At 42.4% G+C, this 1,153,433-nt stretch overlaps 3 protein-coding genes across 5 annotated transcripts; all 3 read left to right on the forward strand.

The window, feature by feature from the left end:
- The first annotated feature begins 47,189 nt into the window (after positions 1–47,189).
- On the forward strand, positions 47,190–137,403 carry LOC136881234 (protein croquemort). 3 transcript variants are annotated; one of them, XM_067153974.2, is made up of 10 exons: positions 47,190–47,273; positions 86,724–86,853; positions 90,994–91,154; positions 107,086–107,227; positions 124,427–124,639; positions 125,486–125,700; positions 126,479–126,755; positions 128,070–128,143; positions 135,195–135,401; positions 135,918–137,403. In XM_067153974.2, exons 2-10 carry the CDS (start codon positions 86,731–86,733, stop codon positions 136,036–136,038), a joined length of 1,533 nt encoding a protein of 510 aa, XP_067010075.2. In that variant the 5' UTR covers positions 47,190–47,273; positions 86,724–86,730; the 3' UTR covers positions 136,039–137,403. The 3 variants fall into 3 exon arrangements, with proteins under 3 accessions (XP_067010075.2, XP_067010074.2, XP_067010077.2); XM_067153973.2 differs by having other exon boundaries at positions 47,243–47,298; XM_067153976.2 differs by having other exon boundaries at positions 47,267–47,273; positions 86,705–86,853.
- Positions 137,404–202,167: 64,764 nt separating this feature from the next.
- Positions 202,168–247,075, forward strand: LOC136881231 (protein FAM151B). The gene is made up of 4 exons (XM_067153970.2): positions 202,168–202,265; positions 219,809–219,928; positions 237,012–237,232; positions 243,905–247,075. The coding sequence occupies exons 1-4, from the start codon at positions 202,223–202,225 to the stop codon at positions 244,436–244,438; spliced, it is 918 nt and encodes a 305-aa protein (XP_067010071.2). The 5' UTR covers positions 202,168–202,222; the 3' UTR covers positions 244,439–247,075.
- An 83,447-nt stretch (positions 247,076–330,522) lies between these two features.
- LOC136881212 (uncharacterized) lies at positions 330,523–896,802 on the forward strand. Its single transcript, XM_067153938.2, has 6 exons — positions 330,523–330,933; positions 516,784–516,922; positions 567,568–567,794; positions 884,663–884,853; positions 888,717–888,848; positions 895,272–896,802. The coding sequence occupies exons 1-6, from the start codon at positions 330,523–330,525 to the stop codon at positions 895,381–895,383; spliced, it is 1,212 nt and encodes a 403-aa protein (XP_067010039.2). The 3' UTR covers positions 895,384–896,802.
- Positions 896,803–1,153,433: the final 256,631 nt, after the last annotated feature.

The raw sequence follows: 1,153,433 nt of genomic DNA on the forward strand, positions 1-1,153,433 counted from the left end.
TTTGCAGGCGTGAGATACTAAACTAATGGTGCGGTAGTTACCACACTTGTCAGTACCGGATTTCCAAATGGAATAACCTCTCCATGCTGGTTTCTCCTAACACAGTAAGTAATTCAGAGGTAATGCCATCAATTCCTGGTGCCTTGTTCCTATGTGGTTCTCTCAAAGCTCTGTCAAATTCCGATCTCAAAATTGTGTCTCCCACTTCATCAGCATCAACAGCCCCTTCTTGTTCCTGAACCATATAATCGACGTCTTTACTTTGATACAACTGTTGGATATGTTCCTGCCATCTTTCTGCTTTGTCTTCTTTCCCCAGACGTGGTTTCCATCTAGATTCCCTTTCTCCAAACGTTTCCTTGATTTTCTTGTATGCAGCATCTACCTTTCCTAGGACCATACATCCTTCAACATCCTTGCACTTCTCCTTCATCCATTCTTCCTTAGCTATCTTGCACTTTCTATCCACTTCATTCTTTAATTGCCTTTATTCTTTTCTGCCCTCTTCTTTTCTTGCATTATTGTATTTTTGTCGTTCATCAATCAGGTCTAGTATCCACTGAGTTATCAGCTGATTCTTGATTAATCTTTTCTTCCTAACATTTCTTCAGCAGCCCTAGATACCTCATTCTTCACAACTGTCCATCTATTCTTCCTCTATTGTGTTTCCTTCAGCCTTTTCATTTAGCCTTTGTTCAACATGCTCCTTGAAACAATCCCTCACACTCTTTCCTTTCAACTTGATTAGATCCCATATTCTTTCATTCCTTCCTTTCTTCAATTTCTTCAACTTCAAGTGGAAATTCATGACCAACAGTTATGGTCAGAGTCCACGTCTGCTCCTGGGAAGGTTTTCCAATCCAACACCTGGTTTCTGAATCTCTGCCTAATCAGAATGACGTCTATTTGATACCTTCCAGTGTCTCCAGGTCTCGTCCACGTATACAGCCGTTTTTGTGGTGTTTTAACCAAGTATTGGCAAGGACTAAATTATGTTCAGTGCAGAATTCAACCAGCCGACTTCCTCTTTCATTCCTTTGTCCCAGTCCGAATTCTCCTACTGTATTACTTTCTCTTCTTAGGCCTAACACTGCATTCCAGTCTCCCATCACAATTAGATTCTCGTCACCTTTTACATATTGTATTATATCTTCTATCTCTTCATATATTCTTTCGACTTCCTCATCATCCGCTGAGCTAGTAGGCATATAGACCTGCACTATTGTGGTGGGCATTGGTTTGGTGTCTATCTTGACGACAATAATTCTTTCACTATGCTGGTTGTAGTAGCTTACCCGCTGCCCTATTTTCTTATCCAATATTAAACCAACTCCTGCATTTCCCCTGTTTGATTTTGTGTTGATAATTCTGTAGTCGCCTGACCAAAAGTCCTCTTTTCTTGCCAACGTATTTCACTTATACGAACTACATTTAACTTTAGTCTATCCATCTCCCGCTTCAGATTCAGTAACTTACCACAACGATTCAAACTTCTAACGTTCCTCGCAGAATGTCGGTATCCATCATCGTGATGATCATCCCCCTCTCGTGCAGTCCCCACCCGGAGATCCGAATGGGGGACTTTTTACCTCCGGAATACTTTACTCGGGAGGAAGCCATCATCAGTACATCACTCATACAGAGAGAGCTGCATGTCGTCGGGTGTTAGTTACGGCTATAGTTTCCTGTTGCTTTCAGCCGTGTAGCAGTATCAAGACACCTGATGCATGTTGAGTATTATTACGAGGCCATGCTATTTAATCATTCAGACTGTCGCCCTTGCAACTCCCCCCCCCCATCCCCGTTTTAATGAACCATTCGTTAGTCTGGTCTCTCGACAGATATGGTTGCACCTGGGACACGCAAGCCTCCCCACCGCGGGAAGGTCACATGGTTTGCAGGGGAGGACATTCAGTCGGAGGGAAATATTGTGCATGCTCTCCTGTTATGCATCGAGGGTGTCCGTCACAACATGTAGGCCTCTGTCGTTTGTAGAGTGAGAGGAATTATTTATAATGAAGGGTCGCGTCACACCTGCTGTAGAGAGAAATGCATTTATTTCTGTTTCCCCAATCAATCAATCAATCAATCAATCAATCAATCAATCAATCAATCAATCAATCAATCAATCAATCAATCAATCAATCAATCAATCAATCAATCAATCAATCAATCAATCAATCAATCAATCAATCAATCAATCAATCAATCAATCAATCAATCAATCAATCAATCAATCTCTGCATTTAGGGCAGTCGCCCAGATGACACATTCCCTAGCTGTGGTTTTCCTAGCCTTTTCGTAAACGATTTCAAAGAAATTGAAAATTTATTGAACGTCTCCCTTGGTAAGTTATTCCAATCCCTAATTCCCCTTCCTATAAACTAATATTTGTCCCAACTTGTCCTCTTGGATTCCAACTTTACCTTCATATTGTGATCTTTCCTACTTTTAAAGACGCCATTCAAACTTATTCGTTTACGCATGTCATTCCACGCCATATCTTCCCTGACAGCTCAGAACATACCACTTAGTCGAGCAGCTCGTCTCGTTACTCCCAAGTCCTCCCAGCCGAAACTTTGCAATATTTTTGTAACGCTACTCTTTCGTCGGAAATCACCCAGAACAAATCGAGCTGCTTTTCTTTCGATTATTTCCAGTTCCTGAATCAAGTAATCCTGGTGAGGGTCCCATACAATGGAACCATACTCTAGTTAGGGTCTTACCAGAGACTTATATGCCCTCTCCTTTACATCGTTACTACAACCCCTAAATACTGCCAAAACCATGTCCAGAGGTCTGTACCCGTTATTTACAATCATATTTATGTGATTACCGCAATGAAGATCTTTCCTTATATTAACACCTAGATACTTACAATGATCCCCAAAAGGAACTTTCACCCCATCAACACAGTAATTAAAACTGAGAGGACTTTTCCTACTTGTAAAACTCACAACCTGACTTTTAACCCCGTTTATCAACATACCATTGCCTGCTGTCCATCTCACAACATTTTCGAGGTCACGTTGCAGTTGCTCACAATCTTGTAACTTATTTATCACTCTATAGAGAATAACATCATCCGCAAAAAGCCTTACCTCCGATCCCACTCCTTTACTCATATCATTTATATATATAAGAAAACATAAAGGTCCGATAATACTGCCTTGAGGAATTCCCCTCTTAATTATTACAGGGTCAGATACAGCTTCGCCTACTCTAATTCTCTGAGTTCTATTTTCTAGAAACTTAGTCATCCATTCAGTCACTCTTTTGTCTAGTCCGATTGCACTCATTTTTTCCAGTTGTCTCCCATGATCTACCCTATCGAATGCCTTAGATAGGTCAATGGCAATTTGACCTCCTGAATCCAAGATATCTGCTATAACTTGCTGAAATCCTACAAGCTGAGCTTCAGTGGAATAACCTTTCCTAAACCCAAACTGCCTTCTGTCAAACCAGTTATTAATTTCGCAAACATGTCTAATATAATCACAAAGAATGCTTTCCCAAAGCTTACATGCAATGCATGTCAAACTGACTGGCCGGTAATTTTCACCTTTATGTCTTATCACCCTATCCTTTATACACAGGCGGTACTATAGCAACTCTCCATTCATTTGGTATAGTCGGATATGGTACTATATCCCAACCCATTATCTTTAGTATATCCCCCGAAACCTTATCAATTCCAGCTGCTTTTCCAGTTACTAACTTTTGTATCTTACTGTAAATGACATTGTTGTCATAGGTAAATTTTTAATACTTCTCTAGCATTACTCACCTCCCCTATCTGGACATTATCCTTGTAACCAACAATCTTTACATGCTCCTGACTGAATACTTCTGCCTTTTGAAGATCCTCACGTACACACTCCCCTTCTTCATTAATGATTCTTGGAATATCCTTCCTGTAACCTGTTCCTGCCTTGAAGTACCTATACATACTCTTCCATATTTTTTTTTTAACTAAAATTTGTATGACCGCCAATTATGCTTGCCATCATGTTATCCTTATCTGAGTTCTTTGCTCGATTCAATTTCCTAGTAAGTTCCTTCAATTTCTCCTTACTTCCACAGCCATTTCTAACTCTATTTCTTTCCAATCTGCACCTCATTCTCAGTCTCTTTACTTCTCTGTTATAATATATTGGTTTCTTACCATTCCTTACCACCTTTAAAGGTACAAACCTACTTTCAAATTCCTCAACAAATGCTTTAAACCAATCCCAGAGTCTGTTTACATTTTTATTTACCTTTTCCACCGATCATAGTTACTTTTTAAAAACTGCCTCATGCCTGTTCTATCAGCAATATGGTAGTGCCTAATAGTCCTAATTTTAATACCATCCTTTCTTTCACATTTATTTTTAACTTCGACAAAAACTCTTCGTGATCACTAATGCCATCTATAACTTCGGCTTCTCTATAGAGCTCATCTGGTTTTACCAGTACCACATCCAGAATATTCTTCCCTGTAGTTGGTTCCATCACTTTCTGAATCAGGTGCCCTTCCCATATTAACTTATTTGCCATTTGTTGGTCTTGCTTCCTGTCGTTCGCATTACCTTCCCAATTGACATTTGGTAAATTGAGATCACCCGCTACGATCACGTTCCTTTCCTTATCGTTTGCCACATAGCTGATTATATTATCAAATATTTCTGAATTAGCGCCTGTGCTACCCTTTCCTGTTCTGTACACTCCAAAGACATCAAGTTGCCTATTATCTTTAGAAATGAGCCTTACATCTATAATTTCATGTTTGTCATCTTTTACTTTTTCGTAGCTTACATATTTTTCTTTCACCAGAATTAATACTCCCCCTCCTACCATTCTTATCCTATCTCTACGATATACACTCCAGTTCCGTGAAAAAATTTCCGCATCCATTATATCATTTTTCTGCCATGATTCAACTCCTTTTACAATATTGGTAAGTATATATCCATTAAATTACTTAATTCTATTCCTTTCTTCACAATACTTCTACAGTTGAGCACTAACAGTTTTATGTCATCGCCACTTGATTTCCAGTTCCCTCTTCCCTTAACACCGCTCCCTAGGCCATCCTGTTTCGCTGAATGTACCTCCCCCTAACCCTTCTAAACAAATTTCCTAACTTATATGTACCACTGCGGTTTAAGTGAAGGCCATTTGAGCGCACATCTCTATCTCCTACCCACCTATTAGGGTCTAGAAATCTCACTCCCAATTTCCCCGATACCCACTCCATAGTCTCATTTAAATCCCCAATCACCTTCCAGTCAGTATCCCTCCCACACAGTATTCCACTGATAACAATCTCCGCTTCCTTAAACTCCACCCGTGATGCATTTACCAGGTCCTGCACATCCCCAACTATGTTGGTACGTATACCTGCTTGTCTTTCGTTGTTAGTACCAACGTGAAACACTACCACCTTCTCCTTTCCCTCTACCTTCTCTTCTACTTTCCTCAACATCTGCCTTAACCTAATTCCTGGATAACACTCTACCCTGGTACGTTTTCCTCCACACACTTTCCCCACGTGTCTAACAGTGGAATTCCCCATGACCAGAGCCTCAACCCTACGCATCTCATTTAATCCCCTCCCCTCCTGGTCAGTCCATTTTTCCTGATAGCTCAAAAGCTACTTCCCCCTCCCTTTTCTCCATCCCATGACCCTGTTCCACCTGTCTTTACCTATCCACTACTCCATATTTCCCTTTCTTACCTTTTCCCTTTCTCCTACTTCCACACTTCTCAGCAACAATTCTCTGTTCCTGGTCTTCCCTCAGTTGTTTTACCTGCAGTGACTCGTACCGACTTCTCAGAGACACTTATCCTGAATTCTGATCCTGAATGGAGCCCTTAGCCTGCAATCTCCTTCCCCTTAAAACATTAGACCACCTGTCTTCTACATTTCCCCCTTTTCCTTCCCATCTCTCTTTTACACCTACTGTATCCTGTGCATTGTCTGAGGGAATCCTAATCATCTCCCTCAAACTCTCCAACTCCCCCCTCATATTCCTTAATGCCTGGCCATTTCTACACTTGCACTCCTTAGTCATTCTTTACTGAATAATGAAAAGAAATGGAAAAATTGTATAACTTCTTTGCAAAATAAAAATGAAAGGAAAGAAATATTGTCTAGGATAGTTCACAAAGATCACACGACAATTAATGTAGGCTACTACTACACTACAATGCTACTTAGTTGTACGATTTTTTATTCCTACAACACCCTAACAGGATGAAAACTACTGTTAATTACCGGAAACAGAGAATAATACACAAGAATTACACAATTCTAAACTGCAGTTAAGTCTACACTAATTACTACAATATAGTAGGAAGGGGACTTAGGGATTGGAATAACTTACCAAGGGAGATGTTCAATTAATTTCCAATTTCTTTGAAATCATTTAGGATAAGGCTAGGAAAACAACAGATAGACCATCTGCCACCTGGGCGACTGCCCTAAATGCAGATCAGTATTGATTGATTGATTAAGAATTCTAGTAAGAGAGTTACTACAGATACCACGGATACAATACTACACAAATATTTCACAGTAATAGAATAAACACACTATTTTCTAATAAGTTACTATAATAATTATAAACTACTTTCTGACATATCCTAATTACAATAGGTTATTACTAAGCGCAAACAGAAATGAAAATTCCAATTCGGCCTAATGTTAGATATTCGCAAGGACTACCGGTGCCCAAGGATTACCAACGACGTTAAACACGTCCTACTAAGCTGTAATAGAAATGAAACCTGCCGTTTGCACACCAGGAAGATCGTGTGATTGTGTTAAGGGGAGGTACAACTAGGCACTAATCAGAGAGAAACAAATGGAAGGGATCCGACACTTCGAAAATTTATGTTATATTCCAAAGAAAGGCAAGGGCCACGAAGGGCGTGAAAATGAAGGACACCCTAGGCCTCGTGTGCTCTAATACCGTAGAGGTCGGAAAAGAACAAGAGTTGACCAAGAGAGGTGGGATAGGATAGATGAAAGTGAGGAGCCTGCCACAAATAGTTGGAAGCAATTGCAGGACTCAGCTGGAGCCCCGTGGTCGTCAACAGACGCTCCTAAGTTGAGAGCCCTTGGGGCTCCTTTTAGTCGCCTCTGACTAGAGTAAGGGAACACCATGGATGTTATTCTACCGCCCCCACCCTCAGGGGGATGACCTATTATTCAGTAAAGTACTATCTGTTCCGGGGTTTCTGTGCTGAAAGAAGGTGCTGGGATGAATGGGTCTAACTACAAATGCCAAGAAAAGCAAAATTTAAAACTTAAACTGAAGGTTATATTTCCTTTTTCTTTAAAATCAACTTTAGCAAATTTTATAACAATGAAAAGTTAGGTACAATGACAAGGCTTTAACCAAAACAAGAAAATCCAAAATTTAGAGACAATTTAACAATCTTTGCTTCAAGCCCGAAGTTTTACAATCCTTGAGCTACTAGCTCAACTTTACCAAGGCACAAATTTGTTCGAAGGGCAGAAATCCCCTAATTCCTGGAGCACATGCTCCCAACTCACAATATCAAGTCTTCAAAAGGCACTCAGTAATCTAATTATGAAAAGGGCTAACAGGCTCTCAGTTAATCAAGCCTTTTCAAGGCAACATCAGATTTTACAATTACTTGCCATCAAGGCACGACTTACAAAATTAAACGGGGGTATCTCGCACCCAACCTACTGGGCCTTAGCAGAAAAAGGACAGGCTAAGTAAATGGCCCGACACACAAAAGGAATGGAGGCGTGAACTTGCACTCCTAAATGAAACTTCTTAAAACCTAAAAGGCACTAGGCCGATGAAACAGGGGCTATTCCCAAACTATGGAGGTGACCCGTATAAGAAAGAAATATGAACATTACGGAAGAAAAGAAATTCAGTTACCAAAACGTAGTCACCTCAAATCAAAATGAAGGGGAGCTCGAGAGGGTAAAGCACTCTCTATCCCCGATTTAAGGTTACAAATTTACTTAAGTTTTACATTTTACATATTTATAGAAATAGGTTACATGGTAAAGGTTTCGGGCCTTCCCCGCGGGTTAAACTGCTGAGCTAGCAAGAAATAAAGATGTTAAGTGGCCATTACCTTACTGAAGACCTGCTGCCTGATGAACGAGGCAACTCCCGCCTCCTGCTACACTTCCATACACTAGGTTAGATGTTGATCAAGTGGCCGAGAGTCAAGTAAATCAACAGTTTTATACCCTCGGGGAAGGTTCGAGACCTTTCATGAATAATTCAAACACACCCACAGGTTTTTATTGGGTAGCTTAAAGTTACACATCAAAATCGAAGAAGAAAGACACAATTGGTCAAAAATTAATTTCAGAAATTCTGGATTGGCTAGGTTTAAAACTGGCGGAAAGAAAGATTAATATTGCCAACCCACAAATGAAAGAACGAAATTTAGTAAGGGCAAAAACTTATGCGTACAAAATTTCTTCAAAAAAGTTCGTTCACTTCGCACCAGGGTGCATGATCATAGTTTTTTAGTGGAGGCATCTATAAGAGAATGTCCACACTTCTTGATCAATGGAAAACAAAACAAGTTGAAATCCACACAGTACTGACAACTTCGTAATCACAAAATTTACGGTAGAGACATCTTCTGAGAAAACTTATGAGTTGATCCAGTTTTTAAAGTTCAGAGTTTCTCCTGTAGAGGAGGATTTATTGGCGCAAGATTTTAAAATGCTGCGTAGGGGTGTACCGCCTGGTACATTATCAATCATTTTGAAACCGACGAAAAACTCCTTATAGGACAAATATATAGCTAGGAGTATAAATTATTTCTATTGTTGGGCTGCTAACCCAGTGCCCTTAATAAATTCGTTATCCAAATTAAATTTCTTGCAAAAGTTGTTAATTATTTGAGAAATGGTGCCTCTTGTCCCATCATCAATCGTACCTCTATGGAGTCCAGATGATATTTCTCGGCGTAGTATGGAATTGTAGGTTCGTATATATCACCTTTCTCCTTGTGTGCATCATGTGGTTGAGTAGATGATGCCTCGATTCTAATTGTGGGGTCTTTTAGGAACCGCTTTCTCAAGCCCGGTGGTATAGCTATCATGTCAATCCGGCGGCTTGGTCCATCCTGAGACAATCCATGTCCCTCCTCGTAGGATGTGTATTCCTTTCCTCGTAGGGCTTCAGCAATCATAGGTCTTACCCGATTATGTCGTGAATTCCGTAGTGTGTCATTAAATGGACAGGGACCCAACACCGACAACGGTTATTGTCCCAGGTAATGCACGAACATTTGCTTTCAGTTTTCTACAGTCGCTGCTGGTTAGAATTACCCGATGATTGGCTGGTGTGTATTCCATTCTGTGGTAAGGCACACCAGGCACGAGTTGTTGTCGTAGGAGCGAGACTTTGACTGATTCGTATTCAGGAATAGGCCAAGCTTTTCGAAACACTTCTCTGGTATTCGAAACAGACTTTCAACGTATTTAGGTCGTGTTACGTACATGTAGTACGTGTTGAAAGGATGTTAAGTACAGAACAAAAATGGCCAGACCTGTAGCTCAGATCCGTTCAAACAGAACAAAGATGGCCTAGGCCACCATAGCTCAATTGGTAGAACAACCGACGCGAAATCGGGAGGTTGTGGGTTCGGATCCCACTGGTGTCCTGCTGGCCATTTTTGTTCTGTACTTAACATCTCTTCAACACGTACTACATGTACGTAACACGACCTAATACGTTGAAAGTCTGTTTCGATTACAATGCGGTCGTGAAAATTCAATATTCACTTCTCTGGTATGGTTAATGTATATATTGTTGGCTCGATGGAGAAATTGGCATGCATGTATGTGCTGTAGATAAGATTCCCAAATGCTCTTGAAAAAACTGAGTCCTTTATACCTTTGATCGGAGTATGACATGCTGTCTGGTGTATTTATTGGAACTTGAAGGACTTCTTTCAAGGAGCTTTTGATAAGTTTGTCAGTATCAGTTAGGGAACTCGCAGGTATCCGATGTAAATATGTAGTGTGGAATTCGTAGATCAAAGATGGGCAAATAAATGTTGATAGTTACATTTCTGGTGTGGATGTAGTAGTGGAGTTGATCGTGATAATTTACGCCGAGATATTCACCCCAGGGGCTCTGAACTTTGGAGCGTGGGCTGGCGACCACGGGGCCCTTAGCTGAGCCCTGGCATTGCTTCCACTTACTTGTGCCAGGCTCCTCACTTTCATCTATCCTATCCGACCTCTCTTGGTCAACTCTTGTTCTTTTCCGACCCCGACGCTATTAGGTTTGCGAGGGCTAGGGAGTCTTTCATTTTCACGCCCTTCGTGGCCCTTGTCTTTCTTTGACCGATATCTTCATTTTTCGAAGTGTCGGATCCCTTCCATTTTTCCCACTGATTAGTGTTATATAGAGGATGGTTGCCTCTTTAAACAATAATCACCACCACCACTTACGCCGAGATAGCGGATTGTCTCTGCACGAGTTATATGCAGATACGACTTGATTTTAGTATGGAAAAGGATTTAGATTTGTTCATGTTGATTGTTTGGCCAATTTCTTCGAATCTTTTGATGGCAATTTCAGCGATCATTCGAGCTGAAGTGTCATCAGCAAAGGCGAGCATAGTTATATTAGGAAGGCCTGGTCTTGCTGGAACTCTGGTCGGTTGCAGTATTGTAAAGCGCAGGAGAACCCTGCATTATACCTTTATTGAAAACAATTGGATTAGCTCAGCCAGTAGGGCGAGTGAGGCTGCGACATTCTCTAAGGCCTTAGTGTTATCGGTCTTTTGGTATCTGGCTGATGTCAGAATAGATTCCTGAATGGAACTGTTAATATGAGTGCCATTAAAGCTCACGTAGCTACGAAGTGCTCTATTTCTCTTCTCACTAATGGATAGATGGTTATTGTCTCCAGTTATCTTAAGAATCTCGGGCACCAGTGTTTTTGTTGCAATCAATGTACAAGTGCCCCTGTCAGTATATGGTCTAGGCCAGTGGATATGTCAACGGCTTGATTGCACACGTTACTTGTTGTTTAGTATTCATTGAATCTTCTAATTCTACAGATTCTACTTCAGATGTGTGTGAAGTATACGTTGTTCTTTCGAAATTATTCGAGACTGAAGCACGATGTGTCATTGATTGCCGCACGTACTGCTCTGGTTGTAATGTAGGAATTGAGTTCATACTTCTCACAGTGCTTTATTCTATCCCTCTTGGTCGTCCTTTCTGGATTGCATCACTTTACGTTGATTCTTAACTGTTTTCTCCGTCGTATCTCATAAAAGTTAAGTGGCGCGTGTTTTGGACCGGGAAGCATTGGATAAGAATTCCTTGACACGATTACAGAAGTCATCGTCACTACCGATATTCTGCAATTCAAACTTATATTCTTTGTATGTCTGTGTGTTAAGTTCTGTGATTCGTTACGTCCGGCGTGTTAATATTTTTGTTGATATTACCTGGAAGCAAGACATCATTATCATTTGCAAGCACTCCTCGCTGATTTCCATCTGGGCTGCTTAGCTAACAGCGCAGTTCTTTCACTCCTATACTGCGCACAGCTGGCTCTGTCTGATGGTTACGCGCTGAAACATAGACATCCAGCCAATCCCAAGCTGCCATTCATATCGACTTATATCGGCAGAGTGCTATCTCTAAGCCTAGTTGCCGATTTTAAATTTACATTCACCACGTGTATGGTATTAGGTACGGTTCGCGGTCATTTGAATTTTTCTTCAGTAATTTTTATTTTCTACATTAGTCTTTATCTTTCTAGTATATTACAGTAGAGTGTAATTTACAGTTTAGCATAGCATAAGTTAGTACAATAGCTCAGTGTATAAGAATATAGCTGTAGTTTTATTTACGCCCGTGTATTGGTTAGTATTTAGCACGTCTCAGTGTAAGACAAGTGGCAAGGAAGCAGTGGAGTGTTCCCTCCTTCCATTAGCGGTCAGTGATCCTTCTTCTTTATTCTTAATATATTCTCTTTTTACTGTCGGATGTTGCTAGAAAGTGTTGTTTTCTGAATTTGTTTTCAATCCGGATTCATTAGCTTTTCTGAATAGTGTATTACATTTTACGAGGGCTGTTTACCGCGGTCGTATTGCATCAGCGGTTCTCGCTGCGGTAAGGCCCTGCTCATTTGTTTTGCGAAACGTCCATTTAGAAGTAAAGCCGTGCGGAGTTATAGAGTTTACCACAATGTGGACAGGCTGTGTGGCGTTAACAACTACATCGGTGAGTTGTGTTGTTAGGTGATTCGTCCAAGGGTCCCATTTCAGGATGTTATAGCACCCTTATTCACAAGGACGGAATTATTAATGGCACGGTATTCAATGTAGCCGTATACACAGTACATTACCTTATGCTGCTATGATCACTAATTACCAGCTGGGCAATTTGCACATATCACGATTAGACACACAGACATAGGCTAAGCCAGTATTAAAGCGTTGGCCATTTGATCGGTGATACGGACATGGGACTTCGCTGGACTCAGTGTTTTCATTCATCGTTATATCTGAATGGTGTGGTTGAGGATAATAAATATGACCACCACTACCACCTAACATTGGACTCCCGGGCACGTTTACAATTATTACTAATGGAACGTTGCTAAAACTGTTGCGGTCAGTTGGATCTTTTGGATCCAAGAAGGGAAATGGCGGCTTCCTAAATGTTCTTCTCAACATTATTGTAAGTAGATGTTTTTTTTTTTTTTTGTACTTGAATATGTTTGACAACACTTGTTCGTCTGATTGTAGGTACTGCTCTGTAACTGAGTTTCTAGTCAGGAAACAGAAACCCAGCATCCAGATCAACTCGCTGTGGTGATTTGTAAACCTGTTCCTAATGAGTAGACTCTAAATATGAGGTTTGGTCGAGATAGTAAACAAACAAACAAACAGACCCGAAAGATAAAAACTATATCAAAATATGGCGAAATAAATGCCATTCCAGACAGCGGTCTATTCATAAGATAAGTACTGTCACTGCCCTGTTGGACGGAAGACATTCACAAGTAGATATGAGGAAAATTGAGAAATTCTCCCACTTTCGACCCCGCATAACTATTTTCCAGGTTCACTGAAAAAATGACATATATACTGTCCCCTTTTTACCGGGCACGCTCAGCCGGAGAGCGAGAGTCTCAAAGGTGGACAGGGAAGGAAACAAGGACTGACGACAGTAATACAAAAAAACCAAACAACAGGTTTTGACATTTATTATCAACTGGCACTAAGTGAAAGTAAAAAAATAACATCTTGTTATAAATCTTGATGGAAAAACTACATCTTCTCAGCCGGTCTCTCTCTAGATACAGCTCTTAAATTTTTGATCCCATTTCGACGTTAAATAATTCTGTAAATATACAAATTAATGTTAGCCCACACCTAGCTTGACAAAATACAAAACTAAAATTTTACGTTGGGATAAATTTCCTTTTGGTCATGCTTGAATTATTTACAAGATGAGAACGAGCAGATCTCAATAGGCTATTTGCTTCGCAAATGATTTTAAATCTTTGAATTGTCATATCTCTCCCTGACGACATTTATTACTTCAAAATAAGATTTAAATTATTAAATAATTGAATAAATTACGCCGTCTAAGTCCACTAGAAACAAATACTTAACCGCGTTATTCTACTCATGGGTAAATTTATGTCACATTATCTGGTTCATAAAACATGAAATTATTCAAATTAAGTTAACAAATCTTATTCAGAAAATCATCATTTCAGAATACCTTTATCGGACTCATTTCTATTGAAGTGTATTCAGACAATAATTATTCCCACAAAATTTCCTCTAATATTCAACTGGACAACACGTAAAGTTGACCTTAAACCTCTGACGCCTTGATGAAATTTAACATTTTAAGCTTTACAACACAATGAGCCTTTGTCCAAACGATTGAAATAACCCCTCCTTATTCATTGGCGTTTGAAACGGTGATCTTGTCTCAACTTAATTTTTAAATTAAACTCATTAAAGGTTAAACTCCAAATAAAATAAATCATCTCGAACAACGGTGTTAACAACCTGGGCCCAACCTGACAAAAACACAACGCCAGGTCAAAACCACATTTCAAAAGAAGAAAATATATCGCCAGTCTCAGAAATTAATACAACATACACATACCACATTCACATAAAGACACACGCGAATTATCTACACTATTTACAACGAACTCTAGTTCTTGATTTTTAACCCTGGACATGCGAATTCTCGTGATGACGATATCGGCTAAAGAAAGATTTTATTTTCAACTCTCGGATATGTGACGAAACTTCAGTGATCACTTGGTCAAAGATGATGTAGATTCCACAACGTTGGTTACAACAGCATTAGCAGTAAATATCTGGAAAATTGGTCGGTTACAGACACGCACATAATACAGGTCAAATATAGCATTCACGTTTATGGCTCATGAGTCACGATCTTATTATTATTACTCCATTCTACATTCTCAAATCAACACGTGCTCGCAACTGACTACACGCAGATATTCCTCAATAAAAATCCAATAAATGGATTTCAACCATTCAACAACTACATTAATTGATCCATCAGGATTCTGCCATATTCCAGGCTCATCTCCATTACAATTGTGCACACATAAACATCGACACAGAATCGAGCAATATTTACACTCATGACCCTTTTATCCATTCATTTAACCCGAAATGAAATTCTAATTATTATTATTATTATTATTATTATTATTATTATTATTATTATTATTATTATTATTATTATTATTATTATTATATGCGCGAGATATTACGTGAACCAAAGCTTGACAATAAGCCAGATGACTCTAACACGTGATAAATCCAATAAGAAGGAATTTTACGTAGAAATTCGGCATGCAAAGAAAATGCCGGAAATCTGTACCACATTGTTTCCTTATAGAAAATATTCCAAATTCAAATTATTAGTTATCGTCGAGGACAATGATTTTTAATTAATGCTAAACTATTAAATGGGACCTTTAGATTAATCACAGAAGACACACACGTATCCTAGCTACACTAATAGGTTTTACTAGTCATTCACACTCAACCTGACAACACTACCATCTCCCAGTGAAAGAAGAACGAAAATATCAATAACTACTGCAAATGTAGAAGAAATATCAACGCTAATGAATAAGCAAGCATTACTTCTACAAAGATGAACAGAGAAATATTTAAAAAAAGGTACTTAAATGCAAGATGGAACTGGATATCTGCCGGTGATCTGGAATTTCTGGATCACATGGTGTTGGATGGCTGCTTCTGTCGTTATTTCCCCATGTTAGATTTCGCCTTCATTTAGAACACCACGGCAGCAGCGAAGTTCAATGCAGGAATTCTGTAGGGTTCCTCTTCAATTTGTGGAAACATCTTGAGGTACTGCAGTAGTCACGTGGTAATCCTCTTCCTTCTCCTTATGCGGTATAAGCTGAAACTAACACAAGTCTGTAGGAAATATTCACACACAAATACGCCGAGTTTATATGATGAACGACACTTAACTTAGCCTGTGAAGGTTCGTCAGGATCGTAGATTATTGTACGTAAAAGGATGGCATTTCAAGTCCAACTACAGAATGCTCGTGTTCAAAATTTTCTGTAGAATAATAGCGCCGATTCAGTCATCCAGCAAGAAAGCAGGTGAACAAGAGCGCAAGATAGCAAGATAGCAAGAGAGTGTTTCTTCGCAAAACTAAGGTATTTATTAACTTCCTGAGGTAGGTGTGGCTCCACGCCGTCTTCCTCCTGATAGGTTATTATAATGTTGGAAAGTGCTCTCATTTGAAGGCACTTGTCATGTGTATTCACCTCGCAGCGGCCTTGAGAGCCCTCACTGGGTCACGTGGCACAGCTGATCGCTCGATTGGAAAATCAATACTTCGCTCCTGGCTGGCTAAAACCGGTTCCCAACATGTGAACACGTCTCTGTAACCCGGGCTGGAAATGAATATCTCGCCCGTACGAAATAAATAATAGCCTGTTAGTTGACTGCACTACAAAATGTTCATTGTAGGCCAAATTTGACGGGGACAATACATATACATTTATTTGATGAACATAACAGGCTTGCGCCCAAATACATGTTCCCATACAAACCCAAATAATAATAAGAAATAAATATAATACAAGTAAAAAACCTAAATCTAACCCTACCCCTTCATCTCTCTCATATACATCTATCTAAACTCATAGACACACTTATTTCACCAGAGCTTTGCTTTCCGTATCCGTGACTTCAAATTTCGTCATCCTCAGCGAATGTGCCAACCTGATCACCTACTGACGTAGTATTTCCTACTATTGTTTATGTACTGACCTACTCCCAGCTACATTCCAGTTCACTTGAGCGTCAACAATTACATCATGACTCCCATTCTCTAACTTGCTTACCACTATTAGTTCAATTTTACTTCCATGTTATGCCATAACAATAATAACATGCCTTATCACTATCAATTAAACCTTCCACATTAACACTTTCTTACCACTTCCCCACCTTAATTACACTTCACACGCCTTCCGCCTTTTCACTGTATCCCCAGATATAACAAGCCTGCACTCACATTTCACACGTAACTACACTAATCAACTCTACACATATACATCTGTATCTCTAAAAGACTTACTTATCACTCTTACACACTCCTCAAATTTGTTTTCACTTTGCACCCTAAACTCTTTAGTCTTTCTTTCTATGCACATTCCTCTTGTAATTTTATTTCACAAATTCTCTTTACCGCACATAAAAACCTGTTTAAATCCCCTCCGTTCCCCCATTCTCTGATAATCAACCTTACGATTTTCTGCTCATCCCCTTTTTCTGGTAATTTACGGTTTTTGGCACTCAGCACTTTATTTCTATCCTTACAGTTACCTATTAAGTGCAGATCATTGCCTACAATCCCACATAATTCACATAATGCCTTATCTCTACCCTTTACCTATCCCTTATTCTTGTATAGCCCCACCAACCACCATAGTAGCCCTCCTCTGTTTAACCTATCTACGTTCCTTATATTTAGCTCTGTCACTTTCATTACTTAAAAACACTAAGCGATCCTCTTTGCCTACACTCTTCTATCAGTTTCTGCCTTTGTATATCTCTAATCCTCCTCGAAAGCACCCCCTGCCCTCTAGCTTCTTTCTTTTTCCAAACCTCTTCCCACATGTACCGCAATCCCACCCCTCCAGGTATCTTTTAATTTTTTTCTAACCAGCACACCTTATACATGCTCTTCTTTTGTTGATTGTACGCGGCCTGAAGCACCCTCCCCTTATTCCTTTTTCAAATTAATCCAATATTTAACTATTCTTATCACACACTCCACCTCTATATCTTCCCCACACATTAACTCCACCTCAGCGTTCGCTGTGCACTGAGGGAGCCACATCACAGCCTTACCAAATTTACTAATAATTTGTCTTAAGTATACTCTCTTTTCCTCCAACCCCCATACTTCCGCCCCAAATACAACTGATCTTAAGACTAACCTCAAAGTTTTGTAGCTAATTCCCGGAATTTTGGCCACTAAATTTTTGACTGAGGCTAAGGCTGCCACCCCCTTACTCCTCGCTCTTTTGATTTGATCTTCCCATGTCCCTTTTCTGTTAAAAATCACTCCTAGATATTCCAACTTGTTTACTTGTTCCAACCTCTCTCCCTGCACAATCCAAATCATTTCTTGTTTTCTTCCTTTATGTTTCTGCATTACTAAGACTTAAGATTTGTTCCTGTTAATTTTCAAGTACCATTTCTTTACATTTCCGACAGTGTATTTAAACTTCTCTGCATCCGCCTTGCGGTTAATGTCAGCAAAATCATATCGTCTGCAAAAATCAGTCCCGGTATCTCCAAGCTATTAATCAGCTGTACCGCCCAGTTATTCCCCCCGTGTTCATCCAAAATATCATTAATAAATAAAATAAACAATAACGAGAATCAGTACTACTTGAGCAACCGGACAGTAGACGTGTGGTACGGCGAGTGCCGTTAAACATCGTGCGGCGATAGGCGGCTGGCAGAGCACGCAGAAGAAGGCGGACAAGAGAGAACTGGGGAAGATTGGCGAAGCTATTCTGGCAACGATGGTGATAACTATGCTATTAATCATAGGGGGAGTGGAAATGAATCCAGGCCCTGATATGAGCTCGGAAGACTGGGATAGAATCAGAGGACTGATAGGAGATGCCGTAAAACATATACTGGAGATGCACTGGTAAAGGAATTGAGCAAGGAACAAGCCAAGGGCTTTGTAGATATGGTTCAAGGAGCAATGGGGAGCCACGGAAAAAAGAATAGAGGAGAATGAGAGAGCAACGGGAGTGCTAAAAGAGCAGGTGAAAAATCTAGAGAAGGAAGTGGCGTCCCTGAAGAATGAGCTCGGAATTGTTAATCAAGAAAAGACGAAGAAATGTATATATATCTATGGACTACAGGAAGAGCGAAATGAAGATAAAGTGAAGCTTATATATAAAGTGGTGGACCTCGTCCAAAATAGACTGAAAACTAACCTCAGTGAAGTAGATATGGACGATGTAGAAAGAGTAGCAAAACTTTAATGGCGGATATAGTGATAAAAACGCTAGGAATTTACAAGGTGAAAAGATCTCGATAAACAGAGACTTAGGAAGAGAAGGAGTTGAGAATAGGAAAATCCTACGAAAGCATTTAGGCCGAACTAGACATCAAGGCCTTAAAGCATTTATTAAGGACCAAAGGCTGGTGGTAACGAACGGTATCTGGTGGCGTGTTTGGTCCGTAGTAAAAATAAAAGGTATGGAGGAAGAGATGAAATGGGAAGAGGAGTGATCGAAGCGGCCAAAAGACAGACAGGAGGAAGGAAGAAACGGGGCAACGATGGCTGAAGCGACGAGACAAGAAAACAGTGCAGTGCAAGGTAATGTGAGTGGAAGATCAAGTGTGCAGGTTCAAGAAGTGTTACTGGATAGTGCTCCGAAAGGAAAAGAGGATTCATTGATTACCGACCTGGAGGGTGATAAGAAAGAGAGAGACCTTATGACTAAGGAGAGGAGCAGGAGCTTGAAGATCTGTGGGGGAAAAGGAATAAAGGTTTAGAAGATAAAGAGAAACGGATGACAAAGTGTCCAAGAATGACGGAAGGGAGGTAGAAGCTGAGAATGAGAGGGTGACGAGGAGTAAAAATAAAGAGGGTGGTTCGGAGGGTAGGAAAAAAAGCTGGAAGATAGGCTTTTTTAATATTGAAAGTGTATTGAGTAAACTAGGCAATATAAAAGTGAAAAATGTAATAGAAAGGTTTGATATTGTAGCGCTTTTGGAAACATGGCTAGAAATAGGCAGGGAGATAACTTGGGGAGGATTTATGGCGAGGCACAAGTCAAGGAAGAGATTGAGCAAAATGGGCCATGTGCCAGGAGGAGTAGTCGTGCTAGTTAAAGAAGAATTGAACGAACGTATAGTGTATATTGAGAGTGGCATCGAAGGTGTGATATGGATAAGATTTAACATGGGGAGAGAGGCAGGGAGAGGGAAACATGTACGTTTGGCTTTTGCCCACTGTCACCCCAAGGAATCTCCATATGCAAATGATGACTTCTTCGAGGAATTGTTATTAGAAATTAGCATCATTAGAGGGAGGTATGAGGAGGACGGAATATTGCTACTTGGAGACTGGAATGCCGGAATAGGCGAGCGAAGCCCGAGGTATAGTAAGGAAGAAGAGTTGATAGTAGGATCAGGAAGAAGTAGTAATGATAAGGTAATAAATAACTACGGTAGAAAACTTTTAGAATTGTGTGAAGTCGGGAATTTCTGCATTTTGAACGGGTATTGGGAGGGGGACAGAGAAGGAAAAATGACATATATTACTGAACAGGGGAGGAGCGTTATAGATTTAGTAATGAGTTCAGAGGACTTGCTAGATAACATCAAAAGCATAATGGTGGAAGATTGGAACGAATCGAACCACGCCCCGGTATGGGTGAGTTTGGTAAGGAGAGAGGAAACTAAAGAGGAAGAATAGTACGATAGAGGGAGAGAGTGGTTACGTTAAATATATATGGACAGAGAATTCAAAAGGAGAGCTGGATGCATTTATGGATAAGGAGATACAGTTAATTAGAATTGGCTGGGAAAGGGCGCTGATGGAAAATAACACAAACCGAGCTGTTAGAATACCCTCGGGCAGTTGAGCACAACAGAAGGGAATGTGAGGCTTGTAGAAGAGCAGCGCTAGGAGCATTAAAAGAGTACAGAACAAAAGGAAGGAACAAAGATCGTGAAGCATTTTGTAGGCTGAGAAAAGAGTATGAAAGGAAAATTGCGGAGAAGAAGTGGTTGAAGGACCAATCAGAGCTAATAAATAAGGAATGCGGCATGGATCGGACTGAAAACAATTGGGAGAGAATAAATATGATCAATAAAGGAGGGAAGGGTCCGAAGAAAATGAATATTGACTATGCAAAATGGGTGGCATATTTTAGCGAGCTATTAGGACGAAGGGACGATTGGGAGTATAAGGGAAGAAAGCAGGCCACGTGGTCTAACCCGCGAACTAGATAGGGATATCACGATAAAAGAAGTTAAGGAAGTGATTGGGAATCTGAAGGTAAAATCAGCGGAGGGGGGGGGGGGGTGAGGAATGGTATTAGTAATGTATGCTGGAAACAAGTAAGTAAATACGGTGAGATGGTAGAAGGAATTGTAAACCTATTCAACAGGATTTTCAATGGAGCAGAGGTACCGAAGGAATGGGAGTATGGGATAATATGCCCAATATACAAAAAGAAAGGAAATAGAAATTTACCCAATAAATACCGAGGTATAACCCTGATAGACTCATTGAGCAAAGTGTACACAGGTGTCTTAGCCAATAGACTAAGAGATTGGGCCGAAAAAACCGGAATAATCTCTAAATTCCAGGGAGGTTTCAGAAGGGGGAGGCAAACGATAGATAATATCATGATAGTGAAAATGCTAGCGGAGAAATACGCTGTACGGGAAAAAGGAAGCTTATTTCTAGCAGCAGTAGATTTTGAGAAAGCGTTCGACACGGTAAGCAGAAAGGCATTAATGGAAAAACTAGGGAGGTTGGGAGTCTCTAGGAAAATGATACGTGCGATAGAGGCGCTGTATCAAAGAGTATATAGTACTGTCGAACTAGAGAACAATTTAATAAGCAAACCAATAGAATGCAAGCAGGGCCTCAAACAAGGGTGTAAATTATCGCCTATATTATTTATACTATTTATAAATCATGCCTTTGCTGGCAGGACGTAGTGTTTACAGTGCACTATGTCTTCTGGTATGGGCTAGAGCAATTTTGTTACTTTCATTGATCTGTCTCAGTCTTATCCTTGGCTTTGACACTATGAAAGTGACTGAGGTATGAGCGACGCTAGTAATGCCATTCCTTCTGCAGCCAGTCCCCGCTATGAATGGTATGAAAATGTTGCTCATAGGGTCGGTTGGTGCATGCATTTCAGTGGGCTTGGCAGACTGATATGTAATAGCAACTTCTGGCTCAGTGAAGAAAGCAACGGGAAACTACGTCACTCCTCATTTACCTAGTACGCCTCTTCAGTGATGCCTAGGCCATCTATGACAGCTGATGGCAGAGCTGTTGAGGATACAACCAGTCTTAGGGCTGAAGAATGAACATACACATTTATAAATGATATATTGGATGAGCATGGAGGGGCTAGTTGGGCTGTACCGGCAGTGAAGATCCCAGGACTGATTTTCGCTGATGATGTTCTGTTAACGGCGCTGACTAGGGGTGGACTGAAGAAAAGTCTGGATAAACTAGCAGATTACGCGAATAAGTGGTCGCTGAAAATTTACTATAATAAAACAAAGGTGATGATTGTAAGTAGAAGAAGGAGGGTAAAAACCAAGAGAATGGTGGATACAAGGGGAAAGAATAGAGGAAGTAGATAGATTAGAATATTTAGGAATGACAATGAACAGAAAAGGAGGTTGGGATGACCACATAAAAAAATGCAAGCTAAGGGGGGTTGCAGCACTTGCAGCAATAAAAATTCTAGTCGCCAAATATCCCGGAGCAAGGCATAAAGTACTTAGGATACTACTAAAATAGCTGGTCCTAAGCAGAGCTTTATATGGGGTTGAACTGTGGGGATTAGAAAAGAAAAGGAACAGCCTGAATCAAATAATATACAAGTTCAGCAAAGCTGTTATGAGGCTACCGCAATGCACAGCTAATGTGGGAGCGCTAATCTTATGCGGGTAGTTCATTGAGTTGGACTGTGTCAAAAGGGTGCTAAATTACTGGACTAGACTAAGACGAGGAAGTGGTGGCATTCTACTGCAGGAATTACACTGACTGACAGAGCAAATGCAACACCAAGAAGGAGTGGTCAGAACTTTATGCCAATTGCAGGGTAGACTGACGTCACTGAGGTATGCTCATGGTGTGAAATGCGCCGCTGTGCTGCGCACCCAGCGAACGATAAATGGGACACGGCGTTGGCGAATGGCCCACTTCGTACCGTGATTTCTCAGCCGACAGTCATTGTAGAACGTGTTGTCGTGTGCCACAGGACACGTGTATAGCTAAGAATGCCAGGCCGCCGTCAACGGAGGCATTTCCATCAGACAGACGACTTTACGAGGGGTATGGTGATCGGGCTGAGAAGGGCAGGTTGGTCGCTTCGTCAAATCGCAGTCGATACCCATAGGGATGTGTCCACGGTGCAGCGCCTGTGGCGAAGATGGTTGGCGCAGGGACATGTGGCACGTGCGAGGGGTCCAGGCGCAGCGCAAGTGACGTCAGCACGCGAGGATCGGCGCATCCGCCGCCAAGCGGTGGCAGCCCCGCACGCCACGTCAACCGCCATTCTTCAGCATGTGCAAGACACCCTGGCTGTTCCAATATCGACCAGAACAATTTCCCGTCGATTGGTTGAAGGAGGCTGCACTCCTGGCGTCCGCTCAGAAGACTACCATTGACTCCACAGCATAGATGTGCACGCCTGGCATGGTGCCGGGCTAGAGCGACTTGGATGAGGGAATGGCGGAACGTCGTGTTCTCCGATGAGTCACGCTTCTGTTCTGTCAGTGATAGTCACCGCAGACGAGTGTGGCGTCGGCGTGGAGAAAGGTCAAATCCGGCAATAACTGTGGAGCGCCCTACCGCTAGACAACGCGGCATCATGGTTTGGGGCGCTATTGCGTATGATTCCACGTCACCTCTAGTGCGTATTCAAGGCACGTTAAATGCCCACCGCTACGTGCAGCATGTGCTGCGGCCGGTGGCACTCCCGTACCTTCAGGGGCTGCCCAATGCTCTGTTTCAACAGGATAATGCCCGCCCACACACTGCTCGCATCTCCCAACAGGCTCTACGAGGTGTACAGATGCTTCCGTGGCCAGCGTACTCTCCGGATCTCTCACCAATCGAACACGTGTGGGATCTCATTGGACGCCGTTTGCAAACTCTGCCCCAGCCTCGTACGGACGACCAACTGTGGCAAATGGTTGACAGAGAATGGAGAACCATCCCTCAGGACACCATCCGCACTCTTATTGACTCTGTACCTCGACGTGTTTCTGCGTGCATCGCCGCTCGCGGTGGTCCTACATCCTACTGAGTCGATGCCGTGCGCATTGTGTAACCTGCATATCGGTTTGAAATAAACATCAATTATTCGTCCGTGCCGTCTCTGTTTTTTCCCCAACTTTCATCCCTTTCGAACCACTCCTCCTTGGTGTTGCATTGTCACTGTCAGTCAGTGTATATAGATATGAACTATATGGTGAGGGTTGACTAGCAAAAATCAAAAGTTATATTGAGGAACTGGGTATGGGATATATTTGGCGAGAGGGATGGAAGGAGAGCAATAGTGGAATGCAGCAGGCCCTAACAATGAGAATTAAGGACATAAAGACCCAGAAATGTTTGTAAGAATGTAGGGAAAGGCCTTCGCTCAGCCTATTCTACAAGGTATACCAGTTCTCAAAATTAAGTATACGATTTGGGGATGGAAGATTAAAGGGTGGGTTACTATGGTGGCTTATGGGGCTGCATAGAAACAAAAGGTGGAACAGGATCAGGAAAAGCTCTCAGTGTATACTATGTGAGTCCGAACAAGATGAATTACATTTTCTTTGTGACTGTATAGGAACAGAGAAATTAAGGGCAAAACCCTTAAATGTTAAGCAGCAAAAAATGTGCAGACAAAGAGATGAACAAAAAATTACTGTATGGATTGCAAATTAGTGGAGAAATGACAGTGGCCTGAGTAAGTTTTTATGCGCAGTGAGAAAACAATGTCTCAGAGAAATACGAGGTAGTATATGATGTAATGGCATGGAATGTAAATAGTGAAGTAGCCAGCATAATTACGTCAGCAAGAGATTGGCACCCAGTATTTTAGAGGCTAGGACAACGTCAGCATGTAGTGATATTTCCATTAAACATGCTGACAGGGTAGGAGGTAGAAGTAGGTTTACAGGGTTGCGACATCTTGCTCCTTATTATCATTGCCTTAACTTTACGTTAACTATTTTATCTATCATGCCATTTTAATTTGTTAATTGCCATTGTTAGCTCATATGCTGTTTGCCGAAATGCCATGGCCACTGGACCTCCGAGAAGGAGTTGTTCAAAGCCCTTATCGATATAGAATTTAATTTATTGTACATACTTTTTTATTTATTTCATTTTAATTTATAACCTGATGTGAATAAGAACATGTATTGGGCGGATGCCTGTTTGTTCAACAACAATAAATACATACAATAACGAGACTAATTTGCATGCTTGTTTTAAAACCACCATAGACTCTATGAGCCTACTCAACCTGTTTTCCTCCAATTTTACACAGCACCTGACCTCAACTGCACGTACCATCTCCTCCGAAACTCCCAACCTACCCAATTTTTCTATTAAAGCACCTATATTTACCTTATAAAACGCCATTTCAGAGTCAATTGCCGCTACATACACATTGCCTCTTATACTCATGTATTTCTCAAAATTCGTCTTCACTTTCATTATATTGTCTACCGTTCTTTTTCTTTTTCTAAATTCCCCTTGGTAATCTGACAAAATTGCGTTCCTTTCCGCGCATTCACTTAATCTCTTAGCTAAAACCCTGTATAAATCTACCAGAGATATACCCCTATGATTGTTCATACTGTTCTTCTTGTACATTGGACATACATTTCCTGTTTCCCACTCTATACGGCACTTGCCCCTATCAAAAATCTTATTAAATAATTTCACTATGACCTGTATCATTGTCCCATTGTGCTTATTTCTTGTTGATACCATTGCTTCCTCCCCCTGATGTTTCCTATCACTCCCAAGGTTCCTTCTTTTGTAATTTCTTTGTCCAGTTCGTATTTTGAAACTCCCCTATCTCTCCAGATCTCTTCTTCCCCCTTCTCTCTCAACCATTCCTCCCCCCTCCCCGAGTAGTTCACCCACTGTTCATCCTCAATCCTTGTTTTCTCACGTCTTCTTCCACCCTTAACTTTTTATCTCATTGATTTTCCTTTTGTATTCTTTATTTAAATTACAGAAAACTTATCTTTCTGAGCTCCCACCTTTTTTCCTATACTCTCCTAACGCGCCTATAGCCCTCTTTCGCATTACCTCACACTCAACGCGACCTCCCATCCACCTTAGAAATTGTAACTCTTCTTTTACTATCTTATCCCTTTCCCGTTCCGCTTTCTTTGTCTATTTATATTTAATATACCCTCTCCCTAATTCATCATTCTTCGTAACCTCTTTCTTTTTGTGCATCCCTTCCCTCTTTTTTAACAATAGCCACACTGGAAAGTGCTGTGATTCAATACAATCCCCTACTTCCATCCTTACAATCTTCCGAGCGTCAATCACGCGAACTCCCTGCTCTGAAACATATGTCAGTTTCCCAGTATCATCGCCCTCCTTTCATCCATTCAGAATATATAAATTCCCCGCTGCACACATTTCTAGGAGTTTCTCACCGTAACTGTTTGTGACTTTATCTTCACTTATTCTACCTTTCATCATTAACCCTCCTTCTTCTCTACTATAAACTGGACTCTGTTCCCCTATTCTCGCATTCCAGTCTCCAAATAACAACATATCATCTTTTGCAAACTTCTCTTTCATCATACTAATATCCACCAATAACTCTTATTTGTGTATAAAGAACTCCTAGGGTGGCAATATGCGAATGCTAAACTTATCTTCTTAACCCTCCCCATATTAAATCTAATCCAGATAACCTCTCGCATCTCTGTCTCAATATCCTCTACTAGTCCACTAATATCTTTCTTTATTACAAGAACAATTTCTCCTGGGGTGCGTCCCTTATTCTTCTCCTTTCTTTTGTATTTATATTTAACCACAAACGCTTCGCATGTTATCTCTTTCCCTATTTCAAGCCAAGTCTCCAAGAGTGCCACAATATCGTAACTGTTCACTACTTCTTTAACCTTTTCATTGCCTAATTTGCCTAATAGCCTTTCAATATTCACAAATCCTATTTCCCAATTTAGTTATAGCTTCCCCTGCCCTCTCCCAAATTACCTGCCCTATTCTTACTTCTTGTTACTATAGCCCTCTCACTCTCTGTTTCCATTTCTCCTTTTTAACAGTTTTTGCCATTATCTTCCCTCAGTATCCTCCATATCTTTATACATTTTACCCCACACGTCTTTTAGACTCTTACTTCTTACTTTGTTCATAACTGCTTTACCTTTCAGTTCGTCACGCATCTCACCTTCTTTATTGTTCTCTTGACCACTGCACCCTGCACTTAATGATTCTTGCGACTCTCCCTCACTCAGCACTTCTCGACTCTCTTCTTCTGAACCCGCACTGCGCTGCCCGCTTCTCCTCACTTCCTTCCACTCTCTCCCTGTTTGGTTCTGCGACCTCCCTTCCCTCACTTCTACCTCCGTACTGTCGTGATCATCCATCGCTTTCAATTTTGACACTGAAAACTATATTTACATATAAAATACAAAGTTTATACCACCTACTCAATACTATACGGTAATTGCAATGTTTATAAGCACATTACAATATAAACATTGCAATTACTGTATAGTATTGAGTAGGTGGTATAAACTTTGTATTTTATATGTAATCTTAATTCAATACGGAATTAATAATGAAGTTTATAACTTTGAATGACTGACAACTCTCTAAACCATTTTCCATTTGACACCACTTACGTGCGCATTTAGTCCTTCTTGTCTCGCTTTCCAAAGATGCCTATTCAGAGTTTTCATAATTTCACTTCCTTCTTTACCCATTATTTCTGTCCTTGTAAGTTATTGACGTTTCTTAACACTATTTCTGCTATTAGGGTAGACAATAACTTTACTTTAATTGGTCTGCGACCTTTAGCTTTGCCCACTCTAACTCTACTTCACTAAAATTTATATTCATCTTATTCTGTATGATCTATAGGGACCGTGCGAATGGCGAGTGGTGCGCTCTTGCGACTACCTCAGAAAACGTTTGCTGGGGTAAGCTGCAAGCCAGCGCTCGAGTTAGTTCATGACGGTGTAAACTGAAAGAATGGAGAGTCGAACGAGTAAAAGTACAGTACGCGCACCTTTTCTTGAGCCCTGGTTCCCATTCGTTACTATGGAGATTCGGGCTCAAGAAAAGGTGCGCGTACTATAAACGAAACTTTCACTCATCTCCCAGCAAGGAATTGACATTAACATTTATTGTAGGGGACTTCTCCTTCAAATTAAAATGAACTAGCCTCGTTGTGTTCACCCTGTTTTATTATGAGACATAAGGTGGGTTTTACAGCATGGTAAGCCTCCCAACGTTAGCCAAAAAAGAGAAAGCAATGTCTTCTCAACCCCTGATAGCGTTTGGGACCGAATAAAATGTATCTTTGGTACTGTTAGTTCTCTGCATTGAAAACTTTGAAGTACGTCAGTGAGCAAAATAAAAAGATAAAAGTGTATACACGTGCCCCTCAATGTGACACTACCGGTACCCGTAACGACATATTCCGAATAAATGGCAGATAATACTGAAAATAAAACCTTTCCAATAAGGGAATGGCAGTACTCAGGAATTGCTCATGCCTTGAAATTTTCACAGTGATACTTCCTTTAGGAGAATATACAAACAGTTCACGTAAGTTGATGTTCAAAACATACATGGATATTTGCACTTGGGTGTAGTAGACGTAACTATCTCTAATATTAATTTCACCTTGTTGTGTCACATACGAATACGGTACACTGCTCCGTTTCTCTTGAATAATAGGCTTTCCTTTACACGAAAAGGACACTTAATTTCCAGGAGAGAAAAGCCATTGGGATGAAATACTATCCCGCCTGGACTCGAACACAGCAATGGGTGCTCTACTTTGATGCACACTCCCACCTGTATTAGTCCTTGAGTTTGCAGTACTCAGCCACCGCTAGTTGTTCAGTGTTCCTACCGTACCTCATCGCAGGTGTGTTAAGGGATGTGGAAATTAGAAATGACCTTGCAAGCTGATCATAATCACCACTTCTCAGTGTCTTAATCTGATCAGCTTGCTGGCTGGCAGATAAGCGTAATTTTCTTTGTTTGAACCATGCAACACAGCGATATTGAAACCTTGTGTCAAATGCAATTTTGTACATCTGTTCTGTTGTAACTGTAACATTTGCGATATAAAATAGTTGCACATCTTGAGGCAAGAAATTGAGGTAATTCACGGGTTTGATTGATAATTTAACAGCGGGCATTTTTGTAACAAAATAGCACCTATGGACTGCATGGGTATTCCGATTTTGTACTTCGTTCAGACACTTGATCAAATCCTCAATTTTGCTTCGTTCTACAGCATCATCTATAACTTTTTGTAGAATGGAACTTGCCACCACGTAATTTTCACTCTCACATTCGGCTTTAAGCGTATCAGTGAGGGCACACTCAATATGTTTTTACTCGTTGGTACAAACACGTTTTATTGAAAGTGGTTGATTCTGTTTGTTCAGCAACGTGGACGTATGGTTTCAATAGTTCTGCTATCTTCTCTCCTTTCGAATATAGATCCTTACGAGCACACTTAGGTTTATTTTTTCCATTGCTGCACTATGGTTGTTTTGGAGGAGTCCCTCTCGGAGTTAATAAAGGAACACAAAGCAGCAATGTCCTTACAGCGTTTCGACTGACCTGCTTTGCATCCACAATCACCGTCAACAATGTTCCTGTTATTATCAATGTGAAAATAAATAAAAATACTTATAATGAGGAATTATTTATCGCATCACCTTTAGGAATTAAGTACTTTTGTTATAATCTTTGAACCATCTCATCATAATTCACAGCTTATCCCGCCTGCGCAGTGGAAGTACACTCAAGAAGAAGTTGTCGCCTTGAATTGCGGGTCGGTTGTCCTTCCTCACTCATTATTTATAAAGTGAAAATCTGTCGGGATTTGAACCACAGTCGCCGGAACTTGAAGCAAGCCGCTCGCTACCTCCTTTATAATAAAGTAGAATAACTGAGAAAAATTGGCTTGCTTTTACTATGTTAGCTTAGCCGCTAGCCTCTGACTTTAGTGACCGTGGTTTGAACCCCAGTGTCACTGAAGTGCAATTTTCAGTTGAAAGAATTGTGTTTCAGGAAAGGCATCCGACTCTAAATTCATGATTACAACTCTTACAGGACTCAGTGTATGTAATGGCCCCGCGCAATGATTCAATAATTTATGACTAAAGTTATTGTGAATAAATAATTAATTAACAATTTCCCGAAATAGGAGGAAAATATAGTAAATACCTTAATTTCAACGTTGTATGGTGAGTGATTAATACTCGTTTCCCTTAGACATTTACAGTATATTTCTTGCCCTAACCTTTCCTTCACGTCAAAGACATGGTTACTGCTATTTAAATCTGCACCTTTCTTTAGCGTGGATTCCCGGAAATAATCTGAGTGTTGCACTGTCTGAAACCCTACATAAATTATAGCGGTCGCTGCTACAGTCGAACCATTACTGTCCGGCTTTACCTATTTATTTTACAATCACAAGTCAAAGCTTACTGCCCTGGTTGTAATGAACTGCACTGTCAATGGTCTCGTGAGTGCCCCATCAAACGACTGCAGCTGCTTCCGTTAGGGGCGCTAGCTACTAAAAATCTCGTGCGCGCACGGTCCCTATAGCACCTTTTCCTTCTCATCTTCTTGCACGCCATATACAAATATAGATTTCTTCATCCTCTCCTGGCTGCGCACTTCTGCTCCTCTTCTAGATATTTTACTTTCTCTTTTAACAGCTCTATTTCTTTCTCATTACTACACGTTCTCTTCATCTGTCTTAGCTTCTATCCTCCCTATCTCGTTTGTCTGCTCTTTCACCTGGTCCCAAGGACAGGTTTCCTGTATGACTTCCCGTTAGTCCTGCTCAAGTTGCCACCCGCCAGCTAACACTGCTGCTACCAGAATCGCCTCACCCATCTTTACCATCTCTTCTTTTTTACCAAATCCTCTGCTTCCACTGCCGCGGCCCGGTACTGTTCCATATTTCCCGGCGCGCACTACACCACGCTAGACTGTGACTGAAGAAAATGAACTGGCGTATGGCTTTTAGTGCCGGGAGTGTCCGAGGACAAGTTCGGCTCGCCAGATGCAGGTCTTTAGAGTTGAACGACCTGCGCGTCGTGATGAGCATGAAATGATGTTGAAGACGAATACACACCCAGCCCTCGTGCCAGAGAAATGAACCAATGATGGTTAAAATTCCCGACACTGCCGGGGATCGAACCCGGGACCCCTGTCACCAAAGGCCAGCACGCTAACCATTTAGCCATGCAGCCGGACTCCAGGTTCACTGAGTCTGCACCACTCCACCCCTCTTCGCTGTATGGAGATCACTTTGCTTTTGCTTCTACAGCAAGAGTCGTAGAAATGAACAGTGTGGCGACTCCCTCTGAATCACATGTTCTCCGCCACCTGCAGCGCTGTTGTCGATACGCGCGCTTTTTGTCGGCTTAATGTGGAAGTGTGTAAACAGTTTGTGGTCTTTTTCGGTAGTTTTATACGTGCAAAATATCTGGTGTTAACTTTCCGTGAACTGAAAAAGATTAAGCATTTGAGAAGTAGGACGTATACTTTGGCATGTGAATATGCCTACAAGTTGCTGTGTACCGAGTTGCGATAAATATTCGAATGAAAAACGGCATTTTTTCACCCCCAAAAGATCCCACTCTGTTCTCAAAGTGGTCGAAGGCTATTCAACGTCAAGATATGCCTTTAAGTGACAGTACCCTTAACATCATTTTTCGGTCAGATTAGAGCCATGGCAAAAGCTGTTGTCAAAGAGAATGCCAAACTCATGAGGGCAGCTCAGGAAGAAAATTTGCAGCAAGCTTACCTTTGATCAGCCACCATTATCAAGTTGGGAAGATGAACAAATAGCTCCTTTCACCAGTTCAAAAATGAATGTTATTCATCACTGCTGTATGCATTGGACAGCATGTATTGGTTCTCTGCAAAACAATACAGAGGAGGCAGTCACCCCTAACAAGGATAACGTAAGTCATCTCATTTAGCCATCGAATGAATTATTACTTCTCATGTACAGGAAGTTGTTCCGAGAAGAAGCATTATGGGGAGAAATATTTGAAGAATGCCTGGATAGTTTACCTCCAATTACTGTTTCTCATGGACTTGGGTGCTCAAGACTTGGTACCAAAATTAATTTTCCATTACATACGATACCGATTTTATTTCCGAATAAAAGGAGTAAGGAGAGAAATGCAAGCTTATACGACCGCAAGGACATGTCCAAGGTGTCCAGTTAACTGACTGATGGGGTAAGATTAATTAAGCTGAGCATGTTAACATATAAATATAATACTGTGCCCAGTGTTTCTCTAACAGGTTGCTGGAGTTCTAATACTCTTTAAGCTTATATTACAGAACAGACGATTTCGACTTGAAATCCGTACTGTTGGGGTGCTCGCCACACCAGTGCCAACCTTGCACACGAGATAAAAACAATTATATACGAATTCAGTTTGACAGATAAAGTGCTAGTTGTCGTCACAGACAATGCACCAAACGTCAAAAGTGCTGTGACAACAGAAACATGTACGATGTATCCCCATACATTGAATTTAGTTGTGCAAGATGCGCTTAAGGGCCTCAACGAAATGCAACATAAATTCAAAGCAGTGGTGACATTGTTCAAGAGGTATATTCAGGCAACCCAGAAACTGTTAAAATTCCAAAAATGTTCAGGACATCGAAATCCTAAAAGAAATGCTTCAGGATATGCTGACTAGGTGGAATTCATGTTCGAACGGCTGTCGCTGCGTGAAGACGCCATAAAAAGCACAGTGCCTTTGAGTAATATTTCGCTTCCTCCAATTTCAACAGAGGAATGGCGAATCTGCGGTGAATTGCCAACAATTTTGAAACCGTTCGAAGATGTTTCTTCGAAATTGAGTGGCGAAAACTACATCACCGCAAGTCAGGTTCGAGGACTATCTGCAGTATGTAAGAAACTTGTGAAAGAGGACTTTCACCCCACAATGGAATTAGAACACGGTTTCCGAATTTGGAATGGAGCAAAACTTCGGCGCTCTCCGAGTTTCAAACTCATTCTATTTTCGAGTTCCATTGTTGCTGACTCAGTGAACACTCAACAAGTGTGTCAATCGTACTGTGAGTGAAATTTCCGCCTCCAATAGCATTTCAGTTTGGGAAGAGTTCGACCCTCCCCGAAATCGTCAAGGAAAGGTTCAATGTTGTTGCCACGTGGGTTCCTTGCGAACGAATTTTTTCTAAAACGGCACTCGTAATTATTTACAGATGTACCCGACTCTGTCCTCAGAAAGTAGAACAATTGGTATTTTGAACGGTAATTTAAGCCTGTGAAGTTCGAAGTCGCAAGATGAACCATGCATCAAAACCATGACGCTCAATTTTACTTAATATTAGCAGGTACTTTGTATTTTTATTCATCCGCTAATTTATTAGATAGATAATATACAGTACTCATTGTTGTGACAATTACAGGTTCTCCCAATTACTGTTTGAATATTCACAAGTTGTACAATAAAATCTTCCGTTTGTCAGGAATGAAACGCACGTGATAACGCCTCTTTACCCATTGATGTTTTTACTAATTCGTTTCACACAATTCATTATAATAAAATAACATAACATTAGTTCATTTTACTCAATCGATCCTCTTGTACCAGTTTGTGTCGAGGTTCGGCAGACAGATCATCATGTTTGCTCGTCTTCCATCCTTGATCGGGGCATTGCCAAACTCACTCCTCTAGATTTCAGAAAATACGCTATGTTGTCTTCTCATTTCATCCCTTGGTTGCCTCTCGTTAACTTTATAGCAAATTGGAATGCGTGTTTTACTGCACCGACTTTCAACAGTGTAGTGATGCGTTGCGCGCATGTGCGGGTGAATGAATGGGACTTCGCAAGACAAGCTTGAAGCCGTGACCAGGCTGTGACCAATTAAAAGGTGAATAACGTTGGATGCTATTTTTAACTGTTACTTATCACAGTTACTCTATTGTAGCAGTTAAACAAAAGTAACAGTTTGTCACACCTCTAAAAACGACACATTTCCTCACTTTTAACGAACAGTTCTAACAGTCAGCAGGCCGCAGAGGGCTCGACCAAGGTCTGTCTAGGGAGGTCAAGTCACGAATGCTTCTTATGGAGCCGCCATATTGGGTCTTTAAGCAAGCGTAACCAAAGGCAATTATTGTAATCGAATTTAGAGGATTTCCGTACCGTACATTGAGATAAAAACAAAATACCAACTACTTTTCATAAATAAGTTAATTGGGCAACTACTATTCATGTAAATATAACTGCATAACGCTTAAATGATATGAATACATTCACAGCTATTTGAATAGGAAGGTTTTTTTCTTTAATTTTTTTTTTTTTTTTGAGAAACAAGAATCAACAGAAAAGCTCATGTCATACTCTTTTACTTCCTTACAACTTGGTCTCACTGTGTTTCTTATTAATATCATATGTCAAATGAGTAATCTTATTGACAGAAACATAGAAATCTGTACAGTACCTGTGTCATATTATGATTACCGGTACATGAAATACTGAACTTGAATTACTGTACTTAAAGTACTAAAAGACAGTTGTAATAAATTACCTTCAGCATTTTCTTTATTAAGAAAGTAATTACCGATACTGCGTTTTTAAAAGGTTACCCCAGTATGTTGACAAACACTGAATGCCTCTTGAGTTGAGTGCATTAAATTATGTATGGTAACTGTTGTTATTCATTCATGAGGCATTTCTTTGGGTTCTAAGGAAAAAATACCCTGCACATGTGCAACAAGAGTGATGTTCTTAGCTACTCTACTAGTTTATTGATAACCCATGCAGCTATATGAATGAATGAATGAATACTGATCTGCATTTAGGGCAGTCGTCCAGGTGGCAGATTCCCTATCTGTTGCTTTCCATGCCTTTTCCTAAATGATTTCAAAGAAATTGGAAATTTATTGAACGTCTCCCTTGGTAAGTTATACCAATCCCTAACTCCCCTTCCTATAAATGAATATTTGCCCCAGTTTGTCCTCTTGAATTCCAACTTTATCTTCATATTGTGATCTTTCCTACTTTTCTAAACGCCACTCAAACTTATTCGTCTACTAATGTCATTCCACGCCATCTCTCCGCTGACAGCTCGGAACATACCACTTAGTCGAGCAGCTCTTCTTCTTTCTCTCAATTCTTCCCAACCCAAACTTTGCAACATTTTTGTAACGCTACTCTTTTGTCGGAAATCACCCAGAACAAATCGAGCTGCTTTTCTTTGGATTTTTTCCAGTTCCTGAATCAGGTAATCCTGGTGAGGGTCCCATACACTGGAACCATACTCTAGTTGGGGTCTTACCAGATAGTATAAAGTGGTGGTGGTGATTATTGTTTTAAGACGAAGTACAACTGTGCAACCATCCTCTATAAACACTAATCAGAAGAAAGCAAATGGAAGGGGTCCAACACTTCGAAAAATGAAGGTATCGGCAAAAGAAAGATGAAGGCCACAAAGTGCGTGGAAATGAAAATCTTCCTAGGCCTCGAATGCGCTAATGCCGTCGCGGTCGGAAAAGAACAAGTGTTGACCAGGGGAGGTCGGATGGGCTAGAATAAGTGAGAGCCCGACACAAGTACGTGAAAGCAATATCAAGACTCGGCTAAGGGGCTCGTAGTCACAACCCAAAATAGATTTCCCCCTGTGGGTGGGGGCAATAGAATAACACCCACGGTATCCCTTGCCTATCATAAGAGGCGACTGAAAGGGGCGTCAGGAGTTCCTAACTAGGGAGCAGGGGTTGGCGACCACGGGGCTCTTAGCCGAGTCCTAACATTCATGCATATAATAATAATAATAATAATAATAATAATAATAATAATAATAATAATAATAATAATAATAATAATAATAATAATAAAATAATAATGGTTAAGAAAATTAAAGCCATTATTAGACACGAATCCATAAGCAATAGAAATTCAATCACTATTGAGTTAACCTAGGTTAGGCTATTTTAGGGATTACATTAGGATATTATGTTAGACTACGGTACGTTAAATTACAGTAGTTGGTTAGTGAGTGTTGTCTTTAAGTATTTGTCCAGCCATATAACGTACTCTAGAGAGCATTTAAGATGAACGAAATTTAGCTGTAAATACACTGACTGACAGAGCAAATGCAACACCAAGGAGGAGTGGTTCGAAAGGGATGAAAGTTGGGAAAAAAACAGAGACGGCACGAACGAATAATTGATGTTTATTTCAAACCGATATGCAGGTTACACAATGCGCACGGCATCGACTCAGTAGGATGTAGGACCACCGCGAGCGGCGATGCACGCAGAAACACGTCGAGGTACAGAGTCAATAAGAGTGCGGATGGTGTCCTGAGGGATGGTTCTCCATTCTCTGTCAACCATTTGCCACAGTTGGTCGTCCGTACGAGGCTGGGGCAGAGTTTGCAAACGGCGTCCAATGAGATCCCACACGTGTTCGATTGGTGAGAGATCCGGAGAGTACGCTGGCCACGGAAGCATCTGTACACCTCGTAGAGCCTGTTGGGAGATGCGAGCAGTGTGTGGGCGGGCATTATCCTGCTGAAACAGAGCATTGGGCAGCCCCTGAAGGTACGGGAGTGCCACCGGCCGCAGCACATGCTGCACGTAGCGGTGGGCATTTAACGTGCCTTGAATACGCACTAGAGGTGACGTGGAATCATACGCAATAGCGCCCCAAACCATGATGCCGCGTTGTCTAGCGGTAGGGCGCTCCACAGTTACTGCCGGATTTGACCTTTCTCCACGCCGACGCCACACGCGTCTGCGGTGACTATCACTGACAGAACAGAAGCGTGACTCATCGGAGAACACGACGTTCCGCCATTCCCTCATCCAAGTCGCTCTAGCCCGGCACCATGCCAGGCGTGCACGTCTATGTTGTGGAGTCAATGGTAGTCTTCTGAGCGGACGCCGGGAGTGCAGGCCTCCTTCAACCAATCGACGGGAAATTGTTCTGGTCGATATTGGAACAGCCAGGGTGTCTTGCACATGCTGAAGAATGGCGGTTGACGTGGCGTGCGGGGCTGCCACCGCTTGGTGGCGGATGCGCCGATCATCGCGTGCTGACGTCACTCGGGCTGCGCCTGGACCCCTCGCACGTGCCACATGTCCCTGCGCCAACCATCTTCGCCACAGGCGCTGCACCGTGGACACATCCCTATGGGTATCGGCTGCGATTTGACGAAGCGACCAACCTGCTCTTCTCAGCCCGATCACCATACCCCTCGTTAAGTCGTCTGTCTGCTGGAAATGCCTCCGTTGACGGCGGCCTGTGTTCTTAGCTATACACGTGTCCTGTGGCATACGACAAGATTGTATTCAATGTGCTAGTTGTTTTAAGATCTTCGAAAATTGGCTGATGATGACACTTAAAATGTGTTGAAACCGGTCCCATTAAACAGGTTGTAACTACTTCTTACCATCTTATTACGGAGTATTGAAAGGTGGATCCTAACCTATTATATTGTACATCTTATTTCTCTATTCAATACGGAACAATAATGAAGTTTTTAACTTTAAATGATAACGCTTACCAAGCAAAATCTAAAGCCTATAACTATTTAGGCCTTAAAATCAAGATTGTATTCAATGTGCTAGTTGTTTTAAGATCTTCGAAAATTGGCTGATGATGACACTTAAAATGTGTTGAAACCGGTCCCATTAAACAGGTTGTAACTACTTCTTACCATCTTATTACGGAGTATTGAAAGGTGGATCCTAACCTATTATATTGTACATCTTATTTCTCTATTCAATACGGAACAATAATGAAGTTTTTAACTTTAAATGATAACGCTTACCAAGCAAAATCTAAAGCCTATAACTATTTAGGCCTTAAAATCAAGATTGTATTCAATGTGCTAGTTGTTTTAAGATCTTCGAAAATTGGCTGATGATGACACTTAAAATGTGTTGAAACCGGTCCCATTAAACAGGTTGTAACTACTTCTTACCATCTTATTACGGAGTATTGAAAGGTGGATCCTAACCTATTATATTGTACATCTTATTTCTCTATTCAATACGGAACAATAATGAAGTTTTTAACTTTAAATGATAACGCTTACCAAGCAAAATCTAAAGCCTATAACTATTTAGGCCTTAAAATCAAGATTGTATTCAATGTGCTAGTTGTTTTAAGATCTTCGAAAATTGGCTGATGATGACACTTAAAATGTGTTGAAACCGGTCCCATTAAACAGGTTGTAACTACTTCTTACCATCTTATTACGGAGTATTGAAAGGTGGATCCTAACCTATTATATTGTACATCTTATTTCTCTATTCAATACGGAACAATAATGAAGTTTTTAACTTTAAATGATAACGCTTACCAAGCAAAATCTAAAGCCTATAACTATTTAGGCCTTAAAATCAAGATTGTATTCAATGTGCTAGTTGTTTTAAGATCTTCGAAAATTGGCTGATGATGACACTTAAAATGTGTTGAAACCGGTCCCATTAAACAGGTTGTAACTACTTCTTACCATCTTATTACGGAGTATTGAAAGGTGGATCCTAACCTATTATATTGTACATCTTATTTCTCTATTCAATACGGAACAATAATGAAGTTTTTAACTTTAAATGATAACGCTTACCAAGCAAAATCTAAAGCCTATAACTATTTAGGCCTTAAAATCAAGATTGTATTCAATGTGCTAGTTGTTTTAAGATCTTCGAAAATTGGCTGATGATGACACTTAAAATGTGTTGAAACCGGTCCCATTAAACAGGTTGTAACTACTTCTTACCATCTTATTACGGAGTATTGAAAGGTGGATCCTAACCTATTATATTGTACATCTTATTTCTCTATTCAATACGGAACAATAATGAAGTTTTTAACTTTAAATGATAACGCTTACCAAGCAAAATCTAAAGCCTATAACTATTTAGGCCTTAAAATCAAGATTGTATTCAATGTGCTAGTTGTTTTAAGATCTTCGAAAATTGGCTGATGATGACACTTAAAATGTGTTGAAACCGGTCCCATTAAACAGGTTGTAACTACTTCTTACCATCTTATTACGGAGTATTGAAAGGTGGATCCTAACCTATTATATTGTACATCTTATTTCTCTATTCAATACGGAACAATAATGAAGTTTTTAACTTTAAATGATAACGCTTACCAAGCAAAATCTAAAGCCTATAACTATTTAGGCCTTAAAATCAAGATTGTATTCAATGTGCTAGTTGTTTTAAGATCTTCGAAAATTGGCTGATGATGACACTTAAAATGTGTTGAAACCGGTCCCATTAAACAGGTTGTAACTACTTCTTACCATCTTATTACGGAGTATTGAAAGGTGGATCCTAACCTATTATATTGTACATCTTATTTCTCTATTCAATACGGAACAATAATGAAGTTTTTAACTTTAAATGATAACGCTTACCAAGCAAAATCTAAAGCCTATAACTATTTAGGCCTTAAAATCAAGATTGTATTCAATGTGCTAGTTGTTTTAAGATCTTCGAAAATTGGCTGATGATGACACTTAAAATGTGTTGAAACCGGTCCCATTAAACAGGTTGTAACTACTTCTTACCATCTTATTACGGAGTATTGAAAGGTGGATCCTAACCTATTATATTGTACATCTTATTTCTCTATTCAATACGGAACAATAATGAAGTTTTTAACTTTAAATGATAACGCTTTCCAAGCAAAATCTAAAGCCTATAACTATTTAGGCCTTAAAATCAAGATTGTATTCAATGTGCTAGTTGTTTTAAGATCTTCGAAAATTGGCTGATGATGACACTTAAAATGTGTTGAAACCGGTCCCATTAAACAGGTTGTAACTACTTCTTACCATCTTATTACGGAGTATTGAAAGGTGGATCCTAACCTATTATATTGTACATCTTATTTCTCTATTCAATACGGAACAATAATGAAGTTTTTAACTTTAAATGATAACGCTTACCAAGCAAAATCTAAAGCCTATAACTATTTAGGCCTTAAAATCAAGATTGTATTCAATGTGCTAGTTGTTTTAAGATCTTCGAAAATTGGCTGATGATGACACTTAAAATGTGTTGAAACCGGTCCCATTAAACAGGTTGTAACTACTTCTTACCATCTTATTACGGAGTATTGAAAGGTGGATCCTAACCTATTATATTGTACATCTTATTTCTCTATTCAATACGGAACAATAATGAAGTTTTTAACTTTAAATGATAACGCTTACCAAGCAAAATCTAAAGCCTATAACTATTTAGGCCTTAAAATCAAGATTGTATTCAATGTGCTAGTTGTTTTAAGATCTTCGAAAATTGGCTGATGATGACACTTAAAATGTGTTGAAACCGGTCCCATTAAACAGGTTGTAACTACTTCTTACCATCTTATTACGGAGTATTGAAAGGTGGATCCTAACCTATTATATTGTACATCTTATTTCTCTATTCAATACGGAACAATAATGAAGTTTTTAACTTTAAATGATAACGCTTACCAAGCAAAATCTAAAGCCTATAACTATTTAGGCCTTAAAATCAAGATTGTATTCAATGTGCTAGTTGTTTTAAGATCTTCGAAAATTGGCTGATGATGACACTTAAAATGTGTTGAAACCGGTCCCATTAAACAGGTTGTAACTACTTCTTACCATCTTATTACGGAGTATTGAAAGGTGGATCCTAACCTATTATATTGTACATCTTATTTCTCTATTCAATACGGAACAATAATGAAGTTTTTAACTTTAAATGATAACGCTTACCAAGCAAAATCTAAAGCCTATAACTATTTAGGCCTTAAAATCAAGATTGTATTCAATGTGCTAGTTGTTTTAAGATCTTCGAAAATTGGCTGATGATGACACTTAAAATGTGTTGAAACCGGTCCCATTAAACAGGTTGTAACTACTTCTTACCATCTTATTACGGAGTATTGAAAGGTGGATCCTAACCTATTATATTGTACATCTTATTTCTCTATTCAATACGGAACAATAATGAAGTTTTTAACTTTAAATGATAACGCTTACCAAGCAAAATCTAAAGCCTATAACTATTTAGGCCTTAAAATCAAGATTGTATTCAATGTGCTAGTTGTTTTAAGATCTTCGAAAATTGGCTGATGATGACACTTAAAATGTGTTGAAACCGGTCCCATTAAACAGGTTGTAACTACTTCTTACCATCTTATTACGGAGTATTGAAAGGTGGATCCTAACCTATTATATTGTACATCTTATTTCTCTATTCAATACGGAACAATAATGAAGTTTTTAACTTTAAATGATAACGCTTACCAAGCAAAATCTAAAGCCTATAACTATTTAGGCCTTAAAATCAAGATTGTATTCAATGTGCTAGTTGTTTTAAGATCTTCGAAAATTGGCTGATGATGACACTTAAAATGTGTTGAAACCGGTCCCATTAAACAGGTTGTAACTACTTCTTACCATCTTATTACGGAGTATTGAAAGGTGGATCCTAACCTATTATATTGTACATCTTATTTCTCTATTCAATACGGAACAATAATGAAGTTTTTAACTTTAAATGATAACGCTTACCAAGCAAAATCTAAAGCCTATAACTATTTAGGCCTTAAAATCAAGATTGTATTCAATGTGCTAGTTGTTTTAAGATCTTCGAAAATTGGCTGATGATGACACTTAAAATGTGTTGAAACCGGTCCCATTAAACAGGTTGTAACTACTTCTTACCATCTTATTACGGAGTATTGAAAGGTGGATCCTAACCTATTATATTGTACATCTTATTTCTCTATTCAATACGGAACAATAATGAAGTTTTTAACTTTAAATGATAACGCTTACCAAGCAAAATCTAAAGCCTATAACTATTTAGGCCTTAAAATCAAGATTGTATTCAATGTGCTAGTTGTTTTAAGATCTTCGAAAATTGGCTGATGATGACACTTAAAATGTGTTGAAACCGGTCCCATTAAACAGGTTGTAACTACTTCTTACCATCTTATTACGGAGTATTGAAAGGTGGATCCTAACCTATTATATTGTACATCTTATTTCTCTATTCAATACGGAACAATAATGAAGTTTTTAACTTTAAATAATACGACAACACGTTCTACAATGACTGTCGGCTGAGAAATCACGGTACGAAGTGGGCCATTCGCCAACGCCGTGTCCCATTTATCGTTCGCTACGTGCGCAGCACAGCGGCGCATTTCACATCATGAGCATACCTCAGTGACGTCAGTCTACCCTGCAATTGGCATAAAGTTCTGACCACTCCTTCTTGGTGTTGCATTTGCTCTGTCAGTCAGTGTATGAACTACAGTACCGCACAAGACTGCTATTAACAATTGTTGTAATGATGGCAAGCAGGACACAGATTGTTGGTTTGAAGTGATAGGCCTATTGTTTGTTGTGATTGTAATTGGTAAATGAACAGGAACAAGCATTTCAAATATCTGTGAAACATTTCTACATTGCATGTAGGGTTAGAAAGATACTGTCTGCAGTTTAAATGGAATGGCGTATGGCTTTTAGCGCCTGGAGCTCCCGAGGACAAGTTCAGCTCGTCAGGTGCAGGTCTTTTGATTTGACTCCCGTAGGCGACCTGCGCGTCCCGTCGTGGTGAGGATGAAATGATGATGGACACGACACATAAACCCAGCGAAATTAAGCAATTATGGTTAAAATTCCTGACCCTGCCGGGAATCGAACCCGGGATCTGTGACCAAAGGCCAGCACGCTAACCATTTAGCCAGGGAGCCGGACACATGAAAAGGAGATTTTCATAAACATCAATACTGCATTACACTTTTCTTGCTTGGTTTGAAAGACAATTCTCTTTCTTTGGGAGGTTTCCTATTATCAAAGTCTTGGGTGGATTAGGGACGTTGAAAATTGTTCGGTTGGAAAATTCCACTTGAGCAGTTTCCCTCCTTAGTTCAAACTGCGATTCTTCAAAATGATGCTAGAAGACCTATAAATAAAAAACATCGTTGACAGGAGTTAGGGATTGGAATAACTTACCAAGGGAGATGTTCAATAAATTTCCAGTTTCTTCGCGATCATTTAAGAAAAGGCTAGGAAAACGACAGATAGGGAATCTGCCACCTGGGCAGTATTGATTGATTGACTTTATAAACATATTATTATTCAGGAATAATACGAATGTATAACTTCACTAACGTCGCACAAGACGGAATTATCTGTAGATTGCCATTTGTACCCACTGAGCTCTCCTTTGCTTATCTCTCGGGAAGCGAAATTCCGTCAGTTGTCTTATTTTGCCACAGTATCCCCCTTTCCTTCAAAATACAAGTAATAACTCGCATCATTGCATCGGGCACGCCGACATAACAACGATTTTTAAGACCGAATATGGCCGCCACCGCAAAGGATTGTGGTAGCGTGACCAGACCTTGGGCTCGACTATCTATCGGAGAAGAACAAAGAATACCACAACGAACAATGATCAATGTAATGTTATTGTTGATCAGTTTTCTGAGCTTTCGATATTGTAGGCCTTCAAAATGAGTTTTCTTCCGACTCTGAAATACCACTCTTATCATAGTCGGTACGGTAAATCTGAATAAAACATAAATGATCGGAAATTGTATTCTCTGTAACTGTTGTTATGTAGAAATTTTCGTTAGGATCAATAACATAGGTATTTAAAAGTTATATTTTAGACGCCTTCCCCTAAACTACTATTTTATCCAGGGTGAGTAAAATTATTTATAGCCTAGACTGTAATTTTTATGGGTACGATGCGCAAAGGTATCACCGAGATATCACTATAAAATTTGTCACAAATGGAACATAGCAATTGTTTTTACACATATCAAGTGAAAAATTCCTGGCACATTAAGAAATATTTCATTTTTGGAGTATATTATGTATGCGTACTTTACCACTTTACAAGTACATTTGGTGTTACGCTCACAGTGACACACGTATGTCTTTTGTCTCACACGTTGAACAATTTCGTGTGTAATGTCTTTGTTCGCTGAAGTTCTTTGATCACGACGAGTTGTGGACTTGTGCCCTAACTGATTCATTAAGTTATTTATTGGTCCAGGGATCATGCTACTTCGGCAATAGCTTAAGGTCTTGTAATTTAACAATAACCTGTTCATTTGCCTCATCGAAAAATGAATACTGTTCACCTCCATTTTGCTTTTTGAACTAGCCGCTCTACTCATAATGGACAAAGATAATGAGAATCCACAGACATAGCACTCGCATTCCTCGGTGCTAGCCCTGGACCTCAAGGAAAGAACAAAAGACGGCATCAGCAGCGGAATACGACATAAACCAGTCCTGTCTACAAGCCTTAAGTATGTTTTCATATTTCTCAAATAACGACGGTATTTCTTAATGTGCAGGAATTTTTCACTTGATATGTGTAAAAGCAATTGTTATGTTCCATTTGTGACAAATTTTATAGTGATATCTCGGTGATACCTTTGCGCATCATACCCGTTTTTATTCCCCGACTCTATATACCGATTTTCATTAAATTCTGTTTACCCATTTGCTCGTTGCTCGGCGTCGATATGGACTTACCAACAAAAATACAAATTCATGGATATCTGTCATAGCCGGTACGGAAAAGTACGTAAGACATAAATGATCGGAAATTTAATTGTATATAACTTTAGTTATGTAGTATTTATCGATAGGACTAGTAATAACAAATATTTGAGAATTAAATTTTAGGCCTTCCCCAAAACTACCATTTCACTCAGCGTGAATAAAATTATTTATAGCCTAGATTGTAGTGGTTCATCCCCCGACTTAACATACCGATTTTCATTAAATTCTCTTCAACCGTTTTCTCCTGATGCGTGTACAGACAGACAGACAGACAGACAGACAGACAGACAGACAGACAGACAGACAGACAGACAGACAGACAGACAGACAGACAGACAGGCAGACAGACAGACAGACAGACAGACAGACAGACAGACAGACATTACGGAAAATTAAAAAGTGCATTTCCTTGTTACTGCGGACATGATCGATACAGAAATACCATTCTCTTTAAATTCTGAGCAATGTACAGACAAAACTCTTGTTCTATAGATTTGCCCACGGTCGGGTGTGAACTTAAAACACAGCAAACGACTCCTCCAGTAGAATGACACAAGGCGCTGCCCGAGATAACAAAAGCACGTTTCTTGATATTTAAGCAATTTCGATCCCGAGCCACAGAGAGAGTCGCACTCCCCTCCACTTTTAAAAGTAATCAAATAGCAAAGTGACTGTTAGGTGGGCGCCGCGCCGTCTCGAACATGACAAGACCAGGGATTTTCAACTGCAGAAGGCTGGAGGCAGGAAAAGTGTATTTCCACATTTTAAATGAGAATTTTGGACACACACAAAAATACATCTTTCACAAATTAAGACCTTGTTTTGAAAATAACTTTAGAGAAGACTTATTTTGCTTATATTACCGAGCTCGATAGCTGCAGTCGCTTAAGTGCGACCAGTATCCAGTATTCGGGAGATAGTGGGTTCGAACCCCACTGTCCGCAGCCCTGAAGATGGTTTTCCGTTGTTTCCCATTTTCACACCAGGAAAATGCTGGGGCTGTACGTTAATTAACGCCACGGCCCCTTCCTTCCCACTCCTAGCCCTTCCCTGTCCCATCGTCGCCGTAAGACCTATCTCTGTCGGTGCGACGTAAAGCAACTTGCAAATTGCTTATATCATGTACAGTCTGTTTACCGAAAACTGTACCAGCATTTCAGCAAAAAGAAACCAATGACCATTTAACTTGACCTGAATTCTTAGAATTGGTACGAAGATAGTATGAAATAATTAAAAACCGAAAACGTGGAGTTCTTGGGCTGATGTGAGGATGACACCTAGGTCCTATACTCCAGTATCACTTCTCTGTGATTTACTTTCCTGCACATGTAACAAGTACATAGTTTCTGGTAAAATGTAGGCAAAAGCAGTTGTGAACACCACGTGACTTTATGTCTGGCGTAACACCCCGCCCCCGAGTAACCGTAGTGGTTTTGGCGTGTTCTGATCGTCACAACCACGAGGCGCTGCCCTCCTCTTGCGCATCAACCCTCTTCACCGCACTGATGTTCAGTCTGTTTATCCTTCAGCGTTGCTTTTTCCCTCAGACTCAGCGAGGATCCCACCTCTACCGCCTCACGGGCACTGTCCTGGAGCGTCAGACTTTGGATCGGGTATACAACTGCGGAGTAGGACCAGTAGCTCGTCCAGGCTGAACAGAGGCCTTGTGGTGGGATGGGAAGATCGGAAGGGATAGACAAGGAAGACGGAAGGAAGCGGCCGTGGCCTTAAGTTTGACACCATCCCGGCATTTGCTTCGAGAAGTAGGAAACCAAAGAAAACCATTCCGAGGATGGCTGAGGTGGGAATCGAACCCCCTTCTACTCGGTTGACCTCCCGAGGCTGAGTGGACCTCGTTCCAACCCTCGTACCACTTTTCAAATTTCGTGGCAGAGCCGGGAATCGAGCCCGGGCCTCCGTGGGTGGCAGCTAATCACACTAACCACTTCATCACGGAGCAGAATCCAATACCAAGTCCTGTGACGTGCTGGTAAGCAACAATGCGGCAGGTGTATAATCCAAGCTGTTTTCACTTTTTCAGAATTACATGAGCAGCTATCCTCAACACTTTCAAATTTTTTATATATATTTATGTAAATTACATTGATTTTTACTTCAAATTTTCTTAGAACGGAGACATAGATACGAGGGGAACTTTTCCCTCAGTGAACATACTCGACCACTTGCCACTTGTGCGCCCCGTGATTATTTATTTATTAACGATGACCAATCTATCTTGAAATGTCGTTGTCCTTCTTCGTATGCTAATTTTTTGTCTGGTGAATGAATTTTGAAATATCACTTGTTGTACAGGCATTGCACAGCAAAGAGATAACGCGATGCAATAAAAATCGACGCGTTGATTCATAATCAATTGCAGGCGCCGTTATGCGTGGCCTTCGGGTGATCCTGTGGTGTGCGAGATTTCTGTTTCCAATATTTCTACGATCGGTATCATGCAGTCTCCGTGAAGCGTTAATATAAGAATGTTCACCGTCCAGGGTTGGTTTTTCCCTCGGACTCAGCGAGGGATCCCACCTCTAACGCCTCAAGGGCAGTGTCCTGGAGCGCGAGACTTTGGATCGCGGAATACAACTGGAGAGGAGGGCCAGTACCTCGCCCTGCTATGGTGAACAGCGGCCTTGTGGGGATGGAAGGGACGAGCAAGAAAGGGGGAAGCAAGTGGCCGTGGCCTTTCTGGCATTTGCCTCGAGGAAAATCACCTCGAGGAGGGCTGTGGTGGGATTCAAAGCCACCTCTGCTCAGTTGACCTCCCGAGGCTGAGTGGACGCCTTTTAGCCCTCGTACCACGTTTCAAATTTCGTGGCAGAGGCGGGAATCGAACCTAGGCCTCCGGGGGTGGCAGCTAATCACACTAACCGCTATACCACAGAGGTACTTTCGTTATCACTTTTTATATTTGTTACGTGAAATGTAGTGTCGGAATAATATGGCGAGACTCTCACTTCAGAATAGCACGTGTTTTTATCAACAGCACATTTCATGCTTGTAGCTTCCCGCCCAGTGCGCAGAGTGACGGGCGAGTGCTGCTATCGCGAGCACAGCACTTCAGTCTGCAGTGTGCGCTTGACCGGTGTGCAGCGATCAGTGCCGAGACTACAGGTAGGATTCATCTCTTGAAACCCAGGTGGGTGCTAAACTGATTTTCATTCATTGATTCAGAATTCTTGCTTTCTCTCTGGCTGGTATTATCTACCTAGGACTTAATTGTGGTCTAATGGAAGCCCCTGTAAGCTACTGCTGTGGTATGCAAGGTGCCCAATTCACCACTGACACTGGGTCCAGTCCTAACCATTCAGAAGTAACGGGCTGCATTAACTAGGATTCCCGAGCGGTTTTTACCTGCGCTGTTCACTGTATAGTTCGTACGTCAAACAGTTTTGGAGGACAATGTTTTTCTGTTCGGTGGGAAACTCGTTCACATTTAACATTCAGGGCAACTGTGATGTGAAATTTCAAAATCGTACGTCACACGCTTTTGAAGGAATTAATATTTTTGTTCTCGGAGCTAAGCCAATGTAAACTCCTTTACGGACGGACTGTTTGAAGACATTTCGCATTTCAGATTCAGAACAGCAATCATATGAAAAGGGCTGAGGATGGACCAAATATCAATGGCATAAATTGAAAGTATAAATGTCAGCGTGGTGATGGTTGTACGGTTTACAAGTATCGATATTCGCACCACTGTGCCCATCTGACTGAAGAGCTTAACCGATATTTCAGAATGTCGTATCTGTGACACAAAACTATCTGTTATCGGTAATTCAGTCACACGAACATATGATTATCGTCACGGTCACTTTGGTCACGGGCGACCAGTATGGAAATATTTCTAGTTGATATGATGACAAAGTCGGCTACCTAGTATTTTTCGGAACATTCGGGGCATTAGAAGTGGGAAAAATAATATTCACATTTTTAATTTGAAGTTTTGATAATGCACTGGGAAACGGACCTTAACATGATGCGCAGTAAATTAACAAGCGGAATGTGATTACTCGTGACGTGCCTTCGGGATACCAATTATTTACAGATCATAATGTAGATTTAAAAAGACTGTTTGTCTGTCGAACCCTTGTCCCTTTTCTCTACGGGGTCGGGTATGAACTGAGATGAATCTGTCGTGTCGGATTTTTATGACCGGATGCCCTTCCTCACGTCAGAGGAGTTAATAAAATGAATGACGTGAGATACGGTAGTAGGAAGGGAGAAGGTGTAACCCAGTGCCGACACATAGCCTACTCCTGTCGAATAGCACCAAGGCTTATCGTCTCCATACGCCGGACGAAGAGGCACCACCTCCCCTACCGCGCTGATGTGCTCGCAACTCGTGAACGATTTGTTTTCACTCTCAGTAATGCTACCAACGGGATAATGTACTGTGTCATGACGTTAATGGTACTAACTTTGCTTATTTTAAACGGTACCACACTATTTTGTACACATAGCCTTAAATCTACAAACATTACAAATTTAGCACCGTGATTATTTTGAAAATCGGGAAGTATTCATCGAAAAATGATGAATTCAAACCTGCCTCATTTGCCAGCTGAGGACTATACTGTTAGAGTTTCTCTCTACTGTGCTCATAAATACACTATGATAACATGTAACACCTTTAATATCGTCATGTGTCATCTGTCCATAGACTGGTTTGATGCAGCTCTCCATGCCATCCTATCCTGTGCTAACCTTTTCATTTCTACGTAACTATTGCATCCTACATCTGCTCTTATCTGCTTGTCATATTCATACCTTGGTCTACCCCTACCGTTCTTACGACCTACACTTTCATGAGAAACCAACTGAACAAGTCCAGGGTGTCTTAAGATGTGTCCTATCATTCTGTCTCTTCTTCTTGTCAAATTTAGCCAAATCGATCTCCTCTCAACAATTCGATTCATTATATCTTCACTCGTGATTCGATCTATCCATCTCACCTTCAGCATTCTTCTGTAACACCACATTTCAAAAGCTTCTATTTTCTTTCTTTCTGAGCTAGTTATCGTCCATGTTTCACTTCCATACAATGCCACACTCCAGATTAAAGTCTTCCGAAATATATTTCTAATTCCTATATCAATGTTTGAAGTGAGCAAATTTATTTTCTTAAGAAAGCTCTTCCTTGGCTCTGCTAGTCTGCATTTTATGTCCTCCTTACTTCTGCCATCGTTAGTTATTTTACTACCCAAATAACAATGTTCATCTACTTCCTTTAAGACTTCATTTTTGCCGGGCTGAGTGGCTCAGACGGTTGAGGCCCTGGCCTTCTGACCCTAACTTGGCAGGTTCGATCCTGGCTCAGTCCGGTGGTATTTGAAGGTGCTCAAATACGTCAGTCTCGTGTCGGTAGATTTATCGGCACGTAAAAGAACTCCTGTAGGACTAAATTCCGGTACCTCGGCGTCTTCGAAAATAGTAAAAGAAGTTAGTGGGACGTAAATCAAATAATAATAATAATAATAATAATAAGACTTCATTTCCTAATCTAATATTTCCTGCATCCCCTGCCTTACCCAAGACTTCGTGCAAACCATTCAGCAGCTTCTCGAGATCTTTTGCAGTCTCAGATAAAATATCATCGGCATATCTCAAGGTTTTGATTACCTCTCCTTGGACTGTGATTCCCTTTCCAAATTCTTCTTTAATTTACTTTACTGCCTGTTCTATTGAAAAAAGACGGGGGACAGGCTGCAGCCTTGCCTCATTCCTTTCTGGATTGCTGCTTCTTTTTCAAAGCCCTCGATTCTTATCACTACAGACTGATTTTTATACAGATTATAGATAATTCTTCCTTCTCGGTACCTGATCTCAATCCCTTTCAGGATCTCAAATAGCTTGGTCTAGTCAACATTAGCGAATGCCTTTTCTACATCTACGAACGCCATGTACGTGGACTTGTCCTTAATTCGATCCTCTTAAGATCAAACGTAAAGTCAGGATTGCTTCAGGTGTTCCTACATTTCTTTTGAAGCCAAACTGATCTTCTCCCAACTCAGCTTCAATATGTCTTTCCATTCTTCTGTAAATATAATACGTGTTAAAATTTTGCAGACATGAGATACTAAATTAATGGTGCGGTAGTTTTCACACCTGTCAGCACCAGCTTTCTTGGGAATAGGTATAACAACATTCTGCCGAAAATCGGATGGCACTTCTCCTGTCCCATACATCTTACACACAAAATGGAATAACCTTGCCGTGCTGGTTTCTCCTAAGGTAGTCGGTAATTCAGAGGGAATGTCATCAATTCCAGGTGTATTGTTCCTATTTATGTCTCTCACAGCTCTGTCAAACTCTGACCTCAAAATTGGGTCTCCCATATCATCAGTATCAACAGCCTCTTCTTGTTCCAGAACCAAATTATCTACTTCTTTACCTTGATACAACTGTTGGATATGCTCCTGCCATCTTTCTGCTTTGTCTTCTTCTAGAAGTGGTTTTCCATCTGAGCTCTTAATATTCATACACCTATATTTCCTTTCTCCAAAGGTTTCCTTGATTTCCCTGTATGCAGCATCTGCCTTTCCTAGGACCATACAACCTTCGACATCCTTGCACTTCAGCCATTCTTCCTCAGTTACCTTGCACTTTCTAACCACTTCATTCTTTAATTGCCTGTATTCTTTTCTTCCTTCTTCATTTCTAGCATTCTTGTATTTTCGTCCTTCATCAATCACGTCTAGTGTATCCTGAGTTATCCACTGATTTTTAGTTGATCTTTTCTTCTTTCCTAACATTTATTCAGCAGCCCTACTGACTTCATTTTTCATGACTCTCCACTCTTCCTCTATTGTGTTTCCTTCAGCCTGTTCATTTAGTCCTTGTGCAACATGTTCCTTGAAACAATCCCTCACACTATTTTCTTTCAACTTGTCTGGAACCCATCTCCTTACTTTGTTTCTTCAATTTCTTCAGCTTCAGATGGTATTTCATGACCAACAAGTTGTGGTCAGAGTCCACGTCTGCTCCTGGGAAAGTTCTGCAATCCAACACCTGGTTTCTGAATCTCTGCCTAATCATAATGAAGTGTATTCGATGCCTTTCAGTGTCTCCAGGTCTCGTCCACGTATACAGCCGTCGTTTTTGGTGTTTGAACCAAGTATTGGCAAGGACTAAATTATGATCAGTGCAGAATTCAACCAGCCGACTTCCTCTTTCGTTCCTTTGTCCCAATCCAAATTCTCCTACTGTACTACCTTCTCTTCCTTGGCCTACCACTGCATTCCAGTCTCCCATCACAATTAGATTCTCGTCACCTTTTACATATTGTATTAAATCTTCTATCTCTTCATATGTTCTTTCGATTTCAACATCATTCGCTGAGCTAGTAGGCATAGAGATCTGTACTATTGTGGTGGGCATTGGTTTGGTGTCTATCTTGACGACAATAATTATTTCACTATGCTGGTCGTAGTAGCTTACCCGCTGCCCTGTTTTCTTATTCATTATTAAACCAACTCCTGCATTTCCCTTTGTGTGTGTGTGTGTGTGTGTGTGTGTGTGTGTGTGTGTGTGTGTGTGTGTTGGTAATTCTATAGCTGCTTGACCAAAAATCCTGCTTTTCCTGGCAACGTACTTCACTTATACCAACTACATCTAACTTCAGCCTATCCATCTCCCTTTTCAGGTTCTCTAACCTACCACAATGATTCAAACTTCTAACATTCCACGCTCCGACTCGCAGAATGTCAGTATCCATCTTCCTGATGATCGCCCCCTCTCGTGTAGTCCTCACCCGGAGATCCGAATGGGGGACTAGTTTATCTCCGGAATATTTTACCCGGGAGGAAGGCATCATCAGTACATCATTCATGCAGAGAGAGCTGCATGTCCTCGGGAGTTACTTACGGCTGTAGTTTCCCGTTGCTTTCAGCCGTGTAGCAGTATCAACACAGCTAAGCCATGTTGAGTATTATTACAAGGGCATATCAGTCAATTATCTAGACTGCCGCCCTTGCAGCTTCCGAAAGACTGCTACCCCCCTTTCGTCGTAGTGACTGGTAAATGAAAAACTGATACAGACTTTGAGCTACAGCGTATAACGTAGCCCTCTGAGCGTGATCAAAGTACACAACTTAAGTCACAGATACTTCCGTGACAGTGTATCTGATATGTCGGTGACAAAGTAGCAGGGTGTAATTTATTGACCATCTCGATGCACAACGGGATCCATCCTGGGATGTGCCTGAAATGGTATCACGCCACTCTGCCTCTTTTGTCGAACATCGATTGGCTGGAATAATTCTACCCTTTTTCCTCTTCTTGGAGAAGTTTACACCGTTTCTTCAGGGGCTACTTGGCTCTTAAGGTATGCGGATTCATTACAGTCCGGATTTTTTTACTGAACAATGTATCTCATCGTTCGACGGGGTCTTCGGTCAGTCAGACGAGGATTTCCGGTTTTAAGGACGGTTTTCAGTTATTAATATTTCCCATTTTCAGTGAAATAGACCTAACCCCTTGAATTTTTGTACTATCACATCACCGAGAAGACAGAATTAACTTATCTGTATGTTCCAGGAATTGCTGCGGATAAACCAACATTGGCCCAGTATAATTATGGAGATGTGTTAGTTTCTGTTCTGACTGGGATAAGTAAATCTACAATGTCATAATTTTGGAGGAATGGATAATTTGGTTTTCGGGTCTTAATTCTCTCAACTCCCTGAAGGACGATCTTTTCCAAATCCTGTCCTTTTAATAAATAGAACGTAGCAGAGTCTTGGAGGAATATGTACGGTATTTGGTGGTGGACACTGTGTTGACTGTTCAAAGCGCGCTTGCCTCTCTTTGACTTCCCTCGCTAAAATTGCGACTAATCGGCTTCCTTTTTGTCCTAGATTGTTTCATAAATCTAAACCTTCCTAGATAGATGTTCTGTACAACTAAATCAAAATCCATCTCGAGAACAGTGATAGTATATGCATCATGTTGTTTCTGGGGGTGGTGATTGTTTTAAGAGGAAGTACGACTAGGCAACTATCCTTTTAACACTAATCAGAGAGAAAAAGTTGAAAGTATCGGCCAAAGAAAGACAACGGCCACTAAGGGCGTGAAATGAGGCACCGTAGACCTCGATACCTAATACCGTCAGGGTTGACTAAGAGAGGTGTGATAGGATAGATGAAAGTGTTGGAGCCTGCTACAAGTAGAAGCAGAGCCCCATGGCTGCCAACTCACACTCGTCAGTTAAGAGCCCCTGAGTCCCAGTTTAGTCGGCCCCTTACGACGGGCAGGGGTTACCGTGTCCACCCACAGGGGGATCGTACCGGTCACCCCGAAACTGTTTGGAGCATTCCACTGCCACAACTCTACCGCTGACGATCGACATGTGTGTGTATCTCGCCAGCAAGGAAACTGAATGACCAGCGAGAATTTGCCAACACGTCCTAACGTGTAGAGAATGCCTCCTGCTGAGGATCCAACCACCATTCGGACTCTCTCGGGAGACTGAATGTATTCTTTATTTGAAATGTAATCACTATTTCTGTTCTCTACGCTAGAAGGAACGGAGTCTCTTATTTTCATTTTTCAAGTCTCGTCTCATTGAAACCCTTCCTGCTGTTAACCAGCTACACCGTGACAGTAGGGGCGGTAGAATACACCGAATAACTGTCATAAGAGGCGTCTAAAGGGGGACCTTAGGGACTTTAAAATTTGGAGCGTGGATTGGCAACATTGAGTCTGGTATTGGTTCCACTTACTTCTCCCTTTCATCTCCTCTATCCGACCTCCCTTATTCCTTTCCGACCCGTGCCATGAGGTGTGCAAGGCGTCCAGGGTCTTTTATTTGATGGCCAATCCTGGCCCTTGTCTCATTGTTCGAAGTATTGGCCCTCTTATATTTTACTTGTGATTAGTGCTGGAAGATGTAATCAAGCACCACCATTAGTGTTAATAGAGGACGGCCAGCAGCCACTTGTTCCAGCTCGCAGTGTCTCTATGGTTCGAGTCCCGTCGGTGGAATCGACTTCACCTTCAGAATATTGGTCGGCAGGGTAGGACAGGTCGTAATATACTTCTTTTTAATTACTAGATTCCGAACAAGAAGCCGGGATTGAGATGGAAACCTCTCCTAGAACGAGGACAAATGACGGTGGCCGTCTGATGGGAAGGTTAACCCTTGCTGTGGGATTTGACTCCCTCGCTAGCTCGTCATCTCTCATCTAGAGCCGCAGATCGGCCGAACACTCTCTGGCTACATCCCAAGTGACCTCATTAATCAATCGACATTTACCATATCTTTATGGCGACAAATTCCACCCGTTATCTTAACAAATTAAACTTGCACTATTCATGGCCTGACATTGTCTCCACGTACTTCTTCGTCAGCCATTTCTTCTTCCCTTCCCTTCTGCTCCGATTCTTCTTGCACTTATCTTTGAAAATTAAACGAAACGAGACTTCTACGTCCTCATCCGATATCCCCGTTTATACGGCCCAGTGTTCTGCGCACAATCGCATGATTGGCATGCTCCACGCTAATTCTGCATAAACCGCAGCCCTTAAGCATATGCATGGTGATGAGCTGTGACTTGCGTTCGAGCCCCGCTGTCGGCAGCCGTGAAGATGCTTTGCTTCGTTTCCCATTTTCACACCAGGCAAATACAGGGGTGTACCTTCAGGCCACTTGCCATAATACCTGGCATACATGTTTATATGATAATAGATAATCATGCATTTCGATTTTTGTTGCGAAGTACATAAGAATGCCGAGGCAAGATAAAATAGGTGAACAAGGCCCTCCAGTGTATGAAGTGGCAGTGCCTATGTCACCGTCACAGCGTGCTCGTATGGAGTGAGGGAGACGTTAAGCTTTGAGCAGACCCCTTCGTGCTACTGGACAGGAGTAGGCTATGTGCCGGCACCGCCCTTTCTACTGTCATACATCACATCATTAACTCCTGTGCTGAAGGTGACAGTCATCTCGCCCCGAAGAGGAAGCAGATCCGAGTTTTACCGTACGATGAGACTTCATGAGTTTAGACTTCTGTTGCTTAGTTCAAATCAAGGCCGAACTAATACCGCAAGGTCATCGGCCCATATAGACAAGAGGAACACATGGTAAAACGATCGCCTTAAGAGGGGGTCATCAGAGTCGGAAGAAAGCTAAATGTGAAGGTCTACAATATCATAAAACTGATGAACCATAACATTACATTGTTGTGGCGTGATTCGTCTGCTCATCTCCGATACATGGGATTACTGCTGCGTTCCGAGTAAAACAGCCTGTCTGAACACTGCGTACTGCAGCTAGTAGTAATGCCCATGATCATCACTTTCGAGCCATTCCCAGTGGCCAATGACCCAGATGCATCCAATACACTAATTATCTCTATTTTTGATCAGCATCATGTTCTTTGGTTGACGTAAACAAACATGTCCGCTTCCTGTGTTTCTTCTGATAGAGCCTTCTTAGTGCTATTGGATGGTGACTGTGGGTCTGAAACGAAACTGTCATATGAAACATGTCCAACTCAAACTTCTTTATTCTTTATTTCCGTAGATATTTTAAGCATTATTTATGAACGCTAATTATCCTTATTACCTGGTTTGAAAGCTTTAAGAGAAGCTACTTTCGGTACTGCGGAGAATCAGAGCTATGGTTTCGTAACACACAACGAGCTAGGGCACACATACTTTCTCAGGAAGGTGTACATAAAATGCAACAATTATGTCATTGATCGAAGTTTGGGAACTTCAAGGTATTTAAACATTTAAATGGACAGAACTGATTTTCATTTTATAAAATAATTAGTTCATGGGTATATATTTGGTTAAAACGTTAAAAAAAAGGGTATTTGGTTTAAACTGAAATTATTTTCCGAAAGGTTACTGCGTATCTTGACGGATGGAAGTTTTCATATTGAGTTCCCTTAATTATGAGTAGTAGGGACCAACATGAGTACTATCGTACAGACAGACATCGCTAAATGTGCTCTTTGTTTTTTGTTAAACAATCCCGCGTCATAGGTCAGCTAACTCGGCCCCTCATGGCTTTCGGTTTTGTGTGGCCACACTGCTTGTATTACCCGGTGACCACAAGGGAACATGGGTTCGCGACCTGACTTGTGTCAGGCTCCTCGCTTTCATCCATACTATCCTTGCTCTTTTGCGATCCCGACTGTTTCACTTGGTCGCTCTTCGTGGTACAGCCCACCGGCGCGCCACTCAGCTCACTTCCAGTAGCACTTGGGGGATTTCAACAAATTGAAGAAGTTCCGATTTTTACGGGAAACCTTGCGCTCATGTTAACCGCACGCTCGACACTGCAGCATCTAAATTCTAGCCAGAAAGAGAACTTATTTACCACCTTCTGAAAACTTATATTCCTTCACTGATTTTAACTTTCGTCAACATTCCTAAATGCGATATGCTCTTCACACTTGGTGATATTTTTCTGAGGATTTCCAAGTAGATTCTGAATTTCCTTCACTAACTATTTGAAATTTTCGACACTTTATATTATATTACGCTTTGTCCCATGAGACATTAACATTTTTTAATTTCATTCTCAAGCAAATAACGAAGATGTGCTATGCAGACATGCGGAAATGTCGAATGGGAATTTTTGGTGGGCATTTCAGACAGGGGTACTCGTTAACATTAATGTAGGAATTATTATTTCACAAAATGTCCACATTGAAAATATTAAAGCCTGTTAACTCACTGCAGTGAGAATCGTCCAAAGTAAATGTGGCAAGAAATGCCGAAGTTAGGAAGAAGTTGCCAAAATGTCACTAGTAACTAACTTAATCCTCGAAATGGCCATAAATGGTCAGATAAGGAAGTTGAGATAAAACTGTAGGCCTATATATTCGATCGACTGCCAATGGTCTGTCTAGAGTATTTTTCGTCTCCATGGCTAAATGGTTAGCGTGTTGGCCGGTGTCCGGGTTCGATTCCCGGCAGTGTCGTAAATTTTAACCATAATTGGTTAATTTCGCTGGCATGGGGGCTGGGTGTATGTGCAGTCTTCATCATTTCATCCTCATCATGACGCGCAGATCACCTACGGGCGTCAAATCAGAAGACTTGGAAGTGGCGAGTCCAACATGTCCTCGGACACTCCCGGCATTTATCTGGAATATCACGGCCTTTGTACAGCCAGACGTTGAGTGTCCGCCATTTACGGAAAGTAATCTATCAAATAGTGCTGCAGGCAATTTATTCCAATCTCTTACGGTCCTGTTTACGAACGAAAACTTGCTGACATCAGTATACTGGTTTCTGGCCCGAGTTTTATGCTTGTGATAAATTCTCGAAAAGTACGACGGAGGTTCCAACCTATTCCTAAAACTACTCTAGGCATCCCCTTCCGTATAATAAAGACCCCACAGGCGTGTTCTTCCCAATTAGTGGTATTCTTCCTGTTCCCGTTTCGGGCGCTCTTCATTGACATTTTTCCTTGGAAACCTCCCGTGTACGAATCACAGCACTGACCAAACATTTATAAGCTTTATTTTTGGCACCAGAATTGACTTTCTTGAAATTCCGCGCGATAAAATGTAACTATGTTGGGATTTCTTAACTACATCTTGACTTGTGACCAGTTTGTCTTTTCTGATGATAAGTGCCTAAAACTCATTTACCGCTGATATAGGGAAAGGAGCTGATAAGATGCCTTGCGAGGTGTGCTGAAGACTGGTAGCGTGTGCAATTGCACGGAGAGCTTCAGTTCAGTCTGTGTCTGCATCGGCGCTCGGCGTATAGCAGAACACGTTCGCTTGATGGTAATTACACAGACACCCTAAACGCCTGCACATGATAGGTGAGGTCGTACGATAATAATAATAATAATAATAATAATAATAATAATAATAATAATAATAATAATATTGGCTGTACGTCGCACTAACTACTTCTTACGGTTTTCGGAGTCGCCGAAGTGCCGCAATTTTGTTCCTCAGGAGTTTTACGATAAATCTACCGACACGAGGCTGTCATATTTAAAGACCGGACTGAACTCAGCCCAGCATATTATTTCGTGCAGCGAGGACGAGCAAGTGACAACACCTAGATCACTCTACTAGTCTAGGAGTGTCAAACCCACGCAATATAAAACTCAAGCAAATGGATGTTACATTTGCTTAGCAGTCCGACAATTACTCGACCGTAAATGAATCCAGTTCACATAATAAAAGGACAAAAAGTGTAAGTTATTTAACTTATTTTCACCAGTGGTGTCCATCCTGTCTGGAGCGGTAAACAAGACAGCTAATGTTTGAATTGCATCAATTATGTATTTCATCTGAAATTAGCTTCTCTATTCTGCTTTTCTTCCTACTAGAATACGTTAGTCACTGGCGCTGAAATCCGGTTTCAATTCCTGGTCGGTTCATAAGCAGATTTTACTGGTCAAATGAGAAGCTTTGTAGTCGAGTGACCAGAAAACTGGTCATGAGTTCGATTTCCGAAAGATCTTAGCCGCGAATGGCAAATTCCTCTTGCTGCCGGAATTGATATTAGTAGCCTATCGGTCGTCTGTACACATAACAACATATACATATGATAGCCCGAGAAGCCAATAGAGCTTACACTCCACTAGTCATCTCAACACTCGAGAGGCAGTGGGTTCAGATCCCACTTCATTACCTCGAACCGCACAAGTCTTCTTTCCGAAGTCTTAACACAATCTGAGCTAAAAGAAAAACTACGAATAGGAAAATCGGTGGGTTAAAAAGCATCATACTTACTATCGCCGTCCGTTCATTGTAAGGGCCGCTACTCACTTTCGCCTTACACCAACTCGTGTTTCAAATACGGACACAAATTGGCGGACTTCACCTTACTAAAGGCGGAAGTTTACAACGCGAAGTGTCGCTCATGTTGACGTTCTTCCAGGGATTTCCGTAATACACCATCTACCTGGTGTCCAGTGTCGGTAAGATATAGGAAATACATATGTATGTTAACCCTTCGTGGGATCGGATGATACGGCACGTTTTACGGCTGGATGCCCTTCCTGACGTGACCATCAGTTAGGAGCTAATGAAGATGGTGGAAAGAACAGGCTATGGCTGTCCGGCATTTCCCTGGAAGTGAACATTGGACAGCCGAAAGCAGAGCAAGAGTGGCTGGTTGGTCGGATAGTACGGTTGTCTCCGTGGAACGTCCGCGCCTGCTTCTGGGAACGCCTCTCCAGTGTGCAAGGTGGAGAAGGCCAAAATGGTGAATATCCCTTGGATAGAGCACGTCAGCCCCGCCTTTAGCTGGTTCACCTCCCTTTACGACCCCAGTGTCGAGGCCCATGTCTTCATTTCTCGAAGTGCCGGATCCCTCCAATTCTTTTCCTCTGATTGGTATTAAGACAATGCTCGCTGAGTTCTGCTCTTAAAACGGTAATCATCACCACCACCTTAACATTTCAGTGACATGGCAAATACAAGCGAGTAGCCTGCTGCGTTACGTTCACTGATAAATAACACGGAATATCGTTTAGTTCATTTCAAAGTACGGTATACTTTGTTTATCCGACATGTTGATCTTTCTTAACATTCCAATTGAGCCGCATCTTGTTCGTGTTGACAGCGCTTTCTTTCGCTCTTCATGTCCGTCTGATTCCGCCGCAAAGCCAATGCTCCGCAATGTTGACCTGCCATCTGTAGCGTGCGAGTTCCTACTTGTCACTACACTTACTTATTCATTAATGAAAAGATTCTTTCCACGAATGCACTGGGCACAGATCGCCAACTTGTTCACTCTGTGTCGACAAGTCATTTCCGCTTTCGCAGCAGAATGAACTCTCAAATATTTTACTATCGGTCTGTTTATTAACGACCAAGGACGTAGACAAAGGCTTGAGGTAGCTGCCCTTGACGAGTTGATTGCTGAGACGAGCCTCGTTGACCCTGTGACCTCATCATAGGGTCGCCGCAGTCCTGTGTTCAACTTACTATTTCAACGTTATAGATGAAGAGATAAAGACATGAGAGAGCGAGTCTCGAACACCTCAATAGGTGAAGTCCCGTGGTGCACGCATCCACTCTTGAACCACCTCAATACCGCTGGAGTTGGAATTGACCTGCGTAGGAAAGATGAACTTCAAGAGTGGGAAACTAAATCAATCAATCAATCAATCAATCAATCAATCAATCAATCAATCAATCAATCAATCAATCGTTACTGATGGCAGTCGTCCAAATGAGACTGGTTAGAGGAAGGAACTCAGGACTCGGGTTCACGTGGTATGTTTGCTTCTCGGAAGGGAAGGCGTATCTCCCCTCCCCATAGCCGAGTCTATCCACGGTATCCCCTCCCTGTCCTAACAGGTGACTAAAACGGCCCCAGCGGTGACTAGGGGCGGCTTAATGGAGTCCTGCTCCTCACTTTCATCCGACCTCTCTTGATCAACTCTGGTTCTTCTCCGGCCGAGGGCTAGGGAGTCTTTCATTGTCACTCCCTTCTTACCCTTGTCTTTCTTTGGCCGATACCTCCATTTTTCGGACATCTTCAAATTATTCCCGTCCTGCTCCTCACTTTCATCCGACCTCCCTTGATCAACTCTGATTCTTCTCCGGCCGAGCGCTAGGGAGTCTTTCATTGTCACTCCCTTCTTACCCTTGTCTTTCTTTGGCCGATACCTCCATTTTTCGGACATCTTCAAATTATTCCCCTCTGATTAGTGTTAAGAGGATGGTTGCCCAATCACCACCTCCCAGTTTAATTTGAACTGTCTACAGCACTAGCATTTCGGTACGATGTGATCTAGTACTGTAATTGGCAAGGATCTTACTACGTTCGCTAAACTCCACAATGCACTGTGCTATGATATTCGTTGAAAATATCTATTTGCTAAGAACGAATGAGGTCTGATAGTGTCGAACAACTTCGAGCTTGCATCCGGCTTCGAACCCACCCTGAAGATGTTTTTCCATAGTTTCCCCATTTTCACACTAAGCAAATGCTGGGGCTGTACCTTAATTAAGGCCACGATCCTAGCCCTTTCCTAACCCATCGTCGCCATAAGACCTATCTGTGTCGGTGCGACGTAAAGGAAATTGTAAACAAAAAAGAAAACAACTATGTGAACTTTGACCTTGCTGTCGCTGTGATGGTGCGACGGTAATGGTGACTTGCTCTAAATCTGGATGATGATGCTACCGGCATATGGTCTATGTGCGTGTCCATTTTGATGATTCATTTTACTACACTAGATGGCAGAGGAACGTATTTGTATAGGCCGATCTATGGCGGAAGTTTGTCGTGTATCGTGCGACTGAAGCACTTCCCTCCATAGCTGTTTCTGAGCACATGGTATTACCCATTAGCAGACCACTCCTAACCACAACCATAACCATTACAACTCCACGGTTCCACCACTCGAGCAAGACTTGCTCGCACCCTATCAAGTATCAACCGTCTTCACTGGAAGAATAGGAAAATGTATCTGTTGAAAACCGTAGGGAGTAAGGTGTACTTTCTTGTTCAACTTCTTGTACAACTTGTGATGTGAAGCAGAGGAACATATTTCTGTTGAAAACCGTAGGGAGTAAGGTGTACTTTCTTGTTCAACTTCTTGTACAACTTGTGATGTGAAGCAGAGGAACATATTTCTGTTGAAAACCGTAGGGAGTAAGGTGTACTTTCTTGTTCAACTTCTTGTACAACTTGTGATGTGAAGCAGAGGAACATATTTCTGTTGAAAACCGTAGGGAGTAAGGTGTACTTTCTTGTTCAACTTCTTGTACAACTTGTGATATGAAGCAGAGGAACATATTTCTGTTGAAAACCGTAGGGAGTAAGGTGTACTTTCTTGTTCTACTTCTTCTATAACTTTGTGATGTGAAATAGTTGGACGAAATCTGTGCATTTGCATGTCTCCAATAGGGAAACAATATTTCCCGGCTTCACAGTGTGAATGACAAACGGAGATAAATGTCTGTAGCACTGCAGATAATTGGTTTTCTGTCGTTTCTGTATTTTCACGGGAGGCCAATGCTGGGGTTGCACCTTAATGCCACGGCCGTTTCACAGTCATAGCCCTCTCCTGCTCTTCCTGTGTTAAACCACTAGCAACGCCAGAGTGCCCAAATTTCGCTGTTGAAAAGCCCAAGTAAATTTACTAACATAATGTGGTGTAACCCGAGTAATCCTTGTGTTGTTCAAAGTGTGAACCACGAGTTCCGGACTCAGTCACGAAATATTAGATTAGGAAATGAAATAGATGAACGTTGTCCATTCGATGAAAGTGACGAGGACATAGGTAACGTCTTTCTCAAGGAATAATCCGTCGAAACATTAATATACCTTTCAGAAATATGTTTTATAATACGTTCATGTAGAGCATGTCAGAGGATTGAAGCTCTTGACATATGGCGTGCTGAGCCATTACTGTTGAGAAGCTATCTGACAGTGAAGTGGCGATCTCGGTCTAGAAAACAAAGTGAGCATGCGTCACCTCGTAATCTGCAGGTCTGTGGGTGAGGGTGGTGTGCTCTGCCTGTCGTAAGAGGCGGCTAAAAGGAGCTCCAGGGGCTCTTATCTTGGGAGCATGGCTTGTCGATCACAACGGACCGTAGCTGAGTCGTGGCATTGCACCAGACTTCTTACTTTCATGTAACGTATTTCACGATATTATCGCTGCACTTTTTATACAAATATTTTCGAAAAATCTAAGTTGCGACCATTACGCGAAGAATATTTTAACACCAGTATATATTTATAACTATTTACATTTTAAGTTTAAGGTACATGTAATAATCGCGTATATATGTCTCAATAAAATTGAAATAGTTGAATTACAATTTCATGATTTATTCGCAACAGTTGAGCGAACGTTTCCCCAGTCTGAAAATACACTGACTGACAGAGCAAATGCAATACCAAGAAGGAGTGGTCAGAACTTTATGCCAATTGCAGGGTAGACTGACGTCACTGAGGTATGCTCATGATGTGAAATGCGCCGCTGTGCTGCGCACGTAGCGAACGATAAATGGGACACGGCGTTGGCGAATGGCCCACTTCGTACCGTGATTTCTCAGCCGACAGTCATTGTAGAACGTGTTGTCGTGTGCCACAGGACACGTGTATAGCTAAGAATGCCAGGCCGCCGTCAACGGAGGCATTTCCAGCAGACAGACGACTTTACGAGGGGTATGGTGATCGGGCTGAGAAGGGCAGGTTGGTCGCTTCGTCAAATCGCAGCCGATACCCATAGGGATGTGTCCACGGTGCAGCGCCTGTGGCGAAGATGGTTGGCGGAGGGACATGTGGCACGTACGAGGGGTCCAGGTGCAGCCCGAGTGACGTCAGCACGCGAGGATCGGCGCATCCGCCGCCAAGCGGTGGCAGCCCCGCACGCCACGTCAACCGCCATTCTTCAGCATGTGCAAGACACCCTGGCTGTTCCAATATCGACCAGAACAATTTCCCGTCGATTGGTTGAAGGAGGCCTGCACTCCCGGCGTCCGCTCAGAAGACTACCATTGACTCCACAGCATAGACGTGCACGCCTGGCATGGTGCCGGGCTAGAGCGACTTGGATGAGGGAATGGCGGAACGTCGTGTTCTCCGATGAGTCACGCTTCTGTTCTGTCAGTGATAGTCACCGCAGACGAGTGTGGCGTCGGCGTGGAGAATGGTCAAATCCGGCAGTAACTGTGGAGCGCCCTACCGCTAGACAACGCGGCATCATGGTTTGGGGCGCTATTGCGTATGATTCCACGTCACCTCTAGTGCGTATTCAAGGCACGTTAAATGCCCACCGCTACGTGCAGCATGTGCTGCGGCCGGTGGCACTCCCGTACCTTCAGGGGCTGCCCAATGCTCTGTTTCAGCAGGATAATGCCCGCCCACACACTGCTCGCATCTCCCAACAGGCTCTACGAGGTGTACAGATGCTTCCGTGGCCAGCGTACTCTCCGGATCTCTCACCAATCGAACACGTGTGGGGTCTCATTGGACGCCGTTTGCAAACTCTGCCCCAACCTCGTACGGACGACCAACTGTGGCAAATGGTTGACAGAGAATGGAGAACCATCCCTCAGGACACCATCCGCACTCTTATTGACTCTGTACCTCGACGTGTTTCTGCGTGCATCGTCGCTCGCGGTGGTCCTACATCCTACTGAGTCGATGCCGTGCGCATTGTGTAACCTGCATATCGGTTTGAAATAAACATCAATTATTCGTCCGTGCCGTCTCTGTTTTTTCCCCAACTTTCATCCCTTTCGAACCACTCCTTCTTGGTGTTGCATTTGCTCTGTCAGTTAGTGTAAAAATGAACTTACTAAATTAATTTTTATTAATCGGATCATTAAAGTTAAAATATTACACTATGAAAATGTATTGCATTATTGTGAAATATGGACTTCTCTGTGTCATGCGCCGTCCTTGACGCTGCTCATACCGGTATCAGATTCTTTGTTACTCTGCCACACTGCGTCGTCATCTTCAGATCCGTCTAGTGCGTTCGAAATGCAAGTGTTTTTGAAGTTTAGGTGGTATAAGGTCACAACTCTTGATTGCCCACGAGCATAAGAAGTCGAAGGATTGACGCCTAATATTTCCAGCGGACGTCAATTGCTGATATGCACTCGTAAAATCAACGTAAGTGGTCCAGTGACTGAGACCTGTTGTGCTCTGTCCGACATCCAACCCTTCAGCAACTTAGGCACTGCCATTTGAGAAAGTAAGTGTGAACTTTCCTGGCGCAATATTTACAATCTTGTCCGTGTTGTTCGTCGCAGCGCGGTGCCGCCATTGGGACGTACACAAACACTTCTTCGTCAATTTTCAGACACCTCCTTGTTTCCGGATATTAAACGCGCGTCTAGCTTGTATTTTAATTTCCGCCAGTCACGTATGCCAAGTTCCCACTCACTGAAACTTTTCTTTCCACAGCTGTTACCGTCCTGTCCAGCCTTTAGCTTGAAGGTTTTATAACTATGCTTCACATGTTGCTAACTGTCCGTAACTGTTCAGTACTATTAAAAAACAAAATAAAACTTAGGACTGTCACGCACACAGTCACTTACAAACACACACATTCGACACTTCCGCGACACTACCTACATACCCCCCAGTAGTCTACCTACTTGTAAATTTCCAGGTTGTGTGTTACAGCAGACCATCATTCTCATAAGAGCAAATAATTCCTTTCTTTTTCGTGAATGACGAGTGCCTCGCGACCACACTGTCGTACGTATACCGGTATCATCTACGTACTCATTGATTTATACGTTGTACAACATTTCACAAACGTGACGCCATAAGCCTTATACGTATTAAAATTGCGCATTCATAGTTAAAATGTGGACGTGCGACCACCCGTGTTCCGACCCCGACGGTATTAGAGAATTACCTGTGGCCCTCATCTTTCTTTGGCTGATAACCTTCAAATGAAGGCGGATGTGTCGGACCTCTTGCATTCCTTCCTTCTGATTAGTGCTAAGAGGATGGCGATCACCGAGAGTTATGGACTACTCTTGACGTCCGTTCACAGCACGGCAAGATTCAACACCAAAACAAACGTAGGCTATTCTGTACGTGTTAGAAAATGGTTTTGTAGACGTGTGATTCTGGTCTTGTCAAACTCTCATTTTGAATCTGAAGTGTTTTAAAAATAGAACTCGCGATATTAGGCATGTTCCAGTGATGAGAGAATTCCTTTATCAATGTTATCGGCAGTAACATTATCATGGTTTATCGCATGAGAAGTACCACAACTAGTTTCCGTGTCATAGACGCCAGATGAGGTGTTTGGAAAGCGGTCAACTTCACGCAACATGCTGTCTCATCACAATGAGCAGAAGACGATGATTGTCCACTCGTACTTCCTCTTAAAACAGTAATCACCACCAGTAGTGTGAGTAGAGGATAGTTGTCCTGTTGTATGTCTCTTAAAACAGTAATCACCACCAGTAGTGTGAGTAGAGGATAGTTGTCCTGTTGTATGTCTCTTAAAACAGTAATCACCACCAGTAGTGCGAGTAGAGGATAGTTGTCCAGTTGTATGTGTCTTAAAACAGTAATCACCACCAGTAGTTGAGTAGAGGATAGTTGTCCAGTTGTATGTCTCTTAAAACAGTAATCACCACCAGTAGTGTGAGTAGAGGATAGTTGTCCAGTTGTATGTCTCTTAAAACAGTAATCACCACCAGTAGTATGAGTAGAGGATAGTTGTCCTGTTGTATGTCTCTTAAAACAGTAATCACCACCAGTAGTGCGAGTAGAGGATAGTTGTCCTGTTGTATGTCTCTTAAAACAGTAATCACCACCAGTAGTATGAGTAGAGGATAGTTGTCCAGTTGTATGTCTCTTAAAACAGTAATCACCACCAGTAGTGTGAGTAGAGGATAGTTGTCCTGTTGTATGTCTCTTAAAACAGTAATCACCACCAGTAGTGCGAGTAGAGGATAGTTGTCCTGTTGTATGTCTCTTAAAACAGTAATCACCACCAGTAGTGTGAGTAGAGGATAGTTGTCCTGTTGTATGTCTCTTAAAACAGTAATCACCACCAGTAGTGTGAGTAGAGGATAGTTGTCCTGTTGTATGTCTCTTAAAACAGTAATCACCACCAGTAGTATGAGTAGAGGATAGTTGTCCTGTTGTATGTCTCTTAAAACAGTAATCACCACCAGTAGTGTGAGTAGAGGATAGTTGTCCTGTTGTATGTCTCTTAAAACAGTAATCACCACCAGTAGTGCGAGTAGAGGATAGTTGTCCAGTTGTACTCTTAAAACAGTAATCACCACCAGTAGTGTGAGTAGAGGATAGTTGTCCAGTTGTACTCTTAAAACAGTAATCACCACCAGTAGTATGAGTAGAGGATAGTTGTCCAGTTGTATGTCTCTTAAAACAGTAATCACCACCAGTAGTGTGAGTAGAGGATAGTTGTCCAGTTGTACTCTTAAAACAGTAATCACCACCAGTAGTGTGAGTAGAGGATAGTTGTCCAGTTGTATGTCTCTTAAAACAGTAATCACCACCAGTAGTGTGAGTAGAGGATAGTTGTCCTGTTGTATGTCTCTTAAAACAGTAATCACCACCAGTAGTGTGAGTAGAGGATAGTTGTCCTGTTGTATGTCTCTTAAAACAGTAATCACCACCAGTAGTGTGAGTAGAGGATAGTTGTCCTGTTGTATGTCTCTTAAAACAGTAATCACCACCAGTAGTGTGAGTAGAGGATAGTTGTCCAGTTGTTCTCTTAAAACAGTAATCACCACCAGTAGTGCGAGTAGAAGATAGTTGTCCTGTTGTATGTCTCTTAAAACAGTAATCACCACCAGTAGTGCGAGTAGAGGATAGTTGTCCAGTTGTATGTCTCTTAAAACAGTAATCACCACCAGTAGTGTGAGTAGAGGATAGTTGTCCAGTTGTTCTCTTAAAACAGTAATCACCACCAGTAGTGCGAGTAGAGGATAGTTGTCCAGTTGTATGTCTCTTAAAACAGTAATCACCACCAGTAGTGTGAGTAGAGGATAGTTGTCCTGTTGTTCTCTTAAAACAGTAATCACCACCAGTAGTGTGAGTAGAGGATAGTTGTCCAGTTGTTCTCTTAAAACAGTAATCACCACCAGTAGTGCGAGTAGAGGATAGTTGTCCAGTTGTACTCTTAAAACAGTAATCACCACCAGTAGTGCGAGTAGAGGATAGTTGTCCAGTTGTTCTCTTAAAACAGTAATCACCACCAGTAGTGTGAGTAGAGGATAGTTGTCCAGTTGTACTCTTAAAACAGTAATCACCACCAGTAGTGCGAGTAGAGGATAGTTGTCCAGTTGTACTCTTAAAACAGTAATCACCACCAGTAGTGCGAGTAGAGGATAGTTGTCCAGTTGTACTCTTAAAACAGTAATCACCACCAGTAGTATGAGTAGAGGATAGTTGTCCAGTTGTACTCTTAAAACAGTAATCACCACCAGTAGTATGAGTAGAGGATAGTTGTCCTGTTGTATGTCTCTTAAAACAGTAATCACCACCAGTAGTGTGAGTAGAGGATAGTTGTCCTGTTGTATGTCTCTTAAAACAGTAATCACCACCAGTAGTGTGAGTAGAGGATAGTTGTCCTGTTGTATGTCTCTTAAAACAGTAATCACCACCAGTAGTGTGAGTAGAGGATAGTTGTCCTGTTGTATGTCTCTTAAAACAGTAATCACCACCAGTAGTGCGAGTAGAGGATAGTTGTCCAGTTGTACTCTTAAAACAGTAATCACCACCAGTAGTGTGAGTAGAGGATAGTTGTCCAGTTGTACTCTTAAAACAGTAATCACCACCAGTAGTATGAGTAGAGGATAGTTGTCCTGTTGTATGTCTCTTAAAACAGTAATCACCACCAGTAGTGTGAGTAGAGGATAGTTGTCCAGTTGTATGTCTCTTAAAACAGTAATCACCACCAGTAGTGTGAGTAGAGGATAGTTGTCCAGTTGTATGTCTCTTAAAACAGTAATCACCACCAGTAGTGTGAGTAGAGGATAGTTGTCCAGTTGTACTCTTAAAACAGTAATCACCACCAGTAGTGTGAGTAGAGGATAGTTGTCCAGTTGTATGTCTCTTAAAACAGTAATCACCACCAGTAGTATGAGTAGAGGATAGTTGTCCTGTTGTATGTCTCTTAAAACAGTAATCACCACCAGTAGTGTGAGTAGAGGATAGTTGTCCAGTTGTATGTCTCTTAAAACAGTAATCACCACCAGTAGTGTGAGTAGAGGATAGTTGTCCAGTTGTATGTCTCTTAAAACAGTAATCACCACCAGTAGTGTGAGTAGAGGATAGTTGTCCAGTTGTATGTCTCTTAAAACAGTAATCACCACCAGTAGTGTGAGTAGAGGATAGTTGTCCAGTTGTACTCTTAAAACAGTAATCACCACCAGTAGTATGAGTAGAGGATAGTTGTCCTGTTGTATGTCTCTTAAAACAGTAATCACCACCAGTAGTGTGAGTAGAGGATAGTTGTCCAGTTGTATGTCTCTTAAAACAGTAATCACCACCAGTAGTGTGAGTAGAGGATAGTTGTCCTGTTGTATGTCTCTTAAAACAGTAATCACCACCAGTAGTGTGAGTAGAGGATAGTTGTCCTGTTGTATGTCTCTTAAAACAGTAATCACCACCAGTAGTGTGAGTAGAGGATAGTTGTCCTGTTGTATGTCTCTTAAAACAGTAATCACCACCAGTAGTGTGAGTAGAGGATAGTTGTCCTGTTGTATGTCTCTTAAAACAGTAATCACCACCAGTAGTGTGAGTAGAGGATAGTTGTCCTGTTGTATGTCTCTTAAAACAGTAATCACCACCAGTAGTGTGAGTAGAGGATAGTTGTCCAGTTGTATGTCTCTTAAAACAGTAATCACCACCAGTAGTTGAGTAGAGGATAGTTGTCCTGTTGTATGTCTCTTAAAACAGTAATCACCACCAGTAGTGTGAGTAGAGGATAGTTGTCCTGTTGTATGTCTCTTAAAACAGTAATCACCACCAGTAGTGCGAGTAGAGGATAGTTGTCCTGTTGTATGTCTCTTAAAACAGTAATCACCACCAGTAGTGTGAGTAGAGGATAGTTGTCCAGTTGTATGTCTCTTAAAACAGTAATCACCACCAGTAGTGTGAGTAGAGGATAGTTGTCCTGTTGTATGTCTCTTAAAACAGTAATCACCACCAGTAGTGTGAGTAGAGGATAGTTGTCCTGTTGTATGTCTCTTAAAACAGTAATCACCACCAGTAGTGTGAGTAGAGGATAGTTGTCCGGTTGTACTCTTAAAACAGTAATCACCACCAGTAGTGTGAGTAGAGGATAGTTGTCCTGTTGTATGTCTCTTAAAACAGTAATCACCACCAGTAGTGTGAGTAGAGGATAGTTGTCCTGTTGTATGTCTCTTAAAACAGTAATCACCACCAGTAGTGTGAGTAGAGGATAGTTGTCCGGTTGTACTCTTAAAACAGTAATCACCACCAGTAGTGTGAGTAGAGGATAGTTGTCCTGTTGTATGTCTCTTAAAACAGTAATCACCACCAGTAGTGTGAGTAGAGGATAGTTGTCCAGTTGTATGTCTCTTAAAACAGTAATCACCACCAGTAGTGTGAGTAGAGGATAGTTGTCCTGTTGTATGTCTCTTAAAACAGTAATCACCACCAGTACTGTGAGTAGAGGATAGTTGTCCTGTTGTATGTCTCTTAAAACAGTAATCACCACCAGTAGTATGAGTAGAGGATAGTTGTCCAGTTGTATGTCTCTTAAAACAGTAATCACCACCAGTAGTGTGAGTAGAGGATAGTTGTCCAGTTGTACTCTTAAAACAGTAATCACCACCAGTAGTGTGAGTAGAGGATAGTTGTCCTGTTGTATGTCTCTTAAAACAGTAATCACCACCAGTAGTGCGAGTAGAGGATAGTTGTCCAGTTGTACTCTTAAAACAGTAATCACCACCAGTAGTGTGAGTAGAGGATAGTTGTCCTGTTGTACTCTTAAAACAGTAATCACCACCAGTAGTGTGAGTAGAGGATAGTTGTCCTGTTGTATGTCTCTTAAAACAGTAATCACCACCAGTAGTGCGAGTAGAGGATAGTTGTCCTGTTGTTCTCTTAAAACAGTAATCACCACCAGTAGTGTGAGTAGAGGATAGTTGTCCTGTTGTTCTCTTAAAACAGTAATCACCACCAGTAGTGCGAGTAGAGGATAGTTGTCCTGTTGTATGTGTCTTAAAACAGTAATCACCACCAGTAGTGCGAGTAGAGGATAGTTGTCCTGTTGTATGTCTCTTAAAACAGTAATCACCACCGCCCTCGGTCTTTCCCAGTTGTAGGTACATCATCTTTAATAATAATCATCATTTGTGTTGATAGATGACCACAAGATACTGTTCTTATTCCCTCGCTGAAGCGGGACTACGCTGAAGGCGAGGCGGTACTGGGAACTGTCCCGGCCAGCCCCACTTCGTCTCCCAAATGTTGTGGTGTAGAGCCTACTCTGCAACCACTACAGGATCAACACCTTACGTAAGATGGCTGGCGTACTCAAGAACATTCGCTGCAGAGCACATGAAAATGTTGTAGATGTTCTGCCACAAACAATAATGACCTCTTAAGTCTGGTTCTTGAATCTGGGAGTGGTAACAGTGAGATAAGTGATAAACCATCTTATCTTGTGTACTTGAGGTCTAACCAGTCGACATAATATTCCGATCATTTCATGAGATGAGCTGGCTTAATCAGTAGGCAACCAAACACAATACAAAATAAGTTAGTTTCGTCCAATACAAGGTCTGTTCATTTTCTTTTACCTAACTGAATACGGACGGCGACTGATGGCCTGCGCGCCATGGCAGTGATGGTGAATAAAACGAGGCTCACCAGGTGGGCTGGATCAAATTTAAAATATTGTTTGTATTGATTGAAGGACAATTATTTAGTAACGCTTTGCTGTTTACACGAACGTTACTGTGAAATGATGTTCCAACACACAACAGGATGCACGTTCGAGGTTGTCTTCCACCAGGCTTCCAACACTTATGTGTTTAAGCGTGAAAACACGGCGCCATACCTTCATAATCGGAGGTTGGCAACCCTGCCACCCGAACAACACATTGAGTGATACCGGAAGTCATGTGGATATCTAGTCCGGTACTGTTTGTCAACTAGGATAAAGTCCCCTCTTGTACCAGCTATTTGAGGTTGCTACTACTGTGATTAAAGCCCCCTGTTGTACCAATTATTTGAGGTTGCTACTACTGTGGATTAAGCTCTCTTGTACCAGTTATTTGAGGTTGCTACTACTGTGGATGAAGCTCTCTTGTACCAGTTATTTGAGGTTGCTACTACTGTGGATGAAGCTCTCTTGTACCAGTTATTTGAGGTTGTTACTACTGTGGATGAAGCTCTCTTGTACCAGTTATTTGAGGTTGCTACTACTGTGGATGAAGCTCTCTTGTACCAGTTATTCGAGGTTGTTGCTACTGTGGATGAAGCTCTCTCGTACCAGTTATTTGAGGTTGCTACTACTGTGGATGAAGCTCTCTTGTACCAGTTATTTGAGGTTGTTACTACTGAGGATAAAGCTCTCTTGTACCAGTTATTTGAGGTTGCTTCTACTGTGGATAATGCTCTCTTGTACCAGTTATTTGACGTTGCTTCTACTGTGGATGAAGCTCTCTTGTACCACTTATTTGAGGTTGCTACTACTGTGGATGAAGCTCTCTTGTACCACTTATTTGAGGTTGCTACTACTGTGGATGAAGCTCTCTTGTACCAGTTATTTGAGGTTGTTACTACTGAGGATAAAGCTCTCTTGTACCAGTTATTTGAGGTTGCTTCTACTGTGGATAATGCTCTCTTGTACCAGTTATTTGACGTTGCTTCTACTGTGGATGAAGCTCTCTTGTACCACTTATTTGAGGTTGCTACTACTGTGGATGAAGCTCTCTTGTACCACTTATTTGAGGTTGCTACTACTGTGGATGAAGCTCTCTTGTACCACTTATTTGAGGTTGTTACTACTGTGGATGAAGCTCTCTTGTACCAGTTATTTGAGGTTGTTACTACTGAGGATAAAGCTCTCTTGTACCAGTTATTTGAGGTTGCTTCTACTGTGGATAATGCTCTCTTGTACCAGTTATTTGACGTTGCTTCTACTGTGGATGAAGCTCTCTTGTACCACTTATTTGAGGTTGTTACTACTGTGGATGAAGCTCTCTTGTACCAGTTATTTGAGGTTGCTACTACTGAGCATTACGACGAGGGGTGGATGTAGGTGAATGCGATGATGTGGGTTTACACTCCACTAACTACGTTTTAGGTTTTCGGAGACACCGAGGCACGGGAATTTTGTCCTGTAGGAATTGTTTTACCTGCCAATGTATCTGTCGACACGAGGCTGATGTATTTGAGCACCGTCAAATGCCACCGGACTGAGCCAAGTTGGGGCCACAAGTGCAGCGCCTCTCAGCTCGGCGGATATTCCCGGTCCTGTAGGGACTGGGAATGCCGAGAAGGACATGTCCTCCGACCTGTGGTCCCAGTCGCGAATATGCCGACCCTCTGGTGAACTGATGACATATTCGCTGTTGTCGGCTCATACTGCCCACTGTATTCACTTCGCCGAGTTCAAAGAGTCCTAGTCTCATCTGGTTCTGTCGATAGGAGCACCCATGCATGGAAATGGCACGCCAGGAGAGTTCATCACCTCCACTGAAATCTTTGAAAGAGCTCATTTTAGGGTGGGATCTGAGACACTTGCAAACTGTCGACAGGATCCGGCGTAAAAACAGCCACATTTCACCTGCAAATGAGAGCTAGAAGACAGATCTGACGTGTTCAGACGTTGGGACCTCGATTAGGGATTTCATTGGTAAACCTTGGCTCGGGGACTGGGAATCTGTGCTGTCCCCATCTTATGCCCGCATGTCAAAGTCTGTCTCACGAAATTTCTAATACAGTGTTATTTTCCAAGTTTGATGTTGTCTTTCTAATAAGGACATGTAGGTACTTTTTAAACTCATCGTTGTCATCCAGTTTCTTAGGATTTGGGCTTCTCATAAACTTAACTATTGGAATTTGGACAACTTTTTTCCTAATTATGTGGGATCAGTACCGATGTGACTGAAGCCCAGACCCCTCCTATGGTGTGATCACGAGCTGAGCTGGACAATACACAAACTTGCTAAATCCGGCGCCTTGCTAGAACGAGGATAGCCTCCCACATCGTCTTGAATTGTTTAATCGAATCTGGACAGACGGTAACTTTCCGTCCAGTGGCGAGTGTCTCCTCAAGCCCGACAAAGATCCCTAATATGAAGGAAGTTACAGACTTACGTGAATTCACTGTCTGTGTAAACTATTTGAGAGGGTGGTGTTTGTAGAAAAGAGGACTTTGGTCCGAGTACGCTCCACCACTGACCACTTGGTACGCCTGGAGAGTTCTGCATTTCTCCAAAAACTGCATTTGGTGGCTGTTTTCCTTGACCTAGCAAAGTCCTATGACACCGCATGGTGATGTGGTATCCTTCCAGTCCTGCATCCCAGGCAACTTGCCGGTTGTTATTACCATGTTTTTGTCCCATATTCGCAATATCATGTTCAGGAAAAAGGAGTCCCAGAGGGATCGTTTCTCAGAGTCGTTGTACTCCCGATTGCGATCAACGGCATTCTCACACCTGCTGATACAGTCGCTATATGTAGAGGATTTTGCTCCGCATTATAGCTCACAAAGTATGGCATTCGCAGAGCGACAACTGCAGCAAGGACGATACTATGCCTGCATTCAACCGGCTATCCCTCACTAACCATGGTATCAAGACGTCAGATGGGCCCGAGGCCAAGTAACTACCATTATTCGGATGAGGTTCAACCATGCTTCATTTCCCGCTCACCTCAACAGGATTGGAGTTCTCCGATCAGCACGATGTCCCTGTAGCGCAAGAAACACGGGAGATGTGAACCACATTATCTTCGAGTGCAGTAGAACTGTATCGTTTCGCAGAGAATTGTTCGCTACCCTTGTGCACCTTCGGGTTCCCTTACCCACACATATTCAGCTGTTACTGGCAACTGGAGACTTACGTGTGTACAGTGCAATTGCAACGTACTTCATAAAAACTGGTGTTAATATCTAAAGTGTAAGTGTCTTTATTTTAAGTGTGTTTTGCTTCCTTTTTGCTCTGTTCTAGGTCATTTCTGTTATTTTGTATGTCTTTTAACTTCTTGTCCCTTTTTATTTCTCCTTTTTGTAACAATTTTTATCATTGTACATTATTGATGGCCAAATGTCCTATGGACGAAGGTCAAGATAAAGAAAGAAAAACAACTGCAGCAAGCTATTAAGAGTGGAGCAGTGCATGACTTTCGGTTTTCAACTGCAAAGACCTCTGTTGTTCACTTCTACCGAAAGCGCACTTTTCATTCCTATCCTGAGCTTTACTTAGGGGTTGTCGCTTTTCCTGTAGTTGACACTTAACGATTTCTTGGCCTACTTTAAATAGTAAATTATTGTGGGAGCCACAAGTGCGTCAGTTAAGTCAAATGCGGTAAGAAACTGAATATTTTGAAGTTTCTAAGCGGCTCTACTTGGGGGCAGACCGCACGGTGCTCATACGATTTTGATGATGATGCTTGTTGTTTAAAGGGGCCTAACATCGAAGGTCATCGGCCCTAATCGATTTTAAAGAGCACATCTTTTATCCAGGTTAAACTATGGCAGTGCAGTCGCTCTTATGAGTCTGACCAAAGTATCCCGCATTGCTAGCCCGATGTGTCGCTTTTTACACCTGAGGCGACGACAAACTTTATTGGCCTAAGCTGTAAGGATGCCACTTTACTCAAGCTATCGCTGTGTATTAGACAATGCAAGCCGTCGGCTGTATGCTGCAGCCGGTTGGTAGTTCCTTGTCTAGTAGGGTACCTATGGCGATCTGGATCTGCACACCGGGATCTACTAGCTGATGTACCCGTGCTTCGCTACGGGATTCTAAGAAAGACTGTGTTTGCGGTTTTTCTAACTACAGTTAACTTAGGCCTTTACAAAAACGCCAGTAGGAATGTAGCAATTGAAGGCAATGTTATCACATAAAATACTCGATTAAGTGAGAAACCACACATGTTCTCACTTTTAACGAACAGTACTACGATGCCAACGTTCCAGTGCTGGAATAACCAGGCCGCATACGCCGTGAACACTCCTCTGCCATTGTTCCGTTAAATATGCACACTACTCATTCCAATCAGTGCCTCAGAGTAGGGATTGAATAGCTCGAATGCTATGATGAACCAGTGTGCTACGTGCCAGTAGTATCAGAACATTTATGAACCAGAGGAATGGCATGCTCTAACCCCGCAGCTATTTCCCGCCAATATTCAGGCAGGTTGTTAAACTCGGTACGACCGGGCGAGTTGGCCGTGCGGTTAGGGGCGCGCAGCTGTGAGTTTGCATTCGGGAGGTAGTGGGTTCGAAAACCACTGTAGACAGCCCTGAAGATGGATTTCCGTGGTCTCTCGTTTTCACACCAGGCAAATGCTGGGGCTGTACCGTAATTAATGCCAGAGCCGCCTCCTTCCCACTCCTAGCCCTTTCCTATCCTATCGCCGCCATAATACCTATCTGTGTCGGTGCGACGTAAAGCAAATTTTAAAAAATACGGGGTATAGAGCAGTAATCCCATCTGTCGGACATGATTGGCAACAGAAGACACAAAGCACATCACAACACTATGTTAGGCCCCTTAAAAAGAACAAGCATCATCATCAAGCAAGCAGCACAACAAACAATGGTCCATGTAGTGTTATTGTTGTTCAATGTTATTGTAGGCCTTCACATTTAGTTTTCTTTGAACTCTCTGATATTAGGGCGTAGATTGTAGTTCGTTATTCCCCGACTTTACATAACGGTTTTCATGTGACTGCGCTGATATGGACTTAGCAACAAGAATTGAAATTCATGAAATCAAGGCCGGTACGGTAAAAATGTATAAGTCATAAATGATCGGAAATTTAATATTATATAACTTTAATAATGTAGTATTTGTTAATAGGACCACTAATAACAAATATTTGATAATTAAATTTTAGGCCTTCCCCTAAACTGCCATTCTTCTCACCGTGAATAAAATTATTTATAGCCTAGATTGTAGCGACTTATTTCCCGACTTTACATGCCGATTTTCATTAAATTATCTTCAACCGTTTTCTCGTGATGCGTGATAAACAGACAGACAGAAATTACGGAAAATTAATAAGTGCATTTCTTTGCTACTGTGGACATGAACACCTACTTTTTAAATTTTGAGCAATGTACAGACAAAACTGTTGTTATATATATATGAATTTACACGGATGGTTGGAAGGCAAGCTAGGGTGTGCGTGCACTCTCCTGTCGTATTGACACATGTTTCCTGCTGGCAACAACCACATGGGTGTAGCTGCGAAGGAGGCAGTCATAGTGCCCCCGTTGCCTTACAAAGTTCCAGCCAGTGACATTATGTCCCATTGAGAGATGGTAGGAAGGCCACCCCTCTTCCAAATAAGCTGAGAACGATAAAAGGAACTACGAAGGTATGGAAGACTTCCCTTCAGGCTTCTCGGAGAGGAGGAGTGGTGTTATGTCGTCATAGCAACGCACTCTTGCTTTCTGAAGGGTGTCTACTACCATGGTGCACATGTACATGGGCGATCTGCGCCTCATCCTACAGGGCGGTAGCGTGTCGTAAGAAGGGCCCCTCAGCTGGTCCTGGCATTGCTTCCACTTGTCATGCTCCTCACTTTCTTCTATCCTATTCTACCTCCCTTGGTCAACACTTGCTCTTTTCCGACTACATGTTGCCCTTGTCTTCCTTTGTTCGATAGTTTCGTTCTCTCTGGTTACTGTGTTGTAGAGGATGATTCCCCAGTTGTTCAACAATCACCACCTCGTCATCAGCTTTATTAGGGATCGTGTATATAAGCGAGTCTTCTACCTGTCTTTTATTTTATTTCATTTTATTGGTCTTTGTCTTGTTGGTTTAACTTCTAATTTAAATATCACTTCAAATGGAATGCGTTATCATATTTCTATCTATTTTATATCATTTTATAAGGCAGTGAAATGAAATGCCATATGGCTTTTAGTGCCGGGAGTGTCCGAGGTGCAGGTCTTTTGATTTGACTCCCGTATGCGACCTCCGCGTCATGATGACGATGAAATGAAGAAGACACATAGACCCAGCCCCGTGCCAGCAAAATTGAGCAATGATGGTTAAAATTCCCGACCCTGCCGAGAATCGAACCCGGGACCCCTGTGACCAAAGGCCTGCAGACCTACTGATTATTGTAGTTGTATACTCGTTCTTCATCATCTGTTAAGTTCTAGTCAGTGGATACATTTTAAAATGTTTATTATCATTAAATTTCGTTTCTCGTCGCCCCACTAGGGGCCGATGACCTAAATGTTAGGCTCCTTTAAACAACAACAATCAATCAATCAATCAATCAATCAATCAATCAATCAATCAATCAATCAATCAATCAATCAGCTGTTTGTGCGTGCCGAACAGGTCTGACTCCAATGTAAATCATCGTGGAAGTTTAAAAGTGCGCATTCAGCAGAAATGCTACTTCTCATCGTGTTGCAGTTTGAGACAGGCACTTGGTCCAAATAATTGCACGTGTAGGATTTACGATTATGAAGTTGTGCAACAAGTTCTGGAGTAGCGGACCGGTTGCCAAGAGTCAGTGATAGTTTCTTCCTTCCAATAACCATTTGGAGGGCACGATGAATCAACTTTCGATATTTTTCATTGTATTCGATTTCCTTCATCATTCGAGAGTCTCTTCCTGAGTCCACTTTATTCTAGTTGTCGGTTTCTTCCCCTCCTGCCTTTTGAGGTACTTCTCTAAAAACTTTCCTATTGTGTCTGTTTTAATTCGAGAGTTCTTCACATGTTTCTCAATTTCTGCAGACCATGTGGCTTTGGATTTGTAACTGTTCAGTAAATTGAAGATCTGTTTAGTTAGTTCTACAAATGTGTCCAAACAACTGCAGTCTTCTCTTCCTTATTACATCGGTTACTTTTTCAGTTTTCAAATATCGCCCTCTGTTGGGCTTTATCCTGTATTTGTTTTAACTCCTAGTATTTTTCTCAAAATTCTTATTTCAACTTTCTCCAGTTCTAGTTTGTCTGTGCTGCATATAGCGTCACCTCTATTTGGCAGTCTCTTAATTTCCTTTTTTGTTATCAACAATTTTGTCACATGAAACATCATTTCCATTTTGTGTACTTTGGTTTCTACGGCTGTCCTTTTTGTGTTGTTCGTTATCCATTCTCCTAGGTATTTAAAACAATTTCTTGTACATATTGTTATGAACTATACGTAGCGGGGAGGTTGCCTTGAACTTTGCTTTCTCAAATGGAATTTGTAATCCTACTTTTGATGCTTTCTCTGATTTATTCTTGAGCATTTTACAGTGAGTCAGTAATTAATGTCAGTTAGTGTATTTCTGTCAATTCACTCCTAGGCTTTCTTAAAATCCACACAATTAAGTACATATTTCAAGTTTGATTTTTCTCCTTTCTACTATATTTTTTAAGTTAATATTTGCTCTGCACATTACTGTCCCTTTCTGAATCGTGCCTGATACTCTCCTAGTTGTGGATCTGATCTTGGACAAAATCTTGTAGGTCACAAGCAGGAGGGAGTTTCCCCTATAGTTGTTCCCTTTCTTATGTAATGGATGCAGGTGTCATTCTGATGGTAAACGGTTTGTTTTCCAAATTTAATTGATTTATTTTATTTATTCATGATGATGTGTCTGTGACAGAGTTGCGTATTATCACGGTACTAACAATTAGAAATTCAGGAAAATATAACTATTTTTTTGCTAGTTGCTTTACGTCGCACCGACACAGATAGGTCTTATGGCGAAGATGGGACAGGAAAGGCCTAGGAGTTGGAAGGAAGCGGCCGTGGCCTTAATTAACGTACAGCCTTGTGTGAACGTGGGAAACCACGAAAAACGATGTTCAGGGCTTCCAACAGTGGGATTCGAACCCACTATCTCCCGGATGCGAGCTCACAGCCCCGTGCCCCTGACCGCACGGCCAACTCGCCCGGTGGAAAATATAATAATAAAAATGAAATTCGTATACACGGATCAGGATTACATTGTTTACAATTACTGGTTACTGATTCAATAAGCGAGATGTCACTATAGCCTACTGATTAATAAGGCGCGTGCTTACGAAATTCACAGACGGTGAAAATTCATTTGCAGAGAGATTATTCATTTAGTTTGCGGAAAGTTAATTTTTGTTGATATATATTTGCTGAAGTTATTTGTGAAGTCTCCTAGGGACATGGAGAAATATATGTCGTAGTTCTTGAGAAACGGATTTTTGCTAATGAAGAATTGTTTGCAAATTAAGATATCGGATAACGGATCGGCTACGCAAGTTTGAAATGGATCCCGGTGAGCAATACACTACTCTCTCTGCTTTAGTTGAAGTTCATCAGAGAATGATTCGATCATCGAAGTAAAACAGGTAATTTAGACTATCCTTTGTGGAGTGACAGCCTTCATCTAGAGCACAACACGTTACATCGCGATCGTCGCCTTAGTTAAGGTACAGCCCCAGCATGTGCCCGCATCTTCTGGGTTTGTATAGGATGCAGGCCTAGCCTCGTGCTCATCTCTGTAAAGTTTGTCGGCCAACATACTGCAATATAGCAGTTGGACAGGACACAGGGCAGCGTTTGAAAAGCAAAAGCCTCACAGCTCCTCGATAATCCATTGGTCCGGTTCTTGTGTTTCTCTTCTTGGAATTCATGTCTTTTGTGACGCCCCGGAAAATTGCTTGCTTGATTTAAAATTGCGTGTGCTTCATGAAATGTTCTGCTCGTGAATTGATACTGGTGCAATTGAATTTTACCAATTAACATCAAAGTATTGTTACGAGTATTACAAAGCTTATTAAGAGGTCGAGAACACGCCTGCTCAGCAGTGATGAGGGAGACAAAGGAGTGGAAGCAGAATATCTCGATATATTTTAGAAACTAACTCAAACTTTCTTTGTATGAAATGGTTTCTTTGAATGGTTGCCTATATGTCCACAAACATAAATATAGTTACACGTGCTGCACAGATTTGACTACTGTACATTATTTATTGATGTGGTAGACATCATTGAGCTTCGAGGTTCTGCCAATTAAAGTACAGTCTCATCCTAAGGAGTAACAAATGTCCACGTTCTGTAACAGCTAACCTACAGATTCTACCTCCGTTTAATAATCGTTTGCGTAACATTGTATTAGGACTGGCGCAGTTATGAGTAAACAGAGCCTTACAATGTGATGATATTCTTTGAGATTCTTTTAATACCCACAGAAAGTATCTTGCGCTGTTTTGCAGATGCGGGATCCACTTGGAGCTGCGGGTCGTGGGTGGGGGACGCAGACGAAGAATACACCCTCGGTATCCCCTGCCTGTCGCAAGAGGCGACGAAAAGGGGCGACCAAACCAAAGGATGATAAAATTAGAACCAAGATACTACTTGTAATTAGTACCACCACGCGGGGAACACCATGGGTCGCTTATACTTGCGCGTAGAACCACTATAGGTTTGCGATTAGTAGCGACATTGTGTGAATCAGGAGGTGGGTCCTACAGTACCCCTATATGAGCAACACCATGGTTCTGCCTTGCCTATGTCTAGTACCCACTCTGTGAGGAACACCACGGGATAGTGCGGGTCCCTGTGGTTAGTCCACTTATGTGAAGAGCGCCATAGGTTTGCGCCGCAGTGTGCGAAACACCATAGGTCTGTGTTACCTGTGAGTAGTACCATAATGTGTGGAATACCGCGAGTCTACGCTACTTTTCATTAATGCTGCAACATGACAAATAGCATGGTTCTATTTTCCTAGCGATATTATGAGGGGCCGATGACCTGGATTTTGGACCCGTTTCGACTACAAGCATCATCGAGTCAGTACTGTGCTTTAGAAGCTGTCCCTTGGTCATTAATACTACAGTTTAGTTTCTGGGAATGTGGGGCATTGCGGGTAGGATCCACTGATTGGTTCTTCGTCCTTACCTTTTCGAATTCTGGTCATACAATTTCGTCTGATTCCGTACCATTAGGGGCCAATGACCTAGATGTTAGGCCCCTTTAGACAAGAAGGGTTACATCGCGCATTCCTATCTACGAAATATCACTGTAAAATTTGTCACAAATGGAACATAATATTTGCCTTTACTTAAATGAAGTGAAAAATCTGCGGTAAATTAAGAAATACCGTCGTTATTAGAGAAATACATAAGGCTTGTTGACAGGACTCGTTTATGTCGTATTCCGCTGCTGGTGCCGTCTTTTGTTTATTTCATGAGGTCCAGGGCGAGGAATGGGAGTGCTATGTCTGTAGATTCTCATTATCTTTGTCCATATTACTAGGGCGGCCAGTTCAAACAGCATTCAATGAGGCAAATGACCATGTTATAGTGATGTGGCTGGAACTCTACGGGAAAACAACTTGGTGCTGCACATTACAGAGATGTACCACAAAAACGATTTTTGTTTGAACGAAAATAGCATGATCCCTGGACCAATAAATCACTAGTCCACAGAAATCTTATGTACATTGGCCATAGCTTTTTGTCGCCTATTAAATCTTGGATATCGCGATACAATTCAGGAAATGATGTCATTGACAACTGAAGCAAAGTACTTCAGTGAACACAGACATCACACACGACATTGTGTAAGACAAACAAGACATACGTGTGTTACTGAGAGCGTAGCACCAAAACGACTTGTAAAGTAGGTATACATAACATTCTCCAAAAATAAAATATTTCTTAATTTACCGCATATTTTAGACTTCAACTGTGTAAAAGCAATTATTATGTTCCATTTGTGACAAATTTTACAGTTACATTTCGTAGATAGGAATGCGCGACAAGAAGCACTTCTCTCGACGCTGTTATCATGTGTCTGTACCGACGTCACTTCTGATTTGTTTACTCGAGTCAGAAGCATACAATAGAACTCTTTTTTAGAAACAATGAAACAGAACTAATTTATTCTTATGTGTACCAAAATGGTATGAAATAGTCTTTGCCCAGGAACAAACAACTGCGACACTGCAAGAATCAGGGCAACACAAACACTTGGTAGTCTGCACCTCTCCGCATTCACATAGTGGACATACGTCCAAATATCTCCATTTCACTAGACTTTCCAACACCTGTTGTTAACCTGTTCAGTGATCTCCATGCAAGTTGTGTCCGGTTGGTAAGCATTCAACTGGTTTTGTCCATGTTTGAGGATGACTTGTTCTGGCTGCCCACAATTTTTCTCTGGCTTTCTTCGGAGATGTATTTAGTGGATATGTTGACTAGGAAGCTCCTCCTAGATTTCAATCTAGGCTTTGGTGGAGTGTGTCTATGTAGTAGATGTAGCTCATTTTCTTGAACTTTTTTCCTTTTGGTATTTGCGGCTACTTCCTGGCGTATGTCAGGAGGAGCAATTCCTGCCATACAATACAGTTTGTCAACTGGAGTTGGCTTCATACATCCAGTAATTAGTCCCGCAGTTTTATTAAAGTCCTGCACGACTCGTTGGCTGAACGGTCAGCGTACTGGCCTTCGGTTCAGAGGGTCCCGGGTTCGATTCCCGGCCGGTTAATTGGTTAATTCCAATGGCACGGGGGCTGGGTGTATGTGTTGTCTTCATCATCATTTCATCCTCATCACGACGCGCAGGTCAAATAGAAAGACCTGCACCTGGCGAGCCGAACCCGTCCTGGGATAAAGCCATACGACATTTCATTAAAATCCTCGTCTACTTGCTTTGCATGCGCGCATTTATACCACACTGGGCAGGCATATTCACCAGCGGAGAAGTGAAGTGCCATGGCATGTTGTTACGGGCTGACACCTTGTGTTTGTCGTTTAGGCAATGCCGTCGGTACGTGAGTGACCTGTCTAAGGTAATTCCAAGGTATCTGGGTCTAAAAGAGTGCTCCAGTTTTGGTGCCTTCCCAAGTTACTTTCAGTTTTCTTCCTACCTGTCTGTTTCCAAGGTGTAAAGCACTTACCTGAGTCTTTTGTGGGTTTGGCTTCAGGCGGTTCTTGTTGTGGTAGAGCTCCTGTAAGCATCTGTTCTGCTTGTCTGTACCGTCAAAGCAAGGTCGACGGCATATATGAAACTTTTGGTGGCATGAGGTCTAAATGTTGAAGAGTATTGGTGACAATACACTCCCTTGGGGTAAACCATTCCTTTGAGTCCTCCAACGGCTCTGACTTCCTAGGAATTCAACGTAGAATCTTCAGTTGTGCAATAAGGTGGCAAGTATTCTAGTGAAACCAAATTCCAGGGTCAGGCGGTGTTGGACTGTATCATAGCCGGCCCCGTGGTGTAGGGGTAGCGTGCTTGCATCTTACCCGGAGGCCCCGGGTTAGATTCCCGGCCAGGTCAGGGATTTTTACCTGGACCTGAGGGCCGGGTCGAGGTCCACTCATCCTACGTGATTAGAATTGAGGAGCTATATGACGGTGAGATAGCGGCCCCGGTCTAGACAGCCAAGAATAACAGCTGAGGGGATTCGTCGTGCTGACCCCACGACACCTCGTAATCTGTAGGCCTTCGGGCTGAGCAGCGGTCGCTTGGTAGGCCAAAGCCCTTCAAGGGCTGTAGTGCCATGGGAGAGGGGACTGTATCATAAGCTCACGAGAGATCAATAAATGCCACTCCAGTGATCTAGCTCTTCTCAAACCCATCCTCTGTGTTAAGTGAGTTATTTGTGCTGTACAATTTCTCTGGGGTCTGAAGCCTGCCTGTTCAGGTATAAGTAAATTGTAATTCTTTGGTGATAATGCGGTTCAATAGCAGCCTTTCAAATATGTTATAAAGATGGCATAATAATGAGATGGGCCGATAACTCTTGGGGTTAGAAGGTTCTTTCCCAGGTTTCAAGATAGCAATTATCTTAGTTTCCCTCCATATTTTCATAATCTTGTTCTGCTTTAAGTAGTTTCTGAAGAGTTGCTCAAGCCATTTCAGTGTTGTTGGTCCAAATTTCTGTATTTGCTCTATTCTCATATCGTCTAATCCAGCTGCCTTATTGTATGACCTTTCGCAACTCGCTTTGAGAGCTCCAAATGTTCTTGCCTTTGAATCTCGTGTCCTTTACCTCGTTTGTCTGTTTGACCATTTTTCGAAAACTGTAGTAATCTTCATGCCACATGGCTGCTTTTGCTCCTGCATAGTCCTTCTATCGTGTCTATCCACCGAGTTTTCTTACCTTACACCACAGACTGAGTAAGTTTTATAGCAGCATCTGATGTTTGCGCGCTGAAGCGATTTTCTTCGAAGAGTTTAATATACTCTTCTAACAAATAGATGTTTTCTTTACCGAGTCCTGGAATGTACTTGTCCACGTGGAATAGATTTACGACATGGCCACTGAACGGCTGCTATAAATTATCAAGGCAGTCTCAGAAAATATATCCCAATTTGCTTTCTTGAAATTGCATATTCTTCTATTTGTGGTCTTACGGTTACAGTAATCTGACATACGTAGGTCTATGTTGGGTACTTGGAATCGGGGAACCAATACTCTTGTGGCACTGTGAAGCTGTTTCTTCACTAGTGAAAACCAGCGTTTTCAGCGTCCACTGTTGAAAGATGGTTGTAATTTACTGTCGTGAATTAAGCGTAAGTTGTTGTAGATTTCAGCCCACTGCATTACAGCTTCACCATTTCCCCAAACATTACTATGACTATTGAAACCTCCTAAGATGAACTTAGTTTTCTGATTGTGGATATTAGTTGGTTCCTTAAAGATGAATTTTGCATTAGGTGGTTTGTATACGGAGGTGACTACACAGTTTTTCTGTTCAACACACCGATCCTCCTCAGTACATGCTGTAGAAAGCTCGGATAAGCCATGTTTAACAAATACTGCACTACCATATTGCCGATGGCGTCTTTCAGTTACAATGTTCGTGCCTTGTACCTTAGGTCTTCTATGATATGTATCCCTATGGGTCTCCTGGATACACAATATATTACTGGATTTCTTGCCAGAGATTATGGAGGAGTTCCTCTTTTAGTTCAGATATTCCTTCTATATTTACTGAAAGAATGTTCAAAGTTGGTCTTGAAAAAGACCTTTTGTACGACAATTCATAATCTCTACAATTGCTCCTGGATTTGAAAGCATCTGCTGTGAGCACATGACGTTGCCCAGGGTACGCGCGATTGCTATCCATCGTATTGTAATTGTGTCTTCGACGAGGTTGATGGCGTCATTGCTTATGTGCTGAAGAACGGAAATGCCCGAGACCCATCCAAGAATTTGCATTTCCGTGCATTGGAAAGGAGTCTTGTATAGTTGTGTTGGCAGGGCTGCATTTTCCTTCCTTTGTGCCTTCAGACCAAGTTGTTCTAATCTTCTTCCGTCTTTTCTCTTGGTCAACTTGCCATTTGTGATTTTTTTATCTGAAGATGAACCTGGTTTGGACATATTCCTGCCTTTTTCAAATTGGTTTTGATTTCGCCTGTCCATTTCATTGGTCTTCCTCCTGTTTCCACAGAATTCGACTAGTCGTTTTGTAAGTCTGTGTGGATGCATTCTTTTCGTATGTCCAGAGAATGTTCAACTGCGTTTTCTGACGTCACTGTGAAAATTTCCTGTCTGCATCTGAGACGGTTTTGTCCGGCGGCGCGTTTTGGACCTAGACGTCGTCTTACGATTTTGCGTTCCTTTTTCTCAATGTTCTCAATGTCTGTTTTCCTGTTCAAAATTAGCGTTTCTGACCCATAAAGATATTTTCGTTTTCTTTTCTGCTATTTGCTTTACGTCGCACCGACACAGATAGCTCTTACGGCGACGATGGGACAGGAAAGGCCTAGGAATGAGAAAGAAGCGGCCATAGCCTTACTTAAGGTACAGCCCCAGCATTTGCCTGGTGTGAAAATGGGAAACCACGGAAAACCATCTTCAGGGCTGCCGACAGTGGGGTTGGAACTCACTACCTCCCGGATGCGAGCTGCGCTCCTAGCCGCACGGCCAACTCGCCCGGTATTGTTATGTCTTAGTGTTGTCTATTCTTGTTTTTGTTTGTAATACCACCGTAGATGATGTTGTGTGTTGCAGGAGTAGCATGGAGGGCAGATGGCGATACACAGGGGCAGTTATCGCCGTAGTGACGGGAGTGGTGCTGACGGCGACGGGCTGTACCCTCAGCTTCATGTGGTCCAACGTCTTTGACGCTATTGTGCGTAAGGTGAGAACTCTTTCGTATACTAGACAACGAAATCAACGCCCAAATACAAATTTCATTATGAATGAGAAGAATGGCTGCCTGTAAGACCTGTGCAAAGGTAAGACCGGGTTTTCAGCTCAATAAAAACGATAAAAGTGTCACAACGTCCGTCCCTGCTAACGTCAGAGGTCCCCAACCGAGTCAGATTTTAACCTTTATCGTTTAATTGCTCCGCTTGTTGCCCCATGCTCACCGCACGCCTTCTCTCAGGCCAGGAGAGCGGGCGTAGCCTTCCCTTTAGTCCAGGAGAATGGAAAACCACGGAAAACTTTCCTCAGGACAGACGACAATGGGGTGGAGGGCCTTCCTTTTTCTCAAATGCGGAAACTTAGAGCCGTGGTAGAGTTCTGCGGAGTGCTCGCACCGCGGACCAGCCCCTCTGTGTCCTCAATACACAGGTGTAGAGCCGTGGCTCTGTTCTTTCGGAGTGCACAGCGTTCCAACCACTGACCAGCCCCTCTGTGTCCTGAATACACAGGTGTAGAGCTGTGACTCTGTTGTTCGGTCAGAGTGCAGAGCGCTCTCTCTCCTGAATACACAGGTGTAGAGCTGTGACTCTGTTGTTCGGTCAGAGTGCAGAGCGCTCTCTCTCCTGAATAGACAGGTGTAGAGCTGTGACTCTGTTGTTCGGTCAGAGTGCAGAACGCTCTCTCTCCTGAATAGACAGGTGTAGAGCTGTGACTCTGTTGTTCGGTCAGAGTGCAGAGCGCTCTCTCTCCTGAATACACAGGCGTAGAGCCGTGACTCTGTTGTTCGGTCAGAGTGCAGAGCGCTCTCTCTCCTGAATACACAGGTGTAGAGCCGTGACTCTGTTGTTCGGTCAGAGTGCAGAACGCTCTCTCTCCTGAATACACAGGTGTAGAGCTGTGACTCTGTTGTTCGGTCAGAGTGCAGAGCGCTCTCTCTCCTGAATACACAGGTGTAGAGCTGTGACTCTGTTGTTCGGTCAGAGTGCAGAGCGCTCTCTCTCCTGAATAGACAGGTGTAGAGCTGTGGCTCTGTTGTTCGGTCAGAGTGCAGAGCGCTCTCTCTCCTGAATAGACAGGTGTAGAGCTGTGGCTCTGTTGTTCGGTCAGAGTGCAGAGCGCTCTCTCTCCTGAATAGACAGGTGTAGAGCTGTGACTCTGTTGTTCGGTCAGAGTGCAGAGCGCTCTCTCTCCTGAATAGACAGGTGTAGAGCTGTGACTCTGTTGTTCGGTCAGAGTGCAGAACGCTCTGACCACTGACCAGCCGTGGTCACTTGTGGACCGAAGCTTACTCAGCAACCGGCAACCAATTAAAAGTAATTTTGCTGTTGATGCTTTCACGCCGCGTACTTATAGACATGATATAGGCTTTTGGGCGTATTTCATGTCAAGATGATGAAGTGAAATAATTTGGTTCGCAGATAACTGTGCTCTGCGTCATCACAAGAAAATCTCGACTGTCCACGAGAGAGGCTTCTTAACCCTTAACTGGTACGGCTGGGTCCTGAGGATCCCGCGCAACTTTTGAATTTACGTTACTCTTCCGTCTGTAACGGTAGTTCATTGTTGTTCCATGTAAATTCATTTTAGTTGATGAGAAGCAGTTGTGAGCTGTGGACGTGGTCAATTTCTTCTGCACAGCCAGGTAAGTTAGTAACACTGGGTCCTCGTGACCCTGGGTACCATTAATGCAATATTTTTAAGGTATTCTCAAGTTCATGTTTGACTCTTTTCTTCGCACATTCTCGCTTATAGAATGATTTCTTGAAGGGTCTTTCTAGTGAAATGACTTTTCTTCAGATGAATACACGTTTCTACATCAGGTATATTTCAAGGGAAATTAAGATAGGACTTAGAAGAGTTCTGCAAGTGGAGGTGCCAGAGGAACGCTATCCTCAAGCACCCGAAACACCTAAATCCAAACGAAAAAGTTGTTCCACCTGCCCATACAGCAAGGCTATTGTTTGCAGGAATGTGAAGAAAAGGTGTGTACTGTTTGTGCAAGTAGTGAGTGACGTAGAACTTTCCTGTTAAGTGTTTTATACCATAAGACAGTATTGTGAATCAATGTAGACATTGTTTTGTCACTTTGTGTCATTGTATTGAAAAATATTGAATCGTAATACTGGATTATTGATCAAAATTGGCAAGGCAACATTAGTCCTTTGAAAATGTATGCAAACAAAAAAGTCAGTCATTAATTGGTTTAACAAGTTTAAGAATACTTGAAAGTTGTTTATTTCTGATGTAAACAGTGTGTTGAGCTAAATAAGTTTGTATGTTAATAAAATGTAAGATTTTGTATTTAAATTCAACATTATAACCTGGGTCCCTGGGACCCTGTCGTACCATTTATGATACAAAAGTGAACCCGTACCAGGTAAGGGTTAAACAATGAGCTTTTGAATTTAGATGTCACAATAGAAGTGGAAATGGTACGTTCATACGTCACCAGATGGCTCACCGGACGCTGTACAGCTCTAGCGTTCGCAGCGGAAGCTGACGGAACCATCAAAATCTCTCTAAGAGGGTCACATAACATGTGTACGTAATATATGACATTGACACACGCCTGGAATGAAATATCTGGCGATGAAGAACGTACGAAAACACCGAGACGAAATAGCAATAGTGAAAGGACAGGGAAGGGAACTACCTACGTAATTCATTAATGGCTGGCAACCATCCAGTGCCCCTGTTGAAATTGTTAGGAATTCTATGTATTCCCACAGCTTTCGGTATAATCCTGGACCTGTAGTGTCTACTGTGGGTAAGAGCTGGAGCATCTTAGAACATGACATCATGACCAGACGATAGAGCGTGATCAGGCTGGCTGAGACTAATATTACGTTCATGTTCCTTGATACGGGTACCAATGGACCGGCATGTTTGGCGGATGCAGACCATACCGCAAGTACAGGGAATTTCGTAAGCCCCAGGATGTAAAAGTGGGGGGAAATTGTCCTTGGTTTTACCCAGACTGTGAGCAAACACGGGTTTTATATTGTTTGCGGAGGAGGTGTTGTGAATGTATGGCAAGTAGGCAGATCCTTGTACTTGTTCCTTCTGTGAGCTTTGCTTGGTCGTTTCTCTGGGATGCAGTGATCTCGCTGTAACCATTGAGCTTGTCCATCTCCACCTGGATATTTGATGGCTCACTCTTGGCGAGTGTCATGAGAATGCCTTGTTTGTGTGCTGGATGGTGATGAGAATCTTCATGAAGGTAGCGATGTGTGAGGGTAGGCTTACGATAGACGGTATGTCCCAAGGAGCCGTCCGGTTTCTTTCTTACTCGAACATCCAAGAAAGGAAGGCATCCGTCCGACTCCATCTCCGTAGTGAATTTAATTGAAGGATGTTGCGGATTTAGGTGGTTTGGAAATAGATGAAGTTTCTCAGGACCTTCTGCCCAGACCACAAATGCATCATCAACATACCTCCACCATATCATAGGTTTGACGGGGGCCGAAGCAATAGCCTCCTCCTCAAAATGCTCCATAAAAATATCAGCGAGACAAATCAGCAATAGCTGAGCACGCTGCATCGTCGGGTCATGTCATGTTCGAAGATGCTCGAGCTGTTACCCACAGTAGACTGTACAGGTCCAGGATTATACGGGAAGCTGTGGAAATACGCAGAAATGGTTGCCAGCCATTAAGAATTTACGTATGTAGTTCCCTTCCCTGTCCCTTCACTATTGTTATTTCGTCTCGGTGTTTTCCAAATTCGTATGTTCTTCATCGCCAGATGTTTCATTCCAGGCTTGTGTCAATGTCATATGTTACGTACACATGTTATGTGTCCCTCTTAGACTGATTCTGATGGTTCCGTCAGCTTCCGCTTCGAACGCTAGAGCTGTACAGCGTCCGGTGAGCCATCTGGTGACGTATGAACGTACCATTTCCACTTCTATTATGACGTCTAAATTCAAAAGCTCGTTGTTTAAGAAGCCTTTCTCCTGGACAGTCGAGATTTTCTTCTGACGACGCAGAGCACAGTTCTCTGTGAAACGTAAAGAATTTCACCTTAATTTCTTGACGCGGCACAAGCCCAGACGCCTATATCATGTCTAAAAGTATTAAATTATTTTCTTAGTGTATTCCAAAGTACATAAGAGCACTGTTGTCTGTTGTAGGAGCTGACGATATCTCCCTCGTCCAAGAGCTACCAGATCTGGAAGTACACCCCAGTACCCATGACGCTCGAGTTCTACTTCTTTAACTGGACGAACCCGGAAGACATCAGGAAACCTGGAACTAAGCCGAACCTCGTTCAGATGGGGCCCTACGTCTTCACGTAAGTGTACGGCAATCAGGAAGGAAGGGGGGGGGGAAAGGTGCCTTTTAAACATACCATTTCACAGAAGGTCTATACTTCGACAAGAAATTCCCAAAACTTCATTCGTGAAATATAATTGTGAATGGAGTAATTAATTTCGATCCATGGGTCGTGGCTTGTTCGGTATGCAGAAGATACAGTTTGTTTTTGGAGTGTTCAAGAACTACAGTCGCTGCTGCGTCAGGTTGCCTAAGCTTCGCAACTTAACACATTCTTTCTTCGATAACTCTTCACAGAAATTGGGCACCCGCTTTCTGCTCGTAACTGGGGTCTGGATAGAACATGAACATCTGTTAACTCAAGCCTACCTGAGTGGGGTGAAGAAAGTCACCCGCTCATGGGTTATGGCAGTTCAAATGTTTCTCAGTTATTTAGCGTTCGTCTCCCAGAGGAAGTGGTCTAAACCTTCCAAGCATGAAGGTATAGACTGGGCACGACGAAATGCAACCAGCGCGTTGCCTCTTACGACAGACCGTCTGCACCCAGGGGCTTTCTTGCTTTCCTGACTGTACTAACATTTCTGTGTTTCTGATTTACTGTTTTGAGAAGGAGGTGAAAGTGAACAAAAACTCTGTTTTGACTTCCTGAAACACGTAAATTATCGACAACTTTTTGTGACGGTACGGAAGGATGGCTTATTTGCACTTTGTGACGAACTCTACAAGGATCTTGTAGTCCAGGCACTGCTTCTGAACCTCTGGGTAAGAGTCCTGCACCCAATGTGCAAACAATATTTTTTTCCTCTTTCCGTTTAGGTCATCTGCGGACCACGGTGCTTGTGTCGTAGTCTGCCCCTTTTGGCGTACTGGGTTGTGTTCTTAGCGACCTCTTGAGCCTTCCTGTTGGCCCAGTATTCCTTCATGTTTCCTGCGCTCCTTTGTGACTAGCTGATATAAGGGATGTTAGGAAAGGTTTAGTTTTGACCATTAAACGGTATGCATTCCTGTGAGTTGTGATGGCTTGATTAATATTAAGCTCTGTAAGATCTCTTGGTCCAGGGGAATCCAGTAGCTTTGCCTTTGTCATAAACCTTGAAGATCTTATGGGATAATCTATGAGGATCCGTTCTGTGTAGGTGCCCACAGAAAGTCAGACGTTTTTCTTTGATGGCATCTATGAGGTTTCCTTGATGCTGGTAGAGCTCGTTGTTGGGTTTGTACCATCGCCTTCCATCTGGTAGGATCCTTGGCCCTATTATTCTCAGGAATTTCCGTTCTTGCACTTCCAGTGGGGTCTTTTTAGTTAGGAATAGGCATCCTGCTGCGTAGAGCACTAATGGTCTGAGAGTGTCTCAGAAATGCTTTGAGGCATACAGTTTTCTGCAGGCATGGTAGGCCTTGTCTAATTTGTTCAAGGTCCTCCGATATCCACTCTCCGAGGTACTTCACACTTTTAGCTCTCTTGATGTGCTTTGTATGACTGACTGCCATTGTTCTAGGGGAAACTCGGTCTTTCCGATGTTGATCAAGAGACTCGCTTTAGCTGCTATAGAGTGCAGTGCTTGAAGTCCCATACTGGCTTCATGCATGTCGTTTGCTAATAAAGTAAGGTCGTCAGCAAAGACCAGGCATGGAATCCTCAAGTTGTCTGCTTTAAACACGATCCTTAATCCGGTGTTCTCAGGTGATGACCTGATCCATTCTCTTATGATCTTTTGCAGGACACAGTTAAATAATATGCATGAGATACCATCTCCTTGCCTCATCCCTGTCTTGATTGTGAAGCTCTCTGATAATAGATCTCTAAACTTAACTTTGGAAGTGGTTTTGTGTAGTGTGGCTTGGACCAACCTATTAATTTTTTCGTTTAGTGCCAGTTCTCTTAAAGTGTTAAAGAGTGTGAATCTATCCACGGAGTTAAATGCCTTCTGAAAGTCAACAAAGATAGCTACCCACTGTCGGCATCTTTTCTTGCTATACTGAAGGATGGTCTTCAGATTTTGTATCTATTCAGCACAATACCTTGCAGTTCTGAACCCTGCTTGATATTCTCCTAATTCGTTAGCCAGTTGTCTTGTTATGTGCTGTTCCAGAATCTTGGAAAAGACTTTATGCGCTACTGAAAGGAGTGATAATCCTCTATAGTTGCTGGGATCTGTTTTGCTTCCCTTCTTGTGGATTGGGTGGATAACGGCTGATGTCCAATCATCTGGGAGCCTTTCCTTAGCCCATATGTCCAGGAGTACTTTGTGTATGTGCCTGAATGTTTGCTCACCAACTTGTTTCAACATTTCTGCCACTATTCCGTCTTCTCCAGGGCTTTGTTGTACTTGAAGTTGAATGGTCTCTTTTACTTCTTCATGGGTGAGAGGAGGGATGTCTTTGATGTCGGGGTTAGGTGCTGTGTAGCTTCTTCAGCATTCAAAAGTCCTTGGAAATAAACAGCTGGGGTCTTAATGCGGTCATCACCATTGAGGCACAGTGATCGGTCTGTCCTCTGGAGGTGTAAAGTTTGGGTTGTGAACTGGGTCGTCTGTTAGGTCTTCGCCCCTCTTAAAATATTTTATTATGAAAAAGTACAATTCTTCTTCTTCTCCTTAAGCTCACCAGACAAAAGTTAGTGCTCACGCACAGCCTGTATAGATGGCGCAGCGCACCGCCTCTACGTGAGAAGAAAGGGTGCGTGTCCACAAGCAGTGGTGTACGAAACACGTCAGAATTGTGGTCGGATAAAGATCCTGACTGAGACGCGTATCGCTCCTGCTGCAGTCAGCGAATGAAGGTGCATCCAAACCTGTTAGCGAGACACTCACATCGTCAAGTGCACCGAAGGGCAAATGAAAAATTTCACTCTGGATGTGTGGTGTTGCCTTTCACTCAACATCTGCGCTGCTGATACCCCGATTTTTCAACATAAGGGTAATTTCATCGGGCTGGCCGCACGTGCGACTGCCGCCCTATTGCATCTCGATTGCCTTCAAAATCACTTGACTGTGGGAGTTGCTAGCATCCCCGCAATTTGGTGGAAATGCGCGATCAAATCCTGAGGGAATGGCGTAACATGGAGCGAATCCAGGCCGTTATCAAGTCGCGGCTTCAGGGGTGACTAGTGTTTTGTCCGGTGAGCTTCCTCCTTGGCCCTCGTGCTGTGATGTGAGGTGCTTGAAGCTCGGTGGGTGTTTGAGACGACAGACGATGGTTCAACACATCGATGATGAAGCTGTGTATATGAACGGGCTTGGGAGATGAATGCATCCGGTCTTCGAGAGTAAGAGAAGTAGAAGACCAAAGCGACCATAACGATGAGAAAGGATGCCGCAGAAGTAATGTACTTGCTAAAGAGTGCTTAGTTAATTGACGGGGACTTGTTGACTGAACACCGAAAGGCACAAGTCTCGAAAGAACATGTCATTATCGCTTCAGTTTCCTTTGTATTTAAATATCCTTTATGTAGTGTTTGAGGCATGTGGTTGTAAATCGTAGCACGGACATTATGTAGGACTGTGTTCCCATTCATGTGAATCCAACACAGAATTGGTCACGTACTTAATCGAAAAAGGGAAGTAAATTCCAACATTGAAACTGAGGTCGCAATCATGGCGTACTGTAGTTCTTTGTCCTCTTATCCCAATACAGAAGCGTATTTCTATTTCTCCCACGAACATGTGACTTGGCAGAATAAACGCTGATTCCGTACTTTATCTTCACATGTCACGGGTCCGAACCTACAATGAGGCAAATGAATAAATTCTCAAATTTCTGATGCTGTTGGTCTGTATGAGAGGCCGCAGTGAAATGCCCTTGTAGTTGTGTGAACATCTGATGTAACGGCGCGCTCAACGTACAGGCTCGAGTCTACAAGCAGAACTTGTCTGTTTCTGTTTTACAGTGCAAGAATAGGGCTGGCAGTGCCAGGCAATGGTCCCACACCCCACTGCAGCTCTTTGATGTTCGTATTACATCAGTCACTCATTTAAATAATGTTCTCTTTACCGGGCGAGTTGGTCGTGCGGTTAGAGGCGCGCAGCTATGAGCTCGCATCCGGGAGATAGTGGCTTTGAATTCCACTGTCGGCAGCCCTGAAGATGGTTTTCCGTGGTTTGCCATGTTCACACCAGGCAAATGCTGGGGCTGTACCTTAATTAAGGCCACGGCCGCTTCCTTCCCATTCCTAGGTGTTTCCTATCCCATCGTCGCCATAAGACCTATCTGTGTCGGTACGACGTAAAGCAAAATAGCAAAACAAATGTTCTACATATATTGAAGGTCATATTTACACCATAAGCAACCTTTAAAGTTAATGTTTCTCTGCTAGAAAGCATTTAAATTGTGATATTCTCGGGTAAGAAAATTATGAAAATATTATCTAGTTTTCTTCTTTTGTTTGAATGGTTGAACTTTAGAAATGTTTTACTTGCATGCATTTTAGCTACTTGGAAATTCAGCTAAAGTTACAAAAATGTTAAAGGAGAGTTTTGTAGTTTAGAGGTAAGACATGGCGCTTTACAGGACTCTATCAAAAGCAGACTTCTGAGAAGAAATGACAAGAAAAGTAGTTACGATATGATCGAAACAGTTTAATCTTAAGTGCAAGTAATTGTAAGTTGTTCTCTCCGGGAGGTCGGACCCATAAGGCAGAGTCGATGTTTTCGCGCAAGTAAAATGTCACTGTTCATTCTCCATGTTATACGAGTGAAGGCCTAGCAATGTCAAGGATAATGTATGTGTACAACAACCAATGGGGATGTGTGAGTCTTGCCTTTCTGCATCTGCCATCCATAACTTGTAGATACGATTTTAAAAAGATAAAGGTGGCATGAATATGAACTGCAGGTGACGCCCCATGCTCACTTAGCTGCTATTGTCTTTCTCGATTTCGTTGCCCTTCTGACCCGAATGTGGCAGGTTCCATTCTCGCTCAGTCCTGTGCTATTTGAAGGTTCAATCAATCAATCAATCACTACTGATCTGCATTTAGGGCAGTCGCCCAGGTGGCAGATTCCCTATATGTTGTTTTCCTAGCCTTTTCTTAAATGATCGCAAAAAAATTGGAAAATTATCGAACATCTCCCTCGGTAAGTTATTCCAATCCCTAACTCCCCTTCCTATAAACGAATATTTGCCCCAATTTGCCTTTTAGAATTCCAACTTTATCTTCATATTATTATTTTTCCTATTTTTAAAGACACCACTCAAACTTATTCGTCTAATACTGAAGTCCTCCCACGCCATCTCTCCACTGATAGCTCGGAACATAGCACTTAGTCGAGCAGCTCGTCTCCTTTCTCCCAAGTCTTACCAGCCCAAACTTTGGAACATTCTTGAAATGCTAGTCTGTTGCCCGAAATCAGCCAGAACAAATCGAGCCGCTTTCCTTTGGATTTTTTCCAGTTCTTTGAATCAAGTAATCCTGGTGAGGGTCCCATACACTGGAACCATACTCTAGTTGGGGTCTTACCAGAGACTTATATGCACTCTCCTTTACATCCTTACTACAACCGGTAAATACTCTCATAACCATTTGCAGAGATCTGTACCCTTTATTTACAATCATATTTATGTGATTACCCCAATGAAGGTCTTTTGTTATATTAACACCTAGATACTTACAGTGGTCCCCATAAGGAACATTCACCCCATCAACGCAATAATTAAAACTGAGAGGACTTTTCCTATTTGTGAAACTCACAACCTGACTTTTAACCCCATTTATCATCATACCATTGCCTACTGTCCATCTCACAACATTATCGAGGTCACGTTGCAGTTGCTCACAATCTTGTAACTTATTTATCACTCTATAGAGAATAACATCATCCGCAAAAAGCCTTATCTCCGATTCCACTCCTTTACAGATATCATTTATATATATAAGAAAACATAAAGGTCCTATATTACTGCCTTGAGGAATTCCCCTCTTAATTATTACAGGATCAGATCAAGCTTCACGTTCTCTAATTCTCTGAGTTCTATTTTCTAGAAACAGAGCCACCCATTCAGTCACTCTTTGTTCTAGTTCAATAGCACTCATTTTTGCCCCATCCTATGACAGGTCAGTCGCGATACAGTCTCAAAGACGTCAGTCTTGTGTCGGTAGATTTACTGGTACGTAAATGAACTCTTCTCGAACTAAATTCCGGCGAGTCGGCGTCTGCGAAAAGCGTAAAGACGTAAGCTAATAACATTATTTTATTACTGATTTCGTTTAAAAACAACAGTTTTCGACAGCAGCGAGCCCTGTGTCGGGTCCGCATATCAACCAAAAGCTGTATTATTTGTTTAACTTTCTCGCTGCCGGGCCCACTCGTCTAGGGAAAGACGCACAAACTTCCGTGTGTAGCCAGGTGAAGAAGTTTACCAAATGATATGAGTTTATATAGGTTTTTTTGTTTTCACAAGACGTACAACTTTTTTCTTAACTCTCTTCTTGACCGTTTTATTCTCTTGAATTCTATGACAAGTTGCAAAGGACGGGACCGCACATGCTAATTGGAAGATTAGAGCTACTTAAGACATTTAATGGAGGTTAATGAGCGTGAGAAGGGCTTTACCTCCACCTGTCACACGTACTCGGTGGAGGGCTTGACACGTACGGACAGTCTTCGGTACGAATACTTGAGGGGTGTACACAAAGAAACATAAAGCATCAGAAAAGAAAGAAAATAAGTTGCTAATGTGGCTCGAGTATGACCACACGATCCCACCCTCAACCCTGGTCACTGAAATTGGTAGTCAGATGAAACTATAGTTTTAGGTAAAGCAAAGGAAGACCTACTTTATATGAGGACTGTAAGTTTGTACTTCATTAAAATTATTTTGGTTTATTGTGGGCGTACAAAAGTTTAATATTTTTGAAAAAATAATGAGTATTTGTAAAATAGAGAAAAAGATACCCGCTTCAGGGAAACCTTAGAATCGTGGATATGCTACAAGACTGGAGTACGAGTAAGGTAATAATGTTGCGGATAGGAGGACCTGAGGCGCACCACACAGCAGTGTGACACACTCTTAGCTAAATGCTGAGCACGAACAACCAAATTGGCGGATTGCGATCGTCTGTCGAGCAGGTGTAGGTCTCGGCACAGACCCCACAGCACCACCTGGTGACAAGCCTTGCCTTGCGCGCACCCGCACGGTCGCTTCCTTCCCACACCTAGGCCATCCTTGTCAACTTGTGTGTGCACATGATAACTGCAAGCTTCACTGCCTGCTTGCTCGTTTTACTCCAGTCCTACCGACTCGCTCTTGGGCGTCTGCAGCTGATTTTTAATGAATTTTATCCGGTAAACACCAAATGTATCACAACTTGGAGTGTCGCATGGACTCTGTCCACCGACACTGCACCGCTGATCCACAGAGGGAGCTTCTATAGGGTCCCACACAGCACAGACACCGTTAACAACCTGAGTCTCACAGTCTCCACAATGCTCCTCCATTCGCCTCACATGGCCACAGGTTCATCAAGAGTTCATTTCTAACTCATTTACGTACACTCCTGCTATTCTTCCCACTATTACTTCTGAGTTCACTCAGCTTTTACTCAAGAGTTCTTCTCTTTTTGATCGCATGTGGCAGCAGATATTTTTCAAGATGAAAGATATTTGATTGCCTGCTTTCGGCACAATGTAACTCACGGGCGTGCTGTACTTCCACCTTCCTGATCATGTAAACTTTTACTTTACTTTAGTTTACTTTATGCACGTATCTTGAACGAAGTCTGTCTCGCGGCTCTCCGCTAATCACACGAAGAAGTGAAAGGGGCGTAAGCCTTCTATGGTCCCGGACAGGAAAGATGAAAGTGAGGAGCCTAACAGACTAAGGCATGATCCCCTGCCCTCAAGTCCTGGCATGCCTTCCATGTATCCTATGAGACCTCCTTTGGTCAACTCCCGACGGTATTAGGATGCAAGGCCTAGGGGGTGGCCCCTGTCTTTCTTTGCCGATACCTTCACATTTCGAAGTGCGCCACCACCACCACCACCACCACCACCACCGATGTTAATCTCCGGGTACCAGAGACAAGTGCCTTCTACTTGGGATCAGCGTCTGTTAGCTCGCTTTCCTCGATCCCTACACGTTTCGCTTCGCTTGACGCGTTCCACTGCAAACTTGGCGTTTATTACAACAAATTAATACTTTCGTTTTGTCTCTAGGAACGTATGCTGTGCCCCATTTACGGTCGATGAATCCAGAGACGTGCAGGAAACAGAGACAACGCAGCTCAGCCACTGAACAGATGTCACGGTGCCGAGTCTCGTGTGCCAACATGGCATACTACTCAACATTCTAACATCTGTAGAAGCTGTAAAATGCCATGATTAATGCATAATACAGGGGTGTCTTGTTTTCTAACGTAGGGCGATGAATACCCAACAGTTCATGAGACTCCATGTGTACTTGCTTACAAATAACAAGCCTCTTACAGTCTGTACGGATGTTGGAGTCTTTACTGAGATACGGGATGCACCTCCCTGCGTTGTTTCACATCCAAGTTGCCTTGGTTCGATCACCATGGCGATTGACAATGGATCGCAACGATGTCTGCTCTTTTTACAGACCCAGTAGAATTTCTTCATCCACTTCTCGTATTGCGAAAGCTGTTCTCACTTGGTGGCGGCGAGCGTTCGTTACGACACAAGACAAGCACAGATCTGGACTACGGCAGTGGAACAATTCTTCTCTTCCATCTCTCGCTTGCGACGTTCGAGATCTCGGATGGAAGCGAACTGTCTCCCATTTGCCTTTCATGAAGCCTCAGCCGCAAAACTTTTGTGGACTGTGGATCAGAATTTAACCACCGGATGCAGCTGGAGGTATAATTTTCTCTCGAGCACAAGTAATGCTGGGTGAACTGCTACAAAAGTGCTGTCGGGTAATGTAACTGGGAGGCGGACGCAGATGAACAATACACCCACGCTATCCCCTGTCTTCCATAAGAGGCGGCTAAAAGGGGCGACCATGGGATGATGGAATTAGAACCATGTGACTACTTGCGATTAAAATCATTATGTGGGCAACACCAGGGGGCTGTGATTAGTAGCACTACATGAGGAATACCACAAGTGTGGGTGTTGATTAGTACCACCACGTGAGGAATACCACAGGTGTGGGTGTTGATTAGTACCACCACATGAGGAATACCACAGGTGTGGGTGTTGATTAGTACCACCACATGAGGAATACCACAGGTGTGGGTGTTGATTAGTACCACTACATGAGGAATACCACAGGTGTGGGTGTTGATTAGTACCACCACATGAGGAATACCACAGGTGTGGGTGTTGATTAGTACCACTACATGAGGAATACCACAGGTGTGGGTGTTGATTAGTACCACCACGTGAGGAATACCACAGGTGTGGGTGTTGATTAGTACCACCACATGAGGAATACCACAGGTGTGGGTGTTGATTAGTACCACCACATGAGGAATACCACAGGTGTGGGTGTTGATTAGTACCACTACATGAGGAATACCACAGGTGTGGGTGTTGATTAGTACCACCACGTGAGGAATACCACAGGTGTGGATGTTGATTAGTACCACCACATGAGGAATACCACAGGTGTGGGTGTTGATTAGTACCACCACATGAGGAATACCACAGGTGTGGGTGTTGATTAGTACCACCACATGAGGAATACCACAGGTGTGGGTGTTGATTAGTACCACCACATGAGGAATACCACAGGTGTGGGTGTTGATTAGTACCACCACGTGAGGAATACCACAGGTGTGGGTGTTGATTAGTACCACCACATGAGGAATACCACAGGTGTGGGTGTTGATTAGTACCACCACATGAGGAATACCACAGGTGTGGGTGTTGATTAGTACCTCCACATGAGGATTACCACAAGTGTGGGTGTTGATTAGTACCACCACATGAGGAATACCACAGGTGTGGGTGTTGATTAGTACCACCACATGAGGAATACCACAGGTGTGGGTGTTGATTAGTACCTCCACATGAGGAATACCACAGGTGTGGGTGTTGATTAGTACCACCACATGAGGAATACCACAGGTGTGGGTGTTGATTAGTACCACCACATGAGGAATACCACAGGTGTGGGTGTTGATTAGTACCACCACAAGAGGAATACCACAGGTGTGGGTGTTGATTAGTACCACTACTTGAGGAATACCACAGGTGTGGGTGTTGATTAGTACCTCCACATGAGGAATACCACAGGTGTGGGTGTTGATTAGTACCTCCACATGAGGAATACCACAGGTGTGGGTGTTGATTAGTACCTCCACATGAGGAATACCACAGGTGTGGGTGTTGATTAGTACCTCCACATGAGGAATACCACAGGTGTGGGTGTTGATTAGTACCACCAAATGAGGAATACCACAGGTGTGGGTGTTGATTAGTACCACCACATGAGGAATACCACAGGTGTGGGTGTTGATTAGTACCTCCACATGAGGAATACCACAGGTGTGGGTGTTGATTAGTACCACCACATGAGGAATACCACAGGTGTGGGTGTCGATTAGTACCACCACATGAGGAATACCACAGGTGTGGGTGTTGATTAGTACCACCACGTGAGGAATACCACAGGTGTGGGTGTTGATTAGTACCACCACGTGAGGAATACCACAGGTGTGGGTGTTGATTAGTACCACCACATGAGGAATACCACAGGTGTGGGTGTTGATTAGTACCACCACATGAGGAATACCACAGGTGTGGGTGTTGATTAGTACCACCACAAGAGGAATACCACAGGTGTGGGTGTTGATTAGTACCACCACAAGAGGAATACCACAGGTGTGGATGTTGATTAGTACCACCACGTGAGGAATACCACAGGTGTGGGTGTTGATTAGTACCACCACGTGAGGAATACCACAGGTGTGGGTGTTGATTAGTACCACCACATGAGGAATACCACAGGTGTGGGTGTTGATTAGTACCACCACATGAGGAATACCACAGGTGTGGGTGTTGATTAGTACCACCACATGAGGAATACCACAGGTGTGGGTGTTGATTAGTACCACCACGTGAGGAATACCACAGGCGTGGGTGTTGATTAGTACTACCACGTGAGGAATACCACAGGTGTGGGTGTTGATTAGTACCACCACGTGAGGAATACCACAGGTGTGGGTGTTGATTAGTACCACCACGTGAGGAATACCACAGGTGTGGGTGTTGATTAGTACCACCATATGAGGAATACCACAGGTGTGGGTGTTGATTAGTACCACCATATGAGGAATACCACAGGTGTGGGTGTTGATTAGTACCACCACGTGAGGAATACCACAGGTGTGGGTGTTGATTAGTACCACCACGTGAGGAATACCACAGGTGTGGGTGTTGATTAGTACCACCACGTGAGGAATACCACAGGTGTGGGTGTTGATTAGTACCACCACGTGAGGAATACCACAGGTGTGGGTGTTGATTAGTACCACTACGTGAGGAATACCACAGGTGTGGGTGTTGATTAGTACCACTACGTGAGGAATACCACAGGTGTGGGTGTTGATTAGTACCACCACATGAGGAATACCACAGGTGTGGGTGTTGATTAGTACCACCACATGAGGAATACCACAGGTGTGGGTGTTGATTAGTACCACCACGTGAGGAATACCACAGGTGTGGGTGTTGATTAGTACCACCACATGAGGAATACCACAGGTGTGGGTGTTGATTAGTACCACCACATGAGGAATACCACAGGTGTGGGTGTTGATTAGTACCACCACATGAGGAATACCACAGGTGTGGGTGTTGATTAGTACCACCACATGAGGAATACCACAGGTGTGGGTGTTGATTAGTACCACCACATGAGGAATACCACAGGTGTGGGTGTTGATTAGTACCACCACATGAGGAATACCACAGGTGTGGGTGTTGATTAGTACCACCACATGAGGAATACCACAGGTGTGGGTGTTGATTAGTACCACCACATGAGGAATACCACAGGTGTGGGTGTTGATTAGTACCACCACATGAGGAATACCACAGGTGTGGGTGTTGATTAGTACCACCACGTGAGGAATACCACAGGTGTGGGTGTTGATTAGTACCACCAGGTGAGGAATACCACAGGTGTGGGTGTTGATTAGTACCACCACGTGAGGAATACCACAGGTGTGGGTGTTGATTAGTACCACCACATGAGGAATACCACAGGTGTGGGTGTTGATTAGTACCACCACGTGAGGAATACCACAGGTGTGGGTGTTGATTAGTACCACCACGTGAGGAATACCACAGGTGTGGGTGTTGATTAGTACCACCACATGAGGAATACCACAGGTGTGGGTGTTGACTAGTACCACTACTTGAGGAATACCACAGGTGTGGGTGTTGATTAGTACCACCACATGAGGAATACCACAGGTGTGGGTGTTGATTAGTACCACCACGTGAGGAATACCACAGGTGTGGGTGTTGATTAGTACCACCACATGAGGAATACCACAGGTGTGGGTGTTGATTAGTACCACCACATGAGGAATACCACAGGTGTGGGTGTTGATTAGTACCACCACGTGAGGAATACCACAGGTGTGGGTGTTGATTAGTACCACCACATGAGGAATACCACAGGTGTGGGTGTTGATTAGTACCACCACATGAGGAATACCACAAGTGTGGGTGTTGATTAGTACCACCACATGAGGAATACCACAGGTGTGGGTGTTGATTAGTACCACCACATGAGGAATACCACAGGTGTGGGTGTTGATTAGTACCACCACATGAGGTATACCACAGGTGTGGATGTTGATTAGTACCACCGCATGAGGAATACCACAGGTGTGGGTGTTGATTAGTACCACCACATGAGGAATACCACAGGTGTGGGTGTTGATTAGTACCACCACATGAGGAATACCACAGGTGTGGATGTTGATTAGTACCACGATGTGAGGAACACAATGGTTCTACTTTACAGCGATTAGTACCATTTTGAGGCGCCGGTAACCTAGATGTTGGATCCCTTTAGAAGACAAGCATTATCGATTTGGGATTTTGCTATGGATGCAGTCCCTTTTTCAGTTTATAGCATTCTTTGTGGGGCATTGCAGATCGTTCAGCTGATTGTTTTAAGTTCATAATCATTGTTCATTGCCGTCTAGTCAGTGGATGAATTTTGGAATCTTAATTGCCATTACGTTTCGTCTCTTCTCGTACCATTAGGAGGTGATGACCTCGATATCGCGGCCCTTTAAAGAACAAGGATCATAATCACCACCTTTTCATTGTGTAGTTGACTTATCGCCGTAAAACTGAGTCTTCCTTCCAGTAAGGTGAGACAGCTTTGATAATTCCTTCTGTCGTTAGTATTACAGAATATAGACACTGAACATCGGAGCGAACTCCATCATGGTCTGTTGTTACGTAAGGCCACTTCAAAATGAAATTAAGTCTACCATTAGCACGCCAATCTCAATGGGCAAGGTAATATCATTACCGGATCCACGTCGTATGTAAAGACAAGACTCGTTGCTTATATAAGAGTGTACATGACTTGCCTTGACCAGGAGATCCTGTCGGCGTTATGTCCTTGTCAAGGCAGTCCATGATATAAACTTAACTCAATAATACTAGTATTCGGGAGATACTGGTTTCGAACCCCACTGTTGCCAGCCCTGCTTTTCCATTTTTCACACCAGGCAAATGGTGGGGCTGTTCCTCAATTCACGGCCGCGTCCTTCCCACTCCTAGTCCTTTCCTGTCCCATCGTCGCCATGAGGCCTGTCTGTGTCGGCGCGATGTCAAACAAATTTTAAGAATACTGGGCTAAGTGAGTTAGGTGACTTCAATCCCGGGTCAGTCCGGTAGTACGCCAGCCTGCACGGCAAAATACCGGCACCTCGTAAATGAAAATGGTGGTACGTAAAACTACGACTGCCTATTTGCTTTAAGTGGCACTAACTACTTTTACGGTTTTCGGAGACGCCGGGATGCCGGAATTTAGTCCCACATGTGCCCGTAAATCAGGCTGAGCCAGAATCGAACCGTCTGCGCTGCCCAGTCCGGCAAGAGTACAATAATGAAAGAAATACGGGCTCAAAGGAAGGCAAAGTACTTTGCTTAGTCTAATTAATTTCGTATGGCTATTTCTAGCCGAGTGCAGCCCTTGTAAGGCAGACCCTCCAATAAGGGTGGACGGCATCTGCCATGTGTAGGTAACTGCGTGTTATTGCGGTGGAGGATAGTGTTATGTGCTGTGTGAGTTGCAGGGATGTTGGGGACAGTACAAATACCCAGTCCCCGAGTCAAGATCAACCTATCCTTTTTCATTTTGAGAACACGAGAATTTAAATCGCCTTTTCCTAAAGTATGTGAGGTTCTCTTCACATTCAGATTCCCTCCCTGCAGACTTTTCTCCGTATTTTACGTATTACTGATCTGATCAAGACTGTCTTCCGAGATACTGATTTTATTTTTTGTTCAGGAGATTATACAGGCTTTGACGACTTAATTGTACTTGAATTATAATAGTAAATACATACCGTGTTCCACACGGCTCGACCGACAGAGGAAATAACAAGTATCGTGGATAAAACTTGAAGGTGAGAGTGTTCGCGCACACACTCGAGGAGAGGTGATCATTCTCCGCCAACAAACGTTCGGCAATGAAAAGAACGGATAAGTTTACGATGTGATAACATGTAGATACTTTGTTTTTAAAAGAAACTGTTTTATGGTTTTGGTAATTCGAAATAGAACTCTATTAATTTCTAATATTAATGTTATATTTACTATAAATAAGTTTTCAAAATTAGATTTTAATTTCCCCACGTGAAAATCCGAGACATATAAGAGTTAATAAAGCACCAACTTTGTCTGCCGCGGGTGCTCGTTAACCCTGTGCAGAGTGGTGGTGGTACGACTAGGCAACCATCCTCTATATAACACTAATGAGAGGGAAAAATGGAAGGGTTCCCACACTTTGGAAAATGAAGATATCGGCCAAAGGAAGACAAGAGGCACGAAGGGCGTGAAAATGAGACTCCCTAGCCCTCCCAAGCCTAATAGCGTCGGGGTCGGTAAAGAACAACAGTTGACCAAGTGAGGTCAGATAGGATAAAAAAGGGAGGAATCTGGCACAAGTAAGTGGAAGGAATGCCAGGACTCAGCTAAGGGCCCCAGCGTCCGCAGGCCATGGTCCAAACTTTAGAGTTCCTGGGGCCCTTTTAGTCGTCTCTTACGACAGGCAGGGGATACCATGGGTATTATACCTCCCTCACCCACAGGAGGATTACTGTGTACAGAATATCGTAATGATGTGTGCGGGATATTTAGGACAATCCTCAGGAGCAGTTTTGGACTGCACGGTTTGGAAAAGTGAAGCAAATAAAAATTAGTAGTGCTTCGCTTCAGTGTGTCCTGCACCGTATTACGTCGGAAGTCAACTGGTGTCATCACTGATTTTATTTTATTTTTCCTTTCTTCATTTCATGCATTCATTTGATTGAAATATACACGCCATGCGGAGAAAATTATCTGATGCCTTCCAATTTCTGAAAGTGTTTGAGTGAGGAAATCTTACTTATACAAAAACCTGTGCTGATAAACCAGGGGTGTGGACATATCCATGATTCAAAAATGAAAAACCGTACTTGATTTTATTCGTTTGTCTTCTAGAGCTTTTCTAATAACATTTTAAAACGTGCTCATGAGGATCACAGACAAAGTTGATGCTATAAAACATTCACATATTTCAGTAACGTATTAATTAAAAACCAATTTACTGTAGAGATCCTTTAAAGTTGCCAAATGCTCCTGTTAGAAACAAGGTATTCGGCAAATAGGTTCATGTCATTGCCAAATATCTTACTGAAAAAAGTATCTGAAGGACAATTTTATTAGTGGCGGAGAACCTCTTGGCGAGGAAGGGCATCTGGCCGTAAAACTGGGCCAAATTCTCGCATTGAGGTTGGAATCTTGTGTTCACAGCGAGGTGCACGAGAAGGTGAACCTGACGTGGAACCCAAACAACACCATCAGCTACAAGCAGATCCGGCGCTGGTACTTCGACGCCGAGCGCTCTAACGGCAGCCTGGACGACGAGGTGACGACCCTGAACGTCGTAGCTCTGGTAAGTGGTGCACTCGAACAATCAATAATGATGATTACATTTCAAATGAAAAATATTCGTTGAAGGTTCTTATTGAACCTTGTCGGCTGCTCAGCAGTTGGGAGCTGCCAGAAGAGACTTCGTTCCAGTAATTACGGATTAAGAGATCGTGAACGTTACATCAAACATTAACGTAATAACTGGTCTCCAGTTCTCCGAACGACGATAAGAAGTGGCAACAGCTCTTACACCTTATATCTTCATTAGTCGCACAGTTACACCGTGATGAGCAACAAATACGAGTATCTACTAGAATTGTCCACCCCCACATTCATACATTACTGCTTAAAATGATGTATATTTACAATCTTACACGGTTCAGAAAATACATAACGTGCAATATACTGGGCACCTGCATTCTCTCGGTCAACACCCATTCCTTCATTCATTCCCACATGTAGCAGTTCCTTTAAATAGTGATTTCTCCTATTCGGAACCGGTATTTCGCAAAACGAAAGTTCTTGGTATCTTCTGACAGCGAGTTGCATAGCTTTGCTGAGCGCCAATGAAATCCTTCTGGGAGCCAAAGGGAAGAAAGGGTTACCGCTGTTGTCTACGCTTCGCAAGTGGAAGGGATAAATCTCAATCGCTAACATTGTATGTGATGAGCTGCCTGCTATGCCCCCCTCCATCTTCATTCAATGAGTTACATTGCATTACTCAAGAACTGTTATCAATGAACGGAGTCCATCAAGCAACAGTCATATTCATAAGGCGTTGTATTTTCGTTTTGTACGACCTGAGAGTCGCACTCTCTCAGCGAGGAGCTTGGTAACTGTGTGCATATTCCACTAACTACTGAGTAACAGAACTCGAGCCTGGGGAGTCTTTCATTTTCACGCCCTTCCTGGTCATTGTATTTCTTTGGCCGATACCTTCATTTTTCGAAATGTCGGATCCCTTGCATATTTCCCTCTTATTGGTGTTATATAGAAGATGGTTGGCTAGTTGTACTTTCTCTTAAAACAATAATCACCACCATCATAGAACTCGGAACAAAATGTTAAGTGATTTGGTCATGAGTTAAGTATATTCTCATTTTTTCTTTCTATGGCAGACGATATGTCGTTTTATTCTCCATTTCCTGTCACAACTCTCTGGCTCCATTCCGTATTCCACCTCAAATGTTTCAACACAAGGCATTGCTCTTCAGCAGCTTGTCCCCTGTCAAGCGACAAGTCATTGCTAGCCAGTAGCTTGTCTCCTGTCAAGCGACAAGTCATTACTCTTCAGCATCTTGTCTTCTGTCAAGCGACAAGTCATTACTCTTCAGCATCTTGTCTTCTGTCAAGCGACAAGTCATTGCTCTTCAGCAGCTTGTCTCCTGTCAAGCGACAAGTCATTACTCTTCAGCATCTTGTCTTCTGTCAAGCGACAAGTCATTACTCTTCAGCATCTTGTCTTCTGTCAAGCGACAAGTCATTACTCTTCAGCATCTTGTCTTCTGTCAAGCGACAAGTCATTGCTCTTCAGCAGCTTGTCTCCTGTCAAGCGACAAGTCATTGCTAGCCAGCAGCTTGTCTCCTGTCAAGCGACAAGTCATTGCTCTTCAGCATCTTGTCTTCTGTCAAGCGACAAGTCATTACTCTTCAGCATCTTGTCTTCTGTCAAGCGACAAGTCATTACTCTTCAGCATCTTGTCTTCTGTCAAGCGACAAGTCATTGCTCTTCAGCAGCTTGTCTCCTGTCAAGCGACAAGTCATTGCTAGCCAGCAGCTTGTCTCCTGTCAAGCGACAAGTCATTGCTAGCCAGCAGCTTGTCTCCTGTCAAGCGACAAGTCATTGCTAGCCAGCAGCTTGTCTCCTGTCAAGCAACAAGTCATTGCTCTTCAGCAGCTTGTCTCCTGTCAAGCGACAAGTCATTGCTCTTCAGCAGCTTGTCTCCTGTCAAGCGACAAGTCATTGCTCTTCAGCAGCTTGTCTCCTGTCAAGCGACAAGTCATTGCTAGCCAGCAGCTTGTCTCCTGTCATCAACTACGCACTCATTTCAGACTGAACCAGCGACTACGATATGGGACCATCTCCGACTCTTTTTCTTGTCCTTGAAGACAGAGTATGGGCTCCACTCGTATTGCCAGAAAGGGCACTGCTCACATTTGTCTACTACACCCTTCCTGTTTCCTACTTTTCAATAGTTTTACATGGCAGAAGCATATTTAAACGGTGCCATTACTGCACCACTTCGATTGATCGAGAATCTTCATCTTAAAATGTTATATGCTAAAGGCTTCCCTAATCTCATACAATTGTTTAAAATCGAATGACAAATTATCAAATCAATTAATTTTGATGCAGTACATTATCTACGACCGTTCACTGAACCCTGCTGCTCTATTTGCTTCTTCTTCCCTTCTTTGTCTGTTCTTTCCGTGGGATTTTTTTAAATTCGTCTCATTACTCAATTTCCACGACGGCCTTCAACACGATGTCATAGCTTACCACATCGTATAAAGGAGTTGTTGCACAAGAAGCTTTCTTAGTGGTAAGGACGTAATCACAATTACTGACCTTCGTTAGAGTGATGTGACAATCTCCTCTCCTTCAGCCACTCGTACTTACAAAGGAGACTTGTGGACGAAACTCACATTCTTCACAATGGCACAAGTAAACCAATATAAAGAGTTAAAAATAACACTTTTGAACGGTGCATACAGTATCATCGCCATCATCGGACCTGCAGCGAGATGGAGCTTGATCGTCCCGCACTGCCTTCAACTTTAAATTCCGTCCTTCTTTTCTAAGATTTTGGCCAACGAACTGGATGTAACTTTCACCAGATGTTTATTTATGCTTAATTGGTCTTTTCATCCATAGCATTCTCCAACAACACCACTACGGTCAAGGACCCCACACGCGTTATAAAAGACGGAGAACTGTAGTGCTCAACCAATTGCGTAGCAGCTGAAAAATGCTCGAATCCTAATGTTTAAAAACGTTTCATGCTGGACCGATATTATTTCGAGCTCCGAATCCAGAGCTGATTGCAGCACTGTTCATTTCCATCCCTCATCACATTTGTCTTTAGAAGTTGACAGTCATCAACACTGACGAGCCCATTTCCTCGCTTTCTTTTCCTTCAACTTCGTGACCACCGAGCTGTGAGCTCTGCTTCATAAAATACCTTCCAAGTCTTGGCCAAGTTTTAGCCGTCTTTTTCGCTTTGTCAGTGCAGAATTCTACCAGCCAGCTTAATCTGCTGGTCATTGCCCTATTTTCTTGGACGACCTCTTACATTTACTTTTGTTGCGTTTCTCTCCCTCACATTGCTCACTCAGTCATGTGTGCAGTCGTCGCCCGAGGACCAGAATATTGTACGCTGAACTAAGCTGTCATGAGTAAAGAGTTACGCTTCTTACAGCGGCGCAGTAATATCACCTCAACTAAGCCATCGCCCGGAAATCGTCCATCGGTTTCGGAAATGCAGTTGTCCTTCGTTAGTGTGGTCTCTGGATCGATACCTGCGCCTACGACTGGACTACCTGCTGTGGTGGGGAGCGGGGCAAGACCACCTTCACGTGTATGGCACTAACGATTTAAGAGTCAGTTTTAAGAGTAAAATCCCTTTTGGTCACTTATTGTAGGTTCTTCCTTCACATACCAATATGAGTATTACGATTTATTTAAACCGAAGCTTATTAAGGGGTCCTCCTACGCACCGTAGCCACAAGTGTTCTCTGAAATGTCCAGCGAACACACGCGTCAGACGATCAAGTCAAACATATCACGAAACATGTTGAAAGACTCGTGGCACTGTTACGCAATAAATCTGAAGAGAATTTATACAAGTGGAATTTTTTGGAAACTACAATTAGATAGAGAAGCAGTAAAAAGGTGCACTTACCGGTTGCGAATAGAACACACTACCGGGAGAGACCTACTCTAAAACTGAAGAGAAGTGTAATGGTAGTTCGCACGAAACAGGCTAGCAGCGTCTCCGTAGTTAGTGGGGCTAAACTTTTTGTTTGTTCCACAAGAGTGATGTCTTCATTTACAACTGTGCCCTGGGCAGCTCGTTAACCTTGTCCGTTAATGAAATGTGCATATCAAACGTATTTATGATGTTATATGTCCTTCAAGCAATCCTGCTGGGCTAATTAAAATATGTTTACCGTTCAATTATTGCCCTCAGAAGTGAAAGTTTCGTTGACGCAGCTGGTTATTGGTTGTGAACAATGGAAATCTTGTTACGACTTCCGTTGTGAGTGTGCATTTTTTAAGTAGCGGTCATCGATACCCTGGGGTTTTAGAATGTAATGGAGACGTACCGTTATACAAATGGTATGTGGTGTGAGTGGACGTGGTTAGTCGTGGAGTATTCACATTATTGGTTTTAATGTTATTTAGAGTGCGTAACGCATGTTTTATGGCAGCTAGAGACGTGTTACCTCCACACTTTTCTCAGGAACCACTTGTTTATTGGCTAAACGCTTTAACGAAAGCTTGCAGAAGGTACATTTTAATGATAGTTTGACATTAACTCCATCTGAAGTTTTGAAGAAAAAGTATTTTCTTTTGCAGAGGCCATCGTAAGACGGTGAAATACTATTTGTCCTTGCTCCTAAAGTTGTGATTGGTCCTGTGGAGATACGTGCAGGTGTCGGCATCCGTACGGAGTTGGAATGGCATTACCGAAGATGTTCTGTTACATCACCGGGATCACTTATGTAAGATACTTGGGAAATTAGTTATCTCTAAACGTTTAGCCCATAAAAGGATAAAAGTTATTCACGCTGTTCCCCTTCCTAGTCACTTTGAGTGGCTTGATGGGAAAAATACCCGTATAAAATTGGCCGTCGAAAGGCATGAAATTTCATGATGAGTCTGCAACCAAATGCGCGCTAGTGGTAAGAAGGTTGCCTACTCCTAGGCTGGAGGCTGTGGGTCAGCAAGAAGGCCTACAAAACTGACCGTAGCAATCATGAAAAGTTTCACACCGTACCAACCTCACCTCGCTGAAAACCTTCGATGTCTTAGTGCGACGTTAACATTCTAAAAAAAAATAATCAGCATCTCTGAAACTGTTTCCAAGAGACTGAAAAATTGAGCAAACTGAAAAAAAAAAAAAAAAAAAGTCTTTTCATGAAAGACTTCTTATAGCAAGTACCAGTCATGCTGCGAGTTGCGAGTTGGTAGAACCTAACTCTTATATTCGATTTCTGTATCAAAAAGGTCAAATGTAGTGAAATATACGTACTTCAGTGAATCGTGTTCTTGGTTTGTTAAAATTCAAATTTTTAATTTGTGCGTAATGATATTGTGTGTAGGATCGGGTGTGAAGTGAGATCAACCTTTCTACGAACGGATGCCCTTCCTGACGTCTGCATCGTCAGAGGAGTTGATGATATGAAATGAATGACGAAATATATTATGCAAAGGAGAGGGTGAAACCCGGTGCCAGCACGTAGCCTACTCGTGACGGATAGCGCCAGGGGTTCTGCTCCAGGCTTAACGTCCCCATCCGATGGAGCGACAGCGTTCCATCTAACTCTATTGCCGTTTAAACTCAATAACAACACACGACAGTTCAGCCACGATGCACAATTCAAAACCATTTCTCTCACCCTCAAATTGTGAGAATAATTTCAGTCACTTCGATGTCGCAAGTATCACAGTTCCATAATCTAAGAGGAAAGGGGAATGTTGCCAGGTGAAGAGGCTCACGATTGTCTTGTCTTAGCCATGCCAGGGCCACTAGCGGCCACTCCACTCCACACAGTCCTTTGGGGCGCTGGATCACCTAAAGGGTTCTTTCACTTCTTGCGTCAAGTAGCGCAGGCGTGCCTGGAACTTCTCCTACCGAGCTCGATAGCTGCAGTCGCTTAAATGGAGATCGTGGGTTCGAACACCACAGTCGGCAGCCCTGAAGATAGTTTTCCGTGGTTTACCATTTTCACACCAAGGTTTACCTTACTTAACACATTGAATGCCAAGGCCTGGGTCGTAAAATTTCCCCCGGGGCCAAATGTATTTTTTGAGTAATTTGTGAATGGTATACCCAATTCCGTTATAGGTACGGTCAAACCAAGCACACCAAAAAGTAACCCGTGGGCCACACTTTAAGGCTACCATTTGATTTTACCGTAATGTCGTTCGTACGTGAATGGCGAAGCCTGAAACAGCTCATCTGCACGTCATTCATGTAAGGATGACGCTGCAGTAACGGAAGGTTAAGTGTCATTCAATGTGTTAAAGCCACAGGCGCTTCCTTCCCACACCTAGCCCTTTCCTGTCCCATCGTCGCCATAAAACCTGGTGCGACGTAAAATACTTGTAAATGGAACTTCTCGTTCTCAAGACGATCAATATCTTGCACAAAACCCTCTCCATCATCGTTAAGAAACATTGATGGTATCAGAGGATTTAAATCCTCAGGAACCTCGGACATATGTCAGAGGGCGTCCATTAATAACGGCTCTACGTCCCAAAGCGAAGTTAGTAATTCTTCATAAGTGAGTACAGACTTTCCGAGCATTCGTCTCAACAATTCTTTAATGGAACGGACCAGACGTTCCCACCATCCTCCCCACCAACTAGCAGTAGGGGGATTGAACTTGCACTCTAATTCTTGAAACCTAGATTGTTGTTGAAGTTCTTTGAGATCTAGACTTTTCAATGCATTGGAAGCCCCAACAAAATTAGTACCATTGTCAGAATAGATAATGGATGGACGGCCCGTTCTAGCGATAAATCTTCTCAATGAAAGCTTCGGTACTTAATGACGAAACTAGTACGAAGTGGATTGCCCAGAAGACGGCACAGATATAGAGATCAATCCATAGCTCAGAATTAATGGTCCGGCCATGTCAATGCCAACCGCTTCTCTTTAGTTTGTGCAGACAACTTGCTATCAGTCCTTCAGTTTGCACTCTCCAATACCTTTTCCTCAAATAAGCCATCGAAAACTGCAAACCGGCATGACGATGAAGTCTGTTGCTCCACAATCATTGCTTCAGATATTTTTTGTTTCTTAGGTAGCAACAATGGGTATCTGAAGTTCAGTTCATCCTCTCTGGTCTTCAGACCTTCCTCGTCCCTGACAAAATTTATCCCATTGACGTTATCGCCTTCAGTTGGGAATGAATCTAATTGAATACCTTTGATGACAATCAGCTCTGCTGCCTTTATTTCTGAAAAGTATAGAGGGCCTGCATGGGAGTTAATCTTTCTTGTATTACTACAGAATCTAAGAAACCGTGCCACAACCCTAACTCGTTGAGAAGCTCAAATTCGTTGTTATTTCTAGACATAGCATTGTCATAGTGTAGTCCAGGCTGTTCTTCTTCTTCCTTTCTGCTAGAATTGTGATTTAATCCTCATTGTCTTTCAGCTGATTAAATGGCGACTCTTCTTTTGGTCGTTTTAACCAATCCGGACCTTTCCACCACGACGAGTCCTTCAGCTGGGTCGGATAACATTCTCTTGATATGGGATCAGCCGGATTGCGTATTCTTGGAACATATTTCCAGTCCTCTCGACATGTTAAACTCCTTATCTCTTTTACTCTGTTGCCAAAAAATGCAGCCCATGGTTCGTCTCTTCTTATACAAGCTAATGTGGTGGAAGAATCGCTTCACATTTTGTAGATGTAGAGCAGAGTGATGGTCACTTTCAGTTCGTAAGAAGATCATAAGCTAGCGTCTACCACCGATTCCTTTCCTTCACACCGCCCGTGATTAGTCGAGGAACTTCACCAGTTAGTTTCCTGGTAACGTTTACGACACTCTCGGGTAATGGCGTGCCCCACTTCTGTTTGACCTTCTGGTTTCCTTTTGTACTTACCATGCCTTCTGCAACAGCAGCTTGAATGGGAGAAGTGCTGGAGTGAGAAACCCCATGATATAAAAAATCTTGTGTATTAAGGAAAGTAATATTCTCTTCGTCAATACTTCTGGGAGAACTAAAAATTCTGTATTAAATTCAACACTCAGTCTGTCCGATCTTCTGTTCCATTGTAGTCCGAGAGCCTTTGTGATGTATCCCTCCTCAATTTCACTGCCCTCCTTCTGTTGAACATTCCCAGTTCCACTTTTGCATCATTCGCTCTCGGTTCTACCGATGTCACACACTTGTCGACTCCAGTGCTGTTAACTTGTCTTCCTTACCTACATTGGTAATATGGTGTTCTATTACAGCGCCTAGTATAAATGGACTGCAGGTAGCTCCAAAAACCACGCGTGAGTGTCTGTAAACTTTGATTTTCTTCATATCGCAATTCTTCCACCATAGGAGAAATCACGATCTTCTCTCGCAACCTTAATAATTTGGAAGGCTTTTCGGATGTCTGAAGTAACTCCAATCACGTTCTCCCGAAATCTGAGGAGTACCTCTGGAATTAACTGAACTTGATTGGGCCCTTTCTATAGACAGTCATTCAGTGAAACACCTTCTGTCTTGCAGGATGCGTCGAAGACTGGATGAACAGGAGTTGTCAAGCTTGTTAATTTAATTACTGGCCGATGAAGAAGATAATTTTTGCTATTTGCTTTACGTCGCACCGACATAGATAGGTCTTATCGAGGAAGATAATGACAGCATCTTTCTAATTCTTCATTCGGTACCTCTTCTATGAATCCTTCTTTCTTTCAATCGGTGAAACCCTGATCGTAACTGGTGAATAGGTTTGCCTTCATCAGCTTGTCAGTTGTAGACTCAAGTCCCTTCTCTGCAATATGCTTATTGCAACCGATCTCGGGGTGACCTTTTCTCCTGGGAGGTTTAATATAAAGCGACCATTGCCATCTCTTTGGAGATTCTCTTTGACGTCTTCAGTTGTTTTGTCTTCTTCCTGATCACAGATACCAATAGTCTTCAGATTCCAAAGCTCAGATATGGTTCGCATATCGTCACAAGCCATTGAGATGGTGAGGTTACTCAGACGAACATCAACAGATTGGTCTTGCCTCTCACCAGCCAAAGTCCGTCCGAGTTTACTTTCCATGGCTAAAAGACCATTCTTCAATTGGACTGTCTTTCCTGTGAGAATCTTGGCGTATACATTCATTCCTATAAGGAGCTCAATCTCGGGGAAATCATCACCCAGGTCACTGATCCATATCCTCTTCATTTTCAACTTTTGCAGCAAGTCCGAAGATCTTGACATTCGTGGAATCGATCCACAAATTTTAGGATAATTACGTAACTCTACTTCACAATTGAATTGTCCATTATTTCTTTCTATGTTGATTTTATATCTTTTGGGTTTAATGCTAGAAGTTTGAACTCCGCCAAACAAAACATGCGTTACTATTTCTTCTGCACAAGGTTCTAACCTGCCGGGCTGAGTGGCTCAGACGGTTAAGGCGCTGGCCTTCTAACCCCAACTTGGCAGGTTCGATCCTGGCTCAGTCCGGTGGTATTTGAAGGTGCTCAAATACGACAGCCCCGTGTCGGTAGATTTACTGGCACGTAAAAGAACTCCTGCGGGACTAAATTCCGGCACCTCGGCGTCTCCGAAGACCTTAAAAAGTAGTTAGTGGGACGTAAAGCAAATAACATTATTATTATTATTAGGTTCTAACCTCAACTCTTTAACTGTACACAGTCTAAGAATGCTCGTACTCAGTCGGATGTAACTTGAATTGGCTGCGTTTCCTTCTCAATCCTAAATTCACTCTTCTCAGCTCCTGATAGATCAGGACACACAACAGTAAAGTAAGCAGTGAACGGAAGACTTGCAGTTCTTAGCTAAGTGGTTAGGTTTTGTAGCAACGACCTTTTTCTTTTTCATTTCTGATCTTCGGTCTTCTATACTCATTTTCCTAGTGAAATAACATTTATCACTTTCATGAGATTTACTAAAGAAAATGCATGACACAGAAGGACTGTTGTTGTAAAGTGGAGCAACAGTAGGAAGAAGTCTATCTACATGTTCTTTATTATGTTTCTTCTCCGTCCTGGTAGAACCTAACTTCTTCTCATTCTTACTTTTCACAGCCAAATTACTAAATCCTGCTGAGATAATAGAATCTGCTGCTCGTTTTGGACTTCAGTACGTAGAACTTCCATGAGACACTCAAGTCGAGACCCAATTTATCCATTTGTACTTCCTTCTTGTTTCGAGAACCGACTTCTTTTCCAGGCTCGCAATGTCTTTTCAGGGAGGCTAGTTTGAACTAATGGAAAGAGCCGTGTACTTGGGTCTGCAGATGCTAGATTCAAACTACTGAGGGATCGAAGGAGAGACTCTAGCTTGATTAACAAGGAGAGAAGATCCGCTCTTCCAAACCGTTCTTGTAGATTTTGAATGATCTTCGGGTAATTTTCTGACGTCTGTGGATAACTAAGGGTTCAGTTCCTATTTCCATAACCTGCAATAAATACTGAAATTTGTCACTACCATGCAGACTATCATCTTCGTGAGTCTTCGAAAATTGTGACCGAAAACTTAACCACTCCCGTAAATCACCGTTAAATTTCTTAATTTCAATCTTAGGAAGTTCTCCTCTTATCCTGACTATGACACGAGGTCTACGGTGCGTCAAAACATTATTCACCTGTACCCGTATAACCTCAAATTCGTCGTTATATTTGTCGAAAGTTTTTTTCTGATACAATCACAGTCATATCATCACTGCTATCTGCTGTCTAATTCATGAGGCTCCGACACTAATGCCTCTAAACGACTGAAAACCGGGAGACGTTCCTGTTGCGACAATGTCGTTTATTTATTTATTTATTTATTTATTTATTTATTTATTTATTTTACTAGCAAATGAACCCGTGCTTCGCTACGGTATTCTGCATTGTATACGAATATTGAAGTAAATAGTGTACATGCAGTAAATAAGATTGTTTTAAAATAGCATGTCTCTTAGCGTTATCCGAGAAACAGCAGTTGTTTCCAATGTAAAGTGCTTGTTACGGATTTGTGATGATAACGGCAGGCTCACTTGCCTACTGCCATTCACAATCGATTTGGGGAGTTTCCGTTACAATGGCAGCCCCCTTTCCTACTTCCAGACATATTACAAATTGAGGAGTTTTTATTATAATGGCAGGAAACTTCCTTACAACCAGACAAAATTGAGTTGTGCAGTTATCATTATAATGACAGGCCAGCTTACTGCCAGGCAAACCAAGTTGGTGAGTTTCCATCAAAATAGCAGGCCAGTATGCCTAATGCCAGTCACATTTTAGAGGGGTACATCTGTTTATAACTGCGGGAGCGCTTGCCTACAGCCAAACACAATTGGGTAAGGGGAGTTTTGAACAAAACTGCATGCTCCCTTGCCTTCTGCAAGTCAAATCGAGAAGTGAATTATTCATTACAATGGTAGGCCTGCCTTATTAATGCCAGTTACACAGGAATTGGAGAAGGACCCCATTCCTACTGCCAGTCAAAGTCGGTGTGGGGAGTACTGATTACAATAGCAGACACATCCTTTCTCGATCGCTACAAAATCGACATCATTGAATATATATATCGACATACGAAAGTATGTGCTTGTTCACAATATTGCAGACCTTCATTTACAGATTAACTGCTGCTAAACGGTACGTCATATCGACAAAGGACTGTACCATAAGACGCCGGATTTAGCGGCCTAAATTGCTGGTCTTATGATATCTCATCTATTCATGGGTCAGATTGAGTTAGAAACGTGGAATAGGGTAAAATTTGTGTAAGATTATCTCACATTGCGTTGCTTTCCGGATAATTGACAGCTACATACATAGCATTTGGCTCATATATGCGTACTGGGTGGACCAATTTTCGTGTAGAGTTTGATGATTCTATCTTTCCTATAAGTGATGGAAGGTATGAATTATGTATGTGAAAAATCCAAATTTACTTAACATCGAGAAATAGAGAAAAATCAAACCTAAGAGGGATAGAAATACGACAAAATGTCGTAAGAACAAGGTTGTAGATCACTCCAAATTAAACGGAGATTGTCCCATCCGTTATATGATAATACTTCGCGAAGGTCTGCACCATCATTAAAATTGCCTCCATATTTCGATATTCTTCGGGATAAAAAGGGAAAAATATAAAGATCTTGGAAGTTTTCCATCCGTTACAGGCTAAAACGTATAATTTTGCCAAATTTCAATATCCTTCTTCGACTGGCAGATTATGCCGCAATCTGGGTTTTTGGTGAGGAGTGTAAAAATTAGGACTTTCAAGAAACCAAACTAAAAAATATTCAGATGGACATTATTACCCCTTAAACGTGTAGCTGTACGAAAATTTCGCCAAAATAGACAATGTACAGGCACACAGTCGATACGATTTTATTTACATAGATAGATAAGGAACCTGCTCCACGTACAACACCTTTTGGGCTATATCCGCTGGACTTAACCTGAAAAAACGGACCGTTTATCATATCTCCCTTATTAATGCTCCTGTCGAAAAAATGCAGATGAAAAAAGTTTTAGAGATGGAATTCCATCACGTTTGGTCGATTTCCAGTCAGGTTGGTCTTGTACTGTATATATTGTGTGAGAGTAAAATCACTATTTCGGTTCCCTACAAACCGCCAGTCCATTCCGGGAACATGAAATGTTATTGACGATTAACACCTACCGTTGGACAGGTGGATGTTAATGTAAAGTTTGACTCAAATATCTTCAGTAGTTTTCAAGTTGTAAAACATACGCTTTACACGCACCCGCTCTTGAGTTAAGTCCGGTGGGACTTGTGCCGGAAAACGGTCCGTTAATGATATCTCCCTTATTAATCTTCGTATTGAAATGATGCACATGAAAAAAGGGCTTAGAAATTAATTTCCGTTAAGGCAGGTAAATTTACATTAAGTTTGGTTGTGTATATTTTGTGAGAATGCAAAATCACGGTTTCGGTGTCAGTTCAGGGATTTAGAAATAATATTTGCCCTAAAACCTACCAAAGGACAGGTGGATTCTAAATATCAAGTTTGGTGGAAATATATCCAGTAGTTTCAAAGTTATAGACAAACAGACAAACAAACAGACACACGAAAAGTGAATATATGCAGATGGTCATTATTACACCTGAAACGGATAACTGTACGGAAATTTCACCAAAATTGTCAATGTACACACTCTAGAAGTGCAGACCTTTATTTCGATAGTTACTGCTTTGTAACTGTATGACGTATCTACAAACGGACTTCACCATCAGACGCCCCTTTCAGTGCTCTACATGGTTGGTCCTATGACATCTTCTCGTATCTCCTATGTTTCTGGGTTAGACTGAGTTAGTCATTGAATGGGGTGAAAGTTTGTACAGTTTTCACATACTACTTTATATTTTTGATACTCATGTGACAGCTAGAATCATAAAATTTGGCTATAATATGACCAATGGCCATGTCAATGTGCGTGCCGAATGTCATGATTCTACCTTTCCTATAAGTGTGCCAAATGATAACATATACGTGTAAAAGTACAAAACGAACTTGAAATCGAGAAATACAGCTGTATTTAACGTATTAGGGATAGAAATACGACGAAAAGTCATAGGACTAAAGTTGTAGATCTCTCCAAAATGAAACGCCATTTGCTTTCTGACTTGTGATACGACTTACTGATTAGCCACCAATTACCCCGAAACGAAGGTCTGCACCGTCGTTAAAACGGCATCCATATTTCGGAATTTTCCTGGGCCAAAAGTTATACATTTGCATAGCTTAGAATATTTCCTCAAAGAAAAGTGTCCAGCATTCGGGATTAGCACTCGCATACATACGTGGTAATTAAGGAAGAAAATAATACAGTTTAGTAAGTTGAAATTCATAGAAAATGGATTATTACTGAGGACATCCGGATGACGACAAATATGTAAATACCAAGTGAATGCACTGGAAAATCAAATGCTCCTCAATAAATTATGCCAGGGATTCTTAGGTAATCAGATAAGATTAATATTTGTGTTATTACTTAAGCTATTCGAGGACGGTTATAACCTCCAATGATATTCCGCCAATATCCCGCAGAATGGCCGATTGAAGACTCTCTTGCTTTCTACCCAAGGAACAACCACGAATTTAAAGGAATGATGGGGAAAATGGCAATATGTTATTTCCCTGCTGGCAAGCAGTCAGAGACGTTGCCATGGTAACCCATATATTCGTTGTCGGTCTGTCGGTCACTCAATGCAGATAGTAAATTTCTCCGTCATTTGAAGAGTAAGGTAAATTATGAACATAACAAAAGTTGTTTATAATGAAGAGACCATTCACATACGGTCCACACAGTTCACAGAAAATCAATAGTATAAGAGAAAATGGAGGAAAACCGTTGTGGTTTTCCTATAAAACCCCCGCCTTTTCAAAGATTTTAAAACGATATACATATAGAAATCTTCTCCGCGATGAGTATACTCAAAATATGAAGTTTGGGTGATCTATTCAGCCGTTTCGACGTGATGGTGGAACAGACAAACAAACAGACACGAAAAGTAAAAACCACCGATTCGGTCTTGAGTTGACTTAAAACGGATAGATATTTGAAAATTTGGCAAAACAAAAGGAATTACAAACAGCGGACCCCCTACAACTTTATTTACAAGATGACGGATAAGCATGAGCACGTTGAAAAGTGCAGACCGCCACTTCGAGATTCATAACTCCTAAACGGTGCATGATGTTTGCGCCATCAGACGTCTCATTCATCGCTCTATATGTCTGTTTGTAAACCATTCCTGCGTATCTCCCGTATTTAGGGGTAAATTGAGTTGAAACATTTGAATAGGCTGAAATTTGGGTACATTTTTAACGTTTTACATTACTTTTTGCCTACTTGTGTATAAGCTAGAATCATGAAATTCGGTCCCCATATGGCCCTTGATCGTGCCAATGTGCACACCCAACTTGATAATCCTATCATTCAATAAAGTGTGTCAAACAATTAAAAATTACGTGTAAAAATCAGCAATTTTACGAACAATTCGAAAATACGGCCAAATCTAACGTATAAGGGAGACAGATACGACAAAATGTCATAGGACCAAAGTTGTAGATCACTCCGAATTGAAGCGATGTTGTGCCATCCGTTTTGTGATACGAATTACCGTTTAGCCAACAAATATCTCAAGAGGAATGTCTGCACAGTCATTAAAATTGCCTCCATATTTCGATAATTTTGTGGGTAAAAAGTGAAAAATTAGAACATCTTGGAATTTTTCTGTCGGTTAGGGACCAAAAGCTACAATTTCATCAAATTTCAATTTTCTACCTCGTCTGTCAGGTTGTGCCGCCATCTTGATTTGGGGGGACGGGGGATAAAAATTAGGAAATTCCAGAAAATGTTTAAGCCCACAAAACCTATAGGTTGTCGTTTTGGATAAATGATACGACTGCGTTCTTATGCTGAGCCCAAAATTTGAGGCCCTCAGCGTGCCCCCTTCAGGGAATTTTGAAAATTTTCGATTTTTCTAGGGATCCTGGGGTCATTAGCTTCTCCCGTACCAAGTTTCAAATTTCTGAGATTTCTGGAAGTGCCTCATTAATTCAAGTCTTTTTTTCATTTTTTGATATTTATATATTCATCGCACCGGACCGACTTGCTTTTATGTATATAGATTTAATTTATTTGTTTGCCTTTTTATTTTTTATTACGCCTTCTTCTGTCCACACTATTCAGCAATTTCTCGAGATCTTCTGCAGACTGAGGTAAAATAATGTGGTTGGCAAATCTCAGAGTTTCGATTTCCTCTCCATGGATTGATTTCTCATTGATTTCCTGTTCTATATAAACATCCAAAAGGAGAAGGGACCTTTTTTCACAGCCCTAGATTCCTATCACTGCAGACAGATTATAGACAATCCTTCTTTCTCGGTGTGCGATCCCTTATCGAATACCTTTTCTAGATCTACGATCACCGGGGGAGTTGGCAGTGCGGTTAGGAGCGCGCAACTGTGAGCTCGCATCTGGCAGATAGTGGATTCGAACCCCACTGTCGGCAGCCCTGAAGATGGTTTTCCGTGATTTCCCATTTTCACACCAGGCAAATGCTGGGGCTGTACCTTAATTAAGGCCACGGCCGCTTCCTTCCCATTCCTAGGCCTTGCCCGTCCCATCGTCGCCATAAAACCTATCTGTGTCGGTGCGACATAAAACAAATAGCAAAAAAAAAAAAAAATGTACGATGACGATGTACGTGGACTTGTCGACCCTCTGAGATCAGACGTAAAGTGAGGATTGTTCCATGTGCTGCTACGTATCTTTATTCTGAGGCCAAACTGCACTTCTCCCAACTTGTGTTTCCATTCTTCTGTAAATAATACGTGTTAACATTTTACAAGCGCAAGCACTAAACTAATTCTGCGACTCGTCATATAACAACATTCTCTCTAAAGTCGGATAGCGCACTAAATGGTTTCTCCTCAGGATATCATCAAATTCAGGTGCTGTGTTACTCGTCAAGATCTGTGTTAGTCGAGCCAATAGCTAAGTGTGAGGCTCTATGGAGGATTTTAATATCTCCATTTCATAAATTCTGTTTCCAGTATCCTACGGACAGAAGTTGTAGCAAAAGCGACATTTTTCTTCGAACCAAGTCTAAAGGACGACTTGTTTTAGTGACTAAATGTCAGTATTATAACTACTTTCTCATAACCTTGCAAACGTTAAAGTAGTTCAATGTTGTTGTGAGACTGCGGTTGGCAACAGTTCGCAACTTCCTCATTGAGAGCGAGCTATGTATGTACTCTCACAATTCGAGGAGTTACAAGAATCTTGCAAACCGGGCCACTTGGCCGTGCAGCTGACAGCTTGCATCCGGGAGATAGTGGCTTCGAATCCCACTGTCGGCAGCCCTGAGTATTATTTTCTGTGGTTTCCCATTTTTGCACGAGTCAAAAATCTGGGCTGTAATTTAATTAAGACCACGGTCGCTTCCTTTCCACTCCTAGTCGTTTCCTATGCCATTGTTGCCAAAGCTACCTGTGTCGGTGCGGCGTAAATCAAATTCTAAAAAATAATCTTGAAAAACAAGACAGAAGGTATGGAAATGAATCGTGAAACGGCAACACTCTGGTGCAAAGGAAATGGACGAAGTGTTATAGTTTTTGAACAAACCAAACTAAGCGAACAGTAGTAAGAAATCAAAACCGAGGGAGCATTGAGCAGAGCGGACGTGGCGCCTTTAAGGGGAAGTAAACACGCACCTGGTGTAACATTGCCAACCTGCATTCGTTGATAGAGATTGCACCTAACCGGTGGTTGTGTTTTCAGACGGCCGCCTTCGTGTCCCGGGACTGGAGTTTCTACCTGCTCAAGTCCATGAGCATTGCTATGAGCTCGTATGGTGAGACGTTGGCCATCACTCGCACGGCTGGGGAGCTGCTCTTCGAGGGCTACTCCAGTCCACTCATAACAATGGCTAACGTGCTGCCGGGGATCTCCGGCATGGACATTCCCTACGACAAGTTCGGATGGTTCTACATGGTAAGTATCAACCAACAAAGTGGTCCACATACCCTTAAATGTTTTCAAGTTCGAGTGTGTCGTCACTTCAGTTTTTCTGGCACGTCACGGTACTGCTGACATCAGAGTGTGTCATGGTATCACCTTCACGGTACTGCTGACATCAGAGTGTGTCATGGTATCACCTTCACGATACTGCTGACATCAGAGTGTGTCATGGTATCACCTTCACGGTACTGCTGACATCAGTGTGTCATGGTATCACCTTCACGGTACTGCTGACATCAGAGTGTGTCATGGTATCACCTTCACGATACTGCTGACATCAGAGTGTGTCATGGTATCACCTTCACGATACTGCTGACATCAGAGTGTGTCATGGTATCACCTTCACGATACTGCTGACATCAGAGTGTGTCATGGTATCACCTTCACGATACTGCTGACATCAGAGTGTGTCATGGTATCACCTTCACGGTACTGCTGACATCAGTGTGTCATGGTATCACCTTCACGGTACTGCTGACATCAGAGTGTGTCATGAGGGGCGCCTTAGAAATAACGACTTGTTACTGTGGCTTATGCAAATGTATTTAGTTCTTGATATCATATATTAGTGAGTAATAATAATAATAATAATATGGCCTGAACTTCTCTTAGCTAATGTGGCTCTTCAAATACGTCTCCGAGTGCTGAACTTTAGTTCTAAAAGAGACTCTTTATCGCCGCAGTAAATGTTATGTCACAAAAATTCTCGCTTAAGAGCTTTAACTAATTTTTTCAGTTCCTCTTTTAAGTTTTACTGACCAACAGGTGTGAAGTTCTTAGAGACCTGCTGATAACTGAACACATACGAAATGTTGACAGCGTAACGGTTCGGTGGACTACGACGGGCAGTTCACGATGCACACAGGAACGGACGACATCTCCCTGCTGGGCAAGTTGAGTCGCTGGAACGGCGGCAACACCACCAAGTTCTTCCCTGGGCCGTGCGGCCACGTCAACGGGTCTGCGGGAGAGCTGTGGCCTCCTCGCCGCACCAAGGAGGACACCGTGGCCATGTTCTCCCCGGACCTCTGCAGGTGAGCACTTGTTAGAGCCATGTTCTCCCCGGACCTCTGCAGGTGAGCACTTGTTAGAGCCATGTTCTCCCCGCACCTCTGCAGGTGAGCACTTGTTAGAGCCATGTTCTCCCCGGACCTCTGCAGGTGAGCACTTGTTAGAGCCATGTTCTCCCCGGACCTCTGCAGGTGAGCACTTGTTAGAGCCATGTTCTCCCCGGACCTCTGCAGGTGAGCACTTGTTAGAGCCATGTTCTCCCCGGACCTCTGCAGGTGAGCACTTGTTAGAGCCATGTTCTCCCCGGACCTCTGCAGGTGAGCACTTGTTAGAGCCATGTTCTCCCCGTTCCTCTGCAGGTGAGCACTTGTTAGAGCCATGTTCTCCCCGGACCTCTGCAGGTGAGCACTTGTTAGAGCCATGTTCTCCCCGTTCCTCTGCAGGTGAGCACTTGTTAGAGCCATGTTCTCCCCGGACCTCTGCAGGTGAGCACACGTGCAGTCGGCTAGCAGAGTAGATAGACTCCACGACGCTATCAAGGGACAAGGCTACCTCATCACCGCACCTGAAGCTGCACTGGTAAGCTGCTCATTACGCCGTGCAGTACGCGGTGACTGAACGAACTCTGTTCAAGTCTTTGTGGGCCACATAGTTTACAATTAAATGTTCGATGACATCGCGCCCCGATCACTAAATTCCAACAAGAAATTTCTAGAATCGTCATGAACACGCGATGCGAGTCTGTCAGCTTCCATGTGCAGTACGTCACGCTCCTGAATGTAGCGCTTCGTGTTGTTGCAGGTCGATAGAGTTCCAGTACCTGGACGAGCAGACAGTCCACGGCATTAGCGGCTACCGGTACAGCGGAGGAGCGGACTTGTTGGACAACAAGACGGACTGTTTCTGTGGCGGGCAGTGTGTACCCTCAGGGGCGCTGAACGTGTCCACGTGCCGGTACGGCGCTCCTGCCTTCGTCTCTTATCCGCACTTCTACCTGGCAGACCCCTTCTACCTTCGGCAGGTGGATGGACTGCAGCCAGAGCCCGACAAGCACCGCTTCTACATCACACTTGAGCCGGTGAGTTTTTGTACGAGTAATTCCTCCATGGTCAGGTAGGGCTATCACCGTAACTCGTAGACACGACGTATATTTTAAGAATGTGTCGGCTCATATACAGCACCGCTGGCCTGTACCGAGCGACAAAACTATTTCTGGAACTGTAGTGACGCTCCTCAGCTGAAAATACGTTTGCAAATCTCACTTGTTCTCCTTCACTTCCCCAACAAGCCCATCTGTCCACGCGACCATAAAGGTCCAGAACAAAGTGGTAAATGACATATGAGAAGTTCCTGCCTGCAGGACGCGATGTGAGGACCAGCTGATAGACTGAGATCAACTGTTAGATGTCAAGGAAGTGGTTTGCGGCCAATGACGCTAGTAGGATGAGATGGAGAAACATTTTTAGACGATTAATTACATTTGATTTCAGGATATTGATAAATTACTTTCAAAGAGTCACGTAATAGCTGGAGATGAACTGGTTACTGGACCAGTCAGCTGAAATATGAGGCTTGTTCATGTTCTTTCAGTAATGAATAGCCATTAATATGTAGATGTTTAATGAACTTATCCGTTAAAAATAAGAGATGATGGTTGCGCTGCACGTACCCGCGAGAGCGACCACTAACGAGAGTAATCCTCTCTGATTGGCTAAAGCTGCCGGGTGCGACACAGGTAGCAGTTCTTCTTTAAACTGTCGATAATATGAAAATGCGCTGTTCCAGGCCTGACTGGGGCTACGTTACCAAGAAGTTAAAAGGCTCCAACTCGATCTCTTGAACGGTTAACGAGTTACAGCACTTAAAGACCATTCGCCACTTGGTGGTGCTGATGACCCACCAATCAGAGGGGGAAAATGGAACGGAACAGACACTTTGGGTATCGGGCAAACAAAGATGAGGGCCACTCCCTAGGTCTGCTAAAAGTTTAGCTGTGATAACGCAGGTGCAGAACAACTTCTTCACTCCTCCAGTGCAGTTGAGCGACATATTTCCATCTGGTGCTTCTTCCCTAAGAATTCGGATCTCCTCTGCCTAACTGTGCTCTACTGGCTCTCTTTAGAATTATTCTTAAAGTCTCATGAATGTAATGATACATTTCCGATTTGTGCTTTTTCACAGCATTATATTCAGAATATTTATGCCAAGAAATAGCCAATATATTTAAATTTGTGATATGAAACCCCAGGGTTTTACAACAAAATGGAAATAATTGACAAGAAACCTGTTACGAGCATGTATTGACCAGAATTATTTTCTTTCCTGAACAAAGAAATGTTGTTTGCCATTTGGAGAGGAACTTCTCACATTAATAGTTTGTTCATTGTTTCAGGAGACTGGCATTCCTCTGGACGTCGCTGCTCGCTTCCAAATCAACATTCTGCTCCAACCACACGACTATGTCTCGTAAGTAGAGTGCAGTGGAAATAACACTTAGAGACCCCCGCCAGGTCACCAGAATGCTAATGTGAGCACTGGTAACGGGCCAAAGGCTGTGGGCGGTTTCAATCCGTGTCACGGGATAACCTCCGATTGAATGGCAAGCGCGTAATTTGAACCTGCTACGAGGAAAAAGAAAGGCGCATTTTTACGAGAAATTTATAACTTACCGCTATTATTCCGCGAAACTACGCCTCTCCGGTAAAAAAATATTTGAATTATACCAGGCTGGTAGTTACACAAGCCAAGCCACATCCTTGGCTCCTGGTCCCCTGCGCTCAAACAGTCACTAGTATATGGTACGGCCGCCTTCATTGGATAAAATCTCCGTGGTCCAGGGACTTGTTTAGCAGTACAGCACATGAACTCCTCTGTCAGCTCGTTAATCATCACGCTGTATATTGCATTCCTGAATTGAACGTATTGTATTCTGGCGCCAAAATATTTCCATAATAATAATAATAATAATCTGGTTAGTGTGATTAGCTGTCAACCGCGGACGACTGGATTCCATTCCTGACTCTGCCACGAAATTTGAAAAGTGGCACGAGGGCTGGAACGGGGTCCACTGAACCTCGGGAGGCCAGCTGAGTAGAGGGAGGTTCTATTCCCACCTCACCCATCCTGGAAGTGGTTTCCCACTTCTACAGACAAATGCTGGGATGGTACCACGGATGTTACGGCCTCTTCCTTGTCTATCCTTTCCAGTTTTCCCATTCCCCCACAGGGTCCCTGTTCAACACAGCAGGTGAGGCTGCCTGGGCGAGGTACTGGTCCTTCTCCCCAATCTTATCTCTCAACCCGAAGTCTCACACTCCAGGACACTGCCCTTGAGGCGGTAAAGGTGGGATCCCTCGCTGAGTCCGAGGTAAAAACCAACGAAAGAAAAAGAAAGAAAGAAAGAAAGAAAGAAAGAAAGAAAGAAAGAAAGAAAATCCGCCTCTGCAGCGTAGTGGTTAATGTGATTAGCTGTCACCCTCGGAGGCCCGGGTTCGATTCCCACCTCTGTCACAAAATTTGAAAAGTGGTACGAGGGCTGGAACGAGGTCCACTCAGCCTCGGTAGGTAAACTGAGTAGAGATGGGTTCGATTCCCACCTCAGACATCCTCGAAGTGGTATTTCTCCAGGCAAATGCTGGGATGGTAACACGGCCGCTTCCTAGCCTCCTCCTTATCTATGTCTTCCAATCTTTCCATTTGCTCACAACGCCCCTGTTCAGCACATCAGGAGAGACCGCCTGGGCAAGGTACTGGTCCTACTATCCAGTTGTATCCCCCGAGCCAAAGTCTCACGCTCTAAGACACTCCCCTTGAGGCGGTAGAGGTGGGATCGCTCGCAGAGTCCGAGGGAAAACCAACCCTGGGGGAAAAATTGATTAAGAAAGAAATAATAATGTTACGTGCGAGCCCCGTGGTAGCCCCTTTCGTTGCTTCCAGGAGGGAGCCGGGGCCGGCCTAGCCGTCTATTGTTACCGATGAGTTTCTTGCAGATTCAGCGGGAATGTTCTGCTCCGTGAAATTTCTGGATCAAATGACGCGAGCTATAACAAGGGAGGCACTCGGAGTGAGAGTTAGACTCCGTCAGTGAGTTGGGGTTCGGTGGCTGGGCTGAGGGCGACAGAGCTGTTGCCTGTCACCAGTGCCCCACCGAGGTTTGAAGCAGTAGTTGTTGTTGTGTCGGAGAGACCAGCGAGGATAAATGTTCGCTGTTGTGAGTATCGTCCTGCTCTTGAGTTGGGACTGGAGTCGAACCGACGAACAGTCGTCGTGTGTAGTATAGCCTGGGGCACAGTGTTCAAATCCAGCTCTCTACACTGTAGGATGTGACTCGACTTTGGGAGAGTGAAAGTAAAGGCGGCCTGAGCAGTCCAATCCTTGTGTGGCGGCGTCCTTGAGGCCAAGCAGGTCGGATTTTCGTAGTCTCTTGCTGCGGTTGTGTGTTGACGGCAGTAGGCCTTGAGGATTTGTGAAGTGAAGTGTTGTCGGGAGTGTGCTATTTCGTCATGTCTCGAGAACTTTTAACAGAATTTATACAAATATACCAAAATGAACCTTGCTCGTGGCAAGCGAGTTCAAAAAATTACTATATTTCCTCAAGGAAATCCTTTCCTTGTGTGGGCGAGGGTTCGGTTTAGGAAATCCCGGAGGCTTTTTCCTAGACGATTTCCTGTACGTGATGGCTACTTTTAAGGATTAGTGTCCCAGGTAAAGGAACGGGCTGGACCCTTGGTGCGCCATATGGTAGAGAGATTGAAGAATAGACTGGTAATTAGTGTGACATTCATGACTGGTTAGAATTTTGTTTAAATTTGTGTGTGTGCATTTATTAGGTCATCCTGAAATGAATTGACTATTGAAACAGATGGAGTGTAATTCGTAATAATAATAATAATAATAATAATAATAATAATAATAATAATAATAATAATAATGAACAGAGGGTATTGTTACACTTTTCTCAGAAACAGTTAAATCTGTAGTTTGTTGTTGTGAGCATGCACCGGGTTTGTATCTGCATGAGAGATGAATTGTATGTCGATGTTACTTAATTAACATTTTTTAAATGCGACATTGCATACATTCTAAATTACTATGTTCTTTGTTAAGGGGTATTGTACCAGGCGAGTTGGCCGTGCGCGTAGAGGCGCGCGGCTGTGAGCTTGCATCCGGGAGATAGTAGGTTCGAATCCCACTATCGGCAGCCCTGAAGATGGTTTTCCGTGGTTTCCCATTTTCACACCAGGCAAATGCTGGGGCTGTACCTTAATTAAGGCCACGGCCGCTTTCTTCCAACTCCTAGGCCTTTCCTATCCCATCGTCGCCATAAGACCTATCTGTGTCGGTGCGTCGTAAAGCCCCTAGCAAAGAAAAAGGGTCATTGTATACAATATCAGTAATATAGATCAATTTCTGTATATGCAGTAAACTCTTTATAGTGTGCCTACATTCATGAGATCAGTCCAATACGTCCAGTACAGTCGGAAGTAGGGCCGCCAACAGGAGGCCGTCAGTAGCGGCGGACACCACGGGAGGGCCGCCAACAGGAGGCCGTCAGTAGCGGCGGACACCACGGGAGGGCCGCCAACAGGAGGCCGTCAGTAGCGGCGGACACCACGGGAGGGCCGCCAACAGGAGGCCGTCAGTAGCGCCGGACACCACGGGAGGGCCGCCAACAGGAGGCCGTCAGTAGCGCCGGACACCACGGGAGGGCCGCCAACAGGAGGCCGTCAGTAGCGGCGGACACCACGGGAGGGCCGCCAACAGGAGGCCGTCAGTAGCGGCGGACACCACGGGAGGGCCGCCAACAGGAGGCCGTCAGTAGCGGCGGACACCACGGGAGGGCCGCCAACAGGAGGCCGTCAGTAGCGGCGGACACCACGGGAGGGCCGCCAACAGGAGGCCGTCAGTAGCGGCGGACACCACGGGAGGGCCGCCAACAGGAGGCCGTCAGTAGCGCCGGACACCACGGGAGGGCCGCCAACAGGAGGCCGTCAGTAGCGGCGGACACCACGGGAGGGCCGCCAACAGGAGGCCGTCAGTAGCGGCGGACACCACGGGAGGGCCGCCAACAGGAGGCCGTCAGTAGCGCCGGACACCACGGGAGGGCCGCCTCCTCTTCACAGAAAATACAAAATGAGAATATGGATGTAATAAACAACAATTTTAGAAGTCTCACTTTTGGACTTCAATTTCCCTGGCACTTTTCCGAAAATCTGTGTCCCAAACACGTGGTCTTGGCCCAGTTAAGCATTCCGACCGGTGGCTGGTTGGATCCTCAAAAAGCACCACCACCTCAGCGGCTCATAGTGGCGCTCACTATGGCTTGTACACGCACGCACATTAATGGTGTCCCGACTGCCCCACTCCAGTACCGAAAAGGAGGGGAAGGGTGTGAACACACCCTGGCCTACAAACATTGTAAGATGGCTCCTATCGAGGCCGTATTATTGGCATGTGTGAGGCTCACATGGTCCCCAAGCAACAGCTCATGCAGTCGAAAGACAGTTTGGAGATGGTGAAGAAAGATTGGTAGATCATGGAAGAACTACTCCGAAACAGGATGCTGATATCGTTCAAAGTATGGACAATTCTCCGCTTGCAACTATCGATAATGCGATTTGCCGCAATGGAATTGCCAGTAAGCCGGACTACCGTGAGTCGCCGACTCCACATGGCAGGTATTTACAATCGCCGAGCTGCGAAAAAGGGGCGACGTCTTCTTATCCAAAGAGAACTTCGCGTAGGCTGAAAGTGTTACTCCACGACAGGAATGGGAAATTACAATTTGGTTGGATGAAAAGGAATTTTGCTCTGAACCAGGTAAACAGCTGAAGTACTGGCGTCCAGTTGGAAGCCCTTTTTCCAGATAACTAATCAGTCGGGTTGCGTCACTGGTCCAGGAGAATGCTTGTGAATATGTAGATATTTTAGAAGGTGCCGTTCTTCTCAGTGTTCGACACAGAAGTTTCCGTTATCAGGTTTGTGCAAGATAACTGCTCTGTTCACACTGCACATGTAACCGAAGCTTTCTTCAAACAGCATTCTGACTGACTGGCCTCCCAAATCGGCTGACTTAAATATAATAGAACATGTTTGGTCAGGAGCGGACAAGAGCGGCACTGCCATCGAGTTTGGGTGAATCTAAGGAATGAACCAGATTTTTTCCAACATACAATAGATTCCATTCCCAAGCGGCTAGAGCAAGTGATAAGCATGGACTGATTATTGATTCTGGGAGGGAGGAGGAACCCGTCACTTGACACCACTCTTTAGTTATGAGTTTTCTTCTCTTTAAATTATCTATCTATAGACAGTGCATTATATTTATTCTTTTACCGTACGTTTATTTTATTTATATATTTTCGAGGAAGATGCGATACGTTCATATTTTTTATAAGATATTTCTGTAAAAATGTGTTCATTTTATAATAATTATGTTGAGATGTTGCAATAATAGCATTTTTGTTGTAAAGACACGACTTTGTATTTTATGGAAGTTGAATTCGAATGATATTAAATTATTTTTAGATGTATTTTCTTATCGCTCAAGAAGTAAAATGTATCTTCAGTTATTTTTATAAAGAAGTGCTTTCACAGTGATACTTCAATATCTTATTTTAGCATATTAATTTTCTGTTTATAGAATTTATCGTAATTCTATATCCGAGGTGGTAAATTATGATAACGTAACTTCAGTAAAATTCAGAACAAAGTTACGAACCAGTAAAAGGTATTTTCAAATTACGACCCGATATAACGCAGCTACAAAATATTCCTATCTATTATAAAATACTTTTCGGTTAAAAACCTCGTTTACCTTTTGATACTGTAATTATCAGAGTAAATGCTGTACTTCAATACATCCGCCACTGTGCCCATTTCAATCACAACAAAGTCTTGTAGCGGGCTGTCTGCATGCAGCAATGCGTGGGTCATTGTGCCTTCGGGACTACCCCCTTCACTCCCTTCCCACTTGTTTTGTACTGGAGTGGCCTTCACTCTCTCCCCTCCTTTTCAGTACTAGAGTGGGGCAGTCGGGACACCATTAATGTGCACGTCTGTACCATGTACTGCTGCATGAGCGATTCACGCCGCCGAAAAGAAAGGGCCGATGTTGAAAGTGGACAAAACCGTGGCGAGGTGAAAGTGAACTTCTCTCCAACGATCACAGGAGACGTTGATTCCTACAAGACCTTTTGGACCATGAATGAACAAGCTTTCAACAAACTCTTACAATTAGTTGAGTCTAAACTGACTCGTGCGATAAGGAGGTAAGTACCTGAAAATTAAGAGTGATTAAAACTTGTTTCCTTGTAAGATAACTTCGTTCTCTGCGGTCTGCAGCCTTATTCCAACATTCTATTACGTAATTTAGTGTTCGCGAAAGTCTACGTTTTGAAATGGAACAATTTGCGTACAGTCATTAGAATCTGACAGCAAAGTCCTCGTCTTGGCAGACAAAATACCAAATTGTGAGGCATAACTCTGTTCCACTCTTCTTCCACTGTTTGATCCACAAACGGGGTATGCTGGCGGTGCCACCGGAAGGTGGACACGCAATTCTGGTGTGCTGCCAGCTGCCGGATCGCTGTGACAGGAGACCTCAGGCACAGTGAAGCGAACTGTGCTCGTATGATGAGTGTTGGTGGAAGTGCTTCTTTGGAAAATAGATTTCAAAGTTAGCATTTGAGTTGACTCCTCAGTTCACAAGAGTGCACCAGCTGAGGATAGGCTTACAGAATTATTTTGTAACAAGTGCGCCGAATGTTTTGAAAATCAAATGAATTTTTTTGTGAACATCTACTTAAATGTAATTAATATTCAGTGCATAGAAACATTTCCTTAAAGGTCTACCCGTGTTGAGATCCGGCGGTTGGTTTCCTGCATTTCCACGCCATTAATTAATATCAGATCCTCTTTTAAAGACGGGTCGTCCTCTCAACGAGATGGTACTGGGTTATTTTCTTCGTTGTTCGTGTTGTCTCCATTCCTTCATTTATTCTGGGTAGTACAACAGATGATCACATTTCCAGCTGTTAATACAGTTCACATGTCGTACTCATCGACGACTTTTTTCTGGCTGATAAGTTAATATTTTACTTTTCTCTCCACAATAATATGAAAATGATGTATTGTATTCACTTTGACGGGGTATTGTCCGTTATGTGAAGGACACACGTAAGTACGTCACCAGGAGTCAATATCCGCGTCGCAAGGTTCCGGCCGCGTCCTTGGTTCGTTCCTCGCCTTCACCTGCACTAGTTCATAGCTGGCGGTGCGGTGCCTCTTAGCCGGAGCCCCGACCAGGACAGGATTTTTACTGAGATCCGAGGGCTGGTTCGCGTTGCAGCGGCCCCGGTCTAACGACAGAGAAGATTCGTCGCTCACCGTCGGGGCGACCGGCGGTCGCTAGGTTTTGATGAACAACTGTATGAAAGGTTTGCCGTTCCCCAAGTTTGGTGGAGGTGGGTTGCTTCAAGTGTGGAAGTAATATGGAGTGAAATGTCTTGTGTTCCAGGATGTTGAGCGGCCTGCCCCGTGTCTTCTTCCCGGTGCTGTGGTTCCAGGAGCGAGCCTCCATGACAGCAGACATGGCCGTGTCCCTGGGCTACCTGCTGCTGCTGCCCAGCATAGGCCTCGTGGTATCTCTCCTCATGGTGGCCTTTGGGGTGCTCGCTATTCTTGTGGCAAGCGTCGCCATCGTCAAGAGGCGCCGCACTCCCAGGTCTGCATCACTCTAATTGGCGTATTTAAGTATGATTCAATGAATATCTTACGTGGATAATTTATTTTCGTTTGAAGGTCCTAAAATGTTTTATAGTTTTTTACCATAAAATTCGTTTAAACTTAGATTAAAAATAGAGGAGAGAATTTACTCCAGAGCGTTTAAAATGAATTGAGTATTTCGTGTCTTGAATAATGAACTAATCTCAAATGGGAAAACCTGCCTGCTACATGAGCGAGGACGACGTGTTGGTCATGACGAGGTCGTCTTTATGGGGCAGAACAGCTTCTCTCAGTGGTGTCACAGCTGATGTAATTCCCTGTTCGCTCGCGGTCGGTAGCAGAACGCTACCGATATCTGTTTAGTAAGCGTGTTCGAATGTCAAATTCCGTTTTAAACTGAAACATTCAATTTGTCCCAGAGTTGGAGCTGTTACCAATGTGCTGCCCGCTTCAGGTCATAAACACGATGTGTACCGGCAAACACTTGTCTAAATGAGGAATTTTCTCTTTCCAGAAAGGACGACTGGACTTCAGGGGTCCAGCTCGAGTCTATGAAGATGCAGACAATGATCTCTCGACCAGATCCCGAGCCTGAACCTGAAGAGGAGCGTCTCATTAACGGCACTGCGAAGTAGTGACCAGACACTCTGATCAGGGTGATTAGTAATGATCTGGATAGTTCTAAAGTGAGAAACGTCGGTTCGGGTAAAGTTTCGTCTTGTCCGTAGTTAAATACGTGCCAAACCCTAGTCATGGAATTGATTTGTTCTTTAGTACACTGTATATGTTTTGAAAATTTTCATTCCGAAGTATTTGTAAAATGTATGAAAGTGTATCGACGACCTACAGCAAAGGTTTCGTTAAGCACTATTCGTTGTCTTGCTTAAAAAGTAGAAATAGTTTTATTCCAGAAGCGAACTACTGCTACGAAAGCACCTTGCCAACGGGAATTCGATTGCTTAGAATACAGCAGTCTGGTGACTTCTGGGAATAGTACACAACGTATGTCCCTAACAAATCTGTTGTAGGTCGTTCGAGCCAAACGTGTAAGACAATATTGTGAAAGTGATATTTTTTATCATTGTTGATGAAAGAACTGTGTGATTGTTTCGCAGCATAATGTTCCTGTGGAAGATAGTTCCTGTTTCAGAATACGTAGCTCGTTACGTTCTATTTCTTTAGTTTGAGGAGATATTGTACCAGTTCATTTTCTTGATGCCAAAGTGTTCAAGCATTCTGGTTTATGGTCGCAGACAAGCACTAAACACTGTTACCACGCCACTATTACAGATGTCTTGTGTCTGGAAAGCCTAATGGAATATTAGCGGAGGTAGAAAAGAACTATGCAAAATACTGAGCAATGTATGATAATCTTCGTGAAATAGAAAAGTTCTTACAAAATATTACGGCATACTTGTTCCTGTAGCGCTAGCCTGTGCCTGTCTCTGGTCATTGAGTAGCACATCTGCTGTTTATTTCCTTTCTGATGGGAATTTCAAATGTTTTCCACATGTGTAAATTGTGAATGCGGTGAGTTGTTTTCAATACAAGTGAGTAGAGAGTTCTGTGCAGCTCTTCCTCAGTGAGAAACATTTTCCCATGAGACAAGTAGTTCTGTTTAATAGTGTCGTCTCGACGGTTTCTCATTCAAGAGCACATCTCTGATATTCTACATGCAACTAACTCAAATGTTTGGCAAACTTTAGAACGTGCAGATGTGAGGTTTCTCAAATGACAGACTGTGTTATTTAGAAGAAGTGAGTTGTGATACATGTAACTGGCAATTGTAATTATTTTGTAGGCAAAAGGGACATCACATACTGCGGTGGTTTTTCTTCCCAGTCCTTGCTGTTGTGAATGAAAGGCACTGTCTACTCTTCCTCACATTCCTATGTTGTAATTTGTGTACTCTAAGATAAGCTGTGCTACGTTTTTCTACCCGTGATATATTTGCTACTGTTAAGGAAGTTCTTGTAATAAATTGTTTCTTTCAAGGCGTTCATTTGTCTACCTGCCACGAGACTTGCCAATGGGGATAAACAACTCAATTAGCCCAACATAACTCTTGCCTTTTTGTTGGAAATCATCCAGAAGAAATCGTACTGCTTTCATTTGGATGTTTTCCACTTTATGTATCAAGCAATGCTGGTGAGGGTCTTCCGGCATAACAGTCGACTACTTTAAAAACTAGTCGACTGAATTCAGTCGTATTCCCGTCATGCACCTCCCACGTTTTGCTCTCCAGTCAGCACTAAACAAGTCGACTGAATTCAGTCGCACTCCCGTCACACCGAATGGAATATCGGTTTATAGTCACTTCGGATATGTAATATATAATATCTTAACTTTATAGGTACCTACTTAATATGGCGATTTTCTCTTGTCGTTTATGTGCTCTTTATTTCGTTGCATATTTGTTTATATTAATTACGTTATTCATTTATAACTATAATAATAATCATCTAGAAAATACAGTAGTACGATAGTGTGTTTGGCTATTCTCATATATATCTTGACTGTGTACTACAGCAATAAGCTTTTCATATTATTATTGTTAGCATTGTTCGGGAATAGAGCCTCATTGTCGTCTTTCTACGTTTCACTGTCCATTTAAGACCAAGAAAGGCCATTCATATGATGTTGGTTCGTATTAAGGGCATCTCTCTATTTGTTAGCCCCGTGTACGGACAAGTGCGTAAATCGGAGTCTGGTATCCGCTGTCCGTGAATGGAATACGGAACTGGGATATCCAGGTGGTGCAGCTTCTTATTCCTAATGTGGAGCGGAGTGGACTTCATGGCTGCGAACGTGGGTCTCTTTGAATAAATTTGTAAGTCACTCAATATAACATTAATTTTTTTCTAATGGGTGTCTATACAAGTGATTTCTAATTATTCGTAATTTGCGTTAAATCGAGTCGAATTCGTAAAAGTACGACTCTCCACTTTTGATACGGAGAGTTTCGACTGGAAACATTCGAATGTTTTTCATGGAATGACTACTTGCGTGATATGAATACTTTCATTCGACTGTTCAGTCTCCTCAACAGGAAGTAATGAATACTTTTGTTCGACTGAAAACATTCAACTATTCAGTCGATAGTTCGAAGGGACTATCGCCCGAGTAGTCGATAGTAGTTTTCAGTCGATAGTGCCCATCTCTAGTCTTGCCCCCTCCTTTACATCCCTAGCTACCCTCATAACCAAGTGAAGAGACTTGATTACCCCAATGAAGATCACAGCTAGGAAGTCACCCCATCAACACAGTAATTAAAGCTGAGAGGACTTAAACCTGACTTATCACAATCCTGCAACTCATTTGCGCATGCGCCAAACCTGTCACGGTGATAGAAGACCGATGTGCACATACGAAATGTTGGAAGTTTGAAGTGTAGAACCCGGTAAATGAAAATGCGACAGATCAGCAATGGATATATGATCGAAGATTAGATCGGCCAGCAGATGGCACGTCAATCAAATATAGGTGCTGCCATCTGTGGAGGTAGTGAAGAAACACGTGTACAAGCAGATCAATTCGAAACTCGATTACAACCGTTGCCCACGAGATATACAAGGCCGGGAAGTGTGCGCTAGTTCTGAGCATAAAAACCGTCCCCAACCAGGTTCGTAGTACCGCCGCCAGATGTCTCGACATCGTGCTATAGTTTTCATGTGCTGTAGTGTATTAACATATGGAGAAAAGTGTTTTTAATACGTTTACTTACAGATTCCACTTGCTGTTAGTGTTCAAATGAACTCGAAGTAAATTTCATATACTGTATAAAATATGGTATATCGTACTGTAAGTCCAATTCGTCCAAAAAAAAAAAAAAAAAAGAAAGAGAGAACAATCGGAGTTTTCAATCATTTCCAGCCGATCCAGTTTTAAAGGATAAGTGGATAATTGCTACATCCGGACGATTGGGGGGGGGGCGAATTAGGTTCGCTTTGGTCGCCTGGGACGTCATCCAGAGTCTGTAATTTACATTTTAAATATTGAGACTTCAGCTTATGGGTTACAGATTCATTAGAACACTTCACTGCCTCCGACTACCGCATCAAAAGACACGAATTAGGCCTATGTTGCCTTTTCGAATCGAAAAAGCTAGAATAACACCCCTCATTAAAGATCCCCCTGTGGGTGGGGGCGGTAGAATAGCACCCGCGGTATCCCCAGCCTATCGTAAGAGGCGACTAAAAGATGCCCCAGGGGCTCTGGACTTTGAAGCGTGGGTTAGTGACCACGGGACCCTTAGCTGAGTCCTGGCATTGCTTCCACTTGTGCTAGGCTCCTCACTTTCAACTATCCTATCAGGCTCCTCTTGGTCAACTCTTGTTTTTTCCGACCCCCACGGTATTAGGTTCCCCAGTCCTAGGGATTCTTTCATTTTCACGTGGTCGTTGTCTTCCTTTGGCCGATATCTTCATCTTTGAAGTGTCCGATCCGTTCATTTTTTCCCCTCAGATTAGTGTTATATAGAGGACGGTTGCCTAGTTGTACTTCCCCTTAAAACAATAATCACCACCACCACCACCACCTCATTAAAGAATACCTCCATTACGAAACCATGAATTTGACATGCGTGGAGGAAACGTTAGGATCCCTTATCGTAGATGAAATGGCTATCAAGCCCCGAGTACACTATAATCGTAATCCTGATCAGCAACAGTTCTGGAAATAGGCCTACTGGATGATACCCTCGAAGGTAAGCTAACTAATCAATTCGCGATTATTGTATTTTCTTTCAGATGTGCTATTTTTAATAGGCCTAAAATATCTGGAAGTTTTTTTGCTATTGGTTTTACGTCGCACCGACACAGATAGGTCTTATGGCGACGATGGGATAGGAAAGGGCTAGGAAGGCAAGGAAGCGGCCGTGGCCTTCTTTAAGGTACAGCCCCAGCATTTGCCTGGTGTGAAAGTGGAAAACCAAGGAAAACCATATTCAGGGCTGCCGACAGTAGGATTCGAACCGACTATCTCTCGGATACAAGCTCACAGCTGCGTGCTCCAAACCGCACGGCCAACTCACCCGGTGGTTTTATATTATCTAAGATGCTATTGATATTAAGAATGACACCATGTCCTGTCACTCTGGAGTTGTCTTCCTTGGCCATGATATGTGGTTATCTTGTTCGAGTTGCGGAAGAAAATTCGAACTGTGAATCATGCTTGGGACAGATACCCTCGGCCACTACTGACAGTCCATTGATGTGCCTCATTAGGATCAAAGATCGTTGAGCATTACGCTACCCCTCAAAAGAATTTGTTTACTTCCAGCGAAATATGTTAAATTTTACGCGTCACTTATTACGTTATCTGGGAAATACGGATTTAGTTTAAAAACTTCGTTTTTGTTGTTCCAAAGTTCATTGAGGCATTCAAATGTGACGAGTGTGATCAGAGAGTACTGACTGTAACTCTCATTACAAAACTTTTAAAACCAGTACTCGACAATGAAGCTCATACAATTACAGATGCTCACGACTTGGAAAAGAACTTCAGGACGAAGCCTTTAAGTTGGAAGATATTAAAAATGTGAGTGACAAGAGTAGTGATCATGGTAAGTCATTTTTAATGTGTTTCTTTTATTAATTATCGCACTTGACTTCGCCTAAAATAATTCCGAATACCACTTAAATGTGTTTTACTTTACATCGAATCACTCGAAATCACATTTACGTGGTCCTAACTTCATTATTTGTAGATTTTTTACGTCTTTAGAAACAAACATGTACTATTAATTGAATGTATTTCGCGCGAGCAGCATAGCAAGATGTCGAGACTTCTAGCGGACGTTCATAAAACTACTTGCGTCCCGCCTTTCTATCGGTCCACTTCCCGGCCTTGTATATCTCGTAGGCAACGTTACAACTAAACTTAGAACGGACAAAACATGAACACTCATCCATGTGCCCTAGCGCATCTAAATTTTAAGATAAGAACTTGCATGTGAGTCACTCCCCACGTGTTTCTAATTTATCAAATTATTATTATTATTATTATTATTATTAGCTTGTGTGAAAGATTGGAATAATCTTAAATTGGACCAGCCCAGACAAAGATCAGATCATTGAAGCCTCAACTGCTTTGTTATAGATCAGAAAACAAAATACTGTATACATTAATAAGTAATGAGAAAGTGTGAATGTGTACTCGTAAATAATTTACATTGGTGAACGTACAGTCTAAAACAATGCCGGTCACTTATGCTAAAATGTGGATTGGAGAATTAGCTCGTACATTTTCAGGATCCAGTGCACTAATAAATGAATATTTAATGGAACTCCGCAGGTCAAAATTAGGCCCTTATATCTTTATCTGTTGTGGCTGCATGATGCTCCCGAAGCAACGCGCCCCGTTTAACGAAAGGGCTTGGATTTAATTTAATGTACATCAAAGATGCGATTCTGTTCCGAGGAAGGCACGTGATACGCTTGAGTTAGTTCTATAAGATGTGCTGCTTGTTCTCCAATCTGAACCGCTCGCATCACCTGGGCGCGAGTCAGACTGCTGTCGCTAAATTTTCATAGATTCTATGACAAAGATGGTCCTTTGAATAGGTTTGTTCGCTTCGCGGTCTGTCATGAAGGCCTACGTGACAAAACAAAGCTAATTGTTCAAGAAATTCTCTTAGACTGAAGCCTTTCTACAGTGAAACACTTCCGCTCGCACAGCTTATATTGAACAGTTTTTAATCATTTCTACTCCCAATTCCGACGCAATTATAAGTTTTGTCCAATTTTTCGGCGACCGATTTTATAAAGAATAATTATAATGCTTATATAATAGTTTCAAAGTGATTGTGATCCTGGAGAGCATCATTCTCTGTTCTGTGACTCAAACAATGCCAAATAATTAATTCAGGAAATCTACGAACTAGTATTTTTGTGACCCCGCACTTAACTCCAAAAAAATGACAAATGTTGACTTCAGCCGTAGACAGACACTCGCTAAAACCGCATTGGTTGTAGTGATAAGTTTCTGGTCGGTTGATTCAACAATATCCATGAAAATTCTAGTGCCTTGTGAATAAATTACGGTTGTAATAGCTGTAGTGGCTCAGAGGATTGAGGCACTGGCGTTCTCCTAGGTTCGATCCTAGCTCAGTCCCCTGGGTTAGCTTCGTGTCCTTAGATTTACTGGTATGTAAACGAACTCTGCCAAACTAAGTTCCGCAACTTCGCCGTCTCCGAAAATCGTAAAAGTAGTTACTGGGACGAAAAGCGCTGTTTGTCACTGGAGTGAAGGTATCCGAGCATGCATTTATAAATTATTATACAAACAAAGTATTGAAGATTAACCTGTGGGGGTGAATGCATCAAGTTATTGTGGACTGGACACTTGACAGCAAATTTTACTCCCGATTTACCCTAAACGGACCTGTAACTTCTGTTGTACCTTTGAATGCCATATTTGTAAATTTAATTTTGCAAAGCTTGTCAGTGAATGCTTAAAATAAAGGCAGGGTCGGGAATTTTGACGATCATTCGTAAATTCGGCTGGCACGACGGCTGGGTGCATGACGCGCAGGTCACTGGCACTAAAAGCCACACGCCATTATGGTGAGTAGTATAACTGGACAGTTCTGGCGCCGCCACCGCCACCGGACTCCCAGAGGCCACCTCCACCACCACCACCACCACCACAGCCAGAGGCCTCCCAGAGGCCTCCTCCACCACCCGCGGGAAATTTGAATTTGTAAACAAAGCCACGTGCTTTTTGACAGCTGTCATCGACAACAACGCATCGCTAACCTCAGTACTGCCATCTTGACGGGCCTAAACCTCAGTAGTCCCAACTTAACCTAACTACCTCGAGATAAACAAAGCCACGTGTTTTTTGACAGACAACAACGCATCGTTAACCTCAGTACTGCCATCTTGACGGGCCTAAACCTCAGTAGTACCAACTTAACCTAACTAGCGCGTGGTAAACAAAGCCACGTGCTTTTTGACAACCACGTGCTTTTTTGACAGCTGTAATCCGCCATCTTTAAACTACAGAGCACTGTGCTGCCCTCTTTATCGTAGTAGATGTAAAATTCGTCACCTGTCATCGGCAGTGCTGCCATCTTGGCGGGCCTAAACCTTAGTGCTACCAACTTAACCTCACTAGCGTGAGATAAACAAATCCACGTGCAGATGACATCCGCCATCTTTAATCTATAGAGCACAGTGCTGCCCTCTTTAGCTACTTACCTTCGACGTGCAGCTGTCATCCGCCATCTTTAATCTATAGAGCACAGTGCTGCCCTCTTTAGCTACTTACCTTTGAAATGTGGTGGCGGATAATTTGAAAAATGCTTTTTGACAGCAGCCATCTTTAATCTAGAGAGCACCGTGCTGCCCTCTTTAGCTAGATAACTTTGAAATGTGGTGGCAGGCAATTCCACATGACAGCAGCCATCTTTGAGCACCGTGCTGCCCTCTATGTGGTGGCGGCAAATTCTACATGCTCTTGTTTGGAAACAAACTCGCGCGCTTTTTTGACAGCCGTCATCCGCCATCTTTAATCAACAGAGCAGAGTGCTGCCATCTTTAGCTAGATACCTTTGAAATGTGGTGGCGGCAAATTGAAAAATTTCACGTGCTCTTGTTTGGAAACAAACTCACGCGCGTTTTTGACAGCTGTCATCCGCCATCTTTAATCAACAGAGCACAGTGCTGCCATCTTTAGCTAGATACCTTTGAAATGTGGTGGCGGCAAATTCCACGTGCTCTTGTTTGGAAACAAAGCCATGTGTTTTTTTGACAGCTACCATCCGTCATCTTTAATCAACAGAGCATAGTGCTGTACTCTTTAGTTTGAAATGTGGTGGCGGCAAATTCCACGTGCTATTGTTTGGAAACAAAGCCATGTGCTTTTTTTTGACAGGTGTCATCTGCCATCTTTAATCAACAGAGCACCGTGCTGCTATCATGCGGGTAATTTCGTCAGCTGTCATACGCCATCTTTAATCTACAGAGAACAGTGCTGCACTCTATGTGGTGGTGGTAAATTCCACGTACTCTTGTTTGGAAACAAATTCTATGTGCTCTTCAGCTGTCATCCACCATCTTTAATCAAGAGAGCACCGTGCTGCCCTCTTTGTGGTGGCGGATAATTTGAAAAATTCTTTTCGACAAGCAGCCATCTTTAATCCAGAGAGATCAGTGCTGCCCTCTTTAGCTACTTACCTTTGAGGCGGTTAATTTGAAAATATCTATTTGAAAAGCTGCCATCTTTAATGAAAAGAGCATCGTGGTGCTATCTTGCGGGTAATTTTTACGTCACAGCTGTCATCCACCATCTTGCATTGCTAACCTTTCAGCTGCCATACGCCATCTTTAATCTAAAGAGAACAGTGCTGCACTCTATGTGGTGGTGGTAAATTCCACGTACTCTTGTTTGGAAACAAATTCTATGTGCTCTTTAGCTGTCATCCACCATCTTTAATCAAGAGAGCACCGTGCTGCCCTCTTTGTGGTGGCGGATAATTTGAAAAATTCTTTTCGACAAGCAGCCATCTTTAATCCAGAGAGAACAGTGCTGCCCTCTTTAGCTACTTACCTTTGAGGCGGTTAATTTGAAAAATTTTATTTGAAAAGCTGCCATCTTTAATGAAAAAGCATCGTGGTGCTATCTTGCGGGTAATTTTTTACGTCACAGCTGTCATCCACCATCTTGCATTGCTAACCTTAGTGCTGCCCTCTTTAGCTACTTACCTTTGAAAAAAATCTATTTGACAAGCTGTCACCCGCCATCTTGCATCGCAAACCTCAGTGCTGCACTCTTTAGTTGAAATGTGGTGGCGGATAATTTGAAAAATCTTTATGACAAGCAGCCATCTTTAATCCAGAGAGAACAGTGCTACCATCTTTAGCTACCGCCATCTTACATCGCTTACCTCGATGCTGCACTCTTTAGTTGAAATGTGGTGGCGGTAAATTCGAACAAGTTTAAACATGCATCGGGAAAGCTAGAGTAAGCACGTGCTGTTGTGATGACGTCATTGTGCATGTTTAGACCTGATCGTTTTTCTTAAGAGTAAGTCGGTGTAAAGCAATGCAATAAGTACAACATTTTTTGAATGCGATCAAATATTTATTTACAAATGTACTACAACAGTGTTCGTTTTTGCTGCTGACAAGGTTGGTGTGCTTCTTAACAACGTATGCTTCTGAAATGCCTCCTGCAACATTCAAATTAAACAAAAACATTTAGAAATATATTATACTAAGTATGTTATGCTTTACAGAGAAGATCATATACTTCTTACCTTGCTGTTATTCCTTTTCGGAATCATCATCATCATCATCATCATCATCATGAGGTACTAGAGAAAGTTCATTCATACACTGTGTACAGTGTTCAATCCTCGGATTTGGTCCATCCCAATCATCATCACCATTTTCTCCTTGATGCTTGTAATGTCGTTCACAAGTTCTGCATAAAGCTACTTCGATCGACATCTTACTGTGTAGAGGAAGGATGTCTCAAAAATTATGTACGTAAGAGGCAGCGTACGTATATAAAAATCCTGGTGGTAAGTATTGAATAAGATGTTTCGGCATCGACGATCTATGTTTATAGAACATCTTAATAGCCTCACTCACTCGTGAAACATAAATAAGATGTTGCGTATGAGCATGCAAACAGCATGCACATTTACAGTTTTGTTCCATAGCGTACGATGTCGAAGCACACACTAATGAAAATGACAAAGATCTATTCTTATATATAGTCTCGTAACAATATTCGTTAGCGGATGGTAAGTAACATCACTCATATGAATAATAAGACAATAGGCTGCTGTGTTAGCAGGAATGTTTTCAGATGTTTCAAATTCTAAACGAATATCAACTGGAGATTCTTTTATAGATTCTTCATGATAAGAGCAGTCTATAACTACAATCGGAGCTTTATTTTTAAATTCTTGAGGTGTAAATAGCGGACGATCTTCTTTCTGATAATACGATGATTGAAATGTACAAAACATGTCATAGAGCATCCCAAACTTATTTTTCTCAAAGTTAATGTCGATGTTTTCGTAGGGATACGTAATTCCGTTGGGATATAGTCTAACGTGTCTTAATTTACAGTTTTTAAACAGTGAGCTATCTTTTTCATGATTGAATTTACGATTAGTTTGAAATCCAAAAATAATGTACAAGGGCTTCTCAGTAAAACGTGATGTTTTAAGAGCCCAGCTATGCTTGTTTGTAGGTGGTAACACAGGACATTCATACAGCTCCCAACTTCTAAAACGTATAGGTAATGGTGTATCATTTTCTACAATCTTGAGCAATCGAAGTTTTTCACGATCACATAAGGTTACATGTGGAATCCGCCACAGTATACGATGCAGTGTTATTTTCGATTCTACTGGTGCTTCTACAGCTTTAAGAGAATTGTAATCACTTCGATCACGGATTAGAAAAAGCTCTTGTTTTGCGTTGATTATAATACGTGTAAAGTCTTCTGCGAATCCAAAAATATGTTTCAGTGATAACATCCCCGTAAAAGTTCCATCCTCATTAATCATCCAGTTGTTAGTAGCTTTTGGACACCATCCAGCCATCCGCAAAAGATTACTTTCTTCATCACAGAAAGAAGGGTAGAGTTTCATTGCACTTGTAATACCAACATTCTTCGTTCGATCTATTTCAACATTATTTACTTCACATCGCGCTTCAGAAAAGAGAAAAGCTAGAGCATGGTTGTTTAGTTGTGAAGTGCTTGGTCCACTTCTATCAGACTTTTCTAGTCGTCCTTCAATATAGAGGTAGCTTTCGTGTGGTAAAGTGTAAACATCTTGCTGATTAATAATAAAATGAATTTCATCATTGTTATTTAATCCAAACGTAAAAGGTTGATAGGAATGAAGCTCACTTCGTACTACACCTTCACGACTTTCTACTGTATTCGTAATGTCTAGCATTTCTTCCATTCTGTTGTAGTAGTGTATATCCTAAATCTTGGAGTATCTGCTTATGGGTATCTGTTAACTCGATGTGTCTCTGCACACATGTAGTATGTCTTCGGAATGTACACCGTGTTTTATAGATGGTTTTCATACTGGTTTAAGATGTAGTTTGTAAGCTACGTACGCGTGCTGATCTAAATGAATAAGCTGATTATGTTTATTTACAAGTCTAAGAGTAATGTTGCTAATGTGTTTTACAGACACAGGATGATAAAGAACTACTGCTGGTTTCTCACAGATAGTATATCCACGTTCCTCTGTAACAATAAAGTCGTGCAGGACGTGCGAAGGTTGTAGATTACTATTCAAGTCTGTAATAATATTACAAGTAATGTTCACATTTTAATCATCGAAGAGTTTTATAGGCTGATCAGACTCGTAACGTACGTTCGGTAGGAGCTCCCTCGATGAAAATCCAAGCAGTGGTCCAATCGAATCAGGTTGTGATTTGAAGTCAATCTTAAATGATGATTCAATAACACATTTATGTGTAATGTTGCTTATAGTGATTGAGAACTTGTAATTATGATTACTAAATTATCTTCCCCAAACTGATCAATTAACGTACTTTCAATATAGTCGTGAATATCGTCTACTGTATAACTACCTGAGGGTAGTGTTAGCACATACTCATCGTAATAGAACTTGCTTAAACCATCACGCACATTATAGATTTTATTGTAGCTTTCAAACGATACTAGTCCAAGACTATGCGGCTGATAACCAAGTTCGATTGGTGGATTAAAATAGACGGTTGTTTCAGGTCCTTCTCCACGTACAGCAAACGTTCTTTCACTGTTCGTCATCACGTAGACACTAATGCACTTTCTCTACTGTCTGGGTTTGATATAAGAACATAAGACATAATCGTCCACACATGCGTGTATTAAAGTTTTGCACACGGTTTTTATTGTAAACAATGTCTGCACTGCTTCCGAAATAACGTATGAGCTCAAAAGGAGGAGGTAAATCTCCATAGCTATCAAAATACCATACTTTAGATTTACGTTTTACATAAGCAACGTAATGAGTTCCAGGTCCACGACTGTCGTCCAAGTTAATTACGACACTTTCACGTTCACGTGGGCGCGCTGGTAGTTGATCGCGCATATACACTCCTCGAAAATAATGAATTCCTACTTGTTTAGCAAACGTAAAAACTTCATCATGCGTTAGAGCTCGATGTGGCAGTGCATTCAGTAGACATTTTTTGGATAAATGTAGATTCCAAGCCCTTTCTTGTATGGCGCTAGCTTCATGTTCACACCTTTGCCTCGTAACGCAATTGCCTCCGTCGTCTTGTTATGACGTTCACTCTCAACTGTTGTTTCGCTTTTTCTACAGCTTTGACAGTCCTCGCTACAGCACTAGCACCACCTAGCAATGACCCTAAAGCTGCTAGGCCAGCAAACAGCGCAGGAGGAAATCCTCCTCGTTTTGGTACAGGAATAATTCGTGCACGTTTACTAAATATTGCTCTGCACTTTGTAGAAATTCTTGCTCTTGCTGCGCGTAACCCCTTAGTAATAGCTACACGAGGATTGTATTCCCCTCGAATAGCTTTTTGCGCAGCCTTTATAACATCTTTCCATCCAACAGTTTTTACTTTCTTCTTCTTCTTCATGTCGTTTGGATATCGTTGTTTTACCATGCTGGACACGACTTTACTAGTCAAGAGCAAAATCATAAACTAACCGTTGCCTCTCGTTTCGTTTAATATATATTACTATTACGTACTTTATGATTCAGTTATCATGAAGATTATAAAGCAGCAAGACACGCGCTACCCGTTACCGACATTGTGCCATATCTCTTACCTAGTTCTAGTACAACTACAAGAAAACGTCATGGAACGTTGTTTCCTTTTACTGTTCGATGTATTATATCAGGTCCGTCGGGATGCGGGAAAACAAATCTTTTACTCACACTTATTACTTCTGTAAATGGTGTACGCTTCGAGAATATTTACGTTTTCGCAAAGTCTCTCTATCAGCCGCTATATACTATTCTACAAACTGTAATGCACGATCTAGTTAAAGATGGAATAAGATATTTTAAATTTAATTCACATGAGCAAGTACCATCACCAGACGATGTGCTTCCTAATTCTCTTATGATCTTTGATGATGTCGCAACAGAACAGCAAAACGTAATTCGTGCATTCTTTAGTATGTGTCGGCATAAATATGTTGATTGCATCTATTTGTGCCAAACCTATTCTCGTGTGCCTAAGCAGTTGATACGCGACAACGCAAATGTTATTGTGCTTTTTCGGCAAGATGAGCGCAACATGCGACATGTGTATAACGATCATGTTAACACTGATATGACATTCGATGACTTTAAACGTATGTGTGCTAAATGTTGGTCATTACACCGTTACAGCTTTTTAGTTATTGATAAAGAAAGTGATGTACAGCATGGACGATATCGCATGGGTTTCGATCATTTTATATGCATTAACACAGAATTACAGGAACTACTTGATTAAAAACCATCATCATGTTAACATCTAGCAAGGAGATCACAAAACATATCATCCAAGCTCGAAACAATATTCGACGGAAATTTAAAGAGCTTAAACGTATTCAAGCAGACACGGATTTATTTTTAAAAACACAACTAAGTACACCACTCGAAGCAATTTTTAATTCTACTTCATTACCGCAGTCTACTTCAAGTTTTGCTTCTATGCAAACATCATATCATAAAGAGAAGCATGAAGAAGATACGGAAGAGAAGAAGCAGGATGTAGATCAAGAAGAGGAAGAGGAAGATAAAGAAGAAGGAGAAGAAGAAATTAATGATACACCACCATCTAAGCGTGTTGAGTTTTTAACTACAGATGTTATTGCTGAAACACCTACTACATCGACGCAAAATCTACCATCTTTGTCTGAGGTTATGATTACACCAGAGTATCGCAATCAGTTTAGAACTTTTATTCAAGATACTTATGGATGTCTCTTTGCACCTTATATAGAAAACTTTTTACAGGACAAACTGACACTACCTACGGTATTCGCTACGAAGATGACTGTTTCCGGATAGGAAATTCAAATGTTAAGATTAATAACAACAAACTCATTGTAAAAGGTGTTACCTATAAACCTACGAAAGGACTCTTAGAACTTCTTTTCTCACGAATACCTGACAAGGATATAATTTTACAAGATGATCTTAAAAAATATAAAGCAATACTTTTTGCTACTGATGCAACACGACGTAATTACAAGAGAACAGAAGCTGTAAATGCGAATAAGATTTACAGGTATCGTGAGTTTATTTCTAAGCTGTTTCCGACTGCACGTAGTCTAGATGTTATCTACAAGCCTTTGTTGCCGTATGTGGATGTAGGATACTGGAATGACCCAAACTTACTCGTTGAACGATTACAACTTTTAAGAGCATCGCATGAGGCTGGTCACACTGGTCACGGATCAGAAATTCTAGAAATAGAAAGAGAACTACGTTATGCCGGTATTATTTTGTAATGGCTCGTCAAGAGGAGATCTCACCTGTAAAGGTAAACATCGCACATGAGTTACATAAACCAGCACGTCGCACCTACTGTCGCAGACGCGTTATTACACGAGGAAAAGATGATCTCTGGCAAGCAGACTTAGTAGAAATGATTCCATATGCTTCTAGTAATAAGGGGTATAAGTATCTACTTACTGTTATCGATGTGTACTCGAAGTTTGCTTTTGCACAACCCGTGCGTTCTAAAACAGCAGCTCAAGTTAAAGAAGCATTTAAACATATTGTTGAAGAATCGAAACGCTGCCCAAGGCTTCTTCAAACTGATCAAGGTAAAGAGTTTTACAACAAGGATTTTTCTTCTTACCTCAAGTTACTTGGCATTCAACACTACTCCACGTTCAGCAATCTCAAGGCAAGTGTTGTAGAACGCTTTAATCGTACACTCAAAACAATGATGTGGCGAGAATTTACAGCGCATGGTTCATATCGTTGGATTGATCTGCTACCTAGACTTTTATCTACCTACAACGATACACCTCATCGCACTATCGGAACAAAGCCACGTCTTGTTACAAAGAATACACCTCGTATAAATGCTATTCACCTTGTAATTAAAACAGCTGATCCACGTCGCCGTCGCTTTAAAGAAGGTGATTTTGTTCGCATCAGCAAACACAAGTCTATCTTTGCAAAAGGATACACACCTAACTGGAGCACTGAATTTTTTCAAATCAGAAGTGTTAAGCTTACTAATCCAGTTACGTATTTACTTCGCGATCTCAGAGGACAGCCTATTGAAGGAGGATTCTACATCGAAGAACTGCAGAAAACAAAATATCCTGATCACTATTTAGTTGAACGTGTTATTCGACGTTGTGGCAATAAACTGTATGTTAAATGGCTTGGTTTTAATAACAGCTTTAATTCATGGATTAATAAAGAGGGTGTACTTTAAATATTACGTGTATTTTCTTTTAATCCTCTACGTTTCCTTTCTTCTAAGTCACTAGGACATGCTGTAGGATTAAACAACACCTGTAATATGTTTTGACAATTCATATTTATTTTAGAATATATATATATACATTTTTATCCTTTGTTTATTTTGCGGTCTTTGTCACTCAGTTTTCGTTTTATTACACCAACAACGACAAGTGCTGCTATATTCTTCTGAGCAGCTAAAGCACTAGGTAATAACACACACACACACACACACACACACACAGCATAACTGTACGAAGCAGATTTTAACAGCTACACGACATACTCTATGCAGGCAGCATGTAACTACGTGTCAGGCGAACGTGTTCTAGGGGCGCAGGGGAGATGAAGCACGAAGAAAAGAAGATCAATCACTCTATTGATGAGTCCACGCCCAACACGCTTCCTCATCTTTCTCCCAGCACGTTTCTTCACCTTTTCCTTGTTTACTCTCTCCACAGCCATGATAAGTGTTTATAAGCGAAGACAACTCGTTAGTTTTAGGTCCGTGATACAGTTTAATTAGTTGACATGTACGGCACTGTCTCACAGAAGGTCGTCTACCTAAACTCACGTGTTCATGATGTAAACTACACGTTTGAAGCTCTGACAAAACAGGATCTTGAGTCCACTCACGAGGCACCTTATCCCAAATCTTCTTTACAGCATTCGCAGCTACATTAACCAAAAATGCCTTTGGTAATGCATTTAACTCTTCTTCAGTAAAAGTGTTTAGTTTCTTTTTGCATGCATAAAACTTTACGATCGCCTTTTCAACTGCGTTACACTTAGTATCTGTTAGAAATGACATGATGACTTTACTCTACAAATGTTTCTTTTACACTAAGGTTATTTCGACACTGCAGTTTACATATGTTGTTCACTTCCCGGCATGCACTGCGACACAACCAATCAAAGAGCATGCATACATGTTGTAAAGACTGTTTACTTGTTTCTCTGCTATGCTCTTTCGGAAGAGTTTTAAATGATGGGCACCCTAATTCATGCATGTCGATAATTTCACATGATGATGGTAGAAAATCACGCAACCATTCTTTCTTTTCACAACCCTTTAGCAGAACAAGATCTGCTCTTGACAAATGTGCATTCATCATTAAAGGTAGAAAACGATAAGGTATTCCTTTTTCTTCCCACTTCAAACCTAAATTGTTTTCAATCCACTGAGTCTGCTTTTTATCTTCATCTGTTTGCAAACAGTAAGGGAACGGTGGACTAAATACTAAACTAACAAGTTTTGGAGCCCACAACACACTGCAATCTAACACAGCCACCTCTTTAAACACAAATTTGTTTCCGTTTACTTTAAAGCCTTGCACTTCAACTATTAAAGTTTTCGTCATGTTTGCACTCCACAGTCTATCACTGTTTCTCGAAGACTAACGCTTTTAGTCAACGAACGGGTTTAAACATGCATGATGACGTCATCACTGCAGCACGTGCTTACTCTAGCTTTCCCGATGCGTGATTAAACTTGTTCGAATTTACCGCCACCACATTTCAACTAAAGTGTGCAGCATCGAGGTAAGCGATGTAAGATGGCGGTAGCTAAAGATGGTAGCACTGTTCTCTCTGGATTAAAGATGGCTGCTTGTCATAAAGATTTTTTCAAATTATCCGCCACCACATTTCAACTAAAGAGTGCAGCACTGAGGTTTGCGATGCAAGATGGCGGGTGACAGCTTGTCAAATAGATTTTTTTTCCAAGGTAAGTAGATAGAGAGGGCAGCACTAAGGTTAGCAATGCAAGATGGTGGATGACAACTGTGACGTAAAAAATTACCCGCAAGATAGCACCACGATGCTCTTTTCATTAAAGATGGCAGCTTTTCAAATAGATATTTTCAAATTAACCGCCTCAAAGGTAAGTAGCTAAAGAGGGCAGCACTGTTCTCTCTGGATTAAAGATGGCTGCTTGTCGAAAAGAATTTTTCAAATTATCCGCCACCACAAAGTGGGCAGCACGGTGCTCTCTTGATTAAAGATGGTGGATGACAGCTGAAGAGCACATAGAATTTGTTTCCAAACAAGAGTACGTGGAATTTACCACCACCACATAGAGTGCAGCACTGTTCTCTGTAGATTAAAGATGGCGTATGACAGCTAACGAAATTACCCGCATGATAGCAGCACGGTGCTCTGTTGATTAAAGATGGCAGATGACACCTGTCAAAAAAAAGCACATGGCTTTGTTTCCAAACAAGAGCACGTGGAATTTGCCGCCACCACATTTCAAACTAAAGAGGGCAGCACTATGCTCTGTTGATTAAAGATGGCGGATGGTAGCTGTCAAAAAAGCACGTGAGTTCGTTTCCAAACAAGAGCTCGTGAAATTTTTAAATTTGCCGCCACCACATTTCAAAGGTATCTAGCTAAAGATGGCAGCACGGTGCTCTCTTGATTAAAGATGGCGGATGATAGCTAACAGAACTTTTCAAATTGCCCGTTACTACGTGCTTAAGGTAGTAGCCATAAAGAGGGCAGCACGGTGTTCTGTGGATTAAAGATGGCGGATGACAGCTGACGAAATTGCCCGCATGATAGCAGCACGGTGCTCTGTTGATTAAAGATGGCGGATGACAGCTGTCAAAAAAGCACATAGCTTTGTTTCCAAACAAGAGCACGTGGAATTTGCCGCCACCACATTTCAAAGGTATCTAGCTAAAGATGGCAGCACTGTGCTCTGTTGATTAAAGATGGCGGATGACGGCTGTCAAAAAAGCGCGTGAGTTTGTTTCCAAACAAGAGCATGTAGAATTTGCCGCCACCACATAGAGGGCAGCACGGTGCTCAAAGATGGCTGCTGTCATGTGGAATTGCCTGCCACCACATTTCAATGGTATCTAGCTAAAGAGGGCAGCACGGTGCTCTCTAGATTAAAGATGGCTGCTGTCAAAAAGCATTTTTCAAATTATCCGCCACCACATTTCAAAGGTAAGTAGCTAAAGAGGGCAGCACTGTGCTCTATAGATTAAAGATGGCGGATGACAGCTGCACGTCGAAGGTAAGTAGCTAAAGAGGGCAGCACTGTGCTCTATAGATTAAAGATGGCGGATGTCAGCTGCACGTGGATTTGTTTATCTCACGCTAGTGAGGTTAAGTTGGTAGCACTAAGGTTTAGGCCCGCCAAGATGGCAGCACTGCCGATGACAGGTGACGAATTTTACATCTACTTCGATAAAGAGGGCAGCACAGTGTAGTTTAAAGATGGCGGATGACAGTTGTCAAAAAAGCACGTGGTTGTCAAAAAAACACGTGGCTTTGTTTATCTGGAGCTAGTTAGGTTAAGTTGGCACTACTGTGGTTTAGGCCCGTCAAGATGGCAGTACTGAGGTTAGCGATGCGTTGTTGTCGATGATAGCTGTCAAAAAGCACGTGGCTTTGTTTACAAATTCAAATTTCCTGCCGGTGGTTGAGGAGACCTCTGGGAGGCCTCTGGCTGTGGTGGTGGTGGAGGAGGCCTCTGGGAGCCTGCGGTGGCGGTGGCGGCGCCAGAACTGTCCAATTATACTACTATGGTGTTGTATTTGGGGGTCATCACTATACGTGGGTTAGGCCTAGTTTTACGGCTGCATGGCCAACTCTTCGTGAGCGATGTATTCACACTATGCAGTATTTGTAAGTGGTATGGGTCTCAAACTTCGCCCTATTGAAGGTGTAACTCATGAAAATCCACCTCAATTCTCTCCTTACAATATTCTAATGTGAAATAAGTTATTTGTCCTTGCGTTTCGCCGTCCAAGTGGAATAGCATTTTCTGAACAAAAGCTACGTTACTGCATCTCAAGTGTTTATTTGAAATACGTCCACTACTTTTCCTCAGGTTACTTCATGCTTATTTCTGTCTTGGTTTAGGGTAAATCGGGAGTAAAATTCGCTGTCACTATTAAATATTATTAGAGCGTAAAAAGTGTATCTATGTTCATGTCGACGGCACACAACTTCAGCACTCGTGCCGCCTCGGAACTCACGAGCAGGGCCAGTTCAGTGATGGAATAATTGAATAACTTCCATCCGTTTATTTAAATAATCAAACAATCGAATGAGCTTCGAATATCATTCCGTTATATCGCGTAGAATAATCGGATATACATTTTTCGGCTTAAGTGTGTCAAATGGATAATCGACTGAAATAAGCGACTCCATTTGTCGATCATTCATTAGAACGAGTGGGGCAATTGAATAGTGAATGCCTTCGAAATAATCCAATGAGAAGTAATCCTAACGTTACCATCACAGGGAAATGACAATTACCTACCTCCATTCCCTTACAGGAAGTGAGCGGCTACGACGGACGGTCTCCACGCGCCACCAGTGCTATGTAGTATCGACTCACCAAATCCATCAATCAAATAAACTCGTCACAATTTTATCTAAATTAAGACGAAGTCGCTATCTTTGAAATTCTGTCGCTAAATGACTTGGAAAATAGTCCAGAGCGCTGTTGACGATATTTTGTGATGGAGCGTCTGTCCCCAGTCAAGAAAATGTGCAAATGGCAAATGCATATCAGTGAGGGTTGAAAACAGTGAAGGAAAAGATGGTGGTGATTACTGTTTTAACTACGCAGCCGTTCTCTATTAACACCAATCAGAGGGAAAAGAAATTAAAACTGAAGGTATCGAGAAAATAGACAAAGGCCCACGAAGGGCATGAAAATGAAAGACTCCATAGGCCTTGCAAATCTAATAGCGTCGGGTCGGAAAAGAACAAGAAGTGATTAAGGAGAGTCGGTTAGGGTAGCTGGCTGCAAGGAGCGAGTGAAGCAATGCTAAGGGCCTCGCGGTCGCTCTACCACTCTATGCATTTAGTCAGATTGCTTATCACTTGTTTATCTAGCCCTTTTAGTCACCCCTTATGACAGTCAGGGGATACTGTGAACGTTATTCTGCCACCCCAAATCACGGGGGAAAGTAATGGTTGCTGAATGAAAGTCAGACGTGTATTATTATTATTATTATTATTATTATTATTATTATTAAAATATTTTGCTGTGGTCTTAAAGCTAATATAACGTATTTTGACATAAATGTATAATATGGCGTGTGGCCTGATACGCACGTCACGGAGTCGTGAATTCTGATACTCATTAAAATGTTTACTTGGATACTAGTTTGTAGTCGTGAGTTTTGGTACTAATTTTAGCCGGTGAGTTGAGAGAGGTACTCTTCAGTGGCATTCCTCTTGAACGTGTCGTCTTTTGTTACTTGTTAAGTCCATTTTCTCATGTTTCACCTTCAAATATTACATAATCCCGACGGTTGGCTAGCCCCGGACCAGCAATTAAATTATTGCCTGAATAGTTGGAATAATTAAAATGGTCTTTTGCATTGCAATTATTGGAAGTGTATATAGATCCCAACTAGAGTATGGTTCCAGTGTTTGGGACCCTCACCAGGATTACCTGATTCAAGAACTGGAAAGAAATACATAGAAAAGCAGCTCGATTTCCGACAAAAGAGTAGCGTTACAAAAGTGTTGCAAAGTTTGGGCTGGGAAAAACTGGGAGAAAGGAGAGGAGCTGCTCGACTAAGTGGTATGTTCCTAGGTGTCAGTGGAGAGATGGCGTGAGAGGACATCAGTAGACGAATAAGTTTGAGTGGTGTCGTTAGAAGTAGGAAATTTTACAATATGTAGATAAAGGTGGAATACAAGAGGACAAATTAGGGCAAATATTCGTTTATAGGAAGCGGAGTTATTGATTGGAATAACTTACCAAGGGAGATGTTCAACAAATTTCCAATGTCATTGAAATCATTTAAGGACAGGGTAGGAAAACAACAGATAGGGAATCTGCCACCTGCGCGACTGGCCTAAATGCAGATCAGTATTGACTGATTGAACTACAATATATCAGACCTTAACGCTACTCTGGGTCGTTCAATCGAGTAGCCGGGCATGTTGGAAACCAGGGTTTGTTGGCAGTCTGTTGAACGGCATGACTGCTACATCCCCGGTGGAAGTGGAGGCGGACTGACGCGTCAGCGAGTTACGAGACTTGCCTGGGTAACGGTCGGTCTTGAGTTTGGTGCGCTACATCATGGACCACTGTGTCCTAATGTATATTTTGTACAGTGTAATTAGTTTAGTGAATAAATTATTATGTGATGTACATATATTGACCTTCCCTTTGCACTTCATGATAATGAAGTAGCCTACGTTTAGTGAGGGTAACAGCATCTGGTCGGAGGATGCAGGGTGAGTCTGGGCCCACATGTGGTCCGACAGCTCTGCACTCCGACCGGCCAACCAAGCAGAGGAGATGTCGACACGGCTCTACCGTGGCTCTACGGTTCTGTTTTCGTGAGGCGGAGAGGGGCTGGTCCCCATTTTCGACTGTCCTGAGAATGGTTTTCCGTGGTTTTCCATTCTTCTGCACTAAGGCGAATGCTGGGACAGTTCCTAGTACAGGCCAGGGAGGAGTGAGAACATGTTAGTAGTATCATAAAGATGTTGAGGAAACCTGAAATATTTGTTCCGAATGAGTAAATTTATAATACCAATATAGTTGGTGCGTTATTGGACAGCTAACTCATTCCTGGTTGCCAGCGTTTTGCCCCAGTGTGCTCACACCCACCAAGACGCATGGCTACTTGGAGCACTCTCGGCACTGCCGGTGTGCTGTTTTCCAACTGATGAGCCCAACTTAGCACACTGGGGCGAAACGCTGGCAACCAGGAATGAGTTAGCTGGAAAGTTTATAATGTCCAATAACGCACCAACTATATTGGTATTATATTAGTAGTAATCCTACGTCTTGGAACGCGCTATCATGACCCGTTGATAGGGGGTGCTTAGCTATTAATGATTTGTCTGGCTGGTTGAGACGATTATTACGTTGGTGTTCCTTGACACGAGTACCAATGAGAACGGCCAATGTATACCGTGTCTAAAGTACACGCAAAGGTGTTTTTGTATGGCTTTGTAAAGCAGACCCTTACCGATGACGGGCATGATCTGTTATAAGAAGTGTGCCTTTAAAATATAAGGAAACAAGATTTTGCAAGGATAAACTACTTTACAGGTAAATAAAAGAATACACGGATAAACTTCAGTAGTACAATTGGACAGTTCTGCGGCCTCCTCCCGCGGGAAATTTGAATTCTGGCGGGAAATTTGAATTTTGGCGGGAAATTTGAATTTTGGCGCGAGATTTGAATTTGTAAACAAAGCCACGTGCTTTTTGACAGCTGTCATCGACAACAACGCATCGCTAACCTCACTGCTGCCATCTTGAGGGGCCTAAACCTCAGTAGTGCCAACTTAACCTAACTAGCGTGAGGTAAACAAAGCCACGTGTTTTTTGAGAGCCACGTGCTTTTTGACAGACAACAACGCATCGCTAACCTCAGTACTGCCATCTTGACGGGCCTAAAACTCAGTAGTGCCAACTTAACGTAACTAGCGCGAGGTAAACAAAGCCACGTGTTTTTTGACAGACAACAACGCATTTCTAACTTCAGTACTGCCATCTTGACGGGCCTAAACCTCAGTAGTGCCAACTTAACCTAACTAGCGCGTGGTAAACAAAGCCACGTGCTTTTTTGACAGCTGTCATCCGCCATCTTTAAACCACAGAGCACTGTGCTGCCCTCTTTATCGCAGTAGCTGCAAATTCGTCACCTGTCATCCGCAGTGCTGCCATCTGGACGGGTCTAAACATTAGTGCTACCAACTTAACCTAACTAGCGCGAGGTAATCAAAGCCACGTGTTTTTGACAGCTGTCATCCGCCATCATTAATCTATAGAGCACAGTGCTGCCCTCTTTAGCTACTTACCTTTGAAATGTGGTGGCGGATAATTTGAAGAATGCTTTTTGACAGCAGCCATCTTTAATCTACAGAGCACCGTGCTGCCCTCTTTAGCTAGACACCTGTGGTGGCAGGCAATTCCACATGACAGCAGCCATCTTTAATCAAGAGAGCACGTGCTGCCCTCTATGTGGTGGCGGCAAATTCTATATGCTCTTGTTTGGAAACAAACTCACGCCCTTTTTTGACAGCCGTCATCCGCCATCTTTAATCAACAGAGCACAGTGCAGCCATCTTTAGCTAGATACCTTTGAAATGTGGTGGCGGCAAATTCCACGTGCTCTTGTTTGGAAACAAACCCATGTGCTTTTTTGACAGCTGTCATCCGCCATCTTTAATCAACAGAGCACCGTGCTGCTATCATGCGGGCAATTTCGTCAGCTGTCATCCGCCATCTTTAATCCACAGAACACCGTGCTGCACTCTTTATGGCTACTACCTTAAGCACGTAGTAGCGGGTAATTTGAAAAGTTCTGTTAGCTATCATCCGCCATCTTTAATCAAGAGAGCACGGTGCTGCCATCTTTAGCTAGATACCTTTGAAATGTGGTGGCGGCAAATTGAAAAATTTCACGTGCTCTTGTTTGGAAACAAACTCACATGCTTTTTTGACAGCTACCATCCGCCATCTTTAATCAACAGAGCATAGTGCTGCCCTCTTTAGTTTGAAATATGGTATCGGCAAATTCCACGTGCTCTTGTTTGGAAACAAAGCCATGTGCTTTTTTTTGACAGGTGTCATCTGCCATCTTTAATCAACAGAGCACCGTGCTGCTATCATGCGGGTAATTTCGACAGCTGCCATACGCCATCTTTAATCTACAGAGAACAGTGCTGCACTCTATGTGGTGGAGGTACATTCCACGTACTCTTGTTTGGAAACAAATTCTATGTGCTCTTCAGCTGTCATCCACCATCTTTAATCAAGAGAGCACCGTGCTGCACTCTTTCTGGTGGCGGATAATTTGAAAAATTCTTTTCGACAAGCAGCCATCTTTAATCCAGAGAGAACAGTGCTGCCCTCTTTAGCTAGATACCTGTGGTGGCAGGCAATTCCACATGACAGCAACCATCTTTAATCAAGAGAGCACGTGCTGCCCTCTATGTGGTGGCGGCAAATTCTATATGCTCTTGTTTGGAAACAAACTCACGCGCTTTTTTGACAGCCGTCATCCGCCATCTTTAATCAACAGAGCACAGTGCTGCCATCTTTAGCTAGATACCTTTGAAATGTGGTGGCGGCAAATTCCACGTGCTCTTGTTTGGAAACAAAGCCATGTGCTTTTTTGACAGCTGTCATCCGCCATCTTTAATCAACAGAGCACCGTGCTGCTATCATGCGGGCAATTTCGTCAGCTGTCATCCGCCATCTTTAATCCACAGAACACCGTGCTGCACTCTTTATGGCTACTACCTTAAGCACGTAGTAGGGGGTAATTTGAAAAGTTCTGTTAGCTATCATCCGCCATCTTTAACCAAGAGAGCACCGTGCTGCCATCTTCAGCTAGATACCTTTGAAATGTGGTGGCGGCAAATTGAAAAATTTCACGTGCTCTTGTTTCGAAACAAACTCACGTGCTTTTTGACAGCTACCATCCGCCATCTTTAATCAACAGAGCATAGTGCTGCCCTCTTTAGTTTGAAATATTGTATCGGCTAATTCCACGTGCTCTTGTTTGGAAACAAAGCCATGTGCATTTTTTTGACAGGTGTCATCTGCCATCTTTAATCAACAGAGCACCGTGCTGCTATCATGCGGGTAATTTCGTCAGCTGTCATACGCCATCTTTAATCTACAGAGAACAGTGCTGCACTCTATGTGGTGGAGGTACATTCCACGTACTCTTGTTTGGAAACAAATTCTATGTGCTCTTCAGCTGTCATCCACCATCTTTAATCAAGAGAGCACCGTGCTGCACTCTTTGTGGTGGCGGATAATTTGAAAAATTCTTTTCGCAAAGCAGCCATCTTTAATCCAGAGAGAACAGTGCTGCCCTCTTTAGCTACTTACATTTGAAAAAAAAATCTATTTGACAAGCTGTCACCCGCCATCTTACATCGCTTACCTCGCTGCTGCACTCTTTAGTTGAAATGTGGTGGCGGTAAATTCGAACAAGTTTAATCACGCATCGGGAAAGCTAGAGTAAGCACGTGCTGTTGTGATGACGTCATTGTGCATGTTTAAACCCGTTCGTTGACTAAAAGCTTTAGTCTTCGAGAAACAGTGATAGACTGTGGAGTGCAAACATGACGAAAACTTTAATAGTTGATGTGCAAGGCTTTAAAGTAAACGGAAACAAATTTGTGTTTAAAGAGGTAGCTGTGTTAGATTGCAGTGTGTTGTGGGCTCCAAAACTTGTTAGTTTAGTATTTAGTCCACCGTTCCCTTACTGTTTGCAAACAGATGAAGATAAAAAGCAGACTCAGTGGATTGAAAACAATTTAGGTTTGAAGTGGGAAGAAAAAGGAATACCTTATCGTTTTCTACCTTTAATGATGAATGCACATTTGTCAAGAGCAGATCTTGTTCTTCTAAAGGGTTGTGAAAAGAAAGAATGGTTGCGTGATTTTCTACCATCATCATGTGAAATTATCGACATGCATGAATTAGGGTGCCCATCATTTAAAACTATTCCGAAAGAGCATAGTAGAGAAACAAGTAAACAGTCTTTACAACATGTATGCATGCTCTTTGATTGGTTGTGTCGCAGTGCATGCCGGGAAGTGAACAACATATGTAAACTGCAGTGTCGAAATAACCTTAGTGTAAAAGAAACATTTGTAGAGTAAAGACATCATGTCATTTCTAACAGATACTAAGTGTAACGCAGTTGAAAAGGCGATCGTAAAGTCTTATGCATGCAAAAAGAAACTAAACACTTTTACTGCAGAAGAGTTAAATGCATTACCAAAGGCATTTTTGGTTAATGTAGCTGCGAATGCTGTAAAGAAGATTTGGGATAAGGTGTCTCGTGAGTGGACTCATGATCCTGTTTTGTCAGAGCTTCAAACGTGTAGTTTACATCATGAACACGTGGGTTTAGGTAGACGACCTTCTGTGAGACAGTGCCGTACATGTCAACTAATTAAACTGTATCACGGACCTAAATCTAACGAGTTGTCTTCGCTTATAAACACTTATCATGGCTGTGGAGAGAGTAAACAAGGAAAAGGTGAAGAAACGTGCTGGGAGAAAGATGAGGAAGCGTGTTGGGCGTGGACTCATCACTAGAGTGATGGATCTTCTTTTCTTCGTGCTTCATCTCCCCTCCGCCCCTAGAACACGTTCGCCTGACACGTAGTTACATGCTGCCTGCATAGAGTATGTCGTGTAGCTGTTAAAATCTGCTTCGTACAGTTATACTGTGTGTGTGTGTGTGTGTGTGTGTTATTACCTAGTGCTTTAGCTGCTCAGAAGAATATAGCAGCACTTGTCGTTGTTGGTGTAATAAAACGAAAACTGAGTGACAAAGACCGCAAAATAAACAAAGGATAAAAATGTATATATATATATTCTAAAATAAATATGAATTGTCAAAACATATTACAGGTGTTGTTTAATCCTACAGCATGTCCTAGTGACTTAGAAGAAAGGAAACGTAGAGGATTAAAAGAAAACACACGTAAGATTTAAAGTACATCCTCTTTATTAATCCATGAATTAAAGCTGTTATTAAAACCAAGCCATTTAACATACAGTTTATTGCCACAACGTCGAATAACACGTTCAACTAAATAGTGATCAGGATATTTTGTTTTCTGCAGTTCTTCGATGTAGAATCCTCCTTCAATAGGCTGTCCTCTGAGATCGCGAAGTAAATACGTAACTGGATTAGTAAGCTTAACACTTCTGATTTGAAAAAATTCAGTGCTCCAGTTAGGTGTGTATCCTTTTGCAAAGATAGACTTTTGTTTGCTGATGCGAACAAAATCACCTTCTTTAAAGCGATGGCGACGTGGATCAGCTGTTTTAATTACAAGATGAATAGCATTTATACGAGGTGTATTCTTTGCAAAAGAGGTGGCTTTGTTCCGATAGTGCGATGAGGTGTATCGTTGTAGGTAGATAAAAGTCTAGGTAGCAGATCAATCCAACGATATGAACCTTGCGCTGTAAATTCTCGCCACATCATTGTTTTCAGTGTACGATTAAAGCGTTCTACAACACTTGCCTTGAGATTGCTGAACGTAGAGTAGTGTTGAATGCCAAGTAACTTGAGGTAAGAAGAAAAATCCTTGTTGTAAAACTCTTTACCTTGATCAGTTTGAAGAAGCCTTGGGCAGCGTTTCGATTCTTCAACAATATGTTTAAATGCTTCTTTAACTTGAGCTGCTGTTTTATAACGCACGGTTTGTGCAAAAGCAAACTTCGAGTACACATCGATAACAGTAAGTAGATACTTATACCCTTTATTACTAGAAGCATATGGAATCATTTCTACTAAGTCTGCTTGCCAGAGATCATCTTTTCCTCGTGTAATAACGCGTCTGCGACAGTAGGTGCGACGTGCTGGTTTATGTAACTCATGTGCGATGTTTACCTTTACAGGTGAGATCTTCTCTTGACGAGCCATTACAAAATAATACCGGCATAACGTAGTTCTCTTTCTATTTCTAGAATTTCTGATCCGTGACCAGTGTGACCAGCCTCTTGCGATGCTCTTAAAAGTTGTAATCGTTCAACGAGTAAGTTTGGGTCATTCCAGTATCTTACATCCACATACGGCAACAAAGGCTTGTAGATAACGTCTAGACTACGTGCAGTCGGAAACAGCTTAGAAATAAACTCACGATACTTGTAACTCTTATTCGCATTTACAGCTTCTGTTCTCCTGTAATTACGTCGTGTTGCATCAGTAGCAAAAAGTATTGCTTTATATTTTTTAAGATCATCTTGTAAAATTATATCCTTGTCAGGTATTCGTGAGAAAAGAAGTTCTAAGAGTCCTTTCGTAGGTTTATAGGTAACACCTTTTACAATGAGTTTGTTGCTATTAATCTTAACATTTGAATTTCCTATCCGGAAACAGTCATCTTCGTAGCGAATACCGTAGGTAGTGTCAGTTTGTCCTGAAAAAAGTTTTGCTACATAAGGTGCAAAGAGAGATCCATAGATATCTTGAATAAAAGTTCTAAACTGATTGCGATACTCTGGTGTAATCATAACCTCGGACAAAGATGGTAGATTTTGCGTCGATGTAGTAGGTGTTTCAGCAATAACATCTGTAGTTAAAAACTCAACACGCTTAGATGCTGATGTATCATTAATTTCTTCTTCTCCTTCTTCTTTATCTTCCTCTTCCTCTTCTTGATCTACATCCTGCTTCTTCTCTTCCGTATCTTCTTCATGCTTCTCTTTATGATATGATGTTTGCATAGAAGCAAAACTTGAAGCAGACTGCGGTAATGAAGTAGAATTAAAAATTTCTTTGAGTGGTGTACTTAGTTGTGTTTTTAAAAATAAATCCGTGTCTGCTTGAATACGTTTAAGCTCCTTAAATTTCCGTCGAATATTGTTTCGAGCTTGGATGATATGTTTTGTGATCTCGTTGCTAGATGTTAACATGATGATGGTTTTTAATCAAGTAGTTACTGTAATTCTGTGTTAATGCATATAAAATGATCGAAACCCATGCGATATCGTCCATTCTGTACATCACTTTCTTTATCAATAACTAAAAAGCTGTAACGGTGTAATGACCAACATTTAGCACACATACGTTTAAAGTCATCGAATGTCATATCAGTGTTAACATGATCGTTATACACATGTCGCATGTTGCGCTCATCTTGCCGAAAAAGCACAATAACATTTGCGTTGTCGCGTATCAACTGCTTAGGCACACGAGAATAGGTTTGGCACAAATAGATGCAATCAACATATTTATTCCGACCCATACTAAAGAATGCACGAATAACTTTTTGCTGTTCTGTTGCGACATCATCAAAGATCATTAGAGAATTAGGAAGCACATCGTCTGGTGATGGTACTTGCTCATGTGAATTAAATTTAAAATATCTTATTCCATCTTTAACTAGATCGTGCGTTACAGTTTGTAGAATAGTATATAGCGGCTGATAGAGAGACTTTGCGAAAACGTAAATATTCTCGAAGCGTACACCATTTACAGAAGTAATAAGTGTGAGTAAAAGATTTGTTTTACCGCATCCCGACGGACCTGATATAATACATCGAACAGTAAAAGGAAACAACGTTCCATGACGTTTTCTTGTAGTTGTACTAGAACTAGGTAAGAGATGTGGTACAATGTCGGTAACAGGTAGCGTGTCTTGCTGCTTTATAATCTTCATGATAACTGAATCATAAAGTACGTAATAGTAATATATATATTAAACGAAACAAGAGGCAACGGTTAGTTTATGATTTGCTCTTGACTAGTAAAGTCGTGTCCAGCATGGTGAAACAACGATATCCAAACGACATGAAGAAGAAGAAGAAAGTAAAAACTGTTGGATGGAAAGATGTTATAAAGGCTGCGCAAAAAGCTATTCGAGGGGAATACAATCCTCGTGTAGCTATTACTAAGGGGTTACGCGCAGCAAGAGCGAGAATTTCTACAAAGTGCAGAGCAATATTTAGTAAACGTGCACGAATTATTCCTGTACCTGCGCTGTTTGCTGAAACTTAGCAGCTTTAGGGTCATTGCTAGGTGGTGCTAGTGCTGTAGCGAGAACTGTCAAAGCTGTAGAAAAAGCGAAACAACAGTTGAAAGAGAGTGAACGTCATAACAAGACGATGGAGGCAATTGCGTTACGAGGCAAAGGTGTGAACATGAAGCTAGCGCCATACAAGAAAGGGCTTGGTATCTACATTTCTCCAAAACACGTCTACTGAATGCACTGCCATATCGAGCTCTAACGCATGATGAAGTTTTTACGTTTGCTAAACAACTAGGAATTCATTATTTTCGAGGAGTGTATATGCGCGATCAATTACCAGCGCGCCCACGTGAACGTGAAAGTGTCGTAATTAACTTGGACGACAGTCGTGGACCTGGAACTCATTACGTTGCTTATGTAAAACGTAAATCTAAAGTATGGTATTTTGATAGCTATGGAGATTTACCTCCTCCTTTTGAGCTCATACGTTATTTCGGAAGCAGTGCAAACATTGTTTACAATAAAAACCGTGTGCAAAACTTTAATACACGCATGTGTGGACGATTATGTCTTATGTTCTTATATCAAACCCAGACAGTAGAGAAAGTGCATTAGTGTCTACGTGATGACGAACAGTGAAAGAACGTTTGCTGTACGTGGAGAAGGACCTGAAACAACCGTCTATTTTAATCCACCAATCGAACTTGGTTATCAGCCGCATAGTCTTGGACTAGTATCGTTTGAAAGCTACAATAAAATCTATAATGTGCGTGATGGTTTAAACAAGTTCTATTACGATGAGTATGTGCTAACACTACCCTCAGGTAGTTATACAGTAGACGATATTCACGACTATATTGAAAGTACGTTAATTGATCAGTTTGGGGAAGATAATTTAGTAATCATAATTACAAGTTCTCAATCACTATAAGCAACATTACACATAAATGTGTTATTGAATCATCATTTAAGATTGACTTCAAATCACAACCTGATTCGATTGGACCACTGCTTGGATTTTCATCGAGGGAGCTCCTACCGAACATACGTTACGAGTCTGATCAACCTATAAAACTCTTCGATGATTATAATGTGAACATTACTTGTAATATTATTACAGACTTGAATAGTAATCTACAACCTTCGCACGTCCTGCACGACTTTATTGTTACAGAGGAACGTGGATATACTATTTGTTAGAAACCAGCAGTAGTTCTTTATCATCCTGTGTCTGTAAAACACATTAGCAACATTACTCTTAGACTTGTAAATAAACATAATCAGCTTATTCATTTAGATCAGCACGCGTACGTAGCTTACAAACTACATCTTAAAACAGTATGAAAACCATCTATAAAACACGGTGTACATTCCGAAGACATACTGAGCCGTATCCTACCGGCCCATAATAATAATTGGAATATTATTTGACCAAACATGTGAAATTTATTCAGAAAAGTTACAGTCTAATATGTGAAAGCATCGTACCCTAAGGTAGTTGATACCGGATGTTGAGCAAGACAGTGGTTTGCTGGATATTGCTTCATATTTCCGTATGACCGTGAGAAAAGATAGCGTACCCAAGCGCTGGCAAGGATCGACACGTGTATTAGATGCTGACCAAGCAAGATATTTCAGCCAATGGGAACTTAGGGATTTGGCAAACCTGGAGGCTACACCGCGCCAAATATTAATTCCAGGACGACCAACGTGCTCTGTGGATAAAGTCAGTTTCTGAAAGAGATCGGTTTTCCACAGTTTCTAAAGTCAGATATATTTGGAAATGTATTATAAAAATTGGTGGAAGAGATTTGCTAGTGTTTGAGCTGTGTTTTGTAAATATATTACAATAAGTATTATGTCATCATATATGACGAACTCTCTGATTGGTGGTTAGTTCAGACACCCGGGAACCCCAACATTATTGGCGTCACCGAAGCCTCCTCAGTAACCCTTAGCTCTGGAGAGCGTCATTCCGTAGTTGAAATTTGAGCAGTGCGGATGCACCAACTTTGTATCTCCGTGGTAAAGATTTCCACAGTGCGGATGTATTAACTCTGTGGCTGGTGATCGTGATTAACGTGGTATCATTTCTGTAATAGTAACTGAGTTTCATTGATACTTCAAATTGTGCAGTCGCAATATTTACTGTGCTTGAGCAAATGAAATAGTATAATTTTGGCAGAGTTTACTTTCAATTGATAAAGACGGTGTTTAGTGACCGCTGAGTAACAAGGGTAGTGGAAACGTGCTATTGTTTCACTATTTCGCGACGGGCGCGTATTCGCGTGGAACTTCCGTACCGAACCGTGGGCTGCTTTAAAAACTGTGTTTTTACCCTTTAAGTGAAGTGTGTTATATATATGTGAATCAGTGTGTTAGCTGATCTGGTAAAAGAAAGGGTATCTCGGCTCGCAGCATTAAGCAGTGAAGAGGTTATCAATAATAGTCTTCTGTGTTCCAGTGAATTGTTTTCCAGCAAGATGATGGATACACCTGCAGAGGAAGGAAGTGCATTCACACATGTTAAGGATGTGATTAACATGGAATAGATCCCAAAAGCAGTGGGGATGTAAGCTGCTATCCTGGTTTCCCGAGAGTCATGTAGAATGCAAAGTAAGACGCATGTATTATTTACGGCATGATATGTAAGTTATGTTAAGGTACTAGGGCAGTGTAGATAGAATTTTAATTTTCATATAAAGTAAGCCTGACGGCATGTGTTTGTTTAACTTTGTTACTATGATAGATTCGGATACGAGATTAATGCATGTTTTTTTTATTTTCATTTTGCTTTATGAGTAGATGTTTGGGAAAATGAGGGATTAATAGGATCAGTTATTGTTGTAAATATAGTACTTAGCGTAGGATATTCCGAGTTTTCCTTAAATATATGCTAGAAGGGCTAGATCGACAGGTTCATTTTTATATTACGTCAAACACGTATCAATTCATTTTATTTCCTTTATTCAGAGAGACAGGTATAGCTATTTTGCATGATGCATGGTTTTACAGAAGCTGCCAGAAGGAGCTGCAGAACGTCGTTGTTAAATTAAGATCTTTGAAGTTAAGTTGGATTCGGTTTGCCTGATGGTCTGCCAAGGACTGGAACTGCGTCTCATTATGTGGAAAGGCCAGTGGGATTCATGAGGAATAATGAGATAATAATTGCATGCTGAATTATAATGTATTGGTACAGGCTGATGGTATGCCTGACAAGATAAAGAGTATTGTGCAGATGTGTGTGTGCCTGCCTAGTGTCTTCTGAGTGTATATTGTGATCAGAATGGACAGTGTTAATTCCAGACTATTGAGTCTGATGTTGTTAAATGGCCCAAGCATGCCAAGAAGGAATAAATATACGGGAGTTTCCGTGTAGCCGATGATGGGCATTATCTCATGGCAAGCTGATTCCTGGCCTGTGTTATCGGCATGTGTGAAAGAGACAGTATTTCCTTGTGGCGGCCTCGGGAGACAAAATCCAATCTTTAGCGTAGTGGAGTTCAATATTTCTTTACAGCTCGTAATCTACCCGGAAGTACATGACGGATGACCGCGCTGTTGAGCGCTCAAACGCAGCAGAAGGAGGCAATGTTGCCCATTGCTTTCTTCATGACATCAAGGATTATTTATATGTTTTTCTCTTACAGGATGGTTTCTACATTATTATTTATGATTGTATACCTTGTCTCGGTGTTTTTAAAGGGAACAGCCCGAGTGCTGAACCATTGTTGGTTTATCTAGTTCTGTCTAGATTCACATTAGAAGCAGTGTAGCATTTAAGACTTTACTCGATATCCGATGTACATATATGTTTAGTTTGATTATTTGAATTGCTGTAAATATAGTGTAGGATTTGTCCCTAGTATTTTGCATACCTTACATAGCGTCTGGTGCGTCTTAATTATTTTTCTTTCCGTCGTAATTTTTCTTATTATGTAACTTTTATTTTACGAAAATAGTTTGACGACTCTCGGGATTAATTTAATTTGAAACCGTATCGTTGGGATGCGATAGTGTGAAACTCCATACGGAAATACCACATGGCAGTGTTTGCGTACACTTGTTGCCATACAACATAAACATTGGACTATAAGAAGAAACTCAATCTTGATTTATATTATGTTCTTTGTTGAACATGTTTTTTAATGTCAAATTTGTACAATTATTCAATTAACGTTTCTGATTTCAACTTATTTCTATACTTTGAGTTAATTTTTTTACAAATTATTTATTTTCTTGATTTTATTATTTTCGTGTGATTTGATCGGGGATATTTGTTAATAATCCATCTTACCCCCTATGATTGTTTCTCATTCGTGTTATACCTCCATTTCCTGTCATTGATTGCTATTTTAGTGTAGAACTTCGACTTTTATCCTGACCCAAACGACAACCAACCCACACTCTGCCCAACCCTGAGTTAGTCGGATGTTCATACAGGAATGGAGGCATCGTCCTAGAGGGTATTTACCCCTGGGTACGGTACAATACTACATGTGTGCAGAGACTCATCGAGTTAACAGATACCCATAAGCAGATACTCCAAGATTTAGGATATACACTACTACAACAGAATGGAAGAAATGCTAGACATTACGAATACAGTAGAAAGTCGTGAAGGTGTAGTACGAAGTGAGCTTCATTCCTATCAAACTTTTACGTTTGGATTAAATAACAATGATGAAATTCATTTTATTATTAATCAGCAAGATGTTTACACTTTACCACACGAAAGCTACCTCTATATTGAAGGACGACTAGAAAAGTCTGATGGAAGTGGACCAAGCACTTCACAACTAAACAACCATGCTCTAGCTTTTCTCTTTTCTGAAGCGCAATATGAAGTAAATAATGTTGAAATAGATCGAACGAAGAATGTTGGTATTACAAGTGCAATGAAACTCTACCCTTCTTTCTGTGATGAAGAAAGTAATCTTTTGCGGATGGGTGGATGGTGTCCGAAAGCTACTAACGACTGGATTATTAATGAGGATGGAACTTTTACGGGTATGTTATCACTGAAACATATTTTTGGATTCGCAGAAGACTTTACACGTATTATAATCAACGCAAAACAAGAGCTTGTTCTAATCCGGGATCGAAGTGATTACAATTCTCTTAAAGCAGTAGAAACACCAGTAGAATCGAAAATAACACTGCATCGTATACTGTGGCGGATTCCACATGTAACCTTATGTGATCGTGAAAAACTTCGATTGCTCAAGATTGTAGAAAATGATACACCATTACCTATACGTTTTAGAAGTTGGGAGCTGCATGAATATCCTGTGTTACCACCTACAAACAAGCATAGCTGGGCTCTTAAAACATCACGTTTTACTGAGAAGCCCTTGTACATTATTTTTGGATTTCAAACTAATCGTAAATTCAATCACGAAAAAGATAGCTCACTGTTTGATCACTGTAAATTAAGACACGTTAGGCTATATCTCAACGGAATTACGTATCCCTACGAAAACATCGACATTAACTTTGAGAAAAATAAGTTTGGGATGCTCTATGACATGTTTTGTAAGTTTCAATCATCGTATTATCAGAAAGAAGATCGTCCGCTATTTACACCTCAAGAATTTAAAAATAAAGCTCCGATTGTAGTTATAGACTGCTCTTATCATGAAGAATCTATAAAAGAATCTCCAGTTGATATTTGTTTAGAATTTGAAACATCTGAAAACATTCCTGCTAACACAGCAGCCTATTGTCTTATTATTCATATTGAGTGATGTTACTTACCATCCGCTAACGAATATTGTTACGAGACTATAAATAAGAATAGATCTTTATCATTTTCATTAGTGTGTGCTTCGACATCGTACGCTATGGAACAAAACTGTAAATGTGCATGCTGTTTGCAAGCTCATACGCAACATCTTATTTATGTTTCACGAGTGAGTGAAGCTATTAAGATGTTCTATAAACATAGATCGTCGATGCCGAAACATCTTATTCAATACTTACCGCCAGGATTTTTATATACGTACGCTGCCTCTTACGTACATAATTTTTGGGACATCCTTCCTCTACACAGTAAGATGTCGATCGAAGTAGCTTTATGCAGAACTTGTGAGCGACATTACAAGCATCGAGGAGAAAATGGTGATGATGATTGGGATGGACCAAATCCGAGGATTGAACACTGTACACAGTGTATGAATGAACTTTCTCTAGTACCTCATGATGATGATGATGATGATGATTCCGAAAAGGAATAACAGCAAGGTAAGAAGTATATGATCTTCTCTGTAAAGCATAACATACTTAGTATAATATATTTCTAAATGTTTTGTTTAATTTGAATGTTGCAGGAGGCATTTCAGAAGCATACGTTGTTAAGAAGCACACCAACCTTGTCAGCAGCGAAAACGAACACTGTTGTAGTACATTTGTAAATAAATATTTGATCGCATTCAAAAAATGTTGTACTTATTGCATTGCTTTACACCGACTTACTCTTAAGAAAAACGATCAGGTCTAAACATGCATAATGACGTCATCACAACAGCACGTGCTTACTCTAGCTTTCCCGATGAATGTTTAAACTTGTTCGAATTTACCGCTACCACATTCCTTTACACCGACTTACTCTTAAGAAAACGGACAAGTCTAAACATGCATGATGACGTCATCACTGCAGCACGTGCTTACTCTAGCTTTCCCGATGCGTGATTAAACTTGTTCGAATTTACCGCCACCACATTTCAACTAAAGAGTGCAGCAGCGAGGTAAGCGATGTAAGATGGCGGTAGCTAAAGATGTCAGCACGGTGCTCTGTTGATTAAAGATGGCTGCTTGTCAAAAAGATTTTTTCAAGTTATCCGCCACCACATAGAGTGCAGCACTGAGGTTTGCGATGCAAGATGGCGGGTGACAGCTTGTCAAATAGATTTTTCTTCAAAGGTAAGTAGCTAAAGAGGGCAGCACTAAGGTTAGCAATGCAAGATGGGGGATGACAGCTGTGACGTAAAATATTACTCGCAAGATAGCACCACGATGCTCTTTTCATTAAAGATGGCAGCTTGTTAAATAGAATTTTTCAAATTAACCGCCTCAAAGGTAAGTAGCTAAAGAGGGCAGCACTGTTCTCTCTGGATTAAAGATGGCTGCTTGTCGAAAAGAATTTTTCAAATTAACCGCCTCGAAGGTAAGTAGCTAAAGAGGGCAGCACTGTTCTCTCTGGATTAAAGATGGCTGCTTGTCGAAAAGAATTTTTCAAATTATCCGCCACCACAAAGAGTGCAGCACGGTGCTCTCTTGATTAAAGATGGTGGATGACAGCTGAAGAGCACATAGAATTTGTTTCCAAACAAGAGTACGTGGAATTTACCTCCACCACATAGAATGCAGCACTGTTCTCTGTAGATTAAAGATGGCTTATGACAGCTGACGAAATTACCCGCATGATAGCAGCACGGTGCTCTGTTGTTTAAAGATGGCAGATGACACCTGTCAAAAAAAGCACATGGCTTTGTTTCCAAACAAGAGCACGTGGAATTTGCCGCCACCACATTTCAAAGGTATCTAGCTAAAGATGGCAGCACTGTGCTCTGTTGATTAAAGATGGCGGTTGACGGCTGTCAAAAAAGCGCGTGAGTTTGTTTCCAATCTAGAGCATGTAGAATTTGCCGCCACCACATAGAGGGCAGCACGGTGCTCTCTTGATTAGAGATGGCTGCTGTCATGTGGAATTGCCTGCCACCACAGGTATCTAGCTAAAGAGGGCAGCACGGTGCTCTCTAGATTAAAGATGGCTGCTGTCAAAAAGCATTTTTCAAATTATCCGCCACCACATTTCAAAGGTAAGTAGCTAAAGAGGGCAGCACTGTGCTCTATAGATTAAGGATGGTGGATGACAGCTGTCAAACAACACGTGGCTTTGTTTACCTCGCGCTAGTTAGGTTAAGTTGGTAGCACTAAGGTTTAGACCCGTCAAGATGGCAGCACTGCGGATGACAGGTGACGAATTTGCAGCTACTGCGATAAAGAGGGCAGCACAGTGCTCTGTGGTTTAAAGATGGCGGATGACAGCTGTCAAAAAAGCACGTGGCTGTCAAAAAGCACGTGGCTTTGTTTACCACGCGCTAGTTAGGTTAAGTTGGCACTACTGAGGTTTAGGCCCGTCAAGATGGCAGTACTGAGGTTAGCGATGCGTTGTTGTCTGTCAAAAAGCACGTGGCTGTCAAAAAACACGTGGCTTCGTTTACCTCGCGCTAGTTAGGTTAAGTTCGCACTACTGAGGTTTAGGCCCGTCAAGATGGCAGCAGTGAGGTTAGCGATGCGTTGTTGTCGATGACAGCTGTCAAAAAGCACGTGGCTGTCAAAAAACACGTGGCTTTGTTTACCTCGCGCTAGTTAGGTTAAGTTGGCACTAGTGAGGTTTAGGCCCGTCAAGATGGCAGCAGTGAGGTTAGCGATGCGTTGTTGTTGATGACAGCTGTCAAAAAGCACGTGGCTTTGTTTACAAATTCAAATCTCGCGCCAAAATTCAAATTTCCCGCCAAAATTCAAATTTCCCCCCAGAATTCAAATTTCCCGCGGGAGGAGGCCGCAGAACTGTCCAATTATACTACTCACTTCACAGGCACGTGTTCGGCTACACCAAGGTATTGATGTTGGCTTGCGGTCTCTGAAGCCACGTGCTGACCACCCTGGCGCTCCAATTACGATCCGAAGACATGGAAATCACTGGAGACTTGGTCGGATTCTCGTCGCTCAGCCCAGCTCGACAAGGTTTGCCTTTCTCCAAGTTAGAGCTGGGGTCCGCCGCCCGCCTCATTTAGACAAGTGAGTGCTAACGCCTAGTACAAGAGTACAGACTGCCACCCCTCCGTAAAGGGGAAGTTAAGAGAAACCTTCCTAATCCCACCAGGCAATCCCATATCTCCTTTCGGCACTAGTTACCCTGTCACTGCCGCTGTCATGCCTGCAAGGCTTTCAAGCTACAAAATGGACAAGTTAATAAAATAAAACTGAAATTTTGACGCGCGGTCGAGAGAGAATAAATAAATAGTTTTGCAAACAACCATGCGGATCGCCAGTAATGCGAAAGCTCTTCCCGAAGGAGCTACTTCGCATACCCCCTTCAAATTAGGATATTATTGCAGCCGCCACTTATAACATTGAGGACGGACCGCATAGCACTGGTGGTGGTGGTGACGTACAACTGGCCAATCATCCTATGATAACACTAATCAGGCGGGGGAGGATGAAGAAGAAGGGATCCGACAATTAGAAAAATGAAGATATCGGCCAAGGAGAGACGAGATCCACGACGGACGTGAAAATGAAAGATCCGTAGACCTTCGGGGTCTGAAATGAACAAGAGTTGATCAAATAACATCGCATAGCACAGATGAAAGTGAGGAGCCTCGTACAAGGCAATGCCAGGGATCAGGTAAAGGCCCCGTGGTCGCCAACCCACGCTCCCAGGTTGAGTCACTGGAACCCACTTTAGTGGCCTCTTACGACAGGCAGGAGATATGGTCGGTGTTATTTTACTTCCCCCACCAGTAGTATAATAAGCGGCTTCTGCCGCCGCCTCCGCCTCCGGGCTCCCAGGGGCCCCTCCGCCTCCGCCTCACGGGAGGCCCTCCCAGAGGCCTCCTCCGCCTCTGCCTCCCGAGGGGCGTTCCCAGAGGCCTCCTCCGCCTCCCGCGGGAAATTTGATATTGGTAAACAAAGCCACGTGCTTTATGACAGCTGTCATCGACAACAACGCATCGCTAACCACACTGCTGCCATCTTGAAGGGCCTAAACCTCAGTAGTGCCAACTTAACCTAACTAGCGCGAGGTAAACAAATCCACGTGTTATCTGACAGCCACGTGCTTTTTGACAGACAACAACGCATCGCTAACCTCAGTACTGCCATCTTGACGGCCCTAAACCTCAGTAGTACCAACTTAACCTCACAAGCGCGAGATAAACAAAGCCACGTGCTTTTTGACAGCTGTCATCCGCCATCTTTAAACTACAGAGCACCGTGCTGCCCTCTTTATCGCAGTTGCTGTAAATCCGTCACCTGTCATCGGAAGTGCTGCCATCTTGGCGGGCCTAAACCTTAGTGCTTCCAACTTAACCTCACTAGCGCGAGATAAACAAATCCACGTGCAGCTGTCATCCGCCATCTTTAATCCATAGAGCACAGTGCTGCCCTCTTTAGCTACTTATCTTTGAAATGTGGTACGTCACAGCTGTCATCCGCCATCTTGCATCGCAAACCTCAGTGCTGCACCCTTTAGCTAGATACCTTTGAAATGTAGTGGCGGCAATTTGAAAAATTCTTTATGCTCTTGTTTGGAAACAAAGCCACGTGCTTTTTTGACAGCTGCCATCCGTCATCTTTAATCCAGAGAGCACCGTGCTGCCCACTTTAGCTACTTACCTTTGAAATGTGGTACGTCACAGCTGTCATCCGCCATCTTGCATCGCAAACCTCAGTGCTGCACCCTTTAGCTAGATACCTTTGAAATGTAGTGGCGGCAATGTGAAAAATTCTTTATGCTCTTGTTTGGAAACAAACCTATGCGCTTTTTTCGACAGCTATCATCACCCATCTTTAATCCAGAGAGCACCGTGCTGCCCTCTTTAGCTACTTACCTTTGAAATGTGGTGGTGGTAAATTCTACGCGCTCTTGTTTGGAAACAAACCCATGTGCTTTTCTGACAGCTGTCAACCGCCATCTTTAATCCAGAGAGCACCGTGCTGCCCTCTTTGTGCCGGTGGCAAATTCCACGTGCTCTTGTTTGGAAACAAACTCACGTGCTTTTTGACAGCTGTCATCCGCCATCTTGCATCACAAACCTCAGTGCTGTACTCTTTAGCTAGATACCTTTGAAATGTGGTGGCGGCAATTTGAAAAATTCTCTGTGCTCTTGTTTGCAAACAAAGCCACGTGCTTTTTTGACAGCTGTCATCCGCCATCTTTAATCAATAGACCACTGTGCTGCTATCATGCGGGTAATTTCGTCAGCTGTCATCCGCCATCTTTAATCCACAGAGCACCGTGCTGCTCTCTGTAGTAGCGGGCAATTTGAAAAGTTCTGTTAGCTGTCATCCGCCATATTTAATCAAGAGAGCTCCGTGCTGCCATCTTTAGCTAGATACCTTTGAAATGTGGTGGCGGCAAATTGAAAAATTCCACGTGCTCTTGTTTAGTAAACAAACTCACGCGCTTTTTGTCAGCTGCCATCCGCCATCTTACATCGCAAACCTCAGTGCTACACTCTTTAGTTGAAATATGGTGGCGGATAATTTAAAAAGAAAAATTCTACAGCAGCCATCTCTCGACGCTAATTGCACAAGATGGTGGCTATACATGACTCCTTAAAGGTGCTTATGCAAGATGGCCGCTATACATAGGTTCTTATGAGACGCCCTTAGGATGCTTGCGCAAGATGGCGGTTATACAAGGCTCCTTATGAGACGCCCTAGGGATGCTTGCGCAAGACGGCGGTTGCTCTTATGAGGTGGCTTAAGGGTCCTTGCACAAGATGGCTAGAGACGCCCCCTAAGGATGCCTGCGCAAGATGGCGGACGCAAGATGGCGGCTATACACGACTCCTTATGAGACGCCTTAAGGGTGCTTGCGCAAGATGGCTGCCGCTCTTAGCTTAGAGGCTAACGTGTCGTGCTAGTTCGATTCATTAAATTTAGGGCTTAAATGCAAAATGTTAAATATCTCGAAAACGGTGCACCGTATAGCAAAACGGACAAAATTGTTCTGCCTAATACGTAGGTTCGCAGTATGAGGAACAAGAAAAACATAGTCTAATGATGGGATCAACGGTTCGATTCCTACTTAAGCCCTTTGGAATTGGCAGCTATCTAATTCTACAAGATGGTGGCTACTCTTATGAGACACAAGATGGCTTGAGGCGTCCTAGGGATGCTTACGCAATATGGCGGACGCAAAATGGTGACTATACATAGCTCCTTATGAGACAGCGTAGGGGGTGCTCGCACAAGATGGCGGCTACTTTTATGAAGAAAGCTAGCTTAGACGCTACTGCGCAAGATAACGGTTGCTGTTATGCATGCGGTGGAGAGCAAATTGAAATTCTATGTGCTTAATCAACAGAGCACCCTGCTGCCCTCTTTAGCTGAAATGTGGTGGTAGATAATTTGAAAAATTCTTTTGACAGGTGTCATCTTTAAACAATGGCGACTATACATAGGCTGTTAAGACCTTATCATTCTCCTCCTCCTTCTTCTCTACCTCCTCCTCCTCCTCCTCCTCCTGCGCCTCTTATGTCAAGCCATAGCTTTATATCGAACAAGTTTAAGCCTGCATCGCGAAGGCAAGCGTGTGCAGCGATAACATTATTGTACATGTTTAGACTTGCGAAACATAAGAAGAGTAGAATCAATCGCTGTACTGGATACAACATGTGATCAGAACATTGATTGATGTGTTCAGAACACAAAATAAGTGATCAAGACTAGAATCGAACACTGTACTCGATACAACATGTCAGGGGATACCCTTGTTCTAAGAAGATCAGATTGAAACATAACAAGACTTGAATCGAGCACTGTACTCGATGTCGTTAACTTCAACATGTGATTAAAACATTGTTTGGTGTGTTCACAACACTACATAAGTAGAATCGAACGCTGTACTTAATACAACATGTTAGGGGACACCTTTGTTCTAAGAAGATCAGACTGAAACATAACAAGACTAGAATCGAACGCTGTACTTAATGCAACATGTTAGGGGATACCTTTGTTCTAAGGAGATCAGATTGAAACATAACAAGACTAGAATCGAACACTGCACTCGATGTCGTTAACCTTAACATGTGATTCAGAACATTGATTGATGTGTTTCAGATCACTAAACAACTAGAATCGAACACTGTTCTCGATGTTGTTAACTTCAACATGTGATTAGAACATTGTCTGATGTGTTAGGATCACTAAACAAGTAGAACCGAACACTGTACTCTATACAACATGTCAGGGGATAACTTTGTTCTAAGAAAATTAGAGTGAAACATAACAAGACTAGAATCGAACACTACACTCGATACAACATGTGATCAGAACATTGATTGATGTGTTCAGATCACTAAACAAGTAGAACCGAACACTGTACTCGATACAACATGTCAGGGGATACTTTTGTTCTAAGAAAATTAGATTGAAACATAACAAGACTAGAATCGAACACTACACTCGATGTCGTTAACCTTAACATGTGATCCGATACAACATGTTAGGGGATACCTTTGTTCTGAGAACATTAGATTGAAACATAGCAAGACTAGAATCGAACACTGTACTCGATACAACATGTGATTAGAACATTGTTTGATGTGTTCAGAGCAAAAGTACAACTTCAATGATTTACCTAGTGTAAAAATCAAAAACACACACTGTGCACATATCGCATAGCTAACTCGGCAACACTTCAAATGATTTGCTTAGTGCGAAAATAAAAAATCTATACCGCGTAGCTAACTCGTGCACCGCACTGCTAAGATGCTTAGTAATTGCAAATACACTGATATATGTCATACGAAAATCAAGAAAATCACACTGCGTAGCCAACTCGCTCGGTCACTCGCTTAGTAATTGCAACACGACTAGAACACTGATACACGTTACTCTTTTTCTCTCGAAACACACACACACGGATAAGAATGTTGCGAGATACTACATACTTACATGTTTTAAAAAAAATAGGGGGTGAAAAATCGTAAATTATATGTACACATGTTGTCTCCTCCAAGTTGTAAGACGAAATAGACGCAGTACTGCGAGTTTCCGCTATAGCTGGCGAACGGACGTAGCATGATATCTCAGAAAAAAAAATACGCGTGAGCTTGCATACAGGCAAGTCAGACACAATGATGGATACCGCGATTCAAATCCTGGCAACTTATGCCGTCAGGAAGGGCATCTGGCTAGATCATGTAATTGCACGTTATGACGATCGCGCAGGTCCCTCGCCTAGCATTTGCTATTTTTTACGGCTTCCGACAGTAGGAGTTCGAACCCGCTATCTCCCGAAGTAGCGAGAATGATTGCGGGTACAAGAGTGTTGAGGGTGATTCATCTCTCGGATGGGGGCGTTCCTACTGTTACATATTACATTCTCAGGTAGTTTCGATGGCATGCAAAAAGCCAGCATTAAGTAAGGGCTGTTGATGGGGACGTTAAATCTTGTGCAGACTCCAATGATTGTGAGTACAAGATGTTGATGGCGATTCATCTGTCGGATGGAGGCGATAAGCTGTGTGCAGGCTTCATCAGTAGGAGTAGGCTATGTGCCGGCACTGGGTTTTACCCCCTCCCTACTGTAGTATATTACATTCTTAGGTAGTTTCGAGGGCGTGCAAAAAGCCATCATTAAGTAAGGGCTGTTGATGGGGACGTTAAACCTTGTGCAGACTCCTTCGAAAATGTTTGTGAGTACAAGATGTTGATGGTGATTCATCTGTCGGTTGGGCGTTAAGCCTTGTGCAGGCTTCTTCGGTAGGAGTAGGCTATGTGCCGGCACCGGGTTTTACCTTCTCCCTACTGTAGTATATTACATTCTTAGGCAGTTTCGAGTGTGTGCAAAAAGCCGGCGTTAAGTAAGGGCTGTTGATGGGGGTGTTAAGCCTTGTACAGACTCCTTCAACAGGAGTAGCCTATATGCCGGCGCCGTGCAGGCTCTTTCGATAGGGGTAGGCTATGTGCTAGTACTGGGTTTTAACCTCCCCGTACAATCATGATATTTTATGTTAGGAACTTACACCAGCTAAATGCTACACGGCTAAGAAAACGTTCCGTGAGTTACAAGTGGCTTATCAGCACGCAGTGTCCTCGTTCAAGGTTACTACAGCCGGAAGCCGAGTGTACAATTTCAGTCAACACATGCATTCCTCACTTCGCTCTCACTGACTGCGCCGATACAACTTCAAAGATAGTGTTCTATGCGGTAGAACAAAAAATGTAACCCATAGCCTGTTCCTAAAGCTTAACACTGTAAATGTTTGGAGCGCCTGTTTTTACAGCCAGATGTGGTTCCTAACGTAACAGGGCCGGGATTATAAATATATTTTACAGCCGAGTGCCCCCTTCCTAATATGATATTTTAAATAGCAAGAATCTGTTTTGCGGCCGGTTGCCCTTCCTGACACGAGATTTTAAATCACAAGAATCTGTTTTACCACTGGATGCCCTTCTAGGATTTTAAATAGCAGTATCTTGCCTCTTACATCATACACTATTGTTTTACGGTACGGCCGGTTGCCCTTCGTGACGCGATATTTTAAATCACAAGAATCTGTATTACAACTGGATGCCCTTCTAGGATTTTAAATAGCAGTATCTAGCCTCTTACATCATACACTATTGTTTTACAGTCGGTTGCCCTTCCCGACGTCAAAGAACTGGGATTAAGAATCTGTTTTACAACTAGATGCTCTTTTTAACACGAGAATCGGTGTTTTACAGCTAGATGCTCTTCTTAGATTTTAAAAAGCAGTATCTAGCCTCTTACATCATACACTATTGTTTTACGGTACGGCCGGTTGCCCTTCCTGACGCGAGACTTTAAATCACAAGAATCTGTTTTACGACTGGTTGCCCTTCCTGACACAAAACTAGCAGTATCTAGCCTCTTACATCATACACTATTGTTTTCGACCGGTTGCCCTTCCTGACGTCAAAGAACCGGGATTAAGAATCTGTTTTACAACTAGTTGCCCTTTCTAACACGAGAATCGGAGTTTTACAGCTAGATGCTCTTCTTGGTGCAGGAACTAAGATTTTAAATCGCAAGAATTTGTTTTAAAACTAGTTACCCTTCGTGACGCAAGAAATAAGATTTTAAGTTACAGTATCTAGCCTCTTACATCATACACCATAGTTTTACGGCTATTTACTCTCCTTGACGCGAGGACTGAGATTTTAACTCGCGAGAATCTGTTTTACTGCTAGATACCCTTCTTAACGCGAGAAGTAAGATTTTAAATCGCAAGAATTAATTTTACAGCCGGGTGTTATTTTTGATTAGAGAAACAAGATTTTAACTTGTGTCCCACACCACAAACTATTGTTTAATAGCTAGATGCCCTTCTTGACGCATAAACTATTAGTATCTAGCCTCTTACATCATACACCATAGTTTTACGACCGGTTACCCTTCCTGACGTTAAAGGACTAGGATTTTAAATCGCAGTATACGCGACAAATCTGTTGTAGCGGGTTTTATAACTAGATATCCCGGTACCGGTACATAGCCTACTCCTAGCCTACTCCTACCGAAGAAGCCTGCACAAGGCTTATAACCTCCATACGACAAATGAATCACCATCAACACTCTTGTACCCGCAATCATTCTCGCTACTTCGGGAGATAGCGGGTTCGAACTCCTACTGTCGGAAGCCGTAAAAAATAGCAAATGCTAGGCGAGGGACCTGCGCGATCGTCATAACGTGTAGTTACATGATCTAGCCAGATGCCCTTCCTGACGGCATAAGTTGCCAGGATTTGAATCGCGGTACCCATCATTGTGTCTGACTTGCCTGTATGCAAGCTCACGCGTATTTTTTTTTGCTGAGATATCATGCTACTTCCGTTCGCCAGCTATAGCGGAAACTCGCAGTACTGCGTCTATTTCGTCTTACAACTTGGAGGAGACAACATGTGTACATATAATTTACGATTTTTCACCCCCTATTTTTTTTTAAAACATGTAAGTATGTAGTATCTCGCAACATTCTTATCCGTGTGTGTGTGTTTCGAGAAAAAAAGAGTAACGTGTGTCAGTGTTCTAGTCGTGTTGCAAATACTAAGCGAAGAATGTGGTTCATATTCAACACTGATAAGGGTTTAGAAAAGGCAATATACATCAAAAATAAGGGATAGAAGGAAAGCTCTGTTTAGCTGAGTGAAGTATGAAAGAAGTAGCTCTTCACTTCTCTCTCCAGCACGGTCATGCTCGTATAACTAGCAATATTCTCTGAGTTTCTACAGACTCATCAATAGCAGGTTCTAAAACATCTACTTTCTTCTGGGTGAATGTTACAACTAGATGGCAGACTTTAACCCGGCAGTGGTCGCGTCGTTGGTGGCACATAAATTGTCGCGTCTCAGGGTTTCCCTCACCCAGTAATTTTTATGTTATTGTGATAAGTAGTTTACTTAAATGCATCTGTTAATGATATGGAAGTGTTCACGGACATGTCCCATCACGTAATATGAACGTACGGTGTTAGTTTCCAGCATAATATTCTAGTCTGAGAATTATGATGTCAAGTGGTCGCGTGGTGAGCATTTCGCTCTTTTCAAAACCAATACTAAAATCGGTTTTGTTTATTGTTTATCCTTTCTTTGGTTTTATAATTATCTTGAAGTGGACTTTTAATGTATTTATTTTACAAACGTAAATAATGCATAAATACAATATAAGGCAATACAATGTCATGTAACGTTTCAGAGGGAAAGAATAAATTCCAGGACTCAAACGGTGATCTGACAAACTTAGCATTTCCTTTCGCGCCTGGTAACTTACGAATAAGGTTGATGTGTCTTGTCTTTGTCGTGCTGGGTGCACAATGGATGTCCCACACCGTGCAGTTGTCCTTTCCAATATAACGAGGTACTGGTACACGCTGCTCCTCTTCCAGCTCTTTTCCTGATACCTCTGAATCAGTATTATGATCACTGTTTTCCACGTGGTCACTCTCACCCTCACTTTCACTGTCATAAGGATCACCAAATTGTGCCAAATCATTTTCACCAATCCCTCCCCTATGGCACTACAGCCCTGGGAGGGCCTTGGCCTACCAAACGACTGCTGCTCAGCTCGAAGGCCTGCATATTACGAGGTGTCGTGTCCTCTCGGCCGTTATTCTTGGCTCTCGACACCGGGATTCTCACCAATACCAACCGTATTTCTTACTTGCTTTAGTTCCTGTTCCACTTCGTCCATCCATTGCAGGATTCACTGTTCTTGTGGATTAGCCATTGAATGTTCACAACTCGGTAAATCACTAATGAAAGAACACCCTAACAAATAAAACAATACACCAGAGATGCATTGTCATGTTATAATAATACAGTAACACTAGTGATCGCGTGCTGAGCAAATCCTTCACCGAGCGCACTGCATACTAAGAACAAAAATAACTCTTCTCTAGTGAATGGCTGACTCATACTGAACATCCTGTATGGAAGATAAGGGATTGGCCGAGGGGAGGGGAGCTGTGCGCACATTCATTGGGCAATGACACAACTTCATTTCGAGAAGTCGCGACCACTACCGGGTTAGGACTTTGAATCTTCGATCAGATACATTGTCCGTGCAGCCTCTCAGTCTCCTATAAGCTGCCAAGATTTCCTCCCAACTATCTTTGTGTAGCTTGGACGTTAGTATATAGTCATAATTGTATTTATCAAAAACGTACTTACATAGATCAACAATTGCGAGGAGTGTATGAATTAGAGCTGTGTATGTGGCATTAGTGAGTTTCCCTTCGCTCTGCGATATGTGCCAGATATCAATATAACGTTTCAAAGTTTGCAAAAAGAGGAGATTGGTGTCATTGGCCCCATAAATTGGGTTTGCATCCTGATTTAATGTGTTTGTTCCCTTCATAACATGCTGAACATTAAGAATGTTCAACCATTTAGAGATTGGATGGTACCCTCAGAGATAACCATACCCTCATTTCGTAGCATCTCTAAAGCCAGAATACTCGTAACTAGAGCAACGTTCCGCCTCTAAATAGCCATAGCCGTAGAATACAAAGCCTTCCTGATCAAACCTGGAGCTAGCTATAATAACATCCTCTTTTCAGAATGAAATAGGTCTCTCAAGTATTAAAAATTAGCCTGAATGGTTGTGAATTACCTTCAGGAGTGTTCAACTAGTGATGGCCAACGCTCTCGCTCGAGACTCTCGAGACTCCCGCGAGAATCTCGAGACCGATTCTCCTGTACTGCAAGCTATGTGACCTCCCAGTAAACTGATGGTATGTCATCAGCATTTATTGCGTGAAATAACGTTCTCATATGGAAACGTGTGAGCCAATACATTAACCTGGACAAGTACTGCATGTTCAACTATGAACCCCTTAATGCCATTAACGAAAGTGAAAACAGAATGTCAGTATCTTAAACTGTTTACGTCTCATTTGAGGTAGACATCTTAGCTGAATAACCCCGCAGAATTTGTGAATAACTGTAGATAGGATGTACACCTACTTGGATACTAGAGGCGTGCATTATTCGAACTTGAGACGGGGAATGATGTGCTTTGCTACATATGCAACCCCCATCACACATGAGTGGAACGTGTAATCTAAAATGCCCGAGTTCGCTCGAATTCTTTCCACAGGGGTGATGGCCAACGGTCTCGAGACCGATTGTCGCGTGCTGCGAGCAGTGCGATGTCCCAGTAACTACGAATGTAAGCTTGATAGTTATCATCAGCAATTCTCAGATGGAAACGTGTGTGACGATAAATTTTGTCAAAAGCCTAAGAACGCGCTGCATGTTGAACTATGAGCTCTTTAATACCATTGACGAAAGTGAAGACAGAATGCCAGTATGATAAAAGTCTTCACGAGTTATTTCAGGTGGACTTCTTAACTGAACAACCCGTATATTTTTTAATAACTGTAATTAGGACGTACACCTACCTGAATGCCTCACAATCGTTGTCGGCAGGGTAGTTCTTGTGATTCAGACCGGGCCGGAGGTGTTCTGTGACGATTCCTCTTTATTGATAGTATGTATTTTTAAGTGCCGGATGTGCCGCACCAAGCTTGCCTTGATGGTGCACTTCTTTTGACTGCGCTCGACAAAGACGTCGATATTTTTCCCGTACGTGACGTTTAACATATATACTGTAGCCTACTCCTTGACAGATGGCACTTATTATTATTATTATTATTATTATTATTATTATTATTATTATTATTATTATTATTATTATTATTACTGCATGATAGTATTCTCCGCATCTCGCGATGCTACTTTCATTTTTGCTTGTATTTTCTCTTTATTTTCGTTTTTTGGGCTATTTGTGGGCCTATTTATTTTGTTACGCTTGTTGTATTCCTTTGATTTATCTGTTTCACATTTGGCTTTGTTTACCCCGCCTCGTAACTATAGCAACCATCTTATCTTTTTTTGTTCCTTGGGATGGTGTCTTCAAGATGGTGGATTGCTTTAGAGCCGCGTCTTTTGTGATGCTCGTTTGAAACTGGGAGCATATTAATTTACGATTGAGATGTACGTACTGCATTGGTGTTGTGTGAATTTATTTCGAAGTATGTCCAACTTTGTACTACTATGATTGATATGTCACACGTCACGTAGTTTAAATTACTCGAGGCAAGTCAACTGTAGGTTGTGAGTGTGGCTCCTCTTGGACGTGTTACGTGCTCGACGCATTTGAAGCTACCTATTTTATTGGTCTCCCCTTTTGCTTTATGTTTGTCAATAAACCCCATACTTTGGGAGGGGTCCGAGTTCTTACTATTGACACGAGTCCAGCTCCAGGCTGTTTTAACCTGTCCGAGCCCGTCCACGGCCGAAATAGGATGTGTGTTATTGGGGTGGGTGACGGATCATCCGAGAAGTATTTCTGCCGACGTATGTGACTTCTATTGAACAAACAACGCAGCGGGCTTCGCTGTGTGGCATCTATTCAAAATAATAATAATAATAATAATAATAATAATAATAATAATAATAATAATCGTATGGCCTCAGCTACCGTGTGCAGACATTTCAATTTGACGCCATCTGGCTGTCTGCTTGTCAATTTCGACGTTCCGTTTTACTCTAGGTCCCCACTAGATGGCAGACATCCACGACTTCGGACATCGTACAATTACACATTGCACCGTCATATAGCGAAGGTGCGGGCACCAATGGGAGGATAAACCAAAATTGAAACATTGAATTAAAAATTTAAAATTGGCAGTTTTATTTCCTTTCTTCTTTCTTTTCAAATCTCTGTGCTTTGACAAGTAACTAACAGTTGGTTAAAAAGTTGGCTTGTAAGCTTGAAAAACACTTTGAGTGAGGTCTTAGTAAGCGAAATGCGATGGCCAGGATAGACGAGCACCGAGTTTGCTACTCGGGTATGCATGAACATGGGGTAGGAATCATACTGAATAAAAGCATAGCCAAGTCTGTTGACAACGTTATTCCAGTCTCACCACGTGTTATGTTACTTCAAATGAAAGCAAGGCCAGTTGACTTAAATATTATTCAAGTCTACGCTCCTACTGCAGACAAACCAGATGAGGAAGTCGAAAATTTCTATAACAGCATAAACCATATCCTGAATAAGCTAAAAAGAGAAGACCTCAACATAGTCATGGGCGATTTTAATGCAAAACTTTGGGCGGGAAAAACATCAAATGCCTTTGGTCTAGGAGACAGGAATGCTCGAGGAGATGACTTGAAACTATATGCAGCTAGTGGTGATGAATACATGGTTTAAACTACCACCACGCAAGTTATACACATGGAAATCGCCCATGGACAAACCAGGACACATTGTGAGGAATCACATCGATTTCAAGATGGTGAACAAGAGATACAGAAATGGTTGTACATCTGTCAGAACATATCCAGGAGCAGACCATGTCCCAGTGGTTGGAAATGTTCAGATCAGAATAAAATATGCTGTCCCCAAAACAGCACGGAAATACGACTTGTGAAAGATGCTACCATACAGCAGAGCTCTCTGGTGACAATGTTAATGAAACACACCTACAAGAAGTGATAAAAGGAGTAAAAGAAGAGCATTTGAGACCGGAGCTTAGAAAGAGGAAAACGTGGATGGCAAATGAGACCTAATGGAAGAACGAAGGAAGAGAAGAGGTAATTTGATGGAATACAGAGTGGTTCAAAATACAGTCAGAAGGAAAATTAGAGAAGCCAAAGAGAAAACGGAATTATGTGCAGAAATAGAGTTTTGTCAGAGTAGACATGACGATTTTAATGTTCACCGGAAGGTCAAAGAGGCAACAAAAAATATCGCAAATCAAACTGTGCAAAGCTTGTAAATAACCTCGTAATCGACAAGGAAGAAAAAAGAGAAATATCTGGAACAGTTGTTCCAAGATATCTCTAGTTCCTGTCTCGTCGTGTTATCAGATACAACGGGACCGAAGTGGAAGCGGGCAGAAGGAAGGGAAAGCAGCTGGGCCAGAAACTGCTCAGTGAGGAAAAAGTAAAAATTATCACAAAAATATTCAACGACATTTACTCATCAGGTAAAATCCCTCCAGAATGGTTAAAATCAGAATTTATTGCTTTACCTAAGTTATCAAATGCCAAAGAATATGGGGAATACCGTACCATCAGTTTAATGAGCCATCTGCTAAAATTATCTCTTAAAGTGCTACACAAGCGGATACACAGTATTTGTGAAGAACAGGTAGCGTCCAACCAGTGTGGGTTTTTGAAGGCAGTTGGCACTAGAGAAGCAATATTTAGTGTACAGGCACTGTTCCAAAGATGTAGGGATATCAACTGTAATGTATTTGTATGCCTCATTGATTATCAAAACGCGTTTGATCGTGTGAATCATGAACACATGATAGACGTACTCAAGAAAACAGGAATTGATGGGAAAGATCTAAGAATAATAGCAAATTTATACTGGAACCAATCTGCAGTCATGAAAAGAGATCAAGACCAATCTGAGCAAGCGAGAATACGCCGAGGGGTCAGGCAAGGATGTATAATATCACCGATACTCTTCAGCCTGTATTCTGAGCCCTATTTGGTGTGGAGGAAGGAATTTCAGTGAATGGTGTCAAACTCAACAATTTGCGCTACGCAGATGACACAATTGTCTTTGCGCAGATACGATGGAAGGGCTACAGAAGTTGATGAACAACATTTCTGAAACAAGCAAGAGATATGGTCTGGACATCAACACTAATAAAACAAAATTGATGATCATCAGTAAGAAGAACATCCGAGGCGTGAATCTGTTCCTCAATGGAGCAAGTATAGAGAGAGTTTCACAGTATTCGTACCTGGGTACCATCATTAACGAAGCATTAACGAAGTGTCGCATTGGAAAAGCGAGAAGTGTTTTCAATGCAATGAGCTCAACCTTCAAGAATCACGACCTTACCATGGATACCAAAATGCGGCTCCTTAGGTGCTGTGTGTTTTCAGTTCTCTTTTACGGTGTGGAAACATGGACGCTTACAAAAGCCACCACTGCTAAACTGGAAGCATTTGAACTCTGGCTATACAGAAGAATTTTGAGAATATCATGGACTCAGAAGATTACAAACATTGAGGTTCTACGCCGAGCTAACAAGAGACCAGAGCTGATCAACACCATCAAGTGTCATAATATACAATATTTTGGACACATCATGAGGAATCAGAAAAGGTATGAGCTGCTTCAACTTATCCTGCAAGGGAAAATAGAAGGAAAAAGATCTCCTGGGCGAAGAAGAATTTCTTGGCTCGACAACCTTAAAACCTGGTTCAACAAAACATCTGCAGAACTGTTCCGAATTTGAATGGATAAAGCCAGAATATCCATGTTGATCGCCAACGTCCGAGGCGGGCATGCTAAGAAGGAGTTGAGTTTGAAGCTTCCAATTACAAATGTTCCTTTAGCGGTTCAGTCAACAGATCTCGCAGTTTAGTTAACACTTGGGAATATATTCACACTTTCCAGGCACAACAGTCTGATGTCTTTATGGAGTTAAACATGCTGCATGGCCTTTGGTAAAAACAAAAGGTTAAATTACTAGCCCAAAAACCAACATGGTGAGGAGACGAACCCTTACAGTCCTAGAAATTTACTTTAAATGCCTAAACCCTATTTGGGCTTATGGCCCAACGTTACAGAGGCTGAGGTGACCAGATGGAGAACAATATTAAAGTTACAGAAATTACAAGACAGAAAAGGTTACAACTCATGGTCAAGTTGAGAGCGTGACGTGGGCTACCACCCTTTGATAGTGAACGTGAAGCCTTCAGCCAGCCACAAGCTACTGCCAACACCTGATCAGTGGAGATGGTAGCCCGACATTTACCAAACTGAAGTCCGGCTTTGTGGCTACATGGATAGAATGCTTGCCTTTGGTCCGATAGCCCCGGTTCAAGTTTCAGAATCAACCCCCTCACACTGTTAATTCCCTTAGCTTGGGGACTGTGTGTTTATGATGTCTTCGCCATTCCTTTTATCCTTATCAGGTCTCCACCAAGCCTGTACAGATGCCATGCACCTGATTATTATTATTATTATTATTATTATTATTATTATTATTATTATTATTATTATTATTATTATTATTATTATACCAGGGTCGAGTCATAAGTCATGGCAACTATATTTTTCTTGCGAACAGGAGACAACACGGAAAATCTAAGATATGCACTTGGAAATATAGGTCATGTACTTATGCATAGTGCCTGAAGACAAATTCTGACTTGAGGAGATTCTCGTAGGAAAGTGACACAACACAGGCCATTGGTAAACATTGTTTCATTATGGTATAGACTACGTACAAAGGACAGGCCTCCACTTATTACATCTTTGTCCATGGACACTGGATGGCCTGGGCGAGGTAAATCGGCAGTTGGTACTCTACCCCGTTTGAACGTCTCCACCCACCTCGTCCCTGTTCTACAAGGCATGGCGTGCACACCTAATGCTTCCCGCAGCTCTGCATGGCTTTGGCCAAATGCAGTAGAGACAATACGCGACGCTTCCGGATTTAGCCTTGTTGAAATGGGAGACAATTCGCAAGTGACGCTCCTAGCGGCGTGACCTGGAAATTCTCGCTACATTAAAATATCAATGGAAATGCATACGGTATACGGAAATGGATAAATAAATCACGGCTAGAAAGAAAGTGTTATTAAAATATTAACTTCAAAGTTGCTAAAGCAATTCTGGATAAATTAATGAAGAATTATTTAACAGGTTATTAAGGTTAACTTGAAGCCTACTAACAGAAAAATCTATAAATTTAGCCTCAAAAACATTCATAATTTCCCTATAAGCAATACTTGCCATTACATTGGTTAACTGGTGCACTATACAATAAAATAAGCTTATTATATTTTAAGCCAGTTACAATATGGGTCGCGCAGGTCAGAAGTTTAGGAAGGACTATAAAAATCTCATAACTGGAAGAATATATATGGAAACACAATATTTACTTCCATTTTCTTGTCACGAGGGAAACGGAAGAAAGACCGCGAATCCTTCTGCATTTCGTAGTTATTACAGCCAAACACAGCACATTTCTTTCCACTCATATTGAGAGGAGATATAAAGGAATGCCGCACGCTACGATTTACATATGTCAACTTAATGCAAACGCATAAATAACGCCAAAAACTTCACGAACAAATACGCGTGCTCTTATGACAGAATCAGTAACTGCAGGCCACTCCGCTAGACAGAGCTCTAATCGCTGTCCCTCGATATCTTCCAGAGTGTCTCTACTGTATTTGCTCTGCCGCGGAGAACTGCTTGCTCCTGCTTGTTGACTTCCATTTTGTGACGCTCTCACTTGGGGGCATGCTTAGATCCAGACATACACCATCTAGTGGCATCATACGCAAGAACATACCGTACGTTTCCAAATGCTCCGTGTTGTCTCCTGTTCGCGAGAAAAAAAAATAGTTGCCATGACTTATGACTGGACCTACGTATTAAATAAACATCCTGAATTTTACAGCGGTTGTAAACGTCGTTCACTGGTTAGTTAGCTTCCTCGGGAGATTAATGGTGGTGTTCGACCCGTGATCACGGGGTCGATTTCAACCAACAAACCTGAACGAATGTATAGCAGATCTACCCATTAAAATAAAGCTGTATTGCTCCCATAACAGCAGCCCTGCAGTGTCTTCCTGCAAGGATGTAGAAGTAAACGGAAGTAGGGTTGCCAGACGGCAACGGCTCGAAAGCAGGACAAAACCAGGACAGCATTAAAATTGCTTAAATATTTTGTTAAAACCATTTATTTAGCGTACCTTATTCGCCACAAGTGAAGTCTCGAAAGCAGGAATGTCACTGACACTTTATACATGTTGATTGTACTTATCAGAGCAACTCCTTATTGTCTTTTAAACAGTCATAAAACTGGTTACAAGTGAAGTATTTCATGTTAAATTTCACTGACACCAACCACTTCACAGAGTCAACACTTAATCTATTTCTTTCTTTGGTCCACTGTGCATGTATTAAAGAAAAAATCTTTCTACGTTCGCATTATGTGCACGAATTGCAAAATACAGTTCTGCCAATTTCAGTAGCTCGGAAGAACATGCAATATTGACACTATTTAGAAAACCAGCCCAGTTTTTATGAACTGGTTTCTTCAAGAAATTTTCATTCTGCCTTTGCACTTCAACATACTTTTGAAGATTTACGAATTCGTGTAATAATCTAACATCGTCAATGTGCACACCTTGAGCACTATCTTCAAGGTCATCCATTTAAAAGTACTGAATTCTTCAAATGGTTGTAACCATTTTCCAAGGTACTCCAGGCATACATTATATAACTTACATCATGGACTTCTTTCATGAAGGAATCACTGTCTTCCTGCAACCCTTCCTCCTTCAAAGTTTTCATTATTTCTTTCACCTTCATAGGAACAAAATTATTTGAAACACGAGCTTGTAAAATGGCAACAGTTTCTTCAAGTGCCTGCCTCACTTCAATAATGGAATTTTTTTTTTTTTTTGCCAGTTGTTTTACGTCACACCGACACAGATAGGTCTTACGCGACGATGGTACAGGAAAGGGCTAGGAGTGGGAAGGAAGCGGCCGTGGCCTTAATTAAGGTACAGCCCCAGCATTTGCCTGGTGTGAAAATGGGAAACCACGGAAAACCATTTTCAGGGCTGCCGACAGTGGGGTTCGAACCTACTATCTCCCGAATACTGGATACTGGCCGCACTTAAGCGACTGCAGCTATCGAGCTCGGTAATAATGGAATTATTCTCCTTTTCAACATGAAGAATGTTCTCTTGAAAGACTGGCAAAATATTAAATACATTTCACTTAACTTATTGGTGAAAAACTGTTGGCGGGTTATCCACAGATAGGAAGTGCTGGATACAGTTCAACAGCTGGAAAAAGTGACAACCAACGAGTCTTTGTATGCTTCAGTAGGGATTTGTAATTCACATCAACAAATTCACAATAAGTTTTTAGCTCTCCATTCCTTGTGGTAGAAAAGTAGTTGAATACTTTTAACACAATGTCAATCGACAATAAATCAACTCCATATGCTGCGCAGCCTACTCCAATCAAGGTTTCATTAAGCTGAGACTTGAGGTTAGAAAATACATTCGTATCTCCTCTTCTTTTCAGGCCACCAAAATTCGTATTGCAGTTATCTCCTCCAAAAGCACTGCACTTCTCCGTTTTGTTGCAGAACAGCTAACACCACTGAACTTTTTCATTACTAACAGTGTGCAGCTCTCCATTCCTGTAGTCGAAATACTGCATGAGCACAGGAAACAGTTTTATATTCCCATGATTGCTGCCATCCGTACAACCACCAATGTATGATACGTCTTTGGCTTGTTTAATAGCACTTTCTACACAGTGAGGTCCAAGTACATGACCTCAGACTTTGTACGAGCACACTCCCTATCTCAGAATCAGGAAATAATTTAGATGCAAGCTTAGACATACAATCGATAGTTTTGTAGCTCCCATGATGAAGAGGATTGTGGTACACAAGAACTCCCTCTGCAGCAATCGCATATTCGCATATTCCAAATTTTCCCGGTGAATATTCCTGATCCATTTCTCCCGTAAAGCTCTGTCTTCAGGGAATTTAAGATTTGAAGTATCCGCAACACGGTATAGTTCGTAGCAGGAACGACCCATTTCGTGAAATGTTACAGTACGGCAATAATACACAATTACTGACAATACACATTCCTAACAATGCAAAGGAAGGCGAAGCAAAGCCACCTCCGTACACGCCATGAAGGCCCTTGGAGGAGTGGAAGGTAAAGGCTTCCACCATTGTTAACCTCGGCACGTGATGGGGTAGAGTGGTTAGCTCTACGGCCGGCCACCTTTGCCCCCAGGAATTAATCTGGTACTCATTTTTGGTGTAAGCTGAGTGAACCTCAGGGGCATATCCACCTCCGGAAGTGGAAATCTCGTTTCTTAAATTTTACGACTTCCTAACGGGGATTCGAGCTCACGTTCTTCCGGGCGAACCGAGCACGCCTTTACCGCCTCCACCAGGCAGCCCCTTTCCTAACAATAAACCGTTATAGATTACCATTTCACCAAATATATACTTTATACTTCAATTATTCGATCAAAATAACACTTATAACACAACAGATATGAACCCACCACATGTCTCAAACTTTCTCCCACGCAAGCGCCATTTTCCTCCCAATCGATAGCAGTATTAAGGTCTGATATATTGTAGCAAGACCAACTACAATTACATCAGAGCGTAACCCAGAAAACTCCTGGCGGACCACATGAGAGGAAATGAACGTGTAAACATCGCAAGTCGAACGTAATTATAGTGTAAATCTAATTTTAATTTCAGTGGGAAAATCACGAAGGGAGCATTATTTTATCAAAACACATACTATAAAATAGTTCACACAGGAAACTCCGGACGGCAAAGATGTCAGAGTATAACAACCACAACCCGTTATGTAAAACATTTCAACTAACCAAAATCAAGCTGCATTGTTGAGTAGGTACAGTCACCTAAAACTCACCGGAATTGATGGCATACCATCCATCCTCTCGTGATTTATAAGAAAAAGAAGGTAATCCTCATTTCAATTCACGACGAATGGGGTTCCTGCGTCATTCTTGTACTCGTTTAAAATGATCTTCATATCTCGGTCGTAACTCTGGCTCACGATATTCCTGGGATGACTTAATTTTGTATTTAGGTACGTTCACTGATTTGCGGAAATGCTAGGATAGGCATAATTATGTAACTCCGGAAGTTTGCGTGGCAGCCGAACTGCGTCAACACGTTTTACGGGCTTAATATCTTCCCTAACAATAAATTTGATATCAAAATTATTAACGCGCACAACACTAGTATCACTTGGTTCGACTTTATCCTTATGAAGGCATCTAACCAATTTATCTTAATGTCAGGCCTTTTTTTAATCTGAACACTGAAGCTTTTGCTTCGCCCCTGTAATTGGAATTTCATCCAGGCATGCAGTAAATACCTCCTACCACCGGGCGAGTTGGCCGTGCGGTTAGGGGCGTGCGACTGAGAGCTTGCATCCGGGATATAGTGGGTTCGAACCGCACTGTCGGCAGCCCTGAAGATGGTTTTCCGTCGTTTCCCATTTTCACACCAGGCAAATGCTGGGGCTGTACCTTAATTATTTTTGTTGCTAGTTGCTTTACGTTGCATCGACACAGATAGGTCTTATGGCGACGATGGAACAGGGAAGGGCTAGGAGTGGGAAGGAATCGGCCGTGGTCTTAATAATGTACAGCCCCAGCATTTGTCTGGTGTGAAAATGGGAAACCACGTAAACCATATTCGGGGCTGCGGACAGTGGGGTTCGAACCCACTATCTCCCGAATACTGGATACTGGCCGCACTTAAGCGACTGCAGCTATCGAGTTCGGTGTGTACCTTAATTAAGGCCACGACAGGTTCCTTCCAACTCGTAGGCCTTTCCTATCCCATCGTCGACATAAGACCTATCTGTGTCGGTGCGACGTAAAGCCACTAGCAAAAAAAGTGCCTCCTATCAGATCAAACTATAAACATACTGCACAAGCACCTGAAAGAGGTTCTGAGAAGAACATGAGGACAATAACCTTATTGTCACCACCGGAATTGTTCGAATGACAAACAGCTTGTTACGGCACCGAAAGTGACTCTTTAGCCATTTTTAAGGTTATAAATAGCTATAATTTTCGATTAATAATGTTCAAATTAACGTACATATTTGGTAACAACACGAATTCCACTAATCAAAACAAATACAAGGTAGCACTCCAATTGTCGCCATTATGGGAAGTTTCGATAGGTGTAGTTGGTCTTGATCAGACCTTAATGGCGCCGCGTTCCGTTTGTTCAAATGAAAGCATGAGCATGAGTTTGGTTTGATTAGAAAACGTTAGTGTAGCGATGTTTTTCAATTGAAAGTTGGTTCGATCGTACTGAGCAGGTGCACTCGCATTCTTCTAGTGACGATTTCGCAGTTAAAAATAATTAATTAGGGTGCATTGAAAGATTCGAGGATAAATTTGTCATTAGAGAAGATGTTTCTCGTGTACTCCGTGTCACTTGTCGCCAACTAATGTGCTTTATACGAAAGTGCATGCCACCAGAGGAACTTGGAACTGATTCTCCTTACTGAGAGAAAAATAGCATCTAAAGTGAAATAGATGAATCATTATCAGAATCACTGTTATGACATAATTGAAATATGTGAAAAGGTTATGTTTCGGTAAAAGTTCAGCCGTATTTACGCAAGTTTTATAAGGAGGTGATGTAGAATAAAGAATGCAATAGAGAGGAGATGTGGGCAACCCACCCCAAACGCAGGCTGGAATGGCTACGCACATTGCCATTGGCTGTTGCGCCATTGCCATTAGTGATTAGAAGCACGTACCGTTGCCAACCCTAATCAGTGCAGACCAAAGGTGTTTCCTCACCTGAGGGCTTACGCCGCCAGACCCCCTTTGCTCACCGATGGTCTAGTTCCTAAGTGGACTGGTCTCTCCATGACGTCGTCTTCGAGAAATAAACATAGGGCAGGCACACCGCGCGATGCAAGCAGTAACCACGGTTCTAATGTTGAGTTCTTGTACGAGGTAGCCTCATTCAAATAAATGTACTTCTGAAACAAGTATTGATTTATAGGAAGAAAAATTACGGACTGGAATAATTTACCAAGGGTGTCTACTGCTATATCTACATAAATTCAATAAATTAAAACTTATTTCAATTCATTTAAGAAAAGAGTAGGTAAAAAATTGATACATAATCGACCACTTGGACGACACAGATCATGGGTGATTGATTGATTGATTGATTGATTGATTGATTGATTGATTGATTGATTGATTGATTGATTGATTGATTGATTGATTGATTGATTGATTGATTGATTGATTGATTGATTGATTGATTGATTGATTGATTGATTGATTGATTGATTGATTGATTGATTGATTGATTGATTGATTGATTGATTGATTGATTGATTGATTGATTGATTGATTGATTGATTGATTGATTGATTGATTGATTGATTGATTGATTGAAACTGCCACTCTTATCAGCTACTCTCCCAGGACTGTTATTTTAGAATGCATGTATTTCCTGGATCATACCAGTTCATAGAAACGAGTTATATTTTCAATTTGCTTATCTATTTGTAGATGGCATTGGTTCTATTACTCAAAGTAAAGTATTATGTGCGTTATTATTAACAAGTTAGCAATTCAATGCGATAGTCAGAAGGCTTGTTTATATTCAACCCATGCGTTGGCCAAGGTCTGATCATATTGTACATGGTCTTGACTAAAGCAAAGAACTGTATAAGAGATACACACTACATCCTACGAAAATTGTAGCAAAACACATTATTAAAGCACAGTTGAGTACCGAGCTCGATAGTATCCAGTAATCGGGAGATAGTGGGTTCGAGCCCCACTGTCCGCAGCCCTGAAGATGGTTTTCCGTGGTTTCCCATTTTCACACCAGGAAAATGCCGGGGCTGTACCTTAATTAAGGCCATGGCCGCTTCCTTCCAATTCCTAGGCCTTTCCTATCCCATCGTCGCCATAAGACATATCCGTGTCGGTGCGACGTTAAGCAAATAGCAAAAAAAAAAAAAAAAAGAAAGTTGTGTGCGATGTACAGTATAGGCTATAATATGTTCCCATTTTCTAATAATAATTATTATTATTGTAATATAAAGAAAGAAATAATGGTATTCAGTTAGTATTGGTTTAAGATCTTAAGACAAAAAAACCCATGAAATTCCACCGATCCCGTGGGTCTACGTACCTCTTCTTCACTCACACTAAAGGCGGCTGGACTGTGATTTGAAGTTGAACACTGTTCTCGAGAGTGCTTTAATATGGCCACACGGCGTTTAAACGATAAATAACGCGGCAGCCATATTTGGTCATTGTTTAGCCGTAAACATAATCTAAATACAGTTTTTGCAATGGAACTACGTCATCCTTCCCCAAGTGTTACTTCATAACCACATGTAGGCCTACTTGTTTATACCTCAATTTGCTTTTTGTCTCGGTATTCAAATGTTGTTTATAACGAAGTCTTGAAATAAAGCATAACTTAAGTGAAGAGAACTGCATGTGTTGATGTACATTCACGTGAAAGAGGAGGCAGATCCATCCATGAATATTAGAGATTCAAGCGAGGTCGCCCATCCTGTACCAAGATATGGAACACCGAGCGAGTTGGTCGCATTCGGGAGATGTGGGTATTCCGTAGTTTCCCATGTTCACCTTCAGGCCACGGTCCTATCACTTGTCCTTCCGTGTTAGTGCGAAGTTAAAAATTGAAAGGTGACTGTGACACTGATCAGAGGGGGTCCGACACGTATCGGCGAAAGAAAGACATGAGCCACGAAGGCCTCAGGAATCTGATACCATTGAATCGGAGGTTGGATAGCCCAGATGAAAGTGAGAAGCCTGGCACAAGTGGAAGCAATACCAGGGTTCAGCTAAGGGCCCCGTGGTCGCCAATCCACGCTCCCATTTAAAAGCCCCTGGGGCCCCTTTCAGACAGGCAGCGGACGGCCACTTACGACAGATAAGACGTAACGTGGTGTATCTTATCTCTTATGAGTCGGTTTACCTCGCAAGGCCACTCTGGGTGTATAAGCCTCCGAAACCTTGAGCTGGTCGCGCAGCATTCGGGCCCTACTGTCGGCAGGTTTCCCATCTTCACAGCAGGCAAATGCTGGAGCTGTACCTGAATTAACGCCACGGCCGCTTCCTTCCCACTCCTATCCACACCTGTGTCGGTGCGACGTAAAGCAACTTGGAAAAAAATAGTTGACCAAGGGAGGTCTCACAGAAGAGAACACACACCCATTCCCCGAGAATTTAACCCGCAACCTCTGAATCAAAGGGCAAGCAAAGAGCCAAGAGGCAGGTTCTGGACGCAGAAAAACACTGCAGGAGCAATTCAGCACGTACTCTCAGCACACAGCTCAGCCGTACGCAATACCACCATCGGATTTTACGTGGCAGAACTACGAAACTACTATATAAATATAATATTTATTCTTCTTCTTGTTAATCAATAGTCAATTTTAGGTTCTTTTGATACATTAAACACCTTTAAGAAGAGACACAAAACGCTACATGTCTGTAAGGGAAAGTAATTGATAAGTTACACATTGCATAATAATAATAATGCCATAGAAAAGTTAAGTGACATGTTCACAAAAGTTGAATGACTTGCATGAGTTTGGCTAATTTTATATCCGATGTGATGCACTCGCTTCTTCATCTAGCATTCTCGAACTTTCTATTTGTCATAGCAGAAGAGCACGATGTAGAAAATGTAAGCACATTTATCCAGAAGCTGTTTAAGTCTTACTGGACCTAAGTTGTATAGTTGGTCTTAAATTCTTCCTCTTGAAGTGATAAAGGTTGGGAGAGTATTCATAAACAATCGCATCCTTTGGACCGGAATCAGGAAGGGTATATGGCCGTAAAACTATGCCACACCCACACAAATCGCCCCAAGTCCTCTCATAAAACAGTTGACGTACCCTGTCCTTGTCGAGCAACAAACTCTGGTTAGAGGTTTATACGAGTACATTGGCACAGAAAGCACGATGACGAGGGGCCTCCCTTGGCTGCGACATGCCACCTGATTCCTTAATAAGATGAACGTGTAACATACTATTAGAACACCGCAATACTAACGCGCATGTTATCTATCAACAGAAAGATCTAAAAATATTATTTCACTAAGTCCTTTATTTGGTTAATTGGTCATTTATTCGAATAAATCGATGCTGTATGAAATCAAGCCAGAACACCATCTCTTTAGAAGCTCCTGGAGGCTGCGGGAAAACATTTATTTATTTAAGTTTGGTATACATGATTAGAAGCGGAGGGGGAATTGCAATCGCTGCTGTATCGGCAGGAATTGCAGCTTTGTTATTACCAGGTGGTAATGGGAAGTTCAGTTCAGCTCAGAAGCAGACGTTTTTGCGAAAATTAGCCATTAATTATTATTATTATTATTATTATTATTATTATTATTATTATTATTATTATTATTGCACAACCCCTTTGGTCCGGTATGGAGTGAAATGAATTTTCGTAGCGAGTTTTTACTACCGGATGTCCATCCTGACAACATCCTCATCAGAGGAGTTAATGAGATTAAATGAATGTCGTGGTACATGATAGAAGGAAGGGAGAGGGTGAAATCCGGTGCCGGCACATAGCCTGCTCCTGTCGAATAGCACCAAGGGGTCGGCTTCTCCATCCTCGGACGAATCTTCATGAGCACTGCGGGGATGTGTGGAATTGAATCCAGCCTCTTGCACGCAATCTGGTGATTAGACATTGTATACCACCACACTGATGGTGGACTCGAACAGGAACGACACTGAAGGTATCGGCCAAAGAAAGGAGCTCGGAACCCAAGACCGTCAGGGCTGGAAGTGAATACATCCGACTGGGTGCCCTCTTAGTCGCCTTTTACCATAGCTATGGGATACGATCCGCCCCCGCAGGTGAGCTCATTGCACTCTCTAGTCGACTGGAGCCATTGCAGCCCTCTACAAGCTGAGAGTAACCAACCACAGCCAGGTGCTTCGACAGTTTACAACTTACAGATCTCTTATGTCTCTGAATGTTTACTTAGTTTATTGCGAGTTTCTTTTTGTAAAAACTCCATGAAATGAATTGGCGTATGGCTTTTAGTGCCGGGAGATCCCAGGACGAGTTCGGCTCGCCAGGTGCAGGTCTTTTGATTTGACTCCCGTAGGTGACCTGCGCGTCGTGATGAGGATGAAATGATGATGCAGACAACACTTACACACAGCCCCCGTACCAGGGAAATTAACCAATGATGGTTAAAATTCCCGACCCTGCCGGGAATCGAACCCGGGACCCCTGTGACCAAAGGCCAACACGCTAACCATTTAGTCACGGACCCGGACAACCTCCGTAGCGTAACGGTTAGTGTTATTAGCTACCGTCCTTGGAGGCCCGGGTTCGATTCCCGGTACTGCCAGAAATTTAAAAATGCCAGGAGGGCTGGTAACTTATGTGGTTGAAATGGTACATGCAATGGGGTGCACCACCTCAGGATGAGGATACGAGTTTACAAAAACTCCATGCACTAGACGACAGTCATCCGCTCACAAGAGGGCATCCTGGCTGACGGACACTGGTCCTGAACAAAGCTCCTGGTTTCTCGAAAAAACACTGAAGAAGAAGAAACGAACCCCTTTGTCAGAGGTAAGTAAGTAGCTACACAGTAACGCATTTCACTCCCCGCTCTCTTTCATGGCATAGTACACCAGATCTCCGCTGCAGAGTTCTAATGAATTGTCTTCACTAAATTCGAATGTATCACCACAGATCTTTTACATGCAGATTATGGAATGGATTTTTTTTTCTCGCCCTTCAATAATCCGATTACTTCCGCCAGATTTGAGTGCGCGACCTTCAGATCCGCACAGCGAATTGGAATCAAGACGTCGGTTACTTAGTGATGTGTCAACAATTGCTAGGTGTTCTGTTCTTAGAGGACGTTTTCCTCGTCAAACGACAAAGCATGGAACCTTTCACTGCAACGATCGTTCCACACATCAGCACCACGTGTACTGGCCACACGCTCAGTTATCCGAAGGCTCGACAGGTGGGTTGGCAGCACTGCTAAGCTCTGTGCGCTGCTCGTGACGTCATATACGCTGTCAGGATGAGCGGCTTCGGTTGGGTGGTGTCTGTCCTGTCCTGTGTGGGTGAGTCTTCTCAAAATTAACATTTACTTTTCAGCTATTTCACTGTACAGCTGTGTAATCTACATGTTTGAATTTTCCCAAATTTTACTCTTATAGTGAGACCTCGTAACAGAACATTCTACTTTAATGCGTTGTACCTTCTACCGGTAAGGGGCGTCGGTTCGTATCTCGCTCAAGTTCATCCACACAGACATTGTAAAGTCTGCGGTCTAACTTTGATGAGAGGCAGAGAATGTCAAGTTATTGCACGACTGTGGTGAATTATTCGATATAAATCCTTTTGTAAATACCCAAATATAACTTACCCGCTTTGAAATTCATGAATGAAACACGGTCTTCATTACAACATTTCGAAAGTTTTAGTGTATGAATGTTGAAATAAATTTGAATCCGCGTGTAGAAAATGAATTTCGAGGAGATATCTTCTGTATTTTGGGAGTAGTTCTTCAGAAGGACTCGTATGAGTCCTCGAGATGTGTCACTGACACGTTACATTCATTTAAATTTTATTGGAAAATAATCGTTCAGTTACTGAGATTATCTCGTATTTCGCTCCACATGGTGTATAAGTGTAGAGCTTGTATTGATTGACTGAATCATATTCATTTCAATAACTCGTATGACTGAGCTACGATTGCGCAAGTTAAGTTCGTCAATCACTTAAAGCGGACAGCACACAGCGCTGCTGTACCTGGGGACGATGTGTGGCGATCGTGTACAGAGGAGGGGAGTGGTATCAGAAACAACGCATCTTATTGGAACACGCCGCCCTGATGTTTCTGAATAAACTTCCATTATGTTGCGTGCGTATTTAGTTCTTTACAAATATATATAAGTGGCCGTGGCCTTAATTAAGGTACAGGCCCAGGATTTGCCTCGTGTGAAAATGGGAAACCACGGAAAACCATCTTCAGGGTTGCCGACAGTGGGGTTCCAACCTACTATCTCCCGAATACTGGATACTGGCCGCAGCTATCGAGCTCCGGTTTTACAAATATTTAAAAGGACTGTGTGTCGCTTTAAGTTTTATATTAACATAACGTTTTTCTCTGGATAATTTGGTTCGTGAATGCAGTTACAACATTTAGCCATGCATTTTATATCGCTCTTCCAGCATTTAAAAATAAATTTGTGGGCGGGGGAGGGCCTGCAAAAGGAAGAAGAATTCTTTAAAAGATCCAGTGTACGTGAAGCTGCGCCATAGTAAAACATTGATAAATGATCTTTGTGGAGGGAATAGTAGACAACTCGTCTGTTTAACAATAATACGTGGAAAGAACGTGTTAGTTGCTGATGTCGTGGGGTTGGAGGTAAGTGATAACCGCACCCTTCCTTCTTCATCCCGATTCGATTGCCGATTTCACCACGAATTTAGGTCTGGAACGAGTAGCGATCGAAACTTCTCTTTTTCTTGCATAACTTGCACTTTCTTATATTTCAAGAATACATTTTTGCACTCAGAGAAAAATATGTTAGGATTTGTAACGAGAACTTGTGTTTTGTTTCACGATCATCACCGTTTGTTCTAGTCAGTACCATTAGGAGCGATGACCTAGGTGAAATACGTCCGGCCACGTAGAGGCAAGCGCTTCTCTGAATGGTATAGACCAGGGATGGCGAACCTTTTCCAACTAGCGTGCCATTTTAAGTCTGGTTTATTGTTCTCAACTGTCTACTGTGCCACTTGGCTACAACACCCCCCCCCCCCCCACCTTCCACCCCAATTCCGAATTATGTTTCATAACATGTTATTACATATATTGTACCCTTTTGCTGCCCGCCTTGTGGGTGCAATATATTGTAAGATAATACACTTTGATTGCATGTTCCGTGGTTGCATTTTTCCAATACCGAAAAATACATTTTTAAACAAGTATGTTCTAAGAATACCTAACATTATTTTAAAACAATATAATAATCACCCATTGTAAGATACTTCGTAATTAAGTATTATTAAATATGGAAATCAAAAATACTAATATTGCTAAAGGACTTTAAGTAAAATCTCGTTCTCAAATTTATTGTGAAACTTGTTGCTGAATCTTAGTGGCCATGTCATTTATGTTAAGTTCATAACTTATTGTCTTCAATAACACACAAGAGGCACTTAGGTCTGAAACAAGACGGTTTCCAAATGTTGACTTCACAGCGTCCATTGTAGAAAATAGTTGCTCGCAGGCGTATGGATAAATGCGCTGTAGCAAGTTTCTTCATGGTCCAAAACTTTTGTGGGAGGCTGTTCCACTGGTTAAGTACCTATTAAGTTCTCCGGCTTCTGGAGAGAGTATTCACCATAAACAGCACACTCGATTTAAAAAAATGCTTCACCAGGTTGTACGAATTTGTTCACCCATGTAGTGCTTTCTTGAAATTCAGTCAACACCATTTCTGAACTGTCAATATCCAACCACTAAAAAAACGGACCGTAATATAATTCATTTTTGCAATATGAGGTTTTGAAATAAAGTGCAATAATTTCTCCATATCTTGAAATTGGGGTAATCCCTTGACGACTATTAGTCTTAAAAATGTCAAAACAATAAACATTTACACACTAAGAATACTTACGCGCTGCTGAAAACCATACACAAGCCAAACTTCACTAAATCACTGATGTGGGTCAGCGAATGGCTCGCCGGCCGCATCTGACATTTATCTCACTTGACTTGCAGGTCTATCAGTGTTGCAATGTTGCCTTAATGCACTTCCAAATGGAACTAGAACTTAGATTTTCGGTATTTATTTCTTAAACCTGAAATACTATGACTATAGATGCACGAGATATGTATATTAAATGAACACGTTAATATGTGCACGTGGTGTGCCACCTAAATCGTGATTGCGTGTCACCATCCCTGGTATAGACCATCCTGAGGCTCAGTTCAGTCCAGCCTCCTTCCAGGGGAGTTTCCGAAAATCGTAAAAGTAGTTGGTGGGACCTAAAACGAGCATTCAGTCTGCAGGCCTCTGTCAATGAACTAAAATACTGCCGGTTTCGCACAGTGAGGAGGGAACAGAGCCTAGCCACTTCAAGTCACTTGTTAACGCGAGTGACCGCGATGTTGTGCTGTGCGAGATTTCTGCTTTCGCTCCGTGAAGCGAATGAACTTACAAAATGTCTGCCTCCGTGATGTAGTGGTTAGTTTGATTAGGCGCCATCCCCAGAGGCCGGGATTCGATTCCCGACTCTGCCACGATATTTGAAAAGTGGTACGAGGGCTGGAACGGCGTCCACTCAGTCTCGGGAGGTCAAATGAATAGAGATGGGTTCTATCCCAACCCCTCCTCGAGGCAGACGTAACTGAAGGCTACGGCGTCTTTCCTCCCTCTTCCTTCCCTTGCCCCCACAAGGCCCCTGTTCAGCATAGGCGAGTTACTGGCCCTTCTCTCCACTTGTATCCCCGACACAAAGTCTCACGCTCCAGGAGACATCCCTTGGAGACGCTGAGGTGCCGGAATTTAGTCCCACACCTATTGACACGAGGCTGACATATTTGAGCACCTTCAAGTACCACGGGACTGAACCAGGATCGAACCTGCCACTGTGTGGTTAGAAAGCCAGCGCGTGAACCGTCTGAGCCACACTCCCTGCGAAAGAAAATTGCATTTATTAAGAGGTTCTCTTCTCTTACCCCCGCTTCAGATCTGGCGGAACTTGGTTCGAAATAAGAGTAATGCAGCTGTCGTCTTGGATTTGATATTTTAGTAAACCTTGCTCAGTTTTCTTACGTCCATGTTGATATGACTTCCTGTGAGATGTGGTCTTGCAATTCACGACCCCCGAGCCGGCCGGGAGTCGAACATGCTGCGGCCGGACTATCCAGCTGATAAGAACATTCTGCCATCAACAAAGTCCAATGGTACACCGGTCTCGTCGGGAGAGCGCCACTCACTAGGGCCTGTCGTAAAAGGCGACTAAAAGGGGCCGCAGCGAAGCCTGGGTTGGCGACCACGGAGCCTGTAGTTGAGTAGTGGCATTGCTTCCATTTACTTGTGCCAGGCTTCTCACTGTCCGACCTCCCTTGGTCAGCTCTTGTTCTTTTCCGGCACCGACGGTGTTCGCCCTTCGTGGCTCTTGCTTTCCTTTCCTGATACCTTCATTTGTGAAAGTGTCGGTTCCCTTCAATTCTTTTTTCTCTGATTAATATAGAGGATGGTTGCCCAGCTGTAGTTCCTCTTAAAACAATAATCACCACCACCACCACCACCACCTTTTGGTGCCGTGCTGACGTTCCACGCTACCAGCAAGGCTAGAAGCAACAGGTAGTTTGGATGTCCCAAAAGTAAATGGAATACTACAAAGCCAGTAAAGCAGTCAAGTGAGGGAGCCGAGCCTACCGATTTTTCTGTAGAGTTTCCTAACGACACATTTCTTTCTTAATCCGTTTACCCTCCAGAGTTGGTTTTCTCTGTGACTTAACGACGGCTTCCCCCTCTACCGCCTTAAGGACAGTGTCCTGGAGCATAAGACTGTGGGTCGGGGGATACAACTGCGAAGGAGGACCGACACCTTGCCCAGGCAGCCTCACCTGTCGTAATGAACAGGGGCCTTGTGGGGGGGGGTGGAAAGATTGCAAGGGATAGATAAGGAAGAGGAAAGGAAGCAACCGTGGCCTTAACTCAGGTACCGTCCTGGCAATTCCCTGGAGGAGAAGTGGGAAACCACGAGAAACCACCTCGAGGATGGCTGAGGTGGGAATCGAACCCACCTCTACTCAGCTCACCTCCCGAGGCTGAGTGGATCCCGTTCCAGCCCTCGTATCACTTTTCAAATTGTATGGCAGAGCCGGGAATCGAACCCGGACCTCCTAATTACACTAACCACTACACCACAGAGGCGGACTTATTCTGTTACATGACGTATGATGCTGGGAACACTGAGAACGACTAAGACGGAATATATTGCGTTCGAGTGTTTTGTTTTATACATTGTGGCTGTCACATCTCTGCCTAGACTGCAGTATAGCACGGTTTCTGAAAAATAATTTTACCGTATACAGCATTAACAAATGGTTACAGACGGAACTGAGAATAACCTGTCCTCTACGCACGCTACACCTACACCGGGGGGGGGGGGGGAGGCTTCCCGTCCTTGAGTCGTCGTTAAACCACGAGTTTGCAGGTCGCCCGGGTTCGATTCGCGGCCAGGCCAGGAAGATTATTATTATTGGTGGCAAGAGGGAATACGACAGGCGCTTGCACTCAAATTACAGCTTGATGGGGATCGCCTCCTGTGCAACTGGACTCGCGTGGCGACACCAAAGTAATAGAGAAAACATTCCGAAACTTCCAAAATTTCTAAATGTATTATTATTATTATTATTATTATTATTATTATTATTATTGTTACGGAGATATCCGTGGTAGGTAGAGGTGAAAGAAGGTGCGGGTGTGAATGGGTTTCAAGCTACGAAATTAACGTGCAATGTAAAATTAATTTAAAATTTAACTAGGTTATATTTTCTTTTGAAAAACAAGAGATAACAATCATAACAGGTACAGAGTAGCAAAAATGTAGGTACAATATTACTGGATTCGGGCTCAGTGCCCTTACTTCATAACTCTTGGGCAATCAGCCCCGCCTTACTCCAAAAAAAAAAATTTTAGCCAAGGGGCAGAAAACCCCATTCATGCCCAGGAGCACTGGCTCCAAACATTACACATAAAGCCTGCACGAGGCATACAGAAACAAATTTCAAAGAGCGATCCGCTCTCAAAATTGTAAGCCTATCACAAGGCCACACCAAACTCTACCTTCAAGCTGTCCTCTAAGGACGTATTCACAGGGGTAAAATACCCAACCTACGGAGGTCTATTACATGAAAAGAAGGTTGATTACATGACCTCTAAAATAACAATTTGAGAGGAGGCGAACTTGCACTCCTAATACACTTGGTTTTTAAAACCTAATCTGGCTCTGGGCCGCTAACGCAAGGGCTAATCCCATACTACAGAGGTGACTTAGAGAAGAACACTTTACATTACATAAACGAAGAATAGTTTGAGAAAATAAGTTCACCTCAAAACAAATGTGAGTGGGAGCTCGAGAGGGTAGCACTCTCTATCCCAATATGTAGCTTTACAAGAAAAAGATGAAAAGAGTAATTACATTTTAGGAAAAGGTTACATGATGGAAATGCTTCGAACCCGCCGCGAGTGTTAAACTGCCGACCTAGCAAGAAAAGAAGTTATTAATAGGCCATTACCTGGTGTTGAACGGCTGAAGAAGAAAGAGGCGCTTCCCGCCTCCTGCTATGTACTTAATACACTGAAAGATGGAACAGAAGTGGCCCGGAGACCCCAAAATCAGCAGTTTAAATACTCTCGCGGAAGTTTCTAGGCGTTAGGGGAATGAAAACACCCGCCCACAATGTTTTTATTGGATAGGACCCCGCAACGGATACAAGTTGGGGGAAGATACACCAGATTGGTCAGAAATTACTAAAAGAAATTCGGGATTGGATAAATCTAAAACAAGGGGAAAAAGAGGGGTATACAGCCAACTTAAACAATAACAGAAAGAAATTTAACAAGAAACAAACTTTTGAAATAAAAATTTCTCCAACAAAATAGTTCTTTGACTCCGCACTAGGGTGCGCTATTGTTGATCTTCAGTAGTGTCCTCTAGAAGAGAAAGTTCACACTTCTTACTTCAAGCGAAACAAAAACACATCAAAAGTGACACAGTTCAAAAACTCAAAATTTTCCACGTGGTGACATCTTCTGAGAAAGTAGAGAATTAATAGAATAGATAAAGTTCAACCTTCCTCCAGAAGAGGAGTTTCAACTGGCGCAACTTTTAAATAAACGGTGTAGAGGTGTACCGCCCGGTACAGACCTCCCCCCCCAAAAGTTCCTCCAGGGGTGACACATGAAATCAGTTTGAAACAAAGTCCAAGTAATGATGTTGATACGAAGATAGATAGCAGAAGCATTTACAAGATTTCTTAATTCAGTTTCAAAATGTTGTTGTTGCAGGTGAATGAAAGTCTTTATGTTTGTAGAATTTGAATTTCTGAAGATAAACTTTTAATACTTAAAGGTGAAGAAAAATTTTGCAATGTCCACCAAATATTGTTGTTGAATTCCCAAGTGTAGTTATTGCTTATGGTGACTGTCCATGTAGTTGATGTAGATTGAGTCGGATGGCCAGACCGGCCGTTGCAGCTTGCGTCCAACGGGGGCCGCTCGGACCCCTCAAGTACCCTGAGATACCGCTCGCCCGCACTATGAGGGGAGCAGAGGTGTTGAAGTACGCCGCGCCCGCGGTGAACAGATACAGGCTGCGGGCATGTAGCAGGTCGTGCGCCGCACATCAGCCTTGGCCGGGAGGAGAGCTCCGGCTCGCCGTGCACATGTCGTCCTCGCCGGAGAGGAGGGGGCCCATCCCCCTCCCCAGTCGCTGCACGGCGCTGCGCGGCTGCGGGGGCGCTGAAACATTAAAGCTAGGCGGCAGAATTGTGTTGGACTATCATCTTCTTTGAGGGTACAGGCTTGTGGAGAGGTTGAGGGGCCAGCGGCGTGTAGATATCCATGGCATTTACTATTATGAAGCCACAGTGTAAGGTGGAGCAGGAGACGGGAGCGTGGTAATGGCCGTGGCAAGAACAGGATGGCAGTTTAACGGGTCGGGGCAGGTTTTACACAAGGCTTACATCTAAAACCAAAATATTACAGAAGGGGCAGAATGCCTTAAAAGTGAAACTCAAAAAAAAATATAACCTTCATATCCTTTCAAAATAATATGAAGCAAGTTAACACAGAAATTACACCGGTTTCACCTGGGACAGGTGAACTCTAAATATCCTCTCGGTGGCTGGATTACTTAGCAATAAGGTAACCGGCGTAAGAAAATCGAGAATGATACAAGGCCCATGAAATCTGGGGGCAAGCTTGCCCGCGGGAACAAAATTTTTGACCATAACCTGGTCACCTACCTTCAAAGTGGTGGGTCTCCGTCCACGATCATACCTTTCCCTAACCTTTTCATGAGACACTTTAAGATTGGCTTTAGCCTTCTTCCAAAGATCTTTAATGTTATCCGGATCTATTGTCTCGGGTAGAATGTCATTCAAAGACCAGAGGTTAGAGAGCGGCGAGTTGGGAACAAACTTGAACATCAAAGAAGCTGGTGTAAACTTGTGAGATTCATGAACCGCCGAATTCAAAGCAAAAGCTATCCAATGCAGGGACGTGTCCCACCTGGAAGGATCTTCATGATGATAGGCAATGAGTGCGGACCTGAGATTACGGTTAACCCGTTCAGCCAGAAATGGTTGAGGGTAATAAGCAGAAGTAGTTACATGAGAGATGGACAAGTCAAAACAGAATTTACGAAATAAATTTGATGTGAACGCCTTAGCATTATCAGATACAATATATTGACACGGACCAAAAGAAGCAAAAATAGAATTTAAGCAAGTAATGGTTGACTGAGCGGTAGCCAGCTTAGTCGGAAATAACCAGGAAAATCTTGTAAAACCATCTACACACACAAAGATGAACTTGTTGGCATTGCCCTTTGACTGGGGGAAGGGTCCCACATAATCAATATACAGGCGTTCCATGGGGCGCGACGCTTGATGAGAAGACAAAAGGCCTACTTTAGTGGACATGGTGGGTTTACTGATCAAACAAGATTTACAAGCTTTTACGAGTTCCCGAATTTCACCGTCCATACCTTTCCATATGAACATTTCACGAATCTTTTCACGAGTTTTAAAGATTCCAAGATGCCCCCCCAATGGGGTCTCATGATAGTATTTGAAGATCATAGGTACAAGAACCGCTGGAACAACAACTTTCATCAACTTATCATGCCTCGAAGGGCAACATAGAACACCATTCCTCAGAACATAAGGGACAGCATGTTCCCCAGAAGAAAGGGTTTCCATTATCGGAGCCAGCGTAGGATCTTCACGTTGGTATTTCTCGATATCCCTAAAGAGCATGGGAGCATCGGTTAGGATGGCATTAACCTCGGATAGTATGGACTCGGAAGGTGATGAACTGTCGACCGGTTCATGGGTCTCGACCTCGTTTGAAAACATACGGCTGAGTCCATCAGCCACAACATTTTCGGTACCTCTGATATGCCTGACATCGAATTGGAAGGCGGAAATACGGATGGCCCAACGGGCTATACGACCAGTACGATGCGGTCTACCTAAGACCCAGCTTAAGGCTTGGTTATCTGTCTCCAGGTCGAATTTGACATGTTCCAGATAGAGACGGAACTTTTCTAAGGCGAATAAGACTGCCAACCCTTCGAGCTCATAGATGGAATACTTGGCTTCTTGAGCCGATAGAGTCCTAGATGCATAGGCGATGGGACGCCTCCCTAGTTCAGTCTCTTGAAGAAGGACTGCAGCTACAGCTGACGACGACGCGTCCGTTTGGACGATGAATTTCTTCGAGAAATCAGGCATAGCAAGTACAGGGGCATTACAGAGAGCTAATTTAAGATCTTCGAAAGCGGCTTGTTGAGAAGGTCCCCACTCGAATTTGATGCCTTTCCTACGAAGAAGGTTTAAGGGCGCCGCTCTATTAGCGAAGTTAGGAATAAACTTCCTGAAGAAATTCACCATACCAATGAATCTAGCGATACCTTTGATGTCCTTAGGAGGTTTAAAATCACGGATGGCCTGTGTTCTAGAATGATCGACAGCTACCCCATCGGGTGACACAATATGCCCTAGGAATGACATAGAGGGCTTAGCAAAGGCAACCTTGGACAACTTGACAGTTAACCCAGCCTTACGAAGGCGATTCAGAACTTCTCGCAGATGATCTAGATGTTCTTCAAAAGTCTCTGAAAATACGACGACATCATCCAAGTAGTGATATAAGTACTCAAATTTGATGTCGGAAAAGACCCTATCTAGTAGCCTAGTGAGCACAGCTGCCCCCGTGGGGAGCCCGAAAGGCACGCGGTTGTATTCGTATAAGTTCCAGTCCGTGGCAAACGCTGTAAGATGTTTAGACTCTTCGGCAAGGGGAATTTGATTATAGGCCTGATTCAAGTCCAAGATGGTGAAGAACTTGGCCTTACGAAACCATGAAAAGCAAGAATGAAGGTCGGGAAGGGGCACAGATTGCAACACCACCTTCCGATTGAGAGCCCTGTAATCAATGACAGGCCTGAAGCCTCCTTGGGGTTTCGGGACTAGAAAAATAGGCGAAGAATACGCTGACTTAGAGGGCCTAATAATACCATCCTTCAACATCTGATCGATGATTTCTTTCAGAGCCTTCATTTTAGGTGGAGATAGCCTATACGGTGGAAAACGGACAGGAATCGAATCCGTGACCTCAATTTTGTATTCAATAAGGTCAGTAACACCAAGAGTATCAGAGAACACCTCGGGAAACGACTGACACAGTTTCCGAATACTATCAGCCTGCTCCTCAGGTAGATGTCTAAGGTCTAACAACATCTCATCCTGGGTAGGCGAAATAGATGAACATGATACAGAATTACACTTTAACAAGGGAATTCTACAATTGGACGCAAATTTGAATGTGCAAGACCTACTCTGGAGATCGAGCACAAGACCAGTGTGAGAAATGAAGTCCGCTCCCAATATGATGGGGCAAGACAAGTGCTTAGCCACAAACAGTTTGATTTTCCATGTAAATTTAAAAATACGAATTTTGACCAGTACGGAACCTAGAATTTCTAATGGCGATGAATTAGCCGAAACATATTGAATAAGAGCTGAGACATGGTCAGGTAGTTTACAAACAGATTTCAATTTAGAATACCATTCAGCCGAAATAATCGAACAAACACTGCCTGAATCTAAGAGAGCTGTTATAGGCTCGTTATTTAACTCAATCTTAAGAAAAGGAACAGGTGCGGGGGTATCCGCCGCAATCCTAAGACATTCTTTAGGGCATTCAAAAGATGAATTTGAAGGCTGATTGTTCTCTGCATTTACAACCTGTTTACTAGGGGCTGAGTCTCGGGAAGATGGATTAGTCGACTCAGCCGATGCCACTAGTCACTTTTTATTATTGGCATAGGTGGAATTTGCACCAGAAGTTGAGCAGGAGGGGGTGCTATTTGAGTTTGGGCAATTTTTGGCGATATGTGAGAAGGCCCCACACTTAAAACAGCCTTGTGATGAACCAGCTCCATTATTTGCCCTACTAGACTTGATCAGAGGACACTTATTGCGCAGATGGTCAGGCGACCCGCAAGCATAACATTTACGAGGGGTGACTGATCGGCGAGGTGGAAGCCGAGTATTACTAAAAGAAGGCGGGGGTTCTTTTGCCACACGCAAGGAATCGGCATACCTAACTCCTTCCGCAGAGACGGCTAATGCTTCCAGTTCAGAGAAGGTTTGCGGGCACGCCGCGAAACACAAATATGACCTGTAGGGTGGTGAAATCCCTTCGATAATAGCTTGCACGATCTGATCCTCAGGGAAGTGGAGAGCAAACACCCTAGTATAAAACTTAATATCTTGGATGAAGTCTGCCAGGTTTTCATCCAAGCGCTGTACCCGATAATAGTATTTCTGAATAAGAGATGACCTCGCGCGGGCAGGAATAAAATTTGCAAGCAGATGTGCATGGAAATCTTCGATAGATGACTGTTCAGCTATGGCTCTTACTATTTTATCTGAGAGAACCCCAATAGCATAAGGATAGATAATTTGCAAAATTTGACATGGGGAAAGAGAAAACACAAGGGCATGATCCTGAAATTCCACTAGAAATCTTAAAAATGAAATTACGTCACTGGTGGTATTAACGGAAAACTTGGATATACCTCTGAGCAACATTGCCAATGGATGAGGCAAGCTGCTAAACCCGGGCGACATAGTAGGTAAAGGTTTCAATGGCAAGGAAGTTAATTCAGCACGTACATTGTTCAACGATGTGCGGCGTTCAGACTCGTTGTCCAATGGGGCAGAGATAGTTTGAGCAGCAACGGTTATCCTATTGCCTTCTCCCTTAGCAGGTTCTTCCTCACTACTTACATTCACTATGGTGGGCTGATCAGATTTGGGAGGAACTTCCCCAGTTAACAATTGAGTGACTTTACTAGACAATTCAGAGATAGTTTCAAGGAGCGTATTAGCTTGCTTCCTCTGAACGTCATTCACCTTCAGAGACAACAGATCATTAACTCTATTTGAAAAGTGATATAATCTGCCTTGCACACGCTTAATTTGGTTAGGAGACGGATCATTTTCATCAAAAAACTAACTACGGAAGCTAGCCCAGTAATATTCTCCGTGATCGTGGAAAGAGAGTCGTCAATTTCTTTCTCTCCCAAATTGGGGATGGAAATGGGCAAATCAAGGGACTCTCTAAGCTTGTTAGTGTCTATTGCAACCGTGCCTCCAGATTGAACGTTTCTGATAGTTAACTCGTATATCAACTCCTCTTTGCGCAAATAGTTAAGGAGGAGAACATCGCGAGGGCCGGACATGATGACAGAACAATAAAAAAAAACTCAAAAAATTCCAGCAACTGAGAAAATTGTTTGAGTTCGAATTAAAGCAATGTTTAGCCGTCAAAAGGGGCTAAATTGAGACCCATTCAACCACGCTCTGCTACCACTTGTTACGGAGATATCCGTGGTAGGTAGAGGTGAAAGAAGGTGCGGGTGTGAATGGGTTTCAAGCTACGAAATTAACGTGCAATGTAAAATTAATTTAAAATTTAACTAGGTTATATTTTCTTTTGAAAAACAAGAGATAACAATCATAACAGGTACAGAGTAGCAAAAATGTAGGTACAATATTACTGGATTCGGGCTCAGTGCCCTTACTTCATAACTCTTGGGCAATCAGCCCCGCCTTACTCCAAAAAAAAAAAATTTTAGCCAAGGGGCAGAAAACCCCATTCATGCCCAGGAGCACTGGCTCCAAACATTACACATAAAGCCTGCACGAGGCATACAGAAACAAATTTCAAAGAGCGATCCGCTCTCAAAATTGTAAGCCTATCACAAGGCCACACCAAACTCTACCTTCAAGCTGTCCTCTAAGGACGTATTCACAGGGGTAAAATACCCAACCTACGGAGGTCTATTACATGAAAAGAAGGTTGATTACATGACCTCTAAAATAACAATTTGAGAGGAGGCGAACTTGCACTCCTAATACACTTGGTTTTTAAAACCTAATCTGGCTCTGGGCCGCTAACGCAAGGGCTAATCCCATACTACAGAGGTGACTTAGAGAAGAACACTTTACATTACATAAACGAAGAATAGTTTGAGAAAATAAGTTCACCTCAAAACAAATGTGAGTGGGAGCTCGAGAGGGTAGCACTCTCTATCCCAATATGTAGCTTTACAAGAAAAAGATGAAAAGAGTAATTACATTTTAGGAAAAGGTTACATGATGGAAATGCTTCGAACCCGCCGCGAGTGTTAAACTGCCGACCTAGCAAGAAAAGAAGTTATTAATAGGCCATTACCTGGTGTTGAACGGCTGAAGAAGAAAGAGGCGCTTCCCGCCTCCTGCTATGTACTTAATACACTGAAAGATGGAACAGAAGTGGCCCGGAGACCCCAAAATCAGCAGTTTAAATACTCTCGCGGAAGTTTCTAGGCGTTAGGGGAATGAAAACACCCGCCCACAATGTTTTTATTGGATAGGACCCCGCAACGGATACAAGTTGGGGGAAGATACACCAGATTGGTCAGAAATTACTAAAAGAAATTCGGGATTGGATAAATCTAAAACAAGGGGAAAAAGAGGGGTATACAGCCAACTTAAACAATAACAGAAAGAAATTTAACAAGAAACAAACTTTTGAAATAAAAATTTCTCCAACAAAATAGTTCTTTGACTCCGCACTAGGGTGCGCTATTGTTGATCTTCAGTAGTGTCCTCTAGAAGAGAAAGTTCACACTTCTTACTTCAAGCGAAACAAAAACACATCAAAAGTGACACAGTTCAAAAACTCAAAATTTTCCACGTGGTGACATCTTCTGAGAAAGTAGAGAATTAATAGAATAGATAAAGTTCAACCTTCCTCCAGAAGAGGAGTTTCAACTGGCGCAACTTTTAAATAAACGGTGTAGAGGTGTACCGCCCGGTACAATTATTATTATTATTATTATTATTATTATTATTATTATTATTATTATTATTATTATTATTATTGGTTGATGGTGTGGGTTACTGTAGTCACGTCCTAGTTCGTGAACCATGGGCAACGGCTGAGTGGCCTAGTAACTGGTCTTGAGAGTCGGGATACCAGTTGCTATGGAATGGGAGTGGGCATCTCGGACATGGCCCTCCTTGTGCTCCATAACCCGTTAGAGGAGAGATCCTCACTTGGGCTATGTGTAAGTAGGCTAGCATTCTGCTATAAACAGAATTATAAACTAATATTCACGTGCATTTGACATCAACTTAAGTGAAATAACACGATGCGTATTCTCATTCGTGTTTAACTAGAAATAAGATGGCGTGCAACATGTCAACAAACCTGAACATAGCTTTTACTTAATGTGCGTAGTTTATTGTTCATTGTGAATGAGCCCGCTGAACTGAACATGATACTTTCTTAGTCATCTGGTGAACATTTGTTCATTTCTTCTCGAACGGGACGCTGTATCTTCTTTAAATATCTTTCCAGCTCATCTGTTGGAGTAGGACCATCGTGGACATCAGCCCACGAAGCAAATTTCATTACTTCGGCAGGTTGTGGCATAACTTAGTCGTGGAACATGAGAATGCTCGGCATTGATACACGCCTCGTTCATCAAACACGTCGCTATATAAGTTGATATCAAAATGCGTCGCGTAAGGTAAAAGTATTACACAAACAGTGGCTGCTAATAGGCGAGAGATTGCTGCGCTATCTTCACACAAGAAATTTGGAATTAGTGAGAAGCACGACATTCCGTGCCTTGTTACATGCCATCTTTCATTGTCAGATGTCGCCACCTTGTGCTGCTTATGGATTGTGAACTTTTATTCCATATATGATTTGATGTGACTCCGCCAAAGTTCTATTTCAGAGGCGTCCCCGATATGACGCTCCTGAGTCAGATGCTGTACGAGCGTCATTTTCCACGGTAAGACAAGGTAAAGTCTCGTATTCCAATTATGTTGATGGTTCTGTGGACGGCTTTGGCTTACTTCAAATGTGTACCAAGATCATCATCACATGGAACGAATTTAAATTGCTCGTATTTCAATAACAAAGCAAAATAAGTGCGATCAGCCTGTCCTTATTCCCACATTCTAGCATCGTGTTCCAGCGAGTGTCGTTTGTATTTCCTTTCGTCGCCGACACAAGGGCGACGAACTGACATGAACTGGTGACGGGAGCAATTCAGCCTCGCAGTGCGGGCACGGTACGGTCTCAGCAATTTTATTTTTACATTATCACCTGGAAACCTGGTGGTGAACAACACACGAGACTTGAGTTCGCGTTCATCAAAATAAGAAATCGTGCACGTTACTTTACGTCCCACTAACCACTTTTTATGTTTTAGGGAACGCCGACGTGCCGAAATTTTGTCCCGCAGGAGTTCTTTTGCGTGCCAGAAATCCAGTGACACGAGAGTGACAGAGGGTCGAACCTGCTGGTGCCTCATTAGTTCGAGTACCTCCGGCATACTGCTGTGTGTCGGGACGCCCTGTGGTAAGAGGCGCCAGGGGCTGCGTCTTGGTATTCCTTGTGCCAGACCTCCTTTCGTCAAGTTTTTTGCGAGCCTAGACGGTATTGCGTATGGAGGCCCTTCACGCCCTTCGTGGCCGTTGTCGTTCTTTGGCCGATACCTTCATTTCCGAAATGTCGGATCCCTTCCATTTCTTTCTTTGTGTAGTGTTATGTACTTGTACTTCCCCACGACCACCTATGTGTCGGGACGTGGTTCTTGGATGAGATGTGATATCTGTTGCGGATACCTTTCTATAGTGTGAACCAATGTCTGAGGAGTTCTAGAAAATCACACTTCCAACTGTCTCGAGCACACATACCAACACAAGTCCTGAGCAGGTTCAGGAAGACAGTTTTCTTTACGGGAGATCATACGCACGGATGAGGGGTCCGGTTCAAAAGTCCTGTATTGCTTTACGTTTTCTTTTCTTTTGAAAGCACAGTCAGCATTCATTTCCGATAACGGAATAAACGGCGGAAGTCAACGACAGCAAACATGATGGTCTCCACTGGACCACTCCTCCGGTACTCTTGCGCTGTTCTAGGTTCACCGCGTACGAACTGCATAGCGCTCAAGTTCGAGCCTTCTAAAGCCTATACAGCGCTGTTCTAGGTTCACCGCGTACGAACTGCATAGCGCTCAAGTTCGAGCCTTCTAAAGCCCATACAGCGCTGTTCTAGGTTCACCGCGTACGAACTGCATAGCGCTCAAGTTCGAGCCTTCTAAAGCCTATACAGCGCTGTTCTAGGTTCACCGCGTACGAACTGCATAGCGCTCAAGTTCGAGCCTTCTAAAGCCCATACAGCGCTGTTCTAGGTTCACCGCCTAGGAACTGCATAGCGCTCAAGTTCGAGCCTTCTAAAGCCCATACAGCGCTGTTCTACGTTCACCGCGTAGGAACTTTATAGCGCTCAAGTTCGAGCCTTCTAAAGCCCATACAGTGCTGTTCTAGCTTCACCGCGTACGAACTGCATAGCGCTCAAGTTCGAGCCTTGTAAAGCCCATACAGCGCTGTTCTAGCTTCACCGCGTACGAACTGCATAGCGCTCAAGTTCGAGCCTTCTAAAGCCCATACAGCGCTGTTCTAGGTTCACCGCGTAGGAACTGCATAGCGCTCAAGTTCGAGCCTTCTAAAGCCCATACAGCGCTGTTCTAGGTTCACCGCGTACGAACTGCATAGCGCTCAAGTTCGAGCCTTGTAAAGCCCACTGCCGTCTAGTGCCGAAGCAGCTCACGGGCTGGGCCGCTGTGCAGGACTCCAACTCAAAGGAAAGCAGCACGATTTATTCTGGGAGGAGTAGTGTTAGTAAAATGTTGCAAAGTTTGGGCTGGGAAGACTTTGGATAAAGGAGACGAGCTGCTCGACTAAGTGGTATGTTCCCAGCTGTCGGTGAAGAGATGGTGTAGAATGACATCAGTAAACGAATAAGCTTGAGAGGTTTTTTTAAAAGTAGGAAAGATCGCAATATGAAGTTAAAGTTGGAATTCAAGACGACAAATTAGGGCAAATATTCATTTATAGGACGAGGAGTTAAAGATTATGGAGCGAAATGATCGGTAAATTTCCAAGTTCGTTGAAAATATTTAAGAAAAGGTTGGGAATCTGCCACCTGGGCGGCAGATCAGTATTGATTGATTGAGGTGTACAAAAGTGAAAGGTAGGTTGACTTTAATTTTTCCTGTTTGTTTGACGGTAGGTCTATTTATATCTCAAGAGTGGACGTAGATTACCAGCTAGTGGAGCCTCCAAACGTGCAACTCCTAGCGTTATCACGTCCCGGGATCGATTTCCGTCCAGCTCGAGGACTTTAATTTTAAATGGTTAATTCCTCGCGCTCGGAAAGTGGCAACTTTTGCTCTGCCTCTCAAGAGTTAGACAGTTTCTTGTATTGTGTTGCAGGAGTGGCAGCTGTGGCAATGGACGTAACCGACTTCTTCCCCGACGTCAAGGGCGACCTCACCAAGGTGACGTGGGCGCACGCAGTCAACAGCCAGAAGCTCCTGAACGACGCTTTGGACAGTGAGTAGTCTGCTTCTTAGATTGAGTAGGAAAAATTTCCGGCAGGTGAAAATCTCCCTTCTTGTGCTCCATCAGTCCGCGAGTTCCAAGCTGTCCCAGGGTGTGAGCGACTACTGCACGTTGGTTCCTTCTTTTACAAAATGCTCCACAAACAAGAGTTTTTTCTGGTTTGAAAACTGGTTGTAAATCTTAGGAAATCTTAGGAAAGGTCAAAGGAATCATTTGTAGTGTTATTTATTATGAGCTTTAAGAACTTTTTCAAATAAGTGGCTTCGCATCTTAACAAGTCGTGTGCACGCAACGCTTTATGAAACTTTGCAACCATTTTAAAAGCGGATGTTAGAATCTATAAAGAACACCCGTTCAAGTTCGTCAGGTTAAAACTGTTCTGTCCGTGTTCTACAAGAAGTTCTGGACGTGCACGAATGTATCACTTTCGTTCTTTGGCCACTTTTGGTCCAAAATCTCAGTAGGGTTCTCCATTCAACTCTCCAAGTCATATTCTATCACATTCCTTCTGGACGTAGGAAATTCGGTCAGTGTTTTTTCTTCCACCATCCATGTTTTCACGCGAGTTATCTTCACCAATATTTGACATTTGGTATGAAGAAAGCGACGACAGGAATCACCTTTTCAATCTGGACTCACTTTTGACCGTGGGCAGATGAAGATAGTCGGAGAGCAATGGAGGCTCGATAGATCGATGCCACTGTCTTCAGATGAAGGCAGCTGCTCTTCGAATGTGTGATGTGTGAAGTGGAAAATCAGTTCCTAGTAACTGGGATTCCAGCGTACATCTGGAGAATCTATGTCAAGATTGGCAAGCTCTGAGCCGTAAGCGAGGCTGAGAATCTCGAGCAGACTTTCTTGGAGTCGGATCTTGATGCAGCCTGTAATAATAAGAGAGTATGGTATTCATATACAGTATATCGTCAGTGCGCCACTACACCACAGAGGCGGCGATTATTGTAAGCATCTTCTTTTATTTTTCTGGTAAGGCACGTGAGAACCATGTGGGCAGTATGAACAATGTAGTTAGTGTGATTACCTGTCACCTCGGGAAGCCCGGGTTCGATTGTCGGCTCTGCCACGAAATTTGTAAAGTGGTACAAGGGCTGGAACGGCGTCCACTAAGCCTCGGCAGGTCACTTGAGTAGACGGGTTTCGATTCCCACTTCAGCCATCATCGAAGCGGTTTTCCGTGGTTCCCCACTTCTCCTCCAGGCAAATACCGGGATGGTACCCAACTTAAGGGCACGGCCCCTCCCTTGTCTATCCCTTCCCATCCCTCCACAAGGCCCCTATTCAGTATGGTAGGTGATGGTGCCTGGGCGAGGTACTGGTCCTCCTTTCCAGTTGTATCCTCGCGATCTTAAAGTATCTCGCTCCAGGACACTGCGCTTGAGGTGGTAGAAAGAATCAAAGAACCTGCAGACAGATTTGATGCACTCTGCTGTGATGACGTAATTTAAAATATACCGGTACATTGTTGTCATTAACTGTACTTGATCCATTTTTCCTCAAGTATGAAAAAATATTTTATGCAGTGTGACGGTTGCTGTCCTCTGGTTCGTTTCCAAGTACGAGAGCTGGTGATCGCTGAACGCTCCAGTTTCTCCAAAGATTTCACCACCGGCAGGGAGCTGGTGCAGTGAGGACTTATCACGCTGTCGGCGTTAAGCCTTGAGCAGGCTACGTGCCGGCACCGGGTTACACCCTCATATTATACTATGTCATTCATTTCATCTCATTAACTCGTCTGATGAGGTTGACGTCAGGAAGGGCATCCGGTCATAAAAACGACAGATTCATCTTACCTCATACCCGACCCCGTAGAGAAACGAGAAGAGGGCTGGACAAACAAGAAAACAAGTATTATTATTATTATTATTATTATTATTATTATTATTATTATTATTATTATTATTATTATTATTATTATTATTATTATTATTATTATTAAGTTTAGTGGAAGGTCGTTATAGTGACATGTTCCCTTAAGATGTAGATATTTGATATTGACACACACATTTTTCCATCTGTGGATCGCGTATTGAAGTTTTCGCTTGACCAACCTGTTATTTTTAAATGGCTCCACATTATCCTCTTCAACCGGGTCTCGGGTCCTGTTCAGCCCCCTTAAGATATACCGTGGTGCCAAATGGAAGTCCATGGGTGAATTAGCTTATCCGTCTGTTGACCGTGCGCGCGCCCTGTGTTTCTTCTCTCTATTTATTGCACATGTTTTTCCTCCGACACTCGTAGATGAGGAGGTCGTAAGAACAGACGCGTATGTCTTACAGCCACCTTGAGATTGGACAAGGTTAGGATAAGGTAGTCTTCATCAGGATATTTCCGTTTGCAGGTGAAATTGGACGAATAAGTTTAATAGTGTTTATATTGGGTGGTCCACCATCCCTTCACATTCACTACAGCGGTCGCTCGGACTAGAAGACAGCAGGAATCGTGAGCGCCACTATATGCGCGTACAGATGCGCAGAACACGTACTTTAAAACAGGAGCTGGACGCAGAGACCGGGAGCACGGGAAGTGGGCGTCGTCGCAGTAGCTCACATGGCACGCGGGTGCGGAGATATGTGATAGTCGACAGTCCTCGAGGTAGAAGGTTCGAATCCCACATAAGATTTTTTTAATAACCATTTGCCTGGGATGTGGTAAGGTTGTACAGTATACTTGATGATTTATTTGACCCTGTAAAGTACCATATGTATGGCGCTGTGTTGGTCGAGGATGAGGAGATGATTGTCTGTGGCCAGTTAGCTACGTCGTACATGTTCCAAGCTTGGTAGACCACAGATACGGCATTGGAACATGTGATGCCAGGTAAGCATGTAGCTCCTTCGAAACAATTCACACACTACCTCGAGATGTATTCCAGCGACGAGTCTTGAGACCTGAAGTCACATTCTGATCGGATTTTATTTCCACATGCATAAATCACAAATGGAATTGTTCTGCTTTTTTAATTTGAGTTTTTGAGTGTACATTTAAATGGACACTGGGACCTCGCAACCTAAAATTTAGTTGACAGTTCAGCATTATCCTAGAAACTGTATTGATGTATTTTCACTTCAGTGTCAAATTTTTTAACAAGTTTTTAACAATCACGAGTTTGTGTACAGTGTTTCTTGCTAGCAAAACAATTGCTTTTGGCTGTCACGCAGAGGAATAATGTACATTTCAAGCACTGAATCTTCTGACAACCAGGAAATTTACACCTAGCAGAATTTTCTATTTCTGCAAGTTTGGGAAGGTGTTTTCAAGATTTCTTCTGCCCTCTTTGTGGTGGCGTTGTGTTTGTTTTCTCTGGTCGACGTCGTTTACGTTGACTTAAGGCGATCATCATTTACTTCATCGTCACTGGCATCTTGAGCCTCGCATTCTCTCAGAAGCCTATCGGCTACTAAAACTTTGAAATCCAGAAACTGAAAAATATTTTTCCTTTCATACTGGAGAAATATATTGTCCTGTCGGTAGAGACTCTCATTAGCAATGGCCAAGTCAAAGCGTCCATTTCTTTGTCCTGACTTTCACTCTGTAATGGCTAATCGTACGGTCAGTTAAATCAGGCATCGTCAATCGAGAGCAAAATGCCTTCGGAGCCAGTGTGCTTCCCGCTTTAAAGGAACGAGAGCAGCTTAGCGAGCAAGTAGGGGAAGTTCATAACGTAATGCGTACTGAAGGCCAGTGGCGCAATGCTGTAGCACATCTTTCTTGACTGGTTAGATTCCGACACGATGCGTGTGAACTCATGTGAGATGACATTCCGTATTATACGAACGTGCAGTGGTTAAGTAGAGGAAAAGTTTTACATCGCTTCTATGCTCTGAGGAAGGAAATAGCTCTCTTTTCCCACTTTGACTGCAGAGTTGTGTCTAGCTCCAAACTATTCCGGTAAAACATTAGAGGAATATAAAGAGATTTTAATGTCACTATATGACGAATTTGAGTCGGTTTCACGATATCAGGCATTAGAAAATGATCTGCCGGTGTTCGCTACGCCCTTCTCAGTGGATGTGCAAACTGTTAGACCAGAACTGCAGCTAGAGCTGATTGACTTACAGTGCGATACTCAAATGCAAGGTAAGTTTGCAAACACAAAGATTCTTACTGAATTTTATGTTCGTTTTCCATGGGAGAGATTTCCTAGATTGCACAAATTTAATGCACATATTTTAAGTACATTGGCATCAACTTATTCATGTCAAAAGATGTTTTCATTAATGCAGATTTGTAAATGTCGACACAGAAGTCAGCTCACCGATGAAAACTTGAAATGTGCTTTGCAACTTGCCAGTACGCGAACAATAGTGACAAACATTGATACAATACCATCTAAACGAGCCCAAAGGTCCCGTGAAGGAGCAGTACACCAGTAATATGTTTTAGTTCGTGTGTTTAATTTGTTGTCATAGTCATAATTGTCATACAAATATTGAAATGTATGTTAATGAGAGTGCAAAGAATGTGTACAAATCACAAAAATTATATTTTCTTCCGGTAAATGTACGTGTCCCAAAGCTGCAGCTAATCGGGAAAATGTATTTATTCATTTGTCAATGAATAATTTTCTTGTCCTGTTATACCCTGTAATCTGTGTCCTGTTCACCTCACATGATACATGCTCCAAATTATTATTATTATTATTATTATTATTATTATTATTATTATTATTATTATTATAGCAGTTGTTCATTTCCGAGCGGGAAGTACAGTACACCTGCTCTCTTGTCACGTGACAGACAGCTCCCTAGAGTAACGACGTGATGACGTCTGAATTAAATCAATTCGTTCAATTGATTCAGTGTATTCCTTTACCATTACTGGCCTGATGACCTCTCCTTCTTACTCCATCGCCTGCGTGTATGTTATGGCTCAATACCTAATTTAGTCGAAGCTGAAGTGACTGGCTTTTGATCATAGCATTTCAAAACTGCTCTCTGGCCGTCTTGTCTAACTGATACATCGCAAGTCGCTTGCCATTACTTTGTCATCAGTTCAATGAACAGTAGGAGGTATCCGAGATTTCATAATAGTTGCAGTGGCGTAGATGTGATTCCTGCTAAGAGCCATACTAGTAAAATATCTATCAAAAATATGTCAGACCCTCTGGTAAGGCCTCATAACAGCAGAACCCTCACACCTAATTTATTTGAACCCGTAGTACCCTAAGATGTCTCAGAAAATGTACCTTTTCCGTAATATATTCAAAATCGAACACCAGGCCTGTCGGTGCAGCTAATAGAAAGTATTTTAACCCTTCAGGATTGGGTTTACCCTTCACAAATTGCTTAACCCCACAAGACCCTGTGAATGGGATCATCTGTTCATCTACTGCTACAGTAGTCAACGTTGGTAACTGCAAGCAGCCCTGTCTAATCCTATTCAGTAAAGATGTGACCTTCCATAACTTGTCTTCACGGCTTCCTTCTTCAGATACTTCAGTATCGTCCAGAACTTTGAAGTTACTTCTAATGTCTGCAATGGCAGGCGCGAGGAGACTCTTGCCATGTACAGTGTATTGAGTGATCGCCTCCAAATCAACATCTCTAAAATACATATTTGTATAATCTCTCATGCTCCAAATTTCTCTGTCTTTCGAATCAATTGTTGGTCCAACTGTTGCCTCTGGGATTTGCACTACATCAAATCTGTTTGAAAGGAAAAAAAATAACAAAGCGACACTAGAAATAAAAATACCAACATATTATTTTAGCGACATTCCAGATTTTTTAACTAAGAAATGATTAAGAGAAGTACGTACGTGTTCCACTGGAAATTACGTGTTCCTTGGGGCTCCCCTCGAAGAGGTTCAACCCTTCGTGATCAGTGAATATCCCATTATCATCATTGTTGAAGCAGGATGCAGGGACAATATCTGCATCACTGCTACTCAAATTTACATCAGACAAGTGTGCAGAAAGCAAGACCTGTAAAATTTTCTCAGGATCATTAGCGGGTACGGCGCTCTGAAAGCAATAAAAAATATGTACACTAGAATAAACATAAACGAATGTTTATTAATAATTCCTAACTTAAAAATGAACGGAATTAGCATTTTCTTGATGTATATTGGTAAAAATATCTCATACACAATCGTAGAACAGTTAAAGTATGGTTATGTGATTATGATGATTATTACGACCTAACGTCCATCTGAATGGATGTTTGAAAATGCATTCAAGTAATTGTAACAAATCAATTTTTATTACAACTCCTGTATGTTAAAGTTTGTGCATACAATTATAATAGCATTAGGTTCATATCACAATGATATGTAAATAAATTGAGAGTACTCACTTCCCACCTCTGCTCCAGTTCAAAGCGCTGCTAGAACTTCTCTTGCCATAAAACGCCAGCAGATGGAAGCACAATACGCTCGGTTCTTGTTAGGCAGTAACGCAGGGCCACTAGCTGATACAATTAAACTTCACTGATATACATTTAATTAATATAAAAATGGCTTTTGACACACATAAGTTTACATTTGAAATATTAATGAAAAACTAAGGAAAGTAGGATGTTTTGTAACGCCTCCGCTTGGCATCTGAGGCAGCTATTTTTAATTTCGTCATCTTGATGCCAAACATTGATTAGTTTTTCGATCAGTTGGATCTTACTCGTGACATTTGAGCACAAACTTTCCTCTTCATAAGCCACCAAATGAATAGCCAGGCCAGTCGAGAACCTTCACTTTGTCACAGTTTTCGCCTTGCGGCAAGGTGCAGAGTCATGCATAAACACAAATTTGCTATTTGGGGACCATTCACGAACTTGTGGAAGTAGCTGTTTCTCTACAACTGGTGTTAGTTCATGGTTCCTTCGACAACATACAGAAGACTGATGACGGACCACACCCTGACACTTAACGGTCTTGACAGTGCAGTCACTATTGTATTTCTTACCCTTGCGCCTCCTCACAAATGCAGATCTGTCATCGAGGATGACTCATCCGAAAAGCAAACCTGAAAAAAATGTAGTTTTATATTAAAACCTGTTTACGCCAAGTGCGGTTAAGCATAACGGGAGCAAGTAAACAAGTTATAATTTTTGTAAACAGCTTAACCTTTTCCATTCATCAACAGTCCAATTTCAATGTTGCTTTGCCCATAATATTAGCTTCTTCGTGATGGTTGAAGTCAGTAATGGGTTCTTTGCTGGACGATGACAAACGAAACCCACCTGTTTGATCCTCCGACGAGCTGCCATTGAAGATACGTTGATCCCCGCTTGTCGAATCTTTGTTGAAATGACTTTCATTGAAGCCGTTCTGTGTTTAATGACGACATTTCTTAACTGGTGCTCTGCTCGTAGAGAAGTGATTCTTTTGCGGCCATATTTACCCACCCGTTTACGTGACAAATTCGTGCCTTGGTCAAGTTTTTTCCTTAATTCTGTCCACTGTTGACTTTAAACAGAAGTGATAGACGCTATTTTTCCATGAGAATAATCAGTATTCTTTAAAAAGTGTTTTTATTTCCGAAATTTTACCGGGAGAAAGGTCTTTAGCTTTTCCCATGTTTGTTTTCTAATTACCGGTATTTTTAAGTATAATTAAGTGTATTCTACTCTTGTCACTTCACTGTATCACATAGAGAGCAAAATTCGCACAAGAGATGCAAGGAAACAAATCACGTGTGTTACTCCAACAACAGTCAGCAAGCAACTGTAACATTATTGGCGACTTTCTCAACTCTTGAGCAGAATTTTCATTATTAGGCTTCCTAATGCAGGGATGATTGTTGAATTTAACATAGAAATGTGTAATTAATAATATCCAACCATAAAAATAAACTATAAGCACGTACATGAGAATAATGGTCCAAACATAAGTTCGTCAATTTTTACCTAGTGGCCCTAATAATATGATCAACCAGTGTACAAGGTCGGGAAGTGGACCGATGGGAGGCCTAATATTCACCGCCATCTAGCAGCACGCCGAACACAGCCGACTCCGCTTCGACCCGAAACAGTCTGTTACTGTAGCACCCGACAGGGGCCAGCGGGACTCGCATTAGGTAAGAAAATACTGAAATGTACACTTTGACTGTAGTACGCATGATGACATGAGATTAAAAACTCCGTCTGTAGGTAGTCTGGATTCCTTTTCCCAGAGAACAACAATGGTAAATACGATTCCACCTGATAAAACGTCATCGAATTTTGAGTGAAAATGTAAATCTTCAAAGGCCCAGCTATAGCCACGTGTCTATTTTGATCGAGTCCTTTCAACTGGCCTTTGGTTGGTTCCGAAGGGCGGTCCGAGTTTCAATACATATTTGTTGGCCAGGAACTGATTTTCATCTTGGAAGGACTTGTTTTCCATCGCTGTCTTTTTCATGACTTGCGATAAACTCGCTGTGCCTTGTGTTATTACTAAAATACAACGTCGAAATTGTCACAGGGGCAGCCTTAATTGCGGCTAATTGAATTGCCTGCACACGAGGGCGTATAATTATTATTATTATTATTATTATTATTATTATTATTATTATTATTCATGAATGTAAGTCCTGTCGAAGGTAAAGGGGACTCTAATTTAGGTCAAGCGGTACTAACTCACAAAAGTGACCTAATTGAACAAGAGAGCAAAAGACAATATTTCGTGTTTGATTTCGGAGACTTAGGGCAATGGGGCCATAAACTCTGAGTAGCCTACTTAATGTGTTTGTCCCATCATTCTCGTGTCGACAAGCAACACAAGTGGGCGCCCTACAAGCACTTAGTGGCACGACTCACTTGTGCGGGTCGAACAGGAGGCAGGGCAAACTTTTCAGGTGCGGAAGGTTCATGTCCCTGGACAGTGACGCTGGACTGTGTGCTCGTTGTTCTCAGGAAGTCGTCATCACATTCCGTGGCCCTTCCTTCAGTTGTTGTTGGTCGTTAAGCTGAAGCAGGCGGCGTGCTCTCAACCCTCAGCATCAGTCAGAGGATTTTACTCGTTCTCTTGAACAGCGTTGTTCGGGCTGTGATGAACTAGTTGCCACACAAGGCCATAGTTTATCTGTGTGAGGACAATCTTAAAAGTTACAGTTTGTGGTGTGGCTGCCCGTCGGTCCAACAGGGGATTTTAACGTTTATTGGTTAATTTCATTGGTTCGGGGACTGGGTATGTGGCGATTTCAGCATTAGAGTTCATCCTAGGTCGGGCCCAATTCGCACAGCCTGCACCACGTCTCTCCGAGGGGCACAAGCCATTGGGATATATCCACTTACAGTAGTGCAATAATGACAACAAGAAGCAATTGCTTGGTAAGAAAATATTACAAAGAATACTATTAGTTTAACGCCAGCTTCATTTCAGGCTACGTTAAGTATTTCACAATGAGCGGTCCAATTACTCTTACAGCACGTTCAGATGTGTTAATACTAGAATGTACAGTGGGTTGCTTGAGTCTATTCTTGAAACGGCTCCAAGAGAGCTCCGCATTCCAATCATCAATTCCTCGATTTACGAACGAATATTTACCAAGAGTTACCTTTTACGATCTGTCTTGCTTGTGTAACTCGAGTGTTCAAGTCTTACTACTGGCAGCACAGTTCGTGACCTTTAAGTTCACAGCGTTGGTCATTAGTTGCACATCCTGAGCTCACATCGTTCTACACAAGACTTCGTGGTAAGTTTGGTTTAGGCAGCTCCTCTTGCGTGCTTTCTCATTTTCATAGCATGCAAATGCTAATGTTGAAAGAAGTGTTGGTCTACTCGCGCATGTTGGAAGAAAAGAGCACTGCGTCCATGTTGTGCCACATCACGCGATCCGAAGCAGATGGGGTCGCGGGTCCGAACTCCAGAAGAGTCTAGCACAAAGGCCTCTGTTCGCAGTCAAATACAGAGCACTCTGAACCAAAGACCATTCAGGCAAGGAGACTGGCAATCACACCGAGCGATTGGCTGTGAGCTTGCATTCGGGAGATGGTGCGTTTCGACCGCGCAGTTTTCCCCACTGCGATACCAAGCAAATGCCGGGGATGTACCTTAATTAACGCCATGGTGGAGCACTTACATCTCCGACTTGTGTAGCCCCGTACATTGAAAAGCCAATAGTTTTATTATTATTATTATTATTATTATTATTATTATTATTATTATTATTATTATTATTATTATTATTATTATTATTATTATTATAGCCGGCTCCGTGGTATAGGTGTAGGGTGCCTACCTCTTACCCGGCAGCCCCGAGTTCGATTCCGGGCCAGGTCAGGGATTTTTGCCTGGATCTGAGGGCTGGCTCGAGGTGCACTCCGCTTGAGGAGCTGTCTGACGGTGAGATAGGGGCTCCGGTCTAGAAAGCCAAGAAGATTCTTCGTGCTGACCACACGACACCTCGCAATTTGCAGGCCATCGAGCTGGTAGACCAAGGCCCTTCAGAGGCTCCAGTGCCATGGGGTTAGCTAGGTTATTATTATCACTAAATGGTTTACCCTTACATTGAAATTTCTCAGGGACACGTCGTTTATGCTATTTGTAATGGAATTGCCACCCATAGTCGCCGGGAGTCGAACTCAGAGAGTCCCGCCCCTCGAAAATGATAGAAACACGAAGAAAGCAGTCAACACTGGAGTTCACACAGTAGCACACGAGAGGGCGGTTCCAAAGAGACGAGGACACGCGTGTAGTAGCTCACATGTTATTCCCTTTTAGCCACCCGAAACTAGGAATTGTACAAGCTCTGTTGCCTTATCAGCTCCTTATCTTCTTTAATTATTATCGGAAATACGCAAGACATGTCGTTGGTCGCGGCTAACGGGTTTGCATTAGTGTTGGCTACTGAATGTATGATTCGAAGCAGTGTATCGATTCATTCAAGTGTCCGAGTGAATCGATTCACAGGAACGGCGAGCTCACGGCACATGATTCAGCTTACTCCCAGCGGACAGTGCTGAGTGGCGCACTCACTGGACGTTGACGGGGAGCCGAGCTTCCGCTGCAGCGAGACATACAGTGAGCCATGGCACATCGAAAGAATCGTGAACGAGCGCGGCTCAGTGAGACACAAGATACACACGGCTCCTTATCGGCTCACTGCAGCGAGACATACAGTGAGCCATGCTACACTGAAAGAATCGTATGCTATAATGGACTCTCGAGCTCAGCTCATTTGAAAATAATACCCATTTGCATTCACTGTCCTCTTCTTACAGGGAGGTTTAAATAATAGATGGATTTATTTGCAGTGTTAAAAAGATAGTCACAACATAATTCTGAAGTAGCTAGTAAGTAGGTAGGCTATTAGATTATACTATTTATTAGTTTAATGAATCTTAGTATTATAATTTAGTTGACATTTGACAATTAAAGTCGACTCTAGCCTGCCCTATGACTATGAGTCATGCTCATGACCACTCAAAAGTACCTGTTTTTTATTTCATATGTCACATCGTTGCACAAGACTTCAATCATATGTGGACAGACGCAATAACAGTATGTTGAATCAGAAAACCAGCGGGCTACTGTACATCTCGGGTAGCCTATACAAAATATGACTATTAAAAAAATCCTCAGCTGATAGAAAAATACTTTTTTTTTAAATGACTGAGCGAGTTGTCGTGCGGTTAATATCGCGTGGCTATGTGCTTGCATTCGGGGGATGGTGGGTTCGAATCCCACCGTTGGCAGCCGTTAAGATGGTTTTTCCGTAGTTTCCCCATTTTCACACCAGGAAATGCTGGGACTGTACCTTAATTCACGTCATGGCTGCTACCTTCCTAATCCTAACCTTTCCCACCCTGCGTCGCCGGAAACCTTCGATGTATTAGAGTGACTAGCATTTTTTTTCTAAGAAAGTAGTTCATAGTATGAAGACCAGATGGCAGCTGCGAGCACTGAATGCTGTTGCTGCTGTCTTACCAGCACATACTACACTGATGCAGTAGGAGCGGTGACCAGTGAGCCGTGAATCGGATCACTGTATCGATTCAGTAACGTGAACGGAATCAAATGAATCGATTCAGTAAAATGAATCGAATGTCCCATCACTAGTTTGCATTGCGCCACAGCAAGTAGTAAACACTGAGCTATCCGTCACTCACTGTGTAGTGAAGTCCTGCCGTACTTCTATTACATGTGTAATATTGCCCCTGTTTCTACCGTCAACGCAATTTGCTCCAGACTAGTCAGGCGCTCCCAGAGGTGCTCAGTTCGAACTATGATAAAAAAAAAATACCCTAAAATCACATACACCCTGAATTTGATCCGGAGCATGTAACTAATATGCATACGTTGAGGTCAATTAAAAGCTACAAATAAATCAAGGCGAAACATGACATCAATTTTGGAGGAAAATCTGTTCATCAAAATAAACAAGAAAAATATTTTTAGAAATTTAAAAAATCAAATGATCCAAATTTTTACATGACTTAGAATGATAAAGTCCATCTTGAGAATCAAAAATATATTACAAATGTACATTGTATGCCGACATATATAATTCTGTCTGTCTGTTAGGTCATCAGCCCAGAGGCTGGTTGGATCCTCGAACAGCACCACCAAAGGCTATGCAGTTATTGGGAAACCACAAAAAGCAATGGCAGTACCAAAATGAGGCGTACTAGGCAACACGAGGAGTGAGGTAGTTTGCCATTGCTTTCCTCACTGGGCCAGACAGTGCTATTGTAGCACAACTAACACCTTTCATGACACTCAGACACACTGGTTGTGCTCTGAATGGCATTAATCAGCACCACCCATACCCCAGCAACTTCCATATTGTCACAGCCATGGATGAGACTGGGACTTCAGTGGAAGCTACACTTTGCTCTGCTATCATTTCAAATCTTGAAGTTTACACCTTGGGCTTGCGCGTTCGCACTACGCTCCTTTTGTTAACACTTTCAACTGTAGACGAGTTCGTTCCCTTTCCTGCACACTTGACATTGCAGTGGGGATCCGTAATCTTAAGAAAAGACGTTATTTAATGCGCAAAGGGGAGACAAAAACTAACCTAAATGTACAATATTTAACACCCTGTGTCGTAAAACATCCTACCAATTAGGCCTACATAGACCTCGAATCCTGAGCAATTCTAACTTATGAATAAGATATCGTGAGTCCACCCAGCTTTCGCTCCCGTAAAGAAAAGTTGGTCTGAAAACAGACCGATGTAAACACAATTTGGTCCTGGAGCTGACTTCCTTCTTACAGAATACTGTTGATCGCAACTCCGAGCTCACTGCATTAGCTTTACGACACCTTGATTCAATCTCAGTTACTGTATTATCATCCTGGGAGAACACACAATCTAAATACTTGAAATTATCTACCTGTTCCAGCTTTGCATCAACAATCCGACATTCAGTTCTGTTGAATTTCTTACCTACTGACATCAATTTAGTCTTCGAGAGCCTAATTTTTATACCATACTCATTGCACCTATTTTCAAGTTCCAAGATAATAGACTGCAGACTTTCGGCACAATCTGCCATTAAGACCAATTCGTCAGCATAGGCCAGACTGCTTACTACATTTCCACCTCCCTGAATCCCTCCCAGCCACTTTATACCTTTCAAGAGATGATCCATGTAAACTATGAACAGCACAGGTGAAAGATTACAGCCTTGTCTAACCCCCGAAAATACCCTGAACGAAGAACTCATTCTACCATCAATTCTTACCGCAGCCCAATTGTCAACATAAATGCCTTTGATTGATTTTAATAATCTACCCTTAATCCCACAGTCCCCCAGTATGGCGAACATCTTTTCTCTCGGTACTCTGTCATATGCTTTCACTAGATCTACGAAACATAAACACAACTGTCTATTTCTCTCGTAGTATTTTTCAGTTACCTGGCGCATACTGAAAATCTGATCCTGACAGCCCCTCCGTGGTCTGAAACCAGACTGGTTTTCATCCAACTTCCTCTCAACGATTGATCGCACCCTCCCTTCCAAGATCCCAGTGAATACTTCGCCTGGTACACTAATCAACGAGATACATCGATAGTTGTTGCAGTTCTTCCTGTTGCCGTGCTTATAGATAGGTGGAATTATGGGTTTTGTCCAGTCTGAAGGTAGGCCTACCTTACCAACATTCCATGCTAATCTTATGCTACGAAGTCATTTCATCCCTTCCTTCCCACTGTACTTAACCATTTCAGGTCTAATTTCAACTATTCCTGCTGCTTTAGGACAATGGAGGTTATTTAGCTTCCTGAAGCGTAATTTCAGCAAGAGCTTATTGTGGCTGTAAATCCTCTTGATAACATTCATCGCTCGTGCCAGGCCTCTATTGTGGTCCAGCTCGGAAGATGGTGAAGTTCGTATTGTACCTGATAGCAGTTCACCATGGCCTATTTCTGTGTGCTGTATTTTACAGATGATGATGGTGATTATTATTATTATTATTATTATTATTATTATTATTATTATTATTATTATTAATATTATTTTAACCTTACGGTCTGCGGCTAGGCCTGTCTTATTCCATGCTGGCCACAAGACCTGTCTATGTCACTAACACCTAGAACACTCCTGAACTCGCTCTCGCTCGCCCCTCCACCATCTATACTAATAAGAGACGGTCAAACGATGTCAGTCATCAGGTGGACTTGGAGGTCACATCAGTGTGCTTAGCAAAGAAACAAATCTTCATGTGTATCAGTTGTTTTATTCTAAGGTGCTTTTCTTTGTGTTAGAGGGTAAAGCGGCGTGCGACTCTGTGAGAGGAGAGCACACCTCTGGCCAATTTCCTCTAAATGTCATGGTGTCCTTTCGCTGAAATCAGGAGCTCAATTTCTGACCTTTCGGAACACAATTGACGCCCGTCCTCAAGTAGCCCAGGTGATAGCGAGACGCACAAGGGAATTACAGGTCATAACGCACAAACGAGCGGGTAGTATAGACTGCACTCCTCTTGCCTCGAACTAAGTAACGGGAGTTTTCAAAGACCGTACCCCTAAAGGTTATGCAGCCCAAGTGACATTTTTGCTTAAAATCTAAGTTATTCTTCTTATTGTTCTTCTTCTTCTGCAGATTTTTCTACACCTGTGGGCTCGCGGGTACGACCGTGTCGCACATGTCGATTTCGTCGTCTTTTACAGTCGAATGCCCTTCCTGACGCCAACCCTATGGCGGAGGATGTAATCACTATTGCGTTTTTCTGTGGCGGTTGTTAGTGTGGCGTGTTGTCTCAATATGAAGAGGAAAGTGTTGGGACAAACACAAACATCCAGTCCCCGAGCCAGAAGAATTAATCAGGCGCGATTAAGATCCCGACCTGGCCGGTAATCGAAGTAGGGACCCTTTCAACCGAACCCCTTAATATTAGCGATTTAGCCAAGGCGTCGGACAAATTTAAGCTATTAATTCCCCGTCTTGCTCGAGGACGTTGAGGTGAACCGCAGAAAGGAGGGGGGCGTCATGTTATGCACAGCCTGAAAACAAACAGCTGTTGCAGTTACTCGATTTTAAAGGCATTTTCCCGAACTGATTCTTTAAGAAAAGTCAAGTTTAATCTTCTGAGATAAAGTTTGGCTAGAGTGGTTAGCTTGTGGGAGGCTGAGCTACTGTGGTTCAGTGCGTGATAAACTCGTTCATGACGTTGCTGATGATGATATTTGCTGCCCTAACATCTTATTACGTTAGCTACGAGCTGCTTCTTCCGGTCGCTTTTATAAGTGTATGAGTGACCTTTGGAGTGGAGCTTATCACATGTTGACCGATGGAAAAGCTCAAGGTAATATGTTAACTAGGAAATTGTGTTTCCTACAGTGTTGCCTGTTTTCCTCGGTTGTTTGTTTATTTCGTTATTGTTCTTTCTTTATCTATTTAGTTATATATTTATTAATAAGTTAATTACTTGATTTAATTAGCTATCTTCCTTAAAATGGGTGTGAAAATGGAACAATGGCTGCAGGGTGTTGCGAATGAGGTGATGAAGGCTAAGTTAGTCGATGGATGTAGCTTAGGTGGTGGGATCATGTGGGGCGAATGGAGGAGAATGATGAGGGCAAAAGGGGTGTAATTAAATCAGTCAAAGAGATCCTGTGGACAATCTTCTCTTCCACTTTCTTGCTGCAATTACTAGAAAATGATATTTTGGCATCGACATTCGCTCTTTAGTAATAATAATAATAATAATAATAATAATAATAATAATAATACTGTTTCTCGCTTTATTTTACATTTTTTTAATTTGCACGGCTGTTAGCCCCTAAGGACTCCACAATACCGCAGCAATAATGATAACTGCTATATGATGTATCTGGAGGTATGTAATGCGACAACCCCTCTGTATGGTGACTACTTCATCTCGTACGAAGGTTGGAGTGTTCTTTCTTCAGAAAAGAGAGATATAGCATCTTGTGCTTCTATCAGCAGATCAATTACTTGAGATTAGCAATTAGCAACTTTGTCATTAGCGAGTAGACCACTCTAGGACACGCAGACATGGTATGCCAGTACGCGCCGCAGTATTTGACCACTTTCAAACACCACTGCTCTGAGCAGGAATGGAACCTGCCATCTTAGGCTTCACCTAGACTTTCGTGCTAAAGTTAGGAGTTCTTGGCTCATTCCACCTGATGCAGTCTACACCGTACCGACAGATTTCTGGTTGCACCTTGTACTCGTTAAATGTGAGCGCAGGTCAGCGCCAGAGACGTATTGGGATCTCTCAAACGAGATCCTTCTCATGTTGGTGTTTCTTTGCAAATCAAACACAGATGGGAGGTCGTCCAATTACAACTGGAGGAAGCTATTCAGCGAACATTTGTCACTGTGGTCTGGATTCAATGAAACTATAATCCACTACAAAAAAGGGAAGCAGGAGCAATTTTAGTGAAGGAAGTCTTGGCATAGACCCCCGCGTATGATGGAAGAACGTTCACGACGGTTTATCTGAGACAGCCCTCGATAAGTGTCGTTTACAGTAAAAAGAATTAATCTTCAAATTAGAAACCATATTTTCAAACTAAACCCGAAATGTGGATCAAAAGAAATGATTATTACGTGAGCGGTCTTCCTGTACAGTGAGGAAGCAGGGCGAGCGACATGAGCGACGTCTGTGTCCCTTGTGCTTGTGTCGTACCAATAGTGCAGTCTTGTGTGTATCTGTTCCCAGGAGGGGTGATGATGCTGGAGGCCGACGTCTCCCTGGGCAAGTTGAAGGACGCCGGTGAGGTCCCTATAATGGCGCACCCTCCAGACAACACTTCAGACTTGTCTCTGGAGCAGTTGTTAGACAGGCTCATCAAAGAGAACAAGGCGGGGCTCAAACTGGATTTCAAGAGCAAGGAGGTCTTCAACAAGTCTGTGTCTCTCTTGGCAGACCGGAACGAGAAGGTTAGTGCACCTCCTAGATGTATGTCTGTACAGAGCGTTACACGGTTGGTCATACTGCTCAACTTAGCCAATCAGAGCGCTTCGTGTGTGTGTTGGTAAAACTGCCCGCAGCTTTAGAACGCCTTCAAAGCCATGTCAACAAATCAGTATCAAAGGCATACACACTGTGTCAGCTCGGGGTCCCCCTCCTGGATGAAGCCACGTGCAGATTTAGCAACACCGAGTTGTCTAACTTCAGCAGCGGCACGGGAGCCCGAATTATGTATCACTATAACCAACCTTGTAACGCTCTGGTTCACGCTGTTGGTCTACCCATTCATTCAAGTATCCGACTGAACCGATTCACAGGAACGCCGAGCTCACGGCTCACGATTCAGCTGACTCGCAGCGGACAGTGCTGAGTGGCGCACTCACGGCTCACTAGGGGGACACTGGACATTGGCGGGGAGCCGAGCTTCCGGTGCAGCGAGACACAGTGACCCATGTCACACTGAAAGAATCGTGCGCTATAATGGACTCTCGAGCTCAGCTCATTTGAAAATAATACCCACTTGCATTTGCTGTCCTCTTCTTACAGGGAGTTTTAAATAATAGATGGATTTATTTGCACTGTTAAAAAGATAGTAAAAACAGAATTCCAAAGTACTTACAAGCTAGGTAGGCTATTAGGTTATTCTACTTACCGTATTCGTTTAATCAGTCGGTATTTTTATAACCAGTTGACGTTCAGCTCTCTAGCCTCCACGCCTTGCTGAGTGGCTCAGACGGTTGAGGCTCTGGCCTTCTGAATCCAACTTGGCAGGTTCGATCCTGGCTCAGTGCGATGGTATTTGAAGGTGCTGAGGCTCGTGTCGGTAGATTTACTGGCACGTGAAAGAGCTCCTTCCGGCACTTCGGCGTCGAAAAACCATGAAAGTTGTTATTGGGACGCAAAGCCAATAACATTATTGTCTAGCCTACCTTATGACCAGTCGAAATCGTCTGTTTGATATTCGGAAGAATTCTCTCAGTTCGTATGTCGCATCATTGCACAATACTTCAATAATGGAATCACGAGGTCAGCGGTGTTCGTGGACAGTGGGTAAGTGATCTCGTGTAGCCGATACAAAATACGACTGCTGATAGAAAAATACATGTTCAAAGATGACCGAGGTAGTTGGGCGTGCGGTTTGCGTAGCTATGAGCTTTCATTCGGGGGAGTGGCGGGTTCGAGTCCTAACGTCGGCAGCCGTTAAGATGGTTTTCGTGGTTTCCTATTTTCACACCAGGCACATGCTGGTGCTGTACCTTAATTAAGGCCACAGCCGCTTCTCTCCCACTTCTAGCACTTTCCTATCTCATCGTCGCCGTAAGACCTATCTGTGTCGGTGTAACGTAAAGTAACTTATTTAATATGTGGGTGGACACAGGTGTTTCTGTTTATGAAATAGAGTTATATGATTTAATAGAATATACAATTTGAGTTATGCCAATTACTCTGTACAACAATGTCGGGCCGAAAAATAGCCTATTTTTACGCATTTCCACCTGGAGAATTCAAAAATCACCATGAAAATGACCGATTAGCTCTTGCTTCGGAGATAGTGACCTATACATTTTCTGTTTTGGGGAAAATTTGTTTTGGAAGTTGGCGCACTTGTCAACTGACAAAACACAACTTTCTAAACCTGTTTGTAGGTTATAAACATAAGTACTGTTGCTGTCACTGTGAGTTTCGATTTTAATTAGTGCAGAATTTCCGGTTTTGGAGTGCAACTTGCCACGGAAATGTGTAAATTCCATGAATAATTCTTGTTACATTTGTAGTGAAATAACATTTTCGTCACGACGCCTCTTGTGAAGAGGGGACCAGGATAAGTTATACAGGCTGACCGACGGGAATCTGACGTTTTTGGCATGTCTAGTACTCTCTCGGTAGGAGGAGTGGGGACCGGAGTTGTCAAGGAGGACACTCGCCATGTTATGGAGCAAATGGCGGGTCTCTTATAACAGTGCAGCGACTTTTTCATGGGAGTCGTGGTGACGTTTGGGTTAATAACAGGATCTATTGTTAAAAAGACGCCACCAGGTCCGACTAAGACAGCAACAACATGGAGCGTGTGACGCCATTCTGCACAAATGGCCGAGCTCTGGAAGTTGGCACTACTGCGCCGTCATTTCATATGGTAGCATTCCTTTTAAATGCGCAGTGTACTCTGACAAAAATACTGACGTGGGCCTCATTTCCAGGTGGTATAAACCTTCATTTTAGGTTTCTTGTATCCTAGTCCAGCCCGTCAACTTCACCGTACCAAATCTCCCGGCCTGAGAGACAGGAGGCCCGCCTCCCCCTTCACGGGGGGAATGAAGACATTTTAGTGGCAGGCAGTCGTGCTTGTGCCAGCCTTCCTGTCGGGGCATGAGTGACCGCACTGCCGTCGTACGAAAAGTTTTTCATCGCCCCTTACATATGTTTAAATTCTTTAATTAATTTGGCAGGAAAACTGTAGGTTAAAACGCAGAAGACCGGACCGTAGTAATGACCTAATATTTGTATCTCTGTTTCTCTCGCAGCATCACGGGAAAACAGACGTGTGGAAGTAAATGAATCTCGGTATTTGGTTTAGATTAAGATCGAGCAGTAGGGGCCTAAAGTATGAAACTGTTGCGCTTGGTTTTATACGAAAAGAGCTCATGGCAAGTTTTCGTTCCGATATAACCAAAGATAAGGGAAATATAAATCGCAGTCGTGTCAAAGAGCAGGCTTTGTACATCTGTCAGCATTATTAATAATCTTGACCATGATGGTCGGGATTGGATCCGTATTGACTTAGTAACAGTAAATATGTTGGAAGATGGTCCGCGAGTAAGATTATATTAAATTGCACGCCTTTTGGCGCTATCCTAGAAACAAAACAGGGAGGACGCCATACGTTGTTTCCGATGTAAGGTAGGCGTTGCGGAAGTTTTGAGGATAATGGCAGGCCACATTTTCTACTGCGAATCACAATCTAGTTCGGGAGTTTCTACTATAACGGCAGAGTCACTTGGCAACTGCCATTCACAATAGAGATGGAGAGTTTTCATTATAAACACAGGCCCTCTTCTATTGCAAGTAGCAATCGAGTTCAAAAGATTTGATTATAATCGAGAAATGCAGCGCTATCAACAATCGAGACACGACAATAAGTCATAGTTGATGATCTCTCCAAATAGACCGGCGATTGTGCTATCTGTTTTGTAATATGAACTTACCGTTTAGCCACCAATTATCCCGAAACGAAGGTCCGCACCGTCATTAAAATGCATCTACATTTCGATAATTTTCGGTGCTAAAAGTTATACATCTGAATAGCTTGGAATTTTCCCTCAAGTGTCCAAGTTTCGGAATTAGCACTTGCTTAAGGAAGAAAGTAATGCAGTTAAGACAGTTGAAATTAAATTAGGGTAGCCGGATAGGACAAATATGTAAATACCGAGTGGATATATTGGAAAATCAAATGTCCCTCAATAAATTATGATGTATGAGTTACGGATATAGGAAAGCGGTAACAGGGGAGAAATTTAGGCGCAGGAATTCTTAGGTAAACAGATAAGAAGATGACTTATGGTGTTATTACTTAGGGTATTCGAGGACGGCTATAAACTCTTAACGATATTCCGTCAATATCCCGCAGAATGGCCGATTGACATCTCTCTTGCTTTCTACCCAAGGAACAGCCACGAGTTTACAGGAATCATGGCCAAAAGTGGCGATACGTTACTTCCCTGCTGGTAAGCAGTCAGAGACGTTGCAATTGTAACCTATGGGGTCGTCATCGGTCTGTCCGTCACTCAATGCAGAGCGTGATATCCGCAGAAAATATTAATTTTCTCCGTCATTCGAAGAGTAAGCTAAATTATGAACATAACAGAAGTTGTTTATAATGAAGGGAAGTTTCACATACAGTCCACGGATTTTACATAAAATCAATAGAATCAGCGAAAATGGAGGAAAACTGTTCCGGTTTTTCTATAAAACCCCCGTCTGTTCAATGATTTTTAAATCATATGCATATCAAAACGTTCCCCGGGATGAGTGTACTGAGAACTGCCCTGCCGTTTCGCCGTGATGGTGGAACAGACAGACACGAAAAATAAAAACCACTGATACGGTCTTGAGTTAACCTAAAACGGATAAAAAGCTGAAAAATTGGCAAAACAAACGAAATTACCGACAGCGGACCCGCTACAACTTCAGATACACTGTGTCTCATCTACGAGAAGTGTGCATGTTGCTCTATAGGCTGATGTGCCTCACAAGCTGCCCGAGATGTAAGTAGTGCGATTTTTTATTCAGTTGTTTATTCTGTTCAATCGCGTGAGTCTAGTAAAGGAATGCTATTCCACACAAGTGTTTGATAATACGAAAATAAATGCATACATAAATGCATATTTCACCAATTTTTGCAGCACAGTTGGTGATTTATAGAGCATACACATCTGATGTCTAACCATGTACAACTGAAGAGTCACATTCTGTCTGCGGCTTTTCTCGGGAGGTAGTCTTCCGCTCTGCCGACATCCCCTGCATGTTTTCTCAGGAGGTTGTCAAGCTCTCTTGTCTTGTTTCCAGACCAAGTTCCCGCTCTGGCGACATCCTCTGCACCTTTTCCCAGGAGGTAGCCAAGCTCTCTTGTCTTGTTTCCAGATCAAGTTCCCGCTCTGGGGACATCCCCTTCAAGTTCCCGCTCTGGGGACATCCCCATCACCTTTCCTCAGGAAGTAATGTAGCTCTCTTGTCTTGTTTCCAGATCAAGTTCCCGCTCTGGGGACATCCCCATCACCTTTCCTCAGGAAGTAATCTAGCTCTCTTGTCTTGTTTCCAGATCAAGTTCCCGCTCTGGGAACATCCCCTTCACCTTTCCTCAGGAAGTAATGTAGCTCTCTTGTCTTGTTTCCAGATCAAGTTCCCGCTCTGGGGACATCCCCATCACCTTTCCTCAGGAAGTAATGTAGCTCTCTTGTCTTGTTTCCAGATCAAGTTCCCGCTCTTGGGACATCCCCATCTCCTTTCCTCAGGAAGTAATCTAGCTCTCTTGTCTTGTTTCCAGATCAAGTTCCCGCTCTGGGGACATCCCCTTCAAGTTCCCGCTCTGGGGACATCCCCATCTCCTTTCCTCAGGAAGTAATCTAGCTCTCTTGTCTTGTTTCCAGATCAAGTTCCCGCTCTGGGGACATCCCCATCTCCTTTCCTCAGGAAGTAATCTAGCTCTCTTGTCTTGTTTCCAGATCAAGTTCCCGCTCTGGGGACATCCCCATCACCTTTCCTCAGGAAGTAATCCAGCTCTCTTGTCTTGTTTCCAGATCAACTTCCCGCTCTGGGGACATCCCCATCACCTTTCCTCAGGAAGTAATCCAGCTCTCTTGTCTTGTTTCCAGATCAAGTTCCCGCTCTTGGGACATCCCCATCTCCTTTCCTCAGGAAGTAATCTAGCTCTCTTGTCTTGTTTCCAGATCAAGTTCCCGCTCTGGGGACATCCCCATCACCTTTCCTCAGGAAGTAATGTAGCTCTCTTGTCTTGTTTCCAGATCAAGTTCCCGCTCTGGGGACATCCCCATCTCCTTTCCTCAGGAAGTAATCTAGCTCTCTTGTCTTGTTTCCAGATCAAGTTCCCGCTCTGGGGACATCCCCATCACCTTTCCTCAGGAAGTAATGTAGCTCTCTTGTCTTGTTTCCAGATCAAGTTCCCGCTCTGGGGACATCCCCATCACCTTTCCTCAGGAAGTAATCCAGCTCTCTTGTCTTGTTTCCAGATCAAGTTCCCGCTCTTGGGACATCCCCATCACCTTTCCTCAGGAAGTAATCTAGCTCTCTTGTCTTGTTTCCAGATCAAGTTCCCGCTCTTGGGACATCCTCTTCTCCTTTCCTCAGGAAGTAATCTAGCTCTCTTGTCTTGTTTCCAGACCAAGTTCCCGCTCTGGGGACATCCTCTTCTCCTTTCCTCAGGAAGTAATCTAGCTCTCTTGTCTTGTTTCCAGACCAAGTTCCCGCTCTGGGGACATCCTCTTCTCCTTTCCTCAGGAAGTAATCTAGCTCTCTTGTCTTGTTTCCAGATCAAGTTCCCGCTCTGGGGACATCCTCTTCTCCTTTCCTCAGGAAGTAATCTAGCTCTCTTGTCTTGTTTCCAGACCAAGTTCCCGCTCTGGGGACATCCTCTTCTCCTTTCCTCAGGAAGTAATCTAGCTCTCTTGTCTTGTTTCCAGATCAAGTTCCCGCTCTGGGGACATCCCCATCACCTTTCCTCAGGAAGTAATCTAGCTCTCTTGTCTTGTTTCCAGATCAAGTTCCCGCTCTGGGGCATCCCCATCACCTTTCCTCAGGAAGTAATCTAGCTCTCTTGTCTTGTTTCCAGATCAAGTTCCCGCTCTGGGAACATCCCCTTCACCTTTCCTCAGGAAGTAATCTAGCTCTCTTGTCTTGTTTCCAGATCAAGTTCCCGCTCTGGGGACATCCCCTTCACCTTTCCTCAGGAAGTAATCTAGCTCTCTTGTCTTGTGTCCAGACCAAGTTCCCGCTCTGGGAACATCCCCTTCACCTTTCCCAGGAAGTAATCTAGCTCTCTTGTCTTGTTTCCAGATGAAGTTCCCGCTCTGGGAACATCCTCTTCACCTTTCCCAGGAAGTAATCTAGCTCTCTTGTCTTGTTTCCAGATCAAGTTCCCGCTCTGGCTGAATGCTGACATTCTCGCAGGACCCGTCAACAGCACCACGACGCCTGTCGACGCTAACCTCTTCCTTCAGCAGGCTCGAGATCGGTTCCCGAACCGCACCCTGTCTGTGGGCTGGACCACTCGGTTCGGGGGCAATGTGACTGAGGGCAGCTACCAGCAGGAGCACATCAAGGCCATGCGGGACTTGCTGGAACAGAACAACATCTCTCAGCCGGTGACTTTCCCAGTGAGGGCTGCACTCGCCGTGCGCTCACAAGAGGTGCTCCTGGGGCTGATGACCGCCAAGTCCAATGCCACTCTGACACTGTGGGGCCCTGACACCGACCCGCTGGACCATAACGCCCTGGACAAGTTCGTGAGCACCGTGGGAAAGCAGCGGGTCTACTTGGACCTGCCCAACTCCACAAACGCCGACCACGGCGGCAGTTCAAAGGTCAGAGGAATGCCCTTCGTGTGGGGGACAGTCCTAGCGGCTCTAGGGCTGGCCCTCATCGCCAGGATCAACCATATCTGAGCCGTGAACTGTTTTAACTGTGTTGTGATCAGTGTGCGTATCCCAGCCCCAGTTTTGACCACACCCTCTCATTGGGGTGTTGGCTCTTCATGCTTGCGACCACCTACACGGGGAATACATTCCATATTATTGTCTTCAATGGATGAGATTCAAGTATTTTTGTTATTCAAGTGTACAAAGTGTTGTTACAATCCGCGCGGCACCAGCCTGTTGCAAGCACAAGACGGTCACAGCGCTTACGAGTGCAGTTGGCTATGACGTCACACGAACTGAACAGCCGAGGTAAGGACAAAGCTTTTCAGCCGAGAGCAAAATGAGTGAGTTTAAGGAGGGTTATGTAAAGTTGAGATCAAGTGAGTTGAGCACCTGCACCATTTGGGTCATGCCATTTTCCCAGGATTCCTAAAGAAAATACCGTTGTTTTTCTTTTCTCACTTTTTGCTTGCATAATCAATAACGCTCTTGAAAACAGCCACAACGCGTTGTTCCACGACGCAGATTTCGTCTGGTGGTTAAAGAAAGTGACCACCACGCGTTTTGGCAATACCATTTTCCACCTTTAGCGGGACAAGCTTCGACTCCATTGTTTTTCTGTAGATCCTCTGGTAACTCGTAATGGCTGTGTGTTTGTAAGAGTGCTGTTGCTGCGTGGAATGCTGTCAGTATCAATGTATCGCCTCTCCAGCATCAGCGAAATATTAATTGGCAAAGTCTGTGCAAGCTTTCACAAGAGTACATCTTGTGAAAGTGTAAATCACTGAATATCTGAAGAACTAGCGGGTTGGTCTGTCAGAGATTTAATGTGAAATTTAGCATTAATCTTCGCGTTATTGAATTTGCAGATTCGGTGGAGTGAATGCTAGAGAAATGCTGTGCGGAACTAAAGAAGTGGAATATCTGGGAAGAAGCCACGGATCGTTTTTTACATCTGTAACTCTTATTAGGACATAAGACTGTGGCGTGCGGTTTCTTTTATACCGTATCGTAGCCCCACTACGCTCTCTGAAGTCAATATTACCATCTTTTACGGCTGCATTTTTCGTGGAAACAGGTTGTTCAGAAAGGTGCTTAAAGAATATTTTGAGCCACATTTCCAAATTGATATTCACGGCAGTGACGAGTTGCATCTGGTGACGCTTCTACAGTCATGGTGTTCATAAACATGCACTGGGACTCCTTTTAAACCTGAATCAGCAACATTTAACTGGTATTTTAAAGTTTCATTCGCTTACTGAGTGTACCTGGATGAACAAAGGAAAATATTCGTCACGACGGATAACGCACAACGGCACAGAACTCACACCCACGAGGAACACTACTGTTCATACTGGGCAACCTGCGGCTATCGTAAAACATCATTGAACTGCTCGAGCAAACGCGATACTCCAAAAATAAAATATATTCTTCTATATTCCAATTGATTTCGTAAACTGGCTCTGCTTTTATTAGCAAGACGATCTGCAAGTGGCGACACTGTTAAGATGTTGATATTTTTCTTGTAGACTCTAGCATGTGGCGCTGAACACTTCGAGTGTCAAGTATTAAAACTAACACACTTTACCCAAGCTAGCTGGCCTGTCGGGGGAGGGCCCACAGCCCCGCCCCGCTCCGAGGAGAAGGAAGCTTCAAGTGCATGCGTCACCCAAGCGACCTTAAATTTCGCTGGAGGTAGCTCTCTTTCGCGCGTGCTCGCTGGAGAAGCTGAACTGCGGTACTGCGAGCTGTACTTGGCTTGGCATTTTTTTAAATTTATAAAAAGCGTCCTAATGAATAATAAGAAAATTTTAATACAAAGTCAGCAGCGCTGTGGATCAATGCACGCCATCTCTAAACCACACAGCAAACTTCCGACAAAAATTCCCTCGCCCTTTTTCTTATTACCTTTCGTCATCAACATGCCCCATCGCTCTAAACTCGCGACGTTCTCCTGATATGAAAATGCGTGCGCTGCATTCGACTTTTCTTCAGAGCACCCTCAAGTTTCTCTCCTTGTTTCACACGACGATGATTTTCTTTTCGGCTTGATATCGAGCTTCATGTTCATTTCTGTACACTTACAGATTGAATTGTATATTGCTATTAAATTATTTTCCTGAGATATTGAATTTCATTCCTTCATCTACTTAGCTGTGTAGCCATAAAGCCAGGTAAAAGATGTTGCAGAATTTTTGTGCGTTTCATTAAGAGCTCCAAGTGTTATCCATATTTTTTATGTATCTACAATACTTTAGGTAGCATATTCACTATGAGGTTACTGGACAACTGGACCAGGTTTTACTTAAATTGCTTAGCTCTACAGCCTATAATAATTATGAAGAATTAAGCCTTCTGATATCGGTTAAGTGGTTGTCTTTCTGTCTTCTGTGAAGAATGTGATAAGCGCCGACACAACTTGTCATCTATACTGGCAGAAAGGCAATTCAAAGTTGGCTCTGGACTGATGCCATGTGGACTAGAAATGGCTTTGTCAATTGAAGGAGAGGCGGTGATTTCATATCGAATGTTTATTCTGTACTGGTATTTACATTAGAGTGTATATTTTGTAAGGTATTTTTCGATGTTCTACAGTTCTGTTCTGTTCCGTGTGTTGTCTTTCTTGTTGTGTGACCAACAGAATAAACGATTTAGTGTCAGCTACACTCTATCTCCTTACTTCCTTCACTAATCCTACAAAGATGTTCCTTGTTGGATTCTGCATCGATCTAACATCTAATCCAACAAATCTTAACAATTAACTGATTTACAACTCTAATTGACTTGACGATTTCTGTAGTAAATTTTAGAATAGGACAGTAGTGGGATGAATTAGAAAACCAGTGCTGGCTTCAAAAAAGACAAGAGGGTGTTTCTCGGTTAGAAAGGGAGTTTTACAAAATGTCAGAGAGCTTAAATCGTTTATAGTTTTTCCATGTTATTTTTTCCTCCACTAGGAAAATAATTTATACTCGTTCAATTCCATCTCCCTGGGGGGAAAATATAGATGCAAATTAATACAATAATATATGACTAGCATTTCTCCATATAAAACAAGATTTTTAAAATTTGGGGAACTGTGGTAGGACTGTCATCTACCATCCAATTAACAGTTTTTTCACTTAGATCTGAAGGCAGTCAGCATCATTCTTACCCATTTTGCCACTAATTTTCCAAGGTTTAAAAATAATTGAGGTAAAAAGACTGTTTTTCCTACTTGTGCAATTTGTCTCTCTAATGGGCACTGGAAAGGGAGGGGGAGGGGATAGCACTTTCCAATATAACATATAGGCCAGGAGTGGCCTTTCATATCTATTACCGTACGTCTCGTTACTAAGGTTGGATCAAGGAGCTGATGGAGCAGACACTGGATATGCAGTGAGTGGGTCGTGTAGTTGTAAGTTTACGTCCAGTTGTTCTTGCACCAGATTCTGCACTGGGTACTGATTAATGTCGAGCACTCGGAGTGTTCTCGAACACGTCCATGTTGACTGGTTCAGTTACCACACTATAGGTAACAAAATTAATCAAAGTGGCTCGTCATTCACCGCTCTTGTGTGGGAATGAACTAAACTTCTCCACGACGGTATCGCAATCTTTTCCTTTAAAGTAGCCATTGGGGAGTTGTCATTGATTCCACCAGTTTCATAACCAGGTGCCGACAGATATTGCAGCTCGACTACCGTGTCTGAGTTTCAGTCGGGGGAGAAACTGACATTCACCAACAAATCTCTTGAATCTATTTTTCAACAAGTCTCGAAATTTAGACTTTAGATTGTAAACTGAAGATATCATTCCAAGTAAAACTGTCGACCATGTCACTCCACCCATCGCTACTGCTATCGGTTTTGTTTAAATGATGAAAGGAGTTGACGTTTAATTAATGTGGTCATTTCCTTGTATAAGAAGACTGCCTTTGCCGAGGTTCGAGGTGGAGACAACACACAGTGAGCTCCCTTTATCCTTCCTGCTTCTCTCGGTAAGTTGGCACATGACCTACTAGTTCTACCTTGACGGACATCTCTGGTTCCCCTGCCGCTCAGCCATGATGCAACTATCGATACTAGTCAAAATGGCGCCACGATCGGTTGTAAACACGAGTGCAGTTTTTGCCTCGAATTGCATTAAGTTATTACAGTTCTGTGTTTAAACAAGTGCGGTATGGCTTATTAGAATGGGTCGTTCGTGCTGTGTGCCTGGATGCAAATCCAATTACGGTGCTACAGACACTTGAGCATTTAGATTCCCTAAGCATAAAGTGCGACTACAGGCTTGGTTTCTCGTGACTACTGCGTATTAAACATTTTGAAAATAAATTTATAATTAGAACGTTTTTCCTGTAGTTTCCCGTGAATCTGTGGTTGTTCCTCGGAACAAGCCGAAACTCAGAGATGATGCCTACTCCAGTATTTTTCCCAATCAAGCCTCCTACCAGGCTGTGAAGGTCCCTTAAGACCCAGCCGCTCTTCAGATCGCCTGCTAATTACAGATGAACAAGATATCAGTAACTGATGTGAACAAGATAAGATTTTTAGTGTTGATAACTTCAAAAGTGAGGTTATGAAAAGAGACACGAAACCGTTCGTTTCATTAGTCAAGGAAGACTATGTTCTTTTTATTAAAGCAAAGAATGAAGGATCCACCGATATCCCATCACTTACAGCAAGTTTTCACGTTACGAGTGGTTTGGATGTTAAAGTGTTTGCGCCTCCAGAAAACTTCAAGTGGATACTAGAATCAGAAGGCCAGTGCAACAGATGGCCAAAATTCTACAATGTGGTGAGTCATCTTCAGAGTTTTAATATGAGAGAATTGAAATTGATGAAAGGATTGTGTTGGTAATACAGTTCTTGAAACAGGCTCTAGATTTACAGTAAATAATTTTGATACAGAAAAGGGTATTAAAATAAAATTCTGTCTGGAACAGTTGGGGCTACCTCTAATGAAACAAGTCACATATTCCCAAGAACGACTGATTTGGGCTGCAACAATGTGCTACTCATTTCCTGGTGCATATCAGTCCATAGGACAGACAAGTGTTTTGAATTTGCCACATCGTGTTTACCTTAAACAATTCTTAGGTAAAATTGGCCCCATTACGCCAGGCATGGGAGCTTCACATAAAGCATTTTTGAAAGAGAAAAGTAAATTTCTTCAGAATGAGGATAAACTGGTATCAGTTGTGTTAGATAAAATGTATCTTAATTCTAAAGTAACATATATGGGAGGAAATGTATTGGGTTTGGCAGACAATGTAGATACAGCCACCGCTATGCAAGTTTTCATGTCTTCATCTTTGCATTTTCAAAACAAAGATGTAATTGGCCTTTTCCTGTAAAATGCCCGCAAGCTGACACATTATATAACCTTACGATAGAAGTGTTGGGGATCTCTTCTTTTACTCCTTTGTTCGTATTTGTTTATGTATTGTCTCCGTAAGTAAAGAATTCCTTAACCTTGCTCTCTCATCACGGTCACGACAAGAAGTACTGACTGTGTTGTTAGTTTAAGTTTCTGATAACAACCGTGTAACCCCTTCAAAAACATTCTTTTCTGTTCGAAAATGTGCATATTCTTAAAAGTATTCGTAACATTTGGTTGAACAAATGTAAGGAAACATTTACTGTGCCCAATGTAGAACATGTCAAGTACTGAGGATGGCAAGACCACTGTGTGTGAGTCAGATTCTCTGATCTGAAACGTTTATTTCAAACTTGCAACTACGTTGTCAAGGAAAGCTTTATATCCTACTTCTATAGAGCGTCAAAATGTCTCGTTAACTGTCAGTAGCTCTTGAAATAGTGAACAAACAAGGTGTGATGGCACTATCCAATTTTTGACATCGTTCACAAAGTGGTGGACAATTTGCAATGTAAAGCACCCGATGAAAGGAAACTACACTAAAAATGTTGACACTACTCAAGTCTCTGGGGCTAAACTTGTGTTCTTCAAAATTTAAAGACACGCTTAGATATCTGCCACTTATCAGATACGGGTATACAAGGAGAGCTCACACACTTAGTTCACTGGTCCAATTACGCAAATATCTGTTTGATACATATAATTGGCCCTACATTCTGACTGATAAACAAGATTTAGTGCCTACAGACGGAACAGGTTCTGGACTCTGAAAGTGTTGAAGGTCAAGTCTGCTAAATATGGAAAACTGAATGATTTTACAGTGACAGTTCAAAAAGGTAGTAAAGGAACTGTGCCTGTTATCTGGAATATCTGGAACCTGCAATGAATGAAATATCGCATGTTCCAATCTCCTCTGAAACATGTATTGCAAGTTACACTAGCAAGATAGTCATTGAGAAATTTAATAAACATGCAAACTGTGACGGATAATGATCAAATGCAGCTGGTACTTCTCAGAACTAAGTCGAGGTGAACTGAAATTGATTACCTTGTGTTCAATACTCTATGCACTGTTTCAAAATTAATTAAGTAATCAGCAAGACGCAGTTACAACATTAGGTATTCAGATCTGTGCAGATGAAAGTGATTGTTAAAAATGTGTGTGAAAGTTTTAAGCAATATTTTCATTAACAATTACACTACATGAGAAGAACGCCTCTAAAAAGCTCGCGGGGCAGCGTCTGTGGCCATGAACAGCTCCTCCGGTCATCTATCAGGTAGGCCCTTTGGGTATACAATTACTTGTTTTGTTTATTTTATGAATAGTCCCTCCTAGAATTCTCTGTGTGTTTATCAAAACAATGTAAACAGTTTAATAATACAGTATGTGCAACATTTAGAGGTAACAGTGTCCATTAAAGCAAGTACATTTAATTAATTACATACCTTCGAGTATCGTACTGTGATTTACATGTAAATGTTCTGCTTTACATTTGTCTTAACATCGCACTAGGTTATGCTCGATATTTACTTATAAAAGCGTGTTAAATTTTCGTTTTACTTCCAGAAAAACTTCAGCATTTCGTCATTTCCATTATAGAAAACATGCTTTGATTAAAGCTGTACACCATTCTGTGTACCGTACGTCAAACCGATACGGCGGCCATTAAATCTTGGCTCACCTAAACTCACAAATGAGGAGCTCATTCCTTTCGTAATCAGTTTGCCCTAGAAGATCGGACTCAGCGAGGGATCCCACCTCTACCGCCTGAAGGGCAGTGTCATGGAGCGTGAGATACAACTGCGGCGGATGACCAGTACCTAGTCCAAAGCGGCCTTACCTCCTATGCTGAAGAGGGACCTTGTGGGGGATGGGAAAATCGGAAGGGATATACAAGGAAGCGGCCGTGGCCTTAAGTTAGATACCATCCCAGCATTTGCCTGGAAGAAAAGTGGGATGATTACAACGGTATCGGTAACTCCATGGGAGGGGAGGCAGCTCATCACACCACATTTCCACTCCTGGAGTAGTGGCTGACCTCCCGAGGCTCTGTGGACCCAGCTCCAGCGAGGAGGGGAGGCACCTCATCACACCACATTTCCACTCCTGGAGTAGTGGCTGACCTCCCGAGGCTCAGTGGACCCAGCTCCAGCTCTCGTGGTAGAGCGAGGAGGGGAAGCAGCTCATCACACCACATTTCCACTCCTGGAGTAGTGGCTGACCTCCCGAGGCTCAGTGGACCCAGCTCCAGCTCTCGTGGTAGAGCGAGGAGGGGAAGCAGCTCATCACACCACATTTCCACTCCTGGAGTAGTGGCTGACCTCCCGAGGCTCTGTGGACCCAGCTCCAGCGAGGAGGGGAGGCACCTCATCACACCACATTTCCACTCCTGGAGTAGTGGCTGACCTCCCGAGGCTCTGTGGACCCAGCTCCAGCGAGGAGGGGAGCCACCTCATCACACCACATTTCCACTCCTGGAGTAGTGGCTGACCTCCCGAGGCTCTGTGGACCCAGCTCCAGCGAGGAGCGGAGGCACCTCATCACGCCACATTTCCACTCCTGGAGTAGTGGCTGACCTCCCGAGGCTCTGTGGACCCAGCTCCAGCGAGGAGGGGAGGCACCTCATCACACCACATTTCCACTCCTGGAGTAGTAGCTGACCTCCCGAGGCTCTGTGGACCCAGCTCCAGCGAAGAGGGGAGGCACCTCATCACACCACATTTCCACTCCTGGAGTAGTGGCTGACCTCCCGAGGCTCTGTGGACCCAGCTCCAGCGAGGAGGGGAGGCAGCTCATCACACCACATTTCCACTCCTGGAGTAGTGGCTGACCTCCCGAGGCTCTGTGGACCCAGCTCCAGCGAGGAGGGGAGGCACCTCATCACACCACATTTCCACTCCTGGAGTAGTGGCTCACCTCCCGAGGCTCTGTGGACCCAGCTCCAGCGAGGAGGGGAGGCAGCTCATCACACCACATTTCCACTCCTGGAGTAGTGGCTGACCTCCCGAGGCTCTGTGGACCCAGCTCCAGCGAGGAGGGGAGGCACCTCATCACACCACATTTCCGCTCCTGGAGTAGTGGCTGACCTCCCGAGGCTCTGTGGACCGAGCTCCAGCGAGGAGGGGAGGCACCTCATCACACCACATTTCCACTCCTGGAGTAGTGGCTGACCTCCCGAGGCTCTGTGGACCCAGCTCCAGCGAGGAGGGGAGGCACCTCATCACACCACATTTCCACTCCTGGAGTAGTGGCTGACCTCCCGAGGCTCTGTGGACCCAGCTCCAGCGAGGAGGGGAGGCACCTCATCACACCACATTTCCACTCCTGGAGTAGTGGCTGACCTCCCGAGGCTCTGTGGACCCAGCTCCAGCGAGGAGGGGAGGCACCTCATCACACCACATTTCCACTCCTGGAGTAGTGGCTGACCTCCCGAGGCTCTGTGGAGCCAGCTCCAGCGAGGAGGGGAGCCACCTCATCACACCACATTTCAACTTTTGGAGTAGTGGCTTAACTCCCGAGGCTCTGTGGACCCAGCTCCAGCTCTCGTGGTAGAGCGAGGAGGGGAGACAGCTCATCACACCACATTTCCACTCCTGGAGTAGTGGCTGACCTCCCGAGGCTCAGTGGACCCAGCTCCAGCGAGGAGGGGAGGCAGCTCATCACACAACATTTCCACTCCTGGAGTAGTGGCGGACCTCCCGAGGCTCTGTGGACCCAGCTCCAGCGAGGAGGGGAGGCACCTCATCACACCACATTTCCACTCCTGGAGTAGTGGCTGACCTCCCGAGGCTCAGTGGACCCAGCTCCAGCGAGGAGGGGAGGCACCTCATCACACCACATTTCCACTCCTGGAGTAGTGGCTGACCTCCCGAGGCTCTGTGGACCCAGCTCCAGCGAGGAGGGGAGGCACCTCATCACACCACATTTCCACTCCTGGAGTAGTGGCTGACCTCCCGAGGCTCTGTGGACCCAGCTCCAGCGAGGAGGGGAAGCAGCTCATCACACCACATTTCCACTCCTGGAGTAGTGGCTGACCTCCCGAGGCTCTGTGGACCCAGCTCCAGCGAGGAGGGGAGGCACCTCATCACACCACATTTCCACTCCTGGAGTAGTGGCTGACCTCCCGAGGCTCTGTGGACCCAGCTCCAGCGAGGAGGGGAGGCACCTCATCACACCACATTTCCACTCCTGGAGTAGTGGCTGACCTCCCGAGGCTCTGTGGACCCAGCTCCAGCGAGGAGGGGAGGCACCTCATCACACCACATTTCCACTCCTGGAGTAGTGGCTGACCTCCCGAGGCTCTGTGGACCCAGCTCCAGCGAGGAGGGGAGGCACCTCATCACACCACATTTCCAATCCTGGAGTAGTGGCATACCTCCCGAGGCTCTGTGGACCGAGCTCCAGCGAGGAGGGGAGGCACCTCATCACACCACATTTCCACTCCTGGAGTAGTGGCTGACCTCCCGAGGCTCTGTGGACCCAGCTCCAGCGAGGAGGGGAGGCACCTCATCACACCACATTTCCACTCCTGGAGTAGTGGCTGACCTCCCGAGGCTCTGTGGACCCAGCTCCAGCGAGGAGGGGAGGCACCTCATCACACCACATTTCCACTCCTGGAGTAGTGGCTGACATCCCGAGGCTCAGTGGACCCAGCTCCAGCTCTCGTGGTAGAGCGAGGAGGGGAGGCAGCTCATCACACCACATTTCCACTCCTGGAGTAGTGGCTGACCTCCCGAGGCTCTGTGGACCGAGCTCCAGCGAGGAGGGGAGGCACCTCATCACACCACATTTCCACTCCTGGAGTAGTGGCTGACCTCCAGAGGCTCTGTGGACCCAGCTCCAGCGAGGAGGGGAGGCACCTCATCACACCACATTTCAACTTTTGGAGTAGTGGCTTACCTCCCGAGGCTCTGTGGACCCAGCTCCAGCTCTCGTGGTAGAGCGAGGAGGGGAGACAGCTCATCACACCACATTTCCACTCCTGGAGTAGTGGCTGACCTCCCGAGGCTCAGTGGACCCAGCTCCAGCTCTCGTGGTAGAGCGAGGAGGGGAGGCAGCTCATCACACCACATTTCCACTCCTGGAGTAGTGGCTGACCTCCCGAGGCTCTGTGGACCAAGCTCCAGCGAGGAGGGGAGGCACCTCATCACACCACATTTCCACTCCTGGAGTAGTGGCTGACCTCCCGAGGCTCTGTGGACCCAGCTCCAGCGAGGAGGGGAGGCACCTCATCACACCACATTTCCACTCCTGGAGTAGTGCCTGACCTCCCGAAGCTCTGTGGACCCAGCTCCAGCGAGGAGGGGAGGCACCTCATCACACCATATTTCCACTCCTGGAGTAGTGGCTCACCTCCCGAGGCTCTGTGGACCCAGCTCCAGCGAGGAGGGGAGGCACCTCATCACACCACATTTCCACTCCTGGAGTAGTGGCTGACCTCCCGAGGCTCTGTGGACCAGCTCCAGCGAGGAGGGGAGGGGAGGCACCTCATCACACCACATTTCCACTCCTGGAGTAGTGGCTGACCTCCCGAGGCTCTGTGGACCCAGCTCCAGCGAGGAGGGGAGGCACCTCATCACACCACATTTCCACTCCTGGAGTAGTGGCTGACCTCCCGAGGCTCTGTGGACCCAGCTCCAGCGAGGAGGGGAGGCACCTCATCACGCCACATTTCCACTCCTGGAGTAGTGGCTGACCGCCCGAGGCTCTGCGGACCCAGCTCCAGCGAGGAGGGGAGGCACCTCATCACACCACATTTCCACTCCTGGAGTAGTGGCTGACCTCCCGAGGCTCTGTGGACCCAGCTCCAGCGAGGAGGGGAGGCAGCTCATCACACCACATTTCCACTCCTGGAGTAGTGGCTGACCTCCCGAGGCTCTGTGGACCCAGCTCCAGCGAGGAGGGGAGGCACCTCATCACACCACATTTCCACTCCTGGAGTAGTGGCTCACCTCCCGAGGCTCTGTGGACCCAGCTCCAGCGAGGAGGGGAGGCACCTCATCACACCACATTTCCACTCCTGGAGTAGTGGCTGACCTCCCGAGGCTCTGTGGACCCAGCTCCAGCGAGGAGGGGAGGCACCTCATCACACCACATTTCCACTCCTGGAGTAGTGGCTGACCTCCCGAGGCTCTGTGGACCCAGCTCCAGCGAGGAGGGGAGGCAGCTCATCACACCACATTTCCGCTCCTGGAGTAGTGGCTGACCTCCCGAGGCTCTGTGGACCGAGCTCCAGCGAGGAGGGGAGGCACCTCATCACACCACATTTCCACTCCTGGAGTAGTGGCTGACCTCCCGAGGCTCTGTGGACCCAGCTCCAGCGAGGAGGGGAGGCACCTCATCACACCACATTTCCACTCCTGGAGTAGTGGCTGACCTCCCGAGGCTCTGTGGACCCAGCTCCAGCGAGGAGGGGAGGCACCTCATCACACCACATTTCCACTCCTGGAGTAGTGGCTGACCTCCCGAGGCTCTGTGGACCCAGCTCCAGCGAGGAGGGGAGGCACCTCATCACACAACATTTCCACTCCTGGAGTAGTGGCTGATCTCCCGAGGCTCTGTGGACCCAGCTCCAGCGAGGAGGGGAGGCACCTCATCACACCACATTTCAACTTTTGGAGTAGTGGCCTACCTCCCGAGGCTCTGTGGACCCAGCTCCAGCTCTCGTGGTAGAGCGAGGAGGGGAGACAGCTCATCACACCACTTTTCCACTCCTGGAGTAGTGGCTGACCTCCCGAGGCTCAGTGGACCCAGCTCCAGCGAGGAGGGGAGGCACCTCATCACACCACATTTCCACTCCTGGAGTAGTGGCTGACCTCCCGAGGCTCTCTGGACCCAGCTCCAGCGAGGAGTGGAGGCACCTCATCACACCACATTTCCACTCCTGGAGTAGTGGCTTACCTCCCGAGGCTCAGTGGACCCAGCTCCAGCTCTCGTGGTAGAGCGAGGAGGGGAGGCACCTCATCACACCACATTTCCACTCCTGGAGTAGTGGCTGACCTCCCGAGGCTCAGTGGACCCAGCTCCAGCGAGGAGGGGAGGCAGCTCATCACACCACATTTCCACTCCTGGAGTAGTGGCTGACCTCCCGAGGCTCTGTGGACCCAGCTCCAGCGAGGAGGGGAGGCACCTCATCACACCACATTTCCACTCCTGGAGTAGTGGCTCACCTCCCGAGGCTCTGTGGACCCAGCTCCAGCGAGGAGGGGAGGCAGCTCATCACACCACATTTCCACTCCTGGAGTAGTGGCTGACCTCCCGAGGCTCAGTGGACCCAGCTCCAGCGAGGAGGGGAGGCAGCTCATCACACCACATTTCCAATCCTGGAGTAGTGGCTGACCTCCCGAGGCTCTGTGGACCCAGCTCCAGCGAGGAGGGGAGGCACCTCATCACACCACATTTCCACTCCTGGAGTAGTGGCTCACCTCCCGAGGCTCTGTGGACCCAGCTCCAGCGAGGAGGGGAGGCACCTCATCACACCACATTTCCACTCCTGGAGTAGTGGCTGACCTCCCGAGGCTCTGTGGACCCAGCTCCAGCGAGGAGGGGAGGCACCTCATCACACCACATTTCCACTCCTGGAGTAGTGGCTGACCTCCCGAGGCTCTGTGGACCCAGCTCCAGCGAGGAGGGGAGGCACCTCATCACACCACATTTCCACTCCTGGAGTAGTGGCTGACCTCCCGAGGCTCTGTGGACCCAGCTCCAGCGAGGAGGGGAGGCACCTCATCACACCACATTTCCACTCCTGGAGTAGTGGCTGACCTCCCGAGGCTCTGTGGACCCAGCTCCAGCGAGGAGGGGAGGCACCTCATCACACCACATTTCCACTCCTGGAGTAGTGGCTGACCTCCCGAGGCTCTGTGGACCCAGCTCCAGCGAGGAGGGGAGGCACCTCATCACACCACATTTCCACTCCTGGAGTAGTGGCTGACCTCCCGAGGCTCTGTGGACCCAGCTCCAGCGAGGAGGGGAGGCACCTCATCACACAACATTTCCACTCCTGGAGTAGTGGCTGACCTCCCGAGGCTCTGTGGACCCAGCTCCAGCGAGGAGGGGAGGCACCTCATCACACCACATTTCAACTTTTGGAGTAGTGGCCTACCTCCCGAGGCTCTGTGGACCCAGCTCCAGCTCTCGTGGTAGAGCGAGGAGGGGAGACAGCTCATCACACCACTTTTCCACTCCTGGAGTAGTGGCTGACCTCCCGAGGCTCAGTGGACCCAGCTCCAGCGAGTAGGGGAGGCACCTCATCACAGTACATTTCCACTCCTGGAGTAGTGGCTGACCTCCCGAGGCTCAGTGGACCCAGCTCCAGCGAGGAGGGGAGGCACCTCATCACACCACATTTCCACTCCTGGAGTAGTGGCTGACCTCCCGAGGCTCTGTGGACCCAGCTCCAGCGAGGAGTGGAGGCACCTCATCACACCACATTTCCACTCCTGGAGTAGTGGCTTACCTCCCGAGGCTCAGTGGACCCAGCTCCAGCTCTCGTGGTAGAGCGAGGAGGGGAGGCACCTCATCACACCACATTTCCACTCCTGGAGTAGTGGCTGACCTCCCGAGGCTCAGTGGACCCAGCTCCAGCTCTCGTGGTAGAGCGAGGAGGGGAGGCACCTCATCACACCACATTTCCACTCCTGGAGTAGTGGCTGACCTCCCGAGGCTCAGTGGACCCAGCTCCAGCTCTCGTGGTAGAGCGAGGAGGGGAGGCACCTCATCACACCACATTTCCACTCCTGGAGTAGTGGCTGACCTCCCGAGGCTCAGTGGACCCAGCTCCAGCGAGGAGGGGAGGCACCTCATCACACCACATTTCCACTCCTGGAGTAGTGGCTGACCTCCCGAGGCTCTGTGGACCCAGCTCCAGCGAGGAGGGGAGGCAGCTCATCACACCACATTTCCACTCCTGGAGTAGTGGCTGACCTCCCGAGGCTCTGTGGACCCAGCTCCAGCGAGGAGAGGAGGCACCTCATCACACCACATTTCCACTCCTGGAGTAGTGGCTGACCTCCCGAGGCTCTGTGGACCGAGCTCCAGCGAGGAGGGGATTCACCTCATCACACCTCATTTCCACTCCTGGAGTAGTGGCTGACCTCCCGAGGCTCTGTGGACCCAGCTCCAGCGAGGAGGGGAGGCACCTCATCACACCACATTTCCACTCCTGGAGTAGTGGCTGACCTCCCGAGGCTCTGTGGACCCAGCTCCAGCGAGGAGGGGAGGCAGCTCATCACACCACATTTCCGCTCCTGGAGTAGTGGCTGACCTCCCGAGGCTCTGTGGACCGAGCTCCAGCGAGGAGGGGAGGCACCTCATCACACCACATTTCCACTCCTGGAGTAGTGGCTGACCTCCCGAGGCTCTGTGGACCCAGCTCCAGCGAGGAGGGGAGGCACCTCATCACACCACATTTCCACTCCTGGAGTAGTGGCTGACCTCCCGAGGCTCTGTGGACCCAGCTCCAGCGAGGAGGGGAGGCACCTCATCACACCACATTTCCACTCCTGGAGTAGTGGCTGACCTCCCGAGGCTCTGTGGACCCAGCTCCAGCGAGGAGGGGAGGCACCTCATCACACAACATTTCCACTCCTGGAGTAGTGGCTGATCTCCCGAGGCTCTGTGGACCCAGCTCCAGCGAGGAGGGGAGGCACCTCATCACACCACATTTCAACTTTTGGAGTAGTGGCCTACCTCCCGAGGCTCTGTGGACCCAGCTCCAGCTCTCGTGGTAGAGCGAGGAGGGGAGACAGCTCATCACACCACTTTTCCACTCCTGGAGTAGTGGCTGACCTCCCGAGGCTCAGTGGACCCAGCTCCAGCGAGGAGGGGAGGCACCTCATCACACCACATTTCCACTCCTGGAGTAGTGGCTGACCTCCCGAGGCTCTGTGGACCCAGCTCCAGCGAGGAGTGGAGGCACCTCATCACACCACATTTCCACTCCTGGAGTAGTGGCTTACCTCCCGAGGCTCAGTGGACCCAGCTCCAGCTCTCGTGGTAGAGCGAGGAGGGGAGGCACCTCATCACACCACATTTCCACTCCTGGAGTAGTGGCTGACCTCCCGAGGCTCAGTGGACCCAGCTCCAGCGAGGAGGGGAGGCAGCTCATCACACCACATTTCCACTCCTGGAGTAGTGGCTGACCTCCCGAGGCTCTGTGGACCCAGCTCCAGCGAGGAGGGGAGGCACCTCATCACACCACATTTCCACTCCTGGAGTAGTGGCTCACCTCCCGAGGCTCTGTGGACCCAGCTCCAGCGAGGAGGGGAGGCACCTCATCACACCACATTTCCACTCCTGGAGTAGTGGCTGACCTCCCGAGGCTCTGTGGACCCAGCTCCAGCGAGGAGGGGAGGCACCTCATCACACCACATTTCCACTCCTGGAGTAGTGGCTGACCTCCCGAGGCTCTGTGGACCCAGCTCCAGCGAGGAGGGGAGGCACCTCATCACACCACATTTCCACTCCTGGAGTAGTGGCTGACCTCCCGAGGCTCTGTGGACCCAGCTCCAGCGAGGAGGGGAGGCACCTCATCACACCACATTTCCACTCCTGGAGTAGTGGCTGACCTCCCGAGGCTCTGTGGACCCAGCTCCAGCGAGGAGGGGAGGCACCTCATCACACCACATTTCCACTCCTGGAGTAGTGGCTGACCTCCCGAGGCTCTGTGGACCCAGCTCCAGCGAGGAGGGGAGGCACCTCATCACACCACATTTCCACTCCTGGAGTAGTGGCTGACCTCCCGAGGCTCTGTGGACCCAGCTCCAGCGAGGAGGGGAGGCACCTCATCACACAACATTTCCACTCCTGGAGTAGTGGCTGACCTCCCGAGGCTCTGTGGACCCAGCTCCAGCGAGGAGGGGAGGCACCTCATCACACCACATTTCAACTTTTGGAGTAGTGGCCTACCTCCCGAGGCTCTGTGGACCCAGCTCCAGCTCTCGTGGTAGAGCGAGGAGGGGAGACAGCTCATCACACCACTTTTCCACTCCTGGAGTAGTGGCTGACCTCCCGAGGCTCAGTGGACCCAGCTCCAGCGAGTAGGGGAGGCACCTCATCACAGTACATTTCCACTCCTGGAGTAGTGGCTGACCTCCCGAGGCTCAGTGGACCCAGCTCCAGCGAGGAGGGGAGGCACCTCATCACACCACATTTCCACTCCTGGAGTAGTGGCTGACCTCCCGAGGCTCTGTGGACCCAGCTCCAGCGAGGAGTGGAGGCACCTCATCACACCACATTTCCACTCCTGGAGTAGTGGCTTACCTCCCGAGGCTCAGTGGACCCAGCTCCAGCTCTCGTGGTAGAGCGAGGAGGGGAGGCACCTCATCACACCACATTTCCACTCCTGGAGTAGTGGCTGACCTCCCGAGGCTCAGTGGACCCAGCTCCAGCTCTCGTGGTAGAGCGAGGAGGGGAGGCACCTCATCACACCACATTTCCACTCCTGGAGTAGTGGCTGACCTCCCGAGGCTCAGTGGACCCAGCTCCAGCTCTCGTGGTAGAGCGAGGAGGGGAGGCACCTCATCACACCACATTTCCACTCCTGGAGTAGTGGCTGACCTCCCGAGGCTCAGTGGACCCAGCTCCAGCGAGGAGGGGAGGCACCTCATCACACCACATTTCCACTCCTGGAGTAGTGGCTGACCTCCCGAGGCTCTGTGGACCCAGCTCCAGCGAGGAGGGGAGGCAGCTCATCACACCACATTTCCACTCCTGGAGTAGTGGCTGACCTCCCGAGGCTCTGTGGACCCAGCTCCAGCGAGGAGAGGAGGCACCTCATCACACCACATTTCCACTCCTGGAGTAGTGGCTGACCTCCCGAGGCTCTGTGGACCGAGCTCCAGCGAGGAGGGGATTCACCTCATCACACCTCATTTCCACTCCTGGAGTAGTGGCTGACCTCCCGAGGCTCTGTGGACCCAGCTCCAGCGAGGAGGGGATTCACCTCATCACACCTCATTTCCACTCCTGGAGTAGTGGCTGACCTCCCGAGGCTCAGTGGACCCAGCTCCAGCGAGGAGGGGAGGCAGCTCATCACACCACATTTCCACTCCTGGAGTAGTGGCTGACCTCCCGAGGCTCTGTGGACCCAGCTCCAGCGAGGAGGGGAGGCAGCTCATCACACCACATTTCCACTCCTGGAGTAGTGGCTGACCTCCCGAGGCTCTGTGGACCCAGCTCCAGCGAGGAGGGGAGGCACCTCATCACACCACATTTCCACTCCTGGAGTAGTGGCTGACCTCCCGAAGCTCTGTGGACCCAGCTCCAGCGAGGAGGGGAGGCAGCTCATCACACCACATTTCAACTCCTGCACAGTCGCTCTACCCCACGGTCTTGGGCGCACTATTCGTGAGCCTCACACTTATCTTTCTCTCGATTTGTGCGAACTCTTTACTCGCATGTCGTACGAGGCTCTCGTCTTCTAAGCCCTATCGACAAGTAGCGCTCGTACTAAGACAGGTGTTGGTTTGCACGAACATCTTCCCTAAACGTCAACACTCGTGGCGTCTGGAAGTCGACAGGTGGGCGGCGTCTTATTGTATTCTGCTGTACGCATGCTCAGGTCCAGTCCCTGAACTATTTCTCATTACAATTACCGATCGGGTCAAACCCATGACCCTCTGTACCGCTGACTATTCAATCACGGAGGGGGACAGAGCAAAGCGGTGAGATCTGCTTACAAATGCGTCACTAAGCACGACCGCGCACAATTCATCACAAAACGTTTCTGCCTCAGGTCTACACAATAGGACCACGTTTAGGCCACGAGAACAGAGGTCTCAACTACTGGTACTAGCAGCCCGTGTCGTGTTCCTTAAGCCACACTCTAGAGTTTGAGGGTTAGAAACTAATGTCATGCCACGCAACCAACAAGTTCTACTCCTAAAGAAATGCTCATCACAAAAAAATATTAGGCTTTAATGCGCCTTACAAAACTTCAAACAATTGAAGAAGCATGAAGCTAAAATTTCCTGCCCAGTCGTATTGAGCCGTACCGCGTGTGATCTCCATCTTAAAGAACTAGCTCGTGGACGATTGATCAGTTTCCTTTCGCTCCAGAATCAACAGTTTCTGAAGTGACGATAATCCTCCATTTGTGGTATATCTCTGAATACAACTATGTTCATGTTGAAGAGGTCCATCATAATGAATATTCATCCTGGCGGTCCGTAGAGGTTGGTGTTCCACAGGGGTCTGACCTAGGACCGCTTCTATTTTCGGTCAATACGTCGTCGGTAAACAGCTGCAGACATCACTGCACTGTGAACCGATGAAATTAAACACTTCGATAGAGACTTACAAGAAATCTGTAACTGGACTGACATGCATGGACTTAGATTAAATAACGTAAAATCTCAAGCTATAATAATTTCACATCCTCGGCTTTGTTCAAAAATCATATGCAACTTCACTTTACCAAAACTCTACCTACAAAATTCACTCATTGATTTCAGTGAATCTGTCAAAGATCTCGGCGTTATGATAGACGAACATCTTTCTTGGAAGCAGCAGTTTACCAGCGTCTCCAGAAAATATTTGCGACACTCAACTCACTTAGAAGATTCCGCAACATATTTTCTCTAGTATTAAGAGAACGCCTCGTTTGAACTCTGGTATTGCCTCACTTCGACTACTGTGACACCGTGTACAACGAGACTGCTACTCTTAACGACAAACTACAACGCGCGCAAAACGCCTGTGTTCGCCATATACGTTAGTTTGACCATGTTCCACCTGCCTACGATTGGCTAAAACTCAAGCAGCGCCGTAATCTTCATGCTTTATAACTTCTTCATCGAATACTCACGTCCCTACGTGTACCACCTCTCATCCAATCACAGTTTCGGAACACGGTCAAACTCTATTCCACCTCACCGTACCACACGGTACACAAACTCATTTCTTCGGCGCGACAAAGGAATACACTACCCGCCTATCAGAGGCGCTTCACTTGCTACGTTTGGCAACTTCGTCACCGATACCTTCTAAGTAATAGATGAAAAAGCTATGGAAATGTTGTAGATTTAGCCTTCCTCAAAGTATAGACTTTTTATAATCTCGCTGTTATTATCAAGGTTAATAGAAATTAGGAAATCATGTCAAAATTTTGTAAATAATAATCATCATCATTATCATTTTCCTATTTTTCCTGATTTTATTATTGCTCTTTATCATAATATTGTATTGTTTACTAGTTGCAAGATGTTTCAATTGTAAGTCTATTTATTTTAATTTTGCACATGTAGTCTGTAGAGGACCTAATGGCCTTAATCTTGCCATACATACATACATACATTATCATTATAGACTGTTATGCCTTTCAGCGTTCAGTCTGCAAGCCTCTGAGAATTTACTAAACGTCGCCACAATCCTCGATTTGCAACTAGTGTTGTGGCCTCATTTAGTTCTATACCTCTTATCTTTAAATCGTTAGAAACAGAGTCTAACCATCGTCGTCTTGGTCTCCCTCTACTTCTCTTACCCTCCATAACAGAGTCCATTATTCTCCTAGGTAACCTATCCTCCTCCATTCGCCTCACATGACCCCACCACCGAAGCCGGTTTATGCGTACAACTTCATCCATCGAATTCATTCCTAAATTAGCCTTTATCTCCTCATTCCGAGTTCCCTCCTGCCATTGTTCCCACCTGTTTGTACCAGCAACCATTCTTGCTACTTTCATGTCTGTTACTTCTAACTTATGAATAAGATATCCTGAGTCCACCCAGCTTTCGCTCCCGTAAAGCAAAGTTGGTCTGAAAACAGACCGATGTGAAGTTAGTTTCGTCTGGGAGCTGACTTCCTTCTTACAGAATACTGCTGATCGCAACTGCGAGCTCACTGCATTAGCTTTACTACACCTTGATTCAATCTCACTATATTACCATCCTGGGAGAACACACAACCTAAATACTTGAAATTATCTACCTGTTCTAGCTTTGTACCACCAATCTGACATTCACTTCTGTTGGATTTCTTACCTACTGACATCAATTTAGTCTTCGAGAGGCTAATTTTCATACCATACTCATTGTACCTATTTTCAAGTTCCAAGATGTTAGACTGCAGGCTTTCGGCACAATCTGCCATTAAGACCAAGTCGTCAGCATAGGCCAGGCTGCTTACTACATTTCCACCTAACTGAATCCCTCCCTGCCATTTTATACCTTTCAGCATATGATCCATGTAAACTACAAACAGCAAAGGTGAAAGATTACAGCCTTGTCTAACTCCTGTAAGTACCCTGAACCAAGAACTCATTCTACCATCAATTCTCACTGAAGCCCAATTGTCAACATAAATGCCTTTGTTTGCTTTTAATAATCTACCTTTAATTCCATAGTCCCCCAGTATAGCGAACATCTTTTCCCTCGGTACCCTGTCATATGCTTTCTCTAGATCTACGAAACATAAACACAACTGCCTATTCCTCTCGTAGCATTTTTCAATTACCTGGCGCATACTGAAAATCGGATCCTGACAGCCTCTCTGTGGTCTGAAACCACACTGGTTTTCATCCAACTTCCTCTCGACGACTGATCGCACCCTCCCTTCCAAGATGCCTGTAAATACTTTGCCTGGTATACTAATCAATGAGATACCTCGATAGTTGTTGCAATCCTTCCTGTTCCCTTGCTTATAGATAGGTGCAATTACTGCTTTTGTCCAATCTGAAGGTACCTTACCAACACTCCACGCTAATTTTACTACTCTATGAAGCCATTTCATCCCTGCCTTCCCACAATACTTCACCATTTCAGGTCTAATTTCATGTATTCCTGCTGCCTTATGACAATGGATTTTGTTTACTATCCTTTCCACTTCCTCAAGCATAATTTCACCATCATCATTTTCCTCCTCCCCATGAGCTTGGCTGCTTGAAACACCACCAGGATGATTTCCTTTTACATTGAGAAGATGTTCAAAATATTCCCTCCACCTCTCCAGTGATTCCCTGGGATCTGTTATGAGTTCACCTGAATTACTCAAAACACTGTTCATTTCCTTTTTCCCTCCCTTCCTAAGATTCTTTATTACTGTCCAGAAAGGTTTCCCTGCTGCTTGACCTAGCGTTTCCAGGTTATTCCCAAAATCTTCCCATGACTTCTTTTTGGATTCAACAACTATTTGTTTCGCTCTGTTTCTTTCATCTACGTACAAATCCCTGTCTGCCTCGGCCCTTGTTTGGAGCCATTTCTGATAAGCCTTCTTTTTACGTTTACAGGCTGCTCTCACTTCATCATTCCACCAAGATGTTCGCCTTTTCCCATCTTTACACACAGTTGTTCCTAGGCATTCCCTTGCTGTTTCTACTACAGCATCCCTGTATGCCACCCATTCACTTTCTATATCCTGAACCTGCTTACTGTCTACTGTTCGAAACTTCTCACTAATCATATCCATGTACTTCTGTCTAATTTCCTCGTCCTGGAGATTTTCTACCCTTATTCGTTTGCAGACAGATTTCACTTTCTCTACCCTAGGCCTAGAGATACTTAGTTCACTACAGATCAGATAATGGTCTGTATCATCGAAAAATCCCCGAAAAACTCGTACATTTCTAAAAGATTTCCTGAATTCAAAGTCTGTTAAGATATAGTCTATTATGGATCTGGTACCCCTAGCCTCCCATGTGTAGCGGTGAATAGCCTTATGCTTGAAGAATGTATTCGTAACTGCTAAACCCATACTAGCACAGAAGTCCAGCAAACGCTTCCCATTCCATTAGCTTCCATATCTTCCCCACATTTACCAATCACCCTTTCGTATCCTTCAGTTCTATTCGCAACTCTCGCATTGAAATCGCCCATTAGCACTATTCTATCCTTGCTGTTGTCCCTGACCACGATGTCACTCAATGCTTCATAAAACTTGTCAACTTCATCCTCATCTGTACCCTCACATGGTGAATACACGGACACAATTCTTGTCCTAATTCCTCCCACTGACAAATCTACCCACATCATTCGCTCATTTACGTGACTAACAGAAACTATGTTGCGTGCAATGGTATTCCTGATAAAGAGCCCTACCCCAGACTCTGCCCTTCCCTTTCTAACACCCGTCAAGTACACTTTATAATCTCCTATCTCTTCCTCCTTATCTCCCCTTACCCGAATATCACTTACTCCTAGCACATCCAGATGCATCCTCTTTGCTGACTCAGCCAGTTCTACCTTCTTTCTTCCATAAGCCCCATTAATATTGATAGCTCCCCATCGAATTCCATTTCGTTCGCCAAGTTGTTTCCAAGGAGTCCCTAGCCTGTCAAATGGGAGTGGGACTCCATTACTCCCATAGGTCCGAGGCTTGCCAGAAAAAATAAATCCATTGTATTGTATTATATACATTCTGTAACTGTTCGTCACCAGTTCCGTCCCCCATTGTCGAGCCTACACATTACAGAGACTTTTCTACGTATAAACAACATTTTGAAAATTCCTCTTCAGAATACTCTTTATATTTGCTTCCTGGCCTTTGTAAGAATATCACAGTTGGACAGACAGCATTCTGGTCACCTAACGGGTCGAGCTTTTTATTACTTGTCGTTTGTTCTCAAAGATAATCGCAAAGCATTTGAAGCTAAATGAACGTGACAGCAAGTTAACAAAGTCAAACACACCATTCAGGGCTCAGCCTGGAACATGGCATTGCCTCCACACAGAGCTGTCAAGCGGGATAGTGTAAGCTGTGGGGGCACACAGAGAAGTGGCTGTGCGCTTTCGGTCACGTAGTTATGAGCTTGCATTCGGGAGATGGTGGGTTCGAGCCCCACTGTCGGCAGCCCTGAAGATGGTTTTCCGTGGTTTCCCATTTTCACAGCTGCTGTACCACGGCCACTTCCTACCCAGGGTCACCATAAGACCTGCGCCGTGGTGGAGCAAGCAACAAGTTAGTGATGACCCTCCAACATCCACATTGAAATGAAACGTCGCACACAGACCTCTACTTCTTGCTATAGTCGAGCAAGAGGCATGTGCAAACCCCACATGACTGCTTAGAGGTGGTGGTTGTGATTATTGTTTGAAGAGAGAGTATAACTTACAACATTCTCTATTAACACTAATGGTAGGGGGGAAATTGCAAAGGATCCGACACTTCGAAAGTGAAGATATCGGCCACGAAGGGCGTGAACATGAAAGACGTAGGCGTCTATATATAATACCATCGACGTCTGAAGAGTTGACCAGGCGAGGAGGAGCCTGCAGCGTTATTCAAGAAACTCATCTCATCTATGTTTTGGTCCAATAAACAGCGTATTTCAATAGCGTACACAGAAAATGTGTAATGGATCATAATTACATTTCATGTTGGAGAGCGAACGTTTAAGTGAAAGGTCAAAGACTTCTCCCCTTCCATCTTTGCAGAGCTCTCGAATGTCGGTAGAGCTTATCTTTTAGACTGACGACACCTAGCGGCAGAAGTGCGAGTGAATGGGCAGCTGCTGTAGTGAAGCGCGGCTAGTGGCACTCTCCGTAACTAGCTCGCCACAGCAGCTGCTGTAGTGAAGCGCGGCTAGTGGCGCTCTCCGTAACTAGCTCGCCACAGCAGCTGCGGTAGTGAAGCGCGGCTAGTAGCGCTCTCCGTAACTAGCTCGCCACAGCAGCTGCTGTAGTGAAGCGCGGCTAGTGGCACTCTCCGTAACTAGCTCGCCACAGCAGCTGCTGTAGTGAAGCGCGACTAGTGGCGCTCTCCGTAACTAGCTCGCCACAGCAGCTGCTGTAGTGAAGCGCGGCTAGTAGCGCTCTCCGTAACTAGCTCGCCACAGCAGCTGCTGCAGTGAAGCGCGGCTAGTGGCGCTCTCCGTAACTAGCTCGCCACAGCAGCTGCTGTAGTGAAGCGCGGCTAGTGGCACTCTCCGTAACTAGCTCGCCACAGCAGCTGCGGTAGTGAAGCGCGGCTAGTGGCGCTCTCCGTAACTAGCTCGCCACAGCAGCTGCTGTAGTGAAGCGCGGCTAGTGGCGCTCTCCGTAACTAGCTCGCCACAGCAGCTGCTGTAGTGAAGCGCGGCTAGTGGCACTCTCCGTAACTAGCTCGCCACAGCAGCTGCGGTAGTGAAGCGCGGCTAGTGGCACTCTCCGTAACTAGCTCGCCACAGCAGCTGCGGTAGTGAAGCGCGGCTAGTGGCGCTCTCCGTAACTAGCTCGCCACAGCAGCTGCTGTAGTGAAGCGCGGCTAGTGGCACTCTCCGTAACTAGCTCGCCACAGCAGCTGCTGTAGTGAAGCGCGGCTAGTAGCGCTCTCCGTAACTAGCTCGCCACAGGAGCTGCGGTAGTGAAGCGCGGCTAGTGGCGCTCTCCGTAACTAGCTCGCCACAGCAGCTGCTGTAGTGAAGCGCGGCTAGTGGCACTCTCCGTAACTAGCTCGCCACAGCAGCTGCTGTAGTGAAGCGCGGCTAGTAGCGCTCTCCGTAACTAGCTCGCCATAGCAGCACACGAAACATTCCATTTTCTTTCTTAATCCGTTTACCTTACGGACTCTACCGTCTCAAGGGCAGTGTCATGGACAGTGACGGTGGATACAAGTGGGGAAAAGGACCAGTACCTCGTCCAGGCGGCGGCGCCACCTACTCTTTTGGGAAGATTGGAAGGGACGGACAAGGAAGAGCGAAGGAAGCGGCCGTTGTCTTCAGTTACATACCATTCCGGCATTTGCCTGGAGCAGAATTGGAAAACCACGGAAAACTACATCGAAGATGGCTGAGGAGGGTATCGAACCCGTCCTCTACTCAGTTGACTTCCCGAGGCTGAGTACACTACACCACAGAGGAGATTACAATCTAAAATCCCACTTTTCATGCTCCTTAGAAAAAAAGATTCAAGTGATCTGTTGTTTTACTATCATGTCTTTGTGAATGTTCGAAACCACTGAGTCGAGTTTCACTTGTTTGTTGTGAGTTTCCATCTATTTTATTTTCTAAGAAATATGGGGGGGGGGGGCGGGGGAAGTTGTAAACCCCAGTAACCACCCCTTGGCTACGCTCCTGAGTCTTACGAATGCTGAAACTGGTTATAAATTAATAATATGCGTTTTCTTTTATTTACATAAGCATGGAAACTCAGCAGCTGTTTACTAGACACAGGTCACTAAGCGTCTCTACTCTTTTACACATACAACCGAAAAAGATAACATGTAACATTTTAGAAAGTCTACAAATTTATAGGCAACAATAAAAGGTCCTTAATATATACTCAAAGATAAAATTTAAAAGTAAGCTGCAGCAGCAAGGTGACACACACCTGCAGGAAACTGCGTATTGAATAGAGTGGCAATAGTTAGAGTAGGAGCTCTGAAACGCGCTTAATATAAACTGGGACTGGTAATTATTTCATAACGAATAACTTACATTCTCCCAACCGCGAACCTACAACTTTAATGGGAATGGAACAGGATGAAGGAAAGTAACTTACACAGCTTGTGTTTTAGGTCTGCATACCTACGCACTGAGAAATATATCAGCGATCATTTCTTCAGAGTCGCAGCACTATGTTCACATTCAGAACACATTTCACTAAATCCTGTCCCTGTGGCTCATGAACTCTTAGTATAGAGGAAGATATCAATCACGTTCATCACACAAAGTCACTACTGAATATTGTCCCTGTGACTCATGAACTCTTAGTATAGAGGAAGATATCAATCACGTTCATCACACAAAGTCACTACTCAATATTGTCCGTGTGACTCGTGAACTCTTAGTATAGAGGAACATATCAATCACGTTCATCACACAAAGTCACTGCGAAAATTGTCGAGGATGCAAGTTAAAATAGAACCACAAGTTTCATTCTTGAAAGAACATCATTCACTCAAATATTTAGAAATGTATAAACATTGATGTTCAAATACTTAGGAACTTGAATTCTATATCTTTTCTTAATGAAGTCCTCTTTTCTCTGACTCTAGCATACAATGCCAGGTGTCACTCTGTCATTGGCGCGAGTCCAACTGGCTGGTCAGATTATTGACCTTCCGCCACGCCAGCCCTGGTTACGTCAGTGACACGATGTATTTTACTTTCAGGTGTTCATGTTATGTTATTATTATTATTATTATTATTATTATTATGATTATTATTATTATTATTATTATTATTATTATTATTATTATTATTATTATTATTATGTCCGCCTCTGTAGGGTAGTGGTTAGCGTGATCACCTGCCACCCGCCTCTGCCACGATATTTGAAAAGTGGTACGAGGGCTGGCAGTATTCCACTCAGCCTGGGCAAGTCAACTGAGTAGAGGGAGGTTCGATTCCCTCCTCAGCCATCCATCGAAGTCGTTTTCCGTGATTTCCCACGTCTCCTCCATGCAAATGTCGGCCTGGACCTAACTGAAGGCCACAGCCGCTTCCTTCCCTCTTCCTTGTCTATCACTTTTAATCCTCCCTTCCCCCACAAGGCCCCTGTTCAGCATAGGACGTGAGGTATCCTGGGTGAGGTACTCGTCCTCCTCCCCAGTTTTATCTCCCGACCCAAAGTCTCACGCTCCAGGACACTGGTAGGCCTAGAGACTTCCTTTATTCTTTCTTTCTTAATCCGTGTACCCTCCAGGGTTGGTTTCTCGCTCGGACTCAGCGAGGGATCCCACCTCTACCGTCTCAAGGGCAGTGTCCTGGAGAGTGAGACAGTGGGTCGGGGAGATACAACTCGGAAGAAGTACCAGTACCTAGCCCAGGCAGCCCCAACCGCTCAACAAGAGCCTTGTCACAGGATGGGAAGATTGTTAGTTATTGACAAGGAAGAGGGAAGGAGCAGGAGCAGCCGTGTCCTTAAAATAGCAGAAGTCGCAAATCACGGAAAACTACTTCCAGGATGGCTGAGGAGTGAATCGAACCCCCCTCTACTCAGTTGACCTCCCGAGGCTGGGTGGACCCCCTTCCAGACTTCGTACCACTTTTCAAAACACCCTGACAGCCGGGCCCCCGGGGTGGCGGTACCTTTCTTCCTCACACTGTGCCCATACTTGAGGTATGGACTTTCTTAGCGCCTAGTATCTCGATAACAACGTCCGACAGTGATCTACGGGGCAAGGCGTTGCAGAAACAAATACCTTTCAGTGATAGAGTACCAAGGAAGTGAGAGCCTTGCATTGTCGTGTTTCGCTCGAGCGTGAGCAAGGGATCAGTTTGTCGGCCACCAGCGTGCAAGGGACACACGTGGTGATGGTGCAGTTAGGCTAACAGTGTTCCTCATTGTTACAAACCACATCTCGCACCCACGGTATCCCCTGACTGTCGTAAGAGGCGTCTAAAAGGGGCGACCAATGGCTGATAGATTAGAAACATGAGACTACTTATAATTAGTACCACCACGCGGGGAACATCATAGGTCGCTTTTACTTGCGCGTAGTACCAGTATGTGAGGAATATCATAGGTTTGGGTTGCCTGTAAATGGCGCCATAATGTGCGAAACACCATAGGTCTGTAATACATGAGCGAATTTCATTACTTGTGAGTAGTACCATAATGTGTGGAGTACCGTGAGTCTACGCTACTTTTGATTAGTACCGCAACATGGCAAATAGCATGGTTCTAGTTTCCTAGCGGTAAGTACCATTATGAGGGGCCGATGACTTGGATTTAGGACCCCTTTAGACTATAAGCATCATTGATTCAGTATTATGCTTGGTCAGTAATACTATTGTTTCTGTGAATGTGAGGCATTGCGGGTCGGATTCATTCTGCGTCCTGGCGTTTTGAATTCTGGTCAGTGGAGGATTTTGTACTTTTAATTTGTCATTGCATTTCGTCTCATTTCGTACCATTAGGGGCCGATGTCCTAGATGTTACGTCTGTTGAAACAACAAGCATCATCATGTGAGGTGTCGACAGAACACAGAGTACAAGCTGTTAAAAATTGCTTTCCCAGAAATGTGCACTTCTGATTTAGATCCTTTTAGTGTCGTGTCGGGTGATGTCCCAAGAACTAGTAAATATTGGACACAGTATGAAAACGTAAATGGGGATGATATTCTACTTCGTTCTAAAACCATCTCGCCTAACACAAAGGCCGCTGAAATAAGTGCGAAGTTGCTCATTAGATTGATTATAAATGGGCAATGAAAACCCTTATCGACATCCGTTTTCCCAGACAAGGTAAGGAACTAGAGAAAATGTCAGAGAGGAAATCAAAGACAAGGTCAACGACACGACATCTGTTTCATGTCCGATCGAGGATCAAATATCTTGAACCTTAGCTAGTGTAAGCAAATTATTATTGATTTCTTTAAGTCGCACCGACACAGACAGGTCTAGGAGCGGGGAGGAAGCGGCCGTGCAGCCTAATTTATTTATTGTTTATCATTGTTACGCCCCGGGGAGGTGCACAGCGAGGGCATACGACTTTGTTGATAGTGATTCGTCCGTCCAATGGAGACGTTAAGCCATCTACAGGAGTAGGCTGTGTGCCGGCAACGGGGTTCACCCTCTCCCTTCCTACTATCATATATCACGACATTAATTTCATCTCATCAGGTTGACGTCAGGAAGGGCATCTGGTCATAAAAATCTGCCACGACAGATTCATCTCACTTCATACCCGACCCCGTAGGGAAACGGGATAAGGGGTGGACAAAAAACATAATTTAACTTACGTTCGGTCTAGTTTAAAAATACATAGTATATATATCTCAACAACTGCAATGGCAAGCAAAATATAAGAAATTGAATAAATAAACAGAAGGAACACAATTTACTTTTTTTATTTCTTTTGTTCACAGTTCTAATTCATATATATTGTATTTCTTTTTTAATATTTAATTTTTAATATTGTTTCAAGATAAAAATTACCTATCTAATTTCCATTAATTCAGTGTCTGTAATACGAAGATGGCACCGAGTAATAAAACGAGAATGTTATCGACCTTCGACCGATCGCTCTACAGCTGAGTAGGAGGTGTCATGGCGCATGTGAAATGAACTAAGGAATTCTGAAAACATCAATGTACAGGAAATGATTCAGAAGAAATACGATATGAGTAAGGTAAGGAGTTCTAGGGGGGGGGGCGATAGACGACCCACACAACAGGGGTCAAGACCTACTTTTCAACAAATCCTCGCTGTATTTTAGACAACTGGGGTAATGGCTCCGGTTTCCCTTCTCCAGTCGGCCGACCGCTGTGTTCCCAACCACCCGCCACCCTCGTCCCTACATCTATCAACAAACCAGAAATCCAAGATTTGGTTCTGGTAGTAAGTAATCACATGGTCACGCATGCGCACTTTGCGTTATTCGTTGCGAAGTAATTTGTTATGAGTTATTTCCTCGACGGTGCACGATACAGGGCTTGATGATAGAACACAATGAAGGTGATTGCGCGAGGACACATTATGTTGATATTCAGAACACCACAAAATCTTACATTAAACTATAGAACGGGAAGAATATGATCACAGTGAATAGTTTTACAATCTGAAATCCAAATTACGAAGCTTCTTAGAAAATATATTCAAGAGATCTGGTGGCACCTGTTTCATTAAATCAATTGTAATAAAAGTATTTATTTTATTTTTGGATTTCGGCATGTATACGGTTTTTGGGATCTATTCATTCACGGCAGGTGTAGACGAGTTTTTTCAATACAATCGGGAAAATATTTATGTTGTCCAGCATGAACACAGATCCAGGCGCGAAGAACAAGAATTTGGCTTTGCCTGTGATCGCGGCAGAGACGTTGTGTGGCATCCTTCGTGTCATCTGTCGGCGTTCACAGAACAACACTTCCTATTTTTTTCTTACTCAGTTTATGTTAGAAATGTAGTTAAAAAAGTAAGCCCCATCTGTGAAAACCATGCTCAAACTGTAAGTACATTGTTTAAAATGTGATGTAGCCTCTGTTATGATGGTGCCTCTGTTATGATGGTAATGAGTTGGGGCTGGTCTGGTCTACTGGAAAGCAATGGCAAACTACAGTACTAGCGCCGCATCCTCGTAGCCCTGCAGGGCGTCAGCGGGGATCCACACATAAATGAAACACAAATATTTCAAACAATTTGCGGTCAACGGGACCCCACATTTAGACAGCATGTTAAGAAGACGTATTCATTGTTATGTATTACAGAACACGTTTCTCTTATAGAATGAACACATACTGGAGTACTGTACTCCAACAATAATACTGTTACAAATAAAACATTTGTTTATTTTATTTGACGATGACCCAATGAATGCACACACACAATTCTAATGAGCTATGAATGGCCACACGAACTAATTATTTCTATTTACAAATCCCTCTTCCGGCCCGTTGCTACACTTGCGGACGGTTTCACTTCCCCAAGTCCAGTCACCACATACCGCAGCTGGATCTGAACACAGGGCTGCGGGCCACTCAACACACGATGACTGTTCGTTGGTTCGACTACACAGACAGTCGAGTCACATGCAGTGAACAAGTGAACAGCAGGACGATACTCACAACAGCGAACATCAACACCTCACAGCGATCCTCAATCCACAGAAATACGCAAACATCTTACAGTCTCCAGCCCATCTACACCACACCAACACCTCTGTCGCCGAACCCCCACACACTGACTCCACCACGGAGTCCCAGCCACCTTTCTGTAGCTCGGGTGGTTTCAGCGAGGTGAGTGACCAGCCCCTTCCTGAAAGTACCAGCACTGTCCAGTCAGTTTCCATACAAGACCTGCCAACATCTATAGCATTAAGAACTAGGCTTCGAGTCAGTGTGTATTTATGGTCAAAACATACTTTCCATCAAATCTGTAGACTAGAGTCATTAATTTGTATTAGTTCTTATCCGAATATAATATTATTGTTCTCTTCTTAAGAAGTATTATATTTTTAGTCCTTGTTGCCATAACCTTTGGTTGCAGGGGCAAGTTGGCTGTCCCTAACTTAGGTCATTGTGAGTGAATTAAGGATAGGACAAAACGGAACTTTACAGTAGAGGTACGACAACCGGAGAGAACTTCAAAGCCGAGGCGAGGACAATAAGATTTTATTGCACGACCACTTTTCTGTGTAACGTTTTTATAGCCAAATTATATATTTGTTAAGAACTCAGCTAAAAAAAGTGAACTAGGATTATTTTACGTAAATCGGAGCAGCATTGTGAACATGCATTGTTATGTCCCTGTAGAGAAGAGTCTAGTGAGGTTACCGGACCAGAAAGTGCCATTACAGCACAAGTAGCATCCTCTAGATTTCCCTATGGTGCACCGGAAAAATACTATTTCAGAAAAAGAGGAATTGGCACAGGCACTAACATTTCTTTTAAATATGATAAAGAAATAGGCATTGGGTAGATTCTCTTCCTAACTTTGGTACGCAAGGCTCGTTACCAGAGCTTGGCAGACATCGTAGTCCGTAACAAATTGCCATCTTCGTTCTGTTCGCCGCCCGGGTCTCTGTGAATGAGCCCACCCACAGTCGGGTTTGTAACGCACGAGGATACGTTACTGACAAGATCAGTCTGTCTGTTGCAGGCAAGGATCGCCAAGTCGCAAAAGAGACAGAAAGTGAAGAAAAGTCACACATAATGTGGGCGTCGCGAAGCCATTGCTTCTTCTTCCCTCACACCACTCCACACTGTGTTGGAAGTACAGTACTTAATTATTTTATGTTTTTGAAGTTTAAATTTTATTCTGTTAATTAAACATGTAACTTAATTTTCCAGCCCAAAACTTAGAGATATGAAATTTTTAGCAACGAAAAAAAAACCTGGTTTGTGCGCCTAAGAAGTGGCGGGTCCTCAGCTTCCTCTGAATTCTCCGCGGTCGAGTTCTCCTGCCATTGTTACCACTCCAGCTTAGGAAGAGGATATCTTAGGTCCACCAACTTTCACTTCCCACTGCAAACAGATACCCGTTTCATTTTTACCATTGGTCACAACTAGCTGCACTGTACTCAAATACACATCCTAAATACAGTACTTGAAGTCATCCCTCTGTTGTAGTTTTAAATACCCGACCGAGCAAATGTTTATTTTTTACAGTTGGCTTTACGTCGCACGCCGGCCCCGTGGTATAGGGTTAGCGTGCCTGCCTGTTACCCGGAGGCCCGAGTTCCATTCCCGGCCACGTCAGAGACCTGAGGGCTGGTCCACTCAGCCTACGTGATTAGAATTGAGGAGCTATCTGACGGTGAGATAGCGGCCCCGGTCTAGAAAGCCAAGAATAACGGCCGAGAGGATTCGCCAGTAGTCGCTTGGTAGGCCAAGGCCTTTCAGGGGCTGTAGTGCCATGGGGTTTACATCGCACCGACACAGACAGGTCTTATAGCGAGGATGGGACAGGAAAGGGCTAGGAGTGTGAAGGAAGCGGCGGAGGTCTTAATTAACTTACAGCCGCAGCATTTGCCTGGTGTGAAAATGGGAAACCACGGACAATCATCTTCAGGGCTGCCCTCAGTGGGGTTCTCCGGAATACATGCTGATAGGTAAGTGACCTAACACACGCTGCCACTCAGTCCTCTGCACCTACTTTTGAGCTTTCAGCACAAACTGCCACCGCCGTTAGCAGGATTTATAAAGATTTCACCATCGGAATGCTGTAGAGATGGGAGTATAAAGGACTGAATTTAGTTCCACACGTCTCTGCGGTGTTCGCCCGTCACATGGGCTTCGTGTTATTTAGCGGGAGTAGGCTACGTACCAACACCCACATCCAGACGCGCAGGTCGCCCATGGATGTCAAATAGGAGATTCTCCAGCAGGCGAGCCGAACGTGTCGTGAAATGTGACCTATTAGAGCCTCGTCTGACTACCGTAACGGCTTTGAACTAACAACTCCTTCTACTGTCAATTCCCACGGACCCCGATTGGTTTCCTGGAGCAACCTCTAACTTTGTAGTCACCTTTAGATCTACGAAACGTAAACATAATCCTCTCGTAACGTTAATTGACATATACCGAAAATGAGGTCGTGACCGCGCGGGTGATATCTGCTTTCTTGCTGCCTTACCACTTCTGATCTGGCCTATTTCTTGTGCTTTCTACTTCATTACTGCCATCACTGTTCCATTTTTCGAGACTTATTCCCGTTTACTTCGAAAAGATTTTCCTTCCACTTGGCCAATGATTCTCCGAAGCTTAAAATTAGTTGGCGCGATTTACCGAATACGCTATTTATTTCCCTTTTCGCCTTTTTTTCCGCAAGGTGTTTTATCACAGTCCAGAAAGGGAACTTGAAAGTCAAGGGAAGATGGAGAGTGAAGTAGGCAGTGGGAGGACGACTGCTCCCGAGAGAACGCCCCACACCTCGCACCGTTACGACTGTAGCAGTTGGGAGGTTCGAACCCACCATCCCCCGAATGCACGTGATCCTAAGTCACTCGGTTTTTTATTTCCATTCTCTCATCAATGGAGAGAAAAGGCCTTTTAATAGATACTGTGTTCAAGACGACGTGGGATACTCAGGTCCTTGGTTCATAGGACCCCTGGTTCTATTACTAACCAGGCCTAATTCCTGTGGACGCGGTTCTCATCTTCGCTTGCGTACAACACCCCACTTCCAGCCGCCAGTGAAGGAAGGGCATGTGGTCGCATAACTGGGCTATAAGGTGCTGACATGCAGGAACACTCATAACGAGTATTTGAGTGAATGTCTCACCAAGTATACCGCACTGATGTCCCTGACCGCTTCAGCCTCAGTTTTCTATCCCTTATGAGAGCTCGCGTATGGAGGCGATTAAATCAAATACAGACGTAAATATTAGGTTTAACTAAATCGGATTAAAGAATATAGTTGTCATATCCTGAGTCACTTCATATATATCAACCTTGTAATTAATTGAGCTAAAATCAAAAATATATATACAAATATTTTTTCTTTCCATTTCAACAAAATATGAAGTGAAAATGGATGTAATTCACGTTAACATAAATCATGCCTTTCACTCCTGTTGTCTGTTAACACCACAACATGGGTTATTACAAGTGGGCTAAAACTTCCAGGTCATGTAGCATTTCTGAGCTGCATAATTGGATATATTATCCTAAAATTTATCAGTAGAATTTGATATTCCCTCGGGAGTTGAAAGGGTTGCCTACACTAAACAATATAGAGAGATTGGTAGTCGTAATGACTGAGTCCTGCATGGCTCCCACCCGCTCACGGTATTCACTAGTGAGGCTGAAGAACAGCCAACGCCGAGGGAATGAGCACCAAACTCCCAGGTCGCTCTGGCTCCTCTCACTCATCTACAAGTTAAGATTCTTTAAAAATATTTGCAATTTTCAATTTTTTCTGCAGATATTTTATTTTTTTAAACTATTCAAGAAATGTTAACCAAAGTAGATCCGTAACATGCAGCCAGTGCATTTGCGAGCATTTGCTTAGTAAAAAGTGATTTTGAGTAAATTGCATTTAAAGGTAGGCGTTTCAGTGAAGCTCAAACCGCAGCCCCTGAGATGTGTGAAGAGCACCAATATATTAAATAAATTATTTAAAATAGAAATATTCGAATATTAGAATGAAACAAAAGCCACAAAATAATTCACACGTTAATAAAATATTTAAAAAATGAAAATGTCAAAATTTGCCGATTTGGACTTCCTTCAACACATCCACCGTCCATTGTCTTACGCCGAGCATTTCAAGACATCGTCATTATTATTATTATTATTATTATTATTATTATTATTATTATTATTATTATTATTATTATTATTATTATTATTGATTTAAGCCCACTAAGGAGCGCTGGTGACTAGTTTTTCCTCGATGCTCTCCTTTGTTCCCAACATCTCTTGAGCCCTGCTGATAATTTCTCCTTTCTCTCCTGTGAAAGGGGCTTCCGACTTCTAGGAACTCTAGGTGGTGGGGTCCAAGACTGTACCATAGTACAAAATTTGGAACGATCTTCTATATCAATATCTGAAATCCCAGCCGAATCCAAGTCCTTCTGTACGTCATTCAGCCACAAGCTTCCAGTCTTGTAGCTTTTAACCAAAGAAAAGATCTTCTTGGTAAGCCTGTTGCTGTCCATTCGTTGTAGGTGTCCGTAGAACTTAAGCCTCCTACGTCGCATGCTGGTATTGGCTGATTCTAACTGTCGATACAGCTCAGAGTTCGATTTAAGTCTGTAGGTTCCATCTGGGAGCAATATCAGTCCATGAATTTTCCTGAGGATACGCCTTTCGGCTTTCTCTAGATCATCCATGGTACCTTTTTTGTTCACCAGGATGGTCTCTGAGGCGTACAAAAACTGTGGTCCGACAACAGTTTTGTAATGACAGATCTTAGCATTTTTCGAAATGCACCTCTTATTATAATGGTTGTGGGATAGTTGGTACGCTGCATTGAGTTTGTTACACCTTTCTAGGATGGATGTACCATCTCTACCATTGGGGTGGACCCATTCACCAAGATAGCGGAAGCGACTGACTCTCCCAGTCGTTCCATGTATGGTCGTCAAAGGGGGGTTTCCGGGATGCCGAGTCTCAAAGCACTTAGTTTTTTCGTACGATGTGTGTAATCCAGCCTTCACCGCTATCTCGTGCAGGGCTTCAGTAGCAATGACAGCATCCTTAGAGTTGTTGGTTAGGATTGCAATGTCATCTGCGAATACTAGGCACCTGATCTCAATCTTTCGGGTCCCGGCTCCAATGGCAACTGGTTTGATTTCTAGATTCCTCAGAGTACATTCCCAGTTCTTGATGACTTTATCAAGCACTAGATTAAACAGAATGGGTGAGAGGCCATCACCCTGTCGTACTCCAGTTTTTATCTTGAAAGTCCGAGATAGTTCTCCCCTGAACTCCACCTTAGATGTTGTATCCGTAAGAGTCTGTTTGATGACGGTGCGTGTGTTGTAATCAACACCTCGTTCTTGCAGTACGGAGAAGAGTGTCTGGCGGTCGATGGAATCATAAACTTTTTTAAAGTCGACGAAAACCACAGCGATGTTCATACTCCTTACTTGTTTTAGTTGGAGAATGGTTTTTAGGTTGAAGATCTGCTCGGTACAGGACCGTCCCCGCCAAAATCCTCCTTGATATTCACCAATCGTTCGATCACATTGGCTTTCTACATTGTCCAGTAAAATCCTTGACAGCACTTGGTATGCTACTGACAGCAGAGATATCCCTCGGTAGTTCTTGACATCACTGCGGTCATCTTTTTTATGTAAAGGGTGTATGATAGCTGATTTCCAGTCATCAGGGATCCTGCCAGTCTCCCAGCAATCGATCAAAATCTGGTGTATGGCCTCTGTGATCTTATTTCCACCTGCTTTTAGAGCTTCCGCAATGATGCCATCTTCCCCGGGTGCTTTGCAGTTCTTAAGATGTCCGATGGCATTAGCAACTTGCTGCATTGTTGGTGGGTTAGATGGGAGGTGTATCTCTGGAGGATCTTCAACAGGTAATCTTTCCGTGGGCTCTTCGCAATTGAGCAGCTCCTCAAAGTAGTTTGCCAAAAGTTCCACGTTCTGGCTGTTGCAGGTGACCAACTCCCCGTCTGTATTCTTAAAGTGAAGACATTGTGGTTTATAACCTGAAAGTTCCTCTTTGAAGGCCCGATAAAAGTTTCTGGTGTTGTACATTTTGAATTCTTCATCTAACTTCTCCAGTCTTGACCGATCGTAAGATCTTTTCACACGTCTGATGGTCTTACTCGACAGTTTCCGCATCATTCTGAAATTCTCCCAGTCTTCCTTTCGTTTAGTCGAGTACCACTTCGTCCACGCTGCGGCACGCTCATCAACTGCAAGATCGCATTCAGTATTCCACCATCTATGTCGTCTCTTCCTTCGAGGTTGTCCGAGGTTATTGGTCGTTTCGCATATGGTGGACTTCAGTTGGTTCCAGTATTTCATATCTTTTTGCAAGATGTCAGTTACAAAACGTTCTTTATTCTCCGGCAGGAATTGGGGATCAATCCTTGGTGGAACTGTGGTAGAAGGTATATTTCGTTTGGGCAGTAATCTGGTCTTTATTTGTGTGAAGAAATGGTCAGAATCAACATTCCATCCTTTACGAACTCTGACATTCATGATCTCTTTCCTGCATTTTACACCGATTGCAACATGATCGATTTGAAATGATCCTATAGCTGCGTTCGGTGATTGCCAGGTGGTCTGGTATTTTGGCTTTCTGAGGAAAACTGTGGACATGATCTTCAACTGATGTAATCTACACAGTTCAATTAAGCGCTTGCCGTTGGTGTTTGTTCGTCTATGTGCTGTGTAAGGCCCCAGTCGTTCTTTTCCCAGTTGAGCGTTGAAGCCACCTAGGAGTATTTTGACATGGTGACCGGGGATCTTATCGATCTCGTCTTGTAGCATCTGCCAGAAACTTTTGACCTTTTCAGGGTTCTTCTTATTGTCATCATTAACTGGAGCATGTGCATTTACAATAGAGTATCCTTTGTTGCCACATCTTAGATATAACACAGAGATGCGTTCGCTAGCTGATGTAAATCCGATGACAGAATCCATTATATCACGTCGTACTAAAAAGGTGTACCAAAAACGCTGGAGCCATGTGTGTTCTTAGATGCTGGTTTCCCCCTCGTTACTCTATAACCTTCTGACTCAAAAGCCAGTAAATCGGGTTTCTTGGACTGCTGTTATTGCAATTTTGCGCTTATGCAGGATGTCCGTCAATTGCTTGAGTTTTCCGGTCTTACAGAGGGTTTGAATATTGATGGTTCCAAAGTGTGTGACAGTTTTGGGTCTCAATAGGTTGGTGATATTGGGGAACTCCGACTTTCCCCGCACGATGAGGTCAGGCTCCCCAGAATCCGAAGGCCTGAATGCGCCACCATTGGTGACGGGGGATTGGATATTCCCTGGGGTGGTGACATCTGCGTCGTTGTTTATCATCGCATGCGAACTAGGGGGGAAGACTGAACGCCTTCAAGGTTGGCCACTCCGAATCTTATTCAGGAGCGTCGATTACAATGGGGTCGCCACTCCCAAAGGCATTTTAGAGCTACTGCCAGCAATTATTTAGGCGGCCCCTTACATGGGGAACAGACGCTGCTGATGCCAAGTGTACTTATATTATTCCCTAAGCACTGGGCTGCCTCTTCCGCAATCTCCACCATTCAGAAGTCCATCTTCTCTGCTGTAGATTCCGATTATTATTATTATTATTATTATTATTATTATTATTATTATTATTATTATTATTATTATTATTATTATTATTATTATTATTATTATTTCTTCAAAATAGTGAGAGAATCAAATGGAAGTGATAATTCCCAAGCTACTATTTCTATCGTATGTTCTCTAGAATATGTGATATAGTAACTTACAGGAGAATGTTGTTATACCTATTATCTAGAAAGCCGGTGCTGACAAGTGTGAAAACTATCGCACCGTTAGTTTAATATATCATGCCTGCAAAATTCTAACACGTATTATTTATAGAAGAATGGAGGGACAAGTAGAAACCCAGTCGGGAGGTCAATTTGGCTTCAGAAGAAATGTAGGAACACGTGAAGTAATCTTGACTTTACGTCTGTTATTAGAGGATCGACAAGGACAAGCCCTGCGCCATGCTGACTGGACCACGCTATTTGACATCTGTACAAAAATCAGTCTGCAGTGAAAGAATCGAGGGCTTTAGACCCCCTCAGTTTCAGTGTTTACATAGAACAGGCAGTAAAGGAAATCAACGAGAAATTCTGGAAGGGAATCACAATCCAAGGAGAGGAAATCAAAAGCTTGAGATTTGCCAATGATATTGTTATTTTATCTGAGTCTGCAGAAGGTGTGGAGAAATTGCTGAATGGGATGGACGAAGTCTTGGGTAAGGAGTACAAGATGAAAATGCATAACTCCAAAAGAGAAGTAATGGAGTGCAGTCGAACGAAGGAAGGTGATGCAGGAAATATTAGATTAGGAAATGAAGTCTTAAAGGAAGTAGATGAATGTTGTTACTTGGGTAGTAAAATAACTAACGATGGCAGAAGTAAGGAGGACATAAAATGCAGACTAGCAGAGCCAAGGAAGAGCTTTCTTAAGAAAAGAAATTTGCTCACTTCCAACATTGATATCGGAATTAGAAAGATCTTTTTGAAGACTTTCGTGTGGAGCGTGGCATTGTATGGAAGTGAAACATGGACGATAACTAGCTCAGAAAGAAAGAGAATAGAAGCTTTTGAAATGTGGTGTTACAGAAGAATGCTGAAGGTGAGATGGATAGATCGAATCACGAATGAAGAGATACTGAATCGAATTGGTGAGAGGAGATCGATTTGGCGAAATTTGAAGAGAAGAAGGTATAGAATGATAGGACACATCTTAAGACACCCAGGACTTGTTCAGTTGGTTTTTGAAGGAAGTGTAGGTGGTAAGAACGGTAGGGGTAGACCAAGGTATGAATATGACAAGCAGATTAGAGAAGATGTAGGATGCAATAGTTAGGTAGAAATGAGAAGTTTAGCACGTGATAGGCTGGCATGGAGGGCTGCATTAAACCAAACTATGAACTGCTGTCTCCTACAACAACAACATTATTTAGAAAGATGCTTTCGCGTGACTTTTGTGGCAGTTAGTGGCGACCGAACCTGGGCCTGCGTTGCGAGACTGTGCTCAGGTGTATTCCCTCCAAGCCAGTGGCCGTGCTATCGGCAGTCCTGAGCACGGGCGCTTCCTTCCCACTCCTAGCCCTTTCCTGTCCCATCGTCGCCAGAAGACCTATCTGTGACGTAAAACAACTTGCAAGAAGAAGGAGGCCGTGAGCTCGGTGTTCTGTTAACAGGTGGACGACAAACTCACGATACACGGAAAATCACAAAAGAACTTCAATATTTATTTATTTTTATTTCAGAGAAAGGCTCATGAATTCCACACCTTGGTAGCGATCCTTCCGGAGTGTTCGGAGAAGGTCAGACCGCCTGAGGCAGGGCTAGGACCGGCGACCGTGCTGCAACCTGGTGTAATAGTGGGCTGTCGACAAGTATAGTAAGTGCTTTATTTCAACTGCCACATACAATTCAGTTAGAAGACGTTTGTAACGAGGAAACAAACACAGCGCCGTTAACTTTACGTCCCACTAACTACTTTTACGGATTTCGGAGTCGCCGAGATGCCGGAATTTAGTCCTGCAGGAGATCTTTTACGTGCCAGTAAATCTACCGACACGAGGCTGACGTATTTGAGCACCTTCAAATACCGCTGGACTGAACATGCCAAGTTAGGGTCAGAAGGCCAGTGCCTCAACCGTCTGAGCGACTCAGTATTCTTATAGGACCTCTGAGATTAAGCACCACAACTTCCTTCACCAAAAGAGCTGATGGTACCTTTTCCCCCAACAAGCAATGGTGCAGTACCGGATTCTTGGCTGGTAAATGAATTTATCTTCCAGATCACTTCGATGTGTGTCTCGAATCTGATTATTGCGTCAATGATGCGTGCAGCTCTCAAATGGTGCCTGTACTTGTTCCCACACAGTCCAAGCTGGTAGTTATATGTCGTGATGTCCAACAACAGAAATCCAAGACATGTGGGAGATTTATCAAAGAAGTGATAACTGCAGACTATTGCTTCATTACCGGTGCTGTATTTCCCTGTCTGGAAGAAGAAAAAATAAGACGGATTTTATCATTTGTGACTATTAAACTTCATTTAAAATATAGCATTTTTATCCACCTTATTCAATTCACAATGCTGTTAACTCTTAGTTTAAAACATGAACATGTTTCGATCGTTTGGATCATCATCAATACATAAAACAACCTGTCCCAGGTTCAACATTTAAACAACTCACATTCACATGGCATTCTTTGGATGAGAAATTTCGGAAATCACTTCCCGGTAATCGAAGTCCCATCTTCACTGTTTCAAGGGCTAAGCTCGACGGCATGTGGATTAGTGGTCTGTTCGCCTAAAATGGGCACTAAATTTAAATATATTGAAAGTAAGCTGTTCTATGATATGAGAGAGATACTCCAACTACTGAAAGGAGAAGATTTTTGTTCCCAATAAAAAATATAAATTATATTATCTGATAGAGTCACAGGGTAAATAACATACATCAGAAAATGCCAGCTGGTTACATGAAAATAAAATCAAATTTTTGACGAAGATGTTCATGTTCTGTCAGTCTGTATGAATCGCGTGATACTTGTAACACACATTATAAACACGCATCTTAGGAACTTACATATCTCTGAATAAGGACGTCCCCTTTACGTACTGGCGAGACCCGATAAGGACACGATATAGACTTTAGATGGCAATTGTCGCGAAATGACATCTTTATTAGGTGTTGATCATGGTTGTGAGGTTTCAATGCCTATATCCACATCACCGTAATTTGCATATTAGACTGATCACAATGTTTTGTCCCATCCTATCACAAACAACGTTGGTTCCCTATACGAACACAATAATACGCACACGAACATAAGCATAAGATATAATCAACCATCACCTGAAATTACAACAATAAATATCACATACAAGAATATATAAAGGAATTATGACCCTTCCAGGTCTGCTAACAGTGGTCCATGGTTGTCACTGTTACATGGGGTCGAACCCATGCATCGTTAAATTTCGCGGTACATGCCTGAAATCCCTAGATCCGATTTAATAAAAGAAAATACGGGTAGAGTCACTTCGCCTAATGACACGTCGAATATACAACATTGGGTGCAAGTTGCGTGTGAGTCTAATACAGTGTTCGGGAGAGCGAGCTTATCGCTCGACAGCCGGGCTGCACCTTTCTCTCGCACTAGCCTACCCCGTCATCCGTGAGACCAACCCTGTGCGGTATTCTAATTCGCATTCATGCGGCCTAGTCCTTTCGCATTATTATTATTATTATTATTATTATTATTATTATTATTATTATTATTATTATTATTATTATTATTATTATTATTATTATTATTATTATTATTATTATATAATTCGCTGGGGCCATCAAGGACCACGTTAAGTCTTGTTGCATTTGACACTTATTATTATTATTATTATTATTATTATTATTATTATTATTATTATTATTATTATTATTATTATTATTATTATTATTATTATTACGGAGATATCCGTGGTAGTTAGAGGTGAAAGAAGGTGCGGGCGGGAATAGGTCTCAACTACAAAATTAAAGTTAATTTAAAACTTGAATAAAGGTTATATTTCCAAAACTAAACAATGATGACATAGAATTTGTAAACTTAACAAGTCAGCAACAAGCCAAAATCAGGTACCAAGAAATCACAAGATTTAGGGGGTTATTACAAGATCTGGGCTTCGAGCCCCAAATATAATTTCTGAGCTCTCAGCTCACAATAACAAGATACCAAAGGGCAGAACACCCTTAATTACATGGAGCATCAGCTCCCAACTTTACATCTCAAGCCTCTCTAAGGCACTTTTACCACAACACCATAAAGAGCTGTCCCGCTCTCTATATTTCAAGCCTATAAAGGCAATAACAAACCTTTACACAAACTGCCATCAAGGCATAATAAAGAAACAGGGGTATATCGTACCCAATCTACTGGGCCTTCGCAGGAAGGAAAACAAAACGGGTTAAGTAAATGGCCCAAAATACAAAATTGAATGGAGGCGATAACTTGCACTCCTACACCACGTTTTGTCTAAAACCTATGTGGCGCTAGGCCGATCATACAGGGCTAATCCCAAGCTAGGGAGGTGACACGTATGAGAAAACTTTACTATATTAAAGAAGAGAAGACGGTTATGAAAACGTAGTCACCTCCTTTTTCAAAAATGAAGGGGAGTTCGAGAGGGTGAAGCATTCTCTATCCCCGCTTTACAGATTTGTAATTTATACATAGACAGAAAAGAATTTACATTTTAAAAAGGTAGGTTACATACTAAAGGTTTCGAACCCTCCCCGAGAATCAAACTGCTGAGCTAGCAAGAAATGAAGATGTTAACAGGCCATTACCTTGTAGATGAACTGCTGCTTGAAGAAAGAGGCGCTTCCCGCCCCCTGCTACATATCCATACACTAAGAAAGATGTTACAGAAGTGGCACCGAGACAAGAAAATCAGCAGTTTATATACCCTAGTCGAACATTCGAGACCTTTCCTGAATGATAACAACCCGCCCACAAACTTTTATTGGCTACCAGCAAAAACTAATACACAAGACGATGAAGAAACACCTTATTGGTGGAAAATTAATTACAGAAATTCATGATTGGTTACATTCAAAACGGGCGGAAAGAAAGGATTTATATTGCCAACCCACAAACCACAGAACAAAATTTAGTAAAAATAAAACTTAGGAATACAATATTTCTTCAAGAAAGTTCATTCCATTGCACCAAAGTGTGTTACCATAGTTTTGGGTAGCGACATCTGTTAGAGAATGTTCAAACTTCTTGATACGGAGCAAACAAACACAAATCAAAATAGGCACAGTTCAGAACACTTCAAAATTACCAAATTTACAGTAGTGACGTCTTCCGAGAAACCGTTGAGTTAATACAGTTTGTTAAAGTTCAGGCTTTCTCCTGTAGAGAAGTTTCAACTGGCGCAATATTTGAATTAGCGGGGTGGAGGTGTACCACCCGGTACAATTATTATTACTATTATTATTATTATTATTATTATTATTATTATTATTATTATTATTATTATTATTATTATTATTATTATTATTATTATTATTATAATTCGCTGGAGCCATCAAGGACCACGTTAAGTCTTGTTGCATTTGACACTGAACTTGACCTTCTTTAGAGCCCAAATTTCCCTCATTCTTTGTGAGTGGGCCTACTTACGCTCCTCTGTCCAAGGGGCAGCGTGTCTTCTCTTCGGTTGCTCGTCTCGGTTTAGCCCGTTCGTCAATATTTTCTTGCGGAAGAGATCTCTGTTAAGGGCGTCTTCAGCTGAGATATATTTAGCATTTGCAGTTATTCTTTGGTATTTCTAAACCAGGGAATTGTGGTTTTGGGATCTGAATCAAAAAGTGAAATATTTCTTTAGTTAACTTTCTTCCGTCCATTCTTTTCAGATGACCGTAAAATCGTGCCCGTCTTTTTTCTGATTGTGTCGGTAATTTTCTCTATTTCGCTGTAGACTTCCTTGTTGGATCTCTTTTGATGGATTCCATTTCTGTACTTTGATCCCAAGATTCCTCTCACAATTTTGCGTTCTTTTTTCCTCCAGTTCTTCAAGGAGTCCTTTGTTGGCATTTAGAGACAGGGTTTCGGCTGCATATAGAACTACTGGCTTCAGAACTGTTTAATAGTGACGTATCTTGGTGTTTTGGGAAAGGCATTTTTTGTTGTAGATTCTGCGGGATGTTTGGTAGGCTATTTCCAGTTTGCGTACTCGCTCCTGAAGTGCTTCTTTGTCCAGTCCATTTTTCATGATGATCTCACCCAGGTATTTGAATTTATCTACTCGGGTGATGTCCCCATATTTTGTATGGAGTTTTGGTGGAGCCTCTTTGATGTTAGTCATTACTTCTGTTTTCTCAAACGATATCTGCAAACCAGTTTGTTCGGCAATTTCCTTTAAAATTTCAACTTGAGCTCTAGCGGTTTCTATGTCGTTTGAGAGAACAGCAATATCATCGGCAAATGCTAAGCAGTCTGTTGCGATCCCCTTGGATTTGGTTCTTATTCTCAATGGACTGTAGTTGGTTTCCTGTAATCTCACCCGCCAGGTTCTGATGATCTTTTCAAGAACACAGTTGAAGAGTATCAGGGATAGCCCATCACCTTGTCGGACTCCTGTTTTGATGTCAAAGGAATGCGAGAGACATCCGTGGAACTTCACCTTGGATTTTGTATCGGTCAGCAGTTTCAAATCAACTCCAAATTCATTTAAGATGTTTAGCAGGACTTCCCGGTCAATGGAGTCGTACGCTTTCTTAAAGTCCACAAAGACAGACACATACTGCTTGGACCTTAGTGTACAATATCTGATGATCGTTTTGAGATTTTGGATCTGTTCAGCTGTTGAGCGACCTTTTCTGAACCCTGCTTGGTATTCCCCTATTTGATGTTCGACTTGTGCTTCCAGACGCTCCAGGATGGCAAGTGTTAGAATTTTGTAAGTCACGGGTAGCAAAGATATTCCTCTGTAGTTGTTGATGTTCTTCATGCTGCCTTTTTTGTGTAATGGATGGATCAAAGCTATTTTCCAATCTTCGGGTAGGGTCTCCTTGTTCCAAATTTCTTCTATTTGCTTTTGCAAGATATCAAGTGATTCCTCTGGGGCATATTTCCATAGCTCTGCTACTACTGAGTCTTCCCCCGGTGCTTTGTTATTTACCGAGCGAGTTGGCCGTGCGCGTAGAGGCGTGCGGCTGTGAGCTTGCATTTGGGAGATAGTAGGTTCGAATCCCACTATCGGCAGCCCTGAAGATGGTTTTCCGTGGTTTCCCATTTTCACACCAGGCAGGCAAATGCTGGGGCTGTACCTTAATTAAGGCCACGGCCGATTCCTTCCAACTCCTAGGCCTTTCCTATCCCATCGTCGCCATAAGACCTGTCTGTGTCGGTGCGACGTAAAGCCCCTAGCAAAAAAAAAGCTTTGTTATTTTTGAGACGGGCAATGTGGCGCTTGATTTCATCTCTGTCGGGTGGTCTGGAATCTGGGTACCTGAGTAGGGGTTCCTTGGTCTCAATGGCGTTTTGCGGTTTAGAGCAATTAAGTAAATTCTTGAAGTAATCTGCCAGAATGCTGCAATTTTCTTCATTTGACGTCGCCAGTGTGCCGTCCTTTCGCTCAAAGCATAGAGATGGTGGTTTATAGCCAGCGAGTTTGCGTTTGAAGGCTCTGTAGTACTCTCTGCTTTCATTCTTCCTAAAGTTTTGTTCTATCTTTTCAATGAGAGATTTTTTCGTATTTACGTGGGGATTTACCAGTTACCTCCATCGGGCGCGTCCCATTGGAATTGGGGAAGCTCGCTGGCTCTGCCGCCAGCAGAGTCAGAGGGTAGTAGGGAAATAAAATACCACCGTGAAAAAACTGGTCCCTTGCCAGGGTTACGGCGAAGACTGGTAAATGACCAGAAGCCAGAAAACATCTTGAGGCAACCTCTATGGCTAACAACCCTAGTTGTAAAAGGATGGGTACCCGTCCAAAGCAGAGTCAAGTCAAGAAGCATGATGGCACAACTTTTCAAGAAACATACCCCAGGGGGTAAATCTTCGGATTAATCCCTCGTCGTGAACGCCACGGCGCACGAGTCTCGTTCGGATTCTGGGGGAGACTCGACATCATGCAAGAGACGAGTCGGAGCGTCTCGGTGTACCCCGAAGAGTCAAAAACTCTGGCCAAAATCCAAAACCTTTCTAGCAACTTTCAATATAAATTCACTTACACAAACTGGCAAGCTTAAAACCCTCACCAAATCTCTTCACGAAAATCTGATATCCATAATGGCCGTACAGGAAACAAGGTACCCAGATGAAGAGATTTTTGAATCCGAAGCCTACCGATTTTTCAAGAGCAAAGCGCGAAGAGGAATCCTCAATGGAGCTGTGATGCTTGGAACCGCGTTTGCTGTTAGAACCAAGATCCTTAAATCAGTTGCAAATTTCGAACCTGTGAATGACAGATTGTCTATACTCACAATTAAATGCGCGAACAAAACCTACGCCCTAGTTAACGCACATGCTCCTACAAACGATAAGAACAAGTCTGATCCAGACGAAGTTGATAATTTCTGGGACCTACTGGATGAAAAATTAAACAAAATCCCCAAACACCATGTCAAGCTTCTCTTGGGTGACTTCAATGCCCAACTAGGTCGTGAACAGAAGTACAAGAAAGTTATAGGAAATTATCCTGCTCACAAAAGAACCAATCCCAACGGCAATAGACTGGTGTCCATTTGCGAAAATCACAACCTGCAGGTCATGTCGACCCACTTTCGCCATCCACCCAGAAAGCAAATGACTTGGCGTTCCCCCGTCCAAACTCTCGGAGAGTTCCAAATTGATCATGTTGCAATCTCCAGGAGAAACAGCCCTGAGATTATGAATGTCAAGGTAAAGAAAGGCATCAATGTGGCCTCAGATCATTATATGTCTCTTATCAAATTCAAACCAATTCCTGCAAACACAAGGAAGACAACCAAACAGATCACACGCTTCGACAACGATAAACTTCGGCAAAGGGTCGAGGAGTTCCAGGAGAAGGCTAGACCAAATGACTGTGACTTTAACAACACCAAAAGTCTCCTTGTTGAGGCCGCCAAAGACGTTGCAGAAATCAAGAGAAGCAAAAAGCATGCCTGGTGGAATGGTACCTGCGAATCAGTCCTCAAAGAAAGACTCAATTCGTGGAAACAGTACTACTCTACAAAATCAGAAAATGATTGGGAAACCTACAAAACCCAACGTGCCCAAGCAGCTAGGGTATTATTATTATTATTATTATTATTATTATTATTATTATTATTATTATTATTATTATTATTATTATTATTATTATTATTATTATTATTACTCAAATCACGTGCGGCATTTTCTTCACACGTCATGATTCCTAATCCAGGCGCTTCATAACTTAATTATTCTTATAAATCTCACTTTTATTAATGATCTGGCCCTTGAATTATATTAATCGTATTATTATCTCGTCTCCTTGGTCTGTCATTTCACTTATTGTCACACGAATTCTCGCTCCTTCCCTTAAATACCAGCGTATTAGACCACATAGCTCCTTATATCATACCATCGCGTAATCTATATCAATCATCGATCGCATCATCTTCCTCTGGTGAGCAGTCTTTACAGGGGAGATAATCTCTACATTACTGGTGAAGTATTAAAATAAACTGAAATCTTACGACGACTAATAACGGCAATGAACTGGAGTGATGAAATAGAACTCCGATCTTAAAATGCTTCACGTCTAACAATGCTAAGGTCCTTAAAACTAATCCATGCATGGCTTTCACGGAAATAAGATTATGATCACCCAATCATGTATGTTGTATCTTGGGTATTGAGCCCCGAAGGCTGGTTGGATCCTCAACAGGTTCACCCTTAGCTGTCATAGATGGCCTAGGTGTCACTGAAGAGGCGTACTAGGGAAATGAGGGGTGAGGTAGCTTCCCGTTGCTTTCCTCACTGAGCCAGACGTTGCTATTGCACATCAGTCTGCCAAGCCCACTGAAATGCATCCACCAACCGACCCTATGAGCGACATTTTCACACCATTCATTTTTTATTAATAGAGTTTTAAATTAATATTTGTCCCCTATGATCGGGTGATGCCTTTGCTGGCAAGATGTAGTGTTTACAGTGCGCTATGTCTTCTGGTACGGGCTAGAATAAAATTGTTACTTTCATTGATCTGTCTCAGTCTCATCCTTGGCTTTGACAATATGAAGGTGACTGAGGTATGAGCGATGCTAGTAATGCCATTCCTTATGCAGCCAGGATCGCTCATAGCGTGCAGCTGTTCCATTCTCGGAGCACACCACCTCCCAAGCCCAAAGCTTGCAACATTTCCGTAAGACTTCTCGAATCTCACGGTGAGGGTTCCATCACTCTATGACTTCTCGTCCATTGGAAGCGGAAAGCTTACGCTGTTGTCCTTTCGCCGAGCTGAGCTAATGCTGCATCCTCAAGATTTAGCCTGCATTAGGCAACCCTCTGCTCGGGGGGGTTAAATTATATTTCATCGAAAAGACAAATGTTTGGTGAATTTTCACTTATGTGGGCTGATCTGGAAAAGGCAAGAGACAGTAGGGATACTTCCGTTATTTTCGCATGTATGTATGTATGTATGTATGTATGTATGTTCAGTCTTCAGCCCTAAGGCTGGTTGGATCCTCAACAGCTCTGCCATCAGCTGTCACAGATGGCCTAGGCATCACTGAAGAGGCATACTGGGGAAATGAGGAGTGAGGTAGTTTTCCGTTGCTTTCCTCACCGAGCCAGAAGTTGCTATGACATATCAGTCTGCCAAGCCCACTGAAATGCATGCACCAACCGACCCTATGAGCAACATTTTCATACCATTCATAGCAGGGACTGGCTGCAGAAGGAATGGTATTACTAGCATCGCTCATACCTCAGTCACCTTCATATTGTCAAAGCCAAGGATGAGACTGAGACAGATCAATGAAAGTAACAATTTTATTCTAGCCCGTACCAGAAGACATAGCGCACTGTAAACACTACATCTTGCCAGCAAAGGCATCACCCGATCATAGGGGACAAATATTAATTTAAAACTCTATTAATAAAAAAAGTGCCCATCCCTTCAAAACCGCCTAAGGCGCTCCCCTATCTTTATTTATTTACAAACACTTACATAACTTTAAGCATATTACGGGACATTCTAATGTACTTTCGGCCGTCATCGGAGGGCACAGCCATCACTGCGGCCCTGTCAGCGAGAAGTCCCTGGTTCGTCATCTGCTTGGCCTCGTTCATGATGTCTCGAACTATGGTCTCCTGCAGTTGAAAATCTAGACGTTCCCTGGATAGACGACTGCAGGCAGTTATGGCGCGACTCTAGTTGATTGCAGTCCCGGCTTCGACGACCACTCACAAACATACAAGCATAATGGGGAAATGGTTAATGAATACTGTTTTCAAATAACCTAGTTGTGGTTAGATCCACTCATTGTCTGTGTCATTCCCTTTTGTCACACGGCCTGATTAATGGTTACTGTTACTTAACGTGAGCGTGCTATCACTGCAGTCGGCTGAGCGGCATCAAGCGGTCACTCAAATTACGAATAGGCATTCCCTTAATACATCTCTGGCAGTTTTATACTCAAGCACCACCGTAATTGTTTCACACAATGACTTCGCGGTTCCGGTACCAAACATCACACACATATGGACTGGATCACAACGTTTCACACCGATATGTGGCAAGCCACGCCCCCAGGCAGAATTTTGCTCCGCTAAGTCATCTCTCAGCGTCGTGAGATGGGTCAAATTGTAGCTCCTGACTCCTACATTACACGGATCGAATTTCATGTAGATCCGATCTCTGAATCTCTTGTAATCTCGTAAGTTTCCTTTGCTATATTCAACTTTCCTTTATTATGTCCTGGGAATCCACCCGTTTCCTTCGAATGGTCGGACCCTAACGTCTGGTAGCAATTTATACACTCCTGCCTAAGAACATTTACAATAATGACGAGAAACACGCAAGAACTTCTCCACAAAAGAAGAACTAACTCTTAAAAGAAACTTTTCGCCCATTAGGCCTACTGAAGGTGATTCAGAGGATCGAAACATGTGTATGCTTTAAACTGTCGATGTGTTCATTTTAGAGTTAACAACATTGAATAAGATGGACAAAAATGCTATCTTTTAATTGCAGTTTTTATCATGTGTAATTAAACGTCGTGACGAACCGAGTTCTAGGCCACAAAGCCCAGTGTGGACGCCCCTGGCGAGCACAGAAATCTGACGACCGATTTGTCGAGCAGACAATGAGCCAGAAGGCTCACCTGGTCGCGGGTCCAATTTCCCCGAACCCGGAAATACAAATCACAACCCCTCACGAGTTAAGAATGGGGCAGATGACGTGCAACCCCGCCTTTAGAAATAAATCAGCGGTCCATGTAGAGAGAGGACGTGACCTCGTTCATCACAGCCGGCTGCTTATGACAGGGGGATGCTGGTGTAATCCACCAAAGTCACGTCCTACAAGCTCCTCTATGGATCACCCACAAGTAGGCAAGTAATTTGGTGTTCACGTGACAAGTCTAAGACTGGGGCATTTCGTTGATATTGGTCGTGTACTTAACGTTCATGTGGGTAATTTCTTATAATAATAATAATAATAATAATAATAATAATAATAATAATAATAATAATAATAATAATAATAATAATAATAATAATCTATATATTAAAAGTTATGAAAACTAAAGTCAGCCATTCTATCCGGTCGATTTCCTTCATCTTTTTAAAACTGAAAGGTATTCATGCACAATTTGTCATCAGGCACTATAAATCACTTAACTTCAGCCTTCCTCAAATTATTTGATTTTTTCAATTGTTTGTCTCTTTGAAGCAATGATATATTTCGTTCTAATTGGGTTACGCAGTTCGTTTGGTCTAAAAGCACTCAGTGGATCAAGCGCTTTCTTTTGAGGTAATAACTATTTAAATTGCTAGATTCTGAGAAAAGTTAGAGTACATTTGTCTCCATGACGAAGATCTTTCCAGGACTTTTTAACAGTTCGGCGCGTTGTGTTGTTCCAAGGAACGTTTAATTCAATTTCTTTGTGTGATGTATTTTCAAGTGTTTTGTTGACACAATATTACATTCTCTTACCTCAGCAGATCATGTGCTTTATTTCATTAAGTGGGAACTTTGCAAATACATCCGTGAGGAGGGTAACGAACAACACCGCGGGCGGAGTAATAATAATAATAATAATAATAATAATAATAATAATAATAATAATAATAATAATATTAATAATAATATTAATATGCCTCCTTACTAAAAGTCAAGAATAATTTAATATCAGAAATTGAAAAAGACCTTGAAGAAACCAGGATAACAGGTAAAAATGATATCCGAGAGACACAAAGATCATTTTGCTGAAAGAACCAGCAGTGCTCGTGGCCACTGGCAGACGTGAACTCCTGCCCATGACGTTATAAAGTGACTTTAATCAGCCGCACGAGAATATCACTTACTGTTGCAGCATTCCGTCAATGGAGCGCACTCAGAGACTAGGTGTTTGTGTTCGTGTACACAGCACAGTAGTGAACCTCACGGCTCCAGTGCTCACAACGTGGACTCGAACCCGCTTCCTTGTCTATCCCTTCCAATCTCCCCCCCCCAGAAGGCCCCTGTTCAGCATAGGAAGTCGAAGTACTGGTCCTCATCCCGAGTTGTATCCCTCGACCCAATGCCGTCGAGGCGGTAGAGGTGCAATCCATCGCTGAGACCGAGGGGAAATCAAGCCTAGAGGGTAAACAGATTAAGAAAGAGACAAAGAAATCCTGTTTCATTTGCACCCGGACCCACTTACTTACTCCCGGGAGTGGCCCGCCTCCTGCGCACCTAGGGAGAGGGCTGCTTAAGGCTTAACGTCCCCATCCGACGGACGAATCACCATCAACAGCATCATATGCCCTCACACACTGTACAGCGCCTACACTGTCGCAGAGCCTTAACACTCATGGCTAGTGACAGCCACGTGATATTGAAGTCTATTTTAAGTGTAATCAGAACAATGAGATGGTCTTTGTTTTTACGTCCCCCTAACTACATTTTTAACTGTTTTCCGCAGACGCCGAGGTGCCAGAATTTAGTCCCGCAGGAGGCTGACGTATTTGAGCACATTCAAACACCACCGGACTAAGCCACGATCGCACCTGCCAAGTTGGAGTCAGAGGGCCACTCAGATGTGAGGATGTCTCCTGTGTCCCGCGCCAAGTGCTAGCAGTAGCCGCGGCTTCGTCTTAGTCGCTTCTTCCGTACAGAAGACGTAAGGGAAATTATCAAAGATCAACTCTAGCTCCCTCTAAGCTAAGACTCGTGAACATAGGTGATGGTGGTGGTGATCATTCTTTTAAGAGGAAGTTCAACTAGGGAACCATCCGCTATTAACACTAATCACAGAGAAAACGGAAGGGATCCGAAACTTCGAAAAATGAAGGTATCGGCCAAAGAAAGGCAAAGGCCGCCAAGGGCGTGAAAATGAAAGACTCCCTAGGCCTCGCAACCTAATAGCGTTAGGGTCGGAAAAAACACGCGTTGGCCAAGGGAGGTCAGATAGCATAGATGAAAGTGAAGAACCTGGCACAAGTGAGTGGAAGCAGTGCCGGGACTCAGCTAAGAGCCCCTGGTCGCCCAAGTTGAAAGCCCCTGTGGCTCCTTTTAGTCGCCTCTTTGGACAGGCTAGCGATACCGTGGGTGCCACTGTGACAAAGACTTTCAGAAACACGTACTTTGATAAAATCATAAATTTTTAAAACTATTTTTGGAGAACTGTTTCTCAGCATCACTCTCAAAAAGCACAAGCGTACCTTTTCCATTTCTTTCACCTTATTCCACAACGCAGGGTGATTCTTATTAGTTGCACGCGACGCTTTCTCGGTGAATCATAATTAACTTTTCCGATAACTGTTAAATATTTAGAAAATTTCACGTTCTAAGTCTCAAAATGTTGGCAGAGAAACTAACTTCACACTGAATCCTTAGTAAGCTTCTGGCCGACATCTAAACCAGTGGTCTTCAAACTCTCCTTCAGGGAAATAATCGAGAAAAATTGAAACTGAAATTGAAGTTAGTTTCTCTGTCGACACATTTGTCAATATTTTGAGACTTTGAACGTGGAATTTTCTAAATATTTAACAGTTATGGGAAAAATTAATTATGATTGACCGAGAAAGTGTCGCGTGCCACTGGAAAGAATTAGATCACAAAGGGAAAAATGAGCACTTCTATTCCCCCCCCCACCCCCAGCGTTTTAGAAGGTCTGGCCCCCACGTTTCAACAAACGTGGGTCCGTACGTGCTTACACCAAGAAACAATATTTAGTTTTTCTCTTACAAAGTACACAAAAACGAGCCAAATGTTTACTTTCGACGCTAAATGTAGTCTTACGCCGCTGCCTCCTGATGTATTGAGTTTTACTTTACAATAGAAAAACGGTTATTATTTCCTGCATGAAGACGCGACTTGCAGCTCCTTTCCTCTTGCTGGGTAAACAAACATTTTTATAGTCATAATGAACGCTCGATATTTGCAAAGTTATTAGAGATTTTTGCTTGGATGTGGAAAGTTTTCGAATTGTACAGACCCTCTACCGATCTCGATAGCTGCAGTCGCTTAAGTGCAGCCAGTATCCATTATTCGCAAGATAGTGGGTTCGAGCCCCACTGTCGGCAGTCCTGAAGATGGTTTTCCGTGGTTTCCCATTTTCACACCAGGCAAATGCCGGGGCTATACCTTAATTAAGGCCACGGCCGCTTCCTTCCACTTCCTAGGCCTTTCCTATCCCATCGTCGCCAAAGACCTATCTGTGTCGGTGCGAGAGTTGAGCATTATCGTAGTGACATCTTCTCCTTTCGTATGGAAAATATTTGAACATTAAATCAAACTTAACACAACACTTCAAATCTTCTTCAGTGGGATGATGTACAGGTCTTCGTCTGAGTCTGAATTGCCCTGCATAGCATCGTTATAGAATGATAAATCATTCATATTTCTCCACACGGACCCGAATTTATCTTGGTCTGTTTTTGAATTGTTGGCACAAAAGGCTGAATGAAACATTCGCATATCGCGCACAGCCAGAAACACTCTGCTTGTTATTACACCGGGGAAGAATGTTTTACCACTTATCTTGCTTGAATAAGTTCTTAAAATAATTCATGTGGGGAAAGAAATAGTTTAGGAGCAGTACACATGCTGGAAGGAGAAAGTTCACAGCATCTTTGAAGCTAAGTTACGCAGAGAAATAGCAACTTTAACCATGAAATGGGAAGAGTTTGTTGAGTGACTGAAACCGCCATATTGAGCTGGGCCCTTATAAGCTCTCCGCTCCTTTCTTTAAACATTTGATGAGGTCTTTGATTCGAGGATTTGGTCTCCCAAGTTCGGCGTTAATTTTGTTGTACCATCTCTCGACGGAGTTGGTGATTCGGTGATGCCTGCCGTAACAACTCCAAATCTCGACTGGAACTTCTTCATTCTCCATCCACCTTTCTACGAAATACTCCAAAAATGCAGAAATGTTTTCACTGTCAGGTACTCTGGAACATATTTCCAACCAGCCATCGGAAACATACTCAGGTCGAAGAAACGCTAAAGAAGCACATTCTCACTTCTTCGTTCTTCATATACTCACAAGCAAGTCCCAAATCTTGAACTTTTCTCCAAATGCTCTTTTTCGTGTGGAAGTAGCATCCTTTTACCTCTACTGCTGGAAATACAACTTTAATGGTCGAAATTCAAAATCGACCGTCAATCTCGCTGGATTCCACTCTGGTATGGCCTCAATAAGAAGGCGAAAAAGCAGAATATATGTTTCTTTCTTTTGTTTGGCAAGTGAGAAAATACAACTGGATACATATTTGTTTCATTTTTGAGCTTCCAATATCTACATGAATGGTATAAATTTGGGAAAATTATTTACTGCAAGTCTTAAAAGTTCCATCAATAAAAAAATCTTGCTTACTTCTCAAAGCTTATTTTCCTAAAGTTCCACTCAAAATAATAAGTCGCTCGCCAGTGTTGTAGTCTTTCAAAACAAAACTACTTCCGTCTGTCATGGTAAGCAATTCCATTTCCAGGACGACTTCTTCAGACGATTCCGGTTCTCGTTGATTACCTTGCGCTTTGGCTCTGTGACGATATAACGCCCTCTTCGTAACTTGTGGTGCTGAGGCCTTGTTGTGGAGATTTCCCATTTGTTCGAAATATATTTTAGAAACCGGCCTGTCCTCCTCGCGTGCTCTCTTCTTCGCCTGGTTGAGAGTTTTAATACTTCCAAGCGAGCTTCATCAGGAAGTCCACATTGATGCTCACTTGAACACAGCACTTCACCACGTTGGCTCTTGATTGATCCTCGGCAACGTGCCGATCTCTCTTTTGTACAGCACCAAATTACAGTTTCATCTTCTCTTTACGAGTAGTGGACGCACGGCTGTTCCATATCAAGCACAACTAGAATGCATGACCAGAACACTGTGACCCTCGGAGCGAAAATGAGAGCAAGTAAGGCACCTCCACATGGGTGATACGGTGGTTCACGGGAACTGGGGCTGGTGCGGGGTGCTTTGCTCGGCGTAGCCTGGACGAGCCGCGGCTTGGAAAAGGGGTGACTGTGAACTCAGTCATGACAATGCCAAGTGGAGATCACGTGAGTAGGCCTACTGAAGGGAGAACAAATCTGGCAAGGTTCGGGCCGGTGGCAGAGCCCTGGATGGACGACTGAGGAGCGAGAGCCTGAGTTGTGGGAGGACAATGTCTGGCCGTATGCCTCACCACGGATGGTGAGAACGACGCCCAGGACCCTAGAAGGCGCAAAACACTATGATTGATTTAAATATGGATGCTTATAAAGAACCAATTTCATAAAACTTTGACATCAAGGGAATCCATGGAAGCCTCAGTAGAGCAGATCCGGGAGCAACCCCAAGATGAAAAAATGGAGGCAGAAGTCCCAACTGGACAGGCTGTCGCCGGATCAAAACAAGAAATAGCAACAGAAGCTCCAGTAAAGCAGACTGTTACCACAAACAAACCAAGAACTTCCTTAGAGATAGAACTGAAGATTTCTGCATCGAAAATCAACAGATTTCATATCGACAGACAACCTCGCAACAGTGCATATCACAAGGAAAGGAAGAGAGCGAGAAGGCAGTCAAAATAGTGGCTGGAACTTGGACGGAGAAGAAGAGACGGTCATGTCCTTTTAGGAAAGACTAACTTCAATCAAGGTAGCAATAATACCTAAAACCTTTCCAGACGGGAAAGTGAAGGAGGAAGATGTGAAGGAACTTACATCTGCTCTGATAGCACAAATGAAACCGCTGTCGGATGGATGCCATCCAGGCTTCCTCGAGTCCCCAAGGCTGGCGAGTGGAGCATTGGTACTGATCTGTGCAAATCCAGAAACTAAAAGCTGGCAGGAACAGACAGTGGCCAATTACAACCCTTGGAAAGGAGAGAATTTGGAGGTGGTAGAAGCCAAGAAGGTGCTGAATACTACAAAGGTCATCGCCAAGTTTACTCCTCCATTTGACAAGATGAAGGCTGAAGATGTGCTTGTCAGGATACATCAGCATGACACCAAACTTCCGACGAAAGAATGGACAGTACTGAATGCAACAACCGCTGATGACACAGGAAGGACAATTGTTTTTGCCCTTAATGAAAGAGATTTTGAAGAGCTCAAGAAGAGAGGCCTTAAGGCCAAGCTTGGACTTGGGCAGATCAACTTTCAAGTAATTAAGGGAAAAAATACCTAGCGTTCGCAAGGACGGTATTGAGAGTTCTATAGGCCAACCTACAACATAAATAATCAGCTGTGCGCAATTTCGTTAGGAAGTTCAAATCCGAGGCTATCGATGTGGCTTTTATGCAATAGCAACGGGTAGTTAAGGGCAGAGTAGCAGGACTGGCTGAATCTGGATGCAAGCTAATGTATGATACTACATCGAATATGCCTACAACATGTCTACTTGTGAGAAGAAAAGTAAAATGCTTTCAGTTGCAGGAACATTGTTCAAAGGACTTAGTGGTAGCCAAGAAAGAAAAAACTCGGAAATTAGGAAGGTCTCAGAGAAAATAAACATAGGCTCTGCATACATCCCACATGACTCAACTAATCTGTCCCCATCAGAAGAAGATGAGAACCTAATTTGCAACGCAAAGAGGAAAGGCAAACACCTAGTCCTTGGAGCAGATGCAAATTCACACCACATGGCATGGGGCACGAACTGCAGTGCAAGAGGTGAGTCTTTACTAGAGTTTATTATGGGAACCGACTTAACGATACTAAACCTAGAAAACAAGCCTACATTTATAAATAAAAAGTGTAGCTAGGTAATAGACATTACACTAAGCACTACGCATATTGCAAACTTTATTAAAGACTGGAAGGTGCTGGAGGAACCATTATTGGCAGACCATCAGCACATCCAATTTGCAATAGATGCGAGACTATGTGGGATTGAGATGTACAGGGACCCAAAAAGAACTAACTGGGACAGATACAGAGAAGTTCTAGGGAAGGCTGTACAAAAAATTCCAACTAATGTGAGAGGACAGAAAGAATTGGATGAGGCAGTGAAACTATTATAAGAGGTCATTATAGACTCACTCCATGACAACCGTCCTCTCAAAGAAAAGGAAAACACCAAAAAAGTAAGGTGGTGGAACAACAAAATAGCCAAAATGAAAAAACAGTTTAGGATGTTGCATAGAATGCCATCTAGAAATGGTATATGGGACGTATATCATAGGAAACTCGGTGAGTATAACCTAGAAATACGGAAAGAAAAAAGAAAATCTTGGTAGGCTGTTCTGTGAGAAAGTGGAATCACACACTGAAACAGCAAGGCTACATAAGGTTCTTAAAGCAACCCATATAAATCAGGTGGGGACACTGGAGAAACAAGATGGGTTATTTTTTCGGGCGGGGAAGGACACGCTGGAGATGCTAACGGCGTGTCACTTTCCTGAGGCTGAGGAGATGACAGAAGAAGAAACAGTTGGAATAGAGACCGGAGCTCGAAGAGCAGACTGGAACTGTGCCAACAGAATAATAAGCCACAACTGAACTCAACGTTACATGAAAATCTGCCTGCGTGTCACTTTCTCTCCTCCTATCACAGATTGTCATCCAGTTCTGTCTTGTCGGATGGTGACATACAGCATTTGCTTGTCCTACAATCAATTCCATATTTTTGCGTGTGTGCTGATTGCATATATAACTTAAAGAAGTGCGTTTGTTATCATTCATTGCCTGTTTTAAACAAAGAGATTAGTGTTCGAATCCCATAATGAATGTGTTAGAGATTTTTTCTAATGCTGAATAGAAAGGGAACAGAGTTAGACTCCCACGATCTTTTTTTATTCTCTTACGGTAACTATTGTGTTTGCGTTATAATCAAGGTAAGTTTTCCTGTTCAGAACACGATAGGAAATGTATGATGTCTATTCAAATCTTTACTAAAACATAACAACAGTATGTTGTATGTCTTCTGTAACAGGATTGAATCTGTACCATAGTCATCGTGTTTTATCTTGTCGGATGGAGACGGTGTGGATAGGAGCGCCATCTATCGTGCACGTGGCAAAGTCCTGTTAAGATGACAACAGTGGTCGTTCACTTCCCACTCTAAGATGGTGTCGGGGAAGGGTCATGTCGATAAGGGAAGCTTGCCCCTCTGGCTATGTCCCGTTCAATTCCGCAGCGTGGCTAAGTACCGTCAAGATAATTGAAATTGCGCGCTCCTACATGGTTAAGGTGGTAGCAGTGAGATTTGGTCCTGTCAAGATGGCTGCAGTGTGGTTAGCCACGTTTCACTTGTTCAGTAAATGCACCTGGTTAGGACCTGTCATCTTGACAGCTGTCAAAAAGCACGTAGCTTTGTTTACAAACAAGACCACTTGGCTGTGACGTCACGGTCACGTGGTCATGACGTCAGGGGGGTAAATGACCTTGGCCAGGGTCAATGACCTTGGGTTCTGACTCAGCAGAAAAATGCCGGCGCTGTGGCTTTGAACCCGCCTTGCGCATACTACTCCGGATAATATCCAGAATTGTCTGGTATTGCCACTCACTTCTCCTGAAGCTCTCAAAATAATATGGGTACCAGGGCATGCAGGTGAAGGAAATGAAAAGGCAGATAAACTGGGACAGAAACACATTTTGTAGGCCCAGAACCTGTATGCGAGATGCCCTATGGACAAGCCCGATACTACATAGGAAAATGGGTACAAAAGAAACAAATGGAAAACTGGAAAAATACTCCAGAATGCAGGCTTTCAAAGGAACTGATCAAAGAACCAAACAAGAAGCATAGCGAAGAACTGTTGAGACTCAACAGAGGAAATATAGGATGGGTAGTAGGACTGTTGACAGGACACTGCCATCTGAAGAAACACCTACATAGAATTGGAGTAATAAGAGACAACATATGTAGGAAATGCAATGAAGCAGAGGAATCAGCCGAACACATACTTTTCGAATGTGAGGCGCTGGGTAGAATCAGACTCTCCACTCTAGGACTATCAGGTGAAGAGAGAGAAAAAATCTCCAAGAAGACCCAACCTGCAGCTTTGTGAAGGGAGCAGGTATATGTAGGTGGGAATGGAAGCAAAAGATTTTAGAGGTTCACGCTAATTACCAACTAATATTTAGAAGCCCCATGAAGAAAAGACGAAGAAGGCTAGGAGGCAAGTGCGATTTTTAGAGTGAAAGGGATAGTCCTGTGGAATTTCGCGGTAGGGAGCCAGACAGTGAGCGAGTCACGCTCAGCTGTAAACAGCTAATGGACTGGGGGCGATTATGACACATTTTAAGCTGAGAGCGATTGTCACTGGAGGCGAATGACATATATTCTTTCTTGTCCGCCGATGTGCGCCCTGTTTTCGAACCTTCCACCGAGTTCTTTCGGTGACGGCGCATGTTCTCCGCAGACTGCCACCAAGCGCCGATGAATTTCTGCACTGGTCACGCCTTCTTTCCATAGGACTAGTTACACGTCACCACCTTCAAAAGTGAAATGTGAACCAGACCCGGACGTAGAAAAAATGAAGTATTACTACGCCCCTCGTACATTAAAAAGTAAGATGAATTAATGTTGAAAAAATAAATAACCCTGAAAACAAGGCGAGAGCAACACACACTCCTTCACCTTCTTTCCACTTTGTGAGATCTACACAGTGTAGAGTCGCTCAACACCGTACCAGGACTTTTTTCACATATTCTACGTCCACTGGCTTGTGTTGCTCTCCGGATCATGTGGGTGTGGGAAGATGGACAGTTTCACCCTCATTTTGGAGAGATCCCAGCTATAGCCTGCTCGTTGGTTTAGTGTCAACATGTTACATTCAAGGTGAGCTACAAGCATTCCATCAAAAGATGGATATGTACTGAATAGGAGGAAGTAATAGAACCTGTAAAGTGTCAATGCGGAATGAAAATAATGTATTGAGTTATGTTTATAGCCCAATGGCCGTATTAATGTCCTCTTTATACCCCGCAGGTGGCCACTCCTCCGCTCTCTGTGGGAGGAACGCATCCGGTACAAGTGTGTCACGGGGACACATTTACAACCGAAGCACCCACCAATTACAAGAGGTAAGGGAGGTCGACACTTACCGAGTGAGTCGGGCTGCACTGGGTTCGAACTAGTGCGCCTGGGATCTAGCTGCACACACCGCAACTCGCTATTCACAAAAGAACTGCAACAAAAATTGATACCAAAATAGATTTTAGTTAGCAAATGATGTGAAGTGAACCTGAGATAGTATTATATACAAATCTCTGTTTTTCACACTTTTATTCGACAACAACCTATAAGTTGTAGTAAGAGCCAATCAACTCACGAGCTCTGTTTGCGCGAAATTAACAATAGGCTTACCGGGCGCACAGCTGTGAGCTTGCGTTCGGCAGATAATGGCTTCGAAGCCCATTCTCGGCAGCCCTCGAGATACTTTTCCGTGGTTTCCCATTTTGAAACCAGGCAAATACTGGGGTTGTCGCCATAAGACCTGTCTGTGTCTGTGCCACGTAAAGCAAATTTTGAAGAAATAGGCTTATCAGTTGTGGGGTCTGGTATGTTTCAATCGAGACCGGTATCTTTTATATAGAGTGTAGTTACTTAAAAAATGAAACCAATTAAAGTTAAGTGCAAAGCAGCTGAGCCATTAAATATTTATTTTTAAAATATTTATTTATTAAATATCCCAACAGTTTGAACCCTATTCTACTTGAGTATATTAGAGTTATAGTTCTGATCAGTTTTTGGTGTTTGATACAAAATTAGGAAACAAAATTATTGAAGATGGGGTGAAGGAACTGTTTGTTAAACAGAAGGCTATAGGTGACACTCAAGTTGGAACAGTACATGGCCCACCATGTGTGAAGATCCACGAGTAATCGCCTACACTTAAACCTTCCACGGCCCGAGAGAAACTGACTGACATCGAATTCGGCCACTAATGTTTTGCACTGGAGTTGGCTTTATATGTCGGACAAAATAATTCTCTTGTGACGGACCCTTTTGTACATGACGTGGAGAAGTTGTTTCTGTCTTATTAGACGTGTTTTGATTTGTGATTTTCCATAACTTGAGGGTAATTTATTACAGATAACTTCTATATTGGATGACGAAGCTGCTTTTGCGAGGATGTATGCCTTTTCATTTCTAGGAAAATCGGTGTGTCTTCGAATGTAGGAAAGACAGACGTGGGGGCACTGCTATGCTCTGTGCTTGTACAGACTGCGAGTCACTATTGTTGTGTTCACACCTACTGAGCAGCTGGACTGTTATTCTTCTGGACAACGAATGCCCACTTTTAAAATGAGCATTACTTCTGCCTGCTGTTCGTAGGCTTTACATTGTATTTTTTTTTATTTTGGCAGATGGGCACGTATCACTTTCCTTACAGCCCTGGTTCGAAACCAGTTATCAGCAGTCCACAAGAGGATCTTGCGTGGTTTCCCATGTTCTGTACCTACGAAGGCCTTCCTGTCCTATGCCATCGTCACCATGAGGTCTGTCTGTCCAGTACATCAGTCACAAGTGTTTTCAATGTCTGCTCTCCTCTTCGACATTAGTGTCTCTGTGGTACTCCACACAAACTACTATACAACTCATTACAGCCGTGTTTGATGGGTTGCTGTCGGCAGCATTGCAGGCGCTGTCCATTTAGCGTGCCGGTTCGCTGATGAGATCAGCTGATGAGATAGAAGGCAGTAATTTTAACGCCAAATTCTGTTTCACGTCCGCTATTTCCAGCTTCAACACGTCAGATTACTATCAACTACATGTTTGTTAAAATCTTCGCATCAAACACATGTACGGCTCAAAGCCCAAACAGCCGCCGCCAGGAAACACATTAGTTATCTTTGTATAAAAAGTGTGAACACACCAGAATGCTCAGTCCACAGCGTAAGATCTAAGTGACTACTGGAGCTGTCAATACAAGCAGACCACTTTTCAGTGGTAGGTCATACAGCAAAACGAATCAGATGGTCACGTATATTATTATTATTATTATTATTATTATTATTATTATTATTATTATTATTATTATTATTATTATTATTATTACATATGCGAATAAACCTATTAAGTCTCCTAGGAGGCGCGCCTTTGCCTTCCTTTGCGCCCATATTTCTTTCATTCTTTTACTGTCGTCTTCAGACCAGGTTGTTCCAGTCTTCCTCTTTGGTCTTTCCGCTTGGTCAACCTGCCATTTTGAATTTTCTATCTGAAAATTACCCTGGTTTGGACACGTAATGGTGCAATTCCTGCCTGCTGCAAATCGGTTTTCATAGAATTCTACTCGTACTATTTCTTTGTCTGTGTGCATTCTTTTAATATGTCTTTAGAATCTTAACGTGCGTTTTATGTCACTCTGAATATTTGAGTATTATTTAATTTCTTATCCCCTCTAAGTTGGTATTGTCAGTGCGTTACTTTACGACCTAGAATTTTTCTTATGATTTTGCGTTCCTTCTTCTCAGTGTTTTCAATGTCTGCTTTCCTCTTCGAAATTAGTGTCTCTGATCCCTAAAGACTTTCTGGTTTATTGACTGTATTTTTTTTGTGTGCTTGAAGATACATTTTTGTTATAGATATTTTTCGTTAGTTCCATCTCCGTGTCCATTTTCCTGAATTATGTTTTTCTTACATAATTTGCTTTACGACGCACCGATACAGACAGATCTTATGGTGACGATGGGACAGGAAAGGGCTAGCAGTGGGAAGGGAGCGGCCGTGGCCTTAATTAAGGGACAGCTCCAGGATTTGTCTGGTGTGAAATTGGGAAACCATGGAAAACCATCTTCAGAGCTGCCGACAGTGGGGCTGGAACCCACTATCTCCCGGATGCAACCTCATAGGTGCGTACCCCTAACCGCAGGGCCAACTTGCCCAGTGTTATTATTACGTCGAAACCGGTCGAAAGACTGGGAAGAGGCTGTGGATTTTTATTTTTCATTACATCGAAAATTAAAAACTTCTTTAACCAGGCGTGTCTGTAAGAAATGTTGAAAAAGGTGCATGGGTGAAAGGAACTAGGATTTAGAGTTGAACAGTTCAGACCTTCATGTAAAAAAGTTTCCTCCAACAGACCTGTCGATGACGGAGGCTCCACACTACACGTTTCTAAACCGCAATCATTTGTATTGTGATCGAGATGGGATGTTTTCCTGTAGGAGTTACTAAACTGAAAACCAACCGATAGTTTACTCATAATACAAACAGAGCGCTATAATACCAAGAACAGACACAAATACTTACCTTCTGTACGTTGGTAACAAAGACTTTCGAGTCTAAAATCTGGATAAATCACGCGTTCTGACTGCAAAGGTACACAAGTAAGCAATGCGTCTTAATTCGAGACGAAGTTACCCAATGCAGTAGTACTGAGATAATGATAATGGTAGTTTTGTAGAACCTACAACTTTAACAACTATAAAAGTAAGAATAGTAGAAAGAAATGGCAGCTTAAAGTTGAAGCGCTTCCAGGAGCGAGTTGGTCGTGAGCTTGCATTTGGGAGGCAGTAGGTTCGAACACCACTGTCGGCATGCCAGAAGATGGTTTTCCGTGGTTTGCCACTTTCACACGAGTCGAATGATGGGGTCCAACTGGCAGCCCTTTGCTGTGCTATCTGTGTCGGTGTGAAGTAAAATAACGTTGATTCAGTCCTCGTGAGGGAAGTTAGAAACGCATGGCGCTGGTCCCGAGGAGCGCCGAGGTTAGGAGCTGTCAGTGAACCCAAGTGCTGAGTAAGTTGGGCAGCAGTCATCCTTGTAGAGGTCTGTCAGCTGTTCTTGTATTTATTTGTTTCTAGAATAAAACAGTCCCGTTCCCTCGAGGCAGGAGAGAGTAATCGTTTAGTGCAATCTCACCATTCTGAACAGATATTGTGACTAACCGAGTGAACACTGCCCTCTACCTGGTGTCACACCTCTCAGTCTACAGCTAGAGAACTCCAGCAGTACATTTCGTGTATTCAACGAAACACAATACTTTTTGGAAGTTTCTCGACACTTGTTATCACCGCAAGCCTTTAAAGGACAGAACAGAACAAGATGTTACTCTGCGTTCATCACTGATCTCTGCCATCATGTTCATGCAGAGTCTTGGAATGAGGCAACAACGACAATTTACCGGACATAACCGCCATAAAATGATTACGTCAGAGCGAGCTTTAAGGTGAGCTAGTGTTAACCTCCAACTAGATGACGATGATCAGACGTGACATGAAACACAAGACAACATCAGTGAGAGCACCTCTATCGCAAGAGGCAGATAAACCTCGAATATTAACAAAAAAAGGCGTGTGAAACACAAGAAATAACAGTTATTACAACAAAACAATCCTATTTACGATGCAACGACACAGAAAGCGGCCGTGCCCCAGCATTTGCCTGGTGTGAAAATGGGAAATCATTGAAAACATTCTTCAGCGCTGGCGACAGTGGGCTTCGAACCCACCCTAACCGCACCACCAAATCGGCCGGTATTGGGCCTTTTTAGGTTCTACGAAACAGAATTGAGGACCAAAGATGAGAAAGGGTCAATAGAGTTCGCGAGCGTTCACCGTTCATCCAATTACATATCAATATTTAGCTTCTATAAATCTCATTTCTTTAATTAAGTGGCTCAGAAATAACAAAATACACGAGTGATAGCACATTCACCCTTCCCCACCAAACTCGGCTGTGGCTCTACCTGTTGAACTAATGCACAAGTTACCACCAGATGCGGCATGGCATGGCTAATACACCCCATTATTACAAAAAAACACATTTGCATATTTCCGTCTTTGATCCTCAATTGTTAATGTTGGGTGCTTACGTATCAATGAGTTTTTAAACCTGCTATAAAATGTACGTATGATATTGACTGATACATAAAAGTAAAAAAAGGTTCCATTTACAGTGTAAGGGCATCTAACAATCCCGGGTTCGAGACTGTGTGTTTATAGAAAATTACACGAGCAGCCGACAAAGTCTAACGCACTATTTGTACAGAGGAGCAATATCCAACACCTGTTAGTCCAATGCAGTGATTGATACTGCAGACTCAAGGTTAGTATATAACACGTTGCCCAGAACAGAGGTTTCTGCATTCGGCTACGCTCGGTTATGACATCTCCAGTCTGTGCAGTAGGGACGTTTTCATCAACGTGGGTCTAACCCTGGGTTTGTTGACTTATGGTTAATATTTTAATTCATTCTTACGAGCCACACGTTTCACCAAGCAGAGGGTTGACTAACACCGTATTAACCCTCGCCGGAAAAAAAACTGTCGTAACAATCAAAGAGGCAGTGACTAAAAATCAGAGATTATGAACACACTTTTGTTTATTTTTTTGCACGATATTTCGTTTTCTTCCTCATTTCCATGGTGGATATTATTCTTCCGTGATCGAGATAGAACTTATTGCAGTGATCGGAAAATAGAAAAAATCGGAAGAGAAATAGGGGTACGCATTTTTCTGCTTTAGAAACAACATTACTAATTGAATTAGCCACTATAGAATGCAAGAAGACTGACGGAGGACACAGGGAAAAAATAACGCTGGCATGTAATAGGATTGGAACTATATCACGGATTTGGAGATTGACATAAAAATAACCCTTGTTGTCTCCGACCATTATATGAAGTGCAGAGGCCTCTTTCGGTCTAAACTCTCGCGAATTTCATCGACGACTTTACTGACGACGGTTTTTGATTGTTCCTCAGATAGATTTTGAAAGTCGCTCATTTAGAAACACCATTTAACAAATTTAAATAAAGCAACACTGCATCAAACGCAAGACTTATGCCGCCCATTTTGCTTTTCAGGGGTTAACTTAACTCCGCCTTTGACCTAGAATTCCTTGATGAAACAGAATGAGCGGAGTTAAAACTGTGTAACTCGGGGTTGAGTCAGTAGTGTGTGAGTTACAGTTTTGATTTTATAGTTTCATGGTGCTCTCTATGACTAGTCCTTGTGGTGAATAGCTGCTTTCTAATGCCCGTGTGTTTGACTTGAATTGATTTGTCCCAGCTTGCATATAAACACGCCTGTGTGCAATAACAGCTGGGTGAAAACCAGGGAAGACCCCTCCAAAAGTCATATCAAATACTCCAGTTTCCCAAAAATGAGGAACTAAGGTAGAAGTGGATCCAAAGATGTAGGCATGATGGAAAATATAACGCAGATTCGTGAAGGGCGTGTTCCCAACATTTTTCTGATAGCGATTTTGAAAGGGATCTAAAGGGCGAATTATTCTGGCTTCCTCTTAAACATGTGCTTAACAAACACGCTGTTCCCTCTAATAATTTGTTTTCCCAGATCCGTTCTCAAGGAGGACTATATGACCAGCCTAAACCGCAGAATTGTCTTCATCGACTTCGGATGATTATTCTCGCAAATAGAGAAACACGCGAACAGAAACCTCTGATGAATATCTTTCATCACAAATGCTGAGGAAGCACGGAAGAACGTGCCGTGAGTTAGAATATTCTCCTGCTGAAAGCTATTCTGAAGAAGGCAAATATGATACTGTTCCAACATTTGCCGGTGAAACTGACACTGAAATCGAGGCCGACGGTTTGAATTACATAGCAGGTTGGATGGCTAAAACACACGAAGGCACTCACTCACACTTAGGTTCGCAAACAGACATACGACTACGTACTGTTCGGCGTCCTGGGTTCGAAGTCTGTCATACGGTGGTCTTACAGAGCCGACAGCTGAGTGGAGTGGTCATAAGCTGTACGAGATATGGAGAAACGTCTCTGTTCTTATCACGGACTTACAGTCCGAACAGGGTTGGGAGTAATATAGAACCTAGTTTCTTTAATATGTGCAAGAGATCCTAATTTAAGTACCGATCTGGTAGCCACATTTGTGAAAATGAGGACGTATGCTCGTATAGTTGTTTAACAAACGTGACGAAAAGTGGAAGCAAACTTGTCAACTTTATGGAGGTGAAAGACAAGAAGATAAAGAAGCTTACTAGTTAACATAAGACTCACTTTTGCACCCGACAGGGGCATGATCCAAGGACCTTTGGTTAAGACTGGTTATTTAAATTACAGACGCAGTGCTATTTGAGGAAAGGAATATCGAAATTAATTAATATCATTGAGACAGATAAAATAATTCTACAAAATACTTCGTTATTTCTGCGTGGAAAATTACCAGGGACCATCTGGTTAGTGTCAAAACACCTCCTTGATGCGGGAGTTCACCCCAGTGTAGAAGGGGAAACAGGAAAAACTTTAATTAATTACAGGAGATCCTACGAAGAATAATCGTACGGATATGTCTCCATCATATCAGGTGAATACTGGTCACCTGATGGTCGTACTATTTGACCTCTAGTGGCCGTGGATAGGCCATATGCAGATTTTGTGTGTGGGGGAAAATGCCTTCTTGTAAAAAGCACTGCCGTAGGAGCAGCTATTCATTCGGGACTCCCAGCTCACGAAGGGCAAAGCTATGTTTGGCTGAGCTCGTATTAATTCTTTGTCTAGTGACTTCAAACTTAAAATTCAAACGCAATAGAGTAATTCGTGTGAATACTGCATAGAGGTGACATACGTGACGCTAGTAATTAAACAGTTAAAACTGTGACGTGTTCTGTGCTTAGGATACTGCAAGCGACTTCATCGATCAAGAACCATGGACATTCCAGCTTGATGGTGAAATGGAGCTACCAGTGATCGGTTTGGTGCCAATGGGTCAGCAGTAAACCCCGATATGGATCAACCGAGCTGACCAAGGTGTCGTCAGGTGATAGAGATGAGTATTTTCATATTTAGATGGCATGGCTAGAAGGGACGGGAATTATTTATTATAAGCTGACGCTATAATGTTAGGGATGTAACTTTATTTGAATGTAAAAGTGCCAAAGATGAGCACGTAGTTTTTATTTCTTATTTCATTTAATTAATAACAGGTCTGAGTGATTTTAATTGTAAATACGGGAAAGTTATAATCTGAGAGATTTGCATGCGTTAATGCGTCAGGAGACCAGTAGTTCAGTAGACTCAGGGACTGATAATTTAATTTAGATTGTAGTTAATCCAGTATTGATAATTTCATGAGTGGTAAGTATTGTAATTTAAGCTACGTGAGGAGTTCAAGAAATATGAGAGATGTCCACAGGACTGATACCCCATACCTCGATTGAAATATTTAGCTAGGGAGTGTTTCAATTTAAGTTGGGTTCTTTTGATTAGTTTGATTATACTTTAATTACAATTTAACTAAGAGTTAATTACCATGTGAATATTTAATTATGAGTTATTTACCGTGTGAATATTTAAGTATGAGTTAATTACCGTGTGAATAGTTCATTATGAGTTAATTGCTGTGTGGATATTTAATTATGAGTTAATTGCTGTGTGAATATTTTATTATGAGTTGATTACCTGTAAAAATGTAATTATAAATTAATTATGTGTTAACTATAAATTAATTAGGGTTTAATTATGAGTTAAATATCGTTTGAATATTTAATTAAGTTGTAATTATGAGGGAGTTACCGTGTGATGGTGTGATATGATTTAATTACCACATAAATAACTTAAGGAAGTCAGTGGGCAGCTGAAACCATTATTATTATTATTATTATTATTATTATTATTATTATTATTATTATTATTATTATTATTATTATTATTATTATTATTATTATTGTGCAAATATTAGTATTATGAAACCGGTGTCGTGATGCGAGGTAGGTGTGATATTTGAAGTCATGGGTTGGCCATGAAAAACATATGTGTTGAACTGAGGTTATTTATTTGAATTTGATAAATGAGTAATAGGCCTCAGTATTATCGAGAGTGTACCTCGGGACGAGGTGTATTTAAAGAAATTGTTTGTTATGCCTGTGAAAGTCAAGGCTAATGACCACCCGATGTGGGGGTGGAAATGCTTGACCGTGCACCAGATGAGTTGATTTTTGTATGTATCTCGCCTCTAAGGGAGGGAGATTTTACTGTGAAGGGAGGCCTGAATGAATAAGCTACGAGCTAGAAATATTCAACACGCCAGAATAATGTATTCGCTAATAAATGACACGGTAATTGGTACTAATATTTGTTAGATAATTATTGTTATTTAATTGAGTATAAGTTAGCTAGGGTTTTCAGTGCCACATGTTCATCCCTGAGGTCATCAGTTCAGTCCTCTACGTGGGCACTGATATTCCATAATGCTGGAATGAAGGATGCGTGCCTCACGTGTTTCGTGTATATAATGAGTGACTATTTATGTTGTTTTATGTAACATGTTGTGACTGTAATTAGTGTCGGCACGGCGGATTGTATTCCAGTGAGGGCTCGGTTCAAACCCGGGTATTTGATCCACACCTGTATAATTTATTTTATGGTATTCCGTTGGGGAAATAATTGTGTGCTTTTAGAATAGGGATCACTCAGACTTGTTGCATGAGTGTTAATTTCATTTGTCAATAATGTGAGATAGCTTCAGTGTTTATGATAAATGTTTCCGTTCACGTTGCGTCATGACATATCGCTTCGCGATAAACAGCACTCGGTCTATCACACACGACTACAAGTCAACAAATAATCCACAACAGTTGTAAAATAAACTATGTACTTCATTCTCATAATCATCAGGACTGAATAAACCGTTTGCATTAACTTAAATTTTATTAATTAATAATGTTATTTGCTTTACGTCCCACTAACTACTTTTTAAGGTCTTCGGAGACGCCGAGGTGCCGGAATTTAGTCCCGCAGAAGTTGTTTTACGTGCCAGCAAATCTACCGACACGGGGCTGTCGTATTTTGAGCACCTTCAAATACCACCGGACTGAGCCAGGATCGAACCTGCCAAGTTGGGGTCAGAAGGCCAGCGCCTTAACCGTCTGAGCCACTCAGCCCAGCCTTAAATTTTATAGGAATGTGTTCTCATTATAGTTAGGTATGTCCCGTTTCTCCTACCCTGTATGCCGCTAAGTAAATTTTAGATATGTGCCTATTTGTTTTTTACCCGTTAACGCCCTGTAGATTTCTCGCCGGAGCCTTTTTGGGTAGGGGGCGGGTACACTTTATCATAAAAGTACTGCTTATTCGTTATTTTGTTCGCTTGCTTGTTTGTTGGTCATGTTTAATGCTCAGTTTTATTTAACTCAGAATACTTTATTGGATTTCAGTAGCGTAGTGTAACCACTAAAATCCTATTAGCAATAACCACGATTAGCTCTTGTATTGTAGATTAGTGTGTTCGTTACCTTCTATTTACAAAGTCAGTTTGAGCAGGTATCTGTAGAGCTCTCTAAAGACTAGGTATGCTCGCCCACCATTATGGTTCATTCCTGCACTACGTTGGTAAGGCAGTTGACCGCCCTAGTCTTGTACATCCCTCTTTTTTACTGTTCTCCACGCTAGCAAATAATGCTAAACTAACATACTGTAAAAATAATCATTAGTATATTTCGTACATTACTGTGTAATTTTTACTCGAGACGGTGATTGTAAAAGCAAGGTCGTTGACAATGTGCCTTTTAATAAACAAACAATCTACGCATGTACTCTCACTGGAGAAATACTAGAAACAGATAGCTTATTACTAAATGTTTTTTCTTATTATAAAATTATTGATAAGTAGATAGTTGTTCGTAGGCTATGCGTCGCGGTACCGTCGAATGAAATGAGGGACACCGTGGTATTGATATAAGCTACTTCTTCTTCTTCTTCTTCTTCTTCTTCTTCTTCGTATTCTGTTCACCCTCCAGGGCCGGCTTTTCCCTCGGACTCAGCGAGAGATCCCACCTCTACCGCCTCAAGGGCAGTGTTCTGGAGCTTCACACTATGGGCCGGGGGATACAACTGCGGAGGGTGATCAGTACCTCACCCAGGCGTCCGCAACTGCTATGCTGAAGGGGGCCTTGCGGGGGGATGGGAAGATTGGAAGGAATAGACAAGGAATAGGGAAGGAAGCGGCCGTGGACTTAAGTTAGGTACCATCCCGGTGTTGCCTGGAGGAGAAGTAAGAAACCACGGAAAAACACTTCCAGGATGGCTGAGGTGGGAATCGAACCCACCACTACTCAGTTGACCTCCCGAGGCTGAGTGTACCCCGTTCCAGCCTCGCACCACTTTTCAAATTTCATGCCAGAAGCCAGGAATCGAACCCGGGCCTCCGGGGGTGGCAGCTAATCACACTAACCACTACACCACAGAGAATATAAGCTACTACCATTCTTAAATAGTGGAAATTGACGAGGTTATCGGTCAGTGTCGAAGATATTTACTGAACCCTTTGGTCCACACTGAAGGATACCTTTCTTACAAATCAGCAAAATTTCATGAGATCTGTCTCTTGGGTCGTATCGGGTTCTTCGTCACTTGCTGAGCTAAAGGTAGGATTCAGTAATTCTAATCTATCTACTCAAATGAAAGGTCTGTTTATAAATATTCCTATTTATTCAAGTATTCTATGAAGAATTAATCATTTATCATCGGTATCATTGGGATACAATCGTGTCCACTGGACACCACAATCATTTTACACAAAAGGTCAGAACACTGGTTTGAGCCTTTGACATAACTGCCTGATGGGGATCCTTATTAGAAACCATTGTCTCAATTATTAATTAAAGAAAAGAAAGTCTGGAAATCCTTTAATTCTGCTTCCATGTGAGACTCCATGTACCATCATAGTGATTTTTTATGGTCCAGTCCTCGTAACACGAACTCTGGACTCTGGGTATAATTAAGGCAGTCCAATCGGCGTGTGCCACACAGTGGTTATACGGCATGGACCCTTAATTGAATCGATGTGACCTGCGACTGTCATGGACCGACATCTAAACTTCTAAGTTACTTTAAAGTCATTGCAGATGATGACCGCAAGGAAAATAATGCCGCGGTGGCATATGGCCCTACTCTAAGTCACTGAGGTTGATGACCCCATGACCATCCAAGTTTCTAAGCTGAAGGCTAAACACAATTAAGTTACATCGGTTGATGACCAAAGTTTCCACTTTACTAACGTCAGCACATTTACTGCTCCATCAATCAAAGTCAAATAATGCAACAACAACAACAACAATGCTCACAATACTTTGTGGCAGTAAAATCCATTACTTTCGGATATGTCCCATTAATAGTTACGTTAAAATTTACATATTCCCCTGAAAAATAAACTAAGATTTCCAGGATGCATCTTCAAGTCATTTGCTTGATTTAAAGTTATTTCAAAATATGTTTCCACTGAATTTAATGATTAAATAAATTTAAATGATTTAATGAAATCTTAATGAAACACAAATTCTATCTCCGCGGACGAATGGTTTCTTTCACAAGTCCCTACACAAGTCTTGATGTAACTCATTTTTAATCATGTTGGATGTATATCATCGGTAGGCGGAAAAAATTTACATCTCGTATTTCCAGTATTTATTCTGTATCGTGACATCACACTTTAGTTTAATCTAATACTAACCATTATTACTACTTGGATAACCCTGATAATTCAGTGCAAAACCATAAGTAACTCGCCGTACAATGTAAACCGATTACGATGTCATATCTTGTCATAACATTTCCGTGAAGCTTTGTGCACCCTTCACAAACAAAATAATCATCATTACCATCGCTCTATATTTTGGACAACCCTGAAATTGGCTAACCTCGCTCATCATACTCTAATTTCGTGGTCTCAAATGTACATTACAGTCTCAATTAAACAAATTTACATTATCCAATAACACACACGTTATTCCCGGATGAAAATTTCAGCTAGGTTCCGTAGTTATAATGATTTCCGTTGCCAAGAAATGCGATCTCAATTCTAACACACTACCCAAATCCCGTTACACGAACTGCGAACTCCTATCAGCTGACGGCATTGAGACACGACCCCGCTCCGCTGGGATATGAAACACCTGCTTCGTTTTGCCTGACTGGCCTCTCGGAATGAAACCTTTAACTTCTCCGGCATAGGCTAATTAAACAAATACGATATTTCTGACCAAAAAAAATGCACATAGATTATACTTCAAAATGCCCTACAATAATTGTACACGTCGCAAATTAATACCGTCATGGATTCTCTAGTTCTAGTTTCCATCCCAAACATTGCACAAAATCTTCCTCTTCCTCGGGCTTATACATATCCCGGCACATTTACAGGCTTCCAATCACCTGATTCACAAATCCTATCTCAACTCATACGGCAACTCTGAACTCTGCCTCAACTAGACGGCTCTCACTAACAAATAAATGGAATAAAATATTTAGAATCCACGACGCATAATACGCACAAATACATTAATATGAACACTTCGCATAATGATCTCGTATTTTCAAAACTGGATTTTCACCAATGTGACTGTCAAAATTCTACTATTTTTATTGTCAGTCAGACACAGTTTAAATGGACAATGAATAACGTTTCACTTCGTGACAAAATTCACCACTCTATATTCTCAACCCGACAGCGCGCTTCCGCTCGATTGAAAATGGGTAACATGGATTTCTTATATCATTTACGTCAAAATTCAAACAGAAAAATTTTACGTCAGATAAAATTATCTCAATTTAACATCACAAAAGTATAGGCAATAAATTCACGGAAATTGACGATCTACTCTGGACGTGATTTCACTTCGAAACTCTCACTAATAACTTTTACATGTCACACGGCACTCGCAATATTTTAAATTTATTCAAGCAGAAAATAAAACAAAGACCTTTCGTCATATTTTGACATTCGCCAAAAAACATAGGGGTGTCCAACTGCGTCATAAAAACCCATTTCAAATGCACATAAGTTTGACATCACAAAACAAGATATAGTAGGTGGGAAGATGGCAAGGCACCTAGCTTAGATTTACGTCGGATTCCATCCTTCGGCTCACCCGTGACCTTCCGCCGCTTATCTAGCCATTTTACATTTCTGACTGTACATCATAATATTGATTTATTTTCCTGGAATAAAACATTTAAAAAAAGGAGAAATACACTTCACTACCCTACAAAAAATACATTTAAGTAATATTTTACAAATTTACTGTCTCCTTTTGTTACAGTATTTACAAAACAATAACATTCCATTCCTTGCTTACGTTTTTCTCTTCTTTTCTGAAGCAGTTCCGTACTTTTTTTAAAAGTCTACAACAGTACAGGATCGAAATTTGAAGAAGTGTGTAACATTTTTTTGTTTTAAATTGCAGCATGTTGGAGAACATGTACTAGTACATTTATCAATAAAAATTGTCTCCGTTACATGATTTGCACCATTTTGCGTTATATAATGCTTATAGTCCCTACAGAAGACCTCACAGTTACAAATTATTTTCATTACTTCACAATTTGGTTTCTTTAGACCACCCAAATTAAAAAAACCAAATATTTCAGAGCTTGAGTCAGAAAGCTCATAGTTTAAAACCTGTCTGCATATAGGCCTACCACAGTTCTTGGTTTAAAAAAATGCATTTCTTGTACTACCACCAACGTTAAACAAATTATTTCTGTCATATGACGTTAGTTTTGACAAATATTGTAACTGTAGTGTTTGGATGTTGAACTCCTGTTGCCGGACTTTGGGGGCAGAACTGGATATTGAATGATCAATGTGACTGAATTAAGGGGTGTAGTAATGTCAGTGCGAGCTGGATGCAGGTTTTAGTCAACAGTTGAAGTATAAGGTGTAGCAGAGGCATAAACAACCTGTATCCCGCAGTAGAGACATTACCGGTACTACAATTAGGTGCAGAACAACCCACCATTATGTAATAAATATCCACACAGATATAGCACTATCCTGTCCCTGCTCGCGGTGATCAAAGCAATACGTTCAATGTGACGAAGCGAGCGCTCGTAGGAGAAACTAGAGTTTGATCACATGGCCATTGCGCATGTATGAACCAAAATGGCGGCTAAGCATACCCATCTTCTAGAGCCTTAGGTATCTGTGTGACGTCACGCTCGAATAGCCATAACCGCAAGCCAACCTTGCTGCAGACTGTTTCCAAACATTCGACACGGCACAGGGAAGCAATGTATCGACAGTCGGCGCACTTCCTTCTCGGACTGGAAGAGAAACAGTATTTCGTGATGTAACGTGAATCATGTTTCATAGCTAAGGTCGGTTCACTGAATAAAATGCTCGACATTCTGAAATGACAAAATATGAGATTTATAAGATGTGTAATGGGGAAATGCACAAATAAATTATGTACAGTATAATAGAACTCCTCCCATGTGACCTTGCGCGTCCCATTGCCGCGCCGCAGGTGCAACCATATCTGTTGAGATACCCAGCCAACGAATGGTTCATCGAAAGGGGGTTAGTACCGCTACACGGCTGAAAGGAACGGGAAACTACAGCCGTAACCAACTCCCTCTGTGTGAATGATGTACTGATGATGGCTTCCTCCCGGGTAAAATATTCCGGAGGTAAAATAGTCCCCCATTTGGATCTCCGAGTGGGGACTACACGAGAGGGGGCGATCATCAGGAAGATGGATACTGACATTCTGCGAGTCGGAGCGTGGAATGTTAGAAGTTCGAATCATTGTGGTAGGTTAGAGAACCTGAAAAGGGAGATGGATAGACTAAAACCAGATGTAGTTGGAATAAGTGAAGTACGTTGGCAGGGAGAACAGGAAGTTTGGTCAGGCGACTACCGAATTATCAACACAAAATCAAACAGGGGAAATGAAGGAGTTGGTGTAGTCTATATATATAAAATAAGAGTTTTGTCTGTACATTGCTCAGAATTTGAAAAGAATGGCATTTCTGTATCGATCATGTCCACAGTAACAAGAAAATGCAATTTTTACTTTTCTGTAATTTCTGTCTGTCTGTCTGTCTGTCTGTCTGTCTGTCTGTCTGTCTGTCTGTCTGTCTGTCTGTCTGTCTGTCTGTCTGTCTGTCTGTCTGTCTGTCTGTCTGTCTGTCTGTAGAATTAAATTTCTGCTCATTTACGTCTTAAGCATTTTTACCGTACCGGCTATGATAACACAGATATTCATGAATTTGGATTTTTGTTGCTAAGTTCATATCAACGCCGAGCCCCGACAAAATGGGTAAACAGAATTTAATGAAAATCGGTATATAGAGTCAGAGAATAAGAAACAACAGTTTAAGCTATAAACAATGTTATTCGCCCTGGGTAAAATGGTAGTTTAGGGGAAGGCACCTAAAATTTAATTTTTAAATACCTATGTTCTTGGTCCTATGGAAAAGTACTACATAACAAAAGTTATAGAGAATTCAATTTCCGATCATTTATGTTTTATTCAGTTTTACACCGACTATGGTAAGAGTGGTATTTCAGAACCGGAAGACAATTAATAATGTGACGGCCTACAATATCGAAAGCGCGTAACATAGATCAACAATAACATTGCACTGGCAGTTGTTTGTTGTAATGTTCTTTGTCTCTTATGCTGACATTCAACTCCGATAGATGGGATTACTGCTGCGAACCGAGTATAACAGCCTCGCTGAATATTGGCGGGAAATAGCTGAGGAGTTGGATAACTTTCTTCTTTAGCGCGCCAATCCTCTGGTTCTTACATTTTCTGATACTGCTGGTACGTAACACACTGGTTCATCATAGTATGCCAGCTATTCGATACCTAACCTGACGCGCTGTTTTGAATGAGCAGTGTGCGCACTTAAGTCAGAGGCTCAGTTAGTAATAGTATGAACTGGTCTAGAATTACAATTTAGGCCTATTCCAAATTATAGTACCACAATTCACTAAATAACTCAAAATTCAACCATGAAAAGAGCCGTTTCTTAGGAAAAGCTTCTTCCTCTTCACTTTCATTAAATCTACATTAATTTTATTCCAAATTAGCAGCGAAGATGTGGTTTCTTCTCTGGCTTGGAGGAAACATTGCCTCCACATCAGATAGTTCTTTCCCCCGCCAGTGTGGTGAATTGAGTTTTTCCGACTCATCGAGTACTCCCAGGAAGCCGATAAGTAAACGGGCATAGTTTTTGCCCTGGGACTATCCACTATTTGAACACAACCCCCCCCCCCCGGCGAAATAAAGGACGAAGATTGTTCACGGATCACGGATATCTGCGTCTTGGTCATTCCAGCTCTGTAGCTTTGGACTGTTAGTTCGGCAGCATAGTACTGTTTGTTAAAAGTGAAAAAATGTGTGGTTTTCCACTTGATCGAGTATTTCATATGAAGGCATTGCTTTTAATCGCGCCATTCCTACCGACGTCATTGCAATGACCCATGTTCATTTCAGTTAGGAAAACCACTAAGAGAGTCTTTCTGAGAATCTATAAAGGCAGGCGGAGAGTGAGTGTCTGCCTTTATAATGAAAACTCCCCAACCTGATTGTGACTGACGGTAGGCAAGGTGGCCTACCATTACCCGTCGTGCTTCTAGGGCAACGTTAAGAGCTATCCAACTTAATACAATCTTGCTCACAACGTTTACACTACCTAACCTAGAATTCTGTATAAAATTTAGAATTCCGTAGCGAAGCACGGGTACATCAGCTAGTAATGAATAAGAAAATATGGCAGCAGATAAGCTACTGCGACCAGCATAGTGAAAGAATTATTGTTGTCAAGATAGACACCAAACCAATGCCCACCACAATAGTGCAGGTCTATATGCCTACTAGCTCAGTGGATGACGAGGAAATCGAAAGAATATATGAAGAGATAGAAGATTTACTACAATATGTAAAAGACGATAATCTAATTGTGATGGGAGACTGGAATGCAGTGATAGGCCAAGGAAGAAAAGGTTACACAGTACGAGAATTCGGATTGCGACAAAGGAACGAAAGAGGTAGTCGGCTGGTTGAATTCTGCACTGATCATAATTTAGTCATTTTTACTTGGTTCAAACACCACAAACAACGGCTGTATACGTGGACGAGACCTGAAGACAATGAAATGTATCAAATTGACGTCATTATGATTAGGCATTCAGAAACCAGGTGTTGGATTGCAAAACTTTCCCAGGAGCAGACGTAGACTCTGACCACAACTTGTTGGTCATGAAATGCCATCTGAAGTTGAAGAAATTGAAGAAAGGAAGAAATGTAAGGAGATGGGACCTAGCCAAATTGAAAGAAAAGAGTGTGAGGGATTGTTTCAAGAAACATGTTGCACAAGGACTAAATGAAAAGGCTTAAGGAAACACAATAGAGGAAGAGTGGAGAGTCATGAAAAATGAAATCAGTAGGGCTGCTGAAGAAATGTTAGAAAGGAAGGAAAGGTCAACTAAGAATTAATGGATAACTCATGAGATACTAGACCTGATTGACGAAAGACGAAAATACAAGAATGCTAGAAATGAAGAGTGCAGAAATGAATACAGGCGATTAAAGAATGAAGTGGATAGAAAGTGCAAGGTAGCTAAGGAAGACTGGCTGAAGGAGAAGTGTTGAAGGTTGTATTGTCCTAGGAAAGGTAGATGCTGCATACAGGAAAATCAAGGAAACCATTGGAGAAATGAAACCTAGGTGTATGAATATTAAGAGCTCAGATGGAAAATCACTTCTAGGGAAAGAATACAAAGCAGAAAGATGGCAGGAACATATCCAACAGTTGTATCAAGGTAAAGAATTATATGATAGGGTTCTGGAACAAGAAGTGGCTGTTGATGTTGATGAAATGGGAGACCCAATTTTGAGGTCAGAATATGACAGAGCTGTGAGAGACCTAAAGAGGAACAAGGCACCAGGAATTGATGACATTCCCCCTGAATTACTGACAGCCTTAGGAGAAACCAGCATGGCAAGGTTATTCCATTTAGTGTGCAAGACGTATGAGACAGAATGTTGTTATACCTATTCTCAAGAAAGCCGGTGCTGACAGGTGTGAAAACTACCGCACCATTAGTTTAGTATCTCATGCCTGCAAAATTTTAACACGTATTATTTACAGAAGAATGGAAAAACAAGTTGAAGCTGAGCTGGGAGAAGATCAATTTGGCTTCAGAAGAAATGTAGGAACACGTGAAGCAATCCTGACTTTACGTCTGATCTTAGTGGATCGAATCAAGAAGGACAAGCCCACGTACATGGCATTCGTAGATCTAGAAAAGGCATTCAATAATGTTGATTGGACCAAGCTATTTATGATTCTGAAGATGATAGGGATCAGATACTGAGAACGAAGAATTATCTACAATCTGTATAAAAATCAGTCTGCAGTGAAAAGAAGCAGCAATCCAGAAAGGAGTGAGGCAAGGCTGCAGTTTGTCCCCTCTCCTCTTCAATGTTTACATAGAACAGACAGTAAAGGAAATCAAAGAGGAATTTGGAAAGGGAATCACAATCCAAGGAGAGGAAATTAAAACCTTGAGATTTGCCGATGATATTGTTTTATCTGAGACTGCAGAAGATCTTGAAAAGCTGGTGAATGGTATGGACGAAGTCTTGGGTAAGGAGTACAAGATGAAAATAAATAAGTCCAAAACAAAAGTAATGGAGTGCAGTCGAAGAAAGGCAGTTGATGCAGGTAATATTAGTTTAGGAAATGAAGTTTTAAAGGAAGTAGATGGATATTGTTACTTGGGTAGTAAAATAACCAACGATGGCAGAAGTAAGGAGGACATAAATGCAGACTAGCACAAGCAAGGAAGAGCTTTCTTAAGAAAAGAAATTTGCTCACTTCAAACATTGATATCGGAATTAGAAAGATGTTTTTGAAGACTTTCGTGTGGAGCGTGGCATTGTATGGAAGTGAAACATGGACGATAACTAGCTCAGAAAGAAAGAGAATAGAAGATTTTGAAATGTGGTGTTACACAAGAATGCTGAAGGTGAGATGGATAGATCGAATCACGAATGATAAGATCCTCAATCGAATTGGTGAGAGGAGATCGATTTGGCTAAATTTGACGAGAAGAAGAGATCGAATGATAGGACACATCTGAAGACACTCAGTTGGTTTTTGAAGGAAGTGTAAGCGGTAAGAACGGTTGGGATAGACCAAGGTATGAATATAACAAGCAAATTAGAGAAGATGTAAGACGCAATAGTTACGTAGAAATGAACATGTTAGCACAGGATAGGGTGGCATGGAGGGCTGCATCAAACCAGTCTATGTTCTGATGACTCAAACAACAACATAAGAGTACTGCGGTTGCTCTTCACTAAGCGTGAACAATGATACTAAAAGGGATTCCCTTTACGGTTAACTAAAACAGTAACTAATTTGAATAATTATAAAGTGATTACTAAAATGTAAGAAGAGTCCACGCTCGGTAACTTGCACACTAACAAACTTGAGCAAATCCATTTTAAAATTCTACTTCAGATTGAAGTGTAAAAAGATAATTTTCGGAACGTTTGCACTTGACATAGTGGAGCGCGAGCCTGGTAAAACTAGATCGCGGAGCTGTGGAGCAGTATTTCTATTGAGGCCAGTGCGCGGGCATTTTATTGTGAGATAGCGCGACTGAGAGCTGCGCGTCTGTCAGGATGGCACTCCGGCCGGGAGTTGAACCCGGGACCCCGTAGGCCAAAAATCAGCAGCATTTAGCCATCGAAATGTCCTTGAACCCCTTATTTGCCATGATCAGGAAATTGATAAACAGATATCGATGGTAAATCATTACGAATTGCACATGAAAGATGAAAACAAATCTAATACGGGTAAAGCCACTAACTTAATTCGAAAATAGATGAAACCATTAAAAATAAACGTTGTGAATGAAGTCTTGACCAAGCCCGCCAATTGCTATACAGAGTGCGACAAAGAGCACTGACAAAAGACGGTTCACGAATGAACTATACACCAGCCTACTCTCAAGTCTTCAGTAATTGCAGTTCATATTGGTGAGTTCTAGCATCTCTTCTCAGAAGCTCTTATTACTGTAAAATCAATAACTGATAAGAAATTGTTGTCGTATTATACGTAATACGCTCGCCGGCGTTTTGTTGAAGTTCACATTGGCGATTACTTAAGATTCTGTCGCAATGCATTTTTATTATTATAATAAATAATAAATCCTGAAAAATTTGCTGGAATATTCCAATAGTACCGGTAAATGAAAGTTGTTTTTATTATGTAGATCAAGTTCACGTTGGCGATTATTGAAGATTATTATTATTATTATTATTATTATTATTATTATTATTATTATTATTATTTACAAAAGACCCTTTTTCGCGACAGCCCTAGCGGGCCTTCGCCTGCCAAGTGACCTCTGCTCAGATCGAAGGCCAGTAGATAACGAGATGATGTGTGGTCAGCACGACGAATCCTCTAGACTGTTATTCTTGGCTTTCTAGACTAGGTCCTCTACCTCACTGAGACGCTGACCTGGCCGGAATCGATCCCGGGGCCTTCCTAGACTGCGGAGGCGGCTATTATGATGCACAATAAAATTCGTAAAATATTTTTGTTGTAAAATCATACGCTAAGCACTCGCCTTTTTTCTGTTTTACGTCATTGAAATTAATATTGGTGATGAAAAATGAAATGTCGTATGGCTTTTAGTGCCGGGATATCCCAGGAAGGGTTCGGCTCGCCAGTTGCAGGTCTTTCTATCTGACACCCGTAGGCGACCTGCGCGTCGTGATGAGGATGAAATGATGATGATGACAACACATACAGCCAGCCCCCGGACCATTGGAATTAACCAATTAAGGTTAAAATCCCCGACCCGGCCGGGATTTGAACCCAGGACCTTCTGAACCGAAGGCCAGTACGCTGACCGTTCAGCCAACGAGTCGGACAATATTGGCGATTATCAAGAAGTATACTGTGATATTACCTACCAATACTATCATGGTCGTCATCATCATCATCATCGCCAGAATAGAGCTACAAAATTAACAATAACGATGATAATTATCAAGGGAGGAACGTTTCAAGCAGTTCCGAAAACAGTTGCTAGATAGCGCTCGTGCATCAAGAGTGTCGGTTCCGTTCGCAGCCCATCCCTATGTAACAGTGTTTAATACTACTGCTCCTCCCCTGAAGGAGGAGGCGGGCCTCGTCCACCTCAGGCCAGGAGAAGGTGGCCCATACTGTCTCCTTAGTTCGCGGGAAGCAGCTCCTCGCCTCCCCTCCAGCTGATAACCAGGTGCAGGGAGTTGAATGTTATTAGGCCATGACTGATGCCTTTTCCCAAGTTATTTACAGCTTATTCCGACGCAGATGAAGACATCATTATTCAAACCCTGTCGTCCGAAGTTTACATTGTTCCTACCTTTAACTCACTACTGTGCTCAGCAAAGAATAGTTAAAGGAAGATGTGACACTTATTCCAGAATAATGCGACATTGTAACATAATATGATTTTGAATTAATACGATTATTATCGCTGGAATTTAGGATCATTAGCATTAGGATAATTTATATGTAACCAAAATTCCTGTATGGGCTAATAAATGTCCAAATAAAAAGTGACCGAGCTCGACAGCTGCTGTCGCTTAAGTGCGGCCAGTATCCAGTATTCGGGAGATAGTAGGTTCGAACCCCACTGTCGGCAGCCCTGAAAATGCTTTTCCGTTGTTTCCCATTTTCACACCACGCAAATGCTGGGGCTGTACCTTAATTAAGGCCACGGCCGCTTCCTTCCAACTCCTAGCCTTTTCCTGTCCCATCGTCGCCGTAAGATCTATCTGTGTCGGTGCGACGTAAAACAACTAGCAAAAAAAAAAGTGAAATATGAATAAAATATTTAATAAAAATGTGAAAAATACTGGGAAGAATATCATATTGCATCAAAGTTTAATACCTATGCAAAGAGAAGTCACAAAAAGTAAAAGTTGAAATGAAACAACAGTTTATTGCGGGGTTTGAATGAGCAGAACTTTCCCATATAAATACTGTATCAGACTCCAGCTTTGAAAACTGATGTTAGTGAAATAACTGTTAAATTATTTTCTGGAAATAATAATTTTGAAACCATGGTCAGCGTTAAGGCCTTCGGTTCAGAGGGACCCGTGTCCTATTCCCGACCGGGTCGGCGATTTTAATTCGCATGTGAATAACTTTTCTGGGCCGGGGACTGCGGCTCCTCTTCGAATTCAGACAACGCACTACACTACCAAGCACCAGATTGCAGCTCTACAGATAGTGTTAGCGTCAGGTAGAGCATCCGGCCGCAAAACAGGGCTAAGTCCACACAATTTGCACCCGTGACTTCACAAGCTGTGGGAAAAGCGCCAGAAGGAGTTTCAAATAAAACGTTGAATTATGACAACATGTTCATTGTAGGCCAATCGTAGCCCTGAGTATTCGCATATATTACAAGCAATTGTGATAAGCAAGTGTAACTTCTGCTGTGATCATGATACAACTCCCAGTAGCCTTCTGATACCTACCCCAATCCAGGCACAATCGACTCCCAGTGTGAACTGGCAACACAGTCTTCGTGTCGGGGCAGCCTGCAAACTCAGCCGCAGACCATCTATGTCTCTGTGAAACACGTGAGGAACCCTAATTGGCCTCATACTACTACTATTACTACTAATAATAATAATAATAACTAAATGGCTGACGTGCTGGTATTTGGTCGAAGGGGTCTCGGGTTCGATTCTCGGTGGGTTTGGGGATTTTGACCATTATTCGTTAATTCCTCCAGCTCGGGGACTACTTGTCTTCAGCATTAGAATTCATCAAAAGTAGGACCCAATTCTCACGAGTCGGCTATAGGCTGTAATTTGGAAGACCTGTCTGGAGGTCACACGCTGCGTGTTATCATTATTATTATTATTATTATTATTATTATTATTATTATTATTATTATTATTATTATTATTATTATTATTTCCCTTCTTTCTTTCATTCTTTCTTTCTTAATCCGTTTACCCTCCAAGGGTGGTTTTCTCTCCGACTCAACACGGGATCACGCGTCTACCGCCTGGAGCAGGGGATACAACTGCAAGGAGGACCAGTACCTCGCCCAGGGGGCCTCACCTGCTATGCTGAACAGGCCTGTGATGGGGGATGGGAAGATTGGGACGAATGGGCAAGGAAGAGGGAAAGAAGCGGCCATGGCCTCACATCCCGGCGTTTGGTAGAAGTGAGAAACCACAGGAAACCACTTCGAGTATGGCTGAGGAGGGAATCGAAGCCCCCTCTACTCAGTTGACCTCCCGGGGCTGAGTGGACCCCGTTCCAGCCCTCGACCCACTTTTCAAAATTCGTGGCAGAGCCGGGAATCGAACCCGGGTCTCCGGGGGTGGAAAAATGAAATGGCGTATGGCTTTTAGTGCCGGGAGTGTCCGAGGATCGCCAGATGCAGGTCTTTTGAATTGAAGCTCGTAGGCGACCTGCGCGTCGTGATGAGGATGAAGACGACACATACACCCAGCCCCCGTGCCAGCGGAATTAACCAATTATGGTTAAAATTCCCCACCCTGCCGGGAATCGAACCCGAGGGTGGAGCTAATCACACTAACCAGTACAACACAGAGGCAGACGCATTATTATTATTATTATTATTATTATTATTATTATTATTATTATTATTATTATTATTAGTAGTAGTAGTAGTAGTAGTAGTAGTAGTAGTAGTAGTAGTAGTAGTATAACAATAATAGTCCTGGTCTTTTCTCAATTTACTGCGGTCAGGACTTGGCCCATTTTTACGGGCGGGTGCCCTTCCTAACGCCAACCCTACGTGGAGAGATGGATGTGCTATGGTCTAGTTACGTGAAGATTTTAAGACGTACAGAAAAACTCAGCTCCTGAGCCGGAGGAATATTTTTTTACAAATTACTTTACGTCGCACCGATACAGATAGGTCTTATGGCGACGATGGAATAGGAAAGGGCTAGGAGTTGGAAGGTACAGCCCCAGCATTTGCCTGGTGTGATAATGGAAAACCACGGAAACCGACAGTGAGGTTCGAACCTACTATCTCGCGGATGCAAGCTCACAGCTGCGCGCCTCTAACCGCACGTCCAACTCGCCCGGTAGACGAATTAAAGAGACGCGGCTAAAATTCCTGACCCGGACGGCAATCGAACCCGGCGTCCTCTGAACTGATGACGGGTTATACGCTCGATATTGTCGAGGTATCAGCTGATCGAATGGGGTGCCTCCCCTCCTAGGGCTCGACCAATGAGAAGCGTGGACCGACTGTGTGCTGGTCTGCCTCGTGCTAAGCTCGAGCGAGTAGCTCAGTTAGTGTTGGCCGTGTGGCGCGATAGACCGTGCCGGGATGTCGTGTGTTCGTGAAGACACCTAACAGCCGCAATGGTTCGACCAGTGTTCATTCTCGTAACCTTAGGACTTGTCCTACAGCTCTGCTGTTCGGCTGAGGGATACTACTTCAAGTCCAGCCACGCTGCTACCCGGTCAAGTAAAAACATTCACCACCAAGCCCAGCGGTACCCGCACCTAGAGCGGCTCCTGAATCGCTTGGAGAAGGTACAAACTACCAGCACAACCACCACCCCGACACCCCCTCCACACACCCCAGTTCACCACTGGAAGCCCCAAGGGCAGGATTCTTACGAAGATGAGGACGAAGACGACGATTTCGATGAAGATGATTTTGATGATGACGATGACGAAGACGAGGATGAGGATGACGATGAGGATGGAGATGGCGGCGACGATTCGTTAAGACAACAGCCGCAGGGAGATGAACACACGCCTTCATGGGTGAGTACTTTCGAGTAGTGAGAAGCAACATTGTATTTCTGATCCTTGTTGTTATGAACACACACAGAATGGCATTTAAAAAACTACTACTTAACTGTTCTCACGTTTCACGCGGTATTCTGGTTGCTTGTGTTAGGTGACACGGTTCACACTATGAGAAAAACTTGTAAGTCTAGGAACAAGTTGCTCCATAACCAGTTATTATGACTTGTGTTTGTGTCTCCCTGATGGAGATGTAGGGTAATCTTGGTGTTTTCCACCAGAAAGAATAACAACCTCTAGGACTGACAGAATTTAGCATAGACATCCGATGATATGACGGTGTTACGGAAAGGACTTTGCATGGAAACTTAACAGCGTTACGTCTGACCAAGGAAGGGTTGTTTTTTTTTTTTTTTTTTTTTTTTTTACGTCATGCCAACACAGGTAGGTCTTATGGCGGCGATGGGGCGGGGAAGTGGCCGTGGTCTTATTTAAGGTACAGCCCCAGCTGCCGACAGTGGGGTTCGAATTGAACACACTATCTCACGAATGCGCACCCCTAACCGCACGGCCAGCTCGCTCGGTTCCAAGAAAGTTATGTTGTTTTACGTCCCAAAAACTACTTTTAAGTGTTTTCGGAGATGCCGAGGTGCCGGAATTTTGTCTCGAAGGAGTTCTTTTACGTGCCAGTAAATCTACTGACGTATATGATGAGCTCCTTCAAATCCCACCGGACTGAGCCAAGATCAGTCGGGGTCAGAAGGCCAAGGGACAAATAGCATGAGACACGGAAAGTAACAAAATGAAAGTAAACGTTTTGATTATAGTTAATAATTTGTGTTGCTGCGTTACAACGATAAGTGCGGTCTGCATCAAGTTACTCAGGGAGGTTGTTGCCACATACTGCGTAATGCTTGCGTGAATATTACAAATAGTTTTATTTGAAAAGCTTAGAAAGTGAGGTGCTATCCTGGTCGCGAGTTTCGAGCAAGAACAGGCGTCACTTCAACATGTTTGTGGATCCGAACATGACAGTCTAGTTACTGTAGTTTCGCGAAGTGGACATTGAACTCATCTAACGTTCTCAGCTGATTTACAATTTCCGGAATAACAATAACATTAACTTTTATGCAACGGAATATTTGTGAGGTAGCGCCAGACTTGTACGAACTCACGGCACGTATTTGAGGATATATTTGTCTAATCAAATTAATACAAATATTAACTAATTTTGTGCACAATTTTCAGTTTTGTAGAGTAAAGACTTTGTCATAAGTTTATTGTCTTCATTTATGTGCCTTCGAGCGCGAGTCGGAGACTACCTACGTCCACTTAAAGGGACAGAAAACTCTAAACGAAAGTCCATGGCGCCTTTGTGTACCAGAATACGAGGTGACACGTGGTCAGTTGTTCGCATATTGCTTCTTGGACCAAGGGATCCTCGGTTTGACTCCCGACTGAGTCAGGGAGACCAGTAACTACTTGTGATGGTTTTCGAAGACGCGTCACTAAAATACGAGCTCCTTTAAATCCCACCGGACTGGACCACTCCGCCCAGCCTCAACAGACACGCACGTTACCCATGGTCATCAACTAGAAAGACTTGCACCTAGAATCAGTCCGGAATAGAATCCACGGCTCCGGGCTCAGTAGCCCTAGATACACGGAACACCAACTTTTATTTTGAGTTTTGAATCGCTTTTAAGTAGTGTTGTCGTATAAGTTCTCAACTGGAAGTATTTTAAGGTTCTTTGTATGCAGTAGTGAAGTTTTCGTGATAGGTCGGAAAAACCTGAGAAACCATGTTTATACTCAGAAAACATCACAAAAATCACTTTTTAATCAGTCATATCAGTTTCAAGCGAAAACGTTCCTGATAGAATGTTCCTTTTACGACAGCCTGAGCAGCCTAACACAAGAACAACGTAACGCGTTACCTACCTGTTAGTAGACGACAACCATCTCTGAAAGTAGGTGGAAAATGAACAAAGTAGCCATGAACATTTTAACGAATGTATATTAGGGAGCAAAAAGATGAGCTCGTGAGGGGATCAGCTAAAGGCTAGGTGTCTCTGTGGTGTAGTGGTTAGTGTGATTAGCTCCACCCCCGGAGGCCCGGCTTCGATTCCCGGCTCTGCCGCGAAATTTGAAAATTGGTACGAGGGCTGCAGCGGACTGCACTCAGTCTCGGGAGCTCAGGTGAATAGAGAGGGGTTCGATTCCCACCTCAGTCATCCTCGAAGTGGCTTTCCTTGGTTTCGCACTTCTCCTCCAGGCAAATGCCGGGATGGTACTTAACAAAAGACCTATCCCTTCCAATCTTCCCATCCACCCTGTTCAGCACAGCAGATGAGCCGGCCTTGGCGAGGTACTAATCCTGCTCTGCAGTTGTATCCCCCGAACCCAAAGTCTCACACTCCAGCACACTGCCTTTGAGTCCGTGGAAGTGGGATCCCTCGCTGAATCCGAGAGAAAAATCCTGGAGGGTAAAACGGATTAAGAAAGAAAGAAGAACGACTTTCAATAAGACGTGAAATTAATGTCTTCTTCTTCCTTCTCTTCTTCTTCTTCTTCATCTGCTTACCCTCCAGGGTCGGTTTTTCCCTCAGGCTGAGCGAGGGATCCCACCTCTACCACCTCAAGGGCAGTGTCCTGGACCTCCGGACTCTGGATCGGGGGATACAACTGTGCAACAGGACCAGTACCTCACACAGGCGGCCTCACCTGCTATGCTGAACAGGGGCCTTGAAATGAATGTCTGACATAAAAAATTAAGTCCATTTTTGTGTTTCAAGTGCAATGCAGTTACATGGGTAGACTTAGAATGTCTTACTCGTTACCTGGAAATAAAAGACATGAAAGTAGTGAGAGAGTTGGTTGCTACAATCAGTCGCAGGGCGGTACTGGAAAAAAACCGACAACCTGTTTTCCAGTCATTGATCGGGTCAGGGATGAAATGAAATCAAGGCTATTAGTACGATGAAGTCGCCACTCCCAAAGTGATTTATTAATCACTGATAGATGCTATGAAATGAGAATGGAGAGTTTTGCTGGAATGAAAGATGACAGGGAAAACTGGACTACCCGGAGAAAAACCTGTCCCGCCTCCGCAGCACAGATCTCATATGGAGTGACCGGGATTTGAACCACGGTATGCAGTGGTGCGAGGCCGAGCCTCGGAGGCTCTACGGCACTGGGAATGGTAGATAAGCCTACTCTCCGCGTTTGACGGTACATTGGTTACCGGTCAACAAGCTCGGCCTTGAACGGAGACGCTTCATTATGCAAATGGCTCTCACAATTAATGTAGCTAGTCACTAAATGGCGGTGTTGCAGAGATCGCGAAGTCACAAAGGGTTGCCTAGAAGTGACGGGGAGGTCCGGGCACTGTCATACTTCATTGAGTTGCACGTTGTTAGTTCCTTCTATCGAACCTGTGAAATATGTAATATCCGTAATTGACTTAATCAATAATAGGGTTATACTCCGCAGCGAAATTGACAAGAAAGTCGTTGGATACCGCAAGCCTCTTCCTGGTGCGGCATGAGGCAAAGAGTAGCCTTCTTCTCGCTAGTCTCCTGTTGGCGCGGCTCAAGGCAAGGAACATGAAAGCCACACCGCATGGTAAGCGCAATAATAGCAGCGTTAGAACTGAATGGCGGTCCCTTATTCCCTGCCATACGTCAGTAAGGCTTGTTGCCCATCAGCTCACATATACAGTATCTGAGCTCATCAGTTCCTGCGCAAGCGCCTTACTTTTGACTATTGAAGACTGTAATTATGTTTATTTTATAGGACGCCCATCAGGTTCGTCGCTACTTACGGCAGGCTAACCATGAGGTAATCTGTCCGGGGATTTCCAGATTCCCTTGTCAATTTCATTATAGTAGCAATCTTGTCTCGGCAGGTGTGGGCGCATCCACACTGGTTCAGTACACTCGCTCAAAAAAAGGAAAGAGGTTCACATTTCTCAGAAATAACTGAACATATAGATATCGTTTACGCCCCGTGTGACTATACATGTCCGCCTCTGTGGTGTAGTGGTTAGTGTGATTAGCTGCCATCCCCAGAGGCCTTGGTTCGATTCCCGGCTCTGCCACGAAATTTGAAAAGTGGTACGAGGGCTGGAACGGGATCCACTCAGCCTCGGGAGGTCAACTGAGTAGAGGTAGGTTCGATTCCCACCTCAGCCATCCTGGAAGTGGTTTTCCGTGGTTTCCTACTTCTCCTCCAGGCAAATACCGGGATGGTACCTAACTTAAGGTCCTGGCCGCTTCTTTCCCTCTTCCTTGTCTATCCCTTCCAATCTTCCCATCCCCCCGTAAGGCCCCTGTTCAGTATAGCAGGTGAGGCCGCCTCGGGGAAGTAATGGCCATCCTCCCCAGTTGTATCCCCGACCCAGAGTCTGAAGCTCCAGAGGCGGTAGAGACCCTGGAGTGTAAACAGATTAAGGAAGAAAGAAGTAACTATACATGATTTAATAATTTTGGGATTGTGCCGTCTAATAAACTACAATACGCGCGTTTCGAAAGGTACCTTGACTTTCTTCAACAAGAGGACGCGGATAAATGAACATCGCCCCAAAGTCATCAGGGAGGCGCTAGAAATACGTAAACAGCCCGCGACACAGGCTCATGGCTACCTGCTTTACTGCTACCATTCGTTGTCCCTAGCTTGGCCTATCTGAGGGCACCATTTCAAGTTCTTTGTTGCTTTCTCTTAGCGTCGTGCTTCTGTTTTCTCCTGATGAAGAAAGGGAAGATATTCGAAACGCGCGTTGAGTTTGTTACACGGCATTATGCCATGGGTCCCATGGGTGGGGGATTTTCGCAAAGGGAAAAGTCGTTTCTTTTTCTTTCTTTCAGCGACGTACATGCATGCTGTTGTTCAGTCTGTAAACCTCTGTGAATGAAATTCTCTACACGAAACTGTGTGACCTGAGATTAAATCATCTTCCCTTACCGTTATGGTGGTGCCCAGTTCACTCTGACTCCTATTTGGCAGGTTCGATCCTGGCTCAATGCTGTGGTATTTGAAGACGATCAAATACGTCAGCGTCGCGTTGGGAGATTTACTGGCATGTAAAGGAACTCCTGCGGGACTTCCTCGGCGTCCCCGAAAATTCTTCAAACGTGGGACGTAAAAACAACGCGACGCGACAGGCGGAAACATATTATCTAGTTTAGCATAAAAGACAGAGGACATGAAACGAAGTAGCGGTAGAGTGTCGGCCTCCGGATCCCAAGATAGCGGGTTCAAACCCGGCAGAGGTAGTCGGATTTTTGAAGGGCGGAAAAAAGTCCATTCGACACTCCATGTCGTGCGATGTCGGCATGTAAAAGATCTCTGGTGACACATTTGGTGTTTACCCGAAAAAATTCATTAAATCTCAGCCATAGACGCCCAAGAGAGTTTCGGTTTACTCGATCTGCCATCTAGTGGGGGCCTAGAGTAAAGCGGAACGTCGAAATTGACGAGCAGACAGCCAGATGGCGTCAAATTGAAATGTCTGCACACGGTAGCTGAGGCCATACGATTATTATTATTATTATTACCATAGAACACTGCGCCAATACAGTAGACAGTATAGTCCTGACGCTCAAAGCATACCCACGTGGTATCCTCTGATCTCAAAACTTGGCCCACCCTGGTAATAATGAGGGTTGTCATTCTGCCCGCCTTAGTCATAATGAGGGTTGACAGTCGGCTCCTTTCCTCTGGACACAAGAGGCGCGTGTCGTTTAAAAGGCAAGTGAGCTCTGACAAAAGCAAGGTTGTCATATTTTGCGTCGATTATTTAAAAATGTTAACATTTAATTTATTCTAAAGTCAAAATATAAATATAAAAACTTGATCATGAACCACAGCACAAACCAATATCGCAGAATAATTTGTTTCGTGGTTAACCCGTGTGGTGGTCGCAGATGTTGAAAGAAAGAAAGAAAGAAAAAACAGGAAGAAGGGATTGGCAAATAAACTCGACAAAGACTAAACTTAAATTGATACCAAAGTAGGCCCATTAAAATATTATACGTAATTTCATGCTGCTAATATCAGTGTCTCGCTTTCAGTAAAGAAAGGAAAAGTACAACAATTATTTACAATTTGTTTTATGTCGCACCATCACAGATAGGTGTTATGGCGACGATGGGCTAGGAAAGGCCTAGGAGTGGGAAGGAAGGGCCCGTAGCCTTAATTAAGGTACTTCCCCAGCATTTTCCTGGTGTGAAAATGGGAAACCACGGAGAACCATCTTCAGAGCTGCCGACAGTGGGGCTTGAACCCATTATCTCCCCGATGCAAGCTCACAGCGGCGCGCCCCTAACCACAAGGACAACTCGCCCAGCAAAGGAAAAGTAAAATCACGAACCAGGGACTGGGATAATAATAATAATAATAATAATAATAATAATAATAATAATAATAATAATAATAATTGTCCGCCTCTGTAGTGTAGTGGTTAGTGTGATTAGCTGCCAGCCCCGGAGGTCCGCATTCGATTCCCAGCTCTGCCACAAAATTTGAAAAGTGGTACGAGGGCTGGAACGGGGTTCACTCTGCCTCGGGAGGTCAACTGATTAGAGGTGGGTTCGATTCCCACCTCAGCCATCCTGGAAGTGGTTTTCCGTGTTTTCCCCTTCTCCTCCAGGCAAATGCCGGAATGGTACCTAACTTAAGGCCACGGCCGCTTCCTTCCCTCTTCCCTGCCTATCCTTTCCAATCTTCCAATCCCCCACCAAGGCCCCTGTTCAGCATAGCAGGTGAGGACGCCTGGGCGAGGTACTGGTCATTCTCCCCGGTTGTATAATTTCCAGGTGTGATTCCCATGGTCTCCACATCACTGCGTGAAGTGAAATGAAAAGCAACACACTTCACAAATATTAATTAACGAAGCAAAGAAATAATCCAAAACTTTGAAACAGCGAACAAAGCAAGTGTGAATTGTCTGAGCTGAAAAGAGAGACTGACGACTATTTTACAAGAGGTGCATTGGCAACAGAGCTGTGAGGATTTCTGAAGGGGAATGCGAACTTCCGTCATAAATCACCGGTGGCGTGCCAGATGCGACCGTGCCGCATGCGACCCGTGCCACTAGCGACCGCATAATCTGTAACCGTGCCGGATGTGACCGGCGTTGACAGGATGCGACCGGCGTTGACAAGCAAATTGTCATTTGATAAGTTGTGTCATCACCCAAGATAAGGTAAGCTAAACGAAGTGCAATGTCATTTCAAAAAGTCTTATAAGCAGCTACTGCCCCTACTTTACATAACACTTCTGGGGGAAACTCGTTTTACAACACGAAATATGGTGATGCGTTTACGTCTTTTCCCACCGGGCGAGTTGGCCATGCGGTTAGAGGCGCGCGGCTGTGAGCTTCCATCCGGGAGATAGTGGGTTCGAATCCCACTATCGGCAGCCCTGAAGATGGTTTTCCGTGGTTTCCCATTTTCACACCAGGCAAATGCTCGGGCTGTACCTTAATTAAGGCCACAGCCGCTTCCTTCCAACTCCTAGGCCTTTCCTATCCCATTGTCGCCATAAGACCTATCTGTGTCGGTGAGACGTAAAGCCAGTAGCAAATAAATAGTATTTTCCTAAAATATGTCCACATATGGAGCTGCACCTCCATGTCTGGGAGAAGGTACCAAGCAGGATAGGTCAGTGCGTTGCCGGACGACTAATTACAGCTACTTCGGTAGGCTGCTGGGTTCGAATACCCCGTCGGCCATCCTCTAAAATGATTTATCGTGGTTTCCCATTTTTCATCTCCAGGAAAACGGGCGTAGTATTTCATTTCGTAAATCCCACTCGTATTGGCTGGGAATCAAACCCGGACTGCCTTGGTGAGAAGCGAACAGTGATGCCACTGGGCTCGTTTCTATTACTCTCCACTCTATCCGGTTCTTACTGCGGGTCAGGGTGTGTAGCAGATTTGATATTCTTTTACGGCTGGATGCTTTTCTTGACGCCAACCATTAGAGGAGAAATGCTACATGTTAATGTGGTGTTGGTGGTGGTGGTGAGTGACAAGTCCTATTGTGTGCTGCGTACAAGTGTTGAAGACGACAGATATACCCAGTCTCTGAACCATAGGAATGCACTTGTTAATGTAATAATCCTTGGCCCGGACGAGAATCGAACCCGGGTCCTCAGGGCCAGAAGGTACGCTAGCCATTCAGATGTGCAGCCGGACAGCTGTGTTCTAGTTATAGTATTATTAATTAACGACTGGCCAACCCGAACAGCAGTTATCAGCAGCACGCTATTCCGGCGAGTTTGCTGAAATCGAATGGTCAGTGGTTTGAATTCCACAGACGACCGTCCTGAAGATAGGGTTCCGTGCTTTTCTGTTTTCACCTTAAAAGGACAAATAAAGGGCAGGAATCATCATCATCATTGGAAAAGGTCAAGTTGCGCTTTAGGCCTCATTGTTGAATATTTACCGAACGTTCGTTAGGTTTGTTAAGTTCAAAGTATGAAGTTAGGCCCTGTACTGTCACAAAATATAGTCAATGCATTAGTGCTAGTCGCTCCTTTCCGATCATGTATGTTTTATTCAGTTTTACCGTACCGACTATGATAAGAGTGGTGGTGGTGATTATTGTTTTAAGAGAAAGTACAACTAGGCAACCATCCTCAAATAATACTAATCAGTGAGAAAAAATGGAAGGGGCCCGATACTTCGAAAAATGAATTTATCGGCCTAAGAAGGACAAGGGCTACTAAGGGCGTGAAAATTAAAGAGTCTCTATGCTTCCATACGTAATACTGTCGGGTTCAGAAAAGAACGAGAGTTAACCAAGGGAGATCGTAAAGGAACGATTGCTTGAAGAATAAGACAAGCGGGAGTCATGAAAGAAAGGAAGACTCCCTTTACATTAGATGCCCCAATATCAGAGAGTTGGAAGAAAACTAAATGTGAAGCCTACAATATCAAAAGCTCATAAAAGTACTCAACAATGACATTACATTGACTGTTGGAATCACTTAATTATTCCTATAGTAGCTGCTATAGCTCCGATAGCACCGGTTAATAGAACAATTAATTTTCTTTCATGATCATACACTTTTTATTTTATTAATAATTTTGTGATATGCTTCGTCTCTTCTGTTTGCACTCATCTCCGATAGATGGGATTACTGCTGCGTACGGAGTATAGCCGACTACGTGAATATTGGCGGGAAGTAGCTGGGGAGTTGGTGGTGGTGGTGATTATTGTTTTAAGAGGAAGTGCAGCTAGGTGACCATCCTTTATTTAACACTAATCAGGGAGAAAAATGGAAGGGATCCGACACTGCGAAAAAGGAAGATATCAGCGAAAGAAAGACAAGAGTTGCGAAGGGCGTGAAAACGAACGACTCTCCAGGCCTAGAAAGTTCTAATCCCGTCGGGGTTGGATTAGAACAACATTTGACGAAGGAAAGTCGGATAGGATAGATGAAAGTGAGGAGCCTGGCACAAGTAAGTGGAAGCAGTGCTAGGACTCAACTCAGTGCCCCGTGGTCACTAACCCACGCTCCCAAGTTGAGAGCCCCTTACGACACGCAGGGAATACCGTGGGTGTAATTCTACCGCCCCCCCCTCCACAGGGGAATGTGGAGTTAGATCACTTTCTTCTTTAGCATGACTTTCCTCTGGTTCATCGGTTTTCTGGTACTACTGGTACGTAACATTCTGGTTTATCATAGTACTCCACGCATTTGATTCCTTCTCTGTGGCACGGATTGGAATGAGCAGTGTGCACACTTAAAGGAATAATGGGAGAGGATTGTTCACGGCTGTCTGCGGCCTGGTCATTCCAGGTCGGGAACTTTGGACTGTTAGATCGGCAGCATAGTACTGTTAAAAATGAGAAAATGTGCGGTTTTCTATTTTATCGAGTATTTCATAATTATGATAGCATTGCTTGTAACTGCGACATTTCTGTTGACTTCATTGTAATGACCTGTGATGATTTCAGTTGGCAAAACCACAAAGACAGTCTTTCTGAGGATGTAAAAGGACAGGTAGAGAGTGAGTGTCTGCCATTATCATCAAACTGCCCAACTCCACTGACGGGCCACTGACTACCATCATAATGAAAACTTACCAAGTTGATTGTGACTGACAGTAGGCAAGAGGACCTGCCATTATAATTTCCTAACCAAGTCTTCACATGCGAAAACACGTACGGTAACTTGCCCGTCGCTTTTCTGAGTAACTTTAAGAGCTATGTAGTTTAATATAATCTTATTCACAACGTGTAGAGTATTTAACCTAGAATTCTGAATACAATGTAGAATTCCGTAGCGAAGCATGGGTACATTAGCTAGTCATATCTAAATTTGTATCAGAATCTAATTACGCTGTACCGGGGACTCCGAAATTAAGTTTGAATCACTTTCAGAAAACAATCGATAATGTTTGGTAACAAAACACACGAGTAGCGTTGCGAAAATGTTGCAAATCTTGGGCTAGGAAGACTTAGAAGTAAGAAGACGAGCTGCTCGACTAAGCGGGATGTTCCGAGCTCAGTGGTGAGATGGCGTTTGAGTGGTGTTTTTAAAAGTAGGAAAGATCACAATATGAAGATAAAGTTAGAACTCAAGACGACATATTGCAGCAAATATTCGTTTATAAGACGAGGAGTTAGGGATTGGAATAATTTACCAAGGGAGATGTTCAATAAATTCCCTACCGGGCGAGTTGGCCGTGCGGTTAGGAGCGCGCAGCTGTGAGCTGGCTTCCGGGAGAAAGTGGGTTCGAATCCCACTGTCGGCAGCCCTGAAGATGGTTTTCCGTGGTTTCCCATTTTCACATCAGGCAAATGCTGGGGCTGTACTTTAATTAAGGACAAGGCCGCTTCCTTCCCACTCCTAGCCCTTTCCTATCCCATCGTCGCCTTAAGACCTGTCTATGTCGGTGCGACGTAATACCACTAGCAACAAAAAAAAAAAGATCCTAATTCTCTGAAATTATTTACGACTTAGGCCTACCTACTTATCGTGTCCTATTAGTGCCGGGAGTGTCCGAGGACGTGTTCCGCTTGCCTGGTGCAGGTCTTTCTACCTGACGCTCATGGGAGGCCTGCGCGTCTGGATGTGAGATTATGATAATGAGGTAGGGAAAGATGAAACCCGGTGTCGGCACGTAGCCTACTCCTTTCGAATAATACCAAGGGGTCTGCTCAATGCTTTACGTCCCCATCCGAGGGCCGAATCACCATCAACAGCATCATATTCCTTCACTTCATTTGAACACTGCGAAGAGGTTTGGATTTGAATCCAGGCTTTTCGTACGCAATCTAGTGATTACAAATTGTATACACCAACTTTCCTACCCTGCCGGCCTACATTATGATAGTGAATTTTTTTTTCATCCTGGCTAAGTGGCTCGACGGCTCAGACGGTTGAGATGCTGGTCTGCCGACTCCAACTTGGCAGGTTCGATACTGGCTCAGTCTGGTGGTATTTGAAGGTGCTCAAATACGTCAGATTTGTGTCGATGGATTTACTGGTACGTTAAATAAGTCCTGCGGGACTAAACTCCGGCACCTCGGCGTCTCCTTAAGCCATAAAAGTAGTTACTGGGACGTAAAGCCAGCAACATTATTATATTTTTCTTTCGACCAACGGCACTCTAACCTGCTAATAACGGTGTCAGACCTTTATTTTAGAAAATACCAAGTTAGCTGCTGATAAAAAACAATCTGCCACTTGGTGACAGCCCTTAATGCAGATAAGTTGTAAGTGATTGATGGGTCGCATGCGGCACGATGCATATCCGCTCGGTCGCTATTGGCACGATAATGGCCGGGTCGCATCCGGCACGGTCGCATCTGGCACGTAACCAAATCACCCCCTGCTAGGCAAGTGAGTGGCCAGGGAGATCAAACGTTTGCCGAAATCTTTGAATGCCGCTGGGTACGCTTTGCCCATCTCAGCTATACTCCTCTAAGTGTCGAATTTGACTGGGAGTTTGTCGTGTTGGTCATCAATGTACGTTATTTTCATTTGAATTTGGAGAAATATTCATGCATCGTTTAATTTGCATGTTCCTGAGCAGAAGAAATCATTTCCAGAAATAATTTATTTTGTTTTTTTATGACATGTCCGTACTACGTATCCAGTGGGAGTATCTGGTCTGGTTCTGGAGTTTAAAGGAATGACATACATTGTGTGTGTATGTGTGTGTGTGTGTGTTTGGCATTTGGCCCGTTTAGAAGGTGAGCGTGTACCAGCGACCTGCCAATTGACGGGAAAACCAACTCTGGTCTACGAGTAACGCCTGGATTCGAGGAGCACTCACTCTCGTGACCTTTCGAAAACGAAACAGAGCTGTAGATTACATCTGGTTCCAACACAGAGCACGCAATGTAAACACGCTACTTGCCGGTACAGCGAGTGATGTGGTTAACAGTTAATAGCTTTACCTTGTAAGAGCAGACCGGTCGAATGACTGCTCAGCGGAGCGTGCATCCTCCATTTCACTGTGTTATGTCCACGCTCAACTTCTTAGATTTCCCCTGTCGACCACGGATATTGCTCATCTCTCTCTGTCGTTTTCCACGACCAACAGGCTTTCGGTTCGCAAACCTCACGCAGCCTTCATGTAAAAACCTTTCACATTTTTCGATATTCTCTTTCTCCAAAGAATCAGATCACGTTCTCTTTCCTCTACGTACATTATATCGTCTATCCCACCCCTGAAAACAACCTTCCGAGGAGTCGCTTGACTTCCGCTGGAACTGGAAGAGAAATCCTCTAGCAGATAATATTATTATTATTATTATTATTATTATTATTAGTATTATTATTATTATTATTATTTGGAATTATGAATGGTGCGAAAGTGTTGCCGTGAGTAGGCTACATTTCAGTGGACTCAGTGTGGCTCAGACGGATGAGGCGCTGACTCCAACTTTCTTTCATTCTTAATCTGTTTACCCTCGAGGGTTAGTTTTTCCCTCGGACTCAGCGAGGGATCCCACCTCTACCGCCTCAAGGGCAGTGTCCTGGAGCTTCAGACTCTGGATCGGGGGATACAACTGGGGAGGGTGACTAGTACCTCGCCCAGGCGGCCTCACCTGCTATGATGAACAAGGGCCTTGGTCTCGGATGGGAAGATTAGGAGGGGTAGAGAAGGAAGAGGGAAGGAAGAGGCCGTGGCCTTATGTTAGGTACCATCCCGGCATTTGCCTGGAGGAGAAGTCGGAAACCACGGAAACCACTTCTAGGATGGCTGAGGTGGGAATTGAATCCACCTCTACTCAGTTGACCTCCCGAGGCTGAGTGGACCCCGTTCCAGCCCTCGTGCCACTTTTCAAATGTTATGGCAGAGCCTGGAATCGAACCCGGGCCTCCGGGGGTGGCAGCTAATCACACCACAGAGGCGGACCTGACTCCAACTTGGCAGGCTCAGTGCGATGCTATTTGAAGGTGCTCAAATACGTCAGCCTCGTATCCGTAGACTTGTTGGCACTAAAAGAACTCCTGCGGGACTTAATTCTGGCACCTCGGCGTCTCCAAAAACCGTAAAAAGTAGTTATTGGGACGTAAAGCAAAAGCATTATTATCTAGTAAGCATCACCATTGACTGTCTGGGGCTCAGAACCAAACAAACATAGTATTATTACTGAATGATCGTAACAGATATGGTGTGTCGGATCTTCCACAAGTGTCTATCTTGACAGCAGACATCTTCGGTATGGATCGTTATACCTTTTCACATTCAGTCTGCAAGCCTCGTGCCTCCTTAGCCCTCTACCGGGTGCGCAATTGATGCTTGTTACTGGCTATCGCAGGAAATGCTGCAAACCGTGATGTCAATGTCTCCTGAGTACGTCGCTGTGCAACACAACCTGTGCGGAACTGTTTTAAGGCAAGATGACGTGAAACGAGCTCGCTGGCGAAAAGAGTTGGAACAGATCGAGTGTTGTGCGCGTTAAAGTCCAGACGCGAAGTGGATCCTCAGTTTTTCATTTCTTCAGATGAGGTCATTTCCAGCATCTTTGGTAATGTTCATTAACAATGCCACGTCACTTCTCGGACGGTGGTGATGATTATTGTTTTAAGAGGAAGTACAACCATCCTCTATAACACTAATCAGAGCGAAAACTGAAGGGATTCGACACTTCGAAATATGAAGGTATCGGCAAAGAAACACAACGCCCACGAACAGCGTGAAAATGATACTCCCTAGACCTCGCAACCTAATAAAAAGAACAAGAATTTACCCAGGGAGGTCGGATAGGATAGTTGAAAGTGAGGAGCCTGGAAGCAAAGGCAGCACTCAGCTAAGGGCCCCGTGGTCGCTAACCCATGCTCCCATGTTAAGAGCAGCCACTCGCGTCCCATTTAGTCGCCTCTTCCGACAGACAGCGGATACCTCAAGCCTCATACACCACTTCTCGTGTCATCTATTAATTTCGTTGGTAACCCCATCTCAGGACCCCACGGTTGCCCAATTTGGCTCAGTCCGGTGCTCTCGGTACTAAAAGAACTGCTGCGGGACTGTATTCCGGTACTTCGACTTCTCTGAAAACCAACAAATGTAGTTAGTGGAACGAATCATCGCCGCTGGTTCGTACGCACACGTAATCTTCGTGTATATTGCTACCTTTTTGTCGGTTACCTCCACACAGCATTCACTCCCGTACAGTGAAGGTTGCTGCACTCCAAACAAAAGCGAGTTGGCTACACTGCTGAATATCGAAACTGACCGTGCGCTTAGGGCGGACAGCTGTGAGCTTGCATTCGGGAGATAGTGTGTTCGATCTCCACTGTCGGCAGCCCTGAAGATGGTTTCTCGTTTTCACAGTTGGCTGTACCTATGGCTTCTTCCTCCGCACTCTTAGCTTTTTCCTATCGCATCGTCGCCATGAGACCTCTGCGTGTCGGTGCGACGTAAAAGAGAAAGAACATGTTAAAGGTTATTGTTTATTTCTCGCCATCAGCTTATTGGTTCCCATGATGTTTATTCAGCCATATTGCTGGACGTATACACGTGCTGCATTCTGTTTGCACACCGGTGAAATACACTGATCTCTCCCAGTCGGGTCCACTTCTTGAGTCTTGGAAATAGTGATTATATCAAATCATATGCGCCGCACAAGTTTCAAATATTAGAGTCTAAGTTTTCGACACTAGTCCGCTTTCAATTGCAAGTCCTATGCATTAGCAAAACTGTTTTTGTCTGGACGCAGCTGAATCCAAACAAGTCATTTGACCATCACTGCATTCCACTTTGACCACATAATAAACTGTAGGCCAGAAGAATTAAAGTTATTTACCGGAAACGTGGACTTAAGAGCTGCATATTTGATAAAGATCAACTCATTGATATGTGGTGCTGGAGAAGAATGCACAGGCCTACAAAGTTGAGGATTGGCAGAACGATGAGAAGAGATTGAGTAGCACTTTCTCCCACGGATCTTGAGGAAGACGGTGGTCACGCGGAGTGATGTACAGCTGCAAGCTGTATCGAGGAGCTCGCTAGGAAGTAAATCTCTGAGCTGGAGGCCGGTAAACAATTACAGTCATTACAGCAAGGATAACCCTGACCGATGATACAGTAGGAAAGGTTAAGGTAGCCTGGTTGTCTGATGACAGCCTTGTCTTTCTGTTGCTAATCGCTTGTTAACTCTTACTCAACTCAGAGTGAGCTTGCGGTAATGGAGCTAATAATTCATTTCTTTGTGGAGGTGTGATAGCTTAGCGCCATCTTGACTGGTGTCTGTACCTGGTAGCTCCAAGAAGTGCTCAAAATTGCCTTTTCGGCTGCTGAACAGGGTATATTCAAGTGGTGCTGTCAGTGAGAGAAACTTTCGTTATTTTGGCCACGCAGGAAGTACAGACATCATAGAACTCGTAGTAATTAGATAATACGAGACTTTACAGCAGAATTCTTCACTCCAAAATTAATCCGAAACATCTCCTAGACCACTGGTTCAAGTTCTGTTCGTCTATGTGTATGTATCACCGGAAAAAGGCTGTGGGTACTTTTGGTGCTGGACCATTACGTTGTCAGGGGGACTAAGAGGATGTTCAATGCTTTATTGTTGAATCGGCAAGCTTCCCAGACGTGGAGACCGCTCTCCATACGAGAAGGAGAGGACGGGGGAGATGGCAGTGCGCGCAGCTCTGGCGCTCAGTAGTAGCTCCCCAGACTTCGGGCGCAAGACGCTAGTGCATTATTTATATTTCCTTTCCCTCTTTTTTCTGCGCTGACACGGAGTAAAAAAAAATCATAATGTCATCCTGCCTTGTCACCCATGGCTTGGCAAATGTTCACTTTCTGTGAACGCCGCGCCGACTGGGAAGGTGTTGTCCGTGGCACTTACCTGATGTGAACGTGGAAAACCATCTTCATGAATTTAATGAGAACTTTTATGTCTTTTTTATTACTGTCCATAGAAGCGGACCAAAAATAGCGGGAAAATGGCAGACTATCCTACAAGCTAGGACGATAGTAACGGAGTCAGGTAGTCGGCTAGCACTGAGAAAAAACAGATGAAAGAAAGAGGGGGAAAAGAAGAAAAAAGTAAAACATATTTGATGGCGCGTCTCATGTGAAGCCAGGAACACGGACTACCTACTTTCAGGTATGAAGCCTGGTAAATTTAAAGAGTAATTTTCTTGGACACGTTTCACGTACATGAACCTCGGTGACCCCATACCTGTAGCCTCCTGAGACCTGACGAAGTGAGATTTGAACCAGTAATTCTTGAACACCAAACAACTGTCGGCCACTGGCGACTTTTATCTCTCAAATTATTGAGGTCTCATTTGATAAGGCTCAGTTTGTCGACAGTGACCTTGTGCCTGATCGAGTTGACAGCCCCATATGGAAACTAGAGTGAAGCTTCTCATTATTAACAAGTATCCACTATTAGGAAAATGAAAACAGATTTGGGGAAACTTTTTCCATATGAAGACTCACAGAAATAGGCTGTGGCTGAGGAGACCTGTACCAGTTCCTCTTCCACAAAGAACTCATTATAATGGTAATCCCAGCAAACGTCTCCTGCTGCGTGTCTGGCGAGGAATATACGCGAACCTTTCTTATCCTGCAGTTTTTACGGTCTGTTTTTTACCAAATTACAATCTAGAGAGAATAGAGAATTAATATGAAAATACACAGCCTGTTTCCAGCCATTCGACCGGGTCAGGATTGAAATGAATGAAGCCCCCATCTAGCGGCTAGGATAGACATTGTGCCGGCTGCCCAAGCCTGTCGCGCTCCTCTCGGGCAATGATTAATGACTGACAGATGAAATGAAATTATAGTGTTGGTGGAATGAAAGATGACAGGGAAAGCTGGAGTACCCGGAGGAATATCTCTCCCGCCCTCCGCTTTGTCCAGCACATACAGAACCTAGGATTTGAACCAAGGAACCCAGCGGTGATAGGCCGGCTCGCTGCCTCCTGAGCTACGGAGGCTTAATTTAGAGAGAGTATGTAGGCCAGTGGAAAACTTAAACCTGCTAGCTCATCGACAAATCGGACAAACCCATATCTGGACAGAAAGCCAGTAACAGCAATAGCAAGGCAATAGTGTAGGTGCAGTGAAACTTCTCCTATATAAAAATGAAAAGACATGGCATTAAATGAATGTTTTACTTTTAAACATATACTAGCAGTTTCCCGCTGGCTCCGCCCGCAATGTGCAAAGTATGGTGTTGTTCGTTACCCTCCTCACGGATGTATTTGCAAAGTTCCCACTTAATGAAATAAAGCACATGATCTGCTGCGGTAATAGAATGTAATATTATGTCAACAAAACACTTGAAAATACATCACACAAAGAAATTGAATTAAACGTTCCTTGGAACAGCACTACGCGCTGAATTGTTGAAAAGTCCTGGAAAGATCTTCGTCATGGAGACAAATGTACACATAACTGTTCTCAGAATCTAGCAATTTAAATAGTTATTACCTCAAAAGAAAGCGTTTGATCCACCGAGTGTTTTTAGACCAAAACGAACTGCGTATTCAATTAGAACGAAAGATTTTAATTGCTTCAATGAGAAAAAAAATGTTGAAGAAATGGGACGTCAAATCGAATGTGCACTCATAACTTTCCTCAGGGTCAACCAATTTGAATAGTTAAGAGCTGAAATGAAAGAGCTTGATCTACTGAGTGTTCTTAGGCCAAAACGAACTCCGTACCTCAATTAGAACCAAAGATATGATTGCTTGAAAGAGACAAAAAATTGAAAATCAAATAATTTGAGGAAGGCTGAAATTAAGTGATTTATAGTAGCCTACTTGATGACAAATTGTGCATGAATACCTTTCAGTTAAAAAGAGAATGAAGGAAATCAACCGGATAGAACGACCGGACTGACTGAGTTTAGTTTTCATCAATTTTTTTAATATATAGAAGATATAATAAGAGTTTTATCTGTACGTTGCTCGGAATTTTAAAAAAAAGATGGTATTTCTGTATCGGTCGTGTCCATAGTAACAAGGAAATGCACTTTCTAATTTTCCATATGTCTGTCTGTCTGTCTGTCTGTCTGTCTGTCTGTCTGTCTGTCTGTCTGTCTGTCTGTCTGTCTGTCTGTCTGTCTGTCTGTCTGTCTGTACTCGCATCACGAGAAAAAGCCTGAAGAAACTTTAATGAAAATCGGTATGTAAAGTTGGGGAATAAGTCGCTATAATGTAGGCCATAAATTATGTTATTTACGCTGAGAGAAATTGTAGTTTAGGGGAAAGCCTAAAATGTAATTCTCAAATATTTGTTATTAGTGGTCCTATCGATAAATACCACATAACTAAAGTTATATAGTATTAAATTTCCGATCATTTATGTCTTATTTTTACCGCGTCGGCTATGGTAACAGAGATATTCATGAATTTGGATTTTTGTTGCTAAGTACGTATCAGCGTCGAGTCACGAGAAAATGGGTAAGCAGAATTTAATGAAAGTCGGTATGTAAAGTCGGGAAAAAAGGAACTACAGTCTACGCTATAAATAATTTTATAAGACACAGAGTCGAAAGAAAACTAAATGTGAAGGCCTACAATATAGAAAGCTCATAAAACTGATCAACAATAACATTACATTGATCATTGTGGTGTGCTTTGTGTGTTCTGTTGCCACTCATCTCCGATAGATGGAATTACTGCTGCGTACTGAGTTTGTTAAAATTTGCTTTACGTCGCACCGACACAGATAGGTCTTATAGAGACGATGGGATAGGAAAAGGCTAGGAGTAGGAAGGAAGCGGCCGTGGCCTTAATTAAGGTACAGCCCCAGCATTTGCCTGGTGCGAAAATGGGAAACAACGAAAAACCATCTTCAGGGCTGCCGACAGTGGGGTTCAAATCCATTATCTCCCGAATACTGGACACTGGCTACACTGAAGCGACTGGAGCTATCGAGCTCGGTTCGGCCATTTGCTAATCGACACGCAAGCAGTTCATATGACGTCATATCAGTACCTGCCCTCGGTTATACGTCGCACGAACTACATTTACCGTTCGCGGGGTTGTGGGAGTTCTTATCACCACGTTCGGACCAACTTTCTTGTAAGTCCTCAGAAATGATACCTAGATATGTACAAACCGCATTTCATTCTCGAAAGACTTTTTTAACAAGAGATAAAACACTCATCAAGCACCACCATTTGAAATGGGTGCCGTTTGATACCCGAGTACATCTCTGAGAAACATTTTTTTCTTGATGAAATAACATAGTGATGATACGTAGTTTCAGGGCTAGTGCTCAGTTGAACGAATCCCAACGCAGTCGCAGATTCCTAATCCATTTCAGGCTCTGTTGTTTGAGCTGGTGCCACTATTAGCACTAGGGAACTGTTTACTGCAGGATATCGTAAAAGCTGTCTCCGGTTTAAGAATAGCTCTATTGTTCTTTATGGGAACATTTCTGGTGTATTTACAATTCGCTCCTCGTTCATTTCCGGCGGGAGTATTATTGCGAGGGTCCTGCCCTGTGAAATATCTTCAGATTCCGCATGCTAGTAGCTGAGCTAGTGAAAGCCGTGATGAATGCTGTTTACTTAACGTTGGAAGTTGTGCGGAGACGCGGTGAGGGATCGGATTTGAGTTTTGCTTGTTGATTCATGGACACTATAAACACTAGCCTATTGTTGTAGATATGATTCAACCTTTGGATGTCATCATTAATTTACATAACATTTTTAAGAGTCCAAGGTGTGAACTGTCCCGCCATTCGTCTTTGTGCAGGAGAAGGGAAAACCATTCTCAGGACCAGCCCCTCCTCGTCTCCCGAACACATCCGTCCTCTGCTCGGTTGATCGGTCGGACCACTTGTAGACCGAACCGTCCACGTAATCATACTTTGTCTTAACGTAGAATATTTTGTTGGAAGACTTACCACGATAGCGCTTGTGTTCCCATCGCCAATAATACAGTAGAGACAATACGCGACACTTACGGATTTAGCCTTGTTAAAATGGGTGGCGCTTCTAGTGACTAGACCTGAAAAGTAGCGCTAAATTCAAATGTCAATGAAAATGCATATACGAAAATGGATAAATAAATTACGTCGAGAAAAAAAGTGTTATTGAGATATTAACTTCGAAGTTGCTAAAGCAATTCTGGATAAATGAATGAAGAATTATTTATAAGGTATTCAAAGACTGAAATCAGACACGTGAAATGGACTGCTGTGAAATGGCTTGATCTTTCATTTATGCATTACTTTTTTTGCTTTAGCATTCCTGCCTGAACTTTTACGGTTAGATTTGTCTTTTTTCTCATTTAAAAAACATTTTATCATCACATTAAGACAATTGTCAATAAAAATATTGGCACATTCCTTACACACATGATGCAATGAATTAACATTTAAAAGCTGGACAATTCTACTCTTAACATGAACCCTACTAAGAGAAAGAAAATCTATAAAATTAACCTCAAAATCATTCAAAACTTCCCTATAAGCAATACTTGCTATTACATTAGGGTAAAGCAAATTTGCATCACCATATTGCTTCAACAAAATGTGTACATTTCTTGTGCTAGTTGCTTTACGTCACACCGACACAGATAGGTCTTATGGCGACGATGGGACAGGGAAGGGCTAGGAGTTGGAAGGAAGCGGCCGTGGCCTTAATTAAGGTACAGCCCCAGCATTTGCCTGGTGTGAAAATGGGAAACCACGGAAAACCATTTTCAGGGCTGCCGACAGTGGGGTTCGAACCTACTATCTCCCGAATACTGGATACTGGCCGCACTTAAGTGACTACAGCTATCGAGCTCGGTGTACATTTCTTAAGTCACCCATATTTTGTTCAGGATTTTTAAACTCGCTGGCCTGGAAATGATCTTATATAAGCGCAATGTCCCTTCTTTCTTGTACACCTTATCCAAATCACTTCTGTGAAATTTCAAAACCCACAGATCACGCCTACAACAACACATCGGTATTGAAGGTTAACTTCTGCACTATACAATAAAATATGCGTATTATATTTTAAGCCAGTTAAAATATGGGTCAAGCAGGTCAGAATATTATGAAGTGCTATAAAAATCTCTTTGTCACTGGAAGAATATATATGCAAACACAATATTACTTACATTTTCTTGTCACGAGGGAAGTGAAAGAAACACCGCGCATTCTTCTCTACTTCATAGTTACTGCAGCCAAACACAGCAAATACCTTTCCCCTCATGTTGAGAGGAGATATCAAGGAATGACACACGTTCTATTTAATTATGTCAACTCACTGTAAACGCATAAATAACACAAAAAATTCACACACAAATACACGTGCTCTTATGACAGAATCAGTAGTTCTCAGGTCCATCCGCTAGAGAGAACTCTAATAGCTGTCACTCGATATCTCGCTGAGTGTCGCGTATTGTCTCTACTGTATTGGTCGCGTGCCAGATGCGACTGTGCCACTAGCGACCGCATAATCTGTAACCGTGCCGGATGCGACCGGCGTTGACAAGCAAATTGTCATTTGATAAGTTGTGTCATCACCCAAGATAAGGTAAGCTAAACGAAGTGCAATGCCATTTCAATAAGTCCAGTACTTTACATGACACTTCTGGGGGAAACTCGTTTTACAACACGAAACATGGGGATGCGTTTACGTCTTTTCCCATCGGGCGAATTGGCCATGCGGTTAGAGGCGCGCGGCCCTGAACTTCCATCCGCGAGATAGTGGGTTCGAATCCCACTATCGGCAGCCCTGAAGATGGTTTTACATGCTTTCCCATTTTTACACCAGGCAAATGCTGGGGCTGTACTTTAATTAAGACCAGGGCCGCTTCCTTCCCATTCCTAACCCTTTCCTATCCCATCGTCGCCTTAAGACCTGTCTGTGTCGGTGCGACGTAATGCCACTAGCAATAAAAAAGATCCTAATTCTCTGAAATTATTTACGACTTAGGCCTACTTACTTATCGTGTCCTATTAGTACCAGGAGTGTCCGAGGACGTGTTCGGCTTGCCTGGTGCAGGTCTTTCTACCTGACTCCTTTGGGCGGCCTGCGCGTATGGATGTGGGATTATGATAATGAAGTAGGGAGGGATGAAACCCGGTTTCGGCACGTAGCCTACTCCTCTCGAATAATACCAAGGGGTCTGCTCAATGCTTTTCGTCGCCATCCGACGGCCGAATCACTATCAATAGCATCATATCCCCTCACTCCATTTGAACACTGCGGAAGGGTTTGGATTTGAATCCAGGCTTTTGGCATGCAATCTAGTGATTAGAAACTGTCTACCACCAACTTTCCTACCCTGCCGGCCAACATTCTGATGGTGATTTTTTTTTCATCCAGGCTAAGTGGCTCAGACATCTCAGACGGTTGAGATGCTAGTCTTTATACTCCAACTTGGCAGGTGCGATCCTGGCTCAGTGCGGTGGTATTTGAACGTGCTCAAATACGTCAGCTTTGTGTCGGTGGATTTACTGGCACGTAAAATAACTCCTGCGGGACTAAATTCCGGCACCTCGGCGTCTCCTTAAACCATAAAAGTAGTTACTGGGACGTAAAGCCAGTAACATTATTATATTTTTCTTTCGACCAACGGCACTCGAACCTGCTAACAATGATATCAGACCGTTATTTTAGAAAAGACCATGTTAGCTACTTATAAGCAATCTGCCACTTGGTGACAGCCCTTAATGCAGATCAATTATAAGTGATTGATGGGTCGCATGCGGCATGATGCTTATCCGCTGGGTCGCTATTGGCACGATAATGGCCGGGTCGCATCCGGCACGGTCGCATCTGGCACGTAACCACTGTATTTGCCATCGCTGACGAGACGACACTTGTGCATTCTGTGACACTAGCTGGCGGTCAAGGTTTGGTTTATTCTGTTGCCTGATTCATCGTGGCTGACTTGATGCATCGCTAGCTCCTTAGATTCATTTTCTTAGTTTTCCGACCTCATGTTTACGTCGTTCAAAGAGCCATGCAGTGGGTAAGATGGCGCTTCCCAGACTGGCCGCATGTTTAGATCCGGACGAAATAGTTAATAAACTGCATGCGGATAAGTGTTCGGAAAGCCCAAGAGACGTTTAAGAACGCAAGTTCCATATTGAAAGTTGTTGTGAGGAAAGTGTGATTAGTGATTCTGAAGGTACACCAGGTGCCGAAGCCAGGCTCATACACTTGCTCAGGAAATGTAGCCGGCCACTCGTCAACTCCTCTGTAGAGGAGAGACCAAACTCTGATGAATCGTTTCATTGTACGCAAGACATATCCATGTGTGTGCAAAACCAACTAAAATTGCTTCATGTCTATATTAGACCTTTCTAACGCTTTGATCCTTGACCTTTCATGGTCCCGGAGATAGTGGGTTCGAATCCGACTGTCGACAGTCTTGAAGATGGTTTTCCGCGGTTTTCCATTTTCACACCAGGCAAATGCTAGGGTTGTACCTTAATTAAGGCCACGGTCGCTTCCTTCCAACTCGTAGGCCTTTTCCTATCCCGTCGTCGCCATAAGACCTATCTGTGTCGGTGCGGTGGAAAGCCACTAGCAGAAAAAAGAAAAGAAAAAATCATGCATAGATTGGACTATCCGCAATAAGGACGCGATCGATTTAGACTGAACTTTCAATGCCCCGTTTCCATTCCGGTGAAATTTGTCATTAGATAAATTATTTGCGAAGCTCTGCCACATTGGAAAAGAATGATTTTGTTTGTTTGATCCCAGTCATTGTGCGAGTTTTGTAAGCTCTGGGCTTTACGGAATGTTGCTGTAGACAGCAATGTCACTGTTTCGTGTCAGTTCGTTACCACTGACAGCAGCTTTCACACATCGTGTCCTATCTATTGGTGGGATATAAATAACTATGCTATCATACGGAGATAGCGATTGCCTCACGGCTTTTTGAGATGTCTGTTTAAGTACAAGTGCTCCAGACAACGCACGGCTAAAACCGGTCCATCACAGATTAATAAAAACAGTGAATGGAATGACAGGTCACATGTTCAGTTGGTTTTTGAGGAAGGTAAGAACGGTAGGGGTAGGCCAGGGTATGAATATGACAGGCAGTTGTATCGGTTACGTAAAAATAAGAAGTTAGTACAGGATAGGGTGGCATGGAGACTTGCATCAAACCAGTATATGGACCGAAACAACATCAGTGTAACCCGTGTTACAAATATTTGCTTTCTTGAGTTCTGCTGGAACTGTATGCATGGTTTAGGATTCATTCTAGTAAAATAATATTAACTACTTTGTAATAAGTAGGGTTCGGAAGTTTGACCTACAGACGTTCAAGAAATGCAAGCAAATATGCCCTAAATTTAGCTAAATATGACCCATTTTAGGGATAGAGAATGTGTCACTCAGTATCAGCCCAGAGGCGCACTCTGTATCTGTCGGGGTACTTTCGTGTAGCACCTCCTCTTTTAAAGCTGCTGCCTACCTAAACACTACTACAGTATTTCGAAATCCTTATTTTGAACTCGACGCCTCAGTTTAAACAATAATGCTCAAAATATGACCAAAACAATAAAAATCGCCCAAATATGCAACATGAAGCTGAAGGGATCCATCATTCAGAGTTAGTTTTCAGATTTCGGGTAAAATGACCTCAGGAGAGCAATCTGACTTCTTGTTAACATCGGAACATATGCCTGCAATATTGAGGTCTCCGAAAATTTAGTGAAATATTTCAACTGATTCATACATAAGGTAGTGTGCTGATTCTTGCATCAAGTAGCTGTTCGTGTACGTGCAAAACAAATTAAAATTGTTTCATGTCTATACTATTTTCGCAAACATCTGCAAACCCTGATAATGCCTTGTTCAGATTCACTCGACGCTCTGCCTGTGCCTGCTAACATACCATTATAAACATTTTGCTTCCCTAATCTAATAACTGTATGCATTCAATTTGAAGGTAGCCATTTTCGAATAAAATATGAGGGATGATGTCACTAAATTTGGCATACCAAAATCCGTAGTGGTCAGATGCAATATCTTGAGCTGTTCACACTAATTGCTGGTGATGGACTGCGAAGGAAAAAGTCATGATTTCCGACCACACAGTGTTATCGAGATCAGTAGGCGGTTAAGAAGTCTCGGAAAACGGCATTTATAATTTAAAGTAGGTAATTCAAATTTAAACGAAAATGAAAGTACCGAGAAATACGGCGCAATTTTGACAAGACTTCCCGCGTTGCCGAGATGGACTGTGCAGCGCCCGCCGAGCTGAGCTAACAGGTCCCTCACGGTAAGATGTGCCACGTTTTAAAGAGGATCTTGAATGGATTCTTATCTCTTTCTGGAACTAGATCTAGGATTGTCTGGTGAGAGATATTTTCCTGGAATCAATTCATAAATTGATGGAAATTGCTACTCAGGGGACACCAGTTGTTGACGCCGCTCCGCGACAGAGGTGTCATTACGCAAAAATCTGTATGAACCTTGTCTGTTCCCGACACTGTTATCAAATCCATGCTTGTGATTCGGAAGCATTTCACGAACGACAGTTTAAACACTTCATTAATATGAGGAAGTACGGCATGGGATGTGATTAGCTGAGTTACTGGCTTCGTATCTTAAAGGCTCAAGTTCGAAACCCGATCGATTGTGCGTTGAAGTTTTCATGTCAAAAATCACGCGGCGTTTGAGAGCAAAACGAGCCTGCCTGTTGGTCTCGTGCTACTGTGAGGATGGTGGACAAACAGAGAAGACAAGTGTATTGTACCGCCACCTGTAGTCTTGTTTGTACAGCCGTGATGACAAGGAGTCGATAACCTTCCACCACGCGCCTGCTGTCACCATTTAAACCAAGTTCTGTAAACTGTACCACTTCTTTCTACTCAGTGCCAGTAGTAGACATGAGTTGGTCAGCACGCTATAGTTTATTGTTCCCCACATCCTTAACGGGACGTGGCTTGCAGTGTAAAGCTCTCTCAACACATCTTAACATGTAACTCGTCTTTCCTCGTTCTATTGTTCCTCTAATTTTCCCTAACCTGATCGTCGTTTCCAGTTCGGAAACGATCCGTGTATGCGGACAGTTGGTAAGGCCCCTCAGCCGTGATCGAACGTGCTGTTCTATCAGGTCAAGGGAGGGCCGCAAACCTTCCTCCTCTTGGATGCGTTGGTCTTTATTCCTCATTCCTGTATCTCTTCCTCTTCGGCAAGCAACTGTCGATGCCACCCTTTTGATGTGCCGTACGAAGTCTGTGTTAGTTTCTTGACGGTTCGATCTCAACAACAATGTGAGTTGCTTCTTTTGTGACCTGTTTTGGACCCAAATGTTTTCTCTTTATGTTGAGACCACTTGTCGCTCAGCCCGTCTAGACCTCTTACCGCCGGATAGCTCCTCAGTTCTCATGGCGCCTAGTCCGGCTCATGGCTAAATGGTTAGCATGCTTGCCTTTGGTCACAGGGATCCAGGGTTCGATTCCCGGCAGGGTCGGGAATTTTAACCATCATTGGTTAATTTCGCTGGCACGGGGGCTGGGTGTATGTGTCGTCTTCATCATCATTTCATCCTCATCACGACGCGCAGATCGCCTACTGGCGTCAAATAAAAAGAACTTGTCCTCAGACACTCCCGGCACTAAAAGCCATACGCCATTTCATTTCAGTGGCCCCTAAACAGCTCTCAGATCCAGGTAAAAAGCCGTGATCTGGCTGGGAATCGAACCCGGCGCCTCCAGGTAATAGGCAGGCACGCTGCGCCTCTACCATGGGGCCGGCACTTCTTGTTTGTTATGCCCATTCATAAAGCGCGTTGGAACTTGTTCATTGCTTCATGACTTTCACCTTCCCGTTCTTCCAAAATCTCTTCATGAACTCACTGTCTTCTTCCCTCCAGCCAGTTTATTCTCCTGTTTTGGAAATTTATTATATTGAATGACGTTCTTGTAAGTGTATAAACTTGTCAAACGTCTCCTCCAGAGGTCTGCAGTTTGTATGGAACGGAAACGTTTCCTATGTTACGTTCTTGATCCCCTCAAGTCTGTTGCATACAGAACTTCCCAATCACGTGGCATTACTCGTTTGTTGCAGTGGTGCCATGTTAGTCTAAATGCCCATTCTGTACTGGCGAAACTGTCTAATTGTTATGGAGCCTGGGTTGATATATAGTCACCGTGGCTACAATGACTGGGATAAGCTGAAGAAAGTTCACTGCTGTATTTTCGTATTTAAATTTTCGCCTTGGAAGTTTCGCCACAAGCGATATCCTTGTCTCTCTGACCGAGTGGCTTCTCGCGACTGGTAGATCCACTGAGGAGGCTAGTCACAAGGGAGATCCATTACCTACATACATGTTATAATCGACTGATAGCGTGATTTTGGCTGTATATTTCTGTAAGAATTTCTTTTAACGGTACAGCAAAGCTGCTGCTTCATTACGTGTCGCTGAACGGTCCACGGCAGCTCAAGATTACTGCGAGATGCTCACAGATTCAATCCTGTTAACCCCGTGAGGCTGTCTGTCGTAAAAGGCGACTAAAAGATGCACCGGATGGTTTTCCCTTCCCTCTGTTGCACCTGGTCTTGTTAGCCACGTGCGCATCCCGTGCAGACCGCAGCAGCTTGTGATTGCTGCTACACAACTGGCTCTATTTTTTGTTGAGTTCTTTTTTGAGATTCTGAGGTGAGAAATTTCGAGATGTTTGAAGAACGTGGCTCCATCCTAGACTTTTCCTGAATGAAGCATATTCAGGATCACCAGAGTCCTTAACAACTACAGTATGTGTTTATTTGCAATTTGCTTTACGTCGACACCGACGATCGGATAGGAAAGGGCTAGGATTGACCGCAGTCTTAATTAACATACACCTTGGGGTGGAAATTGGAAACCATCTTGAGGACTGCCGACAGTGGAGTTCGAACCCACTATCTCCTTATGCAAGCTGATAGCTACGTGACCCCAACCGCGCAGCAAGAGAGCAAACTTTTAACATCACTCCGTTACTTCAACAGCAGCGATAGTTCAAGCAGAGCCCCACTGCTTCTCCCTCAGCAACATAGAAATGTACTGATTACGAGAAACATTACGTAAACACAGACTCTTTGTGCTGGTATTCACAGAAGTAAATTGTAAAGTTTCAACGTTCAAACATCATATCATTCTTAATTAGACGACGTACTATATTAGGGTCTTTTAAACTTTGTTATTGTTAACGACGAACCATAAGTGGAAGTTACCAATCAAGCTGTGCGCATGTCCTATGTTTTAACAATCAAGCAATAAAATAAGGATGAGATCCTAATTTTGTATTTGCTTTTTAAGTATTGAATACGTGGAAATCTAAGTTTTATTATTCTCCTTTTAATAGACTTTCAGTACGGAACTCCAGCATTCGGGCTGACTACCCAACATACATACAGTACGGGGAAAAAGAGGATGGTCTCTTGCAAAATAACCGAAATGTGAATTTATGATGAATTTTCACAATGAGATGCCCTGAGGAGGGACAGAGGTTTGGTACTTGCCCGAAATGTACACTGAGTACGTAAATTAATAATCCAAATCAATATACTACTTCACTATAGAGTTGATGTCGCTCTGTTCATTTAGACACATCTCTCTGTAGGGACCGAATTTTAAAGGCAACATTTTTTATCAAACACAGAACAAGAAAGGAGAAGTACAAGTTCCTGCTGTAAACAAACAGCACATTCGTGGACATATATGGCACACTTCAGCATGTTCGACCGCACAACCTATCAAGTGAAACAGGCGGTGTGTTAGATGAACTTCGCTGTGTCGCTTCACGGCAGCATAGATTCTTTATCGTAATTCTCACTTAGAAAAAGAACGCGTGTGATCTCTCGGGGAGCCTTAATGAGTGCCTTCTTGAGTTCGGATATGGGAAGTATTCAGCTCCGACTGCTTCGCATCCTCTATGTAAAGCGTGATGGAGACTTCCAACTGTCCAAATGCTGGTCAGTATTCCTGTAGAGTTGACTGTTCGGAATTCATACATTGTAAACAATAGTGGCCGTGAGCTCGCGAGACAGAATCGTGTGTTTCATTCAAAATAAAAGAAATGGGATTCTCTCCTATTACCTCTAATATTTCCTACAGTCGCTTCGTATATTGGAAGCAAGTAATTCCTTCAGAGTGCTTTTTTCCGGAACAGATCTTCAAAAATATTTAAAGCTTACAGTATTGAACGGGAATGGCAGCTGTAAGGTCGTCTGTAAACATGTTTGTAAGGACGACTGTGTCAAAGTTTTGCCACGAAGCTCTTCATTTTTCTCATACCTTGCAGATGTTGTGTGATTTCCGTCTACCTTAAATGCTGACGTCACACAAGGAACAGCAGATAATTTTCCTGTCACTTTGGATAAAGTCGTCCTTGAAACAGCTTACTGCTACTACCTGGAGCCGCCCTTGCCATTTTAGATTCCACACGCTATCACAGCACAAAGCTAAATCTAGCCGAGTACTTTGTGTATGTCTGTGGTTGGATGTTAATGGAATGTCAGTGGACGAGTCCAACTGCGATGAAGAGTAAAGTGTTCTATATCTGTTGCACACAAGCTTGTCCTCGTCAAGTTGAAATTAGCGCCGTCCTCTGAAAAAATAACATTGAAGAAACTCTTCCTCTTTGATTTTGGTAGGCTTCTCACGACATACTGTACTTAGGAATGTAGGGGAATCAGAAAACGAACAATATTTATCATCAACCATTTTCTCTTTTCTCAGAAATTTATACGTTTGTCGGAAAAATGTAGGAATTACATAAAGTCTTGCAATACCAAAAGTACCAAAATAAGAAGTATTGAAAAGGGAAATATGGACTTAAAAAGAGGCGGAGGGGGATTCAAAACCACGAAATTTGATCGTGGAAGAGCATTTCATGTTTCGTATTGAAATGCGGTGTGTGGGTCGTTCCTCCCGGTAGCGCTCCTTGGGCACGTACAAACTTGTGCGTGCTCGCTCTCATCAGCTGGCTCAGGAGTCAACAGTGCGGGACCTGCTCAACCTCAAAATCCGGTTATCATCCATATGTAAAGAAGTCGCGCAGCATTCGGGAGGTAGTAGGTTCAAATCCCACCGCCTGCACCCCTGAACATGGTTTTCCGTGGTTTCCCATTTTCACAGCAGGCCACGGCCGTTTCCTCTCCCATCATTCCGTCCCCGAAAACGTTCGATGTGTCTGTGCGACGTTAAAGATCATCTCAGATGTATGAAACTAGTAGCGAACTGTCCCGTACCTTCCTAATTGTTTACTTTCTAGAATGTTTGTTGAGGTCCTTTCGAAATTCGTTAAGTTTTTAACTGAGGTTACACAATCTGTTATCTTTTTTGTCAATCGAATTTCATTCGTCTTTTCCTGGTGTCATTTGCGATGTTCTCTTCTTGTTCGTGCCCGTGTTTCACTCCCGTAAAGGACTGTCGCTTGTAATGCCGAATTTTTCTACGTCTTGACGTGGATTTTTTGTTGTAGATGTTTTGAACTAACCCTATTGCTTTTTAATTTTTTTTTTCATCGGGCGAGTTGGCCGTCCGGTTGGGAGCGCGCAGCCGTGAGTGGTTCGAACCCCAGTGTCGACAGCCCTGAAGATGGTTTTCCGTGGTTTCCCATTTTCACTTCCAGGCAAATGCCGGGTCAGTTCCTATCCTATTCCTTTCACCTCAGCTGAGCTCAGTTGACGGACGCCCGCCACCTCGCCGCCTCTGTCCACTTGTTCCTCAGCAGGGAGTGTAATTTTTGCGATTGTTTAAATTCCTCTGTTCGCGATCAGTAGGCTAATTGTTCTTTGGCATGGTGGCTGTTCTGTTAAGTTGCCGAGCTAGTTGGCTACACCATTTACGTCGCGTTCGGAAGATGGTGGGTTCGAACCCCACTGTCAGCAGCCCTCAAGTAGTTTTCCGTGGTTATTCCATTTTCACACGAAACAAATGCTGGGTTCTTTGCCAGTCCTGGCTCTGTCCTATCCTACTGCCACCACAAGAGCTCTCTCTGTGAGAAAGACGTAAAAACATAGCAAAAGAAATTTACTCGACGATGCTCTGTCAACACCTATCAGAAGGAAAATGGAAGACGCAGAAGTCAGGTTTCGGAAAAGGAAAGGGAAGGACCACAACTCGTCGGGGTCGTAGAGAAGAAGGGAAGGAGGGCAGGGAAGATGTGTTGCCATCTCGTCGCCTCTGACAAGAAGGGGATACCGTGGAGCGTATCTGTTATAGGTTCTCATATTTAACATAAAGATGTGACTTAAACATGTTGTTGCCCTCAAAGACCTCCACTGCAAGAAACTAGTTATATTTTAATTTCTTGAAATTGATGATCTTCAACACGATATTAAACTTATCATTAAAACTAATTGTGTCATTTGTCTCTTGGAATAATGGATTACCTTGCTGCGTTTCGCTCGCTCGTAGAATGTGGAATAAACCTGCACGCTGCGCATGTTAGTGAGATAATTGCCATTCAACGTTTAATTTTCCTGTCCATAAAGACAGCCACAGACAGACCGGGCCTAACACCGAACCGGTAATGATACTGGTACCACTATGAAACATTACGACTTAAACCATCCATTATAATCTTGCCAATGTAGTAAGAATGCAGTGCCTGTTCGTACATTAGTTCGGGTCTTATGTTCGTTCAGTAGGAGCTGAGAACACCACCTTCCCGAGTGTTACTCGCTGTGTGCCTTCACGAGTACCTTATTCTGGCACTAGGAGCGAGATCATTTCCTGTTACTTTCCTCGCCGAGGCACAAGTTGCTAGGCCCGCTGAAATGCTCCCAACAAACGACGCTAAGAGCAACATTTTCACACCATTCACAAGAGTGACTGGCTGCATAATGAATGCTCATGTCAACGTCAAGGACGAGGTCTCGCCAGCAAATCAATTTCCTGGCGTTAGAAGCTGCAGACAAGGCTTAGTATTAGGTCGTGGCAAATTATTGTTTACCCTACATTTGATCGAGCATTGCAGATTAATGTTGTTAACTAACGACTGGAAGACCTTTCTTAAGAACTAACTTCCAACATTCGTATAGGAATGAGAAATATGTTTTTGAAGACTTTGGTCAGAAGCGTGACACTGTAGGTTAGGCGCATTTGAAATGTGAGATGCGTACATCGACTTGGTGAAATGAGAACTATTTGGCGAAGTTTGAGAAACAGGACTTGTTCTGCTAGTTTTTGGGGGAAGTGTAGGCGGTAAGACAGGATAGGGTGGCATGGAGAGCTGTAACAAGGTACAATAGTACGAGTATCAGTTAAACTCACTGGATCTAGATGAACGTGAAATGAAATGTCGTATGGCTTTTAGTGCCGGGATATCCCAGGACGGGTTCGGCTCGCCAGCTGCAGGTCCTTCTATTTGACACCCGTAGGCGACCTACGCGTCGTGGTGAGGATGAAATGATGGTCAAAACAACACGTACACCCAGCCCCCGTGCCATTGGAATTAACCAATTAAGGTTAAAATCCCCGACCCGGTCGGAAATCGAATCCGGGACCCTCTGAGCCGAAGGCCAGTACGCTGACTGTTAATCCAACGAGTCGGACTGGATCTAGATGATGTGGGATTGTCGTAGCTAGCCACCAAACCCAGCGGAGGAATATATAAACTGAAAATGTTGGAATTAGTCGGGTTGTACAATAGCTCGATATTAGCTCTTGTGAGACAGAAGCCTGACACTAAATGAACATCAAGGGATCAAATTATACTGGAATAATAATAATAATAATAATAATAATAATAATAATAATAATAATAATAATAATAATAATAATAATTCGTTGCATACACTGCTTCCTTAACTTTCTGATACGCGTTTTCCTTAATTCTTTGCTTTGTTCTTGCTTGTTTTTCCGAGAGTACCCTACTTATTCTCCTTGGAGCGATCCGTTACCGCCACAGTTTGTGTTGGCTATGTCTTACGCGTTGCATTCATCTTGATGGTTTTCATTCACCCAGTGAACTGTTGTTTTGGCGTGTCTATGAGAAGCCATTCTCCCGTTCCTCATTGAGGTTGGTTCCGTCTCGTGTGGAATTTAAATTAGTTATTATTATTTCGAAATTAATGGACAATCGGGCAACCTTGTTTCGATATGTGTGTGGAATGAGACCAGCAGATTAGATCAAACGACGTGTAATGTATTCAAGGAGGTCCAGAACACAAATCAGTTATACAGCTAGTCCGAGTTAGTTTTGGTGATGTCTGTGGGTGGGAGGCCCGCGCACTGCTTTGTCGGGACTGAGTACAAACTAGACCAGTCGGATGATCGAGGAGTGAAGAGTTCTTTAGTGCTGCGCATATCAACGTGACGTAATTTGAAAATGTCAGTAAGGGCAGGCGGGGCGCTCAGTACAGCGAGACGGCTGTGAATACCTGACTTCAAAATACTCTGGGCTGAATCCGATACAGATCGTTGTGGAGCAACTCGGCAGGCTACAGCCGTACTCCATCAGTAAGTAGCCAGTACCGAGCTCCATAGCTGCGGCCAGTATCCAGTAATCGGGAGATAGTCGGCAGCCCTGAAGATGGTTTCCCGTGGTTTCCCATTTTCACACCAGGAAAATGCTGGGGCTGTACCTTAATTAAGGCCACGGCCGCTTCCTTCCCATTCCTAGGCCTTTCCTATCCCATCGTCGCCATAAGACATATCTGTGTCGGTGCGACGTAAATCAAATAAAAAAAACACCACTGATTGCTTTCTACCAGACCAGATATACTCTTAAGATTTCAATTCTAGAGGACTGCTCTAGGACGCAGCCGTCGCTGGAAACTATTGACGTTAAACACAGAAATTATTATTATTATTCACAAAAGTTTTCATTATTTGCTGTCGTGAACAAAGTTAGTTAAAAAGGCTACATAAGCGGGAAAAGCTGGAGCTCGGCTTGGAAGGCGCTGGCGATACCTCAAAGTGCTCAGTATAGAACAAACAAGTTAAAGGACTCGTGTGGGACGAAATTGCAGAAAATCTACTTTTCTGAAAACCGTAAGAAAAGCAATGGTGATGTTAAAAGCGCTTTATGGTCGTACACGGCAACCTGATATATAGGACGTCGATCAGGAGCAGGACGGTCGGCAATTCACCAAGTGTTCAGTCGGAGACCAGCACGGTGCAAAGTGGTTTTAGTTACACCCTTATTGGGAAGCTAGAAGAAGGTTGAGCAATCATGAATCCTGAAAGGTTTCACTCTTTTCACAGAATCGTGAAGGAAATAGTAAGTGCACGGACATTTCTCTCCAAGACTGACGAAATTAACATGCAAGTACTGATTAACGGAGGTTCTCAAAGCTGATATGAAGACGGCTGATAGCGGCCTTAGGTGATGCTAGACGTGTTAGAATGTGAAATCACACAATGGGAGTCGTTCTTGCCTGGGGCTTCTTAGATTCTCCTTGAACCTTCAAATAATGACATTTTAAAAATTTATCTATTATTTCACAATTTTTGATGCTTATAGTCAAGTTTTCTGGCCGCAGTTCCCAAGCTCCGGCACGTCACTATTGCCCTATCATGCCAGTTGTTATACCGGCCTTATGATGGTCAGACTGCTCCTGTTTCAATGGCGATACTTGTTACTAGAGCCCTTACTGTGGGCAACCCAGCAGTGAGCAAAAAACCGCGAGGCAATGAGCCGCGTAGGATTCCGGCTTCGATTTCGGAACCTCGCAGTGGAAAGTTGTGAAGTTAGGTTTCTGTGTGTAAATACTTTGTTGACATTTCAGGAAAAGGGAACGTGCCAGGAGGAAAGTCGACCAGATTAACTGTGTCTTGCAGTTCGAAGAAATGCTTACATCTTTTGCGTGGTACAGCCCCTAAGTGATCAACTGACTTTCTTCTCATGCCAAAAACAATCGCTCAGAGACAATCGTTTGTGGGAATAGGCCAAGTCTATCAGTGAGGAAGGGAGTACAGCTTCCCTCTTAGTAGCCGCCACAGAGGAGATAAATCGAAACAAGGAATGGCAAGAGGTTCATGAATTGCGAGAAGCTGAAATACATTCTAGACATCGTAAACAGAACACTTATCTAATTATTCCACCAAGAGTGCCTGTCTCTTATTCGAAGACCCTGGGTTCGTTGTCCAGCTAGTTCAAGGATTTCAATTCTGGACTATATATAACAATTTCGTGTAGCCATTTCTAGCCGGGTGCAGCCCTTGTAAGGCAGACCCTCCAATGAGGGTGGGCGGCATCTGCCATGTGTAGGTAACTGCGTGTTATTGTGGTGGATTATAGTGTTATGTGCGGTGTGTGAATCACAGGGGTGTTGGGGACAGCACAAACACCCAGCCCCCGAGCCATTGGAATTAACCAGTGGAGGTTAAAATCCTGGACCCGGCCGGGAATTGAACCCGTGACCCTCTGAAACGAAGGTCAGTACGCTGGCCATTCAGCCAGCGAGTAGGACATTTCTGGACTGAGGAGTAGATATGAAAGATTCTCAAGCGCGACCTGCGCGTCGTGATCAGGACAATTATGGTTAAAATTCGCGACCTTGCCGGGAATCGAACCTGGGACCCCTATGACCAAAGGCCAGCAAGCTAACCATTTAGCCATGGAGCCGGACAAGAAGGGCACTGAAAGACCATCACTGGTTGCTGTGGTCCACGATAAACCCCCACACGTCATGCAATATTGTCAGAAGGAACCTGGACATCACTAACCTTGTTTTATTTCTAAACATTCTCCTGTCGTACCTTAACATGAGGTGCTTGGGGCAGCCAGTCCCTTGTCTGGTTCGGTGAGGAAAGCAGTGAGAAACTACTTCACTCCTAGTTTATATTTCTCATGAACGAGTGCTTACAATATTACAAAGTACGATGCGGACAGTACCTGAGAATGTGCTCAGCGGAAGGCAATGGCGAACTACTCATTTGCCTTGGTCGTGGGTGACTCAAGCAGTTGAGAGACCGTAATGGAGGGGGTAGATCAATGTGGGGACACCCAGTCCTCGAGACCAAGTGAAGTGAGGTGTTGCGATGCCTTGTACCGAGACTCACCAATTGTGGAATGGAATGAAAACTCTAGAAATCAGTAATTATCATGTTTTAACCTTTCTAGATTGAAGACATTCTCGTTTCGAAGTGGATAAGATTCTCGTTTGTTAAGAATTTCCCTTTACACACATGTTTTCGAAGATAACTAATTCGTAGGTCAATATTCCTCCATTTTTAAGTTCTTTTTTATTTAAACTTCTGCATTTTAGAATCCAGAGGGTTGAGCTCCGTTCCTCACGGCCTGCCGTGCACTGTCTTCATCGAGCGAGCAGCTGTCCAACTCGACTGTCGGGAGCCCTCAACATGGTTTTCCATAGTTTCCGATTTCACACCATGCTAATGCTGGGGCTGTATCTTAATTAAGGCCACGGCCGTTTCCTTCCCACTCCTAGCCCTTTCCTATCCCAGCGTCACGATAAGACCTATCTGTGTCGGTGCGCCGTAAAACAAATTCGAAGAAGAAGAAGAAGAAGAAGAAGAAAGCGGGAAAGATCTTCGTTGGGGTAATCGAGGTTCTAAATAAGGGTTACACATCTGTTCATATGGTCATAAGAGTATTTAGAAGTTCTAGTAAAGATGCAACGGAGAGGGCATTTAAGTCACTGTTAACACCACAATCAGAGCATGGTTCCTGTGTGTAGAACTCTCACCAGGGTACTGTTGATTCCAGAACTGGAAAAAATCCCAGAGAAAGCACCATTTGTTCTAGGTGATTTCCGACATACCGGTAGTGTTAGGAAGATGTTGGGATCTTTCGGCTGGGAAGATTTGCGAGTAAGGAGATAAGTTGCTCGACTAAGCGGTATGTTGGAATTCAAGACGACAAATCGGTGCAAATATTTTTCATACGACGACGAGTTACGAATTGGGATAATTTACCAAGGGAGACGTGCGATAAATTTACAACATGTTTTAAATCATTTAAGAAAAGGATATGAAATGTGTGGTTAAACTGTTGAGAGGCGCGATCTGTTACATATGTCGGCAGGTCCTACAGGTGATCGGACGAGTTTAGAAGAGACAGAGCCCGCTCTTGGAAGAGAGTGTTGGTCGAGCAACTCAGGGATTCTTGGACCGAGCTAGTTGGCTACGTGGTACGAGCCTCATGTCTGTGGTTCCAAGCCCGTGGTGGACATCGTTGAAAAAAGATATGAGCGTAGACGAGGCGCTAAAGGGTTGACTGTTGCGCTACGGATATTTATGAGGAGAGGAACTCAGTTGGTGTGGTGCTTGTTGTAAGGTGTTGCTCTGCATGCAGAGCGAACCTCAATCCGCAGACTACTGGGTGAGGCAGATGAGTTATGCCTCACATTAGTGGGTCATTGTTTATCTGTTAGCAGTGCCAAGGTTCCTGGCAGTCAAGAACTCCGTCTGGGCTTAAATATATCCTAAGTCATTAGTAGCAGGCTAGGAGTACTAGTACCCTCCCCCGCTTCTCAGATGACCTACTTTGAGTTGATGGTGACAGGCTTCGTAGCTCAATGCTTTGTACCCCTTGTGATATTTAAACTGTAATAGGATAGTAACCATTTATGACAAGTATATCTTATTGAAATGAATAAACACTATGTTTAGTGTGGATTTCGTTGAGTTGTACGGCTTCTGTGGTGGCACGTGTATGACACGACACACTTCCGCGCGATGTGAAGTGATGTTAGGCGTGTTCGAATCGCCGTCAGGAAGTCGTAAAATTTAAGAAACGAGATTTCCACTTCCGGAAGTGCATATGGCCCTGAGATTCACTCAGCCTCTACCAAAAATGAGTACCAGGTTAATTCCTGTGGGCAAAGGTGCCCGGGCGTAGAGCTAACCACTCGACCGCATCACGTGCCGAGGTTAACAATGGTGGAAACCTTTACCTTCCACTCCTCCAAGGGCCTTCATGGCCTGTACGGAGGTGATTTTGCTTTTTGCTTAGCTTTATAAGTGATGTTGGATGCAAGGAGCAAGTTCAGTGCAACATCATCAGGTCCTCCCTTAATTGCAACAAATACACGAGATATGTCCGCTCGTAGACTGAGACAGAGGCTGTTGTTATATTTGAAGCCCAGCTACAGTGACCACGGGGACACCGAGTATCCGTGATGTCGTATGTAGAGCAGTTGGTAATGGCACAAGCCTTACGCGTTTCGAACTGGCAGTATCTTGAGAATATTCCGTATGTGGTTGTGTTTGGCTGACACACTAGGAGCCGGATCGTCACAGGGGTCCCGGCTTCCATTCCCGGCATGGGGGCTGGGGGTATCATCATTTCATCCTAGGTCGCCTAGGGGCGTCAGTTCAAAAGACCTGCACTCCCGGCTCATTTTCAGGGCAACAGTACATTGTATGGTCTCCGGGATAAATCAGAAAACAGTAGACCAACGATGTGTTTACCATAAAATGTGGAGGTATTGCCTCATACCATAACCATAAGTCGCAATAATACTCACTGATAATTACCGCGGTCTGTAACGAGCTGAAATGAGTGTCTTCATGAGGATGAACATACGCCCGGCCCAATTAACCAATGATGGTTAAAATTCCCGACCGTGCCGAGGAATGGAACCCCAGCGCGCATAGCCAAGACAAAACAAACGAACTCGATGTGATCCAGGAAATAGTCGACTTGGCCTTAACATTAGACTTGTTTGTATTTTTCAATCCAATGGCTTGTTTATTCGCTAGCACAGAGTCGCCGATTGACCTACATTATTTAGCGGCCGCCTGGACCTCGCGTGACCAAGACAAATCAAAGAACAAAGTAATTAACACATTAGTAGAATCTTCTTCCTCGGCCTTTCCCACAGCACATGTGCAGTGGCCTGTACACAGGATGTGTGAGCTACAGAGCTAACAAGACACCCATTCGCTTTGGGAGTACCTCAGCTGCCCTCACGAGTCTCACTGAAACTCGTGACAGGCAGGCACAAAGTGTCATACTCTCTACATCAAGGCCATACGCAGGAATATTTTTCGATGCTGGGGTATGATTGTTCGGTGGAAGGGTGGGGGTGGGGGGGTATCCAGGGTATCCTCCACCTGTCTTAAGGGAGACCTGGAGATCTCAGGATTAGCAGCCACGTTTCCTGTAGCTCACTCTATCACTGCTTCCAGTCCGACCACCCTTGATCAACCCGATGCCGACGAGGCCTAGGAAGTTTCTCTTTATTTGCCAATGTTTTCACTCTTCGAAGGTCGGGCATCATCTACATTCCTTCTGATTGGAGTTAATAGGGGCTTGTTGGCGTGTGGACCCCGCAGAGGCGTGGTGCACCCGACACGGGCCAGTCCTCTCCTTGTCCCGAGATGGTACTGTACCGTACCGTAGGGGTACCTAGGACGATGCCTCCATTTCCTGTCTGAAACTTCCGACTGAGCTCAAGTAGGTCGAGAGTGGGTTAGGTTGTCAAGGGTAGAAATAAAGCCGAAGTTCAAACTTATAACTAAGTATAATGACTGGAATAATGGAGGTTTGTCGAATGAGAAATACATTGAAGGGGTAAGATGGAGTTATTCCAGAAAAATAAACGATCCAAACTAACTCAAAAAACAAATCAGAATAGAAATAGTCTCAAATCGGCTCCATACTAAAGATCCGCACATAAAAACAATAGTGAAATGAACAAAAGTAAACAAACTCGAATAACGTTCCAAACTGAATTACACAATTAAAAGAAATCGTCTCAAATAAAGATCAAAGTTCTTGGTTCACATGGAGTCACGACAAATACTAAATTTACGGACTGCGTCGGTTAAGGGAAATGTCGAGTGGCCTAACTACGATTGAATGTGCTTAACATGAATTTATGATATACGATCAAATACTAGTGAAGTTCAACTATGCTGTATGTACATCCGTTAATACGGTAATGAAGTGATGACATATAATATACACTGGTACAAGGTTGGCAAAATAACTTATCCAAAAACACACATTCTACATGTGAATTCCGGTTCACAACAAAAATCTGGGCAGAACTATACAACTTACCGGCTGTATCCCCAATTTAACAACAAGACAACATAACACACATCATAACTAAACAATCCTGAAAATAAAACAAGGCAAAAGTATCGTAATGCACAATAAGAAGGCAACGGGCAATATTCCCGTGTCATCCAGCTGCACATGAGCGTAAGACAACGCCCACCGTCGTTTCTCGTATTCACGCTAGCTGCATGGCTAACAGCTGTAAATGTCAAATCTACTCACTATGCTGCTTGGGAGCGACCTTTCATTTCACAACAGGGCTTGTCAACAGCCTCTTTCGGGTTCATTACGGGGAGACTAACATATTTCTCGAATACTCATAATATTCTTATTGACTGACAAATCATTCGAGGCTTCCCTATCCCCTTTCAATTACTAGGCTCACTCTTACAACGTTGCCAAACGTGGACTCCGCACGTGCCTGTTAATTCCTTTATAAATCAGCATGCATTTCATTCTCATCCAACCGGGCGAGTTGGCTGTTCGGTTAGGAGCGCGCATCCGGGAGCTAGTGGGTTCGAACTCCACTGTCGACAGCCCTGAAGATGGTTTTCCGTGGTTTCCCATTTTCACACCAGGAAAATGCTGGGGCTGTACCTTAATTAAGGCCACGGCCGCTTCCTTCCCATTCCTAGGCCTTTCCTGTCCCATCGTTGCCATAAGACCTATCTATGTCGGTGCAACGTAAAGCAGATAGCAAAAAAAATGCATTCTCATCCAACGTGCAATATCAGAATCCCTTCAATAAATATCTACGGTTCGACTTCCTGCTCAAACAACCCTCCAATCTGCTTCCTTCTTGTAGACACTGAAAGCATCCTAACTGACTCTATTTTTTTGTAATTACGAGATGAAATTAATATCAACGCAGCAAGCGTACTACTCTTAAATATTCTGATGATTGCGGCTATCTAAACCTTCACACGTAGAACACAGGAATAAAAATATATAGCAATGCACAAAAACACACAAAAATATACAAAATGAACCTACAGTTCCCTCGGTTCTCAACTATCTAACCATATACAGAAAATCAAAGAAAGCATGCAGTCCAACCCTGTCCATATTTACAGTCAATAAAATGCAAAAGAAGCACATGCCATCTCGCTGAAATCTACATTAAAATCACTAACCTAATTTCTACTAGCATTTAATGCATATCATAAATCATGCAATTAAAAATACACCATGCCACTTAATTTCAGCAGCTGACATGACGCCGCCAGCGAATCACATCGCCGCTGCGTCTAGACTCCTCACTCCATCATGATCACACGTGGCACACGTAGATTAGTCCTTGGTTCTTCTCTTGGTGAAGCCATCTTCTTCCAAACACGATCCTGTAGAACTGCAAAGTACATACACAGTTAGTTCCTCTTCACCGCTAAGCGTGTTCGGTGCACGGCATCGAACCAACACGCGCTATAAAATAACAAAGCCTTAGTACGAAAATTAATGTTAGCACATCGTACGTTTTAAGATATACCTATCGTCAGTGGCATATACTGAGGCCTACCGAGGCTATCAGTGAAGCCAAAACCTCAATTGAGAATCATGGAAATCTAAAGCACATTATAATGTACGCATTTGACACAATGTTCCATTTTAAAAATCTTGAAAACAGTGAAAAAAAGCGTCGTACGTATTTCTGCAAGCAAGGCATCGGAGACTGATAATGCAGCGCAGACTCTTCTCGCCTCTCACCCCTCGACTCGCCCCAAGCGGCTTGCTGCTGTATATCGGACAGGAGCGGTTACCGGGGTGATAGATGTGCTAGGCTTCGGTCCGTCAGATCGCCTCTGCTACTACCATGCGTTACTCATCGTATATACTTCCTCATCTCATACTTCGGACGCAAGTATACAGATAACAGAGTGCTGGTATTTCATTCCCATGTTCTTCTACATCCTTGTAAGAAGACACTGCAGGGCTGATGTTATGGGGACAATAAAGTTTGCATTTCATTTTAACTGATCTACCAATAAAATGAAATCTTTCAGGTTTAGTGCTCTCTTTTTTGGCTGGAATCGAACCAGTGATCATGGGTCGGACACTGCCACTGATCTCCGGAGAAAGCTAATTAACCAATGAACGATGGGTACGACTGCTGTAAAATTCAACATTTTAACTTAATAATAATAATAATAATAATAATAATAATAATAATGGTGCATGGCATCTGCATAGACTTGGTGGTAACTTAATGAGGATAAAATGGATGGGAAGACGTCATAAACACCCAGTCCCCAAGCCAGGGGAATTAACAGCATGAGGGGGTTGATTCTGAAAACTGAAGCTGGGCCATTGGACCAAAGGCAAGCATTCTATCCATTTAGCCACAAAGCTGGACTTTAATTTGCTAAATCTTAGGCTACCACCTCCACTGATCAGGGGTTGAGCATTGGCAGTAGCAAGAGGCCAGGCAGTAACTTGTGAAGCAGCCTTGACAACACAGCAGGCTATTGGCTGCAGCTCCAAACGCTGAAGGCTTGACGTTCACTAAACCAACCATGGAAAAGGGGTAACAGCCCACGTCTTGATCCCAACATACGCCACTGACTATCGTCAGCGCACTCGTACAGTTTATCACGCGTTCGCGACCCGACCATGCGCTTTTATTATCAGGTTGCAGTAAAATAGTTACTAATTTACACGGTTAATACACGAGAATAATGCCATCCCGCACTTGGCAAAGGAATGCAGTTAATTTTACAGTAACATTCCGCTTCACTTGTTTAAAAGTACACTGTTACTGGTCTGACCGCACAAAGACAATTCTGCCCACGTGGCAACCATCTCTCGCGTCACGTTCACTTCTCACCACGCACAGCACAAGAACGTAAGAAGGCAAAAGGTGCGTTCACCTTGCGGCGAGGTTAAATATCCTTCACCAGGTTCGTTAGCTCAGGCGGAATCCCCTAGTGTTTGAACAGCGGTCTAGCCATGATTAACGGCTTTGTATTCCAAAAGCGCTAAAGTACTCATTTTAAACATTCCGTTTTTCTCTCAGATATGTAACACTCAGACCTGTGGAATAGCTACAAATAACGGATTTAAATACCACGTTACGAAATTGGTCATTCTGGATTCTTCGTCTCGGGCTTCCCTGCATTCAAATCAGCCACGCCCCTAGCTTCTTACTGGAGAGATTCAACTGGTGGTGTGATATTCCCTAAGGTTAGGGCCACACGTGACAGTAAATACAGTTGCAGCCGCAGGATGCCACACGGCGGCAGCAATAGGGAACATGCATCATCCGGGGTTTTAATTTAAAATATGCTAATCTGATTCAAAATTTCATGCAGAATTACAAAATGTGATCAGAATGTACAAATTTTGAGGCCGGAATTCGGCAATGATTTGAGAGACATAAATAGGAGGAAAGCACTTGTAATTGATGGCATTCCCTCTGAATTACTGACTGCTTGAGGGGAAACCAGCATGGAGATATTCCATTTAGTGTGTAAGATATATGACACAGGAGAAGCGCCATCCGATTTTCGACAGAATATTGTTATACCTATTCCCAAGAAAGCCCATGCTGACAGGTGTGAAAACTATCTGAAAACTATCGCTCTGTTAGTTCAGTATCTCATGCCTGAAAAATGTTAACACGTGTTATTTACAGAAGAATGGAAGGACAATTTGAAGCTAAGTTGGGAGAAGATCAGTTTGGCTTCAGAAGAAATGTAGGAACACGTGAAGCAATTGACTTTACGTCTGATCTTAGAAGATCGAATTAAGATGGACAAACCCACATACATGGCTTTCGTAGATCTAGAAAAGGCATTTGATTTTGACTGGGCCAAGCTATGTGAGATTCTGAAGGTGATCAAGATCAGTTACCAAGAACGAAGTATTATCTACAATCTGTATGAAAATCAGTCTGCAATGATAAGAACCGAGTGCTTTGAAAAAGAAGCAGCAATCCAGAAACGACTGAGGCAAGGCTGCAGGTTGCCCCCCTCCTTTTCAATGTTTACATAGAACAGGCAGTAAAGGAAATCAAAGAGTAATTTGGAAAGGGAATCACAATCCAAGGAGAGGAAATCAAAAGCTTGAGATTTGGCGATGATGTTGTTATTTTATCTGAGACTGCAGGAGATCTTGAGAAGTTTCTGAAGGGTATGGCCGGAGTGTTGGGTAAGGAGTACAAGATGAAAATAAATAAGTCCAAAACAAAAGTAATGGAGTGCAGTCGAACGAAGGTAGGTGGTGTAGGAAATATTAGATTAGGAAATAAAGTCTTAAAGGAAGTAGATGAATATTGTTATTTGGGTAGTAAAATAACTAACGATGGCAGAATTAAGAAGGACATAAAATGCAGACTAGCACAAGCAAGGAAGAGCTTTCTTAAGAAAAGAAATTTGCTCACTTCAAACATTGATATAGGAATTAGAAAGATGTTTTTAAAGACTTTTCGTGTGGAGCGTGGCATTGTATGGAAGTGAAACATGGACGATAACTAGCTCAGAAAGAAAGAGAATAGAAGCTTTGCAAGGTGATGTAACAGAAGAATGCTGAAGGTGAGATGGATAGATCGAATTACGAATGAAGAGATACTGAATCAAATTGGTGAGAGGAGATCGATTTGGCTAAATTTGACGAGAAGAAGAGACAGAATGATAGGACACATCTTAAGACACCCAGGACTTGTTCAGTTGGTTTTTGAGAGAAGTATAGGGGTAGACCAAGGTATGAATATGACAAGTAGATTAGAGCAGATGTAGGATGCAGCAGTTATGTAGTTTAGAACAGGACAGGGTGGCATGCAGAGCTGCATGAAGCCAGTCTAAGGACTGATGACTCAAACAACAACAACAAAGCTCTGTCTGGTAGAATGCTACCAGTTTAGTCTCACAATCAGTTAGAATCCGCTGAGTTGAGATATGGAACTGATCTTTTAAGATACATTTCTTTAATCGACTATTTAATAATGATAGTAAGAGACGTCTGTTTGTCCGACTCGTTGGCTGAATGGTCAGCGTCCTGGCCTTCGGTTCAGAGGGTCCCGGGTTCGATTCCCGGCCGGGTCGGGCATTTTAATCGCTTCTGATTAATTCTTCTGGCTCGGGGACTGGGTGTATATGTCCGTCCCAACACTCTCCTCATCATCTTCAGACAACATACTACACTACCAACCACCACAGAAACACGCAATAGTGCTTACATCCCTCCATAGAGGGTTGGCGTCAGGAAGGGCATCCGGCCGTAAAACAGGGCCAAATCCACATGTGCGACACAGTTCGCACCCGCGACCCCACAAGTGTGGGAACAGCGGCAGGAAAAGAAGAAGTAAGAGACGTCTGTTTAGAATGGTCGGGTGTGCTGCTGGTCTGTGGATGTATCGCAGAATGTTCGAGATTCCGTGGGTAAACACAGTCTGCGCATCAACACGCAGCCGGTGGTAAGCTCGGCTGCTTCTCTGTTTGTGTAAAAAGTAATCGTCAAAGTGAATTTCTTCTTGCGTTTAACACATTATGTTATAGAGACTTGTTTGTAGTTAAATTTGAATTCACCTGTTCCCGTCCGATGTAACTATTCGCATTCAGCCTGGTTAACTACGGTCATGAATATTGATAGTACTTGTGTGGGAAAGTCGCAGGGGGATGACGAGTAGACTGATAGGGCAAACCCCGATCACTGCCATTCTTTTCGCAAGGAAACAGTTTCGATCGCAGCTGACTCAACTCGTGCGATGTCGTAATTTGTACTCTTAAGTTCCAAGTTCATCTTCATATTGTGATCTTTCCTACTTTTAAAAGCACCACTCAGACTTATTCGTCTATTAATGTCATTCCACGTCATCTATCCACTGACAGCTCGGAACATACCACTTAGTCGAGCAGCTCGTCTCCTTTCTCCCAATTCTTAGCAAGAGACCTTGAAAAGAACGGCATTGCGATCTTCTCTCCAACATCTCCTGTGTTAATTTCGTGCTTCACTTACGTTCCACGCTGTATAGGTTATGCTGGAATGTGGTTTGATTATATGACATGTTCTCACGACACTTCAAAGTATCTGAATAATTGTTACTTTTTCCTGTGATTCAAATTGCATTTTTAGCGCATGATTTTTAGTGCCGGGAGGTCCGAGGACATGTTCCGCTCGCCAGATCTGCTGTTTCTTTTCCTGGTACACCCCATGGGAGTAAGCCACTCGTACTGCTGTGTGAGGGTGTTATCTGTGGGTGTAATTGTACGGGCTAGGAATGGGAAGGAAGCCGTCGTGGCCATGACAAAGGTACCATCCCAGTATTTCGCTGGAAATGAAAATGGGAAACGACCAAAAACCATTTTCGAGGATGGCCGACGGGGGTTTCGAACCCAGTCGTCTTCCGAAATAGCCGTAACGCACTGAGGTAACCTGTTTGTAAACTACTCCCAGACATAGAAACGCAGCTCCTCTGGATCAACGAGCTAGAGACGACTCACCCTGGGTGGTGCCCAGCGACTCCATAGTTCAAGTGTTCTGGTTACTTTTAATAGATTAGATCGAATAAATGATTGTGGCATAAATCGCAGTGAAAACACAAGTATGGTTTTTCTTTCCACTGAAGTACACAGTTTTTAGCGATTAGCAGAATGTGTACAGTAGACCTAGAGGAACTGACCAAAGAGCGAAACACGATAAACAGTACGCTGCCTGGCTGAGTGCCTCAGACGGTAGAACCCAAGTTGGCTTGTTTGTGCTCAGTAGATTTACCGGAACTCATCTTCTCCCAAAACCGTACAAAGTAGTTGGTAGGATCAGAAACCCATAACACTATTTATTAATTAATGGTCTCGTACAGAGCACAGTGGCCGGCTAGAGAACAACGATGATACAAGACGCTAGTCACCTCATCCCCTCTACTAACAGTACCCAGTCCTACACCACCACTACTACTGAGCGAGTTGGCTATAGCTCTTAGCTTGCATTCCGGATATAGTGAGTTCGAATCCCACTGTCGACAGCCCTGATAGATGGTTTTCCGTGGTTTCCATTTTCACATCAAGCAAATATGACGGCTGCTGTGCCTTAATTACGGCCATTGTCACTTCCGTCGCAGCCCTAGCCCTGTAGGGGTGCAACATAAAACAAATAAAAAGAACCGGTATTACCAGAATCTCCGTCCAAAAATATCGAAGTGAATTATTCGGAAAAGTATGTGATAACAGTCGTTAACACAAGAAGGACTGTCCTCTTTCTAACCCTCTACTGCTTGAATTATTTTTCGTTGTCGTTTGGTGAAGAAAATTTCAAGTTTTAATGTTCAACATACGTTCAGTGTTTTGTATGTACCAGCAATTCTTAACTGGGGCTAACAGCTTAACACTCGTATGTGATGTGGATTGCCATAGTGGAATATATATATATACTAGCAAGATACCCGTGCTTCGCTACGGTATTATACTGAAATTTATAATTGAATGCTTATTGTTATAGATATATAATCCGCCGAAATTCGCGATCTGACTCGTTTTCTGCGAGAATCCACCAAAATTCCCGATCTGACTCGTTTTCTATTAGATTACGGCACGTTTCCTCCCATTTTTCAATCTTCCTTTCCAGCAATCGATTTCGTACTTCCCGGTCTAGGCTCAGGTATTCCTCCCGGTCAGTTGGGTCCGTAAATCTTTGCCATCTTTTCCTATAATCATTTTAATATGTATAAATTCCTTCAGGAGATCCGGCGTGGTGTCATATTGGGTGCTTTGGCGGCACTGAACCCGCGGCCGGACTGCCATTCTTAGTCATTACACGTCCAGGAGCCGTTTCCAGCGCGGTCCGCACATTTGACGACGGTCCGGAACATTATTATTATTATTATTACTATTATGTGTTGCTGGAATGGCTGATGACAGGGAAAACCGGAGTATCCGGAGAAAAACCTGTCCCGCCTCCGTTTTTTCCAGCACGAATGTCACATGGAGTGACCGGGATTTGAACCACGGAACCCAGCTGTGAGAGGCCGGCGCGCTGCCGCCTGAGCAACGGAGGATACTTATAAGTACATTAAGAACAGTAAAATCAATTGGTCTCACCTCCTTCTACACCCCACCGCCGTTAAATTTATTTACCGCCACCCCCGCCCCCCCCCCCAAAAAAAATTAAAAGAAGGCTTGTTTCTTTATGTTTAAAGGAGATTCCAAACACCAATGTTCACGTCTATTGCCTTCAGTTTTGAGATATAAGTATCCCATAAAAATAATTTATTTTTTTCACTTCATTTCACACTACTCTCCCCCCCCCCCCCAAGTGAATTTTCCCGCAAAAAATACTTGTTTCTTTAATAGTAAAAGATCTTCTAAATACCAATTATCACGACTCTAACTTCTTCAGTTTTTGATTTATGTGTCCCCATGAAAGGAATTCAACTCCTTTACACTCCCACCCTCCAAGATGGTTTCCCCACCGAAACGCGTTTATCTTTGTTTTTAAAGGAGATCTAAATACGAATTTTCACGTCTGTAACAACTTTAGTTTTTATTAGATGTATGCATTCTCATAAAATTAAGTCAATTAAATTTTCAATTTTTTCACCCTCCCCCCCCCCACTTCATTGGATTTTCCGAGAATACGGCTTTCTTTACTTTTAAAGCAGATTGCAAATATCAAATTTCACGTCTGTAACATCTTCATTCTTGAGATATCAGTAGCCTAATTAAAAGAATTCAACACCATTTTCAGTCACTTTTACCCACCCCCCACCACCCAAGTGGTATTTCCGAAAACTAAAAATACACGGTTCGTTATGTATAATAGAGATAAAAAATACCATTTTTCACTTCTGTAACATGTTAAGTTTTTTTAGATATACTGTAAAAATTCTCATTTTAAAATTTCACCCCTTTTGAGTTCCCCTTAAGAGGAGTTTCCAAAAACAAATCACCTATGTTTCTTTACATTTACAGAAGATTCCAAACACCCACTTTTTACGTCTGTAACATTTTACGTTTCCAAGATATTCTGTAGATATAGCCTTTCAAAAAATTCACCCCAATTTGTCACTCCTGTTTAACCGCCATTAATTGGATTTTCCAAAAACTAAAAAGTACGTGTTTCTTTATTTTTAAAGGAGGTCCCATATACAAATTATCAGTTCTGTAATATCTTCAGGTTCTGAAATATAAGTATCCTCATTAAAGGCATTCAACCCATTTTTCACCCTTTTACACCCCTCCTATTGGGATTTACAGGAAACAAAAAAATACGTGTTTCTTTATTTTCAGAGGAGATTCTAACTACCAATTTTTACAACTGTAAATTTTAAAGTTTTAAGATGTAGACACACTCATTTTAAAAAATTCACCCCCCCTTTTCACCCCCCAATATTTGAATTTTCCAAAAACGAAAACATACGTGTTTCTTTACTTTTAAAGTAGATCCCAAATGCAAATTTTCAGGTCTGTAATATCTTCAGGTTCTGAAATATAAGTAGCCTCATTAAAGGCATTCAACCCATTATTCACCCTTTTACACCCTTCCTATTGGGATTTTCCGAAAACAAAAGAATACGTGTTTCTTTATTTTTAAAGGAGATTCTAAATACCAATTTTTATATCAATACACTTTAAAAGTTTAGAGATATAGATACACTCAGTTAAAAAAATCACCCCCTTTTCACCCTCCCATTAATTGGATTTTCCAAAAACAAAAAAATTCCTGTTTCTTTATTTTTAAAAGAGATCAAAAGTACCAATTTTCAGGTCTGTAATATCTTCAGTTTCTGAGATATAAGCACCGGTATCCTGATTAGGCATTCAACCCCTTTTTCACCCTTTTTCACCCCTCCTATTGGGATTGTCTGAAAACAAAAAAAAATACGTGTTTCCTTATTTTTAAAGAAGATTCTAAATACCAATTTTCACATCTCTAAACTTTTAAAGTTTTGAGATATAAACACACTCATTTTAAAATTTCACCCCCCTTTTCACCCCCTTAGCGACGGAATATCCAAAAATCCTCTCTTAGCGAGCACCTACATCTTAATATGAATATATCCCCAAAATTTCATTTCTTTATGTCCAGTAGTTTTGGCTCGGCGATGATGAATCAGTCAGTCAGTCAGTCAGGACAAGCTATTTTATATATATATACATATACGATTTTTCATGATTTTACGCTAAGCTTTTAACATCTAAAGACCGAACGTTACTACCTACTGGCCATGGGTTGCACGGTAATGTCTTTGAGGTTGAGCCAGAGGTACTCCTGAAGCCTGTGGTAATGTGATGCGGAGGGCCCACGCGTGGATGTTGACGGTTGGTTGTAGGGCTGTTTTGTCTTATGTTATGTAAAAAAAACAAGGCATCACTGGGATATGTGTTTAATTGACTGTACAATTGAAGGTGTGCCGTAAAACTACCTCTGTCTACTATATTTATACATGTTATTTGTTGCCTAACGGCAACAGTAAAGCGTTAAGCAGTTATTTTAAATTGTCTATCCTACAATTTCATGTTCCGAGTTTATTATTATTATTGTTATCGTTTCAGCCATCTATGGGCTGCGGTTACGCAACTTCATTGCTTTCTCAAGTTCTTTCTCCTTCCTCTTTCACCAGTATTCCTTCATCCGTTGGCTTGCTCGTGCTCGTTCTTCTGCCGAGAATACTCTATTCTTCTTTGTTTTCTCATCAGCTAGGTCCTTCACCTCCGCAGCTCTTTGCCTGAAGATTTTTCTTTTTGTTATGTATTCTGCCGTGATCCCACATTTTGCTAAATCTCGGTGGACTTTTTTACCCATGGGACTTGTGTCTTCCTGTTGTCCTGGAAGGTGAGGATCCTGTTGGCGAGTCTTTCTGATCCCATCCTTTTAATATGTCAGTAGAATTACACTGACTGACAGTGACAATGCAACACCAAGGAGGAGTGGTTCGAAAGGGATGAAAGTTGGGAAAAAAACAGAGACGGCACGGGCGAATAATTGATGTTTATTTCAAACCGATATGCAGGTTACACAATGCGCACGGCATCGACTCAGTAGGATGTAGGACCACCGCGAGCGGCGATGCACGCAGAAACACGTCGAGGTACAGAGTCAATAAGAGTGCGGATGGTGTCCTGAGGGATGGTTTTCCATTCTCTGTCAACCATTTGCCACAGTTGGTCGTCCGTACGAGGCTGGGGCAGAGTTTGCAAACGGCGTCCAATGAGATCCCACACGTGTTCGATTGGTGAGAGATCCGGAGAGTACGCTGGCCACGGAAGCATCTGTACACCTCGTAGAGCCTGTTGGGAGATGCGAGCAGTGTGTGGGCGGGCATTATCCTGCTGAAACAGAGCATTGGGCAGCCCCTGAAGGTACGGGAGTGCCACCGGCCGCAGCACATGCTGCACGTAGCGGTGGGCATTTAACGTGCCTTGAATACGCACTAGCGGTGACGTGGAATCATACGCAATAGCGCCCCAAACCATGATGCCGCGTTGTCTAGCGGTAGCGCGCTCCACAGTTACTGCCGGATTTGACCTTTCTCCACGCCGACGCCACACTCGTCTGCGGTGACTATCACTGACAGAACAGAAGCGTGACTCATCGGAGAAAACGACGTTCCGCCATTCCCTCATCCAAGTCGCTCTAGCCCGGCACCATGCCAGGCGTGCACGTCTATGCTGTGGAGTCAATGGTAGTCTTCTGAGCGGACGCCGGGAGTGCAGGCCTCCTTCAACCAATGGACGGGAAATTGTTCTGGTCGATATTGGAACAGCCAGGGTGTCTTGCACATGCTGAAGAATGGCGGTTGATGTGGCGTGCGGGGCTGCCACCGCTTGGCGGCGGATGCGCCGATCCTCGCGTGCTGACGTCACTCGAGCTGCGCCTGGACCCCTCGCACGTGCCACATGTCCCTGCGCCAACCATCTTCGCCACAGGCGCTGCACCGTGGACACATCCCTATGGGTATCGGCTGCGATTTGACGAAGCGACCAACCTGCCCTTCTCAGCCCGATCACCATACCCCTCGTAAAGTCGTCTGTCTGCTGGAAATGCCTCCGTTGACGGCGGCCTGGCATTCTTAGCTATACACGTGTCCTGTGGCACACGACAACACGTTCTACAATGACTGTCGGCTGAGAAATCACGGTACGAAGTGGGCCATTCGCCAACGCCGTGTGCCATTTATCGTTCGCTACGTGCGCAGCACAGCGGCGCATTTCACATCATGAGCGTACCTCAGTGACGTCAGTCTACCCTGCAATTGGCATAAAGTTCTGACCACTCCTTCTTGGTGTTGCATTTGCTCTGTCAGTCAGTGTATTATTATTGTTATTATTATTTTATTATTATTACGTCGCACAAACTACTACTTTCGGATACGCCGGAATGTTGTCCCGCAGTAGTTCTTTTACGTGCCAGTAAATCTAGTGACACGCGGATTTGAACACCTTCAAAAACCACCGAACTGAGCCAGGATCGAACCTGCCAAGTTGCTTACTGTCCGGGTCCTTGGCTGAATTATCAGCGTGCTGGCATTAGATTCAGAGAGCCCTGGATTCGACCGCGGTGAGTAGTCGATAGCTAATTCTTCTCAAAATTAGGCTGAATGACAAATCCAGGTAACTGGGAAGAGATTAGGAATTATTATTATTATTATTATTATTATTATTATTATTATTATTATTATTATTATTATTATTCATTCTTTTTTTCTTAATCTGTTCACCTTCAGCGAGGGATACCACCTCTACCGCCTTAAGGGCAGTGTCTTGGAGCGTGAGACTTTGGGTCGGGGATACAACTGGGAAGGAGGACCAGTGCCTCGCCCGGGCGGCCTCACTTACTATGCTGAAGAGAGGCTTTGTGTGTAGTGGGGGGCCGGGGTAGGGAGGAAGATTGGAAGGGATAGACAGGGAAGAGTGGAGGAAGCGGCCGTGGCCTTAACTTAGGTACCATCCCGGCATTTGCCTGGAGGAGAAGTTGGAAACCACGAAAAACTACTTTGAGGATGGCTGAGGTGGGAATCGAACTCACCTCTACTCAGTTGACCTCCCGAGGCTGAGTGGACCCCGTTTCAACCCTCGTACCACTTTTCAAATTTCGTTGCAGAGCCCGGAATCGAACCCGAGCCTCTGGGGGTGGGAGCTAATCACACTAACCACTACACTACAGAGGTGGACTATTATTATTTACAAATATAATCTTCGTTAAAATATAACTGAACTTGTGTTATTGATTGTACATTCCCCCCCCCCCCCTATTTTTTGAGTTTTGACCTTAAAATATTTCTTGTATTATTTATGACCCATCTCTTGTGGAGTAATATCTCTATTTATGGCATTCCGTGGTATACATTACGCTGATTTAGTTCTCGACGACTTCTTGAGTTAGATATTACCTTTGTGTGTGATATCATGTTTTATTTAAACTTTCGTCCTAGAAATGTGCTCATTAATTATTATTTATAAATCTTTCACGCACTCGTTGGGATTGTTTTCCGTAGAGATTTATATCGGCTGTATTTACCGACGACTCCGGCTCCATGGCTAAATTGTTAGCATGCTCGCCTTTAGTGACAGGCGTCAGGTTCAGGAATTTTAAGCATCATTGGTTGTTTCCGCAGGCACGGGGTTGAGCCGAACACTCCCGGCGACTCTTGTGCACGAGCGACCAACCCGGTAAGCTGGGCCTCATCGTGGATGATATCATAGCTTATTACATTAAAACGGGATTGTCGCATGCTGCACGACACCGCAAAAAATACCCAGTCTCACAGAAAGATAATTTAAGCAGGCGGATCGAACCGAGAGTATTACAGTGAATATATAAGTGCAGATGGATACTAGGGAAATGAGTGATAGACGGATAGATCGAATCACGAATGAAGAGATACTGAATCGAATTGGTGAGACGAAATCGAGAATGATAGGATACATCTTAAGATACCCGGGACTCGGACAGTTGGTTTTTGAAGGAAGTGTAGACGGTAAGAACGGTAGGGGTAGACCAATGTGTGAATGTGACTAGCAGATTAGAGCAGATGTGGGATGAAGTAATTCTGTAGAAATGAAAAGGGCAGGGTGACATGCAGAGCTGTATCAAACTAGTCTATGGACTGATGACTCAAAAACAACAAACAATATTATTATTCCTACCCCAGTATTAAACAACTATTATGCCCTTTCCTTTAAACTAAAGCGTATTTGTTGTATTAAAATTACAATAGCGATTCGGTGATTGGCTGGCAGGACGCGTTTAGGATGCTGAGTTCTCCGTATAGGATCGATGACAGTAGGCGAGGATCAGGTACTGAGTTGTCTGTTATCAGCAGCATGCCATTGCCCTCGCAGTCCCAGTGGCCCCTGACACCATGACGTCATCTGATAACCCACAACACGTCATCTCTGGTGGCCCTCATCCTCAGGTGCTGCACTTTGCTAATGCAGTAGTATGTATCTTATAAATCACAGTTCCTTAACGAATTAAACTAGAAGAGAGAAACGATTTATTGAAAAAAATATGCTTCTTGATTTACTACAAGTTGCTATAATAAATCATGAACTCAGCGGCAATAGTTTCTACTATGGAACTTGCTATTTATTTAAACAATACGTTTGTCAACTATCGTTCTTCTGACAGCGAACATAAGAGCAATATCGACATTGTAAGTCTGATCTACTGTGTTTGTCGGCTGAAGCATGTGCGCGCTGCTGTCTGATGCAGTGAAGAGAACATCCGAGCGCATACGGCCGAGGATACTATAGGAAACTCGGAGGCCCTCACATAGAGTTTTGATGTTAGAAGCTAAGCATCGCGCTGTGTTCATCAAAATAAAATATTTATTCATCTGTTATTTTATTAATGTCCGGCTTCTGGTAGCGTGCTGGCCTGTGGTCCAGAGAGTTCCGGCTTCGATTCGTGGCCGGGTCAGGGATTGGTTAATTCCGATTACTTGGGGGTTGGATGTGTGTGCTGTGTTTATCATTAGAATTCATCACAGATAGTGCACACGTTATGACAGGTAAAAATACGTTTTTAATTCGGGTAAATGGTTTTAAGAGTTGGCAGGGAGCTCGCCAGCCGTTGTGGACAGTTTCGAGCGTTGGCACCAGCAGCAAACACACCGTCATGCTGAATACAGTGGAGTGTCGAACGAGCGTCTAGCATTTGCCAACGCACTAGTAACCTTGAAGAAGGTGCGCGGCTGGTCGAACACAACAGTAATGAGTGACAAATAGTTACTGGGGTAGTCAAGTGAAAACCTTAGTGCGAAAAACGTAAAACGAAGCAATTTCCTCAAAGTTGAAGGGAAAGAGTCGCTCCTTCAAAATAAAAACAGCCTTAAGTCGCTTGTTCGTTTTTTACATTCGTTTCGTAGCCAAATTAACGTATCTATATAACGATTTCTGTAATGTGTTCCTTGCTTCAATATCCTCTACTGTTTTTGGATTTTTCGAAAAATGTCCGCACCGAATGTACTTTGACTCACATTAGCGCTCGTAGTGGTAGAAAAAGGGAAACTGCTAATCTAATCGACCGGATAACGATGATTAAGAGAAAGATTGGGAATAAATAAAGAATATATTCTCATACTTTATTGTATTATATTTTCCTCAAATTCGTAGCTCATATCCCGAGGATGTCTTCAACATAGAGTTGCTTGTTCGTCTGGAGCGTAGCACGAAGTGTGATGTTACAGAGGATTGAATGAAGAGATAATGTATCGAATTGCTGAGAGGAGAATGATTTCCTTACGTTTGAGCAGAAGACGAGATGGAAACATCCTGTTCATTTTGTTCTTGAGGGAGGTGTACAGGCACACGTAGTTGATGTAACAGCTAGGTCATGGGCCCAACAAAAGACTAGCATAGGATAGGGTGGCATGAAGCGGTCTATGGACTGATGACTCAACAACACATACACACTCGTTCACCACGTAACACCCACCTTCATCGGAGTTCAACTAATTCCGCTTTCCATTTTAAAATTAAATGGATAAATATTGAAAATAAGGATGAAACACGAGATAAAGTGTAGTAGCGGCATTAGTCAGTTCTCTCAAGCCGATATCGTTCTTTCTCTTCATGCAATGTTTCTCGCATCCCTGTATGCTTTAAAACACTCTTCTGATAATGAAGACCTCATTTGGATGCTATCACGTGTTTTAAGTGACGTCACAGCTCAGTTTACAAAAGTCATTCTTTCTATCGTGAATGTTGTAAGAAACACGCAGGTCGATGTACCTTCTTACAGGTTCAAGCATTAATGTATTTAAACAAAAACTTAAAATTAGTTACTGATGCATCATTTTTATTCTGTGCAGAAATTACTTTGAATTTATTGCATTTTCTTATGGATTGAGATGACATTAGAGTCTGCATATTTGTGGATCCGGTCTAGAAAGCCAAGATTAACGGCCGAGAGGATTCGTCGTGCTGACCACACGACACCTCGTAATTCGGGCAGAGCAGCGATCGCTTGATAGGCCAAGGCCCTTCAAGGGCTATAGTGCCATGGGGTTTGGTTTTATATTTGTGGATTTTAACAATATCTATTGTATGTAACAAACATTGTCAGTTAGAGCCAGACACCATTGCTACGTCATGTGTCAGCTGTGCAAACTGGGTGGCTGTTGCTCCGATATTGGTGGATCCAGATAACAGCGAGTTCTGGCCTGTCTTTAGTTTGTAATACAATACTTCCGCATTGTAAATTGCGTGTGTAAACACATGTTTTCGTGCTTTCTCTTTCACAGACATGTGTTTCAACTTCTTCCTAGCAACCAGTGTATTTTACGACGAACAAAAACGTGGTGTCCATTCCGCAACCCGGGGTCCTCTGTTCGCTGACTGGGTGCACCACATGCGTAAATACTTGTAGTTCTTGTTGAGAATATTGACTTGGCTGTTTTGCCGTTAGCTTTATCGCAAAATTTATTCTCCTTCTGTGCTCTCAACTTTTCTGATGTTAATAATAATAATAATAATAATAATAATAATAATAATAATAATAATAATAATAATAATAATAATAATAATAATAATAATTGTTACGGACTTACGCGTGGAGCAGAAGAGATGAAAGAAGGTGCCGGGATGAATGGGTCTAACTACAATGTCAAGAAAAGAATTCACCGAGCTCGATAGCTGCAGTCGTTTAACTCCTGTCAGTATCCAGTATTCGGGAGATAGAAGGTTCGAACCCCACTGTCGGCAACCCTGAAAATGGTTTTCCCTGGTTTCCCATTTTCACATCAGGCAAATGTTGGGGCTGTACCTTAATTAAGGCCACGGCCGCTTCCTTCCCACTCCTAGCCCTTTCCTGTCCCATCGTCGCTATAAGACCTGTCTGTGTCGGTGCGACGTAAAGCAACTAGCAAAAAAAAGAAGAAGAAGAAAAAAAAGAAAAAAAGAAAAGAATTCAAAAACTTAAACTGAAGGTTAGCAACTTTTCACTTAGTCAGATATCAATGACATTTCAGGTACAAGACTTAGAAAAATCCAAGATTTCAGAACTTTAACACTCTCGGGCTACAAGCCCCTAGTTTTACAATTTTTGAGCTCCCCGCTCACATTTTACAGACGAGCATAAATTTGTTCAAAGGGCAGAAATCTCCTAAATTCATGGAGCACTTGCTCCCAAAACACAATATCAGGCCTCCCAGAGGCACTTTTACAGCACTTGAAAAAGAGCTCACGTGCTCTCAGTTCTCAAGCCTACTCCAGGCAACACTAAAGATATCTCACACCATTTGGCCCTCCATGGCCCAACCTACAAATAGAAACAGAGGTATCTTGTACCCAACCTATAGGGCCTTCGTGTAAAAAGAAATAACAGTAAAATAAATGGCCCGAACACAAAATGAAAGGAGGCGAATGCTTGCGCTCCTAAATATGAACACTTAAAACCTAAAGGGCACTAGGCCGGTGAAACAGGGGCTATTCCCAAACTACTGAGATGAGTCGTACAAGAATAAATTAAGACATTACGGAAAGGAAGAAAACCAGTTACAAAACGTAGTCACCTCAACCCAATATGAAGGGGAGCTCGAGAGGGTACATCACTCTCTATCCCCGATTTACAGTTAAAGATTTTTATGAAGTTATTACATAATCCGGCAGAAGTTACATTTTCAGAAAAGTAGGTTACATAGGTCATGATTCGGACCTTTCCCTCAGGTTAAACTGCGGAGCAAGCAAGAAATAAAGATGTTATGTGGCCATTACCTTGTCGGTGTACTGCTGCCTGAAGAAAGAGGCGCCTCCCGCCTCCTGCTTGACACACACTAGGTTAGATGACGATTAATTGGCCAAGAGACGTGAAAATCCGCAGTTTATAAACCTTCGGGGAAAGTTCGGGACCATTCAAGATCAAACAAGCCACACCCTCTCGTTTTATTGGTTGATTTAAAGGTTACACTCACAATCCAAGAAGGGGGCTGTGATAGGTTGAAAATTAATTACAGAAATTTGGGATTGGCTAGATTCAAAACTGGCGGAAAGAAAAGATAAATATTGCCAAACCAAAAATAAATGAGCATCAATTAGTAAAAAGAAAACTTGTGGATACAAAACTTCTTTAGATCAAAAGTTCGTCCACTTTGCACCAGGGTGCATGATCATAGATTTTCAGCAGCGACATCTATGGAAGAATGTCCACAAACTTCTTGACGAAGGGCAAACAAAACAAATGGAAATTCACACAGTACAGGAAACTTCACAATAACAAAATTATATCATATTTTAGTGGTGACATCTTCAGAGTAAAGTTCTAACATGTTGTATTATTGATTTCACATTTGGTAGATAGAGGAGTTATTTTAGGCGCTCATTTTGAACGCGCGGCGTAGAGGTGTACCTCCCGGTACAATAATAATAATAATAATAATAATAATAATAATAATAATAATAATAATAATAATAATAATAATAATAATTAAGGGATTCCAAGATCAAAGTAGCAAAAAACGGACCGGCAACAACTGGTCACGAGAACGTAAAGAAGCCCACTCCGAAAGGATGAAGAAGTAGTGGGCCGATCGAAAGAGGAAGAACCGTAAATGAATGATGCTTAACGTGGTCCATAGTAGACCCATTCGAAAACAACAATAATAATAATAATAATAATAATAATAATAATAATAATAATAATAATAATAATAATAATAATAATTGTCATCCCTTGCCCCGTTTCTCTACGAGGTCGGGTATGAGGTGAGATGAATCTGTCGTGGCACATTTTTATGACCGGATGCCCTTCCTGACGTCAACCTCATCAGAGGACTTAATGATGTGATGTATGACAGTAGGAAGGGAGAGTGTGAAAGCCCGTGCCGGCTCACCTCACGATCATGACCACCAGGTTATTGGCTTTACGTCCCAGTAACTACTTCTACGGTTTTCGGTGACGCCGAGGTGCCGGAATTCAGTCCCGCAGGAGTTACCGACACGAGGTTGACAGTTGTGTCCCCCTGTGTGTGGGGGACGTAGATGAAGAATACACCCACGGTATCCCCTGCCTGTCGTAAGAGGCGACTGAAAGGGGCCCCAGGGGCTCTGAACTGTGGAACGTGGGTTGGCGACCACGGGGCCCTCAGCTGAGTTCTGGCATTGCTTTTGCTTACTTGTGCCACGCTCCTCACTATCATCTATCCTATCCGACTTCCCTTGGTCAACTCTTGTTCTTTTCCGACCCCCACCGTATTACGTATGGAGGCCTAAATAGCCTTTCATTTTCATCCCCTTCATGGCCCTTGTCTTCCTTTTGCCAATACCTTCATTTTTAGAAGTGTTGGAGCCCTTCCATTTTTCGTCTCTGATTAGTGTTAATAGAGGATGGTTACCCAGTTATAGTTCCTCTTAAAACAATAATCACTACCACCACCTGTCAAGTGGAAGTGGGACTTAATTACTTTCATAGGCCCGAGGCTTGATTAAAACATTCTGAGCTCCCCATATTGTGTGAAGCATGAACCGGACCCAACCCGCAAGAAAACTCCCCGAGAAACCAAAACATGGGCGGAATGAGCTGGAGATCGGGCTCTAATCTTACAGCAAATGCTACTAGAATGAAATAAGAATTATAAAAACAACTAGCTTTATTCAATTGAGGAGAAACAAAATAAAAAGAATTGAATTAAAAGAAACATAGTGATAGGAAACATACCGGTATTACAATCGCCGGCGTTTGAATAGTATCCTGGTCATTCGCAACGTAGTGCGATTAAACAACGTCAACATGAGAGCAATCCCTATGGTAATTTGAAATCCTTCAGACATCGCACTAAGGGCTATTTTTTTTGTAACTGTAAAACAGAGCCACGAATGTCACACTTTTCTGGGGATATGTTATTCCACGAAAAAAGTAATTTCATCCACCCGCATAGATCACATCTTTTTTCAACAATCCCTCACCTTTGTTATCCGCTCCCGGCATCAAGGAATAGGGAAAAGGTAATAAATGTTTCGAGAGCTCCAGGAAGTTAAAAGCTCCCTTGTCAATGACTGAGGTCAAAACAGTGCGAAAAACGATGGGACCAAATAAATTAAACGAGCTGGCAATAAAGAAATAATATAGAGAGAAGCCAACACGGGTACAAAACTACAAGCCTAGAATCGGCATAAGAAGATAAAATGAAAATGAATAATCGAAATGGTTTATCGATATGATACATGTACTCCAACACACTGACCCACACCGCCATACATTTCGGCAATGATATGCAAAAATAAGACAAGGCACACAGGTCCAATAGCATCAGTAATATTGCTACTGCGAGGTTTTTCAAGGTTCAATCAGACGGGCAGAGGGACGTCCGCAGTTCGTACAAGGCGAGAGTGTTCTCGCGATGACACGATGTGATGGTTCATAGCAAGCGACAAAAGATGCTGGACCGTCCATAACCATAAAAGCTCAACAAATACCTGGAGCTATCGAGGACACAAACAGTAAAATGTAAGCTAGAAAGACTTAAAACGCATTCTGATAAATCAGAAACGCTGCTCCAATGTGCAGGGAAAACACAGTCAAGGAGATACAAGATTCCCAGGCGGCAGGAAGTTTGACCGACACCGAGATGTCCGCCATGGTATTATTTTAACTCTTACGAAGTGAAGTGGCAAGACGCCATCACAGTAATACAATTAGTATGTCGACATGATAATAGCCAAAGCAAATGGCTCAAGCAGGGGCTTACATACAGCTCCAGTAAGGATGTCTTCTCTAACGGGTTAGGGACCACCGATGGACTGTGTAGTCCTAGCCACCTTGGCGCAAGGAGAGCCGACATGCGCACATAGCAATTAGTAACTCCAGGACCTCGTACTAGCTCACTCAGCCGTTTCCCGTGCTTCACGAACTAGGACGTGACAACAACAGTAACCGAAACCATAAACCTGTCACACGTATCGATAAACCAAGTATCAGTTAACACTCAGGAAACACTATGTACTCTATACAGATATGGCCTTGTTCCTGACTGTCGTAAATTATTTTTGTCTTTGAGCTTTCTTCTGATGGGGAAAATACATAGCCATCCGTGATAAATTGCCAGGATCTCTGAGATGGCGTCGGGCAGGGTATCTGGCCGTAAAACTAGGCCATGTGAGGTTAGGCCCGTCCAAGATGGCGTCGGGAGGGGCATCTGTTAAGATGTCGGCTGGAAGGGTATCTGGCCGTATAACGAGGCCCTTAGCGTCGGGAAGGGCATCTGGCCGTAAAAGTACGCCCTGTGAAGTTTGGCCCCTCCAAGATGGCGACTGTGAGGTAAGGCTTGCTCTCGTACACAAAATCCGAGATTCCCCATTGCCCTACCACTCAACTAGGGGTCAATGACCTGTGGTCAGAAACCTTGCTAGGGGTCAATGACCTCGTGGGACAACCGGCCTTGCCCTACTACTACCACCCTATTGGAGAATATTTCCTTCGCGATTTGTACTTTTTGGGACAGCCCCTTCTGTGCGTGGGACCCGTGCCAAATTCTCCGCACCCTTTGAGTTAAGAGCTATCGTAACTGGCTATTGTTCCCTCGTCAAGTTTTACACACATTTCCACATATCGATTGTTTTAGATAAGTTATGGTTGTTATTCGATTAAAAATAAATATTAAAAAAGAGGAGAGAACCAAAGAGAGAAGAGAATCCTGAACTATACAAGTGACGGCGTAGAATGGCGGTGTACATCACAGGAGAAAAACGTGGAATTGTGCCACGACCGCGTATGAGCAGCCTCATTTCTTCAGTTTGGCTCAGGTGTGCAATGTGGCACCTTTATAGCTTGTACCGAGCCAACTGCAAAAGGCACGGTTGGATCCAGACGCAGGTCGATCCGCCTTGTGCAGAAGGGAGACAAGTCACTCGCTCTTGGGCCACTTGACGCCACTTTGCCTCAGGCACTAGTACATTTCCGAGTCATGGCAAGATTAAGAATAAATGTAACATTCTAGTGTTAGACATTCGAGAGAGATGATCTTACTTACAACGTGAGACGGCGTTTGACGCGGGTCCAGCATCTTTGTAGGCAATGCTTACGCTCATTACAAGTGTTGGAGTGCAGCCAGCAGTACTGGAAGTGTTGTCGGTAACGACGATCTAATCTGTCATTGTGTACCTCCAAGGTTGTCTCAGCGCGATTGCATAAGCTTCGTTGTTTTCAAACAATATAAAGATTTAGTGATCTATCTGCAAAAATAACACAGTGCAGAAATGAATAATGTAGGTAATATGAACCTACAGAACAGTTCCTCAATATATATATTAGTGTCGTGCAAAACACGCTGTATGGCTATGACCGAGCCTCGCTTCTCACAGGCGAGGCGAGCTTGCCCCTTCATACTCGCTCCTTCGCGCGCTTGTGGACGTACTCTGCTGCATGTCTCGCGCACCTTTATCTATCGAAACATTCGCTTTTGCCTCAATGGTGGACTTATGACTGGACATAGTCAATAGTTAAACTCCTATTTTTAGACTGTGATTCTACATTATACTGAACTCGGGCGGCCTCGTATATATAGGTAAGCAATACTGGAAAATACTGTAGTAAATATCGCTCCTGTCGGAGAAATAGTTAACGAATTTCACGTGCTGCCAGGTGTATTCCTCCTGGCTAGCATACTTTCCTGCTTTTATACGGAAACTAAATACACATTATTAATGCATAAGCTATATACTTCACTACTAACTATACCAAAGACATTTTATATCAACTGTTCAAGTTAAGTCATTATAACATATAAAGTTAAATATAAACCTCAGTAATTTAAAAAGTCCTCTTTGTTCAAGGTTTTCTATGACTAGTGCACAAACTCTAGCCCCGAACTAGGAATAGCTTGTGAACTCTGATTTTTATTTTACGGATTTCCTGAAAGTAAAATCAAGGTTCAACATAATATTAATGTAAAGACTATATGCATATTACTTAAGTGACAGAAAATGAAGAAGTCAATCACCTCACTGACTGAGCAGGGCTGCCGCATGGTGCTGTCTCATGTTCCAGATCGTCGATTGCTTCTTTGAATACCGAGATCGATAGCTTAAGTGCGGCCAGTATCCAGTAATCGCGATATAGTGGGTTCGAGCCCCAATGTCGGCAGCCCTGAAGATGGTTTTCCGTGGTTTCCAATTTTCACACCAGGCAAATGCCGGGGCTGTACCTTAATTAAGGCCACGGCCGCTTCCTTCCAATCGCTAGGCCTTTCCTCTCCTCTCGTCGCCGTAAGATATATCTGTGGCGGTGCGACGTAAAGCAAATAGCTTCTTTGAATGGTTCGAGAAAAGCTACCATCTCGTCTGCAACCTCATAACTGAAGCCATCTAACTTTTGGAAGGCATTATGATTTCGCAACAGCGCAACAATTTTATCATACTGCTTAAAAACAGACTGTAACATCGTCTAGAGACTATCCCACCTCGTCATTACTTCTTGCTGAACCGTTGTTTGAAGCTGGGCAGCAAGATCACTTTTTTTTCAGACACCTCACTACTGCCTTTGCGGCATTTATTGTGTTTGCAGATACTGGAGCATCTTCCACAAGAAATCTCGTTTCATCGAATACGTAGGCAAGTGCAGTCAGCAGCACAAGGCAGACGTCATGTTCTTCGAAAGCTTTCTTTATATTTGAACCCTAACCCAAAAATCATGTCTTCATAATCACATTGAGGAATATTTAACTCGGACATTCTTTCGTGAACTTCCTCAATTATACTTGTACTTGTTTTCTTTGTATTTGTAGTAAAATGTACATTACTGATCAGCTTCCACTGTCTGTCTATATGCCGCGTAGTCAGCGCCAGTCCACACATCAACAGTAGCCGAGCAACATTTGTCGTGCATGTCAGAAATAATCTTCGTATTTCATGAGCCTTTGCTTGGACGTTTCTACTGATGGTGGAAGGATGCGGTAACACATCAACAATATCTACTTTTCCAAAATTAGCACCGATATTAATCAATTCTTGCCCTAATTCTTTAAAGCCTTCTCCGGCAACAGTGTTAAACTGTCGGAAATCTTTGGCACACACGCGTTAGTTATGGTTTTCTTTGTAATGCCGGGCAATATTTGTCGAGAAAAGCCAACATTAAATTTGCAAACGTGTTTTTTAAAATGAGTTGTACCTGATTTATATGTTAACAGTGCATTGCACATTTCACTGGAAACATACCCTGTCTACTGACTATCTGGAGTGACCACAAGCAGGAACTTCTTCCAAACATCAGAATTGAGCACGTCTCTCTTGATTACTTTATATTCACTGCTTTGAATGTTAGCCATAACGCTGTCCGTCCATTCGCGTGGCATGGTGAACTTCAGCTCAAAACTAACGGGTAACTCAACCATTCCTTCACTCTTTTATACCCCCGAATTTCCGGGCTTTGCTCTGTGTAAACAAGGGATTCCCTATATCTGGAAAAATCACATTGCTTGCAACGTCAGTAGAGCAAGCAAGGCCATCCTCTCTAGTCAACAAGCTTCGCTTCGAGCATGACGTGTCGAACGAATCGGAGCATACTCAGACATTTTAGATTACAAGCTCCTCTCATGCGTGATACTGGTTGCATATGTAGCAAGGCACTACTCGTCTCAAGTTCGAACAATGCACGACACTAATATATATACAATTATCTGCTCGTCAAAGAAATACGCACTACACAAGATGAGGAGGATTGTTAAAGCGCTGACTGAAAAGCTAAATATATCGTGATTTTCTCGAATGTTTTTTCTCATCTTGAATATCTTGGGCAGTGAGATACATTTAACTCTTCTTTGTACTCAATACGTTGACCTCGCCACCCACCAACTGGTACACGATGTCCATCAGCGCAAAGGAGGGAACGAGGCAGGGTTCATGTATTACTTGTTCTCATGCTCGAAGGCTATGAGGATGTCTACGTTAATTTGTCGCTGGATCAGGGCAAGAGACTCCGGATCACCCCCACGGCACCACCTGTCCCACGAACTACATGAACATCGCTTGCATTCTTCCTGCTGCATCTGTGACGTATATGCAAGTCCCAAAGCATCGACGTTGTACAAATTATCCGCTTTTTGTGAACGTGCTTCGATCCCAACTGCCATGTACAGTGCCTCACTTCCAATTGGATTCCAAGATCACGGCTTCAAACCCAAGAGTGTTAGGTCTCTGTAAGAACATGGGTTCGCAAACTAAGTCATTGTTTCATTATTCAGTTTTCAAACGATTATCGCAGTTTGGTCCATGTCACCTCGGCCTACGAACAACTTGGTTGGTTAGGACTAAAACAACGCCATAAAATTCATGCGCTATGCCTTCTTCAGCGAATTTTCTGTATATCCTCTCCGCCTTAAATGTATTCTCAGTTTAACTGGTTGTCACCCGACCACAATTTTAGAACAGTGTCAAAACGGACACCCCATCGCCCAACACGATTCACAAACTCTTTTGTCGTTCCTACAGCACAACTGTTTCAGGAAACATTGCCAGTAATATCTCCTCAAATACAACTGAATTTTCTAAATTATAAATTGTTAGTATAGCGATTCTGATCAGGTAGTTATTTGATTATTTGTAGCGACTGTGAAGCGAGGATTCAGATGTATATATTAATATTTCTTGTACACGTTTCACGGCTTCGTGATTATCATCTTTCTGATCGTCATCGTCCATCACTTCATTACTAATATTATCACCTGAATTTGCATTCCAGTAATAGTTGTAAGTAGGTGATTTTTATTTCTGATTATTATCGTATATACATTGTATCTCATAATCTGATTAGATGAAAGGGAGGGCTAGAAAAAATGAACCTGATCTAAGATGGAAGTGAGACGTAAGGAAAGCAAGTGGACTACCTGTGAAGGGTCATGCAGTCATTCAGAGACTGGACACAGACGCCGTGACGATGGGCTGTGGCTGGATTGTGCAACAGGCATTAGAATTGCAAGTGAAAGGGGATTGCTTAATACCAGCCCAGTAATCCCCGCTAACATCAATCTTCATTAGCCAAGGTAAACATTGCCAAGGCTATACGGCAGTGAGTGATGAGTGTAGGACCTTCCCTAAGGGTGTTGCTACTGTTCTGACATCACGTATTTACTTCACAAGGATGACACGCTCGTCGGCTGAAGGTGTGGAGGAATGTCGTTCCGTTAAACCACAACAGTCATTCTGTTTCCATAATTTACACGCAAGAAAGCCACGCACCATCAATCTTAGAATTCATGTCGCAAAGTAATTTGCAGTTTCCTGATAAAATATATAAAATATAAAATATATTACTTCATGTTCGCTGGAAAACGCGAGACGATGAGACTGTTGTAAAACTTCATTATTTTTCTCTCGTGGGCTATTTCCGCACACGCACGACACTTGACGAGCAATATGCACACCGCACTGCTGAAGATAATCACACTCTTTAGTAATTTTTACTTGCAGTTTTCACTTTTCACAGAATGTGAATTTCACTCGTAATTTACTTCTTGAAATTAAATTCTAATCGCGAGTTCCGCACCACTCGCCATTCACTATCAGCTTGTGGTTTAAATAAGGGTGTATCTTGACAGTATTTTTTGGTATTTGTCAATATGTACCTGTGCCTCTAGAAGTAACGAACGGAAATATGACTTATTTTCAAACATAGGAAGAGAACCACAACACAGGGTCTGTGTTATTAACCCAGAGCGAGCGGACAGCGCGCATGCTGGCAGTGTCATCCTTCGCAACGAGGTACCTCATAAACAACATAGCGAGAGTGACCAGGCCTCTTGAAACTGTCGTGCGCGCACTGAACAAGTAGACTTACAATTATGTGAATCTGTGCGTCCCCGTCGAGCCGACTTGTACAATGATAACTGCCTTGCACAGCTGAGATTCAGACTGGCTACTTGCAAGGTCCACGCCTCTCGTACGCTGCTGGACGGTATAAGAGTCTAATGGCATATGCTGGTGAGCTTTCAGTAGATGAAGTAAAGATTCGTGAAACATGGTATTCAGACTTGCCGCGTCTCAGTCCAACTCGACGAGATAAACACTCGAACAACTGCCGGAGGTACCAGAGTACAGTGTTAACAGTAACAATGTACGGCAGCAAACGACGCCTGGAGTCGGTATGCAGCTAGCAGACCATACTCACTTGTAAGGTGGACGTGACTGACTCGTGTCGTGCTGCACGTTAATGGAATGTAATAATTGGCATGAAAAAGTGTTTGATAGCAGTGTTACCAACTTGTTTGTTTCCTGACAAGAGATCGTTTATTTCAAACAATATTGCTTGCTTCCCAAAGAAAAAGGTAATATTAAGATAAACTTGTAGCAATTACATCGTTGGACTCATCTTGTGAAAGAAAAGTGTACAGGGCTGCTCCAGAAGTCCCTCCCACTTTGACGCGGACCTAAGACGAGAATGAGATAGGCGCCAGCACGCTGCAAACAAGTGAGGACAAGATTAGCAATATTCTACTGACTTTGATCTGTGTTGTGGAAACATTCACCCTCAACATTGTCCAAAAATTACTTATTCATCATGCTAAAAATCTTGCTGAATTTTTACATCTATCGGCCAGAGCAAAATGCTCGCCCTATAAAGTGAAATATTTCCCCGAAAAAAGAAGAAAATGAAGGAAACTGAGTTTAATCTTAACAGTGGAGAAGAGGCTCGAGTACCACAGTCCATGGCTAAAAATAAGATTTCGTATCACTTTTGGTCAAATTGTAAAATGTATATCAATATACATACATACATTATAGAACGTTATGTCTTTCAGCGTTCAGTCTGCAAACCTCTGTGAATATACTAAACGTCACCACAATCCTCTATTTCCACTAGTGCTGCGGCCTCATTTAGTACTATACCTCTTATATTTAAATCGTTAGAAACTGAGTCCAACCATCGTCGTATTGGTCTCCCTCTACTTACCTTACCTTCCATAACAGAGTTCATTATTCTCCTAGCTACCGTATCCTCCTCCATTCGCCTCACATGACCCCACCACTGAAACCGGTTTCTGCGTACAGCGTCATCCATCGTGTTTATTCCTAACTTAGCCTTCATCTCCTCGTCTGAAGTACCCTCCAACAATTGTTCCCACCTGTTTGTACCAGCAATGGTTTCATTTCTTACTTCTAATTTATCAATACGATATCCTGAGTCCACCCAGCTTTCGCTCCCATAAAGCAAAGTTGGTCTGAAAACAGACCGATATAAAGATAGTTTCGTCTGGGAGCTGACTTCCTTCTTGCAGAATACTACTGATGGCAACTGCGAGCTCACTGCATTAGCTTTACGACACCTTGATTCAATCTCACTTACTATATTACGATCCTGGGAGAACACACAACCTAAATACCTGAAATTATCGACCTGTTCTAGCTTTGTATCACCAATCTGACATTCAATTCTGTTGAATTTCTTACCTACTGACATCAATTTAGTCTTCGAAAGGCTAATTTTCATACCATACTCATTGCACCTATTTTCAAGTTCCAAGATATTATACTGCAGGCTTTCGGCACAATCTGCCATTAAGGCCAAGTCGTCAGCATAGGCCAGACCGTAAACTACATTTCCACCTGCCTGAACCTTCCCTGCCACTTTATACCTTTCAGCAGATGATCCATGTAAGCTACGAACAGCAAAGGTGAAGAATTACAGCCTTGTCTAAGCCTTGTAAGTACCCTGAACCAAGAACTCATTCTACCATCAATTCTGACTGAACCCCAATTGTCAACATAAATGCCTTATTTTAATAATCTACCTTTAATTACATAGTCCCCCAGTATAGTGAACATCTTTTCCATCGGTACCCTGTCATATGCTTTCTCTAGATCTACGAAACATAAACACAACTGCCTATTCTTCTCGTAGCATTTTTCAGTTACCTGGCGCATACTGAAAATCGAAGATGCCAGTGAATACTTTGCCTGGTATATTAATCTTTTCTTTTTGCTAGGGGCTTTACGTCGCACCGTACACAGATAGGTCTTAGGGCGACGATGGGATAGGAAAGGCCTAGGAGTTGGAAGGAAGCGGCCGTGGCCTTAATTAAGGTACAGCCCCAGCATTTGCCTGGTATGAAAATGGGAAACCACGGAAAACCATCTTCAGGGCTGCCGACAGTGGGATTAGAACCTCTATCTCCCGGATGCAAGGTTACAGCCGCGCGCTCCTAACCGCACGGCGAAATCGCCCGGTTCACTTACTCCTAGCACGTCCAGATGCATCCTCTTTGCTGACTCAGCCAGTTCTACTTTCTTTCTTCCATAAGCCCCATTAATATTGATAGCTCCCCATCGAATTCCATTTCGTTCGCCAAGTTGTTTCCAAGGAGTCCATCGCCTGTCAATTGGGAGAGGGACTTCGTTACTCCCGTAGGTCCGAGGCTTGCTTAAAATGTTCTGAGCTCGGTAAATTCATGAAGCAGGATGATACCGTACTTACACGTAGTCTAAGTGAGGATCTCTCCTCTAACGGGTTAGGGACCACCGGTGAATTGTATAGCCCTATCCGCTTGAGCACAAGTATGGGCATGATTCAGAATATGTCTGAGATACCCGCTCCCATTTAGCAACTGGTATCCCGACTCTCAGGACCACTTACTAGGCCACTCAGCCGTTGACCATGGTTCACGAACTAGAACGTGACTACAGTAACCCACACCATGAAGCAGAAAAAATGGGATTTTAAAAATCTAGAATTATTGTAAATAAAAGATCGGATTCCATGTCATATAAATTCGAACCCTCACTATTGTTGTGAGGGAAAGTACAACCCTTTTACGCCTAGTGTGGGCAGCAAAGGATAAGAAGATAGGAGCCTCGCTGGGCTTCACAAACGTAATGCAGTCGGAGTTGGTAAAGACGGAATTTGAGCGAGGAAGTCCAGATAGAACAAAAAAAGAAAAAACTAGGGGTCTGGAACAATACCCAACTCGGATTGGAACCCCGTCCCTTCGACTCCACGCTAGCTAGTACAGAGAGTCCTTGGTGGTCCTTAGAGGGTAGAACCTTCACATGAGATGGTAGCAGATCATTTTAACACTCTTTTAATATACGTTCTCTGCTGTGTCTTGCGGCGAGCCCTGTTCTTGGAAGTACCCGCGTCATGTCGTTATGTCGCTGTCTCAGCATTCTCAGTGCTCGAGAGTGGAACATTCTTGCGGTATGGCACGCACGTTACTATTCTTCAGTATCAGAGACCTCTGTGGACACTCCAGAGTTCGCTAAGGCCCCTGGGACTGCAGCTGTATCCAACTAGTCCGACAAGGTTTCTGTTGGTGGCCGCTCATCCACTGTACGACTTTGTTGAGATCTGGGCTCTTTATTGACAAGATAGTTCGTCACAATTAGTGCTTATACCCTGGAGCACAGAGGTGTAAGGAGGTGCGGGCCGAATGGGTGGACAGAGAAAAGATCAAAACGTAATTTAAAACTCTAAAATTCGAAATTTTAATTCATCGCTCCGTACTCCAGGAGACTTATTACAGTCTTACCCGCTCGACAGTCTCAATGTGAGGCAGTAAGTGCCCATTCTACATGACCTTAGTGAGAGAAAGAAAAGGTTTAAGATATCGGCCGTAAACCAAAATGCTAGCAGGCGAACACTTGCAAACCCTATCTGGGCTTATGGACTAGCTGGAGAGAATATTAAGTTCCAAAAGAAGAGAAATATTCAAAATTTTACAAAATCATAGTCGGCCCAATACTAAGTAGAATGGTTATTCAAACAGGGAGAACACTTTTTATTCCCTAAGTTAGAATAAAGTCCTTAAGAAAGAAAGTTGAAACTTTCCCCTCAAGCCAGCTTTCTGAAACTATCACATAATTAAAAAATGTTTGACATTACCTTGAGCTGGTGGGCCTTCCGACGACGGACAAGGCTTGCTCCCTGCCTCCACTACGTACACACTCCAAACCTCTAGACTGGAGCGATGGAAAAGACATACATACATACATACATACATACATACATACATACATACATACATACATACATACCTTATCATTATAGACTGTTATGCCTTTCAGCGTTCAGTCTGCAAGCCTCTGTGAATTTACTAAACGTCGCCACAATCCTCGATTTGCAACTAGTGCTGTGGCCTCATTTAGTTCTATACCTCTTATCTTTAAATCGTTAGAAACTGAGTCTAACCATCGGCGTCTTGGTCTCCCTCTACTTCTCTTACCCTCCATAGCAGAGTCCATTATTCTCCTAGGTAACCTATCCTCCTCCATTCGCCTCACATGACCCCACCACCGAAGCCGGTTTATGCGTACAGCTTCATCCATCGAGTTCATTCCTAAATTAGCCTTTATCTCCTCATTCCGAGTACCCTCCTGCCATTGTTCCCACCTGTTTGTACCAGCAATCATTCTTGCTACTTTCATATCTGCTACTTCTAACTTATGAATAAGATATCCTGAGTCCACCCAGTTTTCGCTCCCGTAAAGCAAAGTTGGTCTGAAAACAGACCGATGTAAAGATAGTTTCGTCTGGGAGCTGACTTCCTTCTTACAGAATACTGTTGATCGCAACTGCGAGCTCACTGCATTAGCTTTACTACAACTTGATTCAATCTCGCTTATTATATTGCCATCCTGGGAGAACACACAACCTAAATACTTGAAATTATCAACTTGTTCTAGCTTTGTATCACCAATCTGACATTCAGTTCTGTTGAATTTCTCACCTACCGACATCAATTTAGTCTTCGAGAGGCTAATTTTCATACCATACTCATTGCACCTATTTTCAAGTTCCAAGATATTAGACTGCAGGCTTTCGGCACAGTCTGCCATTAAGACCAAGTCGTCAGCATAGGCCAGACTGCTTACTACATTTACACCTAACTTAATCCCTCCCTGCCATTTTATACCTTTCAGCAGATGATCCGTGTAAACTACGAACAGTAAAGGTGAAGGATTACAGGCTTGTCTAAGCCTTGTAAGTACCCTGAACCAAGAACTCATTCTACCATCAATTCTCACTGAAGCCCAATTGTCAACATAAATGCCTTATTTTAATAATCTACCTTTAATTACATAGTCCCCCAGTACAGTTAACATCTTTTCCCTCGGTACTCTGTCATATGTTTTCTCTAGATCTACGAAACATAAACACAACTGCCTATTCCTCTCGTAGCATGTTTCAATTATCTGGCGCCTACTGAAAATCTGATCCTGACAGCCTCTCTGTGGTCTGAAACCACACTGGTTTTCATCCAACTTCCTCTCAACAACTGATCGCACCCTCCCTTCCAAGATTCCAGTGAAAACTTTGCCTGGTATACTTTTTTTTTTTTTTTTTTTTTTGCTAGGGGCTTTACGTCGCACCGACACAGATAGGTCTTATGGCGACGATGGGATAGGAAAGGCCTAGGAGTTGGAAGGAAGCGGCCGTGGCCTTAATTAAGGTACAGCCCCAGCATTTGCCTGGTGTGAAAATGGGAAACCACGGAAAACCATCTTCAGGGCTGCCGATAGTGGGATTCGAACCTACTATCTCCCGGATGCAAGCTCACAGCCGCGCGCCTCTACGCGCACGGCCAACTCGCCCGGTGCCTGGTATACTAATCAATGAGATACCTCGATAGTTGTTGCAATCCTTCCTGTTCCCTTGCTTATAGATAGGTACAATTACTGCTTTTGTCCAATCTGAAGGTACCTTACCAACACTCCACGCTAATTTGACTACTCTATGAAGCCATTTCATCCCTGCCTTCCCACTATACTTAACCATTTCAGGTCTAATTTCATCTATTCCTGCTGCCTTATGACAATGGAGTTTTTTTTACCATCCTTTCCACTTCCTCAAACATAATTTCACCAACATCATTTTCCTCCTCCCAATGAGCTTGGCTGTTTGCAACACCACCAGGATGATTTCCTTTTACATTGAGAAGATGTTCGAAATATTCCCTCCACCTCTCCAGTGATTCCCTGGGATCTGTTATGAGTTCACCTGAATTACTCAAAACTCTGTTTATTTCCTTTTTTCCCTCCCTTCAACAACTATTTGTTTCGCTCTGTTTCTTTCATCTACGTGCAAATCCCTGTCTGCCTCGGCCCTTGTTTGGAGCCATTTCTGATAAGCCTTCTTTTTACGTTTACAGGCTGCTCTCACTTCATCATTCCACCAAGATGTTCGCCTTTTCCCATCTTTACACACAGTTGTTCCTAGGCATTCCCTTGCTGTTTCTACTACAGCATTCCTGTATGCCACCCATTCACTTTCTATATCCTGAACCTGCTTACTGTCTACTGTTCGAAACTTCTCACTAATCATATCCATGTAATTCTGTCTAATTTCCTCGTCCTGGAGATTCTCTACCCTTATTCGTTGGCAGACAGATTTCACTTTCTCTACCCTAGGCCTAGAGACACGTGATTCACTACAGATCAGATAGTGGTCTGTATCATCGAAAAATCCGCGAAAAACTCGTACATTCCTAACAGATTTCCTGAATTCAAAGTCTGTTAAGATATAGTCTATTATGGATCTGGTACCCCTAGCCTCCCATGTGTAGCAGTGAATAGCCTTATGCTTGAAGAATGTATTCGTAACTGCTAAACCCATACTAGCACAGAAGTCCAGCAAACGCTTCCTATTCCCATTAGCTTCCATATCTTCCCCACATTTACCAATCACCCTTTCGTATCCTTCAGTTCTATTCGCAACTCTCGCATTGAAATCGCCCATTAGCACTATTCTATCCTTGCTGTTGTCCCTGACCACGATGTCACTCAATGCTTCATAAAACTTGTCAACTTCATCCTCATCTGCACCCTCACATGGTAAATACACGGAGGCAATTCTAGTCCTAATTCCTACAACTGACAAATCTACCCACATCATTCTCTATGTTGCGTGCAATGGTATCCCTGATAAAGAGCCCTACCCCAGACTCTGCCCTTCCCTTTCTAACACCCGTCAAGTACACTTTATAATCTCCTATCTCTTCCTCATTATCTCCCGTTACCCGAGTCCGACTCGTTGGCTGAATGGTCAGCGTACTGGCCTTCGTTTCAGAGGGTCCCGGGTTCAATTCCTGGCCGGGTCGGGGATTTTAACCTTAATTGTTTACTTCCAATGGCTCAGGGGCTGGGTGTGTGTGGTGTATTCAACATTAGAAATCATCCTAGGTAGGGAGCTCATCTTCACACACATGCAGGTCGCCTAATAGCCCGTCTACTAGAAAAAGACCTGCACCAGGCCTCTTCGGAGGCCATACGCCATTATTATTATCCCGAATATCACTATCTCCAGCACATCCAGATGCATCCTATTTGTTAACTCAGCCAGTTCTACTTTCTTTCTTCCATAAGCCCCATTAATATTGATAGCTCCCCATCGAATTCCATTTTGTTCGCCAAGTTGTTTCCAAGGAGTCCCTCGCCTGTCAAATGGGAGTGGGACTTCGTTACTCCCATAGGTCCGAGGCTTGCTTAAAGTGTTCTGAGCTCGGTGAATTCATGAAGCACATAGTCCAAGTGAGGATCTCTCCTCTAACGGGTTATGGACGACCGGTGAATTGTATAGTCCTAGCCGCCTGAGCACAAGGAGGGCCATGACTCAGAATATGTCCGAGATGCCCACTCCCATTCCATAGCAACTTGTATCCCGACTCTCAGGACCAGTTACAAGGCCACATGGTTCATGAACTAGGACGTGGCTACAGTAACCCACAAACATGAACCATTGGAAAATGGCCCAAAAGATCCCAACTTTTATAGTGGAGGGGCAGGTTCCAGAACTCTCTGTACACACCCTCGATTCTGATTGGCTAATTTAATAAATATCAAAAATTTCTGATTGGTCGATAATTTCATTAAAAAAGGAAGAGATAGCAGTGCTAGTAACCTTAGAACACAAATAAAAACCTATCTACAAACATTTCAGTTTTGTAAACCCAGAAACTACTACACATTTCTTTGAAAAATAATTGTCCATCCTCCCACTAGAGGGGGCACACAAGTCGGCAGTAGAGACATCTGAGGATAAAGTTCGAAACTTCTTCTGATATAAAGTTCAAGCTTCATATAACAGATGGCGTTCTAAAAGGCGCTCGGTTTAAAGTAGGTGTACCTCCGGCACAATGATGATGATGATGATGATTATTATTATTATTATTATTATTATTATTATTATTATTATTATTATTATTATTATTATTATTATTATTATTATTATTATTATTATTATTATTGAGAAAGATTGCTGGAACAAACTGGTAGCAACAATGATTATTGATTATGATGATGATGATGATGATGATGATGATGATAATGATACACTGCCTGCTTATTACAACATGTTAGCATGGCACTAAATGAAAGAGTGCGTTTACAAATACCTACAGTAGGTGGCAGCACCAAATGGCCCCTGTGCTGTACTTCTTTTCAGTGTAAATAGTGTATTATACGACATTGTATCTGTTAGCAGAGTGCTTCTCCGAAAGATTACAAGTATGGACAGAAATCAGAATTAATACAGTCACGTAGGACATTAGACAGGTATCCAGGAGCGATGAAGTTTGGAGGAGGCATTTCACCGCTAATGAAGGGAAGATTGCAAGTAGAATGATCTGAAGAAAGCGTGCTCTCTTATTTGCTACGAAGGAAGGGGAGTTAGGGATTGGAATAACTTACCAAGGGAGATGTTCAATAAATTTCCAGTTTCTTTGTAATCATTCAAGGAAAGGCTAGGAAAACAACAGGTAGGGAATGTGCCACCTGGGCGACTGCCCTAAATGCAGATCAGTATTTATTTATTTATTTATTTATTGAAATGCTGTATGAGAGCGGCTGCTCTATAATAAAGAAGAGGACAGATTCTGTAGACTTGCGAAGCAGAAGGAGTCTGTAAAGAAGAAATTGAAATAAACCCCGAAGTCGCCAACAAATTGCTGTGCTTTGTAATTCATGGATTGACGAAGGCATTTACGATTCCGCCTGCCTATTTCATGGCGAAGGCATTACAAGGAAATGAATTTTGCTCTGGGTTCAGCAGGTTTTGAAGGCTGGATTCTATGTCATTCGTCTTGTAACGGGCAAGCACAGAACGAATACTCCCATGTTCAGGAAATTTGGTGACGGAAAATTAAGTCATGTGTGGTTTAGTTTCCGCCAATATGTTGAAGAAGCTCCGAATAGAAAGATACACATACAGCTATTGTTATCATTGTCCGGCTCCTTGGCTGAACGAGGTCTGACGTTCAGAGTATCCTGGGTTCGTTTGTTGTCCGGGTGGGTATTTTAATCGCGTCTGATTAATTCTTCTGGCTTGGGGACTGCGTGTTCTATTCAAATACAGACAAAACACCATAGAAACAGGCAATAGTAATTGCATGTCCCCACATAGGGTTGGCGTCAGGAATGGCACACGAGTGACACAGGTCGCACCCCCTCTTTCACAGAATGAATGCGCTGACTCAGGTCTTTCAGGAGATCCACTTGACGGAGCAGCGACATGACTGACTCACAATTCTCAAGTCCGTTATGCACAAGCAAACAGCCTCACAGAAAGAGTGGTATTTGAATTACTGGAAGATGTTATTTGGTGCGTGTAATCCAAGAAGAAACTGAATGTGCTTGAATAATGTTTACATCTCGTATACGCCTGCGAGGTTACTCCAGCGTACTGCTAGAACTCGTGGAGTCATTCAACGTGCATTAGTAACAATAATCGTTAGAAACAAAGTGTGAAGCCTTCACTTACTAATGTGGGCAGACGAAGTTTCCAGATTTTCTTGTCCGTCGAAACCGTCTTTACGAGAAGTCGTAAAGATATAAATCTCTAGAGCACTACTTTACTGAATAAGTAAAACTCTTTTCCTGTTCTTCTTTATTTTCAGACTTTCCATATCGCTTATTCCCGCGATAACTAGCGGCCGATGCTTCGCAAGTCGTGTAACGCGTTTGAGTATGTACTGAGCAGGCAGTGTGTCGCCCTGTTTTACAGCCAGATGCCCTTCCGGACGCCAACCCTATTTGAAGAAATAACTTCAATATAATGTAACGCGGCAGTCTTTAAAACGAGGAGAAGAGAGTGCTTACTGCACATGTTCTATCCCCTGCCCTCAAGAAGGATTCTCCGAGCGAGTTGGCCGTGCGGTTAGGGGCGCTCAGGTGTGAGTTTGCATCCGGGAGATAGTGCGTTCGAACGGCACTGTCGGCAGCCCAGAAGATGGTTTTCCGTGGTTTCCCATTTTCACACGAGCCAAATGCTAGGGCTGTACCTGTGCCGCTTCCTTCCCACTCGCAGGCCCTTCGTATCCCATCAACGCCATAAGACCTGTGTCGATGCGACGTAAAGCAAACGGTATTTTTTTTAAGGAATAAATCTCTCTCCATTTCAAGAACTTGTTTATTCTCTTTCAGTTTTAATTTTTTTGTTGTTGTACAGTTTGTGAGGTTTTTATGTTATAGTCATTTAAATTTTGCACTTTAGCATTTGTTTTAGACCTTGGTTTTCTTTCCAGGGAAATAAGTATTTTTGTCTTCGGGATCCATGTGCTTTGGTCATTGGAATCTGTTGTTTAACATATTTTTAGTTGAAGTACAAGCCGTCAGTTTCCTCGTCTCTCGAAACTAAGACAAGATCAGTAGGAAACAGGTTTTCTTTTAAGGGTGTTTGCCCCGCAGCCGATCATTTCTTGTATCAGGAAAGTCGAACCTCATTGACAGTTATACCGAGTTAGCCCAATTACACGTCACTTTTGTCTGGTACAGTTCTGGGGATATCAGAGAGAAAACTGACATCGGAATTCAAGAGGCGGACTCTTTGGAGATAACCTTTAGAAAGTTTGCGTGAAGTGAGGCGACGCTCCGTGTATTTATGGAACGCATTATCGATGTACAGTAGTGTATGACTGTGTGTGTGTGGGGGGGGGGGGGGGGGCAAAGAAAAACAGACGATTTTTGTAAATCAGTATAAAGCACCAGTGTGTTACTTTCTTACACAGCATTTTGAGCAATAATGTAACTAATAACCCAGTTTCGGTTCCATAACAAAATTCACTTTTACGTTTTCCCATTTGTACGTTATTTTAAGTCTCCATTTCGTCCGACTCGTTGTCTGAATGGTCAGTGTACTGGCCTTCGGTTCAGAGGGTCCCGGGTTCGATACCCGGCTCGGTCGGGGATTTTAACCTTAATTGGTTAATTCCAATGGCTCGGGGGCTGCGTGTGTGTGGCGTATTCAACATTAGAAATCAACCTACTGTAGGTAGGGCCCTCATCTTCGCAGACATGCAGGTCGCCTAATACGCCGTCTACGAGAAAAAGACCCGCACCAGGCCTCTCCGGAGGCCATACGGCATTATTATTTTAGTCTCCATTTGAAAACGTAGGACTGAGTTCATCTGCATATTTCAGTTTCGTCTGTACATTGCTCAGAATTAAAAAATTGTCTGTCTGTCTGTCTGTCTGTCTGTCTGTCTGTCTGTCTGTCTGTCTGTCTGTCTGTCTGTCTGTCTGTCTGTCTGTACATATGTAGGCATCACGAGGAAATGGCTCAAGATAATTTAATGAAAATCAGTATGTAAAGTCGGGGAACGAGCCACTACAATCTAGGCTATAAATAATTTTATTGACGGTGAGTGAAATGGTACTTTAGGGGAAGGCACCTAAAATTTAATTTTTTAATTCTTATGTTATTGATCCTATCGAAAAGTACTATATAAAAGAGTTATAGAGAATACAATTGTTCAGTTTTACCGTATTGACGAAGATAAGAGAATTCTTGAATTTAGACTTTTGTTGCTCACATGGAAATAGTGTTGTGTTTGTTGTGATTTGCTGCCACTCATCTCCGATAGATGGGATTACTGTTGCCTTAAATAGCTGGGCAGTTAGATCTCCCTCTCCTCTGGTTCGTGAGTGTCCTGAACACGCTGGTTTTCCAGCTATTCGATCCCTAATCTGAGCCACCTACTGGAATGAGCAGTGCTTAACGGAGTATTCACGGCCGTCTGCGGCCTGGTCATTCCAGCTCTGGAACTTCGATCTGTTAGATCGGCAGAGTGGTACTGTTCGTTCAAAGTGAGAACATGTGCGGTATTTCATTCGGTCGAGTATTACATATGAGAGCATTGCTTTTAATCGCGACCTTCCTACTGACGTCATTGTAATAACAGTTGGAAAGTCTACAAAAAGTATTTCTGAGGAAGTAAGAATGATATATGGAGAGTGAGTGTCTTTCATTACAATGAAAACTGCCCAACTTCATTGTGACAAATAGTCGGGAAGAGGGCCTGCCATTACAATGAAAATTCCATAACCCAGTCTTCACATGAGAAAAGACGTATGGTGACTTCCCTGTCGCATTTCTCGGGTAACGTTAAGAGCTTTGCTATTTCATGCAATCTTATTCACAACATGTACACTACATAACGTAGAATTTTGTATGCAATGTTGAATTTCATAGCGAAGCGCGGGTACATCAGCTAGTATTTAAATGTAAAGACTGTCTCAATTGATGCAAATTCTAGCGATAACAAGATATGTTAAAAATGTAATACGATGATTTCGCTAAAAGAAAACAGTAAAATGTGAATATTTAATCATGAATTATTTTTGCAGGATTATGAGAAATTGTTTATCTCCTACGCTTAATTCTTCAAGCTTGGTTGGTGAAGTGTTGGAATGTTAACACAGAGTCGGGGTGGTAATGAAGCAGAAAGAACCTCTCCATTATCATCCGACAGCCAGGGGTGAATCAAGTCCTGCCGTCCGGTCTGCAGTTGCACAGGCAAAAGGAATACTTATTATGCTCCAAAGAAAACAACGTGAAAGTGAAAGCACATTGCAAATTACAAAAACAAAATTAAAAACTGAAAGACAAATGACTTGACAATGAATCCTTCAGAACTTCTTCTTCTTCTAGCCCCTATCCGTTCCGGATGTCGGCAACCATGTTGGATGTGTTTTCTCTGTTGTGAGCTGGTTGGACTAACTCTACCGATGTTTTGAGTCCAGTCTCTGAGGATTTTTAGCCAGGAGATTCGTCTCCTGCCAACACCTCCCATTCCAGGTATCTTTCCTTGCAGGATTTCTTGCAGTAGAAGGTACCTGCTTCTGTTTCTCATGATGTGACCAAGGTATTGTAGCGTTTTCTTTTCGACAGTGGTCACTACTTCTTTACTTCTTTTCTCATTCTTCGAAGGAACTCCGCAATTTTGACATGATCTGTCCATGACACACCTTCGGTATAGCCACATCTGAAAGGCGTCTAATATTTTGCTGAGCGACTTTGTATTTCAACACCGTAATTGAGAACAGAAAGTAACGAAGGAGTCACTGCTTGTAAACAGTTGGGACTTCACTTCAACCGAATGATCCCATTGCTCGTTAATAAGTGTATTTCCGGACTCGTTCAACAGGTTTATGATGACATGCAGGGATAAAGTTTTTACATATGACCATAACATTGGTTTGCTTTATATTAATGTCAAGACCGTATTCATGGCTGGTGAATGTTTCTCTGTCAGTGAGATATTCTAAACATTTTAAACTATCTGCAAAAATTACAGTGTCATCCCATATCGAATGTTGTTCATCCATTGTCCATTTAAAAGCACTTCATTTGTATATCATCCAGTGCTTTCCGGAAGATATATTCTGAATAGATGTTAAATAGCAATGGAGACATTATACAACCCTGCCGTACACCCCGTTGGATATGTACGTCTTCCTCTCCCACTCTAACAGAAGCAGTCTGATTCCAGGATAAGTTGACAATGAGTAGACCAAAACTTCTCGTGATGTTGCACTCTATCAAAGTCCTTCTGATAGTGCATAAGACAGGCATTATGTCTCTACATCGCTGAATGCAAAATAGAGCTTCTCGTGTGCCAACTGCATTTGCGAAACCAAACTGTGTAGGTGAAATTTGATCTTCGCAGAGTTTGTATATTCGTCTGTGAATGACCTTCAGGAAAAGTTTCAACAAATGGCTCATAAAGCTTATCATTCTGAAATCGCCACATAACTTAGCTCCGGTTGTTTTAGGTAATGCAATAAATTCTGCTTTTAGTCACTCATGAGAGGAATGTTGCATTGAACATTGCAGTCAGCCACTTCACATTGGCCTCATTAAAAAGTCTTCCGATCATTTAAGAAGAAACTCGTTGTTGTGGACGGAGCAAGTAGACTGGGCTGGGCCGTGGTTTACAATGGGCGGATATACGAAAATCGAACTCTAAAATTGGCAGTTCTATTTATTTCCCCTCTTCACTTTTCAGATGTTAACTTTTAACAAAAACAATTCGCTAAGCGCATATCAAAATCTTGGGTACAATAATGATCTCGAGAATTAATCATGTGAATTCATAGAACAATTAAACAACAATAATACGAGCCTGAAGCTCCAACCTTGCCAATGTGACAAGAGCGACAACTCTCCCAACATTCGACCTTTACATTAATAAGAGAGCGTCTTTGCTGTATACATTTACACTTAGGATCTATTTTCTAAAGTTCACACTTCCCCGGCCTATCAAAGGCACAACCTACATTTAACAAAATCAAACACTGTCCTAAAAAAAGTTCAACAGTCTGACACCTTTAACATGGAATTAAACAGGGGTAACAAATACTCATTCTACAGGGCTTTTTTTAAGAAAAGAAAGTTAAATAACTGGCCCAAAAACCAAAATAGAAAGGAGGCGATCTTGCGCTCCTAGAAATTTACATTAAATGCATGAAATTCTAGTTCGGCTTGTGTCCCGACGTTACAGAGGCTAAGCCTATGCTACTGAGGTGACTAGACGGAGTGAAAATGTAAGGTACGGAAATTACAACATAGAAAAGGTTACAAAACCATAGTCACCTAAAAAGCCAGTTGAAAGGGAATTCGAGAAGGTATCTTACTCTCTGTTCCCTCATTTCGGTTAAGTTGTTTGAAATTTACATTTCAAGTTTGAAATTTTTCTTGAAAAAAGAAAAGTTTCATTGCTAAGACTGGAAACCTTCCCCTCGAGCTATACTGAATGTGCCATTACCTTGAGCTGGTAGATTTCCCCAAGATGGACGTGGTGACCTCGCCTCCTTTATGAACACACGCTAGAGTGGAGCGATCACTAAGACAGCCTGGTCCGAAAATGTGCCAGCTTTTATAGGCGATGGGAAAGTTCCAGAAAACTCTGGGCTAAGGCGCTCACACACACTCAGTTCTTATTGGATAATCAAATAAATACCACAGCATTTTGATTGGTAGAAAAATAAATGTACCAATTTTTTCATTGATAAAAGTCGGCGGGGAGAGACAGAAGTGTTGTAAACTTAAACACACCGAAAACAAAGAATAAAAATTCAGTTTAGTAAACCTTAACATACAGAATTACTCTACAATTTTAATAGTTGATCTTCACATCAGAGGGCATAACATAAGTTTAGTGTAGCGACATCTGTTGAGAAATATTCAAACTCCTTGCGCTAGTTGTTGCGAGTTTTATATTTTAGATGGCATTCTCCAAGGCGCTTAATTTAAATGCACGGGGCGGGTGTACCTCTCAGAAATTCTGCAAATATTTGTGAATTTTCAACGCTTTAGCTGACTAGTCAGTCTTGACATCACCGTCTGTTCTAGTTGCACCTTACGCTTTCTGGAGGATAACTATAAAGATCAGTGATTTTCTTTTAGGACTGTCGCCCACCTTGTCTTAACCTGGTATCTTTTTAAATCTCCTGTGCTATCCCTGTTTGCCCGATGCCCCACCGCGATATTCGTATGTTTTAAGCTCGGCTATGAGCAATTCTCGTTCGTAAATGTCTAGAGTTCATAACGGTAATTCGACGCAGTGTCCTTTCAGCTGAAAGGGGCAGGCCTTAGACCACATCTCTTATGTGTTTCGTGTTAGCGGCGTCCACCTGAGGCGGTATTAAAGCTTGCGATGGATCAAGTTCTTGAGAGAGCGACTCCCACCTGTCTGTGTCGGTGTCAGCCCAGTTTTACGGTCAGTCCCCGGTCGAGGGAAATTAACTATAGGCAGTTGAAATGAAATGGCGTTGGCTTCTAGTGCCGGGAGTGTCGGCCCGCCAAGTGCAGGTCTTCTGATTTGACACCCGTAGGCGACCTACGCGAAATGATGATGAATACAACTCATACACCCCGCCCCCGTGCCAGCGAAATTAACCAATGATGGTTAAAATTCACGACCCTGCTGGGAATCGAACCCGGGACCCCTGTGACTAAAGGCCAGCATGCAGCCATGGAGCCGTGCTATAGGCAGTTAAATTCTCCGATCTGCCGGGAATCGAATGCAGGGTCTGAAGGAGGCGATCAAAAGTCAGGTAATATAATGCGGGTAGAAAGTTACTTCTCCTCATTTTGTTGACATACTCATTGTGCTACGTTATCTTCAGATATATGTGTTTGTTTGGAGGGACTTGCGATTTACAGAACGCCTGAAAAACTTTTTGCGCCAGCAATCGTCTTCAACTTGTCGTTCATAAGAGACGAGGTAACGTTCTGTGAAATGAAAGTCCCGTGTTTAGTTTCTCTATTTTGAGCAGGTGGGAGCACCACCCTCTATTAATACGGCTGTCATGGCCGTGAAGGGAAAGCATGTCTCATTAAGTCGCCGTCTGACAGGCACTGTCTTCATCTTCACACTCCCCGAACATGTACGATAATGTGTGAGGCTGAACCTTATGGAAGTCTACGGTGGTCCCTGCCTTCACTGACTCTCACGAAGTATACCTTCCCAAGAATCGAGTAATCCGTGCGTCCCGAAAAATACAGATTCAGTGAGTTACCGCTTGACGCCATATCTTCGTCATCATCTTAACGGTGAATACAAAACGTACGCTAATACACTGACTGACAGAGCAAATGCAACACCAAGAAGGAGTGGTCAGAACTTTATGCCTATTGCAGGGTAGACTGACGTCACTGAGGTATGCTCATGATGTGAAATGCGCCGCTGTGCTGCGCACGTAGCGAACGATAAATGGCACACGGCGTTGGCGAATGGCCCACTTCGTACCGTGATTTCTCAGCCGACAGTCATTGTAGAACGTGTTGTCGTGTGCCACAGGACACGTGTATAGCTAAGAATGCCAGGCCGCCGTCAACGGAGGCATTTCCAGCAGACAGACGACTTTACGAGGGGTATGGTGATCGGGCTGAGAAGGGCAGGTTGGTCGCTTCGTCAAATCGCAGCCGATACCCATAGGGATGTATCCACGGTGCAGCGCCTGTGGCGAAGATGGTTGGCGCAGGGACATGTGGCACGTGCGAGGGGTCCAGGCGCAGCCCGAGTGACGTCAGCACGCGAGGATCGGCGCATCCGCCGCCAAGCGGTGGCAGCCCCGCACGCCACGTCAACCGCCATTCTTCAGCATGTGCAAGACACCCTGGCTGTTCCAATATCGACCAGAACAATTTCCCGTCGATTGGTTGAAGGAGGCCTGCACTCCCGGCGTCCGCTCAGAAGACTACCATTGACTCCACAGCATAGACGTGCACGCCTGGCCTGGTGCCGGGCTAGAGCGACTTGGATGAGGGAATGGCGGAACGTCGTGTTCTCCGATGAGTCACGCTTCTGTTCTGTCAGTGATAGTCACCGCAGACGAGTGTGGCGTCGGCGTGGAGAAAGGTCAAATCCGGCAGTAACTGTGGAGCGCCCTACCGCTAGACAACGCGGCATCATGGTTTGGGGCGCTATTGCGTATGATTCCACGTCACCTCTAGTGCGTATTCAAGGCACGTTAAATGCCCACCGCTACGTGCAGCATGTGCTGCGGCCGGTGGCACTCCCGTACCTTCAGGGGCTGCCCAATGCTCTGTTTCAGCAGGATAATGCCCGCCCACATACTGCTTGCATCTCCCAACAGGCTCTACGAGGTGTACAGATGCTTCCGTGGCCAGCGTACTCTCCGGATCTCTCACCAATCGAACACGTGTGGGATCTCATTGGACGCCGTTTGCAAACTCTGCCCCAGCCTCGTACGGACGACCAACTGTGGCAAATGGTTGACAGAGAATGGAGAACCATCCCTCAGGACACCATCCGCACTCTTAATGACTCTGTACCTCGACGTGTTTCTGCGTGCATCGCCGCTCGCGGTGGTCCTACATCCTACTGAGTCGATGCCGTGCGCATTGTGTAACCTGCATATCGGTTTGAAATAAACATCAATTATTCGTCCGTGCCGTCTCTGTTTTTTCCCCAACTTTCATCCCTTTCGAACCACTCCTTGGTGTTGCATTTGCTCTGTCAGTCAGTGTATTTTCGAAGACTCGTTGAGTAATTCGAGGTAACGTGGACAGTGAACACGGCCGTCACGCCGATCGGCGCATGACCGCTGTTTCGACGTACACTCTGGTTGTCAAAGATCAGGATCAAGCAGACTAAGTAGCTCAGTCCGGTGGTGTTCACCTTTGTGTCGGTAAAGAAACTCGAAATTCCCAAACTGTAAAAAGTAAGAACTACGACCATTATTATATTATTGTTATTAATATGGCGTGTGGCCTCCGAACAGGCCTGGTGCAGGTCTTTCGAGTTGACGCCGTATAGGCGACCTGCTCGTCTATGAGGATGGCACCCTACCTGTGATGAATTCTAATGTTGAAGACGGCACACACACCCAGCCCCCAGCCATCGGAATTAACCAATTAAGGTTAAAATCCCACACCCGGCCGGGAATCGAACTCGGGACTCGCTACGCCAAAGACCAGCACGCTAACCATTTAGCCATGGAGCCGGACATTAGCTCCCTGTCTGGAGTGTTGATCTCCGGATCGTAAGGTCGGCAATTCCAACCCGGCAGAGGTAGTCGCATTTTTTAAAGACGGGAAAAAGTCTATTCGACACTCCATCGCCAAGAGACAGTGTGGTTCCCCTGTGCCGCAGTCGAGCAGATGTTCCCAGTCAAGTCTGAACCCGAGCTCCTCTTCCTGTGCTACTTCACTGCGGAACCCGTTAACTTGAGACTAATGTATTTGTTGCGTATTTAATACAGGCAATATATTTATTTCAAAATGCTCTGTAAATTATGAACGTTTTATCCGCAGTTCATTTTGCAATATTGATGCATGTTTTAAAAGTAAAAATCACAATTCACAGAAGTACACGTTCCAAGGATTGGAAACTTGGCTGTTCAAAATTGTGACACTTTTAAAAGTTCAATATTTTATAAAGATTGTTAATGTTAAAGCTGAGATTTTCTTGGAAGCTGCATCCGCATACCTGCTTCAGGATTAAGTCTCCTGCTTTGCTTAGTCTCAGCAAGGGATGTTTTAGCAAAGGATGAAACCTTTGAAGTCCCTTCATATTAACTTCTAATCTTGAGTAAGGTCGATGGACTCAAAGCTGCGGTGCCAATAACTCTGGCTGGCGGATCTGTATCATTTACTTAGGCTGTGAACCACTTCATATTGACAGTTTGAACAGTTTGTACATGTTGTATGATTTCTGATTCACACAAAACAATTATGCAGTATAGTAACTTTCTTCGCCACACCGAGGCTCCCAAAAGTGGATTTCTACTAACATTGATTCAGCTTTGCTGAGAGGTGAAAGTACAGGTACAGAGATAGGTTCAGTTCATTGAGAGCTTAAAATATATCAGCGAGATGTAACCACATTATCAGAGAGGAAAGCCATAAGGACAACCACTTTACTTCAGTGTGAAGTAACAGTCTTAAATTGGGCTGCCATTTCTTCACAGAGAGCAGTGTAAACTCAAGAATTCATGGGCTTGATTTTATAAAATTCATTATGTTCACTGCATCATTTGTGTGTGCATCACACAATAGCTACTTCCAAACTGCAGTTTTATCACGAGCAGTAAATGCAGGATGTTTTCTATCGTCAAGACAGTTTGTTTCCTTTGAGTTGGAAGTCAGCCGAATTAAATGTTTACTCCCCAGTCTTGAGAGGCTTACGAAATAATATTTTTCACCTTCAACTGAATTATAATTTATGCCCCTGACGAGGACGGGAAGTACTGCTCTTCCAGTAACGTCTGATGTAGTGCATAACACCCACTTGGTTTTTAATACGGGTAATAACTAGTCATTTCATGGATTGTCCTAGTAACTGTATGTGCGCCACGCGCTTGGAATACTTGTCCATGTGTCTTGGAAGCTAAAGACCCGTTACTAAGTGTATTAAAACACCTCGCACTCGGCAATTGCCAAATGTTGAGGGTTTTTTATTTTTCAACAGATATTCGAGGACTGTTTCGTCGTATGGAACTTGTTCGAACAGCACTGCACGAACTCATAGAACGACGATCAGGCCGCCGCCATTACACCGCCCTGCCCCAAACATTACCATTCTTCGACCCATGTGACAGTTGGGTGTAGAATGTCTATGACTAGATTTATAAGTTAAAATAATTAATGTGGCCCGACGTTAATTATGCTGTTCCTTAGTCGTTCTTCTGTTCCCAGGGCAGCAGGTTCGATCCCGGTTATAATAACTGGGAAAGTTTTGAAGAGACAATTCCGAGACTTTTTAATTCCTCCAAGTTAAAGAAGGACAAATTAGCATCCTTTGATATCCTTGAATGTACATTAAAACAAATTGTTAGCATTATTATTATTATTATTATTATTATTGTAAGCATTATTATTATTATTATTATTATTATTATTATTATTATTATTATTATTATTATTATTATTATTATTATTATTATTATTATTATTATTATTGTAAGTATTATTATTTAGGACCGTTTCAACCTCCTACAGGTTACGATGTTCTTACTCCTTCATTCTCTGGCTCGCGTTTGCTCGTTCCTTATCCGAGAACAGCCTTCCTTCTGAACACTGTTCTCATCTCCCTCCTCAATGCCACATTTTTAAGATCCTAATGAGCTGCTACTTGCTACTGTTTGTTTTTCCTCTTGTTTCAGGTGAGTCATGCTTTCCTCTGAATGAAGACCGGCCACTCGTAAGGTATCTGCCTGCTTGGTGTTGATCTTTACTTATCTTGTTAATTTGGAGAATGTGATGAATTAGCTCCACCTGTCTGTTCTCTTACACGATCTCTTCCCCTCATAATCGTTACGATTTGTCGGCTACTCCTAGTGGAAGTTAAATCCATCCCCCCCCCCCCATCCTGGGATATCCCGGCACTAAAAGCCATACGAAATTTCATTTCATTACTCCCCGACTTTTGGCGGAGTTTGGATTCTGGTTTCGATGGAACATCTCTAAGATGGACGGAGAATGTCCTAACGCAGCCTTACTCGTTCTTGAAACATAAGCGAAGACCGAATACTGCCAAATTATTCAATTCAGAACTGTCAATTATTAGCGAGTTGTTGGCCGAGAAGTTGTCCGTTAGCTCATCGTATTAGCAGTATTCATTTTTAAATGTCAGCCATGTGAAAGTTGAAATATTCTTTGAATATACCGACATCCTGGCTACTGTTAAAATCTACACTTCACTTTGATGCATGCCGTCTTTAAACAATCTTCTCAATGACTTAGCTAAATTGGATTTTAACGAGAAATATTGCAAGTTTCCAGAATCTACCGACTGCACAAGCTCTTCACACTTTACTGAATCCCACTGGCACGACAGGGCAGACAATGGCACAAGTTGATAAACCCACGATTGTTGCAAATCAAGCAGTTATACCTTCCCCAATACGGTCTGATGTCAATCTTATGTGGAGGGACATGTTTCCTATTCTCATTTCTGACAGTGACACCCAGTCCCCGACAGAGAGGAATCTCCGACCGAGAATCGAATCCTGGGTCCGCTGAACCGATGGTCAGTACCCTAATCAGCCGCCTGGAATACAAAATAAAACGTTAGTTCTTTTACCATTACTGGAAGGTTTGCGAAGAAGAATCTCCTCATGAGCAAGGCATTGGGGACTCGCTTGGAGTGGTCAAGAATTTGGGCCGTAACCAGAGCTGTGTGGCTGGTCTGGTCTGGTCTGGTCTGCCTTCACCAGTCACGTGGTCTGTAACAGAACACAGCCGATAACCTGCTGTGTGGGGCGTGTACTCTGCAAAAATGAGCTGCATCTAACAGCAGCACCATCATAGCCCTGCATCAACCTCTCGCTACTACCTGTAATAATCAGAATGAAATTCGCGTTCAAATGCAGAATAAAATACTGAAATCGGTTGAGTGGTTCCTGACAGACTCAGTCTCTTCATTACAATGGCCGTGGTCTATCATCTGATCACCGGTTCAACACCTTTCCCCGTGACTGCGTGTTTATGTCTTTCTTTGTGTTGCATGTAAACCTCCAGCTCCCGAGAAGCGGGCACTCCGGCCGGAAATCGGACCGCAGCCAAGCAGACATTTCTCGAACAAGGACTACGCCCTAGGCCTCATGGGAGGTGAGGATCGAATGACGAAAGTGTGCCATGGTCTCGGACATCACAAGACTGCATGAAGTGCTGGGTGTATCATGTTCCTGCCTGTGGTCCAACACCAACAATCGGAATGCTTTTTTATGGGATGGAAGGACGCAATAAATTGTCAACACCGCGGGTTATAAAACAGATTGGACGTGGGTGTTCCCTGAAACCCGAACCAATGTTGGAACGTAGTAAATTAACTGTCGGCTTACCTCAGAACTTAATTACCAACACCTGCTACGAGAGTTAACAATAGCGTAATTGTTGCTCCATTAGACTGGGTGACGCTTGTAGTAGTTGCTTCCCCTGTGTATGTCCCAACTCAGCACTGTCAGAGAGAGGGCGTCTAACTCCTACCAAAGATTTTTGTACCATGCTAAAATTCTGGGCTCAAATGCAGAGATGAAGCCGGGCTGAGTGGCTCAGACGGTTGAGGCACTGGCTCACTCCGGTGGTATTTGAAGGTGCTCACATACCTCAGCCTTGTGTCGGTAGATTTACTGGCACGTAAAAGAACTCTTGCGGCACTAAATTCCGGCACCTCGGCGTCTCCGAAAACCGTAAAAAGTAGTTAGTGGGACGTAAAGCAAATAACATGTCGCATGCTTGGCGGTGTGATGTCTTGGAAAGTGTATCACAAGTAGCGTGAAGCCGTCCGGAAAGCTAAAGGAATACTGGAAATCCGGTAAGGTAGATAAGTGTTAACCGTGCTAATAATTATAATGTATATTTAAACAAGAATTGCTATCGGTTTTAAAATACGCCAGAGATGCAGAATTTTGCTGTGAAAATGTCACCTTCAATATGCCAGTGAATGTGAGACCTTCACATTTATGTACTATTAAAACCAATCACCTGCGATGAGATTCGATCCGGCAACTCGAGTCTGAAAGTGATCATTAAAGCCAGCAGCTGGTCAAGTAACAAGTAGCCCCACTCCGTCCAAACCAAACCAGAATTTAAGTTTACAGGACGAGTTGTTTACTGATGAAGGAACTGGTAACGAAGTATCATGACGTGTGTATCTTTGACCGCCAGCAAAAAAAGCGACAAGCGAAGGAAAGGATGCCATTGCGCTGTCAAGTAGTAACACTCGGCAGCAATAACTAGGAATACGATGGTGCATCAACAACAACTTCGAATGTCGAAATAACTCGCAGTTTAATGAATGCTTATCTGTTATTCATTAAAGCGATGAAGATAATTTACGAATAGCTTCTGTTAGAGTGGTCGTGATTACACAACTGTCCGTTCTGCAGGCTCGTTGGATCCTCACCAACGGTTATGTGATCATAAAAACCAGAAAAAATGATGGCGGCGTGCAAGGCAAGGGTAGTTTGCCGTTGCTTTCCTCACGGGGCACGACGAGCCTTTTATGAATAGAATCTTTCACAACTGAGACTTGAGTAGAAGCTATATGTTACTCCGGTATGGAGAATTTCAAACGAGTTCTAGAGAAACCATTTCCAAGTTTCAGAAATGAAGTTATCTTCTTGTGTTTGTCCCGTTTCTCTACGGGGGCAGGTATGAGGTGAGATGAATCTGTCGTGGCGGCTTTTTACGACCAGATGCCCTTCGTGACGTCAGAGGAGATAATGAGATGAAATGAATGACGTGATATATGATAGGTTAAAGGGAAAGGGTGAAACCCGGTGCCGGCATGTAGCCTACTCCTGTCGAATAGCACCAAGGGATCTTCTCAATACTTAACGTCCCCATCCGACGGACGAATGCTCTCACTCCATATGAGCACTGCGGAGAGGTTTGGCATTTAATCCAGGCTTTTGGCACGCAGTCTACTGATTAGAAATTGTATACCATCACCTCCCGTACCCTGCCGGCCAACATTCTGATGGTGACCAACGGGACTCGAACCTCGGTGTCAGACTTGTAGACCAGCCGGCCGAGTACTGCTCTGCGCTTAAGTAACCGACCATACGAAACTTGTTATCGGGGCGCGCGGCTGTGAGCTAGTGGCTTCACTGTCGGCAGCCCTGAAGATGGTTTTTCCTGCTTTCCCATTTTCACACCAGCCAAATGCCGGGGCTGTACTTTAATTAAGGCCACGGCCGCTTCCTTCCCACTCCTAGGTCGTTCCTATACCCTCGTCGCCATAAGACCTACGGTGCGACGTAACACAAATAGCAAATTTTCTTTACTACAATAAATTCTTTATTTCGATTGTTCCTTTATGTTGCCATTGTCACTGGTCGTATGTTCTTACGTCCATTTCCCTGAAACAGTTAAGTGAAGGTGGTGGGGCGGGGTTCCTCTCAGGCGAGCAGTGCGAGAGAATGGGAAACCACGGGAAACCGTCCGCCTCCCGAGAGTAGAACTGAAGTAGCACGATTGTTGTACGAGCTGCTGTGGACAGATGGCGTGGAATGATCAGCTTGAGTAAGAATGAGCAAAGATATGAAGATAAAGTTGAAATTGGAGCAAATATTTCTTTATAGGCAGAGGAAGTAGCGATAGAAATAATTTATTACGGGAGGTATTCGATAAATTTCCAACTCATTTCAAACACTTTAAGAAAAGTCGACGTAAAAATGTAGACTGGTTGATTGAATGTCCCTGTGACAATACAGTACTCCGACTTCGGCTCAAATAGAAGACACGATAGATATAAGTACAGAAAGAACTGAATGTGCAATTGTTATAACTGTCCTTCCCCGTCATGGTATTTGTGAAGTAACCTTATCTGGATGATTTGGTCTGTCCGTTGACATCGCGGGTCAGAAGTGGGTATGAAGTAGCAATAGCATGGCACCCCACAAGTATTCAGAAACTGTGTTGTGTTTGCTATACTTTGTTCCCTCTTCTATTTCTAAACAAAACGAGACCAAGCTTTCACTCGGTGCTGAGGCCTTCATGTCCAGACATCTTGTGCGTCTGATGTAACGTATTTGAACTTTTAAAGCTCTTTGCTGTCGAAGAACTTATCTGTTAGCCGGACAGATTGCTACATCTCTCTCGGAAATCTTATCTCCTGAGTAGAGTTGATATTCTGTCCGCGCAAGTCGTTAATGCACGGTCACCGGTACTAATTATTAATACCTGATTTATGTCAGCCCTCATCTGAAAGGATTCTTTAAATTTGTACATCAACAATTTGTTTTTGAAGAGCATGAAGAAGCAGTGGTAAGACGTGACACCAATACGTAAAGTAAACAAGCGTGGCTTCTCAACTGAATTATGTACTTGATGGTATGTGGGCTTGATGACAGCGTTATCCATTTTATCGGCCGACGGACAGACAGGTGCGTTGTGGACTCACACCTGGCACCTGTAGGTCATCTCCCTTCAGTTGATTGGAAGGTACCCAAGTAGCTTTAAGGTGTGAGCGGCTTGTTGGTGCGCACTTCTCGTCAAACGTTTGTTGAAAATTGCATGTGAACTTCGCTTTTTCTAAATATCTCAATAAAAATGAGACTAAAGGAATCCAGCAAGCCAAAAAACTTGTATTCGAGTGAATGTAGCTTATGGAGGTGATCATTGAACAACATTCGCTGAAGAACAGGAACCGAACTCGGACACGTTTCCATATCTAAGTGTTAGACAAGGTTTAAAGTTGTTACTATTTCGAGTGGCCATTCCTAGCCCGGTGCAGTCCCTCCAAACACACAGTTCCAGAGCCTGGCGAAATAACCAATTTACAACCTGGTCGGGAATCGAACCGGGGGCCGGACTACGCTGACCATTCAGCCAAGGAAATGCCTGTAGGGAGTAGTCAGTGACAAAGAAGACGACATGGAATGAGGAGACAGACTAATGTAGGAATTAACTGAATGGGTCAAGCTAGGTTCGGTTGTGTGACGCGAATGGAGGAAGATAGTGGACGCGGCCATGGACTTGCTTTACGTCCCACTAACTACTTTTAAGGTTTTCGGAGACGCCGAGGTGCCGGAATTTAGTTACGCAGGAGTTATTTTACGTGGCAGTAAATCTACGGGCATGAGGCTGAGCACCTTCAAATACCACCGGACTGAAGCAGGATCGAAGGCCAGCGCCACTCAGCTCGGCTGGAGGATGGAGTGACAAGGGGTGGGGAACTAAACGGGGCAAAGAGCTTCCTCTGCTTAGCAGTGAATGTTATCGTGAACAAGGAGCTTCATTCATTTCCAGTGGTGAATATAATAATATCTGTTGACAGAGTTCCACGTGTTGCAATTGCCCTCTTCAAAACAGGAAATGAACTGCGTTTACCAAACGTTCCTGGTCTTCCTGTAATGGAATGAAAGCGAATTTGTTTCTTCAGGTTTCGAAAATCGTGAACACATGCTTGTTGAGAAGACTTCGCTCCTGAGACAATCAGCTCAATTTCTGTCCTTCACAGGACGAGCAGTGACAAATGTTCGATGAATTTCCAAGTTCGTTGAAAATATTTTAGAACAATTATGAATGTGAAATGACGAGCTGCCACCTAAATGCAGATCATTGATGACTTGACTTGATGGCACCGCCGCTTGATGACAGCTGCTCATCTATAAAACAAGGAGATCACTCGGAAGTTGCGAACAGCGATATTGTACGATAGCATTAACAACTTTGCCGTGAGCGTTCTTGATACCGGGTGAGTTGGCCGTGCGGTTAGGGGCGGGCAGCTGTCGGGAGCCCTGATAATGGTTTTCCGTGGTTTTCCATTTTCACACCACGCAAATGCCGGGGTGTCTTAATTAAGGCCACGGCCGCTTCCTTCTCACTCCTAGGCCTTTTCTATGCCATCGTCGCCGTAAGATCTATCTGTGTCAATGCGACCATAATGTAATCTTCGTCTTGACGTTTTTGTACGTCAGTTTAAAAAATTGTAAGAAAAATATTTTAAGTTCTCGTCCTTCACGTGAGAATGCCTACGTCAAATATGTGCTTCACAAAATGAATAATAACTCACTTCACTGTACGTGAATTGACTAAATCTGGGAATCAACAGAGGACGAGACAGACGCCGACAGGTGTGGCCGTGAAGGAAGATGTCTATTGTTTGTACCATGTCACACCTAATACAATTGACACTTGAAGAAAACAAAACCCGCTATTCACTGCTGACAAGTCACGTGGGCTGCAAAGAAAGGAGGAACTGAATGCGCACCGTTACAAGTCTTCTGTAAAATAAATAACGCACTGATTGAGTAACTGTGATGAGCGTGGGAGAATCAAGTGGAGCCTGCTCTCCTGCGCATCTCGAGGTCACCACCTCGTGCCGTTCTTAAATCCCCGGCAGTCGAACCGGGGCCTCTAAGGATGGCGATTGTCATTTTGATGCAAATTGAACATTATTGTTTTAATTGATAGTTCCATTTTTCAGATACGAAACACTTAATACTGAAATTGGGATTGTGACAACTCAAATTATTGGACACGCTTCGGGGTTCTATCGGAAGGCAACAATCGGACCCGAACTGCAATCGGCGCCACGGGTGGGAGCTGCATCAACCAGGGGCCTGTTCCACGAACGAACTTTGCAACTTTTCAACTTTGCACTTTTCACTTTTCAATTCTTGCAAAGTGCAAAGTCTTTCTGTTCCACCATGAACTAGGCTGTACTTTTCAATTTCTTCGCAAAGTGAAAAGTCTTTGCGAATGAGTGATCCGATCGAGTTTATTCTATGAGCAAACTGTATAGGCCTAATACTCTATGATTTTAATGCTTTACTTTTCGCGGCCAACTTGGCGGTATAATTGTCGTACCGTTTAAGTTTTTATCGTGGGAAAGAAAGGTTATTACAAGAAGCTGTCTGTGCTGGAAGTTGTCAAGGAGAAACGTGACATCCTTTTTTGACAACTTTAAAGATAACCTCTCAAATGATGACACACATCAATGTTAACGAGAGTACCGTCAACACATCCACACACAGAAGGACATTCACCCTTCATTAGAAATCCCGTCGCTATATTAAGTGGATTATCAGGCCAACGTACTGTTAGCAAATATTACATTTACAATAACATCTACGACTTTGGTAACAGTTCTGCAAATAATTGATTCTGATGTCCCATGCATTGCTGTTACACAGTACAGCTGGGTACCATTTACTAAAAAATGTAAACATAAGAATTTGTTCTTTTTTGGAAAGGAATTTACTTCTTTATCTTTCAATAAATTACCGATCATTTCAAGAATATAGTCAGCCTCTTGGGATAATACGAAATCACTCGCGTTATTACGTCGAAGTGAGGTTATGAAAATTAATCCTGTCTTTGTACGTTCCATTATTGGATTCTTCATCACTGTCCTCACTTGATGCTAACAAAAGCTCACGTAGTAACGTGTTTATATCACTAAACCAAATTCTACGCTGAGAAACTAGTGTACATACTTGTTAATTAACATATGAAAAGGGAATCATCTCTTTGCAACATTTATGAAAACTTTTCACTTCATTTCTTTGCACTTTGCATTTCTGTACCAATAGAGGAACATAACAGGCTTGAAAAGTGAAAAGATGTCTAACTTTTCACTTTTCACTTTTCACTTTGCAAGCTAAATCTGAAAAGCAATGGTGGAACAAAATCTGAACTGAAAAGTCTAAAGTGCAAAGTGAAAAGTTGCAAAGTTCGTTCGTGGAATAGGCCCCAGCTTTGAAACGCCATCCCACTTCACGGCCGACAGTGGTATTCATTTAATAATCCTGGAAGGAATGTCCTTTCTGTTTAAAACGCGAGCAAACCTTTACCTTACAGAGTTGATGTGATAAGAATGGTGGTGGTGATAACCCAACTTAGCAAGGAGGGTAGAAATACTGCTCCAGTTCTGCTCTTACGAGGATGCGAGACGTCGTGTCTTCTCACATGTAGAGGCCCGCTATCTGACAGCTCCTCAGCTGAATGATGTCATCTGATGATGGAATAGCGCGGCCATCTTGAGCTACTAAAATCACCGCATCGCGCGTTAGCTCTACACTCTGATGTGAGGTGTCGCTCGCCCATAGGAGAACAAATGTGTTCGCAAAATGTCGCGACATACGCAGTATGGGGCACAAGTGAGCAGAAGCTTTTCTGAGGTGCCGAGTTCGATTCCCGCCCAGTTAACACATCCATCCAGGAGTTACCCAAACCAAACTCCATGGCGAATCAGCCACAAGGACAATGGTCTACCAAGTGACCGCTGCTGTGCCCGTGAGGTGACGTGTGGTCAGCACGCTTGGCTTTCCAGACCGGGGCCGCTATCTCACCGTCACACAGCTCCTCAGTTGTAATCACGTAGGTTGAGTGGGCCTCGAACCAGCCCCCAGGTTCAGGTAAAAGTCCCTGACCCGGCCGGGAATCGAACCTCGGTCGGGTCCTTTCCAAAACCTGAGCCGTGAACTTGTGTTTAGTACAGTTGCAGCTCCCATGCTTGATGGCCTGCTTAGCTTGTTGTGCTGGGCCAGCAGCATCGTGTGTGGCTTTGTTAACCTCTTGATCCCTGGTCCGGTGGTCTACCATCTCATATCACTGGCGTGCTTAACGCAAATTTAAATCAGGTTTCTTAAAGGATGTTGAAGGCTGCAGGAAAGAGAGTTTGAGGGGTGGCGAAGAGAAAAATCAAATGCTAGCGCACTTCAAACAACGAGAGTCTAACAGAATCAACATGGCCTTTTAAATTACTACATAACCCTTAAATAAGTTGACGTGAGACGATCCGTGGAGGTCACTAGGGATCCACGAGTTCTTATTGCGCGTGGAGTGTTTGACTGTGGCCAACGCGAGTGCAAGCTTTCATCTTGGTTTAAAGCTAAGAGACGTGCGATGGTGATTGTTTTAAGGCGAAGTACAAGTGGGCAGCCGTCCTCTAAGGGATGTGACACTTCGAGAAATGAAGGTATCGGGAAGACAAGGGACACAAAGGGCGCGGCATTTGAATAAGAGTGCAAGGCTAATCTCACACTCGCCATCTTGAAGGGGTTAGGTTAGGGAACCGAGGATTTGCTTTGTTGTTTGTGGGGGTAGAGAGGTGGTCCTCTCTTCCCAGGGAGGGGCCTAACCTCACAGGGTGTCCAAATATCCTTCCCGTCACCATCTTGCCAGATCCCCTTCGCGACGCCATTTTGGAGGGGCCTAGATTTACGGCCAGATGCCCTTTCGGACATCATCTTGCTAGATGCCATTCAGACGGAATCTTGGATGGGCCTAACCACACGGTGCATAGTTTTACTGCCAGGTGCCCTTCCCGACGCCATCTTGCTGGATACCCTTCCCTACGTCATCTTATTTGCCTGGTGCGAAAACGGGAAACCATGGAACGCAATCTTGCCAGAGGCACTTCCCATCGCCATCTTGGAGGGGCTTAACCTTACAGCACATCATTTTACGGCTGGATGCCCTTCACGACACCATATTTCTAGATGTTCGCCATCATAGGGACAACTACTGGATGAGTATCCTATCAACGTACTGTCGAGCAATCATAGTGCCCTCAACAAGCACTAATTGTGATTTCACATTAAAGCCAATAGCTTGGTATTGGCCCTGTGTGCCTCTCGACACTAAGATCTGGGCGGCTCTCTCCCCGGTACGTCGGCGCACATGATTCCGGCGATCACTGCGGGCAAGACAGAAGCGCGATTCATCACTAAAGACAACCCTGTGCCATTCTCGACACCAGGCCAGCCTTACACGTCACTGTTGTGGGGTCAATGGAACACTTTCTGCAGGGACACGGGCTCGTAAGCCAGCTGCACGCAGGCGATTACCAACTGTTTGTTGTGTACCGTGGAGTGCCACAGCTGCTCGAATTTGCGCTACTGTTGCATGAGGTTCCATCCGGGCCATCCGAATGATGCGGCGATCCTTTCTCACAGTTGTCCGTCGCGCTGGGCCTGTGCCAGATCTACGAGTGTGGGTACCTTCATTTGACCACTGCTGCCATACACGTTGTACCGTAGATGGCTGTCGGCCAACACGTGCAGCGACAGTCCTTAGCGATAATCCAGCCTCACACAGCCCAATTATCCGAGCCTTCTCAAACGGCGACAGTTGTTGATAGCGTGCTCTTCTCTGTCGTCGAGGCATGTTTGACGGGGAACACTTCTCTGCACAGACTGCAACTCAACTACGCTACACCATAGTCCGTATACTGGAGTTGATTCCTTCACGACCAATCACGTGGGGAGACCTGTAGCAACAATGCAATGAGTCTGAAACTTTGATCGTTTACATACGTACATGGCATCGTTCCATATCTTGAAAATCAACACAAACGACCAATGCCTTCATGGTGTTGCAGTTTCCATTTTCTAAAGCGTATATCTAATTATCCAATAAAATTTGGAGGTTTGTCAGGCCTTAGCCCAGAGCTCTCTAGAACCTTCCTCGCAGGTATAAAAGCTGGCACTTTTTCGAGCCACCTTGTCTTATTAATCGTCCAGTCTACTGAGTGTGTGCTAAGGAGCCCATCATCGAGTTTTCCATCTGAGTAAGGTAATGGCAGACACTGTTCTGAAAGCTAGCTCGAGAGGAGGGTTTTATGTAACCTTACATTTCCAAAAATGTAAATTTCAAACTAACCGAAAAGAACTTAGCTGAAATTGGGCAATAGAGAGTGCGATACCCTCTCGTATTCCCTCTCAACTTGATTTTGAGGTGACCATGGCTTTTTAACCGTTTCATATTTCTGTAACTTGACTTTCCTCCATCTAGTCACTTCATTATCCTCTGTTACTTCGGACCAAAGTCCAAATAGAGTTTTAATGCAAGTGTCCGCCATCACTTTTGGGCCAGTAACGCTAACCTGTTATTTTTTTCTCACAAAGGCCCGGTAGATTGGGTATTCGATAGCCCTGTGAAATTCTATTTCATTCTGTGTTAATATGTTAGCTGTTGAACATCTAAGACAGTAAATACTGTTTACATTGTAAATGTAGGTTGTGCCTGGACAGGTTGTTATAGAGTGAAGACGCTCTGGGTGTGATGCCTTTTGGAAGGCCGTATTGGTGCAATGTCTCCTGGACTCCTAAGTAATCTTGTGGAACAAAAGGTGCTCTTCAAACAATGTATATTTTGAATATTCTGTAAAGAAATTGGGAGGGTCGTCTCCGAAGGCGCCGCGGCGCTCAGGGAGCTCAAAGTTCATAGTTGTTAATTAATTGTTATCCAATCTTATGACCTTTTGTACTTGAATTTTTTAAAGTCTTGTTTTTGAAAAAAGAGAACAAGGATACCTTAGAAAGAAATATAATCATAATTTTAAAATTTCTACCTCTGTGATCCACAAAAACATGGTAACTATTATTATTATTTCTGTGACTGTTGTGTAGTAGATAATGTGATTAACTAGGACTCCATCAGAGCGCGCACACGACGGGAAGCATTAACGTGTTGAATTCTCCACACATGCTCACACACTTCAGTAATTTTTAGTAATTGTTTGCTTACCTCAGAATACTATAATGTACTTACATATGAAAAATTAGTGAATTGAAGCAGGATTACATTTTTTATAGATGTCTTGAGTGTGTTATCTTGTCAGATGAATGCGTGCGTGTCTGCCTGCTGCCTCAACAGGAAACGACACCTTCGTAACAGCACATACATGTACAGTACAATTGGAAGAGAATTATAAAATATAAAATGTTGCACCGAATGTGTGGTGTAAGGAGTTTGAGTTTCTTGGCTCTTACCTAGAGGCCTCAGTATCTATTCCCGGCCAGGTTAGAGATTTTTTACCTCATCTGAGGGTATAGTTCGTAGCCGGGGTTGATTCCCGGTTAGGTCAGGGATTTTTCTGGGTAGAGGCAGGATCGATTCGCACCTCTGCTATCCGTGAAGTGGACTTCTCGCTTCTCCTCTAGGCAAATGCCGGGATAGTACGTAACATAAGGCCACGCCCTGCTACTACTTGTAAAACAGGGCCCAAGATGGTGATTGTGTACTTAAGCCCTATGACTCGGCGAGTTGGCTGTGTGGTTAGGGGGCGCGAAGCTGTAAGCTTGCATCCAGGTTGCTAAAACTGGGCCCAAGGTGGTGGTTTTGTAGTTAGGCCCCCATGACTGGGTGAGTTGGCTGTGCGTTTAGGGGGACGTGTTCTGTGTTCGTGTTATTCATGGATAATGAATAATAATAATTTTGTACTTTTTCAGAAACAACAATATTAATAGCCATAGCCTACCAAGCGACTGTCTCGGCCGTTATTCATAACTGATCAATGAAGATGGATTTCAGTGGTGTCTCATTTTCACACCAGGCAAATGTTAAGGGCTGATTCTACATGTTTACACTTTCTTAAATGTAATCAACGATTATACGCCATTGAACGTGTTCCGTGTTCGTGTTATTCAAGGCCGGACGTGGCCTTAATTAAGGTACAACCCCAACATCTACCTGGTGTGAAAATCGGAAACCACGGAAATGCATCTTTAGGGCTGCCGACAGTAGGGTTTGAACCCACTATCTCCCAGATGTAAGCTTACAGCTGCACGCTCCTAACCACACCGCCAACTTGCCCGGTCATAGGCCTAACAGGTACCCTTCCCATCGCCATTTTCGAAGGGGCCATCAACGACACTTGATGTGCAAGACCATACAGACTTTCTCCTCACCACTAGATAGGGGCTTCGAATAACTGGAAACAGGCTGCGGATTTTTCATTCTCTACACATAACATCGTCGTGAACAGTTGGAACTTTTCTATAGTCCACATCCGGTATCAAGTGAATTGCTTCTATAAGTCACGTATGATTGTATGCTTGGCCGTTCCAAACTCACACTGTTACAACGGCAACCAGTGTTGGGGGCCAGCCACGCGGTAGGGTTCCTGCCTCTTACCTGGTAACCCCAGAGTTCGAATCCTGAAATTTGCAAAATATTGGAGATTTCGTGAGTTTTCGATTCCCTACTAAGTCTCGATTCCTCTCACTACTCCTGTATTTGGACAGTTTTAGACTATTTCCACTTCACGGATAGCAGAGGTGCGAATGGATCCTGCCTCTACCCAGAAAAATCCCTGACCTAACCGGGAATCAACCCCGGCTACGAACTATATCCTCAGATGAGGTAAAAATCTCTAACCTTGCCGGGAATAGATACTGAGGCCTCTAGGTAAGAGCCAAGAAACTCAAACTCCTTACACCACACATCCGGTGCAACATTTTATATTTTATAATTCTCTTCCAATTGTACTGTATGCCCGAGATTGTACATGTATGTGCTGTTACGAAGGAATTTGATACATCCCGTTTCCCATTCCCTATTTCTAGACCTTTCCTATCCCATCGTCGCTATAAGGTATTTTAATTTAATGCCCCCGTAGGCGACCTGCGCGTCGTGATGACGATACAATAATGATAATATACCCAGTCCCTGTGCTAGGGTAATCAACCGTCTACCCTGCCGGGAATCGAACCCCGGGACCTAGATAAAAATCCCTGACCTAGCTGGGAATCGAACCCGGGGCCTGCGAGGTGCAACGTAATGCAATTGGTGCAGGTCTTCTGTTAGTGGATGAGTAAACATCGAACCAGCCCCTAGTTCCAGATAAAAATTCCACGAATCGAATAACGCCAAACGTTCTTGAGAAGAAGAAGTGCTTAATTTGGAGAGCAGCGGTTCGTGCGAACTTGTTTCTTATTACGTGTGACGTGAATAACTTTCGCATGCTCTGTACTGAAAAAAACACAGCGAGGTGATAAATTTACTAATTCAGAAACAAATCTATCGTATGAGTTAGGCACGTAAAAGTGTGACTTCCTGTGTGTGAAGTAGAAATCCAAAACCATTTTGATAGGAACATCATTACAGTAGAACCCTCCCGCGTATCATTGCATCTATAAAAATCGCCGTCTCTAAATGGTTAGCATGCTGCCCTTTTAGGTAAGGGGTCACGGGTAACCTTCATTGACTCGGGGACTAAGCGGTTGTGCAGTCTTTCAGCATAGGTAGGCCCATGGCTGTACCAGGTCTCTGGCAGTTCCTTCTCCAAGTTGAGTGTTAACATCACATTGGGTGAACGGAATAGTGGTGGTGATTATTGTTTTAAGAGAAAGTACAACTGGGCAACCATCCTCTATATAACACTAATCACAGACAAAAGAATTGAAGGGGTCCGACGTTTAGAAAAATGAAGGTATCGGCCAAAGAAAGGGAATGGACTGGAAGGGCCTAGGGCTCTAATATCATCGGGGTCAGAAAAGAATAAGAGCTGACCCAGTGAGGTCGGACAGGATAGATGCTCCCCCCTTTAGCCGCCTCTTATGACTGCTCCCACCTACAAGGAGGTACAAGTTCCAGGAGCAGGGTTCCATGTTTACTTGTTCAAAGGTCTGCTCTCTGATTCACAGTGACGCTGGTCGTGAAGCCCACTAGAGAGCGGTTTCTTTCGTTCTTGAGTCCAGCTATTTGTTAGTCCTTTCTTTCCTGTGAAGGTAGAAATTACACTGGCGGAAAATTAAATCCCAGCGCGAAGGAGGAATTTGGGGGCCGTCTTTGCACATCTGAAAGAAGACGCGCTAGTCGGCGAAGAGAGGTAACTTACTAGTAGCGCCACTATGGCGCAAGTTTGTAGACCTCGTGAGGGTTTTCAGTCATCGTCCGATGTTGGGTGCGAGTCAAGGGCTTGGATCTCTCCATTCTACATTCAGTACTTGATGAGTCAGAAGATCTCGGGTATTAATAGACATGTACAGTAATCATGGTAGTGATTCACTTTATAAGTACGGTAACTGTTAATTTTATAGATTGTAAGAGCTATTTAGCGGATTTTACATCATTTGGAGGTAACACCACGAGAGGTAGTCCCTTCACGTACCTCGTACGTACATTTGTTCCTTTATGTAACTTGTAAGGTTTTTTTAATGCTTGTTCAAAATATTTGCATATTTACATGATTATCCAGTAATGTTCCACTTATAGTGTCACTGCATTTTCTGAGCTTAAGCCACGCGGACAAGGAGTGTTCATCTTCAGGTTTTCTTTAAGGCACTTGAGATCCTCTCATCGTTCTTCACTGTTCATTCTTCCTTCTTTCCCCATTAAAGACGATCCTGTCAAACTCCGCGTCTTTATCAGCGAATGTGCATTCCAGCCTTCAGAAACATCCTCACGTGTAGATTCTGGCTCTCCTGAATGCGTAGCCAGTCATTGCGGTAGTGCTGAAAGAAGTCGAATTTCTTAATTTTCTCTGTACGCAGTAAACAGGCTTCAGATGGCAATACGGCGATTTGGAAATGCGTAATAAGTGTTTGTTTTTACAAAGATCGTGTATTTCCCGTTTCTTCTTTGGTAAGAGTGCATTCTGGTTTCTTCCCAAGAATTTCCAAGATCGGCGTGCATGATAAATAAACGAAGAATGAGAAAGCAGCACTACGGTCCCCGTTGTTTCATGGCTATGTGGTGTTCCTGCAGTTTTACTCCTACCGGGCCCCGTTCTTTTCCGTCGGATGCGATGTCACTAATTCGTAACCTCCCTCTCGGTGTAAATTGTTGAAGTTATCCTCTTTTCCCCTTCTTCTCACTTGATTTGGAATGTAGACATGACTTGCCTTCTTATTCTTCCTTTACATTTACATTTCTTGAAATCTGCGCACGGCCAATAAGTCAGTTGAACTTTACTGGTACGGTCCACAACATACTGATGTCCGTTGTTAACCAACAAAGTATTTTCCTTGGTGAACTCCATCACAGTTCACTAGTCACCGGGTATCACCTTTTTACCGGGTGGGCCTTCCCCCGCTCTGCTTTTGCATTGCACCGCTCCTTACGCCTCCATACAAGTGTGACTGTTTGACATACCCATGGTTAGTAATTTCCTAGAATGTCAACACATCTCCGTGAGTCAAACATGCCTTTAAGGAGATGAAGAAGGCAGTATCGGCAGCTTAACAAGGCCGTGTAATAGGGCGATGTTCTTTCCGCGATATTGTAGAAAGACTTGGCAGGGATGTGTCCCCGGTGCACCGGTGCTGAGAACAGTGGTCACGGGAAGGCACTGTTTCACTACGAAGAGGGAAGACTGCCGTATTCGCCTCAGCCATTAGACCTTAGTGACACAGCGAACTGTGACAAATCCATTATTTGAGGACCAGACCTCCTGTAGCGTTCATGCCACTAACTCCGAATCACTGTCATATGTGACTTCAATGGTGTCAAGCTAGAGCTCATTGGAGGAAGAGTGGAGATCTGTTATGTTCTCAGATGAGAGCGGTTGGTAAAACAGAGGTCAGGTGACGGCTTGGAAACAAAATGGAGTTATGCTCTGGGGAGCGATTTCGTTTACAGCTGGAGAACTCCCTTTTTTATCCGAAGAACCTTGACGGAAGATTTGTATATCAGTCTGGTGATTGAAGCGGGTGCTTTCCAAGAGGATGACGCTCGTCCTCATAGCGCTGCTCTACAGAGTGTCAACCGGTTGCCTTGGCCTGCGAGATCACCAAACATTCCGCCCATTGAGCACGTATCGGATAAATCCACTAGCAGCATTGACCGTTGCTGATTTGAGTGACCAAGTGCAACAGACGTAGAACTCCATGCCAAACAATGACATACGGCACAATGTCTTCTCGCGCGTGCTTGAACTGTCACCTGGTCATCTTGCTATTAGGATTTCATTTTCCGCCGGTCAGTGTGATGCGAAATTATAGCTGCTTTCGGTACTTTAAACGCAGTCCGTGTGCACTTGCTGTGTTCGGAATTGAGGTTACGTCTATTTGAGGACGTGTAAATACTGCCTGCAAATATTCTCTCAGATCTGCAGGTTATGTGTACAATTGGCAAGCCAGTGCCAAGTGATATTTACACGCGGCATCTGGGGACATCAGAGCGCTTGCCGCACGCTCCGTGTGAGTCAGCAGTTAACGGAAAATTCGAACAGGTTCGGCACTTCGAAAACTGAAGATATAGGTAAGGGCAAGAGCAAACCTAATACCTAATAACATTCGTTGACCAAGGGAGGTCGGAGAGAAGCCGTAAGTGGAAACAATGCCAGGGCATAGCCAAGAGCCTCGTGATCTCTAAACCAGCGTCCACCCACAGGAGCTCTCTTTCGGTGCGACATACAACAAATACAAGACAGTGGATTAGACTCGTTCCCGTGTCTGGGGACTGCAGCAACCTCCCTCTGCCGAGGATTGCTGCGTTACGTCACGCTTGTAACCATGGCAACTAGTCGTATCAAGTAAATCCCGTTCCAGTCCTCAGCCCAGAATTAAAATCCTTGCACTAGCCAGAAAACGAACCCAGGACCTTCGAATGAAAAACAGACACTCTACCTTTACACAACGGCCTTAATTTTCTCGCAGTTGAAGAGCCTGGACACACTCCGCTACCCCTTATTTCTAGCCTTGCGGCCCCCAAATATGACGTGCAGCGGACGAGTGGAGCCGCCGATGTCCCGCTAGCACCGCTCTATCTGCTGCATTCTTAGCGTGTGTACAAGTTGAACGAACAGGACAAACACCCAATCTCTGAGCCGGAGCAATGAGCAGCTCCGTTGTTTCCCATTTTCGCGCCATGCGAATGGTGGGGCAAGACCTCGGCCGCTTCCTTCGCACTTGTAGGTCTTTCCTATCCCATTGTCGCTATACGATCTATTTGTGTAGATGCGAGATAGAGCGAATTCCAAAAGGAACAAAAACTATACGCGGCTAAAATCCTCGAACCCGGCGCCTCTGAACCGAAGGCCACGACTCTGACCGGACCCAGAGGATTTACATTTATCATGACATGTCTACCGACAACGTTAGCTGCCTCTGTGGATCAGTGGTAGAGTGTCGGCCTCAAACCCGGCAGAGGTATTCGGATTTTTGAAGGGCGGAAAAGAAGTCCATTCGACACTCCATGTCGTACGATGTCGGCATGTAAAAGATCTCTGGTGACACATTTGGTGTTTACTCTACAACATTCATTAAATCTCAGCCATAGACGCCCAAGAGAGATTCGGCTTACTCTGCCATCTAGTGGGCCTAGAGTAAAACGGAACGTCCAAATTGACGAGCAGACAGCCAGATGGCGTCACACGATAGCTGAAGTCATTCGATTATTATTATTATTATTATTATTATTATTATTATTATTATTATTATTATTATTATTATTATCTACCGCTTTTTCCACAAATGTGGGGTCGCGGGTGCGAAATCTGCCCAAAATATGGGTTTGGCCCTGTTTTACGGCCGGATGCCCTTCCTGACGCCAACACAATATGGAGGGATGTATTATTATTATTATTATTATTATTATTATTATTATTATTATTATTATTATTATTATTATTATTATTATTATTATTATTATTATTATTACCGACAACATTGAAGCAGACCTTGGAAATGGAATGTACTTTTCAGCCTAGAAATGTGTTTCACGGTCTAGTGGCTGTGGAATAACGATCAGCTCAAATTGCTAGTGCGATGGAAGTTGTCACAATGAATAGGCCATTGTGATGTCAAAGTAGTTGTAAGTTATGTGCGGTTCATTCAGCGTTTGTATTTAATATGCTGTCAGACGCCAGCTAAAACATTCGCAGGACAGATTTCGAGGTGAACATGGCGAGAAGCCGGATTGAGCTCTGCTCTTCTAAATTAGTTAGTGGGACGTAAAGCAAGAAACATTATGAGCGGGTTTAAAGTCATATAAACCAATTTTACTAACACGTACAGAATATTCTCAGTCGTTTGTATTGGAAGCTAAATGTTGGTCATCCACATATTAGTGAGCACCAAGTTCGAGGGCAGCCGTCCTCAAGGTTTGTTTTGTTTTGCTTCAGGCTTTATATTTTTAAAAAAAATCTTCTTTCTTATGATGTCTACAAGATAAGTAGAGTTTAAAGGGCAATTATTAAAATAATACAGAAGTTTTCTTCAGCAAATGTTGTAAATTATTTTGTAACTGTTGCCTCTGTGGTGCATTACGTCCGCTGGCGTGGAAATGGACTTCGAATGCGACATCAAGTCCCGGCGTAAATATTTAGGAATTACAAAAAAAAAAAAAAACCATTCGCAGGTACATAACGGCCTAGATGGAACGAAATGTCCGGACACCGTCATGGCTGCTGGTGTAATGGGCCAAGGCCAACTATAACAGATCTAAAGCCATGTATCGATATGTGATGAAATGACCACGGGCTTTGAGGGTGTTTTGTGTGTCCAAGTGGGAGGAGTCATCCAGTATGTAGGTTACTGTTCCTTCTATTAGGGATTTGGTTGTTTCTGCAGCGTTAATGAAAGACCTAATTACATTCTGGCCTAATTAGAGTTTTATTTCTACCGTATCTTGAGTGTTTGCTGCTTTCTCTGATGCGTTGTAGGGGAGATGCCTTAAATGTTGCCTACGTTATTGATGCATATAATGGGTCATAAAATGTTGTGTGTCTGCTTGTCGATCACAGCTTCTGATGACTGTTGTTATCATTCAGAAAGGACTGGCATTACTTCAGTGACTGAGTTTATTGTAGGAAGCGCAAGTTTCGCTTTGGATTGTGACGTGAACTTCTTTATATTTCAATAAATTGATCAAAAATTATTTGAAGTTTCAATTATCAGTATTCTTGCCCTTGTGTTGCAATGTTAACAGAATTTTCCAGTTGTTGGTTAGTGACAATTATCAGTACGAATTTATTCACTTACAGAATGAAAAATATGAACTGGTAGGTTTAGCAAGTCAGAGAAATGTGTGAGTGTCTGTGTTGAAAGCGCGGACTGCAATGGAAGCTTTGTTGTGGTTTCTAATATTTCTTAAAAGGTACAGTAATATCGTTTCGTGATTCTTGACTTTAGAAACCTAGTGTTTATGTTGGATGTAACAATTCTGCTGGGGTCAACGTAATGACTTTATCTACGTTTTTATCAATTAATACAAAAATCCTGCTTAGGAAACGTTTTCGAAAGTAGCTTGCTAAGAACCACCAGATCAAAAATCTGAAGATAGCCTAACTGAGATAATGCATGTGATCTCCTAGGAGTAAAGATATACTGAAAGTTAGTAGCAAATTATTCTCTTAAAAAACGACGTGTCAGCTTAGTTCCCCCTCAATATTAAGTGATGTCGTTGAAAGTGAACCGATATTTTAAAAATACACTGCTATGTGCACATTTGAAGTTATCTGCGCAGCTGCTTTCCTAGTACTGGAGCTGGTGCTTTGTGTCGCTGTTATGATAGATGCTGATAAAAGTGTGTGGTTTTCAACTTTGCTGGTTATAGACTCATGTTCGTGGGCCGATACGTTTTTCGTGTCATATATTTTTTCAGACATTAAATAATATCATTTCGTGGTTTTTAACTTTATAAACGCAGTTAATATAATAGTTCTTCCTTACGTAAATTATCAGCGTTAACTGTTTTACGTCCATCGCTTTCCTCATACACAAACCTGCGCAAAACAACCGCCATGTTGAATTCTGCATTACGGTCTGTAGGTGGCCTTGGAGAACACGGATGTATTTATCCGTGGCGTATTCGACTTTCACTGTCTTTGGGGCAGTCATCAATCAGCGTAGCGACCCCAAAGCAATGTATGTATGTATGTATGTATGTATGTATGTATGTATGTATGTATGTATGTATGTATGTATGTATGTATGTTCAGTCTTCAGCCCTAAGGCTGGTTGGATCCTCAACTGCTGTGCCATCAGCTGTCATAGATGACCTAGGCATCACTGAAGAGGCGTACTAGGGAAATGAGGTGTGAAGTAGTTTCCCGTTGCTTTCCTCATCGAGCCAGAGTTGCTATTACATATCAGTCTGCCAAGCCCACTGAAATGCGTGCACCAACCGACCCTATGAGCAACATTTTCACACCATTCATAGCAGGGACTGGCTGCATTACTAGCATCGCTCATACCTCAGTCACTTTCATACTGTCAAAGCCAAGGATAAGACAGAGACAGATCTATCTAGCCCATACCAGAAGACACACTAGGTCCTGCCAGCAAAGGCATCAAAGCAATGTACTCAACACTAATGGCGGTCATTTTAACCCTTTAAAAAGTCTGTGTATTTACGCGCTACAGGTATCAACTGTGATTGGAACCGTTACAAATCAGCCGATGTAGGTCATTTTGGATATTTTATTTTTACGCCTTCCCTATGTCGACCGAGGCTAAACTTACATTTTTAAATTTCGTAGAGAGTTGTGCTGGAACATAATCTCAGTCATTGTCGTTTAAGATACCCAGAGTGTCACAGTTCATCTCAGCGACCCCGAAAACTATGGATTCGACACTCGTGGAGGTTGGCTTCTATTATTTTTATATTTAAGCCCTTCCCACACGTTTGTACCCCCACAGTAAGCCATATAAGTTTGGTTGAGAGCTATGCTGGAACATTCATCCTTAATCTTGGGATCGGGCGAGTTGGCCGTACGCGCGCAGCTGTCAGAGAGTGGGTTCGAATCCTACTGTCGGCAGCCCTGAAGAAGGTTTTCTGTTGTTTCTCATTTTACACCACGCGAATGCTGGGGCTGTACCAGCCGCTTCCTTCCCACTCATAACCCTTTCCTGTCCCACCGTCACGATAAGACCTATCGGTGTCGGGCCGACGTAAATCAAATTGAAAGAACAGTTTGGTTGAAATCGAACTAGTAGTCTCAAAAACTGTGGATTTGAAAATATTATTGGTCCTTTTTTAGTTATACATATATTTTACTCCTTTCCCTGGTGGTTCTAGTGCTATATCGCCCCACAGGATATTTTCCAGGTAGTAAGTCATACTTGTATTCATTTTGGTTAATAACTACGCTGGTACATACATACGTCCATTATCTCGGTCATTTTGGACAATTACTTGTTTTTCCCTTTCTCAACCCATATGCCAAAGGGGGTGAATTTCGACTTAAACAAAAATGCGGAGTGTCGCTCAGGGACGCCGAAAAATGGATTCCACAGTATTTCTCTTATTTTTATATGTCAGCCAGCTAAGAGTTAGTGGTTAGTCTCCTGGTAGTAAGTGTAGAAAGTTCGATTCAAATCGCTCCAGTAGTTCTGAAAACTATGGATTCGACACTACTATTGGTCATTTTTATTTCTATTTCACCTCCTCCCCTAGGGGTTTGAGCGGTGTCTTTCCCCACAACATTTTACACAGATAGTAAGTTATGTTTATGCTGGAAAATACATATTCTCGGTTATTTTCATTATTTAATTTGTTCATCGTTTCTCACCCCACATGGCACAGGGGGCTGAATGCGGAGCATTGCTGTTCATCTCAGCGACCCCGTAAACTATAACACCCCTAAGCCCCACTCGTCTCCAGATAGTGCGTAATAAGTGTACCAAGTTTGGTTGAAATTTCTCCAGAGGTTTAGCAGGAGATGTATCATTTACACACACACATCCATTTTGATGTATAGTGAGATAAGATCAGATCAACAATAGGGAAGTGAGAGTCCACACAGTGTACTCTCGCTTCTTCCAAGATGGCCGAACATGTGATTGTCTGACAGTAGTGACCGTCATTGATATGTGCGTGATACCTGCAGTTCGGCCACCATGTCTCGATCCACAGTCTGCACGCTTGCTAGCTTAAACTTCCGCCGACACTGCTGTCTCTATTTTTATAAATATGAGAGTACACTCCCAGCATTTGCCAACTGTGACAGTGCGAGAAGAAGGAAAAGGTTCGAACCCATCATCTTCCGATGAAGGCGAACCGTGTGTTACACTTGCTCGGTATAGCGTAGTCGTTGAGACGTGGTCTTACGTTTGCTGGCGAGATGTAGTCGTCTGGTATGGGCTATATCAAATTTGTTACTTTCACTGACCTGTCTCAGTCTTTTCCTTGGCTTTGACAATATGAAAGTGACTGAGGTATGAGCGATGCTAGTAATGCAGCCAGCATCGCACATAGGGTCGGTTGATGCATTTCAGTGGGCTTGCCAGACTGATATGTAATGGCAACTTCTGGTTCAGTGAGTAGAGCAACGGGAACCTACTTCACTCCTCATTTCCCTAGTACGCCTCTTCAGTGATGCCTAGGCCATCTATGACAGCTAATGGTGGGCCTGTTGAGGATCCAACCAGCCTTCGGGTTGACGTGGCGTGCTCCTGTGTGGTGCGACGCGTGTCATCTCCACCACCACTTGTCACTCGTGAACCTCGTCTTCGCATGCCAGGAGCCTGGCACAAGCAAGTGGAGGAACGTGCGTGCTCGACAATCCACCCTCCCGAGATGAGCCCATTTTAGTCGCCTCTTACGACAAACAAGGGATACAGCGCGGAGCACTTCACACAGAGCAGTTAAAACTTCACCAGTGAAGGAAACAAGGAGAGTTTTATCACTTACAATCGCTCTCTTGAGTTACGTGCCCAGGACGTGACAGAAATCAACAAGTCGTGCATTACTAGCAAGCGGCCATTTTCACTGAAACAAGATGCTGCCCACGCCCTGGGAGCCCCTTTTAGTGGCCTCTTACGACAGGCAGGAGATACCGGTCCAGGTGACAGATTACCTGAAACGTGTCCAAAGAACTCGGAGATTTATCCAACATTTCCCTCCTTTACTCCTCGTCCACCTTCAACCTTTAAACGTGCCGTTGAAGCTTCCACATAGTCTCCTCCAGCCCGCAGTTTGCAACACTTCACATTTCTGGTATCAAGTAGTCCTTCAACACAATAACACAAGTCACTCACAGTCCTACAGGTCGTGGCTGTCCTCTAAAGAGTGCTCGTGATTATTGTTTTAAGAGGAAGTACACTAATCAGAGCTAAATCGCCCGAACGAGGGGAAGCGCTGCGTACGGCGTAAAAACGGGACTCCTTAAATCTCAGAAACGTTATACCGTTGGGATCGGAAAAGAGCAAGAATTTTTCAAGAGAGGTCGAATACGATAGATGAATGTGAAGAGCCTGGCAAAGCAAAGCTAAGGTTCCCGTGGTCACCAAGTACGTTCCCAAGTTAAGACCCGCTGGGTTAGTCCACAGGCAGGGGATATCGTGAATACAGTAGAGCGATGTAGCTTGGTAGCTTCATGTTCAAGAAGTAGAGGTGTTGATCATGCTTCCTGTTTGGACGACTTCACACTGGCGAGAGTTATTTTGCTGCTGTCGTCTTGTCTCCATCACAGTGCGCGAGCTGGCATAACATTTGTTCTGTGGCTCGAGAGCAGTGACCGGCGAAACGCGTAATATGTGCTTAGCTGTGCTTGTATGCGGAAGGGCACTAGGGACCAATTATGATTATTTTTACCTTGTCTGTCGGAACAGAGATTCTTATCTCCACGAGACAGGCCGCCTCTTGTAAATACATAAATTTAGATTAACCACAGATTAATAGCGCATGCGCCCGTGGGCGAGTTACGTAAGTCGGCGTGCGAACAGTTACAAAGACACGTCGACCGCTAAGGAACAATGTGGCTCTGTCTCTTCCGAATGCTTGTGCTGAGGGAAGTCAATATGGAGACCAAGAATTTGGAAATAACCTGGAAAGGGAAACCTCTCTGGGCGGTAAAATTAATCTTAGAAACGGAAGTAGATAGTGAATTGAGAAAATGAAGCGAATTCGCTGAAGAGCCTTACTGGGCTGATGGGAGGAACGTTTAAAAAATTCTCCTACGACTCGTTGGCTGAACGGTCAGCGTACTGGCCTTCGGTTGAGAGGGTCTCGGGTTCGATTCCAGACCGGATCGGGGATTTTAACCTTCATTAGTTAATTCCATAGGCACGGGGGCTGGGTGTATGTGTTGTCTTCAACATCATTTCATCCTCGTCACGACGCGCAGGTCGCCTACGGGCGTTAAGTAGAAAGACTTGCACCTGGCGAGCCGAACCCGTCCTGGGATATCCCGGCACTAAAAGCCATACGACACTTCATTTTTCATGAATCATGATGGATGAAATTAGCATGGGGTTCCTTCTGATTGGAGGAAACCAGTAGGTACACCTATCTACAAGCAAGGGAACAGCTGCCAGCGCCTGAGGGCTATATCGGTGGTTTTAAACACAAGTTCCTCTATTAATACTAATCAGGAAGAAAGTGAAAGGGATCCGATACTTCGACCAAGGGCCACGAAGGGCGTGATGATGGAAGAGTCCCATACTCTAATACCGTCATGCTCGGAAAACAACAAGAGTTGACCAAGCGAGGTCGGATATGATACATAACATGGCACAAGTACGGGGATACAATACCAAGGCTCGGCTAAGGGTCCCGTGGTGACCAACCCATGCTCCGAAGTTAAGAGCTCCTGGGGCCTTTTACTACGGGCAGGGGATAGCGCGGTTGTTATTGTACAGGAGGTGGCTGATATGAGAGGCAGTGGATCCGGTCTAAATGTCCAGCAGTATGACTTATCTAACAGCTAACTTTTCACGGCTGATCTGAAGGAATTAGAAGATCTTTTTGAAAACACTGAAACCAGTTGGAACTTCCTCTCAGGGACACCATCGTGGAGATTAGCGGCTCTAATTTATTCATCTCATTAATGCTCACAAAGCAGCTTTGATGAGTTCGCGTTCAAGCGAGACGGCCTCGGGCAGTGTGTTGTGTCACAGTCATTACTAGTCCAGTTTCTGTACTGCCTGCTTCCTTAAGACTACTTACGAGGTGAGCAGTGCCGATAGAGGTCGCCTTTAGCTCGTAATTGGGTATTAAAAGTTACATAAAATAATATCAGTCGATTCTCCGTGTTATTTTGTTTGTTGCTACGAAACATTTTAAACTTCTTGAACATAGACGAATATGCAGTCCAGCAATATTGTAATAATAGACATGCTTTGGGCTTCTGCCGTCTGTCTGTTCATGAGGAAGAGGCTCGTCCCTTGAGGACAGTAATTATAGCCCCTGTGCTCTGTGACAAACGAGCTGCGAACTTGTCTTTCGCTCCCACGGATTGGCGGAGCAATCACCTGCCATTCGGCCAAATGCCTCGTTACTCCCTTCAGGCTCTCCGCACCGCCGTAGGACGAACTTGGTTGCATAGATACTGGGCGCGACGCTGTGTGATTGTCTATGGGATGAAAGTTAATTTTACGATTGCAGAACATATTTGAGAGAAATTATGAAGGATGAGGACCACGTAGAGGGGGCAGAATTTCTGTCGTGGACAATTAAAGCGATCAGAGTCCGACTCCATGGCTAAATGGTTAGCGTGCTGTCCTTTGGTCACAGGTGTCCCGGGTTCGATTCCTGGCAGGGTCGGGAATTTTAACCATCATTGGTTAATTTCGCTGGCACGGGGGCTGGGTGAATGCGTCGTCTACATCATCATTTCATCCTCATCACGACGCGCAGGTCGCCTACGGGAGTCAAATCAAAAGACCTGCACCTGGCGAGCCGAACATGTCTTCGGATACTCCCGGCACCAAAAGCCATACGCCATTTCATTTTCAAGCGATCAGAATGTGCAACACCTTGATTTTACGTCTCACATTCACGGCGCTCCGACATCGGTTTGCTTTTATCTTTACAAGTTACCGACACAGACAGGTCTTATGGCGACGATGGGATAGGAAAGGGCGGGAACTGGGAAGGAAGCAGCCGTGTCCTTAATTAAGGTACAACCCCAGGATTTGCGTGGTGTGAAAATGGGAAACCACGACTACCATGTTCAGGGCTGCCGACAGGGGGTTCGAACCCGCTATCTCTCTAGGAGACCCAATCCACGCGGCCACTTGTTACCACGGTACCGTAATACATTTTCTTGCTTAACGGAGTTTATTTCTGTGTCCTTGTGCATATTAGATTGCCATTTGAATTATTTCAGTAATCTAATATTAAAGTGCAGCTCCCCCGGTACCGTCTAACGCAGCATATGAAGTTCGATTGTAACTTTTTGAACACTTGTCGCATAAATGTTGTGATCATCGCTCTAGTCCGTTCCACGAACTGTGCACGGTGGTCGCTATCGCAGGACAGAACAGAACAGCACTTTATTACTAATAATGTGACGCCGAGGTGCCCGAATGTTGTCTCTCAAGTGTTCTTTTACGTGCCAGTAAATCTACCGACATGTGCCTGACGTACTTATCTATCTATCTAGGTGTTCTGCCTTATGGCAGGTCTTGTCATGGGATGAACCTCTTCCACTGTTGCCTGTCCTGCGCCAAGTTTTTCATGTCCGAATATTTATTTCCTTGGATATTGTCCAACATTTGATATTTTTTCCTTCCTCTTCCTCGTTTGCCTTTCACCATTCCTTCTATTCCTTCTTTCAGTAAACAGTCCCTCCTCAGACAATGTCCGATCCAGTTCATTTTTCTCCTTCTAATGGCTTGTAACATACTTCGTACTTCTCCAATTCTTCGTAATGCCTCCTCATTCCTTACCCGGTCTTCCCATTTCACTCGTTCTATTCTCTTCCATACCCACATCTCTAGTGCCTCCAATCTTCTCTCATCTTTCTTTCTCAATGTCCAAGTCTCTGCGCCATACAGCGATATGCTCCAAATGTAACACTTAGCAAGTCTTTTCCTCAAATCTTTGTTTAGTGGTCCACAAAGTAATTTTTATTTTTGCTTACAAGCCTTCTTTTGCTATGGCAATTCTTTTCTTAATTTCTGTTGTGCAATACATATCATCTCTGATCATACTTCCCAAATACTTGAAGTTACTGACTTGCTCTATTTCTTCTCCTCCTATACTAATATGACAACTTCTATCTTTTCCTCCAATTATCATACTTTTGGTCTTCTTCTCATTAATCCTCATTCCATATTCTTCTAGTTTCATGTTGAGTTTATCTAACATTTGTATCATTTCACGTTCGCTTTCTCCCATCACAACCATATCATCTGCAAATCTTATACATTCTACTCTCCTACCTCCAACACAAACTCCACTATTTCCATTAAAACTGTCATTGATTATTTCTTCGAGATAGATGTTGAACAGTGTCGGTGATAAAGAGCAGCCCTGTCTTACACCTCTTCCTAATTCAATTTCTTCACTCAACTCATCTCCTATTCTCACTCTTGCTCTCTGGTTTAAATACAAATTCTTTATAGCCTTCTATCCCTCCAATCAACTCCATGTTTCTTCAGGATTGTCGTCAATTTGTCCCATCTGACACAGTCAAAAGCCTTCTCAAGGTCAATGAATACAGCATAAACCTTCCTGTTTTTCTCTATGTACCTCTCTCCTATCACCCTCAGTTGCTCCAACTCCTCTCCTGAAACCAAACTGTTCTTCACCTATAAAGTTATTCAGCTTTCCATATATCCTTCTGTTGAGCGTCCGCAGTAAGACTGGCTGCATGTGAAATTAGACTCAATGTCCTATGTTCTTCACATTTTTTGCTGTTCTTTTTCTTTTCCATAGGGATTAAGATGATTTCACTAAAGTCCTTTGGCCATTTTCCTGTCATGTATATTTGATTACATAATCCAATCAACTCCTTTCTTCCTTCATTATTTAACGCTTTTAACAGTTGAACAGGAATCTATTCCCATTGCTTTTCTATTTTTCATCTCGTTCAGTGATGCTTCGATCTCTCTTCTGAGTATGGTTTCCCCTTTATCGTCCTCTTTAACCACATCTTCCTCCTCTAATTCAAGTTCTTGTTCATTTGGTCGATTGTCCCGACCATATAGCCATTCTATGTATTCTTCCCATCTTTTAATTATTTCTTGGGGTTCAGCATCTTCAAATACCAGGAAAAGTAGCCTCTTCAGCTATTTTCCAAAACGAGTTAAAGCTCGACAGGAATCGTCGTGTTCTTCTCGATTTTCTGGCCAAGGGGTCAGTACAGTTCTACTGCCCGATGCTCTTCACTATTAGTGTTGTGTGCACTAACATGAACAAAATACCCAGCCTGACCCAGCATTGAACCCCGGTCCCTCTGAACATTGACCCGCTGTGCATGTGGAAAACACAAGTCTCCAGCTTCTGCGGTCCTAATAGTCAATTAAATTCTCGCCCGCAGATTCTGTGCCTTGCGAGTTAAGATTAACAATCGGAGAAAATGCACATTTGTTTCTGTTCTTAAGGTCCCAGGTTCAATTCTCCATCGAGCTGGCTCGGGCTCTGGGTGTTCGTATTCCTCCTACACCGATAATATGAAATAGTGAATAGATGCGTCCATCGACAGAGCCCTGCGCGGATCCGCATTAACTACACCCAAGGTATTTCCAGGCACCAGAACCTTTGTTCCTTCCTTCCATTAACTGCGCGCTGGAGCCAAGGCTCTGTGTATATCACTATTCTCCCATAACACCGTCAAGGGTCCCCTAATTACAAGCAAAATGAAGAGTATACCTGAGTGAAAATCAATAAACTTCATTATTTAGAAATTACAGCAAAATTATCCGCACTGCGATAGACGAAAACTGGCAGCTTGACCAAGTTAACATTGAGGCGACACATTCCTCTGCGTGCCATGTGTTAGTGTTTACCTTCATGTTTCCTGAAGAGCTCTCTCCAGTCAAGTAGAATGTGAAGCCTTCCCTTTCTTCTACGGCTCGGCACTTCACACAGTAGCTCTCGTGCCTTCAGCGTTCCACGTGAAGGGTGAGGATGGTCAGCGTGCTGAATATCGTAAAGAAGCGCGTGTTTTGCCAAAGCGATAAATGCACATTATGTTCCCTATTGTGTAGTGCAAACTGACTCCGGTGGACCTGTGTAGAGTTACGAAAGAAATTACTTTTAAATTAGGTAAATATGTTCATTTTGTTTACCGCTATTTTAAATATTATCAGAAAACTAGCTGAAGGACCCCTCGTCTAGCAAACTCCCCAGCTACTTCCCGCCAATATTCAGGCAGGCTGTTTCAGACGGGACGCACCACTAATCCATCTATCAGAGATGAGTGGCAGCAGAAGTGACAAATCCACGGCCGACTGGATCCCTCGCTGCGCTCCTAGCTAGCTGAAGTGACGCATCAAGTCGGCCGTGGACAAATCACATCACAAGAGTGGTCAATGTAATGTCATTGTTGATCAGTTTTGTGAGCTTTCGATATTGTGGGCCTTCACATTTAGTTTCCTTCTTTCTTGACTCCCTCTTGTCTTATTCTTAACCGATTGTTCTTTTTTTCTCTCTTTAATAATCATCTTCACATTTCCTTGTCGATCATCGCCCGTTAACACTAGCAATTCTCGGGACTAAGCAACAAAAGTATGAAATCATCAAATGTGTTATCATAGTAAAACTGTAGAAGACATAAATCATCGGATATTGTATGCTCTATAATTTTTTGATAGAACCAATAACATAGGTATTTAAAAATTAAATTTTAAGTACCTTCCCCTAAACTACCATTTCATCGATCGCGAAGAAAATTATTTATAGCCTAGACTGTAGGACCTTATTCCCTGGCTTTAAATACCGATTTTCTTTTTGTTCACCTGTTTCCTCGTGATTCGGCGTTTATGTGGAGTTAGGAACAAAAATCGAAATTCATCAATATCTGTGTTATCGTAGCCGGTACGGCAAAATGTGTGTGAACATCAATGGAAATTTAACTGTATATAACTTTAGTTATGTTGTATTTATCGATAGTACCACTGATAACAAACATATTTGAGAATTACATTTTAGGCCTCCCCTAAACTACAATTTCACTTAGGGCGAGCCTCTTTGCCCAACTTTACGTGCTGATTTTCATTAAATTGTCTCCGGCTATTTTCTGTGATGTGCGTACATGACAGAGATAGTGGGTCTAGAGCTATCGTGGAGGAGCTGACAAAAATGATGAAGAGTTTGGAATAATGTAAACATGTTTCTCTTATAAACCGGACATAATTTGCGCAAGGCTGAGTGTTGTCCGCCGTGTTTCAGTGAGAAGGAACTTAATGAGATGTTCTTTCCATTCAGCTGGTTCGTATTCTATCTTCACAATATTTACAATATTAATCCATTTCTCGTGGTAAACGTAAACTGTAATTTCTCTTCTGTCATCTTGTCGAGAAGAATCCACTCCACTTTGTTTAGACGAGCTGTTGGAATACCTCCAACTCAGTCTCGGCTGGCCAACCTATTTGTGTGCCGATAGCATTGTCGACGTGATCCTGATGGAACTTCATCGGGCGGTGCCTACAGCTCAGGCGGTAGATTTACTGGCCCATAAGAGAGCTCCTCGACGTCTCCCAAGTTAGCATTGGAATGTTTATGTGTTATGTTGTTAATACTAACGAGTGGAGAAGAGTGAACTAGAAAGTGTAGGACTTCGACTAGGAAAGATGACCGATAAGCGTGATACAAGTGGGCATATCGCCCCATAGAGCTGACCAATCACATACATCCATTATCTAAAGGCTAAGCCTTGTCGCTGCAGCCACATCCCACGGTCTTCAGCAGTCCTTTTCATCGTGACATAGGAAGCAAAACCCAGCTGAGTGATTATGTTCCTAAGGTATGAGAGACGCGGTCTTCCTCTCGACTTCTTCTCTAGGACCTTTCCTTCGAAGACATTCTGGAGAAAGGAGTCATGTCGTAGGACGTGTCCAAGAAATTTAGCTTTCCTCTGCTCTATTGAATAAATGAAGATCCGTTCCTCATTAATGTCATTCAAGATTTGGATATTAGTGTTTTCTCTGTCCAACTCGTCCCTGTCAGTCATACATAGGAAGCAGAAACTATGGAACTCAAGGAGGGATATGGATGACAAGAGTTGAGTGAGATAGTGAGACCACATGATGTATGAGGTGGTCGAGACAAGTGTACCAGGGCACGCAATGTTCATTTGGTGCGGAAGCGTGCTATGGATTGGAAGAACTGTCGTAAAGTGGACCTGAGTGCACACTGAGAGAACCTCCACGGGGTTGTAGATGAAGTGAGCGAGTGAAGTGTACATGCCACACAGCCACAGGTCCTCGAATTTGACCTGCACTTCCACATGCATTGATCAGGAACCGAGTGAGATTTCCCGTCAGTAGATATTGAGGGACACATCGCCCCGAGGTTCACCCGCAACGAGTGCGTGCTGTTCTTCTTTCTCAACTTGATGCGGGTGCTTCGTATAGCCAGTTTCCGACCTACAGGAATTATCCATTATCAGACAAAATACCTGCTTGGGCCAATCCTCTCTTGACTATTTACATCCAGCAGTGTTCGGCAGACCAGCTGCGTACGTCCACGACAACGGGCTGGCTACAGGCGTGGCTTCTTACACTTACACTTTTACTCTGGCAAGTCAACGTGTAAACAGCTGACAGTTTCCAGTGTGTCATCTAGAGCATGCTGAGCTCTTCCAAGTTCGGCGTTACTTTTGTTGTGCCATCCCTCGACCGAGCTGGTGAGCCGTAACAACTCCAAATCTCGACTGGAACTTCTTCATTCTCCATGCACCTTTCTATGAAATAGTTCAAAAATTAAGAAAGTTTTTCATTGTCAGGTAGTGTCGTACGGCGTGGAATACCTCTGTCGGGTTTGGAGGGAACTGAAAGGAGTTGGTGAGGACGTCATCTCATTGTGATTTGATCATGTTTGCTGATAACTATCAATTAGGAGAATGGAAGTTAAGAGTGCTCAGTCTACAGAACTGCTCGTGGGTTCCTGGACAACGCCAAACGGGAGCAGAAATGGGGACGGTCGTGCCTCTGCAAGGAGCGCTTCCATATTGCAATGTTCAGACACGAATAATAAATAAATAAATAAATAAATAAATAAATAAATAAGAAAATGTCTTAAATATTTTGCTCTTACTGTCACTGCTCAGAGGACAGAGTTGCTAGCCAAGTTGTTTCTCAAAGACCTTCACAACGAAAGGCTCTGTGTTGTGTTCATGCTGGGCAACTGCGGCTATCAGAACACATACTCTACACGCGCCATCAGTGAATTGCTCGAAAAAAAGTTGTGTTGAAAGCTCTGCATGCATTGTTCCTACAAGTAGAACTGTCCTCAATGCCAAGTGTCCTGGTGTTCAAAACTCGCCTCAGGTCAACATGCAAGGCTTTCTTTCAAAAATGCGGGGCCAATGTTTTTTCTTAAGCAGAACAAATTAATTAGGCAAGTATTTAAAAGTTTAGGAGCTAATCCATGGAATTGTCGTCTATAAAATACTCATACTGTCTTGTCTGTGTAACAATAAACGAATCAGTATTGTCGTACATCACGACCTAGCTGATGTTTTTGTAATTTTGGGTACTGGTAAGCCCCATTGCGTCCAACTTAAAAACACGCCTCAGTTTGTATTTGAAGAAATGTCAGCATTAACACAAACTAGTCTCGTACTCGGAAGAAACACATGTTTCATGATCACAGGACGCGAGTGATCTCCCAGCGGGAATCCTTACATGCTGTGCTGTGGCCGCTGCCATCAGCTTCCATCTGCCACATTCCACGTTTTCGAACCTTGTACAACACTTTGTATTTCCCAACAGCATTATTATATTTAATGTCCCAATCAGGTTTTGAGACGCCGAGGTACCAGAGTTTTGTCCCGCAGGAGGATGACGTATTCGAGCCTCGGACTGAGCCAGGATCGAACCTGCCCGGCTTATTGTGTCGTAGGAGTGAGAACTGACTGGCGTGTGGTCTCTGGGCTCTGAAGACGTCAACTCGTCTGAACACCGTTCTATAATGCGAGGGACAGGTGAATGGGAGTTATAACGACACTGACCTCTCAGCTCTTAAATTCTCAATAATAGGAAGAAGGAAGCGACCCGGGTTTGTGTGGCTGCAGGCAGTGGGAGCTCACCTGAGCCACGCGGCTCGTCAAATTAGACAGAGAATTCAAATTAAGAGATGGTAATAACATGAGAAGGAATGTCTTTATTACATATTCATCTGAGGTGGGCACTTTGAACATAACATAATGGAATGAGTCATTTCTTCCGCGTGGTACTGCGTGGGATTGTCGTGTTGTGGTCTTCGTTTCTCTGCCACTGACTGAACTGTGATCGCTGATTAAGTGGGAATGCGCTGTTTTTAGGAAATGGCTGTCGGGAACTCCGCTCTTTAGTTTGCTTTACGTCCCGCCGACACAGAAGTTTACGGCAGGACTGAGTAGAAGCCTGCGAAGATGGGAAACCACGGAGGTGTTTGAGTCGCTCGCTCTGTTTCTTCCTAAAATGGAAAAAAACCGAACATCTTCCTGATGGTCGACTAAAGACTGAGCCATGTGTTTAATGCAGTTACAAGGCTCTGTGTAAGAACCACGGTATCATCTGCAACCTAGGAAGATTGTGAACATTTTACTAGGAAAGCGTGCTGCGTACGTCAAGGAACAGTGTGGTCAGAAACGTGGAAGATTGGAGGTATTTGAGATGCGGTGCTGGAGAAGATCTCGTGGACAGCAAGGCCGACAAATTAAGACATTCTTAGAAGAATAAGTGAAACAAAATATTTTCCACGAATAATCAGACGAATTAATTGGCCATCTTTACACACTCGGTAGTTTTATGGCCGAGGCGGTAAACGCGATTCCCTGTCAAGAAGTCGACACCTCCGAAGGTTCAGCCAGCCTACACCAGAAATGAGTAGCAGTTAATTCTGCGCCACCAGGTAGCTTTCATGGCCTGTACACACATGACTTTGCTTTCGCTAATCTTGGAATTGAGAGGAAGTTGTGCAAGATGTGTGTTTCGTCATCCGCGGAAGAGAACAGCACGAGTGGGCAGTATCTGTTGAAATGAAGCAGGATCCATTAGTTCCTGTGTCGAGTGATGGCCGGCGAACGATGTGTTGCAGCTGGCGGGCTGTCAGCGAGAGCTCATTCACATGGGATTCTAGTAGGAAACGAAGTCTGGACACCAAAACATCGCATTTCACTTGTACGTTGGTTCGACTACGCTGGGTTTGAACCTCACTTACAATAGCTGTCTCGGATGCTCCACTCTGTTGATCAGTGTTGGAGGCCCGGCCAAGTCCTCTGAAAGGAGCTGTTGACTATGAGACAAGGCCATGTGGAAATAAGAGCTTCTGTGAATTGTATTCCTTTATTCTGAGTACCGATTGCCATTCAAGAGAGTGTGATGCTATCACCGCCATCAGGTTCGGGCTCTAACGATGAACAAAACGTCAATGAACCACGTATATTACAATGATGGGGAATTTAGATCAGACGATACAAGTTGCTTAAGTCAGACTCGTGGCGTGTGAAAGAACTCCTGCGGGACATAATTCAGGCACCTCGGCGACTGCGAAAATCACAAAGAAGTAGTTACTGGCAGGTAAAGCTGCGTGTGTCAGCAGCATTCTTGAGTAACATAACTCTACACACGGGAAGCTCTTAAAAGTCTTCTGCCCCGTGCAAGTAATATTTACCGACTGCAGTGGGTGAGAGATACGGATCGTGCGAGCGCACATTCTACATAATTGTTACAACTTGTGAAGACGCATAAATAAAGTACCGTATATTATTTTCTGTCACCAAAGTGGGAGCTTCAGAATACGTGTTTAGTCTGTTTGTTCAGCAGCACCATGCTCGCCGAGCAGTTGAAGAACAACATCCACTATTTCATATACAGCATGGACATTCGACGTTGCGAAACTCTTTAATCCCGGAGGTGGGGAAGTACCTGAAAAGTCAGGACGGCTGTAACCCTAGTTTGGTTGGAAATTCTGTACAGTTTGTAGATGTAGTCCCTCCATTCAGTGGGACGAACATCATTTAAAACAAACCCTCTATCGCTTTATTTGATGGAAACGCTTCCTTCTGTTTTGAAATGTGGAGCAGAAAATAAACGAATGTTTAAGCTTGGCTCGTTAGTCTGATGACAGCTGCCAACATCACGACAATCATAATTCACTTGAGAGCAGTGCAGCCTATTGGCATTGTGTTGCGTCTCTACTTCCTCACTGTCATAGTGGGTTCTATCATCTCATACCAGGCAAATGCTGGGACTGTTCTACACCTACCCTATCTGTGTCGGTGCGACGTAAAGCCAACTTGTAAAAAATAAAAATAGAAAAGAGTGTCGACTGATTACAGTGGAATAAGCTGGCCATAGGCTGGAAACTGCTTTTCAAAGTACCGTGACATTCGTCTTTGGCGTCAGAGTTTCTAGCGAGCTGTCCTCCTCTGTCCGCCTTTACCGATGTTTCCCAGAAGAGTTTTTTCTGCCACTAATTACAGGAAAGTGGCAGTACCGCGCAGCCAGACTAGTGGTGGTGATTCTTCTCACCGACACAGATAGGTCTTATGGAGACGATGGGATATAAAAGGCCTAAGAATGGGAAGGAAGCGACCATGGCCTTAATTACGGTACAGCCCCAGCATTAACTGGTGTGAAAATGGCAAACCTCGGAAAACCATCTGCAGGCCTGTCGGCAGTGCGATTCGAACCCACTATCTCTCGGATCACAGCTGCGCTCCCCTAACCGCACGGCTAACTCACCTGGTGATTACAACAAACCTCTGTTAACAATAATCGGAGGGGAAAAATGGACGAGGTCGGACATTTCCAAAAATGAAGGTATCGGTCAGTGAAAGACAAGGGCTACGAAAGGCGTGAAAATGAAACTCCCATACCTAATAAGGTCGTGGTCACAAGACTTGATAGGATCGATGAAAGTGAAGACATGAACACAAGTAACTGGAAGCAATGCCGGGACTGAGCTAAGCGCCCCGTGGTCGCCAACCCACAACACCTCGCCTCTTACCACAGACGGGCTACCACACTATAATACAATACCGTCTATAGTTTTGCAGTGAGGGCTGCAAGCGTATTCCCCAGTGGGTGGAGGTATTCCCTCCCTTGGGAGTGTGGCTTGGTGAGTGCAGTGCGGGACCCTGAGCTGAGTCCTGACATTGCTTCCACATGTCGGGTTCATCGGACCCCGCTGAAAAAGTCTTTCCTTCTCCTTTCCTCTGCCAATATCTTCACTTTTCTGAACCGAGACTAGTGGAGGTGGTCATTCTTTCTTGCTGTCGCTCCGACTAAGACAGGTCTTCCATTTTTCCCAGGTGATTAGTGTTAATAGAGGATGGGTGCCCACCACGTCCAGCTGTGAGCGTTCCGAAAACATCACGCTAGACGCCTCCTGCGACGGCAATGTTCAGTATCATCTCACACGGCTAGGGAGCAGTTTGATTCGACTCAGCGCGTCTTACAATTGTACGGTGACATTAAATCAAATTGTAGACACATCAAAAAATTGTGGTGCGAAAAACGTATTTCGTAAAATATCGTAGCGTATAAACTGTGCGTTGCTTCAGAATTAACGAAACCGCGTTGCAGAAAATAAATAGGCTTGTCAGAACTGAAAACACTTATGTCGAGAGTCAAAATACTTGTGGGGAGCATCTTGAGCGTCGAGAGCAGAATTCCGTACTGCTGGGGAGCTCCCACCAATATACATTTAACTCACGTCTCATATACTGTAGCGCCATGTAACGAAACGTGTGACAGAAGTGTTACCTAGCAACCGTGCAGGCTGTGATGTAAGGTATGGATGGATGGCCAGACAGTGTAACCTAGCAACCGTGCAGGCTGTGATGTAAGGTATGGATGGATGGCCAGACAGTGTAACCTAGCAACCGTGCAGGCTGTGATGTAAGGTGTGGATGGATGGCCAGACAGTGTAACCTAGCAACCGTGCAGGCTGTGATGTAAGGTATGGATGGATGGCCAGACAGTGTAACCTAGCAACCGTGCAGGCTGTGATGTATGATATGGATGGATGGCCAGCCTGAGGTACACAGTAACCGTGCGGGCTGTGATGTATGATATGGATGGATGGCCAGACAGTGTAACCTAGCAACCGTGCACGCTGTGATGTAAGGTATGGATGGATGGCCAGTCTGAGTAACCTAGCAACCGTGCAGGCTGTAATGTAAGGTATGGATGGATGGCCAGACAGTGTAACCTAGCAACCGTGCAGGCTGTGATGTATGATATGGATGGATGGCCAGTCTGAGTAACCTAGCAACCGTGCAGGCTGTAATGTAAGGTATGGATGGATGGCCAGACAGTGTAACCTAGCAACCGTGCAGGCTGTGATGTATGATATGGATGGATGGCCAGCCTGAGGTACACAGTAACCGTGCGGGCTGTGATGTATGATATGGATGGATGGCCAGTTTGAATAACCTAGCAACTGTGCAGGCTGTGATGTATGGTATGGGTGGAAGCACTGGAAGGGTCGATATAATTGCTTACAAAGATAACAACAATATAGGATATGTATATAATCGATCCATCAGTTCGCTGTGAATCCTCCGCGGGTCAATGGGACGATATTGATCGTTAGAAGAAGAAAATATACGAGCCAACAATTCCGTTTTACAAGAAAGAATACAAGCTAAAGAAGATCGAAGTCATGGCTTGCTAATCGGGAGTAGGGGCAAGATACCTAGAATATTCGTTGAGTTTTGCCATTTTTTCCTGTGATTCTGCCTTGAAGTCATGAATAAGTATTTTAAGAAACCACCTTCGATGAGTTGCAACCTCGAAATTGAGGAAGTGTTCAGCGACACATTCGACCAGGTCTGGAGCTCCCTTCTAGCGGCGAGGATGGGAATTGTGCCGGAAGAATGTCACACTCCTCTGGGGCAATGATTAATGAATGATTATTGAAATGAAATTATAGCGGAGAGTGTTGCTGGAATGAAAGATGACAGGGAAAACCGGAGTACCTGGAGAAAAATCTCTCCTGCCTCTGCTTGGTCCTGGACAAATCTGACATGGAGTGACCGGGATTTGAACCACGGAACCCAGGGGCGAGAGGCCGGCGCGCTATACGTCTGGAATGTGGGGATGAGGTACTCTATAGCTGCGAATTAATTTCTTCCAAAAACAATTGTCACGCGTTCATTTTCTATTGCACGCAGTCCGCTGAACTCCTGTCCGGGCAGCGAGTTGGCCGAGCTCATTCGGGAGATAGTGGGTTCCAGCCCCGCTGTCCACAGCGCTGAAGAGGTTTTTCCGTGGTTCCCCATTCTCACACCAGGCACTGTAAGGTCACTGACGCTTCCTTCCCACTCATAAACCTTTCCTAGTCCTGTGTTTGTGCGACGTAACGTCTCGGCTTCCTTCTTAACAAACTTCTAGAGTGGTACACTGAGGTTACGTCGCAGGTGTCCACCTGGAACTGTAGTCGGGTTCAACCACTTGTACCTATGAACTCGGACTGCCCACACTGTTCAGATCTCGCTGTGTACGCTACTGAATGAATGTGCACGTGAGAAGACAAGCTGGTCGCTCATTAATAACACCTGTCCATTCATACTGTGTACGCTGTCGTAGGTGGACTCATTCACTTAACGGGAGCAGGTGTGGTGAACCCTCCTTGGCACGCAGTGTGAGCGAGTATTTCATATTCTTAGTGGGAACTCATACAACCTGTGTCTGAAAAGTTCGGTCAATGGTCTCATGGAATAAAGACAACGTAAGTTACACACAAAACTCCTTTACTGGCCTTCAAAGTAATATCCGTTACCTGCAACTCACTTTTGACATCGGCTGCAAAGCTGCTGGAAGCTGGCAGCAAACGCTTCCTTTGGAATCTCCCGGAGAACCTTGTCACGCGTTGTTGGATACCTGCTACACTGTCGAACCAGTGACCTTTCAGGGCTATTTCGTAAGGACAGTCGCCGATCATTCGCAAGTATCTGACCCACTCGTTCGATGTTGTGTGGAGGTGGGCTTGTGGTTGGTCGACCCGAACGCGCCTCGACCTCAACACCTTCCTTTCCATCTCGAAAGCGTTTAAACGCACTTTTTACTCTGGTTGAGCGTGGTACAGTGCGTGTGTTTCTGCACTTCAATGTGCAATGACACGAGACCTCACACTGACCCCGTGCCATGTGTTGCAGCGTTCTCGCAGTGCGTATGGGCGAGCGCATTGCACGGTGACAATTCACCGACATTACAGGTTGTATTTAGTCATATTCTGGCATTTATGCAATTCTATATAATTATACATTAAGTTTTATATTCAAATAAATTATAAACAGAAAAATGCGTGCCTCTTAATTCGTGTTTTTATAAGCAATAAATTATGAAATAGGTAAGAAAAATTGCAAAACAAAGTTAATTTGTATAAATTTAGTATTAAATCCAATGACATTATTTACAAAATGTAGAACTGAGAGAATACTATTGTATCTGTTAACACGGATAGTATGATTTTGTACGTATGTCAATAAAACTTTATATGCCATGTCATATTAAAAATTATTACAATTAAATATTCATGTTATCTATTTTGAGTACTGCTTTGCGTATAAAATCGTAGGACAAAGTATAGTGCACTCTGTTTCCCAGCAGCTGGAAGCGTACTAAAGCATATTGACAATTTAAAACGCTTTAATCGCGTTTCTTTAAAAAACATATTAAAATGTATTTAATGTCAAACAGTCTTTTTCTTGATTGTCCGACTCAGTGGATGAATGCTCAGCGTTGGAGCCTTCGGTTCAGAGGATCTCAGGTTCGATTCCCGACGGGTCAGAGATTTTTTTATCGCATGGGTAAATGGCTGAATAGATCTCGACCAAACTTCATATTTTGAGTCTCCTTATTCAAGCGCAGGTTTCGATATGCATATGATTTAAAAATCACTTAATAGAATGGGGGTTTACAGGAAGACCAGAAGACATTTTTTCAATTTCCTCTTACACTATTATTTTACTGCAGACTATGTGTGACTCGCCATTTTTGTTACGTACATAATTTCGCGGCCGCCTCTGTGGTGTAGTGGTTAGCGTTATTAGCTGCCACCCCCGGAGGTCCGGGTTCGATTCCCGGCTCTGCCACGAAAATTTGAAAAGTGGTACGAGGGCTGGAACGGGGTCCACTCAGCCTCGGGAGGTCAACTGAGTAGAGGTGGGTTCGATTCCCACCTCAGCCATCCTCGAAGTGGTTTTCCGTGGTTTCCCACTTCTCCTCCAGGCGAATGCCGGGATGGTACCTGACTTAAGGCCACGGCCGCTTCCTTCCCTCTTCCTTGTCTATCCCTTCCAATCTTCCCATCCCTCCACAAGGCCCCTGTTCAGTATAGCAGGTGAGGCCGCCTGGGCGAGGTACTGGTCATTCTCCCCCGTTTGTATCCCCCGACCAAGAGTCTGAAGCTCCAGGACACCGCCCTTGAGGCGGTAGAGGTGGGATCCCTCGCTAAGTCCGAGGGAAAGGCCGAACCTGGAGGGTAAACAGATGATGATGATGATGATGATGATGACATAATTTCGCTTCGTCTTCAAGTCACGGAGAAAATAACGGGCTTCATGCTCTGCATCCCAATCAAAGGATGAATAATACAGTATTATCCCCACGTAATGTAACTCAACACCGAGGACTTACTCACTCACTCACTCAGGATTGCGTAATCACATGGAGGAAGATTACTCTCGTTAACATTAGTACTATGTAAACAAAAACGTTTCAGAGTATCGTACGGCGGATAATAACGCAGGTGATTACGAAAAATGAGATTTTTTGAATAGTGCTAAAGATGGTTTTTCCGTGGTTTTTCATTTTCACACCCGACAAATACTGGGACTGTACCACGGCCGCTTTCTTCGCGTTACGTTGGTGCGACGTTAAACCACGAGCTCGCAGGACACATGAACACGAGGGAACTCAACTGATGAAGCTGTAGGTTCGGTCGTGTGAGGCGAATGGAGGACGATAGTAGACTCTGAGCTAGTTGGTTATAAATGAAGAATTGTCGACGCGTACTCATATGTGTGTACAAATTTCAACATTGCCAGATGTAACGTATCATTTTTGTTTTCTCTTGGTACAAGCTTAGGTTTGAATAATGAAACACATCACCAGTTTTCATTAGAATTGCAGGGAAGTCTTTAAATGAATGTAACGGACAAATCGTAAACGAGAGAAACAAAAAGCACCCGAGAACCACAGAAAACGAAATCAGTTTTGACATGAATTTTACGTTTGATCCGCATTGTTTGGTGATATGATTCCTCGTAATTGCATTGAGTTACTTAGATTTTGAAACGTTAGATGAGTAAAATGCTCCATCTAAACGTACTTCCACGGATTCCAGGTCATTTCGGTCTGAAAGCTCACTTACGCAGGGTTTCACGTGGGTGGTCATTATGCGGTAACGCGCGCCTTTTCTGCAACTGTGGGTGGTAATTTATCTTCGTTTAAAACTCCTGCAAGCATTTCCTGTGCAGAATAATGATAACTCATTAAGTTAGTTTTTACAACTTATTTACCGCTGATGTAAGCAAGGCGCTGAAGGTGGGCGTACTATCCATTCATTGCGCCGACCGAGCTCTGCACTGTGTGGGGCAGGTGTTTGTATACAGCGAGAGCTCAAAGTGCCCGCCTCTCGGTTTGCTTGACGTAGCCATACTCTAAACCGCGATTAGCAAACATATTAAACTACAGTTAAGCAGGACATAATTAAAAACGTAATCCTGTAAAGTAATAGGAATATGACAATACTATTGTGGTCCGCAGCTTGCATGCGGTGTCAGGATTTGTATAATGTGTGAAGTGAAGTTTCATTGTGACGTCGATTGATATTTAAGGACTTTATTTCTACAGTTTGTTTACGTCATAGATAGGTTTTACGGAGACGATGGGATATGAAAGGGGTACGAATGAAGCAACCGTGGTTCAGCTGTCGCCAATCAGCCAAGCGAACCCCAAAGCTGTGCTAATGTCGGTCATCCAGACCATCTCAGTAACTCCAAGAACTATGGATTGAAATGTCATGTTTCACCGATATCTTTACGGAAAGGACCTGATGACCTAGATGTTAGGCCCGTCATCATCGCTTATTAACTGTGTGTAACCCGCTAATCTATTGTAAGCCTTCGCCTGCAACAATTGCAGTGATCATTTAATATTTGATGTTAGAATCCCTCAAAGTTGACTGATGATTCACTGGCAGGTGATTCCGGAAAGAATGGAACAGAAATGAAGTGAATCGGTCCCAGAGGGCGACCTGCGCTGTGAGCTGCAACACACTAAAGATGAAGCGAATGCAGCAATGTTGTGAGTTTATTCGAGTGTTAACTTTTTGCTAGAAGTAGGAGTAGGGACAGGCGTTGTGCTGTTTACTCAGACTATCAGTTAAAGCACTTGGGGTGCTATTAGGGCACTGCTGGCGTGTGCCAAGTGACACTATTCTCCTTCAGGTGCCTCTCGCTAACGAGGCAGCCATAGGACGGCCACTTGCGTGAACTAGCCGTAAAAGGCCATTCCTACGATACCTGTTGTGCAGAGAGATGCTGGCAGGTTAACAGGGCTGCGTTCTAAACTGTGAACTTCGTCTCGCGCCACAAAATAGGTCGTACAAGCCACGACTGAAACTTGGCAGACGGATCTCATCTCTTTGAAAGTATTCCCCTTCTGAGGCTAAATATTGACTCGAGTGGCGTTTCCGCGATCAGAAGTATACCAGGAAGACATTTTCTCACAGCCTGTTCGAAACGGGCTGCGATTCAATTTGAATTCCTCGGCCGTTTGAAATCTTCGGCTTTTCAGCTGCATTTTCAGTTTTGGAGATAAGAAGAAAATGCAGGCTGCAATGTCGGGCGAGTAAGGAGGATGTAACACCGGGGTCACAGTGTCGGCACTTCCTGCTCAGATCGTCCCGTACACGTCTCATACCCTGTACATAGAAAGGGGAACAAACTGCTTAAGAACAAGTCATCTCCCCTATAGCAAATTGGGAAATGGACAGTTTTCTGTATTTCTTTTATTTTATGTTCTTATTTGATTTACAAAACCGAAGAGTTCAGTGACCAGCGTTTTAATTCGCGAAGTTAAATTTTGTTTGGTCTGGTAAGCAATTCAATTAAAATAATACGTTGTTGGGTTCAAGTCGCAACAAACACATTTTTATTTCAGCAACTTCAAGTACCGCCGGACTGGTCATCGTATACGGCCTACGAGACATTCATGTATTATTCGTGAAAATAAGTTCGGGATCTTATGATTTACCTGTCGCAAACACCTTCCTCCGTACTTCCATGAAATATATGGTAACACCACGAACGTTGACCGGTTTACTGAAATAAATTGATGACATTTCTAGGTAAAAGTTTAGTAAGTTTGGTCATGATTCTTCAACAAATCTTTGTGTGAGAATTTATTGCAGTCTCAGATTTCACCTTATTTAGTTTAAACTAATGCGTCTTTCTGATTCACAGTGCAGATATCGTGAGGGGACACGTGGTGTCTCCAGCTCCTATCAGACAAGGTAAAATCCTTGTATACTGTAGATGGATAATATAAGCGGTCCTAGGACAGAATCCTATGGGACACTAGCCTCTACAGATAGCCAGAACGAATAAAGTGGAGTCCAGCTATTATGAATCCCGATACGGAAACTCACTTAAATCCAATTAAAAAATAATGGATCATTGCAGGAATTTGTTTGTATTTTTATTATTCAATCATTCCACTCTCTACTGTCATAGTACTATGAAGTACTTTGGTTACACAAATGTCATTAATAACAAAATCAGTTTGATTATTACATGACAATTTTCGCATTTTCGGTAGAAAATTCTGTTAATCCTAAAACGTGCCAATCCGAATAGGATCCGCTCCCATTAGTGGGTCTAGATACACTGCTGACGACCGCGTAGGTATGAATTCATCCACTAAAAGTTATGAATTATGTCTGTGTCAACAAAGTCAAAACCCTTAGAGAGTTGAAGAAGAGCTAGGATGGAAACTTGTCTGCTGTCCATCGCATTGCGAATGTCGTTTGTAACCTTAAGTATCTTTAATGGTTGCGTCAAAAACCAAACTGATATTCGTGAAGAATAAATCGTGCTTGCAAGCAGTTCAGCCTTGGTAAGTAACGTCTTCAGGTTGTGTTTTTCTAAGGAGCAGTAACACCCCATGAACATTCACTGACACGCAAGGTAACTCCTGTGGTACACTTCTCGGTGTCTCGGAAAACCGTAGACGTCGGCCTAGTTATTGCATCATAACATGATTACTGCATGTAAATAATATTTGGGTACGTGCAGTTTTTGACGTGTCGATTAACTTAAACTTAAATCACATATCGAATACGAACGATTCGTGTAATCTGAAGGATAACCGAGGTCATTCTCCCATCCTCTGTAAAGCACGCGAGAGTTATTAATCATAATAAATCAGCAGATATTGGCCCACCAGGTAGAAACTGGCCGACCTAACGAGGCATACATTGGTTGGTGCTGTCAGTTCACAGACAATAAACCTCTGTGACATGACATCATATCCCTGCACGACGTTGGAGGTCCGCACCTCCCTCAGGGCTCTTGGTTTGGTCCACTTTAATTTATGCCACCAAGATTGCTGGTCTGAAATTCGTACCTTCGGTTTATTACAGTGGAATTTCTCCTTAACGTCCTAATAGAGAGTAAGTGTTCGTTGTTCGCAGTAAACTTGTAATTAGAGATTGGTGGGGAATACTCCCTGGCTCATTGTGTTAATGTTGAAAGGGGAATACCCGCGTGCACGGTCCTAGTTGTTTCGTGGCCAGCTACTTAATTCCGGGTATTTTGATCGTAAAAAGGAAGATATTTAGAGTTCAACCACTGAACTAAAAACTACAACAATGTGGAGACTTTTATCATTTGTAATAATTTGAAACAGTTTTTGTTACAAGAGAAGAGATTTCATTATGTCGCAGACAGCTTATTGAAGTGGAGTGGTCGCCGAGATCTCCAGAGAACTTCAGTGAGGAACTTGCACAGAAAGAATTGTTCGGTGCTAAAGTTATGTCTGAATGTGATTGGTGTACCTGTTGACAAACTAAGTGATGTCCGTCCAGGCCGTGAAGGCCCTTGAAGGGGTGGAAGGTAAAGGCCTTCACTATCCGTAACCTCGGCACTTGGTTAGCTCTACGCCCGGCCGCCTTTGCCCCCAGGAATTAACCAGGTACTCATCTTTGGTGTAGGCTGAGTGAACCTCAGGGCCATGTGCACCTCTGGAAGTGGAAATCTCGTTTCTTAAATAGAGTATTTCGACTTCCTGGAAGGAATCGAACCCACGTCCTTCCTGGTGAACCGTACACGCCTCTACCACCTTGGTCAGGCAGCCGCACTGGTCGACAGAAATATTCGCGATTATTGATTGTTCCATTTCTATATTAGTAAGACCATTTTGTGGCGGTATAATTTAAAGGGGACTGATATTACTACTGCCATCTATGACTCTTGTATGTGTATGTTGGGTATTCAGCCCAAAGGCTGGTTTGATCCTCCATAGATCCGCTAACAGCTGTCATAAATAACCTAGGTGTCATTGAAGAGGCGTACTAGGGAAATGAGGAGTGAGGTAGTTTCCCGTTACTTTCCTCACTGTTGTATGTGTGGAATTTAAAAGGTATCATTTAACAAAACCCCATGAACTGCTAGACAGCAATTGGCTGTAATTTGTTGATTGTGTTATATACAATGTTCTTGGTTCAGGGTATTTACAGGAGTTAGACAAGGCTGTAATCTTTCACCTTTGCTGCTCGTAGTTTAAATGGATCATCTGCTGAAAGGTATAAAATGGCAGGGAGGGATTCTGTTAGGTTTAAATGTAGTAAGCAGTCTGGCCTATGCTGACGACTTGGCCTTAATGGCATATTGTGCCGAAAGCCTGCAGTCTAATATCTTGGAACTTGAAAATAGGTGCAATGAGTATGGTATGAAAATTAGCCTTTCGAAGACTAAATTGATGTCAGTAGGTAAGAAATTCAACAGAATTGAATGTCAGATTGGTGATACAAAGCTAGAACAGGTCGATAATTTCAAGTATTTAGGTTGTGGGTTCTCCCAGGATGGTAATACAGTAAGTGACATTGAATCAAGGTGTCGTAAAGCTAATGCAGTGAGCTCGCAGTTGCGATCAGCAGTATTCTGTAAGAAGGAAGTCAGTTTCCAGACGAAACTATCTTTACATCGGTCTGTTTTCAGACCAACTTTGGTTTACGGGAGCGAAAGCTGGATGGACTCAGGATATCTTATTCATAGGTTAGAAGTAAGACGTGAAAGTAGCAAGAATGATTGCTGGTACAAACAGGTGGGAACAGTGGCAGGAGGGTACTCGGAATGAGGAGATAAAGGCTAATTTAGGAATGAACTCGATGGATGAAGCTGTACGCATAAACCGGCTTCGGTGGTGGGGTCATGTGAGGCGAATGGAGGAGGATAGGTTACCTAGGAGAATAATGGACTCTGTTAAGGAGGGTAAGAGAAGTAGAGGTAGACCAAGACGACGATGGTTAGACTCAGTTTCTAACGATTTAAAGATAAGAGGTATAGAACTAAATGAGGCCACAGCACTAGTTGCAAATCGAGGATTGTGGCGACGTTTAGTAAATTCACAGAGGCTTGCAGACTGAACGCTGAAAGGCATAACAGTCTATAATGATAATGTATGTTTGTATGTAAGTATGGGTTTCCTTGGTAGCTAACTCATGTATTTTCTATAGAACGTTGAAGGTGCTATTAAGGTCGATTCACACATCTCCGGGACGTGACGGCGCTCTCAGTCTCCGTATCCGTCCTTTCCGACATGAATATTTCACGTCTGTTCTCACACTTCAGTTCCGTGCAGTTATAAGTCGGCAATCAAGTGTTCCATGATGAGTTTTCTTAGTGATGATGAACTGTTAATGATAGCTATAATCTTGGATGAAGAGGAGAAAGAGAGGAAGAAACAAGTGATTTCACAAACCAAGAGTTTGTCAATCCACAGCTCCAAAACTTACCCCCTCGTGGTGGGAATTCGACCAGAGAGGCTTTCTGCATAAGGGATAAGTTAAAAGATTATTTCTGCTCAGAAGCTGGTTCAGTACCGTGACAAGAACACATATGAAAGATGTCGATAACGTCACTTAGTGAGTGGCTGAAGACCTTTCCGATATGCTAGTATATTAAGTTCTGAGAATGTCAATTTTTAGTAACATAATTAGTATATTATGATTATTATATTATTTTATATAGGCCTACTGTATATGATTATACTCGTGTAATTGTTATAACAAGTGTTTTAAAATTTGGATTAATATTCACATTGTCGCAGGTACATAGGCGTCGACTTGTTAAACATTTAGAAGGTGGGGGAGGGGGTTGTGCAATAAAGTGAGGTATTAGTAAATTATTTACAACTACTAGAGAAGAAGGTATTAATGGTATTAGTACACTACATTTGCTTTTAATTACTTGAAAAATTAAATAAATGAAATTGTTGATTAATTTTTAATGCCCCTGACTTTGTAGGTTGGGGGCAGAAAGTGCCTTGTCGCGGTAAAGTCGGTGCCTATGTACAGACAGACTGATTTTCTTAATCTTAAAAGCAGAAAAAATTGGTTACCTACCTTCAGCTTCCATTTTCTCGCCAATTTCCTCCCATACACGCTTCTTCAAACCACTATCCATATATTTCGAATCAGCTAAATTATATAGAAAAGAGTGTGCCTTCACTAATTCAATCAGCAGTTCGTCCTTCATTTTGGGAGATAAAGTTCAAACATACACAGATAACCTCAGTACTCTACGAAAGCAGAGAAACAGGAAGGCGCGATGAGAGAAATCACGTCCGTGAAAACAAGAAAATATCGTTGGCGAGCGAATATGTATTGCCGGCACGGATCACGGAGAAGCACTGAAGGTCACGGCGAATGACGTCAACGGAAGTGTATGAACTCATCCCTTCGTTTACATGGCGACGATATTTTATTTTCACGGAAGATGCCGTCACGGCACGGAAAGCGCCGTCACGTCCCGGAGATGTGTGAATCGACCTTTATCCTTCCGGAGCTTCTCTTCCGTTGTAGTTTTATTCTGTTCCTTGTAAACTTTTATTCGTGCTATTGGTGTTGTTGCATCATCTTACAACGGTTATGTTATTATTGTGTGAAGATTATGGATATTGATAAGATATGATTTTATATGTACTGTGTCACCGTTACGAGTTGATTGTCGTTCGGGAAGCGTTGTGGATCAGACACCTGCGCCTGACTAACTCAACCCCGAATCATCCTATAACAAAATAAAAATTCAAAAATAATGAAACGATGAAATAAAATTAACAAGAAAATAAATTTTAAATAAATATTGACAACAAGCGTTAATTACGCAACTGAAAGTTCAAACACAACATTAAGATATTTGTGATCTTCAGGTTATTGTCCAATGTTCATGTTCATATTCGGATACGTACGGAGTAGCACGACTTTAAGTATCACCATAATACGGATTGAGTTGCGGCCATTAAACGAGAATTAAGACGCAACGGGACATGATATGAACAACAACAAGTACTAGTGGCATATCTCTCAAATATTTACATTGGATCAGGCAGGCTGCACTGACTCGACGTGAAACGCGGTTCACCAAAGGATACACTCAGCACTCGGGCTGTTCCCCATTAAACAACAAGAGACATATCAAAACAACATGAAATTACACAAAACATCTTCATGTAAGAGAAAACAAATAATATACTTTAATAAACACGTGGAAAGCAATGGGCAACATTGAGTTTCTCTGCTGCATTTGCGCACCGGATAGTGCTTTCATCTGTCACATATTTCGCGCTTTGCAGTGGGCTGAAAAGAAATGTTAAAACTCAAAACTGCTCTGGGAATTTGGTCACTGTTCCGACAAGATTGTGTTAGGGTACGTAGGAAACGTCTACTGGCCGCTCGCGCGATGATCTGCATGCCGCGGTTCAACCAGCCGTCTCATTTGGAGTAGACAGGGCCTCATTATTGTAGGTGATGGCCGATTGTAGCTTCCATTTCAGGACTGGATATGCCCTGCGCCCTAAAGGGCGGTTTGATAGGAAGCGAGAAAGAAGAAAGAAAGATACAGTGCAGGACGAGGTGAGAGGAGATATGGTGAGTGGGCAAGGCAAGTAAGGGGCAGGATGCTCGAATTTGCGCTGCTGTTGCATGGGGTTCCATCCGGGCCATCCGAATGATGCGGCGATCCTCTCTCACAGTTGTCCGTCGCGCTGGGCCTGTGCCAGATCTACGAGTGTTGGTACCTTCATTTGACCACTGCTGCCATACACGTTGTACCGTAGATGCCTGTCGGCCAACACGTGCAGCGACAGTCCTTAGCGATAATCCAGCCTCACACAGCCCAATTATCCGAGCCCTCTCAAACGGCAACAGTTGTTGATAGCGTGCTCTTCTCTGTCGTCGATGCATGTTTGACGGGGAACACTTGACTGCACAGACTGCAAGTCAGCTACGCTACCAATCACGTGGGGAGACCTGTAGCAACAGTCCAATGGGTCTGAAACTTTGATCGTTTACATACCTACATGGCATCGTTCCATATCCTGAAAATCAACAAAAACGACAAATGCCTTCATGGTGTTGCAATTTCCATTTTCTTAAGTGTATCTCTAACATACAAAAATATCGGAATAACCGTAAGCTATGTGACATGCATAAATCATCAATAAAAGAAAAATAAATGTTAACATCTCCCTCAAGATCCCATCTAACTAATCGTAAAGTAAAAGAAAAATAGAGAAATCATGCGAGCCCCTCCTATCCATACTTACAGCATCACAAACGTAAAATGAACACATGCCGTCCGACAAAATTTACCTTAAAGAAAATCCCTGCACTAAGCCTCACTAGTATTAATCATAATTCATATAACATGCCATTTAATTTTAAAACATGCGTCTTATCTTTGGCAGGCAGCGGTTCACATCCCCGCTCCGGTGTTGCTCTACTCCATCTTCAAGACGTATTCAACACATAGAAGCAATCTTCTTTCTTCTAAGGACGGTGCCATCTTCTTGATGAAAGTTCCTGTACACTGCAACACACAAGACCTCTTCACCGCTCTACATGCACGTGTCAGCTATGAACTAACAGCACAAACACACGTAAGATTCACTACACAAATGTTAGGGTTTAGATACAGTTATTTAGAGCGGCTCGCGGTTCGATACGAAAGTCGTTCGCGATACACGACCGAGCGACTGAGCGTCTCTCCTTCACTGCGGCTGACATTACCGTCCGACATAGCGCAATTGGCGATTTATCACTGCACCATTTTACTGAGCACTCTTCACAAATAAATGCACTGTTTTTGTTCGAAAAGACCTTACACTGTTAGATGTGTACCCACAAGGCAACATTCGCACACAGATAAAAGAACAGTATAGAACGATGTTCACTTCACGGCGACTCACACAATAAGAAGGACGCTCCCCACGAGTGGGACGCTTAAGGGCCTGTACTACGACAGCCAGATAAAAGTGCGGTATAAATTTATTTGGCAGTTTGGACATTTATCTAGAAGTTCGGTTGTAACCGCGTACTACGACTTCCGTTTATGTGCAATCTGGGAAAAAATTCTCGAGTATAGCTATGCCGAAGTTGGAGAGGCTGTTAATGCTCTTATCTGGGACTTAGCTCTTATCGGGGACGCTACTGTAAAGAATCAAGATGGCTACTCATGAAGATGAATCTACATCTGCATGATGCTGTGCGAAATTAAGTTGTTACAATATTTATAAAGTACGTCGTGCTTCCTGTCCAGCGATCACAAGCTAGCAAGTTGCTGCTACTGAGTATATCAGTATTTCGTGGGTTCGAGTCCCAACAGTCTAACATTTTTTAACCTTGTAAATGGTAGTCGGTAGGGTACTATAGGTGATAGTACACATTTCCTAATCATTAAAATGCGTGTCAAAAGTGTGGGTTCTATTCCAAATCTGTCCGCGACGCACATATGGAGTAAAGGTATACGACGTTGTTCATGGCGATTCATCCATCGAATGAGGATGTTAAGGAGGTTATATTCCTTTTACTTCATAACAACTTGCTACAAAAGTATTTACGCTAAAGTGAGATAAATGCTTGCCAGTTACTATTCTCACATTGTATTGAAAAGAAAGAAACTAACTACTTATTCAATAAGCAAACAATAAATTGAATTAATAAGAAAATTAATGATCCCACGCAGCATCAGTGGCATTAATTACGAATATAAACTTTACTTTCGCCGTAACGCGCAACCTCGTAAATAGTACTAGACAAAAAAGATACATAACCTGAATCTTAACTTTTGCGTCCAGGTTACATTTTCAGTCTTTTTATTTTCTATAACAGTTTCAGTTTCGTTATACAGTTAATTAATTTTAACATTTCTTCGTATGTGTATATTTCAGTCCTAATTCTATTTTTGACCAGAACTTCCACATTATAGCTTAATAAGAGTCGGATATTCCATTACAGTAATACAATTTCAAAAGGAATAGAGCTAAACACCAGGGAACACGAATACCTCTGCGCTAAATTTCACTGTATTTACAGTAACCTAATTACCAACCCAATAAAAATGCTACTACATCTTCCGAATTACAATACCGTCGTTAAAATCCGTTGGTAGTACGCAAGAAAATATTTAACTTCTAGTTTGCAAAACTGCAGCCTACGTATCTGGCTGTTTATCTGACAGTCGTAGTACAGGCCCTAAGTAACCTAGCTAACGCCGTTGTAGCTAGGGGATTCCCGTATGCTCAGATATTCAACCAATCAGCGTGTTTGTTACCCACAATGACTTTGATATTGATTAACATTAACATCAAACACACTCCTGATGACTTAATAATGACTCAGATAATTGCTATAACGTATTCCTTATTGTTTCTCACTTTCAGACCTGTGGAAACCCATCAACTAACAGAACTGACTCCTCTATATCAATGTATTCTTCACACAGATATCCATGTTGGTCAACCTGGGATTTTAATTCCGCGCGGTCCACAATTCATATTAGCTACACCCTCGCTTCCTAATTGGCTGAATACTCCTCAGCCAAGGAATTCTACACGTGCTGAGATGTGCTAACTCCTGGTAACGCTGAACATTTCCCACGGTCGCAACATACAGCGACTTCCGGTCTCAACTGTTCTGTAATCTGCTACTTTTCCATTGCTTGACTCTAATCTTTCTCGATATAATTATTTAATATGGCAAATATATATCTGAATGTCTCTTATGGGCCGTCAGGATATGGCTCAGTGTGATAACAGTAGTTTATTGTACCTCAGATGTGATCTAAGGAATGTATTTCTTCGGTTTAATTTGTGATGTGATTTGGTGTGAATATGTGGCCGACTTGTCACTCCGCTTTCTGCTATTTTGAATTTGTTGGTCGAGATGTTTCACCTTTCGTTCTGGTTTATATTCTTTATTTTATTACTTGTGTGACCTTTAAATGCTGGTGTTATTTGTAGGTACTTCAGTGTTTTAGGAGGAAAAACATGTCTACTAAAAGGGGTACCAGGTTCTTTGAAAAAGAGCTATCAAACTACTATAGTCATACGACAATCGATTTAAAAGTTTTCTTTTTACCAAAAAGGAACTGCAGTTCGCGTGCATGATTTGTGATTTAAAATGGTTTCAGTGAATGAATTGATTTCTTCTTATTCTTTATTTGATATATTTAGTTAAATAACGTTGTTTTTTAATTTCATTAATTATTTATGGGCGTTACTCTCCTTGTTTCAAATATTCCTAAGTATTAAATTTTTATGTGGTTAAAACGAATTGCTCTACCCTATTCCCCAGGATCCAACCTCTGTTGCGGTTCTTTAAACCTTTGGTTCTGCCCAGAATCCATCGCTTCCCAGTCCTGTGTCTTGTGTTTTGATCGAGTTCGCGCTGCGATGGCCTCTAGTCTCGGATGTGGTAGTACTGGCAATCGAGAGTGAGTGTTTGCGGTTCTGTGCCGTCAGTTGTTTGTTGTCCCTGTGTTCGATTGTCGGTAACGTCACAAGTTGTGGCAAATACTGTATGAAGCAGGATTAAGATACTCGCGAGCGAATTATCTTCATAGGAACTGAAGGACTGAGGCTACATCTTTACGTATGGACATGGTCGTCATTTCACGAGAACGAACCTTGTCGTAGGTATAAATACTGCTGAGTCATGTCTTGGCGCTGTCGTGTGTGGAGTACACACTCGTGAGCTGTTTGTAGCATCATTAAACCACGAGTGTTTGTACACAAACGTACAGACCAGGAAGTTACTTTTGGCAACCGCTGTATCTTCAACTTAAATCTTCCGTTCCAAGAGAAGCGAGCAGTAGAGCCTTTGCAGTGACTGCGAAACTAGGACGACTGTCGTTAATTAGAAACTTGTCTTTTGTTCTCAAGGTTTCATATAAGCGTGCCTCTCTCTGGTCTGAGTCAGTAAGTGAAGTGCGCCGTGAGTGTTTTTAGACCCGGTCGAATGAAGCTAAAAGTTGCTGTAATACGCCAGTTATTTAGGAGGAACAAATAATAATAATAATAATAATAATAATAATAATAATAATAATAATAATAATAATAATAATAATAATAATAATGTTTGTGTTGATGGTTTCGTCGACCTAACGGATCACTAGAGACAAACAGTAAAGAGAACTGCAAGATACTGGCTGACTACTTCCAAAATCTACTGAACTGCGATCCACCAATTGAAAGACTACAGTTTGGAAATCCTTCACCAAACCCAGACTCACAGCCCCCAACAACTCAAGAAATAAGAGGTAATCCAATCGCTCAAAAATAATAAAGCCCCTGGGAACGATGGCATAACTGCAGAGATATTGAAAATAGGAGGAGATGACCTCATCAGAAGAATTCATACACCCTTAAACAGAAATATGGGAGACCATGATGATTCCGAAGGACTGGAAGAATGCCATTATCCATCCGTTACATAAGAAAGGCGATCGAGCGGACCCCAACAACTACAGAGGCATATCCATTTTACCAGTTATATACAAGGTTCTATCTAAAGCGCTATTAAACAGAGTTGAACAACAAATAGATCATTTGATTGGTTAATACTAAGCAGGCTTCAGAAAAGGTAGATCGTGTTCTGAGCAAATTTGGAGTCTGAAGACGATATTAAGGACATGCCGCAGTACCACCACATTTGTCACATTTGTGGACTTTAAGAAGGCGTATGACTCTATCGACAGACAAACTGTTGTGGACATCCTAGGAGAGATTAGTGTGGACAAGAAGACCACAGAATTAATCCGCCAGACTCTCGCAGACACAACATCTCAAGTGAAGTTTCTAGGTGAACTATCAGAGTCTTTTGAAGTGCGTACAGGAGTTCGACAAGGAGATGGCCTCTCCCCAATCCTTTTTAGTGTTAGACAAAGTCATCAGGGAATGGGGAAAAGAAATCGAAGGTATAAACATTGGTAGTCGGGGACAAAGAATTAACGTTAAGTGCCTAGCTTTTACTAATGATCTAGCTAGAAACTAGACTAGTGAAGAAACCAGGTATGCCATAGAGAAGTTACACGAGATAGCATCAAAGACAGGCCTCCAAATATCGTATGAGAAGACTCATATCAAGGCTAATGGACACCAGAATATCCAAATCACACAGGTCCCTTCCTTCAAATGTCTAGGGGAAATCATTATACCATCCGGATTGGAGAGGAAAGCTAATTTAGAAAGAGCCACCGAACTCCTGAAAGCATACCGAATAACATGGAATCACTACAGCAAAAGAGTGATGTCAGGAAATTCAAAACTTCGGCATTACAAGACTGTTGTTCTTCCGGAAGCCTTGTATGCCTCAGAAACCACATCTCCAGGAGGCCACTCTAAAATTGATGAAATTGAAAAACAAGAACGAAAAATTGTTAGGAAAATATATGTCCCCGTTCATGTAAATGGTATATGGATGAAAAGGAAAACTGTAGATTTGTACAAAGCAATGGACAAACTCACAGATACCGTACGCAGGAGACGATTGAAACTTTATGGCCACATCTGTAGAATGGACGACATTAGATATGAAAAAAAAGCTGCTTGGTATAATTAATTCAAAGAAGGTCAAAATCAGCCGGTTAGAGGAAATAAAGCAGGACTTAAAAGAAATGAACATCACAGAAGATATCATCAGGGATCGCAAGGCTTTTGATACTCTGGTTGTAAAGCACATATCCGCAACAAAGGCTGAAAGAACCACAGTGAAACAATGGACGGAAGAACGCAAGAAACAGCATAGCGAGTTCATGAAGAGATTTTGGGAGGAGAAGAAAGAAAAACCATCATCAAGCTAACAAGTTCCAACGCGCTCTGTAAACGGGCATAACGAAGAAAGAATAATAATAATAATAATAATAATAATAATAATAATAATAATAATAATAATAATAATAATAATAATAACGGCGGTCTTAATTCGTTCCGATAGAAACGAGTGTTTGCAGGTCAGAGCAGAATCGGGTGCTGATTGTTATTTTACCAGCTGGCCCGTTTACGCCCTGTTTCTGATGATCTCACGGTAATACAGCAGAACACATGATCCTGTTCGGAATCCCGAGCTATTAGAGCCACGTGCTTCTTCTCATAAGGAGAGGAATGTTGAGCCTGTCTCGCTCCTTAGAGGTCGTCAATCCTTCAGACACTAGTGTAAGTTCCTTCAGTTTATTACGTCGGAGGATTTAGCGATTACTGGAATAATAGCAGTAGCTGTCCTAGTGTTGGAGAGACATGCGCGTGATTTAAAACACTTCGTCGTTCGTTTCAGAGTCAGTAATGATAATACAGTGGATAAGCGACGAATTCCCTTCAGCAGTAGGACTTGAGTGGAGGACACCTCTTCCTCGGCACGTTCTCTAATTTCATCTTCAACTTGCTTATTCTGCGTTACAATCTTGAGACTCCCTAACTTGTAGCAACCACGCGTGGTTGTACCCTAAAAGCATTCATGTTATATTTTCTTTAAAAGATGCTTTTTATAGCGTTCGTACGTTACGCTTCTTTGCCTTGTAGTTATGGACTTCCTCTCTTATTTGGAATTGCCGAACCTTGGCCGGTGGCAAGTGAAGGTGGCGAAACAGCGAGGTAGCAAGCAGCCCTTGTCTGTATAATACCGGGACGTGCACTGTTGTGTCGCAAACTCAGAATGTTATAGCGATCCTAGTGTAAAGTTTTTTGCGTTCAATACAAAAACGAAATAAGACAAAAATGGATATTGGCAATGAACCGAAAGACAGAAGTATAATTCAAAGGTAGTTGACACCTTGAGAATGCCAGTGGCGTAAGTCATTATTAAAGCAGACGTTAATCCTGGTCCCTGTTTATTACAACGCTGATTATCAAATAATTAATTTTGTGCTAAGTCCAGATTTCACTCTTCCTGTAAATAAATCTGAATTACTAAGGGGAGTTGTGACTGCATTCAGTTTTGATTTTAGTTAGTGACATACAGTTGACGGCTTGGCTCTGTCTTGTGGTATTTTAATGTGCTCACATACGACAGTCCCGTGTTGGTAGATTTACCAGCACATAAAAGAACTCCTGTGGGACAAAATTCCGGCACCTCGGAGTCTCCCTATAACAATAAAAGCACTTAGTGGGACGTAAATCTAGTAACATTATTATTACTGTTATTATTAAGAACGTTTTGAAGTACATCAAATTTGACACCTAGGACTTACAAGAATAACCTTCTTGTAAAATTACAACTTCGTTGGTCAAACAGTTTTCGAGGGATGAATTATTTCGTTTCCGGAGGTAACCACATTAAGGGGTAGAATTGTATTTCTAGCATTTAGACACATGGAATGTCGTCTTCGTACGTAAACGGTTTCAGAGGAATGAGTATTTCTGTTTAACCCCCATCTAACACCCTTAGGGGTAAATCTTCTTCTTTTTTACAACTTCTCTTACGTCGCACCGACACAGATAGGTCTTATGGCGACGACGGGATAGAAAAGGTCTAGGAGTGGGAAGGAAGCGGCCGTAGCCATAATTAAGGTACAGCTCCAGCATTTGCCTGATGCGAAAGTGGGAAACCAAGGGAAACCATATTCAGGGCTGCTGACAGTGGGGTTCGAACCCATTGTCTCGCAAATTAGGTACTGGCCGCAGTTGAGGGTCTGCAGCTATCAAGCTCGGTAAACTTGATAAAAAATGAATAATAATAATAATAATAATAATGGTATTGGCTTTACGTTCCACTGAGTACTTTTGCGGTTTTCCAAGGCTCCGAGGTGCTGGAATTTAGTCCCGTGGGAGTAATTTTACGCGCCAATAAATCTACTGATACGAGGCTGACGTATTTGAGCACCTTCAAATAACACCGCACGGAGCGATAATCGAACCTGCCACGTTGAGGTCAGAAGGCCGCCGCCTCAACCGTCTGACCTTTTCCCACCTTAATCAAGGCCACGGTCGTTTCCTTCCCGATCCTAGCGCTTTCCTTTCCTATCAAGAGCTACCTGTGTCGGTGCGACGTAAAGCAAATTTAAAAAAAGTTATTTAACACGTATAATGTTATTTGATTCACTTTTGGGTGTGAAATTCACGGCATTAAATCCACCATAAATGAAAATATCCCTGGATGATCGCTCCTCCTCTATTCGAGGGTGTATTAGCAGGAGGATTAAAAAAAAATAATTTTCATGTTAGCATTTATTTGATATTTCAACTTCTAGCAACACTGAAACATTTCTTTTAATTTATGATAAAGAAATTTAGCAGATTTTCGTTCCTCGGTTGTCGCTTTTCTACACAGGCTGAACCAAGCGGGATGTAAACTCATGTTGTTGTTGAATCAGGTGACATATTTACAAACTAGAACTCTAAATTACGAGAAGTGCTCAAAATAGACGTGAGGTGGTGGTGATTATTGTTTTAAGACGAACACTAAGCACAGAGAAAAATAAAGCGATCCGACACTTGGAAAAGTGAAGGTATCGGCTAAAGAAAAACACGGGTCACGAAGGGCGATAGAAATGAGGGAACAGAATGACCACTTCAGTTCACATTCGAGAAGTATGCAAAGCATATTCATTACTATAAATCGAAAAGTCCAGAGCTTAGGAAGCCTCTTACGAAACTCGGACACGTTGAAACACCTCAAGAATCGAACAAACACGAGGAAAGACGTGACTCAGCGCACTCTACCGGTAGATAGAAGGTTTAGTTTACTATTAGCATGTAGAGATGGCTGACTTGATCTGTCGTGGTCGAGTGGGGTCACATTCGATGCTCCGTATCTGATAGGCCTTTCTGTAAGTTACCGTACATGGTTTCTATCCTGAAGTAGACATACTAACATCAGACAGGCAAAGAGTCTTCGTGAATTGACTAGGTTAAATCCAAAAATCCAGATCTTGTGCTTCCACCTAGACCTATACTTTACTCGTTGGGGAACATGGTTAGTTAGATATAGTGTAAGTTATTGTGAAGAGAATTTTGAAAATTGTAAATCAGACATAGATTAACTAATTAAATATGACGGTTGATCAATTGAATTATTCTAAACATAGTGAAGGACAACTTATCAAAAATGGATTATCTTAGATATCTGCAGCTTGAGTTTCTTGTGTCCCTGTATATAGAAATCTGAGTAAATGGCACCGAGAAAAGAATTAATTCACTCACGGTTTAAAGTAGAAGTGTGTATACTCCGTATAACGTGTCCCAGCACGACTGTGGCACATTTTCTGATATTGAACAAAATATTTTTATAATTTTTACACATATTTTTCATTTTTTTTTCTAAATAAGGAAATATTTCTAAGATTTTATCACGTAAAATTCGTTTCCTAATAATAATAATAATAATAGAAAATGAATGAGAACCTATAGCCTGTTTTTCCGTCAATGACCTGGTGAGGGTTGAAATACACCGGGCGAGTTGGCTGTGCGGTTAGGAGCTCGCACCTGTGATCTCGCACCCGCAAATAGTGGGTTCGACCCCCACTGTCGGCAGCCCTAAATATGGTTTTCCGTGGTTTCCCATTTTCACACCAGGCAAATGCTGGGACTGTACCTTAATTAAGGTCACGGCCGCTTTCTTCTCATTTCTAGGCCTTTCCTGTCCGATCGTCGCCATAAGACGTATCTATGTCGGTGCGACGTAAAGCCACTAGAAAAAAAAAGTTTGAAATGAAAGAAGCCCCTAGCGGCGAGGGTAGGAATTGTGCCGGCTGTCGAGGCATGTGGCACTCATCTGGGGCAATGATTTGGAATGACAGATGAAATGATAGTGGAGAACAGTGTTGCTGGAGTGAAAGATGACAGGAAAAACCGGAGTGCGAGGAGAAAAACCTGTCCCGCTTCCGCTTTGTCCAGCACATGGAGTGACCGGGATTTGAACGAAGGAACCCAGCTGTGAAAGGCCGACGCGCTGTAACCTGAGCCATGGAGGCTATATATTATTATTATTATTATTATTATTATTATTATTATTATTATTATTATTATTATTATTATTATTATAATTTCGTGTGGCTATTTCTAGCCGAGTTCAGCCCTTGTAAGGCAGACCCTCCCATGAGGATGGGCGGCATCTGCCATGTGTAGGTAACTGCGAGTTATTGTGGTGGAGGATAGTGTTATGTGTGGTGTGTGAGTTGCAGCGACAGGACAAACACCCAGCCCCCTGGCCATTGGAATTAACTAATGAAGGTTAAAATCCCCGACCCAGTCGGGAATCGAACCCAGGACCCTCTGGACCGAAGGCCACTACGTGGACAATTCAGCCATGACAATTGTCTCGCACAAGAAGTGAACCACTCAGCGCACGATCCTTGTCGCACAAAATGCACATTATCTTCGCTTGGCCCTGTAAACGTTTCCGCAGACATATGGGTAGATGTAGCCTTAAGTAAGTGAGCCAAACCATGTACAGGGCTCTATCGTCTCTGTTGTCCCTCTTCGTGTTCAGCACTCAGCTGACGACTCACGTACCAGGAAGAAACAGTCTCCCTGTACTTCTTACCCTCTGTTAAGCTATCGTCCTCCATTCGCCTCACATGATCCCACCACCGAAGCTAGTTTATGCGTACAGCTTAATCATTCCTAACGTACACTTTATCGAATAAGAAGAAGACTGCTATGTTCCGAGACTCCAACGTGCTGGAATTTCGTCCTTCAAGTAACGACGCACGGAGCCGGAAATGATCCGCCAGTTCTCAGCCTGACATTCAATACCCTTACAAATTAGGTTTCTCCGGTTTTTTATTATTATCATTCGTCGTCTGAGAAGGCGTCTGTGCAGGGTGACTCATGGATATACTAGAGTGCTGATTCATCTGCTGCTCGGCCAAAATACACTGCCAAGGAAGAGGTGAGAGACCGTGTCACACCTGCACGCTTACTTACGGCCATTCATTCATTACTAGAGATCGCAGGCTGTCCACGGTCTGCTGATAGTCGCACCAACCAGCACAGCAGTCCGGCTCCATGGCTAAATGGTTAGCGTGCTCGCCCTTGGTCACAGGGGTCCCGGGTTCGATTCCCGACAGGGTTGGGAATTTTAACCATCATTGGTTAATTTCCCTGGCACGGGGGCTGGGTGTATGTGTTGTCTTCATCATCATTTCATCCTCATCACGACTCGCAGGTCGCCTACGGGCGTGAAATCAAAAGACCTGCACCTGGCAAGTCGAACCCGTCCAGGGATCTCCCGGCACTAAAAGCCATACGCCATTTCAATTGCCTAAGTAAAGGAATATAACAGAAAGATGCGAATAATGAACACTCCTTCAATACTGTGGAAGACACAAGACGAGCAACACCTAGACATCTCTCTGACAGGAGAGTGGTGAATGAAGTGTAGTTCTCTGACAGGGGCACTGTCCGATCCTAAGGGTGGGCAGAAGGCTACCAGATCACCACGTACAAACACTGGTAAGTCAAAGAGCCCGGCCTACAGGTCGGAGACTGGCCATCACTGAGCACTCTGTCGTTCTACCAGCGTGAGGAAGTGTAACATGGTCAGCCCAAAAGTGAATGTCACCTAATTCGTAGGTAGAGCAAATGATTCAACTAGAATGTTTTTTACTTTGAAAGGGGAGCTCTAGTGAAATAGGAGATACTGCTTTAAGATGTCTCCAGTTCCTTACTGTGTTGTAGAGCTCGAACCTCGGGAGGTAGTTTGATACATTCGATGTTGTACGACACAAGACCTCCAGTCACTCGGCTGTCACGTCCGGGCACTGGTTGTCATCTTCTATTATTATTATTATTATTATTATTATTATTATTATTATTATTATTCAGAATTCGTATCCGGGGTCTAATATATGTCGATGGAAGCTGCACACTATTCTCCTGCATGCTCGTGAAAGAATTTCTCTGTCTCGCACTGAATGCTCTGAGCTGTTCAGATCATTGATCTAGGCGAAAATAAACTTCGTAATTGAAAGATAAACATTGTTAACGCAGGGCCTACTGAATGCACAGTACCTCTTGAAGAATCTTCTTTCAACTTCAATAATAGTGCACTCCTGAGCTCTTTCCTTTCCCATCCACACCACACTTTCCTTTATCTTGTATCTGGTTACTGGAGCGTGTGTTCGGAGAACCTGCCTCCTCAACAGCCGTGAACTGGGCCTCAGTGTGTGTTTATTTATTTATTTTTACACTGGTACTGTAAACAATTGCGTAATATAATAAAATGGTAATAATTATAAATAGTTATGTAATAGTAATGACGGATGGAAGTTTATACGGTCTGCCGGTTCAAGTCCCGCAGGTCGAAAGTATTTTCACCATGAGAACGTTGGCCAGCAGAGCGAGAGCATATGACAGATGGAGATGTCAAGCTGTGAGCAGACACACAGGTCGGACCAGGCGAGAGACACTGAAAGCCTTGTTAGCTGATGAGTGACTACTAAATGCTGTACTCAACTCTGATGGGCGGTTCATTTACTGCCCTAATTCATGTATTTCCGATCTTAAATATGTAGAAAAGATCGTCAAACAACTTCTACACGCCTATTTGAACTTTCGTTTCGTGCTCAAGAAACCTAAGCATGACACCTAAATTATATCGACAAAAATATCAGAGATGCTCTTCGTATTATATAAAGAACGATGGCGCAATCGGATGGGCGGGGAATATATTTATTTTCAAGAAAACTAGGTTACTTACTTGTTTCCGAGGGTGCGATGCAAATTGAAGAACGCGCATTAGAGCGCAAACCGCTACCCGCTCTTGTGCTTGAGGGAAGGGAGGGGAAGTGGGGTCTTCGTTCGACAGACAATATCAACAGTCTGTTTATAAAACAGTCGTAATTGCACACACAGTAATTAAGACACATTGTCATTCATTCTTTTCTCCCCTCGCCTGTTGGTCTCAACAATGTTGTTTGTTATTGAACACGGGCGAAGTTTCATTTCCTTTACTCACAACATTGTAGGGAGAATGACATTCTGAACGAAAGAGAGAATACGCCCCAGTGGTTTTATTACAGTAAATGTTCTAGTTCGATCTTCATGTAACCAGAAAGGTCGACCGAGCGTGGCCCAGCACGACCTAATTGCTGCGTGACACGGCCACTAAAATACGATGTGTGAGGAACATGTTCCAATAATCCAGTAACAGCCAGCGACACTATACTGCTTCACGCAGTCACCTGCCACTGTTGGAGGCGATTTGCCATAAATCAGTCCCATTCCATTTGCTGCTCCGGTACCATTTCTTCGTTGGTGTACCGAAACGGAGCTATTCGCCGCAGATTAAGTAGCCAATATGGACAGAAACTTCCCCTCCCTTGCCTGAAGTACAGCAGCGCTCTCGCACAGAAAATTGAATTTGAATCGCGTGGCGGAAAGTAACATACTAACCTCATTTCTCCGCCAAAGCGATTGCGCCATCGTTCTCTCGAATAGAATCCTTTATATTTTTGTCGGTAGAATCCAGACACATATTGAAGAGGTCCGAGTAGTGTGCGACAACTGGCTTTATACTTCCACATTGACTGTTAATTATTTTAACGGCTATGACCGATGTCTGTCGATCAGTCATTGAGTTAGAGATACCTAGCTCATGGCAGCGACATGGATTCCTCAGGATCATGCCCGCCGCACAACCTCCCATAATTGTCGGAGCAGCGTACAGGGCGTGTAGATGCATCTCAGAGGTCGGTGGACTTTTGGGACTAGACAATCAGCCTCTTGTCTGTTGAACCAGTCGGGAGCGATGGGTCGGTGAGGGCGCTGGACGTCATACGAGGATACCGGCAAGAGGAACCGCATCAGGCCAGGCGGAGTTTCTTTGTCCATGTCAGTTGCGAGGAGCTTACTTGCCCAGTATTGGCTGCAGTCTGCGGGCACACGTTGACCCAAGCGTTGTGGTATTCTCGGAATCCACGTACACTCTTGATACGGTGCCCCGTGGAAAGCCCAGTGCCTCCACGACCCGTACGCCTAGCACCAATAATCTGGCCGCAATCTCGGGCTTCGATTCCCGGCTGTATAGTAGGGTGTACTAGGCTTTAGGTTACATCCGTTTTGTAAGATCGACTTTAAGTCCTTTAAGTCTAAACCTCTTTGCCTCTTGGAAGGAAAGTACAATTTGTAAGATCGACTTGCGTGAGTCTAGGAAAACGACTGACTTTGTCATAGCACGACTCCCTGCATACAAAAGTTCCATCAAATTTTCCTTTAAGTCTAATCCTCTTTGTCTGTTGGAAGGAAAGTACAGTTTGTTTTGAGCAGTGGTCTGGCTACCAGTCGGGGTGCACCAAGTGTCAGAACTGTACCCCGCGCTGATCCCCTTGGAGAATCTCATCCGAATTCGTGTTGATTTATTACGCCTACCTGGATGACACAACACACAACGTATGTGGATATACAAACAGCTGGCCATTATCTGTGGTATTCTGGGTCACAGGACTCTTTTCTCCCGAGACTTCGTGTTCTGTTTTTAGAGTACAACTACAACTATCCATGGGGAAGAAGCCGCTCAATGACCTCGTGTTTAATGTCAGATAGTTCCAGATTTCGGATAAGCTTTGAAGTACAGGAGAGCAGGTACAGCGTGTTATTCTCCATCTCCATATATGTACTGTATGTTTCAACTATAACCCTAAAATACTTTGTTAAATAGGGTTCATTTGTATTGGATATTCATAATAATAATATTAATAATAATAATAATAATAATAATAATAATAATAATAATAATAATAATAATAATAATCTCCCTCTCCGAGAAAATCTCATCTAATTTCACATTTGACAAAAAACCCGTCGCCTACATGATCTGGTGTTGCGGAGAGTTTCAAAATACGCCACTAGACGTCATCTTTATGGCCTGACCTACAATATTCACTTGATAAAAGGAAAAAATACTATAAGGAAGGTGAAAGTTTACAAACAAATAATCTGTTTAAATCACATAATACTTATTCCGTACCTGTCAGTCCATAACATTTTAGGTAATCGTTTAAATTTTCAAGATGTTCCAGTCCCTCCATTAGTGTAGCCAAGGTATTTTTGTAATGTATTGCTGTATGGAAGTTTTAAGCAACCATCTAATTTAAATGTAACCATTAGGTGCATTTGTATGCCACAAAACAGATTTCTTCAAATTATTCTCACCAAATTTGATGTTTTTTCTTTCCATACGGGTCTAGCTGATCTACTTTCTTCTGTAATTTTGTTGTTTTTACCTTCTTCTCAGATTTTAATTCTTTCTGTTCTATCGAAGCTTTTTCTTCTTTTTGTATTCCTACAAGTTGCTTTACGTCGCACCGACACGGATCGGTCTTATGGGGACGATTAGATAGGATAGGGCTAGGAGTGGGGAAGGAAACGACCGTGGGTTTAATTAAGGTACAGTCCCAGCATTTACCTGGCGTGAAAATGGGGAAATGGCGGAAAGCCATCTTCAGGGCTGCCGAATGCAAGGTCACAGCTGCGCGTCCCTAACCGCATGGCCAACTCGCTCGGTAAATTACTTTCTTGTATCTATCAATTGACCTCCTCATCAAGATGTATTTCCTTCTATTTCTTTTGTATTTAGCTCTTCGAGATGCTTTTGGAGTTGGGGTGGATCTTAGAATGGCTACTTTTGTCATAGGAGGTTGAGTTTTCCCGTAGCTGCCATTGATTAAACTATTTCCGGTTCGATGAAACTAATCCGAGGTAAGATCACTTCTGCTTTTGTCACATGTTTGTTTGAGTGGGATAACCACTAAATATGGATCATATTTTATTTGGAAGAAGCCTCTTCTGTGTGGGGCTAACACTGAAATCAGATTCAAGGAAATGCTTGCTATACACTTGCGATGGCCTTGTTGGTAACCATAAAAAAGCCTTGTTTTTATCTTACCTCGAAACTGCAATTTCCACTTCTCTAGTAATCTTGGATCAGTAAGAAACAGATGGAACGTCACACTGTTTGAAGTACAATGCGCCACTCCCATATTGTGCACTGTTGGCCGCTATTGGTACAGAAGTTACGAAGAAACAGCCTAGACATGTACCCTGATGGAGTGAAGCTGGAGGGTTACGCACCCTCTCGGGCCAAGGACATTTGAAGTTACGATGTATGGTGCGGAGACGATGAGTGGCGCCCGCGGGATATAAAAACATATGCCCCAAAATTTGCCTTAGTGCAAGAGAATGGAAAACCAAGGAAAACCATTCTAATGTTAGCCGAACACTCCGCTTCCGGACTGCAGAGCTGGAAGTGTCAAATAGGTGTCGAGATGTAAACAACAAGAACGATCGTCAAACTACAATACAGACTGAAATGAGATGTCAAGTTGTAATTAATGAAAGAAAAGCGTTCTATAGTTTTAGCACACCAAAAGATACCGCGAAAAACATTGATAAACTGCTTTTTTTTTTTTTTTGCTCGTGGCTTTACTTCGCACCTACACAGACAGGTCTTATGGCGACGATGGGACAGGAAAGGCCTAGCAATGGGGAGGAAGCGGCCGTGGCCTTAATTAAGCTAGAGCCTCAGCATTTGCATGGTGTGAAAATGGGAAACCACGGAAAACCATCTTCAGGGCTGCCAACAGTGGGATTCGAACCCACTATCTCCCGCAGGCAAGCTCACTGCTGCGCGCTCCTACCTTGCCCGGTTTGATAAACTGCAAACTTATCACACATGTGATGCGAATCAAATAGCAAGTTACGGCTTAAATTCAGTGACATAATCCTGACATCTACCGGTATGACTACAAACCTAAAGTGTCTCGCTATTGTGGCGGGAAATCGCGCGTTCTTCCAGGCCTTGTATATCACGTAGGCAACGGTACAGCACAAAGGGCTTCTCTAATAAGCGGCGAGTACCTGCAGAGTTCAGCTCAAATATTAGCAAAGGCATGGACTGTGTTGTTCAATGAATGTCTCCAGCAGGGGAGAATTGTATAAGGGTAGAGGGGATCCGCTAGAATGTACATTATATCAAGCCCTGACCTTGAAACTGACAGCCATAGTGGACAAGTGTATCCCAGAGGAACAGTTCGGTTTTAGGAAATGTCGATCGACAATCCAAGCAGTAGAATGTCTACAGAACGACATAAATGAGGCCCTTCGACATCCAAAAGGGAAACTACACGTTATCTTCGTTGATTATAGCAAGGCATTCGACACTATCAACAGAACGAAGCTAATGATGAAACTCGTCCAGCTCGTAGGACAAGAGAACTCCTATACCATTCTGGTGAAAAATATACTTTCGAGGAACTATAACTTATTGAAGTGGACGATGCACTTATTACCTCTAACCCGATCGACCAGACAACAAGGGGACCCCTATTCAACATTGCTACATACGACGAGTTGCAGGCAGACGTAAAGGTATTCCTGTACGCGGATGATACGGCCTTGGTTTCAACATCGATCACTTCGCTACGAAAAGCGCTCGATCACCTGGTGGACTGGGCGAACGACAACGATCTCCAACTCAACAGGGTGAAGACTGTGAAAATGACCTGCAAGAAAGAAGGACGGCACGTAATATACTTGGGCCAGCAACAATTAAGCAATGTGAACAGACTCAAATATCTGGGGAGAACTCTTCAGGCACAGCGGAGAACATTTTCTGCACATGTTGAAGATAGAGTGGCCGCATCTCTGATTGCAATAAATGATATCAGACATATCAGGAAGATTTCACTCCGAACAGCGATGGAACTATTTAAATGGAAGGCCATGCCCGTAGCTACGTACGGGTTACACTTAATCTGGGAATGCCTTACAAAAGCGAACTTGAAATGTTAAGGCCACGTATATGAAGCGAGTCCTCGGCGTCTCCAAATTTTCCCCATCCAGATTGATCTACGAGTTGTGCAGCCAAACGATGCTTTTGGAAGATCTCCGCCTACAGCTTGGACTGCCATCCACTCCAGCTTACGAAGAAATAGTCTCCGAACACCAGAGGAAAAAGAAAGACATCTGGATTGACTTCTACAGCACAGACGCGATAATGACAAATGACTGGAAGGAAGCGAACTACGAGCTGGATCGCACTTTACGGATCGATTCCATGAACCTTGTGAAGACTGTAGGTGTTCCTTGTGTGGCAAGCTATGCGATCGATACCACGTGCAATTTCGTGAGAACCGGCGTGTGTCGCTTAAGACATTCTGCTCGGAAGAGAGTTAATGCTGCGCAGACTGAGAATTACTTGATGAAATTGTAATTTGTAATCACCTACTTTATACAGTATGTAAGTTTCTCTATGGCCATTGACTGTTAACTCTACAGTAGCAGCCCAAACTAAGGAAAAGCAAGTGTTCTCCCAGTTTGGTACTGATGAGGTTGGCACTACGAATGGCTTTTGAGTAGTTGAAGTGTGAAGGAATGAGCGAGCATATTATAACTGGAGCCCGGATTATAAGAAATATGTAGCTAAATATGTAATAATTAAACAATACATAACTTAATATCTAAGCTTTAACTCAGGTATTCTTGTACTCAGAAAAGGAAACAAACAAACCCGGAAAAAGTTAAGTGCAGACGTTATTCCCACTCTAATTTTCATTTGGGGGCGAAATTAATAACTTTTCAAAATGTTCTGCGGTCATCGATGTGTGTTAGGATGTTGTTATATATATAAACCTTTCACTTCACACGAAGTCACTGGCGCGTATTTCGAATAAGGAATGATCCTCGTTCAGGGAGCTGGGTCTCTCTCCGTAGCAGCAGGCGACAGGGAGGTGACAGTAGGTGACACGCGAACACGATTTCGGTGGCACGGCACATGGACATAATAATATTTTATATATACGTGTTCTACTACAGGCACTTATAGTGTTTTACGTGTAAGAAATAAATACCGAAAATGTAAATACTAGTTCCATTCGGACGTGCAATATGACAATACTGCTACTCTGATATGTCTGATAGTCAAGTGAGACACCGCAAACATGTTGTCGGTGCCGAAAAGAACATAAACTTAACAAAAGTGGTGACCGTATTTTTCAAGAACTGTGGCCAAGAGAATTCGGCGTGTTAAAAAGATGTGTTGCCTCTGTTCAAAAAATTTCATTTAAAGCGCAATTTCGAGACTGGTCATTCAAATGAAGAAAGAAGAGAATTCGTTTCACAAAATATCGAGCATTACACAAAACAAACTAATTCTTTTGTATCATCTTTCCGGCCAAGCAGTAATATCAGTGCGACTGTCTCACTGCATGAGACACGGTATTTGAAAACTTCCCTAACAAACAATTAACAGAATTAAAGGAACTGAAATGCTGCCAAGGAAAATGAGTGAAGAAGTTTCGGAGCAGTTGAAAGCTAATTTGGATAACCCAGACATGTATGCAGTATGTTTTCATGAAATCATGAATGTCACCTTACAAACAAGGATAGCTGAAGATTTCCTCATGTAAATGTGATGAGGGAGAAATGAGTTTAATTGTTGAGCGTGAAAACTACAACACGAGAGATAATGACGCTAATGAAGAAAGTGAAGTCCATTCGCAATATTAGTACTTCTGATTTTTATATCTAATAATACTTTTTTACAATTTGTTTTACGTCGCACCGATACAGATAGTTCTTGTGGCGACAATGGGATAGGCTCAGGGGTGGGAAGGAAAAAGCCTGCAGTCGAATGTATTTACGACATATATGTATTATAAATATATAAATGAATCAGTAAATGAATAAATAAATATTATGAAACTAGAAAGGAAGTCGCCGGGGGGTTGTAGACAACAAGTGGCACAGTCAACAGTGGAGAATAATAAACCAGACTTAAAATGGCACACCACTTGGAAAAGGTTCGCCATCCCAGGCTTAAGGGATGCGTTTTGTGTCAGAATACTTCAGTTTAAATTATTAATTATATTCAGATGTTAGAGATGTACAGACTTTTTAAACTATGTTCAAGTGTTTAATTAAAAAACTTAAATCGATGTAAAATTAGTGAAAAAAAAAGATTGTGTTTTCTTTCAGATGTGCAGTGTCCTTCAAAATATTTAAAATATGTAATACCTGTCAAAATATTTATTATGCATCGAAATATGTAAAAATATATAACTTTAAACTCCTGGAATGATGGTCCTTTTACTTTGATTCGCCGACATTTGTACCTACATACAGAATATTTAATTACATATAATCCGGGCTGTGATTATAACCAGAGGAATGCATGCACTCGGTGATGACACGTGACATAAGCTTTCTTCGTGCAGTAAATCTGTGATAGGGTGAAGTAATGTTTTAAACGAATGCCACCACAAAACCTGTCCTGTTTTTGTGCTCGTCTCTTGTCAGCTGTTGTCCCGCGCTCACGTATAATCCTTGGAGGTATGAGATTTTGTAACACTCAGCTGTAGTGATTTGGCGAGTGCAGACTTATTAAATGCAGTGTGCTGTTCAAGTGAAATAAACTGTAGCAATACACCGTTTGTTTTAGTTAGTATTGGTGTCGAACTGTTCCTAAGAAAGTGACTTATTTTTTGCATTGAGAGAAAAGTTTAATGCCGTAACAATTTTCGGGACAAACCTTAAGTAAATACCGAAATATTTAAGCAGTTTCTACTCAGCTGATGGTAAGCCACAATAATGTTATTTTCTATTTCCAGCTTGGTTCATGAAATGCCTGAAGGAATGATAATTTTATATATATTTCAGTTGTAGGTAGTGTAAATTAACAAATTTCATCATCATTTTCAGAAAATAGACCGTCACCAAATTAACTTACGGAAAAATGCAGAAAACAACAACAACAACAACATGAAACGAAAGCCTCGACAAGATGATAATCCTTAAGTGTACAAGCAGTACACCAGTGCAGACTTAGTGGAGGCGGCTAGATTAGTGATTGAAGGTAAAATGACAGTGCACCGAGCCTAACTTTGCCGTGGTCGTCTCTCAAATGATGGCTCCAAAACAGTCAAGAAAGAGATATTGCAGAAGGTATCTTACCCAAACTTGGATTACATGCAAAATCACCCCAACGATAAACCAAACCAGTTTAATTTCCGTTCATTGTTCAATCCTGCATTTATTTCAAATTTCCCCCATGCCAACATAACAGGTGGATTTAGAAACGCTGGAATAGTGCTTTTTAACCAAAATGTGATCTCTTCTGTAGCTACTGCATCATCTCTAATAACTGAGAGATCTTTCTCAGAAATAAGTGAATCTGCAGACTCAAAATCCAATGTTGAGCACTTCCTTCAGCTTTCCGAGAACCAAGACGTGATTACAAAAAGCAGAAGAGACTCTTCCGAGAGGTGTCACACTCCTCCCGAGCAGCGACAGTAGTAGGAAAGATGACCTAACAGCGCTCATGTTGACTTACTGATTCCTGGACCTTCAGGTGTAAAGTTAGATGATGTCTTTTGCAAAAAAATCGTACTCTAATGATTCAAAACGCAAAACTTTGGAAAAGTGGATTCAGTGCAGCTTTTGTACACATACTATGCATGAAGATTGCCAATCACAAGATACTGACGACATAATCATGTGAATGTGTCACGTGTGTTGTGAAGACTCATCATAAGACGAAAACTCCTGTGAAATGTAGTTATACAACTCCTGAAAGTAAAAAGTGTTCTAAAATAACTATCACCAAATTACCTTGCTACTAATCACCAAATTACCTATATGTATCACCAAATAACCTAACTCAGTTGAGTTGCATAAAATCATAAAGAGTTCAAGGTGATGTAATTGCAAGAATACATTCATGATCAAAACCTTTAGCCAATGTTCTGTTCTATATGATACATGGAATTTAAAGGAAATAAATAATGTATTTTCTCCCCTTTATGTTGCTATAATCGAAAATTATCACCAAATTACCTTACTTTACCCTACTTTGTGTTTTGTACAAGAGAGCGCATACGCGGTTTAGGAACAGTTTGCAACAATTTCCGATTCTTTCCTGCGCGAACGGTCACGTAGTAAAAATATTACCAGTAGATGTCAGCACAATTCCCAATTACGTAATTTATATTCGATTGATTGATAGATTGATTCATTAATTGTGTTCTACTGAGAGTTATTTTGTCGTAAATATACTACTCATTTGGACTAAAAGCACGAAAATTTGAACGCAACATGCAAGTACAAATGAAACAACTTATTTTGAAGTCTATATTATGTAAATCTATGGAGGATAGTATTAATAGCTGTGTCAATTAGTAACGCAATGAAAATAATGAATGCAAATTAAATTGTAATACAATACAATTATTTGTCAGGAGGAAATAGTGATGTTGAATATAGGCCATGGTCACACGTTACTTTTAATAGACCAGTTTAATAGATATAGGAACAATGTAGGGTCGATGGAAATTAGGAATAAGAAGAGATTGTAGGACTTCATTGTAATGAAAATCAAAGAAGAGTTTAGTGTGAAAGTTTCCCCAGCTAACTGTGAAAATAGATGGCGTGTAATAAAGAGAAATTACAAGAAATACATAGACGATATGAAGAAAACAGGGAGGAGTCGGCTAACAAAATGAACGAGATTTTTCAGAAGAAACGGAATATTTACCCTGAACTTTTCTTATCAACCAGCACAACTGCCGGTAACCACACAATGTGAGGTAGCCTCCGTAGCAGTTGATGATCATAACCCGGCTGTAGCAAATCAAACTCCTAATAACAAATTACAGGCGCTCAGTAAGGTCAGTTGATGTGCTAGGGAATATTAGACAGGAGAGTTTAAAGTATCAGAAGGATAGGTTAGACTGTAAGAAAAGAAATGGCAAGAAAATAAAAAACAATGATCTGATTGAACAGAGGAATAACATCCTGAAACAGTTGTTAGAGAAGAATATAAATGTAGCTTCTACAATTGATATGTGATGTGTTTATGTACAATTTAAGATTTATATTTCTGTTACCCATTAAATGTAACATCTATTGTGACAACTATTCCAAGTATGTAAAAGGCAACATGATTTCTCCTGGCTATCCCATCTCTATTTCTATCCTCTACTCCTACTACCTCTATCTCCTCTTGAACAATTGGCACCTGCTTCTTCATTTTTATGTGATATAACTGACGAAACTTGAAACACTGGCTACGCCCCAGTTGACCAGGGTGTCATCAAGTGGAGCAGACAACGATAGCCGCTATCACGCATTTCTCTGGCAAGCTCTACTGTAAAATACAGAAAACACGTGTCTTATTCTCCTTCTGTAACCACACACAACCTGTAACTGAGAAAAAATGTCGGCTTCGTGATTAGGGTTATCTTATTCTTTTGATAAAGTGAAACCATTTTACCGATTTGTAAAGCATAAAATGAAGGGCAGAGCAAACTTTCTATCTTACCTGGATGGAATAAAAAGATTTTCTGTTTAGGTACGAATCAGGATCATTTTTGGCTCAATAATTGTACAATCTGTCACTCTTATTACTCCGGGGAAATGATTATGCGTAAAGTGTCTTTCAATAGTAGTGATTTCATCTCCTGTAGGCCAGTTTATTATTTGATCAGATAAATTACTTATGAAGTACACCATACGTTGTATGACTTTGTGAATTACATCACGATATGGAGCTGTCTGATGAGCAGCAAATCATAAGTACATCGGAAGCTACTTAATTTTCCATTTCCCGCACATTGATAATTAAAATATTGGCTGTTGGAAGAACGTTCAGGCCACGTGTCGACTGACTCTAAAATGTTGATCATTATATGTTGACACAACACCCTCAAAACAATTTGCTCACCGGTAATATCAAATAAATCTAGATTGTCATCATCACTTGAAGATTCACTGGAGTCACTCGTAAAACTAATGTCTGACATCTCAAAAATATACAAGATTTTATATGGTCAACAGTCAACTACCTATCAGTAAGTAAGCATAGACTAACAGATCATTCAAATGCACCTAGACGGACACATTGACAACGGTTCACATTAATTTTATCGTGATAATGGTTTTAATTAACGATATGTACCGCTCATGTACGCCAATTAAACGGAATGTGCAACTGCTACATTTAATTAAGACTTTATTTCAGAATGCCGCCGTCAAGGAATGTTATTGTCAACAAAAACACGGAACAACTATATTTATAAGGATCTGTGCTTTGTGAACCACGTGTGACAAGGGTTAATGCGCATGTCTCATTTGGAAATCCGAAAACAAACCACAAATTCTGCTGAGTGTACGAAACTGGACCCCACGCCTGCACGAACAGCAGACTAGCAATCAGAATACCAAATTCTCGCTGCACGAACAAAGCTCTAGGCTCATGTCTTGTTCCCATCCGTCCTTGTCAGCGCTACTTCCTCCCCGCATTCGTCTAGCTTCACCTGGCTTATTGCCTTGTTTGCTACAGTGGGTGGTGGATTGCTGCAATGTACAGTAATAGCTCTATTATTATTATTAATATTATTATTATTATTATTATTATTATTATTATTATTATTATTACTACAACGCACGCTCGAAGGTCAGCCATTTTTTTTGAAATTTGGCCAAAGGCCTATTTAACAGTCAAAATACCCGACAAAATGAATTGAGAAGCTCAGCAGCAGGCTTCATGTCTCCTTATCGTCCGGAAGAGAAAAGCGAAAGCCAGAGTAAAGTGTAGCTTCCACCCAAGTCCCAGTCAACATCCATGGCTGTGACAATATGGAAGTTGCTGGGGTATGGGTAGTGCTGAGTAATGACATTCAGAGCATGACGTAGTGCATCTGAGTGTTATGAACGGTGCTGCTCATAGGGTCAGTTGTGCTGCAATAGTACTTTCTGACCCAGTGAGGAAAGCAATGGCAAACTACCTCACTCCTCATCTTGCCTAGTACGCCTCATTTTAGTGCTGCCATTGGTTTTTGGTTTTCCTCACAACCGCATAACCTTTGGTGGTGCTATTTGAGGATCCAACCAGCCTCTGGGCTGACAGACACCTGCAATATGTCCCATATGCCACGATGTATCGGCAATGACTGTTCACATTACCAACATTTTAAAAAACGTAGGAGTTTTCTAAACAGTTTTGCGGTCTTTTCTGGGCACTTTCACATCCAAACAGAATTATCACACATAGTGTCACATACATAACGATTTTTTTAAACAGGCCTCTTATACACTCAAGAAAATTCATGTTTTCCGGCGTAGTTAACTGTGTGACTCGGCACGAAAAAAGAACAAGTTTGTATGGTGATATTCTGTTTGATGGACACTTTCAGCTGGCCAGTCTGCCGTCCTGGCTTTTCCTGTCGCCAGCACTCAGTTCCCTCTACGTCATGATGTAGCTCTGGAAAACGTAATTACGAATGTGCATTCCCCCAAGACTGCACTTTATGTGAACGAAGGAAGTGTTGCCTTTATTGAGAACAAATGGAAATAAATGGGCGCTGTGGACGTCGGACCGCGAGTTGTAAATCTCTCGGCTAATTCGTTGTCGTGCTTAGACTGGCTCTGGAAGGATCAGCAGCTGTCAAATGTTCTGGTTGGTTCCACGTTCACATTGCGGCTACTTCTATCCTGGTGGGGTGGGCTGGTAGAGTATTCCCTGCCTCTTGCAGGAGGACGATGGGCTCTTAACTTGATAGCGTGGGTTGGCTCCTCCTGTCCAACCTTCCTTGCTTAACTCGTGTTCTCTTCCGACCTGAACGTAGGCCTGTTAGGTCTCTCTTCCTCTCTGATTACTGTTAGCAGAGGATGGTCGTACTTCACTGCCTGTTTGTGCGCATAGAGCCGTGATGCGGAGAATGCTACACATGTAGGACACTCTGGTCGTCACGTACTGTACACAGTTCATGTACTCTGTTACGTGCAAATCAACTGTATTCAACTGTATCCAGCCAAACCTTCACACAAGGATCTTCATCAAAATCACTGTTATCTATTCACAAAGACTGTACAAAATGTGTTACAAAGCCTCAGCAAGAGAGATGCACGCAGATCACACAGTGATAATGATTGGTGTTTCTTTTATTTTCAGAAATGTTCCTATCTGCACATCGTGTTATCAACAACTTGTTGAATGTATCGAGTGTGTTTGTGTATCAACAGATTGCAGTAATTCTTTTACTGTTTCAAAGATTATTATAAAGAATACAGTGTATAGCTCATCTGTTCGTTCTGTTAAGAATATTTAGAATTCAATTTTGTACAAGATATGTTGTATAGGCACTGCTAACAAGTAAAGTTGGGTAGTTGGTGTTGTTGTATTCTAATGTACGGACTGAGCCGCAAGTTAAAACCTTGCAGCATTACTTTCTAAGCTCTCGTAAAACAGTAAATATTACGACTGTGGAGACGACAGGCTGGAGATGCTATATGTGTCCCTGTCACCGCGCAGACGGAAATAATTCTACTTGAAGTCGACTGAAAAATAAATTTACCCCGCACTTGCTGGCAGATGTGTCTTGGCTTCCTCGCCCTATGTCCTTGCTTCAGGAACAGTAACTACATCACGTTGCTGTTCTCATATCGCCACACAAGTGAGAGAAAATCTGAACTAACGGGCTGATCCAGTTCGCCCTTTGCTAGTAGACGCGAGTAGGGGCTTTACGTCGCACCGACGCAGATAGGTCTTATGGCGACGATGGGATAGGAAAGGCTAGGAGCGGGAAGGAAGCGGCCAGCATTTGCCTGGTGTGAAAACGGGAAACCACGGAAAACCATCTTCAGGGCTGCCGACAGTGGGATTCGAACCTACTATCTCCCGGGTGCAAGCTCACAGCCGCGCCCCTAACCGCACGGCCAACGAGGCGGACGATAACAGTCGTTTCAGTGCTCTAAAGATCATATGTTTTCATGAACACTATTTAATTTGTTTAAAATTGCTGTTCAGTTTAAAGATATTCCTTCCGTCCATCTTGCGCTGGTATGGACTTGACTACACTTTGTGAATGTGAGCAGAATACTTTGGATGACTTCGCGTGAATACTGGTGTCGTCCACAAAGCGGTGTCATTGCTCGACCTGTGTTTCGATCTCAGTACACCGTAGTATCGGCCTATTAAGAGTCTAAAGCTCATCATGTGGTGCCGCTCATCTCTACTGCTGCCTGGCTCTGGTTCATTCCAGATATTCCATCCCTACTCTGAGGCACCGATTTTTTGACGGAATAATGGCAAAGGAGTGTTCATGGCTGTCTGTGGCCTGGTCATTCCAGCTCGGAAATTTTGGACTGTTAGATCGGCAGTGTTCGTTTAAAAGTGAGAAAACGGGTGAATTTTCATTTCACCGAGTACACTGATGTCATTGTTGACTTCATTTGGGAAAACCACAAAAACAGTCTTTCCGTAGCAAAGTACGGGTACATCAGCTAGTAGATAACAGTGGTGCTGAAGCATGAAATAGAAGAAAGAAGTTGGCAAAATGTAGTAATCTTATGAAAAATTGCGAAAGGTGCAATTTTGTTTATTTCCCTTCATTTCACATATATTGAGCATTGTATGTTTTTGGAAAGGTTACTTATTATAGTCGGGGTCGGGAAGAGATCGACTGATTGCCTGGCGCGAACACAGAACTCAAGGCTCATGAGTTGTGAATGCTGCTCTCTCCATTCAAAGAGCTTACGCGCGCCACAAGTCTCATGTTTCAAGAGGTAGCCGACGTCCGAGACGTCAGAATTGAGCCTCAGTTAATTTTTTCGCAGATTAATTTATTTTAATAACACTGTAACATTCGTTCAGCCGTTAAAAGGCTTGTTTATACGAGGTCCTACGTATTATAACAATGATGTATTTAATAATGAAAATGTTCAATTATCTGCAAATGTTTTCGAGGAAAGCAGCATGTTGTGATGACCATCAACTTTTCGTTGTCCGCTTGTTTGTTTGCAAGAGGGCAGAGCCTAGTCCCTTTCTGTGCAGAACATTTGAGTGAGAATGTGGACTAGATCGTGCCACTTTCTGAACCACAGTCACCTGACGACACCACTCTTACAACCGTTCTCTATTGACACTAACCTGAAGAGACTCTCTTGAGCTCGCAAACGTAATACCGCCGGCTTGGAAGAGAACAAGAGTTGACCAAGCGAGGTCAGACACGAGGGATGTCCACTCTCCACTGCTTACATTACTTACGCGATTTTAACAGCATGAATATGCAATCCTATTGTACTTTACTGTAATAAATTATGTAAAGTGCGGTTGGCAGATATTGTATTTTCGTTAAACGAGGCAGAATCCGAAGTCTAACAAACGACGTTAATGCTGCATAAAATGCTTTTAAACTTTATAATTAATTAATGCTTTCAGCATAATATTAGAAAGTACCGTATGTAGTGAGTGGAGGGAAGTGTCGAACTCAGGCTAACAAGTCGCTTGTGGCCTGACAGTTCCTCACTCTGTTATTGTATTTTTGTTTGTGTGAGGGAAGAGCAAAAAGAATAAATACTGAGAAACAATACGATGTCGACTCTTCAGCCCTCAGCCAAGGGTTACTGTGAGGAAAAATAAAATAATTATGAACGAGAAGACAGCGGATTGTGATCCACAATGCGCAGGGTTATTTCTTGTTTATCTTAGAGCGTCTCGAACCGTTCCGCAGCCTTTTATTCGGCATCTATCTTTCAGATAGTGACTTTTCTTTTTAGCATCAATCTCTTCGCCTTGTGAGTTGTCCCTTTCATATCTTATTGCTGGCTGGCTGTTTCGCTTTCCGTCAGTAGCTGTTACGTTTCTTCTAGGAATTTCCCTCTTTACGGCAGAAGACAGGAACGTGTAAAATAACTGCCTGTCAAAAGAGGGGGCTAAAAGGGCGCATTTCACTTGCACCGTCAACAAATGTAACCGTTGATAACAGATGAGTAACTATTAACAACTGTCTATGTTCATAGCGAAGTCGTCGTACACATGAACTTCTTCTTAACAAATTATTTAGACGCCTCTGGAATAAGCTTTTATGAATTAGGTAGAATATTCCAAAGACAAGTTCACCTCACAAATATAGACTATGAGTCACTCGAAGCGAGAGCCACATATCAATTAGTGCATTGAAAGGTTCATGTTTGTCTGTGGCATCCTGCGGAATGTGAAGTCCTGTCCTACTTCTCTTGGTGAACTCTTGTTCATTTCCGACGTCGATGGCACTAGAGTCTTTCATTTTCACATCTTTCCCGGCCCCGTCTTTCACTCTTCGAACTGTCGGACTCTGGCATTGTCCTTTTGATTGCTGTTAATAGAGGGTGGTAGAATGTGAGGGAGGGTGCAGATTACTCTATTGTGAAAAGAAAAGGCATTTTGATTTCGGCCAATCGTTATTGTGCCGTTGTTAGCTCATGTAATATTCATTATTTAAATACAATTGCACTGAGGTTCATTGCTGATGCAGATTACTCTGCAGTTCTGTCCAATAAGGTCAGTAATAAGCTAACAATACAAGCCAGGTGTAGGTTCATGACAAATGGACAATCTCTACTGTCGTATTCTTATTTTACACGAATGCGGAATTAAAGTTTGAAGACTCCCCGAGGGCACTGCTTGCTCATGATGGATGCGGTACTTTCAGAGATTCAGTGACGTCAATAAGGATTGAAACTGGAAGAGATGGAGGATGTGTGCGGAGAAACACACGCTATGGGATGAGCCACATTTGTACAGAGCAGTTCGTCGCTGAAGTGAGCACATCATTGCAACACAAATCAGTATGACGAGTTGCAGAACACACAGCTCAGTGCATACGAGTCGAGATACTGGAGCCGGTTAACTGAGAGGGCCTATATGCGGTGAATTCAGAGAGAAACGGCAGGAGATAATCTGTTGTTGCTGACTCCGCGGCCGATATAACAGAGGATTGCTCTCCTCCTTGTCCCCTGATTTTACCGTGTGTGACTTTTTTCTTGTAGGCAAACCTAAAACATGAAGTGTGCAGGAATAAAGACAATATAACAACAGAAATCACGAGTAAACCGCGCAAATTTCAATTAACTTGTCAGCTTAGAGTTGAGTCACAGGCTATGGCCATCCACCAATACTGCACACTCACACACATTTATGATCGTTTGGTTTCCCCGTACGTGTTTCACACTTTGTGGACTGTAATTGAAGACCACGTGCTGTGAATGTCCCGCTGGTGAGAGCACACAGTGGGGAAACTAGTTCACGACAGACTTTCGGTGGTGCTGTTTCATCTTCCCACTTCCGTGAGAAATCCTCGAAGAGGCTAGATTTTATAAATCTCAGCGGAAAAATAGGTAAATCCAGAATTTAGCGTTTTTATACCTCCTTATTTTCAATCATTCCGACAAAAGTAACCTTTGTTGACAAATTTCTATTTATTATTTTCCTTTGGCTTATATCTTAAGTACAGTAACTTTCCACGAAGGTTGAAGATGCTGGTCACAAGAATTTAATTTGTCTCTCTAGTAGATAGCCTAGTTTTACATCTCCGTACGTTTCAGCAAATATTAAGACATTTGTCGTCTTGTTATTCCTCAGTTACTTGAGGTTGACACTACCCTTGTGCCTTACCTTTATCGAGGGTTCTGGTCGCTGTGTCTGACAGAAACGGAAACACTCCGTTACCAACCGAGAAGAAATAAGTACAGATTGAACTCGGTTCCTCCGAACTGAGCATTCAACTGAGCATTAAATGAACCTAACAAATGGACTTTGTTACGTTCTAAAAGGATGTATCTGCGAACTAGTCAGCTTTGCGTCTTTAATAAATGTCAGTATCTGCGCAGCCAGTAGATACGATAATCACAAGCAACATTCGTCACTGGCGGCTCGTGGGTTGTAAGTTTGGTGCAACCCAACACATGCGCGTGTCCAGGAGGAAATCAGGTATCGGGGTGACGCTTTCCGAAGAAATCATCCACTGTATCATCTTCAAGCACAATATAAGTACAAATATAAGCAAATATTACATTTGGTAACGTCTCTACTCTTCGGTCCTTTGAAGCACCGAACTTGTAAAAGGACATTGTAGTGCCTCTCGTGGGATGTTGATTCCTTAAGTAGGCTTAAGGCACAAAAAACTTATTTCTACTGAGGGGCTGGGAGATGGTATAGTAAGTATTAAACAAAATAATTTATACGCTTCTTTGAACACGTTCATTCTCATTGAACTACAGAATTATTTCCTCCAAACTGGTATTTTCGTAGGTAGAATCATAATACATATACTGACGTTCTTTTTTTGTGTGTCAAATATCGAGGAATAATTTTTTTTTAAGTTCTCCAGAGCATCAAGATGGAGGGTTTAAGAAAATTCTTCAAACTTAGAGCTATCTTCTCAGGAAAGAAATTTGAGCTTCTGCATATCTTGAAATCTTGCATCAATTTCTACGGAGACTAAATCCAATATCTGAACACAAAGCACTCAATACTTAGCAAAATTCCATTTTCTGTTTTTAAATCAGAATGTCTTTTCAGTTCAATTTTGGTATTCTTCTCAGCCGTATGCAAATAGCTTCTAATGTTTCTCCATTCCTTTATTCACAGTTCACTTTCAATTAACCTGCCACACGGACACGAATCACATGAAAACAACGGACATTTATTTTCACTGTAAAAGGGTACCCCGTACACCACAAGTTGAAATTTATAACGAGCTTCCTCTTACAGCTGTTGGAACAGTAGCCACAACTCTTGCGACAAAATATGTTAGTAAATTTGTCTTTGTTTGATTGTGTTTTAGCGAGAGATTGAGATACTAACATTGTCAGCAATGCTATAGGAGCCGGCATGCAGTGGCCCGGCTTACATATTCGAGTGTGTTCGGATAATATCGTCCCAGCTTGTGCCGTGCGCCAAGCACAAGCCAGCCCTATCCAAGGCCAACTAGATATACAGGCCATAAGGCTCCCCCTCCACTTCGGGCGCTACGTCACACTAGTCGCCAGCCGCTTCACTTCTCGCCAGTGACTTGTAAGCTGATTTGAACCTCGCAGCAGTGAGGCTATCGATGGTGTTGAATGATTTAAATGTGTGTGGACATTGTGAATTATGGCCACGTCGTGTTGTATACCTGGTTGTAGAATCAACTACAGTTCAAAACAGCCTAATATTTCAGTGTTTAAATTTCCTACTGGCGTGTTTCGGAAACAAAAGTGGATCATAGCTATCCATCGAACCGAATTCATCCCTTCAGCAAGCTCAGTTGTGTGCATAAAACACTTCGACAAAGTTTCGTAATTAGGGACGATTCCGTTAAAAGAGCTGATGAGTCTCTTTTAACTGTAAAACCTAACCATTTAAAACTCTCAAACGATGCTATTCCTAAGTTTTAAAATATGCCTGCCTATCTGTGTAAAAAATCTTCCAACAACGAGCAAAAATCCTATTCAAAGACAAGAAGAAATTGAAAAACGGGAAGAGGAAGAATATGACAGGATCAAGGACTTCGATGACGTTCAGGGTAATTTCAGTATTAAACGCAAATTAGATTTGGACAAAGTTTCCGTCAACTTTAACAGCCAAAGTCTGTATTTTCAAAATGTATGTGACTGAGAAAATATTCCGAAAATTGGTACTTCCTTAACATTAAACGAGGCTCTTGATTTTAAATCTATTAAACATGATATTTTCATGAGTTATAACCCTGATATACGTGCATTAGGTGATGGGGGCAAGATATTAAAATGGTCAAATTAGAAAAGTATTTATAACTTCCTGTTTAGACCTTCTCGTAACTCAAAAGTGACTGCCCACGACAAAATAGAATCTGTACACAAAATAATCGATGAAATTGAAAGTGAAGTTAATGAGTGTATCATTACTGATCAATTATAATTTTTTTAAGGAACAGTTAAATATAGCCTTTGCAAAGAAAGTATCTTACTCCTGTATTCTAATAACATGGTTCACTTCAATATTTTTCGCATTTCCTGGGGCGTAAAAGAAGATAAGACAGTCAACGTTTCTTACAATGCCTCACCCGGTTATTCACAGTCTTTTACTGCAAAACTAGGCACGGGAAATTCGGGTATTGATGATTCACATTGGAATTACTTGAAAAAAGAAACTAAAATTGTTAAAGGAGCATGAAATATTTTGTAACTTGTTGAATGGAGTCTACATAAAACGTGAGCTGAACTATAAAGGACGAAAGGTTTTATTTTTGTTTTTGCTAGTGGCTTTACATCGCACCGACACAGCTAGTTCTTATGGCGACGATGGGATAGGAGAGGCATAACAGCTGGAAGGAAGCGGCCGTGGCCTTAATTAAGGTACAGCCTCAGCATTTGCCTGGTGTGAAAATGGGAAACTACAGAAAACCTTCAGGGCTGCCGACAGTGGGATTCGAACCCACTATCTCCCGATGCACGTTCACAGCCGCACGACCCTAACCGCACGGCCAGATCGCCCGCTAGGAGGAAAGGTAGAGGGAGTTGCTTTTAGTAGTAAAAGCGGAGAAAATAACACTACATTAGCTACAACTGCACAAACTTTTATGTTGTCATCCAGTCTTTAAAAAAATAAAGACGTTGTTGATTTGTTTCCATGTAAGAACCTAATGTGACATTTCTTAGAAGAACTAACTTTGCAAGTCTTTAAAGTATTAACAGATAGTCCTATAGCTTATAAGGTAGCATGCATAATTTCTAAAAATAACAGGAAAATGTTTGAAAAGCTGTGCAAAAGCAATTTACAAACCACTTTTCAAAATCCATTTGACGAAACAAACACACACACACACAAAATTGTTTGATAATGGTCATTTATTTAAAATCTTAATAAATAACTGGCTTAATCAAGCTGACAACTTATCCTGACTTTGACAACTCTGAGTCAGACAAAAAAAAATGTTTGAGTCTATCTAGTGCGGCCTTGGCTTGCTCCTGCCCTGTGTTGTACCAGACTCTTTTAGAGCTACAAAATGTAAACCTGTATACTAATGTTTTTACATGAGGATTCTCAGAGAAAAATTCTGACTTCGCTTGTCAACAATGTTCTGGAAAACGAAAATGTTTAAACATGCAGTGATTAAATAAATAGTTTTAAACATTTCGTTGACAGATGTATATACATCTTTTGTAATATATTATTGAATAACAATAGAAAAGTTACCGTAGATAAACTCATCGCTGAGAAGAAGAAATCCTCAGGAAAATAAAAATGTACAAACTGAAACCTTAGGAATTCTTAGGTAAGTTTTAAGTTGCAGCTTAATTTCTAAGAAAGGTTTCAGACTATTGTTGTGAATTGCCATCATGCATTTTCCTAGTAACATTAAAACTTTTTGTATACGTATTATGCGTTCTAATCTTTTAAAGATACCGTGTTGAGTTACATGTGACAGATGTCATTATAATTTTACGTAAAGAAATGTACATGTACTGCCCTTCCAGTTTTCTCCCCGCATAAAACTCGTGTAGTATACAAGCCTAAGTAAAGCCACAATTGAAGGAGTGTTCAATTTTATCGTTAAGGTTGAATAAATGAACAATATCATGGTGAAAGTGAGAGCGGGCCCTACACTGCCATGCTGAACGCCAGCCACTAGCGTGACGTCACGGTCCGAGCCTTGTGGCCTGTCTATCTAGTGCGGCCTTGGCCCTATCCGTACTGCTGGCGGTCTACCGCGTTGTGTTGCACGTCACAAGTCAGCCCGCACCGCACCCGCTACGCCTGTTGTCTTCAGTTTTTTAAACGAATAGCTTTTAAAGAGAAATAATAAGGAAAATGATAGACAATTATTTTGAGAAATGTTAGTGCAGCCGGGCTGTACCTGATGCACTGAGGAGCATAAACATTCAACGAACAAAGAAAGGTCAGCTATATTTTGGATTCTTATTGACCGGGAATGAGACACAACGATCTATTTTTCAAGAAATTACCATAATTTTGGCGTGGAGTCCTAGGTTCGATTCCCGACCGGTTTGACGGACTTTAATTGCAAATAGTATTAATTCGTTTGGCTCTGGGACCGTACTGTACCAAGCAAAGTCACGTCACTGAGTGAGAAGTGTTCCCGCCAGGAGAGCGTGCTGGTCACAAGTATTTCATTATTTATCTTCCGTTCGTGTCCGGATTTGGAAAGTCTCTGTTTTGTATTCGATCAGCATTTGGCTCCTGTATAGCTCGCAGCGTCGTGAGGGTATGTTTCTCTTCCTACGTGCGTCCTCACGAGCTTCTCACCTGGTTGTCCTTGCTTTAGCATCAATTTGTTGGACTATAAGGTGCTGCACGGGTAAACGTGGTTTAAAATTCAGAACCTGTTTCCAAAATCAGGCGAATGGGGGGATGTACTGACAAGGGCGTCTTAAATATGCCTGTGGGATATATGACTCTAAATCTAAATCTAGCCTTCGAAATCCCTTAAGGGCAATGGTCTCCTGCTAAGCTTCATCATGTGATGCACTTTTCTTGACTGTTAGTGACACATACACTTCTAACCTATACATCTTGTCTGTTGTGTATTCTTGTTCACGCCGGGCTGAGTGGCTCAGACGGTTAAGGCGCTGGCCTTCTGACCCCAACTTGGCAGGTTCGGTCCTGGCTCAGTCCGGTGGTATTTGAAGGTGCTCAAATACGTCAGCCTCGTGTCGGTAGCTTTACTGGTACGTAAAAGAACTCCTGCGGGACAAAATTCCGGCACCTCGGCGTCTCCTAAAACCGTAAAAGAGTAGTTAGTGGGACGTAAAACAAATAACATTACATTATTATTCTTGTTCATATATCTAAGCACATACAAAATTAGAGGAGTTCTTCAAGGGTCTTTCATTCTTGTCTGCCTCTTGTCCACTGTACACCAGCCATTTTTGAACGAATCAGCCCATCGATCTTCTGCCTTCCTACGTTTCTCTTGCCGATTCTAGGATCCCACAACGTTAGTCTGTGTGTCCTCCCCATTTGCACTTCAATGACTCTAAGGTACATTAATTATATGAAAATATTAGGAATTTCAAGCATTCAAACGCAAATAAATAAATTACCTACGGAATATCACAAAGTAAATGTTTTCAAGCAGAGACAATTTTTGCTTTAAAAAAATTATATAATCAAATTATTAATAAAAGTGTATTAAGTTATAGACCGTAAACGAAAAGGGAACAATTACTATTGATACAAAATGATGCACTGTATAGTACGTAGCACCCCCATGGACTCATTATGGAGATGAGTATGAGACTTTATGGCATTAGCATCATCATACTAATGTATAGTAGAAAGAAGCGAAAGCTTAGTCAAATGCATTTTAAAAAGTTTAAAGGAAATGTCACAGAAGAAAGGAGCCAGGAGGTATGAAGACCCCCAGAAACGCTGTCTTTCTTACAGACGAATACTTAATGCACTTTCTTTCTGTTTGTATGGATTATATTGTTCGCACGTTGGAAAATGAATTTGTGTCGTATAGGTTTTAAAGCTATGCCACGTGTATGTCCTTAAACTAGACGACCACAAGTAGTTAGAAAAAGAAGCAGCACGAGGCACACTGTTGTGGTAGCGCCGTTGTCAAGCACGTCCGTCATACCGGGAAATACTATGTTCATCTTCTTTAGTATCGTAGTGACACTGTCACCTTATGTAAACAAGATGCAAATGGGCCCTTCAAAAGCTCCATACCGCCCAGAAAGCAGCTCAGCAAGTGCAACTGCTAGTGATTAAAGGACACGCTGGTACGGTAGACCAGCTTGCGAAAGAAGCCACACCTCTACGAACCATATTCAAGCAACAGGCCTACCGCAAGTCTGGTTCAAGAATTTGAAACGATCACGAAGACAGCCAAGAATACGTCTGGCTCACGATGCACTCCAGAGGACCAATGTATTGAACACCCGTGACTGGCCAGAAGACCCTGGAGAAATAGCCGACTTGAACGACAATTCCCAACAACAGAACAATCTGTACTCTTCTTATAAAACCTAACTCCACAATTATGCGCTGTAATACCTCAATACTTAGTCTCACTGTGTAAATACTGGCCGCACGGTCTTCCACTCCAAATGTTGTACAGCCGTTTACCATTTTCACACAGGCAAATTGTTGTCCTATCCGCCATAAAACCTGTCTGTGTTGGTTTAACCAGCCAAACAGTGAATTAGTTTGTGAACGCTTTAAACAATAATAATGTTCAGTAAAGGTGTTAAATTTCAAGAAGACTGTCTTTGAGATATTGAATGATTGTAAGATAGAAATAAATCCTGTGAAGCAACAAGTCTAGTTATGGATGCCGGAAACTACTGCTCCTGTCCAATGGAAATATCCTATAACTGTCAGGTTATCAGTTCAGAGTCTCAGATACTTGCAGAAATTATGAGGAAACTTCAGAAAGCAGTTGCGGTGTCTAGCGCAAGGAGCGCCAGAAAGCGCTATTGCAACACCCACACGGACATGAGACTGAGAGGTCGCATATTCTATTGAGGAAGAAGACAGTTGAAGTTGACCCCTGTGCTGGATTTCATGTCAAGTCACGAACGAGAGGGTGGGGGCACCTTCTCGCAGGTCGATTGTACAGCTGATAACGTACGAGAGTGCTCATTGTATGCTAATGTGGACTGTTACTGCTGCTAAACCAGTTCCTGTGGTCAGAAGCACGGCTTAGAAGTTCGCAGGACTCATCTCCGAGATCAATAATACCACGTAAGGTGTGCAATTATAAGAAAAAGGCTATATTTAACAATGAAGTAAGGGTATAATGCATGGTGGAGCGAAGCTGAATATCACGACTTGATAACTTATATATCTTCAATAAGAGAATTATTATTATCCGTGAGAAACGATTCAAGATACTTCAGACATTTTGTGGCTTGTTTGTAAAGAAGTTAAATCATTTTGGAATAAAGTACCAGAAATTGCGTTTTGTTATCTTCAGTTGGTTGGTGTACTACAGTGAGACGCTTCTGCTCCTGGAATGTAGTATTAGGCCACACTTCGCGCACACGCATTTTATAGACGACATACAAACATCGGGCCAGCCGGTGTGACGGCCGTACGGTAGTACTAGCTCAGCTCGACCCGGCAGTAACGTAAGCGGCCGGATAAAGTGGGAGCTGGTTCGAATCCCCCGGAGGAGCTTTTTTCAAAACTTCGCCTTAGTTCGCGGGCATGTTTATGTGGTCCTGAAAAGGGGCGTTTGGTGATCAGAACGTGTATGCCCACCGTTGAACTGAGACTCCGACTTGCTGGAGCATGTTTTCAGGCCTCTGACTGGCTTGTCAGAAGGAAGTCCAACAGTGGTGATTTGGCGCGCCATGGTGACGTCAGGTGCCGTCATGCTGAGGCACATGCTCTAACAACCGCAGGTAGCGGTTACCCGAAATACCACACCAATTTCTCCTCATCCTACCTGTCAGCGCTCCAGTAATGGATGTTGTAGAGATTCGCGATACCATTATTGTGAAACTGGGATTCTTCAGAAAAGAAAATTTTCGAAACGAACGCCCCCTCGTTTGCCATTTGCCTCGGTACCTATTGATGAAGTTGACTGGAGCTCCGAAATCTGCCCCGTGGAGCTCTGCTGGCTGTAGTACGTGCCCGCCTGACTGTACGCAATCAGGAGCATCCTTTACTTGAAGCTGCGATAGCGAAACAAATTAAACAAGTGCGAACATTCCAAGAATGAGCAAACGGGGCCAAGCCGCGGCAGTCATCTACAGACCTGCGTTCAATACATCTGTATCCTTGTTTTCAGAATTCCCCTCATATTTTACAATGTCAGATCGTTTGACAGATAAATACCTTTTGAAATCACCAGATGCACACAGGTTGTGAGAACGGTCTTCATGTGCACTGAGAGACTCTTGACGTTTTAAGGAAGACGGCTGTACTGGACGAGTATGAAGTAGGCTGTGTGCCAGTTGTTGTTTCGACATTGTAAAATATTTCACTAATTCTTGTCACGGTTTACATGATCCATATGGACACGGACTGGCGAGCCACTTTACTGGCCGCGGCTCAACTTTTATAAGACAAAATGATCAGGTCTGTGTTGTTGTTTCTGTTAACAACATGTGTCTAGCAGGCGTGTTTTGATATTAAATAGATTTGCTGTGAAGTGGAAAATCAATCCCAAACACATGACTTAGGCCTACTTCACAAGCTGACTGCGTCTCGTTCTCCTATAGTGAGTAGGGGTCTCCCTATTGGCTCCGGTAACTGCACGGCAGGTGTCACCCACCGTCTTAACGCTAATACATGTTGATATTTCAAAATACCAAAAGATACTCCTAATAATAATATTTTTCTAAAATAATTAAAATGTAATTCACTTATTATTCTTGTAATAACCTTAGACTTTTGAGATATTGCTACTTACATACCGTCTAGGGGGCCCGCCGTTACCTTCAGGCGAGGAGTGAGTAGTTTTACCTTTCTCTTTCGCAAGCTTTTAGTTGATGCACTGATTGTTCGCTTTTTACGCTGGAGTGAGACATTTGAAATGTAGTCTTTGTTTCACGTCCCACTAACTGCTTTTACGGTTTTCGGAGACGCCGAGGTACCGGAATTTTGTCCCGCAGGAGATCTTTTACGTGCCAGTAAATCTACAGACACGAGGCTGACATATTTGAGCACCTTCAAATATCTCCGGACTGAGCCAGGATCGAACCTGCCAAGTTGGGGTCAGAAGGCCAGGGCCTCAACCGTCTGAGCCACTCAGCCCGGCGAAATGTAGTTTTCTAGACTCGTTGTCACTTATTTCAATTATAATCATGAAGAATCTGGAATCCTCAGAGAAAAGCGGAGATTGTTTCTAGTGGAGAAAATAGTCATGGCAATGCATTTTATAGTTCACAGTTCGATGAAAATAACTATCCGGGAATCCTCGTTCAGCCCGAGTAGAAAACTGAGCTTAGCTTTGCAGGCACTTTCGGTTCCAGTTCAAAAATATAGGCCTAAGTAAAGATGCATTTATGCCAATGAGAATAGTGGTCGAGTTTGCTGCTACCTTGTGCACCGCCTGTAAATCACTTTTGTGAGCCGTGTTTATACCGTAACGCGATTTACTTCCGAAAACTTCATTTGCATTTATCATTCCTGTAACAGTAAATAAAGTGACAAAGAATAGGAAAAGCAGGACTTAACTTAATTTTGTTTTTGTTACTCTGATTTTCCAACCCTATAAATTTTATTACACATTTTTATTTTACTGTTAAATCTATGTAAATGAGATTTTAGTTTCACATTAATACTGTCAATATTTATTACATTTAACTACAATTATGTTTTTCTTGAAAATATTACAAAATGCTAAATGTACAACTGGAGCTGCGAAATATCACCAGCCTAAGTCCATTTAATGTTCCTTCTATTATTATTATTATTATTATTATTATTATTATTATTATTATTATTCTTTCTTCTTCTTCTTTCTTAATCTGTTTATTGTCCAGAGTTGGCTTTTCCCTCGGACTTAGCGAGGGATCCCACCTCTACCGCCTCAAGGGCAGTGTCCTGGAGGTTCAGACATCGGATCGGGGGATACAACTAGGGAGAATGATCAGTACCTCGCCCAGGCGGCCTCACCTGCTATAATGAACAGGGGCCTTGGTGGGGGATGGGAAGATTGGAAGGGATAGACAAGGAAGAGGGAAGGAAGCGGCCGTGGCCTTAACTTAGGTAACATCCCGGCATTTGCCTGGAGGAGAAGTGGGAAATCACGGAAAACCACATCCAAGATGGCTGAGGTGGGAATCGAACCCACCTCTACTCAGTTGACCTCCCGAAGCTGAGTGGACCCCGTTCCAGCCCTCGTACCACTTTTCAAATTTCGTGGCAGAGCCGGGAATCGAACCCGAGCCTCTGGGGGTGGCAGCTAATCACACTAACCACTACACCACAGAGGCGGACCATTATTATTATTATTATTATTATTATTATTATTATTATTATTATTATTATTATTATTATTATTATTATTGTTTAAATATTGGAGAGGGCCAAGTCACAAACAACAGTCATCTAGGCTTATGTAAAGTACAGTAGTTACACACTTTGAGGATGAAAGCTCTTTAGGCACGGGTGCCACCTTCTAACCGTGAAAATCCGGCACTTGGAGTGACGGGTACATATACACACGAATATGAATGTTTTATGTCCATTTTATTAGGACTAACAATATATTTGAGGTACAAATGTTATAGGTGTTTAATATTGTAAGTAATGCAAATATTATTAAATTTGCTACAAGTACCTAATGTCACCAAAATGAAATGTGAATTTAACTGTGAATTTTTGAATTCATTAACCCAAGCTTCTCCAAATTTGCGGAGTCGGTCGCTCCCCGTCCAGCTCTGGACACAGGACTACTGACATCCATTATTCAGTTCATGAACTGAATTTGAGAGACTGTGACGGGTAGTGAGCTGTCTGCTGGGTGACAGCCATGAAGTAGAACAGAGATGTTATCGGCGGTGGACGCGCGAAACAACACGCTTTACACACTTAGCGGTGACTTTGATACGAAACTTGATACCGACATTCAGTCTCTCATTTGACTAACACGACAAGACTAACAACTTACTGCCTCAGTACCTCGCGGCAATACACTTTTATCGTACCGAGGAATTCTCTAGGAAAAAGTGATCTGATCTCGGCATCGATCAGAACTTTCAGGCACTCTTCGGCTTCTCTTTAATAATAATAATAATTGTTACGGAGTTATCCGTGGAAGTCAGAGGTGAAAGAAGGTGCGGGATGGAATGGGTCTAACTGCAAGTTCGAAAGATGAATTAAAATTTCAACAAGGTTATATTTTCAAAACTTAACAATGGTGACATAGAATTTTGAGCGTACAACAAAAAACAACAAGTTAAATCAGGTACACAAGCAAGAGAAAAATTTAAACAGTTTCCACTAGGGGGAAATAACAAAGAAAATCAGGTACAATGCCGCTTTACAAGAAAGCACCAGTTAAGAGGTCTTTCAAATTCTGGGCTAGGGGCCCAAATTCATCAATCCTTGAGCTCTCAGCTCACAATCACAAAACACCAAAGGGCAGAAAACCCTTAATTACATGGAGCATTAGCTCCCAACCTTACATCTCAAGCCTCTCTAAGGCACTTTTACCACAACTCCATAAAGAGCTGACCCGCTCTCGATCTTTCAAGCCTATAAAGGCAATAACAAACCTTTACACAAACTGCCATCAAGGCATAATAAAGAAACAGGGGTATCTCGTACCCAATCTACTGGGCCTTAGTGTGCAAACCAGGTTAATTTAAATGGCCCAAAACAAAAGCATGGAGGCGTGAATTTGCACTCCTAAATCTACATTTTAAAACCGAAGTAGCTCTAGGCCGATACACAGGGGCTAATCCCAAGCTAGGAATGTGACTCGTATGAGAAAACTTTAATACATTAAGGAAGAGAAGAAACGGTTACGAAAACATAGTTACCTCACTTTCAATTGAAGGGGAGCTCGAGAGGGTAAAGCACTCTCTATCCCTGAATTAAAGAGGATGGTTGCCTAGTTGTACTTCCTCTTAAAACACGAATCACCACCACCACCATCCCCGAATTAAAGTTCAAGAAAACTGAAGTTTACCAGGAAAAGGGTTTACATGTTTAATAGTTTACATACTAAAGGTTTCGAACCTTCCCCGGGAGTTAAACTGCTGAGCTAGCAGGAAATAAAGATGTTAAAAGGCCATTACTTTGTAGAAGAAATGCTGTCTGAAGAACGAGGCGCTTCCCGCCCCCTGCTACATATTCACACACCGAGTAAGATGTTATACGAGTGGCCCGGAGACAAGAAAATCAGCAGTTTTTATACCCTCGCGGGAAATTCGAGACGTTTCAGGGGTAATTAAGACCCGCCCTCTTAACTTTATTGGATAGCTTAGAGCTACATATCCATAGCGAAGAAGACATACATGATTGGCTGATAATTAATAAAAGAAATTCGGGATTGGCTAAGTTCAAACCTGGCGGAAGGAAGGATTAATATTGCCAAGCCAAAAATAAAAGAACAAAATTAAGTAAAGACAACAACTTTTGAATACAAAATTTCTTCAAGAAGGTTCATTCCTTTGCACCAGAGTGCATGATCATAGTGTTTTGTAGAGGCATCTGGTAGAGAACGTCCACACTTCTTGATCAATGACAAACAAAAACACATCAAAATTCTAACAGAGCCATCTTCTGAGAAACTGTTGAGTTAATAGAGTTTTTTAAAGTTCAGGCTTTCTCCTGTAGAGGAGTTTCAATTGGCGCACTATTTGAACTAGCGGCGTGGAGGTGTACCGGCCGGTACAATAATAATAATAATAATAATAATAATAATAATAATAATAATAATAATAATAATAATAATAATAATAATAATAATAATAATAATAATAATAATAATAATAATAATAATATAATATTGCACTTCCTTGTTATTTTCAACGACGTATTTCATTAACTATCCTACCTTCAAATCCAACTGAGACATCAAAGGACTGCTTAAAAGCACGGTAAAATTTTATCCTTTGTATTTTGAGACCTATGACATTTGGATAGAAGTGTTGAAGGAATAAGGTTGCCTCACGCTCTTTGCACCAGAACTTGCTGTTCCTCTGTATGCAAGGACAAGCACAGTTGCGGCATTTTGGAATCCCTCGTTCCCCACACCAAGAAACCGTTTTAAATTTATGAGGACAGATCGAAAAGTAACGCTCATCGTATTCTAATGAAAAAATGTTTTGACCTGGATGTGCAAAGCTGAATCTTGTTTGGAGGGAACGTTGACTGTTGAGTAAGCAGTCAGTGCCCAAGGACCAGTTGTCTCGGGAGACAAGGTTCGTATGTTGAAATATAGCTCAAATCTTGTGCACACTCATTAAATATTTGGTAAAAGACTGCCAAGTGAACTTGTGTCATGATCATTTAGACAACTTTGTTCTCCTTGTCTGGTTATTGCACGTGCATTGCTCACGATCAGGATCTTTGTTCGTCTGTCTCCTTGGTCAGCATCAACATCGCCAGTTATTCAGTTGCAAAATTGATTACAGTAACATGCAGTTCATTTTTTTTCTGCTACAAGGGAAAATATTACGGATTCTCGGCAACGAAAGTGCCCTGAATCCATATCTGTGTTCATATTTTCTGTGTCAAGTCAGGTTTTTTGTAATTTTGAAAATACAATAGAAAAACATCAAAATTGGCAAAATTCATAATAAAAAATACATTTAATTTAATAAAACAATATATCTGAAATGACTTCTTAGGTATTGGGGGATGTAGAATTCAATTCTGTATTCATATTTTCTCTGTCATGCCCGGTTTTATGTACTTTTTAGAAATATGAACAAAAAACTTCAAAATTTGAAGAAGAATGTCAATAACGTTAAATTACGTATATTATTTTTCAAAAAATGTTTAAACGCCTCAATATACAATTCGAGTGCATAACAAGTACTTACGGCCATCCGCGCCCGGTCTCTTGTTTCCTTCATTTTGATATCTTGATGGCTCCTCACTCATTGCACCAAGTAGTCAATATGGTTACGGTTGCAACTTAGAGATTTAACGTTAGCCAACATTTCCTCGGCAATTTGCTTGTAAGATGTTCTGTCAGCTAGGAAGTTTTCTGACAATCTTTTAAATGAACGCTATGCAGATTTTTCTGTTTAATTCATTGACGACTGAAAATTTGGATCCCTCATTAGGTCACGTATCTCTGGTCCATCAAATGACTCCAGCTTGAATTTTACTTCAGTTGTGTATGTGTGTATGTGTGTGAGTGTGTGTGTGAGTGTGTGTGTGTGTGTGTGTGTGTGTGTGCGCGCGCGTGCGTGTGTGTGTGTGTGCGAGCGTGTGTGGTGTGTGTTTGCGTGTGTGTGTGTGTGCGTGTGTGAGAGAAGGGGGGGTGTGTGTGTGCGCGTGTGTGTGTGTGTGTGTGTGAAGGGGTGTGTGTGTGTGAGTGTGTGTGCGTATGTGTGTGTGTGTGTGCGTGCGGAGGTGTGTGTGTAAGTGTGCGTGCGTGCGTGTGTGTGCGTGTGAGAGAGAGAAGGTATGTGTGTGTGTGTGTGTGTGCGCGCGCGTGTGTGTGTGTGTGCGTGTGTGTGTGAAGGTGTGTGTGTGTGTGTGTGTGTGTGTGTGTGTGTGTGTGTGTGTGAAATTTCAGTTTTAAATACGGAGTACTGCCCTGGGTATATGACACACTACCAGTTTCAAAGAATAGCATTCATACAAATGTAGAAATGAATTGTTTTCTCGAGTGTCCTGCGGGCAAGTATAACCAGCAGGCACCTGAAATCCGTTCTTGATGTTCACAATCTTAAACGGAAATGAACTTTGATCTTCGTATCGATGAAGTTTGTCAGATTTACCGAGTTATGAATTAAAACAGAGCTGTCAGTTCTTCGCTATTATCTTTTAAAACCATTTATGTCATAATATCTGCTGTTTTGAAGATAATTCGGTAACATTTTGAGTGACAGTCTGTAACGTTAACCGCAATATTTAACAGAAAAGTTTATTATATTTTCTTTTCTGATATTAAATGCCATAATTTGAAAGGTCTTAACTGGAGTTTGTTTCTCTGTTCACAAAGCAAATATCTTAAGCGTTAAAGTTTATGTTGTTAATCGGACTACTAGCTGTTTTTCGCTGGCTCCACCCGCGGTGTTGTTCGTTACTATCCTCACGGATGTATTTGCAAAGTTCGAGTTAATGAAATAAAGCACATGATCTGCTGCGGTAATAGAATGTAATATTGTGTCAACAAAACACTTGAAAATACATCACACAAAGAAATTGAATTAAACGTTCCTTGGAACAACACTATGCGACGAACTGTTAAAAAGTCCTTCAAAGATCTTCGTCATGGAGACAAATATACTCATAACTTTTCTCCGTCCGACTCGTTGGCTGAATGGTCAGCGTACTGGCCTTCGGTTCAGAGGGTCGCGAGTTCGATTCCCGGCCGGGTCGGGGATTTTAACCTTCATTGGTTAATTCCAATGGCCCGGCGGCTGGGTGTTTGTACTGTCCCCAACATCCCTGCAACTCACACACCATACACAACACTATCCTCCACCACAATAACACGCAGTTACCTACACATGGCAGATGCCGCCCACCCTCATCGGAGGGTCTGCCTTACAAGGGCTGCACTCGGCTAGAAATAGCCACACGAAATTAAATTAAATTAACTCTTTTCCGAATCTACCAGTTTAAGTAGTTATTACCTCAAAAGAATGCGCTTGATCCACGGAGTGTTTTTAGACCAAAACGAACTGCGTACCCCAATTAGAACCAAAGATATGATTGCTTCAAAGAGTAAAAAAAAATTGAAAAATCAAATAATTTTAGGAAGGCGGAAGTTAGGTGATTTATAGTACCTGATGACAAATCAGTGCATGAATACCTCTCAGTTAAAAGAAAAATGAACAAGATCGACCGGATAGAATGGCCGGAAGGACTAACTTTAGTTTTCACAAAAAAAGATTAATATATAGATTAATTTAGAAGAACAATAAGGAGATTACCTGAAAATGTTCAAAATGTTGGAAATAATTTTTAAAATGATTGTTTAATTTAAATTTCACGATAAGAATTTTGAAAATATAGTAGTAAGAAACTTTTTCATGTAAGGTACTAAATGTTGTGTAGATTGAAGGACAAGTGATTGGAGGAACCACATCCTGTCGTGCGGCTCGGGGACTGGGTGTTTGTGTTCACACTACACGCACATCCCACCGTAAAAGTGTGCCTACTGCGGGGGATGATTGTTATTATTGCCGGAGAAAGAAAACACAAATTATAATGTGTATCAAGGATTGCCATAACATTACTATTTCTCATTACAAATAAAAGAGTTTAATAAAATCTTAAAAATATGATTTTTTAATTTACATTCCCTTGAAGGGAATACGTAAGATTGCAATTGAGCCCTTCAGAGTAGTAATGGGAATTATTATTAGAAGCACCTTATCCAGATGGATGTTCTCAATGGTGCCCTCAGCATGGATACTGCTGATAACGAGTTTCCCGTGATGTTCACAGTTTTCTTGAAACTCGGTAATCCCAGATAAGTGTGAAGCTCATGGTCTTGTTTGTTGTTTCAGGATGTTCCCCAGAACGAACCCCACTACCAGCCGATGTCTCCGATCAGCAGGATGAAGTGGCAGACTCTGGGAACACGGAAGGCTGTGGAGGAGGCTCGAAGTCAGCGACTGGGTCTCAAGGTGTCCCAGAACGACCCAGGTGAGTGTAGGCACTCGTCTTGTTGGGACCGAAGTTATTTTTTCTATGAAATTGGTTTTAGGGTCCCACTAACAACTTTTCGGGGACGCCGAGGTGCGGAAATGTTGCCCAACAGGTGACTGGGCCCTGTGTTACCTGTCGCCGATCACTGCAGTGTGGTTGGTTAGAAGGGGTACGAGGCAACCCGAACGTTCTTCCGATTCCTACAGATCCACTATGAGCTGATATACAGATTAGACGTCCCTTCGATATACAGTACAACATTATAGTGGCGATATTCCTTGTGACCCTTCTGAAAGGTGTAGCGCCGTGGTTGAAAATACAAAGAATACAACTTTTAAATATATACAGAATGGTATCGATATAACTGTCAGACTCCAGATGTAGGATAAAGCAACTGTAGCACGGGTGCCAACTGTTCAAAGCAATGAGTTACCAGTTACTCGCAAGAGTGGTTATTGAATATCTCTGAGGAACTGTGGCACTGTCAGAGGGTCGGTTTATCACCATATTCTGACTCCATCTGCGGCACAGAGACTTGCACTCTTCATGCCGCAGATTTGATGAGGATATATGTTGCTTAGAAATGTGGTGTTGGAGAAGAATGCTGCATATGCCAGGCAGTACAGTCCGACGTTGATGGTGTGGACGTAGTGTGCATGGAGATCTCAGTCCGGGGACGTACTGTGGGGTACTTTGCTGTAGGAGGAGTGCGGCAGCGGGCCTGCTTAACAGCCGAGAAAATTCATCAGCGATCTATTGGTAGGTCAACATCGCGTCCTCGCTACGTGTTTCTCATACAGACAGACCTAAGATCTAATCTTGATTGCTTGCTCTTGGCTAGACAGTCATAGCAAGGTCTTCTCTTGTAAGCAGGTCAAGACGAAATGCGATCTTATCAAGATCAAGATCATGTGCAGATTACCTATAATTATGCAAGAACTCCATCAGCGGCACAATTTGAAAACGATTTAGAAACCCTTTTACTGCAAACGGTATAATGAGAACAGTCTGTTTCCATAAATTAGGGAGCTCGATCGTATCGCTGTGTGAACTCCTCTAGTACGTGTTCCGATCTTACCACTTTCCCGATCCAGCCGGACAAAAATTATTTTTCGTCTTGTTGACTTAGGCCTGACTCGTTCTTAACAGACCTGCGTGTGTGTGGAAATAAATAATACCCGTATCAATGTTACCGAGCTCGATAGCTGCAGTCGCTTAAGTGCGGCCAGTATCCAGTATTCGGGAGAAAGTGGGTTCGAACCCCACTGTCGGCAGCCCTGAAGGTGGTTTCCCATTTTCACAGCAGGCAAATTCTGGGGCTGTACCTTTATTAAGGCCACGGTTGCTTCATTCCCATTCCTACGCCTTTCCTATCCCATCGTCGCCATAAGACCTATCTGTGTCGATGCGATGTAAAGTAAATTGTAAAAAATCTCAGTGTTATCGCAAGTAGTTTGGCCAAGAGCATCACATTTTACGGTGTAAACTAACCATACTTGACGCACGTACAACTGCAATTGAAAGTTTGGGCTCAAGGTTGTGCATTTCTTAAATACCCACCCAGCCATTCGCAATTGTTTTCTAAGAATCTGTCGCAGCGCATTCATCGCAGGAGAACTTTTCCCCAGGCTGTTTCTTCAAGTTTCTGCTTCAGATCATCTGAAATACATCGTATTCTTTTTTTTTTTGCTAGGGGTTGTACGTCGCACCGACACAGATAGGCCTTATGGCGACGATGGGATAGGAAAGGCCTAGGAGTTGCAATGAAGCGGCCGTGGCCTTAATTAAGGTAGAGCTCCAGCATTTGCCTGGTGTGAAAATGGGGAACCACGGAAACATCGTATTCTTAAGCGATGTACTGTGGGTCTCAAAATGTCATCATAGCGCTGCTGCGGTACCATGCTGCCAGGATAGCCTACGCGACTCCAACCGAAAGAACTGTATTTGTCTTGCTAGCGCATATAAGCGCAAAACATGAATCCATATTTCAAAAGTTTAAAAGTTGACGGATGCGATCAAATATGGCTTTATAGGGTGGAATGCATAACTCTCTGACGTTAGCGTTACGGAAAGAAGAATCTTACTCTTCTTTGCAGGGGGCAAACTACTGTCGATAACATTGACACGTGTATTTACGCCTTGAGTCACGAGCGAGCAAAGCAGTCAATGTGCTACACCGGGTAGACCTGCACGGGTCACACCACACCTTCTCATTTTATAAGTCGCTGGAAGCAGTAACAAAACAGAATCTTTCATTCAGGATGGTCATTATTCTCACGGGGCTGAGGTTTGAAGCTGGACGACATCACTCACTGTCCTCGAGGCCTACCACCTGGCGGTACAGTGCGACGACTGTTCTTTTTCGTGACCTTTCCCCCGTTTATTGGGGTCGTGTTCGAACCAACCCTTGCGGAGAAATGTATTGTGGGTGGTTGGTAGTGTAACAGACACCAAAGGGATCAAAGCCAAGACCTTCCATGCTGACTATTGTACAACTGGTATCCGCGAGTGGCGCCAGGTAGACCAACACAAAGGGGAATCTCGGGCCAAGTTCTACACACCATAACAGCTCTTGATGGTGCAATAAGGAAACAGCACTTGCTTCATGGGAACAACGAGACTAGGTTACCTGTGAAGGGCACAGGACAGCGGGCCGAGTCTTCACACGGCATGTGTCTGTTCCCAGTGTCGATCGTGTGAGACTGGGCACGGCCCAATGAAACAAACGAAGCAAAGGAGAGGAGTCACACTTTAGCGTACTAACCTGCAACTCGCAGACAGATTGACGATATGATGGCTTTGATTACCGCGACACGTACTCCAAGCACTCGGTCCCAGTCTACGTAACTTAAGCCGCATTCTAAGTATGACATTTCTTAGACAACTCATGCTGGCAAGTCCCCCGTAGCTCTTCCCTTCCTTCAGCCGATATTATTTCTTCGGAAGATGAAACGCTTCCCCGTTTGCTTGTTTTCACCGAGAAAACAAACAGCACCATTACCGCGCATCGCACTCCTCCAGCTCAAGTAACTTTCGATTAACAGATTCTCTCTCCATAAACGGTTCAAGACCTCCATTCCTTTCTTACCACCTATCTTGATACATGAAGATAGTTTGTTTCAAGACGGGAAGACAGATAACACCACCCATCAAGTTGCTCTTATTGCCAGTACACGATATTTAATTGGCTGTCTTATCGCGGTGCACTGACCCATTACTACTACAAGTACTTCCGATACGCATACAAGCTAAAAACACTGCACTTCACAGCTTGTTTCGCAAGTTTTGATCGTCGCAATTATCCTGAACTGCGGCCAGAAATCGTAAGTGCTAACATTTCGTATGGTGCTTTTACCGTACTTGTAAATATCCATGACCTAGTTGTTAGGCCCCTTTAAACAATATCCTGCTGGGTGGACCCAGGCTCTGGCTACTTCAACCTTATGAATAAGACGTGCCAAGTCCGCCGAACAGGATATGTTCCAATGTGGTAAAAATAACGGCGCCGTGGATTTACTCGTGGTTAGCGAAAGTTTTGTAAAGGAAGATGAGCTGGAGGTTGGAGTAGCGACAAGCTGTTTCACCTAACTTAATCCGGAGAGGCGAGTCCCTCACGTATTTTAGTAAACTCAGAAAATACTCCTTTCGAGACAAAGATAGTTTTTAAATGGATCCTAGATATTTTCCTTGCCGAAGTGCTAAGTAGGTCCAGAATTATCGATAGCAGAACTTCTGTCTTCAGTACTTCAAGAGATATTAATGTTGGCAATGGGGCGCGGTAGAGTAGGTTTATTACAGGTTAATGCACGACCAGTTTTAGTGAATATCATCCAAGTATATGCTCCAGCATGTGACGTTGATGGCGAAGATTTTTGCACGAACATCGAAGCAGCCCTGTCATACACCAAACCATCTGAGATAAACATTGTGATGGGCGATGTAGTCGGTGACTACGGATTAGGAGCAAGCAATACTCGAGGTTATCGACTGCTGCAAGTAATGGAGTAGAAAACATGGCGTACATCTGGTCACTGAGCAACGAACCGAACTACCAGTCATTGATGACAGGTTGAGGGTGAATCACGTGTATCAATAGTTTATGCACTACCACTCGTGCTGTCAGAAAGATTGTCTGCCACAAGGGTCCAGAATAGCTAGAAAATAAAAAATATCTATCGTACCGGAGAAGGAATACAAATTCTTTGATGAATAAATACAGTGTGCAAAACGTATGATGTTAGTATGAACACTTTCTTGCTAAACGAAAAAATACTGCAACTCCTTCTACTACTGATATTGATATTGATAAACATATTAATAATTAGCTTTAAAAGAACTTGATTAATACAAAAATCTTACAAATACAAATTTCAAAATATCTTCCAGTGCAGCAAGTGGACCTCCAAGGTATTGTTGCTACAGCCTTGGCAAAAGCGATATTGCGCAGTAATTTCATCATGAGTTAAATGGAAGTGCCCGTTTCAGTTAGGAACACCGTATTTTAATTATAAGCAAAGGCTCTAAGTTGTTTTTCAGGCGGTTATTGATGCCAGCTGTAAATGAACTTTTATCGAAATGGGAGCATATACAAAAGAGAGTGGAGGCGGAAGTTTCTGGAGCTCAGTAATTTACAAGTTAATGGAGAAGCTCCAACTAAATAACCGTACAGAAGAATTTCTTCCGAGTTCGAACATACGAAGGCCTTTTCTACCCTTTGTTAAATTATTTGTTCAAATGATATGTGCTCAAACATCTACATGAAGAGGAGCTAAAACTGGCGAGGGTTATCCACGAAATGAGCTGAAACTGCAGAAGCTACTGTAAAGCCCATGGCCGCAGCGGGGAACGCGTTTCAAGACTACTAACAGCATAAGGTGAAGTGCTAATTGACAATGAATGTATTCAGTTCATTCTTCTGTCAAAGTTACAATAATCAGGTCCAATTTCGATTAAAGTTGTCAGCCATTTTCATTTTTCTGTGTTCGACTCTATCACTAAGATCAAATACGTAATTCATTAATTATTCCATTATTTTGCAAAAGCTTGATGCACCTATTGAAGGAATGATAGTGTATAATGGGTTGTATCATTACAGCTGATAATTAATTTATATTTTCAGTCAGATTCTCGTTTTATTTTTCCTTAATTCCATGCACGAGTAAACAGAATGTATCATTGTTACGACACAGCAATGAGTCGTCGCTCAGAGCGGACGATGAAGCGACGTTCAAAGCAGCTGCATCTTGAAATATCAAACCTACTGGACGGAGGAGTGTGCTACTGTTGGTTTGTTTCCTAATGGGCGCACGACGAGACTTCAGCATGTTTCAGGCCTTATTACTCGACAACCATCGGAACAGATATAACTTTTCCAAGAATGAACGTATCAATATTAGAAAGGAAAAGTCATGAAAGGTGTGAAAATGAAGATGACATACTAGGAAACGTAAGAGTCAGGCCGAGGCAGGTCGGATGTGAAAGATTAAAGTGAGGCAGAAGTACACATGACGGCTCTGAGTAGTCTTGGGCGGAGACGAAGTAATGGGCTGAAGACAAGGTCGGCGCTTGTTATGCGCGTTCGTCTAGCTCACAGCCGCTCCTGGCTGGGGTTCGAATCCTACCCAGAGCCACAGTATCATATTACAGTACATCCTCCAGACAACACGATATCCAACGTGCTTTCACCCTTTCTGCCAATGTTTTGAAAAAAAGAAACCGGCATGTTGGCGTTCAGTTTGCAGGATATACTGTTGGTTGCTCACCATTAGAAAGAGTGAGTGATACCTTGTGACCACTGCATGCAGACATGGCGACTGAATTTCATGAAATTCAAGAACTCTTTGGTCGTCCATCTCAAGGTAAGATTTCCAAATGTTTCGTCTGGTCCATTCTTCTGTACATGTTGACGGATGGCTAGAGCGGAGAAAATTGAACCCTTTGAAATGCGAACTTAACGAGGATGCTCAAGGTACTACAGACAATAACGGGGTCATGAAACTGCATTCCAGTTGATCATTGATGGAACGGAACGGCTACACACAGCAATCAGTCGGACATATACACTGCTGGGAAATGACGAGGAAGACATTGCGCGGCGCAAGCTGCAAAAGACGACCAGAGTGCAGACCCCGAGCAATAGCGCTGTCTTTCTCTTTCCCTACGCCTGTGTCGCTCACTCCGCAGCGCTCCAACATCCGAGCCGAGTCGCCCCGACACAAAACGCTGGTCCTAACGGAGCCGTGTCCTCTGTGCCTCGGTCTGAAGGCGTGAGATTTTGGGCGTTTGAGAGGCCCCGATCTAGGTAATATAGTTATTTGAATAAAGTTTCCAGGTCACATGTTCGAATACGCGCAAGAAGACATACAGGTGCCGGATGTCTGGACTTGCACGCCTGTTGCATTTGGTCATTTAAATCAGCAACGATTAATGCTGGTATTGGATAACGTCACATGATGTCCCATTGGTGCTCGGTAAACACGTGGTATGAAGACTAGCGTTATCCTGTTGGAAAGCTGCGACACAACCGGTTGACTCACCAATCCGCTGCCATGATTCTTGCTATAACAACGAGAGTGCTCCTACTGTCAAAGGAAGTCGCTCCCCAGAGCACAACTCCTGGTGTAGGTCTAGTATGTCGACGCCTCAGACAGTTTGGTTCCAAGCGGTCACCTGGCTTCCGTGTTACCAACCTCACTGGCAGCAAGACCGAAGTCGCTCTCATCTGAGAACTCAGCAGATCTCCACCCCACCCTCCCATTAGCTCTAGCTTGATACCATTGAAGTCGCAATGGCAGTGATTCAGGAACACTACAGGACGTGTGGCTCGGAGCTGTGTCACTGTGGTGCCAACTGAAGCTCCATTGGCTGCTGCAGATGCAATATGATCCACTGATCCCTGCGCAGACTTTCTGCAGTATCGCGGAAAGAGCATCAACCTTCTCGTAGTCTTTTTATCCGGCCTCGTTTAAACTTGGTAATGGCTTTTAGTGCCGGGAGTGCCACGTGCAGGTCTTTCGATTTGACTCCCGTAGGCGACCTGCGCGTCGTGATGAGGACGACACGTATACCCAGCCCCACTGCCAGCGGAATTAACCAATGATGGTCAAAAATTCCTGTCACCCTGCAGGGAATTGAAGCCGGGACCCCTGTGACCGAAGGGGAGCACGCGAACCATTTCGCCATAAGCTGCTGATACTGCCTTCTTGGTGACCATCAAGACCGGACGCTCACGAAGAGCGCATATTTCAATCAAAGTTACTCTGCAAGGTCTAGCATCACTCTTTGAATTGGGGCCGTCTTTCAGATGTGGAGATGCGCGAAGCCAACTCCTCGTAGGCGTTGGGATTTCATTTTCCGCCGGTGTAGTGTGGTTTACGTCGCACCGACATATATAGGTATTATAGCGACGTTGGGACAGGAATGTGGCCTTACTTAAGGCATAGGCGCGGTACTTGCTTGGTGTAAATATGGGAAACCACAGAAAACCATCTTCAGCGCTGCTGACAGTGAAGTTCGAAGCCACAATCTGCTGAATGCAAGCTCACAGCTGCGTGACCATAACCGCACGGCTAACTCACTCGGTGACGCGGTCAGTGTTTGTGGTCTTAAAGGGAGGTTATGCCGAAAGTTCGCAGTCTTATAAATCGAGACTCGAATAAGCCTATCAGACTTTATGTGATTTCGGTGAGAAAGAAATCTGAATATTGAGTGCTTGGGTGGAAAAAACGGAATTGGAGCTGGTGGATCAGAAGCTTAGATCTATCTCCGAACAGATATAGTGTTTGTATGACCTAAATGACTTTCGTTGATCTATCTCAGTCTCGTCCTTGGCTTTGACGATGTGAGAGTGCAGACAGTCCGTGTGAAGTGTTGCTCATGGGGTTGCTATGGGCTTCGCAGTACGCCTGGCTGATGTGCCCATAACATAGTGACAGTTTCTATCGGCTGAAGTGAGTATTACGTCCTCTTTTCGTACAGACGGTTCTAAACAGACTGCGATATCCACATCCTAAGTCCCTTGAGACTCATGTAATGTAAACAGAGGAATGAGGGCAGCAGAGAAAATCGTCGATCCGTGTGAGAAATGAACTAGTGCTGGGGCTCTTTGTCGGTGACTTGACAATGCGGACAGTGTCCCTTTGTAACGCGCGTTCCTTCTCCCAGAATAGCCCTCGCATGTGTGCGTGTTCGATCTTCCTCTTACTTGTGAAGCACGGCCTCTCCTTCCCCTTGTTTTATGTTCCTCTCTTTCCTTTACTTCTTCATGCTCCACACTGGCCTACTTCTATTTCTTCTTCTTTATTGTTATTCATTTTTCGTCTTATTAATATTCTTAATTTTCATTCTTCTTCTTCCTCTTTGATCCTAATTATCTTCTATTTCTGAATTTTCTCCAGCTTTTTCTTTATTCTGCGTGTTCATTTATTTCTTCCCCTTTCCTTAGTTTTTTCTAGGATAGTGACCAAATTGTACTTGCTCTTAAAACAATAACCACCACCACCACTACTACCACCATTTTCCTTTGCTGTCATTTTTTCTACTTCTTCTTTCTTGTATGTATTTGGTCCCTTTCCTTTATTTAGTTGTTTACCCTGTCGTTGCTTCTTTTTTATTTTCTAAGAGCAAGACTTGGTAAGGACAGTAGAGGACTAAGCCGTCACTGATCAACTTCAGCTGGATCTTATTGTAGCAAACGGGGAGCTATCATCGTGTTGGTGTTTTATGAAGTACATTGCGAGGTGATAATATTCACGCTGGTATGAGGTCGTAAGAAATGTGACACACGAAACGTTGGTACCACAAAGGAGTGGCTACGTGCCTGCAATACATAGCAGTGAAGCGCCCTACCCGTCAGTCAGTGTTGTTACAACAGCCCAGACTACAAGAAACGATACGGAAGTTATTTTCGAACGATAGAACACGTCGCAGAATGCGCGGCTCAGTGTTCATTTTGTTCCAATATTAGTACGATAGCTCCGTTTTCACCGCAATATGGTGGATGGGCGCGTCGCTCTTTGACCTTCCTGTTTGTAAGTCACATATTATACGACTTCTGTTAGCTTCAAAATTATTGAATTATTGGGTCACGAGACATGAAAATTAAATATTATTTACAGTAGGTTGAGCGTGTTAACACCACGACATCTATGTCTACTAGGCCAGAAGCGTCTGGTGATCTGAAGTCAGCATCTGCTCAAGAGTGATGTGTGATGACTGTTCAGCAGTATTGTACCTCTCACACTTCCGCTGCTATTCTGGGTTCTCGTCTTCTAAGCACAAAAACACATGCATAGTTCTGTGCACCGGAGAAGTGTGTTTTCATGTGGACTCCTAGCTACTTACAGTTTGGCAAATTGTGTTCCTTATGTAAGTCCACTCGGACTAGGAAGAGCGTAGCAAGTGTTTGTGTGGGCGAGGCATAAGACAGCCAGAGCCGTCACTAACCAAGACCATGAAATATTTGTCATTTAAGAGGCGATATAGATAGCTCATCACTCAAATGCACGTCATCTTCCACAACATTCTGCTTTTACAGGCCTCCGAGCGATGGTCAAAATATAGTATCTAGCTACTTTATGATAAAGTTGAAACAGTCTTGGTGCTGAGACCTCTGATATGGAATAAATGTATCTCTTCAAATATCAAGAGAAGTATTTATTTAATATGAATATACAGGCGGTAAGCCCAATTATTTCCGCGTTCAGAAATACAGTCACCGAGTTCGAAAGCTGCAGTCGCTTAAGTACGACCGGTATCCAGTACTCGGGAAATAGTGGGTTCGAACCCCACTGTCCGCATTCCTTACGATGGTTTTCCGTGGTTTCCCATTTTCACACCAGGCAAATGCTAGGGCTGTATGTTAATTAAGGACGCGGTAGCTTTCTTCCCAGTCCTAGCCATTTTCTCTCCCATCGTCGCCATCGGTGCGACCTAAAAGTGAATTGTAAAGAATGAAAAGGAAAGAAAACACACAATTGATAGAGGAAAGCCGCATCCAGACTTGTAACCTTATTCAGTAATTGTATAATATTAACCATACAGTTATTGAAACGAACTTAAAAGACGATGAGAAAATAAGAAACAAACAATAACAAAGTGAACGCAAGTATCTGCTTTTATAATTTATTACAAAAGAGTACACACTTTTTAATGATATCACCGCACATGTTCCATCGTTTAACCAGCTTTCTGATAACCTCTGTAAAAAAAAAAAGTTTTTGGCTGCGGAGCAAGCTTCCATCACCTGTTGGCCGCCTCTCAGAGCATTTTTAAAGTGGACCGAACAAATGGCAATCCGACGGGGCGTGATCAGGACTGTACACAGGATGCTCCACCACTTGGAAACGCAGCATCTGAAGAGTCTGAGCGTGTGGACGCGCAATGAAGAGCAGAAGCACAAGTGTAGCGCCTGCTCATGGACGCCCGGATCCTTCACGCTCCTATGACGCCTTCAATCCACCGGTAAACACTTCCCCTCCCCGTATTGTGACGGAGTTCATCCTCGGTGCAAACAGAGAGTGGTGCGGACAAATAGAGCGACTTCCCTACGTAGCAACACGACAGTTCATTCAGAATATTTCTCAGTGTACACTAGTGTATCAGTTACAAGAGGATGTAATTTATTTTATTTAATCAACATGTTGCCATTCGTGCTTTCACGGCCCGTACTTAGGCTTTTGGCTTATACCGTAGCAAGAAAATAAGGTGAAATTCTTTACGTTCGCAAAGAACTATGCCCTGCGTCATCAGAAGAAAATATCGAGAAAGGCTTCTAAATCAACGAGCTTTGAATTTAGACGTTACTCAATAGAAGTGGAAATGGTACGTTCATTCGTCATCAGAGGAGCCATTTGCTGGCGAATAAACGTACCATTTCGAAACACTTCTATTGGGTAACATCTAAATTCAAAGCTGATTGTTTTAGAAGCCTTTCTCGAGGACAGTCATTGCATCCTCATCATGACACGCAGGTCGCCTAGGGGAGTCATATCGAAACATGTCCTCGGACACTGCCGTACGCCATTTGATTTTGAACACCCTAGCCGTTGGCACACTTACGACCTCTGGCCAAACCCCTGAAAGGGGCCGTTCCCCTACCCTCGTAAAACTCTCCGTCTCAAAATTAATGCAATGGTTCACGGATGACCGTAAATACCGCCTCTCAGAGGTTTTTCCCGCTTATCGGTACTTCTCGGAAACAGGTGAATCAAAGGGCATAGTTCTCGGCCCGGGACTCTCAGCAACGCCTGTGTTACAAGAAGCTAACCCATTCAAGCGAAACTGATTAATAGTTGAGCTCGAGTTCCATTTTCCAAAATTAAACAATAATAAAATTTAATAAATATAAAACATACGCATTTGATTCGGTTACGTCATGTTCCATCCTGTTCAGAGAACAGAACTTTAAACACTTGTTGGCGTCGTCAGACCAAAGGATCTATAAAGATATTTCTGTGCGCAATTCTGACGTGCACGAAGGACATAAAACGCCAGTGCTGAAACGAAAAACAATATAATTGTGACGACAGGCGGCTGTGATTGTCTGAAATTCCTGCCATTCTTATATCGGACTAAATGACTTAAATAGTAATTTATTTTTGTTAATATAGTACAAACTACTTCTTGTTTTTCTTCTTTTTCTACCACTTTACCCACATCTGTGGATTTGACCCTGTTTTACGGCTGGATGCCCTTCGTGACGCCAACCCTATATCGAAGGATGTAATCACTATTGCGTGTTTCTGAGGTGTATTTTCTGAATATCAAAAGGAAAGTGTTGGGACAAACACAAGTACCCAGTCCCCGAGTGAGAAGAATTAATCAGACGTGATTAAAATGCCAGACCCGGCCCGGAATCGAATCCGCGAACCTTTGACCCGACGGCCTAAACGCTCACCATTCAGCCAATGAGTCGGACACTTAAGTACAAAGCATCTGAAGTCATTTCGCAAGATAAGCACATATCTTCTTGACGGCTCACGAAAATGTCAGCTATCGGCTTGGTGTCAATAATCTGCGAGAATGAAATTACAATTTACCAGTTCGATTTATTTCTAGCGTATCCGTATCATTTTAGAACGCAACAGGAATTTGAAATTGGAATAGTTTCGTATTAAACTTGAGTAAAAGTATCGAAGTGTAGGTGACTGCAGGTTTGAGTTAGGGTGGAAAACTCTTTTCTAATGTTGTGTTGATATGTAAAGCGGCGGGTCGCTCTTAATGAAGGAGAAGAAGCTGCTCAGCTTTGGTGGCGCCCCCAGCAGTTAATAACGTCCCTTGTGTCGGGATATACAGTGTGCGGCGAGTGTTAACTCGTTATCTCAGCTCGATACAGCGAATATTAACTGACATTGCTATATAAGACACTGCTGGCCAAAAATGCATAACGATCAGGAATAATTTAATTTTGGCATTGGCATTGCTTGTATCTCCCTCCACATCGAGTTTGTGTCTGGAAAACCCTGTCAGGGTGTGGTGGAAGAATATAACAAAAGTGCTGTGAAAGAAATAATTGGAATACCAAACGGCAGCCGAAACGCTGTGCTGTACTAATAGTCCGTGGTTGCCGTCATAGGAAGCATTTTTTCAACACATTAACATATAGAACCGCCTCGAGTGAAGTCCAAATGTTCTTTTAGAACGTTTCAGAAATGTAAAAGTAGAAATACACAGCAGTTCAAGACATCTTAACCTCAAAGTGCCGGGCGAGTTGGCCGTGCGTGTAGAGGCGCGCGGCTGTGAGTTTGCATCCGGGAGATAGTAGGTTCGAATCCCACTATCGGCAGCCCTGAAAATGGTTTTCCGTGGTTTCCCATTTTCACACCAGGCAAATGCTGGGGCTGTACCTTAATTAAGGCCACGGCCGCTTCCTTCCAACTCCTAGGCCTTTCCTATCCCATCGTCGCCATAAGACCTATCTGTGTCGGTGCGACGTAAAGCCCCTAGCAAAAAAAAAAAAAAAACCTCAAAGTAATGAAAATTAGAAATAAACTGAGCGAGCAGGAATTTGAAACGTGGAAGGGCTTACGCCGTCGCGACAAAGTGGAAGTTGATTATTTTCTTATCAATGCACGAACGCTGTTTGCTGGGAGAATGGTCCTCGTAGAAAGTGACATTGGAATGTAAACAGACGTACCCCCCCCCCATGGCACTACAGCCCTTGAAGGGCGACCGCTGCTCAGCCCGAAGACCTGCAGATTACGAGGTGTCGTGTGGTCAGCACGACGAGTCCTCTCGGCCGTTATTCTTGGCTTTCTAGACCGGGGCCGCTATCTCACCGTCAGATACCTCCTCTATTCTAATCACGTAAGCTGAGTGGACGTCGAACCAGCCCTCAGGTCCAGCTAAAAATCCCTGACCTGACCGGGAATCGAACCCGGGGCCTAGGGGTAAGAGGCAAGCACGTTACCCCTACACCACGGGGCGGGCGAAAACAGACGTACAGCGAATAAAAATAAGTTTAAACGAGTGTAGCTGTGAGCTTGTACTTTGTCGGCAGATTTGATGATGCTTAACATTTTCACAGCAGGCTAAGGAGACGGTGCTGGAGGTTACATCACAGCTGATAAAAATCTCGAAAACTAAAGCCAGATCAGATCATCTCGATTCAGTTTCCTTCCTTTACCTTCATTTTAACCTCGAGATCCGAAATAAGGGATGACTAATATTACTGTTGATATTTCAACAAAGAACGACCACTCATTGTCCCAAGAGCCTGGAAATGCATTTGACAGAATTGCAACTGCATGTTAATAAGGACTTGAATGTGCGAATAACGGGAGGAGGCACCAATATGGAACACGTCTAGAGCTCCACAAGACAAAAAAGCGTAAGGAAAGAACTTTCTCATTTACGGCAAATTTCGACACAGAATTCTCTAAAGAGTTTACAATGGAGGAATTAGAAACAGTTCTCAGTGACTTGAAGACAGGAAAGGTGCCTGCTTTTGATGGGATACACCCTCAATTTCTAGTACAATGTGGTAAGAAGGCTAGAGCAGGAATGATCAAGTTTTTTACACCCACCCTAACATCGCGATGCCTACCAAAAGCTTTCAGAGTTGCCAAAGTAATTGCCGTGCTAAAAGCGAACAACCCTCCGGATAAAGTAGAGCACTCCTAAGTTGCTGCGGATAGGCCCAAGGCTCCTGGAAATCCTCCCAGTGGTAGAACCTTGTTCAGAGCTGGACCAGCTGTTAAGTCTAACTACACACATCGAATGAGAGCTTCAAAGACATCTGTAGTTATCGTCGACCTGACACAGTACTGAAAAAAATGAAATGGCGTATGGCTTTTAGTGCCGGGAGTGTCCGTGGACGTGTTCGGCTCGCCAGGTGCAGGTCTTTTTATTTGACGCCCGTAGGCGACCTACGCGTCGTGATGAGTATGAAATGATGATGAAGACGACACATACACCCAGCCATCGTCCCAGTGAAATTAACCAATGATGGTTAAAATGCCCGAACCTGCCAGGAATCGAACCCGGGATCCCTCTAACCAAAGGCCAGCACGCTAACCATTTAGCCATGGAGCCAGACAACAAAATGGAAAGAAGGACTTCTGTGTAAATTGTTCAGAGTCATTCCCTGCCGAAACACTCTGAGACTGCTCTCAGGCAGGTCCACCATGGCAATCTCAGAAGCAAATAAACAAAACTAAATAATGGCCTACCTACTGCTTGGCCTTGAACATTCCTGAAAACACTAACAAACGGCATAAATATTTCACCCAACGGAAACTAATACGAAAACAGAGCTCAGCTGCTTTCACTCAACACCAGACAAGCATATTATAACTGAAATTTCATATTTCTATCAGTGTCACCCAAAATATTTTGAAGTAACTCTGGATAGGACATTATCTTTCAAGACACATGTTGACATTACCTTCATGAAGTCTGCAGCAGTGTGATCAGCTCTCTGCGGCTCATGTGGATGAATAGCTCCCACACTCAGCTGAGTATACACGTTGGCTGAACGGTCAGCGTACTGGCCTTCGGTTCAGAGGGTCCCGGGTTCGATTCCCGGCCGGGTCGGAGATTTTAACCTTAATTGGTCAATTCCAATGGCACAGGTGCTGGGTGTATGTGTTGTCATCATCATTTCATCCTCATCACGACGCGCAGGCCGCAGGTCAAGTAGAAAGACCTGCACCTGGCGAGCCGAACCCATCCTGGGATATCCCGGCACTAAAAGCCACACGACATTTCGACCAATGAGAACAACGTCTGGATGCATAACATAGCCTCCTCTCCACTACTAAACTAATGAACAATCCCGAACTTCCGATTCATGACGGCATTCCACATTTGAGAGTAAACTGGCTTTGTTCCAGAAATCCACCTCTACTACTAGCTCAGCTGCTAGCTGATATTAGTGTCCTGAGAGTACGTGACCTTACCGATCGCGTACAGAAATCCAAGGGCTTTGAACTTGCAAGACATATGTTGAAAAGTCTCAATCGCATCCGTGTACGTACAACCTGTGATTGTGTACCAAACCATGGTACACGTCAGGCTCCTTTTATTATTAGTTAATATCTGTGTGCATTGTTGTGTACCATACGTCAAACATCTTCTGTTTTTGCACTGAATGTGCTTTCTTCCTTGTGTAATGTCATACGCTAAATAAATACTCATCAGTGGGAAACTAATCTAAATTCATAAATAAACTGACCAGTAATGTGCGTAGTCAAAGGAATTCTCTTCTACTTTAATTAACTTTGAATGGAAATTATTAGTAACATGTATGAAATTTGCTGTGATTTCTCCGTGAGGCGCCTCTATATGCGGCACACAACACCTTGGGATGGCCACTTTGCTTGCAACGTGTAGCCACGTGTCCAAATAGCGGGAGGTCCAACATAGGTTCCTGCACGTGCGCGGGTCAAGTGCGAGGTCTCTCATCCACACGACAAACCACAGTTACGTTAAAGATCAGTGTATTATGAAATACAGCAACAAATATGTTTGGTAAGTATACAAAACTGCTTAAGTGTTCATGATTTCTGTTTCTCAGAGCTACAGTATTTAATTAAACAGTTCTTAAATTCTAGCTTAAATAATTAATAGTCTTTTAATACAGTAAGATGTTTCCTTTACATGTTAGAGGAATTTTAACTTATCCTGATCTATCGGCTTGACACCGCGAGACTTGTTGCTATGGTTACAGGAACCGCCTCCCACACTGAGGAAGCTTGTGAAGCAGTGAGGCGACTTTCAAACATCACGTGTTCGAGGCCTGGCAGAGATGGTATCAGAGAGCGACTACTTTGAAAATTGAATGTAAACATTCAAGTGGAGCAATAAACATCTGTGAAAAACGTCTTTTTCATCAGAGAGCGGCTATGCATGATTCAGTCGAAAGAGAGAACCTGAAAAAACATCGCTAAGGGAGGTAACACACTTCGCTGCTTCATGCATGGGACCTCACAGCATACATGCCTATTCAATGTATGTTCTCATCAAAAACCCGTGGTGCAACAGGTCAGCCTCAAGACCTGCAGCTTACGAGGTGTCGTGTGGTCAGGACGACTATTCCTCTCGGCCGTTATGTACAAAGATATAATTATGCTAAACTGAATATATTATTTGTAAAAAATTATTGATTCATGTTTTGTTAAAAGCAACTGACCGTTCTTTCATTTATCTATGTGATTTTTGTGAAAAGCAACTCTTCGTAGATATATTGGAAAACATTATAATACTGCGCTGTGAGCCTCACTCTAGAAAGGTTTCATCCCTAGATGCAAGGAGCTTCATTTGCACGAACACTTCTGGCTCTTACGAACAGTGGGGGTTTAAGAACTGGTGTTAGCAGAACCAAGTGGGGTTTTATATCAGAAACAGCAAGTGCGGCACATGTTCTGAGCAGGATTCTTGACAAAAAGCATCTGATTGGTGAATTTGGTCAAATCAGCGCACAGGCATTCCATATCGTACGATGTGTGCGACATATTAACTACCCTCTGGAATCTGGTAGAGTCGACACGCCGAGACCCTAATGTCGACTGTTTGAGTGATAGACGGCCTGCGCCTCATACACCCAGTCCTCTTGCCAGGGGAATTAAGCAGTTACGGTTAAAATTTCCAATTCTGCCTGCAATCGAACCCGGGACCCCTGTGACCAAAGGCCAACACGGTAATCATTTAGCGGATCATGGAGCCGGACGTAAGACGGGAGTTATAGGCAAGGCGCAATGTCTACTACCCGCACGACGCAGAAGTATCAGAACCCCAACTCGCTGGCAGTGTGCGTACTTGCGTATCGTACAACGTAAGCAGGGATAACGTGGAGGACGAGAAGTGTGTCCCGGCTTGGCATTGACCTCCGACCTGTGAGGAGAACCGGTCTCGCAGGAAGGAAGACAAGTGTTCTGTCTGGGCACTGCAAAATGAAAGCTTCTTATATGGAAGGATATGTGGTCCATTCTTCTTGCGCGACTAACTTCGTGTACACTTTCGCCTGTGTGGCCGATGCTTTACAACCACACAATCATTTCACTTTGAGGAAAATACGGACAGTTTAACAAGTTTTTTTTTTCTATTTGCTTTACGTCGCACCGACACAGATATGTCTTATGGCGACGATGGGATAGGAAAGGCCTGGGAAGTGGTAAGAAGCGGCCGTGGCCTTAATTAAGGTACAGTCCCGGCATTTGGCTGGTGTGAAAATGGGAAACCACGGAAAACCATCTTCAGGGCTGCCGACAGTGGGGCTCGAACCCACTATCTCCCGATTACTGGATACTGGCCGCACTTAAGCGACTGCAGCTATCGAGCTCAAGTTTAACAAGTAACATCCGTAGTATATTTGTATTCATTTAAACAACAACAAATATGCAGTCGAGGTTTTTCCATTAAGATCAATTAAATGGTTATATTTGTGATTGACCTGTCCTCTGTATTCCGATCCTAACAGTATTTATGTCCATTTCTTAAGTTCTTTCTTTTTACTCACATTCTATTACTTGATGAAGCAGTACAAACTATTGAGAAATTCCAACGACGCTGTGTCCGGGTTATTGTTGACATTTTATTTTTGATTCTTAAGAAATTTACTCATCTTGAAGGAAAAGTGGATGTATTCTACAATCAGTTTGTGATATGATAATAGCTGTTATGAATAAAGTGGAGCAAAATGAGTTTCCTCCATATTTTTGAAGAGGTACGTCATTGCACCCACGTCTGTGTTCGCTCAGCCAGAAAGGTCAAACACGTTCAATGTTCAGGCTACATGCAATAGTAAAGAAATGTTCACGCCCGTTGATAGACTAACTCGGACATGGGCGACATCTTACGACTGGGCGAGTGTTCGCTCCTTTCCGCGATATAGCCTACAACTAACGCTCAACTAGAGAACGTGTAGTGATTGAAAAAACTATTTCCTATTTTCAGACAAAGAAGTTTCCAGCATGGTTTGTTCTCCATAATGTGGCCACATTGTCGAGACAGAAGGTGCAAAGTGTCGCACGTGTTTCTTTACACACTCGTCGCAATCAACTCATTTACGGATGTGTGGCACGAAACGATAACCACCCACTTGTAACTTCAGTTCTTGTACGGGTTCCAAAGGCGTGACCGGGTTAAGAGGCTGCTGACTACGGGGCCCTTATGTCAATCCTTACTTTCATCTGTCCTACCCGACCTCCGCTCCCGACGGTATTACGTATGGAGGCGTAGGGAGCCTTTCGTGGCCCTTGTCTTGCTTTGGCCAATATCTTCATTTTTCTAAATGTCCGACCCGTTCCTTTTGATTAGTGATTGCCCGTCTCCACCGCTCATCGCTCTACATAGAGGACCATCCGCACAAAGTGGGGGAAAGGCCAGAGTGACCTCTTTAGAGGTGAGAGGTACACGACATTGCTGCTCTTTGTCCACAGACGAGTAGTGACAAAAGAACGAATCTCCAACAGACCCGAGGTGCACACGCCTTAAGAGGAGGGCGAACACTTGTAGCACAGACTGTAGCAGGTTGCCAAATTTCACTTGCACCGCTCCGGTGGTTTTTATGTTGGTCTCCCAAACGTGGAGATGTTGCTGCGCTTCTGTTAAATGTCTCCAATTAAGGAGTTAACAGTTGAAGGTGTGGTGATGCAGGAACCTAAGCGCTGTAATTATTCCCAGCGCTGGGCTTGGCCCACAGATAAAGGACCCAGTTGCCGCCGAACAGGCGATAAAAATGGGAGACGTCTGAATCTGGCCGAGCCGTACAATACGAGATGAGATGGACTGCCGTAAATCTTAGGGAGCGGCGCAGACAACAATACGTTATCACTATTATTACTATTAGTATTCGTTTAGATGATCTTTGTGTCCCCCCCCCTGGCTTTATCATTTCATTCTTTCTTACTTGTTTCCTCTCTTGTTGTGTGTTCTTCCCTGTGTCCTCTGTACTTGTTGTCTGCTACATTATCGATTTGTCGTTGCGTGAAGAACTCAGATTCCGAATGACGAGGGCTGCGGGTTCGTTCGTGTTCATGACACGACATACATTGGCGACCCGCAGTACAGGATTGTTGACACTGAATTTCGTAATCCTAAAGAAGTGTGCACATCTTCAAGACTGACATGAGAAGCAATGTTACTGTTATTGACCACCGCCTTATTAACGTAAACAATTTGCATTGAAGTCATTACAGCCACATAAAAAATTACCCTTGAATCTGAAGTGAATAATTCTTTGAACTTTTTAAGTCTCACCATGACTAGAAAAATACAATTCATTCACATATCATATTTATAGGAAACCAACACAAACTTGTAAAATAATAATAAACGATTCTCAACATCCAGGCAAGCAGTATTTTACAGCCCTCAACATTCCTCTGTCAGCCGGTAATTTAAAAAATAAGTTAATAAAAAATATAATATAGCAATGCTTATGATAAGCATTTTGTTGATAAAATAATTCATAAACTTCCCTCGCTAAACAACCGAAAAGCAAAAAGAAATTCCTTGCTTTGACGTATAACATTAAACAGATTTTCCAGATCAGCAAGAATGTTAGCATAGCTCTCAAAACTCAGAATAACAGAATGCAGGTCATAATTGCACTTCTTGGTCAAACTGACAGAAATGTCATTATCTACAACATGTTAATGCTATGAGTGAACACAGGCTGTGACATCCATTGACAACCATCTATTGATTCTCAATAATGCCGAGTTACTGAACATACTGTATATAAAAACATTTTCATCCATTTAGATGAAAGGTTAACCCCATTTTAACCTTTCTGGACAAACTAACGTTGTTTTCGAGCCGTTCAGACCTGGTCGCCAGTCATCACACTTCTTGTCATTGCCACCGTCAGGATTGGCATTTCTACAAGACTTCAAGAGAAGTATTTTATATATTCTTATTTATCTTTTGTTTCTGACAACGTGACACAGTGACACGCTTCATATAGACATTTAATGCGTTGTTTTCTGTTCTGCAATCTTTATGTTCTTGTCAAGACTGAGGAGGGCTCGAAAGCGCTGAACATTGTGTTTCTATTAACATTTGTGGACTTTTAGAGATCTAGTCGGGCTGATCGGTATCCACACTGCCCAATCCGATCTTGTAGAGCTATCAGTGGACACGATCGCAAAAATGCTATCGAATTTCCGTTTGACAAAATCAAATGACGATATCGAAACTGAAACATCTAACGAATCCTTTGGATGTGGTCTTACCGCCAAGCATGACCGCGTACATACATTTATGTCAGATGCAATGGCTTGTACAAGGTCAGAAATATGTTACGTGGTGTCAGTTGTGTCTTGTACCAACTTCGTGACCGGTTACTGTTTCATGCACGGACCTAACAACATGTGTTCGGCTTGGAGTCGAAACTTTGACCTAGAATACGTCTGTAGTTTGGGAAATTGGTTACCTACATTCAGGAGAAGACGGCGGCTTCCTTCCCATCCCCCGCCCTGGCTTATGCCATCACCGCGATAAGACGTACATTGCGATCTAAAACAAAAGTCACAAGGACAAGATGAAAGTTGTCAGGTCGAAATAATTAGTAGCGAATACAAAATAGCCGGCAGTATGTCACTGCGAAGAGGACGGACCATTGTACTTAGCACGTCTCAGTGAGCATCAAATGTGGTCTGAAGAAGTAGCTCTCACTAACGAGATGTGAGTTCGTGTCTCCTCAGTGATCTGAAGTCCGCCAAATTAAGATACACATTGATGAAGTGTCAGTAACCTTAAGATTCGTAAGAAAGTGACGAATTTCCGAGGTGAAGGACAGCGAATCGCGTACTTGACGAGACACCACTGGAGTTAAGTGGTGTTAATTTAGACCGAGTAGCGGCACTCATAAATCTGCTTCAGTCTCAATTGGCTGACGTCTAAACGTGTCCTGGAGCCGGTAGAATTCATCCACGGTATCCCCTGTTTCTCCTACTCAACTTCTGTTCAGCATTGGCTCTGTTTCCCGATAACTTCATATTTCTCGAGCGTTCGGATTTTCCTGTCTCATTAGCGTAAATAGGGAATGGTTGTCCTCACTTCTGGTCAAACACTTTCGTATCTGCCTACAAGTTCGCAATTGCGCACTTTCAGTGGCTGTTAGGCCACGGATAGCACGGACCGAAACCACAGGTTTTCTACAAGGAAACGCTGGAGTCTTGAGAGTCGTCTCTTATAACGTGTGTCGTGAAGACAGCCTTTACGATGTCGTCCTTTATCTGCCGACTGCGCCAGACACACACAATGGAGGAACATAAATATGCAGCGTGTATAGGACACAAGGTTAGCGCTCCCGCCTCTCGGTCTCGGTTTGATTGCCCGTACTTACATGTTCGATCCCGTGATGGACCATATTCCATTACATCTGAGTCGTCCAAACTTGCTAATGGATTCAGACTAAAGGAGCTATAAGAAGGCTCTGTGAACACGTTTTCCTGAACGTATCTCACAGACAACGTTTGTTTGATTGCATCGGGTTTCTTTGTTGACGAGAATATAGGGTGATTTTTCCTTTGCTCATTCTTTAGACCACAAGTGCCCTCCACTTGTGCCACAGGAGTAAATGTAGAAGTTAATTTTCGAGGCGATATAATGGCATTCTTTACTCCTGACTTATATCAGCATTTTTTTTAGTCAAACTGAGCGGTTCCCAAATGAATTGTATTCTCGCCTCAAGACAAGCTATAATAAAACTGTTAACTTACAGTGAGTGAACTAAACTACAAACCACCCAACGCAGTCCCTGGGCGGCGGCCGGCGGATCGAGTAATTATGGCCTGCGTGAATTACGTCTTAAATTCATTACACTCAAATTACTTTACTTTCCACAAATTATTCCAATTATTTTATTTGCCTATATACAACACTTTAATCTATTCTAACTTTAAAACATGAATTTAATCTATATATTTAAATTTTATAAAGAAAATTAAATAACTGCAAACAATAAGACAGGTATTAAACTCGTGCGGGTGCTGGGTGGCCGATTGTGGTTGGTGGCTTGGCAACCCTACCCCCTGTGGGTGGGGGACGCAAACGAAGAATACATCCACGGTATCCCCTGCCTGTCGTAAGAGGCAACTAAAAGGGGCGACCAAGCGATGATTGTATCAGAACCATAAAACTACTTGTGATTAGTACCATCACGCGGAGAACACCCTGGGTCGCATTTACTTGCAAGTAGTACCACTATATTAGGTACACAATAGGTTTGTGATTAGTAGCAGAAGAGAGTGGTTCACTGTGGGTTTCCAGTACCCGTGATTAGTACCACTACATGAGGAACACCATGCGTTTGTCCGGCTCCATGGCTAAGTGGTTAGCGTGCTGGCCTTTGGCCACAGGGGTCCCGGGTACGATTCCCGACAGGGTCGGGAATTTTAACCTTAATTGGTTAATTTCGCTGGCACAGGGGTTGGTTGTATGTGTCGTATTCATCATCATTTCATCCTCATCACGACGCGCAGGTCGCCTACGGGAGTCAAATCAAAAGACCTGCATCTGGTGAGCCGAACTTGTCCTCGTACATTCCCGGCACTAAAAGCCATACGCCATTTCATTTTACCATGGGTTTGCGCTGGCTATGAGTGGCGACTTGTGAGTTGTACCATCATGTGTGCAGCATGGTTCTAAGTACCCCTTTAGACAACAAACATCCTCGATTCAGGATGGTCTCTTGGTCAGTAATACTATTGTTTATGACAGTTTCTGGGTCGGATCCACTGACTGTTTTAAATTCATATCCTTCCATGCATTCTTCATCACATTTTTTATTCTGGTCCATGGATGATGTTGAACTTTTAAATTTCATTACATTTCGAACCATTAGGGGCCGATGACCTAGATGTTAGGCCCCTTAAAACAACAAGCATCATCATCATAATCAGTATAAACATGTTACCGCGTTTCATAAGTATGATATTAGAATGGTGCACGTCCGATGAGCTTCGAACTCAGCCCGGTTATCGAAGCCTCACCCTCCCCTACTACAATGATTCGCTAGCTGAGTCGGTATTGCATTTCGGGTCTGACTGGTGCGTCCGATGGGGCTATAATTTTCTAATAATCTCTATAGTAGGGGGATATTAATTATGAGAGGAACACTATTTCATTACTAATGAGAAGAGAAACAATATCTTGAATACCAGTTTTACTATACTAGTGAAACACATCTTATTAACATGAGTATGCCATACAACGCACTGATCTTGACGTCGTGAATGTTCGTTAGTCTCTCTCTATACCTCATTCGACGTTAAATTATTTCAAATTCAAAGAAGCCTTTCATCCTGAATTATTTACACTATTTCAAACTTAGAGAGGCGTTTTCTCTCGAATCATTTACACTTATCACTTTGCGCACACGTTTAATTAGTATGGTCATACCCTGCTGTAATTCTGTTTACCTGTTGAGAATTAATGTATTCAAATTATATCAAGTTAGGATATTGTATGATCGGATGAACTGAAGTAGGCGTATGTTACTTATGTATACATTCCCAAATCTTTGAAAGTCGTATCACAACACTTCCCTGAATTAATCATTGCTGAATATGCAATATAATTCCCACGTTCGTTTCATTAGGATTTTCATCAATACACATAACAGGACATTATTTACACAACGTTGCTACCTGCGGACAAATATAAAGCAACTCAAATACCCTAATATCATACACAGAGTATCATAGCACTTCCTGCAACAGATGGACAAGAACAAATACATTTCAAACACACACAATGAGTCACAGATGGTACAAATCATCTGTTGCTGGTGGCAGTGAGTGGAAGCTTTCACTGTCTCCTGGAATGAACTCAGGATCTTCTGAGACGGGATATATTTAACCTGGAATTCCCTACACGCTGTAAATAATTAAGGAAAGAAATTGGAGGGACCCTTCCTTTAATACACATTCGAATCTATGCGACGTTGGTAATATTTAAATTGATGCTCGTAATCGCTGTGCCGAGAGGAATGAACCAGCTACTTGTATTCTGTTCCCCTTTCAATGGAGCAAACACTTTCCTTCGTCCCTTTGACGGGCTCTCCCAGCTGTGAGTCGCCCACGACCCACTTCCAACAGCGGCCACTGGGCCCTCTCATACAATTGCTTCACGGCAAATAATCTCGCTTCTTTTCTTTCTGGCCACAATGGCAGCACATTCTAAATCCGGCCGTAATCATCATCTTCGTAGCACGGTATCCACTTCGCGCTCTTTAATAACAGACTCCAGAGGAAACTTTACATTTCGACTTCACAATATACATTAGGGCTACAGCCTGCCTATCTACCTCGTTCATCATCTCGGTACCTGGAATGCAATGCTATTTATGATGAACACCTGCACACGGGTCCAAATTACATCACGCACTCACGAGCTAAATAATTCGACGATATATACCCCAATGTCGTGTCTCCACCCGTTGTTTCAGCAGCCTTAATTACTAGTTAGGAGGCCTCCTCACCAGGTGTGAAGCAAAAAAAGTCAATTACTGAGAGATCTTTGATGACTCATATTTGCTATAGAGAAGATGATAACTGGAGTCATTTTTACAAAATATTCAAGACCTCTTTATTCGACAGCGCTTCACACTTAATTAATCTAAGCTCCTCACAATTACGTCATGCATTATCAAAAATCCTTATAAAAACGGAAGTAAAATATGGTTATTCCAAACCATGATGAATGTATTCCATAAAAAATCCTAAATAAAATGAAATTATTATTATCCCTCTGAAATGGCATATTGGCGATCTACGTTACGTCTACACGCAAATTTATTCTATATTTACAATAGGATATGACTTTCAAAGCTACTAATATTTGGAAATGTACTCATCCTTCTGGATACCACGAACACAGCATTACAGGAGGGCACGCCCATATATTTACTCTGCCCTCATGACGTCATCAGCGATGTGAACTCCTCTGATGACCAACTGGCAAGTCACGAACATGATGGCTTGATCTCGTGCGAAGTTCCAGACGATCTCTGCTATACCAGGCGAAATTCCGGCAGGCAGCTAGATGTCTCGTTCTCTCTGCTAGACAAGGCAAAATTCTGGCAGGCAGATAGATGTCCCGTTCACTGCGACCTTCTCGTAGACTCCTTATGTAAATCAGGGGAAGTTATCTCATGTGAATGCGTTAGTTTATATTACACATCACGGATTAAATATACGTGGTTGGGTCTTCTTAATGACACAAGCGTTTCAACCTAACGTCGGTTGTGTCCTTGAAACCCGACATTATTCCCTTCTCATCCACCTATGTTTTTAATTAACAGCTAAGTCCTGAAGCTCCACTAGTTCACTTACAACGTCACTGGCTAGACCACTAATGTGTTAGCACTCTCGTATTACACAATAATAATTCAGGCATACTATATTGCACTTAGTCATACGTAAGTCGAGCTCTCTACTGCGTTAGGGATGGATCTAACATGGCACTGTCCTTAATAATGCCGACAATGAGCCGTTCATTTCCCTTCCTTATATTTCACATTCATATCGAGTACAATCGCTCCACACACTTAGTTAAACACGTGCCTATTCATGTTAATTGAGCCGTATTATTTTAGGCATATATGAGGCTCGATGCATGTCCTTTTCGACACACGGACAGGGATCATCACGGTTTCGTACCGTTCCTACTATATTTGTTAACGGCACACTGTACGCACAAACAGCTTACTCAGATTTTGGTTATTGCCACATACATTTACAGACTTTAATAAATCACTGCATTACACTGCTCACATTTCAGAATGATTTCTTCATAAAAGACTCACACACAAATCACGACGAACTGGTAACAAACTGAAAATGAACTGGTGGTGTTCGTTCCTCAGCCCCTTACTATATAGGCGAGATGCCCTGGTGCTAGCACACCCCCTTCTCAAAATGTGCTCCGGTAATACGCAACGTAGAGTGACGAACAGGATATCAAATTGTAGCTCCTGTATTCCCATTTTCACTGAGTGAACATTATTAAAATAGCTTCGTAGATTCTCAAGCAATCTTAAAAGCATGCTTTTGTCTCTGTCGGTGAAGGATGACGAGCCGCAGGGGAATCCTTGAGTTGGCTGCCGCGGTCGGGGCCCAACATCTGCTAACCATTAAGACGGGCCCATGTTACGGCGTAGCTACCGTTCTTTCAATTAAGTAGAGCACTTGTCGCTCTCATAATTATGTATAAAATTCCCTGATTCCAATGAATGTTTGTACGTAACTCTCCGTCGAGTATCTTGCGATTAATAAAATTATCAGGGGAAAAAGAATTGAACTCGATGAGTTGGCAGTGGTGAATGAATGAGGGAAATAGGGTATACTGTTAGTTCTCACGCTGGATATACTCCCTGAACTCTGCTAGTGACCTAGATTCTCTGTCACGTGATAACGCGTCTCTTTCTGTCTTGCTAGTGGTTGGAGTGAGGAAACTTCGAGTACCAGCGCTCCTGCAATGCCTCGCTGCTAATTACCGCGCATACTGCAAATCGCATCCCGGAGCGGGTGAATAAATCCTAACTTGGACAGCTTTTACGGAAGAATGACGCGGAAAGCGGTATATTGTGCGTATTGTTGTTTACATCGCTCACCTAGCCAACTCATTGTCTCATGTTTTTCAGTATTTAACCATGAGTAAAATGTTAGGTGGTGCTGAATACAAAAAAACGCGCTGCTATAAAGCAGAGTGACGAACTTGAACTACTTAAGGAAGTGCCTAAAATGGGAAAGTTCTTTACTTTGACTCGTTCAACTCCAACCTTGGAATCCGAGACTTAACAAAACCTTCGACTTGGTCATCGGTCCCATTTAACTTCACACAACAAGACTTACAGACTGATCAGCCCTGTGTTAGTATGAGCCTGAAGTTGTCCAGCAGCCATTTGGAACTATTTCACAATCACAACCTGAAGTAACATTACCTAATTCATTTTCTATAGATGATCCCGCTACTTGGAATGTCAGGTTAAATTCAGTCCAAAACAAAACGTAATGGTGGAATTTTGAAATCTCTGCGAACTTACAATGATGGTAAAAGATTGATTATTGTATTCACAGTCAACTGGGAAAGTATTCTGTATTCAGGGCAGTTTACTTCAAACAGACAATGCAAAAACACATTTTCTACCGGTTTTAATGACTGGAAGCAGAGCTACGAACTACTGAAACATTATGAACATTATGAACCCCATGACCACAGGCGTACATCACCGGACAAAAACAGTTAATGCAGTTTGATACAATTCTGTTTACACAGTACGAAGAAGAGGTAAACTGCTGGCGAAGAATAGTTTCTGTTGTACGATTTTTGGGAGTTAGTCCTTTACCTTTCCAAGGAGACAATGAGGATTTTGGATCGACTTCAAATGGTTTATATCTTGACCGCTTCCTTGTCCAGCCCATCGGGAACTCGTACCTGTCTTCTCAAATATGTTATGAATTTATTGAAGTTATGGGGAATTGTGTGCTTAAAACTGTAGTTGACTAGTCTCTCATTATAGATTCGACGCCTGATTGCCCTCACACAGACCAGTTGGCTATTTTTTTACGATATGTACCTACCGTGCTCGATAGCTGCAGTCGCTTAAGTGCGGCCAGTATCCAGTAATCGGGAGATAGTGGGTTCGAGCCCCACTGTCGGCAGCCCTGAAGATGGTTTTCCGTGGTTTCCCATTTTCACACCAGGCAAATGCCGGGGTTGTACCTTAATTAAAGGCACGGCCGCTTCCTTCCAATTCCTAGGCCTTTCCTATCCCATCGTCGCCGTAAGACATATCTGTGTCGGTGCGACGTAAAGCAAATAGCAAAAGAAAAACAAAAACGATATGTACCTCAAACAGAGCGAAAGCCTCATTAAGCTTCTGCCTGGAATATCAGATGCATCTGCTGGACTAGAAAAGGCTGTAGTTGACTGTCTCGTGAGTTTCGAAATAAACATCAAGAACTGTAGCGGCCAAAGATATGTCAGGAGCTTACTCAGGTCTTCAGGCCCGCATAAAGCAGCAAAGTCCCCTTGCCGAATACATACCGTGTGCAACACATTCATTAAATCTCGGTTCGGCTGCTGTAGAATGCTGCACTTTCTTTGGCTTCATCCAGGAGTTGTATAATTACTTTTCTGTGTCAACGTACAGGTGGAATATTCTGAAGCAATTCTTGGCAAAAATCTTTATCAGAAATCAGATGGTCAGCAAGAGCAGACTTTCTCAGAGCTTTGGTAGAAGGTTATGAAGAAATACAACAATCGTTGAGACAGCTATCTGAAGACTCCAGTGTAAAACCTGCTTGTAGACTTGAGGCACAAAACCTTGAAACTACATTTCAGAATTTCGAGACAGTTGTGTGGAATGTAATTTTGGAAAGAGTTGACAAGTGTTCTAAAAACTTTCAGTATGAAGATCTTAATCCTGAGGGAGGAGTAAAACAATTGGAAACCCTGGAAGGGTTCATCAAAGCGAAAAGGGATGAGTTTGACATATATGAGCAATCTGCATTGAAAATAAGTGGATGTGATGTTTCAAGCTACTCAAGAGTAAGAAAACGGAAAATATTTGCAGATGAAACACGTGGCATTGAAAGAGACATAGATGCGAGAACAAATTTAAAAAATAATGTCTTCCTTAAAGTAATGGCCACCCTTATAGGAAATTTAGCAAGAAGGAAGGAAGCAACTTCAACTGACTCGCTCATCAGAAGTGAAGAACTTAGTTCACTGCACCCTGAAGACATCACTCAAGATTTTGTAAATGAGTGCGAACATTTTCAACTCGAGGGATTCTAAAACTTGCCTAAAGTGTATTCTTACATTAAGCAAAACAATTTATCGAGTACTTTTCCCAGCCTTGCAATTGCAATTAGCATGTTTTAGACCTTACCAATAATCGACTATACTGAAGAAAGGGATATTTCAGTTTTAAGCAGAGGGCAAGTCTTCTTAATAAAAATTTAGTGTTATTAGTCCTTATGTGCACTGAAAAAGATTTAACTTTGAAAACTAACTTTGATGAAATTGATCAAGTGTTTGTTAGGAAAAATCAAGGAAAAAATATTATGCCAAGTAACTTAGTATTATATACAAGTAGCCTATAAACAATGTGATCGAAATAAATTACATCAAACTGAACCAATAGCCTGATTCTTATTTGGCTTGATAAATTTAATTATGAGAATTAACTTTATTTGTATAATGTGCTGGTTTAAAACTCATAATCTTGAAAACTGTAATCTTTAATTTATAAACAATAATTTTTTTAGAGGAACAGGAAAACGAGCGTTGGTTGTTGGGGGGGGGGGGGGGGGCTGCCAATGAGTAGCGACCTTTCAGGTCTTAAAACTGACTGTGATACTGGGCCCATGAGGGTAAAGACAAAGTACTGATGCCCATCACTGGGATTCATGGGAAACCTAATCTGAAGATCGATTTGACTACTACTTCTAGTACGAAACGTTCTCATTCCTCCCCTGAAGGGGCAGGCGGGCCTCTCTCAGGCCGGGAGATTTGTTACGGTGAAGGAGATGTGTGAGGGGGTGGGCGGCCGTGGCATTCGCCTTAGTGCATTCTCAAGACAGCCGACGGGTGGGACCCGCACTGTGCCCGAGGCCCGCAGAGGCGTAGAGCCACGGTAGAGCCGCGGCCAACTTCCCTCTGCTCGGCTGGCCGGTCAGAGTGCGGAGCATATGGGACTACAACCCACTCTGCATCTACCGACCAATCTATTTGAGATTGTTGTCTCGTTTCTACATTTCAGTAGCTGCCTCTGTGGATCAGTGGTAAAGTGTCGGCCTCAAACCCGGCAGACGTAGTCGGGTTTTTGAAGGGCGGAAAAAAGTCCATTCGACACTCCATGTCGGCATGTAAAAGATCTCTGGTGGCACATTTGGTGTTTACCCGACAAAATTCATTTAATATCAGCCACAGACGCTCATCTGCCATCTAGTGGCCCTACAGTAAAACGTGACGTGGAAATTGACGAGCAGATGGCGTCACATTTCAGTGACACCAACCTGGTTGTAGTGATGCCTATAAAATCAAAGCAATTCTGAAATTAGAATGTAAGTGTGAAGCCTGTTGCGACCATTTTCTTATGGTTAACGTTTTCCATATTGAATTCAGTCGTGAACGTATTTAGATCGGCAGGAAGGAACTCACGTCCATGACCGACCTCGATATCAGCAGTCGGGAGATAGTGGGTTCGAACGCCCTTGCCTTGAAGACCTTCTCAGCGAACATCTTGGCCAATCCGGTGTCTCTGCTGAAGCGTGTTTGGTATTTGGCCACTATCTCGGAGACATTTCAGGTGAGCTCATAGGCATCTTTGAGTGCAGGAAGTGTGTGCATGTGGGTGACCAAAGTGTGAATCATTGCCACTTTTTCTGAGACCACTTCCTCTGGCACTGGCAGTGTCTTACGTAACATGTCCCTCTGTCGTATCCGGTCCTCTGCTTCGCGGTCACTCTGGCTTGTGCCCTCCTCAATGGTCTGAACGTGCTGAACGAAATGAACTATTTGTTTTATGCACAATTTTAGCTTATTCCTGGCTGTTACCGAATATGAGTAAAGTTGTGTTGAGACTTTCTTGTACGAAACTCCTACATCTGACGAAGAACTTTGTTATATAATTTAAATGCCCTTTCTACATGCAATGATAACAGGCGTATGCGAAAAACACCACAGTTCTTGTTCCATGAATTCGTCGTCTATAGTTTCACCAGATACGTTTGCTGATATGATTGTTTTATATCCAGAATTTTTATGTAATACATATTTTAGAAATAATGCGATATTCTGAAGACAGCAGATCTGTGTAATATTTCAGAACAAACAATGTTACATGGACAACTGATCGCAGAGATGTTTTTATGAATTTAATGGTGGGAGTTAGCTGAGAGCCCCCTCAGCGTCGAGGCCCGGGGTTATAATCGCAGACTGGCCTCAGACAGTTTAGGCCCATGAAAACACCAGAATATTCCAAGGTTTTGCTAACTAGCGTTCTCTTCATCAGAAAGGGAGTTCCTGCGACATGTAACTTATCAGACAACCACAAAAGCCAGTGGCAGAGTGAGCTAGTTGACCGTTGTTTTCCTCACTGCACCACAAACTGCTATTGCAGCTGGTCGTCCACAGCAGATTGCGTCAGAGAATCAATACTAGCAATACCCTGATATACAACGAGCGAGAAAACTGCAGTGTACGCCCAGTTCCTGAGGTGAACCGTAAGAACCTGATGTTTCTGTTCTGTTGACTGCCATATCAACAGCGCAATTAGAACTCCACCGGATTGTCCCGCACGCTCAGTAGATGGCATGGAGTTGCTTCGGCCGGAATTGAACTCCTAACCTTGGAATAGAGTCCATAGGGCTCTCAGGCAGACTTCTGACCCCTGAGAGATATTCTCTTGCTTCCTATGCAGAAACATTGGTACATAAATATCACGTGTCTGTGATTTATTCACTCGTCCATCAGCGAACTGAATAAAACATGTGTCTGTCTTTAGAGGACAATGTGCACTTCGCGCGCATTACGGATACTATTAACTCAGTCTGACTCTATCAAGAGAAGAAAGCAAACGGTTTCTTACAAAGCAAGCTTTAAACTTTATTGCAGAAAAACACGAATTACCCCCAGCTTGTTCCGTTGTTATGCTGGAACTCACATTGCAATCGACTTCCAAGCGTTTTTTAATTAGATGAGAGTAATTACGATAAATAAGAACACAGTCATCCGATTTCGGAATTGACTTTGAACTTTTTGGTGTGGCCGTGTACAAGCATTTTGATTTGGTGCCAACTAGCTCTACTAAATGGCAGAGCAATTGGCTGCGTTGTAATGAATTTTGTCGGGCAAACACCAAATGTGTCATCAGAGATCGTGGGCTCTTGTCCGCCCTACTACCGGTCAGTATCGCAGTGTTATAAAGTAAAGGCTGTGTACCTGTTACTTCGCATGCAGAAGGTGCTTGGTTCGAACCCGTCCGCAATCAGCCCGGGAGAAGGTTTTCAGACTAGAGAAGTCCCGGGTCTTTTCCCTTCCAATCCGACCGTCAGAGTATGTGTGATGTTATTAGACAGCTGGTTGGCGGTAGCTGTTATTAGATTGAAGATGCCGCCCTGCTCTAAAAACACAAGAGTAGTGCGTGAAATTTGGATTTATCGCTCAATTAGTCAAATTGGGCCAGACCTACCCGCGGCCTTCGCTGGGGCCATGTGTCTCCCGTCCACCAAGATTCTGGTATCATTCACAGTGTGCACGTGCCTACGAAAGACAGAAATGGGCGTAAACAACTTGGTCCTTATTAAAGCAGGGGAGACTGGTGGTGGTGATTATTGTTTTTAGAGGAAGTACGTCCTCTAAAGTCGGGGAGAGACGCAGTTTTCCACCTCACACTGGATTACAGCGGAAATTGGTGTGTTTACGTAAGAAGCACTCAAATAGAAGTATCGAAAGTATACGACAAACTATCAAGAAATTGTATTGTGAACCGTGCACTTAGTAACTCATTCTTACTGTTGAACAGTCCTTTTAAACATTGTCATTTACATGCTTAGGTTTTTGAGCGCAATATGATGGGGCATCAGTTTTTATTCTCGCCAAGAAATGCCTTACGTTAGTGACAGTAAATGTCTTACATGCACTTCTTTTTCCTACTCATGAAATAATCTGCGAAGAAACGTTTGTTACCTAACCTGTGCCAGTTCTGCTTCACACGTTCATCCCCCTACATGTGACCTGCGCGTCTGAAGCAGACCCAGCCTGCAATCAAACCCATCACCCCTTGCAGGACGAGAAGAGATGACAGTAGCAAATAAACGTATAAATATTTCCAATATGGACGACATGTTACACCAAAGTAGCTTTCAATGCATTCAACGTATCGATATTCTCTTTCCGAGAGGCCGATTGCTCAAACAGTAACCATGATCATCATCGTCATCAGCATTCACTTTTCGCACTCTTAAATGGTATTCAAGGGCTCGTAAAACTCCGCGTGTATTCATCGCACGGTTCCGTCTGACTGACATGCTCACGCTCTTAATGACAAGGAATCACTCAATCTATGAACGCTGTTCGACCTCAGTACTGATGAATTGCTAATTAATCATCGTTAAGATATATGAGCCCAGTGAACACTGATCAGTGGAGCAAGGTTATGCTGTCACTTTTGACAGATGACGGTGACGTAAGCTCTGCTACCACCTAGAGATTCGGAGCTCAACAGTGAGTTGTCAGCTGAGTTTTAGAGCACAGTTATTTGGATATCAACAGCCTCCTCACTGACCATCAGATCGTAGGATAGGTGTAAGAGTTCACATCATTTCTTTGCACAATAATAATAATGGCATGGCCTTAGCTACCGTGTGCAAAAATTGTAATTTAATGCCATCTGGCTCTTCATCAATTTTCACGTTCTATATTACTCTGGGCCTACTACATGACAGAGCAAACCTCTCGCGCGTCTACGGCCATTCAGCAGACATCGTACGACATGGAGTGCCGCCCTTCGAAAATCCGACTAACACTGCCAGGTTTGAACCCGGTATCCTGGGATCCGGAGGCCAACACTTGACCATTAATCCACGGGAGCTGTCCTTGCTCAACTTGGAGAGGATCTCCACCAGGGTCCGTGCTCTCCGCCGAGTGAGTATAACCGACATGGAAGAGAAAGGAATTTGGGAGATGAAATAAGTAAATAGGTTGTGTAGCTCGCTGTAAGGGTTGAGCGAGCTCAGAACTCGCAGCTCTTCCAATCAGATTGCTAAAGCTCCTAGTGCACTGTGCTGTCGAGTAACAGAACAAACTATTGATAAACTTCTCTGAAATACAAACTGCAAGACAGAATCGTCACCTGAATCTAGTCCTCCGTTCCTTTTGGGCTTAAGGATATTGCTTTGTAAAATTGATTGTGCGTTACTCTCTGTCGTTAGGGAAAGCCTGTATTTCGCGGCAGGTAATAATAATAATAATAATAATAATAATAATAATAATAATAATAATAATAATAATAATCGTAAGACATCGACTACAGTGTGCAAATCAATTTCGGCGCTTCCTTGTAATCTACCAAATGTCAGACTCGTTGACTGAATGCTTAGCGTACTGCCTTTCGGTTCAGAGGATCCCTGGTTCAATTCCCGACTGAGTCAAGGATTTTAACCTTCATTGGTTAATTCCAATGGTGCCGGGGATGGATCTTAGTGCTGTCACCAACATCCTTGCAACTCACACACCACACTTAACACTATCCTCTACCGCATTAACACGCAGTTACCTATACATGGAAGATGCCGCCCACCCTCATCGGAGGGTCTGCCTTACAAGGGCTGCACTCGGCTAGAAATAGCCACACACCTACCAGATGCCAAAATAAATCAGAGTTTTGATTAATTGTGTCTGGTAAATACCAGCCGTCGTGGGACGTGGAGTGTCGAATGAACTTATCACCCTCAAACTTCAAATAGCTCTGCCAGTTTCGATGTAAGGTTTGACCACGCACTGCCTCATTATTTCCTTCCCAAAATACTGATGATAATAGTAATCTAGATCGCGAAAGTATCCTTTCTTGACGCAACAAGTTATCGTGAAGAGAGCAGCCGGGTCACGATACACTTCCTCGAACGAGTATTAAATCAGCTCTATGTTCTAGGAATGTTGTCTAATGAGCTCATAACGCTTCAAGGCTCTGTGGGGGAAATAGCACGAGTTCTTAGATTACATCCACCTCACGACTGCTCCTTTTAACCCTTCACATGAAACTGTGCTGCTGTGAATATATCACACACCACAGCACTCGTCCACACGCTGTATCCACCTCAAATAACAGTCATACTAAAACACGCTCAGAACCTCCCAAACAGGCTTGCACATGGAATCCTGTAAGACGTTTGATATAACATTCTCTTGTGTAAGAGTTGTGAATGGATTCCAACCGGCTCGACTTGACAGACCAATACTTCGCATAACACTTCACAATGAAAATAAATTGTTCTAACGTAAACATCGCTTGATGATGCTTGTTGTTTTAAGGGGCCTAACATCGAAGGTCATCGGCCCTAGAGCGACTTCATTTAACGTTACATGTACATGGTGAGGTCATCGCAGCTACCTTCATTCTGTGTCGAAATTATCTATGGTGCATATGACCAGTAACTGTTATTGAGTTCCCTCAGGATTCACCACTTGGTCTGTATTCTTTTTATAATAACTGTCGTAACCAATTGCATTTGATGAAGAGCCTCAAACTCGTTGAAACGCAGGTGTAGTAAAGTGATACTTTTGTGTGCCCAGAAAATATCACGATTCACATACGATAAGATGCACCTGACGCTGGACTCCCACTAAGGGGACAGCTATTCGAATCCTGAGTAGGTAACAAATAATGTGGCTATAATCACAATATCAAAAGCCAGGCGAGGAAGTCAGTGAGCCAGTCTTTCAGCAACATAGAGACTGCTAGCGTTTAAAAAAATTAAATTTCTTCCTCCGAAATGTTATTAATGGCCTAACGGCTTGAAGCACCGACAGCAGGGATCATCACTTACATAAGCGAACACAAGTGTTCCACACGGTACTCGCAATGTTCAGCTGGATGCAACTCGTACACTTCCGTGCTCTCAAATTTCCACTTGTTTTTTTAATTTGAAGTTTTCCATGTTGAAAAAATTCAGGCAGGTGATCTGATGCTCATGTGGTAGAGCTGGTGACTGTGTGAAGACGAGTTAAACACAAGAACGAGACTATTTTCAATTACAAGTGCGTGTAACCAGCCGCTCCTTGACCTTGTCCAAAGCAGACGAGTGTGACAGATCACTGTTCCGTACCATTGACTGTTGAGCATTAACAGCTTACCTTGAGAATGCGTAGCACAAGCTGTCCGAGTTTCGATTCTTACGTCGTAGATTTCAACGTTCATAAGTTAATTCCTCTGGCTCTGTGCCAAGTCGCCACTAGGTCTACCTGCCTTGAGCAGCTCGCCATTGTAAATGAAAATGATGATTCTGTCCTAATTCAAAAATCTGTTTGTAGTTTTTATTCTACTTGTCTCACGAATTAGTTATGAGTATGACGTCTCTTCCAGACATCCAATCTACGTAATAAAACATATTTTTATTTTCATTATAATCAGATTGAATAAATAAATTATAATGAACATTTCTGCCGGACCAACTGACATCGAGGTATTTATTTGATCGATGTATCAGCCTGAATATACACACCTTTTGAAAGGGAGGGTGCGATCAGTGGATGAGAGTAAGTTGGATTAAAACCAGTGTGATTTCAGATCACAGGGGGCTGTGAGGATCAGATTTTCAGTATCCGCCAGGTAACTGAAAAATGCTACGAGAGGAATAGACAGTTATGTTTTTGTTTAATAGATCTAGAGAAGGCTTGTGACAGAGTACCGAGGTCGCCGTAGTGTCGACTGTGGGATTAAGGGCAGATTATTTAAAGCAATGGAATTCATGTTGGGCCACAGTGAGAAGGGATGTTAAAATGAGTTCTTGGTACTTACAGGAGTTAGTCAAGGCTGTAATGTTTCACCTTTGTTGCTCGTATTTGACATGGATCAAGGGGCAGGGAGGGATTCAGTTGGGTGGACATGAAGTAAGCAGTCTGGCCTATGCTGATGACTTGGTCTTAATGCCAGATTGTGCTGAAAGCCTGCAGTCTAATATCTTGGCGCAAATAGGTACAATGAAAATGTGAAAATTATGAAAATTAGCCTTTCCAAGGTTAAAGTGATGTGAGTGGGTAAGAAATAGAAGAGAACTGAATGTCAGATTGGGGTTAAGAACCTGGAACAGGTAGATAATTTCAAGTATTTAGGATGGTATAATACTGTAGTGAGATTGAATCAAGGTGCAGTAAAACTAATGCAGTGTTCTGTAAGAAGGAAGTCAGCTCCCGGACGAAACTATCTTTACATCGATTTGTTTTCAGATCAACTTTGCTTTACGGGAGTGAAATCTTGGAGGAGCCAAAGTAGCGTATTCTTAACTTAGAAGTAACAGACATGAAAGTCGCTGGTAAAAACAGATGGGAACAATGACAAGAGGAGATAAAGTATAAGTTAGGAATGATGAAGCAGTACGCATAAACCGGCTTCAGTGTTTGAAACGTGCGAGGATAGGATAGCTGGTCATGGAGGGTAAGAGAGGTAGAGGGAGGCCAGACACCTGTCACTCCGTCACTTGCGGCTGTGCAAAGCTTATGTTTATGATCAGAAACAGAGGACGATAGTAAACGTATTTATCTCTGCATTATCTAGCATGGAGACGCCCACGTCGAAGTCAGGGACTCTTACAGGCAAATTGCCAATAAATATGTAGACTGTAAAATTGAAAGGGCTAAAGGCGTCTGCACAATGTGTTAAGACCGGCAGTTACAATGTGGCTCCACTTTAACAGAACGTAAAGAGCTCTCCGCTTTCGTCCCTGGCAATCACTACTCATCTGCATTTAGGGCAATCGCCCAGGTGGCAGATTACCTATCTGTTATTTTCCTAGCCTTTTCTTAAATTATTGCAAAGAAATTGGAAATTTATTGAACATTTCCCTTGGTAAGTTATTCCAATCCCTAACTCCCCTTCCTATAAACGAATATTTGCCCCAATTTGTCCTCTTGAATTCCAACTTTATCTTCATATTGTGATATTTCCTACTTTTAAAGACACCATCCAAACTTATTCGTCTACTGATGTCCTCCCACGCCATCTCTCCACTGACAGTTCGGAACATACCACTTAGTCGAGCAGCTTGTCTCCTTTCTCCCAAGTCTTCCCAGCCCAAACTTTGCAACATTTTTGTAACGCTACTCTCTTGTCGGAAATCGCCCAGAACAAATCGAGCTGCTTTTCTTTGGATTTTTTTTTCCAGTTCCTGAATCAAGTAATCCTGGTGAGGGTCCCATACACTGGAACCATACTCTAGATGGGGTCTCACCAGAGACAAATATGCTCTCTCCTTTACATCCCTACTATAACCCCTAAATACTCTCATAACCATGTGCAGATATCTGTACCCTTTATTTACAATCATATTTATGTGATTACCCCAATGAAGATCTTTCCTTATATTAACACCTAGGTATTTACAATGATCCCCAAAGGAAACTTTCACCCCATCAACGCAGTAATTAAAACTGAGAGGAATTTTCCTATTTGTGAAACTCACAACCTGACTTTTATCCCCGATTATCATCATACCATTGCCTACTGTCCATCTCACAACCCTATCGAGGTCATTTTTCAGTTGCTCACAATCTTATAACTTATTTATTACTCTGTACAGAATAAAATCATCTGCGAAAAGCCTTATATCTGATTCCACTTCTTTACACATATCATTGATATATAAAAGAAAACATAAAGGTCCAATAATACTGCCTTGAGGAATTCCCCTCTTAATTTTTACAGGGACAGATAAAGCTTCACCTACCCTAATTCTCTGAGTTCTATTTTCTAGAAACAGAGCCACCCATTCAGTCACTCTTTTTTCTAGTCCAATTGAACTCATTTTTGCCAGTAGTCTCCCATGATCTACCGTATCAAATGCCTTAGATAAGCCAATCGCAATACAGTCCAATTGACCTCCTGAATCCAGGATATCTGCTATATCTTGCTGGAATCCTACAAGTTGGGCTTCAGTGGAATAACCTTTCCTAAACCCAAACTGCCTTCTATCAAACCAGTTATTAATTTCACAAACATGTCTAATATAATCAGAAAGAATGCTTTCCCAAAGCTTACATACAATACATGTCAAATTGACTGGCCTGTAATTTTCTGCTTTATGTCTATCACCCTTTCCTTTAAATACAGGGGCTACTATAGCAACTCTCCATTCATTTGGAAAAGTTCCTTCATGCAAACAATAATCAAACAAGTACTTCAGATATGGTACTATATCCCAACCCATTGTCTTTAGTATATCCCCCGAAACCTTATCAATTACAGCTGCTTTTCTAGTTTTCAACTTTTGTATCTTACTGTAAATGTCATTGCTGTCATAGGTAAATTTTAATACTTCTTTAGTATTAGTCACCTCCTCTATCTCGACATTATCCTTGTAACCAACAATCTTTACATACTGCTGACTGAATACTTCTGCCTTTTGAAGATCCTCGCGTACACACTCCCCTTGTTCATTAATTATTCCTGGAATGTCCTTCTTCGAACCTGTTTCTGCCTTAAAGTACCTATACATACTCTTCCATTTTTCACTAAAATTAGTATGGCTACCAATTATGCTTGCCATCATGTTATCCTTAGCTGACTTCTTTGCTATATTCAATTTCCTAGTAAGTTCCTTCAATTTTTTCTTACTTCCACACCCATTTCTAACTCTATTTCTTTCCAACCTGCACCTCCTTCTTAGTCTGTTTACTTCCCTGTTATAATATAGAGGATCTTTACCATTCCTTACCACCTTTAAACGTACAAACCTATTTTCACATTCCTCAACAATTGCTTTAAACCCATCCCAGAGTCTGTTTACATTTTTATTTACCGTTTTCCACCGATCATAGTTACTTATTAAAAACTACCTCATGCCTGTTTTATCAGCCATATGGTACTGCCTAACAGTCCTACTTTTAAGACCTTCCTTTCCTTCACATTTCTTTTTAATTACCACAAAAACAGCTTCGTGATCACTAATACCATCTATTACTTCGGTTTCTCTATAGAGCTCATCTGGCTATACCAGCACCACATCCAGAATATTCTTCCCTCTAGTTGGTTCCATCACTTTCTGAATCAGGTGCCCTTCCCATATTAACTTATTTGCCATTTGTTGGTCATGCATCCTGTCGTTCGCATTACCTTCCCAATTGACATTTGCTAAATTGAGATCACCCGCTACGATCACGTTCCTTTCCTTATCTTTTCCCACATATCTGATTATCTTATCAAATAATTCTGAATCAGCATCTGCGCTACCCTTTCCTGGTCTGTACACCCCAAAGACATCAAGTTGTCTATTATCTTTAGAAATGAGCCTTACCCCTAGAATTTCGTGCTTGTCATCTTTAACTTTTTCGTAGCTTCCAAATTCTTCTTTCACCAGAATGAATACTGCCCCTCCCACCATTCCTATCCTATCTCTACGATACATCCTCCAGTTCCGTGAGAAAATTTCTGTATCCATTATATCGTTTTTCAGCCATGATTCAATTCCTATTACAATATCTGGTAAGTATATATCTATTAAATTACTTAATTCTATTCCTTTCTTTACAATACTTCTACAGTTGAGCACTAACAGTTTTATGTCATCCCTACTTGATTTCCAGTTCCCTGTTCCCTTAACACTGCTCCCTAGGCCACCGTCTTTCCCTGAATGTACTTCCCCATAACCCTTCCAAACAAATTTCCTAACTTATATGTACCACTGCGGTTTAAGTGAAGGCCATCTGAGCGCAGATCCCTATCTCCTACCCACCCATTAGGATGTAGAAATTTCACTCCCAGTTTCCCACATACCCACTCCATAGTCTCATTTAAATCCCCAATCACCTTCCCGTCAGTATCCCTCCCATACAGTATTCCACTGATAACAATCTCCGCTTCCTTAAACTTCATCCGTGCTGCATTTACCAGATCCCACACATCCCCAACTATGTTGGTACTTATACCTGCTTGTCTTACGTTGTTAGTACCAACGTGGAACACCACCACCTTCTCCTTTCCCTCCTCCTTCTCTTCTACTTTCCTCAACATCTGCCTTAATCTAATTCCTGGATAACACTCTACTCTGGTACCCTTTCCTCCACACACTTTCCCGACATGTCTGATGGAATCTCCCATGACCAGAGCCTCAACCCTACCGACCTCATTTGATCCCCTCCCCTCCTGGTCAGTCCTATCTTTCCTGACAGCTGCAGAAGCTACTTCCTCCTCCCTTTTCTCCAACCCATTACCCTGTTCCACCTGTCTTTTCCTATCCTCTACTCTACATTTCCCTTTCCTACCAGTGCCCTTTCTGCTGCTTCCAAACTTCTCGGCAACAGTTCCCAGATCCTCATCTTCCCTCGGTTGTTCTATCTGCAGTGACTCGTACCGATTTCTCATCGACACCTGTCCTGAATTTTGATCCTGAATGGGGCCCTTAGCCTGCAATCTCCTTCCCCTTAAAACATTAGATCACCTGTCTTCCACAATTCCCCTATTTCCTTCCAATCCATCTATTGCACCTACTGTATCCTGTACATTGTTTGGAGGGCTACTTTCCTTCCTGTCCTCTGAGAGAATTCTAATTATCTCCCTCAAGCTCTCCAACTCCTCCCTCATACTCCGTAATGCCTGGCCACACCCACAGTTCCTACACTCGCATTGTTTAGCCATTTTTTACTAAATAACAAAAGGAAAAATAACTTATTCTGTGCAAAATAAAAATGAAAGGAAAGAAATATTGTCTAGGTTAGTTTACAAGGAACACACGACAGTAAGTTATTTAATATAGGCTACTACTACACTACAATACTACTTAATTGTAGAATTTTTATTCCTACAACACGCTAACACGATGAAAATTGCTGTTAATTACTGGAAACAGAGAATAATACACAAGAATTACACAGTTCTTAACTGCAGTCTACCCTAATTACAACAACAGAATTCTAGTAAGAGAGTTACTACAGATACCACAGAAACGGTAGACCTACTATACTATACAAATATTTCACAGTTATAGAATAAACACACTACTTTCTAATAAGATGCTATAATACACTACAATAAGTTTATAAACTACGTTCAGACTAAGTACAGGTACTACAATACACTACAATAATTTTAAACTACGTTCAGACGTATTCTAATTACAATAGGTTATTTCCAAGCAAAAACAGAAAAGAAAATTACCATTAAAGTTCGAAATTCGCAAAACTACTCAAAATTATAGAATATGCACTCTAATTTCTAATAAGTTACAATAATGTTAAAACTACGTTCAAACGTATCCTAGCTTCTTACTAAGCACAACTAGGATTGAAAATTCCAATTAGGCGTAAATTAAGATATTCGCAAGAACTACCTGTAGGTACGGTACTCAAAGATTACCAACAAAGTTAAACACGTATACAGATTAATATTAGTACTACTTTGTCTTACTATGCTGTAATAGAAATGAAACCTCCCGTTTGCACAAAAATCACACGAATATAACAGGCAAGATACTATCTAATATACTGTATCTGCACTACAGTTCTCAACTGAAATGCGGTTATGTGATCTTTACAGATGGTGGATTACTATTATTTTTCCTTCTCCGCGGGACCAAGAATAAAAGTGTCCTTAAATGTTGAAAAATATGAGGTTGTTTACAATAATTTCTCAAAAGTATTTCTGTCTAAATTACGCCAGGGACTTGAATTGCAGTTATTGGGAAATAGGAACTTGATTATTAGCTAACCTCTCATAAATACTGAAATGTCGAGGGCATGAAATATAAATTACGGATACTTTGACTGCCTACTCAGAACTACAAGAATCAGCTGATTTTATTTTCTTGATACACTATACCCTTTGTTCACAGACTGTAGCCAACAATGCCAATATTTGAATAAGAAGAGCGACAATGATCAATAACAATTAGGACTGTTAACTATTTCGCCAGTGAAATACTGTCTATTCTGTTGAAATCCTTTCTTTAAACAAAATTGACAACAGTATCGCGTTATTAAAAGAAGTTATTACCTTCGAGATAGGTGGGACCGTTCATGAAGCGCAATAGCCAACATTCCAAGAGAAGTTGCCATTCCTTTAACGTGCAGATCCCGGACTCGAGATTCACCTGAAGCAGAGAGCTTTCGTTGTGTGAGCTGCGTCTTCTGATCGCATCTCTCCAGAGTTTGAGAAATCGGTGGAGCTTTTAACGATGCAACATACGGGGCAAATTGTTCGTTCAAAGAAGCTGAGAAGTAAATCTGATAAACTGAACGTTGATGTTATTGTGAGTTGGTCTGTGAACGCTCGTGTAGAGGACAACAACGGCTGCAGTATGTGAACATATTTAGGAACGGAAACTAAATTACTTTTTCTCAGAATGGGACTAGGAAAGGGCTCGTCGCTACCTGAACTTGCGCCGGTCATCAGCCCGCGGAATGACTGCTTTGTCTTTAAGAACTAAGGCAGAAATTTCTTGCTGAACCAAGGGCCTGCGCAAGTGTCGTAAGAAGGGTTCCCTTAGCTGACTCTGGCGTTGCTTCCACTTGTCGTATTAGGTCTGTTGCGGCTCTTCCGTGTCTTATCAGAAGGTTTGGCGGAGAATTCAGATCATGAGCTTCTGAACAGAAGTGTGTGTGTAGAAGGAAGGTCGGTGTCTGCCTTACAACAATGGAGCGGGTTCACCCCCCTGCCATTGTTGCTACATGTACACTCTTGGTCGAGTGCACATAACCTTCACTGCTGTGCAGAAAAGAAGACAGTCTTCGTGTCCGTTTTGCAAAATACCGTTGGTTCAACTCCGCAGTAGCCTTGTCCGACTTTCTCCGGCTCTTCGTAGCTACTTGACATGAGTGATCTTTATTTAGGGCGGCAGATTTCCTATTACTCGTTTACCAGGCGCTGGCAGGTTGCATCCTGGCTCAGTCCGGTGGTATTTGAAGGTGCTCAAATACATCAGCCTCGTATCGGTAGATGTACTGGCACGTTAAAGAACTCCTGCGGGACAAAATTCCGGCACCTCGGCGTCTCCGAAAACCGTAAGAAACTAGTTACTGGAACTACACAATGATTTCAAAGAAAGTACGCATTTGTCGAACATCTCCTATAACTGAATATGTGTGCTAGTTCTTCGTCTTGAATTTATCTTCATCGTTTAAAAACTCTATTCAGGCGTCCTCTCCTTACTCCCGAGTCTTCCCAAGCGCGGCTCTTTTGTCGGAAATCACCGTGTCGAGTTCTTTACTATGTTTTTCACTTTTCAAATCAAGTTACAGAAAAATCGCAGGTACAACCAGGAAACGGCGATTACAATTGTATGGTCACTTGTAGACAGAAGGCTCACAAAGTTAGTCTTATGAATAAAAACTCGTGTCCTTAGTGCAGCTCTTTACCCCCAGAACCGCTGGGCCCCTGCGTTACGCTACGGAAGCGGTCCGTCTTATGATTGACTACAAGAAACCATTCAAAATATAATGAACTTCAAAACCTTAATTCACAAACAGAATTTTTCTGTAAAGCCCACCCGGATAAAATTAGGGTGGGCCGAACAACGTAAAAAGGAACACAGCGAGAGGATGAAGAGGTATTGGGAGGAGAAGAATAAAAAGTGCTAATAAGTTCAAACGTGCTTCATAACTAATTAAATAATAAATAATAAATGGTAAATACAAGGATTCGCTGATCGTACCACGAGTAGTGTCTAATGGAGTTTTTTCTGCCCTTCAAAAATTTGACTAGCTGTACTGGCGACCTTGGACCTCTGATCTACGGAGGAAGAAGCTGAAGGAACGAGGCCCTATATCATGTCTTGTTTAGACACAGCGCTGTTCTCGGAGCAGCCGCGCTGTCTGCCAAATTGTTTGAAGAGCAGTCGTGCTTCGACTTGCTGTGACTGGGCTTGTGATAAATAGTACAATCATTCATTCTTCGTTGTGGGTTATTGCAAAGTTCATACCTGCAAATGTTACAGAAGTGTCGCGACTCGCCAACCCCGGATCTATCGTACGAATGTGTAGAGTAAGAAACTCAGATATTCTAACGAGCTGTCAAGCCGGAAGCATCGTAGGCTACGCTGCTGAGAGTATTCAGGAGAGGATTTTAAGGTTCTAGGCTTACAAGAGGGTCACCATCCTCTACCCTAACAGGCCTCCCAAACGTGATAACAAGAGTTGACCGAGCGAAGTGGCCCCGTGGTCGACAACCCAACTCTGTCACCTGTTTCAACAGGCAGGGAATACAATTTGCACCCACTGGGAGGAATGTACCTATCCTCGGGATGAAGGGAAAAAATACTCGCTTAGAGGAAAGAACGATCTCTCCCAGGCGCTCACCGAAGTCTTTGAGGATCTGGAAAAAATGGACTTGTTGAGGATGAACCTGTTTCTGGCAAATCGGTAAGTTATTCCGTCGTCCATGGAGGCCCAAATCGAAATTTAAAAACACGATTATCGCACGTTTAACAAAAAAGTAGCATTACTCCCCGTTAAAATGGTGATGGCGCTCGAAACTACTGTAGCTGTGGCGCTGTGTCTTAGAAGGGAGAATTCCGTAGCGCCTCCATGCATTCAACTCGACTCTTCCGAATGCTTCGGGAACGTCCTTAAAGGGAGCGTCTTTCATTGCTGCCACCATCGATTGCTACGGAGCAGAATTTATTCCATGAGCAAACTGTATAGGCCTAATACTCTTATGTTTTTAATGCTTGACGGTATAATATTGTGGTACCATTTAAGTTTTTATCATGGTTAGTATTACAAGAAGCTGGCTGTGCTAGAAGTTGTCAAGGAGAAAGGTGACATCCTTTTTGACAACTTTAAAGGTAACCTCTCAAATGATGACACACATCAATGTTATCGAGAGTAGCCTACCGTCAACACGTCCACACACAGAAGGAATTTCACCCTTCATTAGAAATCCCGTCGCTATATTGAGTGGATTATCAGGCTAACGTATTGTTATAAAATATTACATTTACTATAACATCTACGACTTTGGTAACATTTTGCAAATAATTCAATTTGATGTCCCATACATTGGTGCTACACCGTGCAGCTGGGCACCATTTACTAACCAATGTAAGCATGTAAGAATTTGTTCTTTTACGGAAAGGAATTGACTTCTTTTTGTTGCATGTTTCAATAAATGACCGATCATTTCAAGTCAGCCTGTGTTGGGGTAATACGAAATCACTCGCGAAGTGAGGTTAAGAAAATGAATCCTGTCTTTGTACGTTCTCTTATTGGATTCTTCATCACTGTCCTCACTTGATGCTAACAAAAGCTCTCGTCATAACGTGTTTATATCACTAAACTAAATTCTACGCCGAGAAACTAATGTAGATACTTGTTAAATAACATATGAAAGGGGAATCATCTCTTTGCAAGATTTATGAAAACTTTTCATTTCATTTCTTTGCACTTTGCATTTCTATACCAATGGAGGAACATAACAGGCTCGAAAAGTGAAAAGATTCCTAACTTTTCACTTTTCACTTTGCAAGCTAAATCTGAAAAGTGATGGTAGAACGAAATCTGAACTGAAAAGTGCGAAGTGAAAAGTTGCAAACTTCGTTCCTGGAACAGGCCCCTGGTGGACATGGTTAGCCAGTTCGAGTCCCGCAGGTCGAAAATATTTTCACCATCAGGATGTTGGCCGACAGGGTGGGGGAGGTGGTGGTATAGAATTTCTAATCAGTAGATTGCGTGTCAAAAGCCTGGATTAAATTACAAACCTCTGCGCAGTGCTCATATGGAGTGAGGGCATATGAGGCTGTTGATGGGGACGTTAAGCCTTGAGCAGACCCCTTGGTGCTCTTCGACAGGAGTAGGCTATGTGCCGGCACCGGGTTTCACCGTCTCCCTACTATCATATATCACGTCATTCATTTCATATCATTATCTCCTCTGACGTCAGGAAGGGCATCCGGTCATACGACAGATGGACCCGACCCCGTAGAGAATCAAACACATATCCACATTTTAAAAAAACGTTTACGATTATTAGCTGGAGTGAAGGGAACATTGTGGAGTCGGGAATGAAGTTATCGTATCATCGATGATGTCTAACGCCACTCGGAAATACGCTCACGCAATCATAATCGTTAACGACTTACGATACTCCAAACAGCTGCATTCAATATCATCGATCTGTGGTGAATAAAACATCATTTTAAATGATTGCATTTATTACTTTGATTGATTGATTGATTGATTGATTGATTGATTGATTGATTGATTGATTGATTGATTGATTGATTGATTGATTGATTGATTGATTGATTGATTGATTGATTGGATTGATTGATTTTCCTAAGGACTGGTTGCTCTGCCAGTGGAGTGCCCCTGGCCTCTGTTATTTTAAATTTCACTGCTGAGTACCGCGCGATGGAAGGTCCCGTGACCTTCTCGTTCTTGACGCCTTAAGGGGATCAAGTCATCTTTAATATGAGAAGCCGAAGGTGAGTTGTCTGCGGCACGTCTCGGCTCTCACATACAGTCATCACCGTTATTGGCTACAAATTGCTTACATTTTTATTACAGATGACGTCAGCGAACTCTGTGTGTTTCGATAGACTGAAAACCTAATTCTTATTACTTTTACTTGGCTAGTGTTGAGAAAATGCCTTTTTCTCTGTAACATCATCTGACCGAATGAAGATTCTCAGGATTACCAACTTTCGATCGGGAGTATTAAACGAGGTTGCTTATCGCAACATAGATCGCGGCTTTTTTTTTTCTTTTTCTGGGAGTTGCTTTACGTCACACCGACACAGATAGGTCTTATGGCGACGATGGAACAGGGAAGGCCTAGGAATGGGAAGGAAGCGGCCGTGGCCTTAAGGTACACCTCCAGCATTTGCCTGGTGTGAAAATGTGGGACTATCGTGAGGACTGCCGACAGTGGGATTGCACGTCACGTCCCCAACTGAAGATGAGCTGCATGTACCATCTTACCGTAACCCAGTCGTCAGATCTGATCGCAGGCTTTGTTTTGTGTGCGCGCAGACCTTGTACTGGTGCTCTTACCAAATGCATATGTGTGTGTGTTGTGTTCCTTTCTTAATTCTGTAATTATTCAAGGGCACAGCGTGTCTTTATCTGTTAACTCAAACAGCTCGAGAACTTCAAAGAAGGTTTTAAGAAACGTTCCCGGGTATGGACGTTCAAAGTCACAAGACTGAAAGTATCTAGCCTAGGAAACGAAAAAAAAAAGCATTGTAGGCTTCTCACCGAAGAAAAATTCTCCTAAAGTATCACTTTGTCGACAAGTGGGAAGGCTACTAAATTATTAGAATTAAAGCCCTATAAAATATGCTCTTCAACCAGGTGACCTGTATGTTTGAAGACCCACAGTGAATATTGTTCCGGACGAGGCCTGGTCGTTAGTGCAGCGCTCTTCCCCTCCATGATGGTGCACCATCACATTACTGTACGACTCTAACCCCTTTGGCAGGTCTCACACTGCGAACAATCCATGAGGGAAATTTATAAAGTGTTTCCTCAACAGAACAGATATATTAGCGGCCTCCTCGGTCCCCCGATTTACCCACCTACGATTATTAATGCCGCGTGCATGACAAACAACTGAAACATAATATTGGTGCGGATTCCTCAACGTGAACTACAGCGAGTGATGACGGCGGACAGTTTCGAACCTTCCCGCTGTTGGGTTCGACCCGGACAAGCGCGCGCTCGCCGGAGTCTGTGGAGTAAGAAAAAAGACAGTAATGAACGTCGGTTTTCGTGGCTCATATTATTAACGTAAAGAAATAAATGAATTCTGGACTAAATGCGAGCTTTCAGCCAAATTGTATTGGCCTTCATCAGGGCTGAAAGCTCGCATTTAGTCCAGAAATCATTTATTTCTTTACGTTAAAGAAGACTTAACTGAGTGGGCTCAACAGAGAATGATTGCTGCTGCAAGGCGGTGGGAACAGTGACAGGAGAGTACGCGGAATGATAAGACAAAGAGTAAGTTACAAATGAACTCTGTTCATGAGAGATGTTCTTCTCCATCAGGGAGTCGAAAGATTTAAAAACGAGGTTTCCACTTGGGGCTGAGCGGCGCTAAGCTGAAGTTGGCTCTACCCGGTGTGGGCACGTCCATCGAAATCATAAACGCAGTTGGTGGGGCGTAACAGCCTACACCAAAAATGAGTCCTGGGCGCAAAAAGCTGACCACTCCAAAGGCCTATACGGAGACGACTTGGTGCGTGGCCTGCCAAGAGGCCTGTTGCATCTCGTTCGAGCTGAAGTTAATAAACAGCGAATGGAATAGTATCAGCGGAATGTGGGAAACACACAGTCAGGAGTTAATGAAGCGACCCGGCTGGGAATCGAACTCGGGAGCCATTGGACCATTTAGCCATGGAGTGGGTCAACTGAACGGTAACAGCAGACTGCTCGCCCACGCTCGTAATAAGAGATGAATTATTCAGAGAGTCGAGGAGATAATGAGACAATGACACATTGTAAGCAAAAATAGTCATCGCTTTCAATCGAACATGATAGGATATAAATTTGAATGCAAATGATTTGTGCAGCCAGTTAGAGGGCGCGTCTCTCTTTCACATACAATTACGATGTGAAATGAGCGTGTGAAGAAGTTGAATGCCTTGTTAACACCTCGGTGTGGGGCAGACCTCATGCACGTAGCGAGTGTCTTCAATTCCAAGTTCATACATTTGCTTTCATTCGAAGTAAGTCTGGAAGTGGCTGCTGCAGAATACAAATGAGAATAAATTAAGCAAGTTTCAGTGGGAAATTTTACAGGAAAAGGCACTAATTCTATATTTAAACGACCCTCCTTGAAGGAAATTATCCAGTTCCTAGAATTGTAATATGAGCTCCTCCCATAGTTGTTCCATCTAACAACTTATTGGGCTGTAACATTGGATTATGTTAAAGAGACGACTTTGCTGTTATAAAATAAGCCTTTCTTACCTTTTGTTTTTTAATGTTACTCTCCGAACCGCCCACATAAGAGCCTGTACCATGTGATGTTAACTGGACCTACACCAAGTACCCAGCGGATCATGATGGTCCATCAGGATGACGCGCGTTAAGCTGCTAATGGACGCAAAGACGTCATGCTAAACATTACTACAGATCCCACGTTGCACAAGTACACGTAGATTATAAATATTAGAGCATTTTATAAATGTTCTTCCTCAAATCCTTTATGCCTTATACTTTAGACTTGTTTTTTAAGTTGTTTTAGTGTTTAATTGCTAGATTTTCAATTTTCTTATTGTGGAATGCGCACTAATCCAGCATTTTCATAATTACTTTCAATATTTTTGATCTTTGATTGATTATTTCACTAGTCAATTAAGAACGTGAAGCTTGATGGTTAAGATATTTGTGCTGTCAGGGGATGTTATTAGAACTTTGAAATTCTCAACCGGAAATTGCTTTAAATAACAAACTTTCTGTTAAAGGTAGGAGACAGCACAATGTTGTGAATGATGAGAAAACAAGGGATGAACTTAGATGAAGTGTGTTCTTGTCCACAGAGTTCCGGAAGGCGGTGGATCACATGGTCCGCATGAGTGTGGAGGGGGAATGTAAGATCCCCAAACCGAAGCTGGTGCAGGTGAAAAGCGAGTATCCACATCCGTCCAAGATCTACCTGCCGAGGTGTACCATCCTCCACCAGTGTGGGGAAGACACTGGCTGCTGCAAGACTGAGACCCTCACCTGTGTGCCACGCTACACCAACAGAGTGGAGCTCTACTTCTATGTGAGTAGACCAACCGCCAACACGCAAGCCGAAACTTTTGATTAAATATTTGCATGAGAAAGTAGGTTTGTCTAATGAAAGCTAATCCACGAATTCCGTGAGTAATTTACTTACTTCTCAGAGCTTAGCGTCATCGATGTTAAAGGTACGGACGGTTCTTGCTTTAAGCTCGGTGACTCTGTAAGTGTACATTTGTCACATTCCTAAAGTTTTTTTAATGTAGTATTTAATCGTTCAGCATAAATACATGCTATATCAGATTACTGTTGACAAGAGATAAAATAAAAACAACCAAACAAACAAAAAAAAATCTTAGTACAAAACAAAACAAGGTAAAAATAATCACTTTCTAAGGACGAGATTTGAAGTCGACCTCCTGTAGGCCCTTCTGTAACTAGAATAAGTGAGGAGAGTTTGTAATAAAGTGCTGGAAAAGATACATACACAGATAATAAAATAAAAAATTTAAAAAAAGCATTTGGTCACTAACACAAAGGGATGTTCCAGTTTTTCTAGTCAAGTTAACTCTTATTTTCTTGAGAATACGTGTTATACTAATATTTCATTGAGAAGTAAATTGGCAGTTGAATAAAAGAAGCACTGAGCAACAATAGCACTCGAGTGGAAAGTCGTACACGTTAATTTATTTTATTTTTGATATACACAAACACTCACTGTTCATCTTCAGATTCTTCTCTTGGCGAAAGTAAAAGATCTTGAAGAAATCTACTTTTAATCCGGCGTGGAAGTGTGGATCGTTTTCCAAGGGCGAAGAACACAGCACCAGGCACATTGTGGAGTTTCTTGAAGAACGTCTTGGCGTGCATTGAAATCACGTGTTCCAAAGTGTCTAACTGAAGTTCACGAAGTAACTGTTTGTTTTAGCATTCCAGTTGAGAAATGTGAGATGGGAAAACAGAGGATTGGCACTAACAACCATTGTTAAGGAGTTCTGAGAGTAATTTCATGATAAATGATTTGATTTGAGGGATGAAAGGCGTAAGAAAGACTACAATCTGTTGGACAAGGCTGGAAGACGATGCAGGTTGAGAAGAATTTTGCGGTGGTTTCTGAGCTGAATATACTGGGTTTTGCGGAGAAGGTTGAGAAAGCGGGCGTTGCCATGCTGATGGGTTAGGGGTTCGAACGAGCGAAGGTCGAGATGGTAGCGGAGGAAAGTTCGTAGCATTATTCGCTGGTGGTGCGGGGGCGATAATGTTGGGCTGGGTGCTGGTGAACATCGGTGTTGGAGGAGAAGTACTTGCACGCCTGAGCTTGTTCTTCATATTGAGATAATATGGGCAGCCTTTGTAATTTGCAGCATGATCTTGGCCGCAGTTGACACACGTTGGAGGTACTTGTCGTGGTTTATTGCATGCTGAATAGTGATGATTATTAGGGCATTTGACGCAGCGTGAACTTAACTTGCAGAAGTTTTTAGTGTGACCGAACCGTTGACATCGAGTACACTGTGAGATGTCTTGTGGTTTGCGACGAAGTTCGACCGAAATAATGGCACGCTGAATGTGTGTCAAGTCAAAAATTCTTTTTGCATCTTCCGTGTTGTCCAATTCAACGGCGCAGAGGGGCATGGGCTGCTTATCTTTGAAAAGAAGCCGAGTAACTTTACGTACCGGTAAGTTAAGCTCTTGTAACTCTGAGTGGAGTTCCGAGTCAGTAACAGAGTATGGGACATCACGAATGATAACTTCAAGTTTTTTGGTGGTAGGGTCCTGGAAGGTATGAAATTGAAGTTCGGATTCTTCTAGAAATTTGGTACCGGGCGAGTTGGCCGTGCGCGTAGAGGCGCGCGGCTGTGAGCTTGCATCCGGGAGATAGTAGGTTCGAATCCCACTATCGGCAGCCCTGAAAATGGTTTTCCGTGGTTTCCCATTTTCACACCAGGCAAATGCTGGGGCTGTACCTTAATTAAGGCCACGGCCGCTTCCTTCCCACTCCTAAGCCTTTCCTATCCCATCGTCGCCATAAGACCTATCTGTGTCGGTGCGACGTAAAGCCCCTAGCAAAAAAAATATATTTGGTGACGGAACGATAATCGCCGATAGTGGTAGTATTTATCTTGAGAACTTCGCCGCGCTGTTGTGTAGTGTAATCACTGCCGATTACAGTATTCAAGTCTCTAATAATTTGCTGATAGTTATTTACTTCGTGGAGAAAGATTGGTGGCACGTTAACTTTAGGTGTTAATGGGGCAACATTGTCACCTGCAGTGTTATCATCCATGCGTTCAAGAGGAGCATACTTATTGTGAACGGCTGTGTACTTATTGTTTAATCTTGCAGCTGATACAGTTAACTTTTTACTGGGAGTCTGAAAACCATCGTCCTGTTGTAACGGGGGATCGGGAGAAGCAAGTGCTTCGTGCGCACGTTTAAGTTCCGCAAGTTTACTTGGTTGTAAAATAGGTCGTGATGAGGTTGAAGACATAGAACGTTGATGAGAAGTTCTGGACTTACATGATGTTATTCCCGTCTTTGTAAATGCTGCTGCTGTGAAGTTGCTTGCTGCTGTAGATTTGAGGAAACATTCACTAAAGGCTGGTTTGTGTTGACGTGTTGACTGGATTGAATTGGTTGCGTTGAATCCATGTCCGCTGACGACGAATAATATGTTAATAAACTTTCTTTTAATATAGTCCCCGTATCAGGGTTCATTCCATGAGCCATGTTGAGAGTAGTGTAAGTTCGTAGCGTGAAAGCACACGAAGTGTAATTACACAAACACACTGAAGAACGAGCACAATACACGTTATGCTAGACTGTAAACACAAGCGAGAGGTAACTTGCTTCGGCTGAAGCTCGCTAGCGACTCATGATTCCTAAAGTTATGTTGACCGTTGTATTTCATGACTTTTACGAAAATTATTAGAATAAGTGTCAATTCATGTGAACAGTGAGCTATTCCATCACATAACTAGGACTGCCGTTTAGCTGTACAGAGCGTAGTATGTGGCCGCCGCCAACAGCTACGAGAGTTTAACGTCACACGTGAGACTGTACGAGCTCAGTAGCCAACTGGCTCATCCTCCATCAATCAACCTGCTGTACTCATGTCTCCAGCGATTCTCAGCCGGACTTTGAACTCTACTGCTGACTAGTGCCATCTCGAAGTCTTGACGTCTTCTCTATGTGAAATGAACGACGATCATTAAAATAGGAAGTCGCCTCTAAACAAAAATATACAAGTTTTTGTAATTTGTGAAATGAGAGTGATGTAAGTGTTGTTCTGTGAAACACTCAGCGCTCTCGAGCATTTTACAGACTGCCGCGCCATTTGACACTGTTCGCTTTATTTATGGCCTGTCTGTTGTGTTTGGTCCAGTGTGAGCCAAACAAGGACCTAGTGTGTTTATTGAGCAGTTCACTCGTCAGCATCATCTTTCCATAATAATAGAAGACGATCAATTAATGTTGTTGTTCTTAGCGCCCGTCACTTGAGCGTGTCTTGGAGTCGGACCTGCTAACTACAACAATAATGACTGCATCCGTCCATATAGGGTCCGCGTCGGGAAGCGCATCCGCCCATAAAACTGTGTAGTACCGACCCAAGTATTCAGAAAAGAAAGCGTGGAAAAAGGAGAAAACTGGGCAACTTCTTTCACTCTTACCTTGAGGACAGGTTCTGTTCTAGGGAATGAATCATACTTTGATGTAACATTCAGAATTTAATTTTGAAAGTACAGTAAATGTTCGGTTTTATTTTTCGCCTATAAATGCTGCAGTTTTTAATAAAATTTTGGTTCATACTTAAAATGTTCGTGAAGTCTTTAGATGTAATCATTGTTAAGTATATCGTCGAAGTAAGTTATAACATTCGTATGAGGTGAAAGAGTAACTTGAGCTAGACAGGTGCAGGGCTCGCGCACTTATGCCAAGTAACTATTTTATACTGATAGGCAGTTATTATTTGTCCTAACACACGACACATGTGATAACGTTCTGCGACAGACAGATGCGGCCATGTCTTATGTAAAATGGAGAGGGACTTCCACGTGAGAAGGTACTTAGTTCAATCACGGGAGCTATTTATTGGCTTGAAGCCGAACGTACAGGGTTGTACCGATGGTAAAAACATGTTTTATTAAATAAACACAGGTCGTAAATTGATAATGGAGGTGAATGAAACTAGTGCATTTCGGCGTATGGTAAAAGTCGTTCTACAAGGTAGGTTCCAGTCTTGGAAAGTATCACAAACTACGTCAGTTACGAATTTCCGGCCTATGCTGTTCTGTATCGATCCTACAAGTTTGAGTGTTATATTACCCAGTAGAATGGTGACTAGCCGACAGAATCAGAATAGGGCGAGACAATACGGTAAGAAATGCACCACTGTCAACACCTAACCTGCGCTTCGAACATTATTAACATGGGGCTTCAGCCTTTCATATACACTGTCTAGGTCACAGCAAAGCCCTTCACATACGATAACGTGACCCATAATACGTATCATGCGAATATTTGTGGCCTTCAATTGTGTGGTAAAAGAGTTTCCATTTTGTTGCACGCAGATCTTGATAGGTGGTGTTATCTTGCAACATCGCATGGGAATGTTGTGTGTTGGATAAGTTGCCATATTGTTGGATGTAGATCTTGATAGGTGGAGCTTTCTTGTGACATCGCATGGGAATGTTGTGTGCTGCATCAGCTGCTATACTGTTTCACGTAGATCTTGATAGGTGGAGCTTTCTTGTGACATCGCATGGGAATGTTGAGAGCTGCATCAGCTGCCAGACTGTTGGACGTAGATCTTGATAGGAGGAGCTTTCTTGTGGCATCGCATGGGAATATTGTGAGCTGCATCAGCTGCCATATTGTTGGACGTAGATCAATCATGTTGCTGCATTTTTCTTTTCATTTGTTGGACCATTATCTCACCTGTGGGAGGCGTGAATGGGTGCATTAAATGTAACGCCTGCATGTCATAAGAATTTGTATTTGCTCTCATGTCTTCTAAGCTCCAAAGCCTACGCTTGTCCGTGAAGCGGAGAAATGTATATATTATTATTAACAACCTGTTCATTCTGTGTAGATCTCCTCCCAGTCTGAAAATGATTTCATTCAGCATTCCGTACCTTGGTCTTCCTGTTACTCTCTCCCCATCAGTTTTTTCCTCCATCAACCTTCTTTACAAAGAATGCGACCAAGTTATGATCGTTTCCTCTTCCTGATTGTCTCCTATTCTCGTCAGTACTTCTGCATTTCTCAGTCTGCCCATCCGCTTCACTTCCTCCATTCTCCTTGACAGCCATATTCTGAAGTGTTCACTATTTGTTCGGGCGGAGAGGCCCTCCTTCTCTTGTACCACTTTCTTAGAACGTGCTCTTCAAGTGGACTCGGGTTCGATTATCCTGTATATTGCGCATTGAGGTTCACTCAATGTTGTGATTGGTCGCTGTGGCCAAGGGACAGTCATGGATACATCAAGCGGTTAACTGGCTTCCAATTTGGCACAACATAAATACAGCATGACTCACACCACGTCGTGGCACATCAACACACGCTCATTATAAATGAATATTTAAAAATATTAACACTCAGGAGCAACTTTGTGTTTCAGAGACGAAACATAGTCGTAAGTTCTTAATGGACATAGTCCCTGCTCTTACATGTGGGTGGGGTGCAGCCGAAGTGCCTGTCGTAAGAGGTGACTAAAAGGGGCGACCAAGGGATGATTGAATTACAACCATGAAACTAGTTGTGATTAGTGCCATCAGGCGGGGAACGCCGTGGGTCGCCTTTACTTGCGAATACTACCACTATGTTAGGTACACAGTAGAGCGGTTCTAGTACATGTGAGTAGTAGCACTGTATGTGGACCGTCATGTGAGAAACACCACGGGTCTGGGCGTTAATACCACTATATGAGCGACACCGTGGATCTGCGTTGTCTGTGAGGAACACCACAGGCTTGCTTTGCCTACGAATGGCGCCATTATGTGAGAAACACCTTAGGTCTCCGTTACGTGTGCAACGTACAATACTTGTGAGTAGAACCATAATGTTTGGAACACCGTGAGTTTACGCTATTTTCGATTAGTATCGCAACATGACAAATACCATGATTAGGTTAGGGACCGTTGGCCTGGATTTTGAACCCCATTACACAACAACCATCACGGATTCAGGATTGTGCTTGGGAAGCAGTTCCTTGGTCACTAACACTATTGTTTTACGATAGTTTCTGGGAAGATTGTGGGTCCGATCCACTGATTGTTTAAAATTCGTCCATTCATTCTTCATCATCACGTTTTGAATTCTGTTTAGTGGATGAATTTTGTACTTTTAAATTGTGATTGCACTTCGTCTCATTTCGTACCATTAGAGGCCGATGACCTAGATGTTATGCCGCTTTAAACAACAAGCATCATCATGATCCTCTGTATTGAGTAGAGGAAGAACGACATGTTGTAGAGGAAAATATTTCTAACTATTGCATTAAGCGCCAGCAAGGTTTATGTCGTGGAACTCAGAGCGTTCAGCTGGCAGGCTCCAAGCGCCGTCCCTCTATCATGCTGAACGTGTTCCGTTCCCACTGGAGAGTTTGTGGCCGCGAGGTTACCAGAGTTCTAGCACCACTCACCGTGACGTTCAGTTTTACCTCTCGTGTGCTCTACACGAACGAATGTTATCTTCTACGAGCAGTGCGAGATCTCTCCGTGTTGTACGTAGTCACGGTCCACCAATCTCAAATCCAAGTAATTACACTAAAGTACACACATTTCATGGAGCACTTTAATAACGGAGATAATTATAATATTTTAGGATCCATAAGTATACGAAGCTGATGAGTCAACATGCCCTATTGTGCTCCCGAACAACAACTCTCTCTGTTAACGAATGCTGTGAATTTCCCTCTTCGATCAACGTACAACTTCATTCTAGACTGTGTGCAAAGCTCTGTGAATTAACTAAATACCTCCACAGTCCTCCAATGACAAGTAGCTGTGTGACCTCCTTTAGTTCCATATCTAAAGTCATTGCATACCCTCCATCGTTGCGGCCATTTATTATCCTAGAAAACCTACCTCCACTCCTCTCACATGGCCCCAATACCGAACCCGGTTTATGCTTTCAACTTCATACATCGACTTTATTCCTAACTTAGACCTTATCTCGTCACTTCGTGTACCCTCCTGCCATTGTTCCCTCCTGTTTGCATCAGATTTCATTCTCGCTGCTTACATGTCTGTTATTTCTAACTTTGATAAAATTTCCTGAGAGGACATGCTTTTTTTAAACAACCTGTGAAGGAATATTCTTGAGATTTTAGAGAACCTTTTTAATATGCGGTAAATCTGTAAAATAATGCAGCATTTATAGCAGAAAGCCAGTTAAGAACAAATGTGCATATGTGATAGAATTTTCACGGGTAATTATTGGGCTTGAAACATTGTGAAGTAGGATGCTACTCTGCTTACGCGCACACTCCGCTGTGACGGATTAGGGAACCTGATCACTGATAAGATGTGCATTGCGACTAACTAGACCACTCACCCTTCACCTACACCGTCAACAGAAATTTAAGCTGGATGTACTTTCCTTCCTTCACGAGAATAGGAGAATTCACAAGAACAAAGCAAATTCCAGTTCATGGAGACATCACCTCAAGGAGTTGTCCTCCCCCGCATTGAAGTCACTCTTACGATCACAAGGCTACTTCAGTTATAATTGGAAATGCGCATGGTTGACCTCTAAGTGAACATGGCAACATGACTCCGCATCATTGCTGCCAACTTCGCTAATTTCAGATGAAAAACCAAAAATAACTATGTCAATGCAAGTAGCAATAATGAATTCTCTTACATCAGTCTATTATTCATAAGTTCGGGTCCATGGCTTCATGGTTAGTACGCTGGCCTTTGTTCCAATGGGTCCTGGGTGCTATTCCAGACCGGATTGGAGCTTATAACTTTCATTACTTGAGTCGCATAATATGCAGCAGTCGTCTGGAGGCCTTCAGGGGTCACGTAAACCGAAGTTCATGGTTACTGTTTTAGCTGGGCAACTAATAATCAGAGGAAAAATGAAAGAGGTCCGATCCTTCGAAGAAAACCTGAGAAGGTAATTTTGATAAATATGTGTCCGTCTCCTGAAATGAGTGATTGCCGGCCGCAATACGTGCAGTGTTTGTCCTGTTTGTTCAAACAGGGAGGTTGAACTGAATGTCCGCTTGTCCACACAGATTGACGCGACTCGCATCTCAATGGTCACAGGCTGGGGATTTCAGCGGAGATCAGTATTCAGTCGGCAGCTCTTGTTCGACACATAACGTGCCAATCGCTGAAGACAGCTTACTCTAAATTAACACCGGCTTTTGCTTTTCTCAAAATCGCAAGAATTCTGTGTTACCTTTCAATTACGTTACCATGAACAGTGAAGAAGATGCCCCCTTCTTTACCAAAGGCAGACCATTTTTACGAAAGAGAACCAAGTTACTCATTAAGGGAAATAATTAACTCCTTTCCACCAAGGTGAAATCAATCTGCGATTGTACAATAATTGATAATTTTGATCTTCTGGATTTAATATAATAATGTTAATTTATTTTTCATTATTTTTTAAGGTTACGTCTTGCACAGTTGATTAATTACATCACCAGGGAAGTCTTCGTTAGAATGTACCAAATAGCAAAATAGTAATGCTAGGAAGTGAGTTGTTCTCCCTTAGCCCAGTAGTCTCCCACTCTAGGGTGCGATGTTTAGCTGTCACTGACTGGAGAGGGTCAATATACCATTGGGATCAGTTTTTAAAATTTCTAGGTCTTTTCGAAACAGTTTCATCCATTTAGCATTTCCCCTCCTCCCGCTAGAAATGGTGCTGAAGATTCTTGTGGCAGTCTGCTCTTTCTGATGGCTGATGTTACGCTCTCTAAATGTTGCTCAAGCTCGTTGTTATGGCTGATTCTGAATTCTCCTCCCTCTTTAATGGGGCCCTTGATTTTTCTCAGGATGTTTCGTTCTTTCAGTTCCAAATTCCTGACTAGTCCCTTCTTGACCATTTGCAAGCATTCATAGGCATACAGTGTGCCTCAGCAAGTGAGTTCATTTTTACATTATAAAAAATGTTTGTAATTGGTACTCCTACTGCTGTCCACTGTGCTCGAATCTCTTCTCATTGCCATCGCCCTCTACTATGACTGCGCTAATACGCCTTCTCATTCGCCCGGTCACACATGTAAACGAGCGAACACGGCGTAGTTACCAGTTCAGGCGCTAGGAGCGCTGAGAAGCTGGTATTAGTCTGCTTGACGAGACACGCTTAGTAATCACTGCTAAGAGTGCTGGTGTAATTTGAGTCTGTATTTACCTTATTTGGTTATTTCTTTGACCGTGAACCGTTTTAGTGTTTATATATATATAATATTGTTTACTGCTGTGTGCCTTAATGTATGATGAAAAGCAGATCTGGAAGTGGGATTTCGTTTCATGAATTTCCTCTCAACGGGCTACGTCATAAGTGACTAAATGTTATTTCAAGAAACATTTCTCGCCGAATTTCAATTCAAGATCATCCTAACGATATGTTTGCCACGCCGAATAAATCTACACTTTCATGCTACGTAGGAGATATGAACTGCGTGACTGGAATAACACTCTTTATAAGGAGCGCATCTTAGCAGAAAGTCAGTGCCTAAGTGAAGCAGAGAGGTTGTGATTGTTGGTAGTCCATCGAACAGCAGACGTTATATGACAAGAAATTCGGCATCTTCTTTCAACAGAAAGACGCTTCATTCCATGTTGAGCGAATAAAAACTACTGAAGATGACCGTCATCCAAACGAAAGTAGAAATCGAATTACCCTAGTCAATAACATTTTCTGTTTTATAATTTCTGCTGTGACTACAAAATAAAGGTTACAGCAGCATTTTTCTTCTTTAAGAGGCTTTTAGGTACAGAGCTACATAGTTTAACACTCAAAGCAATAAAGGAAATCGAAGCTTGCTGTTTTTTCGTATTGCGCATTGTGAGTGACAATCATAAGACTAATGTAAGCAGGATAAGAAGAATGTCTTCTTCAAAACACATTAAACCGAAGATCTGTCATCCTGTTGGTAGTGAAATGCCTCTTCTTGCTTTCGACAAATGGCACATTCTGAAAAGTAAGAAATTCTTTACTCAAAAAATCTATGTTTGATAGTTCCCATGATATAAATGGTGATTTTATCAAGGAACTGTATCAGATGCAATCAAATGAAACTGCGAAATAGGTTCATTTTTCTTACATGAAAAAACATGGAGCCGTCTAAGTTTAAGAAATGAATGTGCTGTGCGCGAATGATATTTTCGCGACTGAAGTAATAACAGCCCTATGATATTTAAAAGACCATTCCTACACAGATATGCACGATTTATTTAATGCAGGTACCACTGTCAAATACAAGTTATCGATAAAAAATGATTCGACATACGTGTCAGTAGCACAAATGTAGCAACATTGCAGCCGGACAAGAAGCTTGATTCTTATGACAAGACCAAGGTGTTCAACAGTGCTAATGGATTGATTTATAAAAGAGATCAAAACAGCAGGCTGCATTACCCATCAGATTTGCCACTATGGATTTTGAAAGTTATTCACGATTTTGTATTGAAAGCACAACCATTTGTACATAAAAATCCTGTTGCATCTATGAGTGACCATTTAGTGTCTTTGTTGCGTGATTTTCCTCACTTAAGTTGTCCTGAAATCGGACATTCATAGTTGAGTGTAGTTACTTGCGAGTGTGGTATTCCTGTATTCTTAAATAACATAGCCACATAAATAATAGAGATCTTTGAAAGATTTGAACGCAAAAACGCGAAACACCTAAACAGAAAAGTGTGTGAAATTATTTAAATTCTACAGTATTTACTACCTACAGTTAACATTATTTTGTACGGTTTTTCCGCTGCGGTGGGGTACGTTCTTCACTGAATTTCTTTATTAAGGTTTAAGGTGTGATTCAGATATAATTATTGACTGATTGGCTTTATATTTGAACAGAAATATACAAAACACTTAACGTGTGCTGTAATGAACAATCGTGTTTTAATGCCAGCGAAACAGCGCTCGGTGGTAAAAATGGGAACTAGGCCCATATCGCTCATATAGCTGTATTGGGAAGGCGTATTAGCGCAGTCATAGTAGAGGGCGATGTCATTGCCAACAGTTGTGCAGCAGTTAATGTATGGCTACTGTTCACGTAGGAGCTGCATTCAAACGCTCGAGATAGTTACGTTCTAGAGCAGAGTAGTTTCCTACTGCTAAGAGGGCTACTTTAACTTCTTCTAGCCCGGGCCTGATTGTTGGTAAGTGTTTCTAGAAGGAAGACTCCTAAGTGATCTATTCCACTCACTGCACATAATCTTCACAGACGGCACCTTTTATGTCCTTTGCTCGGGGCCATACTTTGCACTGACTTCATTTATCTCTACATGTTCCTTCAGAACCAGTGAAACTTGTGGCCTTGGTGTGCTTTTCTTTAAGGCTAAATCCCAGTTCGCTTGCTTGGTGCAGAACGAAGATCCTACTTAATTGACACTTTAACATTCGAACTGAGCCTCTATGGGCTGTCTGAAGTACCCGCATGATGGAGCTGTACCAAGTGAATGGAGAGTGCAGGCCAGTCAGCTAGACGTATGCTGATTGCAGTCTCTGAGAAGAAACGTTGGCGAAAATACTTCCTGTTTTGGTAGAAGGCAGTTCAGGTTTCGGAAACGTTAATCCAATGAGCGTCATCTTGCAGAATTCCAATAAGATGTAGCAAGTATTTTAGATTCGGGAGATCAAATGAACTCGCTATTGACCTATCCAAGTGTTTCGGTAAGGTGGATCAGGCAAATTACTGACGTAAATGAAGGCTATTCGGCCAGACGGGTGGCTTAATTTCAACAAAATAGATTTCAGAGAATTAGAGTAGACACAAGGCGGTGTTATTGTGTTCTCACTCGGGAGCGAGAAGTACAAATGAGACTCGGTGAAACAGTACAGTCGGGAATGAAGTTCCAAGGGGACCAAGGAAGAGAGCCCAAGCAGCACGTGATCGAACAGGATCCATACACTTTGCTTTACGTCGCACCGACACAGACAGGTCATATGGCGACGACGGGATGGGAAAGGCCTGGGACTGAGAAGGAAGCGGCCGTAGCCTTAATTAAGGTACAGCCCGGTGTGAAAATGGGAAACCACGGAAAACTATCTTCAGGGCTGCCGACAGTAGGGTTTCTCCCGATGCAAGCTCAGAGCTGCGCGGCCCTAACCGCTCGGCCAACTCGCCCGGTAATAATATGTGTAGAATATGATGTACTGTACAGAGTAACAAGTTACAGGATTGTGATGGCAATATAGCTGAGACGGGCTACGCGTACCCAGCGCCATTCAAAGAGTTCGGCAAACGTTTGATCTCCCTGGCCACTTACTTGCCTAGTAGGGGGTGATTTATGACGGCAGTGGGCTTTAAAACGGAAGTTCGCATTCCCCTTCAGAAATCCTCACAGCTCTGTTGCCAATGCACCTCTTGTTAAATAGACATCAGTCTCTCTTTTCAGCTCAGACAATTCACTTGCTTTGTTCGCTGTTTGAAAGTTTTGGATTATTTCTTTGCTTCGTTAATTAATATTTGTGAAGTGTGTTGTTTTTCACTTCGCTTCACGCAGTAATGTGGAGGCCGTGGGAATCACACCTGGAAATTATCGCATCAGAAAATCCTGAATTAAATCTGCCAGTGCAGGGAAACGATCCTCAACCGAGCACCGGAAACAGTGATATTCGACCGAGTAGTACTGGTTCCGTGTCCGCGAGTGATACTCAGCCGAGCAGCAGTGGTTCCGCGCCCACGAGTGATATTCAGCCGAGCAGCAGTGGTTCCGCGCCCGCGAGTGATACTCAGCCGGGTAACAGTGGTTCCGCGCCCACGAGTGATATTCAGCCGAGCAGCAGTGGTTCCGCGCCCGCGAGTGATGCTCAGCCGGGTAGCAGTGGTTCCGTGCCCACGAGTGATATTCAGCCGAGCAGCAGTGGTTCCGCGCCCGCGAGTGATACTCAGACGAACAGCAGTGGTTCCGTGTCCGCGAGTGATACTCAGCCGAGCAGCAGTGGTTCCGCGCCGACGAGTGATATTCAGCCGAGCAGCAGTGGTTCCGTGTCCGCGAGTGATACTCAGCCGAGCAGCAGTGGTCCCGTGTCCGCGAGTGATACTCAGCCGGGTAGCAGTGGTTCCGTGTCCGCGAGTGATACTCAGCTGGGTAACAGTGGTTCCGTGTCCGCGAGTGATACTCAGCCGAGCAGCAGTGGTTCCGCGCCCACGAGTGATACTCAGCCGGGTAGCAGTGGTTCCGTGCCCGCGAGTGATACTCAGCCGAGTAGCAGTGGTTCCGTGTCCGCGAGTGATACTCAGCCGGGTAGCAGTGGTTCCGTGTCCGCGAGTGATACTCAGCCGAGCAGCAGTGGTTCCGCGCCCACGAGTGATACTCAGCCGAGCAGCAGTGGTTCCGTTTCCGCGAGTGATACTCAGCCGAGCAGCAGTGGTTCCGCGCCCACGAGTGATACTCAGCCGAGCAGCAGTGGTTCCGTGTCCGCGAGTGATACTCAGCCGGGTAGCAGTGGTTCCGTGTCCGCGAGTGATACTCAGCCGGGTAGCAGTGGTTCCGCGCCCACGAGTTATACTCAGCCGAGCAGCAGTGGTTCCGTGTCCGCGAGTGATACTCAGCCGAGCAGCAGTGGTTCCGCGCCCACGAGTGATACTCAGCCGAGCAGCAGTGGTTCCGTGTCCGCGAGTGATACTCAGCCGGGTAGCAGTGGTTCCGTGTCCGCGAGTGATATTCAGCCGGGTAGCAGTCGTTCCGCGCCCGCGAGTGATACTCAGCCGGGTAGCAGTGGTTCCGTGCCCGCGAGTGATATTCAGCCGGGTAGCAGTCGTTCCGTGCCCGCGAGTGATACTCAGCCGGGTAGCAGTGGTTCCGCGTCCGCGAGTGATACTCAGCCGGGTAGCAGTCGTTCCGTGCCCGCGAGTGATACTCAGCCGGGTAGCAGTCGTTCCGCGGAGAAAAGAAAGGCGACTAAAACTTTGAGTAAGCAAAGATAACGGCTGGTATGTAACGCATACGAATACGTTATGAAGAACAACGTTCGCAAGGGTTATATTTCTGAGACAGCTAAAATGTTGAAACTTAACAGGAAAACTGTAAGTAAAATAGTAAAGAGGGTAAAGAGGGGACCTACAACTCCGAAAAGGTGTAGTAATAATAGGGTTATCTTTAATAAAATTGATTATTTTTGCTGTGACTTGGTGAGACGCGAGGTATATGCATTCTTTACTAAAGGCAAGTCACCAACCGTACAGGAACTGTTAAAACATTTGAAAAATGTGTGTGGCTTTCCTTATGACAAAACTACTCTACGACAGCTGTTGAAAAAACTTGGGTTTTGTTTCCGTATTCTGAAGAAAAAACAGATTGTAATGGAATCTGCTAGAATAGTAGCTTGGCGATATAAATTCATAGACCGTCTCCGGAAGTTGCGTTCCGAGGGATGCAGAGTTGTCTATCTAGATGAAACTTGGTTCGATACTCATGACATTGTGAAGAAAGGGTGGGATGATGGAACTTGTAATTGCATACTGAAAGCTCCAACATCGCGAGGCAAGCGTATTATGGTATTGCATGCTGGAGGCAGTGAGGGCTGGGTTGAGAATTTCCTTTATTTATCGGGTAAAAACATTGGAGACTGCAAAGCTGATAGCCATGACGAAATGACAGGCTCAAGTTTTCGAAAACTGGTTTAGTTCTCATCTTCTAGAGAACCTACCACGTGACCGAAAATGTGTAATCGTGATGGACAACGCAAGCTATCATTCGCGGCAGCTGATTAGGTTTCCTTCCATGAACACTAATATTAAGGACATTATTAAGTTTATGGAGTACAATAACATTCCTGTGCCAAAACCTGTACCCATCAAGGCAGTTATGTTGCAGGAAATCAAATCAGCCAATATCAGTAAAAGGTACGCTGTAGAGGAGATCGCAGCCTCACGTGGACACGAAGTTTTGCGACTCCCTCCATATCACTGTATTTTAAACCCCATAGAAATGATCTGGCTTCAGCTGAAGACGTATGTTAGGAAAAATAATGTTACGCCAACTTTGAGTGCTAGTGTGTGTCAACTTCTTCGTGAAGGAGCTGGAACGATCGGTCCTGAGAGGTGGTCTGCTTGTGTTCGAAGCACCATTAAGACAGAAGAGAAGTACATGAAACACTACACGGATAGCAACCAAGATAGATTTGTAATTCACCTAGCAGACAATGACGAGGACGACGAAGGTAAATACTGCATTTGTTTTAAAAGTAGCTACGTTTGCTGGCTATTTTTTGTCCGAACTACATACCGGTACTCCGATATTTATTATTATTATTATTATTATTATTATTATTATTATTATTATTATTATTATTATTATTATTATTATTATTATTATTATTAATCTGCTTACCCTCCAAGGTTGGTTTTTCCCTCTGACTCAGAGGGATCCTACCTCTACCGCCTCAAGGGCAGTGTCCTAGAGCGTGAGACATTTGGTCGGGGGATACCACCGGGAAGAATGACCAGTACCTCGCCCAGGCGGTTTCACCTGCTATGCTGAACAGGGGCCTTGGTGGGGGATGGGAATATTGGAAAGGATAGGCAAGGAAGAGGGAAGGAAGTGGCCGTGGCATTAAGTTAGGTACCATCCCGGCATTTGCCTGGAGGAGAAGAGGGAAAACACGGAAAACCACTTTCAGGATGGCTGAAGTGGGAATTGAACCCACCTCTACTCAGTTGACCTCCCGAGGCTGAGTGGACCCCGTTTCAGCCCTCGTACCACTTTTCAAATTTCGTGGCAAAGCCGCGAATCGAACCCGGGCCTCCGGGGGTGGCAGCTAATCACACTAACCACTACACCACAGAGGCGGACAATTATTATTATTATTATTATTATTGTTATTATTATTATTATTATTATTATTATTATTATTATTATTATTATTATTATTATTATTATTATCATCCCAGTCCCTAGTTCGTGATTTTAGTTTTCCTTTGCCAGGCGAGTTGGCCGTGCGGTTAGGGGCGCGTAGCTGTGAGCTTGCATCGGGGAGATAATGGGTTCAAGCTCCACTGTCGGCAGGTCTGAAGATGGTTCACCGTGGTGTCCCATTTTCACACCAGGCAAATGTTGGGGAAGTACCTTAATTAAGGCCACCTGCACTTCCTTCCCACTCCTAGACCTTGCCTAGCCCATAGTCGCCATAACACCTATCTGTGATGGTGCGACATAAAACAAATTGTAAAAAATTGTTGCACTTTTCATTTCTTTACTGAAAGCGAGACACTGATATTAGCAGCATAAAATTAATATTTTAATGGGCCTACTTTGGTATCAATTTAAGTTTAGTCTTTGTCGAGTTTATTTGCCAATGCCTTCTTCCTGTTTTTTCTTTCTTTCTTTCTTTCTTTCTTTCTTTCTTTCTTTCTTTCTTTCTTTCAACATCTGCGACCACCGCACGGGTTAAGCACGAAACAAATTATTCTGCGATATTGGTTTGTGCTGTGGTTCATTATCATGTTTTTATATTTATATTTTGACTTTAGAATAAATTAAATGTTAACATGTTTAAATAATCGACGCAAAATATGACAACCTTGCTTTTGACAGAGCTCACTTGCCTTTTAAAGGACACGCGCCTCTTGTGTCCAGAGGAAAGGAGCCGACTGTCAACCCTCATTATCACTAGGGCGGGCCAAGTTTTGAGATCAGAAGATACCGCTTGGGTATGCGTTGAGCGTCAGGACTATACCTCATGGGGAATCAGTGAAAGTAATGAGCTTCTTTGGGGTAATCTCCGCTTGGAGAGAATACAGATTGCGTGCCACTCTCTCGCGGTGTTCAAATGAAGTGAGGGAATGGTGGTCTCTTCCGTAGAATGGAGAAGTAAAGACTTGAGGAGGACAGGAGTAGGCTCACCTCATTACCTGACACCTAGATGTCCAGGCTGGCGATAGGCGTTACCTGCTGCAGTAAATAAATAGTGGAGAAACGGCTCGGAATGACATTAATGGAGATTTTGAAGGCAGGAAAGACTGGGACAAATAAAGAGGAGTTAGGGTGATCCTTAATACATTTGCAGCTTCTTTGAGACCATTTAAGAAAGTTGTAAGTAAAGAACTGATAAGGAATCTGTTACGTAGATGACAGCAGATAAGTGGCGATTAAGAGGAATTATACGTGGACCACCGCTCTCTATTAACATTAATGAGGAAAAGTGGAACGGTTCGAACAACGGGTGCATCGGTCAAGGACCATGAAGGGCGAGCAACATAATACCGTCCAGAGGTCGGATAGCATACCTGGAGGTAGAGTCCTCAACAATGCTGTCGCTGTCCCCACACAGTGAGCGTGCAGACCGGGCCCGCTGCGTCTCGTATCAACGGCTCCTCAGCCAGCGCGTAACAGCCATACGTGTAAATATTGTCTATTGCGGACATCTCTCTTCATGCTGACGCCTCGTTAAATATCGAGCCAGATGTGGCCTTTCTTTATCATCGTTCATGATATGAGGTCGTTAGCAGAGCCATCACTTCAAAGAACACGGAGAGCGTGAAAGGAGGAAATCATTGGTGCATGAGACGGAAGATGTCAACAATTGTACTGATTTTCGTTGCTCACGGCGCATGTTTCGATTATTAACGAAGAAAGGTTATCGCCGTAAATGTAGGCTACGAACAGCTGGGTGAATCTGCGAATTACATGATTTTCTTTAGTTTCCCATTTTCAGACCGCATAAATCCTGGAACTGTACGTTCCTGTCATTCTGCCGCCAGAAACCGCGGCATGAGCGAATCATCAGTGTTCTTGTCTCTTCCACTTAGATCCGGCGTTCTTCTTTCTCATCGTGAAAAGACGTAAGAAAACTTCAGTTGTATAGAAGTCCTCACGAGGATCCTTGCACTTTTACCCTCGTACTCATTTTTGTTGCAGGCTGTGTGAACACCAAGGTCTGGCACGCGAACTCTCGTCCTTTCGGTTGAACGCTTTAACGCCTCTATGATATCAGTCGATGAATGAAAGAAAGAATAGTTGCCAAGTGTTGCGGCAAGTGACAGATGTGCTGGCCAGATGCTCTGGGGCGAAGTTCAGTCTACACTTACTTTATGCCGGGATGTTGTGGTTTAATCGGTATAAATCCTTCCAAATGTCACGCTGAAGGTCTAAACTCCGTCTCCGTCCTGCTGCAACTGTGATTTAAGTAGACTGCTTGGCAAGGGTTCACTTCCTAGCTATGCCGTAAATTAAATACTGACTTGAAGACGAGACGCAATGTAATAGCGAATAACATAGAGTTAACAGAGCATCCAACCGTAACCTTGGGCAAGCACGGCGAATTCTCACTCAGAGGAGAAAAAACAAGGACATGTTCAACTCCAATCCTTGATTCAGTTACAATCGACGGATTCTTGTCTGAGTGACTCCCGGTTCTGCATATAATAATAAATAATATTACGTAGAAGAAGAAGACATGCAATGTGGGCAACCATCCTCAGTAGCGGGGGAGGAAAACGAGAAATGAAGGTATCGGGAAAGGAAAGACTCTGCAGGATTCGCAAACCTAGTACTGTTGGGGTCGGATAGCGCAGGCCCCGTGTTCAAACCATGGTGACTCCTCGTAGGCCCGCTCAACTGGCCTCTCGTTAACTCACATGTGCAGCGCACTCAGTGGAGAGAAGCTGTATTGCCAGCTTTTGGTTCTCTGCACTCTAATTCAGTGGGCTATAGTTTGTGTGTTTCTCGCTTCTCACAGACAAATAAAGAGGACAGGCTGTGACTCCAGTTATTCAAGATAACATGATTAAATTACAACTCGTGGTGGGTGGCAATGATCGTAACGTTAATGAAATTCGTCCAAATTAACAAATAAATCTAGTGATACTGGAATATTCATTTAAATTTCTAAGAAACACATTTTCTTCTCAGTTCAAAATTTTCGTTTAAATGTTAATTTTGCACTAACATGGTCGTGCCCGTGGGGGTGTTCTCCTATCGGGCGCGTCCGAGGTGGCGCATAGGGGGTTCTCCGGACTTCTCTGGGGGGTCTTGAGGCAGTAGCCCAAGCTAAGGTTCGCCCACACATGCTAGAGAGGCATCCACGTTACTGTGGCATACCAACAATCAAACAACTGATGGCCCAACACCGCAACCCAGGTCTTCGATTGCTAGCACAACCACAAAACAGATAAAAGGCGATCCCAGCGCGGAATCACGCCAACTACTGAGAGAGGGCCTCGATAAAAAACACAAACACAGGATAGGGAAGCGGTGGAATCCGGGCAAAAACAATACCAAAACCAACAGAGGGTGGAAAAAAGTTAAAGGATAGAGCAATTCAACTACAATAACACTCACCGTCACACTTAAGGAGCAAAATTTAATACCATTTTAAAAGGAAAGCAAGAAGTAATATGGGTGGTTCAACATACATATATAAATCAAATTGATATCAACTAAATAAATAAAAAATAACGACTAGGCTCACTAGGAGAACTACCACTCAAAGCGTGATCATAACGCCAGAAGATCTACAAACTCAACTAATTAATAAGGTACAAGAAGGTTTAAAACAAATTAACTCAAGTTAAAATTTAGATTTGAACATAACAATATTGCAGTTTGCCTTTTTCAGGAGAGGATATAATGAGTACTCCTTTTAAATTTATATTTTAGGTTCACCTTCCTGGGTACGCGCGCCCCTTCAATTTACCCATTTACAATTTACCAATTGTTTTTAAACAATTAAAAGCCAACAGCCCAACCACCATACATAATTACATGGTTTGAGATACCTCAGTGAACACGGAAGCGTTTTAAACGGAACAATCTATCCGAATCCCCAGACAGGACGATAATGTCGAGAAGAAACATTAAAGTAGCCTAAATTTACATAAGGTAAGAGCCCACGTCAAACAAATGTTAACCAAGGACAACAATCATAAGGTAACACAATAATATAAAAGAAATAAACACTTTCCCGTGACCCAGTTCATCACACCAACAGCATCCGAACATCCCATGCATTGTCACACAACGCCTCTCACCGCGACAATGCGCCTAAGTAGAACATTTATCAAGATAACAAAAACGGAAGCATACCACAACAATGCAATGAAATGGAGGGCAGCTGCAGAAACAATAGCCATCAATCAAAATAAAAGCAAAAAATTATAATAATAATAACTACAAATGAAAAATCGAATTAATTAAAGGAAAATGGAATAAAATCCAACCCAACGCACACTTCACCATTCACTCGGGTGTAAAATTAACAGTGTTACATTAATTTGAATAGTCAGACGCCCTTAATAGGCTAACTACACAAACAAACTACACAGATGACATTTACAATAAGACACAAAAGTTGAAAACTAGAAAAGCAACTGGAATTGATAAGATTTCTGGGGATATACTAAAGACAATGGGTTGGGATAGAGTACCATATCTGAAGTACTTATTTGATAATTGTTTGTATGAAGGAGCTATACCAAATAAATGGCGAGTTGCTATAGTAGCCCTTTGTGTAAATCAATCAATCAATCAATACTGATCTGCATTTAGGGCAGTCGCCCAGGTGGCAGATTCCCTATCTGTTGCTTTCCTAGCCTTTTCCGAAATGATTTCAAAGAAATTGGAAATTTATTGAACATCTCCCTTGGTAAGTTATTCCAATCCCTAACTCCCCTTCCTATAAATGAATATTTGCCCCAGTTTGTCCTCTTGAATTCCAACTTTATCTTCATATTGTGATCTTTCCTACTTTTATAGACGCCATTCAAACCTATTCGTCTACTAATGTCATTCCACGCCATCTCTTCGCTGACAGCTCGGAACATACCACTTAGTCGAGCAGCTCTTCTTCTTTCTCTCAATTCTTCCCAACCCAAACATTGCAACATTTTTGTAACGCTGCTCTTTTTTCGGAAATCACCCAGAACAAATCGAGCTGCTTTTCTTTGGATTTTTTCCAGTTCTTGAATCAGGTAATCCTGGTGAGGGTCCCATACACTAGAACCATACTCTAGTTGGGGTCTTACCAGAGACTTATATGCCCTCTCCTTTACATCCTTACTACAATCCCTAAACACCCTCATAACCATGTGCAGAGATCTGTACCCTTTATTTACAATCCCATTTACGTGATTACCCCAATTAAGATCTTTACCTATATTAACACCTAGATACTTACAATGATCCCCAAAAGGAACTTACACCCCATCCACACAAAACTAAGAGGACTTTTCCTATTTTTGAAACTCACAACCTGACTTTTAGCCCCGTTTATCAACATACCATTGCCTGCTGTCCATCTCACAATATTTTCGAGGTCACGTTGCAGTTGCTCACAATTTTGTAACTTATTTATCACTCTATAGAGAATAACATCATCCGCAAAAAGCCTTACCTCCGATTTCACTCCTTTATTCATATCATTTATATATATAAGGAAACATAAAGGTCCGATAATACTGCCCTGAGGAACTCCCCTCTCAACTATTACAGGGTCAGACAAAGCTTCACCTACTCTAACTCTCTGAGATCTATTTTCTAGAAATATAGCAACCCATTCAGTCACTCTTTTGTCTAGTCCAATTGCACTCATTTTTGCCAGTAGTCTCCCATGATCCACCCTATCAAATGCTTTAGACATGTCAATCGCGATACAGTCCATTTGACCTCCAGGATCCAAGATATCTGCTACATCTTGCTGGAATCCTACAAGCTGAGCTTCAGTGGAATAACCTTTCCTAAAACCGAATTGCCTTCCATCGAACCAGTTATTAATTTCACAAACATGTCTAATATAATCAGAAAGAATGCCTTCCCAAAGCTTACATACAATGCATGTCAAACTTACTGGCCTGTAATTTTCAGCTTTATGTCTATCACCCTTTCCTTTATACACAGGGGCTACTATAGCAACTCTCCATTCATCTGGTATAGCTCCTTCGGCCAAACAATAATCAAATAAGTACTTCAGATATGGTACTATATCCCAACCCATTGTCTTCAGTATATCCCCAGAAATCTGATCAATTCCAGCCGCTTTTCTAGTTTTCAACTTTTGTATCTTATTGTAAATGTCATTGTTATCATACGTAAATTTTATTACTTCTTTGGCCTTAGTCTCTTCCTCTATCTCGACATTATCCTTGTAACCAACAATCTTTACATACTGCTGACTGAATACTTCTGCCTTTTGAAGATCCTCGCGTACACACTCCCCTTGTTCATTAATTATTCCTGGAATTACCTTCTTGGAACCTGTTTCTGCCTTAAAATACCTATACATACCCTTCCATTTTTCACTAAAATTTGTATGACTGCCAATTATGCTTGCCATCATGTTATCCTCAGCTGCCTTCTTTGCTAGATTCAATTTTCTAGTAAGTTCCTTCAATTTCTCCTTACTTCCACAGCCATTTCTAACTCTATTTCTTTCCAGTCTGCACCTCCTTCTTAGTCTCTTTATTTCTGTATTATAATAAGGTGGGTCTTTACCATTCCTTACCACCCTTAAAGGTACAAACCTGTTTTCGCATTCCTCAACAATTTCTTTAAACCCATCCCAGAGTCTGTTTACATTTTTATTTACCGTTTTCCACCGATCATAGTTACTTTTTAGAAAATGCCTCATACCTGCTTTATCAGCCATATGGTACTGTCTAACAGTCCTACTTTTAAGACCTTCCTTTCTATCACATTTATTTTTAACTACCACAAAAACAGCTTCATGATCACTAATACCATCTATTACTTCAGTTTCCCTATAGAGCTCATCTGGTTTTATCAGCACCACATCCAAAATATTATTCCCTCTGGTTGGTTCCATCACTTTCTGAATCAGCTGTCCTTCCCATATTAACTTATATGCCATTTGTTGGTCATGCTTCCTGTCGTTCGCATTTCCTTCCCAATTGACATCTGGCAAATTCAGATCTCCCGCTACAATCACATTTCTTTCCATGTCGTTTCCCACATAGCTGACTATCCTATCAAATAATTCCGAATCCGCATCAGTGCTACCCTTTCCCGATCTGTACACTCCAAATATATCAAGTTGCCTATTATCTTTAGAAATGAGCCTTACACCTAGAATTTCATGTGTCTCATCTTTAACTTTTTCGTAGCTTACAAATTCTTCTTTCACCAGAATGAAAACTCCCCCTCCCACCTTTCCTATCCTATCTCTACGATACACACTCCAGTGCCGTGAGAAAATTTCTGCATCCATTATATCATTTCTCAGCCATGATTCATCTCCTATTACAATATCTGGTAAATATATATATATTAAATTACTTAATTCTATTCCTTTCTTTACAATACTTCTACAGTTCAACACTAACAATTTTATGTCATCCCTACTTGATTTCCAGTTCCCTGTTCCCTTATCACCGCTCCCTAGGCCATCCCGTTTCCCTGAATGTACCTCCCTATTACCCTTCCAAACAAATTTCCTAACTTATATGTACCACTGCAGTTTAAATGAAGGCCATCCGAGCGCAGATCCCTTTCTCCTACCCACCCATTAGGATCTAGAAATTTCACTCCCAGTTTCCCACATACCCACTTCATAGTCTCATTTAAATCCCCAATCACCCTCCAGTCAGTATCCCTCCTACACAGTATTCCACTAATAACAATCTCCGCTTTCTTAAACTTCACCCGTGCTGCATTTACCAGATCCCACACATCTCCAACTATGTTGGTACTTATATCAGCTTGCCTTATGTTGTTGGTACCAACGTGAAACACTACCACCTTCTCCTTCCCCTCCTCCCTCTCTTCTACTTTCCTCAACATCTGCCTCAACCTAATTCCTGGATAACATTCTACCCTGGTTCCCTTTCCTCCACACACTTTCCGCACGTGTCTAACGATGGAATCCCCCATGACCAGAGCCTCAACCCTACCCACCTCATTTGATCCCCTCCCCTCCTGGCCAGCCCTATCTTTCCTGATAGCTGCAGAAGCTACTTCCTCCTCCCTTTTCTCCTTCCCATGACCCTGTTCCACCTGTCTTTTCCTATCCTCTACTCTACATTTCCCTTTCCTACCTTTTCCCTTCCTCCTACTTCCACGCATCTCAGCAACAGTTCCCTGTCCCTCATCTTCCCTCTGTTCTACCTGGAGTGACTCGTACCGATTTCGCACAGACACCTGTCCTGAATTCTGATCCTGAATAGAGCCCTTGGCCTGCAATATCCTTCCCCTTAGAACATTAGACCACCTGTCTTCTACAACTCCTCCCTTTCCTTCCCCTCCCTCTTGTACACCTACTGTAACCTGTACATTGTTTGAGGGAGTCCTATCTTGTTTCCCGTCTTCTGTGAGAATCCTAATTATCTCCCTCAAACTTTCCAACTCCTCCCTCATACCCCTCAATGCCTCACCACACCCACAATAAGTACACTCGCGCTCCTTAGCCATTCTTTGCGGGGGGAAAATTTTAAATTAAAAAATAAAATAACTTATTTGCAAAAAAAAATGAACCTAGGGATATATTGTCTGGGATAGTACACAACAATAAGGTAATTAATATACGACTACACTACAATACTACTTAGTCGTGCTCTATTATTATATTATATTTTTTTTTATCCTACAACCCCTAACAGGATAAAAGCTGCTGTTAATTACTGAATATCGAAAGTAATACACAAGAACTACACAATTCCAAACTGAAATTAAGCCTATCCTAATTTCAACAATATTTTAGTAAGAGTTTCTACGGATACCTCTACCAGACCAGTACTACACAAATATTTTACAATAATAAAATAAGCGCACTAAATTCTAATAGGATATTACTCGTATACTACTGTACAGTACACTACAGTAATTTTTAAACTACTTTCAGACGTATCCTAATTACGATACCGGTACCGTACCGTATGTCACTACTAAGCACAACAGAAATGAAATTTGCAAGAACTACTGTACTCAAAGATTACCAACGAAGCTAAATGCTTAGACAAATTATTATTAGTATTTCGGTCTAATAGATATACACGAAAGATAACACACGAATATAGCACGCAAGATACGGCACTATCTAAATGTACTGTATCTATACTACAATGTATCTACACTACACTACACTACACTGTGTTTGGTTAAATGCTTAAGTATCAAAAGGATTGCCGTACACGAAGAAAAACACGAATATAACTGGCAAGATACTATCTAATATATTATACCTTATCTTCACTACAATTCTACTGAAATGTGGTTATGTGATTATTACAGGTGGTGGATTACTATTATTTTCCCTACTCCACGCGACGGAGAAAAACAGTGTCCTTAGTTAGGCCTACTGAAAAATACGAGGTTGTCTACAATAATTTATCAAATATTTCTATCAAAACTACTACTACTACTACTACTACTACTACTACTACTACTCCAGGGACTTGAACTGCAATTACTGGGATATATGAACTTTATTATTATTAGCTAACCGCTCATAAATACTGAAAGATCGAGGAAAGGGTGATAGACATAAAGATGAAAACTATAGGCCAGTAAGTTTGACATGCGTTGCATTTAAGCTTTGGGAAGGCATTCTTTCTGATTATATTATACATGTTTGTGAAATTAATAACTGGTTCGATAGAAGGCAGTTTGGGTTTAGGAAAGGTTATTTCACTGAAGCTCAACCTGTACGATTCCAGCAAGATATAGCAGATATCTTGGATTCTGGAGGTCAAATGAACTGTATCGCGATTGACCTGTCTAAAGCATTTGATAGTGTGGATCATGGGAGACTACTGGCAAACATGAGTGCAATTGGACTAGACAAAAGAGTGACTGAATGGGTTGCTATATTTCTAGAAAATAGAATTCAGAGAATTAGAGTAGGCGAAGCTTTATCTGACCCTGTAATAATTAAGAGGGGAATTCCTCAAGGCAGTATTATCGGACCTTTATGTTTTCTTATATATATAAATGATATGAGTAAAGAAGTGGAATCAGAGGTAAGGCGTTTTGCAGATGATGTTATTCTGTACAGAGTAATAAATAAGTTACAAGATTGTGAGCAACTGCAACGTGACCTCGAAAATGTTGTAAGATGGACAGCAGGCAACGGTATGTTCATAAACAGGGTTAAAAGTCAGGTTGTGAGTTTCAAAAATAGGAAAAGTCCTCTTAGTTTTGTGTGGATGGGGTGTAAGTTCCTTTTGGGGATCATTGTAAGTATCTAGGTGTTAATATAGGTAAAGATCTTAATTGGGGTAATCACGTAAATGGGATTGTAAATAAAGGGTACAGATCTCTGCACATGGTTATGAGGGTGTTTAGGGATTGTAGTAAGGATGTAAAGGAGAGGGCATATAAGTCTCTGGTAAGACCCCAACTAGAGTATGGTTCCAGTGTATGGGACTCTCACCAGGATTACCTGCTTCAAGAACCCGAAAAATCCAAAGAAAAGCAGCTCGATTTGTGCTGGGTGATTTCCGACAAAAGAGTAGCGTTTCAAAAATGTTGCAAAGTTTGGGCTGGGAAGAATTGAGAGAAAGAAGACGAGCTGCTCGACTGAGTGGTATGTTCCGAGCTGTCAGCGGAGAGATGGCGTGGAATGACATTAGTAGACGAATAAGTTTGAGTGGCGTCTTTAAAAGTCTTTAAAACTCTTTTGTCGGAAATCACCCAGAACAAATCGAGCTGCTTTCCTTCGGATTTTTTCCAGTTCATGAATCAAGCAAACCTGATGAGGGTCCCATACACTGGAACCATACTCTAGTTGGGGTCTTACGAGAGACTAATATGCCCTCTCCTTTACATCCTTACTACAACCCCTAAACACCCTCACAACCATGTGCAGAGATCTGTACCCTTTATTAACAATCCTATTTATGTGATTAACCCAATTAAGATCTTTCCTTATATTAATACCTAGGTAATTACAATGATCCAGACAAGGGATTTTCACTCGATCAACGCAGTAATTAAAACTGAGAGGACTTTTCCTATTTGTGAAACTCACAACCTGACTTTTAACCCCGTTTATCATCATACCATTGCCTACTGTCCATCTCACAACCCTATCGAGGTCACGCTGCAGTTGCTCACAATCTTGTAACTTAATTATTACTCTATACAGAACATCATCTGCAAAAGGCCTTGTCTTTGATTCCACATCTGTACACATATCGTTGATATATATATAAGAAAACATAAAGATCCAATAATATTGCCTTGAGAAATTCCCCTCTTTAATTATTACGGGGGCATATAAAGCTTCGCCTACTCCAATTTTCTGAGTTCTAGTTTCTAGAAACAGAGCCACCCATTCAGTCACAATTTTGGCTAGTCCAATTGCACTCATTTTTGCCATCAGTCCTCCATGACTTACCCCTATCAAATGCTTTAGACAGGTCAATCGCGATACAGTCCATTTGACCTCCTGAATCCAGGATGCCGTGCGCGTAGAGGCGCGCGGCTGTGAGCTTGCATCCGGGAGATAGTAGGTTCGAATCCCACTATCGACAGCCCTGAAGATGGTTTTCCGTGGTTTCCCATTTTCACACCAGGCAAATGCTGGGGCTGTACCTTAATTAAGGCCACGGCCGCTTCCTTCCAACTCCTAGGCCTTTCCTATCCCATCGTCGCCATAAGACCTATCTGTGTCGGTGCGACGTAAAGCCCCTAGCAAGAAGAATCCGGGATGTCTGCTATAACTTGCTGGAATCCTACAAGTTGAGCTTCAGTGGAATAACCTTTCCTAAACCCAAACTGCCTTCTATCAAACCAGTTATTAATTTCACAAACATGTCTAATATAATCAGAAGGAATGCTTCCCAAAGCTTACATGCAATGCATGTCAAACTGACTGGCCTGTAATTTTCAGCTTTATGTCTATCACCTTTTCCTCTATACAGGGGCTACTATAGCAACTCTCTATTCATATGGTAAAGTTCCTTCATGCAAACAATAATCAAACAAGTACTTCAGATATGGTACTATATCCCAACCCATTGTCTTTAGTATATCCCCAGAAATCTTACCAAATCCAGCTGCTTTTCTGGTTATGAAATTTTGTATCTTACTGTAAATGCCATTGTTGTCATAAGTAAATTTTAATACTTCTTTAGTTTTAGTCACCTCCCCTGTCTGGACATTATCCTTGTAACCAACAATCTTTACATACTGCTGACTGAATACTTCTGCCTTTTGAAAATCCTCGCATACATACTTCCTTGTTCGTAAATGATTCCTGAAATGTCCTTCTTTGAACCTGTTTCTGCCTTAAAGTACCTATACATACCCTTCCATTATTCACTAAAATATATATGGCTGCCAAATATGCTTTTCATCATGTTATCCTTAGCTGACGTCTTTGCTAGATTCAATTTCCTAGTAAGTTCCTTCAATTTCTCCTTACTTCCACAGCCATTTACGACTCTGTTTGTTTCTACTTGCACCTCCTTACGGTTAGTCTCTTTTATTCTCTGTTATAATATAGTGGATCTTTATGCTTACCACCTTTAAAGGTACAAACCTATTTTCACATTCGTCAACAATTGCTTTAAACAAATCCCAGAGTCTGTTTACATTTTTATTTACCATTTTCCAGCGATAATAGTTTACTCTTTAAAAAGTTCCTCATGTCTCTTTTATGAGCCATATGGTACTGTCTAATAGTCCTAATTTTAATACCTTCCTTTCTTTCACATTTATTTTTAACTACGAGAAAAACAGCTTTGTGATACTAATACCATCTATTAGTTCGGTTTCTCTACAGAGTTCATCTGGTTTTACCAGCACCACATCCAGAATATTCTTCCCTCTATTTGGTTCCATCACTTTCTGAATAAGATGCCCTTCCCATATTAATTTATTTGGCATTGCTTGGTCACGCTTCCTGTCGTTCGCATTACCGTACTTTCCCGATTGACATTTGGTAAATTGAGATCACCCGCTACAATCACGTTCCTTTCCTTATCGTTTCCCACATAGCTGATTATCTTATCAAATAATTCTGAATCCACGTCAGCGCTACCCTTTCCCGGTCTGTACACTCCAAAGACATCAATTTTCCTATTATCTTTAGAGATGAGCCCTATGCCTATAATTCCATGTTTGTTATCTTTAACTTTTTCGTAGCTTACAAATTCTTCCTTCACCAGAATGAATACTCCTCCCTCCCACCATTCCTATCCTATCTTTACGATACACCCTCCAGTTCCGTGAGAAAATTTCTGCATCCATAGCATCATTTCTCAGCCATGATTAAACTCCTATTACAATATCCGGTGTGTATATATCTATTAAATTACTTTATACCTCTCTTTACAATACTTCTACAGTTCAGCAGTAATATTTTTATGTCATCCCTACTTGATTTCCAGTTTCCTGTGCCCCTATCACCGCTCCCCAGACCACCTTCTTTCCCTGAATGTACCTCCCTATAACCCTTATAAACAAATTTCCTAACTTATACGTACCACTGCGGTTTAAGTGAAGGCCATGTGAGTGCAGATCCCTATCTCCTACCCACCCATTACGATCCAGAAATCTCACTCCCAGTTTCCCCACATACGAACTCCATAGCCTCATTTAAATCCCCGATCACCTTCCAGTCAGTATCCCTCCCACACAGTATTCCACTGATAACAATCTCCGTTTCCTTAAACTTCACCCGTGCTGCATTTACCAGATCCCACACATCTCCAGCTATGTTGGTACTTATACCTGCTTGTCTTACGTTGTTGGTACCAACGTGAAACACTACCACCTTCTCCTTCCCCTCCTCCTTCTCTTCTACTTACTTCAACATCTGCCTCGACCTAATTCCTGGAAAACACTCTACCTTGGTTCCCTTTCCTCCACAAACCATGTCTAACAATGACCATAGCCTCAACCCTACCCACCTCATTTGATCCCCTCCCCTCCTGGCCAGTCCTATCTTTCCTGATGACTGCAGAAGCTACTCCACACAAGTTACCGCGCGGGACGTGTGAAAAGCTCTGTTTGACTCGCTGTATACATGTGGCCTGCCACTGGCTGCTCTTTGATTCAGGGGGTCCCGGGTTCGATTCCCGCCCCGGCCTTCATTGGTGTGTATGCCGTCTTCAGCATTGCAATTCATTATCGGTAGGACAACATTCTTACAGACGCCCAGGTCGCCTATAAGACCTGCACTAGGTCTCGGTGTGCTACAAACATTGTTGCTGAGAGTCCACGTGCTCAGACAGTTAGCAGCACCCCGTCCACCGGCCGGGGGGAATTACCGAACACGCTCACACTTCTCCTTGGAGTGCTGCTAGTACAAAGAAAGCTCACTTACACGTGTGTAGTTTATGGCCAGGCAGTCAGACCATCTAACGATGTATTGACAGCCTGTTTCTTGCCCGGTGGCCACAGCGCGCAAGTAGCAATTTGGTGTTTTAATACAGTCAAAGAGTGGCAGCTTTATACAACAGTAAAACGAGCCATGAAATATGGAAACTCAAATTTGCATTCTTCATCATAAAAGAGTGAAGAGTGGGTATCGTAAATTGTACTTCATACCGGGCATTAGCCCACAGACAAGCTTGTTTGTGGCAGGTGTTCAGTGCGCGTCTACAGCATGTTTCTTCCAAAACTATAGAGCCAACTGAGTTGAAATTTGGTATAGATGTATCTCAGATTTTAGTTTTAATACAGGCTGCCGCCTGTGTACATAAAATTCAGTGTTCCACAAATAATAATAATAATAATAATAATAATAATAATAATAATAATAATAATAATAATAATAATAATAATAATAATAATAATAATAATAATATGTACCAGGGGTGCTCCTCCCCCGACTATTTAAACTGTGCGCCTTCTCCACTATGGCCATCTCTGGCAGTGACTTGAGAACTTTTAAGACTTTCTAAAACTTCTTCTCCGATGGTTAGATGGCTCTGGCATGATCTTTGGTAAGATAAGCCCAAATTCATTTACGAAGAAATTTAATTTGTTGTCGCTGGTAAACCATTTTACTGTTGTTATGTCCTAAGCTGTCAGTACTTCACCTGGTTCCTCCTCTAATGTAATCTGCCTATCACATGCCTATAAGTAAGTTCTCTAACCAGTCACAACCTAGCGGGAGTGTATGGAAATTTAGCCTATCAGCGCTCTGGATTCTAATATAGTTTAGAACTTCCCCTGCGGACCTATTTAAGGAGAACGCTTTCGGGCCGTCTTGTCTGATTGGCTCCGGTGATTGAGAGTGCGACTTGACATAGGTTAGAGGGAACAGGTGGCAGAGGGTGACCGGCTTGAAGAAAATCCGGGGCTGGCAAGTAATGCAGAATTTACCTAAATATGTGATTGTGTCGGCGTGTGTTTTGAAGGGAAGATTTGAGCGGTTTTCTTTAAAATGTAATATGTAATATTTTCATTTTTCGCTGAAATGCAGGCCCTTCTGCGCAGTCTTCCAACTCACTTTATATTCCCCAATGGGAAAATATTTAATGTAAGAGAGCACCAGTGGTGACCCTCGGAACTCCCCCCTTCTACTTTTCCGTTGAGTGACTGAAGTTTTTCAACCTCTAAATTTTGGAAATTTGTCGTTCCCCTTTATTCACCCTTTTTAGCACGGGATTAGCTTTTGTGTCCTTGGGCCTTAAGCCCACTTAGGTTCTTGATTTTCCCGAATGTTATTTTAAGGAGTGGTGGAGTTTCGCCTCCTTTCCTTTTGTTCATGGCCTATTTTTGCTGTAACTTTCTTCTTTTATTTCTTAAGACCAAGTAGAACGGACAATATACCCCTGTATATTCGTTGTGGTTTTTGCGGATAACCGTATCTACATTTGGATTCCCTTGTGGAACAGTACTTCACCTGTTAGTGAAATGTTTGTAATTGATAAGCCCACCATGGGGCAACCTGTATATGAACAAGATGAAGTGGGGTCACCCAATTTGTTACTAGTGTAACTGAGAATGTAAAAAGAGCTCTATGTATCTGGAGCTCAGACTCAATAATGTGTACCTGTGCTCTTTCATAACGACTGGGAGTTCCTTGTGCCTGATTAAGGACTTCTATTGTTGGAGCTCATGAGCTCGTTGTTAAATGTGAATATTCTCAACTGCTTCTTGTTAAATCACTAGATCATTCTATTTGTGTTTTAAGAAACGAAGGAGATAACATTTCCAATTTTTGTTAAAGGTAATTTTTGCTCTAAGTAATCCCCTGTCCAGCCACGCGCTTCCTTACGTCTGCGTTCCACGATGAATGCCTGTATCATTAATAATAATAATAATAATAATAATAATAATAATAATAATAATAATAGTAATAATAATAATAATAATAACAACAACAACAACAATCGTATACCCGTGGCCACCGTGTGAAGGTAAAGCGGATCTCTGTTGAGCGTACTGTGACTGAGTCCTAATTACTTTTGCCGGGTAAAAACCAGAGATATTTTACGAGGCGACATCGTACGACATGACAGAAATGTAACCAGCTCCGCGATCTTAAATTAAAGAGGCTAAATGGTTCTGCAGGAAATTACAGACCAGAACTATATACCCAGATTACACTCGTGAAAACTGATTTTAAAACCGAAAACTGTTGTTCTTCTTGCTCCGTTCATCACCCGCCAAGAACCGCTTGACACAAGTCAGTGCCGAATGTACTCGTCTCTTTCCGTTCGTGTTACCGATACAAAGTTAGTTTGTTTCTTTGCTGTTTCATTTCAGGAGGCGAGAAACGGGGTGGATTGTCAGCCATGAGGGGTTTAACGTGCCACTAACTACTTTTGCGGTTTTGGAGACGCCGAGGTGCTGGAATTTTGTCCCGTAGGAGTTGTTTTACAGTAACGCTATGGGCACGATGCTGCCGAATTTAAGAATTTTCAAATACCATCGGACTAAGCTGGGATCAGTCCGACTGACACCTGTCATCATGGTCTAGCGATTCGTACACGCATATGATCCTCGATAAAGATGCTTCGTGGCGTTAGAGAACACATTCTCGGCTACTCCACTCGCTGATGTATGAATGGAGGAGGATGGAAACAGAAAGTAACTGTGTCTTACGCAACAGCTTCTCGTGTCCTCGTCTTCCGTTGACTTGCAGAATTGAAGTTTTTATGTCGAGAGAAAGCGAACACCTGATGCCGCCTGCTGCTAGCTCGCATTTCCCTGGTTTCCACACCATGAAGATTTCAGACTGGACGTTCCTGTTCTCTGTGTGTGTTTGCCCCAGGTTCTCAACCTGGGAGCGTGGCTTGGCGACCACGGAGCTCTTAGCTGAGCCCTCCGACCTTCGTTGGTCAAGTCTTATTCTTTTTCGACCACGACGGGTTTAGCTGTCCAGGCTACGTACCTTGTCTTTCTTTGGCCGATATCTTCATTTTCCGAAGTCTTGGGCCCCTAGGCCTAATAGCTACGGGATAGTTGCACTTCCTCTTAAGCCTGTAATCACCACCACCTTCTTGTTCGTATAACGTTTTCATACAGACGCAGGAGCTTTATTTGATTTATCTTCGTTAATAAGTGGAAGCTCGAATTAATGGTGCCAGTCGCCCCTATAACCCACACTAACTTTTCAATATTCGAAAATCACTTCTCACTTTCAATTCCAAAATCAGAGATCAACGAACACTTTGCTTTCTCGTGTTGGAGTCTCCATACCCGTAGCAAGAAATTGGTGTGGAACGGTGTAAAGTGGGTTACCGTGGTGTTGCTCAACGCTGGACGGAGTCGTGACATGAACCGCAGTTTCCGCATTCCGTCTGCTCTTCAGATAATTAACATCCACAAGATAAATCAGAGTCATGTCAATGGCTTTGACGGAAGAGACCGGCCGCCTCTATACAAATTACCTGTAGCTCGTGGCTTAATTGAATTTAGCAAAAATACAACCTCATTCTGTGCGTAATGAAAGGAAGGGAGGCTCTATCACCTCCAGCGTACTGTATCCCGGCATCTTAATGACAATATTCATTCTTTAAGTCGGAAACGAAAAAATAATTCGTCCAATTAAATAGTGCAAATTATACAAAAATAACATGAAGGAGAGTAAAATATGGCTGCTCGTGTTTGTTGTAACTTAACTTACTAGTTTTTCAGTACCTTTTAACTCACAGACAACACGTCTGCCTTCTCTATTTCCTTCAAAATGCAGGCGCACAAAGGAGCAAAACGTGTAAACTTTGAAATGTTCTGTATTCAGTGTAAAGGTGCTCACCTCTCTTCAGCAGGTACGTCAAGCAGTGCCGTTATTGGCGAATTTTACTCGAAATCTATACTTTCAACATTCAAGGAATGGACATACCTCCTGCATGCATACGCAAATACGTTGTTGTTGTTGTTGTTGAACCCTAACGGGCAGTGCCTTCTCTTATTCGTGTGCATCGGTTTTGTCCATCACTGCGGGAACTGAAGTCGCGATTATCAAATGTCCGTATTGACTTCCTCCGACTTCTGAAAAATATGAGAAAATGTAATGCAATATTACGAAATACCACAGTCTGCTGCAGGAGCTTCTTAAATTAGCGATCAAATATTATCACCCGTAACATAAGAGCCATAATTCGCTCTCGTAAAGATGGCTTCATGAAGAATAGTGTCCTTTCGAACCGGCAACACAGGGTTAGTGTCCAGTACTGTTGTTTAGAAGGCGCCTGGCGTATGTAACGTCATCCTGCACTACTGCACGTTTTATTATCTCCCATGCTTTTTGCCACGGAGGAACTCACCCCAGTTCACGAATTACAAGCGGATTCTTGTGGTGTGCACATCACTCATTGAGGAATGCTGCCCCGCGGTGGTTCTCATACTAATAGACGTGTAAGCGAATTGTAAATAGCACTAATACCATACAATCAAGAGAAGTTCAGACATGAGGGCTTCGATAGGTCACGCAACTCTCTGCACGCTACCGTGATGTGAGGACAGCTGTTTATAACCCATGGGTCAATTAGCACCCATCCTAAATCTTCAAAGTAATCTCTTCCAGATACATACCGCCTTCCTGTGTCCCGCAATCTGAAGACAGTTTACTTGATCCAGCCTTGTGTTGTCTGCATTCTGATAAACCCTATATTGTTACGGGAATATCGGTGTGAGAAGGTACCGGGGTGAAAGCACGACATTTTGAAATATTATTTCTTTCCTTCCTTTTATTTTGTTTTATAATTTGATTGATAGAAGATTTGCAGCAGCCTCCGTGGCTCAGGTCCCTCACCGCTGGGTTCCGTGGTTCAAATCCTGGTCACTCCATGTGAGATTTGTGCTGGACAAACCGGAGCCGGGACAGGTTTTTCTCCGGCTACGCCGGTTTTCCCTGTCATATTTCATTCCAACAACACACTCCAATATAATTTCACTTCATCTGTCATTCATCAAGCATTGCTCCAGAGGAGTGCGACAGGCTTCAGCAGCCGGCACAATTCGTATCCTCGTCGCTAGATGGGGCTTCATTCATTCCATTCCTGACCCGGTCGAATGACTGGAAACAGGCTGTGGATTTCCATTTTCAGAAGGTTTCGAACAAATAACACTGAGCTGAGGGATGAGCTCTGAACAGGTAGAGCTTACACCGTCTAGGAGTTTGAGCCTCTCAGAGACAAGGTTATGGCTGTATTTACAGTCACTTCATCTCAACAGTTGAATGCGAATCAATAGAGGGTAATCACACTTTGTTACCTTAGTTTACATGTTTTCCAGCCGGGATTTGAACAGAGTCTCTAGACTTGCCGAAAATCTACATTTAAACTATGAAATGAAAACTTTACATGAATAAAAGAAGTTTAAAACTTTCCCCTCAAGCTATCTGCCTGGAACTATCACATATTATGAACGGCTACCTGCGGCCCCTGTCTCACTGAACCGGGGCGATGACCGCCCAACGTTTATAGCATTTCGAGAGGGAGTTTCCAAAACTCTTTACAGGTAGGCTTGATGCCTCGACACACCCCCAATTCTAATTGGCTAGAGGATATATGTACAAAATTCCTGATTGGTTGTTAGCTAAGGAAGAAGGACGCAGACACGAACAAAACAATCTTCAAAAACTAAGGTTATCCAGCTTTAAACATTCGACTTTCCGTTGAGAATTAATTGTCCTTAATCCCGCCAGAGGGGGCACTTAGGCCGATAGTAGCGACGTTTAACAGTTGCAACCCCAAGCTTCACATTACTTCAAGTTATGGCCTCATAGAAGGTCCGCAGTACCCCCGGTACTATTATTGTTACTATTTCAAAGGTAAGGTTCCTGGAAGGAAGTCATAATTTTAATTTCATTGGTTGAAAATATTAAGCTCTTTAGGCTGTTTGAACCGTGAAATTACCAGCGTTTCGCCCCAGTGTAGCAGCGGGCGCTGAGAGCCTCTTATGTAGGACGGTGCCTCCACGTGCCTTTATATCATTATTATTATTATCGGTCTGTGACAGCAAATTGTTGCTAATGACGTTTAAAAAGCCGGCCACATGGTCGGTAAGTTTTACAGGTTTGAACCTATAATGTCCACGCAAAGAACGCATCGTGTCCGTTCGTGGTTATTGACAAGCCTAGTTTAGACAATCGTCTTGATGTTTGCGCACTGCCGGCGAGAGCTGAAGGAGGTACGGAAAGTGATCATGCAACTGAATTCGTGACCTGTTCTTTATTTTCCTTGGAGAACAGCGACTCGTGTATCAGTCAGTCCCTCACGGCAGAAACCAGCACAGCGTAGGCCTGCTGACAGGGGATGGAAGTGGTCAGCGTTTCTGTACAACACTAAATAAAGTGCGTTATATTCGTTTTGAATCTAAGGATACTTCAATATGAGAAGTCATACGCGCCTCTCACTATTGGCAGCTCAGACCATATGTCCGTACACAACAGTCTGCTTGTTCTGCAGCGTAATTTCACACCCTTTGGGTGGCCGAGGAAGAGTGCCGGAGGGCAAGGAATTGCGTGCCACTGGTGTGAGTCAGCTACCAGTTCTCCAGCAGTACAGTGGTTCACACACCAGACAGCTCCTCATCTCATCATACCCTTCCGTTATTCACCTCACCGAACATCACACTTGATCTGCTCATTCTGTGTACCCTACTGCCATTGTTACCATCTGCTTTTGCATACAAATCAGACATCACTCCCCTACTGCAAACACTGATACAAAGACAGTTCCGTCCGAGCGCTGATATTTTTTTTCTTACAGAATACCTTTCATCGGAACTACAAGCTCTTTGCTGCATCTTGATTCACTCTCACTTTTTGCTCTACCGTCCTGGGACAACACATGTCCTAAATACTGTAAATCAACCGCAAAATGACATTAGGGGAAAGAAGGGAATGGTGGCTTTTTACTGCACTTAAATGATGGTGTAACTGTGAGCGACAGCATTGCATGGACAAACAACTCGACGCACTCGCTCATCGAACCCAAGCCACGTGCGACCAGCAGGCACATTTAAAGGGCCGCTTTCCCGTTGAATAAGAGCCAGTCGGACCTTCCAAAGTTTGAACGAAGTTGTCGACTCCTCTTGCGAGTAAGTGATCGGCTCATTGTTGGCGAGACTAAGACGCTAATTGAACAGTTATGTAGAATGCAGCAATAAGAACTTGTACCGAGACGGGGCCATGAACACAGTAGCACATTTGTAAATGACGTCATAAGGCCACAAAAGTAAGGTCACCTCCTTATATGGAGTACTCTATCTGCAGCAAGCGATCATGTGCCATTCACTAACAATAGTATACGCCCTTGGCAGTAGCACACTGTAGCCGGGAGATGTCACAGGGTCCGGGGTTCTCTTCTTGTAACTACATATCTGGTAGGAGTAAAGCGTTTATCGTATGCCTTTTAGTGACGAGGGTATGTGATGAGTAGGGCTCGGAAATTCATGCATTTGTATTTTTTTAGGGGTTAAAATGTATGCTTATACATTATGTGCACGAATTACGGAATTTTCAGTCATTTGAACATGCTTTTATGGTGCAAATAACTGCATATATTCGTACTTTGATAAATGCATCATATTTTAATATTTTAGCGCCTATGTGGCATATTAATCAGTTTAATGGTTTTTACGGTATTTTTAATCAGCTTCCTTCATCTGGTTAATGTTGTGCGTGATAACGCAACTTGTCATGTGGTGAGGAGTTTTCATCATCTTCCCTCATGTTTTGTCCTTAGCTGTCCATTGAGTCGTGAACTGGTTGTGACCAAGCTATCTTTCGCTATAAAGGATCCGTTAAACAGTTCTTTCTTCTTCTTAAGCCGTCGTCTCCAAACGGAAGTAGACGATCCACACGGCCAGCTCTGATCTTGACGTTGCAGCCATGCCATGTGGATTTACCGGAATATCTGTCAGGATCTTTAATGCAGTGGTTTCCCGTTGCCTTCTGCATCCTAATGCCGTTGACCAAACTGGTTCCTCCGCCTTTGGGAACAATTACTTGTCCCCAGGACAATAGAGTGCCCTTACCCATACCCGCTCATCCACTCTCAGAGAGACTGTTGGCACTTGGTATAGGGAATCTCCTTATACCGGGAGATAATCGGTCCCTTCATTCGTTAGCCGCCTGCAGTCGTTGCCCCCTCTCTACCGCGGGGAGGTCAGTGTCATTGAAACAAGGACCAAATGGCATTTCCTTGTTTCTCTGGTTCTTTAGAGAGGAAAAGGTTCTTTAAATGCCGAAAATAAGAGCAACTTCGAGTTTTAGATTAACTAATTTACAGAAGGAGTTCTCAGGTGACTTAATATCTACAGATAATAAGGAACTGTTCTGTGGAGCGTGAGAAAACTATAGGGAGTGAGAAAAGATTTCAAATAGTTCAACACACAAACACAACAAAGCATAAGGAGAATTTAACTAGCAAACTCGCAAATAAAGAGCCTATTACAGTGTTTAGGAAGTAGGATTAGTGAATTTTCTTACGACTTGTGCCAAGTATTTTTAGCTGCTGATATTCACTTGTATAAAGTTAATAACCCCACATTAAAACATTTTCTTGCCAAATACACTCGACAACATGTGCCTCAAGCAAGTATATTGCGTAAGACTTACTGTACGTTGGATGTTGTTACAATAACGTATTGTCAAATTTACAAAATTGAATTAACGGATCAGTTTGTGTGGTTGTCTACTGATGAAACCACTGATTCTGAGGGCCGATTTATTGCTAATGTAATTGTGGGCGCCTTAAATAAGGAACAAAGACGATACGATATCTTCTTAATGTGTGTGAATTGCCGGCCACTAACAATGTAACTGAACGCAGCGTGTGATGGACTCATTGAAATTATTACGGCCATCTGGAATCAAATAAGACTGGCTACTTTTATTTGTTACCGATGCAGGTGCTTACAGTATATGGTAAAATCAGGACAAACACTGAAAGGCATTTTTCCTAACTTAATTCATATAACTTGTTTGGGACATGCTCTTAATCGCATCACTGAGACAATACGCAATTCTTTCTCATTGGTAGATCGATTTGTGGCCTGTTCAAAGACAATTTTTGTTAAATCTCCTTCAAGAGTCAAGTTGTTCAGATCAACAGCAGCCAATATCCCACTTCCTCCTGCGCCAGTGTTAACCCGATAGGAAACGTGGCTGGATGCAGCTCAGCTCATAGAAGTTGTTAATTCATGGGACTCGAATGAAGCTGCATCAATACAAACAGTGCAAAATATTCTGTCAGGCAATGAGTTTTTATAAATGCCCTTTTTTCTTTTTTTTTTTTTTTTTTTTTTGCCAACCGTCATAACGTCACCGGAAGCTGTAGGATCTCCCTTCAAGGAAATACTGTTTTCGAAAAAACAATATCCATCCTAAATTCTGTTCCTGGTAGTATAGGACAAAAAGTGAAAGAAAAAAGATAAATTATGTATGTTAACTTCAAAAAAATCTTGGTTATAAACAGTTGTGCGATTTTCGCAACATTCTCGAAGGAAAGCCAAGAGACTTGCACCGAGCTCGATAGCTGCAGTCGCTTAAGTGCGGTCAGTATCCAGTATTCGGGAGATAGTAGGTTCGAACCCCACTGTCGGCAGCCCTGAAAATGGTTTTCCGTGGCTTCCCCATTTTCACATCAGGCTGTACCTTAATTAAGGCCACGGCCGCTTCCTTCCCACTCCTAGCCCTTCCCTGTCCCATCGTCGCCATAAGACCTATCTATGTCGGTGCGACGTAAAGCAAAATAAATAAGAGACTTGCCTCCTTCTGTGGAGCAGTAATAACATCTTGTGATGTTCACGTTACAAAAGTGTTTTGCGAGACAACAGACGATGTTTTCCAGTTGAAAATGTGTCCAAAGTGATGGTTGTGAACTGCGGGACTATTTCTGCTGCAACCTCCAAGGAATAAATGTAAGTTTATTATTATCAATACTAACCTGACTTGCCTACTGCCATTCTTTTATTTTAATAGTGCATGTTTATTGGCATATTTTCAAGTTTTTAAGAGCATGTTTCTTAGTTTTTTAGGACATGAACTTCCGGTCGTTAGTGGTGAGGTAGGGAGAGTCACATCTCCTGTCGAATAACGCAAAGGGGTCTGACTACCAACAGCGTTCACTCCGTATGAAGACCTCCTGTACCCTGCCGGCCATCAGAACTCGAACCATCAAACTACGATGTCAGCCACCAGGCGTGCCAATGTTTACCAGACAAAATGAATTAAAACTCGGTAGATCGCTCAAGAGATATTCCGTTTCTCTGTGCAGAGTACAACGGAACGCACCGAGCCTAAAACGCCTGGAGGTGGTAGCTGATGGAATGGCGGACTTTTAATTACTTTTGTCCGGTAAGCACGGAGATGCGTACGACGTGGAATTTCCGCCATTCTCCCCTGAGCACTACTTTCCTGTACTTGTCACTCATCAAAGGAAGAATGAAGCTATCCGTCTTGCGACTTGTTCCGGGCAGGGTTCACAGTCCATAGACTGCTTTGATGCAGCTCTCCAAAACTCCTCACATAACTATCCTACTACATCCTACATCTGCGTGTCGCTACCGTTCTTACCGTCTACACTTTCCTCAAAAACCAAATGAACAAGTCCTGCGTGTCTTAGCATGAGTCCTATCACTATCTCTTCTTCTCGTCAAATTTAGCCAAATCGATCTCCTCTCACCAATTCGATTCAGTATCTCTTCATACGTGATTCTATCTACCCAGCATTCTCCTGTAACACCACATTTCACAAGATTTCATTCTCTTTCTTTCAGAGCAAGTTATCGTCAGTGTTTCCAGATGAAAGTTCTAATTCCCTGTAAATGTTTGTTTGCTTGTGTCACCGTTAGTTCTTTCACCCACTCCATTACTTTATTTCTTCCCCAAGACTGTCCGCACCATTCTTCAGGTCTTCTGCAGAGTCAGATGAGTCAGGAGAGTACTGGGAATGAGCCGTGGAGGTGAGAGAAGGCGATGGTTAGACCCGGCAGTTAGGCGGTTAGTTGTAGACAGAAATTACATAATGAAGATAATAAAGCTGTTGCTTACCCTATTTACCTTTTTAATCACAAAGTAGATAACTTAAAGCATGTAGGAAAATTCCTCTACCGTTTGATGTAAATTTTAAGGAAGGCACTTAATCACCTGCATCCTATTGTGTGCTCATCATCTCGGTCGGTTCAAAATTCGGTATTAGAGAAGTCCGAGGTAATTTAAACAAGATGGATGTGTGCGGCATATTAAAAGGAGACGAAATATTATTAAAATTGTAGCTGCACAGTTCTCGTTACTGTGTGCAGCCTTCCGACTAATTTGGAGGTCGTTGCAAAAACGTTGCATATCTCAAGAAAAAGTGGACTAATGCTCCATAATGATAGGTTGCCAGTACATCACAATCCTCTGCATTCCTATTAAAATGAGTTCACAATTACCTCAATCTCCATTACAGCGGCCTCTGTCTTACTTCGTCCATGTTAGCGTTTCTGAAGGTAGAACCTGGAAATGTTTACAACTTGTTTTTACCATCTTTTAGTTTATACAAAGTTACAAGAGTTTGTGAGTTGTCCGCAGAACTTACTTTTCTTAATTTCTTTTCGTTTCAATGGTAAATAAAATCTTCGTAATCGTTCATATAATTGGCTTGTGTTGTGAACTTTAGCATGTGCTTTGAATTCCCTAATTGCTTCGTACAGAAATGTTTAAGTTTTAGAAAAGAACTCAACTTTACATGACATGAGCTCCGTGAGTGGCATTCAGCGCACTGTTCTTCTGTAATCTGGAATGTCCGAATGTTTTTAACACTTGTGTGTTGGCCTACAGTTCACTGTTCGTACAGTGAAACCTGCCTGCTCAATGCGTGCTGACATAACTCTCTCTCCGGGAGACATTGTCCATGTAGTGACTCTCAGAGTTAAAAGCCATCTGAATGCGGATTTCTTCGCCATGGATTTTTTGTTCCCGCAAGAAATATACGTTATTGTATAAGGCAGAAAGAACTTGGGACTCTAAACCGAAAGCCCTGCTTGGTCCACTCGAGTTGTTCCAGCTTCAATTGCACCTTCTGAACAGTTTCCTGGTATTTTTTTTCATACTGAAGTCTAACGTTTAAATCCGTTCGTGGAATTCTCGTTTCTTCCTTCTTCCAAAATGTGTTTTTGTGTCGTTCTATTCTTTTATATTTTGAGGAGATAATTTAACTTCTGATATCTCATCAGGATTTCCGTTTAGTTCGTAATTTTAGAAATATTTTTATTCCTTTACTACCATATTGATGTGTTACAAGTCTGACATCCCGTCACACAACAGGCAATGACGTCTTGGTGGACCAAGGTTGCGGGTTGGATCCTGGTTGAGGCAGTCGAGCTTTTTAGTGGCGGGTGTTCAGGACATGTTCGGCTCGCCTGGAGCACTTCTTTCTATTTGACGGCCATGTGTGGCCTGCGTACATGGGTGTGAGATTATTATGATGCGTTACCAAGAGGCACGTAGGATAACACCGAGGGGTCTCATGGAGGCATCCCGTCCCTTTCCGACAGAGGAATCACCATCAACATCACTCCATATGAACACTGCAGAAAGGCTTTCGGCACGCAATCTGGTGATCAGAAATTAAGCACCAGCAGCTCCCGTACGCTGCGGGCCAACATTCCGATGGTTAATTTTTTTCCACCAACGGGACTCGAACCGGCGGACCGCAGTGACTTGGCCACTTGGTGCTCCGTGTTAGAGAGCAGAACGTGCAACACTGAAACCTGTGACGCTCTAAAGCGAGCAGGGTAGCCACATGGTCACAGACGCCGAGCGAAGGAAGGAACGGGCCACGAACGCCATCAGAATGGAGTGAGCAATGTACTCAGTCTTCATGGTGAGTTTGTTTTAAATGCAGAGACTCATGATCACTAACGCGAGTTCTTCTTTTGAAGTCCGGTGTTAATAGTTAGCTCAGGAGGATGAAGGCTGCCAGAAAGAGACGTGTGAAGAGTGAGGAAGTCCTATAGCTGATCCATTCATAACACGGACTGGTATTGTCATAGGAAAGCCAAAGGTGTCACTGAGAGAATGTAGCCCATAGCAGAGGAATATCTCACCACAGATAGATGTGATCAAGCTATTCGGCTAATGAGCAGTGTCATCCCAGTGGTGCAGGGACTGTAGCTGAGGGCCGTAAAACGTTCATTTGTCCACGTCGCTTTGACACTGCAAACGTTTGCACTTAACTCATATATCAAATTACCTTATAGCTTATCACCGAAATAAAATAATGTTTAATAGCAGTTTTTGTTTAAACGAAGTTTGAACATCATATCGTCAAAGGGAATGCTGCGACTTACGATGCACGACACAGTAATGATACTAAACTGCAATGGCGTAAGAAATGGTGGATGTTCCTCGACGTGTACAATATGTTCGTTCTCTTCTTGATGTCTGGGCCAAGAGGCTAAAATAGCAAAATTACTATTTCCCATCTTCCCAAATTTTGACACATGGTATAAGATTTTCCTTTTCAACTTGTCCTAATTTTCCCTTCGTTCGTGTAGAGCCGGTGATCCACTCTTACTTATCAACATTGCTTACAGACTCGGATTAGGGCGCACTTATTTCTCGCCGGGCTGAGTGGCTCAGACGGTCTGACCCCAACTTGGCAAGTTTGATTCTGGCTCAGTGCGGTGGTATTTGAAGCTGCTCAAATGCGTCAGACTCGTGTCGGTAGATTTACTGGCAAGTAAAAGAACTCCTGCGGGACTAAATTCCGGCATCTCGCGTCTCCGAAAACCGAAAAAGTAGTTAGTGGGACGTAAAGCCAATAACATTATTTATTACATGTATTTCCCAAAATCTGAATACATAGCAAGCCTTCCATTATGTTTTCTTAACATGAATTTTGTAATGATCGACTTCCTCTTCTGCATGATTCCTTGAATGTACTTAATTCTAAGAACACAATCTTGTAGGTACGTTGTCCTTAATGTGCGATTCGACATCGTTTGAATAATCTTTACTTTATATATTTCCGAATTCATTTTGATGTATGTTTGTTTCGTCCACCCTTACAATTTAGGTTCTGGGTTTACAAAATGCAATAGGCTTAAGTCACGTTATGACTGAAGGCTATATTTTGTTTTTCTTTGAGCTAGGATCGTCAGTGTTGTTTCCCATCTCGCATGTTGTTGCTGTTCAAATATCGACAACGCTCGAATGAAACTGACTAGGAAATCACACAGTTGTAAATATTCAAAATCAGATCAAATCAAATCAAAATCTCTTTATTTGCAAATGAGGTGTCTACCTCGGTGGCAAATGGTACACTAAAATACATTATTGTCAAGCAAATATTAAATTAACAAGAGAAGAAAATTTTCCTAAAATACAATATTATACAAATTACACTAACGCAGCTCATCCTTAATAAATTTATATTGTTTACAAAATTCTACTTATAATATCTTCTGTACTTACAAACATAGTCAACTCATATACAGTATGTGAAATTACTTCAGATAATACTATACAACTGATATAAGATTAAAATTTACATTGCATTTATTTACTTATTTATTTTTTACCCATTTTGGAACATAAGTAGCATAACGACCTGCTGCGTCTTAACCAGAGCCCCTTTTGCCACCACTTTTCAGAGTTCCTGAAGGGCCTTCACAGCTACCGTAGCGGTCCCTGGGCCCTCGAAGTCCCCACTGTACTTCACCCCTACAGGCAGTCCCCTACTTTGGCTGTCCAAACTCCTTAGACCAGGGGATGGAATTAATTTATTCACACACATTTTTTTATTTACAATAACCTGCACTGGTCGAATGCACTCTAACACTTCATTTATTTTCTCTGTTGCTGTTTATTATCTTCTCAAATATCTGTACAGATTTTGGAAAAGGATCAAACACTACCCCTGGTAAACTGTTCCACTCCTTTACACCCTTCCCAATGAATGAAAATTTACCCCAATCGCTTCCGCTAAAATTCCGTCTAATTTTATATTTGTGGTCAGTTCTGCCAATATCATTATTTTCCAACTGAAGCCTCTCGCGGATTTCTCCCCATGCTTCTTCTCCTGTATAGGTTCTATATAATCCTATAAGTCTAGTTTTCTCCCTTCTCTTACTTAAAGTTTCCCACCCAAGTTCCTCTAACATTCCTGATACACTACTTTTTCTCCTGAAATCCCCTGTTACAAATCTTGCTGCTTTCCTCTGCACACTATCTGTTTCTTTTATTAGGTATTCTTGGTGAGGATCCCAAACACTGTTTGCATATTCCAATAATGGACGAACCATACTTAAGTAACTTTTTTCTTTTAATTCTTTGTTGCATCCTTTAAGTAGCTTCATTTTGACATGTAACGATCTGTATGCTTTCCTAACAATGTCGTCAACATGACCCTTCCAGTGCAAATTACTTTCAAATCTCACACCTAAGTATTTACGCTTGCCATTTTTTGAGATAACTACCTCATCCAAAGTATACTCAAATTCAGTTTTAAAGCTCCTGTTTGTAAAAGTTGTAACAGTTGATTTGCCTCCATTAACCTTCATATTATTTTCTTCAACCCATTGTTGGATACTCTCAAGGTCCCTTTGTAATTCTGAACAATCCTCATTGTTATTTATTTCCCTATAAACAATTATGTCATCTGCATACAATCTTATTTTTGATGTTATATTGTTCCCTAAATCATTTGCATATATTAAGAAAAGTAACGGACCGATTATACTACCCTGTGCAATTCCCTTCCAAACTTTCTCTTCCTGTGATATATTATTTCCTACTTTGACTTTCTGGACCCTTGAATTTAGAAATGTTTTTATCCAACGTGTAACCCTTACGTCCAATCCTATTCCCTCTAATTTCTTTAATAATATTCCATGTTCCACTCTATCAATTCTGGAGAATTAGCTGATTTTGGTTTTTCATATTTCTTTTTGCACGTTAGTGTGGGAACCTGTGCAAACACACAAAATCTATTTGTAGGCTATGAGCACAGCGCATTACTCAGTGTTGTGCGACCTGACGCTCGTAGTGAGACAGCGTTATTACAAGTTCTTTTCTCATTACATTTTATAATATTTTAACTCGCTCATGTTGAGTGCTTAAAATTGGTTGGGTTTCATTGCTTTAAACAACTGGAATTATTTTAAATAATAATAATAACTACAATAGTTCTATCTAAATCCATTCAAACCGACTAGAGAAACAAACAAACCATTTGCTGGCGAATATCAAGTTGGTATTAGGAAAGCACGTTCGTGTGCTGAATAGATTTGAAATCTGAAGATGATTCTGAAGGGCCGCCACGATAGTCACCTTCGTGGACCTCAAGAAAGAGTATGACTCTTTGGACAGAGCTTGTTCGACACGCTAGAAGAAGACAAGAGAACTGATACGTCAAACACAACATCTAAGGTGACATTTTTTGGAGAAATGTGTCACCCTTTGAAGTACACACGGGTGTTCGGCAAGGATTTGGACTCTCTCCTCTTTTCTACTGGGTTTAATAAAAAGCCATGACAGAGTGGAAGAGGATATCACCGGCATAAACATCGGGAGCAAAATCAAAGTTAAATGCTTGGCTTTCGCAGATGGTCTAGTGATCATCATTAAGATCAAGGAGGAAAGTAGGTATGCTATCGAGACATTACACAGGCAGGTTTTCAAATATCATTCGACATAACCAAGTGTATCCAGAATATTCTGCAAAAGTGCAAGAAAGAAAAAACTGAAACGGCATATGCGACGATTTCACAGGTATCTTTCTTTAAATACCTTGGAGAAATAATTCTTCCTCCAGGATTAGACAGTTTGGCGACAATACAGAAAGGGCCTCAGAACTTCAGAGGGCATTTAGGCTAACATACGGTCTCTGCAATGAACGAGTACTGTCACGTAAAGTGTATGCCACACAAACCAGGTCATTCTCAAGCTGGAGAACGTAAAAGTCTTAGAAACATTTTCGGCCTCACACAAGAAAATTGTTGATCAAAAGAGGAACTGCAGGCCTCTATAGTTACTCAGATAGTTTCATAAATTCTATACGGAGACCTTTGAATTTTTGGACACATGTTTAGGATGGATAACAGCAGACTCCCAGATTAGGAGAATGAATTGGGTAGGGGAAACAAGAGGAGAGCATCGGGAAATCGGGAAGTCTTCAAACCTCACCAGGACCCGTTATAGAGTGGTCACAAGAATGGAAGAGGCAACACAGTGAGTTCATGAAGAGATTTTGGAAGCTGAAAATCATCAAGCCAATGAACAAATTCCACGGGTGGCATAACGAAACAATAAGAACAATAATAATAATAATAATAATAATAATAATAATAATAATAATAATAATAATAATGTTTTTTGTCTAACCCTTGTCCCTTTCTACGCGGTCGGTTATGAGGTGAAATGAATCTGTCCTGACGTCAACCTCATCAGCGGAGTTAATGTGATGAAATGAATGACGAGATATGTGATAATGGGAAGGGAGAGGATGAAACCCGGTGCCGGCACATAGCCTACTCCTGTCGAATAGTACCAATAGTGGTCTGCTCAAGACTTAACGTCCCCATCCGACTGACAAATCATCATCAACCTTACTCCATATGGGCACTGCGGAGAGGTTTGGAATTGAATCCAGGCTTTTGGCACGCCATCTAGTGATTAGAAACTGTATACCACGACCTCTCCTGCCGGCCAGCATTCTGATGGTGAACGGGACTCGAACCGGCTAACCACGGTGTTGACCGTTAACGCAGGCTGCTTGCGGCTGATCTTCGGACACTTGATCGCCGGTCTCATCTAAAGACTGCGCTCGGTGTTTCACTGCAACCATCCTCAGAGGGAAACTGGAGGCCTTCTAAACCTACGACAGGGTGATGTGTTCTAACCCTGATGATGGTTTACCGTCCTTTCTCATTTTCACACCAAGCAAATGCTTCACCTGCTTCCCTGTCCTTTTCTGTTTTCTGCCCCACTGTCGCCAAAGAACCCGCTAAAAATAAGGTTCCGGTAAGGGTGAGCGCTCCTCCAGCTTGAACACAACAGAGCCTCTTAAAACAACTTTACGATATCAAATTAACCTCTCTCCTTCTCCTTTTGCCAATATACTGGGTATGTATTCCCTACTATCTAGAGCCCGCCTTATCTCGTACTACATCGAAAAATCGGACGGTGAAAATATATTAGCAGACGCTACTGCTAGTACACGTGGGCGACCTACTCTTTGATGGATGACGTCTGATGTGTTCGTTTTTATCTGAATAAACAAATTCAACGAATCCGTATCGAAATTCCGGCGGACCTGTCATCTCAGTTGTAACGTAAACTACTAGAAGCAGGACTCGAGAGTGAAGTGCGTTGTTTAGATCATCAGTCCATAGAGTGAAGCCTTACATCTTCATCTGTCTTTTCTTTCAATCTCTCTTCATCAGTTTAACTCTCCTTTATTTCACCTTCTAAGTACTTGGAGCTGTCTTCACCCCGTCGTCTTGCCATCAGATTCATCCCTACTCACACTACAATTTCGTCAATGATGTCATCCGTCACAGTTATCTATATATATAAAATAAGAGTTTTGTCTGCACATTGTTCAGAATTTGAAAAGAATGGTATTTCTGTATCGGTCATGTCCACAGTAACAAGGAAATGCAATTTTTACTTTTCCGTAATGTCTGTCTGTCTGTCTGTCTGTCTGTCTGTCTGTCTGTCTGTCTGTCTGTCTGTCTGTCTGTCTGTCTGTCTGTCTGTCTGTCTGTCTGTCTGTCTGTCTGTCTGTCTATTTGTATGTATGTATGTATGTATGTATGTATGTATGTATGTATGTATGTATGTATGTATGTACACGCATAACGAGAAAACGGCTGAAGAGAATTTAATGAAAATCGGTATGTAATGTCGGGTGATGAGCCACTACAATCTAGGCTACAAATTATTTTATTCACGCTGAGTGAAATGGTAGTTTAAGGGAAGGCCTGAAATGTAATTCTCAAATAAGTTTTGTTATTAGTGGTCGTATCGATAAATACTACATAACTAACATAACTTTAGTTATGTCGTAAGTCAGTAGTAGTTATGTAAGAAGTTATTAAATTTCCGATCACTTATGTCTTATACATTGTTACCGTACCGCATGTAATCACAGAGATATTCATGAATTTGGATTTTTGTTACTAAGTCCATATCAGCGCCGAGTCATGAGAAAATGGGTATACAGAATTTAGTGAAAATCGGTATGTAAAGTCTGAGAATAAGGAACTACAGTCTACGATATAAATAATTTTACAAGACGCCCTAATATCACAGAGTCGAAAGAAAACTAATGTGAAGGCCTGCAATATAGAAAACTTTATCAACAATAACATTACATTGACCATTGTTTGTTGTGATGTGTTTTTGTCTTCTGTTTCCACTCATCCCCGATAGATGGGATTACTGCAGCGTACCGAGGTTTTTTAACATTTGCTTTACGTCGCACCGATACAGGTAGGTCTTATGGCGACGATGGGATAGGAAAGGAATAGGGGTGTAAAGGAAGCGGCCTTGGCTTTAATTAAGGTAAAGCCTGGTGTGACTAGTGCGAAAATGGGAAACCTCGGAATACCATCTTCAGGGAGCCGGCAGTGGGGTTCGAATCCACCATCTCCCGGATGCAAGCTGACAGCTGCGCGCCCCTAACCACACGGCCAGCTCACCTGGTCGTACCGAGTGTAACAGCATGCCTGTATATTGGTGGGAAGTAGTTGGGGAGTTAGATAACTTTCTTCTTTAGCATGCCAATCCTCTGGTTCATACATTTTCTGATACTACTGGTACATTACGCACTGGTTCATCACAGCATTCGAGCTATTCAGTCCCTACTCTGAGACTGTGATTGGATTGGGTAGTGTGCATGTTTAACGGAATAATGACAGAGAAGTGTTCAGTCTGCGACCTGGTTCTTCCAGCTCTGGAACTTCGGACTGTTAGATCAGCACCGTGGTACTGTTCGTTGAAAGTGTGCGGTTTTTCATTTGATGAGTATTTTATATAATAAAATTGCCTTCAATTGCTACATTCCTACTGACGTTTTTGTAATGACCTATGTTGAATTCAGTTAGGAAAACCACCAAGTCAGTCTTTCTGAGACTCCCGTAGCGAAGCACGGGTACATCAGCTAGTATATTATAAAGACATGTAATAGCTTCATGTAAAGAGTTCCGTATCTTGATTGCGGAAACCCTAAATCTTGCGCAACCGAGCTCGATAGCTGCAGTCGCTTAAGTGCGGCCAGTATCCAGTAATCGGGAGATAGTGGGTTCGAGCCCCACTGTCGGCAGCCCTGAAGATGGTTTTCCGTGGTTTCCCATTTTCACACCAGGCAAATGCCGGGGCTGTACCTTAATTAAGGCCATGGCCGCTTCCTTCCAATTCCTAGGCCTTTCCCCTATCCCATCGTCGCCATAAGACATATCTATGTCGGTGCGAAGTAAAGCAAAAAAAAAAAAACTGCGGAACCTACTGGTGCGCAGTAGTGCAGGCAAATTAGAACAGAATTCACTTTCATTTCACAGTTCAGAAGCTTACGAACAGAAGGATTTGTTATTGATTTCTAATTTATTTTTGGCAGACACGAAGTTCAACAGTTTGATGGGCACGCTCTGACAGTTCGGCCGTGATTATGTCGACTACGTGCCAGGAGCGACCAATGAGTTACTCCCCACTGATCTGTATTGTCTATCGGCTGTTTACCTAGTCATTTCTTAATTTCAGAGAATTTTGAAGTTTATAGAACATTTCCCTTGGTAAATTATTTCAATTCCTAACTCCTCATCCAATAAACGAATATTTGCCCGAATTTGTCCTCTTGAATTCCAAAATCATCTTCGTATTGTTATCTTTCCTATTTTTAAAAGCGCCACTCAAACCTATTCGTCTACTAATGCCAATCCACGCCATCTATCCACTGACAGCTCGGAACCTGCCACGTAATCGAACAGCTCGTCTCTTTTTCTCGGTGCAAGCTACAGACCTGAACATTACGGCATTGCCCTCTCTCCAGCATCTGCTGTGTTAATTTCGTGGACCAGTTACCTTCCATTCTGTATATACTGGAATGTAAAAAGCAAAGTCATCTCCGTACAGGCCATGAAGGCCCTTGGAGGGATGGAGGGTAAAGGCTTCCACTATCCGCAACCTCGACACTTGATGGGGTAGAGTGGTTAGCTCTACGCCCGGCCACACTTGCCCCCAGGAATTAACCTGGTACTCATTTTTTGTGTAGGCTGAGTGAACCTCAGGGCCGTGTGCACCTCCGGAAGTGGAAATCTCATTTCTTAAATTTTACGACTTCCTGGCGGGGATTCGAACCCACATCCTTCTGGGTGAACCGAGCAGGTCTTTACCGCCTCGGCCAGGTAGCCCCTATATACTGGCATGTGCTCACATGAGCTCACGAAACTTCTTATGGTTACATTGAACGTTGTCAAATTTTATCCTTTTTTTAAATTACAAGTTGCTTTACGTCGCACCGACACAGATGGGTCTTATAGCGACGATGGGACAGGAAAGGGTTAGGAGTGGGAAGGAAGCGGCCGTGATCTTAATTAAGGTACAGCCCCAGCATTTGCCTGGTTTGAAAATGGGAAACCATAGAAAACCATCTTCAGGGCTGCCGACAGTGGGGTTCGAACCTACTATCTCCCGAATACTGGATACTGGCCGCACTTAGGCGACTGCAGCTATCGAGATCGGTAATTTTATACTTTTAGTGCCGGGTTTGTCGTTCTGCTCGCCACATCTGTAGCAGTTTTTCCCGGTACATCCCATGGGGGTGAACTACATGTACTATTGTATGGCGGGGTTGTCAGTGGGTGTAGGTCTGAATGGGTCTTAGCCATAAATAAGGTACCATCTGCGCATTTGGGTAGAAGTGAAAATGGGAGACTACAAAAAAAATGTCGAGGGTGGCCGACGGGAATTCGAACCTAGCTGTCTCCCGAAGTAGCGGTGCTGTAAAGGACATGGAAACGCAGCTCCATATTTGGACATGTTGTAGGATGTAACGTAAACGCATCACCGCAGTTCCTCCTGGAGTTTTACGTAAAGTAGCTGCTTATAGAAGTGGCATTGCGCTTACTCCTGGTAAATTTTTCAAAAGCATTTGAAGAAGACGGTGCTCTGTCATTTCCGTTTCCCGAAAATCCACGGACTGATCCTGATTATCCGCAAGAACTGTATTTGTAGGTAAGGTAATTGTAATCTCCGTTAAAATGTCCGGCTCCATGGCTAAATGGTTAGCGTGCTGGCCTTTGGTCAGAGGGGTCCAGGGTTCGATTCCCGACAGGGTCGGGAATTTTAATCATCATTGGTTAATTTATCTGCCTTGGGAGCTGTGTATATGTGTCATCTTCATCATCATTGCATCCTCATCATAACGCGCAGGTCGCCTACGGGAGTCAAATCGAAAGACCTGCACTTGGCTCGGACACACCCAGCTATATTACCAGCATTCTTTACCGTTGAAGTATACAAATGAACATCGATGTATTCGCCTTCATTTTCAGAATACAAACGGAAATTTGTAAATAGGAGCGAAAACAAACTGATAACAGTCCTCCAGGGAGGATTTTTATCACATTTGGAGAGCTTCAGTATGGTGTATGTCCTCCACGAGCATTTATCACAGCTTGGCACCTACGTGGTGTCCCACACATGCTCGATGGGACTAAGGTCGGGACTCACTGCTGGCCGTTCCATCTCTTGAATGTCCAGTTCTGGCAGCACAGCTCTGGTGATGCGCGCTACATGAGCCCTGGCATTGTCGTGCATGAGTACGAATTCAAGGCCAACACCTTGTGCGGCAACCAACACATGCTGTAGCAGTACTGTATTTGCTCGATGTACCCCGCAGCCGTAACATTACCACGGACAACGACAAGATCCGTACGGCCATCAATACTGATGCCACCCCACACCATCACAGAACCTTGTCCGAATCGGTCGCCTTCCTGGACAACATCTGGCACGTACTGCTCACCACGGTGTCTCCATACACGCTGATGTCCATCTCACTGTGTCAGGGGAAGTCTGGACTCGTCTGTGAATAACACAGGTCTCCATTGGCGAAGTTGCCAGTTGACGTACGGACAAACAGAAGGCGAGCTGTGCGATGTTGCTGCGTTAAACAGGACACTCGAACAGGACGTCTGGGTCCTAAGGACACTTCTCTTAACCTGTTCCTTACTGTCTAGTCAGACACCGTGACTCCAGTTACCCTCCTGAGGTCTTGTTGCAGTTCTCTGGCAGTTGCTGAACGACGCCTCAGATATCGGTCATCCTGTGGGGTTCCCTTGTCGAACCCTCTTTGTGAACTGTTCTGTCTCACTGTTGCGTTGAATAATTGACGGAGAGACACATCCTTCCTGGATCAAAGTGACGGCCCTTGCGACTTGAACCTCGTTAACATGTCTCACGGGATGTGCTGGTTGACATACAACGTGCTCAAATGAGCGTAGTAGTTTGTGTACCCCACAACGGCACACGAACGCACCGCTATTCACTTTGTTTTGAGTGGTCACGTGACAGTTTAATGCATGGCTACGCCTACAGATGTAGTAAAACTTCGAATTGACATACCCTGAGTAGCTAAGGTCGCAAGGTATGTTGTACGACCATTAACGTTCACATAGCAGACGTTACAAAACATGTTCCCCTAATTTTCTTGAACTGTGCACAACTGAACTTGTGTTATTCTAGTATTATCTTATAGTGCATTGCCAACCACATTTCTAGACTTTTGACCTTTAAAATACCTCTTGCATTATTTATGACCCATCTGCGTTTTCTCTGGGGAAGGAATATCTCTGTTTATGTCATTCCAAATTATACATTACACTGATTTGGTTTTCAACGAGTTGGTTTTAGATATTACGTTCGGGTGTGATGCCTACACTTCCGTCATAGAAACGAACTCATTAATTATTATTTATAAACCTTTTACACAATCGTTGGTGTTGTTCTCCGTTACGTGTTAATATAGGCTGTATTTCCTGACGACTAATTCAGTACTATTTCGCTATTTGAACAGAACAGAGAAGAAAGAATTGCTATATATTTTTGGCCTATTTTCTTCTTCCGGTTGTGATTTAGCTTACCTTATCTTGGACGATGACACACAGTTGGGTTGTCAACAATGGTCGCATGCGACACCAGACGGCAGCTATAGAGCTATGCAGCCATATTGGTGGACGTGTAGGTCAGCTGACACTGATATCTAATAGAACTTCGAAGTAGATGCAATTTACTATTCAAGATGGGCGTAATGGCGTCGTAAGTGGGTGGATGTCACGATTACAGTCTACAGCAGTGGTAACGTGACATCAAGAAGTTGATATAAAGCGAATAAAGAAATCCTCACATTTCCGATCGCGCATAACTTTTGCCCAAGGGTTGTAGGAACCATCATCTCGAACTTGGAGATTACCACACATGAGAGGTACAAAAGACCATATCGTCGCTTTTCACAATTCTATCTAAAGTTTTGGGCCACTCCGTCCCGGGGTATAAGACTTCTTTACCATGGTCGTGGAGCAGGCTCAGTTGCGAGTGAGGCACGTGTTAGCGTGTTGAAGCCCAGCTGGAGCTGCTCCTCAAGGTTGGTGAGAGCACGACACATTATCTGGAGATGGTATTCCTTGAGCTTAGTGGAAAAGTCTCACAGATTACATCTAACTGCTCGCTCCAGTGTTGAGAGCTCTCCGGAGAGGAATTTGGTGTTTTGTTTCCAGCTGAGGGAATTGAAGCTCGGAGATGAAGAACTTGTTTGAGGAATTATCCTGACTTTGCAAACTAATTTTCTTTTTGAATATATTAGTGGCATACATACATTGCCTTTGTGCGTTCGGTCTGCAAGCCTGTGTGAATGAATTATGCGCCTCTACAATCCGCTATTAGCAACTACCTTTAGTTCCGCACCTCTTTTGATTCAATCATTGAAAACGGAACCATCGTTAGCCGGCCCCGTGCTGTAGGGGTAGTGTGCCTGCGTCTTACCCGCAGGTCCCGGGTCCGATTCCCGGTCAGGTCAGGGATCTGAGGGCTGGTTCGAGGTCCACTCAGCCTATGTGATTACAACTAAGGAGCTACCTGACAGTGAAATAGCGGCCGCGGTCTAGAAAGCCAAGAATGACGACCAAGATGATTCGTCGTGCTGACCACACGACACCTCGTAATCTGCTGAGCAGCGGTCGCTTGGTAGGCCATAACCCTTCGGGCTGTTGCGCCATGGGGTTTGCTTTGATTTTGGGGTTTGGAACCATCGTTACTGTGGTCTTCCTGTCTTACCCTCCATGGGTGATTCCGAAATTCTCCTAGTCAGCGAATCCTCCTGCATTCACCTCACATGAACCCACCACGAAGCCGGCTTATATGTAGGCCTACAGTTTCATCCAGAGAGTTCATTCATTCCTGATATATGTAACTTTTATCTCCTCATTCTTACTGCCCTCCTGCCATTGTTCCTTCATGTTTATAGCAGCAATGTCCGTTAGTTGTCCTGAGTTCTCATTTCCGTGCAGCAAAATCGGCTTCGAAACGGACTGATTGAAAATTTCGTCTGGAAGCTGACTTACAGAGAGGCGTTAGTTTTGTCACACCTTGACTCAATATGCTGGCAAGCGGGGTGAAATGATCTATTGTATTGCACACTTCAGTAATAAATATGTTTACAAGTATATTTTCGAACTACCCTTTCTAATATTGTCATAATAATATGAACATAGTGGGACGTAAGGCAGCAGAGTGCGAGAGAAGTATTGTAGCGTCTATTGAAAGTTGCCATATCCGACATTCTTTTCGTCTCATGTGGGCACAAAGTTTAAAACGTGCTCACTTGTTTTAATTTATTTCGGCAGGCAGGTTCTGGAAAGATTTTCAAATAAAAGTGCATCCAATACCGTAGTAAAGTTGAGAAGTGCTCGTGATGTTCTCGTTCGTGTAAGTTACGGTGTCGTGTGTGCAGGCCTATCGGTCGCTCGTATGTATTGAATTGTTTCCAGGATGAAATGGCATGTTTTTACTGACGAATGCCCGTCTTATCGAGGAGCTAATGGAGATGATGGTGATTGAGTGGCCTGTGAACAGCAACTGTCCCGGTATTTGTCTAAAGTGAATCAGAACTTCCGGCGGTGTGTTTCGAATCCAGTCTTCTCCCGAACGCAGCACATGTTAGCACCGTGCTCCGTACTGCCATACCCATACATGAGCAGCAGTCTGCAATCCAACTCCTAAAGAGCTCCAATCGATGAACGTCAGTTATAGTTGCCTGCTGTTGAATAATTATCGACGGGTTTGTTTTTAACCGTATTCCTCTTTGTGACACAAATGTTCTGAAATGGAAAAAATATGGAAACTACATATAAGTTGAATACGTACTTATATCTTTAATTTAATTGTATGTATCTATAATAATGCAAAAAGGTACCTTTTTCTGTGTACCTTACTGCCTGCTGTAATTGTAAAAAACAAATCATCTCTTGACTCTGTATATTACAAATCCGGTTCAGATGATAAACAAGACCAAAACGCCGGACGTCTTCTCGCTGTCTTCACCTGCGTGTGAAACGCACAGAACATATTTCTTCGTTTTCTGGCCACGATTGCGATCTACCCTGTCCTTGTGAGACTGCATCCATCGAGAAATACAGTGGGCGAGTACACTGGAGGGCGGTATCTCTCACGGTGGTCTGTTTTTATTGTAACGAGCGGCGAGGAGGAAAAACTCCTTGATTATTGCTCTATCTCAGTCGTAAAACTGGCGGCAGGTAGACAAAGAGCGGCCCCCGTCCCTGTTCTGATCACTAGGTCATCTGCCCATATTCATCGGTTTAAGTGAATCCAGATGGCCTCAGTGCTAAAAGCACATCACACTTCAAGCAAAGCCTAATCCACGTGCAGTTAATGACGAATATTTTACCAATCTCTCATTTCCTCTGGTGACATCTACCCTATGTAGAGTTTGGGTTTACTACCTGTTACTTCAGGAGCGTATATTGCCGTGTTTTCGCGATGTACTGGCGTTTATAGGGTATAGAGCATCGCCAAGTTGTAAACTTCAGTATTAATTACAGTCGTTGTTACCTCTTGTAATCTGGGACGCCTGTTTCGAGCAAGGAGAGATTGCAGCTTCCCTTCCCGGGAAAGGAATCAAGAATTTGCTTAGAAGACCGTTGAAGCTGATACCTGGAGCAAAAACAGAAAGAAACAAAAGAAGGAAAGTTATTAGCAACCTTAGTGGTGGTGATTGACCATGCCACCAATGAACAAGTATTACAGAGAGCAAAATGCAAAAAACAACTGGTGACCGCCATCAAATACAGAAAAATTGCATACCTAGGGCATGTTCATCGTGGGGAAAAACACGCAGTATGTTCTACATCTAATTTTGAAAGGCAAAATTGAAGGCCGCCGAGCAGTAGGCAGACGGAGAACAACATGCCTTATGAATATTAAAGACTGGACAGGCATAAAAAGCACCGAAGAACTGTACTGTGTTGCTGAAGACAGAAAAGCACTCTCCACATTGATCGCCAAGGTACGGGAGACTGGGCACGGCACATAGAAGAAGAAATGGTGGTGAAATAACTGTCACAAGACTTCATTATCCGGCTTGGTCACTCAGAGAAAAACAAACAGCGTCATAAGAGGATAAGCAGAACAGAGTTAGTTTGGCTGGAGAGCATGTGAGTTGGAAGACTGGAAATATGTGATCTTCAGTTTGGATGACCTGATGGCGTGAAAAGTCTCTGATAGTTGATTGGGTTACGGAGACTATCAGAAGGGCCATCCATTTCTCCAGACCTTACTCCAAGGGCATATAAATCACTGGAACGACGGCAGATAGAGTATGGCTCCAGTGTATGGTGCCTATACCAAGATTGTCTCATACGAGAACTGGAAAGTATCGAATGAGAAGCAGCACGATTCGTTCACGGTAATTTCCGTCATAAGAGTATTGTTACGAAAATGTCCCAAATTTGGCTCTGGGAAGATATGGGAGAAAGGAGACGAGCTGCTCGACTAACCGGTATGTACCGAGCTATCAGTGCACAGAACATTAGTAGACAAATAAGAGGTGTTTTTAAAAGTAGGAAGGATCACAATATGAAGATAAAGTTGGAATTCAAGAGGGAATATTGGGGCACATATTCGTTTATACGTTGACAAACATGGCTCACCGTGTGTGAAGTTTCCAATCTCATGTTTGACAGCGATTCCGAATTCTTACCAAGGGAGGTGTTCAATAAATTTTCAAATTATTTGTAATAATTTAATAAGAGACTACGTAAACAACTGGTGGGGAATCTGCCTGCAGATCATTGATTGACGGAAACCTTCTAACTTAGGTATTATTATTATTATTATTATTATTATTATTATTATTATTATTATTATTATTATTATTATTATTATTATTATATATTCGTTTACGGCCATTCGAGACCACACCAAGTAACAATCACACAATACTAGAAGGATGCTTCCCAGCCCAAAATCTTGACAGTTATCCTTATTACTTAAATGGCCTCTTAATAATTATAAACCTTTGTTAACATAAATTCCCCATGAGGAACATACTTGCAACTCTTACCCAAGCGGCATTCCTGTATTTTTACTTGCAATTAGACAATATAATATTCGAATCAAACATGAATGTTAAACATGATGTTGTATATAATTATCGGCGACCGCTGGAAAAGTTCAAATTATTCAAGTTTCGGATTGAGCAAGTTCTATTGAAACGATGATGAGGATGATAGAGTGCGCATGCCATTAGAGTAAAAGTTAATTGGTTCGATCACAGGCCGTGGCGAATCTGGTTTGACCATCTTGAACGAACAAGTCAGATGCTCAATAAATAACCAGACTAATTAGCGTATGAATGACGAAGTAAGTAGCAACCAAGCTAATTGTGATTCTTACTCAGCCTGTCACCAGCACTCAGCTTATTTCTTAAGGTGCATTATAACACGAACTGTACGAGACCAGCATAAGTCAAGACAACTATTATTTTCACACGAATACGCCATCTACTTGACAAATAGAAATGGCAGTGGGGAGAGTAATGCCGGGCAGGTGTCAGCCATGAGAGAGTACAGTAAGTCCCTAGATTGTCCACAACACGTTGACAAACATGGCTCACCATGTGTGAAGTTTCCAATCTCATGTTTGACAGCGATTCCGAATTCCTTTCGTGTCCCAAACCTTGTCGGACGCTAAGGTGTTTTCCACTTCGAAGATGAGGCGAAAATCGCACGAAGACAGGTCGGGCGAGTAGGGCGGCTGTTCCAGCCTCTGCAGCGTTGTCATGCAGAGATATGGACTGTTGGGAAGATCCGGGACTTTGTTCCGCAGTACGTTTCTGTCACCGTTGTCAAATGAGGTGACATATAATCACGCCTCTGACATCGTAAGCCACTATGACCATCAGCTTCACGGGGGAACTACTGTCTTCATGGTTATGCTACATTGGCCATTCTGCAAACTGGCGTTTGAGCTCTGGTTCATAATTCATCCATGTGCTGTGTCAGGAAAGGATTATTATGCCCCGACGCTCGTAAAGTCCCGGGCAGGTGTTTGTGTAGGCTGATCTCGAGAACGACCGGACAGATCTTGACCAGTGTAGAGAATATTTGAGGAACGTTTGGGTGTGTAGAACACTACTCTAGCAGCGGTGGTGGACTCTCTTGGACAGCAGCATTCGTGAAAGGGCTTAACACAGTATCAATGAGGGTTTATATGTTATAGCTTGTAGTAAAATATCCACCGGAAGTTAGAACCAATCACGTAAACGTTATCTTTCACCTCAATAATTTGTTGAGAGAGTGCGTGTCTTCTACATCATCGCCTGCCCTTAAAGTCCAGGAGGGCGTAGAAACCATTCTCTCTACAATCATTTCATAGCTCTTGTTCATGTGTGTAGTGTGAGCGCTCTATCCCCTTGCAGAGGACCAGCGTTCTGCCCGCTAGTCTGTGGGGCATCTTGTGCTAGTGGTCAGCCTTGGCATGTCCCGTTACGGAGCTACAGAACAACCTAGTGTCCACTTGACATCGCACCGCTTGATTTGAACCGTCAGAACATGTATCTGATGCTGACACGGAGTTTTGTAAACAAGTGCAACATTCACAAAGAATAATGGTTAAATATTTAAAGCTCACTGGTAGAATGTATGAACTCTCTTATCTTTGTAACGAATTTGACAGAAAACAGATGTAGGTGGTGGTGATTATCGTTTTAACAGAAGTGCAACTGGACAACAGAGGAGAAACTGACAAAAAGAGAGGCCGCGCTAATACCATCGCGATCGTCTGAAGAAATAATGTTGTTCTGCTTTTGCCGGTTATCACATACCATTGCGGATTGTGGTCACGAACCGTGTCACGCGTGTGGACTTGTCACCTGTCTGGGCTGGGACAAACACGGGAATCGAACTCGGGACCCTGATCAGCCTGAATTGTGTCTCAAAGTAACACTGAGGTGAAGGATGTACAGGCACCATGAGTAGACGGGACAAGTCAGCGAGCGGTTGCTACGGGAAGATCATCTGCTGCTGTGGTATTTCACGAAACCGAAGGCGACAGAAAATAACATCAATAACTGGGATGGACGGTACAACAGAGACTGCTACTGATGTGTTGTTCAACTCGAATGTAAGAAACTCCCGTAAATAACTCATTGACATTTGACGAAGAATCCCGTTCTAGATGCCGTATTATTCAGAACTAAGTTGGCCACTTAACTACCGGAGATGTTAACAGCCTACATAAAGAGAGAAGTTGTCTGTAATTAGCAAATAAAAAAGTACTCAGGTTCTTGACTGGTGCTAATTTCACGCATAAACAACACTCATTTGCAGTGAGCTGCCATAACATTTGACAAGGCGATGTCAGTCTCTTTTCTAGTAGAAATACAAGTACAATATTCGTATTTCTAGTTACTGAGAGTAATTTAGTTATTATTATCATCATCATTATTATTATTATTATTATTATTATTATTATTATTATTATTATTATTATTAAGCGCGCATTTGTATAATCAAGTTCTCCCTTCTCCGTTTCCACAAAACATGGAAATTATCTCTTATCTTTACGCATTCTTCATTGTTTTTAGGGAGGAATCAGTTATGCAGTAAAGATGGTTATTTTATGACACTTTCTCCATAATTCCGTTAATTTTTCACACAGCGTGAAGGGAAGGTAAGAACCAGCGAGCATTTCTACTCAACTAAACGGTGAAGAAAGCACAGCACGCTTTCCGATCACCTCTGCGTCTTGGTAAACAGACTTAGGACTGTCCACATTATGTGAGTGGACCTTCACTGATTTAAACACGAGGAGACTGCAGAATGCCGCTTCTCCTCCTGCCTTCATCTCGCACATTACGTGCCTCCTCTGTCTCCTCCAGCACCACATCTCTTCTTCTTATTACACTCGTTTCGTAATTTTCATACGACGATCTTAATTACCATTCTAGGCAACATGCATGCGACTGTTTTTGTTCGACCATAATTAAATGTCTAACTTTTCATTTTGCCTTGTACTTTATTGCATTCTATCAGACCGAGCTCGATAGCTGCAGTCACTTAAGTGCGGCCAGTATCCAGTATTCGGGAGATAGTAGGATCGAACCCACTATCGGCAGCCCTGAAAATGGTTTTTCGTGGTTTCCCATTTTCACACCAGGCAAATGCTGGGGCTGTACCTTAATTAAGGCCACGGCCGCTTCCTTCCACTCCTAGCCTTTCCCTGTCCTATCGTCGCCATAAGACCTATCTGTGTCCGTGCGACGTAAAGCAAAAAAAAAAAAAGCATTCTATCAGTGTGAAACCGAGTGTATACCATCTTCTCTACGCGGGGAGATGAATATTCGTAGCGAGTGTTACGACAGGATGTCCTTCCTGACGTCAGACTTATGAGATGAATTCATGAGATGAAATGAATGACGTGATATATGATAGTAGAAAGGAACTTGTACCGGTACATAGCCTACTCGTCTCTAACAACACTAAGTAATTTCATATTAAAAGAACACAATCATTGACCTCGTAGCAAGATATAGGCTACATCACTAATATTCTTGAAACACCTGCAATGGTTTTATCAGAGATTACTAAATGATCGAGCGTAATCGGATATAGTTTGAAAAATATCCAGCTTCGAAGTTGGAAAGATACAGTAAGGCAGGCATGAGCACGAGTGTTCCCGACTTGTTCAACACATGGCCTGCACGGAGCAGTGTAAGTGAACAGAGCTGCAGAAGTAAACAAAATAGACACGAGTATATTGCTTAGTAATGAATGCGTATTGCATTTGATTAGATCGTACATTTCAATACTTGTTGATAGCCGTAAAGGTTTGTGGACCAACTGCAATGTATCAGACCGACATGGCGGTTGTTTTGAACCATTGCCCTTGTCGTACATTTGTTGTCTGCTGCGAAAAAAAATGAAGGAGAGAGGCGTAACTTCCAGATAAAATAATTAACATTGATAATTTCCTTAAAGAAGAACTATTATATTCAACACTAACTACGTTTGCAAAGTTAAAATCCACGAAATCGGCTGAAAAAGGACACGAACGCAGCCTAAAACCAGCAAAGCTGAAAATCACGAAATTTCACCACCATCTGTCATAACAGCGTAAGATACTTTTAAAAGAACAAACTCAAATTACCAACCACACTACCATGAAATTTAATTCGCAATTAATACGAAGTACAGTAGCCAGCTTGAAATGTGCGCCACTCCACATTCACCTAAGACTGAGGGAAAGCTGCCAGGTTTGACTCCGAGCTCCTTTGTAAAAGTTTCTTCCTCAGCATCATGTTTACATTTATTGATAAAAGCCTAGATAAATAATTAACCTCTAGCTTAGATCCTTTCGAACAGAACAAAGATGGCCTAGGCCACCATAGCTCAATTGGTAAAGCAACCGACGCTAAATCGGGAGGTTGTGGGTTCGGATCCCACTGGTGTCCGGTTGGCCATTTTTGTTCTGTACTTAACATCTCTTGAACACGTACTAAATGTACGTAACACGACCTAATAGGTTGAAAGTCGGTTTCGAAAACACTGATAACGTTCATAATTTCCGTGAAGAAGAACAACATAAAGCACGTTTCCAAAGCCAAGAATATTGCTGTATCGTCTAAATAATGTTAGAAACACAAACACATGCTCAACATAGCAGAGCACTTTACTTCAGTCCGCACAGTACTCAACACTAATCAGCACCTGGAAAAGTCTGTAAACGTTGCAAAACAGAGACAAGAATATTATTAATAATTGGCCGTTGAAACCATTCTTGAATGAAATATAAACAATTTCTAAAGGGAACCCTCCGTCTCTCACAATTGACTAGGTTCAAAATATTTAATAGTAATAATATTTTTATGTGCCACTGGGGTTTTCGGAGACGCCGAGGTACCGGAAGACTTGTTTTTTTGCTAGTTGCTTTACTTCGCACCGACACAGATAGGTCTTCTGGCGACGATGGGACAGGGAAGGGCTAGGAGTGGGGAGGAAGCGGCCGTGGCCTTAATTAAGGTACAGCCCCAGCATTTGGCTGGTGTGAAAATTGGAAACCACGGAAAACCATATTCAGGGCTGCCGACAGTGGGGTTTGAACCTACTATCTCTCGAATACTGGATACTGGCTGCACTTAAGCGACTGCAGCTATCGAGCTCGGTCCGGAAGTTTGTTCCGCAGGAGTCCGACACGAGGCTGACGTATTTGAGCACCGGACTGAGCCAGTCAGACCGGCGGTCGATAACGGCAGTCCTCTTTGGGTATCCAAACCCAGCGCATGTATCTATCGTGTTCTCTAGCACACATCAGAGAAAGCAACCGAAGCACCAGGAAACATTCAAGGTACGGTAAACTCATGTAGGTAGGTACGTGATTAACGCGTCAGAAACAATCAAGTCGCTAATAGAAGGAACAGTAACATTACCGAACGTGTACAAAATAACCAACAGACAGTGACAAGGTACAAGATGATCTCTTCCGCTTAGACACACGCAATATAAACGAAACAAACTCTTGCAACACATAACCAAAGGTTGTGACTATCTTATTACATATTTTCAGGTCTCATTATCCCAGCTGGTCTTGATTGTTCCCGTACAATATTAATCGATATTTGATATGGTTAGCTGGAATAACAATACTTACGAATGTAACATATTACAAGAATTGTTGGTCTTCTGAAACACAGGGTTATAGTAGACTATGATTGTCCTGGGGAATAGAAATGTTATGATGTATTACGTCCAACTGTCCAACTTGTTGAAATATTTTCTTATATATTTTAGCAGTAAAAGGGCTGTCACATTAGAATGTATAATCTTCTTTTTGTATCTGAACAGAAAATTATAACCACCTTCGACAACTGTCGTTGCTGCGTATTTCTGTATTGCTTCTTTCTGATACATGTTTTAATAACCCTCTTGCCCATGACTTTTGGCTTTGTTACATTTTCGGATAGATGTCAAAAAGAGTGTATTCTGAACTGCGAGTCGAGGCTGTAGTGTTCGGTGAGCTTCATCGGGCCCACGTGGCTTAGAAGTGCCTGCTCACTCTTCACTCTATTAATTGTAGGAACCTCATCTATTAGATCCGTAATTACATTGAACAAACGAGGGGAGGGGATAACCACGTGTCTCTGGGGGAATGTCTCTCACCCCAGCCGCAGTCACAGCGATAGCCGATAAATGACTGCAGTAACTTGCCAGATAAATACCACGTGGCATGATAAGGTCTCCTTTCTTAATTATATTTAATTAGTTTCCATTGCAGCTCACTGCCGAATTTATAGAGTCCCAGGTATCAAACGTTAGGCTACCATTCTGTAAACAAATGCTATTTTGGTGCTAATTTATTTACTTTTTAACTGAAGTATTATATTGAAATGTGTAAAGAAATAATACTAACAAAAATTTTCTCTTTCGTACTGTTAAAGAACACCGTTAGCAGCATGAATTTCCGGTACCTTCCAAACCAATGTTAGTGTCCATCAAGGATCAGCCTTGCGGTGACGTCGAGACGGGGCATCCGTGGACGTTATTATTAATGAGACAGGAAAGAGCCTACAAGAGTGGGGTATGCGTCTTGAAGAAAACTGATGGCACGATCACTGATGCATCACCCCAAACTGGACTACAGTGCCGCCAACTTACTGGAGTCTAGCGCACGGTGATGAGTCCGGAGATGAATGCTGGCCAACAAGACGGCGATGTGTGGAACAAATTCTAGCACGTCACGCTTCTACCGAACGCTAGTGTCCACAGCCCTGAAGATGGTTGTCCAGGCAAATGTTGGGGCTGAGCCACGGTCTCGTGTTTCCCACTCCTCGTCGTCTGTGTAGGTGCGACATAAAGCAAATTGTAACAGCTCGCGTCCTCACCCAACTGTCGGTAGATTTACTGGCACGTAAGAGGACTCCTGCTAAACAAACCGCGTCTCCAGAAACCGAAAAAATACTTAGGGCTGTTTTCTCCAAATGAGTTTAAACTACGTTTATTTTTATCTAGTGTAAGTCTGAGTTTAAACTAACATTCATTTTCCCCACATTGGTTTACACTTTATGGCAAGTTTAAACTTGACTCAAAGTTAAACTTCCTATATTGTAGGTTTAAACTGTTGTTTATATTCAGCCTTCTTGATATTTTATTAACATATCTGCTGTTTTTCCTAGTAGAAGGGTTAGTTTTGACTACCAGAACTGTAGTAACTTACTTAAATAGAAAACGTACTAAAATTAGAACGTTGTATTAGCATTAGAAAAATGGAAGAATTTATTGAAGTCTCTGATTAAATAGGAAATAATTTTGATGTGCAAGTGAGGTTAAGAAGCCGCATTCCAACAAAAACTGGATGTAAGGGAGTTTTTTGATGGATTTATAATTCACAAGCGAACAGCAAGGATCAAGGAAGGTTTCATTTAAAACGTGAACTGCACGAAATAATGCTATGATTCACGTTGCTTTATGCAGCAGGCATTTTTCTCATTAACAACGGGGACCACAGACCTTCAATTGCAGTCTCCTTATAATACGTATCAATACTGTAATGTGAACCACAAGGGGTGTAATACGTTGCTGTCTGGTGGCGGTGCTCGTTAAAGCATTATGTCCGAAAGAGTGGTTAGAGGGTTCGAATGTATTTAGTCGAACATGTTTTTACTATCAGAATGTTGATAGGAGAGCTGGTGGCTACATTGGGTGCCCGAAGCCTGGACCCAGTCCTCAAAACTCTCTGCCGTGTTTATGTCGAGTGGGGGCATTGACGCTGTTCGCCCGTCGGATGGCGACGCTAAGTCCTGAGTAGAGCCCTTGGCGCTATTCGGATAACAGTAGGCTGTGTCGACACCAGGCTTTACCCTCCCCATTCATAACAATAATGTTTCTACGTCCCACTGACTAATTTGACCGTTTTCGGAGACGACGAGGCGCCGGGATTTTGTCCTGCATGGCTTCATTTACGTACCAGTAAATCTACCGACACGAGGCTGATGTATTTGAGCACCTACAAAGTAGGGTTCAGAAAGCGTCTGAGGTACTCAGCACGGCGCCCCTTCATATATCACATCATTCATTTCATCTCCCCTGACGTCAGGAAGGACATGCGACTTCAAGAACTAGTCCATTAGCAAAACTGTTGAAATCCTGATCACATGTGTACCCTGTTTATCTTCTTGTGCTTTAAGTAAGTATCAAGATCGGGGAGCTTATGGTATTTCTCAAGAAAATTTGCCCTTCCCTTGAGTAAGTTCCTTACATTTACTACCTTACTCCTCATCTTGCCTAGTCGCCTCATTTTGGCGTTGCCATCGGTAGTGATATTTGAAGACACTACCAGCCTCTGGGCTGATGGCCTAGCAGGCAGGCGGAGCACAAAATAAACTGTGAAGGGAAAATATCTCAGAAACATTATTGTCATTTGCAGCCCCGAAGTTTAACGAAATATTTGAATGTCCCGATTGTGATCTTGCTCAGATAACCAATCTGATACTTTCCAAGTTCTCCAACCTATTCTTGACACGCTACACTCGGAAAATGTCGAACAACCGTGATGCTGCAGACTGAATGAGTTCCACTCAGCTTTATTTTCTAGCGGAATCTGACTTACAATGTAAGTCTTACATAATGGGTTTGTTTTGTCATACTTAAGGCAACTGCTCTTAAGAAAATATAACTATATTCAATAAAAATTTTGGGATCAGAAAAATAATAAAGTGTTTCATGCTTGCTAGTAATAAAGTAAATTATAGTTACGAATGTTTCGTCCTAACTATTGCCAGCATACAGCAATAGAAATAGTAATGATATAGGGAGAAGAGTATTATGCATACAGTACTACATACCGCGAAATAGGTTATGTTATAAACGAGTATAGAATCAAGTAATACATCTCCAAATAATACATCCTCACTGGTCTGTCTGCTGGATACGAGGTATGCGAGATTGATCCCGACCGAGGGCGACGGGTTTTAATCGGAGATAAATCTCGAGCATGCTTGGAATTCGTTTACTTGAAATTCACATAGATGTTGGATTTTCTGAGGATATCAATATTGCTAAAAATATTTCAAAGTTTCCGTGTGTTCCGTAAGACAATACAGACATCAAAAAACCCTATTAGGCCCACGGTGCTCTCCAAGAAATTGTAGACAACAATGGGTAAAATTATACGACACAACAGTTCGCACAAATGTCAGTAGAGGCAATATCCCGCTGAATTTCTACATTATTCAGTACGTACGATAGCATTTATTCGCCACAAACAGCTGATATGAACACAAAAATGTCGGTCACTGAATTACTTGGCTCTGATTGGCCATGCATTCGACTATTCTTCACCAACGTTAGCGCAGACTTGACGGGCGAGTTGTTGTTTAAATTAAACGAGTGTCAGAAATTGGTAGAGAAAATGGACGCAGGTTTAAACTAGGTATTAAAGTTAAACGGGTTTAATTTATACCACGTTTAACTCGATTTGGAGAAAATGGCTCTTAGTGGAACGTGGAGCTAATAACATTAAGTTATCATTTTATAATATTATATTACGTATGTGAGTTTAGTGTGTATTTAACGTGAGGTATGAAATATGTGACCAATTAAATTGAGCAGCAATAGACCAATAATAATGAGCATTTTATAATACACCTCCGCCAGAAAAATGTATACACTCTTTGCGGAACAAAAACTATTTGTGTATTTTGTTTACATTTCAATTTTGATTACACATGTAGTGCTGTCTTCAGTTAAACATATGGTTACATGAGATGTTCAAAATGTTCACCGTTGGCTGCCAGACACATAGCAGATTGACGAGCGGTCAGTGTTTGAATGGGGATGCCGCTGTAATCTCCTGGTGAAGGGCCTCCAGCGTGCGTGACTTACGTTGATAGACTTGATTTTTCAGAGTTCCCCACAAGTAAAAGTCCATAGAGATAAGATCTGGCGATCGGGGGGGGGGGGACTCAATGGGCCCTCATCTTCCAGTCCAATGTCCCGGCAGATTGTCATCCAGGAAAGCTCGTACTGCTACATGGTAGTGTGGTGGTGCCCCGTCCTGTTGGTAGAAGACTTCATCATCGGCTCTTAACGCGCACGTACAGCTGGTAAAATTGATGTGCGTAAAATTTGCAAGTACACTGCTCCAGTGACAGTACCATCAAAGAAAAAGGGCCCTAGTAAGCCCCTCGACGACAGTCCACGCCAGACATTAATCCCTGGTAGATTGACCGCCTTGTCCACATCAACATGCGGATTTTCCGGAGCCCCGTAGACACAGTTATGTCGAATCACTGTTCCATTAAGTTTAAACTGGGCTTCATCAGACTAATGGTTTATCTTGGGGTACCATTTGCTGATACCATTCGACGATCGTCGTCCTCACGCAGTAATCGTGGGGTGTAAACTTTCCACTTAGCTGTTTTCAAAATGCCTCCTACACTTGTAGTGCTAATCCCCACATTGCGTAGCAGACTTCTGTGGAGAATGAGCAAAACACGTGAGACGACGAAGCTGTGCGCGTTCTTCCTTTGTGAATATCACATGCGTCTCAAACTTCCCAGTAATGCGTTTTAGGCGTGTTGGGGGTTCTGTTTCAAACTCCCTCCTCCATCGACGTTATCAAACCTGATGAACCACTTCAGAATGTCGGTCGAACATCAAGCGTGATGCAAGTACCGACATCTGTTGAGCGGAAGATAACAGTTGACAATGTCCATATCGTCTAACAAAGAGTGTCTACATGCGGACTCTGTATTATTTACACATTCAAATGTTAACATTTAAAGTTATTATGCCAAATATGAGCACGATTTTAGCGTTTCAGTTCATAATCTGAATAATGAACTATATTTAATCCCTACGTACAGAGTTTCATTATCATCCTGTAGTCTTGATGGGGCGTGCCACTGCCTTCGTGAAGTACAGGCCGTACTGTAGCAAGCGCGGGAAGTTTAGCACGTGCGTTAGTTGAGTTACATGTGGATTCTGCGCTGTTTTATTGACATTTTTAATGTTGGCCGCATCTTTACTCAGATGTATATCAGTCTGAGTCGTTATCGACTGCATTATTAAGTAAAAATTCCTCTATTAAACTTAGTATGAGTGTGTACTCATGTGAGGCTATAGGTTAAGAATATCGCTCTGCCGTGTTTTAATCTTGTGGTTTTTTTTGTGTGTGTAATGTTATATCCATAGCGTAAAATGAATTTAGTTAGTGCATTCAGCGTTTTATTATCAACCACGATGTGTATATAATTCAATTAAGGTTATCAGCGAGAGAAATCACCATGCTAAGAGTTGCTGTGTGCCTGGCTGCAAAGCCCAATTATAAACGAGGAGAGTACACTCCAGTATTTGTGTTTCCTTCTGATGAAGAAGGAGTTAGCTTATCGAAGAAGGCAATTCCTAGGGAGAAATTAATAGTTAATCACCACACAGTTGTGTGTAGCAACCACTTTCCTGAAGACTAAATCCTGAGGGAAATAAGAGTGTCTCGTCCAGATGGTGAGTTAAAATTTCTTATTATGTCAAAAACATGGGTAACATTAGATATATTTTTATGTAATCAGACTTACGGCTTATTTGAATTCGGTGTATTTGAAAATTCAAGTCCAACTTATGCATTTCACCATTTTAGGTAGAAATGTATTGTTTCACAATGAAACTACCCGTTTCACTCCTTCTCAAACGGTATGTTTAGATATTCAGCAAATTTCACAGCAGTCACATAGCACAACAAAAGGGTCATTCTTCTTCGTTTGTTTAAAACTTAACTTACGAGTTCACCGCCTTCTTGATTCGCAATAACATCGCTTGTCCAGACGCAACGTCTGCTGAGATTTTTCCCGTCAAATTTCATATCATAGGCAATGGAACAGTGTTATTCCATGAAAACTGAATATGAAAATAACTGTATAGGCATTATTTGCTGTTTAAAAATCTATATTTTTTTAAACAATATCTGAATTTCATGACAGTGACAGCAAATGTTTTGTTGTTGTTGGAGGTTAGCTTACTCGTAATCTTTCTTGTAGGTACTGAATTGGTGCTACAGAAATAATTTACATTTGTAGTATATTGTATTGGCAATTGGTTGCTTGTTTCTAACAGTGTGTATGATGTGAATGTTTCAGTTGACTAGAAAATGGATAGAAATCGCAAGAATATGTTTGAAAGCCTGTACTCACGGAAACGAATGGATATACGCGAGAAATAGAACGTTACGGGGAAGGATATGCATTGTATGTCAGAGCTATGAATAGTTTTTAATTTTATAAGGGGTTTACAACTTCTTAACTCATTTTAAACGAGTGTGTTATTCAAGCGGAGCGGATGCGTATCGCCTCAAGTCTGGCGTCATCAGAGCTACAGTACGGTCTGTATATCACGAAGGCAGTCGCTATGCTAAGTCTAGCTTGACAAAAATATTATTACAGCGAATCGCGCACAGGAGTGATCGTATTACTGTAACACTATCTAGCGGGAAGAGCGCACGTCAAGTAAAAGAAAACAATTTCATTAGTTATTCGCTGTCACGATGTACCACCAGTTCACCCCCGTCCTTCTTCCTTCGAATATCGTAATGTCGATTAACTCTACTCACTAGTACAAAGATGTCTTCAGCCCGAAGGCTGTTTCCTTGTTGACCATCCGTCATGGGATCACGTTCACTGGATGTTACAACTTCAACTGAAATACGGGAGTGAGATTTTGGGTTACCATATGTGGACGACGTTACAGTTTTCAGTAATGAATCAGCAAAGAGAGAGTGGGTTAAGGTAAGGGTGTATTCTGCCCGAAGGCAGGTCCGAACCTCCGCAGGGTGTGCCTGAGCCGGAGTTTACGTACGGTACCCCTCCTCCATTCCCTTACCCCCCACCAACAGCGCGTGGCAACCCATCCAAATCTTGATCACGCCCAGTGTTGCTTAACCTCGGAGATCTCACGCGATCCGGTGGTTTCAACACAGCTACGGCCGTTGGCGATAGAGAGGGAAGACCCTATATAAAGCAGTCTTTACTCTTAGAAATGAGATTAGTTTCTAAATTAGCTCAAACATCGTAAGTATTTGCCCTTCTATCTTTTGAACGGCTAATTGTGAATGAAATAGAGCCATGCTTTTGACAAAAAATATTTTTAAAACAATTTTGTGACAAATAGGTAAAAGCATTGTCGAAGACGTTCAAGCCACTTTGTTTTGCTGTAGCCGAAAATTTGTTTATATTCGTGTTCCACAAATTCGCAAAACTCTTTCAGGATTTCAACTCTGAGTAAAAGTATGAATATATTTTGGCACAATGCTTTCAATATGAAGAGGAAAGGCATCAAGAGCTGTCCGAATAGTGTTGCCAATGGTATGAGGAAAACATCCAGCTCCAGCTGAAATACGTCCCAAATTGTCTTTCAGGTTTGTGAAGACATTGTCAACACCTTTTCACCAAAATTGCAGTTAGTTTTATCCATAGAGCGCTGCAGCAGTTACTACATTCGCAGTGTTTTGAGTTCCAAGTAGTTTAACAGGACTAAAGAATCTGACAATGTCTCCATGACTCATAACAGAAATAAAAGTAGCTTTAGAAATATCAGACGATAGTTGAGAAACCGTAAGTGGACACCGAGTAATTTCATCTCATTGAAACATAGAGTTGAAGGATGTAAGCACGCACTGATGCCTGATTTCCGAACATCTGAACATAGGCTACAAGTCACTCGGTTCGTGAATCATCAGTGCTGCTTCATTTCTACGATACTTGAAATACATACTTAGGAATACTGAAAACAGGGACATTTTTGCGTCCCAACAGAAGTCGGGACACTATTTTAAAACAAAGAACTGTCCCGTCGTGTTTCCGGTCGAACATCATTTAGGCTCTCAGATCTCTGTTGAAGGACCTACGGCTCACATGTTTCCGGTAAACACCAACTGTGTGACGAGAGGGCTTTTACAAGTCCTTGAACATCAACAACAACACAAGTTTCGTGAAATGTTTCACAGTCTGGGAGCAGCAGCCCGAAGCTGCTATTCAAGTTTATTGAATGCAAATGCCTTGCAATAATCCAAGGCCTTGCCGTGGCGTGATAAATGCTCGAGTGATTTAAACCTGTAGGCGCACCACGAACAAGCGGACGGGATTTTTTGTACTGCTTCTTTTCATGTGATCTACATGTCTTATCCACAGTAGCTTGTGTAAATATGTATATAGTTTATTTTTACCTTTATCTCATAAACATGTTTTCCTTTACATACAACAAATAATCCTGCGGAAGAAAATTCTCGCACTTCGGCGTCTCAGAAAACAATCATTTTAAGAAAAAGTAGAACTATGCAAGACTAGGAGGCCCTATACTTCGAAGTATGATGGGATGGGCAGAAAACGAAAGAACGTACCACTTAGTCGAGCAGCTCATCTCCTTTCTCCCAAGCCTTCCCACCCCAAACATTGCAACATTTTTTGTAACGCTACTCTTTTGTCGGAAATCACCCAGAACAAATCGAGCTGCTTTTCTTTGGATATTTTCCAGTTCTTGAATCAAGTAATCCTGGTGAGGGTCCCATGCACTAGAACCATACTCTAGTTGGGGTCTTACCAGAGACTTATATGCCCTCTCTTTTACATCCTTACTACAACCCCTAAATACCCTCATAACCATATTCAGGAAGTGTACCCTTTATTTACCATACCGTTTATGTGATTACCCCAATGAAGTTCTTTGCTTATATTAACACCTAAATGATCCTCATAAACAACTTTAACCCCATCAACGCAGTAATTAAAACTGAGAGGACTTTTCCTATTTGTGAAACTCACAACCTGACTTTTAACCCCGTTTATCAACATACCATTGCCTGCTGTCCATCTTACAACATTATGGACGTCTTTTTGCAGTTGCTCACAATCTTGTAGGTTTTATTTATTACTCTGTACAGAATAACATCATCTGCAAAAAGCCTTATCTCTGACACTGCGCACCTAATACCAGCGGGGTCGAAAAAGAGCAACATGAGGACCCTCAAGTCAGCCCCTGAGTCGGCAGTCGAAACCGTATTTCACAGTTTCGGACTGAAATATTATTATTATTATTATTATTATTATTATTATTATTATTATTATTATTATTATTATTATTATTATTTTACATATACTTTCGGCCATTTAGGAGCACAGTTAACACTTATATGTCTCAGACTACTTTACACCGTGTACCGAGGTCCTGAACGAGTGTCTCAGATCCTCCTACATTTCCAAGACATCAGGCCAAGTGATCTGCGTGATGATATTCCTCGTACAAACAGTACAGCTCTACATATTCGTCCTCGTGGTTCTTTGGTACCAATTTAAAAACCTGTGAAAACTTGACTGGACCAGGTAGCCACAACTCATTTCTCCGCCATGTTTCCAAAGCGGAGGACCAACTGTTTTTTTCGTAAATCTTTACAAAATAAGATTGTTAAGCTTTATGGCTAATAGCGACGTGTGCAGCATTAAAGTAACCAAAACTTAAATGAATCCTTATTAAGTAGAGAAATACAAGAGGCCTCTGTAAGTTGTCTGTTGTGGCGATGAGAATTAAACCTCTTCCATAGAAAAATCACACGGAAAGGAAGCACTAGCCAAATTCACATCACGCGTATATACTTACGATTTCAGTGCTGCAAACCTTGGTAACAGTCATCTCCACTTTTGTGAACTTGTGATAAGTAATCAATTGTTAACTGGTAAAATGTCGCGGAAAAAATCTGCGTTACCATAATGTCTTCCTCAGTGCCTTCCTTGGTAGATTCCATTGCTATAAATATTGTCTTCCACTGCCATAGCTCTTGCCTTCCTCACTGCCAGTTCCTGATACACGTCGTAGCTTAAGAAACAAAACATCTCCTTCTACAGTCTATTATTTACTTTAAGATTCGTCACGCAGTCCATCACAACAATTTTGCTATGCTAATTGTTATCCTGCAAACCAATCTATTGCTGCCGGTAACGACATTCCATTCCGTAATTTCCAACCTTCCCTCTATTTTTCTGTAAGCAGTGACGATCTAGCAAACCACGCGAAGAATTGTCACATCTGGGTGAAGTGACTCTTGATTTCACCCAGCCTTGAAGCGTAGCCAACTGTACTCGCACAGTTTGCGCTATTTCACTTCCACAGAAGTTTTCTTCGGCCTTACAGCACACTTTCTAAACATTAACGAAGAAGAATTCATCAATTCACTATCTCGTGGTACAATACTCCCCAATCTGTCAAGCGTGCTATGAACTACGAAGGCAAAAATTAAACATACTGTCAGTGCTCAGGAAAGTTTTGCACATGGCTCTTTGGTGCTATTTATTTACCGTGTGCCGTTACATAAAGCACTTACATTTAGGAAATAAAGTAAGTAAATAACAGTTCACGATGTTCTTGCAGATGGCAGACAAGCATGCTGTAAGCTATGCCAAAGCAACAGAAAAGCATAATTTGGTAATGTGTAGCGGAAAAGGGGACATCACCTGCAGTCACAGGCCTTGCTGTATCATCAGGGCATACTCAGCACAGCACCAAAGTTAACAACTTTCGGTCACCGTCAGTGAGCTGCTGAATGTTAGCACCATTCACTAGGACACAGCAGTGAGCTGCTGAATGTTAGCACCATTCACTAGGGCACAGTAGCGAGCTGCTGAATGTTAGCACCATTCACTAGGACACAGTAGCGAGCTGCTGAATGTTAGCACCATTCACTAGGGCACAGTAGCGAGCTGCTGAATGTTAGCACCATTCACTAGGGCACAGTAGCGAGCTGCTGAATGTTAGCACCATTCACTAGGACACAGTAGCGAGCTGCTGAATGTTAGCACCATTCACTAGGACACAGTAGTGAGCTGCTGAATGTTAACACCATTCACTAGGACACAGCACTGAGCTGCTGAATGTTAGCACCATTCACTAGGACACAGCAGTGAGCTGCTGAATGTTAGCACCATTCACTAGGGCACAGCAGTGAGCTGCTGAATGTTAGCACCATTCACTAGGACACAGTAGCGAGCTGCTGAATGTTAGCACCATTCACTAGGACACAGTAGTGAGCTGCTGAATGTTAGCACCATTCACTAGGACACAGTAGTGAGCTGCTGAATGTTAGCACCATTCACTAGGACACAGTAGTGAGCTGCTGAATGTTAGCACCATTCACTAGGACACAGTAGTGAGCTGCTGAATGTTAGCACCATTCACTAGGACACAGTAGTGAGCTGCTGAATGTTAGCACCATTCACTAGGACACAGTAGCGAGCTGCTGAATGTTAGCACCATTCACTAGGACACAGTAGCGAGCTGCGTGGTGCTCTTCGTGTTGATACACTTAATGTAACTTTATAATTATTTGTGATATTTATTGCCAAGGGCACGTGTGATGGAAGTAGAGAAACGTTTTGCCTTAGCGAAAAGTTAATGATCATGATTATGTCTTTGAATAAATGAAACTCAATTTTGATAACGAACCTTTTACTTTCACGGAGCATCTTTGGCGACCAATGTGACGTCATTTACGTGACATTTTTCGTCGCGTTACCCCCGCCCCAGCCATGGCAGAAGAAAAGGAACACCATCAGAGTGCTGGCCGGCAGCGTAACGTAGGGGATACTCTCCGCGTTGTTCATATCGAGTGAGAGCTTATGACGCTGTCCGCCGTCTGATGGATACGTTAATCTTTGTGCTGTTATTTAGACAGTCGTAAGCTCTAGGCTATCACCGGGTTTATTACTGGAATGTAAAATAACTCGTGAGGAAGAAACCCTCGGCGTGTCGGAAAACTGTAAGAATAGTAAAAGCAAGGTGTATCGTGGGGAAAGCTCAAGTGAACATGGTACTGAAGAGCACATACGTACAGTATCTCGCCGTTCTGCTCTCGGCTCCCAGTGCTGAGAGGCCCGCTATTCATTACTAATAATTGTACTGAAGAGCACATACGTACAGTATCTCGCCGTTCTGCTCTCGGCTCCCAGTGCTGAGAGGCCCGCTATTCATTACTAATAATTGTATATAATGGTGTGTTTACTATGCAGCGCGGGTAGCGCTTCAACAAACAAGAGACTCGTTTAGCTCGCTGCTTCAGGGCTGCTGACAGTGCATTCGCGCCTTGTTTCAGGCCTCTTCAGTTTTATTTTATTTCAATCTCACATCAGTGCTCGTCTGAGATCGCTCTTCACTTTGGGGTTTGTTTTTATACTGGACATTATTGAAAATCCTTTCACAGAGGTAAGTTCGATGCGGTATGGATTTATCAGATGGCATGTTTCTTCGACCCCCCCCCCCGCCCTCCATTCTACCCGCTGGCGAGCAGCGAATACTCGTTTCATCGTATTCTATTTATAGACAATGTTATTGCGTGCTCTTTATATGAGAACCTCGCAGTGTAACGTCTGTCGCTCTTAACTGGTACCCACGGGGCCCTTAGCTGAGTCCTGACATTCCAGGCTTCTCCCTGTCTGACCTTCCTTGGTCAAGTCTTGTTCTCTTCCGAGCCGAATGGTATTAGGTTTGCCAATCCTAGAGAATCTCTCATATTCACTTGGCTTTCTTTGGGCGATACGTTCTTAATGATTTCGACTTCTGCTTTTCCCCGAGTTGTACTTCCAGTTATAACAATTATCACTGCCAGCGTCTGTCATTATGTGGTAGGCTAACTATGAAGTGTCCGATGATAGCTCATGCTGGAGGGATACGTGAGTAACCTTCGTATTTCGTGAAAGAAAATAACAAGGTAATAGAGATGAATGGCACACCGCCTAGAGCGGGCTCTTCTGCCCATGATCAGGTACAAAAATACCTGTATCTAGATATGAATTGTAATCAGTTTAGATATAATTAAACAAAAATAGCGTTGGATCACACTCGAAGAAGTGACTCTCCAGGACACTGGAACTTAATATTTTAGTATGTGTACTGAAAAAGAACAGAATAAAGTTCTGTCTTGTTGATAGTATTTACTGGTAAAGGTATGGTGAGTTTGTGTAGTGCTGCTGGTACCTGGAACATGATTCAAATCCCCTGTGTTAATGGACTAGTTTTATTATAGCTGTTTTGTTGCGTAGTGTTCACATGTCTGGTTGTAAGCCACTGCCCTAACGTGACAGCTGACCTATGCGACATGGAGATGACAACCTATATTCACACTCACAAGGGAGGGAAAAGCGACTTCTTAAAGTAACTATTTGACGGTTTAAAGAAGGCATGTCTCTTAGCCCGAGAAGATCAGTTATGTGAGTATTTGTTGATTTGTTCCGAGCGAGTTGGCTGTGCGCGCAGCTATGATAGTCGCTTCGAACCCCACTGTCCGCAGGCCACCTGAAGATGGTTTCCCATTTTCACACCAAGGAATGCTGGGTCTCAAGGCCACGGCCGCTCCCTTTCCTGATAGTGCGACGTAAAGACAATTTATTCTTGTTAATTTGCTTCATGATGTGTTTATTGCGTGCGCTACGAGATGTTGGCTTTTAGTGCCGGGAGGGTCCGAGGACAGGTCTTTTGATTTGACTCCCGTAGGCGACGTGCGCGTGATGTGGATGAAATGATGATGAAGACGACACATACACTCAGCCCCCGTGTCAGCGAAATTAACCAATTAAGGTTAAAATTGACGACCCCGCCGGGAATCGAACCCGGGTCTCCTGGTTTACATTTTCACGGTTTAATTTATTGGACACTTGTTTTTTGTCTTTATTTTAATGATTTTTATCCATGTTAGATTTGTTTTCATTTTTCATAGTTTAGCCACGTGAAATTCATAATGATTTATCAACCATATCTGTTTACCACTTTCCTGATCTCGTCCAATAAAGACGTGACATTAAATGTCCGTGCTCTGGGGTCGTCTTCGGTAAGGGCATTTAATACGAGCATAAACGTGCATCGTATTATTCAGAAGCTTCTTGCGAACCCACCCCAGTGTCTTGTTCATTCATTTTGTCATATTGACGATTGTCATCCTGCCAAGTGTCATTTCAATCTATCTGAAATCGATCAGAACATACTCACGAACATTTGACATTAAACTTGGATCAGTTTGGCATTGGCCTCTTTGCTCCATTGCGCATTTTTGTCTCGTGACTCTAGCCAGACAATGAGCAATCCTCAGACCTTGAGAGTAAACAGCTGTTATTTGTGGTTTAAACTGAAAGGCCTTGCACCTTCAGCCTTGCGCAGAACCGCCAGACTCGGACCTGTTCCCCTTTCTGGTGGATCCCCACAACAGTTGGAAAACCTTATTAATTACGCCTCGCATTCGAGTGGCTCTGGTCCTCCTGGTCCACGTGTAGTCACTGCACCTGCAAAACGACTTCTCATTTCAGAAAGCCCGCATAGATTGGACGGGATTCGATGCTCAAAGTGTCCTATGTAACCTTACTACTCGTTATTCTAGAAGCGACCTGTGGGAGTGGCGAGGAGCAAGACACCCTCCTTGGCCGGTTCTAGGACATTTCGTACCACTTGAGAGAGTGAGAAAGTACTGCGAAGTAAAAACGATATCCTAATGAATGTATCCATTGTTCACTAGTGGCGCACGGTGTGGCCACTGCTGATGTTAACCTTCCGTCAGACGCAACACACGTGTTAATTGTTGTCATTCACGTGGACCTAATTGCTTCCACCTTTCCGCGTGACCTTCAACCCCATATCGGCAACTTAATCAGAATATTCTTTTTACTTGATACTGAAATAATGCAGTACTTTATAAATGAAAAAAAAAACCCTACAACTTGTTTTGCAGTCTTTGACCGGGTCAGGGATGAGATGAATGAAGCATATACAGGGTGAAGCGTAATTCGCGCACTCGGGCGTCGCAGCGCGACTCCTCACATGCCAGCAATAAAAAAAATGTCTCTTACAAATTTTCGTCTTGCGAGTATATCCTGTAGAAAACGGACGTTGAAGAGTAGCAATGTGGCAACACTGTAACCATATGTAGGGTAACTACCGCTGTCAGCACGTTCTCGTCGTACTGTACAGTTGGTGCAGTGGGTATTGTTTTTGGTTGGCATGCAGGAGGTCGATGGTTCGATCCTGGGTTGAGGCACATTCTTTATTTGCTAATTTCCATCTGACATTACCTACTGTAATACAGTAAGACACCGTTTCTGAGGTCACATGCATCCTACATTGACAACATTTTGTAACGCAGAAACAACAAATACCTGGTTAGACTAATAAGAAATAGACAGCTGAAACAAACAGGTTTCACATCTAGTAGATGAAGTGGTGCGAATAAATTCACGCCCACGACGTGGAACGGGCGCCCTTCAAAGCTGACCAATGAAAACGACTGTTCGTCCATTTCTAGGATCGTAGTATGTAAGTGCAAATGGTTTCTAGAGGACCCACTGCGATCGCTGTTGACGATTAAGATGTCAGATACCATACCACCTGGACTACATTTACGAAATAAAAAACAAACGCCTCAACCCAGGATCGACCACTCGACCTCCTGCATGCTAACCCAAAACTCTATCCACTGCACCAACTGTAGAGTACGTCAAACTTCTGCCGACAGTGGTAGTTACCCTACATGTGGTTACGGTGTTGCCAGTTTGCTACTCTTCAACGTCGTTTTTCTGCCGGATATACTCGCAAGACGAAATTTTGTAAGAGACATTTTTTTATTGCTGGCATGTGAGGAGTCGCGCTCCGACGCCCGAGTGCGCGAATTACGCTTCACCCTGTATAGGCTATTGGTACGATGGGTTCGTCACTCCCAAAGTGATTCATGAATGACTGATAAATGCTATGAAATGATAATGGAGAGTGTTGCTGGAATGAAAGATGACAGGGAAAACCGGAGTATCCGGAGAAAAACCTGTCCCGCCTCCGCTTTGTCCAGCACAAATCCCACATGGAGTGACCGGGATTTGAACCACGGTATCCAGCGGTGAGAGGCCGACGCGCTGCCGTCTGAGGCACGGAGGCTTAGTTTATAAATATTCACGATAATAGTAATATTATCCATCCTTGTGCTCGTCAGGTACATTGCGCCCAAACACAATGTATATTTCTAATGTATTGTTTTGTTTCAGGCTTTGTAATTCAAAATATCGACTCTTGTGATAACTACGTAAACATATGTGATACGTATAGTTTAAAGGGCAATTATTACAATAATATAGAAGTTTTCTTCAGCAAATACTGTGAATTATTTTTGTTTCTGATTTCTAAAGTGTGTCTGACAGGCTCATTACTCCCGCTGGCGTAGAAATTGAATTCCAGTTTGACATCAAGTGGTACGGATTGTCCTGACATAAATATTTGCGGATTACGGGAAAATTTTTGGCAGGTAGATAACGATCTAGGTGGTACGAAATGTCCTCAAAAATCAAGTGGTACGGAATGTCCGTGGTACGAAATGTCCGGACACCCCTTGGCCTGGGATTTTTATCTTACTTAGACACATTATGTGATGAGAGAATCTTCGCAGGATCGACTCTTATCTCGCAGTCACGGATGACGAACTGGAGTGACAAAATGTTAAAGATAGCACAATGTTGCTGATTTGTCAATCCCTTGGACTTAGTCTTGTGAGATATTAGCTCCATGTTTTCAACTTCCTCGTTTCTTTTTCCGTGATAATGTTACATAGATGTGCTGTTAAGTACAACCGTCCTCTAGTAACCATAGTCAAGAGCTCCAATTATGACGGTATCAGCAAATGGAAAATAAGCACCATTTAGGCCTCGCAGAATTGGCAAAGGGAGATCAGATAAGAGCACGCTGCCCAGTTGAGAGGCAGAAGATGCCCGTAGCTCTCCCACATGCCGTGAAGATGAACGTGTTGTCACTCATTTGCTGTCCAGTATTATATTTGTCATAATTTATTATTATTACTAATGACATAGACCACCAAAATAGTTTCAAGTATTAAACACAATATCTAACGACAGTGACCACCTTTAATTGGTGATGGTTGCTAGCCAAGAGCTAATAAAAGCAAGAAACGTGCTATAGAACGCTCTTAAGCATCCTGGAACTTCAGTTCGTAGAATATTTTATAGGACCTTTTGTGGATCCAGCTTTTGTCTGTATTCTATTCGTAGCATAAACCACCGAACAACTTTTATTCTGTTAATACCACAAGTCTACAACGAATTAATAAAAAAACTCGTGTCCTCATCCCGAGGTGGTGCAGCTGTTTTCAGGTACACCCCCATTGGAACGAATTAATAACACATTTCTTTCAATGCATCAGTGTATTTCATTCATTGACAATACAATTTCTTTACTACTGCAGGCAGTCGCCGTTATACAATGTGATATCCAACATTTCTCTCCACATCCGATCTTCACAGTTGCAAGGAATAAATGATTGTAATTATAATTATATTGTTAAAATTTTATTTTCATTTTGTGAACGAAACACATTATTCTTTGGCGTCTTGGGTCAAGTGACGGCAGCAAGACCATCTGAAATATCGGACCATTAACAGTTGTACCACACAGAGGACGCCACGTAAACATGTGTCATTCAATTCTTGCAATTGGAATGCTTCATACACTGTGGTCCATAGGGATGTTGGCGTTTTTACCGCCCTTAACGCCTACGAATTATTTGTATAACAAATGCAGATTTGTGCTACACTATATGTTACGTGATTCACCCTCAGCCATGGTGGTACATAAAATTAAGCATAATTTGGTTCATACAAACACTATCTGTATCATAAATTCTGGCATACGCTCATATAGCACCGGGGGAGCTAAGGGAGTCATACGGAATTTGTAAAAACTAGTAAGTAAGGTTGTAACTCCTAATGGCTCTATTCTGTGAACGTGTCGGCAATAACAGTTCCAAAAGTTAAAATAAATAATCAGTGCATGTAAGAAAATTAGCAGTAAGTTTATACCGTGTGATTCAGACGTCCTTTCCAATGTAGTTTTATGCCACCCAACTAATCTGCAAACTAATCAGCCTTTCTTAGGGCCACAAACACATCCATACACAAATTGCATGAAAGCGGATAAAGAACTTATATTACGTGCGGTACGTATTAAACAGCCTCTGTGGTGTAGTGGTTAGCGTGATTAGCTGCCACCCGGCTCTGCCACGAAATTTGAAAAGTGGTACGAGGGCTGGAACGGGGTCCACTCAGCCTCAACTGAGTAGAGGTGGGTTCGATTCCCACCTCAGCCATCCTGGAAGTGGTTTTCCGTGGTTTCCCACTTCTCCTCCAGGCGAATGCCGGGATGGTACCTAACTTAAGGCCACGGCCGCTTCCTTCCCTCTTCCTTGCCTGTCCCTTCCAATCTTCCCATCCCTCCACAAGGCCCCTGTTCAGCATAGCAGGTGAGGCCGCCTGGGCGAGGTACTGGCCATACTCCCCAGTTGTATCCCCGACCAAGAGTATGACGCTCCAGGACACTGCCCTTGAGGCGGTAGAGGTGGGATCCCTCGCTAAGTCCGAGGGAAAAACCGAACCTGGAGCGTAAACAGATGATGATGATGATGATGACATATTAAACAAATATTTTTTATAAATGGAATCTTCGCCCCGGACTCGAACCTCCCAACTCATACATAAACCCTCTCTGCCACGCCTTTAACAACTACGCTACATTTCCTTACAGCACACTGGGTTTACTGCGGTTACAATGCCAGTTTAGTGTTTGGCCGGCGTGTCACGTTCATACGACATAGAAGACACACGCATGCCTTCCAGTGTTTAATACGAGTATAATATTACGGTGTCCTATCATGATGAGGCGGTAAATACCGACATATCAGGTTGTGTTGTCTGAGCCTACCGGCAGGGCAGATGTTTCAGGACGGAGTTACAATTGCGGGTTGCATAAAATTACATTGGATGGTGCGGCTGAATCACACGGTATACCAAGCAATGCGCAAGGGTTTCCTCTTCTCTCAGGATGTGCTGTATTATTGGATTGTGAATAGTTTATCCTTGTATTGCCCTTCCTTGAGGAAATGAATTTTAAACAATTACAGTTTGCATCTAACGCAGTCTTGTGTTTTGTTCCATTAGTTTTAAAACAGTTGTAAGATTTTAGAATGGGTCGTTCGAATTGTTTATCTCACGCTACAGATTACTCCAACGATGAAGCTCTTTGATAGAAAATGTATTCACTCGCCATAATTAATGTGATCCTGTGCAAAGCTCATTGCGCAGAAATGTCGGACGTTTGCAACAGTTTCAGTATCGTGCCATTGGACTGCAATGCTGTAGAGGTTCTCCTTCATTTCTTGACGACACGCCTTCCCATCGCTGTTTAAAGATATCAGACATGTGGAGGATGTGGCCAGTTAATCTCATTCGACATTCAGTGGACCTGGCGAGTTGGATCTTTGTATTAGTCGTCACGGTAGCTTAGTCGTGTCTCACAATCACGGTTGGTATAATGCGGCTGTAAGTTTTGTTGCGACACATGCGCTGAATGCAGCCGACGCTATCCCAGTGCGGCTGTTGACTTCATTGTCTCTGTCTCCAACATTATAGATGATACTAGGAACATTTTATAGATATGCTATCCTGGCTTTTTCCGATTTGCTTGATCTTGGTCTTTTGAATGCTTATGCGTAAGCCGATTTTACTGGCTTCAGTACCCACGCTGATAAACATGTTATTGCTTTACCAAACAGCGTAGTATCATCTGAAAAATCTACATCGGTTCCATGGGTCTAAACTACCTGTGAATAATACCACTATAGGAGGGACACTATGAGTCTACGTTACCTGTGATTAGTACCACTATAGGAGGAACACCATGGTTCTGCTTTACCGATGATTAGTATCATTGTGAGGGGATGGTCACCTAGATTTTGAACCCCTTTGGACAACAAGTACCATCTCAGAAAATAAGGCATTGTGAATTGGACCCTCTGATTGTTTTGGATTAATGTTCATCATTATCCGTTTTAGACTCTAGTCAGTGGATATATTTTGAAGTTTTAATAATTGTTCCATTTCGTGACATCTCGTACCATTAGGGGCCGATGACCTACCTGTTAGGCCCTTTTAACAAGAAACATCAACAACAACATTTAGATCGGTTAAACGGCTTGTTTTCCATGATAGTCACAAATTGGGATTCCCCATTGGTCGTGGCTTAACAGTCTGCGCTGACAAGAAACTAGAATGGTGACAAAATACATCCTTGTGTTACGCCTGTATTACCACATTCAGTTCGTACTCAACAGCTGGAATGTGAATGCTGAAGAAATACTAAGGAATACCAAAGATCCTTGCTATATTTCGTATCGATTCTCGCTGTACTGAATCACAGACCTTTAAAAAAATTGAAGGTCATTGGTTTTTGATGTTGGACACTTCGATTGATCTCGTTTCTCACAGTGTGGTCGATACAACATGGACCCTGCTTGTTCTTCACGAAGTCACTTGAGAGTGCAGCCGTCTAAATGGCACTGGCAGTATCGTTGTAGCTCTCCAGTTGTTACCTTTCTTGGATAGTTTGAAATACAGTCTTCCGCTGACCGCACCTATTCAGAAATACAGTTAACTTAAGTACCGAACTTCCTCAGCCATGTTCTAGAAACTCTGCATTGCAGTCCTAACCTCATTATCTGTTAGTGTCAACAACGAGTTAACGATGTTCAGTCCAGCGTTTACCGTGTAGTTCTTATTCTCGTCTCAGCAGATGTGACAGAGTGGCAAAAAAGGGCCATCCAAGCACGTGGGCACGAAACACGAGATCCTGTCTAAGAGGAACCGGAGACGTGTTAAACGATTTGTGAATCAAAATGAAGGTCCATCGGAATCTGTTAGCGACGGGAGAGTCGGTCACCTCGCGAGACAGACACATACAGCTGCGCTAACGTGGAGACTGGTGGAACGTGATGTAGTCCGGCGAATCACGTTTCTACCTGTATTCTAATGACGCATGTCGTCGAGTGCACCAAGGCAAATGAAGCATTTCATCCTGGATGCGTGCAAGGTCAGATTCAAGCCGGAGGTGGGTCTGTGATATTTTTCGTTTTTTTAAATGCAGTATTTAATCGTTCAGCATAAATGCATGCTATATCAGATTACTGTTGACAAGAGATAAAATAAAAACAACCAAACAAACAACAAACAAAAATCTTAGTACATAATAATACAGGCAAAAATAATCACTTACTAAGGACGAGATTTGAAGTCGACCTCCTGAAGGCCCTTCTGTAACTAGAATAAGTGAGGAACGTTTGTAATAAAGTGCTGAAAAAGATGCACACACAGACAATAAAAAAGAAAAAGCAATTGTTCACTAACACAAAGGGATGTTCCAGTTTTTCTTGTCAAGTTAACTCTTATTTTCTTTGTAATGCTTGTTATACGAAATAATTCATTGAGAAGTAAATTGGCAGTTGATTAAAAGAAGCACTGAGCAACACTCGAGTGGAAATTCGTACACTTTTTTTTATATACACGAACACTCACTTCAGATTCTTCTCTTGGCGAAAGTAAAAGATCTTCAGGAAGTCTACCTTTAATCCGGCGTGGAAGTGTGGATCGTTTTCCAAGGGCGAAGAACACAGCACCAGGAACATTTTGGAGTTTCTTGAAGAACGTCTTGGCTTGCGTAGAAATCACGTGTTCCAGAGTGTCGGAATGATTGCAGACGTCTGATAGTGGTTCGAGCCGGCCCTCCCCAGACTGGACAGGCGTAGGTGAATAAGCGACGGAGCAGTGATTTGTAGAGAAGTAATCCACATTCAAATTTGAGGGAAGATTTCCTGTTTAGCAGAGGATATAGTCTTCTTAGTCGTGCATAACTTAGATTTAATTTCTGATTTATATGCTATTTCCATGATAAGCGACGGTCAAGGAATGCTCCCAGGTACTTCACGGCCTTGTCGTTAGGCGTCCATTGGATGGCTGTTCCATTTAGGAAGATTGGTGGTGGGCGAGGTGGACGTCGAAGAGTAAATATCATGGTTTCACATTTTGGTACATTCACTGAAATTCTCCAGTCATCTAACCACGTTGATATGGTTTGCAGAGAGGCTTGCAGTCGACGAGTGGCAGTTAAAATGTCATGGTGGGATGTGAAGACTGCAGTATCATCTGCACACATTGCGATGTTGACGAATGGAGGCGATGGAATATCATGGGTATAAATGTTGAAGAGGGTTGGACCAAGAATAGAACCTTGAGGGACTCCGGCGTTAATGAGCCGAGGTTTTGAATGCGTGGAATTTATACGTACGCGAAAGATACGCTGACTCAAGAAGCTGTAGATGATGCTATATATATAATGTGGGATTCCGATTGTGTGCAATTTATATAATAGGCCTTTATGTCAAACTTTGTCAAATGCCTTTGTAAAATCCAAGAACGCTGCAAGAGTGTGATATTTGAAATCGAAACCTTGCGCAATGTGTTTCGTAAGACGTAGTAGCTGATGAGTTGTCGAATGCCGTTGACGGAAGCCAAACTGGTGATGTGGAAGGAGAGATGTATCCTCTAAGAAATTATTTAGACGTTTAAGGATGATTTTCTCAAATAATTTGGATAACGTTGGTAATAAACTTATTGGTCGGTAACTTGTGGGTAGTGTCGAAGGTTTCCCAGGTTTGTGAATTGCAATTATTTCTGTATGCTTCCATGTGTCGGGAAAGTACCCAAGACGAAGAAGGGCATTGAATATAGATGCAAGAAATGATAGTGCTTTTCGAGTGACGTGCTTCAAGGCTATGTTAGGGATGAGATCATGTCCAGCAGCTTTCTTGACGGGCAGGTTCTTGATCAGATTTCGTATTTCTCCCGGTGAGGTAAATTTGATTCTTTCCGGAACTGTAGGGCAGAATGTTGGAAACGCTTGTATTTCACTGTTATACTCATGGTTGATTGGTGGGTTTGGAGTGAAGGAAGCTTCAAAAACATCTGCAAGTATATAATATTTTTCAGAATCACTCAAATAATGGGTATCAGATGCTTTCAGAGGAGTAATAAGGCTTGGTTCATGCAGTATTCGTTTGGTTTCCTTCCAGAGTGTACAATCATCAGGCGACAGACCAGAGAGATGATGCTGGTACGAAGCATAACGGTTATTATCTAAAGTTGTGCGTACTAATCTGATAAGCAGGTTTAATCTATGATGTTGCCAAGGTAGACGCTGAGCCTGCCACAGACGTCGCATTTTATGTTTAGCCTTGATGAGTCTTAAAATTCTGAAACGAAATGTTGAGTGAAGAGGTGGGTGTTGCTGCCTCCTTTGGGACACAGTAGCTGCTTTGAGTGAAGTAGATATAATGGTGGTGAAGTGGCGAATGGCATTGTCAATATCTTCTCTAGTTTTAGGGGCATATTTGGTTGAAGACAGGAGTCAAGCTGCTGGTGGTAAATGTCCCAATTAATATAACCATGAGTAAAAGTGCGTGGTTGTTGAACGAAAGTTTCAGCAGAAAAGGATGTAATTACTGGACAATGATTCGAATCCATTTCAGCCACTGGTCTCATATAAATCGGGAAGGCGACGTTTTTGATTAGGGCTATGTCGAGAATATCCGGCTGGTGATTGAAGTTATATGGGTAATGAGTCGGTTCGTTTGGAGCAGCGATGTGGATGGCATGAAGTTCAGTTGCTGCTAACAGCTGTCTACCATTAGGAGTTGTTAAACGACAGCCCCAAATCTCGTTCTTGCTGTTAAGATCTCCCATTAGTATGGTTGGTAACTGGTCTTGAAACAATCATCTTACATCTTATACGTGGAGTCGAGCTGATGGTTTTTTATAGGTTGCTATGACTGCCAAAGGGGTTCCATTGCTTAATTCAATTTTAACAGCACAAGCTTCGATAGTTGTTAACTGTGGTAGGAATATCGGATAATGTTTAAGTCTTTTCTTTATGATGACTGCCACTCCACCAGAGGCAACAGGAGCTGGGCGATCACATCGGTAGAGGTTGAAACCAGGTGCTGTAAAACGTTCATGTTCAACGAGGTGAGTTTCATAAATGCATGATACATCTATATTATGGCGAGACATGAACTCCAAGAAGGAGGCACCTTTGACCTTCAAACCGTTAGCATTCCAGTTGAGAAATGTGAGATGGCAAAACAGAGGATTGGCACTAACAACCATTGTTAAGGAGTTCTGAGAGTAATTTCATGATAAATGATTTGATTTGAGGGATGAAAGGCGTAAGAAAGACTACAATCTGTTGGACAAGGCTGGAAGACGACGCAGGTTGAGAAGAATTTTGCGGTGGATTCTGAGCTGAATATACTGGGGTTTTCGGAGAAGGTTGGGAAAGCGGGCGTTGCCATGCTGGTGTGTTAGCGGTTCGAACTAGCAAAGGTCGAGATGGTAGCTGAGGGAAGTTCGTAGCATTATTAGCTGCAGTACTTGCACGCCTGATCTTGTTCTTCATATTGAGATAATATGGGCAGCCTTTGTAATTTGCAGCATGATCTTGGCCGCAGTTGACACACGTTGGAGGTACTTGTCGTGGTTTATTGCATGCTGAATAGTGATGATTATTAGGGCATTTGACGCAGCGTGGACTTAACTTGCAGAAGTTTTTAGTGTGACCGAACCTTTGACATCGGGTACACTGTGAGATGTCTTGTGGTTTGCGACGAAGTTCGACCGAAATAATGGCACGCTGAACGTGTGTCAAGTCAAAAATTCTCTTTGCATCTTCCGTGCTGTCCAATTCAACGGCGCAGAGGGGCATGGGCTGCTTATCTTTGAAAAGAAGCGGAGTAACTTTACGTACCGGTAAGTTAAGCTCTTGTAACTCTGAGTGAAGTTCCGAGTCAGTAACAGAGTATGGGACATCACGAATGATAACTTCAAGTTTTTTGGTGGTAGGGTCCTGGAAGGTATGAAATAGAAGTCCGGATTCTTCTAGAAATTTGGTGACGGAACGATAATCCCTGATAGTGGTAGTATTTATTTTGAGCACTTCGCCGCGCTGTTGTGTAGTGTAATCACTGCCGATTACAGTATTCAAGTCTCTAATAATTTGCTGATAGTTATTTACTTCGTGGAGAAAGATTGGTGGCACGTTAACTTTAGGTGTTAATGGGGCAACATTGTCACCTGCAGTGTTATCATCCATGCGTTCAAGAGGAGCATACTTATTGTGAACGGCTGTGTACTTATTGTTTAATCTTGCAGCTGATACAGTTAACTTTTTACTGGGAGTCTGAAAACCATCGTCCTGTTGTAACGGGGGATCGGGAGAAGCAAGTGCTTCGTGCGCACGTTTAAGTTCCGCAAGTTTACTTGGTTGTAAAATAGGTCGTGATGAGGTTGAAGACATAGAACGTTGATGAGAAGTTCTGGACTTACATGATGTTGTTCCCGTCTTTGTAAATGCTGCTGCTGTGAAGTTGCTTGTTGCTGTATATTTTAGGAAACATACACTAAAGGCTGGTTTGTGTTGACGTGTTGACTGGATTGAATTGGTTGCGTTGAATCCATGTCCGCTGACGACGAATAATATGTTAATAAACTTTCTTTTAATACAGTCCCCGTATCAGGGTTCATTCCATGAGCCATGTTGAGAGAAGTGTAAGTTCGTAGCATGAACGCACACGAAGTGTAATTACACAAACACACTGAAGAACGAGCACAACACACGTTATGCTACACTGTCAACACAAGCGAGAGGTAACTTGCTTCGGCTGAAGCTCGCTAGCGACTGGCGTTATTTTTCGTATCACGGATTGAACCCGCTCACTGAGGAGACCACTAACACGAACCAGCGTGTTTATTTAAATACTCTGGTTGATCAGTATGCTATTGATACCCCGAGTTTTCAAGATGACAACAGCGAAGTTCATCGGGCTGGACGCATGTGACTAGTTTTATGAGTACTCCCCCACACGTTTACATCTCGATTGGCCTACAGAATCACCTCACGCTAGTCAGCGGATACATTTTAATATTTTAATAATCATCTCATGTTGTCCATTTTCGTTCAATCAGGGGCCGATGACCTAGATGTAGGCCCCTTTAAACAACAAACATCACCATCACGATGCCCTTAGGTGAGTCTTTAAAATTAAGAAATTTCATTGCTGAGAATAGTTGGTGGCCGCCGGAGTAAAACTATATGGTTGAACATACTTCCATAAATATGACGAATTCTCAGGCTTCTCGTCAACCCTCAGTCGAGGTTGCTGACAAGATTTCAAACCTAAAAATTCATCGAGTCAATTTTCATTATTAATTTTTAATTCCTTACAACGAAGTCCATAATGAATTAAGTTCCGAACACTGAGAGTCTATCTGATGTCTTGAATACGTTCTTCTTTTGCGCCATTCACGTGTTCGATGAGAGAAAAGCATTCACAAAATTATGTATTCTTTAAATGGATAAAAATTAGATAGACACTGCTGTCGCTCCGAGGGTCCGATGTCCTCTCCTCCCGCTGAGCTCTGACAGTAACTTGCTAACCTTCGTGTTCTCGCCTGTGTTTGGCAGCATTTCAGCAGCGGGAAACTGCTAGCTTGGGCTTTTAGCTGCCTGCCTCTCAATGGCGATCACGGGGACCCTTGCTGAGCCTGGCTTTGTTCCCATTTACTTGCACTTTTTTGTTTTTTACAGTTTGCTTTACGTCGCAACGATACAGAAAAGTTTTATGGCGACAATGGGATAGGAAAGGCTTAGGAGTGTGAAGACCGTGGGCTCAATTAAGGTACAGCCCCAGCATTTGCCTGGTGTGAAAATTGGAAACCACGGAAAACCATCTTCAGGGCTGCCGAGTTGCGTTCGATCTCACTATCTCCCGGAAGCAAGCTCACAGCTGAGCGCCCCAAACCGCACGGCCAACTCGCCCAGTTTTACTTGTACTAGGCTTCTCATTTTCATATTTCGTTTCCGACGTCCCTTGGTCAACTCTTTTCTTTTCGGACCCGACGGTGTTAGGTGCACGACCTTGTCTCCCTTTGCTGGATATATTCGTTTGTGGATCCCTTCCATATTTTCTCTCTGGTTAGTGTTTTAAGAGGACTGACATAACCACCAGTTAGTAGGATAGTTGGTCGGTACACGTCTGTTGCACGTCAGATCACTTGCACTCTCTGTTCTGCTGACAGGATAAATAGGAACAGGTTTTGCTTCGTGTTGGATTTAGAGTGATTAAGATTACCATGAAACGTGGTTCCTTGTAAGACAGCGTTCGATATGGTGGTCCGTGTGTCACGACAACTAAGGAACCTGCATGAAGTTGATCAAAACTTCCAACCAAATATGAACTGCGTATGCATTCGTGGTGTGAGAAACAGCCGTGTGGAGCGAAGCAAGACAAGAAGTCCTTGCTGGGGTAAGAGTGAACAAACAGAACAGAGATGCTTGGAATAAAGTGGAGCATCAGGAGATGGAGGACTGGAAGATTTTACCAGAGCATAAATGTGGAGTGAAAAGGTCCCACGACAAATCAGAGAAGTGTTTTCCCAACATCAAAACGGGAAAGCAGGGTGCAGGGAGAGGGAATGAAGATCCTTAGAGGAATGTCCGGAAAGAGGAAGAACATAGGCTGGCGATAGGGACCAGTGGAGTTTGGCCACAAGAACACCTAGAGCAGTGGAGAAGAGCCGTTTCCTTTAATTTCATTAGAACGGCCGCGATTTCTCCTGCCGTCTCTAATGTAGAGAAGAAATTCACCGAGCGAGTTGGCTACGCGGTGCGGATCACATACTTGAGGGAGATCATGGGTTAGCAGCCCTGAATACTGTTCCTTGGTCAGGGTCGCTTCCTTCCCATGCCTAGCCATTTCCTGTCCTTGTGCCGAAAAACTTTTATGTTCTAGTGTGATATTACACAACTAGCGGTCCGACTCGTTGGCTGAATGGTCAGCGTACTGGCCTTCGGTTCAGAGGGTCCCGGGTTCGATTCCCGGCCGGGTCGGGGATTTTAACCTTCATTGGTTAATTCCAATGGCCCGGGGCTGGGTGTTTGTTCTGTCGCTGCAACTCACACACCACACATAACACTATCCTCCACCACAATAACAGGCAGTTACCTACACATGGCAGCTGCCGCCCACCCTCATCGGAGGGTCTGCCTTACAAGGGCTGAACTCGGCTAGAAATAGCCACACGAAATTATTATTATTACACAACTAGCGGAGCTTCTCTTCGTTACGAGACATTTCATTTCTTAGCTTTTTCTCTACGAACCTGTCTCTATCTAACTGTAAATGTAATTTCCCATATACGACATGAGAACAAGTGGAGATATTTAACTTCCTGTAGAGTGAATTAGAGCCGCACAGAGCTCAAATGAAGATGCCATATTCTTATCGACATTTTCGCGGGCCGTAGCTGACGATACGCGAGTTCGTCCTCAGGTGTATTGAATGTCGCCAGGTGGGAGAAAGCTGAGTGGGCGGAAGGAATACTTTCTCTGGCCAGGTGCGTGCTTTTGTGTGGTTTCATTACAGCACTTCGCACTGTAGGAGCTTTACTTACCGACTGGACTGGTCGCGTGGGTTCGTACCCCAGCGTCGGCTCTCCTGAGAATAATGATCTGTGGTTCCCCATTTTCAGCTCCAGGCAAATGCTGGGAAAGTTCGTATTCATTGGCCTCCCATCAGGGAGGGCATCGGCCATATCATTTCATGAGACGTCATGCCCGACCCGGGACTGAGTGGAGGATATGCCAACGGTTCTGTTCGTTCTCGTCTCAAGTGGCCGGACACATCTTCAGCAATATAATACTACTCAATTCAAAATATTTCTTTATTTCGGTTTTCCTTTATAACTCCTCAAAAGTACAGCCAGGTGAGTACTTGTCCTAACTACTGAGAGTAATACTGCCTAACAGAGCCCCACAAACACGAGTCGTGACCTACACGCTCACCAAGACCTACCGTACCACTCCGTATCATTCCGAGCGCTGTACTCCACCATGGGTCCGAATTCAAACAAATTGTAAGGAACTCGACGCCACATGACTTTGTCTCGTAGGGTGGAACCGCCATCTCGGGCTTTCTGGTTGTACCCCACACGAGTGGTCGCAATTAATATTCAGACGGTTAAATCGCCGCCTTTAAAAAATAAACTTCACATTTTGGGCCTTTAGTTGCCGTTTCATCCATTCATTTGGGATTCCGACCATTTTATAGTGGGATTGTATGGCATGAAATCTCTCTTTTGTAGAACTTGTGCCTAAGTTGAGACGTACGATCAGGAGGCCTCGAACAAGCGACATGGTCACTAGGAACATGCAAATTGTCGTAACTTAAGTTCCAGCAAACGAAGCATCAGCTTTCATTGTTGTGGAGTGATTATGAAAGTTGCTTCTGCGCTCAATTGAAACAAATAAGAGAAAGCCTGAAGGTCAAGTTGATGCGAACCGTCTGAATATTTATCTGCTTACTCATATACAAAGAGAGTTCCTCGCTGTTAAAATTCCATTCCTTAACAGAACTTCAATGAATAAATATCATAAATCTCCATTTATCCTGTTTCCAAGGCATATCGGAGTCGAGAGGTTATCTTTATCTTAACGAGGAAAGTCGCCATGTGGACCTCAGAGGTCCGATTCTCTGCCATCTGGAACGTCGAAACTGATACGCAGGCTGCCTAAACGTGCTGGCTTCTCACGTGGTGTGAGGAATGCAGCAGCGACCGCAGAATATTCCCACTTCCTCGAGCGTCCTTGTGGCGAATTCCAGAAATATTTACTGTTACGGTGAGCCCTCTGGGTGGTGGACGCAGATGAAGAATCGCCTGCCTGCCGCAAGACGCGACTAAGAAGGCCCCAAGGAGCCTCGGTTGGCGACCACGGCGCCCTTAGCTGAGTCCTGTCATTGCTTCCACTTACTTGTGCCAGGCTCCTCACTTTACGACCTCTCTTGGTCAACTCTTATTCTTTTCCGAACCCAACGGTATTGGAGCACTCGAGGTCTAGGAATTCTGTGGCCCCTTGCCATCCGGTTCTTCATTTTTCTCTCTGTCTACCCCTTGTGGGTGCGGGACGCAGATGAAGAATCCCCTGCCTGTCGCAAGACGCGATGTTAGAACCACGAAACTACTTGTGAATAGTACCATCACGCGGGGAACGTCATGGGTCGCTTTTACTTGCGAGTAGTACCACGTAGGTACGCAATAGGTTTCTGATTAGTAGCAACAGAAGGTGAGTCTGTACGGCTTTTCCAGTACCCGTGATAAGTACCGTTCTGACAAACATCACAGGTCTGCGTTACAATACTAGTACCATCAAATCTATGCTACTTTTTATTAGTACCGCAACATAACAAATATCGTGGTTCTACTTTACTAGCGATAAGTACCATTATGAGGGGCCGTTGGCCTGGATTTTGGACCCCTTTAGACAACAAACAAGGAGTGAGATTTCGAGATCCTAATGGGTGGGTAGAAGATAGGGATCTGCACTCAGATGGCCTTCACTTAAACCGCAGAGGTACGTATAAGTTAGGAAATATGTTTGAAAGGGTAATAGGGAGGTACATTCAGGGAAACGGGGTGGTCTAGGGAGCAATGATAAGGGTACAGGGATCTGGAAGTCAAGTAGGGATGCATAAAACTGTTAGTGTTGAACTGTAGAAGTATTGTAAAGAAAGGAATAGAATTAATTTAATAGATATATATATTTACCAGATATTGTAATAGGAGTTGAATCATGGCGGAGAAATTATATAATGGATGCAGAAATTTTCTCACGGAACTGGAGTATGTGTCGTAAAGATAGGATAGGAATGGTGGGAGGGGAGTATTCATTCTGGTGAAAGACGAATTTGTAAGCTACGAAAAAGTTAAAGATGAAAAACATGAAATTCTAGGTGTAAGGCTCTTCTCTAAAGATAATAGGTAAGTCCTTGTCTTTGAAGTGTACAGACCGGGAAAGGGTAACGCAGACGTGGATTCAGAGTTATTTGTGAAGAAAATCAGCTATGTTGGAAACGATAAAGAAAGGAACGTGATTGTAGCGGGAGATCTGAATTTACCAAATGTCAGTTGGGAAGGAAATGCGAACGACAGGAAGCATGAACAACAACTGGCAAATAAGCTAATTTGGGAAAGACAGCTGATTGAGAAAATGATGGAACCAACTAGAGGGAAAAATATCGTTGACCTGGTGTTGATAAAACAGGATGAGCTCTACACAGAAACCGAAGTAATAGATGGTACCAGTGATCATGAAGCTGTTTTTGTCGCAGTTAAAAATAAATATGATAGAAAGGAAGGTCTTAAAAGTAGGACTATTAGGCAGTACCATATGGCTGATAAAGCAGGCATGAGGCAGTTTAAAAAAACTATGATTGGTGGAACATGGTGAATAAAAATGTAAACAGACTCTGGGATGGGTTTAAAGCAATTGTTGAGGAATGTGGAAATAGGTTTGTACATTTGAAGGTGGTAAGAAATGGTATAGATCCACTATATTATAACAGAGAAATAAAGAGTCTAAGAAGGAGGTGCAGATTGGAAAGAAATAGAGTTAGAAATGGCTGTGGAAGTAAGGAGAAATTGAAGGAATTTAGTAGGAAATGGAATCTAGCAAAGAAGTTAGCAAAGGATAATTCGGTGGCAAGCATAATTGGCGGTCATACACATTTTAGTGAAAAATGGAAGGGTATGTATAGGTATTTTGAGGCAGAAACAGGTTCCAGGAAGGACATTCCAGGAATCATTTACAAACAAGGAAGTGTGTATGCGAGGATCTTCAAAAGGCAGAAGTATTCAGTCAGGAGTATGTCAAGATTGTCGGTTACAAGGATAATGTCCAGATAGAGGAGGTGACTAAATGTTAAAGAAGTATTAAAATTTACATATGATAACAATGACATTTACAATAAGATACAAAAGTTGAAAACTAGAAAAGCGACTGGAATTGATCAGATTTCTGGGAATGTACTAAAGACAATGGGTTGGGATATAGTACCATATCTGAAGTACTTATTTGATTATTGTTTGCATGAAGGAGCTGTGCCAAATGAATGGAGAGTTGCTGTAGTAGACCCTGTGTATAAAGGAAAGGGTGATAGACATAAAGCTGAAAATTACAGGCCAGTAAGTTTGACATGCGTTGCATTTAAGCTTAGGAAATGCATTATTTCTGATTATAGTATACATGTTTGCGAAATTAATAACTGGTTCGATAGAAGGCAGTTCCGGTTTAGGAAAGGTTATTTCACTGAAGCTCAACTTGTAGGATTCCAGCAATTATAGCACATTTCTTGGATTCAGGAGGTCAAATGGACTGTGTCGCGATTGACCTGTCTAAAGCATATGATAGAATGAATCATGGGAGACTACTGGCAAATATGAGTGTAATTGGACTAGACAAAAAAAAGTGACTGAATGGGTTGCTATATTTCTAGAAAACAAATCTCAGAATATTAGAGTAGGCGAAGCTTTATCTGACCCTGTAATAATTAAGAGGGAAATTCCTCAAGGCAGTGTTATTGGAGCTGTGGGTTTTCTTATATATATAAATGATATGAGTAAAGGAGTGGAATCAGAGATAAGGTATATTGCAGATGATGTTATTCTGTACAGAGTACTAAATAAGTTACAAGATTGTGAGCAACTGCAAAATGACCTCAATAATGTAGTGAGATGGACAGCAGACAATGGTATGATGATAAACGTGGTTAAAAGTAAGGTTGTGAGTTTCACAAATGGGAAGGGTCCTCTCAGCTTTCATTACTGCGTTGATGGGGTGAAAGGTCCTTTTGGGGATCATTGTAAGTATCTAGGTGTTAATATAAGAAACGATTCTTCATTGGGGTAATCACATAAATGGGATTGTTAATAAAGGGTACAGATCTCTGAACATGGTTTTGAAGGTGCTTATGTTTCTAAAAAACAGATCTCAGAAAATTAGCGTAGGCGAAGCTTTGTAGGAGCCTAAGGAGAGGGTATATAAGTCTCTGGTAAGACTCCAACTAGAGTATGGTTCCAGTGTATGGGTCGCTCACCAGAGTTACTGGATTCAAGAATGGAAAAAACTCCAAAGAAAAGCAGCTCGATTTGTTCTGGGTGATTTCCGAAAAAAAATGTAGGGTAGCGAAAATGTTGCAAAGTTTAGGCTTGGAAGACTTGGGAGAAAGAAGACGAGCTCCTCGACTAAGTGGTATGTTCTGAGCTGTCAGCTGAGAGATGGCATGGAATGACATTAGTATACGAATAAGTTTGGGTGGCGTCTTTAAAAGTAGGAAGATCATAATATGAAGATAAAGTTAGAATTTAAGAGGACAAATGGGGGCAGATATTCGTGTATAGGAAGGGGAGTTAGGGATTGGAATAACTTACGGAGGAAGATGTTCAATAAATTTCCAATTTCTTTGAAATAATTTAAGAAAAGGCTAGGAAAACAACAGATAGGGAATCTGCCACCTGGGCGACTGCCTTAAATGCAGATCAGTAGTGACTGATTGAACAAGCATCCTCGATTCAGGATTGTGCTTTAGAAGCAGTCCCTATTGTTTATGATAGTCTCTGGGTCGGTTCCAATGATTGTTTTAAATTCATATCCATCTATTCATTCTTCATCATCACGTTTTTTAAAAATTCTGGTCAGTGGATGTCTTTGAAGTTTTAAATTGTCATTACATTTCGTCTCATTTCGTACCATTAGGGGCGATGACCTAGATGTTAGGCCCCTTTAAATACAAGCATCATTATCATCAACTGTTACGATGAGAAGATCTTTAAAATATTCCTTCAGTCTGTCCAGTCATTCTCTGGGATCTACAACGAGCTCACGTCATTCATCCAGTTCTCTTTTCATTTCCAGGATTCTATATTCCTCTCATTTCCAGGTTTCCATGATTAAGAAAGAATTTATGAATTATGAGGTCATATTTGAAATGCAATCAACACTACTTCTGTATAGGGAAATGGACGAAAGACTCTTCGGCGAGAGGAAATACGCTGGGGAGATGATGCAGAAGCTCGGTCATGTGGCTCGTCACTTCATTCACAGCCACTGTATGCTGCCAAACACATATGAATGGTTTTCTTCAGTAGGATTAAAAGGCTGTCAAAGTTTGAAGTTTAACTTTCTAAAGTTCTTTTTTTCTTTTGCCAAATGGCCCTTACACCATCTGTTGGGGTCCGACATTTGATGTTTCCTAGTTACAACGGCCTCTATTGATGGGACCTAAGTCTGAAGTTAGATTGCCTCCAAGCATCAGAAATAATAATAATAATGATAATGATAATAATAATAATAATAGTATATAATGAGAGGAAGTTGAATGAAAACCAGTGTGGTTTCAGCCCACAGAGAGGCTGTCAGGATCAGATCTTCAGTATGCGCCAGATAATTGAAAAATGCTACGAGAGGAATAGGCAGTTGTGTTTATGTTTCCTAGATCTAGAGAAAGCATATGACAGGGTACCCAGGGAAAAGATGTTCGCCATACTGGGGGACTATGGAATTAAAGGTAGATTATTAAAATCAAACAAAGGCATTTATGTTGACAATTGGGCTTCAGTGAGAATTGATGGCAGAATGAGTTCTTGGTTCAGGGTACTAACAGGGGTTAGACAAGGCTGTAATCTTTCACCTTTGCTGTTCGTAGTTTACATGGATCATGTCTTGAAAGGTATAAAATGGCAGGGAGGGATTCAGTTAGGTGGAAATGTAGTAAGTAGTCTGGCCTATGCTGACGACTTGGTCTTAATGGCAGATTGTGCCGAAAGCCTGCAGTCTAATATCTTGGAACTTGAAAATAGGTGCAATGAGTATGGTATGAAAATTATCCTCTCGAAGACTAAATTGATGTCAGTAGGTAAGAAATTCAACAGAATTGAATATCAGATTGGTGATACAAAGCTAGAACAGGTCGATAATTGCAAGTATTTAGGTTGTGTTTTCTCCCAGGATCGTAATATATTAAGTGAGACTGAATCAAGGTGTAGTAAAGCTAATGCAGTGAGCTCGCAGTTGCGATCAACAGTATTCTGTAAGAAGGAAGTCAGCTACCAGACGAAACTATCTTTACATCGCTCTGTTTTCAGACCAACTTTGCTTTCCGGGAGCGAAAGCTGGGTGGACTCAGGATATCTTATTGATAAATTAGAAGTAAGACATGAAACGATTGCTGGTACAAACAGGTGGGAACAATGGCAGGAGGGTGCTCGGAATGAGGACATAAAGGCTAATTTAGGAATGAACTCGATGGATGAAACTGTACGCATAAAGCGGCTTCCGTGGTGGGGTCGTGTGAGGCGAATGGAGAAGGATAGGTTACCTAGGAGAGTAGTAGACTCTGCAGTGGAGGGTAAGAGAAGTAGAGGTAGACCAAGACGACGATGGTTAGACTCAGTTTCTAACGATTTAAAGATAAGAGGTATAGAACTTAATGAGGCCACAACACTATAGTTGCAAATCGATGATTGTGGCAACGTTTAGTAAATCCACAGAGGCTTGCAGACTGAACGCTGAAAGGCATAACAGTCTATAATGATAATGTATGTATGTATATTATTATTATTATTATTATTATTATTATTATTATTATTATTATTATAAATATCTTGATTTGATGCCATCTTGCTTACGTGTGTGTCAGTTTCGACGTTCCGTTTTTCTATACAAGATAGCACAATAAACGGAATCTCTCTTGGGCGATCTATATCTTGAGTGTCGGCTAAACAAGAAGTGTGTCACCGCAGGTCTTTGACACGCCGACATGGTACTACGTGGAGTGTCCGGACACCAACTGTTACTTCCAACTTGTTCAGTTTAGTCGAGCAGCTCGTATCTTACCGCCCAAGATTTGCAACATTTTCCTAACGCTAATCTTTTGTCAAAGAGAACAGAACAAACCGTGCAGCTTTTAGTGATGCTGGTGAGAGTCTCCTATAGGTCTTATGGCGGCAATGGGATAGGAGTGGGAAGGAGGCGGCCGTACATTACGGACATTGGCTGGTGTTGGAAAGCACGGAAAACGATATTCACTCTCTCACAGCTGCGCGCCCCTAACCGTACGGCCTCTCTACATCCGTAGTAGAACCCCTAGATATTATTGTACCCTCAGCACCTATGAAGAGGTACACATGGTAACACTTCTCGATGTAGGCAGCGCTAATTGTTTTCATCTTTTAGATAAAGACGCAAGTAATTAGCTTTCCTTTTCTCCCTACCCGTGTTTGTTTGCCATTCGGGATTTGCATCCTGTGAGAACGTTCTTTTTGCTTTTCCTTGGCTGCTAGTGCAAATCAGTCACCCAGCTAAGTACAAATGAAGTGAAAATATCACTCACAAGAAATAGGCTAAGACTAGGCGCTAGCACAAGAAAAAAATATATACGTAAGGAACTTGTGAATTATTGTTTAGCACAATCCACATCAATCTGGTGGGGAGGCACGCGCCACTTCCACCCCGCACAGCCTAACTAACACTTGACATGCGTGCTGTGTTATGTCCACGATTTTGAAAATTGAACTCTTATCATTGATAAATACGTGAGAATGGCCGCTACCGCTGTGGAGCCAAAGTCTTTTCGGCGGTTCGAACCCCACCGCCGGCTCCGTGGTGTCCCATTTTCACGTCCAGGTAAATGCCAGGAGAGTTGCTATTCATAGCGTCCCACCATTCATTTCATCTCCATTAGCTCCTCAAGCGACCTTGGCGTCAGGAAGGGCATCTGGCCGTAGAACATGCCTTATAAATTCATCCCCGACTTCAAATCAAGAAACAAGATACAGGAGTACACGAACAAATATTGTTGCGATCGGCTGTCAGTTTCGGTCGGATTTCTCGCAATCATGTCAGTGTTGTTCCCATTTACATTTTATAGAGAGCAGAACAAAATGCGAGTGGTGACGTTAGTGTCGTCTTTCACGAAACAAAAATCCATTACGGCTTGAGTTATTTACAGAAATACGTTTATTAAAAAAATTCCTAGTTTTAGACGCAGATACAAGGTTTTCTCACAACCTTCAGCGACATGGTCATCGACCGATGACAGCCACCAGATACATGAACCTGCTTGCTGCACAAATTTTTTGCCGCTGTATGTAACTCCCTACAAGGGGGAATGTCTTCTTTAAATACTCGTACGCCGTTCTTATTATCTTTTTCCCTAGGGGCTTTACGTCGCACCGACACAGATAAGTCTTATGGCGACGATAGAGTAGGAAACACCTAGGAAACACCTGGTCCCAGCATTTGCCTGGTGTGAAAATGGGAAACCACGGAAAACCATCTTCAGGGCTGCCGACAGTGGGATTCGAACCAACTATCTTCCGGATGCAAGCTCATAGCCGCGCGCCTCAAACCGCACAGCCAACTCGCCCGGTATTACTATTATTATTATTATTATTATTATTATTATTATTATTATTATTATGTATTGGCGATATAATAATAAAAAATCTAGCAAGCGTCCATTCTTGTAAAGTAGTCCATTTCAGTGATCACGCGGTTAGCTGTCACTCTTTACTGCTTCACTTATTTCACTTTGTGCACAGACTAGTAATCATAATTTGTTCTAGATTATATAGAATCGCCATGTGTATGTTTTACATAGAAATATTCAATTACTGGTCGATTCTCCGGGCATCAATTAGGTGTACCGCCACTACATTTCCTTGGGAATCCCAATACCGGTTTCTAGGACAGATTAATAGTAGCCTTCTGATGAAGACTCGGCAAAATAAAAAGTAAAGTACGCTACAGGATGAACTCATGAGACAGACCGTGCTCTTTTATAGGAACATAATTATACGTCAGATACGAGGATCTGTTCCGTTGTTGTTTATTAGATTATCAGGCCACAGTTATACCACCCTGCGCTGTGTTAACCTTTTCAATTTTACCGAACTTCAGCATCCTACATTAATCTCTTTGTCACAATCATGTCTTGATGTCGTACCGTTCTTAACCCCTGTATCAAAAGAGTTGTTTAATTTTTCTCATCAGATTTCACCAAATAGTCTCCAGCTCGATTCAGTATATCTTCATTTCTGTTCCGATCTACCCGTATGAGTTTCAGCATTCTTCTGTAACAGTACATTTCAAAAGCCGCTGTCCCATACAACACAAAACTTTAATGTATTCATGCCAGGTTTTGATTTGTGACTCGTTTCCAGATTATAATAAATGATATTAGGGCAAAGTACCCACCAATTTTCATTACAAAAAGTTCAACAAGTGTTTTTTATTTCCCTGTCGCTGGGGGGACGCAGATGACACCATCATGCGGCGAACACCATGGGTCGCCTTTACTTGCGAGTAGTACCACTGTGTGTTAGGAACACATTAGTAGCAACAGAGGGGGTTCGAACACACTATCTCCAGAATGCACGGCCAACTCGCTCGTAGAAGTCTTCCTCAGTCTTTTTTAATTCCACCTCTTCCAGGATTTAAAACTTATTTCAAGTGCTTTTCACGCTTTTTATTCCATCACCTGTGCTTCCGTTTTCTTCGAGGGTTTCCCTAACTTTCGGATGCTTTGATCTTTATTCTGCTTCAGTGTGTTTGTGTCTTGCTGGTTCTCGGGTTTTCCAGTACCCGTGAGAAACACCTGTGATTAGTGCACGTAGATGACGAACACCATGGGTTTGCGTTACCCGTGCGAAGTACAGTACTTGTGAGGAGTACCATAATGTATGGAACACCGTGAGTCAACGCTACTTGTCATTAGTATCGCAACATGAGAAATACCATGGTTCTACTTTACTAGCGATAAGTACCATTATGAGGGGGCGATGACCTGGCAGTCCCTTGGCAGGTGGGACATTGCGGGTTGGATCCGCTGTTTGTTTTAAATTCTTATCCATCCATTCATTCCTCGACATCACGTTTCGAATTCAGGTCAGTGGATGATTTTGGACTTTTAAATTGTCATTACATTTCGTACCATGAGGGGCTGATGAGCTAGATGGTAGGCCCCATAAACAACAAGCATCATCATCAAGTGTGTTTTTGAGGAGAAATGGTGTAAACTGCTAAAACTCTTGAAAAAATAGATTTTGAATTGTAACCCTTTCGTTTTCGGCTATCGACTTGTATGCCGATTGAGCAAATTGTCGTTTCTTAAGAAAGGTCTACTTTGCGCCTGCCACCCTCCTGGTGTCTTGTGTCGGTGAAGAGTCTAATTTAAATTAATTACTGGTGCACCACCCTATTATTATTATTTAGTTTTATGGAGCCCGTAATGTGTAGTCGGCCTTGTACCCACACAGGATTGGAACGATTTATTTGGGTTTTGGCTCGACGGTGAAACTCTAATGAAAAAGAAAAAAATGAACTAATGTCAGTTGGGAATAACATGGACGTTAGCGTAGATTTTAACTCTGAACAGATACCCAATAGGCTTCTTAGTTCCAAATGTTGGCCTCACCGTAGCTATGGCTAGCAAACTAGACTTAGCAGGAGGGGTTCGAATCCCAAACAGTAACATTGTTCTTTTACCTCCTACTACTGTGGATTCGGCTCCGGGAAGTTTTGGCTGTCGCTTGTGATTTGACGTATGAGCGTACTCCCTTCCACTTCACGAGCTTTATCGCAAGTGTGGAGTTCCAAGGCGGACAAGAACATTTAACAATAGGTGTAGCATCTACTGCGCTCGTCGTTACAGTGATATCTGTTATGCCTAGAGGGATAATGTGAGTTGTCCGTGAAGTTATACCTAAACGATGGAAGTGGAACCGCCCATCCAATGAGCGATGCCTTTCCGATTCAGCTACGAAAGGACCACACTCGGAGCTGTTCAGTAGCTTGTGCTCCGGGCTCAGACTGTGTTTAAATCTGCCGGCTGCTGACTCTGTCTCTCGCGTCCCAACTGGTTCGAGTTTGATCCTCGTTGGCCTTACTGTCAGTGAGAGAGACCCCTCTTGGCCAAGTCTTGTTCTCTTCCGACGCAGACGAAGCCTAGGCTCTTCTCTTACGTGGAGGGTCCTCTTCCATTTCCCCTGTGTTAAGAGGAAATATTTCCACAGTTGTTGTTCTTCCCCTAGTGCGCCAACCTCACGCACCAGTCAGCATCGTTGAGCTTGAATGTTACTGAGCAATGCACATTGATGAGTTAGTCACACGTAAATAGTCCTCCAGATATGATTCTGTTAATCGTGATGGTGCCTTGTTGTAGAGGTAAGTCGGTAGGTCGTTCATTCCGTACCTCCTGGTCCCTAAAAGGCTATACATTTCTCCTTTTCGAACATATATTTTTGTGGTAAGATGGACAGGAGCAGCTTTCGCCGAACGATGTTTACCGGTAATAACGGAAGTTCAAATATGTGAGTTGTCGCAAAAAGAGAGGTAGAAAATGAGACTTCCAATCGTGCATGCCTGATGTATTTTTTCTGTTCGAGATATAATAATCCACATATTGCCAAGTCTATCGTCGCGAAGATCAGTGACAGACACAGTGGTGGCCGTAGTCATCATTGATGAGGTGATAATGAAGATGGACGGTCATAAGCGCGGAGTGTAATGAACTCTAACCCGTCAACGACGACTACTAGAGAGTCCATAGCGACCGCCCGGCGTCTTCAAGACCCTGGGACACTGGGTGTCGTAACACTGTTTGACTGAGGAACACAGTCGTCGGACTTGTTCTCTACACATTATTTCGGCTAAATAACATTCGTGACCAAGTCACTCAGTCCCAAATAAATTTAGAAAATTCAGCATGTTGCTCTAGGTTAACATTGGGAGCCTGTGGTAACATTCAAATGTGACATACATATTTCACAGAGCAATTTACATGGTGTTCTTCTGTACACAAAATTACATCTGGCAAACAAAGTAAGCTATATCTAACATTGTCTCACAATATAATTCTACAAAGATGAATAGAACAATAAATTATGCCTCAAAAATAATGTTTCTTCAATTACTTGTTCTGAAATTCGAAGAAGCAGTTCTTAGTTCCTGTCAAGCACAAATTAACACTAAATTTAGAGCAGGTCAGCTGGGTGATTCCGCTAGGACATCATTTACAGCAGCCTTTCCTTTTTCATGCCGAGGCCAGTGTGGATATGCATCATACATTACATCATCGACTGGTCTTGGAGCAAACTTTTCTCCACTGGGTTCTTGATTTGGACTGTCACTTGGTCGGCCACACTTTCGATTCAGAAATTTCCCTGCCCTAGTCAGTGTTTGAGATATTTCTAAGTGAAATTGTACAAGGGAATGCATGCATTTTTCTCCTTGCTGTTTTTTATGTTTACGGTACAGTAGCCAACCATTGATTACTGCAACACTAATACACGAAAACACAGTTCTAGTATACTAATTGACCGATCTAATGTCTACTCTGTATAGCTCAAGCAGCATATCTGCTAAATCTACTCCCCCCATGAACTGATTGTATTCTTTTACCACTTGGGGACACTCTATTCCCACAGTTTTCTTTTCCGATTGGCTCCATCGTTGGCATTTATCTTCTGGATCTACACCGATATATGAAGTTATGAACCACCGAATGAGGGCAATGCTGTGTTCCTCTTACACTCTGACTCTTCCTTTCTTCTTTAGGTCATTTTCAGCCATTAGCGGCCATTTCCCCATCCTGTCATTCCGGATGGTACCAACACAAAAAATACCCCTTACTTTCAGGGCAATGGCTAACTGCAGGGAGGAAATTCAATCATCAAAGTAAACTTTAAAATTTTTATGACCAGGAAGTTCACTTGTAAGAGCCATTACAATGTCGCCAGAAAAACCTAGGCCCACATCTCTACAAGTACCCTTCCCGGTATAAAATTCAAAATTCAAAACGATACTTGGGACGTTCTTTCTTTTCTGGATAATGTTCACTTATGTTGTTGTCTAAACTTACTCCAGGAGGTTGTTCTCAATAATCTGGATTTGCATCTGTGACCTACAGAACAAATTATTAAAGGCGACCATGACGTTCATAATACACTATTTGTATACAGGCCTATATAGTTACAAAATTCATCGCTTGAATCACTACATTTGAAGTCAGATATTGTCCTGTCAACAAGCTTCTCGAGAATATCCTCTATTTCTGTCTCTTTCAGTGGCTATCAAAATGCTTCATCTTGCTCATTATTGTTTTCAGGTTAGGATACGGTAACACAGTTTACCCCTTGAGTCCCAATGTTGCTTTAGATTAACAACAACTTCAGATATATTTATAACAAAATAATACTGCTAAATTTAAGTATATATGATACACACGGTATTTTGAAAGGTTTTTACACAAAACAAAATAAATACACTCCTAATTCAACACACTCTCACTTATAAAATACAGAAAGTAAACACCAAGACATCGTCCTCCATGACCATCGAGTGCACCACTGTCAACTATTTTATCTAAGAGAAATTATATTCAACTTTTCTGCCATCTCTTGACTGATTATGCAAGCTTACATCTGTAGTTAATTCACAGCAACATTGGAACTTAGGGGAAAGTAATAAGCTTAGTGCATGTGTGTACTGAATATCATGTTAACCTAAAGCAACATTGGGTCCATCGGGAGTTGTGAGTTCTGCAACAATGACCGTACTGTCACTGTGTCACAGCAGGGAAGTCAGTTCCTTTTCAAACAGACATCATTACAACGTGTTCAGTGTTAAGATTTTGCCGCTCTGGAAACTGTAATGTGCTACAAAATGTAATTAATCCAGTACCGTAATTGATATGTCAGATATCTTTCATTGTGTACTGATACTGTTAATTATTACTGGTAATACGTAACTTTAAAAGTGAATTTACAGCTGAGAGCGGCCTCCACTGGTAGGGCTTCTTCTGAGAATGCCGGTTCACTCCTGTCTTGGACCACTACAATGGCATTTACGACCAAACCCTTATTAGATTTCGCGGATTCTTATGACTGAGAACACCTGGAACCAAGTGCTCCTTCAGCAAGACTCAAACAATGCCTAACTTCAAGATTGTTGACATTATTTTAAACAAAATCCGTAAAATGTCGAATATTCTTGGCTCGAATTTGTTTTGTGAATTAAAGGAATTGCATAACTGTCTCGGAGCCAACCCAAGTGCTAAGCGGCGCTTTGATGTTTTAAAAGCCGCTTCCATTACGCGCCAGGTTCGGGACGGGAAGGGGAGGAAGTGATCACTGACACTGAATTCCACTAGTGAAGTCCTGTCTCACATACCTTAGCAGACTAAGCTATCGTCTGCAGGCATTTCGATTTGGTGCCATTTAAGCTGCTTGCGCGTCATTTACGTTACCAGATGGCAGCTATTTGGGCGTATGTGCTAGTTTTACGAAATGTCTCCCCGATGTTGACATCGTATGACGTGGAATGATGTAAATATTGAATTTGAAAGAGGCGTTTAGAACTAACAAGCCAGAGCGTGGGGGGGGGGGGGGGGGTATCCTTATTGGCATAACATTTGTTCAGGAGATATTTCCTCATCAACACTCTGCGAAAAAAAATAAGTAATACTGAGACAATTATATAATGACTTGCATATAACTCTTCCTTTTTCATATTAATTGCTGTCCCAGTAAAATAAATAAACAATTGTAACAGAACGGAGGATTGGCAAGTTGAAAAGTCTCTGGTTTGGAGCAAAAACAGTCAAATTTCAAAATTATATTTCAGTGTCATTTTAATTGTTTATTAAATAGTTGAATAAAAAGGTTAATAAACAAATAATGTGAGGCCAAATAAATACAGATTATTGTTAAAGATCTTTAGAAACCGGACGTGAAGAAATCAAGTTAAGATAAGCGGTAATAAACCAACAGGTGTATAGAGCAGTGTAGCTACTTGCACATTCCGCAGTTCTGAAGCTACACCCGATAATACACGAGCACTACATAAGTTGTCAAGAAGAAAATTTACTGAACAAAGGCGAACATAAATTTACAAAATGCCGAAAGTAGCTGGAAGCAAGGAACATCGCACGGTTATCCGTGAGCCACAGCGACACACACTCGAAGATGAAGCATAGAGAAGGGGCGAAACATTACCCTTAGCAACGGCTGGAGGAAAGATACCATCTACGTTATTTAACTATAGATATAAAAGCTCGACCGTTATCTGGCTGCTATTACTACGAACTGTTTTCATTCCCTACACCCACAGGAGATGTGTGCGGAGAATGTGGTACCCAACTATAGAACAGTAGTGGTGTCGCACGCGCTGCACAGTTCACTTTTCTTCAGAAATGAGACCATTTCCACTATGTTTGTGTATTTCCCGTTGATAATAAGAGTTTCACTCTTGCTGGCCGTGGGACTGCGGGCTGATGCTTCTTTGATATGTGGTTCTGTGCGCTGTTCCAATATGTATTTGTTAGTGCGGACTTCATAAACTGGAAGTAAACGTTTAGACACGAGCTCGTAAAATGCGCCGCCTTGTAAACACCAGAGACGCCTGGTAACACGAGCTCACGACGGTCAAGGCTTATTCTGCGGTCCGCCACCAACTTATTTTAGTTTCTCGAGCTTTTTATGACCATCTGGAGTATTATTAGTTCGGGGTCATGTCCGTGCAAGACAACACAATTTGATGAAACCGAACGCTTGCACCACACAGACAGTTAACAGCCGGAACACAGATATACGGACAGTTCTAGTTTAAACGAGTGAAATGCTCCGTATTTAACCGTGTTCATTCTTGGTGCGTGTAAATTTTCTGACTGCCATGTGCCGTGATCCTGTTACTTATAAATTTGGTTTTCATATTTACTAGAATACTGTTAAATTTGATTTTGTGAGCACACTAAATGATACGAAATAATACCTAACCTGATGGGCGGAGTTGCCCAGACATTAAGGAATATGGCTCATTACCCTGGTGACAGCACTAACACGTTCAGTTAACAATCAGTCAGCCTGCAATGTTATCTTGTCCCGGATTTTAAGTAAGCGAAATAGTCCCGTATTTGTAAATTTAGTTATATTATAGGGGAGTTGGCAGCCATGCACTGGGGCTTGTTGATGTGGAGTATAAAACGTTGTTCGGTTGGTAGGACGAGATGTCTAGGCTTGACCTACACAAGGAGTGCTCATACTTTTCGAACCTTTCAAATAAGTTTTTCTAAGCAATCCTGAGCACTTTCTTCCAGAATCCTTGTGCAGAAGTTGTTCTTATGTTTTTGGCAAGCACGTGTGGACATTCCACGAAACAGTACTTGCAATAAAATATACTGGAAATGTATCAAAGTGGAATGTCGGTGGATGCTGGGAGCGAATATCCACACAGACACGTTGAGAATAGTGCTCATAAGGAAAGCAATTTCAGGTTTTCTTTTCGATGCTCGAAGAAAAAAGCCACTGCTGAAGAAAATTCACTCCTCGGAAAAAATGGTCCATGAAAGGAATTAGGCCGGAAGTCTCTGATCCAACCAGGTGTCTTCCATAGGCAGAAAAATGTCGTAAGTGATCTGACAAGTTTTCATCCAGGAAGAGTAGTACTCAAGTGTGCTGACTGACTCGTGGACTGAAATTTAGGCAGATTCATATGATGAAAACTTAACAAGATCTCTGATAAAGGCGTTACACGACAAAGAAGGTAAGGGAAGAAAAGAACATGTCATTCAATAGACTATGGGGATTGAAGGTATATTTCTGTCTGTTGGTGGGGCGGTAGAATAACACCCACAGATCCCCTGCAGTCCTAAGAGATGACTAAAAGGGGCCCCAGGGGGTCTTAACTTGCAAGGGTGGGTTGGTGACCATGAGGCTCTTAGCTGAGTCCTGGCATTGCTTCCTCTAGTGTCAGACTTCTCACTTTGATCTGTCCTATCCGACCTTTCTTCGTCAACTCTTGTTCTCTTCCGACCCCGACGCTATTAAGTTCCGAGGGCTAGGGAGTCTTTCATTTTCACGCCCTACGTGGCCCTTGTCTTCCTTTGGACCATACCTTCATTTTTCGAATCCCTTCATTTTTCTCTCTGATTGGTGTTTGCCTAGTTGTACTTCCTCTTAAAACAGTAATCATCACCACCACCACTTCCATACAGCACGTAGCAAACAAATGCCTGTTATCACGAGTTTGAAGATGTCTCAAACCAAACGGTTTGTCAGTCGAGTACAGGCCCCCTACTTTTCTCCACTAGAACACCAAAGAAGAAACTGAAACGTCTGTTTAGTCACAGCTGAATTCCTGGGGACACTTTGCCCATCAGCGAGCTCATTATAGCCAGTGTTGAGGCCTAGTTTGAACTGCGTCCTATCTGCGGTTCATCCACACCAACCAGCGCTGTGCCTGCGTGGCAGAATCCCTATCAAATGCTAACACAACTCTTTAAGAAACGATTTTAAAGACGTCGGAAATGTATCGAAGGGTCTCCCTTGATAATTGTTTTGAAACCCTAATAACTAATAACCCTTCTTTCAAATGAGTAGTTGTCCCAATTTGCACTCTTGGATCTGTGATTCTATGATCTTTGCTACTTTTAAAAACTGAATTCAGCTCTCCTTTGGCTTGCAGCACATTTTCTTTGATTGCTGTCTCCCTCATCGAGTGCATTAGTTGCACTTGCATGTAAACTGCTGCTGGCGGTGACCCTCTATGTCCCACGACGTTGGGGTGCAAGATTGCTTGTTTCGTTGATCCAAGTTCTGGCCAAGTTGTGTCCTAAGCTTCCGGTGATTTGGAAGGGTAGGAGGTGCGAATTTTCTACCAAAGAGAGTGACGGGGTTTTCAGGGCGTGGGACTGTGTACTGGCCCGTTTATGAGGGCTACGGGGGACGCGAGGCGTTTGTTTAGGTATTTTAAGAGAAGGGGACGGAGGGGTCTGGGAATACCATGGGTGTGTCAGTTCAGTGGTAGGATGAGGTTGTGTGACTTGGTTTGTTGCTATTGAGGGTGGGTGACTTTGATGGTTAGTAGAGACAGGGGTTGCTTGACGGCGGGTAACAACGTGCCTGAAGAAGGGGCAGCTGAGACAAATCGCACACTTCGCCTGGTCCCTGGGTACCTTGCAGCGGGTGGCGATCTGACACTCAGCAGCTGACATTGCGCGAAAAGAAATTGGACAACAAATGGGTTACAAAACACATTCGAGAGGATAGTGTGTCTTATGAGCAACAACATGGTGGCCAACACTGTACCAGTAATGAAATGGCATATGGCTTTTAGTGCCGGGAGTGGCCTCGCGAGGTGCTCCCGTAGGCGACCTGCGCGTCGTGCCAGCGAAATTAACCAATGATGGTTAAAATTCCAGACCCTACCGGGAATCGAACCCGAGACCCCTGTGGCCAAAGGCCAGGACGCTAACCATTTAGCCATGGAGCCGGACACTGTACCAGTGAGGCTCCACCATTCTTCATTCCGACAATATATGTATGTATGTATGTATGTATGTATGTATGTATGTATGTATGTATGTATGTATGTATGTATGTATGTATGTATGTATGTATGTATGTATATATGTATGTATGTATGTATGTATGTATGTATGTATGTACACTGACTGACAGAGCAAATGCAACACCAAGAAGGAGTGGTCAGAACGTTATGCCAATTGCAGGGTAGACTGACGTCACTGAGGTATGCTCATGATGTGAAATGCGCCGCTGTGCTGCGCACGTAGCGAACGATAAATGGGACACGGCGTTGGCGAATGGCCCACTTCGTACCGTGATTTCTCAGCCGACAGTCATTGTAGAACGTGTTGTCGTGTGCCACAGGACACGTGTATAGCTAAGAATGCCAAGCCGCCGTCAACGGAGGCATTTCCAGCAGACAGACGACTTTACGAGGGGTATGGTGATCGGGCTGAGAAGGGCAGGTTGGTCGCTTCGTCAAATCGCAGCCGATGCCCATAGGGATGTGTCCACGGTGCAGCGCCTGTGGCGAAGATGGTTGGCGCAGGGACATGTGGCACGTGCGAAGGGTCCAGGCGCAGCCCGAGTGACGTCAGCACGCGAGGATCGGCGCATCCGCCGCCAAGCGGTGGCAGCCCCGCACGCCACGTCAACCGCCATTCTTCAGCATGTGCAAGACACCCTGACTGTTCCAATATCGACCAGAACAATTTCCCGTCGATTGGTTGAAGGAGGCCTGCACTCCCGGCGTCCGCTCTTCTCAGAAGACTACCATTGACTCCACAGCATAGACGTGCACGCCTGGCATGGTGCCGGGCTAGAGCGACTTGGATGAGGGAATGGCGGAACGTCGTGTTCTCCGATGAGTCACGCTTCTGTTCTGTCAGTGATAGTCACCGCAGACGAGTGTGGCGTCGGCGTGGAGAAAGGTCAAATCCGGCAGTAACTGTGGAGCGCCCTACCGCTAGACAACGCGGCATCATGGTTTGGGGCGCTATTGCGTATGATTCCACGTCACCTCTAATGCGTATTCAAGGCACGTTAAATGCCCACCGCTACGTGCAGCATGTGCTGCGGCCGGTGGCACTCCCGTACCTTCAGGGGCTGCCCAATGCTCTGTTTCAGCAGGATAATGCCCGCCCACACACTGCTCGCATCTCCCAACAGGCTCTACGAGGTGTACAGATGCTTCCGTGGCCAGCGTACTCTCCGGATCTCTCACCAATCGAACACGTGTGGGATCTCATTGGACGCCGTTTGCAAACTCTGCCCCAGCCTCGTACGGACGACCAACTGTGGCAAATGGTTGACAGAGAATGGACCATCCCTCAGGACACCATCAGCACTCTTATTGACTCTGTTCCTCGACGTGTTTCTGCGTGCATCGCCGCTCGCGGTGGTCCTACATCCTACTGAGTCGATGCCGTGCGCATTGTGTAACCTGCATATCGGTTTGAAATAAACATCAATTATTCTTCCGTGCCGTCTCTGTTTTTTCCCCAACTTTCATCCCTTTCGAAGCACTCCTCCTTGGTGTTGCATTGTCACTGTCAGTCAGTGTATGTATGTCCAACCCTTTCCCCTTTCTCTACAAGGTCTGGTATCAAGCGAGTTAAATCTTCGTAATGCCGGTTGCATAAATCACTTGATCTTAGATCAGAGACGAAATTGATCTCAGTTCACACTAAACTCGGATTTTTTGTTGTATAAACGTTAATCTGAGATCAATTTGCACTGAACTAGGATTAACTTGGAGTGGTGAACTTCCGCGGATTAAACTCTTCAACCTCAGTTCAAGGAGTTGTTTTATATTCGAGATAGCAGAACAGCTGATTGTGAACAAAATATTACCTGTGTTTGTACGATAAATCATAAGAAAAGACTAACATTGTTAGCTGTAGTTGTTGTGCGTACATAAGCTGTATTATGAAACATAATTCTACAACATAACCTCTATGAATTGTTTACGGTCATGTTTTACACATGTCTGATTAGTAGGATATTGAGGGTTATTCAACTAAGTTGTCCACCTCAAATAACGTATGGACCGTTCAATATAGAATATCCTCTGAGATAATGCTATAAACACTGTTTTCTACACCTAGTCTTAAATCCACAAACATCACAAGTTCAGCACTGTGATTAGTCCGAAAATCGATCCAAGTACTTCTCGAGAAAATGTAATGTATTCAAACCTGCTGGGGACTGCCCTCTTCGATTCCCGCTCCGTATGAAACATGAGCTAGCAACTGACATGCCGAGTTGCTTCGCCTTTTCCTGACATCTACGTATTCGCTCTGCTATGCCCATAAAGGCACTATGACCAAATTTTATGATTTAAAACCTCTTTAATATCGCCGTAGGTACCGTAAAGGGAAAACGGACATGCGGCGAGCTCTTGACGTGACATTAAAGCACACAAGACCGAACGAGCAACTGGGCAATTCTTAACACTAATCGATTCTTCGAAGCATGAAAGAGAACAGCACCAAGGTCGTGAACATCGCTAACCTAATACCGTGGGGATCCGTGTTTTCCTTCACCTGTGTTCGCTGAGAAATGCTGCATACGACGTTCATTTGACGACAGTCAAGGCCAGCTTAATTCAACGTGTATCATTTAAAGGGCAAACCTATTTCGTGTTTCATTTGTTGTGCGGTGTTGCAACGTCCACTTTTCTGAACTCCGTTTACATTTGAACCACACAAGTTTTGTACAAGTCGTAATCTCAGTTCATTTTCACTTCTAGGTTGTAAATTGATCTCCGGCCACACACAACCGGACCGTAGTGAGTTGTTATGACCAGATGCTCATCCTGACGTAATAAGTCATGTCTGCAGTGGTCCAGGAGCGTATGAGCAACCGCCGGACGAATCTGCATCACCGTCATATGAGCAGTGGGGAGAAGTCAGGCTTGTATATCAGCACTTTTCCTACCAACATTCTGATGGTGAGACCAACGGGACTCGAATCGGCTTACTATGGTGTGAGACCACAAGGCTCCGACACAGCGCCTTGAGTGGCCTGTAACAGCTCGAGGTATTGGAACAAGGTGGAAATGTAAACTTTTACAAACTCAAGTGTTTTTCTTCCACTATCTAACGCAAATGAACAGTAATAAGCGAGACGGTTACAATTTGAAGTTGTCCCTTCTTCACTCTGCCTCAGTACAGTCTCTGACTTCCTCTGGCATCGTTCAGATCTCTGACACGCTCTGCCATGCTTGCGATCAGTACACTGACCTCATCTTGAGGACTCCGGTGAGGTGTGCCAGTGTCTGTGGAGGTTGTGGACGCTCAAGCTGCCCCATGCGAGCTCAATGCAGTTCATGTCCAGTGAATTACCTGGCCAATTCTCTCATAAGTTCTTCGATGAGGGCGAGCATTGTCGTCGACGAAACTAAATTCACCCCTAAAGGGTTCTACATTTCGGTATACCGCTCTGCAGTTAACTTCTCTCGAATTGATGGCCGTGCATAATCCCAGGCCAAAACAGTACACCACCGCGTCCTTTACGTCTCCACGCCACATGTCGTCGTGCATTTAGCCTAAGTGATACCCGTGTTTCATCTGCAAACTTGACATTATACAACCTCCAGCCTTCCTCTCGACACGATGGCGATTCTCTACGGGAACCGTCCAAATGATGTTAACTGCCGACTTCTGGGGACACACGGACCCCGGTTGCTGAGCAGAGTAAGTTGCTCCACTCTGCGCTGTCACATCACCGGGGTTACCGTACAGTTTCCGCGTTTTTGACATTGCACTTTGGACTGTGATACTCCACAATTCTGGTTCGGTCAAACGCATTGCACATAAAACGTAAAGAATATCTGAAGCTGAACACGGACACAATGTTTACATGCTATGCAGTCAGCAGTGTCTCGGATGAACATAATCAAATCAAAGTAGTAAATAAAGGCCATTAGCAGACGCGGCCAACTCCAAGTTAATGGAATCGTACAACGAACTGTTTGGTCTATTATGTGCGGCCCTCGCAGAGCAGAGGCCAGGTGGGCGCATCGTCGAGCTTTGTATATATGGAGCAGTTAAGATAGCGGCAGTCCGTGTGAAAATAAATTGTCCTCGTTAAAGAGATGTAATTCGAATTTCCAGATATCGACGTCAGTGTTGAAATATTATTATACTGTAATAATAATAATAATAATAATAATAATAATAATAATAATAATAATAATAATAATAATAATCCTGAGGAAAATTATTGGCCCCCGAAAAAGAGAAGATGGTTATAGACTGAGGTCACGCAAAGTGACAGAAGAGCTTTCCAACATTGCAGCAGACATCCGCAAAAGAGGTCTGAAATTTTATGGACACGTCCGCAGACTGAGACTGGCACAAGATTCTCACCTACATAGAACATCTAAAAAATATTCCATGGAAGTGAAGAAGGATCTGGAACTCAGGTGACACCGTGGACAGAAACCTCTATAGGAAAAAATTAATGGATGGAAAGTGCAACCAGAGAACGAAGTGAAAAAGACGACTGGAGCAAAGTGGACAGAGGAACGAAAAAGGATCCACGGAGAAAGGATGAGAGCTGTTTGGCAACTCAGAAAATAGAATCGTTAGAGCTTAGTGTGATCCATTGGATCCATACGCAGATAATAATAATAATAATAATAATAATGTTATTTGCTTTACGTCCCATTGACTACTTTTACAGTTTACAGAGACGCCGAGGTGTTGGAATTTAGTTCCTCAGGAGTTCTTTTACGTGCCAGTAACTCTACCGACACGAGGCTGACGTATTTGAGCACCTTCAAATAACACCGGGCTGAGCCACGATTGAACCTGCCAAGTTGGAGTCAGACCGTCTGAGCCACTCAGCCCGGCTGATTGTATTTGTTGACTTCAAGAAAGCGTATGATTCGGTCGACAGAACAACCCTGATAAGCACTTTGGAGGAATTTGGGGTAGATGAAAAAAACAACTAAAAATTGAATGAAGGAAATCATCACTGACACATCACAAGTAAGGTTTATGGGTACGTTGTTAAAAATTGTTTAAAATTGAAACAGGTGTCCGACAAGGAGACTCCTGTTCACTGTTATACTTGAAAAAGTGGTCAGAGAGTCGAGGAAGAGATTGACAGAATTAGGGGTGAAAATGGAATAATACTGGGGAGATCTGGAATCAAAATTGACTATCTAGCGTTCGCAGATGATATGGCAATTCTGGCAGAAGACGCAGAAACTGCTAAGCTACAGATTCAAATGCTTCAAGAGATTGCTGTAAAGACAGGCTTCAGATATCGTTTAAAAAACAGAACTAATGATTCAGAGTAAAATGACCCGACAAAGACTATTGTCACTAAGTATGGGACAGTTACAAGAGTGCTAGGAGACAGGAGTACCAGGAATGGCGGTACAGAACAGGGCAAGGAAGATGGAAACAGCATACCATTTATATCAAATGTCTATAACAAAAAATTAATCTCAATCACCGCGAAAGTCAGACATTACAACACTGTGATAAAGCCAGAAAGTTTGTATGCAATCGAATGCATTCCACTGAATAGGACACGATTACTAGAGAACATGGAGAAAAAAGAGAGAAAAATCTTGAGGAAGATACTAGGAAAGTGGGTCAAGAATTTAGACTGCGACCAAATGAGGAACTATACAAAAGGACCGAGAAAATCACATCATAATTTAAAAAGAGAATACTTTGCTTGTATGGACACATTAAAATAATGCCAACAGAGAGAACAGCCAAGAGAATTCTGGAGTACATAGAGAGCGGAAAGACGCAAACTAACTGGCTTAAAGGAATCAAGGAGGACAGTCACTTGTTAAGGCTATACGACTGTGTTGTTCCCACGGTAAGTTAGGGACACACAGTCCCTTCTTGAGGCTATACGACTGTGTTGTTACCACGGTAAGTTAGGGACACACAGTCACTTGTTGAGGCTATACGACTGTGTTGTTACCACGGTAAGTTAGGGATGCACAGTAGGCTATACGACTGTGTTGTTACCACGGTAAGTTAGGGACACACAGTCACTTGTTGAGGCTATACGACTGTGTTGTTACCACGGTAAGTTAGGGACACACAGTCACTTCTTGAGGCTATACGACTGTGTTGTTACCATGGTAAGTTAGGGACACACTGAGGGATATTTCTAATGCAATTCTATGTTCCAAATGTCAGTTCCCTGAAATGTATCAGAAACCTTTACGTACTGAGGGTAGAATAATAATTTCTCATCCTTGTACAAATTGCATCGAAAAAATCAGGCGACTTTGTAAAGACCTTAGGAATTCATTACACTGAAGTTAACAAGGTAAGAGAACTTGTATTTGTTAAGTCATTTTAAAAATCATTTCAATTTTTCTTGTATAAAGTGAGGAAGCTTCCCTGGATCAGAAATATGATGTATTTATGTTATGGTGGCGCTAATATGTTTAGGGAGGAAATACTTTCGTTTTGAGAGCCCACTTTATTGTCATTAGTTGATATTATGCATGCATTTCTATTTTAGAAGGTGAGCAATGTTTACTACTCTTGAGCAGATGCAGGGTTCACGACCAGGTGCATTCGAAAACACTGTTTTAAGCTGCAGTTTCATTGTTTGACTCATTAAAGAGCAAGTTTCTGGCTGTGTCGGAAGCCAAGTAAGGTACTCAAGGACGCCAGTGGTCAGCCTTCAAGTCAAGTATGAAGACTTGTTTTTTACGGCATAAAGATCCATTCGAAGTTGGAAACATCCTCTACTTGCAGTACTCTGCGTTATTGATAACAAGAAAGAGCGTGATACGAATGAAAGGATTTTTCTGGAGCATTTGAAGTCAGTATGCCGAGCGGAATGGCTGTAGAGCTGTGATGGCGGGTTCGAACCCCACTATCTGGTTTTCTGTTTTCGCACGACGCTCCACTCAGTCCCTTCCCAGCCGTAAATCAAGGTAAACTATTGGAAGACATTCTCAGTATAAAAAGTTCTATGAAAAACTCCTCTGAAAGAAAGTTTTAATATTTGTTGACTGTAAAAACCCTAGTTGGCTGAATAAAGCACGCGCTGGTGTAATTTTGATCACCCTCTGCCTTTACGTTCTAGCTCGTAATGAGAAAACAAGGAGCGCATATGAACCAGTTTAGTTTGAACACACTGACGAGAGCTCAAACATTATTTCCACGCAGTCGGGGACGAAAGTTAATAAGAATGAACTAAAAATAATAGCATTGTGACTTCGAACCTCTGAGAGTCAGCGTTTGTGGTTCCACTTAGAAAGGAAATGTTTGTCCACAGGAGGCCTGGTTTGTGCTAATAAAAGATCATGCTCATAGATTGCCGAGATTTTGTACTGCTTTATACGCGATACAAACAGGGGAGGTACTCCAGAATATGCTTTTATACATGAATTATTTTCCCTATTGTTACATTAATCTTATTAACTATTTCAATCCAGTTTCTTTCGACATTGTAGTTTTTTCTTTAAAGTTGATTTATTTGTTTATTTTGTTCTAGACGTTGAGTTAGTGCTTACTTTTGTCTCGCAAGTCTTTACATGAGCTGGTGAGTGAATGATTTCATGATTGGATTGCGCTCGTGCATGGATGGATGACTAACCACTCTTGTCACCAACTGCGCAGAGAGCATTCGTGATTGAGTGGATGAATACAGAACTCCTTCAATGACGGACCAACACAGACAGTTTCTTTAAGGACACAATGGTCCATGTCCATTACTATAAATCATGGTCTTGATAGACGCAGGTTATAAAGTTTGTCATTCAATTTGCAGTCTCGAGGAGGAACAAGGGCCGGATATTACCGATGGACAGATAGCCTGAGCAATTACGACTGGAGAAAGCCGCGAGGTTCGTAATTAAACAATGGCGGATACGTCTCGCACCTGGCTGTTCTCGGGTCATAAACGTCTCTCCATTCGAGTCAGCCGATGTGTACGGTCAGCTTGGCACATTGGTTCTGCCCCGGAAAGCAGCCCAACAATACCTCACGAAGTAACTAAAGCATCTACTCTACGTTTACCGAGCGTGGTTTCGGTCACGTAGTTGGGTTCGAACCCCTCTGTCGGCAGCCCTGAAGATGTCTTAATGAACGCCACGGTCGCTTACTTCCCACTCCCACCCCTCCCCTGTTCCTGTGTCTCTGCGACATAAAGCAAATTGTAATCAATACACTAGTGTCCAAACTTTGGCCATACCGCACGCAGTGCTGAGCAAACGCAAGCTGAATCACACACCACATGTCACACAACTTGTCCAGTGTCAGAAAGGTTCTGATAGCTAAGGTACACCTTTGACAACAACTAACAAAACTTGGCCATGCTCTCTGTCAGATGGTCCAAGAGCTCTTGTGGCAGTCGATCCCATTCCTCCGAAAGGGCAATGCGAAGGCCTTGGAGGGTCATTGGTGGAGGCTGACGGGATGCAATTCGCCTCCCCAGTGCATCCCAGGCATGTTCTATAGCAGGGATGGCGAACTTTTTCCAACTAGTGTGCCATTTTAGGTTTGGGTTATTATTTTCAACTGTCTACTGTGCCACTTGTTGTTTTCATTGCAATGGATACAACCCCCTCCCCCACTCACCATCGCCACCACCGACTTCTATCTCTAATTCCAAATTATGTTTCATAATATGTTATTTCACATATATGTTGCAAAATACCAAATACATGTAATTGCATGTTCCATGGTCGTATTTTGCGAATACCGAAAAAATACATAGTAGCTTTGTTATTTATGTTAGGTTCATAACTTGTCTTCACAACGTTCATTGTAGAAAATAGCTGCTTGCAGGCCTATGATGACCCAAACAAAGTAAGTACGCTGTAGCAAGTTTCTTCATGGCCGAAAACTTTTGTGGGAAACTGTTCCGCTGTTGAAGTATTAAGTTCTCCAGCTTCTGGGAAGAGTATTCACCTTCAACAGCACACTCGATTTTCACTAATGCTTCATCAAGTTGTACGACCTTTTTCACCCAAACATACTTTCTTAAAATTCAGTCAACTCCATTTCTAAACTCTCAGTATCTAATCACTCAAAAGAAAAGATTCATTTGTGCAATATGAGGTTTTGAAATAAAGTGCGATAGTTTCTCCAAATCTCGAAATTGGGATAATTTCTTGGCAACTATTTGTCTTACAAAATTCACAACAATAAACAGTTACTCACTAAGAATAATTACGCGATGCTGGCAACCAAAAACAAACCAAACTTCACTAATTCACTGATATGGCTGAGCGAATGGCTCATCGGCTGCATCTGACATTTATTTCACTTGACTTCCGAACCTATCAGTGTTGTAGTGTTGCCATACTGCACGTTCGAATGGAACTAGAATTTAGATTTTCGGTATTTATTTCTTAAACGTGAAACTTCATGAATATACGACGCACGAGATATGTAGTCTATAGTACACAATGTACATACAAATTTTAATATGTGCATGTGGTGTGCCACCGCCACCGTGTTCGCGTGTCACCTAATGACACGCGTGGCATAGGTTCGCCATCCCTGTTCTATAGGATGCAGATCCGCAGACCTCGCTGGACAGTCCATGCGATGAATGTATTCGCAGCGGGGTGCAGTCGGCAATTATCGTCCATTAAGAGAAACTCTGGTCCAACCGCACCTTTGAAGAGTCGAACATGTGTCTCGGTACCTCATCCCTGTATCTCCGAGCGTTAACACTGTTCCTCCGACCACCCATGAAGATGTGCAGGTCCGTACGGCCATTCATGTTGCCGCCACCCCGGTCCCGTTCCACGATGTTCCTGTGGTTGTATCAGCTACCCGGTTCTCTCCAGATTAATGTGCGGCGGGAATCGTTCTGCGAACTGAAGCGGGATTCATATGTGAAGAGCACATGCCTCCATTCATTCATGGTCCAGTTTCGATGTTGACGGCTCCACAGTAAACGGGCCCGTCTCTGTGCTGGAGTGAGCGGGACGCACACCGCTGGACATCGTGCAAACAGCCCTGCTCTTCTGAGCCTCCGGTACACAGTTTGCCTGGAAACGGTAACCCCTGAGACGGCTGCAAGCTCCGCCGACAATTGTCTTGCAGGTGCACTTCGAACTCGTCGGGCGGTTAAGGCCAGATATCGGTCTTGCTGTGGGATGGTGACCCTTGGTCGACCTGGTACTGGCCTACGACTAACATCTCCTGTGTCTGGAAACTGTCTCCAAAGCCTGGAAATGACACTTTGTCGCACATTCAAGGATACGGCGACTTCGGTCTGTGTCTGGCCTGCTCCCAGGCGGCCGAGTATTCTACCCGGCAAAACTGGGTCCAAATGACGTCGTTGTGCCATTATGTTGTCACGTTCACCTCAAGGCTACTCACCGCACACTATAACGGGGCAAACAGGACTGAGGGAATATGGGGCGCAGCACTGGCTGTGTTTACCTTGCGGTTACGCCGCTAGTCAAAGCAGGGAGCACTCCTTTCCTATACAGAGCGAACACGTTGGGTTGGTGGGTGCATACGTCGTGCGATTTGCGGTCTATTTCCTGTTGCCCTGCTTACTCGTAACTTATGCTTAACGTTTGGTCACTAGTGTACGTTCCTGGATGACTGTGCTCAGTCTGCAAACTTCTGTGAATTAAATAGGCGTCAGCACCACGCTTATGGCGTTTGTGACGGTACGCCTATGCATTCAGCTTCATCCTGCCATTGTACCCCGCTGTTTGTTGAGTAAGTTGTATGTATAGATAAATAGTTGTCAGTTTCTTGCGATATTACGTTTAGCGTTCTAACATTAAAATGAGTGAATTGAACTTTGATAAAGTTGATCGATGTCTAAATGTACTTCATGCAGCACAGCAATAATTACGAGAGTGAACCATGAATATCCCTTTCGAAGAAATTTTAATTTCATTTACGACTTCTGCGAAGCTGTCGAATGAAAATGGGCTTGACTGTGTTCATTTGAGTTGAATTTGTTCAGTGTACTGTAGTGCAATTCTGCAGTGATAAATACAAGTTTATCTGCCGTACGTTATCTTACTTGCAACGTGTATATATAATGTATGTTATTATTCAGGGCGCCAGGCAGTGATCATGTATTACATTCAAACGATAGATGCGGTTTTGGTAGTGAAGACGTCGCTGGAATGAAGGAACAGGGATGTGTGACTTGTAGAAGAGATCACAGGGTGAACATCATTGCTTCAGTAGGCTACTCGCCTGTCGTGTGCGTAGTGCGGGTTGGCACAGAACGGCATGGAGTGTTTGAAAACTAGTGTTGGCTACTGAATGTACGATTCGAAGCAGTGCATCGATTCATTCAAGTGAATCGATTCGCAGGAACGGCGAGTTCACGGTGCACGATTCAGTTGAGTCGTAGGAGGCAGTGCTGAATGACTCACTCACGAATCGGTGAGACACAACACGCACATGGTCCATATCGGCACAATGCACACTTGAAAGAATCGTACGCCATGACGGGCTCTCGCTTTCAGCTCATTTGAAAATAATACCCATTTGCATTCACTGTCCTCTTCTTACAGGGAGGTTTAAATAATATATGGATTTATTTGCAGTGTTAAAAAGGTAGTCACAACATAATTCGGAAGTAACTGGCTAGTAAATAGGTAGGCCATTAGGTTATTGTATGTATTAGTTTAATGAATCAGTATTATAACTTAGTTGACATTCCACAATTAATTCAATTCAACTGTCTAGCCTACCTAAGTCATGCTCGTGACCACTCGAAATTGTCTGTTTTGTATTGGGAAGAACCGCTCAGTTCGTACGTCACATCATTGCCCAAGACTTCAGTAATCGAATCACGAGATCACGGGTGTACGCGGACAGTGGGAAGTGAGCCGACTGATGCAGTAACTTAAATAAAAACCACAGGGCTACTGTACATCTCGGGTAGCCTATACAAAATATGACAATTTAAAAATCCTTTACTGATAGAAAGAGGCATATTTTCAAAGATGACCGAGCAAGTTGGACATGCGGTTATGGTCGCGTAGCTATGAGCTTGCATTCGGCGGATGGTGGGTTCGAATCCTACCGTCGGCAGCCGTTAAGATGGTTTTCCGTGGTTTCCCATTTTTACACCAGGTAAATGCTGGTGTTGTACCTTAACTAAGGCCACGGCCGCTTCCTTTCTACTCCCAAGCCCATCGTCGCCATAAGGCCTGTCTGTCGGTGCGAGGTAAAGCAACTTATTTGATTTATATTTAATATGTAGGCTACTTATTGCGAACACAGGTAACTTTACATCTAATTCTGTATACATAATAGAGTTGTGACTTTCAGAGAACTGTCGGAAATAAAATTTAAGTTATGTCAGTTCTTCTTCTTATACGTCTTATTTTTCTTCTTACTGTTATTGTAATTCTTGTTCTTCTTCTTCTTCTTCTTATTATTATTATTATTATTATTAAGTACGTAAGTTTTGTACTGTGATATAAGGAGCATGTATAGTGCCGCACAAGTGCCTATTTGTTCCTGCATGTTATTCTTAACTTATTTGTTTTGTATTGTGTACTTACTGTGAATACAATGAAATTTCCACGGTCTTTGAAATCATTTAAGAAAAGCCCAGGCAAACAACTGATAGGGAATCTCGCACCTTGGCGACAGCTCTAAATGATTGTGCGTACAGATATTTTTTCATCTAATTCTGTATACTTATTTAATGGACTTGTCACTATGGGGAAAGTCTGTGTAACCTCAAAATTTGATGCAGGAGGAACCTGAATCTGAAATGTAGATGACGAGTAGGAAAGCAGTTCATAGAATGAAGACCAGATGGCAGCAGGAAGCACTGCTATCGCATCAAATCGGTAGACACTACACAGATATAATAGGAAAGGTGACTCTAATGTGCCGTGAATCGGATCACTGTATCGATTCTGTAATGTGAACGGAATGAAATGAATCGATTCAGTAAAATGAATCGAATATCCCATCACTAATGAAAACTATGTACGCTTGATTATGGTCGAATAGACCCTATTGGTTTACTAAAGAGTGCTCTCCTCTCAGGACGTAGTGGACCTGCTGCTTCTGATAGCAACACGAAGGAGGCGTCTGTTGTCATTCGCAATGGTACCACTCGTTCTTACACAAGAGCCAAAATCTACACTGCCAAAAAGAAGAGTACGCACCTTATTAAGCAAGGCCAGGCCCAATGGCAAGTCGCCTTACGACTCTGAGACGCTCCCGATAAGGATTTTGAGACTCCGCTTTCTCATCATGATTGCGTTTTCTACCGTTTTGAAGTCCATATTCCCCAGTTCGTATACTTGTGAGTCCAGAGCTTGATCTTGGTGAAAACTTTGGGAACCTTGGTGATTGGGTGAGGCCTCTTGTTACTCCACTATTTGTTGCGCCGTGTTCCTCACTCTGTAGAAACTGATTTCGAGCAATGCCTGATAGCTGCAGTCGCTTGGAGATAGTGGGTTCGAGCCCCACTGTCGGCAACCCAGCCTACTGCTGAGCTGTAGCTTAATTAAGGACGCGGCTGCTTCCGTCCCTTTCCTATCCCATCGTCGTCATAAGAGCTATCTGTGTCGGTGGGACGTGCTGCCCGAACACACGTAACGGTATTATGCACGAAATAAAATTAAATATAATTATAACGTTTTCTTTTTTAGGTAGCTTAGACCATGAAGATCATGTGCAGTGTAGATGAACGCTTTTTCAACATCTTTATTCGTGATATTATTTGTGTTTGTGGTTTCTGGAGAATATCTATTGGTCAAGTGTTATCTCCGTAATCTACCATCTGTGGTCTATTTCTGTTGTCTTCAGGGTGTATTATGGCTTAACCTTTATTGCCCCAAGTTCCTCCATATTGGATTCTGTGTTTTATAATGGGTCCATACATTAAGAGCTTTAGTTCTTGGTTTTGAAATCTTAACCTGTCACCATATTGAATTTTCTTGATAGATACCATGTAAACGAGTCCTCTAGTTCTTTGCGGTGCCCTGCTTACGGAAGGCATTTGTCGAACGGACAATCTCTATGTCTTGCTCTATCGTGCTTGTTGTTGCGCGTGGGTAGGAACCATATTGGCCGCTGGATGAATATCAAAGGATACTCCAGTGTGAGGAATACTAATTAGCACATTGTAACTGCCAGCAAACTGAAGAAGCTAACAGTTTTACATTAACCGAGTCGAAACTAAAAAGAAATGGCCTCAGATATGAAGACAGACACAAAGACAGAGCTCTCTCAGCTGAACGTTGAGTGTCCCTGCTTAGAGCTCCACATCTACAGCAACCATTGGAGCATTAGTGAAGGGAGTTGCACAACTGGACTGTTTTTCATATTTAATTCGAATTTGTATTTAGCAAATCCATCAATGTTGTCCCTAACAATCATCAACTTTTGCCACTGTTCCTCCTTTTCCACACGTTCTTCCAAACTGTCACATCAGGCAAATACCTATAGCAATGTGCCGCAGAAAGTTCCAACTCTAGGTCTTTGTTGCGCCCGCTGGGATATGGTTCCCATAATTATATTTTAATATTTATTTATTCACTATTGTTGACTTCTGATTAAACAAAATCTTAAAAAATCTGTTGAAGAAAAGAAAAACTCTGCCTCATCTTTTAAAACTCAAGACGAAAGTGGGGGAAGTGCTGAAGCATGAAATAGAAGGAAAAATATGGCAACATGCAGTGAAAGATGCAAAGAAATTGTCTTTATTTTGCTTCATTTCATGTCCCAAAACACCTAAATGTTGGGAAAGGTGTTGCACCTTAAAATACTTGCACAGAAACGAATCATAAATGAAGTTGTGACGGATTTTATGAGGTCAGTGCTTAAGCCGAGGACACCGCTATCCCTCAAGACATTCTGTCATCTGCTGGAGTAAAACAGAACGTCGAAAGTGACGCGCACACAGCCGATGATTCTCAAACGGAGTTACTTTGTTGATACGGATCTTCAATTAAGAAACATGCCCCAGGTCTTATCAGTACCATCATTTCATGTCTCATGATATTAAATCTGTTGATAATTAAATACAAATCACGATGAAAGAATGCGATAAATATAGTCAATAAACAGCGCAGTTCTCTGATAACAAGGATTGGGCGCATCCAGTTACGTAATGGCCTAATTGGGAGTTGGAAGCCCACTGCCGGCACCTCTTAAAGATGGTTTTCCGTGGTTTCCCATTTTAACACCAGCGAAAAGTTATACCCTAATTAAAAGGACTGTCGTTTACTTCCCAGCCTTAGCTGTCCCATGTCGTCATCGCCACAGTACTTACAACATATAGGAATTAACCATGACCAGTATCTTACCATTAATCCAAGTAGGCGGATTGGCTCTCTTTCAAATTATGAAAGCCACATTACCTCCAGCAATTGTTCCCTGAAGACCGGAATTTGCTCAGGAGTTTGAATTGTTGGAGAATATTTTACTGTCAGAGCCTTGTAAACAGGTGTGGGCGAGCGGTAATCCACACATTGTGACCAACATAACAGACTGGTTGGTCCTTTCTTTTGTCCGTACGACGATGAATGGCGGAGAATGATGCACCCTCACGATACCGAACATTCAGCAGTACAATAATGTTGTATGTTCTTAAGCACGATTTAGAATATGTATTTATTCTGTCCAACCATATATTCGTGATAGCTTACGAGTGAGTCTACGGGAAGTTTTGTACCTTTCAACACCCACTTTGTGCATTGCTTCTTAGGATCTCGGTTGTAGCCTACAGATAGCAAAGTGTGAGACGGCGTAAGCATTCGCTGGGGAGAAATAACAAGTGAAGTTACCACTTTGTAGTAGCAATTCCTTGATGTTAATGACAATCAAGAAATATAAAAAAACGCTCACATATATTTACGATAGGTTCGTAGCAGCTGAGATGTTTCTCTTAAGACTTGATGATGTTCCATTCAATACTCCTGTCTAAATAAGGAACACATCGAGGAAGGATAGAAAATAGAAGATGCTCTTCTTCCAGAAGCCACATGTTCATGGATAAAAGAACACAGAAAACAGAGAGGTGTCCAGAATGAAATTTGCGGAGGCGAACAGAAATCGAGGAACAGGAGGACCAAGCGAGTTGAGCTGCCCTGAAGATGGTTCACACCAGACAGACGACACATTCGGTGTTTCACCTCACAAAATAAACTAAGTCTTAGCCGCAAATCGCCCAACAGAAATACTGCAGATCTGGTTTACTCTACCACAGATCAGTTGAGGCGATTTTATTATTGTTATTGTTATTATTATTATTATTATTATTATTATTATTATTATTATTATTATTATTATTATTATTATTATTTGTGACAATGCCACGTAAAAGCAATAGCAAAACGTTGGTTCTAGGCAACAGTGACTTACAAACCATTTGGAGTTTACTGAAATTGCCGAACTTAATTCGTGAAACCCTTTCAGACACAATATCGGATTTATGGGAGAAATGTCCAAACCTTTCAAGGTAAAGACATCCTCTTCAGCCGTATCCTAGAGACAGTTGTAAGTATTAGGAAACAAGAATTAATTTGGCAATAACTTAGGAGAGAAAAGATAAAGGTGTTGAAATAAATTACCGGGCATTTACAGATAATTTTGCTACATTTCCGGAAAACCTAACAAATGCCGCAATACAAATCAATCTTTTGTAATAAACAGCCAACAAAACAGGTTTGAGAATTTAGAGAAAACTAAATTTATTGTGAACATAAAAATTGCTCCGAAAGTCTTGGTCGGATCGAGAAGGTGAAGAAATGAGAATAACTGGGGGAAAAGTCAGATAGGCCTATAAAAGAAAGGATACAGAGATTGAAAGGTCATATCGTATTACTAAGAAATTTTACAATAAAAAGTGTTTGTGCAAAGGTCTTAAAATAATGCGCTATAAAATAGTAGCGAAATAGGAACATCTATAGAGGAGCGAATGCCGAGTACTAAATTATAGGTCAGAAAAGTTTGAAATACTAGAAAGACAAACCATCAGAAAAATCCTGACTCGAATCAAAAGAATAGAATTGTGGAAATTAAGAAGTAATAAGAAAATCTATTAGAAAACATAAGTGAAACAATAAGAGAGCGCAGACTGGGGGAGAAAAAGTCAACAACAACTTGGATTCAAGAAAGATTTCGAAAGAAATAATATAAGAAGAAGAGTCGCATAAAGTGTTAAACACGGAACGATTCGCACGCAAAATGGTAAAGGAAAAGTGGTCTATGGAGGGAAAGAAGAAAAAATAAAGGGAGAATTGGAAAGAAAGGAAGAGGAAGGCTGAGGAATTGAAAGTGGCACGTGGTCCCTAGCAGGCCAGAACGCGTCAAGAAGAGAATACTAATGGAGACTCGTGCAAGTCGTCTGCCCTCACCGTCAGATTTGTTTTCACTGCCACATGATAGAAGGCGTGGAAGGGGACTCTGACTGCTAACGAGGCGGATGACAATAGTAAACGATGAGAACTAGTTAACCTCCTTGGCAGAGTGGCCCGGGTTCATTGCGGCCAGGACGCAGCATATATCTTAATACACTTCTACGTACGGCTCATTAGCAACACAGGAGAGGCATCCGACCGTAAAACTAGGCTATCAGGGGAGGAAGAAGAAACACTTTATTCTCTGTACCATTAAGGCAGACATTTTACTTGTCTCAGTAGGTGAATTGAAATGTAGAGTATTACCATTGTCCGGCACTGCCTCTCTCTTTTTACGCTGTGATGTCTGGGAAGTGGACGTACGAACCAGATACTCGGTAAGAGAATTGTAGGCCTACTCAAAATCTAGAGAAAGTACTTGGCAAACAGATGCACCGTGTACTTCTGCAGCAACTCCTACCTTCTTGGCAATGTCTCATGTACAACCTCACGATATTCAGTGATTTTCATTTTTAAAAAAAGTGTAGGTAGTAAATCAGTGGAACTTCCTGTTTCATTAATGATAACTCCCACAAATTAGATTACATCTCATTTAAGAGACATCTAGCGGCGAGATTGTGAACTTGACGCGTCCAGTTTGTATGCCCAGTTTGAGCGTCGAACCAGAGACCAGGACGTTGATAATTTATCTTTACTGTGAAGAACACAAAACTGCCAGCAGACAAGAGAAGTACTTGTTAATGGGATACACCTCTTGAGTGACGTCTCAGAGTGATGTTATGATTGCTTATTGTTTATTCAATGCATTTCACTGGACCGTGCGTGGTTTGACCGTTTGATTTCTGAGGCAAGACTTGCATGTCCTACGAGCAGCGAAAGCTCTGCAAGCGGCTGGTGTGTTCCGTTTGCCGGGCCTTCTCCCGCCTTTCTTTCGCCGATATCTTCTCCGATTAGCGTGGCTCCTTGGCTGAGGACTCCGGGTTCCATTTCTGACCCGTGCTAGGATTTAACTGCATATTATAATTAAGTCATGTAGCCCGGACACTCTTTGCTTGTGTTCGTAATAATAATAATAATAATAATAATAATAATAATAATAATAATAATAATAATAATAATAATAATAATAATAATAATATATGCTTTACATTTCACTGACTACTTTTACAGTTTTCGGGAGACGCGGAGGTGCCAGAATTTAGTCCCGCAGGAATTCTTTTACGTGCTAGTAAATATACCGACACGAGGCTGACGTATTTGAGCCAAGTTGGGATCAGAAGGCCCGCTACGTAGCACACACGACAGAAACTCGTCAGCACCCCACTACTACATCACGTGATGACATGAAATAGAGCAGGGATGGCGAACCTTTTCCAACTAGTGTGCCATTTTAAGTCTGGTTTATTGTTCTCAACTGTCTACTGTGCCACTTGGCTACAACATCCCCCCCCCCACCTTCCACCCCAATTCCGAATTATGTTTCATAACATGTTATTACATATATTGTACCCTTTTGCTGCCCGCCTTGTGGGTGCAATATATTGTAAGATAATACACTTTGATTGCATGTTCCGTGGTTGCATTTTTCCAATACCGAAAAATACATTTTTAAACAAGTATGTTCTAAGAATACCTAACATTATTTTAAAACAATATAATAATCACCCATTGTAAGATACTTCGTAATTAAGTATTATTAAATATGGAAATCAAAAATACTAATATTGCTAAAGGACTTTAAGTAAAATCTCGTTCTCAAATTTATTGTGAAACTTGTTGCTGAATCTTAGTGGCCATGTCATTTATGTTAAGTTCATAACTTATTGTCTTCAATAACACACAAGAGGCACTTAGGTCTGAAACAAGACGGTTTCCAAATGTTGACTTCACAGCGTCCATTGTAGAAAATAGTTGCTCGCAGGCGTATGGATAAATGCGCTGTAGCAAGTTTCTTCATGGTCCAAAACTTTTGTGGGAGGCTGTTCCACTGGTTAAGTACCTATTAAGTTCTCCGGCTTCTGGAGAGAGTATTCACCATAAACAGCACACTCGATTTAAAAAAATGCTTCACCAGGTTGTACGAATTTGTTCACCCATGTAGTGCTTTCTTGAAATTCAGTCAACACCATTTCTGAACTGTCAATATCCAACCACTAAAAAAACGGACCGTAATATAATTCATTTTTGCAATATGAGGTTTTGAAATAAAGTGCAATAATTTCTCCATATCTTGAAATTGGGGTAATCCCTTGACAACTATTAGTCTTAAAAATGTCAAAACAATAAACATTTACACACTAAGAATACTTACGCGCTGCTGAAAACCATACACAAGCCAAACTTCACTAAATCACTGATGTGGGTCAGCGAATGGCTCGCCGGCCGCATCTGACATTTATCTCACTTGACTTGCAGGCCTATCAGTGTTGCAATGTTGCCTTAATGCACTTCCAAATGGAACTAGAACTTAGATTTTCGGTATTTATTCCTTAAACCTGAAATACTATGACTATAGATGCACGAGATATGTATAGTATATAAACACGTTAATATGTGCACGTGGTGTGCCACCTAAATCGTGATTGCGTGTCACCTGGTGACACGCGTGACATAGGTTCGCCATCCCTGAAATAGAGGATGGATGTGTCGCCATAAGACTTCCTGCGTCGATGTCGTATAATCGAACCCGGAGATATTCAGCCAAGGAGTTCGTGTACCCTCTCATCTCTAGTTGGGAACATGACTCGTTTAGAGAACTGTTACTGTCCGGGAATGCATTGCCGATATTGCTGTACTTAGAAGTAGTCGCTATCATAAACAGAGTTAACAGTTTTCTGATGCACGCACGTTATGTGAAGTTCTGTTGTAAGTGGCAGAGGGCACGTTTATAGTACGGTACAGCAGATGTCGCTAGTAGTGAGTTTGACCGAACCAGAATTGTGGGTGGACACACAAAGAAACGTGGAAGCAGTACCGTGTGACGTCAGCGCAGAACACACCAACTGTTCGGTCGGCTACACAGTGTGGATTTGACGACGTGTTACACTAGAGAATGCTGACAGGAGAATAACATCTTAATTTTCGAGTTGGATGAATGGCGTGGAGAGTAGCAGCGCACGTGTAATGTTCCTCCAGCTCTGATACCGAATGCAGGGACGCTTTCTGCCCAGCGATGTAGCCATGAAGTTCCTCGACAATTGTACAACTCTTTACGTGTTGAATTCATTTTCGTCGACAAGAATGCTCGCCCTCATCGAGGTTCATCAACCATACGAGTTGGCCAGCTAGTTCACCGGACATGACCTGTATTGAGGTTGCATGCTACAGGTTGAACGTACACAACCTCCACAGACCTTATTAGGGTTGTCCAGGTGGAATGCGACCTTCTTCCTCAGTATGACGTCAATGTACTGATGGCAATCATAGCAGAGCGTGTCAGAGCAGGCCACACACCACCTTCACTATAATAAACGCTACAAATTGCAAACGCTACAAATTGCAACATTTTCATTATTACTCTTACTGAAATACTTTGTCTGTATTACACGATAGAGTTACACTGTACCAAAAAGTGTGGCAAAAATGTTAATTTAAAATATGATGTGTTGCTCTTTGGGAGGTAGACGTATGAACCATAGCCCGAGTACTACGAACTAAATGAGACTGTGAATATGAACTTCTTAAGTTATAAACTTCATATAAAATTGTGCCTAATATTAATTACTCTTTATGTACTGAAATGTGCCTTAATAATAATATCCTAATGGGAGAAGTACACTTCTTGTGTAATTATAACGAGCTCTCTTTCTTTACAGGTAAGTAGCCTGCACTGACTTCTCCAGATAACAGTAAGTAAATAGCACACCCGGGGATGCGAAACCCTATATTTCCATTCCCCAAAATAACAGAAACGTAATAATTGTTCCTTATGAGATGTCTCATATCGCTTTAGCCGTTTTCTCGAATCATAATGAAGTGCTTACTCTTACCTCAAAGAGAACCGCCTTCTATGTCCGGGATACACTTGGTCACATACTTCTGGAAAGGCAAACCGTTCGAGATTTTGGGTGTTACCTTAAAGCGAACAAAATTCCAGTCTTCCTTCTTTCTCTTGTGAACACAGTATTTGTCTCTGTCACTCAGACACCTGTTAGCAAGCTCCTCGGTTGCTCTTCCAGTGTAGCTATGTAGTATACGGAAATTTCCCGAAGAGTAAAGAAATGCCAATTTGCAAGTTGCCATGATGTACGGTATTACTACTCTCTCTCTCTCTCTCTTGTGGTAACCTGTTAATTCGAATTTCAGAAGACATAAAAGAGCCTTGCTGGTAGTAGACATAGGATGCCCTAAATCATTCTTAGAACGTCATAAAACGTTTACAAATGTTCGTCAGGTGTCTCTGTGTGTCCCGCTGCTGTCAGAGGGAGAATTTGAACTGTTCAGAAACTCGCAGTAGCGAAGTCCACTTCAAGAGGTCGGTGAATGGGTTACCATCGTCCTACATCTCTGCATTCGGGAAGCGGAGCGGGGCTGTCTCCATTCTGCCCGCCCACGGCCGCCAACCCCCTCACCTTCTCCGAGCATCTCCTTTATCGAATCAAATCTCCCTCGCCTGAGAGAGGGCGTTACCGTGTAGGCAGTCCGTCCTTCCCTGCTGGGACGAATGAGAACTAGTATTAGTAGTGCATTTCAAGTCCCGATCTGCATAAATTGTCACAAAGTTCAAGAGAAAGAACTGTCTTTGTTTACGTTTCAACTTTCCATGATATTTTTGACTATGCTGCCTGCACATGTTCATCCTAGTCATCGTCTTCATCTGTTTTTCTGTCCTGCTGAACAACTTGCTATATCTATTCGTTCAAAGAGAAATGCTCCCACATGATCGGCAGAGTTCCATTGTCTCACGTAAAATGTTCGTAGCTGTTCACTACCTCACTAGCGGCGCATGTCTGGTTATCGTACGTGTAACTTAAGATGTCACTTCTGTAAACCTAATATGATTTAGATTATTCTTCCTTCAACAGAAACACAGTGCAGGTATCAACAATGAAGTAATCGATTCCTTTGACTTTTCAATAAGACATTTTGTCCATTGAATATTACTTAACAAAATAAACAAATTCTGTCGAATGTCAAACTTTACAGCAAAAAGTTCATTTAAAATCAAGAGTAGTCCTTCAGTAATATAGGAAAGAAGCCAGAAAACAGGCAGTGTCCTTCGCAGGGACGCAGTAGCCCGCACACGTCCTTCCACACTCCGAAATGTCATACCTGTCGCTTGTCGTCGTTCTTGATGTAGGCATTCTGTCTACCTTCTCCACTTTCTCGTGTTGTGTTCTCACTTGCAATTCGTGCATGTTGTTATCGTTGCAATGGGGCACACTTTACGTTACCTGTGGTCTACGAAACTTGGAACATGTACGACATAGCCATCCTCGTGCAATCCAACTCCATACTCTGTCACGGTACCAACGGCCCTTTACGGGGGCAAAGAAACAAATTAGTCTGTGGATATTATCAAGTATGCGACCTTACCACATGCTAGAAAATTGGCGGTAGAAAACAAGCTTGCGTCCACTATCACATCTCCCACCGCGCCCTTGCCATATGAGCCACTGTTGTAAGGTACGTGCCCGTCTTGCTAGCCCGTAATCACTCGGCTCGCTCACTCACGCTCATCATAACCCTTCGCCAAGTTAAGAACATTCCTGGAGAACTTTGCAGCAAACTCGCACCGCACTCTGGCCGGAGTCGAAATGCTCTATGAAACCATCGGTCCATGAAATTGACTAGAAACTGGAGACAGACCATTTTTGCATCGGGCGCTTAAATTAAGTTAAATATCGCCAGTTAACAATTCAGTAGACACACGAGAGCAACAGGTTATAAGACAAATTACGATGTGCTGCTGGAATAGGGAAACAATTTCTCTCAGCTTGCTTTTCAAGTTTTGCATGAATCATCCTTCATTAGTGGTGGTTGTTGTTTTCAGAAAATAGAACTGGGCAACCATTCCCTAATAGCACTAATGAGAAGCAGGGTTGGCTGGTTTTTGAAGATAAGAGATCTTGATATTTTAATACATGAACTAGAAGTTGACCTGTACGCAGTGTGACGGAGGCGCGCAACTGCCTGCGCCGCTTGGGTCACGAACCTATCGCCCCGCTATCGGCAGCCCTGAAGATAATTTTCCGTGGTTTCGCATTTTCATGCCATGGAAATGCTGGGGCTGTACCTTAGTTAAGGCCATGGTCGCTTCCTATTCCATCATCACCTATGTGTATCGGTGTAACCACATTGGGGCTCCACCCTACTAATCTGATACTTGTAATCATTCCGTTATATCGCGAAGAATAATCGGATGCGTGATGAATACATATTGAGAGTAAGTGTGTCTAATGGATAATCGACTGAACTAAGCGAATACATATATTATTTCCAAAAATAGAAATACGCCTTTTTTTCAATCCACGAAGTCTTGTGCTGAAGACGGCAGAAACACCCAGTCTCCGAGTCAAATGAAAGTTAAAATCGAAGCCGCGACCGCCTGGACCAAAGACTAGCATGACACCTGCTGCTAGTTAAAAGAAATTATCAGTCGGCCTTAATTCCATTATTTTACAGATTACGACTGTTAATTCATTGATTCAGAGATTCATTTGATGCGATAATCAAATACAAAATAATCGCTTATTCGATCATTGTTTGTTTTTCATTGGATTAATTTTTCAATCATTCATTTGAAATTCCATTAGAATGACTGGAGCAAATGAATAGTGAATGCCTTCGAAATAATCCAATGAGAAGTAATCTTAATGTTACCTTCACAGGGAAGTTACAATTACCTCCCTTACAGGAAGTGAGCGGCTACGACGGACACACGTATGGATGAGTGCGCACTCTCAGGTGCATCACGCGCGCACCAGTGCTATGTAGTATCGACTACTTGGCTCACCAAATCCATCAATCAAATAAATTCGTCACAATTTTATCTAAATTAAGACGAAGTCACTATCTTTGAAATTCTGTCGCTAAATGACTTCGAAAACACTCCAGAGCGCGATGTTGATATTTTCTGAGGAGAGGTTCTTTCCCCAGTCAAGAAAATGTGGAAATGGCAAATGCATATCAATGAGGGTTGAAAACAGTGAAGGAAAATATGGTGGTGATTACTGTTTTAAGAGGGAGTGCAACTACGCAGCCGTTCTCTATTAATACCAATCAGAGGGGGAAAATAATAATAATAATAATAATAATAATAATAATAATAATAATAATATTTTTAATGCAGCCAATGGCCATATAATAATACAGTTATAGAGCCATAGTGGTCAATGTATAGTTTACATAGCACTTAACTATTACAGAATTTTGTCAGCGAGATTTGTCTGCTATCACATTAGTCGCCACAGAGTTTACAGTGGCACAGTTCACTTGGACCGCAAGCGAGTCATGGTTATGATCATCGCGGCCGTGGAGAAGAAATCTAGCCATAGATCTTTCCTTTTGTCCTGAAGTTCCTTTAATAGGCTCTGGTATGCTTTGTTTGCTAGTTGTTTTACGTCGCACCGACACAGATAGGTCTTACGGCGACGATGGGACAGGAAAGGGCTAGGAGTGGGAAGGAAGCGGCCGTGGCCTTAATTAAGGTACAGCCCCAGCATTTGCCTGGAGTGAAAATGGGAAACCACGGAAAACCATTTTCAGGGCTGCCGACAGTGGGGTTCGAACCTACTATCTCCCGAATACTGGATACTGGCCGCACTTAAGCGACTGCAGCTATCAAGCTCGGTGGCTCTCGTATGCTACTGGCATGGGCAATGATAATTCAAGCCTTAGATCTTCAATATAGAAAGGTGTTCTAGCAAGCAGGTAGACCAAGCGTGATGGAGTAAACTTAGATACTCCCAAAGCTTTTTTCAGAAATCTAGCTTTTACCTTTTCAATTTATTTGATGCCTTTCTTTTGCAGTTGTTCCCAGATTAGTGTCAGGCCGTAGGTTAATATCGGTGAGATCTTTCGCTTAAACACTTTCAACGCAGTTGCCAATGAAATTTTCTGTATATTCTGAACGCTGTTCATGGCAGATATGCCAACTGCCACTTTTTCCTTTGATATGGTAGCTGAACGTGTTTCCGTTTGTCTGTACTGTTAATCCAAGGTACTTAAACTGTGAGGCAACTGTTAGTGGTTCTCGTCTGTAGTATATTATATCACTGGCTGCTCGCTTGCCACCTTTCCTGAAAGTCATTGTCACTGTTTTCTTCTCATTTAGTTGCAATCCATTGTGTGTAGCCCATGATGTAAGTTTATTGAATGCTTCTTGAAGGTTTTTTATTTCACGAGACACCAGTACCATGTCGTCTGCATATGCATATATTTTTACATTTTCTGAAGCAATGATCCTGGAAATATCCGGAGTCGCAATATTGAAGAGCAAGGAGCTGATTGGATCTCCTTGTAATACGCCAATCTTCTGCTCTAGTGGGTCTGACACGTCCACATTGTATCATGTTGTTATTCAGAATATTCCTCAACATTTTTGTGATGTAGTTTTTACCAGTAATTGCTTCTAGTTTCTCAATGATCATAGTCCTGTTTAATAAATCAAAAGCTTTCTTGTAGTCTACGAAGACAGCATGTAGCTTTCCTTTAGGGATTCTTAATGCGTCTTCTATATCTTCTAATAGACATTTTATTGCCTGTAAGGTTGACTTTCCCTTTGTGAATCCAAACTGTTCTTCTGGTATTGCTCCCTCTACTAGGTCTGTCAGTAGGCTAGTTAGTATTTTGAAAGCTGTACATTCTAGGGCTATGCCACGATATGAATTTGGATCTTCCGTGTCTCCCTTTCCTTTGCATAGTACTTTAAGAGTGGCAGTTCTCCAATTTTGAGGAATACTTCCTTGTTTCAAACATTCATTTAACAGTTTTGTCCATACTTCCTTGAGGTTAGTTGCGGTACTTTTGAGATTTTCATAATATATTCCATCCGGTCCACATGCCTTTCTGTTTTTCGTCGTATTTATCGCTCGTTCTACCTCTTCCACAGTGAAGAGGGGGGGGGGGGGGAAATAGAAGGTGTCTAAATTTCTAAAAATGAAGGTATCGGCCAAAGAAAGACAAGGGCCACGAAGGGCGTGAAAATTAAGGAGTCCCTACGCCTCGAGTGCTCTAATACCGTCGGGGTCGCAAAATAACAAGGGTTGGCTCAAGAAAGCCAGCTAGGATAGAAGTGAAGCAATGCTTGTATTCAGCTAAGGCCCTGTGGTCGCTCTTACAATCAATCAGTCAATCAATCGCCAGTATATGCATTTACAGTAGTCACCATGATGGCAGGTTCCTTATCAGCAGTTTATTTAGCCTTTTCTTAAATAATTTAAGAGCCCCCGAGCGCCTTTTAGTCATATCTTACTACAGGCAGGCGAAACCGTGGATGTTGTTCTGCCACCCCAGCCACAGAGGAACATAAGACAGAGGTGTATTAATAATAATAATAATATCATCATCATCATCAAAATATTTTGCTGTGCTCTTAAAGTTAATATAACGCAATGTTTCTCTTTGACATACATTTATAATGGCGTGCGGTGCTGCTGTTGAGACTCATTAGAATGTTAATTTAGCTACTAATCTGTTGTCTTGAGTTTTGAGACGTAACCGAGTTCACTGAGTGATGAAGCGCAGCTTGGGAAATCCCGTCCAAGTCTTACTTCTTGTAGAAAGTGATCGGAAAGTCTAAAGAATGACACTGGTAATTTAATGACGAAGTTTTTTTCGTATTATTGAACAGTTACTTAGAGCACAGCAGGTGTTGAAAGAATATTGTCATGTTTCGGGGCAGTGCATTGGCACAGAGAAAGTCTTGCTGCGAAAAGTGAAATAGTGTTATAGTTATTTCAACTTTTGATGTTTAAGTAGAGATGAAAAAGCACGGGGTCGGGAATTAGGTGACATATTTGTGGTGCTGGATGCGCTAATGAGGATGAAATGAATAGTGGTGAATGCACCCGGGAAAGGACGTAGACGGAATGGCCTGTGGGGGGGGGGCACACAGAAAACCACTGAATAAATAAATAACGTTGTTTTGTTTTAAATTTGCTTTCCACTTAATTTGTTCAGAGAGGATGCTTACCTACTTGTACCACCACCACCACCAGAAACGCCGACGGTAGAGTTCGAACCCAGGCGACTTGGCTCCTTATTCGTAGCGTGGCTCACTGTAGGGCCATAATTTATTGAGTTTGACATGAATATATCTCATGCTCTCAATGCCTCTCTGTTGAAAATGAGCGTACGGTATATAAGCCACAACTGGTTTCAGTTAGTTTCAATTAAATATTCGAAATTAACCCTGGCTTGAACTAAAGTAGTTTTGGGTTTTTCAAAGAACCTGTTCATGTTCCTAGCCCGATCCGAAGACGAAAGGCCACGGACGCGTGAAAATGAGAGTCCTTAGGCTTCCCAAACCTATTTTATAGGTCGATGTTAAAAGGTAAGCAGGGTGGTGGCCAGTTACCAGTAATGTAGAAATATCTTGAGATGAACTCGAAGCTAAACCTTTTTGTGTGAGGCTGAAATAGAGAATCATAAAGGATCATAAAGTGAAGGCCAGCAGCTTATGACTTGTTAATAGCTGCGAACGGAATTAGTAAGCGTCCTCAAAAGGCGAGGAGAATCAATGTGTTGCTGGAGACTCGTTAAACTACCTGTATAGTTAATTACGGTATTCACAGAGGATTGTGCTGTTGTCTTGTGTTCCGTTACTCCACGACGTTAGTTCTGACGGACCTCCCCCCTTTATTACTGCTGTGACCCGCAGTGGTCGCTCGCGCAAGGCGTTAGCTTCCCAAACCGTGTTTATTTACTTTCCTGGCATGGGTGGGTTCGGGCCAGTTTCACGACTTTCTGAGGCCAACCCGGGGCCAGATGAAGTTGGGTGCAAACCTCGATCTCATGTCGCTCATATGAAGATGGCCACGAGGATCGATCAGTGAGATGACGTGAAGGTGAAGCTGATAAGCGTGAATGAGCTCCTGAAGACTTGCTACACATTTCTCGCACCAGGAGGAGCAACCCGCCAAGTCCTTCTTCCGATCGTCATTTTGCTAAACGCATTTATCCCACTTACCAATAATGCATTTTGTTATAAATACTAATTAATCCCAAGTTCACCTAAATACTTTCCGCATATTATGTCTCCATTTTCCTTTACTTTCACGACCTCAGTACTGTAACTAAAGCCAGTGGTCCTTCTTCTGTATGCTGTGCCCAGTCCAGTCTTGAATGTTCTTTCTGCTAACTCCCCGCTGTCCGTACTAGTATTAATAGAGAAGGCCTCGTCTATAAAATAGCGGCGTGATAGCTGAAAATATTTCACGGAATTTTATTTTCCGAATGCATGTGATATTCTAGTTCGTAAAGTTGTACCTTTCATGACTGATGCACTTGGTCAAAAACGATGTGAAAGAAGAACAGAAATATTCTTATCGTGTCATCTTGTTTTCTGCAAGGCCAGCCTGTCAAAATGAGTATGCTCTTTAATTTATTGCAAAGTAGAAAGGGATACAAATCCATGACCTTTCCTAGTCTGGAGGTCAGTGCTGATATCAGCTGTTTTGATTTACCACTTTACCTCAAGGAACGAAGCTCTTAAAGAGCCCGCCTGATTTATCGGGCAGATCAGCTCACCCGCCCTATGGTCTATCAAGTGCAGCTGCACTGTTCTTCGCAAGTTGTGTCTTCCGAGAATATACTTCAACTGTGAATAGCAAAGCCGCCTGTTGACATAATTAGCGCGGCTTAAGAATAAACTAAAGTCAACTCAGCTACGGCAGAAGTGAGTCTCTTCGTCTAGTTAGTGCACATAACAATAAACTATAATTAGATCTCAGAAATGTTTTGTACCTATTTTACTCCTGGTCCTGGATCTTACACTCTATCGTACATGAATCCTGTCCTGTGCTTATTTTATTTCATTTTTCTTTGCCACATGCGTTGTATTCTTTCCTCGTTCCATTCACTCTTTGTTTAATAATCTGACAATGAATTGTTTCAGTACCAAGAAATGTCATTTTAAATTATTCTTCATGCTCTGTTTCTCTGCGCAACCAATCTCGTCATCTTTCTCTCTTTGGCGTTTAGGCTGCTCTCAGCAAGAGGTGGACCTGTTTTACCCACGGGAAGAAAATCACCGTGTCCGCTTCTTATACAAGCTGATTGCCATGCGTTTGTACGGGTTACCTTGTTGTAACACCAGGGACAAACATTGCTGCATACAGGGGAAGATGTTCCAACCCTGAAAGATATCGGGCTCATAATCGAATTGGCTTTACGCCTTCCGTTACAATAATTCACATTAGAAATTCAAGGGTGTGATTTTATCAAAATCCGATATGAAAAAATGGAATATCTTCAAACTTGCTTCGTTCGCTACCCGTGTACGGCCGAGGTACGCGCCCCTTCTCACAACCAGGGATTCTTTCTAATTTGTATGACCATGTCGTACATAAGTGCGGCGGCTTGTAAGGGTGTACCTTTAGTCTTTTCTTTTAGTTTTTACTGCCGAACAAGTTTGGTGTAATTTCAAGCCCGATGACTGTGTTAGTTCGCCTGCCTAGCAGTTCTGTTCGTTTTGCTTTACCTTGCACCAACACAGACAGCTCTTATGGCGACGATTGGATAGGAAAGGCCTAGGAATGGGAAGGAAGCGGCCGTGGCCTTAATTAAGGTACAGCCGCAGCATTTACGTGGTGTGAAAATGAGAAACCACGGAAAACCATCTTCAGCGCTACCGACAGTGGGGTTCGAACCCACTATCTCCCGGATGCGAGCTCACAACTGCGCACTCCTAACCGTACGGCCAACTCGCCTGGTGACTAGCAATTCATAGCTCGCGAACGAAACACGTTTCAAGACATTCCATTTTTTGTTGAGAAGTTTTTGCGCAATTTTGAAAATAATCACAGGCATTGCACGACTCCAATGCTACATTGTACTTTCATCAACCAGCGTGGTGACACACTGGCTGCGTGCTTGGCAATTTTACTCTACCAGATGGCACGCTATGGCTGAAGTTATAATTAATTTTGTCGGGAAAACACCAAACGTATCCCACTGCTCGACTGCCTTCGGTTCAGAGGGACCCGCGTTCGATCATAAGTGCGTATGGGCTCGGGGACTGGTCCGAACACAGTATCAACCAGGCGTCATCGTACGTCACGGCAGTCACTGTGTTCAAACTCCGCCATGATGGCTCTATCGGCGCGACTTAAAACATCCAGTTGTTAATCTCGTTAATTAATCGCTCTAATGTAACATTTCTCTACGATTCTACACACGTATTGATATATGGTCAGGAAATTACAGGTGTTGGTTCCGAGACACGCACTGCCATTCCACTCCGTTAAAGATCACAGATGTAAATTTTAACCTTTACTGATGCGAGACTCGTCTCCCTTCTGCTCGGTATGAATCTGCGTGACGTGTACCTCCAGGCTGGCTCTGAATCCTTGTTTGAAGATGTCGATGACTGTTTTCAGCGACAGGCCATAGCGGAGAAAGTGATTGAATGTACAGTGTACATAATATAGGCAAGGAAACATAGTCCTTTCCACATCTAACTCTGGGCATGCCGTGCTACAGTTCGAACAGATCGCGACATGAAGACGTCCGGACTATGAAGTAAAGTCGCTTACTAACATTGTGGAGAGAATGCCGTCTTTATTAACAACGAAGTGTCACCGCCATGTGAAGTGTTAATGGCAAATACAGCGTCAAATGTGGACCTGGGCGGTATGTCTTCAGCTCCTTCCTCATCATTCTCCGTACAACAAACACCGAGGTGGCTGACAGCTTTCACATCCTTTCAGACATATTTCAATCTATTTGGTATTAGGTTTTTTTTTTTTTTTTTGCTAGTGGCTTTACGTTACACCGATACAGGCAGGTCTTATGCCGACGATGGGACAGGAAAGGCCTAGGAAGTGGAAGGAAGCGGCCGTGGCCTTAATTAAGGTACAGCCCCGGCATTTGCCTGGTGTGAAAATGGGAAATCGCGGAAAACCATCTTCAGGGCTGCCGACAGTGGGGTTCGAACCCACTATTTCCCTGATACAAACTCACAGCCTGTCCGCACGGCCAACTCGCCCGGTATTATTAGGTCTTGTGCTGTCTGTGTGCAATGTCTGGAATTCTTTGCAGTTTGATATGAATTTGAGCGAATACTTGTTCGCGTCTACTTTGTTGTGACACAACCGCTGTGTTTCCCCGTGAACTGTAATGGACATCGCTCGCACGCAAAGTAGCTGTGCGCTGTAGCTTGCTGCGTAGTCAGTTTTCATAAGATCTTGGAGATCGATGCATTTTATCCACGGTTTTCGAGCTCCGCGCCGGCCGCATTCTCGAAATACTCCTTGAACACGTAAGAAGAGCGCAATTTTCTGGTAAATCGTTAATTACGAAGTAAACGAATTTGAACATTTGTTTATCAAATGCAATCCCAAATCCTAAATATACGCTGTGTTTGCTTGTAAGACTAACAGTTGTTTTAACTCACATTTTTTTCTGAAAAACTGTTAGGAAGAAAATTCACATACTTTGTTTTTTCAAGAAAACTGAATTGTAAGTAAATTGTGTGGCGTGCACTTTCCCTTCACCGAGAGTGCGACCTGTTGTATTCCCAGGTCCAGGAGTAAGAAGACGAGCAACGTTGGTTACACTCACTGCACACTGGCACTTTGCCTTCAACTTGCAACGAATAAATATATTAATTAACTGAAATGCCAGAAGTTAGGAGCAAGAGTTGACCAAAATTCATCCCTCCAATTTAGATAGAGGATGATAGTTTTCTCTTTCCTCTCAGGACCTGTGTACTGCTAAATCCGGTACGAGCCTCTGAAAACTGCACCTAGGTTCTTCAATAACTTCTCCACACTAACTTAAAATAAACTATTTATAAGTTATTTTGATAAAATCATAGTCCGCACGCGAGCAATTCATCGACACAGTAAATATAAACTTTAACAAATGCATGAAGATTCTCCCTATCCACAAGAAGATGGTCCTATAATAAAAGCATTTGGGAAATTCGGCGAGAATTGACCCAATATTTGCAACGGGACGAAGAATGATTTACAATACGGATAGAGTATCCCTTCACTCGTTTTGTGTACAAACACAACTTCCATCGACACGTGGTATCGTGGCTTCAATTCATTCAATTTAATACTGTAACTTGGTTTTAAATTATACTTTCATATGAGCAAACACACACTGCCATGTTATGCACTTTTACCCGCGATCCGTAGCTAACACATTGCCTACCAAGATATGCCTGCTGTAGAAAGTCTGAAGTACAACACAAAATGAAATACGGATAACACTAGACTGACTACATGGACCGGGTCCTGTTCCAGCTCCTGCCTTCTTCACGCTTCGGCTGTGACTGTGCAATCAGGAGAGATTTGCTGCGGTTTATGTCCAACGTAGTCTCCACATTTAGCTGTTGGGTCTGTAGCAAAGAGGACAGAGATGAAACTCGCGGTGCCAAGGCACAAGGTGCCACCAGATTCAGTCCGCAATCAGAAATAGCGCCACAGTACGCAGTACCTTACTGTTATCAACAGACAGCGCAGAGAAATAACATCCGGTTATGCCTACAGCCCTCGCCCCCCGCCCCTCGCCCCTTCCTCCGTCGATTATAATGTAGTTCTAGTACTTCCATGCCCAATGCATTGTAATTCATATATTTTCAACTACCGGTACTTACTATGTTGTAAATAATGATCTGATACCGCCTAGTTCCTACGGCATACTATGTTATTGAGATAACCTCACACCTCAAAGCAGCTTTAACTTCAAATGAATGATTGACATATTAACACAAAGCTGATATTATAACAAATAAGAAATCCCTTCAAACGCAAGATAGCAGAGCACAGCATATGCAAGCGAACATCCAAGTACCACATGAAAATAAAAGTAACAGAATTAAATGTACTGACACAGGGAATATATAGAAATACATTATTATAGAATCATTCAGCTTCCAGCCCCTGAGGTGTGCTCACACAGGACATACAGGATTTCAGGACTGGCAAATAATTATACAAACAAAATAAGGAGAGAGAAATGCATTATTAGTACTATCAAACACACAGAAATAAAAAGTGACCAGTAATGTATAAAAACATACTAAGCTCAAGAATCACATTCACAATTCTAACATTAAGCACTGAAGAAATTCCACAATAAATGTAGAAGACAGTGCAATAGAAGCATTTTCATTCCGTAGGTATGTTTATGTTAATTTTGTGATAAGTTGTACATCAGTTTGCATCTTCAGTTAGCGCACAATATTGTGGCCAAGTAAAATTTCAACCGTTGATGTTAAAGTGAACATTTTTCAAAAGTATCAGAAACACAATATCACAAATCACCGACATTTCACATGGGAATTTTAACACTTACGATGATAAGTTCGATAAATACATATCAAACCACAATATTCCTGCACAAAATTCACATAGGTGGGAAATAATAATATCCATAGTACCACTTCTACAGTATAGGTCATTTATGTTTTAAAAACACTTCACACAGGGTTGTTATAGCCATATGACATGACATGACTTTGTGACGAAGGTGACAACTGTAACTGTGTTCAGTGAACATGTGATTTATTTATAGGGAAAGTCATGTTCCTCGGGTTTGGATTTCAAGAAGAACTCGAGGTCTCAAGGGTGTGATCATATCACCAGTCACACAAAAAGTATAAAGTTGCTGGTTTCTTTTGTGTTTTGAACATATCTGCAGCCATGAAGGAACTGTAAGAACAGTACCAAAGAGAAGAAAATATCACGCCAATGCATTACTTCATTGTAATGGTTCCTTTTAATTAAACTGCCACAAGGGAAGCCAAAACGTAACACTGCCAAGTGAGTGTTATGTTGATAATTTGGATGGTTGCCTACTTGTAGCTCCATCACTCATCTAACCAGTAGAACATGGTGTGGAACTGCAAGGGCATTCCAGAATATGAATTCTTAGTATAAGGAACCTTCATTAGCATCCCAGTACCAGACTGAGACAGATGAGAGCTTATAATACATTGAGTTTTTTAGATTACGCTGACGTTTAGCAGATTCTTTGACTTCCCTATTGTATTGGTGCTCCACCAAGTTACACAGATGAGGAAAAAAACTCTGAGAAACTTCTGCAGTGAAATGTTGCCATGCCACAACCAACATTGTGTAGGCAAGAAAATTTAATCTCTCTGTCCAAATTCCCTGCTAGATGTTTAATCAAATGTGCCATCATTCGATCTGCATCAAGTATTTCTCAACGAGAGTCACGTCCCAAGCAACAGCAGAAATAAGACTTTCCAACGGATATGTCAAACGTCTTTGATTGGGGTCCTTCTCTCGATAGTCAATGACTTCATGCAGAAAAATATCTGTGTCAGCACAACACAAAACAAACCTGGAACTCTCGCAGGGACCAAGGTCCCAGAGCCTCTTTGCAATATAGCCACTAACATAGGCTGCATCAATCAATCAATCAATCAATCAATCAATCAATCAATCAATCAATCAATCAATCAATCAATCAATCAATCAATCAATCAATCAATTAATTAATTAATTAATCAATCAATCAATCAATACTGATCTGCATTTAGGGCAGTCGCCCAGGTGGGAGATTCCTTATCTGTTGTTTTCCTAGCATTTTCCTAAATGATTTCAAAGAAATTGAAAATTTATTGAACATCTCCCTTGGTAAGTTATTTCAATCCCTAACTCCCCTTCCTATAAATGAATATTTGGCCCAGTTTGTCCTCTTGAATTCCAACCTTATCTTCATATTGTGATCTTTCCTACTTTTATAAACGCCACTCAAACGTATTCGTCTACTAATGTCATTCCACGCCATATCTCCGGGCGTCGTGATGAGGAATGCAGTTGCTAGTGGCATCGGTCGCATCTGGCACGACACCATCTTCAGTATCAACAAAGTTAATTACTTTGTAAGTGCTCTTATACCAATTATATTAAAAAATTCAATAATGTTATAAATAAATATTTTAAATCAATAACAATTAAACAATTTACCTCTTATTGAAAATTCACAGCCTGTTTACAGTCATTCGACTGGGTCAGGAATGGAATGAATGAAGCCCCCATCTAGCGGCGAGGATAGGAGTTGTGCCGGTTGCCGAAGCCTGTGGAGCGATGATTAGTGAATGCCAGATGATAGGTAAGGGTGTATTCTGCCCAAGGGCAGGTCTGAGCCTCCGCAGAGGTGTGCCTGAGGCGGAGTTTACGTACGGTAGGGTGGCCAGTTCCTTTCCGCTCCTCCATTCCCTTGCCCCCCACCAACAGTGCGTGGCAACCCATCCATATGTTGACCACGCCCAATGTCGCTTAAGCACGGAGATCTCACGGGATCCGGTGTTTCAGCACGGCTATGGCCGTTAATGACAGATGAAATGAAATTATATTGGAGAGTGTTGCTGGAATGAAATATGACAGGGAAAAGCGGAGTACCTGGAGAAAAACCTGACCTGCCTCCGCTTTGTCCAACACAAATCTCACATGGAGTGACCGGGATTGGAACCACGGAACCCAGCGGTGAGAGGTAGGCGTGCTGCCGCCTGAGCCACGAAGGCTCTTTTTTTTTTTAAACTATATAAATACCGAACAGTATTCTTACAAATATACTAGCTGCATGTCCTTAAGATGAACAGAACTAAATACAGTGAAGTGGTCTGTCGGCTCGCTAGTACAGAATGTGCTGACTTCGCTTTCTGCTCGCTGCGTGAGTTAGAGAACTGAGTGCGATTCACCAGACGGCGTGTTGTCGTGGCTGCGTTTAAACCAAACGTTCAAAGAATTATAGCTTCAAAACAGTGTAAACAAAATCAAAATACATGATTAGTTACCTGATTCTGAATACAAGTATAGAGCGTTCCGGTACGGCGTAGATGGAGCGCGCTCGAGTGTGACTCAAACAGTGCGTCACAGTTCCACAATTTTCATTTGTAATTTTAAGTTCATTCATCCATAAATTGATATTTGTAGCATGGTAAAAGAAAATACAACATACATTAACCGGTGTCGTTGCTCTCGCACCTTCTATCACTTCTGCAAGGCCTGATGTTCCCGCTTCGGATGAACCGGGTTCGGGAGATGAACTTGAGGATGATCCGGACGATGAAGAAAGTCTTACTAAAAACTGTTCATCGTCGACATCGCCCTGTAATTCGTCTGCTTTCCTCTAATCTCTTTCGTTTCTCTTTACTGCGTTCACGTAATTTGTCCAATTATCCACTCTAATGTCCTTATACGCAGCGGTTATTAAATTTTCCATATCATTTTTCTTGAATGACACGTTATGATACCGGATGTAGTTTTTCACCTGGGACCACACCATCTCAATAGGGTTTAACTCGCAGTGATATGGCCGACCTGCCGCTTTTGCCATTTCATCTATTCTCTCCTTATCATACAGAGCCCTATGCTGAGAAGCGATGTGCAACAATTCTCGCTTGAGCATCCCGTCCTCAAAAGATATTTGTTTTTTACGTAACCACTGTACGATGTCATCTTTTCGCCATGAAGCTGCCGGCAAAGGTTCCAACTTACGGGAATAATAAGATAAGCGGAATTATCCAGCACGATCACGGCACCTTCGGGAGTGTTCCGCAAGTTGTTCCAAAAACCACTTATCGTAAATTTCACCAGTCATTTCCTCGTGGGCGTCTGATATAATTTATGGCATTAAAATGTTAGTTCACCATTTGTAACAAAACCATGTTCATTACCCGCGAGGACTACGGCGAATCGCGGTCCTCGGCTTTTCGGTGGCCTAAGTCCCGAACTCACCCCTTCAATGGCGGCCTGTCGTGCACTTTTCAGTGTCGTATCCTTCCATTCTTTTGTCACTGTCTGCCCAATATTTACTTACGATGCATCTGTGTAAATTATAGCTTTACTTTGTGCCCTCAAACGTTTTATCTCCCTGAGATATCTGTGCCTCCAATTAATAATTTCATCGGTTTCAATGAAAGCTGTTTTATTACCCCGTCTTAAATAACGGAAGCCTATATCATGTAAGAAGCGATACAACGTAGTTTTGGAAAATCGTGGCAAAGAATCTTCTTCATTTACGCGACTCAAAATCACGTTCAATGTCGCTGGTATGTTAGCAAATAAAAGAGAGTGAACCACCCGACGCACTCCACTTCGCACAATTTCATCATATTTAATTTTCCTTGCATTTTTCTGCCGTCCTTCTCTTTTTTGCTTTCTTTTAGCGGGAGTTCGTAAAGGACCATGTGTATGTGTTCCTTCCTTATAGCATAGACTGCTCTTTCGGAACAACCTGTAGCTTTAGCTGTTTCACTGACTACGCTACTCACGTTCATATTCTTTAATAAATAACCCAGGATACTCATTATAATATTGCGTTCCTTTCCCCTGAGTTTACCTACGGAACGTTTCTTTTTAATTTGACGATCCACTGTATATCCTTCTGCACTTTTTCTTCGAACTAAGAACCCCCCGCACGAACACAAGCACGAACTCACAACTCTACAGACTACACAAACACAATCCACCTGTCCTCAAGAACTATACATTTATTACTGATCTTTATTTAATCAATCGTATAATACTGATTAAATGAACACCACTAAAAGCTCAATGTTTGGGAGATGATTACTGAGTCAACAAACGAGACGTTCAGAGACAGTTCGCTAGGTCGTGCCAACTGCGCTGCTCGCAAGTGTCGGGCAATCGGACACACTGTAGCAAGCGTTGTGTTTGTTTGTGTTACGAATCTAGTACTCTTCAACCGAACAAAGCCATAGAGGATCTTCCCACGCCTTCTTTACATTCTACGCTGAAGGCTGCTCTCCTCACCCTCAATGAAGACCAGCATTACGACGTGGAAATGGAGCGTCGAAGCAATTCAGTTCAGAAGCGTCAGATGGATCACCAGCCACACAACAAGGAAAAAAGTTAGCGACACCCACTTATGAATTACAAGGTAAACATATATCTTTGCTATCATCAGATAAACTTCCGAGTACAGTTAAAACGCACCCCTCCCCCTAAACGAACAACAAAAACAATTGATACAAGGACGATTCTCCTGGCCCATTCTATATTTACGTAGATGGTACGGCAGGCAATATTGGAAAATTTCATCCTGTGGGATTAGGGAAATTGCTTTACAGTAGTCTGCCAACACTTCGGCCTAGTATGTTGAACATTAGCCCATTGGACGGAACAGAATCAAGATTGACCTAAAAACAGCTCGCGCTGCTAACTTAATTGTAGAGTCTTGCTGAGAAACAATGGCAAGCTTATGTTCCAGCTTGCCAAGGAGTTGATGTCAGTCTAGGTGCCGAAGAGCTCCTACAAAACATTTTTCGCCGATTAGCATTCCCAGGGTACACCGTATGAAGAAAATCCATCACAATGGCACTCAAGAGAGTATCTCTCTTCAGACATGTGTAGTTCCCAGTTTTTGCCGGACAGTGTGTCTATTTACGGTATGCGGTGTGAGGTCACCCCATACGTTGCTCCTGTACGCCAATGTTTTAAGAGTTTACGGTGGATGGATAAATAGTGCATGGTGAGATATAAAGAGTATGCAATAAAATTTCAATCGCAGTGGTCCGAACCGATGACATATGGCAAAGTTTTCCAAGACCCTGTATTCAAGAGTGTAGAAGAACACAATGTAACACCAACAGCAGCAGGACGCTGTCCAAGTCGAGGGACGAGATTTGGAGATCCATCATTTAAAATAATAAAGTTAAATTCGTCGAGGGTGTTCAATAGGGCAGTACCCGCAGCATCGGTTCAACAGGAAGATGCGCTAAATGTGGTAATCAGAACACTGCTCATCGTTGCAATTAGTGTGTGTACATTGTATGTTGCACATATTGCCACAAGTAAAGATTGTCCAGAATACTCTAAACAGCAGAAGGTGAACGAACTATCAGCTACTAGGAATATTCCTTTCAAGGACGCACTCAACGTTTTGGAACACCGACCCTACGCAGAGGTAGCGGGATCAACCCTTCCCACCGTAGATGAACGGACCTTTCCCTCGCTCCCAACGCAGCGCTCTAATAGATTCACTGCCTTCAAAAAACCTCGCCTAGCCCCACCACCTCTCTCCCGCGCTTATGAGCAATCACCTCTGTTTTATTCCCCTCATGAACTTCCACAAGGCCCCATCAGACAAAACCCCTACCCACCTCAACCTTATCGTATTCCCTCCCAAATGACCGTGGATAACTCTGTGTCAAGGACTAATTCTCCTTTTGTGGTGGATGTCTTAATATCCAATGTTCACAATCTTATTTTACATATTCCACAAGGAATAACCTCATCTTCGACAGGCCCTCCAACGTCAGAAGAATTACGTGAAATGATTTCTCGGTGCATTAACAATGGCAATTAATCTAAAAATATTACGGTGGAATGCTCATTCTTTGACAGCTAACAAAGACAGTTTATTGAAGGAGATTCATGACAGGCAGATTTCTGCCGTTGCCATATCTGAAAGTTGGACATCAGCAGATCTGGAGGTGCGGTTTAGAGGCTTCAGAGTGTACAGAGATGATCGTGTGGATGGTTACGGTGGAGCAGCTCTCCTTGTTTCCTCTCAAGTACGACATAAGATGATCCCTCTGAACATTCGACAAGTGCCGTCTTTCCAGGCCGTAGCTGTACGGATAGACTTGCCTCCCAAGCCTTTTACCCTGTTATCAATGTATTGCCCTCCTCGATGTGATTGAGCTTAACGAATGGTACACTCTGATATCACAACTAGACCCGCCATACTTAATATGCGGAGATCTGAATGCACATTGTGAAGCCTGGGGTTGTGCGTTCACCGATGCTGCGGGTACTGCCCTATTGAACACCCTCGACGAATTTAACTTTGTTATTTTAAATGATGGATCTCCAAATCTCGTCCCTCGACTTGGACAGCGTCCTTCTGCTGTTGATGTTACATTGTGTTCTTCTACACTCTTGAATACAGGGTCTTGGAAAACTTTGCCATATGTCATCGGTTCGGACCACTATGCGATTGAAATTTTATTGCATACCCTTTATATCTCACCATGCACTATTTATCCATCCACCAAATAGAATACAAAACTTGCAGACTGGTGCGCCTACACTTCTAAAATCGACAAGGATCTCTAGTTATTGTGGACTCCGTTAACCCCGTTAGAAGACTATAATGCTTTCCTGAAAGTGATAAATCCTGCCGCCCACGTTTCTATACCTGAAAAGCACCCATACACTCTTAAAAGAAGACCTCCAACCCCTTGGTGGGACCGAGGATGTTCATTGATGATTGCAAAGCGTAAGTAAGCTTTTGCCCAGTACCGACGCCAACCTACTTAGAATAATTATGTGTTGTACCAACAGAGGAATGCCAAAGTGAAACGTTACTTAAAAGAACTAAAACGTCAAAGCTGGAGGAGTTTTTTAGAACGTGTTAATAAAGATACACCTCTAACTACAATATGGTCCCAAATCAGAGGCCTCCGGAAAGATAGTCACACTACACCCTTTCCGTCCAACAGTGCAGAGCTGGGAGAACAGTTTGTTGACATTATTGCACGTCCGTTCGTGCCTCCACCCATAGATACAATGAATGACGTCTGTGATGATCCCAATCACTTCCTCACACGACCATTTACATTGGATGAGTTTCAGCGGGCTCTTAAAGACTGTAACAATACTGCTCCGGGAAAGGACAACATACAATACTCCATGCTTAGTAAATTGCCTCTCTCGGCTCAAATTCTCCTTGTCCAGATTTTTAATTCCATATGGACACATGGCCCACTACCGGCAGACTGGACTACTCAAATAGTGGTACCCATCTTAAAGCCCGGTAAGGATCCTCAAGATGCAGCATCTTAAAGACCCATAGTTTTATCCTCTTGCGTGGTTAAAACACTAGAACGGATGGTTAGAAACAGATTAGAGTGGTTTCTGGAACACTACAGGTTACTGCCTGTACCTTAACATGGATTTCGAAGAGGACGCGAAACCATGGATCATCTCGGCATACTCACCACTGACATCGAGCGTACTTTTCAAACTTGGGGTTATCTGGCCGCACTTTGCTTGGACATTGGTTCTGCTTACGACAGTGTGGACGTATCTCTACTGCTGCGTAAGTTAGCACCCTTGAAACTACCAAGAACTCTTATCTGCGGCATTGCGACTTTGATTAAAGAACGCACCATATACGTTCGGAACGGTCCTACGTTTATTGGACCGCGTACAGTCTCTAAAGGCCTTCCACAGGGCAGTGTATTAAGTCCCTTACTCTATGCTATCTACACCTCTGACTTGGACGCGATACTTAGTCCCGCCATCTGTGTCTTGCAATATGCTGATGACGTCTGCATTTATAAATCTTCAATCAATTTGACAATTACTCTTCAGCGTCTGCACACAGCATCACAATGTCAAGAATGGACTACACAGAGTGGACTTGCAATTTCTCCTACAAAATCATACGTCACTATATTCACCAAACAGAAACTGGTTCTTCCGTCTCCTACAATTCAACTTGGACCATATTCTTTTCCTGTGAAGTCTACTGTTCGCCTCCTGGGGATGCATTTGGATAGCAAACTCACTTGGAGTGGACATATTGCTTACATCCAGACACGGGCTGAACGTCCTTCGTTTCTTAACCCGCACTTGGTGGGGCGCTGCTCCCGCCTCTTTGCTAATTCTTTACCGCTCCTTGATACGGACAGTTATTGACTATGGCAGTATGTTGTACAGCAACGCTCCGAAGTATGTTCTGGATAAACTAAATGTCCTACAATTTCGTGCTCTCAGAGTATGTCTTGGTGCTATGTCGTCAACGCCTACAAATGCTCTACAGGTCGAAGCTCATGAACAACCCCTGCACTTGAGAAGGAAACTACTGGCAACAAAATTTCTCCTTCAACGTTCTACTCTGGAAGATCACCCGTTATTCAAGAGCCTACGACTTCTGCACAACCATTATCGCGAACGTCATGGAAAACATCCACCTCTACTTCTAGAATGTTTAAGAGAACTGAAGTTCTGTCTACCCTTGACTTTGAAGTCCCACACAATTCCGGCATTCCATTTTAACTACGCCTGTTCGATATCTCCAGCTTCCACATATTATGTCCCCAGGTACCTACCAGAAAAACCTGCTACAAATAAACACGTAATTGATTTTATTGAATCTACTTGGTCCGACTACATCCACATTTATACCGACGGCGCAAAGTTTACAGATTCAGTTGGTTTTGCATATTTTTGCGTGCAAACACAGGAATATGGCCATTTTTCTCTTCCCGTTGAAGCATCCATCTACACTGCTGAACTTGTCGCCATCCGGGAGGCACTGTATTACTCACAATCCAGAAATTTCCCCAAGATACTTATCATTTTAGATTCTCAAAGTGCTGTTAGGAAATTGGGACATCCTCGACGAAACATACGAATACACTCCTACATCTATGAAATATTAGAATTATCGTCTGTCCTGAAATCGCGCGGAAAATGTGTCATTTTTATGGGTGAAAGGACACTCAGGACTTCCATACAATGAACTGGTTGACAGTCTGGCGAAACAAGGTGCACGCACTGGCTTATTCCTTTCATTACGCCTCCTCTGTACTGATTTTTATGTTACTAGTAGAAGGAAAACTTATGTTGAATGGACAGCTCTGTGGAACAGGACTACTCAACACAAAGGACGATACTATGCCTGCATTCAACCAGCTATCCCCCACAGACCATGGTATCAAGACATCAGATGGGTCCGAGGCCAAGTAACTACCATCATTCGGATGAGGTTCAACCATGCTTCATTTCCCGCTCACCTCAACAGGATTGGAGTTCTCCAATCAGCACAATGTCCGTGTAGCGCAAGAAACACGGGAGATGTGAACCACATTATCTTCGAGTGCAGTAGAACGATATCCTTTCGCAGAGAACTCTTCGCTACTCTTGTGCACCTTAGGGTTCCCTTACCCACACATATTCAGCTGTTACTGGCAACTGGAGACTTACGTGTGTACAGTGCAATTGCAACATACTTTATAAAAACTGGTGTTAATATCTAAGGAGTAAGTGTCTTTATTTAAAGTGTGTTTTGCTTCTTTTTTGCTCTGTTCTTGGTCATTTCTGTTATTTTTATGTCTTTTAACTTCTTGTCCCGTTTTCTTTCTCTTTTCTGTAACAATTTTTATCCATGTACATTATTGATGGCCAAATGTCCTATGGACAAAGGTCATAATAAAGGAAAAATAAAGGAAAAAAATAAAGATATAACGAGGTAAAGACTTGAGATATGATTTAAAATAACTTCCATATCCGAAGACCGTTTGATTCGCTTTAACCACGCCATGATCCTTCTGCACTTTTTCTTCGAACTAAGATCCCCACGCACGAGCACGAACTCCCGAACCACACAAACGAAATACACTTGCCCTCAAGAATTGTACATATGTCACTGATATGTATTTAATCACTATTATACACACTACTCACAAAATGAGCACTGCACTGCATGCGACTGTCTGGAAATGTTGAAAGCGCATGTTTGGGTGATCACTACCGGTACTTCAGCCAGCCAGCCAGCCAGCCAGCCAGCCGAGTCACGCGCGAAACCAAAATTCAAGAAGACATTCTTCCTGTCACAAATTAAGAACTAAGCAAGATAAGAACTTCGGGATTGTTTTTAAAATAACTTCCATATCTGAAGTCCATTTGCCTCGCTTTGACCCCCTATGCAAATTCAATAGAAAAGACGCTGGCCAGCGACTGACATTTCCGTGCCTGCACATAAAAATCTCTGAACATGACTGAAAATAAACGCATATACTGCATTTTGTTATCTTTTAAATTTAAAAATAAACTTATCTACATCGAGCTGAAATGTTTCTTTACCAGCAGTGAAAATATTAGGAAAATCATGAATATAAAATAGGAGTTATGTCATGATAAGTTCTATGCAATGAAGATTTTGCATTTGGCGTAACTTTCCACTATATTACCGTTTTCACACTAAATTATTTTTTAATTTTGTTTTGTTAACGGCATGAAATGCGCCTTAAAATTCTGTACATAACACGATATTTATCCATTTTAACCGATAACATTCTGATTTACGGATATTTGGCAAACCCGCTGCATTAGAGTAGGACAGCGCTACCCGCAAAACATGGGAGAAGGAAGGAGACGGAATTATCCCATTACTGCTGTACTGCAATTTAAGGTTGGAACGCTCTATAGAATATTCTTTATTTGTGAGTACGATTACTGTAGGACATTTATTTGTTATTTATGTTACTGATATATGGTCAATATAATTTCAGCTATTGAACACAAATTCTCCTTTCTCTTTTCAGATCAGTATATAAACTGTCCGTTATTTTGAGGGGCGAATAAGGACGTTTATTGTCACGGTTTCTCCGTAACTCCGTTTTGTGAAATCAATTTAAATGCTGACAATCATGTTGCTTTTAATGTTATAAACAATACAAATTGGACGTGTCATTGTGTTGAATACGAAGAGCATATACGCTAACACCTGTTGTATTGGTTCGTCAGTCGGAGGAGGGGGATTCATTAGAGAGGATCTGTCACGTTAATAACAGACTGTTGCCGCCCGCGAGCAGAGCTCGTAAATTACCTGTTAAATAGCGGCCTCCAGTAGGTGGTCTTCTACCTCCTGCAATTAACTCAGGTCAGCGTTCCCATTGACGAGCTTGTCACCCCCGCTTTGGGCGCTATGGGGAGTCAAGCTCCGCCAATCCTACAAGAGCATCACAGCGAGCATTAAATTGTCATCCTACAGACTCTCGACCGCCGATGTAGGCTCTACAAGAGGTCCACGATTCGAAACCGTTTTGTAATTTGATACTCTTGTTGGGTTGCTGGAATGCAAAGTAACCCCAGACAATGCCAAACCACATATTTCTGGACGTGGCTCTCTCTTGAGAAATGATCAGTTTCCCGTCCTACACAATATACTAATCAACCTGCAACAAAAGTGGCTGTTTATATTTCGTATAGCGACGCTAGTCAGCTAACGTTACATTTATCAAAGTGACAGATTGCAATCTTTGGGTACATTTCTCTACTTCCCTGAAAGCTACACTTGCCAAAAAGCACATTTCATAAGTACTGTGGCATTACCCAACTCCACATGTTTAAGTGTACTTCTCTTTGTACTATAAATTTCGAAACGTGCTTTGTTGCTGATGGCATGGCCTGAGGGAGACACAGAAAATGGGCCGGAAGACATGGAGGTGCATGGCCCCCCGGTGTAAGGGGCAACGCATCCGCGGGTCAGGGATTTTGTGTCGTCCTTAACGTTCCTTTCCTACACTTTCGCAATTCCAATTACACGCGGGTTCATATCACATGGTGCAAGTAGGGGAGGAAATGCGTTATGCGTACTGTTTTCGTCTCAGCTTTTACTCGTTTGTCTCCGAATGACAGTTTATAAACATGCGAATGTCCACGAATGTGAAAGTTCTGTGAAACTCCTCGCACAAATTAGGAATAATTGTTTTTGAAGTCCAAATCTGGCGAGGAAATAATGCATCAGAGTTTTGGATGGTCTGGCTGGATGCAAACCAATTCAGCAAAAATATCTCCAAGTCCTTCAGGAACGAAGAACAAGTCGCAGCTGATACTGAGGCGGAGGATCTAGCGGTGGCGGTTTGTGCATGAAGGACTTTTGGAGGCCGCCTTGTAGCGTATCTTCACCCTGTAAATGATTACATAAAGAGATCGACAAATGTAGCGAAGTCGAAGTTATACAATGTTATCTTTATTATTTCCGCTGTAAACATTTTGCTTTTCTATTTTCAAGAAAATGGCAAAGACTTTCAGACCGTGGCTCCTGTCCAGCAAGCTCGATGTTTTCGCTTCACACGCGAGGCGCTCGGACTATGGCAGCGGAGCCCTGATTAGGTCCCCTGACTTTGCTAGTGTGCGGGTTGTGGCAGGAGCCTGGAAGAACGGTATGGGCTGTGAGAGGTAAGAAGAGTGCAGGCGGGTGTAAACGCCGAACGGCGGAGTCCTCAGCAACATTGCCAACCACTTTAAATAAAATGTGCCTAGGCTTTTTCCCCCACGTCTTATATTAATTGTTGTTAGAGATTAATTCCAAAACATTTTACAAAACAATGAATTCCATTATAGTGACTATTTAAACAATTCATTTGTATAAATAAGCTGAAATAAAGATTCAAAATATAACCGTAACGTTACGACACTATTTGTAGTGTGGTCAAATTGTTAAATACGTTGTCATGCTTTGAAATTTGAACAAGGAGATAGAAATTCGGGAGTTCACTGCTTATTTGGTTTCACAGTTGTGATTGTGATCAGTGAAACAGTGCAGTGCCATAATAGTCGGGATTGCATTAGCTGTTAGCCTATTAGAGTGTGTGCATACATGCCATTGTAGTGCAAGCTGAGCCAGTGGCATCGTATTATTATTATTATCATTCATCTAAAAGTGACGCGGTACCGGTCAGTGAAAACTCGACCGACTGCAGATGGCGGCACAGCCGTGTCACTGGGGTGCAGCCAGACTCCGCGGTGGCCCTGAGGTACATGTTATCAACTAACCAGAGCTCTTCAAGCACAGAGTGCTCCTTGAGATTTTGGCAGCACGCCTATCAATGCGCTGAAGTGGTTGCGCGCCCTGGGTGGCCTGTCTTGTGTCACGGTGCCTCCTACATTACCTGGAGTTTGTAGCATTTGTTTAGATTGCAGGATACACGTCCTAATTAAACAAAGTTACCAAGTAGTTTAGCCTACACACACATTATTGGCTTTAGGTGCCACTAACTACTTTTACGATTTTCGGAGACGCCGAGGTGCCGCAGGAGTTCTACCGACCTGAGGCTAACGTAACTGAGCCACTCAGTTGGTTGCTGCTATACATCCTACAGCTCGTGTGGGGGGTCGCACATTGTCCTGTTTTACGGTAGGATGCCCTTCTTGACGCCAACCCGATATGGAGGGATGTAATCACTATTGCGTGTTTCTGTCGTGGTTGGTAATATGAAGAGGAAAGTGTTGGGACAAACACAAACACCCAGTCCCCGAGCCAGAAGAATTAATCAAACACGATTAGAATCCCCCGGTGGGGGTAATATTATAGTTATTTGTGGGGATTGCGTAGGTGTGTCAGTTAATGGCTATATAAGCTCATCGTATCTCATAGCGTCAGTCAAATGGATAGTGAACAGTGAGTGAGTCAATTGGAAAGAGAGACCTCAGCCGGTCAGTTTGTTGTGTTGGAAGGAAAGACTTGCTATCAAGTCATATGAAGGAAAGACTTGCCATGAAGCCATATGAAGGAAAGACTTGCCATTAAGTCATATGAACGGAGATACTTGCCAAGAAGTGTTGTACTGAGATGATAGTAGTCAGTCATGTGGATGGAGAAAAAGCAGTCACATGGATACTTAGACGTCAGTTAAACAACAAGGATACATCACCAAATTAGGTTTGATACATCTACAGCAAACACCAACTCAAAGGAATACGTCGTAATTACACTCAAAGTATTGAAGGTGCATTGAAGTGAACCAGTGAGGGATAAATTTCTTGTATAAATTGTTAAATGTCCGGTCAAGAGGAGTTCACTTTTATGCCTAGTTTCTTTCAGTTGTAATGTCATAATTTCATATTCTCATCTGTTTTATCGCAGCAAGACTTACTATTTTTTATACAATTTAAAGAATATATTTTGTTCTATTAAACTAATTTATCGTTTTATTTCAAGAGTAGAATGGGGAAACAAAACGACAATCTCCTTTTCCTAGAGCCTATATGGTATGTTGTCAAAAGTACACACCCTTGAAATATTCTATTATTGCTGCACTGAGTGGTAGCTGGCGCCCATCAAATAACGTATCAGGTAAGAAGTAAGTGTGAGTACAAGGTCCGGCGATTGTGTATTTTATTTAATGAATATTAATTTTCATATTTTTCATTTTAAATGCAGTTTTATGTTTTAAAAGTCAGTAAGAATTGCAGGAACAACTATAATATTTTAAACAATCTGTCCGACATTTTGGATACACACAAGGGTCGAGAAGAAACTGCCACAAATACATGCAAATACCTAAAATTTATACTCCGTCACAATATTGTAAAAGGTGCCATTCAAATGGCAATGAAAAATACTAAGCGAACGTCTCGAAATATTAATAGAGATATCATCTAATGCAGAGTTCCTTCAGATGTTCCCCGAGCTCTGGCCGGTGACATCTTTAGCCCATTGGGAGCGGCGCCTTTCCCTTTGTGAGGAATTTCGCACCACGATCGATTCCCGATCTCGTTTCGTATCCATCAGCCCGACTTTGTTGTGTCCTAATCGCCGGCTGGATGGAAGATAAGTCCATGAACAGTCAGGGAATTCAGATCTTTACCTCAACTACTAGTAGTTTTGGTCTGGTCGAACACAAGTTCACCTTCGAAAGTTGCATCAGGCTGCACACTTCATCCTACAGTAATTATTGATCCTTGACAAAGATGTCCTCCTTTAATGTTTTATCATTTTTCATTTCGAAGGATGAACAGAAAGTCCGATGCCTCACAGCAATATTTATACGATTAGGACATATTTTGAGATTTAATCATAAGCCTTTGAAACATCAAGGAACACAACACAGCAGTTTTGTTCTTTAGTGTTTGCGCTTCTGAGGCAACGAGGTATGCACATGGGTGCCGGAAAGTGTGATAAACCCTCTCTGATATGCTGAAAGATATATCCATGTCTTTTGATACGTCTGATTATTATTGAAGGTCTCCAGTTAGAGTTAACTTCACCACATCCTCCGTTGTGAACGGGCTTGCTGACTTCAGAACAGAAAACAAACCTGAACCGGACAACGTGTGTATTTACAGCGCCTTCTCGAGTGAGTACTCACTCTCATCGGGCGATATGCTCCTTCAGTATCGCACGACGGTTTCAAATTGCAAATGTCGACTTTTCTACCAACACACGTCAACACGTCAAAATTCATTACTTTTCCGATAGAAATGTACATCCCCCCTCGACTGATTAAAGAGCCGGTGTCTTCAAATTCGAAAAAGGAAATGCTGGCATGTACATCAGTTACATGCCACTGAACTCCAGTGACGTATCAGTATCTATTTTTAGTGCTGGCACTCCCTAGTGACCGGCTACCGTGCTAGCTAGGCTTGACTCGGCGATAAAACGTAATGATCTGACAGCGACTAGATGTAAACAATATTTATTACATTCCCCTTGTCCTCCTCTTTATTTCCTCTGTTGGCCTTCTTATTCCCCCTTTATTACCCGCCTTTGTTATTTCTTGCATAAATAAGGCATGTTTTCACGAATGGTGTAGTTATTTTCGTGTTGCTCAAGGTGATGGGAGCGTGAAAGGGAACGCTTTCTGTACTGTCTGATCCACACACACTGCGTCTCTCACGGCTGTGGTCTACCAGTTTACAATGTTGCAAGGACTTGGGGAATACCACGCTGCGATGTGATGCGGGGAGCATGCTGCTGGTAGAATCTTCAAAAGTCATGCGGTTATAGCGAAACCGGTGACAGTGTCAGTGTTACCAGGAGCCAAGTGGTTTGCCCTTGCTTTCCTCACCGGGCCAGAAAGTGCTATTACAGCATAGCTCATCCTATGAGCGCTAGTCGTGCTCTGAAGTGTTCATATTGCCACAGCCATAAATGTGCTTAAGATACCATCTATCAAGAAATGTCAGCAGTGTCTGCTTCAGCCCCGCTCACGGACACAAACTGGGACGTAGCATGTCTGATGAATTTCCAGACCTATGTAGATACGAGAAATCCATCCGTTCAGTCTGCAAAGCGCCTCTCCTCACTATGATCTCATCTGTATCTATTCTCTAACCACAATCTTCCACGCATGTCTTCTCAAGACCGACTACAATATATCAGACCTTAATGTTACTATCGATTAGGAGGAAAATGGCGACTTCGTGGGCGAGCGTTTGAGACATGTGGTTGGTTCATATCTGTGTTTACATTCTGTTAAAGAGTGTTATTTTGATAGAGTTATTAAAGTATAACGTATATGTTGGGTAAAATAGTAATCTATAACGGTTTATCACTATGGTGTTATGTTAGAAATTTATATGATGGTATTTTTGATGTATAATAGCGTTTATATTGCCGTGCTGTAACATAGCATGGGTCGTTCCTGCTGCGTTCGTGGTTGTAGATCTAATTATACCGTTGCTGAAGCTTAAGGAATATTCACCGGGAAAATTTGGATGTCAAAGACCAAACTATCGTAGGCTATGTGTGTAACCAAAATTTGTGGTTAGGGAAGATCTCTTTCCAACCGATAACGGTGAGCCTATTCGTTTTAGTTTTCTCATTCAGTTGGAGTAATTTCATGTAAGTTGACGATAAGTGTTAGTTTCTATGTAGAATATAAGTGTGTGAGTGTATTTATATGGGTCACTGGTCACTAGGATCTGGAATTATACTCAGTCATGTGAGAATATGTTAGTTTTTATCGTGTTGTGAACCGGATTTAAATCGAACTATGGCAATGCCTCTCATACATCTATTCTTAAGTTCTCTAAGGAATAGAACATTAAGAGAGAAGTGGATTAGGAACATACATCGTGAATATTTCTACAAAACAGTAGTGTGCATATGTCATCTGAGATTAGGGAAGACTATTTTTTTCTAATTCTAAATGGTTGACCTATTCGTAGGTATTCCTCGAAAAAAACAATTCATTTAGATAGCGATAATTGATATGGTGATGTTCTTTCAGTGTCCATGTGCTTCAAAGTGTCGTGTGATTTAGATGTAATTGTATTTTGAAAAAATCTGTGCTTGCCTGCGGGAACATTTGGCTAGATCTTGGTGTATGACAAAACTTATAGTGTGACAGATGGAGCAATCTGAACACTGTTACACAGAAGAAACAGTGACTTGCAGGGATGGTGGTGGTGGTGATTATTGTTTTAAGAGGAAATACAACTAGGCAACCATCCTCTATATAACACTGATCAGAGAGAAAGAGAGGAAGGGGTCCGACACTTAGAAAAATGAAAGTATCGGCCGAAAGACTCCCTAGGCATCCATACGTGATACCATCGGGGACTGAAAAGAACAAGTGTTGGCCAAAGGAGGCCGGATATGATAGATGAAAGTGAGGAGCCTGGCACAAGTAAGTGGAAGCAATGCCAGGACTCAGCTGAGGGCCCCGTGGTCGCTCCAAAGTTCAGAGCCCCTGGGACCCCTTTTAGTCACCTCTTACGACAGGCAGGGGATACCGTGGGTGTTATTCTACCGCCCCCACCCACAGGGAGGATTTGCAGGGATTAGCTTTGTTTGTAACTCAGGGGTTTTATTGTACCAATACCTTCCGATTCATGCTGCGGATATCTGTTATCAAGCAGTCTACACCAAATTGTAGCTCCTCCATGTAGGTTAAAGATATCATTGTTTAGAGTCAATAAAGTTGTTTTACTCATGTTCTTCAATGGGGAAAATCCTATTATATATTTAGTGTCTGAACGCTTCATTGCTAAGTTTACCATCATGGTTGGAAGTGCTACTATATCATACGTCAACATATGATGTAAGAGTTTCCAGTAAGGAAGGTTTAACATCACCGGGGCTGTCCATTGGGCTGGCATAATCATTTCGGGTGTACTTCATTTTCATCGAGTGCTGAACATTAGAAATTGTACACCACTTCGAAACTAAGACAACACGTTATGTTTCATAGTTCTTATGAGAGTTAATAAACTGAGGAATTTCGCACCTTAAATTATTTTTAAACATTCAAAATGATGTTATAAATATCATTTTAACAGCTTTATAATGTATTTCCATCTATCCCACGAAGTGTAATCTAAGAGAAAACGTTATTTGACTAAGTGATATTTCGAAATAATCAGCTTGTTGTTCTCTTTTGCTGCGGGGCTGTCCACCTATTCTAGCAGAATATGCGTGATTCTAGTTGATTATATGTGAAGAGTAGTTGCTCGCGAAGCGTTTTCATAGGTGCAACAGTGATTTTCCCTATGATGTTACATTTATCATGTTAAATTACCTACCACCATTTGCAAAATATGTACGTGATCTTTTCGTAATTTCTGGCTGATTGAACCAGATATTGCGTAGCTCTTTCAGTGGTATCAACACAATAATTTAATGTGACGCCGGGCTGAGTGGCTCAGGCGGTTGAAGCTCTGGCCTTCTGACCCCAACTTGGCGGGTTTGATTCCGGCTCAGTCCGGTAGTATTTGAAGGTGCTCAAATACGTCAGCCTCGTGTCGGTAAATTTACTGGCAGGTAAAAGAACTCCTTTGGTTTGGGACTAAATTCCGACATCTCCGAAAATCGTGAGTTGGTTTATCGTCGAAATGAAGTTATTGCGTACTACCCTAACCTTCATCAGTCGGCAGCTACTGCGCCCACGATGTCCTCCATCTTGGTTTTGATATTACGGTCTGATATATTGTAGTTGGTCTTGGTCTTCTTTTAGCGGTCATTTTCGAGCCAAGACCCTTGTTTATCTTTCGTTGCGAATATTCTTTTCACTTTGTTTCGCACTGTTCGTAGCGGTAATCATCCTATTCAAGGCCGTACCCAGAGGGACGTTAGAGGGGTTCAAACCCCTCCGAAATAAAAGTGAACCTGACAAATTTAAACAGCTGTACGGGTTTTGAAATAGCCTGCAGTAAATTAGAAATATCATTTAAAAAAGCATTTGGAAAATAAACAGTTGAATCTCTGCTATCTGTAAATGTTCCTCTAATTTATAAACGGAAATTTTAATTTTGGTGTGATGTTTTGTTTTTTATGTTCTTAATACATTTTGCACAATAAAAATCAATTTAGATATACACATAGAAATATTTTCATATTATCGATCCAGTAGAAGATTGTTTTAATTCGCGAAGCCCACGGCCGGTGAGCCTCTCAGCGTTCAGTCTCCAAGCCTCGGTCTTCTCGAAACTCAGCATTTAAGTTGAGGGGCAGCCGAATTGTACACATGGACGGGTAAATGTCTCATTTCTCCGTTAATATATCTGTAAAAGTTGGTATGGCTTTTTACCGCACGAGCAATAACAACGGAGATTATTTGTCTTGTTATATTGTAATGCCCCCCGGGTGCTACCTGCGCCAGGCCACACAAGTCGGACTCTCACGCGCTATGATGCCTTAATAATGCTACAGCTAACAGCTTTTTATGATTTGCCTCCATTCCTTTGTGTCTTGACAGGGCTACACGCAGATTACCGACCAGGGCTGTCCACAGGCTGGCACAAAGCGCCGTCAACAGGCAAGTTTTGAGCTTTCATTCAGCTGGAAAATAAGTTGACAAACCATGTAGTTTTGTGGCTAATCTTGCCCTTCACCTCGCTACATAACCATTTCAAAAACGAGTTAAGTGGCACTACTAAGTTCTTACAAGTGTTCGAGAAATGAAATTTTGAGAATGTGTGACTCGAATAAAAACAAGCGGAACACTTGTGCTCCGAACTTGAAGAAAAAACTTCCTTAATGCAGATATTGAAAGTTGTGGCCACTAGACAGATAAGAAAGTTTTAGTTCTAGAAGACAATGCCATTATCACCAGTTCAGATGGTTCCTATATTTCAACAGGGTGTTCGATTCTCCGCACATGTCTCGCGGACGAATCCATTCCATAACCTGCGTTTCCTTTTTCTTTGTCTTTCTTTCAATACATTTGTGTCCCGTTTGAAGCAATGATTAGTCTAATTGTATGCGACCTTTAATTAAACATGTTAATTCTGACTTATGCCTACCATGCTATATTCACTACCTGTTTGTCCGGTCTAACGGCAGTAAAAGGGGTAACTTTCCGCGCATCTAATCACAAGTACTCGAGTTTCCTGTTTGATCAGGTATTGCTGTATCGTGCGAAACAAAGAGTGGTCAAACTACTGGGCAACAACTCAACTCATCAAAGGCAAGCTTTACTCCACTATCCAGAGACACATCCCATGGCTTCAATCTTCTTTCTCCGACTCGTCGCCATATCACATCCATTATCAGAATGAGACTTGGACATGCATCTTACCCCAGTCATGTGTTCAGACTCAAAGTTATAGACTCTCCAAATTGTCGCTCTGACCCCAGTCAAGAAGCATACAATTTTAGGGTGCACTAGATACAAACCACAAGTAACCAATGTATATCAAACGCTTATACAACTCAAAGTTCCACTTACCGCTTCCCAACTGCTTTGACATCCGTGTATATCAAGCAATAGCCAAATGTTTAAGTGAAGCCAATAGTCTGTAGTTGAACTGTTCTGATCCAACCGCGGCTTTCTATCACCAATTACTCACAATGGCATGAAAGGTCCCTTGACCTTGCTGATTTATAAATGTACAGAGCTGGCAGCATGGTCTTACGGACCAAATGCCGAAAAGTTAATTAGACATAGGTACGGGCCCGTTTCATGGATCATTGCCATCAATCTATCATGCCAACTAACACCTTGAAGTGTTTGACATAGAAATATACCTTAGAACCTCTGGTCATGACTGCGTCCTTTGGTTACATTCGCCTAGTTGCTGGAGAAAAATCCTAACATTTTGTAAAGAAGATAAGAATAGAGGAAGTGCACGGTCAGAGTGAGAGGACTATCTGGAATATTGTTCGAGAATACGAGCTGAAATCCCGGGGGAGCGGCGCAGAAACTCCATCTTGATGAATCTGATAAGTCAGTGGGTAGCAAATATTCTTGGAATTGTAGTAAGAGAGAAAAAACCGAAATTCAACTCCCTAGAAATTACCTAATGCTGTGAAGGAGAAAATTAATCTGCCTTTACGGAAGTGACATTTTGAAAATATTAAAGGGAATCTGAAAGAGCTATTGGTGATTGTCTTTGGAACGCACTGTGAAATTATACATTATTGAGACATTCCATTTCAGTATATATGAGAACCTGAAAAAAAAGAGAATATGGCATGATTGGCTTGGCCCACTCCACATCGCCTTCATGTACTTCTTGTCAGATCACTAGCGACATCGCATCAGAACAGGAAAGTTTCCTGAAACGAGTTTCCCCTTACGTGAACTTCTAACTCGTAAATGAGTGCGTGACTGCACCTCTCCAAGTGTGACGTTCGTTTGATAGTTTTCGGCTGAGATACTCGGAACGCTGATTCTTCTCCGATACAAGAAGTAGGTCGATAATGTGACAGAGTGGTCCGGTTGTTGGCAGGGTCCTGCCTGACCTCTCGTCATGGAAGATATTACTGTAATTGTAACAGCGTCAAACAAAGGCAATGTCCCGTGCCTGATGTTGTCCTGCGATGTCCGCTAACATGAATCGCGCGCCAACATTATGAGATACTATCTCGCTCTGTAGATTAGTGGTAAAGTGCGGGCGGCAGCTGAGTTCACTGAGCTGCTAGATCTGCCGTCACCTTGTTGTTGATATCGTAGAATGTTTATCGCCGTTTTCTGATTCTATTTCTCACTTGATCAATTTCCTGTGGTTTTCTTTTCATCCAAATTCCCTTTTCGTATTTTAGTCCTGGGATTTTTCTGAAAATTTTCCTCTTATTTTTCGATTAATTTTTATTTGTGACCTGGAGGCAGAAAGTGCCGAAGATTGTGTCTTAGTTTGGGATAGAATGTTTCTTATATCACTTCCACGCCATTTTGTAGGCTATTTACAGTTTAGCCATTTCTGTTTTGTTTGTTTCCTGATTTCTCTCTGCTGGTTGAATTATTTCTCTTAGATACTTGACCTTATCCACTTGGAAGATGTTTCCGAATTTGGTGATTAATGGTTGATCGTAGAAGCCTTCCATATCCTGCGTCTTTTGAACTTGAAATTAGCCGCTATTTCATGAAGTTTGCTTCTTGTCTGTTGTTGAAAAGGAATGAGAGGTCATCTGCAAAAGCTGAGCAATGAAGGGGAATTGTGATTTCAAGAGGTCTGCAAATATTCATCCGTTTAATTTATATTCACGAATCACGTTTTTCCTAAACTAAATTGTCCTTGCCAGACACCGGTTCTGATTTTGAAAGGTTCAGAAATATCTCGCAAACATTTCACTTTTGATATTGTATTGACTAGATTTTGTTTGATCAGTTGCCTTCTTTTCCTGTCGACTTGGAATCTCTCTAGTGTGTTGAACAGTGCCTGTCCACGGAGTCATACGTATTCTGGAGTCGACAAAGGTGATTACTGTTTGTTTGGTTTTGCGAATTTGTAGGGTGGTTTTTAAGGTTTAAGATTTGTTTTGTGCAGGATCTCGCTTTACGGAATCCTGCCTGATAACAGTAAAGTTATTTGTTTTACGTCGCACCGACACAGACAGACCATGGTAGTAGGAAGGAAATGATTATGGTCTTATATACAATAAGATATATACTGACTGACAGAGCAAATGCAACACCAAGAAGGAGTGGTCAGAACTTTATGCCAATTGCAGGGTAGACTGACGTCACTGAGGTATGCTCATGATGTGAAATGCGCCGCTGTGCTGCGCACGTAGCGAACGATAAATAGGACACGGCGTTGGCGAATGGCCCACTTCGTACCGTGATTTCTCAGCCGACAGTCATTGTAGAACGTGTTGTCGTGTGCCACAGGACACGTGTATAGCTAAGAATGCCAGGCCGCCGTCAACGGAGGCATTTCCAGCAGACAGACGACTTTACGAGGGGTATGGTGATCGGGCTGAGAAGGGCAGCTTGGTCGCTTCGTCAAATCGCAGCCGATACCCATAGGGATGTGTCCACGGTGCAGCGCCTGTGGCGAAGATAGTTGGCGCAGGGACATGTGGCACGTGCGAGGGGTCCAGGCGCAGCCCGAGTGATGTCAGCACGCGAGGATCGGCGCATCCGCCGCCAAGCGGTGGCAGCCCCGCACGCTACATCAACCGCCATTCTTCAGCATGGGCAAGACACCCTGGCTGTTCCAATATCGACCAGAACAATTTCCCGTCGATTGGTTGAAGGAGGCCTGCACTCCCGGCGTCCGCTCAGAAGACTACCATTGACTCCACAGCATAGACGTGCACGCCTGGCATGGTGCCGGGCTAGAGCGACTTCGATGAGGGAATGGCAGAACGTCGTGTTCTCCGATGAGTCACGCTTCTGTTCTGTCAGTGATAGTCACCGCAGACGAGTGTGGCGTCGGCGTGGAGAAAGGTCAAATCCGGCAGTAACTGTGGAGCGCCCTACCGCTAGACAACGCGGCATCATAGTTTGGGGCGCTATTGCGTATGATTCCACGTCACCTCTAGTGCGTATTCAAGGCACGTGCTACGTGCAGCATGTGCTGCGGCCGGTGGCACTCCCGTACCTTCAGGGGCTGCCCAATGCTCTGTTTCAGCAGGATAATGCCCGCCCACACACTGCTCGCATCTCCCAACAGGCTCTACGAGGTGTACAGATGCTTCCGTGGCCAGCGTACTCTCCGGATCTCTCACCAATCGAACACGTGTGGGATCTCATTGGACGCCGTTTGCAAACTCTGCCCCAGCCTCGTACGGACGACCAACTGTGGCAAATGGTTGACAGAGAATGGAGAACCATCCCTCAGGACACCATCCGCACTCTTTTTGACTCTGTACCTCGACGTGTTTCTGCGTGCATCGCCGCTCGCGGTGGTCCTACATCCTACTGAGTCGATGCCGTGCGCATTGTGTAACCTGCATATCGGTTTGAAATAAACATCAATTATTCGTCCGTGCCGTCTCTGTTTTTTCCCCAACTTTCATCCCTTTCGAACCACTCCTTCTTGGTGTTGCATTTGCTCTGTCAGTCAGCGTATTTGGCTGCTTTCAAGGCTGGCGACAGTGGGGTTCGAATAGAAGCTCACAGCTACCTGGCCCAAACCGTGTATTCCTTTAAGAGTTAGTCGCAGAGATGACGGTTTGTGAGTTTCCCGTAACAGGCGGCGCTTCACGCATGTCTGGCTGCCGGTTTAGCGAGAGATGACGGGCGCCCTTCAGTAATGGCCTACAGATACCAGAATACGCTTTTAAAAACGACTCCTAGCCTCCACTAATGCTCAATAATCCTATCTCTCACATTCCATATTTTCAAAGAATATAGATTATTAGAGAAAGAGTTAAACGTTATTTTGCCATTAGCTTTTTGTGAACAAAGCGAGGCTCCCGATTAGAGTCGCATGTGCTTTTAGGAGGCAGACACTTGCTAGGTGCGCTCGGAGAAGTTCAAGTATGTTGGGATACTAACACAATAAAGTGCAACGTAAGTTCCTTATTATTATTATTATTATTATTATTATTATTATTATTATTATTATTATTATTATTATTATTATTATAAAACGCCGTATATGGCTGCATTAATTTGCTCATAAAGCACTTTCCTGCTGAGAAATAAGTTCAACGACTTTTCCAAATTCTTTATATATACTGAAAGGTACATTTACTGTGCGACTGCTTGGTTGAATCGTCAGCGTAGAGGCATTGCGTTCAGTAGGGTGTCGGGTTCGATCCCCGGCCGGCTTGTGCTTGTCCCAACACTCTCGTCGTCATACACTACCAACCTCCACAGAAACGCGCAATAGTGATTACAATGAGTTGCACCCGCGAGAGGAGAAGAAAACTGCAAGGTACGTTTATCATGTCAGCACTAATTTTCAATTTCTGTGGTGAATATGCAATAGAGGATTTTCTATTGCGGGATGCAAGATCAGCTTTGCTTATGACACGTCCTTAATAGAGGAGCTGTCAGGGCTGAGAAGAAAGAAGCCGATAAATTGTCGAGACAAAACCAGTCATGATTGTAAGAATATCCAGTAGACTGGAGGATATCTCTAATTCTCGTGGTTCCACAGATGGCAGAAAGGAATGATCCGTGTGCGGAAGATGATAACCATCAGTACAAAAAAGAATCTCATTGAATCTGTAGTCTTCTCAGTGAGAGATGTGGACCATCGGACAGTGTCTCCGGTGTCGGAATGGGACAGTGATCACCAACAAGTACGCACCACACGGTCGGACGGAGACGAAATGTGATGAGTTTTCATGCGACACACTGTCCGACCTCCCTTCGCGATCTCTTGTTCTTTTCCAACCCAGACCTAGGCAGTCCTTGTCTTTTTTCACCGACACCTTCATTTTTGTAATTGTCTTCCCTCTTATTGTTGTACCACAGGACAATGCGCCATTCCACACTGCGAGTGCCTTTCCCCGGATATGAACTCCTTCAACATTTTTTGAGAAGAGGGTTCGAGACCACGCCAAGCTGAGACACTGCTTCCGCCACCTCGTTCAATCCACGTCTCTCAGAATGGTCGCGCTTCTGCGGACAACAAGTGGTCCTACATGGTGTTACGTAGGTGGCCATAGAGAGCTGCTGGAGGAAAATGCTGAGAACACTTTGCCAGATCGTGTCTGTTCTGAACCTACTTCGTGCTAAGTCTCTCAACATATCATACGCTAGTTTGAACATTGTAACCTTCAAAATTAGGTTGCTCAGAACGTCGTGAATGGCCCCTCACTGAGGGCGAGGTACGGCCCATGAGGCAAACCGATTTTAAATTCGTTATCATTTCACAGCCACAAATTGTAAGAATGTGAATGCATTATTTTGAACGAAATATTAACAAAAAATCTTTAAAAATTACTTCTTGTTATGTTAAACTCTGATAGTCAAGGTTTTTCCAAGATTTATTCAAATTCAGTTCACCATTGCGTCCCACTTCTTGAAAAGACGCGGGCAGAGCTGCAGTGTGGTGGGCACTTCAGCGCTCAGCATGTACACCAGTAAAGTTGTTTGTGTGTCGCAGAGCGAAATGGAGGTTGTCTCGTCTATTTTCTGAAATTGCTACTACTAATAAACGTTTTCATTCCTCCCCTGAAGGGGGGAGGCGGGCCTCTCTCAGACCGGGAAATTTGTTACGGTGAAGGAGATGGACGGAGAAGGTGAGGGGGTTTGGCGGCCGTGGCCTATACTAGGAACTGCCCCGGCATTCGCCTTAGTGCAGGTGAATGGAAAACCACGGAAAACCATTCTCAGGACAGCGGACGGTTGCGGCCAGCCTGTCCCGTCTGCCCAATGCAGCCACAGGAGAGCCATGGCCACCCTCCTCTGCTCGGAGTGCAGAGCTGTTGGATCACGGATTATGGGCCGAGCCCCGACCATCTTGACCAGACATGTAACAAGAGCAATTGCTCCCATACTGTCAACTGTTCAGCCTGCGTGCATTTCCACGTTCCGTCTTACTCCTGTGTCTGAGTTTTAATTAATTTTGTCCCGTAAACACGAAATATATCTACAGTGTGTCTGCCTTGAAACATCCCAGTACTTCTTCCGGGTTCGAACTGGTCATGTTCAGATCTACCTCACATCCACAGAGCAAACTATTATTGCGATTACTGTTCTATTAGACGGAAAGATTGTTCAAAGTATCTCACACAAGGTGAAACTTAGTTCGCCAAGCTATCTGTTATCTCGCAGAGTGGTTTTAGAATCCCACTCCGGCGTCTCATGCGTAAATCAACCCAAACGTGAGCATGTAATTCGGAATGAGCCGGTAGCAGCTAACAAAGTGCAAAATGTTACTTTTAATTATATCTATTTACTTTACGTCTGCAATTAAGTAACAACGTTTAAACATTCCTAGTGTCACTGTAACCACCCGGGCTCATTTTGGCTTTGAACGGGGGATTAAGGCGGGATTGGAACTTCGCCATATGGGCGAAAAGCCACTGAGGTTGCGTGCACAAATAAGTAGAAACAAACAGTCAAAATGTTCTGTTCCTACCCCCAAAATGTCGAAAGCAGCAGTCAAGACCTTCGGGTCGAAGGGCTAAAATGGCACAAATGGATCCGAGCTCCGCCCGCGAATCCCTTGTGGCGCGTGGTCTGTGTTAGCTGTAAATGAACTTAATGTCATGAGCTTAGCAACTGAAAAATGTTCAAATAGCTCTCCACTGTGATACAAGAGGTTCCACTCATTGATTAGAGCTGGCTGGAAGTGTACAGGATTCGCAAAAAGATCAAAATATATTTACAACGTCGTCTTTGAAACTTCTGCTTAGGCGCTGATTTCGTTCGCTTGGAATATATGATGATTTAGCTAGTGCAAGTGGGTGGGGCTGGAAAAAAATGTTGAAAAACCGATATATTGATATTGCGATATATTGAACTTATTTTCGATAATCGATATTTATTGCACATAATATATCGGTATATTCAAACGATATCGATATGTCGCTAATGATAAGCCAAGAGTCGAAGACCAACTACAATATCATCAGAGCTCAATGCATATAATATTAATATTGGTTTATTCTGCCTGTGCACGCGACTGGTTGGTTGAGTTTATCTTGCTACTGGAATTCGCGGTTTAATTATTCATCAACGGCTGCTAATTCCACATGACGACTGCACGGCTGCTAGGGTTATACTTCATTGACCCCCAGCCACAAGACAGCAGTCGAGGCATAGGTCCTGAATAAATAGCTTTTTGAGAGAAATGAGTACACCTGTAAAAGAAAGTGAAATATATAGTGTCAGTAATGCATGATGAAGTTCCTATAAACCTCGTAAACTAGTAGGAATGGCTGAAAATAGTTAAGAATATGATGCAGCATCTACCGTGCATGTATTTATGGCTTTATCACTACATTATGGAAATAAAGATGTCATTGGTCTTTTTCTGCTGAATAACATTAACTCAGACACTTAACGTGTTAGAATTCATGGCTGAATTAGGTTTTGATGTTTTCTGCTTTACTGCTGATACCATCCCACCGACAGAAAAATGTTTGATCTTTTATGTTGTCGTAATAACTTGAAACCCTGCCTACCAAATCCAGCAGATCCATTGAAGTCCCTGACAGTGTGCACATACCCTCAAGTACATTAGAAATAATTGGTTGAACACGTCAAATGAAACCTTTATCCTACCAAACGTTGATGAGACATTTGCTGTTACCGGGCGAGTTGGCCGTGCGGTTAGGGTCGCGCAGCTGTGAGCTTGCATCCGGGAGATAGTGGGTTCGAACCCCTGAAGATGGTTTTCCGTTGTTTCCCATTTTCACACCAGGCAAATGCTGGAGCTGTACCTTAATTAAGGCAGAGGCGTGTCTGCCTCTTACCTGCATGCGGCGTGTTCGATTCCTAGCCAGGTCAGGAACTTTTACCTGGATCTGAGGGCTGATTCGAGGTCCACTCAGACTACGTGATTACAATTGAGCAGCAATATGACGGTGAGATAGCGGCCCCGCTGAAGGAAGCCAAGAATAACGGCCGAGAAGATTCGTCGAGCTGACCACAGTATTAAAATTTGCATATGATAACAACGACATTTACAATAAGATACAAAAGTTGAAAAATAGAAAAGCGGCTGGAATTGATAAGATTTCTGGGGATGTACTAAAGACAATTGATTGCGATATAGTACCATATCTGAAGTACTTATTTGATTATTGTTTGCATGAAGGAGCTATACCAAATGAATGGAGATATGCTATAGTAAGCCCTGTGTATAAAGGAAAGGTTGATAGACATAAAGCTGAAAACTACAGGCCAGTAAGTTTGACATGCATTGCACGTAAGCTTTGGGAAAGCATTCCTTCTGATTATCTTAGACATGTTTGCGAAATTAATAACTGATTTGATAGAAGGAATTTTTGGTTTAGGAAAGGTTATTCCACTGAAGCTCAACTTGTAGGATTCCAGCAAGTTATAGCAGATATCCTGGGTTCAGGTCGATTGGACTGTATCGCGATTGACCTATCTAAGGCATTTGATAGGGTAGATCATGGGAGACAACTGGCAAAAATGAGTGCAAGTGGACTTGACAAAAGAGTGACTGAATGGGTGGCTAGATTTCTAGAAAATAGAACTCAGAGCATCAGAGTAGGTCAAGCTTTATCTGTCCCAGTAATAATAAAGAGGGGAATTCATCAAGGTAGTATTATTGAACCTTTATGTTTTCTCATATATATATATATAAATGATATGAGTAAAGGAGTGGAACCAGAGGTAAGGCTTTTAGCGGATGACGTTATTCTGTATAGAGTAATATATAAGTTACAAGATTGTGAGCAGCTGCAAAATGACCTCGAAAATGTTGTGAGATGGACAGCAGGCAATGGTATGATGATAAACGGGGTTAAAAGTCAGGTTGAGAGTTTCACAAATAGGAAAAGTTCTCTCTGTTTTAATTACTGCGTTGATGGGGTGAAAGTTCCCTTTGGGGATCGTTGTAAATGTTGTTGTTGTTTGAGTCATCAGTCCATAGACTGGTTTGATGCAGCTCTCCATGCCACCCTATCCTGTGCTAACTTTTTCATCTCTACGTAACTACTGCATCGTACTTCTGCTCTAATTTGCTTGTCATATTCATACCTTGGTCTACCCCTACCGTTCTTACCATCTACACTTCCTTCAAAAACCAACTGAATAAGTCCTGGGTGTCTCATGATGTGTCCTATCATTCTGTCTCTTCTTCTCGTCAAATTTAGCCAAATCGATCTCCTCTCACCAATTCGATCCAGTATCTCCTCATTCGTGATTCGATCTATCCATCTCACCTTCAGCATTCTTCTGTAACACCACATTTCAAAAGCTTCTATTCTCTTTCTTTCTGAGTTAGTTATCGTCCATGTTTCACTTCCATACAATGCCACGCTCCACACGAAAGTCATTAAAAACATCTTTCTAATTCCGATATCAATGTTTGAAGTGAGCAAATTTCTTTTCTTAAGAAAGCTCTTCCTTGCTTGTGCTAATCTGCATTTTATGTCCTCCTTACTTCTGCCATCGTTAGTTATTTTACTACCCAAGTAACAATATTCATCTACTTCCTTTAAGACTTCATTTCCTAATTTAATATTTCCTACATCACCTGCCTTCGTTCGACTGCACTCCATTACTTTTGTTTTGGACTTATTTATTTTCATCTTGTACTCCTTACCCAAGACTTCGTCCATACCATTCAGCAGCTTCTCGAGATCTTCTGCAGTCTCAGATAAAATAACAATATCATCGGCAAATCTCAAGGTTTTGATTTCCTCTCCTTGGATTGTAATTCCCTTTCCAAATTCCGCTTTGATTTCCTTTACTGCCTGTTCTATGTAAACATTGAAAAGGAGGGGGACAAACTGCAGCCTTGCCTCAGTCCATTCTAGATTGCTGCTTCTTTTTCAAAGCCCTCGATTCTCATTACTGCAGACTTGATTATTTATTTATTTATTTATTTATTTATTTATTTATTTATTTATTTACAGATTGAAGGTAATTCTTCGTTCTCGGTATCTGATCCTTATCATCTTCAGAATCATAAATAGCTTGGTCCAATCAACATTATCGAATGCCTTTTCTAGATCTACGAATGCCATGTACATGGGCTTGTACTTCTTGATTCGATCCTCTAAGATCAGACGTAAAGTCAGGATTGCTTCACGTGTTCCTACATTTCTCCTAAAGCCAAATTGATCTTCTCCCAGCTCAGCTTCAACTTGTTTTTCCATTCTTCTGTAAACAATACGTGTTAAAATTTTGCAGGCATGAGATACTAAACTAATGTTGCGGTAGTTTTCACACCTGTCAGCACCGGCTTTGTTGGGAATAGGTATAAAAACATTCTGCCGAAAATCGGATGGTACTTCTCCTGTCTCATATATCTTGCACCTTGCCATGCTGGATTCTCCTAAGGCAGTCAGTAATTCAGAGGGAATGTCATCAATTCCAGGTGCCTTGTTCCTATTTAGGTCGCTCACAGCTCTGTCAAACTCTGACCTCAAAATTGGGTCTCCCATTTCATCAGCATCAACAGCCTCTTCTTGTTCCAGAACCAAATCATCTACATCTTCACCTTGATACAACTCTTGGATATGTTCCTGCCATCTTTTTGCTTTGTCTTCTTTCCCTAGAAGTGGCTTTCCATCTGAGCTCTTAATATTCATGCACCTAGATTTCCTTTCTCCAAAAGTTTCCTTGATTTTCCAGTATGCAGCATCTACCTTTCCCAGGACCATACAACCTTCAACATCCTTGCACTTCTCCTTCAGTCATTCTTCCTTAGCTACCTTGCACTTTCTATCCACTTCATTCTTTAATCGCCTGTATTCTTTTCTGCCCTCTTCATTTCTAGCATTCTTGTATTTTCGTCGTTCATCAATCAAGTCTAGTATCTCCTGAGTTATCCACTGATTCTTGATCTTTTCTTCCTTCCTAACATTTCTTCAGCAGCCCTGCTGACTTCATTTTTCATGACTATCCACTCTTCCTCTATTGTGTTTCCTTCAGCCTTTTCATTTAGTCCTTTTGCAAGATGTTCCTTGAAACAATCCCTCACGCTCTTTTCTTTCAACTTGTCTAGATCCCGTCTTTTTGCATTCTTTCCTTTCTTCAATTTCTTCAACTTCAGATGGCATTTCATGACCAACAAGTTGTGGTCAGAGTCCACGTCTGCTCCTGGGAAAGTTTTGTAATCCAACACCTGGTTTCTGAATCTCTGCCTAATCATAATGAAGTCTATTTGATACATTTCATTGTCTCCAGGTCTCGTCCACGTATAAAGCCGTCGTTTGTGGTGTTTGAGCCAAGTATTAGCAAGGACTGAATTATGATCAGTGCAGAATTCAACCAGCCGACTTTCTCTTTCGTTCCTTTGTCCCAATCCGAATTCTCCTACTGTATTACCTTCTCTTCCTTGGCCTACCACCGCATTCCAGTCTCCCATCACAATTTGATTCTCGTCACCTTTTACATATTGTATTAAATCTTCGACCTCTTCATATGTTCTTTCGATTTCCTCATCATCCGCTGAGCTAGAAGGCATATAAACCTGGACTATTGTGGTGGGCATTGGTTTGGTGTCTATCTTGACGACAATAATTCTTTCACTATGCTTACCCGCTGCCCTATTTTCTTATCCATTATTAAACCAACTCCTGCATTTCCTCTGTTTGATTTTGTGGTGATAATTCGGTAGTCGCCTGACCAGAAATCCTGTTCTTCCTGCCAACGTACTTCATTTACACCAACTACTTCTAACTTTAGTCTATCCATCTCCCTTTTCAGATTCTCTAATCTACCACAACGATTCAAACTTCTAACATTCCACGCTCCGACTCGCAGAATGTCAGTACCCATCTTCCTGATGATCGCCCCCTCTCGTGTAGTCCCCACCCGGAGATCCGAATGGGAGACTAGTTTACCTGCGGAATATTTTACCTGGGAGGAAGCCATCATCAGTACATCATTCATGCAGAGAGAGCTGCATGTCCTCGGGAGTTAGTTACGGCTGTAGTTTCCCGTTGCTTTCAGCCGTGTAGTAGCATCAACACAGCTAAGCCATGTTGAGTATTATTACAAGGCCATATCAGTCAATCATCCAGACTGCCGCCCTTGCAACTTCCGAAAGGCTGCTACCGCCCTTTCGATGAACCATTCCGTAGTCTGGTCTCTCAACAGATACCCATCCGATATGGTTGCACCTGCGGCTCGGCTACCTGCTTCATTGGGACACGCAAGCCTCCCCACCGCGGCAAGGTCACATGGTTCGCATGGGAGGCATTGTAAATACCTAGGTCTTAATATAAGGAAAGATCTTCATTGGGGTAATCACATAAATATGATTGGATATAAAGGGTACAGATTTCTGCACGTGGTTATGAGGGTATGTAGGGGTTGTTGTAGTGGATGTAAAGATAGAGCATGTAAGTCTCTGGTAAGACGCCAACTAGAGTATGGTTCCAGTGTATGGGACCCTCACCAGGATTACTTGATTCAAGAACTGGAACAAATCCAAAGAGAAGCAGCTCGATTTGTTTTGGGTGATTTCCGACAAAAGAGTAGCGTTACAAAAAATGTTGCAAAGTTTGGGCTGGGAAGACTTGGGAGAAAGGAGACGAGCTGCTCGACTAAGTGGTATGTTCCGAGCTGTCAGTGGAGAGATGGCGTGGGAGGACATCAGTAGACGAATAAGTTTTAAATTATAAACGTTATAAAATATCAAAGCCATTTCTTACTAACAGTGCTGATGTAGTTATTTATTATTATTATTATTATTATTATTATTAATTATAATCATAAAAATAAAAAGGGTCTTTAAAAGTAGGAAGGATCACAATATGAAGATAAAGTTGGAATGCAAGAGGACGAATTGGGACAAATATTCATTTATAGGAAGGGGAGTTAGGGATTGGAATAACTTACCAAGGGAGATGTTCAGTAAATTTCCAATTTCTGTGCAATCATTTAAGAAAAGGCTAGGAAAACAACAGATAGGGAATCTGCCACCTGGGACTGCCCTAAATGCAGATCAGTATTGATTGACATTAATCTGCAGACCTTCGGGCTGAGCAGCCATGGCCGTTCGGGGCTGTTTCGCCGGGGGTTTTGGTGATGTTGATACAGAGTCAGTTTATAAATTTACAACTACGGAGGCCAAATTTTCAGACCTGAAAAAGTTGTTTTATTTAGAGAGGAGATTGTAGGCTCTTTATCCAACACCGACAGAGACAGAATGTACCATTAGCAGTAAAAACTATGATCCTAAGAATGTTGCTGCTTTGGAATTACTTCAAAGTCAAGGTATTGATGTTTCTATGGCACAATTAGGCTTGTAAAATTAATTCGAAAGTGGCAGTCAGTACCATGAAACGGAAATATACCAGAAATGCAGATTCTAATGAGTTACTGGGCTTGATGACATGAAACTGTCTTTCCTTACACGTTAAAAATGGAAATGGCGTATTTTTTAGTGCCTGGAGTGCCCGAGGACAAGATCGGCTCGCCAGATGCAGGTCTTTTCATTTGACACCCGTAGGCAACCTGCACGTCGTGATGAAGACGAAATGGAGACGAAGACGACACACGCACCCAGCCCCCGTGCCAGCGGAATTAACCATTATGGTTAAAATTCCCGACCCTGCCGGGAATCGAACCCGGGACCCTTGTGACCAAAGGCCAGCACGCTAACCATTTAGCAATGGAGCTAGACACATTACCTGTTTAAACATATTAGATGTGTTATTAGCAACATTTTCAAACAGAAATCACATCGAACTGTTTGTTTATCTACCCTCCTGAAGAATTTGCAAGGTGACATTATTGAAACTACGTACGAAATCGGAACGTCTCTAGGTGTTATCGTTGCCTACGAGATAAGTAAAGGCTTCTGAATGCTCGGTCTCTTGACAGAGTAGCAACAGTTCAAATGCCGCCGCTAAATGTCAGATTTCCCCTCCATTCCTCAGCACGATTCCAATTGCCATTACGAGAATAACTTGCATATAAAAGCACATTACAAATACAAAACATTGCGTTTTGAGTAGGAAAGTGGTCTTTCTATGACGTTTAAGGAAGAAAAATAAATGTATCACTCAGTAATTCGAGATGACCTCATACGAATCAGGAAGTATAATTGCAACCGGAAAGTTCACGTCCTAATAAAAATGAAAATACTCAATTGTATATTTTAAAACACTGCAGAATTCACATAGCCTACTTCGAGTGGGTCTCGGCCCTCCAGTGGCCATGTCTGGTCCGTGGTTCGACAGCTCTGCATTCCGACCGGCCAACCGAGCAGAGGAGAGGTGGTCACGGCTCTACCGTGCCTCTTCGCTTCTGTATTCGGGAGACGGGACAGGGCTGGACCTCACGGCTGGTCCCCGCTGTCGACTGCCCTGAGAACAGTTTTCCGTGGTTTTCCGTTTTCCTGCACTAAGGCGAATGCCGGGACAATTCCTAGTATAGCCCACGGCCGCCAACCCTGTCACCTTCTCCGAGCATCTCCTTCACCGTAACAAATCTCCCGGCCTGAGAGACGGCGTCACCTTCTAAGAGGCCCGCCTCCTCCTTCAGGGGAGGAATGAAAACATTTTAGCAGTAGTGCATAGCCTAGTCTTGCCGAGCAAATACCCTGGATACCCTGCAAAAAGTGTCGGCATTGATTGCAGCTATTTTTAGTAGAAAAGCGAAAGCACGTGCTTTCAGAATGTTCACTACAGACTCTCTCTCTCTCTTTGCGTTTAGGCCATCTGTGGACCACGGTGCTTGTGTTCTAGCTGTGTTTTTGTCTTCGTCTGCCCCTTTTAGCATACTGGATTGTGTTCTTAGTGGCCTCTTGAGCCTTCCTGTTGGCCCAGTATTCCTTCATTTTCTCGCTGAATTCTTTCCTGCGCTCCTCTGACCAATTCCCGGCTCCTTTGTGGCTAGCTGATGTAATAATAATAATGTTATTTGTTTTACGTCCCACTAACTACTCTTTTACGGTTTTCGGAGACGCCGGGGTGCCGGAATTTTGTCCCGCAGGAGTTCTTTTACCTGCCAGTAAATCTAGCGACACGAGGCTGACATATTTCAGCACCTTCAAATACCACCGGACTGAGCCAGAATCGAACCTGCCAAGTTGGGGTCAGAAGGCCAGCGCCTCAACTGTCTGAGCCACTCAGCCCGGCCACTACAGACTTCGAGGAAGGTTGCCACATGCTGTCACCCCGACATGATATAATTTTGACCCATTTTTCTCGTAGTTCTACATTTGCTCGTGGAAGGAAATGACACTACCTTTCTGAAGTTTACTTTTGCAGAATGGTTCACAGAGCAATAAACCATTCTTTATGACGCGCAATAAACATCCTGTGAATAGAATATTTACAATAAATACTCTCTCGGCTCTTGTATATTTATCAATATGCACAAACCATTTTCTTAATGTAAATCCACTGCTTGTTTAGTCATTTGACCGGGTCAGGAATGGAACGAATGAAGCCCATCTAGCGGCGAGGATGGGAACTGTGCCGGCTGCCGCACGGCCGACGTGACAATCCTGCCCACGCACTGTAATCGGAGTAGTTACACAGCTCGGCACATGGCGCTGGTGGCCTAACTATTTGCGGTAGAAATGCATACTTCTTTATGGAAAAGTTATTGAATTTGATTGTAGATTTATCGTAATTTAGAGTTATGGAGAATGGTACACAGGTTAATACTGTTAAAACGATTAATCCTAAGGGTTACTTTCGTTGATATTTGCCAAAATAATGTCGTGAAATGAAACTGCGTAGATATGGAGCAGTCCAGCTGACGTTCCTTAATTGTGAGGAATAATAGTAATCGCTTTTATTATCATGGCGTTTAAATACACAGCAGAACTTACCACAATGCTTTTGTCTTCTGATGTTAACCTTGAGATTAAGAGTCATTGTTCAATTAGAGTTTTAAAATTCTTCAAGTGCTGCTTTCAGGAAGAAGGCTGGACAAAACGTAAGTCTTACTTTTTACCATATTTCTTGTATGGATAACATAAATATTTTGACTCAGACATGTATAAATGTTATAATGTTAATATATATAGTTTCAGGTTATATTTCAATCATACCTTGCACTAGAATTTTAAATACCGGGCGAGATGGCCGTGCGGTTAGGGGCGCGCAGCTGTGAGCTTGCATCCGGGAGATAGTGGGTTCGAACCCCACTGTCGGCAGCCCTGAAGATGGTTTTCCATGGTTTCCCATTTTCACATCTGGCTGTACGTTAATTAAGGCCACGGCCGATTCCTTCCCACTCCTAGCCCTTTCCTATCCCACCGTCGCCATAAGACATATCTGTGTGGGTGCGACGTAAAACAAATAGCAAAAAAAGAAGATGAAGAATTTTAAGTAACAATTCAGTGAGAGAAAAGTATTTTGAGTAAAAACTGTTCATTGCACAGGTAACACTTCATACGTTGGCCTTGCCGTCATAACAGTAATGGTTCTTACTTGTCAGTGTTTAAATGTTAAAGTTCAGATTATCTTCGAAAAAATGTGTTGTGTTGCTGTCATGTGACAAATACGACTCCGCCTAAAGGATTATTCAATGGAAGAAAATGTAAGGTTAACAAATACCCGATTAGCGTGATTAGTTGCCACCCCGGAGGCCCGGGTTCGATTCCTGGCCCTGCCACGAAATGTCGAAACTGGTGCGAGGGCTGGAAATTAAGGCCACGGTCGCTTCCTTCCATCTCCTTGCCTATCCCTTCCAATCTTCCCATCCCCAACACAAGGGCCCTGTTCATCATAGCAGTTGCGGCCACCTGGGTGAGGTACTGGCCATCCTTCCCAGTTGTATCCCCAACCCGAAGTCTCACGCTTCAAGACCTACCCTTGAGGTGGTAGAGGTGGGATCCCTCGCTGAGTCCGAGAGAAAAACTAACCCTGGAAAGGTAAACAGATTAAGAAAGAAAGAAAAAAGGAAAGAAAGAAAGAAGATAAATACCCGAAATAGAAACGGAAAACTAAGATGAAAGTGCTAACTGCTTTGAGCTACTCCGTAGTTTTGACATGATTACAGAGAATTCGTGAAATGGTAGTTTCCCTTTGCTGCTTTTTTTTCTGTTCGAAATACAAAAACGCACACAGCAATACATATTCGAATATTTCCAAACACAGTTAAAGAAAAGCAAATCACTACACCAAAAAAAAAAAAAACAAAAAAAAACGAATTAGTCCATATGTTAAAATTCTTGTTTAGGAGAATTTACAGCGACAAATCACTTTGAGCCACTCTTTACATTTGTTCTTGTTTGCAGAAAATTTCTGCTCGAAGTACGAAAGGGTGCACAATAACGTCACAAATTCCAAGATTTGTAAACACAGTTTAAAAAATATAATCACCACACTACACAATAAAAAATTTAACTCACTAGCGCATAACTATTAGCTCTCTACATCAAGTCAACAAGCACGTCATTGCGAACACATTGCCAAAACAACAATGCGGCAATTTGCGGTGTGCAGCTTCCTAGGAGGCCAGCGCTCCAGCGGCATTATGGTGAAACTTTCCAAATACAGCTTTATGCTGGGCTTCACAAGCTACAGTGCAAGCGATTGTCAAGGCCGGTATAAGGAGTGCAGCAAGGGATCCAATCGGCCGTGGCTGCCGAAGTCTGTCGCACTCCTCTGACTGACAGATGAAATGAAATGATATTGGAGAGTGTTGCTAGAATGAAAGAAGACAGGGAAAATCGGAGTACCCGGAGAAAAACCTGTTCTGATTCCGCTTTGTCCAGCACAAATCTCACATGGAGTGACCGGGATTTGAACCACGAAACCTACCGTTGAGTCTGGCGCTGCCATCTGAGTCAACGCCTCTTATAATTAATTTTAGGCTTATCTCACCTAAAGACTCACTAACTTACCTTTCTTGCTTCACAGTTTCCATATACGTCTGTGTTGTTTAACAGTGGAGGGCTAACACGAAATCTAGCGGCGACTCTGGAACTATACTGAAATTCAACTCAAGAGCTCAGGAAGAGTATCCTTCCGCATGTGAGCACGTCCCCTGTACCCCCTTTCCATCGTCGTTCTCCATGCCGTGCGTCCATCTGACAAGTACTTCATTCTCAAATAGTGAAGCATTAAACGAAATCACTTCCTTTCACATAGCAGTACTTTGATTACGTACCATACCTTTATTGACCATGTAAAACCTACAGGTTACTGATGAATACCGAGGCAAGAGAAGCAAGGTTTATTTTTATTTCATAATGCAATTTGTGTGAGGCACATAAAGACTTACAACATAAGTATACAATTCCGCTCTCGTGCAACGACTGTCAGTGGCAGTTTCTCACAATTCAAAAAGCTGAAAAAACCACCTGTGAGTGGGATTGCAAAATACAATGTTTCCAGAAATGTTGTAAATACTGTAGTCTCGTCATTCGGAAGGTAAAAGCGAACTCATGATCCCCTCTTGACAACATTTCTGTAGGTAGAGGGCGGTTACGAATATAAAGTACATATTATTATTATTATTATTATTATTATTATTATTATTATTATTATTATTATTATTATTATCGAATACGCCAAGGATTCTATTCCCATACCGTGTTAAGGCCCTTCCTGTTTTATTTACGGCGAGTGTTAAGCTGACACATCGACCTTTTCCTGGAGATTTGGATTTTCCGTGGAGTTTAAATTCCAAACGAGCGGCGTAAACACTGAACACAGAAACGCCGGTCAGCTGCGCGGTGTTTTTCACGTCTTCCACAGTCCCCAGCGGATTCCAATCTCGTAGGCTACTGTAAACGTTTACAACAATTTGGTTTAGAGTTCCTACTTAATTTTTCTCCATTTTTGTTAGCTTTAAAGTATTTCACAGGGGACTCAAGCGTCACAGTATCACACACGTCTTGCTCACAGCTGGCAGCCATTCTGAATACTGAACATGCTGTTGCAGCCAGTATTGCCAACAGTTTTCTTGGATCCATCTTCAACGTCACACATATTATACAAACTTATCAGCAATAGAATGAACTCGAACAAAGCTTACTAAGTACACAGTGCAATACGATATCAATATCATATTAAATTTTTATTATTTTGCTACATACACCACTGAGAACAATAATTGTTCATGAAATATAAGAGTATGAAATATAAGAGTTGGTAACGAACCCGAATAACATACAACCTGTGATATATTTTCCATATTTATACATGGAAACATTTTTAATTCATCAAGTCAATTCACCAGAATATGTAACCAAACTGAAGAAAGCTATTTGGCGCTGCGGAAGCCTTTTCACCGACCAGAAGTTTGACTAACATCAAAGGGACCGGTAAGGTCTTGAGCTGACTCTCAGTATAGAACGTTTTTCGCGCTGTGTAAACTGGCATGCGGAGGCCTTATTACTAATCACGGTTTGTATTCGAATCACTGCCTGCTCGATCTGCATCCGATGGCTGCTTACACTGCCTGCTCATTCCATATTCAAAAGTGTAACAAGACTTACAAACTATCTGCCGCTTGATGGCAGCACCGGACGGCCCCAGTTTTCGCGTGAATACAGCTAGATGAGCATACAAGTAAAATTTAAAATCTGAAAGTAACAAAAAAAAATTAAAGATTTTACGTACAAAGTGGTGTTCTATAACGTTGTAATGTAATGCCGTATGGCTTTTAGTGTCGGGGCGGCTCGCCAGGTGCAGGTCTTTCTATTTAACACCCGTAGGCACCTGCACATCTGGTTGAGGATGAAAAGATGATCATAACAACACATGCACCCAGCCCCCGTGCCATTGGAATTAACGAATTAAGGTTAAAATCCACGACCCGGCCGGGAATCGAACCCGGGACCCTCTGAACCGAAGGCCAGTACGCTGACTGTTCAGCCGACGAGTCGGACTATAGAAAGTTATAGCTTCAGGACTTTCGACGAATAAGAAAACCTGAAAACTTTGTACGTATGGTCCTTCCCCACATTACTCAGTAGAGGGTTCACGAATTTGGCCACCACAGTTTCTGACGCAAGTTCCTGGTGCTTATTATTACTAAAACACTTTAAAATGTTACACTGGCACAAAGGAGGTAGAACAGAGTTTACTTGCAGATTTCTTGCACTGCGGTAGAGCCACCTCAACAAATTTTTATAGCACTATAATTAGGCCAATAAATCGTGGCTGGGGATAGCGCAGGCCTCCTCTATCCGACTGTCTGATTAAGTTCATCAATGGGAATGCATTAACTGAGGTGGAAATGTTATTCAAGCACGTGCTGCATTCTGATTTTTCTTCGAATACTTCCACTAAACAATCACACAGTAATGTCTGGGAGGCAGTTTCCAAAGTGGCACACACCGATTCAAGGGGCTCACGAACATCTGCCAGTAAATCAAGGTCATACTCAGGGAGCAACACTGGTTCTGTTTCGTCAAGTCCGGGACAGGATACTGAGGCAGAAAATTTTGAATTTTTGAAAAAGCACAACAATTTGTTGACGAGTTGAGTCGAGGGTTTGTTCCAATCTTTTCGTTATACACTCCCTCAGCTTCGAGCAGTCCATGGATTCTGTCTTCTTTATTATATAGTAGGCGCTCTTTAATTACCATTTCGTCGGAAATAAGGGAGCAAACTTTCTCCAGATCATTCAAATTAGTTGCTTCTGCTTGTAGTCTTGGTGAAATACCAGCTCCACACTTCACCATCCCCAGATACCTGCCTAATGTACCACGTGATCTCCGCCCATACTCGCAACCTTTGTTTTTTTAAATAATTTCGTGTGGCTATTTCTGGCCGAGTGCAGCCCTTGTAAGGCAGACCCTCCGATGAGTGTGAGCGGCATCTGCCATGTGTAGGTAACTGCGTTTTATTGTGGTGGAGGGTAGTGTTATGTGTGGTGTCTGAGTTGCAGGGATGTTGGGGACAGCACAAACACCCAGCCCCCGGGCCATTGGAATTAACCAATGAAGGTTAAAATTCCCGACCCGGCCGGGAATCGAACCCGGGACCCTCTGAACCGAAGGTCACCTTTCGAAGAAGCAAATACAAATACAATGCCGTATAGTTTCTTCAGACAATATACGTACTGGGCGCAGTTTCTGAAAGTTATTCACTTGATCTTGAAGATAAATGGCCTCACCCGCAGCTTTCTTTATAATGTTCAGTGGTTTGAGCTGTTTACTTGATCGGTGTAATTTTTCTTGCAGATCTACTATTTTCTTCTTCATTCCGAATAGCGTAACACGAAGCCTTTTATTTGTTCTCTTTAGATTTTCCATGCTGCTGTCATCCAACATATCAACTTGACAACCATCGTCACACAGTTCGTTGTTACTAATATTTAGGCCTATCTCTGTATCCGTAAACGGAGAGTCGACTGGAAAGAGAGATAGAGAGAACCTGGCATTAGTTTAGCTATAACTGTAAAACAAAAAACAACTAAATAGGCCCTACTAGCGTAATGAATAATAATAATAATAATAATAATAATAATAATAATAATAATAATAATAATACAAACACGATTTTATACTACTCACAAACGACTTGTAATGGAATCTATGACAGCATATCATTCTGCTTTGTGACTGCAAACCACGGAATTGTCATAAAGAATCCATTTACTTCCCTTGCTGTCTCGTTCCCTAGATATAATACTTAACTACTTTCGACGCAGTTCTGTACTTGAAGGTATCCGCGGCATTCTGGTTTCATTTAGTGCCATGTTAAAATGCTGTAGTGAGCAGGCAGCTTATCAGAGGCTCAGAGCAGGTATTGATTAGATTGGATATTTCCAGGTTGCAATTCCACCTTCCCTAGCACCATCTCTTAGAGAATTATCGGCATTCTCTAGTGTGAGTGTTGTTAATGAAAATAATAATTCAAAGAAAAACGATACGTTTATGGAAAAACCGATCTATTATGCGATAAATCGAATCAAAATTCCGGTATCGATATATCGGTAAATCGAAAGGAAAATACCGGCATTTCGTAAAAACCGATATATCGTTGCGATCCCTAGGTGGGTCGCTGCTCGCCCATAGAGCGCCATCTGCTCTTATTTGCTTTACGTCGCACCGACACAGATAGATCTTACGGCGACGACGGGAAGCGGCCGTGGCCTTAATTAAGAAAGAGCCCTAGTGAAACTACGGAAAACCGTCTTCAGGACCGACATGCCCCAAACAGCGCATTTAATATTTTATAAGACTTATATTTAATTATTATCAGGATATATTTCACCTCGCGTGTAGATACGAACACTAGGTTCAGATGTTTCTGAGAAGAGTCTTATGCGCTCATTCTACAAGAACATGAAGATTATCAAGTACAGTAGTTCGTAATTACTTTGAGGGGCAATTAATTTATCCAGTAAGAATGTTTCACCGGGTAACAAGTTGTGTGCGTAAGTAAACAGCAGTGACCTTGTCTCAAGAGAAGTAACTGCTCCCAAACGTAGGCGTGTCGTGTGCCCCATTGTTTGGCACACACCTGCGCCGCTAATCCGCTCCTGTCCCGTCCTGGCATGGAATGTGCACCTTACAACTACTAATTGGACACAATAAGTTCCAAGAAATCTGCATTCTAAGATCACTTTGTCTTTTTACAGCGGTAACATTCCAAAATATTAACATTGCTACACTACTCTCTGCACCCGAAACATGAATCGTGTGTGCCACAAAGGAAAATCAGATTCTTAAATACTGCGACAAAAAATCACATCATAGTTTTTGACAAACGAAAAGAACTGAACACATGAAGGGAGAAGGGAAGAAAGAAAACTTGTCATTTAACGTGTGAGCACTGTATTGTGTGGACTACTCCGCGCCAACAACGTTAAAGCAGGTGTGCGCAGCTCTACGTCTTGTGTTGCGCTGTCTCCTTATACGGCTTCATTCGTATCGTTATGATTTTATCCTTCGCTCTTGGACATCTTGGTCTTTGTTCAGCATTTGCTGTTCAAACCAGCACGCCTAATGCACCACAGTTCAAAGGCCGGTCAGTGTTTGTTTATTTACCATTGCACTACGCCGCTTTATTTCACGCCAGGATTCTCTTTCAGCTCAGGAAGAAGATATCATTTTTCTGTGTGTACGTTATGGGACCAGATGTTGCACCTGACTTGCGCGTCATCACATTTTTGTCGACCATTTATTGAGTATTCTATAATTAAATCCGATCACAACAAAAACAGCTTCTATGATACATGTTTACTTGTGATGTTTCCACATGTGTTCAGCTCTTCGCCTCTGCCGCCTCTCTTTCATCCATAACGAGTGGAAGTGGCTTGGTATCTGTAGTTGTTCTGTGAAGGCAAAGTGAAAGTGAAGAGCGTGTGATTTATTTAGCGTAAACATAGCGCTGACCTTAAACACACCGAAGAGGTAAAAATGCATCCTTGCTTTCTTTCCAGGCTGTATTGCACCCGCTCACCTCCTGAGTCCCAGACTAGCCTTAACTCAGGGGTAAAAGATGTTAAACATTTATAATCAAAAGCAATATATATATATATATAGATAGATAGATAGATAGATAGCCGCACCAAGTGAACACAGGGATGAACACGGCATGCAAATTAAGGTAAAGGGGGACGCCTCATTCATAGATACAAATTATAGACTCCACAATAGGACTGGGAAGTGACAACTTTAATTCCATGGGAATCCTGGACTAACTACAATAAAAAGATATGAAAACTGTTTCCTACTAAAATTGCAATAAGGAGCAATTTATTTACTTAAATCGCACACAGCAACTGATTACAATTATTACACTTAGAAATGTCCATCCTAAAAAAGAATACATAGATACATTTGAATTCACGTCACTAGTCTGGTAGTGTGAAATATTTGGTGAATTCGCCCCATGGGTTACTGGGGATCGAATCCACATCCGTATGAGTGGACGTTTCACCGCTGGAGATCGTCTTTCGGAGACGAGGGCACGAGAGTAAATATTTACTGTCATCTCCACCTTCCGTTGGACATGAGTCACTTCCGATATGTACGTTCTAGTAGGCCGGACCCCCACCGTGGAAATGTTATCGTATCTAAAACGGGAATTTATTGTACGGACAAACTCTAGCCCATTTTTCCAGATTCACAAACAGGCCAGGTATAGCTCGTTAACTCAAAGCTTATCTCAATATTTACATTTGTCAATACGACAAGACGTACGGAAAGGTTCATTACTATGCTCGCACAATGAAGACATGTGCCGTCCGTGGATTATTCCGCACATACCGCCAACAATCTCCCACGTCGAAAACCAACATGTGCTTCCGACCAATTCGACATGATGACATCCCTATCATATCTTCCTATGATTATTAAATAATCATCATTATCATTCTTTATCTGATCATTAGCATATTCTGTGGTTACCATAAATTATTTTATTATTATCATTAATTTCAGTTATCCTATATTTGATTATTATCATTTATCATCCGGGAACGATTTTATGCTATCCTTTGCCGACGTTTCAAACGAAGGGTCGTTTCCCCTCGTGATTAATCCGCACAAATTAATGATAAGTTTCATAATAAATTATTATTATTATTAGTATTATTATTATTACTGTCATATTCGTAACACTGAATCATCGTCCATTAAATATCTTCATCATAATTATAATTCTCAATTACTATTGCAAGTTCTTCTTCTGCTTCTTCAACTTTTTATTATTATTATTATTATTATTATTATTATTATTATTATTATTATTATTATTATTATTATTATTGTCATATTCGTAACACTGAATCATCGTCCATTAAATATCTTCATTTGCTTTCATCATAATTATTATTCTCAATTACTATTGCAAGTTCTTCTTCTGCTTCTTCAACTTATTATTATTATTATTATTATTATTATTATTATTATTATTATTATTATTATTATTATTATTATTATTATTATTATTTTCATCAGTGGAGATTATCATTATCGTATCACTTATTCACCATGGATTTAATATTTTACATTGATCTCACCATAATTATTCTCAAATTAATCTAATAAATTCTGCCTATTATTCCTCTTCATATTATTATTATTATTATTATTATTATTATTATGATAACTCTATTTCACGTTTTACACTACCGTTAGCGATATTTATGGTTAATGCATAAGCTTTTACAATTTCGGTCTACTTTGGCACTAAGTAATTGATTTAAGACAAGATTCACTTGGATTATTATTATTAATATGGAAAGTTTTATATTTTTATTTCCACTTTCTATAATTTAGTCACATATGTTGAGTCCAAGTATGAACCACCAAGATCCGATTTACATCGATCGGGACACCACGGTATTCGGAACCGCAACCTTCGTTTACATACTGCCGTTAATTTTACGGGGACACCATGTCCTCCCAAGACACATCTCAAATCCCATGGCACATCGCGGCTGGGCAAATACATCCAATGCCTGCGATTGCTAACTTATTCCTTCCTTTTCATTTGAAGTTCCTTTTATCCCACTGGAACTCTTCAAACATGTAATTTAATAATTAATCCTCGGTGCGTGGATTCTGCCACTCATAACACCGGAATCGACCTTACATCGTCTTAGGCATCGAGATTTATCTATTTCATCATCAAAAACAGTACGGCTCAATTCTCACCTCATGCCGGATTTTCGTCCCACACGGCTTCCGATCTTAAAAATGGGCTCAAACCACTCTGAGCTTTCAACATAACGTGACCATCCTATACGCGTGCCTCTGACACTTCTAAGCACATTTTTATGGTAATTGTAAAGTCAAAAAACGTGAAATCAACAATTTACGTAAACAAATCAAATATACTGCCTGAATTAAAGTATTTTACGCCACATGTTATCTCTACATTGATTATTACTTTCACCCGCGAACTTTCACAGCATTATTATATTTTAACTTGCGAACTTATAAAGCATTATTATTATTTCCTTCATTTTAACGTGCGCACTCACAAAGCATTATTATAATTATATTTTATGACCTTCCGTACGCAAACACACATTTTACACACCCTGGCACTTTCATAATCTGGTTGTCTGGTAACAAATACGCCTAACTAAGGTACAAATAATCACCGTGGTGATTGAAAAATTAAAATAAACTGGGTTAGCATACAAGAACATCTAACACTTGAAATGAACTTAAATCAAAGTATTCACAAACAGCATGCATTAATTGAAAGAAATATCCCATATTTACATTATATACAACAAACAAATATTCAATTAATTAGTCTAACCCATAATTACCTTAATGTAAATTAGTTCGTCCGTCTATCTTAAATAAATCATGGATTCGGGAAGCGATCCACGTGTTACGTTAAGTAACCATGATTAATTTACCCTGAGTCCCGTTTTGTCGCGATAACATCCCCAAATACACTGACTGACAGAGAAAATGCAACACCAAGAAGGAGTGGTCAGAACTTTATGCCAATTGCAGGGTAGACTGACGTCACTGAGGTATGCTCATGATGTGAAATGCGCCGCTGTGCTGCGCACGTAGCGAACGATAAATGGGACACGGCGTTGGCGAATGGCCCACTTCGTACCGTGATTTCTCAGCCGACAGTCATTGTAGAACGTGTTGTCGTGTGCCACAGGACACGTGTATAGCTAAGAATGCCAGGCCGCCGTCAACGGAGGCATTTCCAGCAGACAGACGACTTTAGGAGGGGTATGGTGATCGGACTGAGAAGGGCAGGTTGGTCGCTTCGTCAAATCGCAGCCGATACCCATAGGGATGTGTCCACGGTGCAGCGCCTGTGGCGAAGATGATTGGCGCAGGGACATGTGGCACGTGCGAGGGGTCCAGGCGCAGCCCGAGTGACGTCAGCACGCGAGGATCGGCGCATCCGCCGCCAAGGGGTGGCAGCCCCGCACGCCACGTCAACCGCCATTCTTCAGCATGTGCAAGACACCCTGGCTGTTCCAATATCGACCAGAACAATTTCCCGTCGATTGGTTGAAGGAGGCCTGCACTCCCGGCGTCCGCTCTTCTCAGAAGACTACCATTGACTCCACAGCATAGACGTGCACGCCTGGCATGGTGCCGGTCTAGAGCGACTTGGATGAGGGAATGGCGGAACGTCGTGTTCTCCGATGAGTCACGCTTCTGTTCTGTCAGTGATAGTCACCGCAGACGAGTGTGGCGTCGGCGTGGAGAAAGGTCAAATCCGGCAGTGACTGTGGAGCGCCCTACCGCTAGACAACGCGGCATCATGGTTTGGGGCGCTATTGCGTATCATTCCACGTCACCTCTAGTGCGTATTCAAGGCACGTGCTACGTGCAGCATGTGCTGCGGCCGGTGGCACTCCCGTACCTTCAGGGGCTGCCCAATGCTCTGTTTCAGCAGGATAATGCCCGCCCACACACTGCTCGCATCTCCCAACAGGCTCTACGAGGTGTACAGATGCTTCCGTGGCCAGCGTACTCTCCGGATCTCTCACCAATCGAACACGTGTGGGATCTCATTGGACGCCGTTTGCAAACTCTGCTCCAGCCTCGTACGGACGACCAACTGTGGCAAATGGTTGACAGAGAATGGAGAACTGTCCCTCAGGACACCATCCGCACTCTTATTGACTCTGTACCTCGACGTGTTTCTGCGTGCATCGCCGCTCGCGGTGGTCCTATATCCTACTGAGTCGATGCCGTGCGCATTGTGTAACCTGCATATCGGTTTGAAATAAACATCAATTATTCGTCCGTGCCGTCTCTGTTTTTTCCCCAAATTTCATCCCTTTCGAACCACTCCTTCTTGGTGTTGCATTTGCTCTGTCAGTGAGTGTATATCAAATTAGTTTATTCATTCCTGTGTAGAATTCTTGTCTCGTGGCGATGGAGAAGCCTCATGGCCTCATATTGCTTTACTCGTGCATCATGTCGCACTTTATAATATTAACACAACAAAACACTTTTGGGCGATTGCCCATTATTAACAGCTTACTAAAGAATTTACAATGATTTATACAAAAACAACACTTATAGGTGTCCAAAGACCCATTACACTTTCACCATTATATTCTTCCTTGAGCCTGAACCACAAGTCGTGACACGACGATGTGTCGTTTTATTCGACCGGCGCGTATCGCGTTAATCAACCGGCACTTCCCGATGTATTCTAGGCCGTCTCGTGATCGCTTCGCTCCTACAGTTCCCTGTTCGGATAATTACATCACCGTCTATCTTGAAATATTTACTTCAGGCTCCGCACTCTGCCTTCCAAAAGTACTATCGGCGTTCCGTTAGTTATTTATATTCAATCACATGAAACCTTTTAGAAATGTATTAAATTCAACATACAGTTGTACTGATTATTTACACTCGGTACTATGAATAATCTCACTGTTCGTCTTCATTCTCATAACAACTCATGTACTTTCAGCTCTAACTGACTCCGAATGCGTCCCGAGATACTGACTTACAGAATCAACGTGTCAGAGTCTCAACTACTTCATACAACTGACACGACTGACACGACTGGTAACAACTGCTGACTGGTAACAACTGGTGATGTGAGGGTGCATCTCCGGGTTATTTATAGACGATATGGTTTCCCGCCGGGGTCATCCGTGGTCATACCAGAGGGAGGGGGGTTGGTTATCCTAAATCGGCACTTACAGGTGGATTTGGATCTCTTAATTTATCCCATTTAATAAACCGGCGATACACATTCACGTGTCGTATTCTGATCTCATATCGTTCGGCGATTACGGAGATATTACTTGATTTCTGTCCTCCATTTTTCGCGCGCTAAGTCGGCGTCTATGCTGGTGAGATATCGCTGACCAATAGGAAAACAACGTGGGTCTTTTCCTAGAATTCTATATTGTAATTCATCAAGATTAATCAACATGGGGATGATATCTCAAAAATCGTATCTGTTCAATTCGGTGGTTGGAATATTGGTATTATTATTACTAGAGATAACTGGAGTTCATGTTGACTTCGGTTATGTTGGCGCATCTGCAAGTCCTTTACTAATTTTGTCATTGGCTAACACTGTAGCGGTTCGTTTAAATATCTTCCTCTGACAAGCTAACAACAAAATGTTTCGAGGCGTGGGAAACTATATTGCGAAATATTCTCCGTATTTGTGACACAAGGAAAGGTTCTTGTTCAAGAATAAATGCTCTTTCACTTCCTTGTTGCAATTAGGACTGTTGTTCTGAGTTCTAGATTTAATCCTCTTAGCTTTTGACAAGAAAATAATACTACCCATTATGACAGGCCTAACTCTTGGCGACAGATTGTCGCGAACACGTCTGACTATGTATAAATCTCTTGGTGTACACCAGAATGATAATGTGTATATTCCAATACACTCAAATGCCTGCATTGATTTTATAATATCAAATCATGATACATCTGGGCTATCTCATCCGGGTACAGTATGTAAAACTACGAAAGGTAAACACACCCACAGGGTGTCTACTGGTACTGCAATTATACTGGAATTTTGAACCATATTCCGGAAAAATTATAAAATATACCGGAAAAATGGTATCATTCTTTGTAATCTACCCTGAATATTTGCACTCCAGGTAATAAGAACAATTGTTTAGGTTGTCTTAAAGTGATTTTATTGAAAAGTACAGTTACTAGAATAATAACTTGTGATTTTCACTAATAACCCAGCATTTCTCTTGGTGTTGTAGACAGTCACTAACTTCCCCTTTTCTACTGTTTTCAGTTTCCATTCCCGTATCCTTCATTCTTCTTTTGTGTGTGTGTGTGTGTGTGTGTGTGTGTGTGTGTGTGTGTGTGTGTGTAATACTTCTAGTATAATAACAATGGATGCATCATATTATATGTAATACTTCAAGTAGCCTATATTATGCGTATAATATAATTAATCCACTGTTATTTATTTATTTATTTATTTATTTATTTATTTATTTACTACCAAGCTCGATGGCTGCAGTCGCTTAAGTGCGACCAGTATCCAGTATTCGGGAGCTATCTAAACTATCTGACAACTGACTTCCGGAATGGTAAGCAAAAGCCAGCACCTCCTAGAGAACAAGGCCTGGCCAGCCTTCGCCGTACAACCGGTTGCTGTGTACGCAAGCTTAAATTCCACATCTAGTGATATTTTGTTACAAATTTTAATCCAGGTGGTCTTACAACTGGAGCAAATTGACGCCAGAATTATTGATTTCACCTCAGACGGGCAGTTTGCACAGTATCACTATTAATCCGAAAATTAGGATGCTGCGATGGCCATGTTGCGGACATTATCCCTAAACTTGTCTTACATTATATGAAGTATAAGAGTCGATTTTATTTTGTAACAAGACAGATGAGAAAGGAACTGAAATCTTCTAAGAGCACAAAGTCTACCCGGATTCGTGACGTCACGCGACTGGGCCCAGCGCGAGTGGATAGTAGATGAAGCTAATTCCTTACGATATTTGAAAAATACGCCGGTTAAACTACATCCTACGAATTTTCTTTCTCGTAGGTGCACATATCGGAAGCGAAATTAGTAATATACCGCAATAATTAGGAAGAACAATTAAAAATGCAAAAAGGAATTCAGTTTTTAAGAGTCTTAATACTGAACCACTTTAAAAATATGCCTATATGACACTTTCTTTCGTATATTTAAGAGTCAAAAATGATCAGTTCCTTTTACAAAACTCGCCATAAGACCTCTCTGTGTCGGTGCGACGTAAAGCCACTAGCAAAAAAAAAAAAAAAAAAGTTACAAAACTGAACTTGCTGATGAAAGATAAAAGATCAAAAACAACATGTAAGTACAACAAAAGCTATTGAATAAAAATAATAAGGTATAAACTATCTTACTTACAGTATCAGTCCAGGAACATACAAGCTGTAATGCTCTGTGTTGTCGGTCATGAAAACAGGTAAACATTTTTTTTTGCTATAGAAGCCTAACATAAATTAAGGGGGTGAAGAGCTCACACAATTTGGCTTTTATGCAAAGAGAATGATTACAGTACATGCCAATAATAGTTTGTTCATCAAGTCATCAAAATTATATTCGCATTCCCTGATTTTGGACCCTGATTCAAATAACCAGAACAGGAGTAAAATTGAAATTAAACTGTAAATAAAACAACTTATTAAAATATATGAACTTAAATTTGAAAAGTAGCGCCCGTTCTGATCTTCAGCCAGACATTTTCTGAAATTGTTTTCCATTTAACCTCACCAGGTTGTTTAAAATTCAAATGGACATGAGGTGAACATGATATAAGAAAACATAAAAGGAAATCTCTATGAACATTAATTGTTAAAATCCTAAGAACTTGCATCCCTGCCATTACATTAATAAAAATGTAACAGAACGCACATTGAACTACGCATATCAGGCTTTATGAACCAGCTGCATTGGATAGATATGACACACATGAGATCAATTAAGTAATTAATCTCCAATATTTCACAGATGCATGTTACATTCATTACATGCAATAACAAAAGCTGGAAGGAGTACTTTCTCCAAGAGAAAATTCATAACCAAAGTTTGAATAGGCTATAATGCTGGAAGAGGAAATTCATAATTGAATTCACAATTACTCAAACAGGAATGTTTACTACTGAAGGAACTTACAGTAATTAACCCTGAATTCAGAGTTTACACATTCCTTTTCAATTAATTCATAGAAGTTCATCAACTCAGTAATTAGTAATAGTAATGTACTCGAAAAATGAGAAAGCCTCAGCTTACCACAGATAAAAGAAAAAGATGGTTAATGATTTTGTAGGATATGTGCCACCAAGGTAATGAACCGTATTTGTTAAATGACAGAATACCTGTTTAACATAAAAGGTGCCCTCTCAAATGTAACATCACTCCCTAAAAACATGACACCTGGCAATAAATACGATAAAATAAAAGTGCTCTTGTGTTATTACTGTGTTCTCTTCTAAAGAACTACTATGGAAAAAAATAGCTACTAGATTTGGCAATGTGTCAAGAAGTACATACTGTAGATGCAGAGACCGTGTTGCCCAAAAACTTAAAGAATAGCTCAATAAACTTCTACATACTGTCACATTATCAACATAATAAATAATATGGCATGTACAAAATTAAAATACAACTCCCTCAGCTTACATACTCAAGTATTAACAAGCATACCGTAAGTTAAATAATACCATACCCATACGAGGTAGGAGTTAAACCCACCCCAGCATAAGCAATTCTTGTACTGGATGATAATATTGTAGCACAATTACCACAGTTTTGAGTGATGGAGCACTTGTGTTGCCACAGGTACTCAAACACTTGTTACCAATTCAAACAATAATATTGCTATTCTTAAATTAACAAAGGCAACCAACCATTGCATTGAGAGATTTCGTAGACAGTATTATTTTTATCATAAGTAGTAAAAGTACCCTATGAAGTATATGAGATGAAGTTATAACAATTTTGTGTTGTAATATGCATTTAATAATAAATACGTCATATTAACACAAGAAGTGAAAAATCGTGTAAGATCTAAATTGCCTACCGTGAGACACACAAATAACAACACACCAATATAAATGCCAGTTATTCTAGTTTAGAAAATGCTGTATTCACGACTAACTTTCTTGATTAAAACGAAGTAAACCCACTGTTCCTTTTCAATACAGTTCCAGTCTTGTTTTACAGATATTGAACTTTTTTTTAATTCCTGGAAGTTCTTGAAAGAAACAGTACTGACATGAGCTTTCTAGGTCTCTAAACTTTGAGCAAGAGCCTTGGCCAAACTTTCATTGTCTACTCGACAACGTCTATCATCTGGAGCTTCTCGGTGGGCAGATGTGGTATCGGACAAGTACTCTGGGCAATTTGGAAACTGAGAAGGAACAGCTCCTAAAACGTTTAGACCAAATTAGAATGCATTCACCTAGATATAACTGCACTCGTCTATTAATTCATGGCACCACTTGCTTCACAGGTTGATTCTGGTTGATTTTAATATAAAATGAATAGCACACAAGGAGACAGAGAAAATCATTGAGTGAATGTAATTTACAATAATTATACAGAACGTAACATAACTGCAATAAACACAATAAAATTGCTGTCTAGCCTTAACTAGAAATATTAACCACACTAAGAGGTATATTCCCCCATGCGATATAATAAACAGAACTGCCTCACTTGCAGTTAAGGGCCCAGCACAGAAGGAATACTTGAAAGCCAATACCTTACATGCCTTCATAATTTAGGCCCTACAAGTTTTCCCAGACTATCACTATACCCACAACAGTAATCCTATAAAGTAAGTTGAATACTCAGCAAATCCCAAACTAAATGTAAATTCAATACAGCAAATGCTTAAATCAGTAAGATATAAATCACCCCGAAAAAATCTACTATTTCATTTATAAATAGCAAAGATATAAGAGACCTGTCCACAAACCTTTCACAAGCCTTGGATGAGATAAAGGTGCAGTCAGTAATTTCCCATTTCTCTCATCATACATGCTGATCTAGACCCACTAGATGGCAGACCGAGTAAACCGAAACTCTCTTGAGCGTCGGTGGCTGAAAGTTTAATTAATGTTGTCAGGTAAACACCAAATGTGTCACCAGAGATCTTTTACATGCCGACATCGTACGACATGGAGTGTCGAATGGACATTTTTCCGCCCTTCAAAAATCCGACTACGTCTGCCGGGTTTGAGGCCGACACTGTACCACTGCTCCACAGAGGCAGGATAACAATCGGCAAAGATTTCGGTTTGAAAACTCATTAAGTGTGTATGTTATACTTGCTGGAAACGACATCTGTTAAAATTATTTGTGTGCAGTCATTCAGAAAAAACTGATAACAAATTGTGTAGTATTCATTCGTCTACATTGGAATAGAATAAATAATATGTTCAAAACTTCTTTGCCCAGTTTGTACACGTTTACAATATAACTTTTACTTCAGGTCTTTATCGGGAAATTTTCGGGAATTTTTGAAGGATTTTGGATCATAAAGACCTTATTTACAGGGCATTAAAAACAATGTATACGTCATCGAAATGCTAGCGTAGTTGGTTACAGGCTTGTTAGTCGGTCTGTAGTGTGGTGATCCGGTTAGAACAATGGTATGAAGGTGAAGGTTGCACATTTTGAGGAACAATGACTTCCCCAGGGTGTGCCAAGAACATACCACATTCTTCTATTTGAGTGCAATTATCTCGTCTCAGTTTAAAATAGTCCGTCACGATCGTGTGGCCTGGAAAGCTGATCAGTAGGGGGCAGATCACTGAAAATGGCCAATAAAATGCCCTGATATTTACGGAAAAATGCTATAAAATAAATATAAAATGACTGTAGCTCACTTGCGGTGACCAGGACCGGATTAAAGGCGGGGGGGGGGGCGACTAAAGGGGCCGAACCTAAAATTGTATAAAAAGGCCTGCGGCTCCACCTCCGTGCGTGTATATGACTATTTACGCTCGCAAAATATCGAACACGCACTCTTCCTTCCTTCCTTCCTTCCTTCCTTCCTTCCTTCCTTCCTTCCTTCCTTCCTTCCTTCCTTCCTTCCTTCCTTCTTATCAGCTGTCCGCGTTAGCATTTCATCACTGCTGGAATCAATTACCGTCCGCAGACACGAATCCTCGCTACTTAGGCCCTGTAATTATTGTAAAGGTTATTGTTAACAAAAATTCAAATCTGGCAGCTTGCGAGTACGGGTAGAGGGGGAAGGGAGGAAGAGGTCTAGGAAGTGAGCGGGAGGGGACAGGGGAAGCACGGTGGAATGCGCATGCTGTACTATATCTTTCGATTTCCGGCCGGGTTGGGGATTTTAACCTTCATTGGTTAATTCCAGTGGCTCGGGGGCTGAGTGTTTGTGCTGTCCCCAACATCCCTGCAACTCACGCACCACACAGAACACTATCCTCCAGCACAGTAACACGCAGTTACCTACACATGGCAGATGCCGCCCACCTTCATCGGAGGGTCTGCCTTACAACGGCTGCACTGGGCTAGAAATAGCCACACGAAATTATTATTATTACTATATCTTTTCATCAGGAAGAGAACTTCCTGTTCACTTCTGATTATTGAACCATTCGTAAGTTACAACTGTAATGTTCTTGTAAAATAGATAGAAAATATCCCAGTGGGCCAAAAAACGTAAGTTCTGTTTTGTATGTCGATTTGATAGTGGTGATGAGACAAATGTAAAATATGTTTTGGCATTATGAAGTATTACCATGAAAAATAGAGAAAAACTGTAGTCTATTTCAACACTTCCTTATCCATCAATTTAAGTGGAAGTAGTTCTATAACGACTTCAGTATGCTAGTCTTACGTGATGTTACGAAGAAGGGGCCCCACATTTTTAAACAGCCCAGCACCCCCAAACTCCTTAATCCGGCACTGGCGGTGACTCTGTTCTCTTCACTGCACAGCTTTTTGGTTTTACAGACATAATTTTCTGCTAATTTACTGCTTAATTTACAACACGCTCACATATAGTAAACACGTTGTGGTGGTTACACCTATTTTCGTATTTGCTTTTCACAGGTGTTGTGAAGCGGAGAGTTGACTGTTGTTTCCAAACCCTACTCCTGCCCATTGTTCTTGTTCCTTGTGTTCCTGCACATATCTGGGAAACTAAAGACTCAACTTACCCTTTCTTAATCACCAACAAGCTGGTCAGTTCGCTTGGTCATGAAATATATTTAGCAATTTCAATCCAAGAGGAATTTATATTTTTTTATATTGTTACTTTGGATTTTTATCAGACTGAGACAATAAGGAATATATGTATGAACTTAAAAACATTTTAAAATGGTCAGTAAATTCTTTAAAATGCTATATCTTGACGTTAAACCCTCTTTAAAGATGAAATAATGACTCATCAGCTAAAAAACATGTAACTATCCTTCGTTATCGTATCTAACGCGACATTTCAACAACATCCGCCCTGTATCCTGAGTCTGTCCCATGGCGCTATGGAGTTGTGTTTCTTTGCTGATGTGGAAATCTCTCGTGGTAATGGTTCGAATTAAGAGAATATCCTCTATAATCCTCAAGTAGAACCTATTTAGCCAGTGGCTGTGCCCGGAGCAAGTGATGGCCAAAAATGAAACAGTTGTAAAGGTGCATGCATTATTTGAGCAGCATGCTCAATTCGGCCTCCACCATTCCAATAATCCATGGAGGGAGTTTCTGTGGTGATAGAGAAGCAAAAAACTGATCAAAGTGAGAACTTTTCTTACGGTTTGCGGCGATGGAATACAGGAAAGGGCTACAGCTCCAGCATTTGTTTGGTGTGGAAGTGAGATCCCACGCTCTCCCGGATGCAAGCTCACAGCTGCGCACCCCTAACCGGACGCCGAACTCGTCCGGTAGAGAACAAATTATCTACTTGAGACCACAGTTTCCAAAGTGGTTTTTTTTTTAAATTTCTTAGAACTGAAGGAAGCAATTGAAAAACTGTTCGCGATCAAATTCAGATTTAAGATACAAACTAGAATATGAACAATTTTGTTGATGGAAAACAATTTGCGGCCACATGACGCAGTGTAGCACATACACTGGAAAGGGTTTCTGTTGGTACAAGTTCAGTGCAAACAATCTCGACATTTTGAATAACGAAAACATGAAATTCCACATGCTATGAAACAGACTTTTCTGTGTGGCCAGCGCTTTCTCCGAGGTAAGTAAGGAGGAAACTGACATTCGTTGCTGTCAGCTAGCTCTTAGTTGTAGAAGAGTTTTAAAAGAATGTGATGAAGGAGGGGGAAGGAAGGGCCCCAGCTATCATAATAGGGTGGGAACTGAGTCTAATGAGGGTGCGAGCAGAAACATATTAAACAGCTCCACGAGAGACGTTGACACGTTCATAGCCAAGAAGGCCGTGTGTCAAGGAAACGGAGGAACGTCGGAACAAAACCGATAAATCCATCTTCGCTGCATTCAACTTTTCACCATTTCGGAAAAATACGTGGTATGATTCCGCAGAACTTTAAAACTAGTAAATCCATCTTTAAAATGTGACGATTCGATCACAAACCAACAAATCCACCGAATAACTTCTTCTTCGGTTTATCGCGGTTAAAGTAATCCTCCCAAGATTCAAAGTTAGCTCTGAAGTATTTATTTGAAATGTTGCTGAAGTTATGAAAGAAAATATTGTACGAAACTAAGGTAAGGAAAAAACACTATTTCGGGAGTTAAATTTAATACAGAAGCGCTTACTTTCCCGAGCAGCCATTCATATAACTCAATGATGAACAAAGGTAATGTTTGTAGGTGTGTCATCTGTATTGAATATGTCCCATATATAGTCGATCTCTTAAGTGTCTTTATTTACTGAGCGAGTTGGCTGTGAGCTTGCATTCGGGAGATAGTGGGTTCGGCCCCCACTGTCGGCAGCTCTGAAGATGGTTTTCCGTGGTTTCCCATTTTCACACCAGGCGAAGGTTGTACTTTAATGAAGGTTACGGCTGATTCCTTCCTACTCCTAGCTCTTTATTGCCCCATCGTCGCCATAAGACCTATTTGCGTTGGTGCGACGTAAGGCAACTTTTAGGGAAAAAAGAGAAAAGAACAGTGTCGTTACGGAAGGGGGTGTAGGTCCTTCCTGCATCCATTGTCGTAGGGGTAAAACGGCGCAAATCACGCACGAGTGAGTTGTCTTGGGTCCTCACACGTAAGGACAACAGTCGGCAGACGCTGAGGAACTTGACCCAGCTATCACTCAAACTGTCCGGCTGCATGGCTAAATGATAATAATAATAATGTTATTTGCTTTACGTCCCACTAACTACTTTTTAAGGTCTTCGGAGACGCCAAGGTGCCGGAATTTAGTCACGAAGGAGTTCTTTAACGTGCCAGTAAATCTACCGACACGGGGCTATCGTATTTGAGCACCTGCAAATACCACCGGACTGAGCCAGGATCGAACCTGCCAAGTTGAGGTTAGAAGGCCAGCGCCTTAACCGTCTGAGCCACTCAGCCCGGCCATGGCTAAATGGTTAGCGTGCTGGCCTTCGCAGGGTCGGAAATTTTAACCATCCTTGGATAATTTCGCTGGCACGGGGGCTGGGTGTATGTGTCGTCTTCATCATCATTTGATCCTCATTACGACGGGCAGGTCGCCTACGGGTGTCAGATGAAAAGACCTGCATCTGGCGAGCCGTCGGACACTTCCGGCACTAAAAGCCATACGCCATTTCAAACCGATCTGCTCGTGGACTTCTTGAGCGTGAAGCGCCACTCCATATCAACACAACATTTTGTTCTTAGGGAAACGTGTTGTTAGTTTTACTGTGCTGTGATTGATCTGTGAATACGAGGCTGGCCAGGCCCAGCTTAGAAATAACGTATGCACATATCAGTTTCTGTTTTCTTTGCTACCCGATATTGCTTAACACCATAGGTGTAAGACGGGGTTGAGAATGACTCATTTCCAGACGTTCTACTGCTCAGCTTTTGTTATCAAACTTCTGAAAATTTGTCATCTGCTTTTTCTTCTTCATCTTCCATGAAATTATCGTGTAAAGACTTTCTAGACTGGTATATCTCAACTTTTTCTTTCGTGAACTCTACAAATATTTTACTAAACCCTGATTACTCGACACCTAGGACAAAATATAAAATAGTGTTGTACAATAGGCGAGCCAGTTTTAGAATAGTGCTTATGTACTAGTCCGCATACAGCTTAAAGGACTGTAATTAACAGAACGTATTTTCATTATTACCATTTCATATAATAAGATTTATATAAAAGCAGTATCCGTACACCACGTGACTATCAGTTAGAGCAGGTGAACAGCTCTATTGGCACTGATAGGCTCGCATACGAGTTTTCTTGTTGGACGTTGTTCGATTTTAGTTTTCAAGTGGCAGCGAGGCGCACTTCAGTCATCAATAAAGGCTATGGTTGAGTTATGAGTGTTGTTACGCAATTTGTGGAACCGTACTCGATAATTTAAGTTTCCAACATTGTCTGACATTACTCGCGGCCCGTTTCCGAGAATACTGGTGTTGTGGTGTGACGGCATGAGGCCAGCAGGTACAATCACTTTCCGGCGATGAGACGCTTAACGATAATGTCATGTCAGCTTCTGTGTAATGCATCAAGCCAGGGGGAATTAAAAGTCTTATGCCCGAGTGCACCAACATCGGTAAAGAGAATACCGCGGTAAACTTCACAATTTTACCAGGGTAAAGTCGTATTTCTGTTGCACCAAGCTCGGTTTCGAGTTTACCGACATTTTACCGCGGTATAATGTTTACCGCGCGTGAGCGAGCGGTTAACTAAGAAAACCGCGGTAAAGTTTATTTGTGCTCTGTGGTTAAAGATTCCAAGATGGAGCTTAACAACTATAGGTTATATCTCCAGTATCTTAATCAGTTTGAAAGAAATGAAGGGAGAATTATAGAAGACAGACGCGATTTATTTGAAGAATTAAGCGATGTTTCGTTCCAGAGAAGATTTAAATGGTGAACAATTGGAATGCCCGACTGGGAGAAACTGACCTATGTCGCCTAGAAATCGTCTTTTAATAGCGCTGTGGTTCTATGCAACTGGAACATTTCAAGGAGTGATTGGTGACGTCTGTGATGTTGACAGAACAACTGTATGCCGCATAATACACAAGGTTTCTGATCTACTTGCGTCGTTATCGCCACAGTTCATTCAACTTTCACTTACGCAGCGAGAACAAAGAGAGGTTATGGAAGGGTTTCATACAATAGCTGGGTTCCTTGGTGTATTGCGTGCGCTGGACTGCACTCATGTGCGAATACAGTCTCCCGGAGGTGAAAATGGCGAGGTATTTAGAAATAGGAAAGGTTATTTCTCGCTAAACATGCAAACTGTGAGCGATTCGAAACTCACGATACGAGATATTGTAGCAAGATGGCCAGGGTCGACTCATGTTAGCACAATATTTCACAATTCTCGGCTGGGAGCGCGTCTCGAGACAAGAGAAATAGCTAATGGCTATATTTTGGGTGATGGAGGTTACCCATGTAAATCTTTCCTGCTTACACCTGTTCAGAATCCCACCTCCCCAGCAGAACAACGATATAACAGAGCCCATATTGCCACAAGGAATGTTGTCGAGAGACAATATTGTGTGTGGAAAAGGAGGTCCCCTTCCATGTCTTTAGGACTTCGATGTAACATTCAAAACATGTCGAACATTATTTTCCATTTTAAGGAGTCGATAACTTGCTTGCGCTGTCACAAAATGTAAACACGAGGGACAAGTGACTGTCGAAACGGTCACTGCCGGCTGGATAAACTAAAGACAAGTGACTATCGAAATGATCACTGCTTCCTGAATACTACTTCGAATTTCTCCCGAGGGGAATAATAGCGAGAAAATCAAGCGTCTAGAAACCGCGGTAACGAAACCGGGCGATAGTAATGGTGCACTGCTTTTACGACAATACCACGGTAAAAGTTTTACCACGGTTTCGTAAAGGCTGATAATTACCGAGCTTGGTGCACTCGGGCATTAGTTCTTGGCTGTCAAGGGAACTGACTTGGGAAAGTGATGCGGAGTGACTTTGATACGCGGTTAGGATCGTACTGAATTCGGAAGATGGTGGGTTGTAACCCTGAAGATTGTTTACCGTTGCCACACCAACCAAGAGTCGCTTCCTATCCCTGTCCTGCGACAACTACCATATAGCTAACACGAACATATCAAACTGTTAGTGATGTAATAATGTTGTATCGTTGGTAGCATGGTAAACTCAAACAGGAAACTGGCAGATTCTCGTTCAGTGTCACTCGTTTTGTCGGGCGATGTTCTCATGCCTCGACACACCACATTCCATTTTAGAGTGCAGAAATAAATGAATGCTGTTGTGGAACCTTGGAACATTTTGAGCTCTGAGCTTAAATCCAACCAAACTGTAAAAAACAGCACCAGTTAGCACTAATGGTAGTTTTATGTCAGCAGAAGTGTGGATGCTCGAGAGACTCACGTTTCTTACTTCACTGATTTGTACATCGGAGCACAGGCGACAGGTTTACAACATGTCGTGAAGCAATCTGGAGACAAGACTACACTGTGGGGTCACTATTTTACTGCCGGATGCCCTTCCTTACACCAGCCCTATGTGTGGTGTTTCGTCTGAATATGAAGAGGAATAATTTGCTACAGTGATTAATAACGACAAATATATTACAATTGTATTTCAGATATTTACTTACATCTCTATTCGGTGTTCTAACATACAAGAGGGTACGTTCCATGGAACATAACACTCTATCTAAAAATAATTTATTTTACTCTTAATAGAAGTGTAAAAGAGCAAAAACTTGGTTGTATCGATAAGGCATCGGTTCTAGAAACGAAGTGCAGCTACGCTCGGTCGAGTCCTGTCGGACTTCTTCGCAACCATCCATGATACACCGACACCGATATTGGGGACGTCCTTTTGAACTGTGCAAATGTGCAGGGGTGTCTTACTTGTTAATTCCCGTTCATTTTCGTGGCGGCATGTGGATGTCAGCTGAATCCCGTAAGTACGAAGAACGAGTATGGAGAATGGCCATGAAATAGCTGTCCTGGTGATCAGGACAGCGGAGCCGCTTGCCAGTACCAGGTCAGTTACTTACATCTTCCTTGTGCGCATTTTAGAGTGACATAGCAACATGTAGTTGTTTATGTTTGCGTAGTTTCATTCTTATTGTAGCTGGGAGCAGGTACCTAAGTGGTCCTCAACTTATCCGACCTCTCGTGGTGAACTCTTGTTCTCCTCCAACCCCGACGTTTGCGAGCCCTTCGGAGTCTTTCCCTTACCTTTGCCAATACCATCACTCTCCTCATTGGCCAGTTGTCTACTCCTCATAAAAGCTGTTCTGATCTCAGTCTTTGAAGCTGCTGGATGGACTGGACAGACCACGGCTTGTTACTGTCAGATTACACAGCGGATGTGCTGATTGCGGACCAGATAAATCAGATTAATTACCAACACCAAATAAGGAGGCACACACGCAACTCATCCGTTAAAAGAAGTCGCTGACATCAGAGCTAGTCGGTAAGAAAGTGTTCAGGCTAATTGACGACAGGAAATATTATTATTATTATTATTATTATTATTATTATTATTATTATTATTATTATTATTATTATTATTATTATTATATACCCTATACAGCTGCCTGTTGTCATTTCTTGATGGATACAGTACTTTTGCATCCATCTCTTGGCACAGGCCAGAGCAAAGTGTAGCTTCCACTGAAGTCCCAGTCTCATCCATGGCTGTGACAATATGGAAGTTGCTGGGGTATGGGTGGTGCTGATTAATGACATTCAGAGCACAACCAGTGTGTCTGAGTGTCATGAAAGGTGTTACTCATAGGGTTAGTTGTGCTACAATAGCACTGTCTGGCCCAGTGGCAAACTACCTCACTCCCCGTCTTGCCTAGTACGCCTCATTTTGGTACTGCCATTGGTTTTTGTGGTTTCCCTATAACTGCATAGCCTTTGGTGATGCTATTTGAGGATCCAACCAGCCTCTGGGCTGATGACAGACAGACAGACAGACAGACAGACAGACAGACAGACAGACCCTATACAGCTATAAAACGCTGTCTTCACTGAAAAGTTGATAAGAGTAATCCTTGTAATTGTACAGGCTTGTCTCTCCTACACTGCACAGATAAGATTTATTTCCGCATCTTATATGAACGAATTAAAAACCTATTACAAGAAGAGCTGAGAGAATACCACGGGGGTTTGTGCTGGTCAGATCGTTAATTATTACAAGAAACGAAATAAACCTCTTTCAACAACGTTTGTAGATTTTAAGAAGGCATATGACTAACCTTCAATATCAAGAATTGTAAGGAATTTTAGACTCCATCTGAAACTAATTAAATTTATAGAACTAATTTTAATTGATAGTAAATCAAAAGTTAAGTTTAGACAGGAAATTTCTGATCCATTCATGATGAAAACAGTTTTATTACAAGGAGACTGTTGCTCACCTTTGCTATTTATCTGTCCTGTAATGAGAGAATGGTTCAGAGAGAATTCTAAAAACATAAAACACTGGAAGTTCTAAACAAAGACTTAGTTTAAAGTGTCTGGGGTTAGCTGATGACCCTTCCAACAATATTCAGGAAACTGAGATCTGTGCACGAAATAGCACATAAAACAGGTCTTTAGTCCACCACTCGAGACAACAAAATTAATATTGATGAACATCAAATCAAAATTGTTGATAAATGCAAGTATTTAGGTGAAATTATAACAACTTATAATCAAAAGGAAAAACCAACCTGGCAAAATAAAATAAATAAATTAAGAAAGGCAAATTGTGTCACCAACATCACATACAACGAAAGAACCTTATCGACTACAGCAAACTGAAGACGACATAAAACAGTCACACAGACAGCGGTGACTTATGCAAGTGAAACTTTTTCAAAACTGCTGAAATAGGAACGATAATAATTATAACCTGGTGAATAAACAATATGAAATTAATGGCCATTGGAGAAGACTTCCAAATAACACAGTCCATAAGGAAATCGAACCAGTATTGAGTACAATTAGAAAGAAGCGCATTTCATTTTTGGACATCTTATTAGAACCAGAATTACTAATAAAATAATAGAGAAATTACAGAATAGCAATACCAGGATTAAATGGATCACAGAAATTAAGAACGATAGATAACACTAAATGAACTCAAGAGCAGAACAGATAAAATTAAGATTCTCGACGACTTACATGTGAGACTACAAACCAAAAGGTAGAGTGTTCTCAACTGAAGAAAGGATGTTGGTATAGGATGAAAAAATATTGGAAGTATAGAAAAACTAAATTTTCTTTGTATAATTGACTGGACTGGTCCTGACTGGACGCCTTACACAAGGACATCTGTGATGTAAACCCCGAACTGTGAACTGGAAGAAGTTTTGAACTTTAATCTTCAGATGTCTCTACGGTCGACTTATGTGCCCCTCTGCTGGGAGGACGGACACTTAATTTTCCAAGGAATTTTTCTTGTATACGTTCATTAACCTGAAGAGTTTGCAAAATTGTTTCTTTATGTGCTGAAGTTGTCAGCACTACATAGCCTCCTTCTTCATGATAGTATCAGCCAATCAGAAATGTTGATATTTATTCCGTTAGCCAATCAAAACTGAGGGTGTGTACAGAGCGTTCTGGAACCTGGCTGTGAGCTTTTGGGTCATGGCGTCTTCTTTATCGCTCCAGTCTAGAGTGGACACGTAATGGAGGCCAGATCAAGGTAATGACAGACATAGCTGACTTGAGAGGAAGGTTTCAAATTTCTTTTTATGTAAAGTTCTAAAGTTTGAGCAGCGTTTAAAGCAAGTCTAATCCCTGCTCGGAAAGATGTAACTTAGGGAATAGAGAGTGTCCACCCTCTTTATATTTCCATTCAACTTGGTATTGGGGTGACTATGATTTTGTAAAATCGTAAATTTAAACTCTTTGTATGGAACCTAATTTTTGTCACTATCTAGTCACCTCTGTAGTACAGGCTTAGCCTCTGTAACTTCGGGAACTATATGAGACTGCATAGCTAGTTGCTGACAATAGTTTGTGCTCCTTCGAGCTGTTACACTCAGATTTCGTTCCGGAGCTGAGCTAGAGAACATTCCATAAGTGGAAACTTTATGTACTGCGAATAATATTTACAGCTGTAAGCGGTGAAAGTACCTGGCTAACTTGGAGAGGGATCAGTGCTGGTTTGCGTTCAACTTCCGTACATTATTTTGTTCCCTGATTATTGTCATTATAGTGAGGATCAAGAAAGGCTGAAGTGATATAGTTAAAAGCTACAATTCAGTGGCGCGCACTGAATCACCAGCGCTGCTGGGGTAAATAACTTTGTATTAGCATTTTCTAATTATTCCTTAGGACGCTTTTTATAATGTTTAAAACATAGCGAACATCTGAGCTGTCTCGACAATCCGCTCCCACTACCGCAGTTCAGCTTCTCCAGCGAGCTGGGTTTCCTTGCCGGCGCGATAGAGAGCTACCCCCAGCGAAATTCAAGGTCGCTTGGGTGACGCATGCCCGTGAAGCTTCCTCGAGGCGGAGCTGTGGCCCTCCCCCGACAGCAATTTACGGCGACAGGCCAGCCAGCTTAGTAAGGGGTGTTAGTTTTAATACTTGACACTCGAAGTCTTCAGCGCCACATACTAGAGACTGCAAGGTGGCCACTTGCACATCGTCTTGCTAATGAAAATAGAGCCAGTATATGAAATACAGAAGAATATAGTTTAGTCTTGGATTTCGGCATGTACACAGTTTACTGATGGCACGTGTAGAGTATCTGTTCCGTTAGCCGCAGGTTGGCCAGCATGAACACATCACAGAGTGTGATGGTGGTATATAGTGAGAGTTCCTCTTGGATTATAGGTGAAGGTTTCGCGAGTTCTGTGGCGTTCTTCATGAATATAACGTGTGTTATACGTCGTGGCAAACATTTCCCCTCGTTTGTCAATGATACAAGAGTGTGACGTCAGTGACGGTAAAATACCAGTTCAATTTTGCTGATTAGTTTAGATTAGGCTTTTTAAGTAAAAAAATAGTTCCAGTGTATTGTTGTGAAAACCATGACTGTAGTATCACGAAGCGTCACCGGGTGAAGCTGTAAGTACATTGTTTAAACTCTGCTATGAATATCTGCCGTGAATATCAATTTGGAAGTATGAGCGAGCGTGTGGTTGAACATATTCTTGAAAGATCTTTTCTCAGGCAGACCTTTCCACGAAAAATGCAGCCTAATAAAATGGTAGAGAGTGTAGTGCGGCTGCGATTGTTTATATTTAAAACACATTTTTGCAGCTGGGGTAATGAATATGTTCACTGCACGTCACTGATACAGTTACACCGCGCCCCAATCACACGGCCAGTTTCCCTGACATATATTGTATCTTCATGTCACTTTCTAGTAAACAGAGAAGAGTAAGGGACGAACACGCGCTGCTAGTGCATGTGCACTCATGTTTGTCCAATAGTGCGATTGCTCTTGTTGTGAAATGTACCGTAGGACACGACCCTAAATTTCCACGTTAAATAAACTAATGTTGGCACATGGAGTGTTCAGTACCTGCACGCGAGATTTTCAGAAGTCTGCAGAGTGATATGTCAGGGAAGAGAGGTGCAGCGAGTAGCATTTCAAGACCAACGGGAAGTCACAGCACCAGTGCTAATGCCACATTCGGTGACTTCCTATCCAAGGTAATTTTCAACATAATGTTTACTAAGTTGTCAATGGGATATGTGCAAACAGTAGCTGAAAGGTGAAAATCAACATGTTGGAATTCTCTAGAGACATGTCTCCACTCGTAACTAATGTTAGGGCTTCGTCCGGCTCCATGGCTAAATGGTTAGTGTGAGGGGGTCCCGGGTTCGATTCCCGGCAGGGTCGGGAAGTTTAACCACCATTGGTTAAGTTCGCTGGTACAGGGGCTGGGTTTATGTGTCGTCTTCATAATTTCATCCTCATCACGACGCGCAGGTCGCCTACGGCCGTCAAATCAAAAGGCTGCACCTGGCGAGTCAAATATGTCCTCGGACACTCCGGGCACTAAAAGCTATACGCCATTTCTTTTTTTTTAGGACTTAAATCGATTACCGGTTTGCCAGAACCAAACAGCCGGTTTAAAGCGCTGATAAACATTCCAGTTAGAGTTGGTAGGTTAAAATAATAATAATAATAATAATAATAATAATAATAATAATATGGCCTCAGTTACCGTGTGCAGACATTTCAATTTGACGCCATCTGGCTGTCTGCTCGTCAATTTCGACGTTCCGTTTTACTCTAGGCCCACTAGATGGCAGACAGAGTAAATCGGATCTCTCTTGGGCATCTGTGGCTGAGATTTTATGAATTTTGTCGAGTAAACACCAAATGTTTCACCAGAGATCTTTTGCATGCCGACATCGTACGACATGGAGTGTCGAATGGACTTTTTTTCGCCCTTGAAACATCTGACTATCTCTGCCGGGTTTGAACCCGCTATCTTGGGATCCGGAGGCTGACACTCTACCACTGATCCACAGAGGCAGTTGGTAGGTTAAAACATAGGCTTTCCTCAACATAACAACAGCAGTTCCGTCGTTTGTGCCAAGAGCTTGCACGTTAATAGATGACCATGTGGAGGTATTAAAACCCTAATATTTTTGTTTATTAACTTCGTGTTAGGCCGCCTCTGTGGTGTAGTGGTTAGCGTGATTAGCTGCCACCCCCGGAGGTCCGGGTTCGATTCCCGGCTCTGCCACGAAATTTGAAAAGTGGTACGAGGGCTGGAACGGGGTCCACTCAGCCTCGGGAGGTCAACTGAGTAGAGGCGGGTTCGATTCCCACCTCAGCCATCCTCGAAGTGGTTTTCCGTGGTTTCCCACTTCTCCTCCAGGCGAATGCCGGGATGGTACCTAACTTAAGGCCACGGCCGCTTCCTTCCCTCTTCCTTGCCTATCCCTTCCAATGTTCCCATCCCTCCGCAAGGCCCCTGTTCAGCATAGCAGGTGAGGCCGCCTGGGCGAGGTACTGGTCATACTCCCCAGTTGTATCCCCCGACCAAGAGTCTGAAGCTCCAGGACACTGCCCTTGAGGCGGTAGAGGTGGTATGCCTCGCTGAGTCCGAGGGAAAAGCCGACCCTGGAGGGTAAGCAGATGATGATGATGATGATGATGATGAACTTCGTGTTATCTAACTTTCTAAATGTTCGGAGGCGCCCACTGCTATTAACTTTACAACAAAGTAGTTATCATCATTCGCCGCTCCCGCGATCTGGGGGTAGCTGAGCCTACGAGCGGTTGTGCTGCTGACCACCTTTTCTGCAGGCCCTGGGCTGGTTCCATGGGGGCTGCTGCGGTACGGGTTTGTTTGTTTTCTGAACTGACCATTCACCAATCTGTCTGGTCCAATCTATAACTAATGTGCTTGTAGCACATTTCAGCTTCTGGACCTTGTGCTGCCTGTAAAAACTAGTCCGAGCTAATAGAACTCTTCCGTCCTATAGCCACTTATAAGTCCACGGCCATTAAGTCCTTAAACAGTTTCTTTCAGTCCTCAGCCATCATTAAAGATAAGGTTTCTCTTCACTGGGTAACTCGAATATAAACTCCTACCTACCGTGATCGATGGCCATTTCAAAGAATTCGTGTTCGCTAGAATGTGAGTCCTGTCTAGGAGGAAAGTCGAAAGGGGCTTTGCTGTGACGTAGACAGTGGGAACTCATTTACCTCCGGTGACAATAACATGGGCCACCTCTGTGGTGTAGCGGTTAGCGTGATTAGCTGCCACCCCCGGAGGTCCGGGTTCGATTCCAGGCTCTGCCACGAAATTTGAAAAGTGGTACGAGGGCTGGAACGGGGTCCACTCAGCCTCGGGAGGTCAACTGAGTAGAGGTGGGTTCGATTCCCACCTCAGCCATCCTCGAAGTGGTTTTCCGTGGTTTCCCACTTCTCCTCCAGGCGAATGCCGGGATGGTCTCAGCGTAAGGCCACGGCCGATTCCTTCCCCCTTCCTTCCCTGTCCCATCCAATGTTCCCATCCCTCCGCAAGACCCCTGTTCAGCATAGCAGGTGAGGTCGCCTAGGCGAGGCACTGGTCACCCTCCCCAGTTGTATCCCCCGACCCAGAGTCTGAAGGTCCAGGACACTGCCCTTGAGGTGGTAGAGGTGGGATCCCTGGCTGAGTCCGAGGGAAAAGCCGAACCTGGAGGGTAAACAGATGATGATGATGATGACAATAACATGATTGTGACGCAGAGGGAACGTCAGTCAGTCGGCGCCATTTGCACCTGCTGCATGTTCTGGCACACAGTAAGATGATGACGAACAGACAGATCCGCATATCCATGTTGAAACTGGTGCTGGTGTAGGCAACCATCCTCTATTAACATTAATCAGATAGAAAAATGGAAGCGATCTGACACTTCGAAAAATGAAGGTATCGGCCAAAGGAAGACAAGGGCCGCGAAAGGCGTGATAATGAAAAACTCCCTAGGCCTCGAGCGCTCTAATACCGTCGGGGTCGGAAAAGAACAAGAGTTGACCAAGGGAGGTCGGACATATTAACGTGAGGAGCCTGGCACAAGTAAGGGGAAGCAATGTGAGAACTTGGCTAAGGGCCTCGTGGTCGCCAACCCACGCTCCCAAGTTGAGGGCCACTGGGGACCCTTTTAGTCGCTTCTTAGAAGAAGCAGGAGATACCGATGGTGTTTTTCTAACAAGGGGGCATTCCCCACTCGTCACCGCCGATTTCGCTCAAATTTATGGAACATGCTGGTCTTGGCTAGAAATGAACGTACCGAAAGTGGGAACTCCAGATGGCCAAGCGTACAGAAAATAAAAATAAATTTAAAATGTTAACGCGGCTCGCGCACCGTATAAGCAACTTACGTTAATGCGCACGCCGGGCAGTTCTTGGCGTAGCGGTAAGAGCTTGGACTGGTAATTCGATGGTCATGGGTTCGACTCCCCGTGTGGAGGTTGGTTTTTCTGTCAAATTTCATATTATTAATTTTCCAATTACGCAAAGAGGTGAATAATTCGTTTCATTTATTTATACGCAAAAGGCATACAAAAGGTAAAAACTTGGGATTTTTTTTCTACCTTCGCCAAGAATCTATTGTTTGTGTACAGCCGCCAGGAGCAACCTTCACTTGTCAGGTGAGAACGAATCTTACAGCGAAACCACTATTCACGTTTATGGCACATTCCCCAAGGAGGGGAGATAGCCAATAAAGGAGGAAAAAGAAGAATTTCTGTTTGAACACGTCGGGAAAGTTCGCAACTCCAAATGTTCTACAATTGTGTGCTCATTAAAAAAAAATGACGTCCTGTATGCCTTTTGCATAAGTAAAATAAATTTAAGGTCCGCCTCTGTGGTGTAGTGGTTAGTGTGATTAGCTGCCACCCCCGGAGGTCCGGGTTCGATTCCCGGCTCTGCCACGAAATTTGAAAAGTGGTACGAGGGCTGGAACGGGGTCCGCTCAGCCTCCGGAGGTCAACTGAGTAGAGGTGGGTTCGATTCCCACCTCAGCCATCCTGGAAGTGGTTTTCCGTGCTTTCCCACTTCTGCTCCAGGCAAATGCCGGGATGGTCTCAGCGTAAGGCCACGGCCGATTCCTTCCCCCTTCCTTCCCTGTCCCATCCAATGTTCCCATCCCTCCGCAAGACCCCTGTTCAGCATAGCAGGTGAGGTCGCCTAGGCGAGGCACTGGTCACCCTCCCCAGTTGTACCACCCAACCCAGAGTCTGAAACTCCAGGACACTGCCCTTGAGGTGGTAGAGGTGGTATCCCTCGCTGAGTCCGAGGGAAAAGCCGAATAAATAAATAAATAAATAAATAAATAATATAAAAATTGAGAAAAATATTCTCCACACGGCCAGTCGAACCCACGACCATCCGAGCTCTTACCGCTACGCCAACAACTGCCCGGCGTCCGCACTAACGTGAGTGGCTTATACGGTGCGAGAGCCGCGTCAACATTTTCATTTTTATTTTTATTTTCTATACGCTTGCCCATCTGGAGTTCCCACTTTGGGTACTTTCATTTCTAGCCAAGCCCTGCATGTTCTATAAATTTGAGCGAAATCGGTGATGACGAGTAGGGAATGCCCCCTTGTAAGTCTCCCACCCACAGGGGTATTCGCATTCAAAGAGTCACCTATAATACATTTGGATGTCGTATCTTTATAATGAGCCGCCTCTGTGGTGTAATGGTTAGCGTGATTAGCTGCCACCCCCGGAGGTCCGGGTTCGATTCCCGGCTCTGCCACGAAATTTGAAAAGTGGTACGAGGGCTGGAACGGGGTCCACTCAGCCTCGGGAGGTCAACTGAGTAGAGGTGGGTTCGATTCCCACCTCAGCCATCCTCGAAGTGGTTTTCCGTGGTTTCCCACTTCACCTCCAGGCAAATGCTGGGATGGTGCCTAACTTACGGCCACGGCAGCTTCCTTCCGTCATCCTTGCCTATCCCTTCCAATCTTCCCATCCCCCTACAAGGCCCCTGTTCACCATTACAGGTGAGGCCGCCTGGGTGAGGTACTGGTCATACTCCCCAGTTGTATCCCCGACCAAGAGTCTGAAGCTCCAGGACACTGCCCTTGAGGCGGTAAAGGTGGGATCCCTCGCTGAGTCCGAGGGAAAAGCCGAACCTGGAGGGTAAACTGATGATGATGATCTTTATAATGGCTTTCCAGGTTCTATAATAATCACAGTTGCTCCCGCTGCCATAATCACCGCAAGTACTACATACATACAGTACATTTTCCCCGAGCGAGTTGGCTACATAGCTGTGAGCTTGCATCCGGGAGATAGTGGGTTCGAATCCCACCGTCGGCAACCCTGAAGATGGTTTTGCATGGTTTCCCATTTTCACACCAGGGAAATGCTGGGGCTGTACCTTAATTAAGGCCACGGCCGCTTCCTTCCCATTCCTAGGCCTTTCCTATTCCATCGTCGCCACAAGGTTTATCTGTGTCGGTGCGACGTAAAGCAAATACCAAACAAACAAAAATATCGACACTGCAAGATTTCAGACTTACGTGAAACAATACAAGATATTAACAATGACCTCCAACGAATCAGTACATAGGCCTATGCACAACGAAATTCTCTTAAAATAAACTCAACAAAATCTCAGGCAGTCATAATTTGGATCACGAAAATTACTGAGATATTCAAACAATGTCGCAATCCCGCCTATTGTACTTAATGGTAACATTATTCCCTACAGTAAAACGTTAAAAATCTCGGCATAATTATGAATGAAACACTTGATTGGTCCGATCACACGAAAGAAATCCGTAAAAAAAAAAAAGATTTTTGGAGTGCTTCACTCTCTTAAACGGCAGAGGGATGTATTTCCATTTAAACTAAAGACAGGGCGATTCGGTCGTGCGGGTAGGAGCGCGCGTCTGTGAGCTCGCATCCAGGAGATAGTGGGTTCGAACCCCACTGTTGGCAGCCCTGAAGATGGTTTTCCGTGGTTTCCCATTTTCACACCAGGCAAATGCTGGGGCTGTACCTTAATTAAGGCCAAGGCCGCTTGCTTCCCATTGCTAGGCCTTTCCTATCCCATCGTTGCCATAAGACCTATCTGTGGCGGTGCGACGTAAAGCAGCTAGCCAAACTAATACAGACACCGGTTCTCCTGTTATTGTGACGTTGTTTTAGTTGATATGACGAGAGAAGGAAACACTTAAACTTAAACGAACACTGAATTCCTGCCTGCGGTTTATTTACAATATCGGGTACGATGTTCATATCACCCCATACAATCAGACTCTCTCATGGCTGAAGCCTGATAAACGTCGGCAGCTACACATTTTAACGATGGTGTTTAGAGTGGTAGCTGAAAGTCAGCCACTGTATATTTCTTCTAAATTCACCTTTTTTTTTTTCACAACTTATATACACGTTCCAGATCCTTTCTCTCTATTCCAGTGCACCGCACAAATAAAATTAATAGATCATTTGTGGTGACCGGTGCCAGATTATGGAATTCCCTGCCAGCTCAGGTCAGAGAAACTAGTAGCTCTTTTTTCAAGATTTAAGATCACTCGCCGAGATTACCTGCTGAGGACAGCTGACTGCATGGTAAGTATGAATATGTGCGTGCCTGAGGATTAGTCAGTTTTAAAGAGTTTTTAATATTAATTAGTTTTAATATTAATTTAGTAATTTATTTAAATTTATTTACAATTATATTAATTTATGGAGTTTTAACTATTTTATGTATCTCAGTATTTATTTAAGATTTTGATTAGTTCGTGGTTAAGGGGAAGAGAGGGCCGGTAGATAGATGAGTCCGTTACATGAATTCTTCACGTCATTTGTAAAAACTGAAATCCTGAATCAGCTATGACGTGTAAATGTCATTTATGTGGAAAGTTGTGCGAACGCTATTATTTGGAATTAGGTGCGGCACTAAAAGATGAAAATCAGAAAGCGAGTACGCAGATCAAAGAAACTAAGACGGAAAAGAACACAAATGAAGGTAGTGAAGTTTTTATTTCATTTGAATTCTTGTTTTTTACTTAATGTCCGTCTTGCCGTGTAATTTTACGCGTGGGTGGATTGAGACGCTTCTTGTTTGATAGTATGACGAGACTGCCTGCCCGCATTGTTATCTGACGAACCGGCCTGTAATTGTGGACAGTCGTTTTTGCAATAAACAATGTGTATTAAAGTTGGCATTGATGCTTTCACGGCCTTACTTATAGACAGGCTTTTGGGCTTATGCCGTGTCAAGAAAAAAAGGTGAAATTCTTTACGTTTCGCAGAGAACTGTGCTCTGCGTCATCAGAAGAAAATCTCGATTGTCCACGAGAAAATAATGATATTACGAAGGGACAGACCTGTGTTCGCTACCATCAGGACTGAACGGCGATGACCAAGCGTTTGGCCTCCTTATTGGTGCGAAATAATTGGAGCACTTTAACCGCGACTACCCACGTTCTTACGAGTGCACCCCAGAGTTTACCATGACTCGCATATGGAGGGACACAGAGCACAGAACTTTTAAACTGTCTCGTGTTAGAACTGGCCACGTCGCTAATTGAGGTGTGTTAAGTCTTAGAATCTATTTTATGGCATTGTTCCAAACTTTTGTTGAACTGTATACTTCGAAAGTATGATCAAAGTTGAGACTCGTCCTCAGAAACCTATTTGTAAGAGTAACTCAGAAAGAAAGCTTTCTTTGGCTGCTGGACTTAATTGTTCGCTCTTAATGGCCCATTAACATCGACACACTGAATTTTGCTATGTGCTGCCTCCACCTCGAACTGAATTCCTCAATAGGAGAGGTACTGTAGTCAAGGAAAGAGGAGGGCCACAAATCCTGTCATCTTACAAGTTTGGTTTACGTCGACCCGACAGAAACAGGTCTTATGGCGAGGAGTGGGAAGGAAGCAGCCGTGCACAGGGCTGTCGACAGTGGAGTTCGAACCCACCGCTTCCTGGTGGGTCACAATGACGGCTACACATTCATTCTATGAAAACACGAGAACTATGTCCGCCGATAGCAGTGCAGGCTACATAACTTCAGTTTGAAGCTTCACATGATAGCAAGTTGTCGTCACGTGACCAGGTACATTGAGTTGCGAGAACACGTCCAATTTTGAAGAAATGAACGTTTGTTAAATAAATCTATATTCTCTTTCCGGCTGTTGCAAGAGTGTAAACCAACGGCGTCTCAATCCTATAAAGAAAAGAAAATTAGCGTAACATCGCGTTACATCGAGGCTCAGAGTTACAGATCGGATGGCCGCTATCTCGTACTGCTCACATGTTCAAATGGCGTGACCAGTGATCACGAAAGATCTCACGGCGAATAGGTAGCTGCTGTTTGACGTTATCACTCCAAAGAGCGACACGCACACTACGAATTTATTTATTTATTTATTTATTTATTTATTTATTTATTTATTTATTTATTTATTGTTACTAAATTTGGAGTTATCTCCCAGGGGTCGTTGGTTCAGTGCAGTACGTGTCCGTTTCTTGAGGTTACATCAGTCATGAAACACTAGTACGTGTAGCCTATCTACGAGAAAGACATACAAGTGTATCCAAAAAGTGTTCACCCCATTAAAATAGACTCTCAAAAAGAAAATATATTTTCCCTACAAAAGTTCGCAGGTGGTTAGTGGTATACTGTTTATAAAAATATACTTTTTTTAATATTCCTTGTAGCTTTCAAGTAATGGAACAAGTGTACTGAGTTCGATGTTCCGTGAGAAAAAAGTACCTAAAGTATAATGCCAGTTTCCGAAATGTTATGTTTGCTGACGGCCACCATATTTCTCTTGTTACATGAACATACACATATTATATATGTTTGTATTGAGGACATTTTACTCTGTTCAAAGAAGTGAAAAATTACAACGGTGAATTTTCGATGACGTTTGACGTCGAAGTGCCATTGCTTGTTACATGGCCATCTGATACGGACCCGCCTGTAACCTGGTTAAGTTAGGGCGTTGTTTACAGGAAACGATTATTATCGACGCTATGCAAACTTGTATCTGCATGACAAAGGAACCGCACATGTGGCTCCTGCATGATAAATCGCTGTCGTATTATTGTCATAGCGGTGGCTTGTGTGTCACTAACAAGAGGTGTTGGTCGTTCACAGCACAAACACGTGAATGAAATATTTTAGTTGCCGGCCTTTTTAGACTATCTCCAGCATCAACTACAAGAGATTACAGAACTCTAGGCAATATGTCTATTACCATTGTATTGCCCTAACTGCTCAAATGGAACATGTTCAGGCCATCTAATATGAGTGCAAATAGTTATTATGTTTATTTAAGTTTCTCTTCACGCCAGCAACGTATGTAATACACGTAATGTGCTAGTGTGGATGAAATGCTCATATTCATATTTAAAAGAAAATATAGTATTGTGAATAATATGAATGAAGTGAACTTCACGGTTGAAATAGACTGTGACAGAGACAAGCGGTCCGGGTGCCGAACCCTTGTCCCGTTTTTTCTGCAGTCGGGTATGAAGTGAGATGATTTTTACGACCGGATGCCCTTCCTGGCGTCAACTACATCAGGAGAGTGAATCAGAATGAAATGAATGGCGTGATGTATGTTACTAGGAAGGGAGAGGATGAAACTCGGTGGCGGCTTATAGTTTAGTCCTACCGAATACCGTAGCACCAAGGCTTAACATCTCCATCCGACGGACGAATCACTGTCGATAGCGTAATGTGCCGTAAGCATACTACGGGCAGGTCTTGTATACCAGCTAACCACGGTCTATTGGCTGCTGTGTCAAGTATCAGACCGTTACGGCTTCAAAGTCGAATTCTTTTAATTTTCAGGTAAATTAATTGAGTGGAAATAGTTCGATTTGGTGCACCTGACACATGTTGGACAGTACTCAACATTGATTATTAGAGAAACCAGGTGGACGAGGGGATAGGAAAACACACGAAACCACTTTTCTCATCGAGCTCTTTGCGAAAATCAAATGATCCTAATTATCTCTGCCCATCATTTCAGATGGCAACCAGCCCTGCTAAACAAATTTTCAGATGACTCCCCACCACAAGACATGTTTATCCTCTACAACTTATTCGGTTCGGTCTTTGTTGCGTATTTTGCCCAGTTTTTCGGTCGAATGCCCTTCCTGACGCCAACCCTGAGGGAGGGGATATGTTGTATGGAAACGAAGAGAAGTGGATTAATACAAAAGCAAACAAACAACCAGTCCCACCATAGTTAAAATCCTGTGTCCGGCCAGGAATCAAAGCCAGAATCCTCTGAACCGAAGGTCAATATGCCATCCATGTACCTGTAGCTAGTTACAGGGCCTCTCAGGGTGCATTGCGCGACGCAAGGTCCAAAAGAGAACTTCGCTAGGTTGACTAGACCACGCGTCTCGATGGATATGTGCGACTTGACTTCAACTAACTAGGCTGGTGGCACCTCTGAACGAAATCCAACTGGACCTGCACCCCAAAGGGTGATTAAGCTAAGAGGAACTTGGGTCTTTCGTAACGAAGACATTCAGTGTCATAGTTACCCAGGTTGGAGATGAGGGGTTTGGGGGTTGAGTCTATACCTTCGTTGCGGATTTCAGAATTCTGGTATAGCAATAGCAGCGCTCCGCCATGCCCTGCCAGAAACTAGACTCTCGGCCGTAGATACTAATCCCATTGTGCACGATGTTCCTTCATCACAACAATCACCATCATGAGTGTTCCCCACTGTGTACATAATACACGATCAAAGCTTCTAGACATACATCAACAGATTCGGCAGTTGTGTGGGTGTGACACACTTTCTTTTCGTGTATCCCTGTTCAACAGGCAGTTGTTGGTGAGGTAAAGGCTCCGGCTTCACTGAGTATTACATAGCTCGGCCGAGTGCAGCAACCCGTCTGGACTTCCTGCTATTTGCAAGTGCAGGTTCTTGGATGTGAATGGACCTCACCAGCAGCTCCCGTAAATGCTCGACAGGGTTCATATCAGACGAACGAGGAGGCTACAACATTCTTGAACACCTTGGGCCCGATTATCCTGCTGGTAGGGTACGTGAAGTCACTGGTCAGCGACTTGTTCAGCCCATGCCACGTGAACATTCTCATTGGGGTCCGTGCCTGCATGGGACGTGCCCACTGGAGCAGAGACTCGTCGGACCGAACTATAGTAATCGCTAGAAAGTAAATATCGCCGCACGATTCTCTTTTTTGTAATGGCTGATCACTGCTGCCAACGAGACATAACCATAACAAAGTAACTTCAATGTAAGCATCGATAATGAATGAATGTTCCCCTACCCTAGTAAATGATAAAAGTTAAGATGAAATAAATCAAGATATTCATAATTAAGTCGGTTTCCACGCTCAGTGAGGAATTAAGGAAATAAACACACTTCCTCACTCAAATTAATGTTACATATTTCTGTCTTTATGGTGATATACAGTAGGCGTACTCTAACCATATTCTTGAAAAGAGGGGCGTGTTAAACGATGCAGTTTATTTAATAAGTCTTTGCAGTGTGATTTTCGAAAGTTCCAGACATTACTTAATACCTTTCCTTTCTTTTGCCCGGACGTTTCCTTCTCTCTACAATAACCAGTAAAGGAGAGATTATTGGGCATATGTTCAGCTTGCAGGCTGGTTATCCAGGAAACATATAGGAGCACTAATGTGCCAAGCTACGTGAACGGACATTAGGTCAGCTTTCAAGTTCACTGAGGAATTGAGAATAATAATGTTACTACAGTAGTTCTACTAACTACTTCTATGGTTTTCATATACGCCGAGGTGCCAGTATTTCGTCTCGCAAGAGTTCTTTTATGTGCCGGTAGATCTAGACATAAGGCTGGCGTATTTAAGCACTTTCAAATACCGCCGGACTCGAACCCGCCATCTTCAGCTAGTCATACATTCTCTTCTTCACTCGCTCAAATTCCTGCCTTTATTCTGATGTACGCACTACTATAACTGCATTATTAAAGAGAGGGGAGAGGGAGAGAGAATATAGATTGTATAATTAATTACAATTTCTATAAGTTCAAGGACTTCCTTTTAATAATGATCCTAATAGCTTTACATCCCACTAAGTACTTTTACGGTTTCCGGAGACGCCGATATGCCAGAATTTTGTCCTGCAGGAGTTCTCTTACGTGCTAGTAAATCTACGGACATGATGTATTTGTGTACCTTCAAATACCACCACTCAGCTCGGTGTCCTTCCTTTTGCTTGGATGATGTCTTCTTCTTTCTTCAATAAGCAATAGGGGATAGAGGGCATTTTAAACATATTTTCAGCTTGCAAGTTGGTGTATCTCAAGCTTACAACATAAGGGAAACCCAGAAAATGTACAGGAGCACATTGCCAGATTTTTAGATATATATTGGCTTAAATCACATGAAGACAGCTTTTAAGGCAAGAATGAGATAGGGAAGAGGACTAGGACTGAAAATGAAAATAAGCGGTCGTTGCCCTAATAAAGGTACAGCCACACCACTAGCCTGAAATGAAAATGAGGAGGAAAACAAACTTCAGACCTGCCGACTGTGGCGTTCGAATTCACCATCTCCTGAAAGCAAGCTCACAGCAATGTGATCGAACCGCATAGCCATTTCACTCAGTTTCTTATGACGCGTAATAGGCCTACCACATGGGCGACCCACTTACCTGTATATGGATTTTCAGTTCTTCAATTATACATGTTGCAGTCGCTTAAGTGCGGCCAGTATCCAGTAATCGGGAGATAGTGGGTTCGAGCTCCACTGTCGGCGGCCCTGAAGATGGTTTTCCGTGGTTTCCCATTTTCACACCAGGCAAATGCCGGGGCTGTACCTTAATTAAGGCCACGGCCGCTTCCTTCCAATTCCTAGGCCTTTCCTCTCCCATCGTCGCCGTAAGACATATCTGTGTCGGTGCGACGTAAAGCAAAATAGCAAAATATATATATGCATGTATGTAAGAATATTATGCACCTTAATAAAAGATACTTCCCTAGTTGGTTGTCTGATTGGTGCACGTATAAGAAATATGTTTGGGAAGAAATACTTTTATTTTATATTTATTTAATCATAAAGAAGTCATGTTGACATAGCAAAAACAATATGCAACGAAATAAATGAATCCAAAGAGATGAGCATAATTTACTGTATTAAATATTAGTTTATTTACATGTTAAGCGATATGTAGTAATAACAACAACAAGAACACAAGTGTGCAATACGGAAATAAGTAAAAGGGAAATAAATACAACTAAATCTATCTATATATAATAAGAGTTTTGTCTGTACATTGCTCAGAATTTAAAAAGGATGGTATTTCTGTATCGGTCGTGTCCATAATAGCAAGGAATTGCACGTTTTTCTAATTTTCCGTAATTTCTCTCTGTCTATCTGTATGTATGTATGTATGTACACGCATCACGAGAAAATGGCTGAAGGGAATTTAACGAAAATCGGTATGTAGTGGGAAATAAGTCGCTACAATCTAGGCCATGGATAATCTTATTCACGCTGAGAGAAATGGTAGTTTAGAGGAAGGCCTGAAATTTAATTCTCAGATATTTGTTATTGGTGGTCCTATCTTAATGAAAATCGGTATACTAAGTCGAGAAATAAGTCGCTACAATCTAGGCCATAAATAATCTTATTCACGCTAAAAGAAATGGTAGTTTAGGGAAGGCCTAAACTTAAAATCTCAGATGTTTATGTTATTAGTGGTCCTATCTTAATGAAAATCGGTATGCAAAGTCGGAAAATAAGTCACTACAATCTAGACCAGGGCCATCCAAACAGCGCTCTCCGAGCGCTAGCGCTCTGGCCGCGCTCTAAGCCAGTGCTCCGAGCTCTTTGGGGGAAGGTAGTTTTGTTAGTGGTGGGTGAAGCTTGGCTGGCTGAGCGAGCAAACGATCGCTCAGCCGCTAGTCTAGTCCAATGCGCTTTGTTGACAGCGTTTAACTAAATCAGTTTCGCAGTTGTCATGACTGAACATCATACAAAAAGAAAAGGAGTGGTGAAGCATCAGCCTTTAAAGCAGAATGGGAAATTCCATTTTTCTGTGCAGCTTATAAATGGTATGCCAAATGTTTAGTGCGCCGTCGAGATTTAATGTGTTAAAAAAAAAACACAATTTGGAACGGCACTACAGTGCCAACCACAGGGATGATTACGGTGATTTGACAGACGCCAGTCGCCAATCGAAGTTGGAAGAATTGTTTTAATTTTTAAATGCTTGTTTACAAGCGGGAATGAAGAAATTATTGAATTATCTGAAGAACACTAAAATTGTGACTTACCGTATTTTTGTCTGACAGGAGATTGAGGAGAGTGAGGTCGGTGGAGCAAGCTACAAATGTTCGCTGCGAATCGCCAAAGCTGGGAAACCCTTCACGGAAGGGAATGTAATCAAGGAGTGCCTAATGGACGCGGCGGCATGTATATGTTATATGGAGCTAGTCGAGAAATTTGACAAAATCTCTCTTTCTCCTCAAACTGTTGCTCGCAGAATAGACGATATGGCCGTTTATATGGAACAGCAATTAATGGAGTAGGCAGCAAATTTTGTATCCTTTACCACTGCCCTCGGTGAACCAACTAACATTGCGGACACAGCTCAGTTCGTTATTTTCATTCGACGGGTGGATGACCGAGAATTTCCCAGACCTGGTACCTCACAGAGACACCGCTACCGGTTTCGATATTTTTCAAACTGTGGAGGATGTTTTTGAGCCAGTGGGATTAAAATGGGAGCGGTAACCGAGCGTAATGACGGATGGAGCTCCTGCTTTACGTGGTCTACGCACGGGGTTCCTCCGCTATGTAAAATTAAAAATGGCTGAGGGCGGTAGTACCCTAATGGCGGCGATCCATTGCTTGATACAGCAGGAAGCAATCTGTGCAAAAGTCGCCAAGCTTAATTTAACACGTAATGGGAACAGTTGTACGAATGGTAAATTTTCTTCGCTTCCATGGACTCACGCACCGTCAATTCAAAGAGTTCTTGGATGACACTGAAGCGCAGTATCCGGATATCCCGTACCATGCAGAAATAAGATGGCTGAGTGAGGCGGAGGGTGCTTCATCCTGTTTTTTTTGTTGCTTGTGGAACGCAATAGATACCTTTTGTGACATGAAAGGGCGGCCCAAAGTTCTTTTACGTGATCCTAAGTGGGTGGAGGACTTGGCATTTTAAGTGATATGACTGCCCATCTGAATACTTTGAACACATCTCTTCAGGGCGAAAAACACAATATCTGCGATTTGGAGGAAAAAATTCAAGCGTTCAAAAGAAAATTGATTTTGTGGGAAAACCAGTTGCGTGCAAGGAATACAGGACATTTTCCAGTGCTTGAAACAGTGAAAGAAGGTGTCGACTTCCATGAGTACTTGCAGGTAATTCGCCAATTACAAGAACAGCTTGAATTTTTTTTCAGAATTATCAAAACTCCAAGCGATGTTAGATGTATTTGTTTGACCATTTTCTCTTAGTGCAGTGTTCCACAGCTATTTCAATTAGACTTGATTGAACTGCAGTGAAATGTTCGTGTTAAAGACCGGTTTCAAATGTCACGAAGTTTAGACGAATTTTACAGCGGCTTTCCGCAAGAAAAATACCCCCTTTTGTACAAACATGAATGTGAAGTTCTGTCAATGTTCGGCTCAACGTACATTTGTGATCGTTTCTTTTCGGTTCTTAAGTTTACCAAAAGTAAACATTGTGCAGCGATGAGCGATAGAAACTTGCGCAATTGTTTAAGAATAGCTGTGTCCAGAAATATTGTAGCCAATTTGGGGAAGATTGTTTGCTCCAAAACTGAAAGCTCGTAAAAACGACTTAGCAAAAGTCACAAAAGGTCTGTACTATCTGTTCGTATTGGTAAAAATTTTGTTGAATTTTCCTCTCAGAGATGTTCAAATTTCAGTTTTGAATAAATCACACTATTCTTTACTTGACACTTGATTTCGTTTCCTGTATATTCCATACATCGGAATACCTTTCGATTTGTATATGCGGCATATTTGTTATGGCAAAACAGGCATATTAATATGTCAAGAAACCCACAAAAGCCATCGACCGCACGACTCTACGTACGGTCCGAACATCGTCCGTCTCGCTGCCACAGTGTGGTGGTGATAGTCTGACTGCCCAGTGCTCTCGGAGCTGGATGACCCTGATCTAGGCCATAAAAATTTTATTCACCCTGAGTGGAATGGTAGTTTAGCGGAAGACCTACAATTTAATTCTCAAATACAGTATTTGTGCTGTTAGTGGTCCTATCGACAACTACTACATTACTAAAGTTATATAGTATTAAATTTCCGATCATTTATGTCTTATACATTTTTACTGCACCAGCTATGATAACAGAGGTATTCATGAATTTGGATTTTTGTTGCTAAGTCCACATCACCGCCAAGTCACGAGAAAATGGGTAGACAGAATTTAATGAACTTCCCTCACTATATCCTTAAATGCTGTCAAGTCTTCCCAGCTGAAACTGCCGCTGGTATTCGGGCCAGGGTTTATTCCCCCCTCCCCAATGACCAAAAGCACAGCTATCACTGCTACCACCAGTACCGCCACACCTATCTTTCGCAGCTCTTCTTTTCTCTCCAAACCATTCTTAGAATTCTTCCCCTGCTTCCACTGCCACCTACCAATAGCGGCCCGGTACTGTTCAACTCCCACCATACTTCATGGCATGCACTACGCAACACGTCCTCTCTCGCCGCTTGCTCAAGCTAGACTGTTCCTCAATATGATTCCCCGTTCGAAAGACTATAATTCTCGTCGCCTCGTCTGACGAGAAGTCGCGTGGTAAGAGGCGCCGCGCATGCGCCTATCTCAAGTCTCAAGGCCTGGCAATAGACATCGGTTCCGTCCGCGGTGATTCTTGCCAAGTGAGCAACTTTCAAAGTGCTAGTATCAGTGTGCCTTAGCTGCTATGGCTGCAGCTGTTACTCGCTCTCGTACACTTCCAGACTTTAAATAACGCTAATCCATGACTGATGTCACGACAAACTTAGGCTGTATCGCTGCTACATTCCAACACGCTCTGCAGTTTTCAGTCCGTCTAGTATCCTACAACTTTCGAAGATAAAGTCCAGTCATATTTTCGGTTACGTGCCAGATGCGACCGTGCCGGATGCGACCCGGCCTTTATCGTGCCAATAGCGACCGAGCGGATATGCACCGTGCCGCATGCGACCGATCAGACACTTACAATTGATCTGCATTAAGGGCTGTCACCAAGTGGCAGATTGCTTATCAGTAGCTAACTTGGTCTTTTCTAAAATAAAGGTCTGACACCGTTGTTAGCAGGTTCGAGTGCCGTTGGTCGAAAGAAAAATATGATAATGTTGCTGGCTTTACGTCCCAGTAATTACTTTAATGGTTTAAGGAGACGCCGAGGTGCCGGAGTTTAGTTCCGCAGGACTTATTTTACGTGCCAGTAAATCCACCGACACAAAGCTGACGTATTTGAGCGCCTTCAAATACCACCAGACTGAGCCAGGATCGAACCTGCCAAGTTGGAGTCGGAAGACCAGCATCTCAACCGTCTGAGCCGTCGAGCCACTTAGCCCGGATGAAAAAAAATTCACCATGAGAATGTAGGCCGGCAGGGTAGGAAGGTTGGTGTATACAATTTGTAATCACTAGAATGCGTACCAAAAGCCTGGATTCAAATCTAAACTTCTTCACAGTGTTCAAATGAAGTGAGGGAATATGATGCTGTTGATGGTGATTCGGCCGTCGGATAGGGACGTAAAGCATTGAGCAGACCCCTTGGTATTATTCAAGAGGAGTAGGGTACGTGCCGACACCGGGTTTCATCTTTCCCTACCACATTATCATAATCTCACATACAGACGCGCAGGCCTCCCATGTGCGTCAGGTAGAAAGACCTGCACCAGGCAAGCCGAACACGTCCTCGGACACTCCCGGCACTAATAGGACACGATAAGTAAGTAGGCCTAAGTCGTAAATAATTTCAGAGAATTAGGATCTTCTTTTTTTGCTAGTGGTATAACGTCGCACCGACACAGACAGGTTTTAAGGCGACGATGTCCGACTCGTTGGCTGAATGGTCAGCGTACTGGCCTTCGGTTCAGAGGGTCCCGGGTTCGATTCCCGGCCGGGTCGGGGATTTTAACCTTCATTGGTTAATTCCAATGGCCCGGAGGCTGGGTGTTTGTGCTGTCCCCAACATCCCTGCAACTCACACACCACACATTACACTATCCTCCACCACAATAACACGCAGTTCCCTACACATGGCAGATGCCGCCCAGCCTTACAAGGGCTGCACTCGGCTAGAAATAGCCACACGAAATTATATATATTATAGGCGACGATGGGATAGGAAAGGGCTAAGAGTGGGAAGGAAGCGGCCTTGTCCTTGATTAAAGTACACATCGACTTTCACATTTGCCTGATGTGAAAATGGGAAACCACGGAAAACCACCTTCAGGGCTGCCGACAGTGGGATTCGAACCCACTTTCTCCCGGATGCCAGCTCACAGCTGCGCGCTCCTAACCGCACGGCCAACTCGCCCGGTAGGAAATTTATTGAACATCCCCCTTGGTAAATTATTCCAATCCCTAACTCCTCGTCCTATAAACGAATATTTGCCGCAATATGTCGTCTTGAGTTCTAACTTTATCTTTATATTGTGATCTCTCCTACTTTTAAAAATACCACTCAAACCTATTCGTCTACTAATGTCATTCTACGCCATTTCACCACTGATAGCTCGGAACATCCCGCTTAGTCGTGCAGCTCGTCTTCTTACTTCTAAGTCTTCCTAGCCCAAGATTTGCAATATTTTCGCAACGCTACTCGTGTGTTTTGTTACCAAACATTATCGATTGTTTTCTGAAAGGGATTCAAACTTAATTTCGGAGTCCCCGGTACAGCGTAATTAGATTCTGATACAAATTTAGATATGACTAGCTAATGTACCCGTGCTTCGCTACGGAATTCTACATTGTATTCAGAATTCTAGGTTAAATACTCTACACGTTGTGAATAAGATTATATTAAACTACATAGCTCTTAAAGTTACTCAGAAAAGCGACGGGCAAGTCACCATACGTATTTTCGCATGTGAAGACTTGGTTAGGAAATTATAATGGCAGGTCCTCTTGCCTATTGTCAGTCACAATCAACTTGGTAAGTTTTCATTATGATGGTAGGCCCACTTGCCTACTGCCAGTCAGTGGAGTTGGGCAGTTTGATGATAATGGCAGGCACTCACTCTCTACCTGTCTTTTTACATCATGAGAAAGACTGTCTTTGTGGTTTTGCCACCTGAAATCATCATAGGTCATTACAATGAAGTCAACAGAAATGTCGCAGTTACAAGCAATGCTATCATAATTATGAAATACTCGATAAAATAGAAAACCGCACATTTTCTCATTTTTAACAGTACTATGCTGCCGATCTAACAGTCCAAAGTTCCCGACCTGGAATGACCAGGCCGCAGACAGCCGTGAACAATCCTCTACCATTATTCTTTTAAGTGTGCACACTGCTCATTCCAATCAGTGCCACAGAGAAGGAATCAAATGCGTGGAGGTGGAGTACTATGATAAACCAGTATGTTACGTACCAGTAGTACCAGAAAATCGATGAACCAGAGGAGAGTCATACTAAAGAAGAAAGTTATCTAACTCCACATTCCCCTGTGGAGGGGTGCGGTAGAATTACACCCATGGTATTCCCTGCGTGTCGTAAGGGGCTCTCAAGTTGGGAGCGTGGGTTAGTGACCACGAGGGCACTGAGTTGAGTCCTAGCACTGCTTCCACTTACTTGTGCCAGGCTCCTCATTTTCATCTATCCTATCCGACTTTCCTTGGTCAAATCTTGTTCTATTCCAATCCCGATGGGATTAGAACTTTCTAGGCCTAGAGAGTCGTTCGTTTTCACGCCCTTCGTGGCTCTTGTCTTTCTTTCGCTGATATCTTCCTTTTTCGCAGTGTCGGATTTCTTCCATTTTTCTCCCTGATTAGTGTTAAATAAAGGATGGTCACCTAGCTGCACTTCCTCTTAAAACAATAATCACCACCACCACCACCACCACATTAACACGTAGCATTTCTCCTGTAATGGTTGGCGTCAAGAAAAGCATCCAGCCGTAAAAGAATGCCAAATCTGCTACACACCCTGACCCGCAGTAAGAACCGGATAGAGTGGGGAGTAATAGAAACGAGCCCAGTGGCATCACTGCTCGCTTCTCACCAAGGCAGTCCGAGTTTGATTCCCGGCCAATATTTGTGGGATTTACGAAATGAAATACCACGCCCATTTTCCTGGAGATGAAAAATGGGAAACCACGAGAAATAATGTTCGAGGATGGCCGACGGGGTATTCGAAGCCAGCAGCCTACCGAAGTAGCTGTAACTAGTTGTCCGGCAACGCATTGACCTAACCTGCTTGGTACCTTCTCCCAGACGTGGAGGCGCAGTTCCATATATGAAGATATTTTAGGAAAATACTATTTATTTGCTAATGGCTTTACGTCTCACCGACACAGATAGGTCTTATGGCGACGATGGGATAGGAAAGGCCTAGGAGTTGGAAGGAAGCGGCCGTGGCCTTAATTAAGGTACAGCCCCAGCATTTTCCTGCTGTGAAAATGGGAAACCACGGAAAACCATCTTCAGGGCTGCCGACAGTGGAATTCGAACCCACTATCTCCCGCATGCAAGCTCACAGCCGTGCGCCTCTACCAGCATGGCCAACTCGCCCGGTGGGAAAAGACGTAAACGCATCACCATATTTCGTGTTGCAAAACGAGTTTCCCCCAGAAGTGTTATGTAAAGTAGGGGCAGTAGCTGCTTATAAGACTTTTTGAAATGACATTGCACTTCGTTTAGCTTACCTTATCTTGGGTGATGACACAACTTATAAAATGACAATTTGCTTGTCAACGCCGGTCGCATCCGGCACGGTTACAGATTATGCGGTCGCTAGTGGCACGGGTCGCATGCGGCACGGTCGCATCTGGCACGCCACCATATTTTCCTCTGAGAATTTCATATGAAGAATTGATGACTTATTTCGCCGATATTTACTCACTAAATTTAGCCTATGATTGGCAGAAGCGGAAAGCACTGCTATAATGTCTTCGCTGCAATTGAGCCATAATCTTGTACGACGAAAATAGCCATGTTGAGACCATTGATGATGATTTTGATCTGCAGTTTATTCTCCAGTGGCATAAAACCGAGCAATTCTCTGTTTTGTTTGTTTATAGAATCTGAAATGTCCACCGTCTCATCAGCTGACTCGCAGAACAAGACATTTCATCTATATGTTAGCTTAGTGCGGACAATATCAGCTTTCATGTTTGGTGAAATATTCACCCTCCAAAAAAGTGAGGTATATCAAGGATGCAGTGCAATAATAAAGTTGCACGATGTTGTTTAAGGCGGAAACACACTGTCCTCACGTTCACAGATCACAGTATACTTCGCCCGATGGCAAGCTACGATAGAACTGTACATCCAGTTCATCGGATTCTGATGATCTTTTAATTGCCTGTGGTGTTTCTGTTGCCATGAGTACTGTACGTCGCATGGGTACATGAAAGTAATTTGCGGGTTTTTTAATTTCGTGTGACTATTTCTAGCCGGATGCAACCCTTGTAAGGCAGACCCTGCGATGAGGGTGGGTAGGTAACTGCGTGTTGTGTGTGGTGTGTGAGTTGCAGGGATGTGGCGGACAGCACAAACACCCAGTCGCCAGCCACTGGAATAAAGCAACGAAGGTTAAAACTCGTGCCAGTATGTTGACCATTCAGCCAACGAGTCGGACAATTGGCGGTGAATACCATAATTTAGTAAGGGAGCTAAATGGGCATCCGGAAAGATTTCAGGTGTACTTCAGGCTGAACAAAGATGAATTCAACTACTTACATAATCTCGTCAAGGACGAAATTGTTGGCCGAAGTACGCTCGGAGGAATCCTACACAGGCTTTTCACATAAGAGAAAATTTCAACAATTACTTCAACTCGCTTGAAGGCTTTGTGCCATGAGAATTACCAACAGTTCGTCGTGGAAGAATAAATTGAACAAAGAAGGAAAGAACTCTGCGCTAGTGAATGGATCATACAATAAATACTATATTTATTCACCGATCTCTGATTCATCAGGATAATCTGTATTTGTGTAGTATTTAATTTATTATTATTATTATTATTATTATTATTATTATTATTATTATTATTATTATTATTATTATTATTATTATTATTCGGATAATAATCCTAAGTACAGTTGTGGCCTGTTTTCAACAGTTAAAATTAGTACGTGCGATCTTGAATTCCTTTCCTATTTCGTACCATGCCTCGTGCCACATTTGCTGATTTCTATAGTTAGTCGAACCTATGTCATACAGATCGTCATGCACCCGTACCAATCCAATTAACATTTCTTCCACATCGCTAAAAGAAACTGCTTCTATTCGCATTTCAAACGTTTACAAACTGGAATGTATGTCTTACAATATTCAACGCAAATAAACAGTAATAATGAAGATGTTGCAATTTGTAGGGTTTATTATAGTGAAGGTGGCCCCTTCTTCACTCTGTCTTAGTACCGTGTGTGGCTCCTTGGCATTGTTCAGGTACCTGACATGCTGTGCCATGGATGCGTTCAGTATATTGACGTCATGTTGAGGAAGAAGGTCACATTCCACCTGAACAACTCGAATGAATCTGGGAGTGTCTGTAGAGGTTGTGTACGATCAACCTGTCCCATGCAAGCTCAATGCAGCTCATGTCCGGTGAATTAGGTGACGAATTCATATGCATGATATCCACCTCTTGCATTAAGTTCCTCACTGATGCATCTTGATGATGGCGATCATTGTCGCCGACGAAAACGAATTCACCACCTTATTCATCCCTAAACCGTTGTACAAACTGTCGAACCGCTGGGTAGTTAACGTGCCTCGAGACGGCCGAGAATAATCCCAACGCTCAACACTGAAGATGCAGGTACTTTTCACCACGCCCTTTACGTCTCCGCACCCTTCATTGTCCTGTAACTGGCCGAATTGAAAACATGACGTTACGCCATTCATATAACCCGCCAAATTAAGATGTTGGATGGCCAATATTCTCCTGTGACAGCAATGGTGATTCCACGTTGAATCGGTCGGACATTAGGCAATGTGCAGCACACCATCGGCCTCACGGTATGTTTTCCACGTTTGGGTGATGCTGCTCGTTGTGTATGTCCACCCTGAATCAGTGCCACATTAGACACAAGCTGAAGCTCGCTCCAGGTGACACGGGTCTCAGGCAGCGACATCTGCTTACAACAGGACTACTTACCACGTGCCTAATCCTACAATATTACAAACTCTTTTTCGGGTGTACAGGTAGAATCACCTTAAAGCTTGCACGCCAAATATCTTGTATTCACGTAGTATCGAACGCGTATGCTACCACTGGGTACCCAAGCGGGCGCCCTTTGGTACTATTGTCAGTTTCGAAATGCTCAAAGTTCTCAAATATAAATGTTTGTAATCAACAATTGGTGGTGAATGCCACCTGACTTCAGTAAACAAGCGATTATGTTGAACGTGTATAGCGCTCAGAAGGATCTCACACAGTCCGGCAAAGACCCTTTTATCTTTAAAACTAATGTCTCCCTTTATTCTCCACGATCGATTCCATTAATTTCTTGGTTTTACAGGAAAACTGCTTATGAGGAAAGGTATTGAGGATCTTATTTAAAACGTTTTGTTCTACTTCTGTTTCCGATACAGGGAAAGTCTTAGTGACAGTCGTTTGAAAATAGTCCAAGAGCCGTTAAACTCACTCCGCGGAGATCGTCCCGGCAGCGTTTTACAGGTTTTGTACTTCTAATACTTGGTTCTTATATTCAGGTTGAGAGCAATATTACTTCACTGTTTAGTTCGAGTTCTCTGAAGAATGCTCGCTTCACACTCGTGATCTCCACAGTACGTGCAATTGACAACAACTTCCGTTTCCTTAACGTGCACATGACGCACTGGAGGTTGTGTCAGTATATCTCTACGGTTTGTGATCTTCGTTTGGCACGAGAAATCACGTGACTTTGGAAGTATTGCTATGCATTGGGATGTCTGAAGGGCGGGCATAATGCGCGAACGCAGCCTGACTAGCATCCTTGGCGGAACGATCAGCGTGGAGGCCCTTGGGTCAGAGGCTCCCGCGGGATAGGGGATTTTAATCGCGTCGAATTAATTCTCCTGGCTCGGGAATGGGGGTTTGTGTCAGGAAGGGCAACCCGCCGCAAAACTGGACCAGTTCAACAGGTCCGACATAGTTTGCACCCGCGATTGCACAGGTCTGTAGGAAAGCGGTAAAAGATTAAGATTATATTATTATAAAGAATCTTACGGCAGAGTTACGACAAGTTAAATGCTGTCTTATGAAACATTATCGAGTTTGGTACCACTGAACTGCAAACCACCGGCAATCATCACTGCTACGAATGTTACGTTCATTTGCCACAAAATCCAGCCCGACGGTGACCCACTTCTCTCTTGGGTGAATGCGAAAGGGTTTCAAGTTCTCGTCAAGCTAATTTACGATGTCACCACCCCCAAACTATGTCGATGACATCATTGTCATTCAGTTAAAGAACAGTTTAATTTTTATTGGCGGGCGGGTGGTGACATTTAAGAAGTTAGACCTTGTATACTTGGATCAGTGACATCATGATTTTAATTTATACAGCCCTCGAGAAGACGCAAATAGAACTCTCGATGATGTAACGAGAGTCGCTCTTGTACTTCACTTCCATGAAATGCATCTTTATTATTTCTCAACGTGGAATACATACGTGCTGTGTACTCATAAAGCATGCTTAATTTTTTATTCATTATTTGATCTCCGTTTTCATTTTCCAATCACATAACATTTCTTAAAAATGCATGCGCAAATTAGAAAATATATCGTCAGACATTTCAAAAAGTATGGAATAGGTGACGTTATCGTGTTCTCTCACTTTGTACGTCACAAGTTTGGTTTAGTATCAGAAGAACAAATCAGTCTCATTGTCCACATCTTCGGGCTCTCTTTGCTTCCATTCATCGCTACCTTTTCCCTTCTATTTCATGCCTCAGAACCTTTTCTCCCCACTTTCATCTGCGTTTTACCGAGCGAGTTGCCCATGCTCTGAGCATGGGTTCGGGAATCGGTTCGAACCCCACTGTCGTCAACCTTGAAGATGTATCCCATTTCACACCACGCAAATGCTGTGGCTCTACCTTAATTAAGACCACAGCTGCTTCCTTCCCACTCCCAGCCCTTTCCTATCCCATCGTCGCCATAACATCTATCTGTGTAAAGTAACTTGTAAAATAAAAATCAGCGTTTTTTTAAAGATTAGATTCTCTTCTTGGACAGATTCTAACATCTAATCAGAAGTCAACAATAAATAAATAAATAAATAAATAAATAAATAAATAAATAAATAAATAAATAAATAAATAAATAAATAAATAAACTATAATTTTGCACCAATAAATGAAGACAACAAAAAGAACCCAGATAAAGTAGAGGAATTCTGGACACTCCTGGATGATGAATTATCTAAAATTCCAAAATCAAATGTGGTGATATTACTTGGAGATTTCAATGCCCAAGTAGGAAGACAGAGAATAGCCTACATAGACCAATAATGGGAGAATATGCTACACACCAAAGAACAAACATCAATGGAAAGAGATTCATTACTATCTGTAAAAACTTTCAGCTCAAGTTAATGTCAACTTTCTTCAAGCAGTTGCCAAGGAAAGCTAAAACATGGATTTCTCCAAATCCATCACTAGGTGAACTTCAAGTGGATATCCATAAGAAACATGAAAGAAATTATGAATGTTAAGGTACTAAGAAACAGAGAATTTGATTGCGATCACTACTTGTCTAAAATCAAACTAAAATTCTTACCCAATAGAAATCAGAGAAGAGGGGAAAGAGTAAACAAATATAACACAAATAGACTTCAAATTACAGAAGAAACATTGGAAACATTTCGGGAAGCAATAAAAGTATCTCATCTTGGGAAGTGGCAAATAACCAATGCAGCCCAGTAAACATTTGGGCTGGTCAAACCTAAAAAGAAAACCTTTGTGGAATCAAATATGTGAAGATGCATTACAAGAGAGAATAAAACAATGGAAACGGTGGAAATCCTCTGGAAAGACTGAGCACTATCACCAGTTCAAACAGCAAAGGAAAGACTTTGCTAGAATAATAAGGGGAGTAAAAGATCTTTCGAAAAATCACAACTTATTGACCTGCAAGACAGTTGTGTTAAAAATAACTCTCGAAACTTCTACCAGACTTTTAAGAGTCAGTTAAAGGGGTATCAAGCGCATAGCATATGCTTAAGAGATGAAAATGGTAGACTTGGCCAAAGCAATGCTGAGAATTCTGAAATTATTGCGAAGCACTTTCATCAACTTTTCAACTGCCCTGAACCCGACCATAAGTTGGAATTCTCTCAAACAACTGAAAATCTGGAAGAAGATATACCACCCACTGCTGAAGAAATTAAAGAAGTAATTAACAATATGAAAAATAATAAAGCTAGTGGAGAAGACTCTATAACAGCTGAACTTCTGAAATGGTCTCAGTCAAAAATCATTGAAGAGCTGCAGTTAATCTTTGAAGATATTTGGAGAACAGAGGGGATTCCAGAAGAATGGAAAATGGCTCTAATACACCCAATGCGTAAGAAAGGGGACAAACAAAAGGTTGATAACTATAGAGGCATCTCTCTTCTGCAAATTGCATACAAGGTATTCTCAAAAATATTGCTGAATAGAGTAGAAACATCACTTGACAAGCAACTGGGTGAGTATCAAGCTGGATTTCGAAAATATATTGTTCGGAACAAATATTTAAATTAAAATCCATAATTCGCCATAGGATATTGAATTCAAAGGAGATTGTAGTGACTTTTGTAGATTTTAAAAAGGCTTTTGACTCGGTTGACAGAGAAACTATAGATACAAATTCATGAATTTGGAGTGAAAACTAAATTGGCAAAGCTAATACGTGAAACACTGACACAATTTCAAAACCTATTAAGATAAATACAGGGGTACGGCAAGGTGGTGGTTGTTGCCCCTTCTATTCAACTGTGTTCTAGAGAAAATAGTAAGAATTTGGAATGTAAAGCTTAAAGAACATAACATTTTGCCGGTAACGTTGGGGAGAAAAGGCAAAGGCATTGAAATATATTACAGACGATTTTGCTATATTGACAGAAAACCTAATAAGTGCAACAACACAAATCAATCTCTTGTAAGAAATAGCCAACAAATCAGGTTTGATAATCTCCCTAGAATAAATAAAATTTGTTACAAACATCAAGAATGCTCCAAACTTTTTGGCAACAGATAATGGGCCAGTGGAAAGAGTAACGAAATTGAAATATCTGGGAGAAATCATTCAAGAAAATGGTTTAGACAAATCTGCAGTAGAAGAAAGGATACACAATATGGAATGAGCATATGGTATCACAAATAAGTTTTATAACAAAAAGTGTCTATCTAAAAATCTTGAAATAAGGCACTGCACTACAGTGGTGAAACCGGAATGCTTATATGTGATTGAATGCCTGGTACTAAACTATAGATTAGATAAACTTGAGGTACTAGAAAGGAGAATCATGAGATAAATCTTAGGCCCTGTGAAATCAACAGAAGTATGGAAATTAAGATCTAATGATGAAATATACAGGAACATAGAAAACATAACAGAAACCATAAGAAAAAAGAGATTGCAATTTTTCGGACATATTTACAGAATGGATGATTCCAGATTAACAAAAAGGATTTTCAAGTACCTTTGGGACAAAAAGGCAACAAATAGCTGGATTCAAGAAGTGAAGAAAGATTTAGAAAGAAATATATAAGAGAAGAAGAAACTATGGACAGAGAGGTTTTTAGAAAGAGTACGGGAGGATTCCAAGGAAGACTGAACAAGAAGCCTGGTGCGAAGTGGTCCGAGGACAAAAAGAAACAGCATAGTGAAAGAATGAAAGAATATTGGAAGGAACGGAAGAGAAAACAACAAAGTATGAAGAACTTAATTGAAATTAGCACGTGGTCCTTAGCAGGCCTCATCGGAAAGAAGAAGAAGAAATTGTAATTTATGAAAACCACCAATAATTCATATCCCAGATCTTTTTTCTCTCTTCTTGGACGGATTTTAAAATGTTTGTATAATCAGAAGAAAACAACAATAAATAAATAAATAAATAAATAAATAAATAAATAAATAAATAAATAAATAAATAAATAAATAAATAGTCCGACTCGTTGGATGAATGGTCAGCGTACTGGCCTTCGGTTCAGAGGGTCCCCGGTTCCATTCCCTGCCGGGTCGGGGATTTTAACCTTCATTGGTTAATTCCAGTGGCTAGGAGGCTGGGTATTTGTGCTGTCCCCAACATCCCTGCAACTCACACACCACACATAACTCTATCCTGCACCACAATAACATGCAGTTACCTACACATGGCAGATGCTGCCCACCCTTATCGGAGGGTCTGCCTTACAAGAGCTGCACCCGGCTAGAAATAGCCACACGAGATTATTATTATCACAATACATAAATATTAAAATATAATTTATGGCGAACCTTCGCAAGAATGGCCAAGCTGTAGTTGTGATACGTACAGTCAGTTTATGAGAACGTCTTGGAGGAAATCACGAAGTGCGATTAATTTTAGATGAAACTAGTGGTAAGTTGCAAACATTAACTCGAGAAGACAAATGTGGCAATACGAACAAACACGGTACATGCTTTCGACTTTCCAACAACACAGCTTCAGCCGTGTGACATAGATTACATTAGGGTAAACAACTTCATTGCTGCCCTGAAGAAGATTCTCGTAAAGGCTCCTTGTAGTCAAGTTATGTACCAGCAAGGGACTGGGCTCCACCTTTCAGAGTTTCCTGTCACCATGAAGTGGGGTACTTGGATAAAATGCGCAAGTTTCTCGTGGGAAAACTTTGATAAAATCAAGTGCTTCGTATGTGCCGTAAACTCAAGGGACGCTGCAGCCATCATGCAGGCCTAACAAGAAAGACCTAGAGTTGGCTGATGTGATCCAGAGTTTGAAAGAAGGTATGGAGGAGGATGAGAATTGAGAACTACGTCACCCTTGCTAGCTTACTTACGTTATTTTAGACATGTCCACATGATGATTGTCTTTTAAGGAGCGGGAATCTAAAAGGTAGGTTTATAAAGTCTTTAAATCTTGTAAAATGAATATTGAAGAAATTGCTCATTTGTGTTACGAGAGAGAAAGGGTGTGAACGCGTGTGTTTATTATCGAATATACTTTAAATAAAACAACGTCCGTGGAGCTTGATACTTGAGTAAAAAGGAGTCAAGTCGGATACTAGAATAACATTAACATTTACATGTTTATGTCCTTTATTTCTTATACACTCTACGCATGACATTTCCATGAAAACTCTTGGAACCTAATACGCTGGCGTAGCAGGGGGAGAGATGATACTCCCAGGTGGCGGATAGGGGGCTCCTAACCGGTTGCCGGTTGAGCGAAATAAAATAACTCTCGCGAACCAAACACAATCCCCTGTGTGTGGTTAACAGAGACGAAGAATACACCCGCGGTATCCCCTGACTGTCGTAAGAGACGATTAAAAGAGGCAACCAAGGGATGATGACATTAGAATCATGAAATTACTTGTGCTTAGTGCCTACTAGTTCAGCGGATGATGAAATAATATATGAGGAGATAGAAGATTTAATACAATATGTAAAAGGTGACGAGAATCTAATTGTGATGTGATGGTAGACCAAGGAAGAGAAGGTAGTACAGTAGGAGAATTTGGATTGGGACAAAGGAACGAAAGAGGAAGTCGGCTGGTTGAATTCTGCACTGATCATAATTTAGTCCTTGCTAACAAACACTTGGTTCAAACACCACAAACGACGGCTGTATACGTGGACGAGACCTGGAGACACCGGAAGGTATCAAATAGACTTCATTATGATTAGGCAGAGATTCAGAAACCAGGTGTTGGATTGCAAAACTTTCCCAGGAGCAGACGTGGACTCTGACCACAACTTGTTGGTCATGAAATGCCATCTGAAGCTGAAGAAATTGAAGAAAGGAAAGAATGCAAAAAGATGGGATCTAGACAAGTTGAAAGAAAAGAGTGTGAGGGATTGTTTCAAGGAACATGTTGCACAAGGACTAAATGAAAAGGCTGAAGGAAACACTATAGAGGAAGAGTGGATAGTCATGAAAAATGAAGTCAGCAAGGCTGCTGAAGAAATGTGAGGAAGGAAGAAAATATCAACTAAGAATCAGTGGATAACTCAGGAGATACTACACCTGATTGATGAACGACGAAAATACAAGAATGCTAGAAATGAAAAGGGCAGAAAAGAATACAGACGATTAAAGAATTCAGTGGATATAAAGTGCAAGGTAACTAAGGAAGAATGGCTGAAGAAGTGCAAGGATGTCGAAGGTTGTATGGTCCTGGGAAAGGTAGATGCTGCATACAGGAAAATCATGGAAACCTTTGGAGAAAGGAAATCTAGGTGTATTAATATTAAGAGTTCAGATGGAAAGCAACTTCTAGGGAAAGAAGACAAAGCAGAAAGAAGGCAGGAGCATATCCAACAGTTGTATCAAAGTAAAGATGTAGATAATTTGGTTCTGGAACATGAAGGGGCTGTTGACGCTGATGAAATGGGAGACCCAATTTTGAGGTCATAGTTTGACAGAGCTGTGAGTGACCTAAATAGGAACAAGGCACCTGGATTTGATGACATTCCCTCTGAATTACTGACTGCCTTAGGAGAAACCAGCATGGCAAGGTTATTTCATTTACTGTGCAAGATGCATGAGACAGGAGAAGTCCCATCCGATTTTCAGCAGAATGTTGTTATACCTATTCCCAAGAAAGCCGGTGCAGACAGGTGTGAAAACTACCGCACCATTAGTTTAGTACCTCATGCCTGCAAAATTTTAACACCTATGATGTACAGAAGGATCGAAAAACAAGTTGAAGCTGAGTTGGGAGAAGATCAACTTGGCTTCAGAAGAAATGTAGGAACACGTGAAGCAATCCTGACTTTACGTCTTAGCTTAGAGGATCGAATCAAGAAGGACAAGCCCACGTACATGGCATTCGTAGATCTAGAAAAGATATTCGATAAAGTTGATTGGACCAAGCTATTTATGATTCTGAAGATGATAGGGATCAGATACCGAGAACGAAGAATTATCTACAATCTGTATAAAATCAGTCTGCAGTGATAAGAATCGAGGGCTTTGAAAAAGAAGCAGCAATCCAGAAAGGAGTGAGGCAAGGCTGCAGTTTGTCCCCTCTCCTTTTCGGTGTTTACATAGAACATGCAGTAAAGGAAATCAAAGAGAAATTTGGAAAGGGAATCACAGTCCAAGGAGAGGAAATCAAAACCTTGAAATTTGCCGATGATATTGTTATTTTATCTGAGACTGCAGAAGATCTCCAGAAGTTGCTGAATGGTATGGATGAAGTCTTGGGTAAGGAGTACAAGATGAAAATAAATAAGTCCAAAACAAAAGTAATGGAGTGCAGTCGAACGAAGGCAGGTGACGTAGGAAATATTAGATTAGGAAATGAAGTCTTAAAGGAAGTAGATGGATATTGTTACTTGGGTAGTAAAATAATTAACGATGCCAAAAGTAAGGAGGACATAAAATGCAGACTAGCACAAGCAAGGAAGAGCTTTCTTAAGAAAAGAAATTTGCTCACTTCAAACATTGATATCGGAATTAGAAAGATGTTTTTGAAGACTTTCGTGTGGAGCGTGGCATTGTATGGAAGTGAAACATGGACGATAACTAGCTCAGAAAGAAAGAGAATAGAAGCTTTTGAAATGTGGTGTTACAGAAGGATGCTGAAGGTGATATGGATAGATCGAATCACGCATGAAGAGATACTGAATCGAATTGGTGAGAGGAGATCGATTTGGCTAAATTTGACGAGAAGAAGAGATAGAATGATAGGACACATCATGAGACACCCAGGAGTTGTTCAGTTGGTTTTTGAAGGAAGTGTAGGTGGTAAGAACGATAGGGGTAGACCAAGGTATGAATATGACAAGCAGATTAGAGCAGATGTAGGATGCAATAGTTACGTAGAAATGAAAAGGTTAGCACAGGATAGGGTGACATGGAGAGCTACATCAAAGCAGTCTATGGACTGATGACTCAAACAACAACATAGTGCCATTACGCGAGGAACACCATAGGTCGACGTTACTTGCAGTTACTACCACCAAACACCATGGATCTACGTTAGCAGTCAGCAGTGCCTTTATGTGAGGAACAGCACGGTTGTGTGGTTAACAGGGTCTGCGATCGTATGTATTCCACGCAAGCGGGGGAGCAGGTATTCGGCTGCGCCAACGCTGTGCTGGGTGTACACCATGGGTCTGTATGAGAAAACCACGAGTGTGCGTTACCTGAGATTAGTTCCATTATGTGAAGAATACCATGGGTTTGTGGTTGTTACCATAATGTGTCATACTCCGTGGGTCTACATTGCCAATGATTGGTAGGACTATGTGAGCAACACCATGAGTGTGCGTTACCTGAGAGTAGTTCCATTATGTGAAGAATACCATGGGTTTGTGGTTGTTACCATAATGTGTCATACTCCGTGGGTCTACATTGCCTATGATTGGTAGGACTATGTGAGCAACACCATGAGTGTGCGTTACGCGAGAGTAGTTCCATTATGTGAAGAATACCATGGGTTTGTGGTTGTTACCATAATGTGTCATACTCCGTGGGTCTACATTGCCTATGATTGGTAGGACTATGTGAGCAACACCACGAGTGTGCGTTACCTGAGAGTAGTTCCATTATGTGAAGAATACCATGGGTTTGTGGTTGTTACCATAATGTGTCATACTCCGTGGGTCTACATTGCCTATGATTGGTAGGACTATGTGAGCAACACCACGAGTGTGCGTTACCTGAGAGTAGTTCCATTATGTGAAGAATACCATGGGTTTGTGGTTGTTACCATAATGTGTCATACTCCGTGGGTCTACATTACCTATGATTGGTAGCGCTATGTGAGCAACACCATGAGTGTGCGTTACCTGAGAGTAGTTCCATTATGTGAAGAATACCATGGGTTTGTGGTTGTTACCATAATGTGTCATACTCCGTGGGTCTACATTACCTATGATTGGTAGGACTATGTGAGCAACACCATGAGTGTGCGTTACCTGAGAGTAGTTCCATTATGTGAAGAATACCATGGGTTTGTGGTTGTTACCATAATGTGTCATACTCCGTGGGTCTACATTGCCTATGATTGGTAGCGCTATGTGAGCAACACCATGAGTGTGCGTTACCTGAGAGTAGTTCCATTATGTGAAGAATACCATGGGTTTGTGGTTGTTACCATAATGTGTCATACTCCGTGGGTCTACATTACCTATGATTGGTAGCGCTATGTGAGCAACACCACGAGTGTGCGTTACCTGAGAGTAGTTCCATTATGTGAAGAATACCATGGGTTTGTGGTTGTTACCATAATGTGTCATACTCCGTGGGTCTACATTACCTATGATTGGTAGGACTATGTGAGCAACACCATGAGTGTGCGTTACCTGAGAGTAGTTCCATTATGTGAAGAATACCATGGGTTTGTGGTTGTTACCATAATGTGTCATACTCCGTGGGTCTACATTGCCTATGATTGGTAGCGCTATGTGAGCAACACCACGAGTGTGCGTTACCTGAGAGTAGTTCCATTATGTGAAGAATACCATGGGTTTGTGGTTGTTACCATAATGTGTCATACTCCGTGGGTCTACATTACCTATGATTGGTAGCGCTATGTGAGCAACACCACGAGTGTGCGTTACCTGAGAGTAGTTCCATTATGTGAAGAATACCATGGGTTTGTGGTTGTTACCATAATGTGTCATACTCCGTGGGTCTACATTGCCTATGATTGGTAGCGCTATGTGAGCAACACCACGAGTGTGCGTTACCTGAGAGTAGTTCCATTATGTGAAGAATACCATGGGTTTGTGGTTGTTACCATAATGTGTCATACTCCGTGGGTCTACATTGCCTATGATTGGTAGCGCTATGTGAGCAACACCACGAGTGTGCGTTACCTGAGAGTAGTTCCATTATGTGAAGAATACCATGGGTTTGTGGTTGTTACCATAATGTGTCATACTCCGTGGGTCTACATTACCTATGATTGGTAGCGCTATGTGAGCAACACCATGAGTGTGCGTTACGCGAGAGTAGTTCCACTTAGTGAGGGACACCGCGGGTGAGTAGTACCCTTTGTGTGTGAAACACCATGGGATTGCATTACCTGTGAGTTAGTGTGTGACATACGATAGGTCTACATTTCCTGTGATTAGTACCATTGTGAGGGGCTGGCGTCCTGCCCTTTAGATAATAACGCATCTTGCAGTAATTCAGGCTTTGTGAATTGGATCCACTGAATGTTTTTATTTCACTATAATTTTTTCATTATCGTTTTAGATTCTAGTCAGTGGATAAATTTTGAAGTTTTGATTTTCGTTTCGTTCGGGCTGATGACCTAGCTGTTAGGCCCCCTAAACGGCAAACATCATCAACACAAGTTCTAACCGTAGTTTCCTTCTTTTCCAGGTGAGTACCTGTCCAGACTACTTATTGAACACAAGGTCATGCGGCTGGACAATCACCTTCTTTTCTATTGAATTGTCTGAAAACGCAGTATAAATTATTTTCTCATCATTGTATGCTATTTTAATTTCGACAGAGCATTTGACTTCTCACGTTGCTAACGAATCCGTATACCGTAGGATGAAGAACCGTGGAGGCGTGAATACAAGAAATGGTGAGAACGTTCCCAAAAAGGAAACAGGGTAGAATTATATGAACATGTGGGACCACACATCTACAGAGCGGCGAAATACTACTTACCGGGATGGATGGACGAGTTTCGTCATGGCATGTCCGTCATCACTCGTCAGGAAGATGATAGTAAGTGATACCGTGAGGTAGAATAACACCCACGGTATCCCCTGCCTGTCGTAAGAGGCGACTAAGAGGGGCCTCAGGGGCTCTGAACATTGGAGCATGGGTTGGCGACCACGGGGCCCTCAGATGCGTCCTGGCATTGTTTCCACTTACTTGTGCCAGGCTCCTCACTTTCATCTATCCTATCCGACTTCCCTTGGTCAACTCTTGTTCTTTTCAGATGGTATTAGGTTTTCGAAGCCTAGAGACTCTTTCATTTTCACGCTCTTCATGGCCCTTGTCTCCCTTTCGCCGATAGCTTCATTTTTCGAAGTGTCAGAACCTTCCATTTTCTCTCTCTGGTGTTATATAGAGGATGATTGCCCAGTAGTACTTCCTCTTAAAACAATAATCACCACCACCACCTGATAGTAAGTGAGGATTCACTCTAAGAGGAGATGATACGAAAAGCGAGAAAATAAACAGGAAGGATAAAGGAGAGGAGACATATTAACTCTTAAGATATTTTGTCAATTGGTCTGTCTCAAGAAAACAATAAAACGTGGTTTCCAACTATACCTTGATGCTCATCAAATGTGAGCTGAGTTCAGGACTGTCTTCTGGTATTAGAAATGTCATTCTTTTCACAGTATTTAGCAGTGCTCTAATATATTGTTAGCCGTACTTTTCGCAAGTCCATAAATAGCAATTAACTTGCTCGGAGAAAATAACTTCTGTCGTAATAAATAACAACAAGGAAGAAATTAATAATGACCGGCCTGTATCTGGTGCCGTTAGCTAGAACCAAAAAAGAATAGAAAAATCCATACAAAGTTTCAATGTTTTCTTGTTAATGCATTTATTCAACCAAACACAGATTTCAATGTACGGTAAATAAAATATTGCTACCGAAATTTATTATATAATCAGACCCCAGACAGAGAGATACTGAAGGGGTCATGCCCGCCCCCCCATCCCCTCCGGCCCGCTAACGACACCCCTGATTTTTTCATGTGCAAACGCGAGTTGCTTTTAAACAAACGAGAGCGAGGCGGGAAGTCAGTTCGCCTCGCTGTCCTGTAAAATTAAAATGTGAAGACGAAGATTGGTTGGAACATTGTTTAGTGTCGCATCGCGCGAATATGCTGCCCAGTAGCGGTTGCTTGACCAGATAATAGAGAACCGCTGGTGTCTCGGAAACACCGATGGCAAGATGGACCAAGACATATTTGTGAGGAGTCCCGTCCCACATAAATCTAACGTAAACACTTTTACTGCTCCTTGTTGCGAGGTGCTCTATCATTACTGTCAGAGGGTACGGTAATCATTTTCTCCACTCCCACGCTCACTACTGGTGCCCTACTCGTGTACTACATCGAGCATTAAAACAATGTCATCTTGCATGTTTTGAACCTGTCTGTACACGCCGCAATAATCACATGAGCTGGAGAAACTAGAGTACGGCTGAAAGGAGCCGATACCACCGAAGTTATTCCAGGAGAAATCACCGGGCGACACAGAGTGTCATACAGATCGTTGTTTGACCGTACGAGTATGTCCGCAGATCCTCGAAACTGCTCGATTACGTGGACTTTGGACTGGGAACATTTGGCGAACAATTGAGGAGTTCTCTCATCGGGCTGATAAATCAGGCTTATTACGACCGTACGGCCATAATTAAATTATTATTAAATTAATTAATAATTACATGTCACCATGTCGACATGGAGGGTCGAGTCGATTTATTTTCTCTCTTCATAAATACGACTACATCTGCCGGGTTTGATGTCCAAGGCCGGTACTCTAGCTTCGTCTCGGGCTCTTCGAGGGTTGTGCGCGTCATGACCAGCAGAAACACAGTGCGCCTCGTTCGCGCTATAAAGAAGCTGGCTTTCAGGTAAGATAACTGAAAAAATGAAATATCCTGAGAGAAGTTGTGCAAATAATTTGTTACCTCATTTCATAGCAATAAAGACTCTGTTACTAGGGTGAGTTTATACCTGTTCAACGGCGAGTAAAGAAACACAGACAGCTTCGGGCAGGAATTAAGAAAATGTTAGCATTTCATCTCCAGCCGACAGTTTCCAGTTGTAGCGGAACAGTCACTCCCACAGTAAAGTTAGAAAACACGGCCGTAGGGACTGTAGGACTTCCCGCTAGGGTGTATCCGTGATGACGGTACAAACTTTCAGAAATGGCGGCAAAGGAACCGTAACCGCCGTACACAGTCGTGCTCCACACCCCACATGTGGTTCCGTGCCGGATGTGACCGGCGTTGACAAGCAAATTGTCATTTGATAAGCTTTGTCATCACCCAAGATAAGGTAAGCTAAATCAGAACCAGAAAAAGTTAGAAAAATGGCCAAAAATTGAGAACACTCTTACGGGGTAGGGAATGAAATTGTCTTCGTTCTGTTCAACTACTAAACCGCAAACTGTGCACTGAATTAGTCATCGGGAAATGAAGGCCATACCGCTCTTTACGGAGAACAATTCGAACGATTCCATGAAAGGCTCATAAATAATAATGAATGAGTACATTTCTTACGAAAGTTTAAATAAAACATACAGTACTTCACACACACACACAACCAATTCAAGAACTCGTTGAAAAATGGCAGTGTAATACTTAATTTGGAATGCCGTAAAGCGAGGAATTCCTTCCCCAAAGAAACCATAGATGGGTCATAAATAGGCATAACGCAAGAGGTATTTCAAGGACAAAATCCTAAAACTTTGGGGGAAATGTACAACCAGGTAATCTTCTGCTAAATACTAGAATAACACAAGTTCGGTTACGTTTTAACAAGCATTATTTGTTTTACAGTTAACTGATCTGTGAGTACAGCCCTTGGGGATCATCAGAACCAGTCCCTGGATTTTCGGGAAACAGATATGACAGAGGCAGTATCTTCTTCAGTTGCTTTTCTAGAAATTTCCTTAGAAGTACCAGTTCGGAGTGCAGTGTCATTTCAACAAGTCCTATAATCAGCTGCTACGCCTACTTCATGTAACACTTCTGGGGGAAACTCGTTGTCTTACAACACGAAATATGGTGATGCGTTTACGTCTTTTCCTAAAATATGTCCATATATGGAGCTGCGTTTCTATGTCTGGGAGAAGGTACGAAGCAGGCTAGGTCAATGCATTGCAGCACGACTAGTTACAGCTATTTCGGTAGGCTGCTGGGTTGGAATACCCCGTTGGCCATCGTCGAAAATGGTTTCTCGTGGTTTCCCATTTTCATCTTCAGGAAAATGTTTGATGGCACTTCCCCCAATTTCTAGCCCGTGCAGTTATACTCACAGGCAACACCCTCACACAGCATACATCCTCGGACACTCCTGGCACTAAAAGCCAGATGCTAGAAAATGTTAATCAATAAATGATTTTTTGTGTCTTCTAGTGAGGAGTGTTGTAGCAGGTATAGGCCCTACAGAGAATAGCTGACATTGAAAACGCCATGCCCATGCGTGAAGCTGGTGGGTCTAGTCCTGATCTTCGTACAGAGACCCGCATATTACGATTTACTGCAGAAGGCCCCCAGCAGCAATACTCGCCAAATCACGGCAGTGGTAGGAGTGGACCGTTCTACGAACATAACGGGAAGACCGGCAACATCAGTATCATCTGCAGTGTGTTCAGCACTACCGGAAAGAAATTATGCACCGCAGATAGCCTTGTGTGAATAGGTCCATCTTCAACCCAAAGACTGCATGACTCATATTTTGTTCACAAATGACGTCTCGTTTACGAGGAATGGCAGCTTCAGTTTTGACAACAGGCATGTGTAGTCGGAGAACAAGCCCCATGCTATGAGACGTTCCCACCACCAGGTTCGGTTTTCCCATTAATGTTTGGACAGGGATTTTGGGGAGCATTATCAGAGGATCTGTGATATACCTCATAGAATGGCTAGCGTATCTTGTCTACAGTTTCTAGAAGGCACTCTACTACTACTACTACCACTACTACTACTACTACTGCTGCTGCTGCTACCAGAGGATGTTCCACTCCATACGCGACGGCATCTGTGGTTGCAACATGATGGAGCACCCTCGCACATTACCAACGCAGTGCGCCGTCACCTGGACGCCGCCTATCCGTAGCGATGGATTGGCCGACAAGAAGTCCCGATCAAAATCCCTTAGATTACTTCTTTTGGGGGTTCATAAAATTTAAGAATTATTATCGCAGAGAAGTGGAGACTCTGCAAGAGTTCCGGGAATGTGTCTTGGAAGCTGCTCAGGACGTCAGTCAAAACAACGAGGTACTGAGGCGGGTTCAAGAGAATTTTCTCCGAAGGTGCCGAGCATGTATTGGTGTTTTCGAACACTGCTGTAACAATGAAAACCATTTCTCACGGCCAATCTGGTCAAGTGTGGTATTCTCTAAAAGGTACATAAACGCTTTGTCGTTGTTTTAATGTTTTTCTATTAAAAACTAAATACGCTTAGAGTTTTACTTTTGTGATGATAAGCCACAGGACCTCCATTTTTATGTGGAATCCGACCCATAGTATGTGGCATTTTATTTCATAAATCCCACACATATTGGCCGGGAATCAAACCGGGACTGCCTTGGTGAGAAGCGAGCAGTGATACCACTGGGCTCGTTTCTATTACTCCCCACTTTATCCAGTTTTTTCTGCGGGTCAGGGTTCGTAGCAGATTTGGCAGACTTCTTGATGCCAACCATTAGAGGAGAAATGCTTACGTGTTAATGTGGTGGTGGTGATTATCAAAGAGAAGAAATGGAAGGCATCCGACACTGCGAAAAATGAAAATATCAGCGAAAGGAAGACAAGGGCCACGAAGGATGTGAAAGTGAAAGACTCCCTAAATACCGTCGGGGTCGGAAAAGAACGAGAGTTGCCCAAGGGAGATGGGATGGGATAGGATAGATGAAAGTGAGGAGCCTGGTACCAGGACTCAGCTCAGTGCCCCGTGGTCGCCAACCCACGCTCCCAAGTTGAGAGCCCCTTACGACTGGCAGGGAATACCCTGGATGTTATTCTACTGCCCCCACCCACAGAGGGATGTGGAGTTAGAGAACTTTGTTCTTTAGCATGACATTCCTCTGGTTCAGGGACGCCACCTAGTGACACACGAAAACGATTTCAGTGGCACGCCACTTCAAGTTTTTATATACATCTTTTACTACAGACTTATCTTGCAGTCATTGTGTTTTACGTGTAAGAAATAAATATAGAAAATCTGGCCGTTAGTCAGTGAGTGATGTTTGAGTGGGTATTGTTCTTTGTGTATAACAGTGTATTGAATGTCGTTTGTATACGGATCTCACAAACATGTTTTCGCTACCGAAAAAAACAGCAGCAACAACAACAACAACAGAAACTTAACAATGGTAGTGACCGGATTCTTCTAGAATAGTGGACAAGTGAATGCGGAGTGATAGAAAGAAGCAATAAAGCTTTGTGTTCCCTGTGTTCGAAAATAATTGTATCCCGCACATTTAATGTAGAGCACCATTTTGAGACGAATGTTCGTTGCATGCCAAATGAAGCAGGACGAGAGCTCGTTTCACAAAAAATCGAACAACACACAAAACACACTAGTTGTCTTTCAGTGCAGCAATTGAAAGCAAGGACAGCTGTTTTTGACCAATTTCCTTTTTGAAATGTGGTGAGGGAGAAATTACTTACAGGAAAGATATAATGAACGAAGTGTATTAAAAGTGGGGTTTGACTTAAATAATATTGTCCCTGGGAAAACTGATACTGCCCCAAGTATGGTGGGTATTTAAAATGGGTGTCTGAGATTTCTTAAAGAAAAATTTAAACACCCTATTTTGCAGTTTCATAGTATGTTACACCAGGAAGCCCTATGTGAGAAAGAGGTATGCAGTCATGTGAAAGACTGCTCTCGGGGTAGCCAAAGTTGTGAACTTCATTCGTGCACGTGCTCTAAATAATGGCCAGTTCTCCACTATGGCGCACTTATAATGAGTCGTGGGCTTGTCCAGCTCTTGGACGAAATTCACTTCTTCATGATAGAAAAGCAGGAAGAATTCCCAGAACATACGGACCCGTTTTTGGCTGTGTGTTTGAATGTTCCTCCGTAATTTTACAGCAGTACACAATTATATCTGCAGGGAAAGGAGCATACTACAGATAGATTGTTTGAGATCATAAAATCATTCCGGAGAAAACTTGAAGTATTCGTCAGTGATTTTGAAACAAAGACATTTAAGTAATTTCCTCTACTTAAAGTACAAATTGAACTGATGTTACATTTTTCAAATCAATTAACTTTTGAACAAACAAAAAGTATTTGTAAGAAGAATGTGGACGTCTCACAAAATTCAAAACGAATAGTTTCCAAGAGATTTTCCCAATTTTGACATTTGGAGAAAACATTTCGTATTTTGGTGGTTTGTCTTCCGATATCCTGATGTCAATTCGGCTTCTGAACTCCTTTCTATTGTTGATCACATCTATCGTAAGTCTCATTTCGTCAGCATCTCTCTTGACCTGTTCATGAGTGACATTAAGGTAAAATTTTTATTGACCATTTAGAAATGGAGTTGATTGAATTTCAAGGAAGCAGTAGGGGCCTACATGGGTGAACAAATTCGTACAACTTGGTGAAGCATTGGTGAAAATCGAGTGTGCTGTTGATGGTGAATACTCTCTTCAGAAGGCAGAGAACTTAATACTTGAACAGTGGAGCAGCTTTCCACAAATGTTTTCGGCCATGAAGAGACTTGCTACCGCGCTACTTACTTTGTTTGGGTCATCGTACGCCTGAGAGCAGCTATTTTCTACAGTGAACTTTGTGAAGTCAACAGTTAGAAACAGTCTTGTTTCAGACCTAAGTGCTTCTTGTGTGTTGCTGAAGACAACACGTTATGAACCTAACATAAATGACATGGCTACTGAGATTCAGCAACAAGTTTCATTCTAAATTTGAGAACGATATTTCACTTAAAGTCTATTGGCAATAGTAGTATTTTTTTTGTTATATCTAATAATATTCATTGACGAAGTGCGTTACAATGGGAGCTTATTATTCTCAAAACTTACGTATTTTTGATAAATTTGCAAAATACGACCACGGAATATGCAATAAAATGTATTTAAAGATATAATAAATAAATAAATACATTAATAACATATTATGGAGCATAATTGGGAATTAGGAAAGGAAGTGGAGGTGGGGTATCCAGTCCTTAAAGGAAAATAACAAGTGGCACGGTAAACAGTTGAGAATAATAAACCAGACTTAAAATGGCACACTAGCTGGAAAAGGTTCACCATCCCTGGTCTGGTTCATCGATTGCCTGATACTACTGGTACGTAACGCACAGGTCTGTCATAGTATTCCACGCATTTGATCCCTACTTGAGGCGCCGATTGGAATAAGTAGTGTGCACTCTTAAAGGAATAATGGCAGAGGAGTGTTCACGGCCGTCGCCTGGTCATTCCAGGTCGGGAACTTTGGACTGTTAGATCGGCAGCATAGCACTGTTCGTTAAAAATGAGAAAATGTGCGATTTTCTATTTGATTATGTCATATGATAATATTGCTTGTACCGGGCGAGTTGGCCGTGCGTGTAGAGGCGCGCGGCTGTGAGCTTGCATCCGGGAGATAGTAGGTTCGAATCCCACTATCGGCAGCCCTGAAGATGGTTTTCCGTGGTTTCCCATTTTCACACCAGGCAAATGCTGGGGCTGTACCTTAATTAAGGCCACGGCCGCTTCCTTCCAACTCCTAGGCCTTTCCTATCCCATCGTCGCCATAAGACCTATCTGTGTCGGTGCGACGTAAAGCCCCTAGCAAAAAAAAAAAAAAAAATATTGCTTGCAATCGTGACATTACTACTGTCTTCATTGTAATAACCTATTATGATTTCAGTTGGGAAAACCACAAAGACAGCCTTTCTAAGGATGTAAAAAGGCAGGTGGAGAGTGATTGTCTGCTATTATCATCAAACTGCCCAACTCGACTGACTGACAGTAGGAAGTGGGCCTGCCATCATAATGAAAACTCCCCAAATTCATTGTGACTGATGGTAGGCAAGATGAACTGCCATTATAATTTCCTAACCCAGTGTTCATATGAGAAAAGACGTATGGTGACTTTCCCGACGCTTTTCTGGGGAACTTTAAGAACTATGCAATTTAATATAATCTTACAACGTGTACAGTACTTAATCTAGAACTCTGAATACAATGTAGGATTCCGTAGCGAAGTACGGGCACATCAGCTAGTCATATCTAAATTTGTTTCAGAATCTAATTACGCTGTACCGGGGACTCCGAAATTAAGGTTGAAACCCTTTCAGAAAACAATCGATAATGTTTGGTAACAAAACACACGAGTAGCGTTACGAAAATGTTGCAAATCTTGGGCCGGGAAGACTTAGAAGTAAGAAGACGAGCTGCTCGACTAAGCGGGATGTTCCGAGCTGTCAGTGGAGAGATGGCGTAGAATGGCATTAGTAGACGAATAAGTTTGAGTGGTGCTTTTGAAAGTAGGAAAGATTACAATGTGAAGTTAGAATTCAAGACGACAAATTGGGGCAAATATTAGTTTATGGGAAGAGGAGTTACGGATTGGAATAATTTACCAAGGGAGATGTTCAATAAATTTCCTAGTTCTCTGAAATTATTTATGACTTAGGCCTACTTACTTATCGTGTCCTATTAGTGCCGGGAGTGTTCGAAGACGTATTCGGCTAGCCTGGTGCAGGTCTTTCTACCTGACACCCATGGGCGACTTGCACTTCTGGATGTGAGATTATGATAATGAGGTAGAGAAAGGGTGAAACCCGGTGTCGGCACGTAGCCTACTCCTCTCGAATAACACCAAGGGGTCTGTTCAAAGCTTTACGTCGCCATGCGACGGACGAATCACCATCAACAGCATCATATTCCCTTACTCCATTTGAACAATGCGAAGAGGTTTGGATTTGAATCCAGGCTTTTGGCACGTACTCTAGTGATTACAAATTGTTTAACACCAACTTTCCAACCCTGCCGGCCTAAGTGGTTCAGATGGTTGAGGTGCTGGTCTTCAGCAGGTTCGATCCTGCCTCAGTCCGGTTGATGTTTGAAGGTGCTCAAATACGTCAGCTTCGTGTCGGTAGATTCACTGGCACGTAAAATAACTGCTGCAGGACTAAACTCCGGCACCTCGGCGTCTCCTTAAACCAGAAACAGAGTTACTAGAACGTAAAGCTAGCAACATTGTTATAATTACTATTTCGTCCAACGACACTCGAACCGGTTAACTACGGCATCAGACCTTTATTTTAGAAAAGACTAAGTTAGTAACTGATAAGCAATCTGCCACTTGGTGAAGATCAATTGTGATTGATGGATCGCATGCGGCGCGGTCGCTTCTGGCACGTGATGGAGCCCCACCTCACTTTGCACGGAGGGTTCGTGAACACCTGGATCAGGCATTTCCTGTAAAGTGAATAGGAAGAGGAAGTCCCGTTCCGTGGCCCGCTCGTTCACCTGATCTCACCCACTTGATTTCTTCTTGTGGGGCCATGTGAAAAGCCTTATGTATGAGACACCTGTCCAGACCCAAGACAATCTCTTAGCAAGAATTCTCACTGGCTGCGACGCTGTTCAAACGACACCGCGGATATACGACAGAAGTTTGTGCAACGATGGCGTTTGACGCAGGGGAACGAAACGTGGGCAGGTAAACGGACTTAAATGAGTAGAATTTTGACGCGGGTCGTTTGCCCTCCGTCATCCCTGAAAGTTTGTAACATCACTGCCATCAAACTGGGCTCCGTGTAATAGATTACAGCCGGGGTAGCCTTACCAAGGTATCACATTTCAGCAGGCCCCTGGTTCCATCCCGTTCGTCGCTCACCCCAATAAGAACAAGACATGAACAGATACAATTTAAAATGCTTATATAAAGAATCATCGTGTTCTGAAAGATTGCTATCGCTTCTCGCCTACTTTGCTAAAATATTTCGGCTTGGTACAACTCTCATATGTTTTAAATACGCTCAGCATTAATGGAAATGTGCTGCTAGGAGGAAGATGAGCCGATACTTGTTCTGTACAATACTAATACCTGTCAGTGTTCTACTGTGTCATTTGTTAACATATTTTTGGTCCTAGGACCCATGAGCAATAACTGAGTAAATTAGGGAAAAATTACAAACTTCACATTTTTCGGCCAGCCATTTCAAATAACATCCGGCCCCCAGTACATATATCACCTCTTTCATCAGAGTGTTCGATACAAGTAATTCCCATCGTCTCCTTGCCTACAGTCTTCTATATTTCCTTCCCCCTGTGGGTGGGGGCTGTAGAATAAAACCCACAGTATCCCCTGCCTATCGTAAGGGGTTATGAACTTCGGAGCGTGGGTTGGCGATCATGTAGTTCTTACCTGAGTCCTGGCATTCCTTCCAATAACTTGTGCCAGGATCCTCACTTTCATCTGTCCTTTCCGATCTCCCTTGGCCAAATGTTGTTGTTTTCCGACTCCGAAGGTTTTAGAGCACTCGATGCCCAGGGAGTCTTTAATTTTCATGCCCTTCGTGACCCTTGTCTTCCTTTGGCCGTATCTTCATTTTTCCCCCTCCCCTTCCAAATTTTTTCTCTAATTAATGTTTTATAGAGGATGGTTGCTTAGTTGTACTTCCTCTTAAAACAATAATCACCAACACCACCACCACCAGTTCTAGATTTCCTCTTTTTCCTACCCATTTCGAACTGCAAGGGCACTTGCCTCTGTCGACATTTTGCAAGCACTCAAAACACAGAGTGAGTTTACTAGCCAGACAAATAGTCCTGCCTTCATTCACCTTTACTCGCACTGCCAGAGAAATAGCAAGCAAACTCGTGTAGCCGTAGTTCGGGCACTTATCTAATTATCAGCTCCATAAACACTGAAGCCCTCTTCAGCTTTTATTATTCTGTAAACATCCTGGAACCCTCCACTCCCATCCACCGTGTGCGGAGAGTCGTGCCTACTACACCCGCATCTTGGATTCCAAAGGCATCAACCTTTCAGTCTTCGGTTTTTCACTTCTTTGAATGAAATGCCTGTCTAAATATGGCGACCAGCGAACGTGACCATCTTCAAGCACATTTTAGTTTCGTTGTTGAGATGGAACAAAATACTTACTGGATACAATCACAAACAGAATCATACCTCATAAAGGAATACGGAACCTGAAGTTGAACTTTCCCGCTCTTTGTATTCCTTTCCTTTTTGCAGTTTGCTTTAGGTCTTATATGGCGACGATGGGACAGGAAAGGGAAGGAAGTGCCCGTGGCCCAGCATTTACTGGTGTGAAATAGCGAAAGCACGGAAAACCATCTTCAGGGCTGCCGACAGGGGGGTTCGAATACAAGCCGTGATACTGAAGTAAGGGACAAATCGTTTCTTTGGTATTCATATTGAAAGTGATCTTAAAATCATGCCGAAAAGTGGCGTCGTACGGTTGTAGAACATAGCTGCCGAGTTCAAGACTCTCTTTAATGCAGTTCATGACGAGATCTACGGTCCATCCGTACGTTACAGACATGATCATGTTAAGATCCTTTCACTCACTACGACTGTCAAAAGCGGAATTCAAAAGTATAAAATCTTTTTAACAATATTATCGTACAAAGGCCATGGCTGTCAGTAGAACTCGTACCAAGAGAGACTCTGATACTCAGACCGTAATATTAAAAAGAACCACCGGGCGAGTTGGCCGTGCGCGTAGAGGCGTGCGGCTGTGAGCTTGCATCCGGGAGATAGTAGGTTCGAATCCCACTATCGGCAGCCCTGAAAATGGTTTTCCGTGGTTTCCCATTTTCACATCAGGCGAATGCTGGGGCTGTACCTTAATTAAGGCCACGGCCGCTTCCTTCCAACTCCTAGGCCTTTCCTATCCCATCGTCGCCATAAGACCTATCTGTGTCGGTGCGACGTAAAGCCCCTAGCAAAAAAATAAATAAATAAATAAAAAGAACCATGGCGGCTGAAGTAGCTAGACAGCTGGTATTTGCTAGCACGAAAATATCACGTACATATTATACAAACGGCTATAATTTAACATGATAAACGTAACATCGTTGGGAGAAATCACTGTTGCACGTATGAACACGCTTCGCGAACATGTAATCAACTAGAATCACATAATACATGGACAGCCCCACAGCAAAAATTTCACTTAGACAAATAACGTTTTCTCTAAGATTTCACTTCGCTGGAAAGATAAAACTGTTAAAATAATATTTATAACATCATTTTGAATGTTTAACAATAAATTAAGGTGCGAAATTCCCCAATTTATTCATTCTCTAAAACATAACTTGTTGCCTAAGTTTCGAAGTGGTGGACAATTTCTAATGTTCAGCACCCAATGAAAGGGACGTACACCTGAAATGGTTATACTAACCCAATGAACAAGCCTTCCTTTCTGGAAACTCGTAAATCATATGATGATATATGGTAAGGCACCACCTTACACAATTATCGTAAACTTAACAATGAAACATCCAGACACTGAAGATGTATGTTTTTACCCATTGAAGTATAAAAAACGCTATTAACTCTAAACATCGATGTCTTTAACCTACACGGACGATCTTCAATTTGGTGTAGATTGCTTGATCACAGATATGAACTGCATGAATCGGAAGGTATTGTAATTTTTTTTTTTTTTTTGCTAGTTGTTTTACGTCACACTGACACAGATAGGTCTTACGGCGAAGATGGGACAGGAAAGGGCTAGGAGTGGGAAGGAAGCGGCCGTGGCCTTAATTAAGGTACAGCCCCAGCATTTGCCTGGTGTGAAAATGGGAAACCACGGAAAACCATTTTCAGGGCTGCCGACAGTGGGGTTCGAACCATTGTTACTATAAAACCCCTGCAAGTCACTATTTCTTCTGTGCAACAGTATACAGATTGCTCCATCTGTCACACTTATAGGTTTTGTTATACCCCAAGATCCAGCCAAATTTTTCCCTAGGCAAGCACAGATTCTTCTAAAATACATTTGCCTCTAAATCAGTCGACACTTTGAGTGATATAGACACTAACGGAACATCACCATATCGACTATCAGCTATCTAAATGAATTGTTTTTCGAGGAATGCGAAAAGGTTCACCATTTAGAATGAGAAAAAACATCTTTCAAAACTTCAGACTTATTCTCAGATGATATATGCACACTACTATTTTGTCGAAATATTCACGGTGTATATTCCTAATCCACTTCCTTCTTAGTATTTTATTCCTTAGAAAACTCAAGAATACTTGTATGAGAGGCATTGCCGTAGTTCGATTTAAATCTGGTTCACAACACAATCAAAACAAACACATTCTCACATTACTGCGTATAATTACAGATCCTAAGTGTCTGCTGACTCATATAAATACACTCACACACTTACATTCTACAAAGAAACTAATATTATAGTAATAATTAAGAGGGGAATTCCTCAAGGCAGTATTATCGGACCTTTATGCTTTCTTATATATATATATCAATGATATGAGTAAACAAGTGGAATCGGAGGTAAGGCTTTTTGCGGATGATGATATTCTCTATAGAGTGATAAATAAGTTACAAGATTGTGAGCAACTGCAACGTGACCTCGATAATGTTGTGAGATGGACAGCAGGCAATGGTATGATGATAAACGGGGTTAAAAGTCAGGTTGTGAGTTTCACAAATAGGAAAAGTTCTCTCAGTTTTAATTACTGCGTTGATGAAGTGAAAATTCCTTTTGGGGATCATTGTAAGTATCTGGGTGTTAATATAAAGAAAGATCTTCATTGAGGTTATTACGTAAATGGGATTGTAAATAAAGGGTACAGATCTCTGCACATGGTTATGAGGGTGTTTAGGGGTTGTAGTAAGGATGTAAAGGAGAGTGCATATAAGTCTCTGGTAAGACCCCAACTAGAGTATGGTTCCAGTGTATGGGACCCCCACCAGAATTACTTGATTCAAGAACTGGAAAAAATCTAAAGAAAAGCAGCTCGATTTGTTCTGGGTAATTTCCGACAAAAGAGTAGCGTTACAAAAATGTTGCAAAGTTTGGGCTGGGAAGACTTGGGAGAAAGGAGACGAGCTGCTCGACTAAGTGGTATGTTCCGAACTGTCAGTGGAGAGATGGCATGGGAGGACATCAGTAGACGAATAAGTTTGAGTGGCGTCTTTAAAAGTAGGAAAGATCACAGTATGAAGATAAAGTTGGAATTCAAGAGGACAAATTGGGGCAAATATTCGTTTATGGGAAGGAGAGTTAGGGAATGGAATAACTTACCAAGGGAAATGTTCATTAAATTTCCAATCTCATTGAAATCATTTAAGAAAAGGCTAGGAAAACAACAGATAGGGAATCTGTCACTTGGGCGACTGCCCTAAATGCAGATCAATTTGACTGATTGTTTGATATTTATCGTCAACTTGCATTAAATTACGCCGACTGAATAAGAAAACAAAAACGAATAGGCTCGCCATTTTCAGTTGGAAAGAGATCTTCCTTAACCACAACTTTTAGTTTCACGCATCCAACAGTTTGGTCTTTTTGACTTCCAAATTTTCCCGATGAATATTCCTCATCCATTTCTAAAGATCTATCTTTAGGGAACTTAAAAGTTGAAGTATCCGTAACGGTATAATTCGATCTGAGCCACGAACGCAGCAGGAACGAACCATTTTGTGAAATGTTACAGCACGCGAATATATACACAATTATACACTAAAAATACCATCACATACACTCCTAACGATACACCATACTAATAAATCGTTATAGATAACTATTTCACCATATATATACTTCATGCTTCAATGACTCGATCAAAATAACACTTTTGAACACAATAAATATGAACCAACCACATGCCTCAAACGTTCGCCCACGGAGGCGCCATTTTACGCTCAATCGGTAGTAGCATTAAGGTCTAATATATTACCGTCGGTCTTGATTTATGACAGTATCGATAGGCCGACATTATCAAAACAAAATATCGATATTTCTGGACATCAGACAATAATTTCTCCAAATTCGAGGATTCCAAATTATAGGCTACTGAATTTGCGATCGCGACTCTTCCAAGAGAAACAATGTCGCTGACTATCAAAAGTTTTGTTTTATTTCCACTGAAATTGATATGTTTACTGTGACACTTCACTATCCACAGTGATGACTGAAAATAACTTATGCAATGAATAATTCTGATTCACCCGCAAAGTAGGAATGTGTACGACATTCAACAGGCCACGCACGACACACACAGAACACAGATAAAAGAGGATGAATGACGAATAGAAGAACGAAAGTGCTTGTTATCGGTCATTACTGTTTTCTACTAAAAACTCCGTACCTTCCTTTTACTGTAATAAGAAGTTTGCTCTTAATTATAATTTTATTATACGTGTACGGGGTAGAGGAGGAAAGAAGTGTGCGGGCAGAGAGAGAGCACATCATAGGGGTAGTACATAAGCTTTATTTCAAGCTATTTCCCCTTTGGGGCCTTCCCTTTTCTTTCAAATAGTATGAAAGTGCAACATTGAGGAAAAATATTTAACTCATTATTTAAAGAGTAGCTTTCAGCTATATTTATTGGACCTTATCGTTCATGGTATGAAAGGTTGATATTGAACGCAATGATAGTATTGCATCATCGGACTCAATTCACAATTGGCCGTGCTGGAAGCTGCAGTTGGGGTGTAGTCCACCGAGACGGCGTGGCACCATGAGTGAGCGAGAAGGACAGAGGTACTTGAATGTTGTTTGGGGAAACAACCTGCCATCTTGCTAAAAATTAGAGCGACAAGAAGCAGGTTTGCCTCGTCGAGGAAATCAGGCTATATCTACTTTCCCAGAGGGTTATCAGAGAAAATAAAACCATAGCAATAATCCTCGTAATTTTCCAAACGCCATGATGTGTCTTGAGACATTAATAAATAATGAATTAAATAATACAGCATTCGCGCGTGCACCGTGGGAACGAGAAGACATACCAGTCTCAAGTGAGCCCCCTGGTGTGGCGTGCCCTGCTGCTCCCTATAAGAAGAGTGAGGTACTTCATTCTGTTTCAAGATTTGCTTCAGTGCGGTCGTGAGTGAGTAAGCGTATCACCGATGCTAGCGCCGTATACAAAGACTTCGTAATAGGAGCTGTATGGGCAAACAATGTAAGTATGCAAATTTGGCGTTTGATTGCAATTAGGACTTGTAATCCACATCAAGAAGTGAGTGTAGCTAGAGATATAGACTCGAGTAACTAGTATTACAATTGCCAGATTAATATGCGTGTGCAGTTGAACACGAGACAACTAGGCTATCATTTCTGCCTTCAGTTGAAGTCGCTTCATATATGAGTTCGCTTGCGATTGAGCAGTAGACAGATATCAATTATATCTGGCTTTACAAACCGCCAATTCCTGCTTTAATGTCAATGAGAGTGAGTAGGAGCATCCCATGTGCATCGCAGTCAACTAATTAGGCGTTTGATTGCAATTAGGACTTGTAATCCACATCAAGAACTGAGATAGCACGACGCCTTCCTACATATACCTCAGGCAGACGGCGTCGCCATGAAACCAACCAAGGCTGTCAACCCAGGATGACGGCAGCCTGATGGTGGGCTAAATAGAATAGCCGTGTCCGCAATGGAGGCGCCATGAGGTCACCAGCAATAAGATTAGTTGAACAGGTGTTTTAGCATGATTAGGGACAGCAATTTTTCGCAGATAGGTTTTTTTTATGTAAGTAAGATGTCGGTTAAGCCCTTCTGGCAACCTTTCAATGTAAATAAGATGTTGGTTAAGCCCTTCTGGATCGAGCTCGATAGCTGCAGTCGCTTAAGTGCGACCAGTGTCCAGTAAACGGGAGATAGTGGGTTCGAGCCCCACTGTCGGCAGCCCTGAAGATGGTTTTCCGTGGTTTCCCATTTTCACACCAGGCAAATGCCGGGGCTGTACCTTAATTAAGGCCACGGCCGCTTCCTTCCACTTCCTAGGCATTTCCTATCCCATCGTCGCCATAAGACATATCTGTGTCGGTGCGACGTAAAGCAAAATAGCAAAAAAAAGCCCTTCTTGCAACCTTTCAATGTAAATAAGTCCGACTCGTTGGCTGAACGGTCAGCGTACTGAACTTCGGTTCAGAGGGTCCCGGGTTCGATTCCCGGCCGGGTCGAGGATTTTAACCTTAATTCGTTAATTCCAATGGCACGGGGGCTGGGTGTATGTGTTGTCTTCATCATCATTTCATCCTCATCACGACGCGCAGGTCGCCTACAGGAGTCAAATAGAAAGACCTGCACCTGGCGAGCCGAACCCGTCCTGGGATATCCCGGCACTAAAAGCCACACGACATTTCAATGCAAATAAGAGGTTGGTTAAGCCCTTCTGGCACCTAGTTATTATTCACAGGACTATTGCATGTGTAGACAGTGTTTTTAGTTTTGCTTTATGGGTTATGAGGGAGATAGGTCCAACTTAGGTTTGTCACCATATAAATACTTTATTTTATTCCTTTATGCATGTTAATGTAGTTAGTCGTACAGTCAGTGTCCTTAATGGAAAGTTCTGCCACCTTAAAATGTCGAATGAGAATTTATTACGAAGTGTTAGTTAACCCATTAATGCCCAGAAAATATTATTTTCTGGTTTTCTTGTACTTTTTTCAACATTACATCTATAACCGATCTTTGAAGTAAGGATACTTAAATCATCTGAATATTTCAGTTTTAAGGACCATTTATTTTGGCGTATGAAATATCATACGCTGGGCAGTAGGGGGTAACATATTACACCAAATATATTTATGATTTACTAAGAACAAAAATAATTTATTGCAACATAAATTGAAACTAAAAACTGAATACTGATTTTATAAATGGAATTTAAATAATTCAGAACCCTCTGGGGCAAGGAATACTCGTGGGGAAAGTCCTTACTTCCCACCTATTATATGATATGTTAGCATGATCTGAAACGAATTTTGAAGCCTACTGTTGTTTTTGTAGTACAACAGAATCTTATTAGTAACAGTAACCACAGAAAACATTGTATTGTTTGTTTTCATGATTCTCTCCATCACCATTTAGTAATTACTTCATCATGTGGAACTGAACAATGCCCTGGAGTGAACTTACTGAAGCTCCACCCTTGAATGCATGATGGTTCTGGCACATCTTTCTTTGTAAACCTGACTGACTTCTTAAGCTCCTTGTTTACCCAATTTCTTACATTTCTTACTTTCTTTTGTGGATTCCTGGATTTATTCCACTTTTCTTACTTTCTTTTGTGGATTCCTGGATTTATTCCATTCAGAAGATACATCAATGGATTCTGTAGTTGGAGGAGCCTTCTGTAGTGGTATTTGATTCTCATCAGCTGCAGTAAATACTCTCTCTGAATTTTCAGAAATGCATATATCGAGTCACTCTTTTAAGCCACACGGAGTATTCTTTACCCTCTGACCTCGATTTCCTGCTTAAGTACACCCTTCCCTACGTCCCAAGCTGTAGCACAATCATCATCACTAGGCCCATCGTCTTGATCACTGTCATCGCCATCAGTAGCTCCCGTAAGCACTAATCATATTTCATCTGCTTCTGAAAACGGTTTATCATCAAAATCATCATTTTCTAAGCTGTCCAGAATGTTCAGAATGGTCTCTCCATCTGTTATTCTATTTTATCTGAAATTGAAAAATGTCATCTTGCGAATGCCCAGCGTATGATATTTCATACATTAAAATATATTTGTGTTTGAATGCCATCTCGATCAGTGAAGATAGTAACTATCAAACGAGGTCAAATCCTCATACTATTCCCGTAACAAATATACTGAAATATGATTAATTTTTCATAACTCAATTCCACAATAATTATACTCACCGGCGCGTCATTTTTGTCAGCCTGCTGCGCTACCCGCACTTTCTTGCCAACTATAGTCGTAACAGGAGGAAAACAACAATGCCATTAGCTAGGAAACATTATTTGCGTTCCCTGATGCGCTAAATAATGCCTTTAAAAATTGCAACACAGTCACGGTGACGGAGATATAACGCAATTTGGGAAGCACGTTTTGCGTATGATATATCATACGGTGGGCATTAATGGGTTAACTTAAAGATAGGATTGGCATGATTATATGTGTGTGTGTGCATGAATTTCAGAAAGGGGCTAAGCTGTGTGCATGCATTTGCAACGTCGAATAAGAAAGGATTTTCTAAATTTACCGGCAGAGTTTTTCCATAACTGTGCACTCGATCTGAACCTGGGACTTAGGGACAAAGAGTTACATTTTGCGGATGACACTCCGTGGATTTTTTGAAGAATTGGTATATGAAAGTGTTTTCATTTGATGAAGAAGATCCGAGAAGAGGTCAGGTACATAGGCCTTGATGTGAATGAGGAAAGAATGATCCCATGTGAATTATGGAGAGGCTCAGAGAGCCAAAGTATACCTGCTTTAGAGAAGCAGAGGATTTAAATGTCCCATTTTGTGGAGACAGTGTCAGCTGTGTGTGAAACTAGGCGGAGTAGAAAGGTCTGTTTACGTTATTTTGTTCGGATCGAGTCGACCTCGCAGTCTTCTTAAATATATCCTTTTCCTTTTAGCTTGTTTTAATTTACAAGTGCCGCAGAATGTGTCGTTTTACTGTGCAATGTCTTACTGTGTTCTTATTGTTTGTATTTTATTGAATTGTCATGTGTTTTGTCGTTAGAGACTGTTGTAGCACGCAAGCTACCCAGTGTGTGGGCTCAGTCCCAATCTTAACTTAGTGAGATTCGGGCTCACATTTAACTTCTGTGATTTTGGAGGTAATAATTAGTCCTGTTTTCATGTACATGTGTAAATATGTGAGGGAATTTCTGATCTGCGTAGTCCTAACATTAACGTTCTATACAAAGGGCCTGTTCAAACTTATCGTATTTCCTCAAAGCAAAAGCAATTATCACGCGGACTCCATGAATCTGCTGTTTTATTGCCACTTCATGGACTATAATTTACCTTGTATTTTATTGCAATCACAATGTATAATTTTGAATTTCTTTTTATAGTTTCATTTTGTGCTTTCGCTCATTAACATTTGGTTGTCTTACTCACACAACGACGCTTCCTGTCCAATTAGATCTTTAAGATCCATTTAGTTATTTATTACGACCACAGGACCGTACACGCGCTCTCCACAGTATATCCCAAAAACGTCAACATGTTACAGAGATGAAACTACCGAGCTCGATAGCTGCAGTCGCTTAAGTGCGGCCAGTATCCAGTATTCGGGGGATAGTAGGTTCGAACCCCACTGTCGGCAGCACTGAAAATGGTTTTCCGTGCTTTACCATTTTCACACCGGGCAAATGCTGGGGCTGTACCTTAATTAAGGCCACGGCCGCTTCCTCCCCACTCATAGCCCTTTCCTGTCCCATCGTCGCGATAAGACCTATCTGTGTCGGTGCGACGTAAAACAACTAGCAATATATATATATACTCGTGTCCATCTGCGGTCGCTAAAGCCTCAGCACTGAGCACCACCTGGGGGTCGAGACCGAACTTCACTTTTATTAATGGACATCTACTTCAAGAAAATCGTACGTATTAGGAAAAATAACTTTTAAATTTAAAAAAATAGCATAAAACGCTCTTGTGCTGTTAGTTTTAAGTTTTTATTTCAAACTCACTCCAATGGGTTATATTACTTTTAGTGTTATTAACTTGCATAAGTATGTTCAAAAACGCATTTTACTCCATTAAAACGAGCTTGGTAGTGCTAAGTGCCTTACTAGTCATAAAATATACCTTTTGTAAGTGTCTCTTGTAACTTTCAGGCAACAGAAGAACTGTGCAGCTAAACTTCATATTTTCCGTCGTTAACCGGTTCGAGGGTGGAAGAAAAATTCACCAACAGAACGTTGGCCGGGAGGAGAATTTGTAATCACTAGATTGGGTGCCGAAAGGCAAACCTCTGTGCGGTGTTCATATGGAGTGAGGGCATATGACGCAGTCCATCTGATGGGGATGTTACTCGACAAGAGTAGGCCATGTTCCGGCACAGCATTCCACCCTCTCCCTACCTTATTTCAGCATAACTCTGCTGAAAGACTTCTATCAGCGTCACACAGCAGGCACAGCTGCCTCTGCTACACAATCTATTGCTATCAGTTTTGAAGAAATCCTCGGCACGATACGAAAATACACCAAAATGAGTAGTATGCTGTATCATATCATGTCCGTCTGAAGTTCGGATCAATTTCTGCTGAAGTGGCAGAAGACTGGCTGCGCAGCTCAACATTTCACCACCTCCAGCCCAACAGAATTTGCCTGGACTAGCATAAGAGCATTACTGTGATCCTTGTTTTCTAACAGAACAACTATCGACTTGGGAATTTCCTCGTGAGGATAAAGTAGAACCCGTGTTTCAGCGAACACCTTTAAGGCGGCCATACAAGAGCGGCATTTCCTCGAGATTCGGTCTCAACAGTCCAATCCGTGAGGAATTCCTCAACGTGTGTGGTGGCGTCCTTGAGGCCGCGCTGGGTGCGAGCGATCCAAACATCCCGAACAAAATTCAATTCTTTTCCGCCTTGAGGCCAAGCAGGCCGGATTTTCCCAGTCTCTTGCTGCGTGTATGTGTTGACGGTAGAAGGCCTTGAGGATTTATGAAGTGAAGTGATTGTCGGGAGTGTCCTATATCGGCATGTCTCGAGACCTTCTAACAGAATTTATACAAACATACCAGAGTGAACCTTTCTTGTTGCAAGTGAGTTCAAAAATTTACCATGATGAAATTTATTTGCAACACCACGTGAACAAACCACCACCACCAGTCAACAGAACTGTTGTTTTGACCTGGAGTGTGTGGGCGAGGGTTCGGTTGAGGAAATCCCGGAGGCTTTCTCCTTGAGGATTTCCTGTACGTGTATGGCTGGTCTCAGATCACGGTAATTGATGAGAATCTTTCCAGGAAATAGCCTTCTAACTACTGCATCCTGGAATCTTCACCTTAAAATGTTTGATATTTCATCACGAGAGCAGGGAACAAAAACAGGTAAGCGAACTTCCTTTAGAACCCAGGAAAATCTTTACTAGATAGACAAATAAAAAACTACCAACTTAACCCAGTATATGAGCGCTAACTCGTTTTACAAAAAAAGTTGTTTGTTTTCCTGACTCTGCATGTGTGATTCTTCACGTTATGAGTTCTAAACGATTTTCTCATTATTTTCAGTAATTCCACTGTAGCACCTTCTAGACCGGAAACGTTCCCGTAACAGTCTGGAAACAGTCGGCCGCTCTCTTAACACTCATTTTCTCAAAATTACTAGAATTTAGACATTTTTCGGTTATAAATTGGACTGGTTTTCATACTCGACCGTTATTTAAGATCAAAAAAGCAACGTTAAAAATTTTGGTTGATTGATTGCCCACTTTTAGAATGTGGGTAAGTCTCTGTCGCTTTTCTGTTTACATCAACTATTCTCAAACTGTCTGACGAGGATGTGACGCTATCGTATGAGTGGCAAGGGAACGGAAGTTTCGATTTACAAGAAGAAAAGCGGGTTGTGCTCACCGGATTGCGAACAGTCTGTTCTGTGAACCAGTTGTACGTAGAGAAGCAGACACCCGAGAAACAATCCTAAGTGGCAGGTTCACTTTAAGATAAAGTTTTTAAATTGTATTTTTCTTAGTTTTGACTTTTTTAAATGTTTTTATTCGTTATTAATCATTTTTAATGCCATTTGTTCTGGGCGTCGAACCATGTGGATCTTTTGCCCCTATGGCACCATATTGTATGAACCTGTGTGTAATTGGAATGGCGGTAGTGTGGAATATAGTGTGTGAGTCCCCAGGCCAGGGATATTAATCATTACAAATAAAAAACCCTGACCCAGCTGGGAATCGAACCCGGGCCCGCTGGGTGACAGGCAGACGCGTTGCTCCCTACACCGCGGGGCCGACTATTAATCATATAAAAGTCGCAATGTTATTTCTCTAATACAGAAATTAGAATGTTTTTCTATTGATTTTACAGTAGACTAACTAATTTGTAATGATTATTTACTCTTCTATTTTTGTACGACTCGTTGGCTGAATGGTCAGCGTACTCGCCTTCGGTTCAGAGGGTCCCGGGTTCGATTCCCGGTGGGGTCGGGGATTTTAATCGCTTCTTATTAATTCTTCTGACTCGGGGACTGGGTGTTTGTGTCCGTCCCAACACTCTCCTCTTCATATTCACACAACACACTACATTACCAACCACCACAGAAACACGCAATAGCGATTACATCCCTCCACATAGGGTTGGCGTCAGGAAGGGCATCCGGCCGTAAAACAGGGCCAAATCCACATGTGCGACGCAGTTCGCACCCGCGACCCCACAGGTGTGGGAAAAGCGATAGGTAAAAAAGAAGAAGAAGATTCTCTTCTATTTTAACTTCATTGTTACGACTGTGGATGCGCAGTGAAGTAAAAAGACTTTGTGATAAGTGAAACAAATAATGCGGTCCCTTGGTCGACTTCTCGTCCCGAGGAAGAGGTGAGCTACATACTTTACCAATATCCTCGCGTTTCCAAAATGTATGCAATAAGATGTTTCTTTGGCGGCCAGTTTTTGTGCCGTCGAGTGTACCTTCATAACCACATACCAGCTCTCCTGTCAGCCCGGGTCCCCGAGAACAACGCAACAAGCGTCAGGGTCCACAGTTCTTGTGAAGAAACAGTGCACTGAGTTCGCCATCGGCACTCACCTGGCTCGTATCTCTAACCGAGATGCCACTCCAGCGATGCTGTGCTCTCATGTCGACGTATTCTTTCTTTTGCTAATCGTTTAACGTGCTACTAACATATCGAAGGTTATCGACGACCCGACGATGGGTAAGGGCTGGCATTGGAAAGCTTTTGCTGGTGTGAAAATGGAAAACCACGGGAACGCATCTTCAGGGTGCGGATGTTGCGAACTGACAGGTACGCGATTCTAACAACTTCTAATTTCGGAATGTTCATATTTTCACTAGTCTCCTCACACTGTGACTATCAACATCTTTATTTTACGTTTCGACCCGCGATAGCTACGAGAACTCTCCTAGTTTTATAAACAAAACTTCCTTTGATCGTGTGTATTGTAACTTAATAATCTGTCAATAATTTTCTTTCGTCTTTTGCTATATGAACGACTTAATTGGGAATTTCCTTGGGTGGAGAAGGTCTCTCAAGCCAGAAGTCGTTGCGGTAGCACGTGCCAGCAATGTAGAGCACTCATTACCATAATTTCCGTATCTTGTTAATATTAATGTCGAACATGCAGGACCACACACGCCATGTTAATTCTGTTACCACACTTTAAGTGCTAATATATTCCACAGCTTGTGTTCTTGGTTAGCGAATTTTAAGTGGAAGTCGAAGAGAAAATAACTCTGTAATATGTGTCCTCGAGGAAAAACAAGGTGAGAAATAATTGAGTATAATTGAGAAATGTAAAAGGAAAAATCTGAAAGCGCGGATACTCAAAAGTTTCAGGGTGGCAACGCTTACCGTCGTGTGTGGGCACTCAGGAAAAGTGCCCCATTACAAGTAGCGTAACATTGCATTCACACTTCCAACACCTTACCACCGAGAGGTCGGGCGGTACAATGACTTACTATTAACCTAACGATCTTCTGTTTTTTTTTTAATCACACCGACACAGATAGGTCTTATGGCGATGATGGGATAGGAAAGACGTAAGAGTGGGAAGGAAGCGACAGGTGCAGCCCCATGATTTGCCTAGTGAGAAAATGGGAAACCACGTAAAACCACCTTGAGGGCTGTCGACAGTGGGGGTTCGAAGCCATCGTTTCCCGAATGCAAGCTCACAGCCACTTGCTCGGTACGTAACACCAAGTTGTACAAAATGATCAGGATATTGCCCTTTTCGTGAAGCATCTTATATTTTTTGGAAAAGGCTCTAACACCGCTCCAGGTCAGCCTTGCCTCTCTAACTGCAGAACAGTCCTCAAGCTCGGCTTTCGTTTATTTATTGTACATGACACAGGCCTTCTAGCCTCTAGTGTAATTTTTCCTTGTCGACTTGACATTCCTATATTTTACTTAAGTTTACAAAAACCATTTCTCTCGTTCTACAGAGATATTGCTGCCCCAGTAGCTGAGCAGAACCTTTTGACCGGAGCTGTACTGGGAGATTTACGATGCCGAGGCGAGAGCATTGTCCACGCGTTTATTCTCCATTCAAATTAAATTAAGTGCGGTAAGATTTGTCTCGTCTTTTACTGCCGCTTTCAATTAGAGGGACCGCGCATTGTCTTCGCCCACACATTGTCTCACGGCTTTATAGTAGCTTTTGCCGCGGCTTCGCAGGAATAGAAATTAATGTGCGACCGTTTCTAGAAATCATGAACAATGTAAACTTACAGTATATTTTCCATTGGTTAGAAATGATCATGAAGTTTCATTGCGACAACTATTTAGAACAAATAATGAAACCAAACCATAGAAGTTCGCTGAGAGTGGTGCCGACGCCTCAAACCGGTCAGAACTCACAACATATAGTATACACGCATGTAAGCACGGCCGACTGGAACTCCTTATACCGGTCTTGACAATCGCTTGTGAAGCCCAGCATAAAGCTGTAATTGGAAAGTTTCACCATAACGCCGCTGGAGCGCTGGCCTCCTATTCGGTGTATACCGCAAATAAACACATTTCTAGTTCTGTTTATATCGTTTTGCTGTCGTAAATGTTCGCAATGAGGTGTTTGTTGGCTTGATATTGAGATCTGATAATTATGCGCTAATCAGTTTATTTATTTATTGTGTAGTGTGGGGATTTGATGTTTTAAATTGTGTTTAAAAATCTTGGAATATTATTGATATTATTGTGCACCTTTTTTTACTTCGAACAGTAATTTTCTGCTAACAAGAACAAATGTACTGAGTGCTCAAATAATTTCGCGCCGTATTTTCGTTCTAAACAAGAACTTTAATCTATGTGCTAATTCGTTTTTTAAAATTGTGTAGCGATATGTTTTTCTTTAACTGTGTTTGGAAATACGTGAATATGTATTGCTCTGTGCCTTTTTATACTTCGAACAGGAAAAAAGAGCAAAGGGACATTATCGTTTCGCGAATTCTCTGTAGACCAGGACAAAACTACGGAGTGGCTCAAAGCAGTTAGCAGTTTCATCTTAGTTTTCCGTTTCTATTTCGGGTATTCATCTTTTTTCTTTCTTTGTTAATCAGTTTACCCTCCAGGGTTGGCTTTTCTCTCAGAACCACTGAGGGATCCCAACTCGACCACCTCAAGGGCAGTGTCCTGGAGCGTGAGACTTCGGGTCAGGGGATATAACTGGGAAGGATGACCAGTACCTCGCCCAGGCGGCTGCAACTGATATGCTGAACAGCAGCCTTGTGTTGGGGATGGGAAGATTGGAAGAAAGCAGCCGTGGCCTTAAGTTAGGTACCATCCGCGCATTTTCCTGGAAAAGTGGGAAACTTCGAGGATGGCTAAGGTGGGAATCGAACCCCCTTCTACTCAGTTGACTTCCCGAGGCTGAGTGGACCCCGTTACAGCCCCCATACCACTTTTCAAATTTCGTGGCAGAGCCGGGAATCGTACCCGGCCTCCGGGGGTGCCAGCTAATCACGCTAATCGGGTATTTTTTCCCTAAATTTTCTTTCAATGAATGATCCTTTAAGCGGAGTCATATTTGCCACATGACACCAACACAAGACATTTTTTTCCAAGATAATCTGAACTTTAACATTTAAACACTGACAAGCAGGATCCATTACTGCTATGACGGCAAGGCCAACGCATGAAGTGCTAATTGTGCAATGAACAGTTTACAATGTTTTTACTCAAAATACTTTTCTCTCACTGAACTTTTATATAATTTTTTTCTTGCTATTTGTTTTACGTCGCACCGACACAGAAAGGTCTTATGGCGACGGCGAGATAGGCAGCAGCGGCGATTAGGGGGGCGATGGGGGGCAGTCGCCCCACCCCACACTTTGTGCAGAAAACATTATATTTTTACTCCATTTTAGCTGGCTGAAACTAGGAATTGTTTTGGAAAAAAGCAATTTGCACAAGCCCTGTTGTCTTATCAGCTAATTCTTTCCTTATTTCCTTTAATTATTAACAAAATTATTAACGGAAATATGCATAAAACGTCTTTTGTCGCGCTAACCGATTTGTATAACGCCACAGCAAGTAGTGGAGACTTTGCATGTGCTGTGAGTGTTGTAACCAAGGTTGAAGTTTACAAAACACAACTTTTATTGCTTCACTTTATAATATTTACACAAATAACTGAAATTTATTTTGAAGCAAAAAGGAATATTGAATCTTGAGAAAAGTCTGTCTTTATACAATATGTACAGGTTTGCAGTCTTTATATACACTTCTATCTTGAAAAGATAGTCTTCGTGAATTGACACGTTGATAGTCGAGAACTATCTGGCACACTAACATAAATGTCTATGAGAGTCCTTGTTTGTTGAAGTGCCTGAATTCCTAAAAAGCAAGTTCAATTGATTGAAGAAATTCCACCTAGCGAAACTAAGGGAGCTTGCATAAGTTAGGGAATGAAAATGGCTTGTAAAAGAATTACGGAACATAGGCAGCGGAAACAGGTAAGGGAGCGGTGACCAGAGGTGAAACCTCGTACTGCCAGAAATTCAGTCCACCTGGTCGAAGCACATTTTCAAGAGGAGTAGCCTCCGTGCTCGACGTAGGGTGTATTCTGGAGCTGGACACCGGGGCAAGTGGGCAAGTGAGCAGGCCGGGAGCTCCTATTTATAGTACACTCGATGGTCAGGCACGCGCACTGAGGGCTGCGCGTCGAAGCTAGCAGAATGATACACAGGCGCGCGTGCAGCTGGCTGGCGGAGCGAAAAGGGGGCGCCGGACATACAACAGTGAGGAAGGGCAACAGGGGTATGTATGGACACCCGCTTGCCGTGGGCATTCGTCAGTGTGACAGTCTCTTTAGTGTGTAGTCAAATGCTAAATGAATTTTAACTGTATTATCACACCGTACTTCTATTTAATTGTAATATATATGGTGAGAGTTTGATTGTGTAGTATTGAATCAAAATCTCAGAAAATCTATTATTACCGCACTTAAGTTGGTAAACAGTCAACCTTTACCTCTCTGTCGAAATTCGCTCAGAGAGCTCCAAACACATATCATTTTTTTTTTTTTTTCAGTTTTGATGCATGTACCCCCACCCCCTTCTGCCCGCTATCCATAAACCAGGGTACTTTTTGCTGTCTATATATTTTTGCCCCCCCCCCCTTTTAACTGCCAATCGCCGCTACTGGAGATAGGAAGGGGCTAGGAGTGGGAAGGAATCGGCTGTGGCCTTAATTAAGGCACAGCCTGGTGTGAAAATGGGAAACTACTGAAAACCATCTTCAGGGCTGCCGATAGTGGGGTTCGAACCCACTATTTCCCGAATGCAAGCTCACAGCTGCGCGCCGCTAACCGCACGGCCAACTCGCCCGGTATTTAAAATTCTAGTGCAAGGTATGAATTAAATGTAATCTGAAACTATATATATTGAAATTAAAATTTAAATTGTTTGAGTCAAAATATATCCATGCACCGAACATAGAAAAGTAAGACTTTTATGTTTTGTCCAGCCCCCTTCCTGTCAACAGCACTAGAAAAAAGTTAAAACTCTAATTGAACAATGACTCTTAATCTCAAGGTTAACATCAGAAGACAAAGATATTGTGGTAAGTTTCGCTATGTATCTAAATGCCACTACTATTCCTCACAGTTAAGGAACGTCAGTTGGACTACTCCATCTCTCCGCAGTTTTATTTCACGAATTTTTTTTGGCAAATATCAACGAAAGTAACCTTTAGAATTAATCATTTTAACAGTATCAACTTATGTAACATTCTCCATAACTCTAAATTACGATAAATCGACAATCAAAGTCAATATATTATCCACAGAGGAGTACCGTATGTATTTCTACCGCAAAAACTTAGGTCGCCAGCGCCACGTGTCGAGTTGTGAAATTACTCCCATTACAGTGAGTGGACCCGATTGTCAAGGCAGGTAAGGAGTTAAGTAGAACGACGCATCAAGTCGGCCGTATAATAATTTCGTGTGGCTATTTCTAGCCGGGTGCAGCCCTTGTAAGGTAGACCCTCCGATGAGGGTGGGCAGCATCTGCCATGTGTAGGTAACTGCGTGTTATTATGGTGGATGATAGTGTTATGTGTGGTGTGTGAGTTGCAGGGATGTTGGGGACAGCACAAACAGCCAGTACCGGGGCCATTGGAATGAAGACTAACCAATGAAGGCTAAAATCCCTGACCCGGCCGGGAATCGAACCCGGGACCCTCTGAACCGAAGGCCAGTACGCTGGCCATTCAGCCAACGAGTCGGACAAGTCGGCCGTGGTGTAAAGATATCCTTCTTATTCTTCTTCTTGGAAGGTTTTCTGGCTCCCTTTAATTTTTGCTCAGTCAGATATCTTGGGATAATGTCGAACACTTTATTTATATATATACAAGCGTAACACTGCTTTATGCACAAAATAATGGGGTCTGTGTATACGGATACGAACTATTGATTTGATAAAAGATTGTAACTGTATGTGATACGATGGGTAAGAGACGCGTAGTGGGCAGCTCCAAAAGCTAGTGTGAAACATATCGTAATTGGTGGAGAGTCACCAGAAATATAAAAAACAAAACAATTATCTTGTATACACAAAGGGAATCAGGAGCTTACAAACACAAATAATTGAAAGATTAATAGTTTACAGATTTATAAAATGAGGTTGGAATCATCAAGGAATGTGTTAATTGTAGTAATTAAATTCGGTGTCAGGTTATAGAGTATACAAGAGACACTGGTGTACAAGGCGGTGTAAAAACACTTTGTCGTGCTGAATGATATAATGGACATTGCTATTCTCCGTCGGGGTTACCACATTCAGAAAAGGGTTGAGGGGTCAGATGAAATCGGTATTTGTATTGAGGAGTAAGTACATGGTTGAAACGTAGACGGATAATATTGGTAATATGTCGTCGTGAGTACTGACCTGTCATAAACCAAGGTTTTAGAGGAAAAAGAGGTTGCAGTTGATAGTACGATCTTCCTTTGTATTTTTTAGTATTACTCGATGGAGCAACAGTGCGCATGTGAAGGATCCTCATGGGTTTGATTTGGTATTCTACAAAGCATCCAGCAGGCAAGTAGCTGTTAGCCCTGCCCGCTGAACTCAGCACCTACGTAAAGGAGTGCATTGTTTAGACGGACACAACTTTCAAAAATGATGGATATTGTCTCAACACCGTGCATACCATTAACCCTTCCAAAATCGTGTCAAGAAACCAAAGATACCTACATTCTTGTTATAGAGGGCATATTCTTTCTCAGCAAAGTTCAACAGTCCCCTACCTCTTCAGTAAGACTGTTAAATGTTTCTTATGCATTCGATAAGATGTTCCAGTATTAACTGTTGTCTCGCTTAGTTCATGAAGACGGGTGAAAAGCAATACATCACACTGAAACACTAATATTTCTGCCGCTACTCCAGGTACAATGTTACTTTATGGGTCATAAGTTAATAACACTAGTACCTACAGTAAATAGTACCTATTATAATGGGCTTCGTAACGATCGGTAGCCCTGAAGATGGACATCCGTGGTTTCCCATTTTCACACCAGGCAAATGCTGGGCTGTACCGGTACTTTAATTAACCCCATGGTCACTTTCTTTCCACTCGTATCCCATCTTCTTCATAAAACCTATCTGTGTCGGTGCGACGTAAAGCAAATTGTAAAATAATAATAATAATAAGAAGAAGAATAAGAATAAGAATAATAAGAATAAGAATAACAATTAGAACAAATCAGAACAGAATCAGAAGAAATTTTAAATGTAAAGACCATAACAGCTATGAGGAAGATCAGAAACTCTAAATTTGTAATCACTTTTGTAGACACATTTTAAAAAGGCATACGATTCAATTGATAGAAATATTCTATTTGATATGTTAAACGAATTTGGACTTGATAATAAAAGAATTGAAATAATTAAAGCAACATTAACAAACGCAACATCCAAAGTAAAATTTTTGGGAGAACTCTCAAAACCATTTGAAATAAGATCAGGTGTACGACAGGGAGATGGTTTGTCACCTCTACTTTTCAAGTGTGCATTAGAGAAGATGGTTCGAGAATGGAGGAAAGCCATCAATACTAAACGTGCTCAACTAGGAAGAAATACAAATAAAATAATTATAGATTGTTTAGTTTTCACAGATGACATGGCGCTAATTGCAGACACATTAGATAATGCTGAAGAACAAATACGAGAATTACAGAAACAAGCCTCCAAAATAGGATTGTAAATATCATCTGAAAAAACGAAGTTCAAGACAAGCATCATTAATGCCCCTCAAAATTTCACAATTAACAACAATAATATGTCGGACAGATACCTGGGAGAATGGATAATAAACAACACAAAAGAAATGGTAGTTATTGATATAAGAGTAAACAAAATGGAAAGGATCTTTCATATGACAAAAACTATATACAATAAGAAATGTCTATCCTGGAACAAGACATTATCAAACAGTGGCCCGGTCAGAAATTGTATATGCAGCAGAAACTCTTAACCTTACAAGAATTGGGGATCTTCAAAAATCAGAAAAAGTTGAAAGAAGAATTTTGAGAAAAATACTGGGACCTATAAGAAACAACAATGCGGAGTTTAGACTCCCATCAAACACAGAGCTATATTTACAAGTTGAAAACTGACAACTGTAATGAGGAAAAGAAGAATCCAGTTTGTTTGACACATTTATAGAATGAATAACAATCGACTAACTAAACAAATCTTGAACTTATCGAACAGTTAGAAATGCAAGCCGCCGTGGTTCATTGAAATTGAAAAGGATTTGAAAAACGCTGGAATTAAAATAGATACAATAGAAAACAGATCACGTGTCAGAGAAGTAACACGAAAGGCAGGGTTTCAGGAGAGAGAGAAATTAACAACTGGAAGAAAACGGACTCAAGAGGAAAAGGAGCGACATTCTCAGGAAGTTTGGAAAGGAAGAAAGTTAAATGCAAAGAAAAGTAACCAAAGTTGATTTATCGTACCCTAAAAAAGGTTATTGGAATAATGATAATAATAACAACAATTAGCGATTTAAGGAAGCGCTTATGGATGCTGCTAGTAGTTTTTCGTTTCTTTCCCGTGAAAGAGGTTTGCGAAATTTGACAAGCTTTGGTAGAAGAGACCACCAGTTTACCGATTTACAAAATTTAGGGCTGTCTGAGACATCGGCATTAAGGTCTCCTTTTACTTCACTTAGCCACATGCTTCCAGTCTTGTAGATGTTGATGAGTGACAAGTTCTTCTTCTTCTTCATAATAATAATAATAATAATAATAATAATAATTCTAAAGGTATTTTTGGAGATTCTTAGTGCCACACATTTTTTCAAAGCTTTCTTTTAGCATTTAGGCCATTAAAGAAGCGTATTTCTTGTGAGAACATGTAGGCTACCGACACTCGTCGCTTCTCTTGTAGGAACAAGTTAAAACGAAAAAGCGTCATTTTCACGTTAGATACCTTTAAAGCAGTGGGAGTGTGATATCTAGAATTATCTACTATATCAGAGTGGGTTTATTTGCTGTTTTTAAATTTGTTTGCCCCCATCAACCATACAGCCAGCAAACCATTAAACATTTACAAGTGACACAACAATGTGTACATACAATATCACCTGAGACTCTCCCTGGGTGTTCTGACATTCACAAGGCATGATTTCCACTTCTTTTCATGTGGATAAAATGAATACAAATTTCTGATCAAATAAGAGAGGTAAAAAAAAAGACACAATTTATATATTTACATCACTAGTGTTGAGAAATTCGGCTGAAATCGCATATACTTTCCGGTTGACAGGAGAAAGAAGAACTGGTACGCTGGTTGGAAATGGAGTTCCAATTTTAATCAATGTTGATTTATTTGTTGAGTGTGTGAACAATATTTTGAAGAGACACACCTATCTCTTGGAATTTATGGTAAAGAAGGCTGCTCCATGTGCGGTGTCGCATCAGATTACCCTGAGACACATGACCCGTGTACAGGTTGAGTTTCCCCTCCGTGAACTCCAACTCACGACTCTACAAGTGTATGGTGCTAAGACAGCAATTGCGACTGCACGAGACTGCGGGTAGACTTCATAAGGGCACCTCGTGGAACGGGCGTGTATTCTCCAACTTGAATAAACAGCTTATCATAGCTAATGTCATACAAGAGTCACCAGGTATATCGCTAATAAACCACTATAAACTCTCCTTGGAGTTGAAGTGCCACCGTGCATCTTCTGTACATTTTTACAAGTGTAATGACGTACTAAATGGGTAATTCATGTCTCGTACAGAACTTTATGGTCTGTAAACCTCGCACTATTAACTGGCTTTAATGGATTTTTAAAGAGAGAGTATATAGGCGCCAAGCTGCTCTTGGCTAGACACTGCCATCGCGGATTGAAACTCCGCAGAGGTAGTTGGAATCTTGAAAAGGGAGGAAACTTCATTTGACTCTTCATAGTACGATATCGGCTTGCGGTCGCACGTCCCAATTCTTGGTTGCGAGATCAGGACTAACACCTCATTTCTTCTCATTTCGATAGTCACCGCCGCCTTACCGGAACTCACGAGAAAGTACATTTTACATAGAATTTTTATTGTGTACAGTTGTTGGGGCGAATTGTCTGGCGACCACTCTGGCTACACAGGCCAACTTTCTATCCGTTTTTCCGCGATGACTACACGAACACTGAACCGAACCTATTCCCGAGTTTTGTATACTGTATCTAACTCGAGATTAATATGAAGAACGAGGCACACAATTGATTGATGCTTTCACGGCCCGTAACTGTACAAGCTTTTGGAGTTTTGTTTCGAGCTGAACTTCTTTGTTTCACAGAGAAAACCTCGTCTGTTTACGAGGAAGGTTTCGTCACCAGACTGCTCCATTTAAGATGTTTCTTGTTCAATCGTATGTGAGTTGCGAAGTCAGACCAGTCAGGACGAATGTGGTAGAAGAAAAAAGGCCTTGTTTTCTTGACATGACAAAAAAACCAAAGCTTATTATCATATCTACAATTTTAATTTTATTTATACTGTGTGTCCTCAAAATTGTGGAAAGTGCATCCCAAAACAACACACGTCCTTTGATCGACGGTCGGCTGTATTTGTACAAGTGTTCGAAATGGCTACTGAACAGCCTATTTTCGAGTCTTGGAGAATCTTTTGTTCTTTTGCCATGGAGGAAAAACAGGAATCGAGCTGCCATCTCACGTGGGCGCTACCCCTAGACCGCTTGTAATGATTAGATGATACGTACTCTTAAAACAGAATTTCTGACTGCAAGATTAATAGAAATATCGTGTGTGTTGTCGTTGATAAGATAAACGGCAGGACGTGTGTTGAGAGACGTTCGAACACCCTGTGTCTGTTGTAAACCGCTCGGACCCTCGGGCCGCACAAACCTCTTAATTACTGTATCATAGCGTACATATTCATGAGGAGACTCTCGTGACGGCGCAACGATTATGAAATTATTAAAGGTCCTTAGGCTTTCCCAATCGTGAAATAAGCTCTCATTGTGGCTTGAGACCCGGCACAAGTAGTCCGAGTTTTGAGCACGTTTGGTGTTTATTGAACTCAGCCATCTCCCGCAATTGACGTGCAGACAGTCTTGAGTATGTACTCTGCTGGATCCCTCTCTTCCCTTCTTCAGTCCATTAACTTGATTCTCTTGCTGTATCTGGTTACTTGTTTACGGAACAGATTTCTGTCTGGTATTTCTGATATATCTATGTGGGCTTTCTGCAAGTCCTTTTTGACTTCTTGGATCCATGTTAGACTACAGTTTTCTGCTCTATGTCATTAATTATCTTGTTGTTGGGAGTCTTTGAACGTGTCCATAAAATGTTTTTTTGCTGCCAGGTTAGAAAGTTTCTCTGTTGCTTTACGGGACTTCAGTTTATTCTGGACCAAGAATTTTCCTCATGATGTTTCGTTCTTCCTTCAGAATGTTCTCTATTGAGTGCCAGTGTTTTGTCGCGTACAGCATTGTAATGCCTGATCTTCGAGCACATGCATTTTTTGTTCTAAATGTCTATGTACGCTCTCTTGAGTTTCTGTGCTTCCTTTTCTGATACTGTTGGTTCTACAATTTCACCAAGGTGTATGATTGCATGTGCTTATTATTATTATTATTATTATTATTATTATTATTATTATTATTATTATTATTATTATTATTATTATTATTATTATTATTATTCATTTTGAACTTATTGGGTCCAAGTAAAAGGGGAGCTACAGTAGAAGCCGCAGCTCTCTTAAGGAACGTCGAGGGAGCTATGTTAGTTCTCATTTGTCATGAGGCTTGCGAACCGCTCCTTGTACGGCCACTGTCCCACAATGAAAAGTTTGAAAAATTACCGCGGGCTGTCGACAGTCTCTTTTGGGCATGGAGACGCGAAGCCGCATTCCAAATGCTGACTTCGTATGCACAGCTGTTCACAAGTGCTGCATGTGCTCTTCACGAGGGATGAGGTCGGGAGGGTCCAGTTTGAGTACTGAGAACACCGAACGCATTTTGATAGCGTTTATTGAACTAGATATAGGAGCCGAGTTCTACATTGCAGCTTACGATACGTCAGCGGTGCTAGTGGCGTTCAGTTTAGAGGCTCCTGGGTTCGATTCTCCGGATTGTATCTTTATCTTGTTAATTCCTCCAGCTCAGGTTCGTCTTACTCTACCAGGGCAACCGGCCGTAAAACTGGCCTATACTCTGAGAAGGCCATCACCGTCCTCAATTAAAACATTAACCAGACTAAGTTAAACTCCGCGACCCGGCCGGGAATCGAACCGGGAGACTTTTGAACAGAAGACCAGTATGATGGCCACTCAGCGAAGGAGGCTGACATTAAAGCACTCAACTAAACGATGTGAGCCGACCTTAGTGCCGCAGTTGTGGCGGGCTTGCGTCTCTTAACATCTAAAGCTATCGAACAGAGTTGAATTATTATTATTATTATTTCTTCGTTAGGGACCGCGTGACATTCTAATGCCTCCCTTTCCTCTCCTGTTTTCTTTCCCTCCCGACCTTGGAATCCTTCCATATTTAACACTTTCTTTCCAAATCTTTGACTTCATGAATCCAGGTTGATTTCTTGTTCCAGAGATATTTGAGAATCTGTTCGGTTCGCCTGTTGTCATCCATTCTGTATAAATGCCCAAAAAATATCAGTCGCCTCTTTCGTATTGTTTCTGTTATGTTTTCTATGTTCCGGTATATTTTATCTTTACTTCTTGATTTCCAGAGTTCTCTAGTTCTTAGCGGGCTGAGTATTTTTCGTATAATTTTTCTTCCCAGTACTTCTAATTTATTGAGCTTGTAAGTCAGTACTAGACATTCCGGTTTGACTTTGCTGCAGTGTTGTATTTTCAGGTGTTTAGATAAACACTTTTTGTTGAAAATATTCTTAGTTATACCGTTATTATTATTATTATTATTATTATTATTATTATTATTATTATTATTATTATTATTATGTTAACATTTACCGTGCGTAAACATTTGACAATATGTTAAGATTGAGTTTCTAAATCAGCAGAATGTTTTATTTGCTCAATAGACAGGCGATCGCTGGTTGGACCATAACGATGAATGGATCGATCAGAAAATACTATTGCAGCACAACTGTGATGAAATGAAATGGCGTAGGGGAGAGAGGGGCAATTGCACGCATCTAAGGCAAAACACCTGTACAAGGTACTATGCTGGATCCAAAATTTGTACAATACTTCAGTATGATAGGAAATAACGGAGTGTGGAATACAAGTGAAGTTGGTTTTGCGGACCATTAGCCACCCACGTGGGGCAATGAGACAAACATCGTTGGTGGCAACTGAGACACCACTTCTTCCGTGTAATCATCATTATCATCATCACATATTTCATCTGACGAACTCTTGTTGTCTTGGAAAAGTACCTTCTTTGTCTTCTTCATATTCGTGAATTTGCAACTCGAGCCTTCTTGATAAATGTATACTCGTTTCTTTCTCAACTCCTCTAATACTGGCTTTCTGCGTGTGGGTGTCAACATTTCAGAGTGCTGCTTAAGCCTAGACCTTTGTGTTTTCGTACAAAATGTTAATGCTCTGACAGGGATAGGAGATGAATTGATACAACAAAAATTCCGTTTTCCTTGCAGAAATTAAAAGAGAAAAGTGATTTGTGACTCGAAAAGAAGAGTTGGGTACTTCACCGATGATTGCGTGTGTGCGGCGAAATGCTTGAGCGACGTCAGGAATAAGTCCTCATTCATCCATCCTGACTTGGAGCACACGTAAATGCTTCCTGGAGGGTCTCCACGTGTTATTGCAGTGGACATTCTCACAGTATAAACATGGGTGGTATATAATTACCCGTAGGATTCATGGCGAAACATACAGTAATATTTCGTCCTCGTTCTAAGCTGGTCGCTGTCCTTACTTGCGGGCAATTATTGGAGGTGGCTTCTGGTCGGTCGAAATGCTGGTTTCGTCATACATGACGGAGGAAACATACATTTTTCACTGACAGTCAAGAGATTAACTTCTGCTTACGCTAGTTGCTTCGTGCATCCGAGACTGAGTTGTGGCCAGCTAATTTAGTAGTGTTGTTAAAATTGTTAGAAAGATTGTTCCTTTCCGCAAATTCATAGGCAACACGACGTAGTTTGATCATCGTCATGCCGTAAAATAGCCTAGCCAACTGAAGAAGGTGAGAACAGAATTGTTCGCACTGAAGGAGTAATGAGACGCAGAGCACGTCTAACCTTCTGTCCTGCCATTTTATAACCGATGAAGGAAAAATGGAAATCACGTGTGTATCACAAGATATCGCATTTCACATTAAGAAAACTGAAGACTTTCGACAAAAAAGTGAAGAGCTTAGTACGTACCTTGATATGAATTCAACTCTTCTGATGTAAGATGATGTAACCAAACGAATATTTCTTCACAGCACGAGAAACATACGCAACTCAGGCTGACATTCTGCTCGCAACAACGTTATGGTGACTCCCCATGAGATTGAAGCAGATTACAGAATGCTTGCTACCATGGGAGGGGATTTAGAGGGGTGCGTCCCATTACCCCTCTCTCCCCTATGGCTTTTAGTGCCGGGAGATTCCTGGACGGGTTCGGTTCCTCAGGTGCAGGTGTTTTGATTTGACTCCCGTAAGCGACCTGCGCGTCGTGATGAGGATGAAATGATGATGAAGACAAGACATAAACCCAGCCCCCGTGCCAGGGAAATTAACCAATGATGGTTAAAATTTCTGACCCTCCCGGGAATCGAACCCAGGACCCCTGTGAGCAAAGGCTAGCACGCTAACCATTTGGCCATGGAGCCGGACCCAACTCTGATTATCATTACGCATCCATAAATGAGACAGACATTTTATTGGAAGCTACATTTCGCTGTACCAAGAAACAGATAAAGAAACCTACATCCGTCAAGAATCAAGAACTGAAAGGTGTCAGTCTAATTTGGCTCTTCGAGATCGTCTTAAGAATGGTGAAAAGCTTAGTGTGTGAAAAGTGGAGACACACATCCTTGTATTAGGTCTGCCTGCTTCTACACAAATCATGTGCACGAGGATGTGGCATTTGTCATGTCCACCACAATTTACTGAGCCACCCGATCCGACGAGTTTTTTTGTCACAACGTGATGAACGACATTAATTTGGTGACTTTTTTTTAGAGGAAGTCGTTTAGTTTTGAATTTCCAATCAATTAATCTTGTCGCTAGCAAACAAGAACTTTGAGACTTACGTGACAGGTAAGTCCACAATTCTACCACAATGTACTTCACAATAACGGTCTCAGGATGTCTGCGTGTCAACTTCGATGCCCCGTTTTACTGCACCGGATGGTAGACTAAAGCGGATCCTCAATATCTTTGAAGAGGGGTGCTTTCCCCATCCTACTGCATATGAGTCTGTATTGCTCATACCTCACTGACTTTTATATCGTGTAATCAATGAAAGTAGGAGAAGACTAGAGATGATTGATGATCAGTGTATATCACGTCAAGAGAACTTGGCTCGACAATACTGAGGGTTTCACCGTTGGAGCTGTAGGCGGGAGCTGAAAGGGCACCACACGGAGTAATAGAAACTAATAAAATAACATGCAAGGAAAGACACCAGGATAGAATAGAACCGAGCTGAACAATGAAAAGAAAGCTTCACTTTCAAGGGAATAATGTAAGTTTTATTAAGTCATCTCTTGTACCGCCAAGGGACATGCTGCATATTTCCTGGATCTCTAGGGCATGAATAAGTTGTGGATTACTATACAAAGTTGTTCAATCAGTTTATTGTGAGAAATCACACGAAATCCTAATAAAAGCCTCAAGCCACGTGATTCATTCCAGACCCCACCGTCGTTGGTTCCAGATGGCCCATTTAGCCGGAGGGGAATAGCTCATTTCTCCGAATTCTGTTGTGAATGAGCTCTTTTCAAATTAGTTAGTCGCTGTGTAATTCTTCCCTTTGGCTGGTCACTGGTTCTGGTGAATCACTGTTGATTCATACCGACAACACGTTCCATCTTCATCATCTATGTACTGTATAAACTGGCGCATCCCTCTTTAGAGTCACTCATTTCGTCAATTTCTGGACAGCCTGTGATCCTATCAAGTTTCCTTGCGATCAGTGCGAGGCTAGACAGTGTTTCCCATACTCTAATATAATAATAATAATAATAATAATAATAATAATAATAATAATAATAATAATAATAATAATAACCAGTCGAACGGCCCCAATTGACTGACTGTCCAGCGTTCATGCCTTCAAGAATTAAGTATTTTGATCTAAGATTTTCATTTTGCACTCATCTGTAGTCCAGTGTCGAGATTCGATTACATATTTTCTTACACGATCTGCGCAAGGACAGCTTTGTCCAAATGAACATGCGAATCTTTTGGAGCGTAATACACACGATTAGAGCGGCTGAGTACTATGAGAGACTCTCTACACTTCAACGTGACTTGTGTTGGACTTTAGCCCCCTGTAGAGATAATTCACTTGCCGCCACGAACGCCCACACATAACAGAGCATGCCTGCGCACGAGCAGCCAGCTATACCGTTCTTATCCGTGCTTGTGGAAAATAAAATGTAAAGAGTGCAATGTTATCGGAAATTGATCCCCAAGCTGCAAAAGCAGCAGTGTCGGGCTGAGTGGTGGCAGGTTCGATATTGGCTCAGTCCGGTGCTCAAATACGACAGTCATGTGTCGGTAGATTTACTGGCACGTAAAGGAATTCCTGCGGAACAAAATTCCGGCACCTCGGCGTCTCCGACAAAAGTAATGAAAGTAGTGAAACAATAATATTATTATTAAAAGAAGTAGTGGTAATTGTACATCACATGCAAGCCTTCTACAAATAACTTCTACTCTTTCTCGAACACTTCGTACAGTATACTGCAGTGCAGGGTAGCACACAATTTCAGGTCTTCCTAACTTGTTACAACTGTCTAGTTGTACTTCCTCTTAAAAAATAATCACCACCATGGTCGTTCATGTGGTGACTGGGGCGCTAACATGTCTCCTGGTTTAAGAGTTAAATATTTCATCAAATTTATATGCGACAAGTTTATCTCGTTTAAGTTAGCAAGCTGTTGCTCATTTTGATCTACACGTTTTCTTTTTCGCTTAGGATCTAAGGTAAAGTAAACTCGTGGCGAGCTGCGTGTACCAGCCCTCCTGCCATTCTTAGGTACCACGTTTCGAACCCGGGCCCCCTAGCACGCTTATGATGCAGCGGTGTAACGAGCACAAAAAGAGCAGAGCAGGTCGGTTCTGCACCTACTTCCGACTACCACGCGCAGTCTTCGAAACACAGTTTCCTGCGCACGTGTCGCGTAGTTAGTTAAGAAATGGAAGAGAAAATTACCACAGCCGTTCGGTCTCACCATGTTTTGTAGGTACTATGTGCATCATGTGGACTGCAAAGCGGTATGCACGTATGTATGTACATGCATCGTGAGAAAATAGCTGAACAGAATTTAATGAAAATCGGTATGTAAATTCGTAGAATAAGGCACTACAGTCTAGGCTATAAATCATTTTATTCACGCTGGGTAATAAGGTAGTTTAGAGGAAGGTCTAAAATGTAATCCACGGAGCAAGTGGCCGTGCGGTTAGGGTCGCGCAGCTGTGAGCTTGCATTCGGGAGATAGTGGATTCGAACCCCACTGTCGGCAGCCCTGAAAATGGTTTTCCGTGGTGTCCCATTTTCACACTAGGCAAATGCTGGGGCTATACCTTAATAAAGTCCACGGCCGCTACCTTGCCAATCTCCCACCCTTCCGTCGCCAAAAACCTTCGATGTATTAGTGCGACGTTAAACAAACAGCAATATATATACAGTATATATGTATATATGTAATCCTCAAATATCTATGAAACAATCCGTGACCCAAGTTCTCGCAACATAGAGTATTTAAGACAAAGATTTAATGCTGATTATGGAGAGCATCATCGCCGACTCCGTCGCCGTCATCCATCATCACATTTATCTGAAGACATAAGTGCGGAAAATAATTTACCATGTCTTGTCAAATATAAATGCAAACGCGTTCACAACAGATTGTCAATTTTGATTGATTTTAGTATCTTGTGTCTTGTGGCAACTAGATAAAAATCAAGCAGTACATTTGTAAATACACATTTTCTCCCTCTCCCCCACTCTGATCCTATTAATGAATTTACCATGCAAGTTGGTCGTGCGGTTAGGATCGCCTTGCTATGAGCTTGCATTCGGGAGATAGTGGGTTCGAACCCCACTGTCGGCAACCCTGAAGATGGTTTTCCGTGGTTTCCCATTTTCACACCAGGTAAATGCTGGGGGAGCTGTACCTTAATTAAGGCCACGGTCGCTTCCTTCGCAGTCCTAGCCCTTTCCTCTTCCATCGTTGTCATAAGACCTATCTGTGTCGGTGCGACGTAAAAAAAATTAAAAATCATGAATTTAGATTTGTTTGCTTAGTCCATATGAACGCCGAACATCACTAACATAGAAATATTGTTCAATCTTGTAAACTGGCGAGGGTGGTTGTTTTTATTGCGATTGTCTTAAGGTGAATAACCGCGTTGCCATCAGCACAAGGAAAATTGTCAAGGTGACTATCAAAATGAGAAAAATCGCGAATGCTTGAAGAAAAAGAAAAAAAGAGCCTCTTTATACTGGATGCCCCTATATCACAGAGTCTAAAGAAAACATGTTATTTCTGAAAACCGACGAGACCCTGCGTGGCAATGTGCGCTCACGTCCACTTCGCAGTTTCGTAAGCTTCACGCTGCCCTGCTCTGCGGCCAACTGCTGCTCAATGTGCGCCCGGCCTTAGACCTGCCCAGCAGAACATATCCAGCGTCAGCCTTCGCTTCGATTATGTTGTGCTCAGGTCAGCAGCTTAAGAATACGAATACACTTAAAGCATAATCTCGCAGTTTAAAATTTTAGTTCCACATGAGCGAGAAAGCCTGTGGTAAAGAATGACTATTACAAGGTTAGCCAGTCCCGCGGTGTAGGGGTAGCTTGCCTGACTCTTACCTGGAGGTCCTCGGTTCGATCTCCCGTCAGGTCAGGGATTTTTACCGGGATCTGAGGGCTGGTTCGAGGTCCGCTCAGCCTACATGATTACAACTAAGGCGCTATCTGACGTGCTGAGCAGCGGTCGCTTGGTAGGGACATGGCCCTACGGGGCTGTTGCGCCATGGGCTTTGGTTTGTATTAATAAGCTTTCTACCTGTAACGCGGTACATTCCTTAACTTTGTGATCATATTTCCCTACTTCCTTTTAAGAAGAACGTGCCCGCAATGTTTTGTCTGATTCAATTATACGTTTACATGGCCTTACGCTTTAATTCTACACGTTGTAAAGATTTATTAACAGAGTCAATTCAAATGTAATTTTTTTAATTGCTAGTGGCTTTACGTCGCACAGACACAGATATGTCTTATGGCACGATGTGAACCATTTTAGAAAGTATTCAGTCTCAGTCGAAGTGTTAAAGTAATATTGCTGGCTGTTGGGCGCAAGAAAACACTTGTTCACACGAGAGATTTGGAGCGACGCCACTACACAACTTGTTTCGCGGGGATTCCTGTAAGGAATCACTGGTTAAAGCCAAGCTTAAGCAGCATGCGTGGAGTAAGTATGAGCTGTGACCACTCCCAGAAGTGCCTGCACCACATGACGTGGCTGGAACTACTTGTAACAGGAAGACAATCTGTTATTTATCTACCATGACTGGCTGAACCCAGTACAATAATCAATTTCGTTGAGAAACGGTGAGCTCATTCAACTTCCCTCGCCTCTCATCCACCATTGTTTCATCAGCTCCGTATTGTTACACAACAGTTGCATGGCCGGCAATAAGTTGAGGGAGTTTGGAGGAGAGGAAATTTTGTTGCCCCCACTTCACTTGTTTTAAGTGTAGCCATGTAATTAGATGGTTCAACTGTCTCTTATTGGCTTTACGTCCCACTAACTACGTTTACGCCGAGGTGTCGAAAGTTTGTCCCGCTGGATTTATTTTACGATAAATCTATGGACACGGAGCTGACGTACCCTCGGACTGAGCCATGATCGAACTTGTCACTAAGTCGAGATGATATTTTGCTCAAAATTATGTAAATGAGCTCTTTTGTGTATCAGCTTCTTCAGGTTGACACGGTGGGGTCTATAATGTATCCTTGGTGAGTGTGACCCACCTATTGCTGTCCTTTACTGCACTGACTCTAAGATGTGAATAGGCTTGTACAACATGGACAAGTGCTTCGATCCAGAAATAAATCGTATATGAATGAAATAAAATTTCTTGTGTATGACATGACGCATAACATGAACGTGCGCAGTTAAATAAATTCCTAAACCTGACATGTATCCACGAGCTATCCTTTTTATTAGCTTATGGTAGTATTGTCATTTAATATAACGTGCAAGACAAGTGAACTAAGTCTACACTGACAAAGAACGGCTTTAGTGCCTGTCGCTATAAGGTACCTAATTACTGAACACGCTTCATATTTAACAACTTGTGTCTAATAAGAGTCACATTTAATATCGATATTACTAAATTTGAACGTTCCAGGAAATAACTTATTTGTGTGCCTGAGGCTCGTTCGTAACTATTTCCATGCAAGAGATTAAGGAATGTGAAAGTAATTTGTCCTGATTACTAAAGAACACACCTGGTGCTACTCACTGGGTTGCTAACTAAACTGTTCACCGTATTTAGATAGGCCCCAGAAAAATAATAACTTTCAAAACAAGTTTAGAATTCGTTCAGAAAAGGATGACTTATGAGTAGAGCTAGGAATTTTAGGTGCAAAATTTGGGTCGAAATGATGGATAAAGGTGCAATAATTTAGTTTTAAAAGATGCGGAAATGGCGCAAATTTATACATGTATGGGACAGGAAAGGGCTAGGAGTGGGAAGGATGCGAGCCCCAGCATTAGCACGTGTGAACATAGGAAACCACGGTAAAGCAACGTGTGTGACTTGTCCAAGCTGCATTAAGGTGCATCTTGAAATGGCTCAGCTCTGTTTCCTTCCCATCTACTGCGCATCTGTAACGCAGCGACCATGTGCAGTAAAATGTTCGCGTCATCAGTATTATAACAGCCATGAAGTCTGTGGTAAGACTCCAACGAGAGTATAGTTCCAGCGTATGGGACGCTCACCAAGATACTTGATTCAGGAACTGGAAAAAGTCCAAAGAAAAGCAGATGTTTATGGCGAGCACAGAATTTCGAAACAAGTGGCAAAGACACGCCGCCACACGAATCATGAAGTTCTCTGTTCAACCATTCAGAGAAGTATACGGAAAGTGTGTTTCGAGAGACGCCGGTTACTATGGACATAGTGGTCCTTTCTGAAAGCGTACAGAACAGCAACAGCGTTTTAAAACGTGTACAAGGCAGTAAACAAGTCGCACTTAGATCATATCCAAGAACAGAGCAACATAATAAATGTGGAAAGGTGTCGGCTGTTTTACAACTCTCACGTCTGAACGACTTCATGCATTTCACACACAGTTGAAGACATGCTTTCCGAAATTCACTAAGCCCGTTTTCGAAGAAATTGATAAAGCTGCTGCGTCTTGTTTGCGATGTCCAGACCTAATATTTCATTCCAGAAATCACTCTGTCATCGTGAATTGTGGGATTGTAATTCGTGTTTTGTTTGTTTGTTTGTTTCTTTCTTTCTTTCTTTCTTTCTTTCTTTCTTTCTTTCTTCTTTTTTTCTTTTCAAAACTGCATTAAATCAGGCCGTGACGTCTCCCAAACTCTGCTACGAGTTAGCTCTTGTTTCCCATGTTTGATGAGGTAACACGGTGTGTTAGAAAAGAAAGGAGTTTTTGCTAAAAATACCTTCAATGAAGATATCAGAGTATTGTTACACATTGGTCAGTGTAGTACAGAGGGTAGATATAAGAAGAACGATGCTGAAGAACTCGTGAAGTTTGTTTCTCTGTCAGAACAAGTTCCGAAGAACTTCACCGATCACACACAAGTACAGCATTCGTGTACCATTGCACAACATTTAACACTGCCTGTGCCTTTGCTCTTGAATTTTCCTTGACTTAATATTTTCAAAATGCTTTCTTTTAATGACATGTTACATAAGAACTTCCCAGTCTGTCAAACACACAATAATCTATATATATAAAATAAGAGTTTTGTCTGTACATTGCTCAGAATTTGAAAATAATGCTATTTCTGCATCGGTTATGTCCACATCACTAGAAAAAGGCCAAAGTAAATTTAATGAAAATCGGTATAGAAAGTCGGGGAATAAGTCGCTACAATCTAGGCTATAAATACTTTTATTCACGCTGATAGAAATGGTAGTTTAGGGGAAGGCCTAAAATTTCATTTTCAAATATTTATGTTTTTAGTAGTCCTATGTTCATAAAAATTCGCAAGCAAAGTCGAGGAATAAGTCGCTACAATCTAGCCTATGAATAATTTCATTCACGCAGAGTGAAATGGTAGTTTAGGGGAAGGCCTAAATGTAATTCTCAAATATTTATATTATTAGTTGTCGTATCGATAAATACTACATAACCAAAGTTATAGAGAATTCAATTTACGTCCATTTATGTCTTATACATTTTTACCGTACCGGCTAGGGTAAGACAGTTATTCATGAATTTGTATTTTTGTTGGTAAGTCCATATCAAAGCCGAGCCACGAGAAAATGGGTTAACAGAATTTAATGAAAATCGGTATATAGAGTCGGGGAAAAAAAAGCTACAGTCTAAGCTATAAACAACTTTACTCATCCTGGATGAAATTGTAGTTTAGGGGAAGGTGCCTAAAATGTAATTTTTAAATACCAATATTATTGGTCCTATCGAAAAGTACTATATAAAAAGTTATAGAGAATACAATTTCCGATCATTTATCTCTTATTCGGTTTTACCGTACCGACTATGATAAGAGTGTTATTTCAGAGTCGGAAGAAAACCAAATGGGAAGGCCTATAATATCGAATATTGACCATTGCTTATTGTGATGTTCCTTGTCTCTTATGCTGCCTCTCAACTCCGATAGATGGGATTACTGCTGCGTACCGAGCATAACAGCTTGACTGAATATTGGCGACAAATAGCCGGGGAGTTAGAAAACTTTCTTCTTTAGCATGCCATTCCTCTGGTTCATACATTTTCTTATACAGTTGGTACGTAACATGCTGGTTCATCATAGTATTTCAGCTATTCGATCCCTACTCTGACGCGCTGTTTTGAATAAGCAGTGTGCATACTTAAGGCAGAGCCTCACTTAGTAGTATGGCCTGGTCTAGAAGAACAATTTAGGCCTTTTCCAAATTATAGCACCACAATATTCACTAAATAACTCAAAATTCAACTCTGAAAAGAGCCGTTTCTTAAGAAAAGTTTAATTTCTCTTCACTTTTGAAGAGGGGGTTTCTCTTCTGGCTTGGAGAAAGAATTTGCCTTCAAGTCAGATAGATTTTTCCGCCGCCAGTGTAGTGAATTGATATTTTCCGACTCATCGGGTACTCCTAGGAAACAGAATAGTATTTGGGCATAGTTTTTGCCCTGGGAGCCTCCACTATTCGACCCTCTCCCCACCGAAGTGTGTTCACGGATCATGGCTGTCTGCGGTTTGGTCATTCCAGGTCTGCAACTTTGGACTGTTAGATGGGAAGTGTAGTCCTGTTCGTTAAAAGTGAGAAAATGTGTTTCATTTGAACGAGTATTTCGTAATATGAAAGCATTGCTTTTAATCGCGCCATTCCTATTGACGTCATTGTATGTTCATTTCAGTTGGGAAAACCACTAAGACAGTCTTTCTGAGGACGTAAAAAGGCATTATAATGAAAACATCCCAACCTGATTGTGACTGATGGTATGACAGTGAAAATTCCGTCAGTCTTCATACTGTATGAGCAAAGGTGTTTGGTGACCTCCCGTTGCATCACAACGTGTACACTACCTAACCTAGAATTCTGTATACAGTGTAGAATTCCTTAGCGAAGCACGGGTACATCAGCTAGTTTCAATATAAATTATAACACTATTAAACAAAGAATGTCATGTTTCGTTCTACAAGAACATCCTCAGATTCTATCACGTCACTTAAAACATGCGTGTTATACCAGGAAATTATCAAATAATATTATCAAATATCTTCAAAATAATATTGTTATGACATTGCATTTGAACTGTCGACGAACACCTACAACAAAAATGTTCTATCTTATGGGGCTAAACTGAGGCATCTACACACTGTGCCTGTAGGTGGGCTTGAAATATCCGAGAAACAGACAGAAAAACGCTAAGAAAAATTCTAGGTCCCAATGGGAAAAGTGGGGAGAGAAGGAGGAGCAGTCGAGTTGATGAGGAAGAGAAGGGTGCACTTCTATGGACACTTGCTGTGGATGGACTAACAGAGAGAATCATTGAATTCTTCAGGAAGAGGAGCTGAAATGGTTGGTTCTGGAAGATATTATGGAGAGAAGTTCCGCGGTTTCCAGAAAAGGGACGTCCTGTACAGAACAGGAGAAGAAGGAAGTAGGAGAAAGATACACGCAGAGAGTGAAAACTAACTCGGCTACCGTGCGATATACAGCTGGGCGTTTTACCATCTCTCTCTTGTGCGAGGTGTTACAGCATTCTGTGTGGACGTCACAGAGTATAAAACGGATCCAGAAACGTTTAAAGAAGAATTTAAATCAAGACAGCTAATCTCAAACGTATTGGAAAACATCGTTTGCTAAGATGTGCTGTTTACATACAAAAGAGAAGTTAAGGAATGTCAGCTCAACTGCTATAGTTGCGAATTTTAGCACTATTTTAGCAAATATCAATTAGCATAGCCTTTAGCGTAAACAATTTAAAAAATATTAACCTATATAAAACTATACATCAAAATTAAGTTGGTAAAACTGCGCACTGGATTATTCGTTTGTACTGCTCAATGCTTGGCGGACAGTGACACGTGTCGAGCTAATCTAATTTAAAAACGAACGCGTTTTTCAAGGTTTGGAGCACTAATGTCATCTAACGGAGATGGGTGGCAGCAGAAAAGACAGAACACAACAATACGTTATTGGTATTCTCTAGGAGCTAAGGACTCGGCATTCAACAGGCTTCACGTTTTCCTCGTCCTTTGTCTTCGTGATGATCACGCATTTGTAACTTATGACAGCCTTGTGGGTATCTCCGTTATTATTGCTCGTGTTCTGTACACTTTTTAGAATGTTCGCCACTTTCCTTGTCGGACAGAAATTGACTGCACCTAATGCGAGAGATGTGATCCCACTTGTCATTCAAAGAAAGTAGGCTACAGTTTTAAAATCAATCTACTGATTATTTCTTTGAAAAGTAAATCCCTCGGAGGCCGCACAGACTAGCCGGCATGTCAGAACTGTACTGTAATTGACCGATCGACTGGTGATTGACGAGGCCAGCAAGCCTTCCGTTCAGAGGGCTCCTCGTTCGATTCCCAGCGACGTCTGGTTGATTCCTGTCGCTCATGTTTACAGGGAAAGGTTTATTTACATGAGTACAAGGGCTCTATTTTGCGAGACTTGAGCGGTTCAGTTTTCAAACAATAGTTATTTTTTGCTAGTTGCTTAACGTCGCACTGACACAGATAGGTCTTATGGCGACGATGGGAGAGGAAATAGGTGGGAGTGGGAAGGAAGCGGCCGTGGCCTTAATTAAGGTAAACCCCAGCATTTGCCTGGTGTGAAAATGGGAAACCACGGAAAACCATCTTCAGGGCTGCCGACAGTGGGGTTCGAACCTACTATCTCCCGAATACTGGATACTGGCCGCAACTAAGCGACTTCAGCTATCGAGCTCGGTACAGCCAGCATTCAGAGAAGCGTAAGATGTGAACTACCTGCTGCTACAGCTGTGGACCTCACGACATGCACGCAAACTGCAGATCTCCAGGCCACATGATTTTACTCGAGTGGCAGTGTGCTGAAACATAGTACTACAAGAAATATCATACCGTTAAAGAAAGTTAATAACTGTGAAAGACACTTTGAGCAAGTAGAGAGAAACGAAAGAAAGAAAAAGAAGAAAGACACAAATAATGTACCCCTATAGTAAGGCGATGAATGGACTGCCAAACCACACAAAACAAGTAGATTGAAGGACTTCCCGATTTTAGGTCTTCATAGTTCTGACTTTAACTTCCATTTATACATCAAGACGCAATGGTCTAGCAAAGCGTGTCCGAGAGGCGAATCCCAGCGACTTCGGTTGAGATTTTAAATAGAATCGGGTCTTGATGACAAGTATGTCCTCATAAACGCGATTGAGTTTCTCTTCGTATTTGGTCTGATCTACCCACCTCACCTTAACGCCAAATTTGAGAGGAATGTCTCTCACTTTCACACATTCACGCTTTCTACTACGAACATCTGTGTTTGAAGCGAACGTATTTCTCTTCTTCCGAAAGCCGTAATACGGTAACACTTATTATCGACTAAACCGGCTGTTGTTGGCACATTTCCTTGCATGGCCGGTCACTACACACCTGCTCTGTATACCACGCTGCAAAATGATAATAAGGTAGAACAAATCACAGGATTCACCATAGTATAGTCCGCAGGGCCCCGCGTTCGACTCCTAGCTGGATAATTCTTCTTACTCGGAAACTCTTCACGCGATAGTGATGAATCCCTGCTGCAAATTCACAGCAAATGCAAGCCACGATAAATTCGCAAAGGCAAGAATAAGAATGAAAATAAGGCGAAGAATCAGAGTTGGCCTCAAATATAGAATTAATTCTTCGCACCTACATTAATTTACCCGACATTAAAGCAATAATTTACCTTTAAGAATGGTTCTCAGAGACATTTTTCATGAATGGATCGGTGGATACTGAAATAAACCCAGTATTAGTGTCTTACTTGAGTACAGGAGGAGTAAGAATTCAGAAACACAGGACCATTTTTTGTATGTTCTTAATGTCACTAGAACATGGGACGGGTTACAAGGCGACATGTTTCTTTTTTCTCCTAGATTGTCCCCCCTGCTCTTGAAGATGTCTCCTATCACTCGACTAGGTTATCGACGCACACATGGAATGATCGCTTTACACATGCCACTCAGTGAGTGGTTGAGGAAGGTTTGCAGACAGACGCAAGTGGCTTAAAACGTACTCGAAAATTCAGTGCATGTAGGCTATATCATACAAAACCACTTATGATGAATGAACAAAATGGTACAGGGGTCCTTAAACTCACAAGAAAAATAATGTATTTACTGATTTCGTGACAAAAATAGTTTTGCAATCTGATTTACGTCGCGCCGACACAGGGAGACGATGGGATAGGAAGCGATCTGCTGTGAAAATGGGAAACCGTGGAAAAGCATCTTCAGGGCCGTGACAATACCTCCTGGATGCAAGCTCATAGCTGCGCGCCCCTAACCCCCCGGTATATTCCTTAATTCATCTTCCTATAAATGAGAATTTGTTGACTTCCGAATTCCAACCCCATTTTCACGTTATGATATTTCCTACCACTCAGGCTTGTTCCAGCAGCCCAAAGGTCGGGACACTACTCTTTTGTCACTCAGACGAAATCGAGCTGCTTCCAGTTCTCGTATCGACTAATCCTGGTGTGGAACCATACTCAAACTTATACGCCCTCTCCTGTCACTGCAAGAGATGTAACGTTTACAGCCTCGTGTATTCCAATGTCGGTGGCAAGGGTCGAAGAGAGAAACAGGAAGACTTGTTGTTTAAGAGGCACATCTGTCGAGAGTATGCATACAGAGGCTCGCTTAGAGTAGTCATGTCCTGACTGACTGATTCATCATCGCCGAGCAAAGGCTACTGGACATAAAGAAATTAAATTTTGCGGATACATTTATATCAGAGTGTAGGTGCTCACTAAGGGAGAATTTTTCGATATTCCGTCGCTAAGGGGTGAATTCTTTAAATGAGTGTATCTATATCTCAAAAACTTAAACGTTTACAGATCTAAAAATCAGTATTTGGAATCTCCTTTTTAAAAATAAAGGAACACGTACTTTTTATTTTCGGAAAATCACATTAAAGGGAGTGAAAAAATGAGAAAAATGGGTTGAATACCTTTTATGAGGATAGTTTTATCTCAAAAACTGAAGATGTTACAGGCATCAATATTGGTAATTGAAATCTCCTTTAAAAACAAAAACATATATTTTTTATTTTTGGAAAATCCAATTAATGGTGGGGGGGGGGGGGGGGGGTTGAACAGGAGTGACAAAGGCGGTGAATTTTTGCAAAGGACTATATCTACAGTATATCTCAAAATCGTAACATGTTACAGACGTGAAAATTGGTATTTGGAATCTCCTGTAAATATAAAGAAATATAGATAATTTGTTTTCAGAAAATGCGCTTAAGGGGAACTGAAAACGGGGGTGAATTTTTAAAATGAGCATATCTACAGTATATCCCAAAAACGTCAACATGTTACAGAGATGAAACTACCGAGCTCGATAGCTGCAGTCGCTTAAGTGCGGCCAGTATCCAGTATTCGGGAGATAGTAGGTTCGAACCCCACTGTCGGCAGTCCTGAAAATGGTTTTCCATGGTTTCCCATTTTCACACCAGGCAAATGCTGGGGCTGTACCTTAATTAAGGCCACGGCCGCTTCATTCCCACTCCTAGCCCTTTCCTGTCCCATCGTCGCCATAAGACCTATCTGTGTCGGTGCGACGTAAAGCAACTATCAAAAAAAAAAGATGAAACTTGGTATTTGGAAAGTCGTTTAAAAATACAGGAACATGTATTTTTTGTTTTCGGAAAAGGCACTTGACGGGGGCGAAAAGTAGTGAAAAAAGAGTTGATTTATTTTTTATGAGGTTACTTATATCTCAAAAACTTAACATGTTACAGACGCGAAAATTGGTATTTCGAATCGCCTTTAAATGTAAAGAAGCACGCCTTTTTTGTTTTCGCGAAATCCACATAGGTGAGTGGTGCGGATGGGAAAGGACACATAAAGTTTTTAAATTCGTTTTATGGCGATACTGATATCTCAACAACTGAAGATGTTACACACGTGGAAATAGGTGTTTGGAATATCCTTTAAAAATAAATAAACATGTTTTTTTTCGTTTTTGACTTGAGAGAAGACTGTTTCTTACATGTACAGTTCTATGTCGCATGGTCATCTTAGCCCCAAAAGGCAATACCACAAACGTGGATTACAAAGAGTTTCTGGGGTAAATGGAGCTCAGTTTTTATACCTTAGGGATTTTCAGATAATGTATTAGTTCAGTACAGAGGAACGATTACTTTTATCAAATTAGGAAACTGACGCGAGCGAAGTAGGGCATGTGGCAAGAGGGAATAAAATGAGCACTGTAACATCTAGGACGAAAAAGTAGGCTTATTTAATGTAGCAATAAGGAAAATCAGACGGGAGAACTTACCCCGTCAAGACAGTAATCACAATTTTTCCTCCTAAAGGAGGATTTTCATCCCGTTCTGAACCTCACAACATTGCCGGGGTCTGCTCACAATCCAGTTCTTCACTGCCTTAATCATTACCCGATCAGCTGCTCTTAATTCTCTGAGTTCTATTTTCTAAAACCTCCCACGATCTGCCCTGTGAGAGGCCATAGAGACCTCCTGAATCTAAACAATCTGCTATATCTTTCTAGAATCGTACAAGTTGAGCCTCTATCAAACCATTTAGTAATTCCGCAAACACATCAAATATAATTAGAAAGAATGCAATAGGTCTTGTCAACCTAGCAAGCTATTTCTGCCTTAAAATACATCGCCTTCCAATTTTCGCTGAAATTCATATGACTGCCAATTATGTTTGCCATCATGTCATTCTTAGTTGATCTTCTTTTGTTAAATTCAAGGTCCTAATAACTTTCTTCAATCTATTCTTACTTCCACGACCAATTTCTTTCTAACCTGCACTTCCTTCTTTCTCTCTTACAATACTGTCTAGTGGGTGTAAACACATCCCATAGGCTATATTACATTTTTATTCACCATTTTACACTGATCACAATTTCTTTTCAAAACTCTTCTGTATAGGACCTCCCTTTTCTGGAAACCGCGGAACTTCTCTCCATAATATCTTCCAGAACCAACCATTTCAGCTCCTCTTCCTGAAGAATTCATTGATTCTCTCTGTTAGTCCATCCACAGTAAGTGTCCATAGAAGTGCACCCTCCTCTTCCTCATCAACTGAACTGCTCCTTCTCTCCCCACTTTTCCTATTGGGACCTAGAATTTTTCTTAGCGTTTCTCTTTCTGTTTCCCGGATATTTCAAGCCCACCATGCTGCATACAGGCACAGTGTGTAGATGGCTCAATTTAGCCCCATAAGATAGAACATTTTTGTTGTAGGTCTTCATCGGCAGTTTTCATTGCCTAGTAGTCCAACCTTCACAACCTTTCTGTGGCATATATTTTTAACTACGACAAAGACAGCTTCATGATCACTTCAGAGCTTATCCAGCACCACGTCCCTGTCAGTTATTGCTCATGTTTTCTGTCATTAACATTCCCTTCACAGTAAACATTTGGTAAACACGTTCCATTTGTCCGGGTAAATGGTTTACTCCAAGACGTCCCGCATTCGATTCCCGGTGGGGTTAATTCCTACGGCTCTGGGCTAGATGTTTGTGACGTTTTCAGCATTAGGGCCCCACCCGCACTGACTAGCAGGTCACCACCAGGCCTCGCATAGCTGAAACTGTTCCGTGTATTATCTTCAGAGATGAGTCTTACACTTAGAAATTCATGTGTATCATCCTTCATTTTTTGGTAACTTATAAATTCTTCTTTCGCCAATATGAATACTACCCCTCCTGAGAACATTTCCGCATCACTTCTCATCCATTGAATTCCTAATGCAATATACTGTATACTCAGTTGCTTAATACTATTTCTTTCTTTACAATCCTTCTACAGTTTAACAGCAACAACTCCTGAATCGACGCCGCGTCGGCACGTGTTGACACGGCGCTCAGGAGTGGCACATTCACATGAAACTGGAGTATTGTAGAATCCAAGAGCATCAACTAGGGCAGGATGAAATATAAAAGGGAGATTTTTTTAAAAAAATGAGGCGTAGGCGTTTCTCGAACTGGAGACGTGGAGATGGAAATCAGGGACGCCGATGCTAGGGATACTCGCCCCCCAAAGTGCCAACAGGTATTGGCACGAATCCTCGGACGCGTAGCTAGGCGTGTGCCTTTTCGGGAGACATGTGAACATACTGTGACAAGGGCGCAACTCATGCCAAACTCGTTCACGATGTCAAATTATTTCCACATCAATGACTTCCATCACGTTTGCCTAATTTCTAACCTCGCCCACCGTTCCGCCGGGAAGAGGAACTTCCTGATTCACTGCTCCAAAGAAGTCGCATCTAGCAACGTCACTAACAATGACACCGCACGTTCCTTCTTATGACAGAGAATATCATCCGGTATTTTTACTCAAGCTTCGATTAAAGAGGTGTTTTATTGAGGAATAAGGTTGGTAGCACTGTGATTCACATTCCAAAGTGAATGGCTTCCTCTTTTTCTTTACTATCAATCATGCAAACTTGTCTACTAAAGGACGTCCCATCAGTGCATCACTCAGTCTATGACGGACTGAAAGCGATTGAATTCTTTCTTCATTAATCATTTGTCCCTAAACTACTTCTCACTGTGAAGCATCCTTCTTTACAGATCTTTTTCCGGAGCGCGCTCAGAACAAACCTTGCACGTATGGGAGCAACGGAGTCCCACTTCCATTTTATAGGCCACAGACTCCTTGGAGACAATCTGGGTGTGTTAGGAGTTAATGACGTTCGGGTAAGAGAAAATACCGAGGAAGGAGATTACAAGGTATTCTCAATAGGCGTTAAAACACAAAAAGGCAGAATGTGGGGTAGGGTCACGCAACATAGTTTCTGTTAGACACGTCAATGAGCGAATGTGTGTGTAGCTTTAGCAGCTGGACGAATTACGACAGTATATTCACCATGTGAACGTGCAGATGAGCATGAAGCACTGAGTAACATCGTAGTCCTGGTGAACAGCACGGAAAGGGTAGTGCTAAATGCGAGAATTGAAAATAGAACTAAAGGATATGAGAAGGTGTAGGGTAAATGTGGGGAAGATACAGAAGCTGATAGGAATGGGAAGAATTTGCTGGCGTTCTATGCTAGTTTGAGATGAAAAGTTACAGATTCATTCTTAAAGCATAAGGCTATTCGTCGCTACACTTGGGAGAGTGGAGGCACCAGTTCTGTCATAGACTATATCGTAAAAGACATTACATTCAGAAAATCTATAAGGAATGTGCAGTTATTCCCGGAAGTTTTCGATAATTCAGACAATTATCTGATCTGCAGTGAACTAAGTATCTCTAGGCCTAGGATAGAGAAAGTGAAATCTGTCTGCAGACGAATAAGAGTGGAGAACCTCCAGGACGAGGAAACAGACAGTCAGCCGGTTCAGAATGGGTGACCTACAGGGATGCTGTAGTAAAACAGCAAGGGAATGCCTAGGAAGTATCTCGGCGGAACGAATAAATCAGAGCGGAAGGCTCCAAACAAGGGTTGATGCCCTTGTACATAGGTGAAACGAACAGTTGTTGAATCCAAAAACACACTGTGGGTAGATTTCAGGCAGGACAACCTTTCTGTTCAGTAACAGAGAATCTTAGAAAGGAAGCGAATAGTATTTTGTGTAAATCATATGAACTCATAGTAGATCCCAAGGAATAACAGGACAGATAGAAGGAATACATTGAAAATCTTCTCGGCGTGAAAGGAAATCTTTCTGTAGAAGTCGCGAACAAATTAGTTCATTGGGCGGGGAGGGGAGAACAGGTAGTAGAAAGTATAGTGTCGTAAAACAGGAAGAACAGACACAGATAGGTCTTATGGCGACGATGAGACAGGGAAGGGCTAGGAGTGGGAAGGAAGCGGCCGTGGCCTTAATTAAGGTACAGCCCCAGCATTTGCCTGGTGTGAAAATGGGAAACCACGGAAAACCATTTTCAGGGCTGCCGACAGTGGGGTTCAAACCTACTATCTCCCGAATACGATCGAGTATTTCACATGACTGCATTACTTTTAAGCGCGACATTCCTGCTGATATCATTGTAATGACCTATATTGACTTCCACGACAGAAAGAAATGGCGCAGTTTGTTCTGTGGAGTCACGGAGAGTCGCAAGCGACTAAACGAGTAAAAGCAACAACAAGAATATTGACTTCAGTTGGGGAAACCACAAAGACAGTGTATCAGAATTCCATAGCATAGCACAGGTACATCAGCCAGTGTTTGGTATGGGGCACTTGAGTATTATAAATTATAAAGAAGAATATTATGCGACTAATTTACAGCAAAAGATTTTTCAAATAAGTATGTTTGAAATTGTTAGGTGGAGTTGAGTCGATTTTCAAACACATGAGTGGAAATACTGAATAAATCCTCCTTTGTACAGAAGTTGTGGGAGTAATATAATATAAAGATATAACAAATAAGCAGCATATCGACGGCTTACTTCTAAAACCTCGTATGTCCCAAAGCTCTTTGTACACATTATATTCCTTAAGACTGGTTACGCCTCCCAGCCACATATTTATATGCAGTCCATTACGATAATTTTCGTTGTGTTCATTTTCCTATGATAATGTGTAAAGGAAAATGGATCCTACCATACCGTATTGTAGGGATGTTGTTTGCAGGGGAATTTTTCGCACTCCTACAGTATCATGTATTTAGGGTTCATTTTCCTTTACACATTAGCACAGGAAAATGAACACAACGAACATTGTTCTGATGGACTTCATATCTATACGTGGCTCGGAGGCGTGACCAGTCTTAAGGATAATAATGGAGAGGAAGATCATTGAGACATACGAGGTTTTAGAAGTAAGCCGTCGATATGCCTTTTTAACTTGATTTGATTAAACTTAATTATAAACTGCAGTCACGCTAGGTATTTGTGACGGCGGAGGGAGACATTAGGCGGTCCGGCGGTGTGCCTGCCTCTTACCCGGTGGTCCCGGGTGTGATTCCCGGCCACGTCAGGGATATTTACCCGGATCTGAGGGCTGGTTCGAGGTCCACTCAGCCTACGTGATTACAATTGAGGAGCTATCTGACTGTGAGATGGCGGCCCCGGGCTAGAAAGCCAAGAATAACGGCCAAGAGGATTCGTTGTGCTGACCACACGACACCTCCTTCGGGCTGAGCAGCGGTCGCTTGGTAGGCCATGGCCCTTCGGGGCTGTTGCGCCATGGAGTTTGGTTTTTAGAGGGAGACAAGAACTACGTATTGTTTGAGACGAAAGTAGGGCTCAATCAGGACTGACACCTTGTTGAGGGATCCTCCCCCGTCACCAGAAGTTGCGATGGGACGTTTCATTTTCATAAAGCCATATGAAAACAAAATTGGGTCAATATTTTCGAGCAGTAGATTCATCTCAGCTACGTCACATTTTGGCCAAAACGTGGGGTTGGGAGACATAAGGGTCCATTTGGATGGTCTTTTGCTGATGATAATCAAGTAACCCTAACATGAAAACATTAAACAACACTTTGGGTTTGTATGGATGTGGAAGAACTTAATGATTTTAATTATTTTATGTTTTATGTATTCAAGTAAAGCCGTGTTCAGAATACCCGGGCTGAGTGGCTCACACGGTTGAGGCACGTTCGACCAGTCCAGTCAGCTCGTGTCGGTAGGTTTACTGGCAGGTGAAAGAACTCCTGCGGGACTACATTCCGGCACTTCGGCGTCTCCGAAAACCTTAAAAGTAATTAGTGGGACGTAAAACCAATAACATTATCAACATCGTAGGACTTTACATTTAGTTTCTTCAGACTCTGTGATGTCTAAAGCGATCGTTCCTTTACGATTTTTATAATCATTTTTACTATTTTCCTTGTCGATTTGGACCGATAACCATGTGTTAAGACAACACTATTTCCATGTAAACAACAAAATTCTATCTTGAAGAAGGAGAAGAAATCCTGACACAAGATCTACAAAAACTAGAAAACTATTTCAAACAATAGAGGCTTTGCCCAAACCCGTCAAAAACGGAGGTCACAGCTTTTCACCTTAACAATAGAATCTCCAAACAAGAGCTGAACATTGCATTCTGCGGCAAAAGGGTGAGAAACAATCCTAACCCCAAATACGTGGGAGTTACTCTGGACCGCTCTATGACTTACAGAAAACACCTCGAGAATATTGCAGGAAAACTTAGGACCAGGAATAACATAATTCGCAAAGTAGCCGGCACAACATGGGGTGCTGATGCAAGTACTCTTCGTATGGCAAGCCTTGCACTGGTCTACTCTGTTGCCGAATAGTGTGCACCGGTATGGTATACAAGTGGATACTGAGCTCAATTAGACCTTGAGGATCGTAACGGGCATACCTCGTAACGGGTATACCTCCTCCACAAGTGAGAAGACAACAAGCTGCTGCCCAAACTTGGAAAACTTACATCTGTCCTGACTTTAAACACCTCCCGATTCATTCTGTGCTGAGTAATGCACCAAGCATGCGTCTGAAATCTAGGAAGCCTATTTGGGATGATAACATTATTAAGCAGCCAGGGCCTTTCAACATCAACAAAGTCTGGAAGGAAGGGTGGAGAGATTTCTCATCATCCCGACAAATCCAATTAGATGATCCTTCCCAGCATGTTCCAGAGCTCAAGAACACGGCGTAGCTTCACAGGTGTTTGCGAAGAGTTCATGAAAGCATCAACTCCATTTTTAGTTTATTACGTACATATTTGTGTTAAATAATGTAGATCATTTGTTCCATATGAAATATATATATAACAACAGTCTAAATTCAAGAATTATCTTATTATAGTCGTCCCTTTGTGGGTGGAGGCTGCGGCTAAATGTGGTCTCAGGGGCTCTCAACTTGGGGGGGGGGGGGTTGGCCGTTAGCTGAGTCCTGGCAGTGCTTCCACTAACTTGTGCCAGGCTCCTCACTTTCATCTGTCTATCGGACCTCCCTTAGTTCTTTTCTGACCCCGACAGTATTACGCATGGAGGCCTAGGGAGTGTTTTATTTTCACGCCTTTCGTGGCCCTTGTCTTCCTTAGGCCGAGATCTTCATTCTTCGAAGTGTCGGACCCCTTCCACTTTTTCTCCCCGATTAGTGTTATTAGGGGATGGTTGTACTTCCATCACCAGCAATCTTATCATAGTCGGCCCGGTGAAACTGAATAAGGAAAGGAAATTGTATTTTCTATGACTTACGTAATGTAGTACTTTTTGACAGGAGTCATGACCTAGGTAATTAAAAATTACATTTTAGGCGCCTTCCGCTAAACTAACATTTTTAACGACGATGAAAAAAATTATTTGCAGAGTCGATTGTAGTTCTTTATTCCCGACTTTACATGCCGATTTTCATTAAATTCTCTTCAGCCGTTTTTTCGTGATACGCGCTCGTACAGAAATTACAGAAAATTAAAAAGTGCATTTTCTTGTTACTGTGGACACGACCCATACAGAAATACCCTTCTTTCTAAATTCTGATCAATGTACAGACAAAACTCTTTAAGTTTATTGTTACTCCTTGGGGTAGAGGTTGAAAGGCCACCGGGAGCGGTGAGATAGAACACACTGCCGCGCACTCACACCGCTGTTTTGGGAGCAGAAAGACCCACACCTCTATCGCTTGAAGACGAAGTGCTCCTCTATCAACATTAATCGTGCTGGTGATTATTGTTTAAAGACGAAGTACAACCATCCAACATTAACACTTATCAGAGAGAAATGGAAGAGAATGGAGACAGGAAAGGGAAGGCCTACACGAACAAGCGATAGGAGCAGTTTATCTTGATATCCATGTTGGGAGTCGTTAATGACTCGGCGTGCAACTGATGCGAATTTCTATCATTTTCAGCGTGTATCTGAATATCGAGATTTTTGTGAGGATAGCTATTATCTATGTCGAGAGACAGAAACAGTAACAGAACTTGTTGAAATATGTAAGGTTTTGTTACAGAGCTTTCGTTTTATTTACCGAAGACAATTTATAAGAATTGTCTTGTTTCACTGTCTATGATGAATTGATACTTATACTAATCTCAGATTTATGTCTCAACGTGAAAATTGTATTGAGCCTTTTCTTAAATGATTTCAAAGAATTTGGAAATGTATCGAAGAATTACAACTCCTCTCCCTATAAATTCATATTATGATCCTACTTTTAAAAGCTATACTCAAGTAGTAATGTCAAGTGTTCGTAAACCGGTTATTCTAATCCAGGATAACTGAGCATTCCTCTTAGTAAATGAGTATGTGATGCATCAGTTTGTCGAGCAGTTCCACTAAATAAAGAGTCATACCAACCAAATTGGCTCCCAGTTTGGAGCATTACTCTTGACACGGTATCAGAGTCTCGATTTGCAGCAAGTCGTAAACTTGTGCAATGTTTTCTGCCTTTCGGAGCTACGATCCACTTGCAGATAAAGTGAACTTTCACAAAAACTGAGATGCGAACGAGAGACGCTCAACATACCTACATGTGGCTTATCGTTCACACTGCCACTGACTGCCCCCTTTCATTCTTCTAAACCTTCCTCGATAATAATGTTCTATACAGTGGCGATTAGACCTTCTCTCGCTACATCTTACCGCCAATGTGGTAAAGACTTTCGGTTCACCCGGTGACACACAATCCCCGGGTCCATTCATTAGTCTGCTCGGCTCATTAGCTAGGTTGTATCTGATTCCACCAAGTATGCAAATGGCGTCATTAGAGGTCCTTGTATGGAGACCAGCCGCTGGTGACATCATCCGAGACAGGTGTGTTTCTCAATTTACCTGACTTCGGGTGGTCCTCTCGTGCACGTGCATTGGCCGGGATTCGAACTGCAGCTCAGTCGTAGAGCACCGAACACGACCACGTAGAGTGTGCACTGCTGTCTTCAGCAGAACTACCCAAAATACCTTTTCGTCGCTGTCAGTTCCTTCATACAGTGCAGTGGGGAAGTATGAGAGACTCCATGATGCACGCGACATGCCTGTCTCTTAGGGTCGACTGGTTCGAGGTCCACTCCCTGAGCAGCCGTCTGCTTTAAAAGTGGAAGTCCGAAAACATTCAGCCGATATTCCCGAGCCAGTATACACCCCTCATCGGCCGCTTAGACGTTCTCCAGAACGATGGACAAGTTACTTATTTCCTGGTTCCCACGCGGCATGGGAAGCCTGTAATATGAACGAAATTTAATTCAATCGTGCCTGTAATTTGGTACTTGGCCTACGCTACCTTTTCGGGCAGGATTAAAGGGTTCCGTCACGCGAATGTTCCATCATCATTTGACTTGTGTGGGCTCGTCCTCAGGTGCGAGATGGGAAAGGCGTCACTTTACCCGACCCACGTGACCTGCCTTTGCCTTGCAGGGTCAACAGACTCTACTATTTTTAGGAAAATGTCCCGTGTCTTTTATAAACATTTCACCGGAAGCAAATGTTCTCGTATTTTCGAGACTGAATACAATTTTTAATTCATCTCAAATTCTATTTATCGTGAAATGTGTCTGCTTTAAGCATTCGATGAGAAGGAATACTTGTCTTATAATAACTTGTATTGTTGCGACTTTGAGGGGCAACATTGAAAATAGGTCATCATTTGAAATACGATTTTTACGTTTCACCAGGGTCTACATTAGCAAGGAGCTCATCATACAAATTTTAAAGTCATTTTTTACGATGCAAAATACAAATGGATTAGTCTGTTTCGATGCTGTTTGTGAGTGCTGTAGATTTGTTAAATATTCATTATTAATTATGCTGGAAGCCAATAAAATCGTATGTCCATAATTATATGACAAACCCAAGTTTAATGTTTAGGGCACTGATTTAAAATCCAAATCTATGGACGGTTTTAATTTGTTTATTAACTTTTCTGAACGATGTATTGTTCCTATTGTTTTCCTTTTTATTATATTTTTGGTTAGTAACATCCTGGAATTTTTACGAAACTAAATTAACAGGAACTGGTAATAAACAATAGGTAAAGTAAGTTAACATTTCTTAAATTAGATAATGACGCTTGTCGACGAATCTTTAACTGTTGCGAAATGGGAAATTCGGTATGGTGGTGATTCACTTGGTGATCTACCGTGTTGCCCCTTTTCGGTCCGGCTCTTGATCATATTGTTTTTGTCCTATATGTTAATGTACAACCTGTACATTACATGAATATCAACATCCTTCAATTGTGTAAGTGTCCTTACAACGACACTCAAGCATTATGAAAGCTGCCTCTGTGGATCAGTGGTAGAGTGTCGGCCTCAAACCCGGCAGAGGTAGTCGGATTTTTGAAGGGCGGAAAAAAGTCCATTCGACACTCCATGCCGTACGATATCGGCATGTGAAAGATCTCTGGTGACACATTTGGTGTGTAACCGACAGAATTAATTAAATCTCACCCACAGACGCCCGAGAGAGTTTCGGGTTACTCGGTCTGCCATCTAGTGGGCCTAGAGGAAAACGGAACGTCGAAACTGACGAGCAGACAGCCAGATGGCGTCAAATTGAAATGTCTGCACACGGTAGTGAGGCATACGATTATTATTATTATTATTATTATTATTATTATTATTATTATTATTATTATTTTATAACCATAAACCTCCTCCCCACTCCCATCGGTCGAACCTGCCTATTACTCTATATGCTAAACGCTATGAGAAATCTGGCAGCCCTGCCACTAAGAGGCTAACAATACGTAAGATGTTTGCCTGGGGAATGTTTTAGCTGCCATACGCGTGTGGTGGTGATAAGACACGTGTCTAGGTAAATCCTCGACTTCATGTTTTTCCTCTGTATCTTAGAGCAAGTGGAAAGTTAGAGGTTTATATATTTTCAAGTCACCGTTCATTATAAATACGTGAACATTTGAACTTAGAGAAATTACTTTTAACGTGAAATTGTGCCATATAATTGCTACAATATTTCAGACTGTCGACTACAGACTAAGAAGAAAATGCGTCATTGTAGGGGAAGGGTGATTGTCATTGTGTGCGGAGGACAACGTGTGTATAACGGATACACCGAGTAAATTCATTAACTTTTATGTGTCAAACGAAGCGGGTACTTGTAGTTCTGCGTACCGTGTACCGACTTGTACTGATGCAGATACTCTTAACATTTCAGAGTGAAATGCAAACCCTTGTATTTCGAACGCCATCTCTCATTAGCTCTCACTCATGATTACCTCTTTTGAAATAGCAAGCATTTTACATTTTTCAAACTTACGTAACAGATCTTGTGATCACCTTCAGTTCCTGGCAGACAACAACAAAATGTATTTTACTCTTCGAATCAATTAGTGCCCACCAAACCAACAGCTTACAGTTTTCCGAAATCAACTGTCTTCGAGTCCAAAGATAGAAGATATCCGGAGGGGCGAGGAGAATTCTCAAGTCATAGACTTTGGATTCCAAAGAGTTTCCGATATCAGAGAATGAACGTGGTAGCAAGCAGACCAAGACCGACTACAATATCTCAGACTATCGAGTGGCGAGAAAACGGTGGAATTCGTGGTGGTCGTAAGTGATGTGTGGTTCGCACATGATTGTTTATTTACATTGCGTTTAGAGGACGCGAAATACTATTTCACCCGCGTTATTAGGTATAAAGGGTACAACTCCTGTAAAGGCTGACCAGCGCAGAACCGCTGTTTAATGTTCATTTTTCATTGGGGTTCAGTTAGTTCGTGGCAGAGTCATGCAGACTTGCCCAGCCCATGAGCTGCTTCGGCAGTAAGCTGCAATGGGCTTTGAAAGGCTCGAACATAAGAAGCCCGTGACGTCATCGCACGGGCCGGTCTGGGCCAGCGCTCTGTCATTCATACGCGGTGAGCCAAGGACAGCGCAATGGTAGTTCTACGGGCTGACTGCTTCAATGTGTACAGTGTACTGCGTGTCAGTGGAGTGCGTTGCTTACGGTCGAGTGGAGCCGACTAAATTTGCTGTGGTTTTCAGTACGACTTCTCCGTCTATCCTGTTATCGGAAGCGAATGTGGACTGTAGTTCCAAAAGAAAGGAAACCGTGGCAAAAAAAATCGTGAAGTAAAAAAAAGAAGGAACAAACGAACTAAAAACCGCAAAATACAAGACTTCTGAACCGGATCCTAAACTTAAAAGTCGTATTTGGTTGGTATTCAAGCTTGCAGTTGACGGTGATGGGAAATACGTTAATTTTGTGTGCTGTACGATCTGCAGTGAACTTTATGTACACACTAGCAGTTACCCGCGACATCTCGCGTGGATTTCCTAATTTGATAAAAGTAATCGTTCCTCGGTACTGTACTAAGACATTATCTGAAAATCCCTGAAGTATAAAACCTCACTGAAAAACTGAGTTTCATTTACCCCAGAAACTCTTTGTAAACCAAGTTTATGGTATTGCCTTTTGGAGCTGAGATGACCATGCGACATAGAACTGTACACGTGAGAACGTCTTCTCTCAAGTAAAGAAAAAAAATTCTTTATTTTTAAAGGAGATTACAAATACATATTTCCACATCTGTAACATCTTCAAGTTTTGAGATATAAGTATCCGCATAAAAAGAATTCAACCCCTTTATCAGCCCTTCCTCCACCCCCACCTACGTGGATTTTCCGAAAACAAAAAAGAGTGACATGTTTATTTATTTTTAAAGGACATTCCAAGTACCAAGTTCCATGTCTGTAATATGTAAAGTTTTTGACATACACTGTAGATATACCGGTACTCATTTTAAAAATTCACCTGCTTTTTTCAATTCTTTTCAGTCCGTTAAGTGGTTTTTCCGAAACAAATGCGTGTTTATTGATAAAGGAGCTGCCAAATACCAATTATCACGACTGTAACACCTTCAGTTCTTGAGATATCAGTACCCTAATAAAATTAATTCAACCCCCTTTTCAGTCCCCCCCACGTTAAGTGGTTTTTCAAAAACAAAATGCCTGTTTTTATTTTTTCACATCTGTAACGTGTTAAGTGTTTGAGATATACTGTAGATATGCTCACCTTAAGAATTCTCGCCAGCCCACATTTCAGTCCTTTCACCCCCCCCCCCCCCTACTTAAGTGTCTTTTCCGAAAACAAAATAATACATGTCTATTTTTAAAAGAGATTATAAATACTACTTCACGTCTGTAACGTTAAGTTTTCGAGATATATTGTACATATGCTCAGGGATTATGTGTGCAGATTTTGGTTGGCAGCTACGCATAATCTCGCTGCTATAGAATCCTGGAGCTGGCGTTGCCATGGTTACGGCAGTTCATTTCCTTATCCGGTTCCGAGATCAGGGTTAGTGTGGTGCAGATATCTCCATAACGGTCGGTTTTAGGGCCTTAAAACATGGTTTTCGGGCCCGTAGGTCTTACCGAGATTTGTTCTTCGGGTCAAGGGACTTAAAATGAGCTTAGTCTCGTCTTTGCACGACAATTTCGATATTTCGCCTATATTAGTCTATTATTTATATATCTCCCCCGCCTCCCCCACCTCGAATTGTTTTGAAAATAAAATACAGCCCATGTCTCCCAGGGATAATGTATATCTACATTAGTAAAAAGATTTTTAGAATCGGTCTAGTAGTTTCTGAGATTACCCTCCAGATACACACAAACTAACACAATTCGTGCTCTCTCTTTATTATATTAGTATAGATTAAAGGAGTCGAACTGATTTTGTCTTTTTATAATTAGATACAGAACCTACGATGAACGAGGTGTGCTTGAATGACGACCATTCTAATGTTTCCGTGTCATTAGACTCCACGACAAAGTAATGAAGTTTTCTTCGTGGATTGACGTTCACGATGCTCCTATTCAAACAGATGAGCTGGAAAGATATTTAAAGCAAAATTGTGGAGTGGAAGAAGATGGACAAAACTATTCAAACTATTCAAAATTTCACCAGATCGGTAAGAAAGTAATATGCATGCAAGCATCAAGTTCAGCTTCAGAGAGAAATTTCAGTTCAGCGGGCTTCATTCTCTTCTACAACCAGACAACAGCTAATGCTCTTCTTTTCATTCACAGTAATTCCATTCCACCACCATTAACAATGACCAATAAACTTCGCACACTAAGTAAAAGCTGTATTCAGGTTTGTTTTTATTGTTGGCATATTGCACGTCATTTCTGTTTGTATTTTATTTTGAAGTAAATGCGAATGAAGTCCTATGAATATGGTTCGTGTTATTTAGATTCATTTTCAGTTAACTTGGTGTCAATTGCAAACGAATATTAGTTTATAATAAAGTTTCTGTTTGTTTTCAATTATTATTATTATTATTATTATTATTATTATTATTATTATTATTATTATTATTATTATTATTATTACAGTGCAGGAGAAAACTCTACCGTTTACTTTCCAAATGCGATTAGCCTACTGTAAAATATGTTATTAGCGCACGGAAATTCGTAGAGTGAATGATCCGAATAGTAGTGTGACGTGAACATTTCGTTGTGCACGGCGCACATGTTATTGTGGAGAACTACTCAAGGTTATTCCACGGAGCCCGCCCAGTGCGGTGGACTGCGGTGGGCCGTATGAGCCCAGTGCTGTGGGCCAGTACGCTGCCGCGTCAGAAAGAGAAAGGCACTGCACGGGCTGGGCTGCCGGAGCCCGTGGATTCGAAGTGCTGCGCGGTGGGTCTGGCTGCAGGAGTCTGGTTCGTGGTACCAACTTTAATTAGTTTCTAGTCTGGCGAGACAGTTCACTGTGTCTTGTAGTGTGGGTTACTTTCATTGTCCTCTCCTTGGCTTTGACAATATGAAAGTGACTGAGGTATGAGCGATGCTAGTAATGCCAGTCCCTGCTATGAATGGTGTGAAAACGTAGCTCATAGGGTCGGTTGCTGCATGCATTTCAGTGGGCTTGGCAGACTGATATTATGTAATGGCAACGTCTGGCTCGGTGGGGAAAGCAACGGGAAACTACTTCACTCCTCATTTCTCTACTACGCCTCTTCAGTGATTTCTAGGCCATCAATGACATCTGATGTCGGATCTGTTGAGGATCCAACCAGCCTTAGGGCTGTGGACTGAACATACACACAGCAAAGTCTATTGTTGTACTGTAACGGCTGTAGCATTTGTAGTGCTGCGTACATTAAACTATACTGTTAAGGATACTGTACTTCAGTTCTTAAATTCCCTGACTATAAAGATTTAAGGGAGAAATACTGTATATCTATCGGGAAAGTTAAGTCTAAGGTCAAACCGTTTAACATATTGAACCAGGATTTTGGGGTAGGAAGTGTCTCTTCCCAACAGAAAACGGTAGTATTCTAGGGAGACATGTTGATCCTCTTTTGATGACTTCAGAACAAACTCCTGTTTCCACTTAACGCGGATGATAGTGCTCTTTTTTATTAAGGTACACGATGATAACAGACTTGACGATATCTGTTTAGAAGTGTCAAGTACCTTGAATGTGAGGTCTTTTGTAAGAAAATAGGTGTGTGCCAACCGAGACTTTCTGTATGGGATAAGCTGCACAATTTGGTGAGTCAGTTACAAACGTCTTTCCTCTTCCAATAGGATTTATATCCTAGTGAATATTGTAGAGGAAGCCTTCATTCGTGATAGTGATATGGATATAGTAAGATGTACGAAAATAACATTTGCTTTGGAATGATTAGTTTCAGCTTAAGGCACAGTATCCACCTGAGCTTCTGATATGGACTCACATATATCCAGGAGCCTATCAGTTGATACAAAAACTAACATGATGGTTCTGTCTCATCATGTACATCTTTGATAGAATGGGTTCATAAGAATACTATTACAGCTTGCTCTAAATTTGACCAGGAACTCCTTGCATCCCACAGCTACCGAGAGGCAGAAAGTTGCTCTAGCTATTAACATGTCATACGATTTTACATAATGAGTGTGCTGTTATTTCTGAGGGCACTGAATGTAATATCTAAATGGTGGATCAGCCTATATTCTGACATTAACCAGCTGGTTGTCAGATAAAACTGATCTATTGCACGTCACATGTTTCTTTATGTCAGTGTTGTGTTATTGATATTTTAAACGATGCTAAGGTAATCCTCTTTTTGCTTATTGTGCATCATTCCAATTATTGTCTACTAAGTTTTGACATAAATCTTGGGGTTCCTGGAGAAAAGTAATCTAAAATGAGAAGCTTTCGCATCGAAATGAAGTTTTTAAGATGACTCTCTAACCTTGAACAGTCGGCAACTGATCCCCCTATGACGTCCTCCATTTTGGTTTTGATATTACGGTCTGATATATTGTAGTCGGTCTTGAGTAGGCCTACCGCATAAACTGCTATTTTAGGAATTCTGCGTATTTAGGGAATGTGGTTCAGCTCTTGGCTCAAGCTATCGAGCTTTTTTGCTTTGATATTGTGCTTCAGTTGTCACGTAACTACGTCATTCTGATGAAGCTAGCAGCCGACATTGGCCCCTTTTTCTTTTTTTTTTATTAGCATTAGCCTTCTTACTTAATTTTGTAGTTACTCGTTATATTGTGTGTGTTGTTCCAGACCACGACAGTGGGCTCGAGCGCCCCCCAGCGCGTGGAGAAGCTCACCTTCTACAACCACACGGAATGCATGTGTGAGAACAGGAACGCCGCTATGATGCACCGCGATGTGGAGTCGGGACACTACTTCAGACGGTCCGCCAACTACGGTGGACACCGCAAGTCCGAGCCCGAGAGGACGGACACTAACAAGTGAGTGAAATCTAGTCTTCTGTTTGATTATTCCCGAATTATTCTCTACTATACTAAAGTTTCCACTTCTATTCTACATATCGGTATTCATTATGTTCCATCCTAGCTCGATAAATCCCTCACACTTCAGTTGTGTTCTATTTCTATTTCTGGAGAGTGTCAGCTCATTCCAAGAAAAGCGTATTGCTAATGTGTTGTCGCTCTAATAACTAGTGCACGACCGAGCTCGATAGCTGCAGTCACGTAAGTGCTACCAGTATTCGGGAGATAGAGGGTTCGAACCCCACCATCGGCACCCCTGAAGATGGTTTTCCGTGGTTTCCCATTTCACACAAGGCAAATGCTGGGGCTGTATCTTAATTAAGGCTTCCTTCCCATTCCTAGCCCTTTCCTGTCCCTTCATCGGTATCTGTGTGGGTGCGACGTAAAGTAAATTTTAAAAAATGTATCGAAGCGTTTCATTGTTAATTAATTATGAAGATAGAATTATGGTTAGGTTGTTCACTTGTGGAGCCTAATCAATTAATGTAAGAAATGTTTCTACGATATCTCATTAGAGAAGACTTCCTGACGAGATGTGGACCAAAGTTCTAAAGAAGTTCACCTTGTTTTCTTAACACGGCAAAAGTTTATTATCTCAGCCTCTTACTACAAAATTACCATCAGACTTTCCAATCTCCTACCATCAACTCAATCTCTTATTCATACCTCAGTTAGCCAACCATTCTTCACTGCCTCTCTTTCCTCACTCTTTAATCATTCATTTATTCATACTCACTCTTAAGTATGTTGCCTTCAGCTTCTCTATCATTTCGAGGGTTTTCTTCTTTAGATGTGTCCATATGTTTTCCAGCGACAGGTTCAACTTTGAGTTTGAACAGTCGTAGGGCTGTTTCCAGAGAGAGTTTACCTATTGACTTGATGTCATTTATGGCTCTCGTCGCGGCGCTAACTCTGTCGTTTATGTGACGTATGAATACAGTTCCGTGACTGAAGGGTAACTTCCAGGTACGAAAAGCTGGTGACTGACTTTAACGGCGTCTCGCCAGTGTAGAAAGTGCCGGGTCTTCCCCACCCCCTTCCGAAGGTCATAGAGACTTTCTTCCCTTCATTCAATGCCAAGTCCACCAACTGGTTGAAGGTTTTCTGAGGTTGAGGTCAACGCCATGTCGTCCGCATACATTAGAAGGTTTGCTTTGTCGCATTTTATTGTCTCGACGATGTCTGCTATAGCTACGATGAAGAGTAAAGGGCTTAGTGGGTCCCCCTGCAGTACCCCAACAGTTTGTTGTCTCAGCCTCGATTTATCTATGCCATCATGTATTTCCACCCAGTTATTAGTGAGAAGGTCTCTGATGATCGGCAGCAGGTAATGTCTTGAACCTAAGGTGGTTTCCAGCTTCTTCTTTAGAATGGATCCATTGATTGTGTCACGATCCTTCGTGTGATCTATGAAGATTGCGTGAAGCTTTCCCCCACGGTTTGCTAAGGCCATTTCTATATCAGATTGGAGACAGTGTATAGCTTGTGTAGTTGATCTCCCACATCTGAAACCAAACAGCGAATCGGGGAGTTTCTCATAGATAATATCTCGAAGACGCTAACGTAATAGTGTTATAATGATCTTGAGTAGAGTGTTCTCCAGCACGATGCCCCTGTAAGCATTTGGGTCAGCCGTGTTGCCTTTTCCCTTGTACAGCATTATTACCTTTGAGTGTTTCTCTTATCGGGTACAGTTCGTCGTTTCAGGCACTCATTCAGGAGTGCTGTGAGTGGAGTCACTAGTGCAGGAAGTGTAGTTTTCAGGTGCTCGTTGTAGATGTTGTCTGGTCCACATGCTTTATTGTTCTTTGTACTCATAATTGTGTGGACTATTTCATCTTCTGTAAGAAATCTATCTCCTGCGTAGGGGGTTGAGTCACTTTGGGGCTTGCTGCCGGCCGGCGTGTGTCGTTATCCTGAAGGATTGAGCTTAGATGTCTTCCCAAACCTCCATTCGAATTTCAGTTGCTTAGTCTGAAGAGCCTTGTACGGTCTCTGCCTTGCTGTTCCTATTAAACGCTTTTCCTCTTCCTCCCAGAATGACCTTTACGCTTCCTTAATCTGTATTTTGTAGTCTCTCCTCAGCTTACCTTAGCGGTCCAAGTCATCCACTGATTTAGTTGCTCTGGCTTTATGCATGGCATTGAGGGCTTTCCCTCTGGCTTCATAACATTCCTTGTTGATCAATGGTTTAGCTCTGCGTTTTGTGTTGTCTATTGTGTGAGTGGTCTTTAGGATGAGTCCTTCTATCCATGATGCTGATTCATTGAGATTCTCTCTTTGTAGCAGTGTTGTTATTGTGCTGGTGTCGACTCTGCCAAGTGCTGATAAGTCTGCCTTTCTGCTTAGCTTAATTGTATTTTTCGGTCTGTTTTTTACTGTGTTCTTGTAGCAATGTTTCTACTGGCAGGTGCTTCGTTTCCACTTCCGCGATGATGTTTTGTTCTAGCAGTTTGCGTTTGCAGTTCACAAATATGAGGTCAAAAGTGCTTGCGCCGTTATGACAGAAATAAGTGTGAGTTGCTTTGTTATTTACAAGTGCGAAGCGTTCCTCTTCTATGTAGTTCAAGACACCTGTGGTTTTTTGTGAAGGGGTGTCCCCTGCGAGTATGACTGGGTCATTCTGGGTGCTAGTATCCAAGCACTGACTTGATTCGTATATGATATTTACTGCTGTGAGCTCCGGTTGAAAGTACACACATATAAGAACACAGATGGTGGTCCTTACTACTAGGGAGTGTCTTGATTTGTGGGAAATTGAGAAGGGCGAGAAAATTTATGTGACGAGACATGTGATGCCGCCCTCCGCCATTGTACTGATCGCGTAATGCGTGTTTCTTGTGTTCCAATCTTTTGTAAGGGAGGTTTTCGTCAGGAACACTATATCGTAAGGCTTGAAGAAATTATCTGGAACGCGCGCTACTGCTGTGCTAAGACCTTCAATATTCCAGTTTAGTGTTTTTATTTTGAGTTTACTAAGACTGATGTTACAGCCGGGCGCCTTCGTGTTTCTTGCTCCGAAAAAGGTACTGTCTCACCAGCACTCCCGCTGGCCACCGGTCTGGCTGTAGGGCTTGTTTGCGGCAACCAAGAGATGCCCTGAGTCTGAAGGCCGTTAGGCGGCCCTTTGTTTCCAGCTCATCGCACCCGATCTCTCCTGTCATTCCCTGTTCATCGAAGGTTTCGAGTGGTTTTCTCCTTTGTGATACCTTGATGGAGTTTCCCACATAAAGCCATGTGGATCTATCTCCTGCTCGGAGCCCGGAACCTGTTGGGCGTGCATTGTTTCTTCTCGTCTCTTGTTCCCTGCATCCTCTAAAGTATAGCCTCCTTCTTTATTTCCTTCATCCGCCGGTAGGGGTGTGAACTTCTCTCCCACCGGTGGGGGCGTGACGGTCCTCCTCTCTACGACTGGTCGCCTCCGGATGAGTTGTTTCCTGTCTCTGGTGGTGTTCCGATACCTCATCATTATTGTTTGTGTCGCATATTCCTTCTTGGTATATTGTCTGGCGCATCATTTTTCGTCTTTATTACTCTCTTCCGAACAGTTAAGTGCAAATGTATAGCTTTCAGTATATTATTTCCTAAAACATCACTACATTTTCAAAGTACTGTTAATTCACATTGCTTCATTACTGAAAAGTATCTTTCGTGAGCTGATGTATCTCGAGGGACTGTTGAAGTTAATTTAAACCTTCAAAATCGCATATGATAACATCACAGCACACACAACAATGCGTGGAACTCCTTTCATCATTTGACCGCACACAAATGTCCTGTTAGAAGGGTGTACCATTATAAAGATTGTTCCTCTGTTGCAGTTGCCGATGCCCCAGCAAGTTCTCTGTTCGCTACGGACGGGACGGAGCCTGTACCTGCGACTGTTTCGACAAGCAGCGGGAGTGCTTGAGGCTCAAGAAGGGCAAGGATTACTTCAGCGCACAAGACCGACAGTAAGTACAACTACCTTCTCTCTATTGCCTGTGGCCATGGTGGTTAGATCGCGAGATGGAGGCCGTTCAGCCGACAAGAGTAGGCTACCCTCTCCCTCACTACCAGTCAGCTCGACTGCATCAGGTTGTTGGTCTGTCGCAGCATCATAGGCAAGCAGAATGTTCGCTATTCAACACAAGGCGCGGGGGGCTTCAGAGGGGCCCGAAAACTCTATGTATCTGCTTAAATACAAGATATGGAGGTCACCCTCTGTGTACACTTTTTTAATACTAAGAGAATATGAAATGTTATGATCCGTCTGAAACGGAAGGACAACCAAATGCGCTATAAAATAGCATTACACCATTTGGCGCCCCTCTTTGCTACCGGCCCATCAACTAATGTTCTGCTACATTTGATCGTGTCGTTCATCCTGTTACAGAGTCTCCCACACATACCACTCCTCTACCATCAGCCATCACAACATTCTCATCTCATTTCCTCGTCAGACCAAGACATTCTAACTCTTCTTCCGCCAATAACAATCACACGTCTTCAGATATTCGGGCGAACCAGTCCCCTGTGCACCATGCCGTTATCTGATGTGACCAGAGATGCAAAATATTTAAAACGGGTGACTTGGGGGCCAAATTCTAGATATTCTCACTTTTGGGTGTTGAGTCGTCCTGCCTCTTTTTTCAGATTTCCACCTCGTGCATCACGTCATCCGTATGCGGCAGTGTCCAGGGATGCCGTTGAAGAGTATAGGTGAGAGTGCTAAACGCCGACAGGGACGTTAAAGGGCAGTGAGAACCCAGTCAGACATCGAACCACGCTTGTGACTTTACGGTACAACCGTTTTTTTGCTAGTGGCTTTAAGTTTCACCGACACAGATAAGTCTTAAGGCGACGCTGGGATAAGAAAGGCCTAGGAGTTGGAAGGAAGAGGCCGTGGCCTTTATTAAGGTATAGTCCCAGCATTTGCCCAGTGTGAAAATGGCAAACCATGTATAAACCATCTTCAGGGCTGCCGACAGTGGGATTCGAACCCACTACCTCCCGGATGCAGGCTCACAGCCGCGCGCCCCTAACCGCACGGCCAACTCGCCCGGTGTACAACAGTTGAATTCATCCTACGTGTGCCTCTGGAAGTCCATGGCTGCTAAGTGCTCGCCATATCAGAAGTGTCCATTCTCAAAAACTGGACAAGCAGGCCTCCATATTTCTGAAAGATATTTAATACTTACGCTACTCTGGATTTAGGCACTTCATATTCATCACAGGCTAACTACAGTAGCCCTCATAAAAAGTAAAATCATTCTTCCTTCTGTAAAAATGAAATGATCAAGAATATGTCTCACGGTCAATGTCATCCATCAACGGTTGCTAGGTAACATCGTCTGACCATCAATCCATAGCTTACATCACAGCCTGCACGGTGGATAAGTAACATCGTTTGATCATCCATAGCTTACATCACAGCCTGCAGGGTCGATAGGCAACATCGTCTGACCACCAATCCATAGCTTACATCACAGCCAGCACGGTGGATAAATAACATCGTTTGACCATCCATAGCTTACATCACAGCCTGCAGGGTCGATAGGTAACATTGTCCGACCATCAACCCATACCTTACATCACAGGCTGCAGGGTCGATAGGTAACATTGTCCGACCATCAACCCATACCTTACATCACAGCCTGCAGAGTCGATAGGTAACATTGTCCGACCATCAACCCATAGCTTACATCACAGCCTGCAGAGTCGATAGGTAACATTGTCCGACCATCAACCCATACCTTACATCACAGCCTGCAGAGTCGATAGGTAACATTGTCCGACCATCAACCCATAGCTTACATCACAGCCAGCACGGTGGATAAATAACATCGTTTGACCATCCATAGCTTACATCACAGCCAGCACGGTGGATAAATAACATCGTTTGACCATCCATAGCTTACATCACAGCCAGCACGGTGGATAAATAACATCGTTTGACCATCCATACCTTACATCACAGCCTGCAGAGTCGATAGGTAACATTGTCCGACCATCAACCCATATCTTACATCACAGCCTGCAGAGTCGATAGGTAACATTGTCCGACCATCAACCCATAGCTTACATCACAGCCAGCACGGTGGATAAATAACATCGTTTGACCATCCATAGCTTACATCACAGCCAGCACGGTGGATAAATAACATCGTTTGACCATCCATAGCTTACATCACAGCCAGCACGGTGGATAAATAACATCGTTCGACCATCCATAGCTTACATCACAGCCTGCACGGTGGATAAATAACATCGTTTGATCATCCATAGCTTACATCACAGCCAGCACGGTGGATAAATAACATCGTTTGACCATCCATAGCTTACATCACAGCCAGCACGGTGGATAAATAACATCGTTTGACCATCCATAGCTTACATCACAGCCTGCACGGTGGATAAATAACATCGTTTGACCACCCATAGCTTACATCACAGCCTGCAGGGTCGATAGGTAACATTGTCCGACCATCAACCCATACCTTACATCACAGCCTGCAGAGTCGATAGGTAACATTGTCCGACCATCAACCCATAGCTTACATCACAGCCTGCAGAGTCGATAGGTAACATTGTCCGACCATCAACCCATACCTTACATCACAGCCTGCAGAGTCGATAGGTAACATTGTCCGACCATCAACCCATAGCTTACATCACAGCCAGTACGGTGGATAAGTAACATCGTTTGACCATCCATAGCTTACATCACAGCCTGCAGGGTCGATAGGTAACATTGTCCGACCATCAACCCATACCTTACATCACAGGCTGCAGAGTCGATAGGTAACATTGTCCGACCATCAACCCATAGCTTACATCACAGCCTGCAGAGTCGATAGGTAACATTGTCCGACCATCAACCCATACCTTACATCACAGGCTGCAGAGTCGATAGGTAACATTGTCCGACCATCAACCCATAGCTTACATCACAGCCTGCAGAGTCGATAGGTAACATTGTCCGACCATCAACCCATACCTTACATCACAGGCTGCAGAGTCGATAGGTAACATTGTCCGACCATCAACCCATAGCTTACATCACAGCCTGCAGAGTCGATAGGTAACATTGTCCGACCATCAACCCATAGCTTACATCACAGCCAGCACGGTGGATAAATAACATCGTTTGACCATCCATAGCTTACATCACAGCCAGCACGGTGGATAAATAACATCGTTTGACCATCCATAGCTTACATCACAGCCAGCACGGTGGATAAATAACATCGTTTGACCATCCATACCTTACATCACAGCCTGCAGAGTCGATAGGTAACATTGTCCGACCATCAACCCATAGCTTACATCACAGCCTGCAGAGTCGATAGGTAACATTGTCCGACCATCAACCCATAGCTTACATCACAGCCAGCACGGTGGATAAATAACATCGTTTGACCATCCATAGCTTACATCACAGCCAGCACGGTGGATAAGTAACATCGTTTGACCATCCATAGCTTACATCACAGCCTGCAGGGTTGCTTGGTAATTTATTTATTTATTTATTTAGTCTGATCCAGGACACCCTAGATTTGCCATACACAATAACAATTTTGAGGGAAGATAAAAAAGATTAATGTTTAAAAAATGATAGGTTACAATTAACTATGTTAAATGGCATGAACTCCATATAAATGGTGACGAAGAATCGAAACGGAGTATTTCATGAGTGAGACGACTATCTCATCTTGTAGATTTCTCGCTAGTTTATATTTTTGTCACCATGTGAGGAAAGATTTGGGAATTGTTCCCCTCGCGCCAAAGAAAAGTCACCGTGTTTTTTTTAATGTTATACGACTCAAGAAAGAAAGGGATGGTTGGATTATAGATATCCTTGTTCTTTATTTCCTCGGATCTTCAGTAATTAAACCAATCAATCCCTCCAAGGAACACAATAACTCCAACTTAAGCTATATATTAGTAACGCTAACATGAAATTAAATTCTATCGAATTAAATTAAATTAAATAAGCGGACTCACAATATAAGATAAATTAAGATAAATAATCGTCATCACGGCAAAATGGCCTCTGGCCAACTCCTAATGGACATCTTTCCGCCATGGCAATACGGCATACCTTCCCTCATCCTGTTATGTGAGCGAAACCCGGCATCTGAGTGAGCAGCCTACTCATGCTGTCTGCTTCCTCATATCATGAACTATATTATTGCCCCAGGCTCTTACTCAATCTGCTGAGCTGTTACAACTTTACCCTATATCTTCAAGTCTAATTACATTCCATTAATTCGTACCACCAAACTCTATAACTTAATCACTCTTACAGTTATATCCATCAAATCCTTCTCCTACCATCTCTTTTCTATCACTCTATACCAAACCTCCAATCCAATTGCAACAGTTTCTACCACTTAATCAATATTCACCAACCTTACCACTTCACAATTTTTATATTCTTTACAATCACTCTATACTATTTCACCAACCAAGTTTCCACTTACTTTCATTCCAATCTCGTTTAACTTCAATACGGCATACTTGCTAATATTACTTACATACAACTGCAATCTCTTCCACTTCATCATTCTTCCCACTTACCACCTTTCATCAGGTCACATTATATTTCCCAAACTCCACATTAAATTGTACATTAAATAACTTAATCAGTCTCAGATACCACCAAATCAACCCCTTAACTCTAATCTCTCCAAGGCCAACCTCCAACCACCTTACATCCACTTTTTATTATATCGTCAACCTCATCAATTAATTACTCTTACACACCACCAATTCTACCTCTTACAGTTAAGAATACATTTCCACTATTAATGTTTTTCCTGTTATAAAATTAACAAACACACTCCACCACTTACCATGTTTAACTTCTTAACAATAACACTAATAACTCTAAGACCAAACTCCCACCACCTTTCAGCCAATCTTCATTAATTACTCACTCTTACACACCAGCGATGAACCTCTTAATCATCATCACTATTACCGTCACTTATTATTCTGATATACTTCACTGCACACCACTCGTAATGCATATATCATCCCTCTTAATTCTGATATGCTTAACTAAACTCCATTTAGGCCTTTACCATACACACTTCGCCACAGCCAAATTTGACTTCTTAACATCTTCCAATCTAATTATTTACAGACCGAATCACCTTTCATTATTATCTACCTTACTAATACTACTTGCCTTTTTACTTCTCGTTACTATGCCTTCATCTCTTTTACCTTTCTTACCCCATAGTTCGTCTTACTTGTGCTTTTCCCCTCAAACTATTATTTTCACTATGCGAGTGTCCACTCACTCCTCCGATCTCGACGTTAAACTTAGCTCACTGCTTCCATTTGAGTCACCATTCCCGTCGTCTCCGGCGCTGCTTTCTATTACCTGCCTTTCTTCCATCCCTGCATCCTGCATCAGACCCTCCTATAATGCGCGTAATTTCGTCGCATTCCAAAATCTGCCATTAGTTACCACTAATTGCCACTCTCTAATGTGCCCTCTTAATCCTTCACGTCTGGCCCTCACTAAATGTTTCTTTAGTATTTTCAGATTCTTGTTGCCTTCTCTTCCCATGTCTTTCTTAATCATTTTTTTTCACTCTGTAGGTTCCCCGCGATACTTATCACTGTTTCAGCCATCAATGTGATAACAACTTTAGCCTGTTACCATGCGCTTTCGTTATCCTTTCCGCATCATCTACATCTACTTCGCTGAAGTTAATTTTCATTTTGTTCCGGATGTCGTCCACAACTTTATGAATTGTCCCCACTTTGTCCTCTCCCTTTTCTTCCGGCACCACATATATACATGAGCATTTCACCCCACTGTCAGCAGCCCTGAAAATGTTTTTCCGTGGTTTCCCATTTTCACACCAGGCAAATGCTGGAGCTGTACCTTAATTAAGGCCACGGCCGCTTCCTCCCCACTCCTAGCCCTTTCCTGTCCCATCGTCGCCATAAGACCTATCTGTGTCGGTGCGACGTAAAGCAACTTAAAAAAAAAGCATTTCTTCCTGCGTTCCTCATTACTGTATTCTATTTCCATCTTCAGCTTCAACATCTCCTCTTCCATATTTAATTATTTTCTCTATAATACAATTTCTCCCTCGTTCCCCATTTTAGTCACTGTTTCGTACGTTTTTTCCGGACCCATTCTCTCACATTTTCGAATTCTTTCATTTGTTCCTGTATCATATTTTTAATCTGTTCGAACGGGGAAACTTCTTCCAGAACCTCCTTTACCACCCCACATCTTTCCAGCTCATGTTACCACTGGAAATCGACTTCCACGCCCCCTATAACTAGCAGTACCATAATCACCGCTGCCACCAACGTCCACTCCCAGTCTTGTCAGGAGAGGCCTGATGTTGTTTATTTTTCTGTTGCAGGTGCATACAGAACGAAGAGTGTAGGCTGCCGTCGTGCGAGTTCGGCTCCTACTTTCGCCTGGCCGGCCGATGTCGCAAGAAGCGCGAACGTTACGAGGGGTGGAACCCTTAAACTGGACGTTATACATCTGTAAATGTTTCGTATTTTTTTATTGTTCCGGATATTTGCTTGAAATTGGTGTGACGAACTATTTCGAAGTATTTCTTCTTTCTGGGAAGTATTATCGAATGTGGTGATGAGACTGGCACGTTACGAAAACTTCTTTCCCGTTCTATTTTGCCATTATTCTCAGCGAACAACTTAATTAGCAACAGAAAGTTAGTTTCGCTGTAACCATTTAAAAAAAACCATCGAGATTTCCTCTCCAACCTGGAAATAAGTCATCAATTATTTTCTTTGAAAATACAGTTTTGAGCCGGGTACAACATCTGGAAAAGAGATTTGTCTTTACACAGGACAGCTCGCAACTGGGGAGGAAACAAGAGACCTAATTGGAGTGATTTATATTCAGTCAGATGTTCCATTTAATCTGTTTCTTACATTACACGCGCTTGTGGAACATTTTAAAACTGTTGAGGCTGGAACACACTCCTTCATGCGAGAAAGGGATGGATAATTAGAGGAATTTTAAAGGAAACAAATACACTTTCGTGATGGATGCATAGCACAGAACACAGCGAAATGTCCCAGTCTCTTGCAAGTATGCGAAACATGACTAATGGGTCTTAGTGTTATAAAAGGTGTTATTTATGCTGCAATAGCAGTTTCTGCCCTCACTCGTCATGCCTCATTGTGACTCCGCCATCGGTTATTGTTGTTTCACATTACCTTTGGTGGTGCCAACAGACAGAAGCGTGAAGTAGTTGAACTATAGGCAAATACTGTTACTCTTCACCAATCGCTGAACGAGGAGAGTGTTCATATCACAAGTATAACTTGTCGACCTGCAGTCCCATCATCAGTGTCGCCCATTTCAGCCGCAATACACCAAGAGAGTATTACTTCTCGTGAAAGCACATGAGATCTGTATTCTCAGAACCTTTGAAGAAAGAACTACCTTCACCAGTCGTTAAATGTGTCTAGCAGTGAACGCCCGACACTCGAAGTGATAAATCAGTGTATTTTATATTTGTGTTTTACTAGTTCAAGGACCAGAAGCACTTGTCTGTAATATTTAAACGCTTAAGATGTAAGATTTGCTTCTAACTCACAAGACTTTGTCAAACTAAACTTCCTCAGTGGCTCTAAGAGTGGATGCTTATATATGTCTTCGCAGTTGCCAAATAAATTGATGATGTGCCAAACTGTATATTGAACTGTGGACACTAAGATATAGTTTTGTGCAAATATTCCGCCTAAGTCTACCATAATGTCTGTTGCCACGGACATTCCGTAGCTAGCAGTTCGTAGAAACGAACTATTAGCTATGCGGCCTAAAGGACTTTTTGTCAGTGCATTGGCACATGTGCTAAGGTAGAAATACAACCTATTTATGGATGCTTTATTTTAATGAATTTTTATATTGTGATATACGTTGTTTCCTTATTTCAGTGTCTTTACAGTGTGCTGTGTTGAAAGCAAAGATTATCTGCTTTAACTTATAGAAAGTTCCGACAAAGTCGAAGCTCAGAGCCCTTAAGTATTGGTATTCTTTATATTGCAACACAGCACACTGAACCCTTTTATAAACGTCCTCACGCTTCCTCTTCTTGTTTACAGCATATTGTCCAGTTTGCTCTGTGAAGTATCTTTTGTGTAACGAAATGGTCATGCTGTGAGTAGACAATGTATCGTTAATGAGATCGTCGTCATAGCAGCCGGGAAATCCACGATGTAAACTGGAAGGCGACTTGTCGGGGTATACGGGTAACTGCGGTATTTTACTTTTGCAAAAAGTGAACTCACCACGATGTTTTCTTCAAAATCGTCCCCGATTACGTGGGTCGTACGTGTTTCTCGCAGACACTCACTTAGCGATCTGGCGTTCGGTACCTCGTTAACGCCCGGTATGCTTTTGAAGCCTAGATGGCCGGTTTCCGCTGAGCGCCTGACAGACTGGCACTTCACGTGGTGTGAAGCATGTTCTATATGAGACACACAAGTACAGTGGACATTACTTCTTTCTAAGGTGAATTGTCAGCCATGTGGTAACTCCTGCCATAACTGAGTGTATTTGTGTTTTCAGATTAACGATATAAGAATCGCAAACTTACTTGAATGCGTCTAAAATTTCACCAGATAGGCTGGACTCCTTTTTCACGACAGTTTATCCATTGGAATGGGGACAGCGTGTGAGATATGTACAATGGGGCTGAGAAGAAGTTTCAACTGAACAAATGTGACCTAGGCGAAATTCGTTGTATCCACTGGTGTGCCGTGTAACGAAATGGTCGTGTTGTGAGTAGACAATGTATCGTTAATTAGATCATCGTCATAGCAGGTATTATTCTGCAGGCGGGAAATGTATACTTACATTTTTTCGGTGTGCAGTGAATACGAGCTAAGTTTAATGTGTTGAAAGTTTATTTCGACTATTTTTTTACATCGCACCGACACATACATTTTATGCTGGTGATGGGGTAGGAGACGCCTAGGGGTAGGAAGGAAGCGGCCGTGACCTTAATTAAGGTAGAGTCCCAGCATGTGCCTCGTGTGAAAATGGGAAACTACCGAACCCACTATCTCCCCAAATGCAAGCTCACAGCTGCGTGACCCTGCCCGCATGGCCATTTCCTCGATGATAGAGAAATATGCTGTGAATATTCATTGGATCACTCTCATCAGTATACATATAAGCTGTACCGCGAGTACTTTTGAACTCCTACATAATTTCAAGTGAGATAATATTTCCTGAGAAAAATCAAAACATGGAAGTATATTACAAACAGTATAAATCTTCATAAACACCAGTCTCTCCAAAAAAACTACACAGTCTACGAATGAAATATTTGAAATTGAGCAAAACATTCATGTGACTTCTTAAACGGTTCATTTAGCGTTTAAAAGTAAAATTAGAAAGCAGTAAAAAGGAAATTCCGGGCACGAAACGCACACATGGCTTGTGCACATTTTATTTGTATTTAGAGTTCAGAAATATCCAGCATAGAGCGTCTCGGGATCTCCTCAGTAAATGAAGGGTTCGTCAGAGAGAACTATGTGGAGAAGGAAGAAAGCCCGAGAACTGACGCACAACTCTGTATGCAGCAGAGAGTGATATAGAGACAAAAGGCTTCCAGAGGTTAGAAGAGGTCCGCTTCTGTGGTGTAGTGCTTAGTGTGATTAGCTGCCACCCCCGGAGGCCTGGGTTCGATTCCCCACTGTGGTACGAGGGCTGGAACTGAGTAGAGGAGGATTCGATCCCCACCTTAGCCATCCTCGAAGTGGTTCTCCGGGATGGTACCTAACTTAAGGCCACGGCCGCTTCCTTCTCACCCCCACAAGGCCTCTGAGGCCGCCTTGGTGACGTACTGTTCCTCCTATCCAGTTGTATCCCCTGACCCAAAGGCGGTAGAGGTAGGATGCCATATCAACCCGGGAGGGTAAACATATTAGGAAAGACGATTAGAAGAGAAAAATATAATTGGGTGCCGAGATTTACTTTTAGTGAAGTGAAGTCCCCATTAAACGACATACAAACACAAAGTAACCTGAGGTCGTGAATCAAGAGTTTCTAGCGCCTGACGTCACATTCATTTGATGAGATGCTCGGAGATATTCAAATGAAGGGGCCGAGATGAAACACGAAGTCTGGGAGTGGTGTTATGTTCTCATTGTCTTTGTGCACGTGGAAATTCGTAAGATGAGCGTACTAAGCGCTAGGTAACTCTGGGGCTGAACGTTTTGTTCTCTGTGATCGCCTCCGTAGCGTAGCGGTTAGCGGCTGGTATGTCTAAACCTCGGCATGAGGATACGAGTTTGTTTACTTTTTAATTAGCTACACTGTGACTCGAACTGCAGATACCCTCTGTTACCCTTATCAAAATGTTGTGTGTATTCACTAATACACAAACAAATTGCTGACCAATGGACATCTTCTGTTTTACTCAATGAAACTGATTCACTTTTATTATTTGCACGCATTTGATGTACAAAGAACTCCGCTACTAGTGACAAAGTTTCACTCGGCGATGGAACAAAAGAAATGCTATTAGAAGTTCAAAATTGAACTTATGCACTAGGTTTTCAATTTCAGCAGTCTAAAACGAAGAAATAAATTTCGGTTCACAACAAAGTTATTACGAATGTGAAAGTAATTGATAATCATTGTAAGGAAAAGTCTTGCATTTACAGAATGTAAAGAAAGTCATGCAATTCTCTGAAGACAAATTTGTAAATTGCCTGTTCCTTTGTACTGGAGCAGCCAATTGGTCGGAATAATACGCTGCCGTTTTTAAAACAGTGCTTTCTAAACGTGTTACAGTAATGTGCCAGTAAGTTATGAGGTTGAATTGCGCCACTAAAGCGCTCACCACTTTTAGTGATTCATTTGTTTATAGAGCTTTCATTGTCACGGTGACACCTTGCAATGAAATGTCCTAAACAGTTCGGCGGCTCGGAGCAGTTAGCTGACAGTTTTGTACTGCTGTACCAACAAGTACATATTAGAGCTTTTTGTTTATAATAGAAGCTAATGATATCTTGGTCATGAACGTGCGTGCTATTTCTGCCGCTCTGCTGTGGGCAGCGATGTTCTCATGTCTAAATTGATCACCCTGCCCGGTACCACTCCTCCAACACAAACAGTTCCCTCTAAACTTTGTTGTCTTAGTATATGAGAATAAAAATATACATTCATTTTTAACACTTGTGTTTGGACATGTTTGAGAATACTAACAATAGCGCTGCATTAACAAATGGAATGGCGGAAAATGAATGTGTGTGTATAATTTATGGTAAGGACAATACAGCGTAGCCCTATGTTTCAGATACATACAACTCAGTAGGTGGAGTGAACAATACGTGCTAAACTCCCGCCGTGCCTCGAGCAGTACAGTAAAGAAAACAAACAGTGCAATTTCGTTACGGCGTACAACGAACATGATCAATATACCTGTGACACTTTCATTCTTCTCTCCAAATCATCCCATGTTAGCAGGCTTTCACTGTACACTGACATTTTAAAACAAACGAAGCTCATGCAGAAGGCTTCAACACCCATGTAGTGAGTTGATTATACAGTATCAATGTGCAGCCCCTTGGTAAGAGTAGACTGTTCCGCAGCACGCGTACAGCAGAGTGGTTGCCGACACATCGGGAGTTTGGACTGACAACGTGCACGGCAATCAGTTTTAAAATAACGAACAAATGTCTCCTGTATTAAGCAAGTCCTGACGTACGCTTGAGCTTCAACTTTACACAATGTTGGGTGTGAAGCAAAAAGTGTTTCCATGAACTGGCATGTTTGTGTCTACACACGTTGTCAGTCATAAGAGTGTGTCGGATGTTACATATTCATTGTGCTCAGCCAATTTCTCCTAACATACGCAGATGTCGTTCAGAATGCAGAAAAAAGGAACTACTGTCGGAATTGTTATTATGGACAGCCGAGTTTAGGCTTTAATTACAAACGAACCAATAGGCCTATTGCAATGCAAGTTATATCAATATTTTCCTTGTTTAATTCTACATTAGCGCATATAAGACACATTGTTTTCGACGTTCATTAAATATTTTTTATTGTGGTTGTAATAAATATTGCCCGAGTTTTTGGCTTCTTCTCTAGGAAGCGCTCACTTAGGAATATATACAAGGAAAACTATTTATCTGATGGTAATGAAATTCTTATATGTTATAACCACGTGTATTTGTAGTGCAATACTTAAGTTACAATGTTTTTCAACCACCCAGAAAAACGTTCTTATCATTTTTTCATTTTTCTAAAGCAACTCTTTCTTAGCCCAGGATAAACGTACAACAGCAAACTTGGGCTTGTTTTGAAGCACTCAGTCATGGTTATCAGAAACTACAATAACTGTAACCGTACAGTTTGGTACCGAATTTATGAAGAGTAATATTGAAAGGAGGTTTTGTGTACGCTGGACCGTGCGATTACCAGCAGGCCGGGTGGTGATATCGGGCGCAGTGTTGCCGCGTTCAGTAGTAATCACGCGCGCAACGAACACAGTACACTCGTTCCGGGCAGTTGTGCAACGGAATGCCCGTGGCCTTGGTTTGTCCGCAAGCTATTTTGAGTTGTCCTATGTTCTGCATGTTGGCCACGTCACTTCAAGATGCCTCCGAGACCGCCGTTATCAGAGGGTGAACTTGCAATGATTTTGAGTGCTATTTGTTTCTTTCAATGTGAGGGGGAAAAGTAGGGGACAAGAGGTTCCATGTGTACAAGAAGGCGGCAGATTGTCTTGGATTATCGCTGTCGTCAGTGTAGAGAGTAGGAGCCGCTTCAAAGGAGAATGATAGAAATACGTCATTCAGGTCAAGAAAGAAGCAGTGTGTGAGACCGGGGCGTCCGAAAATCCATCTCGATGATTTTACTTTGAACACAATACGAAGAAATATGCACGATTTTTATATGAATAAGGTATTTCCTACAATTAAAATCCTCCGCATGAAACTGTTAGAAAATATGGTGGATTTTCCTGATATGTCAATTTCTACGCTTTTGAAAGTAGTTCAAAGCTTGGGATTCCGATTCAAAAAACTAAACAGGAAATCAGTGCTAATGGAATCTGTGACAGTTGCTGCATACCGACATACCTACCTTAGACGAATTAGAGACTTAAGAGCACAGGGCTAAAAGATCTTCTTTACAGACGAGACCTGGTGCGGACAGAACCATACTATGTAATATGGGTGGCAAGAAAACGTGATTGAAGCTTTAGAAAACAACTTTGACAACTATAAAATGTACAGAGGGTTCATTCAGGAAATTTATGGATGGCATGGAGGGTTCAAAACACCGTCTGGGGCTGGGAAACGCATCATAATTTTACACATCGGAAGTGAAGAACTATTTCTTGACGGTGCAGAACTTTGTTTTATTGGCAAGAAAAGAAGTGCTGATTACCACAATGAGATGATCTCGACTCATTATGAAGAATGGTTCACGAAAGTCTTGAGCTTATTGCCTCAAAGGTCGGCTGTCGCTATAGATCAAGCTCCATATCATATGATGGACGATCCTTCATCTAAAAACCCGAACATGTCATGGCTGAAACCTGAAATTATATCCTGGATAACATCAAGGAATATTTCACTACCACCTGGAGTTGACGATTATAAAAAATTAACGAAATGAGAGCTGATTGTCGTTGCCAGGCCTTAGTTTCAAACACCGGTAAAGAAGCTGGAACAACTGACTAAACGACTTCGACCAGATGTACAGCTTGTTTGGTTACCAGTGGCCCATTGCGAGCTTAATTCAATCGAGCTCATTTGGGCTTACGTAAAAGGGAAAATAGAAAAAACAAATATGGCTAACAATTAGAAAATGGTAGAGGTATGGGAGCAATTAACGCTTTGTGCCGAGAAGCCTTATGTACCGTGGCCCGTGAACTTTGGAAACAATGTGTTAAACACGCTAAGAAAATTGAAGACCACTACTGGGAAAAAGATGGACTGTCTGAAAACGTCCCTTATTTTGAGCCAGTCATAATCAACATGAATGACAGCAGCACCGATTCATCGGAACACAGTGATTTTTCAGACGAAGAAAATTGATAGAATTAAATATTGTAAATATATGTAAATAATAATGCAAATAACTCTTGTAAAAATTGTACAGTGTGATATTTCTAAATTAGGAAGTCAACCATTTTTAAACCTGCCTTTGAAGGTCCAAAGCCCGTATGAGAAAAGGTGATGGGAAGTGGAATTTATAAGCAGAAATAAAATTAAAGGTTAAAAATTAACGAAAAGCTGTTTTCGTTGCGCGCGTGATTACTACTGAACGCGGCAACACTGCGCCCGATATCACCACCCGGCCTGCTGTTAATCGCACGGTCCGGCGTACACAAAACCTCCTTTCAATATTACACTTTATAAATTCGGTACCAAACTGTACGGTTACAGTTGTTGTAGTTTCTGATAACCATCACTGAGTGCTTCAAAACAAGCCCAAGTTTGCTGTTGTACGTTTATCCTGGGCAGAGAAAGAGTTGCTTTAGGAAAATGATAAGAACTTTTTTCGGGGTGGTTGAAAAACATTGTAAGTTGAGTATTACACTTCACATACATGTGGTTATAACATATAAAAATTTCATTAGAATCAGACAAGTCGTTTTCCTTGTATATATTCCTAAGTGAGCGCTTCCTAGAGAAGAAGCCAAAAACCCGGGCAATATTTATTATAACCACAAATAAAAAATATGTAATGAACGTCGAAAACAATGTGTCTTATATACGCTAATGTAGAATTAAACAAGGAAAATATTGGTATAACTCGCATTGCAATAGGCCTATTGGTTCGTTTGTAATTAAAGCCTAAACTCGGGTGTCCATAATAAAAAATCCGACAGTAAGACTAATGTGCTTTCACCCCTGCTCGTCTCACCCCAGCCTGCTGCTGACCTAGTAGCGGGGCTATTCTCGATTTACTGTCCCACTTGTGCATCGACTAGAGATAGGAAGTCTAATGAGTATATAAACTGTTTCATGTTCTTTTTTAATTTCACTGATGTTCTTGCGTTTAGGTAACGGATAACACTGTTAGCTGCTGTGCTCGGGGGCATGGTTCGATTCCCGGCTCTTCCAGAAATTTGATTGGCAGGAAGGGTGGTATGTGGTTAAAAACCTACATGCACTTCAATTCGCGATGTACCTTGCACGTGAAAGGTGACCGTTTGCTTTTTTGACTTGTTTGAACAAGATGTTATCTACGATAACATTTCCGAAAGTACCATTTCTTAAGTCTGAACTACAGTTTACTTCGGAACCTTCAGAGTTAGAGCGATACACCCCTTTAATTGCGTAAAAACTACAAGGAACACTTGTAAAAGGTTCAGTAGTTGATCGCCTCCGGTTTTTAGGACACAGTTTCAGTACGGTGCACGTGTATGATGCAAAGTAATATTGTACGTAAAGCTGTGGCAGAAATTTGAATTTTTAAATGCAGTTCGCTTCTATTTGCATCGCTGTTGAACTAAGGGGGCGTTTGGTTCTCTTGAAGAAACAACGTGCAAATAAAAACAAGGCACAGGATTCAGCATTCTGTCACCACCACCACTGAAGTAGCGGCTCTTCATCATGTTACTCAACGGTCAGGTATTCATATCCATCGCCACGTCTCGTAACGAACATTTCACTCTTCAGGGTAAGAAAACAATTTCAAATATTGTCTAGTTTTAAAGCTGTAATGACTAGTCACACCGCTATTACTGAAGTGTGTCCAGTACTGTCCTCATGACGTCTGCTGCTGCGTAAGCAAGAGAAACAAAGACATAAAAGGTGTCATACAGAAATTTGTCTTTCAATATGCAGCACTAGGCCTGAATGTTGACCGTAGTGCTCGGAACTGAGTCTGGCATTGCACCTCTTGTTGCAGCCCAATGGTACCTGTCGCCCCTCATGTAGCATGCGCATCACTTCGTTACTCTCTGTGGCCCTTCGCACTTTCCCGTAGAAAATAAAGCTATTTTAAAAGTGCGGCCTTTAAAACCTCCACCTTCACACGACTGGCACTGATGTTTCCCTGCCAACCGGCACACGGCCCTTCTGAAACACCCGCTGTAACAAATATTAAACTGAACTCTTACAGTGACTTCAGTGTTCCTGTCAGAGTACAGTATTAACCGAGCGGAACGTCCAGTTTAAAAGCAACGTTATCACATGAAATGTTCGATCAATTGAAAAATGGCATAGTTCTCACTCTTCACTGTTGTTGTTCCAGGGCTGGTATGTCCCCGCCACAGACAGCAGTAAATACCGCTCTGACGTTTTCCGTTAAGTGTGCACTCTGTCCATTGCTATCAGTACCTCAGGTCTCAGACACCATGATGAACTAGTAGTTATCAGAACATGTATGAACCGCAGAATGGCATGCTGAAAAGAAAGTTATCTAACTCCCGACCCACCTGTATTCAAGCAGACTGTTGTACTGAGCACACACCAGTAACGCAATCTACCGGAGACGAATGGGAGCCGAGGAGACAAAACACATCACAACATACGATGGTCAAAGTAACGTTACTCCTTATCAATTTTATGGACTTTCGACGTTATAGGCCTTCATATTATTTTCTTTCGACTCTGTGATGTTAGGATGTCCAATTCAATCTCCTTTCATGATGTTCCTTCACCAGTTTCTCTCATTTTCATAGTCACCTTGCCGATATGGGCTGATGACCACGCGGTTTTCACCTGTCTGCCTGTATGCACGCGCATCAAGAGAAAACGGCTGAAGAGAATTTAAAGAAAATCACTACGTGAAGTCGGGAAATGATGCTCTACAATCTAGGTTATTCACCCTGAATGAAATGGTAGTTTAGGGCAGACGTCATCATGCAATTGCTCTAGGGAGCTGTCTGTCACGTGACAAGAGAGCAGCAGTCAGGCGGGTTGCGTACCGTGGCCGTACTGTACTTCCCGCTCGGAAATGTTTCCATATCAACAACCGCTATAATAATAATAATAATGATAATAATAATTTGGAGCATGTATCATGTGAGACGAACAGGACAGATTACAGAGTATAACAGGAAAAGAAGGAATATACAGCAGTGTGCAATATGTCCTGAATAAATACATTTTCCCGATTAACTGAAGCTTTGGGACACGTACATTTACCGGAAGAAAATACAATTTGTGTGATTTGTACACATTCTTCACACTCTCATTATCATACATTTCAATATTTGTATGGCATTTATGACTATGACAACAAATTAACCACACGAACTAAAACATATCACTGGTATACTTCTCCTTCACGGTACTTTTGGGCTCGTTTAGATGGTATTGTATCAATGTTTGTCACTATTGTTCGCGTACTGGCAAGTTACAAAGCACATTTCAAGTTTTCATCGGTGAGCTGACTTCTGTGTCTACATTTACAAACTGCATTAATGAAAACATCTTTTGACATAAATAAGTTGATGCGAATGTACTTAAAATATGTGCATTAAATTGGAGCAATCTAGGAAATCTCTCCCTTGGAAAACGAACATAAAATTCAGTAAGAATCTTTGTGTTCGCAAACTTACCTTGCATTTCCACTGAGAAGGGCGTAGTGAACACCTGCAGATCATTTTCTAACGCCTGATATCGTGAAACCGACTCTCAAATTCGTCATACAGTGACATTTAAAACCTCATTATATTCTTCTGCTGTTTTACCGGAATAGTTTGGAGCTAGACACAAGTCTGCAGTCAAAGTGGGAAAAGAGAGCTATTTCCTTCGTCAGAGCATAGAAGCGATGTAAAACTTTTCCTCTACTTAACCACTGCACGTTCGTATAATAGGGAATGTCATCTCACATGAGTTCACACGCATCGTGTCGGAATCTAACCAGTCAAGAAAGATGTGCTACAGCATTGCGCCACTGGCCTTCAGTACGCATTACGTCATGAACTTCCCCTACTTGCTCGCTAAGCTGCTCTCGTTCCTTTAAAGCGGGAAGCACACTGGCTCCGAAGGCATTTTGCTCTCGATTGACGATGCCTATATAGCCTATGTAGTCCTATCGATAAATAGCGCATAACTGAAGTTTTATAGAATTAAATTTCCCAACATTTTTACCGTGCCGGCTATGACAAGAGATATTCATGAATTTCCATTTTTGTTGGTTAGTCCACATGAACGCCAAACCACGAGAGAATGGGTGAACAGAATTGAATGAAAATTGGTATTTAAAGTCTAGGAATTCGGTGCTACAGTCTAGGTCATAAATAATTTTATTAATTGTGGATGAAATGGTAGTTTAGGAGAATGTACCTAAAATTTAATTTTTTTAATACCTATGTTATTGGTCCTATCTGAAAGTATTACATAACAAAAGTTTTAGAGAATACAAGTTCCGGTCATTATACAGTTTTACCGTATCGACTATGGTAATATAATTCATGAATTTAAGACTTTTGTTGCTTAGTCGATATCAACGTCGATCATGGAAGTAGTCTTTAATGGTGTTAAGTGGCGATGGTTTAAAACCGCGTCCTCATATCGACGAGGAAAATTGTGTGAAGACCATAAGGGAAGATCGCTTGGCAGTAGGAAGGACTCCCTTTACATCACAGAGTCGGAAGAAGGCCTACAACAAACTGATCAACAGTAACATTACATTGTTGTGATGTCTGCTGCCACTCATCTCCGATAGATGGGATTACTGCGCGCCCGAATATTGGCGAACGTCGTCTAGTTTTGTATATAACACAAGTTGTTAATGATAAAGAAGGAATCAACGATTTTCTCGCGAGCTATATTCGTGACAAATTTACCGCGATGTTTGGGCGTTTAGAAAAACAACCATCAAGCCTTAACGTTCTTTCAACTATTTCAGTCTTCAGAAGTGACAAGTGGCGAACATTTTTCCTACAACAGGGTCTGTTAATGTGGCAGTAAGTCTTGAACTCTTCATACTTAAGCACACTTCAAAGCCCAGTGCCGAATCATTGAGCCCAGAAGACGAGAGATCAATATGCTCAAGTGGTGTAGAGGTGAAATATCAAACAAGGTCACAGGTAAGTTTCACTAAAGACAGATCTTTTCCGCGCCGTCCAGTATTCCTTCCCAGTTTCCAGAGACTTACAATGGTAAACTTCAGAAATCCTGGTACGTGTACAATGGAATATTTTGCTTCCAGATGGAATATGGAATCGGTAAGTATAGCCATTACACAACTCAATATGTGGATAGTAAACAACTGTAACGAATTTTCGGAAAGCTAGTAAGAGTTCTCTTCACAGTATGAGAGTACTTCAACACAACCTCCCCTTTTGACTAATGAGGTCAGAAACAGAAAGCTGATATTTTCGCTAGTCTTAAACACAATTGAGAGAATCCAATGTCACGTTTCCTGCAGTCTCCAATTGATTGTGAAGGATGTCCTCAAGCATCTTCTACACGCTCCGGGCCTCTTGTAAACACTCCCAGGAATTACTTGTGGTTTGGAGGACTCGCAGACATTTTGTCTCCTGGAGCCAGAGAAGCTACTCTAATCTCTACTAGTAGAGGACCGCTCATCACAAAATCAGAACATATAATAAGTAGTGTCCAACAATTACAATAACTGGCCGCAAATCACCAGAGCAAATGAACTTCTGATCGTCCACCTTCGACTGCCGCTGGCAACATGTAAACGCTGTGTGGCTGGCATACCATCGCGTATTCATAGTTTAAGAACTGAAACGTAGACCGGTAGACCCCCAGGTTGATCCACACCGCGACGAACCGCTCGCTACCGCACATTTCCTTGTCCCAGACTGATCTCGTGCAATGTCTGCGCTGCTCACACATGACTGGCAAACACGGAAGTGTGAACAACTGAGAGGCACTCAAATACTAGTCCAAGTTAGGGGCTGGCACATAGTATCCAGTATTAGGGAGATCCACTGTAGGCAGGGAGCCCTGTTCGATTCCCGGCTGGGTTGGGAATTTTAACCTTCATTGGTTAATTCCAGTGTACGTGCACTAACTGAAAGGCTACTCGGAGCGACATTATTAACATAGAACACTTTCGTTTAGTCAACATTACTGTCTCACAGAAAATCTTTGAATTAATACAACAAGTTCCGCGGGAATCTGCTTTCTCCACTATATGCAGGCCTGAGTGGCTCAGATGGTTGAGGCGCTGGCCTTCTGACTCCAAATTGGCAGGCTCTATCCTGGCTCAGTCCGGTGGTATTTGAAGGTGCTCAAATACGTCACCCCCATATCGGTATATTTACTAGCACGTAAACAAAATCCTGCGGGACAAAATTCCGGCACCTCGGCGTCTCGGAATATCGTCAAAAATATTATTATTATTATTGTTGTTGTTATTATTATTACGGAGATATCCGTGGTAGTTAGAGGTGAAAGAAGGTGGGGGCTGGAATAGGTCTCAACTACCAAATTAAAGTTAATTTAAAACTTTAACAAAGGTTATATTTTCTTTTCAAAATTAACAAATGACGACAAATAACAAAAGTGTAACAGGTACCAAGTAGCAAATCAACAAATTAAGAAATGATAGTTACTTTTTCTTTCATTCTTCTTTGCATGTATATATTCATATTTTTGTCTTAAATATTAGTGTTATTTGTAGTTCTTAGTATTTTAAGTTAATGTCATTGTATGGAATAATAATAATAATAATAATAATAATAATAATAATAATAATAATAATAATAATAATAATAATATGTGTGTGGTTAAGTGTAAGAAAGGGCCAAGAGCCACAGAAAATAAAGGCTTTATCTATCTATCTATTACAGTTTTTACAAGTTTTGGGGCTTCGAGTCCCGTTTCACATTCCTTGAGCCCTCAGCTCACAACCAAAGGGCAGAAAACCCCTTCATACCAAGGAGCAATTGCCCCTAATTAGAATGTCAAGCCTCCTAGAGGTACGCCGAGATCAAATTTGGAAAGAGCAGTCCCGCTCTCAAGTTTATAAGCCTATCAAAGGCCACAACAAATTTCACTCCTAACTGCCCTCAAGGCACACATACAGTGAAACAGGGGTATCTTGTACCTACAGGGCCTTCACATGAAGAAAACAAAACTTTGGGTTAATTAAATGGCCCAAAAAACCAAACTGACTGGAGGCGTAGCTTGCACTCCTACATGAAACTTCCTAAAACCTAGGTGGCACTCGTCCAGTTATACAGGTGCTAATCCCATACTAGGGAGGTGACTTGTAGAAGAATAATTTATTACATTAAGAAGAGAAGAAAATCGGTTATGAAAACGTAGTCACCTCAAAACAACATGAGTGGGAGCTCGAGAGGGTTAAGCACTCTCTATCCCAAATTGCGGTTAATTTACATGAATATAGTAAGGTTTACATTGAAAAGGATTCAAACCTTCCCCCGCGGGTTAAAACTGCTGAGCTAGCAAGAAATAAAGTTCTTAAACAGCCATTACCTTGTTGATGAACTGCTGCCCGAAGAAAGAGGCGCTTCCCGCCCCCTGCTACATAATCACACACTAAGCAAGTTGTCGATGAAGTGGCCCCGAGACAAGAAAATCAGCAGTTTATATACCCTCGTGGAACATTCGAGACCTTTCATGAATGATAACAACCCGCCCACAAACTTTTATTGGTCGGCTAAAGATTACAAGTCAAAACTGAAGAAGAAATCTAGGATTGGTGGAAAATTAATTTAGAAAATTTAGGATTGGCTGAATTTAAAACTGGCGGAAACCGAGATCAATATTGCCAACCCAAAAAATGAAATAAAGAAGTTTAACAAAGAACAAACTTATAGATACAAAATTTCTTCAAAACCAGTTCGTTCACTTCGCACCAGGGTGCACAGTTATAGTTTTTAAGTAGAGACATCTAGAAGAGAATGTCCACACTTTTTGCTACAGAGCAAACAAACACAAATCGAAATAGACATAGTTCAGAACACTTCAAAATTTACAGTAGTGACCTCTTCCAAGAAACCTTTGATTTAATACAGATTTTAAAGTTCAGAGTTTCTCCTGTAGGGGATACTTTTTAGGCGCACAATTTAAATTTGCGGGGTCGGGGTGTACCAACCGGTACGATTATTATTATTATTATTATTATTATTATTATTATTATTATTATTATTATTATTATTATTATTATTACTCCCAACTTTATCCCAGTCTGTTGGTGATCTACAGCTGGGTTTTAAATACTATTGTCAGGTAAACACCAAATGTGTCGCGAGACATGTTTAAAATCGTACGACATGGAGGACTTTTCCTGCCCTTCAGAAATCCGACGACGAACTGGCGAGTTGGCTGTGCGGTTAGGAGCGCGCAGCTGTGAGCTCGCATCCGGGAGATAGTGGGTTCGAACCCCATTGTCGGCAGCCCTGGATATGGTTTTTCCGTGGTTTCCCATTTTCACACCAGGCAAATGCTGGGGCTATGCCTTAATTAAGGCCACGGCCGCTTCCTTCTCATTCCTAGGCGTTTCCTGTTCCATCGTCGTCTTAAGATCTATCTGTCTGTCTGTGCGACGTAAAACAAATACTAAAGTAAAAAAGGAATCCGACGACGTCCGGTGGGTTCGAAGCCGCATTCTTGGCAACCACCATTGATCCACAGAGAGAGCTGGTAACCAGCAGTTGTCTCCGGAAGCCGCACGTTATAATAATAACTACCAACAACAACGCCCTTTTAGCTGTTCTCAGACAAGGACCCCCAAGAAGAATACGGGATTAAAGGGCACAGTAGTTAGACTCGGTCGCTAATACGAGAGTTGAGAGAAACAAGCTGCCGGATCTCTGAGCGATATCAGCTTATTACGACCACTAGGTCAAAGTCATGCCGAATGCCGATGCGAGTGCAAGAGACTCCAGGATGCAATAAATCACAAGCAAGCCCGCAAGACGTGGGAGCATCTCCCAGGTGTGGGTGAGCCTGCTCTTAAAGCGAGACAATTCTATGGAGTCGAATTACAATGTACTTACTTGTACACGCAAGTAGAAAAAACATTGGTCGGAACTCTGCATATCATGAAATGTGGCCCGATTAAGCGGATGATCGTCGAATCATTAATTTGTTAATGCAATAATAATAATAATAATAATAATAATAATAATAATAATAATAATAATAATCTCCGAAGTTCTACCCAAAAGACTGAAACACAAACAGACCACCTAATTGGCGAATAACAGGCAGGATTCAGAAATGGTAGATCCTGTGCAGAACAAATATTGTTAATCATAAAATGATATTACAAATCCGTAAAAGCAGAGAAACCGTGATCACCTTCGTAGGCTTATGACTTTAGACAAACATCGTTTTCAGTAAACTAGAACAACAAAACTGTCATTATGAAGCTCTTAACAGGACTCCAACAAAAGGACGGATTAGCCCCAGAATTATTGAAACTTTTATTGGAAAAAGTAATCAACACCTTTCAAAAAGGAGGTAAAAGGAATAATCAATGGTAGGTTGCTCCGTGTTCCACCTTCACAGATGATCTAGAAAGGTTTCCAATAATAGGCAAGGAGCAATTAACTCACTTGAAAAAAAAAAAAAAAAACATGAAACTGCGGCCAAAAGCGGATACAGTATAGTATACGGAAGGATCCTCTGAGAGCTCAATCCCGCAAAATCATTGAGCAAAGAGAGAGAGAGAGAGAGAATGTCTAAATTACAGAGAGCTTATAGTATCACCTCGAACAGATATTACAAAAATCACTATTCCAGAACGCAAAACTAAGAGACTACATCACGACAATATGACGGATAGGAAAGGTAAAGGCAGGTCACTAATTAAAGATAGAGAAAAGGAAGAACGGAAATTCTTCAGCCACGTAAATGTGGATGAAATGGAACTAGCACGAACTGTATCGTACTCAATTTATGGGGAAGGCGATTGAAATTCTAGGGTATCATTCTCCGAATGAACAAGAACAGCCTGACTAAAAGAATTCTGAACATCTCTAACTGAAAGTCAAGAACAAGTGGCCTGGAGACATTGAAAAGTCCTCCAGGAAACAGAACTACAACCAACAACACTTGGACACAAGAAAGCAAGAAACATTTTAACGAGGAGATGAGGAGATGTTGGGGAAAAACAAAGTAAATATATCAAACTAGCAAGATACCCGTGCTTCGCTACGGTATTATACTGAAATTTATAATTGAATGCTTATTGTTTTAGATATATAATCCGCCGAAATTCGCGATCTGACTCGTTTTCTGCGAGAATCCTCCAAAATTCCCGATCTGACTCGTTTTCTATTATTTTACAGCACGTTTCCTCCCATTTTTCAATATTCCTTTCCAGCAATCTTCATACTTCCCGGGCTAGGCTCAGGTATTCCTCCTGGTCAGTTGGGTCCGTAAATCTTTGCCATCTTTCCCTTTAATCATTTTTAATATGGATAAAATCCTTCAGGAGATCCGGCGTGGTGTCATATTGGGTGATTTGGCGGCACTGAACCCGCGGCCGGACTGCATTGTTAGTCATTACCCGTCCAGGAGCCGTTGCCAGCGCGGTCCGCACATTTGACGACGGTCCGGAACATTATTATTATTATTATTATTATTATTATTATTATTATTATTATTATTATTATTATGTGTTGCTGGAATGGCTGATGACAGGGAAAACCGGAGTATCCGGAGAAAAACCTGTCCCGCCTCCGTTGTGTCCAGCACGAATGTCACATGGAGTGACCGGGATTTGAACCACGGAACCCAGCTTTGAGAGGCCGGCGCGGTGCCGCCTGAGCAACGGAGGATCCTTATAAGTACATTAATGACAGTAAAATCAATTGGTCTCACCTCCTTCTACACCCCACCGCCGTTAAGTTTATTTACCGCCACCCCCCACCCCCTAAAAAAATTTAAAAGAAGGCTTGTTTCTTTATGTTTAAGGGAGTTTCCAAACACCAATGTTCACGTCTATTACCTTCAGTTTTGAGATATAAGTATCCCCATAAAAGTAATTTACTTTTTTCACTTCATTTCACACTACCCCCCCCCCCCAAGTGAACTTTCCCGAAAAAAATACTTGTTTCTTTAATAGTAAAGGATCTTCTAAATACCAATTATCACGACTCTAACTTCTTCAGTTTTTGATTTATGTGTCCTCATGAAAGGAATTCAACTCCTTTACACTCCCGCCCTCCAAGATGGTTTCCCGCCCAAAACGCGTTTTTCTTTGTTTTTAAAGGAGATCCAAATACGAATTTTCACATCTGTAATAACTTTAGTTTTTATTAGATGTATGTATTCTCATACAATTAAGCCAATTAATTTTCAATTCTTTCACCCCCCCCTCCCCCCGCTTCATTGGATTTTAAGAGAATACGTGTATTTTTACTTTTAAAGCAGATTGAAAATATCAAATTTCACGTCTGTAAAATCTTCATTTTTGATATATCAGTAGCCTAATTAAAATAAATCAACACCATTTTCAGTCACTTTTACCCCCCCCCCTCCACCCAGGTGATATTTCCGAAAACTAAAAATACACGTTTCTTTATGTTTAATAGAGATAAAAAATACCATTTTTCACTTCTGTAACATGTTAAGTTTTTTAGATATACTGTAAAAATTCTCATTTCAAAGTTTCACCCCTTTTGAGTTCCCCTTAAGTGGAGTTTCCAAAAACAAATCACCTAAGTTTCTTTACATTTACAGGAGATTCCAAACACCCACTTTTACGTCTGTAACATTTTACGTTTCCAAGATATTCTGTAGATATAGTCTTTCAGAAATTCACCCCAATTTGTCACTCCTGTTTAACCGCCATTAACTGGATTTTCCGAAAACAAAAAAAATACGTGTTTCCTTATTTTTAAAGAAGATTCTAAATACCGATTTTCACATCTATAACCTTTAAAAGTTTTGAGATATAGATACACTCATTTTAAAATATTACCCCCTTTTCACCCCCTCCCTTAATTGGATTTTCCAGAAACAAAAAAATACGTGTTTCTTTATTTTTAAAGGAGATCCCAAACACCGATTTTCAGGTCTGTAATATCTTCAGTTTCTGAGATATAGGTACCGGTATCCTGATTGAAGGCATTCAACCCATTTTTCCCCATTTTCCCCCTTTTCACCCCTCCTATTGGGGTTTTTAGAAAACAAAAAAATACGTGTATCCTTATTTTAAAAGAAGATTCTAAATACCAATTTTTACATCTGTAAACTTTTAAAGTTTTGAGATATAGATACACTCTTTTAAAAATTTTACCCCCCTTTTCACCCCCTTAGCGACGGAATATCAAAAAATCCTCTCTTAGCGAGCACCTACATCTTAATATGAATATATCCCCAAAATTTCATATCTTTATATCCAGTAGTTTTGGTTCGGCGATGATGAATCAGTCAGTCAGTCAGGACAAGTTATTTTATATATATATAGATGAATAAATGAAATCGTAGTGCTCAGTTGGGGATAACTATATAAAAAAATAATTACTAACAGAGAAGGTGTTATGTTAGTTTCTGTGCCAGGTGAATTTGTCTGAATATAGTTAATGGTGCCCCTGAGATCCAGCTCGTAGAGATATTCGTGCGAAGGCCAGCCATAAGTTGTGATTTATAGACCAAGGTCTAGACCCCTGGGGCACTCCCACTTGTTACTGTTTTAATCTGGACATAGAACAACTGTCCAGGCGTAGCGGCTTTCGTCGCTATTCCATAGTGCAGTGATGTTCGTACTGTATGGGCAATCTGTTTCTTTCCTGGGGTTTTTCCAATTTCTTGGGTTCGGTACTATATGCGAATTGTGGCCAGATTTACGACTGGATGCCCCTCCTGACGTCAACCTATGTCGGGGTAGGGATGTATTCGCAATAGCGTGTTTTTGTGTTGTGATGTCTTAACTGCTGTCAAGTGCTGCACCTATTAGACAGACCATTCTCTATGCCTCAAGTAAAAAAAAAAAGTATTATCATCTTAACAAATTATGATGATAATATCAAGACACACATTTTTTTGCGGATAGATTCACAAAATATTTGTAAACGTGGTCTTGAAAGTCTGTTAAGTATTTTACTACTTATACAAATGTTTTCAATACTTCCTGTTAGATTGTCCATAAAACATACGTGAAACATCTGTCGTGTATTGTAATAAGAAGTAGCGGTAATGAACAAGTTGAAATGTTACATCGTTATTCATTTAAAATTCCATTTGCAAAATTGTTCTCAATTGTGAACATGTTATTGAATGTGTGAGTAACAGGCTCCCCCTCCCGCATACGAGACGTAAACAGGAACAAGGCACCTGGAATTGATGACACGCTCAGAACTACTGACTGCCCCACGAGAAACCAGCATGGCGAGGTTTGTAAGATGAAGTGCCAACCAGTTTTAGACAGAACGTTGTTATACCCATTCCTAACAAATCAGGTGCTGAAAAGTGTGAAAATTACCGCACGATTACTAGTAGTTTAGTATCTCAGTCCTGCAAAATTCTAACACATATTATTTACAGAAGAATGCAAAGACAAGTTGAAACTGAGTTGGTGAAGATCAGTTTGGCTTCGGAAGAAATGTAGGAACCCGTGAACCAATCTTGACTTTACATCTGATCTTAGAGGAAGACAAGCCCACGTACATGGCGTTCGTAGATCTGGAAAAGGCATTCGATAATGTTGATTGGACCAAGCTATTTGAGAGTCTGCAGGTGATCGGGAATCAGATACCGAGAAAGAAGAATTTAAATCAGTCTGCAGTGATAAGAATCGAGGGCTTTTAAAAGGAAACGCCAGTCCACGAAGGAGTGAGGCAAGGCTGCAGTAATCGATTGATTTATGAACAACATAATATATATAACACTAACATTGACGCATATAAACACTTTTAAATGAGTATACAACACATTTTAACACATCAATACATTTTATGTAATATCACTTATATGAGAACTTTTCTCCCACATTGTCTTAAGTGGCCTGTTGTCTCCTTATCATATAATTCACAACAATATAGCACTTATTTTTCCATGTACTGGAGTTCAGTGCACCAATATGACACTTGATTCACACGCAAATTCACAGAAGTTAATTTTTTATGCCAGCTTTTTACAAAACAATCATCTTACTAACAAATATCACGTGACGTACTTCTTTAAATTTTTGATGTTATAAGTACCGACAATATTCCCTTCCTGATCTTCGAAGGACTATGAATACTTCACAATCGTGAAGTACCGCTGCTACAAAAGAAAGAATTTAGACATATTTCCCGCCTCTGCAGATGATGGAAATGGAACTCTGAGTAGCACCTCACCCAAACTGAATTCGTCCAATTTTGCTCTTATTAACTTACATATCTTATTAGATCACTTCTTACGTCTAACTTGCTAATACCATTAATTACTCTATTAACTATGACTACGTCATTACTTAAAATATCTCACTTAACATTACTTAGGTCAATCACACTGTTCACTTAAATCTACTTTCACTACACAACTACTTACTTGTTCAACTTCTACCTTCGGCCTGTCCACGTGACCTACTTTATCCGATCCCCTGAGAGTTTAATACTCTGGCTCGATGACGACTCCTGAATAACATTCATATTCGGCCTATCATTATCTCTGTGATAACTCAAATCCTCACGCCTCCCATTTTCGGATTGTCTCCGGTTACTTTGCTGATCATGATTAGTACCTCTCTTCTGATACTTGTCTGACATTTTCCCCCTTCCTCTACTGCTCTTTTTTTACCAAACATAATACGCTCTGTCACGCGACCCTGTACACATTCATCCCAAAACCTGTCAATGAACTTCTCTTTAAATTCTCCTAAATCTGATATCTTATTCCGGTACACTCGAAATCATATTTTCCTTTTACTGTTAACAACATTCGACGAGATCTCCAACACGTATGCCCATTCGATAATATTATATATCCCTCAACTTATTTGCAAATCTCTTCTCACCTAGTTTTAAAAATTCCATAGAACTGGACTGTTTTTCAGAAAACATAAATCCTGATCCCTACTGAACAAACCACTCGCTACTACCACTTCTCCCACCGTCTGACTTCGAAATTCCTGCCGTATGACTCTCTGGCAAATAAAAACTTCTTCTTCCGTTACTCTCTCAGCATTCCCTTTCACTGTTCTCACTTCTTCCTGTACTGTTTCTCTTTTTCTGTCCCCTCCTGTGAAAGCGTTTCCTGTTTCTTCCGTAGTTCACTGACCTTCCCAAGTTTGCTTTAAATTTCTTCGACTCTACTAACCTGTTCCCTCGTATCTTCCCCAACTGCATTGTTAATCTTGTCCAATCTTTTCTCGACCATCTCATGAATTTCTTCCCGATTACTAGAGATCTTATTGTCTAACAGTAGGATGTTGTTACTGCTCTCTTTACCTGTCTCCTTGACTTGTTCGGTTTCAGTATGAAGACTGCTCCTACTCAACTCCATTTCACCTCCAATTTCAACACTCTCTTTCCTTGAATTACTTTCTAACTTAGATGTTTGATCTGTTACCTCTAATATCTTAGTATCTATTTCACTATTGATCGCAATATTACGACTAATACTCAATTCCATTTTGCTAATTATCTGTTTCTTACTATTTTCATTACTACTAATCATTTCCCTGAGCTCGTTCATTTTGGCCATCAGCAAATTAAATTGTTGTAAATGTATTCTCCCTGAGACTTCCTTTTGAGTTTCAACGTGCTTCTCAATTTCTGCACTTCCTGAATTACCTCAGAACCTTCCATCACGTTTATCAGCTCCCTATTCTGAACCTTACCTTGGATGCAGGGGCGAAGCGTCAGTAGAGATAGGCTAGACAGCGTGTACCCTTAATATTTTGTGAACGAAATATTGTCTATTTAATTCAATTTTCTTACAGCATTCATGATTTACACATTCATGACATTATTGTATTCCCCGCTTTACTTATTTCCGTCTCACTTCGACAATGCTAGGGCTCGCGTCAGTTACACGAAGCACGTAGGCGAAAGTAGACGCTGTCCATTCTGTGTATTTCCCTTTGATTTTCAAAGCTTTGAGATAGAGCAACACTTACGCTATCTGTAGATGCTGACTGTGCAACAATGACTTTCCCATAGCGAGATTTCTCCGCCCAGTAGACAGACTTGCCAGCACCTCTTCTTGCTCTCATTGGCTAGTATTTGAATGTCAGTTATAAAGGTGCTCTTATTGGCTACCACCTCAGACATGCTTTTAATGTAATTAATTTGAATTTATTTTATTGTAAGACACATCTGAAAATAAAATAACGATATTCAAATACGAAGTATTGCAAACTTACACCTAATAAATGAATGAATGACAGCATCAAAATCCTTCAAGTACATGTATTTTCTTGCCCGCCAATATTAGTTACGGTATTATAACCACAACAACTATTGGCTTACATTCTTTATAACGAACTCCAGAGTGTGCATACGGAAACAACAAAACTGCTTGACTTGATGTAGGCTATATTCTGTTAATGTCAGTTTCTAGTGAACGCGCTATGAGTGCCTTGAAACGAATTAAAACATATTTAAGAAATTCGATGACCAACCAGAGGTTGTCTAACTTGGGAGCTCTAGGTGTAGAGAAGGGACTGCTGTGGCATCTTAGCAAAAAGCCTGACTTCAAGGCCAGAGTAATAAATATATTTGCTGAAATGAAAGGCGGGCGGATTGAACTCATTTGCAAGAACATTCTTTAAGATGACTTGTACGAAAAATCTATTTGTTTCTTATTCCTCTTATTAAATCTACATAACAATGAAATATCTTGCTATTTTTAAATTTTAAATGTATGTTGACAGCTCCCGCTGCCTATTACGTCTAGTTTTAGAAATAAAATGAGTGTACGTACGATTATAGGCTGTTATCGGGTTTGTCTTAGTTTCCGAGTCACTAATATAGTATTGAATGCAGCTCTGTATGCGTCGAAAACAACATTTCATACTTTATAATATGACTAAAATAGTTTAAATATAGAAAACAACTCTGTCTACCCCCTTACTTAGCTCACGCTTCGCCACTGCTTGGATGTCCGTAGAAGCTACTTGTTCATCTTTGGTTCACTGGTAATAGTACGCGATCTCAAATTAATGTCCCTCTTCAAATCCTTTGACATGCCCCCAAAATACAAATGTGTAACACACAATTACACTCCTCACATTTTCCGGTTATACTTTCGTTGGTTCAGGTGTGCATATTCTTCCCAAAATCAACCTATAGTATGCTGTCATTGAGAACAAGTTCTGAATTTACTCGAGCCCCACGCTGGGCGCCACGTTGTGGCTTTTCCTCATTGATTAAAAATGTGAAACTGCATTAAAATGAAACAACCTTAAAATATTCTTAAAATAAAACACTCAATCGTCGGAGTATGTACTCACACTTAGTACTTACATGATTAATTACGCATACAATCGTTGATGGGCGCAAATAGATGTAACGATAATGGAATAAGAGTCTTGAATATCTCTAGAGTGTGAGCTTAGTTTGACAGCATAAAATATAGGTTCTGGGAAAAGGATATTGGCATTCGGTTTCCCCATTAAAATTTAAGGTTATCTAAGCTTCTATAGAAATGAAACAATCAATTATACTGTATTTGATACTAAACATAATATATATTCTTTAAAAATTGACTTAAACTAGTGAGATTTACTGCGATAATTAAAAGATAATATAAAACTCTGACATTACAACTGAAGGAAACCGTAGACTTTAAATTTGAAATCCTCTTGACCGGACATTTAAAAGTTGCACAAGAAATTTATCCCTCACTGGTTCACGTAATTGTACCTTCAACATTTTGAGTATTATTACGAAGTATTCCTTTGAGTTGGTATCAGCTATAGGTATCTCAAGCCTAATTTGGTGATGTATTCTTTTAGTTTCACAAACAAGATATAGTATGGCTTGAAATTATATTTACACTTCACAATCAACTTTACAAGTAGTTCACTGATAACTGTTAGTCTGCATTACGATGACACAATATTCGGCTGTCACCGAACTGACAAAAAAAACTCAACCGAACAGATGCACGAAACACACTCCGAACATATAATCCATTTGGTCACTGACGATTACGCATCCATATCACTGTTCCTCATTCGTCTGCTTCCAATTGACTCCAACTGACTTCATGGCAAGTATCTCCATTCATCTCCTTCCAACCAACTGAACTATCCAACTGAAGTCACTGACCAGCTGTGGCCTCACCATCCAAATGACTGCCGCTATAGGATACAGCCCATTATATAGCCATTAGTTGACACATGGGTATAACACCCACGTTAGAGCTCCAAATAGATATGATGTCACTCCTACCTAGCTACAAATGTTATATATTGTGTTGAAATAGCCTGAGGCACCCTAGGAGTTCCCTATATATGATCTCATCGCTAAATGCATACAATGACAGAGCGATAACTCGTCAGTTACTGTAACAGTATTGCACCATATGTTACAATGTCAAAAGGTTTCGAAAAACATATTCATATCTGATATTAGGCAGTTAGTCTCACTTTGCATGATTTTAATGCACATATACCCAATACACAATAAATGAAATACAATAAACAAACAAAAAACAAACCCCGTAGCACTACAGCCCTTGAAGGGCCTTGGCCTACCAAGCGACCGTTGCTCAGTCCGAAGGCCTGCGGATTACGAGGTGTCGTGTGGTCAGCACGACGAATCCTCTCGGCGGTTATTCTTCGCTTTCTAGACCGGGGCCGCTAACTCACCGTAAGATAGCTCCTCAATTCTAATCACGTAGGCTTAGTGGACATCGAACCAGCCCTCAGGTCCAGGTAAAAATCTCTGACCTGGCCGGGAATCGAACCCGGGGCCTCGTGGTAAGAGGCATGCCGGACGTAAATACAATAAAGCAAGCGATAATTAATTAATACATAGCGAAATCAGATTATAGAATTAAATCAAACAATAATAATAGTTACAGTAATAATAATAATAATAATAATAATAATAATAATAATAATAATAATAATAATAATAATAATAATAATAATAATAAAAATACAGATGAATGCTTGTAACGGGATTTGAACGGTTACACTTTACATCTGATCTTAGAGGATCGAATTAAGGAAGACAAGCCCACGTACATGGGCGTTCGTAGATCTGGAAAAGGCATTCGATAATGTTGATTAGACAAAGCTATTTGAGATTCTGCAGGTGATCGGGAATCAGATACCGAGAAAGAAGAATTTAAATCAGTCTGCAGTGATAAGAATCGAGGGGTTTTAAAACGAAATGCCCGTCTACGAAGGAGTGAGGCAAGGCTGCAGTTTGTACCCTTTCACCTTCCATGTTATATACAACCTGTGACAATAAAGTTCGGTGAATAGTCCTGTACTATCAACATAGATGAACATTGCACTACAGTGACCTTACTGTCCTTCGAAATATTCCCTTCCCATAACTATGCATTGCTGAATTCGGCGATACACGTCCTGGAAACTTTGCAAGAAGGCTTCCTTTGGGATAGTGTTCAATTGCCTCGTCACGTTTCGTTAGATGCCAGGAATATCGTCAAATCTCTTTCCTTTCAAAGCGAGTTTGAGTCGTAGGAATAGAAATCTGTGGGATTGAGATCTGGCGAGTATAGGGATGTTCAAGTTGCACCACCCCCCCTTTTTTGCCATGAACTGTTTGACGATATTGGCTGTGTGTGGGCGAGCGTTGTCATGGACAAAATACCATGAACCTTGTTGAGCGTACTGGGGTCGTACCCTGCGTAGACGTTTCATGAAACGGGTCAAAATTTCAATGTACCGTGGAGCATTCAACGTTCCCTCAGGTAGAAATTCCTTGTGGGTAATGCATTGACTGTCGAAAAAGGTGATGAGCATCGTTTTGAAAGGTGACTTTACAGCTCCGACCTTTTTCCGACGAGGGGGTCCCAGAGAAAGCCATTCCATGCTTTGCCATTTCGTTTCAGGGTCGTACCTGAGACACCTCAGTGACAATACAGTTCAAGAAATTTGGTGTCGCATCCGCCGTTTCGACAAAATCCTGTGAAGCCTCCGAACGTCCCTGCTACTGATCGTCAGTCAAGTGATGTGGCACAATACGAGAACACGTTTTCCTTTTCCCTAATTTCTGGGTAACAATTTGTCACCCGGATTCACGGTTAATCTGCAGTTCCCCCGCTATCACGCGCACAGTTAATCGCCGATCGTTCGTAATTAATGCCCTCAGCTTTTGAATGTTTTCGTCACTGACGGCGGTGGCCGGTCTTCCGCTACGGGGGTTTCCCGGGCTCCTCGTAAACGGGCGAACCACTCGTACACACACTTCAAGGACAGTGCTTGATCTTCATAAACACGTACCAGCATCGCATGCGTTTCTTTCGGTGTCTTGCCAATCTTAAAACAAAACTGGTCGTTCACGTTCCTGTTCCTGTTCAGAACCAACGCACTATACACGCACTGTGTCAAACAGATCTTACACGGCACATACACAATGGCCAACTGAACAACGTTGGGAACAGGTGATCAAAACCTGCTGCTATGCTGATGCAGCGTTGCGTGTCGCCAGTGTTGCCGGATCGACCGTTCTCACTTCATTCACCAAACTTTATTGTCACAGGTTGTAGAACAGGCGGTAAAAGAAATCAAAACTCTGAGATTCGGTGATAATAATCTGAGATTGCAGAAAGTGCTGAATAGTTTGGGCACAGTCTTGAGTACGAGATGAAAATAAATAAATCAAAAACGAATGTAGATGAGATGGGTGACATTTGAGAAGAAGAAGAGAGAGAGACATCTTAAGACATGCAAGGCTTGCTCAGTTGGTTGGTCGGGGCGACATGTAGTGCACAGAAGAGGTGCAGCAAGCCTACGTGGTGTCTGGCTGCAGAGTGTGCTGAGACGCGACCCATGTTTCCATCCCGACCCGAAAGCAAACCTCGTACCTCTCACTTAAAATTTCGAATTTTAGCCATTGGTTACAATAATTTAACTAACAATATCCGTGCGAAAGAAACATGCTAAAAAGCTGACAGGACCACGAGATAATCGTCCTGCTCCATACCATGGACTATAACAAATTTTATTTACCAAAGAAGTTTTAGAACGCCATGATGAGTGGTAGGTTATGTTTATGGATGGAGTGAGATCGCACCCTTGAGGAACACCGAGACTCAATCCACTTGGTCATGCTTGTCAAGAGGAGGAAAGCTCATCTGTACAGCTGTCACTACAACTAATGAAGTGGGGTGGAGATTGTTCCCAGACAAGGCTCATCGATAATTCTGGCTGCCATCCAAACAAATTGGACACAGAATGTGATGTGATGGACGTGTGTGATGTCACAATCCAGTGGCACTATAGAGTGTTCACTAAATTTGTTCTCATGTAAGTCACAAAAGTAAACTGTGTCCAATTCACAAATAGGGACCAAAACTTGCGGGGAGGGTCAAAGTTCACCGAAACGTCTGTAAAGGATGGCCCGGCAGTCTAGCGGCTGTGAGCCTGCTTCTTACCCGTAGCCCCAGGTTCGAATTCTGCGCAGGTCTTCTTTTTCCCTTGATCTGAGTGCTGGTACGAGGTCCATCAGGGCTTCGTTAAGCCCCGGTCTAGAAAGCCAATAATAGCGGCCGAAATGATTTGTATCGCTGTCCACACATCACCTCGTAATCTGCAGGCCTTCGGGCTGAACAGTGGTAGCCTGATAGGCTAATCCGCATCATTGTATGAGCGCTATGTTGTTTCTTTGTTTTCAAGGAATAACTATTGTAATATTTATTTAGCTTCACAGAATATCACGAAAATCCGCAGTTCTAGCCCTTCAACTCAGTGTCGAAAGGGACGTCTTAGGTAAAAATACAATAAAGTCATATTGTTTATTTAATCCTAGAAATTACAATCCATTTCTTAATCATCGTTATCGATATTAGCTGTTTGCCTTTTTCTACCACTGCGAGTGCTAATGTCAGTCATTGCAGCCCTTATAACCAGATTCGGTCTGTATATCTTTCAAAAATGGAGAAATGCCTGAGGGTATTGAACCAAGGACCACATCACAGAAAGAATTATGTAAATAAGTTAATTTGGCTGGGATTTGAATAAAAAAAAGAAAACGAGTAAAGGAGCGATTTAAGGCTTTTTTCGGAACTGCATTTAGGCCGGAAGTAATTTTCGAAAATTGTTTTTTTTAGTTGAGAGCTACAATTTGAAAGCTTTCCGAGCGCTTTACTTTCGGAACAGTGTGTGGACCGCTACTGGGTCTACGAGGCTTAGAAGGTCTTTTATTTTCTCACCCAGATTCATTATTCTTTCGATTTATGGGAAGACTTTATCTCCCCTGCGCGTCTAAGCTCTCCATGATTCTGTCGCTTTTTGTAATGCACAAGTGTGAAGGTGGCAGGGATATTTACAAAGTATACTTTCGAATATTTCTGGAACATTTAATCACTTTAGGAAGATATTGTGGTGGAATTCCTCAAACGGTCTGTAATTTATCAGAACTCGCTCACACGTACATCCTACAAGATCTATCCAAATACGTTTTATTGTAGGCTACAATCAGTCTAAAAAGCAATTTGTTAGCAAATGCTCACTGTTTCCCTGTTTGACTAACGACAGACACAACTCGCTGACTCATAGGGAGTAAACAGCCAATCCTAACTTGTTGAATACATTTCCCACACCTTTGAAACCATTAAATAGGTAATCAATTCATAGGGAATGCACCATCTCGGCAACAGCCCTAAATACAGATTAGTATTGATTGACTGATGCATTTCCAGGACGATACTGCAGGCGCTCCAAGCGGCTGGTAGACAAGCTCACCTTACGCTGACCATAGCCGTGAAGGAGGACCAAATATGGCGGTCCGGGCCATCTTGATACGTTTGCGGCCTCAAAAGCTGGCAGCAGTGATAACGATGATTGTGTTAGCCAACCACGCCCTAACCGCACCTGGCTGCTTATCGGAAGTGTGCCCTGCATGACGTCACAAGCACCTCTTTGGACAACAATTAACATACGACGGCTTCTGTAACCGAATTAGTTGTTGTAATATCGGAAAACGTGGTCAACAACCCGTGTATTTGAAACTAACTTGGATTAGAATTGAGTCCGTAAATTTTAAAACACTGTAAGCGAAGAACTCTAAAATTGTGGGAAAACAAACCCAACTCAACAATAAATAACCTAGAGTTGCAGCTAATCAATACTATTACAAAATCAAGTGAATGTATTAAAATTACAATCACGGTACCAGTTTCGATCCAGTTATGGATCATCTTCAGCTGTTAGTACCGTATTTACGCGAATAATACCCTAAAAGTAGTGACAAGGATGAATTATGTATACAGTCCTAGGTAGGTTCTAATAATACTAAATGACACCATGAATTAAGATAGTAATAAAATTTCATTAGTTTGAAATATTGTTCTGCTTGGAGTTCACATGCTCTGATAATAGTGGTTATTACACTTCATTTTATCTTATGCCACAATTTTGATAAGGCGGGTTATAAAAAGGTCCGTGTGGTTAGTGTGATTAGCTGTTACACCTAAAGGCCCAGCTCTGCCATGAAATTTGAAAAGTAGTACGAGGGCTGAAACAGGGTCCACTAAGTCTCGAGAGGTCATCTGAATAGAGGATGGGTTCGATTCCCTCCTCAGCCATCCTCGAAGTGGTTTTCCGTGGTTTCTCACTTCCCCTCCAGGCAAATGCCAGGATGGTACCTAACTTAAGGCCATGGCTGCTTCCTTCCCTCTTCCTTGTCTATACCTTCCGATCTTCCCATCCCCCCACCGAGCCCCTGTTGAGCATAGCGGGTGAGACCGTCTGGGCGAGGTACTGGTACTCCATCCCAGTTTTATCCCCGACCCAAAGTCTCACGCTCCAGGACACTGCCCTTGAGGTGGTACAGGTGGGATCCCTCGCTGAATCCGAAGGAAAAATCAACCCTGGAGGGTAAACAGATTAAGAAAGAAGAAGACTGTGAAACCTTGTTTGTAGCAGTCAAATATGTGCGGATCGATGAAATTACGTAGATGAGATTCTGCGATGAATATATCTGTTTAAAATTGGTGGTGATATCACAAAAGTGATGTTATTCATTAATGTTGAAATAAAATGGGGTCTGACTTCTTTTACACCATGCAAGGGTAATTACGAATCTTAATCTTAAATTCATCGTTTTAGTGTTGTGTTGGCGTCTTGCTGATGATTATTGGAATGTAAATAGCCTTGATTAGGAGAGAACATTAATAGGTACTGGTTAACCAATGTGGTCGAAATAGTTGTGAACTGTTGGTATTCTGGATAGCATTTCTAACTAATAAAATTACTATCTTAATTCGTGGTGTCTATTATTATTAGAACCTAGGACTGTATACATACATCTTAGGTAGAGTAATGTTTTAATTGATGTTATTTTGACCATTAGTGTTATTGATATAGTAACAGCTGAAGACTGGCAGCGTGATTGTAATGTATTTTAAATGTAAATACATATACTTGATATTGATTAGGTGGAAACTTCAAACCTATAATCGTGAACTGTAATACGGATAACCTCGAGTTAGTCGTAAGATTATGGTTTTAGGAATTTACATCTTGATCGAAGAAGTCCTGGAAGCATTAATGGACTTGGAGAAAATGTTAGAATGTTTGCCAGACGGGTTTAAAAATAGATTTATATAGGTTTATAGAGTAATTTATTATTGATCGTATGGCTTTTAGTGCCAAGAGTGTCCGCGAACTTGTTCGGTTCACTTGGTACACGTCTTTCTGTTTGACGGCCATGAGCGACCTGCGCGTCTGGATGTGGCTGATAAGGTGATAGAGAGAGTGAAGCTCGGCATCAAGCTTAATGTCTTTATCCGACGTACAAATCACCGTCAGCAGGATCATACGAACACCTCAGAGAAGTAACTACGGTGCGGGATGTTGCACGTGTTTTCTTCATCTATTGACAAAATGATTCACATTTCAGTAAAAATAAATGTTAGAAAAAATAATGTGTTTATATGAAGCTAACCTAGACATATAACATAATGTGTTTATATGAAGCTAACCTAGACATATAAAATTAATGTTTATATGAAGCTAACCTAGGCATATAAAAATAATGTGTTTATATGAAGCTAACCTAGACATATAACATAATGTGTTTATATGAAGCTAACCTAGACATATAAAATTAATGTGTTTATATGAAGCTAACCTAGGCATATAAAAATAATGTGTTTATATGAAGCTAACCTAGACATATAACATAATGTGTTTATATGAAGCTAACCTAGACATATAACATAATGTGTTTATATGAAGCTAACCTAGACATATAAAATTAATGTGTTTATATGAAGCTAACCTAGGCATATAAAAATAAATCTCTGAAACGAACTTTCTTTTCCGTCCATCTCCCTGTCTCCCATATCATTCACACTTTTCTAGAAATGTTAAATTTCCGCATGGTTCGTGGTTAGGTTACTGTAGTCACATCCAACGAGTGAGCCTGACAGTTGCTACGAAGAGGACATCCTAGGACTATACAATTCTCCGTGGTCCCTGCTTCACAGAATTTACCGACCTCGGAACATTTTAAGCAAGCCTCGGACATATGGGAGAAATGAAATTCCAGTGCCATTTGAGAGGCGAGGGTCTCCTTGGAAACCACGTGGCGAACGAAATGGAATTCGATGGGGAGCTATGAAAATGAATGGGGCTTATGGAAGAAACAAAGTAAAACTGGCTAAATCAGCAAACAAGATGTGTGTTAGGAGTTAGTGATATTCGAGTAAGAGGAGATAACGAGTGTTAAAAAGACAAGGGCAGTGCTGTGGTAGGACAGTTCAATAGTTTCGGATAGACACGTAAGTGTGCGTAGATTTAGGGGCTGCAGTAATAAAGACGACGATGGTCTCAGTTTATTTACATTATCAGCGAGCAGATGAGGGTGAAATAGATAGGCACTGAGTGATATTGCAGTCAGCTTTAAGAGCAATATTACGATTTTCCTCGTGGGCGATTTCAATGCCAGTGGCAAACACAACTGATGGGTTAATCGATACAGCAGTTGAAAATTTTGTCGGAATTTCTAGTTAACATGCCACACGTTAGAGTGTGTCTGTACGTTCACAGGTGCCGTTCGCTGGTCAGACAAGTGATAGAAAGTAAGAGATTGTTTTTACATTGACAGAAAACCACCTCTGGTCCTCGTGAACCTGAATTCTTAACGAACATTCACAGTGGGCGGACCAGCCAGTGTCGCCCTTTCAACAGCTCACTCAGTCCCTTCACCAGCAGACAACTTCTCCATCGGCCAAGGTTCGGTCTTCCAACCAAAAGGTTTAAACCTAAAAGGACGTCATAAATGTGTCTGTCAGAAGAGGTCTTCATCACCTCTCTTTCCAAGATGGTTGATTTTATTCGGGCCTAAGTGTAACTCCGGTGTACCAACAGGCATGGCACAAGCATTCTCTACTAACAGTAATCATTCCAGCAATGAAGGGAGCTTTTGTAATTACATTATAAATCATCATCATCATCACCTACTAAAGGCAATGCCACATCTGACGATCTTTCACGTTGCTATGCCAGTTCCCTTGGTCGTCCCCTCTTTGGATGTGTTAGGAGTTAATGATATTCGAGTAAGAGGAGATAACGGCGAAGGGATACGAGTGCTCTTGTGGGTTTGGAGAAGAGAGTCATGTCCAAGGAACTTTGTTTTCCTCTTCTTTATCGTCCCCTTCTACGTTCTTTAAAACATCTGTAGGAAATAAAGCAATAAAGGCATCAATAAAACATATTTTGTCTCTGTTTTGTAATGGCCTTGCGGTTAAAACTTTTTCTCCGATGAAGATGATGTTCCTCAGCGAAGGAGACTGGTGAAGGGATAAAAGTAAGCCCTTTACCCATCTGTACTTGGATACTAAACACTCAAATACAGGTTGAGGCCAGTGTTCGCATGCTGAAACACTGTGACCTCCGAAATTAAACAACACTGGTACCGAAGAGAGGAGAAGCTGAAAGGACGAGCTTCACTACGAGTGTCGTTATTCGAATCTTGGAGAGAAGGCTTGCCATCTTCAACTGACTAAAACATCTTGAATAAATAAAAATTGCTGCGAGCTACCGCCCGCATGGTCGCGACGATCGCCGAGGTTCGAGTCCCGCGTAGCAGGTCAAGTCTTGAGCAGACCCCTATGACTGTACCAGACGTACAGGTCACCACCACGCGACGCGAGCTCAACATCTCCCCGCACTAAAACCCATATGATAAGGAAATAAAAATCCTATTTTCAGACTTGGCACTGTACCAAGACTGTCTTGAGCGAAGTTCTCACTGATTTACAAGCCACCAAAACAGGATATTTGAGCGACCATGCGGCAGAAATACTTAATCTTCTACCAGACTATCATACAAGTTGCTTTACGTCACATCGACACAGATAGGTCCTATGGCGACGATGGGGAAGAAAAGGGCTAAGAATGGGTAGGAAGCGGCCGTGGCCTTAATTAAGCTTCAGTCCCAGCATTTGCCTGGTGTAAAAATGGGTAACCACGGAAAGCGACCTTCAGGACTGCCGACGATGGTATTCGAACACAGTAGTCACCTCACGCTCCTCCCGGGAGTGTGTCCTACCAACTACTTGTCCGAAAACTTAGGTTTTTTAAATCATTCAGGGACCTCAGATGAATTGGCCCACACAAATTAGAAGATGGTGCTCTATCAGTGACGTGGAAATCGCGCAGTCCGACATTGCAGTCTCGTATTCAGCTTTATAATGCGTCTGTGTCGAAATTCTAGGAAAATATGAATGATACAATTGCTGCGAAGTCAAAACTCCCCCTCCTACTTCTTAATTATTTCCCTTTTCCTTTTATGTACCATTTTCTTCCTCTTGCTTTTCCTTTTCTTCAGCTATAAATTGTATCTTCTTGAAATTTGCATCGTTTTCACGTGTTTCTTCAAAGAGTAAATCAAGTTCTCTGAGATTAAGTTACTGCCGTGTGTACAATACTATCTGAATATCACTTTATTTTATTACTTTTATTATTGTTACCGTGTTTTAGTGGAGCAGAGAGGTGAAAGAAGGTGCGGGCATGAATGGGTCGATATACGAAAATCGAAAGATTGAATTAAAACTTTATAAAAGGCAGTTTTATTTCCTTCCTTAACCTTTCCCTTTTTCTTTTCAATTCGTAATACCTTGCCAAGTAATTAACAAATACTGTAGTTACAAAAGTAAGCTTGAAAGACACTTTTGAAGAGGTCTAAAGTAATCAGATAACAATTTTAGAGGCTGAGCTTGAAGCTCCCGCTCAACAGTCTGATGAAATAGAGTTTAACAGGGGTAACCAGTACCCATTCTACGAGGCCTTTCGTAAAAACAAAAGGTGAAATTTACTGGCCCAAAAACCAAAATGGTGAGGAGGCGAACGCTTGCGCCCCTTAAAATTTACATTAAATGCATAAAACCCAATTTGTTCTTATGGCCCAACGTTAGAGAGGCTAAGCAGGTGACTAAGTGGAGAATTACAACATAGAAAAGATTACAAAATGATAGTCACCTCAATCTCTCATTTCGGTTAAGTTCTTTCGGCTTGATTGGAATTTAGATTTAGAGTTTGAAATTTACATTTTAGAAAATAAAGTTACGTTATTGTAAACCTTCCCCTCAAGCTAATTTTGAAAGACTTACCACATTTTAAACTGGATCTGCCATTACCTTTAGCTGGCGGACCTCCCGACGCCGCCTCCGTTACGAACACACTCTAGTAAGATAACGTGGTCCGTTAAGTGCCAGCTTGTATAGCACAAGAGAAGGTTCCAGAAAACTCTGGGCCAAGGGCCCGACACACCCCCAATTCTCATTGGACAATCAAATAAATATCGAAATTTTGTCATTGATGAATGAATAAATAAATGTACCAAATTTATGATTGGCCAACGCCTTAAGTTGGCGGGAAGACACAGAAGTGTTGATAACATTTGAACATCAAAAACAAACACTAAATATTCCAGTTTAGCAAACCTTTACATACAAAATTTATCTAGAATTTTAATAGTTCCTCTTTACGCCACAGGGCACAACACGAGTTTATAGTAGCGACATCTGTTGAGAGAAGTTCACAAACTTTTTGTACTAGTTGTTGCAAGGTTTATATTTCAGATGGCATTCTGCAAGGCGCTTAATTTAAATGCGCGGCGCGGGTGAACCTCTGCTACAATTATTATTACTTATTTTGTACACTTTCGTGTTAATGATATTCAAGCAAATGCACAATAAACCTTGCACTACTTTTTCACACAGAATTGATCCCATAAATTTCCGAACAATTCCAGTCACGGCAATGACCTCCGGCTTCTGCATCATCTTGTAGACGTTGGTGTTGACATCCTACTTCTTCAGTCCTTCCACCACAGTTGTAGGTATAGCGGCTGTAGTCGAAAGGATCAGTGGTGTATACTCGTCATTTTCTCGGTATACGTTTATGGAGCTTCTTAATGTTCAGGACAGCTATGTCGATCAGAGCGACACGTTTTCTTTTCTTCTCTAATATCACTATATCCAGTCTGTTGTGGGTAGGCGTTTTATCTGCCATGGTTGTTCGGACCCAGTAGAATTTAATCTCGTCATTTTCGAGTACAATTTGAGGCCTGTACTTAAAACAGGGAAGTCTTTATTTAATAGCAAGTTCTTGGTGCAAAATCTCGGGAATCGAGTCGTAGCGTTCTTTATAGTCCTTTCCAGGGAAGTGTGAGTATCCGGAAGTAACATGACGGATGATTCTTGCGTTTGGCAGCCATATCGGCACGAGTTCCCTATGACTGTTGGGTCTCTCACCACGTTTTTTCAGATAGCTTCTGGTTGGAATGACTTGGTCTTGTATAGTCAACATAAAATCTTCTTTTATTAACAAGTGTGTGTTAGGTTAAGTGCAGGAAAGGGAGTACACTGCGGAGAGAAAGAAACTCTTGCTCATGTTCTAGGATCCTGTAAACACGAAGAGCTTCTGCGAAATACTCGACACCATCGAATTTGTTCGTTCATAGCCAAATAACTGAAGACGAAAGTGTTTAGTGTCCACGACGAAGTTCACGGATTGACCATGAACGGCAATTCTCGTCGTATCGATATGATAGCCTTCAGAGAACACAACTGTACTGTTCAAACACCACCAACCAGAAAAGAGATCTGCGAACCCACAATCCACCATTGCCAGTCAAAATACAAGCGACACCATATCTGTACACTTGGAAAGGTTTTCAACTACCAATGGAGGACATTCACATTCCTCACGAACATTGGAAATATACTTCAAAGTGAACTTATCTAATTGTCCGGGATCATTGACGTAAGTGGCGATGCAAGAAGCAGATGTCTGAGGCTTTACCTGTATAGCTCATATGACAGCATTGTTTCTGTCTTCTCAGTCCTGCAAACCGGGTATCATTCTATTTTTGGCTTTAGTTTTTGTAATTTTCTACCGACTAAAAATTATCTCCAGTTCCGCACTTGACCATGGCAATACTAGTCACGACACTGCAAATGTTGGCACTCCTGAAATAGATTGTTGTTACTTGGATCGTAGTATTTCATCATATTACACCAGAAATTAACATTATCCATTGTTTAAGGCGATTTCACTAATGACACATTTTTCCAAGTGATAATGTCCGTGCTAACGTCCAAGTTACATGATTCAAGATGGAGAAGCAACGACTCTATAACAACCTTCAGTGCATATGACACTCGTATGAAAGAAAGAAAGACGCGCCGAAGTGTTCCTTCCTTGCTTATTTTTAAGGCAGTACCCTACATCTCAACTCCGCCGCGGCTCGCCTCTTGACGGCATCACTACTGTCAACCTCAACAACTTAACTTTGAACTATTACATTAATATACTCTCTATCATATTGTACAACAGTTTTAACTGAAAAGCGACCAAAATATCCACTTCCATAAGCGTGAAAAAGACTAGATTTCCCATCGCCCACCGTGTGTTAAAATTTGCCCACAGATGAAGACAAAAAAACCTAGATTTAGAGGGAAAACCACCGTGTTGGCAACACTGCTCCCGAGGCACCACATATTCAGCGCATAATGTCGTTACTGATAACAACTTTGAAGATATGTAATTTCCATGTTTATTCCTTTGTAGAGTCTCCATTACATGTGATCCGTGTTAGCTAGTCGCTCATGGCAGCCTGTTATTACAGTACCTTGGTTTTTATTTTTGAAATTACAAACCTGAGGCAGCATAAATAGAATACTTTATCCTAAGTTAAGTCTATTGAGCTCCCGGTGACAGTCGCTCTCTGCTCTTCAAACGGCAGGGCTTAGAAAATTAACGCCAAAAACAACAATGAAGAGCTGTATGGGGCTGTCCTCATCCCGAACTATTGCAGCTCTCTTAAAACACTCACACTCCGGGAATGGAACCCGGGTTTCGTTTGTTGACACGAGGCTGTACCTTAATTAAGGTCACGGCCGCATGCTTTAGGGTTTCACAAAAAAGACAAGGATAATAAATGTTATTGAACAGAGCGTGGTACACTTGGAATATGAGTAATAACTCGGTGTAGTATGTAGATCAATAAATGGATTGCCCAATGTGCTGCGATCTTTTTCATTATTACATTTGTTATACAACTGAGCCAACACAGCGACATATTATAACAGAGAATGCGATGACGTCAATTTTTCTTTTCCATTATTAAATTTGTTGTTCTACACTGGCAGAAAAAATAACCAAACACCATGAAATAAGGAATGTAGAATACGGATATTTTTGGCAATATATTTGTCGAGGTAACATATTTAATTGATTAAACGTACAAAACTAAGGTTAATATCCGCGCGAGAAAGGCCATTGCAAATGTGCCATGCTGGTCCTTTAATAACCAGTGTAATCGCCTGACTGTTGAATTCAGGCATTCACTGTATCGTACAAGTAGACTCACAGAGCGCGCGGATGCTATGAGCAATATTGAACACTTTCACGCATCGTCATGTTGTGAGTGCTTCACCTTCGAATGCATGGCCAGCACGTGTTTGCAGTTCCTTGCATGTTTTCCAATTAAATTATGTCTGTTAGTGGATATCTTGTAGTATTATTTGTGACGGAGTAACTATTTTCAAGGAATGTGAGAGCTTATAAATTACGGTACCGGTACATAAATTGATCGGCAAAATTCAAGGGAAGTAAGTTAGGCCTTACGTTTGGAATGGGAAGATATTCACGAGAGTGAATTCGTGTGCATATTTTATTTGTACAGATCACTATCTGAAGGGCCAGTTGGCCGCTGTTAGCGGTGAGAGAAGATTGTCAGCTCTGCATTCTCCTATTAGTCGCTCGTGTCACAACAGTGTACTTGTTAAGAAAACTAAGAGTTATACTTGTGAGAATTCGTGTAATTGTTTTTCAGTGAAACAGTGAAAAGATTAGTAATATCATGGCAACGAAATTTGTAAGGAGGAATACTCTGAAATACTTATTTGAACGTGACAATAAGCCTTCGGCGTGGGACGTACATAATTGGATCCAGTCACTGCTGAAACTCTCATCAGATCAAATCGACATGATCCAGCTGGACAATCTGGAAACCGCAGCATATATTAAGGTAATTTCAAGAGTGATTTACGAACGTTTGATATGTCACTATTCACGGATTCAGAAAATAATGTTAAGTGATGGTCGTATAGGAAAAGTTACTGTGATGCCAGCTGACAAAAGAATGTTCGAATACTTAATACTCCCCCGGAAGTGCTTATGGAATCAATTTCATGAGCGTTAAGTAAATACGGGAAAGTGGTAGAACACAGGGAAGAGGAGTGGTCACAGCAATACCCCTTCAAAGTGCGTGCTGTTAGAATGGAGTTAAAAGACCCAATACCTTCCTTCATATATATTGAAGGCTTTCGTGCACAGGTTATTTATGACGGCCAAACTAGAACATGCTTTGCTTGTAATTCGCCCAGTCACTTGAAACCAGACTGTGCGCTTCGCCAGAATCGCTTGGCAGAGAGAAGGAATATAAACAATGCCACACTCACACCTGTTAACTCCTCCGTCAGAACTAGACCCCACTATACCAGTTTCACCCTCGCTAAGCGAGCCACACATCAATGCCAGTAAACAAGCCCTGTGGGCAGATATACACAATGAGGAAAACACAGCACACAACCCGGCTATTGATGGGAATGAATTTCCTTCGGTCACGGAGAGTCAGAATAAACGTATGAAGACTGAGTTGGAACATAGCATTTCCAAATCCCTACCTACTAAAGACGTGCCTTCCATATCCTTGGCCACAGTTAACTCCACGCCTGCCCTGGAGTCCGTGAATTACCTGATAAGATATCCCAAGAACCCCTTCAATCCTGGATCTTAGCCAGACCCCGAACAACGCATCTCTCCCCTCTAGGATGGAAACCGATATTATGGGCAGTGCAGATACGCCCGATCAGCCTAATAGATATCGAAATGGTAGAGGAAGGTGTGGAAACTGAAGAGTGTATTGGAGAAGAGAAACAAAGTAAGATGTCTTCACCTCGAATGAGAAACATAAATAAAACACACAGTACGTCATCCACGGCGGACAAAAGCTTGAAGGACAGTCAACCATCACATACTTCCTTAAGCTATAGGGACCCACGTCTACATACAAGAAAGAAGAGTGCCGAGCGGAAAGGTTCTAATTCTAAATCGTCTGTACCTAACTGATTCTGCACCTGTAGTATCTATAAATAACCGTCTACGCAAACATAAATACAGCTTCTTGGCATTTTGTTTTCCCTCTCTGTCTTGTTATGGTGAGTCTTCTTACAACTTACGCCACCCTTAATATTAATGGAGCAAGGAGTGTTACAACCCAAGCACTGCTTAGTCGGTTCGTGAAGGAATATGATATTGATATCTTATTCCTCCAGGAAGTTAATGAGACAAACTTTCATTTCTTATATAACTATGACTATATAACGAACGTAGGTGATAACTTCCGAGGAACTGCAATAGTATACAGGAAAGGAATTCAGCTCACTGATGTCATCATGGACCCTACGGGAATGTTTCTGTCTGCCACCTGTAATAACACAAGATTGATAAACGTATATAGCCCATCCGGGTCACAGTACAAACAGGACCGAAACCTATTATTTAAAAATGAAATAGTGCCCCATTTAGTGACACCTGGTCCAATAATTCTAGTAGGTGATTTCAACTGCACTCTTCGCCCACGAGACCAAACAGGTACTTTTAAATTTTGTCCAGGCCTTCAGACACTCATACAGTCTATGCAGCTCAAGGATGTGTGGCAGCAGCTACATGGCTCACATGTCGAATTTACATATTGCCGTTTGGAGTCGAAATCCAGGATAGATAGGATGTACGTATCTACGGCGCAAGTACAGCTCTTCGATAGCTGTAAGGTGATTCCCGTCGCCTTTAGAGATCACCATATCGTTCTAGTTATGATGAAGACAACAAGGAGTGATAGATGTATCATGGGGAAAGGAATATAGAAGATGAATAGGTCTGTTTTCACTAATACAGAGGATGTCCAACGTTTCACGGAGTTTTATCACCAATGCAAATTAGCGCAAAATCGCTAGAGTAGCGTGATGGACTGGTGGACATATAAACTTAAACCTGCCATTAGAGCTCTCGGATGGACAATAGCGTATGAGCACAACCAGGATACAACTAGGAAAATTGAATTCTATGACAGACTTATGTTTGATCTGCATCACAAGGAACAGCAAGGCCAAAATGTCTCTTCTGCATTAAATTCTATTAGGACAATTATTTTAGGTATTAAGGAAAGCAGCCTAGAAGAACTACATCAGCACGTAAAAGGCACTTCCCTCATAGAAAGAGAGAAAATCTCTCTCTACCACATTGCCAAGATTAGACGTTCAGCCAATAAGCAATTTATTAATCGATGGGATAATGGTAAAGGGACAATGTTCACTACAAAGGAGCAGCTCCTTGCAGAAAGTGAGAGATATTTCCGTGAAATGTTTGCAGACGACAGCATCTCAGAGTTCGATATTGACAGACATCTCCATCATCTCCAGAGTCACCTAGAAGGAGATGATATCGCACATCTTACTAATAGTATTTCCGAAGAAGAAGTGAAGCGCGCTTTAGACCATACTGCACCAAATAAGACGCCAGGCTATGATGGGATCCCGTATGAATGGTATAAGAAATTTTGTAACATTATCGGTTAAAGACCTGACACAAGTTATTAATTATGCCTTCAGTCACAAAAAAAATGATACATTTGAAGAGGGAATTATCATCCTAATTCCCAAACTCTCCAGTTGCACGTATATTCGTGACTATAGACCTATTACAATATTAAACACCGACTATAAACTACTGGCCAAGATTTAGCGAACAGAATAAGAACTATCCTCCCTTCATTAATTACTAACAGACAGGTTTGCATTATACCTGGGAAAAAAAATTACATATTCTACTGGCAATTCGTGATGTCATCATATATCATTCAGTGTGTGACAATGCTTCAGAATTTCTGGCTAGCATTGACCTCAGCAAAGCCTTCGATAGGATAGCACACTCTTATATTTGGAAAGTTTTTAAAAAGTTTCGATTTCCAAACAGTATCATAGAAACATTACAGCGCATTTACCACAAGGCATCCTCACGAGTTATGATAAATGGATTTCTATCAGCAAAATTTTCGATACACAAATCAATTAGACAAGGACACCCATTATCAATGGCACTTTTTTGTTTTAGCAATAGAATCCCTGATTCAAAGTTTGAAAAATTCTTTAACTGGACAAACTATTAACAACGAATGCTTCACAGTACGCGCATACGCGGATGACATTACCCTACTGTTGACCAGTGACGAAGATGCTAATAATGCGCAAGAGACTCTCGAGGGCTTTTTTAAGGTGTCCGGGGCACAAGTGAATTATAGCAAATCCTCATTATTGCTATTAGGTTCAAATGAGAATCGACAAATATTTGCCAGCTGCCGGATTCCAACTGTTCACCACTGCAAGATATTGGGCATTACCTTCAGTAACAATATTTCAGAGACGATAGAGACTATTTGGACTTCTGCTCTAAACACCCTACAGTTTCAGCTAAAGGAGGAACTTTCAAGGCGACTCAACATTTTCCAAAAAGTTTGGCATATAAATATCTTTGCGCTGTCGAAGCTCTGGTACCTTGTCCAAATTCTTCCCGCCTCACATGTAATTTGCCAACGTGTTGAAATGGCAATTGGATTTTATCTATCAGATACAGGATAAGAAGAGATCAACTTCATCTTACTGAACAGGATGGTGGCTTGCGCCTAATTGCAGTCGAAAAGAAATGCACAGCACTCTTTCTGTCACATATCCTTAAAGCATTGTACGCAAGAGGAGATGTATTTGATAGTGCAGTGCTCAAATTGTGTGCAACAACAAGATCCCTTTAGAAGCTGCTTCCGGAACGCTCTCTCCATTCTACAACTTCCAGAAACAGAAAGCACAGCTGGAAAGTTTGATAAAGCTAAAAATATATACAATTTCAGATTGAAGCAATATAAATGTATTCCACTAGTGCAACAGAAATACCCACATCGTGACTGGAAGCAGATCTGGAAAAATATTTGGAACAAATGGATCCCGACTGAATGGAGGGCATCGCTCTATATATACACAAATGAAATCATCCCGACGGGTGAGAAATTGAAACGGCATGGACAAGTATCTGCTGACAAATGCCTGGTATGTCATCAGACGGACAGTCTCGTGCATCGAATTACCACATGCGGCAATGCGGCACTAGTTTGGAGATGGGCACTAAATGCTATGTACAGGATATCAGGGACCAACAACAACCAGTGACAGAGTGAGGGAGATACTGAATCTGAAACTAAATCACGCACAGAACGAGAGTGGAAACGCTTGCATATGGATAACAGCCGGAGCCATTCACTACAGTATCAAGGCGTACTCTCAGCATACAAGTGTGGCTTTACCTGGATTTCTGGATCATCTCAGGAAATAACGATGGAAGATGGTCAGATAGAAGGGTCTTCAAGAAGCTTTTGGAACACATGTTTTTTTAAATTCTGAGTGCCTTACTGTTATGTCCCTTGTGTAATATCGGCTAATTTTACGTTAAATACAGAGTGTTTTGTGTTGGTACGACTATGTACTGTTCAAGAATTTGGATAATGAATGATAGGAATAATTCAGTTTGCTCCTAGTGTGTAAAAGGAAAAAATGTTTGGTTGTTTTTTAATTATTCTGCTGTGAACGACAAAAAAAAAAACAAAAAAGGGAGCTGGTATTTCTTTTCACATGTGAGTAGAAATTGAACTATTATAAAATTACTTTCAATCACCATAATCAAGAACCTAGGCAGATTAAAGGATGGTTGAGTCAGAGAACGTATGGATATGAAATTTAGAATGTTTAGGCTTCTTCTTCTTCTTCTTTGCCATTTTACAATTCATCGTAGATAATTGTTTAGAACTAAACAGCTGTTCTGAAAAACCATACATATTTTTCACACAGACTGTGTGTCGGTATTACAAATTTGATAAACCTGGTCCTAGAATCTGAAAGAAATTATTGATAAAGAATTATAAATCCCTTTTGAATATTTGGGTAAAGTATTGCTTCAAATTATGTTGAAAAATTATTTATTGGTATCGTATGATTTATGTTCTCGATTTTTTCACATTTGGTTATAATAAAAGAATACAATTGTTAATAAGCTATTCACAAAAATTTAACAATGTAAGGTATAAATAAAACTCATTACAATCTTGTCAATCCTAGAAAACGCTAATCAAAATAACTGTTTAACTATGATATTAATATTTTTGCAAGTGATTTACATTCAACTTCATTTACTTTTTTTTCTGGTGTAAATCATGGTACTCATATTAGAGAAAAAATTATAACGCATTTTCAATTTTGATTTGTGCTCAGATAATGTTAATTCAGTTTGAGTTTGTAAAAGCACTAATATTTAAGAATATAATAATATGAGGAGGGTTTTAGATCTTAAATTATAACAATCTTACTTACGCCTAAACCACTCAGAGAATATCGAACTAACCCTAGACATTCATTTCATTTTAAGAAATACACAATAGAGGCCGATCAGTGCAACGAATGCCAGGAAACATTTACCAAATCACACAGAAATGACCATTAAATTCTACTCATCCAATTACGTTATTTCATATCCAAACCAAACCAAGCAAAACCAAACTAAACCACATGGCACAACAATGTATCCACAAAGACGCACACGAAACGGTGTCGGGTAGTACAGTTATTTATTCACATCTATTTACAAAATAACACACGCATAACGTTAATCAGAATATCACAAACAAAACACTTCGCTCCGAGAACATCAACAAAGCCGCCATTTTAAACAACTGCCTATCACAGCACATACAGATTACAACCTTGAAATATAGTTGAAACAGTTGCCTACCGACTGCCTACCTCGGCATGTCAGTTAACCACAACACGTGTTCACCAGTGAAACTTCTACTTAGCAATAATTCGTCGTTACCATCAAGACCACCTACTTATATATGTGCCTGGCCAGGCTTCTAGAAAGCTACATTACAAAACATACCTTCTCGAAAATACTAGAGTTCCTAGCAACATTATTATAATGCACAGAGTATTCTACCATCATCTAGTGCCTTTCTGGAAGTTACAGTGTGTTTCAAAATTCCGTAGCAAATTACAAATTATATATACATGTATGAATAAATTATATAATATTAATTTTCTCATAAATATTTACAGTATGTACTGTACAGCACATGTTTCATGACATAACTTCATGCACAATACGATAATTCGACTACGTAAATACTAATACTAAATGGATGCACATCACAAGTAATAATAATAATAATAATAATAATAATAATAATAATAATAATAATAATAATAATAATAAAAAATAATAACAATAAATAATTCGAGCTCAATATTTGCATTATTTACCCATGGGTGAGGGAATATTGTTTTCAAGTTATCGCATTTGCGTCAAAAACAGGCCTGAAAGGCCATGGCCTACGAAGCGACCGCTGCTCAGTCTGAAGGCCTGCAGGTTACGAGGTTTCATGTGGTCAGCACGACGAATCCACTCGGTAGTTATCTCACCGTGAGATAGCTCCGCAATTGTAATCACGTAGGCTGAGTGGACCTCGAACCAGCCCTCATATCCAGGTAAAAATCTGTGACCTGGCCCGGGATTGAACCCGGGGTTTCCGAGTCAGAGGCCCTCACGCTACCCCTACACTGCGGGGCCGGCTTTTCATATCTAGAAAATGATAAAAGATGTATTTGATTTTTTAGAAAGATTTCTCTAGTCATATAAACAATCTGTTCACAGAAATCAGTAAAATTTGCTCTAATAACATATCAGAGAGGAATGATATGTCATAGAAAGATTTTCTTTTTGTTGATATCGGTACAGGAGTTTGTATTGTGTTCTTCAACCCGCTGAAGATTCCACGATATGTAATCATGTCTTCGTATTCTCAATGAAGCTAAAGTGTAGAGCCTAGGTTTCAGTTGTATGTGTATCTGTTTCCAATGTTACAAACATGACCCTTATATTAAAGTGAGCGACATGATCATTTTTGAGGTACCGCTAGTCCTATATACTGCTTTCATCTGTTTTTGGGAGTAAATTTCAAATATGTGTTTATTTATATTTATCTATCCCTTCCAACCTTCCCATCCCCCACAAGGCCCCTGTTCAGCATAACAGGTGAGGAACCTGGACGAAGTACTGGTCCCCTTCCCCAGTTTCATCATCCTACCCGAGTGTGACGCTCCAGGACTCTGCGCTTGAGGCGGTAGATGTGGGATCCCTCGCTGAGTCCGACGGAAAACCAACCCTGGAGGGTAAACAGTTTATGAAATAATAATAATAATAATAATAATAATAATAATAATAATAATAATAATAATAATAATAATAATAATAATAATAATAATAATAATAATAATAATAATAATAACAGCACCTGAAAGGAAAATACAGCATGTCACTGACCTAACCAGGGCATGTCGCGCAGGGTCAATAATCTTAGCAGCCAGCTGGACTCGCGCCAATGACAGAACACCACCTCGCGTTCTATGCTAGAATTAGAGAAAAGAGGACTTCATGAAGACAAGTTCTAGATTTCAAGTTCTTAAGTATTTAAACATCAATGTTTACACATTTCTAAACATTTTGAGTGAATGATGTTCTTTCAAGATTGAAACTTGTGATTCTATTTTAACTTGCATGACTTTGTGTGATGAACGTGATTGATATCTTCCTCTATACTAAGAGTTCATGAGTCACACGGACATTATTCAGTAGTGACTTTGTGTGATGAACGTGATTGATATCTTCCTCTATACTAAGAGTTCATGAGTCACACGGACATTATTCAGTAGTGACTTTGTGTGATGAATGTGATTGATATCTTCCTCTGTACTAAGAGTTCATGAGTCACACGGACATTATTCAGTAGTGACTTTGTGTGATGAACGTGATTGATATCTTCCTCTATACTAAGAGTTCATGAGTCACACGGACATTATTCAGCAGTGACTTTGTGTGATGAACGTGATTGATATCTTCCTCTATACTAAGAGTTCATGAGTCACACGGACATTATTCAGTAGTGACTTTGTGTGATGAACGTGATTGATATCTTCCTCTATACTAAGAGTTCATGAGTCACACGGACATTATTCAGTAGTGACTTTGTGTGATGAACGTGATTGATATCTTCCTCTATACTAAGAGTTCATGAGTCACACGGACATTATTCAGTAGTGACTTTGTGTGATGAACGTGATTGATATCTTCCTCTATACTAAGAGTTCATGAGTCACACGGACAATATTCGGTAGTGACTTTGTGTGATGAACGTGATTGATATCTTCCTCTATACTAAGAGTTCATGAGTCACACGGACAATATTCGGTAGTGACTTTGTGTGATGAACGTGATTGATATCTTCCTCTATACTAAGAGTTCATGAGTCACACGGACAATATTCGGTAGTGACTTTGTGTGATGAACGTGATTGATATCTTCCTCTATACTAAGAGTTCATGAGTCACACGGACAATATTCGGTAGTGACTTTGTGTGATGAACGTGATTGATATCTTCCTCTGTACTAAGAGTTCACGAGTCACACGGACAATATTCAGTAGTGACTTTGTGTGATGAACGTGATTGATATCTTCCTCTGTACTAAGAGTTCATGAGTCACACGGACAATATTCAGTAGTGACTTTGTGTGATGAACGTGATTGATATCTTCCTCTGTACTAAGAGTTCATGAGTCACACGGATATTATTCAGCAGTGACTTTGTGTGATGAATGTGATTGATATCTTCCTCTATACTAAGAGTTCATGAGTCACACGGACATTATTCAGCAGTGACTTTGTGTGATGAACGTGATTGATATCTTCCTCTATACTAAGAGTTCATGAGTCACACGGACATTATTCAGCAGTGACTTTGTGTGATGAACGTGATTGATATCTTCCTCTATACTAAGAGTTCATGAGTCACACGGACAGGATTCAGTAGTGACTTTGTGTGATGAACGTGATTGATATCTTCCTCTATACTAAGAGTTCATGAGTCACACGGACATTATTCGGTAGTGACTTTGTGTGATGAACGTGATTGATATCTTCCTCTATACTAAGAGTTCATGAGTCACACGGACAGTATTCAGTAGTGACTTTGTGTGATGAACGTGATTGATATCTTCCTCTATACTAAGAGTTCATGAGTCACACGGACATTATTCAGTAGTGACTTTGTGTGATGAACGTGATTGATATCTTCCTCTGTACTAAGAGTTCATGAGTCACACGGACATTATTCAGTAGTGACTTTGTGTGATGAACGTGATTGATATCTTCCTCTATACTAAGAGTTCATGAGTCACACGGACATTATTCAGTAGTGACTTTGTGTGATGAACGTGATTGATATCTTCCTCTATACTAAGAGTTCATGAGTCACACGGACATTATTCAGTAGTGACTTTGTGTGATGAACGTGATTGATATCTTCCTCTATACTAAGAGTTCATGAGTCACACGGACATTATTCGGTAGTGACTTTGTGTGATGAACGTGATTGATATCTTCCTCTATACTAAGAGTTCATGAGTCACACGGACATTATTCAGTAGTGACTTTGTGTGATGAACGTGATTGATATCTTCCTCTATACTAAGAGTTCATGAGTCACACGGACATTATTCAGCAGTGACTTTGTGTGGTGAACGTGATTGATATCTTCCTCTATACTAAGAGTTCATGAGTCACACGGACATTATTCAGCAGTGACTTTGTGTGATGAACGTGATTGATATCTTCCTCTATACTAAGAGTTCATGAGTCTCACGGACATTATTCAGCAGTGACTTTGTGTGATGAACGTGATTGATATCTTCCTCTATACTAAGAGTTCATGAGTCACACGGACATTATTCGGTAGTGACTTTGTGTGATGAACGTGATTGATATCTTCCTCTATACTAAGAGTTCATGAGTCACACGGACATTATTCGGTAGTGACTTTGTGTGATGAACGTGATTGATATCTTCCTCTGTACTAAGAGTTCATGAGTCACACGGACATTATTCAGTAGTGACTTTGTGTGATGAACGTGATTGATATCTTCCTCTATACTGAGTTCATGAGTCACACGGACATTATTCAGTAGTGACTTTGTGTGATGAACGTGATTGATATCTTCCTCTATACTAAGAGTTCATGAGTCACACGGACATTATTCAGTAGTGACTTTGTGTGATGAACGTGATTGATATCTTCCTCTATACTAAGAGTTCATGAGTCACACGGACATTATTCAGTAGTGACTTTGTGTGATGAACGTGATTGATATCTTCCTCTATACTAAGAGTTCATGAGTCACACGGACAATATTCGGTAGTGACTTTGTGTGATGAACGTGATTGATATCTTCCTCTATACTAAGAGTTCATGAGTCACACGGACAATATTCGGTAGTGACTTTGTGTGATGAACGTGATTGATATCTTCCTCTATACTAAGAGTTCATGAGTCACACGGACAATATTCGGTAGTGACTTTGTGTGATGAACGTGATTGATATCTTCCTCTATACTAAGAGTTCATGAGTCACACGGACAATATTCGGTAGTGACTTTGTGTGATGAACGTGATTGATATCTTCCTCTGTACTAAGAGTTCACGAGTCACACGGACAATATTCAGTAGTGACTTTGTGTGATGAACGTGATTGATATCTTCCTCTGTACTAAGAGTTCATGAGTCACACGGACAATATTCAGTAGTGACTTTGTGTGATGAACGTGATTGATATCTTCCTCTGTACTAAGAGTTCATGAGTCACACGGATATTATTCAGCAGTGACTTTGTGTGATGAATGTGATTGATATCTTCCTCTATACTAAGAGTTCATGAGTCACACGGACATTATTCAGCAGTGACTTTGTGTGATGAACGTGATTGATATCTTCCTCTATACTAAGAGTTCATGAGTCACACGGACATTATTCAGCAGTGACTTTGTGTGATGAACGTGATTGATATCTTCCTCTATACTAAGAGTTCATGAGTCACACGGACAGGATTCAGTAGTGACTTTGTGTGATGAACGTGATTGATATCTTCCTCTATACTAAGAGTTCATGAGTCACACGGACATTATTCGGTAGTGACTTTGTGTGATGAACGTGATTGATATCTTCCTCTATACTAAGAGTTCATGAGTCACACGGACAGTATTCAGTAGTGACTTTGTGTGATGAACGTGATTGATATCTTCCTCTATACTAAGAGTTCATGAGTCACACGGACATTATTCAGTAGTGACTTTGTGTGATGAACGTGATTGATATCTTCCTCTGTACTAAGAGTTCATGAGTCACACGGACATTATTCAGTAGTGACTTTGTGTGATGAACGTGATTGATATCTTCCTCTATACTAAGAGTTCATGAGTCACACGGACATTATTCAGTAGTGACTTTGTGTGATGAACGTGATTGATATCTTCCTCTATACTAAGAGTTCATGAGTCACACGGACATTATTCAGTAGTGACTTTGTGTGATGAACGTGATTGATATCTTCCTCTATACTAAGAGTTCATGAGTCACACGGACATTATTCGGTAGTGACTTTGTGTGATGAACGTGATTGATATCTTCCTCTATACTAAGAGTTCATGAGTCACACGGACATTATTCAGTAGTGACTTTGTGTGATGAACGTGATTGATATCTTCCTCTATACTAAGAGTTCATGAGTCACACGGACATTATTCAGCAGTGACTTTGTGTGGTGAACGTGATTGATATCTTCCTCTATACTAAGAGTTCATGAGTCACACGGACATTATTCAGCAGTGACTTTGTGTGATGAACGTGATTGATATCTTCCTCTATACTAAGAGTTCATGAGTCTCACGGACATTATTCAGCAGTGACTTTGTGTGATGAACGTGATTGATATCTTCCTCTATACTAAGAGTTCATGAGTCACACGGACATTATTCGGTAGTGACTTTGTGTGATGAACGTGATTGATATCTTCCTCTATACTAAGAGTTCATGAGTCACACGGACATTATTCGGTAGTGACTTTGTGTGATGAACGTGATTGATATCTTCCTCTATACTAAGAGTTCATGAGTCACACGGACAATATTCGGTAGTGACTTTGTGTGATGAACGTGATTGATATCTTCCTCTATACTAAGAGTTCATGAGTCACACGGACATTATTCGGTAGTGACTTTGTGTGATGAACGTGATTGATATCTTCCTCGATACTAAGAGTTCATGAGTCACACGGACAATATTCGGTAGTGACTTTGTGTGATGAACGTGATTGATATCTTCCTCTGTACTAAGAGTTCATGAGTCACACGGACAATATTCGGTAGTGACTTTGTGTGATGAACGTGATTGATATCTTCCTCTGTACTAAGAGTTCATGAGTCACACGGACATTATTCGGTAGTGACTTTGTGTGATGAACGTGATTGATATCTTCCTCTGTACTAAGAGTTCATGAGTCACACGGACATTATTCAGTAGTGACTTTGTGTGATGAACGTGATTGATATCTTCCTCTGTACTAAGAGTTCATGAGTCACACGGACATTATTCGGTAGTGACTTTGTGTGATGAACGTGATTGATATCTTCCTCTGTAGTAAGAGTTCATGAGTCACACGGACAATATTCGGTAGTGACTTTGTGTGATGAACGTGATTGATATCTTCCTCTATACTAAGAGTTCATGAGTCACACGGACATTATTCAGTAGTGACTTTGTGTGATGAACGTGATTGATATATTCCTCTATACTAAGAGTTCATGAGTCACACGGACATTATTCGGTAGTGACTTTGTGTGATGAACGTGATTGATATCTTCCTCTATACTAAGAGTTCATGAGTCACACGGACAGGATTCAGTAGTGACTTTGTGTGATGAACGTGATTGATATCTTCCTCTATACTAAGAGTTCATGAGTCACACGGACATTATTCAGTAGTGACTTTGTGTGATGAACGTGATTGATATCTTCCTCTATACTAAGAGTTCATGAGTCACACGGACAGGATTCAGTAGTGACTTTGTGTGATGAACGTGATTGATATCTTCCTCTATACTAAGAGTTCATGAGTCACACGGACATTATTCGGTAGTGACTTTGTGTGATGAACGTGATTGATATCTTCCTCTATACTAAGAGTTCATGAGTCACACGGACAGTATTCAGTAGTGACTTTGTGTGATGAACGTGATTGATATCTTCCTCTATACTAAGAGTTCATGAGTCACACGGACAGTATTCAGTATTGACTTTGTGTGATGAACGTGATTGATATCTTCCTCTATACTAAGAGTTCATGAGTCACACGGACATTATTCAGTAGTGACTTTGTGTGATGAACGTGATCGATATCTTCCTCTGTACTAAGAGTTCATGAGTCACACGGACACTATTCAGTAGTGACTTTGTGTGATGAACGTGATTGATATCTTCCTCTATACTAAGAGTTCATGAGTCACACGGACATTATTCAGTAGTGACTTTGTGTGATGAACGTGATTGATATCTTCCTCTATACTAAGAGTTCATGAGTCACACGGACATTATTCAGTAGTGACTTTGTGTGATGAACGTGATTGATATCTTCCTCTATACTAAGAGTTCATGAGTCACACGGACATTATTCGGTAGTGACTTTGTGTGATGAACGTGATTGATATCTTCCTCTATACTAAGAGTTCATGAGTCACACGGACATTATTCAGTAGTGACTTTGTGTGATGAACGTGATTGATATCTTCCTCTATACTAAGAGTTCATGAGTCACACGGACATTATTCAGCAGTGACTTTGTGTGGTGAACGTGATTGATATCTTCCTCTATACTAAGAGTTCATGAGTCACACGGACATTATTCAGCAGTGACTTTGTGTGATGAACGTGATTGATATCTTCCTCTATACTAAGAGTTCATGAGTCTCACGGACATTATTCAGCAGTGACTTTGTGTGATGAACGTGATTGATATCTTCCTCTATACTAAGAGTTCATGAGTCACACGGACATTATTCGGTAGTGACTTTGTGTGATGAACGTGATTGATATCTTCCTCTATACTAAGAGTTCATGAGTCACACGGACATTATTCGGTAGTGACTTTGTGTGATGAACGTGATTGATATCTTCCTCTGTACTAAGAGTTCATGAGTCACACGGACATTATTCAGTAGTGACTTTGTGTGATGAACGTGATTGATATCTTCCTCTATACTAAGAGTTCATGAGTCACACGGACATTATTAAGTAGTGACTTTGTGTGATGAACGTGATTGATATCTTCCTCTATACTAAGATTTCATGAGTCACACGGACATTATTCAGTAGTGACTTTGTGTGATGAACGTGATTGGTATCTTCCTCTATACTAAGAGTTCATGAGTCACACGGACAATATTCGGTAGTGACTTTGTGTGATGAACGTGATTGATATCTTCCTCTATACTAAGAGTTCATGAGTCACACGGACATTATTCGGTAGTGACTTTGTGTGATGAACGTGATTGATATCTTCCTCGATACTAAGAGTTCATGAGTCACACGGACATTCTTCGGTAGTGACTTTGTGTGATGAACGTGATTGATATCTTCCTCTATACTAAGAGTTCATGAGTCACACGGACAATATTCGGTAGTGACTTTGTGTGATGAACGTGATTGATATCTTCCTCTATACTAAGAATTCATGAGTCACACGGACATTATTCAGTAGTGACTTTGTGTGATGAACTTGATTGATATCTTCCTCTATACTAAGAGTTCATGAGTCACACGGACATTATTCAGTAGTGACTTTGTGTGATGAACGTGATTGATATCTTCCTCTCTACTAAGAGTTCATGAGTCACACGGACATTATTCGGTAGTGACTTTGTGTGATGAACGTGATTGATATCTTCCTCTGTACTAAGAGTTCATGAGTCACACGGACATTATTCGGTAGTGACTTTGTGTGATGAACGTGATTGATATCTTCCTCTGTACTAAGAGTTCATGAGTCACACGGACATTATTCAGTAGTGACTTTGTGTGATGAACGTGATTGATATCTTCCTCTATACTAAGAGTTCATGAGTCACACGGACAATATTCGGTAGTGACTTTGTGTGATGAACGTGATTGATATCTTCCTGTATACTAAGAGTTCATGAGTCACACGGACAGGATTTAGTGTGAACACAGTGCCGCGACTCTGAAGAAGTATACTTCTCAGTGCGAGTGAATGCAAGTGTGTGCGTATCTATCCGATCCTTAGGTTTTGAAGAAATTCGGGTAGGTATGCAGACCTAAAACACAACTGTGTAACTTACTTTGTGCTCAGTTTTCCTTTATTCTGTTCCATGCCTATTAAAGTTGTAGGTTCGCGGTTGGGAGAATTCCTTATGGCAGTTAAGGGTGACAATCCTGCTATGAAATAATTGCTAGTCACAGTTTTTATTAATTTATACTCCACAACGCGTTTCATAGCGTATACTCGTGAAATTGTGTTATTTAATTGTTGCTCTGTTTAATACGCAGTTGTTTTCTAAGAATACCGTACTATTTTATTGCAGATTATGTGCATTATGAATTTGTGGTACATCTATGTTGAGTCAAGTGTAGGTGTGTATCACCTCGGAAATATTCAGTAGTTGCTGAAGCTTAGTTTCTCAACCTTATCTTTGAGTATATGTGGAGCATCTATTAGCTGATGCCTATAAATTATTAGAGTTTTTAAAATGTTCAATTTTATCCCTTTCGGATGTATGTGTGTCAAGTAGACTGCAACAACTGGTGATTTTTCATGCTTGTGTAAATAATGCATCTTATTATTATATAAGCACTTTCAACATTCGTAACACTCAGGGGGTTAGCAGGGGGATTAATACCCCCCTCCCCCGCATGAAATTGTTAGAAAACGAAATAAACGGAGACTGACAACAAGCAAGGAGAGACAAAACCAAGAGATGTCTTGAATCTGAAGTCTCGAACAGACTGTTGACCTTGTTCTCTAAGACTTTGTAGGAACATAATTTACGTGTAGCAGTGTCCTTATAAAGACACTCACAAGCGCTATCGTCCCCCATAAGGAAGGCAGAGTGCGCGCTTGTGAGGGTATTTCATTTCCAGGACTGTCCTCTAACTTAAATAATCTATCTACAAAATAAAGTCTGTCCATTTTTTTAACAATTCGTTTTACGTCGCACCGACAGAGATATGTCTTATGGTGACCGTGGAGTGGGAAGGAAGCGGCCGTGGCCTCAATTAAGGTACAGCCCCAGGATTTGCCTGCTGTGAAAATGGAAAACCATCTTCAGGGCTGCCGACAGTGGGGTTCGAACCCACTATCTCCCGGATACAAGGTCACAGCTGCGCGGCCCTGGGTGCACGATAGATAAATTGGTTTTGTTTCCTTTGCACTCGCATAACCTGTACCATTGCTATTCGAACCTACTCTCAAAGTCCAATTGTTTTAGCTCCCCCAAATAGGAGTGTCCCTGCACGCACTGAGTTGTGCCCTTCCTCAGACCAGGAACCAAACGACACGCTCTTCCCCAACAAGAACTCTATATATTTTGTCGTGGGCAAAGCAAACCTCGTAGTAAAGTTTACAGAAGAAGTCCAAAAGTGAGCGGTCAGAAACGTTCCTGCCATTGGAGTCTTCCCAGCCTTCCCAATCGCGCTTTTCTCTTCAGTGGAATTACGAGGTTTCCATTGCCGAGCAACGAGCCTACTCTAACACCACTGCTACTCAAAATAATTGAAGTGAATAAGTGAATTTTGAATAATGTTTATATAATGCACGAGTGAGCAAGTCAGTTGGAGGTAAAACTGGCACAGTAGTTCGGAACAAAACAACAGTTCAGACCTATACGTGTACCGCCAGTTGGCGGGCCCCAATATCCCTCGCGCGTTGTTTGTGTTGCCCCACGTGTACAAAGCCGGGGCGGGTTCGTCTTCTCTACTCTTGTTTCTGTCTCTCACCTTATAGCCGGCAACGAACTGAATTTTGTTTTCTGACAGACTCGGCCGACAGAGATCGCGAGAAACAAATTACAGGGCGTGTTCCTCACTTCATTAGCTAATGAGCCGATAGGAAGCGCTTTCCTTCCGGCATCTCTCAGAACGACCTGTAAGCACACATCACTTAGTGCGTGTGTTCTAACATTCCCCTCTCTGCGTTGTACTTGGAGCGCACAACATATCCTAAGTGTGCCGACTGCACTGTACGTTGCGTGTTCAGTACGAAGGCTGCTTAGATCCCCAAAACATTGTAAATTGTAAATATTCTGTATATAGTGGAAAAAAATCAATAAATACTTAGCCAAGAGGTCGAAACCCCCTCCCAACTCCTTCGTCGAAGCAAAACCCATCCCCCCCCCCGCCCACAAACCCAAGAAATCCTCCAATTCCGCCAAATCTCCTGGCCAGAGAAGGCGTTACCTTCTAGGTGGCCCGCCCCTCCCCGAAGGGGAATGAAAACATTTCCCTTTGTCCTTGTTCCTTAGATCCTCAACAGCTTCATCGTGAGCCGACATAAATGGTCTACCTAGGAGTCACTGAGGAGGCTGTTAGCTCCGTGGATAAATCGTTACCATGCTGACCTTCGGTTGAAGGAGGTACGACATCCATATCGACAGCGACGGGGATTTTAACCTTCATTTGCTATCTTCTCTCGCTCGGGCACTGGGTCTTCATGGCATCATCAGCATTAGACGCGCAGCTCGCCCATGGCCGTCAACCTCCAGGGTTGGTTTTCCCTCAGACTCACCGAGGGATCTCTCCTCTTCCGCCTCACAGGCAGCGCCTGGACCGCGAGACTTTGGGTCGTGTGGATACAACCCCAGCGGCCTCACCTGCTATGTAGAACAGGGGCCTTGTGAGGGGATGGGAAGATTGGAAGCAAGCGGCCGTGGCCTTCTACCCGGTATTTGCCCAGAGGAGAAGTGGACCCTCGTGTCACAATAACCACAGAGGCGGAGGAGTGAGCTATTGTTTTTACGTCCCACTCTACTGTTTAACGGTTTTCGGAGATACCGAGGTGCCAGAATTTTGCCCCGTTTTACGTGTCCGTAAATCTGCCGACACGAGGGTGACCCATTTGAGCACCTTCAAATGTCACCGGACTGAGCCAGGACCGAACCTGTCAAATTGCGGCGAGGAGTCAGTCTGCTAAGCTGACGCGAGTACACGAGCCGAGCATGTTGCCTGTGCATCCCGAAAATAGTCGGTTCAAGCCCCATTGTATGGTTCCCCGTCATTTCCCATTTTCACACCAACTAAATGCTGGGATGTACCTTAATTAAAACTACCTTCCCATTCCTAGGCCTTTCCTATCCCATCGTCGCCATAAGACATATCTGTATCGGTGTGACATAACAATTCTTGTAAATTGTAATATGTTGCAACGTGTTGACAACCAGTTAGATAGCGGTCTGCTAGCGTACACGATGTCTTTCAGTATAACAAAAAGTTTTGGAAATAATGCATTGAACTATATAAATCTTTACGATGCTTGTGCGATGTTAAGGAAATTAATATTCAAATAAGCACCTAAGGAATGGAGCAACGCAGACATTAATAGAAAAATGTCAAAGTGTTTGTCCTAATGCGGACAAGAAGTTCATAAATAAAAAAGAGTCTAAGAGCATCGTTCAGAAGAAAACTCAGGAAAGTGTTAATGTCGAAGAGTACTGCAACATCTCCCAATGATATTTATGAGCCGTCTCTATGGTACTACGGCCTGCTTTCATTCACTGCCGATTGTGAAATTCTTCGAGATGGCATGTCATCTATAATCCATGATGATAGCAATAATGAAGATGGGGGAGGTTGTAATATTTGTGAATGATAATAAATGATCATAGAGAAAATTACTCAAAAACTTAATAAAATAATTGAAACAAATTATATTAATAAAAATTATGAATCGAAACATCCGTAGTATGGGCGTCAGAATTCAACAGAATGGATCCCTCGAATTTAGATAGAGCATGATAATAATTATTTCTCACCCAGGGGGTGTACATAATGCAGCGTACTGGTACATCTGCTTCAGGCCTTACCTAACCTTCTGAAAACGACTCAATAGGTAGGAACTGCACCTAGGTTCATCAATAACTCCACTGATTCTAAAATATCTAAATATATATTCTCAATAAAATCCGTGCATGAGCACCTCATCAACACACCTAAATATACATATAACACACACAAAAACATTGCTGGAAGACTCCATATTTACAACAACAACAATGAAAAGAGTGGGAAAACGAAAGCGAGAACCAAGCCACCATTTGTAGTTAGTTTGTTGCACAATGCACATATACGTAGATAAGTACCCTTCACTGTCTCTGTGTATCAACACGACTTGTAGATTCTCATAATTTGCACTTATTATATCACACAGATACTGTATCTCATAACACTGCGTTCACTAACTCTAACACTTGTTTTAGAGATATATTCACTAGAGCAACACGCTTGTCGTTCCAAAACCCACATTATGGAAAGTCTCCATATCTCCATATCTCTCACCGACATATAATACCAAGCCGCCACGAGTGATACAATACCAAGTGCCTAAGCACTCCACAGTTGTTAGGTGAGTCACGTTCCACAAACGTTTGAAGTCCAGCCCAGAATAGTGCAGCAGTGTCACTCCACTACCGTATCAGAAGTTGTAAGTGTTCCAGTGTCGTCCCTCGCCGTATCCTCACATGCCTAAATACACATCAGCTTTCCTCTTCCTCTCACATGGATTCATCCTGGCCAGCCAATTATGAGTAGATCCTCTAGTCAAGACCACGCTCCGAATCTCTTCCTGGCCCCAAGACAATAACACCATCAACGGATTCGGGTGTTTCACATGAGTCATCGGAACTTTTCGACTGCAATAACAAGTCCACCTCATCAGACTTTGGGATATACACATGAGTCATACGAATTTCCAAGTTAAAATAGCAATGTTTTCAGATCAGTTTATACAAAACAAATTACTTATACCACATTTGGATACCTTCCAGCATAATATATATAGAATAAAATAGAGTGAAATACTGATAATAATAATAATAATAATAATAATAATAATAATAATAATAATAATAATAAATCCAATACTAACAATATCTCTCACTTCTAAATACACTGCGATGGTTTGATATATGTACTATCACAAGGTCATACGCCGGCAAGTAATTGTCATTATCAATACTAATTATTTGTATCACATTTTAGTTTTTGTTAGCACAAGGTACACAGTATCCATCTGTTAACGTCCACTAGTCAGTTCAATAACTGATCATTGCTTCTTGAAAAGGTACACATCCAGCATTGCTACTGTAATAAGATTTGTATGAGTCTCTTATTCCTGTCTGTCGTAATAATGTTTGTTTTTTCTTGTAAACGTTGAAAACCCAAAGGTTTATTTACGTCTCGACGCCAGTCACCTTCTCTAATTTCACCGCTTGTTGATATCTTCGAAATCTGTAGAAGATGACTGCAAGTAATTCGTGCTGTGTCTCACAAGCTCTAAGAGAGTGGCAAACGTATTATCGACCATTCTTAAATAGTTCTAGAAGTTTGCTGGTGCCAGTTCTCGCAACAAATTCACATGGGTGAATTTTCTAGGATTTAATAGCCACTGCGTTGTCCTTATACTTTTTTTCTACCCTTTTCCATCACTATTTGGAGGCCTATTGCAATTGCTAGTTTCTGTTGCTTAGACAACACTGCCATTTTCACAGGTATTACCTGCTTAAGGAAATACCTCAATCATTCCACGTCGGTAAAACCAAGAACGACGCTACGTCTCGCCGAAGATGGATCTGCGTTTCAAGTAGCTTCATACCGGCAATTACAACACGCGAGTAGAGTGTGTGTCCAACCTTTGTGTACGGTGCTCGGTATGAAATTAGATGAATGTTCGAAGCGAATTTTTACGACCAGATTCCTTTCCTGGCGTCAGCCTCGTCAGAGGAGTTAACGAATGACGCGTATATGACCACAATACTTGTGTATCATTTATAGAGGAAGCTAAATATTGGTTAGAAAACAAAACCCAATGGGGCAAAGGGGTTGGCCTACTAAGCGACCGCTGCTCACCGCAAGGCCTGCAGATTACGAGGTGTCATGAGGCCAGCACGACGAATCCTCTCGGCCGTTATTGTTGGCTTGCCAGACCGGGCTAGCTGATGTACCCGTGCTTCGCCACTACACGCTGTGAACAAGACTGTATTAAATTGCATAGATCTTAACGTTACCCTGGAAACGCGACGGAGAAATCACCAAACGTCTTTTCCCACATGAAGACCGCGTTAGGGAATTACATTATAATGGCAGACACTCACTCTCCACCTGCCTTTTTACATCCTCAGAAAGACTGTCTTGGTGGCTTTCCCAACTGAAATCAACATGGGTCATTACAACGACGCCAGTAGGAATGTCGCCATTTAAAACAATGTTATCATGTGAAATTCTCGATCCAATGAAAAACTGCACATGTTCACTTTTAATGACCAGTACCACATTGCCAATCGAACAGTCCCAAGTTCGAGAGCGGGAATCACCAGGCCGAATAGTGGAAGTCTCAGGGCAAAAGCTATGCCCTTTTACTCATGTGCTTCCTAGGAGTAACCGATGAGTTCACTACATTGACCGGGTGGAGGCAAATTCTTCCTCCAAGTCGAAACACTCTCTTCGCTGCTAATTTGGAATAAAATGAATGTAGAATTTAATAAAAGTAAAGTGGAAGAAGCTCTTTTCAAGAAACGGATCTCTTCAGGGTTGAATTTTGAGTTATTTAGTGAATTGTGGTGCTATCATTTGGAATATGCCTAAATTGTAATTCTAGACCAGATCGTATTACTACTACTACTAAGTGGGGGTCTGCCTTGAAGAGAGCACACTGCTCATTCAAAACAGAGCGTCAGAGTAGGGTCGAATAGCTGGCATACTATGATGAACCAGTGAGTTACGTACCAGCAGTACGGTATCAGAAAATATATGAACCAGACGAATGACATGCTAAAGAAGAAAGTTTTCTAACTCTCCAGCTACTTCCCCCCAATATTCAGTCAGGCTGTTATACTCGGTACGCAGCAGTAATCCCATCTATCGGAGTTGAGCGGCAGCATAAGAGACAAAGAACATCACCACAAACAATGGTCAATGTTTGGTCAATTGTTGATCAATATTGTAGGCCTTCACATTTAGTTTTCTTCCGACTCTGAAATACCACTCTTATCATAGTCGGTACGGTAAAATTGAATAAAACATAAATGGTCGGAAATTGTATTCTCTATAACTTTTGTTATTTAGTACTTTTCGATAGGACCAATAACATAGGTATTTAAAAATTAAATTTTAGGCACCTTCCCCTAAACTACAATTTCATACTGGGCGAATAAAATTGTTTATAGCTTAGACTGTGGTTTCTTATTCCCCGACTCTACATATCGACTTTCATTAAATTCTGTCAACCCATTTTCTCGTCGCACGGCGTTGATATGAACTTGGCAACAAAAATACAAATTCATGAATATCTGTGTTATCAAAGCCGGTACGGTAACAATGTATGACATAAATGATCGGAAATTTAATTCTATATAACTTTAGTTATGTAGTATTTATCGATAGGACCACTAATAATATAAATATTTGAGAATTCAATTTTAGGCCTTCCCCTAAACTACCATTTCAATCAGCGTGAATAAAATTATTTATAGCCTAGAGATTGTAGTGACTCATCTCCAGACTTCACATACCGATTTTCATTCAATTCTCAGCCGTTCTCTCGTGATGCGTGTACATACATACATACATACATATAGAAATTACGGAAAAGTAAAACGTGCATTTCCTTGTTACTATGGACATGACTGGTACAGAAATACCATTCTTTTCAAATTCTGAGGAATGTAAAGACAAAACTCTTATTTTATATATATAGATTCTTGTTCAGGCTCACTCATGTTCTCATGTCTTTTTTCCAAGTCAGTCGAACTTTGTTACTGGTGCACTGGTTCCATCCCAGCTAAGGTCGATGCCTTCACCACCTGACGTCTCGTGAGCTGACTGCTCCGAGCCGCCCATCTGGTATTTACTGAAATGCACTTTGAAAATATCAGTTTTATGTCAAATATGTTATTCAAAATGAAAAATCCGCAGTTCTAGCAATTCAGGCAAGCAACTCAATTTTGAAAACATTTGGGCTACGAACTGTAGGTGAATTAAATACAGTATAATTAAGCATGAGAATATATTCTTTACTAGCTGATGTACTCGTGCTTGGCTACGGGATTCTCAGAAAGACTATCTTGGTGGTTTTCCTAACTGAAGTCAACTTAGGCCGTTAAAAAAACGTCAGTAGGAATGAAGCAATGTTATCATATAGGCCTAAAATACTCGTTCAAATGAAAAACCGCACATTTTCTCACTTTTAACGAACAGTACTACGGTGTCGATCCAACAGCCCAAAGTTCCAGTGCTGGTATGACCAGGCCGCAGACAGCCGTGAACACTCCTCTGCTCATTCCAATCAGTGCCTCAGAGTAGGGAGTGAATAGTTCGCATGCCATGATGAACCAGTTTGTTACGTACCAGTAGCATCAGAAAATTTATGACAAGGAACAGCATGCTAAGCAGAAAGTTAACTAACTCCCCAGCTACTTCCCGCCAATATTCAGAGAGGCTGTTATACACGGTACGTCCGGGCGAGTTGGCCGTGCGATTAGGGGCACGCTGCTGTGAGCTTGCATCCGGGAGGTAGTGGGTTCGAACCCCACTGTCGGCACCCCTGAAGGTGGTTTCCCGTGGTGTCCCATTTTCACAGCAGGCACATGCTGAGACTGTACCGTAATTAAGGACAGGGCCGTTTCCTTCTCCCTCCTAGCCCTTTCCTATCCCATCGTCGCCATAAGACCTATCTGCGTCGGTGCGACGTAAAGCAAATTAAGAAAACAGTACTCTGTATACAGCAGTAATCGTATCTGTCGGAGATGAGTGGCAACAGAGACACAAAGCACATCACAACAAACAATGGACAATGTAATGTTATTGTTGATCAATGTTATGAGCTTTCTGTATTGTAGGCCTTCACATTTAGTTTGCTTTCGACTCTGTGATATTAGGGCGTCTTACGAAATTATTTATACCGTAGACTGTAGTTCCTTATTCCCCGACTTTACATACCGATTTTCTTCTTCTTTCTTCGATGCTGGCCATATAAGGACCACGGAAAGTAACCATGTGCATTCATATTTCATCTTAATCCTTCTTTTCTTGACTTCCAATAGTTTTTCATCCTATCACTTTGCTGTTTCCTCCTCTCTTGTGTTCAGATGTTGTTATTATTACCTTTCCTCTTTTCCTTCGCCTGGAAACCATTGAAATTTTGTTCTGTCTTGTATTATATACAGATTTTCATTAAATTCTGTTTACCCATTTTCTCGTGACTCGGCGCTGGTATGGACTTCGCAGCAAAAATCCAAATTCATGAATATCTCTGTTATCATAGCCGGTACGGTAAAAGTGCATAAGACATAAATGATCGGAAATGTAATGCTATATAACTTTAGTTATGTAGTATTTGTCGACAGGATCACTAATAACACAAATATTTGAGTCTTAAATTTTAGGCCTTCCACTAAACTACCATTTTACTCATCGTTCATAAAATTACTTACAGCCTAGATTGTAGCGACTTATTCCCCGACTTTTCATACCGATTTTCATTGAGATAGGACCTCTAATAACATAAATATTTGAGAATTAAATTTTAGGCCTTCCCCTAAACTACCATTTCTCTCAGCGTGAATAAGATTATTTATGGCTTAGATTGTAGCGGCCTATTCCCGGATTTTACATACCGATTTTCATCAAATTCTCTTCAGCCTTTTTCTCGCGATGCGTGTACAGACAGACAGACAGACAGACAGACAGACAGACAGACAGACAGACAGACAGACAGACAGACAGACAGACAGACAGACAGACAGACAGACAGACAGACAGACAGACAGACAGACAGACAGACAGACAGACAGACAGACAGACAGACAGACAGACAGACAGACAGACATTACGGAAAATTTAAAAGTGCATTTCCTTGTTACTATGGTCACGATCGATACAGCAATACAATCTTTTTTAATTCCTGAGCAATGTATGGACAAAAATAGATTTATTCCTAAAAATCATCGTTATCCGGTCAATTAGACTACCACTACGAGCGCTAACTAATGCACAGTTTGTCGTAAGCCCTTATAACTACGTTGGCTGTGGACACGAAAGCAACGCCTGACAGTACTGAACCAAGGAGCGAGTTTTGGCCGGAAGTGATTTTCGAAATTAGTTTTTTAGTTTGAAAGTCACAATTTGAAAGGTTTGCGGCCGGGCCCTTTAGCCCTTCAAGTTTCGGCACAATTGAGGGACCGCTAAACCCGCGTTCCCAAGCTGTATCTTGCTAACTTTTCTGCTTAGTGCGAAAAACATGCATTTTGCTTAGATATCCGCGTTCTGCTGATTAGGAATGAATTCAGAAACATTGATCAGAACAACTTCTCCAACATTCATTAACGGAGAAGGCACTCGCCAGTTCCTCTGTCCAGAGAAAAATTAATATCCTAAAGCCGAGAAGGCGGGGGGAATAGCTTCCCTTGCATGACGAAAATATGTCCCAAGTATTCTAGCGTCCCTAGGGTGAAGTATGCTCAATACTTCTTGTTCTGGTCATGACGTCGATAAACACACATTTCTTTTCAGACACTTGGTCAATGTCAGCATTTTCGTGAAGACGGACTTTGCTTGCATCAGCTCAGTACTCTGTCTTGGAGGTTGTAACACTGTCCTTGGCTAGGAGAAGGTAAGGATAGTGGCGTCCTAGATACAATTAACGGATTAAAGCAAGGACGTACATTTCATTTGAAAGGAAACTAATTAAGAAACTATTCTCCATTTCTGGTCAGGTCTCATATCGTTATACTCATTGAAATACTTAGTCGCTTTTGTTTTAAAGTAATGATGAACATGAAAACACTGATATTTTATGTAGCATAACATTTTAAAAATCGAGCCCAAAAGTACGTTTGGGTCATATTATTCTTGTGTTTAATACACGTCTAATAATAAAAGAAGTGAATGCTACAGTTCGTACCTGACACTAAATACGAACGGGCAAATTGGCCGTGCGCTTACGGGCACATAGCTGTGAGCTTGTATCCGGGAGATAGTGTGTTCGAACCCCACTGTCGGCAGCCCTGAACATGGTTTTCCGTAGTTTCCCATTTTCATACCAAGCAAATGCTGGGGCTGCACCTTCATTAGAGTCACGCCGATTCCTTCTCTCTCCTAGCCCTTTCGTGTCTCAACGCGCCACCGACGTAAAGCAAGTTGCAAAAAACTAAACATCCTCCGTGTCTTGATAATAAGAACAAATTAATTTATTATTATTATTATTATTATTATTATTATTATTATTATTATTATTATTATTATTATTATTATTAGTATAAGTAAAATTCCGGCTCTGTGGTGTAGTGGTTAGCGTGATTAGCGGCCACCGCCGGTGGGCCTGGTTCGATTTCCGGCTCTGTCACGAAATTTGAAAAGTGGTACGAGAAACGGGGTCCACTCAGCCTCAGGTCCACTGAGGAGACGGGGGGTTCGATTCCCTTCCCAGCCACCCTCGAAGTGGTTTTCCGTGGGTCCCCACTTCTCCTCCAGGCAAATGCCGAGAGGGTAACTAACTTAAGGCCACGGCCGCTTCCTTCCCTCTTCCTTATCTATCCCGTCCATCCTTCATATCACCTCACAAGGCCCCTGTTCACCATAGCAGGTGCGGCCAGCTGGGCGAGGTACTGCTGCTCCTCCCCCGTTGTATCCCCTGCGCTCCAGGACAGTGTCCATGAGGGTGTAGACGTGAGTCTGAGGGAAAAACCAACCCTGGAGGTTAAACGGATTAAGATACAAAGAAAGAAAGAAAGAAAGATTATCAGTAAATTTTGGAATTCATAATTCAGTTTATCGGAAGTTGTCCACTGAAAAAACAAATATATTACAAGCAAACTGCAATCGTCACGTGAAACACAATGCTGGTAGAAATGCATTATCTCATGGGCCTCGTGCCGTAGAAAATGCGGTGCTCAAAGTGTTTGCAGAGTTCTCCAAGTCATCCAAGGAGAGCTAAATAACTGGTTTGAATTGGAACTTGAATATGTATTCAGAGCACTAGAAGGTCTCATTCTGTGTTCTACAGTTGGTGTGTGACTGGCGCACGTACGTTGTCCATCATGATAGGAACTGCTATCTTGATGTACTGGTAATGAAAAAATTAAGAACAAAGCTACAAGGTTAAAAGATAAGTTTTATGGTAGTAAAGTTGTGTATTGGAACCTTTCCCACCGTCCCCCATGACTCATGGGACCATGTGACAACAAACCAACCCTTTCGGGTCACGAACACATGGGACCATGCTCCACGGAAGTCGATAGTCAAGGGATCTTTTCGGTCTGTGCCGATTTCTCCTCATTGGGATTGTATACTTAATCCACTCACATGAAGGGTTATCGACCATTCGACTCAGCTAGATCAGAGCTACTCTCCCGTTCCTGAGGTCTGAACACGGACTCCTCAGGGCCGAAGAACGTTCGCGGCAAATAAAGGCTATAAAACATAAACTACCTTAAAGGCCTACAATGAACGGAAGAGGATTTTGGATGCTTGTTTTTCGGCAAAGAATAAGCACAAGTAAGTTTTCCAAATTTACTAAGGCGCTCGTTGAAATATACACATACACTATGACATCCTTGGAAAATTAATATAAATTGACAAGTTGAATACAAATATTTAGCAACGGTAAAATCCGTGCTACCATCCATCAGTTAAACTTCATCCACATTCCATAAGAATATTTATGTGGATGACCACAGTTCCTAAGGATATTTCAAATGAAAGAAGACTTCCATCCGAACTAACGAAACAAGCTGATGGATACCTGATTTGACATACCCAGAAAAAATATACATCCCCGAGGGATGTCCAATCTCGTTGACATACGACGTCCATATCATTTTGTTTTGTCTGTCTATCTCCCGTTGGATATCAAAAACTGTTGAGTGATACACAAATAAAATATAACACAGATTACCTATTTACAGTTACAATTCGAACCATTTTCCTCCAAATATCAGTATTCCCTGGGACCGAATCCCATGTCATGAAGTTAAACATTTACTTACACTAATTCAACTACCCCGGAGTGGTCATTTTATCTTATATCTACCGCCACCAAATATCTATACATGAATAAAAAAAATATACTGGAGAAATAATCATATGTTTACGTAAACCATGGAAAAGGAAATAATATTGCGCGTCTCCACCAGTTGGAAGACAAATGAAATAAAAATCACACGAACACAGGCTTGACAACGAACCCGTCACTTCCAACAACTACCAGTGAAAAATTCACGAAGTCTAAATTCGCGCAGAACAGTACATAACACAAAACAAGATCACACTCTGAAAAAGAAACACATATTATACACCAACACAAAGTATAAATGGCTGTATTTCATCTCGCAGCGCCCGCTACGTGAGCGAGCTATCGGTCCCTTCTGTGCTCTATTGAGGTTCGAACCTGAGACTCTGGTCGTCTCCATCAGGGACACTGAAATAAAAACCCTAATTAACCTAATCATGTCAAGAACAGTCATAAATTCCTACATTGCCTTTAGATTATGGCTGGTGGATCGTGTGTGGTAATTACGTAAATATTCTGTCTTTATTCTCACAGAAGACTGCACCGTCTTAAAAGAACATTTCTCGGCCAAACGACTCCCCTCAGCTGCCCTCTCACAAGGACCTTCCCATTCTGGGGCCATAAATCTTCCCTTCGCACAGCGGCGAGAGACCATTTAACGCACTCAATATCGGCAGCCACCGAGTCATCAAAATCATATAATCGAGCTAATGCAGGGTACACCTGCTCGAACCAGCTCATACTATCATTATGTCCTTGAATCATTTCTCAAATTAAGCCGCTATCTTATACCAAAAATCCCGTCAACTCTCCAGGAGTCTGGGGTTCAACCATACATTTCTTCCGTCGTACGTTTTTTTACCACAGTTACGTCAGCCTTTAACCCAAAGAACAATGTCCCCTAATCTCTCCACCTTGAGGCGAGATTGTGTACCTGTCATATACTACCCTACTACTCGAGATATATCGGTATATAAAAATCACCGATCACATTACTTTAAGAAAATACATATAATAATAATAATAATAATAATAATAATAATAATAATAATAATAATAATAATAATAATAATAATCCACTAACCTGTTGCTTGAAATGTATCAGTATAAAACACTGATCAAGTTACATTAAGAAAATAATAATAATGATAATAATAATAATAATAATAATAATAATAATAATAATAATAATAATAATAATAATAATAATAATATTCAGACATGATCAAACTCAACTAGAAAATCTCTACTTTATTAGCCTAGCTAATGTGTAGGGTGGGCCAGGTTTGAACCTCCGCACGTCTTTTCTCGAACGTCTTCAGTTACAGCCAAACTTATACACTAGCATGCAAAAACTAACTACTGTCTCTACTTTTATGAATTGAGTGCTGTCACTATCCCACATTAACTTCTGTATGGGCACATGTTAATGATACTGACACCTACTAATCCCAGCTCGTATTATGCAGTCACGCAGATGAAATTATGGCATTAACCTGGCCAAATTTCTATTCATTTTTCCCCCTTAAATCCTTCTCGGCACTCATAACAAAAAAAAATATAGTATAGCATGCGGCTTCTAAAAGGAGTCCCAAACTCTATACATCCTTCCTGGTTCACTTCCTTCCCATATCTACTTACAAAAAACAAATTAAACAAGGGTCATCCGACCACTCCAGGTAATTAACCTATCAATTACCTCATCATTAACCCTATCTTTACAGTACCTTTATTTACAAGGGGAAATACTAACATTGGAAGAAATTAGCTCAATACTCAACAGTTTATGATGTTTTCTGGCCCCCGTCCGAAGTTTTCAGGGGCCTGCCATCGGTGCTCACTCCATGTCGCTGGCTGGTGCAGTCCTTGGTTCTAGGCGTGTGATGACCTTGCTGGAGTAATCCATCTTCCTGGTGAACAAATCACTGCAATTATATTTACACAATCCTGCACACTTGTTGATCACTCGACACCATCCAACTTCCCCTCTATCGTTCTAGAGCGATGCTAGTTACGTGATGCTAATTGTTATGGATATCTCAGCTAGTCTATTTCGTTAAATCAGGCAAGCTGTGATTCGTGGTTTCCTCCTTCCCAAGTCTATCGCCTCCTACGTCCGTGACTTATATCAACCGTCCTTTTCTTACTTTCTTATCTCGATTAAATCAGATCCTGTACTTATCATTCCCCTTTACTTGGTGTTATAATCTGTTCCGGAAATCCTGCTCTCAATGTTACATGGATTTAAACTGATAGTATTTCTTCACACGATCTGATTTTCTTTGAAACAAAGTTTACCAAATCCCAAAGTTAGACTCCTCGAAAGCTGAGCTCCCTTACTGCTACAGACATTAGCCTTTTACAGTCACTACCTAAGACATAATGACAAATATTCAGAGTTTACTTCGCGATCGGATGTCGCACAAATACCTCTGTCATATAGTTACATTTTCTACTATCACTGCACACTGGAAAACACTTTTAAAACTTCACTCCCGTTTCTTTGTGTCAGTTATTCAAACAAAGAAGAGGTGGACCTCGCTCGCGGACCGCACGTAGTTCCACCTTCTGAAGCTCGTTCTCGACTACTCACTCCCCCGAGAAACTGCAACAACTTATAGCCAAACCGGGAATAGGGATGGCTAGCGCGTCCTACCCCCACTCTGATTCTGGCCTTTCCTGGATAAACCAGCCTGTCGAAATTAGCAATACGCTAGACTGTGTGACTTGGATATGCACAAGGACGCTATGATATGCGGAGTTGAATATGTTCGGCGGATCTGCAGTAATTAATTAATCAGCTTGGAGGGGAAATAGGGAATCCCCAAAGGCATCTGGTTTCAGCCATCGCGTCCGTACGCTATGGGTCTTATATAACTTGTTTACCAACGCCTTTCGCTTGGAGAGTATTTTCTATCAGAACTCTTGACTTTATAATTCCACCAAAATTCAGCACACTCCTCTAACAGGTGCAGTTTTGTTAATCAAGTCTTATTTACGCCAAAAATGCATTAAATTTAGCCCGATCGCTCTGGCATCGCTGTACGCTGGCAGATGTTTTCCAATATGGAGTCGTTAAATAGTGTTCTTCTCCTGCTTCTTCTATGACGTGTGCCTAGCTCGGGGATTCCTTAAGCCACCCAGTGGGCGGGTGAAGGCGCCTCTCTGGCGGGCTTCGTATTGCACAACCTGACGATACCCCCAGCATCCACACAAAGAAAGCTTGCTGCCAGCTTCCTTACCAAGCATATCACTTGAAATAAATACTAATTGTGCCGGTACGGTCACATCTGCCCCTCCGTTGGTTTCAAGAAATTTGAAACGGAGTTGCGAATTTCTTGAAAAATTACTACTCAATCCGTCCTAAGATCAATCTTCTTTAGCTGCTCTAAGTTTCTGTGATTCCAACCTCAACTGGGCATTTTCTCTCTGGAGCAAGAAACATACTCGTGCCATAATGTCGCGTCTCTGGTACAGCTCTACGCACTCCTCACAACTCTGGTCACTCAAATCATCTCGTTCCTCCACCGTCATTACATGGACTGCTGGATCTTCTTCACCATCTCCTTCTTCGTCCCCTGGATCCTCATCTTCGTCTCTCTCTAAATCCTCTTCCTCTTCTTCGGCGTTCTCGTCTACCTGATTGGCGTCTATTCTGCTGCTTCCTGGAGGATGGTACAATTTCAAATTGGCGGCATTGTATACGGTCTCAGTCGTGCCGTCCATGCTCTGGACCTTGTAGGAATTATTGTCTAAATTTTCGATGACCCGATACGGCCCAATGTATAGCTCCGCAAACTTATGATAAATTTTATTTGCGGGATCGGAGATCGCTGGTCGTTTGACAAGAACAAGTTCTCCAACTCGCAATGGACGATGGTACCTTTTTCCACGCAATCGCCGTAATCGCTTCTCTGCCTGTTCTTTCAAATACTCCGCCGTCGTTTGTATGCAGAGTTCCACGGATAAGCGGGGGTCTTGAGGGCATTGGATTGCATTCACCCAGGGTCTTTTTGGAATTTCGTCGAAGTGAACGACGCTTGGGATCATCCCTGTCGACTCGTGGACCGTCCCATTCACACATTCCTCAATAATAGGAAGGACGTCCACCCATCGCCAATGTTGACGGGAACAGTAGATCCGGCAAAATTTTCCTATCTCCCGCATGATTCGCTCGGCTGGATTTGATTCGGGGTGGCGAATCGAACTCAGGTGATGCTTCACTCCCAGTCGTTCGATATCCCTTTTAAAAGCTCCGGACGTGAATTGAGAACCGTGATCTGTTAAAATGCATTCCGGTTTACCCATCCTCGGAATGATTTTATTCTTTATCTGATTGATGACAGCTCTGGTATTCGCTTTTTGTACGGGGCAAAGTTGGATAAACTTCGAAAAGACATCGACGCAAACCAAAATATGCTGCATCCCGCGTCGTGCCTTGGGTAAGGGACCGTAAAAATCTAGCGCGAAGAGCTCGTTGGGCTGCTTCGGCAACAAAGGTCGCGGCAGTTGTTTAAGCAAAAAGGTATTGTGCTTCACCCGCTGGCATATATCGCATGTCATCAGTACACGGCGGACAATTTTCCTCATATTTGGCCAAATGAAGGTTTCCTTTAACGTTGATACAACCTTGTCGATCCCGGCGTGACCAATGGCTCGGTGTGCCAACCAGCTTAAGTCCTCTTGTAAAACGGGCGGCACTACAATCCTGTATCGAGTGTGATTATCATCGACAAACTTATGGAGAATCCCGTTGAAGTAATTGTACCGTTCTGCCTTCTTCTCTATTTCTGAGTGCTCGGCGGTACCCGGTTGTAATTTCCGCTTGAAGAACTCGATCAATTTCCCTGTTTCCGGATATCTTTCCTGCTCCTCCCCTATAGTTTTCAACTTTTCTAGAGTCGCATGGTCTTCGTCTTCCAGCTGGATGTGAAAAATGGAAGTTTCGCTGGGGTCCGGGTTTCGACTTAGGGCATCTGCAATAACGTTGTCCCTTCCAGCACAATGCTCAACCGTTAAGGCAAATTGTTGGACGAAAAGACACCAACGATTGACCCTTTCGCTCGTCATTGTCGACTTGAGCATGAAAGTTAATGCCTTATGGTCTGTCCGAAGGACAATGGGGAAGCCATAGATATACTTCCGCCAGTGACCTAGGGCTGTGACGATAGCCAACATCTCGAGTTCAGTCACTGTGTATTTGAGCTCGTAAGTTCTCAATTTGCGGCTCATAAATGCCAGATATGTGATTTTTGGTCGTGCCTCCGGGTCTTCTTGGTACAGTACAGCACCGACCCCAAATTTTCGATGCGTCTGTTTGCACAATGAATTTCTTAGAGTAATCTGGGTAGCCTAATTTGATGCTGTTGGCGAGGAGTTCCTTCGTCTTATTGAAAGCGGCTTCGCATTCCTCGTCCCACTTCCAACGGTTATTTTTCTTTAGCAAATTTTGGAGGGGTGCTACGACTTTGGTATACCCAGGACAGTGATCAGAGAAGAAATTACAGATCCCTAAAAATTGCCGAACGTGCTTGACCCTAGTTGGTCTTGGAAAGTTCTGAATTGCTTGAATTTTGACGGGGTTTGGGATCACGCCATCGGAGTCAATCACGTGTCCCAAAAATAAAATACTCCTTTGACAGAACTGTGACTTTGGAAGGTTGACTTTAAAGTTGTTTCGATCCAGATCGAGCAAGAGCTTCTTGATCTTTTCGAGATGGTCCTCGACTGTCTCAGACGCCACCAAAATGTCATCGATGTACCTTACCGTAAATGCCTTTACCTCGTCGCTAAGGTTTCTATCGAGAGCTCGGATAAGAGCAGATCCCGCGTTCATAATGCCGAACGGAAGCCGGTTGAAGACGTATGTCGTCTGGTCAAACATAAACCCAGTCAAAATTTTGGTCTTCGGGTCTAACTCTACGTGATGAAAAGAGGAAGTTAAGTCGACCCCAGAAAACAACTTCATATGTCGAAATTTCTTCAGGATGTCCTTGATACAAGGGGCTTGATCATACTCGGGGACTAAGCGTTTATTAATAGCCCTCGCGTCAAGGCAAACGCGAAGAGACCCATTCGCTTTTTCAACAATTACGAGTGGGTTCAGGAAAGGTGTTGGGGACTTCATAATTAAACCACTAGCCTCCATCTCGCCAATGATTTTGCTGACTTTGTCATGATACTTTTCTGGTACCGGATACGGGCGCTGCCTAAAAGGTTCCCAACTGTTGACTACCAAGGTATATTGAAAGTTTGGGATCTTCCCCGGTCGTGAACCGAAAACTTCTTTACATTGTTCTAAAATTTTGAGTAATTGGTCCTTTTCATTTTCCCCAATTTTGGCTTCATGAATTTTCCCTTGAATGGTTGAATCCAACGATGGTTCCTCTTCTGTCTCCAATGCTGCTATTGTCATTCCAGATTCCTCAAAGACTTTGTGGCAGATTCCGTCCAATCCTATCCCGCTTTCTTCTCCCTCCGTGCTTCCTGAACAGATCTGTGTCGTCCAAATTCTCTCCTCGGTTTCTAAGTCCTCAAAATCATTTAACTTCATCTCGGTTTGGGCCGAATCAAATTTTAAACAAATTTCGTTCGTCTCCATATTAATATGGGCTTTATATTCCCTTAAGAAGTCTGATCCGATGATAATATTATATTCAATTTTGGATAAAACGATAAATGGATGGGAAACAATGTCCTTTCCAATCTCCAGGTCCAGATACGCTTGGCTATTGCAGATTGTGGTCCTGTCCGGAATTACTCCACGAACCTTGACATTTGATATTGGGATAACCGGGATATCATTTTTGGATTGAAGTTCTTGTAATAGAATTCTAGAGACAACGCTCACGCTGGCTCCCGTGTCCACAAGACAACGAACTCGAACCCCGTTAACCCCGATGTAAATAACGGGTAGTTCTCTTATGACCTTAATGTCTGTTTTCAACTGTTCCTCCAGTAAATCATCAGCTTGCACCACCCAGGTATCTATCGTAATGACCGTCCATGACGTCTCCTGAGGATCGATAGCTTCCGAAAATCCGGCTATCTCCCCGCTTAGTAGTTGGGCTTTTTTTTAAGGCGATTCCCCTCTGTGGCCTCATACTCTGGCGCACAGGGGTTCAACCTCCCTTGATTCGCGTTATGCTGCTGTAACGCAAGACTCTCTGCCCCTTGACACTCATTAGTTTGGGAGAGTTGCCTTATGGGCTGCTCCCATATGTCTCCATTACTTCGCGCCTCGCGCAGTTCTTTAACGTACCGTTGAGATTCCTTCTTACGGTCGTTCTGGTTTCCCTGACGATATTCTCCCCGTGGTTGCGGATTCCTATCGTTTCTAGGTTGCCATTTAGGATAGGGTCGCCGGTCCTTACGGTAATTATCTCTCGTATAGGATTGCCGACCGTAACTACGCCTATCCTCTTTCCACGGACGAGGATTCCACCTACTATCCCTTGAATGGTTATTTGTAGCGTACAACTCCCGCGTACTTGTCCCTTGGTCCTTTTGACCGACCGAATTAGGATTTCCTTGGCAGTTCACGATATTTACCATTTCAGTCTGCCTGGTCCGCATGTGTTGGCCACCTGACGTCTGGTCCAGGTGCCGTAACACTTGCTCCATCTCAACAGCTGTTTTTACATCTGCCGCTATCAAGATACGCTGCACGTCAGCGGGAAATTGTTTTGTGAGCGCTGCCAATAGTTCGCCTTCTGCCGGAGGGTTGTCCAACTCCCTCATCTTCACTAGCTGTCCTGTGAAGTACTCGCAGAAGCGCGTCGGTCCCGTCATCGAATACCGACGTGAGTACAGTTCGAGTCGCAAACCCTGCTGCGTTTGCATCCCCCAATATTTGTCTAGAAATGCCCTCTTAAAGCTTTCGTACCCGTCGAAGCAGTATCGAAATGCTTGGAACCATACAAGGGCCTGGTCCTCTAAAAATTTCTCGACAACCCGTAACTTTCGTTCAGACGAGATCCGGTTATCGCTCATGTAACCGTCCATTTCAATTAAAAATTTCTTTGGCGTCATATTCCCGCCAGGTTTGAAACGTTTTGGTTTGTCGTCCGCCATCTTCACCATGTTATAGATGGGGATCGGTTCGACAGGAAGGAGTGTTGAGTTATGCCCTGGTGTCCCCGCTATCTGATCTTGACTCATATTCATGTTCTGGAAGAGTCCTGATCTTTCGGATTCGGGCTTTGTATCGAACGGATTAAATTGGTTTGGTTTCATTGGGCTAAATTCCTTCCCAACTTCCTGAAACTTCTTCCCTACTTTAATTTTGCCAAACTCTTCCTTTAATTCCTGAATTATGGCGTCGTGGATGTCCACTTTGAGCTTGACCTTCTGAGTTCTATGTGACCAATCCTCGATCCTGTCTGAGAGTTTATCGTCCCTCTTGTCGATTTCTTCCCGGATCGCGGTAATGTTTACGGACGTTATCTCTCTTTCTTCTGCTACACGCAGTTCAATCGCGTCGGTAAACTCCTGTCGTAACGCTTCGGCTTTATGGCGTACGTCATTCAGCTTCATCTGGGTTTGGGATATTTCCCGAGTTATTGCCTCAGTTTCCCTACGCTGATTCTCTTGGTATTCGACTGTCGCCTTCATGTGTTCGTCTAACTGCTCCGCGACACTTGTGCTTCGAGCCTCAACACAGTCAATGCGTTCAATTGCCGTATCCATGGTCTTACTGATCTCCTCCTGCTTTGCCTCTACGCTCCCTACTCGTTCTTCTAAGCGTTCGGTTATCTTAATGCAGCGTTCCCGATCGACTCTCAATTGTTCGACCAATTCGTCCTGCCGCTCATCGATTCGCTCTAATCGCTTATTTATTTCTTCCCTTCCTACCTTGCACTCTGTCTGCACCTGGTCTATCATTTCTTTGATGTTTTCCTGAACGTTTCCAATAGCCTGACTCAGTTTTCCCGTCATCTTTTCCTGAATATCCTCACTAGATTGATTCAGTTTTTCCGTTAAATTGTCCTGAATATTTTCACTCGTTTGATTCAGTTTTTCCGTTAGATTATCCCGAATATCCTCACTATTCTTATTCAGTTTTTCCTGCATCTCCTCACTATTTTCCCGCATCAGTTCCTTCATACCCTGCATGTCCTCGCGCAACTCCCGTAAGAGTTCCCTGACTACTTCCATATCCATCGTAATACAACTGTTTTCATTAAAAATGAGACCCCCTTCACCTTCGGACCTTGGACCTCGGGTTGATAGACACACAAAACAATGTTCGTTCAAGAATGCGTTCCCCCCGTTCAACTTCGAAATTTTTTTTCAAAATCAAAACAGTACTTCCAAAACATCGCCTCAAATACGGCGAACTCGAAGTTGCCTAACCTGTACATCCCTATTTCACCGAGTGCATAACCAGGTTTTAAAAACACAGCCTTTTTCATCAATAATCAATTTTGAATAAATTAATCACGCGCGCATTAAATTACCAACACAGGTGGTATATGCCAATAAAACACGTCATCCGTCAAGCATTGAGGCAGATACACCCGATACAATAGGTCATACCGTCCCAAGACTTTCCGTCTGATACCTAATTTATTGCCATTTCATAATCAGCTCAAGGGCCTGAGGTTACCCTTGCTAAATCACGAGAAATCTACCTTAATACGTAAGTAACATTCACTACTAGCAATGAGGCCTACATCAAACAGTACCTTCCGACTCATACCCGCGAATACGATTACCTGAAGGGTATCGATATTCATTTTCCCCCAGATTCTGGAAAACCATTTCATTGTTTCCTGGACTCGATTGAATCCTTATTTACCTTCCGGGTACGTCCATTGCTTTGAATGACCGTCATGGTTATTGCCATGATAATAATAATAATAACCACGACATACCGAAAAATTTCTCAAATTAACATTTATTATTTACTTAGTCATTCAGATTTAACTACTGGTCCAATTACGTGCATCCAAGTATGAACTAAATCAGTTCCTTGTCATAATTGGCCATTCCTATCCATTTTAACTTAGGCATATGTGCCATGCGCCCAATAAAAGAAAACATTAAAATCCGAAAATACCTACCGAAAAATGCCGAAAATGCCTACACGCAAATGCCGAAAATGCCGAAAATGCCAACACGGAGGGCGCCATATGGAACCTTTCCCACCGTCCCCCATGACTCATGGGACCATGTGACAACAAACCAACCCTTTCGGGTCACGAACACATGGGACCATGCTCCACGGAAGTCGATAGTCAAGGGATCTTTTCGGTCTGTGCCGATTTCTCCTCATTGGGATTGTATACTTAATCCACTCACATGAAGGGTTATCGACCATTCGACTCAGCTAGATCAGAGCTACTCTCCCGTTCCTGAGGTCTGAACACGGACTCCTCAGGGCCGAAGAACGTTCGCGGCAAATAAAGGCTATAAAACATAAACTACCTTAAAGGCCTACAATGAACGGAAGAGGATTTTGGATGCTTGTTTTTCGGCAAAGAATAAGCACAAATAAGTTTTCCAAATTTACTAAGGCGCTCGTTGAAATATACACATACACTATGACATCCTTGGAAAATTAATATAAATTGACAAGTTGAATACAAATATTTAGCAACGGTAAAATCCGTGCTACCATCCATCAGTTAAACTTCATCCACATTCCATAAGAATATTTATGTGGATGACCACAGTTCCTAAGGATATTTCAAATGAAAGAAGACTTCCATCCGAACTAACGAAACAAGCTGATGGATACCTGATTTGACATACCCAGAAAAAATATACATCCCCGAGGGATGTCCAATCTCGTTGACATACGACGTCCATATCATTTTGTTTTGTCTGTCTATCTCCCGTTGGATATCAAAAACTGTTGAGTGATACACAAATAAAATATAACACAGATTACCTATTTACAGTTACAATTCGAACCATTTTCCTCCAAATATCAGTATTCCCTGGGACCGAATCCCATGTCATGAAGTTAAACATTTACTTACACTAATTCAACTACCCCGGAGTGGTCATTTTATCTTATATCTACCGCCACCAAATATCTATACATGAATAAAAAAAATATACTGGAGAAATAATCATATGTTTACGTAAACCATGGAAAAGGAAATAATATTGCGCGTCTCCACCAGTTGGAAGACAAATGAAATAAAAATCACACGAACACAGGCTCGACAACGAACCCGTCACTTCCAACAACTACCAGTGAAAAATTCACGAAGTCTAAATTCGCGCAGAACAGTACATAACACAAAACAAGATCACACTCTGAAAAAGAAACACATATTATACACCAACACAAAGTATAAATGGCTGTATTTCATCTCGCAGCGCCCGCTACGTGAGCGAGCTATCGGTCCCTTCTGTGCTCTATTGAGGTTCGAACCTGAGACTCTGGTCGTCTCCATCAGGGACACTGAAATAAAAACCCTAATTAACCTAATCATGTCAAGAACAGTCATAAATTCCTACATTGCCTTTAGATTATGGCTGGTGGATCGTGTGTGGTAATTACGTAAATATTCTGTCTTTATTCTCACAGAAGACTGCACCGTCTTAAAAGAACATTTCTCGGCCAAACGACTCCCCTCAGCTGCCCTCTCACAAGGACCTTCCCATTCTGGGGCCATAAATCTTCCCTTCGCACAGCGGCGAGAGACCATTTAACGCACTCAATATCGGCAGCCACCGAGTCATCAAAATCATATAATCGAGCTAATGCAGGGTACACCTGCTCGAACCAGCTCATACTATCATTATGTCCTTGAATCATTTCTCAAATTAAGCCGCTATCTTATACCAAAAATCCCGTCAACTCTCCAGGAGTCTGGGGTTCAACCATACATTTCTTCCGTCGTACGTTTTTTTACCACAGTTACGTCAGCCTTTAACCCAAAGAACAATGTCCCCTAATCACTCCACCTTGAGGCGAGATTGTGTACCTGTCATATACTACCCTACTACTCGAGATATATCGGTATATAAAAATCACCGATCACATTACTTTAAGAAAATACATATAATAATAATAATAATAATAATAATAATAATAATAATAATAATAATAATAATAATAATCCACTAACCTGTTGCTTGAAATGTATCAGTATAAAACACTGATCAAGTTACATTAAGAAAATAATAATAATGATAATAATAATAATAATAATAATAATAATAATAATATTCAGACATGATCAAACTCAACTAGAAAATCTCTACTTTATTAGCCTAGCTAATGTGTAGGGTGGGCCAGGTTTGAACCTCCGCACGTCTTTTCTCGAACGTCTTCAGTTACAGCCAAACTTATACACTAGCATGCAAAAACTAACTACTGTCTCTACTTTTATGAATTGAGTGCTGTCACTATCCCACATTAACTTCTGTATGGGCACATGTTAATGATACTGACACCTACTAATCCCAGCTCGTATTATGCAGTCACGCAGATGAAATTATGGCATTAACCTGGCCAAATTTCTATTCATTTTTCCCCCTTAAATCCTTCTCGGCACTCATAACAAAAAAAATATAGTATAGCATGCGGCTTCTAAAAGGGGTCCCAAACTCTATACATCCTTCCTGGTTCACTTCCTTCCCATATCTACTTACAAAAAACAAATTAAACAAGGGTCATCCGACCACTCCAGGTAATTAACCTATCAATTACCTCATCATTAACCCTATCTTTACAGTACCTTTATTTACAAGGGGAAATACTAACATTGGAAGAAATTAGCTCAATACTCAACAGTTTATGATGTTTTCTGGCCCCCGTCCGAAGTTTTCAGGGGCCTGCCATCGGTGCTCACTCCATGTCGCTGGCTGGTGCAGTCCTTGGTTCTAGGCGTGTGATGACCTTGCTGGAGTAATCCATCTTCCTGGTGAACAAATCACTGCAATTATATTTACACAATCCTGCACACTTGTTGATCACTCGACACCATCCAACTTCCCCTCTATCGTTCTAGAGCGATGCTAGTTACGTGATGCTAATTGTTATGGATATCTCAGCTAGTCTATTTCGTTAAATCAGGCAAGCTGTGATTCGTGGTTTCCTCCTTCCCAAGTCTATCGCCTCCTACGTCCGTGACTTATATCAACCGTCCTTTTCTTACTTTCTTATCTCGATTAAATCAGATCCTGTACTTATCATTCCCCTTTACTTGGTGTTATAATCTGTTCCGGAAATCCTGCTCTCAATGTTACATGGATTTAAACTGATAGTATTTCTTCACACGATCTGATTTTCTTTGAAACAAAGTTTACCAAATCCCAAAGTTAGACTCCTCGAAAGCTGAGCTCCCTTACTGCTACAGACATTAGCCTTTTACAGTCACTACCTAAGACATAATGACAAATATTCAGAGTTTACTTCGCGATCGGATGTCGCACAAATACCTCTGTCATATAGTTACATTTTCTACTATCACTGCACACTGGAAAACACTTTTAAAACTTCACTCCCGTTTCTTTGTGTCAGTTATTCAAACAAAGAAGAGGTGGACCTCGCTCGCGGACCGCACGTAGTTCCACCTTCTGAAGCTCGTTCTCGACTACTCACTCCCCCGAGAAACTGCAACAACTTATAGCCAAACCGGGAATAGGGATGGCTAGCGCGTCCTACCCCCACTCTGATTCTGGCCTTTCCTGGATAAACCAGCCTGTCGAAATTAGCAATACGCTAGACTGTGTGACTTGGATATACACAAGGACGCTATGATATGCGGAGTTGAATATGTTCGGCGGATCTGCAGTAATTAATTAATCAGCTTGGAGGGGAAATAGGGAATCCCCAAAGGCATCTGGTTTCAGCCATCGCGTCCGTACGCTATGGGTCTTATATAACTTGTTTACCAACGCCTTTCGCTTGGAGAGTATTTTCTATCAGAACTCTTGACTTTATAATTCCACCAAAATTCAGCACACTCCTCTAACAGGTGCAGTTTTGTTAATCAAGTCTTATTTACTCCAAAAATGCATTAAATTTAGCCCGATCGCTCTGGCATCGCTGTACGCTGGCAGATGTTTTCCAATATGGAGTCGCTAAATAGTGTTCTTCTCCTGCTTCTTCTATGACGTGTGCCTAGCTCGGGGATTCCTTAAGCCACCCAGTGGGCGGGTGAAGGCGCCTCTCTGGCGGGCTTCGTATTGCACAACCTGACGATACCCCCAGCATCCACACAAAGAAAGCTTGCTGCCAGCTTCCTTACCAAGCATATCACTTGAAATAAATACTAATTGTGCCGGTACGGTCACAGTATGGCTCGAATTATTTAGATCCAAATGAAAAAGAAGAGTTCATACAAGAGGCTAGTCATGTGTATCAAAGAACCTTAAGTTATTTAAACAGGGTGATCGAAAAGTTTACCAACCAATGGCAAAGGTATGTTTATGCTATTTTGTTGCAGGTGGTGACTCAAAGTGATCAAAATAATACTTTAAGAAAAATGGATTTTAATTTGTCAAATCCGGTAATGTTGAAGATATGACTACGTCATGTTAAATGTTATTGGAAGCACAAAAAATGGAAAGATCCACTGATCAGTTGTGATGTTTGGGACATCACTGCATGTTTTCAATTATTGAACTATATAATTAATTGATAATATGTATGTATTTAATCACTGATAGGTCATGTTTAAATTAATATGTATATATATATAGGGTTTTATCATCCATTTCAATCATCATTTCATTTCTTTGTATCGCGCCTATAACGTATTCTGATCGAACAAATAATTGAGTAAAGTATTTCAACATCATTCATATTAATAACTTGCAGTAAATTTTCCAATAGCCGTTGTGAGGTGACCAGAGTCAGCAGGCTAGTTTCAGCCCATTTCCAGGAAAAGTACGTCATCTAGGTTACGAGAGACCTCACCCTCTCTATCTCATGAAGAGACAGTTGATACATTATAAACGCCCACTTTTCGAACTTCGCTGCCTGACGCTTTATTTCAGCGGGAAAGTTCAGCCTATGTGAAAGAACGTAATGAAGCAACGTGATGGATTCACAGCAATACATAGGAGAAGGGATGAGATATGGCTGATGGAAGGAGACTTTTGAACCGATATACTCCGAAGACAAGAGCTGGGGAAGGCAGTCTTATTCTTACTTGTAAGCAGATTGTCACTCGGATTCGGACATTCTGATTCTCACTCTTGGAAGACACTCTTACTACGATTCTACGTCTGCACATCGGAGAAGATTTTAACTTAGTTCACTTCGCATCTGAGTAGTACCGTAGGATACTACTCAAAAGTTACTCTCATTGGGACTTGTTATCTCATAGACGAGAGGTAGTCAACGGGAGACCGGTTTTGACTAGTATAGGGAAGGAGAGCTTTTATTATGAATTTAGCTACACTACTGTTCCGTAATACGGAAGAATACAAGTGTATTCTCTCCGTGAACATAACTCATGGTGGTTTTGCATTTAAAATTAGGACTCATTACGACTTTATGTAAGGAATACAGTAGGAAGTGTTAAAGGCAGGAAAAGCATAAGTAGGACTGGAATCCAACAACAGATGAGGCAGCCGGTACGAGAGATCCATCAATCATCGGCTTCAAGACAACAGAGTCTACATATGGTGACCTTATGGCATAAGTTACTGCAAGTCTTCGCGCAACAGTTCATTTTCTTAGAGTTAATTTCATTCAATTTTTCAGATTTCGTTAATACGCCGTTACGTCACGTTTTTCATCCTAATAAATATCTGTTTTAATTTGTATGTTCTGAAATTATTATTAATGATCGTTAAATTCCAAGTTAGTGTACTTAATGATTTGTGTCCCATCACCCTACCCCTGGGAGTTTTTTTGAGTCATTACGTATTTCTTCTTCTTGCGTTCCGGCCTTCTAAGGACCACGTTACAATTTCAATTGTTCCTCCTTAGTTGTTCTTTCCTTTTCCAGTATTCTTTCATTGTTTCACTGTGTTTCTTTTTCCTATCTTCAGTCCACTTTGTGCCTGTTTTCTTTTCCTTCATCCCTTGGAATCCTTCCATTTGTAAGACTTTCTTCCTAAAAATCTTTCTTTCCAATAATTCTTCTTCTCGTATGTTGTTCCTTTCCAGGTCTTTCTTGACTTCTTGAATCCAGGTGGTAGTTGATTTCTTTTCCCAAAGGTACTTGAAGATTCGTTTAGTTAGTCTATTGTCATCCATTCTGTAAATGTGTCCAAGAAATAGCAATGTCCTTTTTCTTATGGTTTCTGATATGTTTTCTACGTTCTGGTAAATTTCATTGTTACTTCTTAATTTCCAAAACTCTGCAATTCTTGGAGGACCTAATATTTTCCTTATAATTCTTCTTTCTAATATTTCTAATTTATCAAGCTTGTAGTTCAGTGCTAGACATTCGCTGGCATAAAGGCATTCTGGTTTCACTACTGTGTTGTAGTGCTTTATTTTAAGTTTCCTTGATAAGCACTTTTTGTTGTAAGTATTCTTAGTTATACCGTATGCTCTTTCCATCTTTTGTATCCTCTCCTTTATAGCAGATTTATCTAAACCATTTTCTTGAATTGTCTCACCCAAATATTTGAATTTCTTTACCTTTTCTATTCGACCAATATCCGTTGCTAAAAACTTTGGGGCACTTTTTATATTCGTCAAAAATTTTGTTTTCTCGGCAGAGATTCTCAAGCCTGTCATGTTGGCTGTCTTTTCAAGGAGATTGACTTGCATTGCTGCATCTGTAAGGCTTTCTGAAAGTATGGCAAAGTCATCTGCAAATGCTAGGCAATTTATTGCAACACCTTTGTTCTTCTTCCCCAGCATGAGTGGCAATATTTTAGATTCTTTCAGTTTTTCATTCCAAATTCTTACAATTTTCTCCATGACACAATTGAAAAGGAGTGGAGATAGACCATCGCCCTGCCTGACACCTGTATTTATTTCGAAAGGTCGAGATACATCACCCATAAATTTTACTTTCGGGATAGTGTCTGTAAGTGTTTCACGAATTAGGTTTGCCAATTTAGTTTTAACTCCAAATTCACGGATTACTTTATCTAGGGTTTCCCTATCAACAGAGTCAAAGGCTTTTTTAAAGTCAATAAATGTTACAACTATGTCTTTGGAGTTTATTAATCTGTGTCGAATTATAGATTTCAGGTTGAAAATCTGTTCGGAGCAAGATCTTCCTTCTCTAAATCCACCTTGATATTCACCCAATTGACTGTCCAGTGTCGATTTTACTCTATTTAGTAGTATTGTTGAGAATATCTTGTAAGCAACTGGCAAGAGAGATATACCTCTGTAGTTGTTGACATCCTGCTTGTTACCCTTCTTGTGTAATGGGTGTATTAGAGCCACTTTCCAATCCTCTGGGATCTTTTCTGTTTCCCAAATTTCTTCAAAGATTATTTGTAGATCTTCTATAATTTTTGGTTCAGCCCATTTTAAAAGTTCAGCTGTTATGGAGTCTTCCCCACTAGCTTTGTTATTTTTAAGATTGTTTATTGCTTCCTTTATTTCTTCCGCTGTTGGAGGTGAATCAGCTTCTAGATTTTCCTGAATTTCTGAAAATTCTAATTTATGATTTGGCTCAGGGCAGGTCAGCAGGTGTTCGAAGTGTTTTGCCAGAATCTCACAATTCTCGGCATTGTTAAGGCCAATATTACCATTTGCATCTCTGAAGCAAATGCTCCGGGATTGATAACCTTCAAGGTTATTCTTAAAGGTCTGATAGAAATTTCTGGAGTTATTTCTTACAAAATTATTCTCAGTTTCTAATAGCTGCGATTTTTCAAAAGATCTTTTAACCTGCCTTATTATTCTTGTTGTTTCCTTTCTTTGTTGTTTAAATAGCTCATAGTGTTCATTCTTTCCGGAACATTTCCATTTTTTCCACTTTTTCACTCTTTCCATAAGTGCTTCCTCACATACGTTATTCCACCATACTTTCTTTTTAGTTTTAACTGATCCAAATACTTTCTTCGCTGCACTATTAATCTGTTTAGATAATTCTGGCCATTTGCCATGCTGAGTTATTTTAATTTCTTCCTGAAAGTTTTCTATAGTTGCTTGTGTAATGTTGAGCCTATCTATGTTGTATTTCATTAATTTTCTCGGCCTTCTTTGATTCCTGCGAGGTAGAAGCTTTAGCTTAATTTTAGAGAGGTAATGATCGGAGTCAAACTCCCCACTTCTTATTACTTTAACATTCATAATTTCCTTAATACTTTCTTGAGAAATAGCTACATGGTCCAACTGAAACTCACCTAACATCGGATTTGGGGACACCCATGTTTTAGCCTTTCTTGGAAGTTTCTTAAAGAAGGTCGACATTAATTTTAGGTGAAAGGATTTACAGAGATTAATTAGTCTCATGCCATTTTTGTTTGTTCTTTTGTGTGCCGGATATGCCCCTACTGTTTTGCTGAAAACTTTTTCTTTGCCTACCTGTGCATTAAAATCACCGAGTAGAATAATAACATTTGATTTTGGAATTTTTGACATTTCATCATCTAGAAGACTCCAGAATTCTTCAGTTTTACTTGGGTTCTTGCTATTATCTTCATTTATTGGAGCATGACAGTTAACAAATGTATACTTTTTGTTCTTGCATTTAAGTGTGAGAAGAGATAACCTTTCTGAACTAGATTTAAATTCCATAACATTATCAACTATTGCTTTATGGACATAAAAGGCGGTACCTAGTAGTGGCATTCCTTTCATAATTTTGACTGCTGGTTTACCTTTAAAGATTCTATAATTTTTGGTTTCTGTTACATTGTCATCCATAAACCGTGTCTCTTGAGCTGCTAAGATCTGGATTTCATGTCTATCTAAGAAAATTTCCAGTTCTTTCTGTTTGCCGGTTTTTAGCAAGGAATTTACATTAAGAGTGCCTGCAAAGAATTTCCTCTTAAATTTAAGTCTGAAAGGATTCCAAGGATGCTCCGACTCACCCTTATTGCAGATGTTGGGACTCCCCAGAACCCTAGGTCCCGATGCATTGCATAACGCAATGGTGGATTTCTCTTCCGAGCTACCACCTGGGGTAGTGCTTTCATTTAGCGGACTTTCCATTCTGCAATTGAAATTGTACATTGTACAAGGTAGGAAATTAATTCCAAGATAAGATCGGATTGTTAGTCCGAAATGATTTTTTATTCGTGCTTTACTCCACTAGGTTCTTCCGCTCTCTCCGCCGTTGGGACATTAAATTCCTCATCCGCCTTCGAGACCGTTGACCAGGTTTCACCTGTAACCCTAGGCAGGGGCCCTTACAGGGTGCTACCATCCGGAGCCAGATGGACCCAGGTTTTTTTACGAGGTTGTTACTCCTCCCCCTCCTCCTTCCCCATCACTTGCAAGATGGGGCCCCGGGCTTGGGACCGGCAATGGCGGAGTTCATTACGTATTATTATTATTATTATCATTATTATTATTATTATTATTAATTATCAACTTTGGTTTTCAAGCCATAAGCTTGAAGGCTGGCGCCCATGGGATATTGTTTATGGAGAAACAATGACATATCATTTTATTTATTTTAATATTAAAGTGACCCGCCACGTTACAATTTTGTCAAACATCTGTGGGCCAAGTGGGTACGTCACACAGTATTTATTGTGAAATACTTATTGACATTGTTACAGTTCAGTGCAGTGTGTGAGCGGTCCACAAGCGCCAGCAAGTCTCCTGTTCACAGGAATGCTGCAGCATGATGTAATCAACATAAAAATAGAAGTAGGTAATTAGATGCAGGTCGCTGAACCCAGTCCACACTATTACCTGGAGGACGGACTAATTGACTCATTATATTATTGTCAAACTGACCGCCTAATGAACTCGACCCCCACAAAAGGAACCCTGCTACTTTCTGAAGAAAAGTCGGTACAAATAAAACCTGCCAATGAAACTCGTGACCGTGTGGGACAGACTGTTTAGAAATGAGCTCTCCGTAGATTCCGCAGAAAATGTTGTCTAGACTACTGTGGCAGAGGTCAAATTAAATGCAAATTTTAGTTTTTTCCACTTCTATACCTGAACTACGTTCATAAAGCAATACGGAACGTGAAAAAGATCTCGACAGTAATATTGTAATCTCGTTATGAAGGAGTGGAAAGTCATACAAGCCGGTAGTTTTCATTGAGTTGCGCTTCAGATCGTGTACATGCAGCCACTCACAGGTGTGGCTCGCCGAGGACAGCAACGGGAAACCAGCACGCGACGAGCTCAGTAGCTAGTTTTAATGTTGAGAACGTTTCTTAGAGTAGCGGTCCCCGTGCTACAAAAACGTCAAATTAAGCAATTTCGTCAACTGTGTGCGAAGTTGACGGCCCGAAGCTAAAAGAACGAAAATCACTTCCGGCCTAAAATCTCTTATTCTCTACTCGTTTCCTGTTTTAATTCAAATTAACTCTTTCTGTAATGTGTTCCTTGGTTGAATAGCTCATCTTGCATCCGGGAGATTTTCACACCAGGCTGCACCTTCCCACTCCTAGACATTTCCTATTCCATCGTCATCATAAGACCTATCTGTGTCGGTGCGACGTAAAGGGAAAAGTGTGTCGACTTCCCAGACTTGCTTCTTGATGACGACAAATTCTTTAAATATTTCAGAATGTCAAGCCTCAATATTTTTTAATTCCTAAGTGTGCTACCCCTCCAAACAATGAAATCAAATTTCAGAGAACCAATATCATCTGGTGAACGACTAGCTGTAACAATGAGGTAAGTAATGATTTCCTTTCATATTTTATTTAAGATGACATGTAAGTAGAACAGCATAATAATAATAATAATAATAATAATAATAATAATAATAATAATAATAATAATAATAATAATAATAATAATAATAATAATAAAGATGACAAACCAGTGTGCCGTCTGTGGGAGCAGTCAACTTGTTTAGCTCAAACTCCAATAGAAGAGCATTAACTCTAGATTTAAATTCAATCTGTAATTGAGGACTAAACGATCTAACAGTTTCTCCCACGGCTTCAAAATACTTTTTTAAGGAATCCGCGGGCTTTCTATCTAATTTTGAATATTTTACATTTAAAAAATTGTCCAGCACATCGGCTAGAGAAGCCGTGGACGGAGCTGCTGCCTCACTATCACTAAACTATCTGTGATGCTTCAGCATCTACTGATTCCTGGCTTTCAGCCGCCATGTTTGATTGCTGAGGTCTCTCAGAGAAGATGGGGGTGAGAAAACTCATGGTTCCACAGTTTCATGCTTGTTGCAGCCTGGCAACTTCTTGTCTTCTGCTTTTTCATGTGTTTTCTTTAGTTGTCTCGCAAAGAATTCCCTTTTCTTTTTGCCCTCGGCAGCTGAAATAAAAAAAAAAGAAAAATATCGATTGTAGGTGTAGGATTGTTAACAATAAGCCTACACTGAGTTGGAACCTTTGAATTTAAGGGCACCCGTTTATATTTTAATTACAGGTTTCTTGGTTACGGAGATTCCGTCACCAGTTTCATTCAGATATAGGCTAGACTGGGCCAGTCAACACTTCGCAAGATCGTATATGAGACCTGCAGAGTTATCTGGCATACCTTAACAGAGGAAGTCATGCCGGTATAAAAGAAAAGAACACTGGCAAAATATTGAGGAAGGGTATGCATCTTTATGGCAACTTGTAGTGTTTGAGAAGCCGCCGAACACAGGCTCCTTATTTTCGTGTTACTAGCTTTTGTGGTGATGTAGGACCCTATGTACGGTGACACTTTTCGGACTTAGACTGGCAAACGAAACTCTAGGTTTACCAGGGGAGAAACCATTGCCAGGAATAAATGCTCCGTTGTCCCATGTTATTGTTGGTGATGAATCTTTTCCATTGTTACAAAATGTTTTGCGACCATTTCCTGGTACTCAGCTGGCAAACGATGAAAGGAAGCAGGTTTACAACTACTGACACAGTCGCGCTAGGCGGGTGAGTGAAAATGGATTTGGAATACTTACGAAGACATTCCGAATTTATTTTTTTATTTATTTGAATTTATTTATTTATTTTATTTCCCCTGAGCATCTCGAAACAATTGTTATGGCCACAAATGTCTTGCATAACTATCTCAGAAATGATTCTTGTTCCTGGCAGTGAGGTGAACTGGAGAACAACGACGTGCCTTTAGCAAGGACTGGTGGCAGTAACGACAGGAGAGCGTTTGAAATTAGGGAAAAAATTGCCGATTACTTTATTTCTTCTCAAGGAAGGGCGCCATGGCGTCAACTGATGTTGTTTCAGTGTTAAATGAGAAATAATCACACACACGATGGCTAAATTTGTGTGATTTTCCAATATGTAATGGAACTGAAATTTATATTTGTTTTGTGTTAATGTGTATTTAAATTACCCTCACAGTAAAACATAAGTTAAGTCTGTCGTAGTATTACTATTATTATTTAGCACAATAGCGAACACCCCTAGAAATATCCTCTTATCAAAGGAAATAACAAACATGCCAACCTGCCGGTTACGTGCCGCATGCGACCCATCAATCACTTATAATTGATCTGCATTAAGGGCTGTCACCAAGTGGCAGATTGCTTATAAGTAGCTAACTTGGTCTTTTCTAAAATAAAGGTCTGATATCATTGGTAGCACGTTCGAGTGCCGTTGGTCGAAAGAAAAGTATAATAATGTTGCTGCCTTTACGTCCCAGTAACTACTGTTATGGTTTAAGGAGACGCCGAGGTGCCGGAATTTAGTCCCGCAGGAGTTATTTTACGTGCCAGTAAATCCACCGACACAAAGCTGACGTATTTGAGCACGTTCAAATACCACCGCACTGAGCCAGGATCGCACCTGCCAAGTTGGAGTAGAAAGACTAGCATCTCAACCGTCTGAGATGTCTGAGCTACTTAGCCTGGATGAAAAAAAAAAAAATCACCATCAGAATGTTGACCGGCAGGGTAGGAAAGTTGGTGGTAGACAGTTTCTAATCACTAGATTGCATGCCAAAAGCCTGGATTCAAATCCAAACCTTTCCGCAGTGTTCAAATGGAGTGCGGGGATATGATGCTGTTGATAGTGATTCGGCCGTCGGATGGCGACGAAAAGCATTGAGCAGACCCCTTGGTATTATTCGAGAGGAGTAGGCTGCGTGCCGAAACCGGATTTCATCTCTCCCTACTTCATTATCATAATCCCACATCCAGACGCTCAGGCCGCGCAAGGGAGTCAGGTAGAAAGACCTGCACCAGGCAAGCCGAACACGTCCTCGGACACTCCTGGTACTGATAGGACACGATAAGTAAGTAGGCTTAAGTCGTAAATAATTTCAGAGAATTAGGATCTTTTTTATTGCTAGTGGCATTACGTCGCACCGACACAGACAGGTCTTAAGGCGACGATGGGATAGGAAAGGCCTAGGAATGGGAAAGAAGCGGCCCTGGTCTTAATTAAAGTACAGCCCCAGCATTTGCCTGGTGTAAAAATGGGGAAACCATGTAAAACCACCTTCAGGGCTGCCGACAGTGGGATTCGACCCCACTATCTCTCGGATGCAAGCTCAGGGCCGCGCGCCTCTAACCGCATGGCCAACTCGCCCGGTGGGAAAAGACGTAAACGCATCACCATGTTTCGTGTTGTAAAACGAGTTTCCCCCAGAAGTGTTATGTAAAGTACAGGACTTATTGAAAGGTGGCGTGCCAGATGCGACCGTGCCGCATGCGACCCGTGCCACTAGCGACCGCATTATCTGTAACCGTGCCGGATGCGACCGGCGTTGACAGGATGCGACCGGCGTTGACAAGCAAATTGTCATTTGATAAGTTGTGTCATCACCCAAGATAATACAAGCTAAACGAAGTGCAATGTAATTTCAAAAAGTCTTATAAGCAGCTACTGCCCTTACATTACATAAACACTTCTGGGGGAAAAACGTTTTGCAACACGAAATATGGTGATGCGTTTACGTCTTTTCCCACCGGGCGAGTTGGCCATGCGGTTAGAGGCGCGCGGCTGTGAGCTTGCATCTGGGAGACAGTGGGTTCGAATCCCACTGTCGGCAGCCCTGAAGATGGTTTTCCGTGGTTTCCCATTTTCACACCAGGCAAATGCTGGGGCTGTACCTTAATTAAGGCCACGGCCGCTTCCCTCCAACTCCTAGGCCTTTCCTATCCCATCGTCGCCATAAGACCTATCTGTGTCGGTGAGACGTAAAGCCATTAGCAAATAAATAGTATTTTCCTAAAATATCTCCATATATGGAGCTGCGCCTCCATGTCTGGGAGAAGGTACCAAGCAGGTTAGGTCAGTGCGTTGCCGGACGACTAGTTAGAGCTACTTCGGTAGGCTGCTGGGTTCGAATACCCCGTCGGCCATCCTCGAAAATTATTTCTCGTGGTTTCCCATTTTTCATCTCCAGGAAAATGGGCGTGGTATTTCATTTCGTAAATCCCACAAATATTGGCCGGGAATCAAACCCGGACTGCCTTGGTGAGAAGCGAGCAGTGATGCCACTGGGCTCGTTTCTATTACTCCCCACTCTATCCGGTTCTTACTGCGGGTCAGGGTGTGTAGCAGATTTGGCATTCTTTTACGGCAGGATGCTTTTCTTGACGCCAACCATTAGAGGAGAAATGCTACGTGTTAATGTGGTGGTGGTGGTGGTGGTGATTATTGTTTTAAGAGGAAGTGCAGCTAGGTGACCATCCTTTATTTAACACTAATCAGGGAGAAAAATGGAAGAAATCCGACACTGCGAAAAAGGAAGATATCAGCGAAAGAAAGACAAGAGCCACGAAGGGCGTGAAAACGAACGACTCTCTAGGCCTAGAAAGTTCTAATCCCGTCGGGGTTGGAATAGAACAAGATTTGACCAAGGAAAGTCGGATAGGATAGATGAAAATGAGGAGCCTAGCACAAATAAGTGGAAGCAGTGCTAGGACTCAACTCAGTGCCCCGTGGTCACTAACCCACGCTCCCAAGTTGAGAGCCCCTTACGACACGCAGGGAATACCATGGGTGTAATTCTACCGCCCCCCCCCCCTCCACAGGGGAATGTGGAGTTAGATAACTTTCTTCTTTAGCATGACTTTCCTCTGGTTCATCGATTTTCTGGTACTACTGGTACGTAACATACTGGTTTATCATAGTACTCCACGCATTTGATTCCTTCTCTGTGGCACGGATTGGAATGAGCAGTGTGCACACTTAAAGGAATAATGGGAGAGGATTGTTCACGGCTGTCTGCGGCCTGGTCATTCCAGGTCGGGAACTTTGGACTGTTAGATCGGCAGCATAGTACTGTTAAAAATGAGAAAATGTGCGGTTTTCTATTTTATCGAGTATTTCATAATTATGATAGCATTGCTTGTAACTGCGACATTTCTGTTGACTTCATTGTAATGATCTATGATGATTTCAGTTGGCAAAACCACCAAGACAGTCTTTCTGATTATGAAAAAAGACAGGTAGAGAGTGAGTGCCTGCCATTATCATCACACTGCCCAACTCCACTGACTGGCAGTAGGCAAGTGGACCTACCATCATAATGAAAACCTACCAAGTTGATTGTGACTGACAGTAGGCAAGAGGACCTGCCATTATAATTTCCTAACCAAGTCTTCACATGCGAAAATACGAATGGTGACTTGCCCGTCGCTTTTCTGAGTAACTTTAAGAGCTATGTAGTTTAATATAATCTTATTCACAACATGTAGAGTATTTAACCTAGAATTCTGAATACAATGTAGAATTCCGTAGCGAAGCACGGGTACATTAGCTAGTCACATCTAAATTTGTATCAGAATGTAATTACGCTGTACCAGGGACTCCGAAATTAAGTTTGAATCCCTTTCAGAAAACAATCGATAATGTTTGGTAACAAAACACACGAGTAGCGTTGCGAAAATATTGCAAATCTTGGGCTAGGAAGACTTAGAAGTAAGAAGACGAGCTGCTCGACTAAGCGGGATGTTCCGAGCTGTCCATGGTGAGATGGCGTAGAATGACATTAGTAGACGAATAAGTTTGAGTGGTGTTTTTAAAAGTAGGAGAGATCACAATATAAAGATAAAGTTAGAACTCAAGACGACATATTGCGGCAAATATTCGTCTATAGGACGAGGAGTTAGGGATTGGAATAATTTACCAAGGGAGATGTTCAATAAATTTCCTACTGGGCGAGTTGGCCGTGCGGTTAGGAGCGCGCAGCTGTGAGTTGGCATCCGGAAGAAAGTGGGTTCGAATCCCACTGTCGGCAGCCCTGATGATGGTTTTCCGTGGTCTCCCATTTTCACATCAGGCAAATGTGAAAGTCGATGTGTACTTTAATCAAGGACAAGGCCGCTTCCTTCCCACTCTTAGCCCTTTCCTATCCCATCGTCACCTATAATATATATAATTTCGTGTGGCTATTTCTAGCCGAGTGCAGCCCTTGTAAGGCAGACCTTCCGATGAGGGTGGGCGGCATCTGCCATATGTAGGGAACTGCGTGTTATTGTGGTGGAGGATAGTGTAATGTGTGGTGTGTGAGTTGCAGGGATGTTGGGGACAGCACAAACACCCAGCCTCCGGGCCATTGGAATTAACCAATGAAGATTAAAATCCCCGACCCGGCCGGGAATCGAACCGGGACCCTCTGAACCGAAGGCCAGTACGCTGACCATTCAGCCAACGAGTCGGACATCGTCGCCTTAAAACCTGTCTGTGTCGGTGCGACGTTATACCACTAGCAAAAAAAGAAGATCCTAATCCTCTGAAATTATTTACGACTTAGGCCTACTTATTTATCGTGTCCTATTAGTGCAGGGAGTGTCCGAGGACGTGTTCGGCTTGCCTGGTGCAGGACTTTCTACCTGACGCACATGGGAGGCCTGCGCGTCTGGATGTGAGATTATGATAATGAGGTAGGGAAAGATGAAACCCGGTATCGGCACGTACCCTACTCCTCTCGAATAATACCAAGGGGTCTGCTCAATGCTTTACGTCCCTATCCGACGGCCGAATCACCATCAACAGCATCATATTGCCTCACTTCATTTGAACACTGCGAAGAAGTTTAGATTTGAATCCAGGCTTTTGGTACGCAATCTAGTGATTACAAATTGTATACACCAACTTTCCTACCCTGCCGGCCTACATTCTCATGGTGAAATTTTTTTCATCCGGGCTAAGTGGCTCGATGGCTCAGACGGTTGAGATGCTGGTCTTCCGACTCCAACTTGGCAGGTTCGATCCTGGCTCAGTCTGGTGATATTTGAAGGCGCTCAAATAAGTCAGCTTTGTATCGGTGGATTTACTGGCACGTAAAATAAGTCCTGCGGGACTAAACTCCGGCACCTCGGCGTCTCCTTAAACATAAAAGTAATTACTGGGACGTAAAACCAGCAACATTATCATATTTTTCTTTCGACCAACGGCACTCGAACCTGCTAACAACGGTGTCAGACCTTTATTTTAGAAAAAACCAAGTTATCTACTGATAAGCAATCTGCCAATTGGTGACAGCCCTTAATGCAGATCAATTGTAAGTGATTGATGGGTCGCATGCGGCACGGTGCATATCCGCTCGGTCGCTATTGGCACGATAATGGCCGGGTCGCATCCGGCACGGTCGCATCTGGCACGTAACCTATTGAAATGGCATTGCACTTCGTTTAGCTTACCTTATCTTGGGTGATGACACAAGTTATCAAATGACAATTTGCTTGTCAACGCCGGTCGCATCCGGCACGGTTACAGATTATGCGGTCGCTAGTAGCACGGGTCGCATGCGGCACGGTCTCATCAGACAAACATTCCTTGTTCTTGTGATATGGTAGTTCTTGTCTTTCTGGTCTGTCTTTTTACGACTTCAATCAGCAGTTCTTCGTTGATCACACTAATTTTAATCAAATAAAACACTTCACCAGAGGGTCGCACGTTGGTCTAGCTTCCGTCTTCCGTCAACTTTCCTTGTGAGGGCAAGCTCGACTGAGCAGATGGTGGGGAAGAAATGCTGAAGCAGTAGGCGGCTGGACATTTGATTACATGGAACGGAAGCAGTGTGCTCCTTCCTATCTGAGCTTTCCAAGCCCTTCTTGTTCGTTGTTTAACTTGTGATTAGTGGTAAGAGGAGATGATTATTTGATTGAAATGGATATAATGCCTGTTTTTCGACCGCGTCTCCCGAAATTTATAGGGACCTTGAAAATACCCTGCTTTAATTTTAAATACCAGATTCATCACTTTAACTCACGATACCTCTTGTGTTTATAAAAGCAGTCTAAAGTAGAGCTCACAACGGACCTCTGATATATTTAAGACCGAGCTCGATAGCTGCAGTCGCTTAAGTGCGGGCAGTATCCAGTAATCGGGAGATAGTGGGTTCGAGCCCCACTGTCGGCAGTCCTGAAGTTGGTTTTCCGTGGTTTCCCATTTTCACACCAGGCAAATGCCGGGGCTGTACCTTAATTAAGGCCACGGCCGCTTCCTTCCACTTCCTAGGCCTTTCCTATCCCATCGTCGCCAAATAATAATAATGTTATTTGCTTCACGTCCCACTAACTACTTTTTAAGGTCTTCGGAGACGCTGAGGTGCCGGAATTTAGTCCCGCAGGAGTTCTTTTACGTGCCATTAAATCTACCGACACGGGGCTGTCGTATTTGAGCACCTTCAAATACCACCGGACTGAGCCAGGATCGAACCTGCCAAGTTGGGGTTAAAAGGCCAACGCCTTAACCGTCTGAGCCACTCAGCCCGGCTATTTAAGAAAGAATGCGGCTTTAGATTTCACTGACTCTCTTCAGAAAGCTGTGCATTCTTTCTCAATGGTATTACATATTGTTAGGTTTGGAATGTTGGATAAAGTGCAGTTGAATTCTTTTATTTTAGTATAACTGAGGAGTGTCTGTTCAAAACGTGCTCGTCTCACTGCGAACAAGACTTACATCTCTGCAGCCAACTTCTATACGTGTTTCTTCAAGACCGAAAGTTATCAGAGTTCTTTTTTAATTTGCGTCGCAGTGACACATATAGGTCTTATGGCGGCGATGGGATAGGAAGCAGCCATGGCCTTAATTAAGGTACAGCCCCAGCATTTGCCTGGTGTGAAAATGGGAAACCACGGAAAACCATCTTCAGGGCTGCCGACAGTGCTCCAAGATGTAAGCTCACAGCTGTGCGGCCAACTTGCCCGGTTAGTGTTTTATTTGTCTTGTGTTTACCTTACGAGGAAAGACTCAGTTACTGCTCTTGCATTTTCATTTTATAACATATAGTCATGTCTGAATGGGCACAGTCTGCTTGAATATTAGCAATCCAAACCAGAAAGCTGTAATTCTTTTAAAGTTGTACCAAAGGGCACATTCCATGTGCGTTTTCCCACAACTTTCTTACGGTGGAAATATCGACCTAGTGCAGGCAAGTTGCATCTTCCATTTTACTAAGACAGATCTCTACTGGACCATCTATGGCTGACTTCTGTTACGTAAACACCAGAGATCTTTCACAAGCCGAGTGTCGAATGGACTTTTCTCCGCCCTTCAAAAATCCGACTACCTCTGCTGGGTATGAGCGGTGATGCAGAGAGGAGGATTCTAGAAGACAAGAAGGTAGCACGAGACTAGTTTCAGAGCAGAACACTTCATGCGGTTGTGTGCAATGTAATGAAAACCAACTGTCGGCCATGATTGTGTACATGTCTCCCCTAGTGCACCATCACTGCATTGTTCTACATAGGACGTTTGCAGGGGCAAGGTGTGGCAATGGCACCGACGTGCGTACTGCCACACTGGGGCGAAATAATGAGGCCTACAGACCTTTACTATTATTATTATTATTATTATTATTATTATTATTATTATTATTATTATTATTATTATTATTATTATTATTATTATTATTATTATTATTATTGTTACGGAGTTATCCGTGGAAGGCAGAGGTGAAAAAAGGTGCGGGCTAGAATGGGTCTAACTACAAGGCCACAAGATGAATTTAAAATTTCAATAAAGGTTATATTTTCAAAAAATATCAAAACTTAACAAGAATTAACAAAGCTTTAGACTTCAACAAATAACAGCAAGTCAACAAATAACCAATAATAAGGTCCAAGACCAGGAAAGTCAAAATTTAGAGGCAATTAAACATGTTTTCACTAGGTGAAATTACCATAAGGCAAAATCCAGGTACAAGTATGATTTTCCAAATCAAAGAACAAGTCCAATGTTCGTTACAAGTCCGGGGCTTCAAGCCCAACTTTGCCAAGGTACCTTTTTACTAATGGGCAGAAAACCCCATCATACCAAGGAGCACTTGCTCCTAATTATAATGTTAAGCCTCCTAGAGGCACACAGAGATCAAATTTAGGAAAGAGCAGACCCGCTCTAAATAATTCAAGCCTATCAGAAGGCCATAAACAGACTTTACACTTAACTGCCCTTAAGGCATACTTATAAATAAACAGGGGTAACTAGTACCCAACCTACAGGGCCTTCGCAATGAAGAAAAAAACAACAGGGTAAGTTACTGGCCCAAAGTACAGAGAGGACTTGAGGCGTGGACTTGCACTCCTAAATACACATTTTAAAACCTATGTGGCTCTCAGCCAATTACACAGGGGCTAATCCCAAGCTAGGGAGGTGACTCGTATGAGAAAACTTTAACACATTAAGGAAGAGAAGAAACGGTCATAAAAACGTAGTCACCTCAACTTCAAAATGAAGGGGAGCTCGAGAGGGAAAAGCACTCTCTATCCCCGAATTACAGTTCAAGTTATGTGAAGTTTTTACATGGAGTGAAAAGGGATTTACATTTTAAAGAGATGGGTTACATATTAAAGGTTTCGAACCTTCCCCGAGAGTTAAACTGCTGAGCTAGCAAGAAATACAGATGTTAAAAGGCCATTACCTTGTTAAAGAACGGCTGCCTGAAGAACGAGGCGCTTCCCGCCCCCAGCTACATATTCACACACTGAGCAAGATGTTATAAGAGTGGCGCGGAGACAAGAAAATCAGCAGTTTTTATACCCTCGCGGAAAATTTGAGACCTTTCATGAATGATTACGACCCGCCGACAAAGTTTTATTGGATAACAGCAAAAACTTATACACAAGGCGATGAAGAAACACCTTATTGGTGGAAAATTAATTACAGAAATTCCTGATTGGCTACATTCAAAACAGGCGGAAAGAAAGGATTAATATAGCCAACCACAAATAAGAGAACAAAATTTAGTAAAGACAAAACTTATGAATACAAAATTACTTCAAGAAAGTTCATTCCTTCACACTAGAGTGCATAATCATAGTTTTTTGGTAGAGACCTCTGTTAGAGAATGACCACACTTCTTGGTCAATGAAAAACAAAAGCAAATCAAAAACACACAATGACATCTTCTGATAAACAGTAGAGTTAGTTCAGTTGTTAAAGTTCCGGGTTTCTCCAGTAGGAAGGTATTTTAAGGTGGAAAATTCAAATTTGCAGCGTAGAGGTGTACCAACCGGTACAATTATTATTATTATTATTATTATTATTATTATTATTATTATTATTATTATTATTATTATTATTATTATTATTATATATAATTCGTTGGGGCCATTAAGGACCACGTTAAGTCTTGTTGCATTTGACACTGAACTTGGCCTTCTTTAGAGCCCAAATTTCCCTCATCCTTTGTGAGTAGGCCTGCTTACGCTCCTCTGTCCAAGGGGCACCGTGTCTTCTCTTCGGTTGCTCGTCTCGGTTTAGCCCGTTCGTCAATATTTTCTTGCGGAAGAGATCTCTGTTAAGGGCATCTTCAGCTGAGATATGTAGCATTTGCAGATCTTCTTTGGTATTTCTAAACCAGGGAATTGTGATTTTGGGGTTTGAATAAAAAAAGTGAAAGATTTCTTTAGTTAACTTTCTTTCGTCCATTCTTTTCAGATGACCGTAAAATCGTGCCCGTCTTTTTCTGATTGTGTCGGTAATTTTCTCTATTTTACTGTAGACTTCCTCGTAGGATCTCTTTTGATGGATTCCATTTCTGTACTTTGATCCCAAGATTCCTCTCACAATTTTGCGTTCTGTTTTCTCCGATTCTTCAAGGAGTCCTTTGTTGGCATTTAGAGACAGGGTTTCGGCTCCATATAGAACTACTGGCTTCAGAACTGTTTAATAGTGACGTATCTTGGTGTTTTGGGAAAGGCATTTTTTGTTGTAGATTGTGCGGGATGTTTGGTAGGCTATTTCCAGTTTGCGTACTCGCTCCTGAAGTGCTTGTTTGTCCAGTCCATTTTTCATGATGATCTCACCCAGGTATTTGAATTTGTCTACTCGGGTGATGTCCCCGTATTTTGTATGGAGTTTTGGTGGAGCCTCTTTGATGTTAGTCATTACTTCTGTTTTCTCAAACGATAGCTGCAAACCAGTTTGTTCGGCAATTTCCTTTAAAATTTCAACTTGAGCTCTAGCGGTTTCTATGTCGTTTGAGAAAACAGCAATATCATCGGCAAATGCTAAGCAGTCTGTTGCGATCCTCTTGGATTTGGTTCCTATTCTCAATGGACTGTAGTTGGTTTCCTGTAATCTCACCCGCCAGGTTCTGATGATCTTTTCAAGAACACAGTTGAAGAGTATTGGGGATAGCCCATCACCTTGTCGGACTCCTGTTTTGATGTCAAAGGAATGCGAGAGACATCCGTGGAACTTCACCTTGGATTTTGTATCGGTCAGGGTGGCTCTAATTAATGCCAGCAGTTTCAAATCAACTCCGAATTCATTTAAGATGTTTAGCAGGACTTCCCGGTCAATGGAGTCGTACGCTTTCTTAAAGTCCACAAAGGCAGACACATACTGTTTGGACCTTAGTGTACAATATCTGATGATCGTTTTGAGATTTTGGATCTGCTCGGCTGTTGAGCGACCTTTTCTGAACCCTCCTTGGTATTCACCTATTTGATGTTCGACTTGTGCTTCCAAACGCTCCAGGATGGCAAGTGATAGAATTTTGTAAGTCACGGGTAGCAAAGATATTCCTCTGTAGTTGTTGATGTTCTTCATGATGCCTTTTTTGTGTAATGGGTGGATCAAAGCTATTTTCCAATCTTCGGGTAGGGTCTCCTTTTTCCAAATTTCTTCTATTTGCTTTTGCAAGATTTCAAGTGATTCCTCTGGGGCATATTTCCATAGTTCTGCTACTACTGAGTCTTCCCCCGGCACTTTTTTATTTTTGAGACGGGCAATGTGGCGCTTGATTTTATCTCTGTCGGATGGTCTGGAATCTGGGTACCTGAGTAAGGGTTCCTTGGTCTCAATGGGGCTTTGCGGTTTAGAGCAATTAAGTAAATTCTTGAAGTAGTCTGCCAGAATGCTGCAATTTTCTTCATCTGACGTCGCCAGTGTGCCGTCCTTTCGCTCAAAGCATAGAGATGGTGGTTTATAGCCAGAGAGTTTGCGTTTGAAGGCTCTGTAGTACTCTCTGCTTTCATTCTTCCTAAAGTTTTGTTCTATCTTTTCAGTGAGAGATTTTTCGTATTTACGTTTCTCAGTTCTGAACACCCTAGCTGCTTGGGCACGTTGGTTTTTGTAGGTTTCCCAATCATTTTCTGACTTCGTAGAGTAGTACTGTTTCCAAGCATTGAGTCTTTCTTGGAGGACTGATTCGCAGGTACCATTCCACCAGGCATGCTTTTTGCTTCTCTTGATTTCTGCAACGTCTTTGGCGGCCTTAACAAGGAGACTTTTGGCGTTGTTAAAGTCACAGTCATTTGGTCTAGCCTTCTCCTGGAACTCCTCGACCCTTTGCCGAAGTTTATCATTGTCGAAGCGTGTGATCTGTTTGGTTGTCTTCCTTGTGTTTGCGGGAATTGGTTTGAATTTGATAAGAGACATATAGTGATCTGAGGCCACATTAATGCCTTTCTTTACCTTGACATTCATAATCTCAGGGCTGTTTCTCCTGGAGATTGCAACATGATCAATTTGGAACTCTCCGAGAGTTTGGACGGGAGAACGCCAAGTCATTTGCTTTCTGGGTAGATGACGAAAGTGGGTCGACATGACCTGCAGGTTGTGATTTTCGCAAATGGACACCAGTCTTTTGCCATTGGGATTGGTTCTTTTGTGAGCAGGGTAATTTCCTATAACTTTCTTGTACTTCTGTTCACGACCTAGTTGGGCATTGAAGTCACCCAAAAGAAGCTTGACATGGTGTTTGGGGATTTTGTTTAATTTTTCATCCAGTAGGTCCCAGAAATTATCAACTTCGTCTGGATCAGACTTGTTCTTATCGTTTGTAGGAGCATGTGCGTTAACTAGAGCGTAGGTTTTGTTCGCGCATTTAATTGTGAGTATAGACAATCTGTCATTCACAGGTTCGAAATTTGCAACCGATTTAAGGATCTTGGTTCTAACAGCAAACGCAGTTCCAAACATCACAGCTCCATTGAGGATTCCTCTTTGCGCTTTGCTCTTGAAAAATCGGTAGCCTTCGGATTCAAAAATCTCTTCATCTGGGTATCTTGTTTCCTGTAGGGCCATTATTGAGCCCAATTGGCTCATAGCATTGTCTTTAAAATATTATAAATTAAAGATGGCATATAAGGGAATGAACCAAAGTTTCATTATAGGCCGGATGTGTGGCGCCATTTCGCTTGCCCCGGTTTAAAGATAAGTTCCACGTGTCAGGGTCATTTGATGATGAAATGGGAAGTACTGGAATATTCCGTGAGGTGTGTGATCAAGGTCACCAGTTTTAAGTTGGCAGCACTTTCAGGCAGCGAATAGCAGCGTAGCAAGTTTTGGAATGATGGGGGTAAATTAAAGATGGGTGCCGTACAAATGACTTCCAAAAATCATTAAATCCACCAAGGGATAATGTGAAAACACTATTAAACTATTTGGAGAACAATAATTAAAAACGGCATATTTGCAATAATTTATTGGAATAAATAATTGCAGGCATACGTGACGGGATGTTACATCATTGTTGATGGGGTTCCCCGAGCTCCCTATCCAGGAGCTGGCGTGCATGAAGAGGACGCGTGCCGCTCAGAAGACTCACTCTGCTACGGAAATTTGAACGTGTCGGACGTAACGCGTATGTGGTTCACGAGGAACCCTAATCTTGAGCATTTCCTAGTCCACTAACTAGTTGTCGATAGGATACTACGGGTCCGATAGACTATGTATTCAACTCAATAACGACCGAAAATCTGGTTAAACTCAAGAAGGCGATTTTTACAATATTAATTGAAAAATAGGACCGGAGCGAGATCGATGCAAGGACGCTTTGCAGTGCCACGTGGTAAACTCGCGGAAAAGAGCAGAGACAAAGTATTCACTACCAGTGTAAATAAGTGTTTATGTGCTAGAATAATTTAATTATATCTGTGTTTATATGTATTTTGTGTATTAAGAAGTGAAGTCGTGTGAATTCATTAAAGCCACAAGAATGAAGACCATGGTTATGAAGAATGGTATCGGTTCAGGTGCTGAGGCCGCCTGTATGATGGCTTAAGTACATCATGGGGCCGACCTGAAACCATGAGGCCGTGGAGCTGAGTATGGAGCGTCGCCGAATCGATAAGTACCCTGATTCATTATATCTGGCATGTGCATGATTAGCTGTTAGCTTGTAAATAAATTAATGCATGATTATTCGTTTATTTTCTCTTTAAGTACTGTAGCAAGGATAGTTAGGTTTTTTAGGTAATTTTATACTGATGCCTAGGGGGGAGTAAATATTGTGATATTATAGCGTGTGTTGAAAATGGTCTTCGCGAATGAGGAAATAATGTGTGTGTAAATAATGATCTTCTATTACGTGTGTGAAATATGGTTTTCCTTAGTGCGCGATCTTCTGATAAATACTAGCGTGTATGTGTGTGAATATTTAATGTGATTTAGGAGGCATCAGTAAGGTATTAGTCAGAGGGAGTAGATAGATTAACCTGGCATGTCGCATGAAAAGTTCGTCAAGAAAATTTTTACTGACCAAAGATTCGAACCTTGGTTTTTCCGGCACATTACAGTGGGATTTGAAAATATATGTCATCAGTAAGTAACGTGTACTATTAACCAATGAATAGAAATTGTGCTGTAGGGAATAAGTGTCATCCTATAATTTATCCGAGATATAGTTAGCTAGTGTTGAAGTAGGGCCTCTAAGACACAAAATGCCAACCGCAGGGGTCGAACCAATGAGATTGTGTAGCGCCATATATGTATAAATACCGGCATAGTGATATACGTGTTCCTGATAATGTTGAGTGAGAAATGTAGAATTATACACGTGAAATATGGAACAAATAAGATGCATTGAGAGTGTTATATATAATTAGTTACGGTTCGCACAGAAAGCAAGAATACGCAGGATATTGTGGAGGAAACATATGGCTTCATTTAGAGTGGAGAGAGAGAGAATATTAATTGGGTGCGGACAAGTTAAAATGCCGTGTTAATGAAATGAGTCGGGGCGTGAGATAAGGTAGCAGACCGGGTCGGCGTGTTGTGTATTAGAGGGAGCCTGGCAGCTGTGGTAGGGTCTTACAAGTAAAAAAAATATTGCAGTCATTCGTAAGATAATTCTGTTTTGTGGAACATAGGACAGCACATTTAAATTAAAGAATAATAGATATACTTCGTGACAGTTCATTGTGGCGAGTATGATGATAGGTCACTGTAATGATGCCATACTGAGGGTCGGAGTTCGATGCCCGGCCGAGTCAGTGAATAATGATTTTCCCTGTGACTATATGATTGAATTATGTTGTGTTTTGTTCATGTTATATGTTTTTCAGTGTGTGAGCAATGCAAATTCTGGTTTGCAGTTGCAATATTTCTTGCGATGTTGAATTCAGTTCACGTGGTTGTTTGTACTTGTGACAATGAGGTTCTATCCCATTGTTTGTCGAATCAGTGTAGGTTAAGGTGCATTTACCATTGTAGTGTAGGTTTCTTGCTACAGGGTAGGCATATGTTTTGTGTATGATAAAACAGCTGATTATGCATATGCGGGATATTTATAATTTTGAATGAATCGGTGAATTAATTTAATTTATTTATGTCAGGGTTACTTTCGATTTCGCGCGTGCGTTCCATATTATCAGCATTTATATGAGTGGAGGATGGTATTGAGAAAGAATAAGTAAAATAGTTTCGGACTCAAATAATAATAGGGATTATTTTATATAAAAATTTGAGATGAATAATTAAATGATATATTAAATTTTTGGTTAAATTACCAGATCTTACAAACGTAATTGGATAAATTTATGATTTTAGAGGTAACAATTATAATGACATGATAACCACGAAATTAGTGAAATATAATGAATTTAATGAATTTAATTAATTAAAATGATGAGTTCATGAATTACACGGCGGATGTTGTGCTTAATGAATTTACATAGCCTCATACATTTCAGAATGGAGGGTTGTAATCAAGTAAATAATTTGATAATTAGTAATTGTAATTACAAGGTGTATAATATGGTGATGAAGTAAATTTGAAGGTATGGAGAGTAAATACGAATTTGTTTATTCAAAGAATGAATGGAAGAAGTTTGGTTGTATATTAACGTTTCAAAGGTCACTCTGACGAATTAACGAAGGTTATGATGGTAAATTATTATGATATTTTTTTATTATTGGAAAATTTGAAATATGGTGATAACCAACTATGAGTGGAATGGAATTGAATTTAAATTGGAGGTACTGGAGTAGAGTTGGTAAATAAGATGAGGAAATAGTAATCGAAATTGAATAATGTGTTTGGAAGAAGATTTGAGTCATGATGTTGATACTTTTAGTCGGAGTTGACAAAGGTTATAAACAATATTTGGTCCGAAGAGTTTATTGATGTGTATAGGGGTATTTGCTTTGCCAAAGTTTAGTTTTTCAATAAATTTGTATTCGTAAAGGTTCTCATTCAGATTTTTATTTAATTATTTTATTTTCTTCTCTTTTATCCTTCCTGCATAATTAATTTAAGGTTAGTTTATAATATTCGAAGATGTCTCTGTGGGTAGTACCCAGTCAGCGACCCTGTGATGTCTCAAGCCGGTGCCACATTTCAAAGGCTGGAAGGGTAAAGGGTTGATTATGGATATCTGATTTTCGTGAAGAGCTTTGGTGAGGGTTTTCAGCTTGCCAGTTTGTGTAAGTGAATTTATGTTGAAAGTTGCTAGAAAGGTTTTAGATTTTGGCCTGAGTTTTTGACTCTTCGGGGTACACCGAGACGCTCCGACTCGTCTCTTGCATGATGTCGAGTCTCCCCCAGAATCCGAACGAGACTCGTGCGCCGTGGCGTTCACGACGAGGGATTTATCCGAAGATTTACTCCCTGGGGTATGTTTCTTGAAATGTTGTGCCGTCATGCTTTTTGACTTGACTTTGCTTTGGACGGGTACCCATCCTTTTACAACTAGGGTTGTTAGCCCTAGAGGTTGCCTCAAGATGTTTTCTGGCTTCTGGTCATTTACCATTCTTCGCCGTAACCCTGGTAAGGGACCAATTTTTTTTCACGGTGGTATTTTATTTCCCTACTACCCTCTGACTCTGCTGGCGGCAGAGCCAGCGAGCTTCCCCAATTCCAATGGGACGCGCCCAATGGAGGTAACTGGTAAATCCCCACACGGGTATTATTATTATTATTACTGTATTATTATTAAGATGCTGGGTGACGGAGTTGTCTGTTGTATCCCAACTCTTGCAATCAATCTACATACTAACCTTCTCACTACGCGCCGAACGGAGAGAGTTGGCTACGAGATTCGAGGCGAGTAACTGTAACTTGTACTCGGGAGGTAGTGGCTTGGAACTTCGCTGTGGGCAGCCCTGAAGATGGTATCCGATCCTCGCTATAAGACGTGCCAAAGCAACTCCGACGTAAGTTAAAACAAATATTTTAAAAATTATACAGTCCGCGCCCATTCCCCCCACACACACATAGTCCGCACATAGGTCATCACCACCTATACCGATTTAGGCGGCATTCTCCCTGTTTTCCACGTGAAAACCTCACTCGCGGTCAAAGCCATTCCTGTTCTTACAAATCCGGTTACCCCAAAGTAGACAATACTGTATTTCATACTTCCAATTGCAATTATTGTTCGTTAGACGCACATAATTTACAGTCTGTGACATATGGGAAGTCGTTTTCATGAAGTACAAATATCTTAGCCCGGTGCACAGTAGATGCGATGACAGACACTGTGTTCGCTCAGCGCGCTCCATTCCAGCTCGGTGTGGGCACCTTGTGCATTCAACCGTATCAAATCACGGTCCAATTAAATTGGTTTAACATTTTGAATTTGGGGCTTAGGAACGCTCGGTGACCGTGTGTGTGCATGCTACACTCCGGTTTGATTTCAGTGTTATTTAGAGTTGGGATACGAGGGCTATTGTTGTTATTATTATTATTATTATTATTATTATTATTATTATTATTATTATTATTTATATGTCTTATGTGTACTCGTGCCATGCAGACACTAAGGTATAAGCGAAGTCATTTACTGTATGCAAATTGGAGGGCACTGGACATGTTGAGGATCGAACAGGAACTTAGAGATGTGTAGAACTAATGTACAGACAGGCTATTGCATGTCTTGTTTTTCAGCAGACGATGTGTGCAACGGGCTATCCCTATCATTGAATTTAGTGACGGTCATTTATAAAAAGTGGCAGGCAAACCCTCTCTGCGCTCCAGAATTGAACCGGGGACTATTGAATATGAGGCTGTGGTGAGCCATAGTTATTGTGTTGAGGCCTAGAATGGGAAATAGTATTGTGGCTGGCATAATGAGTGATGAGGATGAAATGATGATGAATGTGCCAGAGAAATTAACCAATTAAGGTTAAAATTCCTGACCCTGCCGGGAATCGAACCCGGGCCCCTGCGACCAAAGGCCAGCACGCTAACCATTTAGCCATGGAGCCGGACAGCCGAGCTGGTCTTTTCACTGCTCAAGATTGTTTCCCAGGTAAAGAGCGAAGAATGCGTATATTCCCACTCGAGGTCTTGAGTGAAAGTTTACACATTGTCCCGTTACCTTGAAAGAGTCGTATTTGACGACTGCTCGAGCCACACAGACCAATCAGCTGACCACCTGTTTAAGAATGTGACTCTGATAATCATTATTTATTACGATCATTATGCATTCATGGAAAAGACCGTTTTTAATCGCGGTCGACTTATCTCGATCTCCGTCACAAATAGGTAGTTTTCACGTTTCCGAAGTTATTGAACTTTCTTTGCCCGGGTTCATAACCCGTATACTTTGAACGACTTTTAGTGTCGAATTTTACATTGTAAATTTTCTTTGTTGATATAATTTGGACTTTTCATTGGGGTTTAGTTTTTTTAAATTTGAACTTATGTTTTAGCCGCAATAAATCCTGCTTTTACCTCCTTTATATTGCCGAGTTTTAATTCACAAATATGTATTCTAGAACCTGTCCCAATCTTGTTTGTTAGACATTTGAGTTTTCGGGCGCACCGTGCAGTGTCTCCGCTGAGCTAGGCCATCTGGGACAGGGGAAAGATGCAGTATGTAAAACCAATGTGTCTCCCTCGTATTTCACAAATCAATTCTTTATTTCATTTTAACATTTAAAATTGCGTTATATGCATTATTTCACATTTTGAGAAGCGGACTACACACCATAAAATGGTAATCTAACGTTTCGTTCAGAAGAAACCTGGGAACCCTCGTAAAAAGTTGCTGCCGGGTTCTGAAGACATGCGTGACCATTAAGCTTGGCCTGGCTTGATGCAGCTCGCCACACCACCTTATCTGTCGTATACGCATGCACAGAAATGGTGTCCCGACATAAACGCTCAGCATGCCCCACTCCAGTACTGAAAAGCAGTGGAGGCAGCGAAGGCACAGTACATCCACCACTAGCGGCCTGTCTACCTGCAGCAATGCCACCGCAATTTGCCTTGGTCTCCCTCTAAAGCTGTATCTCTTCACACCTGTGAACCGATGACCCTTAAGCTTTTGCTATAACAACGCAATTCAAAGTTCTCTTTCTTTTTGAAGCAATTGTCGTCCATGTTTCAGTCACATTCAGTGCCACGTTCCAGGAACCACGTACGACATGTTCAGTATATTATCTGTGTTTATGGTGAGAAAACTTTTATTTTTCATGAAGACTTTCTTTGCTAATGCTAACCTGCTTGTTCCTTCCTTCATTGATTATTTCACTTCACTAGATATGGTAATTCCTTTTTTATTATATGCTTCAGCTGACCTTCCTCTTTTTGTTTTGGAATTATTTAAAACAAATTTCTAAAAGGGCGTAAGTCACCATTTTGTGAATCATATCTATTAAAAGGGCGTCAGTAACGCTGGCGGTTGTCACTGACATGCGCCTCATGTTTGTCAAATGTAATATTAATTCTTGTTCGTTTTTAACAATCATATTGCCTGAAAAATGTCAGATAATGGCAGTATTGTAATTGATACTGAAGATGAGACTAGAAACAGTGTAAGAAAACAGCAGTTCCTGTAATAACGATCAGAGAGCACAGAACTTTGCAGTCAGCATCCTGTTCCACCTTGTGTACTCTCATGATAGACTTGGCTATATCAATGGATTAATTCGTCACACATTCTAAGAGAGGACCTCGTCCAGCCTACCCTTCTCGAAAACTGCTAATTGCAATGACTTGAAAAAGATGAAGCAGTACATTCCACATGAACATATGACACTGTATGAGGAATTTGCCAACAGGGAATAATGCTGCATAGGAGTGACTGACAAGTACTAAATTTCTATCTAAATACACTTGCCGAAAAATAATATCCAAACACAAAGAAGGGGTTGTCCTAGGTTATCGAACGTTGGTAGGCGTATTTATACATCTGAAAGATGACGTTGATTCAAATTTGCCGCAAATTGCATTAGCGTGGCGCTAGTTTGCACATAAGGTTTGCTTTAATTACTGGATGTACTATGCACGAGCGTTTGTTACCTGTGGGATTGGACGGAGTGACTCTGAATGGGTCAAGAATGACTTAAACAGCTCACTGCGTTTGAACGAGGCCGAATAATAGGGCTATGTGAAGGTGGATTTTCCTTCCGCGCAATTGCAGAACGACTGTGCATGCGCGCTGGCAGCATTGCTCACGAGAAGACCGGGATCCAGACGTTCCCGTGGCACCACCGAGAGGGAGGACCACCGTATTCGGCGTATGGCTGTGGCGCAGCAGACGCCGACTTCAGCAGCAATTCGAGCGGCAGTTGGTACGACAGTGACGAACGAACTGCTCGAGCCCGACGCCCTGCGGCGTGCATTCCACTTAGCCCAAACCACCGCCGTCTGCGACTTCAGTGGTGTCAAGCGAGAGCTCATTGGAGGGTGGAGTGGAGGTCCGTTGAGTTTTCCGATGGAAGCCGGTTCTGCCTTGGTGTCAGTGATCGCCGTGCGATGGTTAGGAGGACGCCAGTTGAGCGCCTGTCTACAGCATCGACACACTGGACCTACACCGGAAGCAATTTCCTATGACAGCAGGAGTCTGCAGATGTGTACGTCCGTCTGTTGTGCTCCCATTCACAAACAGCAATCCCGAGGGTGTTTTCAGAGTGTCGACATGTTGTCCCGTATCATTGGACGACAACTCCTGTAGTGACCGACCAAGTGCAACAGACATACAAGCTGACATCCGGCACCTGTACGACGCAATGCAGGCGATTACACCGGCTATTAATAGACCAGCATGGCACATTTGCGATGGATATTAACCTGTAGTCTTGTACCCTTAATCAATTAAATATGTAACTTCGATAAATATATTGCCAACATTTTCTCATTCTTCATTCCTTATTTCATGGTGTTTGGATTTCTTTTCCGCCAGTGTATTTGTTTTCTTTTACCTTCTGTAATATTTTGCACTTTAAAGTTTTCTTCTTTGTGTGTGATTCTGAATTACTTCTAGTGTTATACAATATTGTAACATTGTTAAATGGCATGTTTCTCCGTGTCCTTAGGCCATTTTTAAAAGGGTGAATTATTCATATTTAATAAAATATTATCATGGATTATGTATCATAGGCTGTTACAATAAAAATTAATAAATCTTCATTAAATCTAAGAATTCTTGTGCGTTTTTTTACAAGTTACTTTACGTCGTACTCACACAGACGGGTCTTATGGCGACGATGAGATAAGAAAGGGTGGGAAAGAAAAGGCCGTGGTCTTTGTACCAGGCGGTATACCTCCACGCCGCTAATTCAAACATTGCGCCAGTTGGAACTCCTCTACTGGAGAAAGCCTGAACTTTAACAACCATATTAATTCTAAGGTTTCTCAGAAGATGTCTCTACGGTAAATTTTGAAGTGTTCTGAACTATGCTTGTTTCGATTTGTATTTGTTTGCTCTGTAGTACAAAGTGTGAACATTCTCTTCTAGATGGCACTACGTAAGAACTACAATTGTGCACCCTAGTGCGAAGTGAAGGAACTCTTTTTTTTGAAGAAATTTGGTATTCATAAGTTTGTTCTTTGTTAAATTTATTTCAGTCATTGTTTGGGTTGGCAGTATAACCCTTCTCTTTCCGCCAGTTTGAATTCGACCAATGAGTAATTTCTGTAATTAATTTTCCACCAATCTTAGATGTCTTCTTCAGTTTTGACTTGTAATCTTTAGCCGACCAATAAAATTTTGTGGGCGGGTTGTAATCATTCATGAAACGTCTCGAATTTTCCGCGAGGGTATATAAACTGCTGATTTTCGGGTCTCGGGGCCACTTCAGTAACATCTCTTCTAGTGTGATTATGTAGCAGGGGGCGGGAAGCGCCTCTTTCTTCGGGCAGCAGTTCATCCATAAGGTAATGGCCGTTTAATAACTTCTTTTCTCGCTAGCTCAGCAGTTTAACCCTCGGGGCAGGTTCGAAAACTTTTCGCATGTAACCTATCGTTAAAATGTAATAGATACTTGGTAAAACTTCAACTCATTAACGATAAATTGGGATTGAGAGTGCTAAACCCTCTCGAGCTCCCATTCCTATTGTTTTGAGGTGACTTTGTGTTAACAACCGTTTCTATTTTTTTTTAATGTAATAAAGTCTTCTTATACAAGTCACCTCTTTAGTATGGAATTGGCCCTTGTGTATGCGGCCTAGTACCAAATAAGTAAAAGTGTATTAGGAGTGCTAGTTACGCCTCCAGTCAAGTTGGAATTTTGGGCCATATAATTAACCTGGTTTTTTTTACTGAATAGGCCTCAGTAGGTTGGGTATCATTACCCCTGTTCTTGTGTGCCCGGAGGGCAGCTTGAAGGTGGAGTTTGGTGTGGCCTTTGAATAGGCTTGAACTTTGAGAGCGAGTTGCTCTTTCTTAAAAATGTATTTTCTGTGTGCCTCGAGCAGGCTTAACTGGGTAATTGGGGGCAAGTGCTCCTTGGCATGATTGGGGTTTTCTGCCCCTTTGTTGAACTTTGTACATAGGTAAAGTTGGGCTCATTGCTCAAGGATTGCGTGTCTGGGCTCGAAGCCCAAATCCATTAACCAATTGCAATTGTACATTCTTAATTTGTTGATATGCTACTGAGTACCTGTTATACTTGATATTTCTTGATCTTGAAAAGAAAATATAACCTTTGTCAAATTTTAAATTAACTTTAATTTCGTAGTTGAGACCTGTTCCACAGATACCTCGGAACAGTCTTAATTAAGGTTCAGCCCCAGCAGTATACTTGTAAGATAGTTTCCCTCGAAAGTAGTTTTATTCGATTTCCCACACATTTATATGTTTTGACTTACGCCCATTTAACGAAATCGATTCATTTATTTTATTTTTCTAGTCACTTTTCAGATCGACTCAAGACCTCTCCAAATCTTCTGCTGATTCAGATAAGATTACTATAGTAATAATCACCATTAAATCATTGAAACGATTGTAACAGTGCTGATACACTTACTAAAATTAAAACAGTCTACATTAGCACACAAAACCCGTTTTCGGAATCTTCGTTCCATCAAATTGAAAAAAGATTACATAATTATGTGAATTTTAATATTTTAATTGTAATGATCCACTGAACGAAGATACAGACTGTTTCAAAAGTGTACGATTGAGTCAGTTGGGTCCACATGTCTCCTTCATTTTGTACAATACCGGCAAAGAAACCCGATGGGCCTTGGCTTACCAAACGACCACTGCTCATCCCCAAGCCTGCAGATTACCAGATGTCGCGTGGTCAGTGGCACGAAGCCTCTCGGCCGTTTTTCTTGGGTTTCTGGACGGTGTCACTGTCTGACCGTCAGAGAGAGCTGAGTGTACCTCAGATCCAGTTAACAATTCCTAAAGTGACCGGGAATCGAGCCCGGTGCCCGCGCGGGATAGATCTGAAAAGTGTTGACCATATCGCCCATCCATATGTCTTGAGATAAGCCGCAACGTACAGAAGCTCTCCGATGAATCGAGTCGGCGCTAGCTGAATTCCCCTTCCAAGAGACTGTGGCGCCTCAACGCCGACGCCGTAGGCCTACCACATGCCCGTGAGCAGCAAAGTATTTATCTCCATTAAAAGTAGATTTTTTCTACAAAACAAACCACTTTTTCCTTTGCGAAAGTGAAATGGTCATAACGTTGCTTTAGAGGTAAAAGTCACTGAAGCTGTCTCACGAAGAGACACTGCATTTCTGGTTCAGCCATGGTCAGTCTCAGGAGTTTACCTCTAAGCCAAATGACTCTCTCTCGGTCATGGCTAACTGAGTCTGTAGATCAGTGGCCTCCAAACCCCAAGATAGCGGCTTCATTGTCGGTTTTCTCTACCATCCAGTAGTAAAACAGAACTTCCAAATTGACGAGCTGACAGCCGCGGGCCGCACCATGACTGATGTGCTACAGGTTAAACGAAGCTGATTACATGCATTCTATTGACTGCCTTTGTCTCGATGTGGCCTGTTACACAACATGACTATGCTAAATGATTAATCTCCGAGTTGACCTTTGGGTCGCTGCCTAGAAGAACAACTACAAGAGTTACTTTCCTTGTTTTATTGAGACACTTCTTATGATTCCGCAGATTTTCACACACTCTGGTGGGGTGCACCTGTGCATCTGGCCCTAGCGCTGTTTTACACCAGAACGTCCTTCGTAACGCCAACTCTGTGTCGAGTGTTTCTGTGGTGGTTGCTTGTGTGGCGTGCTGTGTTTTGGCAGCACATTCTGTCAAATAATGTTTCAGTTAAAACGTTATAAATGGATGGACATGACATTATTCGTGGGTTCACCGCTAAAATATAAAACATCTCCAACAATGATGTGTTCATATCTTGGTAGATTTCTGCTCGACTCAAATCACACGCTGCTTGCTTGCAGTCACGGTAAGACGGGACGAGAAATGAGCGCCATAGCGACAACATTCGACGAGAAGCCCCGAAGACAGGAAGAATGTGCAAAGTTCTACCAGGAACTGGATTCACACAAATCTAGGTTCCTGGGTTTTTTGTTTATGGTGATGATTAAACGTTGCACAATAGGTTTTCGGTGGCGGTAGGTTTGGAAAGGTACCGGTTGTGGCCCCTTAATTAACGTAGAGCCCCAGTGGGAAAATGGAACACCATGTTCAGGGCTACAGATAGCGGCTCCCGAAGGCAAGGTCACAGGTACGCTCAGCCAGCTTACAATAGTCCGCGTTGGATGGCGCCCAAGTCAGGGTGACGCGACGCCTGTCCATACTCACAGGGGCACTCTGTCCTGTGATGTGCAAGTGGAGCAGAGACGTAGAACTCCTGTGTAAGACAAACAGAACAAGGAGACGACGAAGAAACGGAACGGTGAAAATGAAGGCCACGAGTCGGGGTCGGAAAAGAACAAGAGTTGACCGAGGGAGGTCGGATAGAAGGAACCTGGCACAAGTAAGTGGAAGCAATGGCAGCCACGGTACGTGGTCGCCAACCCACGCTCCAAAGTAGAGAGGCCTGGGGCGTCTTTTAGTCGCCTCTTACGACAAACAGGGAATACCGCTCCTGTCCACAGTGTTGACGTGTTCGTAAGCAACGTGCATGCAGCAGGCAGTGGCGTTGCTGGTTATACAATAAACAAATAAGTTTGTACATTTATTTCTCATTTGTAATTATTTCATTCTAACGAAGGTTCAAAGCAGCTCCGTCAACAGATGTTCGTCAGCAATCTGTCCTAACAGACAGGCAACACTGCAGCTGCAAATGAAGTACACCAGCTCCACCGTGAACGGACATCCAGTCTTACCGTCGGGAATTGGACGTGAATAGGATTGACAAAAAAGGCAAAATCATTTTGCAGATTCTTGAAACCGGCATTTATTGTTGAGATTGTCACTGACTGCCATCTCTTATCAAGTTCAAGAACGATTTGTGAAGACGAGCAGGTATAGTGTGGCCAGACCAGTGCTCGATCTGCATCCGATGGCTGCAGAGGGAAAGGTAGCCTATGTCAGTCTAGGGCCCATCCGTCCCAGCCCGTCTCCTCAACGATGCAGCGCACATAAGGTTAGTCCACACCAAACCATTTCTCAAGATGTTAATAAACTTTTCTTAGCAAACTTCTTTAACATTGTCTCCACACCAAAATCTGTTTGTGAGGTTACAATGGATAGGAATACTTACAGCTGCAGCTTCCATTATTTTAGTGAGTGCAATTAGAGAAAAGCGCAGACTCAAAGTGTGGCAACAAAAATATTGGTAAAGCGTTTAGAATTAACTTTGGAGAGGTCACTTATGTCAGAACTTTTAATTACCGGGCGAGTTGGCCGTGCCCTTAGGGGCGTGCAGCTGTGAGTTCGCATGCGGAGGAGATAGTGGGTTCCAACCCCACTGTCGGCAGCCCTGAAGATGGTTTTCCGTGGTTTCCCATTTTCACACTAGTACCTTAATTAAGGCCATGGCCGCTTCCTTTCCATTCCTAGGCCTTTCCTGTCTCATCGTCGCGATAAGACCTATCTGTGTCTGTGCGGCGTAAAGCACATAGCAAAAAAACTTTTAATTCATGATACAGCAGGCTTTCAGAACTTTCTGAGAATGTCCCCACATGACTTTCAGTTCTTGTTGACAGTTATTGGGCCTGAGATTGCAAGAAATGGTACAAATTATCGGAATACTACCTCCATTAATATTCGGCTACCTCCTAGCAACTGGTGATTCCTACACTTCACTTATGTATGTGTATGGTGTATACGTGTTGCTTGCGATTCGATTTCGAGAAATAAAAAAGTATCGTAATCCGCGCTACGAATTTGCGTGTTCGAATTGCCTCTTTGCGCATGTGCGAACCGAAATGTTAACGAAAACACGAAATTTTAATGAAAAGTTTCATTCAGAAAAAGAAATGTTGTTTATGAGCATGCTCGAAAAGTTAATGAACACGCTATTTTGTTCATTAACAAAGTTAACGAATACATCTTGGTGTGGACGTACCTTAATACAAGCCCCTAACACTGTAGACGACACTAAGTTGTGCTGTGCTACAGTGTTTAAATCCCTCCTCCCCCTCCCCCACTCGCCTGCTGGGTGAATAAGCGGCAGTAACTTAATTAGTTAATTCAGTTAATTACAAGTTATTCACTTAGTCGTAATAAGAATAACAACCTGCTTTTGTCTTCTTGAAATGATCCTAGTCCACTTCGATGTGAATACCACAAAGTTCAATGCAAACATTGTAGTTGCGAATGATGTAATTAACTGAGTCGCAACCAATTCAGTTAGTATCATTCCTTCACCCAGCAAAAGCAGGAAGGACGTTTAAACACTTGTTTTGGAGTTGTGTCCTCTACAAGGCTTGCAAGTTTGTAATGAGAGTTTCTGAACACCCTGTGTCGCACTAACTACAGCCTGCGGACACAAAGACGTAATGTTATTAAGTTAACATGTGTTTGCGATACGAAATGAATGTGATAATAGAGATGTAACTTACCGTCGTTATGTTGTCAATACCTTCCCCCCTCGTAATGAAATACCGGGGTGGGGCGGAACCTGATCTACATAATACCTGCGCTGTCGGGGCTGAAACACTCAACGCTCCACAGCTCAGTGATACAGTGCAGGACTCTGGCGCGAGAAATGCATGCAAACGATCACCTCATGTAGTGTTCACGCGACAAAGTTCACAAAAACTCGGCCATATCTTAGAGTAAAAAGGAACGTCTAAATTGACACCAAGAAGCCTACATGGCGTCATAAAAATTAAAATTTTGGAAAATCCAACGAGTATTTATTTATGAAATACCTCCTCTCGTGCCTTGTCACAAACAATACTTTTACATTCAGTTTTAGAAGAGAAGTAGATATAATCTTGAGAAATTTAGATGGTAAGCGAATTGTTACAATGCTTTTTTAGAATGATTAATGAACCCCTTAAGGCAATGATCGCAATGTCACTGGTACAGACATGTTTCCAACTAAGGTGATGTTACCTAGCAACCGCGGCCGTGGCCTGTGACGGCGCGTCACATCCCCAGTTCTACGTGAAGAGCTTGCTCTCATGTGTGTGTACTACTGTGTAGTTTGCCATTCCTTTGCTCACTACAGCAGAAAGTGCTATTGTCGCTCGTTTGACGCTACGAAAGGCACTTCTCGTAACACGAGTCACACTCCTCACCAGCACCCATGCTGTCGCAGCCATGAAAGAGTCATACTTCGGTCGAAGCTACATTTTACTGCGGCCTCAGCCAAGAAACAGAAGGAGGATGCTCATTAAACAGTCGACGAAGATGTACATCCCGTGACCAGAATTGCCATCACAGTGGTTCAGGACATCACAATGAAAGTTGTTAATGAGAAGTGGAAGTTAACTACCTCGGATACTATCGGGCATTGACAGTATTGTCGGGAAATCTTTGCCCGACTTAAGCTATCAAGAAACAACTCTAAAAGTAATCAAACATTCTGTGAAGTGAGGTTTTATCTTCAGAAACTTAGACTGTGATAAAATAATCTGTAGGTTTTTTACGACCAATATATAAATGCATCATAATTTCCAGGAAAAATTTCACATTAGTCAGACATGAAGATTACCACATTTCGTGGGGGAAAAAACACTAAATTGTTAACATTGTTCATTAGGAGGTAAAGGGCAGCATTAGAAATCATAGAAACCAGGTGGTTCCACGCTCTTAGCTCTAAACAAATACTGGCCATTCGTTAAAATATGCTCATTTTTTTGTAAAGTCTTAGTGAAATTATGGAGAAATTTCAGTATGTTTGCACAGATCGACAGAAATTACCACTTACAGGGGAACTGTTTAGTGGGTTACAAGATTACAATCAAACTTTCTAGGAAATTTAATGGAGATGATCATTTTTCCGAGCAGTCAACGGTAATGTTTTAATTATTTGCTGAAAAATAAACAAAGTTTGTGATATTGCGGGATTAGGCACATTATATGGTAGCGAGCTTTGTATACAGCTGCTCGCATAAGTATTCGTCCACGTACGTCATGGCCAATAGCACCAATATCATAAAGAGTTAATAATAAACAAATAATAGTCTGCTTTATTTGCCATCTGAACATCTGACAACATAATGTATAACACACCGGGCGAGTTGGCCGTGCGGTTAGGGGCGCGCAGCTGTGAGCTCGCATCCGGGAGATAGTGGGTTCGAACCCCACTGTCGGCAGCCCTGAAGATGGTTTCCCGTGGTTTACCATTTTCACACCAGGTGCTGTACACGGACGTAAAGCAAATAGCAGAAAACAAATGTATAGCACTGTAAGCAACAATCGCACTGCTTGCAGAAGTATTCGTCCACAGTAAGAACTCGAGGAATGTACAGTCATTTCCTAAGAGTCAGCAGCGCGTCGAACGTCCTTGTGAAGGCTTTTTGGCTTTTCTGTCACTTACGGGTCTATTTTGTGCCATTCGTCCATCAAGTATTGCTTCAAAGCTTCCTCATTCGCTGCCTGCTCAGTTTACATTTTAATTTCGCCCATAAATGCTCTATGTGGTTTAAGTCTGGGGAATGGAGTCTGCAACCAACCGTAAAATATGGAGAAGGTTCCATTATGGTATGGGGGTATGGACGGTGCGTATAATGCTTCGGTCTTCTCGTGCTGTCAGCTTTCTTCGCCGCCCAGTTCTTGTTCTGTTGAGTACAATTCCACTGGTCTTATATCGCTGAATGATACTTGCGACTGTATTTCGCGGTATTCCTGTTTTCTCAGCAATGTCCGCATCACTGATTTGCTGAGCTTGGTGATGTGACTGACATCCTCAATGCTACAAGACAGTGCACAAAGTGGACGCCATTTCCTAGCCCAACCTAAAGAGTATTGACCTGTAACAGGCTATATTCTGCCGTTATTATTGTAAGTATATATTGCATATCCACTGCTTACTCCTTTCCTAACGTACCGTAAGCTTTGTAATGTATTCTTGGTGTTCAATATATGAAAAGGGCAGACGGACGAATACTGTACATACACAAGTAGCTCAGTTGCTTACTTACAATGCAGCAGGTCTATGTCACCTGGAGTGAACTATGGCATTTCACTTGAAATTGGTAGTAGTGTGTACGATGTGCATTGTGTATTTCCCAGTTTGAGCGTTCCAGAATTGTAGCACTGATTCACGATACACACATATAGGCAACAGTACTACATATCGTAGGGGTTGCCAAAAGTGCAGCGTCAAAGAAATGGAAACGGTAACATAAGACCGGTGATGTGACGTCCAGATCGGTATAACTCTATGGTAAGGAGGGAATCATCAAGTCGGCCGTGGTATACCGGACGGGAGGCCTATAGCACCACGCTCATGCCACGCACAGCCGACTCCACTCTGGGTGATTTCCGACAAGAGTAGCGTTACAAAAATGTTGCAAAGTTTGGGCTGGAAAGACTTCAGAGAAAGGAGACGAGCTGCTCGATTAAGTGGTATGTTCCGATCTGTCAGTGGAGAGATGGCGTGGGAGGACATTAGTAAACGAGTAAGTTTGAGTGGTGTGTTTAAAAGTAGGAAAGATCACAATATGAAGATAAAGTTGGAATTAAAAAGGACAAATTGGGGAAAATATTCGTTTATAGGAAGGGGAGTTAGGGATTGCAATAACTTACCGAGGGAAATGTTCAATAAATTTCGATTATTTTAAAATCAGTCAAGAAAAGGCTAAGCCACCTGGGCGACTCCCCTGAAGGTTGCCCACTTGTATTTCCTCTTAAAATAATAATCACCAGCACCTTCACAGAGACATGGAGAGATAACAACGAGGTCTCGGTTGAAAAGGAGATTAACTACAGGCATGATAACTAGCTATTCATGAATAAAATCACTCTATATTGTTTTTGTAAAATTTTATTATTTATTGAGTTTGTGACAGTGATTACATATTATTTATTTACAGAGAGTTTTCCAAGGATTCTGATTAAAGACACAACTAACACAACAGTCCTGACCGTGCAACAGGGTTACAGATTTCATCCAGCTTCACGTCGCACCGACACTTATGGCGACGATGGGATAGGAAAGGCCTAGGAATGGGAAGGAAGCGGCCGTGGCCTTAATTAAGGTACAGTCCCAGCATTTGCCTGGTGTGAAAATGAGAAACCACGGAAAACCATCTTCAGGGCAGCCGACAGTGCGGTTCGAACTCACTATCTCCTGGATGCGAGCTCACATCTGCACGCTCATAACCGCACGGCCAACTCGCCCCGTACTTTATTATTATTATTATTATTATTATTATTATTATTATTATTATTATTATTATTATTAATTGAGCTGATTCATTAGATTTTGTATTCTGATTTTCATCATTTGGACTCTAATACAATTAGGTATCATGCATATTATGTCATTTAATCACTGGATAAGGGAAATTTGTTTGTAATTATTCTGTATATTAATAAGTCAGATTTGTTGATTTGAAATAGTCATACTTTAACTGGTAACGAGCTGGCATGGCATGTTGCAACCAAGGCTATGTTTAACCGAGGTGGTATTAGGCAAGCAAATATTCCGCTGACACACGTAGGTAGTCATCGTTAGTACGCGTGGAGAAGCTATTAAGACACATGACTATTTTTGTGAAGTGCGTGGCCACGTGGTTTCGATCGAGTGTCTGTATTCGCTAGCTACCGTGTGTCGATGTGGAAGGGATGACCAGATAGTAGGGAGATGAGTGGTCATCACGAGTTTATATAAGTTGATGCAAGGATAGTTGTGTTGTCTAAGAGGTGTTCGAAGGTATAAGCGGTGGTCTTAAGAGTGGTGTTCACGTCGAAGAAGTCTAAGAGGAGTGGTCTGATCTGAGTAGTGTCTTGTACGGGGCTGACAGTGAAGCAGCAGCATCTAATTGCGAGGTAGAACTTTGCAATGTAAGTTTATTTCAGTAGATTCACCAGAGATTTAGTGCCGTGGTCTGCAGAGGTATAGGAAATATATATACAGTATATATATATATATATATATCGAATTTGCCTATATATGCAGTTAACAGTCGTCATGGTACTTCGAATTCTTTACTGAATTCTGCTATGCAATTCGGAACTTTGCTCAAGAATTGAATCTAACGTAGATACATCTAACATCGCATAGAACTGTTGTATTTATTTGAATAGTCTCTAGTTTAGCTCTCAGGACGTGTGAAACTAGATAGTATTCCTGGATAGTACAGGTGCTTCAGAAAAGTTTTCCAATTTCTAGCAATAAATATTGAGTGGACGTAACCGCATTGGAGCTTGCTGCACTCGAACAGGGAATGTAGATCAACTCCAGGTTACATAAGATAACAGCAGACTCAATTATTTTTCCAGGAATTTCACGTTCAACAGTGGTGTGTGCAGACATCAGGTAATTACAGCATCAGGCATGTTATGCATAAATAACATGAAGAAGAATTTAATCAGCGGCGATCTCATAGTTCAATTCAAGTTTATAAAAATAGCCTTCTTTATTTGGATCAAAATTTCTGTATATGTAACAACAAATCTCACAGGGTATTTTTACAGTATTAAAGTACGGCAATGCTAGTACAATGTGACGTAAAGTATAGTCATAAATTCAGTTTTATTTTAATAATAACAAGTGATTCCATTTCCAAGTACAATCCTCAGTTGTGGACATGTAGCCATAATCCACAACTGTCCTGACCCACATTCCTGCGGATTGACAGATGTGTGAGTTTATAACCTCACGCCTTGAGAATAATTAAGATAAGAGGCATGTTCTGCGAATTTTGTTGCTTATTACAGCAACTGAAGCTCGACCAATTTAAAGTATATTGTGTAAAAGAAAGTAATAGTAGTGGTAGGAGTAGTTATATTATTTGATGCTATATTCCTTACCCGTATGTTTCTGACAAAGTAATATTTAATATCAAATTTATTGTATAATTCGTATTTAAATTTCTGAAAAAATGTTCCAGTTATTTTCAATAATTATGACTGATGGGGATGATCTCATGTCATCATTCATACAATGAGTACTACCGTACATTGAACGTGTATATTTCAGTATTTTCTTAAATTATGACATTAATGCGAGTCCCAGTGTGTGCGCAGCCGCTGGCCTCTATTGGGTACTGTTTCGGCATGACGAATAGAATACCATATGAGATCACTCACCGAGTTCAAGCGCTCTCCCGCTGAGCGGCGCTAGTGGAACCTAACACCAATGCTAGGCGGTTAGCAGATTTAATGGAAACTACACTGATACGCAAGTAATCAAATACAACACATGAATAACATTGTGAGAGAGTTATAAATAATATTATCAGTCCGCACGAAGAAATATCTTTGAACTTTAATGAGAGAACACACGAAATTAAAAAACATTACGAAAAGCGAAAGTAATATTGTGCTTTACATACTTAGAGTCCTTTTTAAAGAGAGCAAATTAAACATAAACCAGACTGTGAATAACACTGGCACTAAATTAAATGAAGTAAATTACTCACCAAAACTAGTCCACGAGTAGACTTAGCAGATTGTTGAGCTTGCATTTCTCTGCGGATTTCTCCCGCTCTGAAAAAGAATCGGCACTATAGTGGGAGGGCAGTCCAAAGTGTGTTCAGTACAACAGCCAGCTGCTGATGGCACAACTGAAATCGCCTCAATATAGTCAAGAAACTCGTAAAAAATATCGCCCCACATTAAATTGAATCTCTTCTCTTCGTTTAACCTCATCGATTATAACTATCCCGAACCGTTTTTTCTCGTTCATTTCATCCTTAAAATAATCTGAAATAGCACTTAAGCAACGAGGATTTACACCAGAGGGACATTTAAGTCCTTTTCAGAGTTTCCTCAAATGGCTTTGTGGGGGAAGAGGTAACAAATTATGCCTACATCCTATCCTCTAGGTGATGTTATTCTAAGTAATAAACTCTCTAAAAGAAAATCACTACTGTACCTCATTGGGAGATTTTACCTGACATTTTTTAACACAGTGTAATAATTTTCTGCTTCTTACTAAGAAATTTACAATCTATAAATTGAAATTCGGTTTTCTTAATCTGCCGATGTACGCAGTTAATCCTAACTTTGGCTGAGGAAAGACTGCATTTAGCTCGCATTAAATTACGAGTTGCATTCTTTAGTTGCTTTCTGAGAGATAATATTATCATTTCGGCATCGGTAAGAGAAGTAGACTGACCCTGAATCTGACTACAACTAGGCTGACACCGCCTACTGTTGTCATCACTGCTTCACTCACGTCGTGATTCTCTTGATACTCTCCTCATTCCTTCTGCTACTGGGTGCCTTTCGCGATTTCACCTCAGTGGATAGGTATTTCGGTAAATTTGAAAATATATGAGGCACCGCTCCTGGTTTTATTTACCACCTCACACGAGGAAGTTCAACGTTTTCACCATTCACAACGAATCAGTCCGCCTTTATAATTAAATCTGCCGAAAAATGCAGGTCACATATTCTGCCTTTGGCCGACAATTGCTTATCTTTCAGCGGAATAACTCTAGCCCACTTCGGAAACAGATTATTTTCCTTTGGCAACGTAAAATATCGTCTACCATCACGCTTCCTTCCGTAACCCGATTTACAACCAGGAACGAAACAGTTCGACATTTTCTCGAAATAATAGAAAACTAGTTAATTGCACACACAAAGCACCGCACAGATACTAACACGGACTTTCAGAAAATATTAAAACAAACTAACAGGTGGTAAAATTATCATCACGACTTCACGCACGGTCACTATACCTTTGCCGGCAATTGGGCGTTGCAGTTGGATCGTTGAGACTGCAGCGCCACACTCCGGCTGGACCACCATCTACAATGTTAAGAGACCGGAGTGATCACACTTATGGTTTCGGGTCGGAGCGGAGTCGGCTATGTTCGGCTGTGCGTGACGTCAAGCATGGTGCTAGACGGCGGTGAATCTTAGGCCTCCCAATATGGCACAGCGAGAAAGTCGATAGTGCTGCTACCTACATGGCTTGATGTGACCATCTCGCCAATAACATGATTCTTGGCGCACTGGCGTATTGTCTATAATGTATAAGTGTCAGTCAATAATCTTACATTGCAGTTATACTCTAAGAAAAGTGTTTTGCGCTGAAAAAAATACCTAGCAAGGTAATGGCATGGGAACTGATAAGGACCGCAAGTATTAAAAAAGTAATGACCTCGCATCTGTGTTGAGGTTGCATTCTATAAACAACATATTCTATTCTACATTAAGAAATCAATCAAACACTCTACTGAAATGTTAGTGGGACGTAAAATCAATAACATTAACAAATATGGAACTCTCAAACCTGAGGGTCCACATTATTAAATAATGCCATAAATTTCACAATTGAAAACTTGTGGGTCTGTAGCGTAATGGTTATCGCGGTAGTCTTGAAATTGAAAATTGAAAACCATGAGATAACAATAATAATAATAATAATAATAATAATAATAATAATAATAATAATAATAATAATAATAATTTTTTCTGTGCGTCCCAATAACTCATTTTACGGTTTTCGGAGACATCGAGTTATCGGAATTTAGTCCCGCAAGATTCTTTTACGTGCCAGTAAATCTACCTACACGAGACTGACGTAATTGAGCACCTTCAAATACCATCGGACGGAGCCAATATCGAACCTGCTAAATTCGGATCAGAATGCCAGCGCCTCAACCGTCTGAGCCACTCAGCCGGGCGTAAGAAAATTATTTCCGTGTATTATTGGCATAGGACTGAGCACCAGCCCAAATAATTTAATACGTATGTATGGTTATTCATCATGCATAAGCAGTAGGAGAACGCGGGTTCTAAAACAATGGAGCTGAATCAGCACTTTCCGACGAGGTCATTGACCCCATGACGTCACGGTCACGCGGCAATGTCGTCACCGCCACATGCTATTGTTTACAAACAAGACCACGTGAGCGTGTTTTGACAGCTGTCATCTTGACGGGTCCTAACCTCACTTTTCACAACGTGCTCGTGTTATGGCGCGGAATGTGAATAAGTGGGTGGGGCTAACCTCACAGCTGTCATCTTGACGGGCTTTAAAAGAGATAACGACTGGGGCCTAACTACACAGAAACAAGTTTTACGGCCAGATGCCCCTCCAAACGCCATATTGTCAGATCCCCTCGACACCATCTTGGAGGGGCCTAACCTCCCAGGGTTCTAGTTTTAACGATAGACGCCCCTCCCGACACCATCTTAGAGGGCTTAACGTCACAGGGTCCTGTTTTTAAGGCTAGATGCCCTTTCCGACACCATCTTGTCAGATGCTCCTTCCAGACACAATCTTAGAGGAGCCTAACCTCAGAGAACCCCAGTTTTAAGGCTAACTGCCCTTCTTGACACCATCTTGTCGGATACCCCTTCCCCGAGACCATCTTGGAGGGGGCTAACTTCAAAGGGTGACCAGATCCCCCTTCCCGATGCCATCTTGGAGGGCTCTAACCTTACAGCGCATAGTTTTATAGCGAGATGCCCTTTCAAACGCCCATCCTGTGAGATTAGACCTTAACTGAAGGGTCGCCTCAGGGGCTCACAACTTGTTACTCATAACCTATTAGTCTGATAGGCCTAACATTGAGAACTGAGGCAAGGGCTGACATTCGAGAACTGATGCAAGTGTTGCTATGTAAGATGGCCGCTATACTGTATTCTCATGAACCGAACTCTAGAGAGCTACCTTAGGGGCTCACAACTTGTTTTAACACCTAACGTTTGGGAACTGAGGCAGGGGCTACTAGGAAAGATAGCCGCTGTACATTGGTTATATTGGACTAACTTTAAAGAGCTGGGCTATCGCACATCCTTCTAACCAGCTTTAGTCTAGCACAGCAGCTAGTGGTGATACATGAGCCTTGTGGCACTAACTTGGGGAGAGCTGTGCCGGGGTTTTTCGAGTATTGGGCTAATGCGGATGGTTTCATCCTCCTGACCATATACCCTTCCCAACATCAGTCTAGCGCAGGGGCTCTTGCGTATACATAGGCTCTTATGGGACTAACCCTGGGGGAGAGCTGCACTAGGACTCTCGAGGTAGGACGCTCAAAGCTAAAAGCAAAACGCATAATCAGAATGATGAGATGTAGATAAACATAAAATGTTGTTATTACCTAACTTTGTAATCCTGTTAGAAGTGATAAAGTTCATTCAGTGTAGGATTGGAAAATGCTGAACCGAAAACAATTCGTGCTACACACATGATAGGGAATGGAACCCAGGGGTCACGTCTTATTAGAGGGCAAAAGGACGAAATGACACTTCATCCTCCTCCTCATCGCGCCCTCCTCCTAGGGATGAAGGGCTAAGGGGCTAAAGTGCTAATGGGTTAAAGGGCATATGGGCTAAAGGGCAAAAGGGCTTACATTGTTGTAGTATTTAGGGTGCCTCTCCTCTCTTTATCCGGGCTTGAGACCGGCTCTACAGCTAGAAGCGGAGTTAACACCCTAAGGTATGGAGAATGTTGGAAAAGAGTCTCTACCAATATAGTTACTCGATCCACTATATGCTACAGATGAATTACTTCGGTGAGGGTGAGAGCTGGGAATGTAGGAATGTGTTTAGGCTCCTGTAGTTGAGAGAGAGCTTACAGGTAAGGTCTTCACTCTGAAGAGCTATTACTCAATAGTACCCACACGACGTAATTCTTGCTCTATTTCAAAAATATCTGCTTTATACTCTGTGTAACCAGCATCTTGATAGGCTGTTAGCAGTTGCAAACGTTTCACGAGTACGTTGGGGTCTTTACAGTATCTTACGTCTATATGGGGTAACAGAAGCTTGCTGTGAACTTTGAGCCTACATGCAGACAGTTGATGTGTAGGGACTTGTTTCGATGTAATACGTGCTTCTGCAGTAGCGTTTCCAGGTACAAACTTAACTTGTTTCGATAGCAAAGAAGCGTTGGAATGTCCTTCTACTTCATCTTGCATCTCTTCCTGTGATGTTTGTACGGCGACAGAACGTGTAGTAGGCTTAGAAAATGAAGAAAAATCATAAAGTTCTAATGGCAAAGAAACATTGAGATCTTCCTTCTGTTCTTCTTCTCATTTTCCTTTATTATCACTATTATTATCATCCTCATCATCATCTTGCTTCTCTTTTTCTCAAAATGTGTGCTTAGTAACACTACAGGAAGAACTAACAGATGAAGATAATTTCTAGGAGAATAATGGACTAGGTCACAGAGGGTAAGAGAGGTAGTGTAAGACCAAGAGAATGATGATTAGACATAGTTTTTCAGGGATATAAAGGATAGATATTCCCACGATATCGCTTGTCTGTCATAAGAGGCGGCTAAAAGTGGTCCTAGAGGGGCTCCAAACTTGGGAACGTGGGTTGTGATCACAGGGTCCTTAGCTGAGTACAGGCTTTGCGTCCACTTGCTTGTGGCAGGCTCCTCACTTTCATCTATTCTATCCGACCTCCCCTGTTCGACTCTTGTTCTTTTCGACCCTGACAGTACTAGGTTGCGAATCCTAGGGAGTCTTTCATTTTCATGCCCGTCATGGCCCTTGATTTCATCGGAAATATATATTAACATATTGCTCATATGAATCATGCCTCGGCCGATTCCTTCCCTCTTCCTTGATTATCCATTCTAATCTCCACACCTACCCTGTATACGGTATATAAGATAGGTTATACGCTTTTGTGTTAGTTAACTGTTAATCGTCAGGCTGTTCACATCGTGGTAATCTTCTCGTCCTAAAGATTATATAGGCTACTTTTCTAATCTACACAGCTTTGTATTACATTATATAAGTAGAGAGTAGCAAGTGACTAGTAGATTTAACTTGTATCTTTTAAAAGAAAAATCTGTTGGCAGAAGATAAACCCGTCATGGCACAACTCATTTCTAGCTATATTTGCAAAGAGTGTGGAAAAATACACTGACTGACAGAGCAAATGCAACACCAAGAAGGAGTGGTCAGAACTTTATGCCAATTGCAGGGTAGACTGACGTCACTGAGGTATGCTCATGATGTGAAATGCGCCGCTGTGCTGCGCACGTAGCGAACGATAAATGGGACACGGCGTTGGCGAATGGCCCACTTCGTACCGTGATTTCTCAGCCGACAGTCATTGTAGAACGTGTTGTCGTGTGCCACAGGACACGTGTATAGCTAAGAATGCCAGGCCGCCGTCAACGGAGGCATTTCCAGCAGACAGACGACTTTACGAGGGGTATGGTGATCGGGCTGAGAAGGGCAGGTTGGTCGCTTCGTCAAATCGCAGCCGATACCCATAGGAATGTGTCCACGGTGCAGCGCCTGTGGCGAAGATGGTTGGCGCAGGGACATGTGGCACGTGCGAGGGGTCCAGGCGCAGCCCGAGTGACGTCAGCACGCTAGGATCGGCGCATCCGCCGCCAAGCGGTGGCAGCCCCGCACGCCACGTCAACCGCCATTCTTCAGCATGTGCAAGACACCCTGGCTGTTCCAATATCGACCAGAACAACAATTTCCCGTCGATTGGTTGAAGGAGGCCTGCACTCCCGGCGTCCGCTCAGAAGACTACCATTGACTCCACAGCATAGACGTGCACGCCTGGCATGGTGCCGGGCTAGAGCGACTTGGATGAGGGAATGGCGGAACGTCGTGTTCTCCGATGAGTCACGCTTCTGTTCTGTCAGTGATAGTCACCGCAGACGAGTGTGGCGTCGGCGTGGAGAAAGGTCAAATCCGGCAGTAACTGTGGAGCTCCCTACCGCTAGACAACGCGACATCATGGTTTGGGGCGCTATTGCGTATGATTCCACGTCACCTCTAGTGCGTATTCAAGGCACGTTAAATGCCCACCGCTACGTGCAGCATGTGCTGCGGCCGGTGGCACTCCCGTACCTTCAGGGGCTGCCCAATGCTCTGTTTCAGCAGGATAATGCCCGCCCACACACTGCTCGCATCTCCCAACAGGCTCTACGAGGTTTACAGATGCTTCCGTGGCCAGCGTACTCTCCGGATCTCTCACCAATCGAACACGTGTGGGATCTCATTGGACGCCGTTTGCAAACTCTGCCCCAGCATCGTACGGACGACCACCTGTGGCAAATGGTTGACAGAGAATGGAGAACCATCCCTCAGGACACCATCCGCACTCTTATTGACTCTGTACCTCGACGTGTTTCTGCGTGCATCGCCGCTCGCGGTGGTCCTACATCCTACTGAGTCGATGCCGTGCGCATTGTGTAACCTGCATATCGGTTTGAAATAAACATCAATTATTCGTCCGTGCCGTCTCTGTTTTTTCCCAACTGTCATCCCTTTCGAACCACTCCTTCTTGGTGTTGCATTTGTTCTGTCAGTCAGTGTATTTCCCAGAGGCTGTCACAAGAGACGTCATGAGATATCTTGTAGGACAATTTTTCAATGCAAATATTGTAGAGGAGAGTTCAAGAACGCTTACAACGCTCAACGTCACGAAGCCGCGTGCAATGTAGCTACATCGAGAAGAATATACAAAGAGCTAAACCGTATTCAAGTAAATACTGATTTATTTTTGAAAAGTACGCCTCTGCGAGCTATTTTTAATTTTCCCTTGTTGTCTAGGCCTGCTACAAGTTCTGTTAGTAAGCACACATTTCGAGAGAAGCAAGATGATGATGAGGATGATAATAATAGTGATAATAAAGGAAAAGGAGAAGAAGAAGAGAAGGAAGATCTCAGTGTTTCTTTGCCATTAGAGCTTTATGATTTTTCTTCATTTTCTAAGCCTACTACACGTTCTGTCGCCGTACAAACATCACAGGAAGAGATGCAAGATGAAGTAGAAGGACATTCCAACGCTTCTTTGCTATCGAAACAAGTTAAGTTTGTACCTGGAAACGCTACTGCAGAAGCACGTATTACATCGAAACAAGTCCCTACACATCAACTGTCTGCATGTAGGCTCAAAGTTCACAGCAAGCTTCTGTTACCCCATGTAGACATAAGATACTGTAAAGACCCCAACGTACTCGTGAAACGTTTGCAACTGCTAACAGCCTATCAAGATGCTGGTTACACAGAGTATAAAGCAGATATTTTTGAAATAGAGCAAGAATTACGTCGTGTGGGTATTTTTGAGTAATAGCTCTTCAAAGTGAAACCTTACCTGTATGCTCTCTCTCGACAGTACAAAAACCAAAACACCTTCTTACATTCCCAGCCCTTACCCTCACCTAAGTCATCCTTCTGTAGTATATAGTGGATCGAGTAGCTATACTGATACAGACTCTTTTCCAACATTCTCCCTTCCTTAGATGTAGAGTCGGTCTCAAGCCCGGATAAAGAAAGGAGAGGCGCCCTAAATACTACAACAATGTAAGCCCTTTTGCCCTTTAGCCCTTTAACCCATTAGCACTTTAGCCCCTTAGCCCTTCATCCCTAGGAGGATGGCGTGACGAGGACGAGGATGAAGTGTCATTTCGTCCTTTTGCCCTCTAATAAGACGTGTCCCCTGGGTTGCATTCTCTATCATGTGTGTCGCACGAAATTTTTTCGGTTCAGCATTTTCCAGTCATACACTGAATGACCTTTATCACTTCTAACAGGATTACAAAGTTAGGTTATAACAACATTCTATGTTTATCTACATCACATCATTCTGATTATGCTTTTTGCTTTAAGCGACTATCCTTCCTCGAGACCCTAGTGCATCCTTCCCCCAGGGTTAGTCTCAGAAGAGCCTATGCATACGCAAGAGCCCCTGCGCTAGACTGATGTTAGGAAGGGTGTCCGGTTAGGAGGATGACCCCCCCCCCCCCCCCGCATTAGCCCAATACTCGAAAAGTTCTAGCACAGCTCTCCCCAAGTTAGTGCCATAAAGCTCATGTATCACCACTAGCTTCTGTGCTAGACTAAAGTTATGAAGGGCAGCTAGTGAGAAGGATGTGCGATAGCCTAGCTCCTTAAATTAGTCTAATATAACCAATGTACAGCGGTTATCTTGCCTAGTAGCCCCTGCCTCAGTTCCCAAAAGTTAGGTAATACAACTAATTGGTAATAAGTTACAAGTTGTGAGCCCCTGAGGCAGCTCTCTAGTTAGGTCTATACCAATAGAGTACATCAGCTATCTTGGATAGCAGCCCTTGTCTCAGTTCTCGAATGTTAGGCTGGTAAAACTAATAGGTTATAAGTTACAAGTGAGTTTAGCAGCCATCTTGCATGGTAGCCTTTACCTCAGTTCTCGAAAGTTAGGCTGGTAAAACTAATAGGTTATAAGTTACAAGTGAGTTTAGCAGCCATCTTGCATGGTAGCCTTTACCTCAGTCCCCGAAAGTTAGGCTGGTAAAACTAATAGGTTATAAGTTAAAAGTGAGTTTAGCAGCCATCTTGCATGGTAGCCTTTACCTCAGTTCTCGAAAGTTAGGCTGGTAAAACTAATAGGTTATAAGTTACAAGTGAGTTTAGCAGCCATCTTGCATGGTAGCCTTTACCTCAGTCCCCGAAAGTTAGGCTGGTAAAACTAATAGGTTATAAGTTACAAGTGAGTTTAGCAGCCATCTTGCATGGTAGCCTTTACCTCAGTCCCCGAAAGTTAGGCTGGTAAAACTAATAGGTTATAAGTTACAAGTGAGTTTAGCAGCCATCTTGCATGGTAGCCTTTACCTCAGTCCCCGAAAGTTAGGCTGGTAAAACTAATAGGTTATAAGTTACAAGTGAGTTTAGCAGCCATCTTGCATGGTAGCCTTTACCTCAGTTCTCGAAAGTTAGGCTGGTAAAACTAATAGGTTATAAGTTACAAGTGAGTTTAGCAGCCATCTTGCATGGTAGCCTTTACCTCAGTCCCCGAAAGTTAGGCTGGTAAAACTAATAGGTTATAAGTTACAAGTGAGTTTAGCAGCCATCTTGCATGGTAGCCTTTACCTCAGTCCCCGAAAGTTAGGCTGGTAAAACTAATAGGTTATAAGTTACAAGTGAGTTTAGCAGCCATCTTGCATGGTAGCCTTTACCTCAGTCCCCGAAAGTTAGGCTGGTAAAACTAATAGGTTATAAGTTACAAGTGAGTTTAGCAGCCATCTTGCATGGTAGCCTTTACCTCAGTCCCCGAAAGTTAGGCTGGTAAAACTAATAGGTTATAAGTTACAAGTGAGTTTAGCAGCCATCTTGCATGGTAGCCTTTACCTCAGTCCCCGAAAGTTAGGCTGGTAAAACTAATAGGTTATAAGTTACAAGTGAGTTTAGCAGCCATCTTGCATGGTAGCCATTACCTCAGTCCCCGAAAGTTAGGCTGGTAAAACTAATAGGTTATAAGTTACAAGTGAGTTTAGCAGCCATCTTGCATGGTAGCCTTTACCTCAGTTCTCGAAAGTTAGGCTGGTAAAACTAATAGGTTATAAGTTACAAGTGAGTTTAGCAGCCATCTTGCATGGTAGCCTTTACCTCAGTTCTCGAAAGTTAGGCTGGTAAAACTAATAGGTTATAAGTTACAAGTGAGTTTAGCAGCCATCTTGCATGGTAGCCTTTACCTCAGTTCCCGAAAGTTAGGCTGGTAAAACTAATAGGTTATAAGTTACAAGTGAGTTTAGCAGCCATCTTGCATGGTAGCCTTTACCTCAGTTCTCGAAAGTTAGGCTGGTAAAACTAATAGGTTATAAGTTACAAGTGAGTTTAGCAGCCATCTTGCATGGTAGCCTTTACCTCAGTTCCCGAAAGTTAGGCTGGTAAAACTAATAGGTTATAAGTTACAAGTGAGTTTAGCAGCCATCTTGCATGGTAGCCTTTACCTCAGTTCTCGAAAGTTAGGCTGGTAAAACTAATAGGTTATAAGTTACAAGTGAGTTTAGCAGCCATCTTGCATGGTAGCCTTTACCTCAGTCCCCGAAAGTTAGGCTGGTAAAACTAATAGGTTATAAGTTACAAGTGAGTTTAGCAGCCATCTTGCATGGTAGCCTTTACCTCAGTTCTCGAAAGTTAGGCTGGTAAAACTAATAGGTTATAAGTTACAAGTGAGTTTAGCAGCCATCTTGCATGGTAGCCTTTACCTCAGTTCCCGAAAGTTAGGCTGGTAAAACTAATAGGTTATAAGTTACAAGTGAGTTTAGCAGCCATCTTGCATGGTAGCCTTTACCTCAGTCCCCGAAAGTTAGGCTGGTAAAACTAATAGGTTATAAGTTACAAGTGAGTTTAGCAGCCATCTTGCATGGTAGCCTTTACCTCAGTTCTCGAAAGTTAGGCTGGTAAAACTAATAGGTTATAAGTTACAAGTGAGTTTAGCAGCCATCTTGCATGGTAGCCTTTACCTCAGTTCTCGAAAGTTAGGCTGGTAAAACTAATAGGTTATAAGTTACAAGTGAGTTTAGCAGCCATCTTGCATGGTAGCCTTTACCTCAGTCCCCGAAAGTTAGGCTGGTAAAACTAATAGGTTATAAGTTACAAGTGAGTTTAGCAGCCATCTTGCATGGTAGCCTTTACCTCAGTCCCCGAAAGTTAGGCTGGTAAAACTAATAGGTTATAAGTTACAAGTGAGTTTAGCAGCCATCTTGCATGGTAGCCTTTACCTCAGTTCTCGAAAGTTAGGCTGGTAAAACTAATAGGTTATAAGTTACAAGTGAGTTTAGCAGCCATCTTGCATGGTAGCCTTTACCTCAGTCCCCGAAAGTTAGGCTGGTAAAACTACTAGGTGATAAGTTACAAGTTGTGAGCCCCTGAGGCAGCCCTCTAGTTAGGTCTATAAGAACAATGTATCGCCATTAGCTTCTGGTCCATCTCGTTGAAGTTGGTCTCGTATAACCAATGTATAGCATCTATCTTGCGTTGGGGGCCCTAGCACTAGGAAGTTGTCGACGGGAAGGGCAGCCTGCTAAGGAGGAGGAGGAGGGAGTTTAGGCCCCTCCAAGGTAGGGACTGTCCACGTCGGGAAGGGTATTTGCCTGTAAAACTGAGGTTAAACCCCTCCAACTTGGCGACTGTCCACGTCGGGAAAGGCATCTGGCCGTAAAAGTAGGTCTTGTGAGAATAGGCACCTCCAACATGGCGACTGTCCACGTCGGGAAGGGCATCTTCCCGTAAAACTGAGGCTAGCCCCATCCAAGATGGCGACTGTGTGCTTAGGCATGCTCTCTTCTTGCAAAATCCACGTCGGGAAGGGCAACTGGCCATAAACGTGAGGTTAGGCCCCTCCAAGATAGCGTCTGTGATGTTAGGATCGTTCTCTTATGCAAATTCGTGAATCGGCATAGTCATACTACTATAATAGGGGTCAATGACACCGGGTCAGAACCCGCCTAGCTACACTACTAGAGTTGGCAGTGACGTAGATAAAAATTGTGCGTAAACTCTCACAGCTCCCCTACTGACACACCATTTTCCCTTGCATGTGCGTGCAGTGTTGTAAGAAGTGAAGTAGTTTCCCATTGCTTACATCATCAAGTGCAGTGCGTTTGTTTTTGTAAATAGTCTGTTGTTTTCTTACTCGTTTATTTTTTGTAATGATCAGAACAGTTCACATATAATCTGTTGTGTTATGCAGCAGTTTGGTAAGTTTCCCGTAGCATGTGTACAAATACTCTTCCTCTTCGCTTTAGGGTTCGAATCCATATCTATGACAGAGAATTTTTTTAATTCTCGCTCGGTGACTATGTATTTCTGCCTTGAGGTTGGTAGGTTCGATGCATGTGTATGAAATGGCTAAGTTTTTATTGCGCGCAGTGTTGATAAATACGTACATGTGTAGCCAGTTCCCGGAAATAAGGAGTGAGGTAGTTTCCCGTTATTTTCCACATCTAGATTGCCTGTGTGTCAATTTAGATTGTTTTGTTTTATACTGAGTGAGACATACAGTTGTAAGTTCGTATTTAGAAGGTAGTAGGTTCGAGATCTAGGTTGCCTGCGTGTCAATTTCGAATGTTTATTTCTCCCCCTCACCCAGCCCCTCCACACCACCTAGCGTATATTTATAATCAAGGTAAGTTTTTCTGTTTAGAACACAAGGGGTTGTATGCTCACTGTTCATATCTTTACAAAATACATGTATATTTTAAATTTTATAAGCAAGGTAAGATAACAACAGATTATGTATGTTCTAAACACGAAAATATATGCATTCAAAAATATTGACAGTCATGTGGCCACATTAAGAGGTCACAGCACAATGCATTTCCGGTCCTCTGTGACAGGATTGATTGTCGACATGTTAAGTGTTGTTCAGGTTCGATAAGGAGGGGAGTCACGCGTCGGATAGAGACGTAAGGCCCAGAGCAAGATGGTGACTCGGAGGGGGTCATCTAACAAGATGAGCGTCGGGAAGGGCATCTCGCTATAAAACTATGCGCTGTAAGGTTAGAGCCCTTCCAGACGGCGTCGGGAAGGGGCATCTGGCCACCCTGTGATATTAGCCCCCTCCAAGATGGTGTCGAGAAAGGGATCTGGAAAGATAGCGTTGGGAAGGCCATCTGGCTGTAAAACTAGGTTCTGTGTAGTTAGGTCCCAGTCATTCTCTCTTTTAAAGCACGTGGCTAAGTCCCGTCAAGAAGACAGCAGTGACGTTAGGATCGTTCTCTTATTCAAAATTCCGCGCCACATGTTTGTCCAAAAAGCACGGGTAAAAATCCCGTCAAGATGACACCTTTGAGGTTAGAATCGTTCTCTTTGTCAAAATTTCGCGCCAGACACTTGTCGAAAAACACGGGTATAAATCCCGTCAAGATGACAGCAGTGAGGTTAAGGGTCGTTCTCTTATTCAAAATTCCGCGCCACATGTTTGTCCAAAAAGCACGGGTAAAAATTCCGTCAAGATGACACCTTTGAGGTTAGAATCGTTCTCTTTCTCAAAATTTCGCGCCAGACACTTGTCGAAAAACACGGGTATAAATCCCGTCAAGATGACAGCAGTGAGGTTAGGGGTCGTTCTCTTATTCAAAATTCCGCGCCACATGTTTGTCCAAAAAGCACGGGTAAAAATCCCGTCAAGATGACAGCTTTGAGGTTAGAATCGTTCTCTTTCTCAAAATTTCGCGCCAGACACTTGTCGAAAAACACGGGTATAAATCCCGTCAAGATGACAGCAGTGAGGTTAGGGGTCGTTCTCTTATTCAAAATTCCGCGCCTCACATTATGTCAAAAAGCACGTGGTTAGGATCTGTCAAGATGACAGCAGTGAAGTTAGCCACGTTCTCTTATTCAAATTCCGCGCCAAACAAGTGCACGTGGTTTAGGACCTGTCAAGATGACAGCTGTCAAAACACGCGCACGTGGTCTTGTTTGTAAACAATAGCACGTGGCCATGACGTAAAGGCCACGTGACCGTGGCGTCATGGTGTCAATGACCTTGGCAGGGGTCAATGACCTCGTGGGGAAATGCTGATTCAGCTCCCATTGTTTTAGAACCCGTATTCTCCTACTACTTGCATAAATTTGTGAAAGAGACTTTAGGAAATTCTGAACACTTCTTCGTTGTCAGGAACATCGTAGTTCGCTCACGTAACCCCAATATGTATTATATATATACAGATTATGTATTTCTATCTGCAGAGGTAAAACAGATAATTCAAAGAACAGCAAAACTGAGATAGCAGCGTGAGTGTGATTTCTCCAGTAGAGTTTGGGGAGATCGGCCGTACCAAAGAAGAAGAAGATGAAGAAGTAAAAATAATGGGTCAAAACTCATGCTCCTTAATTAAAGCTTCTCTTTCCCGGAATCAAGTTATCTGCCCCCTCTGGCGCTTTGGCTGAATGGTTAGCGCTTCGTGGCCCTTCTCTTTCTTTTGATGATACCTTCATTCTTCGGAGTGTTTGACCTCTTCCATTTCCCTTCTGATTAGTGTTAATAGAAGATGGTTGCCCAGTTGTACTTCTTAAAAAAACAAAAAACAATCACCATCACGTAATGGTCAACGTTGGCCTTCGGTTCAGAGGGTCCTGGTACGATTCCCGACTGAATCGGAGATTTTACTCGCGTCCGTTAATTCCTGTAGATTGGGTGCTACCGGTTCGTGTTCGTATCCATACGCATCTTCAAATATATAGAACGTATCGCACGAGAAACACGCAGTAGTAAATATATATCCCTCCACATAGGGTTGGTGTTAAGGAAGGCGTCCATACAAAGTCCTGTGCCAGGCTAGGAAAAAGAGGAGAGAGTAGTTGTTAAATACTCCTCCCACAGGCTGGGTGGATCCTCAAACAAATTCTGCTTGGAAGTTTATTTCATATTTTAACATTTCATTCTTAATTATTATGATCGTTCAATTATTTTTTAAAAACATTTCCAACGCGTGTAGATCCATTCCTCTCAACTGTAATATAGACAAGTATGAAGTTCACACGAACACGCTAGATGTCACCACCGTCGCTGTTCGCACTCCACTAAATGCTGTTGAGATAGAGCTGTCCGGTATTGGTGTATTAAAGTATTTGGTATAACCAAGTAACAGAGCAGACTGGTCTATGTTGCGTGTAACTGCGCGAACTAAAAGAAAGTAAAGAACGCGGTGGAAAATACCGGCATGTTCAAGAGGTGTTTCCGTCGTACACTGCTACTACCACTAAAACGTTTTCGTTCCCCCCTGAAGGGGGAGGCGGGCCTCTCAGACGGTGACGCCGTCTCTCACGCCGGGAGATTTTTTACGGTGAAGGAGATGTGCGGAGAAAGTGAGGGGGGTTGGCGGCCGTAGCCTACACCAGGAACTGTCCCGGCACTCGCCTTAGTGCAGGAGAATGGAAAACCATTCTCAGGACAGCCGACGGCTGGGGTCACCCATGAGGTCCAGCCCTGTCCCATCTCCCGAATGCAGAGGCGTAGAGCCACGGTAGAGCCAGTCAGAGGGCAGAGCTGTTAGAGCACGGACCAGCCGAGACCGACTCTGCATCTACCGTCTGATACCAATTGGAGGGACGTTTACTGCAGAGCGGTACCAGGTGTGTGCATAACTTTTTGTGGTAAAGTAAACACGTAAGTTTCAAGGGAATTTCATTTTTGGTTTATTCAAAATATTGGTCATCGGCTTCTGCACACTTCGCCCATCTTTCAGCTAAGTTATGAATGCCAGGCCAGAAAAACTGCTTGACGTTTGCGGCAAACCATTCATCGAGCCATTTTCCAACTTCCTCGAAATTGCTGAAGTGTTGCTCTGCGGGCGCGTGCCCCATTGATGCGCCCGGTCGGGGCATTACGGCGGGTGCGGAAGGATATCCCATCCAAGCGATTTCAAGGTGTCTTTCACTGGTTTTGCTGTGTGAGACGGCGCATTGTCTAGTAACAAAATCATTTACCATGTCTTCTCGTCCATTCGGGTCGTCTTTCGACCAATGTGTGATTTAAATTTGTACCGGGAGGTACACCTCAACCCCGTGCATTTAAGTGAAGCGCCTTCAAGAACGCTATCTTTCACATAAAAATTGAAACAACTAGTACAAGAAGTTGGGACGTTGATCAACAGATGTCACTACTAAAGTGATAGAGTAATGTGTTATTTTAAGGTTTCCTAAACTGACTGGATTTTTTGTTTTTGGTGTAACACAGTTTGCTAACTGTTTAAAGAAGTTTGGACTTTTCTCCATAGATGTCTCTATTAAAGAACTGATGTCAGGCACGCTGGTGCAAAGTGGAACAACTAGAAATTTAAAGAAATGTTGTGTTTATAGGTTTTCTGAACGGAATTGACTTTCCTTGTTTTTGATACTTCAAGGATTGCAACACTTCTTACTCATCCCGCGAGGTTTGGAGTCTGGCCAATCAGAAATTTTGTGTATTTATTTTTCAGCCAACCAAACGCTTCTTGTACCTATATTATCTGCCAATAAAGTGAGAGGGTGTGTCTGGTTTTAGTCGAGAGCCTTCTGGAAGCTTCCTCTCGGGTATAAAAGCTGACGCCTTTTCGAGCTAACTTGTCTTATTGATCGTCGCGTTACTGAGTGTGTGTGTTAAGAGAGCAGGCGGGGGCCTCATTCTTCGGCAGGCAGAACATCAGCTAAGGTAATGGCCACCATTTTTCTATGTCAGTAGTTATCTCCGCAAGCTGACTCGAGGGGAATGTTCAATCTTTAACTATGTAACAGTCAGTTTCCTAAAATGTAAATTTTCTTCCTTCTCATGTAAAAGTTCAAGTAAGTCATAAGTACTTAAAGTGAAAACCGGGGATAGAGAGTGCGTTACCCTCTAGAATTCCGCTTCCATTACTCTTGAGGTGACTATAATTTTGTAACCGTTTTCGCTTGTAACTTGTCCATCTAGTGACCTCAGTAGCCACAAGCAAGAGCTCGCCTCCATACATTTTGTTTCTGGGGCCAGTAGAATGGCTACTAGATACCCCTGTGTAAACTTAAAAGGTCACTGATATGGTCTTGTAAATATTGTAGGTTGTGCCTAGAGAGGTCTGAAACTGTAAAAGTTAAAATCCGCTACCTGCGTTGAGTAGGCAGTAAGGCCGTCTCCTGGGTAGAATTGTGGAGTATTGAGGCTCTTTTCTTGTAATGTAATGGATATTTGTGCAATATTGAGTGGTGCCTTTGGAAGGCCGTAACTTGTAAACTCTGGAGCAAAGTGCTCCTCAAAATTGTGATTTAGAATTTCCTGTGAAACAAATTGGGAAATTCGTCTCCTTGCCAGTGTAACTAACGCAACATTAGTGATGTTGGGACCTTTGTAAATCATGAGCTTGAAGCTTAAATCGTAACTTACCAATTCTTGGTTTTTCTGCTTTTCTATTTTGTACAAAACGACCTCTGTAACTGAAATGTTGTTGTTTCTTAAAATGTGATATCTGAAAATAAATTCATGTAACCTTTATTTTTAAAGTTTTAAATTAATCTTTGACTATCGTAGATCCAGCACCTTCTTTCACCTTGTGATCCACGAAAACTCATTTGTTGGTGATAGTGTTGTGCATTCGCCGGGCTACCAGAGCTACCGCGTTTAAATTGTCTCATATGTTCTAATCGATGCAGCGAGTTCACGATGACTTTCCACAGCCCTTTTATTTTGATTAAATAAGAAAAGCAATGCGTGCTGCAAATGTTCTTTTTCAGGCACAAACGTCGACATGATCACTGAGCGATACAACACAGACGCTGGTGTTTGGCGAGCTCTACTTGTGTGTGTATATGCCAGACGAACAAATTGACGTAGGCTGTGTGTCAAATTTATACACTGCGTACTGTTCGCTGGCGCCATCTCTTAGTGAAACCGGAAAAGATTACATCTGGTAGACCGATGAAATTCTGCGACCATATGTAGAACCCTTTAGGGATGAATGCGCTGCTGAATTCATTTTCGTGGACGACAATGCTCGGGCTAACTTGTTTTGCGGCGTATAATTGGGTGGTTCGGAGCAGGTAGGTGATGACGAGTGCACCGTATAAATATACGGATTATTTTTTACTGGAAATGATATTTTGACTATGCAAACATAATTTTACTCTCTACAAACCTATTTTATTAACATATTACCAATATGTCACGCTATGTGTATGGTTTATAATGTACGAAATCTTTGTCATCTACACTACACAGGTGTGGCACCCTTTCGTTAATACAAGCGAGTCGGGCCCCGCGGTGTAGGCGGCACCGGGTTTGATTCCCGGCCGGGTTTTTAATTGTAAATGATTAATATCCCTGGCGTGGGGACTGGGTGTCTGTGTCGTCCTTAACGTTCCTTTCCTCACATTCAACACTCTACACTTCCGCAGTTCCAATTACACGCAGGTTCATATGAAGTAGGGGCAAAAGATCTGTATAGGTCGACGCCCCGAACAAATAGCATTTTTTATTAAAAAATAATACAAGCGAAGAAACCTTAGCAAAACCTTGCTATATTCTAAGTTCGTCAGCTCGCACTGCCTGAAAGTGATGACAATCACGGACTTGCTCAGACAAGCACAGCACAGTTTGATAGAGTAGCCAGGTATCGGTAATTAGAGGTTCCCGCAGTGAGAGCCCGCGGCCATAGACCCACCCCCATCTCATGGACTCCCTCCCAATTTATTTACAACCCATATCAAGTTTCTTCTTCTGATGCCGCCTCTTACAGAACTTTCCAGAATATCAATAGCTCAGCTGCTGTCTTGAAGGTTGAGGTCAGTCTTACGTTGAGAATATCATTTCACATGTCAGGTAGTGCATCCGGTGAAACCAAAATGAGTCACTACAGCGACCCCAGAAACACTGTCGGGAGTCCCACGTCCAGGGTATATGATAAGGAGACCGGCTAGTTTTAAAATGTGTCCCGAATTACGTAAGTTGGCGAACGAGCTTAATCGACACTTTTAAGAGTACGAAGTATCATAATATGAAGACAAAGCTGGAAGTCAGGACGACAGAATGGGGCAATTATTCATTTATCGGACGTGGAGTAAGGGATCGGAATAATTTATCAAGCGAAATGTTCGACAATTTCCAAATGCTTTGAAAATATTTAAGAAAAGGCTAGGCACGTAGTGGTGGTTATCAGCTACCTGGCCGACGGCACTACAAGTAGTAGTAATAGTAGTAGTAGTAGTAGTATTAGTAAGTAGAGACCACTGATCGATCTCCAACCACGTCGACGTAAGATGTGACTTCTCTGTGTTTTGCGAGGATTGGACTTCACGTGATTTCCCGACAATACGAAGAACCTCCTCGTTGGTAGCGACACTTCTACATTTACGGGTTTCTGAAGGGCGGGAAAAAAAGTCTGTTCGACACTCCATGTCGGCATGAGAAAAATCTCTGGTGTTTAGCTAAAAAATGAATTAAAAACTCAGCCACAGACGTCCCACAGAGATTCGGCTTACTCTGCAATCTAGTAGACCTAGATTAAAACGGAACGTCAAAATTGACGAGCAAGGAACGACATTAAAATGCCTGCACGCGGTAGCTGAGGGTAGTGGATTATAATTATTATTATTATTATTATTATTATTATTATTATTATTATTATTATTATTATTATTATTATTATTATTATTATTATTATTCATAGAACTGAACATGCCAAATCTACTCGTCTGTTACATTCAAATGATAGTGGGTCACGTTAAAGCATAACCTTGTGACTGGTGATGAAATATTTCTTCACTAATGTGTACTGTTAACTCTCGCACTTGAGTCCATTGTAATGTTATAAATAGGCGGAGAATTTTGTTGAAATCTCATCTTTTTCCGTCGGTATTAGAACGTTGCTCAGTAGATATAACAAATGGCGCAACAGCTCAGCGGGGTCATGTGGTCCTCTCGGCCGTTATTCTTCGTTCCTTTGCATTCTCTACTGATTTGGGATGATCAGTCATTAGTTCATCTTCCAAGAAGGTTTTTAGGCCAATAAATAGCATTTAGGAGAAATGTTATATCGTTTTATTTTGTTAAGTGTATTCTTTATTCCTAGACTCACAAAATTCCGCAAATGAGAAATTTAAAAAATGATGCATGTTTCTTACATGTGGTTAAATTTCCTAAATACATTTTACGGCCAAGAAAAGTCACCGGCAGTTCTTGGTGAGTACCTGTGAGTCTTGTGTTCCCAAGGTATGTGAAGGCTCACAATACAGGAGCAAGTGTTTCCAAATGTGTTTCAAACACAAAGAATTCAGCAGTATTCACATCCGTCCCTACAGCCAGTATTCTTCTTCTTCTTATCTTTATTGGACTCCTTATTGCCTAGCTCCAGACACTGAACTCTTGGATTTTTCAATTCTTATATTAAAAGCCATACAGAATGAATATCTTGTTAAAAGTCGAGTCTTTTTCTTGATGGTCTATATAGTAAAAATGAAATGTCGTATGGGTTTTAGTGACGGGATATCCCAGAACGGGTTCGGCTCGCCAGGAGCAGGTCTTTCTATTTGACTCCCGTAGGCGACCTGCGCGTCGTGATGAGGATGAAATGATGATGAAGACAACACGTACACCCAGCCCCCGTGCCATTGGAATTAACCAATTAAGGTTAAAATCCCCGACCCGGCCGGGAATCGAATCCGGGACCCTCTGAACCGAAGGCCAGTACGCTGACCGTTCAGCCAACGAGTCGGACGTCTATATAGTAAAACAGTGGGATAACATTAAGCAGGGATACAGGGTACTATATCGTCTAGCCAGTGTGATTCATCACGGCATTTAATTGCCACACATACAAAGGAGGTTGTTACTTATATTAGTAACGTTATACCTGTCAGCTTTGTTTTGCTGAAGGAAGGGAACCATTGACTCTGCTATTTCAACTGTAGGATTATATAACAGGCAAGACACATTCAAGGGAAGTTGAAATCTAAATTTCATTAAATTCCGAAGAAATTTGTTGCGTTGATGTATGAAAATCTCACATTGGAAAATACATATGGTTGGTTGCAGTGACTTCCGGTATTAGATGGGATGACTTTCAATCTAAATAAATGTTGAGTGGCAGAGATATAATTGAGTCTTAATCTATCGTAGTTAGTGTGTGAATAAATTAATTCCATTCCCTGGTCTAAGGAGTTTGGACAGCCAAAGTAGGGGACTGCCTGTAGGGGTGAAGTACAGTGGGGACTTCGAGGGCCCTGGGACCGCTACGGTAGCTGTGAAGGCCCTTTAGGAACTCTGAAAAGTGGTGGCAAAAAGGGCTCTGGTTAAGACGCAGCAGGTCGTTATGCTACTTAGGTTCCAGAATGGGTAAAGAAAAGAAAAAGTAAATAAATGCAATGTAAATATTAATCTTATACCAGTTGTACAGTATCATTTGAAGTAATTCCACATACTGTATATCAGTTGACTATATTTGTAAGTAGTACAGGAAATATTATAAGTAGAATTTTGTAAACAATATAAATTTATTAAGGATGAGCTGTGTGTTTAATAGAAAAAATTGTTAGCGTAAATTGTATAATATTGTATTATAGGAAAATTTTATTCTCTTGTTAATTTAATATTTAGTGCCTGACAATAATGTATTTTAGTGTACCATTTGCCACCGAGGTAGACACCTCATTTGCAAATAAAGAGATTTGATTTGATTTGATTTGATTTGATTTGATTTGATTTGATTTGATTTGATTTGATTTGATTTGATTTGATTTGATTTGATTTGATTTGATTTGATTTGATTTGATTTGATTTGATTTGATTTGATTTGATTTGATTTGATTTGATTTGATTTGATTTGATTTGATTTGATTTGATTTGATTTGATTTGATTTGATTTGATTTGATTTGATTTGATTTGATTTGATTTGATTTGATTTGATTTGATTTGATTTGATTTGATTTGATTTGATTTGATTTGATTTGATTTGATTTGATTTGATTTGATTTGATTTGATTTGATTTGATTTGATTTGATTTGATTTGATTTGATTTGATTTGATTTGATTTGATTTGATTTGATTTGATTTGATTTGATTTGATTTGATTTGATTTGATTTGATTTGATTTGATTTGATTTGATTTGATTTGATTTGATTTGATTTGATTTGATTTGATTTGATTTGATTTGATTTGATTTGATTTGATTTGATTTGATTTGATTTGATTTGATTTGATTTGATTTGATTTGATTTGATTTGATTTGATTTGATTTGATTTGATTTGATTTGATTTGATTTGATTTGATTTGATTTGATTTGATTTGATTTGATTTGATTTGATTTGATTTGATTTGATTTGATTTGATTTGATGGAAAGAAGAAGGGATGGGAGACAAGAGTTAACAGTCCGGTCAAAATCGACAATAAATTAACAAAACGTGATGTATCTCTGATTTTTGGTATGTTGTTTGGACCCATGTATATCCAAGTTTGCAACTCTCGAAAAGTTGTGGAAACATTTTTACACCCGAAAAAACGCGTAATTTTTGGACTTGTTTCAAATTTTGTACTATATCTCCTAATCCATGCATTTTTCATTGACAGCTACTCTATACGTTTCATAAGAGCATTAAATTTGTGACAAATTAAGCCCAACCGGAGCTCAGTAGGTCAATTGGTTACCGAATTACGGGACATTGAAAATCGGCCAGTTTTTCCAAAAATTGAAATTGAAATGTAGAATACAGTTTGCAGGCAATTTAATTAGCTTTAAATTAAGCGCAGAGCGGGGTCTGTAAGCCTCCTAGTTCACTCAAAATCTCAAAACAAAACCATAAAAGGTAAAATCGCATTTTTCCAGAAATGTTCCATAACATTTCCTATCTTTTCTTTTTTGGTTTGGTAAAGAAAAAGAAGGCATCTAATCATTTAAAAACGGTGAATTGTATTTTAATATAAACCTCAGTAATCTAAAGTACAGTAAATCAATCAATCAATCAATCAATCAATCAATCAATCAATCAGTCAATCAATCAAATTGGACACATAGTCAAACTCATCGCCTTGTTTTTGATGACCTTGGACCGTCACTTTCGTTGCTCTCTTCAATAGGTAGGTACTCCGGTATTGGTGGATTGTCAGGGTTGTCTTGAGGCTCTTCACCGTCGTCCTCTTCAATGATGATAAGGGCAGCATTCTGGCACGTTTCCCCAGAGCAGGTAGCACACATCACAGAACATCTGAGCCCTGCTTCAGGCAAGTGCAGCCACCTCTGCAGGAGTTTCAAGAGCTCTGCGGGGGCAGGAGCTTGCCGACTGGTAATGGGGATGAGTCCAGCCGAGGTCAATTCCCAACCCCAGTCGGTGGCCTCTTTCTTCACCCCAACCACTTTTGCACTTGGTGGTATGTGCGGTAGTGGTGATACGACGCAGCCTCTGTGGTTGGGGCAAACGGGCCACATTCGCCTTGACGTTGGCCGCCGTCTTCACAAAAGTACGGAAGCGAACATCGTTGAGGGTGTCTGTCGTATACGTTTGTTTTAGTGGATCCTAGACCGCAGAGGAGCACGAGCAAATCCACATCCTCTCCAAAGATGATGACGTGGTCACTGGAGGTACTCTTTTGTAGAGCAGTTACGACGATATCGCGGTCTGCGTCTTCTTTTGATATATTTGCCTCAATTCCCTCGAGAGCAAAAGCAGAACAGAGCTGCTCAATGAGACGAACCTCGTTTTGGTCATTCGAGAGCATGTTCTCTTGGGGGACTATGATGTAATGATAGTTGATGCGTCAAACACAGTTTCCGCTGATGCTGCAGAATACCGTCGTGAACGCTCTGCAAATTTGGTGCTCTTTTGGGAGCCATCCTCAGGATACCCGTCGAAGACTACACACACATTTCTCCCAAAGTGGTTAAATATGTCGCTTATGTAGCTTGCTGTGATAGTCCTCGATGCCACACGACTTTATGGACGAGGTATCCTCCATCGACGACGGCAAATGGTTTGGCCTGCACAGTGACGTTCTCTGTGGCTTGAGTGAAGGCAGCGTTAAAAGCTGATTTTGTGCCTTTACGCATCCCTTCGTCGGAAAATAGGACCATTGGATATGGAGCGAGCTCGTACGTGAAGTGGGCCTTCAACTGTAGGTCTGACTGTTTCATGACACACATGCGCTGGAAGATGGTGAGTGGCTCAACATCGACTCTCTTCTTGTGGATCTTCATAAAGGTTGTAGACGTTGCCAAAGAGAGGACTTTTTCTTTCCTAGAGACGCTAACATTCCCAAAAGTTTTTCTAATAATTTGGTTCACCCCTTTCAATCCTTCTTCTCGGGCAGTGTGGCAATTTATGTGGGGGCCACCTACACTGCAACTGCTAATGGATACGAGTTTACCTGTCGATGGGAACGGTGGATGGTTATTGAACCAGGCTTTCAGTTTTTTCACATAAGAGGTATCTTGTGCAATTTGTGTAGGTCGCATATCGACACGCTGTTCACTTGTTGTGGAGAAAATGTCCCAATACCCTTCTACCTCTCCACATATATTCAGCATATATACCATCCCGCCCGTCCAACGAGAGAGCACACTTGTAGAGATACCTCAGCCATGGCTTAGACCACCCTGGCTCTTCATTGAACGCATAAATACCTGTTCAATTGTCAAGTCAATCCACAGACCTGAGCAAAATTTGTCGGATCTGCGTATGGTGAAGCATCCTTTCGTGAACAATTGATATTCTGTTGGGTCCATCCGGTCTTTCCGAGTGCCCATTCATCACTTTTTCGACACTGTTTTGAGCATATATCGTGGCAAGGAGCTGTTTGAGGCCGCTCCCAGCCATGATATTGCCAATTGCTCCCATATATGACATCAATAGGTGGAAGCCCCCTTATCGTTCTTCCACACCAGTCAATTCAGCACCGGGACAGTTTTCGACAATGTCCCTTTCTTTTATGTACAATTATTCAAATTACATGCCTCCTATATGATCATAACACGTTCTGCATGTTCAAATCTCACTTCATGCAACAAAAAAGTGGTTAGGTACATTTCTGGAAAAATGTTATTTTACCTTATATGGGTTTCTTTGAGATTTTGAGAGAACTACGAGGCTTACAGACCCCGCTCTGGGCTTAATTTCAAGCTAATTAAATTGTCTACAAATTATATGCTGCACTTTCTACGCTTAGGATCAATGGTTTCGATGCAATTTCGGTCCAAAGAAGGTCTAAAACTAAAATTTCCAATTTTTGGAAAACTGGCCTATTTTCAAAGTGCCTTAATTCGGTAACCAATTGACCTACGGAGCTCCAGTTGGGCGTAATTTGTCACAAATTTAATGCTCTTAAAGAACATATAGAGTAGCCTTTGACGAAAATGCATGGATTAGGAGATATAGAGCAGAATCTGAAACAAGTCCAAACATTTCGCGGTTTTTCGCATGTAAACATTTTTCCACAACTTTTTGAGAGTTGAAAACTTGGGTATACATAGCTCTAATGGGTCCAAACAACATAATAAAAATCAGAGATACATCATGTTGTGCGAATTTAGCGATTTTTTGTGTCGATTTTGACTGCCCTATAACTTTCCGCTTCAAACATAATTATCGACCCAAGCAGTTCCGTGCAAGAGAAATGCCATAAGTTCAACCATCTTGAAGTAAATTTTTAAATGAGCTAGTGAATGAATTTGGAGAAGAAAGTGTTTACGACAGATGGGAGCGTTTTATTTCGTAAGTATTGTACAGTGTTGAAGCGAGTCCGGAAAGAAAGTCTGTTGTACAACAGCTCATTAAACGACAAAAGCATCTGAAAGCTGTAACGACTAGGAAGAAGAAGTGTTCCCAGCGGCAGGGATTGGGAATTAGAAGTAGACGGGGACAGGCTCCTTTACGTCTTATGGCGACGATGGGATAGGAAAGGGCTAGGACTGGGAAGGAAGTGGCCGTGGCTTTAGTTAACGTACAGCCCCAGCCTTTGCCTGGCGTGAAAATGGGAAACCACGGAAAACCATGTTCAGGGTTGCAGACAGTGGGGTTCGAACCCGGATGCAACGTCACAGCTGCGCGCCCCTAACCGCACGGCCAACTCAGCCGGTATACAACGAAATGTACTGAAGGTAGAAAAAGCTACAATACAGCGTGAGAAGTTTTTGAGCGTATTTCGACAGAGAGGTACAGGTTGACAGTTTACCAACTTATGTGTGGTACCGTACATGTCGCACGGCTGCACGCTTACATTAACAGAATAAAGTTCAAACTTCAAGAAGCCCAAGTGGAAAGAGAACACTATTCTTGTGGAGTGCAAATGAGGGGAATTTTTCTTCCAACGTTTACACAAATCGTATAGCAATCAAAATATCAAGTAACTAGCTGATGTACCCGTGCTTGGCTACAAAAATCTAGGTTAGGTCGTGTACACGTTATGAGTAACGGTACCCTAGAAACGCGACGGGGAATTCACTTAACGTCTTTTCTTATATGAAGACTAGGTTAGGGAATTTCACTATAGGCTCGCTTGCCTACCATCAGTCGCGATCACGTTGGGGAGTTTTCATTATAATGGCAGACACTCACTCTCTACCTGCCTTTTACATCCTCAGAAAGACTGCCTTAATAGCTTTCCCAACTGAAATCAACATAGGTACACCGTGAGTCGTGAACACTCTTTAATTTCAGAGGGGGGGGGGGGAAATAGTGTAGAGTCTCAAAGCAATATCTATGCCCCTTTATTCATCTGATTAATAGCAACATCCGGTGAGTCCGAAAATCTCACTTCACTACACTGGCGGGGGGAAAAGCTATCTGACTTGGAGGCAAAGTTTCCCCCCAACCCAGAGGAGAAATCGCCTCTTCGCTGCTAATTCGGAATAATATGAATGTAGAATTTAATAAAAGGGAAGAGCAAGAATCTTTTCTTAAGAAACGGCTTTTTTCAGGGTTGAATTTTGAGTTATTTAGTGAATTGTGGTGCTATAATTAGACCAGGTGAGAAGTGAGCCTCTGCCACTGCTCATCGCAATCAGCGCGTCAGAATGATGAACCACTGGCTTACGCAACAGCAGTATCAGTGTAACTCCCCAGCCATTTCCATTTCCCGGGCTGTTATACTCGGTACGCAGCAGTAACCCCATCTATCTCTGAAGAGACAAAGAATATCACAACAAACAATGTTATGCTATTGTTGAGCATTCGATATTGTAGGTCTTCACGGTTAGTTTTCTTCCGACTCTGAAATACCACTCTTCCCATAGTCCGTACGGTAAAACTGAATAAAACATAAATGATCGGAAATTGCATTCTCTATAACTTTTGTTATGTAGTACTTTTCGATAGAACTGAGTTGAGTTCTGGCACTGCTCCCACTTACTTGTACCAGGCTCCTCACTTTCATCTATCTTATCCCATCCCCATGGTCAACTCTTGTTCTTTTCCGACCCCGACGGCAATACAACTTTCTAGGCCTAGGGAATCTTTTCACGCCCTCGTGGCCGTTGTCTTTCTTTCGCTGATATCTTCATTTTTCTCAGTGTCGAATGCCTTCCATTTTTCTCTCTGATAATCTCCACCACCACATTAACAGTCCGGCTTCATGGCTAAATGGTTAGCGTACTGGCCTTTGGTCACAGGGCCCCCGGGTTCGATTCCTGGCGGGGTCAGGAATTTTAACCTCAATTGGTTAATTTCTCTGGCACGGGGACTGGGTGTGTGTGGATTCTTCATCATCATTTCATCCTCATCACGACGCGCAGGTCGCATACGGGAGTCAAATCACAAGACCTGCACTGGCGAGCCGAACATGTCCTCGGACACTCCCGGTACTAAAAGCCATACAACATTTCATTTTACCACATTAACACGTAGCATTTCTCCTCTAATGGTTGGCATCAAGAAGTCTGCCAAATCTGCTACAAACCCTGACCCGCAGAAAAAATTGGATAAAGTGGGGAGTAATAGAAACGAGCCCAGTGGCATCACTGCTCGCTTCTCACCAAGGCAGTCCCGGTTTGATTCCCGGCCAATACGTGTGGGATTTACGAAATTAAATGCCACGTCCTATGGGTCGAATTCTACATAAAAATGGAGGTCCTGTGGGTTATGATCACAAAAGTAAAACTCTAAGCGTATTTAGTTTTTAATAGAAAAACACTACACCAACAACAAAGCGTTTATGTACCTTTTAGAGAATACCACACTTGACCAGATTGGCCGTGAGAAATGGTTTTCATTGTTACAGCAGTGTTCGAAAACACCAATACATGCTCGGCACCTTCGGAGAAAATTCTCTTGAACCCGCCTCAGTACCTCGTTGTTTTGACTGACGTCCTGAGCAGCTTCCAAGACACATTCCCGGAACTCTTGCAGAGTTTCCAATTCTCTGCGATAAACCTTAGATTTCAATGAACCCCCAAAAGAAGTAATCTAAGGGATTTTGATCGGGACTTCTTGTCGGCCGATCCATCGTTGCGGATAGGCGGCGCCCGGGTGACGGCGCACTGCGTTGGTAAAGTGCGGGGGTGCTCCATCATGTTGCAACCACAGATGCCGTCGCGTATGGAGTGGAACATCCTCTAGTAGAAGTAGTAGTAGTAGTAGTAGTGGTAGTAGTACTAGTGGTAGAGTGCCTTCTAGAAACTGTAGGTAAGATACGCTAGCCATTATATGACGTAATATCACAGATCCTCTGATAATGCTCTCAAAAATCCCTGTCCAAACATTAATGGGAAAACCGAACCTTGTGGTGGGAACGTCTCATAGCATGGGGCTTGTCCTCGGACTACACATGCGTGTTGTCAAACCTGAAGCTGCCATTCCTCGTAAAGAAGACATCATTTGTGAACAAAATACGATTAATGAAGTCTTTGGGTTGAAGATGGATCTATTCACACAAGGCTATCTGCGGTGCATAATTTCTTTCCGGTAGTGCTGAACACACTGCAAATGATACTGATGTTGCCGGTCTTGCCTTTATGCTCGTAGAACTGTCCACTCCTACCACTGCCGCAATTTGGCGAGTATTCAAGTCTTTTGATTTGACGCCCCGTACGCGACCTGTCGTCGTGATGAGGATGAAATGATTACCAGCCGCGAATCGAACCCGGGACCCCTGTGACCAATGACCAGCACAGAGCACAAGATAGTACTTGAATTCTTCCCGACGATGTCATGGGATGCTGCTGTTGCAGTGACTTCCTAATTTTTTAAAAAGTTGTGAAAAGTGCATGCTCAAATAAAAAATAATTCATAATAATATTAGCTTTACGTTCCACTAACTAGTTTTACGATTTTGGAAGGCGCCGAGGTGCCAGACAGAATGTAGTCCCTCATGAGTAAATGTACCGACACGAGGCTGGGTACCGGACTGCGCGAGGATCGAAGCTGCCAAGTTGCGGAGCGCCTCCACATTATGTATCAAAGATCCGTAGTGTTAAACAGACATTATACTGTACTTGGTGTTCCCCGCATGGCAAGTTCCGCTATCTGACAGTGGACTGGCGGTTCCGGTCTAGAAAGCGTTCCCTTGGCCCTCAACAGTGGCCGAACGAGGTCCCGATGTCAATAGCTTGCTCAATTGTTGATCCACTTCTTCATTGTTGATAGATGTAGCAACACAGTGACTTGTCTTGTCGGTCATGTACCCGTTGCTGAAAAAGTAAATCTGTGATCAACATGGAATCGAACAAGATCTAATCCGCCGAACAGTGAAAGTAGCGGGAGTGATTGCGTATAAAAGCGGACGAGTAAGTAAGGTTGACGTTGACAAATCGGCCAAAAAGACCTGAGATGAAGAGCTCACTCCCACTCGCCACCTGGACAAGTGTTCTGAGAGACATTTCCTAATGACTCGCTGATGGGCTGCTGAGAGAAGTCTGCAGCTTTAGCACTGACAGATATTTCCTAACACTCTACAAGGCGTAAAGCCGAGAACTGCTAGGTACTTTCCCATTGTGTAATCGCACGAAAAAGAGAATGACCCCATGTTCCGCGCACTTAACATTTCATGATAGCAAATACAGTAGAGACAATACACGACACTGAGCGAGATATCGAGGGACAGCTATTGGAGCTCACTCTAGCGGATAGAACTGAACGGTACTGATTCTCTCATAAGAGCACGTGTATTTTTGTGTGAAGTTTTTGGTGTTATTTATGCGTTTTCAGTGAGTTGACATAATTAAATAGTAGCGTGTGTCATTCCTTGATATCTCCTCTCAACATGAGGGGAAAGGTATGTGCTGTGTTTGGCTGCAGTAATTACGTAGTAGAGAAAAAATGCGTGCTCGTTCTTCAGGTTCCCTCGTGACGAGAACATGTAAGTAATATTTTGTTTGCATATATATTCTTCCAGTGACAGAGATTTTTATAGTACTTCATAATCTTCTGACCTGCTCGACCCATGTTTTAACGGGCTTAAAATATAATACGCATATTTTATTGTATAGTGCAGCAGTTAACCTTCAATACTGATATGTTGTTGTAGGGCCTAGGTGTGATCTGTGGGTTGTGAAATGTCACAGTAGCGATTTGGATAAAGTGTACAAGAAAGAAGGGACGTTACGCTTGTATAAGAATTATAAGATCTGTTCAGATCATTTCCAGGCCAGCGACTTTAAAAATCCTCGACTATACAGCCAAGGGTATGTTTCATTTTTACTCTAATTGTACGTAAATATTCCTCAAAGCATCACTATCGACAATATTTTCAAACTTTTCTTTCTTTTATCCCTCTTCTCAGATTAAAGCCGGGATTTTATAGATTTTCTTTCTGTTAGTAGGCTTCATGTTAAGAGGAAAATTGTCCAGCTATTAAATGTTAATTCATTGCATCATATGTGTAAGGAATGTGCAGAGTTTTTTATTGACAAATGTCTTAATGTGATGATACATTGTTTTTAAATGAGGAAAAAAGGCAAATCCAACCGTATGATTTCACGCAGGTATGCTGAAGCTAAAAAAGTAATGCATAAATGAAAGATCAAGCCATTTCACAGCAGTCCATTTCACACCTTGTTTATATGTCTAATTTCAGTCTTTGAATAATAAACTTTTAAATAATTCTTCAATCATTTATCCAAAATTGCTTTAGCAACTTCGAAGTTAATATCTCAATACCATTTTCTTTCTAGACGTAATTTATTTATCCATTTCCGTATATACATTTCCATTGATATTTGAATTTAGCGCGATTTGTTCAAGTCAAGTCACTAGGAGCGCCACCGTCGAATTGTCTCCCATTTTAGCAAGGCGAAATCCGTAAGTGTCGTGTATTGTCTCTACTGTATTTGATGATAGTTATCATGTTCCATGCAGATACCGTGAACAGACATCTATAGGTCCAGTTGTGTCTGAGAAGAGTGTAGGAACTAGGGGCTTCACATGATAGCGAGCTGTGATGCAATGGGTGAGATTAAAAAGAATACGTTTTCGGTATCGGTAGCCAAAAAAAACTGTTTTACTGTAAAACTATTACTCTGACTGAAAAATGTACAATTACATATTAGTCAGCACACTATAACATACACTGAGTGGCCGAAAGTTACGGGAAGGAGTGTCCTATTAGATGACCGCTGAGCACTGCGGCATAGCGCAGAAACCAGTGTCGAGAAGACGGCAACACGTCGCGAGTTAACCGACTTTGAACGTGGGATGATCACCGGCGCATGGCATTGCAGAGGTCAACAGTGTCGAGGGTGGATCTTCATCATCGCAGACAGAAGGTAAACTACCGCACGGGAAGAACGGACATTACGTCTCCTCCGCAGAACATATTGGACGCTCGACGGTCATATTACAGCCCGCTTGAATGTTGGGAGTTAGGAACCCATTTCTACCAGACTGTAAGCGCACCGCATAGGCTTCACCAGCCGACCACCAACTCGTGTCCCTCTTCTGACACCCCGACACGTGCATGGGCCCGCGAACAGTGGCAACGTGTGCTGTGGTCGGATGAATACCGGTTCCAGTTGTATCGAGCTGAGAGTGTGTGGCGTATGCCCCATGAAGCTATGGATATCAACAAGGTTGTGTCCAGGCGGGAGGTGGCTCAGTTCTTGCCTGGGCGGCGTTCTCACGGTCGCAATTAGGCCCCATTGTACGGCTGCAGTGAGCGCTGACAGGTGCACGTTATGTGGACTTTCTTTCAGATCATATGCATCCCTTTCTGGCCCTAGAGTACCTTGGTGGAGAGGCCATGTTTCAACAGGACAACGCGCCATGTCACCGCTCTCTGTTGGCACGCAGGCGGTTGGAGGAGCACTCCAGTGAAGCTACGGCCATGGATTGGCCCCCCATATCCCCAGATCTTAATCCAATTGAGCATTTATGGTATGCTGTCGATGAGGGTGCACGCTCTATGAACCCCGCACGAATTAAAAAAGACCAATATTGTGGGTAGCAGTGCAAGATGCGTGAGTCCATATCCCTCCAGATCGATTCTAACACCTTGCAGAGTGGACGCCTCGCCGTATTGCTGATGTTTTGAGCAACTCGATATTAACATCACAATCAGTGTCTTCCCATGACTTTTGGCCACTCGGTGTAATGTTAATATTCTGGCTCCTGGCACAATTTAAAGTCAATGCAATATTTTCCTTCTTTTTGATCTCAGTGCGAACAGTCTACAAAAATTATTCTCATTTAGGAGTTTACGATAGTCCTGCTCACTCTCTTTCCGTACTGATTAATAGTTTAAAAAGAGCTATTATCACCACCATCATCAACACAAACGAGTCGACTAAAGATATCTAAATTATTATTGAATGGGACGTCGGTACATGCAGAGCGGGTGTTTGCCCGTAAGTGGCCACGGCTGTTCCGTGGTCCAACAGCTCTGCATTCTGACCGGCCAACCGAGCAGAGGAGAGGTGGCCACGGCTCTGTATTCGGGAGACGGGAAAGGGCTGGACCCCACTGTCGGCTGTCCTGAAATGGTTTTCCGTGGTTTTCCATTCTCCTACACTAAGGCGAATGCCGGGATAGTTCTTAGTATACGCCACGGTCGCCAACCTCCTCACCATCACCGAGCATCTCCTTCACCGTAACAAATCTCCCGGCCTGAGAGACGGCGTTATCTCACTGGGTTTGGAAATGCGAAGGATCTACAAAAAATTAATCTGATTTAGGAATTTACGATAGGCCTATTCACCCTCTTTCTCTACTGATTAATAGTTTTAAAAGAGTTACTATCACCTCAGTCATCAAGACATCGTCAAGTTTGTTTAGTTTACCGAAAACTAGTGCGAGCACAATCTGACCCAGTTACCCCAGGAATGAAAACATTTCAGTGCAACATACCCTGGCTCCTCTGTTTTGGAAATCAGCTTATTTTAAAATGAGCTGGCCACTCTTTTTTTGTAATCCTTTATTTCTTCATTTAGGACCGTGTGAAAAAAATAAAGGGGCTAACTTTTTGCCTCTATGATAATTTTATCACATTCTCCTAGCCTTACAAAAGTAAATTATTTACAAACTGAGTTTAAGAGGGAAAGTATTCCTGGAATGGTTTCCTTTTAAAACTCCCTCTGAACTTGAGCCTCCAATAGCGCCATAGAAAAGCTGCATACCGGCTATCTCAGTGTAATTTGACCAAAAAGTGGAATATTTTCCTTTTTAATCTCAGCCATTCAATTGTGGATCCCACAACGAGATTGAGTGAGAAAATGAACAAGATACAGATGTACACTAAGAAGAGTATTTACGACGCACAGTAAACTTGGAGTCAATCGACCGGGAGCTCGAGGTGCCATAGCAAGGTTTCTTGAAGATTATACGCAGATATTCTGCTTACCATCCTGTCTTAGAGATGCAATTCTAGTGGCGGTGCTCAAAGAATAATCTCAATCGAAATGTTCGAGCATGATACAGCTATTATCGTATGTCACGTGGGGCTAACTCTGTAAAATAAAATAAAACACACCACCCGCAACGCATTCCGATTGTTGAATGAACAGGAAGTACAACTCTACATTCATTCTGTATTTACATTCATCAGAAAGAAATGGGAACAAGGGAAGCGCCAACAAGGGCGTGGAAGTGGAAGAGGCGTCGCAAAGGGAGGAGCATTGCCAGACTCAGCTAGGGGCCCGTGGTCACCAACCCTCGACCGGCTCCATTTTCTATCCCTGGAACGTTACTGGGGATTTGACAAGCAATTAAACTTGATGGCGGCGAACGCTTAACAAATCTCGTTCTTGGGGTCGAAATATGGTTCATGATTTATTAGAGAGTAGCCTTGCAGGTGGTCTGTTCCACAAGGACGACCACTAACCACCATCCGATCATCGATACAAGAATTTCCTTTCACATAAGCCGTAAAAATATTTTACCCAGGTGCGTCATGAGAACCTTGAAAGCACTCAGCTTACTCTTTCGTAAGGAGAGATGTAGCAGCTAGGACTCGTCAGTCGCCGAGGTAGCACATTCCCTAGACCTTTCTTAAATGATTTATTGAACAGTACAATCCCTACTCCTCGTCCTATAAACGAATATTTCCGCGATTTTCCCTCTTGAATTCCAACTTTATCTTCAAATTTGGGTTTCTCCTATCCTTAAAAACTCCACGCCATCTCAGAGCTCAGAACATACCGCTTAGTCGAGCAGCTCGTCTCCTTACTCCCCAGTCTTCCTGGTGTGGGTGTACATCCTCTCCTTTCTACAACCTAGAGTTTATTCTTTTCCCTATTACTACATTAAAGTTATTAACAATTTCAATCCAGTTTTATTCTTCTTTAAAGTTTATTTATGTTGTCGTAGAAGTAAACACCGGGCGCGCGGCTGTGAGCTTGCATCCGGCAAATAGTGGGTTCGAATCCCACAGTCGGCAGCCCTGGAGATGGTTTTCCGTGGTTTCCCATTTTCCCGCCGGGCAAATGGTGGGGCTGTACGTTAATTAAGGCGACGGCCTCTTCCTTCCCACTCCTAAGTCTTTCCTATCCCATCGTCGGCATAAGACCTGTCTGTGTCGGTGCGACGTAAAGCTCACAATCCTGTAAGTCGATACAGTATAACATTCTACTTGTTACTCATAGTCTCATCCTTTGCTTTGACATTATGAAGGTGACTGAGGTATGAGTGATGCTAGTAACACCATTCCTTATGCAGCCAGTCCCTGTTATGAATGGTGTGAAGATATCGCTCATAGGGTCGGTTGGTGCATGCATTTCAGTGGGCTTGGCAGACTGATATGTAATAGCAACGGCTGGCTCGGTGAGGAAAGCAACGGGATACTACCTCACTCCTCATTTCCCTAGTACACCTCTTCAGTGACGCCTAGGCTATTTATGACAGCTGTTGGCAGAGCTGCATAGGATCAAACCAGCCTTCGGGCTGAATACCCAACATACATACACGTATGAAAACATAAAGGTCCAATAATACTGCGCCTTCACCTACACCAATTCTCTGAGTTCTATTTACCACCCATTCAACTACTCTTTTGTCCTCATTTTTGTCAGCAGTCTCCCATGATCTTGGGATAAGTCAACAGCGATACAGTCCATTTTACCTTCTGAAACTAAAATTGCTGGTATATCTTGTTGAGCCACACTGGAATAACCTTTCCTAAACCCGAACTGTGTCTTTTTGTTGTTTTTGTTTCAGTCATCGGTCCATAGACTGGTGTTATGCAGCCCTCCATGTCACCCTATCCTGTGCTAAGCTTTTCATTTGTACGTAACTACTAAATGGCTCTTTATTGCACCCATTGACTTGAATATCTCCCCAGAAAGAGGATTTGTCATGAAATGTAATATATTGAGGAATATTAATAAAGTGTTCAGGTTTAACGAGAATGTGCTTTAACGATGGGCGTAAATATACCCAGACCAAGTGAGAATCGACACTAATTAACTCACACTGTAAACACAATAAGATCATAATTATTTTACTTTTCAGAAGTAACAGAAACGTAAATTGCGAGGATTGGATTCGCGACCACGGGGCCCTAGCTTCCACTTAGTTGTGTCTCGCTCCTCACTTTCATCCTTGGTTAGGTCTGCGAGGTGTGTGGCCGCTGTTGTACAACACTCAGAGCGGACTTGTTGCTGGCATCGCCTCATAAACAGCGCACTCTCCAGTGAAGGGCGTTCCTACTATTGTAAGTTCAGGTAAATGAAATGAAATGTCGTATGGCTTTTAGTGCCGGGATATCCCAGGGAGGGTTCGGCTCGCCAGGTGCAGGTCTTTCTATTTGACGACCGTAGGCGACCTGCGTGTCGTAATGAGGATGAAATGATGCTGAAGACAACACATACACCCAGCCCCCGTGCCATTGGAGTTAACCAATTAAGGTTAAAATCCCCGACCCGGCCGGGAATCGAACCCCGGACCCTTTGAACCGAAGTCCAGTACACTGACCGTTTGGCCAACGAGTCGGACGTAAGTTCAGGTAATAACTTGGAACAGATTCTGTAGAAGAACACCGTCAGTACTGTGTGTTGTAGTCGCAATCATTGCAGCCATATCCGTGACAGAAGCTGATTGTTACGGGGTTACCCGGGGAACAGCAGAGGTGAAAGAAGGTGCGGGCTGGAATGGGTCTAACTACAAAACCGAGAAATGAATTAAAATTTCATTAAAGGTTATATTTTCAAAACAGCCAAACTTAACAGATTTGATATAGAATTTCCAACTTTAACCAATAACAACAAGTAAAAAGGTACCAGTAACAAAATTTAAGTCTAGGAACGACAAAATTTGGTGGTATAACAGAACTTAGGCTTCAAGCCTTCACTTTACATTTCCTGAGCTCTCAGCTCCCAAACACATATTTACCAAAGGGCAGAAAACCCCTAATAACATAGAGCACTTGCTCCCACCTCCGAGGCACTTTTACCACAAATAAAAGAGCTAACCCGCTCTCAATTTTCTGAGCCTATCAAAGGCAACAACCAACATTACTATCAACTGCCCTCAAGGCACATCTACAAAGAAACAGGGGTATCTTGTACCCAACCTACTGGGCCTTCGTTGAAAAAGAATAGGATAAGTAAATGGCCCAAAATGCAAAGCAGAAAGGAGGCGTGTACTTGCACTCCTACATGAACACTTGTTAAAACCTAAGGGGCACTAGGCCGATTAAACAGGGGCTATTCCCACACTAGGGAGGTGACTCGTATAAGAAAATTTGAATATATTAAGAGTAGAAAATCGGTTATGAAAACGTAGTCACCTCAAATCAAAAATGAAGGGGAGCTCGAGAGGGTAAAGCACTCTCTATCCCCGATTTACAGTTAAAGTAATAAGAAAATCTTACATAAGCCGGCATTAATTTACATATTTAGACAGGTAGGTTACATTGAAAAGGTTTCGGACCTTCCCCGAGGGTTAAACTGCTGAGCTAGCAAGAAATAAAGATGTTAAACGGCCATTACCTTTGTTGAAGAGCTGCTGCCCGAAGGAAGAGGCGCTACCCGCCCCCTGATATACTTCCATACACTAAGCTAGATGTTGAAGTGGCCAAGAGCCGTGAAAATCATCAGTTTTATACCCTCGTGGAAGATTCGAGACCTTTCATGAATAATTAAGACACACCCACAGGCGTTTATTGAGTGACTAAAATGTACACATCAAAATTAGAGAAGAAAGACGCGATAGGTTGGAAATTAATTGCAGAAATTATTGATTGGCTAAGTTCAAAACTGGCGGAAAGAAAAGATTTATATTGCCAACCCACAAATGAAAGAACGAAATTTAATAAAGAACAAACTTATGGATACAAAATTTCTTCAAATAAAGTTCTACCACTTCGCGCCAGGGTGCATGCTCATAGTTTTTGATAGAGACATCTGTGAGAGAATGTCCACACTTCTTGATAATTAGTAAACAAAAGCAGTTCGAAATTAACACAGTGATATCTTCTGAGAAACTGTTGAGATAATTCAGTTTTTAAAGTTCAGAGTTTCTGCTGTAGGGGAGTACTTTAAGGCGGAAAATTCAAAAGTGTGGCGTAGAGGTGTACCAACCGGTACTGATAATCTTGTTGTATACATCGTATTGTTCAGCATTTGCTTGATGGAATGGTGACGGTGATTACAACTGCCCACCATCCTCTATTAACACTAGTGAGAGGAGTTTCCTCTGTGGGTCAGTCGCCGACTGTCGTCCTTTGGATTCCAAGTTCGCATGTTCATATCCGGCGGAGGTAATCGGGTTTTTGAACGGCGGAATACATTCTATTCGTTACTCCCATGTGGACACGCGAAAGATCTCTGGCAGCCTCAATATTCAGAGTGGTGATAGCAAAGGCGTTAGTGCCACGAATGACTCTGGATGCCTCGCGAATTGTCGAGAACAAATGATAGGAACCTCACCCTAGAGTCAGCTACGGTCCCGTGGTCGCTGTCCATAGGCAGGGGCGTTTCCACACGTCATTTCTCGAACAGTGAACGCGTCGTTCCCCACGGTTTATAAGATTGAGCTCGTAGCTTCACTCGAAGACATTGCAAGCTACCATGTGCTGCGAGATTTTACATTCACCATCAGAGCGAAATAATACGCATTTATTTTGAAAAACGATAAAAGTCAGTGACATCAAACAGAAGCCAGCAGGAAAACGATCTTAATCGATTCTCGAAATGACGACATAATGCGATGTGGGCAGTACCAGCCTAGCAATAGTCACACGAAATTAAAATGTTTTAATAATACTTAATAATAATAATAATAATAATAATAATAATAATAATAATAATAATAATAATAATAATAATAATAATAATAATAATGTTATTTCCTTTACGTCCCACTAACTACTTTTTCGGTCTTCGGAGACGCCGAGGTGCCGGAATTTAGTCCCGCGGGAGTTCTTTTACGTGCCAGTAAATCTACCGACACGAGACTGATGTATCTGTGCACCTTCAAATACCACCAGACTGAGCCAGGATCGAACCTGCCACGTTGGGGTCAGAAGGCCAGCGCCTTAACCGTCCGACCCACTCAGCCCGGCAATAATATTTATTAAGGGTCACAAATTTTACTCCCTATTTCCCTAAAACCATTATAATCTTCTACTGATTGCAAAAATAAACATAACCTAAGCAAGTTTTCCTGATTCCATGACTTTTCAAAACAAATCATTATAAGATTTTGCTCTCTTATCGAAGGGAAAAGTGGAAACATTTCTTCCTCCCTTTACTTCATTTTTTTGGCTTCTTTCCTTCTTTCTTTCTTTCTTTCTTTCTTTCTTTCTTTCTTTCTTTCTTTCTTTCTTTCCTTCTTTCTTTATTTTTTTCCTTCTTTTACACCAATGTATCCTTTTCCTTTCGTGGAGAATCGTAACCTCCTCAGGTCACTGAGATGCAAGGGATTTTTCTTACGAATTGAAGCACGAGGCAAATTCACGAACATTTACATTTCAGGCAAAAGACAGAAGTTTGACAGGTGTGACGTTCCAGCCACTATACACCCTCTCCAACTGGTCACCACTTCAAGCGGCGGGTAGGTTTCCCTTGTTCCCCACTCATCAAACTGAACATTACTGTTGTTTTTGCTTCGAGAGGAAAAGCCTGTTTAACAATCACGATAGGGAAGTTGTCACGATATTATGGTTCTGTGTCCGAATGCCATAACTCGTGACAAGTCACGCGCGGCTACATCACATTACAATCACACAGGAATGTTGCTGCTGCGAATTATTATTGGGCGGGGGCTCGTCATAAACACACATTTGGCTCCCTGCCTAAACACAGAACTATTAGAGGTGCGCCTATACACAGCCAACTTTACGATACAAGGAAAGGTATGTACTATTACGCTCTCCATACTAAGAGGAGACCGGTAACTTGGTACGAGAAGGCTGTTCACAACGTGACAAAATGAGCGATTGTGCTACCGGTAATAAAACAGCACGCACGCACGATGATCTAGATTTAGCTTATATTATAAACGATACAGACGTATTTCAGCCCTTATATTTAGATATACTGTGTTCACATACTCCATATTTTAGTAGACCACGAAATTCTGTTCCCATTTTCGGTAGAGAGTGTTTTACTTGCGATCCGCCCACCTATATTTCAGGAAATTGTTGTAGCATTGCCACGGCAATATATTTGTTACAATTACAGTCAATGACCAGCCCAAACCGTTCCCTTGGCAGAATGTCGTTGGTGGTTCGCTCCTGTCTCCTGTACCATGACAGTGACCGCCAGTCATCAGCCTGACGGTCGTATCGCAGCTAATTATAACCAAACTAAGAAATGTCAATACTGTTAGTACTAGAGTAGGCCGATTCCATACATTCGCAATTCGCTTAGAATTATAGACAAAACCCCGGAGGACCTCAAGCGCCGTATCATTACAGTATTGATACCACACATGTGCATTGCCTCCTTTCCGAACATCTCCTAATTCCGCCTGCAGTCAGCTAACGACAGGCCGGGAGCTTTACAGCGCAAAGAGAAAACGTCATCATGTCATGATGATTAAACAGGTCATAGTGTATCGACCTCGGGCAATGTTCATTTAGGAACTGTTTAATTTTGCTGTGTTATTTTAATTTGTCAATAATATTCTTTATCACGTATGTTCGACATGTTTGAAAGATCCCACCGGGGCTTTGAGGTAGCGGGAAGAGGCACAGTGCAATGTATTCCAAACTTCCTTAAAAGAACAACACGGTTCAACCGGGAAAAAGAGCTTAGAGTAACTTGACTGACCCTCCATTGTTCAAGAAATGTGGGAATGTGGGAAGCTGTTTCCACCGGGTCAGGGATGGAATGAATGAAGCCCCCATGTCCCACTCCTCTGGATGCAGTCACAATGACTGCAGTAAACAAATAATCCACTACAAGGTTTTACTCAAATCTTGGTTCATTTCAGTTAATGAACACTGATCTCTCACGGTGTTATCTGTTGCAAGAACCTCCACACAAACAACTACGAGCCGGTCGGTGTGCTGAAGTGATACACAACTGGACCGTAATTTGTCCTTTGTTTTTATGATTCTTCACAGGGCTAAAAGAACTCGATAAATGACCCGTGTTCAAGACCAGTGAGCCAACTTCAACGTAGGAACTCTTTTATCGCGCACTTAAAGCTGTCTGGTCGACACACTCCGAGCTGTTTCCAGTCCACGTACGGCGTGTTTATGGTTTCTTCATGTGCGTGTGCAGAGTTGCCGCTCCCAGTCATTCATGATTTCGGGGTCCGGAAAGGCAGGAATGCTATTTGCTTTTACGTCGCACCAGGTCTTATGGCGACAATGGGACAGGAAAGGCCTAGGAATCGGAAGGAACCGGCCGTGGCTTTATTTAAGATACAACCCCAGCATTTCCCTGCTGTGAAAATGGGGAACCACGGAAAACCATCTTCAAGGCTGCCGACAGTGGGATTCGAACCCACTACCTCCCGGATGCGAGCTCACAGCTGCGCGCCCCTAACCGCACGGCCAACTCGCCCCGTAGGGCGTTAATTCGGCGTTAATTTTGTTGTGACATCCCTCGACGGAGTTGTTGGTTCGACGACGCCTGCCGTAACAACTCCAAATCTCGACTGGAACTTCTTCATTCTCCAATTACCTTTCTACGAAATTTTTTCACTGTCGGGTACTCTGGAACATATTTCGAACCAGCCATCGGAAACATCCTCAGGCCGAAGAAACGCTAAAGAAGCACACATGGGGATGATCATTCTCACTTCTTCGTTCTTCATATACTCACAAGCAAGTCCCATATCTTGAACTTTTCTGCAGATGCTCTTTTTCATGTGGAAGTAGCATCCTTTTTACCTCTACTGTTGGAAATGCAACTTTAATAGTCGAAATTGCTGCCTATTCAAAGTCGACCGTCAATCTCGCTGGATTCCACTCTGGTATGGCCTCAATAAGAAGGCGAAAAAGCCGAATCTATGTTTCTTTTCTTTTGTTTGGCAAAAGAGCAAATACAACTGGACATATATGTTTCTTTTTTTGAGCTTCAAATGTCTACATGAATCGTATAAATTTGCGAAAATTGTTTATTGCAACTCTTTTAAAAGTTCCACCAATAAAAAATCTTCCTTACTTCTCAAAGCTTCTTTTCCTGAAGTCGCTCGCCAGTGTTGTAGTCTTTCAAAAAGAAAACTACTCCCGTCTGTCATGGTCCCTGTTTCATGAAACATCTTTCACTGATATTATTAGTAAGAAACCAATAATATTAACTAAAAATATTAGGATTATGTTTCATAGAGTTATTAGACTAGCTAATAATATTAGTTATTAGTTTATGAGTCAAAATTATTAGTAGATATTCCTAATAATATTAGTAAATTGTTTCATGGGCAAGATGACTAATAAAAGTTACTCATATTAGGATTATTTCCATGAGTGTATTTTGACTCATAATTCATATTATTAGTGAAACCAAAGTGAGTGGTATTTTAATATTTCGGCATAAAATCGTTAAGAACAGTAAAATGGTCGACTCTGATTGAAATAGTGATAAGGAAGGAGTGTAGGTATTCACCGTTCAATAAATGTTACGTCAAAAACAGCCTGTACTGGAACACAATGGGAGATTTAGGTTAGATTACAGAGCGTTTGATGGGATTGGTAATAGAGCGTTCCACTGCAAGGAATGCTATTTGCTTTACGTTGCACCGACAGAGATAGGTCTTATGGCGACGATAGGATAGGAACAAAGGCCTAGGAATGGGAAGGAAGCGGCCGTGGCCATAATTAAGGTACAGGCCCAGTATTTGCCTGGTGTGAAAATAGGAAACCACGGAAAACCATCTTCCGGGTTGCCGACAGTGGATTTCGACCCCACTCTCTCCCGATTACTGGACACCGGCCGCACTTAAGCGACTGCAGCTATCGAGCGCGGTTGCAAGGAATGAAGCATAACCTTAAAATAGCAGCTTCGCATTGCACTCCACCGGTTGGTAGTGATACACAGTACCATTGTGTTTCTCTAGTGCAGTTCTGCTCGGACACTCCAGGTATCCTTTAAAATCTTGGCTTATATCACCAGTAAACCAAGATGATGCTGGTGATGATTATTGTTTTAAGAGAAAGTAGGCTACAAGTAGGAAACCATCATCTATAATAACACTAATTAGAGAAAAATGGAAAGGATACGACATTTTGAAAAATGAAGGTATCGGCCAAAGAAAGAGAAGGGCCACGAAGGGCGTGAAAATGAAACTTTCTCGGCCTCGCAACCTAATACTGTCAGGGTCGGAAAAGAACAAGAGTTGAACGAGGGAGGTCGGAAAGGTAGATGAAAATATGCCTGGCGCAAGTAAGTTGAAGCAATGGCACGCCCCGTGTTCGCCAACCCACGCTCCCAAGTTGAGAGCCCTGTTAGTCGCCTCTTACGACAGGCAGGGGACACCGTGGCTATTATTCTACCGCCCCCACCAACAGGGGTAGTAAACAAAGGTTTTGCTAGTGAATCTCAACATAGATTTTTAAGAGCACATGAAATATAATAGACTAGTAAAAGGAACAAGGAGGGTTAAAGTGCGCAAAAGGCTGGGGATACTTGACGCTTTAACTCAGTCACTTTCCGCAAAGAAATTTTCTTCTCTCACATTATTTTCACTTCTTTTACCCATTTTCATATGTATCAAAGTCACAGCAACGAAAATATCAAGTGAGCCTCTCAAACATGTGGATTAATAGTCGGTTGTAGTCAAGCATTAGCCTACTGCTAGGAACAAACCCAAACCAAGAAGATATGCAACAGGCCTCCATTTGTATTAGTCAAGATATTTTATTAGACATGTGTAAATTTTTACGAAACAGAATTTGGTTAACTAATAATTATTTTTATGAGTTCTAATATTATTAGTTAGTTTTACGAAACAGGGCCCAGGACGACTTCTTCAGACGATTCCGGTTTTCGTTGATTACCTTGCGATTTGGCTCTGTGACGATATAATGCCCTCTTCGTAACTTGCGGTGCTGAGCCCTTGTTGTAGAGATTACCCATTTGTTCGAAGGATATTTTAGAAAGATTGAGAGCTCTTAATACTTCATCAGGAGGTCCACACTGATGCTCGCTTGGTGCCGATCATTCTCTCCTTTGTACAGCACCAAATTACAGTTTCATCTTCTCTTGTCCTTTAACACTGTACGAGTAGTGGACGCACGGCTGTTCCATATCAAGCACAACTAGAATGCATGACCAGAACACTGTGACCCTCGGAGCGAAAATGAGAGGAAGTAAGGCTAGTGCAGGGATAGTCCGGTGGAATTTTCCGGGAGGAAGGCGGACAGTAAGTGTAAATTAGCTAATGGACTGGGGGCGATTATCACACATTTTAAGCTGGGAGCGATTGTCACTGGGGGGGAATGACATATATTCATTTCAGCTGGTATGAAAATAGAAAACCACGGAAAACTATCTTGAGGGCTGCCACGTAGCCAAAACGCTCGGTATTCGTGAACTAATTGCACTGAGTGAGGGGTGATCCCTGTTGGAACACAGCAGTCCTATCATAACACCAAATTCATCAGAGCCATCGCCATATCAGAATAAGTACTTTCTTTCTTTCTTTCTTTCTTTCTTTCTTTCTTTCTTTCTTTCTTTCTTTCTCAATTCGTTTACCCTCCAGGGTCTGTTTTTATCTCGCATTCAGTGAAGGATTCCACCTCTACCGCCTCAAGGGCAGTGTACTGGGACGTGAGACTTTGGGTCGGGGATACAGCCGGGGAGGAGAACCAGTATCTCACCCAGGCGGCCTCACCTGTTATGCTGAACAGGGGCCTTGTGAGGAAGTGGGGAGATTGGAAGGGATAGACAAGGAAGCGGCCGTGGCCTTAAGTTAGGTACCAGACGGACATTTGCCTGCAGGACAAATAGGAAACCGCGGGAAACCACTTCGAGGATGCGTCAGGTGGGAATCGAAACCCCTCTACTCAGCTGACCTCCCGAGGCTGAGTGGACCCCGTTCCAACCCTCGTACTACTTTTCAAATTTTCGTGGTAGAGGCGGAAATCGGAGCCGGGCCTCCGGGGGTGGCAGCTAATCACACTAACCACTACACACAGTGGCGGCTCTGATAGGGGCTGCTGTTTTAATTATGAACTTGATGGACCAAGGTCATCAGTTCCTGCGCACTTAATGTGCGGGACAATTCATGTGATACTGGACAGCACAAAAATGAATATTTTTAAAAATCTCTAAGTAATAACTTTGAAAAATAACACTGTTGTGCTCATGTGTGCTTCACCCCTTCAATAGCATTCATTATATTAAATGTTATTTCTGACGTAAAACCTTGCCGCCACAGCTGCAGGTTAACAAGGACAAGAGATCGCACGACACGTACTGTAAGGTTCTTGAAGACCAAGTTACGGTTCCTTGGGCACCTGACATCAAGCCGATAACTGAGATGGATGTGAGGCTTTTTCTCTTTTTAGAATTTGCTTTACATCGCACCGACACAGATAGGTCTTATGGGGACAATGGGACAGGACAGGGGTAGGAGTCGGAAGGAAGCGGCGTTGGCCTTAATTACGGTACAGCTCCAGCATTTGCCTGATGCGAAAATGGGAAACCACGGAAAAACTATCTTCAGTGCTGCCGACAGTGGGGCTCGAACCCATTGTCTCCCGGATGTAATGAGTTTATTTTAAATATAAACCCAAACCCCATGGCACTACAGCCCTTTAAGGGCCTCGGCCTACTAAGCGACCGCTGCTCAGCCCGAAGGTCTGCAGATTACGAGGGGCCAATGCTCTCGGCGGTTATTCTTGGCTGTTTATTTATTTATTTATTTATTTATTTATTTATTTATTTATTTATTTATTTATTTGTGGTATGGCTTGTCGGAGGACATTTTCGATTCGCCTCGTGCAGGGCCATCGGCGACGTGCGCGTCTCAATGTAAGATGTTGATGGGAAGAGTAACACCAAGAGGTTTGGTCCACATCCGACGGACGAATCACCCACTCCACAGCAACACCGCTGGGAGGTTGACACCACCCAGCACCTCTCGTACCCTCGAAGCGGCGGGCAATACATTACGATATTGATAGTTAGCGGGACTTGACTCTCGGAGACCACCCAGACTCGTCTGAGCCACGTGCCCCGGGCGGGGCTAAGCGCCACCGAATATAACTGCCCGATGATTATTGAAATTTAAATACAATTAGCCATTATGTATAGCCGGTGGCGTCACACGTGCCAGCAGCTACACGTGGGCTATATGCTCTGCTGCCCTTGTCTGTACATTGCTCACAATTTGAAAAGAATTGTATTTCTGTATCGGTCATGTCCACAGTAACAAGCAAACGCACTTTTTACTTTTCCGTAATGTCTGTCTGTCTGTCTGTCTGTCTGTCTGTCTGTCTGTCTGTCTGTCTGTCTGTCTGTCTGTCTGTCTGTCTGTCTGTCTGTGTGTCTGTCTGTCTGTCTGTCTGTCTGTCTGTCTGTCTGTCTGTCTGTCTGTCTGTCTGTCTGTCTGTACATGCATCACGAGAAAACGGCTAAGGAGAATTTAATGAAAATCGGTATGTAGAGTATAAGTCGCTACAATCTAAGATATAAATAATTTTATTTACGCTGATAGAAATGGTAGTTTATGGGAAGGCATAAAATTTAACTTTCAAATATTTATGTTATTAGTGGTCTTATCTTAAAAAAATTGGTATGCAAAGTCGGGGAATAAGTCACTATAATCTAGGCTATAAATAATTTTATTCACGTTAGGGGAAAGCCTAATATTTAATATTTACGTCATTAGTGGTCCTATCTCATTGAACACTGCTATACAAAGTCGTAGAATGAGCCACTACAATCTAGGCTATAAATCATTTTATTCACGCTGAACGAAATGGTGGTTTAGGGGAAGGCTTAAAATTGAATTCTCAAATATTTACATTATTAGTGATCGTATCGATAAATACTACATAACCAATGTTATATAGAATTAAATTTCCGCCCATTTATGTCCTATACGTTTTCACCGTACCGGCTATGATAACAGAGATACTCATGTATTTGTGGAAGGAATTACCTACGTACGGTATGTAGTTTAAAATATTCATAATCTGTATTTTTATTTTATCTGGTGTTTCCTTATAAATATATAATGTGAATTAGATTCATATCAAAGCGTGTTTCCCGGCTAACATTTCAGACTAGATTTTAAACGTTGTTTCAGATGCCACTGAAATTACTTCAGTCGCTGAGTCAATGATACTAGTGTCGCATTGTGGCCACAGCTTCAACAGAGTTCAGAAGACAAAGTGGCTTTGCCATCACCGCAGCAAGGTTAGAACATTACTTTGTTTAGATCACGTGATTTATTGCTACGGGAATATGTATGCTGCGTATCTGTAGAAAACAAACCTTAACGTTCGTAAATAATCTTCAATGGTTGCATTTCAGATGTGAACAAAGTAGTAGCAGCTCAGTTCCTAATTCTCACACATCTCGTCTGATGATGACATTCAAGATCCTACCTACAAGGGACAAATTAGTTTATCTTTTTCGTCCGCAGGAGCGGAATCTGAAGAAGACCCTGCTGTGAAGGATAATGCTGACGTAGAAAAAAGAAAAGGAAGAAAAAGACTGGCGAGACCACCGGAATGGAAGGAAACATTAGCAAAGCAGTGCAGGAACTCTGGAAATGAGTATGTATCCAGTTCCAGGAATGGAAAAGTCGTTAAGAAGAAGACAATGGGAGTAAGTTGTTGTGACAAATGCAGGTTGAAATGCAGTACAAAAAATAAAGAAGAAAACCGTCACAAGATATTTGATGAATACTCAGTCGATTGGAGCCCTGCAAACGAAGCAGACGTGTGTGCGGAGTGCTGAGTGTTGTGGCGTAAGCATAGAACTCTACCGAGCGGTCATCGGCCGATGGAACAATCGAATAAAATATCAGGTATGTGGTTTAAAATCTGATATAAAATACTCTGAAATCGTGCTGGCAGCGTTAGTGATTGCTGCATTATTAGTAATTGGAGGAGTAGAAAGCAACCCTGGGCCACTGAATTGGGAAGATATAGCTAAGATCAAGGAGGTGATAAAAGAGGGCAGCCAAACAGACACAACGAGGGAGCTCATTATGGCACAGAATAAAGATATTCAGGATATGAAAGACAGCCTTCGGGGTGATATGGCAGGTATAAAAGAATCTCTAGATAAATACCAGGAAGAAATGAAAATTGCTAAGGAACAGCGACTGGTATTGGAGCAGCGCACACGGGAGCTGGAGATGCAGGTCCGGAGATCAGTGCTTGCCCAACGTAGCAGATGTCTGGTCATACATGGGATTAAGGACAATAGAAGCGAGGACAAACTGGCGTTACTAGATGCTGTGTTGGAAGTGTTCACACAAGGAGTGAAAGTAAATTGCACGGAATCCGATGTGGACGACGTGCAGAGAATAGGAAGGATCCAAGGGAACAGACCGATTAAAGTACAATTGGTATCTGGAATGAAAACCCACCAAATTCTCCGGAATGCCAGGAATTTAAAAGGGACGGAAGTCTGGATCCAGAGAGACCTGGGAATTGAAGAAAGGAAAGAGATGAAAATCCTACGATTCCACTTGGGGAGAGCAAGAAGAGAGGGCCTTACAGCGTTTATTAGAGGCAAGAGACTATTCATCACAGGCGATGGTTGGAGAAAGAACTACACGCCATCCCAGCTGGAAGCCCTGGCGCGAGGAGGAAGTGCGGTACCAGCACAACACGGAAGAAGGAATGATGACGTGCAGGAAACAGGAGCAGAGCTCGTGTCGCCAAGGTTGCTGACACCTACTGACAGTGAGGGCGTTGCCACTACTACGGAGAGACGACCTGTAAGTAAATGTTTCACCTGATGAGGAATCGGGAAATAGCTCGTGTACTACTCCGGTAGCTGAAAAAAGCAGCTGCAGGACAGAGGACGATAAGAAAAAGAAGCAGGGACAGAGCTTGAAGGACTTATGGGCCAAGAAGGGAGTGTTCTCAGATGGAAAAGGTAATAAACGGGAAGGAAAGAAGTTAGGGGAAATTTATAGTTCCCCTCATGGAAGTATAGTACAAATTGATAAAACAATAAACACACGTAGTAAAACAGGTAGTGTCTCAGATAATAGGAAAGTGAAATAACTAGCATTGAAAATTGGTTTTGTAAATATAGAAGGCATATTAAGTAAACTGGGGAATGATGGAGTGTCTGAGCTTGTGGAAAATTATGAGATATTTGCTTTTTTAGAAACATGGATGCCGGAAGGAAAGATTTTAACATGGAAGGGCTATGTTACGAGAAGTGTAATAAAAAGAAAACGAGGGACTCGAGGGAGAATTCCGGGAGGAATAACACTTCTGATAAAGGAAGAGTTTAGTAGTCAGATAGAAGAATTGCCTGACGATATGCAAGATGTAATTTGGATCAAACTTAAACTGGAAGGGAGTAAACAGAGAGACATATGCTTAGCCTTTATATATATATTTGATGAATACTGGAAATTGGGAGACTTACACAGGCAACGTGAGTTCCTTCTGTTCAATATAGAGAGTATTTCTCCTGAGTACAGATACATCAGAGAAAGTAGTCATCGCTCAAATAATAACCCATTTTATTTTACTGTTGCGGAAAAAGGATCAGAGTTTTTTAAACTTATTTTAAAAGCACACTGGACATAACAGACAGGCCAATAAGAACATCATTACACAAGAAGAGTTGTGCAACAGGTGGAATACTTGAAATGGTAAGCATCACCACATTGCTGATGATGTAAAAGAAAGAGAACGCCACCACATTCATTCAATTCCAAGGATAGAAAGTCATTACTGGCGAAAAGATTCGAAGAGAGAATACACTGAAGGTAGTAGAACAACAGCGGACCTGCACAGAGATTATGTTGATCAATGTAAGAAGAAGAATCTATCATTTACAAATTGCTTAATGTCCTCCAGGATTTTTAATAATGATTTTAATATTTCGTTTTTAAACCGAAAAAGGATAATTGTGAAGACTGCCTAATGTTCATAAATGCTTCGGAAGAAGAAAAACAGAAACATAAGGAAAGATACAATAGACACTTGCTAGAAAAGTACCTGTCACGCATGGAAAAAGATAATGATAAGAAAAGTATGAGCAGCAATTTAATTGTCGCTGTACAGACAGTACTTCAGTGTCCCAGGGGTGATGCCTCCAGTTTTTACTACACTTAAAAAGTCGACGTTTTCAATTTTAAGATATTTTAGCTTCAATGTAATACAATCCAATGTTTCATATGGGATGAGACCGCAGGGAACAGGAAATCGGAACTTGTGTCTTGAGATATCTTGAAGGTTTAGAAGAGAGAGCTAAGAACACAGAGAGCAAAAAACTCGATGTAATATTCTGTTGCGGCCAACAAAAATTCGCTTCATCTTTTCAATGTATTTGTTTGCTGTGAATAACTATCCATTTATAAACGCCATTACAAACAAATTTTTGGTCAAAGGACAGAGCTAGAATGAAGGCGATAGTGCACATGCAATCACTGAACGTGAGGTAACAAAATCTCTAAAATCTGGACCCATTTATGTTCCACAGCAATATTGCACACTAATTTGTACAGCCAAGAAGACAGGGAAACCTTACCAAGTCACTGAAATGAACTACGAAATGTTCTATGACTTAGAGGACTTGACATGTAAAATAGGTCTAAATGTCCTAAAAACTGTGACCATTAGTCACATCTCAGCCATTCGATTTGAAGGAAAGAATCCTGAAAGAATTATTTTCAAAACTTCTTACGCAAATACGGAGTTTCGTGTTATTGCAGTAAGAAAGACACGATCAAGTTCTACTGCAAACATCCAGATGAAGGCAGTGTATAATAACAAACTAATCATCAAAGAAACTAAAAAAGAGGGCTTGTTAAAATTAATGTCGAAAAATGTAATTCCTAAATTCTATTCGTATTATTATAATAGTTTGTAGTTAAAGATTTGGTGATTACTGCAATTATGTACCTATGCAATTACGCTGTTATAGTTCCTCTATAAAGATTTATGTAGGAAACGACAGCTGATGTCAGTCTGGCTTTAAAAATGTTTTCTGTATTAACATTATTCCACTATTATGTTGTGTTCCTACATTACCAACTTACATCTTATTTTAGTTGTTATTGTAAACTTTTGATGTATATTGCACATTAAAATTCCAAAATATTAGGAAAAGAATTATTTATGTATTTGATTACTAATGTATCAAGATAAAATTATCATATAGTCCTAGTATTATTTTCCGGAAAAGTGTCGTATGTCGAAGAAAGGCACATTTTATTGATATGTACAAGGGTTGAATAACACTGACGTTCAACTATCGAAGGTTCCCCAAACCTTAAGTCTTTCTCGATTATACGAATAACCAGTTTTACGAAAGAGCAAAAGAAACTCGCTCTCAAAAGAATGACAAATCTTTATATGGCTCTCCTGAAAAATTATGTATTTTGACTTGTGTCACTTTTCTTGTGTAACATTCATATATGGATAGATTGGTTATAATAGTGTTTAGAATACACAAATAGAAACACATAATAAATAGGCTAATTCGCCATAGTCTTTGTTTTCATATAATGCAATTTATTGTTAGAATTTGTACGTGCATGTAACATCAATTCTTTGAAAAACTGAAAATCAGGGAAGCATTGAAAAATTACATAAATTGAATATAGTGTAGTCCAGATGTTTACAGTTCTGATGGGCCTCCATCATGTGACTCAGCTGTTCGCAGTTCAGTACAATCCCTCCTCTGTTCAGCGACGGCGTGCAACACATTGTCCTAAGGCGAAAACTTACTCATCTGATACACTGGCGAGGGAAACACCATCTAGCTGAGAGGCCACCTCTTCGCCGAGGAATGGGGTCTCAATCAATCAATCAATCAATCAATCAATCAATCAATCAATCAATCAATCAATCAATCAATCAATCAATCAATCAATCAATCAATCAATCAATCAATCAATCAATCAATCAATCAATCAATCAATCAATCAATCAATCACCCACTCAATCAATCAATCAATCAATAAATAAATCAATCAATAAATCAATACTGATCTGCATTTAGGGCAGTCGCCCAGGTGGCAGATTCCCTATCTGTTACTTTCCTAGCCTTTTCAGAGAGCTATTTTCAGAGTTGGGGAGAAACTTAACAAGCGGTCCCTTTCAGGGGTTAAATGTTGAAGTTATTTAGTGAGAGAAATGTCATAAAATTTAGAAAAGGCCAAAACAGATTCCTATTTCATATTAAACAGGTCTTGACCAAAGGGCCGCGATGTTTGGTTCCTACGACATGTTTTGGGAGTGGGTCGGCTGAATGGCTGAGGAGGATTCTTTTGTTTATCTGAGATCTAACAGTCAAAAGACGAAGTTCTGTTCGTATCTTCCAGTTTGATTTCAATCTTGGTGCTACCGTCATCATTCTGAGTGTCTTATTTTGAAAAACTTGTAATTTGGAAAGCGGAGTTTTAGTAATATAGCCCCAGGCCTCACAGCCATACAGTAGGATAGGCATGATACATGCCAGGTAAATATTTCTCTTAATATTTGTAGAGATATATTTATTTCCCAGCAGAGGTCCCAGAACTTTCACCCGTGCCGTGGCACGCTGTAAGGCTTGTTCTACATTTTATTTCCATGGTAAGTCCATGGTAAGTCTGAGATATTTAATTTTGTTTGTCCAAGATAAGGGGGCATTCTTAATAATAGGTTGACCAAATCTAGGTCGACGCTTGATGAAAATAATTGCCTAAGTTTTCGTGGGATTTATTTTCACCTTGTTTCGGACACACCACTCCCAGAAAGACGAGATCCATTGTTGCAGCGCGCCGACAGCATAGACATTTCTCCTCATAATGGTGTAAATGACAATGTCGTCCGCGTATTGCTGGACCTCCAGTCCTTGACGGGTTGGAAGGTCGTTCACATACAGGCCGTATAAGGTGGGGGACAGCACACCCCAGCTCTGAGTACCTGTGGGGTGCATTGTCCAAGAAAATTCATCCAGTAAGCATAGTCCACATTCAACAATGACAGTGAAAGGACCAATAAAAACAACATTGGCCAATATAAAATACACTGACTGACAGAGCAAATGCAACACCAAGAAGGAGTGGTCAGAACTTTATGCCAATTGCAGGGTAGACTGACGTCACTGAGGTATGCTCATGATGTGAAATGCGCCGCTGTGCTGCGCACGTAGCGAACGATAAATGGGACACGGCGTTGGCGAATGGCCCACTTCGTACCGTGATTTCTCAGCCGACAGTCATTGTAGAACATGTTGTCGTGTGCCACAGGACACGTGTATAGCTAAGAATGCCAGGCCGCCATCAACGGAGGCATTTCCAGCAGACAGACGACTTTACGAGGGGTATGGTGATCGGACTGAGAAGGGCAGGTTGGTCGCTTCGTCAAATCGCAGCCGATACCCATAGGGATGTGTCCACGGTGCAGCGCCTGTGGCGAAGATGGTTGGCGCAGGGACATGTGGCACGTGCGAGGGATCGAGGCGCAGCCCGAGTGACGTCAGCACGCGAGGATCGGCGCATCCGCCGCCAAGCGGTGGCAGCCCCGCACGCCACGTCAACCGCCATTCTTCAGCATGTGCAAGACACCCTGGCTGTTCCAATATCGACCAGAACAATTTCCCGTCGATTGGTTGAAGGAGGCCTGCACTCCCGGCGTCCGCTCAGAAGACTACCATTGACTCCACACACTGATCTCTATACCTGGATGGCTGGTAGCTTGGGTAGCAGTAAGCCGAATAGAAGATGACTGGCGCAGTAAGATGGCAGCGAGCGCATGGTGCAATAGACCACGAGGAGCGCGCTTGCTTTGTTAATGCTTAGTTCAGTGACGCCAGGCCTCTTGATTGTAGTTCCACGAGTGTTCTGTGCTGTGTTATTGCAAAGTAAATAGTAGTGTATTTTACGAATTTAGGTTCGTTGCCTTGTAGTATGCTTGTGAATTACAAGATTAAATTTAAATATGTATGTGTTTATCTGAAATATGAATGAAGAAACATTCTACGGGGTATTAACATACCGCAGTGTTCAGCTTATGGATGTACAAACAGAACCGATCAGCAGAAGGAGAAATCATTTCATCGGGGAGTTTTAATAATAATGTTATTTGCTTTACGTCCCACTAACTATTTTTAAGGTCTTCGGAGACGCCGAGGTGCCGGAATTTAGTCCCTCAGGAGTTCTTTTATGTGCCAGTAAATCTACCGACACGGGGCTGTCGTATTTGAGCACCTTCAAATACCACCGGACTGAGCCAGGATCGAACCTGCCCACTTGGGGTTAGAAGGCCAGCGCCTTAACCATCTGAGCCACTCAGCTCGGCTCGGGGAGTTTTATACTGTACATAAGAATCTTCCTAGGGTAGTGTTTTGAGTTTTAGGTTTATTGTATCTTATTTCGCATATTCCGGGAGCAAAATGGCAATTAATTTTTGTAGGTTTCCTTTCTCGAGACCCGAACATCTACGATCATCGATTAGAAGTATCAGGCGGGAGAATTGGGAGCCTTCTAAAACAGCTGTTCTCTGCTCGGATCACTTAGAGGAAGACTGTTTTGATAGAAATGGACAAACTGTACACCTTAGAAGTGATGTACAGCCAACTGTTTTCAGTTTTGCTGAACATTAACTGCAAGTAAAGATTTACTTATATATTTTTTTTTTTTCTCATAATTAAACTGACGGTTTCGATTAAATAATTGACGTGACCTTATAACAATCTTAGAAAATGAAGTCTGGAGGAATTCTAGACCTTATTTACATCAGTAATAATTATGGGTTTCAGACACTGGAGTGGTGGGAGAAGGGAAAGTGTGGTGGGTGTTTGGGGCTATCCCATTATACTATTCGTGGTATTTGGGACTCTTAACTGGTGTTACATATTTCTGATGATGACTATCAATATCGCTTTGCTAGCTGAATTTAATTAAAGAGGTCTGTAATAGTAAATTAAGCTGCAGGTAATGTGATATATTGACAAATTTTGAATATTTGCTGGTTTTATAAATGTGTACATTTGCTTCAATGATATTTTAATTTGATCATATGCGCGTTATTTCATGGAAACAGGAAACAGAAATTCATTATCAAGCACCGATTACGATATGTCGAATCTAGGCCTGTATATTGAGCTACGGTTATAGGTACATCATTTTAAGAATGCATAATTTCGTGGCATACATGTATACAATTTACAGCAATGTTTCCAGAAACTGGTTTTCACTCGTATTGTGTTACCGATCGCTAATTGCATGTATTCAGCACCTAAGTTAATATTTGTCGGCCGTTATTATACACTCATGTTTATTACTATCCCGGAGATTTACTGACCTCGGAATGACGTGTCAGTGATCCCAATGTCCTTATGCTTTGAGTGAACATGTCTCTATATTTTTAATTATTCCAATGCGCCATTAATTGCGACTTAAAATTGACTCTATTATCATTGCTTCCCCATAAGGAGAGCTCTAGGTTGGGTACGCCAACATGGCGAACCGCGCGCTCAACTTGGCGTACTTTCTCCTGCAGCGGAGACCTGCCATCAGCGATCCATGTATAGAGATCAGTGACTCCACAGCATAGACGTGCACGCCTGGCATGGTGCCGGGCTAGAGCGACTTGGATGAGGGAATGGCGGAACGTCGTGTTCTCCGATGAGTCACGCTTCTGTTCTGTCAGTGATAGTCACCGCAGACGAGTGTGGCGTCGGCGTGGAGAAAGGTCAAATCCGGCAGTAACTGTGGAGCGCCCTACCGCTAGACAACGCGACATCATGGTTTGGGGCGCTATTGCGTATGATTCCACGTCACCTCTAGTGCGTATTCAAGGCACGTTAAATGCCCACCGCTACGTGCAGCATGTGCTGCGGCCGGTGGCTCTCCCGTACCTTCAGGGGCTGCCCAATGCTCTGTTTCAGCAGGATAATGCCCGCCCACACACTGCTCGCATCTCCCAACAGGCTCTACGAGGTGTACAGATGCTTCCGTGGCCAGCGTACTCTCCGGATCTCTCACCAATCGAACACGTGTGGGATCTCATTGGACGCCGTTTGCAAACTCTGCCCCAGCCTCGTACGGACGACCAACTGTGGCAAATGGTTGACAGAGAATGGAGAACCATCCCTCAGGACACCATCCGCACTCTTATTGACTCTGTACCTCGACGTGTTTCTGCGTGCATCGCCGCTCGCGGTGGTCCTACATCCTACTGAGTCGATGCCGTGCGCCTTGTGTAACCTGCATATCGGTTTGAAATAAACATCAATTATTCGTCCGTGCCGTCTCTGTTTTTTCCCCAACTTTCATCCCTTTCGAACCACTCCTTCTTGGTGTTGCATTTGCTCTGTCAGTCAGTGTAACAATACATGTGTGAATGCTTGTTCGCAGCAGAAGCGTTGGACGTGATAGCGAAAGAAGAGTGATTGGAAAATGCTCAGAAAATTTCTGGGCTCAATGATAAAAGACGAGAGTCAGAAGAATTGTAGGAGAACAGATAATTAGTGATTGAAATGATGAGGAAAAGAAGAGTATATTACTATTGACACGTACTGAGGATAGACAAATCGTCTATATCTTCAGGAAGAGGAAGATATAGCGGACAGGGATCGATTTGGTAGGAGAGAAACAAGAAGCCGATCCTGCACAGAACGGAAGTAGGAGAAAGGCAGGGAGGGTCTATGGACGGACAATACGAGAAGAAGAAATGTATTGGTTTGCGTCACACCAACCACGTTCACTGTGTTTGGAGACAACGTGAAGCAGATACGAATTCTTCTGGAAAGTCACCGATGTGAGGCAACTTGAGTTCAGGAGACCAGCGATCTGCACATCGGTTTGAAATAAACATCAATTATTCGTCCGTGCCGTCTCTGTTTTTTCCCCAACTTTTATCCCTTTCGAACCACTCCTTCTTGGTGTTGCATTTGCTCTGTCAGTCAGTGTAACAATACATGCGTGAATGCTTGTTCGCAGCAGAAGCGTTGGACGTGATAGCGAAAGAAGAGTGATTGGAAAATGCTCAGAAAGTTTCTGGGCTCAATGATAAAAGACGAGAGTCAGAAGAATTGTAGGAGAACAGATAATTGACAGCTGTTATTATTATTAGTGTACCTACTCCCGTTTGAGAATCCTAAAACGAAAAAGAAACATCATATGCATAGCAGAGTTAACACTGCTGTGGCGAGTTTGTCAAACACAGTTTAGCTGAAAACACTTCAAGCAACTGCGTACACACTGTTAGCCGGGCTGCCCCCGGATTGCAGCACGTTCTGTTCAAACTTGAGTGTCACTTAACAGTTGCTCTATCGTCATCAGATGCAGGTCTGGATACGTAACTACTTCTTAGATCCATACAGCTGTAGTACGAACGCCTTTTCACCATCTTGTTTCTTGCCAGCATCCACCAGATTATTGTTCATTGTTCATCCTGTATATAGGTATGTTTTATCTTGATTTTCCTTCTTCAGTATGTCACAATCTGCACTGAAGTTAAAAATGAATAAATAGCGTACGACCAGTTTGGTTCAGATCATTCATGAGAAGAGGCTCCACTTTTCAATGAAGCTACAACATTTTTTTTAAGTTCTTTTCGGAAAACACAAGGAACGATGAGATTTTTCTTGGTAACATAAAACGATCGGCATACCATAGACTTTCAAAATGTTCTGTTATTGCCGCCTCCAGAAGTTATCTATTTAGATAATCTCCTGTCATAGAATCCCCGCGGATATAATTAGTACATGTTCAAAAATCACAGACTTTCAGTCCCGACTGCAACACCGTGTCAGAACTTATAAGTTAGTCCTAACCATTCCGATGAACGCACCCATCTTTCTACGTTACCTGAGACTTGGCCGGTTCCTTCCTTATTTGTTGCTCCTTTTGGTGGTATTGATTCTTGTATCTCCTCTTCACTGGACTCCTTGGAAACAAATTGGCGAATGAAGTGGAATTCGATGGGGAGCTATCAATATTAATGGTGCTTATGGAAGAAAGAAAGTAGAACTCGCTGAGTCAGCAAAGATGATGCATCTGGATGTGCTAGGAGTTAGTGAAATTCGGATAAGGGGGGATAACAAGGAAGAGATAGGATATTATAAAGTGTATTCGACGGTTCTTAAAAAGGGAAGGGCAGAGGGTGGGGTAGGTCTGTTCGTCAGGAACATGGTTTCTGTTAGGCACGTAAATGAGCGAATGATTTGGGTAGATTTGGTAGTTGGAAGAACTGAGACGAGAATTATCTCAGTGTATTCACCATGTGAGGTGCAGATCAGGATGAAGTTGATAAGTTTTATGAAGCATTGAGTGACATCGTAGTCAGGGTCAACTCAAAGGATAGGATAGCGCGTTATGAAAGGGTGATTGGTAAATGTGGCGAAGATATGGAAGCTAACAGAAATGGAAAGCGTTTGCTGGATTTCTGTCGTGGTATGGGATTAGCAGTTACAAATATATTCTTCTTCAAGCATAAGGCTATTCACTGCTACACAATGGACATCCACAATAGACATCTTAACCGACTTTGAATTCAGGAAATCTGTTAGGTATGTGTCGGTTTTTCGGAGATTTTTCGATGATGCGGATCATTATCTGATCTGTAGTATACTAAGTATCTCTAGGCTCAGTGGCGAAGCGTGCTAGTATCCACTATTACCACTGGTAACAGTTTGAAAATATAACAATCGAATATTCTTTAATATTAATATTGTTGTTTCTTCTCCTGGACGTGTCGCGAGAACTCAATCGCAGCAGTTTGCCACCGTCAAAGCTGAGCGAGAGGCTGTTACCACTCCATGCAGTGGTTACACTTTGATCTCTTCTAACAGCTAGGCGAGTATTACTGCGCCTGCACCAAGCAAGGCCCCTTTCCCCTCGACATTGAGATGTATCCTACTACGTTCTCCGGTCGTGTTACCACAGTGGAAAGTGGAAACAAAAGCGTATAACTTCGGTGCTGAGCTGTTCCGTCCGTTCATTACGCCGCACTCAACAGTTCATTGTTATATTATTGTGCTATTGTTCTCTATTATAATACGACGTGACTTCTCTTGTTAAAGTGTGAATTTATATTTAACTTATGTTAGGTAAGGATAGCCTATAGGACTGCACAACGTATCAAACATTAAAATGAGTGCTGTAGCTTCCAACTCGAAAATAAGTGAGTTGACGGGCCCAGAATGTTCATGTATAATAGAAAGCTTAATGAACACGCCATTTTCGTTAAGAACTTTTGAAGAAATGAAAAACATAACTGAAAAAGGAAGACCCACGCCTTCTCTTAAAAACCGGAAAGAACAGTACGATATTTTCATGCCCCGTGGTGCATAAATCTGGACTGGTTATGTGGTTGTGCAAAAATGAATAAACTGCACTGTTGGCCATGTACGGTATTCTATTTTCCTCAGAAAATAATGCTTGGAATAAAGACGGTGTGGACAATTTAGATAGTTTCAGAGTTTTAAAGAGACGCCATGAGGTGTCTCAAGCACACATCAACGCTGTTGCCGATATGATTCAGTTCGGAAGGTTCAGCATAGAGTTCTGTTTGAGTACAGCTTACAGAAAAAAATCGACGAGCATAATAAGCTAGTAAAAATAACAGATATATTGTCAGCACTTTAATAGATACTGTGTTTTCTTTCAAAACAAGGATTACCGTTCAGGGGTCATCGAGAAACTGAAGGATCCGATAACAGAGGTAATTACAGGGAGTTACTAGCATTAATTGCTAAGAAAGATGACGTATTTCGGCACCACTTACAAACATCTACAGTTTTCTCAGGACTTTCATTTGATATACAAAATTATATAATTGAAGCCACAGCTGCTTTATGAGCAGCGAAATTAAAGACGAGGTTAAGAAAGCAACCTTTATTTCCGTTATTTTGGATGAAAGTACAGACATTTCAAACAGAACACAACTCTCGACTGTATGTTAAGTCCTGAAGGCGAAATTCAAGAGAGATTTTTGAGATTCAGTAATGTAAGCGGTGACCGTTCTGCTGTTTCTCTCTCTAAACATGTCTTTGGAGTGTTACAAGAATTTCAGTGTGGTAAAAAGTTAGTAGCAGAAACATTTGATGGCGCAGCAGTGATGGCAGGACAGCAAGAAGTTAGTCGGGGATAAATATGACCAGATTATATTTGTTCACTGCTATGGTCATGTCCCCCATAAGTCCAACCCCTCGTCCATGTCGTGGGGGACGGGCAACGGTACAAAGTAGGGGATAGCCTGTTCAGCGGGGACCTTGTGTGTCCCAGGACCGCTACGGTAGCTGTGAAGGCCTTACAGGAACCCTGAAAAGTAACGGCTAACGGTGCTCTGGTTAAGTCCTTAACGGCAATTGAGGCGGAGAAGGAGACCTTTGGTACGGCAAAGTTGGCGGAGGAGGCAACCCTTCCTCTTGGGGTAAAATAAAGAGGAAAACCACTGCCTTGTGGTGAAGATGGATCTTCAAAGGCTAAGGGAGACTGCCCCAACAGAAAACAGCAGGCTTGGAGGCGTAGGCGGCAGCCCCACCACCAAGCTCGGGTGCTGCGGGCCAATAACTCGCACAACCTTAAATTACCTTATTAGAGAAACATCAACAATGAGAAACCGGACTGATCCAAAGATGACGACCTTTGGCTTGAAAAGGCTAACGAAAATTGGGCTATGGAATATGAGGACTCTGCGGGAAAGTGGAAGGCTACGACAGGCAGTGGCATGTATGAGGAGTTATGGCCTGAACATCCTAGGTTTGAGTGAGGTAAAATGGAGTGAGTTTGGGGAATTGACAACCCATGATGGAGCTACATCTGTATACTCTGGAAGACCCGAGGGCGACGGAGCGAGTTATGGAGGTGTGGGTGTATTAATGGATAAGGAGGCCAAGAGGAGCCTTATGGAGTGGTACCCAGTGACGGAAAGGATAATAGTGGCACGTTTTAAGACCAATATTAGAAACATTGTGTTGATAGTATGATATGCGCCTACGGAGTCGGCGGAGGAGGAAGACAAACAGGCGTTCTATGGTCATCTGAACGGTTAGGAAACAGAAAAGGAAGGATACCATCCTAGTTGGAGGAGATTTGAATGCAAAAGTGGGACAGGACAACGAGGGACTTGAACATATTATGGGAAGGCATGGTTTAGAGGAACGAAATGAGAATGGACAGCTGTTTGTGGACTTCTGTGCAAGCCACGATTTGGTTATTGGTGGTACTATATTTCCACATAAAGACATAAAAGACATAAAGAAGGAGTGTGGTGGAGGGTAAGAGAAGTAAAGCAAGACCAAGTTAGACTCTGTTTATAACGATTCAAATATAAGGAGTATAGAACTACACGAGGCCACAGAGCTACTTACAAACAGAGGATTGTGGAGGCGTTTAGTAAATTCACAGAGGCTTGAAGAATGGACACTGAAAGGAATAAGAGTCTAAAGAATTTGTATATATGATGTAAGTTATGCTATTATTCTTATTGCCCACTTCTTTACCACTTTTGAGGACTTCTGAGGGAATGTCTCAAAAATGCAGATTTTTTCATACAGCTGCTCCATATTAGCCTCCTCGGTCAACTCAAGACATAGGACTGCGTCTTGTAGACGAGAAAAATTGATGTTCTACTTCAAACTTAACGTTGTCTTCAGAGGGATCATAAGAAGGGGGCGATATTTTAGAGCTTCGCCCTCAAAATTGCAGGAATCTTCCCTCTGAATTTCTCCTTTCTGACCGGCCGAATTGGCCGTGCGGTTAGGGGCGCGCAGCTGTGAGCTTTCATCCGGGAGATAGTCGGTTCGAACCCCATTGTTGGCAGCCCTGAAGATGGTTCTCCGTGGTTTCCCATTTTCACATCAGGTAAATGCTGGGGCTGTACCTTAATTAAGGCCACGGCCTCTTCCTTCTTATTCCTAGGCCTTTCCTATACCATCGTCACCATAAGACTATCTGTACCGGTGCGACGTAGAGTAATAACAACTCCTTTTTGAATCATCGTGAATGAGGTCCCACGGTCGGTGCGAAGGGCTATCACAGTGGTTCCCCTGGGGGCGATTTGCGAGCGATGAGTGAGTATTCAAAGGGGGGAAAATTAAAATAGTACTGTACTGTAGAAGTTGCCGGGTAGCACGACTCACAGGCTGTTCTCAGCCGGCGAGTTCACTGTACTCATCCCTCTTCACAGTCCCCACCTGTTGCTGCTCAGCGCGGCCGACTGGTGACTCAACCCCCTCCACCTCCTGCCATCAAAACACACTTGCCATTGACCTAGATTCGTCTTCAGTCTCAACTAGCCTTTGTATGCCCTGAGTTTTTGTGCGTGTCCTTTCTGTTTTTGCGCGTTTGTTTTGAAGTGTAGATGTTCATGCACAATGGATTCAAAAAGGAAGTGTCGTCAATATTCAGCTGAGTTTTTAAAATTCGGTTTTATCGCGTCACTGCAAAATGCGGTTTCCACATTGTCTTTTGTACGATAAAACATTTACTAGCAATGAAGCCATGAAGTGTTCGCGAACGAGAGTACTCGGCGATAAAGTGAGTAAAGAACTTAGTTATTTTCAACACCTCAGAGCTAAAGCCTAATGCGAGTGAATTATTTAAAAAACGAGCAACCGATCTTGACAAAGATCTTCTTGCTTCTTACGAGCTGTCTTTATTGATCGCTAATTGTGGCAAACCTCACACAATTGGCGAAACTCTTGTTTTGCCGGCTACCAAAAAAATGTTAAAATCATGCTGGGCGAGAGCCCTAGTAATAAGTCAATCGGTTCCTTTGGGCAACAATACTGATCGCAGGCGAACTGACGAAATGGCCACGGCCGTTGAATCCAAACTTACCAATAGGTTGAAAAAATAAATTTGCATTGTACCTAGATTGATAAATCAACTGTGATTGATAACAAAGCAATTTTATTAGCTTTTGTGAGGTTTATCAGTGAAGAAAAGGAAATTACGGAGGAAATGTTGTTTGCTAGAACTTTGATCACTGATACGAAGGGATCGTCGATTTTTGAAGTGGTGCAAGATTATTTTGAGGAGAAACAGATTCCCCTTGCGCAACAGACGCTGCAGGTCATCACTATTCACTGTGTCATTCATCGTCAACACTTACTTGAGTGGTGTCCTGCATGAAACCCTGCAACTGGTTATTACTGGTGTCAACAATATCAAAGCCAATTTCCTCAATGACCGTCTGTTCGGACAACTTTGCCATGAAAATGATGAGGAATTGGAATGCTTGCTTCTACATACGACCGTGAGGAAACTGTTTGCGCCGCTTCTTCGAATTATTTGACACGGTTTCTGAGTTTCTCGACAGGTCTGATGCTGTTTTAAGTGAGAATTTGAAGTAACGCAAGTTGATACTTGCGTACTTTTACAGATATTTTTGAAAAATGAACGAAGTCAATATAAGGCTTCAAGGAAACAAGATGAAGGATTTATTTCATCATTCATCGCCAAGTTTGATATTCACAAGGTAAATATTGGCCTAAAGAGCTGATTCAGTTTCCGACCCTTAAAATGTTTTCAGTGTCAGATAACGAGACCTCTGAACTCCCAGAAGACAAAATCCTAATATTTACTGATTACCTTGACCAGTTAAAAACTAACTTGAAATCAAGATTTGTAGATTGGATTCTAGATCTCGTTTAAAGCTGTCGATAAGCTTGATAACTCTTTGCAGACGGAGTTTCTGGAGCTGAAGTATGATTCTGAGGCGAACATTATTTTCAAGCAGAGCGGTTATGTGTTAGCCTGAGTGAAGCTTATGGACACTTATCCCCAACTGTGCGGAAAACCAGAACCACTTCTCATCTTGTTCCCGTCAACATACTTAGTTGAAAAAGGATTTAGTTCTGTTGTCCAGCTCCTCACAAAACAAAGAAATACGTTGGACGTATGCCTCAAAGGAGACTTGCGCCTGAACTTCTGAACTTGACGAACATAAAGCCGGATATTCAAGCTTTAACTGAAATCCACCAAACATAAGGCAGCCATGGAAAAGATAAAAAAAACAATAACAAAGTTTTCAAACTTTCATTTTTTTCTGTCACCCTTTTCAATTTTTCCAGATTCCAATTTAAAAATGAAAACATGTAGTCCTGTTTTTAAATGTACGTCAATTATCTTAGTTTATTATTTCACTTCTTTGTTCTTAAAATCTCTATAAAAATGTACATTTTAATTTTTTTCTATTTTATTTAAGAGTGACCGGATAAAACGCGTATGGTTGTTTTTATATCTTTCTTAATCTGCTTACCCTCCAGGGTTGGTTTTCCCCTCAGACCCACTGAGGGATCCCACCTCTACCGCCTCAAGGGCAGTGTCCTGGAGCGTGAGACATTGGGTCGGGGGATACAACTGGGGAGGACAACTAGTACCTCGCCCAGGCGGCCTCACCTGCTATAGTGAACAGGGGCCTTGTGGGAGGATGGGAAGATTGGAAGGGATAGACAAGGAAAAAGGAAGGAAGCGACCGTGGCCTTCAGTTAGGTACCATCCCCGCATTTGCCTGGAGGAGAAATGGGAAACCACAGAAAACCACTTCCAGGATGGCTGAAGTGGGAATTGAACCCACCTCTACTTAATTGACCTCCCGGGGCTGAGTGGACCCCGTTCCAGTTCTCGTACCACTTTTCAAATTTCGTGGCAGAGCCGGGAATCGAACCCGGGCCTCTGGGGGTGGCAGCTAATCACACTAACCACTACTGTTTTTATATACGGTAATAAAATTGTTTAAAATAATAAACCTGCTTTATTGTTTACACTTAACTTCAAATTAAAATTAGGCATACAATGAAAATGAGAAGGGGGCGATAGAAAGGGGAGATGGGAACCACAGGGCTATCGTAATGTGGGGGTAATGGCCAGGTATAAACACCGTAACACGCGAGGCGCACGAAGTGGCTTCTGGTTAAGATTGTCAAGGTTACAAGTGGCGCCGAACATAAGCGAAACCTGTTAATGTTCGGGTTCTTGGCTGGAGAGTCCGCAATAACGTGTTCGTTGATTTAATGAGTGTCGGTCTGTAAATGCAGCAGAGGTGATTCATTTGATTGTTAATATGGCGAAATACGAACATTCAGCCGCTTTAGGAACCATCGCTCAGAAACTGACAAACGGAGCTATCCGGGCAGTTTGTTTCTTCCTAGCTTGGCGTGACGCCAGCATCTGCGGTCGTTACTTGACGCCCTCTCTTAGGCCAGCGGTGCGGCCATGGGGAGAAAGGAAAAGCACGGAAATCCGCAGAGCTGTCGAGCCACTGTGGTTGGCAGTGTAGTGTAGTGTGTTGTATGTAGATGAAGACTAACATAAACACCGCGTCCCCAAGCCAGAACAGTTAAAATACCCGCTGGAATCGAAACCGGGATGCTCTGAACCGCTGACCACTCACCAAAAGAGGCGGATGGAGTTACAATCTGCACAGTACTGCATTTCGTATTCTGAAAGAAAGAATCGCATAGCAGTACTCTCCGTGGACGATTAAAGAAAACACTGACAGGGCAGGTATGACACATTCTTATTTCTGCAGAAATAATCCAAGTGGCAGACTTCTCTGAAATTGAATAAGCAAGCTTTATGTGCTTGAAGATAATACTTTAGTCAACATGCAAGCTGTTCTGTTGAAACTGAAAGGTGGTGATTATTGTTTTAAGAGGAAGTACAACTAGGCAACCATCCTCTATATAACATTAAACAGAGAGAAAAAATGGAAGGGGTCCAACACTTCGAAAAATGAAGGTATCGATCAAAGGAAGACAAGGGTCACGAAGGGCATGAAAATTAAAGATTCCCTAGGCCTCCATACGTAAAACCGTTAGGGTCTGAAAAGAACAAGAATTGACCAAGGGAGGTCGGATAGGATAAATGAAAGTGAGGAGTCTGGCACAAGTAAGTGGAAGCAATGCCAGGACTCAGCTGAGGGCCCCGTGGTCGCCAACCCATGCTCCAAAGTTCAGAGCTCCTGAGGCCCCTTTTAGTCGCCTCTTGCGTCAGGCAGTGGATACCGTGGGTGTTATTCTACCGCCCCCACCGATAGGGGGATGAAACTGAAACGCCCGGATAGTTCGATCCCCACTCAATGCGGTGGAAGATTTACTGGCACACAAAATATCTCCTGTGGGACCCAACTCCCAGAATCGTACAAGTAGCTGGAAGAACATACACTTTAGCCGCTCATGCGCGGTCGGCATTTTTGGAGAGTCGCTTGCACATATCTCTGTTGATACAGTTCTTAATGCCGGCCCCGTGGTGTAGGGGTAGCGTGCATGCCTCTTACCCGGAGGCCCCGGGTTCGATTCCCGGCCACGTCAGGGATTTTTACCTGGACCTGAGGGCTGGTTCGAAGTCCATTCAGCCTACGTGATTAGAATTGATGAGCTATCTGACGGTGAGATAGCGACCCCGGTCTAGAAAGCCAAGAATAACGGTCGAGAGGATTCGTCATGCTGACCACACGACACCTCGTAATCTGCAGGCCTTCGGGCTGAGCATCGGTCGCTTGGTAGGCCAAGGCCCTTCAAGGGCTATAGTCGCCCCTCGTCTGATCTTGTCCAGCACAGATCGCACGTTAGAGCCTGCACGGCGGTTTCATCTAGCAGCAGTTTACTGTAAACAATCCTCGCAATAGACCTGCACCAAATTATTGAAAAATAATTACAGCAATAAAATTAACTCCTAAATATCATATTTCAGTTAGGAAATGATACTTTGTTAAGGTGTAGTATTATGCACATTTAACTTTTATCACACACTAGCTGATGTACGGGATTCTTACAAAGACTGTTTGTGTGGTTCTCCTAACTGAAGTCAACATAGGTAATTACAAAAACGTCAGTAGGAAACTAGTGAGTAAAAGCAATGCTATCATATAAAATATCGATCAAATGAAAAACCAGATATTTTCTCACTTTTAACGAACAGTACTTCGGTGCCGATCTAACAGTCGCAGTGCTGGAATGAGCCGTGAACACTGCTCTGCCAAGTGTGCACATTGCTCATTCCAATCAGTGCCTCAGAGTAGGGATTGAATAGCTCGAAGGCTATGATGAACCAGTGTGCTACGTGCCAGTAGTATCAGAACATTTATGAACCAGAGGAATGGCAAGCTAAAGAGCAAAGATATTTAACTCCCCAGCTACTTCCCGCCAATATTCAGGCAGGCTGTTATACTCGGTACGACCGGGCGAGTTGGCCGTGTGGTTAGGTTCGCTCGGCTGTCAGTTAGCATCCGAGAGATAGTAGGTTCGAACCCCAATATCCGCAGCCCCGGAGATGGATTTCCGTGGTTTCCTATTTTCACAGCAGGCAAATGCAGGGGCTGTACCTTAATTAAGGCCACGCCCCCTTCCTTCTCACTCCTAGCCCTTTCCTTTCCCATCGTCGCCATTAAGACCTATTTGTGTTGGTGCGACGTAAAGCAAAGTTTAAAAAAAATCTACTCGGTACGCAACAGTAATGCCATCTATCGGAGATGAGTGGCAACAGAAGACACGAAGCACATCACAACAAACAATGGTCAATGTAATGTTACTGCTCATCAATTTTATGAGATTTCTATAGTGTAGGCAGTCGCATTTAGTTTTCTTTGGACTCGGTGATCATACGGTGTCTTATAAAATTGTTTATAGCGTAGACTATAGTTCCTTATTCCCCAACTTTACATACCGATTTTCATTAAATTCTGTTCACCCATTTTCTCGAGATTCGGCGCTGATATGGACTTAAGCAACAAAAATTCTAATTCATGAATATGTCTGTTATCATAGCGGTACGGTAAAAATGTATAAGATATCAGTGATTGTAAATTTAATAATATATAACTTTAGTTACGTAGTATTTATCGACAGGACCACCAATAACTTAAATATTGAAGAATTAAATTTTAGACCTTTCCCTATACTACCATTTCTCTCAGCGTGAATAATATTATTTATGGCCTAGATTGTAGCGACTTATTGAATACGGCTTTATCACTGACCAGCAAGATCTGTTAGTTACTTCCCACATTCACGGAAATGGCGGAGAAATGCTTTCTTTACTTACGTCGCATTGCTTCTCACATCTAGCAGCAATAGTTTAGTTTTAAAATGAAAATCATTTAACAGAAGGTAAACTGCATTTAGTTCTACATTTTTACAGTGTTTTGCTTTTACTCGCATTAATTGTAGAGAGAAAAGGCTGCGCATTACTAATCCAAAAAAATATGTAGGTTCAACTGGTTACTGTCCACTTTTATGCTTGTTCTGTGTCAACAATAAAACAGCCTGCTGTAAATCTGTGTAACAAGAAAGTCAAGAGCAGAACTCATCATCAACTCGGGAAAATGAGTTAAACATACTCCTTTATCCTTCGTAACAGGTAGCCTACGTTTTCGATTCGGATTTTCGTTTTTCATAAAGGTATCCTGCCCTCATCCAAAGAAAATGAAAATATTAATGTATATTTACTTGTATAGTTGTATTTTCGCCGTGGTACGCACACGTTCTTACCATTGTGGCAACTGCGAACTTTCACACACTGTGTTTAAATTCGCAACCGATTATATTTCCACAAAAACGTGTTATACGATAACAATAAAATGAATACATTCCACGAGAACTATTACGCCCTTGAATTTATATTACTCGCACGTGAAGATACCATACATAACCTAAACTATGAGATCTCATTATCTTAATAACCGCTGCTTACGCAAATCCTGATGTGATAAATTTAAAGAACAAACATGCAATATACATAAATATAAAGTTCTGTCTTTCAACAATCACAATAATCCACAGAATGCTCCCCATCCTTATGAAGGTACAATTTGAAACATTCGCTTAGCTCGCCTCAATTGATCAGCTTGGCGCGCTGACATCACATATATCAGAACAAGACCAGTCGCTTAGCAACTTTCTAAGTACAGAATGTATAGCGAGTTAGGATAAGCCTTCGCCTGCAATTATAGGAGTGATCGTATTTTATGATTACTTACAGTTGGCTGAACTTACATGATTCATGATTCACCGGCTGGTAATTCCGGAGAGAATAAAAGAAATCGGTCCAGTACAACGGACGGACGGATTTGTAAACTCTTTTAATATATTGATAGATGAATGGAATTAAAGGTAAACATCAAAGAGACTAAAATTTTAGTTGTAAGAGCAGTGCAACAGTCAAAATTGACAATACCACAGTTGAACAAGTTAAACATTTCTGTTACTTGGGAAGCGTGATCAAAGATGATAATAGATGTATAGTAGATATTAAGAGAATAACAGGCTTTCCTCAGTAAGAAATACTCTCATGTTCATAAAAAGCAGAAAACCTTGAAAGACAAGAGATAGGAAGTTCATATTCACAGGACATGTTCATTAGTATCTTCTACAGAAACGATTAGCATTTCAGTCACCTAGGTTCAACATGTGCCTGTTGCCTAGTAGGCACGGGGTCCTCCATGGGTACTGATAATTTGTTCCATGCGTGATGGAATGGACGCGCATAGGCGCGATTGGCGTCCTGGGGCACTGCCTTCGTAATATACGGCCGTATTGTAGACAGCGCGCCAAGCCCATCAGCTGATCAATTGAGGCGAGCTAAGCGAATGTTACAAATTGTCCCTGTGAATGTAATTCATAAGGATTGGGGACATTCTTTGGATAATTGTGATTGTTGAGAAACAGAAACTTTATTAAAGCATATTGAATGTTTTTTCTTTAAATTTATCACATCAGGATTTACGTAAACAGCCGTTGTTAAGATAATGAGACCTCATAGTTTAGGTTAGGTATGTTATGTTCACGTGGTGAGTAATGTAAATTCAAGGGACGTAAGACTTCTCGTGGAATTTATTCATTTAATTGTTAGCGTGTAACACGTTTTTGTGGAATTATAATGTGCTGCAAATTTAAATACAATGTTTGAAAGTTCGCAGTTGTCACAATGCTAAGAAGTTGTGCGTACCACGGCGAAAATACAACTATACAGGTAAATAGACATTAATATTTTCATTTTCTTCGTATGAGGGCAGGGTACCTTGATGAAAAACGAGAATCCCAACCGTAATAAACGGCGACGGACTGTCACTCCTGATAGTGTACGATGTGTTACACGGTTCCACTGTTGCGTCAGAGCCGAGGAAAACGCAGATCTGCCCTGCAATGCCATTCGAATGAGGTGTCGATCTTCCAGGGGGTGGTCTGGGTGGTGCGGCCAGACCCATCTCGCCGTGTTCTATGGTCTTCTGTGAACCATTCTATACACACCCGTTGCACTGCCGACACATTTCGTCCAACACGAGAAACAATTTCCCGCATGGATGCATCACATTCACTCATTCCAATAATGTGCCCTCTTTCAAACTCACTCATTTGACGGTACGGTTCTCGCATACGTCTGCGAGGCATCCTGCACGTCTGCTCAAGTACACTGATCCATTATAGCGACACGAGAGCCACAGGCACATTTCACCAGTCGGTGGTGGTGCGCCGAGATATCGATGTGGACCTTGAACCTGAGAGCCGACATAGTTCAAGTGCTGCTCATTTCTTCAGAGCATACTAATGCACATGTCCTGCGAATATGAACTTCCTATCTCTAGTCTTTTAAGGTGTTCTGGTTTTTATGAACATGAGTGTATATTATAAGAAGCAAGCATATCAGCGCCGATACCAGGAAAGCTTTCGTAGACTCATTCGTGTGGAGCACTTGGAAACGAAACTGGCACAGGAATAGGAGAGTTGGATCGTCTCGAAGCGGCAGCAATGTCGATAAGGTGTTCCAGCTAGATAGACAGAAAACGAATTGTAGTTGGAGATGATGGGAAGTTAATAAGAGAAATGGTCGGGAGTAACGTTAAATGTACAGGACAAGGGGGCAAGGTACCAAGCAGACCTCGGACATGCTATCTGAATGCGATGTAAGAAGTACAACAACCGGGCGAGTTGGCCGTGCGGTTAGGGGCGCGCGGCTATGAGCTTGCATCCGGGAGATAGTGGGTTTGAATCCCACTGTCGGCAGCCCTGAAGATGGTTTTCCGTGGTTTCCCATTTTCACACCAGGAAAATGCTGGGGTTGTACCTTAACTAAGGCCACGGCCGCTTCCTTCCAACTCCTAGGCCTTTCCTATCCAATCTTCGCCATAAGACCTATCTGTGTCAGTGCGACGTAAAGCCACTAGCAAAAGAAGTACGACACATTAAAGAGGGTACTGATGATGGTTGTACCGAGAAGACATGGCGATGAGTCGAGTCCATTAACTAGAAGCAGACATGGTGATTCACGTCGCCATAATAGGGTGGAGCAATCTCCTAGAAACTCAACCACAGATAGACACGCAAGCAACCAGCCATGCGGAGAAACCAGTTAAGAAGAGGGTGCGGGACTAGAACATGCTGTAGGTGTGTAGCCCATGATACATCAGGGACATGATAAACTAGTGACCTAACAAGGAGTATGATTATATACTTTATTCATATCCCTAAGAAAATCGTAGAACTAAGGTAACATGGGACTCCGCGGTTACCCACAAGCGAGTCGAAGGAGTTGCGTTAAACATTCCACATGTGTCAGAGAGAATAGCCTACAAATCTACAAATGCCAGGCGATCAGCCTCTGCCGAATGTGATTCGTTGATTATATCTCAGAATTGATTTTTGTTTGTGCCATTCTTGAATTACTTTTCCGAGGATACGGTTGTGGATTATCAATTTTGGCCATCTAAGGGCTCTGTGAAATCATCTTCGTGCTCTCTAATAGCCCTTCATCCTTTCACTTTGCTGTTTCCTTTAACCCTTTGAGTTTTGTAACAACGTCCTATATAGTTCGTTATCCCAAGCTCTGCCGTATGCTTCCTTACTCCTCGGATCCACTGGTCTTGTAAATCTGCTTTCATCCATCTTCATTCTACAAAATGTTGTGAGATGGACAGTGGGCAATGGTATGATGATAAACGGGGTTGAAAGTCAGATTGTGAGTTTCACGAATGGGAAAAGTCCTCTCAGTTTTAATTACTGCGTTGATGGGGTGAAAATTCCTTTTGGGGATCACTGTAAGTACCTAGGTGTTAATATAGGGAAATATCTTTATTGGGGTAATCACATAAATGGGATTGTAAGTAAAGGGTACAGATCTCTGCACATGGTTATGAGGAGTATTTAGGGGTTGTAGTAAGCATGTAAAGGAGAGGGCATATAAGTCTCTGGTAAGACCCCAACTGGAGTATGGTTCCAGTGTATGGGACCCTCACCAGGATTACTTGATTCAAGAACTGGAAAAAAATCCAAAGAAAAGCAGTTCGATTTGTTCTGGGTGATTTCCGACAAAAGAGTAGCGTTAAAAAATGTTGCGAAGTTTGGGCTGGGAAGACTTGGGAGAAAGGAGACGAGTTGCTCGACTAAGTGGTATGTTGGAGTGGTGTGTTTAAAAGTAGGAAAGATCACAATATGAAGATAAAGTTCGAATTTAAGAGGACAAATTGGGGCAAATATGCGTTTATAGGATGGGGGGTTAGGGATTGGAATAACTTACCAAGGGAGATGTTCAATAAATTTCCAATTTCTTTGCAGTCGTTTAAGAAAAGGCTAGGAAAATAACAGATAGGGAATCTGCCACCTGGGCGACTGCCCTAAATGCAGATCAGCAGTGACTGATTTGTTGATTTTGAAAGAACGTAATTCTCCTCCTTCTGATCGTGTCCCGCACATCCTTTCGTTTTCTTTATTCCTGCGTTACCGAAGGGCCCCAGATTGTTCTCCAGATATTCCTTCTTCTGTTGTGGAGAACATACTTTGAACTATGTTGTAGGTATGTTTGTACCTGGACCGGTGGGCGGCACAAAAACATGAGTTTTAAAATCGGAATAATTAGCGCCGACATTGTCCAACAACATTCTGCGTGGAACCTCTTGTAAGTCTATTTTGTGTATAAATGCGTGTAAAAAAAAAAAAAAAAAAAAAAAAAAAAGAGGGCATACATAATAACAATGCTTGTCTAGTCCGCCAGTGGATTCAGAGCTTTTATTGCGCTTCTTTTCTCTTTTCTTTCTTATGTTTCTTCTGTAAGGAATTGTCCTTACGGTACCTTACTGTAAGTTACCACCTGGTCTTGTGTATTATGTAGACGACATGAAAAAATTGCAGTACATTTCATTAATGAACAGGAGAGAACTACAGTATTACAACAAACCATTTTGTATGAAACTGTAAATTATAAAACTGATAGTCTGAAACTGCTTGAAAATTACAATTTAACATCATGAAAGTAACCAACGCTTTAGAAAGCAATTTGTACCTTTTAATTCTCCACTGTTTAAGATGTACTTAGCGTATAATTTGTTTTTAAATAACTCTAGCCAAACACACCTTGGTATTTCTGCTAAAATGTAATGTTTGTATTCAAATGCTAAAGAAAGTACTGTGTGAACATACTCATTAAAACCAGAACTTTTATTTATGTGTAGATAATATCATGTAACCGAAACTGCAAAACGCTTCATCATTTGAATCAATTTGTCGTTGAGTATGACTTTTCTGATTGCTATTTTTCTTCTCTTACCATACATGCTGTTTTCTCGCCTTTTTTTTCTTTTCTTTTTTGGCTTTGGATGTTAAATTGTAATTGGTGTCATTGTAAGACTATGGAATGTGCAGTAGATACCAGTTAAGCATTAAGTCGAGTAGTTTGTATTTTAAAATATTTTAAAATTCCGATTGTTGCTTTCGTTTTTAATAAGTTATGTTTATTTTTTAGTTACAAGTTTCGCTCACCTGTGTCATTCTCAGTAATGAATGTATATTGACTAAGCCACCTGTAATTGGGGGAATATCTCTGTGGTATCAGAGGCCTCATTTCGAGTGCCATCTGCGACTTTTCGTTAGGGGATGGACAAACCAGAAGCTGACAGTTGGTGTAGCTCCGGTCTTGGGCTAGGTTGGCTGTGCTCTGTCAGTGGATTGCTGGATTCTGTACGTATTGTACACAGTAAACAATTCAAAAAGTGATTATCTGAGAAAATTGTGGTACGAAGAAGAGCGAGAAATGTCACGACATGTGGACGACAAATAGCTTCAAAATTATCGCAAACACACTTGAGAGGATAAAGTAGTGACTTGTCATAAGACTTATCGAGAACGTCTCAGAGTTAAGGGGGCAAGCGTCGAGAGTGGAACGTGTTCTGTACATTGGTGGTATCTGTTGTTTTCCGTGTTAAATTACATATGAATCTGCAATAGATGAAATGTTCCTTCCTCAGCTGCTGGAGTGTCGTAGATGTAGGCTCTCTCTCCTGTTGGTGGCTATCCGTGTTGGGAGGGAGAGGCCCCAAGCATCGTGCATGACATTCAGTTGATTCATAACGTCTAAAGGAGAAATCTGTTCGGACTCGTAACAAAACAAATACTTGCACTAATTAATAATAAGGGTAGTATACATACATTATTTAACACTGCTAATGCCTAGGACAAATATAAATAAAAAATTTAAAAACAACGATTTAGAGATCAGGTGTAAATAGTGATTTGGCGAAATAGTAATCTTAAATGTAGCAGTATATAACAAGAAAATCTTGCATGTACCAAAAATAATTTGGATTGCAATACATGATTATTCTCTCCAGGCAATCAGGAACTCGGGGATGGAAGTATTATATTCAGTTTTATTCTACATTGGTCCCTTGATAGTTTATTTCCACAATTTTCCTTTGCGCCGTACGAAGTGCGTCCCTGGTATTTGGTCTTCTCCAATATTATTATTATTTATTATTATTGGAGGGAGCTGTGGTACGAAGAGCAGGTTCTTGCCATGTGGTGACGTGACCGGTTTGTGTGAAGAGGCCTGCATTCCAGCTGACTGGAGTCATTCTGTCTGCGCCAGTCCCAAGGAAGTAAGTGGTCAGATGGAATGTTTCAATAGCTACCATCATGACATCATCAGTGTTCACCGCAACAAGGACCGGCTGTGTATATGACGTGCATTGCATGGTTGTCCGCCACGTACATTGAAGTTCATGTGTACGTTTCTACTTATTCCTTATTCTAGCTCTCTGTGGATCAGTGGCAGAGTATCGGCCCCCGGATCCCATACCCGGAACTCTTTTCAGGTACGGTGTAATTTAATGTGTTACTGACAGGAGCTCCATGGCTAATTGGTTAGCGTGCTGGCCTTTGGTCAGAGTGTTCCCGGGTCTCATTCCCGGCATGGTTAAGAATTTTAGCCATGATTGGTTAATTTCGCTGGGAAGGGGGCTGGGTCTATGTGTTGTCTTCATCGTCATCACGATGCGCAGGTCGTCTACGGGAGTCAAATCAAAACAACTGCACCTCGGACACTCCCGGCACTAAAAGGCATATTGACATGAGACCCCCCACACAAGAAGAGAAGAAGAACCAAATGAAGAATAATACGTTACTCATGATGGAATTTAATTGTGGTCTTATTCTCGTTTTGCATTGCCATTAGGTGACATCATTTGATTTTTGCAATAATAATAATAATAATGGATGACAACAGGTTAACCAAACAGATCTTCAAATATCTTTGGAACAAGAAGTCAAGAAATATTTGGAAAGAAACAACATAAGGGAAGAAGAAGCAACACTGACAGAGATTTTTAGAAAGAAACTGTTAAAAAATGGAAGGATTCCAAGGTCGGGAGAGAAAGAAATCAGGCTCAAAATGGTCCGAGAAGGGGAAAAGGAGGCATAGTGAGCAGACGAAGGATTATTGGAGGACGGAGCATTGAAATTCTCACGTGCTAACGGAGAAATAATATGTTTTATTTATTCTGGTAAAGTCAGGGATGTTCTCCCTTTCTTACACTTAACCAGTCTGAACTACGGTACTGATAAATATTAACAATAATAACAGTAAGAGTATTAATGAAATAATCAAATATAGTGATATTAAGGAAGATTCATGTGATATAAGAAAGAAATCATATCATACACATTGTGCGTAGACCTAATGAGTGCTAGATATGAGAGTTTCAAAAACATATACATTTCAAGAAAATACCGAGATGAGAAGTGAAGAGGGAAATAATGATGAAGAGGGAGTAGGAGGTGTTTTCATGATTCATGCATGTTTACCTAGTATTTCCACAGAGGCATGTTTAAAAGCTGAGCTGCTGGACATACTTCTGACGTCCACTGTAACAGATTGGCTGGAGAAAACTTTTATTGTAGTTTTCTAATTTGTTCATTTCACAAATTCAGTCCTTAAAATTTTTCAAAAATACACAACAGTGCACTTAAAATATAAAATATTTTTAATTTGAGAACTATGTAACATTTTGTAAATCCTTTTGTTCAGTTCGTCCGAATGAAATACAGTAAAGTATTTTCCTTAAAAACATGCGATTGTGGAGTTCGCACTCTGTATTCTCAACGCCTCGTCTTCCAATATTAAGAGATAAATATCGCCTTCTTATGTCCTTCAGATAATAACCACCGTAATCTGAAACCCGCAGCTGGTTTAACCCTGGAACCGGCAATCGTCGCGATCGCGACTCATTTCCCTGTTACTCAACCGGCAGAGTCGCTATCGAGATGCATTACGCCAGCACTGACTAATTTTGAGATAGCGCCTTGAAACTCAGCATCTTTATGACATATCTTGCATCATATTGAAGAGGAAACTCTACTCTATAAATACACTACAATTCTAAAGTAGTTTATATTGTAACAGAGTGTGCGGTATACACGTGAAAAAACGAGAACGCTTTGCAGACGGTCATTCTGTTGTGCTTGCTGTAATTGTCCGATGTGCATTAGCTTTCGTGGCGCAAAATGAATGAATTGTCAGGGAAGTAGTGAAATTCGTAATTGTTTGTTTGATCTGACGGCGAAGGTGATAGTGACATACTTTTAGAAGGAATTGACGATGATGTTGACAATAATTGGTCAGGTAGTGGCAAGTTATATGAGCCTGGGCTAAGTGATTTCGACACTGTTATTGACGATGATGTGGAACATAATGAACCAGCCACTGATGATAATAATGATAATGACGGTGATGCAGTTGACAAAACAGAACCGAAGTGGACAAGAGTTTATCCACCAGAGCCAGAAATAAAAGTGGAAGAGAAGTTCAAGTTTAGAAACGCAAGTATATGAAATTGCCCTCCCAGGAGCATTCCTCCTCTAACATATTTCTATTTGTTTTTCTCCAATGCTATCCGGAATCCTTTAGTGACTGAAACTAATAAATACATACGCACAGGAAATTATACGAAATTAAACTAATTCCGGAAATATGGGTCCGTATTCACGTCTGCAAAGATGGGTTGACGATACAGTATAGGAAATGAAAAAAAATCATTTCTCTATTTATAAATATGGGTCTGAACCCCAATAACAACACTGAAAAATAGTGGTACACTTCAAAATCGCAAATAACTTATGTCTATTTTTTCTAAAGTCATGTCACTCAAACGTTTCGAAAGAAATATTCTAACCTGTTGGTAATGGTAATTTTTGATGCCTATATACTCTGTAGTTTGAACACCGACCAACCCCTTGAACAGGAGTAATTTATGGTTAGTATTGTCGAAGGTCTTGTAGATGAAGAAACTCTTCAAAACATTCCACCTGGACCTTCAGGAGAAAAGGGACATCAGCTGGTACGCCTCCCAGGAGAGAAACTGCGGTTGTGCCCTGTCTGTTCGACTGCAGAAAAACAGTCACGCACCCACTTCTTGTGCCCAGGATGTAATTGTAATGTCCATCAACAGTACTTTCATAAATTAGAACATTTTTGGAGGCCTATGAAAGCAGGAAGAAAGATGAGCCACTTCGAAGGTAGCGAGGATGAATCTGACTAAGTAGACTCACGTCTTGGTGCGATGTGCCTGTGTTACTTCAGTTCTATTTTACTTTACAATACTTCAATGTAGTGAAACCTTTTGCACATATTATTAATCGGCATAAAATAATGCAAATTTTGTATATAGTAAAATTGTCATATGATATTACTTTTTACGTACACGTTGCCCATAACTTTCGGATTATTTTGGAATACTTAGTATGTGTTGGATACTTCGTCCATACTTCTTCAGGATACAAAATTGGTAAGTTTAATTTCCTACTATAGAATTCTCCGTCCTTTTCTGAATAAAATGACATGTTATACATAAAAATAAATCGAAAAACAACATTTTTATGAATTTTTTAAAAGTTGCTTGCAAAACTCGCCTAAATGCTTGCCGCTTGAAGGTGAACTGCTTGCCGGTTCCAGGGTTAAGCTCATGCTGTCACATCCAATAACAGGGAGTCCTTTGCACGAAAAGCTCCAATTAATCTGTTGCAAGGCTCTCGGAAAGTTAATTTCGAGCAGTAATAAGCCTTGTTGTGGACATAATTACACAATTTTAACACTTGATCCTATTTCTTAGGGCCTGTCAGAAATTGTCGCCGTGGCTAATCATTATGTCTTCATTAGCACAACCCGCCTGCCCGCCAGCGCTGGAAACATGTAATTATCTTCTGTCACTTTCACTACTGCGTAAAACTTAAAAATTAAATCAGGAGCAAGTGGCCACGAACTGCCTTTCCCGACCCAAGCGCTGTTGGAGGCCTGTTTCCCATATTCACTTCCCATTTGATCCACACGATTTTAAAAACGTGGCGCGCTAACGAGTCGCGGGCCCGGTGAATGGCTACAGAATTCGAACGGGTAAAGATATTTGGGAAATGCCATAAAGCTAACTTCCTGCGGACTTTACCATCATTATCCACATATACTCAACTTTCTAGAATTGTAAAAGAAAAGATGCTGACGAACACTTACGTAAAAGTACGAAATGGCACACAATAAATTACATTAAGGAACAAAGCCAATTCAGTGGGAGGGGGGAGGGGGGGTCAAATTTCCCTATAGGTAAATAAAAATAAAGAATAAATAATCGTATGGCCTCAGCTACCGTGTGCCGCCATCTGGCTGTCTGCTCGTCAGATGTTCCGTTTTACTCTAGGCCCACTAGATGGCAGAACGGGTAAACCGAAACTCTCTTGGGCGTCTATGGCTGAGATTTAATGAATTTTGTCGGGTAAACACCAAATGTGGGACCAGAGATATTTTACATGCCGACATCGTACGACATGGAGTGTCGAACGGACTTTTTTCCGCCCTTCAAAAATCCGACTATCTCTGCCGGGTTTGAACCCGCTATCCTGCGATCCGGAGGCCGACACTCTACCACTGATCCACAGACGCATTTTATGGGTAAATAAAGTTATGATAAATATGTCTTATAAAGCCAAGGCCATTGATCGTCTGGTCTACACAGCGTGGTTAGCCAATTCGAGTCCCGTTGGTCGAAAACGTTTTCACCATCACTGTGTTGGCTGGCAGGGTACGGGAGGTGGTGGTATATGCCAAAAGCCTGGATTCAATTCCAAACCTTTCCGGAATATACGTACGGAGTGAAATGAAATGTCGGATGGCTTTTAATGCCGGGATATCCCAGGACGGGTTCGGCTCGCCAGGTGCAGGTCTTTCTATTTGACTCCCGTAGGCGACCTGCGCGTCGTGATGAAGATGAAATGATGATGAAGACAACACATACACCCAGCCCCCGTGCCATTGGAATTAACCAATTAAGGTTAAAATCCCCGACCCGGCCGGGAATCGAACGCGGGACCCTCAGAACCGCTGACCGTTCAGCTAACGAGACGGACACGTACGGAGTGAGAGCATATGACACTGACGGTGATTCGTCCTTTCGGATGAGCCCTTGGTGCTACACCCTCTCCCTTCCTACTATCATATACCACGTTGCTCATTTCATCTGATCAACTCCTGTGAAGAGGTTGATGTCAGGTCATTTCCTGGCCTACTGATTCAAGAGGGATTACATCACCTGTTTCAACATCGATAACCGCGCGAGCGGTATAGGATGCTTCAAAATAAAGCACCTTACAAAATTTTATATCAGATTACAATTTTGACATACAGAATTACAAAAAATAATTTAATAATTCTTCAAAAATTCTTCAAGTTAAACGTCCCAAATGGTTTTTTTAATGCTTGCTGACATAATTTTAAATGATCAATTACGTAAAATTTACATACAAAAAGATAACTTCAAAAACGATTTCTCGCATCTTGCAATGTTCATTTATAGTTCCATATATCTCGCTGTTTCCTTATTAAAAAAAAAGATTATTACAAACATGTTTAATTTACACAAACAAATATTCCAGCAGAGTCCAGAGTTCTCTTATTTCTTCCTTCCTCACAATACAAAATATCACCAACAAAAATGAAATCCTGCTGTCCTTTCTTGATGACCAAATAGCAATTCTGCTGTTCTTTCTTGATAATACACCTGCCACACAATGAGTAAACAGATACATAATATTTAAGACAGACAACAAGTAACGAAAAATCAGAAATGCAGTTTGATATGAAACTTCCTTCCCTACGTAAGTGCCCAGTAGAAAGAACAACTCTAGCTGTGGGAAAAGAAGGCAAGAAACGAGGGAAAGGACTGTGACTCGCGACATAAAGAGGGTGCTTATGAACCATGAACATGTTAACTAATATTACAGTAGCATCACAAGTTGCAGGAAACGATACCACGACGTACGGCAAGTGGTAGCGGCTGTGGGAAACCACAGAAAACTATCTACGATGGGGTTCGAACCGACCATCTAACAGCTACACGACCGCATCCATTAGGCAAACAACGCGGGGAGAGGACGAGGCTGCATGAGATGCGTGTCGGTCGGTACATTACCAAACAAGTCCTGCGCTTCTAGTCAGTGTGATCTAAAACTATTATTATTATTTCTTCTTTCTTCCTTATGTCCATTCAAAGAGCGCGCTTAAACTTGTTCCTTGGCCTGATGGTTTATAATAATATTATTATGTTATTTGCTTTACGTCCCACTAACTACTTTCATGTTTTTTTTTTTTTACCGGGCGAGTTGGCTGTGCGCGTAGAGGCGCGCGGCTGTGAGCTTGCATCCGGGAGATAGTAGGTTCGAATCCCACTATCGGCAGCCCTGAAGATGGTTTTCCGTGGTTTCCCATTTTCACACCAGGCAAATGCTGGGGCTGTACCTTAATTAAGGCCACGGCCGCTTCCTTCCAACTCCTAGGCCTTTCCTATCCCATCGTCGCCATAAGACCTATCTGAGTCGGTGCGACGTAAAGCCCCTAGCAAAAAAAAATCATGGTTTTCGGAGACGTCGAGGTGCCGGAATTTAGTCCCGCAGGAGTTCTTTTACGTGCCAGAAAATCTACCGACACGAGGCTGACGTATTTGTGCACCTTCGAATACCACCGGACTGAGCCAGGATCGAACCTGCCAAGTTGGGGTCGGAAGGTCGCTGAGCCACTCAGCCCGGGGCCTGATGGTTTCCGCCTTCTTATCCTCCCAAAATCTCTTCATGAATACACCGTGTTCAGTGGACCACTTCCTACCAGTTTTCTTTTTATATTTCTCCAAGAATTTGTGCTAAAAGCTACACGATCCGTGATATTCAGTTCTTGAAGGTCGGCCTTAGTTTTTCTAGCCAGTTTATTTTGATTTGATTGCTTTAAATAATCTTTTGGTGAGTCACGTTGTCCATTCTATAGATATGGCGTCCATTGCGTACGGTATCAGTGAATCTGTGACTTAATGACATGAGTCTCCTCTTAATCCACACTCCATTCTCTCGTATTATTATTATTATTATTATTATTATTATTATTATTATGTCCACCTCTGTGGTGTAGTGGTTAGTGTGTTTAGCTGCCACCCCCAGAGGCCCCGGTTCGATTACTAGCTCTGCCACGAAATTCGAAAAAGTGGTACGAGGGCTGGAACGGGATCGGCTCAGCCTACCTGAGTCATCCTCGAAGTGGTTTACCGTTGTTTCTCCACTTCTCCTCCAGGCAAATGCCGGGATGGTACCTAACTCAAGGCCACGGCCGCTTTCTTCCTCTTCCTTATATATCCCTTCCAGTCTCCCCATCCCCCTACAAGACCCCTGTTCAGTATAGCAGGTGAGGCCACCTGGGCGAGGTACTGGTCCTCCCCTCCAGTCGTATCCCCGACCCAAAGTCTTACGCTCCAGGACACTGCCCTTGACGTGGTAGAGGTGGAATCCTTCGCTGAGTCCGAGGGAAAACCAACCTGGAGATTAAGGAAGAAAGAAAGAAAGAAAGATTATTATTATTATTATTATTATTATTATTATTATTATTATTATTATTATTATTATTATTGATCCACTCCACGGAATGACGACTCGAGAACTACTCCTATCTAAGTCAAAATCTAGACGCATTTGACAAGGTCCATGTTCTATCTGGTGTAAAATCTGACTTGTAATTAGCGGGCAATGCTAATTTGAAATGGTTGATCTATGGCCTCCCTTACAAAGCAACACAAAGTGGGTGAAGGCCAGTGTCTGCCAAAGCTCTACTGCCCTCAATGCTGACCTGTTCATCAACAACAGCTGTTCAGCTTTCCTTCACGGCGATATCCTACAAGGCCAAAAATCAGGCAGTACAACACCGAAGTAAAATCAGAGGGACTGTAGGACTCGGAGTGTCTCATACTGAACAAGAAAGGGCAGATCCAACGAAAGAAAAAAGGAAAAGAAAATCCAACGCAAATTCTAGGAGCACAGAAAACTACAAAGAGGACGAAAACGAGGACCTCTACACGTACACCAGAAAATAGCACAAAGGTTGAGATTCTACGGGCATCTGGGGGTGGGAAAAGATCAAGAAGGATGCAGAAGAGATTGGAATCACATCAGCAATCGAATCGACAACCCCCAAATCTTCCAGTAGAAGAATATAAAGAGTAGGCCCAAACCAACAGTATCAGAGGAACAGAATGAAAGACGAAGTTAAGAAAAGACTGACCAGAAAGCTTTCAAACGGTTCAAAGTTGGCCATACTTGGCGCAGCTTGGAACGGCGGTTGTGTTGGTGAGAAAGCAGTAACTATCACATATCCTAGTTGTAAGATCATGGACCCAAGAAATGAGAGTAATCATCAGCTGCATGTCTCCGTCTTGCTTTCTCGTGCAAATTTGTCTGGCATCTTCAAAATCAATTTTTTACCATTTGTTTTACGTCCCACCGACACAGATAGATCTTATGGTAGTCAAGGGATGGGAAACGCCAAGGAGTGGGAAGGAAGCGGTCGTGGCCTTAATTAATTGTCTGGTGTGAAAATGGGAAACCGCGCAAAACCATCTTCAGGGCTGCCGACAGTGGGGTTCGAACCTATTATCTCCCGGATGCAACCTAACAGCTACGCGCCCCTAACCGCACGGCCAACTCGCCCGGTCTTCATAATGCAAACGTGCAGTTAAATCATTTTCAGTGGCAAGCGCAGAATGATCAAACAAGCGTTGTTTACTTTGAGTTGATCGTAAATATTGTCATTTTAACGTAGTTATTAATTTATTTATTACAACTTCCTCCATAACGAGGCTGTCACAGAAACAAATTATCATCAACACAGGGTCAGTGGCGTGCGGTGAACACGTCCGTTACCCCAGCTGAAAAAAGAAATCATAGCCACATTACCATTTCCAAATTGGTCCTCACGGCAGCATCATAACATAAGCTACAGCAGATTTTAAACAATATACTTACAGTTTCACGCGGTGACGGATCGTAATCGTAGAGTTATGGTTTTCACAGAAATGTACTGGGACGTTTTGTTTTATTGACTTAAAATTCTAACCTACCTGTAAACTGAGTAAGCACGACAGACGTGGGAAAGTATTCATCGCGATGTATAACACTGTTATATTCGCGAAGAATGCCACAGAACTCGCGAAAACTTCATCCATAACACAAGAACAATACTACAAAGATTCACATCCGTACCATCATTACAGGCAAACCCACTGGTGTACAGCAACAGAATACAAAATTACTGTACTTGCGCTTGTCTGTGTTCATGCTGGGGAAGCTAAATATTTTCCCGAGCGTATAGAAAAAAAAATTCTCTACACGTGCCATCAATGAATAATCTCAAAAATTTTATACATGCCGAAATCCAAAAATAAAATAGCCTATATACTTTTAACAGCTCCATTCTTACTAGCAAGACGATGTGCTAGCGGCTATACTGTCATATTGAAATTTTTCTTGTAGCGTGGCGCATACCATTCCCAAGTTAGCTGGCCTCTCTCCGTGAGACGCTGTGAATCCTGAGGGTAGCCTACACCCCACACCCCGGCTCCCCAGATTAAGGAGTATTCAAGGGCATGCCTCAATACAGCGACTTGAATTTCGCTGGGGTAACACTCTTTCGCGCCACCATAGAAATCCAGCGAGCTGGAGAGTACTAAACTGTTGAAAAGCGAGCGGATTTCGCTTGACTTAGTTGTCTGCACTTTTTAAAACTTTTTTTTTTTTGCTAGTGGCTTTATGTCGCACCGACACAGATAGATCTTATGGCGACGATGGGATAGGAAACGCCTAGGAGTTGGAAGGAAGAGGCCGTGGCCTTAATTAAGGTACAGGCCCACATTTGCCTGGTGTGAAAATGGGAAACCACGGAAGATCATCTTCAGGGCTGCCGACCCTGGGATTGGAACCCACTATCTCCCGGATGCAAGCTCACAGCCGCGCGCCTCTAACCGCACGGCCAACTCGCCCGGTTTTTTAAACTGGAGAAGAAGTGTTATAAGGAATAATACGAAAATGACGACAGGGTTATGAAAGAGGATAAAAAAACAAAAACGAAAAAAAGGACAATATCTGTATACATGAAGGTGGAGGAGAAGAAGGAGGCAAGTGTGCACTGTTGTGGCAAACTATTTAGATAATGGCGGAGTATGGTCAGATGATCCTAGAAATCCCTGAGCGCCCACCATGAGTCCCATCATCTGGCTGACCGATGTGTGACTCAAAGCGTATGGTTGGTCACGGCCGTGGTCATTCTTAAGTAGAACTTCAAGAATAAGCCTAGTCATATATTACAGAGTTCGTTTACCTACTTGTGTATTTTAAACACCGCTAGGGCGAATTATAATTGCCCATTAGAATAAAACAGTAACAGCAGCACAAATTATAAATAGTTCACGTAAGGCTATACAGTAAAAAGTAAATATTGCCGACTTTAATGGCTCATCACTGTTGCTAACTTGACTACATTAACCTTACCCAAGTAAATGATCAATCAAACTCTGCCTGTCTGTCTTGTGTGTTCTCTTCTTGAAATTTGCTATCACTTGTCGCACTGAAGTGAAACCACGCTGTGTCAATAAGAACACACAAAGGTTAAGTCTGCAAACCGTACCAACGTCGTGAAAAGACAAGGTTAATGACGAAATGTCCTCCCATTTCAACTAAACTGATCTTTATAGAGGAGGTAACGTTGCTTTTCTTTTCGGATGAGTTCTTGCAGATTTTTCTTGCTTCTTATACATCTTAGCAGAATTCTATACATACGAAATAGATGAAATAAGATCCTGATTTTTAGGAAACGCCTCGAGTGCCCCAGGCATTTTCACAACAACCAGCAACACTGTGAGTTGGGTGGGCGTGACATCATTGTTATTTTTGGAGATTACGTAGGTGTGACAGCTAATGCCTATATAAGGTCACCGTATATTATAGCGTCAGTCATTTGGAAGGTGAGGCCTTAGTAGGTGAGTTCATTTGGAAGGAGAGATCAGTTGGAGAAGTTAGTGAGAAGGATGGAGCCTTGGTCAATGGATAGTCGTATGGAGAGTAAGGCCACAGTTGGTCAGTCAGTGAAATGGAGAAGCAGCAGTCACATGGATACTTAGTCGTCAGTCACCATATGGATTAAATGTTCGGAGTGTGTTTCTATATCTGTTCGGTCCAGTTTTTGTGTCAGTGTAGTGATAGCCGAATATTGAGTCGTCATAATTCAGACTAGGGGCTGCCTGGCCGAGGCGGCAAAGGCGTGCTCGGTTCGCCCGGAAGGACGTAGGTTCGAATCCCCGTCGTAAAATTTAAGAATGAGTTTTCCACTTCCGGTGGTGCATATGGCCCTGAAGTTCACTCATCCTACACCAAAAATGAGTAACAGGTTAATTCCTCGGGACAAAGGCGGCCGGGCACAGAGCTAACTACTCTACCCCATCACGTGCCGAGGTTAACAATGGTGTAAGCCTTTACCTTCCACTCCTCCAAGGACCTTCATGGCCTGTACGGCGATGACTTTGCTTTGCTTTGCTTTGCTTTGCATAATTCAAACTAACAGTTATCAGTGAATTACTTGTAAAGTTGATTGTCAAGTGTGAATCTAATTTCAAGCCATGCTATATCTCGTCAGTGAAACAAAAAGGATACATCACCAAATTAGGCTTGAGATACCTACGGATGACACCAACTCAAAGAAACACGTCGTAATTACACTCAAAGTGTTAAAGGTTATGTGAACCAGTGAGGGATAAATTTCTTGTACAGTTTTTAAATGTCTGGTCAAGAGGAATTCAAATTTAATGCCTAGTTTCTTTCAGTTGTAATGTCATAGTTTTATATTATAATGTAAATTATCGTAGCAAATCTTGCTATTTGAAGTCAAAAGTTTAAGAATATATTTTGTTCAATATCAAATTAATTTATAGTTTTATTTCAATGGTGGAATTAGATAACCTCAAATTTAATGGGGTAAACCGAACGCCAATCTCCTTTTCCCAGAATCTATATGGTATACCTCATACCCTCTCATTCTATTATTGCTGGCGCTCATCAAATAACGTATGTGTAAGTAATCAAGTGTGAGTACATGTCCGACGATTGAGCATTTTATTTAATGAGCATTTTAATCTTTTTTCATTTTAATCAATTTAACATTTATTAATTAGTGAGTGGTAGTCGCACTACATAGTGCCAACCTGCGCGATTAACTGTAACTATAAGACATCATATCGGCAAGTAGCATGCCTAAACTGTATCGTTAGCGACACTGCCTTTACAATTCGCTTTACGTCGCACCGACACAGATATGGGATAGGAAAGGGCTAGGAGTGGGAAGGAACCGGCCGTAGCCTTAATTAAGGTACAGCCCCAGCATTTGCCTGTTGTGAAAATGGGAAACCACGGAAAACCATCTTCAGGGCTGCCGACAGTGGGGTTCGAACGCACTATCTCCCGGATGCAAGCTCACAGCTGCGTGGCCCTAACCGCACGGCCAACTCGCCCGGTACCTTCAGTATTAAGAGGGAAGAAAGAGTAAGGTTGTACCCTTAGTGCATAAGCTAGCACGACAGGAACTATATAGCTGATATATGGGATGAGTGAAAGAGAATAAAGTAGGATAATAAAATATTCTTCTTCGTAAGACCCGTCTCCGAGCGGAGGTTGGCGATCCACGTAACTAGCTCTGATCTTGACAGCGCAGAATGGAATGCCACTTCTGAAGTACAGCAGTGCCATCTTCGAAGGTCTTTCAGCCATTAATTTCTTCTTCTCCCAACAGATCTCTTCCCCTGTATCTTTCCTTCGGCAATAAGCTGTAATAACTGATACCTCTCATGATATGTCCTAGGTATTGGGTTTTCCTCTGTTTTATGGTGAGCAGTAGTTCTTTCTGCTTTTTCATCCGACGAAGGACCTCGGCATTTGAGACTTTCATTACCCAGGATATCCGCAAAAGATGGCGATACAGGAACATTTCGAAGGCATCAATAAGTTTTTCTATGATTCGATCCAGAGTCCAGCTTTCACATCCATATAGGAGAACAGAAAATTTATAGCAGTGGATCATACGAATTCGTAGTTGGAGACTGAGATCTGACCTCACGAAGAATTTCTTCATGGTAATGAATTGTTTCCTGGCCTGCTCAATTCTAGATATGATCTTCCGTTTGGAGTTACATTGGTCATCCAAGATGGTACCCAGATATTTGAGAGAAGACACTTGCTCAACTATTTTATCTCTTTTCTTCTTCTTCTTTTTTTCTTAACGTCGCACCGACACAGATATGTCTTATAGCGACGATGGGATAGGAAAGGTATAGGAAGTGGAAGGAAGCGGCCGTGGCCTTAATTAAGGTACAGCCCCGGCATTTGCCCGATGTCAAAATGGGAAACCAAGGAAAACCATCTTCAAGCCTGCCGACAGTGGGGCTCGAACCCACTATCTCCCGATTACTGGATACTGGCCGCATTTAAGCGATTGCAGCTATCGAGCTCGGTATTTTATTTTATTGTGAGATTTGTCCGAATTGTCTTCTTAGAGAACACCATCCGTTTCGTCTTTGAGGAGTTAAGATATAATCCGAAGTCTTCACTGTGCTGAACTGAGGAGTTTATCATGCACTGAAGGGCTGGCATGTCATCAGCTATGACATCAGTATCATCTGCATATCTGATGTTGTTGATGATTTTCCCGTTAATTTTGATCCCACAATAGTCTGTCAATGTTTTTTTAAAGATTGCCTCTCAGTAAATGTTAAACAATAGAGGTGACAGTACACAACCCTGGCGGACGCCCTTGCTGTTCGAAGCAGTGACTGAAGTTCCTTGATCAGTTTTGACATTTGCAAACTGATTCTACTACAGGTTACTGATTATACGTAAGTCACCGGAGTCAATACCTGTTGATCTCAGAATCTCTATCGGCTTATTGTGCCTGACACAATCAAAAGCTTTCTTATAGTCTATAAAACATTCATATCTCTGCACCTCTGCAACAACACATTTAAGGAGAAGAGTGCCTCATGTGTACCAACGCCATTTCGGAAACCGAACTGATTCTGATCCATGTGGGATTCACATTTTTTGTATATTCTAGTGTGAATGATTCGCAAGAATATTTTGAGCACGTGAGACATCAAACTTATCATACGATAATCATAGCACTGAGACGAGTTAGGCTTCTTCGGTAGTGGGATGAAGGTTGATTTCAGCCAGTCTGATGGTGTTTCTCCTGATACATATATTTGATTGAATAATGATGTTAAGATATTGAGGATGGTGCTGTTATTACTTTGAGAATTTCAGCGTACACACCGTCAGGTCCAGTTGTTTTACCATTCTTTTGAAGTTTTACGGCATGTACAACTTCACTTTTTACTATTTTAGGGCTATTTTCATGTATTCTCTCGTCAGGTGAAGGAGGATCATTTCTGTCATCTTTGAAGAGATCTATATATCCCTTCAATCGTTTGAGTTTCCCTTCCACACCCAAGATGATGTCATTATTGGCATCCATTAAAATTTTACCAAATCGTCTCCGTTGCAAGCCACCAAGTTCTTTCACTTTCTTATGCAAGTTGAAATAGTCATGCTTCTCTTGAAGGATCTCAATTTCTTTACACCTGTCTGTCATCCATAATTCTCGGGCTTCCCTGCACTTTCTGCGTACAGCTTTGTTTAGAGTTTTGTATTGAATGTGATCTGTATTTGTGTGTTTTCTCCTTTTATCCATCTTCTAGAATTTCATCTGTCATCCAGCTCTGTTTTTTGATGTCGTTGCAGTGTCCAATTTCAGTTTCCTGGATTTCAATCACACTATATTTAATGGCGTTCCATGTGGATTCTACCTCTGATGATTCAGTGTATCTTGTTAATTCCACCTTCTTTTCCAGTGCAGTTCCAACATTAGTTCTTACTTTGGGATCCAATGAAAATCCACAGCCTCTTTCCAGTCATTTGACCGGGTCAGGAATGGAATGAATGAAGCCGCATCTGTCGCACTCCTCCGGGGCAATGATAAATGACTGACAGATGAAATGACATGTTAACGGAGAGTGTTGCTGGAATGAAAGATGGCAGGGAAAACCGGAGTACCCGGAGAGAAACCTGTCCTGTCTCCGCTTTGTCCAGCACAAATCTCACGTGGAGTGACCGGGATCTGAAGCATGGTATCCAGTGGTGAGAGGCCGGCGCGCTGCCGCCTGAGCCGCGGAGGCTTCTTGGGATCCAATAGTTTCCTAATATCTATATGCTTGGATGGTTTAACAATTCTTTTAATTTTTCTAAAACGTATCATTTTAAGGTCCATTACAACAGCACCGGGTAGGTCTTAACGGATGTCACATATTTCTTTAGTTGTTGCTTTACCAAAATGAAATCAGTTTGATTTCTTATGATCTTTTCGTCGTTATCGGCGGGTGATATCCAAATTTTCCAATACATGTTTGATATAGAACAGGGGAGGAGGACCAGTACCTCACCTGCTATGCTGAACAGCGGCCTTGTGGAGGGAGGGGAAGATTGGAAGGGACAGGCAAGGAAGAGGGAAGAAAGCGGCCGTGGCCTTAAGTTAGATACCATTTCGGCATTTGCCTGGAGAAGAAGTGGGGAAACCACGGAAAACGACTTCGACGATGGCTACTCAGTTGACCTCCCGAGGCTTAGAGGACCCCGTTTCAGCCCTCGTACTACTTTTCAAATTTCGTGGCAGAGCCGGGAATCGAACCCGGCCTCCGGGGTCGGCAGCTAATTACGCTAACCACTACACCACAGAGGCGGACTTTTTATTTGTTTATTTTTTATTTTACAAGCGTACAAATAAAATCTTCCCACCCCACACAAGGCCTTTATTCAGCATAGCAGGTGAGGCCGCCTGGGCGAGGTACTGGTCATCCTCCCCGGTTGTATCCCCGACTCAATGTCTCACACTCCGGGACACTGACCTTGAGGTGGTAGAGGTGGAATCCCTGGCTGAGAACGGGGGAAAATCAACCCTGGAGGGAAAACGGATTAAATAATAATAATAATAATAATAATAATAATAATAATAATAATAATAATAATAATAATAATAATAATAATAATAATAATAATTGTACCGGTTGGTACACCTCTACGCTGCAAATTTGTATTTTCCGCATAAAGTACCTCTCTACAGGAGAAATCCTGAACTGTAACAACTGAATCAACTCTACTCTTTATCAGAAGATGTCACTGGGTGTTTTTGATTTGCTTTTGTTGATCAAGAAGTGTGGACATTCTCTAACAGATGTCTCTACTAAAAAACTATGATAATGCACTCTGGTGCGAAGGAATGAACTTTCTTGGAGAAATTTTGTATTCATAAGTTTTGTCTTTACTAAATTCTTTCATTTGGGGGTTGGCAATATTAAGCTTTCTTTCCGCCTGTTTTGAATTTAACCAATCCTAAATTTCTGTAATTAATTTCCCACCAATAAGGCGTTTCTTCATTGATTTGTGTGTAACTTTTGCTGTTAACCAATAAACTTTTGTGGGCGGGTCTTAATCATTCATGAAAGGTCTCGAATTTTCCGCGAGGGTATAACAACTGCTGATTTTCTTGTCTCCGCGCCACTTCAATAACATCTAGCTTAGCGTGTGGATATGTAGCAGAGGGGGGGGGGGGGGAAGCGCCTCTTTCTTCGGGCAACAGATCTTCAACAAGGTAATGGCCATTTAATATCTTTTCTTGCTAGCTCAGCAGTTTAACTCGCGGGGAAGGTTTGAAACCTTTAGTATGTAACCCATCTCTTTAAAATGTAAATCCCTTTTCAGTCTATAAATTTCTTCAACTGTAAATCGGGGATAGAGAGTGCTTTACCCTCTTGAGCTCCCCTTCATTTTTGAATTTGAGGTGACTATGTTCTCGTAACCGTTTTTCTCTTCCTTCTTAATGTGTTAAATTTATTTTGTATACTAGTCACCTCCATAGATTGCGATTAGCCCCTGTGTAATCGGCCTAGTGCCTCTTAGGTTTTAAAATGTGTGTTTAGGAGAGTTAACTCACGCCTCCATTCCTTTTGCATTTAGGGACATTTAAAGTAACCTATTATTTTTCATTTTAGGCCCAGTAGAGTGGGTGCAAGTTACCCCTGTTTATTTATAAGTGTGCCTTGAGGGCAGTTTGTAGTAAAGTCCGTTTATGGGCTCTTAATAGGCTTGAAAGATTGAGAGCGGGTCAGCTCTTTCTGGTACTTTGAAAGGTGCCTCGGGGAGGCGTGACATTTTGATTGCTGGGAGCTAGTGCTCCATGTAATTAGGGGCGTTGTGCCCTTTGGTATTTTGTGGTTGTGAGCTGAGAGCTCAAGGATTGACGAATTTGGGCTCGTAGCCCAGAATTTGTAAAGACCCCTTAACTTGTGCTTTCTTTTGTAAAGTTGCATTGTACCTGATTTTCTTTGTTATTTCACCTAGTGAAAATTGTTAAATGCTGTTATCTATCGAACATATAACCTTTATTTAAATTTTAAATTCATCTTTAAGGCTTGTAGTTAGACCCATTCCAGCCCGCACCTTCTTTCACAAAGATCAATCTCCCCATTATCTTCAACTTACTAGCATGATGGCAACGTCAGTTAATGATACTACTACCCCAGGCCCTAGTATTCATACTAGGTTTTCTCGGTCATCGGATTCTGGGGGACCGAGAACATCATGCGGGAATGTATCGGAGCTTCCCAAATCTCTTCGCCCAAAGGAAAAACATTTTATTGGCACTTTAAACATCAACACGCTTCGCAAAATTGGAAAGTTGAAGCACTTAACAGACACATTAGACCAACTCAACATCCAAATTCTGGCACTCCAAGAAACTAGGTACAGTGACGAAAATCATTTTGAATCAGGAAACTATAGAATTTATAAAGGTAAACCAGCTACCCTCCTCCCTAACAAAATATTACAATTTGGCACTGGTTTTGCAGTGAGAAAAAATATCACAAATTCGGTATTATACTTTACATCTCCTTCTGAAAGAATTTCGCTAATGACAATCAAATCAGGAAACAAAGCTTATACACTAATCAATGCACATGCACCTACAAACAATTACAATCAAAAAGACCCACAGAAGGTAGATGACTTCTGGGAATTACTAGAAGAAACTACAGCCAAAGTTCCAAAACATCATGTCAAAATTCTGCTGGGGGACTTCAATGCACAAATTGGCAAAGAGAAGAAATTTAGGACCTCTGTAGGACTTTACCCTGCTCACAAAAGAACCAATAAAAATGGAGAACGTTTAATTGGCTTCTGCGAGAATTTCGATCTAAAATTGATGTCAACCCATTTCCTGACACTTCCACAAAAGAAAATGACATGGAGATCCCCGAACATGCATTTAGGAGAATTTCAACTAGACCATGTGGCTATTTCCAAGAAAAGCCAAAAAGAAATTATGAACGTTAAAGTCAAAAAGGGAATTATTGACTCCGACCACCACCTATCTCTTGTTAAAGTAAAATTTCAACCCAACAGGAAGAAAACCAAAACAATCAGAAACCCAAGAATCGACCCTGAATTTCTGAGACAGAACTCAGACAATTTCCTTGCGAATATCTCCAACGATGCTCCTTCAAACTGGCTAGAACTCAAGGACACACTCTTGAAAGCTTCACAAAACATCAGCAATCCCCCAAGGAAACGCAAACACAGGTGGTGGAATGACACCTGTGACAAGGCCATAGAAGTCAGAATTAGGTCCTGGCTAAACTGGAGTTCCCATAAAACTGATCAAAATCGTGATGAATTCTTCAAAACACAGAAACAAACCTCAAAAATCATCAGATCTGAAAAACGAAAATATGATCAAAACAGACTGGTAGAAACAGAAGAAGATTTCAAGAAAAACAATACACGGAACTTCTACAGAACATTCAAAGAAGAATTATCCAATTACCAGGCACCTAGTCTCTGTTTCAAACGTACAGATGGGACTTTGGAAACAAGTAATAAGGGAAATTGTGAACTCCTAGCAAACTATTTCATGGACCTTTTAAACTGTGAATCTCCAAAGGAACAATTCACCTATGAAAAACCAACACCTAATCCAGATTCAGAACCCCCCACATTACAAGAAGTCAAACAAATAATCAGAGATTTAAAAGACAACAAAGCACCAGGAGAAGATGGAATAATCGCTGAAATGTTGAAAATTGGTGGTGACAAACTGGCCCAGAGTATTCAAAAAATCTTACAGGACATTTGGTTTTCTGAAGAAATTCCGGAGGATTGGAAATGTGCATTGATTCACCCACTTCACAACAAAGGAGACAAATCAGATATTAATAACTACAGAGGAATTTCTCTCCTCTCACTCGTATATAAAATCTTCTCTAAAGCTCTACTTGATAGATTAGAGAAACAAACAGACCACCTGATCGGAGATTATCAGGCTGGATTCCGAAAAGGGAGATCCTGCGCAGAACAAATCCTAAACCTTAAAACCATACTACAGATTCGCAAAACCAAACAAACAGTAATCATCTTTGTTGACTTCAAAAAAGCGTATGATTCCATAGATCGGCAGACCCTGTTCAACATACTAGAGGAATTTCAAGTCGACAGGAAAACGAGGGAATTGATTAAACAAACTCTGACCAACACAACATCAAAAGTTAAGTTCTTGGGAGAAATTTCTGAACCGTTCGAAATCAGAACTGGCGTCCGACAGGGAGATGGACTATCCCCACTACTATTCAATTTAGTTTTGGAAAAAGTGATTCGTGAATGGAGAAAAGAAACTAAAGGTATAAACATTGGCAGACTTCTTAAAGACAAAATTCACCTTGACTGCTTAGCTTTCGTAGATGACCTTGCGATCCTTTCGAACAACAGACAAGAAGCAATCCAATCCATAGAAAAATTGAATGAAATAGCCGCAAAAACCGGACTTCAAATTTCATTTGAAAAGACGCAGTTTATGGAAGGAACTAAATCAAGATTCGACAATCAACCATTAATCACCAATTGTGGAATAATTTTCCAAGTAGACAAATTCAAGTATCTAGGTGAAATTATTCAGCCAGCAGGGTTAAATCAGGAAGCTAACAAAGAAAGAACTGCTAAACTGCAAAGGGCTTACAAAATCACATGGAACAGATACAACAAAAGATGTATATCAAAAAATGCAAAATTACGACACTACAATACAGTCATCAAACCAGAGGCACTTTATGCATCTGAAACACTGATCATTGGCGGCAGGTCACAAATGAAAAGCATTGAGAAACAAGAGAGGAAAATTCTCAGAAAAATCCTAGGACCAAAGTTCGAAAATGGAATTTGGATGAAAAAGAAACCACACGAAATTTTTCAATTCACAGAAAAAATCACAGATACCATCAGAAAGAGACGACTAAAATTCTACGGACACCTACACAGAATGGATAACAACAGGCTGACAAAGAAAATTCTAAATCTAGCTCTAACCCTGAAAATCCGCAACAATTGGTTAGCAGAAATTCATGAAGATCTACAAGAAATGGGTATTGAGGACGAAACCATTCAAGATAGAATGAAATTTAGAAGCTTAGTAAACAAACATAAATTTGCAGAGAAACCAACAAGAAAAAATACAGGCTGGACAGAAACACGCAGAAAGGAACACAGTGAAAAAATGAAGAGATATTGGGAAGAAAAGAAGAAGAAACATTGTGCAAAATAAGTTCAAACGCGCTCCACAGCTGGGCACAACGAATCAAAAAATAATAATAATAATAATAATAATAATTGTTACGGAGTTACCCGTGGCGCAGAAAGAGGTTAAAGAAGCTGCTGGGGTGAATGGGTCTAATTACAATGTCAAAATTAATTAAAAGCGTAAACTGAAGGTTATATTTTCAGAATTCAAAATTTAACAATTTTTACAGGTACAAGTAGCAAATATTAAACAAGTCTAGTAAAGACAAGATTAGTGGTATTAACAGATCGTGGGCTTCAGGCCCTCACTTTACTTTTCCTGAGCTCCTAGCTCAAATTTACAAAAGAGCACAAATTGTACAAGGGTAGAAATCCCCTAATTCAAAGAGCACTTGCTCCCAAAATTACATCATCTAGCGTTCAAGAGGCATTAATTAATCTTACAAAAACTTCGAAAAAGAGCTAACAAGCTCTCAGTTTTCCAAACCCACTCAAGGCAACATCAACTTACAAATTCTGTTCTCTGAAGGCACGACTTACAATAGGACAATGATTATACAGTGGTATTTAATACCCGACCTACTGGGCCTTCATGTAAAAGGAATAACGGTTAAATAAATGGCCCGAACACAAAATGAATGGAGGCGAATACTTGCACTCCTAGATATGAACTCTTAAAACCTGAAGGGCACTAGGCCGATGAAACAGAGGCTATTCCCAAGCTACTGAGGTGACTCGTATAAATATAAATTCATGCATTACGGAAAGGAAGAAAAACAGTCACAAAACGTAGTCACCTCAAACCAAGATGAAGGGGAGCTCGAGAGGGTACATCACTCTCTATCCCCGATTTACAGTTAAAGATATTATGAAGTTTTTACATTAGCCGGCAGAAAGTTACATTTTCAGAAAGGAAGGTTACATAGTTAACGATTCGGACCTTTCCCTCGGGTTAAACTGCGGAGGTAGCTACAACAAGAAAGATGTTATGTGGCCATTACCTTGCTGATGTACTGCTGCCTGATGAAAGAGGCCGCCCGCCTCCTGCTTGACACACACACTTAGTAAGATGACGATCAATTGGCCACGAGACGTGAAAATCCGCAGTTTATAAAGCCTCAGGGAAGGTTCGAGATCATTCATGAATAAACCAGACACACCCTCTCAATTTATTGGTCAATTTAAAATTTACACTCAAAATCGAAGACGAAGACTGTGATTGGTAGAAAATTAATTACAGAAATTAGATATTGGCTAGAATGAAAACTTTCGGAAAGAAAAGGTAAATATTGCCAACCCAAAAATAAATGAACATCAATCTGTAAAAAAACGTACGAATACAAAACTCCTTTAAATTATAAGTTCTTATACCTCGCACCAGGGTGCATGATCATAGTTTTTTGGTAGTGTCATCTATGGGAGAATGTCCAAACTTCTTGATGAATGGCAAACAAAACAAGTAGAAATTCACACATGTTAGGAAACTGCACAATAACAAAATTACGTCATATTTTAGTGGTGACATCTTCTGAGTAAAGTTCTAAGTTGGTGTAGTTTCAGTTTCACTGTTTTCCAATAGAGGAGTTCATTTAGGTGCGGCGTTGGGGTGTACCTCCCGGTACAGACCCCCCCCACCCCAAATGTCCTTCCTTCCGGTGACACAGAAGAATTTTGAAAAAACATTTTTAGTTGAAGAGAAATAATTATAAGTTTGTTTTTTTAGTTGATAGGTAGAAGATAGTTTAACTCCAGCTTTAGAGTGTCTTTGTAGTCATAGAAGGTTAAATACATGTGAATATTTTTGACGGCAAGTCCTGCCGCCGCTGCCGATATCCAGTTGAGGTCGCCCGGACCCCTCAAGTACCTTCAGATATACCTCTCCCGCTACTATGAGAGAGGTAGTCGTGGTGATGGACGCCGCAAATTAAAAGTATATATACGGTCTCCAGATGAGTTGGCGGTAGGGGCACCGCACTTCAGCCTTTGCCGGGAGAGGGACCCCGGCGCGCCGTTCACAAGGAGTCTTCACGGGAGCGGAGTGGGCCCGTACCCCACTTCAGGTGCAATACGGCGGTGAACGGCTGAGGGGACACTGAAACAGTAAGATCTCGGTGACACAAAAGTGTTATTGGAGATTTGAGAGTACGATCTTTATTGGTGATGCTGAGGGGCGGGCGGCGTGGAAGGTGCTTGTATGCCAATGGTGCGAATATGCAGGAGACGGGGGCTTGGTAATGGCCACTTAGGAATTCACAGCAGGAAAACCAGAGGGGAAGATCGTACATAACAGGTCAATTACATACAATGACAGTGCAGAAGGCCTCAACAAATCAAAAAGTATAACCTTCAAACTGCTGCTAAATTTAGCGGCTAACGAAGAGAGCAAATCAATTATACAGGTTTAACCTTAGAGAGGTGGACTCTAAAGATCCTCTCTGTGGCTGGATTGCTCACTAATAATGTAACGGGAGTCAGAAAATCCAATATAATGCACGGCCCATGAAATCTGGGAGCAAGCTTGCCCGCGGGAACAAAGTTCCTAACCATGACTTGATCCCCGACTTTTAAATTGGTGGGCCTCCGTCCGCGATCATATCGTTCCCTAACCTTTTCATAAGAAACTTTCAGGTTGTGCTTAGCTTTCTTCCATAGATCCCTAATATTATCGGGATCTATTGTCTCTGGTAGAATACAATTAAGTGACCAAAGGTTAGAGAGCGGCGTGTTGGGAACAAATTTAAACACCAGAGAAGCTGGAACCGCCGAATTCAAAGCGAAGGCCAACCAATGCAGGGAAGTATCCCACCTGGAATGATCTTCATGAAGAAATGCGATGAGAGCTGATCTAAGATTACGACTGACCCGCTCAACCAGAGATGGTTGAGGATAATACGCCGAAGTAGTTACATGTGAAATGGACAGATAAAAACAGAATTTACGGAAGAGGTTGGAGGTAAAAGCTTTAGCATTATCAGAAACTATTATATTGACAAGGACCAAAAGAAGCAAAGATGGTATTTAAACAAGAAATGGTGGAGTGAGCGGTAGCCAGGTTAGTCAGAAATAGCCAGGAAAATCTTGTGAAACCATCTACACATACTAGAATGAATTTGTTGGCGTTCCCCTTTGATTGGGGGAAGGGTCCGACGTAGTCTATATAGAGGCGTTCCATGGAGCGCGACGCTTGATGAGAAGATAATAGACCTAGCTTAGTGGACAAGGTGGGTTTACTAAGCAAACAAGATTTAGAAGCCTTTACCAATTCACGAATTTCACCGTCCATACCTTTCCAAATAAACATCTCTCGGATCTTTTCTCGAGTTTTGAAGATGCCTAAATGCCCCCCTAATGGGGTCTCAAGATAATACTTGAAGATCATAGGTACAAGAACGGCTGGAACCACAACTTTCATCTTTTGGTCATGTCTCGACGGGCAACACAAAACCCCGTTCCTCAATACATAAGGGACGACATGTTCCCCAGAAGAAAGGGTTTCCATAATAGGGGCCAGTACAGGATCTTTACGTTGTATTTTTTAATATCCCTGAACAACATGGGGGCATCAGTTTGAATGGCATTAACACCCGAAGGTAAGGGCGCGGGAAGAAAGGAACTATCTTCCTGTTCGGAGGTCTCCACATCATGAGCAAACATGCGGCTTAGTCCATCCGCAACAACATTTTCGGATCCTCTGATATGCCTAACATCAAATTGGAAGGCATATACCCTCGTGGACGTTTTTTGCAGAGGTGTCTATGCTCTTCAATTCGTACGCTTACACTTGGGGTCTATCGTTGACGGTTCACGCAGCGTAAGCCAAGAAAGCAAGTGACCGACCGACCGACCGACATTGAACCTGCCAAGTTGGGCTAAGAAGGCCAGCGCTCTACCATATATTAGACTGTGGTTATACGACTGAGAGGGGAGAACTTCTGAGGTTCGAATCTCCAGATTTCCGTGTCGGATATTGGAAATCGCCGTTCTTCTATGGCCTGTGTGAATGTGTGTGTGAAAAAACCTCTGGGTGGTGGACCCGGGGATTAGCTTTCCTACCCTGGGTTCACCCTCAGGGGTTTCTCTCATAGAAGGAGAGTTTTGCACAAACAAAGAAAAGACTTGCTAGTTTTAGCAGTATTAAGGGGGTCAGTCAGCATGGTAACGGGAGATTATGATGGTTCGTGCCCATATTGATCAAATGACTATCGAAATGAGAACGCTCACTCGAATGACGTAACATAAAATTTTAAGAGCATATAATGTATTAACGTCATTTTTGTTGACCTTTTGTACGAAATTTTCATTTCGTTTCAAATATTCTCTACACATTTTTTGCCATTAATACATGTTTCTTTTTTACATATCCAATATTTCCATTTTAACACTCACCCCTCCTACGTTCCGGACTAGTCCAATCATGTGCTTCATATAGGCAACAGTCTGCCTGATCAAAGATCATATAAGAGATATAGCGACCTGCAATATTATGTATTTTTAGCAAGCCCCCATTGTTGACTTTGTTAGCTGACAAACATTAGAGACTAGTATGACTAATGTATTGTTTAGTTCAAAACCTTTTTCCCTGTTAAGAAAATTTAGGATTTCGAATTTATTTTCTTCGTAATTTTAGATCATTTCTGAAGGATTCGAAATAATTAGTGCCTTACAGGCATACGTATTGTTACAGTGTCACAAGCCCCTAAAACTTACAACGAACAGTCATAGATCACCCAGCAGAGATTTGGTAGACCGTCAAAATTCACAAATAGGCAGTCTAAATACCTTCAAATAAAAATGTCTGCACATGGTAGCGGAGGCATTGGATAGGGTGGATCATGTGACACTACTGGCAAATATAAGCGCAATAGGACTTGAAAAAAGAGTGACTGAATGGGTGGTTCAGAGAATTAGACTAGGCGAAGCTTTATCTGACCCTGTAAAAAGTAAGAGGGGAATTTCTTAAGGCAGTATTATTGGACCTTTATGTTTTCTTATATACACAGTTCAAAAAATTAGGGGAACGTATGCCATGTTCCACAAAACAATACCTCACACCCAGATATATTACCAACTAAACCATTATTATTTACCGTTGAAGTACACAAAAGAACACCGATGGATTCGCGTTCATTTTCAGAACACAAACGGAAATGTTAAAATAGGGCGAAACAAAGTGATAACAGTCCTCGAGGGTGGATTTTTATCACAGTTGGAGAGCTTCAGTATGGTGTATGTCCTCTACGAGCATTTATCACAGCTTGGCACCTACATGACATGTTCGGTATAAGTCAATGGAGGTCACGTTGCGGTATCAGGTCCCATTCTTCAAAGAGAGGCTGTTCGAGGTCTTGGAGAGTATGTGGTGGAACAGGACGCCCACGAACACTTATGTCAAGCCTATCCCACACATGCTAATGGGATTAAGGTCAGAACTCACAACTGGCCATTCCATCTCTTGAATGTCCAGCTCTCGCAAGACAGCTCTGGTGATGCGCGCTACATGAGCCCTTGCATTGTGGTGCATGAGTACGAATTCAAGGCCAACACCGTATGCAGCAACCAACACATGCTGTAGCAGTACTGTATTTGCTCGATGTACCCCGCAGCCGTAACATTACCACGGACAACGACAAGATCCGTACGGCCATCAATACTGATGCCACCCCACACCATCACAGAACCTTGTCCGAATCGGTCGCCTTCCTGGACAACATCTGGCACGTACTGCTCATCACGGTGTCTCCATACACGGTGACGTCCATCACGCTGTGTCAGGGGAAGTCTGGACTCGTCTGTGAATAACACAGGTCTCCATTGACGAAGTTGCCAGTTGACGTACGGACAAACAGAAGGCGAGCTGTGCGATGTTGCTGCGTTAAACGGGGCACTCGAACAGGACGTCTGGGTCCTAAGGACACTTCTCTTAACCTGTTCCTTACTGTCTAGTCAGACACCGTGACTCCAGTTACCCTCCTGAGGTCTTGTTGCAGTTCTCTGGCAGTTGCTGAACGACGTCTCAGACATCGGTTATCCTGTGGGGTTGTCATGCGTCCACGACCTTGTCCCACCCTCCTTGTGAACTGGTCTGTCTCACTGTTGCGTTGAATAACTGACGGAGAGAGACAGCAACACGACCAAAGTGACGGCCCTTAACATGTCTCATAGGATGTGCTGGTTTACGTACAACGTGCGCAGTAGTTTGTGTACCTCACAACGACACACAGGGTCACCTGACAGTTTAGGGGCTGCCTGGCCGAGGCGGTAAAGGCGTGCTCGGTTCGCCCGGAAGGACGTGGGTTCGAGTCCCCGTCGGGAAGTCGTAAAATTTAAGAAATGGGATTTCCACTTCCGGAGGTGCACATGGCCCTGAGGTTCACTCAGCCTACACCAAACATGAGTACCAGGTTAATTCCTGGGGGCAAAGGCGGCCGAGCGTAGAGCTAACCACTCTGCCCCATCAAGTGCCGAGGTTACGAATAGTGGAAGCCTTTACCTTCCACCACTCCCAGGGTCTTCATGGCCTGTACGGAAATGACTTTGCTGTTTACGTCACATTTTAATGCATGGCTACGCCTACAGATGGAGCATAACTTCTATTTGACATACCCTGTGTAGCTAAGGTCTCAAGGTATGCTGTACGACGATTGGAACCCCGTCTACCAAATTAACGTTCACATGCCAGACGTTACAAAACATGTTCCCCTATTTTTTTGAACTGTGTATATTTTGATATGAGTAATGAAGTGCAATCAGAGATAAGGCTTTTTGTGGATGATGTTATTTTCTGTAGTGAGTAACAAATAAGTTACAAGATTATTGTATAGGCTTTTGGGCTTGTCCTTAGAAGAATTCTCGACTGTCCACGAAGCTTTTCTCGCAGAGCACAGTTTTCTGCGAAACGATAAGAGTTTCACCTTATTTTCTTGACACGGCACAAGCCCAAAAGCCTTTACAATATCATGTCTATAAGTACGGGCCGTGAAAGCATTAATGGCAAGAAGTTACAAGATTGGAGGTCGATAATGTTGTGAGATGGACAGTACGCAATGATATGATGATAAACGGTTAAAAGTCTGGTTGTGAGTTTCACAAATAGGAAAAGTCCTGTCAGTTTTTATTACTGTGTTGATGGAGTGAATGTTCCTTATGGGAATGAGTATAAGTATCTAGGTGTTAATATAAGGAAAGATCTTCATTGGGGGTAATCACATAAATGGGATTGTAAATAAAGGGTACAGATATCTGCACATAGTTAAGAGGGTGTTTAGGGGTTGTAGTAAGGATGTAAAGGAGAGTGCATATAAGTCTCTGGTAAGACCCCAACTAGAGTACGGTTCCAGTGTATGGGACCCTCACCAGGATTACCTGATTCAAGAATTGGAAAAAATCCAAAGAAAAGCAGCTCGATTTGTTCTGGGTGATTTCCGACAAAAGAGTAGCGTTACAAAAATGTTGCAAAGTTTGGGCTGGGAAGACTTGGGAGAAAGAAGAAGAGCTGCTCGACCAAGTGGTATGTTCCGAGCTGTCAGCGGAGAGATGACGTGGAATGACATTAGTAGACGAATAAGTTTGAGTGGCGTTTATAAAAGTAGGAAAGATCACAGTATGAAGATAAAGCTGGAATTCAAGAAAACAAAGTGGGGAAAATATTCGTTTATAGGAAGTGGATTTAGGGATTGGGATTGGAATAACTAATTAAGAAAAGGCTAGGAAAACAACAGATGGGTAATCTGCCACCTGGGCGACTGCCCTAAATGCAGATAAGTAATGACTGGTTGAGGCATTAATTGCCTGGACACACATATCTTCATTATAGACTGTTATGTCTTTAAACGTTCAGTCTGCAAGCCTCTGTGAATTTACTAACCGCTACCACAATCCTCTATTTGTGACTACTTCTGTGGCCTCATTTTGTTCTATACCTCTTAGCTTTAACCGAGTATAACCGTCGCGTCGTCTTGGTCTCCCTCTACTTCTTTTACCCTCCATGATGAAGTCCATTATTCTCCTATGTAACCTATCCTCCGCCATTCGCCTCACATGACCGCTTATGCTTCAATAAAATAAGGAATGACACCACCCATTGAACCATTCTGTTCATTGGAACAATTGTATTAATTTGAGTATTGGATATTGGAATCACACAAGACCACCCACGAAGCCGATGTCTTACAGTATATGTCATAAAGGGGTCCAGAAGAAGCGTTCTTATGTGAAGTGAGCGCGAGCGTCATTATGAGAAATCTCCAGAACTCATTAAAAGGAGTTATGTCCCAAGCCAAGCCTCTTGATGAAGATTGGGGACGCTTTCCAGTTCCCGGCTAAACTTATTATAGGAGGGAAGAATGAAATAAATTAATATCTTTGGTTACGGAAGAGTTGCATTGGATTTGAGACAAGAATTGCATCCTGTATTATTTCTGCTTTATTTTGATAGGCATTAGGGCTGCATTCATTAATGCATTCGCTAATTTGAGCTCATGGTATAATTTATGCGGGAAAGTTTCCCGGGCGCGCTAAGATTGCACGCAGTCAAGCGGCTTGATGACGCTATCCGGAATTATAAATTAAGGCCGCCAGGGCATATCAGAGTCATTCTTGGACCGAAAGGCTGCGGGAACGAATCGTCATACTGCGTGTTGGTACTGAGAACAACGCTTTGTCTTCGAGCTACACCGACTACCCGTACTGCTATTTCTGCAAGGAAGTAAGTACTCAACTTGAATATTCAGATGAATTTAAGATTTTACCTGTGAGAATCTGCTATGGGGAGATGAGGTACTGCTTATAAGAGACTAATGAACTAGTAGCTTCAATTTTCTGTGAGGTCAAGGGATTACGGACGAACTGCTAGAATTAATATTGGCTCAGGTTAGGAATTCTGAAACTATATGTTGTCCGTGTGATAGGGTGATAGAACAGTGACTGAGAGTAGTGAAGAAACTATTGTGTACCAGGTTAAAACTCTGAACGAGACTTGGTCAATGTGACGTGTGAGACACGCTAGTAGTGGAGACAGGCATCGAGTTTGGACAGTCTGTAATATATGAATTTATTTTCAGTTACCCCAGCATCAAGTCAGAACGAGTGTTTGACAGCATCATTGCAAAGAAGCCACAACCAGGAGCTGAAGCCAACACAACAACGGGCATCGATCCAGGAACGTTGGGAGCACCTGATCAGCACAACATCGAAGGGGACACCTTCCGACTACAGAGGGAGCTGTACGAAGACGCCACACAAGCAAGAATGTCTCCAAGTGGTCAACACTATCTGATGCCAGCTCTGCAGTCTATCAGAATGTGGTAGATCCAGTGGTCCACAGGGATGGCCGCTCCGCTATGTCCCCGATAAATTAAGGTCAGAGCTTTCCAATTCTGTTTCAAGCATGTCATTTAAATTTAGATAGGAATATGGGGGCCGTCAGTCAACATATTTGTGGTAGTAGGAAAATTTCCCTTGTAATTTAGAGCTAGGCCCCAAACTCGAACCCCGTACTTTAAGGTAGATGTTATTTGTAGAGTCCTTGTTAGCGAAGTTATAGTTCATTTTGATTGCGTTATTTTAACGTACGTGTTTTTGTAAGGGTCTGATCGAACTCTTTTTGGCATGGAAGTAGTCTACAGATAGGTACTTTGATTAGATCGCATTTAGGCATTTGTTTCTGCAGACGTAGAAGTGTATAATTATGACCAAGTCGTGACCAAGCCGTGACCAGTAATTCCCCAGATTCACTGATAGAGCGAGCGAGTCCAAATATTTAAGAGATTTGAGCCCATGAGAGGCAGAAGTAAAATTTGCAGTTGGCATGAGAGAGCCCAACCATTGAAAGTTTATTGAATTTATTTTGGAAATGCCAAGTATGGCCATGTGACGATCGCTTGATGATTAGTGTTTTGTAGCACCAGGATTTAGCCCATGAGAGGCATAAGTAAGATGAGCGAGATTGCTGGAAGTATTGAGACGAGGGCAGATAGCCCAGGTATATTTAAATGAGGGCTTTAGCAGCTGACTACGTGAAGTGTTCTTTGAAAGGCAAGACTTTAGCCTGTCACCCCGTTGGAGCTCATAAATTAGGGGACTGCCGCAAGTGGAATGGTGAGGGTGGAGGTCATTGAGCTTGACGTCACAGGCTTGTGTGTTGGTCGTCTGCAGGATGTCAAGTATGCCGAGAGGGGAAGAAACGACCTTCATGTTTTGAAAGCAGAGAGAGAGATTTGTTTTATGTCCTATTTGTTTTACGTAATATTTTAACACTGGCCCGTTTTATCCTGACACCCATGTATGTGTTGATTGGGTCCTTTTATATTGTGTGCATAGGTATCTTGGACGCCTTACTTGTCATGGGACTAGGGTTCGTGACCGAGTCAGGTCATTGTAAATTTTGTGGTGATTTTTGTTTGCACCGGGGTTCGACGGCGCGAGGCATTGTAAATTTTTATGGGAATCATTGTTTTTGTGTAATTAAGCAGATATCCATCTTTCTAAACTTCGTTACTTACACTATTGTAACATGCTTGTTGCAGCTCACGTGTTTTCGTGAAGGCAGTAAACTGGTAGTCATCGGCTCAGCGTCATTTTACCATCTCATATTGAAAAGCTCTTTCATTTGTAAATAATTCAATTTTATGTAATAAATCCCTATTTGTTAAACTTTGAATGCAGCGGTGTTTTCTGTTAGATATTTTATTTTTATTTTTAATTTAGTCGAATTCTTACCTGAGTAGGTACATGTCCTAGTGTATTATCTTTATGTTGCCCTGTTATACCCATGTTATCCCTGAGAAGAGCGCTCTCCTGGCTGATTGAAGAGGACTGTGTTCAGGTAAGACTATGTGCACCAGCTCACGTCTGTGAGAGTTTGTTCACTACTGTACTCTGGGTTCGAGACCGGCCTTCGCCTGGACGGAACTTTAAAGGGCAGTAGGGCACATAGTATAAATGGCGCCGAGCAACGTGGTGGCCGAAATTCCGTAAAGGGGCCATAGCGCCATAGTATAAATGGCGCAATCCATCGTGGGGCCTCGATATTGCTGTAATGAGGGCTACCCAGACAGTGTAAACAGAGCGCCATAGTATAAATGGCCAAGCAACGATGGGGCTCGATAACTTTGAAAAAAGGGCTAACCATAGCGCCATGGTATTTATGACGACGAGTAACGAATGGCCCGATATTTCAGTAATAGGGACCATAGCGCCTTTGTCTACATTGTGAACTTGGTGTGGCTAACTGAGGACCCGATATTGCAGAACTGAGGGTCATACATCTTATTTTATTATGCCGTCAGGTGATGCTTGATATTTGTGTAAACGAGCTCACACAGCCAAGTGGTATTTTGCGGATTTTCCCCCATAAATAGGGCTATAGGTCATAATGTGTGTCTATAAAGGCAGGACCTGATATTTCGGTAAATAAAGGTCGTGCAAGGCTTGATTTCAGGCATATGTTATGACAGCTGCATTCAATTATGTGTTGTGCAGGTATACCAAGTTTGGTCTGTGATCTGTACTGTTAGCTTGAGGATATTGGGAGGATGTTGTTAAACTTGTGAGGTTGAATGACTGCCAGTTCAGAGAGGTATTTTGTGATGTTCTGTCTTTGATCTTACCATTAGTTTATGGATATTGCTGTTAGTGGTGTTTAGCGAGGAGGTGCTGATTTTGTGGTTTCCTTGAAGTGATGGATGATATTCGTGCGGGGATTTGACCTGCAAGGTGTTGTGTTTTACAGGTGTATAATCGGATAGCTTGGATTTGTGCATGTGGTAGTTTTTGCTGGTTTATGACATTTTGTTGGAGAATTTTATGTTTGTGTTGTATATATATTTTGTATCAGAGTGTTGTACTGACGGTTACCCTATGTTTGAATGACATGATATTAGATTTAGGTAGCCAATTTAGGCTTTGAAAGTTCGAGAGTTTAGCACTAGGAACAGTTTGATAAATTAGAAAGTGTAGGAAATTTATAGTATTTGAAATTTAATCGAGGACATACGGAGCGGTTTTTCCCGCCGGACTTTATGACAAGTGAGTTGAATGTCGGTAGACATAGGAGAGATGCTGAGGCAACTCAGCGAGCAGATAAAAGAACAATGTGCAAAAAGCGAGGAACAGTTTGTGGCGCTTAAAGAGGAGGTAGGAATTATTAAAGGACAACAGACTACGCTTAGAGAGGATGTAGGAGCTATTAAGGGACAAACGGATAGGAATAGTGAGCTGTTCACGGAACAGTGTGCCAAGAGCGAAGTACAGTTTGTGGCGCTTGGTGAACGTTTGAACGACCAAGTCAGTACACATTTTAAAGAACAGGAAATTAGGAACTCGGATCAGATAAAAGAACTGAAGGAACACTTGACCGAACAATTAGTACTCACTGAAACACGAGTAGCGACCCAAATCACTGAGCTTAAGGAACACACTAGCATTCGTTTGGAGCAATTGGCCTCTGAAAATGAAGCGACTAGGGAAACCATAGCAGAATTAGATACCAAAATAGAAAATGTACGGCTGTGCTGTGTTACCACGACCGAGAAGTTGAGTCAACAGATGGAAGAATCGCACAGGACGGTAGAGAAGCAAATCCGGGAAGTAAAGAATAGTATCGAGGGAATAGAACAGCGTATGGAAGAAAAGGATAAGGAGACTCAGTCCGAACTAGGAACATTTAGAGAAAACCTGGTGGCAGTCGTAGTCCGTATGGATCATACTCAAGAAGAACTAGTCAGAATAGAAGAAAAACTAGAGGCTAGGACTCAAGAAGTGGTAGACAAATATGAAAGGACGACCGAGAAAAATAAGGCTAAAATTGCTGGACTAGAACTGGATTTACGACAGACTAGGAAGGAAATCAGCGCGGAGGTCCAGGGTTTGAAGAAGTGCCGTGAGCAGGAACAACGGACAACTGAGAAACGTATACTAGGGTTAGAACATGAAATGGAGAATATACGGGATAAGTTGGACCAATTAAAAATTGAGGAAGACGACGGAGTAAAGAAGCGGAAACTGAGTAAGACTCATAGCCCGATGGAACGCCAGTATGGAGATGACAGCCTGAATGAAAGTCAGGAAGAGGGACATGAGATACTAGAAGAATCATTTAGGGCTAAGCCAAGGATAGGAAATTCAACCCTATTCAGTCAAGACAGTGTTTTCCCGGGTTACCATTGGATTAGGGCACCTGAGGAGAAACCGAAGAAATTTGAGGGGAATGGAGAGGTCACACCCCGTTCATTCTTGAAGGAGTTAGAGACCTACATGGACGAAGGACAGATACCACCTGAGCGCAGACTACGCACGGCAGAAAAGTATCTTGGAGGGATTGCTGGAGCCTGGTTTAAGGCGTTTGGGCAATCATTTAAGAATTATGAGGAGTTTAAACGGGCATTCCTGAATAAATTCTGGAATCAGGGACATCAATTGGCACTGAGAATGGAGCTCTACGCACGAAGATATGCGAATAGTACTCCCACTAGACTAAGCGAGTTCTTCATTTCCCAATATTTACGTTTGCAAGAGCTAGATCATCAGCCCGAAGAGCTGGAAATCGTCACAACCATTATCAGACAGCTGCCTGTAGAGGTACAGAGGGCTCTTATCGCGGCTAATGTTACGACGGCGGTAGCAGTGGAAGAAATGCTTAGGCTCTGGGACCAAACGTCTGCACTGCATCAGCCACGGATACGGGCCATAGAGACTGTCCATAATGTGAACATACAGGCAGAAGAGCAGATAGGAGAACGAAACCACAAGGAATGTCAAAATTCCGGCACTCAAACACCTACCCGGAGGGAGCGAGATGAAGAAAATCCTAAACCCAGAGGAGATACGAACTGGCGACCTCGAAGATGGAGCACATGGCAGGAGGAACCGGACCGATGGAAAGGGCAAGAACGCCGAAGAAATTCATTCGAACAGCGGCGGAATGACCGGCCGTACTGGAGACGAGACGGTGAACGTTACAACCCCAGAAGTAACAGCCAGCGATGGAATGGGAACCGAACGAGATATGACAGGCCGAGGGAGAGTTCACTGCGCCCGAGAAATGGTGAGAGACAAGACGGCGCCTACCACTCAAGAGGGAGAGAGTCGGGGGAGATGTCAACACGCGACACATGGCAGGAAGCAATCCGAAATCACAGTGCTGCCAACTCTCCTGGAGCTGCGAGCTTGGCATACCAAGAGTTTCATAATGGAGCCAGGCCGAAGGGTCTCAACCCAAATGCACCCAGCTTTGCCGAGATCGAGAGAGAGGATAAAAAAAACGAGAAATTTAGTGCCAGGAGATAGAATATTTCGCGAGGATGCCGGCTGGATGACTATAGCTATTCATAATTGGGTTATCACTCCTGATGATCTATTAGAGGATCCTAATAAAAGTAACTTGCCCCAACCGAAAGAATTACCTGTCATTTACACAAGAATTCACGGTTTAAACGTACGCTGTCTGGCTGACACTGGAGCCACGGTCAGTGTCGTATCACAGGCTTTAGTTTCGGAAATTCAAAACAGAGTTCGTATCCCGTCTATACCAATTTCAAAGGTCAAAATTAAAGGGGTTATACCTGACAAAGTAACGTCCTGTAAGGAGCAGGTATTACTTGACATCCAGATTGGAGAGTTACTGGTGTCCCATCCATGTATTGTGCTACCTAAAATGGAATACAATCTTATATTAGGAGCCGATTTCTTAAGAGAATACGAAGCTGTTATAGACATGGGTACGAACTCTATCCTGTTAAAATTAAATGGTAACCAGGAACGAGTAGAATTAAACCAGAACCAGGATCACCAACCCGGGGAACGTATTTGGACAATGGACATGCAGACGGAAGAACTTGATTCAGAAAGGTGGCTACAGGATCACGAAGAAATTATTCCAGAGTTCGAAATTATGGTATCCGAATTGGAAGAACAGCGAGAGAAAGAAAATTTTTTGGAACTGTTGCCGAGTAAAATCGAAGAAGCAAAGATTAGTCCGGAAGACAAGGGACGGCTGCAGGAGTTATTGATGAGGCATGAGACGGTCTTTGGTTCGAGGCCTGGAAAGATCCCAAATTACCAATACAAATTATGTGTAAATAATTGGGAGCCTTTCAAACAGAGACCATATCCGATTCCAGAGAAGATGCTACCCCAGGTCCGGGAGGTAATCGAAGACATGGAGAGGAACGGGATAATAGCCAAGTCCCCGAGTCCGTTTTTAAACCCGTTATGTGTAGTGCCCAAGGCGAATGGAACGGTGCGCGTGTGCCTTGACGCACGATCTTTGAACCAACGCCTAGTCCCCGAGTATGAGAGACCTCCAAACCTTAAGGATATTCTCAAGAAGTTCGGAGATATGGAATTTTTCAGTACGGTAGACATGACTTCAAGCTTTCACCATATCGTTTTGGATCCAAGCACAAATATGCTAACTGGATTTTTATTTGATAACCAGACGTATATTTTCCTACGTCTTCCATTTGGCCTGGCTCAAGTTGTGCTGCTTTGATACGGGCACTGGAATCGAACCTCAGTCCCGAGGTAAAAGAGTTTACGATTCGGTATTTCGACGATATTTTAATCTGCACTAAAACCCTAGAAGAACACATGGAAAAATTGAATTTACTCTTTCAGGACCTCGAGAGATGCAATTTCAAGGTTAATTTTGAAAAGTCACACTTCTGTCAGCGCAGGGTATTGTTCCTGGGGCATGTTGTCGATGGTCAAGGCATTCGGCCCAACCCAGCTAAAATTGCGGCGATACAAAATTTTCCTAGGCCGATCAAGATTAGACACGTTAGGCAGTTCTTAGGCCTGACGAACTTTTTCTCCAATCATTGTCCCGGTTACACGGATACAGTGGCGCCTCTTCAAGATATGTTGAAGACCAATAATAGATGGAAATGGGGAGAAGAGCAAGAAAAAGCGTTTGTAAACACGAAGGTACTTTTAGAAAATTCTGTAAAATTGGGGTACCCTAGCTTCGATAGGAAGTTCATCATACAGACGGGCGCTTCTGCAGTTGGAGTCGGAGCAGTGCTGTACCAGGAAACACCCGAGAGGGAGCATAAAATATCATATTTGGCTTTCATGAGTAGAAAATTACGAGGACACGAGTTGAAATACACGACCACCGAGTTGGAGATGTTAGCCATAGTTACTGCCTTAGCACACTGGAGAAAGTATGTGTACGGATTCCCAGTAGTGATTAGAACAGATCACAAAGCACTTACCTTCATTCTTAAGACGGACATGGCTAATGCACGGGTCAGTAGATGGGCACTTTACGTCCAGCAGTTCGACCTCACGGTAGAACATTGCCCAGGGAAACTGAACATACTAGCTGACGCGTTGAGCAGAAATCCTAATCCGGAGGAACTTACAATACACTTAACTATGTTAGACCAAGAGGATCAGAATATACTGGAGAGACTTCGGAATATTCATGAGGAACAGGAAAATTACCCAGAGACCGGACGGCTAATCCAGTACTTTCGGAAAGAACTCCAACCCGGGACTCCACAGTACGTTGAAGCGGAGCGCAAAGCGGTAAATTACCACTATTTTAACAACATTTTGCATAAATTTGTGGATGAGAATCATACGAAATTTGGAATTGTGGTACCTCCGCGATTACAGATTGACGTGATATGGATAGCTCATCACGCTACAGGACATTCAGGAATTGATAAAGTGGTAGCAATACTGCAGGAAACTTTTGTGTGGCCTAAAATGAGGTCGATGGTACAGAAAATCCTGCGTACATGTGACATTTGTCAGAGGGTGAAACCAAATCCGTACCTTCTGAAGCAACCGCCACGACCACTGATACCTACGGGACCACGTAAATTATTTGCAATAGACTTCTTCGGTCCCTTACCCTCTGCTACTAGGGGCTTAAAGTACATCCTTGTCTGTATGGACGTCTTCAGTAAATTTGTTACATTATGCCCTATTCAAAAGGCGAATAATCGTTCAACGCTATCGCAGATCAAAAGAAAGATAATACCCATTATGGGTAAGCCTGAGAGCATCTTAAGTGATCATGGGAGCCAATTCACTGCGGCAGGGTTTAAGCGTGAACTAGAAAGACTAGGGATCAAGCATGTCTTATCCAGCATCAGACATCCGCAAGCTAACCCAAGTGAACGTATCATGAGGGAGATATCCAAGTATTGTAGGATATACTGCCCGAGAGAACATTATAAGTGGAACAATGTAGTGCCCATTATTACAGAGTGTATTAACACAACTAGACACGAATCGACCGGTATGATTCCAGCATGGATTCACAATAATGAGCTGCCTAAACGTCCTTGGGAAAATGTAATTCCGTGCCCTAGGGATCCTCAACTAGCTCATGAGATATGTGTTAATAACGTTGCAGAACACTTAAAAGCACAGGCTGAGAAGCGGCTGCGAAGAACTAGGAATAAAAGATTTCATAGACCTCTACAAGTGGGCGAGTTGGTGTTAGTTAAGACACCCATTGTCTCTAACCCTACGGAGAGATACTACCATAAGTTCGCTGAGCTATACACTGGACCGTATAGAATAATTCATAGTTATGAAAATAACTCATACAAGGTACAAAGCTTGGACGCTACAGTGACTAAGGTCTTTAACTCATCAAACCTTAAGCCCTTTTTCCAACCCGGCCAATATCAATTAGACAATCAGGAAGAAGAAGAAGAAGAAGAAGGAGGCGAAGAAGAGGAAGAAGAACCTGAGGACGAAGAGACCGAAAATATTGCCAGAGAGGAGGTTATCATTCCGGAAGAAGATGAAAATGACAGCGAAGAAGAACAACCAGAGGTACCCAATGGTGAAGAAGAAGAAGAAGAAGAAGAAGAAGAAGTGAATATGATTTCTCCAGGCGACCAGAAACAGCTAGCTGAGCAGCGCGAAGAAACGGAGTGTCAAGACTGCGAGAGTAACCACCGGAGATTTCTAGCTCTGCTGGATGCCTATTACCAAGTTAGGAAGGATAGGGAGGCTATCATGTCTATAGCTGTAGATAGTCCCATGCCCTGAAGTTTTGAATATTGACAGCAGATCTGATTGCAATGAGAAAATGATCTTGGAATTTGGGAAAATAAAATTCTCGACAAAATTTTATTTTGTCGTTCACGGGGGGCTATGAACCATTCTGTTCATTGGAACAATTGTATTAATTTGAGTATTGGATATTGGAATCACACAAGACCACCCACGAAGCCGATGTCTTACAGTATATGTCATAAAGGGGTCCAGAAGAAGCGTTCTTATGTGAAGTGAGCGCGAGCGTCATTATGAGAAATCTCCAGAACTCATTAAAAGGAGTTATGTCCCAAGCCAAGCCTCTTGATGAAGATTGGGGACGCTTTCCAGTTCCCGGCTAAACTTATTATAGGAGGGAAGAATGAAATAAATTAATATCTTTGGTTACGGAAGAGTTGCATTGGATTTGAGACAAGAATTGCATCCTGTATTATTTCTGCTTTATTTTGATAGGCATTAGGGCTGCATTCATTAATGCATTCGCTAATTTGAGCTCATGGTATAATTTATGCGGGAAAGTTTCCCGGGCGCGCTAAGATTGCACGCAGTCAAGCGGCTTGATGACGCTATCCGGAATTATAAATTAAGGCCGCCAGGGCATATCAGAGTCATTCTTGGACCGAAAGGCTGCGGGAACGAATCGTCATACTGCGTGTTGGTACTGAGAACAACGCTTTGTCTTCGAGCTACACCGACTACCCGTACTGCTATTTCTGCAAGGAAGTAAGTACTCAACTTGAATATTCAGATGAATTTAAGATTTTACCTGTGAGAATCTGCTATGGGGAGATGAGGTACTGCTTATAAGAGACTAATGAACTAGTAGCTTCAATTTTCTGTGAGGTCAAGGGATTACGGACGAACTGCTAGAATTAATATTGGCTCAGGTTAGGAATTCTGAAACTATATGTTGTCCGTGTGATAGGGTGATAGAACAGTGACTGAGAGTAGTGAAGAAACTATTGTGTACCAGGTTAAAACTCTGAACGAGACTTGGTCAATGTGACGTGTGAGACACGCTAGTAGTGGAGACAGGCATCGAGTTTGGACAGTCTGTAATATATGAATTTATTTTCAGTTACCCCAGCATCAAGTCAGAACGAGTGTTTGACAGCATCATTGCAAAGAAGCCACAACCAGGAGCTGAAGCCAACACAACAACGGGCATCGATCCAGGAACGTTGGGAGCACCTGATCAGCACAACATCGAAGGGGACACCTTCCGACTACAGAGGGAGCTGTACGAAGACGCCACACAAGCAAGAATGTCTCCAAGTGGTCAACACTATCTGATGCCAGCTCTGCAGTCTATCAGAATGTGGTAGATCCAGTGGTCCACAGGGATGGCCGCTCCGCTATGTCCCCGATAAATTAAGGTCAGAGCTTTCCAATTCTGTTTCAAGCATGTCATATAAATTTAGATAGGAATATGGGGGCCGTCAGTCAACATATTTGTGGTAGTAGGAAAATTTCCCTTGTAATTTAGAGCTAGGCCCCAAACTCGAACCCCGTACTTTAAGGTAGATGTTATTTGTAGAGTCCTTGTTAGCGAAGTTATAGTTCATTTTGATTGCGTTATTTTAACGTACGTGTTTTTGTAAGGGTCTGATCGAACTCTTTTTGGCATGGAAGTAGTCTACAGATAGGTACTTTGATTAGATCGCATTTAGGCATTTGTTTCTGCAGACGTAGAAGTGTATAATTATTGACCAAGTCGTGACCAAGCCGTGACCAGTAATTCCCCAGATTCACTGATAGAGCGAGCGAGTCCAAATATTTAAGAGATTTGAGCCCATGAGAGGCAGAAGTAAAATTTGCAGTTGGCATGAGAGAGCCCAACCATTGAAAGTTTATTGAATTTATTTTGGAAATGCCAAGTATGGCCATGTGACGATCGCTTGATGATTAGTGTTTTGTAGCACCAGGATTTAGCCCATGAGAGGCATAAGTAAGATGAGCGAGATTGCTGGAAGTATTGAGACGAGGGCAGATAGCCCAGGTATATTTAAATGAGGGCTTTAGCAGCTGACTACGTGAAGTGTTCTTTGAAAGGCAAGACTTTAGCCTGTCACCCCGTTGGAGCTCATAAATTAGGGGACTGCCGCAAGTGGAATGGTGAGGGTGGAGGTCATTGAGCTTGACGTCACAGGCTTGTGTGTTGGTCGTCTGCAGGATGTCAAGTATGCCGAGAGGGGAAGAAACGACCTTCATGTTTTGAAAGCAGAGAGAGAGATTTGTTTTATGTCCTATTTGTTTTACGTAATATTTTAACACTGGCCCGTTTTATCCTGACACCCATGTATGTGTTGATTGGGTCCTTTTATATTGTGTGCATAGGTATCTTGGACGCCTTACTTGTCATGGGACTAGGGTTCGTGACCGAGTCAGGTCATTGTAAATTTTGTGGTGATTTTTGTTTGCACCGGGGTTCGACGGCGCGAGGCATTGTAAATTTTTATGGGAATCATTGTTTTTGTGTAATTAAGCAGATATCCATCTTTCTAAACTTCGTTACTTACACTATTGTAACATGCTTGTTGCAGCTCACGTGTTTTCGTGAAGGCAGTAAACTGGTAGTCATCGGCTCAGCGTCATTTTACCATCTCATATTGAAAAGCTCTTTCATTTGTAAATAATTCAATTTTATGTAATAAATCCCTATTTGTTAAACTTTGAATGCAGCGGTGTTTTCTGTTAGATATTTTATTTTTATTTTTAATTTAGTCGAATTCTTACCTGAGTAGGTACATGTCCTAGTGTATTATCTTTATGTTGCCCTGTTATACCCATGTTATCCCTGAGAAGAGCGCTCTCCTGGCTGATTGAAGAGGACTGTGTTCAGGTAAGACTATGTGCACCAGCTCACGTCTGTGAGAGTTTGTTCACTACTGTACTCTGGGTTCGAGACCGGCCTTCGCCTGGACGGAACTTTAAAGGGCAGTAGGGCACACCATATCAATATAACAATATTATCATTATTAACACTTCTACTATGAATACTATTTTAAATATTCTTACATTTTTGAATTCTAAATACAATGTACTTTTCTGCGAAAATATTTTTATATATTCTTCATCTTAAAACATGTTTCAGATATTTGATACTAAAACATCTTACAACTATAAAGATCCGACCTGGCTTACGCCGGTCTGAACTCAGATCATGTAAGGATTTAAAACTCGAAAAGATTTATTAATTGAACTTCTACAACTAATCATATTCCTTAATCGAACATCGAGGTCGCAATCCTTTTTTTATGTCGATAAGAATTCTCAAAAATATGACGCTGTTACCTCTAAGGAAAATTTATCTTACAATAAATCACTAATAACTAATCAGTCATTCAATGTTCCAATTAAAAAGAGTTATTTTTATCTTCATGTCACCCCAGAAAACTACGATAATGCACGTGTTAATAACACCACTAAACAAAACAAATACACCCTCGTATAAAGATCTACAGGGTCTTCTGGTCTTTTATATTCATCTAAGCCTTTTGATTCAGAAGTTAAATTCTGAATGTTTCGTCAAATCATTCATTCCAGCCTTCAATTAAGAGACTTACCATTATGCTACCGCGGCCCTTTAACTTACGATAGGAGGCAGGCCCGATCTTAAAATAAACTATAAGGATATGTTTTTGATAAACAGGTGAACATTAAATTTGCCGAGTTCCTTTGTATAAATTAACCACCAAAGCCGGTTTATGCGTACAGCTTCACGAATCGAGTTTATTCCTAACTTCGTCTTTACCTCCCCACCTGTTTGCAGCGATCATGTCTGTTACTTGTAAGATATCGTGAGTCGCAGCTTTCACTCCCATAAAGTAAAGTTGGTTTGAGAACAGACTGCTTTGTCCGGCAGCTGACTTCCCTCTTACAGAATAGCTCTGCTGCACCTTGATTCAATCTCACTTACTATACAACCATCCTGGGGAAAACAAACATCCTAAATACTTGAAAAGCTATTTTTTCAAGTTCTAAGATATTAGACTGCAGACCTCCATTAAGACCGAGTCGTCGGCGCAGGCAAAACTAACTGAATCCCTCCCTGTACATTTCAGTAGAACATCCAGGGAGCAGTGGTCTTCGACCGTCCAAGATCCTAAACTCAGCCATAGACGCCCAAGAGAGGTTCGGTTTACTCTGCCATCTATACTGAGAGACAACTCAAGACCTAAGCGGTCCCTTTGATGGCAGTCAGACTTCCACAGCGCTAAATAATTCCTACGTTTGTTGCTTGTTCCTGAAGTCAGGAGCTTCGCTCAGTTTGGTTAAATATTGTGGCGAACTGACTTGACGAATTAAAAAATATGCCCTGTATAAATATGAAAACTATATCACAGGTTGTATGTTATTCGGGTTCGTTATCAACTCTTATATTTCATACGTAGATGGCTGTGAATAGTTATTCTTCTCAGTGGTGAATGTAACAAAATAAATAATTATTTAACATGAGTTTGATATCTTATTGCACTGTGTACTTGGTGAGCTTTGTTCGAGTTCCTTCCATTGCTGATAATTTCGCATAATATTTACGACGTTGAGGATGGATCCCAGAAAACTGTTGGCAATACTGGCTGCAACAGCATGCTCAGCATTCATAATGGCTGCCAGCTGTGAGCAACACGTATGTGATGCTGTGACGCTTGAGTCGCGTGTGAAATACTTTTAAGCTAACAAAAGTGCTCTCCTATGGTTGTTTATATATGTCGTGAGCGCTTCTGATGACACGTTTCCCTAAAAGTCGCTGAAAATTTAGTTTTAAGAACGTGTCTCAATGATGTAAACAAGCAATCAAGGCGATACGGAAAGTGAAGCAAAATGTAACTCAACTAAGCTGCATGCCAGATTTATGTGATAGAAAACTTTTGTTCGTCAGCAGGCCTATGTGTCAGCTCAGTTCGAATTATGCACTCGATTATGTGCTCGATGATGATGATAATAATAATAATAATAATAATAATAATAATAATAATAATAATAATAATAATAATAATAATTGTTACGGTGTTAGCCGTGGAAGGCAGAGGTGAAAGAAGGTGCGGGCTGGAATGGGTCTAACTACAAGGCCGAAAGATGAATTAAAATTTAGATAAGGTTATATTTTCAATAGACAACAAGATTTAACAAATTTTCACTAGGTGAAATAACAATAAAAAAACAGGTACAATGATAACTTTACAAACGAAAGCACAAGTTCGGGGCTCTTTACAAATTCTGGGCTTCGAGCCCCAATTTCACAATCCTTGAGCAACTAGTCGAACTTTACCAAGTCACACATTTGATCAAAGGGCAGAAAACCCCTAATTACATGGAGCACTTGCTCCCACCCAGTAATGTCAAGCCTCCTAGAGGTACCTTTCAAAACACTAGAAAGAGCTGACCCGCTCTCAATCTTTCAAGCCTATTCAAGGCCATACCAGACTTTTACGCATGATTGCCATCAAGGCACAACTTACAATGAAACAGGGGTATCTAGTACCCAACCTACTGGGCCTTAATAGAAAAATAACAGGTTAACTTAAATGGCCCTAAATGCAAAAGGAATGGAGGCGTGAATTAGCACTCCTAAATACACTTTTTAAAACCTAAGAGGCACTATGCCGATGACACAGGGGCTATTCCCAAGCTAGGGAGGTGACTCGTATAAGAAAAAAATTAACACATTAATGAAGAGAAGAAAATCGGTTATGAAAACGTAGTCACCTCAAATCAAAAATGAAGGGGAGCTCGAGAGGGTAAAGCACTCTCTATCACCGAATTACAGTTAAAGATATATGAAGTTTTGCAAAGACGAAGGAATTTTACATGTTTCAAGAGATAGATTACATTTAAAGGTTTCGGACCTGCCCCGCGGGTTAAACTGCTGAGCTAGCAAGAAATAAAGATGTTAAACGGCCATTACCTTGTTGAAGAGCTGCTGCCCGAAGGAAGAGGCGCTACCCGCCCCCTGCTACACTTCCATACACTAAGCTAGATGTTGTTGAAGTGGCCAAGAGCCGTGAAAATCAGCAGTTTTTAAACCTTCGGGGAAGTTTCGAGACCTTTCATGTATAATTAAGACACACCCACCGTCTTTTATTGGCTAACATCAAAAGTTACACACAAAATCGGAGAAGAAACATATGATTGGTAGGAAATTAATTACAGAAATTCTTGATTCGTTAAAATCAAAACCGGCGGAAGTAAAAGATTAATACTGCCAACCCATCAATGAAAGAACGAAATTTATAAAGAGAAAAACTTATGAATACAAAATTTCTTCAAATAAAGTTCTTTCACTTCGCTCCAGGGTGCATGATCATAGTTTTTTAGGCAGTGACATCTATGAGAGAATGTCCACACTTCTTGATTAATGGAAAACAAAACCAGTTGAAATCCACACAGTATTGACAACTTTGTAATCACAAAATTTATGGTAGTGACATCTTCTGAGAAACTAATGAGTTGATCTAGTTTTTAAAGTTCAGAGTTTCTCCTGTAGAGGAGTACTTATTGGCGGAAGATTTAAATGTGCGGCGTAGAGGTGTACCAGCCGGTACAATAATAATAATAATAATAATAATAATAATAATAATAATAATAATAATAATAATAATAATAATATAACGTAATTTGTACTTTATATTCGTAACCGCCCTCTGCCTGTAGAAATGTTGTCATGAGGGGAACATGAGTTCGTTCTTACCTTCCGAGTGACGAGACTACGCTATTTGCAACATTCCTGGAAACACTGTATTTCGCAATTCCACTCACAGGTGGGTTTTCGGCTTGTTGGACTGTGAGAAACTGCCACTGACAGTCGTTGCACGAAAGGGAATCGTATACTTACGTAGTCATACTTTTCGTTGTAAGTCCTCATGTGCCTCACACAAATTTCATTATGAAATAAAAATAAATCTTATTTTGCCTCGGTATTCGTCAGTAATCTGTAGATTGTACATGATCAATAAATGAATAAATAGGTACGGTACGAAATCAAAGTACAGCGATGTGAAAGGAAGTAATTACTTTTGATGCTACACTATTTGAGAATGAAGTATTTGTCAGATAGATGCTCGGCATTAATAATAAGCCGGTAGTGGCGGAGAAGGAGAACCGAGACGGGAAGGGGAAACAGGGCACGTGATCGCACGCGGAAGGATACTTTTCCTCAGCTATTGAGTTCACTTTCATTATAGTAGGCCTAGAGTAAAATGGAGCAGGCGTCACAACAAAATGCCTTGCATGCGGTAGCCGAGGCTATACGGTTACCTCCCCCGCGAACCATGTGACCTAGCCGGAGTGCGGAGGCTTGCGCGTCCCAGTGAAGCAGGTACCCATATCGGTTATTTTTTTTTTTTTTTTTTTTTTTGCAAGTTGTTTTACATCGGACCGACACAGATACAGTAGGTCTTGTGGCGACGATTGGTGAGGAAAGGGCTAGGAGTGGGAAGGAAGCGGCATTGGCCTTGTTTAAGGTACAGCCCCAGCATTTACCTGGTGTGAAAATGGAAAACCATCTTCAGGGTTGCCGACAGTGGGGCTCGAACCCACTCTCTTCCGAATACTGGATACTGGCTGCACTTAAGCGACTGCAGCTATCGAGCTCGGTCGGATGGGTATCTGTCGAGAGACCAGACTAACGAATGGTTCATCGAAAGGGAAGATGCAAGGGCGGCAGTCTGGATGATTGACTGATATGGCCTTGTAATAATACTCAACATGGCTTACCTGTGTTGATACTGCTACACGGCTGAATACAGCCGTAACTAACTCCCGAGTACATGCAGCTCTCTCTGTATGAATGATATACTGATGATGGCTTTCTACCGGGTAAAATATTCCGGAAGTAAAATAGTCCCCCATTCGGATCTCCGATTAGGGACTAGTCGAGAGGGGACGATGGATACTGACATTCTGCGAGTCGGGGTGTGGAATGTTAGAAGTTTGAATCGTTGTGGTAGGTTAGAGAATCTGAAAAAGATGGAAAGACTAAAGTTAGATGTAGTTGGTACAAGTGAAGTACGTTGGCAGGAAGAACAGGATTTTTGGTCAGGCGACTACCGAATTATCAACACGAAATCAAACAGGGAAAATGCAGGAGTTGGTTTAATAATGAATAAGAAAATAGGGCAGCAGATAAGCTACAATGACCAGCATAGTGAAAGAATAATTGTTGTCAAGATTGACACCAAACCAATGCCCACCACAATAGTGCAGGTCTACGTGCCTACTAGTTCAGCAGCTGATGAAGAAATCGAAACAATTTATGAAGAGATAGAAGATTTAATACAATATGTCAAAGGTGACAAGAATCTAATTGTGATGGGAGACTGGAATGCAGTGGTAGGCCAAGGAAGAGAAGGTAATACAGTACGAACATTTGGATTTGGACAAAGGAATGAAAGAGGAAGCCCGCTGATGAATTCTGCACCGATCATAATTTAGTCCTCCCTAATACTTGGTTCAAACACTACAAACGACGGCTGTATACTTGAACGAGGCCTGGAGACACTGAAAGAGATACTCCATTATGATTAGGCAGAGATTCAGAAACCAGGTGTTGGATTACAAAACTTTCCCAGGACCAGACGTGGACTCTGACCATAACTTGTTGGTCATGAAATGCTACCTGAAGGAGAAGAAATTGAAGAAAGGAAGGAATGCAAGAAGATGGGGTCTAGACAAGTTGAGAGAAAAGAGTGTGAGGGATTGTTTCAAGGAACATTTTGCACAAGGACTAAATGAAAAGGCTGAAGGAAACACAGCAGAGGAAGAATGGACAGTAATGAAGAATGAGGTCTCTAGGGCTGCTGAAGAAATGATAGGAAGAAAGGAAAGATAACCTAAGAATCAATGGATAACTCAGGAGATACTACTGATTGATGAAAGACGAAAGTACAAGAATGCAAAAGATGAAGAGGGATTAAAGAAATACAGGCGATTAAAGAATGAAGTGGATAGAAAGTGCAGGACAGCTAAGGAAGAATGGCTGAAGGAGAAGTGCAAGGATGTTGAAGGTTGCGTGGTCCTAGGGAAGGTAGATGCTGCATAAGGGAAAATCGAGGAAACCTGTGGAGAAAGGAAAACTGGGTGTATGAATATTAAGATCTCAGATGAAAAACCACTTCTAGGGAAAGAAGACAAAGCAGGAACATATCCAACAGTTGTATCAAGACTGCCTTACGAGAAAGCAGCATGGCGAGGTTATTCCATTTAGTGTGTAAGATGTATGAGACAGGAGAAGTGCCGTCCGATTTTCGGCAAAATGTTATTATACTTATTCCCAAGAAAGCCGGTGCTGACAAATGTGAAAACTACCGCACCATTAGTTTAGTAACACAAATTATTTACAGAAGAATGGAAAGACAAGTTGAAACCGAGTTGGGAGAAGATCAATTCGGCTTCAGAAGGAATGTAGGAACACGTGAAGCAATCTTGACTTTACGTCTGATCTTAAGAGGATCGAATTAAGAAAGACAAGACCACGTACATTGCGTTCGTAGATCTTGAAAAGACGTTTGATAATGTTGACTGGACCAGACTATTTGAGATTCTGAAGGTGATCAGGATCAGGTACCGAGAACGAAGAATTGTCTACAATCTGTACAAAAATCAGTTATAAGAATCGAGGGCTTTGAAAAAGAAGCAGCAATCCATAAAGGAGTGAGGCAAGGCTGCAGTTTCATCCCTACTTTTCAATGTTTATATAGAACAGGCAGTGAAGGAAAACAAAGAGGAATTTCGAAAGGGAATCACAATCCAAGGAGAGGAAATCAAAACCCTGAGATTTGCTGATGATACTGTTATTTTATCTGAGACTGCAGAAGATCTCGAGAAGTGCTGAATGGTATGGACAGAGTCTCGGATAAGGAGTACAAGATGAAAATAAATAAGTCCAAAACAAGAGTAATGGAGTGCAGTCGAACGAAGTCAGGTGATGCAGGAAATATTAGATTAGGAAATGAAGTGTTAAAGGAAGTAGATGAATATTGTTATTCGGATAGTAAAATAACTAACGATGGCAGAAGTAAAACGGACATAAAATGCAGACTAGCACAAGCAAAGAAGGCCTTTCTTAAGAAGAGAAATTTGCTCACTCCGAACATTGATATACCGTAGGAACTATATCGATGTTTTTGAAGACTTTCATCTGGAGCGTGGCATTGTATGGAAGTGAAACATGAAATATAACTAGTTCAGAAAAAAGAGAATAGAAGCGTTTCTTTTTCTTCTTCTTTTTTTTTTTTTTTTTTTTGCTAGTTGCTTCACGTCGCACCGATACAGACAGGTCTTATGGCGACGATGGGACAGAAAAGGCCTAAGAATGGGAAGGAAGCGGCCGTGGCCTTAATTAAGGTACAGCCCCAGCATTTGCCTGATGTGAAAATAGGAAACAACGGAAAACCATATTCAGGGCTGCCGACAGTGGGGTTCGAACCTACTATCTCCCGTATGCGAGGTAACAGCTGCGCACTCCTAACCGAACGGACAACTCGCCCGGTAGTAGAAACGTTTGTAATGAGGTATTACAGAAGAATGCTGAAGGTGAGATGTATAGATCGAATCACGAATGACGAGATGCTGAATCGAATTGGTGAAAGGAGATCGATTTGGCTAAATTTGACGAGAAGAAGAGATAGAATGATAGGGCACATTTTAAGACACCTAGGACTTGTGCAGATTTTTTTAAAATGCTATTTGTTCGGGGCGTCGACCTATAGTAGAGATCTTTTGCTCCTACTTGCACCATGTGATATGAACCTGCGTGTAATTGGAATGGAGGCAGTGTAGAGTGTTGAATGTTAGGAAAGCAACGTTAAGGAGGACACAAACACCTAGTCCCCAGGCTAGGGATATTAATCATTTACAATCAAAAACCCCTGGCCCAGCTGGGAATCGAATCCAGAGCCGCCGGGTGACACCGCAGGGCCGGACAATTGTGCAGTTGGTTTTTGAAGGAAGTGTTCGCGGTAAGAGCGGTAGGGATAGGCCAAGGTATGAATATGACAAGCAGGTTAGAGCAGATGTAGGATGCAGCAGTTACATAGAAACGAAAAGGTTAGCACGAGATAGGGTGGCATGGAGAGCTGCATCAAACCAGTCTATGGACTGATGACTCAAACAATAACAGAACCCACATAAAGTCTCGAGGAACGGCAGCAACCAAAGCCATATATGAGAGTAAAACAATTACAAGGCTTTCACTTGGAACCGCTTTGAGCTTATTTGACGCGGAAATAGCTCTCATCGCATTTGACGACACTCCAAGCCGCGCTACCCTGGGGATACACAAAATCTCGACTAGCGCAAGGAGACTTTCTTCATCGACGACCTCCGGGTGAAGAGAGGCCCGGGAGACAGAGTAAAGAAAAGAGACGAAATCGGGATCGACTTTTAAACAACGGAGGCCATGATGGATAGGACATGGATAAAAACTAACCAAGACCTACGACACTTCGTGAACTCGACAGCGGTACATGGATACCACCATAAGCTGTGTAAAACGGAGTACTTCCATGACCCGCACAAATCCTGCGTATGTAAACTATGGGGTGTGCATTGCAGCCGATACCGTGTACTCACTTGTACAAGTCGGAGTTGGAGAGGATAATTCTAGTTTGTTCTCGGCTCTATGTGCGCTGTATCTTCAAATGAATGTATTACAATTATTATTACTTGCATTGATTGAAGACATCGGTACCAACGATTGGGAATAAGAAGTGAAGGGAGTGGGGGGCAAAAAATGTATAGCGGGGGGAAGGGGCTAGACATCAAAACTGAATAAAATATTCTTAAATGGTAAGTTTTTGAGCGAATGTGGATAGAGGCTATAAAGGTTGGCTGCCTATGTGCGGTAATACTAGTCTATATATATATATATATATATAAAATAAAGAGTTTTGTTTGTACATTGCGTAGAATTTGAAAAGAAAGGTATTTCTGTATCGGTCATGTCCACAGTAACAAGGAAATGCACTTTTTTCTTTTCCGTAATTTCTGTCTGTCTACCTGCCTGCCTCTATGTACATGCATCACGAGAAAACGGCTGAAGAGAATTTAATGAAAACCGGTATGTGACGTCGGGGGATGAGCCACTGCAATCTAGGCTATAAATCATTTTACTCACGCTGAGTGAAATGGTAGTTTAGGGGAAGGCCTAAAATTTAATTCTCAAATATTTATATTATTAGTGGTCGTATCGATAAATACAAGATAACTAAAGTTATATAAAATCAAATTAACGATCATTTATGTCATACATTGTTACCGTACCGGCTTTGATAACACAGATATTCATGAACTTGTATTTTTGTTGCCAAGTCCATATCAACGCCGAGCGACGAGAAAATGGGTTGACAGAATTTAATGAAAGTCGGTATATAGAGTCGGGGAATAAGAAACTACAGTCTAAACAATTTTATTCGCCCTGTATGAAATTGTAGTTTACGGGAAGGCGCCTAAAATATAATTTTTAAATACCTATGTTATTGATCCTATCGAAAAGTAGTACATAACAAAAGTTATAGAGAATACAATTTCCGACCATTTATGTTTTATTCAATTTTACCGTACCGACTATGATAAGAGTGGTATTTCAGAGTCGGAAGAAAACTAAATGTGAAGGCTTACAATATTCAACCTCTCTAAAGAACCAGAGAAACAAGGAAATGCCATTTGGTCCTTGTTTCAATGACATTGACCTCCCCGCGGTAGAGAGGGGGCAACGACTGCATATAAAAGGCGGCTAACGAATGAAGGGACCGATTATCTCCCGGTATAAGGAGATCCCCTATACCAAGTGCCAACAGTCTCTTTGAGAGTGGATGAGCGGGTATGGGTAAGGGCACTCTATTGTCCTGGGGACAAGTAATTGTTCCCAAAGGCGGAGGAACCAGTTTGGTCAACGGCATTAGGATGCAGAAGGCAACGGGAAACCACTGCATTAAAGATCCTGAGAGATATTCCAATAAATCCACACGGCATGGCTGCAACGTCAAGATCGGAGCTGATCGTCTACCTCCGTTTGGAGACGACGTCTTAACAAGAAGACAATATTGAAAGCGCATAACACTGATCAACAATAACATTGCATTGACCATTGTTTGTGGTGATGTTCTTTGTTTCTTATGCTGCCGCTTAACTCCGATAGGTGGGATTACTGATGCGAACCGAGTATAACAGCCTGACTGAATATTGGCGGGAGATAGCTGGGGAGTTAGAAAACTTTCTTCTTTAGCATGTCATTCCTCTGGTTCATACATTTTCTGATACCGTACTGCTGGTACGTAACTCACTGGTTCATCATAGTATTCCAGCTATTCGATCCCTATTTTGAATGAGCAGTGTGCACTCTTAAGGCAGAGGCTCACTTAGTAGTAGTAGTTGTAGTATGACCTGGTCTAGAATTGCAATTTAGACATATTCCAAATTATAGCACCACAATTCACTAAATAACTCAAAATTCAACCCTGAAAAGAGCTGTCTAAAAAGAGCTCTTCACTTTTATTAAATTATACATTCAGTTTATTCAAAATTAGCAGTGAAGAGGGGGTTTCTCCTCCGGCTTGGAGGAAAAAATTGCCTCCAAGTCAAATAATTTTTTCCGCCGCCAGTGTAGTGAACTGAGATTTTCCGACTCATCGGGTACTCCTAGGAAACAGATTAGTAAAAGGGCATAGTTTTTGCCCTGCGTCTCTCCACTATTCGAACCCCCCCCCCCCCTCCCCCGAAAAAAGACTAAGAGTGTTCACGGATCATGGCTGTCTGCGGCCTGGTCATTCCAGCTCTGGAACTTTGGACTGTTAGATCGGCAGCGCAGTACTGTTCGTTAAAAGTGAGAAAATATGTGGTTTTTCATTTGATCAAGTATTTCATGTGAAATCATTGCTTTTACTCGGGCCATTCCTACTGGCGTCATTGTAATAAGCTATGTTCATTTCGGTTGGGAAAACCACTAAGACAGTCTTTCTGAGGATGTAAAAAGGCAGGTGGAGAGTGAGTGTCTGCCATTATAATGCAATTCTCCAACCTGATTGTGACTGATGGTAGGCAAGTGGGCCTTCCACTACAAGGAAAATTCCCTAACGCAGTCTTCATATGAGAAAAGACGGTTGGCGATTCCTCCGTCGCGTTTCCAGGGTAACGTTAAGAGCTATGCAATTTAATACAATCTTGCTCACAACGTGCATTCTACCGAACCAACCTACAATTCTGTATAGAATGTAGAATTCCGTAGTGAAGCACGGGTACATCAGCTAGTGTATACAATAAAACTTTCACCAACCGAACAACAATTACGCACAGCTGAAGTCATTTAGTGTTTGACACAGTAACTGAGTGACCCCTGCTACCCTTCGTCGCGTTGCTCTTGTGGCGGTGTACAACTCAGTTAGCCGCGACGAACCACATTTTGTGCGGATTTCCGCTAAGTACGTTTCTTAATAATTAAAGAATTAGCTGAAAAGACGACAGGGTTTGAATTCCTAGCTTCAGGCGGATAAAATGTAATTTTTTCTCCACAAAGTGCGGAGCCCCCCCTTAATCAGGGTGTGTTCTAAAAGAGGTAGGGCGTGTAAATCACGCGTAAAGTGTTGGCCCGGAAGTGCTGTCAGTGCCCGCTGGAATTTCAAACGCGTTGGTTGTTACTTCTACACAGTCAGTCACGTGATCAATTCTCAGGTCAAGTACTACCCACACAGAATGCAGCTAAAATGGCACCTTGCTGCGCCCTTCGAATGCGAGATTGCAACTCTCTCCACAGTATTAGTACTGAGAACAGCCAAGCAGTTGACAGAGCAGTGGTTACATGTATCTCCGGAGTTGTTCGGACTGCTCTTTCAGTTGATCACCACAAAACATGCTCCATTCATAACTGACTGTGACAGTAGAGCGTATGCCAGACACCAGTGGCTGAATGGATTGATTTATGTCGGCCTATTTTCTTTTTGGCAAGGATATTGGCAGCTCACTGCTATATTATTATTATTATTATTATTATTATTATTATTATTATTATTATTATTATTATTATTATTTAAATCCGTATACTCTCTAGTGTTGGATTTTCCCTCGGACTCAGCGAGGGGGATACAGCTGGGGAGGAGGACCAGTACCACTCACAGGCGGCCTGACCTACTATGCTGAACGGGAAGATCGGAAGGGATATACAAGGAAGTGGCTGTGGCCTTAAGTTAGGTACCATCCCGGCATTTGTCTAGAGAAGTGGGAAACCACGGAAAACCATCTTCTGGGTTGCCGACAGTGAGATTCGAACCCACTCTCTCCCGAATGCAAGCTCGAAGCTGCGGACCCCTAACCGCTCGGCCAACTCGCCCGGTTTCTTTCCCATTATTGTCCTTGTAACAGTTAATAATTAATAATACTCGTATGATCTCAGCTACCGATCTAGGCGATTTGCCTACTAATTTGCCCTGGAGTTCTGCTGAGTTAATTTCGTGCAGTGACAAGGCGTGTCAAGATTCTTGACTACCCTTCAATATCAATACGTTAATAACACAAAACAAAATCTCCGGTTACTTAACCTCAGTATAGGCCTAATGTTATTTTATGAAAATGAATTTGGATTTACCGGGTAAGTTCTAATACATAACTAACAGAGTAACAACACACATAGGGCATACTAAGCACTGGAATACCTGACCTACAACTGCCTACTAGTAAATATTAACTTCATTTGTTATCTTCAGAAATCGTTGGTGATTTGTGAGTGCACGCATCTCTCTGAGCAAGAGTGGTTGTTTCTCATCACCCAGTTCGATTGTTGTCAATAATTGTCTTGCCCTTAGCCCTTTCGATTCTTCAAATTCAATGTCTTCAGCCATTACATTAGAAATCAGATAGCATTAATTCTACTGCTCGCTATCATGATATCTCTGGTTATTTGAACGATAATCTGCGCAGTGTGCTACTCCTACTCCACGATCCACGCTGTGCTGCATTCGTTATTTTAACAGATACCGTTATGTTAAAGAAAAGGATATCACATTTCTTCTTTTTGAGACGGGAATCATAATACTGTACTTGTTTCTTATTAAAATATTTAGAACGAAATAGACTAACTGTTGTTGTTTTCAACTAGTTGTGAAAATAAAAACACTGAACTCTTTTGTGGCATAATGTTAAAATTCTAGTGACAAGGAAGGCCAAGATTGTTGACTACCTTTCAATATCAATACGCCAATTAACATCCCACTAAATACATCTGCATGGTTTTCGGAGATGCCCCAGAAGCAATCTGGGTCATACTCAGCAGCGGCCTGTTCATATGGCAGGTGTTCAGCACCGAAGATGCATATTGGCGTTCTCTTACACTGTAAGCCTTTAGGATACACTAGTCGAAGCATTTACTGTAGTTCCAATACTACTTATATTTGCTGGCGAGCAGTCGCTACTGATTATCCTTATGTTGAATAAATCTTCTTTATTAATAATAAAATAAATTATTAATGATACATTTTCACCCAAAAATATACAAAACGAAATTCATCCTTCGTCTTGATACCTATAAAACACCGAACTATATTATTGTATTGAAACACAAACAACTGTTACAAAACTATTAAGTAAGTCAACTATCTTTCTTTCTTTCTTTCTTTCTTAATCTGTTTACCCTCCAGGGTTGGTTTTTCCCTCGGACTCAGCGAGGGATCCCACCTCTGCCGCCTCAAGGACAGTGTCCTGGAGCGTGAGACATTGGGTCGGGCGATACAATTGGGGAGGATGACCATTACCTCGCCCAGGCGGCCTCGCCTGCTATGCTGACCTTTACCTCGCCCGGGCGGCCTCACCTGCTATGCTGAACAGAGGCCTTGTGGGGGGATGGGAAGATTGGAAGGGATAGACAAGGAAGAGGTAAGGAAACGGCCGTGGCCTTAAGTTAGGTACCATCCCGGCATTTGCCTGGAGGAGAAGTGGGAAACCATGGGAAACCACTTCCAGGATGGCTGAGGTGGGAATCGAACCCACCTCTGAGTGGACCCCGTTCCAGCCCTCGTACCACTTTTCAAATTTTGTGGAACAGCCGGGAATCGAACCAGGGCCTACGGGGGTGGCAGCTAATCCGTTGCCTACGAGATACAGAAGGCCGGGAAATACAGCACACTAGACTCGTCCTCGAGATACTTCCGGAAGTGCCGCTAGAGTTCTCTTTACTGTTCTGTCTCGTCCGCTCATTGCAACACGTTCGAATATGAAAAACTATAAAAAATTCATAAAAACTAGTAATTTCAGAAGGCAGCAAACAGATATGAGATCAAAGACAGACCAAGAGCAATTGTTTGACTTATTTTCTACAACGTATTTCTTACAATATGCTTAAACGAAATAAGTAATTCACGAAAGAAGCAGAGAAATCTGATAGCGAGTTTCTCACTTCTTACCGATTCCTTTAATTGTGCCTCAGAGTATCCGATAAGCGGATCGAGATTGCGGTCATAAATAAATTTGGGTTTAATCGCCCTTTCACCAATTATCAGCGATCCAATCTTTTCCTCCGCACATCTGATATTTTAACATTCGTATTGAAACCGCTATTTGGTGAGCGATGTTATGCTCGTTATGCAAATATTTAGCGGCGTTTCGCCGTATTTCTCTTTTTTCTTCCCGTAAAATTAAATTTGTGTTTGCCTCTGTGGTGTAGTGGTTAGTGTGATTACCTGTCACTCCCGGAGGTCCAGGTTCGATTCTCGGCCCTGCCACGAAAATAGAAAAGTGGTACGAGAGCTGGAACGGGGTCCATTCAGCCTCGGTAGGTCAATTGAGTAGAGGTGGGTTCAATTCTCAGCTCAGCCATCCTGGAAGTGGTTTTCCGAGGTTTCCCACTTCTCCTCCAGGCAAATGCCGGGATAGTACCTAAGTTATTTTTTTCTTCCCTCTTCCCTGCCTGTCCTTTCCAATCTTCCCATCCCTCCACAAGGCCCCTGTTCAGAATAGCAGGTGAGGCTGCCTAGGCGAGGTACTGGTCATCCTCCCCAGCTGTATCCCCCGACCCAAAGTCTGGTGCTCCAGGACACTACCCTTGAGGCAGTAGAGGTGGGATCCCTCGCTGAATCCGAGGGAAAAACCGACCCTGGAGGGTAAACTCATGAAGAAAGAAGAAGAAATTTAAATTCGTTCTAACAGGAATAAAGCTCCTAAATGACCAATTTTAGCATGCTTTTCAATTTGGTTTGCTTTTTTTCTTTGGTCAAGTTCAGATACCGTATTTTTTTTCTTTCTGATTTCATTACCCGTATCCTACTTCTCAATTTACAGATTGCTTTTCTGTAACATGGTATTTAATTTTCTCATCCGTATATATATTAGATTTAATAGAGATACTCGTAGACTTTTCTTGATATAGAAACGAGACTTGTGCTCCTTTTTTGTTTGTGGCTGACGTATGAAGATATGGTATGTTCATCGTTATCTGAATCGGGACTTTACTAAATTTTGATGGACCGGGCGAGTTGGCCGTGCGGTTAGGGGCGCGCGGCTGTGGGATAGTGGGTTCGAATCCCACTGTCGGCAGCCCTGAAGATGGTTTTCCGTGGTTTCCCATTTTCACACCAGGCAAATGCTGGGGCTGTACCTTAATTAAGGCCACGGCCGCTTCCTTCCCACTCCTAGGCTTTTCCTATCCCATCGTCGCCATAAGACCTATCTGTGTCGGTGCGACGTAAAGCCACTAGCAAAAAAAATTCATGCCAATACATCATTTTCGGGAGCTGGACGCTTTCTGCGTTTGACATTTTCCTGTTTGTGAACAGTATTTGATGTGCTTACACTGAAATCTGTTTTATGAGAAGAATTGCTACTATATCACTTTGCCTAGAAATAGTTTGCTTCCATTTCTCCCTTAAACCGCACTCGGAACGGAAACTATGGAACGTCAATTTTCATGCTTTTTTTAGCGTCATCCGAAATACAGAGAGGTACACAACAGTGCACCTTCTTCTCAACCTCACAGACACTCACCGACAGAAACAATATTCACAATAAATTGCACAAAATCAACACAGCATCACAATTACTCCGCATAACACAATGTCCGCCAAGAACAGAACGGAAACCTGACATCTAGCGGCCAAACCGTGAACACGGTCGGGCCGCTTTTTCAGCGACAAATTAGTAGCTATGTCCCGGCCTTGTATATCTCGTAGGCAACGGCTAATCACACTAACCACTACACCACAGAGGCGGACGAGTCGAGTCAACTACCATTAGTCATACTCATAACTCATAATTATTCAAACATTTCGCTATGAAAATACGTCTCATTTTAATGTATCATAAGAAATGACAGATGATACACAATCTCATAAACTAGTTAGAAATGATAATGTGTTGACATTGTCGTCATTTTACGAGCACTATTTCTAACACGACTTCTTTTTTTTTAAACAAAACCCGATAAAAACTATTCCTTTCCTCAAAAAGGAATTAAAGGTAAGTTTAAAAGATTACGTTCTCCGGTGACAAAGTTTTATGGCTATTGCAATGAACATATCTCTCTGCAAAAGGAATTCCACAAAGGATTTGTATCATTTCAGCTCCCTTGTAATGTTATTAAGTTTGCGTAGCAGACAGTACAATTCTAACCTCTCTGGCCACTATACATGCACATTATTTTCCTACTAATTGGTGCTAGTTTTTCTTGACTTTGAATTCATCAAGTCTTCGCGAAGTTTTCAGTATTAGGAACCATTGTCAAATAACTCGCCGGTGTCCACTGTAGTGTCTCCGGTCGCATGCACGACAGGTGTCGACCCGGTGTATAAAACAAAACAACCAGGCCAGTTGATGAAGTGCAACATAAATAAAAAGGTAAGTGTTCCGTACTCACTTAGCCTTGAGGATCACCAGTAGTAACTCATTCCTTGGGGGATATCCATAACAACACTCACATCACATATAAACAACAGTTTAGTAGATCACACAAGGTATTGTCACACGGTCAGGCAAGCAATGGCGTCTATAAAGTCAAAGACTTCCAAAGCAAAGAGAGGCGCACTGCTAACTAGGTGAATAGCAATGCAACTAGAACAGCTCGTAGACTTGTGGCGGTGCAACCCGTTTACGGTAACATCACAACACATCATCTCGAAATACCTAACAACTGACTACTAGCAAATTAGAACTACATAAAACTACTGCTGGCGTTTTAAGACAGCCCATACTTTGTTAATTTTGGCGTGATTTACTCCAAATTTGGCGAGACAGTCGATATAGTCTAAATTAACAAAAATTGAACGTCCAAAATTTGGTTTAAATTGAGCGGTTAATTTTAGGGGCACTTGGACGCGAAACCTGCAAGCTGTAGGTTTATACATAAGAGGGCATATAAGTCTCTGGTAAGACACCAACTAGAGTATGGTTCCAGTGTATGGGACCCTCACCAGGATTACCTGATTCAAGAACTGGAGAAAATATAAAGAAAAGCAGCTCGATTTGTTCTGGGCGATTTCCGACAAAAAGAGTAGCGTTACAAAAATGTTGCAAAGTATGGGCTGGGAAGAACTGGGAGAAAGAACACGACCTGCTAGACTAAGTGGTATGTTCCGAGCTGTCAGCGGAGAGATGGCGTGGAATGACATTAGTAGACGAATAAGTTTGAATGGCGTTTATAAAAGTAGGAAAGATCACAATATGAAGATAAAGTTGGAATTCAAGAGGACAAATTGGGGCAAATATTAATTTATAGGAAGGGGAGTTAGGGATTGGAATACCTTACCAAGGGAGATGTTCAATCAATTTCTTTGAAATCATTTAGGAAAAGGCTAGGAAAACAACAGATAGGGAATCTGCCACCTGGGCGACTGCCCTAAATGCATGTCAGTATTGATTGATTCATTGATTGATTGATTGATTGATTGATTGATTGATTGATTGATTGATTGAAACTACTATTCCAAGACTTTGCTCACCTGTTAAAATTAGCCAGAGAAAAATGCCTGCATAACATCAACTACGACAAGTATCTGCGTTAGTTCATTAACAGGAATACAAACAGCAAATTGCATTTAAACATTCAAACTTTTGTCACAACTTTAGGTACAATTTTCACGGATACATAACTCTGTTTGTGCAAGTTAATAACACTGGAAAAGTCTTACAAGTGTATCCGAAAAAGTATTTTACTCTGTACATGTTGGCTCTCAATAAGAAAATATTTTCTCCCTGAAAAGAAAAAAAATTGGAGCTAGCAAGTGGCCGTGTGGTTAGGGTCGCGCAGCTGTGCGTTTGCATTCGAGAGATAGTGGGTTCGAACCCGACTGTCGGCAACCCTGAAGATGGCTTTCCGTGGTTTCCCCACGTTCACACCAAGCAAATGCTGGGATTGTACTTTAATTAAGGCCACGGCCGCTTCCTTCCCACTCCTACCCCTTTCCTATCCGATCGTCGCCGTAGGACCTATCTATGTCGGTGCGACGTAAAGCAAATTGACTCGGCCGGAAGATTTTTTTTGTTGCTATTTGCTTTACGTCGCACCGACACAAATAGTAATAATGGCGGCGATGGGACAGGAAAGGCCTAGGAGTGGGAAGGAAGCGGAAGGTACAGCCCGAGCATTTGCCTGGTGTGAAAATAGGAAACCACGGAAAACCATCTTCAAGGCTTCCGACAGTGGGGTTCGAACCCACTATCTCCCGGATGCAAGCTCACAGCTGCGCGACCCTAACCGCACGGTCAACTCGCCCAGTGCCGGAAGTTTTGACGTAGAATGTTACATCTTTAGGACCACTGGAGAAGTAGCGCGGAACTTGGCTGCCTAAAATTGGACACGCTCAACGTTGGTGATTTTGGACTTTTTGGAATTCTCACAAGCCGCTCTATCATAATTTAGAAGCTATTCATTGTCCATATGTCACGGCATTTTGTGGAAGAAAGGACTTTTTCTACTTCTTCGCACCACAATTTTCTTAAATGTTCAGTTAGATTTGTTTTGCCATATAGTTGTAGAAATCACAGATACGTGGTACCATGCGGAGTGTAGTACATCAAGATGGCAGCACTATTACAC

The sequence above is a fragment of the Anabrus simplex genome, chromosome 9, assembly GCF_040414725.1.
Source record: "Anabrus simplex isolate iqAnaSimp1 chromosome 9, ASM4041472v1, whole genome shotgun sequence".
NCBI classification, from domain to species: Eukaryota; Metazoa; Arthropoda; class Insecta; order Orthoptera; family Tettigoniidae; genus Anabrus; species Anabrus simplex.

Coding starts and splice junctions, on each gene's coding strand:
- LOC136881234 (XM_067153974.2), top strand. CDS start 86,731: ATGGAGGGCAGATGGCGATACACAGGGGCAGTTATCGCCGTAGTGACG. Junction 91,155..107,085: donor ATGGGGCCCTACGTCTTCAC/GTAAGTGTACGG, acceptor TTGTGTTCACAG/CGAGGTGCACGAGAAGGTGA. Junction 135,402..135,917: donor AAGAGGCGCCGCACTCCCAG/GTCTGCATCACT, acceptor TTCTCTTTCCAG/AAAGGACGACTGGACTTCAG.
- LOC136881231 (XM_067153970.2), top strand. CDS start 202,223: ATGAGCGGCTTCGGTTGGGTGGTGTCTGTCCTGTCCTGTGTGG. Junction 202,266..219,808: donor GTCTGTCCTGTCCTGTGTGG/GTGAGTCTTCTC, acceptor ATTGTGTTGCAG/GAGTGGCAGCTGTGGCAATG. Junction 219,929..237,011: donor CCTGAACGACGCTTTGGACA/GTGAGTAGTCTG, acceptor ATCTGTTCCCAG/GAGGGGTGATGATGCTGGAG.
- LOC136881212 (XM_067153938.2), top strand. CDS start 330,523: ATGGTTCGACCAGTGTTCATTCTCGTAACCTTAGGACTTGTCCTACAG. Junction 330,934..516,783: donor ATGAACACACGCCTTCATGG/GTGAGTACTTTC, acceptor TTGTTGTTTCAG/GATGTTCCCCAGAACGAACC. Junction 516,923..567,567: donor GGTGTCCCAGAACGACCCAG/GTGAGTGTAGGC, acceptor TCTTGTCCACAG/AGTTCCGGAAGGCGGTGGAT.